General features: G+C 48.4%; 12 protein-coding genes across 38 annotated transcripts; 8 read left to right on the forward strand and 4 right to left on the reverse strand.

Annotated features, from left to right (window-relative positions):
* Window positions 1-254: 254 nt before the first annotated feature.
* On the forward strand, window positions 255-33,485 carry GFUS (GDP-L-fucose synthase). Of its 4 annotated transcripts, none has more exons than XM_053249405.1 (11): window positions 255-420; window positions 2,030-2,186; window positions 4,382-4,496; window positions 14,199-14,327; window positions 14,741-14,814; window positions 16,545-16,678; window positions 17,382-17,446; window positions 20,002-20,068; window positions 29,140-29,219; window positions 29,935-30,034; window positions 32,206-33,485. In XM_053249405.1, exons 2-11 carry the CDS (start codon window positions 2,041-2,043, stop codon window positions 32,259-32,261), a joined length of 966 nt encoding a protein of 321 aa, XP_053105380.1. In that variant the 5' UTR covers window positions 255-420; window positions 2,030-2,040; the 3' UTR covers window positions 32,262-33,485. The 4 variants fall into 4 exon arrangements, with proteins under 4 accessions (XP_053105380.1, XP_053105379.1, XP_053105382.1 ...); XM_053249404.1 differs by lacking the exon at window positions 255-420 and adding an exon at window positions 427-648; XM_053249407.1 differs by lacking the exon at window positions 255-420 and adding an exon at window positions 657-894.
* Window positions 33,486-34,155: 670 nt separating this feature from the next.
* Window positions 34,156-57,913, reverse strand: LOC128323072 (protein brambleberry-like). Of its 6 annotated transcripts, none has more exons than XM_053245662.1 (14): window positions 57,113-57,240; window positions 54,169-54,288; window positions 50,903-51,156; window positions 50,068-50,196; window positions 47,095-47,280; window positions 43,684-43,906; window positions 42,303-42,419; window positions 41,856-42,035; window positions 40,262-40,468; window positions 38,823-38,988; window positions 38,222-38,289; window positions 37,219-37,391; window positions 35,131-35,234; window positions 34,156-34,922 (listed from the first exon to the last, which is right to left on the reverse strand). In XM_053245662.1, the coding sequence occupies exons 3-14, from the start codon at window positions 51,140-51,142 to the stop codon at window positions 34,787-34,789; spliced, it is 1,929 nt and encodes a 642-aa protein (XP_053101637.1). In that variant the 5' UTR covers window positions 51,143-51,156; window positions 54,169-54,288; window positions 57,113-57,240; the 3' UTR covers window positions 34,156-34,786. The 6 variants fall into 6 exon arrangements, with proteins under 6 accessions (XP_053101637.1, XP_053101638.1, XP_053101639.1 ...); XM_053245663.1 differs by having other exon boundaries at window positions 54,169-54,309; window positions 57,113-57,225; XM_053245664.1 differs by lacking the exons at window positions 54,169-54,288; window positions 57,113-57,240 and adding an exon at window positions 57,757-57,913.
* PYCR3 (pyrroline-5-carboxylate reductase 3) lies at window positions 57,411-73,091 on the forward strand. Of its 7 annotated transcripts, none has more exons than XM_053245673.1 (7): window positions 57,411-57,588; window positions 58,390-58,497; window positions 62,197-62,261; window positions 66,390-66,569; window positions 67,648-67,860; window positions 70,005-70,097; window positions 72,479-73,091. In XM_053245673.1, exons 1-7 carry the CDS (start codon window positions 57,411-57,413, stop codon window positions 72,659-72,661), a joined length of 1,020 nt encoding a protein of 339 aa, XP_053101648.1. In that variant the 3' UTR covers window positions 72,662-73,091. The 7 variants fall into 7 exon arrangements, with proteins under 7 accessions (XP_053101648.1, XP_053101649.1, XP_053101651.1 ...); XM_053245674.1 differs by having other exon boundaries at window positions 58,390-58,485; XM_053245676.1 differs by lacking the exon at window positions 66,390-66,569.
* Window positions 73,092-74,693: 1,602 nt separating this feature from the next.
* TIGD5 (tigger transposable element derived 5) lies at window positions 74,694-78,779 on the reverse strand. The gene has a single exon (XM_053245668.1). It carries the CDS (start codon window positions 77,915-77,917, stop codon window positions 75,941-75,943), a length of 1,977 nt encoding a protein of 658 aa, XP_053101643.1. The 5' UTR covers window positions 77,918-78,779; the 3' UTR covers window positions 74,694-75,940.
* EEF1D (eukaryotic translation elongation factor 1 delta) lies at window positions 78,702-112,877 on the forward strand. Of its 7 annotated transcripts, XM_053245653.1 has the most exons (10): window positions 85,441-85,536; window positions 89,903-91,179; window positions 93,139-93,262; window positions 97,595-97,666; window positions 104,004-104,075; window positions 105,716-105,815; window positions 106,088-106,191; window positions 107,521-107,787; window positions 110,984-111,178; window positions 112,785-112,877. In XM_053245653.1, the coding sequence occupies exons 1-10, from the start codon at window positions 85,456-85,458 to the stop codon at window positions 112,821-112,823; spliced, it is 2,331 nt and encodes a 776-aa protein (XP_053101628.1). In that variant the 5' UTR covers window positions 85,441-85,455; the 3' UTR covers window positions 112,824-112,877. The 7 variants fall into 7 exon arrangements, with proteins under 7 accessions (XP_053101633.1, XP_053101634.1, XP_053101635.1 ...); XM_053245658.1 differs by lacking the exons at window positions 85,441-85,536; window positions 89,903-91,179 and adding an exon at window positions 78,702-78,858; XM_053245654.1 differs by lacking the exon at window positions 104,004-104,075.
* A 4,620-nt stretch (window positions 112,878-117,497) lies between these two features.
* Window positions 117,498-153,422, forward strand: NAPRT (nicotinate phosphoribosyltransferase). Of its 4 annotated transcripts, none has more exons than XM_053245669.1 (13): window positions 117,498-117,890; window positions 125,528-125,655; window positions 129,449-129,531; window positions 130,412-130,542; window positions 133,359-133,474; window positions 137,810-138,006; window positions 140,985-141,125; window positions 142,140-142,224; window positions 142,876-142,956; window positions 144,609-144,711; window positions 149,663-149,820; window positions 151,737-151,844; window positions 152,689-153,422. In XM_053245669.1, exons 1-13 carry the CDS (start codon window positions 117,647-117,649, stop codon window positions 152,746-152,748), a joined length of 1,635 nt encoding a protein of 544 aa, XP_053101644.1. In that variant the 5' UTR covers window positions 117,498-117,646; the 3' UTR covers window positions 152,749-153,422. The 4 variants fall into 4 exon arrangements, with proteins under 4 accessions (XP_053101644.1, XP_053101645.1, XP_053101646.1 ...); XM_053245670.1 differs by having other exon boundaries at window positions 140,985-141,098; XM_053245671.1 differs by lacking the exon at window positions 142,140-142,224 and having other exon boundaries at window positions 137,810-137,914.
* Window positions 153,423-159,078: 5,656 nt separating this feature from the next.
* LOC128323078 (heat shock protein 30C-like) lies at window positions 159,079-160,517 on the reverse strand. Its single transcript, XM_053245681.1, has one exon. The coding sequence runs from the start codon at window positions 160,199-160,201 to the stop codon at window positions 159,440-159,442; it is 762 nt and encodes a 253-aa protein (XP_053101656.1). The 5' UTR covers window positions 160,202-160,517; the 3' UTR covers window positions 159,079-159,439.
* An 8,169-nt stretch (window positions 160,518-168,686) lies between these two features.
* Window positions 168,687-203,664, forward strand: LOC128324961 (ubiquitin carboxyl-terminal hydrolase CYLD-like). Of its 2 annotated transcripts, none has more exons than XM_053250213.1 (16): window positions 168,687-168,840; window positions 169,228-169,345; window positions 173,536-174,024; window positions 175,233-175,514; window positions 186,738-186,813; window positions 192,796-193,004; window positions 193,868-194,021; window positions 194,482-194,617; window positions 195,028-195,138; window positions 195,469-195,560; window positions 196,316-196,382; window positions 197,077-197,209; window positions 198,044-198,152; window positions 198,984-199,102; window positions 200,480-200,699; window positions 201,586-203,664. In XM_053250213.1, the coding sequence occupies exons 3-16, from the start codon at window positions 173,551-173,553 to the stop codon at window positions 201,813-201,815; spliced, it is 2,412 nt and encodes an 803-aa protein (XP_053106188.1). In that variant the 5' UTR covers window positions 168,687-168,840; window positions 169,228-169,345; window positions 173,536-173,550; the 3' UTR covers window positions 201,816-203,664. The 2 variants fall into 2 exon arrangements, with proteins under 2 accessions (XP_053106188.1, XP_053106189.1); XM_053250214.1 differs by having other exon boundaries at window positions 201,631-203,664.
* A 1,434-nt stretch (window positions 203,665-205,098) lies between these two features.
* On the reverse strand, window positions 205,099-308,691 carry LOC128324958 (1-phosphatidylinositol 4,5-bisphosphate phosphodiesterase gamma-1-like). The gene is made up of 32 exons (XM_053250208.1): window positions 307,599-308,691; window positions 270,566-270,715; window positions 263,944-264,037; window positions 261,953-262,000; window positions 249,339-249,423; window positions 248,615-248,695; window positions 248,022-248,056; window positions 247,086-247,158; window positions 246,381-246,482; window positions 245,307-245,425; window positions 244,678-244,763; window positions 243,648-243,768; window positions 241,212-241,380; window positions 240,125-240,244; window positions 239,638-239,745; window positions 236,988-237,175; window positions 234,479-234,679; window positions 233,712-233,831; window positions 232,774-232,957; window positions 231,486-231,563; window positions 230,238-230,341; window positions 228,395-228,491; window positions 226,661-226,727; window positions 225,334-225,497; window positions 223,187-223,283; window positions 221,044-221,268; window positions 218,031-218,179; window positions 217,766-217,880; window positions 217,208-217,369; window positions 215,614-215,702; window positions 212,831-213,015; window positions 205,099-210,088 (listed from the first exon to the last, which is right to left on the reverse strand). The coding sequence occupies exons 1-32, from the start codon at window positions 307,876-307,878 to the stop codon at window positions 210,037-210,039; spliced, it is 3,948 nt and encodes a 1,315-aa protein (XP_053106183.1). The 5' UTR covers window positions 307,879-308,691; the 3' UTR covers window positions 205,099-210,036.
* Window positions 274,276-653,688, forward strand: ZC3H3 (zinc finger CCCH-type containing 3). 2 transcript variants are annotated; one of them, XM_053250211.1, is made up of 13 exons: window positions 274,276-274,279; window positions 371,426-371,485; window positions 374,592-375,918; window positions 379,089-379,288; window positions 476,127-476,283; window positions 546,886-547,079; window positions 572,211-572,295; window positions 573,271-573,429; window positions 574,953-575,022; window positions 581,972-582,103; window positions 606,866-607,050; window positions 620,036-620,229; window positions 653,407-653,688. In XM_053250211.1, the coding sequence occupies exons 2-13, from the start codon at window positions 371,440-371,442 to the stop codon at window positions 653,436-653,438; spliced, it is 2,781 nt and encodes a 926-aa protein (XP_053106186.1). In that variant the 5' UTR covers window positions 274,276-274,279; window positions 371,426-371,439; the 3' UTR covers window positions 653,439-653,688. The 2 variants fall into 2 exon arrangements, with proteins under 2 accessions (XP_053106186.1, XP_053106184.1); XM_053250209.1 differs by lacking the exon at window positions 274,276-274,279 and having other exon boundaries at window positions 371,338-371,485.
* MROH6 (maestro heat like repeat family member 6) lies at window positions 312,633-351,691 on the forward strand. Its single transcript, XM_053250212.1, has 15 exons — window positions 312,633-312,659; window positions 314,660-315,462; window positions 320,865-321,017; window positions 323,851-324,005; window positions 327,824-328,010; window positions 330,227-330,426; window positions 332,052-332,189; window positions 332,294-332,408; window positions 334,665-334,808; window positions 337,152-337,331; window positions 340,313-340,468; window positions 343,104-343,223; window positions 345,992-346,094; window positions 349,638-349,703; window positions 351,382-351,691. Exons 2-15 carry the CDS (start codon window positions 314,710-314,712, stop codon window positions 351,618-351,620), a joined length of 2,709 nt encoding a protein of 902 aa, XP_053106187.1. The 5' UTR covers window positions 312,633-312,659; window positions 314,660-314,709; the 3' UTR covers window positions 351,621-351,691.
* Window positions 653,689-693,720: 40,032 nt separating the features above from the next.
* MAFA (MAF bZIP transcription factor A) lies at window positions 693,721-719,128 on the forward strand. 2 transcript variants are annotated; one of them, XR_008307303.1, is made up of 2 exons: window positions 693,721-694,154; window positions 718,803-719,128. XR_008307303.1 is itself a non-coding variant. In XM_053250723.1 (2 exons), the coding sequence occupies exon 1, from the start codon at window positions 694,473-694,475 to the stop codon at window positions 695,451-695,453; it is 981 nt and encodes a 326-aa protein (XP_053106698.1). In that variant the 5' UTR covers window positions 693,721-694,472; the 3' UTR covers window positions 695,454-696,109; window positions 718,803-719,128. The 2 variants fall into 2 exon arrangements, 1 of the variants encoding a protein (XP_053106698.1); XM_053250723.1 differs by having other exon boundaries at window positions 693,721-696,109.
* The last annotated feature ends 383,101 nt before the right edge of the window (window positions 719,129-1,102,229 follow it).

Raw genomic sequence — 1,102,229 nt, forward strand, 5'->3', positions numbered from 1 at the left:
CCACTAGGTTCGAGGACAGGACTTATTCTCCCCGGGATCCGGATTGAGGCTGCGATGCCACCAAAGGCATATCGAGGAGATGGAGGAGTTGGCTAGATCCGGGGTTCTCAGCGTGGGGTCCCCAGATGTTCTTGGACTTCAACTCCCATAATCCCCAGCCCCAGTGGCCTTTGATTGGGGATTATGGGAACTGAAGTCCGATAACATCTGTGGACCTAACCTTGAGAATCCCTGGGCTGGATTGAACCCCGCTGGAGGGAGGAAGCGGGGCCCACTGGCGGCTCCTCCTCCTCCCGACTCCCGAGCAAAGCTAGCGAAGCCGCCGCCGCGCCCTAGTCCAGGCACGGCGCACCTCTGGGCAGGCGGAGCTCTTGGCAGGAACTGGAAGGAGAAGCCGCGAAGGGGAGAAGAGGCGGGCGGGTAGGCAGGCAGGCAGGCAGGCAGCACCAGCGGCGGCTCCTGCCCTCCTCCTCCTCCCCCAGGGAGGGAGCGCCGGCTAGCCCAGCCCACCCTAACGCCGCCGCCGCCGCGTCTGCAGCGAGGAGGAGGAGGAATTGAGAGAGAGACGCGGAAGAACAAGGCGCAGCGCGCGCGCGCCCTGCCGAGATAGCCGGCTGGTCCTGGGACTAGCTGCTGGGGCGCGGGCAGGTGGGCAGTGGGCAGCCGCCCCCTCCCTCCCTCCCTCCTCCAGGTGGAGCAAGGAAAGGGCTGCGGGGCAGGGACTCCCCTGCCTGGCCCTGAGCCTCGGGTCGCGTCACTCGGAGTACTCAGGGGAGGCCCCCAGCCCCAGCCCCCTTTGTCGGTTCCTCCTGGGTCCTCGCCCTCTGGGCAGCCTCCGGAGCGCTTGGCTGTGCCGGGCCCTCGCTCTGCGCCTCGAGAGCATCGCAGCTCCTGGTGGGCTCGCTGCTCTTTCTCTTGGGGATGGGGGGGGGAGGGGGCGGCAGCGTCCTGCGAAACGGACTCCTGCTCCTCCTTCTGCCTGCACAGGAAAGCCCTGCGCGGCGCCCCTTGTGTCCCCCCCCCATGCGTGTTTTTGGGGTGCAGCCACCGCCGGTGTGTGACTGGAATTTAATGCATATTATTCTTCCCCTGTTTCCCCTCCCTGTTTCCCTCCCTGTTTGCTGTCTCCCTTTTGCCTTTTGATTGTGAGCCCCTTGCGGGCAGGGAACCATTACTTTGTTTCTTTTGCAGTGTAAACCACTTTGAAAACGTTTTGGGTGGAAAGTGGTGTGAAAATATTCTTAATGCCCTACTGCAGAAGTTCCCAACCAGAGTTCCCTGTAACAGGGATTCCCAGATGTTGTGGACTACAACTCCCAGCATCCACAGCTGCAGTGGCGGTCGGTTGAGGATGATGAGAGTTGTAGTCCGCAACATCGTGGAGTCCTTGTTACAGGGACCACTGTTCCTAACCTTGGGTCCCAGATATTGAGCTACAACTCCCAGCATCCACAGTTGCGGTGGCCAGAGCTCATTGTGGCTGTGGATGATGGGAGTTGTAGTCCAACAACATCTGGGGACCCGAGGTTGGGAACCACTACTTTGACCATTTGCAATGTGCTCCATAAAGGCTGTGTGCTTCTGCACTGCAATCATGGCTTTGTAGTGTAATCGTGGCTTTTTCACCCTGCTAACAGAGCAGGGGTGTAGCTAAGGAAGAAGGGGCTTGTGTTCTTTCCCCCTTGGAGTGAGGGAGATAATGAAGAAAATAGGGAGGGGTGGAGCTGGGGGGCCGTGAACCTATACGCTGAATTATAGCTTCGCCCCTGTAACAGAGCAAAGAGGCACTTTTTGAAAGTGGTGATTCTTTTTATTTAGAAGGGGGAGAGCAGTTGGCCCCATCCGTCCCCAGCACAGCACCCCTCCAGTGGCTGTTGCTGGTGTCTATCTTGTGTTTCTTTTTTAGATTGTGAGCCCTTGGGGGACAGGGAGCTGTTTCATTTATTTATATCCATATCTATTTCTTTATATTAAAGCAGTACATAAATATTTGTGGTATTTGTAGCTTTTCTTCCCTCCTGCCCTACAGAGCTTGCAACCATGGCGGAGCTAGCCGGGCCGAAGCGCATCTTGGTGACTGGTGGCACGGGGCTCGTGGGAAGAGCCATCGAGAAGGTGGTGGCGGACGGAGGAGGGCGGCCAGGCGAGGCGTGGATCTTCGTCTCCTCCAAGGACGCCAACTTAACGTGAGCGGCTTCTCCTTGGGCTTTGCCGTCTGGCCTGGGTCGTAAAAAGCTCGGGATGTATTTCTGAGTGATAAAGGTCCCTGGCTGGGAAAGTCCGGCCACGTCCCTCCCCAGAATGATCGATCGTCAAAGCTGGAAGGACCTCAGCGGTCTTCTAGTCCAACCCCTGCGAAGTGCAGGGAGCCGTCCCAGCATCCCTGGCAGCCGCCCAGCGTCGACTGGGGAACCTCTAGCAAAAGAGAACCCTTCGCCGCACCAGGCAGACTGGCCTGCTGTCGAACAGCTCTTGCCGTCGAGAAAGGCCTCCTAGCCTCTAACCTAAACCGGCTTCCTTCTCATTCCAACCCGCCGGTTCTGTCCCCGGTGTTACTGAGTCTGGCCGGGATGACGTTCGACCAGAGGGCGAGCCAGGGCCAACACCCCAGGGGCCGTCGCCTGCTCCATGCCGTTGCTCTTCGCGGTGTCTGACAGCTCCCCAATTCCAGCCGCAGTTCCTTTTCGGAACTACGTGTGCGGCTGAGCGTGGTGTGCTCTCATTCCCCACAAATGGCAGCCTGTGAGGATGAGTAAACCTGTGATGCTGCTGCCTTTATTATTATTAATAATAATAATAATAATAATAATAATAATTTGTTTGATTTCTATACTGCCCTTCCAAAAATGGCACAGGGCAGTTTACACAGAGAAATAATAAATAGATTAATAAATAGATTAATAAATGGATCCCTACATGGCTTGGGGCCAGGGTACCTGTCAGACCGCATTTGCCCTTATGAACCTGCCAGGGCCCTCCGCTCGCCATCTCAGGCCCAGCTCATGGCCCTGCCACTAACAGAGATTTGGTTCGCGGTGACTAGAGACGGGGCCTTTTCAGTTGTGGCCCCTTGGCTTTGAAACACTCTCCCTGAAGAACTTCGCCATGCTCCCCCTCTCAGTGTTTATTAAAAACATCTTAAAACACACCTTTTTAAGGAGGCTTTTTAATATCATTATTATTTTGTTATATCTGGTAGGTCCTTTAGCTGTTTATAATTTCCAGTTTTAGTTTGAAACTAATAATTGTTTTTAATCTGACTTTTTAAAAAAAATCAATTTTATTACTTGTATCTGTGTCTATCTTATTGTTGTCAGCTGCCCCGAGCAGTCTTGCACTGGAGGGGCGGGGTATAAATATTTTAAATAAATAATTAAATAATCCCTGTCCTCAAAGGGCTCACAATCGAAAAAGAAACACAAGACAGACACGAGCAGCGGTCCCTGGAGGTGACTTCTCCCACAAGCTCGGTGTGGTCTGCTCCCGTCTGCTGCAGCTCTCCAGCATCTTGAGCAGAGAAGGGTCTTTCTCCGTTGCTGCTGCTGCCTCCCAAACCTTTTAAAATGAAGTGTAAACTTCTGTACAGGGGTGCCCACAGGACTGTGACCATTAAACAAGTAGCACCGTCCTGGTTTTCAGTTGCAACTCAGGCGAGCCACCTGAGGTTCTGCTGTATGGAAGAGCCAGCCTGGGGTGTGCACATGTCCTGGTCCAAATGCAGCCGTATTAGGAATGCCGGCAGAGTCCTGGCTGCCCCATTGCAACAAGGGTATTGTAGTGCTGGGAAAGGTGCAGAAAGCTGGTCTCGTGGTAGCAAGCAGGGCTTGTCCCCTTTGCTAAGCAGGCTCCACCCTGGTTTGCATTTGAATGGGAGACTACATGTGTGAGCACTGTCAGATATTCCCTTTAGGGGATGGGGCGATTTAGTGGTACAACATTTGCATGCTTGCATGCAGAGGTTTCCAAGTTCCCTCCCTGGCAGCATCTCCAAGAGAGGGCTGTGAGAGAGACTCCTGCCTGCAACCTTGGAGAAGCCGCTATCAGTCTGTTACAGGGTTGCTCAACTTTGGCCCTCCTGCAGATGTTGGCCTACAATTCCTATAAGCCCTGGCTATTGGCCACTGTGGCTGGGGATTATGGGAGCTGTAGTTCAAAAACAGCTCGGGGGGCCTAAGTTGAGCAGGCCTGCAGAATCCTGAGCTAGATGGATCAATGGTCTGACTTGGTATAAGGCCGTTTCCTGTGTTCCTATGATCACCAGAGGGTTCAGTCACCTTCTGTATGAGGAAAGGCTAAAGCATTAGGAGCCTTTTAGTTCAGAAAAAAAGACGACCAACAGCAGAATCTTGTTCTCTACTTTGCTCTTGCCTTTTCTGTGCAGGAATGCTGCGGAGACCAAAGCCCTCTTTGAGAAGCACAAGCCCACCCATGTCATCCACCTGGCCGCCATGGTGGGCGGGCTCTTCAAGAACCTCAAGTACAACCTGGATTTCTGGGTAAGGATTCCGCTGGCCAGTTGAGTCTCGAAATATCGTCATAGTGGCTCGGGGGTGTGGTGCCCTGGGGGAGCCTTAGTATGGTAGGTTGAAGAAATCTGGTTTTTTATACATGTGTGTGCGCACACACGCTGCATGCACACAAACCTGGATGAAGACCACCTGGATGAAGCTGATTATCTGGATCCATTTCGTAGCAGCTTCCAGCCCAACTTTGGGATGGAAGCCATGCTGGGAATGGGATGGGTGTGTATGTCCGTTCTGCTAGACTTTTGACTCCATCTATTGTATCCCTTCAGGAACACATTGCAAGGATGCCATTAGGAGGCCCTGCTTGTTCCTGCAGGGGAAGATGTTATTTATTTATTCATTCAACATGGTTTTTATACCACCCCAAACGCAAGTTCTCTGAGCGGTTTACAAGAGAATAAAAACAACCAATTTCAGCAATTAAAATTAAAAAGTTAAAACTATCAAAACATAATTAAAACAGTATCTAATTAAAAGCCAGGGTGAACAAATGTGTTTTGACTGCCTTTTTAAAAGCTGTAAGAGATGGGGAGGCTCCAGGGGCGTAGCAAGGTTGGAGTGGACCCAGAGACAGGATTTCAAAATGGGCCCCAGACCCTCAGAGTCCAGGGCCTCCGCACACCCCAGGCCCCCAAGGATTTAAGTCTGATAATTCAAAATAAGTATGCTGCCTGGAAATACATTTCACTGAATAGACACACGCACACGTCACAATATATAGTGATATACGTTGAGTACTATATATTTGTGCTACTTTTAATGCCTAGAACACACTAGAAAGACGAATGATTAAAATGGGCCCCTCGCTGCAGATTAGCAAAGGAGACTTTCAACCATGCAGGGTGAGCCTATGTATGTTTTCTCAGAATTTTGAACAAATTCAGTAAAGTTTGATTGCAGGAGGCTTTTCACAGGAGGCTTTTAAAGCCCTTTAACACACATCTCCTCTGGAATGGAGGTGCTGCATTCACATGTTGGCCAGATTTACCCTGAAGTCCCTGCAAGTTATTGGGGAGCAGTTCACACGCATGAAAAATAAAATAAAACAAAAGCACCACACAGGCTTCCCAGTTCTCACTCAGACCTTCTGGGTTGCAAAACAACTTGAGCATAAGTGCATTTATAAATGAATGAAAGAATAAATAAATATAATACTGTTTGTTCCAGAAGTTTTTATAATTTTCTGCCATGAAACAAGCCACTCATAGGACTTTTTAGGCAGTTTTTTTTAAGCCAGCAAATTTTCCAAGCTGTTTTAAATTAAATATTCAGAGGCTTCTCAGTCTCTCCCCCCTTCCACCATATCAAAGCCCTATGGCAAGCAGATCCCTATATATGGGCAGCGGGGTGGGGTGGTGACCACAAAAAGGAGTTCATATTCTGCCTGGCAGATGCTGGGCTGGGCAGAGGGTCTGACGCTGCAGAGAGCTGTGGGGGCCACTCTGCCTGCCTCCTTCCTTGCTTCGTTGCTTGCTTGGGGCCTCCCTGCCAGCCTACTCCAGTTCAGGCTTCACGGAGGCCTACACGGAGGCCTCCCTGGAAGCCCCGCCCAGCCGCCGATCAGCTGAGAGGCAGGGAGAAAAGGAGTTCTTGGCAGCTTGCCTGCTGCTTCGATTGCGGGCCAGCAGAACAAGCAGGAGAGACGGCGAAGAGGGCAAGTGGCTGAGAGGCTATGGGGCTGGGCAGGGGGCAATGGGGAGTCATGTGAGGTGTCTCGGGGGGGGGCCCAAGGCAGTGGGGCCCCCAGGCAACCGCCTCCCCTTGCCTAATAGTAGTTACGCCCCTGGGAGGCTCTTATTTCAGCAGGGAGCGTGTTCCAAAGCCTCAGGGGCAGCAACAGAGAAGGCCCGTCCCTGAGTAGCCACCAGACGAGCCGGTGGCAACTGCAGACGGACCTCTCCAGCTGATCTCAATGGGCGGTGGGGTTCATAGCAAAGAAGACGTTCTCTTCAAGACCCAGGGCCCAAGATTCCAGAAGGTGGACCTGGCAGACTCCTGCACAACGTCTTGGCCATTGGTCTGTGGTGTCCCTTAGGTGCACCATATGCTTCAAAGTCCAAATCGGGGGTTACCAACCTCAGGTCCCCAGACTATGTTGGACTACAACCCCCATCATCCACAGCCATGATGACCTTTGTAATGGTGGCCCAGCAACATTTGGGGACCCAAGATTGGGAAACCCTGATCAAAATGAAATAGTGGGAGGATGTCACCTGGGGGAGAGGCAGGTGTGTTGGGCCATCAATATGCTGATGGCACCCAGCTGTGTGTATCTCCACCGTTCCCAGCTGGAGAAGTAATGAGTGTCCTAAACTGGTGCTTGAAGTCCGTGAAGTTAGAGGATCTCCTGATTAGCAAACCTGCTGACTTGGGCGGAGGGGGTATACCAGTCTCTTCTGGACAGGGTAGCCCTCCTTTTAAAGGATCAGGTTCACTATTTGGGAGTTTTCCTGAATCCAACCAGATATCTGGATTCCCAGGTGTCAGCTGTGGACCAGCAGGGTTTCGTCCTGCTCCCTTTCCTTTCTCAATCAGATCTTACGGTGGCAATCCAGATCTTTGTTACATCACAGCTAGACTCCTAAAGTGCACTGTACCACATTTGAAGACTGTTCAGAAACTTCAGCTGGTCCAGGATGGGTCATATGTGGGGGATGGAGACCCTCAGTAAACCTGTTCTGATGCCACTGCACTGGTTACCAGTTTGTTTCCAGGCATGATTCAGGATGCTGATAATGACTTTTAAAGCCCTTAAATTACTTAGAACCAGAATACCTGAAGGGAAGGTATCTGGCCTGACCAATACGAGCCTTCAGAGAGGCCTGCCTGCATGTAACTAGCCTGTCAGATATTTATCTGGTGGCCATGTGGGATAGGGTCTCTTTGCTCGTGGCCCCATACCCTCTGGAATTTGCTCCCGTTGGATATTTGACTGGCCCCATCTTGTTCTATCAGCTCCTAAAAACCTGATTGTTTATGCAGACCTTTGCTAACCTGCTTTGAGTGTTTCTGTGCAGTCCCTTAGATAATTCACTCTCCTTTTCTGGCTCCTTATCTGTCTGTTTTTCATTGATATTGGGCTTCTTTTTGTTTAAATGTATGTTGTACACCACCTTGGATCTTTGAAATAAAAAAGCTATTGGTCCTCCTCGGTGACTCTGGCACCAGCTGCTGGGAGCTAGAAGCCAGCATGGTTCCCCCTAAATTGGCTGCAGTGATTCAGGAGAGACTTTGGGCAGACTGCTGAGGTGATGCTACTCTAGCACTTAGACCAGGGGTTCTCAAACTGGGGTCCCCAGGTGTTGTTGGACTACAACTCCCATCATTCCACAGTGGCCAAAGGCCCTTATGGCTGGGAATGATGGGAGTTGAAGTTCAACAACACCTGGGAACCAGTGTTCCCTCTAACAGGGATTCCCAGATATTGTTCACTACAACTCCCAGCATCCCAAGCAGCAATGGCCTTTGGCTGGGGATTATGGGAGTTGTAGTCAGCAACATCTGGTAATCTCTGTTACAGGGAGCACTGCTGGGGACCCCAGTTTGAGAACCCTCAACTTAGAATGTTGCATGCAGTTGTAGACAGTTCATTGTAAAAAGGATGCAGTAGAACTGGTGAAGGTACTACTCTCTAGGTATTGCTTTTCAACAAAAGATTCATAAAGTGGTTTAAGTAGAGAATATATAATATAATATTATAATAATATAATTATAATATAATATAATGCCCTGTCCTTAATGGGCTTCACAATTAAAAAAGGAACATACCAGCAACAGTCACTGAAGGGATACTGTGATGGGGTTGTATAGGGCCAGTTGCTCTCTGCAGCAAAATACAGGTGAAACTTGGAAAATTAGAATATTGTGCAAAAGTCCATTAATTTCAGTAATGCAAATTAAAAGGTGAAACTGATATATGAGACAGACGCATTACATGCAAAGCGAGATAAGTCAAGCCTTAATTTGTTATAATTGTGATGATCATGGCGTACAGCTCATGAAAACCCCAAATCCACAATCCCAGAAAATTAGAATATTACATGGAACCAAGAAGGCAAGGATTGTAGAATAGAACAATATCGGACCTCTGAAAAGTATACAGTGTACTGTGCTTGATTGGCCAGCAAACTCGCCTGACCTGACCCCATAGAGAATCTATGGGGCATTGCCAAGAGAAGGATGAGAGACATGAGACCAAACAATGCAGAATTGCTGAAGGCCGCTAATGAAGCATCCTGGTCTTCCATAATACCTCATCAGTGCCACAGGCTGATAGCATCCATGCCACGCCGCATTGAGGCAGTAATTGCTGCAAAAGGGGCCCAAACCAAGTACTGAATACATATGCATGCTTATACTTTTCAGAGGTCCGATATTGTTCTATTCTACAATCCTTGTCTTCTTGGTTCCATGTAATATTCTAATTTTCTGGGATTGTGGATTTGGGGTTTTCATGAGCTGTACGCCATGATCATCACAATGATAACAAATTAAGGCTTGACTTATCTCGCTTTGCATGTAATGCGTCTGTCTCATATATCAGTTTCACCTTTTAATTTGCATTACTGAAATTAATGGACTTTTGCACGATATTCTAATTTTCCAAGTTTCACCTGTATAAAGAGAACCGACTTGTTGGAAGGTGCCTGTTTGCCCAGTTAGTAGGGGCAGAAAAGGATAATTAAAATTATACTAGTGGCCACTGTGACATCATGAGACAATGAATTCTACATGTTGTTTAAGTATTCTTTGGAGAAGCTCTTTCTTTGGTGTTTCTTTAATAATAACAACAACAACAAATATTTATATACTGCTTTTCAACAAAAGTTTCCAATCGGTTTACATGGAGAAATAATAAATAAATAATATGGCTCCCTGTCCCTAAAGGGCTCACAATCTAAAAAGAAACACAAGATAGACACCAGCAACAGTCAATGGAGGTCCTGTGCTGGGGCTGGAGAGGGCCAGTTACTCTCCCCCTGCTCAATAAAGAGAATCACCATGTTCAAAAGATGCCTCTTTGCCCAGTTAGCAGGGGTTGGCATATTATTGTTCTCAGGAGATAACCATGAGTGTTTGTGTTTTGAGTGGGCCAGTATGAGGATTTAGCAGCTAATCTTGATGTGGAGCTCATGTCCCCCCACCTGACTGGAGTCTTGGGGAAATCCCCTCGCCCTCACTCCCATCACATTTCCTCTTCAAGCTCCGCTGCTGGCCGGACCTTTCAAACCTCCAAGAGATTCATTTCTTGATCTGGTGCGGGATGGTGCCACTCCCTACAGACGCCTCTTGTTTTTTCCTCTCCCGGATGTAAAAGCAGCTTGTAGCAAGGGAGACGTGCACACAAACAGAGCCTGTTAGAGTGAGCTGTCCTGGGTGAGGGTTCCTCCGCTGTGAGGTGGCCACGTCTCTGTTTAATCTGTAGCCACGTCACCCATAATCCAAAGGTCAGACGGGGAGAGACAGCAACAAGCTCCAATGTACCAAGTTCCAGCTGAGCTTGCTTTCCCAGGATTCCTTTGGGACCGTAGCAGGCTGAGGCTTGTCACGTTTGGTGGTTGCCTGCTGCTGTCCATCCCATTGTGTGTGTGTGTGTGTGTGTGTGTGTGTGTGTGTGTGTGTGTTGTGGTGAGAAGGTGACCGGTTCCTTAGACCAGCATGCCCCTGGTTTGCTGTGCAAGCATCTTCTCCTCCTCTGCACTAACCTTTTTAGGAGGATGTCTGGTTTTTGCTGCTGCTGATACTACTATGTATATTTATATACCACTTCTTAACCAACATTTTTCAAAGCGGTTTACATAGAAAAATAAATAGCAAATATATAAATAACGTTGCTTTTACCTTGCCTGCCAGTCTGGCCTTCATGCATAGCAGGATGTCAAACAGAACCCCAAAACCAATTCAGAGAGAGAGTTAACCAGAACTGAATCTGAACCTAGAATCTCTTGGTTGCCTGGAACTGGAACCAGGACCAAACCACTAGATGATGATGAAAGGTATTTATACCCCGCCCCTTCAGTGCACTACTGATCAGGGCAACTTACAACATTAATAAAATAGATACAGTATAGGATAATAAATTAATAAGGTTTAAAAGCACAATTAAAATAAGTTTTAAAAATTGAAAGTTATCAATAAAAAGTTAAACACTAAGAAACCTACCAGATAAACGTAAAAGTGATCAGGCACTGATCTTTCAATTGTATGACTGCAGGGGTTCTGAAACTTGGGTCCCCAGTTGTTGGACTTCAAGTTTCAGAACCCCTGTATTAGATGTTTTATTTTCCTGGGTTTTAAAAATCCTATTGTATGCACATTGTTTGTAAAAAATCTTTTTAAAGATTCAGAAATGAACAGTTTAAAAGTTACTTTTTCTCAAGCTAAATAGTTATAATAGTATTAATTTTACAAAGTTAGAATGCAAGCAAAATAATTTGGGGATATTCTGCATGAAATGTTTCTTAAACCGGCTCACACCAGGTTCAGGATGTCTGAACCAGTTTTCAAAATTAGTATCTGAACCAGAGAGCCAGAAAATACTGATGAACCAGAACCGAACCAGAACCAAACCCAAACTTGTAATAGTTCGATTCCTTGGTGAAAACTGAGATGGTCGTCTGCAGGTTTATTTTATCTTGGCCTGGCTGGACTCAGGAAAGAACCTGCTTGATGCCGCCTTGGTGTTCCGTGGAGACCAGTAGAAATGGCAACACCCGAAGGGGCAAATGAGGCGTGATGTTTGTTCTTGTCTTTGTCTCATACACATATAAAGCAGAGTGTTCAGGTGCATCATGTGCAGTGTTTTGGCAGTCCTTTAATATCAGGCTTGCACAACAGAAGGCCTGGGGTCCGGATCCGGGCTGCAAGGACTTTTTTCTGGCCTACATGTAGAAATATCCTGTAGCAACATCACCCTAGAATCTCTTTTAGTCCTCTTCTCCAGGGAAGGCCATCCACTGTCCTTCCCAGAAACTGCTTAACAGCTCCATCCTATGCATGTTGACTCAGAAATGCATCTCACAGTGTTCCCAGTGAGGCTTACTCCTAAGTATGAATGCCTAGGATTGTACCTGAAAGCAACAGTGATTGTGGGAGAGGAGGAACCTTGGGATTTGTTTGGGGCTGGCATGCATTCCAGGTGCCCCACTGGAACTCCAGGCCCACAGGGCCTGTTTTATGGCCACTATCCTGGGTTAAAATTGTGGGTCCTGTGACGAGGGGAAAAGATCCACAAGTAACTAATAATTGCTTCCATTAATACTTCTCTCCAAACCTTTTTTTATTGTGTAAGTTAACTTACACGATAAAAAATGGTCTGGAGAGAAGTATTGTAGCAGATCCATTATGCGTATTGTGGCACCATTATATCATCTGCTTCCATTAATATTTTTAATCATTTTAACGTAATTGCATGCTGAAAATGGACCTCAGCCGCTGAACACCATGTCGTGGTTGGTTTTGGCCCATCGAGGCATTTGAGTTCTGTGTACCCCCACATAATAGGACCTTTCATTGATCAATAGCACTCTTCTCCCCATGTTGTAGATGGAGGATCTGAGGCTGAAGTAATGGTGGCTTGCCTAGCAGCCTGCTGATCAGCTTCTGGCAGATTTTATTCCAAGTGGAAAACCTGGGTGTCCTTTGTGTTTTGATTTGAGTCAAACTGCACACTGCCCTTGCTCTCAGGTGTCTTAGAATCACTGCTGATGGGGAGGATTTTGCAAGGTCAGAAAGTCAAAACCATTTGCAGGCAGAAGGCTCTTGTTGGGGCTAATAAGGTGGAACATAAGAAGATGCCAAATACTGAGTCACATCATTGGTTCATCTAGCTCAGTATTGTCTACACAAACTGCCAGTGGCTTCTCCAAGGTTGCAGGCAGGAATCTCTCTCAGCCCTATCTTGGAGATGCTGCCAGGGAAGGAACCTGGAACCTTCTGCTCTTCCCAGAGCGGCTCCATCCCCTGAGGGGAATATCTCATAGTGCTCACACTTCTAGTCTGTAGGTGGTTACCTACAGAACAAATATTCAATCACAGATTGTGATTAAAGAGTGATTAGACTGTTCTAATGTATTCTTGATGTTTTAACAGACTGTACAGTAAACTTGGGTGCATTAAATATATATTTGACGCTGTAGCCCTATTCAGACATTATGCAATGTGTGCATGTGCATGGATGTCGGTATGTGTGTACGTGCATTTGTGTGAATGACTGTACATGCTTTGACTTTAAAAGCGGACTTGGGTAAAACCCTCTCAAGTACAGGTAGAGATAGGAAGTGGACTGCTGTACGTGCGTTCAACTTAGTGTGTGAATACTAAATGTACTAAATTTTAATTGTTGTAATGTTTTAATCTTTTTGTCTGTTGTTTTTATTGTTTTGTTGTAAACCACCCTGAGGCTTGCATTTTGGGTGGTATACAAATGTGGTGTTGTTGTTGATGATGATGATGATGATAATATATGTAAAGATTTGTATGTGCACTCAAGTGTCTGAGCACATGTATATGCTTGTGTGAATGGTTTTAGGCCTATTCACATGTTATGTTCCATGCTTGTACAATGAGTATACAGTGTTGAGTATATACTGGTACATGAGTATATACTGGTACAGATCTGTACACAGGTACGGTCATTCACATGTTATTTTGAACACAGGTACAGAAGTGCACTTTCTGTCTGTAGCATGCACTTGAAGGGCCTGGATCCAGGTTCACTTTTAACATGAACTCAGGTACAGTCATTCATCATTAACACAAACATATGTATGAGTGTACAGCCATCTGTACACTTGCCCAGCATAATGTCTGAATCAGGCTTATATGTGCATTCATTTCAGAAGTGAGCCTGAGTGCCAAGTGCATACTCTCAAATGCAAGATACAGATAGTGTGCTGCAGTGTGTGCGTTCAACATAGATTGTGAATAACTGTACATGTGTATAAATCTGTATGTGTGCTCACTGTATGCAGACAGTGAGCATCTTGAATATAATGTGTGAATACAGCTATGGTGAGGCAGTTTTATGCTGTGAAGTAGTCAAGACTGGCTGGCTCTGAGATGGGGAGTTGGACACACTCCCTAGATTAGGGGCGTGTGGCTGGAATGCACATCTTGGAGAGACAGAGACCAATCAGCTGCTTGGCAGGTGTCCTTTGATTACCCAGTGTAAGCCCAGGTCTCCCTGTCTGAGACTTTATGGTCAGTCAGAGCAGGCAATATTGGGCAAGGTGGACCCTGGTCTGACTCAGTAAAAGACAACTTGACCTGTGTAGTGAATAGGCCACTGTTTACTTCTAAAGAACTTCGCTAGAGGCTCATTGGTGTTCCTGGGATTTGTTTTTTTTCTATTTGTTCCACAGGCACAATCTGCAGAGTTCCCAAATAAGAGCATTGTTATAATAGCTATAGGACAATAAGTATAGGATCTTGGGGATAAGGCCATGCTAGAGCCCCTGCTCTGCACGCAGAGGGTCCCAGGTTCAATCCCTGGCAGCATCTCCAGGCAGGCAGGGCTGGGAAAGACTCGTGCCTGAAACCTTGGAGGGCTGCTGCCAGTCAGTGTTGGCAGTATTGCGCTAGACAAACCAGCAGTCTGACTTGGCGAAAAGCAGCTTGTTGATGTGTGCTGTGTTTTGTGTGCTGAACTCTCATCTCTCTTTTTCCACCCAGCGGAAGAACGTACATATCAATGACAATGTCCTGCATTCTGCCTATGAGTCTGGAGTTCAGAAAGTGGTCTCCTGCCTCTCCACTTGCATATTCCCAGACAAGACCACGTACCCTATTGACGAGACCATGGTAAGGACCACCACCTGCATCTTTCGCTGGCATCCGCTCGCTTCCAGCATTTAAACAAACAACTGTAGCCCTACTGTGTACCTTCCCAGCACAATTCCATTCCCACCCTATGCCCGTTGGTTCTTCCCAAACAGACATCCGTAGGGAGCCATTAAATTGAATTTGAGCAAGATTGTCTTTGTTGACTGTCACATTTCTTTCTGAGCCCCGGGGTTTCTTGGGTTGCTCTCTGCACCCTCCGTGGTGAGATTTATTCGCTGTCTTGCTGTCTGGGGGGCCTTTCTGCCCTGCCCACCTTGGGCATCAAGGACTACCTCAGATGGGGAGGGGGTGCTGAGTGGCATGGAGTCCTACCCTCCCTTTGATTCTATGATACCCCCAATTATCTGATCATGTCTAACGATATTTTCCAGATCCACAATGGCCCCCCTCACAACTCCAACTTTGGGTATTCTTATGCAAAGAGGATGATCGATGTTCAGAACAGGTACGTCGCCTTCTGCTCTTCCTATTGCAAATTTCAGGCCAGTTTTGGGAAACTTCTGTAGTCCAGGGGTAGAGCAAAAGCTCTACAGGTGCCGGTCCATGGAAGGGGTGTCATTTTCACTTTGGCACCCTGATGGTGTTGCTGAGAGCTCTGAGAAAGGCACTGCTAATGCCTGCCTGGGCCCCTGGGTAGGACTGGGCCCAGCCAACATCTGGTGGCCAATGATTGGTTGGCTCCCTCTCTTCTTACTGTGAGAATGGGCACCAAATGCTTTTGGCAAGTGAGCAGCAGCCTCACCAAGGGACATACTGGTGGCTGATGCTTGCCATCCCCCGCCCCCATGCCCTGCTGCTGTTGGTCCTCCGAGAATGAAAGAGATCTGCCTTTGTTGCCGTGGTAAGGGGAAAGGGGCATGGGTGTGCGGGGGGAGAGGGGGCACCCCTGCATTCAGCTCAATGGGGCATATTCCCTGGGGGGGCGTGTATAGGATTGCTGGCACCACACACCCCTCCCTGGGACCTCTGGGCAAAGTCCTGTGGATGCCCATGGAAAGGGTCCCACCCAGGTAGAAGGGGATGCACCAGAAGCCACTGTGCTGAGGGTCCCCTCATCCTGTTCAAAAGGATAAGGTAGCAGGTGATGGGAAAGAGGCCTCTCTGCCTGACTGTAGCAGGCCACTGGTAATCCAGCTAGGTCATACTGGGCATGATGGGCCAATGGTTTGGTGGGGTGTAAAACAACTGCAGACATGTATATGCCACTATATGCTGCTGAACTTGATTAGAGGCCCATTGGGTTTTACAGGATATGTACGACCATTCATTCCACAGGTACAATCCGTGGATTTCCCAAATAAAATATTATTATTATTATTATTATTATTATTATTATTATTATTATTATTATTAATTCGATTTCTATACCGCCCTTCCAAAAATGGCTCAGGGCGGTTTACACAGAGAAATAATACATAAATAAGATGGATCCCTGTCCCCAAAGGGCTCACAATCTAAAAGAAACATAAGACAGTCACTGGAGGTCCTGTGCTGGGGGTGGACAGGGCCAGTTACTCTCTCTCTGCTAAATAAAGAGAATCACCACGTTAAAAGGTGCCTCTTTGCCAAGTTAGCAGGGGTAATAGACTTCCATGCAGTGATCTGCTGGTTACTCTCGGTGGTAGGTCGCTATCAGATGCAACTCTCAGACCAGTATGCTGGTAACCCATTAAGCAGATGCACAACAAGGTTGAAGTGGGCCCTGGGACGAGAAGTGAAGGTGGCCTCTTGGCCCATGCCACCTGAAATAGAGGTGTTCTTGGAACACCCTTTCTCTCGCTCCTATGCAAATAATGTCTCACACACATCCCATGCACAAAGACACTTTCACACACATGCACACAAACATGCATGTGCGCACACGCAGTGCATTCCCTAGTTCAAAAACATTCTAATTAATTAATTAATATTGTTAAATGAATATACTGCCTTCCATTAAAAACAATCACATAGATACCTACTACAGTGACTGGTGGGCTGTTTCCCCACCTCCCTCGGGGGGAGCCCAGGGACATTGGTATCGCCTGGCCCGTTCAGTTATAGCTGTGCCCTTGCCATTAAGATAAGTGCCCTGATCTGTGGGCTCAGGTTGGAAACAGGTTGTGTGTGAGTGTGTGCATGTATGTGTATGTTGTGAAGCAACGTCTCCCTCAGCCGCGCTCTTTCTTTCCGCAGGGGGTACTTTGAACAGCACGGGTGCCGCTTCACTGCGGTCATCCCCACCAACGTCTTTGGGCCGCACGATAACTACAACATTGAGGATGGGCATGTTCTGCCAGGCCTCATCCACAAGGCGTTCTTGGCAAAGCGTGAGTGGGGCCGTGAGCCGTTGGCCGTCTCTAGTGGGTGCTTGTTGCCATTCCCGGGCCAGAGCGTGGCGTGGCGAGGCTTCCGTGCCTGGCCTGACGCGGACACCCAGTTGCAACTCTGGGGGTTGAGGTGGCCGCTGTTCCTCACTGCCAGGCCTGGAGGCCAGTGGCAGTCCCATTCGCTTGTTGATTAGGCCTGTGCAAAGCCGGAGCCCAAGCTGAGTATGCCATGCTGCCCGCCCACCCGGGGACCATGCAAAGGCGACTGTTCCAATTTGTGCAGCGCTGTGCTTTTCCTAGTGCACGGTAGGGGCTTTAAGCGGAACAGAGCTTTGTCGAGCCCCGGTGGCATCTGGGAAAATGCACACAGAGCCTTGGGAAATGTAGTCCTTCCAAAGGCTCCCCACCCTCACCCCCCGGACTCCAGGCCCTAGTAGGACTTGACAGGGCCCCATTTCTCCTAAGGCATGTGGATGCACATGTGTGAATGGCAGTTTTCTGGGGAAAGCGCTCTGGCTTGAAAAATAGTGGAGATCACGGAGGTAGGGGCTGCCTTTGGGTATGGGGAAGTGACCTGTTGGGGAGAGAGCTGCATTTGATTCCGACACATGAAAGAGGCTGGAGAGGAAAGAAGCTCTCTTGGAAGGCAGCGGGAGGGAAGAGGGGCTCTTCTCCAGCTGCCCATTTCTCCATTGTTTTACAGAAAACGGCACGGCCCTGACGGTTTGGGGGACAGGCAAGCCCAGGAGGCAGTTCATTTACTCTCTGGTAAGAGTGGTTGCCGCAGTGCAAAGGCGAGAGGAAAAACAAGGGAGCTGGGGACGGGAGGCTGGAGATCTATAGCCATGAGGACAATGGTAGTCCAGGATATGGCCGTGCCTTGCAGAGCTGCAGAACTTTGGCTACTGCAGCTTCTCCTATCACCATGATACTAGGGCATGAAGAAGGTGCCGGTCAAAATGTTACCTAACTTTCCCCCCCTGGCACGTTGTGACAGGGTGCAGTTCTCTGTTTGTTTCTATCCTTGCCTCAACCCTGAAGGTAGGCTAGGAGAGAGTGAGTGAGTTGCCCAGGCACATGGCCTCGAATGCACAAGCTACCGGGTTTCATTATCAACAGCTTGAGTAGGAGGGCTGGGAAAGGCTTCTGTGGGGCTGCTCGTGAGGAATGCCAGTTCTGGGCTGTATTAACCATTGGTCTACTTATTATTTATTTAATTTATATACCGCCCGAGTCCAAAGGCAAAAACAAAATAAAACAAACTATCTAGAGCAGGGACCTTGGGTCCCCCGATGATGTTGAACTACATCTCCTATCATCCCCATAATGCTCCCAGACTGGGGGTGATGAGAGTTGTAGTTCAACATCATCAGGGGACCCAAGGTTAGCAACTCTTAGTCTCTAGGGTATAGTGACACTAAAGGCTTAGTTAAAACTGTCCTTTTCTCTTGCCGCCTGGGAAGCTGACGTTTCAAGAGGAAGGCCAGGGGGGTTCCTCATGATGAACTAAACAAAACTGAGCAGCCTAATCAACAAACTGGCTCTCGAAAACCCTTGTTGACAAAAAGATAGGGCCATGTTGTGCCCTTGTTGACCAAGGATAGGGCCACTTGTGCCCTTTGCAGGGCGGGGGGGAAGGAACAGAGGAAGCTGCCATATACTGAGGCAGACCCTTGGTCCATCTAGCTCAGTATTGTCTACCCAGACTGGCAGCAGCTTCTCCAAGGTTGCAGGCAGGAGTCTTTCTCAGCCCCATCTGCTGCCAAGGAGGGAACTTTGAACCTTCTGCCTGCAAGCAGGCAGGTGCTCTTCCCAGAGCGGCCCCTTCCCCTCAGGGGAATCTCTTGTAGTGCTCACATGTTGTCTCCCATTTAAATGCAAACCAGGGTGGGCCCTTCTTAGCAAAGGGGACAATGCATGCTTACTAAGGGGGAGTCTGTTGGAGGCCAGCTGAGCCTCCAAGCAAGAGATTTAGCCCAGTGCTCCATCGACTGCACTGCGCAGGGCCCATATCCAAGGCGAAGGAGTCCAGCTTCCCCTTCACTAGGCAGGATGAGAAGAGGGGTGGGGAGAGGCAGGCGAACACAAACCCAAGAATTTCCCCGCCTTAAAGGTTAGCCTGGTGCCTGTACCGAAATCCTCTCGGAGGGCTCACTCGGCACTCACTGCTGGGCCTGTGCGCTTTTCTGGCTCTCTCTGAATGGTGACTGTGCGAGGGGCATCTCATTTGGACTGCAGGCCTGAGTTGGGATTTTCTTCCATGCTGCACTGGGAATATCTTTGCAAAGTCTGTGATGGCTAGAGAGAAAGGAAATGTTATGAGCAGCTTACAGGGCAGCTCAGGGACCTGCATGTATGAAGATGCCGTATACAGAGTCAGACCCTTGGTCCATCTACATCAGAACAGCCCTGCTGGATCAGGCCCAAGGAGGCCCATCTAGTCCAGCATCCTGTTTCCCACAGTGGCCCACCAGATGCTGCTGGAAGCCACAGGCCGGAGTTGAAAGGGGCAGGCCCTCCCTCCTCCTGCTGTGGCTCCCCTGCAACTGGGATTCAGAGGCATCCTCCCTTTGAGGCTGGAGGTGGCCGGTAGCCCTCTGACTAGTAGCCCGTGATAGACCTCTCCTCCATGAAGTGATCCAAGCCCCTCTTCAAACCATCCAGGTTGTGGGCTGACACCACATCTTGTGGCAGAGAGTTCCACAAGTGGATTATGTGTCATGTGAAAAAGTACTAGTAGTATGGCTACTAGTCAGAGGGCTGTGGGCCACCTCCAGCCTCAAAGGAAAGATGCCTCTGAGTACCAGTTGCGGGGGAGTAACAGCAGGAGAGAGGGCATGCCCTCAACTCCTGTCTGTGGCTTCCAGCGGCATCTGGTGGGCCACTGTGCGAAACAGGATGCTGGACTAGATGGGCCTCCTTGGGCTTGATCCAGCAGGGCTGCTCTTATGTTCTTATGTTCTTATGTGCCTGCTGTGACTCCCCTGCAACTGGCATTCAGAGGCCTCTTGCCTGTAGTGCATCCAGCCCAGTGTTGCCTGCGCTGACTGACAGCCGCGCTCTGAGTTTTCGGAGAGGGGCGTCACCAAGCCCTAGACGCTGCCAGGAATTCTGGGACCTTCTGCCTGCCAAGCGGGGGCTCTTCCACTGGTCTACAGCCCTTTAAAAAGATGACTAGGCCAGGGGAGCTGGGTGCCCTAGACAGCTTTAAGGTGGATGGGGGGCCTTGTGGGGGGGGGAATCCCCTCCCCGGGTTCGAACAGGACCGTCCTCCTCAGAGAGCCAGAAGGGACTTGCATGTCTGTTCTCTTGCACCCCCCCAGGACTTGGCGCGGCTCTTTCTCTGGGTCTTGAGAGAGTATGACGAAGTGGAACCCATTATCTTGTCTGGTAAGATCCCCTCCCTGCCCCCCATCCTGCCCCAGATCACGATAGCCCCATCCTGGTGCCAGGTGTAGACCCAGCAGCTTTTTGGAATGCCGTGGTTCAGCTTTGGGCGTGCCTTCCGAAGGGGCTGGGGCAGTCCCTAAATCTCAGGCCTCTGCAGCCCAAAGCCCATTCGGGGCCGTTGGCACCGCCTTCTGCCCCGTCTCTCCCCATCCCTTCCACTGTCCTTCTGGCCTCCATCCCTAGCTGTGGGTTTATTCCCCCTGCCCTCCCCTTTTTCCTTTAGCCTCTAACCCACTCCTTCCTCCCCACTGATTTTGGAAGCCTTGCCGATCATGAGCTGCTGATGCTGCCTGAATGGCTGCCTCTTCCGCCTCCTCTTCTCCGTTTGAGCTTAGGGACGCTTAGCCTGGGGGCCCCAGATGTTGGGGGACTGCAACTCCCATCATGCCCAGCCACAAGGGCTTTCTGCTGTTGCGTCTGGGGATGATGGGAGTTGTAGTCCAACAGCATCTGGGGACACAAGACTGGGAGCTCCCGGTTTAGCTCGAAGAAGCGTTGAGTGGGGTAGAGTGGAGAGCGGCCCCCGTCTGGCTCCCCCCAAACTCACCTGTGCCCTTCTCTTGCTCCTGTCCACATGGCCCTCTGCAGGAGCTTCAGAGATAACGGCGTTAGAGAGGGAGCAAGGGAAGGGGACAGATATGGAGGCAAGAGGAGGGAGGGATGGGGGGATTGGTTCCAGGTGTTTGGGCTTTTTTGCCCATTGCCGTCTCAGTAGGCTGAGGATCTTCTGTGGGTAGGTGGAGCAGTCTGCAGCTCCTATCCCAAGCAGGGCAAGCCGTGGGCGTAAGTACAGCCTTGCTGGATCAGGCCCAAGGCAGCCTGTCTAGTCCAGCATCCTGTTTCCCACAGTGGCCCACCAGAGGCCAAGCCCACAGGCAAGAGGCGAGGGCTTGCCTTTTTCCCCTTGCTATTGCTCCCCTGCAACTGGGATTCAGAGGTATCTTGCCTCTGAGGCTGGAGGTGGCCCATAGACACCAGACTAGTAGCCATTGATAGATTTGTCCTCCATGAATTTGACCAAGCCCCTCTTAAAGCCATACCAAGCTGGTGGCCATCATCATCATCATCATCCTGTGGCGGAGAATTCCATAGATTTGACTAATTTGTCAGTCCTCAATTTCCTGCCAATCAGTTTCTTGGGATGACCCCTGGTTTTAGTGTTGTGAGAGAGGGAGAAAAACTTCTCTCTGTTCACCAAACCCCTAAAACATCTCCCCTTCGTTCTCCCCTTAATTGCCTTTTTTCTAAACTAAGAAGCCCTAGATGTAGCCCTGCAGATCACCTTGGTTATCCCTTTCCACTAGGGCTTTTGGGGCTAAAAGTAACCAGCGCAACAGGCTTCTGCATTCAACAAGATGCTTCATCAGGTGAAGGTTGCAGACATTCCCAAATCAGACCTCAAATCCCAGACAAACTCCCTCTGCACAGTCCTGGAGGGAACTGTAAACATTCTTGCACAGAGAGAACCAGGATGCACAACTGCTGACTCAGTTTGCCGCCCTGCTTTTTCTCCTGGTGTCAAGCTTGTTGGAATCAACAATGGTGGCTGGATCGGGGCTTCAGGGGTCTGCTGCGCTCCAAAGCCAGTGGACATCCCAGGTGGCAATACCTTTCTCCATCAGCCCAACGACCTTACTGCGGCGGCGGCAGCTTTCATGGCCTAGAACCCACTTTATTTATTCCATTTATATACCGCCCTTCCAAAAATGGCTCAGGTCAGATATCAACAGAAGAAAACATTTGAGATTGCACAGAAAAGGTGAAGGGACATCGCAAATAATCCTTATACACCAATAGCATCCTTACAGCTTGAGTGCTGAGAATTATTCTCTCACTCTCCCTCTCCCTACCTTCTATCGCTACTGTCTTCTTGCCCTGTCTATTCCAGCCTTGGGTCATCTCTCTGACTCTTGTTTTCTCACACGCACAGGCTCTGTTTCACTCGGTCAAACCAGGCTCAGTATAGGAATATCCAACACCCAGGACCTTGGGTTCTGAAAATAACCCATTCAAGTCCCTTAGAAAGCCAAGGATGGGTGGAGAGAGGAAGTGACTTTTGGACCCTTTCGTCTGCAAAAGATTCCACTCTTTCAGCAAAAGTGACCCAGTCAAAATTTTCAGATATAATCTCTGCCTTTTTGCAGGTGGATGCCTGCCGTCTGAAAACAGAGGGAATAAAACAGAGGGCAGTTCTCCTCCATTGGATGAGGAGGGTTTGGTGCTTGTTGGCCCCTCTCTCTGAGGGTTAGGGGAGCAGGCTGGCTGTGGTTCCCCTCCTTTAAGATTGGGGGGGGGCTGGTTTTGATGTGCCAAAGAAACTCCATCTTAACCCAAAGTAACCTTAGCTTCAACTCAAGGACATAATCTGCATCACTGACTAGTAACAATTCTGTATCCACTGAATTCACTAACAAGCTGGTTCTCACTGAAGCCTAGGGAAGACAGGAACTAGCCAAATAAGGAGTGATCACTCCACTGGACTATGAATCATGCGGACTAAACACTTTACTGCCATTTTATTACCACGTAGGTGTTGGTCAGTTGATTGATCCTTTGTATAAAAGAGAAACACATCAGTTTCCTGTTCTATTCACATCCCTGAACTGTGGCTAAAAGAGAACATATTTGGCTAGTGTAGTGGTTAGGGTGTTCTACTGTGATTGTGGAGGTCTGAGTTCAAATCCCTATTCTGCCATGAAACTCACTGGGTGACTCTGAGCCAGTCACTTAGTTTTCAGCCTCCTGGAGGAATATTCTTTCTGTACACCAGAAATTAGGAAACCCCCCAACTGCAGGAAGGAAAAGGGTGGGTTGAGCAGGAATGGATCCAGTCCAGGGGAACATAAGAAGAGCCCTGCTGGATCAGGCCCAAGAAGGCCGATCTAGTCCAGCATCCTGTTTCCCACAGTGGCCCACCTTTGGAGAGCCCACAGGCAAGAGGTATGTGCATGTCCTCTCTCTGTTCTGCTGTTGCTCCCCTGCAACTGGTTTTCAGGGGCATCTTGCCTCTGAGGCTGGAGGTAGCCTATAGCCACCAGACTAGTAGCCATTGATAGACCTCTCCTCCATGAATTTATGTAAGCCCTTTTTAAAGCCATCCAAGCTAATGGCAGAGAAGTCCATAGATTAATTATGTGCCGTGTGAAAAAGTACTTGTTGGTCCTAAATTTCCTGGCCATCAGTTTCATGGGTTGACCTCTGGTTCTAGTGTTGTGAGAGAGCGAGAAAATTTTCTCTCTGTGACCAGAACTGCACACAGTACTCCAAATGTGGCCACACCATAGATTTGTATAAGGGCATTCTAATATTAGCATTATTATTTTCAAACCCTTTCATAATGATTCCAAGCATGGAATTGGCCTTTTTCACAGCTGCAGCACATTGAGTCGACAATTTATCTGTCTGAGGTCATCCTAAATAATGGGTTGTGCGCCAATCATCCCTCAGGAAGACAGGAGGTAGATTTTTCAAAGCAGGAGCTCATATCTGGTAGCTAGGGCTGGAGGCGCCACACCTCTAGTTCCATTCCTGTCTTGCCTCAGTGAATGGCTACTTGAGAGAGCTCTGATCAGCTTGGTTTCAGGCTAGTTCTTTCTCTGCCCCTCTCTCCCTCTCTTATTGTGCCAAGGTGGGAAGGGAGTCATTGCTTTTTCATTTCTTTTGCTTGCAAAATTTGCTAAAGATTTAAGTTCACTAATTTGATTCCTTGCTTTGTCTTTTCTTGTGTTTCCACCACCCTCACTCCCTATGGATCCATCCCATGCCAGGAACCTGTTGGGGGGTTTCCTCTCTGAAGGACCCCTATCGGACACAAAGATCCTCCCCCCAAAAGAGGGAAACACCATACCTTCACCATGCAGTGCCAAACGCTCCTGCTCTCCCTCTCCTGCTGACTCGGGTAGCGCCCCAATAGTGGCTACATTGCCTACTGTAGCACAGGAGTCCACAAAACCACCAGAGAAAGCCTCCAAAAAGACGGGGCATATTAAAGAGGAGAGCTCCAAACACCCCCAAAAGTCCAAGCAGCCGCACGAACACTCCAAAAGCACAAGAAGAAATCAAAACCGCCAGTAGCCAGGCTGAGCGAGCGGTTTCTCCTACAAGCCGTTTGTCGGCAGCATTTACCCCGACACATCCCACCCACCATATTACAAGTCCAGGAAGGCATGGACGCGGCTGCTAATTTGATGGGTGTTCTATTCACACCCACGCCAAAGTCATCTGGCAAACATCTGGGGGAGGGGGAACCCGGTTCGCCAGTTATTCCCCCCGCATCTCAACCAGCAACGCCGACGGCAGATCCCCCAGCAGTCCCCTGTTCGCCTATTCAACCGACTAATGAACATCCTTTACCTGATGGAGACGTAAACCGGCCTTTACCGAACTGGCCCCAAACCTGCCTGTTCTACCCCTTCAGCCTATCTTACCTCCTGTTCTCCCACCTCCTGTTGTTCCTCCAAAACCTGTCTCGGAACCCCGCCCTTCTGGTTCCTCTCAATCCTTCTCAGAGTCTGAGGAGGGAGAACTTTCCGATGAGGAAGCATCCACCCAAGCTAACAATTCAGTTAGAATTTTCTCAGCAGCAAAGTTTGAGGTACTGCTAGCCAAGGTGAGGAGAGCCATTAGCAATAGCAATAGCACTTACATTTATATACCGCTCTATAGCTGGAAGCTCTCTAAGCGGTTTACAATGATTTAGCATATTGCCCCCAACATTTCTGGGTACTCATTTTACCGACCTCGGAAGGATGGAAGGCTGAGTCAACCTTGAGCCCCTTGGTCAGGATCGATCTTGCAACCTTCTGGTTACAGAGCGGCAGTTTTACCACTGCGCCACCAGGGGCTCATTAAAGATGTCTCTCCTGAGGCGGAGTCACACCAGCAAACTGGCTTGGACCAAGTCGTGTTCCCTTCTTCCTCTTCACCTTCATATTGCAGTCCCTTTCCCACCTCTCTTTAGGGACACTATGCTAGCAGAATGGAAGGTGCCTTGTGGCCAAGCCCATGGTCCCACACCCTAAAATACTTTCCCTGATGATGTTATGGCTTTGTTGGTTTTTCCCAATGTAGATGCTTGTGTTGCACAATTAGTTTCCAGAACACTCATGAATAAGGATGGGGATGAGCAACTCGGTACCTGAGGATAAGAAATGTGATTTTCTTCTTTGCAAGGCTCGTGACTCTGCGGCCTTCATCATCAGAGTTGTGCCTCTGTGTTATGGGCTAAAGAGTTGGTTCAATTTGTGCCCCGCCCCCCGAACAAGAAGCTTAGACAGGGCATCAATAAATTGGCCAAGGTCACAGCCTTCATGGCCAGTTCTAGTTTGGATTGTATACAACAGGCTTCCAAATCTATTGCAGCAGGGGTGGCAGTTGGAACGTGTCTTTGGCTAAAGAACTGGCAGGTGGATCCAAAATCCAAACTCAACCACGCTTCAGCCCCCTTCTCAGGGGCCAAATTATTTGGGGACTCCCAAACCAAGCCAAACAGGACGTCCAGAGAGCCCTCCACCTCCTTCGGACCCACGGATTTGTGGCAAATCTCCAAAAGAGCTATCTCACTCTCTCTCAGGCCCTCTAACACCTGGGGGCCCTCTTTGACATCAAGCAAGGAATAGTTTCCCTACCACCACCCCCAATTGCTGGGACAAAATCTCATCTGTAGTGTTGCCCCTCCTGAATAGCTCATCAGCAGACCTAATGCTCCTGGCCTAACTTTTAGGCTTCATGATATCATGCCTGGAGTGCACAGCGTGGGCGTGCTGGCACTCTCGCCCCCTACAATGGCTCCTCCTTCCCTTCCAAGACCAAATCATGGCCAAAGTCCACAGGCCAGTCACAATTCCTCAGGAGGTCCACCTATGCCTTGAGTGGTGCGTATCTCTGAGCATGTTTCTAGGCCTACCCCTGGCCCCACCAGAGAAGGTAATTATAACCACAGATGCGGGCCTGTCAAGGATGTGGAGCACACTGTTGGAACCAGTTCTCCCAGGACACATGGTCAGAATGGGAAGCGACAAAGAGCATCAACTTGCTTGAACTACGGGCTATTCATTTGGTCCTGTCATACTTCCTTCCACTCATCCACCACCAACACATCCTTGTTCCACAGACAACATGACAGTAAAGTCACACATTGTGAATCAAGGGGGAACCAGGTCCCACTCCCTGATAAGGGAATCATCTCTTCTCTTCTCTTGCGCAGAGGCTCGTCTAGATGCCATATCAGCAGAATACCTCAGGGGAACGGCGAACCTGATGGCGGACTGGCTAATTAGAAAGACCATAGACCAGGCAGAATGGTCACTCCACCCTGAGGTGTTCGATCTCCTGACAGCCAAGCTCAGACTTCCAAGTGTGGGCTTCTTCACGTCTCCACTCGTCTACTCTTTGCTCCCAGTTTTTTCTTCTGCTTGGGCAAATCCCATTATTTAGAATGACCTCAAACAACTGCGGAAAAAGAAACATTGATCTTACCTGTGAAGGGATCTTTTTCGCAGTCTCTGAGGTCATCGGGCCCATCTGTGGATGTTTTCCCTGCTTTCTTCGAGGCTATTGGGGGCCAGTTGTGGGAGGCAGCCAGCTCCCGGGGTAATCAGTTTTCCCTTCATTGTCTTACATGTTACTATTCTTCCTTTTCCTTCATGCAGGCTGATGTGCAGTCAGTTTTTTCCGTCTAGTTTTCTCTCTCTCTCTCTCTCTCTCTCTCTCTCCTTATAGTTTAGACTGCTGGTTCTTAGCTTGACAGTTCTGGAACTGGGGGCGTGGTGCCTCCAGCCTAGCTACCGGATATGAGCTCCTGCTTTGAAAATCTACTTCCTGTCTTCCTGAGGCATGATTGGCACACAGCACATTATTTAGGATGACCTCAGACACTGCAAAAAAGACTTCACAGGTAAGACCAATGTTTTTCACAGCTGCCACACACTTAGTCAACACTTCAATGAGCTGTCCACCACGACCCCAAGATCTCTCTCGTGTCTGACAGCTTGGACTCCATCAGTGTATATGTGAAGCTGGGGTTATTTTGCCCCAATATGTATCACTTTACACTTGCTTACATTGAACCTCATTTGCCATGTTGTCACCCACTCCCCCAGTTTGGAGAGATCCTTTTGGAGCTCCTCACGATCTGTTTTGGATTTCACTGCCCTGAATGGTCTTGAAGAAAGGAAGTTCTGAAGGAAGTCTTCTCCCCTTTTATAGTTTCCCTGACACTACTCCTTAGCCATGCTGGCATCCTCCTGAACTTGGTGGTACCTTTCCTCCTTCTTGGTATACATTTCACCTGAACTTCTATTATTATGGATTTAAATAAGTTCCATGCTTTTTAGATTGATTTGACCCTCCAGACTTTCCCTTTCAGCTTCCTTTTTACTGGTCCCCTCATTTTTGAGAAGTTTCCTCTTCTGTGTTGGACTTTCTTGGCAATGCTCCACTCACATATAAGCTGAATTGGATCACACTATGGTCACTGTTCCCTAATGGTTCTACAATTCTGACATCTTGCACCAGGTCCAGGTCACCCCTCAAATTAAGTCCAAGGTCACCTTCTCTCTGGTTGGTTCTGTGACCAGCTGTTCTAAGGCGCAGTCATTTAGCATGTCTAGAAATCTGGCCTCTCTGTCAATATCCACATATGAATTTGCCCAGTCTATGTGAGGGTACTTGAAGTCACCCATTATTACAGCTCTGTCTGTCTTTGATGCTTCTCTGATCTACTTCTCCAGCTCCAGGTCACTCTCAGCATTTCGGAGAGCTGATCTTGTGGTAGCAAAGCATGACTTGTCCCCTTAGCTAAGCAGGGTCTGCCCTAGTTACATATGAATGGGAGACTAGAAGTGTGAGCACTGCAAGATATTCCCCCTCAGAGGATGAAGCCGCTCTGGGAAGAGCAGAAGGTTCCAAGTTCCCTCCCTGGCAGCATCCCCAAGATGGGGCTGAGAGAGATACCTGCCTGAGACCTCGGAGAAGCTGCTGCCAGTCTGTGTAGACAGTACTGAGCTAGATTATTTATTTATAATATTTATACCCCACCCCTCCAGTGCACTACTGCTTGGGGCGGCTCACAACAATAAGGTAAACACAGATACAGTAAAAGTAATAAAATTAACGGAAAAAATTTTTAGTCAGATTAAAAACCACAATTATTAGGTTCAAATTAAAACTGAAAATTATAAAAAGCTAAAGAAACTAAAGAACCTACTGGATATAACAAAACAATAATGGAGCATTAAAAAGCTTCCTTCAGGAGGTGTGTTTTGAGATGTTTTTTAAAAACACTGAGGGAGGGAGCACGGCGAAGCTCTTCCGGGAGGGCATTCCAAAGCAGAGGGGCCACAACCGAAAAGGCCCTGCCTCTAGCCCCTGCCAGCCAGATCTCTGTTTGTTCATCCATTCATTCGATTTCTATACCGCCCTTCCAGAGATGGCTCACGGCTGTTTACACAGAGAAATAACAAATAAATAAAATGGATCCCTGTCCCCAAAGGGCTCACAATCTAAAAGAAACACAAGACAGACACCAGCAGCAACAGTCACTGGAGGTCCTGTGCTGGGGGTGGAGAGGGCCAGTTACTCTCCCCCTGCTAAATAAGAGAATCACCACATTAAAAAGGTGCCTCTTTGCCAAGTTAGCAGGGGTTAGCTCTGTTAGTGGTGGGGTCATGAGCAGGGCCTGAGATGATGAGCGGAGGGCCCTGGCAGATTCATGTGAGTAAATGCAGTCCAACAGGTACCTTGGCCCCAAGCCGTGTAGAGCCGTGTAGCTTTAAAGGTCAAGACCAGCACCTTGAACTGGTATAGACGGACCAATGGTCTGGCTCAGTATATGGCAGCTTCCTATGTTCCTATGATCTGGAGGGTGATAGCACATCCCTAGTAACAGGTTTCCTTTCAGTCCTCATTTTGTCACCCATAATGTTTCTGTGGAGGACTCTGGTCCTCTGTACTCTCTAAGCTAACATTGCAAGACCTGGGTGACATGTTTTTATTTGAATCCCTTTGTTTAGTTGGAGAAGAGGATGAGGTCTCCATCCGGGAAGCAGCCGAATGCATCGTGGAAGCCATGGAGTTCAAGGGAAAGCTCCTTGTATCTTTGTGAATGATTTCCCTAAACCCATAATCATTTTAGGTAGCCATGCTTGTCCTTGGGGGAAGTAACATCAGGAGCACTCTCTCGCAGAACTTCAGGGAAGTTATTTATTTAGCATATTTTGTATACTACAGCCCCAAACCCGCATCTCTGGGAAGTTTACAATATGAGGTTTGATACCCAGAAATATAAGCCACCTAATGGTGCAGCGGGGAAATGACTTGACTAGTGAGCAAGAGGTTGCCGGTTCGAATCCCTGCTGGTATGTTTCCCAGACTATGGGAAACACCTATATCGGGCAACAGTGACATAGGAAGATGCTAGAAGGCATCACCTCATACTGCGTGGGAGATGGCAATGGTAAACCCCTCTTCTATCCTACCAAAGAAAAACCACAGGGCTCTGTGGTCACCAGGAGCCCACACCAACTCAATGGCACAACTTTACATTTACCCAGAAATATGGGTACCATTCTCTACAGGTGCTCCTGCTACAGCATCCTGACCCAGTGGCCATCCGGCCTCTGTTAGACAACCTCCAGAGAAGGAGAGCCTATTGCTACATGAGGCAGACAGTTCCACTGTCAAACATTCCTTCTAACTTCCTAATGCCTCAATCTGCTCCCTTGTGTTTTCAGCCCTCTGCTTCTAGTCCTGCCCTCTTCCTTTCAGCAAGACTAGGATTTTTCTCTTTAACCCCAGCCCGTTCGCAGTTTGACACAACAAAGTCTGATGGACAGTTCAAGAAAACAGCCAGCAACAGCAAGCTGAAGAAATACCTGCCGGATTTTGAGTTCACGCCATTCAGCCGAGGTGAGAAAAGCAAAGGCCTTGCTGGCTGCAGCCAATACAGGACGGGAGCTGCTATTCATGTACAGAGAGAGATTCAGAGTCCTTCCCGTGTCTTGCAGTTATCATTTATTTATTTATTTTATTTTATTTTATTTATTTATACCCCACCCAAACTTGTGTCTCTTTTAGCAGCAGTCACATGGCCTGATGTTAAAAGAGTTCTCGATTTGCAGGGAATATTTACAAAACATTTCAACAGAGCCATTTTAGGCAGTCTTTCAGTTGCTGTTCTTTCTAAATTATCTGACCCAGAGGAGCTCTCCAGAGTCTCAGACCGAGGCCGTTCTGAAGCTCTGCTGTAGGAGAGGCTTGATCTCAGAAGAGCAGAGAAGGGGGTCCACCAGCACCCTTCAGCCTACCCCTTCTTACTGATTATCTTGAGGCCTTGTTGGGTGTCTGGTGAAGTAGGCTGTTGCCTACAACATGGATGCACCATAACACTCACTGGCTGACATCCAGACAAAGAGCTTGTGCAACAGAATCGTACAGCTGTGCAAAAGTGTGAAGTGTGCTTGCACAGATGTTCCCTTCCCCATAAACAGACACATTTCCTAGCAGGGGTGCATCCTAGGCTGTGCACCTTGTTGCACAATGGTGTTCGTGCAAGCCCAACACTAGTCTGGAATTCAGGTTCCTGGCGTGGCGAAACTAGCTAGTGCAGCTTCCTTGCATTTGAGCAATTAGTGTGCAGACTTCAGGGGCATGCACGGAACTGGACAAGCTGGTTCAGATCTGAATCTGATTTGAACTGACCCGGTCCGGTCAAACCGGACCCTGTCTGGTCTGACTGCCAAACTGGTTCGGGGTTCTGCTTGTAAAGGGAAATCTGGTGATCCCCTTTACAGACAGACACCCGCCCCCGCCCCCGAACTGGCCCAGTTTGAACCATGGCTAGTCTGGCCCCCACCCTTTGTAGAGCCAGTTCCATTCAAACCAGGATCACTTGAACTGCCCTGGTTTGAGTTGAACTGGGTTTCCAACTGAAGCGGTCTGCACAGCCCTAGTAAACTTGAGTAGTCTGGATGTCAGCCACTAATTTCTAAGGTGCCAGGGATTCCTGTGCCCATAGAATGTACTTTTAAGTGCGATTCCACCTTCCTCTGCCAGGATCAGCATCCTGCCATCCAGTGGCGGATTACCACATAGGCAGCTGCCTATGGTGGCAAATCTTGGGGAGCAGAGGCCCGAAATCGCCCGCTCTGTGTCATTTGCGAGTAAGCTGGGCTTGAGTGAGGACCTCTTTCGCCGCCGTCCTCCAGTGCCCAACCTCACCTCCTGTGATGGTTTAGGAGGCGGGTGGATTCTCTGCCGCTACACAGTGGCATTTTAAAAAGTAAAAAACAGAATTAGGTCTCCCCTCCCCAAGACTCCTTATTCTTGTTCCTGGGGCAGCAAAAAGATTAATCTGCCCCTGCTGCCATCTATGAATGAAGACAGGTATAAGAAGCCCAGGCCTAATATGGAATTGGGGAAAATTTACTCTTCTGTCCCCAGAACAGGTTGTGGCCTAGAAACAAACTGCATTCCGGGTTGTGCCCTCCTGTGCGCTCTGTTCAACCTCTGAGGTCCTGCTCAGCTCCCTGGTCACCTGAGAGTGAACAGGTGACCTTTGGCAGCCAAATCTGAGACCTCGGCTCTGAACACTACAACACACGGAGGCTATTCTCACGTGCAGTGGAAACTGGGCTAAGGGAGGCCAGTTTCCACTGAGCATGAGAACTGCCCGGAGGCTGCTCGGCTCCTGGCAGCGGCAAGCCCTTTTGGGTAGCCCACTGCTTAAGCCGGGTTTCGGGCACAGGAGTGGGTTCCTGGACCGTGTGGCGCGGCTCTGCGCCACGACGACTCACAAGTAGCCTTCCAGCGTCAGGAGTGCCTCGCACAGTGCTTTATGGGACTCCCAGGGGCCAGGAGGCCCCCGCAACCAGCTCCATGATGGAGCTGGTAATCTGGCCAGCCAGGGAGGGCTGCCTGGTCGTCAAGCCCGCTCTCCCTGCAAACCCCATCCGGGCTCTTCACACGGATCGTGTGCAGAGCCTTACTGTCTGTTACCTTACCCCATTGCGGTTGGATAGAATAGGTGGTTTGGGATCCACCTTTGGCTCCAACGGTCTCTTTCTCTGTTCCTCCTGCAGCTGTGAAGGAAACCTGCGACTGGTTCTGCACGAACTATGGCACTGCCAGGAAATGAGGAGAGGGATGGGAGCAGTCCAGTAATCGAGGCCATTGCTGCTGCCCTCAGTGTTGTACCAAACTTGGGTCTTCCTTTTGGTCTGGAGCAAAGAATGAGAATAAAAGGGGAATTGGGGGCTCGGTGGTAGAGAATAAGCTGTAGTTTTTCTGACGCACGAGTGGGAGGTGGCTGGTCTTTTAAAAAAAAAAATTGGTGGTACCTGTGCATTTATAGAGGGCTATGCAGCAGCAGCAGCATTTGCAGGTTTTTGGGGTGGTGGTGCTAAAGCTTTCTTCTTAGAAGCAGACTGAGCTCTTTAAGGCCCCCAACAGTCTTTAAATCTTTGGAAATGGGGTGGTAGATGCTCAGTGCAACAGCCTTTCCTTAGCTCAGTTTAACTATCCGGCCCAGAACCATTCAGTTATCCTATTTCATGTCAGCGCCCCTCTTCTGGGAGCATTTTGTTACGTTCGTTATAAAGCAAACTGTGTTACTTTGCCAAGTCACCTTCCAAACTAGAGTTGCCCATGAGCAAAAGGTGGTGTGGTTTTTTAATGAACTGTTGGGGGGGGGTGTATTTTCAAAGACACAGCAAGGCTCACGTCCCACCATTCTGACAGGTCCTTCTAATCCAAACCTCTACTTGAAGAGACTCAGGGCTGTTACAGAAATCTTGAATGTATAGCACATGCTTTGAATGGAGAAGGTCTCGGCTTCACTCTCCAGTTAAAAGAATCTAATTTATGAAGCTGCTTTACAGGTTTGTAGTCTTGCAGATATTTTGTTTGCTGCATTTGCCTTCTGTGAATTTTGTAATTGATTGGTTAAAGAAGCCTGACCACTCATAACCGTAAAGGAAAAATCAAGGTTAGCCCAGACTGGTTCTCAGACTTGGGTCCCTAGATGCTGCTGGTGTGACTACAGCTCCCATCATCCAAAATGTCATTGTGGATGGGGATCATGGGAGCTATAGTCCAACAGTATCTGGGGATCCAATCTGTGTTCGAAGAAACCGATTCAGTTGTGCAGGGCTTTGTGGGTCGTTGGAAGCTGGCTTGACTGTGTTAGGAAACCAAGAGCATTAGTTCAAGGTAAGAGGCTAGTACAGGAACCATGGAGAAAGCCTCCTCTCTGTACCTGTATAAACGTTGTCTGCAGCTTGTCTCACTTTATTTCACAACTGTTGCTGAGCCAAGACATCACTAATCAAACTTTTCAATAAATCAAAGTAATTTTTCACTTGTTCCGCTTCCAAGAGCAAACCAGCCCATGTTTAGAAAGCTGCTTTGTGTTTGTTTGTTTTTTGCCAGAGTTCCATTTTCATGTATTTCACACAGCATTTTGCCTCCAGGAAGTGGGTGGAGAATAGAGAAAAAACATTCCCATGCACTTCCTAGCTTACACAATCCTACAGGAATTCTTGACCTGGGGTCCCTAGGTGGACTAATTTAGATCTTATTGGACTTCAGCTCCCATAATCCCCAGCCCCAGGGGCCTTTGGTTGGGGATTATGGGAGTTGAAGTCCAATAACATCTGGGGACCTAGTGTTGAAATTCCCTGGATCAGAACTCCCATCATTCCTAGCCACTGGGGATAATGTGGGTTGGAGTCCAACACCATCATAGGAACAGAGGAAGCCGCCTTCTAGTGAGTCAGACCACTGGTCCACCTAGCTCAGTATTGTGCACACAGACTGGCAGTGGCTTCTTTAAAGCTTACAGGCAGGAGTCTCTCCCACCCCTTGTTGGAGATGCCTGGGAGGAAACTTGGAACCTTCTGCAACACTGGGGAACTCAAGGTTGAGAACCCTCGTCTTGCATAACAAAAAACTTAAGTTCATATCTGTCAATGTATTAAGGAAAGTTGCTCACTTTGGCTTTACAGGTAATGGTATAGAAGAAAGAATGCCGGTTGTAACTCAAAAATATTTATTGAACAAATGTGCACATAGAAGTTACTCATTTTTTAAAAAATGTCCGTGCAAAATCTGTTAAGCAGCTGCTGCATCCTCACAATCCCTTCTGTGGCAGGATAAGGCCAGCCCCCAACCTCTGCAGAGGGGGGCATGAAATGGAGGCACTTGACATGATGGTTGTTGCTTGTGCAGCATAAGCAGAGGGATAAAACTTTGAAGTACCGGCCAGTGCAAGCGGCACACTGGGCATAGATAAGCCCTGTAAGGGAAGCTGCTGGGGGTTTCAGCTCAAACTCTTCTTTCGCAAACTCCGCAGCCGGTGGGTGGTTAAAAAAAAAAAAAAGGCAGCACAGAAGGGCCTCTTTTCCCAACCCAGCTGCCTTGTGCCGTCTTTTCTACAGTGAAGGAGAGGTAGGGGCCTAGAAACAGAGCTCCAGAGGTAGTCATTTCTTCATTCAGAAGGACATAAATATAAAATCAAGCGTAATTTTATTTTTTAAAAAGTCCTCTCCTTGGAAAAAGAGCAGGAGGAATAAAACCGGGGTGCACATGCAGTGTTCTCTTCCAGGGTCCAGGCAACTCAAAATCCATCTGCTGGAAAGAGAAGAATCTTAACGGATTCCACCTTTAGCTGGCATAGGAGGCCTGGCCAGAAGCATGGATGCGGCAGAACATGTGGCCGGGGACAGCTTTCTTCCTGCACTGCTGCCCTGTCCTGGTGACCCCTTGGCAGAGCTGCCGTGGGGATGCCGAGGAATCAGACCTGGAAGAACAGAAAGAGGCAACTAAAGGCACATTCAAGGGGCCTGTTGCAAAACCCACATATGGGTGGTGGGGTGGTTACAGAGCCAGTTTCACCCACTGGGATTGTGCTCCACATCTTGGTTCTTTACACCACCACAATGGTTCAGAAAGAGGTGGGGGGGGCGTGAATTGGCTCTTTGGGAGAAGAAGCCAAGCTCCATACTTACACATCGCTAATTCTGGACTCGTTTGGGCTACAGTCCCTTGAGCTGGGAAAGGGACTGAAGGCTGGGCCCAGGTGGTGGTGGGACCATCTCTCCAAGGTGGCCTGCTAGAAGGACAGAGAGACGCATGGTGAGAAAGAAGACAGGCACTTCTGGCCAAAGAAGAGAGTGGACTGAAATCTGGGCAGGGTGCAGGCACAGTCAGCATCTTGGCCTTCTTTGCAAGCAATGCCACACTCCTCCTCAAGTCACGCATCTCTCTGTGTGGTTAGTGCCAATGTGAGAAGATGCCTGATGGATCGGGCCAAGAGGTCCACTGAGTCCAGTATTGTGCTTCCAACAGTGAACAGCCAGAAGCCCACATGCAGGGAGTAAAGACAACAGTCCTCTGACATTTTGCTCCCCAACAAGTAGTATTCAGTTGGATATGGAAGCTCCACATAGGCATAATGACTAATAGACTGAACCTGTTGTCCTCCATGAATTTGTCTAATCCCTATAAGAGAGCAACCAAGATGATCGGGGGCCTGGAGCACCTTCCTTATGAGGCAAGGCTACAGCATCTGGGGCTCTTTACTCTGGAAAAGAGGTGACTAGAGGGAGACATGATCAAAGTGTATAAAATTATGCATGGAGTAAAGAGAAAATTTTCTTCCTCTCTCATGACACTAGAACCAGGAGTCATCCCATGAAATTGAAGGCTGGGAAATTTAGACCAACAAAAGGAGGTTATTTTTCACACCGTGCATAATTCTAATTAATCTATGGAGTTCTCTGCCATGGGATGTGGTGATGGCCACTAGCTTGAATGGCTTTAAAGGGGGCTTAAACAGATCATGGAGGGCAGGTCTATCAATGGCTAGTAGTCTGAGGGCTATAGGCCACCTCCAGCCGCAGAGGCAAAATGCCTCTAAATACCAGTTGCAGGGGAGCAACAGCAGGAGAGAGGGTATGCCCTCAGCTATTCCCATCTGTGGGGCCACTGGGGGAAACAGGATGCTGGACTAGATAGGTCTTGGGCCTGATCCAGCAGGGCATGTTCTTTTAAACATAGGAAGCTGCCTTATACAGAGTCAGACCATTGGTCCATTTAGGTCAATATTGTCTATATATAGACTGGCAGCAACTTCTCTTAAGGTTACAGGCAGGAGACTCTCTCAGCCCTATCTTGGAGATGCTGCCAGGGAGGGGACTTGGAACCTTCTGCTCTTCCCAGAGAAGCCCCATCCCCTAAGTGGGGTATCTTACAGTGATCACATGTAGTCTCCCATTCAAGCAAAGAAGCACCTTTTAATGTGGTGATTCTCTTTTATTTAGCAGGGGGAGAGTAACTGGCCCTATCCACCCCCAGCACAGTACCTCCAGTGACACTTGCTGGTGTCTATCTTACGTTTCTTTTCAGATTGTGAGCCCTTTGGGGACATGGATCTATCTTATTTATTTATTATTTCTCTGTATAAACCACCCTGAGCCATTTTTGAAGGGTGGTATAGAAATTGAATGAATAATAATAATAAATGCAAGCAGGCCCTGCTTAGCCAAGGGGACAAATTATACTTGCTTCCACAAGACCAGTTTTCCCATATGTTTTTCAAACCAACCAGAGCTTTTTAAAACCATCTAAGTCTCCTAACCAGATTTCAACCTTGGTTTCCCAGATGTTGGACTACAACTCCCATCATCCCGTCACAATGTCCAAAGGCCATTATGGGAGTTGTAGTCCAACAGCATCTAGGGACCTGAGGTGGAGGACCCCTGATCCACACACTTGCTTCTTTCTCTCAGCCTTTTGGGAAAGCAATACGTATTTCTGGACTCCCCCAGAAAGGTGGGACCATGTAGAACTGGAATGAAATGGAGCACAACTGCAAAAGTCAGAGAATTCTCCACACCAGATATATATCCTGAAAACGGACACTTGAGATGACTGTCAATACAAAGCCGCCTTCTATCGAGTCAGACCACTGAACTGTCTGCCTCAGTATGGTCTGTTCTGAGTGGCCAGACTTGGGCAGAGACCCTCTTTCACCACCCACCATCTTTTTAGACTGAACTTGGGGCCTTTCGCATTCTAAGAAAGAGCTCCCATACCTTGTGTCTGGTGGAGCAGGACAGACTGACACGACGGAGGCTCATGGAATGGAGGGGGCGGCTCTGTTGAGGCTTCCAAGAGAGGGACCCCCTGGAGGCTTCCAACACTGCACCCTGATCCGGAAGCACGTCTTCCGCCTTCACTGAGTATTCTTGCTCCAGCTGAGGTCCATCTGCAACACAACACAAGAGTGGCCAAGATAAAGGCGGGGCTTCTGCCACCGAGAATGGGGACACCCTAGAAGAATCGAGGATATGTGGAACTGAGACGTACTAGCTACTGCAGTGACGGAAAATACAGTTGCGATGTGTGTAGGAACAAAGGAAGCTGCCTTATACCGAGTCGGACCATGGGTCCATCTAGCTCAATTTTGTCTACACAGACTGGCAGCGGCGTCTCCAAGTTTGCAGGCAGGAGTCTCTCAGCTCTTTCTGGAGATGCTGCCAGGGAGGGAACTTGGAACCTTCTACATGCAAGCAGGCAGGTGCTCTTCCCAGAGCGGCCCCATGCCCTCAGGGGAATACCTTACTGTGCTCACATTCAGTCTCCCATTCAAATGCAAACCAGGGCAGACCCTGCTTAGCAAAGGGGGCCAGTCATGCTTGCTACCACAAGACCAGCTCTCCTCCTGTGTCAGCCCTCCAAAGTTAATGCTTCAAGAATTAAAGCTGAAAGTCTCTAGTCACTATGGGCTAGTTAAGTATTCAAGCCCATTTTGTAGGAAGAGCTGGCTTCTCAACCTTGGGTCCTCATAGGCTGCTGGACTACAACTCCCATTATCCCCAGCCAGAACAGCCCAAGGCCATTGCGACGGGGGATGATGGGAGTTGTAGCCCAACAAAATCTGGGGACCAACCGTTGAGAATCCCTGCTATAGAACGATGTTCCCTGTTCCAAAGGAGAACTAGCTTTCTACACAGTGCACAATAACTTATCTCACCGCCACAGCCTTTGTTCCCGATTTCCTGAATCGCAGAAAAACAGCCCTCCCGTTTGGCTCACCCGACACATAGCTCATCTCTTCCAGCTTCTCCAGTTCCTCTTTCAGGAGACCAACATCACCTTCCTCTCTGGAGAAGAGAAGAGAGGAAGGTCAATCATTTCTTACAGGCAAAGGCAGCTCTTCCCTCTCGCGGGTTTGCACGACTCAAGAGTTGCATCTCAGCACATGCTGAGACACTGCAAGGGACCCATGGCTGCCCCTGTCAGACTGCCCCTCTGTTCACGGAAGTAGGGCTGAGTCCACGTCAGGTTCACTGTAAGAGCAGGCATCAAGTCAACATAATAGGCCAGTGGGGATGGCTAGAGATGAGGCCCAGAGGCCATCGGGTTGTTGCAGCTTAGGATTATACACACTCCCCAGGGCTACCAGCCACACAAAGGAGGGAACAGAGCAGCTGGCCATGACCCCTCTGAGCTTTCACTAGAAATGGTGAGGCTACACGTGTACACAAGCTCCCCTTTCAGACCTTCCCCTGAGCACACAGAGGTCAAGAGAGGAGGCCAAGCCTGAGCCGGTTTTAAATGTGGATGCATGCAAGTGATAAAGAGTCTTTCTCCCACCACACACACACACCCCATGGGGATGTATGTTCCTTCCTACCTGTCGGGAGTGGAGGTAAGGCGGTGGCGGCAGGGGGCATTCTTCAGTTCTGCTGCAGGAATGTAGGTTTCTGGAACTTTCTGGGGAAGTGCCAAAAATGCAGAATTGGGCTCCTTGAGTCTCCATCTCAGGGCACAGCGGCAGATGTTTCCTAGTAGCCAATTTCCTACAGAAAGGAGCATACCAGGCACGTGGGAGTTACATATGGCTTTTAAGGTTTCTGGCCCACCCAATTCAGAAGGCTCCGCAGAGGCAAAATATAAGCAGCTAAAAACTGTATGTCAAATAAAATTAAAACCAGACCAAAACAGATTTACTGAAACTGCAGTCGGCAGCTCTGAGAGCACACCATATATTTTCTTCTGCTCACTGTAACACACTTCTTCATACTGTTTGCTTAATTCTTTTCTCACCACAGCCTTGAAAGTTTGGCTGCAATTCAGGAGAAGGCCATATGTTTACAGTGGCTGGGATCTGATGTAACAACCCATATTTTGTGGTGGCCCTAAGCCAACACAAGCCTTGGGCACCCCCCACCTTCTCCTTCAATTTTTTATTTTGTTACGATCACAAGCTTGCATGAGCCTGGAGCTCAGGCGTTCTCCCCTTTTCTAAGTACAAAGGAAAGAAACTGGAAGCTTCCACTCCTGCTTTAGAACAAGCTAGAGTTCCTCATTGCATCTGCAGATGGGATACTATGGGTTTATTCAAACCACAAGTTGTTAGCAAGTCAACTCTGATCTTGCCTTGATATCTGGTTTCTTAAACTGTGGTTTGGACAAGCCACACTTTGCCAAAGCAAGACACAAACTACAATTTGTTCCAAACCAAGAATGGGCATTTCCCATCTCTTCCCTTTACGCTTATGGAAGGATGGAGCACAGGGGTCCAGGACATTTGGCTGCCTGAAGTGAAATACAATATGATGCCCTCCCAATCAGCAGATGAGCACTCCGCATGCTCAGGCCATGCTGCCAAGGCAGTGGTGGTTGTGGTGGTATGCAAGCACTCCCAGACTATGCCACCAAGCCAGGCAGGTGCATTCCTAGCTTGCATCAGAGCGGGGAAGAGGGGGACAAAGAGGTGCACCCCAGCAGAGCAAGGAGGGGGACATAGGAACATGGGAAGCTCCTTGCTGCGTTTGAAGTCAGCTACTGTATTTAGCAAAACTGTTGGTTCTCCTGGCCATTAGGAACAGGTCTTCCACCAAATGTGATTTACAGGCTCCAGAACCATAAGAAGCAACTCAGAGGGATGGATTACTTGGGCCTTAGTCCTTCAGTGAACTAGGAAACCTAAAGACCTCTGGGAAGAGGGAATATTCCAAGATAAAAGCACAAGCCTTGGGCCAGAGCATGCCTAACACAACCTCCAGATGAGGGCAGGATGCACAGAAGCAAAGATATTGCAGGTGGAGGAAAGGCCAAGGGTCAACTTGCCTGCAACAGTCAACAGCAAGAGGCTGGTGAGAGAACTGAATCCCAAGGAAGTGGCATGGTGGAGCTCCAAGAGCGCATTGGCCACAACCAGGACTAGAAGCATGGCACGTGGGAGGCCAGGTATCTGCAGGAAAGTCATGATTAGGGCTGCTAGCAGGAAATAGCTGCCATGCAGGACACAGGTGTAGATGGAACTCAGGCTGAACCCTGCAAGACAGAGGGCACATGCAGAAGCCAAACTTTCTTGCTTGGTAATATTGGAGAGTTCACCTTGTGTGAGCTTTTAAATTCTTTTTTTTAAAAAAGGATCATCTCATAACCATGCTCGCCAAGAAGCCACATCATTGCATGCACAAATGAAAACCCATGTGCTGCCATGGGATTCTCATGACGTCTCCAGGGAGAGGCGCACGCACAGAGGGAAGAAGTCTGCCCTTTCACCAGAATGTCGGCATGGAGTCATCAGCACACAGGCCACTGGGCACGTGTACGGCTCTTCCCCTACAAGCAGGAACCCTTTTCCTTCCAGGGTTCCTGGCTTCGTGTAGAGTGCCCCACCCATGTACCCTTGTGCACAGGCAGTGCGTGCAGACATTCAACTGACGATGTATTGATCAAGGAGTGGGACCTGCCGCCAGGATCCCACTCCCTGCTCTGTGTGTTCATTCACTCTGGATAGGCTGTGAGAATAGGACGATCAATGCTTCTACCATGTTTCCCCGAAAATAAGACAGTGTCTTATATTAATTGTAGCCCCAAAAAATGCACTAGGGCAATTAGCGGTACATCAGAAATTACGGCTAGGTCTTACTTTCAGGGTAGGTCTTACTTTCGGGGAAACGGTATGAGAGAGAAAGTGTGTACACACACCATCTTGCCGTTTCCTAGATAAATAGATTCAACACGTGTTTGGGAAGTATGTGTGGCATTGGCCTGGATCCAACCGAGCCCTGCAAGTGTGGAAAGGCACTTCTGTGCATGCAAAGCATCCCCACCTGCCCGCCCTTGACTCCCACGGACCCTTCCCTCCTGCTGCAGCCCCCAGCCCTGAATTCCACCTCGTCCCAAAGAGCGCTCTGTCCCGCAGGAGCAGATTTTCAGGGGGCAAGGCAGCTGCCGTGGGGAGGATGGGGCAGGAGAATCCTGTTGAGCCAGGGCACCCTTCCTTCACACTTCTCTGGATCCAAGCTATCATTTCTGCACCCGACTGCCTCTGCTGCATTTCCCCTGAAATTAAGGCGCTCACTCAGCACAAGAGCCCTATTCAGACATTATCCTGCACAAGTGTACAGTTGTCTGTACGCCTGTACGTTTTTGTGTGTGAATGACTCTACGTGCATTCAAAAGTGAATCTAGGTACAAGTCCCTCAAAGGCATGGGACACATAAGAAGTGTACTACTGCACGTGCGCTGAACATATGAGTAATTGCCTCCGTGTACAGATCTGGACATGCATACACTGCTCACAGGTGCTGCGCGATTGAACTTAACGTGCAAATAGGACTAAGCACAGTTGTAGCCATGGTGAACGCCAAAGATGAAGCACATCTCTAAAGGGAACAGCCCTAACAGACTGCCCTGGACCCAGCTTTACCTGCCCAGCTGATGAATCTTTGGATGTGCTGGAGCCGCCCTTCAACACTGCGCTGCATGTGGTCCACGGCAAACAGCACCAGACCCAGACTCTCGTTCATCTTGTGTAGCTTCCCCATCAGCTCCTCGTAGTACAAGGCAGTTTGGTTCTGATAGGCCAGGAACAGGCCCAGGTTAGTCTCTGGGGAGGAAGAGAAACAAAGCAGTGAGGCAGAAGGCAGCTGAGATGCAGCTTTGCTCGGCTGGGGCAGGGAGGACACCACCTTAGGACAGGGGTCCTCAAGCTTGGGCCCCCAGCTGCTGTTGGACTTCAGCTCCCATAATCCTCAGCCACAGTGGCCAAAGGGGATGATGGGAGTTGAAGTCCAACAACTTCTGGGGACCCAGGTTTGAGAACCGCAACTTAGCACATGGCAGCCTGGGCTCCAGTACTGTTTCTGCCACAAACCTATTTTGGAGTAGACTTCTTGAGCTCGCTTTTGGACTTGGGTGAGGTCCCTCAGGATGGCTTTGTGTCCCTCCTGCAGATCCATATCCTGATTGTCTAGGTGAGTGCTTACATTTTCTGCAGAAAGAGGAAGACAGGCAACGGTCTAAAATGGCTCTTCCGAGACTCACAGTCCACATTCAAAAGATCTGCAGAGCTCTCCTGCAGGAACAGAACAATAAGAAGCTGCCTTCTTATACTGAGTCATCCCACTGGTCCATCTAGATCTGTCTACCCTGACTGGCAGCAGCACATCTAAGCCTTTTCCAACCCTACCTGGAGTTTCTGCCACTGGCCACTTCCTGCCAGGGATTGAAACTGGGACCTTCTGCACACAACGCAGGTGCTCTATAGGGATGGGCCCGGACTGGTCCGGAGGCCACTGAAAAAGCCTCCGGACTGGTCCGGACCTGGGCGGTCCGGTTCGGGTGGGGGGGGGTAGCTTTAAGAGCGGCAGGAGGGTTTACTTACCCCTCCCGCCACTTTCCCGCTCTAGCGCCGTAATGCTAAGAGTATCTGCCGCCCCTTCCCCGATGTTGCTGGAAAAAACTCCCAGCAGTCCTTTGCGCACGCGCACATCGTGCACGCGCTTCACATCTCTGTTGGCGGTTGGCGGTTCCGTGCACACCCCTAGTGCTCTAACACTGAGCTAATCCCCATCCAATGTTCCCTCTAACAGGGATTTATTTTATTTATTTATTTAACATATTTTTATACCGCCCAGTTTTGGTGGCCAAAACTTAAGTCTCTGGGCGGTTTACAACAGATAAAAACAACATTAAAACATTAGTTTAAAACAAAACAAGAAATTTAAAACACAACAATTTAAAAAATCAATGCTCTAAAACAACATTAAAAACAATCAAAACAGTATCAGTTAAAAGCCTGGGTGCAATAGCTTCTGCTTGGGGATCATGGGAGTTGTAGTCAACAACATCTGGGAATCCCTGTTAGAGGGAACACGGGCCCCATCCCCAAGCATGACTTGTCCCTTTAGCTAAGCAGGGTCCACCCTGGTTGCCTATGAATGGGAGACTAGAAGTGTGAGCAGCACTGTAAGAGATTCCCCTTCGGGGGATGGAGCCACTCTGGGAAGAGCAGAAGCTCCCTCCCTGGCATCATCTGAGGGCTGAGAGAGATTCCTGCCTGCAACCTTGGAGAAACCGCTGCCAGTCTGTGAAGACAATACTGAGCTAGATAGACCAATGGTCTGACTCAGTATGTGGCAGCTTCCTATGTTCCTATAAGTTATGAATATTAAAGGAAGTGAAACGCAAAGAGCCTTAAGAGCACGTCTTCTCCCACTGCCTGGGTACTTGCTCTCTTGGCTTCTCGCCCTCACCCATCCTCCTTGTGATGCCCTCGATCAGCTGGGCCACGTGCTGATGCCCACTCGCGATCAGGGCCTTCTCCTGAGTCAGCTGAGCCAGGTTGTCATGGAGCGACTCTTCCATTTGTTCCTGGCTCCCTTGCATCCTCTCTTGCTGGGCCAGCAGCTCCTGTTGGCTGCTGGCCACTTTTTGCAGGGATTCGGATGTCAGCTCCCTCAGTTCCTCCTGGCCGCTCTGTCGTGGGGCGGGGGGAGTCACAGAACAAAAGCGTCAGAGATGCGGGTGCAACTATACGAATACGAACATGACGAGTAGTTATATACTGCTTTTCAACCAAAGTCCCCAAAGCGGTTTAAAAACAGTAATTAATTAATTAATTAATTACATGGCTGCTTGTCCCCAAAGGGCTCACAGTCTAAAAAAGAAACATAAGACAGACACCAGCAACAGCCACTGGAGGGATGCTGTGCTGGGGCTGGATAGGGCCAGTTGCTCTCCCCCTGCTAAATAAAGAGAATCACCACTTTTAAAAGGTGCCTCTTTGCTCAGTTAGCAATAAATATATAACTATATTTATTTAGCATATTTATATACGGTGCCGCCCCAAACCTATGTCTCTGGGTGGTTTACAATAAAACAAAGATTAAAGAACATTAAAATAATTTTAAAACAATAATCCAACTAGAGCTGGAAATCTAATGCAAACCCAAGTGAGAGGAAAGAAGCAGATTTTATTTAATTTATTGATATTTGTACACCACCCCAAACGTATGTCTTGGGGCAGTTTACAACATAAAACAAATTAAAACAAAAATCAACACAATTTAAAACCAGAATCCTAGTTTAAAAGCTTGGGTGAATAAATGCATCTTTAGAGACTTTTCAAAAGGTGTGTGCACCTAGAAAATAGTAGCACAGAAACAAGGTGGGGGCGCGCGATAGAGCTGGGGGAGGCAACCTTGGTTCTCCAGCGGCTGCACCCCAACGCCCATCATCTCACATCACAATTATTGTGGTGGGGATTATGTGGTGGGCAAGACTACCACACCTGGGGCTTTTTAGTTTAGAAAAAAGAAGACTGCGGGGAGACATGATAGAGGTCTATAAAATCATGCATGGTGTGGAGAAAGTGGAGAGAGATAAATTCTTCTCCCTCTCACATCACAATAGAACCAGGGGTCATCCCATGAAATGGATTGCCAGGAAATCTAGGACCAACAAACGGAAGTACTTTTTCACACAACACATCATCAACTGGTGGAATTCTCTGCCACAAGATGTGGTGACAGCCAATAACCTGGATGGCTTTAAGAGGGGTTTGGATAACTTCATGGAGGAGAGGTCCATTGACAGCTACCAGTCGAAGGGCTGTAGGCCACCTCCAGCCTCAGAGGCGGGATGCCTCTGAGTACCAGTTGCGGGGGAGTAACAGCAGGAGAGAGGGCATGCCCTCAACTCCTGCCTGTGGCTTCCAGCGGCATCTGGTGGGCCACTGTGCGAAACAGGATGCTGAACTAGATGGGCCTCCTTAGGCCTGATCCAGCAGGGCTGTTCTTATGCAGTTCAGCAACAGCCGGAGAGCCCAGGTGGCCCACCCCTGCAACAGAGAATAGGGGGGAAGCAGCAAAACAGTTAGGAGTCCTGGGGGGAAACAAGTGGGCCATTGAGGAGGATCAGTGGGGCCAAGAGAAGAGCAACTTGTTTTGTTGGTGCTCTTCTTTTGAATATATATTTGACAAGTATTATTGTAGACCAACTTGGATGCCTTTTGCAAAAAGGCAAACCAATAAGGAAGCTGGGCGGTCAAGGGGAAGAAAAGGAAACTGGGCATCAGGGGAAATGGAAGGTCATGCGCCAAAGAGAAAGAGGGAAGTGCTGCAGTCTCAGAGGTACCTCCGGTAGCCTCAATGGCTGAACATATGTAGCTGCCAAGGGTTGCTAACCTTGGGTCCCTAGATGCTTCTGGACTACCTCTCCCATCATCCCCGGCCACAGTGGCCAAAGGCAAAGGTTTTGCCTTTGAATGTTTTAACTGTTAACTAGCTTAACTCGCGCAGAGCATCTGCCCGCTAGTCCTTGATTGCTCCCGTCACCCCCTGCCTCAGCCCCCTCACCTCAGAGATCTCTCCACCCTCACCTGAGCTGTGCTCCTGCTCCTCCTCAACCATCCCGCTGCTTCCATCCCCCTCACGGTCAAGGCTGCGGCACTGCCAGTGCAGATTGGCCAAGCCGCAGCCCCCTAACCCCAGAGACCTCCCCACCCTCACCCCTCTCCTGCTCCTCCCTGCAGGAGCAGCAGCAGCGGCTGACCAGGCCCTTCCTCACTGCCGCCGCCATGGCTGCTCATTCTTCTCAGGCCACTGACAAATCTGGGCCCATCCCTCACCCTTCCTTCTTTCTCTCTTCCTCTCCTTTCCTCTCTCTCTCCTCGCTCGCTCTTCCCCTGTCGCTCTTCCCCTTCCTTCCTTCTCTCTCTCCCCTGCCCCCCTTTCTGAGTTAACAGGTCTGGTTCATCTTGTTTCCTCATCTAATTCACACAATGGCAACCTCCTTCTCCTGAAGGGGCTCTTTCCTCCCTCACAACCCCTCTCTTCGCAGACCCCTGCCCACTAACAGTTGCACTCCAACTGACCTTCACCATCACAGGCTCCTCCTCCCTATCTGCATATACTGCCCTGAGCCATTTTGGAAGGGCGGTATACAAATAAAATAAAATAAATAAATAAATATGGAATCCTCACTGCCCAATCACCACAGTTCCACAGGCTCCTCCTCCCTATTTGCATATGGAATCCCCACTGCCCAATCACCATGGTGCTTCTGCTCTCACAGGCTCCTCCTCCCTGTCTGCATATGGAATCCCCACTGCCCAATCAGGTGCTTCTGCTCGCGAACTCTCACAAGAGCTACCACGCATGGGATTAGCCACGGGTATGCCTTGGCAAAATATATACAAAGAAGATTGTTTTATGGTGTTTTATAGTCTCTGTTTTTAACTGTTGATAGATTTTAATTGCTTTCTTTTAACATAAACCGCCCTGAGCCATTTTTGGAAGGGCGGTGTAGAAATTGAATAAATAAATAAAAGTCATGGGGATTGGGGATGATGGGGTATGTAGTCCAGCAACATCTGAGGACTCTGGGCTAGAGGAAGCAGCACGGGCAGCTTATGAATCACTTTTTAGGGCTTCCTGCAAAGCTCAGCCTCTCTCCCACTGATCCATTTCCCTCCCATGCAGAATTCTGAACTGGCTCAAGGCAGGGTTTATATGGCTATATCTGTTACTTCAGTGCCAAGGGCACAGCCAAGAGTGCCAGTTCCATGATTCACACTGCAAGCATACAGTGCTGCCACAAAACCTACACCTCCTCATCCATCCTATCACACCCTGGCCAAACCCTCCTGCCACTGCACTACAGACCTTCAGCATCTGCATCGCTTCCAGCTGGCTGACAGCAGTGGAGACCAGGGCGTTGACTGTGTGTTCTGTCCGACGCTTGAACTGCATCTGGCGGGTGGCGTAGCAGACCGCACGGGCTCGGTTGCTCACAATGTGGTAGGCATTCCAGGTGTCTGGGTCCATTTCTGCTGTGCATTCTGCCAGGGACTGATGCAAGGCAAGTGAATAAGAGACTGCACAATCTGTGCGGGTACCAAACTACTCTCGTAAGACTCCAAAATTTAGGCATTTTTGTCAGGCATACGGGTCTGCCCTAGAAATTACAAAATGCCACATGGGGGAGTCAAAGGTGTACTGGTTAAACCAGGGGTTCTCCACCTCACATTCCCAGATGTCATTGGACTACATCATGCCCTGCTGTAATAGCCAAAGGCCACTGTGGCTAGGGATAATGGGAGTTGTAATCCAACAACATTTGGGGACCCAAGTTGGAGAACCTCTTGTTTAACCAATGAAATTGTTACAAGACTGCTCATCACTGCAAATGGATAACACCAAAATGAAATAAAACTACATGGTAAAAACCACCACCACCACGCAAAAGAGGAGTATATAGGCAGCCACCCACATATTTAAAGGATTACTTATGAACAAAACAATAATTAAAGATGCAACTATATATTATGTCTTACCCTCATTCCCGTCCCCTGAAGAAATGAAAAATTAAAAATATGATAAATAAAATATAGTAACAGTAAAAATAACTGAAAATTAAAGGCAGAATACAAGTATAGCATAGTACATGCTTACATTGAAAATAATTCTAACACACCTTTTAATATGTTGTTAAATTTGGAAAGAAAGTTTTGTTTAAAGGGGGGGAAATTCATGAGCTGTACCCATTATTCTGTGTCTGGAGAGGCAGTACTTCTCCAGTTTAACACATTTAAACACCTCACAATGAGAGACATTTTCTAAAAGTTTCCATTTCTCAGTAGATAGCCATGATAAGGATTGTGATCAAAGGACTGCTAGATCAAAGGAAGGAACCATGTGATTTTGTTGCTAGATCAAAAGAGTAGGTTTCATGTAGAACAAATATGTCTTATCCCTTTAAAAACAATAGATACAGTTGACCCTCGCCAACCGCAGGTTTGCCCATCGCGGATTTGAGTATCCGTGACTGGCAAACTGTCACCCCCTCGCCAACCACAACTTGAGTATTCACATTTGGCACCAGTTTTTTTAAAAATTCAGCCATTTTTTCAGCCAATTTCTGGGGCCACAGGATCAATTTGAGGGACTGGGGTCATTTACAGGGGTTGGGTGATTTCAGGAGTGATTTTGGGGGGTCAGGGGACCTTTTTAACCTTTTTTGTGAGGATTCTAGGCACTTCGGCACTCACGATTCCCCTAACCCCGTTTACAACATAACCCTGTGCCTCTCCAACTGCAAGGGTTTCCAGGAACGGAAGAACCCTTGCAGTTGGCGAGAGACAACTGTATATAAATTTTGGCAGTTTGATAGTATCTGTTGCAATACATTCCTTAGTTAATTTCAGCAATTTTTTGCCATTTTAAATGTTACATATTTTTCTCAATTAGACAGAAGGTAAAACATACCAACTTTATATTTATCTTGCTGATGACATAGGTAAGATCCTTTACACATTAGAGAGATGCCAGTCCCTACTTTTTTCCAGGGGGGGAAGTAGGGTGGAGATTCCTTTCTTCTGGTTTCCCGCCAGGCCTCCATCTCTCTGTGCCTGCCTGCTTGTATTCTCAACCTTGGGTCCTCAGGTGTTACTGGAGTATAACTCCCATCATCCTCGTCCTCAATGGCCAAAGGATGCTCGGGATGATGTGAGTTTTAGCCCAACAACATCTGGGGACCCCACATGCTGAGAACACCTGCCCATCCCATGGCCATTATGTAGCTTTATCCTGGCCAGAGGCGCTCTTAGCCACGGACCTTGGGGAGTTGGTCCGTGGCCTCCTGCTGGCAGCGGGATGGGGCGTGGCTGCAGCGAGGGTGGGAAGCAAGGAGAAAGTCCCCCCTTTTATGTTAAAAAACCAAAACCGCCACTGCGTGGTGGTGGGGGCTGTACTTGTGGGGAGGGCGGGGTGTGAGGAGTGGAGGGCTCCCCTTTACCTAAAGATTTTCCTTGACCCAGGGAGGGTGGGATAGTGCATGGTGGCTGCAGGGAGGGTGGGGGCGAGGAGGCGAGAACTCCCCCTTTTACTGGGATGGGGGCGGCGAACTCCTTCCAAGAGAGTGCACGAGCCTCCCTGCTTCCTCCACGCAGAAAAAGGCCGGAAATGGGCTGCACAGCAGAAAGGCCCATGCAGTCACTTGGAAGGAGGGAGGGGAGGAGCTCAACGCCCCCCCCCCCCCCGCATCCTGGTAAAAGGGGGAGCTCTCACCTCCTCCCCCCCCCCCGCTGCAGCCACCACTGCCATGCACCCTCCCACCCTCCCTGGGTCAAGGAAAATCTCTAGGTAAAGGGGAACCCTCCCCTCCTCGCACCCCACCCTCCCCGCAAGTATTGCCGCTACCACGCAGCAGCGGGTTTTTTTAAACGTAAAAGGGGGGACTTTCTCCTTGCCCACTGCCCTCACTGCAGCTGTGCCCCATCCTGCTGCCGGCAGTGGCGGGGCTCTGGGGAGCCCCCCCTCCATCCACACTGGGAGGCCCTCCAGAGGCAGGAGCAGCGGTGGCAGGTTTAAAAAAAACTTAAGGGGGGTCCTCGCGGTGGGGGGGGGCTCACAGCAGGGAAGGGGGCCTCCGAAGCCTTTCAGGCCCGGGTTTATTTTGGACCTAGGTGAGCCACTGATTCTGGCTGCCAGCTCCACTGCATTAAATAAAGGAGGCACAGCGAGCACAGCCATGGAGAACAGAGCGGTGGCAGCCGCCCATGGCCCCGGCAAAACTGTTTTTCCCGTCCAGGGTAGCACCATCAAGAAGGTCGGGCATCTATCGGGCACGTCACTCACCATGTCCACGGTGCAGTGGTACGTTCTGCGGCCTTCAACGCTGGCCTGACAGTTGAAGAGGGAGACGCCCAGCTTGGCCAACTCTTCTTCCGTCAGGTCGCTGCAAGAAGCCTGAAGCTGCGCAACCACCTAGCCGTGAAGAGGAAAAGGACGGGAGGAACTGGCAGAGCCACCCTCCCAGGCCCTACAGGGCTTCCCAGAGGGACTCCACAATAGCCATTTGCAGTCAAAAGCAACCCAGTGTTTTTTACTCGGGGCGCTAGTCCCTCACACTTTTATTGAGAGTTTATTCAGACTCCTCTAGAACTATACTGATCAAGCGTACCCCTTTCTCCTCCCTCTGCCACAGACATTTCCTGCAGACTCCATTGCTACTCCTCCCCACAGAGCCTTCACCAAGAAATATCACACGCTCCTGCAATACTGCGGCCAGTTTCCCACTTCAGAGGACTGTCTCCCACGCTGTGCAGGCTTCTAAGTGTCATGGAACTAGGCACAGACTAGGCAAATGCACAGGTGCCTGTCGCAGGGGAGTGAATTCCACTCACAGACCATCGTGCAGTTCTGACGCAGAACTTCTGAGTTTTCCTTTTTAAAAGCCCTGATCCACACTGGGGATGTGCACGGAACCAGTTCGATCGGCTGGCGGTTCTGCCAGTTCGAAGGCGGGGAGTGGGGCATAGTTTTAAGGGTGGGGGAGGGTGCACTTATCCCTCCCTTTGCTTTCCCCCCACCGGCACTCCATTTGGAAAGTCCCCGTCGGGTCAGCAGTGTACCTGCCTGCCACCCCGTGCCCTCTCAAACTCCTCTCCTCTTTTATTGAGAACCGGCAAACCTTCTGGTGACAGGAGTCCAGGGGTGAAGAGTGCAGCAGCCGGGCCTCAGCCAAGAACCGCTCGTCGGCCGTGGTCATCTCAAAAGGCACATGCGGGAGATGTCCAGGGTTGGGAGCGGCTGTGGGAGGAGCAGGGGGGCTTTCTGGGGCTGTGCTTCGAGTTAGCCAGCCAAAGAACCCAGCCGAGGGGGCAATAAGCAGGAGAAATGTGAAGAGGCACCAGCAATGAAGAGGCAGCATCCTCAGAAGGTATCCTGCAAGAGAGAAGCAAAATGTAATGGCCAGGCCTTAGGGATGAAGGTCACCCCAACAAGGCATTGATGATTCCCAAATAAACCACACACGGCATGACACTGGCTCTCAGAATCATTCCTCTCTTCTTCATAAGAGGTGGCTCAAGGGTACCTGCCCCCCTTTAATATATTATACACCTTCCTGAGAATATCTCATATGAATCTGCCAGGGCTCTCCGTTCATCATCTCAGGCCCCGCCCATGGCCCCGCCACTAACAGAGATCCGGTTGGTGGGGACTAGAGACAGGGCCTTTTCAGTTGTGGCCCCTCGGCTTTGAAAAGCCCTCCCTGAAGAGCTTCGCCATGCTCCCTCTCCCTCAGGGTTTGTTTGTTTTTTTAACAACTTAGAACGCAACACACCTTTTTAAGGAGGCTTTTTAATGCTCCATCTTTGGTTATATCTGGTAGGTTCTTTAGTTTTTATAATTTTCAGTTTTTAGCTTGTAGAATAACTTTTAATTTGAACCTAATAATGGCTGAGGTTTTTAACCTGACTTTTAACTTGTTTGTTCAATTTGGTTAATTTTATTACTTTTATTGTATATTGTATCTATTTTATTGTTGTGAGCCACCCTGAGCAGTAGTGTACTGGAGGGGCAGGGTATAAATATTTTAAATAAAATAATAAATATATACCTCATGTCCATAACCGGAGAAATTTGGAAACTGAGCCGGGTTTTTAGTTCCAACTAGTTATCTGTTTTGACATTTTGGAAGGATGTTCTCCTTCGTACATCGTACAAATAAGAATTGTCCCTTTTATTCTATTTTTCTTTTTCTGATAGTCTTGTATCTATCTGACTGGCTGGTATGTGTATCTCTAGGCAGTGTACACAGTTTAACAAATATAAAACAGTAAAAACAAAACAATTTCACAGGATAAAAACAATTAAACAGTTTAAAATAAATTTCAGTGAAAAGCCTGATAAAACAGGTGTGTCTTTCTAAAAGTAGTCAGAGATGGAGATGCTCTTATTTTGACAGGGAGCATATTCCAAAGTCCTGGGGCAGCCACAAAGAAGGCCAGGTCTCGAGTTGCCAAACAAGCCGATGGCAACCGTAACCGGACCTCCCCAGATGAACTTAATAGGCAGCTGAGTTCATGACAAAGGTGGTACTTTCTTAAGTACTCTGGACGCAAGCCGTTAAGGGCTTCATAGGTAATAACCAGCACTTTGTATTTTGCTCAGAAACTTATCAGCAACCAGTGCAGTTCTTTCAAAATGGGTGTTATATGGTCCCTTTGAGTTGTCCCAGAGACCAACCTGGCTGCCGCATTCTGTACCAATAATAGTTTCCGGACATCGTACAAAGGCAGCCCCACAAAGAGTGCATTACAGTAATCAAGCCTGGAGGTTACCAGCATATACACCATGGTTTTAAGGTCATTTACCTCCAGAAATGGGCATAGCTGATGTATCAGCCAAAGCTGATGAAAATAACACTATATAGAATTATTATTATATTATTATTATATGATAACTACAGGGAATTACATATGTTAACATCTTGCAGCATTGCTACATTTTGTTTGTGAAACTGCTTCGTAAGTCCCCCATCCCTTTTCTTTAAAAAGATAAGTAAAATTGATTAATGAAAAATCAACTTTAAAAAGCTATCTATTCATCAAAAGCTGTGCATGCACACTGACCAAAACTTCAGTTGACCCCTCCAAACTGGAAGCTTGCTTAAAGTAAAGAGTGCTGTCAAGTCGATTTCGACTCCTGGTGCCCACAGAGCCCTGTGCTTTTCTTTTGGTAGAATACAGGAGGGGTTTACCATTGCTGCCTCCTGCGCAGTGTGAGAGGATGCCTTTCAGCATCGAACCGGCAACCTTCTGCTTGTTAGTCAAGTCCCCGCGGCACCATTAGGTGACTGGAAGCTTCCTTACAAATGCACATAATATTCAAATACTCAGGATTCAAATGTTTGGGATTTTTGCATATCCAAAAGCAAATTGAAACAAACGAATCTGAGTACGAAGTTCTGTATACCATCAGAATGTGTTAGAATTCAGAGTGTTCTAGGGGTTTTCAAATTTGAGTCTCTTTAGCGGGGGGGGGGCATCCCCCTGGCAGGGGATGATGGGAGTTCTAGTCCAAGAGCATCTGAGAACCCAAGATTCAGAACCTCTTTTCTAATACAGTTACCCTTACTGATGTCTCTGCCATTGTCCAAAGACAAACCCATACAATAACTTTTCAAAATAAAAACAAACAAGGACCTAGAGAGAAAAATGTGACCTTTGCATCATTAACGACTCTATAGAACCTTGGCACTTCAGGTAGTATTTAATGCAAAAAAATTAAAATATTAAAATATTTGTATCTCACCCCTCCAGCACACTGTTGTTGAGGGTGGCTTACAATTAAAAAAAAGGGGGGGAGGAAGCAAAAAATCTACAATAAAAAAAATAGATGACCACACACAGAGAAAGGTTAAAATTACTGGATCAGGATTTACTATTGACTGCCAGGAGAGCAGCCAGTGTTGCTCTCAGAAGAAGCCTCTGCTCTCCAACGGGAGCACACCACACACTAATTTTTAAGTGTTCTTGCACTGAAGCATTCCTCCCAGACAATAAGAAGTCTCATCTATTGTGAAGGCTGATAAGATTACAGAAGAGCCTTCAATCGGAAAACAAAGGGAGCTCTGTAAGGCTGTGCAATTTCCCTAAAGGCATGTTTTCGAAAGGACCAGAAATTCAAGAGTTCAGAATCCGTAACCACCACCATATGCCCAAGACAGACCTTGGGTTGAATCTGGGCTCTAATACTGGACAGAACGTCCTTCAAACATATTTCTCCCCCCTTTCCTCAATCACCATTTGGCAAGGAAAACTGAAACAACTGATCCACAAGGCACAGCTGTTGGTCATTAAAGGAGCCACTTCCATTCTGCTCCTCCCTCGGTTGCCTCCCCCACCATCACTGAAATTAAACTGTAAGCTCTTTGGAACAGAGACCACTTACTCAGTTAAGGATGATGCCCACCGCCTTCAGTATCTCCAACAGTGCTGCTATCTCTCTTCAGGAGAGGATGCAAGAGTACTTTGCACAACCACGCAGAGGAAGAGGAGAAGCCCAACCAACCTGTTGAATAAGGGAGGAGACCTACGGCTGGGTTGGAAAGACAACATCTGGGTTCCTAACTCTGGGTTCCCAGATGTGTGGGACTACAACTTCCATCATCCCGTCACAGCAATTAAATGCCATTTTGACGGGATGATGGGAGTTGTAGTCCAACATCTGGGGACCAAAAGTTGGAAACACCTGGACTACGCCAAGATGCTCATTTGTTCAAGACAGGAGCTACTGGAGTGAGGTTAGCCATTGTCTCAGGTCTACACAAAAATCCTTGCATATAGAAACCAAGAACTCCAGGGAAAAGGGTGGGCTAGAACCTCTCCTTGGCATCTAGCTTTCTATGTGGGGAGAATCGTTTGTATGGAGGAGCATTCAGCCAGGCTGAATGCTCAGTTTGTGAGACAAAGCATCCATTTCTCCAGTCAGGGTCATGAAGTTGAAGTTGGTTCTGAAGTACCAGTCTCCTGGTGGTATTGGCGTGTCATTTGGGGAGGCCCAAAGCTTACCTGGGAGTGTAAAAACCCAAGTTCCTTCTGCATGGTTTGCAGCCTTTAAAAGCATTGCACTAAATCAGTCCTTTGAATCAGAGAGAATACTGGTGTGTGTCTTGATGTTTCCCAGTCATGTTTGTGAGTGACAGGGGCAAAGATGTGGGGTGGACAATTTTCCAGAAAATTTTCCCATACTTAATTTTTTGTGTGGTAAAATTTCCATTTCTAAAATTTCTGCTTGGCTACTTAAACATGTTTGAAACACAGTGAAGGGAAATTAATATGGTGGAAGCTTTTGAAAAACAATTTGGTTCAAAAAACCCCAAAACCCAACTATGTCAAATAACCTGCCAAATCAGATCAAGTCAGTCCTGCCCAAATGAAGAAAACAGAAAGGAACAAACTCTGGAGAAGAGAGAAAGGGGGGGGGGAGGGCAAGGAGACAATAAAAGCCAGGCGTGCACAACTCAAATGCCTTTGTGGGCCAGAATCAACCATGACTTAGTTTTCAGGGGCCAAGGTCAATTTTCAGTACATTACATTGAACTTATGTTCAATGTAATAATGTAACCCCTGCTAACTAAGCAAAGAGGCATCTTTTTAAAGTGGTGGTTCTCTTTATTTAGCAGGGGGAGAGCAACTGGCCCTATCCAGCCCAAGCACAACATCCCTCCAGTGGCTGTTGCTGGGGTCATCCTTATGTTTCTTTTTAGATTGTGAACCCTTTGGGGACAGGGGACCATCTTATTTATGTATTATTTATTTTTCTATGTAAACTGCTTTGAGAACTTTGGTTGAAGAGTGGTATATAAATATTTGTTGTAGTAGTATTTTTTTTTGTAAAAAAACTATTAATCCAAGTGAGAGAAGGCACAGTGTCAGAGTCTGGGGTAAAAATGAGGGGTAGTGTTAGTAGTGAGCTCCGGCCCAGGGGTGGGGGACATTTGATCTCAAGTGGCTAATTGCATTGAGCCACTGCTGCTCCTTAGCAGGACAGAGAACTCTTCAATAGCTCTTGCTGTTGCTATAGGATATTCCTATCCGGGGTCATCAAAGAGATCCCATAGGGCTGGATCCGGCCCCTGGGCCTTATATTGCGCAGGCCTCCAATAAGGGATGCAAAAAGAGAGTTTGAGGAGCATATAGCTAGCAGGGTCAAGGGGAATAACAAACACAACTTTAAAGATATCAGAAGCAGAAAACCTACTAAGGTGGCAGTCAGACCCTTACTTAGATAATGTAGGCGTGAAACAAATTATTAAGGAGGATAAGGAGATTGCAGAGAAGCTGAATGAGGGTTTTTTGTGTCTGTCTTCACGGCAGAGGATACTGACCATATATCCACTCCAGAACCAAGCTTCTCAGGCTTGGAGGCTGAAGAACTGGGCCAATCGGAGGAAACAAGAGAGGATGCTCTAAATGGTCTTAAAAAACAAAAACAAAATGCCAGGGCTAGATGGCACCCACCCAAGAATTCTGAAAGAACGCAAATGTGAGATTGCTGATCTCCTAGCAAAAATATGCAACTAGAAAATGTGAATTTTTCCAACTAAAAATATACAGGGGAGCAGCATCAGGAGAGAGGGCCTGCCCTCACTTCTTTCCTGTGGGTTCCCCAGAGGCATCTGGTGGGCCACTGTGTGAAACAGAATGCTGGACTAGATGGGCCTTCTTGGGCCTGATCCAGCAGGGCTATGTTCCTAACACAATCTATTTGGGGCAGGAGGAAAATGTGTAGCAAAAGTAGCAAAATTAATAGAATTCTACACATGTGAGAAAAAATTTTCCAGTTCAAAATTTTCCAGAAAACCCATCTCTCTGGATATCAAGTATACTGGACTATGACCCTCCCCATCTCTGACAATATTTAAAAAGCACTTGAAAACCCACCTCTTCACCCAAGCTTTTCCAGTTTTTAAAGTTTGAATCCGTTTTGACTTTTAGGTCGTCTAAAATGGTTCTAAGGTTTTTGTGTATGTTTTGACTTGTTTGATGTTGTTAACCACCTAGAGACCATGAGTGTGGGGACACACAGTGTACAAGTTTGACAAGTCAATAACTACATAAATAATGATGGGCGCTGTAGCCCACCAGGGAAGACCCTTCCTTTCCTCGGTTGTCGCCCTTGTTGTGTCGATTTCTACACCGTGCACCCCTCGGAGCAGGGAGCCCGTTTCTTCTCTCATCCTTTGGCAAGCGACACGTGCCTGAGCGCTGCGGCTGGAGACCAGCGGGCAGCTAGTCAGCGCTGCGCTACTGCGAGTAACAAAAGCCCTTTAACTACTCCACGTGCGCCGTTTAGGGCCGCCGCCCCCCCGCCCCCAGTTCTCGCAGCGTACCTGCAAGCGGGGGTCCTCCCTGTTGGCTACAAGGTGGGGGAGCTCCGCGCTCGAAGCGCGGCTCCTCCTGTCCGCCTGGTGTGCTGCTTCTCTGCACCTGCGACAGCATAAGCCGGCGGCGGAGAAGCAGAACCAAAGCAAGCCGCCAGTCCTTAAGAAATCGCTCCGGGTGACGCCATAAGGAGCCCAGCCAATGCGCAGCGAAGGCGAATTGGGCCGGTCTCCACGTGGCGTGTGCGCGCTCCTCCCTGCCGGGAGCAGGATTAGTGCGCTCTCCCGTGCAGAGGGCGGGTCGTAAATGGAGCAGCAGCCACCGCCCCAGAACAGAGAAAACGTTGCAAGCGGGTCCAGAGCCGGAGCCGGTTTTGCTGGCGACCTGGAAGGGGCGATGATGGGAGAGCTCCGCGACCTCCGAGTGGGCTTCATTGGGGCCGGGCGCATGGCCGGCGCTGTGGCCCAGGGGCTGCTGCTTGCAGGTGGGTAGGGCGGGGTGTGCGGCGCGCGCGCAGCCAAGTGGGGAGGGTCATGGCTGAAGCTCTCCTCTTGCTGTTAGAGGAGGCGAGGGAGCCTGCGCGCCCGCCCGGGCTCAGCCCTCAACTCTAGGGAGTTCTCCAGGGCTTCGGCGCAGCCTTTCCCAGCCCTACCTGGCGATGCTGCCGCTCAAAGCCCGCTGCTTGGCATGCAGGAGGCCCCAGGTCCAGTCCCGGGCAGGCTGCCGATGTGCAAATGCATGCAAAGCAGGCGGGCTTTTGATCAGCGGCCCTTCGAACAAGGGTTCCCAGGTGGTGTTGACGACCACTGGCAGAATCCCCAGCTGCAATTGGAAATCCTGGGAGTTGTCGTCAACACCCTCTGGGGATCCCTATTGGAGGGAACGCTGCTTTTGACCCTGGAGGGTGGCCCCTTCTGTTATCGGTTCCCGGCTTGTCTTTCAAGGGGGCTTGGGCACATACAAGGCAGCCAGCTGTGGGGAGAAGCCTCCCGTCTCTTCCTGTGTTAGCTCTTCCTTGGATCGGCCGAAGATTGTCGGCCCCCTGGGGAAGAGGGCCGTGCACATGAACAGTGCTGTGGTCGTGTAAAGAACATCCGGAAGAGTGCAGCATGTTGGAACCTTAAGAATGTCGGCGGAAATATCAATACGGAAAGTGCCCGGCGAAAACTACCCACCGCTTTCATAACCTGCCAAAAGCCCGGCTCAGTTGAAAAATAAATAAATGCATCTTTGAGAAGCTTTTCTGGAAGGGAGAGGTTTTAGATTCTGGTTTGTCCTTTGATAGACCTTCAGAGGAGGAAGAAGTTCCGTAAGGCCACTGCAGACGCGGCAAAAGTGCAGGAGCACATGTGGAAATCTGCCCTGAGTGGCCAGAGCAAAAGTGCGTGTGCAAGTGAGTGTCGGGGGTGGGGTGGGGGGAATGTTGTGGACACAAGTCAGTCACCAAGAGGTTCATCTGCAGTTGCCACCTGCTGCTCTGGTGCTGGAGATGGACTTCCAGTGCATTGCATTGACCTTTTGCACCATCCATCCTAATGACCACGAGGAGCATTGGGCGTAGAGATGGTGAGTAAGGGTCTCCTTAGCTGTTCTGCCTGTCTCTACTCTATGAACCCTGATTGGAAAGCAGATGGAACCCTCCCCCCTCCAGTATGTAGTTCTATAGATTCGGGTTAGGTCCTTCCTATCCAAAGTGTACTTCACCAATAATAAATACTTAGTATTTAGTTCTACAAGAATCTCCATGTGTCTTCTCTAAATAGCTGTAACCACTAAACTCTGCATTCTACTCTGTAGCTGGAGCGGGTAGCTTCTTTAGAGCTCTGCTAAACTGGGGGATAAAAATTGCAAAGTGGGGGGGGCTCCATTGCTGCCACAAGGCTTTGGAAAACGCCCTCTGCTGAAATAAGAACCTCCCCGTCTCTTACAACTTTTAAAAAGGCAGTCAAGACAAATTTGTTCACCCAGGCTTTTAATTTTAATTAGATACTGTTTTAATAGTTTGATGGTTTTTAAAATAGTTTTATTGTTTTATGTTTGAAAGTGTTGTAATGTGTTAACCTTTTTACTTCTTGTTCTTATTGTTTTGTTGTAAACAGCCCAGAGACTTGTGTCTTGGGTGGTACACAAATACGTTAAATAAATATTTTATTTTAAAAACTTATATTTGTGACCTATATCACTCCATTCATATACAAAGTTGTTGGTTTTGTTTGTTTGTTCAGTTTCTATACCGCTCTTCCAAAAATGGCTCAGGGCAGTTTACACAGATAAATAATAAAGAAATAAGAAGGATCCCGGTCCCCAAAGGGCTCACAATCGAAAAGAAACATCAGATAGACACCAGCAACAGTCACTGGAGGTACTGTGCTGGGGGTGGACAGGGCCATTTACTCTCCCCCTGCTCAATAAAGAGAATTAGCACGTTAAAAGGTGCCTCTTTGCCAAGTTAGCAGGGGTCAATGTTGTTGTTCTCTAAGTATCAGTGATATAGCTGTAATGTGTTTCCACGTATTTAGGCATACAGGATTGTGTATGAAATTTGAAATTTGTTTTATCAAATAGTAACCTTAGGACAGTAACTTGTGTCTCTCTCTCTCAGATATCTAGTGCACTGGGCTTCTAAAGCTGCAGTTCTATAAGCAGATATATGTGGAAGTAAGTCCCATTGAAATCAACAGGACTCGCTTCCAAACTTGCCCGAAGTCATGTGCTAGACTGGAAAGTGGGTTTTGTTACGGAGTGTGTACCTGTGAGCTTTTTAGGGCTTCACACCGGTCATGGGAAATTACTCCAGCTCCTTTGCTCTTAGTGATAATGCATTTGTTTGTATCACACACAGTATTGTGTGCACACACGCACCCCCAATGAAACCCTGTCTTGTGGAAGTGCTAATTTAGTTCTTCGAGTTGTGTAAAGAAAATGACACACTGGTAGCAGTACGCTTGGACACCTTCAGAGTGTACTAGGAGCTGTAAATTTGCTCCGGTTGTATGTTTTTAGCATAACATTCTGAATGTGCAGTTTGGGACATGGCGGATATCTTGACATAAGCTAGGCTTTAGCACACAGGGAACTTCCCTGAAGTGAAGTCAGAGGCCTTGGGAGAGAAATGAGCACACGGGAGCCTCATCTGAAGTTTGTCCCAAATCCCCATAGTCTCAGATTTTGCTTTGCAACCATGAGGGCTAAGAGCATGGATGAAGAATACCTTCGTGGTGACACTGACTATTTCCCAATGGGGCTCAAGCCCCTTGAGATCAGCCAAGGAGAGTTTTGTTTATTGGAAGAAGTGAAATCGGCAGGGTCTTCTCCGTTGTGGCTCTCTCATGCTAGAGTTATATCTCATGGTCCTTTTTAAGGACTGCCGAACCAGTTTGGCCCAAAGGGGGGTTATCTTTAATGTTCGGGGAGGGTTCTCTCTCTCTCACACTCACACGCACACACACACACCGCATTTCCACTGCTGGCGCTGTTTGCAAAATCGGTTCCATGGGGTGGCAGTGTACCTCCTTGCCGCCACAGTGCATGTCGGACCGGAAGTGGCCGATGCACATGCGCACATCGCACAAGCTCGCCGGCCACTTCCAGTTCAGGCTGGCAAGGCAGTACGCTGCTGGTGGGGGAAACACGGTGAGGTAGTGGTGGTTTAAGAGCACTCTCCCCGAACCTTAAAGGTAACTGTCCCCCGCCCATTGGTTTGACAGCCGGCTGGTTTGTACACATCCCTACAAAATTTACCTTTGACCAGGAATTCTCAAGGTGGGTTCCCAGACATTATTGTACTGTAACTCCCATCATCCCCAGCCACAATAGCTGAAGGGGATAGGCAGAGATGATGGGAGTTGTAGTCTGACAGAGTCTGGACCTAACAGCCCCAGTAGGTCAATCTTATTCAATATTTAGAAAGGAATGTCAACCCTTGTTTAGCAAGTGGTTTGACTGAGCTGCAGATTATATTCTATTTTCAATATTACTTCGATGGATTGTGCATATTTTTGAATTTTATTTTTGTGACTCATTTGCTCCTGTAATCCACTTTGAAGTTTAGATGTCAAATGTTATACATGTGTTAAAATAATTGTACATAATCTGATGTGTGGTTGGAAGCCTACTCTGGAGAACAGACACAGCTTGAGGAGGTGAGCAAGCTTTTCTAAAACAGAATGACATCTAGCCTTTTCCCCTTAAAACTAACTAACAGGAGGAGGGGAGATTGTAAGCGGCTGGTTTCTCTTTAAAGGATAAGTCCTAGTCTGTGTGTGTGTTATTTGCCAGGGCTAGCATTCACCGGGGCTAGCAAACTCCAGTGGTTTTTTTTGTCCCTGCCTGGAGGGGGTGTAGTCAGCTAGGGCAATGGGAGGCCCCACATTCCTTTGACATTCCTTTGACCCACGTCCTGTGTCTCAGTTGGAAGCCTACTCTCTACATAAGAGGTGTAGGCCGGAGAGGATAGTGAACAGGGATAGCAAACAGGACATTGGAGTTTTGCAGGAGTTTAGCGGGAATGTGCGGGGGAGCCTGGAACAAACTCCTGTGATCACAAGGAGCCCAATTATGGATGGAGTGGAGAAAGTGGATAGAGAGATTTCTCCCATAACACTAGAACCAGGGGTCATCCCATGAAACTGATGGCCAGGAAATTTAAGACCAACAGACGGAAGTACTTTTTCATACAACATGTAATCAACTTGTGGAATTCTCTGCCACAAGATGTGGTGACATCCAACAACCTGGATGGCTTTAAGAAGGGTTTGGATAACTTCATGGAGGAGAGGTCTATCATTGGCTACTAGTTGGAGGGTTATAGGCCACCTCCAGCCTCAAAGGCAGGATGCCTCTGAGTACCAGTTGCAGGGGAGTAACAGCAGGAAAGAGGGCCTGCCCTCAACTCCTGTCTGTAGGCTTCCAGCAGCATCTGGTGGGCCACTGTGTGAAACAGGATGCTGGACTAGATGGGCTTCCTTGAGCCTGATCCAGCAGGGCTGTTCTTATGTTCTTATGAGGTGATGCTAACGTTACTTCTGGATGTGTGTGTGGGCAATGCATAATCCACCAGTTTAGTAAACCTTCTATTTTCTTTCCTATTCAGGAGAAGTCCAAGCGGAGAACATCTTTGCCAGTGCCCCGTCCAACAGGAATCTGGAAAAGTTCCAGGTAAATGAGGTCAAAATGGCAAGGGCTTCATAGAAAATCATAAGAGGTTGCCAATTTTGGGTCCCCGGATGTTGTTGGACTTCAGCTCCCATGATTCCTCATCACACTGGCCAGATACCATTTTCAAACTATCCTGAGTGCTTCATCCAGTCTATTTCTGAAATATTCTAATGGGAATTCCCTTTCTACCCTTCACGATCCCTTTACTTTCCCAAATATTAGTGTTAAGGTAATACTTTTCTAAGCACCCTTGTCAGCTGATCCTTCCTGATGGGTGTCAGCTGCCTTGAATCTAAATTCTTGCTCAGGTTCAGCTGCAAAATTTGAAAGAGATGCAGGTAGTAATTATACTGCAGAGGCTCAGAGGAGGCAGAGTAAAAAAACAAACACCTTGTGAATAATTATTGAAAAACTGAATGGTGAACAGACATTGGAATGGGTCCAGGATTCCTTTCCTATGATGGAAGGATTCCTCCTTCTAGAGGAGAGCTGGTCTTATGGTAGCAAGGATGATTTGTCTCCTTTACTAAGCAGAATCTGTCCTGGTTTGCATTTGAATGGGAGATTACAGGTGTGAGCATTGTAAGATATTCCCATTAGGTGGATGGAGTTGCACTGGGAAGGACCCCTGCTTGCTTGCATGGAGAAGGCTCCAAGTTCCCTCCCTGGCAGCATCTCCAAGATAGGGCAAAAAGAGATTCCTGCCTGCAACCTTGGAGAAGCTGCTACCAGTCTCTGTAGACATAAGAACAGCCCTGTTGGATCAGGCCCATGGTCTATCTAGTCCAGCATCATATTTCATACAGTGGCCCACCAGATGCCTCTAGGAAGCCCACAGACAAAAGCTGAGGGCATGCCCTCTCTCCTGCTGTTGCTCCCCTGCAACTAGTATTTAGAGGTATCTTGCCTCTGAGGCCAGAGATGGGCTGTAGCCACCAAACTAGTAGCCAATGAGAGACCTGTCCTTCATGAATTTATCTAAGCCCTTCTTAAAGCCATTCAGGCTGTTGTCTGTCACCACATCTCATGGCAGCAAATTCCATAGGTTAATTATGCATGTTGTGAAAAAGTACGTTTTTTTGTTCCTAAATTTCTTGGCAATCGATTTCATGAGATGACCTCTGGTTCTAGTGTTATGAGAGAGGGAGAAAAATTTCTCTCTCTTAACTTTCTCCACACCACGTATAATTTTATAGACCTCTATCATGTCTCCTCATAGTCGTGTTTTTTCTAAGACGACGAAAAACCCCACCTGACTTAACATCTGTCTTTAAAAGCCCCAGGTGTTGTAACCTTGCCTCATAAGGAAAGGAAAGTGCTCCAGGCCCCTGGTCATCTTGGATGCCCTCTTCTTCACCTTCCCCAGTTTTATAATGTCTTTTCTGAGGCATGGTGCCCAGAACTGAACACAGTACTCCAAATGTGGCCGCACCATAGATTTCTATAAGGGCTGTACTTACTTACTTAATTAATTAATTAATGTTGGTCAGTCACTGACAACTCATACCACATCATCATATATGTGAAATTGTGTTTTTTGTCCCAATGTGCATCACTTCACACTTGCTAACATTGAACCGCATTTGCCATTTTGTCACCCACTCCCGCAGCAGTTTGGAGAGAGCCTTTTGGAGTTCCTCACAATCTGTTGTGGTTTTCACTACCCTAAATAGTTTGGTGTTATCTGCAAATTTGGCCACCTCTACTACTACTATTACTGCTACTACAAAAATTTATATACTGCTTCTCAATAAAAGTTTACATAAAGAAATAAAAATAAATAAAGATGGATCCCTGTCCCCAAAGGGCTCTCACAACCTAAAACGAAATATAAGATAGACACCAACAACAGCTACTGGAGGGATGCTGTTCTGGGGTTGACACATTAGTCCCAGTGTAGAACCCTGGGGAAACCACTTCTTTCTTTCCTCCCTTTAGAGAACTGTCCATATATACCTACCCTCTGTTTCCTGTCCTTCAACCAGTTACCAATCCACACGTGAACCTGTCCCCTTATCCCATGACTGCTAAGTTTTCTCAAGAGTTTTTGATGAGGAACTTTATAGAAAGCTCTTCGAAAGTCCAAATATACTATGTCAGCTGGATCACCTTTATCCACACACCTGTTGACGCTCTCAAAGAACTTCAAAAGGTTGGTTACCTTTGCAAAAGCCATGTTGGTTCTCATTCAGCAGGGCCTGTACTTCTATATGCTTAACAATTTTATTCTTTAGAATATTTTCCATCAATTTCCCCCAGGATACACATGAAGTTAACCAGCCTGTAATTTTCCAGATCCCCGCTGGATTCCTTGTTGAAAATTGGTGTTGCACTGACTACTTTTCAGTCCTGGTATAGAGCCTGACTGTAGGGATAAGTTAAATATATTTGCAAGGAGGTCAAGACTTTCACATTTGATTTTTTAAGGACTCTTGGGTGGATGCTATCTGGCCCTGGCAATTGGCTAATATTTAATTTTTACAGACAGTTTAGAAGGTCATCTCTCATCACCTTTATCTGACTCAGTTCTTTAGCCTCTGTCCCTGAGAAGCTTGGTTCAGGGAAAGGTATACACTCAGTATCCTCCACTGTGAAGACAGATGCAAAGAACTCATTTCGCTTCTCTGCAATCTCCATATCCCTCCTTAATAATCGCTCCTCATCTAATGGTCCAACCATCTCCCTTGCAGGTTTCCTGCTTCTGATGTATTTAAAGACATTTTTGTTACTCCCCTTGATGCTTTTAGCTAAATGTTCCTCATACTCTCTATTTGACTCCCTTATTGTCTCCTTGCATTTCTTTTGCCAATTTGTGTTCCTTTCTGTTCTGTTCATTTGGGCAGGCCTTCCAATTTCTGAAGGAAGTCTTCTTCCCCTTTATAGCTTCCTTGATTTGTTAGCCATGCTGGCATCCTCCCAGACTTGGTGGTACCTTTCCTCCTTTTTGGTATACATTCTAACTGAGCATTCATTACTGTAGTTTTGAATAAACTCCATACAATCTGGAGCAAAATGACTCTCCTGATTTCCCCTTTCAGTTTTCACCAAACTCCTCATTTTAGAGGTTTCCTCTTCTGAAGTTCCAAGTGTCTGTGTTAGACTTCCTTGGCGATTCTCTCCTCACATGTATGCTGAATTTGATCACACTATGGTCACTGTGTTCCCTAAAGGTTTCATGACACTGACATCTCTCACCAGGTCCTGTGCAGCACTAAGGATTAAGTCCGAAGATCACCTTCTCTCTGGTTGGTTCCATGACCAACTGTTCTAGGGCACAGTCGTTCAGCGTATCTAGAAATCTGGCCTCTTTGCCATCACTTGAATGTGAATTTGCCCAGTCTATGTGTGGATAATTGAAGTCATCCACCCAGAAGGTTGTATTAGGTCAGAGATTCTCAACTTTGTGTCCCCTGATGTTGATGGACCACAACTCTCATCATCCCCAGCCACATTGACCTTTGGCCTTGGGGCAGGAGATGATGGGAATTGTGGTCCAACAGTAGGGCCATTCACGTGACCATAAACTATAGCATGCGAATCCTGCCCAGTTTTGAGGACAGGGTACGCTCCCAATATTTGATTGTGTGTTAAATAAATACAAAGTTGGAGTGGGGAGTTTGATCATCTGTCAAGTCTCAGATGTGTAGGAGAGTGTTTTTTTCTCCTACCTCTTTCCAAAGCTGGAGACAGAATCTGGGTAGGGCATACTTGTGCTAGCCAGCTGAGCGAGCTCCTTGCCTCTGAACTTGCTTTTATTGAATATGTGACCAGATATCTGGAGCACACACAGCTCCTGATTCAGGGTACAAGACTTCTCCTACCCTCGTAATAATCATGAGGACAGCCCTAACCACTGGAGTCCCAAGGTTGAGAACCCCTGCGTTGGGCAGTAGTTAACCTAGATGGTCTTGCATGTATGCCCTTTGCAAGAGTGTTTTCTCCATGTGCTTCTTGTCGAGGTGGCTCCGTCTCCCAAGAGCTCCAAAAGACGAGCTCAGTCATGGCTCGGAGAAGGGCTAGTGACTTCTCTGGATGAAAAACGAGTGTGAGCAAAGAGCCCATGTAGTGATGAGTTGCAGCGTGATCTTTCTCCTCTTGATCTTTCCTTGTGCTCTCTTTTGATGGAAGAACCACGGCTGCAAGACCACACACTGCAACCTTCAGGTGGTGAAGAACTGTACCTTCCTGTTTCTGGCTACCAAGCCGTATATCCTCCCTGCAGTCCTACAACAGATGGCTCCTGCTGTTACCCCAAAGCATGTCGTCATTTCCATGGCAGCTGGAGTCTCACTCCAGAGTCTGGAAGAGGTGAGTTCTTGCAGGAACTTTTCCTTTCTGACATGCCTCCACAGCATGTCTCCATAAGCCAGGGCTTCCCAACCTTGGGGGGGGGTCTCCAGATGTTGTTGGAGAGCAACCCCCATAATCCCCAGCCACGATGCCCAAGCTACACCCTGTTATCTTTTTTTAAAGTTCCAAAAGTTTTTAAAATATGTCTCTTTGCCTGAGACCGTGGAAACTTATGATTAGTAGGAGCAGAACAGTCCAGTATCCTCATTCAATATAAATCATAGGTTCGTATGACTGACCACCCAGCTTGGTTGTCAATCTTTGAATTGGTTCTTTTTCTGAACTCTGAAGTGACCCAAGTCCAGAATGCTCTGCTGTCTAAACTACGGGCCATTGCCACATCTTTTGGTGGTAGAAGTGGCTAGTCCTCATTGCTGTGGAGGAGAAACTAGGAATTGTGGGAGTCCTGTCTGGAAGAGCCATGTCTCACCATCGTTTCCTCGGTTCAGCCACTGGGCTTCGGTGCTACTACACCTGCTGGCCCTTGAGACTAGCTGCCCGTCTGCTCCTACACTCATTTCCATTGCCTTCATTTCCCTCCAGCCCTTCTTGGAATGCTCAAAAGTATTTGAAAAGCAGAATTTTTGAACTGGAATCCAGATTGATTGATTGATTTGGCATTCCTATCCCACTCTTCCTCCAAGGAGCCCAGAGCGGTGTACCTGGTTATGTTTATCCTCACAACAACCCTGTGAGGTAGGTCAGGCTGAGAGAGACATGACTGGCCCAGAGTCACCCCGTGAGCTTCATGGCTGAATGGGGGTTTGAACTCGGTCCTCCCCGGTCCTAGTCCAACCCCCTTAACCACCACACCATGCTGGCTCTCCAGTTGTGCCAACTTTGTAACCGCGTGCAATTCTTAACGATCTCCACCCTGACTAGTAGCGGGGCTGGATTCTTGGGCTGCAGAGGACACCCAGAATCCTGGTCCACGTCCTGAATGTGACAGAGCTCTGTGGAATATTCTGGCCTGAGGCATGCCCTTGCGGGTGAATGTTTAATATGCCCTCTTCTGCTTCTCTCTGTGGTTCCACAGCTGCTTCCTGCTGGCACCAAGGTGTTGCGGGTCATGCTCAACCTTCCCTGCGAGGTCCAGTCGGGCGCCATCCTTCTGGCCCAGGGCTCCTGCGCTGGGGAACAGGACGTAGCCCTGCTGAAGAGGCTGCTGTCTCCGTGTGGGCTGGTCGAAGAGGCTCCGGAGTCCTACCTCGACATCCACACCGGCCTAAGTGGCAGCGGCGTTGCCTACGTGAGTGCCGCTTTAGTGGGTCCCAATTGGCCTGTCGCACCCCTTAGAAATGGCAGGTATCCTATTTGCCAGATGGGGTTTGGCCTCTTGAGAATTCCACCCGTTCGTGGCTTTTAAAAAAGCCAGACTTCTTGTGCTTATGGCTATACACCAGGCCTGCTCAACTTCGGCCCTCCTGCAGATGTTGGCCTACAACTCCCATAATCCCTGGCTATTGGCTACAGTGGCTGGGAATTATGGGAGTTGTAGTCCAAAAACAGTTGGGGGGCCTAAGTTGAGCAGGCCTGCAACACACACACACAAACACACACACACACACACACACACACACACACAGAGGGATTGGGCGTAACTCAGTGGTAGAGCGTCTGCTTTGCAGGCAGAAGGTCCCAAGTTGAATCCCTGCAGCATTTCCAGGCCAGGCTTGGGAGAGACTCCTGCCTGAAACCTTGGAGACCTGCTGCCAGTCAGTACTGAGCTAGATGGACCAAGGGCCTGACTCAGTGTAAGCCAGCTTCCAATGTTCCTGTGTAGAGAAGAATGGAAGACGTCTTTGGGGAAGGACCGTAGGTCAGTGGAAGAGCATCTGCTTTTCCCAGGTTCAGTCCCTGGCAGCATCTCCAGACTGGGCTAGGAAACCTGCCTGCAACCTCGGAGAAGCCGCTGTCAGTCACAGCGGGCAATACTGAGCTAGTCAGACCAAGCTCAGTATTAGACCAATGGTCTGACTTGGTATAATATGGATTCATGTTCCCTTTCCTCTCTTTTTCTTTATACTAGTCAAGCAGCCCAAAGTACCAAATGTGTTTGGAAATCTGTATTGGAGAAGCAGCACCTGTTTTGTTTTACTTATTTTAATTCTATCTCATTTTTAGCTAAAGGCGACAAAGCGGCTAACAAATGCCAAAAGCAAAACGGTTAAAAATCATACTTCTAAGGCAGCAGCAAATAAAACTTCAGAATTGTCCTGTGGAACTCGAGGCCTCCTGGAACAAAAACACCTTGGCCTTCTGTCTAAACCAGGGTTCCCCAGCCTTCCGTTCCTAGTTATTGTTGGACAACAACTCACATCATTCTCAGCCACAAGGGCCAAAGAGATGGTGGGAGGAGTTGTCCTGGGAACAACTTTTTGGACTCCTGTCCAAAGAATGCCAGTAATGAAGCCAGGTGTGGATGCCCCTGGGGAAGGGATTCATAGGCTAGCATTGCATGTTAGTATCTTAAGTCAATACATTTCAGTGGCAGGCACTGAGGTTGGTTATAGTCGAGGATGGGGCTAAAGAATTGTAGCAGACATGAGGAAGGTCGTGTTTGAAGCAGGATTTGAAAGAAGGTGGCATTGCATTAAAAACTGGTATGAGAAAGTACTATTAAGGGATGTGCATGAACTGGTTTGAAGGTCTGGTGGTTCGGCCGGGGGTGGGGAGTTACCTTTAAGGAGCAGGGAGGGTGCTCTTCTCCCCCGACCCCTGCGTTTCCCCTGCCGGTGTTTGTTGAAAATCACTGGTGTGGGGTGGCAGTGTACCTCCTTGCCACCCAGGTCAGCATCAAACCGGAACTGCCTGACACATGTGCTGGCGGGGGAAATGGGTGGGAAGGGGAGACCACCCTCCCTGCTCCTGAAAGGTAACCCCACCACCCTGCTGCTGAACCGGCCATCTCCTGCTGTTTTAACTCCTCTCCCGGCTTCAGTTCCTCGTTTGCAAAGTGAAATTGCAGTGACTCCACCAGGTTTTATCTTGTTGCTGCTGCTGCTGCTGCATCAATGCAGAATATGAAGGAGAATGGAAAATAACAGGGTAGCTAGCTGTAGGGCAGTAAGAAAGATTCGGGGAAATAAAGAGGGGAGGAAAAGCAATCTAAAGTGGAAAAACAGGATGGGGAGGATAGAGAGGGAAGAAAGATTAAAGGGGGCAGGACAGACAAGAGGGAGTCATGCTAAGGAGAAATAGGGCCACCTAGGAAGGCAAGGGCCAGTGAGAGTGATGTAAACCAGTGTTAAAAGCTGTATTCTTGACCTCGACCTTCTAAGTTCCATCTTGCCCACCCTTGCCTGATGTAGGCTGATTCAGGACCTTTCTTTAGTGTGCCACTTTTATCTCAAGGATGCTGGCTGCTTTTCCTCTCCTCCTACCTTATTCCAGGTATACACATTTGCTGAAGCCCTGGCAGAAGGCGCCGTGAAGATGGGGATGCCAGGAGACATGGCCTATAAGATGGCCGCTCAGACACTCTTGGTAAGAGAAGGGCAGATGGTTTGCCTGTGATTCTGACCCACCCCCTCCTCCCAATCCTGTCTCATAGTTTCCACTCTTAGTTTTGCTGTCCTAAGCCATGTTTACACAAGGTTGCTTGTGTGTACTTCGTTTAAACCTTTCAGAAGGGCTGCAGTCCTCAATGTGCAGACTTAGAACTAAGCTCAATTGAAAAAAGTGGGACTTCAGTCTCGGGGAAACATGGTTTAGGGCTGGGCTGTTAGCTTCATGGTGATGTGGGCAAGGGCCATCTGCTGTGCAACAACATCCAGAAGACACCTTTTTGGGTAAATTAGATAGCTGAAAGTAAGCTTGTGGGGAATTGGGAAAGTAACTTTTGTGTGGAAGGACTGGGATGATTAGGACATCCCAGTGGAGGTAGATTCTGGGTTCAGTCCCTGGCAGCATCTGCAGGTAATGTTAGAGATGACCTTTCTCTGTCTAAAATCCTGGAGAGCTGCTGCCAATCAGAGCAGACAATACTGGCCTAAAAGACGAATGGCCTGACTCAGTTGAAGGCAGCTTTATATGTTCACTATAGAAGGGATTAGTACTTCCTCTCCAGCAGTCAACTCTGACTGTTGTGTCTCATTTTTAGATGGAGTATATAGGAAGCTAGCCACCTAATGGCACAGTGGGGAAATGACTTGATTAGCAAGCCAGAGGTTGTCAGTTCAAATCCCCCTGGGATGTTTCCCAGACTGTGGGAAACACCTATATTGGGCCGCAGCGATCTAGGAAGATGCTGAAAGGCATCCTCTCAGATTGCGCGGGAGGAGGCAATGGTCAGCCCCTCCTGTATTCTACCAAAGACAACCACAGGGCTCTGTGGGCGTCAGGAGTCAACACCAATTTGATGTCACACTGCCTTGTACTGAGTCAGACCATTGGTCCTTCTAGCTCAGTGTTGTCTGCACAGACAGGCAGCGGCTTCTCCAAGGTTGCAGGCAGGAGTATCTCTCTTGGCCCTGTCCTGGAGATGCTGCCAGGGAGAGAACTTGGAACCTTCTGCATGAAAGGATGCTGGTGCTTTTCCTATAGTGGCCCCATCCTCTAAGACAGGGGGTTCCCAACTTGTGGTACTCCAGATGTTGCTGCACTACAACTCCCATAATCCCCAGCCACAATAAATTGTAGCAGCGAAGAGTACAGTGAAATGGTGGGTGGGTGAGTGGGTGAAGGAAAACACAGCTGGGATACCTCACCCCACATTCCCTAACGTGACTTCCCTGAACTTGTGGAGAGTGATTGCTGTCTAGGAGAGCATGTAAAGTAGTGAGACACTTGCTACCAAATCCATCCCTGTCGAAGTATTTTGTACCTCTTTCTATTTGAATGCCACCTTTCCTCCCTGTGGCCTCCTGCTCTTACGGGTCAGATTGGTCCTGCAGAGGCTGCTGGGTTCTGGCCCGGTCTAAGCAGCTTTACACCGTGATCATGGCCCTGTGTCTTTTGGCTTACCAGGTCCATTTCTGTACTCATTCCATTACCTCTCTTCATACCTGCTCCAGTTCAAAGTAACCGTCCTGCATTGCCCTAGGAATAACTAGTGTCTTGCTTTTAAGATGCATAAAGAATAAATTATGGCCCAGAGCACACTCTCTGCAGATGTCCCAATGCCCTCCTGGCCCATCACTTTATCACAGGAAGATGCTCGCTCGTGTGTGTGTGTGTGTGTGTGTGTGTGTGTGTGTGTGTGTGTAAAAAGGCACCATTTGGATGAACAGCCCCCCACATGATAGAGGGACATGCTGAGGTGAGGGGGCATCCGGACATCCATGCTCTCAGCACATCCCCTTCCTAATTACATGGGCCAGTAAGGAGCATGCATAGGAGGGCCATTTGGATGAACAACCCCTCTGTGATAAAGGGACATGCTGGAAGAACATCCCAATGGGTGCACTCTTGGCATATTCCCTTCTTAATCCTCTGGGCCAGTAAGGTAGCATCTGAGCCAGCCGATTATTATTAAAAACTACCATTTCTGAAACACGTTGGCCACTGTGGCTGGGATGATGGGAGTTGTAGTCCAGTAACATCTGGGGACTGTAACATCTGTAGTCCAGTAACATCCCAAGCTTGAGAACCTCGGCTTTAGAGTTCTGCCTTCATGGTTGGTTGGTTTATATTTATGTACATCCTAAGACCCAGGGCGGTTAACAACAAGATAAAAAGCAATTCAATAAAAACAGAATAAATACAGCTAAAAGTTCAAAGTCTATCATTTACAACACCCCAGTGAGGTAGATTAGGCTGAACTAGTGAACATCTTGGCTGGGTGGGGATCTGAGTTTGGGCATCTGGCATTATGATCCAGCACCTCCCTCCCCCTGAAAACCATCTCTTGTCTTCTCTTCATCCAGGGAGGAGCCAAAATGATCCTAGAAACGGGTGAGCACCCGGCCGTCCTGAGGAGTGCCGTCTGTACCCCAGGGGGCACGACCATCCATGCCTTGCATGAGCTGGAGAAGGGGACTCTTCGGGCGACTGTTATGAATGCTGTGGAAGCAGCTACCACTCGGGCTCGTGAACTAGGCAAGAGATAGAGAGCAGGCACTGCTGGTTGGGTGGGTGCAGGGGAGGAGTCCCCATTCACCACCTTCTTCTTCTCCGTTCAGTTGTGTCCGACTCTCCATCACTCTATGGACCAATGCACCCCGTGCCATCCTATCTTGCACAGCTTCCTTTAATTCCACCGTGGTCATTCCGGTGTCATTTTTAATAATAGCCAGCCACCAAGCACAAGGCCGTCCCTGTCTCCTTCACCCCATTCACCACCGCGATGAGAGGGGGACCCTCCAGTATTATAAATGGAACCAAGACCAAGGACCATCAGTTTCCCTTGAAAGGAAACTGGGAAGAATCCAGGGGCAGATGATCTAGCTGCCGCACAGCTACTCCCACAGACTTGTACAGTCCATTCTAAGCGCCTTCCTTGGAGAGCTGGCCTATAATAAAGAGTTGCTGCTGCTTCCAGGATCGTGTCTGTCTTGTTTCATTTAGATGGGTCTGTTTGATGCTGCGGTGCCCGTCATCCCCCACGAAAGCCCATGCACCTCCTCTTCACTCTTTTGGCCACCCAGTGAATTGCTGTTCTGCCTCTTACTTCGATGTGGAAGCTGTTTGGTGGCACAAGTGCCAGCGGAAAAAAATGTCCCACTCTACTGTTCTGTTCTTAATTTGATGAAGCGGTGTGTTACAAGACTCCGCAGCCTGAACTCTTTGGACATGTAGAATGCACACAGACCTGCTTATCCTTTAAAGCAGGGGTTCTCAACCTTGGGGCCCCAGATGTTGTTGGATTTCCACTCCTTTGGCTGTCGTGGCTGGGGATGATGGGAGTTATAGTTCAACATCCCCTGGGAACCCTAGGTGAGAACCCCTACTTTAAAGGATGTAATAGATAAACATATTTTAACTGTCTTGTTTGTAGGGATGGATGAGATCTGCCCCTACATCTTTTGCTGTTTCTGCCTGCCTTGGCACCATTTTAGTAAGCAAAAGCTGATATGCAATCTTTTTCAGAGAGGATCAGCACTATTGTGTATATCCATCACTGGGCATCAGGTTTCTTCTTCAAATGCAGAAGTCAGCAGCACTGATCTGAATCACTGTACATGTGTGATTCCTTAATTGTGTATACATGTTGTCTGACTGGGCAACAGTCTGTGCAGTTTCCCAGCCACTCTTGTGGGTTTTATAATTCTTAGAACCTTAGTGCCTGTTTGGGGGCACTTTGCTTAAGCATTCCACTTGGGGAAGGGAAAAATCTCAATCTCCATCTCCATTCTTTTCAGTTTTTCAGAACCTGTGTGTTAAATATTCCTGCAGATGTTTTCTGCAGCTGCTTCCCTAAGAGTAAGCTTATAGGCCCCATACAAAGAACTGTACTGATCAAGTAGCAAAGTAACAGAACTGGCAAAATTATAAAGGGGTCAAATCCCTAATGTGTAATAGCCTAATCCCATGCTGAGAGTACCCTGACAACTATTAATTTTAATGGGTGTAGGTGAGGATAACTCTTAGGAGTGAACTTTATATATATTATTCATATATATATGTGTATGTGTGATTGATATATACACACACACACACACATATATATATATATATACACATACATATATACACACACACACAGGATGATGAAGCTATATTTTGCTTACCCAAGCGGCATGAAAGTACACCATGGGAGTTTGCATTCCAAGATTCTGATTGCTTCCAGCCTTCCTCACCAACTATGGTTTGTTAAAAACCTTTTTGGTTTTTTTGGTTTTTGTTTTTTGGGTTAATACAAAGTTCTACCTCTTTACTTCTCTCCCCCCAGAGCTAGCTGTTAACCATGATTCCAAACCGGAACCAAATATTTTTATTGGTTTCATATTACGGGAGCTGTGATGTTTTAATGTCCTAAAATGCAAAAATAAAAATTTCCTCAAATGGGCACAACATGCCTAGGGAGAGCTTTGGGTTTTTCTTTTCATACAAAGTAGATTACCACTGCCATCTCTACCCACCAGACACACACCACACAACCTGTATGGGAGAACTCTGCTCCTCTAAAGAAAAACAAGAAGCCTTTGTCAAATTAGTTTAATCTATATTTCTGTAGCATAAAATGTTCACTTAATTTTTTTGGGCGGGGGGGACGGACAGAGTGCTTTTATTTCAAAAGCATCCATATTGCAGGAGCTTCATGAGGCCCTGGCTTATACAGGGAAAAGGGTTACACTAGCTCCTCTGGTCATGAGGTCACCCATAGATTATTAAGCATCTCACAAGTGTCCCAATCTAGTGCATGTCCAAAAAATGCTGTTCAAAATCAGACAAGGAGCTTTAACAAGGAGCCAATCAGCACATATGGAGTGAGATAATAACCAGCTCTTTCCTCAAATGTGAGATTCTGCCAAAAAAAGTTTCCAAACATGCAGGGCTAACACTAAAGTTGTTAGACACTGTGGGCAGAATTGGGTAGAGGCAGCACAACTGTCTGCTTTTCCACAGTACATCTCTGGGACTTGCTCCTTCCTGACACGATTTTGCTTTCAGGCAGTGTTGGAATTGCTCTTCTCTGTTGCAACAGTGTACGGTTCACTGGCCACAAATAATGTATTTCAGACCATCGCAACTCTCCTCTTAGGCCAGGATCCTTTGTTTACATGGGATGTGGCTGAAGGCACCATGGAGAGATTTTATCCCTATCCCATTGTTTCACAAGGTGAAAAATTCTTCTGAATTTCTCTGAATGTGTGGTAAGATTTGATGTAGGTATCCTGCCAGACAAATGTTCAGAAGAAACATCCACTATGTGCAACTGGTAGGTAAAAATATCAGTGAGACTCCACCCTTTAGAAGAAGCAAGAATCAGGTCCCAGGCAAAGGACCTAATCTTTTGTTCTAGGAGCAGTCTTCCTCTCCCTACAGTCTGTACCATCCACTCCCTCTGCCCCATTGTCCTCAATAGCTGCTTTCTTTTCAGCCCCAGAATTGTGGAGTAGCTTCTTTGAGTTTCTTTTGAAACCCCAACTCATTGATTAGATCCTCTTTCCTGCCACACTGGGAGATTAGCACCTGGCCCACACAAGAAAGGAAGCCCTCAATGACAAACAGCCCTAGAATAATGGTGCTTTTTGGAGTCACGCCACTTTAGCAAGCTCATCACCCTCTAAGGGGAAAGACTTGCCCTGTTCTGTGCTTCTTACAAGGCTTTCGCATATGAGCACCTCCCAATCATTATGGGTTCAGGGCATTACCCCCTATTGCTGCATGAAAATTAGATACTTTGCATCAGTGCAAGAAGAGGATTAGCTGATCTGAACTGCTCCTTACAAAGCTCTGTCAGAAGGCTCTGTCTGATGCAGCTGCTGGGCCATGCTGATCAAAGAGCGAAGCTGCACTAGCTTCAGTGGCCCAACTTGCCGGGGATCCTGGCTCTCTAGCCAGTGCAAGGCCTTCTGCAGGCCCTTTATCGCTTCCTGGGCAGTGGGTAGCGGAGGGTCTCCCCCCTCAGTCCCAACACCTCCCTCTCCTAATGATGTCACCACCTCCTCCTCCTCCTCCTCTCCTCCACAGCCAGAAGACCCCTCTTCCCCCTCCTCTGTGTCCGCAATCGCATCATCCAAGCGGAGCCAGTCGGCCACCTCCTCCGGAGCCATGCGCCTGCACGCAAGGGCAGCCAGGTGGGTCAGGTCACTGAAGACTGAGTTGTCCACACCAGCAGCAGTGGCCTCCCCTGGCTCTTTGTCCTCCCTAGAGTGGGGCTCAAAGACAGCACGTAAGCCAAGCAGCCAGCATCTCTCGATGGAGCCGGCTGGGATGAGGTCCCAGGAGAGGCCTGCCAGGTGCAACATATCCTTGAGAAGAAAGCAGTGAACAAAATCCAGAGGGCTGCCCCCACCTGCAGGCTGCCCTGACGCCCCTGAGCTGCCCGCTCCTGCCATGCACGACACAGCCAACCGCAGCAGCTCCCGCTTGTACAACTGCTTAAAGGCGGACACCACGCCCTGCTCCAGGGGTGCAGAAATACGGCTTCCCCCTCCCAAGGAGCCACCTGCTGCCTTGGGAAGGAAGAGGGCCCGGATGGAACCATCGGGAGTCTGGAGCTGAGGAGGGTTCTCAGGGCCGCTCCCAGTGGACAGAGGAGGGCAGCTAAGTAGCAACACCGCTTTCTGCTGGAGGCAGTTATGGCGCAGGAAGCGCTTCACGCTGGGCACAAAATCGTCAAAGAACCAAAGGCGGAGAAGGGCAGGGCCCAGCTGGGCTTTGGGACTGTAGCGGTAGCAAGCTAGAAGCTTGTCCTGGTGATGGCGGCGGAGGCAGGGAGGGTCCCGCAGGCCCCCAACCACCAGCAGGTTCAACTTATGCGTGCCGGTTAGGTTAGCAGCTAGCAACACGGTGACCCGGTCTCTCCCCCCTGGCCAGTGACGCGAGGAAGGCTGTGGGAGGCAGCAGGGCTGCGGCAGCCTGCCTCGGCCTGGCAGCAGCTTCCAGTACAACCCGGTGATGTTGGCGTTATAGATCTGGTCATCGCTGAAGCCTCCCCCATCTGACGGGGCAGAGGCTGGTGGCAATGGAGCCAGATCTGGCAAGGCTGAACAAGGAGTCCTGGCCTCCACTTCAGCTTTGAGAGCCGGCACGTCGCCCACCATGCCAACAGCGGCCCCCTCGCCGTAAATGCGTTGACTGGAGATGCCGTGCCGCTTCTGCCATCGCCAGAACCATCCGTGGCTGGCTTTGAAGGTGCACTCTGGCCCGTAGATTTGCCTGGCAAAGACTTCTGCTTGGGCCTGGATGATGGGCCCAGAGAGCGGCACGCCGTGCTGGCGCAGGGTGAGGAACCACGTGTAGACGGCGCGGTCAATCTCCTCCTCATTCGCTAGGCGCATCTTCTTGCGGTGCGTGCCCACCTCGCCGCCCAGCTGGTCCAGGAACCAGCGCAGCTTGTTCTCGTCTTTAAGCCAGCCACGAAGGGTGCCTCCAGGCACCCCAAAATCCCGGCACACGGAGGCCTGCCGCTCGCCTTTCTTCACGCGCTCGATGGCCTGCAGTTTGTCCTTGATGGAGTAGGCCCGCCGGAAAGCCATCCTTGATGCCGACAACGGTGAGGGAGCCGAGGCACAGAGCCCACTTCTGACACCACCATCAGCAGAAGCAGCAGCACCACCACCATCCTGGCCCCGGTGACTTGGCAACTCCAGCGGGGGCTCCCCTGGCGCTGCCTGAGCCAACAGGCCACCCTCGGGGCTGCCTGCCCCTTCAGCTCCTTCTTCTGGAGGGGGCAGGGTGTCCTGGCCCTCTGCCATAAGAGGCTCCCTCCGAAATTCCTTGAGAAGTCCTATAATTCTTAGGTATGGGCCAGAAGCCGGAAAGGAGGCTCTTTGCCGGCCCAAGCGCCATAAAACCAAGTCCTGGGAAACGAGGGCGCGTTATAAGCGGGGGGAGCTGAAAACTGGGGGAGGGGGAGGTGGGAGCCACCACCTTTTGTCTCCTCTCTCTCTCTCTCCTTTACCAGCCTTCAGATAGGGCGCGCCGGCGAGCGACGAGCATGCGCCGTCGGATCGCCTGTCTGCCCTTACCCCACTGTCTCTGTAGAATGTTCCACTCCTCTCTTCTTCCCTCTCCCCCCCCCAGTTCTTCGCATTGTAGTGGACTCTTCCAAGCTCTACTTTGGACTGTTCCAATGCGGGAAAGAGAAAGAGGTTTTTATTTTCCTCTCCCGTCTCCTAAGCTCGCTCGTCCCATTAAAGACGCCGCTTTTATTCCATTATGTACGGTGCAGAGAGAGCAATCCGTGCGCAGGCGTGTTGGTTGTTCTATTCCAAATTTTCCCCCACCCCCGCCGTCAGCATGCTTTGCCTGTTCCGTTTCGCACTTAACCTGATGGAGTATTCCATTCCTTCAGCCTCTGAGGGGTGTAGTGTGTGTTAAAGAATGATAAAGCGGGTGGGGGGAGCTATAAATCTTATCCTCACAAGCAATCCCATATAACTTTTAAAAATAAAATCACCATCCCCGACACCACCTCCTTCCTGCCTACCTTTCCTCCCCTTTCGCCCACTCCGCGCACCCCGTTTTGTAGGGGAGTTGGTGTGGCCCGAGAGACCATGCTCCCCACAATCCTCCGCGCGGCGCGTGCTCTCTTTCTCTTTTCTGGCTGAGGCCGGGCAGCGCGGTGGTCTCCCTGCAGTCCTCTTACTCGGGTTCCTTCTCCATTATTTCCCCCTTCTGCTCTTGCCTTCACCGTGTGAGTAGAGCCCATCTCCTCTTTGGGCTAAGGCCAGGGGAGGCCCTGGAGCCGAACGAAAGGTTGCCAGGCAACAGGGGGTGGGGCGGAGGAGGAGGCGGCGATCCCAAGGGGGGCGCGTGGCCTGAGGCCCCACGTCCCATAATGCTCTGCGGGGGCGCCTCTTGCCCTGTTCTTGCCTTGCTAATCCCTACTGCTATCTATTTGTGTGTGCTTCTATAGATATATGTCTCTGTGTGTGTGTGTGTGTGTATATATATATATATATATATGTATGTATATATATGATATATAAATATCAAATATGTGTGTGTATACACATATAACTGTATATCTGTTTCCATGTATCCTGTGTGGTTGCTAAGAGTTCACACCGACTTGACGGCACTTAATCAATCATGTATGTATATTGTTGATTAACAAACATAAAGCTAATGTGCCAGATGTCAAGCTTCCGCCGTCTTCAGTTGCTCTGATGTTCTACGACAGGCGCAGCAGCTGCAGTAACAGTTAGAGGAGAGCTGGTTTTGTGGTATCCAACATGACTTGTCCCCTTAGCTAAGCAGGGTCTGCCCTGGTTGCATATGAATGGGAGACTAGAAGTGTGAGCACTGGAAGAGGTTCCCCTCAAGGGATGATGAAGCTCCTCTGGGGAGAGCAGAAGGTTCCAAGTTTCCTCCCTGGCAGCCTCTCCAAGATAGGGCTGAGAGAGATTCCTGCCTGCAACCTTGGAGAAGCCACTGCCAGTCTGTGAAGACAATACTGAGCTAGATGGACCAATGGTCAGACCCAGTATATGGCAGCTTCCTATGTTGTTCCTGTGTTCCTATGTGTCTGTGATGGTGTGTCCAGCAGTCTAGGAGTGGCTGCTGCGGACATGTCATGTGCTGTCTTCGAGGCTGAGGCTTCCTGGGGCAAGAGTTCCAAGCACATGGATCCAAAAGTTCTTTCTTGCTTCCAGTTTTGCTACATCTGATGGCATCTCCATTGCAGTGATTGGCAAGCCAGTGTTAAAATGTTTACTGGTTGGTCTGATTTTTTTTAGATTTTATTATAATTGCAAGCTTGTGATTACATAAGTGTGTATGTAGATCGTTTGTCTGACCCACGTACTGAATATTGGTCAGGCAAATATTGGTATCCTGGTTGTTTGCGCTCAGTCAGGAAGATCACATTACAGACTCTGCAGCTGATTCTCTGTTTGACTTCATGCATTCTTCCAGTCCCAGTGCTCTTGAAAGTAGATGTGTCACAGAGATGGATACAGGTAATACATCATTTTGAATCACAATGGTGAGATCCTGGATTCCTGATTGATGGCTTAATTACAGCTCTCTCTAGCAATCTTTGCCGATTTTGTGGCTGATGAAATGCTACAATAGGTAGTTTGCTGATTGCTTTAGAAAGCTGTTTAGAGTTGGCTAAAATGTCTTGCACATTATTTATTGATTACATGTATAGACCGCCCCAACCACCTAATGGTGCAGCGAGGAAATAACCTGACTAGGAAGCCAGAGGTTGCCAGTTTGAATCCCCGCTGGTACGTTTCCCAGACTATTGGAAATATATTGTGCATCAGCAACATAGGAAGATGCTGAAAGGCATTATCTCATACTGTGTGGGAGATGGCAATGGTCAACCCCTCCTGTATTCTACCAAAGACAACCACAGGGCTCTGTGGTCGCCAGGAGTCAACACCGACTCGATGGCACACTTTACTATAGACCGCCCCATTGAAAGGCTCTGGATGGTGCACAACAAATATTAAAAGACATAAAACAAACACCATCTAAAACACACTGCTTAAAACAGTTTTAAAACAATTCAAAATTTAAAACCAATTAAAATACCTCAAAACAATTTAAAAACCTTGGAAGTCCAAGCCAAACAAGTAATTTTTCAGGGCTTTTTAAAAGGCCAACAACAATCCTAAACTGCAGATATAATATTTGTTAATCAACAATAAATCTATACATTTCCTTTAACAGCATCCTTCTGGGATCCAGAAAATACTTGTATGGAGTTCTGTTTGAAACTTTAAAATCTTATCTGTCTTTGTGCTTCTCCCCCACACACTCTCTGTATATATGTATATGAAAACACACGCAAATTATATTTGCATAGTTGTATAATCATATAATATATATGACTTATGTTATATAATACATATTGATTATATGCCCCTTTTTCTCTCCTACTATGGTAAGAAAGGGGGGGTGTATCTCATTTTTCTAATGTTCTCCATTTTCACAAGTGGGGCAGTGGCGGGATCTGATATGTGTTTGGCTCTGCCTTACTCTGTCTCTTAACGCGTCTGGGTATTTTTATGTATATGTCTTATTTCAGGGCTGTACAACTTTGGCTCTCCTGGATGTTGGACTACAAAACTCATCATTCCTATCTGTTGACCACTGCCAGTGGAAATTATGGAAGTTGTAGTCCAAAAGCAGCTGAAGTTGTTCACTGCTGCCTTGCTTCATTTGTATTCTGCTTTTTTCCCCATGATGGCATTCAGGGTGGTGTCCATTGGGCTCCCATCCAGACATTGACCTGACATAACCTGCTTCACTGCAGTGAAGGTGCTGCATCATGTGCCTTCAGACCCCACCTTTGGAGGATGATATTGTATGCCAGGGCTGCACAACTTTGGCCTTTATGCAGATGTTGGCCTGCAACTCGCATAATCTCTTAACTATTGGCTACTGTGGCTGAGGATGATGGGGAGTCCAAAAACACCTGGAGGGCTGAAGTTGAGCAGTCCTGATGCATACTGTCTGGTGAAGCTTCAGAAGGCTTTTTTTCTTGTGGGAGGAGCTCTTTTTTATATAATGCAGAAGAAGGAATTGAACCCTAGAATGGGGCTACTGGGAAGAGATGGTAGATCTTATGCACATGGAACTCAAGTTGGTGTTAATAGGGTTCTCAGATGGTTTCCCCTTTGAGTACTGAGCAGATCATGTGCATTTAGGCCATGCTGTGGGACCTTATGTGGTCATGTGGGGAAACCCAGGTTCAGAATGTGTGGTGTTTGGTTTGATCGTTTAATTGTTTGATATATAAAGCATTCTTAACAGGCAACCTTTACTTCATACAGTGCTCTGTAAATCTCTTATCCTTGCAGTACTATAGCTGTGTGTTGCGGTATAACCTTTCTATCCACCTCCTTCATCCTGGCTTCTGTAAACAGCTGAGGAAAGCCAAGCTACACCTGCCTCTTAATGGTGAATGTGAGGGTTCACATTAAGTCTTATTTCTACCCTGTCTCTGAAATCTGAGTGGCTGTAACATCTGCTATGGTTATAAAAGAACTGCAGCATTCCTGAATGTTGCAGGATCAGTGCTCAAGACTGCTGTGACTCTGCATTCTGCTGGTATTTAGACCCTGGTCTAATCACTTCTATTTTTAATTCTGTGCTCTAGAGTATTGTACCTTAACTAAACTTAACATTACATCATTTCCTGTTACTCAGTAAATGTTTACAGGTGGATCTCTTTCTCTTCATTTTATACCTGCTTTTCTTCTGTACTCCCTCACCCACAGATAGACTTTAGGAAACAATTTAAGACCTTTACTGTTGGCTTTTTGAAGGATTGAGATTAAGAAAAAAAATTTTTTTGCAGGTGTTTCTAAACTCATTTCTGAGTGCTTTTTAATCAGAATGCGTGGGGTGGGGATCCAAAGTGCTTTGTTCACTTTGAAATTTTAAATGTTTCCTTTCCAGTATATATTAGCCACTGATATATTAGCTCATCTCATATCTTTACCTGAAGACTTCTCTAGAGGCTCCTGGAGTGAGTAAGGATGAAACTGTTATTTCCAGATAAATTTGGAATTGAATGAGTTAATGCTATCCTCTTATTTCACTATCTGCATGGGAAAACACTTTTCATCTGAGGAACAGGTTGGCAGATTTGCTATCTATTAAAAACATTTTAGCCAGAGTTATATGTTAGGGTAGTGTTGTGATTTGTGATGGTTAGGCAGTTCTTGCACTCGGAGGAAGAACCCTGCTGCCTAAGGTGCTGTAGTGCAAAACCTGACTAAGCTCCAGTCTCTCAAGTAGAAGTGCAGTCTATTCTGTTGTAGTCTTTTAAATCAAAGGGAATACATTAGCTTGAGATTTCTCACTGTAAGAAAAAGAAAATGTGTATATGTTTGCAGGTATTAAATCATGTACCCTACCTCTGTTCTTTCAGTTACATACAGTAACAACTAATATTAAGTCTGCAGGGCTAACAAATACGTAATGGCTTTGCAGTTCTCATTTTCGAGTATTTGTGATCTGGAGAGAACTTAATATGACACTTATTTTCAGTAGTAGTTGCAATCTGTGAGTTATGACCACTGTATTCTAACAGGCTGCCACTCTTTCTAGTTATAAAAACCTTACAGTAACACTAAGATCTGGTTTGGCACAACTCCACTTTCCATATCCAGGAGCAATAACCAATCTTCCTCTGGATTGTGCTTATGTGGACAAATATAACACGTGAACTGGCAATCATGGACGTAGCCAGCAATGATTCCTGGAATCATGACTTTAAACATAATGTTGATGTGGTAACAGAGATTGCCGCCAGCCATATTTGTGATTGACTGGCTGGTTCAGGCATTATTTTGTCCATGTGAACGAAAGTCAGGAGATGGTTGAAACTGCATGCATGAGTAACAGAAAAGTGTGTGAATTGGCTTAGGCAGCCTGAATCTCTCTCTGCTTACTTGCAAGTAAGTCTCATTTGGTTTCATGGGGTTTACTGCCGAGAAAGTGTGCAAAGGTACCTTAGTGTGTGGTTTTTTTTAGTGTGTTTTTCCATGTGTCTGGGAACCTGTCATTATCCTTATTGGTTAGGATGAAGAGCATTCACTGAAATGAGTCTTTGGCTACATTCAGAATGGCTCCATGTGTAGCTCTTTGATATGGTTCTAGGAGGACAAATCGGTGATATCACAGACAAATATATAGTCCTGCTAGTGGCAGGAATGCTACACGGATGCAGCTTGAAGAAAGTCGCCTGTGATTTCTTTTTACACAGAAATATGGAAAAGAATAGCTGGTGTATATTTCAGGTTATTAACTTAGATAAATTGTACAGCAGTTTATAAATCACCCTTAAGGCCTGTACTTCAGTGCCTGTACTTCTGTGTACTATCTGAAAAGTGAATAAAATGAACTACAAGTAGAAATGTTCCCTTCAGAAAGAAGTACATTCCTTGACTCCACTGTATCCACTTGTACAAGATCGTGTGATTACTGGTTTAGGTACTTTTCCTATTTAATGTGTGTTGCTTTGGGTCATGCAAAGGCAACCGAGTGAAAGAAGCTGTCAAAAAGCTAACTAAAATCTTCTTTGTTATATATTAATTTTTTTTTAAAGGCTACTTCCAAGTATTGTTTTGCCGAAGCCTTTTAATGTGTTTCTACGCTCTTGGCTTTTGCCTCATCTATCTATCTATATATTTAATTCTCCTGGGTGAGCCTTGGGATGTGTGTCCTGGCGCCCAGATGATTGGCTGGGTGACGGAGGCGCCTGATTGGCTGAGGCACTCCCAGGAGGATTGGTTCCTGTGGCGGCCCGGCAGCAGAGGCGGGACCAGCCATGGAAGCGAGGTGGCTGCCCGGCCACAGAGGCACGACTCGGTCCGGCCACCTGGGCCGGAGGGAAGAAGTAGCCAGCCCCAACGAGTGCGCAGATGCTCTGTGCGGAGTTGTCTAGTGTAATTTTAAATGCAGTAGTCAAGCCTTGGGGAGAACACTTTGTTCCCTACAGTATATAAGTCAAGTCCTGAGAGGGTCAGCGGCAGGATCCAGTATTACAGAGATCTGCTTGTAGGGTTAGGGATGTTTTTCAAAGCTTAAACCATTTTGTAGTGCTATGATGAGACATAACGTGCACTTGCAACACACTGTAATAAGCAGCTTCTATTTGTCCTTTTAGATAAAACTGAACTGCTTCTTGGCTGCTGTTCTGATCGCTTGGTGAAGGTTTTACTCTTTGGTTGAACAAAACATTCTTACTTGCTCTAACTTTCTTCTTTCTTAATGCTGTCCTAGGAACTTAGAAAGTAAGTACTTGCTGGCAATAACTTTGGGCTTTTGTTTGTGTGGGGCTTTTTCCTTGCTTGACTTGTTTGTATTAAGAATGATTCCCACTGAGACTAAGGCAGGCCTATGAGGTTTTATTTTTAAAATGCGTCATAGCATCTGTAATTTCTATATATGTGTCTTTTTGTTTTGATGCTGGGGTTTTAGGAGGAAGAGTGAGTTAGAATCTAAACTCAGCAAAGACTATCAGTACTTTTTTTGCAATGCTTAAAACTTTCTGATGAAAATATATGCCACCCCCCAGATTAACAAAATTATTGCTGGTACTTTGAAGTGCATTGCCTTTTAGGGGTGTTGCTTTCCATTTCAGTCTTGCTCCTTCTTCAGGAATTGGAGCTAGTAACAACAGTTGAAGAAGAAAAACACACCGAGAATACTAAATTTAAAATCTACTGAAATTACAGAACACCTGCATAACCCTGGAATGCCAGCCCAAACAAGAAACCCTTATGATAATTCCAGGAGGCATTAAAGCTCACAGATCTCTAGTGACATGGAGTCCCATAATTATGTAATGCTGTGCAGAACCTTTTCTCTGTGCCGTTGCATCTTGAAGGAGAGCATAATTCACAAGGTACTCTAAGCGTTTCTCTTGCAGCCATTGCAGTCAGATGGCCTCTGACATATGTAGTGTCAAAGACATTAAAAGCTTTAATAGCCATTAATCTTAGCATTTGGTTGAAAAAAGTATAGTGTTCTGATATTCTACACAATATTTTCACTTAGAGTGGAATACTACCCCCCTTTTTGATAGTCACGCTAGCTGGCTTGTGTTCCTTAAAGCAATTGGATCTAATTCTAACACTCCCAAAAGGGTTTATGAAAAATGCTATACAAATACTTGTTTTATTGAATCACAACTCAGCTGTACAAAACTGCAGAAGTGTGTAGAGAAAATCTGTAGCATTTCCTTTTTAGTGACTTGGGCAAACCAAACAAATTTTCTAGATGGCAGTTGATATAGCGAAAGCAGGGTGGATTTGATTTAAATCAAACTGATTTAAATCACAATTTAAATCACAATTTAAATCACTAGCAGGGTGGATAAAAATAAAAACATCTGATTTAAATCAAAAAAATCCGATTTAAATCAAAACAATTGGATTTTTTTGATTTAAATCGGATTTTTTTGATTTTTATCCACCCTGCTAGTGATTTAAATCATGATTTAAATCGTGATTTAAATCAGTTTGATTTAAATCAAATCCACCCTGTAGCGAAGCCAAGGCCATGTCTTGAGATGTGCATCTTCTTTTCATCTTTTTGAGAGAAACCCTGTGTTGATTAAATAAGTGGATGGTGTTTTGCAAAAAAGAGAGAGAGATTCCCTAGTAATTAACTCTTTTTGGTTAATAACATTCCTTGGTAACATGACTATAGTTTCTTTTGAGGATAGAATGTCCACTGTATTTTATACACTTGACACTTCCTGCCAACAGGTGATCAATACAATCAAATTCAGGATTTTTCTCCTCCCACCACTCAGTGCTCCTTCACAAATCATGGTTGGCTTTTTTTAGTTCATGTGAGTGGCTGTAAAAGGATCCTGTCCATCATTCCTTCTAATGGAATTCCAGATGTTGTTGACTACAACTCCCAGCATCCCCAGCTGCAATGGCCTTTGGCTGGGGGTTATGGTGATAACTGCAACGGGTTATTTTACCTGGTACGAGATGCCAATTAATCACACCAAGAGGAGATCAAAATTATAAGCTTTTATTTACCTCTGCAAAGTTAAAGAAAGCACTGCTCTTGGAAAACACGTTCCAGTCAAAATGGAGCAGCCCCCCCCCCCAAATGGAGGCTGACAAAGCATTTATACAAAAAGGTTACAAGTTTCACACCATCAACGAATCAAAGGCAAAGAAGCAGTCTGGTGATACATCACACTAACCAGCATCCATGAGAAAACAGATGACATTGTTACTGTCCTTAACATTCCAGAGACAGTATATTGCTAATCAAATGAAAGAGAAACAGCCCTGGTTCCCACCAAAAGGGGAGAACAGGATGGGTTCGTTTCATGATTGTTACAGAGCAGAAGATACAAGAATAACAAAGGGGTGTGAAGAGCTCATGAAAGAGCCTGTTCTCATGAGAAAGTGATGACAGTAGCATTTATTCAGAGAACTAGGTCAGGCATAGGACTCAGGCTCTATTTGTAGAATCTAAGATGGCGTGACTCATGCCAACTCTTATCTAGAACAATTATAAGGGTATTCTACAGGTAACAATGGGAGTTGTAGTCAACAACATCTGAAATTTCCTGTTGGAGGGAGCACTGCTCCTATCCCCTAATTGTGTACCAGCCTTTTGCTAAAATCCTTATTTCTTTCCTCCTTCAGTCCCCCCACCCCCGTACCAGAGCTGTGGCTCGCTTCATACTCTGAGTGCTGCTTCTCTTCTGGAAACTTGATCATCCAAATTCTGCAATGCCATCTCATCCCCTGATCTTAGTTAATGTCTCCTATGTGGCTTTTGTCCTATATATGATGGCTGCTCATCCTTTCAAAATACTTTCAGTGTTGCGCTCTTTTTAAATCTGAGGGTAGAGCAGGCATGGGACTACCTGCTTTATGTAGTGTGCTAGAAACACATAGGGCACCTGTTGCTACATTCATAACATGCTGTAGGGGACAAGGTTAAAGCAGTATGCTTTAGGAGAGCCAATAGGTTACTCACCTAAATCATTGTTTTTCCTCCGCTTAGTTGCCATTGTGATGTCATTGCCTGTTTTCTAGTCACAATTCCCTAGAGGTTTCACACAAAGGTTCCTCCCATGAATTGTCCCATACATATCTTGGTTTTTTTTAACTTCTTAGTTTGAACTAGGGACGTGTAGGATTTCTCCTGGAACCAGAGTTGGATTTCAGCAAGTAAACTTTTTCCAAATTTTAAAACGAGCATTTCATTTCAAGTCACCGATAGTAAGTAGAGAAGGTTTTATTAAAATACACGAATAAGATGATGTAGTGGCAATGATATGCACACACTCCCCTACTCCAGACAAAATTTAAGATCTCTTTTAATGCATAGAGAATACAAATAAAAACAAAGATCTCAAACAGCTGGAGACTCCTAAAATTAAACACAGCAACTGAAGCTAAATCACCAGTCCAAGAACAGGAGGGAGGAGGAGATGACTACAGAAAAAGTACTACAGAAAAAACAGCCTATGCTGTTCAATACACATGGCCTCTTTTACCTTAAGTTCCGGTTAATTTATATCCATAAGGATTACACATTCACATTAAGTAGCTTTTCTTAAAGTCTCCTTTTAGTAATACACCAAGGATTTAATATTGTATACCGAGAATATGCATTTTAAAAACATGCAAGTAGCAGAAGTTCAAACTTCACTAATAGCATATACATGTACAGACCACTGGTCACACCCCCGAGCCAACTCTCAATGGAACTTGCATGGGATTTAGATTGGCTGATAAGTTATCAGCACCTTACAACAAATCTGAAATCAGTTTTCTCTGCTTAATATTGTTGGGAGTTACTGTGCAAATGGAAGACTAATATATCCTTGTTTGGATTTGTATTGGATTCTCCTTTGTCAAAGGAATATAGTGCTGACATGTTTGATTGGAAAACTATTTTCCAGCTTCTTATATTAAACAGTCGATGCAGATTGGCTGATAACATTGGCTTGGATGCTGAGTGTTATTGCACCCCTTGGATAAAACTCTGCCATCTAATGTTTATGATTGCAGTGTGCAAAAGAGCATAAAGAAGGATCAGTGTTTTAGATTTTTGCTTGGCCAACATGGCTTGATGTTAATAGACAACCTTTGAGGCTCAAGGAGCTGCTCCTTAGCTCTGTTATTGTCTAAGCCAGGGATTCTCAGTGTGTGGGTCCCCAGATGTAATTAGACTTCAACTCCCATAATTCCTAACCAAAGGCCACTGGGGCTAGGGATTATGGGAGTTGAAGTCCAATAACATCTGGGGACCCACACGTTGAGAAACCCTAGTCTAAGCCAACATGAACTGATCCAAAATAAGACAGTTGCCTGATCTGCCTCATTTCTGCCATTATGCCAAATAGCTTCCTGTATATTTCCATGAGTGGGTTTTTGTTTTAAGATAGCTGGTTCAGACATCTCATTCCCAGCCCAACATCTGAATCAGAGGATGACCTCAAGCTTCCCCACTTCCCTCATCTGCCTGACTTCAGAGAAGCCCCAGTCTGTTATATCAGCTTGCCATAACATTAGAACCTGGACACTGTATTTTGAATGCTTCCTATAGACCAGGATTGCAAACAAGCCTCAAACTGTGGCTTGCAGTCCTAGTCTCTAGGGCTGCTCAGCTTGGGTCCTGCTTTGGTTTTTGGACTACCATAATCCCCAGCCACAGTGGCCAATAGTCATGGTAGTTGTAGGCCAACATCTGCAGGAGGGCTGAAGTTGAGCAGGCCTGCTCTAGAGAGTGCTCAAGCCACTGTGTCATCTTTCAGACATCACAGCAAATGGTGATTTAATAGGCCAGGAATTCTTCTGTGGAGTAGTACATGTGGGGCATGGGGAAAAGCTTGTTGCTTGTTCCAGAAATGTGGCGCCCGAACCAGACCAATGAGTGCAGTTCTGCGTCTCTCATCCTGCAGTTACTCTTATTGGTTGTGGTCTGCAATCGTGAATTGATGCAAAACGAAAACAGTGTTAGCATATTAGGTAGCAATAAGTGCAGTTCTGTGGGTAGCCGTCTAAAATGGCTTGTTTAAAGCAGAGAGTGCACAGTGCAAGCTGTACACAGAATGCAAACACGTATGCATGCCAAGCTCCATTAATTGTAGGTATTAAGGCTGCATGTGTTGGTAAAATTGGGAGGGGGTTGTCTTGAATGGCTAGAACCTGCCATAAATATGTCTTATTTCTGCAACTATATGATTGTGCTTGTCTCTTAATGCTGCTGCTGCCGCCACCTGGAAGATGAGGACAAGAAAGCTGCTTTATCCAGCAGAAAAGGTCTGGGTGGACAAGCACAAGTACGACGAGGCAGAAAGGCTCCACTACGAAAGGGAAGCTACCCTTGCAGCCTCTGCTGCTGGGGCTTGCCAAGAGATGGTGGCCGTGAACGGCTTCTACCATGATGAGCCTATCGAGGAAGAGCTAAAAGAAGACCTGCAAAAGGCAGGAAATGGGAAGAAACAAAAGAAGAGGAAGTGCACACCCAGAGCCAGGCCCTTGGATCCAAAAGTGGATTTTGTCTTGGCTGGGTTATTAGCTGACTCTGTGTGGTTTGACAAGCCTCTTTTCGATCGGGCAGAAGCTGCCTACAGAAAGAAGCTTGCTGAAGTGTTGTCGCAGACGGCTCCTGAGATGCCCCTGGGTGCTAAGCAGTCTGCACTTGTGCCTTGGTCAGAAGTAGAGTTCCAAGGTGGTGTTAAGCCAGAGAGGAACGTGGCCATCTTGCACTGTGCCCATGGCAGCCTGATTGCTTGTCACCATGTGATTCAGGATGTTTGGGTCAACAAGTTCAACTTTGACGATGCTGAGAAGGTGTTTGTTGAAAGATCCCAGTTGGCTGTTTTGCCGCACTTTTTGGATCTCCCATCTGTGCTCTTGCACACTAACAAGACCAGCCCTGGACAGACGACGCCCGATGAAGGCTATGTGACTGCCCTGCCCACCCCCTCAACCCCAGCCACTCCAGCCCTGTCCACAGATGTGGCTCATACTGATGCTTCATTTGCTTCCCCCAGTCTGCTTGGTGCTTCAAACCAGACAGTAAATGGCAAACCTCAGATGTCTGGCTTACGGGCCCTGATCTCAGAGGTGTGGCTGGAGAAGCCTATTTATGACGAGGCAGAGAGGTGTTTCTATACAAACATGTTTGATGGGCACCCTCCAGGAAAGGTGAGGTTGCAGGAACGTGGGCGGCCGGAATCCTCAAAAAAGGGCCGGAAAGACAAAAAGAATCGTAGCGCAGGGAAGCTGATGGCCGGCAGAAGGGGGAATCATTCTGCTGCTTCTGCTACCAGAAGCATACCTCAAGATGCATCCTCTCCACCTACCTGGTATTTCATGCACAAAGACAGTGAGTCCTCGTGGCTTAGCAAGCCCACATATGATAGTGCTGAAGCACAGTATTATGCATCCGAGGCTTTGAAACTGGCAAACAAACAGGAGAGTGCAAGAACCTTCGAAGCAACAGTAGCAAAGCCATCACAGCCTCCTGCCTGGGCTTCGAGTGCACCAGAGTCTAAGTAGGAAACGCTTGTTCTGGGGTAAAAAACCTAATGGGCCCAGGTAGAGGTGGAAGTCCTTATGTGTGTCATAGGCAAAAACATTCTCAGTGTGCTCTTGTCTATGTGTGTGACAGTTGTAGAAAAAGACCAGGAGATTAGAATAGAAATTCAGTTTGAGTTGGGCTTCCCAGTGCTAGAGTGGCGGGAAAGCCATAATAGTTACTCTTCTAGATTATTACTAGTAGCTCTCAATACTGCTTAGGCTTATTCATGGTTTCCATTATTTTTTCCAAAGGTTATTACATTGTATAGCCATTAGGGAAATGATTTGGAAGTAAGGGTTAATGTAGCTCAAGTGTAACACTTCTGTAACTCTAATTCTGTACCTCTCAGTTTGCATGAATCTCTTGCTTGGTTACATATGGAGTATTCAGAGTCTTTATGCTCTTCTCTGTATAGCATGTTGGGTAGCTATCCCTCCTATACCTTATTTGAGTGTGAGAGATTGAAGTTTTTGCTTGATCTGGGAGCTTGCAAATACAAGGAACAGGTTTTAGAATCCACAGATGCTGTATCGTTTCTCTTCTGGCTGTTCCAAGCAGCAGTTGTGCTGGGTGGTTTCTTAACGTATAGTCCAAAGTGCTCCTTAGCAGTGGGATTCCATGGTCTGGAGGTGTTTTGAGGAGTTTGATGTTGGACTTTGTGAGTGGAATAAAACAAAATTACAGATATATCTGGAAGGTGCTTCTTTGCATTGGCCTTATGCTGCTTTTTTGCTCCTCGAGAGATTTGCAACATCACATTGCAAATTTTGATGTTTCCTGTAATCTTTCACTGTGTCATCCTGCATAACCTGCCCCAGAGTAACAATGCAGTCTCCTGCTATGTGCTGTACAACTCCTCCCACCTTGCCCAGCTAATATGCTTGTGAAGGGGAAGCACTTAATGACCTGTTGGTCATAGATTCCATTGCCACATCCTAAATCCTCACATATTTAGTAATTTGTTACTAGATGGGAAATACAAACATTCTAGTGTTGGAAGCATCTCATGATTCTCATTTGTCCAGTACTATGAAACGATGTGCCTGAATGAAGGCCTCTAGAAAACTACTGTGCGTGCGTGATGTTTGCCATGTGGTTTTTGGCCAAATTAATCCTGCGCTTTTGGTTTTGGTTTTGTCTTGTACTTAGGAAGCATTTATTTATTTATTTATTTATTTATTTGCTGGAAGCTGGTTAAAAATGATTCCACTCCATCCCTTTTTGCCCATAAGAGTTGAAGCTCTCAAAGTTACACAGAACCATTGAAGAGGTGTACTTGGGTACTATATGCTGCTGATGGGCTGTGCCCTTCTAGGAAGGACTAGGTACTGTCAAGAAAGTGTTGTTTCTGAGCATGCTCCAGTATTGAGGCAAGCTTCTGCAAGCAGGTATTTTAACAGATGTGTTTTTCAGATATCTGTTTGTCTGAGGGCTGGACTACATATTGTGTTAAATGCATAGCTTGACCCAGCATGCTTGGTGTGTTAAAGTTTAAATAGCAATGGTGGAGGGTCCAGGCAGGACTAGGGCAAGGCAATAGGGACTGGAGGCTTTTAACTGTTCCCACCTCCAATCTTATTCTCCTTTTCCCCTACAGCTGCTATTAAGTTAGAAAACAGCATGCAGGGCTAAACTCTGCATTTAAGGTATCATGTAGTTTGGGTCTGAGTGCAGTTAAAATGGGTCTAGAAAGCTAATTGAAAGGAGAGCCCTTACTTACTCTGTGGGGTAGAAAGAGGACCAGAGCAGGCAGTTCTTGACTGGGCTCATTTATGTTAGCCTTTCCATTTGAGGAGGTGAGGGGGGGGTGTCAGTGAGTTGTTGCAGGCTGCAGTCTGAAGGGGAAAGAAGAAAGATGTGGTTAGATTAACCTGGCCCTAGCTAGTGAACTTAGTTTTTCCAAGGCATTTATTCCATTTTCTCCCCCTTGCAGAAAAATGGCAGGCAGCTTCCTCATGCATGAGAAGATCTGGTTTGATAAGTTCAAGTACGACGATGCTGAGAAGAGATACTACGAACAGATGAACGGTCCAGTTCCCGGCTCTTCGCACCAGAAGGTGAGAAACCCGTATCCTCTGAGGAATGGGGCCATTGAGATGTCCCAGGGCTCCTCCTGGAGCAAGTGGTGGGGTAGTGGAGAACCGCTTCCTATCTGTACACTTGACTTGTGTCCAGGCACACTCTCGACTCAATGCCTACTGAGTATAAGAGGAGCCTTGCTGGATCAGATCAACAGCACATCTATTCCAGCTTCCGCTCCTTATGGTGGTCAATCAGATGCTTCCAGGAAGCCCACAGGCAGGAAGGGAGCAGCCTCCCCTGCTGTTTGGCCCCCAGCAGAATCAGTATATGGGAAAACAACCTGCCTCTGAACTGATTGGTAGTTGTAGGTCTGCAAAAGTAATGCCCTAGGTAGAGAGCACATCCAGCATTATTCATAAGAGTATCTGAGGTTTCCATGCCATATCCTTCTTGCTTGTCATCCCCTTGTCATACAGTGGGGGTGAGGTTTGGCCTCGAGTTGGAGGGGATTTGTTGAGGTGTCCTCATTCCCCTGTGCTTTGAGTCTCTGTCTGGCACACCAGGGCATTTCATTGAGAAATTCCTTCCCTCCCTGATGCATTCCCTGCTACTGTAGAGGTGATGTAGTGAGAGGTATCTCTTCTGCTTCCCTCCCCAGTTCTTCTGCTAGTCAAGCCATTCATACAGCTTCCACAGCTTGAGCAGGCCAGCTTCCACTTGTAACTTGCTGGCTGCTTAGGTTTGGAAGTTGGCTGTAATGTCCTATATTGATGTGGTCCCCAATTTGTGAGAGATTTTTCATAGATGTTCACACCTCAGTCCCATTCATTAACGTCTGTTCTTCGAACTTGGTGTTCTTTGAGCTTCTGAACAAATTATCCTGGAAGAGTGCTTATGCTCTGTAGACCAGGCTAGAATAATGGGCGTTCAAAGTACCCTGTGTGCTGTTAAAAAAAAACAGCTTAAGGCACAATGCATGACGTTTGCTGTTTCAGTTATGGATGCACAGCAGAGAGGGTAGGAGCAGCAGGGTGTAATTCACAATTTTTTACTTTCTTTGCTGTTGAAGGAAGAGAGAGTAGCCTGGATTCAATGGTGGTGGTGTTAAGTGTTTGTTTTGTGTGTTTGAGGCTACCTGGATATAGGAGAGCTATAGAGTGGTGATCAAAGCTTTTGTTCTCCTTGAGCATCCCTGAGCCTCAGCTGCAGATTCCAGAGAGGCTTTTGTTGACCTTGTTACAGAAAGTGGCCTGGGAGGGAGAGAAGGAGGAGGTGAATAAACTTACTAAACTCCATTGCTGGTCATGAACAGTTGGGTTGAAGAAGTAGCATTTTGAAGGTATCTGCATTCTTTTCCTCTCAACTATTGTTCCCTGGAAGCTCATCTCAAGGCTGTTGTATATGTATAGTGTGTCAAGACCTCTCCCTGTGAGCCATGATAGGAGAGTCTTCAGATTAGCCCCGGATGAAATGTAAAGACCTGACTTAAGCCTGGAGGTCCTAAGCAGCAGCATGGGGATTTGCAGCAACTGGCTTGGTTCTCGCATGAAGAATGTTCCTTTGCCAATGGAATTTCTGCTTTCTTCCCCGCACCTCAGCTTAGGAAAGTTGTCAGTAGTTTGCAGGGTCTCAGTTGCTAGCTTTGTAAGAACAGAATGGGCTGATAATTGCAAATATGGTTGGAATCTGCAGGAGCCGGGGCAGGATTTCCTGCTTCCGTAGCCTGGCTCACAGTTTCTGTCTTGTTCTGCTATGTTTTTGCTGGCTGCTTTAATTGTGGGCGCTGTATGAACAAGAAATGCCTTCTCTTGGCCAGCTGCTTGTCTGACATTTGTAAAGACTTAACCCATAGAGAGGGGTAGGCTGTAAGTGAAGCAGAATAGGCTTTGTTGAGGCAGGGAGGGTCACTGAGTGAAACTCACACACCTAGAATAAAGCAGATGCAAGGTGTATTTAAAGTTCCTCAGTACTGTCTCTTAGGAAGAAATTTGGAACAAACAAAATGGTGTTTTCATTGGGGCCAGCAAGTTATTGGTGTGGACTTGCTGCATCCCAGAAAAGTGCGGAGACCTTTCTATGGGCTTTTCGTAATGAGAACTGCACAGGTGCTTTCCAGGGTGTTGTAAGGCTGTTCTTCCCACACTGTATGCCATAAGGAGGACTGAACCTGCCTTGCCAGATTGAGCCACCATGTTGGAAGCACCCGCCATTCAGTGCCCAAATGAGTGTGAAAGTGCTGTGCAGCATTGGTCTTCTCTTTCCCCCACACCACCAATATTTATTTTGTAGGGCGTCTATATACTGTCTTTGGCTCTCAAGGTGGCTTACAAAATCAAATCCAACATTATACAATAAAAATTCAAAATTGCAGCTCTTAAAAACCATTTAAACTAAAAGGAGGAAAAAAACCCCACACAACCTAAAAAGAAAAAACACAACCTTAAAAGACTGACACACGGGAATATATGGCTGTGTATGCATGAATGCAGAGGGAGTCACTATCAGAATTCCTTGATGCGGCTTTCACTACTACTGATTGGTACCAAGGAATCCTCGAATAGTTACCATTTGTCAGAAAACAGTCTCAGCCCTGAGTGACTGAGCAAATTGGAGACTGGGGGTCACCCTCAGTTACAAGACAGATGAAAAGGAAATATTTTTTTCACACAATGCATAATTAACCTATGGAATTCTTTGCCACAAGATGTGGTGACAGCCACCAGCCCGGATGGCTTTAAGAAGGGCTTGGATAAATTCATGGAGGACAGATCTATTAATAACTACTAGTCTGAGGACTATGGACCACCTCTAGCTTAAGAAGCAAGATACTTCTAAATACCAGTTCCAAGGGAGCAACAGCAGGAGAGAGAGCATGCCCTCAGCTCTTGCCTGTGGGCTCCCCAGAGGCATCTGGTGGGCCACTATGTGAAACAGAATGCTGGACTAGAGAGGCCTTGGGCCTGATTGAGCTGGTCTGTTATCATGTTCTAAAGATGCACATTTATTCTGAGAGCTGATTGAAGAACATACTAACATGTGTCTTTGGACATAAGTGTGAAGAAGGGTGCCTCTAATCCACTGAAAACAATACCCTGTTGCCCAGGAATCAAAAGACTGGGAAACACTAGTAGGGTCTGAGCATTTTCATCTCAGCCCAGTTTGCAGGCATGTGTGAGACTCCGTGTGGCTGCCTTAGCTGCTGCCTTCTCTTCTAATTGCCACCATTGGTGGCAGAGGTGTGTGTGTGTGTGTGTGGATAGTGAGACTGGGTACATAGCTTAGTTTCTTAATCTAGTAGCACTCATGCAGAGAGATGCACTCCATGGCATGGTCAAATTCAGAGCAGGAGAACCTGAAGATTATGAAGTGTGGAATGTGGTCTCCTGCACATTTGGTCCTTAAAAGTGATGGAGAGGTACTAGGCAATATATGGCCAGTAGCTGGTGAAGGCTCAAGCAAGAGGGGGTGTGGCATTGGTGCTTGTCACAACTCTGTCCCTCTCTCATGGCTTCCATATTCTGAGATTCAACCATCTAGTCCCAGTTGGCTTGCTTTGCTCACCCTGCTTTTCATTCTACCACCCTAATCCTCAACAGGAGCAGATGTCAAAGTTTTTGAAACCTCAGATCTGAGAAACGTCGGCTTATTCAAAACAAGCAAATAGACTCCACTTGCAGAATTTTGGGTGCAGAATTTGGGTTGGGGCAGAAGATGTGAAGCACTGATATTGCTGCCTCTGCCAGAACTTTGGCAAACTTGATTTCTGTTTTTATTTTTCAGCTTTATCACCCCCTGTTTGTGTAGGCTCTGGGCAGGTAGCAACAGAATGGAAGCAGTGTTGCCAGTACTAAGTTTGCATTGGCCCCTTCTGTGGAAAACTGTTTCATTAGCCAAAGCATGACTGTAGAACTGGCGATAGTTGTGTCATTAATAATAAAAGCACCCGCCTATCTGTTGCAAACATTGGTGGGCAGTTACGGTGTCCTGGTGCTTGATGCCTGGATCTTATCCTGAAGGTTTTCTGGAGTGTAGCCTTGATGTAGCTGCTGACAGCACAGTTGTGGTATGCAGCAGATAGAATTGATGCTTGGGTTTTTTTTTTGTGTGACTAACCGCTATAGTCTAGAGGTCCTCAATCTTGGGTTCCCAGATGATGTTGGATTATAGCATCCATCATGGCCTTTGGGCTGGGGATGATGGGAGTTGTAGTCCAACATTATCTGGGGACCCATGGTTGGGAACTGCTTTTGTGAAAAGTTAAGCACTCTTTCCTTTTTTCACGTAATCCATCCTCAGTAATTTCTCCTGTATCTATATGTACCTTTTTTTAAAAAACAACCACTTGGTTCTTTCTGCACTGTTTGCAGGAGAACGGAGCCAGCACGATCCTACGCGACATTGCCAGAGCCAGGGAGAATATCCAGAAGTCGCTGGCCGGAGTGAGTACCTGGGCGCTCTCTCACCAGCTGGCTAACTGCATTCATTTTTCCTAGCTATGGCATATCTCACAGATACAGCACCCCACCCCCACCCTCCCTGTGATTGATTTCCCCATAAACTGTATGCGTGTGTGTGTTTTCCCCCATACGTTAGAGTGGGGTAGAGAAGATGGGATGAGCTCTGTCTTGCCAACAAAGAGGCATCTGCTTTGTCCTGCTTGTTTTAGCCAAATTGCATTTGCAGACTAATCTTAAGTGCCCTTGCTGTGCATGTTTGCACTTGTGCCTTTTCGTCTAGAGCAAGATAAGATGTCGCATGGTTCAACTCCTCTTGCTGGGCTCTTCCATTTCAGACAGCAGGTAGGGTTGTCTGAATGGTCCCCTAAGTTTGAAAACCTCCATGGGTGTATAATGCTAGTATGACAGGAAGAAGAATTTTTGTTAATGTGGAGATATTCAAGGATACAGTTCGCCATCTGCCACCTGAAATGCATCCAGCCCAGCAAAAATGGTGACCTCTCTGTTTCTCTTGTCATTTGCTCTGCATTTGGTTAATTTCTTCAGAATAATGAAATACCATGGGGAAAACGATTGACCTGTCAGGAGGGGGCATGCTTTTGAGTTGAGCTATGCCGGACAATCATCTTCTCTATCCGGTTTGCTTCCCTTTGTTATACATGCAAAGAGACAGTCTGATTTGGTTGTGAATTTTAACTCTGAATGTTGCTGCAGGAATGTAGGCTGGGTTCATGTGAACAGAGCTAACTACATATTAATCAATTGCACTGGCTAATTAATAATTTAATTTATGGAACTTAATGCCGCAAGATGTGGTGGTGGTCATTGGCTTAGATGCCTTTAAAAGGAAATTAGGTAAATTCATGGAGGAGGAGAGGTCTTATCAGTGGCTGTTATGGTAACTAAATGGAGCCTCTCTATTCAGAGGCAATCTGTCTGTGAATACCAGATGCCTGCAATGAGGGGGAGGTCTGTTGCCTTCATGCCCTGGCTGTGGGCTTCCTGGAGGCAAATGGTTGGTTCTTCTGGAAAGCAGGATGTTGGACTAGATGGACTTTTGGTCTGACCCAGCAGAGCCCTTCTTACATGGTCTTCTATATTCTCTCAGTGCAGTTTGTATCTGGTTCTTAGGCAATTGCCTGTCCAGGTAGCTTACAAGGCCAAGTCTGCTTAGCTATAACCATAGAAGATGGTCATGTGCCTTTAGTGAATTATTTGCCTCTGTCTTCACTATAGAAGAGATGACTGATATTTGTGCCTGAACTAACATTCTGAGGGAGTCAGAAAAACAGATAGAGGTGACGAGGTGATATTCTGGAGTATATTAAAATTAAACAGATGGCATCCAACTGAGTTCTTTAAGAACTCTCATTTTTGGCAGGGAGGGTGAGAGAGAGAAGGGATCTAGGGAGATCCAGGAAATCACAGGCTAGTTAGCTTAACATCTGTTCCAGATAAATTGGTTGAAAGCATAATCATGATTGAATCATTAAGCATATAGAAGAATAAGCCTAGCTCAAGGAGAATTGGAATGGCTTCTGTAAAGGTAAGTCTACCTCACTAATGTCTTAGATTTCTTTGAGAATGTCAACAGCCATGAAGAGAAGTGATCCAGTAGATTTTGTATACTTGGGTTTTCAACAAGCTTTTGACAAAGTCCTTTACCAAAGGCTTTAGAGTAAACTTGATAGTTGTGAGATATGAGGGCAAGTCTTTTTATGGACTGGTAACTCCTTAAAGAATAGGAAGCAGAGGGTAGGCGTAAGTGGACAGTTCTTACAAAGGAGGAGGTAAGAAGTGCTGTTCCCCGAGGAACTGTATTAGGGCTAGTGCTTTGGAGCGGTTTCATAAATTATCTGGAGTTGGGCATAAAGCAGTGAGGTGACCAGGTTTGCAAATGGCACCAAACTATTGGTCGTGAAAACCAAAACTAATTGCAAAGAGCTCCGAAAGGATGTCTACAAATTTGATGAATAGACAACAGATTGGCAAATGTAATTCAGTATAAATTAGTGTAATGCACGTTGGAGCACATATAAAACCTTATTTGGCAGATTATGTATAGTTCTGGTCTCCACATTTCAAAAAGAAAATTGTGGAACTGGAAGCAGTGCAAAGGGGACAAAATAATTGGGAGATGATCAAGCACCTTCCTTATGAGGAAAGGCTACAGAATTTGGAGCATTTTAGTTTAGAAAAAAGCCAACTTGGGGATATGATTGGGGTTTATAAAATTGTACATGATGTTTAGAAAGAGGGTAGAGAATTTTCGCCTTTCTTGCAACACTAGAACCCAGTAGTCATCTGGTGAAACTTATTGGCAGGAGATTCATGATAGACAAAGGGAAGTAGTCCTTCCGACAGCACATAATTAATCTATGAAATTTGCTGCGATCGTTAGCTTAAAAGGGGAATAAGACACATTCATGGAGGAGAAGTCCATGAATGGCTATAAGTCATGATGGAGATCTGCTACTTCCAGGTTCAGAGGCAGTATTCCTCTGAAGAGCAGTGGCAGGATAGAGAGATGACTTCATCTTCTGCTTGTAAACTTGCCGGAGGCATCTAGGTGGCTACTGTAGAATGCTGGGTTAGATAGGCCTATGCACTCATGTTTTTATTTTGTTCTGGGTGCATTGCTGCAGAGGTTATTTATGAAAACAGACTGAACGTTGCTATTAACACACTTCTTCTCTGCAGGAGCTGTGCTTTTTCTAGAGGAAAGCATTCCTTCTCTAACATTCACATAGACAAACACTTCAGCTCAAAGAGGACACTGCGCTAGTGCTCCCTCCTCTCTCTCATTCCTCGCTGATGAGAACTGGAGCTAAAGCACACAGAGGCTGTCAGGTTGGAATAAGTGTTGATGTGACTGTGGCCTTAGTTGTGGCACAGTTAGAGAACATAGTAGTATTTACTTCTGCTGCTATGCAGTCACCACTTGGATACAGGAGACTCTTGAATATCGTGGGGGTAATGTTCCAAGAAATTACTATGGGAACTGTAATTCCAGCACTCTATTGATAGCATTGGTAGTAACTACAGTTCCCAGGAGCCCTCATGTGCCTTCCTGACATGCCTGCACGTTCCCACTTCTGTAGAAGAACCCCGCCCCCACTCTAATTGTAAGGGGCTGCGTGGAGTTTACTGCGATGGGTGCAGTCACCTCCTCGCAACATTGAGGGGATGCTCCAGATTCGTTGGCATTGGAGGCTCCAATGCACAACCCTACCATCTCCCATGCCCTGCTTAATGCAGTTGACAGATGTAACATGCTCATTCTCACACAATGTTAATGATATTGATGGTAGTCTGTTTTGGGAAGAAGGCAGCGTGTTTCTTGTGTGTTCTGCATTTGGTTCCTTGGTTGCACTTTGGGTTTTCAGTAGCTTGAGGTAAGAAGCTGATGCCATTCTGCTTGTTAGAGGGGAGCTGGTGGTGGCCAACCAGCTCCAGGCGGTTTTGGAGGAAACTGATTATCTAGACCCATTTCAAACTGGCTTTAGAGCTGGCTATGGGGTTGAGACAGCCTTGGTTGGCCTGATGGATGACCTCTACCGGGGAATCAACAGAGGGAGTGTGACTCTGCTGGTTCTTCTGGATCTCGCAGTGACATTCGATACCATCAACCATGGTATCCTTGTGGTTTGCCTTGGGGAGTTGGGGATAGAGGGCACTGCTTTGCAGTGGTTCCACTCCTATCTCTTGGGTACATTCCAGATGGCAGAGCTTGGTGACAGTTGCTCCTCAAAACAGAAACTATTATATGGAGTCCCTCAAAGCTCCATTCTGTCACCAGTGCTTTTTAATATCTACATGAAACTGCTGGGTGAGGTCATCAGGAGACTTGGTGCAGGGTGTTATTAGTATGCTGATGACACCCAAATCTACTTCTCCTTTTAATCTTTATCATTAGGAAATGGCATACATTCCCTAAATGCCTGCCTACAGGCAGTAATGGGCTGGATGAGGGATAACAAATTGAAACTGCAAGACGGAGGTTCTCATTGTAGGGGCTCAGAATTTGAGGGATGAGTTAGAGCTTCCTGTGCTGGATGGGGTTGCACTCCCCTGGAAGGAGCAGGTACACAATTTGGGAGTACTCCTGGACCCAGGCCTCACCTTGATATCTCAGGTGGAGGCTATGGCCAGGAGTGCTTTCTATCAGCTTCGGCTGATTTGAAAGCTGCGTCCATTCCTTGAAGAGGATGACCTCAAAACAGTGGTGCAGCAGCTGTTAACCTCCCGGCTTGACTATTGCAATGCTCTCTATGTGGGGCTGCCTTTGTACATAGTCCAGAAACTTCAGTTAGTTCAGAATGCAGTAGCCAGATTGGTCTCTGGGGCAATCCAGAAAGACCATATTATGCCTGTTTTGAAACAGTTGCACTGGCTTCCAATATGTTTCCGGGCAAAATACAAAGTGCTGGTGATTACCTATCAAGCCCTGAATGGCTTAGGTCCAGGTTACCTTAGAGAGCACCTTCTTCTGCACGATCCCCACTGCAGGTTAAGCTCATCTGAGGAGGTCCCTCTTCTGTTACTACCGGTGCATCTGGCGACTCAGAGGCGGGCCTTCTCTTAGCAGTTCCTGGGCTGTGGAATGTACTCGCGGCAGAAATCCATAATCTGAGTTCATTATTGGCCTTCAGGATAGCCCTTAAAACCTATCTGTTTGGCCTGGTTTTCCAAGGTTTTAAAAACTGTTTTAAATGTGTTAATTGTTCATGATTTTATGTTTTTACAGTTTCCGATTTTAACGGTTAATTTATTTTAGTTGTTTTTGTTTTAATATAAACTGCCCTGAGCCACTTTTGGAAGGGTGGTGTAGAAATCAAACCCCTGCTAACTGGGCAAAGAGGCACCTTTCTAACGTGGTGATTCTCTTTATTTAGCAGGGGGAGAGTAACTGGCCCTATCCACCCCCAGCATAGTACCTCCAGTGACTGTTGCTGGTGTCTATCTTCTGTTTCTTTTTAGACTGTGAGCCCTTTGGGGACAGGGATCCATCTTATTTATTTATTATTTCTCTTTGTAAATTGCCCTGAGCCATTTTTTGGAAGGGCGGTATAGAAATCGAATGAATGAATGAATGAAATAATAGAATGAGTGCTTTCCAATCCTGAGGTGCCTTCAGATCACTTGATCTTACACTTGGTTTCCAAAATTCACTTTTAAAACTTATTGTGCTGTCCCAAATGTTGACACCTCAGCATGCCAAGATTCCTAAAGGGATGACAACCATTCAGTACAAAAAGCACTGCAGCTTTGACCCGGTGACAACTGTATGAGCTTCTCCTAATTTGGAGTAGGTCTGATTAATCATTAGGAGCACCCCATTAATGACAAACTGAATTAGTGATCAAAAGATTTAAATCAAGCAGTGGTAGTTACAAAACACAGAACTAAGGAAGCACCAAAGTTGGGGTGCAGGTGGCAGGAGATGGAAAAGGAGGTGAAATGTCCAGTGCTACAGTGAGCAGCATCTGGTAAGGGAGGGATTTGCCATACAGAGACTGTGTAAATGTGTGGTAAGATCCAAACCCCCCCCCCAAAAGCCCTAAATTGCAAGAATCCTTCTTGGAGTTTATTTGTGTATAAGAATGGTTGTCACTTGCAAATTTGATCACTTCATATTGCCAGGCCTTATAGAGACCTTTGGGTGATCCCTCCTTGTGAAAACTACCCATTTACTAATGCTTTCTACTTCCTGTGCTTTAACAAATTAGTAATCCATAAGAGGAGCCATCCTCTTATCCCATGATTGCCTCATTTACTTAGAAGCATATGGTCTTGCATGAAGCTTCTTTCAAAGTCCAAATATGTGTTCACTGGAATACCCCATCTAAAATCCTTGACTTTGTCAAAGAATTATGTCTGTTCTGAAAGAAAAACTCCATTACACAATCCTTGCTGTGAAGCCTAGTGAGATTCTCCTTTGTTAGGCTGGCTCAGCCATTCCCACTAAGTGACCAGATGCATTGGGACAAGCTGACCAGGTGTGGAGATTGCTCTGGTTCAGTAGGGAAGGATTTACTGTCTCTGCTCAGACAAACTTGCCCAACTCTTGGCTTCTTCAAGTCGAAAAGAATGGCATTTTGGAGCTTAAACTGCCCTTCCTATTTTGTCCCAGATCTCTACCTTGACCTCAGAATATTCTTTGTTGTGTACTTTTTGTTTTACTTAGTTTTTCTTTGCTTAGGCATGCTTTTCCGCATTTGGTTTTGACAGTTGTGCTTGCCTGCACCACAGCTGTATGAATGAATTTGAGTAAATAACCTATTTTGACGCCCGCAAAATATGCTGTTGCCCTTTCCAGCTCAAGACAGTTTTGCAAAACCCTCATGAAGCCCCTCCTGCTCGTCGCAAGAAGCAGTCAGGTCGTGCGACTGTAAGTCGCGGGGTGTGAGCACAACTAACCTATTTGTCTCTGGGGACATGTGTTGCTTCTACCTAAGACCCTTCCTCTCCCCCCCCCCCGCCCAATTCACACTGCTTGCAAAGCCTGTTCCTTGAAATGGTCCATTTCTTCCCAGTTGTATTTCTGTCAAATAGTTGCCCAGTTATGTTCAGCTACCCTTCAGGAATTGCTTCTTGAATGAAGAACGAATCTCGGCTATAGAAAGAGATCCTAATTTCTCACTTAATTTGGGTTTTTAGAAGCATTTAGACTACTTAAGCTGTGGAAGTATCTGGGAAGAAAACACTTTGATGGTTAATTGTAAGCTGGCATGCCTGTGATTAGATCCCTGCCCTAAGATCCCACAGTGCCAGTTAGTGCATAGGCTTATATCAGGGGCTTGTGCTGGCCCAATAGAATTGTAGACACTTTGTTTAAATAACCTATGTCATGGGTTCTCAAACTTGTATCCCCAGATGCTGTTGGACTACAACTCCCCATCTTCCCTAGCCACAGTGGCCAAAAGCCATTGTGGCTGGGAATGATGGAGTTGTAATCCAACAGCATCTGGGGATACAAGTTTATTAGGAATCCAGGAAGCTGCCATATACCGAGTCAGACCATTGGTCTATCTAGCTCAGTATTGTCTTCACAGACTGGCAGTGGTTTCTCCAAGGTTGCAGGCAGGAATCTCTCTCAGCCCTGTCTTGGAGATGCTGCCAGGGAGGGAACTTGCAACCTTCAGCTCTTCCCAGAGGGGAAGATCTTCCAGGGCTCACACTTCTAGTCTCCCATTCATATGCAACCAGGGTGGACCCTGCTTAGCTAAGGGGACAAGTCATGCTTGCCGCCACAAGACTAGCTCTCCCCTGTGTCATATCGGGCTGCTTTTGAGATTCCCCTCTGCTTGAAAAGCTGTTTGCCATGTGGCATAAGAGGGATGGAGACTACAAGAAAAGCAAGCCTAAGACTCCTTTAGGCTCATGGGACTAGTGGCCCATTTCCTTGTGTCCTGGCCAAGTTCTCTAGAGAAGAACTTGAGCAGTCTGTTCCAGGCTTGTGAAGAAGTGATAACCCACCCCTGAATGTAACACTTGTGAGCCTGTCGTGCACAATGTGGTCTCATAGCAGAGTTTGGATTGTGCTTGGAGAAAGGTTTTTCCAAAGGGTAAGAGGCACACATACTCCTCCTCTGAGACAGATATATACATTAATAACAAATACTGTCTTGTATAAGGGAGTTAAAAAAGCAGGAAGGTGCCACATAGTGTGGACAATTTAGCCATTATATTTTAGTTTCTAGAGTGTATTATGACTCCATAGAAATGTCTTTTAAGAAGTTGAGGAACCAGATGTTCACACCAGTTCCATCCTTGGGCTCATGGAGAATCAGTCTGTTGGTCCTTGTGCTTTGTTTTGTGCCTTCTTCTTGAGGCCGTTAAGTCCTGGATGTTCTGACAGTTCCCTCTGTTTCCCTCCTGTTGTTGCAGCTCTGTGAAAATTGTGTTTGTGTCTGATAAGATGTTGGCAGTTGATTTGCTGGTCTCCTCCTTCATGCTGTCATCTCTCTCTCTCTCTCTCTCTCTCTCTCTCTCTCTCTCTCTCTCTCTCTCTCTCTCTCTCTCTCATAGAGTGTGAGCAGCACATCTTCAACAGGACCTGGTGGAGACCAAATTGAGCTGGTCACTAGGATTGCAAGCCTGGAGGTGGAGAATCAGAACCTTCATACTGGTGAGGGACAAAACTGGGTCATGTGCTTGTTGCATTTATTGCAGGTGCTGTGCCAGTGCGTCCTTTCTGCTCTCTTGTTCAAAAGGAGGAAAAGGTGGGGATGGGGGTTTGGCTGCTTTATAAGGAGCTAGATAATCCTGATGCTCATACAGTCTAACTGGAAGAAAGAAAAGGGAATGTTGCATGCTTTTTTTCTTTGCTGATCCTATAAGTAGATATGTGTGTTTCCCCCCGTCCCTTTCTTTCTCTCTCTCTCTCCTGGATATCTCCAGTGGTTGCAGACCTCCAGCTCGCTATCTCCAGACTGGAAACTCGCCTGAGTTTGCTGGAAAAAGTATCTACCTCTCATCATCCTTCCCCAGCACCACCAACGCAGGTAAAATAATCCTGGAAGGAACCTTCCACATGTTGTACCGGCCACTCTGTTTGTAGGTATGAATATTCAGACTTTTAAAATCCTATCCCACACAAGGCTTTCCAAGTGGAGTCTCACTGTGTTATCTCAAGCAGGCCAAATGTGCAGGGTGTGTTTACTGAAGTCCTGCCGAAATGTGCGTGGTCTCAATCGCACACTAATGTGGTCGAAATGAATTTCTTATCATCCGTGGAGCCAGGCCTCATGATTCTTTCTTGAGAACTGATTTCATCAGTATAAATGGGAACATGCTGAAAGCCATGCAGGCAGATGTCATACCTGAATCCAGCTGTTTCAGACCTTCTCCTTTCAGGGAACATTTCCCACATTGATTTATCAGCCCCAGAACCCTTCTACATTGCTAAGGATTTGGGTGTGTTCTTGCCGAGTTCTTGCTTGGGATCTTACTGTGTTTCATGTGAGCCAAGAGTTTACTTACGATGTTTGAACACCCCTGAGTTAACTCATTAAGGAGAGAAGTGGGAGGATCTTGATGCTCCTTGTTGGATAAGTTCTCCTCTCCCTGCTGCCCATCACTCTGATGGCCTCTGAAATAGTTCCGAGTGAATATTTGAGAGGAAATGGGCTTAGCATAGTACACACTACAGTTCCTTTCTCTCAGCTGAACATGTGTATTTCCTTATCCTTAATAGTTTCATAAGACTTGCTTAAAACCTGGTACTGCCTGAGGTGGAAAATCAAAATGGCAGCTCTGCCCCACTAATTACCATGGGGCACAATCCATCCTGGGAAGCTCTCCTGCACGAGCTATACAAGAACACTTGTATGTTGCTATGCAGCCCCCGTTCACGTCAGTGGGGCTTTCACAGGAGGACCTCCCATGGTGAAATCCACTTCATAGGTCAGATGTCAGCCAGCGTGGTGTGGTGGTTAGAGTGCTGGACTAGGACCGGGGAGAGCTGAGTTCAAATCCCCATTCAGCCATGAAACTAGCTGGGTGACTCTGGGCCAGTCACTTCTCTCTCAGCCTATCCTACTTCACAGGGTTGTTGTGAGGAGAAACTCAAGTATGTAGTACACCTCTCTGGGCTCCTTGGAGGAAGAGCGGGATATAAATGTGAAATAATAATAATAATAATAATAATAATGATGATGATGATGATGATGATGTGTGTCTACTGCTCACTGACATCCAAAACCATGGGGCTCTAGCAGCCCCTTCTTCTGGCCTCGTGGCTTCTCTGTTCCTTCAGCAGTCCTGAAGCTGCTTCTGCTTTTCATTCATCATGGGGACTTAAATGTTTTGCGCTTTTTTTTGCCTCCTTGAAGCATGTCACCCCCATGAAGAAGATGGAGCCTCTGGCTGCCTCCTCAAGGAAAGTTGAGCTGCCGGCTGCTTCACCTGCAAAGAAAGAAACCCCTGCTGCTGAGGAGGAGGAGGAGGATGACGACATCGACCTCTTTGGCAGCGACGATGAGGAGGAAGACCAGGAGGCTGCCCGAATTCGGGAAGAGCGACTACAGCAGTATGCAGCAAAGAAGTCCAAAAAGCCTGGCCTGATTGCCAAGTCCTCCATCCTCTTGGACGTAAAGCCTGTAAGTCCGCTCACCCACCCCATCTTACCTATCTGGGGGAACGGACTAGGACAAATGATACTGCAGAGGTTTCTTTCACTTGTAGACTTCTATTATCCCACCTTGCCTCTCAGTGGTGTATATGCAGCTGCTCCCTGCACACTTTTATTCTAACTGTCCTGTGGGGTAGGTTAGGCGGAGAGATGGTGACTGGCCCAAAGTCAGTCTTAAGGAAGTACATCTTTTGAGGAGAAATGGATGTTAAGAGGGATTTTTGTTTTATTCTCCCCACCCACCCCATTGGCTGAAGTTTTGTGTGCCTCTTTTTCATCTAGGGCAGTTGTTTTCTGCTGATTGGCAGCTATTTACATAGGGCTGTGTGGCTTCCATGTTCGTGAAACTTGAAACAATTCAGTATTCTGAGGATGTGATCCACTGTTGTTATTGCTGTAAACAGCTGTGTAGCTTTCAAGGCTGTGACCATAGGCTTGAAGTATTGGGCAGAGCTTGTTGACACGCCAGAAGGAAGTGCTGGGTAGGGATGTGCAAATCAATTCAGGTACAAATTGATTTGTTCCCAAATCTAGCTGATTTGGGCTATTTGGAGACAGAACAAATCGCCCCTATGTTCCATTTGCTAGATTTGAGTCCAAATTGAATCATGCCAGATTTTATTCGAGAGTCAGATTCCTCCTATTAACTTCCCCAGATTCTCAGCTTTCTTTATAAAAAAAAAAAAAGCTAAGCTCTAGCCCTTGTAGAAGTGGAGTTATGGAGCAAAATGTGTGGTCACTATTTTTCAAGTGTTTGGATTCTTTGGTGTATAATTTTTCCTCAATAAATCCCTATGAGGATTCATATATACCTTCATTCTTCTATTCATTTTGACTGTCTTTGGACAGTGCCATCAACTGCCATGTGCCAATTACACCCCCCCTCCCATCCGCAAGGCAGTGGGGTACTACTCAGTTTATGTTCTAGGAATTAAACTGAGTACCCAGTGGCTTGTGGGTTGGGGGGTAGTTGACACAAGGTATGACACTAATTCCCCACCCCCACCCGTAAAGCAGTGGAGTCAAAATGAACAGAAGAAATGAAGGTATGTAATGAAGACACTTCAATATTCCTAAAAAATAAACTGAGTATCCCAGTGTGCGGAGGTGGGGTATAGTTGGCACATGGCAGTTGACAGCTGGCACTATCCAATGACAGTCAAAACAGTGACCACACATTTTGCTCCATAACTCCATTTCTACAAGGGCTAGAACTTAGCTTTTTTTTAAAAAAAAAATTATAACTGGGGATCCATGTTAGGGTTAGGATAGGGCGACTTTGAATCCCCATTATTTCCTATGGCGGAAATATACAAAATCAGTAAAAACTAAAATAAAATGATTAAAAATCAACAAAGTGCCCCATTGCCTTGAAGTTTGGGTAGTAGGTGGCACCCATGGGGACCTACCCACCACCCAAATATGGTGCCTCTAGGACCTTTATAAGTGGTTTGAATAGATCCAGATCAAATCCAAATCGAATCTGGGGTGATTTAGGGAGACAGATTTGGACACAAAACAAATTGGGTAATTCGATTCAGGCACAAATTTATTCATACACGTCCCTAGTGCTGGGGTGGCAAGCAGGATTTTCAGCAGTGGAGCATTGGTGCCTGGCATGGCTTCCTGCCGGGTTCCCAAACTCAAGTTCCCGGATGATGTTGGGCTACAATTCCCATCACCCCCAGTCACCCCACATCATTGCATCCTGCCTTTATTTTTCCTTAGCCCTGCTGTGCCTTGTGCTGATGTGTCCGTCTATACACATAACGGTATTATTCATATGCCACTTCTCTACAGAAAACGTTCTCATTGCTCCCTGTCCCCAAAGGGCTTACAGTCTAGAAACATAAGAGAAGGTGGTGGCAGCAGCAGCAATTGGAGGGATGCTGTGCTTGGTTGAATAGGGAGAGTTGCTCTCCCCCTGCTAAACTAAGAGCCAGTGCAGTTTCTTCTTCATAGCAGACACTTGATGGGGACCTGTTCAAGAAGCCTAGGTTGCATTAACAGAGGCAGAGTGCCCAAATCACACGAAGTGATTGTTCCACTCTATTCTGCTTGGGTCAGACCTCACATGGAATACTGGCCTACATGCTGTTCAGCGCAGCACTAGTGTTGCCTATCAGTCTGACACTGCTGCATATGTGTCGGGTGTCCCTGGCAGTGTTGCACAAATGGGCAGTTGTACAGATACTTAGAACTGTGTGCCTGCAGCTGCACAGTACTATTTCCATTGGAAAAAATGGAAGCGGCAAGCACACGGTTCTAAGCAGTTGTGCAACTGCCCACTTGTGCCACTCTGCCGGGCTGTATGCCATGTGTGCAGCAGCACCCACATTATGCATCATATGTGCCAATGTGACCAATTCGGGGTCCCACTTTATAAGGAAGACATTAATAAACTGGAACAGGTTCAGAGGAAGGCAACAGAGATGGTGAGGCATCTGGAAACGAAGTCCTGTGGGGAATCGTTGAAGGAGCTGAGTATGCTTAGCCTGCAGAAGAGAAGCCTGAGGCAGGCTGATTGCCATCTTCAAATATCTGAAGGGTTGGCGCAGAGGAGGAGGAGGAGCAGACTTATTCCCTGTTGTTCCTGAAGGCAGGATTAGAACCAGTGCATTGAAATTACAAGGAAGCCGATTCAGGCTAGCCATTAGGAAGAATTTCTTAACTGTGAGAGCTGTTTAAAAGAGTGGCACAGTCTGCCTCCTGCAATCCAGCCTTCTCTGGGTATGTTCAGACAGAGGCTGGATGGTCACCTTTCAGGGAAACACTAACAGTTTCCTTCCTTGAGCAGGGGGTCAGACTGGGACCACCAAGGTCCCTTCCAGCTGTAAAATTACATGGTTCTATAAAAGCTTTGGTGGGGGATTGTTTCTCACATAAAGGAGCTGTATAGATGGCCGGAGGGGGGACGGACACTTCATGAATGATTTAGAAAGAAAGTAGATTGGTTAGGTAATGTGAGTTAGAGAGAGGGGCCTATTTGGTTTCTCCATTATTATGGTTTTTATTTTGTTGTTACTCTCCCGGAAGTTCTTTATTCCCAAGAGCAAACTTGTTCTACTAAGTCACTTTGGCTAGCTCTTGCCTGGTCTCTGCATTTTACTTACTGTCAATGTTGCTGATCCATTTTTCTCCTTAAAATTCTTGCCCCTCTTCAGTGGGATGATGAAACGGACATGGCCAAGATGGAGGAGTGTGTGCGATCCGTTCAAATGGATGGTCTGGTTTGGGGAGCCTCCAAACTGGTCCCTGTAGGTTATGGCATCAAGAAACTCCAAATTCAGTGTGTGGTGGAGGATGACAAGGTTGGGACGGATATACTAGAGGAGGAGATCACCAAGTTTGAAGACTACGTAAGTGGAGAGAGATGTTTCTGTTGATAAAGATAAAGTTGTGCTATCGAGTCGGTGTCGACTCCTGGCGACCACAGAGCCATGGAGTTTCTGTTGGTAGTCTTGGCATAATTCTGTTTTGCAAGGTAGGTTGCACAAGCCTATTGGGGCTAAGCCAAAATGAGGGGAAGGAGTGAACTAACAGGGGTCTTCAAACTTGGGTCCCCAGATGTTGTTGGACTTCAACTCCCAGCCATGGATGGCCAATGTCCCATTGGCCATTGAAGTCCAACAACATTTGGGGACCCAATTTTGAGAACCCCATGCAAGAAACACTTTCTCCTTCCTTCCCATTGCTCATTTTCTGAGGGGCGGGGGTCCTTTCTTGGTGTGTTTGTGAAGGAGGGTACAAGAAGCCCAACCCCCAACACATTCAGGTACTTCCCTTTCCCAGGTGACAACCTTCAGCAGTGTCCTCTGGGACATTGCTGTTGTTGGGAAGGGCTATTCCAAATCAGGGTTGAAATCAGCAGTAAAGAAGTGCACACAAGGTAGTTCTCAAACTTGGGTCCCCAGATGTGGTTGGAGTTGAGCTCCCATCGTTCCTGACGGCTATTGTGGCTGGGGATGATGGGAGTTGTAGTCCATCGTCATCCGAGGACCCAAGTTTGAGAGCCCTTGTTTTAAGGGATCTTTGGGGAACATTTTGGGTTTCCCAGAAGTTCATTTTTTGTGCTGCAAAGGCTGCGGAAGAATATTTGGTTCTGCATGAGACAGTTGGCTTCCAAAAGATGTATTCACACTTTTGACTATATATTGGGTTTTGGCCCTCGTGTTTCATTCCTTCTGCACTGGCCATCTTTGCTGCTTCTTACTTAGTCTTGAATGGCTTAAGAACGCCACATCCATCTCTGTGCTTTCTAAGAGAGACCCATCTTCTGCTGTGCTCTTAGGGGTTGCATGCTACAGAGGCCTTCCTAGATTTCTGGACCTTAAACCACTGCTAGTACTAAACACTTGATTCAGGGATAGTAATCTATTATGAATTCTGCATCTGTGCAAAACCTGGCACAGAAATCAGTATCTCCATTCATGAGCATTCTTTTTCTCTTTCTTTTTAAATTCAGACTGTCTTGGCAAGGACCAGGGCAGGTGGGTAGGGTAAGGGTGGCTGGAGAACCGGTGGAGGCAGGATATGCCCTGCAGGGAGGGACAGCAGGCTGTGTCGGTCACCCAGGCTGTGTCTGCATCATCCTGGAAGTTCAGTCCAGCTTTGCACATCCCTCTAGACCAGGGATTCCCAACACTGGATCCCCAGATGTTGGACTACAACTCCCATCATTCCCAACCATGACAGCCTGCAGTCATTTGGCTGAGGATGATGCAGTCCAACATTATCTGGGGACCCAAGGTTGAGAAACCCCTGCTCTAAACTTTTTGAGGGTTAGAATCTTTCATTTCATAACAATGCATGGATAAGATTGCAAAGTCTCTGCTCCGCTGAATTCTTCTGGGATACCCAGAGCCTCTGCTTAGTAAGCCTTGGGCGCTCTTACAGAGGGCTGCTACCTGCTGATGCAAAAGCTCTTCTCATGTTGGCTTCCTCCCCCCCCCTTATCTTTTTCAGGTGCAGAGTGTTGACATAGCTGCTTTCAACAAGATCTAACAGCAAACCTTTACACTTTCTAAAGCTAATAAAAGGTCAGGAGTTGGACAGCAATGCCATATGAGGGCCTCTTTCCTTAACCCAGTGCGCTGCCTTCGCTGTGAAAAGAGTTGGTGCTTCTCAGAGTGGCTGGCCTCGTTTGGCTCTGCCCAGGCTTGAGCTGGCCACTCCAGCAAGGTGCCTCTTTGTTCTGCTCTTGGCGGGTCTTGAGTGTTCACTGACTGGCAGGGATTGAACTGGTCTTGTGCCACTTCTGCCAGCCCAATACATTTCAAAGAAGGTTGTGCTGAAGATGTTCCTTCTTGGATTGTCTGAGGCTGAATCGCTCCCCTCTTCCCCACCACTGAGCACATGCGGTATTAATTTTGGGGTGGCTTTGCCTTTCCCTTTAACACACACTAACTTGCTTTAGGCACCTGAGTCCGTCTTTCTAAGCTCTTCTTCACCACCATGTAGTGCCCTGTGGTCTGTCTGGTTCTTTCTCTGCAACATGCTTATCATTTGGGCTTGGAGAACTCTAAACTTCTTAACTAGCAAATTCCTTGTGCCCGATTCATACCATTTGGTCTAATGACCAGAAGGCTTGGCATGATCATCCTCTGTCTCTTTTCTCCACATCAGCATCTGCCAGGAAAACCCTCGCTGAGCTCCGTGTCGTCTGTAGCAAGCAGAGAGCCAGCAAGAGCACCAGTGGCAGAGGGAGGCCCCTGTTTGGCCACCACCGCAGCCCCCTCGCCCCCTCCCGTGTCTGGTGTCAGATGTGGGGGGCAGGGCGTAGTTTGGCTCCCGAACAGGGCTATGAGACCCCGTTTAGGAGTTAAATCAGACAGCACTGCCTTTGAAGCGTGGCCGGAGAGACTCTCCCTGCCTTAGGCAGGGAGAGCCACTCCTGGCCACGGCCCCATTCAGGAGCTAAACCACACACCCCACGTCTGACGATAGACGTGGGAGGCACAGCCCCTGAGGGGTGGCAGCCCGGGTTCTTTGAACCCGTTTGCCCAGTGGTGGCTCCGCCCCTGAAGAGCACTCTTTCTTCTGAATAGAGAGCTTCAGATTACTCGAGCAACTGAGTCAAGCCATATGCTGTAAGAGAAGGCCGAGACCTCGAGAATCACCTGTAAATCCCAACTTGTGAAAGGGGATTCCTTACCACTTCTAAATCAGTGGACTTGTTTGCGCCCAAGGTCCATCTGGACACAGAAATGGCAATCCCTAACGTCAAATAGAACAGAACTCAACCTTTTAGTGGCTGGAAGCTCCAGGGAAATTCAACTTATTATGAGACTCTTTGCAGAAACAAATATTAGGACTCGAATCATTGTGAGTGAAGAGTGGGGAGGAGGTGGAAGATTTGTGGAGTCTCTCTAGCAGTTAACAATGCACAAAATACTTCTTGAGGGGGAAATCAGGGAAGGTTTTCCCTTCATTCGACATAAATGAAGCTGGTGTGCTTTCCCACCCATTGGCAAAACCTGAACTTGGGCTAAATTCAGTCATAGTCCTCATGCAAGAATTTATGCCTGTTCTAGGAAACCATCGGAGGTGGCGTATTGATGGAACCTAAGGAAGTAAGTTTGCTGTGGCAATAATAGGGCATGTGCACTGTTCTGTTGGAGGTTATTTTGGTTAAAGCTAGTAGCATTGACCAGATTTTTTTTTTTTTTTTTAATATTCAGTGGAATTATGGCTTCCCATGCTGATATTTTTAGAGGGGTTGGGTAGGTTCCTGTGAAGTCTGCAGTATTTAGGAAAATACCTTTAGAGTGGCAGTACACGAAAACCCCGTTATCCACAGAAGTAACGCTGTGCAGGTGGCAGGATAGCAAAACTATAGCAATGGGAATTGGGGGTTTAAGTTCCTGGGGCAGAAAAAAGTTTTCAGTTTTCTTCTGAAACTGCTTACGATCTACATACGATCTACTTCTCAAACTGCTATTACATGTTTAATACAATGGGCTCCAGATGAAGAGGCCAGGTGTGCTCATAGGGTGGCTCAAAGAAGAGAGGGTTGGTTTTCTTAAGTCTGGGAGTTGCCCTAATAATACAGCCACCAAGTAAGCTGTGATAGTGAGACCGAACAGAAGAGAGCATGGAATTCCATCTGTTCCTCTAAACCTGAGAGAGTAACAATTAAGGTATGGACATTCCTTTGATACAAATGGGCATGGTTTATCCCTATAATTAAACAAATACACCTTCACAGAAGAGAGGCAGAGGTGGTCCTACTAGTTCAGCCATCAACTCTTCAGCTCTCTGTTATACTGGGTCTATGTATACTTGCTGAAGGTTTCATCCTTGGTTATTTTACCACATCTAAACATATAAAACATTCTTAAACACTGTCACACTCATGACAAAAGAGGGCTGGGCAAAGAAGAGCCCTCTGTTTGATATCCATTTGATACAAATGTACCTTCACAGAAGAGAGGCAGAGGTGTTCAGCCATCAACTCTGCAGCTTTCTGTTCTACTGGATTGGAGCAACTCCCTCTTTTGTACCTGCTTGGTGTGCTAGAGTCAGTGATGGGGTGTACACTGATGTATTTCTGTAGTTGGGACTCTGAGGTGCAAAGCTGGCCTAAGCAAACTGATACCTTGTGTTCCCAAAGGGGAGTAGGTTTCTCTCTCACCCCCAATGGTGCTCTCAATTTCCCCCTTTTTGTTTTTAGCTTATACCAATGTCATATGGAGGATGGTCAGCTGCTGTAGCTAGGAGAGACACTTGTAGTCAGAATGGCTCTCTTCTTGAGAATGGGTTTGCTCTCCCCGGTCCAAGTGTGCTATTCCCCACCCCTCTGTTTTGCCCCTTTTTCAGGAGGATGTACATTTTGCTAGTATTTGATACCACCTCCTGAGTTCTGAGAGGGAAAGAGGCTTGCTAGAGAATTCAGTTTTGATTCAGATACTTTAAGACATTGTTTACTCTAGTCTAAAATATGTTCACAGTGAACAATTCCTTTTTATGGTTACAGTACCACACAGTCATTACTTGTTACCTGCCTTTTCCCCTTCTGGGAAGGAACTATTACCTGCATCTAACAGAATCTGTGCTAACGTAAGAACACTAGAAAAACCCTGCTGGATCAGGCCCAAAGGCCTATATCGTCCAGTGTCCTATTCCACATAGTGGCCCACCAGATGCCTCTGAGAAGCCCACAGGCAAGAGCTGAGGGCATGCCCTCTCTCCTGGTGTGCCCCTGCAACTGGTATTGAGAGGCATTGTACTTCTGAGGCTGGAGGTGGCCCACAGCCATCAGACTAGTAGCCATTGATAGACCTGTTCTCCATGAATTAATCTTTAATTGTAATTCATGGGATGACCCTGGTTCAAGTCTGAGATGGAGAAAACCTACACATGTATCATTTTATACACCTCTATCATGTCTCCCTATAGTTGCTTCTTTTCCAAACTAAAAAGCTCCAGATGTTGTAGCCTTGCCTCATAAGGAAGGTTGCCGCCTTCTGCACCTTCTCCAGGGCTAGAATGTCCTTAAGATATGGTGACCAGAGCGGTATGCAGTGCTCCAAATATAGCCGCCACATAGATTTGTATAAAGGCATAATACTAATATTTTCAATCCCCTTCCTAATGATCCTTAGCATGGAATTGGCCTTTTTCACTCCTGCGGTATACTGACACTTTCAGCGAGCTGTCCCCCATGACCAACTCTCCTAATCAGTCACTGCCAGCTGTGATCCCATCAGTGTATATGTGAAACTGGGGTTTGTTGATCCCAATAGGCATCACTTTACACTTGCTTACATTGAACCACATCTGCTGCTTTATCACCCACTCACCTAGTTTGGAGATGCTGGATTTTACTGCCCTAAAGTTTCCACTTTGCTGCTCACCGCATCTTCTACATCCTTTATGAACAAGTTGAAGAGCACTGATCCCAACCCCGGGCCGTGTTCACCTCTCTCCCCAGCGGCCTCTTGAAGCTGAGAGAGCGAATGAAGAAAACAGGGAGGGGTGGAGCTGGGGGGCCTGGGTTGTCTAAACCCACCCGCTCAATTGTCGTTGCACTCCTGGTCCCGGTACAGGTCCCTTGGGAAGTCGGGGACCACACAGGATCGTGATGGGTTCAGACAACCCTAGTTTGCACGCTTCCGTTGGCTGTCAGACGGGGGTCTCGGCAGAACTGAGAATCCTGGGAACGCGGGTTTCCAAAAGCGTGTGCGTGTCTCCTCCAGTGTGGCCGTTACTGGGTCGACTGGTACCACTCGCGCAAAAGCATGGCGGAGGCGCAGGCAGCATGTGCGGCTCCGAGAGGGAAAGCCCCCACCCCTGCCCCGCGGCTAGAGTGCGTGTGGGGCCTTTGTCCGACTCGGGGCCTTGCGCTCCCTTCGGGGGTTGCCGGAGGAGAAGGACACTCTGCGTGGGGAGCCGCGGCGCGCGTCTGCCGGCCCGGGAGCGCCTTCGCCTTCCCTGCGCGCTTCGTCGTGGGAAGCGGCCCGGAGGAGGAGGAGGAGGCGGCTGCTGCTGGGCGGCCCGCCGCCGCGCCTCTTAGGCTCGCCCCCAGCCCCGCGGGCGGAGCGAGAGCCGCGCAGCAGCCACGCGCGCTTGGAGAGGGGCCGCCTTGCGGCTCGCTCCGGCGGGGCTCTGAGGAGCGCGGCCCCGACGACGCGCCTCCCTCCCTGGGGGCAGCCCCAGCAGCAGCAGCAGCAGCAGCAGGGCGGCGCCTGGCAGAGGCTGCCCCCAGGTGGGGCGGCCGCTCCTGGAGTCTGCCTGGCCCCCCGACGTGCGCCGCGGCCAGCGCCCGCTAGAGGCGTCTTCCTGCCCGCGCGCGCTGCTGTGCGCCCTGTGGACACAGCCAAGCCAACATGGGGGAGCCGGAGGAGGGGGGCGGCGGCGGCGGCGGGGGGCTGCGGCGGGGCTCGCTGGCGCTGCTCACCGACCTGTACCAGTTCACCATGGCTTACGGCTACTGGCGCGGCGGGCGGCACCGCGAGCCGGCCCACTTCGAGCTCTTCTTCCGCCGCTGCCCCTTCCAGGGCGCCTTCGCCCACTGCGCCGGCCTCGGCGAGTGCCTGGCCTTCCTGCGCGCCTTCCGCTTCTCCCCGGCAGGTAAGCAGAGGCGGGCCGCCGAGCCGCAAGCCAGACGGCCGGCCTCTTTTCCCGCCCTCACTCTCTGCCCCCAACCTGCCTTCCTCCTCGGTTAGGGAGGCGCGGGGTTCGGGAGCCACTCTGCACATGCACAGAGGCCCTCCAGCCCTGCGCCTGGCGAGTCGAGCCGAATTGATGTGACGCGGAGGGCAAAGAAAGCTGCTCGTCATCGCTTCTTTCAGAGTAACCAGGTTTGCCCTCTTGGTTTGTAAAAGGCGTTCTGTTGCTGTTCTGAGCCTCGTGCTAACTTAAGAACAACTTGATGATATACATTATAGCCAGGGAAGAACAGCAGTGTGTAAGCCGTGGCTATCTAGATGGGAGCAAATAAGAAAGAATACTGGGCGTTTAGATGTCTAAAGCACTCCCTTCTTTTGCTGCCCTTGCTATGACAGTCCTGGAAGGTAGCTCAGTCTGTTACTCCTATATTGCAGCAGGTGGGAGAGAGGCAGTGAGGCAAAGGCCAGATCCAAATTGGGGACTTGCAGATTTGTAGCTTGGGCTCATAGCGCCTACCCTGCACCATGGTCCCACTTTGGCTCCCTCCAAATGGCCAGACGGAGACCCTGAGTTTTCAGCATGCCAGTTTCCAGTCAGTGTTGCTCTTTAGAGTGTTCTCTCAGTAGACTGCAATGCTATTCACTCCCATTCAGTCTCCTCCAATGGTTGGGTGGAGGGAGAAAAATTTAAACTTCATTCCAAAGGTTGGAAATATTGCCAGTCTGTATGGAAATTCTCCCTTCCCAATTCCTGCTTTGTGAGGACCAGTTGCGGTTGCTCAATGTACCTGCCCTGCCCAGAGGTACATTTTCCTCCTGTTTACATCTTCTAGAGCGGAGTATTGGCACCGCTCCTGAGCTGGATCCATGAGGTCCATACCTGTTCAGAGCTCTTTCCTGCAAAATCAGTTATTTGCAACCATCCCGACTGTTCGATTCAAAAGGGGCGGTTGAAATGCTTTAAGAAACGACTTATTTGTGTGCAGTCCTCCTATGTAAGTGCTCCTGGAGTAGGAGTCTGCAGGCTTCTGTGTTACACTGTATTGTTCTGTCAGGCCAGCATAAGTCCTTGGCCCCACTGTATGTGGGGAGCGACTGTAGTTGAGTGGCAGAGCATGTGCTTTGCATGCAGGAAGTCCGAGGTCCAAGTCAGGCTGGGAAATACCTCTGCCTGAAACCCTGGAGAGCTGTTGCTGATCAGGGCAGATTGTGCTGAGTGAAACTATCCTGCTTTGGACACATGATGCGAAGATCCAGCTCCCTTGAGAAGTCCATAATGCTGGGGAAAGTTGAAGGAAAGAGGAGAAGAAGATGGCCAGCAACCAGGTGGATAGACTCGATGACAACAGCAATGAATGCACCACTGAGAGACCTGAAAGGCCAAGTTGAAGATGGATCATCCTGGAGAGAATCTATGTGGTCACTAAGAGCTGACACAGACTTGACAGCACTTAATCAATCAATCAGTCAATCAAGTGAACTAAAGGTCTAACTCAGTAGAAGGCTGCTTCCTTTACTATGTCCACGCTTATGATCAGTTTCTGCTCTCTGTACTAGCCAGTTTGCTCCCTTTTCTTTTTGGACTTAAGAGCTCAGTGCAGCTCAAAAGATTCCATCTGTATTCTCTCGCCTCATACAATAGTTGCTCTAGTCAAAGAGATCACTGCACCTGGTTTCTTAGGGATCATTCAGTGGGACCATCGTGAAAGTCCATGCGGGGTTTTATGAACTAAAGTGTGGGTGAGAGCAGTATCTTTCAACTATAAGCGTAACTCAACATCAGCAAATGGGTACTAACCCATTTGTTGATGTTCAGTTACGTTTATTTGTTTTAAGCCAAAGGACATAGCAAAACAACATCACAAGATGTCTTGCCAATTTCAAGAGCTGTTCAGATTTCAGTAAAGACAAGAAAGGAACAAGACAAGAACAGAACACTCACTTCCAGAGTTGTCTGATTAAAATAAGGTATATTCTTAAGTTAGCCAGCCAGTAGACCACAGAACCATGTGGTTTTCTTTTGGTAGAATACAGCAGGGATTTACCATTGTCTCCTCCCACGCAGTATGAGAGGGTGCCTTTCAGCATCTTCCTGCATCGCTGCTGCCCGATAGAGGTGTTTCCCATAGTCTGGGGTACATACCAGCGGGGATTTGAACTGGCAACCTCTGGCTTGCTAGTCAGGTCATTTGCTCCTGCGCCATTAGGTGGCTGGTATGGCACCTAGATCCAAGGAAGAGAGCTTGTCACAGGCTCTGTTTCTGATCACATGTTTTCTGGTCTCAAGTTCTCCTCTGATCCTGTGCGTCTACAGGATCTCCAGTGAGTTTGTTCTAATGTCCTCACACAACTTAATACTATGTGCTAGAACTTCCTGGACTGTTTACAGAGTAAAAAGAAAGCAAGCCAAACTGCACGTGAAAGGAGATGGTGAAAAGAAAGTCTCTATGGCTCCGTGTATCTCAAACTCAGGCTCCCAGCAAGCCCAGCTCTACACTTTCCCTCCTGCATCACCAGCCTTGCATTTTTGTGACTAGCCTTGTAGACCAGGGGTCCCCAATCCTGGGTCCCCAGATGTTGTTGGACTCCCACTCCCATCATCCCCTGCCACTTTGGCCATTGTGGCTGGGGATGATGGGAGTGGTTGTCCAACAACATCTGGAACATAGGAAGCTGCTTTATACCAAGTCAGACTGTTGGTCCATCTAGCTCAATCTTGTCTACACAGACTGGCAGCGGCTACTCCAAGGTTACAGGCAGGAGTCTCTCTTAACCCTGTCTGGAAATGCTGCCAAGGAGGGAACTTGGGACCTTCTACATGCAAGCATGCTCTTCCCAGAGTGGGCCCCATCCCCTAAGAGGAATATCTTACAGTGCTCACCCATGTACTCTCCCATTTAAATACAAACCAAGGCAGTCCCTGCTTAGCAAAGAGGACAATTCATGCTTCCTACCACAAGACCAGCTCTCTTCCCATCTAGAGACCCAAATTGGGAACGCCTGTTGTAGACCGAGCTTTAAGCATCCGTGCCACCTTGTTTCAGTATCCACTTTGAGAACTTTGGTTGATGAGTGGTATATAAATATTGTAGTTGTAGTAGTAGTAGTGATGCACATGTGATAAGTAAGTAGGCAAACACTGTGACCCATTCAGGGATAGCAGCGGAATGGGCCAAGTAAGGGATGCTTATCTGAATCACTGGAACGTTGCTGATGAATTTGCCCTGGTGAAAGGGAGTGGCCGTTGTTTGAGACATGCAACCTGGGGGTCAGCTGGGAAAGAGAGCTGGCCTCCTCTGGTCTGTTCAGCCTTGGGGCTGGGTGAGGAGCGCTCATTGTGCCTTTGCAAGGACTAGGTGAGGTTCCTGCCTTCTGCTGGTGTCGTCGCTCAGATTGTGCTTTGCCTCCCCACTCCCTTGTGGAGTGCTTTCTTCTTGTCAGCTGCAGCAGCAGCGAGATCTCCTCTTAGGCATCTTCTAAGTTGTGGTTGAGCTGGGATCTGTCCTCTTGCAGGTTTCATCATCTGCCTAAGGCTGAGCCACTTCCCCTTGCAATTTGGGCCCTTGTTGACTTCTAGCCAACATGAGGGAAGGGCCCAGTTGAATAAGAATGATAGACTGGCCTTTGGTTTTGTAAGAACCTGAAAGATTGAGACATGGAAGTTGGACACCCTGATGTGGGCCTTGAAATACTGGGAGTAAGGGGCGTTGTGCCTCTATTTACATGTTTAGGCAGCCTGATCTCTCTCCCCTCTCCCTCCCTCCCTCCTCTCCTCTCCTCTCCTCTCCTCTCCTCTCTCTTTCTCTCTCCTTCTGGATAAAGGGATTGTTCTGCATGCAGACACAGTGAGCACAAAAAGCAGACCCCCAAGAAGAGGGTTGGAGTGGGGTCCTGCATACTGCGGGAGGCTGAGGTATGCAGGGAATCTGGCTGTTGAATGCCCACTGACCGGTCTCCCCGCTAGAGCAGCTGGGGTGGAGGGCTGCCCTCACATTGCCTCAGGATGCTGGAAGCCGTGCCCAGGTCTCGGGCACCAGCGTTGGGAGTTAGGCCCACTGTTTGGTTTCCTTCCTTCGGCACGGGCCCTCAAAGGGCGTGGGGAATTGGTTGGGCTCAGAGTGACCATGCCTCCTCTTCGCCCAGTTTGCTATGCACATCCTCTAAACTATGAGGCAGAGTGCCTTGTTGCCATTGGACAAGGAGCAGGAATTGGGCATGAAGGAATCAGTGTGAAAGGATGGAAATCTTTTATTTGCTGCTGAAGCCAATCACGTGGGTCCCTCGGAATTCTCTTTAGACATGATGACGCTGCCTTGCTGAGTCGACCCCTTGGTCCATCTGGCTTGGTCTTGTCTGCACTGATTGACAGCATAGGAACATAGGAAGTTGCTATGTACTGAGTCAGACCATTGGTCTATCTAGCTCAGTATTGTCTGCACAGACTGGCAGCGGCTTCACCAAGGCTGCAGGCAGGAATCTCTCCCAGCCCTATCTTGGAGATGCTGCCAGGGAGGGAACTGGGAACCTTCTGCTCTTCCCAGAGCAGCCCCATCATCTCCTAAGGGGAATATCTTACAGTGCTCACACCTCTAGTCTCCCATTCATATGCAACCAGGGCAGAACCTGCTTAGCTAAGGGGACAAGTCATGCTTGCGACCACAAAGCCAGCTCTCCTCTCCTCTCCAGCTCTCCAGGGTTTCAGACCAGGCTCTTTCCCAGCCCTCTTACCTGGAGATGCTGCCAGGGATTGAATCCCAAACCTTCTGTGTGCAAAGCAGAGGCTCTGCCCGGACCCAGAGTCTTCCCCCTGTCTTCTTTACATAGCCATGATATCGTTTTGGGATTCTTCCCCCTTGAGTGTTTGTCATAATGCGTGGAATGTACTATGTCAATCATGGCATACTTTTCTTGTAATATCTGTAATTTATTTATTTTTTTAATAAAAGAAAATTAGAACACCGAAAAACCCCCAACAACAACCAACTATAAGTCTGAAATTTATCTTGGCCTACAAACCCATGTTTTCCTGCCTTCTAAGTTCAGCTGCTGAGAACCTTCAAAATTTTCAAAAAGAAAAAGTATGTTATTTTAAAAGCACAACTTCAGGCTTCTTAGAAATCCATGGGAACTGGCGAGTCCCTAGGAGAATGACATCCGCTGGTAGGGAACAGTTGCCAAGTGCATGGCTCCTCATTGCATAAACACGGGACTTGCCCCAACCCAAGCTAAGCACTTGGGAGACCCTTTATTTCAATGAGAGAGAACTAAGTATGTGAGTAACCCTCTTTGTTGTTGTTACCAATGGCGTCTAAAATTGCTAGGCACTGTACAGTGATTAAAAATTAAAGTGACCTGCTCTTTACTGAAAGGTAAACAAGACACATTAGGGAGGAAAGGGAATTAAAAGGGAAGGAAGATCAATTAGAAGAGCCAGGGTGGATAACTGTGTCAAGTTGCTGCTTGGAGGTCCTGAGGGAGGAAGAAAGTCACGTATTAAGTGTAAGGACAGAGGTCAAGAGTTGCAAGGAAAGTGGGACCCAGGTGAGCAGGAAGTGGGAAAAGGGGGCTTATTATTATTATTATTATTTCATTTATAGCCCGCTCTTCCTCCAAGGAGTCCAGAGTTATGTTTCTCCTCACAACAATACACAGTTATGTTTCTCCTCACAACAACCCTGTGAAGTAGGTTAGGCTGAGAGAGAAGTGACTGGCCCAGAGTCACCCAGCTAGTATCATGGCTGAATGGGGATTTGAACTCGGGTCTCCCCGGTCCTGGTCCAGCACTAACCACTACACCACGCTGGCTCTTTCTACACCATACTCTCCACAGGAAAAGGGAAAAGAATCTATCCCTGCAAAAATAATGTTGATTCACATGAATAATATGATATAACAAAGTCAAGCTCAAAGTATTTATTGTTTTGACCATAGGTCATATCAAAGCCAAATGTACAGAAAAGCAGGTCAACTAGATGAGTAAAATAAAAACACCAGAAACTGAAGATGAAAATTAAAGTAGTTACATATCCTTAGAGCAATCTACAACATGGACAGCCAGTCTAAGAGTATCACACCCATCCTGCAGCAGCTTCATTGGTTACTGGTCTGCTTCTGGGCTAGATTCAAGGTGTCTTGAATCAAAACCAGCGTCTTGACCTTTAAAGCTCTACACGGCTTGGGGCCGAGGTACCTGTTGGACCACATTCGCCCACATGAACCTGCCAGGGCCCTCCGCTCGTCATCTCAGGCCCTGCTCATGACCCCGCCACTAACAGAGATCCGGTTGGTGGGGACTAGAGGCAGGGCCTTTTCGGTTGTGGCCCCTCGGCTTTGGAATGCCCTCCCTGAAGAGCTTTGCCATGCTCACTCCCTCAGTGTTTTTAAAAGAACCAACTAAAACCACACCTTTTTAAGGAGGCTTTTTAATGCTACATTTCTGGTTATATCTGGTAGGTTCTTTAGTTTTTATAACTCTCAGTTGTTAGCTTTTAAAATATATTTTTTTAATTTAAACTTTGTACTAATTGTGGTTTTTAACCTGACATTTAACTTGTTTACTCAATTTGGTTAATTTTATTACTTTTATTGTATATTGTATCTATTTTATTGTTTTGAGCCACCCTGAGCAGCAGTGTACTGGAAGGGTGGGGTATAAATATTTTCAATAAATAATAATTAAAAAATAAGGGTCACCAGCTATTATTGGACTACAACTCCCATCACCCACCACTGTAATACTATGACTGAGAATGATGGGAATTGTGGTCCAGCAGCAGCAGTTGGAGAGTCTCAGGTTGGCCATCCCTGATCTACAACATGAATATCCCAAGTATCATTGACCTGCTGCTTGTGCTGTTGGTACAGAGCATGGTCTAAGGCAGGGGTAGGCTACCTGGTCCTCCAGCTGTTGTTGAACTACAACTCCCATCATCCCCAGCCACAATCAATTGTAGTTCAACAACAGCTGGAGAGCCAGGGTTGCCTAAACCTGGTCTAAGGGCACACGATACAGCCACCTTGCTGCAGCGAAGTGCATCTTGGTGTGGTCAGTACCTGGATGAGTGTCCCATGTGTGCCACCTTTTGGGATGGGGACACAGCTCAGTGGCAGAGCATCTGCTTTGCATCCAGAAGCTCCCAGGTTCCCTCCCTGGCAGCATCTTTAGGTAAGGCTGGGACTGACTCCTGCCTGAAACCTTGGAGAGCCACTCCCAGACAGTAAAGACAATACGGAGCTCAGTGGACCAGTGATCTGACATTCCTACAGAAAAGGCAAGTTTTTTCTGTGATTGGTTTGTATTTGTTTACCAGTAAAATCAAGTTCAGTGCTACTGTCTCAGCCATTGATCACAACAATACAAAGATATTTTTCCAAACAGTGAAATAAAACAATGAAGCAAAAAATAACTATATAACTTTTTATAGCACAATTGGTTAACTGATGCTTGATAGAACAACTTCGTGTCATTATATACTGTAAGTAGCAACTGGTAGAACTGAATGGATTTTTATCAGTGGTGGTGGTGGTCTGTGCTTCTCTCTTTCCTCAAATTGTTGGAAAAGTTTCCTGAGTTTCATAGTTTGTTCCTTTGTTTTTCAGACATTGAATATCTTGAGTCAGTTCTTCCTGTTACTACAGATAAAGCATTCTTTGATTACTTGCTCACTGTGGATGCATCCGAAGTTTCTGTCTCGTCTGTGCCTGAGGGCTCCGTTGTCTTCTCCAAGGTGGGTATTCTGTGGAGTAGTTTCTAGCAACAGGCTGTCAGCCTGATGTGGTTCTATTCAGAGAGCACAATGTCAACTCCTTCATCATGTCTCCTGCTAAGTGAAAAGAAGGTATATGATTTGGGGCCCTCTTTTCTTTCACCCGCAAGCAGGTGCCTTGGGTGGTTTAACTAATACCAGGGACTTCTACACACATGGCTTTCAGCTCCCATCTCTGGAATTTATTTATTTGTTGTTAAATTTATATACCGCCTTTCATTAAAATAATCCCAAGGCAGTTCACAGGGTGCGAGTTCACATATCAGCCAGATTTGTCCCAAAGTTGCAGTGGGCTATCAGGGACCAGTTCACACACAATTCTGGCTTTCCCCGAATTAGGGCTGCGCATTCTAGCTTAGCCCGAATTATGTCTGTGGTAAAAACAATCCTCAATTTGCAGCAGCTTTTTCTGGAAAAAACGAGGTTTCTGGTATGCTCCAACGCTTCTCCACAATGTGTGGAGGGGCCATTGCCAATAAATCGGATTTTTTTCCAAAGCTCACACTTTCGTCTTTTGTTTTGTTAATATTTGCTGGGTGGGTTTGCAGAACGCCAAGCATCAGCGGAGGGGGCTGCTTGGCAACTTCCCTCGCCAAGGAGAGACTCGGAAGGGGAGTTTGACCGCTGTGCTCCTTATTGTCTGCTTTCCCGACTGTGGCTAACTTTGCTTGGGGAGAATCCCCACTGTTATTGAAATGGGCTAAACGGAGAGCTGGTGCCCTTTCGGAATCTGTAATAAGAGAAATATAGCAAAGGGCTTTGGACACTGGAAGTACTGCTTGCTGCTGTGCACTTCTTCAAGTCTGACTCCCTTCCCCCACCCCCGCCCGCCCCGCCAGAGGCGTATCTAGGGAAAATAGCACCTAGGGCAAGCCCTGAAATTGCACCCCTGTCCAAACATCTTTAACTTTAACTTTACTTTAACTTTGCCATAATATCAGCTCAAAAATACAAGTCAAGCTCGTTAATCTTTTAATTAACAAATTAATAATCTAATATAACCTTAATGCATATTCAGAGATAAATGTGGGTTTCTTTTTAGAAAATAGGTACACACTTCTCATAATGCTGTTTCATTCGGGCAACTGGGCCTTGCATTTCTTTGTTGCACTGTTTGCATTTCACGGACATGCCTGTCTTACCCACAAAAACGTCATTAAAAGGTTCCCAAATGGGGTCTCTTTCACAGCCTGCTGCCATGTTAGGTGTTTCCCTTGTACAGTGGAGGATACACTCCAAAATCATTTCCTCAGGATTGCATGACTAATTTGTTCACTTTTGTTTTCCCTTTCTACTCCCCACCCTCATCTCTTGCATTTATAATAATTTACCTGTATAACTTCTCCTCACTCAGGTCTACTCCATCATCCCGAATCCTCAATTAATTTGTTGACCATCTTTGTCACTGCACTTTGGGGGCAGCAGGGAAGGGCTTGACTGTGTATGTGTGCTGCATGTACACCACCTGCAGAATAGGATTGATCAGGACTATTATCTCTTATCCTCATATACTGCTCTTAACATGTTCATATAATATAATAAGGTTATGGTTATTATGCATGATGATATCTTTGACCTAGGTTCGTTTTTTAATGAATTAAAAAATGAAATCAAATTTAAATCAAAAAATCAATTCAATTTTTAAAAAATCAGATTTAAATTTTAAATAATCAGATTTTTGATTTTTAAAAAATCCATTTTTCTCAACCCTGATTAAAACACAATGATAATGACAGTTTCCAATGCAAAAGGACTTGGCACTCTGTGATATTTGAGCATTTAAGTTTGGCAGCTGAAAGGGTTCCTCTGTTGGAAATTGTGGTTTGCAGCATTTGTGTGCGGAATATCTTTTGCATACAAAGCTAAGTCCCATCTCCCTAGACCCTGAAGGAACTAATGGAATTATCATTTGCCTGTTGCATAGCAGTAATCAACGATCTCTTGTTTATTATTATAAACAGCCTTCTGGCCCTCTTATCATGGAGTCTGATGAATGCTATAAGTTGCAAATGCATGCTGTAAGCACTTGCCATTTATTTCAGCCAGCCTTTGCTGCCTAAAAGCATCTATTCATCTTTCTCACTCTCCAGAGGGAGAGAAAGGGAGAATAGATGCTTTTAGGCAGGAAGCCCTGCCTGAAATGACACTGAAGAGCTTACTCCGGCTCTTCGGAGCTCAAGGCATGTGATGTCAAGGGGGCGTGGCCTCAAGCGCCAAAGAGTTGGAGCAAGCTCTTCAGCGTCATTTCAGGCAGGGCTTCCTGCCTAAAAGAATCTGTTCTTCCTTTCTCTCCCTCTCTGTCTGGAGGGAGAGAAAGGGGAATAGACACTTTTAGGCAGCAAACGTTGCCTGAAATAAAGGCAAGTGTTTGCTGGGAGGGGGCCAGCGGTCGCCTCTCCGACTGCAGTTGGGGTGGGGGGGCGGGGCATGGCAGGCACTTTGCGCCCCCTTGCAGTGGCGCCCAGGGCACATGCCCTGCCTGCCCTACCCTTGTTATGCCCCTGCCCCCCATAGCCTGCCTTTTCCCAGCAAGGCGACTGGAAACCGAAGGCTGGAGAGGAGAGAAACTACCTGTGATCAATCATGCAGCTTTGCCAGTGTTTATCTAAGACAGAACGGGGGCAAAATAAAGCCAGCCACACATGCTTTCGCTGGTGATAGGGAGGCAGTGTTGTGGTGCAGGGAGCACAACTTTTGCGGGTAGGCTTTGGGCAGGGAGAGATCGTGTTTGCTTCTGGCTGTGTAAAAAAAGTTTGGTGAACCTAGAAAATCCGTTCGAGGCTGGGCTCAGTAAACAGTGTTGGCAAGTGGTGGTGGTGGGGACCCTTATAAAGAAAGGATTGGTGCAAGGTTCATTTGTGGGGGAGGCAAATGGAGGGGGCAGCTTTTCAACTTGTGTTGGAAACTCAGAGCTTAAAAAATGGGACTCAGTTGTTTGTGACCACAATGGCACTCTGCACATGCTCAAAGGGGCTGTTTTTCTTGCATCACATAGTTTGGAATGGTTCTAGGTGGGCCCTAGTACTCATTAAGCCGTGTTGAAATGTGAATTGTCAGCCCAGGCTAGCATCTCTCCAACTTCTCATTCATTTTTGCAACTCGAGAAAGGAAACTTTGGAATCATTTCTGTGTGTGGTGGGAGAGGAATCACTGAAAAATAGAGCCCATTGATTTTGTTCATACGAATAAATTATTCTAGAGAATCCCTCAGTTGTTATGGATAAAAATGACACCACCCCCAAATGTGGAGTGGTTTCTACGAATATCCATGCAACGCAAATACATTCACTGAGCTAACGCTTTGGGTTTGTTGTTTTGACTAGTCAGTCTTGCAGAATGCTGACTGTCAAACTAACAACGAAAAAAAGGTCTCTCACTGCCTCCTCCGAGATGTGATTAGTTGGAGAAAAAACCCAAAGCAAGCTGTGGGAACGCACAGAGGAAAAAGATCTGCATGGATTGTGGAGAGGAGCCGACCCCATGTGAACGATCCAGTGAATCCCCTGAATTAAACAGCCGTGAATCTACTGTGAAGCAGATTCACTCTTCGATAACCCCGCAGCAGGAAGCCAAGTCTGGATAACTTCCAGGTGGATTTTTCCAGTTCTGTTTTAAGAAGCACTTTGGTTTAAGGCACAACCTTTTGGCGACTAATGGAGGTTCCTGAAATGGCAAAGAAAGTTTTGTGTGTTGGCCAATTGCACAGGAGTTGTTGTTCTGGGGTACAAACTTGTTTCTGACCTTCTTTCCCCAGGTACCGTTATTCCAAGTGAAGGGTCCTTTGCTAGTGGTACAACTTCTAGAGACTACCCTGCTGTGTTTGGTGAACTATGCCAGGTGAGGATGTGAAGGCTCGCTGAGCAATCGGGGTTTCTTAAGTTGTGTGTATATACTGGTTAACATTTGATTAAATGGTCTTTTGACCAGGGATTTAATCCATACATCTCAGACCCTGTAAATATAGGTGAGGGCTTAGGAATCCCCTGAAGGCCACTTGACGGATTACCAGTTTCCTACATGGAAATCATTTGCTTTTATTTTATTATTTTATTTTATATTGTATTTTATTTTATTGCATCGCATCGCATCACTGCATCTCCTAACACCTGACTCTCAAGGCAGTGCATACAACTTAAAACAATAAATAGAACTCAATAAAAACAATTGATCAATTTTAAAATAATAATTTTAAAAATAGTTTTAACAAAAACATTGTAAAAAAAATAGTAGATTGTAAAACTATTTTTTACTATTACCTACTATTTTTTGAAAATACGTAGGCTGTAATGTGTAACGATGCTGCACAAAGATATTACGCGTCTGATTATTACGCGTCCCCAGTTACTGAGGAACAGAAGTGGCAGGGCTGTTGACCACTGAGGGATGCTGGGTGTGATGGACCTTTGGGTCGAATTTGGCACAGCTTATGTTCAACTAGAGATTGTTCCTAGTTTAAAATCCCTATCCAGGTGCTCTGTAGGTTCTTTCAGTGACAAGGTGCCCCAACTGTACAACCCCAACTTCTAGTAAAAATAACTTTTCAAAAAAATCTCAGTGATGCATTATGGTGCATCAAAATGCATTTGTTTCTTTCCCCCTTTGAAAAACATCCGGCCAGTCCTAACGGTGTCCTCGTTTGCCTCCCTGCAGTGGCTTGAGTGGGTTGCAAGAAAACAACATGAGTGGTTAATGTTTAGCCTGGCTTTTTCTCCTGCAGCCTTGTAGCTACCAATGCGGCCAGGTTCCGGCTTGCTGCAGGCCCACACAAGAAACTCATGGAGATGGGGCTGCGCCGGGCCCAGGGCCCGGATGGGGGCCTCTCTGCATCCAGGTATTCGTATATGGGAGGTAGGTCTGGCCCTACGGCTTGAGACGTGACGCAACTCTTGCTCTTTTTTCATGTTGGGTCTCCAGAGCCTTGGACTCTCGGTGGGAGGAGCTTTGGGGATACGAGGTGGAGCCCGGCAGATTGGGGAGGAGCCTAGTGGCCCACAGCATAGCAGGGGGCAAAGTTTGAGGTCTGAAGGGGAGCCTGATAGTGGACAGGGAGGGTTGGTTCAAACATCACGCGGAACCTGGGCTCCGTGCAACATCCCCCAGACTCGGGAACATGCGCTTCCTCTTCCCATGAACATGCGAGCATCTTGTTCCGGTTTAGGTAAAAATAAACCCGGGGTGCCCAACTCAAATGCCCCCGTGGGTCAGAACCAAGGTGTGCAGGGGCCAAGGTCAGTCTTCAGTGCATTAATTGTTACACTGAAATTATAAAAAAGATGAATGAAAGTGAGGTGGCAGGGAGTTGGGGGGGGGGAGTCCAGGGGAAAGACAGATGGTATCAGTAGGCTCTGGCCCAGGGACGGGGGACATTTGGTCTCAAGTGGCCAACTGCACTGAGCCGCTGCTGCTCATCAGTGGGAGAGGCCAAGAGTTCTTTGGGGCTCCTGATGTTGCTACAGGATATTCCTTCCTGGGGGGCCAACAAAAACACCCTCATGGGCCGGATCAGCCCCCAGGCCTTATGTTGTGCTGGCCTGAAATAAGCCAAGATCAGATGTGATGTCTGAATCAACGTCTTGGCTTACTTTAACCTACTTGCTTGAAATAAACCGCGATCTGTAACTCGCTTCAAACCTTGGGTTCAGATGGTAATGCATTTCAAGCAATTAGGTTGGAACAACCAAGATGGGTTGGTTTGGCTGCCACGACCAATCCTGGTTAACCTAAATTGGAAGCCAATGTGCACATGCTCCTGGGACTCGGTAATGTCTTGTGAAACCAGGCTTCAACTGAGGCTCCACGTGACACCGAACCAGCCCACATCTGTTCTGCTAAGTTTCAGGCTCCAGAACATCTGGCGGCATCTGAGTCAGACCTCTGGTCTCCATGCAGGGTGCACAGAAGAACTGATGCTAGACCCCGGAAACAGGGAGCAGCACCTGAAGAGCATTGCTCAGTGCACCTGTGTACAATCGATCTACATGCCTGTCCTCCTGTTATTTTTAGCTTCAAACATGAACTAGGCAGCCAGAAATGGGAAGAGTTTGCACAAAGAGAGCCAGGGAAGCTAAAGGGCACGCTTAAGTCCTCTGGTTTTCAAATGGACGAGGACTTTCATGGTTTGGGTGGAGAGAAGGAGAGCTGTGTTGTGCTGGCCACACCCCTGCACATGATGTCATATGCAGGGGTGTGGCCATCATCAGGAAGTGGGGCCACGGTGCCCTTCTGTCACTCTGAGTTGGCGCTTCATTCAGACACTGTCTGGGTGCTTTCTTTCTGACTTTCACTGCTGGGAGCAAGCCGGGTCATCTGCAGGACTTCCCTCACTGGGGGCAGGGTAAAGCCAGCAATCCAATACCCCCTGCCCCAAAAATATGCCCCATTGAATTCAGAGGCAACTGCCCCTTAATGCCCATGGGAGCAAGTCAAAGCAAAAAGCACCCAGCCAGCACTTGAACGAAGCATCAGCTGGGAGCAGCAGAGAGGCCACATGGCCGCTTTTCTCGATAGTGGGCAGGGGAAAGCAGGGAATGAGCATCTGGCAACTCCTGGAAGTATTTGGGGCATCGATGGCCCAAGGATGACTGTCCCCATACCCATGCTTTGTCATAGCCATACACCTGTTCATTTGTACCCTATCTTCATTCTGAAGTGGCAAAGTTCTGGATGGGCTGTAGCATAAGAGCATCTCTGTATGTGGATCAACCACATTTGAGCCATTTTTGGAAGGGCGGTATATAAATCAAATAAATAAACTCTCTAAACTAATGTCCAGGTAAAGGTAAAGTGTACTGTTGAGTCAGTGTCGACTCCTGGCGACCCCCAAGCCCTATGGTTATCTTTGGTAGAATACAGGAGAGGTTTACCATTGCCTCCTCCCGCGCAGTGTGAGATGATGTCTTTCAGCACCTTCCTATATCACTGCTGCCCAATATAGGTGTTTCCCATAGTCTGGGAAACATACCAGCGGGGATTCGAACCAACAACCTCTGGCTTGGTAGTCAAGCCATTTCCCTGCTGTGCCACTAGGTGTCCAGGTGCACAGCTATAATTGAACAAATGTCCTTGGGCCCCTGAGAGAGGGCCCTCCCTTTGCCTGGGTTTCAGCTTGTTCTTTTTTCTCTCCTCCAACCCCCTGCTTGTATCAGAAGGCAGCGGCGGTGGGACTGGGGTGCATCTTTACATTTTGTCCCAAGGTTCCTGCCCGTTGCCCCATCTTGAGCACTGAGTTTTGTAGATGGATAATACATTGCATGCAGAAATATGTTCTGGCTTGTTCTGAACGTTTTGGTGCTAAACTTCATTTGACTACCCTGAGTTCTGGTACTTTGAGAGGGAGAGAATAAGGAATTAAGTTAATTCTGAAATGCATCAGTGTAATGTGTGCTGCTCAGAGTGAGGAATTGCCAGGCTTCTATGCACAGTAAAGTAAATTGTGCTGTCGAGTCAGTGTCGACTCCTGGCGACCACAGAGCCCTATGGTTTTTCTTTGGTAGAATACAGGAGGGGTTCACCAGTAGTCAGCACTAAAGTGGTCCCAAAGAAAACATGGAATAGCAGCAGTAGCCGGGACGTCAGGCTTTGCTGTGGTTCCTTCCCTCTTCCTGCCCTCAGCACCACCACCATGCATGCCACACTGCGTGCCACTATTCTTCTCTCTGTTCCAGGTTTTGATTTTACCAGCAATGTCCTAGCTGGGAAACTCTACGGGATTCCATTGCGGGGAACTGTGGCTCATTCCTATGTGTCTTCCTTCACCTCGCTGGCTGAGGTGAACCCACGGGTTAGTACAGAGTGGGGCAGGAGGGGAAGAAGTGGTGGCAGGAAACTGCTTGTGAAGGTCCCTCGCTTCCCAGAATGCTTGCCATGGCAGGGGTGGGATCTAGTCTCTCAAATAGGAGGAGGAGGATGAAGACAACTACAGGGCTGTAGCGGATATAACCCAGCCTTTGTCTCAAAGCAAGCCCACGTGGAGGGAAGAAAAATGCTGAATTGTTCCTTCCATGTTTGCTCAACAAAGGCTGTTCCATTAAACTTAAACTGCTTTTTCCGTAGTGCTGCCACCACGCCCACTTTTTAACAGAGTTTATCCCCACCTGGTGTCGGCGAAATTCCAGGGAAACTCTCCTCCTCTTTACCTATGGAAAAATACAAAAATCCCTCCACGTGCAGCTTCCATGTGGTGATAAAACTTAGTAGCAAGTTGCTGAACAATCAAACTTGAGACATATTTGCATCAGAGTAAACCCCCTTTTCCTGAGTTAAAAATCCACTCAGAGGCAGGTGCAATACAAAGAACAAATAGAGAAAAGCTTTATTCAAAATACTACAGACTACTTCCATCTGAGGCTTTCTCAGCTTTTAGTTACAGGTAAAATAAATGTTCAGTCGTTGCAAGAATACTTCAAAAAGCACCCCAGTTTCAAGGAACAGGGATATATGAGGAACCTTTAAAAGCTCCTTTAGGTTACAGAGACTTTTGCAGCGCACTTGGGCACAGGTTTAGCTTTTTTTACATTACAGATAAACAAACTTAGAACAATTGTAAGAATTTGCAAAGCACAAAAAGGAAAATATGTTTCTGACACTTACTAGCAAACTGTTCCCTAGACTAAATCCCTTTTTCTGTGGAGACTCAACCCTCACATGATGAGCTGCAAGTATCCTGCAATCCTGTCTCCCAAGGATCTGCAGTCCTTTTCAGTAGCCAACTCCGTGGCTGCCCATCCTGTTGAAAGCACCTCCAGCCTCCAACTGAGACAAAGAAACCCCTCTCTTCCTCTCTCATGGCCCTCAGGGTCCCACCCACCGTGTGCTGAGTGGCTGATTCCTAGCCTGTCAGTCAGGACAGTACACTTCCAGTTCACTCTTTAGAGGAAAGGAAAGGCTGTGATTGGTTGATGATTACAACGGCCCTCAAGATGGGAATATGGGTGTCTCTCTTCTAATGTCTGGGTTAGTAAATGAGAGCAGAGCTCCCCGCCCCCATTCCAGCTGTAGCTAGAACTTGCCTTGAGTGACAGAAGTAGTTTGGCTACTTTGAGCCTCTGGGCATTTCAAGATTTATTTCAAGGTGATTTAAAATCCATATATTTTGATCACTCTGCCCTTGCTGATCTCTGAGTCACCGTTACTGTAATTGTTATGAATGATCATAGGAAGTGGCCTTCAACTGAGTCAGGCCATTGGTCCATCTAGCTTAGTACTGTCTACACTGACTGGCAGCAGCTTTTCCAAGGTTTCATGAAGGTGTCTCTCGCCATCCTATTTTGGAGATGCCAGGGAGGGAAGTTGCTGTTCCTAAAGCAGTCCCATCTCCTAAGGGGAGCAGCTTAAAAAAAAAATTCTTGAAACCAGGAAGGTGGCCTAGAAGTTTACAAATAAATGAAGTTGCAGAGGCCCTATTCAGATGTTATTCAAAAGACATTAAAGGAGGAGACGTGGTCTTGTGCTGGTAGCAAGCATTAATTTTTGGTGTTACTAAGCAGGGTCCACCCTGGTTTGCATTTGTATGGGAGACTATATGTGTGAGCACTGTAAGATATTTCCCTTAGGGGATGGGATCGCTCTGGGAAGATCACTTGCACGCTTGCATGCAGAAGGTACCAAGTTCCCTCCCTGGCAGCATCTCCTGAGTGTCCTGGGAGAGACTCCTGTGTGTCACCTTGGAGAAGCCGCTGCCAGTCTGTGTAGACAAGACTGAGCTAGATGGACGAAGGGTCTGACTCAGTAGAAGGCAGCTTCCTATGACAGTGTTCTTGAGTACACCATCGCAAGCGGAAAAGGATGTCTGCCCATGACACTGCAACCGTCATTCCTGCACACACACCCCGCCCATGACACTCATGTTTGCACAGCCATGACAGTGGGCGTTTCCGTGAGTGCGAGGCTCAGGCGCCAGGGTCTCCTGCTCAAGGAAGCAGCCACTATCATGCTGACAACTTTAGCTGCTCCAGACAAAGGCTGTGTATGCATGAGTGTCGTGGGAGAGGGCTGAGGGAGAGATGGCCACTGGGCAGGACTTCCATTCCCGCTTGGGACAGTATTCTTGAGTGCACCATTGTTTTGAGTAATGTCTGGATGAGGCTAACGAGTCTTGTGGCAGTTTATTGTGGCACAAATCTGTTCGTCTTGAGAGATGCAAGGAGGTTCTTTGTTTTTGCTGCCACAAAAGATTGACGCGAAGGCTACCCTCTGGAATAAACAAATTCCTTTTGCCTCTGGAGCTGTAGGCCTAAGACATCCCATATATGGTAGGAGTTCGCAAACTTGGGTGCCCCCAATGGCTTGGCCATTGCAGCTTGGGATTATGGGAGTTGAAGTCCAACAAGATCTGAGGACCCAAGTTTGAGAATCCCTGCCATATATGCTATGGCATGGGTGCACAGTTTTGGACCTCCAGCTCTTGTTGGACTAATAAAGTGTGCCTTCAAGTTGATTTCGAGTCCTGGCGCCCACAGAGCCCTGTGGTTGTCTTTGGTAGAATACAGGAAGGGTTTACCATTGCCATCTCCCACGCAGCATGAGATGATGCCTTTCAGCATCTTCCTATATCACTGCTGCCCGATATAGTACCAGCAGGGATTCGAACCGGCAACCTTCTGCTTATTAGTCAAGCATTTCCCTGCTGCGCCACTTAAGGTGGTTGTGGTTAGACTACTACTCCCTGAGTATTGGCCACTGTGGCTGGGGATGATGGTGTTGGGAATTCTCTCTGGTAAGAGAAACGCTTTTTCATTATAGCAGAGTGCACAGAGGCACAACACAGCGAAATTTAGTTCGACATGCATGTATGCTGAGAGTAAAGTAACTTGGAGCCAGTTCATAGTTTCAAATCAATATAAGTGGTATTTATTAGAGAACTCCATTCTAGATAGGAAAGTGAAGAGATAGGATCTCTAATCTAGCTAGCTAGTTGGATGCAGATGGATTCTGCATCTCTGCACACATGGTGCAGGGAGAAAGGAGCTTGCATGTTGCAAGGGAGAAGAAAGGGAAGAGAAGAAAGAGGAAGGAAGTGGCTGGAAGGAAGGAAGTCCCTAAGAGTAGCAATCTACATATCAAAGGGATAGTGTCAGAGCAGTAGAGAAGGGATGACCAGTGTCTTGACCCTCTAGCCCTCTGACTCACTAGTCTGTCCTCCTGTGTCACTGAGACAAGAGACCGTGCATAGTCCTTCACTTCCAACAGATGGGAGTTGTAGTCCAACAGCAGCTGGAGGGCTGAAGATGTGCTACAGTGACCCTGCCTTTCTGTCCCATTAATTCCCCCGCCCAAGGCTTCTAACAAATAAAATTTAAAGCAGAACAATAAAATATCAACGAAATCCATTCCAAGGTGACAGTTCAACAGATAAGAACAGCCTGCATTTTTGGAAAGGAGAGCAGAAATTCCATTCTTGTCCATTCTGAAAGTAGACAAAGCAATGCAGTTACTTTCTGTCTGGCATCTAAATACAGTCAGGGAGTGAGCCAGATGGGTCTCTCAGGGTTAAGAATTTCACCGTGTGGATGCCATGACCAAGAAGGCCCTGCCCCAGAGTGGTACACACAGCCAGACCTCCCTTGAAGACTTGAGCAAGTAGTTACAGGGAGGAGAAGTTCCTTCTTCTCTGGCTTCTTCTCCTGGCTCTCAACCCCAAAGATTATAGCACAAGCCTGGCAGTGAGAATCTGGGAATAGCTCACTTCAGACCACAGGATGGTAGATCCTAGATCCCTAGATGGCAGCCAAGGCACAAAGGCTGTGAGCAATGGAAATGGAGCCATAGCTCAGTGGAAGAGCATCTTCCTAGCTTGCAGAAGGCCCCAGGTTCAAGCCCCGGCAGCATCTCCAGGTAGGGCTGGCAAGCGCTCCTGCCTGGAACCTCGGAAAGCCACTGCCAATCAGTATAGACCAGGGATTCTCAATCTTGGGTCCCTGGATGTTATTGGACTCCAACTCCCATAATCCCCAGCTAAAAGCTTGGGAATTATGAGAGTTGAAGTCCAATAACATCTAGAGACCTAACACTGAGAATCCCTGGTGTAGACCATACTGAGCGAGATGGACCAAGGCTCTGACTTAATATAAAGCAACTTCCTGCGTTCCTGTGTAACGTCTATATTTTTCTCCGACAGAGCCTGCTACCCCTGGGTAGCAAGGAGGAGCCCGTGGATTTTCTGTCTCTCGTGGAGACCTGGCTGAGCCAGGTGTGCCAGTTACTCCATGTCCCACTGGATCAGGTGAACTATGGAGAACTTGCAGCCTTTGTCTCCTACGCCATCACTTTCCCACACAACTTCCAGGGGTTGGTGGACACCTACTGCGTCATGAAGTAAGAGGAGTTTGAAGAAGTCCAACTCCAGCCCCAGTCTGGAGGGCAACATTGGGACGGTCTTGGTGTGCTTGAGCAGTTTCTGCTCATTTTTATCAGGGTTGTGCAGAGGAACCGCCTGATGGGATCTTCCTTGTCCATGACTGGAGGAGGGTGTCCCGATGCAGAGAACAGGACACCCTCCTCCAGTCATGGGCAAGGAAAATCCCTTGTGCCTTGGGCGGGTCCTGAGACAGAGTTTGCACATTTGTTTATTCAATTTATATACCACCTTTCACTTATCCCAAGGCAGTTTACAAAAGTTAAAATACAATAAAACTCCATAAAATCACATTAAAATATTAAAATCAATTAAGACCGTCAAAACACCAAAAAGCAACGGTGATGGAAACAAAACAGAGCAGCCAGAAAGGAGAGACTAGCAATCCCTAAGGGGTAAAAGCCTGAACAAGTAAAAGCGTTTTCAGTTGCTTTTTAAAAGCACCCACAGATGCCAGAGAATGGACACCCACCGGGAGAGTGGGCCTTGAAGCATCCTTGGAGGTCCACTCTTGTTCATTCACTGAAAAGGGGGCACATTTAATGGAGCAGAGCTGGGGAGGCTCCAGTCTTGTGGGCTCCACTTTATTTTTGACTCGAGTAAAAAAGTCCATTAATGAGACCCATGTGCAAAACCGTAGCCTTTGTGTGGAGACAGTTGTCTACAGGGGTCCTCAGCCTTGGGTGGCCAGATGATGTTGGACTACAACCCCCATCATCCCCAGCCGCATTGGTCATTGTGGCTGGGGATGATGGGAGTTGTAGTCCAACATCATCTGGCCACCCAAGTTTGGAAACTCCTTGCCATGAACCATACACTGGGATCATCTATGTTGTTGCGAGCCACCCAGAAAATAATTTGTTACGAGCTAACAAAGTTTATTATTATTTTGTTGTTATCTGCATGGAGAGAGGCAAGACTTCAGCTCTGATTGCAGCACCTGACAGTCTGGTTTCCAAAAAATGGAATTTCTTTTTTATTGTTCCTTTTGTGAAACCATTGGCATCTGGCAGTAGCAGAGCGGCAGCCCATGTTCTACCCTGCCAGCACCCACTCCCTCCACGTGATGTCACATGCAGGGCCCCCGCCCCCTTGTGTGTGTGTGTGTGATGTCAAAGGGGGTGGGGCCTGGAGCCCAAGCCAGCCCTCCTGATCTCATTTCCAAGCAGCACTTGCTACTGGATGCTGCATTTCCCTTCCTTGCCCTCCCGCGAGGGAGAGGAAGGGAAATAAACGTGATCCAGCAGCAAGTGCTGCCTGGAAATGAGATCGGGGGTGGGGGAGCTGGGGTGGACCCTCTGGCGATCGGGCCATGCCCCCCTTTTGAGTGACCTCACATGCAGCAGGGGCTCCGGTGGCCCAGGTTCTTTGAACCCGTTTGCCCAGTGGTGGCTCCGCCAGTCTGGAACCCTTGCCATTCTATTGCAAATTATCCAGCAGATCCTGAGCTCCCGTCTGCCCACCGCCCAGGAACTCTGCCTTGCTGGTTTATCTGGGTGATTTTTTTAAAATCAGCACAGCAGTTCTGTCATTCAAGGCAGCCTTTCTCTTCCGCTTTTCAAGGTGTGAATGGGAGGTGCAGATGCAGCTGTGCAAAATTCCCACAACGGTGCTCGAATTATAGTATTGAATTTGGAAGGGATCCCAGGGGTCATCTAGTACACCCCCAAAGTATGAGAAATTAGGTGGTTTGGAGACATTTCTTTCCATTCTCTGGGCAACAGGTTTCTGGTCTGTTGGATACAGCCCTCTTGTCCTTTGTGCAAAGCCTGCCCTGACCTCTGTTTTTGGAGGACGAGAACACAGTTTGCAAACAGGGTAAGAATCTGGTTGGCAAACAGTGTTTTGAACTAACCGTGGTTAGCAAAAAAGCGGATGCGGATGTGCAGCAAGCGATAGTTCTCTCTGAGAATGGGAAGGACCTGCTTGTGTGAGAGGGAAGCAGGGAGGGGAAAGACGCCCGAAAGCCTGAGAGGGACTCCCCATTCTCTAAACTGAATTAAGAAACAGGCAGCATTGCATCTGTGCCGGCCCTCAGTGTTCAGAGCGAGGGGAACCATCTGTACTGTATTCTCAAATTGTCAAAGCAGAATGACTCTGACTTTCTTAGGTTTGGGAGGCCAGCTTACAGCAATGGAGCACTGGTGGAGCTTTTCCAGACCTGTGTCAGTCTGGGCTGCAGAGAGGAGACTGCATGTCTAAATGCTCTCCCTCAGATGAGGCTGTCTGGCAAACCACAGAAAAGAAATGGGATATATCCTGGCAAGTCCAGCTACTTTGCCTGACTCCCTTTCATTGCCGTCCTTTCAGCGTGACTGAATTTCTAATCTCTTCCGTGGAAACTGCTTTCACTTGAACTTTGCAGGCCCTGAAGGAAGCTGTTCTGAAAGACTCCCTCTGAGGAAAGGCGAAAGCACTTGTGGCTTAGAAGAAAATCCAGTAAGCCAGGCAGATATGATAGAAGTTTATAAAACTATGCATGCTATGGAGAGAGAGAAGCTTTTTCTCTCCCATAACACTAGAACTTGGAGTTGCCACATGAAACAGCAATAGATTCGGGACAGATTTTAAAAAGTGCTGCTTGGGAAAACATATAATTAACGTTTGTAACTCGCTGCCACAAGACATGGTGATGGCCACTGACTTAGACTTGTTTTTTAAAGGGTTAGACAAATGCATAGTGAAAGGTTAGTCTATAAATGGCCTTCATCTGTGATAGCTAAATGGAACCTCCATGTTCAGAGGCAGTGTATCTCTGAATATGTGATGCTGGTTCGAATTAAGAATGGCTGCCTCCTTCATGACCTGGTTGTGAACTTCTGGAGGGGGCCTGCTTGGCCAGTCTTGGAAACGGGATACTGAGCTAGATGCACCTTCAGTCTGACATTCAGCAGGGTGAGCGGCTTACGGTCCCATTGTGCTCCTTCCCCATCTGCAGGAGTGGCATCCCAAACTTCTGTGCCGTAGCCCTTGCCCTGAACGAGCTGGGATACCGAGCCATCGGAGTCCGTCTGGACAGTGGGGACCTGGCCAAGCAGTCGGTGGAGATCAGGTGCTTGTTCCGGACCTGCAGCAGGCAGTGAGTGCTGAGCCACCTGGGCTCACATCATTCCGGATTTGCATTTTGGAGAGGAGGGAAGGGGTCGGGGGAGATCTTCACAGAGCTGAGGAGGGCTCTTGCCATCACCCCTTAATGCTCATTCCTGAAAGGGAGAGACGGTAGCTCAGGGAAAGTGCTACCTTGCTCTGCAGGCAGAAGGTCCCAGCTTCTTCAACTAGGGCTGGAAGACTCATTTGGAATCCTGAATAGCTGCTGCCAGTCAGAGCAGACAATACTGAACTAGGCAGGCCAAGGGTCTGACTCAGTATGAGGCGGCTTCCTGTGCAATCTTTGAATTTAACCAAGCTTCAGTACATGCAGCTTCATTGCTTCCTGTTCGTTCCTTGTTCTCCTGGCCTCCCTCTTTCCCCTCAGTGTCAATGTTTAGACTGTAAACAGTTCATCTATGTGTTCCTAAGTGGGCCCAGTTTTTGCCCGGTAAAGGTTAAAAAATGGCTTCTCTGCCCTCCGCGCCACCCCCTGATTTGTGTCCCCTGAGGACGAGGTGCTGGCACAGACCCTCAGATATCCAGATGACAGACCGCTTCCTTCCTTTCAGTTTCAAGCCTGGGGTGGATGGGGAGGGGACCCACAAACCCAACGTCCCTCCAGCCCAGATCCTTTAAACTCTGCCGACTTCACAGCTCAAAGCATCCTTTGGGGTTACTTAGGATCAGAGGGAAAGTACTTCCTCAGATCCTAATCTTCAGGGCCTCTTCAAAGGAGGCAGAGCCCTTAAAACAAGGGTTCCCAACCTTGGGTCCTCAGATGTTGTTGGACTACAGCTCCCATCATTCCCAGCCGCAATGGCCAATGCATGCAGAAGGTCCTCAGGCTCAACATCTCTCATTTAAAAGACTCTGAGGTAGCAGAACTAGAAATGGCCTCCCTGCCTGAGGCTTTGGAGGACCATTACCAGTCAGAGCAGACAAGACTGGGCTAGGTGGTGGACCAGAGGGGCTCTGTCAAAGGAATCTCTGTTTTCCTCTTCAGCTTCCAGGTCCCCTGGTTTGAAACAGTTCCCATTGCTGTCAGCAATGATGTGAGCGAGTTGAGCCTCAAGGAACTGACTCAGGAGGTAAAGGGTCCTTGCTTGGGGGGCGGGCAGGGCAGGTACAGGACTAGGGGGTGTTTGGTGGTATTTCGGCCAGCACCCTTGCTCTTTCTCTCTTTCACTTATATACTGCCCATCCTAGAATGGCTAAGGGTGGTTAACATTTTTTTTAATTTAAAAAAAAAATTAAAATAACATTTTAAATTTTTTAACATAAACATAAAATAAAACAGTAAAAATGGACATGAAATCATTTTTTACAACCATTTAAAGATTTTTCTTTGAAAGAAAACATATTTTCATTAACTGGCATTTCTGTAGTCGACTTCAAGTATCTGAACTATTTCACATGATTATCTTAGTAATCTTTACAGCAGCCCTGCAAGGTAGGTCTGCTTTATCCCTTTATTTCAGGTAAGAAGCTGAGAGCAAATGGATTGCCCACGTCCAGAGCTGAGCTGTATAGTGGGGGGTCTCCTGCTCATCGCACAAGCTCTTAACCCGGGTGCTCCACCAGCATTTTTTGGAAAGCATAAATTGACCCCCTTTTGAATTCACGAAACATGGATATATTATTTTTGTAGGTGACGGGATCAGACTTAATGAAGAATCTGAAATCCCCGTCTCAGAAGGGAGACTAACTTTTTTGCATTCTGTTCTGCCGTGTTGTACTAGGGAAATGAAATTGACATGATTGGCGTTGGAACTCACCTGGTGACCTGCCCCCTTCAGCCATCTCTGGGCTGTGTCTACAAGGTAATGACTTCCCCCATTTCCCCATGATGCACTTGAACGGGCAGTCAGGTTGTTTCCTGGCTCTCTTTGGTTCTGCAATTTTCGTCACACCCATCTGGGTTCGCTTGCCAATGTTAAAAAACTATATTTGAAAAGAGAGAGTTTGCATACTATTTTGTGTCCATTTTATGCTGCCTATCACTGAATCTTGACTCCGGGGGGAAATATGGCTTCCTGAAGAAGCCAGCTATCCTTTTGGGGGCAGAAATCTTCTAGTTGTTTTGATTCTGAAGAACATTTTGCACAGTTTAGGCTCTACGTGGCAAATGTTTGGGCATGAAGGACGGACTTGGGCCAGATTTCTATGGATCAGTCACTGTGGGTCACATGCAAATGCCCTGCAAGAATCATAATTGTTGGAGCAACAAATTTGATCCCCTAAGTCACACTTGTATCTATATACAGTCGTCCCTTGCCTGTTGCTGGTCTCCCAATCGTGGATTTGAGTATCCGTGACTGGGAAATTGTGGCCGCCCACGCCAACCACACCCCAGGTATCCAAGGTTTGGCAAGTTTAACAAAACAACAGTTTTTGGGGAGAATTGGGGGGGTGTCGGGTCATTTCTGGGGGCTCGGGAGGTCATTTCAGGGGTCATTTCTGGGGGTTAGGGGGGAGATTCTTTCTATTTATTACCTTGTTTTTGGTCGCTTTGTGACTGCAGTTCCCCTAACCCCCCTTCTCCATTGACTGTACTGCTTTGCCAACTGCGAATTTGCCTACCACAAGGTTTTTACAGAAAGGAGCCCTTGCGGTTGGTGAGGGACCACTGAATTCTGTGGCAAGACATGGTAAGAGAAAGCAATGCACTTCTCCTATGTCTTGACTTGGGAAGCTAGAAATCTTCCCCAGGGCTCTTAAGACTTTAGCAGTAGCTGCTTTTTAATCTTGAGGACAAGAAACGTGCTTCTGAAAAAAGGCAAAACCATTACAGGAGGCTGGAACTTGCAACTAGGTTTTTTTTTCATTCTACCCTTAGCATACTTTAAGCCTTGTGTATAAACAAGACCTTTATAGCCATCATCTGACATCATAGTGCTTAGATAAAGACCAGTCTGCAAAGCAATGTTGCCTAGATCGGGGTGGCCAGCCTGATGCTCTCCAGCTGTTGTTGGGCTACAAATCTCATCATCCTGTGTGTTTGGGGATGATGGGAGTTGTAATTCCAAAACAGGTGGAGAGCTTCAGGTTGACCACTCCTGCCTAGGTGCTGCTTTAGCCTTGCGGTGGGGACCTTACCTACATGCCATCATCTCTATCAATTCCACAATCACTTTAAATATGTTGCAGGCTGCTATAGCATCCCATAGTCACACACATGTTGATTTAATTGTTTGAACCAATTCAGTCCAGTCACTGTCTTTAATACTATAATCCAGGGGTTCTCAAACTTGGGTCCCCAGTTGTTGCTAGACTACACCTCCCATCATCCCTAGCCACAATGGCCTTCAGGGATGATGGGAGCTGTAGTCGAACATCATCTGGGGACCCAAGTTGGAGAGCCCCGCCTGGCTGCCCCTGTTCCCCATGCTGCGTTGTTCCCTCCATTAGTACACTGATTGCCCCATGCATACAAGTGCCAGGTTGCTTTTAATGGTCCATTTCTCCCACTCAGCTGGTTGAAGTGAATGGCTGCCCAAGACTGAAGGTGACTGAAGACAAGGAGAAGGCAACCATACCAGGAAGCAAGGTGGTCTACAGGCTCTGGGATGCTGCTGGTGAGGAACATAGGCACATAGGAAGCTGCCATATAAGGATGTGCACGGAACCACAGCGGGGCGGTTCGAAGGCAGCGGAGGGTTTCCCTTTAAGAGCGGGAGGAGGGTGCACTTTCCCCTCCCACCGCTTTCCCCACGCAGTCGTCAATTTTTTAAAAAGCCCATCAGGGCAGCAGTATACCTCCCTGCCACCCTGTTGCCCTCGTATGACCTGAAGTTGCCCTGAATATGACCTGAAGTTACCAACGTGCCTGCATGCACAACGTGTGTGTTCCTGTGCTGGTGCACCGGTCATATCCGGAAGATGAGGGCAATGGGGCGGCAGGGAGGTACGCTGCTGCCAGGATGGGCTTTTTAAAAAACTGACGCCAGCGGGGGGAAAGTGACGGGAGGGGTAAGTGCACCCACCTCCAGCTCTTAAAGGGAGGCCCCCGCCACCTTTGAACCAGCGGTTCTTTGAACCGGTTCGGAGGCCCATAAAGGGCCTCCAAGGTTGCAGGCAGAAGTCTCTCTCAGCCCTATCTTGGAGATGCTGCCAGGGAGGGAACTTGGAACTGAGATGCTCTTCCCAGAGCGGCTCCATCCCGAGGGGAAGATCTTCCAGTGCTCACACTTCTAGTCTCCCTTTCATATGCAACCAGGGCAGACCCTGCTTAGCTAAGGGGACAAGTCATTCTTGCTACCACAAGACCAGCTCTCTTCTCTAAAGGAGAGAATTGGAGGCCACTCTTTTCTTGGAGCTAGGACCCTGGCAGCATCAGCTCTCAGCTGCAATGTCTCATAGTGACCACTGCGGGGGGAGGTTTAAGGTCACGGATAAAAGTGCTGGACTCCTCCCCTCTTTGTTCTTCCAGTGTAACTCTCCATTTTGTCTCTCCAGAGATTGCTGTTTGTTTAGTCTCACTCTCTTTTCATCCTTAAGCTCAGCTTTCCTATCCTTTTGTAATGTCTAAATAAATCCTTCAAACTTAAAGAACAGACTCCAGACCTCTAGTTTGGCTGAATTCTCCCCAAACTGGCTCTGCTCTGCTAATGGGAGTTGAACTGCCATTCTTCCCTTACACCTTTAACCCGTAGGAACACAGGAAGCTGCCTTATACCAGATCAGACCCTTGAGCCATCTTGCTCATTATTATCTACATTGACTGGTAGCAGCTTCTCCAAGGTTTCAGGCAGCGGTCTTTCCCTGCCCTACCTGGAGATGCTGCCAGGGAATGAACCTGGGACCTTCCGCATGCTGGGCAGGTGCTCTTCCAAATATGCTTTCCTGCAGATGAATGTTGTTTCTGTTGGAAGTGAAGGACTCTGCGCTGCCTCATGCCTCAATGACAGAGGGGGACAGATTAGTGAGTCAGAGGGCTAGAGGGGTCAAGACATTGGTCATTCCTCCTCTCTACTGCTCTGACACTATCCCTTTGATATGTAGATTGCTACTCTCAGGGACTTCCTGCCTGCCTGCCTCTCTTCCTCTCTTCTTCCTGTCACACATGCTCGCCTCTCTCTCTGCAGCATGTGTGCACAGAGATGCAGACAGCATCTCTCTGCATCCAGCTTGCTAGATAGATTAGAGAAACTATCTCTCCACTTTCCTATCTAGAATGGAGTTCTCCAATAAAGACTCCTTATATTGATTTGAAACGATGAACTGGCTCCAAGTTTCCTTTGCTCTCAGCAAACACGCATGCTTAGGCAGACTCTGCTGTGTTTTGCCTCTGTGCACTCTGCTGTAATAGAAGGGTATCTCTTACTAGAGAGAATTCCCAATAGTTTCCTTATGGGGACTTGAATCCTAGCTCTGGGGAGGCCTGAGTATTTACACTTGTCTGCCCCCTCCCAAAGGAACTATCTACCTTCCTGGCTTTGACCTTTGAGCCCTAAATTGCTTTGGATCGGATGCACAAGAGTTTCTTGGGGAACTTCCATCAGAGCCCACCCTGTGAGCTCTACCAGTGAGGCCCTGCTCTGGGTATCCCTTTTTGCAGATAAGTTGCATTCACTAGGAACAGGGTCTTTTCAACAGCTGCCTTAGTATTCTGGGATATGCTCTCTGCAAGGAAGGGTTGCACAGCTTTGTTGCGTTGCTAGCCTCTTATTTACTTATTTATTTACTTATTTATTTATTTAACACATTTTTATACCGCCCAAAACTTACATCTCTGGGTGGTTTACAACAACAACAAAAAACAGAAAGTAAAACATTAGTTAAAACAAAAACAAAAAGTTTAAAACATTACAACCATTTAAAAATCTTTAAAACAATATTTTAAAACAGCATTCAAACCATTAAAACAGTACTAGTTAAAAGCCTGGGTGAACAGATGTGTCTTTAAAGACTTTTTAAAAGCTGTCAGAGATGGGGAGGCTCTTCTTTCACTAGGGAGCGCATTCCAAAGCCTCGGGGCAGCAGCGGAGAAGGCCCATCCCTGAGTGGCCACCAGACGAGCCGGTGGCAAATGCAGACGGACTTCTCCAGATGATCTTAGTGGGCGGTGGGGTTCATGATGAAGACGACGTTCTCTTAAATCCCCAGGGCCCAAGCTGTTTAGGGCTTTATAGGTTATAACCAACACCTTGTATTTTGCCTAGAAACATATCAGCAGCCAGTGTAGCTCCTTCAATACAGGAGTTATATGGTCTCTCTGAGATGACGCAGAGACCAGCCTGGCTGCCGCATTCTGGACCAACTGTAGTTTCCGGACCACATAAAAGGGCAGCCCCACATAGAGCGCATTGCAGTAATCCAATCTGGAGGTTACCAGCAGATGTACCACTGTTTGAGGTCATTCACCTCAAGAAACGGACGCAGCTGGCGTATCAGCCAAAGCTGATAGAAGGCACTTCTGGCCACCGCCTCAACCTGGGAGACCAGGGAGAAGCTTGGATCTAGAAGCACCCCCAGACTGTGTACGTGTTCCTTCTGGGGAAGTGTGACCCCATCCAGAACAGGCAGATCCCCAGATTATGCTGAATTACAACTCCCTTCATCCCTAGTCACAGTGATCAAACACTGCTAGGGATGGTGGGAGTTGAAGTCCAACAACATCTGGGGGCCCAAGGTTGAGAACGCTTGTTCTGTTGTGTTTTGATTTGTGTTATGTTGCAAACCACTTTGAAATTGGTTGTTGAGAGGCCGTATATAAATATGGTGAAGAAATACAATGAAATGCACAGACGTCAGGCTTCTTTTCCACCAAAGTTCCTTGCAGCTTCTCTGTCTACACAAAAAAGTTTTGCACACCCGATTTGGGACTCCTGCCAAGGAGATTTCGCCTCGTTCATGCATACTGACTTATTAACTTTCCCCCCTGCTGTTGGGTAAAGTCCACTAGGCCATTCCATCAGCATGAGGAAGGGAAACATCTGGTCTCCTCCTCTCTGGGTGAGAATTTCAGGTTCTTTCTGAAAAGAACCTTGCTTTGCCTCTAAAACAGACTAGGTGTGTTGTTAAAGAAGCATGACTGAGGACCAAAGAAGGGTTTATTTATTTAATTTATTTGCATGTAGGTGTTTTGCTGGATCTGTCTAATCTAACATTCTGCTTTGGGTCTTTCCTACCCCTTCCTGGAGATGCTGCCAAGGACTGAGCACCTGGGGCCTTTGCATGTAAGGCTGGAGCTCTATCACTGAGCTACATCACCCTCAGCAAGGTTCACACAACCCTGATGTACATTTGGTGCATTCTTTCTTTTAAGGTTGGGATTTTCTGGTGATAGAATTTGGTGATATACCAAATCAGAATCTGGTGATATACCGGCGGTGTGTAGGATTTTTAAGGCTAAAACCCTGGAACATATGTTGTATGGAGTTCTGATATTTTCCACAGGCAATTTACAACCCCTTGAAGTTGTTCAGGTGGGCTTTTTGCAAGCCATTTTTTAGCTGTCTAGATCTGTCTCGAATGCGGCTTTACGCCTGGAATCTGGAATGATTAGGCTTGTGACCCAGGCGTGGTTGTGTATGGTCACCTATTGGCTCAAACTTCATACTTACTCCTTGGGCCTTGTCCCATCAGTTCTGAGAGATGACTTTGTCACCCTGGATAAAGAATGTCCAAACCATCCTTGGTAAATGTGGCTTTTCAGAACAATTTATGCGTACTTTAAGCAACGCTGTAGCTAAAAAGATCTTCAAACAGAGAGTGCTAGATAGAGAGAAGCAAAGAGACCTTAGTTTGTTTGCTCCTAGGAATATTTGCGGCAGTTTTTTAAATCACCCAGCGCCTGCTGTGAATTTAATCCAATTGACTACTTTAGGGCTGAGAAGAGTTTTTCCCCAGGCACGATTTAATGTTCTCCCCTCAGCTGTATTAGAGGGAAGATATAAAAGAGTCCCTTTAAGGAATCACCTCTGCCCTTGTGGTGTAGGCGCGGTTGAGTCAATAGCTCATGTTTTGCTTCACTGTTCCTTTTATAAATCCATTCGCTTCATTTGGATTGAGCCTTATTTGAAAAAAATGTTTGGGGCTTTCTGATTATTTATTTATTCATTCATTCATTCATTCGATTTCTATACTGCCCTTCCAAAAATGGCTCAGGGCGGTTTACACAGGGAAATAATAAATAAATCAGATGGATCCCTGTCCCCAAAGGGCTCACAATCTAAGAAGAAACACAAGATAGACACCAGCAATAGTCACTGGAGGGATGCTGTGCTGGGGGTGGAGAGGGCCAGTTACTCTCCCCCGGCTCAATAAAGAGAATCACCATGCCTGGAATCTGGAATGGTTACCATGTTGCTTTCCTTCTAACGGACCACCGGTGCCAAGAGGAGATTACTTACAGAACTGCATGTTTTTGTGCCGTGGCAATGCAAAATAAGATGCTTGCAAACTGGGTTTTAATTTATTTTATTTGGTTTTAGCTTTGTAATTGTGCATTTACTGTTCTGGAGCTGCTTTGTTTGGTCATTGGCCATAAATAAACTCACTAAACCGTCGTCTTGCTGTTTGCAGGATTCCCATGTATGGACCTCCTGGCTTTGGAGGAAGAGTCTCCCCCAAGGGCTGGCCAGGAGGTGGAGTTCTGGCCACTAGGAGGAGCCGAGGGAGCCGGAAAAGTGACTCCTGCAGCAGTGGAAATCCTGCACCGTGTGTATCTGAAAAATGGACAGGTGGGTAGGCTGGTTGGTTTTGGCCTGCCCTGAGCCTTCTGGATAGGGTGGGGTATAAGCCTAAGGGAGGATTAAAGGCAATGTGAGGTCTCATCAAAGATCCTAGATAAGGGACGTGTGTGTAAAGGACAGACCCATCAGCCAGCTCACGTGAGAGGAATTATCACGGTCACACCCCTCCCTGTCACCTGGCGAGCTGTTTGGGTTTAAAATTACTTTAAAAGAAAAAGAAGAATCTCTGGTAGATTGCCTCGCTGCCACCAAGTGCTCCTTGGTTAACAAAGTTACCTCTGATGAGAACAGGAACGCTAAAACTTCCTGTCCCCTCTTTACTTTTCTAGCAAGCAAATATAAAAATGTGGTACCCCTTATATATGCTTAAGTGGAAAAGTAGCAGGCTTTGCTATCTTATTGAGGGCGTGTGAACCCCTCCCCCAAATATAGACATAGGAGAAAATGTTTTAGCAAGTCTTGCATTAGAATTTATTTTCTTTTGCATGTGTTGCTTTGTATACCCAAGTATCTGCTTCTTGTAGCTAACTATCTTCAACCCTAACCTAAGGACTGATTACTTTGTGTCACCTGAGAACATCTGGGCATTTTGAATACTCTTGTAACCACTAAGCTAATATTATTTGCAACAGCTACAGTATGTGTTAAATCCTAGACTGGCTGCTGCTTCTTCTTTTTTAATAATAAAACAATCTTTGTTTTTACAAGCCCTCTCAGAGTGTCTGACTGACTCTGGGAGGGAGGGAGGGGAAACCACATGCTCTCAACAGGAGAGCAAAGCCTGCTAATTCTCCACTTAAGCATATATAAGTGGTACCACAATTTGCCTGCTAGAAAAGTAAAGACGGGACGGGAAGTTTTAGCATTCCTATTCCACCCTAACCCTAACTCATCAGAGGTAACTCGGTTAACCAAGGAGTGCTTGGTGGCAGCGAGGCAATCTACCAGAGTTTCTTCTTTACTTTTTAATTCTAAACCCAGGCAGCTCACCAGGCAGCAGGGAAGGGTGACTCCACGATAATTCCGCCTGTTCACTGTCACTGAGCGGGTGCTCAAAAGTTGCTCAGTCTCTTGCACAACAAGGATAGTGGGTAGCTGTGCATCATTCCCTGCAAGAAATATGGGTTGAGGAGCGGGGTTCACAGCAGAAGGCACACCTGAGGTTGCCCAAATGCATCCTGTTGCACCAGTGCAGCTCTAGTCTAGAACGCCAATGCTGGAATTAGCAGAATAAGCTAATGCAGCATCAGTCTGGAGGTCGCTCACTGTGAACGACAGAAAGGTATGGTCGGTGGTGAGAGGGAACAAGAGGTGAAGCGGGAGAGGTTAGAGTGTGCCTTGTGGACCATGTTTGGGAACAAAGCTAGAGATTAGGGATGTGCACGGAACCAGGTGGGGGTGGTTCGACGGCGGTGGGGGTGCATCTTTAAGGGTGGGGGAGGGTCATTTTCCCCGCCGGCCGCAAACACACACCCCCGCCGGCCGCAACCACCCCCCCCTCTCTCTTCTGGGAGATGCGATGGCAGGGAGGTACACTGCTGCTCCGAGGGGCTTTAACAAAACAGAATGCCGGCAAGGGAAATGTAGCTGGAGGTGTGAGTGCACCCTCCCCCGCCCTTAAAGATGCACCCCCCCTCCACCGTTGCCAGGAGTCGACACCGACTCGATGGCACAACCTTACCTTTACCTTTAAGAATTACACCTCCCATCAGCCCAATGCCTTTTCCACCCCCCCTGCTGCTCATGGGCTTCCCAGAAGCAGCACCTGGCTGGCCATTGTGGGCAACATGGTTGATGGGCCTTCAGCCTGATCTTTGCAGGGCTCTCCGTCTTCCGGTGCTGCTCTTGCTTTTGGAATTGCCTTTTGCTTCCAAGTCTCTCCTTCTGCTTTTTCCGCTGAAAAGGTTTGCCAGCCACTCCCCAGCCTCCTGGAGATCAGGAACCACGCCTTGGCCTCCTTGAGCAAGCTGAACCCTGCCCATAAGAGGCTGCAGGAACCAGAGGCCTATCAGGTATGGATTTGGATGTGGGGCTGTGGAGAGTCAGCATTCCTTAATGTGCATCTGTTACACCAAGAGTTCTCCATCTAGGGCCCCCAGATGTGGTTGGACTACAGCTCCCATCATCCCCAGCCACGGTGGCCAACGGATATTGAGAGCTGTAATCCCAACAACATCTGGGGACCCAAGGCTGAGAGAACCCCCGAGTCTCTCTCCTGCTCAAAATAAGGGAGTCAAAAGGCGAAGGGTTTTTTCACCATTCATTCATTCATTTATTCAATTTCTATACCGCCCTTCCAAAAATGGCTCTGGGTGGTTTACACAGAGAAATAATTAATAAATAGCGTCGCATTCCTTGGGTGTGATTGGCAGAGGAGGGGCAGGGCACAGACAGTAGCAGAAGCAGGATTCTTGGAGGATTCTGTCCTACCCTGCATTTGTACCTGTTGCCGCTGTGTTTCTTGTTAGATTGTGAGCCCTTTGGGGACAGGAGACCCAAATATTTATTTATTTATTCTATGTAAACCATTTTGAGAACTTTGGTTGAAGAGCGGTATATAAATATCCTTAGTAGCAGTGATATGGAGAAATGTGCAGGGTAGCAAATTAGAAGCCACAAGGCAACATATATGATGCTGCCTTACAGAGTCAGACCAGTGGCTTGTTAGCATAGAATTGTCTACTCTGACTGGCAACATCTCTCTGAGGGCTCAGGAAGAATTTTTCCCCAAGATCTTTTTTTACCAGAGTTACTGGAGTTCAGTCCTGCGCCTTTCTGCATGTCAAGCTCTGTCACTGCCTTTCCTGTTCACTCTCCCGCCATCCTTCACTACTTGTTGGTTTCTCCCAATCACAGGTTGCCATGACAGAAAAGCTCCACATACTCCTTACTGCCCTCCAAAGAGACAGCCAGTGAACCACCCAGACACCTTCCCTGCTAGGAGTCGACAAGCAGGCTGTGCACATCATCCTTCCTGCAGCTACAACCTGTACAAATGCAGCACCGTGATGTGCCTTCTCCTATTTCTTCAAGAACTTGTGTCTCTCTCTCTTTTTTTAATGTGTGTGTGGGGATGCCCCACACGTAGGGTCCTGCTAGCACTTCACGTGGCCTGGCAAACACTGGGCTTGTGTAGCTGCACAGAAGAGAGCGTCTGGTGAATGAGGATTTGCCTCTGCCAGTTTCTAGAGATTTTGCATTGTAGGCCCTGCAGACCAGGCCAGGTCAGTGGTGGCCTTTGCTAAAACTGTGGCCGGCACAGACAGTGGAATGTATAACCACCTTCTCCTCAGCTGTCTGTGGCTTCTGGGAGAAGATGTGGGTAGTCAGAAATCAGAGGGCAACATGAGATTGTGATCAGGAGCAGTAAAACTTGACGACCATAACACGAACAAGCCAGAGGTTGGGTGCCTTTGCTGCCTATGTCAATGGACTGGATTGTATTTATGCTCCCTTGGTTGGCGGGGTTTTTTAACCAAGTTGCACATGCTGTTAGGTAGCGAAGAATGTTGCGGAGACCAACAGCTTTTAAATACACTGAGGTGATTCTAATACTATGCAAACAAACAAATATATTGTGCTGCTGCTTATTCTGGGTTTTGGCATGCTCTTGCGTCTGTGTCTGTTGTTTCATTGTATTGATTAGGAAGAACATCAGATCAGCCCTGCTGGATCAGGCCCAAGAAGGCCCATCTAGTCCAGCATCCTGTTTTGCACAGTGGCCCACCAGATGCCGCTGGAAGCCACAGGCAAGAGTTGATGGTAGCTAGTATGACTAGCCGGGCTGTGGCCGATGCTGTGAACGGAGTACCTCTTCTCATAACGGAAGGCTGGCAGCAGATAAACAGCCGGACTTTTCATTCACCACTCTTGGAAGAAGGGTGGGTGGAGAAGATATAATGGACCCCCTCACAATTCAGGCAGTCAGTTCTAGAGGAAGGGTCTGCTGCTGCCTCTAGCCATGATAGTTAGATTGAGCCTCCATGTTCAGATACCGTATACCTGTGAGTACAAAATGCTGGGGATGCCTGCTTACAAGTTTCCAGAGGCTGTGGAATCCTGTCCTAGGGGCAAGCGAAGCAAGTAGTGTGATCTGCAAGTAAGAACACTTGCATATCCAGGGTTTGTCTCTTTCACACTTCATTTCCAGTTAAGGCATCACCTTCTCCCAAAGCAAGCTGGTTACTTAAGGGTTAAGGATTGGGAACGAAAGAACCCTACTGTTAGTTCGGAGAGGACTTTAGACTCATTTATCAAACAGTGACATCCCCCCCCCACGTTGAAACTAAGGCCTCTTTCAAAGCCATTTGGCTATTTGAGGGGATATTTGGCATCGAGCGAAAAGAAGTCCCGCTGAGCAGATCCAAGACCCTGCATGCCCTGGGAGCTGTTCTTGGGATCCCACCCAAAGTTCACAAAGAAGCCTTGCAGAACTGAACGGCTTGCTCTGGCCGGGGTTTCTGAGGCGCTGCCAAGAACCTGCCCGGATGCTGGTCCTCCTACGGCCTCAGCTTTGTTTCTTGCGAGGTGGGGATGCAACCAAGCTCTTCACACCAGCTCCTTCCAAGGAGCACATGGAGAGGAGGGTTGGGGGAGAGCCTGTGTTGCGGGGGGAAACCCTCTAGACTCTAGCCTTCCTGTTTGATTCAGCCACTGGCTTTCATCCTTCTATCGCCTGGATAGAGAATGGGGCGTCTTGCCAGAACCAAAGAGGATTAGGCTCAATTCTCGACGATATACTTGCAGTCCAACTGAATGGAGTCAAACAAAAAGGGTGCGTTGCTCAAAAAAAGCTTTTATTTCATGTCATGAAAGGCACGAGTATCATCAGAGAGCATCTGGATGATACTGTGTGCCGAGCTATACAATTGGGTAGTTTTTATAGGTCTCAAACATACAAGCATATCAATAAAGCCAGTGTGGTGTAGTGGTTAGAGTGCTGGACTAGGACCAGGGAGACCCGAGTTCAAATCCCCGTTCAGCCATGATACTAGCTGGGTGACTCTGGGCCAGTCACTTCTCTCTCAGCCTATCCTACTTCACAGGGTTGTTGTGAGGAGAAACTCAAGTATGTAGTACACCGCTCTGGGCTCCTTGGAGGAAGAGCGGGATATAAATGTAAAAAAAATAATAATAATAAAGCGATTAATACATGTTATTCGTGATCAAACTTACATATTTCAGAGGTTTCATCTAGAGCCTGAGAAGATGAGTTACTACTTGGCTTTTATGACAACTTTAAGCCCTATGGTATCTCTTCGTACCAGCAAGACCCTCTTTCTGCTGACTGAGGAATTTAGCTAGTGCCGTGTGTTTGACCAATCCTGGTACCTGTTATCTCTGGTGGGCCTCTCAACCCACATTCTTGGGAGGGGGCCTCCTGCTCTTGACTTTGGCCTCTGTTACTGAGAGGCTTCTCAACTCTGAATAACCTGCCAGCTTTATATTCCATTATATTCCATTAAACTTTTGAGTTATACTTTGATACACACTTTTACATACTTATTTGTAGGCCTGGATTAAACAATTCGTTATCACTTGCACCTTCCGGAGCGGCTCCTCCTGGGCGGCTCTCCAGAAGCATCGCAGCACGGATGGCTCTTGCTGGACACAAGGAGGGCAAGGCGGTTGGGAAGGGAAGGGAGGGACCCGAGCAGGCCTCTTCAAGCGCTTGCATTGAGTGCACACCTCCCGCTGGTGCTGCGTGCTGGTTCGCAGCACAACCCAAATGCATGGCGACGTGGAAGTCAGTGCCACTGTGCGCAGCAGGGCGGCTTACTCTCTGGTAAATACGCTTAGGATCCTCACCTGCTCCAAATTAGGAAATATCCTCTGTGCCAGGGACCTGCTAAGATATTTGCATATATTTCCAATGGTCTCAAACTTGGGCCCCCAGATGTTGTTGGACTACAACTCCCATCATCCTTCAGCCATTGTCGCTGGGGATGATGGGAGCTGTAGTCCAACATCTGAGGACCCAAGTTTGCGACCTTTGCCCTTTGTAAATATATGCAAGTTAGGACTACAGCATAGCGGGAAGAAGCATTTAACCCTGGGACTTTGAAGGGGATTAGGCCCAGGGGGGAAAAACCTAGGAAATTTTGGTGAGGAAAAGTTTTCCTGTGCCTCCCCCCACCCCACCAAAGACTCTCTCAGTCCTGGGAGACAAGCCTCCAAGGAGCAGGCTGGCCCCTCCCCATCTCCATCTAGTCTGGCCTCGGTTGCCAGATCTTTAGAACTGGTTTGGAAACTCCAAGAAGCAGCATCCCTCTCCAGGGGGCTTTTGGAAGCAGACCTGGAGATTTTAATGGTGTGAGAGAATTATTAGGGGGAAACATCCCAAGGAATAGCTTCTGTGAGTGCTCAGAGAACGTTAGAGCACTTTGAGATCTTCTGCTCCACCCCCCTGCGCCATGCAAGAAACTGCTACATCATCCCTGCCAGATAGGCCATCCAGTCTGTTTACAAACCTCTAAAAAAAATAAGAGCTCACCACTGCAGCAGGCAGACAGTTCCTCTGTGAAACAGCACTTTTACAGGAAGGGCTAAAAGTCTTGGGGCTTTTTAGTTTTGGGGGGAAAGACTGCTCAGGCAGGGGGCATGTTAAAGGTCTATACAAGAAGGCAGGGGTCCTCTCCCTGGGGGCCCCAGATGTTGTTGGGCTGCAGCTCCCAACTTCCTCAGCCATCTGGACACCTATGGCTGGGAACCGCTGCTCTGGGAAACCACCAGCCAGCTGTATCCCTGTATGTCTGCCAGGGGCAAAGACGCAGGCTGAGCATTCAAGACTCTAACCTGCGCTCTGCAAACCAAGCTAGGTGGGAGGGAGGGCGGAATCGGGCAAGCCATCAGCGGGGACTTGTGAGAAGCATATAGAGGTGGGAGGAGGTCAAGGCGTCCAAGCATTGTCTAGCAGAGTTCCTTTTAACAGTCACAGGAACATAGGAAGCTGCCTTACGCTGTGTCAGACCTTCAGTCCATCTCGCTCAGTATTGTCTACACAGACTGGCAGTGGTTCTGCCAAGCTTTCAGGCAGGAGTCTCTCCCAGCCCTACCTGGAGATGCTATCAGGGATTGAACCTGGAGCCGCCTCCTGTATGCAAACAGATGCTCTGCCACTGAAGGACAGCCCCGTTCCCTCAGTGGGATATCTTATAGACTCACGTGCTGTCTCCCATCCAAATGCAAACCAAGGCAGACCCTGCTTAGCAAAGGGGACAATTCATGCTTCCTTCCACAAGACCTCTAACCTCCCTATATTTTAATAAGCTTAAGCAACAGTAACAAGCTACATACCTACAGACTTCTACCTAATCAATGTATTTCCTTCTCTTGGTTCTGTTCAACATTGTCTCTGCCCATCTTCCACACATTTATACCCATTTACCCAACTTACTGGTGTCTTCTTTTTCTTTAGAGAGTGATGGTTCTTTCAGTGGGGAGAATTGGTGTACAGCAAGAATAATTGTGGGATGTGCCCTTCCTGGTGTGTTGGGAAAAACGTCCTCCACCACCACCTCAGCCCTCTCAACAGTTTTTCAGCCAGGTAGAGAGGAGAGCTGGTCTGGTGGTAGCAAGCATGACTTGTCCCCTTAGCTAAGCAGGGTCCACCCTGGTTGCATATGAATGGGAGACTAGAAGTGTGAGCACGGTAAGATATTCCCCTCAGGGGATGGAGCCACCGCTCTGGGAAAAGCAGAAAGTTCCCAGTTTCCTCCCTGGCAGCATCTCCAAGATATGGCTGAGAGAGATTCCTGCCTGCAACCTTGGAGAAGCCGCTGCCAGTCGCAGTAGACAGTGCTGAGCTAGATGGACCAAGGGTCTGACTCTGTATATGGCAGCTTACGATGTCCCTATGTCCCTATGTCTGATCAGCTCTGGACCTGCTTAGCCTCAACAGTGCCACAGCCGGGGCGGGGGGGCATTGGCTTGTCCTTGTTTGTCCAGAAGGTTGCAGGAGTGACCACGTCTACAAGAGAGTAAATAACAGCTGTTCCTCCAAAACACGGATGAGTTTTGTCGTTTGCTGCCGTTTAGATGGATTGGAAGATACAAAGCCAAGGCTACAGAGCAGCATATAGACACGCCTGCTGAAAAAGAGATGAAATACACCCCTCTCCAGTAATGTAAAGACTAATTTCACTGCAAACTGCCCAAAGAGGTGAGTTTGGGGTGCTATATAAATATGTTAAATATGTCAAAGAAAGAAAGAAAAATAAAAGTGGGTGAAGTTGCCTGAAAATTGCTATTTTTTGACCCAGCTGTCAGAAATTCCTCCTCCCAAGGAAACACACTCCAGCTGCTAGTCCCAGATAAGAGAGAGAAATATTTCACACCAGTGCTTGAGTCTGCTGATGAAGGCAAAGCCAAAAAATGAACCCTGGTCAGGGCAATTCTATGCGACACACAGACAGAGCTGAACCCAAGAGGGAGTTCAGCAGGTTCCATTTATATGTTTGACTCTTTCTGTCCTGCCCAGGGGTGTATATAATGGAGCAGATGGGTTCAAAGAACGCAGCCCCCCAGCTCCTGAGGGCCCCCAGCTCCACTCCTTCCTGTTTTTCTTCATTATCTCCCTCACTCTAAGGGGCCATGGGGGGGGAGGGACGACACAGGGGCTCCTCTCCCCTCGCTACACCCCTGGCCCTGCCTTTGGATCAAGTGGACCTTAGAGTAGCTTCCAAAGCGAAGAAGACGGGAGGCTCCCCTGTTGAAGGCAGTGCAGTTTCTTTTGGCACTCCTGCTCCATTGCCCGGGAGTGCCCCATTGGAAGACTGAAGACCAACCAATGATCTCTCCCCACAGCCCTGGGGGGCATTTGAAATTAATGTTGAAAATAAGTGTAAGATATTCCCTTTGGGGGATGGAGCAGAAGGTTCCCTCTCTGGCAGCATCTCCAAGATAGGGCTGAGAGAGAGACTCCTGCCTGCAGCCTTGGAGAAGCGGCTGCCAGCCTGTGTAGACAATACTGAGCTAGTCAGACCAAGGATCTGACTCTGTATATGGCAGCTTCCTCCCCGTTCAGACAAACGCTTTTAATTTCTTCAGTGTGGGCCCCCAGATGTTGTTGGACTACAACTTCCATCACCCCCGGACATGGCCTTTGTGCCTGAGGATGATGGGAGTTGTAGTCCAACAACATCTGGGGGCCCAAGGTTAAGAAACCCTGCCTTAGAGAAATCTTTGGTTTTTTGTTTTTAAACACACACACACACACACACACACACACCCCTGAGAACACATGCGGGGGGGGGGGGAAAGCAAGTTTATTGAAAGGGGGAAAGGCCCCGGGCTCGCCTCGCTCCCTCGGATCCACCACACAGCGAAGGTGTCTGCCTGTCTCCTCCTCGCTTCAGCGCCCGGCTTGCTTAGCGGCCAGCGACGACTCCAGACGGCGCGGCGCAGCGAGATCCGCGGGGCTTCGGGGCGTGCGGGCGCCCTCGACGGGCACGGCGAAGGAGACCAGCACGGCGGAGGCAAAGAAGGGCGGCGGACAGCGCGAGAGGGAAGGAAGGAGCCCCAAGAGAGGCGCTGGCAAAGCGGGCGTCGAGGAGCCGCCTGGCCGGAGGCAGCCGCAGCAGCTGCGCCTGCGGGGCCGCCTTCCTTCCTACTGGGCCGCCGGCGGCGGAGTCGCTTCGGGGTTGGCAGGCGGCGGCTGCGGCGGCGGCGCCTCCTTGGCCTCGGGGAGGCTGCCTGCTGCGATGGCTGGCGCGAGAGGGGGCGCCGCCGCCGCCGGCGGGTCGGGGCCTTGGCGGATGGTGATGGGGATGGCCCTCTCCTCGGCCGGCGGCGAGGTCAGGCGCGGCGCCTCGATGCGCAGGCAGCCGCCCTCGGGGGCGAGGGTGCAGGCCACGGCGTCGAGGTTGGCGTCGTCGGGCAGGCGGACCTCCTTGCGCACCTCGCGGTACTCGTGCGAGACGCAGCCCTCCTCCTCCGTCTTCTTGGTGTGTTTGCCGCTCACCGTCACCTTCCTGCCGTCCAGCTTCACCGACAGCTCCTCCGGGGAGAAGCCGGCCACGCTGACGGCGAAGCGGTAGTTGCTGCTGCTGCTGCTGCTGCTGCCGCCGGCGTCGTCTTCGTCCTCGGCGGCCAGGGAGCCGCCGCCGTACCTGCTGGACCGGTTCCTGGCCCCGCCGCCGCTGCCCACCCAGGAGGAGGCCAGGCACGGGTAGGCGTCCACCAGCACGGCTCGCATCCGCTCCATCTCCTCCAGGTGCACCTGCATGTCGCACACCAGCTTGTCCAGCAGGCTCTTGGGGGGCAGCCCCACCGGGACGTATTCGACGGCGGGCTCCCGGTAGAGCCACGTGGATTTGCGGCTGGTGCGGTGGTGCAGGTGCGGCCGCTCGTCTCGGGAGTAGCCCGCCATGGCTGGCGCTGCTGCCTTGCTCGTCGAGGCTACGAGGGCGCCGCGGCGGCGGCGGCGGCGGGCGAGCAGGAGCTCCCTTGCAGCCCGTCCCCCCGGGCCGGCCAGCTGCCGCTTCCTGGGCGGTGCGAACGAGGGCGAAGAGCGCGCTCTCTAACGGCACCTGCTGCTGGGATTCGGTTCTGGAACCCCAGAATTGGGGCGGGCGCCTGCGGCAAGAGCGCGCGGAGCGGAGGCAGCCGAAGCCTGTCGGCGAGAGGGCTGATGGTGGCTTTCGCTGCTTCTCCCCCTCAGAGGAGGAATGGGGCTTGGAAGAACTACTCCACTTCTCTGACTGGCTCGTACTGTGCAGCAGCGACCCCCAGGTAGAAGGGGAGGGTGCTGCAGCAGGCATGGCACCCCGCAGCCGCTGTTTAATCATACAACTTTTTATTTGTTAGCTGCCCCATAACAAATGGTCCCCTGGGCCGCTCACAACTCAGCATTCCAACCTCAAGTACAAACAGGTAACACATGAAAGTACAACACACCAAACAATACAACATGCAATACAATTTACAAACTTGTTAAAAGTCACTTTTTAAAAACAAACCTATTAAATACATTTAATGTGTGTATATGAGACTGTGAGCGGTCCCCTAGGGAAGCCTTAAGAAAATCTTAAAGGAAATAACTAGGGTTGCCAACTAACCAGGAAACCCACCAGACTTGCTCTTGCAACTTTTAACAGCAGTTTGATCTGCAACAATTTGCAAGTGACTATCTCCAGATATCATTAAAAGCTTCTCCTGCTGGTCAAACAGTTTAGGCATAAAAAGAAAAGCTGGCAACCTTCAAAACTGCTAGATATGCATTTGTTTTTTCTGGCTTTCTTATTTTCCATTCTGCCAACTAGATAGGAGGATGACATTCTGGCTGCTGGGTTCAGCATCCTTGTTGATCAATGTTGGGTTGGTTTGCTTTTTAAAATATTGATTACTGAGCTCTGTCTTGACTTATTTTTGTGAGTCTGGTGCCCTTTTTCCTTGGGCTTCCCCACCTTTAGCTGCTGCTGTGAATGTGTCTACATTGCAATTTTTCATAGCTGGATTTCTCCAGGTTTGCTTTACCTTTTATATAGGGCTGTTATTTTATATGGCTGAGCTTACTGATTATATTTGTACACTGCCCCAAACTTCAGTGTCTGTGTGGTTTACAACATAAAACAAATTAAAACAGACATAAATACCTTTAAACAAATTAAAACCACAAGTCTCGTTAAAAAGCTTGGGTGAAAAATGTGCCTTTAAAGACCTTTTAACAATTGTCAGAGATGGGGAGGCTCTTATTTCAGCAGGGAGCACGTTGGGGCAGCAAGAGAGAAGGCCTGTCCCTGTGTCGCCCTATCAGACGAGCAAGTGGCAACTGCAGACAAACCTTTCCGGATGATCTCAATGGGCAGTGGGGCTGCCCATGGTGAAGAAGACGTCCTCTTAAATACTCAGGACCTAAACTGTTCAGGGCTTCATAGGTAATAACCAGCACCTTGTATTTTGCCCGGAAACTTATTGGCAGCCAGTGTATTCTTTCAACACAGGAGTAATATGGTCTGAGATGATCCAGAGACCAACCTTACTGTTGCACTCTGTACCATCTGCAGTTTCCGGACTATGTACAAAGGCAGCCCCACATAAAGCACATTGCAGTAATCCAGCCTAGAGGTTACCAGCAGATGTACCACCGTTTTGAGGTCATTTATCTCAAGAAATGGCACATCAGCTGGCACATCAGCCGAAGCTGATAGAAAGCAACTCTGGCCACCACCTCAACCTGAGTCACCAGGGAGAGGTTTGGATCCAGAAGCACTCCCAGACTACGTACTTGGGATGTACTCCAAATCCTGTGTTTGCTCATAACTGGTGTGTGATCTTGTACCCAAACAAGTGGCCTGTCTGCGTTTTCTTCCATGTTGAGTTGTCTAGTTGCCATTGTCGTACATCAGATACATTGATCTAGATCTAAATTGTTGTAGATCAAACTTGGGTCCTCAGATGTGGCTGGACTACAATTCCTATCATCTTCCCCAGCCACAATGACCAAAGCCATTGAATGGCCAGAATGAACCAGAATGGCCAGGCTATTGTGACTAGGGATGATGGGAATTGTAGTCCAACAACATCTAGGGATTCATAGTTATTAATTCTGCTTTAAGAACTGAGCATTGCATTAGGTCCATGTGAACTGCACACTCTGGTTTCCGGAGCTTTTGAAGGCAGACAGTGACAAGAAATGGTAGAATCACACAGTCAATGAAATGTTAGGAGGAGGATGCATCCAATTTCTCCAGTCTCCCTTCACTTTCTGTCATTTAGGACCTCTTAATGAAATTGAAAGCAAATCTAGGCATTCACAACTCTTCATCAACAGGTGGGCACACACACACACAACACAACCTGCTTTTCAGAAATAGTGGAAACTGCCAACATGAGCAAGAAGGAGCCATTGTACTGAAAAAACAGAGTCGGCTGATTTCCTGATGGGTCCTCAACAGAGACAACACTCAAGAAAGAAATGGCAATGACAGTGTAAAGACAAAAAGGTCCCTCCTGGCAAGTAGAAAGCCTGTATCAATGAAAAGAGAGCCAACAATTGCATGGGAATAACGTCCAAACTTCTGCAAAAAGAGTGACAATAGAGTGTGAGGGCAAAAGAAAAGTCCCACAGGACAAAGGGAGAGGGGCCTGAAGCATCTTGGACAGAGGATGGAGTCCGAGAGCTGAGTTAGGACAGCTGCCGACTGGAAGAGGAGGAGCAGTCCGGAGCCAATGAGGCTGGGGATGATGGGAATGGTGGTTCAACAACATCTGGAACATAGGAAGCTGCCTTATACTGAGCCAGACCTTTGGGCCATCTTGCTCAGTTTTGTCTACACAGTTCGGCAGCGACTACTCCAATGTTACAGGCAGGAGTCTCTCTCAGCCCTATCTTGGAGATGCTGCCAGGGAGGGAACTTGGAACCTTTTGTGTGCAGATGCTCTTCCCAGAGCGGCCCCATCCCCTAAGGGGAATATCTTACAATGCTCTTCCATTCAGATGCACACCAGGGTGGACCCTGCTTTGCTAAGGGGACTATTCATGCTTGCTACTGCAAGACCAGTTCTCCCCTAGCAAACCAGCTCTCCTCTAGTGAAAGCTCACTTTGTATATTTGTGTATATGGTGAGCCGGTGTGGTGTAGTGGTTAGAGTGCTGGACTAGAACTGGGGAGACCCGAGTTCAAATCCCCATTCAGCCATGAGACTAGCTGGGTGACTCTGGGCCAGTCACTTCTCTCAGCCTAACCTACCTCACAAGGTCATTGTGAGGATAAAAATAACCATGCACACACTTTGGGCTCCCTGGAGGAAGAGCGGGATATAAATGTAAGTAAATAACTAAGTAAATGCACACATCCCTATTTTTAAAAAATTGACAGGTGGTTTTAGCTTTATGCTTGCTGATGTAATCCTCTGCTCCAGTCCCTATGCAAATGTTGCTCAGAGGAAGAATAATATCTTTTCCCTAGGACAATGCACTTTTTCACGTCAGCAGCTGCTGCTGCCCTTGCTTTCAGAGGGAGGAGAGCTGAGCTTATAGTAGCAAGCATGCATTGTCCCCTTTGCTAAGTAGGGTCTGTCCTGTCCACCAATCCACACCCTAACCTTGCATTGGCAGAGGGGTGCAAGGGTGCATCTCAGGAAGATGAATTCTGTCCTCCTTTATGGATTTTGTTGCCGCTGAATTACCATGTTTTGGAGGTCTAAGCTTCTGTGCTGGAATAGAAGGTTTGCTGCTGCACATCTCATTTGTCAAACATGTATTTCAGTATCTCATGCAAATGGAGCCACCTTGTGGCCACATACTCCATATCTGTGGAAGCTTTAGTCTCCACACGTTATTTTGATCTATGCTCAGAGCAGTGGGAAGTTCCACCAGTGCTACTAAGATTCTGGATCCCTTTGGAGGGAAGATCACTGGAGGCTTACGGCGTGTCTTTGTAATATTTGGCTTATTTACAATTATACATGTTGAGCATCAGTTGGAGGTGAAACAGCACCTAACCCCACAGGCAGCAAAAAGTTGCATTAGCTCTCCAGAGAGGAAAGCCTTGCACACCACACTCTAAGCTGCTCCTGCTCTTTCCTGCTGCTTTGTTCCAGCCTCTCCAAAATTCAGTCTTTCTCTCTCTCTCTCTCTCTCTGCCCCAAGCTGCTCCCCACAGCTCTTTTTGGGGGAAAGGGGAGTCACTTTACACTCTTGCGTCAGGTGGAGATATATGCCGTCTTACAATACTTTCATGGCATCCCCCGTTCAGAATGCTTCAGAGCCATTTCATTGGCCTCCTGGACTATCAGCCAGCATACTGCCCAACAAAGATTGCCAAGTGGCCATTATCTAATCTAATAATATAGAGATGCCTTCTTCCGAGCCAGACCCTTCCCTGACTGTCAGCAGCACTCCAGGGTTTCAGATGGAGAAGAGTCTTTCCCATCTCTACCTGGAGATGCTGCCACGGATTAAACCCGGGAGCTTGTGCATTATAATTATTATAATTATCATCATCATCATCTTTATTATTTTGCATTATTATTATTTATTTATTTATTTATTTATTTATTACATTTATATCCTGCTCTTCCTCCAAGGAGCCCAGAACGGTGTACTACATACTTGAGTTTTTCTTTCACAACAACCCTGTGAAGTAGGTTAGGCTGAGAGAGAAGTGACTGGCCCAGAGTCACCCAGCAAGTATCATGGCTAAATGGGGATTTGAACTCGGGTCTCCCCGGTCCTAGTCCAGCACTCTAGCCACTACACCACGCTGGCTCATGAGCAGATGAAAAGCATGTGTTCTATCCCTGATCTACAGATGGTCTTCAAGAACATGGGAAACTTATCCCGAGTTGGTTCATTGAGCCATCTAGCATCGTCATGTCTTTCCAAACTCTCGTGGCAGGTGCTGGGGATTAAACTTCAGACCTCCTGCATGAGAAGCAGAGACTCTGGCACTGAGTTCTGGATGCCGGTGAAGCACTTTTTGACTGAGTCAGATCCATCTGGGCTCAAACTGCTGCTGGGCCTGGTATAGTCAAACAAGAGCTGCAGAGCCTCAGGTTGGCCATCCCTGGTCCACACTGACTGGCAGCAGCTGGGCAGAGGTTCAGGCAGAGAAGGCTCTTTCACAGCCCTACCTGGCTCACAGAGGAACTTACTCAGGAGTGTAATGGATAAGGACAAGTAAATGTTGCAGGCGCCTGCAGTCACTGGCTCACATACATAGTAAGTTACTCATGAGCACTCTAACAGAAATTAATGGGACAACTTAACTTTGTTTAACTTACTCTTTATTCTGAGCCATCTCTCATTCTCAGAACAAAGACAATAGGAGTCAATTAAGAGTCAATAAGAAAAATCCAAAAACAACCCTGCACCAATTCCATTGGGACGCTTGAGCTTGGTGGGCCTTGGAGCAATCTCAGAAAGACAAACTCTCATCAACTGTGATCCTTCACTTCCCATTTTGCTCCATTGTTTCTTTTAATAGCATTCAGGGCCGAAACTCCAAACTCCCATTAAAATGTTGTTGCAGCAGGACTTTAATGGTTTTCCCAATAAAAGCTCTGGATATATTTTTTTAAATTGAAGTTTTAGAAAATAATTGTTACAACAATAAAAACATTTTACAGTATTGTGTGATCCCCCCACCCCACCCCTTGTCTGTATATATCACTAGGAGGGCAGGTGATGTACAGAGCCAGAACTGGTGAGAAGTGGAGCCCACATGCCTCTCTCTCTCTCTCTCTCTCTCTCTCTCTCTCTCTCTCTCGTTCCGAACTGGAAGCCAAAATTCCATACCAGAGGCCCAGAAATTCCCTATTTACCTTTGAAATTCTCTGCAGGAATTAAAAGTTATAGATGCAATAAACAGGAAATTGATCAGTTATTTCGAAGTGTTTAATATAAACAAATGATTTTTACTCACCAAAAGGCCACACATTTCCCATCATCCCATAGCAAAACACACGAGCAGAATTATATATACTCGATTTCAAAATAATAAGATGTGTTTATTTAAGAAGTAGTGTATGTGTCCACTTTAGGAATACACAATAATACTGCACATTCCCAGTCATAATTGTGGCAAAGTTAAAAAACAACAACATAAAATTACATTGGTATTTAAATCTGATCTTACCAAGAAATTTCATCTTACTGTACTTTTGTATTCTCTGGTTCGTGCAAGTCTAAGTGTTCTTTTTCCAGTAGTAGTGAAGCCACAACAGGAAAATAAATGTTATCTTAAGATTCCCTGCATCACCTGGATTTTTCCCTGCATTGCACCACTTTTTAGGTGGGATTCCCCTTGCCCTGATTTTTGAAGCTAGAATTCCTTGCATTGGGGGGAAATCCCTGCTGCAGGGAACCTCTCTCCCTCTCACACCCACCCACCAAGCCCCTCTTTTCTCTACACCAACCCTTGCCATGCCCCCCCGCCCAAAGCCCCCCCCCCCGCCACCGCAGACCTCTTCCCTTCCAAGTCTTGCCATCCCCTCCCCTCTTCTTTTCTCTCTCTCAGCCCTTCCCTGGCGGCCCCCAAACAAAAGCTAAAGTTTGTAGTCTGGGTTTGTGTCCAAGCCAGAACTAACTGCCTGCCCCTAGAAAGCAGCGGAGAAATCTAGCTGTGACTGGGACGTCCAGAGACAAGGCAGGGAGTAACAGGAGTGCTTGCTCTACCTAACTCAAGTCTCATCCATCCATTCATCCATTCAAAGTATCTATACCTCGCCCCTCCACGACATGACTGCCAGCAGTCCCGCGCTGGAGCCTTGTTTTCAGTCATAGTGTTGGGGTCCCTTTTTTCCAGCTAATCTGGGTAAGGAGGACTCCTGCCGCCCCCCCCCCCCCGATACTTGCCAATTAACAGGAGACAAGAGGGAGATCCTTTTCAGTTCCTTTATTCAGCTGAGCAAAGCACTCTATGCACGCAGGCAGGGAGTGGTGCACTGACAAAGGGGTCATGTACACTCTTATACCCCTGAGTAAACAAGCTCACACAATTTCCCCCACCCCCAAATAAGGCTATTTCCCCCCAGCAAAGTGACTTTATTGGCTGTTTCAAGCCTGCTCTGTTTTCCTATACATTGTCATGCACATTTCATAGATTCGCCCCTTTGCAAGGGCCCCAACCTTTCTTTTCCTGTCCTTGCGGTTTTCAGGCTGAAGCAATAGCATCTTCCAGCAGCTAGCTGTTTGCCTGTGGTTTGCACAGACAACCCCCATGGCCTGCTTTAGCTGCAGCAACCTATTTTAAAGTTTCATGCAAGCATGGTTACAGAAGCAAATGGCGTAGGTTAGGCTAACCAAATGTGCAGAACCCTTCAATACAGGGGCGTAACTATAATAGGGCAAGGGGAGACAGTTGTCTGGGGGCCCACTGCCTTGGGGGGCACCCCAGAAGCAAGTCACATGACTGACTCCCCCAGCTGTACACCCGCCCGGGCTTCCTTCAGTTGTATTCATTCTCCCAAACTGATGTGAGTGTTAAGACCTGGAGCTACCAGAACAGCATGTCTTTCTCTAGTACCATTAAATGACTTGCATCGTCCACAATTTACAAAACCTTCAAAAAATTTTTTACGATGATGTTCAATTGTGGCGCATGGGCACACACACACACAAATTTTACTATGCTTTTTGTTACCACTATTCAGCCTCATTTAAGATTTCTTTACTTCATGAGCTGAGTTTCAGTGGGGTGGGGGCATTTTAAAATCTTGTCTCTGGGCCCACTCCAACCTTGCTACGCCCCTGCTTCAATAGGCACATAGGAAGCTGCCATATACTGAGTCAGACCCTTGGTCCATCTAGCTCAGTTTTGTCTTCACAGACTGGCAGTGGCTTCTCCAAGGTTGCAGGCAGGAGTCTCTCTCAGCCTTTTTTTTTTGAGATGCTGCCAGGGAGGGAACTCGGAACCTTCTGCATGCAAGCATGCAAATATTCTTCCCAGAGCGGCCCTATCGCCTCCTAAGGGGAATCTCTTCCAGTGCTCACATATCAAGTCCCCCATTCATATGCAAACAGGGCGGACCCTGCTTAGCTAAAGAGACAAGTCAATCTGGCTGCCACAAGACCAGCTCTCCTCTCTCCGTTTGCGGGGTAAATGAGACGTCTTCGAGTGAAGCGATACTTTCTTATAATGATGGGGGCATTCAATTTTTCCCGGAAGTTGAGACCGTGTGTGAGTCTAGCCTGCTTCTATCCGCACAGCTCTTGGCAACGGCTCTCTCCTTTTGCTTTGCTTCCCTCGCCCCGCCCGCCGGCCAGAGGAGGCTGCAATTGACAACGCTCAGGTGACGTCATGCTGAGGGGCGGGGAAAGTGGCCACCTTTACCTTCATCCCCCGCCCCTCCCCTCACTCTCTCTCTTGATTGGCTAGGCCAATGCCCGCCTTTCTCTTCATCCCGATTGGCCATGGGTCCTGCCTGTCCGCGCATCTGAGAGCCCCGGTAGGCGCCGGCGTTCTGCAGACGCTCTGCTCCTTCTCTATGATCTTTCCTCAGTCAGGAGCGAAGGAGGAGACCCGGCCGCCTCGCGGCGGAGCCCGGAGCTTGAGCGGGGGAGAAGGTGAGGTGGCCGGAGGGGCTCCAGTCGCCCTCCCCGCGGCCCCACACAGCAGCTCCAGCCCCCAGGGGGCGGGGAGGCAGAGGAGGGAAGAGCTAGCGCGTCCGCCCGCCGGGGGGGGGCCCTAAAAAAAAGGAGTTCCCGTAATTAATAATATGAACTAATCTCAGCAGTTAAGTATCGACAGAACGCATTCTTGTCTTATAATTAACTAATAATTAGTGACATAAAGTAGTAATATTCTAAGCAACATTATATAGACAGTAAGTTCATAAAGGGGTAGTAAACGGAATGGACAAAAACAAATCTAAGGAGTGCTAACAAATGAAGCAATATTTTTTAATACAGTGTTGAGTATTATCTATCTATCTGTCTGTCTCACACGCACAGGTTTGGAATGCAAGATGGTGATAATAACCAAGTCACAAGGAGGACCAAGAGGATAACAATCGTCCATCCCCTGCACTGACTCAGTCCAGAAAACACGGAAGCCAGGCAAACAGGAAAGGTGCGTGTGGTGCTGGTGCTGATAACACCACGGCAGACTTCGTCAGTCTACCGCAGCGATAATCCAAACCGGTGTTCTTAGTAAAAATCTTATCAAGGAGTTCATTCTTGGAAGAGTATGAAAAGTCTCTCTAAAAGAACGATGACAAATATGTATATACTGCTTTTCAACAAAAGTTTCCAAACCAGCTTACATGGAAAAATAATAAATAAGATGGCTCCTTGTCCCCACAGGGCTTATAGTCTAAAACGAAACATAAGACAGACACCAACAACAGTCATAAGAAGAGCCCTGCTGGATCAGGCCCAAAGAGGCCCATCTAGTCCAGCATCCTGTCTTGCACACTGGCCCACCAGATGCTGCTGGAAGCCTACAGGCAGGAGCTGAGGGTGCATCCTCTCTCCTGCTGCTGTTGTGGCTGTCACCACATCTTGTGGCAGAGAATTCCACAAGTTGATTGTGCATCGTGTGGAAAAGTACTTCCGTTTGTTGGTCCTAAATTTCCTGGCAATCAATGTCATGGGATGACCCCTGGTTCTAGTGTTATGCGAGAGGAAGAAAAATTTCTCTCTACCAACTTTAAGATGTCTTCAGCCAGTTCTGAATTATTATCAGCTAATAATAATCTTAATCCCACTTTTCCTCCAAGGAGTCTATAACAACATAAGAACAGCCCTGCTGGATCAGGCCCAAGGAAGCCCTTCTAGTCCAGCATCCTGTTTCACATAGTGACCCACCAGATGCTGCTGGAAGCCTACAGGCAGGAGTTGAGGGCATGCTCTCCTTCCTGCTGTTACTCCCCTGCAATTGGTACTCAGAGGCATCCTGCCTTTGAGGCTGGAGGTGGCCTATAGCCCTCTGACTAGTAGCCTTGATAGGCCTCTCCACCATCAAGTTATCCAAAACCCTCTTAAAGGAACATCCAGGTTGTTGGCTGTCACTGGAAGTACTGTGCTGGGGGTGGTTAGGGATAGGTGGATATATACCGACACTTCATTAATACCTGCTAACCCCTGCTAACTTGGCAAAGAGGCATCTTTTACCGTGGTGATTCTCTTTATTTAGCAGGGGGAGAGTAACTGGCCCTATTCACCCCCAGCACAGTACCTCCAGTGACTGTTGCTGGTATCTATCTTATGTTTCTTTTTATATTGTAAGCCCTTGGGGACAGGGATCCGTCTTATTTATTTATAATTTCTCTGTGTAAACCGCCCTGAGCCATTTTTGGAAGGGTGGTATAGAAATTGAATTATTATTATTATTATTATTATTATTATTAATAATAATAATAAGGCAAATGATAGTACAGTAATGAAAAGGTTATACAGTAACAAAATTATATATGGACACATCATGAATATATGTAAATATGTGCATAGCACACACAAAGTGAATCTAAATATACTGACAAGGCATATATGTCAAATGAATGGAGCAACTTTGTGATCTGTCCAGGTGGGAGCAAGCGAGAGAGGTTTGGAACCTTGAAAGAGGAGCTTTGATTGTTCCCTGTGTCTTGACTGATATGCTCATTTGACTCAAGGAGTTGACCTGCATTTCATTTTTTTGCCTGTTAAGCCCTACCATTGATCGTCTTTCTCCACTATGTGTGTGCTGATTTGATTTTAGCTTATTGTTTTCATAGATTTTCATTTTTTTTAAGGTACCACAAAGGAGCAATCTGTCATGAGAGTGGCAAATATAACTCTCTTCAGTATTTTATTTATTTATTTATTTATTTATTTAACACATTTCTATACTGCCCTAACCCAAGGTCTCAGGGCGGTTCACAACAACAAATAGTAAAAACAATTTAAAACAAATAATAAACAATCAAAAGTTTAAAAATTTAAAAGTTAAAAAGCTAAAAAGTTAAAAAGCTTGGGTAAAAAGACAAGTCTTTAAATCCCTTTTAAAAGCCACTAGAGAGATATATGATGATACCTGCAATATAGAGCCACTATATTGCAGGTAACATCATAAATACATGTTTATTTAATAAGCTATCTTGCTGATCAGTTTTAAAACATTTTCAGTGATCCTCCAAGAAGCTCAGGGCAGAATATCTCCTCCCCGCAAACACCACCACCACCACCACCACCTCCACTTTTATCCTTGCAACTGTGAGGAAGATCAGGCTGATTCTGGCCCAAGGTTAACTAGGGAGCTTTGGCCACTCACACACTTAGCCTAATCTATGCTGGTTTTTGGCCCAACAGAGTAGGTTTAACTGAATGTCTGAAATTCAAAAGAGAGAAATGAGAATGATGCGTGTTTGTAGTCTAACAAAAAATAATCCTTCATGCATCTGACAAAACAGGCTGTTGTCCATGAAAGCTTCTGCCAGATTTGTTCACCTTGAAGGTGCCATAATACTTTTTGTTGTTTTAACTGCAACAGGTTAACACAAAGGCTCATCCTCTGGAAGCTGTACTTGTTCTTATTTTTAAACACACACCCCACCCCCAACTCAAGGCGAGTAATAGCACATTTGCTTTGAAGAGATAGATAAAACAAAACCCAAACCACCAATTTGATTATAATATCAAAATAAAAATCTTGTGGTGTCTTAAAGTCTAATAGAAACTATCTCTGTGTGTAATGTACACACGAGTTTTATGTCAACTTAAAAGCTCACAGGCTTATTGTGGCAGAAATTTGCATAGACTAGAATCGTCATCATAGATTTATCCTCATCTGGCCAAGAGAGATATTTATTTAAAATAAACCTATTGCTTTGCCCTAAAGATTATATTCAAAGTGGCTTGTAAAATGTAAAATATATTCTGAAACAATATCAGTAATAGTAAACCATAAAACAGCAGGTAAACACACTATCAGCTGTTCTCAAGGGTGTGTATAATGTAAAGAAGAAAACAATTATAAATGGGCCCAAAGGCCATTTAAGAGGTGCAGTGGATCACTAACACTGACGTGGGGCCAAAATGCATCTCATCCATTGCTGCTTTTTACATTTTATGGCCGTTTAACCCCACTTTCCACAATGTTTTTCTTTCTATAGAGGTGAGTGTGTGATGCGAGTGCTACTAATTCAGGGTGTAACACTTATTGCATCTGGCAAAATAGCCTTTGCAGTATTGCAAGACTATTTTTTGTGTAACAAACTTATCATGGCTATTGCTCTGGAATGCGGATGGTGCGGTCACACCTGGAGTACTGCATACAATTCTGGTCACCATATCTAAAAAAGGACATTGTAGAACTGGAAAAGGTGCAGAAGAGGGCAACCAAGATTATCAGGGGCCTAGAGCACCTTTTTAATGAGGCAAGGCTACAACACCTGGGGCTATTAAGTTTAGAAAAAAGACGACAGCAAGGATACATGATAGAGGTCTGTAAAATCATGCATGGTGTGGAGAAATTGGATAGAGAGAAATTCTTCTCCCTCTCACATAATACTAGAACCAAGGGTCATTCCATGAAATTGATTGCCAGGAAATTTAGGACCAGCAAACGGAGGTACTTTTGCACACAATGCATAATCAACTTGTGGAATTCTCTGCCACAAAATGTGGTGACAGCCAACAACCTGGATGGCTTGAAGAGGGATTTGGATAACTTCATGGAGGAAAGGTCTGTCATCAACTACTAGTTGGAGGGCTATAGGCCACCTCCAGCCTCAAAAGGCAGGATTCCTCAGAGTACCAGTTGCAGAGGAGCAACAGCAGGAGATGAGGCATGTCCTCAACTCCTGCCTGTAGGCCTCCAGTGGCATCTGGTGGGCCCTTTGTGAAACAGGATGCTGGACCAAATGGCCCTTGGGCCTGATCCAGCAGGGCTGTTCTTATGTTCTTAAGTTTGGCCAGGAGTTGATCTGCTAGTAGCATAGCATCCAAGCAGTGTTCTCTCTAATTTTTTCCATTTGTGTGCAGAATTAATTTTGTTCTGGCAGCAATATCAAGGCAGTGTGTGTACACATGTATTCAGAATGGGGCCTTCCTGAATCAACCTGAGCGGGATCTAAAATTAACTGAGCGGACATTAAAAAATGTGTGAGCGCGTACACATGCGCACGCCTTAGAGGGAACACTGCATCCAAGACTACTGTTAGATTTTTTTGAACTGTGTATGAAACTTAAATGAACCTTGTATAAACAATATGTTTGAAGTAGATTTGGGAAGTTGTATTGCTGTGATTGTGTGAGATTTTTTTTTTTTTTAATTCTTAGGGCGGAAAGAACACCATGATGACTACCATAGTTAAGCTGTTCTCCCACCAAGTCTCACAGGAGCATGAGAACATGTATTACATCCTGACTGAAGACCACCCCTATGGTAGCAAGATATTTCCTGCAGGAAGTATGTGTTATCTGAATGAGCAAACTTACCTGCAGCACATTGACAGTGACAGATTACCCACTCGCTTCTGGAGGTTTGTTATGGTGGAAGATGATTCTGTGGCCACAATGGATGTGGAAACTCTGCAGCCTCTGAACAAAAGTGTGGCACATTTTCTCTCAGCCATCAGCAACCCCCGTGAACGGCTGAACTGTTTTCTGGACAGTCTTGTTCTAGATGCTGCCATGAATGCCAGGCTAGGCCAACCAGTCTTCGTTGATTTGGACCAGCAGACTTTCCGTGGTACCATCTGCTACATTGGGAAGCTTAACAGGAGCCCATCTGGGCTCTCTCCAGTTTTCTTTGGAGTGGAGTTGCAGGTAAGGTAGTTAAAGAAGCAACAGTTGTAGGCCGTATTGATGGTCGTACTTCGCGTTTATACTGCATATGTGAGGTGTTCAAAGCACTTAGTAATTTGTGAGAGAAAAGTTGGTTGCCTGGCCACTTCTTAGAATTGAGTCTCTCTTTGGGAGAGAGCAAGTTATTTTGCCCGCTCCTAAGGATCTCCCAAGTTCTAGTGAGAGTAGATGAGACACTTGTTTTGTCTGGGTTAACTAGTATCCAGAGTACAGTGCAATATCCAAGCCTTTGCATTCCATGGGACTCTTCCTCAAACTGGGTTGTTGAGGGAGAGAAAAGAAATTGATGTTTCTGTGCCAAGGCATGATGATGTGCTAACCTTGACACATCAGCGGGTTCAAAGAGGGCAGCTGACTGAAGACCCAGTCCTTTGAACAACGGTTGAAGGAGCTGCTATGTTCGCCTGGAGACGAGAAGACTAAAGCGGTGAGAAGTGAGAACAGTCTTCAGATGTCTGAAGCCCTGTCATGTAGGAGATGGAGGAGCGGACTTGTTCTGTGTTACTCCAGAGGGCAATAGGAAAGCAAATAGGTAGCAGTTAGGAGGAAGGAGATTTAGACTAGACATTAGGAAGAATTTCCTTACTGTAAGAGCTGTTAGACAGCACTCTGCCTTGTGCAGTGGTGACCTCCACTTTGCTGGATGACCATCTGTCAGGGATGCTGTGGCAGTTTTCTGCACTTGAGCAGGAGTTGGACCAGAAGACCTCCAAGGTTTCTCTCCGCTCTAAAATTCAATGGTTTTAGTCCACTCTCTGCAGATCTTTCACTCATACAGTGGAAAGAGGAAGTTGGAGTAGACGCTTAAAACAGAGGCCATATGATGAGTTTCTAAGCTAAATGGTGCAAGAAAAATACACTCCTTTTGAGCACTGGAAATAGAAAGCCAGAAGAAAATTTTAGTTGGCTTTGTTGGGTCTTGAGTTACATTTTGTTGCACACTTTGGTTGCACACTTTACATTTTGTTGCACACATGTTGGCCCTCATGGTGCTTCTTTGATTCACCTTCCCCAGTGGATGTAAATCCACTCCTTTGTAGGAATACTTTGGTTCCTGTTCATACCTGCTTCTCTCTGGAGCAGAAAATAGGTTCAGGCTATTCTACCAAGTCCTCTTCTGCTTTGTCTGTGGCCTAGGATGTAATTTAACTTATCTGCTATTTCCCCAGGGTGAAGGTGAAGGCAAAGGCTACTGTGATGGCTCCTATAATGGGATGGAATACTTCAGGTGTAAACAGAACTGTGGCCTTTTCCTGCCATGTAACAAACTGAAATTTGTACCGGCATCGGAGAATGATGAGGCAAAGCAGGAGGCGAAACCAGACACAGTTGAGGCTATTCCTGTGAAGGTGGGGGATACTGTTGGCTTTTATCTGGATGATGCTGTCACGCGAGGAGTAGCAATGGCTGTCTACAAGGAAGGGAACACCTGGATGGTGGAAGTGTGTCCGGTAAGGAAGCCTTAGTCTTATCAGTCTTATCTGAGTTAATAGATAGAGTGATGTCCAAAGTGGATATGTAGTTCAGTGGCTACTTACATACTTTGCATTTAGAACTTTCAGGTTCATCTCTTTTAAAATCTCCATTCTCGGTTGCTGCAATCAAGGCATCTCATTGGGTTATCCCCGTCATGTGCTCCTGGGCAGGACTATGTAAAATACTAATAGAAAGCCTTTTAGAGCCCGACGGGGATGACCCCGCCCCAGTTCTTATAGTCCTGCATTGCTCCTGGCAGGTTTTCCTTTCTCGTCTCTTCAGGTCTTGTTCAATCTTTATTTTTGTGTTTTTCGCTATTCATCTGTTGCCTCCACTTTACCTCAAATCTTCTTCCTTGTCTTTTTGTCTAACCCCCCCCCAACAATATTATTTACGTCTGACTGTTCCCTGTTGTTCCTGCCCCCCCCCTTCCCCACGCTGTCCTCCTGTGTATGGAGCAGGCAGGAAGGGCAGGAAGGATTTTAAATGTCCTTGTGCCCGCGGGGTGGGCTAATTTACGGTTCCCGAGGAACACGAGGACACCCGGTTCTCCTCCCTCGCTCATCAACCAAATGCTCTCTAACAACTCGCCCCATCCTCCCTGTATCTTTCTTGGCAGCCAGCTGACAGAGTGAGAGGCCCCCTGTTCGTTCCCGCCTTGGAGCGGCGAGAACAGGGCAGCTACAGAGGGGGAGTGCAAACTCAGTCCGCTGAAGCGCCTGACGTGGAGCATGGCGGTGGGGCACATTTCGGCAGAAAAGCGGCGGCTAGAAGAGCAAGCTGCATTCGATCTGCTGTCCGCCAAACTGAAAGCAGGGTTAGTCAGACCGCTTGCTAAACCTCCCTCCACACAAGCCGAGATAAGGGCGATTGCCAAGGGAGCAGTAATGGCGGCGCAAACGGGCGCTCCAGAGGCAAGAGAAGATGGCGGCCGCAAAAAGAAGTCCATAGAAAAGCCCACCAAAAGTCAGGACGTTGCTGCACAGCCTGATCTGAGTATGGTGAGCTCTGACCATGGGGAAGGGGGCTCTGGGTTGACTAAGTTAGTTCATTCCCAGTCTGTTCCTAGGACAGTTCCACCAGAGTAGCAGGCTTGGCTAAAAAATGCCATTATAGACACTATTTTTCAGTTAAAGCCTATAAAAAAATCTAAAAAACGTAAGCGCCCCTCCTCCTCCTCTTCTGGGACGTCTTCGGACTCCAGTTGCCCAGTACCTACGCCGAAGGCTAAATACAAGAAAAAGCACCTAAAAGGGGAAAAGAAGAACCCCAAGAAACCTGTGTCAGTACACTCCTCGGATCTTTCGGGGGGAGAGTCTGGGGATCCTACCTCCAAGGAGGTTAGAACCTGGTACCCATACGGGATGAGGATATCACCGAGGGTCCGGTGGACCCGGGTGGAGGTGGACAGGATCCGAATCAGGATCCGTGCCCTGATAAGGAGGAAAGGGAGTAGTCAGGGGTGGAGGATTTTGAACATGCTCAGGTCTCACAGTGCCTTTTCACCCCAGAGGACTTTAACCCACTTATGACTAAGATTCTCACTACCATTGGGCTACAGTCAAAACTGATCACTGAGCCAGCTCACACTCATAAAGGGGATTTAGTATTTCCTAAAGCTAAGCCACGTGATATGTTGCTGCCTATGCCAGATTGCTTTACAGAAGCTATCAAGGGAGAGTGGCGATGCCGGCATTGAACAAAAAACCTATGCCAGCTACTATGCACTTTTACTATTTCCAACAAGAAACTTTCGACCTGCTCAAAATTCCCAGCACTGATGCACCAATCGCCCAGCTGGTCACTGGGACTGGGTCCTTGATTCCTCAAGATGGTGAAGCTTCTTTAAAGGACCTGTCAGAGAAGGCAGAGTTTGCCTTTAGACGTGTACATGACAACTCATCTCTGGCAACAAGGTCCTCTGCTGCAGCATCTATGGCGGCAAGAGCCAGTCTATTGTGGCTTAATGATTTGCTTGATGAGACCCGACTGATCCAGTTCACCTCAGGCAACAATTGGTGAAGCTCCAGTGGGCCCAAGCGTTTGTGGTAGATACCACTTTGGATTCCATTCGATTCTCCTCCAGGGCTTGAGCTGCCCTCAGTGGTGAGCAGACACCACCTGTGGCTTAAGGGGTGGCAAGCAGATGTCACTTCAAAAGTGAACTTGTCAGCGGTGCCTTAAGATGGCTCCAAGCTGTTTGGTGACTCAGCCCTCAAGGATGTGCTGGTGGAATCAAAGGATAAAAGAAAAGCAATATCAACAGCCTCTAAGAAGGGGGATAAAGCTAAATGGAAAAGGTCCTTTTGCCCTTCATTCAGAGGGCGTGACAGGGATTTCAGAGCACAAAGAGGAGCATGGTCTCGCCAGCGTTTCCCTCCCAAGAATTTTGGAAACCGACAGTCGTTCAACCAGGGCAAGCAGCAAGGCAAACAGCAGTTCTTATGCAGAAACTCCTACGCTCGGGGGATGCCTTTCAAAAATTTTCCACATCTGGGAACAGACTGTAAGGGACAAATGGGTTCTGGATCTGATCAAATCCGGCTACAGAATAGAAATTAACTCCCTTCCTCACTCACAGTTCCTTCCTACCACCCGCTCTCATTGTTTTTCCAAACATGCAGACCTAAAACGAGCTATTCAACATCTTATGGAAATTGGGGCGGTGGAAAAGGCTCCCTCCACTCAAGCGGGGAGGGGCGTTTATTCTATTCTGTTCACCGTCCCCAAAAGAGACGGGTCAAAAAGAGCATTACTGGACTTGAAACAGCTGAACAAGACCGTACGTGCACAAAAATTCCAGATGGAATCTCTGCGGTCCATCACGGAGGCCCTTCAACACAGAGACCTGCTCTCTTCTATCGACTTAAAAGAAGCTTATCTCCATATTCCATTTCATCCAAAAAGCAGGTGGTTTCTACGCTTCAAATATGCCGGGGTCGACTATCAATACAAGGCCCTTCCATTCAGCCTGTCCTCGGCTCCCAGGGTCTTTACCAAGGTCCTGGCACCAGTGATGGCACACCTGCGACTACAGGGCATTCACGTCTTTGCTTATTTGGATGATTTGCTCGTAAAGTCAGGGTCTCCAGAGGCAGCGACATCTGACCTGGGGTGAAATTGTCTACCCTGGAACAACATGGTTTCTTAATAAACAAAAAGAAAAGCCACCTGATGCCTTCTCACAAGATCTTACATCTCGGGGTCATTATAGACACCATACGGGATCGACTCTTTCTGCCAGCAGACAGAATTCAGACTCTCGGAAGCACAGATGGCTTTCCATGCGTGGGAGACACCTGTGCTATTTTTATTTATTGTTGAATTTCTATACCGCCTTTCATTAAAAACAACCCCAAGGCGGTTTACAAAAGTTAAAAACATACAAGAAAAATGACAATTAAAATATTAAACTAAAAATATAAAACAAATCTAATTTAAAAACGATAAAATACAAACATAAAAACTATAAATGAGTAAAAACACATCGAAGCAGCAGTAGAAACAGTCATATAAAAGCCTGGGTAAAAAGCCAAGATTTAAGAAGCTTTCTAAAAACTGTGATGGAGTCTTGAGAAGCGAATGGCCACTGGGAGAGCATTCCAAAGTCTGGGGGCAGCAACAGAGAAGGCCCTGTCCTGAGTGCCCGACAGACAAGCCTCCTTCATTGTAGGCACCTGGAGCAGAGCCCCCTCAGATGAACTTGTCAAGCAGGGAGCAACCCTTGAGAGTAGGCGGTCCTCAGATACCCCAGGCCCAAACTGTTAAGGACTTTAAAGGCCAAAACCAGCACCTTGAATTGGACCCGGAAATGAACTGGCAGCCAGTGCAGCTCTTTCAGGATGGGCGTGATGTGCTCCCACTGGGCAGCTCCGGACAAAAACCCTAGCTGCCGTGTTTTGCACTAGCTGCAGTTTCCGGATATTCTTCAAGGGCAGCCCCACGTAGAGCGCGTTATAGTAATCCAGCCGTGATGTGACTAAGGCATGGGTAACCGTGGCCAGATCTGCCTTCTCGAGAAGCCCTAGCAAGGCTTCTGTCCCTAGCAAGGCTTCTGGGCCTAATGGTATCCACCTTGGAGGCAGTTCCTTGGGCAAGGTTCCACCTCAGGGAACTGCAATGGTTCCTTCTGCCGTTTCAATCAGTAATTTCAAGGAAGTGGAACATAATGGTGCACATGCCTTCCAGTGTTCGGATGTCTCTTCGCTGGTGGAGCTCCACCAACTATCTATCTCTGGAGTTCCCAAGGATTATTGTGACAACGGATGCCAGCAACAGAGGTTGGGGAGCCCACTGTCAGCAGTGCACTGTTCAAGGGAAGTGGACCCCAGAAGAACAAATGCACTCAGTAAACTGGCTGGAGCTAAGGGCCATCAGACTGTGCTTGCTCAACCTCCTTCCTTACGTGATGGGCCGGGATGACTTAATAAAGACGGACAATACCATGGCCAAAGCACATGTACAGGCAAGGGGGCACGAGGTCAAGATCCTTGTATCAGGAGTCAGTGCTGCTGATGTCTTGGGCAGAGTGTCATCTGAAATCAATTGCAGCCCACCATGTGAAGGGAGACCTGAACTCGATTGCTGACTGGCTCAGCAGAGAGGACCTCCTTCCAGGAGAATGGGCACTAAATCTACATGTATTTGAGCAACTGGCACACAGGTGGGAACGACCACTCATGGATTTATTTGTGACACCCCTCAATGCGAAGCTACCGCGTTACATCACCAGGTTCCCTTGTCAGATGGCGGTGGGGACAGATGCACTGTCTGGCCAGTGGCCAAGAGGCGTGTTGTACGCTTTCCTTCCGATTCCATTGATGACTCGCGTTTTAAGGCGCGTAAGGGAACAAGAAGCAGAAGTCATTCTGGTAGCCCCTTATTGGCCAAGAAGACCGTGGTTCGCAGAGCTGATTTCCCTCAGCGTAGACAAGCCGTGGCATCTTCCAGTCACACCGGACCTGTTACTACAAGGACTAGTCCAACACCCGAATCCAGCCTGGTTTCAGCAAGCCGCATGGAGACTGAACAGGCAGGGTGTGACAGAAAAGGTGGCATCTACCATCCTTGCCTCTCGTTGCCCATTAACAAATCAAGTGTATCAATGCACATGGAGAGCGTTTCTCCAATGGTCTTGTCATCACTGTATTGCTAAGGGTCAGACCAACCTTAATTAGGGGTGTGCACCGGACCGCGGACCTGCGGCTCGGCACTGGGGTGGGGGGGTCCATTAAGGGTGGGGGGGGGCTTTACTCACCCCTCCCGCGCTTTGCTGCTTCGGCACCATAATTAGTTTAAAAAATGCGCCGCAGAATCCCTCGCCGCTCCGGGGCTCCTTCTTGACTTCAAAATCGGGCGGCAGGATACTTCCCTGCCGCCCCCAAAGCCCCCTCAAGCCATTTGAGCTCTTTAAATCTCGCCCCGGACCGAGTGCTAAAGCGCTCGGGCGGGCGGCGGGGAGATGTCCGTCCGTCCGCCCGCCCCCTTCCCTGCCTTCTGCGAAGTGCAGGGAGCCTTCTGCGAAGTGCAGGGAGCCTTCTGCGTGCGCAGAAGCAGGGAGCCTTCTGCGCGCGCGTGCGCAGAAGGCTCCCTGCACTTCGCAGAAGGCAGGGAAGGGGGCGGGCGGACGGAAGGACATCTCCCCGCCGCCCGCCCGAGCGCTTTAGCACTCGGTCCGGGGCGAGATTTAAAGAGCTCAAATGGCTTGAGGGGGCTTTGGGGGCGGCAGGGAAGTATCCTGCCGCCCGATTTTGAAGTCAAGAAGGAGCCCCGGAGCGGCGAGGGATTCTGCGGCGCATTTTTTAAACTAATTATGGCGCCGAAGCAGCAAAGCGCGGGAGGGGTGAGTAAAGCCCCCCCGCCCTTAATGGACCCCCCCACCCTAACCCTCCCGAACCAAAACCACCCCTTGTCCGGACCGGTTCGGAGGCCAGTAGAATGGTCTCCGAACCGATCCGTGCACACTACTAACCTTAATCACCTCTTGCAGTTCTTACAAGAAGGCCTGGATAAATAAAGGGCTGAGACCGAACACACTGAGGAGACAGGCGGCCTCCCTTGTATCTCTCATATCAGGGGGATATTCAAAGGCCTCTATAAGTCATCCCTTACTGAAGCGTTTCCAAGAGGGGCAACTCTTTTATCTCCGCGAGTTGCACACCGATTCCCTACTTGGAATTTAAACACGGTTCTAAAGGCACTACAACATCAGCCATTTGAACCCAGTAGGTCAATACCATTGAGACTACTGTGCCTTAAATTAGCCTTCCTGGTGGCCGTGACTTCGGCAAGGCGAGTATCAGAATTGAGGGCGCTGTCAATTCATAAATCTTATTGTATAATATCAGAGGATTCCGTACGCCTGATACCGGACCCATTCAGCCGCCCAAAGGTGTTATCTGACATCTATGTGTCACAAGATGTATACTTGCCATCATTTTGCCCACATCTGACACATCCTCAAGAGAAGTGGTGGCATAAGCTGGATGTCCGTTGCTGCCTAAAGAAATATATTTCACCGTCCGCCAGTTTTCTAAAGATAGACGCACTGTTTGTGTCATACCTGCCGGCCTCTATGGGAGAGGCGGTGTCTTCAAGGACAATTGCAAGATGGATCAGAGCCTGCATTTCTCTTGCATATGAGGTTCAGCATGTTCATCCACCTCAGAACATAGTAGCTCATTCTACCAGGTCTACTGCGACGTCAGTGGCCTTCGCAACTACCACCCCTGTTCAGGAGATCTGTAAGGCGGCAGTTTGGAAGAATCCATCCACATTTATCAAACATTACAAATTGGACCTATATGCTTCCGCTCAGGTGGCCTTTGGGAGGCGGGTTCTCCAGGGAGTGCTTCCTCAGGAGTAGAGCAAGATGCGGGTTCCCTCCCGGAGATGTACTGCTTTGATATGTCCCAATGAGATGCCTTGATTGCAGCACCTGAGAACGGAGCATTGGTCACTTACCGTGAAGGCTTCTTCTGGTTGCTGCAGTCAAGGCATCTCGGCCCACCTGGATAAGTGTGTGTGTGTGTGTGTGTGTGTGTGTGTGTGTATATATATATATATATATATATATATATATATATATATATATTTGCTCTACTCCAAGTGAATTACTTGTTAGGATGGGTATGGGAAAGGTTGTTACTGTGTTTCCCCGAAAATAAGACAGTGTCTTATATTAATTTTAGCCCCAAAAAATGCACTAGGGCAATTAGCGGTACATCAGAAATTACTGCTAGGTCTTACTTTTGGCGTAGGTCTTACTTTCGGGGAAACAGGGTAGATCCCAACTCATGTCTTATTCTATGTTATGTTACAGATGGGTTACACTGCCTTCATGTTGGCTACCTGTTTTCTATCTAGTTGTTTCAGTATGGTCTATCATATCTGATTTAGATGTACCTTCTCTTATGCTAACTCGGTCTATAAGAACTGGGGCGGGGTCGTCTCCGTCGGGCTCTAAAAGGCTTTCTATTAGTATTTTACATAGTCCTGCCCAGGAGCACGTGATGGAGATAACCCAATGAGATGCCTTGACTGCAGCAACCAGAAGGAGCCTTCACGGTAAGTGACCAATGCTCCGTTTGCGAAATCTTGAGTGGGCAGATCCTGCCTGAGATTTTGAATAACTGCTAGTTAGATAGAATTATTCTAGGCTGGACTTGGCCCAACTTGGTATATGGTCACTACTGATGATGATGAAGAAGAAGAATAATTTATTTTATTCCTAGCTTAGCCACAGATTTCCTATTCATTATTTTCTGTTGGTCACTTCGCTGAAGCTATAACTTACGGTTGTCGCTTACCTGTCCCGGCAATAGTGGAAAACATCTGATGGAAAAAAAGGCTTTTCCAAACTGCTGATAAGCTGCGGAGGAATCCCCCACTACTCTTTCCTGAATGGACAGTCAGGGAGGAGGCAAGAGGAGGACAAAGGGCACTTAAGGCCACAGGGAAGTGGTATTCCCATGCAGAGGGCAAGCCGGGGGAGGACCAGTAGCTCAGCGGTAGAGCGTGTGCTTTGCATTCAGTCCCTGGCATCTCCAGGTAGCGCTTGGAAAGATCTCTGTCTGATACCTCGGAAAACTGCTGCCAGTCAGTGTAGATAGTTCTGGGCTAGGTGGACCAGTGGTTTCTGTATAAGGGAACGTCATACGTACAAGCTAATAGCCGCCAGTGCTGTCCTGCTCAACCTCTGTGTTCCTCAAGGGATTATTAATATTGGGCAAAATAGCTATTTTCTGCATTGTTAAAGTCAGTTGCTAGTTGACCAAAGTGTATTCTGGGGAACTCTGGGTCTCCTTGGGTTACTCAACAAGAAGTTCAGTGACTCAGTGGTGTGACAAAGTCTGTAATGGAAAAGTAGCTTGCCCACAGTTGCCCATCTCTTCCTACTGTGTGCTTTCTCAGTTTATCAGCCCTGACAGGGCTGGCCAGCATCTCACATAAACTGTGTACCACCTGAAACATTCCCCTAGAATTCTCTGCAGTGTGTAAGAGTGGTAGATGTGTCTTGTACAAATGTGTATGCCAAGAAAGTGTTCCCCAGAGGGAACAAATTATTCTAGTACAGTGTTGTTCTTAATTTTTAAACACTGTACTAGAATAATTCTTGCAAGATGAACAAGATTTCTGTAGAGTCGAGGAGCGTCAGATCACTCCAGAAAGCATGGAACTTATTTAAAACTACCATACTAGAAGCATAGCTGGAATGTATACCAAGAAGAAGGAAAGGTACCACCAAGTTCAGGAGGATGCCAGCGTGACTAAAAAGTAGAGTAAGGGAAGCTATAAAAGGGAAAAAGATTTCCTTCAGAAAATGGAAGTCCTGTCCAAATGAAGAGAACAAGAAGGAACATAATCTCTGGCAAAAGAAATGCAAGGGCACAATGAGGGATGCAAAGAGAGAGAGTTTGAGGAGCATATACCTAGAAGTGTCAAGGGAAATAACAAAAACTTCTTTAAATATATCAGAAGTAGAAAACCTGCCAGGGAGGTGGTTGGACCCTTAGATGATGAGGGTGTGAAAGGGATTATTAAGGAAGATAATGAGATTGCAGAGAAGCTGAATGAGTTCTTTGCATCTGTCTTCACAGCGGAGGGTACTGATCATATACCCTCTCCAGAATTGAGTTTTTCAGGTTTAGGGGCTGAGGAACTGGGTGAATATGAGGTGACAAGGGAAGATGTTCTAAACTGTCTTGAAAAGCTAAAAGTTAACAAATGGCCAGGGCCAGATGGCATCCACCCAAGAGTTCTGAAGGAACTCAAATGTGAAATTGCCGATCCCCTAGCAAAAATATATAATAATTATTATAATTATAATTATAATTTTTTTTTTTACATTTATATCCCGCTCTTCCTCCGAGGAGCCCAGAACGGTGTACTACATACTTAAGTTTCTCTTTCACAACAACCCTATGAAGTAGATTAGGCTGAGAGAGAAGTGACTGGCCCAGAGTCACCCAGCTAGTTTCATGGCTGAATGGGGATTTGAACTCAGGTCTCCCCGGTCCTAGTCCAGCACTCTAACCACTACACCATGCTGGCTCTCTTATATAACTTGCCCGTATAATCAGGCTCTGTACCAGAGGACTGGAAAGTAGCCAATGTGACTCCAATTTTCAAGAAGGGATCCAGGGGGATCTGGGAAATTACAGGCTGGTCAGCTTAACTTTGGTGCCAGGTAAATTGATGGAAAGCGTACTTAAGGACAAAAGCATAAAGAACAGGCCTTGTTGAGGGAGAACCAGCATGGCTTCTACAAGAGAAAGTCTTGCCTCAGAAACCTTTTGGAGTTCTTTGAGAGTGTCAACAGGCATGTGGATAAAGGTGATCTGGTTGACATTGTATACTTGGACTTCCAAAAAGCTTTTGACAAAGTTCCCTACCAAAGTTTACTCAAACTCTTGAGTAAACTTAGCAGTCATGGAATAAGGAGACAGGTTCATGTGTGGATTGGTAACTGATTGAAGGACAGGAAACAGAGAGTAGGAATAAATGGACAGTTTTCACAATGGAGGTAGGTAGGAAGTGGGGTCCCCAAGGGATTGGTACTGGGACCAGTGTTCTTTAACTTGTTCATAAACTATCTAGAAGTTGGGGTAGTGTGCAAAGTGGCCAGATTTGCAGATGTCACTAAACTATTTAGGGTAATGAAATCCGCAATGGATTGTGAGGAACTCCAAAAAGATCTCTCCAAACTGGGGGACTGGGCGACAAAATGACAAATGCAGTTCAATGTAAGCAAGTGTAAAGTGATGCACATTGGGGCAAAAAACACCTTCACATATACGCTGATGGGATCTGAGCTGTTGGTGACTGACTAGGAGAGAGATCTTGGGGTCGTAGTGGACAGCTCATTGAAAGTGTTGTCTCGGTGCACGGCAGCTGTGAAAATAGCTAATTCCATGCTAGGAATCATTAGGAGGGGGATTGAAAATAAAAATGCTAGTATTACAATGCCCTTCTACATATCTATGGTGCGGCCACATCTGGAGCACTGTGTACAGTTTTGGTCACCGTATCTTAATAAGGATATTGTAGAACTGGAAAAGGTGCAGAAGAGGGCAACGAAGATGATCAGGGGCCTGGAGCACCTTCCTTATGAGGCTAGGCTACAGCATCTGTGGCTCTTTACCTTGGAAAAGAGGCAACTAAGAGGAGACATGATCGAAGTGTATAAAATTATGCATGGCGTGGAGAGGGTAGACAGAGAGAAATTTTCCTCCCTCTCTCACAACACTAGAACCAGGGGTCACCCCATGAAACTGAAGGTTGGGAAATTTAGGACCGACAAGCGGAAGTACTTTTTCACACAGCACATAATTTATCTATGGAATTCCTTGCTATGGGATGTGGTGATGGCCACTAGCTTGGATGGCTTTAAAAGGGGTTTAGACAGATTCATGGAGGACAGGTCTATCCATGGCTACTGGTCTGGTGGCTGTGGGCCATCTCCAGCCATGGAGTCAAGATGACTCTCAATACCAGTTGCAGGGGAGCAACAGCAGGAAAGAGGGCATGCACATACTTCTTGCTTGTGGGCTCCCCAGAAGCATCTGGTGGGCCACTGTGTGAAACAGGATGCTGGACTAGACGGGCCTTGGGCCTGATCCAGCAGGGCTGTTCTTATGTTCAATGTAGTTGTCATTTCTGTCACCCTTAAATTCTCCTTTTTCCTTTTTGTCTTTTAGGAAGAGGAAGCGTCAACAGATGTTTTCAGGGTTATACCCATGGAGTCTGTGGTGAAGGAAGAGCTGCTCTCCTCAGGTAAGGTGGCGTTCTGGTCTGTCCCTGGAGTTCCTGTTCTCTGTTTTGGAGGGAAACAAAGGGCAACAAAACATCCCAGTTGCATTGCAGTCCTGAGGAGTTTAAATGGCTCTTTCCGAAGGCACATTCCCCTGCCTCCCTACTTTTGTGGCAAGTGTCTGGTAATATCTTTGGTAATATCTCTGTTGCATTTCATTTTCAAAACACTCTGAAAACATGGGTGCGTAGAGCACCCTTGTGTGTCAGACATGAGCTCCTCTTGCTTAAGAATACAGGTAGGGAAAAGTTAAATGAATCTCATGGGCGACTCTGGGCCAGTCACTTCTCTCTCTCAGCCTAACCTACCTCACAGGGTGGCTGTGAGGATAAACATAACCATGTACATTGCTCTGGGCTCCGAGGAAAAACAGGACACAAATGTAAACATGTGTGCCTGTGCTGGTGTGTGCAGGCGCTTCGGAGACTTCCGGCCACATCTGGAAGACGAGGGCAACGGGGTGGCAGGGAGGTATGTTGCTGCCCCGATCGGCTTTGTAAAAAATGGACGCCGGCAGGGAAAAGCGGCGGGAGGGGTAAGTGCACCCTCTCCTGCTCTTAAAGAGAGACCCCCACCACCTTTGAACTGGTGGAACCACTGGTTCTTTGAACCGGTTCGGAGGCCCATAGAGGGCCTCTGAACCAGTTCCGTGCACATCCCTAATAGGAGAAAGAGCCCTCTAACACCGGGAATCCTGTCAGACCACCTCATAGACCAAGGCCAGTTGTTATGGTTGTTCAGGTGGACACAGACATTGAGACTGTCCCCAATACTAACAACACACCAACAAAACACCACTGGAGGGGCCCTAGATTTGGAGGAGGATGAATGGTCGGGAGTGGAGGAACCAGACAGTCTGGAGGGCCCCCCGCCGAGACCTTTTCAACAGGTTGATTTTGTCCCCCTCATGACCAAGGCTATTTCAACTCTGGGGCTACAGTCTTCACCCACTCCTGACACAGCCACCCCAGTAACTAAGAGAACGCTGGTGTTTCCGAAGCCAAGGTCTGATTGCTTGGCACTACCCCTTACTCTACCGTTTTGTTGAGGCCATAAAGGAAGAATGGCCTCTTCCAATCGGAAATCCTTAGTTCTTGCAAGTAAATATTATTCTTTTCAGCAGGAGCCGTCTGACATGTTTAAAACTCCCTCCACCAATGCTCTGGTGATGGCATTGTTGTCAGGGTCGCTGCTACCCCGTGATGGGGAATTTGCATTAAAGGATACAACAGGTAATTGTTTGGAGGCAGCCATGTGTAAATCACATGATGCAGCTTCTTTATCTCTCCGGGCCTCAGCACTGTTTCTTCACTGCCTTCTTCACTGCTCTCCAGAGCCTCGCTTATTTGGCTGGATGACCTCATCCAAGACCCACCTACTGACACCCCCCCCCCCAAAAATTGCATAGACAGTTGGTGAAGATTCAGAAAGCTCAGGTGTTTATCTCTGATGCTATGTTAGTCACTGTACATTTCACATTGCATTCAGCAGTATCTTCTGTTGTGGGTCTCAGGAACCTCTGGTTGAAATACTGGAAGTGGACCCTTCATCTAAGACAAACCTCACAGCAGTACCTTTTGATGGCAGTAAGCTCTTTGGAGAGGCGGTGCTTAAAGACATCCTGATTGAGTCAGAGGACAAAAGGAAAGTCTTGCTGTCTACTTTTCATAAATAGGAATGTACACAGTCCAGAATGTCTTCTCAAAACTTTCAGCCCTTTCACCAGACTCGGCTGCCTTTTTGTGGGCATGACTAGGATTTTAGATCCCAGTGCCAGCAGTGGAATAGGTCAAGGGCCAAGCGACAGTTTGATAGTGGCTGACCCACTACCATAGCCCAGCCCAGAGTGGGGAAACAGCAGGCTTGACTCACCCCAGAAGATGTTGGACGGTTGCCTCTCATCTTTTCTGCATACCTGGGAGCTTTCAACAACAGATGTCTGGGTGCTGGACTCTGTGGCCACTGGATACAGAATAGAATTGGATGCCAACCCTCCAAACAGATTTCTTCCCACTCCAACCTCGCGTTCGCCTACCAAGGATGTGGGCCTTCAGGAGGCATTCAGGCACCTACTGGACATCAGAGGCTGTCGAATTGCAACCCCCAGATCAACAGGGCAAGGACGTCGATACTATTCTGTTTATGGCACCCAAGAAGGATGGCTCCCTTTGGGCCATCTTGGATCTAAAATACCTGAATCATTGGGTGAGAAGACGAAGTCAGGGTGGAGTCCCTAAGGTCAATTGTGGAGGTCCTTCAGCAGACCTTCTGGCCTCAGTTGACCTCAGGGAAGCTTACTTATATATTCCGATCCATCCCATCAGCTTCCACCTATTCCGATTCCTGTGTGCGGTGGTCCACTATCAGTACCAAGCCCTGCCCTTTAGGTTGTCGTTGGCACCATGTATGTTCACAAACATACTAGTGCCAATAATGGCTTATTTATTTATTATTTATTATTTTATTCGATTTTTATACTGCCCTTCCAAAATGGCTCAGGGCAGTTTATAATTAAAACCATTAAAATCGGATAACGATTAAAACAAATTATAAAACAGTATAAAACAACAATTAACCATTAAAACATCATAAAACAGCAATTAAAAAATCACAACAATTAAAAAAACCCTAAAAAGCAGATTACAACATTAAAACCAATTTAAAAACCCTGGAAGGCCAGGCCAAACAGATCGGTTTTAAGGGCTCTCCTTATAATGGCTTACGCACGCCTCCAAGGGGTCAGGGCATTAGCGTTCTTAAACGACTTGCTTATCAAGTCCCCATCTCTAAGCGCCACCCTGCAGGATGTCGAAACAACACTAAGAGTGCTGGAGGACCACAGGTTCCTAATAAAGCACGAGAAAAGTCACCAGGATCCAACACACCAACTTGTACATCTGGGGGTATTGATCGGCACGCAGAAAGACAGATTATTTTAAATGCCAGAATGACTTCAGACCCTACAACAGGCAGTGTCACAAGTACTCACCAACAGAACTGTTCCTCTGACAGCATTGTCATGCTTGCTGAGCCTGATGCTGGCAGCCTTGGATTCAGTGCTGGTGGATGTCAGCCCAGGGCATTTGGTCTCCAGCCAAATGCGCTCACATCATCAATTGGATGGAGCTGTGGGCAATCAGGTTAGCCCTATTAGCCTTCAAGCCTATGGTGCACCATCGGTATGTACTTGTAAAGACAGACATCATTACTGCAAAAGCCCATGTAAACAGGCAGGGAGGTACGCATTCAAGGTCCCTAGGAACATAGGAAGCTGCCATATACTGAGTCAGACCATTGGTCTATCTAGCTCAGTATTGTCTTCACAGACTGAGAGCGGCTTCTCCAAGGTTGCAGGCAGGAGTCTCAGTCTCAGCCCTATCTTGGAGATGCTGCCAGGGAGGGATCTTGGAACTTAGATGCTCTTCCCAGAGCGATTCCATCATGCCCTAAGGGGGATATCTTCTAGTGCTCACACTTCTAGTCTCCCATTCATATGCAACCAGGGCAGACACTGCTTAGCTAAGGGGACAAGCCATGCTTGCTACCACAAGATGGAGGCGATCTTCTTGATGCACTGGGCAGAGACGCATCTCCTTTCTGTAATGGTGCACCATGTTCAGGGCAACCTGAATTCAGTGACAGATTGGCTGAGCTGCAAAGACCTTCTACCAGGGGAGTGGGAACTCAGACAGTTGGTCTTGCATCTGATTACATCCCACTTCGATCTGCCACAGATAGATCTTTTCGTGCCACCACACAATGTGAAACTATGCTGCTTCTACACGAGGTTCTATTGCAGACGAGCAGAAACAGCAGATGCATTGCCAGTACTGTGGCCAACAGTCCTCTTATATGCATTCCCATCAACTCCTCTTCTCAGCCGTCTACTTTGGAAGATCCGAGTCCTCAGAGCGGTGGTCATAGTGGTGGCTCCATTTTGGCCTTGAAGGACATGGTTTGCAGAACTTTAGAACCTGTCAACAGTGGCACACCTTCCACTTCCTGTAACAGAAGATCCGTTATAATAAGGTCCAATGCGTTGTCAAGATCCAGTTTGGTTAAAGCTTGCTGCCTGGAGACTGAGCGGCACATGTTGAAGACACATGGCTATTCCATGTATGAAGGATTATGAAGAGATCTGGTCTTGTGGTAGCAAGCATGACTTGTCCCCTATGTTCCAACTCAGTGCTGAATACACTTTTGGTGTCCAGGCGTGAGTCTACCAACAGTGCACATGGAGGGCTTTCCTATGTTGGTTGGCTAGGAACTCTGTTCTGAAGGGTGAAGCTACAATGAAACATCTGCTCCAGTTTTTTACAGGAGGACCTAGAAAAAGGCTTGAGGGCAAATACATTAAAGCGACAGGCGTCCTCATTAGTAGGTCTAATCTCTGGAGTTTTTAGAGGTTCTGTGCAAGCTTCTCCACATCTGAAGTGTTTTCTCAGGGGTGCGACCTTGCTGACTCATCCTGTAGTCCATCAGTTTCTGTCGTGGAACTTGCGTACTGTACTGAGAACGCTCCAATCCTCATCTTTTGAGCCTCTAAGAACCATTCTGCTAAGACATTTGTCTTTCAAAACAGCCTTTCTAATAGCGGTTACATCGGCATGAAGAGTCTTGGAGCTAAGGGCTCTGTCTGCACACAAGAACTTGTGCATATTTTCCAAGGACTCAGTCCATCTAATTCCTAATCGTGCATCCAAAGGTATCCTCAGCCTCTCACCAATCACAGGATATCGTGTTACCCTCTTTCTGTCCAACATAGGTACATCAGATAGAAAAAGCATGACATAAATTGGATGCATGTAGCTGCCTGAAGATTAATCTGCGACGTACTGAGCACTTTAGAGTAACGGAATCCTTATTTGTCTCTCTTCATCCAAGTTTGATGGGCCAACCAGTCTCATAATCGACCATAGCCCGGTGGATCAAGGTGTGTATATCTTTGGCCTATGAGGCACAACATCTCAGAGCGCCTAACATGATCTTGGCGCATTCCACAAGGGCAGCGGCTACTTTGGCGTCATTTTCTACAAATGTTCCCATCCAAGAGATCTGTCAAGCTGTCATCTGGAAGGCACTCTCAACATTTACTAAGCATTATAAGATGGACTCTTATGCCTCAGATCAGGCAGCCTTTGGCAGACGGGTCCTCCAGCAAGTCCTTTCCCCTGAGTAGGTGCAAGGGTTCCCTCCCAATCAGTGGTTCTAAGGGCTGTGCTATGGTATATTCCCACTCAGATGCCATTGAACTCAGCCCCACAGAACAGTATTGGTCACTTACTGTGAAGGCTCCTTCTTGTGGCTGTATTCAAGGACATCTGGACTTGCCCATGAAATGTTCACACCTACTCAAGGGAAAAAAATGGGAGGCAGAGTTTGGGGGGGTGGTTTTTTCTCTACTTAGAGATCTGTTACCTCACCTGTTTGTGCCTTTTGGCGATGTTATTGTCACTGTTTGTCCAAAATGACTACCATCTCGCTAATACTTGGCCTAAAAGAACTGAGTGGGCTTATCCCCTGGGGCTCTTAAGGGCTTTGTCTAATTTGCATAGTCCTGCCTTGAGCCACGTGAAAAGGATAACACACTCAGATGTCCTCGAATACAGCCACAAGAAGGAGCCTTCACGGTAAATGACCAATGCTCCGTTCTCTGTGGCTGCCCCAGGGCTCTGGAATATGCTCCCTTTTGAAATAAGAGCATCTCCTTCTCTGTTTGCTTTTAGGAAGACCCTCAAGATGCACCAGTTTTCTCAGGCTTTTAACTGAATTTAATTTTAAACTGTTTAATTTGTTTTTATTTTATGAGATTGTTTTTTATTGTGTTATGTGAACTTTTAACTGTTTTTCTCTGTTATATTGTGATAAATTTGTAGACTGCCTAGGGATGTACATATTAGGCGGTATAAAAATATGAACTATAAAGCATTTGTGTTGCTTTTCAGCCTTTGAAGTGGAGACTGACTCGGGACCCCAGGAGCAAGTAAAACGTAAAAGAATCGAGAGTACGAAGGACCTGGCAAGCAAACTGCCCTCCCTTGGTGTAAACTCTGTGGTGCAGATCAGCTTGGACAAGGAGAATTCAGTCACGGGGACTATCCGCTGGATTGGCTGCCTATCGAATACTCAGCAGACAATGGCTGGAGTTGAGCTGGTATGTGCTAAGAGTCATGTGTGCATATACATATATGGTTCCTGGATTCTGTGTCTTGGTTGCACTGTAGCCTTACAAAAACCAGAACATAGGATGGACCTATGCAAGACAGGAGCCACTCCCATCCTCAGTGAGTTCAGTGACTGACATACCATGCAAACCTACGTTCATGTAATGTTGTGTTTGTGCAGTTGCGCAGGAGTGCAATTTGTGTAACAGGACAGCCATTATTTCCAATGAACGTAAAGTTACACGGTATGTCACTTGCAGGAACCAAGTAAAATGGGTGGAAACTGCCAGGGGCAGGGCAAACCTTTGTCCCGAGTCCTTCCTAGAAACCATGTCACTAGGATCCTTGAAATTGATAGGGGTAGCTACTTCCAGTTGGCCTTAATTAGACCTTTCTGCAGCCATTGGTACTAGCACTCCTAAAAAGTGCTAGTAACTCCCCGACATTATGTCCTTAACTCAGTAGTGGGACCTGGCAGGCAGCCTATTTCAGAATAGGAAGGTCACAGATGGAGGTGGTGATGGGAAAGTGACTGTCCTTCCTCTGAGACCTTCCTTCAGGATTCCACCTTGTCCCGTCTTTTCAGTGTGTCCATAGGACTGCCATGTGAGATTGTGCAGCAGTTTGGACTTCAGTGCCATCAGTATGAGGCTGCTGAATGCCAGGCTCTCTTCCTCCACCTGCTGACCCAGCTCCTGCTTTGACATCCAGCCAAAGGAAGAGTTCTGTGTGACTTGGAACATGCATAATGCCTTGTGAACAGTAGTGATACATTTTGCACCCAAGCTCTTCTAACCAGCAGTCCTGAGCCCTGTGTGTTTGCCTGCCTGAGCGATCTCATCCTCCTTCACAGGATGAAGATAAAGGTGTTTCGGATGGCGAGTGGCAGGGTGTGCGCTACTTCACCTGTGCCCCAAAGCGCGGCCTCTTTGTGAAGCTGGAGACATGCCAGCCAGACATGCGTTTTCTGTCCAACAGCAACACCTTCATGGAGCCCACTGCCTTCAGTAAGTTCCCTTCTGCCACTTGAGGCACTCCAGATATATCTTGTGTCAAACAAGCTGGTGAGGATAAAATGACCTTCCACCAGCAGCTCACAATGGCTCTTGAGAGCTGGCTTTTCTTAAACATACAAAGCGGCCTTATATGGAGTCAGACCTTGGTCCACCTAGCTCAGTATTGTCTACACACTGGCCAGGGCCTCTCCAGGTTTCAGATGAGGATCCTTGCCAGCCTTCTGTGGAGATGTTGGGGATGAAACCTGGAACCTTCTGCACGTAAGGCATTTGCTCTGGCACTGAACTGCTCCTCCTTTTGCCATCACCCTCCATTGGCAGTTCTCTCTGTCTTGCTGTCATATCTCCTAATAGCCCCTTAAAAAGGAGAAAGAACCAGTTTTTCAGAAACAGAAAGTTATCTCAGGATCTTTTTTTGTCTTTTTTTAAAGGAAGCATTTTTCTGTTTCAGGTGGCCTGGATACTCCTGCCATCCAGAGCAACTCTCCCCCTCTCAGGAATGATGTGGCCGTGAATGTGCTTCAGGGGCGAATGAAAGGAATCCAGGGCCACTGCAACTCCTGTTACATGGATGCTGCACTTTTCAGGTAGGTGGCTCTGCTTGCCTCCTTTTCAAACACACACCAAGTAGTTCCCTTTTGGAAACCGAACTAGATCCGTTTGTTCTATGGAAATTGCCCGGCATAGGAGCCTTGAGGGCTGCTTGGATCTCAAATAAAGAAGGGCAGAACCTTCTCTTGTTTCCTGGCCTGAGATCTTAGCCTGCTGTGATGTTTGATCTTGCCAGGATAAATACGTTTCTCTGAATATTGAGTTGGAACATTGGACACTCTCTCTGATGGAAACCTCTCTTATCCTCTGTTGCTCATGTTGTTGCTTCAATCTCTCTCTGTTTCTATCAGTTTTTTTAATCTGCCACTGCTCTGTTACCATCCTCCGCTCTGAGATGTTGCTGCCAACCCACTAGAGTTACCAAGTGCATCCTCTTTCACCACAGCCTCTTTTCCTGCACCTCTGTCTTGGATTCCATGCTCTTCAAGCCCTCCCTCCCACCCGACGAGCACATTCAGAAGATCCTCCGGGACAAGATAGTCAACCCTCTTAGACAGTGAGTAGTCCACTCAGGGTGCTTCAAGCTCCCTCTGCTCTGTGTGTGTTTATTTTGCAATTATGCAGTTGCACCACGCAAGTGCCATAGTTAGCATTTTGTGTTGAATTCTGTCTTCTCAGGGCTGAGCATCTAAACTTCTGTTAAAAAAAATATCAAGTTTCTAGTTCTTTTGTCTGTGACTGTGAACTTGAGAACCTGTGGGTGATGCTTGGTGTATATCCAAGAAGTTGAACCATGGCTGACCTGGATTTCAGTGGCTGGGGTTGAGGCTTAAGTCATTTGCCTGTATCTCAGAGAAAGATTTTAGCATTTCCTTTTGTTTTTCAGGAATGGCTTTGTTGCTGCAGGCAATGTAATGGATCTTCGTCACCAGCTGACTGAGAAAGGGCAGTGTTCCAGCTTTGCCACTTCTGAGAAAGGTGAAATGTTCTTGTCCTTTAGTGCACTTCTGTATTGCTGAGGTGTCCCCAGTTCAGCATTTTGTCTATCGAGCCACATTTAAAAACAAAATCCCTGGTGTGCTCCTTCCTTTCAATATTACACTTTTTGATGTGGTTAAATCGCCATCTGGTGCTTCTACCTTCTCAGTTTGTCATGGCCAGTATTTTGTTGGAATGAGTGCTTATCCTAGTAAGATCTGGTATATATTATACTAAGGTGAACCCTGGCTTTCAGTGGCTTTGCTCTGGCTCAGGGAAATAGAATCCTGTATCCTGCAGTGACATCGCATAATACTGAAATGGTAGAATCTCCTTGTGATATGAGGGCTTTGTTATTTTAAATGTGCTTTTAGCTTGGTCTTTTAACTTCTTTAATTCTATTAATTTTTTAACTTCATGTTGTATCTTTTTAAAGTTGTGATCCGCCCCAAGCAGTAGTGTACTGTAGGGACAGGGTATAAATATTTTAAATAAATAAAATTAGTATAGGATATGCCCCCTTAGTATAGCTGTGGTCGCTCAGTAGGGTAGACTAACCCCTCTGCCCTTTGCTTTCCATGTATTCTTGTTCAGTTCTTCTGACTGATGAAGAGGGGCTAGCAGTCTGTACATCTCCCAAAAATGATCACTTGAACAAAAGTTCCATCACTGTCTAGCAGTGCTTTTCTCGAGAAGATGAGATGGGGGTATCGTCATGTGTTGGGTCTGACTTTGTGTTTCCTTTGCCCTTTCAGACCCTGAGGAGTTTCTTAATCTCATTATGCATCGCATTCTTGGGATAGAGCCGCTTTTGAAACTGCAGTAAGTTTTGCATTTCTCCCAGGATATAGATAGTACTAGGAAGGAACTGCAGCACTAGAGGGGCCTTTGTCCTGTAAATGGGGATGGGGGTGTTTTAACAGGGGAGGGGAGCTTTCCAAGTATCCCTTTATATGTGAGGGAGAGGAATGAGGAGGGGCATCACTCTAGGCCAGGATACTGTGCTGTGAGTCTCCCCCCCGCCCCCCGCTGCTTATACACGACTCCCCAGATGTGCCCCTTTCAAGATAGAGGGCAGGTGTTATCCTGGCACAAGGAGCTTCATTGTCAACCGAGTGCTTTGCTGGGCTGCAAAGCCGAGCAGAGAACACCAGTTCTTCCAGTGTTGCTTCATCTGCTGACTTGGAACCTAGTGAGCCTTGTGTGTCTGTATGGCGGGGTGTGTGTGTGTGGTGGGGGGCTAATCCAAGAACCCCCCAAATCCCTGTTGACTCTGTAGAACAATGGTGTGTTGTGCATGGAAGGCAGAGGCTTAGCTCTGGATGAGGGGAGTCTGGCCTGCATCCAGCGGTGTCTCTGAGGAGCTGCTTAGAGAGGAGATGGAACATGGCCTCAGGAAGCCCTTGTGACTGTTCCCTTCACGCTGCTGAAACTGTCCAAAGGATTCCATTTCTGAGGGGGTGGAAGGTGGGCTAGATTGATAAGCACGGATTTGCTACCAGCCTCTTGCTTTCAGGTCTGGAAGGCTGAAGGAGCAGGAGTGCTACTGCTACCAGATCTTCATGGACAAGCAGGAGGACTTGGTGGTGCCCAATGTCCAGCAGCTGGTGGAGCATTCCTTCCTCTCCTCTGATCTCAAGCTGGTGGAGGTGAGTCCTTGAGACTTTTGCTGCAGATGACTGGGTCACTGTTGCTTTATCTTTTAACATTATGATCCTGCGGAGTGTAACCTGCATTGGCTTTGAAGGCTGTACAGAGTGTGATATAAGCAAGGCTGTTCACAGCCTGCTGTTATAAAATGTGTCTAGAAGCTGTGCTCAGAATAAGCAAACTGTTGCCAAGTATGCCTTGAGGAAGGCCCCGTTATTCTGGAGGAGCACATGCTTTGCATGCCGAAGATCAGAGGTTCAGTCTCGGGTGGTAGTGCAGGGACACGGACTTCTCTGTGCCTGAGACTTGGGAAATCCATGGCCGATCAGAGGAGGCAGTACTGACCTGGGTGGACCAGTGAGTTTGCTCTGTGTAGGGCAGTTTCTTATGACCTGAGCGTAATTGTGCATGTCTTATTCTCCAGAATCCAAAGGCCATCTTATCTGGCCTTGTGCTGTGGGTCAGAACCATCAGCACCCTGCTGACCAGCCTATAGAATCCAGGCCCCAGAGACCAAGTGCAGTGCCATCAAATGGTTGAGGGTATTTTGTGGGAGAGGGGTAAGGCAGATTTTAACATTGGAAAGGTATTGGTAGAAAGGAGGACCGTGGACTTCTTCTGTACCTTGCAGTTGCCAAAATTCCTTCTTCTACACTACTTCTAAAAGGTTCAAGAGCGGGCTGTCCTCCTTTTGTCCTGTGTATGTATTTGCTATGTGAGTTTTGACCCAGAGGACATGCCCCTCCCCCTATAAATTCTGTGCATGATTGAATGACATCCAGGGTTCGGAAGAAAGTCCTGGTGACTTGGCTGGCTTTTCTCCTGCTGTCTAGATTCCATCCTGCTTTATCCTTCAAATGCCCCGTTTTGGGAAGGAATACAAAATGTTCAGCAAAATCATCCCCTCCTTGGAGCTGGACATCACTGACCTGCTGCTAGATAGTAAGTGATGCGGGATAAGCTGTTGAGGGAGGGCACCGCATGCACATGCTGCTGCTCACACTGGGGGTCCCCCTGCCCTAGGATGCCATTCATTTTTGCAGTGCTATGTTGTGATGCTGTGTGATGATAGCTCAGGAAAGAAATCCATGGCTGCAGCCTCTGTAACTGACCCAAAATGTGTCATGGAGCCCTGGGTCTGGACAGAGGAAGGTTCTAATCTTTGCTTGCTTATTACATATGTTGATTTATGCTTTAATTGTATGCTGTACCCCAAGGTAGCATTACAACATAGAAAGGGGAAAAATACTCAAAACAATCAAATTGCAACAATAATAAAGGAGTAGCAAAAGAAAACATCACAATATTAACAGAAGCTGATTAAAAAACAAACCTATGCTTCAAAAGGCCTGGGGATACGAAAAGCTTTTGTCTGCAGCTGAAAGGACCTAAGAGGAGTTATCAGGCAAACTGCCATGGGGGGGGGAGCATTCTGTCAGTGGGGAGCCCATGCCACTTGGCAGGCGGCTCAGCTTGCCTGGGTCTGTGGAGGAGGGTGGCGGGAAACGGAGCAGGATCTTTCTCACTGAGGCTTTTTCATATGTGGTCTGGATACTGCCCAGAGTCCCTTGTGGGAAGTTAGCCAGGCTACTCATATGAGCTAAACAACCAGCTTTACTGCTTTGTGGCTTGGGACCCAACGACAACGGGTGGTGGGGGAAGTGGCTTTGCAGTCAGGAATGAATTGGACCCAAGAAGGGCCTTCTGGGCAGAAGCAACTCCCTGCACTCGGAGTAGACTCTGAAGGGTCTGATCTTTGGGCTCCCACTGCAGGTCCCAGGGAGTGTTTTGTATGCGGAGATGTCGCCACTCAAGAATGCTCAGCATGCTTTAAAGACAAGATGTTTGCAGATACCGGACTGAAGCAGTACTGTGACCCTTGCTGCAGGCAGGTAGGCTGTCTGTCTGTGTAGGCTAGGTGGGGAGGGTTCGTGGCCAGGGCCCCAGAGTCACACCCATCCCTCTTGAGGAGCTGTGCGGGCTGTATGGATGACTCTGTAGACACACAGCCCGGTGCGTAGCTCATGAGCTGAACGTCTGCCATGCCAGACAGAAGCAGATTAGTGTAAACATGTTGGGGTGCTGAGTATGCAAGCCCCACCTTGGGGCCACTTTGCGGTGTTCCTCTCCATTGGCTTGTGAGCCTTTGACAGACTCTTCCCACATACTTTACATGTGTCTATCCCAGAAATGGCTTCCCAGAAATCAGCCTTGTTTGGTTACCAACTTACGGGATTTGGTGGCAGGCATCTCTTCCATTACTGGCACAATTCATATTCATAAACCACACAGCCTTGATAGTTTTGGTTCTCAGTGGCCCAAGAGCGAAAGGGGGTGAGCTCTGTCTCCTGCCTGATTAGACTTCCTTTCTTTTCACTGGAATCTCCATTCAGAAATGTGGAACTTTCGAAGGAGTGGTCTGTCAGATTTTGTTCTTAAACAGAATGTCACTTGAGATGTTCTGGAAGCTGCCAGGCTCTGCATAATGGGCCATATTTTCATAATATCGTTCTGTGACTTCAGGTGCTGCTTCCAGTCCCTAACTGTGTATGTTCTATGTTGTCTTTTTCTTTTTTCAAAGCCAGATTCTGTGAGTGGGTTGGATTATGCAGATTTTGAGGACACTTGCAGAACTCTTCCACGGTGTCTCCCCCCCCGCCCCCCCCCCCGATGTTTTCTGCAAACAAGAGCAGAAGTGTGGGAAGGGTTTGGAGAGTTTTTAAAGCTTTGGCAAGGACTAGAAACTTTCTTAAACAAGAATGTTGCACCACAACAGCAGCTTCCGAGCTTTTATGATAGACATGTAGACATCCAGAATACACACATACCTGAGCCCTATTTACATGTTATGTTCAGAGAATAAACAATCTGTGTACAGTGTGTATACATGCTCACTTGTTTGCTCGCTCACTCAATCTTATATTCAATGGATATACACTTCCCATCTGTACCCTGCAAGTGAGGAAGTCTGTCGCCAGGTTCACTTACAAAATGAAAGCACATGGAATCATTCACATAAAGTAAGTGTGTGTGTGCGCACACACACTGCTCTATGACTGAATAGTGCTCTGCTTTATGATGGTTTTATGAGGGTTCATGATCCAGAAAACAAAAAATAACCGGTCTCAATGTCCTTGTCAGTCTCCCTTGAACTGGTTCTGTGGAGTTCCTTTCTAGAAAGGATCAGCTGTTTGAGGACAGCAAGTTCTCAGGTACACAATCTTAAGCCTCACCAGCCTTTTTGGTCTGTTCCTTGTGTCCATTTGCAGGCTCACTCTCATTATCAGCGGAAAACCCATCGGCTAACCAAGCTGCACATCCCTGAGGAGTTCCGCAGGGGTCACCACTTTGGCGGTCTCCGGGTGCTCCGAGAGAAACTGGAGCTCTTTGCCGTTCTTTGCATTGAGACCAGTCACTATGTCTCCTTTGTGAAATATGGACCAGAGAAAGAGAACTGGATGTTTTTTGACAGCATGGCAGACAGGCATGGTAAGTGTGTGTGGGCCGGGGGCTTCTTTTCAAGTGCTGGATCAGTTAGGAAGCCGCCTGATACTGAGTCGGTCCGTTAGTCCATCTAGCTCGCCATTGTCTACATGGACTGGCAGCAGCTCTCCAAGGCTTCAAGCAGGAGTCTCTCCCAGCCCTATCTGGAGATGTTGTCGGGGATTGAACCTGGGACCTGCTGCATGCAAAGCGGCTGCTCTGCCACTGAGCTACGGGCCCATCCCCCAGTTGTTTCAAGCATCACCAAAACATATAGGAATAAGCTTTTGGGTGCTGGGGAGGGAAAGGATTCTCCTCCGGTAGTGGAGCCAGTTTCATGCGAGTGGTTGCAATTGAAAGTGATAGGAAGGCCGTGCCATGTCTACAGTGCTCCATAGGAGGGGCCGAGTCCCACAGCACTCCGCCATCAATGTGAGGACGCTAAGTCAGTTGAGTGCTGGCCTTGTGCTTTTCCCGCAGGGCTATATGGGATGTCAAAGGAAGGGGAGGCTACAGGAAGGAGCACATGCCCCCCTGTTCCTCAGTAGCTGGAGCCACCTGAGGCCAGTCGAGCTGCTCCCACCAGCCTGCTGAGCCTCCCTTTCTTCCGTTTTGTGCACTGTGATTGTCCCTGCCCCCACAACAAATCTTTCTGCTGCTTGTGGTGCAAGAAGCAGGAAACCCAAGGCAGGCTGATGGCTCCAAGACAGTGGGTGGGAGTGTGGGGCTGGCATGTAGGTGATGCTATCATTATGGGGCACAAAAGCCCCACCCCCAGAATATGCAGGGTTTCAGACACCAGAATCTTTGCTGTTGTAGAAGGTGACTGTTCCTGCCTGTGGTAGGCAAAGGGTCAGTCCAGATATAAGACCCAAGGCCTCTTGTGTCCCAGGATGGTCTGGGCCTCCAAAGCCACCTTCCCCTCTCATTGGCCCAGGTGATGAGAACGGCTTCAACATTCCCACTGTGACGCTGTGCCCAGAGGTCGCCAAATATCTGGAGATGCCGGTGGCCGCCTTGGCCATGGAGCAGCCCCGGGACATGGAAGGAGTTGCCAAACGCCTCTTCTGCGACGCCTACATGTACATGTACCAAAGCAAGAAAATGGCACTTTATAAATGACTTTATAAATGATGCCACCAACAGCCCTAATGAAGCAGGACAGAAGTGAAGAAGCTTGCTGTCCTCTTCCGAAACTTCTCCTGTGCTGTTTGCAAAATCGCTTGTTGGGAGAAGGAATTGGCGAAATAGCTTTGCGTTGGGCAGGTGGTGATGTGTACCTTCTGCAAGCTCAGGCCTGTCAGCAGTGTGGGAATAATCTTGATGCAAGAATTTCCACACCTTGTCCTAATGGTTCCCACGCCCTCTCCGGCGAACCATCTCCCAGATGTTCTTGGCCACTGGCACATCCTTTGGACTATAGCTCAGGAAAACAGAAGCTCAGCCTCAGGTTTGGACTGTGACTCTCAGGCTGTAGCTCTGAACCAGGCAAGGTCTCCAGCCCCCTTGCTTTTTACCTGCACTGAATTCCATGAATCCAAAACTCAGTGAAAATTCTTCCTCCTTAGTAATGGGGGAGGAAGGAAATGTCTTGAGAGCAAGAAACCCTTTCATTAAGGAGTTCTGGGTTTGACCTGCAATCTCAAGGGACCAGCAACTGCTACTCTCCTGCACGCTCCCATTTCTTTCTTGATCCCCTTGCATCCGTGACGGCTCTGTATTCATGCCTGTCGTGTCTCATGTTGAAAGCCCCCAGTCTTAGGTGGTGGTGGTTGAGGCTTCAGATGTTTCTTGGTGGCGTTGTGTATCTGGCTAGAAATGCACTTTAAGCATTTCTTAAAGCCATTTCTTGGCCATTACGGTGATCTAGGGAGAAGATAAAGGGGACTCTGACCATTTCTGCCTTTGCCCTTCCATTCTTCCCTCTAATTTTTCCTTTGCAACCCATACATAGCAGAGGCCCGCTCCGCCAAGGGTTGAAAATGTAATTTTCCTGAGCAGGCTGGGTGCACCATATTCTAGGACTCTGTTCCTCAGTCAGTGTCCCAGAGTCCCCTCTGAGCCTCTGCCTCTTCCACTGTCGTTCCTGGAGCCTCTGCACCTTTTAGTCCGACTTGTATTGGCTGCTGGAACCCTGATTCTGACCCCTCGTAAGGAGATGTGGGAGAGAGGCCTGGGGTACTAACACCCACCCTGAAGGGTGGATGCAGAGGAGGCAGAGAATGGCTCCTGGGTGGCCCGTCCTGTCCCGTCCATAATTTAAAGGGTGTTCTGAACAGCCCGGCCTGGTTATTCTCTCAGTCCTCCTGCATGAATCCCTCTCCTCTCCTTGATGCAAACTCAACTTCACTCAGATTTCTCGTGCTTTCTTGTAGAAACCAGCTGCCCCCCCCCCCTTCACCTCCCCTCCAAGCACTGTGAAAATTTCTTGGCCATTTGTCTCCCTTGGGTTGGACTGATCTTCTTTATCGGTTATCTCTTCTTAGTTTTGGTTCTTCTTCATGAAACTTGCAAGGGGTTCTGTCTATTTAATAGCTCCCCGTCTTTGGGCTTTCTATCTAGTAAATACTGTGTGCAATGAAACGTTTTATGGGGAGACCGTGAAGTGCCTTAAACACGTACCCATTTGTCAGATGTAGCCATTAAGTGGGTTTTACTGCTTTTTCTTCTTCTACACCAGCTTGGGTGTTTATACCTGTTTCTACTGAGATTTCCTGCTCTGTATCCTGTGAACAAACTGAGGATTTTCAGCACTTTTCAAAGGATGCTGTTGCTCCCCTGGGGTGGGTGTGAAGCAGGCTTGACAGTGATGCAGAAGCCCTCTAAGGCAGGGGTTCTCAAACCTGGGTCCCCAGGTGTTGGACTTGCTACAATGGCCTTTGGCTGAAGGCCATTAGGGATGGACCCGGACCGGTCCGGAGGCCATTGAAAAGGCCTCCGGACTGGTCCGGACCTGGGTGGTTCAGTTCGGGGGTGGGGGGTAGCTTTAAGTGTGGCAGGAGGGTTTACTTACCCCTCCCGCCGCTTTCCCGCTCTGGCGCCGTAATGTAATGAGTAATTGGGGCGCAGGGCGGCATGTGCGCGCGCAAAGGACTACTGGGAGTTTTTTTAGAGCAAGATTGGGGAAGGGGCGGCAGGGAGGTATCCTGCCGCCCCAATTACTTGTTACATTACGGCGCCAGAGCGGGAAAGCGGCGGGAGGGGTAGGTAAACCCTCCCGCCGCTCTTAAAGCTACCCCCCACCCCAGAGCCGGACTGCAGTGTGGCGGTTCCGTGCAGACCCCTAAAGGCCATTGTGGCTGGGGATTATGGGAGTTGAAGTCCAACATCGGGGACCCAAGTTTGAGAACCCCATGACTTAGCAGGTTTCTCTGCCTTCATCTTGGTGCATCTGTATGGGCTCTTAGAAGCTATAAATAATATAATGGTGGCAATTAATGAAGGTTGTTGCTGTTTATATGGAATCTATAGAATTTATTTTGTTACTTTCCCATTTCACTTCATTGTGGGCTAGCCTAAGAATTCTAGTGACTGGGACTTTTTGTTGAATAATCTCACTAGTCTGTTCTGGGGCTGATCTGGTGGGCAGTTATTCCATTTCTGGTCAAGCTGCTGGTTTGATCAGTTGCTATCTCCTCTCAGTTCCTGGGTATGGATGAGTGTGTAGCCCCGCTCCCGCCAGCTATAACTTTTCTGTAACTTTTGCCTTAAACAATCTCAGGAGAAGGGAAGAAATATTTTGTATGTGGCAGTGTCAATCTCCAGATTGAAAACATGTCTTCCAATAGAGCCTTCTATATGACTTTATTTGTGTGTTGGTCTTTATTTTTCAAGGAATGTCTCCCTATGCAGGGCTGAAGAGGAAAAGGTGTTCATGTACGTACCCATCCATCCCAGTTGGTTGTGCATTTCCACATTCCTCTTGGTTGTTTTTACATTTGGATGAAGCTAAAAGATTGCATGTGAGGGAACACGGAAGTCCTGGGGATAGAAGTGGCGGTATTTCTACCCCCCCCTTCTCGTTATGGCCACAGGTGTGTAGAATTGGACAAGATACAGAAGCAATGTGATTTCTGCCCAGAGGGCTTGCTGCTTAGCAATAAGCCAGAGAGAAGCAGGTTTCAAGCTTGCAGGGCCTACTCATTTCTCCCAGTCGACTGCAGCCAGGCAACTGGAGGAGAGCCTGAGAAGGGAGTTTGGGATGGGGCACCTCTGTCAACAAGATGGAAGTGCCCCCCCATTTTATTTATTTATTCTGTGTAAACTGCATTGAGAACTTCTGCAAGCACTATATAAATATTTGTTGTAGTAGCAGATGAAGCTGTTTTGTGCAGTGAATGCAGAAGTACACCATTGGAAGGAAAAGAGCCAGCCATAAATTTAGACACAGAGCTTTGTTTATAAATACTGGCTAAATAGATTTATTTTCATACAAAGAATACATGAGTCTCTCCCCAGAGTGACACTGGAAGGGACATGGTCTCCCAGCAACAGTGCTGGTCCATTTTGTCAACTCCCTTGTGCTTCTTGAATTCTCTCTGCTCTGAATGGTGAGGGTTTCCCAGGTTTGCACGCTTTGCAGAGGTGGGTCTTCCTCTTCAGCCATCTGCAGCAGGCCAGTATAGATGCTGAACCTGACGGTCGTGCTGTACTGTAGGGACTTCTCTGCAGGTCTGTGTTTCCTGTTGGCAGGCCAGCTGCTTTCTCAGGTTTTCCTCTTTCCATCCCATGCAAGCCCATTGCCTACTTGACTCTACCCTCCCTGTATTGTAACTGTGGAAATGAAGAGCTAGAAGATTCCCACCTCAAAGACATGATTGACAAGCAAATTGGAGTGCATGGCTCTTGTGGCAGTTGCCTCAGAGGGGAATATACTTGCTCCACCCCTCAAACCTATTGTAAATTTAAAAATTGGGGGGGGGGGAGAAACCTCCGAAAAATACTGATGGTAAGGTTTGGAATGGTTGAAGAACCTGCTCTCCCCCCCCACCCCCCATGGAAGAAAGGCCACCTCCAGTTCTAGTGGTTAGAAGCGACAGGGTTTCACAGAGCTCTACCTCTGTGAGTGTTCTTTGTTAAACTAGCAGCTGGCTCCAACATTTCCCTTTCAACCCCTCGCTCCTGCTGATGAGAAAGGAAGGAGAGTGAAAGCAACATGATTTCTGAAGAAAGGAGCGTCTTATCTCCCATCCACTGCATGCCACCTGAGGAGTCAGCCAGAGCTGGCTGCAAAAGAGAGTGGCTGAGATCCCAGACCAGTTCTGGCATGGAACATCCTCCTTTCAGCTGGCACCTGGGTAAACTCAGAAATCCTGACTGTTCCTTAGTTGAGCTGCGACTCTTCCTGGAGTGTCACTGCTCAGCTAGTGGTGCTGCTGCTGCTGTACACTGAATATAGAAACACTGTTCCGTGGCACCTCAAATGCTGGGCTCTGCCTAAAGAGATGAGCACTGAAGCTGCATCCTCTTGTTGGTTACCTGCCCTGCCCTGCCCTGCCCAGCCTCTTGCTGGCTTCTGAGTTTCCCCTTGCTTCTCAAAGCTTATCTTTACATCTAAAAATGGTACAGGTTAATACTACTACTAATAATGAAAATATTGAAAGATAAGATTTTTCAACTTGTTTGTCTACAAGTCTGTAGTCATGGTTGTGCAGAATATATCTCAGCTGGGTAACTGCTCAGTTTATGTTTCTGCTACCAGCTTCAGAACGGCCAAGAAAGAAGATTCTGCTTCTCCCTTTAGACCTCTTTCCCCATCCCATCTGTGTATTACCAAATCCTTATATTTTTTGCATAGTCAGTTGTTGTACACTTAGGCACTAATGATATCCTTGGGAACACAGAAAGCGCTTTTAAAACAGATGCTGATCCAACAGCCCCCATTTAATAGTCTGACACACTTTTCCCAGCGACTGAATCAAGCAAGTGAACTCGAAGATCAGTACTAAAGAAAGACTTTAGGGAAATGAAAGGGCCCCAAATGCTATCTGGTCAAGGGAAGAGGCTTATGCACTTCTGAGGAGCTGGACTCTTGTCACTCCGCTCGCTTGCACTTCTTGCTAGTTTTCTTCTGTATTGAGCCCAGAGTCTCTGTTCTCAGAGGGGCACACCAGGCTTGAAACAGGTCTGGAACAACCATGTGTACAACTGCTACTATAGGGAAGTCCCTATGACTTTGATGGAGATTATTTCAGTAGCTCAAGCGGTTCCATAAAGTTCCTCTTCAGACCTGGCAGCTCATTTTGCTGCCTGTACATGAACACCTTGCTTATATTTATGCAGGATCTGTTGGCTTCTGGGAGTTAGACCCACTTTGCCTATGCATCCCTGGTACCCAAGAACCTCGTGTTAAATGACCGAGTGTACCTTGCACAGGTCTCACAGTAGTAGTGGAAGTTTAGCATAACAATACCCTCATTGTCTGGAAGCTAGTGCCTCTCTCTTATAGTGTGTGTGTGTTTGTTTGTGTGTGTGGTGGTATCTTCAAACGAGTTATACCTCCTCCTTGCTCTAGGGAGCCAGGGCCATCTTTATTGCAAACTGTCCTACCATTCTGTGGGATGTAGTTACTCTCGGTTCCGGTCCCCTCCGGCTATAGGACTTTGCTGCAGCTCCTTTGGTTTCCTGCCCAAATTCAGCTTTCAGCCAGTTTGTCCTTTTTACTTCCTCCTCCTTCTCCATCTAAGATGGCCGGCTCTCCTCCCCCACTAGCCAATTAAAAAGCAAGAGCCTTTGTATCTGGCAGTGGAGGAGCAGGTGCCCCCAGGTTGTCCTTCCCAAAGAGCTCTCCGTGCCAGACCGCCAGAAGTGTGCCTACATCCTGGATTGTAGAGGCCAGGTGCTGACCTGCCACAAGCTCCTCCCACAGCAGCGGCTGCAATTGGCACGGCCTGTCCTTGTGGAGCGATGGGGAAGTGTAACCTGGTCCAGGATACCTTCCATGCATTGTGAAGGACAAACACATCAGGGTAAGTCTGGTGCTCTTCTCTGCAGCTGTCAGTTGGGGCTGTTGCCTCCAGCTAAGCCCCTGCTGGAGTCGCCGCCACTCTTCTTTTGATTCAGCATACTGATAAGAGACTCTTGCCTTTCCCGGCATCAGTCCAAATTCTGCCATCTGACTAAAGGGCACAGCTGTGCACAGACTGATTGGGGTTGCATTCATGGTTCTGCTGCTGCAGAGGGTGGGAAAGGGAAGCACAAGCAGCAGCTAAGCAGAACGCCCAAATCTTGCTTGGGGCCCCACAACCCAGTCGGAGACTTGAAGTCGGCGCAGGCAGGCGAGCTTTTGAAGCTCATCTCTGCCACTGCGCTTCTCAAAAGGCTGAATGCTCTACTAGAGACCAACAACTGCCGCCTCCCCTCTGCACCTGGTCCCCTTTTGTCATGTCCCGCTGCTCTGGACTAGCCTCTGCAGAAGAGACACAGGCTACAGGTGTTCTTCCCTCCCAGCTGTTCCTCCTCTAGAATTCCCCAGCCTGCCTCTCAGCAAAGGTGTGAGCCTGTTTGTATGACAGCCCTTTTGGAAGAGGGCAAATGCAGCTTACAGGAGAGAGGGGGAGAGACAGCAGCAGTAGGAACTGGGCCAGTCTGCTGGCAATTCTTCAGGGTACAGAAGCAGTCCAGTAATGGGATGTGGGGTCTTCCTTAGAGACTGGGCAGGCACTCATCAGGGATAGGAAGCAGGTCTAGGTGACCCCTCATCTCCTTCCTGGAATGGCGATTCTTGGTTCTGGCAGATGCAATGGACCTCCTCCTCTGCTGAAGACTCTGCTCTCTCTCAGAGGCTACGAGGTATGGTAATTGCAGCGGATCTCTCCTTTGAAGCTGTCTCCAAGGTGAAAATGCAAGCACGTGTGGAACATGTGAGGAATTTTGAAGCAAGCCAAAAGAAAGGTTATAGCAGTGTGAAGAAATGCCTCTGGCTGGGTCTGCAACAGAGGTCACTGGATACAACCTAAATGGGCATTTGAAGTGAAGCATCTGTTCCAAGTAATGGCGAAAGTGTTCCCGCGAGATTGGTGACATTTTGGGGTGGGGCTGAATAGCCCTCTCACTTCCTTTAAGACTGTGATAAGTAAGTGAGACTCTCTAACTCTGGGAAGGATATATAAAAGCAGAAGGCTCTGCCTGGCCAGTAAGAGCAGACAAGCTGTCCATTGGCCTTGTGCCTGGCAGTTGCTGGCAAGAGCCTGGGACCGATGCTGCCCGCTGTTCTAGAAGGCCTTCCCCAGCGGTTTGTGGTTGGATGACCACTCCCACCACCAGCCCCAGCCAGAAAAGCCAAACGCTGGAGAGGATGGGAGTGGCCATCTGGCAGCAGCTGAGGACCCCAACGCCCGTTGAGCTTGAAGGGGGCAGCATCTGCTCTCTGCAGTAGGAGGTTCAGGAAATGCTTTCCAATTAAGGCTCCGAAAGGCAAGGGGGAGAGAGACATTTGCCCTCTTTCCCTACAATAAATAAATAAATAGAGTGAGGCTGCACATTGACTAGGGAATGACCCCTGTTGAAATGGGGAGAGGGTCAAGCTGTGCTTGGCAGCAAGGTTGTGTTGGTCGCATTGGGGCTTGTGCTTAAGGATGGGGTTAAAAATGGGGAGATTTATCTGTGCTATAGCAGCCTGAAACCCTGTGATCCTGAAGCAAAGGGTGACTCTCAATCCTGGCCTCCTTCCCCCGCCTCCAATCAACCTATTCAACCTTTTCTGTGGCGCCACCCCTCTCCTTCTCCTTCCTCAACTCTTGTCGTCCTAGTCCTTGATCCAGCCATGACTTCCATCAACCCCTTCCATGCCCTCCTTCCTACAGTTCCGGTCCTTTGGCCTCTTCTCAGCCAGCTGCTGCAGGTTTGCAATGTGCAAGAAAAAAGTAGCTTGGGAGGTAAAAGACATCTGCCACCGACACTCTTTCAAGTTGCAACCAAAATAAAAATAAAAATAAAAATGCAAGGCCTCTCTCCGCATGTGCCCCGTGGGAGGAAAATACTATGGACTGCAAGGGAGCCCAGCCCAACGTTTCGCGGAGGAGATCCACCTGGAATGTCTGTAAGAGGAGCTGGGGAACGGCCGGTCCTCAGTCCTAGCTGGCATTTGTGCCCACTGAGCCAGGGAGGTGGGCGGGCAAGGTGGGCTGCCTGCTTGCCAACACGGCTGGGGAGTCCTCCTGCTCTGTGGACAGCAGCCACGTGGGCCTCTGCCCCAGCCAGCCAGCCGGGACTTTGGTGGCAGAGCAGGGTCCAGGCAACGGCTGGTGTCAAAGGCCACCTTGGGGTCTGGTGAGGGAGTGGGGAGGCTGCTCCAGGCCCCTCACAGGGAGGGGCAAGCCAGGAATGTGGGCTTGGGACTGCTTCAGTTACGCCTGTTGGCCAGCTGCCTGTCTCGCTTCTTTTTCTCCATCAACCTGCATTGGAAAAAGGACACGATTCAGGCTGCATGGCCCAAGAACTGCCCTCCAAGACAAGTCCAGCCCTTCCTAATTAAACCAGTTCAGCTAAAGGTGCACTGGGAACCCTCTGCTTTTAGCGGAGGAGAACACAACAGATGCTTACTTGCACTTTGCGGGGGCAACTCTGCCTCATTTATTTATTGTATGTATATATCACCCCATATAAAATCTCTGGATGGTTTACAAATTAAAACACAACAGTTAAAACCTTAAATCATATACAACCAATTAAAATAGCCAATAAAGCTTTAACACATGGGTGCGCTTTCAGGAGTCGCTTAAAAACAGCCAGAGATGGGGAGGTTCTGATTTCATGTGGGAGTGTGTTCCAGAGCCCCGGGGCAACCCTAGCGAAGATCTGGTTTGAGCCGGTGGTAACAACCCCCAGACCTCCTCCATGATCTGAATAGGTGGCAGGGTTCATGAAGAAGAAGGCGGTGCTCTCTTAAGTACCCTGGGTCCAAGCCATTCAGGGCTCGTGTTTTGGCCACTTCTATCTTTGACGGAGAGCTCAGTTAGACGTCACCCAGAACCACAGGTAAGGCCTGGTTCCGGGCAATGTCCCTGCGCCTCGGGGCACATGTTCTCCTTCCCCCAACTCATGCAAGCATCTGCTTCTGATTTAGGTTAGAATAAAGGACATCTGTAACTCTGAGCTGACTATTATGAATATTTATATACTGCTTTTCAACCATGGTTCTTAAAGCTGGTTACACAGAAAAACAAACAATAACTGAGTAAGAGGGCTCCTGCCCAAAAGGCTCACAATCTAACACAAAAACAAAACACGTAAGCAACAGCCACCGGAGGGATGCTTGGTTGGAGCTGGACGGGGACAGTTGCTCTTCTCTTGTTAAATCCTGAAGACCACCACTGAGAACCTGAGTTACAGACAGCAGTTTATTTCAAGTCAGTGGGTTAGAATCAACCCAGACTGGTTGCTTTGGGCTGCCTGAGCAATCTTGTTTTTTCCTAATCTAAACCAGAAGCAGATGCTTGTGTGGGAAGGGGAAGGGGGAGAGCGCATGCTCCTGGGGCTCGGGTCCATCATGCAGCACCGGGATTTAGCGGTGGTTCTGCATGGTGTCTGAAGTGACTTTGCGTGTGGCAGCCCCACTGCTTTGGAGTGCCTTCCACAGAGTTTAGAGAGCAGAGCGGCTCTCCGCCCACAGGAAGCCAAAGCACCCCAGCCTGGTGAAACAGGCCTGAGACTGCAGCAGCAGCAGTGGAAGAACACTGTACAGTGAGGGAAATAAGTGTGTGATCCCCTGCTGATTTTGTCCGTTTGCCCTCTGACACAGAAATGACCAGGCTATAATTGGAATGGTAGGTTTATTGTAGCTGTGAGAGACAGAATAACAACAAACCAACCCTCAAAAGCCCAGTGCCCAAAAGTCAGCGATGGATTTGCATTGTAGTGAGGGAAATAAGTATTTGATCCCCTATCAACCAGCAAGATTTCAGGCTCCCAGGTGTCTTTTCACTATATGCAGGTAACGAGCTGAGATGAGGAACACCCTCTGTAAGGGAGTGCTCCTAATCCCAGCTTGTTACAGTACCTGTATAAAAGACACCTGTCCATAGAAGCAAGCAATCACTCAGCTTCCAAACTCACCACCATGCCCAAGACCAAAGAGCTGTCAAAGTATGTCAGGGACAAGGTTGTAGACCTGCACAAGGCTGGACTGGGCTACAAGACTATCGCCGAGCAGCTTGGTGAGAAGGTGACTACAGTTGGCACGATAACTCGCAAATGGAAGAAACACAAAACAACTGTCAATCTCCCTCGGTCTGGGGCTCCATGCAAGATCTCACCTCGTGGAGTTGCAATGATCATGAGAACGGTGACAAAGCAGCCCAGAACTACACGGGGGGAACTTGTCAATGATCTCAGGGCAGCTGGAACCATAGTCACCAAGAAAACAATTGGTAACACACTACGCCGTGAAGGACTGAAATCTTGCAGTGCCCGCAAGGTCCCCCTGCTCAAGGCAGCACATGTACAGGCCCGTCTGCAGTTTGCCAATGCACATCTGAATGATCCAGAGGAGAACTGGGCGGAAGTGTTGTGGTCAGATGAGACCAAAATCGAGCTCTTTGGCATCAACTCAACTCGCCGCGTGTGGAGGAGGAGGAATGCTGCCTATGAGCCCAAGAACACCATCCCCACCGTCAAACATGGAGGTGGACACATTATGCTTTGGGGGTGTTTTTCTGCTCAGGGCATTGAGAATGGGTCGTGGATGGGTATTCCAGCATGACAATGACCCAAAACACACAGCCAAGGCAAGAAAGGAGTGGCTCAAGAAGAAGCACATGAAGGTCCTGGAGTGGCCCAGCCAGTCTCCAGACCTTAATCCCATAGAAAATCCCTTTTGTGAAGGGATCGAATACTTATTTCCCTCACTACAATGCAAATCCATCGCTGACTTTTGGGCACTGGGCTTTTGAGGGTTTGTTTGTTGTTATTCTGTCTCTCACAGCTACAATAAACCTACCATTCCAATTATAGCCTGGTCATTTCTGTGTCAGAGGGCAAACGGACAAAATCAGCAGGGGATCAAATACTTATTTCCCTCACTGTACACTAACAGGGAAGAAGGGGAACCCAGCAGTGGGCTGTGGAAGAGGACCTGGCAAGCCAGGGAGGAGCTGTTCTCGCCCAGTGGGACAGGGTGCCTCGTGGCCTGAACTCACTTCCTGTTGCGCACTTCCGTCAGCTCCATGAGCCGCTCCTGGGCTGCCCGCAGCTCGTCCAGCCTCTGCTGGTAACGCGAGTCACAGCTGTTGCTGTGCTCAAAGCTGGACACCTGGTTGGAGAGCTCGTTGGCCCGGTCACGCAGCTGCTGGATGGAGGAGTAGAGGTTCTCATCATCTTCCTCCTGGGAAGCAGACAAATCGGCAGAGACTCAGGCTCTCAGCCCTCACAGCTGGCACAGGCCTGGAGGAGAGCAGTTGCCTGGCCATTTCGGAAAGCTGCATTCGGCAGGGACATGTAAAATCACTAAGCAGCTTACAAAGAAAACTGGTATAAAAATAGGAAAAGAAAAATTGTGCTTGTATGTATTTCCTCTGTGTGATGGAAGATGGCCCAGCGTACAAAAATGTGTCTGTCCAAGGATTCCAATTATGTGAAATGGAAATGGCAGCTCGGAACATCAAATATGGCCATCAAATATAACTAGAAGTAAAAACCATTGTAGTTATTTACTTAGCATATTTGCATACTACCCGAAACTCATGTTACTTGTTTCAAGTAAACAAGCTCTCACTGTTCGATTTAATCAGGGATTCTCAATGTTGGGTTGCCAGATGTTATTAGACTTCAACTCCCATAATCCCCAACCAAAGGCCACTGGAGCTGGGGGGATTATGGGAGTTGAAGTCCAATAACATCTGGCAACCCAACGTTGAGAATCCCTGTTCTCAACAGGCAATAAAAACAGCTATGAATATAGAATGCCAGCAGGGAAGGGGGTAGGTAGTTCTCAGTGTACTGCACAGTTTTGCAGGTATGACTGTCTGCTTGAGGAGCAGAAGTCCTGGGTGTGCACTCAGTGAAAAGAGCTCCTGGCTCTCAGGAAACAGGTTTGTTCCCTCGGAGCCAAGGTGGCTGACCTGGAGAAGCTCAGGGAGGCAGCAAGGTATGTAGATGAGACCCTTTTTAAGTTTGGAAAAGAGGCAACTATGGGGAGACATGATAGAGGTCTATAAACTCATGCATGGTGTGGAGAAAGTGGAGAGAGAGAGAGGAATGTTTATCCCTCTCGCTCAACACTAGAGCCAGGGCCATCCCATGAAACTGAAGGCCAGGAAATTGACGACCAACAAAAGGAAGTACTTTTTCATGCAGTACATAATTAATTTGTGGACTTCTCTTGCTATGGGATGTGGTGACAGCCACGAGCCTGGATGGCTTTAAAAGGGGCTTAGATAAATCCACGGAAGACAGGTCTATCAATGGCTACTACTCTGAGGGCCACCAGAGGCATTCAAGATGTCTCTGAATACCAGTTGCTGGGGGGTGGGGTGGAAGCAACAGCCGGAGAGAGGGCCTAAGCTCTTGCCTGTGGGCTTCCCAGAGGCATCTGGTGGGCCACTATGGGAAACAGGATGCTGGACTGGATGGGCTTCCTTGGGCCGGATCCAGCAGGACTGTCATTATGTGCCACTGCGAGGTGGCAGCCTCCAGTGATGGAGGTGGTGCTGTGCACTGCCCTCCTCGCCTCACCAGACCTCCTTTGGCCCTGACTGCTGCTTTGTCGAAGAAGTCCATCTCTATGCTCTCCTTGCCTTTTGAAAAGGCAACCGGCAGTGAATGAAGCAGCAGCAAGGGTGAGTCCTCTTCCCAAAAGGCAGGAGGAATGGAAGACTGGCAACTGGGAGGAGACGCCACGGTGGCCACCACCAACACCAGGGAGAGAAGGCAAGGAAACGGGGTGGGAAGGGGTGTGGAGGAGAAACAGCGAAGCAGAGAGGGCGAGAGGGAAATTCTTCTGGGGTGCACTCATGAGGCCAAGTCTTGGAAGGGCTGTCAAGGAAGAGGAGGAGGAGGAGGAGGGTCTGTGCAGAGGGAAATTCCTCTGCGGTGTGTTCCATGCGTCACAAGAATGTGGCTGCCTCAGGCGCTGGTGGGGCCTGGACTAGGCCTGAGCTGAAAGACTTTACAGAGAACACCAAGAGATTATTCCATCCCGGGCATGAAAAGGACTGAGGAGGTAATGGGTAAGTTGACAAGGGGAGACCTGAAGCGAACTGCAACGCTGAGCTGGCCCTGTTTACTAGAGTGCTGGGCATCATGACCAAAACATGTACTACTGGAGGAAAATGCATGCTTTTGTAGAAAAGGGGTCACCCAAATCCTGTGTAAAAGCCTCAGACGGGCAATCATGGCTCTTGCCTCTGAACTTCCTTTAACACAGTGGCTGACCTACTGCGCAATGGTGCGTCCGCCTAGCCCTTGCAGGCACGCAAGCTGTGCAAGTTACACAAATGCAGAATTTACTGAAATGTTGTTACGTGAGAGGAAGCCCACTGGAAACAGTCGAAATTTCCAACAGGCTGCCTCTCATGTAACATCATTTCAGCAAATTCTGCATGTGTGTAACTCACACAACTTGTGTGCGTGCAAAGTTACGAGGCGGATATGCTGTGGCACAGTGGGTCAGCTACTGACTCTAAGCTGGGTTTATGGAGATGGAAGAGGTCTTTACAGGGCAGATTACTGACCTGTAACCTGCAGGGAAAGGTCTCCGTTTTGTCAGAACCCCCAGTTCTCTCAATCTGGAGGAGCTCAGCTAAACAAGCTGGGTTTATGGAGATGGAAGCGCTCTGCCATTAATTTCTGCAGGCCCCTTTTCCCTTCTGAGCAGTCATTCAGACTTGTGTGGTGTGGCAGCTGCAACGATCTTCACATGCAAGGAGTCCAGGCTGCCGGTGCTGGCAACGGGCCTGTCGGACGGTGCGAGCAAGTTGCTTACCTTGGCATTGACTATTTCTATGTGGAGCAGCAGGGCAGCAAGTTCAAGGTCCTCGCTGTAGCTGTTCTTCAGGGGCACCGACCTGTAACCTGCAGGCAGGGGTCTCCGTTTAGTCAGGACCCCCAGTTCTCTACATCAGAACGCGGAAGAGCTCAGCCAAACCAGTCACCCCAACATCTTATGGCCTGTCCTAATCAATCAGACTGGATTTACCTCCGTCTAGAGTTCTTCTCTTCTGCAGTTGGAAGCTGCCGATTCGCCATGGACATCCAAGGGTGGTGATCCAGTAGGCACTGGGCACATTATTGAGGCTTCCAAAAATCTTTTGATCGTCCCCCAACAAAAGTCATCAAGTGATCTTAGTGCCAGCTGGTTGCCGTTTGCGGCATGTGGCAACGAGATGCCCTCCCCTCAGCCAGCCCAGCGCCAGCAACCTGGCCGGCCCACTTCCCTGCGCAGGCGCCGCTCTGCTCCCCGTTCTGGGCCGCACAGCACTGCTTGCACATCCGCGAGGCAGGATGGAGTGTGCACCCAGCAGGGGCGGGTCCTTCGCTGGCTGACCTGTCGCCACCCCTGCACTGCTGGGCAGGCACCCCAGGGCTCACTGACCCTCTCTCTCTCCCCCCGTCTCCCCCCCTCCAGCATCTCACCCTTGATGACTGCAGGCTTCGTTCAGGCAAGGAGAGGGAGGAGAGCTGGTCTTGTGGTGGTGAGCACGAATGGGCCCCTTTGCTAAGCAGGGTCCGGCTCGGTGTGCATTTGAGTGTGGGAGACTACATGTGGGCACGGTCAGATATGCCCCTCAGTGGAAGAGCATCTGCATGTGCGGAGGGCCCACAGTTCCCTCTCTGGCAGCATCTCCAGGTAGGGCTGGGGGAGACTCCTGCCTGAATCCTTGGACTGAGCGAGAGGGACCTTTGGGGTCTGACTGGGTACATGGCAGCTTCCTGTGTTCCTAACCTCAGCAGGTGGGCCCATCTGCGAAGAAATGTTTCAGCCGCGGACACGCAAAGGAAATGGGGGAAACTGGAGGATAGAAGGAAGAGGCGCCACTGCTGGCGTCCGCCTGCACCTGCTGGGAGGGTGGCAAGAAGAGCCGCAGCCCTGGCCAGATCCTGCAGCGGCTGCTCTGCCTTGGAGGCCCCACAACGATGCAGGCAGCACGGGTCAGCGGAGGGGCTTCTGCCATCATGGCCTTCACTGAGCAGCCCCCGTCTGCCCACAGAGATGGGGCTGCAGGTGTGGGGTGCTGCTGGGCCAGGGCAGCGGTGGCCCCGGCCTCTCGTCTGACTTGCGGCTGAAACCACCAAAAGGCCAGTCCTGAGGGCGCAGGCGTGTGGCGTGGGCACCCGGGCTGGTGTCCAGACTGGCCCACCCGGCAAAAAGGACTGACTGACAAGGAAGACCAGCTGGGCCATGCAGCTTCTCTGCCTTCTTCACGGCAGATTTGGCCACCGGGACTGGATGGTGGTGGGATAGGCCATGTTGGCCTGAACCCCGGCGGAGAATACCCGCCAAGGGAAGTGGGTTTCTTGCCCCGAGTCAGAGAGGGAGTGGGGTGGCAGAGAGGGAAGGTGGGGGATTCAGCCCGTACCTGTTTTGAGGCCCTTGATGGGGAAGGTGGCCTGCGCCAGGAAGTTGGGGTCGCTGAACATGTCCTCCTCGTAGACCACAAAGCGCAGGAAGGCAAATTCGGGGTTGTTGACGTCGAAGACAAACTGCTTGACCAGCCAGATAGGATTGAGGCCGTTGTCAGCTGCGAGGGAAGGAGTCAAAAGCAGCCCGTTGAGTGAAACACAGAACCGTGTGATGCCAGAGCTGGGAGGGGCCTCGGAGGTCTTCGAGTCGGGTCCCCTGCTCAGGGCAAGAACCCGGGGCTCTGCTCTGGCGGCAGGATGGTGAACCGGAGTGGTTCTGGGGCCTCACAGTCAGCGCCACAGGGCTCACTGATCATGATGACCCTTTTATCCAGGATCCTTGTGACTGTGTGAACCCAGCCAGCCTGGGGCAAGAGATGCAGAGGACGTGTGGGGAGGGGAAGCCCCTGCTTTTGTGAGAGGAACGACCCTGAGAGAGGAACTCAACCAGTTCTGCTCTGTGGGTCTCCGTCTCTGATGCAGCAGGCTCTCGCTCCGGAGACCAGCCCCCTCACCTACGACATCCGTCTTGTTTTTGCTGTTGTCAAACTCCGAACCGCAGACCTCCACCTCCACAAAGGGGCAGACGATGCTGCGGCCATTCTTGGGGAGGTGCCGGGCCCCGAGGATCTGTGGGGAGGAAGGTTGGATGGAGTCAGATGCAAATGGTGAGGCTTGTGCAGGAAACGGCACATTTCCCCAAGCGCTGGACGGGCCATGGCGAGGGGCCAGCCTGGTCTCTGTGTGCACCCCTCCCCTCAAGACACCCCATTCGCTTGCCTGCAGCTGAATCGTGATGGGTTCCACCAGCTTCAGGCTGCTCTTGTCGAAAGGGTCAAAAAGGTCATCCCGCATGATGTCTGGCTGCAACACGTACCCGCTGTGCCCCCCCAGCATGAAGAGGGACTGATTCAGCTGCATTGGCTTGTCTGGAAGCATAAACAAATCAAAGCTCTGAGAAGAACATGCGATGTTGCAGAAGGTTCCACGGGACCACAGTGGCCAGTATACAGAGCAGGGGTGGCAGGGGAGGAAACAAAGTTCATAGGGAATTTGAGGGTGGCTCGTGGGGCATCCACTAAAGCAAACTGCCAGAAATTGTAAATAGGTTGCAGAGCTCAGACATGGCTCCTCGGTGTTTTCCACGCTGGAACATACTCACAACGTTTCTGTGGAGAGCCTGCCCAGATTGTAAGAAGGGTGCCATCCACGTCCCCCACGCCTGGATTCGAAACAGAAGATGATGCGATTTTGCCCTACAATGCTGTTAATGCATCTCAGGCAACTAGCTGTATTTTTCCGTGTTAGGGATGCTACATGTGTACTTAACGCGCTTACGACGTGTGGCAGTCTGGACAGATTTTTATATTTGTTCTGAAAGACATCTTCTGCTTCCTCCTGCCTCTTTAAATGTTCAGCACTTATGATGGGGCGGGGCAGGGGCAGTGGCAGGCACTGCATATGGAGGGAAGGGGAACAGCCCCCATCCCCCCCCCCCCGCTGCAGGCTGCTTACAATGGTGCAGGGGAATCGTCTCCTTTCTCCAACCTCCTGATTATTTTTTCTTGCGGCTCCTCTACAACCCCTTCCCTTCCCTTTAATTTAATTTTTTTTAAAAAAAAATGGTGTTGGTGCAAAGGTGCAAGCCCATTCAGTGGTGCTTCCCCCTCCTGGCCAATCTGTGCAAATGCACCGAGAAATTGTTAAAAAATAAATAAATTCTGTCACATCAGCGACCCCCTCTCTCCCTCTGAAAACCCCATTGGCCTGAGATAGAAGAGGAAGAGGGGCCCCCAGTGGATGCATCCCAGAGGTGGAGTATGGAAGTTCCCTGCCTGGAAAAAACGCTGCAGATTACGGCGTGAGAACTGCTGTGCTCCCGGTTTCAAAACCACTGCCTCACTCCGTTACACTTTGCAACCCTTCAAGTGCTGCAAATCTCCTAGGATGGAAATGGCCCTTGTTCCCTTAGATCTGTGCCCACCGCTGACTGAGAGGGGCCGGGAACAGCATGGAGCCTCGCCCTGTGACTGGTGGAGGCAGCATTCACAGGGGCATAAGAAGAGCCCTGACGGAGCGGACTCAGCTGGGTCAGGGAGGAGAGCTGGTCTGGTGGGAGCAAGCCGGACTTGTCCCCTTAGCTAAGCAGGGTCCACCCTGGTGGCATATGAATGGGAGACTCCATGTGTGAGCACTGGAAGATATTCCCCTCAGCAGGGGATGGGGCTGCTCTGGGAAGAGCAGAAGGTTCCAAGTTCCCTCCCTGGCAGCATCTCCAAGATACGGTTGAGAGAGATTCCTGCCTGCAACCTTGGAGAAGCTGCTGCCAGTCTGGGTAGACAATACTGAGCTAGAGGGACCCAGGGTCTGACTCAGTATATGGCAGCTTCCTCTGTTCCTATTTCTATCTAGCCTAGCCCCCTACTGCTTCCCACGGCGGCCAGACAGACGCTTCCAGGAAGTCCAGAAGGAGGGCATCAAGGCAACAGCCAACTACTACTCATATTTATATACCGCTTTCCAACAAAAGTTTTCAAAGCAGTTTACACACAAAATAAAGATAAATAAAATCGCCCCTGTCCCCAAAGGGCTCACAATCTTCAGAACAAAAACATAAGCTAGACACCAGCAACAGCCACTGGAGGGATGCTGTACTCGGGCTAGCAAGGGCCAGTTGTTCTCCCCTTGCAAAATATAAGAGAACCGCCACTTGGGAAAGGTGCCTCTTTGCTCAGCTGACAGGGCACTTGCTCCTACTCCAGGTGGCCCTCGTTATTCACGGGGAATCCGTTACCGCGGATAATGAAACCATGAATAAAGAGACCATAACCCTATGGGGATTGCGGGGTTAGGTCCTTTCAGCTTAAAATAATGCTAAAAAAACAACAACACAGGGAGGGGCAGAAATAAGGGTAGAAAAGAACAGCACCTTGTTCTCCAGGAATGCTTGCCAAATCCCCCAACTTTTCATTTCAATTTTTAAAAAACAAACAAGAGCCACAAAGTAGCTCTTCACTTGAGAATGGCAGCTGGAAATGACATCAGAAGTCGTTTCCGGACACTCGGGAACCACATACAGGCAAAGATTGCCTATATGTCATGCTGCGGATAAAGAAACTGGGTCTCTAAGACCCATCAACGGATACATAAAACCACAGATAACAGCCACCAGTACTACTACAACTACTATACCACTTTTCAATGCAGAAGTCTGCAAAGTGGTTTATATAAAATAAATAACAATAACAAGAATAATCCCCTGTCCCCCAAGGACTCACAGTCTAGGAAGAAACAAGGGACACACCAGCAAGAGCTGCAGGAGGGATGCTGTGTTGGGTGAAACAGGGCATTGTTGTGACATTGCTAAATGAAATGCTAGAAACGAAACCCCACTGTGGAAGGTCTAGTTAGCAGGGGAAGAGCCCTCCGGTCGCTGGAGACTCAGCTGGTATCGTGGACCAGCAGCAGGAGATCCAGCCAGAGAAGAACAGAGACCCTTGGGTGGAAAAAGCCCAGAGCGGCTGGTCTCCACTTGCCAGACCTGACCAGTCAGCCCTCAGCCTGGTCTTTCTTTAGATGGGTTTCCTTCTGCACCCAATACCATGCCTGGGCAGGTGGTAACGTTTCCGTTCGTAATCCCTCACTCCTTGCTTCCGGTAGCCGCCTCCTCCAAAGAAGAGCTGAAGTCCTGGCAAGCACACAGCACATGCCTCGGGCGGGTGAGCAGGGAAAGGCCTCCAATGGCCGGCAGAGGGGTGGGGTGGGGTGGGGTGGCGTAGGGTGGCTGGCTTACCAGGTGTCTGGAAGTTGAGGGCCACCAGCTGGCTGCCACAGATCCACATGGGCAGCGGGTCGTAGTTGGAGGAGTCCAGGCGCTGCCCCTTGGGGTAGACGCGGCTCAGCTGCCGGCGGTTGTACTGCAGGAACTTCTTGCCCTTGCTGCGGTTGGCATACTTCTCCGCCTTGGTTTCGGGGAAGGAGGACATGTCCCGGTAACAGGCTTTCTCCGTGCCAATCTCTGGAAGGGGAAAATACGCCAAAAGGGGTTTGAGGTTTTGCACACAGGTGGTTGTGGGGCTAAATAATGGAGGTGCATCCACCCATCTTAATGATATGGAGAGGGTGGCCCAGTTCAGGCAGAAATGCATCTGAGGCTCAAGCCCTCCCCACATGATCTCCTCCTTTGTGTGGGGAGGAGACTGAAAGCTTCTATGGCTGGTGAATAAAGTGAAGTTTCCCATCACAACAGAACTCAGAAACAGGCTTATTAATTGTGACTAGTCAGGGAATTCAGCTGGCCAGAATTATGTAGCAGGTCTTTGAGTCACTTCCAAAAGGGGTCAGCCAAAAAAAAGTGACGCTGATTTCCTAGGAGACTAAGAAAAGCAAGTCCCACGAGAGGCAAAGCTTATACCAGATAGCAGTGAGCCCTCCTAGCTGGTCTGATCTAAGCAGAGTTAGAATTAACCACAGTTTGTAGTTCAGATGTAACAAGAAACTGCAATTTATTCACAAGCAAAAGGGAAGCGTTCAGTCTTGAGAGAAGAATAGCTCTGCTGAATCAGGCCCAAGGCCCATCCCGTCAAGCATTCTGGGTCACAGACGGCCCATCACATGCCTCTGGGGAGTTCCAGGCCAGAGATGAAGGCCAGGCCCTTTCTCTCCATGTCTTCGACGTGTCTTCTCCCTTCAAGGGAGAGGGGAGGAAGGAGGAGAGGGGAGGAAGGGTGACACGCTCAATGCCCGACACAGCTTATTCTTGGAAATATTATTCACTCACTTTCAACATTCACAAATGTCTGGTCATCCACTGAAAGTGGCAGAGAAACAAAAGAAAAGGCTTCCTCCTCAATGTAACTTATGGCCACAACAACATGCTGTGCTGGCCCCTGGCACAGAGGCTGGAAACAGGCTGCCCCATTACCATCAAAACAGAGCCCCCCTATTCAGAGAGACTGTACCAGGCTTGATGGCAGAGCATCTGCCTGGCATGCAGAAGGTCCTGGGTTCAATCCTTGGCATTTCCAGTCAGGAAGGGGTCTCAGGTAGCCTCTCTGAGACCCTGGAGAACTATTACCAATCAGAATACACCAGGGGTCTTCACACTTGGGTCCCCAGATGTTGGACTACAATTCCCATCATGCCCTGCCACAATGGCCTTGGCCTTTGAGGCCTTTGGCCATTGTGGCTGGGCATGATGGGATTTGTAGCCCAACATCCAGGGACCTATGTTTGAGAACCCCTGGAATATACAATATAGGGGATGGATGACCAAATAGCTCTATGTTCCCTGCTGAATAGGAAACATAGAAACATAGGAAACTGCCATCTACTGAGTCAGACCATTGGTCTATCTAGCTTAGTATTGTCTTCACAGACTGACAGCAGCTTCTCCAAGGTTGCAGGCAAGACTCTCTCAGCCCTATCTTGGAGAAGCCAAGGAGGGAACTCGAAACCTTCTGCTCTTCCCAGAGCGGCTCCATCCCCTGAGGGGAATATCTTGCAGTGCTCACACATCAAGTCTCCCATTCATATGCAACCAGGGCAGACCCTGCTTAGCTATGGGGACAAGTCATGCTTGCTACCACAAGACCAGCTCTCCTCTCCACACGTTGCAGAACAAGAAGTGGATGCAGTATCTTCATCATGGCCTGTCTGGAACTTTCTTGGGGCACCTGTTGGCATAGTTTGGGCAACCGCAAATCGGACCACCAGGCATGTGTGCCAATGGGGGGGGGTGCATGCCACATTTGTCTTGGGTCCTCCAGCCTGCCTCTCATAATAGCTGCCCCCAATGTTGGAGTGCTCCAACTGGATGCAACGGAGCAAGGCAGGGTGGGAGTGAGAGGAGGCACTCGGAGATCGGAATCCCAAGTGTTCAGAGAATATTTGCTTGAGTGGACCTGCCCCTATTTGCTCTGCCACGTGGGACTCACTCTCCTCATCAAAGGGCACCGGGCGGCAGTAGACGACCAGTTCTGAGAGTTCCAGGGCTATTTTCTTCCTTCGCTCCATGATCTTCCCCTCCTGCATCTGTACCGGATAAAAAAGGTCCGTGGTCAGAAGGAGCCCCTGGATGCATTCTCTCACTTCCGCATCCCGTCCTCCCTCAGCCATGGAATTCCTGCCTATTGTGCATAATTCTCACTCGGGGTATTGCTCAGAGTTAAGCCACCTAATGGCGCAGTGGGGGGGAAACCTGCCTAGAGAACAGGAGGCTGTTGGTTCGAATCCCCGGTAGTGTGTTTCCCAGAATATGGGAAACCCTTATATCGGGCAGGCATCAGTATGAATCCACACAGTATGAGATGATAAGAACATAAGAACAGCCCTGCTGGATCAGGCCCAAGGAGGCCCATCTAGACCAGCATCCTGTTTCGCACAGTGGCCCACCAGATGCTGCTGGAAGCCACAGGCAGGAGTTGAGGGCATGCCCCCTCTCCTGCTGTTGCGCAACTGGTACCCAGAGGCACCCCGCCCCCAAGGTGGCCTACGGCCCTTCGACTAGTAGCCGTCAATAGACCTCTCCTCCATGAAGTTATCCAAACCCCTCTTAAAGCCATCCAGGTTGTTGGCTGTCACCACATCTTGTGGCAGAGAATTCCACAAGTTGATTATGCGTTGTGTGAAAAAGCACTTCAGTTTGCTTGTCCTAGATTTCCTGGCAATCCATTTCATGGGATGACCCCTGGTTCTAGTGTTATGGGAGAGGGAGAAGAATTTCTCTCTATCCACTTTCTCCACACCATGCATGATTTTATAGACCTCTATCATGTCTCCCCGCAGTCGGCTTTTTTCTAAACTAAAAAGCCCCAGGTGTTGTAGTCTTGCCTCATAAGAAAGGTGCTCTAGGCCCCTGATCATCTTGGTTGCCCTCTTCTGCACCTTTTCCAGTTCTACAATGTCCTTTTTAAAGATGTGGTGACCAGAACTGTATACAGTACTCCAAGTGTGGTCGCACCATAGTTTTGTATAAGGGCATTATAATATTAGCAGTTTTATTTTCAATCCCCTTCCTAATGATCCCTAGCATGGAATTGGCCTTTTTCACAGCTGCTGCACATTGAGTCGACACTTTCAATGAGCTGTCCACCATGACCCCAAGATCTCTCTCCTGGTCAGTCACCGACAGCTCAGATCCCATCAGCATATACTTGAAGTTGGAGTTGCCAACACTGAACCGCTTTTGCCACTTTGTCGCCCACTCACCCAGTTTGAAGAGATCCTTTTGGAGCTCTTCACAATCAGTTATGGATTTCACTACCCCAAAGAGTTTGGAATCATCTGCAAATTTGGCCACCTTGCTGCTTACTCTTGCTTCTAGATCATTTATGAATAAATTAAGAAGCACCGGTCCCAGTATAGGTCCCTGGGGCACCCCACTTCTTACTTCCCTCCATGCTGAAAGGCGTCGTCTCATACTGCATGGGAGGAGGCAATGGTCAACCCCTCCTGTATTCTACCAAAGACAATCACAGGGCTCTGTCACAACCTAATGACCTAATTGCTCGGAGTTACTCAGGAGAACTGCTGTTTAAGAAAAGACAGCACTGACGGGTCCCCCAGCATTTTCATCTGCCTCTTCACTGAAGCGGAAGGAATAGAGCAAGTTTGGATTGGAAACTGCAGCCAAATAATTCTCAGTGTGGAAATGTGGAGCTGGTCAGCCCCTGAGGCCAAGCAAAGTCACATCCAGACCTTCCCAAGAGTCATGATGGCAAATCAGATACAGGGAAGTTACAGGGGGTTGTGGAAGCTGAAGATCTGTAATATTTTTTAAAAATGAGCTACAATTATCAATCCCTGCACAGTGGCCATTTTTCTTCTTTTCTGACACGGACTCTAAAAGAACAGCAGGCCTGTAGTGGGAGGCGTGTGGGACGATGTTGGAGGCCTTCTGGATCCTCCTTGCTTCTCTTTTTATTACGTTGCCGTCTCTCTTCCTTTTCCCTTCTTTGGCCTTGCTACCCTTCCTCTCATTTTCTCCTCCTCTTCTTCTCACCTAGCAACTGCTGGCATCTCCTGAAGGAGGGCTCAGCATAAGACTTGGGCCATTGCAGCTACAACTCCTCGAGGGACTCACCCTGGCATCTGCATTGTGTGTGGCCTCCCGGATCTTGGCCACCCAGTCGTTGAGCTCCTCCTGAGTGTCCGTGGCGACGTCCAGTGACTGGGACGGGTGGGACATCTGCTGGGAATGGATGGTGAAGACAAATGGTTTGGAGCTCCTCCCGTCTTTGGAGATAACTACAAGGACACCAGAGGGGGCGGCTTTACTGGAAGTGGCTCCCAATACAGGACTGATCAGCGGAGGAAGCAGCAGAACCGAGTCTGTTCCTGCTCTCCTGACTGCGGGTTGCAGGGAGGAGGGGACTGGCAACAGGGGCTTTGCCCAAGACGAAGCTCTTCCGTTAAAGCAGGGGGGTCTCAACCGTGGCCCCCAGATGTTGCTGGGGGCTGTGACTGGGGAGGATGGGAGTTGTAGCCAGCAACATCGGGGGACCCAAGATTGAGAACCTCTGCCTTAAGGAGAGGAAGGCAGGTCTCTGATGCTGCTTTTGCTCTTTGGGCTAACTTCCGGGAAAGAGATTCTTTCTGTGGGGACTTCAACAAGGGATGCAAATGATTCCTTTCATGCCGTGCATGGCGTGTGTTCTAATTTGAAAATAAGACTGGAATGGTTTCTAATATAGGAAACTGCCATTTAAAATAAATTATAACCAGATCATCTTATATCCTAGAAACATGGCTACTTGATTCAGGGGATCGCTTGGATGTTTGTTTCTACACAACAACTCCACTGAGTAGCAGCTTTGGAGGGTGCAAGTCACTCTGCACGTATTATCTTGATGTGATACTTACAAGTACTCTGTAAGGTAGGGGGGTTCTCAAACTTGGGCCCCCAGAGGTTGTTGGGCTACAATGCCCATAATTCTTTGCGATCCCAGCCCTGGGTGCTTCACCAGAAACTGGTCAATGGTCCACCAGCAGACTGTGGTCTACCTCCATGGCGGAAGCAGTCTTTCCGGGCGTGGTATCTCTTCCCATGTCCTTTCTGGACTTGCTGTTTTCCCCCTATCCCGTAAGCAGCCCTTTTCACCCCTGGTGCACCAGTCCCTGTGCAGTTTGATGGCGCTCCTGATTTCCAAATGAATACAGCCATTTGGATTGCATGCAATGATGGGACAATACGGGTTGACCATAGAGCCATGAGAGCAGAGCGACTTTCCCACTCTAAACCTTGGCCCTGCCATCCAAATGGCAGCTTCCAAATGGTAACCGGAAGTGAGGGTTGTGTACTCTTCTTCTCAGCGGTGTCCTTTGTACAGATGCAGGTCTGGCCCTTCCCTCCCAGAGGGTGCACCTGGGAGCCCCTTGCTCCTCCAGTGGCTGGACTTGCAGACACTCACCTACGTGGCAGGAAGGGACATCAATGAAACCTTTCAGGAAGTTTCCCAGGGGGCTGTTCTCCACGGACTGAAAGAGAGAGACAAAGAAACGGGCAGGGCAGAGAAATCAAAAGGGAGATTTAGCCAGTAACAGAAAGAGGACACCAAGGCAGAGAGATGCTAGTCTATCCCTCCAGGTCGCTGCCATTCTCTGGCTCTGCCCAGTCCCAAAACAAATGCAAGTGCTACACATTTATTTAAAATTAAGGGCTCGACAACCATCAATTGGCATCAGATACTTTAAACAAACACAAGCTACAGACTTTAACTGATTAATCTGTTTAATTGATTAAAGCTCTAATTGCAGATCCTAGAAGTAAACTGGTTAATGAAAGAATTCATCAGCCTTGTGGGAAAGGATTTTAAATCGTGATTTTATGCCCCTACCATTGTGCTAGTTATATAAAACTGAACATGTGGCCTCCCCTTCATACCTTCTCCCTCCCTTCAGGGTGAAGCTGGATACAGCTACCATGGGGGGCACGAGCGGCGTGGAGAGCCTGGGAGGGTTCAGAAGAGAGAGCAGGCTTAGCCCGCTCTCCCTGCAGACGGTCAGTTGTGAAGCCCTGGGCGGCCGGATCAGCCACCCACATGACTACTGACGGGTAATGTGGGAATCGGCGGGCCGCCCAGCCCCCAGAAGCCCCGGGATGCACCGCACAAGTGCGCAGGGCATTCTGGTGGGACCCCCGAGACTGGGAGGCTTGTTGTTGCCTCTCAGGCGGGGGTCTAGTCGTGTGTCGCCATGTGCCGCAATGGCACACACACACACACACACACACACACACACACACACCCTTTAAGGGGAGGGGGGATTAGGCGGGCTAGCCACCTTGTAACCACCAGGTCCGCCCGCGAGCCCAGTGGTTCCGACGATCCCTAGAAAGCGGGCTAGGCTCCCTTAGCCCACTTCCTAGTGATCGTGGGAAGAGGCTCAGTGTGTGGTTTGTTCTATGGTTGTGTTTGTATTTTGGTTAATACTGGTACAAAATCCGAAGACTAAAACAATGTGTACATTTTTGTGGTCACACAACTTCTTTTGAGCCCTCTGGGCATGCGGCTGGTTCTGCTTGTGTTCCTTACAGGACCTAACACATTGTCAAGTTTATACAGGCAGTAACCTCACTCCCCAAATATGAAACTTTTCAAAACTGAGTGCATGCTAGTAAGGTCACAATAGACCATACTGGGTGAATCACACAGGTCCAGTCAGCAGACAAGTTGCAGCATTAGAAATGAAGTGGATACATCCCAGTCAAATCTGTCGGCACACATCCTTTTCCCATGGATAAACTTCTGTTTAAATTATATTTAGCATTCAGCAGCAGATGCTTATTTAAGTCAACTGTGCTGTAGTTAACTCCTACAATATCCAGTTTTAACTATGTCCCTGCTACCAATTTGACTATCACAGTTTCTTCCCTGGCTGTTACAGTCCAATAAAGGTGACTTGGGACCTAGCAGATGATTCTCCGTAGCCTTATAATAAAAATGGCCAGAGTTTAAGTTTAGAGATTAGACATGCCGTGGGAAGCATAAGGTTGCAAGATGTGAAATTCAATGGAGGCCATAAAACGTTTCTATCTGAACATGTCTGTTCGCCCCAAGAAAACAAGAGGCTTCTCTCCCGGCCCGCCCTGGCACCCTGCTCTCGAGGGTTTAATGAAGAAGTGGCAGGGAGGGATTTGAACTCACAGCTTCATCCTGCTCTGGCCCGGAGGTGTTCATGATCTCCTCCACATAGTTGGCTGGGAACCAGAGCTGCTTCTTGCCCCCGTAGTCTCCGCGCCACCTGGAAGGGGTAACAGGAAGAAGGCAAGCAGACTGACTTGGGGAGCATTGTGGGTGTCAACACTGCACGCAATGGCAGGGGAACGGTCGGGATGGGAAAACAGAGAAGGAGCAGTTAAAAAACAACCAGCCTTATCGACAACACACCCAGGCCCTACAAAAAGGGAGGAGGGAAGATGGGCAGGGGGCCGTCTCCTCCCTGACACATGGGAGGATGCAGTGGGAGATTCTAAGGGATGCCATGCCATGCCACAGTCCGGGGAACATGGAGCCAGCAGGCTGCTTCTGTCCTGGAATACTGGCGTCTGGGTTGCAGGCTGCATTCACACTGTAGACCTAATCCAATTTTCAAATGGCTTAGCACCTGCCTGGTTCAGACATTATGCTTTCTAACTGCCCACCAGATGGACGCACACTGGAATGTGCATTCCTTCCCCTCTCTTTCCTGATTCAGTCTCTTCCTTCCTTCCTTTATCGCCTGCTATGTGTATCCATAGGCGGTGTACATAATTTAAAATACAACAAATATATAAAAACAGAATTAAAACCAAAACTAGTTCACAGAATAAAGACAGCTGATTAGTGATAACTATAGCTTATCATGTGCAACTCTAGTTACTGCTAACCACAGTCTGCTCTCAAATCAGAGGTAACTGCTAACCAAGAAAGGGAGGGGGAAATTCATGCTGGCAGGAGGAAGAGGAGGAAAAGCCCATGAGCCCATGGGCTGCTTCCAATGGGAAGCAGAGAGCATGATCTCTGAACTAGGCCTGGTGCTGGTTGATGAGGAACCTCTGCTTTTTCTCAAGGGTCACTTCCAGACTAGGGTCCTTTAATGCTGCTGAGGCATTGTTTTCCCACAATCAGCTGGGGGAAGAGTTAAAGCAGTGGTTCAACATGGCACTTCTTATACTGCCAGGTTATCCAGCAAGGCCCCTTCTCATGGCCATGATCCTTCATCAGTGTTTAACTCAGAAGCCAGTCCCATTCAGCAAAGGTACAGAGGAACATAGGAAACTGCCATATACTGAGTCAGACCTTTGGTCTATCTTGCTCAGTATTGTCTACCCAGACTGGCAGCGCTTCTCCGAGGTTGCAGGCAGGAGTCTCTCTCAGCCCTATCTTGGAGATGCTGCCAGGGAGGAAACTTGGAACCTAGATGCTCTTCCCAGAGCGGCCCCATTATCCCCTGAGGGGAATATCTGTCATTGCTCACACTTCTAGTCTCCCATTCATATACAACCAGGGTGGACCCTGCTTAGCTTAAGGGAACAAGTCATGCTTGCTACCACAAGACCAGCTCTACTCTCTCTAGCTACCACAAGACCAGCTCAGGTAGTTCTTTCCTTGCAACTTCTCCTCTTATTACTTCTGGTTGAGCACTGTAGCAGCCTTACTGAGGAACAGCCTCTGAATTGCCCCATGCAGGGTCTTTTAATTGCCCTCAGTGTCAGCTTCTGTCCTCCAGTGACCAGCTGTGGCAGGGGGACTTTGGCAATTAAGAGAGAACTCAGTTGCCAGCTCAACAAGCGGTTCTGGGAAGGTCTGTCAACTGACCCAGTTCTAGAACACACAGGGCCATTTCACATATTGTGTTTTTGTTGTTGCATGGACCTGTCTATGCACGTGACCAGGCATGTAAACAGCTACAGCCAACTGGCCGGGGCTCCCCTCTGCTCTGGCTCCTGCCTAGGAACAGCCTCCTCAGGGCTGCCTGCTGCTTCCCGCTGCCTTCTCTAGGACTCACCATCCTCCATCCTGCTTGTCGACATTGTGGATGATGGCTTGTTTGCAGAACGAGAGTTCATCTTCTCGCTGGGCTTTGTAGTCATACAAAGCCTTCACCGTGCACTGTGAAGAAAAAGAGATGCTACTATCAAGTTCGTGCTAAAAATAAAGTCTCCAAATACCATGCCAGGGCAGCCCCAATTCAGCAAGCTGAAAACATTACGCTGAATCTTCTGCACAATTTATGCTGCTCCCAAGACCCAAGAATTTAGGACATTTATTGACCTAAGGATCGGGAGAACAGGAAGAAGGGAGATCAGCAGTAGGGAGATGGGCCAAGGAACAGTGCCTGACACCATGAGGAAAATTACTCAAAGTAGTCCCATTGCTTATGGAGGCATTGCCAACTTGTCCTTTTAATTTCAATGGGACTACTTTGAGAAATGTTCCTCATGTCAGTCACTAATCACAAGGGAAAGGCAAGGAACTATTGATTGATTGATTAAGTGCTATCAAGTCAGTGCCGACTCTTAGCAACCACATAGATAGATTCTCTCCGGGATGATCTGTCTTCAACTTCGCCTTTAAGGTCTCTCAGTGGTACATTCATTGTTGTCATTATCGAGTCCATCCACCTTGCTGCTGGTTGCCCTCTTCTTCTTTTTCCTTCAACTTTTCCCAGCACAATGGACTTCTCAAGGGAGCTGGGTCTTCCCGTAATGTGTCCAGAGTATGATAGTTTGAGCCTGGTCATTTGTGCCTCAAGTGGAAATTCTGGATTGATTTGTTCTTTGATCCATTGGTGTGTTTTCCTGGCTGTCCATGGAATGCTCAAAGGTCTTCTCCAGTGTTGTGAATAGGCCTGGATTTGGAGCCTAGTCGTGAACTCTGCACATATCATGGTCTTGTAAAAACAAACCACACAGCCTGTTCTGTGTCTAAAGTCTTGAACCATGTTATAATCAGTTTATGACAGCAGTTTTAATGGATCTGGCCTTGGCTGGATGTTGAGGAAAAGTACAGTTAGTCATTACTAAGCACCACTGAAATCAACGAGGTAAGTTAGTCATGACTAACTTAATTCCAATTAATTTCAATGGGACTTAGTCATAACTAACTTAGTCTGAATGTTGCCCATTATGTCTGTCTAGAGATGTTCAAAAAGAAAGACATGGCCAGGCTGGAAGCAGTTCAACTGAGAGTTCCCCATTCTTGATTCTGGAAACACAATAACTGTTGAGCATATCCCATGTGCCCGCTGACCTACCTTAGTCATGGGCATCTTGTTGGCTTCCACATAGAAGTGAGGGGTTCGCACCTCATAGAGTGCCCCATAATCCAGTTCCTGCAAGGAAAAACAGGGCCATTAAAGCAGTCAGAAAACCCATTCTTTCCTCTTCCAATTTTCTCTTAGCGGAGTCTTTGCAACTGAGGAAGACCTGTGTGGCCATCAGCTGCGTAGTCTTAGCTCTTTTGACACTACCAAGACAAATGAGAAAAAATTAGGCCAGGATGGAAATCATTCTCCCACATGCCACACTTTCCTTTTACTTATTTAATGAAAAGATGTATATCTCAACTTTCAACCTAAAAGATTCCCAAGGCAGCGTACATAACACTCCTGCTTGTGTTTAAAGTAGTGCGTTTTGGACATTTGCCGTTCAGTGTTATGATCATGCTAGTTTTTACGCTTCATGCTAGTTTGCCCTTTTAATCACAGAGGGCAGCACTAATTGGTTCTTTAATTTTAAACAAATCAAGACTCAGTGATCAGAATTCGTTGGCGCTTGCAGGCATTTCTGAGTTTATACGCAGATGAGGCAGGTTGGGAGGTTCAAGGTCAATGAATGAGAAGCTCTTGCGGAAAACACCACCAACAAACCCAGCACTTTACAAAACAATAACGTAAGCAAAAGAAACAGGTCCCTGCCCTGAAGAGCTGACCAATGGGGGAGAGGAGAGGAAGGTGGCAGCATCACTACGGCAGAATGCGAGAAGTTCCTGGCCAAGATGCTGGATAGACTGACGTGCCCCCCCCCAAACAGAACATCACTGGACTTCCATAATCCTGTAAAGCAGGGGTTCTCAATCCCAGATGCTGTTGGACGACAGCCCCTATCCTCCCCAGCCATGGCAACTCTGGAACGCTCTCCCGGTGGCCATTCGCTCCTCGGACTCCATCACGGCTTTTAGAAAGCTTGTTAAAACTTGGCTTTTTACCCAGGCTTTTACATCATCGTTTTTACTGCGGCTTCTGTGTGTTTTTACCTGTTGTGTTGTTTTTATGCCTGTATTTTATAGATTTTATATTTGGTTTGTTTCTATATTGCTTAGCTTAATATTTTTATTGTCTTTTTATTGTATGTTTTAACTTCTGCAAACCGCCTTGGGGTTGTCTTTTAACGAAAGGCGGTATATAAAGGCAACAATCAATCAATCAATCAATCAATCAAAATAAACTCCACGGGAGCTGCCGTCCAACATGATCTGGGAACCCAAGATTCTGCAGCCCTGCTGTGAAGCAACACCACCACCACCACTGGAGCCCCTCTCACCGCTGTGCCCATCTTTTCCAGCGTCTCCTCGTTGATGGGGTAGCGCAGTTTCATCTTGCGGTAGAGAGGGTGCTTCTCGTAGTAGCTAACCAAGTCAAGGAGGCTCTCAAATTCTGCCGAGCTGCCCAGCATGAAGAGGCGGCCCTCCTGCTGAATCCGGCAGTGCTTGATCTTGCCTTCTGCCCTGCAGCCGACGGAGAGAATGAGCATCAGGGTGGAGCCCTCCTCGGCAGTGCCACTTTATCTGGCCTATACACTTTCAATCCCATCTGCACAGCCACGAGACAGGGGTTCTCAGACCTGGGTTCCCATGTGTTGTTGGACTACAACTCCCATCATTCCCAGCCATTTGGTCATTCTGGCTGGGGATGATGGGAGTTGTAGTCCAACCACATCTGGGAATCCTCTAACAGGGAACACTGCTGGGAACCCAAGCATGAGGCCTCCTGCCACTAGAAAATTTATTCCTAATAAATGGTCATACTTATTTATTTTAATTGAGAGCACAGATTATCAGGAAGCTTAATTTTGCTCATAATGCCACATTTTGTGGTTACAATTGTGGATTTTATTCAGGCTTTTGGCCAATCAGCTCTCCCTTGCTTCTTAAAATTTTTAGCAGGATTTCGCTCTGTGTTTATTGAATTGTTTTTATCTTGCTGTTAACTGCCCTGGGGTTTTAGGACGGTATATAAATAAAAATAAAAATAACTTCGTATCATGCACCACTGTACAGTATGTAGCAAAATCCCAGTGGCCATTTCTGTTAGGACCAAGTAGCTTCAGGTGGGGCAATGTAGGGCAGAGAAGTGGCGGGAGGGGAGGGGGTGCTTATCCTCCACCCCCGAGTCACCCTGGCCCCAGCAGTTTCCCCTCCCCACGATGGGTTTCCCGAGGCACAGTTGTCCTCTCCAAAGACTAGGGATGCTGTGACTTACCGAAAGGAGATGGCGTAGGAGTTGGGCTCGCTGCGCTTCCGCACGAGAAAGGCTCCATCTCGGGGCACCCTCATCAGCATGTGCTCGGCCTGCAGGCGGGTCAGGCTGGCATGGTACCACCTGGTGGTCAGAGAGCCCACGGCTGGATTAGCACCCCCTTCCAGCCTGTGCCTGGTCAGGTGATCTGGGAGACCAATGAGTGAAGGGGATCCCCAGCCCTCCTGCAGAGAGGATGCCAAATGGCTGTGGGGCTGAGAGGGCTCGCCCCTGCCTTTCTGGAGCACACCCAGCAGGACTGAATGCCCCAAAGGGGAGATCCCAGAGCCCAAGCTTCTCTGCATGCAACCATTTCGCAAGAAAGAGCTTCCAGGTCCCCACATTCGAGGAGCATGAGGCCCAGCTGTTATGCCCCACATGCTCAAAGGCTCTCATGTGTTTCAGGGCTGAAAACAGATCCTGAAAATAGGTTCCGAGGCGAGACCTTGGCTCAAACCAAGCAGCCGCCGCCGCCGCCTCTGAAAATGCAAGCAGCTCAAGGGTCTTTAGTGAGACCCACACCTATCATCTCCTCCTAGACACAAAGAAGCCCTTGACCCAGCAGTCCCTTGCTGGGGTGGTTTGCACCCAGGTCCATAAGTGCAGCCCCACACAGCCCTGCTGCCAGCTCCAAGATGCCAGTGGCAAATAACCAAGTTAGGACGTGTCCACCTATCGGTGGGGAAACAAAGAGGAGCAGAGCAGAGGGGAGAGGTGCCCAGGCGTCTCACTCTTTGCTCTCGTGGGCGTTGGGCTGCGGAACTGGGTCCGTCAGGCGCATCTCGAACTCGTTGCAGCGCAGAGGCACCTCCCGGTAGTGGCAGATGAGGCTGTAGAGGCTGTCGAAGACCAGGTTGTCCGTCAGGTAGAACTTGGTGGCCCCAGCCTCCTGTCGGGAATGGATGCGGCAGTGCTGGACGCGGCCGGAACGCCTGAGAAAGGAGGGCGTAGGCACCACATATTGGGCTTTGTGCTGGTTTGGAGCTGTGGTGTGTCATAAGAACAGCCCGGCTAGATTAGGCCCAAGGAGGCCCATCCAGTCCAGCATCCTGTTTCTCACAGTGCCCCACCAGATGCCTCTGAGATGCCCACAGGCAAGATCTGAGGGCATGCCCTCTCTCCTGCTGCCGTTGCTTCCCTGTAACTGGTTTTCAGAGGCATCTTGACTCTGAGGCTGGAGATGGCCCACAGCCACCAGACTAGTAGCCACTGATAGACCTATCCTCCATGAATTTGTTTAAGCCCCTTTTAACGCCATCTAAGCTAGTGGCCGTCACCACGTCCTATGGCAAAGAAATCCATAGATTAATTATGCTTTGTGTGAAAAAGAACTTCCTCTTGTTGGTCCTAAATTTCCCGACCTTCAGTTTCATGGAATGGCCCCTGGTTCTAGTGTTGTGAGAGAGGGAGAAAAAATTCTCTCTCTCCACGCTCTCTACTCCATGCATAATTGTATACATCTCTATCATGTCTCCCTGTAGTAGTCTCTTTTCCAAGCTAAAGAGCCCCAGGTGTTGTAGTCCTGCATCATAAGAAAGGTGCTCCAGGCCACTGATCATCTTGGTTGCCCTCTTCTGCAACATTTCTAGTTCTACAATCTCCTTTTTCAGGTACGGTGACCAGAACTGCATGCAATACTCCAAATGTGGCCGCACCATAGATTTGTATAAGGGCATTATGATATTAGCAATTTTATTTTCAGTCCCCTTCCTAACAATCCCTAGCATGGAACTGGCCTTTTTCACAGCTGCCGCACACTGATTAGACACTTTCAACGAGCAGTCCACCACAACCCCAAGGTCTCTCTCCTGGTCAGTCACCGACAGCTCAGACTCCATCAATATATATGTAAAGTTAGGGCTTTTTGCCCCAATATGCATCACTTTACACTTGCTTACTTGTCAAAGGGACATAGGAAGCTTCCTTTTAACAAGTCAGACCCTTTGTCCATCTAGCTTGTCTACACCTGGGGTGTCAAACTCCTGGCTCGCAGGTTGGATCAGGCCTGTAGAGCTCCACTGAGCAGCCCGCGTGAAACCGGGACAAGCCACTGCTCCCCCCACTCCCCCCACACAAGCCACTGCTCCCCCCACACCCCACACGGCAGGCTTCCTCCTCCCCGCCCCGTGGCGGCGGCATTTCTCTCCCCCACTCCACCCTCGTGCAGGACCAGCCAGCGGAGACCCACACTGACAGAGAGCAGCCTGCAGGGGCGGGCAAGCTGGGACCAGCCAGCGGAGACATTCCCTTCCCTTCCCTGCTGCTGCCGCCGCCATGCTGATCCCCTCCCCTTGTGGTGGGTTTAAAGTGTGGAGCGCTAGTCCAGAAGAGGAAGAGGGGAGATAAAGAGGGCAGAGGAGGAGGAAGGGGAGGACACAGAAGAGAGCACGGGGCGCTTTTTCTCTGGGCAAGGGAGGGAGGGAGGAGGAGGAGAAAGCAAGGAAGAGAGGAAGAAAGTGGGAGAGAGAAAGAGAAAGAGGAGGAGGAGGAAGATGAAAGAAGGGTGAGTGGAGGGCAAGGGAGGGAGAAGGAGGAGCTCTGCTTATTTTGGGGCATGATGTTGCTTTGATTATTGCTCTGATCATTGAGTGTTAAATATCTGTTGAGAACAATAACAGCTAACATATGATGGTTACAGTCAGAACTTCTTTTAAAAATACAAAAAATAATAATTAAATTTTCCCTGAGCACCTTCTGGTGTAAAAACGAGTGCATTTGGCTAATTTCAGTGACAGGATTGTGTATGTAAAATATGGTATCTGTAGGTCATCGGGGAGTATGATATTCAAAATTCCTCCCCACAAAAAGTGGCAGGGCAAGGGATGCAGGAAGAAAGGAAGAGAGTGAGAGAAAGAGGGAGGAGGAGGAGGAGGCAGAAGGCAGCACAAGGTGGGCACAGCCCCCTGGAGATGCCTCAGGATCAAACCTGGCCCACCCCCTGATGGAGTTTGACACCCCTGCTCTATACTGACTGGCAGTGGCTCTCCAAGGTTACAAGTAGGAGTTTCTGCCAGCCCTACCTGGAGATGCTGCCAGGGAGCGAACCTGGGGCCTTCTGCATGCAAACCTGCAATGCTCTGCCACTGAGCTGTGGCCCCATCCCCTAAGGGGAACATCTTATAGCATTCATGTGCAGTCTCCCGTTGAAATGCAAACCAGGATGAACCTGCTTAGCAAAGGAGACAATGCATGCTCACTGCCACAAGACCAGCTCTCCTCGCCCCTCCGCCCATGGCCTACCAGAAGGAAAGGGTGTAGTCGCCCACAAAGGTCTCGCTCTCCCGCACCAGGAAAGTGCCGTCCTTGCCGCCCGTCTCCGTGCAGTACTCATGCAGCAGCTTCTCGGCAATCTGGCGCCCATCGCGGCCCCCGCCTAGTTTGCCGTGGAACCATTTCTCACTGAAGTGCAACTCGTTGTTGTTGAACTCCTAAAATCCCCACCAGGAGAGGGGCGAACACACACCAAGGGGAAAGGAAGGGGGTGGAAGGAGAGGAGAGGGAAGGAGCACATTCAGAATTAGAGGGGGAAAGTACAACACACACAGATGTACAATTTCCATCTCATGTCCCTGATGCCTTTTCACCCTTTCAAGGAAGCATCTTCAGCAGAGGTCAGGAAGTGTGTTATGCCACCAGTGCGGAATGGGAGTAGAACCTGAGTGTGAGCAGCCCTGCACGGAGTCAGACTCTCTTGACATGGACAAAGGCTGGGGTACTCGAACTTGGGTCCCCAGATGTCACTGGACTACAACTCCCATCATCCCCAGCCCCAATGGCCAAAGGCTATTGATGATGGGAGCTGTAGTCCAGCAACATCTGGGGAACCAAGTCTGAGAACCCCTGGACATTCACGAAGGACAAGGCCCAGACTACGGCCTGGTCCCCTTGTTACTGTTTTGTCAGCTGCTTACTTTTGTTCTTAAATGTTTGATTAATTGCTATATTAGCAGTTTTCAGTTAAAGTGGAAAGGCAGGAAGTAAACCTTTGAAGAAACATCTAACGTGACAACTCCAAGTCTTAGCTGTGAACCAGATGACCCTGGTTCTCGGCCACAAACTCAGGAGTTGGTCTTCGGTGAGCCAGGACCTCACAGACAGACCCAGTTTCCTCACCTGCAATATCTGTGGATAACAAGCGTGCTGCTGCTGCTGCTTGGTGGATGCAAAGATGGGTCCAAACACTTTAAACAAAGAAGTGGCATATGCCAAGAGCTCTGGATGCTCAAAAAGTCCTATATAGGCAGGGTATGGGCTCAGGGTCTTGTGAACTCAAGGAAAGGAATGTTTGACCTAGGTGTCGCTTCCTCAGACATGCTGAAAGGCAAGCCCGGCACCCAGCAGGGGAGACAGGTGAGGGTCCAGCACACACAGGTTTTCCCAAGCACTTTGCCGTTGGTCACACAATGAACCCATGCATGTGCAAAATGGCCTTAAGGCCCTTGGTAGTCTGAGGGTGCACAGAACAGACTTTAGGCTTGCGGGATCTCCTTGGCTTTTAGTAGAACCCTGAAATCCACCCACACTCTCAATGAAAGGGTGGTTCAGGAGGTGGGGCCCATTGCATATTGCCCCCCATAAGCCCTACCTTGGGATAACCAGTACATACAAGTACACAGCAAACACCGGAAGCTGCCTTGGGTCCACCCCCAGCATACAAATCTACACTGGGGTAATACAGGAGGTCAGGGACTTAAATACTAAATGCTAAAACTGGCAGGCACAAAGACTTGATCCAAGGCAACCAATTCATCCTCATATTTTACAGACGAGGAACACTGTGATGAAAGGTTAAGGCAACGATTCTCAGACTTGGGTGCCCAGTTGTGATTGCACTACAACTCCCATCACTTCAGGCTTGGGCACTGCGGTGGGGTTGATGGGAGTTGTAGTCCAGCAACATCGGGGAATGCAAGCTTGAAAACTCCTGAGTTAAGGGATTTGCACCAGGCCAACCACAGCAGACAATAGGGGTGTTTTTGCAATTTTTAAGCAACAGCAACTTGTGTCAGCACTCTAAAAGCGAAAGTCCCATTTTACAACTGGGGAACACTGCGGCTCAGAGACACACAGCTTGGCCATGGATCAAACAAGTAAGTTCACAGAAACCTCAGCCTACCATTAGACAGCTGCAAGCCCAAATGCCCTGCTGACCTACTGAAATGGCCAGTAGCCATCTACTTTTGGCTCCGGCCTCCTATGGAATATGTTTTAGTATCAACACTGTACCTCCCTGTGCTATGAAAGTGTGTGTGGAGCCACATTCTTGGTCCTCCAGCAGCAGAGTTCCCATCTCTCTCTCAGCTCCTGCAAAATCTCAGCCCTCCTTCCCAACTCAATCACAGTTTTTAGAAAGCGTGTGGAGTCTTGGCTTTTTTATATGACTGTTCCTATTGTTGCTGCTTTGTAACCTGTATGGTTATATTGTGCTTGTGGTTTAAAAAAAAAATCTTTTAATCAGATCTGTATTTTTATATTTCTAGCTGATATTTTAATTGTGTAATTTTTGTAGTTTTGTTTTAACTTTTGTGTGAAACACCTCGAGATTGTTTTAATGAAAGGTGGTAATGAAAGATGTCCCGTGTCAACTGAGCAAACAGGCACCTTTTAAAAGTGGTGATACTCTTCTATTTATCAGGGGGAGAGCAACTGGCCCTCTCCAAACCCAGCACAGCATCCCTTCAGTGGCTGTTGCTGGTGGCTGTCTTATGTTTCTTTGTAGACTGTGAGCCCTTTGGGGACAGGGATCCATCTTATTACTTTATTATTGCTTTCTCTGTGTGAACCACTTTGGGAACTTTTGTTGAAAAGCGGTATATAAATATTCGTTGTTTGTTGTTTGTTTGTACAGAAATCTAACAATAAATAAATCTCTTCCCCACCAGAAACACACCTCTTTCTGTTCAGTCTCTTCCTCATCCTCATTGGACTGGTAGTGAGAGGTCTCCTCGGAGTAATAGATCTTGTTGCTTGTCAGAACAAAGTAGTGGGGACTCCAGGTCTGTCAACAGGAGAAACGTGTCAAAGCCATCAAGGGTGATCAAGAGAGAAGGGCTGAATCATGGGAACATGCAAATCACCCGAGAAAGGAGTGCAGTGTCTAAGCATTCTACTACAAAGCAACTTCTCATGTTTCTGGGCTCTGGGTACAAATTGTATTGTACCCAATTGCAACAAAGCAGGAGGCAAGAACCCCTGTTTCGTGAGGGGCTCCTTTCCTTCCTCTCACTTCCCATCAGCCTCCGTTTACTCCGTTGATCAGCAAATTGGGCCTGAAGAGACAGTTCAGGGGGGCGGTTGAAAGGGAACACGGACCACCCTCTGAAAGAAAATGTGCCCTCCCAGACCTTCCATCTCAAAGGAATGAGCAAGACCCTCACGTGGTCAATAGGGTCCTCAAGGTAAAGGATGCCGTTCTTGATGGAATTACTGATGTCGTTCTCCGAGTAGCTGGCCATGGAGACCTCTTCGTAAAGGTTCCCTTCCACCAGTTTCTTGTGCTGCAGTGCAAGAGGAGGAGGCATGAAGGGAGGGAAGCTGCCATGTGTTACAGCCAGGAGGACAATTCTTGCCTCGTGATTCATGAGGTAATCTGGAGGCAACCTTTTGCAGACGCAAATGGGTTCATAGCAGTCCTGTTCTCACACCAAGGGCCACTGCCTTGGCACCCTACACCTGGCCTCCATTATTCTACTAAATGTCCTGTATTCTTTATTCTGCCCTGTATTGTTTTGAAAACCCAACTGCCACAAGAACATAAGAACAGTCCTGCTGGATCAGGCCTATCTAGTCCAGCATCCTGTTTCAGTCAGTGGCCCGCCAGATGCCCACAGGCAAGAGCTGAGGGCGTGCCCTCTCTCCTGCTGTTGCTCCCCTGCAACTGGTATTTAGCGGCATCCTGCCTCTGAGGCTGGAAATGGCCCACAACCACCAGACTAGTAGCCATTGATAGACCTGTCCTCTGTGAATTTATCTAAACCCCTCTTAAAGTCATCCAGGTTACTGGCTGTCACCACATCTGGTGGCAGAGAATTCCATAAGTCGATGACGTGTTGTATGAAAATGTACTTCCTTTGTTTTTGGCAATCAGTTTTATAGGATGACCTCTGGTTCTAGTGTTGTGAGAGAGGGAGAAAAATGTCTATCAATCAACTTTCTCTACACCATGCATGATTTTATAGACCACTACAGTCTTTCAGTCTATTATAGGGGTTCTCAACCTTGGGTCCCCCAGTGGTTTCAGCCATTGTGGCTAAGGATGATGGGAGTTGTAGTCCAACAACACCTGTGGACCTAAGATTGGGAACCCCTCTCATAGGTTAATTATTCATAGTATGAAGACGTCTTTCTTTTTGTCTGTCCTAAATTTAAACCTGAGGAACACTTTATTTAGGACACACTGATGGGAAGGAGGGAGACAAAAGGGCACAAGGCAGTTCTAAGCGGGGAGGCAGGGAGTTCTGCTACCTTAATGAGAATTTTCTTCTTGAGCTGGGCAGGTGAGGGCAGCTGGTCAGCATTGATGTCCACTGGCTTGGTAAGCAGCATGTCTCCAAAGACCTTCTTGAAGTGGGAAGCCATATTCCGTTGCTGGACGATGCTGCAGTGGTCTTCAATGGAGAGGATGATGGGGTACCTGGAGGGAAAGCAGGTAGCATCACTTGCAACATAGGAAGGTGCTGTATATGGAGTCAGACCATTGGTCCATATCTAGCTCAGTATTGTCTTCAGAGACTGGCAGTGGCGTCTCCAAGGTTGCAGGCAGGAGTCTCTCTCAGCCCTATCTTGGAGATGCTGCCAGGGAGGGAACTTGGAACCTAGATGCTCTTCCCAGAGTGGCAGCTCCATCCCCTGAAGGGAATCTCTTACAGTGCTGCTCACACTTCTAGTCTCCCATTCATATGCAACCAGGGCGGACCCTGCTTAGCTAAGGGGACAAGTCATGCTGGATACCACCAGACCGGCTCTCCTCTCCTTGGGCCTAGCTGGGACTCGGGGTGGATAGGACAGCAGTCTTCAAAGCTCTGTTGCTCTAGAGTAGAACTAATGGGCTGAACTTCCAAGGGAGCAGATTTAGGCTAGGCGTGAGGAAGAGTTTCCCTGTAAGAGCCACTCAGCAGTGGGGCAGCCTGCCTCATGCAGTGGTGAGCTCTCCTTTGCAGGAGGTCTCCAGACAGAAGCTGATTGGCCCCCTGCCAGGGATCCTGGAGCAGTCTCCTGCTCTGAGCCGGGGGGCTGGCCTAGAAGACCTCCAAGGCCCCCTTCCGACTCTAAGAGTCTTTGGTCGGATTATTCTGCTCCAGGCCTTGGAATGGCACCTCTGCTGGTGTGTCTGGGCAGGAGTTTGGAAAGAGCACAGGTGTGCATGCATCTATTGCAAGGGTATTCTCCTCAGTCACCATCCCACACCCCCACACTGGGGTCCCGTGCAAGGACCGACCTCCCACCACCCACTTGCTAGGCCCGGAATGAGGCACAGCCGAGACTCCTTTGACTGCTCTCGCCCCATTGGACCCCACTTATCATCATCACCACCAACAACAACAACAACTTATATTAACAATATGTATATACTGCTTTTTACAAAACACCTCAAAGTGGTTTATGTCTCTTCCCAGAAGTCCCGCAAAAGGAAGCAGGAAGAGACTGCTGACCAGCTGGCCATCTCAGAGCTCATCTGAGGAGCTCTGGCTGTCAGGATCTGCCAGGTTGCCTTCAAAGCTCTGCTGCTCCTTACTCTGCCTCCCCTTGTAAGGGTCTCCCTGAGCCCGCTCCTCCATTCAGATTTTCCTGTTCCTCTTCTCGCCACCTTGGTGACCCCCAGATCCCCTCCAGCTTTGCCTCTGCCCTGGACTAATGGACCCCTATTACAGACTGATCGGACCCTTCTACCTGTGGGGTCCGACCAATGCTGATCTCCCCACACCAAGCACCTTCTGACATCCTGCCCAGCCATGTTGGATACATGACAGTGAGATCAGGACTAAGAAATGGGCTTTGGCCATTCTGGCAGGGGATGCTGGGAGCTGCAGTCCAGCAACATCTGGGGAGCCAGGCTTGAGTACCCCTGATCTAGGCCAACAGGTAGTTGGGGCAGTAGCCATGGCCCGACGCAGTGTAAGGCAGGTACACATGCATTCAACTTGTGGAATTCTCTGCCACGAGATGTGGTGACAGCCAACAACCTGGATGGCTTGAAGAGGGGTTTGAATCACTTCATGGAGGAGAGGTCTATCAAGGGCTACTAGTCGGAGGGCTATAGGCCACCTCCAGCCTCAAAGGCAGGATGCCTCTGAGTACCAGTTGCAGGGGAGTAACAGCAGGAGAGAGGGCATGCCCCTTTCAGCTCCTGCCTGTGGGCTTCCAGCGTCATCTGGTGGGCCACTGTGTGAAACAGGATGCTGGACTAGACGGGCTTCCGTGGGCCTGATCCAGCAGGGCTGTTCTGATGTTCTGATGTTAATACACAGCAGGTGTTAACACTGGCACAGCACAAATCAAAATATCCTTGTTTTGGAACCCCCTGCTTGGCTGTCTGGCTGGCTGGCAGCCCACCAACTTGGGATTGTTTTTAGTGAAAGGTGGTGTATCAATCCAACAAATAATACATATTTTGGGGACACAAGTAACAGAGCACGGGCAGCTTCTGGCTGGACACGCCCTCAGATCTCTGGGAATCCGCCTCTCTTGGGTTCCATCTCCTCTTCCATGCCCTAGAGTGCTCTCTCCGCGGAAATAATTTTGCACAAGTGTGGTGTTCCTGCAGTCACTAGAAAGAGACGCCAAGCATCGCCCCCCACCCCCCGCCCCCCAGCTGGAGAAGAGGTGGAGAAACGAAGGGCCTTGGGATTCTGGAGAAGGGGAGGAGCGGCTCACAAGGCTAGCCGGGACAGCCTAACTTACTCTGAGGTGGCGAAGGCATGCTCTTTGATGGTGTGCAGCACGTCCAAGAACTTGATTTTGGAGGTGAGCGTGTGGCCGTGGTAGATGATTGGCAGGTCATCAGGACCATCCCAACAGTCCACTGAGGGCAGAGAGGATTTGACATGCAATGCATTCATAAAACTAGGCGGGCAGTTCACCCATTTGCCACACAGACACAGACACACACACAGACACACACGTTCTCATGGCCAGGGTTCCCTGTAACAGGGATTCCCAGAGGTTGTTGACTACAACTCCCAGCATCCTCAGCAGCAATGGCCCTTGGCGGGGGATGATGGGAGTTGTAGTCAACCACCTCTGGAGATCCCCATTACAGGGAGCACAGCTTATGGCCTGGGTTTTATTTTTCCTGCAAAAATCAGAGCAGAAGACAGCATCTCAGACCTGCTCGAGTCTCTGTTCTTCCGTCCCAGATATGAGGCAGCTAGTTGTAGTTAATCAGTGCAAACAGAAAAGAACTCTGCACATGTTCAGATGGACTCCCGTTTATTAGCCTTATTCCCTGAGTCCTGGCATTGGATGCAGGTTCCACACTTGCCTCAAATTAACCTCCCCCCTCCGATTCATTTGGTCTTGAACAACATGATTAGGGAGCAGAGAATGCCCAAACAGTGGCCAACATGCTCCGCAATGGAATATCGGCACATCTAACCCACTGGGGCTGCTGCTGTGCATCTGAAAGAAGGCCTCAGGGGTGTTGTGGAGGCAGGCAGTTCTGCAATGGCTTGAAACAGTGTACAGGCACTTGTCTTCTTCCAGTGGGGATGCAGTTTCAAGCCACTGTGGAACTGCCCCCCTCCGCAGTACCACTGGGTTGCATTTCATGTGCACAACAACCCTGGTGGATCGCTGGACACACCAATGGCCCACTGAGCAGCATGTCGGCCATCATGCTTTGCAGAGACTTTCTTATCCACAGATCAGAGAGGAAGTTGTGGTGCGGCAAGCCAGGATTCAAAACCCTGACAAGGCAGTCAAGGATACTCACATTCTATGCAACGGCAACCCATCCGGAGGCAGCGGGCGTAGGCTTCTAGAGAAGACTCGCTGGAGAACTGGTCTCCGGTGAGATATCTAAAAGAGGAAGAGCAGGAACAACCAGTGTGACGCTTCAGGTGTGAGTGAGCGAGAGAGATATTCCCTTCCTAAAATACTCACAACTTATTAAGGAGATTGCCAGGAGTAACTTGACTACACCCTCAACAGGGGGGCCAAACCCACAGCTGGAATCGATGGAAATATGCAGACTGACAACATCCACCCCCTCCCTCTCTGAAGATTCTATTTGTTAGACCCCACATACCCTGTTTTCCCGAAAGTAAGACCTAGCAGTAATTTCTGATGTACCGCTAATTGCCCTAGTGCATTTTTTGGGACTAAAATTTAATATAAGACACTGTCTTACTTTCGGGGAAACATGGTAAATCAATCGCTCCCCTGGGTGTGAGAAAACAGCAGGGCTCTTAGGCCCAGGGAGGCATCCCACCTGGGCTGTGTTTCCACACTGGGAGAGGAAGAAAGCTCTTTCTGGCCTGACGCAGTGAACAGGCCTGCTTCCACAGCCCACGGGGGATGCACTGGAGAGCAAGTGATCCCACAGCCCAGGGAATCTCTTACGTATTATGAGAGGATGAGATCCAGTACTGCGATAAGGGATAGTTCATGTCGTCTGGCACCACCCGCTCGTACTTGGAGTCCATAACCATGTTTTCTTTGGAGAACAGAAACATCAGGAACTGGTGGAAGTGAGGGAGAGAAAACCCAGTTAGAGAGCTGGAGGACTGCAAGGAAGAAATGCTTTCCTTGGTCTTGAATTCACTGTATTTACCTGAATCCAACATTAGGTTCCCCACACCTCCAATCTATGGGGTGTTAGAAATTGGGGATCGTCTTAAATTCAGAGTGCTGTTCTTTTTGGGTAGGTACAGGTTATAGCTGTATTGAATCTCTGTTTTTTAAGGCGCTTGCCTTAAATTCAGGGGCATCTTCCATACAGGTGAATACAGTACTGCTGATCAGTTTCACGGGATGACCCTAGTACTATCTCACTCACCGACTGGATAGAAATTGAAAGATTTTCTCTGGTTAAAAGAAACCTTGCTTTAGCCCTCTGCATTAAGATTCCTGAGCAATAACCACTAAGACCCACCTTAACCATCATTTATATCCCTTCCAGAGCAATTAACACTTCAGTGAAAGAGTTCAGCAATTGTATTCAAAATGCATTGGAGTTAACTGAAAGACACTCAAGTTCACTGAAGTGCACTTCAGAGGTTATTTCTCTAATTTTCAGTGCAGCTACAGATTTCGTCCACAGCAGGGAATATTCTGCTGAAAGGAACAGCAGCTGACATTCATAACAGCATACCGTGGAAACGCTTTGCTGAAAGTAAAGCAACACATTTCTGCTGTAACAGAGCACTTTGGAGTGCAGGAAAGCGCCAGAGAATATCGACACTCTTGCACAAAAGCACACATGCTTTGGCAAGAGCGTGCAGCAGCCCAGGGGCTAGCGCTGTGTGTCGATGGGTGTTAGGAGTGCCAAGGGTATGCTGTTCTGAATGTTGGCTAGCAACTCTAGTGAAGAACTCCAAATCAGCAGGGAAAGACAGTGGGGCACAAGTCTGTTTTATGGACAATCTGGTTCTGTGGGGAGAGTTGCGAAGGGTGCTGGGGCACTGTGACACCCACCTCATCCAGCTGGAAGAATGGTTCTGTCATGTCGTTGAAGGGATCCTGCAGGTAGTTGCACATATACTCCCGAACTTTGGCAATGTCACTAGCCCAGGGCTCCTGGACAGAAGGTGCAGAGTGCAGTGTTACAAGGAAGGTGCAAATTCCATCCTCAAACAATAGGGGAGGGTGAAGGAGAGAAGGATGAGCACCTCCATGCTGCAATTAAAGAACTCTGCACATATTCAGATGAACTGTCATTTATTATTTTGTCTCTATGTAGCATGATGGCATGGAAGACCAAATGAGCCATGGTGTGGGAGACACGTCAAGAACATGCTTTATTCATGCATGGACCCAAAAAGGTCTCATTTGTCATACTGCTGGGTTTCAGTTACTAATGACAGAATTCCCCCATGTGCTCTTTTGATTAAACAGGTTAGTCCAGGGCCTCTCCAACTTGGGTCCCCAGATGTTGTTGGACGACAACTCCCATCTTCCACAGTGGGTAGAGTGCTAGACTGAGGCTGAGGAGACCCGACACTCAGCCACAGCCCAAGGCCACTGTGGCCGGAAAAGAGGGGAGTTGTACTCCAACCACATCTGGGGACCCAAGCTGGAGACGCCAGAGTTAGCCTCTCTCCCTGCTGGGCCAGGAGGAGTTTTCCCACACCCACCTTTCTGCCCATCTCAGCAAAAAAGCACTGCCCTCTCTGAAAATACCTTCTGGTCATATTGCAGGAACTTTTGGAAGTCATACAATGTGATCTGGCAGAGCTCTGGTCGGTCCACATTTCTGGGAAGACAGTCAAGAGAGGGATATTGTGAGAGGGATCACAATATCTGCGGCCACATCTAAACACACACACCCCTGCATGAGACATTTTTGTTATGATTGTTATGCAGGCTCTTTGGATGAATGAATCAGAAGAGAGAGACTCCAGCAATCTCTGTCCAAGATACTTCCAAACACACTCAGTTCCTTTGGCCTGTCTTCAAGATATGAGGAATTTAACCAGGATGGCTTTAAAATGAGATGAAACACATTAATGAGGGAGGAGAGGCCTACGACTGCTGCATGGAGCCTCCACATTGAGAGGCAGTCTAGCTTTGAATACCAGTTGCTGGGGAGCCACAGCACGGGGAGGTCTTCATGCCCTGTTGGCTGACTTCCTGGGAAATCCGACACCATCATGGGAAACGGAAGGCTGGACTCGATGGACTTTAGTCTGCTCCAGCAGGGCTCTCCAGATATTCCTAAACATTTATCTTTGTAGTTGCCCTCTGAGTCTTTCCAGACTCACCAGCATATTTCCTGGCCTGTGGTGCCTTTTACATTTAGATGCGCACACACAGGCCTGCAATGTTTCTAACTCTTGGCCCAGAAAATGGAGCAGTTCTGGCCTAGGAAAGGCTGAGGAGGCCAGTGTAGTGCAGTGGTTAGAGCGTTGGATTGAGACGGAGGAGACCTGTGCTCTTCACTCAGCCACAACCCTTCCCTGATGTCCTTGTGCCAGTCACTGTCTCTCACCACCTCAAAGGGTGGGAAAAAAGAAAAGTGGGCACCGGGTCTACTGCCTGCCGCTTCTGGGATACCAGTCATCCTGATTTTCTTCTCCTATTCACCGAAATGGAAAAGGAAGAGTCCTCCGTACTTACCTCAAGGGGAATGAGAATTCCAGCTGCTCAATTATCTGGAATGCAAAGGGGTGACATGGCTGTCAGCAAGGCAGTCAGGAGGCTGGCAGGGCAGCAGACTGTCATTCAGGGGTCCTCAGCCTTGGGTCCCCAGAAGTTGTTGGACTACAACTCCCATCATCCCCAGCCACAATGGCCAAAACCAAGGAATTGCCCAAGACTCCCAAGACTGCGTCTAGGCCCTGCAGCCACCTCTGCAAGGCTGAAGGTGCATTGGACTCAGCCTGCTTGAGGACCTGATGGGAAGAAATCTTTCCAGAGGTCACTCATCTAAACCTGCCAGCCCTCCTGAATAAGGGAAATCCGTCCCCCTTGCTGGACATTACAGCAGCAAGATGGTCCCTCTGCTTTCGGCACTCTGCATCTGAGCCTGATTCCCATTCAACTGTCCCCTCCATTTCAGATGGTCTGTCTGGCTACAGAACTATCCCTGATCCAGGGGCCAGGGAAAGAGCGCGGGAAGTCCAACTTTGAGCGGCTTTCCAAACTGCATCCTTGCTGCATTCCCGTGATCGGTCGGTGATCCTGACTATCAGGTCCCCTGAGGTTCTCACCGATTTCTGGGCATCGAACATCAGGTTTTTGTAGAAGTGTGCAAAGTGGCTGAAGGTCATTTCGGTCCTGACTTCCACCTCCTGTGTGGGAAAAGAGAAAGAGGAGACATTTACGAGACCTGTCTGGACTCTGCCAGGTGTCACCTGTATGGATTTGCTCGCTCTGGATTGTAAATAATGTAATCTTAGTGCTTTGTCAAAACCCATGTTTGCTGCTGATGCTGGAAGCCGAATGAAGGAATCTTTATTTTGATCACAGGCCAGAGAAAGGAAGAAAGACTAAAGAACACTTAGGTACTACTAATCAAACAGTTTTAAGTAAAACTATGACACAAATTATAATGGAAGCCAACAGATGTTTTTAAATGTTTAACTTCTGATGAAGCGACCTGCTGATCTTATTGCTTTTTCTGCTAAATCTTTTATTTAATCTGCTCTGTTGTACTGTTTTAGATTTGGATTGTATAACTTTTTAATTATTATTTTTCCAGAATCGTGAGCTTCCTCGGAAATTTTTTGAAACTGCAAAGTGGGATAAAAATGTTTTAACAAAACAAATCAATTAGATGAGATTAGATAGAGAGAACAATTCCCTCCTGAGATGCAGTGGGTTCCACCATGCTTCCCTGGGTGGAGTAGAACAGATTAAGTGAGGAGGAGGAGGAGGAGGAGGAGGAGGAGGAGGAGGAGCAGGAGGGAGAGGAGGAGCAGGAGGTTGTCTTACCAGGAGTTTGTCCCGAAGGAACCTCATATTAGGCACACGGTAGTTGACCTGTGGCAACATGGCCTTCAGATCTTTGGGGGTGATGCTACAACACAGAGGAAGAGAGATTAATGCAGAGATGTGTGCATCACAAGAAATGTGGATTTTTCACAAAAATCCGAATTGGGTTTTTAAAAGAAGATTCTCATTTGCATAGAAGTTCCCTCAGAAAATTTTACTATGCACATTTTCCTGATGTCTTAAATAGATTGAGATCTGCTCTGGCATGTTATTTGACCTATGCATTTAGTTAAAAACCAGACAATTGCCATATTATCCTCCTGTTTACAAATCTATAAAACATATATAGTCTACTCTTTCACACAGATTATTCCTAGGGACAATCACCTGACAACATGAATTACAACTCTGAAACGGCCAAGCTTCCCTAGTATTGCATTGGCATCCATTCATTGCTACTGATGTATTTCATGAAATACGGAATATCTCTGAAACTGAAATTTTCCCAATGAAAAATAAAATGTGGGAATTTTTCCCCCGCCGGGCATCTTCAATCCCACGTCTCTGAGGTGCTCAGATCATTCCCCATTATTTTCTCTGGACCACATACTCAGGATCAGCTCACGCTTGTGCCACATGCCCAGAATCATACCCCTTGTGTTCCCAAATTTTTTCAGACCCAAACTTATACATTTACTGGTCCCAGACCCAAACCATGAACACAGATTAGAATTCCAACTGACCCACAGCCATGCATAGGGAGTTTGCCCAGGACTCCACGGGAATGTCTGCATGCCTAGACCTCAGAGTCTTCCCCTCGAGTATTCAAGGGCTGCTTTGATATTCTCAAATAGTTCTCAAACTTGGGTCCCCAGATGATGTTAGACTACAACTCCCATCGTCTCCGAAGGCCACTGTGGTTGGGGGTGGCAGCATCTGTCATCCAGCCACATCTGGGGACCTGAGGTTGAGAACCCCTGCATCAGAAGGAGGGCCAGGCTAGAACCCATCTGCACGACTTGTGACCCACAAAGCCAAATGCCGCCTCCTGGCCATGGATGGGAGCTTGAAAAATGAATTTGTTGCCTCCTTAGATTGGCCAACATGGCAGGGAGTGAATGTGCGTCCACTGTTATTAAAGATATCTGTACACTACTTTTCAACAACAGGTTCTCAAAACGGTTTATATAGCAAGGAAGACAGTTCCCTTTTCCAAAAGTGCTCACAATTTAACACAAACACACACAAAACAAAGAAACCAAACCAAACCCACAAAGGAGAGGTCAGCACCAGCCATGGGAGAGATGCTATGCTGAACTGGAGAGGGTCAGTTAAACATAAGAGAGCCACTATTTCTCCTTGCCCAGGTAGCAGGGATAAATTATTATTATTACTTTTTTGCCCCCCTTTTCCTCCAAGGAAGAGACCAGCAATCCATGCTGGAACTACATGGCATGGTATAGGGTGGCCCATTTTATCCTCATAGGAACATAGGAAGCTGCCTTATACCAAGTCAGATACTTGGTCCATCCAACTCAGTATTGTCTACACAGACTGGCAGCGGCTTTTCCAAGGTTGCAGGTAGGAGGCTCTCCCAGCCCTGTCTTGGAGATGCTGCCAGGGACGGATCTTGGAACCTTCTGCATGCAAGCACTCAGGTGCTCTTCCCAGAGTGGCCCCATCCCCTAAGGGGAATATCTGGAGAGTGCTCACACACACAGTCTCCCATTCAAGTGTAAATCAGGGTGGACCCTGCTTAGCAAAAGGGACAAGACAGCTCTCCTCCCTGGACTCCTCACAACAACCCTGCAAGGTAGTTTAGGCAAAGAAAGGGAGTGAGTAAGACTGGCCCAGGGTCACCTGAGGAACTTGGCTGAGTGGGAATTAGAACTCAGGTCCCCCTGCCCCAAGCCTGACACTCTAACCACTACACCACTTTGGCTCTCACATTTGGCAGGCCACAAGATATGGCTAGTGGGCTACCTTCAGCTCATGGGCTGTCAGTTGTGCAGGCCTGGGTAGAAGCAACAAGGAGCTACAGCGAAGGAAACCAGAGCCTGCACTGGGAAAGTTCCCCACCCTGATTCCCTCCCCTTCTTCTCTGTTGAATCTGCGATGCCACTATAAACCTCTCGAGGAAGGGCACATTTTACAATCTAAATCAACCAACCAAACTGCCGTTGAGTCTTGAAGCAGCTAGGGCAGGGCCAGGCTTATCAGAATACACACTACAGAAGCTGAAAATATCCCAGGGTCACGTAGCATTTAAGCCACCCATGATTCTTGAGGACCACCACACTGCAGGAAGATCATTTTGCACTTTGTCGCTAAAGTTTCACGGGATGCACGTCACTCTTCAGGTGAATCAAAGGCCCCCGAACAGTTCCACACCATCCTCCCACACCTGCCTCCATCCTGTCTAACGGAGTCAGGACACCACAAGGCCAAAACACTTCTGGATGTTTTAGCTTCTGACTGAGGAGAACTGCAGGGGACGATGCAGGGCCTTGGCAAGAGATAGGTCCACCCACCCCCTTGTTGAGAAGGGACTCCCCCCCCCCAACACACCCCCACACTTTATTTAATGTAGTTTTAGTGAAGAACATAAAATAGAAAACCGCACCCGTGTCACAAGATTAATTCAAAATAAAAGATAATATGATGTCCAACACTATAAAGCAATAATTTAAGGATGAAAAACTCTCACCCTCTCAAGTTATCCTTTGCCAAATAGACAATGCCAACAGTGATCATTAATTTTCATACAGAGGGAAAGTGAAAGAGGCACTCAGTCTAATGACATTATTATAAATTTGATCAATAAACATAAACAAGATTTGGATGGATTCACAGAGTGTGGATGTGGCTTATCTACATGAGTAACAGACTGGAACCAAAATGTAATCAGTAATAAATAATAACATTCAGAGCTACCTGGAAACTTCTGCCTAACCGATTACCTCCCTGCCACCCATGCAAATATCAAGAGAATTTCAGGATGAAGACGCTACGGAAATGACTTGACTAGCAAGCCAGAGGTTGCCGGTTCAAACCCCCGCTGGTGTGTTTCCCAGACTATGGGGAACTCCTATATCGGGCAGCATCGATATAGGAAGGTGCTGAAAGGCATCATCTCATACTGTGAGGGAGAGGGCAATGGGAAACCCCTCCTGTATTCTACCAAAGACAACCGGAGGGCTCTGCCGTTGCCGGGAGTCGACACCGACTCAACGGCACACTTTACCTCTAGGTCTTGTGAAACAAAGTGGAGGCCTGAGGATCACATGGAACCCTTAAAAAGCAAGAAAGTGGAAGACCGTGCAGACTAGTAGCCAGCCTACTGTTGGCAAGGGATATCATGGGGTCAGTGCACAAGCAGATTTGGACGAGGTTGTCCTCCCACTGAAGACGGAGGGGTGCCGCCTGGGGTGTGCTCTTGGACTCAGCGCTGTTCCTGGATGTTCAGGTGGTGGCAGCCGTGGCAGAGAAGGCTCCTGACCAGCATCAGTGGGCATAAAACCGGCACCCCGTCCTAGATAAAAACGACTCAGCCAATGTTACGTTCCATCCAAACTAGATTACTATAATGTAGGGATTATCAACCTTGAGTGCCCAGACGTGATAGGATGACAACTCCCATCATCCCTAGCCACAATGGCCCCCGATATAACCCAACAACATCTGGGGAGCCAAGGTTGCATTACAGGGTCTGCTGCTTCAACCCTAACCCTAGGACCCCCAACTGGAATGTACAAGCCAGCACTCCAACCCTGTCACATCTGGGCTTGAGATAAACGGCAATTCCTCCTTCCAGACAGCAGGTGGCAGCTCCCCAGCATCCCCCCCCCAGCCCCACCCTCCCTGCTTTTGCTAACTTAACCCAGCTGCTCTGAGGATCATCGCAGGCGCCGTTTCCTAGGAGGGAGGGACTTTGAAAGCAACTCCGGCTTCACTTGCCTGTATCGGTGTTGCAGAGAACAGGCCAACCTGCAGAAGCCGCCAGAACTGTAAGCCCAAGACCTAACTTTCCTCCCCTCCTGCTGCCAGGTGTGGCAGGAGGAGACCCCAAAGAAAACTGCTGCATGTGCCCCTCTCAGGTGGAGACTTTCATTGCTCCGCTCCGTGCAAGAAGCAAAGGACACTTTCCAGTACAGGACCGAAGTCAGCCCCGCTGGTGCCACTGCTGTGCATTCACCGGCACAGAGAGGGGTGTGTGGGGGCGGAACGCCCCCGGCAAGGAAGGCCGCCTAGGATTTTGCAGCTACAGCCTGACACAGACAATGCAGACCAAGAAAGCTGGGCCTGCTGCTGTGCTGCTGCTGGCCTGGGACTAGGCTTGCCTACTCCGACGGAAGCATTCCTGAAGATTAGCTTTACCCATATTTCCTACCATAGCAAACCATTAAAATCTCCAGGATGGCTCACAGTAGATTCACGCGGGTTCCTAGAGATTCCAGGCCAGGAGCAGCAACCCGGGAGAACCAGCTGCCTCTGCAGAGTTTGCACTGGTTTCTGTCTTGTTCCTTTCACCACCGCTTGATATGCAGACATGAGCAAGTGATGACGCTTACCGTGGAAGGCACAGGAGCAAGCCAGGCTGCGTGTTTGGGGGCCACTTGGCAATCCCTGGTAGGCTGTGGCTGCGGAAACGGGTTGTCCGAATTAAGTAGCAAAACGGGAGACAAACAAATCTGACCTATGGGGCCATAATCCACTGGGATGGTCTCCTGCACAAACTTCATTGGAATGAATGGGAGTTCCCATGCATTTCAATGAAAATTGTGCGTGCAAGAAACCTTCCCAGTGGATTGTCATTCATTCATTCATTCAGTCATTCAATTTCTATACCGCCCTTCCAAAAATGGCTCAGGGCGGTTTACACAAAGAAATAACAAATAAATAAGATGGAACCCTGTCCGTGAAGGGCTCACAATCTAAAAAGAAACATGTTAGACACCAGCAACAGCCCCTGGAGGTACTGTGCTGGGGGTGGAGAGGGCCAGTTACTCTCCCCCTGCTAAATAAAGAGAATCACCACATTAAAAGGTGCCTCTTTGCCAAGTTAGACACGGGAAACTTGGATTGGATTGGAAACTTGGATTGTGGCCCTCTTCAATTTGTGGGAGAGGCACCAGTGACATCTGCACTGGACACTTGATGTAAAATGGGTGCAGAATGGGATGCGCCACTCCAGAATTCAGGATGAGGTCCCCTTCAAGCACTTTAAGTGGATTTACCAAAAGGTGGTTGTTGTCACTTCTAAGAATTTTTTTCTCCCTGTTGAACCTCCCAAAATCTTGCTTCAGACAAGATTCGGGGGTGCATAGCATCAGGTCTCAGCTCTGGCATACCTGAAATAATCATGAAGTGTGCCTTTGAACATGCACAGAGTGTGATTATATGATGATGAGAACAAGCTGCGGTGATCCTCAGGATCATGCATTCCCCCTCTCCCTTTTTGGGGGCACTTGAGGAGAGGAGTTTGGAGCAAACCATAGTTTCCCATCACAGCCAAATGCAGGAAATTTACAAGAAACTGCGGTTATTGCAAACTGCAAGTGGAAGCTGCCAATCTCCTCCTTTCACAAAAAGGGGAGTGAAGGGGTGTGTGTGTGTGCGTGCATGTGTGCAACATGAAGAAGACTCACCCCAAGTTGATCTCATCATGACATGGCTTATTGTGGTGTCCGAAGCAGGCCAAAGTGTCTTCGTTACGTTTAATAAATAAAGTAATTCCAGACTGTGTAACATGTATACTTGATATGTATTTAATCTCTGCATGGATTAAAAACGACAGCTTAATATAAAATAAATCTTGTGAGATTAAAAATGGCTGTTGCAGGATATTTTCAGAGTTTGCTGAAAAGTCCTCTTTCATTAAAAAAAAAAGTCAGTATTTAAAATGCATAACATAATGCTAATAAGGTTAGGCATATTTTGAAATCCAAACTGGATTAAGGCGTTTGGTTTAACAAGATGAATCCCAGCAGAGTTAAGTCTTTTTATAAAATAATCCCACTGGGATTAAATTAAGCATCGGATTAATGTGATACCAGGGGAGACGCCACAGATACTTTGACAGAATAATCCAAGTGTAATTATGATCGCTGTGTCTTGAATGAACTCCACCAAGATTAAAATGAGCCACTGATTAAAATTAATCCAGTGGGAAATAAAAAGAATGCTGATAGCTCCATTCCTCATGGAATAATCTCTCTGGATTATAGCACATGATCAGCATGGCAAACAGCAATTTGATGACCAGGGGTCATCCCATGAAATAGATTGCCGGGAAATCTAGGACCAACAAACGGCAATACTTTTTCACACAATGCATAATCAGCTTGTGGAATGGTGATAGCCAACAACCTGGATGGCTTGAAGAGGGGTTTGGATCACTTCATGGAGTAGAGGTCTATCACTGGCTGCTAGTCGGAGGGCTGTGGGCCACCTCCAGCCTCAAAGACAGGATGCCTCTGAGTACCAGTTGCAGGGGAGTAACAGCAGGAGGGAGGGCATGCCCTCAATCTCCTGTCTGTGGCTTCCAGCGGCATCTGGTGGGCCAGTATGTGAAACAGGATGCTGGACCAGATGGGCCTCCTTGGGCCTGATCCTGCAGAGCTGTTCTTATGTTCTTATGAATGTAGAACTCCATGTGGTATGTACATTTGGGGGGAAATCCCCTCGGCTCTCCACTCTCTCCTTGTTTCGCCCTGCATACCTTCCTGTCTCCACGCCCTTCTCTTCCTGCACAGACCGCCATCCTTTCCTTCTCAGCATCCTGTTTACAGATTGCTGGCATACGGGAAGGGATGAAAGGTCACAGCTCCTGCCTCCTACCACAACATGCTTCAAAAGTTGTGTTTCATTTGTTGTTTCTCCCTTGAGTGCCTTCTTTACAGTGTCTTTGTTTTAGAAAGAGACACACTCCCATGGCCGTGCTCCTCCTTCTCTCCAATTAAGCCAAGAACCCATTCTCAGATGAAGCAGATCCTTCGAGATGCCATTGCTCCACGAGCACATGTTTTGCACCACCAGAACCCAGGTCCAGTCCCTGGGATCTATATTTAAAAGCATCTCAAGTATCAGGGCTGGGGCAGTCTTCCTTCTGCCTCAGACCTTGGAGAGCTGCTGCCAGTCAGGCAATGCAGGGGCAGACTGACCAATGGTCTGACTCAGTAGGGGGCAGCTTTATACGTTCATGTACATATATTCAGATACAGTGTAAAGGCTTCCAGAGTGTCTTGTAGAAACAACTTGGAATCCTTTCTTCCATGAAGCATGAGAAAACCTGCCAATGTTTTCTGCTTATGCAACATCATCACAATTGCCCTGTTGAACAAGACCAATGTGTCTAGAACAGTGTTTCCAACAGCAGTCAACCAAACATTTCTGGAAAGGCTCAAACAGGATATGAAGGCAATAGGGCTTCCTCTGCTTTTTGTCTTGAGCATCTAGTACTCTGATATACCGTATTTTATGGACTATAATAGCAATAGCAATAGCAATAGCAATAGCACTTACATTTATATACCGCTTTATAGCCGGAGCTCTCTAAGTGGTTTACAATGATTTAGCATATTGCCCCCAACATTCTGGGTACTCATTTTATCGACCTCGGAAGGATGGAAGGCTGAGTCAACCTTGAGCCCCTGGTCAGGATCGAACTTGTAACCTTCTGGTTACAGGGCGGCAGTTTTACCACTGCGCCACCAGGGGCTCACTTTTTTCCTCACTTTAAGACTCACTTTTTTCCTCGAAAAATATCCGCCAAAATTCAGGTGCGTCTTATATGTTTTAACAGTTTAATATGTTAAAACTCTGAAAAACTGGATTCAAATTAAGGTGCGTCTTATAGTCCGTAGTGTCTTATAGTCCGTAAAATACGGTAATACTTTCTCTCTTTCCATTAATGGCCACCAATATCTTTCTCCTTCTCCATGAGCCTGTCTAATCTTGTTCTAAAAGCCTTCTAAACTGGTGACGACTGTGAGTTCTATAAGACAACTACATGTCTGAAGAACCACATCTTTTCTATTGCCAAAATCAGCCTCATTGGATGACGCTGAGTTCCAGTAGAGAGGAAAGAACATTTCCCCACCACTCTGCTCCATTCATCATCGTATAATGAATGGATAACCATATTCAATATCACAGGGGTTGGTGGCCCGGAAGACCTTTGTTGGAAGTGTAGAACAATAATGTCTGGGGACCCAAGTTTGGGAACCCCCCACCCCAAGTATACCATGCCAGAGAGGCGGGTTCTTGTTTCCAGATGGGGTGGTGATTTCCTGCCCCCAGGGAATATCAGAACGGGATAGGACTGAAGCTGTATTCATACACTGTGTGGGGCATACATTCAGGTACCTGCACACATGCACATGTTTTTGTGTGAATAACTGTGCCTGGGTTTATTTGAAAAGTGAACCTGGTTACAGGTCCCTCAAATGGACTGTTGTACCTACTTTCTACACAACATTTGAATAACTGTACCTGTGTACAGCTCTGTACTTGTGTGCATTGTATGTGGTTGAACACTGCAAGAGGCTATTTAATCCAACAGCCTCTCCCAAAGCCTCTCCTGACCCTAACCATACCCTACAACCAGGCAATTTGGTGATTATAACCTGAAGCCAACCTGAGTTATTTTGGTGCAAATGATTTGCCTCTTAGGATCCTCATTTCCTATCCTGGAAAGCCTAGCTGAAATAAGAGCCTCCCCATCTCTTACAACTTTTAAAAGGGCAATCAAGACGCATTTGTTCACCCAGGCTTTTAATTAGATATTGTTTTAATTGTGTTTTAATAGTTTTAATTGTTCAAATGTGTCAATCTTTTTATTGGTTGTTTTTATTGTTTTGTAAACCGCCCAGAGAACATGTGTTTTGGGCGGTATTAAAATATGTTAGTTAGTTAGTTAGTTAATTAATTAATTAGCTCAGTGGGTTAAAGAGGGTGCTTTTGTTTGGAACAGACTCCTGGAGTCATGGGTTCAAACACCATGCTCTGCCATGCTGCATGTGAGCTTTGCATGAAGAGGACCCCGAAATCAATCCCTGCTCTCGCCTGTTAAAGTGCTCCAAGGCTGGAGGAGGGACATACTTCTGCCTGAGGCCCTGGAGAGCTTCTCCCAGCTGGGGTAAAGATCACTGGGCTGGGGTGGGGGTATGACTGGGAGAAAAGGCAGCTCTTTCGTGACTTGTCACACCCTGATAGCACCCCCATCTTTCTCTTTTCCGCCCTCCTCAAACTCCGTTGTTTCTTCCTCAGTCTGGTCCCACTGCCTCTCCACGATGCTCCTCCACACACCCACTCCGAGTCCCAACTCTTTCACATTCAGGATTATGGCCAGCACATGGAAGAGGCTGACGCAGACATCAGATGGAGGCCAAGTCAGGGCGTGGTGTTGGGAGATGGACCTGATTGTCCTCATCCTCGAGACTGCAGCTGGGAAGCGAAGCGAGAGGCCGTGGCAAGGAGGGGAGCCTACGGAAGGCACGCAAGCCTCCTTCAGGCCAAGGCTGCAGGCTGCGGCTTGCCTAGGGACTCGTGCTCCCTGAGGTGGCAAACCTGTGTCTGGGCTGCACCACTGCAAATGGGGGCTCACACGATGGAATACTCCTCCATGGCAAAACGGCGACCATACAGCAAAACAAGAGTGGAATCCAAAACAGACTCTGAGGAGCTCCAAAAGCAGCCCTCCAAACTGGGGGAGTGGGCGACCCAATGGCAAATGCGGTTCAATGATCGCAAGTGTACAGTGATGCATATTGGGGCAAGCTAAGGAGGTTAATTATAAATTTGAGTTAAAGTGAAAATCGATCAAAGGAGAAGCAGTAAACAAATGTATACATGATCATTACTTGTCTACTAAGCGAGCATTGAAATGCTGACATGTTTCTTCAAGTTATGCTTATGCTTTTGTACAGTCATGAGAAATGTTAGGATAAAAAAGGGGAGATCCAAATCCAGAGTCAGGTTGCTTTTGGGCTTCCTCACTTGACTCTTTTCTCACTTCACAGTTTGTAAGTACAATAGTTCTTGAACTAATGCTCCTTGAAACTATTTTTCATGAAACATTGTGTAATCAATGCTATGTTTTGATGTTTTAAGCTTTGTCTATTTATGTGCCTATATATGCTGTATTAGAAGCTATAAACTCATATTTCCCTGAATCATAGACAACTCTGAATTTAACAACAACAAAAAATATTTATATACTGCTTTTCAACAAAAGGTTCCAAAGCGGTTTACATAGAGAAAAAATAAATAAACAAGATGGCTCCCTGTCCCCAAATGGCTCACAAGCTAAAAAGAAAGGTCAGATAGACACCAGCAACAGCCACTGGAGGGATGCTGTGCTGGGGGTGGAGAGGGCCAGTTACTCTCCACCTGCTAAATAAAGAGAATCACCATGTTAAAAAGCTGCCTCTTTGCCCAGTTAGCAGGGGTTAATTTAAAACGACCCCTTAAAGAGTAGAATACAGGTTATACCTGCATTTACTCGAAAGGAACAGGATTCTGAATTTAAGACGACCCCCTGATTTGTAATATAAAAAAACTTCAAAAAAACCCCTAGTCTTGGATTCTGGTAAATGCAGTTTTTATCTCGAGTTTTCTATCTTCAAATATTGTCGTTACAATATCCTTGTGAGGAACGTGAACCCACAAGCAGTATGATTCCTGGATCGGAGCCTTGCACACAACAGTTTCCTGATAGAGCTTACAGCTTACCTAAATACTGGGGTGTATAAAAGGCCACCCACCAGAGGCAGCCACAACAGATTAGCCTAGACTCCCATCATTCCTGGCTACTTGCCATTTTAACAAGGGATGATGGAAGCTATAACTCAACAGCAGATGGAGGGGCGCACCTTGAGACCCCTGCATTATAGCCACCACCAGCAGGCTGAAGCAGTTTGACACAAGTTACACAGGAACATAGGAAGCTGCCTTATGCTGAGTCCGGCCCTTGGCCCATCTAGCTCAGGATTATCTACACTGACTGGCAGTGTCTCCCCAAGGTTTCAGGCAGGAGTCTTTTCCTAGGTCCACCAGGAGATGTTGCCAAGGATTGAACCTGGGACCTTCTGCATGCAAGCAGATGCTCTACAGATGGGCTATGGCCCCATCCCCTCAAGGGAACATCTTACACGAGGACAGGGCTCACACGTAGTCACCCATTCAAATGTAAACCAAGGTAAATGCTGCTTAGCCAAGGGGACAATTCATGCTTGCTACTACAAGATCAATGTGCCACCCCAAGTTTTCTACCTCAGTGAGAACTAGAGTCTGCATTCTTAATTCCACAGGGATCAGAAACTAGCACCCGCATCTTCTGCCGCTAAGCACAAGAATCCTTCGTTCTCTACCCTGGCTGCAGCTCCTTAGGAGGTAGTGGCCCTTTAGATGACAAGGGGAGATGGTCTGTAAGATGGGTGGGAAATCACATTTTTTTTTTAAAAAAAGGGAAAACTCTCTAAAGAAAGGTACAAATATCTGAGCCGTTGTTCAAGGGAAAGTAGATGGGTGGGAAACTATGAACTTGCCAGAGAAGGCACAGTGCAAAGTGGGAGGACTTAAAAAGAAGCTAATTATGTTGTATCAAGAAAGGCACTTGGATATAATTTCATGGCACAAAGTCTGCCTGTGCTGATTTTACTAAAGAGCATCAAACTCTATGCTCACTTATGTGTAAATTACTTGATGCCCTTGTTTGTTTGTTCTGTACTAGTGTTTGTAATTTGTTCTAAGAAAATGAGCATTAAAACATGCAAGGACTGGTCTTTCTTTTCCCTCCTCCCCACTATTTGCATTGGGTGGAACTGAATCGAATACTCGATGGTTGGAAAGGCAACATCCTGACTAAGGAAGCCCCAGCGCACAGATGCTGTGGATGAGTTGTTGGCCTCTGTGTATAGAGAGGCATCTAGTATGGGCATATGAGAGGGACACTGACTGTGAAAAGGTGGTTATGGAGAAGGCCATGGATGATCTTGTCTTCCCCTCCCAAAATAAATCCAACCTCTTTACCCGAGGTAACTGAAGTTCTGTGCCAAGGCACTCCAAATGCGGCACTTGAATGAAACTTCTTTGCCTGTGCTTGCTTATTTTGCGTAATTCATTCTGCTACCAAACTTCAGTCTTTCACAGGATTTGAAACATTATGGTGGTGGGTAGGACATGCAGAGAGTGATCAGTACTGCAACTTGGGGGGTGGCGTGGGGGTGCAGGGTAATAGTATCCATGAAGAGAGAGATAAGAAGTTGTGAGGAAGCCCCTTGGAAATCTTGTTCAAACCCTCTTTGAGATTTCATCAAATTTTGCCCATACACTTTCCAGTCTCTCTCTCGAAGTCTAAGGATCCAATATTTCTCTTTTGCTTCTCCTTTCATCCCATCAGTAAGGAGAATGCACACAGTCCTGGACAGGGATTGCTGTGCAGGGACTGTCATATTCTTGTGGGGGCTGGCAGTGTGCATATGGATGGGACTAGAGACAGCAGGCAGATGCGGACTCAGGATGGTTGCAAACTTTTAAGAAGGGACTCCCAACTGGCCTGCTTCTGCCATGCTTTGGAACCATCCCTGACGGCCTTCAAATAGAGAACTCACCTGCCTTCTCTAGATCTGTCCATCGAATCAAACTGTTTTCTTAGCCACCTAGGGAAAGAGCAGAGAGGGAGAGCTTCAGCTTTAAGCCAGGGATAAATATACAGCAAAATTATCATGTGGCATAGAAAAGCTGATCCTATCTATCTATCTATCTATCTATCTATCTATCTATCTATCTATCTAACATATTTGTATCTTGCCCAAAATGCAAGTCTCTGGGCGGTTTACAACAAAACAATAACAACAACAAATACAAAATGTAAAACATTACAACAATTCAAAATTTAAAATGTTAAAACTATTAAAAATCATCAAACTATTAAAACAGTATCTAATTAAAAGCCTGGGTGAACAAATGTGTTTTGAATGCCTTTTCAGAAGTAAGAGATGGAGAGGCTCTTATTTCAGCAGGAAGCACGTTCCAAAGCCTCAGGGCAGCAATGGAGAAGGACCGTAGCCACCAGACAAGCCGGTGGCAACTGCTGATGAACCTCTCCGGATGATCTCAATGGGCGGTGGGGTTCATAGCGAAGAAGGCGTTCTCTTAATTTTTTTGATATCTCCAGGGAAATTTACTACTGGGTGGCTAGAATGACAGCTACTTTTGCAATTGCTAGTCACAGGCAAGGTAGGATATACTGCAACTCCGCTGTGGATCAAATGTTCCATTTTCCTCCTTCTGAATTGCCTTGCTGGATCAAACCTATTTATTAAAATATTTATGCCTCATCCCTCCAGTGCAATACTGCTCAGGGCAGATCACAACGTTAATAAAGCCAATAAAACAATAAATGTGAAATTAATAAAATGAACAAGAAGTAACTAAAAACAGGACCTAGTTAAAACCAGATTTGAAAGTTAAAAAGTTAAAAACCCACCAGATGGAAGCTGCAGACAAAACATTAAAAAGCATCTGTACAAAGATGGGACTTCCAGTGTTTTTAAAGGGTCTGGGAAGCCCAGTGGCTGGGACTCAGGAAGTTCACAGGCAGGCAGCGGTATGCTGGGGATAATGGCTGTTGGTAGTTTGTCCCTAGCACATGGCAGTTAGAAGCACCCTTCTTCTGAGCATGAAAGAAATACGGAATTATTTCCCTTCAGCAGGGGTTCTCACCCTTGGGTCCCCAGATGTTGTTGGACTACAACTCCTATCATCCCAATCGGTGGTTGGGGATGAGCAGAGTTCTAGTCCAACAACATCTGGAGACCCAAGCCTGGGAACTCCCTGCTGTAGGGGAATATGTGTGCAATCTGTTATGTTGAAATTGAACATGCAATGTCCAGTAAAACCGGAAATCTTGTTTGATTCTGAAAAGGTTAGCCAGGCAGGGCCCTTCCCTGGCTCCTCTGTCTCAGTGGCAGCTCCAGAAAATGGTAAAATTGTAAAGCTCCCAAATATTTGTATATGGGGCAGTATGAAAATGCACTAAATAAAATAAAAGTGTATTTTGAGGGCAGGGGGTGCTCTCTCCTGCACATTAGGACACAAAATGCAACCACCATGCATTTGCACTAACGCTTCCATCCTAAACCTTGGTTTAAATGGAGTTAATTTTCAAGGAAGCATTCCTAAGATCGCAACCTTATTTTAATTTCAGGTTTCAGCAATGGGGGAGGGAGGCTGGACTATCCTCTCGGTGGTGGTGGTGAACCACCTCCTTTCTCAGTCGAGAGAGTCACCATATTGTCACCTCCATTCTTCGATCCCATCTGCCAAGTTAAGCCCTGTCATAGAGGGGCCCGTGGAGAATAGTTTGCCAAGGGGCTTGAAACCTGGAGCTGTCCCTGTGGGTGGGGAATGACAGTGCAGAGAACAGGGCTCAGGGGCTGAAGTGGTTATGGTGGAAACTCAAAGCCAGCAGGTGGGTTTCATTCCTTGGAAGCTGCATTTGCCAGCAAGCAGCATTCTGCAAGGGAAAGCGAGCAGCCAGTCCCATAATGTTCACACACTGTTCATGTGCTAGAGTGCATTTTCTCTAGCTCTTCCACACCTTTCAATCTGGAGCGGTGTCTGGGATCGCTGTGTGTCCGTCACCAGCCAGTTCAGGCCTGTTATCCAGAGATTAACGTCTTCTTCACAGAAAGCTGAGAAAGAAAAGATAACACAAGAAGGTGATGGCAAAAGACAAGCGACTCTATCGAAAGAACAAGGCTTGGGAAACGCACTCGTCTGCTCATCAGCGACGAGTGCAAAATGAAATCCGCCTTGGGGTTGTTTTTTAACGAAAGGCGGTATATAAATACAACAATTAAAAAATAAAAATAAAAATCGGACAAGTGTAAATGCAGCCTCTCACCTCGCAGCCTCAATCCTCATGCTCTCATGGGGGGTGGGGAGAGCCCAGTCATTGAGGGAGGCAGGCCGCCCTCCTCGGCTTTCTTCCACAGCTTGGATACAAACCGCAACGCAAGAATCCAAGCTGCGAGAGAGGAAAGCAGAGGGCAAGTGAGCTGCCTCCGTGACTGGACTCTGCCTAAGGGGAGACCCAGTCGCCAAGGCAAGCACCTCCAAAGAGCTTTTCTCCCTCGCCCCCATGACTGGGCGCTGCCCATGGAGAGAGCTCAATCACCACGGCAAGTGCCTGCCTCGGACTGCCTTTCCTCCGTGGTGGCTAGACGCGAGAGGTGAGCACAGAACCAGTGCCTGCTGGTTCAAAGGTGGTGGTGGGGATATCTTGAAGGATGTGGGAGGATGGTCTTACCCCTCCCGCCACATTACCTCTGCCGGCACTGCCTTTTAAAACAGTCCGTCGGGGCGAAGGCATACCTCCATGCCGTCCTGGTGCCTCCTCGGACCGGAAGTGGTCGGATGCATGCGCATGTTGTGCCCAGTGTGTGTGTGCATGCCGTGTGCACATGCACCGGGCACTTCCGGTCCGAGGAGGCACCGGGACAGCAAGGAGGTATGCTGTCGCTCCACCGGACCGTTTTAAAAGGCAGTGCCAGTGGGGGAAATGCAGCGGGAGGGGTAAGAGCATCCTCCCCCATCCTTAAAGATATGCCCCCCACCTTTGAACCAGTCAAACCACTGGACATTTGAACTGGTTTGGAGGCCCATAAAAGGGCCTCTGAATCGGTTCGTGCACATCCCTACTAGACGCTACGGAAACAGCAGTTGGTGGGGCGACCACTTTCCTTGACGACCGGGCTCTCCCCGTAGGTGGGGCTCAGTCGTGCAGGCAGCCCCCTCTCTCCCTCTGCCTTCCTCCATGGTTGCATGCATCCCCACTAAAAAAAAAGAAAAAAAGCCCCTCCCACCAACCATCATCATCATCATCATCATCATCATCATCATCACTGACTGGAGGATTGTAACATGATTGTGTGTGTGTCTTGTTTACAGCAGAATCACTGAAAGAACAGTACTTCAATTGCAGGGCAATCTTATGCATATCTACTCTAAAGTAAGTAAGTCCCATTTAATTCAATGGGGCTTACTCCCAGGTAAACAGATACGATTGTGTTTATACAACATGGCAGGATAGCGTAGTTTCCTCCCGATAGCACACATGTACCAACATAGCTTGAGGAACCCTTTGACTAGTAAGACTTTTGTCCAACTGGTGAACTGAGTCAACGTTTCTTGACCCCTGTGAAAGATCTAACTGCAGCAGATACCCCCATCTGGATCTGAGCAAGGACATCTGGGACCCAGGCCCAGAGCCTCCTGCACAACATTTAACCCATCTATCCTGAATCCAATCTTCAAAGTGTCTGATTCATCCCTAGACATTCTAGGGACCCTAATTAATTAGGGGAGGGGGAAAGGAACTACTGTTGACGTGGAGCTTTTCAAAGGAAGGTGGGAAGAGGAAAATTCCTTGTGGCCCAACTACACCTGACTTCCTTTGTGTGGAGAGAAAGGGTGCTGTAGGTGATATGCATCTGATATCTGAATAGAGTCCTGAGCCAGTCTTTCTTTTTTACTTCCATTGTGTGTGTTGGGGGGGGGGGGGGTTGCACACCTTGGGGAGGCTTTCTCTAATGAAACCTCTAGATAACCTTGCAGATTTTTCCCCAGCACTCTTTCTCAGGTCATGATGGTGTGCAAGAGGGATGTATGAGCATATTTTTATTCAGCACAGAGTGTTTCTGCCTTTTCAGCATTCTTCTGGATTGTTTGTATTTTAGACACTTTTCCCACAATTTTTTTTGAATGAATACTCATTACAGATAGAGCTTGCCTATATTCTCTCAGAAGAAACAAAATCCCAAAGCAGAAATACCAAATTTCACATGAAATGATCGGTCACAGATCAGGTATCTGCCACTCTGGCATTGTGTTATATCAATAGAATATTGTTTATTTTCAGTCTACACCTGTATTTCTCAACTGCTGGTCTGTACGGCAAGTACGGCAAGGCATTGGGTACCGGTCCGTGAGTGTAGCAGATTAAAGTCTTTGTCTCAGAGCTAGCTCATGTGAGGGAAAGAAAATGCCAAGTTATCCCTGCTGAGCTGCCTGAGTGGGCTTCTCAGAAAACTATTCTGTATTACTGTTAGATTCAAAATGGTTCCAACACCACCCCTCTTATTGACAGAGTTTGAACCTCCCTGGGCTCGGGGTGGAATCCCAGGGAAAACTCTCTTTATTTTGCTATTGGATAAATACAAATACCTTCCACATATAGGCTTACACGTGATGAGAAAACCAATAGCTGCTGAGCGCTTGAGAACACTTTTGCACCAGAGAAATCCCCCTTCTGCCCCCCCGGCTTCAACTCTCCCCAAAAGACCACCATTCTTTTCCCCAGAATTCCCAGCAACCCCTCTCTAGGTCCCACCCACCTGGTCTACTGATTGGCTGCCCTGGAGTTCACCAGCGTGTCAGTCAAGACAAGGGTTCACTCCCTGTTAACTCTTTAGAGGGAGGGGAGGCTGATCACTACAGTGAGGCATCACTAATAAAAATCCCCCTCCCCCCAAAAAACCCAATTCCGGGCTGGAGGAAGCCACCACAGAGAGCTCTCCGAAGCTGATTTCCAGGCAGCCCTCACTGCCCGCCCCCTTTGCGCATGACATCATGTGCAGAAGGGTGGGGCCCAGGATCTATGGAGCCTGGGCGAGCTCTCCGGAGCTCATTTCTAGGCAAGCAGCCCTTAACGTTCATTCGCTTCCTCGAAATGAATGTTACAGGGAGGGCTGCCTGGAAATGAGCTCTGGAGAGCTCCCAGCGTGGCAGCCCCCACCAGTGTTCCCTCTAAGGCGTGTGCATGTGCACATGCTCACACATTTTTTAATGTCCACTCAGTTAATTTTAGATCACGCTCAGGTTGAATCCGGAAGGTCCCATCCTGAATGCACATGTGCACACACTGCCTTGATACTGCTGCCCAGAACAAAATTCATTCCACACACAGATGAAAATAATTAGAGAGAACACTGGCCCCCACCGGCCCAAAATTTTGGGGATGGGGGTACCTGGGGGTGGGGGCGAGGGGGGTGACCCCTTTACTGACTGTTGGTCTGGGAAACTGCGCACCAAGAATGTACTGGTCCATGATTCCAAAAATGTCGAGAAACACTGACCTACACTGCTGTTGACCTCACATGATTCCAAGGCCAGAGACAAAAAAACTGCTCTTGGCTTAGGGAGATTTGAGCATAACTGTGTACAAAGGGAAACAGGGACATTTGCTAGTGGAAAACAGTGCAGGGAAGCTGGCGTCCTGCTTTTACTGTCTTGGCTGGAAGACAGAACTGAGGGCAGGTGCACCACACCCCTTGATGTTCTGTTAGTCATAGGAAGTGTATTTGTGTTGGCCAGTGGCCATAGCGAGAAGAAAAGGACTGACAATATCACCCTTTATGTTCCAGAAACAGAACTACAGAACTGGGAGGCCAAATATTCAAGTTTGAGATTAAAAAGAAACACTTTACTAGTTAGTCTATTTGAAAACAAACCCAAGAAAACACACTTCCTAAAATACTAGAAGAGATGATGCCGCAGAATTACAGTTCACCTTAGGGCTTTAACTTGCCAATTAGCCAGGAAAAATTCACAGCCTTTTTGGCTAGCTCGGCATCGTTGCGTTCCAAGGGAAGAGTATAATGTTGCCCCTCTCTACAGAAGAGGGCATGTTTCTCAGGACTGGGGTTACCCATGAGGATCTAAGGCCCATATTCAAAAAGGCAGCCCAGCAGACAAGGGAAAACCCTTAACTGCACCAGTTCTGCAACTCATAAGCAATGCTCTAGTTGCATACATAAATAAATGTATAAACCAAGGGTTCCCCACCTTGAGTGCCCAGATGTTGGACACTGGGCACTCATCATCCTGAGCCACAATGGCCTTTGGCCCTCGTGGGTGGAGATGATGGGAATTGTAGGCCAGCAACATCTGGAGACCCAAGGTGGGGAACCCCTGATAGAGAAATAAATGAAAGAAATTAAAATGTGGCCAACATCTTAGCTAATGCTGCACTTGGGCAACAGAAGGATCCTGCGTGGGCCTCAGGGACATATTTCCAGAGTGCTTTTGGGGGGAAGAGGGGAATGGCAAAAATTGGCCTCGCCTCCATGTGTGCTGCTGAACCACACCAGTTGTTGTTGCACGTACGGATCCTTTTGCTGCCTCTGTGCAGCTTTAGGATGTCAGCCAGTATGTATCAACAAAATATAATAAAAATAATCAATTTAGCAAATCTATCCTCTTCTAATAATGGCCTCCTCCATCAATTCTGGGCAGTATTGTTTCAAGTTTTAATGCTGTCATGGACAGTTCTGAGAGATAATTCTCCAAGTAGTAAGACTCTTTTAAATACTTATGCTAAGGTGAGCTTCTGTTTGCTTGCAGAGTTGCCACCTCCAGCTGGTTGGTGGCATGATCTTATTCTGGTTTTAACTGGGGTTTTGGCTGTTGAGATCTTTTGACAGCAATTTCCTCCTGGTAAAAACTGCAGTATCCAAGAGGAGGACCAGCTATCAACATGTTTTCAATTATTCAGAGAAGCTTTAAATAGGCAGAGTAACTTTGGGCAAAACCAAATGAATGGAAGTTCCCAAATAGTGACTTGCTGAGCAACATGGACTTCACCTGACCAGTCATATTTGGGGGTTTGTGATTTCAAATAAGAATGTTGGCTTTCACAAAGATTATTGCCAAGTATTCTCTTTTGCAGAATGCATGGAAATGGACAAATGAGTCACTTCAGGCTACAGACAACAGCACCGTGTACAAAAGGATTCCAAGAGGCCATGATAAAACCTTGGGAAAATCCAGGGACCACTGAGTTCATCTTCCACAGGCTGAACATGAAGGTTATAAAGAGAGGAGAAGACATCTCTGCCTTTTCCCTTTGCTGACATCAGCTGCATCCTGCAGCCAACAACAAATCTAAATGTTTGACTGGGAATATAATATAAACCTATTATTTAGCAGAGGTAATCTGTAATCTACATTGCTTTGAGTTAGATGGAAATCACAGGCAGTCTTGATTTATTGCAATGAAAGCAGAGGATAGTTCTACAAAGGCCACAAAACAGGCTGTTTCCAAATCACAGCATTCCAGCTATTTTGGTCTTTCTCCAGTGTGTGACTGAACATCCAAGTTAAAAAATGGCAACCTTATTCACATATGCAGACAGTAGAATGGGAGAGAAGCCTCATTTACAAGACGGCACCCTTCTACTCCAACTCAATTTGCCTAGGATAACTATCACTCCTTGAGTCCATCTTCAAAATCTCTGAACTAGATTTGAATCTTCACTTCAGTAGGACACGTACATTGAACAGGTAGCAAAAATCCACCATCCAGCCTCTTTAACTGAGAGCAAATTGAGGGTTTCAGACTTTTATTATTGTTTTTATGTATTCGTTTCTATTCCATTTCCCCCCTGGGATATTCAAGGCAGTTTACAACAAAATACAATGTATTAAAACCAAAAAATAAAACAGGCTACAACAACAAATTAAATAGCAGATCATGAATAACAGCAGGAAGGGTCTCATTAAAAGCAAAATTCTGCAACTGTCTGCCTTAATAAAATTGCTCTCACTGCCCACTCCCAAAAATTTACAATGAAGAGGTCAGGTATGCCTCCCTTGGGAGGCTTTTCCAGATCCCAAGCACCACAGCCAAAAAGGCCCTCTCCTGGATATTCACCTGACCTACATCCAATGGTAGGACCCCCCAAAGCAGGGGTCTCTAAGTGGAACAGAGTTCTTGGGCAGATGCTTCTTATGTTTCTGGTCCCAGGCCATGGAGGGTTATAAAGGTAAGAACCAGCATCTTGAAAAGAGTTTGGAAGCAAGTTGGAAATCAGTGAAACTGCTGGAGGATCAGTGTGATGTGATCCAGTCAAGGTTATTTCAAATCTTGGAAACACCAGCATCTGTGTTCTGGGCCAATGGAAGCTTCCAAACCATCTTCAAGGTAAAGCGCATTATAGCAGGGATTCTCTGCCTTGGGTCCCCAGATTCTCTGCCTTGGGTGGGTCCCCAGATGGCTTCAGCCATCGTGGCAGGGGATGATGGGAGCTGTAGTCCAACAACATCTGGGGACCCAAGCTCAAGAACCCATGCACACAATAATCTATTCTAGGTGTGACATGAGCATGAATGACCGAGGCCGGGTGTAATGTGGCCCATCCCTCCCATCACCCTCCACTGACCTGAGACACTTAGTGTCTTCAGCCGGAAGTCCATTCCATATAAGATGATGAAACATAAGGCAGAGTCCAATTTCCGAGCATCTTCTGGGTACCGTTCAAAATCTCGGGAATTCTTCCCAGGTCGGATTTCCTTAATTTCCCGAATGTCCACTACAGAACAGAGAAGAGAGAAAATTGTCAATGTTTGCTCAAAGACCTGAAAGGGCTACAACAGCTAGTTAACCCCCCCCACCCCCCGTATTTCTGGGGTTACTCAATGAATCACCCCTTTTTCGAGACTCTGAATGGTGACTGTTATGGAGTGATTTTGCCAGCATCACAGACAAAAGTGAGAGCCTTGTAGGCTGCTTAATTAACTTGGAGTGATTACCACCATCACCTGGCTCCATATTCTGAGCCAAATTCATATGATTCCCGGAGCAGTTTTTATACTGAATTTAATTAATTACTCTTTTAACATTTTCTAAAAATTATGCATAGTGTGGAGGCAGTGGTCACAGGGACGCTTTTCCTCCCTCTCTCCCAATATTAGAACCTGAAGCATTGTCCCATGAAACTGACTGGCAGGCGATTCAGGACAGTCAAAAGAAAGTCCTTCTTCACACAATGCATAATGCAAGGAATGCACTGCCACAAGATGTGCTGATGACCAATAGTTTAGATGACTTTTAAAGGGGAGGAGAGATCCACCAGTGGCTTTTAATGGCTAAATGGAACCTCCTTTTATTTTACATTTATATCTTGCTCTTCCTCTAGGGAGCCGAGCAGGGTATATGGTTATGTTTATCCTTACAACAGCCCTGTGAGGTAGGTTAGGCTGAGAGATATAAGTGGCTGAAATACTGAGAGATAAGTGGCTGGCACAGGCACAGTGAGTTTCATGGTTGAATGGGGATTTGAACTCGGGTCTTCCTGGTCCTAGTGCAAAACTCTAACACTACACCACGCTGGCTCCTTGTTCAGAGGCAATATGCCCCTCAACACCAGTTGCAAGGAAGCAACAGTGGTGGGAGAGAGAGCGATTTGCTTACATATCCTGCTTCTGGGCTTTCCACGGGCTTCTGGCTGACTGTAGTGGGAAAGGTGGGGTTGGAGTAGATCAGTCCTTAGATTAGCCGCCTTGAGATTTTCTTAATGAAAAGTGGGGGATACATTTAACAATAAATAAAATAAATAAAAAATTAGTCCGATCCAGCAGAGTTCTTCAATTCTTCAGGGGCGTGGCTATAATTTATTGGGGAGGGGAGATAAACATCCCTGGGGCCCGGGGGGGGGGGCGGGGGCGGGGTCATCAGCTGGGTACATAAGGATATGCAAATCTGCCTTCTACCGAGTCAGACCTTTGGTCCATCTAGCTCAGTATCGTCTACACAGACTGGCAGTGGCTTCTCCAAGGATGCAGGCAGGAGCCTCTCTCAGCCCTTTCTTGGAGATGCTGCCATGCAGGGAACTTGGAACCTTCTGCATGCAAGCAAGCAGGTGCTCTTCTACTGAGCTATGCCCCTATCCCCTCAAGGGAATATCTTACCGTGCTCACATATGGAATCTCCCATTCAAGTGCAAACCAGGGGGGACCCTGCTTAGCAAAAGGGGCAAGTCATGCTTGCTACTACAAGGCCAGCTTTCTTCTTCGCTGTTGATGCTGTATGTGATGTGATTGTAGTATATGTGTTAAAAAATTATTTCTGAGCCAGGGGAATGCAATGCACACAAATAAGTGTGAGTGTGTGAGAGAGAGAGTGTGTTTGCGTGTCTGTGGAATGTGTGATATTATTTGCATAGGAACGAGAGAAAGGGCGTGGCGAGAATGTTGTTTTTCACCCTCTGCTTACAGTTCTTCTGCAGCAAAGCCAAGCAGTGCAGGAAGGAGAAGGAGCTACAGGCCTCCCTTGGCTTCTTGTCCCAAGGCGCCCTCCACCTTGCTACACCCCTGGGGCTCTTCTTTGGTTCTTAATATGATTTTTAAAAAAATCCCAGTAAGGTCTAATTTCCCCACCACTTCCACAGTAACTCTAATGTTATTTGTAGCATGGGTGATTGATGGCAGGGCTTCCTGTCAGAGGCTTTGGGTATCTGCATGGCAGGCAGAAATTAAACAGATGCAGCTCTCCCCAGCTGTACCTGTTGTGTTTCTGCATGCCATGGCGTGGTGAAAAACACAGAGCCTTTAGATCTGAATGGGGAGGCTGCTTTATTAATACCCCGTGAATATTCAGAACGCACGAAGAGCAGGGAATGCAGGCAATCGTCCTCCTTCACTGTTGCTCCCCAGCCACAGTCGGGGAAGGGCCGTAGTGCAGTGGAAGAGCATCTGCTTTGCATGCAGGCGGTCCCAGGTTTAATCCCTGGCAGCATCTCCAGGTAGGGCTGGGGAAGAGCCTTGCCTGGAACCTTGCAGAGACCACACTGAGCGAGCTGGACCAAGGCTCTGACTCAGTAGAAGGCAGTTTCCTAGGCAACCTATGTAGCAACTGGTATTCAAGTGGCATGCTGCTTCGGAACATGGAGGCTCCACATGAGAGTGGGAGAAAACACCTCTCTCTGCACACATGCGGGTTCATCACTCAGTCTGGCTGGACCATCAGCCAAATGTGTGAACTGGTTTTCTCCACTCCTCGCAGTGAAAGCAAGCCGAGTGAGCCCTCCCCAGCACTGACGTCTCAAGCAGCCTTTGTCCCCAGTTCCCACCACCAGGCCCCAGTATGCATCTCTCCCTTTAGTAAACAGCGTCCACAGGCCGGGCCTCGTGCGCTGGCCGAGTCTGGCCGGTTGCCCCAGTAACGCCAGGATGCGGTCAGGGAACTCAGCAACAACAACACCGTCACCCCCTTGACGCATTCAGTCGGCTGAGGGGGTTTCTGCCATGAACGGCCTGTGGCGGGGGGGGGATGGAGGGGGGCAAGGAGGATGGCAGGCTTGGCATGGGAACTCCAGGGCTGGTTAAGGGGGCTGTGGGATGCCAAGGGGTTTGGGGGAGTTGCAAGCCTGTGGGCAAGGTTTTGGTCATTTGGGAATTTTAGGCTTTATTCTGCCCAGTGCCTTTTTTTTAGGTGCAAGACATAATAATAGTAATTAATTATTAGTTATTAATTAATATTAATATTATGCTATTTACACACAGTCTACCAGATGTTATTGACTGGATTGGGTACTTTAATTATCGGGTCCTTTTCAAGAGTCTAAGATGACTAAAGAAAAATGAAAGATAGCGTCAGAGTATGCATCCTATCCCGAGAAGTGTGGCCTTCTGTAGTTGATGTGTTGTAATTTAATCAATGCCCAAGGTGTCCAGATGGTGTTCAAGTTCTTTTGGTGCTGCACCAAGGGCACCCACAACTATTGGCACCACTATTGTTTTCTTTTTCCAGAGCCGCTCAGTTTCAATCTGAAGGTCCTTGGATTTAGTTATTTTCTCCAATTGTTTTTCGTCGACTCGCCTATCCCCTGGGATTGCAATAGCAGTGATCAGAACCCGATTCTTCTTGATAACTGTCAGATCAGGCGTATTGTGCGCTAAATGCATATTGTGCGCTAAATGATACAAACTATCAGTTTGTATTCAAAAATCCCAAAGGATTTTCCCCTCTTCGTTTTCTATGACCTTCTCAATTCCACCAATTCTTGTTTGCTGGCAATTTGTAATTCTTGCAAAAGTTCCAGTGGCTCATTGCAGAAACTTTGTTGTTGTTATTTAGCAAATGGGAGGCTGACTGACTTTACCAGAGGAATTTGGGTCTATGTGCAAGTGCTTCTAAAAGGCAGTCAAGCATTTGTTAATAGGCCCAAATTTATCTGGTCAAGCTAGCCACAACCCTATTTGCTAATATAATGATACTGTAATAATTAGTAACAACAATAAGAACATAGGAAGCTGCCATATATTGAGTCAGACCATTGGTTCATCCAGCTCAGTCTTGTCTACATCAGGGATTCTCAACGTTGGGTCCCCAGATGTTATTGGACTTCAGTTCCCATAATCCCCAACCAAAGGCCACTGGGGCTGGGGATTATAGGAGTTGAAGTCCAATAATATCTGGGTTAAAAGGGTTGGCCCAACCAAAATACCACTGGGGCTGGGGCTTATGGGAGTTGAAGTCCAATAACATCTGGGGACTCAACATAGAGAATCCATGGTCTACATAGACTGGCACCAACTTCTCCAAGGTTGCAGGCAGGAGTCTCTCCCAGACCTCTCTTGGAGATACTGCCAGGGAGAGAACTTAAGAACATAGGAACATAAGAACAGCCCTACTGGTTCAGGCCCAAGGCCCATCTAGTCCAGCATCCTGTTTCACACAGTAGCCTACCAGATGCCACTGGAAGCCTATAGGCAGTAGTTGAGGGCATGCCCTCTCTCCTGCTGTTACTCTCCTGCAACTGGCACTCAAAGGCAGCTTGCCTTTGAGGCTGGAGGTGGCCTATAGCCCTCTGACTAGTAGCCGTTGACAGACCTCTCCTCCATGAAGTTATCCATGGCTTTAAATCCCTCTTAAAGCCATCCAGGTTGTTGGCTGTCACCACATCTTGTGGCAGAGAATTCCACAAGTTGATTATGCATTGTGTGAAAAGGTACCTCCATTTGCTGGTCCTACATTTCCTGGCCATCAATTTCATGGGATGACCCCTAGTTCTAGTGTTATGTGAGAGGGAGAAGAATTTCTCTCTATCCACTTTCTCCACACCATGCATGATTTTATAGACCTCTATCCTGTCTCCCCGTAGTCGTCTTTCTTTCTTAACTAAATAGCCCCAGGTGTTGTAGCCTTGCCTCATAAGAACTTGGAACAATCTGCATGCAGGTCCTCTTCCTAGAGTGGCCCCATTCCCTAAGGGGTATTTCTTATAGTGCTCCTCAAGTGCAAACCAGGGTGGGCCTTGCTTAGCACAGAGGACAATTCATGCTTGCTTCCACAAGACCCACTCTCTTACCTTACAAGCTCTGGGGGGTATAAAGCGTAAGATCACCCCTAACCAAAACGTTGCTCAGAGCCACCCCATCTAAATGTGCCTCCAAATCCACGCACACCAAATCCTTTGGCACCCACAGCACCTTTCCTACACCTCCCATCTCCATTCTACCGCAGTTGCCAATGTTTGGAGAAAATGTTTCATTCCAAACCCCCCGCCCTGCCCCCAAGTGACATATTTGACTAGAAACAAATGGCTATAGAAGCCAACAGGATGCCAAAAGATCCATGGCTGAATTGGGTCTTCAAGGATTTAGTTTCTCAATTATGACAGGCACTTGCTATTTTCATCACAATCCTCTCCGCTTTCTGCCACAAGTAATATTTCCTTGCACTAGATTATTTTCCCAAGTAGCTAAATATGGGACAGGTTCCCCCCACCCCCCGAGTTTCCCGAGACAACCCTCCTGTTCCCCCTAAGCCATCTCTCTTGCTGGCCACAGTTCTGAGGTTTCCCATTCCCTGCAACCCTCTGGATAATTTTAAATCCCCACCATCCTTTATCTACAGGGTTCAGTTTTCAAAGTGATAAACAATGAATCCTGATGTACCTCAAAGAGATTTCAGTTCAGATTTCCCTAAGAATTTGAAGGCAATCCTGTAGTTCTGTAGTTCCTTCTCCTTGCTTGCCTCTTTAAGGTGTGTGGTTGCGTAGAGAAAAGGGGGCAGAAAATGGCCTGCAGCCATTTTTTCAGGATCAAAACATTGACACAAATTTGGCTCGCAGTGCTGGCAAAGGCTCTCGAAACCAGGCCTGGTCTAGACCAAACAGTGCCCTGAGTGAGGAGTGACTCCTGTGCCCCACTCCATCTTCTGAATACCTCATTTTGTTATTGCACCTGAAGCCCCTTTCACAACTCTGATGCACGATATGCATGCAAGATGTATTCCTGTCATATAAGACCTTCAGTTTGCATGCCTGGATCTGCAGATGTGTATTTATGCATGCCATATATAAGCAAATAAAAACAAACTTGTTTCCTCTAATTATAGAAGTCACAGATTAAAATACTCAGTGCCCTGGGGGTTGTCTGGGAGGGTCACTTTCTCTCGACTCTGGCCTTGCTCAAAACTGGTCGGCCGGTTCCTTGTGTCAGATATTTATTTAATTGTTCAGGTGTGACAAAGCTCAACATTTGACCAGCTTTTCTGTTTTCTTTCCCCCTGCATCTAGCCAGCAATGGGGGGGGGATCAGAAAAGCACCCCAAGGTCCCTAAATGTTGTTCCCGCTCTCCCGTTGGTCTGGGCTGCCCTTGCTCCCTAGTCCCACCCCATCTGTTTCCTCCTTTCTGCCTTATCTGTTCCTCTCGGTGTCTCTTTTCCTTTCCCTCTGCGCACATCCATGCCTGTTTCCGTCCGTTTCCCCTAATGGTATGTGATAAAGTCCAAATGATCACTCAGGGGATCTCTTTTATTGGGCCAAATACCTCTGGCAAAAACATATCGTGTTTACCACTTCTGTATCTCCAGCTCTTTGAGAACAATGCTATCTATACTAGCCACTCTCAAACTCTGTCACAATTGTTTGTTATTTATGCAGCCAGCATGATGTAGTGGTCAGAGCTGTCACACTAGAACCCGGGTTCAAATCCTTGTCCATCCATGAAGCTAATGGGTGACTTTGGCCAGGTCCCCTTATCTCTCAGCCTAACCTACCAGAATCAACCAGGTCATCCAGAATAAAAAACTGAACTTTTCAGACACAAACGTTTTGTTTGGCGAAAACCAAACAGTGACTTCCAAAGAAAGAAGCTCATCCCAACTGTCAAACTCAAGGAGGTGCCACCAGTTAGTGAATGCAGGGTTCACATACTTTTTCACACGCAATGTTTGTTGTTGACTCAGTTGAGTGGATATTCAAAATATGTCCTTTTTGCCTGAGTTACTTATTCATCGAGGCCACCTTTCTCTCTTACCAGGGTTTAGCTTAGGATCTAATCACGTTTTGTAGAAGAATTGCCCTAACATACAGACATCCTAGGGGATTCACAAACATTTCCTCAGCACTGTGGTCTTGATGGCTATAGGCTACCTCCAGGCCATAGTCAGGATGCCTCCCAATACCACTTGCAGGGGGGCAACAGCAGGAGAGAGGGTGCATATTTTACCTGTGGGCTTCCCAGAGGCATGTGGTTGTCTACCAGGGAAACAAGATGCTGGGCTAGTTGGGATCAGGGATGGGCCTTCTCTGTGTCCACCCCGATACTCTGGACTGCTGAAATAAGAGCCTCCCCATCTCTGACAGCTTTTTAGAAAGTCTCTAAAGATGCTTTTTTAACTAGAATTGTGGTTTTGAATTGTTTTGACTTTTGTTTCAGTTTGTTTATGTTGTTGTAAGCCATCCAGATGTGTACGTTTGGGGGTGATGTACATAGATAGATAGGCAGGCCTTGGGCCTGATCCAGCAAAGCTCTTATGTTACTCTCTCAAGTTACTGGCAGAGGGAGCCAGCCGACGGCCCATGTTCCCCCCGCCGGTGCCCCCCACCACACCCTGTGTCTGATGTCAGATGCAGGGGACGTGGCTTCCGTTTTGGAGCATATTCCGGCCAGTGCCGCATTCACAGCATGGCTCCTGACTGGTGGTGGCCTAGGTTCTTTGAACCCATCCACTCAATGGTGGCTCCACCCCTGAGTGCCATGAACAGTGACAGTGCTGTATTGAAAATAGATAATACTTTAAAAATCACATTGTCAGTAAGAAGAAGAGAGACCAATATCAACTATGAGGGAATGAAGTGAGACGAAGGAAAGCAGTGCAATCCTCTGCATCTTTACTCAGAAGCTTTAAGAGGGATTTGGATGACTTCATGGAGGAGAGGTCTGTCATCAGCTACTAGTTGGTGGGCTAGAGGCCACCTCCAGCCTCAAAGGCAGGATGCCTCTGAGTACCAGTTGCAGGGGAGTGACAGCAGGAGGGAGGGCATGCACACACCTCTTGCCTGTGGGCTCCCCAGAGGCATCTAGTGGGCCACTGTGCGAAACAGGATGCTGGACTAGATGGGCCTCCTTGGGCCTGATCCAGCAGGGCTGTTCTTATGTTCTTAAGTTAGTCCTATTTCTTTCAATGAGACTTACTCCTTAAGAACATCCAAGCCCTGCTGGATCAGATCAGAAGCCCATCTAGTCTAGCATCCTGTTTCCCCCAATGGCCAGCCAAATGCCAGACGATAGATAGATAGATAGATAGATAGATAGATAGATAGATAGATAGCTCAAGACTGTGAGTCTCTGGCCTTGGCAAGGATTATTTTTAAAAATCCATTATGAACTTAAATCAATCTTTAGAAATTGAGGCCACCTTCACCCATCAAAATATAATACACATCCAGCCCCAAAGCATGTCCTTAGCATCTAGTTCAAGAGTGGCCAATCTCAAGCTTCCCAGCTGTTTCTGGACCACAACACCCATCATCCACAGCCACAATGCTTTGAGACTGGGGGTGATGGGAGCTGTAGTCCAACAGCCGCTGGGAAGCCTCAGGCTGGCCACCCACGGGTCTAGTTTCTGCAATCCACCTTGAAATGCACCTGGGAGACCGTCCTCCCTTTCTCTTTTTGGGTAACCAAGTGCCCCGAGGAGTCTAACCCTTTCCTTTTGGCAGGGCTGGGCTGACCAGGCCTGCCTCCTCACCCTTTGCCTTTCCGCTCCAGTCACCAGCCAAGGAGGCACCTAGACAGGCTGTTTCCCAGACTTTATTCTGGGAGGGTTCAGGAAATTCAGCTGCGCACACGCACACACACACACACAAGCAGGGGAGGGGAAGTTGGACGGATTCACTGCCCAGCCAGCCTTCAAGAGAAGGGCAGATCCTGTTTGCTCTTGACTCAATTGGAACAGCACGGACGAGAACTCAGCATTTCCCTGCCCATCAAAACTTACAGAATCAGATCGAAATGGACCATGGTTAAAAAACAAAACCAAACAAAACCACCTCCCTCCAAGGGCTTTAAAATAAAACCTCGGCCGTGCACAACGCCCCTAGACTGCCCGCTCCATCACCTTTGCCGCCGTCACCGCAATCCCACACACGCCCCCAGCAAGGCTGCTTGCTTCGTTTTCTTCAGCGTTATAAATAGGCCAGAATGTACTTTTTTAAAGTTTCCGGAGTGGGAGGCTAGTTTCCAGGGCAGGGCTCATCACAGCAGAGCCCTGGGCAAAATTAAGCATCAGTCATTTCCAGTTTTACACCTAGGGAAACTGCTGGCTCACGGCCGTTCCAGACATTCTGTCCACAGGGGTCTTTGTTCTCACAGCCGTTGAAGGAGGCAGTTCACTGTGATTCCTGCTTTAGGGGAATCTGGGGCAGAGAGAACAACTGGCTCAAGGCCAGAGACCAAGGCCACCGTTTAGCTTGAACTCAGTTCTTCTGCCCCCAAGTCCAGCTAGTCCCCACCTAATCCAAAAGCATTTCTCTGATGAAGACAGGACATGCTTTGAGAATATGCAAGGATCCTTGACTGAACCCCCCTCCCCATCATTATTACAATGCTGAAGCTCTCCAGCTGTTGCTGAACCACAACTTCCATCATGACCAACTATACATTTATTACAGCTGGGGATCATGGGAGTTGTAGTCTAACAGCTGGAGAGTCTCAGCTTGGCTTCTCCTGAGACAGACCACTGGTTTGCTCCAGCAATGTTCTTTTTACATTCACTGCTCTCCTCTTGTGGTGCACAGGTTGAGGAGAGCTGGTCTGGTGGTAACGAGCCTGACTTGTCCCCTTAGCTAAGCAGGGTCCTCCCTGGTTGCATATGAATGGGGAGACTTGATGTGTGAGCACTGTAAGATATTCCCCTTAAGGGATGCAGCCGCTCTGGGAAGAACATCTAGGCTCCAAGTTCCCTCCCTGGTGGCATCTCCAAAATAGGGCTGAGAGAGATTCCTGCCTGCAACCTTGGAGAAGCCGCTGCCAGTCTGGGTAGGCAATACTGAGCTAGATAGACCAATGGCCTGACTCAGTATATGGCCGTTTCCTATATTCCTAGTATTGTCTGGATTGATCTGGGAAGGATTGATCTAGAAGTAAGCAGCTAGTCGTGTGGGTGAATGGCCGTGCCTTGCAGGCGGATGGGTGGAAATGGCCATCATCATCATCCCTTTCCAGCTCTGTGCTTCATTCCCATGCTGAGTGGGCCAAGAGGTACCAGTTTGAAATTATATTTAGCAAGGAGAGAGCAACTGTTCCTATCCAGCCTCTTTCTAGCGGCTGTTGCTGGTGTCTCGCTTGTTCTTCTTTTTAGACCATGAGCCCTTTGGGGACAGAAAAGGGAACCATCTTATTCCTTTTTCTGCGTAAGCTGCTTTGAGGACTTTTTTTGTTGAGTCGCGGTACATATAAACATTATTATGAATCAATCACATCAAGCAAGCGGGATGGTGATACTGTCTTAAGATTTGCATCGACAGAAAGTAACACTGGAGTTTTGTTTATCTATTTAATTCCTTTCTTGTTTACAGTTATATACAGATACACACACACCTATTGATCTCCAAAGTGCATTACAAATACAGCATGAAAAGCATATAAAAACATAAAACTTAGCCTGTTAAAACAAAATAGTAGCACACAGTTCAAACATGTGTATTAATGTTTACTCTGCTTCAGATGTTTAATTCATAAGGCCACAAAACCATTCAACATTAAAACCACTGGTATAAGAGAGCTTCAGATGCCTGCCTAAATGAGAGAACAGAGAAACCCTGATGGGTCCTCCCAGCAAGGCCATTCCTCTGTTTTGATGCCGCCACCATCACCGAAAAGTCCCCGTCCCTTGTTCCCACCCACTGCGCCTCTAAAGACAACGGGATGCAGGATACGTACTCTGAAGCCCGTCTTTGATCGTGGGAAGGTTCATGGGGAGAAAACCATTTTAAATATATCTTGGTCTTAGGCCATGAAGGGAGCCATAGACCTGCTGGATCCTCAAGTATTACCCATGGGTCCCCACCGATTTATATAAATTATATAAATATATCTCCATGGGACTCCAGGAAAAATTAGACAAAAAATATGTACTTAGGATAGTTTTTTTCAAGAACTTTATTCTGGCTTACCAGGAAGCAAATTAAATTCAGTGCAGCAGAGATTTTTCCATAGACCCGCCTAGACCAACCCCATGGACTTCCAAAGGGTCAGTGGACCCCAGGTTAAGAACCCTTTCTTTAAAGGATAAAACCAGCACTGTGGACTGAGCCAGGAAACAAAGAGGCCGTCTATGAAGACGGCCAAAGATCGAAGTCATGTGGTCCAACTGGCTGGCTCTGGGCAAAAGGATGGCAGTCACCTTTTGGACTATTTGCAGTTTCTGAACCACCTTCAAAGCCAGTCTTACACTGGATTACGGTAAACCACCTGGACCAAGGCTAAGTTCAGCTTCCTGGCATTTTTACAAGCCATGCAAATGACACCCAGACCCTTGCAAGGTTCCAGACCGTCACCCTCAACCATGTGGCATGCAAACAGCCAGGAAGCAGAACTGCACGGGCAGAATCTTCACAGGCACCCTGGATGGCATGGACGCAACTGAGGAGACAGCAGCAGCTATGATCGGGGCACATGAAGGGGACCCTGTTTCTGCAAAAAGATCTGAGAGTCTGTAACAAAGAATTCTAAACAACTGCAAAAGCCTAATTCTTCCGTTTCTTGGGCAGGAGCCATGACAAACTAGTTTCTCACCAGCTGTAGTGCACCATGCCCTAAAAGTGGTAACCTTCAGACTGGTCATATGCTGGTAACCTCCAGACTTGACTACTACAATGTGCTCTCAGTGGGGCTGCCTTTGTACGTAGTCCGGAAACTGCAGTTGGTCCAAAATGCAGCAGCCAGGTTGGTCTCTGGGTCATCTCGGAGAGACCATGTTACTCCTATAGTAAAAGAGCTACACTGTTGTTGTAAACTGTTTAGAGTGGGGGAGAGAGAGAGAGGGAGGGAGGGAGGGAGGGAGGACTTCACCTGGGAGTTCTCCACACAGCAGGCTTTACCGGGAGTTTTCTGCAAGGCTTTACTGCGAACTCAACGCTATCCAAAAATCCCAATGCAAAATTGGCTTTTTAAAAACCTTGTATATAAATCGGGTTGCACTCTAATGAGCAGTGAAAAACTCGAATCGTGTGCGAAGTGCTCCCTGACATCTCACAGGGACTTCGGGGTAAATCTGCCCAATATGTGAACACACCCACTCCATTCTGGAGGAGATGTGAGCTAAAAGCTAGGTGTGGAAAACTTCCAGGAAGGCAAAGGGACGTCTGCAGCCAAACCCTGAAATAAAACTTGCCCTGCAAAACCTCACGCCTGAATTACCAGCCTGCCCAGCTCACTCTCCCATTAGTCTGTCTCCGGCTGCTTGCCTTCCCTCCTCCCTGGGGCAGTTTGAGCTCATGGGCTGTTGAAACTACAGCTGTCTGCCTAAGGGGAGCCATTTAAAACCCTCCCCACCTATCTGAATGCCCTCTCATTACTCCCTATACAGAGCCACAGTCAGCAGGGTCAAGGGGGGGTGGCTTCCAGCTCTGCAGTCTAGACCAAGAGACTGTTTAGGGGGAGGATTATTCTCTAGCCTCAGGTCAGGGGGGGAACACCCTCTGGGAGACGCCTGGCTCTCTTAGATGCCCTCTCAAAAGGTTATCAGTGTGGTTTGCTAGAACTGCCCTTCTTCAGGTTCCAGCCTCCTATCCCAGGCCTATTCAAGGGAAATCTCTTGAAAAGTGGGGCTGTTGCATCATGTTTCTAACGTGCATACCCATAAATCCACATGCATGCACATTAAGGCACCATGCAGCGTGCTGCCTGCCATTCTGCACACTGGTAAGGTTCTCTTCCAGCAGCTGATAAGAGACCAGGGGTTCCCAATCTTGGGCCTCCAGTTGCCTTAGACTACCACCACCCCCTGCCACAATGGATGAAGCCCACTTGGGAACCCTTACATAGGAACATAGGAAGCTGCCATATACTGAGTCAGACCATTGGTATTGTCTTCACAGACTGGCAGCGGCTTCTCCAAGGTTGCAGGCAGGAATCTCTCTCAGCCCTCTCTTGGAGATATTGCCAGGGAGGGAACTTGGAACCTTGATGCTCTTCCCAGAGTGGCTCAATCCCCTGAGGGGGAATCTCTTCCAGTGCTCACACATCAAGTCTCCCATGCAAATGCAACCAGGGCAGACCCTGCTTAGCTAAGGGGGCAAGTCATGCTTGCTACCACAAGACCAGCTCTCCTCTAGACTCTTGGCATAGTCTGTGCCTTGGAGACCCTATGTCAGATTTTGACCTTTCCTCTTGCCCCTAACAAAATAAATCATCCAAAATTTTAAAAAAGCTTTCTAGACCCGGACCACGTCACTTCTATGTTCCGCACAGCACCCGAGACACAGCTGGCGATGAATAAACACTGAAGGAGCAGCAGTAAAATTAACAATTCCTAGGTAGGTCACAGTTGAAGGTGTGGCACACAGATTTCCCATGGAGCATCAGTAGGGAAAATACACCAGCAAACGGACCACTTACTAGGACTCTGGCAGAGCTGAGGCTGTGCGGAAGAGAAGGTTGCTAAAGGCCCCCATAGGAGTTCATGGCTGAGGCAAGATCTGGATCAGGGCTTGCCACACACTCTTAATCACCATACAGCAAATGAGCTCTCCAAATCCAAGCTCTGATAACTCCAAAGAGGCCTTTTCTGTCCAGCAAGAACAATCAGTGCTACGTGGAGAAAGCCAGCTGTCTTGAGGTTATTGTCCTGCAGAGAGGGGCAGGAAACCAGCCAATTCCTGGGGTTTCCAGTGACAATTCCATCTCCAGCCAAGAGTGATCGACCACAGCAGGTAGAGGACAGGAAAGAGAGTCGGGGGGGTATGCCGGCCAGGGAAGGGGAGCTGTGAAACTGCACATGCCGACTATGTCTACGTGCCACAATCAGGGGAGCAGCAGCCACACATACAAATCCCTCGGGTCCATTTGTGCAACCTTGTGCACGTGCGTCTGGGGCATGGCGTGATCTCCTTTGCCAATATGCATGCCTTTTCATGTGCAAATTCATGTGCAAATACACACGCACATCAGGGGCACAATCCGAGGAAGAAGTGGTCCTGCACTGCTCTGATATTTTCAGGCTATTTGGCGGAACGCTAAAACTCGTCGTCTTCATATTCTTCATCAAGACCAGAAAGGCTTTTCCATGAAGGCTTTGGCACAGCCCTTCCGTACCCTGCTGAATAACAGCATGTTAGGAGTTGGAAGGGACCTGGGGGGGTTTCAAGTCCAACCCCCTGCTCAGGGCAGGAAACTGCTACAGCAGCCCTCAGAGATGGTCCTGCAGCCTCCATTGGAAAACTGCCAGCAAAGGCAAGCTTCTCACTGCACAAGGCAGACTGTCCCACTGTCAAACAGCTCTTACAGTTAGGAAACTGCTCCCCGTGTGTAGCCTGAATCTGCTCCCTTGTAATTTCAACTCATTGGTTCCATTCCTGCCTTCAAGAGCAGCAGAGAAGCGTCCTCTGTCCTCTTATACGCTGTGGAGTGCCCCTCACACTTGTGCCTCTATATACAGGCCTGGACTAAAGGTGCAATATATGCACCTTTCCTGTACTGCGAGGCATGAGGGAATTTCATCGTGGGCACGATCCACTGATCTGGGACAGTCAGAACATCACATTCACACTTCCATGGCAGCCCAGCACAAGACATGTTTCTGGGGGCTAGCAGCCGTTTTCCCAAGTACAACCTGACAGGGCCAGCCCAAAGACTGGGAGCACCCCAGGAGAAGCCCCCTCTTTGGTGCCCCCTCTTCACCTGCAGGGGCAGGTGGCTCCCGTCAGGGGGTGGGGTGGGCAATCCCCCACCATCCACCCTGGCTGGCTGCAACAGTGTGTGCACCCGCCCGGGGTCACCTGTCACCTGGCTGGGGTGATGGGGCAATTCCTGCCACCCGGCTAGCTGGGATACGTGAGCCAAGCCATTGGCACTGCTCCCCTCTTGGTGACCTAAGTGGCTGCCCAGATCGCCGAGTGGGAGGGCCGGCCCTGCAGCCGGAAGCCCTGCAAACCCAGTCCGAACACAAGCCATGTGGGGTCTGGCACCTAGAGCTGACTCAAAGCTCCATCAGGACTTGGGCCTGCGGTGGGTCTTGGGTGATTTGGGGGACAAGAGAATGGACTGCAAAGGGACCAGCCGAGAAAGCCTCCTTGTACCAAGAGACCAGAGTGGGGCAGTGGGTATCCCTGGTCCTCATAAAAAGAGGTTGCTTCCTAGGCTAGGGGGCGGTCCCCAGATGCTGTTGGACTACAACTCCCATCATGCCCAGCCACAATGGCCTCTGTCCAAAAACATCTGGGGACTTCCGACTAGGAACCCCTGTGCTAGGCTGAGCCACCAGGTGACCTGCTGCTCCTAAGCGACAGATTTACGAAGTCAGGCTCCGGGAACCTGAGTTCTGGGATTGTCTGGCTTTTGGCTCAAGCATGCCAAAAAGTCAGGCAGGAGGCAAAGTCCAGACCAGAAGTCAAAGGTCAGAGGCAGGTACATTTTCAAAATCCAGGGCAGCAATCAGGAAAAAGGGGAGCAGCTGTTCAGGCACTGTCGTGAATGACTCAGACTGCAGAATGGGCTCTGGGGCTAAGCTTTTATAGGGCCTGGTGGGCCAGGATTGGCTCTTGCAGTCAGGTGACGGACTGCTCAGAGAGGCAGGTACTGCAGCCTAGATGGCGCCCTCGAACCACAGAACTCAGACCGCTGGGCGTACCATGGAACCAGAGCACCCAAGAGGCAAGGTAGAGTCTTGACTGCTGGCTGGAAACCCTGGATAGAGACCACCCCAGCATCTCACAACAGCTTGACTTCAGAGGAGCCAGTTTTGAACACTGCGGGCTGCAGCAGCTCTGCAAAATCCCTGATGCGTGCCTGCAAAGCGATCACCTGTCCACATCCCTGGTCACAGCAGAGGAGATGAAAGGCACATGGGTGGCGTCACCTGGGAGGCCCCGCCATCAGGAGCAGTGCGGCTGGCTTGCTCTGGGATGAGCTACAGTGGGGATGTGTGCCAGGACCCTGCCCCTTAAATCTCTCTAATGCCACTTGTACAGAAATCCAGTGATGCCCAGGAAGGAGTTGCCAGCCACAGGGCTAATCTCTGAATAGCCCCACGTGTCCTCCACGACACCCACGTTCACAGCTTGCTGCTGCCGAAACTCAACCGCTTATTTATCCAGCCACATACACAGTTCTTCTTTGTGTGCCCCGCGCAAGCCGCCATGGCGTTTTGGCAGGGCTGAGCTAGTGAGCTGGGAGGAAAGTCAGGCTGGGGAGGGAAGGGGAGGGGAGGAATAATGAAACCGCTGGTTCTTTGCCTTTGGGGATCGATTAGACTGTGATAATCACAACAGAAGTGTGTGTAAGTGCCTTTCTGTCCATCCAGTGCTTGTTAGGTCTGCACATGACATTCTGGGAAGGTCAAAGGGATATTATTCTTGAAAAACACTGATCATTTTGTTCAACGAGTGGAGCTCAGAAAATTGAATGAAAAAGCAACATCAAAAATCCATTCATTGGTTTTAAAATATTGCACACCCAGTGCGAAGATCCAGCTGAACTGAACGCTGCTATCTAAAACCCTTCCAAGGACACAATTTGGGGAAAATTTTAGAGGCAGAAGCGGTTGCTGCTTAGAATCAAACTAGATCTGATGTTCAACACATCACTGATTTGCAATGAGGCTTCTTTGTTGCCCCCAAACAGCTGGTGATCCCCAATTCGAATTGGCACAAGGGAAGCAGGGTTAAACTCTTCCTCTAGCCCCATTTTCCTGCTGAAAACTGCCACTCCAGAGCACCTATTTGCCACCCAAGGTGCTCTTTGCAGCCTGACACCATAAGCACCAGTGGGGTGCACTTCTCCCCCTTGATTCACCCAGGAGTTTTTCAAAGTTGCTAACTAAAGGGACTTTTCTGCAGAGGAAACCCTGGCTGGAGCTCAGAAAACTGAATGAAAAAACAAGCATCAAAAACCCATTCATTGGATTTGGATAGGATCAACACCCAGACTGGCTGAAACACTCCGTGCATTGTCGAGGGTCCTGGGGAAGCAATCTAGGGTCTATGGGCTACACGTTTTTGCAAAAGGAGGCAGGTTGGAGGGAAAGGGAAAGAGAGAGGCTCAAGCAGCCTGTTCAGATGCTATATGTCCTCCGCTAGCTGAGCAAAGAGGCACCTTTTTAAAGTGGTGATCCTCTTTACTTTGCAGGGGGAGAGCAACTGGCCCTCTCCATCCCCAGCACAGCATCCCTCCAGTGGCTGCAGCTGGTGTCTAACTTATGTTTCTTTTTAAGATTGTGAGCCTTTGGGGGACAGGGAGCCATTTCATTTATTTTTTTAGATCTATATAAACTGCACAGGGAACTTTTGTTGAAAAGCAGAATATAAATATCCGTTGTATCCATATGTAAAACTCTGCACTCGCATACGGCTATCGAAAGTGAGGAGGAAGTCCTGCCCCTGATGTTGTGTCAATGAGGCTCCCTCACTCCACCTCCCGCAGTGCTAACGATTCCTGCGGTCTTTCGAAGAGGTGGCTGCCAGAAGCGTGACGGCAGGCTTGAAGCAACACTGGGCCCAAGGGGGCTGGATTCTGCACCCACAGGGATGGGGCCGCAGCTCAGAGAACCTGCTTTCCATGCAGAAGGTCCCTGGCAGCATCTCCAGGAAAGGCTGGGGGAGACTCTTGCCTGGAACTTTGAAGAGCTGCTGCTCTCCGAGCCGATAAGGCAGTTCACATGATCGTTAATTGGGTAGGACAAGCCTCCTACCCAACTTTGGGAGTTGTAAGTGCTCCCAATTTCCGATCATTTGTGAGCAAACAACTAATGAGGAGGAGGGGAGAGTGTCCGTGTCTGAGAGAGGAGCTGGGGAGGGCTGCTTTTCTTCCCACTCTGTTAAAGGGACGGTGTCATCCTACCCAGCTCCCGTCACACGTGTGATCACTCCCCTGGCTCTCACCTAGGTTTTGGCTCAGACATGATCAAAAAGCGGGAGCCAATAGTCTGGGATAGGGATGTGCACGGAACCAGCGGGCACTGGTTCGACAGTGACGTGGTGGTGGTTTTAAGGGCGGGGGAGAATGCACTCCCCCCACACACACACACTGCATTTCCCCCACCAGCGCACGCCTCGCTAAAACCTCCCTGCCGCCCTGCTCCGACGTTATCCAGAAGTAACTGGAAGCAGCAGCTGCAACTGCCCGCGTTGCTCACACACATCACGTGCACACACCCAACATGTGCACACGAGTGACGCATGCAGCCGCAGCTGCTACTTCCGGTTACTTCTGGATAACGTCGGGGTGGCAGGGAGGTACGCTGCTGCCCCAACGGGCTTTTAGTGAGATGAGGGGAATGCATTCTCCCCTACCCTTAAAGCCACCACCACCCCCGTTGAACCCTCAAACCAGGCCATGTTCAAATTGGTTTGGAGGCCCATAAAAGGGCCTCCAAACCTGTTCATGCACATGCCTAGTCTGGGATGCTGGGAAGCAGCCCAACAACAACTCAGAGTTGCACAACCCTGGAGGAGACAACACTGAGCTAGAAGGAATTATGGTCTCACTCAGCACAAGACAGCTTCCTGTGTCCGTATGCTAACTGAGCAAAGAGACACCTTTCGAAGTGGTGATTCCCTTGTATTTAGCAGGGGGAGAGCAACTGGCCTTATCCAGCCCCAGCACAGCATCCCTCCAGTGGCCGTTGCTGGTATCTGCCTTATGTTTTTAATTGTTGGTTGATTTGATGTTTTAAATGATTTTAATTGTAAACCACCCAGAGATGCAAGTTTTGGATGGTATAGAAATACTATACTTTACATACATACATACATGTTTCTTTTAGATTGTGAGCCCTCAGGGGACAGGGGACTGTTTTATTTATGTATTTATCTTTGTAAACCGCTTCGTGAACCTGGGTTGAAGAGCAGCATATAAATATTTGCAGGATTCGTCACCTGCCCCCCAAGTGAACAGAGGAGAGCTACACAGTGCTGAAGAAGGATGGGAGTTGCAACCTGGGTTTGGGAATATTTCTCTCCATGGGAACAGGGCTTGACAAGATCACTTTCACAATTCACACAAGATCACACGCGGGCACCAGATTTCTAATGGCATCATTATTTAACAGGATCAAACTCCCCCCGCCCCCACCCCGGTATGCAGACACGTTGCATATCGACACACAGGGTTCCAGGCTGGGACAGGGCGGGGGATGTTCTCAGCTCCGTCAGCATTCAGGAATCCAGCTCCAGGTGCAAAGCAAGATCCCTCTTGTCCCTCTTATAACCCAGAGCCAGCCTGGCCAAGAGAAGCCCGGAGGCCAAAGACACACACAGCCACTTCCCTTGCAGATGTGGCGTTCGCCCAGGCACTGCAGAAGGGCACAGGGCTGGGGCTTCGGGGAGCATTAAAAACAGCAGGAGCCCCTCCACCCCCCCCCATTAGAAGGGAAGCCACAGCATGCACGAAGGGGCCTGCCCCGGTGGCTCTTCCTGGAACCCGGACCCTGGGGCATCCCTCCACGGCAATCGCAGTGCTTCCCCGTGCCCCACTGGCAAGGCTTCTGAATGAGGAACAGACCACACCCAGCCTGGATGGAGGGGAGGGAATGCAAGCCTTTGCCGGAAACGTGGCAAGATCACCCCGAGCAAGCCAGGCCAAAGCCAGAGAGCAGCTGGCAACGGGTTTTCTAAAGCAAAGGCTTCCAGATGGCACGCACAGGAGAACCAGCGGCCACTCTGCAGTAGCTTTGACCAGTGGTCCCTCATAGGAACATAGGAAACTGCCATTTACTGAGTCAGAGCATTGGTCTATCTAGCTCAGTATTGTCTACACAGACTGGCAGTGGTTTCTCCAAGGTTGCAGGCAGGAGTCTCTCTCAGCCCTATCTTGGAGTTGCTGCCAGGGAGGGAACTTGGAACCTTCTGCTCTTCCCAGAGCGGCTCCATCCCCTGCTGAGGGGAATATCTTGGCAGTGCTCACACTTCTAGTCTCCCCTTCAGATGCAACCAGGGCTGACGCTGTTTAGCTATGGGGACAAGGCATGCTTGCTACCACAAGACCAGCTCTCCTCTACCCTAGAATTTGTTTTCATCTCTGTGCAGAATGAGTTTTGTTCTAGGAGGCAGGATCAAGGCAGTGTGTGTGCACCATGTGCATTCAGAGTGGGGCCTTCTGGATTCAACCTGAGCGGGATCTAAAATGAACTGAGCGGACATCCAGAAACTTGTGAGTGCGTGCACATGTGCAGGCCTGAGAGGGAACAGAGGCTTCGATCCCAGCACTCCTGTGCTCACTGGGGAACGGCAAGCCTTCTCCACACACTCAGAGGCACTCTCTAGGCAGTCTCCAAGTCTCCTCTCTAGCTAGTCTTCCACCCAAGATGTTGGAGACATCAGGCATTCTCCAAATGCAGCTGCTTTATGTGTACCCTGTGTACTAGAACAGCAGCACTGGATCAATCCATTGGTTTGATTAATCCAGGGATTCTCAACTGTGGGTTCCCAGATGTCGCTGGACTACAACTCCCATCATCCCCAGCCACAACGGCCTTGGGGATGATGGGAGTTGTAGTCCAACAACATCTGGAGACCCATGGCTGAGAACCCCTGGATTAATCAATTCAAAAAACCAAAACCCTAATTAAACTAGGCAGCTATTCCCCACCACCACCAAGTTGAATTATTTCTACTCTAAGTTACTACAAAAATGATGGAGCTGAAAAATCATGCCCACTCTCACACACGTATGGACATTCTTTCAAAAGTATACTCTTCTACTGCAGAATTACTGTTCTCTTCAAAGGAGTGGGTTGTCCTGTGATCAGCCAGGGCAGTAATTGCTTGTTCAGCACATGTTTGGAGTCTGAGATCTATATTTCTTCTAGCACTGGGTTGGTTTTTTGTTTGGGTTGAGGGGTAAGCCAGTTGCTACAATAGCACTTTATTTTCTCCATTTGCTGTGCTCCATTTGCCGGCTCTGCCCCTTCTTGGATGGAGAGCATCTCGAAATGCTAACCCATGCTGCTGTTACCTCTGGGCCTGACTACTGCAAGGCACTTGTGGTGGGGCTGCCCTTGAGGACAACACGGAAGCTTCTGCTAGTGCAAAATGCTGTTGTGCAACCAGGGATGCAAAATGGCACCAACATATTCAGTCAATCTGCTTCCAGGATCAGTTCAAAGTGCTGGTCTCTACCCTTAAGGTCTTTCAGAACCTGGGCCCCATATACCTCAGAGAGTTCCTCTCCTTATATTGTCCCCACACCAGCTTCAATCCTCCCCTCAGGCCCTGCTCCAGATTCAAATTCCTCATGAAACAAGCATTATTGCCGTAAGGAGAAGTTGTCCTGAAGCTTTGGAACTGCAGCAACTTGTCCTAATGAGGGGGGGGGGGGGCGGTAAACGAGGCACAGCTGCCTCGGCGTCCTGGCAGTGACCGGTTATACCCACTCAAAGCAGCTTCCGCTCGTTTGGCACCCCCCACCCCACCCCGGCTCATTCGGACAAGTCGCTGCTGCTTTGAAACGACCTCCCCCCCCCACTCTGCAATTCCCCTTGCTGTTGCTTCACCAGAGAGGGTGCAAAATGCATCTCTGCCGTTGGGTTCAGCTCGCTAATTTCTGCTCGACTCCTCCTTTTGACTTCTTCTCGTTTTACTGAATTGCTGTTATTCCTGAATGCTTTATATTTGGTTCTTTATTATGGTTTATGTTTGTTGCCTTGAGTGCTGGAAAGGCTAACAGATGGTATTCATACATAAAATTCACACACAGATTTACGTAGATGTAACTGACTAGCAGACTAAACGCCATATGATTAATCAAGTGAGATTTCTTTAACTGAGTGACAGCTCCACTATGTATATTGAAGTGACTTGGAGTCTGACTTTGGACTGAATATGGAATGAAGCGTACCCTTTTGGCTGGAGCCCAGTTCAGACGATCCAACAAACCACAGGTCAGGAGCAGGTTACGTGCACATGTTCCCTTCTAACCCGTGCCCTCCCCTCCACTTGTTCTCATGATCAAAATCCAAGCGGGGGCACCTGGCCAGGCTAGGTCCGGCCTCCTGACCAGCGGCCGTATATTTGCAAAGATCAAGGGAGGAGGAGGAGAGACTGATCGTGTGGGAACTGGGAGCTGGATAGGATGGGCGTGGCCAACCCACATTATGTCCCAAGCATTCTTCCAAGGGTGAATGAAAATCTGCTCTAGCCATCTCCTGCCTCCCATGCAATCAGCCTCTCCTTCCCCTCCCTTGATCTTTGTAAACACACGGCCTCTGATCAGGAGTGCGGATGGCTCTCTGAACCTGTCTGGGCATTCCTCCGATCTTGTTTAGGGTTGTGAGAACATGCTAAGGTTTGTTGGATCATCTGAACTGGTTTTCTGTGTCCCAACCAGCACCTCAACTAGCATTACACAGTGAATTTTGAAGTGCTGAATAAAGTATTTTAAGGGATTAATCCTAGAACTGGGGACCTTGGAGATCTTCTAATCCAACACCCTGATCAGTGCAGGAAACTACGACAGCCTCTCTTGATAGATGGCCATCCAGCCTTTGCTTGAACAAGATACTGTGCAATGATTTAAAAATTACACATTTGTGACCCTTAAATAAGGACATGAGCTTCTCAGGCTGCATGGAAATGTACATGCTATAAGCTCAGAAGCTGCACCTGCTATTACTTTTATTATATTCAGTTTATACCCTTTCAGCTGGCCTTTCATAATGCCCCCATGATATCTAATAGTGCATACAAGAATACAGGTAGACCTTGCGATGTGTGGTACTGCTATTTGCAGCTCTGCATATCAGTGGTCCTAAAATAGGCACATGACCTCAGCATACATGGAACACCAAGGGGTAAGTTCTGGGTATTTGCGGTGTTGGGGTGGCTGGAAATTACCTTCGAGGTCATTTTTGGCCGCCATTTTGTGGCTCATTTTAAAAACAAAACAAATTTGTTTCCATTCTTTTTCACAGACAAACGACCAATTTGGGACTTGGGGAATGGGAGGGGTGGCATTCCTGGAAGGCTGGAGCCCGTGGAGGGCACTTTATTTTGCAAACCCCCCTCCCATTTCTTGCCCATTTTTGCAGCATTCAGGAACTTACTCCCCTCCTTCCCATTGCCACAATGCAACTATCCACGGTTGCAATATCTGAGGTTTCAGTGGAGAACGGAACCTATGCGGATAATGGGGTTCACCTGTACATACGTGGGCTGGGTTCACCCAATCATAAGGATTGAGGTAAAATGTTATTCAGGATTGGGAAGCCCAGAGGAGCTGGTTGTGATTCAATCCTGGTTATCTGTCCTGGTTAAGTACTAGTTAATCAGAGCGGTTTGACCAGGATTGCCTTGAAATTCTAGGTTCATATAATCAGCTCCACTGAGCTCACTAATCCTCACGTTTTAACCAGGATCCTTGTGATTATGTGAATCCAGCCAAGGAAAAGGACTGCCTCTTCCCATCTGAGCCTGTCTCTTCTTGGTCATCTTCAAAGTTGGCCCTGCTCCAAGTTAAGCGGATAGTTCCCAGAGACAAGGGCTTTTTTGTCATTGTACCACCACAGTGGAATGTTCTCCCCAATATATCCACCTCATGTCCACTTGAAGACCTTGTAGGTGCCAGGTGAAAACCGGTTGCATTTAGAAAGTTCCCCACAGTTTCAACTCCGGCATCTTCTGGATTTTTATTTGTTCTTTCATCTGATCTAAGGCTGCTGTTTATTTGCTTTTGTATGTGCATTTTGTTTAGTTTGCTTCTTATTTTGGATAGCCTTTAAATGTTTTTCTAGCTAACTGAGCCCCTGGGCAAAGAGACTTTTAAAGTGGTGATTCTCTTGTATTTAGCAAGGGGAGAGCAACTGGCCCTATCCAACCCAGCACAGCATCCCTCCAGTGGCTGTTGCTGGGGTCTACCTTGTGTTTCTTTTTACACTGTGAGCCCTTTGGGGAACGGGACACGGTCCTTTTTTGGGGGTATTATTTATTGTTCTGTGTAAATCACTTCGAGAACTTTGGTTGATAGTAGTCATATTTGTAGTAGTAGCCCCCTTGAACATCGGGTTCCATGGAAAGGTGGGGTACAAATTGTTAAAGAAAATAAATAAATACAAAACTGCATGCAGGCACGCCAACAATCACACAAAATTACGATGTCAGTAAAGCCACAGACCAACGGAAAACAGCAGCATCCTACTAAAACCCAACATGCAGCCCTGAAAGCCTCTGAAGCATTCAGGGTTTTTGCCTTTTTCCTTACAGTCTGGCAAGAGAGTACCACTGGCAAGGTGCTACTTAAAAGAACACCTAGCAGATTAAGAAATGGGTCACAAGCTGACCTAATGAGGGTCTGCTGGCTGCATCAAAACCATCTTTTAAGCAGAGGAGAAAAGGAAGACATTTTAGAGAGCGCCTTCTGCTGCAGGATCCCCACCACAAGCTTCGTCTGGTGGCAGCTCAGGGCCGGCCCTTTTCTATAGCCACTCTGAGGCTCTGGAATGAACTCCCTGCTGTTGTAGAGCTTCCCCATCTCTCAAGGTAAAGGTAAAGTTGTGCCCTCCAGTCGGTGTCGGCTCAGCGGTTGCCAGGAGTCGACACCAACTCAACAGCACTCTTGACCTTTAGCAGGTTTTGAAAGACGCATTTGTTCCATCAAGCCTTTGACCAGCTGTAAGTTGATTTTTATTGACACTCTGCAGTGGGTTTTCATTGTTCTAAATTTCTAATTGTATGAATGTTTGGTTTTAACGCTGGTTTTATCATTTATTTTGTAAACCGCCACGAGAGACAGTGGCGTGAGGTGGCACAGAAATGTAAATAATAAACAAACGTCAACCCACATTTTGCTCTCAATCAGGGCTTCCCAAACTTGGGTTTGCAGATGTTGTGGACTACAACTCCCATCATATCCAGCCACAATGTCCAAAGGGATGATGGGAGCTGTAGTCCAACAGCATCTAGGGACACAATGTTGGGAAGCCGTGGTATAGCTGGGCTTCATGTAGGCATGCTCTGCTTGGTTTTAATCCAGTCAGTTACTTCCACTTTCACGGGAGTCACCGTTTCCCATGAGATCTGAACCAAACACCAGTCCTTCAAAACCAGGAGTGCACAACTCAAACGCCCTGATGGGTCAGAACCAACCAAGACATGGTGTTCAGGGGCCAAGGTCAGTTTTCAGCACATTATTGCATTAAAATTAATTATTAAAAACATTAATGAAAGCAATTATTAGTTAGTTGTGGATCTTTTCCTGCTGGCAAAGGACCCACAATGTTAACTAAGGATAAAAGTAAAGTGTTCCGTCAAGTCGGTGTCAAGTCGGTGTTGACTCCGGGCAACCACAGAGCCCTGTGGTTGTCTTTGGTAGAATACAGGAGGGGTTGACCACTGCTATTTCCCGCACAGTATGAGTTGATGTCTTTCAGCATCTTCCTACATCGCAGCTGCCCAATATAGGAGTTTCCCATAGTCTGGGAAACACACCAGCGGGGATTTGAACCGGCAACCTCTGGCTTGATAGTCAAGTCATTTCCCCACTGTGCCATTAGGTGGTAACTAAGGATAGTGGCCAGAAAAAAGATCCTGTCCCTGCTCAGTCACGGGGGCACCTAGTGGCCTCTCTGTTAAATGCCAGCCCCAAACAAATGCAAAGTCCTCTCCTCTCCCTAAATTGCTGTGGCTTTCATGTTGCAATCCCAGTCATGCTTACTTTGGAGTAGGCCTCACTGGGAGCCATGTGAGGGTTCCATGACAGCGCCACCCCTTTCCACAGCAATTTCCCACACAATAGGGCCAACCACCACATACGGCTTGCTTCCATAAAGGACATGGCAAATGCTTTCGTTTGAAGTCTTGTATGGTACTCCGTAAAGCTGGACGGGGGGGGGGGGGCACTTTGTGAAACAGGACGCTGGACTGGAGGGGCCTTGGGCCTGATCCAGCAGGGCTGATCTTATGTAGCATGCCCGTATTGACATTGCCACCGTAATAATAACAGGCAAATACCTTTGCATTTGTAGCAAGAAGGCTTGGAGGCCCAGTTAAAGGTAGGGATGTGCATAGAACCGGTGGGGGCCGGTTCGAAGGTGGGGGGGGCACCTTTAAGGATGGGGGAGGGTGCTCTTACCCCTCCCGCTGCATTTCCCCCACCAATGCTGCACTTTCAAAGGTTTTGGCGGGGATTGTACCTCCCCACTGCCCCGTCCCCTCATCAGACCGGAAGAGACAGAAAGTACCCCGCCTGCCTGTGCACGTCGGTGCAAGCACCCTCCGTCCTCCTTAAAGGGGTTTCCCCCCGGCCTTCAAGCCAGCCAAAACTCCAGTCGTTTGAACCTGTTCGGAGGCCCGTAAAAGGGCCTCCGAATAGGTTGGTGTGCATCCCTAGTTAAAGGTACTAAACTCTAGAAACAGCTTGGTTAGAGGCAACAGTTGTGTTTTCACTTATATATGGCACAAATACATGCAGATTTGCCGATCTTCAGACCTTTGGGTGCTTTTATTGACCTAAGAGACTGGGATAAACGGTACTAGAGACTGGGATTTAATGGTACTAGAGAAAGACATGCTGTTCTGGTAGCTCCAGGTCTTAACACTCACATCAATTTTGGAGGATGAATACAACTGAAGGAAGCCTGGGCGGGTGTGCGGCTGGGGTATCAGTCATGTGACTTGCCTCGGGGGGGGCAAGGCAGTGGGCCCCCAGACAACTGTCTCCCTTGCCCTATTGTAGTTACGCCCCTGGATAAACCCTGCACGTCCAAGTTGTGAAAGGGGCTACACATGTGTTCAAGAAGAAGGTATTAAAACAGTGAACAAATTGAGGGGGCGCCCAAGACACTCCTTGCCCGGGACACCATTCGGCCTGAAGTTGGCCCTGCTTCTAGGGTCAGAAAACCTCTAAATACGAGTCGCTGGGGAGCAACAAATGGAGAAGCTTAGCTGCCTTCATGCCCTGCAGAGGGCCTTCCTGAAGGCATCTGGTTGGTCACTTGTGGGGAGCAGGACGCTGGGCTAGAGGGATCTTGGCTCTGATCCAAGGCCGCACAACCTCAGCCCTCCAGTTGCTGTTGGGCTACAACTCCCATCATCTCTGACTATTGGCCACTGTGGCTGGGAATGATGGGAGCTGTAGTCCAACAGCAGCTGGGGGGTCGAAGTTATGCAGCCCTGCTATGATCCAACAGAAACTTTCGTGTTCCCTTGGCCCTTCATCTCCTCTGAGGCCAGCAGGACAGGCTCTGCTCTGGTTCCCTTCACTTTTGGAGGGGACATTGGTGAGGAGCAGGGCCTTCTTGGTAGTTGCACCAACCCTTAAAATTCCTTGCTTAGAGAAACTGGCTTGCTTTTTTTTTTTTTAACATTTAATTACAACTCGACTGTTTGAGAAGAGCTTTTCTCTGGGGTTGCTGTCCAGCTGCTTTTATTTCCCTGTTGCTGATGAGTTACAACAAATTTTCATTTTGCATTTAGACCATTTGTTTTGCTCTTTTTGCTATGCGGCTTCTTTTGATTGTACACTGCTTTGTGTATTTGGGACACAAAAGCGTTTCATAGACAGATGTTAATATATATATGGTGCATAATGCTTAAACAGGATGGCCTGCTCTGTTCCCTCTAAGGAGTGTGCATGTGCACACGCTCACACATTTCCTGAGGTCCGCTCAGTTAATTTTAGATCCCTCTCAGGTTGAATCAGGAAGACCCCACTCTGAATGCACATGGTGCACACACACTGCCTTGATCCTGCCTCCCAGAACAAAACGCATTCTGCACACAGATGAAAAAAATCAGAGAGGACACTGGTGTCCTTTTCTGACAGAAGGTCTTGTGGTCTCACAAGCTGAAATTCAAAAGGTGTAGCTTCCCCCATCATGGAGCTGCACTGATTGGAAAAGAAACTGCACCTGTTTAATTTCTCCCTGATTTACAGGCAGAGGAGTTTTCATTTGGAAAGTAGCTGGTAGCCCAAAGCAGTGCAAACATGAATTAGCCACTCACATAACATTTCCCCTTCAACAGCTGGTTTCTCGGTTAAAGGGAGGACGCTTCCCTGCCTGCCTATCCAGATAATAAATACGTCAAGAGACGGACTGCAACATTGACCTTTATTTCAAGTCCACCACCTTGTTGAAAGGATTAAAAGCCACCCGTAGAAAATGGGGTGGGGAGAGGGGCGGAAAACAGGAAGGGCAGCAGGCAGAATGGAGGCTACAAGTGAAGCCATCCTAGCAGAGAAGTCAGATCAGTTTGACAACCGGCAAATGGGACGCCCCAAGGAATCAATATGATCCCCTCTGGAACTGGAGCAAAATGAGCAAGGGAAGGAAAGGGTGGGCTGCAATGCGGGGGGCGGGGGGATTCCAAGGCCTAATCCTGTTCGTATCAGAGGCCACACTTTGCTCCTGGGCCTCCACTCAAGGAAGGGACTGAGCGGCAAATGGAAAGAGGGTCTTGAGAGCAAAGGGCTCTTTTCCTGCAACCGGGTTCCTTCTCCACCCCACTGTTCAAAAAGCCGGACTCACAAGACAGAGGTGGGCTGGTTGGAGAAAGTACATAGGAACATAGGAAGCTGCCATATTCTGAGTCAGACCCTTGGTCTATCTAGCCCAGTATTGTCTACACAGACTGGCAGCGGTTTCTCCAAGGTTGCAGGCAGGAATCTCAGTCTCAGCCCTATCTTGGAGATGCTGCCAGGGAGGGAAGTTGGAACCTTCTGCTCTTCCCAGAGTGGCTCCATCCCCTGAGGGGAATCTCTTCCAGTGCTCACACATGGAGTCTCCCTTTCATATGCAACCAGGGTGGACCCTACTTAGCTAAGGGGACAAGTCATGCTTGCTCCCACCAGGCCAGCTCTCCTCTGTTCTGCCTGCTTGGAAAATGGAGATCAAAGCAGATGAATGGGTGGAAGGAAGGAAAGAGCACGGTGTCGGAAGGAATTTTGAAAAGGACTGTTTTCCATTCAGCACAGAGCTGGTCTGTGCGCTGCAGGTTAGAAACACAGGAAGCTGCCTCCTCCCGCGTCAGACCCTTGGTCCACCTAGTAGGGATGTGTGAACTGGCTCAGTCGAATGGGCGTAGTTTGGTGCGGTGGCCATCTTGGACACTGCCATGCATGCGCAAATGGCCTCTGAGAGGCCCAGAGTCATGCCAAGCCTCGCAGAGGCCCCTTGCGCATGCGTGGCAGTGTCCAAAATGGCCACCACGCCAAAATACAGAGGACCGAATGGACCGTAGGGGGTGAGAACGGAGGCTGGCAGTGGGAGGGGGGACCTCCACTGACACCCCCACCCCCACCGCCTCAAGGACCTTCCCCTTTGGGGGGAAAGTGGGTAAAGTTTCTTCTTCTTCTTTTAAATCACGAACCCCCCGGACCAGATTGAACCGGGGGAGAGTTCGAGGGGGTGCTAGACTGAACTGGGCCAGCCAGTTCTGTGCACATCCCTACCACCTAGCTCAATATTGTCTACGCTGACTGGCAGAGGTTCTCCAAGGTTACAGGCAGAAGCCTCTCCCATTCCTACCTGGAGATGCTGCCAGGGAGTGAACCTGGGACCTTCTGCTCTTCCACTGAGCTAGGTCCCCATCCCCTAAGGGGATATCTTACAGCGCTCACAGGTAGTCTCCCATCCAAATGCAAACCCAGGCAGACCCTGCTTAACAAAGGGGACAACTCGCGTTTGCTTCCACCAGACCAGCTCTCCGTTGCAACCCAGAAATTCATACTGTGCCTTTGAAATCACTGCTGGAGTAGGACAGGTCCGCCATCAGATCCCCAGACGTTGCTGGATTACAACTCCCATCATCCCCAGCCACAGCGGAGATAATGGGAGCTGTAGTCCACCACATCTGGTGGAGAAGAAGCCCTGATATCCTGTTACGGCAGCAGCATCTGCATGGCAGGGTGGAAGCAACTGGCTGCAGCTTCCTCCAGACGCTGATCCATGAGGCTCTCAAAAGCTTACACAGCCGGGCCGATAAGATCTGCGGGAGCACCGCTCCCTCTACTCTGCTCAGAGCTCCGGAAGCATTCCGTCTCGGGAGGACTGCTCACCCACATGTGAACTTGAGACACCTCTGGGATGGGAGGGGGGCGGCCGGGCGGAGGGAGGGAGGGAGGGAGCAGTGGTGGGGAGAGGGGCAACCTAGGAGTTTCGGAATGGAAGCCAAGGCTGAAGCTCTGCTGGGATTTATTTGGGAGTGGCCCATCAAGGCACGATTCATAAGGCTCCCTTGCAAGAGGGACTCTCTTTCTCGGAAGAGTCCAGTGCTGGACTCCCAGTAGCCGAGGGAGAGAGCGGCAAAGAGCAAGGGCTCGGAGGCAAAGAGAGGGGAGAATGGCTTGGAATCTTAACCAGGGCAGGAGAACACAAGAACGTCAGAAGAGCCCAGCTGGGTCAGGCCCAAGGAGGCCCATCCAGTCCAGCATCCTGTTTCCCACAGTGGCCCACCAGATGCCTCTGGGGAGCCCACAGGAAAGAGGAATGTGCAGGTCCTCTCTCTTGCTGTTGCTTCTCTGCAACTGGCGTTGAGAGGCGCCTTGCCTCCGAGGCCGGAGTGACCTATTGTCATCAGACTAGTAGCTGATAGGCCTGTCCTCCATGAATTTCTCTAAGCCCCTTTTAAAGCCATCCAGGCTGGCGGCTGTTGCCACATCTTGTGGCAGAGAATTCCATAGATTAACTAACTATGCGATTCACTAGGATGGAAGGAGAATCTGGCTGGGTCAGCCCAGAAGCCCACCTAGTCCAGCATCCTGTGTCCCCCTGGCGTGCTGGGTGCCTCTGGGAAGCCCCCAAGCAAGAAAATATGTAGCCCCCTCCCCCCGCCGCTGCTTCCAAACCACCTTCCCCTCCCATCACAGTACTCCATAGGCTGGTTCTCACGAGCGTTAACTGGGTGGGCTGTGTGTTCTACCCAAATCCGAGAGCTGAGCACGCTCCCATTTGGTGACGGCGTGCTCGTAAGAAACAAGGGAGGAGGCAGGGAAAGTGATCGCCTGCAAGGCTTGCGCGGGGTAGGAGGGCTCCGTCCTACCCAGCAGCTGTACCCAGGTGGGGAGGAAAAGCCCGATGCATGGCCAGCCTGCAAGCAGCACAGCTGCTGTTAACGCAGGGCAGGATGGGACAAACAGGCACTACCAGGTGGCCAGGAGGCAGAGGCAGCTGCACCTCGTTTGGAACTCCCCAGGCTCCTTCGGAAGAGCTGCTGCTGGGATGGGGCTACGTCCATGCGGGATGAAGCCATCAAGGGCTATGAGCCAGGGTGGCTATACGGAGCCTCCATGTTCAGAAGCAGTCTATCCCCAAGCACCACTTGCTGAGGGGCAACAGCATAGGAAAGTTATGACCTTCCTGCCCTGCCTGCAGGTTTCCCGGACTAGCCACTGCTGGAAAAAGGATGCTGGGCTCGATGGGGAGGAGGAGAGCTGGTCTTGTGGCAGCGAGCAGTGTTCCAGCTCTCAGGGATTCCCAGATGTTGTTCACTACAACTCCCAGCACCCCCAGCTGCAATGGCCTTTGGCTGGGGATTCTGGGAGTTGTAGTCAACAACATCTGGGAATCCCTGTGAGAGGGGACATTGGCAGGGAGCATGAATTGTTCCGTTTGCTAAGCAGGGTGCAACTTGGTTAGCACCTGAACAGCAGACGACATGCAGACGCTGCGAGATATTCCCCTTAGTGGGTAGGGCCCTGGCTCAGTGGGAGAGCGTCTGCCTGCTTGCATGCTGAAGGTCCCAGGTTCAATCCCTGGCAGCATCACCAGGTAGGGCTGGGAAAGGCTCCTGCTTGGAACCTTGGAGAAGCCGCTGCCAGTCAGTGTAGACAATATGGAGATGGATGGGCTGCAGCTCCCTATGTCCCTATGGGCTTTTGACTCCTCTTAGGTAAAGTGTGCGGTCGAGTCGGTGTCAGCTCCTGGCACCTACAGAGGCCTGTGGTTGTCTTTGGTAGAATACAGGAAAGGTTTCCCATTGCCTCTTCCCGCACAGTATGATGCCTTTCAGCATCTTCCTAGATCGCTGCTGCCCAATCTAGGTGTTTCCCATAGTCTGGGAAACATACCAGCGGGGATTCAAACCGGCAACCTCAGGCTTGATAATCAAGTCATTTCCCAGCTGCGCCATTAGGTGGCTCTTACATTGCCTCAAAAATGTGAACAAAAACGTACCCAGTCTCCATAGAGGCATCTGGGATTGGCGCTCTTTTACAGATGAGGGCTGATAAACTTGGCTAACTCCCAAATTCAGATAATTTGCAGTGACTATTTCTGTCTGCCGAAGAAACTGCTGTGCTCCACAGCTAAAGCGGCAGCTTCATTGGAGCTTTCGTGAAACAAAGCCTTGTGCGTGCACCACTACGCGGAGCTTGTGGAGGCCTTTGGAGGAAAAGCCACCCTTCCAGGAAACGGCTGCAGTTGCAGGGGCCACCAATCACTCCAAAGCACTTGGCGGGGGCTAGCTAACCAAGGGCTCCCCTTGCCAGGTGGGTACACAACCTGCTCCCCCCCACCCCAAACTCTGTCCACATCGTGGGTAGCAAGGAATCTACCTCGGGGGCAACAAGCCAACCAAGATGTTCCCCATGGAGCAATCAGACAGTTAACCTGCTTTTGACACAGCAAAACTGCTCCACGGAACCGTGGAATAACCAGTGGAAAAATCCACTGACTCATTTGCAAGGAATTTCACCACCGTCTTGCAGATCCAGAAGATCTGGGGAAGCTCACATCTTCCCACCAACAGACACTGGCCCAATACTGCAGAGCACGCAGGCAGAGATGGGCAAACCATTTCACGCACAACCATCACTGTAGGCCCGTTCACATGTTATATTCCACACAAGTGTACTGTGTACCCAGGTACAGATCTGTACACAGGTACAGCCATTCACATGTTGTGCTGGACGCAGGTACAGAAGTACTCTTCTTAGCTGTACCATGCATTTGAAGGGCCTGGATCCAGGTTCACTTTTTAAATGAACACAGGTTCAGTCATTCACACAAATACATGTACAAGTGGTACAGGCATCTGTACTCTCGTACAGCATAATGTCTGAATCGGGCTTGTATTTTTAGCCCTTTTTAGACATTATGTTGCGCATGTGTTCAGAAATCTACATACATGTGGATGTTTATTCATTCATTCGATTTATATACCACCCTTCCAAAATGGCTCAGGGAGGTTAGGGTATTTGTGTCAATGGCTGTATGTGGCCTCATTTTGAAAGTGAACCTGGGTCCAGGCCCCCTTAAATGCAGGATACAGGGAGGAAGATCCCTGCTGTGCATGTGTTTATTTATTTATTACATTTATAGACTGCCCTATCCAAATGGCTTTGGGTGGTGCACAACAACAAAAACAAAACCCACAAATCAATCCCCTTAAAAACAATCATTTCAAAACAATATAAAAACAGCATAAAATCTGTTTTAAAACAATCATTACAGAACAATTTAAACACAGTATAAAACCATTAACAACTAAAACAGTCAAAACATTTTTAAAAAACCTGGAAGTCCAGACCAAACAGATAGGTCTTAAGGGCTCTCCTGAAAGCCAACAATGATCTCGAATTATGGATTTCTGCTGGGAGTGCATTCCATAGCCCAGGAGCAGCGACAGAGAAGGCCCATCTCTGAGTTGCCACCAGACAAACCGGTGGTAACTGGAGATGGACCTCCTCAGATGACCTTAACGTGTGGTGGGGATCATGCAGAAGAAGATCATGAACTCAACATATGAATAACGGCATGTGTGTACACGGACTGCACACACACCGAACATGACAGGGCCATTCACCTGCTATGTTCAACACTCATACAATGTGATAGATTGAATATAGAAGTATGATATAAAATCTATACCAACTGTAAATATTGCACATGTTTTTGTATCTTGCTGTACCATCCTGCTGTAACATTAATGTATATTTCTAATAATCAATAAATTTATAAAAGTTTAAAAAACACACACACTCATACAACAAACTGACAGTTTACACAGGTACAGATCCGTGCACAGGTACGGATGTCCATCAGTTGAAAGTGTGACCCCCTCCCTCAGGGAATGTTTAGCCTGTGCTCTCATGCTGTTGCCAGTGCAGACAGGAAGAGAGACAGGGGCAGACTGCAAGTTGCCAAGGCGGGATGAGGGCTGCAACCTGGATGTGACCCTGTCCTGCTTCGGAACAGCCGAGGAGACACAACTTAGTACAACAGGCCGAGAATCCGCGTGGCACAGGGCAAGGATTCTTAGCCCGGGGTCCCCCAACCTTTGTAGCATTGCAACCCACACCACTCGCAGCCTCCATATCCTGCAGGCTGGTCCTTCGTTGTAGCCCAACATCATCTGGGGACCCAAAGCTGGGGACCCCGGGGCTAGGGCGCTGGTCCTGGGCCAGAGAGTTCAGGGTTCTGATTCCTGCTCTGCCATGAAGTTCAGTGCATAGCCTTGAGACTCGAGCAAGTCTCTACACTGGTAGCCAGGCAGTCTGTCTTATAGGCACCACCGGTCCAAGGGCTTCTGCCACCAGAAGCAGAGCCAAAAGGTTGCCGGACCTGCCCCCTGAACGCCAACACTAGCCCCGCCTCCCAACACTAGCCCCGCCTCCCTCGCTGATGTGGCCACTGCCCATCATCCAGCCGGGCACACAGGTGTTTTAATCTGCAGGTGAGTTGTGGAAGCAGCAGGCCCGTCCTTCTAGCACGGACCGCTTTCCTCGCTGCTCTCTTCCACCCACAGACTTCTGCGTTGCACTTTGCTTCTGAAATGGAGCAGACAAAGTGCACAAATCTGGAGGTGGAAGGTGCGGGAAGGGCAAGAGTGCGGGAAGGGCAAGAAAAGCCTTGCTGGATCAGGCCCAAGAAGGCCCATCCAGTCCAGCATCCTGTTTCACGCAGTGGCCCACCAGATGCCTCTGGGGAGCCCACCGGCAAGAAGAGCCGAGGGTGTGTCCCCTCTCCTGCAGTTGCTCCCTTGAAACTGGTATTGAGAGGCATCGTGCCTCTGAGGCTGGAGGTGGCCTTCAGTCCTCCGACTAGTAACCGATAATAGACCTCTCCTCCATGAAGTGATCCAAACCTCTCTTCAAGCCATCCAGGTTGTTAGCTGTCACCACATCTTGTGGCAGAGAATTCCACAAGTTGATCGTGCATTGTATGAAAAAGTACTTCCATTTGTTGGCCCTAGATTTCCTGGTAATCAGTTTCATGGGATGATCCCTGGTTCTAGTGTTATGCGACAGGGAGAAGAATTTCTTTCTATCCACTTTCTCCACACCATGCATGATTTTATAGACCTCTATCATGTCTCCCCACAGTCATCTTTTTTCTAAACTAAAAAGCCCCAGGTGATGTAGTCTTGCCTCATAAGAAAGGTGCTCTAGGCCCCTGATCATCTTGGTTGCCTTCTTCTGCACCTTCTCCAGTTCTACAATGTCCTTCTTAAGATATGGCGACCAAAACTGTACACAGTACTCCAAGTGTGGCCACACCACATATTTGTATGAGGGCATGATAATATTAGCAGTTTTATTTTCAACCCCCTTCCTAATGATCCCTAGCATGGAATTGGCCTTTTTCGTCGACACTTTCAAGGAGCTGCCCCCTCCCCCAACTCCAAGATTCCATCCCAAAACACAACTTTGCAGCCTCAGACAGGCAGTAAAAAAGAGGGAGGTTTACTACACCCCTAAGTGACTGGTACCCCAAGGGGGCTGCCAATGGAATATGCCACCCTGAGTTCATTGAGGGGACCACAGGCTTCCACCACGGGGCCACTCGTGTAAAGGATGTCACCCAGGAGACAGAAACAGCACAGAGCACATTTCCCCAGCCTTGGGTCCCCAAACGTTGTTGGACTACAACTCCCATAATCATCTGGCCAATGTGGCAGGGGACGATGGGAGTTGTAGTCCAACAGCATCTGGGGACTCAAGATTAGGAACCACTGCTGTCAGCCCCGGTGGCTGGTGATGATGGAAACTGTAGCCAGCAACATCTGGGACCCAATTTGGGGAACTGTGTTGGGGTGGGGGGAGATAGTCTGTGCTCTGCAGGGTGGGGGGCTTACAAAAGGATGTAGACAAGGCAAAAAGATGATGGCAGAGCTCGAACAGCAAAACTGGAGGAAGTCACTTCATGATCCCACCCCCTAACACAAGCCTGGACTGCAGACCGTCACCCCTGCTCAATGGGCAGCGGGACACCTTTCCAAGCTCTGAGATTTAGCAGGAGGAGAGCAACCGGCCCTATTCGGCCTCCCCACTGCCTCCCTCCAGATGCTGCTGCTGGGGTCTCCCTTGCATTTCTTTGGAGACTGCGAGTTCCTTTAGGACAGGGAACCATCTTGCTCCTTTCTCTATATGAACCACTTTTAGACCGGTTTTGTTGAAGAGCAACACGTAAATATATTGGTAACCACCGCCACCATTCACATCAGCCCAACGCTTCGCATCTCAGCCAGCTTTCCTCTCACAGGCCAGGAAGAAGTGAGACTCTCCCTCGGGCAAACCAGCGCCCTCTCAAGCTTGGGTCCCAGATGTTGGGTTTCAACACACATCAAAGGCCATTGTGGCTGGGGATGATGGGTGTTGGAGTCCAACAACATCTGGAGACCCAAGCCTGAGAGAGCAGCCTGCGAGGGGCCTCAGACCCACCCCGGCGCTTCTCCGACCCCTCTCCCACCCATTGCCAAGGGACCCCACCATGTCCGGGCGCCTGCGGAGGCTGCGGGCGGCTCAGTCCCGGCTACCATCTCTCCTTAGGGTCCAACACATGCCCGCACAGCTCTACCTGACGAACGGCTAGCCTGCGGGCAGCGCCCTGCTGCTCTTGAACACAGACAGGGCAGGAGGGAAGGGCATGCGGGGGCCAGAGAGGCAGCTGTCGCTGGTTCCGAGGGGCCGCTGCTGCCTGCCGCACTCCCGGCTCGGCCCCCCCACCCAGGCTTCCGAGGGGGAGCCCCTCAGGGACCCGGCGGCCAGCCCAGCCCCCTTGGGGGTCCTCCAGCCCCGCTCCCGAGTCGACTCACCGTCGCCTTCCAGCTTCTCGGGCGCGCGGCTCCAGACCACCTGCCGGCTCTTGAGGCGCACCTGGAAGCTGCGGCGCTCGGGCCTCTGCGACTTCTTCTGGTAGAAGAGGGTCAGCACCGTGCCCAGCTCCAGGCTCCGCAGCACCCGGCTCAGCTCCCCGCCGCCGCCGCCGCCCGCGGCTCCTCCGGCCTCCTCCAGCCCGCCCGCGGCGGCGGCGTCCTCCGGGAAGCCATTGGTGGTGGTGGCGGTGGCGCCGCTGTGCAGCCTGGACAGAGACATCTCCTCCTCCTTCTCCTCCTTCAGCGCATGGCTCGGCCGGCGGCGGGGCCCCAGCCCACCCGGGCCCGGCGGGGGAGACGCCTCTCGAGCCGGCGGGGCGCTGCAGCCAGGGCGAGCGAGCGGGGCTCCCCGGGGCTTGCGCCTCGCTCCTCCGTGCGCACTCCGGCTGCGGCTGCTGCTGGCCGCGGCGAGGAGCCTGGAAGCAGAAGGCGCAGCCCAGCCGGCCGGCCGCGCTCCTCCCGAGCCCCTGGAGGAGACAGCTGCTGCTGCTGCTGCTGCGGCAAAGGAAGGCGGGCGCGCCAGGCGGGGCGGAGGGGGGGGCTGCCTTCGCTCTCCGCCTAATCTACCCCCTGGAGGCTGCTGGACTCAGCAGCAGGGCCGGCCGCGGGGACCCCCTGCCACTGCTTGGGGAAGGAGGGAGATGGCGAGGGGTTGGCCAAGGGCCGAGTGGGGCGGGGAGTGCTGGGGGGAGAAGCGAGAGGCAGACTCCGGGAAGCCCCTCCACCGCCAGGGGGGCTTTGCTGCTGCTGCCGCCTGGCAGGCACGGAGGAGCGCGCGGCAGCGGAGGCATCCAAGGGGCGCCGCGGTAGGGTCCCCTCCCGGCAGGGAGGCACAGACGCGGCTGCTCCCAGCAGGCCAACGAGAGCGGCTCGGCCGTCCCGCAGGAGAGCTGCAGCGGAGCCCAGGCGAGCAGGGGAGAAGCCGGGGCGATGCGGCGCTCCTCTTCCCCCCAGCAAGGGCGGCAGCGGGGGGGGGGGGGCTGCTTTCTGCCTGGCGACGTGCTTCCTCTCTCCTCCTCCGCTGATTAATGTCAGGCTGCTGCTGCTGCTGCTGAAATGGACGCCCAGAGGAAACGGCAGTCACACATGGCCGGAAAGAGATCAGAAAGGAATTTGGAGACGGGGGGGGGGGGGGGAGAAAAGCCTGGATCTTGGAGCAAGGAAAATACGAGGAGGAGAGAATGTGGGGGGAGGCGGCCGTGGGAAGGGGCGGAGGGCGACACCTAGAGGCGGAAAGGAGACATGGCGGCGGGGAGAGGCAGGCCCCGGGCAGGGAGGGCTTCTGCCAGAAGAGCGGGGTTGGCAGGCGTCTGCTCTGCAGGGGTGGCACAGCCTGCACCTGCCGGAGGGCCCAGGACAGATAGGAAGTCCTTCACACTGAGTACAGTCAGTAGCCGATGGAACTCCTTGCCTCAAGATGTGTGGTGGTAGCTAGTGGTGTAGAATTAGAGTTCCCAGCCTTGGGTCCCTAGATGTTGCTGGACTACAGCTCCCATCATCCCCAGCCACTGTGGCCAGGGATGGTGGGGGCTGTAGTCCAGCACCATCTGGGGAGACATGTTTGGGGACCTCTGGTGTAGAAGATGAGGCACATGCTTAAGAGGACAGGCCTATCAAAGGCTATTAGCCACACTAGCTAAGTGGAACCTCTAGCATCAGGGGTAGTCTGCCCCAGATATTGATAGCTTGGGGCAAACCCCAGAGAGGAGGGCTGCCTCTGACTCAAGTGGCAGAGGACATGCTTTGCACCCAGAAGGTCTCCATTTCCGTCCCTGGTGGCCTCTCCGGATAAAGGGTCTCATGTGGCAGTGCTGGGGATGGCCGCTCTCTGGCCAAGACCCTGCAGAGCTGCACCCATTGAGTCAGAATCCACAATACTACTGAGCTAGACGTCATGTCACCTGAAGTGGCGCAGCGGGGAAATGCTTGGCTAACAAGCAAGAGGTTGCCAGTTGGGATCCCCGCTGGTATATTTCCCAGACTGTGGGAGACACCTCTATCAGGCAGCAGTGATATAGGGAGATGCGGAAAGGCATCATCATCTCATCCTGCGCGGGAGGAGGCAATGGCCAACCCTCCTGTATTCCACCAGAGACAACCACAGGAAGTCTCTGTGGGCGCCAGGAGTCGGAATCAACTTGACAGCTCACTTGACCTTTCCCTAGATGGACCAAGGGTCTGACTCAGCCAAAGGCCGCCTCCTGTACATGCACGTGCCTTTGCCAAAGACATCTGGCTGACTTCTTTCGAAAGCAGCAGGATACTCCGCTAGAAGGACCTTGGGCCTGATCCAGCAGGGCTTTTCCGGGACTCTTCTCCTAAAATTCCATTTGCTGCTAAGGCGGGTGGGGACCCGGTATTCCAGGAACCCCCGTCCAAGGGCAGCTCCAGGGGGCCACGGGGAAGGGCCCCCTCAGACAACTAGTTTGGCCCCCACCTGCCCCCCATTTCTGTTTCAGAAATCTAATATGTGGGGCACAGCTCGCCTACCTATACACGCACTTTGCCCCTTGGGTGCCCCAGTTTCTTTTCTGGTGCCGCCACTGTCTCGGGGGGGGGCACCCCGGATCAGAGCTGCTGAGCAGGCTTTTCTTTCACTGCAGAGTCCGATCCAGATGCCCTTCCTTTCCCCCTTGACCAGAGGTCTGAATAGCAGCCGCTCTCTCATCGATGGGGGGAAGGCAAGAGATGTGCGCCTGGAGGTGTCTGTTGGGTCCAGCTGCCAGTGAGACAGTGTGGCCTGCTGCACGGGGGTCTGTGGTCTTCTGGCCCCGTTGTGAAGCACAGTGCAGCAGCCTCTCGACGCCCTCCTCCCGAACTTCCTTGGGCTCAGGAAAAGCCTGCCACAGGCCTGCATTAGGAGCCCTGCCAGAGAGCTGGGCAGTACCCGGTCAGCACCTCTGCCATGATGCTGCCAATACCTGGGCAGAGAGCCCGGAGCCTGTAGCCAGGGGGTTCAACAGGCAGCCCAAGCGGCCACTCATGAGTCTCTTGCAACGTTGCAGAGGATGCTGGTCCACGATGCTTCTTTGTGTGCACTTGGAAAGCGGCAGCCTGGGCAACAGTTCCAGAGGTCCTGGGAGGATTTGTTTGTTCTTCACATTTTGATGCCGCCCTTCTTCCGAAGACCCCAGGGAGCTTAATGACAAGATCAAAACAAACGGCCAGAACAAAAGCACAGCTATAGTAAAGGGAGCTGGGGCCACTCATGGGCCTCATACCTATTTTAAAGAGGCCGTCTTCAGATTCCTCCGAAAAGCTGGGAGAGAGGGAGCCATGCAGATGGCAGTCGCGAACGGATGAGTTTCACAGGCTGGGGGCAAACACGGTTTCCAGGGAAGGCCCTGTCCCGTGTGCTCGACAGACAAGCCTCAGTAGGCACCAACAGCACCCTGAGCAGAGCCCTCCAAACTGATCTAGTCAGGAGGGTCGATTCAGCTGGGAATGGGCAGTCGCTAAGGTACAGGGGCCACTGTTCCCTGTAACAGGGATTCCCAGATGTTGACTACAACTCCCATCATCCCCATCTGCAATGGCCTTTGACTGGGGATGATGGGAGTTGTCGTCAAGAGCAACTGGGATTCCCTGTTAGAGGGAAGACAGCTTGGGGCCCAAGCCATTTAGGGCTTTAAAGGCACGAACCAGCTCCTCGAATTGCACCTGGAGGAAAGTGGTAGGCAGCCAGTGCTGTGCCTGCAGAACTGGTGCAACAGGTGCACTGTGTGTGGTCCCAGAAATCAGTCCAGGTTGCATCATTTGGAGCAGGCTGGGCTGCTGCTTGATTGGGGCCAGCCCTGCAGGGCCCACCCTGGTTGCTGTACAGCGGTGGCCCATTCTGCTGGCAGGGAAAGTGTGACTCACTCCCCTTCCCGTTGTGCTTAACCTTGTGTGTGATGGGTAATCCACAAAGAACTTTTTTATTGATTTCATTTCATTTTTATTTATTTGTTTTATTTAGTGTATTTGTACACCGCCCCAAACTCATGTCTCTGGGCACTTTACAACAAACATGAAACAAATTAAAACAGAAATGAAAAGAGTTTAAAACCACAATTCTAGTTTGAAAGCCTGGGTGAATAAATATGTCTTATATGTTTTGAGAATGAGAGAGGAATCCTAAGTCCATTGGTTAGGAACATAGGAAGCTGCCATATACTGAGTCAGACCACTGGTCCATCAAGCACAGTATAGCCTACACGGACTGGCAGCGGCTTCTCCAAGGCTGCAGGCGGGAATCTCTCTCAGAGATTCCCTGGAGATGCTGCCAGGGAGGGTAGCAAGTCATGCTTGCTACCACAAGACCAGCTCTCCTCTTGTTCTTGTTGCTTTTCTGATAAAACAGCCCGCAGTGCATTTGATTCATCAAATTTTTGACAGAAGACAATTAGGAGAGCTGATCCTGTGGTAGCAAGCATGACCTGTCCCCTTAGCTAAGCAGGGTCCACCCTGGTTGCATATATATGAAGGGGAGATTAGAAGTGTGAGCAGCACTGTAAGATATTCCCCTCAGGGGATGGAGCTGCTCTGAAAAGAGCAGAAGGTTCCAAGTTCCTTCCCTGGCAGCATCTCCAACACAGGGCTGAGAGAGATTCCTGCCTGCAACCTTGGAGAAGCCGCTGCCACTCTGTGTAGACAAGACTGAGCTAGATGGACCAAGGGTCTGACTCAGTATATGGCAGCTTCCTATGTTCCCTAAAAACAAACACTTCTATTAATTGGGAAGGCCACTTGCTTTATGGGAGAGCCTTTTTTCTGTCCCCCTACCCGAGTCCATTTTGTCTTGAGTGCAGAGGGATGGAGCTTGGACAAAGAAAACTAGCTGCAGTTTGAGTAAAGCCTTTCCCTTTTAGCCAAATTCTGAGATGCGAATTGTTCTTAATACTCGAGAATGTGTGTGTGTGTGTTGCCATGGCTATCAATGCACTTGCTGGTGGTTCTAGAACGTGGGGGATCTTTCTGCTCTCATCCCCCCATTCTCAGCAGATGCCACCAAGCTAGGAGGTGAGCAGTGACCCTGACAGTTTCCAGGCTCGCAGGTGCTTCTCAGGAGGAGAAAGAGTGAAGCCCAGTGAAGGGCAGGTCTGTCTAGCGGCTTCCTGGCGGCTGCAGCCCTGACATCATCCACGAGCCCTTTGCAAACCTAAAATCCACGTTCAATGAACACATGGCGGGTGCGGGGAGAAAGTGAATCCCCTCGGCCCCAACCCTGACCTCCAGGCAACCCCTCTGGGCCTCTGAACATGCCTAGAGGCATGGCTGATCGTGGAGAGATCAGGAGCAGGGGCCAGCAGGCAGACACCCGTTCTGCTCTCCATGTATCCATTGAGCATGGATTGATCCTCTGCAGGGCGGCGCCTTTACACGTAGGCACACACGGGGTAAGACTGTGGCTTCACACACTCCCCCAGTCTGAAGGGCATTATAGGAAGGGTTGTGGGGAAGGGGGCAGTGGGGCTGACCAGTGCAGAGATTCCCAGGGGTGGGACGCTGAAAGAGGACTGGGGTGTGCAAAAGGCTTCCGTTCTTTGCTTGCACTAGTGCTGGTCAAAGCACTGTTGAGCCTCTCCTTCACTATTCTCACGCCTGGGCGCTTTCCAGATTGCACGCTTACTCACAGTGTAACTTCAGTGTGTTTCTGCACTGCCTGCTCTGTCCCTGCGCTGTCAGCAAGATGCCGTTTGCATTTCCAAAGCCTTCTTTCAGATTTTGTTGCTGCGTGGTAGCCCTATAACGTCGCATATGCGTCGCAGGAAAATAGCTGTATTTCCCCATTGTAGCATACAACGGATTTCAACTGCGGTTTGAATTCAGCACACAAAATATTGCCATTTACACCACTTTTTGCGTTGTAAGATGCGCTATCTGGAAACCACCCTGGTATGCATGTGCAATGTTGCTAGTGCAGGGTGCTTTTCAGCAGCAAAATGCCTCCGTTCAGGCAAGTCGTATTTGAAACAGTCTCACAGAAACGAACAACCTGAAAAAACAGCAACTTTCCCACGCCGGATATACAACGTCCCAGCTCTCTATCGCAGCGATTAAATTCAAAAGAAGGCATTGGGATTGTGAATGGCACTCTGCTGTCAGTGGAAGCACACTTCCGAGATACGACGTGACTCCGTTGCAGGGTCTAATCTGGAAAGCGCCCAGGAGTGAAAGCAGAAGAGAGGGACACGTCTTCAAGAACCACAAAGAGCCTTGTAGCACGGTCAAGTCTAAGACATTTGTCAATGTCAGTTGCTGAAATAAATGGTTAGACTTTCAGACACAACAAGATTCTTGGTTCCTTTTGCTGCAACAGACTCACCCGCCTTCCCCTTTGGCAGTGGCGGTTATTGTGGTCACTAAGGCCTAACAGGCTTGATGAGCACAGGAGTAGGATCATGGAGGCAGGGGCACGCCCAAGCCGGCCCCACCATCTGGCTGAGCGGGGCTCTTCAGCACACCAGACCCAAACCTTTCTCTGCACCATACGGGCCATTTCATACATTACACCAGGGGTTTCCAACCTCGCCTCCCCAGATGTGGTTGACTACAACTCCCACCATCCAGAGCTGTAGATGATGGGAGTTGTAGTCCAACGACATCTGGGGATCCAAGACTGAGAAATTCTGCACTGCACAGAGGCAAACCTGAGTGCACACTGAAGCCCCCTGAGGAGTGGGTCTGCATGATGGACATCTTTACAAACGTGTTTGTCACATTTGCACACAAAGCCTCGATTTCAACATGAGACTTGCTGGGTGACTCTGGGCCAGTCACCTCTCTCTCAGCCTAACCTACTTCACAAGGTTGTTGTGAGGAGACACTTAAGTATGTAGTACACCTCTCTAGGCTCCTTGGAGGAAGAGCGGGATATAAAATGTAAAATAAAAAAATAAAATAAAAAATGCAAAGTGTGACGTGGCCATCAGGTGCTGGCTGCCTCTGACATCTACCGCTTCTTAAATCTGGGCAGAGTCAAGGGGAAAGCCTCATGCTGTGTGTGCTGCCATTCTTAGGTGCAGCCCGCTGGACACAGGCAGAGGATGGTTTTCTCTTGAGGTGCATCATGATCTCGGTGCCAGATGGACAGACCTCTGAAACCCCGGAGCCTTCAGTCACTGGTGAGGCCCCTGTGCTCTGTCACCGTCAGGAGACATCTCCCAGTCCCAGAGCCATGGCTGCCAATCAGGAGGTCCAGTCAGGCCCCGAAGAGCGAGAGAGAGACTTCTGGCTGGCCCTGGAGAGCTCTGAGGTGGGCGTCAGGCGGCTGTGCCCTTCTCCCTCCTCCTCCCCTGAGATCAGCCCTCCTGCCCTCTCCCTCCGCGAACCCACCCTCTCATCCTTGCTTGAGGAGATCATGGCCACCAAGAGGGCGCTGCAGGCCCTTTCAGAGTCCTTGACGGACATCAGGGTGGAGCTTTCTAAACTGGAGGATGAAATTGCCAAGGTCAAGATGCGGATGGAGAAGGAGGAGCCGAGACCGGACCAAGTGGGAGACCATGGGAGGAGCGGAGCTGCTAAAGGAGAGCCTGCCTCTCCGGCTGCCCAGAAGCCGCTTGGCTGGGAGGATGAGCTGGCCTCTTCTCCGAAACCCCGGCTGGGGAAGGTCCTCCTCTGGCAGACCTCCAGAGCGGCCCCTGCTGTCGGAGAACAGATGGAAGAGGTGCATATTGTGAGGCCAAAGGAACCAGTCCCTGGGCAGGGGAGGAGGAAACCCAAGGCCCCCAAAGCGGCCCTCCGGCCCACCAGGAAAGAGGTGAACCTACACATCCTACAGGACACTGGCCTGTCGAAGCAGAAAGAAAAGGAAAACCAGCAGGTATCATACTCTTTTTAGGAACATAGGAAACTGCCATATACTGAGTCAGACCACTGGTCTATCTAGCTCAGCATTGTCTTCACACAGACTGGCAGCGGCTTCTCCAAGGTTGCAGGCAGGAATCTCTCTCAGCCCTCTCTTGGAGATGCTGCCAGGGAGGGAATTGGGAACCGTCTGCTCTTCCCAGAGTGGCTCCATCCCCTGATGGGAATATCTTACAGTGCTCACGTGTGGTCTCCCCTTCAAATGCAATCAGGGTAGACCCTGCTTAGCTAAGGGGACAAGACGTGCTTGCTACCACAAGACCAGCTCTCTTCTCTTTTCCTCTTGGGGCGTGCCTGTATCAGTTGCTGCTTGCCTGATTGGTCCTCCTGTGAGTAGCTTGGGCAGTCCACACCCTATTCTGCTGCCCTCGTCTAATTCGTGCTCCATTTTCAGATCTCGTGACATGGAACTTCGTACCTAACAAAACAGGCACTCGCCTTGCCATGGTATATTTGGGCACATGTTCTGCTGTGACCTGACTCACCCTGCTTATTCTCTCAGGGCTCCTACACTAGCAAACTGTTAGCCACCTCTGGAAACTAATGCAAGGGGCCAGCGGATGGAGTATATGCGATTCCTGCATCTATTCACAATAATTTTAATTAGAAATATAGATGTAATAATAGATTGGATGCTCAGGATCCCATATGGACCCTCAGTCTGAACCTTCACACAATAGGCAATCAATAGCATATTCTCATAAAAATCTCAGATGGAGACTATATACGTCCTATAGAACATGTACTCAATCCCGAACAAAACATATACAAGTCACACATTTGATCAAGTCACACACTTGACCTGGTCTTTTTTTACTCTGATTGGGGTGGTGTTCTGGGGGTGGGGGCTCCTGTGATTGCCTCCTGGTCATGGAAGGACCACCTTCTGCTAAAGGTTGGACTCACAATTGGGTCCCACTTCTGCAGGGCTAAGGAGCCTATTAGGATGGTCCACCTGAGAAGATTATTGGATCCAATAGGATTCCAAGAAGCCTTGGAAGGATTTAGTGTTGGCTCTGCCGGTGATCCTGTTGATGACTGGTGGAGAACTGGAACAGCAAACTCACCTGGGCAGTAGACATGATCACTCAAACGTGTGACTTGTATATGTTTTGTTCGGAATTGACTACATTTTCTATAGGATCTTTATGAGTTGTTTTTATGATCATGTGCTATTTATTGCCTATACAGTGAAGATTTAAACTGAGATCCATATTGTCCAATCTATTATTACATCTATATTTCTGTTTGTTTGTGGGGAGGGGGCTCTTTCTTGTTCGCTAGCATCATTTTGAAACCCTAGAAGGTTTTGTGCAGTCACAGTGCCAGGGCTGTAGCACACACATTCCCTGGGTGTGGTTACGGACACCCACACCCCTGGCTTGACCTTGGCACCAGGATGGAGATCGGAGGCACTATCCTATGGTGGTCCCGGTCCTTCTTGGAGGGAAGATTCCAGAAGGTGCCGTTGGAAACTTCTGCTCATCACAGTGGAATTTGGCATATGGTGTCCCGCAACGTTTGATCCCCTCTGCTAGTCAAAATCTGCATGAAACCACCTGGAGAGATCCTCCAGAGACCTGGAGCTTGATGTCATCAGTACAATGACAATACTTAGTGTTTTCTCTCTCTCTCTCTCTCCTTTCCATCAGAGTCCAGGGATGCAATTGATGTAAATGCAGAGCCCAGAGATGCTGAGCTGGTCCCTGGAGGTGGTGAATGTCTGGATGTGGGACAGGAAACTGACACTTAATCCTGACAAGACAGAGGTGTTCCTGGCCTGCCCAAAGAAGCCTAGCTTTGGTGCCCCCTCCCCACACTGGGAATCAGAAGGCATAGAGATGCCTGCCCCATCACCTGCCCACTCACTCACTCTCCTGCCCTGTGCATCTGCTGTCTCCTCCTGTTCCACCGCCTCCTCCTCATAAGACCAATACTCTAACTTGTTCATAAACGATCTAGAAGTTGGGGTGACCAGCGAAGTGGCCAAATTTACAGATGACACTAAACTATTTAGTGTAGTGAAATCCACAGTGTATTGTGAGGAACTCCAAACTGGGGGAGTGCATGACAAAATGGCAAATGTGATTCAATGTACACAAGTGTAAAGTGATGCACATGGGGGCAAAAAGCACCAACTTCACATATACGCTGATGGGATCTAACCACCCTCAGCCACTTTTGGAAGGGCGGTATAGAAATCCAGTAAATACATGAATAATAATAAATCTGAGCTGTTGGTGACTGACCAGGAGAGAGATGTCGGGGTCATGGTGGACAGCTCATCGAAAGTTCCATCTCAGTGTGTGGCAGCTGTGAAAAAAGCTAATTCCATGCTAGGAATCATTAGGAAGGGGACTGAAAATAAAACGGCTAATATTATAATGCCCTTATACAAAACTATGGTGCGGCCACACCTGGAGTACTGCGTACAATTCTGGTCACCACATCTAAAAAAGGACATTGTTGAACTGGAAAAGGTGCAGAAGAGGGCAACCAAGATGATCCGGGGCCTAGAGCACCTTTCTTATGAGGCAAGACTACAACACCTGGGGCTATTTAGTTTGGAAAAGAGGCGACTAAGAGGAGACATGATCGAGGTGTATAAAATTACGGATAGAGTAGAGAGAGTGGACAGGGAGAAAATTTTCTCCCTCCCTCACAACACTAGAACCAGGGGTTATCCCATGAAACTGAAGGCCAGGAAATTTAGGACAGACAAAAGGAAGTACTTTTTCACACAGCACATAATTAATCCTTTTGTCGGTCCTAAATGTCATGGCTGTTTCATGGGATGACTCCTGGTTCGAGTGTTGTGAGAGAGGGAGAAAAAGTTTCTCTCTGTCCACCCTCCCTATTCCATACACTTGTATACAAGTGTATACAAGTGTATACATTTCTATCATGTCTCCCCATAATCACCTCTTTTCCAAGGTAAAGAGTCCCAGGTGTTGTAGCCTTACCTCATACAGAAGGTGCTCCAGGCCTCTGATCATCTTGGTTGTCCTCTTCTGCACCTTTTCCAGTTCTACAATGTCCTTTTAAAGATACGGTGAGCAGAACTGTATGCAGTACTCCAAATGTGGCCGCACCATCAATTTGTAGAAAGGCATTATGATATTAGCTTTTTTGTTGTGAATACCAGCACGTGAATTTGCCCAGTCTACATGAGGGTAATTGAAGTCACCCATGATTACACCTCTGTCTCTCTTTGACGCCTCCCTGATTTCCTTCCGCAACTCCAGGTCACTCTCAGTGTTTTGATCCAGAGGGTGATAAAACTGTCTGCTCTACTTCTGGTTCTATTCTGCCCCTTTCTGGTTTGTCTGAAATGTTTGCACCCTGGCACTTCAGGAATGAGCAAACCCCCCCCCCAACAAAAGAAAAGAAAAAAGGTGTGTGACTCACCTGCAGCTGATCCCCACCCACTGACTCTCTAGGCGCTTTCCAGACTTGCTGCTCATTAGCAGCAAAATGCCTCTGTTTGGGCAAGTCGCATTCGGGCAGTAAACAGCAGGGGGAGCAGTCTCACAAAAACTAACAACCCCCCAAACCAGCAACTTTTTCGTGCCGAATACACGACATCCTTGCTCTATATTGCAGTGATTAAATTCACAACAAGGCATTGGAAATGTGAACGGCACCCTGCTGTCCATGTCAGGACTGTGGTGACAACACAGGAAGTGTGGAAGCACACTTCAGAGATTCGTCCTGACCCTCTTGTAGGGTCTAGTCTGGAAAGCGCCTAGGCACAACTGAATCAAACTGAAACCTTCCTGTTAAAAACAAACCCCTCACCAGCCAGGGATCAAACCGTAGGAAAAACTAGCCCTAACAAACGTAGGTTGTCCTTTCCCCCTTGTTTTCTTATTGGTTTGTTTGTCAGTTTGTTTATTTGCTTGTTTGCTTGCTTCTTCAGGAAAGAAAACAAACATTTGTTACCTCCCCTGGTCTGAGCCTTGTCTTCTCAAGAGCTGCTTCCAAACCCTTCCTCCATCATCATCATCACCTCCTTCCTGACCGCTTACTCACTCACCTTCCTGCTGCATCTGTTCTGTCCAGTGCTGCTGGCCTGGGCCTTTGGTCGGCTTCAAAGTGCCACGATACATTATAATGACATCATCTTAGGGTTGCCAACATTTCGTTGCCAGAATGAGGGACACAAGTTTGTGGGAGCTGGCTGGGGGAGGTGTATGCAGTGGTAATCAAGACAGAGCCTGTGCATCATTGACGTATATGGAATTGAATTATATGCTATTGAATAAATGAGGGACAAATGCTGTCCCTCTAGGGACCAGCATTTCATCCCTGTAATGAGGGACAGTTGGCAACCCTAATCATCATGCTGCACAGTGATGTCATTACAATGTGTTGTGACACTGTGAAGCCTAGTAAAGACCCAGGTTGGCGGTGTTGGATGCAGAGGATGACCAAGTAGCAGGCAGGCAGGAGGAAGAGGAGGCAGCAGTGTCTGGCTACTGTGACTGCAGAGGAGTTGCAGGGGAGCAACAGCAGGAGAGGGGGCCTGCCCTCAGCTCTTGCCTGTGGGCTCCCCTGAGGGTGAAACAGGATGCTGGACTAGATAGGCCTTGGGCGTGGTCCAGCAGGGCTGTTCTTGTGTTCTTCGCAGGTGGAGATGGCAGTGGACAGGTGAGCGACTGGGCAGCAGGGCCGGAGGTGAAGGAGGGCACCCAGAGAGTGTGATGGCACCCCCCCCACACACACACACCAGTTGGCGCCCTAGGCATTGTTTCAGTGGAATGCCCTGTCTGGGAAGATCCGCTTGACATGGAAACATACAAAACAGCTCTGAAGACTCATTACTTCAAGAAGTTTTTGGATGAGCTTATTTTAAGTCTCCTGCTGTTTTATCTTTGGTTCTTATTGCTGTTGGTTTTAGAAATTTACAAGTTTAGGTAAATTTTCATCACAGCATCCATTATCTATCTATCTGTCTATATATTTCTCTAAGGTGTACCTGTTGCTAGTCCCATGTGTGGCAGCTCTCACGAGAGTTCACGAGTGAGCTGCCGTCAGGGGGATTGGGAAGTGCCGGTACTGGCGGACAGGCTTGTGGGCAAGGCTGGAAACAAAATGTGGGGGTGGGGGATGGGAGAAGGTGATGTGTAGGCGGGGGAAGAAAACGACGGCAGTGGGTGGACAGGGAAAGAAAATGGCAGTGGTAAGCGGGCAGGCAGGAAAATAACAGGCAGATGCTCTCCGCCCGGCGCAGCTAGTTGTATTTTATTTTGCATTCTGTGGCATTTCATGACCATTTGACTTTATTGTAAGCTGTCTTGGGAAGTCTTGCATATAAAAGGTGGGGTAACACATTCTTCAATGAATAAATTGTTCCAGGGTCCCGAAGGGAGCTCCAGCATCGTCTCTGTTTCTGGTATTGTGCTGGCAACTGAAAACGGTCTGAAGAAGTCTGACAAGGCCATCACAGAGGCTGCTTTGGGTGAGCTGACCACAGCTCTGCAAGAAGGCAAAGCAGACATGAAGGACAAGGTGAGAGTTGGCCGTGTGGAAGAGGCTCAATTGGTGTGACTCAGTTAGAAGGTCTAATGCTGCCCCTGTCCTGCAGCCCCATAGTTGCCATCGCTTTTGGTTCTCTTCCTCCTGGGCGCTTTCCAGATTACATCCTGAAACGGGGGTCACGTCAGATCTCGGAAGTGTCCTTCCACACTTCCTGCATCGTGACACCACAGTCCCTAGGCGGACAGAAGGGTGATGTTCACATTGCCAATGCCTTGTTGCGAATGTAATTGCTGTGATATAGAGCAGGGACATTGTATACCCGGTGTAAGAAAGTTGCTGTTTTTTCAGGTTGTTCATTTCCATGAGACTGCTCCCCCTGCTGTTTACGTTTTGAATGTGACTTGCCTAAATGGAGGCGTTTTGCTGCTGTTGAGCAGCTGGTCTGGACAGTGCCCTGATGATTGATGACAGTGCCCAAATGACTGGATGCATTTGGGCCTTCCAGGTGCTCTCATTATAGTGGGGGTCAAAGTGGAAGATGGTCTTGCTGCTCCACAGCTCTGCCCCCAATTCCCATCCGAACCCTACAAACAGTTTAAGAACATAAGAACAGCCCTACTGGATTAGGCTCTGGGCCTATCTAGTCCAGCATCCTGTTTCCCACAGTGGCCCACCAGATGCCTCTGAGAAGCCCACAGGCAAGAGATGAGGGCACATCCTCTCTCCAGCTGCTGTTCCCCTACAATTGGTATTTAAAGGCATCGTGCCTCTGAGGCTGTAGATGGCCTACAGGCACCAGACTAGTAACCATTGATAGACCTGTCCTCCATGGATTTATCTAAACCCCTCTCAAAGCCATCCAGGCTAGTGGCCATCACCACATCTTGTGGCAGAGAATTCCACAAGTTGACTACACATTGTGTGGAAAAGTACTTTCTTTTTGTCAGTCCTAAATTTCTTGGCAACCAGTTTCATGGGATAACCCCTAGTGTTGTGTGAGAGGGAGAAAAAAAAAATCTATCAACTTTCTCCACACCATGCATGATGTTATAGACCTCTATCATGTCTCCCCACAGTCATCTTTCTTCTAAACTAAAGAGCCCCAGCTGTTGTAGCCTTGCCTCGTAAGGAAGGTGCTCTAGGCCCCTGATCATCTTGGTTGCCCTCTTCTGCACCTTTTGCAGTCCCAGCTTTGTGTCACAATGCCTCTCTTTTTTCCATATTACTGAGTGTGTGTGCTCAGTCTCGGCTACTTGTCTCTATTCATTCTTGGTGATCTGTCTGTCTTTGCATTTCTTATATGTGCCCTTAAAAAGTTGTTTCCAGCTCAACAACTTTTTAAAAAGTTGTTGAGGGAGGGCAGGATGCCTCCTTGTCTTAAGGAGGCAATTATTAGACCACTTCTGAAGAAGCCTGCCTTGGATTCCTTAGAGTTGAGCAACTACAGGTCTGTCTCCAACCTTCCGTGGCTGGGCAAGGTAATTGAGAGGGTGGTGGCCTCCCAGCTCCAGCTAGTCTTGGAAGAAACTGATCATCTACCTGTAGACCCATTTCAGAGGTTCGATCTGCTCATTCCTCTTGGTGATCCCCTTGCTGAACTTGCTGTCCCTTGCCAATTTAAAATGCCTTTGAGTGATTTGGGGTGGGGGGGCGGTTAAAAAAATGTCCCGAGGTTCTATCTGCTCATTCTTGGTGACTCTTGGCAATATTATAGGATTTTTGGTTATTTGTAGTAATCTTTTTGTAGTTTTTCTTTTATTTTTAGGCCTTTTTTGTGGCCATGGTTCCCCTAACCCCCTGTTTCCCATAGACTTTAATGCCTCGCCAGCCATGAATTTGCCAACAGTGAGGTTTTGCCAGAACAGAACCCTAGCGGTTGGTGAGAGATAACTGTACTTCAAAGAGAAGTGTAGATAAGCTCACCGCCCCACCCCCATATCCCCCCTCTGCAAACCAGGAAACCTGCTATGTATTTTGCTCTTTATTACAGTAGCGGGACCTTCCCACTGTACTGCTGCTAGAGCACTAGAACAAAAGGGAATGTGTGTGTGTGTGTGTGTGTTATGTGTATGTGTATGTAAAAGGGGCATGGGGTGTCCCTTTAGTTAAGGTGAGTAACAAAAAGACCCCAAAAGGTCTTGCCATTATAAACCTCAAAATTCTATTGCTTATAAATCTGACAACTGCCGAGGTAATAATTTGAAACTTGGTGTGCAAGATCTACTTGATGAAATCTACAAATGTGCCTAATTTCAAGGAAATCTGATTTTAAAAGTGCCACAGCTACAACAGGTTAAAAAGTGCTGTAAATTGACCCTTTGACCCTTTTTGGTTCAAATTGTATCCAGGCATATCCTGTCTTTGGCCATTGTGGCTGGGGATGATGGAAGTTGTAGTCCAACAACATCTGGGGACCCACTTCTGGGAACCTGTGCTTTACAGCAAGAATGGAGAGGAACTCCCCCTAATCTCCAAGTTTCTTCATCCTTCCCAGGAACAGTCAGGGGTGACATGTTCATGACTGTGCCTGGCATTGTCATCCATTCCCACATGTTTGAGCAAGAAAGGATTGTTATCAGTGGCCTTGACAAGCCTTCAGAACCTGCCTCCTGTCACACCCTGGCTTCGCACCCTGGGGTGGGGAGGAAGCACACATTATGAACTAACCGGTCTGGCCAGCCCACCGTTGACTTGATACCGCTCAGTAGGGACTCACCAAGCACTACTACCACTTGTCTCCTCTCCCTGCAGGTCCTTGAAGGTTGGGAATCTTCCTTCTGCCCTCACACAGCCAGTCTGGGAGTGTCCACTGTAGCTGAGCTGTGGCCCATGACCCACACCTCTGGCTTTCCCCCACTCCTAGGTATCAGAAATAGTGGACGGTGTCTATTTCCAGCTCAGCTGCATCCCCGCCGGCAATGCCAGGAGGGCAGCGTTGAATGTTGTGATCTCACTGGCTGGCGAGTACTCGGGGGACGTGGTCTCCAGCCTCTTGAAGTTCTCCCTCCCTTGTGACAGGTAACTACATCAACCCATATACCCCAGAGCTTAATTTGAGAAGGGGCTGCTGAGCGGTGGATCCCCAAACGTGGACATCATGGACCCTTTCCCTACCATACTAGCTGGCGATAAGCATCCCTGGCCATGTCCAGAAGTGCCCTCCCTTCATCATGGTGCCACAAGAGGCAGCACCCACACTCTTAGAGATGCAAGGCAGGATTTCCAGTTAGTGGTCCAATTTCCATGCAGTTCCCTGAACTGACCAGAATGATAATAGAAATCGCCATCTCTAGGCAAAGGACAGTTCCCTAACCACACTGGGTTTCCTGCAGGGCTGTGCGAGTCCCTCGAGGGATCCTTCAGTGTTCCCTCATCATGCCCTTCTCCTTCTTCCATAGACAATAGCAGCAACAATAGAGGGGAGCTGGTCTTGTGGTAGCAACTAGCATGACTTGCCCCCTTAGCTAAGCAGGATCCACCCTGGTTGCAAATGAATGGGAGACTAGACGTGTGAGCACTGTAAGAGATTCCCCTTAGGGGATGGAGCCACTCTGGGAAGAGCAGGAGTTTCCCAGTTCCCTCCCTGGCAGCATCTCCAAGATAGGACTGAGAGAGATTCCTGCCTGCATCCTGGGAGAAGCCGCTGCCAGTCTGTGTAGACACTACTGAGCTAGATAGACCAATGGTCTGACTCGGTGTATGGCAGCTTCCTATGTTCCTATGATTCCTGCCTGCAGCCTTGGAGAAACCGCTGCCAGTCTGTGTAGACTATACTGAGCAAAAAACAAACTCAGTACATGGCAGCTTCCTATGTTCTCCCTAACAATGTCTGAGGAATGGGCAAGGTTTTTTCTTCCCGCCTCTCCTCCCACAGTCCTTTCTGTGACTCCCACCATTGTCCTTCACCACAGCCCTTATGCTCAGATTTCTCCTACATAAACCAACAGCAGACATCACTGGGCTGCAAGTTGCAAGGACGTTGGGGAGGAGGAGCAAAACGTGGCCCCGTGACATTAGGGCAGGCCTGCTCAACTATGCCCCCCCGCAGCTATTTTTGGACTACAACTCCCATAATTCCCAGCCACAGTGTCCAATAGCCAGGGATTATGGTAGTTGTAGGCCAACATCTGCCAGAGGGCCGAAGTTGAGCAGACCTGCATTAGGGCAATCAAGACTGAGAGATGGCAATGAGTCCACGGCAACCCAAGAGGTCGATGACAGACTAGGCTGGAGTCTGTCTCATACCCGGGTCCAGCTCTGCCTATTGGGCCACCCTGGTGACCTGTTCTCACCGATATACTGTATTATGGGGTTGTTGGCTTGGATTCTGAAGGCTTGTTCATAGGTCCCTAAACAGGGTTGGAGGAGCGCCTGGCTAGGGTAGGACAGCTGGGCACGCTCCCAATCTGCAGTCAGGTGGATTCAAAAATCAAGGTGAGCGGACAGGAAAGTGATCATGTGGGAGACGGGAGACAGGTAGGATGGGTGAGCCCTACCCACATTCTGTCCCTAGAATTCTACCGAGGGCAGACAAAAAGCCACCCTACCCAGCTTCAGCCCTCCACACAATCACTCTCCCCTCCTCTTACCTTGGTTTTTGGATTCACATGGCCATGGATCGGGAGTGTGCATGACCCTCCTCCCCAGGTTGAGTCCTCCCCTGGCACATGAACCATCCTCGTGTCTGTTGTCAAGGCAGGGGAGCTGTCCAGCAGGGCAAAGACCAGGTTGCAGGGCAATGCTGCTGAGCCAGCAGGGAAGCTGCCGCCAGAGCCAAGGAGTTGGCCAAAGGAGGTGTTGCACCAGCAATGTCCAGGTAACATGTCTCCGGTTGTATAGCTGGCCCTGTTGTCCCACCTCTTCCTGGCTTTGGCTCAGACTCATTGCCATCTTTGTCCCTGGGATCCGCAGGGTGATGAGGCTGGAGCTGGTAGGTATGACCTGTTGGAGGGCCCCCGGCCCCTGGCCCCCGCCCCACCAGTTCTGCAAACTCCCTGGTTCAGGTGGGTGTTTGCTAGTGCTGATGTCCCAGAGACTCCACCAGGAACCTTTGACTCCTTGCAACTATTGGGGCCTGTTGTCAAGCTCAGGCTGAGATGATGATGATGATGAAGATGATGAAGATGAAGATGAAGAATTCAATTTCTATACCGTCCTTCCAAAAATGGCTCAGGGTGGTTTACACAGAAAAATAAAATGGCTCCCAGGCCCCAAAGGGCTCACAATCTAAAAAGAATTGTAGATAGACACCAGCAATGGCCACTGGAGGGATGCTGTACTGGGGGCGGATAGGGCCTGTTGCTCTCCCTCTGCTCAATAAAGAGAATCAGCACGTTAAAAGGTGCCTCTTTGCCCAGTTAGCAGAGCTGCAAGGGGCCCTGGAGATGATTCAGCTCCCTCCCCTGAGGATGTCCTTCTGGGCATCCAAGGAGACACTGGCTGAAGCCCAGCAAAGCTGGGAGGGGGAGCCTGACTCTTTCTCGCCTCCGGACATTCCCATGCGGCAAACTGCAGAGGATTCTGCAGGGAATGGGAGGGCAGTGCAGATGGTGCTGGGTTGTCCCAGGGACCCTGCCCCCACCCCCACCACTGGCACATGGGCCTGAAGGTTTCCCACTGATGTATGTGTGCCACCCCCCCCCCCGCCCTTTCTTCTGTGCAAATTACACACATCTGAATCACATATAGAGATAAGACAATATAGAGTCACTCGATGGTGCTATATTTTCTTAGCTCTATGTATGCAACCTGTGTGGCAACCCCTCCAGGGCAAAGGGGCCAGGCAGATCCCAGGTGGGCTTGGCCCAACTTGAAGACAGCCCTGGGGCAGAAGACCAAATGCCTTACAGGGGCTGGAACTCGGGCAAAGCAGGTGTGTCCTCCCTAGAGGAAATAAGTGCATTCAGATGGAAGTTGGGGGCATATAGTGATATAGTGACATCAAGCACTCCTCTCTGCAGGGATGTCCTGGCGGACTGGATTTTGCTCATGCCCACTAATGGCTGTATTTGCAGTTGGGTTGATCAAAACAAAGGGTGCATCTCTTTGTCCTTTTGCCTGCTAAAGGAGGCCTCTGATAGGCTCATGCCTGCAGCATTTCCAGACAGCTGGCTTTACCTTGGCTTTTCTGTGAGGCTTTACTGAGAGTTCAATCCCACCCCCCACCAAAAAATAAATAAAAATGATGCAAAAAGTGGACTTTTTTACCCTGGACATAAATCGGGCTATGCTCTGACATGCAGGAAAACCCCAAATCGTGAATTGAGTGTTCCCTGATAGCTCTCAGTGACTTTGGGGTAAATCTGGCCAATATGTGAATGCACACCCTCCATGCCAGAGGAGAAGCGAGCTAAAAGCTTTGTGTGGAAATGCTCCTGGACACCCACCTCCCCCACAGAAAAGAAGGCCTTTGTCATGAACCCAACCGCTTTCTGAGATCAGCAGGAGAGGTCCCCTCGCAGTTGTGTCTGGGTTTTTTGGGGGGTGGTAACTCAGAACTGGGCTTTCTCTGTGGCTGCCCTGGGGCTTTGGAATGTCCTCCCTATCCGAATAAGAGCTTCCCCATCTCAGGCTGCCATTAAGAAAGCTCTCAAGACACACCTGTTCCTTCAGGTTTTGAAGGAAAAGAATGGTTTTAGTGGCTTTAACCGTTTTAATTGCTTTTAATTGTTGGCTGTTTTAAAATTTCCCAGTGGTATGTAAACTGTCTGGAGATGTTCCATATCAGGCAGTTTTATGAATCTAACCAACAAACCCATGCCTGGCAAGTCATGCTTGTAGACGTGGCCCTTTGTGAAGAGGCTGTCCTGACGGGATCTGTGTCCCTAAATGTGCAGCCATGTTTCGGAGATGTGGAAGAGCCTCTGCACCATCCCTGAAACCAGCACGAAAGTCATGTGGCATTTGCTCAGGGAGCTGAAGCAGAGACCCAGGTTCCAAGACAGCGGTGGCGGCGGCGGCGGCAGCAGCAGCAATGGAGGCAGTGGCAGCTCCAGGGATGGAGACTGGCTGGTTCCTCTGGCTGTAAGTTGCCCCAAATGCTTAGACAGGAGTGACCAACCACTGCAGCAGAAGGGAAGATGCCAACTCTTCTCCATGGGGGGTCTGAGCTGAGCCAAATGCAGCCAACTTGCCCGGCATGCTGGTCTGTCCAAGTCACGAGTCACGTCTCCCCTCTTCTGGCACGTCCCTGGCACAGCTAAGTGCACATCTTTTATGTCAAGGGTTCCCAGCCCTGGGTCCATAGGTGCTGTTGGACTACAACTCCCATCATCCACAGGCCAAAAGGGGATGTTGGGAGTTGTAGTCCAACAATACCTGGGGACCCAAAGTTCGGGACCCCTTGTGGGAGACCTGGAGTGGAAGACTTTTGTTGTCCTAGCCTCTACACTCCGTGATTCTTCCCAAAACAAGGGACAATTACTGTATCTTCCCTTTGTCTGAAGACTGCTGTCATGATTACAGAATCCTCCCCCATGCCCAGAGTCCTTTATACCTCCGTAATCCTATCAGCTCAGGATCTCCCCATCTATCTATGTTTCTGGGGATGACAGGCAGATGGAGACTGATTTCTGTCCGACGTTTCCCCTTTAAGTAAAGGGGGGAATTGACTAACTTAACTGGGGTTGTTCATCAGGAGGCTGAAACCAAGAGAGTGCTCCTGAGAGAGGGCAGAGTTCCTTTGCTGGGGCATGGGATAAACAGTGCAGGATTTTGGCAGGCTACAGCTTAGGGCCTCACATTATGAGTGGCCTCTGAATGCCAAACAAACAAACAAACAAACAAACAAACAAACAGATTACATTTCAGGTTTTAAATAACTGGGATATTGTTTCCTAAGTCTGGCCTAAATCTTCTTTGTAATTCCAGCCCATTGGCTGTAGTCGTGGCCTCTGGCACAACAGAGAACAAGTACTCGTACTGGCCTTCCGATGGTTAGACAGCCTGTCAGTTTGCTCATAGTCCGTTAACTCTGGGAGCTGGGCACACGGCTGGTTTTCAGTCATTTGCAAGCAAACGGCAAGGGAGGAGGCGGGGAGCGTGATTGCCTGCTAAATGTCAGCTGGGTAGGACGGATTTTCCTCCTCCCTCATTCAAAAGCTGGGGGTGGAATCTGTGTAGGATGAAACACTCACCCTACCAGCTGATATTTAGTTTGCCGTACACATTTAATGGTTGTGTGAACAAGTCTCCTATATCCCCGCTTTAGTCTTTGTTTCTCCAGGCTAAGCACAGTCCCTTCAACTGTTCCTCACAGGGCAGTTCCCCCAGATCTCTTCTTCTCTTGGTTGCCCTCCTCTGAACCTGTTCCAGTTTATCAATGCCCTTCTTAAATAGCAGGGCCCAGAACTGGGAACAGTATTTCAGTTGAGGTCTGGCTAGGACACTTTAGGTTTTCTCCTGCCCAAGGCCACGGCCAGATTCACACGTAACGAGGGACTGTGGGTCCAATGGACCCGCGGTTCTGCTCCCTACTCCCACTCACCCCGTCTGAACTTGGATATATCAGAGAGCAGGAAACCTGCGGTCAGTGAGACGGTCAGTGAGACTGGAGGGGGATCTGGCTGTGCGGGCTTCCTTATTTCATGAAGGACAGCCTGCACAGCCAATCACAGCTGGAGAGAGGGAGGAGCTTCCTCCATCAACTCCAGTTTCAGAGAACACAGCCTGCAGTTCTGCATTCAGACATAATGCAGTCTGCGTTCAGCTTTGGGTTGGGGTGGCAAAACTCACTACAACCCAAGGGTTCAAACTGGAGTTTGGAGAGCAGAACCTTGGGTCGCTCTCCATGCGAAACCGGAGAATGGAAGGGGTGCCCTGCATTCAGACATACAGGTTGGGCAACCTCTGGCCCCTTCAACTCTGGTTTTGCGATACGTGCGAATGCAGCCCATGTGTGAAGCTGAGAAGGGATTTCTTCCCTTGTAGAAGGGAAGGGGTTTCTCCCTTGTAAAAAAAAAAATACCCGGAGCCTCTTTGCCTTTCTGTGTGGCTTGGCTCACTGGTTTGAGTCATCTAGGGCTGTTGCCTCTGCAGGCATCTGATCTCTGTGCTTATGGTTCTCTCTCATTGTGATCTGGATGGCAGAGGCAGATCTATGGGGGATGGCAGTGGGTGTTACTGCTATCAGGGGGCTGGGCTAGATGTCCTGCATGTGGGTCTCCCTGCTGCAGAGCTGAAGGGGATTGTCAGGAGTCATGCAACAGATTTGCTACAGCTATCCTCATTCTCTTCTGCAGGCAATGAGAGCTCTGGGAGAAATGTTTAAGATCTTCACCTGCGTTGCTGCCATGCGGGGTTTCTACCCCCTGGTAGTCCTGGTTCTTTTAACACACATTCACTTCCTGGTGAGCCTTCCAGGATGCAACCATCACAACACACCCACTGGCAGGAAGCAGACCAGCCAACACAACACACCTTTGATTACTGGACAAGTGAGGTAACTATGTGGGGGGGGGGACCACACCTGATAAGATGCCCTTGTGCATGAAGGGACTGCCCTCCTCTCTGCTGTAAGGGCAGCATTTTTTCATATTGTATTTGTATTCACTTGTTATATTCACAGTTTTTAAGATAATTCAATTAAAGGGTAGGGGGGAGTACAACCCTGGGGTTGTTTTTATTATTATTATTATTATTATTATTATTATTACATTTATATCCCACTCTTCCTCCAAGGAGCCCAGAGCGGTGTACTACATACTTGAGTTTCTTTTTCACAACAACCCTGTGAAGTAGGTTAGGCTGAGAGAGAAATGACTGGCCCAGAGTCACCCAGTTAGTTTCATGGCTGAATGGGGATTTGAACTCGGGTCTCCCCGCTCCTAGTCCAGCACTCTAACCACTACACCACACTGGCTCTTACAGCTGGGGTTCCCAACCTATGGTCATCCAGATGTTGCTGAACTACAACTCCTATCATCCCCAGCCAACTGTGGCTGGGGTTGATGGGAGTTGTAGTTCAGCAACATCTGGAGTATCTTGTAGTTGTAGTTGTAGTTCAGTTGTAGTTGTAGTTCAGCAACATCTGCCATGAAGGCGTGAGATCTGATGTCCTGTCTGAGATATTGTACTGGCCTATAAAATCATAACCATGGAAAGGAACACAATTTGGCTACGTCCTTTATGCTGCAGTCCACTGCCTGCGTAGGCTGGTGGCAACAGCTAAAGCTGGGGATTAGTGTGACAGCAATGTTTAAGAAGAATTTGATAAGATCATTTGCTTTTTCAAACAGAGGGTGCCATATGTGCCCTGCTCAGTATAAGCGTGGAACTTCTATCAGAACGTATAGTCCGAACAAGGAATGGAAAAAAGACCGTTTTAGCATTGCCTGGCTTAATAAAGAGGGAGCCATCGGTCCTGGGATGTAAAACTTTATTTAACAAAATGGGGAATATAGCAGGCATGGTACAAACACTTTCATTTTTATAGTTGAAGCATCATTTGCTTAGTTTATTTAATTAATTTATTTATTCAATACATTTATATACCACCCCAAACCAAAGTCTCGGGGCAGTTTACAACTATAAAACAACAATACAAATAAATAAAACATTAAAATCAATTGAAACAATTGAAACTAAAAGTTCTGGCTGTCAAGCAGCTGAAGTGCAGGCAGAATATCAACGGGTGCAGCTTGCACCCTCATACACTAGGCAAAGTTGTATCTGTTGAATCAGGGTTGCCAGCCTTGGATTCCCAGCTGTGGTTGGACTACAACTTCCATCATCCTTAGCCACAATGGCCTTCAGCCATGGCAGGTGTGAATCATTTTCACTTTCTAGAGCAGAAGGGGCAACCCCATAGAGAGCCCAGACCACGGCCACTCTCTGCATTTAGACACACTCAAAGTCTAAAGGACTGTGTGCTCAAGAGAACTAGATACTTTTCTTTTTTTTACAGTCAAGCTTCTCCAAACCAAATCTGTGCTAGATATCAGTTTCTGTTTAGAATGCTCCATCTGCAGAACCACAGATATTAGCTAACCTGTAGCCTCTTCAGTGTGGGCTGGAGGGAGCCAACTAGAATCTCAAACCACGACCTTGCTTGCCCTTTCAATGTAGATTTGCAGTGGAAGCATTAAAGACCCTGCTCGTCCAAGACAGAAATGAAATGGCCTTGCTCTGGATGGAGAGAATGGGCTGCTGGGACCTCCTCTCAAGCGCAGAAGGATACTTGGAAGGGATTCTTCTAATGGCAAGGTACGCTGCCGTTGGCACTGCATCCCCAAGATGATGCCTTCGCTCAGGTGAGAAATAAGCCCGCCCCGCTCAAAGGAATGTGTGTGTGGTTTCTGTGATCCCAGAGTCCTCGTCACGCACACGAGACACCATGTGACAGGGCTGTTGGCTGAGGTCATCCCGAAACTCCGTGCTGAAGACGAGGAGAGGACTTTGACGGCCAGGGCTCTCTTCGCAGGGGTAAGTAGCATTAGTCAAGATGCACAAGCCGACTGGCTGTGTTCATAGAAGGCTCTGTCTGATGCACCCCAGGCTTTCTGCTGCTTCCCTACACACCTCAAGGGCATCTTCCCAGGAGCCAACCCAAGGACACAGCCCTGCCTTCATCATCTGATGCAGAGGAGCCTGGCCAGCACCTGGAAGGGCCAGTGGGGCCCTCTAGACTTCATTTCCCAGCCGGCTTCCTTGTTGGCTGGGTGACTTTTTCATTCTCTTGGAAAGAATGGAGAAAATACCCAGCTAACAACAAAGCCTTCGGACACATTGCGCGAAGATCTAGCTCCCTTGAGAAGTCCATAATGCTGGGGAAAGTTTGTTTGTTTGTTTGTTTGTTTGTTTGTTTATCTGTCAAATTTGTACACCGCCCCAAACTTTCGTCTCTGGGTGGTTAACAATAGCATAAAACAAGTTTAAAACATATACAAAAAACTTAAAACAATTTTACAATTTAAAAATAAACCAGAGATTAAAACCTAAAAAAAATTAGGAAGTTGAAGGAAAAAGAAGAAGAGGACGACCAGCAGCAAGGTGGATGGACTCGATGATGACAGCAATGAATGTACCACTGAGAGATCTTAAAGACCAAGTTGAAGACAGATCATCCTGGAGATAATCTATCTATGTGGTCGCTAAGTGTCGACACCAACTTGATGGCACTTAATCAATCAATCAACAACAAAGCCAGCTGGGAAATGACGCCAGTCAGAGCTTGGAGGCAGAGGTGAGGGGTGAGCCAGGTGGCCCTTGTGAGCTGGGCGGCTCGGTTTCTTTGAACCCATCTGCCCAGTTATAGCTCCGCCCCTGAGTCTGCTCCAAGCAGCTACTGGAGCAACATTTCTTTTGTGTTGCTGGACCCAGCCCTTGTAATTTCCTGCTTGGTGGTAGCTGAGGCTCTGAGTCCATTCCCCTCTGAGGTCTGGGGTCCTTCTGGATCCCTGCAAAGACCCCCATCTTATTTGTTTGTTTGTTACATTTCTATACTGCCCTATCCATTCGAAGGCTCTGGGTGGTGTACAAGCTTGAACTACAACAGGATATCTGGGTGCTTCTAGGCACCGGATGAGGTCGTGGCACTGGATAGGTTAGAGCTAAACTACCCAGCACCACCACCTGATCTGCAACATACCGCCCTTGATTCCCAGACTCTACCCCCTGAATTTCAGGATCTGAGGAGATGTAGCAGCCCTCAACCAAGATCCTGAGCTTGTCCGCCTGGAATAGTGGCATCACCCAGGTGGCAACTGTCCACCTTCAGTCTTGTGTGTAATTGGGATTGGTAAGGACTCACTTAGTACCCAGAGCCCACCCTCAGGGGGAAGGCCAGCCAATAATATGAAGGGTGGAGTGTCTGGCCATGTAGCATCGTTAAGCCTTTACTTTTCTTCCTTGGAAGCTTCCTTGGAAGCAGAAGGTCTCAAGTTCCCTCCCTGGCAGCATCTCCAAGATAGGGCTGAGAGAGATTCCTGCCTGCAACCTTGGAGAAGCCGCTGCCAGTCTGTGAAGACAATCCTGAGCGAGATGGACTATGGTGTGACTCAGTATATGGCAGCTTCCTATGTCTCAAAATCTCTGTTTAGTCTATTTAGTTTATTTCGTGGTAGCAAGCATGACTTGTCCCCTTAGCTAAGCAGGGTCCACCCTGGTTGCATATGAATGGGAGACTAGAAGTGTGAGCACTGGAAGAGATTCCCCCTCGGGATGGAGCCGCTCTGGGAAGAGCAGAAGGTTCCAAGTTCCCTCCCTGGCAGCATCTCCAAGATATGGCTGAGAGAGACTCCTGCCTGCAACCTTGAAGAAGCTGCTGCCAGCCTGGGTAGACAATACTGAGCAAGATGGACCAAGGGTCTGACTCTGTATGTGGCAGCTTCCTATGTTCCTCTTAATGAGCCCCATTGCCTGGCTGTTTGGGATGACTGGGGTGACCTGTTCTAATTGTTCCCAAGGGCTCTTCTCCAAGGAGCCCCAAGGAAGCCAGAGTGACTGTGGGGCGGGTTCTGACCAGTGTTCCCTATGACAGTTATCCCCAGGTGTTGTTGCCTACAACTCCCATCATCCCCATTTGCAATTGGCTGGGGACGATGGGAGTTGTAGTCAACAACACCTGGGGGTGGGGTCCATGCTCCAGGGCATGCTGCTTCTGACCCTGGGACACGCGGGCTGCAGAGAGTCTTCCCGTTGGGGGGGCCCTGCTGCAGCTGGTGGCGCTTGGCTCTTTAGTTCCTCTACAGCAAGTCTGCGACCCAGCTGCTCCACCAGGAAAGCATCCTCGCCAAGCTGCAAGAGTGGCAGACGGACTCACGGCCCACCGTTCGCTGGCTCAGCCTGCATGGATTTGGGAACATGGCTCTGCACAGACAGAAGGTAAAGCACAAATGGGGGACTCCGCCAGCCTGGTTTGAAATGGATCAAGCCAGTGATGTGGGGCTGGTTCTGGGGCTGGCCCGGAACCCATCCTCAAGGACCGCAAGGCCAAGGGGGAGGGGGGTCTGCACCACCTAGCCTCAGTTGACATCCTGCTGGAAACAACCATGCCGGGGCACCGGAGTCGGCCACTTCCACCGAGAAGTCCTAGAGCTCTAGGGACTTGGCCCCCCCCAAGTGAGGGTCTGGCCTGGCCCTTTGAGCCTCCTCTGGCACCCCAGGGCCCTGGAAACAGGGGCAGTCTCGGTCCAGACTGAGCACCGTCTCCAAAGATGCCATGCATGCTTGGTGGCCTGGGGCCTCCCTCTTGGTAGGTCTCCTTCGGAGGAGGAGCGGGGAACCAGCCTAGGTGTCTCTCCAGAAGGAGGGCTACCCTAGGAGTCCAGGAAGGGCCGAGCTGGACTGAGGGTTTTGCAGCCGTGAGCAAAATAGGGCTTCAGTGCCCCCGCCCCTGTTCTGTTAAGCTTCTATTCTGCACCGTACAGAATGGACCTTGAACGGGATGGGGGGCGGGTGTCAGAGTTATTGAGCAGCTGGGGCAGTGGTGAGGAAGCCGATTCTACCATGGGGCAGCTCCATGCACAGGGACACATGGCACATTTCTGTAGGGATAACCTGCTTCCTCACTGCCGCCCCCTGCCCCAGTGGCCACTGGGAGCTGTTGTGGCTATTCACTGTGGGGGTGTGTGTGTGGCAGCGCTCCCATGTCCCGTCCCCCCCCCCGATCTGGCGCCCTAGGCAGCTGCCTCTGTCTGCCCAGAGCACACCCGGGCCCTGCCCTTAGTTTGTCTGCTCTCCCCGGCTGGCTGCCCTTGCTGGGTCCCCTTCTTGGACTGCATCTGGTCATCTGGGTGAGGTGTCGCTTCAATGCAGCTGGGCCGACACAACTGTGCAGTCTCAAAACACCCTCGGCATTTAATCCATTCCTTAACAACTTAGGTTCGTTCTGGTTTGCAGCCTGGGTTGGAGAGAATGGCTTCCTGCCCTCGGGCTGCTTCTTCATCATGAGTTTCACGGCTGAGCAGGGAGCTGAATGTTACTCTCCAGTTCCCGAGTCTAAGACGCTACTCATGGCCCCCCAGAAACCCGCTGAAGCAAAAACGATCTGCCCGGGGGCCCCCGTGGACAGTCTGAGGCTGCAACCCAAACACACTTGCTAAAGAGTATGTTCCTCTGGCCACAGTGGGATGTGCTTCTGAGCAAACATCCATGTAGGTTTGTACTGCAAAGGACCTGATCAGTAATCTGGATGGGAGATCCCTGGGTGCCTCATGGAAGAGCAGGAGAGCCATGCAATCAGTTGAGCAATGCCTCTTGGGATCTGTTCTGATCCAGCACGTACAGCAAATATTTATGCATTTTAAACATTCCAATTGTCTTCTCCTGGTTGCCCACAGGGCAAGGTCAGGCTAGTCTGCAGGACCACGGAGAGCTCTGAGCCCACAAGCTGATCCAGCAACGTCCCAGCTCCAACTGAGCCTTTCTAGATTATGCCTCTTGGCCCAGATTGCCTCCTTCAGGCTCTGTGCTCTTAAGTGGGTTCAGCTCTGGGAAGACGATCTCTGGGGGTCTGGGTCTGAGTCCTTGTGGGTCATCATTGCCCAGTTCATCCTCACCACTGGGACCTGGTTCCTGTACCTTGGCAACTGGAGTTGGTGGTGGGAATCTGCCTAGCTCTTACCCCTCAGGGTCTGAGTCTTGTGGCCTGGGCCATGACAGTTGCCTCCCTTGTGTCATTTGCTAGATTGTAAACCCCTTGGGGCAGGGACTTGTCTTCTCATTCTTTGTAAAGCGCCATCTATTTCCATAGGTGGTCCTATAGAAATAATAAAAGATTTATTGTGGGATAGACTGTCATGGAGAAGAGCCCATTTCCTTAGAGGGATGATGTGCTCTCTGCTAACATGGCTCCTCTGAAATAAAAGTGAAACTATCCAGTCAAGTAAAGCAAGGAATACTGTGGAAACAACTGCAAGCATCATGCTTCTGCCTCCCCCCCCGAATAAACAAACATGGGCCAAAAGGAGAGTGTGTCTGCTCCAGCAAAGATCTCAGGGGGCTGAATGACAAAACCTGGGCACCGCTACTGAGGAGGTGCTGTCTCTGGTAGGTAACCACTCAATCTCTGAATGGACAAAAAACATAAAACTTCCAAAGTAGCCAGTGAAAGGCAATTTGGGCACTTGCCTTGCCAAGAGGACTGTGCTGTGAACTGCCCTGCCCTCGGGCTCAGAGGGGACAGGCTGAGCTGACTCTGGTCCCACCTGTGTTTTCTCTCCACAGGTGAAGCAGCTGAAGGCGATGGTCTCCATGATCCTGGAAGGTCTGAAAGAGCCCCAGGAGAGACCAGTGAGGGAGGTCCTCAAAGTCCTTGGAAATATCCTTAGCCACCACCAGGGCAGGATGGATGTCAGCTGGATGTGCATTCTCATTGCAGAGAAGCTCCAGCCTCTCTTGGCAGATGTAAGGAGACCCAGGGGCAAAGGAGATGTGACAAATACCTCATCCCGCTTCTGCCTTTCTAGGCAGTCGAGGGACCTTCTGGTCAGACTAGGACTTCAGTGTCTCTGGGTTAACTCAGAGGTTCTCAGACTTGGGTCCCCAAATGTGGTTGGACTTCAGTTCCCATAATCCCCAGCCACAATGGCCAAAGGGATTATGGGAGCTGAAGTCTAACAACATCTGGGGACCCAAGTTTGAGAACCTCTGAGTTAAGGTTCCTACCATGCCATTTTCCTGATGAAACTCCACCCTACCACCCGGCTGAGTGCCTTGGCAGAGAAGCAGCTGTTTGAGGCCATAGGACAGGGGTGGGAGAACAGAGGATGGGTATGTTTCTTTTCTGTTAGCAGACTGCAGTGAACGTATAACACTGAATGTGGCTAAATTTTGTGCAGCAGCAAGTAAGATTAGGTCAAAATTGTTTGAGTAAATGGTATGAGAATGATTGATTAATTAATATTTTCTTGTATTTTGTGAAATGAGTTGTATTGCATTGTTTCTGTTATGGGTCATTGACCATAATAAAGATTCATTCATTCGACCTGCCCCTCTAGATGTTGTTGAACTACAGGTCCCATCATCCCCAGCTACACAATTGTGACTGGGGATGATGGGAGTTGTAGTCCAAAAACAGCTGGAGGGCCAAGTTTGCCCACTCCTACCATAGCAGCTGCTCTCCTCAAGGCAAATAGTGGCTTCAGATGAAGGGGAAGACTGTCACACAGGAGGAATTGTTAAACCTCCTCCTCGCACACTGTTTTCATAATCTGGATTGGGGCCCTTCACAACTGCTATTTTAAAAAAGAAGACATAAAAGAGACAATAAGGGATGCAAAAAGAATGTTTGAGGAGCATTTAGCAAAAAGCATCAAGGGGAATAATAAAAACTTATTTAAATACATCAGAAGCAGGAAATCTGCCAGGAAGGCAGTTGGACCGCTAGATGACAAGAGAGTGAAAGGGATTATTAGGAGGATATGGAGATCACAGAGTAGCTGAATGAGTTCTTTGCATTTGTCTTCATGGCAGAGGATACTGAGCCTATAGCTGTGCCTAAAATGAGCTTCTCAGGGACGGAGGCTGAAGAACGGAGTCAGATAGAGTTGACGAGAGATGACATTCTAAACTGTCTTGAAAAATTAAAAATTAACAAATCACCAGGGCCAGATGGCACCCACCATCTTAAATAATTAGTTCTGAAATATTTCAAATGTTAAATTGATGATCTCCTAGCAAAAATATGTAACTTGTCCCTGCAATCAGGCTCTGTACCAAAGGACTGGAGAGTAGCCAATGTAAAATACCAATTTTCAAAAAGAGATTCAGGAGGGATCTGGGAAATCGGTTAGCTTATCATACGTTCTGGGTAAATTGATGAAAAGCATACTTAAGGATAAAACTGTTAAACATATAGATGAACAGGACTTGATGAAGGAGAACCAGCATGGCTTCTGCAAAGGTAAATTTTGTTTTACCAGCCTTTTGGAGTACTTTGAGAGTGTCAGCTGGTGTGTGGATTAAAATGATCAAGTTGACTACCTGGACTTCCAAAAAGCTTTTGACCGTTCCTCATCAAGCATCAAAGATGCTTGAGAAAACTTAGCAGTCATGGGATAATAAGGGGACAGATTCATGTGTGGATTTATAACTAGTTGAAGGACAGGAAACAAAGGGTAGGGATAAATGGACAGTTCTCTAAATGGTGGCAAGTAAGAAGAGGGGTCCCCCAGGGATCTGTACTAGGACAGAAACAGTGCTTTTTCACTTATTCAAAATGATATAGAAGTTGAGGTAAACAGAGAAGTGTCCAAATTTGCAGACGACACCAAACTATTTAGGGTAATGAAATCCAAAATGGAGTCATAGGAGCTCCAAAATGAGTGAGCAGGTGAAAAATTATTATTATAAAAATAAATGGCAAATTACAAAATGGCAAATGCGGTTCAATGTAAGCAGGTGTAAAGAGATGCATATTGGGGCACCTCCACCCCCACCTGTCCACAACATCACATATGCTCTGATGGGGTCTGAGCTGTGACTGACTGACCAGGAGAGAGATCTTGGGGTCATGGTGGTCAGCTCGTTGAAAGTTTCGACTCAGTACAAATTCCATGCTAGGGATCATTATGAAGGGGATCGAAAATAAAAATGCTAATAGCATAATGCTCTTATACAAATCTCTGATGCGGCCACACTTGGTGTACTGTGTATAGTTCTGGTCACCACATCTAAAGAAGGACATTGTAGAACTGGAGAAGGTGCAGAAGAAGAGGGCAACCAAGATGATCAGGGGCCTGGAGCAACTTCCTTATGAGGCAAGGCTACTGCATCTGGGGCTCTTTTGTTTGGAAAAGAGGTGACTATGGTCAGAAATGACAGAGATCTATAAAATTATGCATGGTGTGGAGAGAGTGGATGGAGATAATAATTTTTTCTCCCTCTCACAACACTAGAACCAGAGGTCACCCCATGAAACTGATGGCCAGGAAATTTAGGGCTGACAAAAGCAAGTATTTCTTCACATGGCGCATAATTAATCTATGGAATTCTCTGCCATGGGATGTGGTGATGGCCACAAGTTTGGATGGCCTTAAGCATAGCTTAGAGAAATTCATGGAGGAGAGGGCTATCAATGGTTGCTTGTCTTGATGGCTACAGGCAGGCTCAGAGGCATGATGCCTCTGAATCCCAGTTGCCCGAGAGGAACAGCAGGAGAAAAGGCATGCCTTCACCACCTGGTTGTGTGGCTTCCCAGAGGCATCTGGTGGGCCACCGTTTGAAACAGGATTCTGGTCTAGATGGCCTTGGGCCTGATTCAGCAGGACTCTTCCTATGTTCTTATTGGAGCCTGGACCTAAAGGCATTTGGAAGTATTCACGCAGATGGAGATGCTAAACTACCCTTTAGCAAAATGCTTTAAAACAAGGTCTTCTCACATGCAGGAGCGGGACCAGGTGAGGTCTTCTGCCATTGGTCTGTTCGGAAAGCTCCTCCGTGGTCTAAGTCTGAGGCATAAATCTAGGATGCAGGAGCAGGTCCTGAAAAATATGGTCCCTTTGCTTCTTCACCTTCATGACAACAGCCAGGAGGTTGTTGAGGTAAGAGCCACCTGTGCTGTTTTTCCCCCTAGGAGGTATAATTTCATAATGTTTGCAGAATCTGCAATCTGATGGAATCAGTGCTGTCTCTTCACTTCAGAATCTGCTCTCCCTACACGTTTCGATCATGGACCACTCTCCAAGCCCAACTTGACCATGGAGATGCAGAAGTTGTCTGTTGCCTTTTTACTGCAGCATATGTTAGACAGATATGTAGGGACATTGCTAGGTACTTAAAAATCTGGGGTCCAGACCTATGGGGTCTGACTCATACCCAGTGATGTGGGGTTGAAAAATTTATATGGAAAATTTCCCTGTACTTAATTTTTCTGTGGGAGATATTTCATTTCTAAAAATGCATTGTTTTTTAAAGTTCATTTGGGGATGGGGCCACAGATCAGTGTAGGCCATCTGCTTTGCATGCAGAAGGTCCTAGGCTCAATCCCTGGCAGCATCTCAAGATAGGACTAGGAAATGACCCTTACCTGAAACCTTGGAGGGTTGGTGCTGAAGTCTAGCAGCTAGACAATACTGAGCTAGATGGACCAATGGTCAGACTCTGTGTAAGGCAAGTTCCTATGTTCCTGTGACTGGATGAATGTCAATGCAATATTAGGCAAACTTTCGAATTTCAGAATTGTAATTCATGTTTTCCAGGTTTCCCTAGAAAGGATGTGAGAGAGTACATATATATTTCATTGAGTATCCCAATAAGAAAACATTCTTTGCACGTATAGCTTTGAACTTGTTTCAGTATAACATTGAAACCACATTAAATATTTCTATTAATTTCTCACCTAAACAAATATTTTATTTCAACAGTTTGGCTGCTTAAGAACATAAGAACAGCCCTGCTGTATCAGGCCCAAGGCCCATCTAGTCCAACATCCTGTTTCATACAGTGATTTGAAATACTTTGAGATGCAGCATGGGAAATTAATATGGTGCCTCCGCCACTATATATATACATCAAATAAAATGACAAATCAAATCACATTTATTTAGAATATCAGGAAAACGTGCATGGCAAAAATTTTCTAAGAAATTTAATGCAAATTGTATTCAAATAAGAAATTTGCATGGGAAATTTTCCAATTCAAAATTCTGTACAAGTGTGCACATTTCTGACATACATTGTTCTGTCTCCCTTTCTATTGTATGAGTTCTTTTTGAATGAGTTATTCTTTTTGAACAGCAATGTAGCAACAGCTGATAGTCCATGCTGTCTCTGCCTGATGCTACTAATATTCTAGCAATTATTATCCCACAGATCATGGAGATAGCGAAGACTGAATTCCTAGTATGTACACTGATTTGGGATGCGTCCACACTGAAGCCAATAAGACTTGCTGCCACGTGTTTTGTATAGAGTCCTGGATTCCAGAAGAAACAAAGACTGTGTGTGTGTGTGTGTGTGTGTGTTGACGATTACTTAGGTAGGAGTGCCTCCTACCCTAGTTGAGAGCTGTGCATGCCCCTGATATTTGATCATCTGTGAGGCAACCAAGATTATCAGGGGCCTGGAGCACCTTCCTTATGAGGCTAGGATACAGCATCTGGGGCTCTTTACTTTGGAAAAGAGGTGACTAAGGGGAGACATGATCGAGGTGTATAAAATTATGCATGGAGTGGAGAGAGTGGACTGAGAGAATGTTTCTCCCTCTCTCACAACACTAGAACCAGGGGTCACCCCATGAAACTGAAGGTTGGGAAATTTAGGACCGACAAGCGGAAGTACTTTTTCACACAGCGCATAATTTATCTATGGAATTATCTGCCACGGGCTGATGGTGATGAAGTCTGCTAGCTCAGATGGCTTTAAAAGGGGCTCAGACAGATTCATGGAGGTCAGGTCTATCAATGGCTACTAGTCTACTGGCTATAGGCTACCTCTAGCCTCAGAGGAACGCTGCCTCTCAATTCCAGTTGCAGGGGAGCAGCAGCAAGAGAGAGGGCGTGCACATACTTCTTGCCTGTGGATTCCCCAGAGGCATCTGGTGGGCCACTGTGGGAAACAGGATGCTGGACTGGATGGGCCTCCTTGGGCCTGATCCAGCAGGGCTGTTCTTATGTTCTTATGAGAAAGGAAGGTTGGAGGCTCCTTCCATGATCATGTGCTAAGCAGAAGCAAGTTGAGAGGGGAGGCCCCTTTCTACTCTGTCTGCTGCGGGACCCAGCTGATGAACAAGGTAGGAGAAAAATCTTTCAGACTCAGCTGCTGTTTAGCACATGATCATGGAAGGATCCTCCAACCTTCTCTTCTCCTCGCAGTTGATCCAATATCAGGAGCATTCACTACTCCCTAACTAGAGTAGGAGATGAGTTCTGTGCTGGTAATAATTGTTGGGATAATTGTTTTTACATTTTTTGGTAGTCAAACAAACATGCTGCTACTTTAATGTTGCTCTATACACACTACCTAGAAACTGAAAGGAACCAGAAAAGAAAAGTCAAATGGTAGTCCAGAGCAGAATGTTCAAATGATGTTGCAATAACACTTTAACAGTCCAATTACTACTGAGTGAGTAGCTGGCACAGAATCAGGCTGTGTATGTGGCAAGAGTGCTGGCCCAAACACACCTTCTTTAGCCGCCCTGCCTTCCAAGCTCTCTCTCTCTCCATTTTGTCTCACCAGCACTGTGAGTGGACCTTGGCCCGTTGCAATGACTTCCTAGGATGGAAACTCCTGGAGGAAATAATCATCCTTGCCCATTATGACAGTCAGCAAGCCCTGGACAAAATCTGCAAACGCCTTGTAAGTGAGGAGGTTATGGATTGCTCCAATCATTGTTGGAAATTCAGTTTCACTACAAATTCAGACAATCACTTTCCAATGCCTGTGGGCTTCCCAGAGGCATCTGGTGGGCTGTTCTTATGTTCTTATCACATGGAGGCTTTACACACATTTACTTTGAATCTCCTCCGGAATGGAGTGGGCCAGTCCACATATGAGCTGCATTCAGAGGGAATCCCAGATGTTGTTGACTACAGCTCCCAGAATCCCTAGCTGGATTCAGTGGGCTTTGGCTGAGGATGCTGGGAGTTGTAGTCAAGAACATCTGGAATTTTCTGTTAGAGGGAACACTGGCTGCATTTACCCCGGTGTAGCTATGGGCTATCAGGGACCAGTAAAGACAGGACTCTGTTTCCTCCTGAATCGAGGCTGCGCATTCTGGCTTAGCCCGAATTATGTCCGGCTTTAAAAAATCCTCTATTTCCAACAGCTTTTGGGGGGGAAACCTGAGACTTCTGTTATGCCCCAAAGTTTCTTTGTGATGGGTGGAGGGGCTTCTTTCCCAATTCGCACTTGAAATCCACCCAGGTGTCAGCAAATGAGATTTGCAATTGCAAGCAATGGGGGCAGGAGGAGGGGTTGTGGCAGATGGATGCTATTCTGTGGAGGGGGTCCTTTCAGCTCATGTTTCTGTCAAGTTACATTAGAGACAGGCAGCCTACATAATACACACACACAGAAGTTGCCTCGGGTGGAGGCTATTTCTCACAAAATACTCTCAGCAGAGAAAGCCCTCTCCAGCCCCTGCCATGGTGCTGTGTTGAGATCACAAACCAGGAGCAAGTGAGACATTGGCCATGGTACCCCCAGGAGAGGGATCTTTGTTCTTTGATCCCTGGCTGGTTGGTACTGCGGTCTTCCATAACTAACTGTCAAACTAACTAACTAACAACAACAACAACAAAAAGCTCTCTCGCCTCCTCCTGATAGGATTGGTTGGATAAAAAAACCCTGAGCAAGTGGTGGGAACGAGCACAGGAAAAAGATCTGCAGAGATTGTGGAGAGGAGCCGACTCTGTGTGACCTGTCCATTTAATCCTCCTAATTACTCATCTGCGAGTCTGCTGCGGAACAGATTTGCTCTTCAGATACCCTTTGGCATGAAGTAATGTGTGAATAACTCCCAGGCTATGGTTCCCCTGCTCCCAGTCAGTGGGTTTTGGCATGGGGACTGGGTCTTGTCAAAGCCTTAACCAAGTTTGTGAGGAAAAGTGCAGAATGTGGCAGTAACTGGGTGCAGAATTCAGAGCTGCAGATCAATGGGAGAACACATGGTTTGCATTCAGAAAGTCCCAGGTTTGATTCTGGGCATGTCCAGTGAAAAGGAGGGCTGGGAAAGATCTCTCCCTGCCCAAAGCCCAGGAAATGTTTCACTTGGGGCTTTTAAAGCCCTTTAACTCACATCTCCTTCTGAATGGAGGGGGCGCGTTCACATATCCGGAAGATTTGCCCCAAAGTCCCTGTGAGTTATCGGGGAGCAGTTCACACACAATTCAGGTTTTTCACTGCACGTTAAAGTGCAGCCCAATTTATATCCAGGGTAAAAAAATCCACAATTTGTGTTGGTTTTTGGGGACAACTTCGAATTTTCAGTAAAGCCTTGCAGTAAAACCTGCTGTGTGTAAAAGTCCCTGGGAGTTTTTCACACATGGCTTCATGCTGTGGGGTAAATGTTGAGCGAAGCCACTTCGAATTACACTCGCGGCATTGAGAGAAGCAGCCCCTCCCCTCTGTTCTTGGGTTTTATTTTGGTGCAGGTTCACATCGCATGCCTCCTTGTTTCCCCTCTAGCCAATGGGGGGGGCAGAGACAGAGATTTCAAAAGCCTATATCTGAATTCTTAAAAGAGTGTATCCCTTTTATCATGTCAATGATTCTGCGTCAGTGCCTCTCCCTATTTGCACCAGCATTTTCGGAAAAACTCCTTAAAACCAGCATTAAAAAAAACCCTCGGAATTACACCGAGATAAGCTAGAATTCAAGCAACAAAGCCCGATTTGTGTGTGGCGTGGGTCCAAGGATCTCGAAGGGACTTCAGGGTATGTTTGGCTGGTGTGTGAACGCACACATTCTCTTCCGGAGGAGATTCGGGGTAACAAACCTGTCTGTAAAGCCTCCTGGAGAGCTATCATCAATTGGAGTATAAAATACTATGTGAGTTTAGTTGCTGTTTGTGCCCCCTAGAACCCACATGTTAAAAAATACTGCATGTGTCACTGTGTGTGGGGGGGGCCTCCAAAGGCCTTTAGGTCCAGGGTGCTTTCCAGACTAGCTGCTCATCAGCAACAAAATGCCTCGGTTCGGGCAAGTCGCATTTAGATTGTAAACAGCAGGGGGAACAGTCTCGTGGAAAACAACCCCCCCCCAACCAGCAACTTTTCCATGCCTGATATACGACGTCCTTGCTCTGTATCGCAGCGATTAAATTCGCAACGAGGCATTGGCAATGTGAACGGTGCCCAGCTGTCTGCGTAGGGACTGCGGTGTCACGATGCAGGAAGTGTGGAAGCACACTTTCGAGATATGTCCTGACCCCATTGTAGCATCTCGTCTGGAAAGCGCCCAGGCTCCAAAATTACCTAAGTGCACCTGTGACTGGGATCCGGCCCTTTCCCCTCCTTTGATGCTATCCTCAAGTGCTGGCCAACCTCTTGAGGTGTCCTTCCTAAGTTCAGTTCCACGGAAAGCGAGAGCTGGTATTCAGAGAGGCCCTCCTTTCCCATCCCCAGGTGCAGCGGTATCCAGGCAGAACCCCAGCCTTCCTGTCTGACAGCATGAACTATCTGAAGAGCCCGAAGGCCCCTCTGAGGAGAGCAGCCAGCATGATCATAGGTAATTGGAAAGGGGTGTTCCTTCAGCTGGGTTCCTCTGGTGCTCTTCCTGGAGCCTCCCTTTTAGGTTCCAGGGCTCCCCGGCAGGCAGCGATCAGGAACGAGGCCACGACTCTGCTGACAACGGCCCACACCACCTTCATGAAGCTTGACCTACACTCTTAGCACGGTGGGCTTCGAGCAGGGGCAGAGTCACCATTGCGCGGGCCCCCCTCCCCCCCGCAAAAAAAGAACCTGGGCTACTGTGTTCAGTGGCCACGCCTGGCGCCCCAGCCACACCCCTGCAGCAGACGTCAGAAGGGGTGTGGTCGTTTTTCTTGCGCTGGGCTCTGTTTTTGAAAAGCTTCAGCCAGCGCTGGGTTCCCAGCCTGGCCAGGAACGCATCTTGCTGCCTTTACAAGCTGCCACTGCAAACACGGTTCTGGCTGTAATTTACTTGCAAATGGGGCGCGTGCCCCATTTGCAAAGGCGACCACGCCCCTGTGTGTCTGACATCCGGCGCAGGGGGCATGGCTGGGGTGGTGGGGGCTGCCGGCATCCCCCCCACCCCACTGGGGCTTCCAGTTCAATTCAGCAGGAACCAACATGGAAGGAGGCGCGTGCGAAATAGTGGCAGCCCGTTTGCCACTCAACACAGTCAGGTTTGGAGGATGTCGCTTCCAGCAGCAGCTCCTCCTAACGAGCCGGGGGGCGAGGGGGGGGCTCCAAACGAGGTGCAGCTGCCTCTGGTTCCTGGCGGCCCAATTGCGCCTGTTTCTCCCATCCGGCACCGCCCTGTGTTGTTAAGGAGAGCTGCGTGGCCTGCAGGCTGGGCATTCATCAGCTGGGCGGGCCTGCACACCCCTACCTGATGAATGGCCGGCCTGCATTCGCCCTGATGCTTAATTAGGGCATGCCCAGGCCTCTGATTTAGTATCCAGTTAGCACGGGACTGGGAAGTCCAACCGCCCGCCTCCCTCTATGCTCAAACCAGGAGGGAGGTGATGGAACTCCTGTGGCGCTACACACGCTACCTTTGAACCCTGAAGCTACTCGGGAATTTCCCTCTGCAGAAGCACTCCTTCCATGTCATGTCACTGAGCAGGGAGGACGAGGGCGAGAAGCGGCAGCTGACGGGGAGTGTGCGGTTGGGGCCAGGCCAGCCACCGGGCCTCGGAGATCACAGGCCTGGAGGAGATCACCCTGGTCGCCCTGCCTAAAGGAAGGGCCGGGCAAGATGCCACCCGCCTCATGACACTGTCATCAGAGCGGCTCCTCGGGAAGTGTTGCAAGGTAGGGGTGTGCACGGACCGGTCCGGGGCCATGCAAAAGGCCTCCGGACCGGTCCAGAATTCGGCCGGTCCGTCAGTCCGGTGGGGTGTGTGTGTGTCTTTAAGGATGGGGGGGTAGTACTTACCCCCCCGTCGCTCTTCCTGCGCCCCCCGCCGCTGGACTTTTCTAAAGCGTTCTTGGATGCATGCGTGGCGCCAGCTTTTTCGGCTTGTTGGAAGGAAGACAATGACAGGGGCAGGGGCGGCAGGGTGGAACTCTGCTGCCCCAAGAACACTTTAGAAACGTCCAGCGGTGGGGGGTGGGGGAAGAGCGGTGGGGGGGGGTAAGTATTACCCCCCCACCCTTAAAGACACACTTCCCCCCCAGTGCTGGACCACACCTCCGTGGTTCCGTGCACATCCCTACTGCAAGGAGTGCCTCTCTCCGCACCCGCCTTGCAAAGCTGGCCAGAAGCCCCAGGAGACAAGAGGAGGCTGCTGGCCACCTTCTTTGCCCCTGGTGCCACTGTCAAAACTGGCAAGGCTCCTTTTTGAAAGGGGGCTGGCCCCTCCGGGGGGGGGAGCTCATGGGGCAAGGCAGCATTGGGCATTTCCCCTCTGGCTCCGCAATCCTTTGGGCACCCCGGACTTAGGCAGACTCCCCAGCAGTTCGGGAGGCCAGCCCTGGTCCAGCGCAATAATTGCTTGTGGGGTCTTGGAGGCTTTGGGGGAAGGCCTGAATTTGGGGTTGGAGCCCAAGTAGGGGCATCAGTTCCCCCCAAGACAGAGCTTAGGCTGACCCTGCAGGGCTGGCTCTGGCTGTTTCTCCAGGATGGAGGAGGTCACTGCAAGATGGAGGTCAATGCCAGAGGTTCCTGCAGGGACCTCTCTCTTTTCTCATCAGTGGCCCTTGCTTCCAAATCAACATAATTGTCATCATCGTCGTCATCATCATCATCATCATCATCATCATCATCATTTATTACATTTTTATACTGCCCCATCCAAAGACACTGGGCGATGCACAGCAAGAAAAAAACCCAAAACCAAACACCATTTAAAACAAATGGCTTAAAACAACATAAAAACAAATTTAAAACAGTTCAGAACCATTTAAAACCAATTAAAAATATTTAAGGACAATTTAAAAACCTTAAAAGCCAGGCCGAACAAATAAGTTCTATTTAGGCACAGGATCCAGCTGTGTAGCTTACAGACAATACAGAACAGAATATAGAAAGAAAGGGTACTGATTAATCATTAGCATTGCATTTTTAATGTGCAGAAGGCTGCATAAACTTTATCTGTCCAGCCCTGGCACTAACCCTGCGAGGTGGGCCTTTCTCAATCCAATTTTTCAGACTGGAAAAGAGAAAATAGAGAGGAGAGCTGGTCTTGTGGTAGTAAGCATGACTTGTCCCCATAGCTAAGCAGGGTCTGCCCTGGTTGCATCTGAATGGGAGACTAGAAGTGTGAGGACTGGAAGAGATTCCCCTCACGGGATGAAGCTGCTCTGGGAAGAGCAGAAGGTTCCAAGTTCCCTCCCTGGCTTCTCCAAGATAGGACAAGATTTATTTATTTTTTAATAGGACAAGATTTTTTTAATTGAACCAACAAACTACCAAAGCATACAGTACATTGCCTGAGAGAGATTCTTGCCTGCAACCTTGGAGAAGCCGCTGCCAGTCTGTGAAGACAATACTGAGCTAGATAGACCAATGGTCTGACTCAGTATATGGCAGTTTCCTATGTTCCTAATTTACCTCAGGCTTTTAGCTGGGTTAAAGGGTGCAAGTGCACCCTTTTACTCAAATTCCCAGTTTTATGTATGCCCAGACTGCACGCTGTCCAAGTGTACACAGAGCCAGGCTCTTAGAGCGCCTGACTATGGGGGAATCCCCCAATGTACCACACTCATTGTGCAGTGCATTGTGGGATATCTGGACGCCAGCGTGCATTTTTTCTGGCCTCCCGAATGTTGCATGGTTGCAGGCAGCAGTGGTTGCATGAGCGCATGAGCTACGATCGCCACTGGATTGACTGAGGGGAAGGTAGCTATCTCCTGCCTTCCCTACCACCTGCCCTCCCTGGCCCAGAAGAAGGTTGTGTAAATGACCTTAGTAACTTTCCCAAGGCTTTCCAGTGAGTCCATGACTGTGTGGCTATTTGAATTCAGGTCTCCCAAGTTCTGCCATTGTTCATAACGAGTAAGCATGACCTCTGTAAGTGTTAGAACATCTGCTAAAAGTGATGGGGTAGAACTGCAGGCTAATTATTTTTCACTGCCCTGGTAGGATTCCTTGTCTTTCACATGGATACCAGAAATGTGAGTGCGGAAGATCTGACTTCTCTGCTTAGTGGTAAGCAAAGATGCTAGTATATTCACCGCATAATACATTTTTCTAAATGTGATATGGTGCATTCATCATACAACATCCTCATGGTTGGCAATCAGGAGGCATTTTGGTCCAACAAATGTCCTGGATTAATCTTTGTTCTGAAGGTTTTTTAAAAAACATTCTGGGCAGTTCACATAATCATAAATAAATGATTGACAGGAACATGTGAGTGTGCTGTTCTGACACGCCCCCTAGGTGTGGTATGCCCCCTACATGTACACAGTCATTCCCCTGTTTTCATCAACGGAATGTTGGAGGGTATTGATAGCAAAATCTGTCACTGGGCCAGATGGATCCTCCTTTGGTCTAGAACATAAGAACAGTCCTGCTGGATCAGGCCCAAGGACTATTTAGCCCAATATCTGGTCTTGTGGTAGCAAGCATGAATTGTCCCCTTTGCTAAGCAGGGTCCATCCTGGTTGCATTTGAATGGGAGACCACATGCATGAGTACTGTAAGATATTCCTCTTAGGGGATGGTGCCAGTCTGGGAAGAGCACCTGCATGCTTGAATGCAGAGCTTCCAAGTTCCTTCCCTGGCATCTCCAAGGCAGGGCTGAGAGAGACTCCTGCCTGCAACCTGGGAGAAGCTGCTGCCAGTCTGGGTAGACAATACTGAGCTAGATGGATCAATGGTCTGACTTGGTATATGGCAGCTTCCTATTTTCCTATCCTGCTTCACGCTGTGGCCCACCAGATGCTTCTGAGGAGCCCACAGGTAAGAGGTGAGGGCATGCCCTCTCTCTTGCTGCTGCAACCCTTCAATTGGCATTTAGAGGCATCTTGCCTCTGAAGCTGGAGGTGGTCTGACCGAGGAGGACTCTTCTTGTGTTCTAATGCTGACAAACACAGTTATGTTCCCAAGTGCCACTAATTGCACTACATAAATTATTTCAAAAAACATGGTGAATGAGCAGGGGTGGATCTATAGTTGAACAAATATATGCAATGAGCACAAGCCGCTGCTATAGGGAACCATGCCTGAATTTGCTACTTGAATCATAGTTTCCCCATGGGGATCAACAGGACACTCAAAAAGATTAATAACTCCTGAATGGCTGGGCAGAAAACTCTGAAATTTCATGCAATATTCCTGTATGCTGATAGCATTAAATGTGTGGATGATCAGTCCACCCATTGATTTTTAATGAATTTAAAAATTTAAAAAAACTTTAAATTTAAAAAAAAAAAAAGTCAGCGAGTGGACTGATCTCCTTGAACGCCTGAACATTTAATACTAACATCATCTGCTATCACCATATGAATTTTGAGAACTATCTGCCTAGCTATTCTGTAGTTATAACATGAGGCACAAAACTGGGGCTATTACTCCATTTACATGAAGGCAAGGGGCAGTCTCCTCCAAATGAGAATTGAATGATGGACAGAGTGGCGGATTCAGTTCCAGAACTTGTTGTAACTTTCTGCCACAAATCATGCAGTTAAATCATGCATTTAACCTTGTTAAGTTTCAGGGCTTTCTGCCCAAGCATTTGGGAGTAATTAATAGTTTTGAGTATCTCATTGATCCCTATGGGGAAATTATCTGATGAGGCCCATGTTCAATTCTTGCACATAGGCCCCTTCAGAGCTTGTGGTGCCACTGTTAACCAGTCAGTTTTAATGCCTTTGGGTTGCAGGTCTTGGCCATTTGGTGCATGATCCTGAGGCCACCATCTCCAACGCAGCCTCCGTCTCCATCCTGCAAGTGAGACAGGCAGAGAGGAACCCTCCCATTCCTCCACTCCTGCGGGCGCTCAGGAGGGTGCTGTGCTGCCTTCCCAGCTGGGAGAGAGAGAAACCACAGTTTGAGGATAGTCCCTTCAAGCGGAAGCAATGCCTAGAAGTCTCTGAGGAGCTGGCAGGATTTTCTTGCTGAAAAGATATTTGTTCATCATCCTTTGAATGTTTTAAACTGGAAGCATTTTATTTGCATTAAAATGCCTTATATGATAACAGGTTCCATGTGATTTGGGCTCTTTCACTCCTTTTCCTGAGAGGTTCCAGGGTAGTTTTTAATAGGGAAATTATTATTTCTGCAGGCACCCCGAGATCCATCTCGGTCAGTGTTATCTACTCCAGGGATTCCCAGCGTTGAGTCCCCAGATGTTGTTGGACCACAGTTCCCATAATCCTCATCCACAATGGACATCATGAGGCCCACAGCCCCTCATGTTGACAATTAAATGTTTTCAACCTAAAGGAATTCCAACATTCTCTTCCAGTTTTTGAAGCCAGACATTTCCAGGGAAAACAAATGGAAGATACGGGCCTGGCTCACACAATGGTTTGCATCTAGGGTGTTTTTTTTTTTAACCCTTTTTTATTTGAAATATTAAAAAAAAACCAAAACACCCCAACCCATCCAATTCACAAATCATAACTTTGAAAAGAGTTCATATAAGTGTACAAAATCTTGCACATTCTCCTTCCAAACCTGGACAAACAACGAGGTCGTACACATGACTGTCAGCTGCCACTTCCAAGGGCTGCGGGAAAGGCTGGAGCTTGCCTGCCTTCCCCAGCAGATGAGCAGCAGCCGTGCTTCCCTCTGCTGCGCTGCGCGCCCACATGAGCAACAGGGCAGTGAAGGCAAGAGCTGGGCGCGGGAGGACTTCTCCCTTCCGCTCCACATCCCAGAGTGCCCAGCACTCAGCGCGGCCGCTCACCTTGCCGCCCCAGCTCGCTGCCAGAAATGGCGGCAGGCTGGGCAGGGGGAAGCCTTTTCACTGGGCGGAGAGTGTGCTCACGATCATCTGCCAGGGTTACAAAGTCGGGCTAGCAGGGGCAGAAGCGCCAGGATCAGGAGCAAACCCAGCGCTCCACACAACTGGAGATGTTGCTTTCCCCCATGTTTTTGCAATACATAGAGACATAGGAAGCTGCCATATACTGAGTCAGACCATTGGTCTGTCTAGCTCAGTATTGTCTTCACAGACTGGCAGTGGCTTCTCCAAGGTTGCAGGCAGGAGTCTCTCTCAGCTTTATCTTGGAGATGCTGCCAGGGAACTTGAAACCTAGATGCTCTTCCCTGGGTGGCTCCATCCACCTAAGGGGAAGATCTTACAGTGCTCACACATCAATTCTCCCATTCATATGCAACCAGGGTGGACCCTGCTTAGCTAAGGGGACAAGTCATGCTTGTTTTGGGTCCAAATCTGGCCAGCTAGCACAGGGGTGATTTGTTTTGTCCACAAGTAGCCCAAAACAGGTAGATTTGGGTACAAATTGTTTTGTACCCAAATCATTTCACACATCCCTAATTTCTTCACTTTGAGTAGTAGGCCATATTTTAAAAAAACACTCACCCACATGATGCACACAAAGCATTATGGCTCCATAACCCTGTGCCCTAGAGCTGCTGTGGCATCTGAATACAGCCCCAGTGCCAGTATGAACGGGCAGAAATGTGAGCAGTACTTGTGCAGTTTCCCTTGCTCACCACAAGGGGGAAAGCTGTGGAAGCAGGGCTCACACTTCCACTCTGCCTAATCAGCAATGGGGCTGCATTCGTTTTCTGCCTGCGCAGCAGCCCCACAGTGCAGCATTATGGAGCTGTCCTGCTCCACATCATGTGGGCCACCACATTTACAATAATGGCACATCTTTCATTTTCAGAAGAGTCTCCTAACAGGAGACAGACAAGCCCCTGAAGTCTCCACCTCCTCCACCACCTCCATGCCACACATACCTGGTAATAGTAATAATAATAACTAGCTGACCCCGCACAGACCATCTGTGCATTATTTGGGGCCGGCGTTTCCCGCCCGGGCTGGTCCTTCCCCCCTCTCCCCCTGCAGTTTCTGGCTGGCTTTAAAGCTGTCCCGTCCCCTCCCAGGCTGTCTCCTCTTCCTGGCGACCCAGACACATCCTCACCCCGCCACCGCCGCCTTGCCACCACAGCTGGGCCCACCGCTGCCTCACCACTGAGGCTGGGGACACCGCCTCCCCATCACGTCTGGGCCCGCTGCTTCCCTCATGCAGCTCCTTCCCAATCAGGCCCCAATTTCTCTGTCCTTGCTCCCGTCTTTGCTGGGAACTCTCACAGCATGTCACGAGAGTTCCACGCAAGAGTTCCGCCCTGAAGACATGCATCCCCTCGGTGGAAGGCTAAGAGAAATAATTATACAGATGAATAAACTTTATTTTTCAGCTGCTTCATAACAAATGGATCTGCATCATGGAACGTTGCATTAATAAGGAATGGGTTCTGCGCTTGCACAGGGACCTTGCGGGTAGATTGACTTGCTCCTTGTGACGCCCACTCTGCCCTGCATGTGCTCTGTGCTCCCGTTGAAATCGTCAGTTTGTCCCAGTTTTTACTTGACTGCCAAAGTGTCAAAATCTCATTGCCGGCTCCTCAGTTCATCTAGATTCAATAGAGAGAAACTTAAGATATTCATTTTTATTCGTATTGAACTTGGACTGTTTCCTCACAATTCTAACATTTAACAGACTGGCTACATGGATTTGGATGTCTTGTGTATTGGAGCCGCGGGGCTGTAGCCTCGGGGCGCACCTTTAACGGTGATGGAGACGAAGAAAACATTTAAGCGTTGTGTGGACTGTCAAGCTAAGTTACTGAGCATGTGCAGGGCAGAGTGGGCATCACGAGGAGCCAGTCAATCTACCCACAACGTCCCTGCGTAGGTGCAGAACCCATTCCTTATGAATGCAACGGATCACTACCTGATCATCAGAGGCGTATCTAGGGAAAATAGCGCCTAGGGCAAACACTGAAATTGCGCCCACTGTCCAAGCATCTGACACCCATCTTTCAGTTAACTTTACTATAATATCAGCTGAAAAATATAAGTCAAGCTCATTAATCTTTTAAAATTTCAAAAACTATTTAGCAGTAGATGTAGACAGACCAAAAAATGCTGAAAAACTACAAATTTCAGTATGCTGGGGCTCATGAAATACCCAAATACTATGTGGAGGTGTACTTGGAAAACTAAACAGAAGTGCCTGTCTAATTCTCTACTATGCATCTACTAGCATCACTATTACATAAGTTTTAAAAATAAATGGAGAATTTGACTTTTCCCAGATACTCTGTAAATAATTAAAGGATATGCAGAGTAAACTGTGTCACTGCTTGGAATATATTCTAGTCTTTCAGAAAGACAGTTAAAATGAGAGAAAGAGAGCAAGAAACTCCCAGTGGGCCTTAATATTAAGGATTTCACACTGATTCAAAGACAAACTCACCATTAATAGCCATATTAGCAAGACATTACATTTAACTCACTTATCACAAGAAGCAAAGTAAGAGCAAATGAATACAATCCTAGCTCATAAGCATCAGCTCAGTATTCACAAGCCCTGATTCTCTGTTCATAGTGCCAATCTGAATATGTGTACAGTGACATATTATATATTATTATTTTTTTACCTGTAGCCCCTTCGGGGGGCTTCCTAAAGGCTGGGGGGTTTGCAAAGGTTCCTCCTCCCCCCACTGGCCTCTAGGGCCTCGCAGGGACCATTTGAGCATGTGCAGTGGCCGTTTTAAAAAATCTTTTTTTAAAAATGGCCACTGAAAACAAAATAGCCACCGCGCATGCTCAAATGGCCTCTGCAAGGCCTGGCATGACCTAGGGCCTCACAGAGGCCATTTGAGCATGCACGGTGGCCATTTTGTTTTTGGCAGCCATTTTTTTTAAAAAAATTAATTTACAAAATGCCACCCCCCTTCAAGTGGCGCCCAGGGCACGTGCCCTGCCTGCCCTACCCCTAGATACGCCCCTGCTGATCATTAGTTACAGGTGAGCAACCTGTTTTTCTCTGGGTGCCTCACAACAACGTAACAGTAAATAACATCCAGTAAAAATACACAAAACAAGACAAACAGATTGCAATATAAAATATGATACAAAACATTTTAAAAATATTTTTAAGAAACAATTTTAAAGTTTACTTTGAATTGGACCCGGAAATGGACTGGGAGCCAGGGAAGAAGTGGCATGATATGATCAGTTGCTGCACTGGTTACCCAATCGCTTCCAAGTTCAATTTAAGTTCCTGGTTCTGACCTTCAAAGCCTTGCGGGGCTTGACGCCTGTCTACCTACAGACCTGCCTCTCCCACCCAGTTACATCCTGTCTGGTTAGATCATCTCAGATGGCCCTTTTTTCCATCTCTGATTTCCGAGAGGTTTGGGGCTCTAGGACCCGCAAAAGGGCTTTCTCGGTTGCTGCCCCACTTCTTTGGAACTCTCTTCCCCTTCAGATTCGTCTAGCCCCTTCCTTACTGATCTTCAAATCTCTATTGAAGACTTTTCTTTTTCACCAGGCTTTTGCCCTGGAGTTTACTTTATTTGTTTTTTGTTAGTTACTTTAGTTTTTAATTTAGAATGTAATTTTTAATGTTGCCTTGTTTGCATGTTTTTGTGCACCGCCCAGAGTCTCCGGAGTGGGTGGTATATTAAATGTTTCTAATAAATAATAAATAAATAAAATGTGCATCCCCAGTGAATAATCTTGTGGCCCTATTTTGATCCAATTGCAGTTCCCGGCCATTTTCAAAGGCAGCCTCACTTAGAATGCATTGCAGTAATTGAAGTGAGAGGTGAACAAAGCATGAGTAACTGTGGCCAAGCGATCTCTGTTGATGTATCAGCTGAAGCTGATAAAAGTCACTCTGAGCCACAGAGGCCACTTGAACCTCTAGTGACAATGCTGGATCAATGAGCACCACCAAGCTGCGAACATGGTCCTTCAGGGGGGGTGCAGCCCCCTCTAAAACAGGCTGAACATCATTCACCCAGACAGATGAATCATCGACCAGCAGTATTTCTGTCTTGTCTTGATTGGGACTAAACACAAGATTGGGTAAAGTCAGCTGCATGGCCCGGAAAGGCAACTCTATAATCAACGTTTGGTGATTGTTTCGTTTAAGCAAAACCAGATGTTTTGCTCCTGTGTTTCCAGGATAAGAATGGAATTTCTGGACGAGACAGAATCTTTCTTATTTTAGTCACCAACATAAATTAAATTATTGGAGAGAGGAAAATACAAGCACGATTATGTGATCCAGAGAGGCACTTGAGCTGATCACCCAGAAGATCTCTCTCGCAATAGTACAGCTCAGCCAATGGGATTCATCCAGTCTTGTCTTCATTGAGAGTTATTTTCCTGCATTCATCTGTGAAAGGTATGTGTATTATCTCCAATAAATTTTAATTTCCCTAGAAGTATCTAGAATGAAAGCTTGTGATTTACATTCTACATTGTAGAAAGCAAATCACAAGCTTTTATCCTAGATATATCTAAGAGATTAACATTAATTTGAAAGAAGGCGTACCTTACTCAGATGAAGGTTCCATAGAAACCGGTTTTTAATGATTCCTTGATGTGAGTTCTTGTTTGCTTGCCTTAGCCATCTGTTGCTTTTGTACTCTCTTGAAAGGAAAGATACATAACAACCTTACCCTCACACATCTGTTACAGAAGATGCTACAGTTTGTGCTATCAAATCTAAATATTATATTCAGGTTTTAATTTCTTTTGAGGTATGGGGCAGTATTTTTCCACAGAACACCGAATTTTTAAAAAAAGGTGAAACAGGGAATCAATGCATTTATTTTTACAGAGCTGTTTGTCAAATGATGTACACACCCAAACACATTACTTATGGCTTGTTACACTTCTTAGGAAAGCCGTGAAGATGCTAGTCAAAGAGGACAGCCCAAAGTATCTAAGGATTGGAAGATCATGCTTCTAGGCACAGTTCCACCTGTAAAAGCCAAGGAAGAAGAAGGAGACAGAATAACTGCAGGATTATCGGTGTGTGTTAGGAGTCTGGGCATGCAGACATATACCAATGCATGTAGTCAAGGGAACCAGATCCCATGGCAGCTGTGCTGAGCCTGCTGATGATGACTCTGCTGTTTCAATCCTCTTCCTTGAAAACTCTGCTTGAAGCATTTATCCCGCCAGAAAAACATGATGCCCATTTGACAAATGAAAGTTGCTTTTGCATTAGGATTATGTGCAGCTTCTCTTCCCAAAAGAGGCATGTTTTTGTAACTCAAGAGATACTTCCTTCCCTTGGGCACACGCTCTGGAGTTGTTGCTGGTATCAGCAAAATATCCAATTTCAAATGTCATTTGCCTTTGGGAATACTTTTCATCCCCTTTCCCAAAGAGTTAAAACAGCAAATGGTATCAGAGCTGTTGAAACTTTCCTCCAGCAGTAAATAACTGCCTGGCTTTCCAGGACTTCTTTATCCATTCTGGAGAAGAGAGTTTTCTCAGCATGAAAGTTTCTTAAATATTGCACTAGTAGTCTGTCAAGATGCACCTATGACAGTCAGGCCTATGGTATAATAGTCCCCAGAGACGTCTACACACATGGCTTTTCTTATTGATTGATTGATTGATTGCACTTATATCCCACTCGTCCTCCGAGGAGCTCAGAGCAGTGCACATGGTTCCTTTTAGTTTGCATCTCCTCCAGAATGGAGGGTGTGAGTCCATATATCAGCAGGATTTACTCCGAAGTTGCAGCGGGCTATCAGGGACCAGTTCACACACCATTCTGCTTTTCCCTGAATTACTGCTGCACATTCTAGCTGAGCCCAAAGTATGTCCAGGGTAAAAAAAAAAAAACCCTCTATTTGGGGTGGCTTTTTAAAAAATGCCCCGACACTTCTCCTGCAATGTGTGGAGGAGCCATTGCCAATAATTCGGCTTTTTTCCAAACTTGTACTTTCATGGATTTTTTTTTTTTTAATTCAAGCAGCGCTGATCAGCTTCAGAAAGAGCCAACAGCTTGGAAAGGGCTTTCTCTGGTCTTGTGGTGGCAAGCATGACTTGTCCCCTTAGCTAAGCAGGGTCTGCCTGGCTGCATATGAATGGGAGACTAGAAGTGTAAGCACTGTCAGAGATTCCCCTCAGGGGATGGAACCGCCACTCTGGGAAGAGCAGAAGGTTCCAAGTTCCCTCCCTGGCAGCATCTCCAAGAGAGGACAGAGAGAGACTCCTGCCTGCAACCTTGGAGAAGCCGCTGCCAGACTGTGAAGACGATTTTGGGCTGGACAGACCGATGGCCTGACTCAGTATATGGCAGCTTCCTATGTTCCTATGTTTGCTGGGGATCAGAAGAGGAGGCGTTAAGCCTATGTTGCCCAGACTATGGGAAACACTCATATATCAGGCAGCAGTGATATAGGAAGATGCTGAAAGGCATCATCTCATACTGTGTGGGAGGAGGAAATGGTCAACCCTTCTTGTATTCTACCAAAGACAACCCAGGGCTCTGTGTTTGCCAGGAGTCGGCACCGACTCAAGGGCACACTTTACTTTACTTTGCCTTCCCCCAAACCCACCCTCCCTCCATTTTCAGTCCATAAACAAACTTCAGCTGCACAAATCATGTCAGAAGTATTCAAATTCAGGTTACAAAACTGTCCTTGGTGACTGTTTGGTTATCAGTAAACCTTTATTGTGTTGGAGGGGGAGAGATTCTGCTCTCTGTGTCACTTGTATCAGTAGAGAATTCCATGGGCATAGATTCAGGGGAAAGCTTTTCTACTGGCCTTTGTATCTGCGCCTTTAAAAATCAGTGTTTTATGCAAATGCTGTTTGGTTTATCTCTGTGCTGAGAAAAGCCTCCTGTGCTGATTTCTGCACATCAAGCTGTTATTAAAGGCACAAGAGCAGGCTAAGGTTTCTCCATGGTCAATTGGCAACCTTACTGGGGAATATGTCTCCCTTTTTTAACTTTGCTACAGAGATGTGAAGGCCTGAGAGGAAACTAGGGGGAAACACACACCAATTTCCCCAGAAGAAAATGGGGTGGGGGGGGAGATCCCGTTCCCAGTATCTTATCATTATTAATCTTGCAGCAGTCAACAAACTGGATATAAGATTTCTTAATTTCTGAGGAATATTTTAAAAATATTGCAGCAAAGCCCACTGGGGAGCCCTGTTAATTTTGATTGTTATTTTTTAGCCTCAACACCATAGTTTGTGATGATGTCATCCATCCCAATTGAAGATGGCAGCTGAGTGAATGTTCGAGGCACAAGTGGGAACCAATTTGGACGAAATTCAGTACAGTTGTAGTGACACATAGGGACACCTTAATGGCATAGTATTTGATGATGTCATCCAGCCCAATTTAAGATGGCAGATGTGTGAACATTTGAGCTGGAAATGGGCTAACTTGTGAACCGTCTACCTGATTTGGAACAATTTGATACAGTCGTAGGGTCACATAGGAACAACTCAATAGCGTAATTTGTGATGATGTTATCCACCTCAATTAAAGATGGGGGATGTGTGCACATTTGAGGGAGAAGTGGACTAACTTGTGAACATGGTAATTATCTCTTACAATTATATGGCAAGGAAAATAGCTACATTTGTTTTTATTATAACTTCTTGTTCTTTTTTGTCTATGACCACGTTCCAAAACGTCTGCAACACTGCACAGCTCCAAAGCATATGAAGAGTATCAACATTCATCCCCACACTTCAAGCACCCCATAGAGTTCCCATTATATGTCTTATTAGGCTGTTCGGTGTCATATAACACTGATATGATAGCTTCAAAATGTTTTCTTTCATATTCGTGCACATAGCACTGAAAGCTTGATGACTAAAATGTGATTCCACTCTCGTTCAGTAATTGCCTCATTAAGTACATTCACCCATCTGATTTTAAATGACTCACAAGGCTATATATCTTTATAAAATAATATATGCTACAATTTACTCAGCATTCTTTTACTAGGTGTTGAAAAAAGGGGGGGAAAGCTTTCATATGTGGTATTAAAAGTTCTTAATTGTCTGTTTTAAATTTTATTCTATATATAACATTGCAGTCTCACCATTCATTCTATGGGACAAATAAAAAGAGGAGGACGCCAAACATCTCCCAGCATAGGACCACTTCAGGACTGCAGCAAAACAACATGCTTTTTCATCATAGGAATTGTTGGACAGCAGTTCAGAACCATCCTTCATTCTCTTTAAAGAGGGGGAGAAGAGCAGTGACGGGAGAGGACGGCCGTGGCTATTCAGGGGAGGAGGCGGCCACAGATCTCCTCTCGGCACAGGACCACATGGACGAGCACACAATACTTTGGGACGGTGGTAAGACACCATCCTGTTTCCCTATAGAAATCAGTGGATTGCAATGAAGACCAGGAGAAAAGGAGAGGACAGGAGAGGACTGGTATGGCTAGTTAGGGGGAAAGGAGCCCACACATCTTCTCCCGGCACAGGACCACATGGGAAAGTGTGGAAGCCTTCGGGATGGCAGTAAGAAACCTTCCTGTAGTGGACTGAGGTGCAGAACTGTCCTTCATATTCTTTATAGATGAGGAGAAGAGGTGTGATAGGAGAGGATCGGGGTGGCTACTTAGGGGAGGAGGTTTTGTCCTCCCAGCACAAGACCACCTGGGAGAGTGTGCAAGCCCTTGGGACGGCAAGAAGACATCATCCTCTTCCCTTACAGAAATCAGTGGACTGCAGTGCAGAACCATCCTTCATGCTCTTTACAGACAAGGAGGAGTGACAGTAAAGGACTGGCATGGCTAGTTGGGGGAGGGAGGATGCCCAATCTCCTCCATAGGATTATGTGGGAGAATGTGGAAGCCTTCAGGACAGCGGTAACTAAGACACCATCCTCTTTCCTTCCAGAAGTCAGTGGACTGCAGTGCAGAACCGTCCTTCATTCTCATTACAGAAATGGAGAGAAGGAGTGATGGGAGAGGACTGGCATGGCTAGTGAGTGGAGGAGGCGGCCACACATCTCCTCCCAGCACAGGATGATGTAGGAGAGTAATGGCAGAAGAGAGGGCGTGCCCTCAACTCCTGCCTGTGGCTTCCAGCGGCATCTGGTGGGCCACTGTGCAAAACGGGATGCTGGACTAGATGGGCTTCCTTGGGCCTGATCCAGCAGGGCTGTTCTTATGGTCTTATGAGAGTGCGCAATACTTTGCAATGGAAACACCATCCTGTTCCCTTATAGAAACTAGGGATGTGCACGAAAAATCTTCAGCACAGCGGGGGTAGTACTTTAAGGGTGGGGGAGAGTGTACTCACCCCCCCGCCGCATTTCCCCTGCTGGCACTCTGTAAACTTTAAGCCCCTCGGGGCGGCAGCGTTCTTCCCTGCCGCCCCATTCCCCCCGTCGGCCGGAAGTGGCCGGAAGTTGCGAGCGTGTGTGCGCGCATGGCAAACATGCACGTATGATGGGCGCACGCACACTCGCAACTTCCGGCCACTTCCGGCCGACGGGGGGGGGGGGGGAACGGGGCGGCAGGGAGGAACGCTGCCGCCCCGAGGGGCTTAAAGTTTACAGAGCGCCAGCGGGGGAAATGCGGTGTGTGTGGGGGGTGAGTACACTCTCCCCCGCCCTTAAAGTACTACCCCCGCTGTGCTGAAACGCTGAATACTGCCCCAGCGCCGAAACGTTTTGGAGACCTTTACAATGGCCTCCGAAACGTTTCGGGCACATGCCTAATAGAAACCAGTGGACTGCCATGCAGAACTGTCCTTCATTCTCTTTACAGACCAGGGGAAGAGGAGTGAAAGGAGAGGACTAGTGTGGCTAGTTAGGGGAGGAGGAGGGCACACATCTCCTCCCTGTAGAGGGCCACGTGGAAGAGCATGCAAGCTTTCAGGACAGTGGTAAGACACCATCCATTTTCCTTCCAGAAGTCCGTGGGCTGCAGTGCAGAACCTTCCTTCATTCTCTCTTCAGACCAGGAGAAGAGGGCGACAGGAGAGGACTGGGTGGTTTCCAGATAGCGAGCCTTAACAATGCAAAAAGTGGTGTATGGAACGTTTTTGTGTGCTGAATTCAAACCACAGTTGCAATCCATTATGAGCTACAACGGGGAAATACAGCTATTTTTCTGTCATGCATATGCGACGTTATAGGGCTACAACGCAACAAAATCCGGAAAAAGGCATCGGAAATGTGAACGGCATCTTGCTTACAGCATGGGGACAGTGCAGGCAGCGCGGAAGCACACAGAGGAGAGGGAGAGTCCATCTGCTTCCCACCCAGTGCTGCCTGGGGTGAAGGACCAGGTGGGTGCTGGGGGGGTCCTTCTGCTGTTGCCTGTCTGCTCCCGTTTCCCCTGTGGGGCTGCTGCCTTGGGGTAACATCTGTGGGGAGTGTGGGTAGGATTGGGACCAGCTCCTGAGGATTCACACAATCTAAAAAAGAAACATAAGATAGACACCAGCAAGAGCCACTGGAGTAGGGTTGCTCTGTCCCCCAGAATTTAGGGTAGCCCCCAGATTTTGGCTCCTCCACCCAGCTGCTAAATTTCACTCGGATTTACACGGATTTCAAACACACTGCCCAGATTTTACGCTGGATCCGATCACATGGTAGGGCAGAGAAGGAGGGGAAAGTATACCAATCTGTCATATAAATAAAATGCAGATTAGTTGCCACATAATTTGCATAATATACAAATTAGGCCACCCGGATTTGGGAAGCTTGAATATGGCAACCCTATGCTGGAGGGATGCTGTGCTAGGGATTGGTCGGGCCAAATGATGTAAAGTTCAGTTGGCAGGAGTACAGAGCTCAAAATGCAAACAACCTTGCTAGCCATCTCTCCCAAGGTGTCATGGCCCAGACCTCTGAGTCAGAAGAGGAGTGGGAGGATTTGTTTGGGAGAGCAGGCTCAGAAGCACAGCAGGAGGATTTGGCTATGAGAACAGACTTGGAAGCTGAGGAGGAATGGCAGCAGATAGGGGAATCTGAAGAGCTGGCAGAGATGAGGGCTGAGGAAACTGATCAGGAGGAAGCTGGAATTTCACCTGTGTTAAGAAGACATCTCAAGAAAAAGGCTCAGTGGGAGACATACAGGCACAAGATCTCGTGGGAGAGGGAACAGAAATGCTGAGTCAGGACAGCCTGATTGGCTGCCGGTTATCTCAAGCCCTATATCAAGCAAACGCTGTTCCTGAGACGGTACTGTCAGCAACGTTGCCTACCGCAGACAGTGTTCCTCGTGCTTATAATTGTTCAAACTTTCTTGTTTCAACCTGTCCTTATTCTGTTCCTTCCTTGCTCCTTTATTTCAGTTTTGCTCAGATATGGTAGAGGGGGGTAACTAGTTTAGTTTCAAGGGGACTTTGTTTTCTTTCTACTACTTTATTTTTGAAAGTTATCCTCCGCTTTTGTCCATGCAGTTAAGCTGCTACTTTCTTATCTACAGAATTTCTATCTTGACTCATAGAAGTGGATCTGGAGGAACCATAAATCCTTTCGGGTCAGCCATGCCAACTTATTTACAACACAAGGCCTAGCAGGTTGCAGTAGAACTGTAACCTGGATATAAATGACCAATAGAAACTCAGATAGCGAAGGAAGCAGATTTATTTCTCAGCGCTGAGAACGGCCCTGGCGCCTCACGGCTAAAAATCCAGGAACCCCCAATCCTTTTTAATAATCCGTTTTATAACATAGCATTTTGGATACAACATATAACTCCACCTTTATGCACCAAACCTTGGCCTATCAGCACCGCTCAATGTAACATTTACAACTCCATACCTTATTTGGTTATTTTTTGGTACATGCTGCATAGCCTAACATAAAATGGCTGTGCTTACAACATAAAGTGGCTGCATAAGCTTACAGAACCAGCTCCCTCACTCCTACCTTCCCTAGCAGTTTCAGCCTGACCTTACCTTGCTGGTGTTCTAGCCTTCCAGCTCACACAACACTCAACAGCATACTCTTCTCTCCCACAGACCTCTTCCTCTTGGCTGCTCAACCCTCCCTTTTATACAGCTCCAAAGGGATACATTAACCAATCAGGGAGTTTCTTCCCTCAGGTAGCCAGAACCTTCTGTCTCCACCTGGAGACAACCAATCACAACGTTTGGTAACTTTCCCTCCAAAACTCTGTAGCAGACAACTTTTACCTCAGACCTGGCTGTTAGAGGTTGCTACCTTTTTGCCCCGCAGAGCCTGGAGGGAACAAAGAACAAACTAAACAAACCATACAACATAATGGGAAGAAGGCATTCCTTCTTCACACAGAGAAATGTTATATTATGGTCCATGGACATTGTTAGAAGGGTAGATTACTCTCTGTATCCCGCTTGTCTCTTGGTTAGGTATTTCATTGGTCACCAGTATCAAATTTCAAACAAAGTTTTATTTCAGTGCTAGCAAAAGCTTTGGGTGTGGCCGCCTGCCTGGTCTGGCAGCCCACCCCCTTTTTATACCTTTGAGTAAACAACTTTCGCACCCGCGCATCATATACAAGCCAAAGTGTTACTTTAACCCCAAAGGTTCCGATTTACTTCCTAGTGTTATATTTCCCATTTACACTCTTAAGACATCTGGCTTGTGGCCTTGGTTTCTGCTCCCCATTGAGACATCCCTTTAAGAAGTGCCATCATAAAATATCCTCAAGGCGTGGGGGTTATCTACCAACAGCTGCAAGCTTCAATGATAAGGCGTCTATCATACTTAGCTAAGTGCTGTGTAAACCAGCTGTGCTTTTTGGCTGTTGATTGCTATTGTGGATAATATTCCAACATTAATTCCTTTAATCTCTGTGTTTCTGCTTATTGCTTCAGCAAGAGGTTCTGTTCCTAACGCAAAAAGCAAGGCTGACAGTGAACACCCTTGACGAGTTCAGGAACACAAGTTAATAGATAAAAACTTGGATTTTAGCTTTAGGTTTAGTATATATTTTTATTATCTTATTAAAGTGAGCACATCTATTAAAAGTGCCCATTGCATCATACAGAGTCTCCCTGTTCAACAAATCAAAGGACTTCTCAGCATCTAGGGGGGGAAAGCTGCAGGTATCCCCCCGTTGCAAAATCAGTCAAGTTCTGTGCACTTCTAGCTGCCGCCGACATGTTTGTCCACATAGAGACCATGATTGGTCTATATGAATTGTTGTAGAAAGTACAGAATTCAGCCTTTTTGCTAAAATTGAAGCAAATTGTAGGCTTTGGAATATGCTCCCTGCTGAAATAAGAGCATCTCCTTCTCTGTTTTCAGGAAGACCCTCAAGACTCATCTGTTCTCACAGGCTTTTAATTAGAATTAATTTTAATAATTTGTTTTAATAATTGTTTTATGCTACTGTTTTGTTTCATGTATTTTAATCTGGGCTAAATTTTAAATATTGTTTTAAGATTTGTCCACTTCCTAGAGATGTATATATCAGGCGGTATAAAAATACGATAGACAAGTAAATAAATAAATAAAATTGAGCGATTTCATTTCCTTACAGAAATCGGTGGGCTGCATTGCTGAATGGTCCTGAATTCTCCTTACAGACCAGAAGAGGAGTGACTAGGGAGGGCTGGCGTGGCTAGTTGGGGGGGGGGAGGAGGAGGCCACACATCTCCTCCCGGCACAGGACCATGTGGAGAGCAGGCAAGTCTTCGGGATGGCGGTTAGACACAACTCTGTTTTCCGTGCAGAAATCGCTGTCCTGCAGATATTGCTCATGGACCTGCCTAGTCCTAGCACCGCCCCTTAGTCTTGGCTCTGCCGATCATTAAGCTGCCTTGTCTATGAAGGCGCCCCCAAGCTCCACAAGCCCCCTGCTGCCACTGTCCTTTTGATTTGCCTCTTAAAGAGAGAAATCCTGATGCTGTTTGCAGCTGGCAGCCCCATACCAACAATTCTCCTCCCTCCCTTATTTCCGGGTCTCCATAGTCTGCTGACTCAGCGCTTCATGAAGTTGTATCTTTTTGCTCTTCTCAGCAAATTTCTCATAAGCCACCGAGAGACTCCTCCAGCCTGAACCCAAGCTGATGAGACTCAGATTTCGAATGTGTGAGCGAGTTAATTGGGTCTTAGTGCATGCTTGTTGCAAGATTCATGGTTCTGCGTGAGGCTGAACTCATTAGAAGGAATAGGACTGTGCTTATTCCAAACTGAATTAAACAATTTAATTTTCCTCGAGTACGCCACCTTCCCTAGGGTATGTTCTCACATGCAGCTTCCCTGCCAACGCAGTGTCAAAAGCCTCTACTTGTTCTTTCAAATTGTTCCACCCTGCCTGCCTCTGCCTCCTATTGAATTCGGCTCGCAAAATAAGGGTCCTCACAACTGCTATGCAGTGTTAGTGGCAGGCAGTGTGTCAGTGAATTCTTAGAAGGTTTAAAATGTGTGTTTGTGTGCTTTTTATTTTAACAAGCACCTACAGTTGGTGCTGAATGCTTCGGATGCCTCCTAGCATTAAGTGGCAGAAGAAAAACAATTAAAATTAGTATTTAATGTTAATTAAAGCATGTCGATAAAAATAGAAATGCACTCAAAAGAAAACATTAAAATATATAAGGAGCCATAAGAGATAACACAAAGCATTCTTATGCATGCTTACTCAGAAGGAAGTAACACTTAGTTCAGTGGGAATTGCTGCCAGGTTAGTATATGCAGGATTGTAACGGAGGCAAGTCAATTCTATGGTCCAATTCCAAACAGCTGCCAGTGCTCTCTCTAAAGTGTGCGCCTGTGTGTGTGCTCAAGTTTTTTGATGTCCACTTAGTTAATTTTAGATCCCACTTAGGTTGAATCAGAGAGGCCCCACTCTGAATATACATGTGCACACATGCCTTGATACTGCCGCCCAGTGAACAAAACTCATTCCATCCACAGATGAAATAACATCTGCACACACAGCTGGGGAGGGACCCTGGCTGCCACTAATGAATTTATACTCCCCTAGGGCAGAGGTTCTCAATCTTGGGTCTGCAGATGCTGTCGGATTACAAGTCTCCTCGGCTACTGTGGCTGGGGATGATGGAAGTTGTAGTCCAACAACATCTGGACACCCAGGGTTGGGAATCTCTGCCATAGGGGTTTATTTGCACTTGCAGTCCTGTTCTTCTCCAGCAGACGTCTTTGGGACTGGTTTGCTTTCTTAAGATTTGGGGGGGCCTTCGGTTTGTTCTTTTCCTTTTCTGGACTAATAGCTTTTCAGGATGAAGGGAAGCTTCCCTTGCTTTTTCCTTTTTAAGCAAAATTTTATTTTAACATTTTAATAATATGTATTAACATTTTAGCGACTATGTGGTCGCTAAGAGTCGACACTGATTTGATGGAACTTAATCAATCAATCAGCATTTTGCTTAAAGGCGAAATTATGTTTCCTGTAAAATCTTTGGACTATGTATTTTTGCCAGATCAATTTGGTTTAAACTTCTGGAGACCTCTAGGGACTCCTCAGCTTGAAGACTGGTAGATATCAAATTGTATTTCCTTGTATTTTAATTGTGATTTTTGAAAACGTTTAAAAATGTTGCTGAGAACAAATAGAGCTTCCAAGTTATCTAAGCAGGAGGAGGGGGAAGTGTTCGATTAACTACGTAGTATATAAAAGCTTATGTTGTATTGAAAACAATGCATGCACCTAAGTTTCTTTATTCATTTCCCCTTATTTTCTATGTAAAATGCTTGATGCCAGAATAAACCACTTTAACTGGTTTCACTCAAACCAGTGAGTCAGTGCTCTGTGAGCTGGTGCTTTCTTTGCCCCAGCAACACATTCCCCCGTCGGTTTAGCCCACCAGGCAAATAAAGGAGCTGATTTTCAGTCATGGCTAATATCTGTTGTTGGACTTCTCTTCCGTGAATTTGTCTAATTTATTAAAAACCATTGGCCATCACCAGTGTTTCCTCTAAAAGGGATTTCCAGATGTTGTTGACTACAACTCCCATAATCCCCAAGCAAAAGCCATTGAAGCTAGGGATTTCTTGGTGTTGTAGTCAACATCATCTTGGAAACCCTGTTAGAGGGAACACGAGTCATCACATCATGTGATGGTGTATCCTATAAGCCAGGTGATCTCAACCCTGGGTCCCCAGATGTTGTTGTGCATCTCCCATCATCATCCCCAGCTAAAATGGTCTCTGGGGAAAAGAAAAGTTGGGAACTCTGGAACTAGAGGCCACTCCATAAGATTCATGACCCCTGGCCTGCTAACTGGACAAAGAACCACATTTCCAATGCTTCCCAAGTGCTAAATGTTGGAGATGCAGTTCCTGATGATATTGGCGCTTAGCACCTGCAACCCTACTGATCACTAGGGACAATAGGAGTAGACACAGCCCATAAGGGCATTCCCTCACTGACGTTTTCTCTACTCTACTGACCCTTTGTTAGAATGAAAGTCTCAGGTTTCATTCTTTCATCTGGAGAGACTTCCGTCTTCTCCTCCTTCTTATATGTAGCATGTAGGCCTTATCTATCTCCCTGATGGATTTCCTAAACAAACTATGTTCTTTAGAACTTTAACTCCATGTCTCCAGACAATATTAATTAGCAATGCTTTCCCTCCCAGAGGTACAGTTATTCACATATTATATTGAACACAGGAGCCTGATTCAGATATTATGCTGTACGAGTGTACCAATGTCTGTACACTTATGCATGTGTTTGTGTGAATGACTGTACCTGTGTTCATTTTAAAAGTGAACCTGGATACAGGCCCTTCAAATGCATGGTACAGATAGGAAGTGTACCTCTGTACCCACGTTCAATATAACATGTGAATGACTGTGCCTGAGTATGGATCTCTACCTGTGTACACTGTACACTCACTGTATGCATGTTGAACATAACACGTGAATGGGCACAGGTACAGCAGTACATCTCCTGTTTTGCACTGTGCATTTGAGAGGCCTGTACCCAGGTTCACTTTTAACACGAACTCAGGTACAGTCATTCACACAAAAACATGTACAAGTGTACAGGCATCTATACACCTGTGCAGAACAACAACAAACATTTATATACCACTTTTCAACAAAAGTTTCCAAAGCAGTTTACACATAGAGAAATAATGAATGAACAGATAAATAAGATGGCTTCCTGTCCCCAAAGGGCTCACAGTCTAAAAAGAAACCATAAGATAGACACCAAAAACAGTCACTGGAGGCACTGTGCTGGGGGTGGATACGGCCAGTTACACTCCCCCTGCTAAATCAAAGAGAATCACTGTGTTAGAAAGGTGCCTCTTCTTTGCTCAGTTAGCATAATGTCTGAATAGGGCTTCAGTGCATAAATGATACTGGAGAGCAGAAAGTTTCTGTCTTTGTCTTTCCTCATAGTTCAGTCTCTGCTCTTCCTCTTCTTTCCCCAAATGCTTCTCCTTCTCAATCTCTCTAGAAATGACACCTCCAAGGGGAGGGCCAGGTGGATGCAGCCTATCTCTCGTGTGCATGCCTGCCTGCCTGCCAATGGGTGCACAACACAAAGAGGCAGCTTCTAGATGGGACTGCAGCCCTGGTCCTCCAGGCTGTTGTTGGCTGCTGCAGTTTATTGTGGCTGAGCATGACGGGCATTGTAGTTCAGGAGCAGCTGAGATGGTGGACTCCAGTGCCTTCAGCAATGTGTGAGAGTGGGGTGGGGGTTGAGCAGTGGGAATCCTTGCTATGGGCGTTGGTTGTTAACAGGGCACCCATGTTTCCATCTGTAGCATATAGGGTCACTGTGAGAATAAAGGGGAGGGGGACATAACCATGTTAGTAAGTTGCTGTCCTAATCGAGTCCATCCATCTTGCTGCTGGTCGTCCTCTTCTTCTCTTTCCTTCAACTTTCCCCAGCATTATGGACTTCTCAAGGGAGCTGAATCTTCGCATAAGTGTCCAAAGTATGATAGTTTGAGCCTGGTCATTTGTGCCTCAAGTGAAAATTCTGGATTGGATTGTTCTATGATCCATTTGTTTGTTTTCCTGGCTGTCCATGGTATCCTCAAAAGTCTTCTCCAGCACCACCAAAGTTCAAAAGAATCAATGCTTTTTCTGTTTTGCTTCTTCAAAGTCCAGCTTTCGCATCCATCGAGTGTCTTGGGAAAAACCATCGTCCGAACGATTCTAATCTTTTTAGGTATAGACACGTCACAGCATCTAAATATATCCTTTCCACACATGACACAGCCCCAGCACAGGACCTCCAGTGACTGTTGCTGGTGTCTATCTAATGTTTCTTTTTAGACTGTGAGCCTTTTGGGGACAGGGATCTATCTTATTTATTTATTATTTCTCTGTATAAACCACCCTGAGCCATTTTTGGAAGGGCGGTATAGAAATTGAATGAATGAATGAATGACCATGCACGCTGCCCTAAACTTGGAAGGATGACGATTAATTTTCATTGTGTTTTTGATAGTTTTAACTTTAATTGTCGAAATGTTTTAATCTTTTTACTGGTTGTTTTTATTTTCTTGTAAACCGCCCAGAGAACTTGCCTTTTGGGCGGTATAAAAACCATGTTAAATAAATAAAACAATACATAAATAACTAAACAAGGCCTTCCAAGCTTTGCAATGCAGCGGGACCGGGAGGAAACCAGCCAGGCGCTCCCTGCAAGACTCGGACCTGTGCAATAGACACATTTATGGCTGCCCCATAGCATGAAGCGGGCCTGGGGGGGCAGCAGCCACCCGACCCAAGACCAAGGGCACCCTAGAGATCAGGGGTGTGTGCCTGCAGAAGAGGCGCTCCCTTCGACATCGGGCGCCGCGCCGCTCACAGCGCAGCAGCAGGGCCAAGGCAAGGCGTCCCTCTTTGGGGAAGCCGGAAGCGACATGGCTCTAGCGCCCTTCCTCCGCTGCCTTACCTCTACGGCCCAAGCGCAGGCTGATGGCGTACGCGGAAGAGAGCGGCCGGGCTCGGGCGCGCGGCGACGACGTCAGAGGCAGAGGGGCGATGGCTGGCTGAAGGAGGAGGAGGAGGAGGGGATGGAGGAGAAAGAGCAGCTGAGGCGCCAGATCCGCCTGCTCCAAGGTGAGGCGACCCCGGTGGCCGGGTGGGCTCCGTCCCCCGCTGGAGGAGACCCAGGAGTCCGGGAGCATCTCCCCTCCCCCACACCGCTGCTTGGAGGACCCAGGTGTCCGGCGAGGGAGGCCCGGGAGCCCCCGGTCCGTGGCAGGTCCAACCCCCGCCCCCCCCGCCGTGGGCTGGCCTGGGAGCCCCCTTCCCCGCGCCCCCTCCGCTGCTGGTGCTGGCATCCTTCCTGGACAGTGCTGTTGACTACAACTCCCATCACCCCCCGCCGAAGGCCATTGCAGCTGCGCATGCCGGGAGTTGTAGTTAACAACATCCGGGGATCCCTGTTGGAGGGAACACTGTTCCTGGACCCCCTTCCCAGGGATTAAGTCCTGTGCGGGGTGGGGATGGGGTCTAGGGCTGCCCGGTTGGCCCCTTCTGTGTGGAACCCCCCACCTTCCCACCCACTCCCTGTGCGTCGGAAGGGCCTCTCGGTGCATTCCGGCCAGCTTGGAGGGTCCCCACCAGGGTTCCCTCTAACTGGGGTTTCCCAGGTGATGTTGACTACAACTCCCATCACCCCCCGGCTGCAGTGGCCTTTGGCTGGGGATGATGGGAGTTGTAGTCAACAACATCTGGGAATCCCTGTTAGAGGGAACGCTGGCCTCACCACAAGGCTCTTCCTTTAGCAGAGGCTCCCAGAGAGCGGTGCATTTCTGCCTCTGGGGCTGGTGCATTGGCTCACAGTCGCTGTGGAAACTCCCGACACAGGAGGCTGCTCCCAAAGCCTTCTGGGGACACTGAAGCAAGCACACAGGTCTGGTGTATCTTTTGGGAGCCCCCTTCTTGCATCCCTTGTGGCCTCCAATAGCTGCTTCATAAGCTCCCCCCCAATACCAATGATTAAATTCATGATGTGGGGACAATTTAGAGGGCTGTGCAAGTTTGGCCCTCCTGCAGATGTTGAACTACAGCTCCCATTATACCTGACTCCTGGCTGGGGATGATGGGAGTTGTAGTCCAAAAACAGCTGGAAGACCCAGGTTATGCACTTCTGGGACAAAGCTATGTGCACCATCACAGGTGACATATGTTGATGTGTCAGTTTCATTGCATGTACCCAGAGTGGGAAGTTGCAACGAGTCATGGCTTCTCATTGCATGCACATGGTAATGAAACATATAAGGGCCCTTGTCATACATGATGACGTTCTGTGCCATGTGTTTGTTTTTCCTAAACAGAGGTTGTTCCCTTAAGAATCGTACCTGTGTGTCATAGCTGCACAAACTTCATTTTATTTATTAGACAATTTATATACTGCTCTTCCTAAAGTGGTTCAGGGTGGCTTATATTAAAATAAAAAACAAACAAACAAACAAAAATATCAAACCAGTTTAAAATTCAAAATTCAAACAAGATATCATTAAAAGCTAGGCGAAAAGGGTGGGTCTTCAAGGCTTTCCTGAAGGCCTCCAACGAAGATAATCTTCTTATATGCATGGGGAGTGCATTTCTCAGGGGTGACAACTGAGGATGCCCAATCCCAGGTCACCACCAAATGAACTGGTGACACCCGAAGACAGATCCTGCCTGATGATCTCAGTGAGCCGTGGGGATCTTGTAGGGAAAGGCGCTCTATCAGGCAACCCAAACCAAAGCCATTCAGGGCTTTAAAGGTAATAACCAGCACTTTGTACTTTGCCTAGAAACATATCAGCAGCCAGTGCAACTTTTAAGAATAGGCATAATGTGGTCTCTCCAGGATACCCCAGAGACCAATCTGGCTGCCGCATTTTGGACTAGCTGAAGTTTCCGATCTACGTATAAAGGCAGCCCTACCTAGAGCACATTGCAGTAGTCCAACCTGGAGGTTACCAGCTGGTGTACCACTGTTTCCAGGTCATTCTCCTCAAGGAACAGGCGGAGTCGTTGAATCAATTGCAGCTGGTAAAAAGTGCCCCTGGCTGCAGCCCCAACCTGAGAAACCAGGGTGAGACCCGGGTCCAAGAGCACTCCCAAGCTACAGATCTGTTCTTTTTTCGGGGGTGTAACTTTGTCCAGAAGAGGAAGTTATATCCCATTTTGCAGATTATGACCCCTGAACACCTCCGTCTTCCTTGGATTCAGCTTCAGTGTATTATCCCTCATCCAGCCCATTATTGCCTGTAGACAGGCATTTAAGGGGGTATTGCCAGCTATACAGGATAACACCCAGCACCAAATCCCCTCATGACCTTACCCACTAGTTTCATGTAGATGTTAAAAAGCATTGGTGACAGAATGCAGCCCTGGGGACCTCCATATAATAGGTCCCTTTTGAAGAGCAACTGTCACCAAGCCCCACCATCTGAAATCTGCCCGAGACATAGAAGCGAAACCACTGTAAAACAGTGCCTGCTATCCCCAAATCTCTCAGGTGATCCAGAAGGGTACCTTGGTTGATGGTAGCTGCTGAGAGATCCAAAAGAACCAACATAATCACACTCCCTCTGTCAATTCCCTGGCAAAGGTCATCTATCAGGCCGACCAAGTCCATTTCAACCCCACAGCCCACCCTAAAGCCAGTGAAATGGGTCTAAATAATCAGTTTGATCCAAGACCTCTTGGAGCTGGTCAGCCACCACCCTTTCAGTCATCTTACCCAACCATGGGAGGTTAGAGACTGGCCTATAATTATCTATCATCAAGGAATCCAGAGTCGGCTTCTTAAGAAGGGATCTAACCACTGCCTCGTGGTATCCTGCCCTCCCTCAGTGAGAGATTTGCCAAAATTGAACCTCTCGAGCATGTATTTTAAGATCCAACTGTTTGGGCTGACTTTGCGGGGCTGGGGTTAGACCACCACAAGGTTGGGGTGGGAAGAGGTTAATAGTAGTAGAGTCTTTTTGGATTTTATTCTCTTGGAATAGGATTTTTAATGGGATTTTTGGGGATGGGCAAGTAACAACTTTAAACAAACAGGGTCACATCTCACAGACATGTGCATAGACGTGCACAGGCATGGATAGATATAGATAGAGATATAGGGGATGTTGTGATTTGAAGGAAATCATGTTGTTAAACTTTCACTCTACTGCTAGGTGGATGCTGCATGCATAACTAACAGAATCCCTTTCCACTTTAGGTCTCATCGATGATCATAAAAACACGCATGGGAATGCACCTGTCCAGGAACCCAGGTGGAGGAATCCCAGGCCGCCTGCCTTCAGCAACCCAAGTGTGTTTTCTGCTAGATATTCCCAGCAAACCCAGAGGGATTTTCAGCCTCACCAGAGCAACGCCTGGAGAAAGAAATATTCTCTTGTCAACGTACCTCCTCGACCAGTGCTTTCTTCTGGAGGTGGCGTTTCTGATACCGCTGCTCGGACTGTCCTGGTCTCCTCAAGCACGGAGGCAAGTGAGCCACAGCTAGTGCTCCCGGAAAGAAGTGTAGGCTTCCGTGAAGGTGATAATCTTGTTGTTGGGGTGCGGAACGACTTGCCTGTGGGCCATGCTACTGTTCTGGGGTCCCAGCAGGGCCCTTTGGGAGCAGCCAGTAGCCTAGCTGCTTCTAGAGGATGTGTAAGCGCTCCTGGGCCTCCAGATGTTGCACGAGGCAGAGGTAACACATCCGCAGGGAGCCTGAGAAGGCCTGTGACTGCAAGAGCAGTCCGGGGTGCACCTGAAGCTGCCTCCGACTTGTGCAGGACTATCAGCGAGAGTGCGGTTGCGATGAAGTCTGAGACTGTGGGGCCTCAGACCTTTCCTGATTGTGAATCGGTTTGCCTGTCAGCAAGGAAGAAACCAGCTCCACAGGTTCCAGCTCTGCATAGCTCACCACAAGCCCCTGCAGTGACAGTGAAACCAGACCCAGGGAGGGTTGCTGGTACATCTGCTGGATGTGCTCATTCAACTCGAGAAGCCTCCTCGGCTGTTGGGATGAGCCTGTCGAAGCACAAACATTCAGTACCTTCTCTCCAAAGAACTCCTACCTTGCCAGCCTCTGCCAAATCCCAAAAGTTCAAGAAAACAAACTACACGTGGGTGGCAAATCCGAATAAATGTGTCCGGACGGTGAAAAGGTGTTCTGCTTCCAGAGCATCTGAAAATGCACGGACGTTTGCAGTGGGTGCAGAGAGGGTGCACAAGTTGCTACCAAGGGGGGACCTGGGAGCCAAGCAAAAGAAATCCAACCCGCATTCAAAGTTGGGGGTGTCTTCCAGCAAGTATAAATGGAAAGCATTCAGTCTCCAGCCTTCTCCTTCCACGTCTGCCTCGGCATTCACATGGCAGCGTAAGGAATGCGACAGGGCCGGAGTGAGCCATTGCACAGAGGCCAGCACTTCCCTTCAGGCTGCGCGCTGTGCACCTCTTGGTCACAGCAACGCGAGGCCGTCCTTTGGGAACACGGGCTTTTTTACTTACAAGCTCAAGAGTCGGACTAAAATAATCAAGAGGAAGGGGAGTGCCTGGTAAGTTATTGGCTGTGTCAGGAGTAAGTTTTTCTGAGACTTTTCCTCTGGTGACGTTTACCACATCAGTTCTGCAGCTGGCATCAACTTTGCACCCAGTGAGGCAGGGCAGGCTCTGTTGATTTGACTTGTAAAGTTTACGTTAGTAAGACGCTTGCACCCTCTGGAATGTGTTCTTTCAGCGGCTGGAGAAAGGGTTCTGATCAAGTGGAGAATGTATATTTGGGACTCTAGATATGTCAGTGGAGGTGCAGGTGACAGGCAGTGAAATGTCATAGTCCTCTGTAAAGGCATAACATTTGTAGGAACATAGGAAGCTGCCATTTACTGAGTCAGACCCTTGGTCCATCTAGCTCAGTATTGTCTTCACAGACTGGCAACGGCTTCTCCAAGGTTGCAGGCAGGAATCTCTCTCAGCCCTCTCTTGGAGATGCGGCCAGGGAGGGAACTGGGAACCTTCTGCTCTTTTCAGAGCAGCTCCATCCCCTGAGGGAAATATCTTACAGTGCTTACACTTCTAGTCTCCCTTTCATATGCAACCAGGGTGGACCCTGTTTAGATAAGAGGACAAGTCATGCTTGCTACCACCAGACCAGCTCTCCTCTTTGTGGTGGTTCAAAGGCACTCAAACACTTCCAGCATCTTTATGAGCTAGGTCCAGATTTCTGTGAGCTTGGATGGTGCCCAAGACACAGAGCCTGGTGGTAGCTTTCTGCAGCAAGACCTGCACTGCTTCAGAATGCAGGCATGAGAGTGAATGAATGAATGCTCTCCCACCTGTAAAAAGCTAGCATGCTGAGGCGAAGCTTTCTAGCCTAGACTGCTTCCTGATATACTAGCTTTCAGCGTGCAGGGAGTGTTTGGTTTTTCTTTCTGTTTTTGCTGGGAACATTCAAACAAACGATTTTTCTGTCTGCATTCTGAAACAAAGCACTGGAAGGTCGTTTTCAAGCACTTGCTCTTGGCACAACTCTTCTGTCTTTCCTGTGCTCTTGAGTCTTTGAACTTCTGCCTCAGTGAACTTACTCCCCTTACCTCATACACTTTGATTCCAGTTTGTAGCACTAAAAAACCAGATCTCCAGTAGTCAAACTAAACAGAGCTAATAGATACAAATACGCTGGATATTTACATACTGCTTTTCCCAAAGTGGTTTCTAGCATCAAATCATCTTCAGTCAGTGTAGATTCATATTGGTATAGTTATTGCAACTGTGGAATATGAGGTTTTTTCTTTAAGGCAGAATTGCAGAGCCTTGCTCTCTTTTTCTGTTTGCTGCTATGCTGTTTATCACATATGTAGCACCAGGAGGGTGATTGTTATTAGATCACTTCTGTGGTGTTGGCTGATTTGGATTGCTGTTTGTTAGACAAAGAAGAGAGCATAGAGGTCAGGTGGTGAAGCCTGGATAGTAAAGAGAGGTTGATTATGGATAGTAAAGAGAGGTTGATTATGGCTCCGTGGCAAACACCTGTTTGGCACGCAGAAGATCTTGGATTCAGTCCCTGGTGGCATCTCTCACTTACAAATTATGGAAAGTAGTACTGGGAAAGGCCTCTCTCTGCCTAAGATCCCAGAGAGTCACTGAGTGTCAGATAAGGTAATACTGGGCTCAGTGGACCACTGGTCTGACTTGGTATACAGCAGCTTCACCTGTAGGGAGGAGAGCTGGTCTTGTGGGAACAAGCATGACTTGTCTCCTTTGCTAAGCAGGGTCTACCCTGGTTGCGCTTGCATGGGAGACTAGAAGTGTGAGCAGCACTGTCAGATATTCCCCTTAGAGCATGCGGCTGCTCTGGGAAGAGCATCTGCATGCAGAAGGTTCCAAGTTCCCTCCCTGGCGGCATCTCCAAGATAGGGCTGGGAGAGACTCCTGTCTGTAACCTTGGAGTAGCCGCTGCCAGTCTGTGAAGACAATACTGAGCTAGATGCAGGGTGGATTTGATTTAAATCAAACTGATTTAAATCACGATTTAAATCACGATTTAAATCACTAGCAGGGTGGATAAAAATAAAAAAATCCTATTTAAATCAAAAAAATCCGATTTAAATAAAAAAAATCAGATTTTTTTGATTTAAATCGGATTTTTTGATTTAAATTGGATTTTTTTTATTTTTATCCACCCTGCTAGTGATTTAAATCATGATTTAAATCATGATTTAAATCAGTTTGATTTAAATCAAATCCACCCTGGCGCCTAGATGGACCAAGGGTCTGACTATGGCAGTTTTCCTATGTTCATAGAAGAGGCCGCCAGGTTTTGTGTGAGGCCTCCGACTAAGAATGCTGTTTCAGTAACTGGTTTTCCTGAGTAGTGGAGAATGGGACTCAGTCCATATGTGCTAGCAGTGCCGAGGGTCCAGCTCAAAAGGGCTGCCATGTGGTGAGGACTCCAAGCAATGTTTGGATCTACTTCCTACATGATCTGGCTGGGCTGAACCATTCCTGCAGTTGTGTGGAGCTGTGGTCAGGGAGTGCTGGCTCACACGGTGCACACAGTCTGACAGAACCCGAAGCCTCCGTGCAGGCCTCCATGAAGCTGCAAGGCTTTAAAAACCCAACGCTTTAAAAACCAGGCGGCTGCAAAAGCTGCCTTCCTGATTGGTCCTCATGGTTGTGAATGGGGACAGATGTGGCAAGGCTGCTTCCGCAGCCACTGGGTGGTTTGGAAGGTGCTCGGCCTTGTCTTGCGGCTTTGCTGCAGTCCTGCTCGGAGCCTCACAGTCCTGTTAGTCTGACCATCATAGCAGCCAGTGGCCTTTCTTTGGGCAGTGACCTTGTGGATTAACCCAGTCCAGGACCAGCTGTGGTGTGAACATACGAAAAGCTCCACTGGATCAGGCCCAAGGAGGCCCATCTAGTCCAGCATCCTGTTTTGCACAGTGGCCCACCAGATGCCACTGCTGGAAGCCACAGGCAGGAGCTGAAAGGGGGGGTATGCCCTCTCTCCTGCTGTTACTCCCCTGAATCTGGTACTCAGAGGCGTCTTGCCTATAGCCCTCCGACTAGTGGCCGTTGATAGGCCTCTCCTCCATGAAGTGATCCAAACCCCTCTTCAAGCCATCCAGGTTGTTGGCTGTCACCACATCTCGTGGCAGAGAATTCCACCAGTGGATGATGTGTTGTGTGCTTCTTGCCATGCCTCTGAGTGCCTCGCTTGTCTTTCCAGTGCTTTAGCTGATAAGAAGAGTGCCTCCTCCTTCCCCACCGTGCTTCTGAAAAGCCGCTACTCTCTCAGGAAGAGGCACAGCCCGCGTGGGAAGGCCTCTCCCGCTGCCAGGAGGGCTGGGAGCAAGGGACTGGTCCTGATTGGCAAGCACAGGCTGCGCCGGCTCCTGGCATCGCGGGGCTACGTTTCAGCCAAAGAAGGTAAGAGCAAACGTGGAAACGGCTTCCTTGGCTGGCTTGTTTGGTGTCCCAGCTGCTGCCCTGGAACTTGCAAGGGAAGTGCTGATATGCTGGTCTGAAAAAGGAGCCACATAATTTAGGCGGTGGAAGTCTGACTTTTTGATTCAGCCAACTCTAGTTGCTGAAGCACTTTAGACCTCTGATTCTCACAAGGTTCTTTCTCTTTAGAGCTGGAATGTGGCTGCATGTCACAGTCTGGTGGTTTGGCCCACAGCCATGTTCACACGGGAGTGTTCCTGGGAGGCTTCAGCATGAGCCTAGCAGGGCTGTACCCATCCAGCTTGGGTGAGCTTCTGTGGCTTTTGCATCCTCAGTCTTGTGCCATTGCAGGCATCCCACCAAACTGGGCTCCATGAGGGCACGCTTCCATGCCACCCTCAATCGCAAAGGAAGACCTTTGTGTATCTGTTCTGTACATCCCAAAGCAGGACTGGGACTGATAGCTGCAGCTTGCTAAGAAGTCTGTGTGGTGGGCTGTGCTGGGAGTTGTACAAAAGTGTGCTCTGGATGCATGCACATAGCACAGCAGCGAAATCTTGAACATCTTCCTATTGGTAGCCTTTGCAAAACTAGAGACCGACAAAACCTGCTTTTGAAACTTAGGGAATTCAGAGTGTAGTTTCAGACATTGGTTGGGAGGTTGTTTCTACGAGGGAAGCCTTAAAAACAGCCTGGTGTGCCTTTGTCTGGATTATGCCCAGTTTATAAAGCTTGGGTGCTGCTAAGCAGAGTTGTGAAAAGCTCATCTTTCATTTGGGTTGCTGCCATCTTCTTAAAGTGAGTTTATCAACTTCCCAGTGAATCCATCTTGGAAAGCTGACATCGCTCAACAAAACAGTCAAATCAGGTGCTGTGTTCAGTTTGGAGTTTTAATTTAAAAAGAATCAAAAGGATGCTGAATGGTATCTATGCAAATGGCTTATATATATTGCCTTTGTTAGTATGAACAACTTTGTTGTACACGTATGCTTTTGTTTTTGTATATGTCTGTTGCTATGGCCTTCTGTATCTTAAGACGCTGACAGTGATGATGGATTTCCCAGAAGGTGTGGTGTTTGGCACACAGGAGTCTGTTTTGTCCCAGGCTTTGGCATAGGCTCCTGATATAAGCCTGAGACAATTGTCTACTAACTTTTCAGTGTCTGTATCGCAGGGAGATGGTCATTTGCCTGGCTGACAAGAGTTACCAAATTTAACTTCTTTGGGAGCCTGTAGGATATTGTAGGAAGCCTCTCTTATTACCTCCCTGCTCCCTGCCATCAGTAATTTTAGCCCCTTCTTTGGGTTCCACCACCTTTTGAGTCATGACTAGTTAATACAGGCCAAGAGCTTTTTCTGTGGTGATCCTTTGGATATGGAATTTCCCACCAAAGGAAGCATGCAAGATTCCCGCTACTGGCCAATTTAGAAGAGTGAGTTAAAATGTTCTTATTTTGCCAAGCCTTTGTGCTTCAGGGTAGAAGAAAGACAATCCATCTATTTTTTGTGCCCGGGTGAGCCATTTCCAGTGATCACCTACTGCCTGCTGGTTGGTGGGAATGAATCTTTGCAAAGAATGCCGGATTGGGTCATAAATACATAAGTAACCCACGATCACTTAGGCTGTTAAGATTAAAAAGTTCAAAGATCCTGAGTGTGATGCACTCTTGCTTTGTAACTTTAAAATACCTTGGTTGGCTGTGGGCGGGGGGAGATTTTCCCCTCCTACAGTCCAAAAATAGACCACTGAAGGCTCACATTAGCCTACCACTGAACATATAAATACGAAGCTGCCCTCTGCTGACTGAGGCCAGTGGTCCATTGACCCAGTATTGTCTACCCTGACCAGGTCTTGGGCAGAGAGGGTCCTCTCCCAGCTTGGCAACATGATCCTTCCTAAACTGGCCATACCTGGCCCCTTCAACGTGCAGTGCAGGCACTCTGCACTGAATGAGGCCCTCACCCCTGCCTTCAGCTGCTGTGACAATGTTTGGTGTCATTGTCTGTTGTCCTCCTCCTCCTCCTCCTCCTCCTCCTCCTCCTCGCTTTGCTGGTCTTACTGATTTTTATGTAATTAACTTTTTGTAAGTTGCTTTGAGGACTGCTTATCAAAAGGCAGAGTATTGATCAAAAATAAATTCAAATAAGTGGGTATTAAAACTTGGAAAGTAAATCTGCTATGTTTGCATACACCTGTTGAACTAGGTTATGTACTTCATTTTCTGGGTTGGCAGTGTCTACTGAGCAGGTCAGCTAACAGCCTAATGTGCTGGTCCAATCCTCTCCCTCCCACCCCCCAAGCCTCCGAACTGCAGGGGGAGGGCATCTGGCAGACTCTTGTGGCATTTCAAGGGCCCCCTTAAAAACCTTTGAGCAGCACCCCTCGGTTCTAGCAGGGCTGGGAAGGAAGGAAGCTGGGTTGCATCTTACAGATTTGTAAACCTCCCTGAGCTTAGTGGGGGATAAAGAAAGATAGATAAACCAATATATTTATGAAAGCCTAGTGAGGGACAGGCTGAATCTTGGGTAATGTTACAGTTTTTTGCTTTTAAAAAAAGAACTGAGCTGTCTTAGTGTGTCTTGTGACTGCTTTTGTGCCCGTTATCATCACATTATTGCTGTACCATCAGTGCGCATGTTAATTAATAGTAAGGTGCAGTGCATTTACTAAGGAATGAATATTTATTGTGTGTTGGGTTGTACCGATGCAGTCCTTCGTTATTCGCGGGACTGCACGAATTGGTTCTATTCCCACCAATTTCTACGGACAACGAAGCTGCAAATAATGAGACTTTGAGTTGATAGGGATTTTTTAAAAACAAAAAAGAGCCACAAAATGGCTCTGCGTTTCAAAATGGCGACCAAAAATGACAACAGAAGTAATTTCCAGCCACTCAGGAAATATAGGTAAAAATCGCACAGATTTCATGCCGCAGATAAAGAAACTGGGTCTCTAAGGCCCATCTGTGGATACATGAAACCGCGATCTGCAGATAATGAGGGTCTCCTGGACCATCTTTGAATTTTTCAGCAATTGAGTAGTTTTTGTTTATAAATAACGTGCTTAAGAATTGGCTAGATGCTTACTACTTGTAATCAGCTTTTTCTCTCTCTCCAGTGGCTTATGTTCTTAAAAGACACTACTACACCAATAACTGTACTGAGTGACTCTCCTCTCGGGAATAAGTGTACATGTGGCTTTTCACGTGCTCACTTTCCCTATTGGCGCATGTGATATCTGCATCTCTTGGCAGTAAGGTTGGAAGCGGTCCTGAGTGCTTCTTAGCTGGATGAGAGGCCTGTGTTTTGTCTTAGTGAGTTAAAGCTTTTTCACTGCAGGCGAGAGAGGTAAATCTAGTGGTGATGAAAGAAATAGTAACTTAAAAAGAAAGGCTATTCTAGCCTAGTGAGTAGCTTGAAAGGTTTGAGAAATCTCAAAAATGAGAAAACGGTTTGAGTCATTCTGCAAATGTGGGAGGTCATTTTTTGCATTCAAGGGCAGAGTGTGAAGTGGAAACATGTGGGTGTTTTGCTTCCAGGTGGATTCCTTGGGAGAGTGATGGTGTTGCATGCCATACGTTTTATTATCTTCATGAATGCAGATGGTGAACTGAAGACTTTCAGCCACCCATCTTCAAAAACCTGTTGCAGGGTAATGTGCAAACGAATCCACAGAATCGTCACCTAGATTCATTTAGAGACTGGGCAGGACTTTTTTCATTTTTTTTTTGGACAGTGGATGGCAAGAAAGGAGTAATTGGCATGATTTGACTTCTTCAGCAGACATGCTGGATCTTGGTAACTCTGTGACTCCCATGCTGTCTCTTCTGCCTCTTAGGACAGGCTGTAGTGGCCATTGGCCAAGTGGCAGATGTCCATCTTGGCATGGATAAGCAACGGCAAGATCTTTCTCTGTGGAGAGTAGTTGAAGCCTTCCTCTCTCTCCCTCCCACCCCAGAGCTGCAAAACTGTCAGGGTGGACTCTTAACAGCAATTCATTCTAATGCTGTTGACAGCTTGCATTCTGATTGGCTTAGATAAGGGTTGTTTATTTCTTCAAGCAAATGAGGGATCTGCCTACTTTCATGCACGCACGGCGCTTGGATGACAAACTGCAACCTTTTGCAATCACTTTAAAAAATCTATGAGCAAGATCTGGATGAATATTCTTACATGTTGCTTTTATGTGTTGGAGATGTGAAGTGTACAGGCTGCTAGAGGGAATCGGGAGTAAACATAAACGAAACAGATCCCCACCCTTCTTTACAAAGACGATTTAATGAAGAATATATAACAGGCACTAATGATGTCAAAGAATAGTAACAAAAAGCACTTTTTATGAATATACAGAATTAGGCCGAGTTAGAAATACATGCAGCACAAGATGGTACAACATTTCAGCTCACTTGTTGGAGAACACACTTGTAGAAAATGAACTAAATGTATTCCGATGGAAGAATGATTCAATCTGTTGTGCAGAAATCCACTCGGTCTGTTTCATGCAAGTCCACTATGGTGACCTGGGGTGACATTTAGACCCGCCAGACCTAATGGGCCAGGGGCATGCCAAACGAGGCGCAGTTGCCTCTGCTTCCCAGCTGCTCCGTTTGCTCCTCTCTCATCCTCACCCCAGCACTAGCGTGCTGTGCTGCCTGCAGGCTGGCCATTGCGTGGGCTTCTGTAATTGTGGGGTGGGTTGGGATGAGAGAGAGTGGAGCCAATGGAGGAGCTTCCAGGAAGCAGAGGCAGCCACCCCTCATTTGGCACCCCACTGGCTGGTTGGGATGCATGGCTACTGGCCTAGACGAGCCCTTTGCCAGAGTGCCCGGGTTTTCCATTGCATGAGAGGAGAGGGGTGGCTTTCACTGGCCTCCCCTTGCCTCTGCAGCTGCTGTGCCTCCTGCAACTCTCTCCCGAAGGGTCCCCAGAGGAGATTGCGAAGAGCCGCCTTCCCCCAGTTGTGCCACAGAAAACCCTGGCGCGGTGGTGGAGGGCTAGTCTGCATGCTGACCAAGGGCCTCTTGTGCTTGAGGGCTGGCGTAGGGAGAGCCCCATCCTTCTTGGTGCTGGGGAAGTCGTGGCTGGCAGCTCAGGGTTCCAGCCTTTCGGGGAGTTAATGAAAAGGGTGGGGAGGGGGAAGCGGGCAGCAGCTGGGAGTGGTGAACCTTTCCTCACCCCTGTAAAATCAATGCCATTCCATTCCCTCCGCCTCTCCGCGCGACCGTGATCCCTATGCCGGAGTCGACTCTGCGGATGTCTGCTGCCGCCTGGGCGTTCAGCCCAGGAGCTGTGTGTGATTCTCTGGGGTTCCCTTGCAATAGCAGGAAACAAAGCAACCGCTTCCAAGTCACTCTTCTGCGGAGGTGCCGGACTAGCAGAGCTCCCCTGCGTTTGTGTCCCTACCAGCTGCTGATGGCCGGGTTCCCAGCCCGTGCCACGTGGGGGGGGGTGGCGTGACCCACGCATGAGCCGAGGCCTGCCGCCAGCCAGGCAGAGCTGCCCTTCTTCCCGCAGAGGCTCACGTGAGGCCTCCTCCCCTTTGACCTGTAGAGGGCAGTCTTGCCCTTTGGATTCTTCCCCGTCCACCTTTTTCTGGTAATTGATTGCCTAATTTCCTCTTTATGTGAAAGAAAGCAGATATCAAGTAATTTGCAGCAATAACCTGCTAATGCTGGGCCAGTATCAAAACTCCCATGTTCATTTCAAGTGGCAGATAAAACACTAATATATAATTATCCTTGCAAATTGGATTGTTTTAAATAACCAAAAGACTATGGCCAGGAGAAAACTATCCCATTTCCCTTGAGTTAGTATTGCGGCATAATTGCTGCGTTCAATCAATTTCCTTGGCATTAGAAATTCCATCACAATCAACATTAAGCTATATTCATTGTGATGGCTAAGAGCCGGGCCATTTCTCCTCTTTTCCTTAACTGGCAAAATTAATCAGGGAAAAGATTTTAAACATTTACCCGTGCGAAAGAGGTCAGCTCTGCCACTATATTGCTCAGCAGATAAGGGGGCTAATAAAAAGAAAATTGAATTACTAATGATCGCCAGGAACCGAGTATATAAAACCTGGCAATCGCCCGCTTCAGGAGAAAAGGAGAATCAATTTTCTTCGGACAAGGTGCGCTCATTTTTTATTTTGGCGCATATTATCAGCAATTTAATTTGAAAGCGCATAAACAGGAGGAAACAGTTAGGAAATAATGAGCCTGAAGGTGTAAAGTGCTACAGGATATATGCTGTACACAATTTATTTGGCACAACAGATAATCACTTTAATTGAATTCAAAACTGCATTGTTCAGCAGTGTGGCCTGCTTCTCTTTCGCCTGTGGGGATTACAGAATATTACAAAGGTGCAGAAAGAGCTCTCTGTGTGTGTGTGTGTGTGTGTCCCTTCTTGGTAATGTTCCCCGCGAGGCATGGCTAACGTTGCTTCGTTCATGCGTGGATGCAGGCTGTTGATGGGGTAATATTTAAAAGGCAATACTGGGAGCTCCTTCTGCTGCTGGGACCCTGCCTCTCTGCTCAGAGAGCAGTCGGTGTTCGGGGTGTGTTTGTCATGGAGCAGTAAGGTAGCCAGCATTCGCCTGGGTAACTTTTCAGCTCCGGAGAGGTGCCTTGTTGTGTGGTGATACTGATCTCTGCTCCCTCTTCCCCATCCTGCACGTCTTGGGTGGCTGCAAGAGAAACACTGAGACAGCTGGGCTGTGTGTAGCGACTGGCAGCGCCCTGCCTGCATTGCCTTGTCAGACCTAGCACCCAGGGACATTTCCAGGAGTTCAGGTGCTCCTGGGATATTTTCCCTTCCTCCTCAATGGACCACTTAGTTGGACCCCAGTCTGCAGAAACTGTGGTTGCTGCTGTTTGGGAGGGATGAGCCAGGAGGACCTTTCAGGTTGGCTCTGCGTGCCTCCTGCCTCCCAATCGGCCCAAAATGCCGAGTATAGCTTCCTGGCTTCTCTCTGTGGTCCACCACAATCCTAGGCAAATAGCGCTTCAATTTTAGCTGAAGCAGCAGTGATTTAAATGTCCCCACCCCCTCCCACCCTTGGACTGCTTGGATAAACTAGACTGCTCTGTGTATATGCTGAGGCTGGAAATACAAAGATTGCAGGGATAATAGCTTGAATTGGTGAGACTCTAAGCTTGTTGAAGTGTGTCTGGACGTGAAATTATGGGTTGCTAGTTAAACTAGGTGTCTTAAAGTTTAGACGTCAGAAAGCAAGTCTGCATTCTAAATTCAGTATTTTTAAAAAGCCTTTAATTTTTTTCTCTTAAAGCTGTTACGGGATTTGTATTCTGACTCCTGTGACGTGCCCCAACCCCTGCAAATATTTAGCTTGACCTTCATTGGTGACTGCAACATCTTGATGGTGAAAGGCAGGGGTGTCTAACCTGAGGCTCTTCAGGTGTTGTTGGACTATAGCTCCCATCATCCCCAGCCAGAATAAACTGCAGATGGGGGTGATGGGTTTTGTAGTCCAACAACAGCTGGAGAGCCTCAGGTTAGCCACCCTTGATGGGAAGTATTGTTTGGTTTCTGCTGGGATTCCTGTTGCCCCAATCCAAGTGGAGAAATCTGCATTTGCTGAGCCCCGCTCGTCCACTTTCTGGATCAAGGCTGTGTGGGTGGCTGCGCATGAGGCCGCTGGAGTGCTGTGTTACTTTCAGAGGGCTGTCCCTTGGCGTTCTGGAGCAGCCCTTTCTACCCAAGTAGTGACCCTATGTGTGGCCAGACATCAGATGGTACATGTATCTCTTCTCCAGCTGTGACATACAACATTTTTTCCAAGGGTGTGTGAGTGTCAGCTTTTATTTTTGGCCATTTCATTAAAACTGCATGAGTCTCTGAAACAGTATCAGATGAGCACACCCATTGACTGCTTTGTCAGTGCTTCTGTTTCATCATAGTGACTGCCGGTGTATATTGCAGTGGGAATTTTAATCCATTAAGGTTATATTCTGTGCTGCTGTTCCTCAGATGTGAAGCCACCCCTACTTCCAGTGACCTGTCCTTTTCTCTTCCTCCTCGTCCACCTGGGCCTCCTTTTCCTTCTAGTTCAGGCCGTTCCTGCTCCTGCACTTCCCATGCTCCCTTTTCCTGCTGCTTCATCTCTGGTTCCAGGCTGCCATGCTCACAGCAGTCCATGACTCGCAAATCTGCTCCTCCCTTTTGGCGATTCCAGGGTAGTGACAGTTCTAGCTTTCCTAGTTCCTTGGCCTGTTATCAGTAAGATAATATTGATTATTGAATAGTTCCTTGGTCTATTGTGAACGAGAGATGCCACATGGTTTAGACACTTCTGCTTCTGTCCTGCTGCTCTGTCCAGTTTAGGAAATGCTGTTCTCTGCCTTCACACAAGACTGTTGTGCCAAGTGTAAAACTGCAGTGTTCCTGATCTTCCTCTGTCTTTATCCTTCCTAGCTGCCCTGGAGAGTGTTCCTTTCTCCCCACCCGTGTGAACATCATGAGCTGAATGTGGTTATTGGCTGTGGCTTTCAGAAGCTCTGCAGCTTTATGAGCCTTGCTCATAAATCATGATGTTCTCTCTTCTCCCTTCCCTTGGTTATAGGGTGACGGGGAGAGTTGCTGAAGCCCAGCCGGTAAAGTAGCCGTCCAGACCCCTTGCTGTAATTTTGCAAAAGTTCACATACTTGGCTGTCCTCCTCAGCCACTGCCAGTGACGTCCGCCTCCAAGAGTCAGTGTTGGGTATCACTGGCAGTTGACAGGCGTATCCAGGTGACCAGCTCAGGGCAGAGAGATGATCGAAACCTACTGGGATGTTTTCCTGAGAACTCCCTGAAGGAAAAGCATTTCTCCTCTTCCCTCCTCCTCCCCCGTACCCCCTGCTTTATTCTTGGATTGGTGGTAATTCCCAAGTACTTGGGCATGTTTAAACTGAATTTAAAACAGTTCAGTTATTTGCTTTTAAGTGTTTTTTAAAAGCTTCTCTATAAATCTCAGAAGAACAAGGAATAGCAATATGATTTTTTTAAAAAACATATCGGACTACAACCAATTAATCCTCTCCTTGTTTAATCCCCCCCCCCGCCAATATCTTGCAGTGCTTTGGCTCAAGTGATGTTCTCAGGGAAGAGAGATGAATGTAGAAGACCAATTAGTGTGGGTTCACTGCCACGCTTGGTTCTTAGACCTGTGTGGGTGCAGGATTGGGTGGTGTTGGTTTTTTGGGGTGGGCAGTGGGGCGGCTTTTAAGAAAAGTGCTGATGCCATCTGTTGCCTCATCCTGGAGTGGAGTCCTTGAAGCTCTCTGCCTGTCTGGTGTGCTTTGACGGTTGGAACTGTAGTCAGTAGAGATTCAATTGATTGTAGAGTCCACCTCAGTTAAACTGCGGGCTGTGCCAGGCCTCTGCTGACCTGCTCTTCTGGGTGCTCACTGGCATTTCAATCTGATTCTTCATGTTGCATGACAAAAGACAATGCCTGTGTCCAGTCCACTGTTCTGGGTATTCTCTCCTTGAGCATCGTCAACAAGTGCCTTTCCAGAGCCTCTCTCCTTTGAAAAATCTGCAGTGGCCTCCATGTGGAATGGTGAGTGTGTGGAATGGGGCCAGCTGCCCTTCGCCACCTTCTACTCTGTCTCTTTCTGAGTAGCAGTTCTACGCCCTGCCCCGGTCCCCCATTGTAGTCATTCTTCTAATTTCCTTTGTGTGAGTTGCTGGATTGGACTGTCATTTGCTTTTGAACCCGTCCTTGCTCACCCGTACAAGGCTCCAATTTGGTTCATTGCTGCACAAATAAGTAGAAGGGATCTATAGATGGAGCAAGGATTTCTAGTTCTTCTTGTCACAGAGAGATACCTTTTCATTGTAAACCACCCAGAGATGCAAGTTTTGGGCGGTATAGAAATATTTTAAAGAATACAATATCTGAAAATATGTAGGAAGGTTCTGCTAAAAGTTTCAAAGGTAGCAGGGATTTAAAGGTGCCTCCCAGTGGCTAGATGGCGTGACTTCTCCATTCTGAGGTGGCTTATCCTTCCGTGGCCTCCTGCTCCTCTCACTAACCCTGCACACCTATTTTCCCTCTTCCTGACACGACTCCCATCTTTCCTCTTCCTCTCTGTCAGCTGGTGATAGAAAAATAATTCTGCAAGATTCCCAAAATTGTGTGGTGCTGAAATGTGTAATATGAACTTCCCAAGTTTATTCCTGTTGCAGAACTTGAATAACTGGCTTTTTTTTCTTTTAAAGTGTGGGTTTCAGCTCTTGGATGTAGGCATGGGACAGAGCGGGCAGCAGAACTCTGCAAGACAGAAGTTAGTGCAAGTTTGTCACTTGGCTTCTGAATTACAGTTTAGTGATGGTTATCTCCCGGGGGTTATCAGTGCAGTGAAATGCACATGAGAAAATTCAATGGAAATAGTTTGTGATCTCCATGTTTTGAGTTTCTGAAATGTTTACTGGGCTAAAAGTGAGTTCTCAATCAAAGAACCTGGCTGGTATCATGGGCAGTAATACATACTGTTCTTCAGCCTGGCCCCAAACATAATTTGCTCTTGGCTGGATTTCACCATTGATTGGTGATCTTAATTTAGTGACGGACTCTAGAATGGCTTCCGTGTAATGCAGCTGTTTAGGAAGATATTAAGGCGAAAGAAATACCCCTGTGTTTTATGTGAAACGAGCTCTCTTATCAGCAAAAGAAATCAAGCATGCAGGATGTGGTTGGGCTGGTGAGCTATTGGGGACATCACTGAGAGTCCAGGATTTACACTTCCGTCTAAACATTAACTGGGGTGTTTTACCATTTCTCTCCCACCCTGCTTGGTGTGCAAGGGTGGTGGTGGTCTTGTGATCCATCATTCCCTCCCTAGCACTGTAGTGTCTGTTACATTTTACTACCCCAAACACCGTAAAAGGGCATTAGAGCAGTTAAATCTCAGAGTCCTGCTTTCCTAAGGAAAAAAGAAAACGCTGAATTAGGCAATGAAAAAGGCAACCACAGCGATACTTTAATCTTGCATAAATTATCAGAAGAGTCAGGGGCTAGCTGTTTTATGTATTGTTAGAGCCGTGCTAATTAATTAATTCCCGAATAATCAATGATTTTTGACTTTTTTTTTAGTGGTAATGGACCATGGTATATTTACTTCCAAAATGGCAGCTGCACGCACACACACAATTTTATTTTGGACATGACTGTGTTTTAATCTTGCCCCATGTAACTGTAGGGCTAATGAGCTAGTTATGTAGCTTGTAAAACTGGTGAGCAGGAAAGAGCAAAATAGTCCACAAATTAGATGGAGTTTGTCTAAATTCATCCAAATGTTATGGACTGGGTGAAGTGCATATGTAGAGTTGGATGGAGAGGCAAGGGTTTGGGGGGACTCTTTGTTGTCTGGGGGTATACCTGGAGGTTACCTGAAAGGGTGAAAAACTGTAAGGTGCAGCCAACCTACAACTGTCTGAAGTTGATCTAGAGGCACAGTCTCATAGACAACTCTTTTTTTTGTTTTTGTTTGGGCCAGTTTTTTTGTAATAGCTACATCTTGTTTTTGCATCCTGAAACTACAGTCACCGTGGCCTGGGATATCTACTTCATGTATGTATCTGTATGGTGAGAGCAGGGGAAAATTGCGCTTCTCTTATTTGATTTCAATGAACTTATTGTCTTATTTGGATTTTTATTCCAGTTTGTTTCTGGGCCCAGTTTCAGGTGCTGATTCTTCCATTAAAAGTATTAAAATGGTCTGGGATCTGGATAGTTGAAGGACAGTCTTCTTCCTCAGCGAGATGGGGATTTTCTGGGAAATTCTGAATTGGAAAAATGAAATTATCCCCCCCGGGAAATTTCCAGTACACCCCCCCTTGCTTGCATACATTTTACTGGGCAAATTTCCCTCGTTCCCTAAATAGATTGTGATCTGATGTAACATGTAACTACTTGACCTATACATTTATTTTTTTTAAACTCCATCATATTAATTTTTCGCACTGTATCTCACAGTTTTTCAAGGAGCCAAGTAGTCGAATTGAAATACTTAATTAGGAGGAAAAATCAATAAATATGCTTAATGTGGTTTACAGTTATACTGAAACAAAATCAAAGCTTTATGTAGAAAATTATTTTTCCATGGGGGAAAAAAAATCTGTTTCTAAATTAAGTGTGGGGAAATTTTCTGGAATATTTTCCTTCCTGGAAAAAATTTCCCCATATGAAATTTACCACACGCTGCAGCCATGGGGGAAGGCCTAGCAGAGTGTCCTTCTGCCATGTGACACACAAGAGGTGGGAAGGCAGGATCGAACTTCCTTGCCAGTGGCTGGCATCCACACTGTAGAATTTCTTGCCCTGTGAGATCCAGCTAGCTGCTAGATTGGGTGCATTCGGCGGTTGGGGGCAAAGGATAATTTAGAGGTATGTTCTAGAGTGGACTGATCTGGCTGCTATGTACTATAACACTGCAGTTGGAAGGCTGCTAATTTTTTAAAGTGTTTTATGAACAAAAAAAATATGGTTATTAGCTCCCTTTAGAGTCCCTTTTGATATGGAAAGGGCAGAATAATAACCCATCAGTTGACTGGCTCAGGGCAATAACCTGCTAATTAACTCCCCTGCGCTGCCCACCACAACAAAAGGAGATTGCTACTCAAAAGGGTTTGGGTACAGGCCTCCTAGCCTTTTATGTCTGAGAGTAAGTTTTTAGATATTATTCCCAATTTATTTATTTAACAAGTTTCTAGACCGCTCAAAATTTACTTTTCTGGGCGGTACACAAACAAAATTTAAACATTAAAAACAATTTAAAACTTAAAACATTAAAAATATTAAAACTGTGAATCTAATTAAAAGCCTGGGTGAACAAATGTGTCTTAATTGACTTTTTAAAAGTTGTCAGAGATGGGGAAGCTCTTGTTTCAACAGGGAGCGCATTCCAAAGCCTTGGGGCAGCAATGGAGAAAGCCTGTCCCTGAGTATCCACCAGACGAGCCGGTGGCAACTGCAGCTGAACCTCTCCTGATTATCTTAATGGGCGATGGGAATCATAGTGAAGAAGACGTTCGCTTAAATACCCAGGGCCTAAGCTTTAGGCTCTGGGTATTTACCCTAAATACCCAGGGTAATACCAGGGTATTTACCCTGGGTATTTACCCTAAATACCCAGGATAATTGGACGTTCTTTCTCTTCCCACGTTTGTAAGAATATTGAAACTTTTCAGTTCTCCCTCCTTCAACAGACATGAAAGCTAGACACTTGGCTCCAGGCCTGTGGGGCTTGCCTTGCAGGGCCTTCTGTTCTGGGGCCCCAAGGCTCTCACCTGGATGGTGCCGTTCCAAGCTCTCTCTGTATGTAGCCTGCAAGTTTAATTTGGGTCTGTGTCTTGGGATCAGCACCCTGGGCTCAGTGGACAGCTCTCTGCTCTCCCCCGTTTGGCTCTCCCAGCTTCATCTCTCTCTCTCCCCCTCTCTCTCTCTCTCTCTCTCTCTCTCTCTCATTTATTTATCCCTCACTTCCCTTTTCTTTTCTTAGAGAAAACTCAGAATGACCAACAATAAAGATAAAACTATGGCATCAAAGCAAATTGGATAGATAGAAATAACAATCTGGAAAAAAATAGCTTTTCTGTAACTTATGAAAATTAATTTTTCTTTTGTTACTGTTATTATGTATAACTGGAACAAAAATCCAATAAAAATCCAAATAAAATAATAAGTTCATTGAATTTATATCATGCATAATATATATCAACCGCCACCCCCAACAATAAACTTCTAAATAAACAGTAGGGGCCAGCAACATTAAACTCTGAAGATTGCCCCTCCCCACCCAGGGCAGTTGTTTCTAATATCCCCGAGGAAAGGCCAAAGAGATCAGTGAGTATTTTGGAGCAAGCCCACTCTCTCACCTTGAGCCCACCCTTCATCTGGCGCAAAAGGTGTGGGGTGGACCTTGCCCTCCTCTCATCCTGGAGAGGGATGGCCCTCCAGTGGTGATCAAAACTTCACAGCCCAGCCTGGAGTGTACTCAAAGGCTCTGGTGATACACCTCTTGTTGGCTGGGTGGTGGGCACAATGGTCTTGGCCTCTTGCTGGGCTTGGCGCCCTTTCCTCAGATGGAAAGAACACCAGAGCAGAGGGGCTGTGCAGATGGCGTACCTCACTCTCTTGCTGTTGCCAGAATGCCCACCCCTCTCTGCATCTACCAAGTTCAGTGGAGGGTCTCTCTGGCCCACTCTACTTGGGTGAAGCACAATCCTGCCCCTTCCTTCCCTCTGCTGAAGAGGAAAGCCTGTCCATCTCCCACTGGGTCTGAAGACTGATGCTATTATGTTCTGGAGAGGCATTTTCCTTCCCTAGTGAGATTGCTGCTCTTGTTACTCTCTTCTGCTGCCTCCCTCCTGCGCAGGGGCAGGTCAGCTTGGGCATGAGGAAGGAGGGGGTCCTCAGGGAATCTCTGGCAGTGGTTGGATTCACCAGTAGAGCTCCTACTTTGCGCTCCTGTGGCATGGTTGGGGCATGTGCATTTCTAAACACTCCAACTCTAATGTAGATGATAAAGGGTGTGTGTGTGTGTGTGCGCGTGCGTGCGTATGCACACACGCACACACCTGCACATAGAGATTGCTGAACATTCTGTTAACCTTTGTAAATAGTCTCCCAGCCTAGACCAATCCCATGCCTAGAAGTGCAATAAAGGGCAAACTAGACACCTGTAGATTATTGCTGTATACCATTCATGCAAAAAATGGGAAAGGGTGCTCCATTGTCATGCAAATATCTGCTGCGCGGCCAAAGATATTTCTATTAACTTTGCTCATTGTGGAGAGTAAGTAGGATGTTGGAAGACAGAGATGCTTCTCTCTCACTTTGTAGACTGTGTGAGCAATCTTTTCTCTTCGCTTGTGCCTTTAAAAACCAACCCACCCAGATTCAGGTGGTATGTGTTTGGCTTGAGGCTGACCACTTTGTGCTCTCTCCCCCCTCCCTCCTTTTTGCATTAATGTCTAAGACACTGAAGACTGTTCTTGTAAATTACAACATGAAATCAGATGTTGGGGCAGATCATGTGGTCCATCTTGACTGGTGTTTAGTTTCCTGCCTGTGGCCACCCAGGTGCCCTGAGAAGGTCATGAGTGGTGTCAGCAGCTTCCTGTTAGTACCAGCATCTGGTAGTTTGAAGCATTCATGGCAGTCTAATTGCATCATATGTTCACCTAATTGCTTCTTTAAAAGTCTTATCTATTGGTGGCTATCTCCACTTCTTATTTTGATTTATGTTAACCTAGGGGGTTCTCAAACTTGAGTCCCTAGATTATGATGGACTACAACTCCCATCATCTTCAGCCACAATGACTAAAGGCCTTTGGCTATTATGTTTGGGGTTGATTGGAGTTGTAGTGCAACATCTGTAGACTCAGCTTTGAGAACCACTAGATTAACCTAATCAAAATAGGAAGTTGTGATGACCACCAAATCATTAAGAATGATTTGTTATGTGAAGATGTACTTAACCAGCTCCTTGCATTTTGAGAGAAATTAGTTTGCCCTGTCTAGTAGCCACCTAATGGTGCAGTCAGTGGGAAAATGACTTGACTAGAAAGCCAGAGGTTGCCGGTTTGAATCCCTGCTGGTATGTTTCCCAGGCTATGGGAGACACCTGTATCAGGCAGCAGCGATATAGGAAGATACTGAAAGGCATCATCTCATACTGTGCAGGAGATGGCAATGGTAAAAAGGTAAAGTGTACCATCGAGTCGGTGTCGACTTCTGGCGCCCACAGAGCCCTGTGGTTGTCTTGTCTTTGGTGGAATACAGGAGGGGTTGACCATTGTTTGAGATGAGGTTTGAGAGGGGTTGACCCACATAGTTTGAGATGATGCCTTTCAGCATCTTCCTATATCGCTGCTGCCTGATAGAGGTGTTTCCCATAGTCTTGAATCCCCCTGTATTTTACCAAAGACAACCACAGGGCTCTGTGGTTGCCAGGAGTCAACACCGACTCGATGGCATGCTTTACTCTCTGTACCATGTTCAGTAAATTCTTTATGTCTGGCCCCTTCCATGATGGTCTCTCCTCATATGAAGTTGCCTTGCACTGCAGCTGGCTGGGGGTTTCCTCACAGAGCTCAATAAGGTCTACTTACAGCAGCTCTCCAGAGTCTCAAGCCTTGCCTGAAAGCCAGAGATTAAACCTGAGGCCTCCTGTATGCAACAGACCCAGGTAGGTCTTATTCTCTATATATGACGCCCTACCAAAAATGGCTCAGGGTGGTTTACTACTACTACAATATTTATATGCTGCTCATCAACCAAAGTTCTCAAAGTGGTTTACATAGAAAAATAAATACATCAAGAAGATGGTTCCCTGTCCCCAAAGGTATATGATATTAACTAGGCCACCTCCAACAATCTCTCTGCTAGACAGAAGTAGCCAAGTCAGACAAGGATCCAGGGAACAAATGGTAGGTCACACCTCCACAAGCAGCTTGTCCATTTCATCAGGCTTCACAGATTGAAACTGATCCAATCGAATACTGAAAGAGGGATTGCTGGACACCCCCTTCATTGACCCTGCAGAAATAGTGGAGTCCAAGTTGGCCCGAATACAGGAGATTTTGTCTGCAAAGAACCCACCAAAAGCATCACAGCAGAACATTTCCGGGGACTGATTTAAAGCAGAAGGAGCAGAAATCAAACTCCTCACAACCCGGGATAGCTCTGCCGAATATGAACCTGCAGATGCAATACACGCAGACCAATATATATATTTTGCTGCACGCACCGCTACTGCATAAGCCTTCAAATGGGTCCTATGCTGTGTCCTGTTGGATTTGAGCCGAGTTCTCCTCCACTTGGTCGCAGTTGCCTACCCAGCTGCTTCAGCCTCTGCAACTCCTCAGTATACCAAAGGACCATTTTTAAAGCAGGTTGGAAGGGACCCTTAGGAGCAATCATGTCTACTGCTCTGTTGTTCCCTATTGCAGGTTCCCACCAGGGCATCGACAGAATCACTGGCTGCACCAACATCAAAACCCTCCAAGGCTTTTTGGAATCCTACTGGGTCCAACAGCCTTCTTGGGTTGACCATCCTAATAGGTCCACCATCCCTGCAGGGCTGGGTTGTGTCTGTGTGAAACTAACCTTAACCAGGTAGTGGTCCATCCATGACAAAGGGGAAACCACTGGATCTCCTACCCATGGAACACCCCCCTGATCCGAACAAAAGACCAAATCGAGTGCATGACGAGCAACATGAGTTGGTTCAGAAACTAATTGGGATAGGCCCATAGTTGTCATGGCCGCTATGAACTCCTGAGCCACACCAGACAAACCAGCCCCAAAGTGAAGTCCCCCAGCACCACAGGTCTGGGAGAGTCCAACACCAACTCTGCGACCAGCTTCGTCAGCTCAGTTAGGGAGTCAGTTGGGCAGCGGGGTGGATGGTACACCAACAGAATCCCCAATCTGGTTCCCAGCCTCAGAAATATGCCCTCAGTATAAGTCAACTGTCTCACAGGGGCCCTGGTAAGGGAGATGGTATCCTTATGGACCACAGCCACTACACACACACACACACACACACACACACACACACACTTCCCCTAGCCTGCTCCTCAGCAGAGTAGCCTGGGGGAAGAAGCCCACACTGGACCACTCGCTTCCCCCAACCGGCTCTTAGTTATACATGCCAGGTCAGCTCTCTCATCCACAATCAAGTCATGGACAATTTCAGTCTTATTCTGAACCGACCTGGAATTGCAGGGGAGCAAGGCCAGACTCTGTGGGTAATCGGAGCTGCTCCCCAAGGCCTGAGAGTTGACAAGGCAGTTGGAAGTGGAAACAGTTGCTAAATGACTGATTTCCCTCCCCCTGTAACAGCCAGCTGCTCTGCCAGCACCAAATCTTCTATTCCTCACCACTACGGCAGTCGCCACCCCAGAACTGCCAGATGCATCCCTGCACCATCCCATTCAAGAGATCCAAACACATATCTGCAAAAAGGCCTGGCACAACCCGACCCCCCAGCCCTCCGTCCCACCCCCAAAGGCCATCCCCCTTTGGCGGCTGCCTACAGCAGGCCCGACGGCCATGCCAACAACGGCTATGCCTTTGGCGAGCCTCCTTGTTTTTAAGCCTGCTCCTCCCACAAGCAGCTCCCAGACCAAGCGACAGATGTTACCAGTTCAACCATCTGGGAGGCAGCCAGCCAGCTGGAACTTGATGGCAGACAAGCAGGCCTGCCCCTTGTCTGGGCTGGAGAACCGGGCTGGAGTTTCCAAAAGGGGCAGAGGGGGCTAGTTGGTAACGTCCCGGCAAGGCAGATAGAATGACCTTGCACCTGCCATTGCCCCTTTTAAAGCTGAAACGCCCTCTTCTACAAGCAAGGTAACTTTATTTTGCTTACCCTGCTTAATGAGGACAGAATTGTACCAAACCTCAAAGGAATATATGAAAACCTAACGTGTCCTTGGATTGCTGTGGACGGTTCGTTCAGCTCTCTATGCATGCATGGTCAAAAGCTTGGCAACACGTGAACATATGAAAACCTGAGTCAGACTCCGTTTAGCCTTGTGCTGCCCCCTCTCACTGGTGGTGACTCTCCAGGTTCTGGGGCAGAATGAGGTCGATTCCAGCCCTGCTTGTTTCCTGGGAGATTGGGACTGGGACCTTCTGCCTGGACTCGATGTACCAAATATGGCCAATCCAAGGCTCTCCAGCTGCTGTTGGACTACAACTGCCATCACCTCCACTGTAATAAAATTGGGGCTGGCCTGGGAATGATGGGAGTTGTAGTCCAACAACAGCTGGAGAGCCTCAGGTTGGCCACTTGCACGCTCTACAGTTGTTGTTGGTTCCAGAGAATTGGCCGTGCTCCCCTGATGCTGCAAGGGAGACCCATATCTGGCTTTTGGCATAATTATCTTAGAAGTGTGCGTCTCCATCAAATTTGTGTTCAGGTGAGTTGAGAACATCTTTTTCCTTTCCTTGAGCATTAGCATCTGGATAAGCCCTTTTGTACGTTGTTTCTCGCCCTCAACTTGGCCGTAAATGCCACTTGTCCTCCTGTCAGTCTTAATTATGCCGACACCACCGTGCAGCTGAGAAAGCACTTCGTTTTATGTACTTTCCGATTGTAGCCTCTGGTTACTTGGCGATTGTTTTAAAGCATTGCTGGTGCCTTGTGTGATATTGAATCCCTCCCCACTTGTCATTCTCTCCTCTCTTCCTTTTCGTTGCAGCCGCCGTTGTAGGGGGCTATTTGTATAACAAGTGCTGCCTTGGTGTGATTATGGATAGAAGTGTAGCCCAGAAATGGTGTCGTCTTAGAGGATTGGTTTTGTGCTAAGTTCAGGGCTGTGCTGGGATTTGGATGGGAGGCGGGTTACTGTGTTAGCAACAGGAATCTGAACACCAAATGGAGCTACATTCTGTTGTGGTGCTAATATTCAAAGGTTTACCAAATTTAGTCCTACTCTGTGCATGGAAAAGAAATGTCATCACTGCTTCTAGTAGTAACATTAAACCTAATGTTTTATGTAGTGCATTTCAAGTCTTCAAAGCACTTTGCAGACATGTGAGTATGTTAATAATTGTACAATAAACCATTCAGGTAGGTACATATCACTATTCAGGAAAGCAGCAGCAACTGTGTAGGAAGAGACAGCACTACTTAATGGATTTTGAGTAAAATCCTCCCCCCAGTCCCCACAAGGGGTGTGGCTCACAATTAAGGTGTGGTTTTGTTGTTGTTGTGGGAGAGTGATTCCTGCCCCCCATCCCAAACCTGGTCTCAGGTTAGGGCGAAAACCATTGCTCCTTTCTTTATACCTAGAACAGCCATGCTCTGTGCAGGGCATTGCGACAGGCTCTTGCTTGTGTGTTTTGCTGGTGAAGAAAGTTTATTGGGAAACGGCTTAAACTGGATATCCTTGTTTATCACTTTATGTATGATCTCATGCCTGGCTGCTCTCAAGTAAAACAGGGCCCACTTGATGTCTTTTCCAGCATTTGCTTCATCCTGTTCTGGTTCTGAACACACAACTGGGCATAACAGGGCAAAAAGCTTGAGCCCTCGTCCCAACAGAAAAGGCATATATCTTCCAGAGCAAATCCCTGTGTTCCATGTGTCAGATAGCAATAGCAATAGCACTTACATTTATATACCGCTCTATAGCCGGAGCTCTCTAAGCGGTTTACAGTGATTTAGCATATTGCCCCCCAACATTCTGGGTACTCATTTTACCAACCTCGGAAGGATGGAAGGCTGTCAACCTTGAGCCCCTGGTCAGGATCGAACTTGTAACCTTCTGGTTACAGGGCGGCAGTTTTACCACTGTGCCACCAGGGGCTCATGCCCTTTGAATTTTCCAACATGGCAGAGACTCATAGCATCCATTGGGTCTTCGAGAAAGACTTGATACAGTCAGTAGAGGCAGAGGTGCCTGCTTGTGGTCATTTTTATATGGATGGGAAACAGCCCTTGTGCAATGGGTGGAAGTGATGCTCTGGGACTCTTACTTTGCACGCAGTAGTGCACTGGCATCCCAAAAGATGAAGCAGGAAGGCCAAGGAGGACTCTTGAAGGAATCCTTTAACAGTCCCCAAGGTTCAGTCCTTGGAGTGGATTCACAACTTCATTTTATGAACATCCAGATACAGACTACTGCTTTGTGTGAAAGGAAAGGTTGTGCCATCGAGTTGGTGTCGACGCCTGGCGACCACAGAGCCCTGTGGTTTTTCTTTGGTAGAGTACAGGAGAGTTTACCATTGCCTCCTCCCGTGCAGTATGAGATGATGCCTTTCAGCACCTTCCTATATTGCGGCCGCCCGATAGAGGAGTTTCCAACTTCAAACACACCAGCGGGGATACAAACGAACAGCCTCTAGGTAGGTTGCTTCCCCGCTGCGCCATTAGCTGGCGATTGGTCTGTGTAGCCTAGTAGTATCTACTCTGACTGGCAGCAGCTTTCCAAGGTCACAAGCAAAGCTCTTTCACATCATAAGTTGCTCTTTTAGCTGGCGATGCCAAGTCGGCCCTGTTGCATGTGCTCCTCCACTCTGCGCCCCCCACCCTTTTCAAGCAGAGACAGTTGCTGATGTGTTGAGGCTGCAAAGAGGGAGAGTTTCTTTCTTGTGGTAGAGGAGGTGTGCATCTGAAGATGGTGGCACGTGCCTGGCCTTTGCTTGGGGGGGGCTACACTGGGCAACCTTTTGACTTGTCTCTCTTCTTTACTGCTCCTTGGGGTGTCTGTATGTGTTTTAAGATTTTGAAGATTTGCTTTCCAGGTGTGTTTAGAGGATCTGCTTTTAGTGTATCTTCTGCCTTCCAGTCCAGCATTGTGTTTCCTATTTTATTTTGGAAGGATATGTGTGTTTAATTCATATGTGTGCATCTGTAGTGAGGCTCCTGCAGTCATCAGAAGTCCAGAGAAACAGGACTGGCTGTGGTGCCTTCCTTCCTTCCTTCCTTCCTTCCTTCCTTCCTTCCTTCCTTGTTTCAGGGATAGTTTTAAATGAAGCCATGTTAATCCATGTCTGAATGCTGCAGTGGCCACATAAACAAGAGAGGCCTGGCTATAAAAAGTAATGAGGAATATCAGCGTGAAATCAAGATGTTAAATTTCCAGTAGTGACAAGCTGTAAATTCCCAGCTCACTGCATGCAGGTCTTTAAAATTGTGTGTGTGTGTATTAAACTGGGCTGCGTGCTTTATGTCTGTTGCTTCCCTGTCCTCTTTTTGAAACTGCTTGAGAAACTGGGCACTGTTATTGAGGATGGAAGCAACAGGATCTTCAGGCACAATCCTTAGGGGACGTTCTCCTGCACAAGCCCCATTGGAATGATGAGCACTTGCTTCACTCTCATTCATTGCAGTGGGGCTTATGCAGGAGAACTGCCCCTGGAGGGTTGTGTCCAGAGCTGGAAAGTTCCTTTTTCAGCTCTCAGAAATCCAGCTCTGTCCTGAGGCAGGATAGCCCGTAGCAAAAAAATCCCCAGATCTATTATTGGATGTTGTTCATGCCGCTCTGAGGAAGACAGTACAGAGACCTGAGGAAAACAAGCCAGAAGACCAAGGGGTTTTAAGAACCCCTGCCCTAGCCGGACTCTGTGCCTTTGCGTGAGGTTGATGCAGGTGGGATGTGCTGCAGTGGTGGGTGTATCAGAGCCTGGGAAAAGCCTTGTGTCGGTCGTCCGAGCGGCTGGGTCAGACTGAGGGCCAGCCTGCCCCTCTCCCAACCGCCCACCAGCAATGGCTAGCCAGATGCTGGAGGAAAGTTTGCTCTTAACGCCTGCCCCCAGCAATGTTTTGCTTCCTTTAAGAACAAAAACACCACCAACTATGTATATACTGCTTTTCAACAAAAGTTTCCAAAGCTGTTTACCCAGAGAAATAACAAATAAATAAGATGGATTCCTGGCCCCAAAGGGCTCACAATCTAAAAGAAACATAAGATAGACACCGGCAAAAGTCACTGGAGGGATGCTGTGCTGGGGGTGGAGAGGGCCAGTTGCTCTCCTCCTGCTAAATAAAGAGAATCGCCTCTTGTTAACGGCGCCTCTTGGCCCTGTTAACAGCCTCGAATGCTAGGGTGGTGCCCCTACATGTGAAGGCAACAGAGCTCTCCTAAATTCTGCTGGTTGCTTACAAAGCCGTGGGTGGGGTGGCAGGAGGAGGGAGCCCCTCCCCACCCTGCTTTTCCACCCCAACTAAGCTGCTGTTTTGGGGTTTGTTTTTTTAAACTGTTCTCCCGGTGAGGGTTGCTTCCAGTCACTGATATCACTGGTAACAAAGGTGGTTTTGAAGTGGGAGTAGGCATGGGGGGCAAGGGGCTCCGATCCCCCCTCAACCTCCCCTTGCACCTCCCCATGCTACACTTTAAATCCCGCCCCCGTCACTTTATAGGGATTTGATGGTAGCCTCAGTTCTGCATGTTGGGCCTGGGCCTGGGTTTCAGGAGCCCTGTCATTCTGGTGCTGATGGTACATCAGTGGGGCAGTTTCCTGCCCTGTGGGTAAAACATACATTTTCAGGAGTTTGGGTGGCTTCTGCTTTTGAAGCAAAGTATTTGAATGTCTGGTGCTACCACCATAGACGCAGCACTATGCAGGAGAGAGAATTTGCATAAGAGAATTTGCAAAGTTTTTTGGCCGGGCTTCAAGTCTCCATCCTTCCTGGATGCTATTCATGCCAGTCATTGTAAGAATCCTCACTTGACCTTGCTTTTAAACAAAACAAAACAAAACTCTGCTTTAAAAAAGAAGCAAAGGAAAGGAAAGGTTGTGCCATTGAGTCTGTGTCGACTCCTGGTGACCACAGAGCCCTGTGGTTTTCTTGGTAGAATACAGGAGGGGTTGACCATTGCCATCTCCCACGCAGAATGAGACGATGCTTTTCAGCACCTTCCTATTTTGCTGCTGCCCCATATAGGGGTTCCCCGTATTCTGGGAAACACACCAGCAGGGATTTGAACCAACTGCCTCCTGCTCTCTAGGCAGGTTACTTCAACCCCCTTCACATGTTTGCACATGGGGGTGGGGGAATGAAAACAAAACCCTCCCACCAGCATTTTGAAGCACTCAGCTGCCACCTCCGATTAGCCTCTCCTGCCCTGTTTCTCTTCAGCTGTTTAAACAGCAAGAGACTCGGGCTTCTGACCCTCTCCTGTCCCGTGATCCAAATGCAAGAGGAGTTGATTGTTTAGCAAAGCTCTGAGAAGTAAACAAGACATGGCATATGCTGCCGTGGGAAACGGCGGGCCTCGATGCTTATTTAGTGTGTGGTTTCTCCTGCCACTGTGCATGGCACTTTTTTCTTTTTCTCCCCCCCCCACCCCCACCATTGCAGACTGAAGCCCTCTGGAGATGGCATTGCTGTCCCCACTTTGGGGTCTCTGAGGTCAAGAGGTATGGCTGGGCGGCTAACTCAAGCCAGCGCTGCCCTTTTATAGAATTCTGATTGCTCTCTGAAATCTTGGCTCATCTGTTGATGGGTAACTAATTAATAGATACAAATTAGAGGGAGGTGGGTGGGTCGCCTTTGTGATAGGTCCGTTGCAATGAAAAACACAGCAAGTCTTGTGGTACCACAAAGATGAGCGATTTACTGTGGCAGAAGCTGTCGTGAACTAGAGCCCCCTTTGAACTGTTAACCTCAGATGGCAGATGCATACGCATGAGTCCAGAGAGAAAATTCTAAGTCTGGAGAAAAGATTGTAAACAGTGGGGCCAAAAGGCCAGGACGTGCAAGAGCCACAGCCTGTGACATTTCTGTGCAAAGCTGAAGTGTATGCAAGATGAGAATGGTAACTGGCAGTTGTCAACCCTAAACTAGTTAACCCTAAATCAGGAGTTCCTAACCCTGGGTCCCAGATGTTGTGGACTAAAACTCCCACAATTCCCAACCATAATGTCTGAAGGCCATTGTGGTTGTGGAGGATGGGAGTTGTAGTCCAACAACAGCTGGGGACCCAAGTCTGAGAACACCTGGCTTAATGTGAATAGAGAGAGAGAGAGAGAGGGAGAGAGAGAGTGTGTACTTTCCAACCCCACAGTATCTCAGCAATTAAAATGCGACACAAATAACAATTCCAGGGTAATAGGCAGTGCTGCTGGAAGGAGCCAGGTCCAGGCCAGCAGAGTGATCCAAGAAGGGGTGGGTGGGTGGAGTACACGCAAGACCTTCTCCTGGTAATGCAGTCTGGGCTGGGAGGACCCGCTTAATTCCTTGTGAGCCCGCATCTGTGTGTTTCAGACAGATCTAGCATATATTTACATTTGTGAAGAAACAGGCTGTTTGTTGATTGAGGCTATCTGTGACAAAGTTTGTGGTCCCCTGTACTTGGGGAAAGTGTGTGTGTGTGTGTGTGTTTAAAAATGATTGACAGGTCCTCCTTTGTACTTGGAAGACTCCTCTGCTCCATTAAGTACCTCGGCCACTCTTCTGCTATGAATATTTCAGGCAAAAAGCAAAAGTACAGAAACATTAATCATCCATTCAGGCCAGAGCAGGCGTTGATCCTTCTGAGCAGAAGATGGTCATTTTATCATAGCTGGAATACTCCGAGCCTGCTGGTTTATCAGTCATTATGGCCAGGAGAGTATCTTGGCTTATTTATTGAAGTCCCTCAAATATTGTGACTAGAGATGTTTGCCTCTGGCATAAACCAGGCCATTTTGCATTAACCTGACTCCATTTGCAAGATTTGGGCTGCATCTGTTGGCTTTTAGGAGGCATCATAGTTTTGTGGTAGGATAGATATCTTTGCATGTGAATGGTACAGGTTTCAGGCCCTGGCATCTTTGGTGGAAAGGCTCATGGGCAGGAAACTGGGAAAGATCCCGGATACTCTGCATCTGTATGAAGCAAGCTCACATGGAATATAGAAAGAAACAAGGGAGAGGATATGTGAATACCTTTTGGAGGAACAGAGAGTGTATATTTACCGAGGTCCGCGAATGGTTTCTGTGCCTCTAATTTGAGGTGCCGAAATGATTTGAGTTCCCCCGGCTGAAACATTTCAGCCAGGGGCAAGCAGGTGCTTTAAACTGAGGGAGGCAGGTCTTACCTTCTCCTCCGGCACAGTTTTGCTTTCACCAAACTCCTCACTTTTGAGAGGTTTCCTCTTCTGAAGTTCAAAGTGTCTGTGTTAGACTTCCTTAGCAATTCTCTCCTTGCATGCTGAATTTGATCACACTAGGTCACTGTTCTTTAAAGGTTCTATGAGATTGACATCTCACACCAGGTCCTGGGCACCACTCAGGATTAAATCCAGTGTCACCTTTTCTCTCTTGTTGGTTCAGGTTGGTGAGGGCGATAGCACGCCTCTAGTACCACACTTCCTTTCAGGCCTTGTATTTTCATTCACAGAGTTTCTGTGGAGAACTCCAGTCTTCCTAGCTGATGAGATTCTATCCCTTCTTTAATATACAGTTCAGCTCCACCCTCAATTTGCCCACCTCTGTCCTTTCTATAGAGTTTATGTTCAGGAATAACTGTGTCCCACTGGTCCACCATGTTTCCATTGTGCTCAATATATCTGTATTTTCATTAGCAACCAAGCACTCCAGCTCACCCATCTTGGCTAGAATGCAGACAGGTAAACCTTTGATGCACAAGTGGGCTAACTTGTGAACCGCCTAACTGACTTGAACCAAATTTGCTACAGTTCTAGGGACACACAGGGATGCCCTAATGGTGTGGTGTGTGATGATGTCATCCACTCCAATTCAAAATGGCAGCCACATGAACATCTAAGGCACAAGCGGGCTAATCTGTAGACTGCCTAACCCATTTGAACCAAATTGGGTACAGTTGCAGTGAGTGACACACAGGGACACCTCAATAGCATAGTTTCTGATGATGTCATCCAACCCAATTCAAGATGGCAGACACGTAAACATTTGATGTGCAAGTGCACTAACTTGTGGACAGTCTAACCGATTTGAACCAAATTTGCTACAGCTATATGGACACATAGGGATGCCCCAATGGTATAGTTTGTGATGATGTCATCCACCCTGATCCAAGATGGTGGACATGTGAACTTTTGAGCCGCAAGTCAACTAACTTGAGGACTGTCTAACTGATTTGAACCAAATTTGGTACAGTTATAGTGAGTGACACACAGGAACACCTCAATGGTATAGTTTGTAATGATGTCATCCATCCCGATCCAAGATGGCGGATGCATGAACATTTGAGGTGCAAGAGGTCTGACTTGTGGACTTCGATTTAAACCAAATTTAGTCCAGTTGTAGAGACAGTGAAAGGAAAGCAGGATGATTAGTTCTTACTAGAACAACTTGTTTATTTTAAGCGCCAGCAGTCTGGTTCCATCTTGGTTCAAGTAGAGCCCATCCCTTTTGTACAGGCTTTGCTTGCCCCAAAATGTGTCCAAGTGCCTAACAAATCTAAACCCCTCTTCCTGGTACCACCATCTCATTCACGCATTGAGACCCCATAGCTCCTGTCGCGATGGTCCTGTGCATGGAACAGGTAGCATTTTTGAGACTGATATCTTGGGGGTCCTGGACTTCAACATTCTACCCATCAGCTCATATTTGGCTTCCAGGGCCTCCCAACTGCATCATTGATGCCGCTGTGCACCACTGCATGAGTGGTGTGTGCGTTTGGGGTGTAATAGGGGGATGTGAGGGCAGAAGGAGGAGTCATGGACCCAGAAGTCAGGAAACAATGCAGGGCTGTGACTTGAAGCCCCACTTGCTCTGTGCTTGTCCATGCTGGCTTTCAGTAGGTGTCGTGGACCACAGACTGCTTCTTTCCCCTTCCCTTCCCTTCCCACCCCTCCTCTAGCCATACGTCTGCCTGTCCACTCTGCCAGTGTGCTGAAGCCTCTGGATTTTGTTCTGGGTTGGATGATTTCAAAGTGGCTTTCTCAGCCACCCTTTTAAAAGCTCTCTGCTTTCGTTCCTCTCTCTGAGTTTAGGGAAACTTGCTTACCCGGCACAATGGAGCAGTTGTTGTTCAGATGCTCCTCGGAAGGGTAATTGGTTTTGGTCTGAAATATTTACTGGTTGAGAACATCTCAGTGTCTCTCCCAGAGGCTGTTGCCCTCCAGAACATGTTCAGGGCACAGAGACTGATGTGGAACACGCGCACACACTTCTAAGCAGCCAAGAATCCTTTCCCGCACACTCACGGTTGGGGTTTAGAAATGCTGAGGTGAAAGGTAATGGCAGCAGTGAAGGTGAGGTGTAATTGGACTTGCTTCTCTCACTCTCTGCAGTTGGTAGAAAAGCTGTTCTACCACTTGGCGAAACTCACACTATGAAGTTGAAGGGTAAACTTTAGTTGATTATGTATGTCTCTCTGAAAAATCAGCCTAGAGCAAATGAGATGATTCCATGAATGCTTCCAGGCTCTGGAGCTGCACAGAGATGTTTTTCAGATGTAGCTGTTTAGCAAAAATGAAAGATGCTGTCACAAGTACAGGCTGATGTTAGCCCATCCCAAAATGGATGTTTGCAGGGATTGCATGAAGTGTGTTTTGCAAATGTGGACTTATTGGAGGAATTGGAATATGCAAACTCCCTCAGAGAAGAGGCATAACATTGGTCAGTTAAACAATATATGGAAATGTGGCTGCAAAGGGAGCTTTCTGCCCCCAATACCATTAGGAGCAACGGTGTAATCTGTTAGATCAAGGGTTCTCAAACTTGGGTCCCCAGCAGCGTTTCCTCTAATTTTGTTCTGGGGACAGTATTAATGCACATGCATTTGGAATGGGGCCTTCCTGATTCAACTGGAGCAGGATTTACAATTAACTCAGTGGGCATCAAAAAACATGTGAGCGCACACACGTGCACACTGGTCCCCAGATGTTGCTGGTCTTCTTCAACTCCCGTTATGCCTAGCCACAGTGGCCTTCAGACATTTTGCTTGGAGATTATGGGAGTTGAAAGCATCGGGAGACCCAACTTTGAGAACCCCTGTGTTAGATCATATGCAATAGGGAATTATATAGAGCTACATAGATACCAACTGTATCAGATCTTTTCATCAAATAAGTTCTGGCGTTCCTGCATTCCCCAAGCAAAAACCCTGGAAAGCTTTGTCTAAAGCTCTCAGTTAGGTTCTTTAGTTTTTATAGGTTTTTTTTAGCTTTTCAAATAACTTTTAATTTGAAACTTTTTAAAAAATGTAATTTTAATTTTCGCCCTCTGATTTGAGCCTGGAAGCCTGTATCCTCACGACCCAATCAGTCCACACCTGGTGGGAAGGAAGGAGTCAGGTGGTGGGGCTGGAGCTTGGGCTCCCTCAGCCGGCCCTGTTTAGCTTGCCAGGCTGCCCCTGGCGCTCTGCTTGACCGTGCCCAGTGCCTAAGCCCGTGCAACTGCAAAGGCTTCCGGGCCATGGCTGGGGCGTGTGCCTTCCCCGTTGCCTGCCTGCCTGCCTGCCTGCCGTGCAATGCCTGAGGTTCTGTGGCCCTTCATCTAGTTAGAAAGAGTGTCATGTTTCCTGGGAATTTGGCCGCTCCATTCCTTGGGAATACAATTTGAGCGATGATCTAATCCCCTGTACCAAGTGAAGAATCATTAGCAGGTTCTTTCTTACTGCAGTTGGTGGGCGGGGGAAATGCGTGTCTTGGGATTCTGCTCATTCCTGGGTATTTTCTCATGCTCCAAAATGCCAACAGGTGGCACCCTTGTTTGTCGCGGGCTGGGTCATGGGGCGAGGGTGTCTGAAATCATTCAGCACTACAGCCTTGCTTCTTCCCTTTCCCTCCTGCGTCCTGCATGCATCTGGTCTGTAAAACCCACTGACTCCAGAACGGAGCATGATGCAAAATAAAATTGGGGATGGATGAACTGTGTTTCAGGAGGTGATCTGGCCGCCTTGCTTTGAATTTAGTCTACTAGTCTGAGAAGTTAACCAGGGGCTCACTTGGTTGACTTGACTGCCCTAGGATTCACCCTTGCTAACCAAGCAAAGGGGCACCTTTTTAAAGTGGTGGATCTCTTATATTAAGCAGGAAGGGAGCAACTGGCCCTATCCAGCCCCAGGACAGCATCCCTCTAGCAGCTATCATTGGCATCTGCCTTGTGTGTCTTTTTAGGTTGTAAGCCCTTTTGGGACAAGGCTTACACTATTTATTTATTACCATTTTCTGCATAAACTGCTTTAAGAACTTTTGTTGAAAAGCTGTATATAAATATTTGTAGCCCATCATGGGACTCTCTTTCATCTCATACTGCGTGGGAGATGGCAATGGTAAACCCTTCCTGTATTCTACCAAAGACAACCACAGGGCTCTGTGGGCGCCAGGAGTCAACACTGACTTGACGACACACTTTACCTTTACCTTCTATTGATAATGGAGAAACTGAGTTGACAATTGCTTTATGACACCAACTAAAGTGAATTCTCACATGGGAACGGCTTTAGGTTAGCAAGCAGATGCGTCCATTGCTGACTCTTCCCTCTTCTTTTCCTCCACCCTCTCCACCTTTCCATATGGAGCATGCAGAGTTTCCATCACTCCCCCAATTTCAGGTGGTTATACAACAGAGCAGACTTGCGTTTGTGTGGGTGTGTGTAACTTCATTTAGAGAAGTATTCTTGGAGAAACTATTTTGGAGACACTGATTGAAGTAGTGGGGCACTGTCAGCATTACGTATCCTTAAGCGTCCAAGAAAAGGGTCTATGGAAGAGTAGGGAGGGATTCTGGCAGGGCTTAATTTGTAAAATGAGAGGTGCTAGTAGTCCCAAGCCTGCTTGGAGGCTGCATTCTCTGACCTTAGATGCTGCTGGATTTAATGCCACGTATGTGTGCATGTAAAGGATTTATACCCTCCCTTTTTGGGCAACAGTCTTACAAAGTGACTTACAATCAGGATACCAATAATAAAACAAAATCATAGGGCAAAAGCCAATTATAAAACAGTAACAAAGTTAAACTGAATTGATGAAAGGCTTTGCAGAATGGCAAATGCTTTGATGGCTCATTTAAGAGCAGCCAATGTGGGGCTTTGACGAACTTCTCTTGAGGACCGAATACTGCAGTTGCCCCTATAAAAAGTCCAATCCCTGGTACCTACACACTGCTTTTGCCTACCGTCTCTGGGCTACAGACGTTTATAGCTTTCAAACTAAGCAAATTAAATGGCATAGGCATTTAAACTAAGCAAATTAAATGGCACCCACACCTTGATTTTGGGCAGGAGGTAGCCTGATGCAGACTTGCTCAGTTTATGACCCATCCCGCCAAATGCAGCCCAGCGGCCAAGACTCCCTTATGGCTAGGCATGCCCCCTGGGTTCCCTGCCTGTATTGTCCCTCGGCTGCTGTTCTCCTTCTTGACCCTGCTCCCAAGTCTGTCCGGACTTGCACCTTCTGCTTGGCTCTCTGACACCAACCTTAGCTTGCATCTCTTTGGACTGCCTGCACTGGTTGTCTCCTTTCCTAACCCTCCTCACCCTCAAACCGCCACCCTCCCCCACCTGGTCCTAGTGATGATAAATATAAAACAGCAAATCCTCTCGGAGAGAGTGATGAAAATTACCAATTAGCTGTCTGTGAGAAAGTGAAGAGAGAGGCAGCTGTGAGCAAGCGACTGCTTGCCTCTGTGGTCTCCCAGAGTAACCCTATCCCTGTCCAATTTGCCCTCCAAACTTTCCATTTCAGTGTAACAAGACAAAAATGCAAAGCAGGTGTGTGTGTAGGCAGGTGTGGGGTGGGGAGGGAGGGCGGGCTGAGAAGGAAACCTTAGCTGCAGGTTTATTCTGGTGCTCAAGAGCTATCTTTACGTCTCTGCTCCGTGGCGGAGAGCACTTGCGTTCCCAGATCACCAGCAGAAGCATCCAACTTGGATTCTGAGCCATGCCAGGCACGTCTCTCGCTCTCCCTCTCTTCTCAGCCAGCTTGGGGCAGCCTTGGGAGTCTCTTGTTTGGCGTACAGATGCCATTCCAGTTTTAAGGTTTGCTTCAAATCGGAATGGTTAGAATTCACAAATTAGATCTCTAGCCACATGCCATCACCGTAAATTATCAAGGCTCTGGGGGTGGCATGCAAGATGGTGACAGTGTTTGGGCAGTTGGTGACTTGTTTGGCCTGGTGGGTCTCTGCTGCATTTGGTTAGATGGGTCATTTTTGGAGCCATTTGTGGAAATGGTTTGTTTATTAAAAATATTTATGCCCCGCCCCTCCAGGGACTACCCCCCCCCAGTGCTTGGGGCAGCGTACATAATTAATAAAATGGATACAATATAGAGCAGTTAATTTTTTAAAAAGATTAAAAAATCAGGCTAAAACCCACAATTATAATGACTTTTTAAAAAAATATTGAAATTAAAGGTTATCAGTAAAAGCTAAACACTAAGAAACCTACCAGATTATGCTGGCACAGTCGTGCCAGTATAGTTAAGATGAGTGTTTTCAGCATTCCACCGTTCTATTGCCTATAAAGTGAAAGTTATCCACCTCTTCCCTCTGAAATTGTGCACACATCAACTAGGGGACTAGAGACACCACTCCTCTGAATTTGGTGCAAATCAGTTGCAAAGTGGTTGAGATACAGCAGTTCAGGTTTTTAACTCCTAAAAAGCGGTTTCAAAGTTTTGCTGACCTTTTTTCACCACAGATAATGTATATTTTCAAAAGTTTGATGTCTTTTTAGCTTTCCCCCACAAAAATCAGGTCCATAAGGGACTGGTGCCTTTTGCTGGTTTGAAAAACATCAATCTACTGATTTTTGAGTAATTACTGTTCGAAATCCCACCAAAGTGGGGAAGCAGAGGCCCTCAGCAAAGCTTGGAATAAATTACTTGAAAGTAAGTCCATTTATCCCTCTGGAACTTACTTCTGAGTAAACATGCAGAGGAATTGGGACCAGCAGTCATCCTAGGCAAAAATGTGGGTTCTTTTCCCCTCTTCCTCCCAGCCCTCAGCAAAGCATAGATGGGGTGGAGGTGGGGGGCGTTTATTTCTTTGGGGCTTGCTTCTGAGTAAAAATGTGTAGGATTGGGACCAAGGATCCCATGCTAGGAAGTTCCAAAGGAGGAACCTCAAGGAAATCCTAAAAACCATTCCCACCCAGCACCAAGAAACCATCGTTCTGCTCATGAAGCCAGTTCCCCACACTGTCTTTAATCTTCAGATTTTTCCAGAGACTGTTTTAGAATTCATAGATGCCCTGCGTTAAATAGAGCACCCGCTCCCCCCGATGTGCAATATCAAGCGGGGAGTAGGCTGTAGTGGGGAGAAAAGTAAAGCCTCCTTTACTTAGAAAAGGCTCTTAAGTTGGTAAGCTGATTATTTTTTGTTCAAAGTGTGTGTGCTTCACAGCTTCACAGAGCTCTTCTTTAAAAGGGGATAGGAGCTGAAAGTGAACGGGTCTTTCTTCTATCTGTGGGCTTTTTTCACCTCTGTGTCTGTGTTCAAATGTGGGCTTCTTTCTTGGGGCCAACTTAGTGATGTGATGCTGCTTGGGCTAGCAGGGAAGATGGCTTCCATTCACATGGCTGCTGTCCCGGTACCTGCAGCCTTGTGTGTGCAGCAAGATGCTGGAGTGTAATTCTGAGTCACAGCCCTCAGGCTTCTGGTTGAGCTCTGCAGCAGAAACGGCTTTAAATGAGTTGCGAAGGTCTGGAGACTTCTTGGACTTTTCATAAACCTCTTCCTGCTCAGCAAAGGTGCTGTCATCTTGCTCTGAAGTGAAGGAAACACAAGTCTGTAGTTGATGTGTCAAGTTGGTACTGTGAGGCAATTAGGTCTGGCCTGTGGCCGTTTTCCTGCCTTGCAAGGGGAAAGAGACAGCGAGAGAACTTTTTGTATGGCTCCGGGAACGGACACGTTTTGTCCTGAAGCTCATGAAATGCCCGGCTGCTAGCACGTCCTACCCAGCTGTGAAACTTCTCTGAGTCGAATGTGGTGGATTCTGATGGGCTGCAGCTTGTGGGGGAGTGAACCAGTGTTTTCCTTTCTGCCCCAGGGGAGTTCCAAGGACAAAGGGAGCTGCGGAAGCGCAGGGATCCGGTTAGCTAAGGTTGCTTAAGAAACTCATATGCCCGTACGGTTGTGCTTAACCATGGCTAGCCTTGTCTTCAGGACGGGAGGGCTTGGCCTCCCCGAGCCAAGAGCCTCCGGTTTCAATCCAGCCGTCTGAACATCTGAACGTCCCTGGTGTGTCTAGGAGACAGACAGACCACTCGTCTGAAATGTTGCTGTTCTCATTAAATGCAGAGGTGGGCAGACTTCACACTGGATCCCAAGGTTTGCTAACAGGAGCCAGGTGCAGAGTAGTATCGGGCGCTGAGTCAGATGCACAGGGAAGGCTTGGGGGTCGTTGGTGGGGCTGATCTACCTCCTGCACTACGTGAGCCTCCCCTCGGGATGCTCTGCACATGCCGGTCCAAGCCTACATCGGAGTTGTTGCAGCCATCAGGGATTCCGTAAGACTGTAACAGAACGCTGAAACAAGCCGGCAGAGCTGGACAAAGCCAACCAGTTAATACTCCTGTTTTTACAAGTGAGGAACACCGAGGCTGAGAGAGAAGGGGTTATTAACCCAAGGCCAGCCAGGGCAGAAAACTTGATTTACTTGCTGCTCTTAAACTATTAGAAACCCTGGCTGTTCCACTATAAATCATCCAGAAATTTACCAGTAGATCCCAGTCTGCCTTCTGTCTGCCCCGATTTTCATGTGCCATTTGGTTCCATCTGAAGTTGTGTTCTTAACTTGTCATTACACAAATATGAATACCAATACAAAGACACCCTCCTTGGATTTACTTCGTTCTGGTTTTTTTAATCTGTCAAATTAGGAGGCCCAGAATGCCAAATGAATTCAGAGTGCCCTGAATTCAGTAGTCAGAAAGTGGCTCTGTCAGTGAAGAGGTGGATTATATAACCAGAATTATATTAATTTTGTGCACAAGCAATCCTGCTGTGTGGCACTTTGAATTTTTGAATGGGCAGCTGTGAAAAAAGCAAATTCCATGCTAGGGATTATTATGAAGGGGATTGGAAATAAAAATGTGAATATGGGTATTAAAATGCCCTCTGGTGTGGTCACATTTGGAGTACTGTGTACAGTTCTGGTCACCATATTTTAAGAAATACATTGCAGAACTGGAGAAGGTGTAGAAGAGGGCAACCAAGATGTTCAGGAGCCTGGAGCACCTTCCTTAGGAGGGAAGGTTACAGCATCTGCGGCTTTTAAGTTTGGAAAAGAAGTGGCTATGAGGAAACATGATAAAGGTGTCTAAAATGATGCATGGAGTAGAGAGAGTAGACAGAGAGAAATTTTTCTGCCTCTCTCACAACACTAGAACCCATGAAACTGATGGCCAAGCAATTTAGGACCAACAAAAAGAAGTACTTTTTCACACAGTGCATAAATTAACCTATGGAATTCTCTTGCTATGGGATGTGGTGATGGCCACTAGCTTGGATGGCTTTAAAAGGGGCTTGGACAAAGTCATGGATGACAGGATGCTGGACTATATCGGCCTCAGGCTTGATCCAGCAGGGTTGTTCTTATGTGTGGAGGGAACTGTTTGGAACCAGGTCATGAGTAGGACTGATTTTTTGGAATGTGAACAGAGCAGAGTGGTGAGATGATCTAGGCAGTGTTGATGGCTTGTTCCAGAGCTGAAAAATTTCTCAGGAGGCAAATAAAGCTACAATGAGGGGAGGTAAGCCAGGCTTGAATCCAGTAGAACAGTCGCAGGGCTGCTTAGCTTCAGCCCTCCTGCAGATGTTGACCTACAACTCTCACCATCCCTGGCTATTGACCACTGTGGCTGAGGATTATGGGAGTTGTAGTCCAAAAACAGCTGGGGGGCCAAAGTTGAGCAGGCCTGGTCTAGAGCAATATCAAGCCCTAATATGTTGATCTGGAAAAGCTGGTAGAGGAGATGTAGAGGGATATTGGTGATGGAAGATACAGGAGGCTAGGATGCAAGAGAGGATATGATCTATGAATCGGAAGAGGAGAGGCACATTGGGTTAACTAACCCTGTGGAAGTAATATTGGAGAGCAACCAATCAATGGTTCTGTTGTTATGGACTGGAAACGAGGCTATTGCAGAAGGGGCAAGTATTTTGGACTAGGACTGTTCAAGCTGGGAACAACCAATCCCAGATCCTGTGCATGCTGTAGTACAGAGGCCATGGTGACCTGTCCGCTTGTTCCATCCAGGTGGGATGGCTGCCGTGTGCTTTACGTGGGGCTGCCTTTGAAGAGCCTTCAGAAGCTTCAGCTGGTCCAGCATGCAGTTGTGAGGGCTTCAGCTGGACAAGGCCTTCGGAACAATTCTTTTTCGGTGTCATAGACCAATGGTTTGTTTCTGACCAAGATGCTAGTTCTAACCTTTAAAGCCCTAAACACTTTGGGACCAGAGTACTTGAAGGACTTGCTTCCTTTCGCATCTGTCCATCCTGTAAAAATGTTCAGGGAGGCTGTCTTGTGTGTTTCTGCCAGCAGAGGCTCTCTTGAAGATCACACAAGAGAGGGTCTCCTTGGGGTGTATCTCCACTCTGTGGAACGCCCTTCCCTCGGGGAGAAGGATCTTGCCCAGCCCTACCTGCAGGTGCTGTCAGGGAACGAATCTGGGACCTTTGCCTTGTAAAGCATGGGCCCTACCACTTGGCTCCAGTCCTCTCCACTGAGCTATGGCTGCTTCCCAGTGGTAAAAATGCAGAATGTAAATGTTTTAAATGTAGAAATAGGCATACACAGCCTCTCATGGAAATTCTGTCACCTCAGCATCTAAAACAATCTATGGATTCACTTTCCTTCTCTATTCCGGCAAGATTCAGAATTGGCACGAGAAATATTTCACAAATCTGCAGTGCAAAGCCCCTTACTTCTTGCTCTCTGCAGTAGAGAATGGAAATCAATTGACGCTTCAGAATTCAATGGTCTGAGGCTTGTCAGTTTTTGTGTTGCGTCTTCCCAGTGCGTCAGAGTCTGTTCTTCCAGTATTGGACCTTGCAGGAAAGCAGAGAGCAGAGGGAAATCCAAAGGCTGCTGCAGCAGTGCTGAGCTGATGGACTTTCCGTGAGAGCTTGCTTAGGGCCTGTTGGTTGTGCTGTCGAGTCAGTGTCGACTCCTGGCGACCGTAGAGCCATGTGGCTTTCTTTGGTAGAATACAGGAGGGGTTGACCATTACAATGGTAATAGGCGCAATAGGAGATGATGCCTTTCAGCACCTTCCTATATTGCTGCTGCCCAATATAGGAGTTCCCCTTTTTCTGGGGGGAATACCTGCGGGGATTCGAACCAGCAGCCTCCGACTTTCTAGGCAGGTTATTTCCCCGCTGCGCCATTAGGTGGCTTTAAGGCCTGTAGGTTGATTTAAAATGATTTACATTCTGCCTGTCCATAAATAAGCTTTCTGTCTGGACCACTCATCGCAAACTAGGAATAGCAGAAGAAATGTTAGAAGAAGAATTTTTGTTTTGGGACTGCTGAGTCCTCTCTCCTTTAAGTACAGCTGGTCAAAAACAATTCCATTAAGGGTATCTTTTATTGCAAATAAGAAGTGGTTACTTGAGTGGCCTTTGGCTCAGGTCCCCACTTCTAACTGCTAAGCAAATGGTGCATTTAAGAAATACACCTGCAAAGTGCACACTGACTGTAGTTACTTCCCAAAACAAAATTGTACATTTTTTTTTTAAAAAAGACAGTCATAATGGGTTGAAGCCTGCATTCTGCACAAGGTATTGAAATGCTGTTGGTTTCTTTTTCTCCTCAAACTTGGGAAGCCAGGGCAGAAGAGACAAATAGCAAAATCTGATACTCTTGAAATAGTTGAGTTGACTTTATTGGGACTACCTGAGAGTAAGCAATTCTGTGTGTGCAGCATGAGCAATTCTATATACGTTCAAGCCAAGCAAGGAAAATAAACTCAAATGACTGTGACTGTTTGATCGTTAGTATTTACGGCTGTGGACCTTCCTCTGTGTGTTGACACTGCTCCGTCTTCTGTTCTCCTAAGGTGAGTGCTGAATGCTTTAGAGGAGCATCCTTGAAAATGGCCTGCAGGGGGCATACTGGGCCTGTATTTCTGTGCACACATTCTTCTGGAAGTCTTCAAGGCTTGCATGTTTGTAACTAAGGATACCGTAGTTCATAAGAAAGTGTTAGCAATCTGGTTTAAGGCTGAAAAATAATACCAAAAGCAAAATGTGGTCAGCCAAGAATGCTGGCTTCTAGAGAGCCAGGAACCATGTGATTCAGTTGATGCTTAACAGGTTCAATTTGCACGTCTGCATTAAGTGAAAGAGGGAAAGTGCAGGTTAGATTGTTGGTTGCTGTTGCTGGTGTCTATCTTATGCTTCTTTTTAGATTGTGAGCCCTTCGGGGACAGGGTTCCATCTTATTTGTTTGTTATAACTTTGTGTAAACCGCCCTGAGCCATTTTTGGAAGGGCGGTATAGAAATGGAATGGAATGAATAAATGAATGTGGGCAGATGAGCATTTAAGCCAAGTACAGGGGTGGCTGCCTGGGTGGAAGCTGTGGGGGGCCAGTGGGCATCCTCCTCGCATCTGACGCTGTTTCTTTGGAGTCAGGCCATTGGTTCATTCAGGCCAGTATGGTCTACTCTGACTCCAGGGTAGTGGTGCTCCAGGGTTTATAGCAAGGGGCTTTTCCCATTATCTGCTAGCTGATCTTTTCACAGGATGTGCTGGGGATTGAGCCTGGGACCCTCTCCATGCACACCTGTACTCTGCCACTAAGCTATGGCCATTTCCTTCACAATGCCATCTTCTACTGAGTTAAACCCTTGGTCCCTCTAGCTCAGTCTTGTTTGACTGGCAGGGTTTCAGGTGGAGAAAGGTCTTTCCCAGCCCTGCCTAGAGATGCTGCCAGGGATGGAACCTGGGACCTTCTCTGTGCAAACATAAGAACAGCCCTGCTGGATCAGGCCCAAGAAGGCCCATCTGGTCCAGCCTCCTGTTTCACATAGTGGCCCACCAGATGACGCTGGAAGCCCACAGGCAGGAGCTGAAAGGGGCATGCCATCTCTCCTGCTGTTACTCCCCCGCAACTGGTACTCGGAGGCATCCTGCCTTGAGGCTGGAGTGGCCTATAGCCCTCCAACTAGTAGTCATTGATAGACCTCTCCTCCATTAAGCAGGGACACTACCACTGAGCCCCTCTGCTGTTTCTTTTTAACTTTCACTAGATAAGTGCACATACCTCTTCAAGCTTCTGTGCACTGACAGCTTGATCCCATGGGTGCTGATGGAAGGCTTTTGTTGTGCTCGCACTTTCAGTGCTGTGAGCTAGACAGCCTCCTGTGGGAAAGAAGCAGGGCGAGAGACGCCTGGGACAGCCTGCCTGGTGTTCACTTTGTGGGCCCTGTTGTGGAGTGTGGGATGGTGGCTGTGTGGCCAAGCACTGCTGCTCACATCCCTGCCCATGTCTGGAGGCAGCTGTGGAGTCTGTAGGCCTGGGTGCTTAGCATTGTATGGATTTCACGTATTTATATCCCACCTCCCCAGAGAACTTATTATATTATCTATAATATAAGAACAACCTTTTTTAAAAAAAGACAACCCCAATAGCATAAGAAAACAGCAAATATACTAGCATGGTATAATAATAATAATAATAATAATAATAATAATAATAATAATAATAATAATAATAATAAATAATTAATAATAATAAATAATTAATAATAATTAATAATAATAAACAAAATTAAAAAAACCTAGAGCTAAATCAAGAACTCTGTTTATCTAGAACAAGCTTTCAAAAAACAGGATAAAAAAACTCTTTAATAATAATTGTATAATAATGGAAATTTTTATAATAATGAATGACTTCATTATTATATAAATTTCCGTTATTATATAAATAATGGAAATAAACAACTACAAATGCATATATCAAAGGACACTGAAGTGGACTCGCAGTGCTCATGTTGTGTATAAATCAATTTTTTTAAAAAAAATCTGCACTATAACACTGACGTAATTACAAATTCTTAGGCATCCAAATTCACTAAAATGTACTTTCCACGTTCTGATATGCACCAGGTTCTCATTGAAACCACTGGATGCATTTCAACTGCATGTTTTCATCAGCTGTTCTCTTAAGTCTTGAACGAATGCCATTAATACAGAGACATGATTTTCCAAGTCCAACAAGTCACCCCTCCCCTGGCCCCCCGCAGTGGAGTCTCCCACTCAGTCAGTGGTTGAAATTCTTCTTTATAAATCTTTCTACTCTTCTTATTTCAGCAAACTAAATAAATGATTGGTTTAGGGGAAAGCATTGGAACGGATCTTCCCAGCTGCCCTTGCACACCTTCCCAGCCATCTCTGTGGGCTCCTGCAACGTGGGAAATGGCAGGTATCCACAGGCATCTGCATAGGGATGGGGCTGTAGCTCAGTGGAAGAGCATCTGTTCTGCATGCAGAAGGTCCCAGTTTCAATCTCCGGTATCTCCATGTAGGGCTGGGAAAGACGGCTCTCTGAAACCTTGGAGAACCCCTTCTAGTCAGTGCAGACAACACTGACTTAGATGGACCAATAATGGTCTGACTTGGTATAAAATGGCTTCCTATGTTCCTGTGAGGCGGTACTATTTGTTGGAACTGGCATTTCAACACACAAGCCTAGTCTCTTATGCTTGGAGTTCAGAATTCCCTGGAGAAAGATGGTGACTTTCGAATAACCCAGGAGAGAGTGGCAAAAAGGTGCAGAGTTTTTCAGTTGTGTATACAATGGATGTAGAGTGAAAATAACCCTAAGATTTCTCCATCAAGAACTGGGCGCTGTAAAAGGCTGTGAGTTGGATCTGTCATCCTGGTTTTGTGCAGGATAGTTGCCGGTTGCTCTGCAGAGCCCTGTGTGTATTGGAGACCTTGTGTGGGCCTTTGCCACTGTGCGGTATGACCCTCCGTGGGGAGAATGTAGTCTCCACTGTGGCAGCCCCCTGGTTGTGCACAGCCCGGCTGTCGGTGCAGTAAATAATGCAGTGCATGTGTGTAGTAAAGCTGGTAACTAAGACACTCACCGGTTCACTACATTGTGAAGTAATGAAGTGGAAATGAACTGCCTGCCTCAGGAGGAGAGCAGGGAGGGGATTATCCTCTCTGACAGTAGTTCTCTGCTGCCGAGATTGATGGGATGTGCTGACGTCGGGCGCCAAACATGACCGTCTCACTTTGGAGAGCAATTAATCTGAGGATTCAGTAATCTGTCATCCTCTTGAGCTCCCTAATAGGTGCGGGGAGTCTTACCAGAAGCTGGAAATTGGTGGGGTGGTTTTGGGAAGAAGTGCCATGCACGCCCTCCCTGCTTCTCGCACGCTCTCCCTTTCTAGGCTGAAGGATGTTGGCATTTTAATATATTAAGTCTTCCTCTGTTCTTGTGTGCCTTGTCGCACGCAAGGCTGGCTGGTTACGATAATACTGAAAAGCACTTTCTGCACCCAAAAGACTATAATAGAAATTTATAACCTCAATAATACATAGCCATGATTCAGAGAGAAAGAGCCTAAGTATTGCTGAAATTGGCGGGATAAGTTCTTACCTTTAGCCCTATTCATATGTTACAGCAAAAGTCCAGTAAAACAGAGCCGGAATTCCTGCCCCCGTACAATCAGCCATTCGCAGCGGCGTGCCATTCACAGTAAGAGCGGCGTTTGTCTGAAGAGGTGGGCCCGCACTCATCATCACAGCGATGGCATTTGCCTCTTCAGATGAACGGCCCTGTGCGCTGCCACAAATGACTGCCAGGGTGGGACTTCTGGCCCCGTCTCCCATGCTCTACTCACATACAGTGTCTTCGCTCTAACATATGACTCGGACTTTTGTGGTGAAGAGCCACATCGATTGCCTCTTTCTCTGTGTGGTTTTCTTGGGTGAGGAACTGGATGAGGCGATTGTATTTTAGAGTAGGGTTGTGTAACTCTGCGTTAATGGCTGTAATTGTTACCAAACATGTGTGGAGAAGAATGTGTGCTGGATCTGCTTCCTTGGCAGGCAGAGGGAAAGGGATGTTGGTCATCTCATTTCAACAGTTGTAGTATCAACTGGATCCAAGCTTGATTTATTACCTACATAATACAATGCACAATTCATTTCTTGCTGCCACAAATAATGCCGTGGTGTGACCACTGGTGCTGGTAACTTTAAAAGGACTTTAAACGGGATAAATTAGATGGAGTGGCAGTTCCTCCGAGACCCTGAGGAGTTGCTTGTATCTGTCTGGTCGCACCTTAAGGAGCCCTTTGTATTTGAGCAGTCTCATGCTCTCTGAGCAAAGAGGCACCTTTTAAAGTGGTGGTTCTCTTAATTAGCAAAAGGAGAACAATTCCCCCTATCCAGCCCCACCACAGCAGGGGTGGGCAAACTTGGCCCTAGAACTGTGTTTGGACTAAACTCTCATCATCCATCCCCAGCCACAATTTAGTTAGCTGCTAACTGGGGAAAGAGGCACCTTTTAAACGTGGTGATTCTCTTTATTGAGCTGGGGGAGAGTAACTGGCCCTCTCCACCCCCAGCACAGCATCCCTCCAGTGGCTGTTGCTGGTGTCTACCTTATATATCTTTTTAGATTGTGAGCCCTTTGGGGATAGGGATCCATCTTATTTATATATTACTTATTTTTCTATGTAAACCGCTTTGGAAACTTTTGTTGAAAAGCAGTGTATAAACATTGGTGGTTGTTGTTGAGTTGTTTCCCTGTCCCTACTCTAGCGGCTGTCACTGGTGTCTACCTCCATGTTCCTTTTTAGACCTTCCTTTTGGGAAAGGAAACTGTCTTTGGTTTTTCTTCTGTTGGCTGCTTTGAGAACTTTTGCTGAGAGTGGTACATAAATATTCATAGCAGCAGTAGTTGTAGTAGCAGTGTATTTTAGTGTGTGTTAATTGGGTTTTAATCTTCCCTCTGCACAAGCTCCTGTGGTCAAAAGGGGTTGTTAATGTTGCAGTGTGTAAGAGCTGCAAGATTTTAAAGCATTTCCTAGAAAACAGGCCTGTTTGATCCAGAGTTTAAGGAGCGATGCCTTCATAATTAATTGTGTATAAAATGCTGACTTGGGTTGCAGAGGTGCTCAGCAGGGAGAGCTCTGTCTTGCAGGAGGGGCCATCCATCCATGGGCTGCATCCTTCCTCAGCCCCAACTTCCTGCATGCAGGATATATGCAATTCAGGGAGAGCAAGTGGCAGGGCACGCTAATGTTCCAGCGTCTCACCCCTCCTGGCAGGAACGGATGCCTGAGATTATTATTAGTTCTACAGCTTGAGAGTTTACAGGCTGCATGGAAACCCAACGCCAGCTGCTCTCCCACATGTGGCCCTGCAGATGGACAGAATTATTTTCCTAAGCCACCGGAAACATGGCCTGGGCTCGAAGCTGGGAAGCTACACTGGAGACTCAAAAGCTTCATCTTTAACTCCTGCCCCGCCTTGAGGTCTGGTCTCGAACCTTGAGCTGGAGGAGACCATAAGAGTGAGCGCTGCTCTCGGAGGAAAAGCAGTTCTGTGCAGGGGCCGTGCTGCATCATGATGGAGGAGGAGGCCCATGGCAGAGTCAGGGTTTTGGTCTGGAACTGGCCATCCTTCTCTCCTGAAAAATGTGTGTGTCCCCAGCTGGAGCAGGACGACTGGTGTAGTGGCTAAGACGGAGTGCTTTCAAAACCCTGCGTCTGCCACAAACTCCTTAGGTGGCCTTACTTTGCCAAGCCATTTACATCTTTAATAATGCTGATTTACTAGGCTTACGGGGTTTTCTTAAGGATTAGGGAGATGTTGCATGTGCAGTGTCTTAAATGTTCTAATATTATGAAATCATGGCTATCTTTTATTACATAGGAAGCTGCGTTCTACCAAATCAGACCCTTGGTCCGTCTAGCTCAGGATTGTCTACACAGAAGGGCAGCAGCTTCTCCCAGGTTGCAGGCAGGAGGTGCTGCCAGGGATTGAGAGGGCCAGAGGAAGGGCTCTCTGCGGTTAATGGCCAAGGCAGGAGGCGCTGCCAGGGATTGAACCTGGGACCTCCTGTGTGCAAAGCAGGTGCTCTACTGCTGAGCGCTGTCCCGTTGCTTCTGTTAGGAAGGATACCCTTTTGCATTCAAACTGTGTTTGACTTCCATCCGGAGGTTGCCTTACAGCTAATGTGCACTCAAAGAGCAGGCGTGCACACCAGTAGTTTGCCGGTGTACTTCTTGGTCCTACTAGGTACTTGTCTGTCTAGCTGGGACCAGCTGCTGACCTGAGCACTGGAAAAGGCTAAGTGCTGTGTGTCAGTTCTAACCTAGAGGAAGAACTGCCCTCTGGTTTTATCTTCACAACTATGGACCATTTGGGATTTCAAGATCACATGATGTAGGTTAGGTAACTTTTCAGAAGATAGGAAATTAGGAAACGTCTAATGGAGAAATTCGTAGCACCTATTTTGTAAGACATACTACAAGCAGAAAGCAAGAGACAAGGAGAACGTGCTTCCAGGGCAATGTGGACTGTGATGCCCTCTGTGGAATCCAGAGAATCTGAGCGACAGTAAAAGTTCCTAGTCCTTAAGGTTGAAGCAGAAAAGGTGGGCCATTTCTGTGGAATGTGTAGGTACTACATGATGTGTGCAGAGTGGATTCATGAGGTTTCACTCAGCATGTGACCAGCCCTTCTTGTGGCTACTAGTTCCTGTTTCTGCATGCCCTTTGCTCTTTGCAAGCCAGGTACAGTATGTCTGAGATGCCTGGAGGACAAGGCTGTTGTGCTCCTTCAACTATTTTTTTTTAATTGATCGCAACAAACATATTGGAATGGTGCTAAAGCTTTCGTCAATGGTACGCGTGTCTATTGTTTAACACTGAATGCAGTGCAGATTATCCGACAGTACATTAGAAATTGCTCCCTGGATTGTTATAAATTTCCATGTAGCTAAATATTGATATTCTGCTTGGGTTTTATTGATATGCATTCTCCTGGGCTGCCATATTGTTCCACTTTTTATGAATATGAAAAATCAAAGGCGCTTTATTATTTTAAATAGACCCCAGTTCAATTGTATTGTTTTATGTCCAGAATCAGTTGTGTTAATCAGCAGGGAAGGGCTTGGTGAAATTTACACTGTCCTCCAGCAGCTCTCAGATTTGGTTGAACGAGGCGAGTGGAACACAGGGAAGAACAAGTGGAAGGGCTGTGGCGTACCTCACTCGTGGCAGGCTTGAACACACAGGGAGAGAAGAGCCCTGGACATGCTCCTGGCCTTGGTCGTGCTGCAAGGAGCAAGTTCCATGGTATCTCGAGCTCCTGTTCATATCTCCCCCTTTCCAGGCAGGCTTTAGGCCAAGCTTCCCAACCTTGGATCCCCAGATGTTGCTGGACTGCAACTTCCGTGATCCCTTGCTGCAGTGACCAAAGGCCATTGTGGCAGGGGGTGGTGGTGGGAACTGTAGTCTAACAATATCTGGGGACTCAAAGTTGGGAGCTTCTGCTTTAGGTCCTGCAGCGACAGAGGAGCAATAGATAATGCATGTGCAATTTCTGCCAAATGTTTAGAATGGGGAGGGGAGAGTTGGTATGTATCTGTGGTCCCCCTCAGGACTGATGTCATTCCTTCCCTATGAGCCTTTGTTTTTCCTCACAGCTGCTGCCCATCTGGAGTATTTTATGCATCCCAACCTAATCTGTGCAAACTCGCTTCCCAGTGAAATCAAGACCCCAGTTCTTCCCTTCCTCCCCAAACAGGAGTAAAGTATGCAGGCAGAAAAGTCCGTAGAGGAATAGATTGTCCTGCTCCTCTCTGTTTGCAGCAACTGGAATGCCACTTGAGAGCTGATGAACCTCTTGCCGCTCCTGCTCCTGTTCCCTTACTATACCTAGCATAGAGTGTTGCATGGGAAGGATGGTTTTGATGGGGAAGCGACTATAATTGTGGGTGTGAAACTGAAGAATCTTTCTGCGTTGGCCCAGTTTTGGCCCAGTTGGCTCGAATGTGCTAGTAACCTAGCTTTCGTATTCATTGATGGTGCCCCCGCCACCATGTGGTGAAAATCTGTCGAAAAACAAAAATGTTCTGAAATGTCCATAGAATTGAAAAGTCCTGGGGTTTCAGATTTTTTCCATTGGCAGCCTCTGAGTGTGACAAGTCTTCCCGAGAGAGACTTCTGCTTGTCTCAGGGATCAGAACTGAAAGTGATGGAAGAAGGAAGGAAGTTCTAACAAGGACACTAACTTCATTCCCAGCGGAGGGCCACTTTGATGACGACTCAGTGCCCGAGAGCTGTGCTTCTCTGAGTCCCCTTCTGTTTTGGTGCCGCCTTTTGGGGGATTGCTGGTCCCAGGAGGCCAGGGCTCTGTTGCACGCTCAGCGTTCTCCTTCTCCAGCATTTCTTTCTGATGTCCTCTGGCAGCGCAGTCTTGCCTCCTCTTGCTAGCGCTGCAGGGCAGCTGCTGTTTGTGGATCTTCCTACGTGAATGGAGTGTGGCTTGGGGCAGGAGGACTAGCAAAGGAAAGTGTCTCTTGATGAGTCAAAACACCCCGACTCTCTTCCCCCAGCGATGCTTCTGTCAGTTCTCTCCAGCAGCCACATTCCTCCCTTCTCCCCCGAGGGAAGAAATGCATTTAGGGGACTCTTCCTGCGACTTTTGGGAGTTAGGAGCATGCATATGAAGGAGAAGAGGCCCCCTTTCCCTCTCTTTCACAAACTTGCAAGGTTTCTTTTCTGCTGAGTTTGTAAGAACAATTTAGGGCTTGAGTCTCCCCGCCCCCAATATGTCTTGCCTGAGGTTGGCATTTTCTCGAAATGTGTCTGAGGTGGCAAACTGTAATTCCAAGAGCCTGGGATTTTTCTCTCTTGCCCTAACCATATTTTCCTGGACTCAAAAAGCCAAATGAGAGCAACCTCTAAATCCTGTAGCTCCCCAGTGACATGCAAATTAGATTCATTTATGCAGATTTGGTTGCAGAATTTGGTTTTCTAGCCACAGAATTTTTTTTTAAATGATGCCTTGCAATGCAATGCCATCCATCTCTGTGTCCCTTTCCAAGGCATTACTAAGCCCTGGGATGATTCTCTTCCTCCTTCCAGCCTCTAGCACTCGGCTGAGCTAATTTCCACAAGTAGCTAATAAGTACAGCTGGTTAACTGCTTTTTAACTGAACTTCTGGAGTCACTGACATTGATAAAAGGTGGTGATCTCCCAGCCAGACGACCATTAAGTGTTGCAATGGAGAGGGGCACTCCAGGGGAAGGGAATCTGAACCGAAATAGCTAGGCATTGAGGCTGAAATCGCAAGTGCCCATTGCCCGTGGAGACCAATTAAGGAGTGCAGCAGCTGTTTTTGGAGGCCGTTTTTGAGGCTCACATGCTGAGCAAATGCTGAAGGCGCTCCCTGAGCATGAAGTGCTTGGAAATCTGTTCCGCTTTGCCTTGTGCGCAGCCACGGTACCCCCGGCAACCGTGTTGTGAGAAGGAGCATGTGCATGTCAGCTGGGTGGAGAAGGGGGCTAAAAGTGTGTTTTGTTAGAGTTGCCATGCGCCCCCCCCCCTGGAATTTTGGGTTTCACCCGGAATTTAAGCATCTCACCCAGATTGCTTAGCCCACCCAGATTCACCCAGATTCCAGCTTTCTTTCTTTCTTTCTTTTTTAAAAAAGCTAAGCTGTAGCTCTTGTAGAAGCGGCGTTATGGAGTAAAACGTGCAGCCACCATTCTCAAAGATTATTTTCAAGCCAATTTACATAATATGCAAATTAGGCACCTAGATTTGGAAAGCCAGAATATGGCAACCCTAGTTTTGCATTCTTTATTGCTGCAGCTCTCCTCTCAGCCTCAAAAAATAGCTTGTAATGGGACCGTGTCTGGCCCTATTAATCGATGGCTCTGCTGGTACATTTGTTGGGAGAATAAGATCGTTCACCCCAGGAGGGGATGCCTGGCCGCCTCTGCTGCAGTGGTTGGCTTGAAGAGGCTCTCCAAGGGCTCAGCTCCTGCCTTGTGCTGCTTGTTGTGGCTGCTGCCTTTCCTTCTCACATTGTGCATGCACACACATGCACTGTGCATATAAAGGCCAGTACATAACCAATATAGTTAGGTTGGCTTGTGTTTCATGCTTCTGTGTGTGGCTTCTGTGTGCATGGTGAGAGAGCATAGCGGGCTGGGAGTTCTTCAGTTTACATTCAGAATAAATGAAAACTGAAACGTCTCTGAAATGCTTGGAAAGTGCAGTATTTGGGACCATGCGTTGAAAAGGACTCTAGGGCCCCAAGCCATGGTCCCTGAAAGAGGAATTCCCAGATGATGTTCCCCACAATTCCCATAATCCCTAGCCAAGGCCATTGCAGCTAGGGATTATGGGAGCTGTAAACAACATCTGGGAATCCCTCTTACAGGGAACACTGGCCCCAAGAGCTCCTAATCTGGTATGGAGGACTGCTGGTCACTTAATGAAAAGGGCCTGTAAGAACACAGGAGTTACAGAGCTATGGGCAAAGATGTATCTGGTTGGCTAAGATCAGCCTGTGGCACTTGAAGTCCCTGCTCCCTGGATCACCTACAGGGAACATTTTGTTGAAAAGTGGCATCAAAGTATATATGACCAAGCCCAGTAATACACCCACTATGGCCCACTGGCTCTCAGTGAAGAGAGCTGGTCTTGTGGTGACAAGCATGAATTGTCCCCTTTGCTAAGCAGGGTCCACCCTGGTTTGCATTTGAACGGGAGACCACATGTGTGAGCACTGCAAGATAGTCCCTTTAGGGCCGGGGTGGGCAACCTTTGGCCCTCCAGCTATTGTTGAACTGCAGCTCACATCACCCCCAGCCACAATTTATGGAGGGTCAGGTTTACCAACCCCTCCCTTAGGGGATCGGGCTGCTCTGGGAAGAGCACCTGCCTGTTTGCTTGCAAAAGGTTCCAGGTTCCCTCCCTGGCAGCATCTCCAAGATAGGGCTGAGAGAGACTCCTGCCTGCAACCCTGGAGAAGCCGCCACCAGTCTGGGTAGATCAAAATAGGTGGAACTCTATTGTTAGGTTTATATACCTCCTTTCCTAAAATATCTCAAGGCAGTTTCCAATAGAAACTTGACAAATATTTCTTTGAACAAATCTCCATTAATAGGATTTATAAACTGTCCCACTTCAAGAGCATGGATCAGGTAACAATGTAAATCTCCCCTTCCGCATCTCTAGTTACTAAAAGCCAGTTGGAATAAAACCATCCTGCCCCATTTCTGGAAGTTGCACAGGCTCTGGAAAAGGGAAAAACGACCATGAGGGGAGGCCAATAAGAATGTAAAGTAGGCTAACGGTGGGATCTGTTCCACCATGACTCAACATTGACTTCACGGACACAAGGTTAATGGGGAAAGCAGTGAGTGGGAGAGTGGCATGGAGTGGTTGAGTTATGAAAGGCACAGTTCTAGAGGCTGCTTTTAACTTAGCCCTCAGTGGCTTGGATCCAACATACCAAAGAGCCTGCTGCTGTCTCCTTGATTTCTTCATGATTTCCAGGAATCAACCAGGAGTGCTCTCCATCACTCCACTTGTGTGCCAGGTAGGAATTGTGTCTTCCTCTCAACAAATAAGAGTTAGTCAAGGAGAAAGAAAGCGTCGTGGAATTTTCGCGGCAGCTACAGTAGGAGTGCCCAAACCCTCATCTGGGTTCTCTTTGGTCCGCACCATTCTGTAAAAGAAATATTGAATGGGGTAGGGGGTTACTCTGCCAAAAACACATGTTAAATGTTTGGAGTATTTGGCCCCTTAGGAATGCATAATGAAAGGATATTGCTGCAATGGCAGATGTGCAGCGCCTATGCTGGTTATGTGTTGAAGATTGCTTGTCTGCATAAGGTAAAGGAGAATATGGTGTGAAAGCTCCATTCCAAGCCAAAACACTCACCACTATCTCTTTTTATTTTAAGAAAAGCAAATACTGGCTAGAAGCCAGAAGAGTCAAGGATGCAAAGAACTGCAAAGTTATAATTTTGTGTAAAGTGGAATTACGGCAAGATTTGTCTGAGTGGTAGAGTGGCTAAAGCTGAAAGAGGGAGCTGAAGTGCCTGTAATTAGGAATTATAGGATAACACGATGCCATAGGCAAAGTTCCTTCTATGGAGGTCTGTTAACTGTGGAGTAATCTGTCTAAGCAAATGGTGAAAAAGCTCCTGTGCTCAGGTAAGACACCTGAAAACCAGTGCAAAGATGCCTTATTTTAGAAGTGGAAATAGAGAGTGAGAGAGAGAGAGAATTTTTGGTGGGTGGCCAGGTTGGTTGGTTTCTTTACTATTAGGGAATAAAAAAAGCATATTTGGTTTCATAACAAGCTTAAGCGTGAACCTCTTCCCAGAGACTACAGAAATACCCGTGTAGCTCTGTCAATAAAAAGATTACCTGACAGCCTAGAAGGGAAAATGAGAATTTATCAAATATTGCCAGGCGCTGTCAAGAATTGCTTGTCAAACTAGGCATCTGGATAAGGGAGCTCTCTTCTGCTGCCAGCCCCCCCAACGTCATTTTGGTAATTCTGAGGAAAAGGTACAAGGGAAACCGTTATGCTCACCTGTCATTCATGGTTTAGAAAATTAGGTGTTTATTAGCAGCAGAATCGCGGAGCCGCTGTCTTAGTCGGTTTCAGTCGAGAAATAAGAGATGCTCTCTTTGGTAGATCATGTATGGGGGAAATATGGGAGGAGGTGGGGGAGAATGACGCAGAAGCGAGTGGATGGGGCTTTGAAGATTTAAGAATAGAAAGCAAAGCATTTGCGACTGTGGTGGAAAGATTGGATTATTGACTTGTCGGATAAAACAATGTTACCTGTCAGCTGGAAACTTTTTCTCTCTCTGGTTTGTTTGGAGGTCGCCCGACAAACTGAGGCAGGTTGGTAGTGACACGGGGTAATTGTTCCTGGAAGACGTTTCCTTGTACGACGTGGCTTTTCCTCCTGCATTGGGGTTCTCAGACTTGGGTCCCTAGATCATGTTGAACTACAACTCCCATCATCCCCAGGCACAAGGAGAGCTGGTCTTGTGGTAGCAAGCATGAATTGTCCCCTTTGCTAAGCAAGGTATGCCTTGGCTTGCATTTGGATGGGAAACTGCATGTGAGCGCTCTAAGAGATTCCCCTGAGTGGATGGGGCCGTAGCTCAGTGGAAGAGCATCTGCTTGCTTGCTTTCATGCAGAAGGCTCCAAGTTCCCTCCCTGGCAGCATCTCCAAGAGAAGGCTGAGAGGAACTCCTGCCTGTAACTTTAGAGAAGCCATTGCCAGAGTAGACAATACTGAGCTTGATGGACCAATGGTCTGACTCGGTATAAGGCAGCTTCCTATGTTCCATTTCGGAGGGTTCGTAGCTCAGCAGTGGAGCATCTGCTGTGCTCCACCAGGTTCAGTTCCTGGCGCCAGTGCCTGGCATCAGGTTCAATTCCTGGGAAAGACCTCTGTCTGAATCTTTGGAGAGCTGCTGCTAGTCAGAGTAGACCGTGATGAGCTAGATGAACCATAAACACGATTCCACAGGAAGGCAACTTTGTCTGTTCTGTATGGGCAGCCAGGGCAACAGAGCCAAGGAGGCCAGGAGGTGCAGGCCAGGGTCTGTGGTTAGCACAGCAAGGTAGCGGGTGCTAGGAAGGACTGGGGCAAAACTTCTTCAAGAGAGGCTCCTTATACCCTGAGCAGAACATGCAGAGACCTTAAAGGAGTGGTGCTCTTGCTTGCAGCTGCCCCCGCGGACTTCCTTGAATGATCTGAGCACCCTTCCCTTCACTTTGGGGAGGTCTTTCTGCTGTCTCTCTTGGGTGGGTTTTGAGCACTGCAGGGTGTTCAGGGACATGTGAGTCTGGGTTGTCTCATTCCTTTTTGATGCTTCCTGCAGCTCTACCATCTGCTGCTGTTGTTGCTATTTCTTCTTCTGGTGGGCTGACCATGTTTGCAAGCAGTAAATGATTAGAAGTCATACATTTTATATAATTGCATTGTTATACTTAAACACCTTTTTCAACAATTCCCTGACACTTTTCAGTTCCTCAGATGATATTTCCCCCACAGTTAGGTATAAGCAGTGGGCACTTAATGTTTCCAGATATGGGAGTGATTTGTGGAAACTTTTTTCCTCTTGGGAGATGGAAAGCAGCCTCTGGGTGACTCTGGTTTCGTGGGTATCGGCTTGTGTGCACAAAGCTTGGAGTGTGTGTGTGTGTGTGTGAGAGAGAGAGAGAGAGAGAGAGAGAAAATACTGGCCCTCTCACTCACACCTTTCCCACTCCCTTTTTGGTTTACTCCTTGTAGCAACCCAGGGAGGAGGGGGGACCCCCACCTCCCATAATCTATAGCAACTGTCACCCAGCAAACTACTCCCATTTCATACAGATAGGTTAGGTGTCAGCCCGCGATCGATGGCTCTCGAACAATAATTATAAAAACTAGCAGGTTGTGTTGCTTGAGTGAGTTTAAGAAGAGTAGGGTCTCAATCTTCTCTCTAATAGGGCGTTGACAGTCCACAGACGCAGAGGGCTCTGTCTTCGTCTGACAGCGCTGTCATTAAACACCAGGTAGCGTGGAACAAGGGAGAACAAGGATTCTGTGTGCGAGGGAACATGCGGTGTTGACAGGAGTTATTTGTCATCGCTGAGCTGCCCAAACTCTTCAGACTGTGGTTCGGGCGGCTGCTTAAAGTGACTTATTGCCCCTGTCTGTGGCTGCGGTTGTGATTTGATAATCGGTAAATGTTTGTCAAAGATGAATTCCCTCCCTGATTCAGTGCAGTGCTGGAGAAGCAAATGAAAAGTGGTTGTGCGTGAAAAACGCATTGGATGGATTTAAGGAGCCAACGCCGTGGCACCTAGAGCCAGCCGGAACTTCCCACCTGATGGGAAACGGCCAGAGCGGAAGGAGCAGGTGGCTACCCTGTTTTCAAGAGAGAGTGTTCCAAGCCTGCTTTATCTTCTGCCTTCGTGTCAGGTGTCTTGTGAGATGCGATCTCTGGAATCACATTGGAGCACCCGAGAATGTTAGCTCCCCTTTATCCGGTGTGCCTCTTGCTTCTCCCTCCTCTCCCACTCCTTTGTCATCACTTGTGCTGTCGACATTTTAGACAGGTTTAAATTCTGATACTTCTTTAGTAATATGTACCAAACAGGTTCTCAAGGCTCAGAAAATGAGAAGGAAATATCACTGATCTAAAAATCATGCTTCTTGGGCTTAGACTAAAATCAAACGCAGACAGTCATATAATAATAGATCTATAAAGTCCTGTTACCTTGCACCATCCATTCTGTTGTTTTTCTAAAGTTCATGAAGTACTTCCACTTGTCTACAAAGGTTTGCCAAGTATTTTTCTCTACCTGCCTGTTTACATTCAAGTGTTGCAACTTTACCCATTATTACTAAATGCCAGATTTTTTTTTAAAGTCAGTGCTCTGCATCAAGATTTAAATTGTGAGCTCCTCGATGCAGGAATCTCTCCCTGTTGCTCATGCTGCTCTGTAAAGTGCTATGCACCTTGATGGAGTTATAGAATTAATAATGAATATATGTGTGTGAGGTCTCACTCTGATAGTTTTGGAGAAATAAAATATGAAAATGTGCTGACAGTCTAGGAAAAACCTTGTAAGTCCAGGTATTACGCATTCTGTGCCCTTTCAGTTCTTTCCATGGGGTCTTGTGGTGCTTTGCCCCTTGTTTACGCTGATCATTCTTCCCCATTGCTGCGCTGTCCTCTGTCCTGTAATGCTCACAGCCTTAAATCTCAAATATTGAGTTCAGAATAACACACAGAGATAGGAAAAAGGTTTATGCAAAACAGAAGCATAGCCATGAATTGTATTGATTTGTGTGATTTATTTGAGACTTCTTGGCATGGGACTCCGGACTTCTTTGGCACAGAATATGAGCAGACCTTGGACAGAAAATGCACTTGGAGGATTAACTTGGTCTCCTTTCATTAGGGGTTACTGACAAAGCTTCTTGAGGGCAGATTATTTATTTCTTGTCTGTTAATTTAAGGGAGTTTCTCTAAACTTTCTGTGAAGTGAGCAGCACTCTGGCTCATGCAGCAGGTGCACACTTGGTGGTCTCTTCCTGATTTTAAATGGGTGGTGTGGATTGCTTTTTCTCTGGTCTTAAAACAGCCTTGGATTTGGACTCTTGGGGCAAGTAACAATTCCCTTTGGGCAAGCAGCTTTTCAGATTCACCATGAAGTTATCCTGCAGGAGAGGCAGACGAATGAACTAGGAAAATTGTAATTGGAGATGGCAATATATTTTGTGCATTTTTTGATCTGCAGTACTCCCTTTGGTATGTCACCTGCAATGGTTGAGAAACATCAGGTCCTGGGAATCCTATTAATACATTTGCTTCTATGACTTCCACACGTGTGGATTTTTTTATCCATGTTTTCATCTATGCGCCTCAGTATTTTGGTGCTTTATGCTGACTGTTTGCGAGTACTTTCTTTTAATAAAGTCTGGAAGGTGTGGCAGTAGTCGCTTAGTCCGATTGCGTTTCACCAGTGTAAGCAGAATCATTTCAGTGAATTTGTAGGTCGGGTCAGATTGTTCGGATGCTTCCTGTTCGTAGGATATTTGCCACTGTATCAGCATCTTAGGGTTTCAAACTTTATTAATGTGTTCACAATTAATGTGTCTCTCAGGATGGCTTCATCGTGAATCTGGAAAGCTGCTTTCCCAAAGGGAATTGATGAACTGCTAGCATGTTTGGGGTGCAGCTGTGTTGTTGTTCGTGGGTGTTTTTTAAAAAAATTTTTAGGTAACCCCCTTTCATCCCCAGCCCTGCTGATCAGGGTTATCTTGATATATTCTGAGATGGATGTGACCTCTAATCAGTTCTCCTAAATATATCTACAATTAATCCTCTGACCATATGCACATCTTCTCCCAAGCAAGCTTACAACAGACAAAGACTAAGGGGAAATGTGGCAGCTGCCTTTGAATATCTGAAGGGTTGTTGCCCAGAAGAAGGGGCAGATTTGCTCCCTGTTGGTCCAAAGGGCAGGGATAGAACCAGTGGGCTGAAGTTACAAGGAAGCAGGTTTAGGCTAGACCTTGGGAGGAATTTCCTAAGTGTAAGAGCTGTGTGATATCTTACAGCTGGATTTGACGTTTGAAATGCAGGTTTGGGTATACTAATGGTTTTTTCTTTTTTCTTTAAGCTTTAAATTTGTGGTTTTTTAAAAAAATTAATATTATAATAAGGTAAACTTTATAGTTTTTATTTCACGAAAAGAGGTGCGCGGGAAGTCCAATTGTGTTTATTATGGATGTTATGATTATTGTTAAAAATTAATAAAAATTAAATTTCAGGGGGAAAAAAGTGTAAGAGCTGTGTGACAGTGGAATGGTCTGCCTCCCACAGTGGTGAGCTCTCTCCTTCACTAGAGCTTTTCAAATGGAGGCTGGACAGACGTCTGTTAGGGAGGCTGTATCAGTTTCCTATGCTGAGCAGGGGGTTGACTCTAAGACCCCCAAGGCCCTTTCCAACACTTCTAACTATAGCAATGTGGTGCAAAGTAGTCATTGCATCTTGTGGTGGTGGTGGGGCCAAGTGGTATGCCTGTAGGAGATGGTGTTAAAGCTTCTCTCCAGCTCTCTGATGCTCCTTTATGGGGCTTGTGGTGAACCCATGTGAAAGGTGCTGCAAAAGAGCACCCAGTGTAACTGCCGCTAGGGGGTTCACAGAGACTGGGATCCACCTTCTTTAGAAATTATTAGTATCTTGCCAAATTCAGTCAGGCTCTAATCTTGCAAATTGTAGATGATGGAAGTAAAAGAAAAGTCACTGTTGATTTGTAAACAAGGTCGGGAAACTGCCAGGCAGGAGGTGGCCCATCATGTGCCTGTTGCTGAGCGTGTGCCTGTTGTGGAGATTCCCCCCCCCCAGTGTCCTGTTATAGTCATGGGGAGGGATGGTGTGGGGTACTGCAAAGGGCTTTCAAACATTCTGACTTGTGATGCTAATGGGATGAGCCTCTGGAAAGTTTTAACCTGGCCAAATAGATTTTATAGAGGCTGTGTGTTTGGGTATGTGCACGTTTGTGCTGAAGTCTGGGGGTCTGTTGATAGAGCTTCCCGAAAGAAAGTTTGCTTTTACAGGTCGAAGGGAAGAGGAGCATGTTGAAGAGGTGTCAATAAGGATTATCGGAAAAGTTCAGCTTTCTCATCATTAATGGCAGGAGAGTGCTGGCTCTCCTCCTCCTCACCATGCCCCAGATGGAAATCCAGATCCATGCTGAGTATAGCGAGGCGTGGGCCACTTCTAGCAGCTCTTCCCCGGTGGCTGGCCGGCCCTTTGCTTGGGAGCCACAAGGCCATTTGATTACAGCCCAGGATTTCCTTCCCCCTCTGGTGTTTGAAGTGCTGAAAACGATGAAGAGCAGGAAAAGTGGAGTGATTTATTAGACTCATAAAAATTCATACTTTGTTATTCCAGTCATCTTACATCTGAAGCTTGTTAGAATGAAAACCCCTGGCGGCTCCCGCCAAGTGAGTGGGGTGGGAGGGGGCGCATTTATCACATTTCATTCTTGCTTGGGCTGCCATGGCGGTTCTCATTTAGAGAAATGGACTGGGCTCCTGGAAATGCATTAATAATCATCCACTGAAGGTGCGAGGCGGGGGGAGAGAAAGCCCCTTCGTTATCATAAGGGTTGTGTTTGAACAAGGCCCAATACGCCGGGGACCCATTTGCTCTCTTTAACTGGGGCTTGAGCAAGGAAATGTGTTCTCCGTGTGCAGACTACATCCACCTCTCTAGCAACACCAGCGCAGGGTGGAAAAGCCGGCACCTCATCCTTCTGTGCTCCACCAACTCACCCAGTTGCTTCCTGTCCCTTCAGATCAGAGGCTCTCAAGGTCTAGCTGCTTGAAGCGATGCGGCCTACCACCTGTTCTCTTGACCCTTGCCCAACATGGCTTATACTATCTGGCAGGGAGGTTGTCGTAGAGGGCCTAGTAGAGATCATAAGTGCTTCTCTGAGGGAGGGCAGGATGCTTTAATGTTTTAAATGATTTAATTGTAAACTGCCCAGAGATGCCAGTTTTGGGCGGTATAGAGATATTTAAAATAAATTTTTAAAAAAACCTAGATGTGTTTCAGACTGGCTTTCAGGCGGGCTATGGGGTGGAGACTGCCTTGGTTGGCCTGATGGATGATCTCCAATTGGGAATTGACAGAGGAAGTGCGACTCTGTTGGTCCTTTTGGACCTCTTGGCGGCTGGGAGGCACCGCTTTGCAGTGGTTCCACTCCTGCCTCACGGGCAAATTCCAGATGGTGTCCCTCACTCAGGGACTGATGACATGCTGATGACACCCAAATCTTTTTCAACATCATCAGGAGAAGGCATAACATCTCTAAATGCCTGTCTGGAGGCGGTGATGGGCTGGATGAGAGATGATAAACTGAGACTTAATCCAAATAAAACGGAGGGGTGTGAGGGGTCGGAACTCAGGAGATGATTTTGATCTGCTTGTTCTGGATGGGGTCACACTTCCCCAGGAGGAATAGATGCACAGTCTGGGGTGCTTCTAGACACAAACCTCTCCCTGGTATCCCAGGTTGAGGCAATGGCCAGAGGTTCCTTTTATCAACTTTGGCTGATACACCAGCTGCATCAGTTGCTTGAGATAAATGACCTCAGAACAGTAGTACATCTGCTGGTCACCTCCAGACTTGACTACTGCAATGCACCCTATGTGGGTCTGCCTTTGTATATAATCCAGAAACTGCAGTTGGTCCAGAATGCGGCAGCCAGGTTGGTCTCTGGGTCGTCTTGGAGAGACCATATCACTCCCATCCTAAAAGATCTGCACTGGTAGCCAATAAGTTTCCGGGCAAAATACAAGGTCTTGGTTATAACCTACAAAGCCCTAAACAGCTTGGGCCCTGGGTATTGAAGAGAACATCTTCTTTGTTATGAACCACACTGCCCATTGAGATCATCTGGAGAGGTTCGTCTGCAGTTCCCACTGGCTTGTCTGGTGGCTACTCGGGGACGGGCCTTCTCCATTGCTGCCCCGAGGCTTTGGAACACGCTCCCTGCTGAAATAAGAGGCTCCCCACCTCTTACAGCTTTTAAAAAGGCAGTCAAGACCCATTTGTTCACCCTGGCTTTTAATTAGATACTGTTTTAATAGTTTGATGGTTTTAAATACTTTTAAGATTGTTTTAAATTGTTGTAATGTTATAACCGTTTTATTTGTTTTTATTGTATTGTGGTAAACCGTACAGAGACTTATATTTTGGGCGGTATATAAATCAGTAAATAAAAATATAATCATGAGGCTCTATAAACCTAGAAAAAAGTACTATAGAGAAGGAGCAGCTCTGGTTTGCTAGTTAGTGTGTGAGGACTGAAACCAGTTTGATTTCAAAACTGGTTGTGAGCTAAATCTGTGACTCATATGGCCCTTAAGAACGTAAGAACAGCCCTGCTGGATCAGGCCCAAGACCCATCTAGTCCAGCATCCTGTTTCGCACAGTGGCCCACCAGATGCTGCTGGAAGCCACAGACAGGAGTTGAGGGCGTGCCCTCTCTCCTGCTGTTACTCCCCTGCAACTGGTACTCAGAGGCACCCTGCCTTTGAGGCTGGAGGTGGCCCACAGCCCTCTGACTAGTAGCCATTGATAGACCTCTCCTCCATGAAGTCATCCAAACCCCTCTTAATCCAGGTTGTTGGCTGTCACCACATCCTGTGGCAGAGAGTTCCACAAGTGGATCACGCGTTGTGTGAAAAAGTACTTCCGTTTGTTGGTCCTAGACCTCCTGGCAATCAATTTCATGGAGTGACCCCTGGTTGTAGTGTTGTGTGAGAGGGAAAAGAATCTCTCTCTCTCCACTTTCTCCACGCCATGCATGATTTTATAGACCTCTATCATGTCTCCCCGCAGTCGTCTTTTTTCTAAACTAAAAAGCCCCAGGTGTTGTAGTCTTGCCTCATAAGAAAGGTGGTCTAGGCCCCTGATCATCTTGGTTGCCCTCTTCTGTACGTTCTCCAGTTCAACAATGTCCTTTTTAAGATGTGGTGACCAGAATTGTACGCAGTACTCCAAGTGTGGTCGCACCATAGTTTTGTATAAGGGCATTATAATGTTAGCCATTTTATTTTCAATCCCCTTTCTAATGATCCCTAGCATGGAATTGGCCTTTTTCACAGTTGCCGCACATTGAGTCGACACTTTCAACGAGCTGTCCACCACGACCCCAAGATCCCTCTCCTGGTCCGTCACCGACAGCTCAGATCCCATCAGCATATACTTGAAGTTGGGGTTTTTCGTCCCAATGTGCATCACTTTACACTTGCTAACATTGAACCGCATTTGCCATTTTGTCGCCCACTCCCCCAGTTTGGAGAGGTCCTTTTGGAGCTGCTCACAATCCATTTTGGATTTCACTACCCGGAAGAGTTTGGTATCATCTGCAAATTTGGCCACATCGCTGCTTACCCCTGCTTCTAGATCATTTATGAATAAATTAAAAACCACCGGTCCCAGTACAGATCCCTGGGGGACCCCACTTCTTACTTCCCTCCATTGTGAAAACTCTCCATTTGTACCTACCCTCTGTTTCCTGTCTTTCAACCAGTTAGCAATCCACACATGTACTTGTCCCTTTATCCCATGACAGCTAAGTTTCCTCAGGAGTCTTTGATGAGGAACTTTGTCAAAAGCTTTTTAGAAGTCCAGGTAGACTATGTCAACTGGATCACCTTTATCCACATACTTGTTGACACTCTCAAAGAAGTCCAAAAGGTTGGTGAGGCAAGATTTACTTTTGCGGAAGCCATGCTGACTCACTCCCAGCAGGGCCTGTTCTTCTAGGTGCTTTACAATTTTATCCTTGAGGATGAACAGGCCTGTGCAACATAAGTCCTGGGGCCCAGATCTGACCTGTGAGGTCTCTTCTGCTGGCCCCCAGATAGGCATGGCCTGCAGCAGCATCCGGAGTCATGAAGCACTCTTGGCCTCTGTCCTGCTGATGAGAAGCAGCGGCGTAGTGCACTTGACCACTTGAGACCAGATGTCCCCTGCCTGGGGCCAGATCCCACAGACACAATCTCTCTTTCCCCTGACTCCAATCTTCTGCACTTCCATTCATTTTTAAAAATAATTAATTATAATGTAATAATTAATGTGCTGAAAATTGACCTCTGCCCTGCACACCAAGTCATGGTTGTTTCCAGCCCACCAGGGCTTTTGAGTTGTGCACCCCTGCCCTAGCAGAATCACTGAATCAAACCTCCTAAACTGCAAAATGGGGATAATGGAGAAGTGGCATGGAGAGGCTGCTAGGATCCCGATTCTGAGTCGAGCTAGCATGCATGAAATACTCTAAACATGCAGGAAAAGCACAGGAAAAGCTAGGCAGATGTTTAGATGTATTTATTTATTTATTAGGAACCTTTAATATACCACCCACTCCAAAGACTCCGGGCAGTGTACAAAACATTTAAATAAGGCAACATTAAAGATTGCATTCTAAATTAAAAACTAAAGTATCTAATGGAAAACAAATAAAGTAAACTACAGGGCAAAAGCCTGGCGAAAAAGAAAAGTCTTCAATAGAGATTTGAAGATCAGTAAGGAAGGGGCTAGACGAATCTGAAGGGGAAGAGAGTTCCAAAGATGTGGGGCAGGAACCGAAAAGGCTCTTTTGTGGGTCCTAGAACTCTGAACCTCTCGAAAATCAGGGACTGATAATAGGGCCATCTGAAAGCCAGCATGGTATAGTGGTTAGAGTGCTGGACTAGGACTGGGGAGACCCGAGTTCAAATCCCCATTCAGGCATTAAACTAGCTGGGTGATTCTGGGCCAGTCACTTCTCTCTTAGCCTATCCTACTTCACAGGGTTGTTGTGAGGAGAAACATGAGTATGTAGTACACTGCTCTGGGCTCCTTGGAGGAAGAGTGGGATATAAATGTAAATAATAATAATAATAATAAAATAATCTGGAATGATCTAACTGGACGGGATGTAACTAGGTGGGAGAGGCAGGTCTGTAGGTAGACAGGCGCCAAGCCCTGCAAGGCTTTGAAGGTAAGAACCAGGACTTCGGAAGCGAATGGGTAGCCAGTGCAGTGCAGATGATGATGATGGTGATGGACAATTGGCTTTTAAAGCCAGCTGTATTGTATTCTTCCCTGAGTGCTTGAGATGGAGTAGGATAGAAAGCTACTCTGTTTCCTGTCCTTCAACCAGTTAGCAATCCACACATGTACTTGTATCCTTATCCCATGACTGCTAAATTTCCTCAGGAGTCTTTGATGAGGAACTTTGTTGAAAGCTTTTTGGAAGTCCAGGTATACTATGTCAACTGGATCACCTCGATCCCCACACTTGTTGACACTCTCAAAGAACTCCAAAAGGTTTGTGAGGCAAGATTTACCTTTGCGGAAGCCATGCTGGCTCACTCCCAGCAGGGCCTATTCTTCTAGGTGCTTTACAGTTTTGTCCTTGAGGATGCTTTCCATCAAACTGGATGGAACGGATGCCTGGAATGGACATTAAGTTAACTGGCCTGCAATTTCCTGGATTGCCCCTGGATCCCTTTTTGAAAATTGGTGTTACGTTTGCTACTCCCCAGTCCTCCGGTACAGAGCCTGATTGCAGGGATAGGTTATATATTTTAGCAAGGAGGTCGGCAATTTCACATTTGAGTTCTTTGAGGACTCTTGGATGGATGTCATCCGTCCCTGGTGATTTGCTAGTTTTTAGTTTTTCCAGACAGTTTAGAACATAATCTCTTGTCACTTCTAACTGGCTCAGTTCTTTAGCCTCCATTCCCAAAAATCCTGGTTCAGGAACAGGTATATGCTCAGTATCCTCTGCCGTGAAGACAGATGCAAAGAACTCATTTAGCTCCTCTGCAACCTCCATGTCCTCCATCATTGTCTAATGGTCCAACCGCCTCCCTGGCAGGTTTCCTGCATCTGATGTATTTAAAGAAGTTTTTGTTATCCCCCTTGATGCTTTTAGTTAAATCTTCCTCAAACTCTCTTTTTGCCTCCCTTATTGTCACCTTGCCAGAGGCGGATCTAGGCAAAATAGTGCCTAGGGCAAGCACTGAAATTGCGCCCCTTGTCCAAAACTTTCAGATAACTTTACCATCATATCAGCTGAAAAATACAAGTCAAGCTCGTTAATCTTTTAATATTTCAAAAACTATTTAGCAGTGGACATAGCCAGACCAAAAAATGCTGGAAAACTACAAATTTCAGTATGCTGGGGCTCATGAAATACCCAAATACTATGTGGAGGTGTACTTTGAAAACTAAACAGAATTGCCTGTCTAATTCTCTACTATGCATTGCAGCATCACTACTACTTAAGTTTTAAAAATAAATGGAGAATTTGACTTTTCCCAGATACTCTGAAAGCCAGCATGGTGTAGTGGTTAGAGTGTTGGACTAGGTCCGGGAAGACCCGAGTTCAAATCCCCATTCAGCCATGAGACTAGCTGGGTGACTCTGGGCCAGTCACTCTCTCTCAGCCTAGCCTACTTCACAGGGCTGTTGTGAAAGAGAAACTTAAGTATGTAGTACACCGCTCTGGGCTCTTTGGAGGAAGAGAGGGATATAAATATAATAATAATAATAATAATAATAATAATAATAAAAATAAAAGGATATGCAGAGTAAACTGTGTCACTGCTTGGAATATATTCTAGTATTTCAGAAAGACAGTTAAAATGAGAGAAAGAGAACAAGAAACTCCCAGTGGGCCTTAATACTCAGGATTTCACACTGATTCAAAGACAAACTCACCATTCAGCACAAGCCCTGATTCTCTGTACATAGTGCCAAACTGAATATGTGTACAGTGACATATTATATTAATTTTTTTTTTAAAAAAAATGCCTGTAGCCCCTTCGGGGGCTTCCTAAAGGCCATGGGGGTGGGTCTGCAAAGGTTCCCCCCTCCCACTGTTGGCCTCTTAATTCATCACCACAGCCCATCCCGGGCTGATTTTCGGTCCTGTTCGGGCCTGCAAAGATTGTCGTGGTGGCCATTTTGGAGGCCACCATGCGTGCTCAAATGGCCTCTGCGAGGCCTGGCATGGCCTAGGGCCTCACAGAGGCCATTTTGAGCATGCATGGTGGCCATTTTGTTTTGGGCAGCCATTAAAAAAAAAATTTTTAGAAAGTGGAGCCCCCTTCAAGTGGTGCCCAAGGCACGTGCCCTGCCTGCCCTATCCTAGATACACCCCGCGCCTTGCATTTCTTTTGCTAGAGTTTGTGTTCCTTTCTGTTCTCTTCATTGGACAGGCCTTCCAATTTTGGAAGGAAGTCTTCTTCCCTTTTATGGCTTCCTTGACATTACCTGTTAGTCATGCTGGCATCCTCCTGGACTTAGTGGTATCTTTCCTCCTTTTGGGTATACAGTCTAACTGGGCTTCTACTATTGTGGTTCTGGGTAAACTCCATGCCTTCTGGAGCCTCGGAATGAAACCTCAGCTTCCCTCAGAAATATGCTGAAGACCCACATCTAAATGTGTTCCTATCCATTCAGATAGGGGCAGAAGTCACCACAACTAATGGAATGTTAATGTAGAGTAAAACATGTATTTTGTTTCACGAAGGCTGGTTGTGACAGAGATTTGATGCAGATAAATGTTCCTGATAAAGATTTCCTAACCATGGTTAGATCAAGAGTGGGTTATGAGCTTGTGTGCTTCCTTTTATGTAACTTCATATCTTTCTCTTTTTGGTTATTATTCAACATTAGCCCTGCACTGATGATGTTAACCATGGTTCACTTCAACCCCAGATTTGGTTTGAAGTTAACCCGGACTGGCTTAGGTCCAGATTACCTTAGAGTGTGCTGCCTTCTAAATGATCCCCACCACACGTTAAAATCAACTGAGGAGGTCCGTCTCCAGGTACCACCAGTATATCTGGTGGCAACTCAAAGGCAGGCCTTTTCTGTAGCTGCTCCTGGGCTGTGGAATGCACTCCTAACACCAATCTGTACCTTGAGTTCATAGTTGACCTTCAGGAAAGCCCTTACAACTTTATCTGTTTGGCCTGGCCTTCCAGGCCAATGTTTTAATTGTTAATGGTTTTATACTGTTTTAAAATTATTTTGTAGTGCAATTGTTTTTAAAGGACTGATTTGCGGGTTTTATTTTTGCTGATGTGAACTGCCCAGAGCGGTTTAGATGGGGCGGTGTATACATGTAATAAATAAATAACCATGTTTAGCACTAACATCAGTATAGAGTTAAGTTTGCATCATGGTTAACTCTGAAAAGGAATGTGGGGAGAGAGAATTAATGCTTGGGAGAGGAGGGTAGTGAACCTGTGAGCTCATAGCATGCTCCTGATTGCCTAACCCTGGTTCTTTGGGTCAGGAATGTTACATCTGTACCGGGCAATAATTTGCGAGCTGTTGCTTTGGACCAGTGGTTTCCAACCAGGGTTCCCCCAGATGTTGCTGAACTACAACTCCCATCCTCCTCCAACAACATCTGGAGTAACCCTGGTTGGGAACCATTGCTTTACCCTGAGGAGCTTTAATGTGGGCTGCAGTGCCGTTGCCTCATAGCTGCTTTGGCTACTTTGTGCTCCAGCAGAGTCCTGGGCAGCACCAGCAAAGTTTGAAGGAACAACTTGCCTGCTACTGACACTGGAAATCACAAGCTGTGTGGGAAGCGCTTAAAAGCCACGGTGCAAGCTAGGTTGACCGCAGAAGCAGGAGTGCAGCCTGGGCTGTGTAATGTGCTGACGATGGGATCGTAATGGGCCACCAATCATCACTAAAGATCTCGGGGTATTAAATCAGCATTAGCCTTCCGAGGCCTCAGAGCCATACATCGTGAATCTTCAGTAGCTGGGGCAAGATTTACATGCGTAATTTAATACTGGTTAAAAAAAAAATCCCCAACAGGAAAAGAGTGTGGCCTGAGGCTTTATTTATGGGTATGTTTAGGTGAGCTGCTTCCTAGGAGCCACCTCCTCTGCCCAAGGGACTCCGTCTGGGTTCAGGTGTCTTTAGTGCAGTGGCAGTTGCCTTTAAAATGCCTTGGGAGCAACCGGGGTGGGGTGGTTGTTCCAAGAATTAAAGGACTCTCTCCGTCTTGCATGTGTGGAGTTCAGCACACAACGTCTGGATTAGCAAGATCTTCGCTTTCTGTTTCCTGCTATGTTTCCCAACTTTCAAGAATCAAGTTGCTAGCCCTCTGGTGAATGTGCATGCTTACTGAGAGGGCAGGACCTCTGTGCCCTGTGTGAGGAGCTGTTCTTTCTTCATGGCTTCTCACAATCACTCTCTTCCTTGCAGTTTTTTTTGCCTCTCCTTGCACCACAGCATGTTCTCTTCTGCAAAATCTGAAGGATCATTTTGGAAGAAAGTATGCAGAACCTGGAACGTGCCAGTGAAGAGCAGACAACTTTGTCAAAGTTTCATTGCAGAGTTTGATTTTGAGGCCAGAGGTGGGGCACAACATCAGCAGTCCTGAGGAAAAGTAGGAGATGCAAGAATGCTTGTATTGCTTGCCTGTGCCCCTCTCTTTCATGGTCTGCTATGGCAATTGGCTCAAGCCCATCTCTCCTTCAGCCTGCCCCTCTGCTTTGCCCGCTTCTCCTCCAAGGGAGAGGCAGCTGTGATGGGGCCAGGAGACCTCCTGAACATCTGCCACTGAGCTATCTTGCTGCCTCTTCTAAGACTCAAAACTCACCTGCAAGGACCTGCTGTGGCCATGATCGTGGTGGGATGCCTTGGTGGTGGTGAAAGAGCATTGGAGTGACCAGTAGGGTGCTCCGCTCCTCTGCTAGAACGGATGAAGCCGCCCTATGCTGACTGGAGATGCTGCCAGGGATTGAACCAGGGACCTTCTGCATGGAAAGCATGTGCTCCCTGGCTTCTCCGAGAGAGGACTGAGAGAAATTCTGGCCTGCGACCTTGGAGAAGCGGCTGCCAGTCTGAAGACAATACTGAGCTAGATAGACCAATGGTCTGACTCAGTATATGGCAGCTTCCTCTGTTCCTATGTACCACTGAGCTGTTGCCCCAGGAGCTCTGGATATATGGCTAACTGTGCATCTTCTGCACTCTCTGTGTGCTTGTTTACAGTTGGCCTGTCTAGACTCTTCTTCACTGTTGAAAGAAGATAAATTGCTATTCTGTTTTCAGAATAGGTTTAACAGGTCCAGTATACTGGCCCAATTAAGTCTAAAGGTGGGATTAGGTTTTCCCCCCAGGTCTGATTTGGAGACCATTTTTAAAAAAAGCTAAAATCTTTGACTTATCCAGTTTTGGTCGATTGACTATTAATGATGAGCAACAGGGAGTCGTGGTAAGAGAGCTGGAGCCCTCCATCTTCCTTGCGTCCGCATGAACGTGTGTCCTGTTGCACATCATTAACTTGCCATAATGCCAGAGCTGTGTGTTGTGTTAGAGTTCCAGTGGCAGACAAATTTGAAATGACAGATTCCATAGACAGATGCCTGGATTGTGCTATACATGAAGACAGGGCCCAGACAGATGGGTGAAGGAAAGTGCAGAGGGAGGTTGAATAGATTAAACAGATGGGCGGATTGATCAGAAAGACAGATCGGTGGGTCTGAGAGACTGACGGATGAATCTTGGCTCTTCTCTTACCCTGAGATTAAGTCTCACCTCTGGTGCTTATGGTTGGGGATGTAGGGTGTTCTTTTCTCTTGTTTTTTTGGGGGGAAGCCCATGGAATCTCTCGTAAGGGGTAAGATTTGACATTTTGCAGAATTGTTGCTTTTGTTCCTGTTTTATACAGCAAGTTTCTTCATTGTGGAGAAAAACTTGGATTCCCCAAACAGATGGGGCAGGGTTTTCCGTTGATACCAAGGTGAAGGGCTAGTCTCCTGGCTTTTCCCTGTGGCTGTTGGCCTGCCTCCATCATAATTTGGGTTAAAAAGATGGACCGCGTTCCTTGCCTCTTTTCCTGTCTCTTTGCTGTCCCTTGAGTGTTCTTTCCCTCCCCCTCCTCCTTGTATCTGCTAGCCCCAGAAAAGTCACACACCCCCCGCCAATGGTGCCCTGAACAGCGGCAGTGATGGGGCCGTGGCTGTGGGGTGGGGAGTTGTCATGCCGCATTGCCCAGAGCTCTGTCACTGTCTAACGATCTGGCTCTGCCTTTAATAGTCCGAATGCTAAAGCACCGTAATAATGTTCTTTTGCATTCTGCTCCTGAGCGTTATTCCATTAGCTTGGATTACAGCTGTGATTTCTTATATTGATGACTGGAAATGTGTTGGCTCTGTTGTATAGCTTCGTTTTGCATTATGGATCTCCCAGGCTTGCCGGCTGCAGGGCTGATGACGGATTTTTGAAGCTAAACTGGAAATGATGTATGCAACCAAGACCTGATATGCACAGGGTTTTCTACGGCATGCTTCCCTCCCCTTCTGCGCTGACATGGGCCATATCCGCCCTTATTTGATGAAGCTGACTAGTTTGCCCATGTCTGAGCCTTAGTAGCAGCTGAGGTATGACCTCCTGGTAGAGCCCTCCCTTTCGTGCGGACAGAGAGAGGCATTCTTAGTGGCTGCTCTGGCTGCTTCCGTGCTCTGGAAACGGTCTCCCTCTAGGATGGCTGCCTCAGCACACCTGTGTGCTTATTTCTGGGCTCTGAATTGGGAAGGACTTGGTGGTCTGGGGAGGTCTGTCCACTGCCCAGCTGCTGGTGGTCTCAGCTGAAGGTAGTCTCTCCTCCCCTTTCTTCACTATTGGGTTATTGAAGGACCACCTTGGCCTGAGGAGAGGGAAGGCCAGACAGCCAAATGACCCAGTTTGAAGACAGGGGCATAAAAAGGCTGTGCCTCAAAGCCACTACTTATTCTATGACAAGACCGTCACGGCAGTCAGAGTTTCTGAAACCCTGGAATTACGTGTTTCTTATTTGTATGTTCTCTTGGTCATGTTCATAGTGGAGTGGACAGCACAAATACCTTTCATATAATTTTAACTAAGTATCTAATTCTTTTGTAAACTGCTTTGAGCTTAGGAAAAGCTATATACAAAAGTTTTAAATACTTTAGATTTTGGATGCATTTTGAATGCTCTATGTGTGATATAATTTTGTATCAGTAATGTAGGATAGAAACTGGCATTGATTTAGCATTATGGAGCCTTGGAATGGAGATTGTGTGTGTACATGTGCGACAGACCGACCGACCCGAAAACGAGAGATTAATGCCATGTAGCCTCATCTGCTACACTCTACGCTGATGTTAGTGCTAAGCTTTTGCCATCCCTCCTCCTCCTCCTCACAAAATTCCTGCCTGACATCCAATGCACACTTTGCCAATAGATTGTTTCCCTTTTAAAATTTTGAGTTTTGAAAGTTCATAAATTCAGCAGTACACACTGAATTTTTATCAAACCACTGAAAGACCATGCCTTGTGCTATCCTTGCATTTTTGACATAAACTAAGCTGGCAAATGGAGAAACTGTTGATCTGTTTTGGTTGGGCAGAGAAGTGCCAACAATGAGACCTCCTGCAGTTTGCAAAAATGAATGCGACAAATATTTATATACTGCTTTTCAAAAAAACTTTTAAAATAAACTTTTTTCCAAATAAACTTTTCAAATACGCTTTAAAATAAACTTCAAAAGTGTTTATATCTTGCCCATTTTCCATTGGATTATTCTGAAATGTAACCAGATTTTTCTCCATGCCATGTTTCATAGTGATAGGAGAAATCTTCTTGATTGTTACAGTGAACAGAATTTTTCCATCTTTATGACAGAGTGCTTACGTTGCAAGACACCTTAAACTCTGGAGACTTCAGTGTCTCCATAATGTCAAGAATTCTCTTCCAAAATGTTGGGGGTTTTCTTGATACTGATAAAAGGTATAGCCTGTATTGGACAACACAGCTCTGGTTTTTTAAATTATAAAAAACATGGTGACCTTTGTAAATGTAGCCGAACACATGAGTGCCTGAAACTGAGCTAGCCCACCTAACTTGGCTCTGACTGGCAGCTGTAGCTCTCCAGGGATTCTAGCGGGGTCTTTCCCTGGGAAATCTACATGCAAACAAAGTGCTCTACCTCTCAGCTGTGGCTCCCTTCCCTAAAGCTAAACATTTTTAGCACAGAAAGGTTTGGGGGCCAAGACAAGACGTAGAGGAGATGTTTCTTTTTCTTTATCGGCTAGTTTGTTAATAAAGAGCATATCTGTTTTGAAGAGAGAAGGATCTTCTATCAGCAGTGAAGGAAGCAGGGGAGATAATCTGTGTTTGCAAATTAAATGAGGAGGAGACAGCACAGAGAGGCGCTAAGCCAGGGGAAAGGGGGAATTTTGAGCTTGGAAAGGGAGGACGCACTCCCACCCTCGAGCGCTTGAGGGCCCTTACAGTTTCTGCACCTGCAAACTTTAATCACTGCCACTACTATGAGTGTTCTTGGGTGTAATCGGTGAATTACGGCTTTCATAAAACTCTGCACACTGCCCTCAAGGTCTTTTCCAACCAGCCACCCTTACACTAACAACACAGGTTCATGGAACAAAACTAGTTCCATGATCACAATAAATATCTCTGTTACATTCTGTACCTTAATGGGAATATTTATTAAGGAAAGCACACAATAGCTGGAAATATTTCAGAACATAAAATTAAATTATCCTTGCTTCACCGAGACGGTATAAATACTAGTCCTGGATGGTCCATAGGCCAGGACTCAAATGTTTTGCATGCCGTTGACTATTCTCAGTCATGGAGCAAGTCCACAGGCTGAGACACTTTAACTTCTAGGATGGATCTGCACAAGTTGTGCTCCACCAAGTGGAACACAGTCCTTCACCCAGTCCTGTTGGCCTAATAGGCACTTGATAAACCACCTAGTTTTGCTGTCTGCCTGGAGCTGGTAGACTGAATCAGTCTTGGTAGATCAGACTGATCAGACTGTACACACCTGATCTAGAGTTCAGCACCTATCTGTCAGAAGTTCAGCTCCACCATCCCCAAAGGCTCAGAGTGGGTAACAAAAGGGATAACCATCAAAACGGAACATGTCACGACAATCAGTGACACTTCCCCACTCGTTCTTAACTTAAATCCGAGCTTCAAAAGGCCAATCTGAACACGTAAGCCTTGCAGTACTTTTGAAAGATGTTCAGATTTGGACTTGGGTGAGTCCACAGTGGGAGGAGGTTCCATAGCAAAGGAGGAGGAATCCACCAGGAATGCCTCTTTTTGCTCCTAGATGTTCAAATAAGTTCTACTTCTTGATCCTGAAATGTTTAGGAAAGTAAAATTCAAATTGCCACAGCATTTCAAAACTGATCATCCTCTGCAGTGATATTCTCTGCAGCTAGGTTCTTCCTACACACTCAGTTATTCCATTTCAAATCCACGCCTCTATCCAGTTTGTTGTATAAAAGAAAGCTGCTAATTGAAGTATCTTTGAAGATGTGCTATTCCTTAGCATGTGCCCTCCAGCTAGGAAAATATGATTATTTTGCTTAAACTTGGCAATAAGTACTTTTAAAACATGATGCTTTTATTTCAGGAACATGGACTTTATTACTGATATAGAACAAGGCAAGAGTTCCACCATGTTATTTTTTAAAAATGTTTTTTTTAAACATTGGCATTAAAATTAAAAAGAGAGAGAATTCTAAAATATGTTAACAAACTCAATATATATATAATTTAATTATTTAATTTATATACATCTTATTCCAAAGGCTCTAGGTGGTTTACAAAAAACAAAATACAAATGAAACAAAACCAATTATCAAACAATTAAAATTTAAAACATTCAAAGATTACCACAATTAAAACATTTAAACAGCAATTAAAAATTTAAAATATTCAGAGACTATAATCTATTATATTAATTCTCCTGGGTGTGCTTTGGAATGTGCGTCCCAGAGCCGAGCTGATTGATTGGGCGGCAGATGCGCCTGATTGGCCGAGGTGCACTCAGGAGGATTGGTTGCCATGGTGGCGGTCTGGCCATGGAGGCCAGAGGTGGCAGGAGGCAAGGCCCAGGAGGGGGAAAAGAAAGTTGGGGGGACAGAAGTGGCAGTGGGGAGGAGAGGTGGCTGGGTCCGGAAGCTGAGTCTGGGGCAGAAGGTCGGGGGGGAGAGGTAACCGCCGGCCCCAAAGAGCGCACAGATGCTCTGTGAGGGGTCAGCTAGTATATATATATAATTCTCTAAGGCGTACCCGTGGCTAATCCTGTGCATGGCAGATCTCGCGAGAGTTCATGAGCAGAAGCACCATGGTAATTGGGCAGTGCAGATTCCATATGCAGATATGGAGGAGGAGCCTGTGATGGTTAAGATCAGTTTGAATGCAACTGTTATGGGTTGGAAGATGTTCTCGATTGTAGAGGAGAGGAAAATATATATATATGTGTGTGTGTGTGTGTGTGTGTGTGTGTGTGTGTGTGTGTGTGTGTGTATATATATATATATATATATAATGATAGTAGGTAGGGGTCTGTGAAGAGAGGGGTCATGTGCAATGGTCCCTCTAACTTTTTTCATCTCTGTGTGGAATGGGTTTTGTTGCCGCTGTTTGGGGCTACTGAGGCCATTGGAGGAGGGAGGCAAGGGATGGGCCCGGGCCTTTCAGTGGTCTAAGGGGAGCCAGTGACTATGATGGGGGTGGCAGCGAGGAAGGGCCTGGTCAACTGCTGCTGCTCCTGTGGGGGGGGGAGCAGGTGTGGGGCTTGGGTGAGGGTGGGGAGGTCTCTGGGGATATGGGGCTGCAGCTTGACCAATAAGCGCCAGCAACACTGCAGCCGTGACCAAGAGGGATTAGGAGGATGGAGTAAAGGGATGGAGGAGTGACCAGGAGGGGTGTGGGGATGGAAGCAATGTGATGGAAGAGGAGGAGCAGGAGTGTGGCTCAGGTGAGGGTGGAGAGATCTCTGAGGAGAGGGGGCTGTGGCAGGAGGTGAGGGGAGCAATCAAGTACTAGTGCACAGATGCTGTGTGCGTGTTAAACTAGTTATTATTATCAGTATAAATGATCCAAAGCTCATTCTGGAACTTTTAGTGAATAATCAGAGGGGGGGATGGGGAGATATATATATATATATATATATATATATATATATATATATATATATATCATTGATTGCATTTATAAACTGCCCCATCCGAAGGGCTCTGGGTAGTCTATAATATAGTCTAACACAGCATAGTCGTTTGGGTACCTTAAAGACCATTTGCTTTCTCAGGCCAGTCCACTTTCAGATTCAAGAACTGGGCATCCAAGGGCGCATTGGGGGTGGAGTAGTACTGGAATCCAACAAGCTAGAAACAGGGCGGTAATAATGGGTGGCTTTAATTACCCTCACATAGACTGGGTAAATGCTCATACCTAAAGACCAGGGCTGCACAACTCAAATGCCCTGGTGGGCCGGAACCATCCACAGCTTGGCGTGCAGGTGCTGAGACATTTTTAGCATATTATTATATTAAAATTAAAAATATTATTAGTTATGTGTGGATCTATTCCCTCTGTCAATGGACCCATGGTTTCAACCAAGGATAGTGGACAGAGAATAGGTCCTGTCCCTGCTCAACCAGTGGGGGCCCTAGAGTGCATGCCAGCCCCAAACAAATGCCATGTCCTCTCCCTAAATCACTGTTGTTTTCAGGCTGCAATCCTAGGCATGCTTACATGGGAGTAAGCCTCACTGGGCACACCATGGAACATATTTCTGAGAAAGCATGCACATCATGGTGCTATAAGGCAGTTTCCAGCTCCTTTGTTGCTGCAGGATACCTGGGGGCCAGTAAAATAGTCACTGTGGGCCGAATCTGAATTATTAACCGAATTATTAAGAAGGATAAGGAGATTGCAGAGAAGCTGAATGAGTTATTTGCATCTATCTTCATGGCAGAGGATATGGAGCACATATCCTGAACTGAGATTCTTGGGATTGGTGGCTGAAGAACTGGGCCAATTTGAGGAGATGAGAGAGGATGGTCTAAACCAGGCCTGCTCAACTTTGGCCCTCCTGCAGATGTTGGCCTACAACTCCCATAATTCCCGGCTATTGGCTGCTATGGCTAGGGATTATGGGAGTTGTAGTCCAAAAACAGCTGGGGGGCCAAAGTTGAGCAGGCCTGGTCTAAACTATCTTGAAAAACTAAAAACTGACAAATCACCAGCGCCGGATGGAATCCACCCAAGAGTTCTGAAGGAACTCAAATGTGAAATTGCTGATCTCCTAGCAAAAATATGTAACTTATCCCTACAGTCAGACTCTATACCAGAGGACTGGAAAGTAGCTAATGTAACTCCAATTTTCAAAAAGGGATCCAGGGGGGATCCAGAAAACTATAGGCCAGTTAGCTTAGGTAAGATGATGGAAAACAGATTTAAGGACAAAATTATTAAACATATAGAAGAACAGGCCTTACTGAAGGAGAACCAGCATGGCTTCTGCAAGGGCAAGTCTTGCCTCACTAAACTTTTGGAGTTCTTTGAGAGTGTCAACAGGCATGTGGATAAAGGTGATCCAGTTGACATTGTTTACTTGGACTTCCAAAAAGCTTTTGACAAAGTTCCCCACCAAAGGCTCTTGAGTAAACTTAGCAGTCATGGAATAAGGGAACAGGTTCATGTGTGGATTGGTAACTGGTTAAAGGACAGGAAACAGAGAGTAGGTATAAATGGACAGTTCTCTGTATTAAGACCAGTGCTCCTTATCTTGTTGATAAATGATCTAGAAATTGGGGTAAACAGCGATGTGGCCAAATTTGCAGATGACACTAAACTATTTAGGGTAGTGATATCCACAACTGATTGTTGATTGGGGTCATGGCAGACAGCTTTTTGAAAGTGTTGACTTAGTAAAATGTGAAAAAGACAAATTTTATGCTAGGAATCATTAGGAAGGGGATTGAAAATAAAAATGCTACTATTATCATGCCCTTATACAAATCTATGGTGTGGCCACATTTGGAGTACTTCTGGTCACCATATCTTAAGAAGTACATTGTAGAAATGGAGAAGCTGCAGAAGAGGGCAACCAAGATGATCAGGGGCCTGGTGTACCTTCCTTAGGAGAGAACGCTACAGCATCTGGGGCTTTTTAAGTTCGGGAAAGAAGTGACTATGGGGAAACATAATAAAGGTGTATACAATTATGCATGGAGTAGAGATAATGGACAGAGAGAAATTTTTCTTCCTCTCTCACACCACTAGAACCAGGGGTCACCCCATGAAACGGAAGGTTGGGAAATTTAGGACCAAGAGGAAGTACTTTTCACACAGTGCATAATTAATCTATGGAATTTTCTGCCTCTGGATGTGGCCACTAGCTTGGATGGCTTTAAAAGGGGGTTAGACAAATTCATGGAGGACAGGCCTATCGATGGCTACTAGTTTGGTGGCCATAGGCCACCTCCAGCCTCAGGGGCAAGATGCCTTTTAAAAACCAGTTGCAGGGGACTAACAGGAGGAGAGAGAGCATGCCCTCAGCTCTTGCCTGTGAGCTTCTAAGAGTCATCTGTTCGGCCTTGGTGTGAAACAAGATTCTGGACTGGATGGGCTTCCTTGGGCCTGATCCAGCTAGGCTGTTCTTATGTTCTTAGGACAAGTTAAGGGCTCCACCGCTGTGGCAGGAAAACTGCCTTAGTTATGGCTTACTGTGTGCAGGTGTAGTAACTGGACCTTAGTTAACCCAAACTGTGGTATGGATATTTGTTTCCAATCATGGCTTCGTATCCTTATTTGCTGGCCAATCCTTAACCATGGTTTTCAGATGCAAAGCTTAAAAGTGGTTAAGGTAGCAAACCATGGTGGTAATGCTTGTTTAAGGCCTTTCCTCTCCTTTTTATCTAATTTTCTGTGTCTACTTCTCATTATGTTTTGATGCTGCAAAGAGGATGGGGATTCCCTCCCCCATCCCACCCACCCATTTTATCTATGTTAAGAGAGAGTAGAGTAAAACCTCTTCTGACCCAAAAGTCCTTGACTCAAGGTGTGGATTAAAACCCGCCATGTAAAACTCCTCGTAAATGTATCCAGCTCTGTTTAAAAACTGAACAGGATCCTTTGTGTCCACAAATGCTTCTGTGTGCTCCTTAACTTGTTTTAATAGAATCTGAGGATTTAATGTATTTTCTAGGAAAATTCTCTTGGATCTTGCTGGCAACAGAGCCCATCTCTCTGCTGCATTATGATCCTTGATAAGCCTTACTAGCTTCCATTTGGAAACCCATTCAGTGCACAGAATTAGCAGAGCTGATTTGGCACTAATTCCCCCTGAACGTCTCTAGCTGAAACGGATTTCCTCAAGAGGCAAATGTTCAAATGCACTTGAAGCCCAATAAAGACATTTTAAAAGTTTCAACTCTCATTGTTCTCTTGTCCTCCAGTGGAGCAGCCGACTGGCTTGTGGGTCGCAGGTGAAGTATGTGTGATCATAAGCATTTATGGCCTATTACACAGCAGCTTGTGATCATAAAGTGTTGTTTAAATTCTGGCATAAGTAGATCTCTCTCTTCCTCTGCAGAGCCCCAAACTGAAAAAGAGTGAAAATTAAATTCTCCTCTTAAACCAAAGGCAAGGCCTTCTTAGAAGCCAATTCCGGTAGCAATATAATTAACCTCTCGCTGTGCCATTCTGTGGGAACATATTGAGCAGCCTCTGTACTAATCATCCCATAATACTTGGGTCTGCTTTCCCACTGAAATTGGTTACAGTATTAGAGTAATCCTGACTCCTCTGTTTGTGCTAGGGACCTGGGCCAGCTGGGGAAACCAGAAAAGAGCTGTGGAACCGAGAAGTGTCGTAGAGGCACCTGGCAGGAGTTACTGGTTTCATCTGAAGTGTTGAGAGCAGATGGGCTTGTCAGGGGCAGGGTGTTGGTGTTGGTTGCTCTGATCAGCTTCCAACAAACTAAGGTCTGGATCAGTCTAGAAAAGCTCTGTGTTTGGATGTTCAGGTGGAGGCAGTGGCCAGGGGTGCCTTTGCACAGGTTTGGCTAGTGCGCCTGAGTTCCTTTCAAGAGAAGGCAGATCTGGCCACGGTTACCCATGCCTTCGTCACATTGTGGCTGGATTCCTACAATGTGTTCTATGTAGGGCTTGAAGAATATCCGGAAACTGCAGTTGGTGCAGAAGGCAGCAGCCAGGGTTCTCTCTGGAACTGCTCATTTGGAGCATGTTACCCCTATATTGAAAGAGCGGCACTGGCTGCCCTTTCGTTTCTGGGTCCATTTCAAGGTGCTGGTTATTACCTTTAAAGCCCTTAACAGATTGGGCCCTGGATACCTGAAGTAGGGATGTACATGGAACCGGTGCCTGCCAGTTCGAAGGTGTGTGTGTGTAACTTTAAGGACTGGGGAGGGTGCACTTCCCCCCACCCCCCAGCGTCCCTGCACCGGTGCTGTTCTCAAAAATAGTCCTACTGGGGTGACAGCATACCTCCTTGCCGCCCTAGTACGTCGCAGATCAGAAGTAGCTGCTGTGCGGGACTGTTTGAGAGCAGCACTGGTGAGGGGAATGCAGTGTGTTTGTGTGTGTGTGTGTGTGGGGTAAGAGCATCCTCCCCAGCCCTTAAAGTTTTCCCCTGCCTCCGAACCGCTGGTCTTTCGAACCAGTTTGGAGGCCCATAAAGGGCCTCTGAAACGGTTCCGTGCACATACCTAACCTGAAGGACCACCTGCTCTTCAGCCTCAGTCCTGTTCTCCCCCTCCCAGTCTGCTTTTTCTCACCACCCACTGGCCGGCCTGGCCACCTCTTTCTGTCTCCACCGGCCAGCAACATCAAGAACCTGGAAGAGAAAGAACATTACAAATACTTGGGCATTCTCCAGGCTGATTACATTGCACACACTGAAGTTAAAAGAAAAATTGGAAGTGAATACATCAGGAGAGTTAGAAAAATCCTCAAGTCCAAACTCAATGGTGGGAACACCATACAAGCCATAAACACCTGGGCTATACTTGTTATCAGATACACTGCAGGAATAATAGACTGGACCCAGGCAGAGCTAGAGATGCTAGATCGTGAGACCAGGAAAATAATGACCATCAATCATGCTCTGCACCCCCGCAGTGATGTAGATAGGCTCTACTCCCTCGCAGCTCAGGTGGAAGAGGAATGCTGCAAGTCCATCGAACAGCAGAGGAGGAGAAAAGAGGCCTTGAAGAATATAACAAGGACAGTGAAGAAGATACACTTCAAATGGTCAATAACAAGAAACTATTCAACACCAATGAAAGAAAGCAGGCCTACAAGAAAGAACAAGTCAAGAACCGAGCAGAAGCCACTGCATGGGCAATACTTGCACAATATAAGTGGAAAATCAGACATCACCAAGACCTGGCAATGGTTTAAGAATGGCAACTTGAAGAAAGAAACAGAGGGTTTAATACTGGCTGCACAAGAACTGGCACTAAGAACAAATGCAATAAGAGCAAAAGTCGAAAAATCAACCACAAACAGCAAGTGCCGCCTTTGTAAAGAAGCAGATGAAACCGTGGACCACCTAATCAGCTGTTGCAAAAAGATCACACAGACTGACTACAAACAAAGGCATGACAAGATAGCAGGGATGATACACTGGAACATCTGCAAAAAATACAAGCTACCTGTAGCCAAAAATTGGTGGGACCATAAAATGGAAAAAGTTGAAGAAAATGAAGATGTAAAAATATTATGGGACTTCCGACTACAAACAAACATCTGCCACACAATACACCAGATATCACTGCAGTCGAGAAGAAAGAAAAACAAGTCAAAATAATCGACATAGCAATACCAGGGGATGGCAGAATAGAAGGAAAAGAAATAGAAAAAATCACCAAATACAAAGATCTACAAATTGAAATTGAAAGGCTGTGGCAGAAAAAGACCAAAATAATCCCAGTGGTCATTGGCGCCCTAGGTGCAATTCCAAAACAACTCGAAGATCACCTCAACACCATCGGGGCCACAGAAATCACCATCAGCCAATTACAAAAAGCAATTTTACTGGGAACAGCCTATATTCTGCAACGATATCTATAATAACCAACAGTATTGATGATAAAATTCAGCCATCCCAGATCCTTGGGAAGGACTCGATGTCTGGATAAAACAAACCAGTCAATAACACCTGCCTGACTGTGTAAATAAATAAATATATGGTATAAATATTATATATAATATAAATATAAATATAATAATAATAATAATAATAATAATAATAATTGGTGGCTGCTGCTGCTATTTGTTATTTGTTATTAATAAATACATTTGTATACCACTCCATACAAAAAGTCTCTGAGCAGTTCACAATATAAAACCATTAAAACATTAACATAATTAAAACAATTTAAATACAACAAAACTCTAAAAACTGAAGCTTTAAAACTATAAAATAAAAGGCTGACTAAACAGGTATGTTTTTAGGTGATGATGCCTCTTATCCAATGATGTCTCTTAACCAGGCCAGCTGAAGTTTAGTGTGGGGAACAAGCTTTTGAATAACACAGGACTCTTCCTCTGCCTTCTGTGCTTAGAGTGGTGGAACAGAATGGGTGACGTTTGCCTAGCCATCTCTGCCGATTCCTAGGACAAAGAACAAGATACTAGCTGATGCAGGTGTCTAATTAGATTACAGGTAGGTTGCACTGATGCTAGGAGAAAGGGCACTTGAGTAATTAAAACAGCCAGGGCAATTCATGCCTTCCCCTTTCTTTCTGCAGTCTTTGGGCAACTGACAGCTGGAGCAAGGAGTGGAGACGCAGACTTCCTACAGCTGCTCCTTCCTGGACTGAGGGGTGGGGCCAGGCTGGTCACCCCTTTGCTACAATATTCTTAATGGAGGGCAGGGGTTGCAACCTTCCAGTGGTCCTTTGCCCCTTGGACAATGGCAGCAGCCAGAAAGTGCTTCCCTTTCCTTCATCAGTCATAGGAACATTGGAAGCTGCCATATACTGAGTCTTCATAGACTGGCAGCGGCTTCTCCAAGCCCTCTCTTGGAGATGCTGCCAGGGAGGAAACTTGGAACCTTCTTCTGTTCCAAGAGCAGCTCCATCCCCTAAGGGGAATATCTTACAGTGCACACACACATCAGGTCTCCCACTCAAATGCAACCAGGGCAGACCCTGCTTAGCTAAGGGGACAAGTCCTGCTTGCTACCACCAGATGAGCTCTCCTCTCCTGGGCAATTTAGCTTCTACCTAGAAGTATCCCCGGTGGTCAGCCTCTGATTCTCACTGGTGGTGTGCAGATGTCTGTGTACCAAACTGAGTGATGACATCCGTTTTAATCCTTGCCTGCAAAGGCAGGTACTGAATGTGATGGGGCTTTCTCTGTGTGCTTTAGAGTCCTGGCTGATCCTGCATCACACAGAGGGAGCCTCTCCATGTGTCTAGTGTCTGCCTTTGTAAACTGGTGCTGAACCCACAGATGCCCGGGGTTGTGGCTAGCTGGCGTATCCATATAGAATAATGGCTGGCTGGTGCACTCCCATTTTGCCCCCCTCTACTGTTCTGGCATTGTATCTGAACTGGACTTCAGAGGAATCTGGTATAAACCATGGGCTCTCTAAAAAACAACAACAACAACAACAAAAAAAAAACTTTGAAAATTCATGATCTCTTAGCCTCAAACCTTCTCCCACCAAGTGGTAATATAATGTTCATCTCCCTTACAAGGCTGCCTGAGGAACATAGGAAACTGCCAAATACTGAGTCAGACCATTGGTCTATCTAGCTCAGTATTGTCTTCACAGACTGGCAGCGGCTTCTCCAAGGTTGCAGGCAGGCATCTCTCTCAGCCCTCTCTTGGAGATGCTGCCAGGGAGGGAACTTGGAACCATCTGCTTATGTGAGATATGTGAAGTGCTTTGAGCATTTAGGGGAAATGCTGTGTAAATCCTAAGCACAACTCTTCCTTTTTCATGGATGTGTTTGAGTTGGGAGGAGAGCAAGGAGAAAATCTATTTTTTGTTTGTTTTTAGAAGGCAATGAAAAGATGAATTAACTTCTGAACATAGTTGCATACTCTCTGTTTGGAAGTGATTCTGCAGATAACTCCTGTCAGTGTCTGTTTTTGAAACAAATAAATTGGGAATTGGTGTTTCCTCAAACTTTGAAAATACTAAATCAGTGGGAAAGAATTACTCTCTGTGTGCTGCTATAGGGTGTGAAATGGCAGACACTGTGCTTGCCAGATGCCTTATTGCTAATGTGCAGCATTTAAAAGCATGTGCACTAGAGTCAAAATGCATCTGCTGGAGACTTGACTTCGAGAGATTTTTTGGGAGGGAGCTGAATCCTGAAGGAGGATGCCAGAAACTTAACATTAATAACATTTTAGCAGGGCATCTCCCAAAGGTTAAAACAGGAACCAAACACAGACAGGGATGTTTCAGGGACAGGGACCAGGGAATAGGGACTGTCCCTGGCAAATCACAGTGCTATGGGGGGAGCACAAAACTGCTGAAATGAAGGGGTCTGGGCTTGGACAGTACCTGTTTGGATAGCATTCCAGGGGTCCTACTCGGAACTCCTGGAATAAAAGTGAAGAAATGCCATGTTTAGGCCGCCACATTAGTCTGTCTGTCTGTCTGTCTGTCTGTCTGTCTGTCTGTCTGTCTGTCTCTCTCTCTCTCTCTCTCTCTGTGCTCCTTTGTCCCATCTTCAGATGTTGCTGTTTGGATTCGCCAACAGATGAGAGAATATGAAGGGGAACCAGAACTTTGACCTATGCAGAATCTTTGTTATGCAGAAGAGGAAGGGAGTGGATTTGTTGTTGCCTTTGGTGGACCTGTCGCTTCTCCACTCTTTTTAGCATTTTCCTCCAGGATTACAGTCAGTGTTGCAAGTCAGAGGATTGGCATTGCCCTCAGTCTCCCTCTTCGGAGTGCCTCATTTTATGCAAAAATTGGTATAAATGACAATTTTCCGCCACGTTATCCACTGTGCAGTGTAGTCTCTTATTCAATTTGTTGCGCATATTGGGAAATTGGTTGAGAACCCTTATGAGTCGAAAGGTGTTTTGTTTTGTCACAAGACTGCAAATTCGGAAGGCCTCTCAGCCTGCCAGACGTGTGCTGTTAAGTGGGAGGAAGTGACTCTCCAGATGGTGGGCTACCAGTGGCCTGTTTAATATTTGGCAGGTCCCTGGCTTGCAGTGTACCCTTCACTTTCTCTCTCTGTCCTTGTAACCATTTAGCTGGGCAATCTAACACTGCCCTTTAAAACAAGAGCTAGAGGAATTGGGAAGGTGGTCAAAGCATAAACAGATTCTCTTGGCCCTCCTCCTGTTTAAAAATACTGCTGTGTGGTGGGGTCATGTACTGTGGTTGATGCTGTGAAGCTTTATTTCAAGAACCCTTCGCAAGGGCTGCATAGTGCACCATAAGAGTGAGGAAAGAGAATGGCTAGGAACAAGATTTCAGATTCCTAGGTCACTAAATTTGTAAAAGCCAACATCAAGTATTCGACAGATGTTTTGGTCCTTGAAGAATGGTGAAAAGGCTTTACATATAAGATTCCTATCAAGGATTTTAGAAGAAATTCTTAAACTTATTATCTTGCCTTAGGGATCATGATCAGTGTTCCCTCTAACAGTGATTCCCAGATGTTGTTGACTGCAACTCCCATAATCCTCAGCCAAAGGCCATTGCAGTTGGGGATTCTGGGAGTTGTAGTCAACAACATTAGAGGGAATACTGATCATTATGAAGGATATGCTCTGCATCAGTCTATGTTAGTGGAGTAAGAATTTCATTTATTTCTCAAATTTGTAGACTGCCCAGAACTTCTGTCTCTGGGCGGTTTACAACAACTAAACATAAAACAAATTAAAAATGAGAAACCTTAAAACAAGTTAAAATCCACAGTCAAGTTAAGAAGCTTGGGTGAAAAAATGAGTCTTTAGGGACTTTTAAAAAATGGTCAGAGGTGTGGAGGCTCTTATTTCAACAGTATGTCTGTAGACTTTTTACTCTTTTTACTCCAAAGTATGACAACCTTTTACTCTTTTCAGTTTTCTCTGAGAAAGAACTTTTGTGTTTGAAATATTTTGGCAAATGTGAGAACAGGCTCTTTCATCTTTCTTGTACCCCTTTGTTTTGTGTGTTTGTCACTGTCCATATGGGTGTCTGGATACGCTAATCCTTATGTCTGCGGAAAAGGGATAAATGTTTTGTATTGTTTTAAATTGTGTTTGTTTTTATATTTTACTTGTTGTGCACTGCCCAGAGCTGTTGGGTGGGGCAGTATAAAAATGTAATAAATAAATTAAAAATAAACATCCCAATTATACTTCTTCCCCTTCCCCTTCAATCTTTTGGTTCTTTTGTCAACTTTTTGTCTTCCTTCCCTCTCTTGAAATCTGCCCATGGCTGGTTCTGAAAGCATCTGAAAGCCCATCTTTTCAGAGAGATTTTTTAGTGTTTTATCTGCAACTAGACCTGATGGGTGTTTAATTTTTTAAACTTTCTTCTAACTTTCAGCTTTTAAATCTGATTTTAACTGAGTCCTGTTTTTTGTTGTCTTTCTTATTTCATTAATGTTTTTTTTACTGTTTTACCATTCTTGTGAGCTGTCCCGAGCAGTGTTGGAGGGGTGAGAGATCCAATAAATAGTTTAAAATAAAATAAATAACTTAGAGTCATGTTTTCTAGGCTTGTGTAGTAGTTGCCAGCAATCCATATTTTTAAAATATGGATTTTTAAAAAAGATGTTTCAAAAGAAGTTCCAGTTGGTTCTCATTATCTCCAGCCTCTTCCATGTTCATGTTGACCCTGCCTTGTAAATATGCTTCCACTACCTCCAAGGATGTAGGGTCTGCCTTAGGAGCTTAGGTGACTGTGGTCACTTGATCAGCATCTCCTGCAAGATGATGTGGCTTGAACTTTGGGGCTCTGCTTAGGCACCACTGCTACTGCTGCTGTCCCTCCAGAGAAGCAACTCTGCCACCGGAGTGAGATCACATGGAGAGGGAATGAGCTCAGAGGAAGGAGCTGCCATTCTGCCATACCTGCTGCGTGCCAGCATGGCCCCTCTGTGGCTGTGGGGATAATGGAGTGTGGCAGCATGGGGGAAATGAAGCCGGAGAGAACGTCAGCTGGAAGGCATCCTAATGAGGCGGTCTGGTGGGCCGTGCAATGCCTTCCTGAAGGCAGGAGGAGGAGGAGGAGCTGAGTCGCAAGGGAGCCCCAGAAATTTGTGCCAGTGAAAGGGCATAGAGCATGTAGGAAATGTGACAAGGAAGCCCTGTGGAGAGCCTTGAACTCTTCTGGGATGAAGAGCTGCAGATGGACATTCAGCAGTGGGTGAAATCTTGATCATATGCATGTGACACCCTTGGTAGATGGATGAGAGAGAGAAAGAGAGAGAGAGAGAGCCATGGTTTCTTTGCACCAGTATGGGGGACTTCTGCCTGGAGGTTCCTGCAGTGCAACATGAAAATCTTCTCTAGAAGGGATAATGGGGTAATATTGGCTAAAGGAATGGTTAACGGATTCTTCCCCTTGTCTTGACCACCCTTTGGGCTATCATGCTGGACCTGCCTTTGTTGCAAACAGGTGGCTGGTTCAGATCAAACCATTGGATTTATTAGTCCTCTGATTACTGCTGGAATGCCTCACTCTAAAGCCAGAAATCCCAGGAGAAGCAGCTCCAGATGGGGAACAGAGATGGCTCAGAGGCTTCCTTGAATAGCTGAGAACAGCAGCAGCGGAGTAGGGCACCTTCTTAAAATGTGGCAACCAAGACAAGCTCAGGGCTTAGCACCATGATGTATGAAGTGGGAGGGGCTGTAATTGAATGGTGGAGCATGGAGTTTGCATGCCAGCTTCAATCCCTGGCACCTCTTGTTCGTTAAGAGTCTCAGGGCCGGGAAAGTAATATCTCAGGCCTTAGAGGCCAGTCAGGACTGGCAGTACCAGTCCAGATGGACCAGTGGCCAGACCCTGGAATAAAACAGGTTTGTGTGTTCCATAACTGAAATTTCTTTGAGCATGTACAGAGTGCTCCCCCACTACTAGCCCCTGAAATTAATGATTGTGAGTCATACTTGAGCCCTGGTACCCGTCTGCCCCTCTCTTTTAAATACATGCTTGTACTGACTGACTGCAAGGGATATGGGGACAACCCACGCAGCATCTACAAATCCGCTTTCCAGTGGTGAGTGCTGCACCCCTCTGGTGATCAGGATACCCCCACCGCTCCTCATTGGAGGTCTCATTAACCCCTGCTAACTGAGTAAAGAGGTATCTTTTGAACGTGCTGATTCTCTTTATTGAGCCTGGGGGAGAGCAGCTGGGCCTGTCCACCCCCAGCACAGTACTGTCTTGTGTTTCTTTTTAGATTGTGAGCCCTATGGGGACAGGGGACCATATTTATTTATTTGTTTATTTCTCTCTGTATACCGCTTTGGAAACTTTTGTTGAAAAGCGGTATATACATATTTGTTCTTCTTGTTTCCACTGCCATTTTTGGGAAGGTGAGAAGCAGCCGGTGTTTCTTCTAAGAAGTTGGAGAGGGCTCCCTCTGTTTCTGACCCTCCCAGTGCCAGAAGACCTGCTTCTCTCCTAAGCCCTCTGCCTGTGTGCCAGAAGGGAGGGGAGAGCAGGGACTGGCAGTGATCACAAGTAATGGCTGGCTAGTGAGCGAAGTCTGAACTTGTGGATCCCTGTTCCATGCCATTTTTTCTCAAACGGAAGGTGCGTTCTGAGGACAAACCACGAGAAATGAGAGCAACTGAACAGCAGTGCAGCAGAACCAGTTGATACAGGGATTGATTGGATCCCTCCCCCCTCCCCTGCCATAGCAAGCACTTCAAGGGTTGGCCATGGGCTGAGCGCCTCTTGGGGGTCTTCACTCACACTGTGTTGAGAGCCAGAGGAAGAGAGTGCCCTGCTTTTCCCGCCCCCACCTTCCTCCTGCTGGCCCTCTCAATCTTGTGCACGCACACTCCTCTAAGGGCCACCCGGGGGCCCTTTCGAAGGTCAGCGTGAAGGTCTCCGCGTCTTCCTTGCCAGCCTCTTTGCCTTCCCCTCCTCGCCTTGGGTGTGGTTGGTGGGAATTGCTCGCGGGGGAGGCATGTCTGGGAGTGAAAGCACCCTCTCAGCAATGCGCCACGCACTCTGGTGCGCACAAGCCATGAGCCTTGGGCTGATAAATGGTGCTCATATCCCATTCAAATATGATGCAAGCAGTTTCTTTGTAGTTTGTCTTCCATTGCGGTAGTAAAGTTTTTAATTAGGAAAGCTAATGAGATCGATTAGTCATTAGAACTGACCTCTGGATCTCTGCAAGGAGTGTGCATGTGTGTGCTGGGCTGATAACGGGGGACGCTGGGGCATTGTTTGTAATAAAAGCGTAAAGTGTTTGATTTGAGTGAAATGTGCCACGGGGAATACATCATGCGGAGAAAAAAAATTACAACCCTGGGAGCCTGTAATGAAGGGAATTAAACCAACATCCTATCTAAATAACATGATTATCTACACAAAACCCCTCAGCTAGCAAGTAATAATAGAAAACCGAGCTGCTTCGGAGAGTCCCTTTCAGAACACAGTTAATGCCGAGGGCTCATGCATGGGCTCTATCAGAGAAGAGGCTCCAGTCTATGAATGCAACATCCAATTACCACGGGCGAATAGAGTTTTTGCCTGGCACTCGCTTGTCTCCTTTCGGTGGGGAGACTGAAAGACCTCAATCATATGGGATCTCGGCTTGTGTCTGTCTGGGTTGGTTTCTGTGTCTGTGGTGGGGGCGGTGGGTGGCGTGCAGTGAGGGGCAGTTTGATTGGGCTTCTGATGGATTAGCAGCAACTAGCGCTGGTAAAAAGGCCAAAACTGGAAGGGTGGTTGGGGGTGGTGGGCCTAGTTGCCTAGTTGGATGAGCGACACCTTGCTAAATTAATAATTTCCGAAGGTCAGGACACAGGGAGGCAGAGTTGGGAGGAAGCCTCTTGCTGCTATTCAGTGACAAAATAGCCTGCTTGCAGAGATGCTTGCCCATGTGGAGAGGCACAGATGTGTGGCTGCTGCAAATGGGGAGTAGTCTGGAGGGCAGGGAGGGAGGGAGCGGCATTGCTTCTGGGCTCTAGGCAAGAGTCGGCCCCACTAGGTCAGAGCTCACTGCCCCGCTCGGAAAGAAGCACAACAGATCACGGTTTGAGGAACGCAACTCCTTCTGGCATGGTTCACAGTCCTGTTGGGGGCTTGGGTTTTCACCCCACCTTACTCCAGAAACTCGGGGTGGGGAAAGAATAGACTGACCTATAATGCATTAATCATGAATAGCAAAAAAACCCTATAAGGCCTCTGTGCCTATTGAAAAGGTCTTGTGAGTCCTGCTGAAACATGTTCTGGCCAGGGCTCTGCAGAACTTCAGAGGGGAGGATATTTATCTTAGGACAAAAAAGATGATGCAGAAGGCCTTCTGGAAAGACATGCTGTGTGTCAGGGACTGTAAAGGTTTAGAGTCCCTAACGTTTCCCTGTACTGTATAGGGATGTGCGAATCGATTTGGGCACAAATTGATTTGTACCCGAATTCTAGTTGATCTGGGTGATTTGGAGACAGAACAAATCGCCCCTGTGGTCGATTGGCTAGATTCGGGTCTGATTCAAATTGCCTTATTTGATTTGAATTTATTCAAGATTAGGATTCCTCCTATTAATTCCCCAGATTCTCAGCTTTCATTTAAAAAGGAGAAGCTAAGCTCTAGCCCTTGTAGAAGTGGAGTTATGGTGTGGTCACTATTTTTCAATTGGATTCTTTGGTGTATAATAACTTTTCCTCAATGAATCCCTATGAGGATTCATTACACACCATTTCTTTTATTCATTTTGATTGGACAATGCCAACTGTCAACTGTCATGAGCCAACTACAACCCACTCCCACCTGCAAGGCAGTGGGGTACTACTCAGTTTATGTTCTAGGAATTTTTTCAAGTGTTTAGACTCTTTGGTGTCTAATAACCTTTCCTCATAGTGAATTTCTATGAGGATTTATTACACACCAAAGAGTGTGTAATGAAAATTCCTAAAATATGAACTGAGTACCCAGTGGTTTGCAGGTTGTGGGGGTAGTTGGCACGTGGGATGCAACTAATTCCCCACCCCCACATGCAAAACAGTGGGGTCAAAACAGAAGAAATGAAAGTGTGTAATGAAGACACCAAATAATCTAAACACTTCAAAAACCCCACTGCCTTTCAGGTGGGGTGTATGTGTATAGTTGGCACATGGCAGTTGACAGTTGGCAAGAACAGAATAAATGAAGGTGTGTGCAGAGAATACTTCATTGTGAGGATTATTATACACAAAAGAATCCAAACACTTGAAAATTAGTGACCACATGTTTTGCTCCATAATTCCAGTTCTACAAGGGCTAGAGCTTAGCCTTGAAAAAGAAAAGAAAAGAAAGAAAGCTGGGAATCCATGTTAGGGTTAGGGTATGGTGATTTTGAATCCCCATTATTTCCTATGGCGGAAATATTCAAAATCATTAAAAACAAAAATAAACAATTAAAAATCAGCCAAGCGCCCCATTGCCTTGAAATTTGGGTTGTAGGTGGCACCCATTGCGACCTACCCACCACCCAGATTGCGACCTACCCACCACCCAAAAAGGCCCCTGGGGCCTTTATAAGTGGTCCAAATTGATCCGAATCTGAATCAAATCAAATCCAAATATAATAGGGGTGATTCGGGTGGGACAGATTTGGACACAAAACAAATCAGGGGCGATTAGATTCGGGCACAAATTGAATCAAAAAATTGATTCGTGCACATCCCTAGTACTGTACCGGCTCTATTTACAGGCTTTTGTTTAACTTTTTTATTTCTTTTTACTAGTTTGTACTGGTGTGTCTGAAGTGAGCTGTATCTTGCTTTGTTGGAGGTTCTTAAACTTGGGTCCAATGTTCTCAAATTGCAACTTCTCTGAAAGGAGATTCCATAGTCTCTCTAGAACTAGCTACTTAGGGAGGCTGTTGAATAGATTCCTCCGAAGGTTTTCCAAAGAAGGTTGTCTAGGGATGCTTTTATTTATAGCCGAGGCTGTGTTGCAATGGGGCCCTGGAATGGACAATGCACCAGGGGTCTCCCAACTCTGACCTGGTGCAAAAGAATATGCTAGCTCTCTCCTTCATGGAGTTGAAAAGCCCACTTTTGATGTGTCCGAGAGCCTGCATGTACGTGGTGGGGTTTTGACTTGGAGGCCAGACTCCCCCACAATTTCACGAGCGCCTTCTGAAACTCCTCTCGGTTGCAAAAGTGGCTTCCTAGGTGTCATGAGGGGATGTGCCAGACTGATGAACCGAAAGCTTTGCCCTCCAGATTCTTTAGATATTTGCTTGTGTGCTTATTGCAATGACTCCACTCTCTTCAGAAGCGGGGAAGGTTAAAAAACATGAATTCCACAGATACTGTTGCAGTGCAAGCCAGTTCGAAGTCCTTGGTGTGCTTTACAGAGCGAAAGCCGTGCTGCATCAGAGCAAGCTGCTGGCTACTCTTTGAAACAAGGTGGTGGACTAGTTTGTTTGTTTGTTGGTTTGCTTGTTTGTTTATTAATTAAAATGTTCTTATATGCCGCCTCCTCCAAGGACTCTAGGTGGTAAACAACAATACCAATAACAATTAATAATAATAATAATAATAATAATAATAATAATAATAAACAAACAGACAAACATCTGCCACACAATACACCAGATATAACTGTAGTCGAGAAGAAAGAAAAACAAGTCAAAATAATCTACATAGCAATACGAGGGGATAGCAGAATAGAAGGAAAAGAAATAGAAAAAATCACCAAATACAAAGATCTACAAATTGAAATTGAAAGGCTGTGGCAGAAAAAGACCCAAATAATCCCAGTGGTAATTGGCGCCCTGGGTGCAGTCCCAAAAGACCTCGAAGAGCACCTCAACACCATCGGGGCCACAGAAATCACCATCAGCCAATTACAAAAAGCAGCTTTACTGGGAACAGCCTATATTCTGCGACGATATCTATAGCAACAGCAACAACATTGACAATAAAATTCAGCCATCCCAGGTCCTTGGGAAGGACTCGATGTCTGGATAAAACATACCAGTCAATGACACCTGTCTGACAGTGTAAACAACAACAATAATAATTAATTATTAAATATTATTCTTATTAAAGGGCAAACTCCTGGCGAAACATGTGGGTCTTGCAGCCAGCAAGGGGGCTAAATGAATCTGGCGGGGGTGGGGGGAAGGGAAGAGTGTTCCAAAGATGAGGGGCAGCCACAGAGAAGGCTCTCCTATGGGCCCAGGCACCACACACTACACCAGAGTCTGGGACTCTTGCCTTGGCTCGGGAGAGTTGTTCTAAGCTGCAGGAGTCTAGAGGCTGCTTATCCCTTGCTTGCTGGAATGAATGCTGAACACTCTTCCTTTGAATTGGGGCCCGGCATGGACTTGGGGCTGGAAAGTCATTTCAACTCCTGGGCACCAGCCGCAGGTTTTTACTCAATAACCCTACAAAGAGCTGTATAAAGTTCTCACATTTTTAACTGCAAGCTCCAGATTTCTAGGCACATAGACAATCTGGCTTCTGGGCCTTTTTCTAGTCATTTGTGACTATCAGTTTTTGTGGCATGTACATGGTTGTCTATCATAAAATATATTTGGCAAAACATTGGCACTGATAACTTATTTCAGCACCAAGGGCCACTTTGGAAATCTTAAATGAGCTGGTGGCTCTGTGGCTAAGCTGCATATTTTAGCTGCATGTAATTGTGATGATTTGCATATCCTATTCAAATGCATGGCAAATGCGACAGATTATCAGGGCCCATGTTGCAGTCTTCTTTCAATGAAATTCTTACTTCAGTGTGTCAAAAAGGACTCCCAGTGGAGTATTAACTGCGGCTGGGCTGAGGAGCACTGCTACATCAAGTCCTGGAAGCTCCAAAGTAAATAGTGTAAATGTTTGTCCTCGACTGAGGAGGCACATTTCTTTTCTTTGGTTTAACCCCGAAACTGCTGTGCACAAACCACTCACCCATCTGATTTTAGTGGCAGCATTTGAGTGGAAGGACTGCAGCCTGAAGGCGGCTATGAGCCAAGAGAGGGCAAGGGCCTGTGTTGTTTGCATCCTTGGGGGTGAAGGCTGCTGTCCTGTCTTCCACTTGGCTGCTGTAGTAGGGACTCTTGTTTCTGCACAAAAGCAGCGGATTGGGGTGGAGGGCAACATGTGCACAACTCTCTGGACCATTGGGGGCGGCTGAGGTCAATGCAAGGTTATCTCACCCTCCTACTCCTGAACATACAGAGGTGCCTGGTGCTGAGTCGGATTATTGATCCAGCTAGCTCAGTACGATCTGCTTGGACTGGTGGCAACTCTTCAAGGTTTCTGGCAGAGGATTGCCAGCTCTGGCATCTGAGATCCTTTTGACTAGCACTACCTCCTAAAAGGAAAAAGAGGGTGCTATGGGGCTATAATCTGATCTGCTACAGCTGGCGTGGGTCCATCTTGTCCTGCCCTTTCAGCTTCGCCATATTTGCATCTGGTGAGGAGTTTGGGCTCTCAGATATGTGCCTATGAATCTGCCTCAGGCAGACTCAGACCATTGGTCCATCCTGCTCAGTGTTGTCTTCCTTGACTGGCAGTTGCTCTCCAGGGTTTCCGATGGGACTTCCCCCCTCCCACCTGGAAACGCCTGGGTTTGAACCTCTGACCTTTTGCATAAAAAGGCCTGAGCTCCACCACTGAGCCATGCCCCCCCCCCCCCCCGCACCTGCACTGAACTACAGCCCCAGTAGCCACGTGGCTGTCGCCTTGCCTGCTCTCACAGCAGTGCTCCTTATGTGCCAGTGCCTGGCACTTTTGCTGTAAAATGCACTCCTTTTAAAAGTTGCAGTTATTGGGATGTGATCTGTTACCGTGGGGCTGGGGCTTCATCTCTTCATTGGAGGAGAGAGGAGTTCTGAACCTGCCTGGAAGGCGGCACAAAGCAGTGTTGGATCCTGAAGAGGGGGGCCTTGCTGGGCATGCCTCCATTTCTGGGACAGATGTGAGGGCAGGAAGCTTGCGAGTTTGCGGTTCATAGTGGCGAAGAGCATGAGCTGTGAGCAGGAGGTTCCCCGTCCAAATCTTAGCTGAGCTACAGTTGCCCTCAATGGTATTTTGGCCAGCCACTGTTCTCTTGGCCTCAGGCCTCCTTGTCCAGTGCAGAGGAGGAGGGGGAGGTGGTGGTGGTGGTGGTGATACTGAGTTGTGGTAAGGATTCCTGGGATCACAAATGTGCTTCCCCAGGAAAAGCAGAAGGAGGGGCCTGGTGTTGCTAAATTCCAGCTTCTCGCAAGAGACCTGACAAAATACTATCGGAAGGCCCTGACCCTCCCATCAGTGCTGGAGCATAACTCTCATTAGGGGCTTGTGGGGCTTCTACGAAAGAGTGAGCCTGTAGAAGGGACGGCCCAGTGGCTCCTGGGAGGCTTGTGACTTGCATATCTTGTGGAGTGAATTAGAGCCGATGAATAAGGAGGGCGACTGATGGATGAGAAGCAGTTGGTGGTCCAAAAGGTGCACAGCATGGAAGGTCTTCCTGGCAGCGCTCTAGGCTCTCTTGGTCTGATGGCAGTTTCTTTCTTTTCTCTTTCTCTTTCTCTCTCCCCTCCCCTTCTTTTAAATCTAACTTGCCTAGCCTTGAAGGGTCAAGGCAACGAACTGGGCTTCAAAGATGACTGTTGAGAAGTGTTTGCTGTAGCTTAGCTTTGCTAAACGATGCAAGCCAGTTGTGGGGTAGCAGTTCAGTGAGCCTGTAGCCGTGTGACAGTAGAGCCATTTTTTGAATCCCAAGTTGATGCCTTAAACTGCAGCCATAAAAAGCTACTGCATCCATCTTATTTATTTATTATTTCTCTGTGTAAACTACCTGGAACCATTTTTGGAAGGGCGGCATAGAAATCAAATTGATGATGATGATTTTACATTTTCTATTCCACTTTTCCTCCAAGGAGCTCAGAGCGGTGTGCTACATACTTAGGTTTCTCCTCACAACAATCCTGTGAAGTAGGTTAGGCTGGGAGAGAAGTGACTGGCCCAGAGTCACCCAGCTAGTTTCATGGCTGAATGGGGAGTTGAACTCGGGTCTCCCCGGTCCTAGTCCAGCACTCTAGCCACTACGCCACGCTCGCTCTCATTATGTAACCAGCTTGGCCCTCTGTGTAGCCCCAATAAGTGGATCTCAAAATGCATCCAAATGATGCCCTTGCTCAGACCTGAGAAGAGCACAGGGGGTGGAGTGGGGGAGCTCTCTGCAGGTGCCTTTCTTTGCTCCCTGAGCCTGATGTACAGATTGTCTTCTGTTATCACAGAAATTGCAGTGGTACTTCTGGGCAGAGGCAGGTGCCTCTGCTGTTTAGGACACGCGTGGCCAACCTGAAGCTCTCCTGCTGTTCTTGGACCACAACTCCCATTATCTCCAGCCGCAACAAATTGTGGGTTAGGACTTTTCAAGGTCTGTGCCTGCATTTGGAAGAATTGGGCCTTGGAGTTGTGGGGATGCTGGAGTGATGTGTCAGCAGGCAAACTCCTGTTTGCTGTGACAAGCTGTGCTAGTTGAAGCTTCTAAACAAATGTCCAAGACAGCCTTCATTGAGCATACTGCATAGTCCAGTCTTGTGGTGATGAAGGCAGGAGTGATGGTCCTGGAGGATGTCTCTCCCACCCACCCCCACCGTCAGTCTGGGAGAAAAGATCACATCCCTCTCCCCTGGTGTTTGGAGGTGCCCAGGGCACTGCTTCAGCTTGGTCTTTCAGGTACAGTTGTGGGTCCAGGGGCCCTCCAAGGCTGCTCACCTGAGGGGCTGAACCGTACTTATGGCATTAACCCGCCTTCCCTTTTGGTTGTATGACTTACCCATTGCCACCTATTCAGCTTTATTTTTTGTCTCTTATATGTGGTGCTATTAGGTTGTCAGCTACCCTGAGCCCTAGACATGGAGCAGCAGAGAAATGCAATGAAATAAATAGCAGCTCCCATAATTCCCAGCCCCAGTGGCCTTTGGTTGGGAATTATGGGAGTTGAAGTCCAAGAACACCCAGCGTTGAGAACCCCTGGTTTAGATCAGGGTTTCTTAACCTTGGGCCCCCAGATGTTGTACCACAACTCCCAGAATCCTCAGCTGCAATGGCTTTTGCTTGGGGATTATGGGAGTTGTCGTCCAGCAACATCTGGGGGCCCAAGGTTAAGAAACCCTGGACTAGATCAGAACCGTTTGCTCACAGTCCTTATTAATGGGGGTAGGAAGAGAGAAGTGCTGCAGAGGGTTGATTAATATAACTTTTTTCCCCTAGCGAGGATGTGTTTTATTGCAAGGCCGCAGAAGGTCTTTAAGCCCAGACTTACAGCTTTAACTTCCCGCCTTTCATGGGAATTATGAGACTTAACATTACCTTAATGTACCCTTTTTTGTCTTTTAATATACTTTATAGCAGTTCTGCTTTTATCAGTTCTTACTGGCAATGACTTGGCAAAATTATGGCTGTAGGTCGTTCTGCTGCAGAACGCTGGGAAGCCGGCATGCTGGCTTGGAGCTTTGTCGGTGGACACTGATGTGAAATTGCCCAGGGCTCACAGCCTGGTATGTGCTCCTGCATCTTTTCTGCCCAGAGTCGGGTTGTCTGTGTGACATGCTTTCAAGGCCAATGTTCAGTTTCAAGCACGGTCCTAGCCCTCATGGTTCTAAAGAAGTAGAAACATTACCTTTTCTTAGTCGGCTGCTCTTTGGGCACTTGCCTACTCAATTGGGAGTGAACTTGCCTGGTATCCTACAGAGAGAGAACCAAATGGAAACTTGTCCTCAGCATCTAGTAATGAGAGGTGCATTTTCCAAATATGGGACTATTCAGAAAAACCAACACTTACATTCTGGCACGAAAAGGACTCCCAGTATTAGAGAAGGCCAGAGAGAGAAGAGGAGAGGGCGAGGAAGGGGGTGGTGGTGGTGGAGGAATCCTGCTGGGCTGATAGGTGCAGTAGTTCCTCACAGCCTGCCGCTTGTATGCCCTCCCTTGTTTTTGTCCCCAGCATCTAATTGTGAGGTGTACTGTGTCTAAACATTGAGGCTCTATCATGGTGTTCTCTTTGTCTTATTTGCTCTCCAAGAGATGTGGCGCTCACGATGTAGCCCACATCATGGAAGATCTGGATTGCAGCCCACTGGTTGGCGATGGAGGGCGTGCACAGGGCCCCGTGCTGAGTTCTCGGAGAGCACCTCGGTGTCCACAGTGCCAGCATTACAGATGCTACTGCAAGGAGAATACTCCTCTTCAGTTTGGAGCAAGCGACTTTTTCTAGGTTTAGGATAAAATGTATATGGCTAGGCTTAAGGTGTTTGCTACTTAACCCTGGACCAAATTTTGGCCCCTGCCCTGGTGAAAGTAACTGCTTCAGATTCTTGCTTGTGGGTTTTTCTTTGCTGTTGCTCCTGATAGATTGCCCTTAGAAGTTGTCTAACTTAGCTTGCAGGGAATATTAAGGTTGCCTTCCCCAAGGCAGAGAGAAGAATTGGGAGAGGGGGTGGGGGTGGGGATATGGGCCTCCATTTCTCTCCTTTCTCCCCCACCTTGCAATAATTTTAATTAGAGGATTCCCATGGGGGGCTGGGAGTCATCTCTTCAAATCAGTTATAAAACCAGCAGACTTAGTCTCAGCATGTAGTGTCAGCTTTAATTATCTGGGCAGTTATAGCTGTATGTTATAAAAGTCAGGCAATTAGATGCATTCCTTAAAGCTGGAGGAAAAAAATTGCTGGCTATCAAGAAGGGGAAGAAACAGAATCAAACATATAGCTGTTAATTGCATGGAACATTCAGCAGAAAAAATGGTGTGTATATCACACTGCAAAATATTGTGAAAGTAGAAATGATTAAATACATAAATCTGTTTGGGAGTGTAGATGCCATAGATAAAAGGTATTCTTTCTAAATGAGTACAGAAAGTGTCCGAAGATACCCGCGCCACGACAGGAGTGATCTGTAATATTCAGAGAGAGGGAAGCAAGGGGGCCCTCTCCCTGCACCCTCTCCGGCGTACCTGGTGGAGCAGATGAGGGAGATCCACAGGGCACAGTCTCCATTTCCACCACTACAAGGCAGGGGGCTTGTAGTCCAGCCCAAGCAGAGAACTAGGGGGACTGGCTGTGCCACAGGTACGTCACACCCCAGCCTCTCCAGGCAGGACTGAGAAACATGTCTGCTTGAAATGCCTAGCCGAGATGGACCAAGGGCTGGCGTCTTGTGTTCCACATGAAATCCATGCAGAAGAGAAGTCCATCAGTGGCTACTAGTCTGGTGGCTATATAGGCCACCTCCAGCCTCCACCACCAAGTCCCTTCTTCAGAGGCACGGTGGCTCTGAAGACCAGCAGCAGGAGAGAGGGCGTGCCCTCAGCTCTTGCCTCTGGGCTTCCCAGGGGCATCTGGTGGGCCATTGCATGAAACACGACACTGGACCAGATAGGCTTCCTTAGGCCTGATCCAGCAGGGCTCCTTTAATGTTATGTAGAGCAAACTGCTCCAGATGACTTGGACAAATGAGCCAAGCTGCACGGTGCAGGAGCAGACTAGTCCTCTGAGTGGGAGGAACAAAAAGGAAGTGCAGTGGTGAGGCCAGACTCGATTACATCTGCCTGAGAAGAAGTGGGGTGGCCTCCCATCCTACTTCTAGCACTGGGGGAAACGAAAACCTGCGTTTTTGGACGAAGTCTGGGGGTGCATGGATAAGGTGTGGGAGTTTAGAACAAGAAGTGTGGCTCGTGAGTGTTGCAACATCTGATGCCAGGGGCAAACAGGGCTTCTGGCATGAGCAGTGGCGCTGTGTGGTGTAATTTTACTGCAGATACAGTGAAATGGAGCTTGACTACTGGTCCTGTGATATATACATGCATGGATTGTGTTGGATTCAGGGGAAGGCAGCAAACGCTTGCAAGATGCAATCCGGGTCTGGGCGGAGAGCCTTTGAGAACAGTCTGGCAGGATGGCCAAAAGGAAGAGTCTCAATCATGACAAGTTCACACAACAAGGGGCTTAGGAGAGGGCGGCCCACAGGGGTTTCTGCAGGGTAGCTCAGCTGATGAGGACCAGTTAGTGTGGAGAAGTCAGACAGCCTTCAGTGGGTGGCATCATCTGATTCCATTGAGCATGTAGAAGGGACTTGGTGGATCATCTTGTCCAGCCCCACTTAAAGATTCCCTCTCATGGATGCTACTTCAGCATTTTCTTGAAGATTGTCAAGGAAGGAAATAGAACAGCCTCTCTTGGTAGCTTGTTTCCCTGCTGAATTGCTCTGATTGGTGGGAGTCTAGAACCAGGGGTCACCCCATGAAACTGAAGGTTGGGGAATTTAGGACTGACAAGAGGAAGTACTTTTTCACACAGTGCATAATTAACCTATGGAATTCTTTGCCATGGGATGTGGTGATGGCCACTAGCTTGGATAGCGTTAAAAGGGGCTTAGACAAATTCATGGTGGACAGGGCTATCAGTGGCTACTAGTCTGGTGGCTGTGGGCCCTCTCCATCCTCAGAGGCACGATGCCTCTCAATGCCAGTTGCAGGGGAGCAACAGTAGGAGAGAGGGCATGCCCTCGACTCTTGCCTGTGGGCTTCTCAGGGGCATCTCGTGGGCCACTGTGTGAAACAGGATGTGGGACTAAATAGACTTTGGGCCTGATCCAGCAGGGCTGTTCTAATGTTCTTATGTTATGTAGTCTCTTCCTAACACTCTAAATTGGGCTACCTCAAATCTTTGGTGGGTTTGATGAGCACTCATTCTCCTATTTGAGAACTAATACATCTCTCCACTAAATGCACCTAAGTATCCTTATGAGGTTGACACTCTAGACTTTTGCTCAGGCTTGTAGCTCTCTTCTTTTAAAAGATCAGAACAGTAATGTATGTGAAGTAATGCACTTATGTTGGATTCACAACCTCACATTGTGGTACTGGCAAGCACTTCTGCAGATGGCCTAGATGCAAGGTGGGAGGAGCTGGAGCTGGTTTCCCACTTGTTCTTCCAGGCACTGTTTGTTCAAAGCTCTCTCGAGTTTTGTTACTCTGTTTAAAAATTCCAGATTAATTATCTTGGAATATTCTCATTTCACTAGTTAGTCTATAGTTTCTGTTCTGTCTCATAATGCTTGAAGAAAAATAGAAGAGCTCTGCTTTCACAGCTCTGAGCATCCTGACTGTGCATTCGGGGAGAATGGATTTGGAATAGCCAGTTTAGGGCTACTGTGACTGGAGGCCCTGGCTTGATGTGTGAAGCAGAACACTCCGTTTCCTGTGGTTTGGACAAGGTCTGGCTGGAACATCGAGGGGCCACAAAGCAATCTGTGGATTTCAATTAATGGTCCTTCTTTTTTTGTTCTTGACACCAGTAGTTGCCACCCTTGTGTGTTTCAGCCAATGCTAATCTCTCTCTCCTTTTTTGTTTTGAAAATGGCAGGTTCCAGCTTCCTCCGTGTCACAAATCCCACAGCAAATAAAGTGGTGAATACTCGCTATAGGATTGTGAAGAAGGCTGTGGCTTCTCCTTTGGGCTCTACAGCATCTTTCGGCAGCCCTGCTCATGGCTGGAAGGCCAGACGACTCTCAGCATCCAGGTAGAATCTCCAATGCCTTTCTTAGACCCATTCACGTATTGGTGGTATGCTATTGTGAACTTCCTTTTACCAGGGTAGGAACTGGTTACTGGCTGCAAAATTCTTCTCCCTTATCGTCATATGAACAGCTTGGTTGAACCAGACCAAAGATCTGCTTTGGCCTGTATCCTCGCTTCCCCACAGAAGAGATTCCTCAAGCACGGGGCACTAATGTCCCTGTCAATTCTTTACAGCTTCTGTTATTTGCTTCAGGACTTCTTTGGCTGGATGGGGTGTGACTTGACTCGTATCATTATGGATAAGACACAGATGTGCACCTAATGATACTGGTCAAGTATCATCGATGGCTACTTTGAGTTTGGTGATGGCTTGTAATTACTAAAGCAAGGAGCACTGCCCATCTACTCTCCTACAATCTTGGCTCTTGCCACCCTCCTTCATGGCCCCCTCCACCTTTCTTTTCCTTCCCCATGTTCTTTCTATTCACTTCCAGGTTGGCCTGCCCATTAAAGATGGCTAAGTACCTGCTTAGGGCACAAAGCTGGCAAGGGTGGTGACAGTCTGGGTCACGTGAGACCCAGGCTACCACTGCCCTCCGCCCCCTCCACTTTTGCGGTGAGTGGAGGTGGCAGCAGCGAGAAGGGCAGGAGAGCGGGTGGGTGTTCCATGGCCTGCCCGCCCTCCTGCAAAGTGGCAAGTGGTGGTGAGGACGCCATGTGCACGCTTCCTGTCACCCGCCCACCCTCCTGCCTGTTGTGGCCAGGAGGGTAACTGGGCAGGCAGTGAGGGTGTTGGTGGGCGCCCGCATGGGCTTCACCTGGGTTGCCCTGAGCCTTGGTCTGGCACTGCTCACATCATTGTGAGCTTCCCAGGAGCTGAATGTGGCTTCCATTCCAATGTGACCACATTAGACTCAGTCATTTAATTAAACATCCCTCGTCTATACTGTTGACCCTCGGGTATCCTGCGGTAATGAGTTCCACAGATCAGTTGTGAACTGTGTGAAAACACACGTTTCTCTCCTGCAACCCCAGCTTCATTGCATGGTACTAGAAGTTATCTAGACTAATTTGCAGAAATGACAACAGTCAATTTCCTTGATGTTTTAAGCAACGTCTGTTCGGTCAACCGAGAGTGGAAAAAGTGGGAAATTATTTTTAATGGTCTTGTTAGCTCTGCTTTGTAAACAAGCCCACAAAAGTTCCATCTGTACCTCTGAAAAAGCATATGAATTGTTCCTTCTCAAAACTTTGTATAGTCTGGAGTGCATCCTTCACTAACCCCAGCCCCCAAATTCTAAATTGTCAGACAAACTCTGCACCAAGCAAAGATAAATTCTATGTCCACCCTCCGATTCTGGCATCTTCAGATGTTTACAGAAAACTTCTGTAAATACAGTTCCCCGCAAGCCCCCTCCCCCTGCCGGCCTCCCTCCGGTCTTTGTGCACCCAGACATGGGCAAGCAAACAGCCCGTGCACGGCAGCCTTCAAAACGGCTGCCATGAACGGGTTGGCTCTGAGCCGGCCCAGTGGGTTCAGCTCGAGGTCTTGCTGAACCAAGCCTGGTTCAATGGCAAACTGGCTCAGCCTCCTACCCCACAGCTGCTTCTCAGTTTGGGTTTCAGATCAGGGTGTCAGTAGCGGAGTAGCCCAAATCGCTGTGCTGTTTTGGAGACTGTCCTACGCTGGTTGGTCTAAAAGAATGGATTTTTAAGGACACCCCCCACCCACCGGGCTTGTCTGGCCTGTCAGCTGATCGGTGGGTGAGGCCGGATTCTCTTGTTTCTACTTGAACTTTCAACATTCTCCATTGTGACTTGCTTCTGCTCTGCATCTAAGCAACGGACTCTGAAAACCTCCCCTATCCTGACCCCGCGAGGTACAAGGCTATGCACGTTGCCTAAGAAGTAAGCTGCTCGGAGTTCCATGGGGCTCACACCCAGGTTAGGTGTGCATAGGATTGCAGCCTTCATCTTCTGGCATTCAGGTTCATTCCTGGCCCAATGGCTGGGAGACCAGAAGGGGAGGGAGGGGCCGGACAATTCAGGGTGTGCAGCTGGCTTGAAGGAGGACAGCAGCAGTGCAGGCGGGTGAAGCGGGGCAGGCAGTTACCCCCCACGTAACTGCTGTTGTAGAAGGATTTAAATAGCAGCATCCATGTACAAGGTGCTTTACAGAGGAGGAAAGGACGGTGCCTGGCCTGGCCTTGCCTTGCCCTTCCCTGCGGGACTTGAAATCTAGAAGCAGACAAGAGAAACAACTGAGGAAGGAGAGGAAGAGGAAGGCTGGGGAAATGGGGAAGAAGATGCTCATTTTTCAGTTACACGTGTTGAGACTGCATTACGATTGGGTTTTGGGACAGCTAGGAAAAAACCCAGTAAAAAAGGAGGTTTGATTGTTGGTTTCAGAAATAGTATATGAATGAGCTTTGCCTGGGCACAGATAAACTGTTCCTAGAATGGGCAAAGAAATAAGGATTTGTGAAATCGAGTGCAATATGAATTCAGGATCAGTTCAGCTCTACTACAGTGGGTATAGGAAAGAATCACCCCCTTTGATAGACCTTAAATTCTGGTTCCCTTACATCCTGAAATGAAAACACAAAGAAAATTCCCTTCACCAGCTGTACTTATCCAATGCAACCTGTAACATCCAACTGAAAAACATCACAATTACAGTCCAGAAAAAGTGTCAGAAATAAAAAACAAGAATTACTGAGATTGAAAAAGGATCACCCCCCCCAATGTCAATATTTTGTTGAACCACCTTTTGCTTTAATAACAGCCTTGAGTCTGTTGGGATACTTCTCTATCAACCTTGCACATCTAGACGGAGCAGTATTTGCCCACTCCTCCATACAGAACTGTTCAAGTTCGGTCACATTGGATGGTAGGTGTTGGTGGACTGCTATCCTCCCTGGATCCGGTCGGCCCTCCAAACTGGATGGAAGAGCAAGGAGGAAACTGGTAAGAGAGGTTACCAAGAGGCCAATGGCCACTCTGAAGGAGTTAAAGGACTTCATGGCAAAGAGTGGTTGTTCTGTGCATGTGACAACAATTTCACGAGCGCTCCACAGATGTGGCTTGTTCGGGAGGGTCGCAAGGAGAAAGCCACTTCTCAAGAAAGGCCACATTAAAGCTCGTTTGAGCTTTGCCAGAAGGCACCTTGAAGGTTCTGATGCCAAATGGAAAAAGATCTTATGGTCAGATGAGACCAAGATTGAACTATTTGGCCTCAACACCAAACAGTACACCTGGCGTAAATCCAACGCAGCTCACCATCCACAACACACCATACCTACAGTGAAGCATGGAGGTGGCAGCATCCTGTTGTGGGGGTGTTTCTCTGCCTCAGGGACTGGGGCTCTCGCTAGGGTAGAAGGAAAAATGGATGGGGCAAAATACCGTCAGATTGTGGAAGAAAACCTGCTACCCTCTGCCAGACAGTTGAGGATGGGCAGAAGATTCACCTTTCAACATGACAACGATCCGAAGCACACAGCAAAATTGACCACACAGTGGCTGAAGGAGAAAAAAGTGAACGTCCTCATGTGGCCCAGTCAGAGCCCAGACCTAAATCCCATAGAAAATCTGTGGAGAGATTTGAAGATAGCAGTCCACCAACACCTACCATCCAATATTGCTCCGTCTAGATGTGCAAGGTTGATAGAGAAGTATCCCAACAGACTCAAGGCTGTTATTAAAGCAAAAGGTGGTTCAACAAAATATTGACATTGGGGGGTGATCCTTTTTCAATCTCAGTAATTCTTGTTTTTTATTTCTGACACTTTTTCTGGACTGTAATTGTGATGTTTTTCAGTTGGATGTTATAGGTTGCATTGGATAAGTACAGCTGGTGAAGGGAATTTTCTTTGTGTTTTCATTTCAGGATGTAAGGGAACCAGAATTTAAGGTCTATCAAAGGGGGTGATTCTTTCCTATACCCACTGTAAAAGTAGTACCATTTTCTTCTTCTTTGGTCTCTTTAAATCTTCCCATTTCCTGCCTGAACATTCCTTATTCTCCCCGTGGCGCCCCCCCCCCGCACAGGTTGTGGTCATCCTTTCCCAAACCTCTCTGTTACAAGGGCTCTTCAGTGGATAACCATTTGCAATTAGTGTAAAGGTCTTGAAGTATAAATTTCTACAAATGTGGCTGGCAGCTGGCTTGAAAAGGAGAGAAAAAGAATTTTAAAATCAAATCGAATGAACTTCCTCAATTACTTGGTGAAATGAAAGAAATTGCTGATATTCCTTTTTTAAAAAGCTGATTATTCAGTATTTGTTTCAGTTTGAAAACAGTTTAAAAATTAAGAACCAGATGCTTTATCTGGAAACTACTGTCACCAGCAATTTAATAACAGTTGATGGTGTCAAAACAATTGCTATTGCAGGAATCTAAAATTGGAGTATGGCATTTACTACCTTCTTAAAACAAAGGATTAATCCCCCTGCCTTAAAAAACGTCCTTTTATCAAAGTGAAGTCAGCATAAGTTTATGTAGGATGCAGGCTCTGTCTGTGAAGGTGGGGGTGCATGAGCGTGATCCGTGGATTGGAAGAGGAGAGCCAGTCTGGCTGTTAGCTGCTGGAGGGTAGTTCACTTGTGCAGATTGCTCACAGCTCGGCATACCTCCTGCAGGAGTCAATGTCTGAACAGCTGGAAGCACAGCTGTGGAGTTCTAATGCATCCTTAGGACATAGTCTAACGTGGGTGAGAGATTCATGTGTCAGTAGCATTCACGGCAGTGATGTCGGACTGAAGGGCTCCCCTGAAGATGCCAAGCGCCCACCCCACAATTGCTCACCACATCTTTTCATACACTCCTTTTGCCATCCAGCCAAATTCTTCCATTGTGCCCTACCCTCTGACAGCTGTCCTGCCAACCCTTCTTCACCAGCACTGTTGCTGCCCCCCACCACTAAGCCCAAGAATGGTCACCCCCCCCCCAGTGCCCCACAGTCTGACCCCGTTGTTGCTCTTGCTTGCCATCCAGAACCTTCTCATCCCAACCTGCCAGCCCAAGTATCATGTCACCCAAGTTCACTTTCTCTGTTGGTCCCAGCCATCTCCAGCTGCAAAGGTTGACAGATTCCCCAGCCTGTTCCATCCTGATCCAAGGTATGAGGGAGGATTATTTTGTTTTGTTTTGTTTTGTTTTAATTAATTTATTTATTTGATTTATATACTGCCCTTCCAGAGTGACTCAGGGTGGTCTACAACAGAATAAAAACAGTTAAAACCAGTTAACAGTTAAAATCAAAACTGTAAAAACAGAATAAAACCAATTTAACATTCAAACAGCTAAAAACCCTGGAAAACCAGGGCAAACATTTAAGACAGTTTACAGCAGTTTAAAAACCCTGGGAGGCCAGGCCAAACAGACAGTAATGAACTCAATTACTGATTTCTGCCGGGAGTGCAGTGCATGCCATAGGCCAGGAGCAGCGACAGAGAAGGCCCGCCTCTGAGTCGCCACCACACAAACTGGTGGTAACTGGAGGTGGACCTCCCCAGATCTCCTTAATGTGCGGTGGGGATCATGCAGAAGAAGGCGCTCTCTAAGATAACTCGGTACTAAGCCATTCAGGGCTTTAAAGGTAATCACCAGCACTTTGTATTTTGCCCGGAAACATATCGGCAGCCAGAGTCACTGTTTCAGGACAGGCATGATACGGTCTCTCCGGGTTGCCCCAGAGACCAATCTGGCTGCTGCATTTTTAACTAACTGTGGTTTCCAGACTACGTACAAAGGCAGCCCCACATAGAGCGCATTGCAATAGTCAAGCCGGGAGGTTACCAGCTGCTGCACCACTGTTTTGAGGTCATCCTCTTCAAGGAATGGGCGCAGCTGTTGAATCAGCCGGAGCTGATAGAAAGCACTCCTGGCCATAGCCTCCACCTGAGATACCAGGGTGAGGCCTGGGTCCAGGAGTACTCCCAAGTTGCGCACCTGCTCCTTCTGGGGTCATGTAGCCTTCCAGAAAGAGGGAAAGTAGCCTCTTTCCTGGGTGGAGAAGGGTGGAATCTCCGTCCCCTCTTTGTCCCAGAGCTTTGCGTATTTAACCTTGTACAATTTTTTAAAAAGAGGCTGACAGGAGTGGCAGATGAACTTTGAACTGGGGGAAATAGGTTAGGTCAGGGCAGGGGATGCTGGCCTTGGGTCCCCAGATGATGTTGGACTACATTTCCCATTATCCAGTCCCAATGGCCTTTGGCCATCTAGAGGTTGTGAGCCCCGAGATTAAGGGGAAGATGCATGTTTTCTGCTCTCATTAATTAGCATGTATTGTTGTAAAACCCAGGGTCCTCTTTTCTGGATCCTCACCCCGTGAACTTGAGCAAACCCATGTAAACCCTCCTCCTCCTCCCCCCTTTAGCTCACTCTTCCAAGTAGCAGGCTGGCTAGCATGATGAAGTCAAGGGCTACAGACAACGCACAGATGAGAAGAGGGAGGCTGAGGGGCAAGAGGACGGCGGAATTGATGATGTTCCTTCGGGCAATGAGTCTGGGAGAGAGAAAGACATGCACACCCACAGCTGCACTGACTCACAGGGCACTCTCTGTCTTGCCTGTTGACTTTTGGGACTTGTTGACTTTCGGCCTTGTAGGAGGAAGCCCCTCTCCAGGGCCACTGAAATGTGGCCATGATGCCAAGCAGCATGTGAGGCACTGGGCATGTCAGATAGACCCTGCAAGTCTTAAAGCAGCTGCTGCACTGTGGCCCGAGCTCTGTTCAGGATGCTGGCTGATGTGATGATGCACAGCAGTACATCAGTTTAAGAAGCACTGCAGGTGCGCAAGGAGCCTCTAGCGTTCCTGTGACGATGACCCATTGTGCAGTGGGGGAGTGGGTGGGGGCGAGGACACGTGGTTTTTTGGGTGTTCTCTCCTTCCTCCCAAAGCCCTTTCTGTTTGACCAGATATGCTCCTTGCAGCACGTGTGGACCACTCTACCTGGAGTGTTTGGAGTTAGCTACAAAATGGGTAATCCTGCTTGACTTTAGTTAAGGCCTGCACTGATTCAGGTTTCAAATCTAGATATGAATTGTGAGACTGTTCACAATTGAACAGAAGTGGGAATTTGAATCTCTCTCTTTCCAGCACCTGTCCTCTTTGCTGCTGCTGCCCCCATCAGTTTTGAACTCGAACTGCACAGCGTGCAGGTGGATCTGGTAGCCTCAACTGGTGCAAACTTTGCGGACGTCACACAGTGTCTAGATATACAGTTAGGTAGTGCTGGGGTGGAGTCAGCTGCTGTGGTGCATGTCGGTACCAACGATGTAGGGAAATGCAGGCGGGAGGTCCTGAAAGTCAAATTTAGGCTGCTAGGTAGCAGATTGAAGTCCAGGATCCCCAGGGTAGCATTCTCTGGAGAGATACCTGTTCCACACGCAAAACCACAATAACAGAAGCTCAGTTGGAATGTATACCAAGAAGGAGGAAAGGTACCACCACGTTCAGGAGGATGCCAGCGTGGCTAACAAGTAGAGTCAGGAAGTTATAAAAGGGAAGGCGAGTTCTTTCAGAAAATGGAAGTCTTGCCCAAATGAAGAGACCAAGAAGCAACATAAGGAGATGCAAGGAGACAATAAGAGATGCAGAAAGAGAGTTTGAGGCGCATATAGCTAGAAGTGTTGAAGAGGATTAAAAAAAACTTCTTTAAATATATCAGAAGTAGAAAACTTGCCAGGGATGCAGCTGGACCCTTAGATGACTTAAAAAAAAAAATTATATCCCACTCTTCCTCCAAGGAGCCCAGAGCAGTGTACTACATACTTGTGTTTCTCCTCACAACAACCCTGTGAATTGGGTTAGGCTGAGAGAGAAGTGATTGGCCCAGAGTCACCCAGCAAGTATCGTGACTGAATGCGGATTTGAACTCAGGTCTCCCTGGTCCTAGTCCAGCACTATACCGCACTGGCTCTCTCAGGGTGAAAGGGCGTGAAAGGGATTATTAAGGATGATAAGGAGATTGCAGAGAAGATAAATGAGTTCTTTACGCCTGTCTTTACACTGAAGGATACTGACCATATACCCTCTCCAGTATTGAGTTTTTCAGGTTTAGCAGTTGAGGAACTGGACCATTTTGTGGTGACAAGGGAAGATGTTCTAAACTGTCCTGAAACACTAAAAATTAGCAAATTGCCAGGGCCAGATGGCATCTACCCAAGAGTTCTGAAGGAACTCAAATGTGAAATTGATGATCTCCTAGCAAAAATATGTAGAACTGTTGTTGCGCCTGGGCTGTGGAATGTGCCCCCTATAGATATTCGAGGCTTAACATCTTTTTTAAAAGAGCCCTTAAGACACATTTTCTTCATCCTGGCTTTTAGTAACCTTTGAATGTTTAAAATAGTTTTAATTTATTGTTGTTTTAATTGTTTGTTTTATTGTGGTGTTATGGTATTTACTGTTATCAACTACCTAGAGCCTTGGAGTCAGGCGGTATATAAACTAAATAATAAATAAACTTGTCTCTGCAATCAGGCTCTGTACCAGAGGACTGGAAAGTAGCTAATATAACTCTCATTTTCCAAAAGGGATCCTGGGGGGATCCGGGAAATTACAGGGCAGTTAGCTTAACTTCTGTGCTGAGTAAATTGATGGAAAGCATACTTAAGGACAAAATTGTTAAAAATAGAAGAGAAAGAGAAGTCCCCCTTGCTGAAGGAGAACCAAGATAGCTTCTGCAAGGGCAAGTCTTGCCTCACTAACCTTTTGGAATTCTTTGAGAGTGTCGACAGGCATTTGGATAAAGGTGAGCCGGTTGACATTGTATACTTGGACTTCCAAAAAGCTTTTGACAAAGTTCCCCACCAAAGGCTTTTGAGTAAACCTAGCAGTCATGGGATAAGGGGGAAAGTACATGTGTGGATCGGTAACTGGTTGAAGGACAGGAAACAGAGGGTAGGTATAAATGGAGAGTTTTCACAGTGGAGGGAAGTAAGAAGTGGGGTCCCCTAGAGATCTGTACTGGGACCAATGCTTTTTTACTTGTTCATAAATGATCTAGAAATTGGGGTAAGCAGTGAAGTGGCTGAATTGGCAGATGGCACCAAACTATTTAGGGTAGGGAAATCCACAACAGATTGAGAACTCTAAAAGGATCTCTCCAAACTGGGTGAGTGGATGACAAAATGGCAAATGTGGTTCTATGTAAGTAAGTGTAAAGTGATGCATATTGGGGCAGAAAACCCCAATTTCACATCAGGTGGGAACTGGAGAGGTTGGCTTGCCTAGTAGGTAGCAAAGAGTGTAGTTTTGCTTTATTCTCTTTCTGTAGGGGTGTGCATGGAACTGGTTTGGCCGGTTTGGTTCTGGCTAAACTGGTTGACAGACCCGTTCAGGGGATATACTTGTAAAGGGGAATCCAGTGAAACCAAATTGTGTGGCCATGCAAATGACATCTGTGTATGCACAGAGGCCAGAAACGTGGGGCGAATGTGCTTGGGGTGGCCAGCACTGGCTGCTGCGCCTGCAGGGTAAGCCACTCTTTACATCTTGCCGCCCCCGCCTGGCCACCCATTACTGTGCAGAACCGTTTCGCCTGAACTGGGCCTGGTTCTGTTCAAGACTGAACCTTCGAACTGACTCCAGTTTGAGGCAAACTGGTTCTGCATGAACCGTTAGTGCACACCCCTATAAGGGACCCCCTCCCCACATTCTGGCAGCAGGTGATTTGAGGCATTGTGTCCAGGTGGGGAAGGTGTCTCGTGGCTGGGAATCCATTGCAGCCCCCGTTTCCCAGGGCTTGCTAATCCCTTGGTGATTAGTTGCTTCCTTCTCTTATTGCTGGGTTGCATTAAACTTCGCCCTGCCACTGACTTTTCTTGAGGCGATAGATGGGAGTATATTTTAAATTAATTTTACTGCACTTTTGTAATATTTTTGTTTTAAATAGATTTATAAGCGACTCGGGGGCTATTTCTACAAATTTATGAAGATAATTTTCACTCTCTTGATAAGGTTAAATTTACACCTGCTATTTCCATATTAATTCACATTGCTAAGTGGATCTAATTTTCTTCCGTTCTTCTATCTAGTGTGTGCGGCCTTTCCTAATGCAATTTCCCCCTTCACTAAATCACTGTGATCGGGAGTCATGATCGAGTTAAATTAACTTAAATTAATTTACTTAATAAGAGCTCCAATGAGGTTAAGATTTATTGATTGTGCCTCTTTCTCACTCCTCCCCCTTTATCTCTTCGGGGAGGTTTTTTGCTCTCTTGCCTTTTACGTTCCGTTGTGGGGTTGCGAGGAGTCGGGGCTGCCCGGACTGTGCCAGTGATGCATACAACGTGTGGGTTTCTCTAGAATGCCCGTGTCGCCCTGCCCGAAGGGATCCAGGGTGGGAGAATTCCTTGGGGATAACTTCAGTTTGCACCTCTGCCTCTTTGGAGTGAGATCTGTAACCGGTCTGCTGGTTCCCACTTTAGGGCGCAACCAGAGCACAAGCGGAGTGCTCCAAAAACTTGACGGGATCTTCCAGGTTTTCTGAACAAGAGTCATAACTGAATTGAATAAAAGTGGCCTAGTCATGCCTGTCAGAGTTGAGCTGTGGGTGATACTGGCTGCAGTGAAACTGATCTTGGCTTTATTTGTGGCGATTCTCCATAAGCTAATTAGGACAAATACAATATGCTGGGCATGAATCCAGCGGCAAGCTGATTATACGTGGAACACAATGCAGTAACTGGCTAATTTTACAAGCCGCCCCCCGCCCGCCCCCCCCCCACACCTTCTTGGAACAAAAAAGTGTTGGCAATTCAGCTCCTCATACGGGTGTCAAAGAGCAGTTTGACTACTGGATCTCTCAGGCTCTTTACCCTGAGAGAAGTTTGTGAGTAGCAATCTGCTAAGCTGTGGAAGGCTGCTGATGGAACCCATGGCTGAGTCAGCATTTGCACCCATCAGTCCCTTGGCTGTGCTTCTTGAGTGTTATTTATCTGCTCTATGGAATCTGCTTGCAATAGACAGAGGGCTGTAGAAACGCTTCAGATTGAGCAGCCCCATTGCTAGGAGGAGCTACCCTTTGAGGAGTTTTAGGTGTCCAAGTTAGCTCAGGGGTGGGTGATCTCTGTCTGATTGCCCTTCCCTTCACATGCAGTAGTTCTTCTCACTTATGACATTTGTCCTGTCGGGTACAGAGTATGCTAAAGTGGGTGAAAGCTTTGTTGCTCTGCCCTTTTGGCTGCCTTTTTCCTGTAAACCAGCGTCTTCCTACAGTGCACTCTTCCAAAGGTTAAGCCCCAAGACCCTGTTGAAGTTAGCTCAGTCTTCCCGTGGCCCTCTGGAAGCTGGCCCTCCTTTCCCTTGTGGCTGGATGCTAAGATGAACTACGCTGCTGGATGAGGCCAAAAGTTCACCTACTCCAGCATCCTGTTTCCAACAGCAGCCAACCAGAGGTCTTTAAAAGGCCTCATGAGGTAACAGCTTTCCTTTGTTGTTTGTCACCAACATTTGGTACAGTTGTAGTGACATATTGGGACACTCCAACAGGGTTCAGGAAAGCCACTAGTCTGCTAGTCCTCATGAAAACTGATAAGTGAAAAAAATTCTGATGAATCAAATCACATCTATATTGTTATGGTCATTCAACCGGCAAAGATGAATAATGTACCAACATAGCTTGAGGAACCATTTGACAAGTAAAATATTTTGCCTGGCTGGTGAATTGAGTCAACATTTCTTGATCCCTGAGCATAGTTTATGATGATGTCATCCACCCCAATTCAAGATGACAGACACATGAACATTTGAGGCAGAAGTGGGCTAGGTTGTGAAGTTAATTGTCAATTAAGATTATAGTGAAAGGAAAGTAGACAGATTAATTCTTACCAGAACAACTTGTTTGTTATTAAGTACTACTTGTGCTGATGGAAAAGGCATGTTGGAATCATGCATAGGAAGCTGCCATATACCGAGTCAGACCATTGGTCTATCTAGCTCAGTATTGTTTTCACAGACTGGCAGCGGCTTCTTCAAGGTTGCAGGCAGGAGTCTCTCTCTCAGCCCTATCTTGGAGATGCTGCCAGGGAGGGAACTTGGGACCTTCTGTTCTTCCCAGAGCGGCTTCATCCCCTGTGGGGAATATCTTGCATTGCTCACACTCCTAGTCTAGGAGTGCAACCAGGGCGGACCCTGCTTAGCTAAGGGGACAAGTCATGCTTGCTACCACAAGACCAGCTCTCCTCTCCTTGGTACAAATGGCCGGCAAGGATGCCTGTGTTGCTTCCCCATCCCCCTGCCCTCAACTCTACCATGCGTTTCCGGAGGAGAGCATTGTGAAGGCTGATTGTTTGTCCATTGTTGGGCTTGTGCTTACCTGAGTCTAATCTTGGCAGAGTAGGTTTCATTAGTTCTTCTTTGCCATTTGATCTCTCTTTTGGGACACTTCTCCAGTCTCGTTTTGAAACACCTCTGGAAGAGGGAGGGAGTATGACGTGTGCTTTTCTGAAATTTTGATCCTGCATTGTTTAAAAGACCAGTTCGTCTTTTGTTGCAATGGAGGTACTTGGTTGTCTTTAGGAACATAGGAAGCTGCCATATACTGAGTCAGACCATTGGTCTATCTAGCTCAGTATTGTCTTCACAGACTGGCAGTGGCTTCTCCAAGGTTGCAGGCAGGAATCTCTCTCAGCCCTCTCTTGGAGATTCTGCCAGGGAGGGAACTTGAAACCTGTAGATGCTCTTTCCGGCGTGGCTCCATCCCCTGAGGGGAATATCTTGCAGTGCTCACACATCAAGTCTCCCATTCATATGCAACCAGGGCAGACCCTGCTTAGCTATGGGGACAAGTCATGCTTGCTACCACAAGACCAGCTCTCCTCTCCAGTGGAAGGCCAAAACTGTAATGTCAAGACACCGACAATTAAAGATTCTAAATCAGGACTGTGAGATTCTCCTCCTTCATCTCCAATTTCAATTTGTGCTTTTATCAAGGCAGCTGAAGCGATAATGTGTACATTTAGGTTGAGATTCATAGTTAGTCCTTCATTAGAGTTAAATATTTTTGTTACTGCAAAACCTATTATGAAATTGCATAGTAAAGTAAAATAATTTTCATTATTATTCTAATAGTGTTTCCCCCCTCCCCCCACTTAAGTAATATTTGACAAGGGAAGGTGGGAGATGTTGTAGGCACAATTCAGCACTTTAGCACGTGTTCAGCATGTGTGGGGCCTCTGGGTGACCCCACCATGGTCTCTTAAAGACTTTTAATGCCTAAGCTTGGGAAGATTCTTGCTTTAGATCCAGGAATCCTTGAGGTAGATTGGCCATTTTACTGACTCAGGGAAGAATATATCCTTTTGCCATGTTAAGGAATGAGATTATGGGATAGACATGCCTATTGTTAGATCTGTTGCAAGATTGGTAGCCAGGACTGGGGCACCCATAGCCACTGTGAGCAGCAGCCGATGATCTTATTGTGATCAGAGAATTGGCTGGCTGGCATGCCCTACAACTATATTGGAAGAAACCGTGTGGTGCTGCAGTAGAAAGAGGTTGTGGTGATGGGAGAACAGACAGGACAATCAGTGGAATGACTCAGTAAGCTGGGTGTGGCTCTTGGGCAACCTGTTGAGAGTATTGGCCACTTGGGCTGCCTAGTGGCGGGCATGGGCCTTGCTTTGTTTCTTAGCATGCTGGGGGCATCAGCCCTTGGTTGAGAAGGGAACCTGCTGGAGAGGTTATCCCAGGATAAGTGGCTGCAACAGGAAGAGATGGGGAGAGAGAAATTGTGCTGAAGGCTGGAATAAGCATCTTGATATGGAGCTCTGCCAAAATATGCCACATTCGATGGGGATGGGGATGGGGTGTTCAGCCCTCAGGACAGTCAGACCAGATTGTCAAAATGCCAGCCGCGGATGTGCTGCGAGCAGTGGTCACAATCTTTCTTCTAGCTGAGAGAGGGACGTCTGCCTGGGCTGTTGCACTGGTTCTGCAGAGACCTGGCTGTTTCCATGAAGACATACCTGAGGGCGCTAACCTCTGTCAGGTTTGGCAGATCCTTCTCATTTGTCCCTGGCCTAAGTGTCTAAAATTGAATTTATATACGTTTTCACTTGGTGGGATCCGACATTCTTTGTGGGTTGGTCTTGATTAAAGATCTTCTAACTGATAAAATATCTGGCTTTTAAATCAGTGAATAAACCAATTACAGTTGTGTTGTGTGACACTTGAATGAAGAGGCTTTTTCAAGGATGGTGAACAAAGGTGATGGTTTCTCTCAAGTACTGTATGGGATGCTCAAAATAAAAATGTTTTAAAAAAGAAAAGCCGTCTTGGTTATCTTCATCCAACATACTCTGACTCTCCCAGCTTGGGAGTTTTTACAGGCGATTTCTCCAACGGCTAAAACTGCGAAAGCTGCCAGTGCTGCTCTTTCAGTCTGCCAGCATCTTTCAGCTGTGAATTCTAAATATGCCAGCTTGTTAGTTTTGGAACAGCCAAGAGCTGTGCAGACAGTGAGCCAGCAACCACTCTTTTATAAGGCTCTGGGATGCGTGGAGTTTTCCCGGCGTCAGCTCAGTGGTGCAGGGAAAGGTACTTCTGGAGCAGGAGACGGGTGGTTTACCGTTTCTTTGGAAATGCACTCCAAAATCTGATTAAGGCACCAGCTATCCAGTGGAGCTGCTGAGGGGCCCCTTCCTCTCATGACGGTAGCCTTGTGCACCACTTGCCAAGCCAATTTGAAGCTTGGAAGCTTTTCAAAAGTGGTTTCTGAAGCAACATATTGGGAGAAAGTGAGCAACGCACCAGCAAGCCCTTTCATGTGCCTTGAGGGCTTCTCTGGAGCGTTGCCAGAGCTCGCTCTCTCTCTCTCTCTCTCTCTCTCTCTCTCTCTCTCTCTCTCTCTCTCTCTCTCTCTCTCTCTCTCTGTGTGTGTGTGTGTGTGTGTGTGTGTGTGTGTCTTGCTTTCTGTAAGGTACTGGATCAAACAAGTCCCTCTCTTCTGCACAGTGTCCTTTTGGTTACTGTTAACCACTTGATGACACACAGTGGTTGGGAACTGAAGGTTTTGCGTTCAGATTTGGCCAACGCCAAGGGTAGACTGTCAGCTGTTGTTGCTTATGCGAAGAACTTCGGAAGGAGGAAGGAATACTTTTTCTTTCTCCTTGCACAGCTAAAACAGCTTGAGAAGTACTTAGTGCAAGGACCGCTCACAGGCAAATCAGCTGCTCCACGATCCTCGTGTGCATTGTTGACTGGAGAAGTGCTGTTGAAGATGTCTCTTTTGGAGGCCTTAGGATCAATTAGAGACATACTCTCTCCCCCCCCCTTTGTTTTCAGTGGTTGGGTAGTCCATGCCAAACCAAAGTGGAGGACTTCTCTTGCAGCATCACAGGATGGCAGATGGGGGATGTCCACAAGGCTTTTCTTCTCTTCCTCCTCCTGAAGTCTGGGGAAGGAGTCACTGGCACCGTTCTGTATTCCAGCGACTTTGCTTCTGCAAGGAGAAGCTTGCATCCTGATGCAGAGGCCCAGCCTGAGGAGGAGTTAGGCCTGTTATGTCTCACTGGGATTTAGGAGCAGGAGAACTGGATTTCTTGGGGTCCTGGCTAGCTAGCAAGCAAATGCTGAGTGTGGGATTCCAGCATGTCATGCATCACAGAGACATTTTTTTGGGTGGCAGCACCTAGTGCTTCCACTTGAAGAGCATTGGGAACGCATAACCAAGCACCTGCCGAGGAAGAAGGAGGTTGCTGGGTATCCTGCTTGAGGGGCTCTGTGGACGTGGCACCATGGTACGGACCCAGAGCGGTGGTGGCTTGTCCTAACGAGCCAGGGGGCTACCAAAGGAGGCACAACTGCCTCTGCGTCCCAATAGCTTGGGTTACTCTTCTCTCCCTTCCCGTCTCACCCAAGAGCCTGCTGGCTGCCCATTTATCAGGTAGAGCTGTGTGGTTAACCTGATGAATGGCCAGCCTGTAGGCAGTGCAACTCTTGGGCGGGGAGAGAGGATCAACCTGAGCTGCCGGGAAGCAGAGACAGCTGCACCTTCTTTGGCACCTGCCTTGCTTGTTAGGATGACTGGCCCAGAGAGAACTTGGCCTAACATGAGTGCCAGTCTCTTTCTCCTCCGGCCCCATGACTTCAAGACCTAGAGTTGTCCCCTGCCAATGTACTGCTGGGCTCTCGAGGGCTTCACGGCCATGGAAATGAAAACTGGAGGCTTCTGTGGGTGGTGTGTCGGGGAATTCCTTTCTTTGCCTCGTTCTCTGCTCTTCCCACCCCGCTTTCAGCGCATTAATCTGAAAGGACATTGAAATGTGACTAATGTCCTTAAAGTTCCTGTCAGTTCTTTTTCTTCCTAAATTCATTTGATAAGAAAGTGAGAAGTAAACAGCATCTTTGTGTTTAAGCAGATAACTTGGAAAGCCCTTTCCATCACATTTTAAAAAATGGCCACGTCATGAATTCTGCAAAAAGGCTGGTTTTCTGGCAGCTCTGTTCCTTCTCTCTCTCTCTGGTATTTTTTTATACATATATAGAGTAAAGTGTAGTAAATTTTGTTTTAATAATCTTGACATGTTTTTATAAAGGTTTAGGAATAGGGTGGGTTTTTCCCCCTTCCCTTTTTAAAAAGGATGTTAAAACCATTCTCTAAAAATGACATCTCATTAAAGTGAAATTCATCTGCTGGGAATGAAAATGTTACAGACAAGAAGAAAACACTTGCTGTAGTTTTTTAAATTATAGGGTTTTTTCCTCCCTATAGGAAATACTGCTTAATCTTTTTAATGAGGATGGTGTGAGAGACGCAACCCCGTATTGTTTCTGAGAAGTCCTGACATCCAGCCTAACATAATCCATTTTTTGTTAGCTAGTAGTTAGAGGCTTCTTGATGATGACGATAATAATAATAAAATGTAGCAGCTTTTTTGGGGGGGGGCAAAGCTGTGGATTAATCTCTCAAATGCTCAGTGTCTGCCCCCTGAAGGAATGAAAGACACTTTATAATGCTCAATCTCCTTTTTACCAACTGGAGCGGATATCTGCGTACTTGTCCTGACTTATCCCAATATTCTGCTCAGGCTAGAGCTTGTGTGTGATGTGGAAATAATAATAATAATAATAATAATAATAATAATAATTCAATTTCTATGGGATTGTGGGATCACGTTTACTCATCAGTAAGACTCTGGAACTGACTCCCAAGAAAGTGTGCAGTGGATTGAAGCTCAAATCTCTTTCAGTTGGTCAAACACTCCACTAAACCTGGGGCTAAACCTCTCAGTTCCCTAATGGAAACACCAGTCCTAGAGCCCTCTAAAGAGGGACTGGGGGTGGGTGGGATTTCTGCTAGGGATGTGCTCAAAAGGTGATTCGGCATCCCGATTGCAGCACCATCCCTTTAAATCGGAGGGCTTCCACAGGAGGAGAGCAGGTCCACCCCTTCTGCTCTTCCACTCGTCGCCATTGTGTGCTTGCGGTGCGCCTTCCAGCTATCAGCACGTGCCAGCAGCACTCTCTCCCAGCTACCCCTGCGCGGTGCCAGCATGCACATGGCCTCTGTGCATGTGCCCCTGGTACGCGTGCTGATAGCTGTGGGGAGCACCGTGATTATGGAAAGTGGTGGCGAGCAGAGGAGGAGCAGAGATGGACCTGCCGAATCAACTTTTGAGCACACCCCTGATTTCTACCCAGGTTTCCTGGCCCTTCAGGGAGTAGCTGCAGTAATTGAGCTCTACTTTGGAGGAACTAATGAAAACAAAATAAAACCGGGACTCAGAGGTTAACGACCAGCTTTAAATGCACATGAAAATACTTAAGAATAATGGGATTTTCTTTTTTTAATTTTGGTTAATGGAGTAGTAGATTTTTGAATTGATCCTATTAAAAATAAAACTGTCACTTTCAAACCTGGGGAAGCAATTATGGGTTATTTAGTTGACAGGGTATTTTGTGTTAATCTTGGGCTGCTCCTTCTTCTGTGCTTGGGCTGCCTCCTTCTTCTGTGGCACAGATTGCATGCCGAAGCAGGGGGAGCGTACAGAAGGCTTTCCCCATTGGTACCTTCAGATGTGGAATGCTCCCCGCCCCTTACAAAAAGCGTGCTCTCCTTGGAAATGTCTTGGATCTAGTTCTAGTGTGTATGCTTTTGCACACAGTGGGGGAAACTACTTCCTGGTGTGGGAATAATGTTAACACAGGAAGCTGCCCTATGCCGAGTCAGACCATTGGTCCATCTTTTTCTGTATGATCTCTTTTAGGATTTCCACCTGCACAGAGCCTCATTTTGGCACTAGCCACACCTTTCTGGATTGAGATGGTGTGCCCAAATGGGCATGGCCTACATTTCTTCACAGCTCCTTTTTGACCACTGTAGTGGTCACTCCCTTTCCTTTCTGCCTGTCTGTTAAGCCTTGGCTAGACCCTGAGCCAGACTACAGCTAGTGGGGTTGGATTGCGGAGCAAGCAGGTGAGCATCAGAGTAGTCACTGGTCAAAGGCAGCAAACAAGGCCAGGACAGGCTGAAGTTGAGTGCTGGATTGGGTAAATGAGGATCAGACTGAGGGTCAGGGCCGGAAGCAAGAGTCAGGGCCAGGCTGGGTACGGAGTAAGACAAAGAGAGATTGGATGGGTTAAGGCAAGTCTGTGCTGTTGCTCTAGCATGGGGTGGGCAAACGAGGCTGTCCAGCTGTTGCTGAACTACAACTCCCATCATCCCCAGACACAATTGTGACTGGGAATGACGGGAGTTGTAGTTCAACCGCAGCTGGAGGGACATGTTTGCCTGCCCCTGCTCTAGAAGTTGCCGCGCTGCAGCTGAAGAACCAAGCCTGGAGCAGCTGGATCAGCCAGACTCCTCTCGGTTCCATCCTCGCGCCATCCGGGCTGAAGAGCTGTAGTACCAGCTCTGGCCATGATTTGGGTGGCACTGAGCAGGCTGATAAAGAGTTGCTGTGGTGGTGCAGGGAGGGAGGCGCCTGAATCCACAGATCATTGAATTCAGGGCTTTAAAGATGGCTTTTGTTCACCGGATTCCAGGCATCAGTCTGTGAATGAGGTGGAAAGAGCTCTCCTTAGCTGTGGCCCACCAGGCTGGCGTTCTTTTTGTCGGGGAGATCAGCAAGTGTACAGTTCCTCAGACCTTGAAAAAGGCCCCTTTGGGGTTTGCGATACTGGGGGTGGTGCAGCTGCATTCCTATACTGCTTTTGCTTCCAACCCCACACACCATCACTGTTGAGTATAAATTAAAGATCTCTAAGAAGCACTTCCTCTCCATGCAGCTTGGCTCGAGCTCCTTCCCAATGGGATGTGTCTCTCCAACTCCCCTCAGAGTTTTTCTGCCTCTGTGCAAACTCCCTGTCTGCACCCCCACCCCCAGTTTACTTCCTTTGGTAGGCACTGACCTTATTTCATGAGCTAGACTGCAAGAGTCCCATAGCTAAATAACAAAAAATGAACCATTCAGAACAGGCTTCCTCTGACTTGGTGCTCTATTTTTGACTTCTTACTAGTTCCAGAGCTACTTGCTTAACTGTGTGTACAAAAGATCTGGGTTCTTGGGCTTTCGGCAGAACCAGTGCCCTCTCTTCAGTAAAACAACTACTGAGCATCGCAGAAGGAGACATTGAGTGAGATCTCTTTGTTCTTGGTCCTCTGGCTGGTCAGGAAGGAAGCTAAGGCCTTCGTTCACTTGCTCAATAGACAGAGGATCAGAGCTCAGCACTGCACCTTTCTCTCCAGCAGCATGGCCAGAGTGGGGAGTTGCCTTCCAAGATAACAGCCCCAGAAAATGGCTGGAGTTGTGGGGGCAATGGAAGTTGTTCTGAACTCCTGGACAGGGAGGGAACAGCAGTAGAGTCATGTCAGGAAATGAATGATACCCTCCAAATGGTGGAGGCTGTTGGCAGGAATTGGGAGGGGTGTTTTGGACAACTGTGGTAGCCTGGTTTTGGAAGAAGACATAAACATTTGGAGAAAGACATAAACATTCACACAACTCATAACTAATCTATGGAATTCCTTGCCATGGGATGTGATGATGGCCACCAGCTTGGATGGCTTTAAAAGGGGCTTAGACAGATTCATGATGGACAGGTCTATCAATGGCTACTAGTCTGGTGGCTGTGGGCCACCTCCAGCCTCAGAGGCACGCTGCCTCTCAACCCCAATTGCAGGGGAGCCACAGCAGGAGAGAGGGCAGGCCCTCGCCTCTTGCCTGTGGGCTCCCCAGAGGCATCTGGTGGGCCACTGTGTGAAACAGGATGCTGGACTCAGTGGGCCTTCTGGGCCTGACCCAGCAGGGCTGTTCTTATGTTCTTATAAAATAACTAGAGGAGGAGGTGTGAGGAATCCAGGAATTCCTAAGGATCCTCCCAGCTCCAGCCCATCCAGACTTCTATGATGGGGCCATAGGCACTGGTAGCCAGGGATGTGCAAGGTGCTGCACCCAAAGGAGCAAGGGGAATGTAGATCAAACCATAAGAAGTCCCACAGAAGCGAAAAGAGATGCAAGTGCCACTTTCATTCTTGGTACAAGCACAGGAAGGGGAGGCAGAGGTGATTGTCTAGCAACCTTTCCTCGCTTGGCTCTCAGATAGGCCCATTGGAGGAGTGACAGAGGAAGGTTACGAAGCTGGCTGTAATCGTTTGAAGACTGAAATGAATGGATCTCGTGCTTCTGATGAGCACAGCTCCTGCGTATCGTGGTCTTATGCTAGGCTCTAGTGGCATCGGCCTGTTTCTGGGCCCGAGTGTGAGTTATTTGATGAACGAGAAGATGGGTCTGATTCATGAATGAGACGAGAGCACTTCTTGCTTTATGGTTTGGGATGAATAAAGCAAAAACTAGAAAGAGAGAACTTCCAGAAATTTTGAAGCCATAACAGAGAAGCTTTGTTTCCCCCTTTTCTCAGTGGAAATGTTGGGAAACATTGAAGCATTGGCATTGGTTTATTTGATCTAAACTTACTTCACTGCTTTAAGAACAAAAAATGCACTAGGTATAACTTCACACATATAATTGTACTGTTTAATGAAATTTAAAAGTATAGGAAACGTATAAATGAATTATTGTTCAAATAGGATGTGCAGATACACTCTGTATTGTAGATGGAACTGCAAGCTGGTGCAGTTGTTGAGATCTAAAGAGCTTGGGTTTTGGTGGTTGAGAAAACAGGTGAGGTGAGGAGCTGAAAACAGAAACTGTCAACACTGTGGTAAACAAAAGTAAGTTTTCCTTACCTAGATTTAAACAGTCTTCATACCGGATAATGTCCACATTATCCAGAAACAGAATGCAAAAACCTGCAACATCTGTTTGCCAGAGACGACGATGGGATGAGTGTAGGTGCCACAAGCAACAAACTGCTCCCAATGCTCTGTATCGAAAAGAAAGAAAACGAGAGTCCTTTCCAGCCTAACAGACCACAGTGTTAAGAACCATTAGTAAATCTTGATATCGAGTTAATCTTTATAACAGCATCGAACTTAGCCATGTGAAACCCACATCATTTAAACAATAAAATAATAGAGCCTTGAAAAATACTACCAGCTCAAGTTGCTTTCTCTAATCAGAATCAGTTTCTGGAAGATCAATAGCTTCTGGTTCTGAGCTTTCATTTTTTCCATTGGATCTGTGCAAACCTTCGGTCCTCTGAAGTCCACAGACAAGTTGATCTCCTCCTTTTCTTTCACTCATTGGCTTGTTTCTTGAATTGGGGTGTCTGTGTTTGTTTGTGTGTGTGTGTGTGTTTCCAAAGATAGGCCAGTTTCTTTCACATGCTCTAGAAAATGAAGGAATCTAGCAGGCAAGAGGATGCCCACAGTAAACAGGAATTGTAATGGCCCAATACTGTAAGTGGTTTTTCACAGTTGTTAGAAAGTATTTTGAAGGAGTAGTGGGTAGCTAAAACAACACTTTATAACCTTGCTTTAAAAAACATTTAGCTCCTAAATTCTGAGAGAGAAGCTGTTCTGTAAGCTGTTTTCAGTGTTTTTCAAATTTTCTGTTTTTCCTCTCTAGAAAAATGGGGGTGGAGGTGAATGGTGGAAGCCTTTGAGGAAACCCCTGTAATATCCCCGCTGCCTCCCCCCCCCCCGGACCTTCATATCCCAAGCAGTTACTGTACTCAAAAGCTCCATATGCCAGCTGGCTTATATTGCTGAAATGCCTTTCTGTGGAACGTGCCATTGTGTGTGTGTGTAGGATGTTACCCCAGCCCAGCGCCACATTTCAGCCTGCCAGCCAGTCTCTTTCCTTGGAGTGAAGCCGATATTGTCTTGCTGTTGTGGCTGCCTCTCCGGGCCGTATGAAATGTCAGGATGGCACATTTTCTGTGGCTTTCATTGGCAGTAGGGAGCCTTGAGTGTCGGGTGCCCACTTCTGAATGCTGGCAAAGGCAGTACCTGGGGCTGAATGGCAGGAGCTGGCTGTGGGGAGGCTGCTCTGGAAAGGGACAGGGTCCGAGGGTCCTCCGCAGCCCTTGGTGCAATACAGCAGGCAATCCGGAAGGATTGGCTTGCTGGGGTTGCCTGGAGGTTTGTCACCTGGCTTGAATGGCTTGAGGTGGCCCAGAGGGTTGGGCGCTGTGCTTCCCTTGCAGGGCTGGTGCCATGGTTGCCCCTGGCGTCTGTGCGCCAGCCCTTATGCCTTAATGGCAACCTTCTTCCCCTTTTCGCCCTGGGGCTGCATGGCCGGGCACAGCCCCACTGGCTTGAGCTGCAGCTGCCCCTCCTTGCAAGTGGCCCTGGGGAGCAGCACGGGGCCCTCGGCATTCTGGGAACTTTCCCAAGATTTGTGTGTTGTACACTTTGCCGTCATGGTGGGGCCGTACGTAAAAGTCTCTGTGTCTGGTTCCTTTCATTTGTTTGTGACACCATCGTGTCGCTCACAGAAAAATAAGGTGATTTGATAATGCTGGTATTCCTTGTATTTTATGCTCGCCACCAGCTTGTCTCCTCTCTCCATACGCCGTTGCCTCATTTTTACCGTGTTGACTCATGGTCCGTGTCCCAGATAGATAGGGAAATAGCGCTTAATTTGAATAAATGTTCGTCCTTCTTGCAGCTGTCTGTAAAGCGTCAGCTCAACTTTGTCTTGGGCTTTTTACATTTACAAATGGCCATTCCCCCGGACTTCATCCTTCTCCCAGCTCTTCTTTTGGATTCTTAATGAAACGCTTCTTCTGATACCTCTGGAACTTGCTATAGTGCCCCCCCACCCCGGGCCACAAATGGCAGTAGAATCTCTGCCAGATACTGCAGGAGGCAGCCCTTGTTGGAAGAGGTTATTTCAGTGGCTTTATTTACTTCCAAGCATGTGTTTGCTTCCTCCTTTCTGATACACGTTAATTTTTCTCCCTTAGAAAACAAAAACAAAAACAAAACTTGGCAACTTTGCGGGGGGCGGGGGGAGATGGGCTCTTAAATGCCTGCAATAGGCAAAACAGACTCAACTCAAGACCATGATATAGGATGCAAACTGACTTTATGTGCTGGGGACTGTGTGATTACTAACCCTCCTCCACTTCTCCTGCCCCTGACAGTCTGCTCTGGAGGATCCTGCAACCTTTGAGCTGTTTTTTAATTAATATGTTATTGGTATTCCAGTAATGAACAATAACAATAATATACATTCATTTATTTTACATATTTATCTCGCTCTTCCTCCAAGGAGCCCAGAGCAGGGTACATGATTATGTTTATCCTTACAGCAACCTGGTGAGGTTTGTTAGTCTGGAAGAAAATTGACTAGCCCAGGGCCACCCATTGAGTTTCATGGGTGAAACTCTGATCTCCCTCCTTCCTAGTCTAATGCTCTGTCTACATCAGTCTTAACTGTATGGTCTGTGGCTTCTGGTATGAGTAGCTACAAAGGAAAGTTTGGAAGGGGACAGAGGAGCTGGATTTTGTGGGGCTGCAAACTGTGTGTATGTGGGGGAATTGGCGACATATAAATAAGACACACATGGAAGGATCTCTGGATAAAATCCAACATATCTAGGTGCATTTCAGGATTAACTTCTTGATTATCCCCCCCCGCCCCCGCCCCAAGAGTCCCAATTCTTTACCAGGCCGTGGGGGGGCGGAGATGAAGGGATTTTGCAGAGAGGTCTTGAAAAGGGCTTGCTACCAGTTTTGTGTGGGTTCTGGAGAGGTTTTGCACAAGCTGTCAGCATCCGAGGTGGAGCGCGAGCGAAATCCCCGTGTGCTGAGTGGCAGGGTGACGCTCTCCAGCAGTGACCCCAATCACAGCTTCTTTGCCGCTGCCTCCAGCTTGACCGGGACGCTGCTCTCCAGAACCCCGCCAGGCTCTGCTGTGCTGAGCCCCCGCCAACTGTTGCTGGCATCTGGGCTGTGTCTCGCTGCTTTGCCAGCGCGTTGCGGATGACTGACAGGACGAGCCTCGAGGCTCCGTAGAAGAATGAGCCCGCAGCCAGGGGCAGGAAGGTCGCTCTGCTTGGCAAATGTTTGGGCTTAGTTTTAAATTGATTAATTCTTCCTTTCCTGGCTAAAACAAACAGACAGTTCTTTTTCCAGTCCGAAGGATGGCTGCACCTGTTCCTGCCTTGCGTGAGAACTATGCACGTGGGCGAGGCTTCCGAAGGCCAGGAAATGAAGTCCAGCAGTGGGCCTTGGGGTGGCAGCTCTGGGCCCTGCGCTGCCGGCCGGGGGAGGGGGGCACGGAGAAGTGGGGGGGGGGCACGGAGGGAGGGGGGCACAGGAGAAGTGGGAGGGGAGCACGGAGAAGTGGGAGGGGGGCACGGAGAAGTGGCTCTCGCTTGCAAGCATTCGGGGGTCCGGGATTCATGGCTGGAAAAAGAGCAGGTGGGAGCTACAAAGGCTGCCCTGGGCCTCTTTCTTTCTGTTGTTTGAGAGTGGCGGGCCAGGGGCGGGGGGGTGGGGGCAACCTTTTAGGAAAGCTGAAGCTGTGTTTTTAAGCAAATGAAATGTGATCCACAGGTGCATGTGTGCCCATCAATCTGCTGCCGGTTTTATTACGGAGAGAACATTCTCCTTGACACACGTCTCCCATCCAAGAAGCCCGTCAGATTCACACCAGCTTTTTCTTATTCTGTCCGTGTATATGCTTCATAGCATATCACAAGCACTAAGCGTAGTTCTCTGCCCCAAAGAGTCTGCTGTTTCCACTTTGCCACTGCAGGTGGCAGCAAAGGTTGGGGATGGTGAGCAGTGGTTCTTTGACCTGGTCTCTGTCTTCTACACAGATGGCCTTTGTGCACGTGCGGAGACCACGCCGGGAACCTTCCAAGCTCCTGTTTTGGCGGGAGCCCTGTCCCCAGCCGCTGTGGGCAGCTGCGTCTCTCTTCATCCAGCGGTGGCTGTGAACAGGCTCCCTTGTTGAGCTTCTTGTTGCCACCCCACCTGACTGCCGCAGGGAGAGGTGAAGCGGCACAGCCCACGCCATCAGCTGGGCTCAGTCCAGCTGCCCTCTTGCGAGTTCTGCTCTCGGAAGAGACTTCCTCTCCTCTCCTCTCCTCTCCTCTCCCCATCTCCTTCTGCTCTTCTATCATTCCTGCAGGGCCTGTATCGTGTTTTGACTTGGGTCGTATGGCCCTAGAAAAATCAAGCTGCTTTCTTGGGTATCCTCAAACATCACTGCATGTGCTTAGGCTTAGCTGCAGTTGCGGATGAGGACCCGAGAGCCAAGGTGCGCGTTTCACGTGTTTTCGGGAGGGATTTGATGGTGCGGGGAGGGTGACACCATGCAGGGGGAGAACAGGCCGGCTCATTTGAGGAGCAGGATCAAACGTCCTCCGTCCACTCACCCCAAAGGCGTCTTGGTCAAGGCATCGGTCTGCTCCACCCCAAACCTTGTGCACCATGGGGACATTGCTCTGGCCTGGCAAGGGGGCTGCTGCTGGCCCTGTCCCGTCTCCTTAGGTGCAAAATGCTTTGGCAAGGCAGAAGTCCTGCTGGGAGGTGGGGGAGGCTCCTTGATGTGAACAGCCATCCTCTTTGCTGAGGCTGCACTTGCCGGATGGTGGCCTGTTTCCCTGATCAGCAGTTTTTGAGCTCCATTGACAGTCAAGCCAAACCTGGCAAGCTGTTTCCATTTTAATTTGGCTAGTAGCCGAACTGGAGTCAGCTGGTACAGGGCCCCCTTGAAGTTGGTTGCCATGGGATTGCCATGCGTTGCACGAACATCTGTGGCATGCCTCTCCTCTCCTGCCTTTGGGCTCCGGGTGGCTGCCTGGCTGGGCCTGGGCCGCTGAGCTGACCACAGGAGCATCTGTCCCGTGCAGTGTCCACGCGGCTTCTCCGGAAGGGGGAGACTGAGGTGGAGGCAGGCGGGTCTGAAAGGTCACAGCTGCTAACTGTGGAGAAGTGGCAAAGGGCATGCACGTGGGGGCATCTGGTGCCAGAACGGTGGCAGCTGGTCCGGAGAAGCACCAAAGGCTTCCAGCTACTTAGCCTGGGGGGAGTGCAGAGTTTACAAGATTTTTTTGTGTTCGTGGCAAAGCAGTTTGCAGGCTGCGCTAGTTAACTTCCTCAGTAAAAGGATGCTGGCAGAGGAAGGCTTTGTGTCTTTGTATCCGGTTGTTACTGGACAGCTGCCGTTGGGTGACAATCAAGCCGGCGTGGTGTAGTGGCTAGAGTGCTGGACTAGGACCGGGGAGAGCTGAGTTCAAATCCCCATTCAGCCATGATACAAGCTGGGTGACTCTGGGCCAGTCACTTCTCTCTCAGCCTAGCCTACTTCACAGGGTTGTTGTGAAAGAGAAACTCAAGTATGTAGTACACCGCTCTGGGCTCCTTGGAGGAAGAGCGGGATATAAATGTTAAATGAATGAATGAATGAATGAATGAATGAATGGCTTGAAGACCCCCCTGCACAGAGCAAGCTAAACTGATTGGACGGACAACCCCCCATCCAGGGGCTGGTGACTCTCCGGAGGGAGGGTTTCGTGGTTTGTGGTATATCTAGTGAGAAGAAGCCACCTAATGGTTCATCAGGGAAATGACTTGACTAGCAAGCCGGAGGTTGCCGGTTTGAATCCCCACTGGTATGCTTCCCAGACTCTGGGAAACTCCTATATCGGGCAGCAGCGATATAGGAAGATGCTGAAAGACATCATCTCATACTGTGTGGGAGGAGGAGGCAATGTTAAACCCCTCCAAAGAAAACCACATGTCTCTGTGGTCGCCAGGAGTCAACACTGACCCAACGGCACACTTTACCTTTACCTAGTGAGAAGACACTTTCTGTGACAATTGTGCCTTCATTTGGGGCAAGCAGTGGGCCACAGCTTGGCAAAGGAGACCCGGAGAGGCCCCTTCCAAAACCGCATCAGTTGCGCTCTTCCCCCCCCCGCCCACTGAAGACAGACAGGACAGATGTTTTCAACATTGCACTTGCTCAGTGCCTTTCAGACCTCTCTGCCAGCTGTCCCTGGACCTGGAATATTTGGAATAAAGCTTCATGTTTATATGGCAGCATTAACTATAATGCTGCTGTAGAAGGCCTACTTGGATTCCATATTATTAACTGTGGGCATAATCCAGGCCCCCCCCCGCCCCCAAATACCTGCTGAGGATAGGATAAGAAGTAGCTGTTTGGAGCTGCTATTAGTTAGATTTAGGTTTGAAACATTAACTAGAATCTCTGACTCCAAGCGTAATTCATCAATAGCACAGACTAGTTTCGAAGGTTTATTAAGAAAAGGGCTGGAAATAAAACTGCCAGCATCATAAAGCCTTTATACAAATCTATAGTTGGCCAGACGTAGTTGGCTGGATTTAATGCAGCGCCCTGTTTCCCACAGTGGCCCACCAGATGCCCCAGGGAAGCCCACACCTTTTATTTATTTTTCAAATGTGAAGACTGCCCCAAGCTTCTGTCTCTGGGCAGTTAGGCATGAAGGCCTGCCCCCTCTGCTGCTGTTGCTCCCCTGCAACCTGTGTTCTGGGGTCTCCTGCCACTGAACCTGGAGGTAGCCTATAGCCATCAGGACTAGTAGCCATCGATGGACTTTCCTCTGTGAACTTAAATCCTCTTTTAAAGCTTCTACGCCAGTGACTATCTTGTGGCAGTGAATTCCACAGGTTTGCTGGCAGTAATCACTTTGTTAATGACGATGATTCCTGGAGATTAAGATTGCAGGCAAATCCCAGAGGGCTGGCCACCCGATCACCACCTCACACTTAATTTTATAAAAGGGTTCCCAGCCTTGGGTCCCCAGATGTGGTTGGACCCAACTCTCATCATCCCCTGCCACAGTGGCCGTCGAGTAGGGGTTGGGGTAGGGTCCTTAGCAATCGGTTCTCTGTACCCTTTGGTCCAGGGATCAGGGTGACGGGCTTGAACCAAGGGGCTGCAAGGCTGTAGCATCACCCAGGGCTGCTGAATGTGTGAAGCTACTTCACACGGAGCCAACCTGTTGGCTCACGGAACCCAGTATTCTGTCTTTCAACTGGCAGCAACTCTCCAAGGACCCAGGAAGAGAGGCTTTTCCCGGCCCTACAACCCAAGAGTGGTTAGCTGGAGACTTGTACCTGGGACCTGTTATATTGAAAGCAGGTACCGGACTACTGAGCTAGCCCCTCCCTCTCCCAGCATGACTGTATGGGGCGGCGGCGGGGTGGGGTGGGGGTTTGACTGTTCTCATGTGCCCTTGCTCAGGACACTAACTTCTGTTAGCTGTTTTCAGAGAAAAGTGAGGTGTCATCCTGTTCTGCTCTTCTGTGAACTAGCGCATTAGTACTTCCAAGGGGCGCACAGATGCTTTAATAATGAGGCTGTCGGGAAGATGATGGATTTCATATAGTTGGAAGTGTTGGCAGGTGTCTGCCCTGTTCAGAGTGTCTGGGGTGCATGCTAGGGGACAAGGCTGGGGACCTAACAGTACCAATGAAATGTAGTGTGCCCAGAGCTGGATAAAGCAAACCTGCCATCATCCCATCTACAAAAGCCAGCAGTCCTCCCTGTGCATATCTCTGTGTATCCTTTTATGGTCTGGGCCCCAGTTACACTTGTCTACGCTGCAGACAAGATCTGTTGGGAAGGCCCTGCTTCACATGCTGATACTGGCAGAGACTTGGTGGTCATGCTTGCAGGATAGGGCCTTCTCCACAACTATCCCCAGATTGTGGAACTCCGTCCTAGAGAAGATTTGCTTTGTGGTTTTCCTCCTGGAAATTATTGGAAACTGCCCTTTTCAGCTGGATATTTGACTAAGGAATTTGGGGAGTTCATTTTTGCATTGCTTTAGCTGCCCCCCCCTTTCTCCTTAATGGCTGCTGGTTGTTTTAAGTTTTGGGGTGTTTTAAAACTGGTTGAGTTTTATAGCACTTTAGATTGCATTCCTGTATATTGAATATGTTGTGTACTTCCCTGGGGTTTTGAAGGAAGGTAGTCTGTAAATGTAAGTAAATGGATAAATATCAGCATAGATATTCCATGCTACCTCGTGCTGCAAGCTGAGAACGGGAGGAAGAGAAGGCAAGCTTCCCTGAGATGCCGGCAGAGGGAGATGGCTCCTGATTGATTCAAAGCAAGCAAGAAAAGGAAGAAGACAAAGAGGAAAGGGGGTGCCAACCCGTCTCTTCTTGGCCTGTGCACACTTGATGGCGGTCTAGGGGAATTGTGGAGGTCAGACCCGGAGGCTTCCCCAGAGCGACCTTTCTAGGGCACGTGTCCATGCCACCAGCCTCCTGCTTGTGGTCAAGGCAGTTGCTGATGCCGCAGGGAGGCCAGAGCCCAGTTTTTTAAACCTTTTGGTGTTCAAAGAGCCTCCCTCCTCCCCTCCCCCAGCAGGCCCCCGCAGACACGCACAGAGGCTGGTGCTGCTGAAGCTCGGCTTGCTGCTCGGGCAGGTTTTTTGAAATTTTATTTTATGAGAAGAGTCGGTTATGACTCCCCAAGTGCTGTAAAAGTTAATGTGATAGTCTCTTTGCGCCTGTGCTCATTTTTATAATTTTTTATTTTATGAAACAGGACAGGGAGCTTAGTGACTTATTACTATTCATTTCGTTTCAATGCAGTAAATATTGATTCAGTTGGGGGTTTTCAATTTAAACCACTCGGCGATTATATAAAATATTACTAGCCTCTGAAATTATGCTTACCGATCCCTTCGGCTGCTCATTAAGAAAGGAGTGCAATTTTTAGACCCCTCTGCTTTCATCATCCTAATAAATGGGCCCAGCCACGGTTTTTGCACGCAAGGTGCTGTGGAGACGCAGCTAGCGGGAGCTTGACAGCTCAGCTACGGCTCTTAATTTGGCACCACTTTCAAAGGGTATTTTTATTATTATTATTATTATTATTATTTATTTTGAGACGTGTAGGTTTCTTGTTCGGATTCTTTTCCCGTGGCAGAGGAGTCATGATAGGCACCTGGGATAAATCGAGATGGCTTGCCAAGGCATAGTTGAAAGCAGCAGAAAGCAGGCGTCTCCTCTTGCCATCAAGGCCTGAGCTGAAGGGTCCCGGTTACAGATGCTGGAGGGAGGGAGGGAGGGTCGGTCCCACAAGGAAGCAGCCTCCAGACACGAAACAAGAGGGGGAGAATCTGACGGGCATAATTAGCAAGTGTATAATGACATCTTTAGCAATGTTGTTACTGCTAGCAGCAGGCTGCATGCCGCTGATCAAGATTTTTGTGACAAATCGCTACGTGAAACCAGTTCAGTCAACTCCTGGGTGCTCTTCAGTGTCGTCCTGAAGCTGCTGTTGTGCACAGAGATGAGGGCGACAGGACACGCAGGTTCAGCAAGCCTGCACAGCACAGCGTGGGTGGTGCAAGGGGCTTCTTGTGGGGTCTGGTTGTGGCTGGTAGTTTGCAAAGGGAGGGCGCTGATGTGGGTGGCTTGATGAGAAGGTGTGGGATGCCTGCCACCTTCTCCATGAGCTCTCTTGTGCTGGATCCTTCTGGCCCTGTAAGTAGGGTGGCTAATAGAGTCTGGACCAGTAGCAGCTCCTCCTAATGAGCCGGTGGGGCAGAGGGTGTGTGTGTGTGTGTGCGCGCGCGCACTAAAGGTGGCCACTTAGGTTGCTTCTTTCTCTCCTGCCGTGCCAGAGAGCTGTGCTGCCTGCAGGCTGGCCATTTGTCAGGTAGAGCTGTGTGGTTGTGCAGCTCTACCTGATGAATGGCCAGCCTGCAGGCAGTGCAGGGGAGAGGGCAACAATGTGAGCTGCTGCTGGGAAGCAGAGGCAGCTGTGCCTCCTTTGGCTCCCCCTGGCTCACTAGAACAAGCTGTAACTGGTTGGGACATGAGAGAGAGAGAGAGAGAGCGAGAGAGAGAGAGAGAGAGAGAGAGAGAGAGAGATCCTCACACCATGCACAATTTGTTTGTGGAGTTTGCTGCCATGGGATATGGGGGTGGCTTTAAAAGGAGATTAGACAAAAGCTTGGAGGAGGAGAGGTTTCTCCTCTTCCTCCTCCTTGCATTTTGTATAGTGCTTTTGAGTGCTTAAAGCAACGAACAACAACACTGTAAGATAAATATTGTGATCCCTACAGTATATTGTAGCCGGGAAGCTGAACTTGCAAAGGAATGGCTTGTTTAAGGCCACCTAATGAATGCGTGGCCGAGGTGAGAGTCGAACCAGGGACTTCCTTATGCACGTATACAGCATATACGTTTATTATGGAGCGGGGTTTAGGTTTTCTGCCTCTTCTGGTCTCTGTAGGGATGCAGGCCCCACAAAGATGATCTGCCCCGTAGGCTTAAGGATCTGCTTGATTTCTGGGTAGTCCATGGGGATTTTCCCTTGGCCAACACTAGCAATTTCACTGCAGCCCTGGTGTGCAGTAGCACACTGCAGAAGATTTGGCTGCCCTCAGCTGTTGAGGTTATGTGGGCTTGCAGTCCTACAGAATAAATATGCTTTAGTATTTTGTGGGCTTTCTTCACTAGCTAGTTAAGACTGTGTTGTTTAAATGTGACTCTCCTTAACTGGCATGAGGCAACTGGGTATTTTAGACAAATTCCTTGAGCTTCCTTGGTGATCTGCTGAATTGTCTCAAAACCAATTGAAATGGCCTTTGGTATTGTACGATTACCATGATAAGGTATGTCAAAATCTGTGGCTAGCCAGTTTGCTGGTTATCCATTGGCTCTTGCCAACTATTTGGAGAAATAACGAGGGGGAAGAAATCAAGTGTGCCTGAAAAATCTGTTTAGTTGTTTAAATACTTGATAGCAGTGGATATCTATCTCTTTATGCAAAAGATACTTCCAGAGGTTCTGAAGCCTTCTTTTATGCTGGCTGGTTGACAGCCTCAAAGGAAGGTGGGATCCTGGAGGGAATCCTGAGGAGGCAAACTGGTGCAGGAGGGAGGGGCAACTCAGAGCAAAATACCGTCCCCACTGGATTGACTGAGGGGCAACAACAAAGGCATCAGCTGGACACAAGAGCTGCAGAACTCTGGACAGCTCCCAGATAGGCAACTTGTTTGCGTCACCCTACATAGTGTCCTTGGCCAACTATTTGATGACTGAATGAGCTTCTTGCTAGACTGTGTTGCTGGAGCCTGGTGGGGAGAACCATTTGTCACAATTCCAGTGATTCCCTTTCTTGGGCCAACGGGTTGTGGGGCTCAAACTGGGGGCTCAAACTGGCGGAGAAGCTGTACACTCCTGACTTCAAAGCCCAGCAAAGTGTGTTAAATGTGCATTTGGTGTTGCCTTTGCAGTATCCCCATGAGATGGGTCGCTGCTGTTCTTTGCATGGGAAGTCAAGGCTGCATGCTGTGCCCAGTCCCGCCCAGAGAGCCCTTGACACTGCTAGGACTTGACCTCTGGCCTCCCAGGTCCGAGACTCCCTCGTGCTCTTTAAGTGAAATTATTTTGAAAGTTAGACCTGTAGCTCTGTTGCTAATTTTCCCTTGATGGCTTACATAGCAAAACACTGTTTTAAATAGCACTTTGGCTCTTGTTTTAAGGACAGTAGTAAACTTTCTTTAAGGTGATCAATAGAGGATGAGACTCCTGGCATATTTCAAAGGGCTGCCCCTAATCTCTGGTGATTCAGTCTGTATTGGCCACGCTTATCAGTTTATTGGAATGCAGTGTTGACCATTGCATGGAGTGCCCCCTTCGCCCCACAAATCTGGTCCTCCCATCGTGCTGGTGCCTGCAGGGATCAGCAGAAATGTGGGACTTGTGAGTTGAATTGCTTGCAAGATTCTTATTCTCTAACTTGGTAATGCAGTGTTATTCTATGCAGTTGTTTAATACCGTAGCTGTATTTCATCATTAAATATTAGTACTAACAATAAACTATAGACAAACTAGGAGTTCTGCATGAATGTGATGGTAAGGTATTTTATTAGGCACAGAATTGACAAGTGTGTTTTGGAAAGATACTCTGAAATTTTATAGAAAAATCCGGGCCATGGTGACAAACTGCCCTGCCCTGCCCTGCCCTACACCATTCCTTGTTTTAACTGTTTTGAAGGCTCTTGGGCAAGCTGTAGCTTGGTGTTAGTGAAGGAGGCACACACTGAGTTGGCTTGCTCAGTGGGTGGGGGGCAAGGCCAACCACGCCCTCCTAAGGGAGTTGTAGAAATCTGTGGAGGTGTGCGGGCATGCTGAAGTGGCTGCAGTCCAAGAGCAAACCTGGGGCTCAAGGCTTCTCGCCTGGCCTGGCCTGTTGGTGCCAAGTTTCCTTGGCTTGCAGAGCTGCTATTTCCTGCTTTGGACAGAGCTGGCTGTGGCCTGTAGGCCTGTTCCTTACCAGGGATCCCTCAGGTCACCAGTTCAAGACTGCCATCTCCTGAGCAAAAAATGCCCTCCTCTCACAAGGGCTTCCACAAATACTTTGTGATTCTGGGAGGACATTCAAAGCATACTGATCCGAATAATATTGCTCCATGACCACGGATCGAAGTGGGCATCTGCTTCCGTTGTGCCATTTGCAACATGGAACTCGGGATTAGTCAGTGGAGTGTGAGAGCTTCAGCCCCGTGATCACATCTTCTCTTGAAACCCAGCCTTCCCTTTGGCTGCATCAGGGTAGGCTGTGTATTCAGACACGATGCCAAAGAGCATGCAGGGCAAATGCAGTATAAGGACACAAGACAGACCTGGACATGCTTGGCACTTGGCACGTGTCACGACTTGGCTGTGCCTTTCTTGGAGCCCAATTTTAGAGCAGGTCTGGCTCTGTAAGTATGGAATAATCAGTGATCCGGCTGGGGACATCTTGACCCGCTCTTGGAAAGCACCTCCATGTGTCAGGCCGGCCCAGCTTCTCCACATAAGGGCTGTGGGCATCTGAGATTCCACTCCCATTCCGTCAGCACCAGCTCGGAGTCCTGGACCTCATATGCCTCTTCACTAATTGGTCTAACAGAGCCGTAGACTTCCGAGCTGTCTTCCTTTCCTATATAGAGCAACACAGGGTGCTGAGACATTCAAAGGATATTTTGCATTTTGGTTTAAAAATAACATCCCAGGGCAGGCAGCCTGTATTTCTCAGCTCAAGGAATTTCATAATGGCTTTTCCATATGCAAGCTGTGGAGGTGCCCTCCGAATCTGTGCAAAGGGTTGCACTGGCCAAAAGGAATCCTCCCCCTGCCCACAGCCAAGCCTCGAGCTTTATCTGGGAGCGCCTCTGCTTTCCCCAGACACGGGTTGCAGGCCACCGGCTTGCACCCTGCCCACCTATCACCTGCCCGGAAGGGCCTCCTGAGAAGGCCCTGGGGCAGTTGAGGCTGGATAAGCAAAGCTTTCTGGACAGACCGTGCTGCGTCACCTTCTGCCAAAGAGATGAGTTTGACTGATTTGCTGACAGGCGCTTGGAAGGGAAGGGAGCAATGTCAAAAGCAGCAGCCTGTGTTGGCCAAGAGATGGCGTCACTGTTGCACCCAGATGGGACGTGCACAGGAGGCAGCCTGCCTCAGCCTCTGGGTGACAGCCGGGTGTGCAGCTGCTGGAGCCTCTGGGTGGAGGAAAGAGGGCTTGCTGTGGCGACAGGAGAGGCCCGGAGCCTCGGCCACTTGGGCTTCTGTGGAAGCACCAGCTCCTTTCTGTGCCGTCCCCCCATCCTCCAAGTTCTTTCCCTCTTTGTGTTGTGTTGTGCTTTCTTCTCCCAAGTCAGCAAGGTTCATCGTCTTGGCCTCACGATACCACAAAGTGCAAGAACCTCCCCCCACCCCGGTTTAATTTGCGGTTAGATATCTGTTAAGATTGCATCCACTTCCCCCAGTCAGCACTTAATTGGCAAGTCACTTGATTTAACAGCGTGGGAGCCGGCACCGGAAAAATGGCTTGAATAAATCACCGCCTGACGCCAGAAAATAGATATAATCTCAACATTAACTACATTAATAGTAGCAGGAGCCGAATTAAGAAAGCCATAAAGTATAGGCAGGAGAATATAAATTATCGCCATCTCTCTGTCTCCATGCTCCCTCCTCCTGCCCACCCATTTGTGCTCAGGGGTGGCTGAAACTGGCTTGTTGGATCTTGAAGGACCCAGGTATGCCACGGAGAGGAGGAGAGCCGTTCTCTGGATCGCTGGCTCAGTGGGCAGGGGAGCGGGAGTGAGGGTGCAGACTGTTCAATTTCTAATAGCTTGGTATTGATTTCAGTAACATCCAGAATGGATGGCACTTGTCATGATACCCCCTTTTCGGGCGGGGGGGGCACACTGCCGTGTGGTTCACTGGGTAAATGTGTGGGAGCATTGGAGTCATTGCTGGATGAGGTTGGTGCATGATGAAAAGGAACTCCCCACTGGAAGATCCTGTGTAATTAAGCACCATGGACACGATATTTGGTGGCCCTCGTTATTCGCAGGGGTTCTGTTCTCACCTATAGGCACAAATACAGAAACCATGAATACTGATACCTTACTCCTATGGGAATCTAGGGGTTAGGTTCCTAACACAAAAAGCCCCCCCCCCCAAGGCAAGGGAGAAATAAATAAGAGGAGAAAAGCACGGTACCTTATTCTTCAGGTCTCCATCAATGTCTCCCCAAACCATGAAAACAGTTGAATATCTCTTTCCCCACCCCCACCCCCATACTGGAAATACATCAGAAGTCATTCCTGGGTCATTTCCATCCACTCAAAACAGGGGAAAGGTGAATTTTGCCTATTTTTCTACCTGTGGATAAGGAAACTGTGTTTAAGACCCAACCACAGTTATGTGAAACCATGATCTGTGAGTCTGTGGATAATGAGGGTCACCTGTATACACATTTTTAAAATTAATAAAAATAATTCTTGCAAATAAGTTCACAGATAAGAAGTTTCTAGCCCATAGTAACTCCCTGGAGGCATCTGTTTGTCCTCTGTGGAAAACTGGGAGCTGGACTAGATGGACCTTTGGGCTAATAGCGCCTAATATTTTCAACATTAACATAACAGACTCTGGAATGCTCTCCCAGTGGCTATTTGCTCCTCAGTCTCTATCACAGTTTTTAGAAAGCATGTTAAATCTTGTCTTTTTACCCAGGTTTTTATATGATCGTCTCTACTGCTGCTTCTTTGTATTTTGTTGTTTTTATGCTTGTATTTTAAATCTTTTTAGTCAGATTTTTTGTGTGTGTTTTAGCTTAATATTTTAATTGTGTCACTTTGTATAGTCTTGTTTTTAATTTTTGTGTAAACCGCCTTGGGATTGTTTTAATGAAAGGCGGTATACAAATTTAACAATCAATCAATCAATCAATAATATTCACCTTAACCATGTTGTGTATGGGACTGCCCATCCATCTCCCCCTGTGTAAGGGGTGAAGACCAGGGGTTCTTAACCTGTGATCCATGGGGTAGTCCAGGTGGTCCGTGGAAAATCACTGCTGGACTGCATTTAATTTGCTTTCTGGTGAGCTAGAATAATGTTTCTGAAAATGACCCTGCAGGACTCCATACAGTAGCTCTCATATCAAAGAGCAACAGTCTCCAAGTGACACCAACTGGAATCTACTTGATACGTAGGAGCAGAACCACTGCAAAGCAGTACCGTCTACTCCCAGCTCCCTCAGGCTATCCAGAAGGATGCCCTGTCTGATGGTATGGAAAGTTGTGGACAGGTCTAAAAAGACCAACAGAGTCACACGTCCCCCCCACCCCAGCCCCATCAACTCCCAATTGGAGATCATCCAACAGACCAGCCAAGGCCGTCTCCACCCCATAGCCCATTCAGAAACTGTTTTGAAATGGGACAAACCTTTTCCCCCCTTTAATTTTTACTGGAGCCTTATGAAAATACATTTTATAAATGTAGTGGAGGACCATGGGTAATGCTTGAGGATTTGGGAGAGTGGGGTCCATAGCTGCAAAAATGTTAAGATCTCTGAGCTTGATCTCACCCCGCACCCCCATTTGTGTCCTTCCTCTTGATTAGAGCCCCTGAGCTTCTCAAACAGGCCTCCAGAATTGTGTGTGGCCTGCTGGGTGGAGTTTAGGCAGACGAAAACGACCCACGTTAATGCTAGTAGATTTACTTGGAGACAAACCCCACCCATGTGTGAGGATTGTGGCAGGAATCACCTGGTGCTTGTGGAATTCAAGGGACAAGTTTTTGAACCCAGCACATTCCGAATTGCAGTCTTTTGGCGGTAGAGCTGACCAAGGACCAGTCCAGCTGAGTGTTGGGCTGTGCAAGCTGACCACCTGAACAATGCAGAGGTGTTGGAAGGATCCCTCAGATCCTGCTAATGCACAGGGCAGATGAGGAATCGCATGGACTGCCTCAAGGTGTGATGCTGCAAAAGGTCCTGCTCTCTCTTCCCAGGGAATGGGAGTACTTCCTGTTCTCCAGTACTGGGACCAACTTCAACATATTTATTTATTGTTTGATTTCTATATCTCTTTTCTTTAAAATAATCTCAAAGTAGTTTACAATGTAATTAAAACAATGCACAATTAAAACACAAAAAGTACAGATATTAAATAGAAATATAAAAATAATATATATCTCTAATTAAAAGTTTTAAAACCTATATAAAACATTAACACACAAAGCAGCAACAGTACAAACTATACTCTCATGTAGAAGCCCAGGTGAAGAGCTGTGTTTTTACTATTTTTCTAAAAACGGTGATGGAGGCTGCAGAGCAGCTGCCAGCTGGGACAGCATTCCAAAGTCTGAGGGCAATGACTGCGAAGGCCCTGCCCCACATGCTCAACATCCAAGCCCCTCTCACCGTCGGCATGCGGAGCAGAGCCCCCTCCAACGATCTTGTCAAGCGGGCAGAAACCCTTGGGAGCAGGCGGTCCTGCACATATGCAGGGCCCAAACCGTTAAGGGCTTTAACGGTCAAAAACAGCACCTTGAATTGGACCCAGAAACACATTGGTAGCCAGTGTAGTTCTTTCAAAATGTGTGTGATATAATCCCAGAAGGCAGCTCCGGATAAAATCCTAGCTGCCACATTTTGCACTAGATGCGGTTTCCAAATATTCTTCAAAGGCAGCCCAATATAGAGCATGTTACAGTAATCTAATGTGTGACATGACTAAGGTGTAGGTAACAGTGTCCAGATCTGCCTTTTTGAGAAAGGGACGCAGCTGCTAGCCAAAGTTGTGCAGAGGCACCCCTGGCCACCGCCTCCACCTGAGCTTCCAAAATCAGAGCTGGGTCCAGCAGTACACCCAAACTGTGCACTTGCTCTTTCAAGGGGAGTGCAACCCCATCCAGAACCGGTCAAATGCCTTCATCCCTAGGATTGCTCCTACTGACCAACATCACCTCTGTCTTGTCTGATTTCAGTCTCAGTTTACTAGCCCATATCTAGCCTATCACGGCCTCCACCCCGGATTCAAGGCATCTGCTGCTGCCTCAGGATCAGGTGATAAGGAGAGATAGAGCTGAGTGTCATCTGCATATTGCTGACAGCTCAGTCCAAGTCCTCGGATGACCTCTTCCAGCGGTTTCATGTAGGTGTTGAACAGCACTGGGGACAAAATGGAATCCGGTGGGACTCTCACAGGCCAACAGCCAAGGAGTTGAGCAGTAGTCCCCCAGCACCAACTTCTGGACCCTTTCCCCAAGAAAGGACCGGAGCCACTCCAAAGCAGTGCCTCCAATTCCATACCCGAGAGGCAGTCCAGAAGGATACCATGGTATCAGACATCACTGAGAAGTCCAGTGGAACCAACCAGGATGCACTCCCCCTGTCGAGCTCACAGCATAGGTTATCTGCTAGGGCGACCAAGACAGTTTCAGTCCCAGATCCAGGACATAGGAAGCTGCCTTATACCAAGTCAGACCATTGGTCCATCTTGCTCAGTGTTGTCTACACAAACTGGCAGCAGCATCTCCAAGGCTGCAGGCAGGAATCTCTCTCAGCCCTATCTTGGAGATGCTGCCAAGGGGACCTTCTGCATGCAAGCATTAGATGTCTCCCCAGAACGGCCCCATCCCCGAAGGGGAATATCGTGCTCACATGTAGTCTCCCATTCATATGCAAAGCAGGGTGGACCATTCATGCTTGCTGGCACAAGACCAGCTTGCCAGATTGAAAGGGATCTAGATTATCTGTATGGCATGGTCACTGAACATGGCTCAGCCTTGCTGACGTTGACAGCTAGTTTTATGAGTGCATTTTCACATGTGGAGAGAGAGTTCTAGCCTTCTGGCCCCTGTGTCACTCAGGGCGGGGGGAACCCTCTCTCCAAGGGCCAGCCATTTCTCTTTCCTTCATACGTTTGCCTGTCTGTTTAGACAAGTGTTAACAATGCTGTCCGCCCTTGTTGATGGCAGACTAAACAAAGATGAACTCAGAAGTGGGGGTAGGGGGTGGACAGGCAGGGAGGCTGCTGGCAAAGGCCTTATGCTAATTCGATTTAGTGTGATGTGCGTGATGCCATGCAGCCCAGAACCCACAAATGATGCAGATCTTGCAAGTCCTCTCCAAGGGATCTCTCTCTGGAGGCAGCCGTGATGAATTCACAGCCCCTTTCGGCTGACTGTTCATCCTTCCAGGCGGAGCGCGTTTCTGGGCCGCGCTCCCTTGGGTGCCTCCCTCACCGTCCCAATTTCAATGGCCCCATGCGCTGCGGATTGCCAGCTCAGTGACTAATGCTGTCACAGACGCGGCTTCTGCCCAATTTTATGGTGCCGTTAATTCAAAATTTCCAGGGACTCGTTGGGCACATTAGCACAGACCCTGCTGAAATGAGCAAGAGCAAGGAGGGAGAAGTTGGCAGCTAATTCATGTTGGCTTTGAATGAACACTTGATGCCCTTTGGGAGGGGTTGCCAACCTCAGATTTCCACCTTCCCCAAACTGTACTCTTTTGTGTGTGTTGTGTGAAATGAGCGCTCGGTGGTGGGCTGACCAAGTGATGAAATACAACTCCTGTTGTTTGGTATCTCCATGATGGGAAAAGGCATTGACTTGCCATCTGAATGTACTGTGTCCTTCACGCAAACCCCTTAATTTGGCATAATAACCCTGTAGAAGGAGCACTTCCATGCATCAAGCAGAGCTGAAATTCTGCTCTCTGGACACCTGTGCATGTGTTGGCTTATTTTTGCATTCTGTCATGCAGAGAACTGAACTCCCTCCCCCTGCCTCAGCTGCTGGAAATCCTGGGCTAGCATGCTTCCCACTGACGTCTCATTTGACTCTGGCAACTTCATTTGGCAACTTCATATGGAGATGAGATGGAAACTTCCGTTGATGCCAAGTGCTGCAGCTTGCTAACTGGTTGGTGCTGGCGGAACACCTCCTGGTGGCATTGAGCTTTGGACCAATGGCACAGGGACAGTGTTTTTGAAGGAAGAAAGGCTTTCAGGAGGGGAGGGGGAACCTCTGCGGACCCGCCCCCTGCCGCCTCATTTCCCATGTTGTCACCCACTTTTGGAAACATCCATTTGGAGCTCCTCACAGTCTGTTTTGGATTTCACTACCCGAAATAGTTGTGTCATTTGCAAATTTGTTCATTTATGAACAAGTTAAAAGAGTACAGATCCCTGGGGGACCCCGCTTCTTACTTCCTTCCATTGTGAAAACTGTCCATTTATTCCTACCCTCCTTTTTCTGTCCTTTAACCAGTTACTGATCCACACATGAAGCTGTCACCTTATCACATGACTCCTAAATGTATGCAAGAGCCTTTCGTGGGGAACTTTGCCGAAAACCTTTTGGAAGTCCAAGTATACTGTGTCAACTATTGACATTGTCAACCGCATTTGCCATTTTGTAGCTCACTCCTCCAATTTGGGGGATTATGCATAGTTGTGTGGAGAGACGATTATGCATGGTGTGCTCTCTCCCTCTCCCCCCTGCCCCCCACCCAGAACCAGGGGTCATCTCATGAAACTGGTTGCCAGGAAATTTTATTTATTTTATTTTTTATTGTTGAATTTATATACCGCCTTTCATTAAAAACAACCCCAAGGCGGTTAGAACCAACAAAAGGCAGTATTTTTTTCATATGGCATATAATTAATGATGGAATTCTCTGCCACAAGATGTGGCAACGGCCACCAGTTTGGATGGCTTCAAAGCGGAGCTTAGACAAATTCATGGAAGATGGGTCTATCAGTGGCTACTAGTCTTGATGGCTATATGCTACCTCCAGCCTCAGAGGCAGGATGCCTCTGAATCCCAGTTGCAGGGAAGCAACCGCAGGAGAGGGAGCATGCCTTCATCTCCTGGTTGTGAGGCTTCCCAGCGGCATTTGGTGGGCCACTATGTGAAACAGAATGCTGGACTAGATGTGCTTTGGGCATGATTCAGCAAGGCTGTTCTTATGAGGGATAAGTCTCCTGGAATAGATTCTTCCTAACTCATTTCAGGAAGTTGTATGTATTGAAGAAGGTGCTTCCAAAGGAATGTGGCAGACCAGGGCAGCAGGTGCGTGGGACAGATGGTGGCCCTTGCTGGCTCACCTGACCATTTAACAAACCCTGATTTCACACTGTTCCTTTTTTGCCCCTGTTGGTGTTCATGTGGGAGGGCAGAGCAAAGATTTCATCCCTGCTTCCCCAATTCTCTGTACCAGGCACTAGGGATGTGCAGAACGTTCATTCGGCGGAATGTTCTGACTCGAAATGGGGCGTTTTGAGTGTTCTGAGCTCTTAACAGAACATCCTTTATATGAAGGGCCTGTTCCGAGCTTGGAACGGAATGACCCCTGTTCAGAGTCAGAACATTCCAAGCACCATTTTGGACTCCGAAATGATGCTCTTCTGGCCTCTGTGCATGCGTGGCAGCCATTTGCGTGGTCAGCCCCGCCATGCAAGTGGCTGCTGCAGAGGCCAGATAAGTGCCATTTTGGAGTCCAAAATGGTGCTCGGAATGTTCCGACTCTGAACGAGGATCGTTCTGTCAGAACACCCGGCTCGACTGGTTGTTCCGACAGAACTTTCTGGATATTTGCATTCTGTTGTGAGCTCAGAACAGAACACAAATACTGTTACACGCACACCCCTACCAGGCACAGCTCTTGCTCCTTTTCCCCAGGGAGGTTGTTTTGAGTGGTTTCTCTATGGTCTTCAAATGTAAAGAGCTGTGTCTCCTTTTAGGTCTGAGATTTTAAATGTTGCCATGCATGTTTTTAGGTTGCTTGCTGGCAGTCAGTGGTGAGGAGCTCTGCCGCTGACTGGGATGGCAGCTGTGCTCTCCCCTTTCTTCAGCAGCGGGAAGAAGCCCCCTCCCCACCCGTGAAGCCTTCCTTTCAGGGCTGGGAGAGGAACAGGCACCTGAGCTCAGCTTCCACTGCAGGACAGAGGGAGTCTCAGATCCTGCTCCTCCAAGCCTTGAGTACTTGGGCTGGCTGTGTGTGTTTTGTGTGTGTGGCATCTGAAAGTGAGGAGGTGGGAGGGGATGGCCTACCTGCCCCCTCCCCAGTGCCCCCTCTAATTGGGCTAATCAGGCTGGTGGTTAGAAGAAGCAGAAGACGAAGAAGAAGAAGAAGCAGAAATTGAAGTTTGAGGATGGCTGCAATAAGGAGCATCTGATGGAACCTTTGGAAGCTCTGCAGAGTTATGGTCTGAACTTTTAAACTTTAGGAGGAGAGCCATCTCTCTCTTTCTCCCCCCACCCCCGCCTCTCTTTTTGTTGGTTTTTCAGCCTGCTTTGCAAAGTCCCAATAGCTGCTGCTGAAATGGATTTTTAAAAGTGTCATTTTATGGAGAATTTTACTTTCCATCTTGTTGTTTATTAGGGCTCTTAAAGGGAAAGCTTGTAACGCGTTCATTGATCGAAATACCAATTGAAGAGATGTGAGCACATAAAATAGCCCCAGCCCTTTAATAACAGTGTGATCTCCTTTTGTAATGCCAGCAGTGCCATTAGGAGGGCCAGGCCAATCCCCTGGCCCTTGATGGGCGCCTCTGGATCATTTTTATACATGGCGCTGTAGGCCGGAGTGGAGCAGCCTCAACCCGGCTTTAGGTAGGTAGCCAGGACGAAGCACAGCTAATGAAGTCCTGAGGGTGTCTGGTCTTTAAACCTTTCTTTCTCTTTTATTCCCCCATCCTGCAGTCTCAGAGTACCATGGGGGTTCAATAGTCCCGGCAATCCTCAAGCCCCTTCCTTTATCAGGCACCAGTTCCCTGGGGTAGTGGGGAGGATTCGAGAATCAAGTGGGGCTTGGCAGGCCAGGGTCCCAGCGCCAAACTCCTCGCAGTTGCTGCAAGACAAGTCCTGTTGCCACAGGTGTCACTTTGTACTTGCCAGGTGCTCGGATTTGGCCCAAGGATTGCCAGTCAGTGACCCCTGCCTAACCCCTTAAAACAGAGGCAAGCTCAAATACCCTTTGAGGCCCAGCCTTGGTCATCTGAGCCTGGGCATGGACCCTGCACTTCTTTTCAGTTAGTCCTGGCTTACGTGACACACAAGAGGAGACAAGAGTGTTCCTGACCCTGGACAGAGCATTTGTGTCCCGCCTGCTGAGTAGTCACTGCAGCCCATTCAGCCTTATCTTGGACCGGGGGTGGCATCTGGAGATCATGCCACCCATTGGACATGCCTTCTGGTCAGAAGGTCTTGGATGGCAAAGATAAGGATGTAAGCATTGCTCTGAAGAGTCAATCCAAGGGAGCATCCTGTTTCTAGCAGCAGCCAGGCAGGTGTCTGTGGATGCTCAGAAACTGGGGCATGGCCATCCCTGGCTCCTATTCCTGATCAGCATCCTGTTCAGATACACGTGCCGTAGTGAAGTGCAGGTGGCTTGTGCCTCCTCTTGGACTGGGCTGTTGCAGACCCTTTGAACTGTGTCATGTGGACAAGGCTTCCTCCTGTGCTGAAGCTGAAGATCTCTCTCCCCAGGCACTGGCCATCCTGTGGAAATGGCACCACCCCTGCTTGAGGCCGCGGTGTGCTTTCTTCCCATTAGTCCTGTGCTGCCGTTGTGCCGTCCGTCCCGTTGCTTTGAATGCAGGGTTTGCCCCCATTGTGATTTGAGCTGCTTTGCAAAGTATTGGGTGGGGCATGCATACTTATAAATAACCTGAGCAAGGGAGGAACAGGGAGTGATTGCCAAATGAACGGGGGGGGGGTAGGGGAGAGTTGAGTAGCAGTGGAGGTGGGGTAGACATAGCAAAGCCGTGGTGGTGGCTGAAGCAGAGAGCAGTGGCCTGGTGAGTAGAGAAGGGCGCTTCCAGGCACAGGGAGTTGGGGCCACACTGGCAAGGGAGATGTGGAGGGCTGGTCATGGAGGGGGAGAGGAAGGACATCCACGTGCAGGAGGGAGAGTTGGGGAGTCTTAACGGGGAGAGGACCCGGTCTGGGGCAGAGGGATCTGGAGAGGGAGGACTCAGCCCTTGGATTCAGGGGTGTAGCAAGGTTGGAGTGGGCCCTGGGACAACATGAAGGTCCCCCCGCCCCCGCTGCCACCTTCTTCAGAGAGGTGTGAGGGGGAGAGCAGAGAGCAAGCTGCCACCCACCCAGCACCCTCCAGCTCCAAGGGACATTTGTAGCTCTGCCCCGCCTGGATTCTGCAATGGATGGTGATGGGAGAGCTGGGGCAAGGGCTGAGGCTCTCCCCCTGGTGTTGGACGGCACCTCCCTCCGTCCCCGGCCTCTCCCCGCCCAGGCTAAAGGACAGAGGTGACGAGAGGATGGGTCCTTTTGCCTGCAGGGCATCTCTGCGAGTCAGGCATTCTCTGTTCGGTCTCACATACTGTAGGGGAGCCAAGATGAGCAGCCTGCTTGGCAGATCAACCCACACCAGGTTCAGAGAGATCTCTTGCAGGAGGAGGAGGAGGAGAGCTCTTGGCCTGGGGGATCCAGCTCCCCTCCTTCCGGACTGGCAGAGCGGCTGCGGCTGCAGAGGTTGCTTGGAGAACGCCCAGGAGCCCTGAAGTACCGTGGGGGAATGGCTGTCTGCTGAGAGGCAGCTGAGCTGATGCGGGTGGCTCAGAGCGGGGGGTGGTGCCGTGGCACCCCAGGCTGAATGGCCCGAGCATTGCTGGCTCTGCAGACCGGAGGGCTCGGGATTGAAGCCAAGGAAGAAAACAGGGAGGGTTGCAAACCGTGCTGTTTAGGGATAGAGGGAGGCTTTGCCCGCAAGCAGCTGGCAGGTGCTGCTGCTGGTTGAAATGGAGCCTGGATGCTGCCCGGCCAGGCGGGGGAGCCTGAGTTCTCCATGCTCTCATGATCTGCACCTTTCCTTTTTGTGGCTCCGCACTGGGGAAAGCACATCCGGTCCTTTCAGTGGGGTTAGGAGGTGGGCTCCTGCCACTGCTTGTTGCTTTTTAGCACGTGTAGCAGCTTTTGGTGTACATAGTGCTTTACATACTAGGGCAGTGGATCTGCCCCCCCCCCCCGCATTCATTGGAGCAGTGTTCCCTCTAGCAGGGGTTCCCAGAGGTTGTTGACTACGACGCCCCAAGCAAAAGCTATTGCAGCTGGGGATTCTGGGAGTTGTAGTCAACAACCTCTGGGAATCTCTGTTAGAGGCAACACTGCCCTGGAGGGGCCATCTTGACTCTTTTCAACTCCAGTGGACAAACAAGCAATGGCATTGCACAAAAATTTACCTGGTGCAGCAGTCTTGGGTGGAAGGAAGGGGAGAGAAGCACAGGGTGGCCTTCTGGGTCTTAAACAGCTCCTCCTAGAACGCCCCAAGAACGCCATTGTAAGCCTGTTGTCCTGGTCTTTAAATAACCTGCAATTCCTCTTGTTGTGGTTCTTTGGGTTGGGGAGAAGTTTTCTGAAATGTTGCCCATCCTGGTGATGGACTCCTTGTACTGGAGAGGGCTGTAGCTCAGTGATCGTGTGCATGCTTGCTCTTGGGCTCAACCCAATCACATATCCAGGTAAGGCTAGGAAAGGCGCCTTACTAAAACCCCAAGCAGCTGCTGCCAGTCAGGGTAGGCAGTACTGCACTGGGTGAATCAAGGGTCTGACTCCTCACTCAGAAGGCAGCTTCCTATGTTCATACCTCTGTACAGTGGTACCAATGCACTTATTTCAACATCTGCCGACATTAAGGGAAGACCCAGGTTCTAAGTTTGTGTCCCTTCTTTCAGCCTTAAGAGGTGCCTGTTAGGATTTTATATTTGAGAACGCTGCAGCTCCACAGCATGTCTCGGAACCTAAAGAAGAATCCTTCAGTTGGTCTCTTATCTTTTGATGCGTTAATCAAGATGCCTTTTAAGAACGTAACTGAGGATGGGGTGGGGGTTTCAGGTGGGGGGGAGGCTGTGTGCCAGTCTTGCTGACTTGGTGGGAACTTCCCAAATAGCTTCCTGTTGGGAATTAGGATTAGAGATGTGCCTGAACTGAGGTTCGTGCACTGGTTCCAATACAAACCAGTTTGTTGTCCAGCGAACTGGTTCATTCCAGTTCGACCACGAACCAGTTTGTGCAGCGCCCAACGGGGGTGGGGTAGGGAGTGGCACCTTTTAAAAGAGAGTCCAGCAGGCCCTTCCCTGTGTGGTGCCAGCGCAGCCCCAGCATGCACATGGCTTCCGCTGTAGCAGGGTCTTTTCAGTGGTCAACCCCAAATGTCCGTCCGTCCATCCGTTCTGCTGAAGAGAGGGTTAGATGGGAGCTGTCTGGCTCTCTCTCATATGTGTATACTATCCAACAGCTATATCTCCAAGTGATTTGCATAACAAATGTAAATGCCGCAGAGTTAGAAAAATGAAGAATAAATACAATTGAAAGAATTGGAATTGACTGGTCATTGACCGCAATAAATTATTACTTACTAAAACAATGGGAGATTCAACGAAGAGCCTGCTGAAACAGGCCTTGTGGGTGTGTGTAAGGCAGCCAGAGATGGGAAAGCTCTGATTCGAACAGAGAGCACATTCTGGAGTCCCGGGGCGGCTATAGAGAAGGCTGTAGCAGCCCAAAGAGGGATGGAGCAGGGGAGAGTTGAGCAGCATGGCGGCTGAATCCGGATCCAAATGGCCAGCCTAATTTTGGACCCCCAAATATTAGCCCCCTGAGTCCTGCCAAGCCTGCAAGATGTTTCCATGGGGGTTGACTCTTTAAGGTCGAAGAGACCCGGGAGGGGATTCCCGGATTGTGCCAGTAGCCACTGATGAGACATTGCTGGCTTCCATTGTAGTCTGGAGTGGTTGCTGGAGGGGGCTCTCTGCCCACCGCAGAGACGCCTGGCATTTCTTTCCTCTCCCGCTCAACAATTGGCTCAATTAGGAAATTGTTTCTCTTGTCACTGCGGTTTAGTTAACCAGCCTAGGCTGTATTGGAAGAGGCGATTGCAATTAAACAACTTGACATTAACAACACTTTCAAATTAGTAGAGAAACCCATTTTGTTCATCCCCAAATAATGAAGCTCTTGGTCAATCTAAAAGGTAAAGTGTGCTGTCAAGTAGATGTCGACTCCTGGCGACCACAGAGCCCTGTGGTTTTCTTTGGTAGAATACAGGAGGGGTTGACCATTGCCTCCTCCTGCGCAGTGTGAGATGATGCCTTTCAGCATCTTCCTAGATCACTGCTGCCTGATACAGTACCAGCAGGGATTCAAACCGGCAACTTTCTGCTTGTGAGTCAAGCATTTCCCCACTGTGCCACTTAGGTGACTCCTTGGTCAATATACCCTTCTGAAATAACATGCTCAGATGCAGTTCTTGGCCCAGGCTTGTTCCTCTTAGAGTAGCAGTTGGCAACCAGTGGCCTGAGGCTTGCCACCAGCTGGCACAGTTGTGAAGGGCAGCAAGAGCTTCTCCCCTTCTCTGCCTGCCTCCACTTACCCCTTTGGGATCCAGCCAGCCACCGGCTCCTTGACCTGTTCCCTGGCTTTCTAAACCATGTAAAGGTGTGGTGGTTGCCACTAATTTAGATGGAAAGGGCTGGGCATATTTGTAGAGGAGGAGGCATCTGCCAAGAGTCATTGGCTGTGACATCTAAATGTAAATTCCATATTCTGAGGCAATGGACCTCCGAATACCGTACACTGGGGGACCAGTAACAGAGGGCTTCTGGCCTTTAAGCCCCACTTGTGAGTTCTTACTTACTTGAGTTCGTAACCTGCTTTTCAGTTCAAATGAGTTCTCAAAGTGAGAGCTGGTGACAAGGAGAGCTGGTCTTGTGGTAGCAAGCATTACTTGTCCCCTTTGCTAAGCAGAGTCTACCCTGATTGCCTTTGAATGGGAGACCAGAAGTGTGAGCACTGCAAGGTATTCCCCTCAGCAGGGGATGGAGCCGCTCTGGGAAGAGGAGAAGGTTTCAAGTTCCCTGTCTGGCAGCATCTCCAAAATAGGGCTGAGAGGGATTCCTGCCTGCAACCTTGGAGAAGCCGCTGCCAGTCTGTGAAGACAATACTGGGCTAGAATCAGGCCTGCACAACATAAGGCCCGGGGGCCGGATTTGGCCCCCAGGGACTATTTTACTGGCCCCCAGATATCCTGCAGCAACACAGGAGCTGGAAACTGCTCACAGTGCCATCCTGTGCATGCTTTCTCAGAAATATGCTCCATGGTGTGCCCAGTGAGGCTTACTCCCATGTAAGCATGCCTAGCTTGCAGCCTGAAAGCAACAACAATTTAGGGAGATGAGAGGACTTGGCATTTGTTTGGGGCTGGCATGCACTCTAGGGGCCCCACTGACTGAGCAGGAACAGGACCTGTTCTCTGGCCACTATCCTTGGTTAAAAATATGGTCCACTGACAGTGGGAATAGAGCCACAAGTAATTAACAATATTTTTAATTTTAATGTAATAATGTGCTAAAAATTTGACCTCGGCCCCTGCACACCAAGTTGTGGATGGTTCTGGCCCACCAGGGCATTTGAGTTGTGCAGCTCTGAGCTAGATGGACCAAGGGTCTGGCTCTATAGAAAGCAGCTTCCTATGTTTCTATGGAAACCTCTGAGACTGGAGCCTGTCTTGGATTGGTTCCACTGAGTAGGGACAAGCACTTAGATGACCCAGCTCGGTTACTACAGAAGAACTGAACAAAGGAGCTCAACAGATAACATGAAATGTCAGGTGGATTTGGTTTGTCAGTTACTAGAATAAAAAATTGGAGGATAAAATGCAACCTTTATCACAGAGGAGTTCAGTGAGTGCCTGTGTGGAGTTTGTTGTGTGGCATTTTGCATTCCATAAAAGTGAGAACAAAGGTGTCCGTATATGTATACTTTTGTGCTATCTGTCCAATTGTGATGATAATGGGATAATAAAGCCACTGTCATCTTAACCACATCTTTCCTGCTTCTACTGATCCATTGAGGCACTTTCTTAAACTTTAAGGACACATTGCTATCTCCATTCCCCAACTTGCCCCATAAGTCATGACAGCTCACCCCACCCCCCCTTGCTGGAAGCCCTGAGTTGGTGGGTCATGGGATGGACTGTGGCCCTCCATATTCCATCTTTCCTTTTTAACAAAGCTCGTGTTGAATGCAGCTGTTTGTTTTCAAGCTGCCGCCGCCACTGCTGCCTCTCTTGTGCGGGTATCAGGGCCTCTTATTGCAAATTCCCCAAATGCCGGGGTTCACTCTGCATGCGATGCCGCCTTGGGCAGTAATAAAAGGGAGATTGCAAGGCTTGTAGAAAGGCCTGCTTGACACCTGGCCCCTCTTGTGCAGGCCTCTGGAAATGAAGAGGCTGGCAAAAGTAATGGAGTAGTTAGAGGCTGGAACATGTCATGGGACATTAAAGGTTATTTGCTCCTTCGCGTTTGTTTTTGCTGCCCAGGCCATTAAACTCCCTCCTGTACTTGGGCTATTATTGACCGATAAGTGATAGCGTAAGCAGCCTCGCAGCCTCGGGTGAAGTTCTTTCCCTGCCCGTCTTATTTAGTGGGCAGAGGAGACCAAGCGCAGCAGGAGCGTGGCCGGCCCACCTGCTGGAGAGGCGAGCCCGGTGTCCCAGGGCACACAGGCTGTGCATGCAGAGGGCACTGGGTCTAGCCCCCAGCATCAGGTAGCAGAGCTAGGAAAGCCTCTCTCTGCCAGAGGCTCTGAGGGGCCCGCGGTCTGGCCCCCCTAGAAGGCAGCACTTTTCTTCTTTTTTCCATGTGCAAACTGCTTTGAAAGATTTGTTGTTGGTTGAAAAATGGTATATAGATGATAGCGATAGCTCTGGGTATGTTCATCTGCCCACTTTGGCAAGTCTGGGGGCGGGATTTGGATACTGGAAACCTTTGATGCTCCTATTGACAGAAGGAACTTGGTCTGGATTTTCTTTTGTGATTTTATTGAAAATCAAAAAAACAAGTTATGATGATGTGAACCTTATGATGATGACCTTAGTTGTGGGATGCGGCCATGGGCACCCGCAGGACCCCCCCTTTTTTTTTTTGCCAGGGGGGAAGGGGGGAGACTGCAACCTTATATCATACTTGAGGACAAGCCTGTCAAACACATAGAAGAAAAGGCCTTGTAAGGGCAAGTCTTGCCTCACTAACCTTTTGGAGTTCTTTGAGAGTGTCAACAGGCATGTGGATAAAGGTGATCCAGTTGACATAGTATACTTGGACTTCCAAAAAGCTTTTGACAAGGTTCCCCACCAAAGGCTCTTGAGTAAACCTAGCAGTCATGGGATAAGGGGACAGGTTCGTGTGTGGATGGGTAACTGGTTGAAGGACAGGAAACAGAGGGTAGGGATAAATGGAGAGTTTTCACAATGGAGGTAGGTAGGAAGTTAGGTCCCCCAGGGATTGGTATTGGGACCAGTGCTCTTTAACTTGTTCATAAATGATCTAGAAGTTGGGGTGACCAGCAAAGTGGCCAAATTTGCAGATGATAATAAACTATTTAGGGTAATGAAATCTACAACAGATTGCGAGGAGCTGCAAAAAGATCTCTCCAAACTTGCGGGGGTGGGTGACCAAATGGCAAATGTGGTTCAATGTAAGCAAGTGTAAAGTGATGCATATTGGGGCAAAGAACCCCAACTTCACATATACGCTGATGGGATCTGAGTTGTCAGTGACTGACCAGGGGAGAGTGTTCTTGGGTGTCATGGTGGACAGCTCATTGAAAGTGATGACTCAGTACGTGGCAGCTGTGAAAACGACTAATTCCAAGTTAGGAGTCATTAGGAAGGGGGTTGAAAATAAAAATGCTAATATTATAATGCCCTTATACAAATCTATGGTGTGGCCACATCTGGAGTACTGCGTACAGCCTTGGTCACCGTATCTTAAGAAAGATATTGTAGAACTAGAAAAGGTGCAGAAGAGGACAACCAAGATGATCAGGGGCCTGGAGCACCTTCCGTTTGAGGCAAGGCTACAACACCTGGGGCTCTTTAGTTTGGAAAAGAGGCGACTAAGAGGAGACATGATCAAGGTGTATAAAATTATGCATGGAGTTGAGAGGGTGGGCAGAGAGAAATTTTTCTCCCTCTCTCACAACACTAAAACCAGGGGTCACCCCTTGAAACTAAAGGTTGGGAAATTTAGGACTGACAAGTGGAAGTACTTTTTCGCACAGCGCATAATTAATATATGGAATTCTTTGCTTTGGGATGTGGTGATGGCCACCAACTTGGATGGCTTTAAAAGGGGCTTAGACAGATGCATGGTGCATAGGTCTAACAATGGCTACTAGTCTGATGGCTGTGGGCCACCTCCAGCCTCAGAGGTACGATGCCTCTCAATCCCAGTTGCAGGGGAGCCACAGCAGGAGAGAGGGCATGCACATACCTCTTGCCTGTGGGCTTCTCAGAGACATCTGACTGGCCAACAGGATGCTGGACTAGATGGGCCTCCTTGGGCCTGATCCAGCAGGGCTGTTCTTATGTTCTTACCTGGAAGTAAGTCCCACTTAATTCAGTAGGACTGGCTCAATCCAGGCGGCCACCCCAGATGCCCATGAACAGAAGCCTCTTTGCTCCCTTCCCAGCTGAGGTCCCCTCTTTTATGGTCATGGTGGTGGTTGTTTTCTATTCTTTTGTTAAATCCATTTGATTTCAAAGGGTCAAATTTATTCACCAGTTCAGAGTAAGACTGTGAAAGTTTGCTCTCGTTCAGAATTGGCTTGATGATGTCATGTCGTCAAATCTAGCTATGTGGCATCATTGTGATCACACACTGACCGTGTCCACCCCAGTTGGCTGCAATCATGTAGACAGCATGAGGATGCCTCCTGTTTAGTTTTAAATGGCATTGAAAAGCTGCTGATCATCTCTTTAAGGGCGAGCAGCTCTTAAACAGGAGTGAAAGTGGGGTGTGGAGGTAGGGATGGGAGGGGGAGATTTAATCCTGTTGCTTTGGCACCAATAAATGTTTTAATGGAAACAGTGGAGCTGTCCTTTTACTTTTTAACATTAGGCTTCAACGCTGCTGCCCCCCCCCCCCCCAGAGCCAAATCTTCCATACTCTGCCACTGACTAGAATTCTAACCTTCATTTAGTCCTTTAATGTTTTGGAGGAGTTTGTGTGGGTGGTTTTTGTTTTGTTTTTAAATAGGATGGGTTGTTGTTTTGGCATATACAGTTAATTTTTTCCTTTTTGATGTATGCCTTGGGACAAATGAAGGCCATACATGCATCCAAAGGAGGATCCCTGCTCTGACATGTCTTCCTCCTCCTCCAGGCCTTCACGGCAGTTTAGGGGGCACTGAGGTGCCCTCTGACCAGAGTTGCAGCCCTTTCCCAGCAGTCCAGTGTCAGTGGGAGCATGATTGGCCTCCAGGAGAGGGAAGGACGGAACCTGGCATGTGAGACTGAAGGGAAAGCCCAATGGCCGCTCTCTCCCTCCCTTCACTCGCCCTGCAGATATAATCAGATGCTTCTTATTTAGCACGGGGCCCCATCCACCCAGACCTGCTCCTGAACACACCAGCCCTTGTGGAAATGAATGCAGCTTGTGCAAGAGCAGAGCCAGAGATGTTCTCTGAGGCAGCCTCCATGCAGAAGATATTTCAGCAGATGGTGTCCCTGTTACAGACATACAATTTCCAGAAATCCTGAAGGCTTGCGAAGGGGGGAGCTGTGTTTCCCCCCTCATATTAGCATATTTAAACTTTTAAAGACTTAGAATGAACCATGTGCAGCTTAGCAAAAAAGATTTCCCTTAAAAAAACAAAAAGTAAAACTGGAGGCATTTATAGTTCTGCATTTATGCCAAACAATAATTACCACTATAACCAGTGCTAGGGGTTGACCTGTCGGCTGCTACAACCTGGGGTGTCTGAACAGGTTTCCCCCGAGACTCCAGCATCTGCCCCCTCTGGCTTACTTTCTCATTCCACACAAGGAGCCTGGGCAGCGGAAGGGCAGCTTGTTTTCCCTGCAAAGGTAAAGTGTGCCACCGCGTCAATGTCGACTCCTGGCGGCCACAGAGCCCCGTGGTTGTCTTTGATAGAATACAGGAGGGGTTTCCCATTGCCTCCTCCTGCCCAGTATGAGATGATGCCTTTCAGCATATTCCTATATTGCTGCTGCCCGATGTAGGAGTTTCCCATAGTCTGGGAAACATACCAGTGGGGAATCAAACCAGCAACCTCTGGCTTGCTAGTCAAGTCATTTCCTGCTGCACCATTAGGTGGTCTGTTTTCCCTGTAGGAGGGTGAAATATGAACAGGGGCCAAACCAGGAGGATAGAATTTCTACCTCTCTCCAGATCAAAGAGGAAGATGGGCAACAATTTGCAAGCAAAGAAGGGCCTAGGAATGTGTGCTCCTTGCTAAATATCGGAGAGCTGTGGCCATCAGTTGAAAAGGTGCCTCTTGGCTCAGTTAGCAGAGGTCTAACAGGAGAACCTGTTCCCCTAAGTTTTTCAAAATGACAACCTTTTACTATTAAAATAATAAAAAAAGAGCACATTGCTGGTAGGAGACAGTAGGTGGATCCAGACGAAGTTAGTCATGACTAACTTGCCTCATTTATTTCAGTGGTGCTTAGTCACAACAGATTTAGTCTGAATCCTTCCCAGTGAGTTTACATGCAGCATCTGCAACTATAGAATCATGGAGTAATTTAAAACTGTGCTTTTCCTTTTCGCCCTGTGCTTGTTTCCTTGAACACTCCTTTCGCATGTTTGATTTGCACCATGCGAGACACTTGTTGCGCAGATGATGACTATTATCTTTTGCGCCATGGTAAAAATCCAGGAGGAGAGACTACCTTGTTGTTGGCAAATGTTTTGATCTCCAGTAACCAGAACCTGTAGTGAGGCTGGGGGTGGCCTCGAGAGCTGTGTAGAATTGGGGGGAACCTCATGATTGCTTCCCCTTAGGGAGAGGCTTCCAGGCGAAAATGCACTCTGGAAGCAGCCGTGGATCTCTGTTCAGTGGCCTGGGAATGAGAAGCGTCTGTTTCAGAGACTGCAGGGGGGGGGGGGAAGTCATTAGTCCAATGGCTACCAGGGGACAAGTTTGTGCTGAAGTGCCGGATTGTTCCAGAGGTGAGTGCTGAATAGACTCAACCTGTTATGAAGTGGTCCAGGGGAATTGTAGAGATGGGGATGCTTCTGCTGAGGAGTAGCTGCGCTCCAGTCTCTTAACAGAGCTCCATTCCACATTCCCCTGGAAGGGGATGTGCAGTTAATTCTGGGCCTTTGGAGGCTGCAGTCGGCAAGTTCCCTCAAGCTCCTGACTGAGCATCTGTTCTGAAAAGCGAGCCACATGCTGGCAGGAGGAGGGGTGAGGCTGGCAGCTGACTTCTGGAGTTCATGGCAAGCAGTAGGTGGCGCCTGCCAGCGGCTGAGTGTGCCAAGACTGTGCCTGGGGGCCCGCCCTGACCCGAACTCATACAGGCGTTGCCTTCCCCTCATCAGATCCCTGGAACGCCAGGCAAAATTCTGCAGCCATCAAACCCACTTTCTGCATTTCAAGTTCTGCAAACAAAAACTGTTCTAGTTTAATTTGCTTTGTCTCTTGGGGCAGGTTGTGAAGGTTTGTTCCCCCAGAATTTGGCAGCTTGTGAGTGGCTTGGAAAGGAGGAGCAGGTACAAAGGGGGCTGGAGGTCTGAGCTTATGGAGCCACAAGGAATGGTCGGAGCCAGGGAGTGGGAGAGGAGCTGGTGGCATTTCTGCCAAAAGAACCGCTCTTCTGTCGCTGACAACTGGAATCCCCTTTGCAAACACCGTCTGTTTGCTGTGTTTTTATCAAAAGTGTTGATCTGTTCTCAGGAAATTTTTTTAATGGGCTAGAAACTTGGAGGTTTTATTTTTTAAAAATAGAAGCAGAGATTTAGTGGAAACCTTGTACAGCAGGGGTTCCTCGAATTTAGATCCCCAGATGTTGTTGGACTACAATGCCCATCATTCCCAGCCACAGTGATCAAAGGCTATTGTGGCAGGATGATGGGTGGTGTAGTCTGACAACATCTGGGGACCCAGGTTTGAGAACCCCTGCTGTACTTGTTATGCCCAATTTTTAAAATCCTGAATTTTCATGGTGGCTGCAGCAAAAGGAAACCTTCCTTCAATCAGTCAATCAATCAGTCTCTCTCTTTCTCTTTACCTGGCAGTAAGATTCACCTTTGGTCTCCCATTTCCTTTTGTTTGTGAATTTTCTCTTTGGTTCTGCTGTCCCATGCTCTTGTAGCAGGAGATGAGTTAAAAGGGAACGCAGTTGTGCCCCAGCACTGAGAAACAGAGAAGACAGCTCAGCCCTTCCACTTGCGTGGGAATGAGATGGGATGGCAGAAAGTTTCATAGTGCTATCGAAGCACTCTTAGTTCCACGGTCAGTGAATTTAAGAGAGAAGGTACAACTGGAGTTATCATTACCACCACCATGATCATCATCTCTTTTCCCCAGGCATCAATTTCCCCCCTGGAGAACGAAAGCTTTGGATTCACACCGATGGCTTGTATGGATGGTAGAATTCCAAGTTCTTCCTCACTCCACCCTAAAAACCTTTGCTTTCTGGCAGCTGACACTTGACAGTGGCTTAGCTTTTTCCTCCCCCCAGAGACACTCTTATAGTGTCCCTTTCTTCCCTCAGCCCTTTTCCTCCCCCCCCCCTTAAAAAATCATTTAAAATTTGCTTTCCGTCCCCACTTTGGGGGTGAGGGAAAGCCAACCCTCAACCTTGTGTAGTCAAGGTTATGGCGATAAATTCTGTTGCATTGTCACTTCTATTCGGAGTAAATTGGCTGGCCGCTTTCGGGCTGAAGGGAAGATAATTTGCTGTAGTATTTCAAATGGATTAGAAATGGATTTGAAGGGAAAGTTCATGCCTCCCATTACAAAGGCTAGAAAGAAGACTATCTTAAGGCACTGTTCACTTGCTGGCCTTCATTATCCACGCTTAATACCTTTCCTATTTTCCAGCATTAATGAAATTTCCTGTCGGAGCAGGGCTGGCTGGACGGATGGGAGAAGTCTTTAGATCGGAGGGCTTGTGTTGTAGAAAAGGAATTACAAGCCCCTCGTGTTGAGGGCAGACGTATTCTTCAGGTCCTTGGCCTGGCTATTATCTCATTAATTTTATCCTCTCTTCTCAATGCAGTTCATTTCCAAAGGCCGTCCTTTCCATTAGGGTAACAATTTGGTGGAGTGCTGTGACACCACCGCGGATGAAAAGCTACAAGCTGTTTTCCGCGGCACCCCTGCCCTCCTTCCTTTTTAGAGGTGTCCTTCCCTCGCCCCTCGCTCGGACAGGCCTTTGCTCAGAGCTGAATGGGGCTCTCTGTTGCAGCCGCGGCGGCCCGAGGCGAGTGGGACTGTTGCTGCTAGATAACCATTCTGCTGCAGCCCGGTGAATTGGGCTCTGGTCTTTGGCGGCTTCTAAAGGCCTCATTATCCTTTTCGGGAGGATGTGCCGGGGACAATGGAGTCCCCAGCAAACCCCTTCTCCCTTTGGGGGGGGGGCGCGATGGGCTTTGTGCTCAGCCATACCCAGGGTTGAGCCCCCGCCTGCCTTTGGCGTCCGACTCGTCCCTCTGGAGTGAGGAGGCGCCTTGGGTTTCATTCATCCCGTTTGGCTCCTTGCTTCAGCTGCTTTGTTTTGTCTCCTCTCCGTGTTTTAGCTGCTCCTCGTGTGCACCGTTCCTCCCAGTTTGCATTTTCGGTTGGGAATAGCAGTCCAATACCACCTTGCAGAGAGTCCATGGTTGCTGTGGTGACAGAGGCGTGACTCACACAAGCACTGACCTGCAGGGGTGTCGCCTTCTGTTTATCTATCAGATTTGTACCCTGCGCCTAACAACAAATAAATAAATTCAAAGTGTAAGCGAAACCAAAATCAGCTGGTCGCCATTGCACCATTTAAAATACAAGAACATCAAAATAAAACCACAGTAAGATGAAAGAAAAGGCAAGCAAGCAGTTAAAGTAACACAACAGGAGAGGAAACTTCAGCAGCAGTGAAAGTTCCAGCCTTTAAATGCCTGGGGGGCCAACACAGAGAAGGCTCTTTCCTGAGCAGCCCCTTGCCTGACCTCTAATGAGGGGGCACTTGGAGGGGGCTCCAATGTGGTGATTGCATTTGGTGGGCAGGTTCATGTGGGGATGGGAGAGGGGTGTGTGTAAGTCAGTCAGTAAGTGAAAGTACCTGGGGCTGTCAGGACTTGACTCCTTACCTTCTGCTGCACCAATACTCTGCCTCCACTGCAAACCCAACGACTCCAGTGTGGCAGTGTAAGGGCACCACCTTTGCTGCAGGAACAGTCAGCTGACCCCCCACAAGCCAATCCTGACTTCCTTGGCTTCAGAACTGGCCAGTTAGTTGGGGCAACTCACCTCGAGGAGGAGGAGGAGGAGGAGCAGACTCAGCCCATGACGAAGCCCTGTTGATGTGCCTGCCCCTGGATCCTTGGGCCCTGCGCTGTTTGTCCCGCCCTCACCCTTGTCTCGGCACCCGCTAGCCAAGAGCAGACCCCTGCTGAAGCCTTCAGATATAGCCTGCCCCTCTGCTGCGCTGTGCAGTGTGGCCAGGTTCAGCCAGCCGGTTGTAACTTGCAATTTTGAGGTTGAAACCGACCATAATGTAGAAGCAGCCGCTTCTGCGTGGCTGCATTAGGAAGGGCCACGTGATTCTCTGCTTGTGTGAACGATGCACGAGTCTAAGTTAGCACCACAGAAGGGGGAAGGGGATCTCCCCGGAAGCTGCTCATCAAGAGTGCCAGTCGGACTTTCTGCTGCTTCCTGTTCATCAGTCCTGTGAAGTCCGCCCGGCTGAGAGACAGACCCCAGTGCGGGCATTCATCCAGCGTGGGCTGCTTCATCGTCTTCCACAGGAGGGCACCATTTTAACTTCGGTGGGTGGGCGGGCAGGGGAAGATTTCCATGGGATGGTTCTCAGAAGGCTTGGGCGCTCGTAAATAGATTCAGGACCTCTACAAGGAAGGCCTTGCCATGCCTCTGTGTGCTTTTGTCAAGGAAGGCCAAAGTGGAGGAGGCAGGCTGGCGGCAACATGGCAGGCTGGCCCAGCTCTCCCCCAGTAGCCTGGTCTGGCGCCTCTGCCCATGCTCCAGTCACAGGCTCCGCTCTGCCCTGTGAGATCTTGCTGTGCCCATGGTGGCATCGTGAACCAGGTCTGAGCTCATCCTGGCGTGTAGACCCACCTAGTTTGGTGATGAAATGGCACCCACCCCCCTCCCCATGGTGGCTTTGCTTCCACATGGGTTGCTTGGAAAGCAAAGCAAAATCATGCGCTTGCAAAATGCTCCACAACGGTTTGAGAGCGTGGACTAATTCTCTCTGCCTCTCAGGCTTTTCTCAGGGTTGTGAAAGGGAAAAGCGGGAGGGGGGGGGTCATTTTGCAAAGCAGCACAGCACCGTTTTTCAACCCAGCATTGGCTGGCTGGGGCTACCATATACCTACCTGTTTTTTGAAGCCACTTTTCATTTCTGGCATGAGGTGGAGCAGCTGCTGCCGCCGCCAGCTGGGCTTCCCTCGCCTTCCCTTCAGCTGCAGGCGTGAGGATTCCACCAGCTGGGGGGGCGGGTTGCAGCCCCCTGCTCTGTGATCTGTTGTGCTTTGCACCCGCCTGGCTGGTGGTGTTTTGCAAGCAGGGGGGAGAGAGAGAGAGAGAGAGAGAGAGAATGAAAACTGCTGAAGCAGGGCTGCACCTTCCTGGCGCCTCTCCCCTCCGTCTTTCTGTCTCCAGCAGGGGAAGCGGCTCTAAAGGTTATTGGAGCAGATTACAGGTCTGTTGGGGAGTTTGTCCCCCTCGCTGACTTTGACTCTTCCAGAAAGGCACATTTCTCAGCCCATAAAGCCTAGCTGGGGTGGCGCTTCCTGGGGCATCTGAGCATCGGAGGTGAATGCAGCCGGCCTGGGAGGAGACGTCCAAAGACCTTGAGAACCCTCCCCCCCCGCCCCCGTTTCTTGGAAAAAGTTTCTTTTGGCCAGTCACTTCTCATTTTAGTGGCCGGGGGGAGTAGCGTTTGGACTGCTGAGATCTGCACAGTTGTCAGGCTCAGACCTGGACTTCAGAATGCTGGTGGCCATCCGTTCTGTCTCAGGATTTCTTCTTGCAGCCGTGTGGAATCTCTTGGGGTGGCCTTGAGCGTCCTTGGCTTAAACGTGTAATGGCAGAAACAGCCGTTAGAGGTTTCCTGCAAGAGCCGTTTGCAAGACTACAAAGGGCCATGAGGGTCTAGGGTCCTGCTCGGACCGCCTCCCTGCCTTTCCAGCACATGAAGCTGCTTTCTTAGGATCCAGTGGTTGGTCTTCCTTGCTCAGCATCATCTACCCCAGGGCTGCCCAGCTTGGGCCCTCCAGTTGCCGTTGGACTGTATCTCCCATCATCCCCAGCCACAGTGATGAGTCAGAGATGATGGGAGTTATAGTCCAACAACCGCTGGAGGGCTGAAGTTGTGCAGCCCTGGTCTGCACTGACTGGCAGCAGCTCTGCAGCCCTCCCTGCAGGTGCCTTGTGCTGATGCTCCTGGTGGCTGCTAACGGCCCAGTTGGGTGGCAGGTTCCTTAGAATGCTGAGCCGGAGTGCAGTTGCATTTCCTAGCTCCCCAAAGTACATTTCAAGCAGGCATACCATTCGGCATGCACACTCTTTGCTTGTAGGGATGTGCATGAAATTCACACGGATTTGATTCAAATAGAATTAGAATCTATTTGGAACCATTGAACAGAGTAGAGACTTGCTCGCATCGATTCGAATTGGTCTGAATTTGAATCAGATTTGGGCAAATTTGCTCAAATTCTATTCAGTACAGTTCGAATTTGGGCAATTTCGAATTGATTCAAATAGATCTCCCCTCTGTTCAATGGGTTCAAATTGAATTGATTCATATTCAATTTGAATTTGAATAGAATTTGGGTGAACTTCATGCACATCCCTACTTACTTATGATGTGACATTTGCCTAAGATATCAGCTGAATTCAGTTGTTTGTGGGATTTCTGTTAGAATCTGAGTTCCAGGGCTTTACCCTGCATTCCCTCATGGTTTGGGTAATGAGGCAACAGCCATTAACACACACACTTTGCAGGCCAGAACTGCATGGATACAGTCTGGCCTAGTAGCTGGAATGTAGGCTATGGGCTAGGGAGACCTGGGTTCAAATCCCTGTTCAGTTGTGAAACTCACCAGGGAAGTTTGGCTATATCACTGCCTCTTAACAACTGTGTAAGGCAGGTTAGGCAGAATAAACAGGTGAGTGTTCCCACGTGTGCTGCTTTCTTTTGAGCTTCTTGGAGGAAATGCAAGTTGTAGATGGAGCTGACCAAACGTGAACAAAGGCCTGCGAATGGGATACTGCACCAGATGCCCCCACGGTCTGCTGCAATGCACCGTCCTCTGCTAGGCATTGGAGTGCTCCTCATAGTGTAGGATAGGCCTCCTTCCTAGGAGAGATATGCCAGGGGGTCCCAAGCTTGAATTCCCACATGAAGTTGGACTACAACCTCCATTATCGCCAAAGGCCATTGTAGTTGGGGATGATGGGAGCTGTAGTCCGACAACCTCTGGGGACCCAACCTTGGGAACCCCTGTTTTAGACAACTGGATGAAACCTATCTCCTTTGTCAGGGAAGAGGCTGTACTAAGTGGCCGAGCATCCACTTTTCACGCAGAAGGTCCTACCCTGCTATCTCCTGGTAGGGCTGGGAAAGACTCCTGCCTGCAACCTGGGAGGAGCTGCTGCCAGTCAGTGTAGGCAATACTGTGCTAGATGGACCAAGGGTCTGACTCGGTATAGGGCAGCTTCCTGTGTCAGTCTTCTACACACTGAACTCATTGACTTTATTCTAGCAAATCATCTGTGGGCAGGAAAGGAACCTTCGGGCCCCAGATGACGCTGGAGGGTGCCCCGTGGGCCCTGGGGACTCCAGGCTGGATGGCCTCTGACAGATCCCTGCCCAAAGGAGCCTGCCTTCTATGCTTAGACTGGGGGTGAGGTGGGGGAGAGATTCAAGAGATTATTGGGAGGGAACAAGGCTTGGTAGAGAATGAGGAATAAGGGCTGGTTTATTTTAAGGACTGATATCTTGCCTTTGTGGCAGCTCGACACCAAATAAAAATAAGATAAAGCGAATGACACACAGCAAGCTAAATGCAGCCATAGAAAAGGGACGCGGCCAAATGCTTCATGGAAGAGAAGGAAGAGAGCCAGTGGAGGGTCATGGCTAGAGTCTTAGATTGGGATCAGAGAGATCCAGGTTCAAATGTCCAGGTGGCCTTGAAGTTCACTAAGGGTCCCCGGGGCAGCCACCTACTCTCTGCTGAGCCTACCTCACAGGCTTGTTGTGAGGATAAAATGGCAGGCCAGGGGAAGAATTATTATGGTTGCCTTAAGCTCCTTGGAGAAAGGGCAGGATTGAAAAAGTATGTAATGTAATAAAGGAGAGAGAGGTAGCAGAAGGAGGGTTTCCAGAGCTAAGGGGCAGCAAGGAAGGCAGTTTTTTTTTAAATTGTTCAATAATAGCCTATTGCTTTTTCTTTATGGGGATGAACTCCTCATAAAGAGGGGTCAACATACAAATATAAGGAATGTCTCTTGAATAAACAGGCTGTGAAGATGTCCTGAGCATCAGCTAGCCAAAAATATACTGCCATTGAACACAGAGGTTCCACTTAATTATTCTGCAAATAACCATTCACACTGCACTCCGTTCATGGGTGTAATTGCCTCAAAGGAACTGTTTCCTACCAATCAGCCCTCTCCTCCTGCCATTACAAAACCCAACACTTGCAGATAGTTAAAAAAATCCAACTTCCTCAAAGACTGAGATAGCAAGTTCAAAATAAAGAATGCAAGTGGAAGTTGGGGTGTGTGTGTGTGTGTGTGTGTGTGTGTGTGTGTGTGTGTGTGTGAGTGAGAGAGAGAGAGAGAGAGAGAGAGAGAGAGAGCGAGAGAGAGAGAGAGAGATTTCCTGAGGAAAGCCTGAGTTGTGTATCATTCTGTTTTTCAATGGCCTTGGTACGTTTCACTTTCATTTGATAACCCCCATGATGTAGTAAGTAGTGTGAACTTTCATAGTATGCTCACTGTTGGCAAACAATTGCATGCTCAGCCTCCCTGCCCTCGCCTACAGGAATGCTTCATCCTCCCTGCTGCTGCTGCTGCTGCTCATGAAAAAGCAGGGCCCTGATAGGCTTCAAAAGCAAAGCAAGCTTGCAACAACAATACTGATTACGCGACTTAACGCTGTGGCAAGGGGATTTGGGGCAGGAGCCCTCCGTTCAATTATCCATGGGGACCATTGTGGCTGAGGACAGCAGCAGCTCATGCTAAGGAGCCAGGGAGGCGCCAAAGGAGATGCATCCACCTCTGGCTCCCAGCAGCCTGATTGTGCCTGTTTCCTCCCATCCCGCCCACCTTAGGAGAGCTGTGCGGCCTGCAGGCTGCCCATTCATCAGGTAGAGCTGAGCAGCCTCCTAAGGTGGAGCGGGATGGGAGAAAACAGGCACCATCAGGCTGCCAGGAACCAGAAGCAACTGGGTCTCCTCTGGGACCCCACTGGCTCAGTAGGATGAGCCACTTCTGACTGGGGCTGATGGGACAGCATCCCCAGATGTTGTTGGACTACAGCATCTGGGGATCCCAGGTTGCGAACCCCTGGGGCAAGTTACTGTTGCTTCCTTTTTACTCTGTCTTTGTTGCTTCCTTTCTTCTCCATCTGGGAAGTGGATGGTTTTGCCCAGTGGCCTTTGCACTGTTACCAGGAGTTGAGGTCCCATCTGCCCAGCACCTGCTTTCAGTTTGCCACTTTCCCATGGGTACCTGCTTCTCAGACATTAAATATTTATCTTTAAGTCCTGTGATTTCCATGCAGTCGTGCATCAGCACTTATTTCCTGCTCCTTAGTACAGGAAGAGACGATGGCGTCGAAAGGGATCGGTTTCTGCAGATCACTTACACCTCTTGGGCGTACGTTTAGTTTAGATTCGCTTTTTCCCCTTGAATGAGGCCAGTGGAACTTGTTAGGACTTCTTGCATTACAGGAAGAAATTGTTATATAGAATAGCCAAGGAGAAAGCCAAGATCCTGATCTTCGCCATTTGGCTGAAACCAGAAGGCGGTGATGAGTTCCTTTATGGTAAGAAATGGAAGAGCTCCTGTGAGTGGCAGACACATCAACCACAGGACACTTCCTTCAGTTCCTCACGTTGTGCTTAGACAATCAAAGCCAACCAGCATGGCGACGCCAGCCCCTTCCTTCCTCCACAGTTGTGCCGATGCTGCTAAGAATGAGTACTCCAGATCCTGCTGGAAGGAAGGCCAGGTTTCATGCTCTCCAAGCCCTTGAGTGCAGCACTCAGAATAATCACACATCATAACAGGTTTCCAAACTGGTTTCTGAAGTTTTAATATGACCTGGCTCTGAATGCAGTGTTTGGATTTTTACGTTTGTTTTTGGCAGATTTAGGAACTTGGGGAGTAGGTGAATGAGTGACCTCTCTTCTTTTCCTGTCAAAGCTGCTTTAAGGACACCTGAAAAGTGGCGTAGAGATATCCATTGTCGTTGTAAGTGTTGATATGGCTTGGCGAGGGACTGGGAGAGGGGGACCCGAGTAGAATGCATCCATAGGACCTGCCCCAGGGCTGCTTGGGCCAGCTCTAGCAGAGGGTGAGGCAAAGCAGCGAGACCCCTTCAATGCCATGAGGCGGATCGGCTGCCATCTCCCCCCCCCCGAGAACTTGATTTTACAAGATGCTGAGCCCTTTGGGAAGAGGACAGTTTTGGGGAGAGAGGAAATGCTGTAAGCCGCTCTGGCCCTGTGGGGCAGAGCAGGATGTAAATGAAACAAACCAGGAAGGAGGAGCAGTTGGGAACGGAAGCACTCCGCACAAGCACTCTTTCTTAATTAAGCCCGCCTGCCTGTGTCCAGGCCTTTCTCTGCCTCCATGTGGACTAGAAGCTGTTGGGTTAAGACGGGTTTGCAAAGCCGAGGCCATAGACGGTTTGGGACTACATTTCCCATCACCCCTGCACTTCAGCCATTTGGCTGGGTGTGATGGGTGTTATAGTCCAAAAACCACCTGGGGACCCGACTTTGAGAACCCCTGGCTTAATAACCCAAAAAGGGAGGGTCCACAGCAATCCTTCCTGTCATTCCTTGGGTGTGAGTTTCAGAGGATGGGTGTGCTTCGTTCTGGCTCACCTGTGCACTCCGCAACCCAAGCTGGATTCCACCCCACCCGCACCCCGGCCACACTGCAAAGCCTCCCCCCACCACCTGCGCTTCCTCTCTTGCACATGTAACGTGCCCTGAGCTGTTTGGAATGCCTTCCAGTGATCGCCGCTCTGCTAAATTACTTGCGAGAGAAGTCGAGCCAGGGGCGGCCAGTGATGCCCATTGAGATGAATGTGCTTTAAGCATCCCATTCCAGCTCCAACGAGGAGGCAGAGGAGTGAGTGAGTGTGTGTGTGTGTGTGTGTGTGTGTGTGTGTGTGTCTTTGTGCCCGGGAATCCGGCTAGAAATTACCTAGAGCCTCGGCAAGGACTGCGTTCCCTTCAGCAATGGGCAATTTGCTGCTAATGTGGGGTGGGCGGAGTGGGGATAAGTGCTGTTTGCGAGGGGTTTCTCTTAGCGTGATGTTTGCAGCATGATAGATGCCGGATATTAGCACCAGAGAGACTGCAGGCCTTGGCTGCTGCACTGACTGGACTGCGTTCTGTGTGCGAGAGCTGGCAGACGGAGGCAGACATTCAGACACGCACTCTTTCCTCGGAAGTGAAAATCAAAGGCCTTGGGCAAGAAGAGTGTGTGCATCTGGGAGTCTTTTGAAAGATTTTTTTTTTTTTAATGAGGGAGGGGTCTGTTTTTTAAAAACCAAATAGCAGGAAATATTTTATTTATTTATATTTTATTTAATTTATTCAATTTCTATATCACCCTTCCAAAAATGGCTCAGGGTGGTTTACACAGAGAAATAATAAATAAGAACATAAGAACAGTCCTGCTGGATCAGGCCCAAGGAAGCCCATCTAGTCCAGCACCCTGTTTCACACAGTGGCCCACCAGATGCCGCTAGAAGCCACAGGCAGGAGTTGAGGGCATGCCCTCTCTCCTGCTGTTACTCTCCTGCAACTGGTACTCAGAGGCATCCTGCCTTTGAGGCTGGAGGTGGCTCACAGCCTTCCAAATAGTAGCCGATGGCAGACCTCTCCTCCATGAAGTTATCCACACCCTTCTTCAAGCCATCCAAGTTGTTGGCTGTCACCACATCTTGTGGCAGAGAATTCCACAAGTTGATTATGGATAAATAAGATGGATCCTTGTCCCCAAAGGGCTCACAATCTAAAATTAAACATAAGATAGACAATTAAAATTAAACATAAGATAGATAAGTCACTGGAGGTACTGTGCTGGGGGTGGATAGGGCCACTTACTCTCCCCCTGCTAAATAAAGAGAATCACCACATTAAAAAGGTGCCTCTTTGCCCATTTAGCAGGGGTTAGGGTTGCCTGGTACAAATTGCCTGGTACAAAGAGCTAGGAGCTGTTGTGCTTCGAGCCATTTGGCCCCAGGCAGTCCTTCCTGCACTGGCAAGGTTCAGGTTAGACTACCATGACATGCTTTTGAAAAGTGCTTAGAAACTTCAGGTGATCCCAACTGCCAACACCAGACTTCTGACTGAGCGCGTGGCAATGATTTGCATTGGGCTACCAATTTGTTTCTGGGCCCACCTTGGAGGGCTGGTTTTGACATCTAAAGCCCTATGCTAGGAGTGGGCAGAATTTGGGAGGGTAGATTCTTGGGTAATTTGCAGTACACCGCCAACAGCTTAAAAATGACAACACAAAAAGGTTCTCTTCTCTTCTCCCCCCCCCCCACTTGGTTATTATGTAATAGCTCCAAGGTAGATTTGCTGGGCTTCAGGGTTATTTCACTCTTAAAGTAGAGCTGTAAGCCTGGAGTCTGCCCAGCCCTGCTTGGGATAATCTGAGGCCAGGGGACCGCGGGATGACGGGCACTTGTCATCCAAGACTGGGAGCTCCTGCTGCCGCTTGGCATGATCGCTGGTTGGCATGTCTGCCTGTGTTACCGGCAGGAATAATAGCACGTGCAGAGTTCACGCCTGGAGGACCCAGTTCTGGTTAAAGATTATACGCTTGGTAGGAACAGTAAAACAAGCCTGTGGGTAACTGACATGCCCAGGCCGTGGGTGAACTAAATCCAAATTTGTACTGAAATGCACCATCCACGAGCATCCTTCCCAGCGGATAACCCTGGGCTGGCCTTCAGTGCTCAGTGTCTCAGCAGGGTAGAACGAATGGCGGCAGAGGGTGGGTGCCTCCAGCCTTTGCTTGGGGGCTTCCCGGAGGCCATGCTTGAGCGATGGGAGCCAGGCTGCCCTCTTGACCTTCTTATCCGGTCCTCTGTGCTCAGGGCTGGACAGTGCCCCGGGGCTGGCTTACCAAACCTAAGCGTGGTGCCTGAGCCAGGTGATGGATAGACCCATCCGAGGGGAGTGAGCAGGCACAGCTGGGGCAGGTTGCCCCCCCCCGCCCCCGGGTCATGGCAATCTGTCGCCTGCCTGAGTGACTGGGAAGAGGAGGGAGCAGCCCGCCTCCTGCTTGCTGGCACGTTTGCTTGCTCACGCCTTCTCCTGGTTGCATAGTCCATTGCTTGCCTGATGGACCCGGGGCCAGGAGGAAGGGTGTGCACGCAAGGCAGGGGCTCTGCCACCCTCCCTCCACCCCCACGGCGTGGAGGGTGTTGCTTGGGGTGAATGGTGTCACTGCCCCCACCCCATGGAGCAGAGGGCAGTCTGGCTTCTGGATTTTTGAGCTGGCTCCCAGAGCCACTGAACACTTGCTGAGACCTGCCGTCGCGATTGCCTCCAGAAGGCTGTGTGTGTGTTGCGGGGAGAGGTGGCCTAATTGGGGGGAGCCAGGGGAGGGGCTGCGGCTTTCAGCAAGGCGCGCCCCACCCCTCTGCCACAATTGGAGGCCTCTGATGGACCCACCTGGGTCTGATCCAGCAGGACCTGTTGGTCCGCCGGAGTCCTTGGGCATTGCTGCCATGAGGCTGCAGGAGCCTTGACTGTGTGCCAGGCCTGTGGCTGCTCGTGTGGTCCGAGAAGGGCCTTTCTTCTGGGGGCCAGAGGCCATGGAGCAAGCGAGGCCGTCCCTGGGCAGCAGCTTGATGTCTGCCTGCGTCTGGTCTCTTTTGCCTGCGGTTTGGCCCTAAACCCTGCAGCAGCCGCCGCCGCCACCAAACCCTGCCGGAAGCCTCCTTTCTGCTTGGCTCCGTGTTAATCGCAGTGGCGGGGTCTTCCAGCCCTCCCAGGCGGGAGCGTTCAGTGGAACAGGCAACACTTCCTCTTGAGCTTGTCTCGAGCGGCTGCAGCAACCACCTCGGGGTGGCCGGCTTTTAATGAGGAAATGTTTAGAAAACCGCTGAGCGCAGGGGTCTGGCTTAAAGGCCGAACTAGGAAAACTCAGCAGTCTGGAATGCAAACAGAAGCCAAGTGAGGCCAGAGCAGCACAGCCTCCGCGCTGGGAAAGGCCGAGTGGGTGTGGGGGGGGGCGGGGGGAGGCACAGGCAGGCCTCGGACAGCAAGGTGGCCTCCTCTTCCATTTGGGAGTCCTTCTGTCTAAACCCTCGGAGCCATCCCCCGTCCTCATGGGGTTGTGGGCCCTCGCTCGGTGGCTGAGCACCTGCTTTGCAAACCAGACAGGAGGTCCCCGGCTCACTCCTGGGCATCCCGAGCTGAAAAGAGCAGGCAGGAGGTGGCGTGGAAGACCTCGGTCCCTCTGGAGCCTTGGGAGAGCTGCTGCCAGTCAGAGCAGACAACGCTGGGCCAGTTGGACCCGCCTCCTTCGTTCCTGTGAGCTGTAGAAATATCTTGGGAAGAGATTGCTGCCAATGGTTTGTGTATTAGAAAAGGTGATACCTCTCCTCTCTGCCCTCGAGGCTGTGTAGAATCCCAGTTTACCAGCCCAAGGCAGTAAGACAGAAGCAGATCCCCGCGACATCGATGGCAGTGCTTCAGTTTTAAGGCCGGAGGACAGAGGCAGCTCTTCACCCCATGCCTGTGCTCCAGACTGGGATGGGCCGGCAGGCCCCCGGTGGGAAGCTCAGGAGGCAGAGAGCGGAGAGGTCTGGCTCTTGTTCTCCCTCTCCCCGAACTCTCTGCGTTGGCCTCCTGTCCCCCCCCCCCCGCGGGAGCCCCCGTCCCCGGCTCCGGTGAGCATCTTGTTCTCAGAGCCTTTTGGCCGCAGAGCCGCCTCCCCTGCACAGGCTTCTCGCTCCCCTTCTGGATTCCTGCAGGGGGACCAGCTGTGTGTCCTGAGCTTTCTCTCCCCACACCTCTGGGGACTCTCAGGCGTAGTAGGACGTGGGGCTGCTGATCTGATCGGCCGGCCGGCCAGCCCCTCCTCGGCCCCCGTTCTTCCGTCAGTGCTCTCAGCTAATAGCATTATGCGCATGGTGTTGTGCTAATTCAGAACTAGACCTCTCATTTGCATAGACAAATTACTGTTTGGATTAGCGCTAAATAGTTGTCAGCGGATGCTGGAACAGATTTGATTGGGCTGGAATGGCTCTTGGCATCATGGCTGAGGCGCAGAACAGGGAGGCGAGGCGGATGGTTTCCGATGCCGAGTCAGCCTGTGGAGCCAGCACATATGCAGGCAACGAGGTGTGTGTGTGTGTGTATCTGGAATTATGTGACATGTAGAAGAAGAGACAAGTCCCTAGTCCTCATGGTTGTGGGGAGGAATGTGAGAGCGTGTGCAAGTGGCTTCGGGGGCCGTCTCTGAAGCAAGAGGGGGTGTCAGGTGACTCTGTGGGGCTCTGTTGCCCTCTGCGTGTCTTTGTCCAGGCCCGGCTCCGTTCCCAGGCGCCCCTGTGATGCCACGGCAATGCACGGCTGCCCCCATACCAGGGGAGGGGGAGCTCTTGGCTCCTCCTTGCTGGTGGCGGGAGAGCGCCTTCCCTTCTCCTCCTGGAGCTGCTGCTGCCACCGCCTCCTCCTGTCCTGCCTTCTCGTCTTCCTCCCACTCCCTGGCATTTGGAAGGGCAGAGTGCAGGGAGTGGGGAGCAGAAGGACCTGTGGGGCAGTAGCGTGGTGGCCTGGATGGTGTGGGCTTGGGGAGGGGAGGGGGCAGCAGCAGCTGGGGACGCTCTCCTACGCTTCTGCCGGCTGCCGCTGAGCTGGCTCCCCCCCCCCCACCTGCAGGGCCTCATCGGGGGCCAGTCCTGTCGGAGAGCGCAGGCTGTGTAGACGGAAGGACCCGGTTTTGCTTCCTGGTCTTTCCGGTCAGGGGATCCTGGGAAGCAGGGCTGAGAGTGCGGGGGGTGGGCAGAGGCGCAGGGAGCCGCTGCCCGTCTGAGGAGCGGTTCTTGGCCTAGCTGGGCCAGTGGGACAACTCTATAGGAGGCAGCTGCATATGCAAGACTCGGAGCATTTGTGCTCGCCTCTACCCAGCGCACTTATTTCCATTCTCCATATTGAGGCAGCCCACCTGAGGCTCTTCGGCTGTTGGGTCCCCACTCCCATCATCCCCAGCCCCAGTTCACTGCAGCTGGGCATGAGGCGGGTTATAGTCTGACGAAGGCTGGCGAGCAAGACTGGCCTCCCCTGCTTGTCCCAAAGCTCTTAATTGTCTGAAAACATGCAAGAAAAAAGCTGTGAGCCTTCCCTCCCTCCCCCCCCCCCGCTCGGGCATGGATTCTCATTGCAGACATTTGGGTTGCTTGGGGAGAAGAACCTGGAGATGTTTCTGGCTCAAAGAACTTGCTTCTAGCGGGGGGTTGCAGGCCAGCTGAAATGCTGCCCAGGTGGGCATCTGGCCCGGAGCATGCCAGGGCCAGTGGGAGTGCAAGCTGGTGGGTTTTCTAACTGCCACGTGGAAAGAAGAACCCTGGTGAGGAGCCTGTTGGGCCGGGCTCCGAGAAGGGGTCTGGCTGGGAGCCGGAGTCCTGCTTCCTCCCCTCAGGCGTGTTGCTTTTGTCTCCCTCTGCAGGTCCTTGGCGCTCAACAGCCCCCGCCCCCCCTCCCCAGGGAGCAAGCCCCAGGCCCTGCAGCACCGCTGGAGGAGCAAAGGCCTGCGCTGCATTGGCGGAGTCATGTACAGGGTCTCGGCCAACAAGCTGGCCAAGACCTCCAGCTCGCCAGCCAGGGGCAGTGAGCCGGCCAGCAGGAGCTACGCCCGGGCAGGTAGGCTGGGCGGCAGTGTCGGGGTGCTGAGTGTTTGCCCGTGTGAATGCAGAGCTGGCAGCCTCCTCCGCTGGAGTGGCAGGCATCTGGAGCGGCCAGTGGCCTTGCCCCGGCTTTGGAGGTGGATCTGCCAGCTACGTCTTTCCTGGGGCCAGCCACCCCCCAGGTTGTGCTATGCCCTGCCCTGCCCTGCCCTGCCCACTGCTGCCTTAGCTGGATTGTCCAGAATGGTTTTGTTCACCATTGGGGCAGAGTGGCCCAGAACTGAGCTTTCTAGCTCAGTGCAAAGTCTTTGGCAAGATAGCTCAGCTCTTCCACAAGGTATTTAGGATCCGCCTTGCAGGGCCTGAGCTGCTAGAGCAAATCAGACCTCATTACAGAGCCTCCGCTGTGTTGCAAGTTAGTTAAGATCCACCTGACAAATCCTTAGTGCTGCTGAGGTAGCGTCAGTATCGGTGCTTGCAGGCAACCCGAGTTCATCTTCCCGAACCTAAGCAAGAAATGCCTGGATTAGCAGAGTGATCAACTGAGTGAAACAGCGAAAGCCTGCACCAACTTTGACCACTTCTTAGCAGAATTCCTGTGCAGTTGCTACCCATTGGGGGCCCATAGCCCAGAGTGCTGCTGTATGAGAGTCCAGATCTGGGCTTGCACTTCTGGTCTGGGTTGTGGGAAGTATGCTTGTCGTGGGGATGCCTCATGGTGATCGTGTGGAGGCACTCTGGAAATATTATTGAAGGTGGGGCCATATTCTGCAGCCACCACTTTTCGTGCAGCTTTCCTCAGTGAGGAGCAATCAAGGTCCTCTCAAGCTGGACTAAAATGTTTTTGTCTAAAGCAGACCAACTCCCGTTTCCTCCTCTGATTCCCACCCAGGTTTCTTTTTAATGCTCCTGGGAAACCGTTTACCTGGAAAAGATGTTTCATCAACTTCATCCCCCGCCGCACCCCCATCTCCACCATTATCTGCACACTTTTTAAATTTCCATCTTCAGCGCCCAGTGAGTTAATCCACGGTTTAAGCTAAATCTGCACCCTCTACACCTGCTGAGATGAGGTGCCGTAAGCATTTCTCCCCGCTCCTCTCCCTTCTCCGGCTTGCCCCGAATTTCCCACTCAATTTCCTCTCTCATGCCTTTTACTGGCGATGGGGGGAGCAGAGCAGGGCAGCTGAGGAGAAAGCCAGGAACTGTTTGTTGTTTGAGAGGCTGGTTTTTGCTCTTGATTTCTGGCCAGGGTTGCTCAGATGCCCAGAGCCCCCGCTCAGTTCTTCTGCTGACTGGGTGTTTGCGCCCGTCCGGAGCTCTCGCTAATCCCTTCTTTATGGTCTTGTTTAGCAGCTGCTTTGCCTGCTCCTGTCCCTTTTAAATATTTCATTCACTTTGGTGTTTTTTTGTTTGTGGGGGGGGGCGGGGAAGTATTTATTTTCTGTTCTCATTTGAGTTGCTTTCAGAGATGGAGGAAATGAGGGAATTAGATGCAGATTGATTTTTTCATAGTTAATTTGGACAAGAATCGATCCCAAAGATTTCTCTTCATCTTGGTCTGCCCCACTGTGAAATTGGGGTGCTTATTCGGGAGCTCGACAGAAGCATTTCAAATCTGATTAGGCCATAATCAGCAGGCCCCAGGTGTGCACCAGCTTCTATCTTGTTTGTCCTACCTGGCTGGCTTCCTCCGAACAGGCAGGCAAGGGGGGTGGCCCATCTCCAATTACGGCAGGGTCACTTCGCAGTCTGGAAAATGCATCTCCCTTTCCAAGGGTTGGAACTGCCCAGGGCCCCCCTCTCTTAGATTTTCGAGTCTCTCCAGGGGGACTTCTGTCCCTATTTCCTCCGTGTCTTTTCAAACCTCACTGCTTCTGTATAAATCTGTGTAGTTTTTTCAGACCCTGTTTTGAGACCCATGGTAGGGATGTGCCCAGAACTGGTGGCTGCCGGTTCGAAGGGGGGGGATACCTTTAAGGACTGGGGAGGGTGCTCTTACCCCCCACCCCCGCCACGTTTCTCCCACCGGCACTGTGATTTAAAACAGTCCCACAGGGCAGCAGCATACCTCCTTGGCACCCTGGTGTGTCACGGACCGGAAGTGCTTGGTGCATGTGCGTGATCTGGGCATGCGCTTCCAGCCACTTCTGGTCCGCAACACATCAGGGCAGCAAGGAGGTACGCTCCCGTCCTGTGGGGCCATTTTAAATCACAGGTCAGGCGGGGGAAACGTGGCAGGGGCCGGGGCAGGGATAAGAGCACCCTCCCTGGTCCTTAAAAGTATCCCCCCCCCACCTTCAGACCGGTGGAAATGCTGGACATTCAAACCAGTTTGGAGGTGTGTAAAAAGGCCTCCAAACTGGTTCTGTGCACCTCCCTAATGCATGGCCCTGGGGACGTAGAGAGCTGTTGCCTTATGCTTTGTTGGGTCCCTTTAGTTCACTGAGCCCTACATGATCTCCTCTGGCTTCAAGGAGCTCTCCAAGGGGCTTGGGCTGAGAAAGAGAGAGGGGTCTGTCTGTGCTGCTGGAGACCCTGTTGAGCTGGAGATGCTACCACTGGTCTCACCTGGGACCTCCGGCATGCAAGGTCTGCGCTCTGCTGCTAAGATGTGGGGCCTGCTCTAAGTAAGTGGATGGTGGCTGCTCATGCCTAAGGGGCAAATAAATCAGTCCAGCTGGCAAACCTGTTGGGGGTGAGGGCAACGCCTGCTCCTCTCATTCCAATGCTGGGTGGCCTGGCCCCCACCCCCAGGGATCTCACAGGGGATCCACTTGTCTCTGGGCAGTGCAGAGATTCTCACAATCCACAATTCCTCTGCATGTGCGCACACACACACTAGAGATAAGCAAATTAAATTGAATCTGGGTGGTTCGAGTGATTCAAATTTGAATTGAATCACCCCTCAAAAGGGCAATTAGATTCAAATTCAAATTGAATTTTTGAAATTCAATCCAAATTTGATTCAAGGGCCGTTTGGCACCTTTAAAAACCATTCAGGCCCCCTGATTGCTTAAAAAAGGTGCTATAGCAGGCTCAAATTGATTCAAATTTGATTTGAATTTGAAACAGATTTTTGAAATTTGATTCAAATTTGAATCAAATCAAAAATTTTGATTCATGTACATCTCTAACACACACATCCCATCATCACCACGACAGACATTTTGCTAGAGAGAAAGAGTGTTGAACTCGACTTGAAGCCACGTTTCTGTTTGTAGCCCCATTGTTTGTCCTTGGGCAGTTTGCAGTGTTTGAGCCTCAATTCCCTGTACTTTATTGATTGGTTGGTGATTAAATGTGTATACCACCTTTCATTAAGACAACCTCAAAGTATAAGACAAGCTCAAAGTTAATTACAGTATAAGAGAAAACAATGCAAATCAATTGGACCACTAAAACAATAGTAATATTAAATCTGAATATTAAAAAGTACAAATCAATTTAAAAGTTAAACATGTACACCATAAAAACAAATAAGATGCAGCATACAGAGCAGAAGCAACAATAGAATAGCGCAATTGATCAAAAAGCCTGGGTAAAAGGCCAAGTTTTTACTGGCCTTCTAACAACTATAAGGAAGACTGAGGAGCGGATGCTTACTGAGAGAGGGAGTGTAACATGGGAAGAATAGTACTGGACCAGATGGGGTGGGTGGGTGGATGAATTGCATTGACCCCGACATCCCCAACTTTGGTTTAAACCAGGGGTGGGCATAATTGGTCCTCCAGCTGTTGTTGAACTACAACTCCCAGCACCCCCAGCTGCAATTTATTGTGGCTGGGGATGATGGGAGTTGTGGTTCCAAAAAAGGGTTGAGGGCCAAGTTTGCCCACCCCCGGTTTAAACCATTGTTGGCTTTAGCAAGGTGATGGGTTTCAGCTCCCAGGAACAATAACAATCATAATGCTTAGCACTTCCACAGTGCTTTAGAGTACCTTTTAAATGCAGCATTGCTAGAATATTTAAAGAATCCCTGTCGGGGAGTTCAGTAATAATACTATCCTCATGTCTCAGCTAGGTGGACTGAGGCTGCAAGGGAGAAGTCTTGTCTGTGGCCACTTGGTGAGTTCTCACAGAGGCCAGATCCCAGGTGCGTCGGCAGGATGCGTCTGCTAAGAGCATCTCCTCTCCCCGTGCTGGCATGAGCGGCAGGGTCACAGCCACTTTCCAAGTTTCTTTTGGAAGCGAGAGCTTCCCAGCTCTCCTGTGTATTGGGGGCTAGCAGGGAGATGGGGGATGCTCCTGACAGCTTAATTGCTTGGCATTTAACTGAGGTTGGTTATAATTTTGTCTTGCAATGGTGCTCTGCACCTGGATTTGTTGAGTCAATATTTTGTCTCCATCTATCATGACTCCAATTTAGAGTCAGGGTGGAACTTTTGAGCTCTTCTGCTGCAGTGGTTCGTCCAGACAAGCCGGGGGTGGGGTGGGATGGGATGGGGGGGCGCCAAAAGTTCCCAGAGAGGTTTACAGAGATTTTGTAAAGTAAAATCTTATAAAATAAAATGGCTCCCTGTCCCCAAAGGGCTCACAACCTAAAAAAGAAACATAAGAAACCAGCAACTGCCACTGGAGTGGAGGGATGATGGATAGGGCCAGTTGCTCTCCTCGTGCTAAATACAAGAGAATCACCACTTGGGAGAAACAGGTGTGATTGGGCTGCTGGGAACCAGAGGCAGCTTCACCTCATTCAGTGCCCCCCCTGGCTCATTTGGACAAGCCGCTGCTGCTCTCCTCTTGCCTGCCAAGCGGCTGGGCTGCTTTGATACACTTCTAAGCGGTACCATTCGTAATCCAAGGGCCCGAGCATACAGAGCGCCCCTTTGGTCCATCATCCCTTGTGCTGGCCGCTCTCCGTGTCCCAGTTCGGGGCGCCTTGTTTCCGGTGGCTGGAGGGACTGGATCTTCACCAGCTGTCTGACCCGGCCGAGAAAGACGAGAGAGCTGTTACGGCAGATGGGGCAGACAGAGACTTGATTCCGCTAGTGAGAGCCCCGCGGCAGGTCTGCTGTGGGCTGTGGCAGGGCACAGATCAAAAGCGCTCCAGATGCCAGTGCTAGAATTCTGTCTCTGGAGTGTAAGCAGGACTCAGGTGCTGCCTGTCAGCTGCTTCTGGAGGACGGAACCAGCAGCTGTCTGAACTTGAGCCAGACTTCTCTCCGTCCAGGGGGTTTCTAGATGGTATTCCTTTAATTCCATGAACTCGCCGGCCTTGGATGCTTCCCAGAAATGACCAGGGGGGCAGCTAATTATTTAACTGCCTGTGCTGGGCTGGTCTGCCTCCGTATTTCCCCCCAGGCCCAACCTGATTCCCTTTCCCTCCCCCAGCCCCAGCCCCTGCTTATGAGCCCCTGGCGCAAGTGAAGAGGGCTGGTCTCGGGGCCGCGTCTAGCTCGGAACCCTTTGCAAGATCAGTGGCCAATCACGAGGCTGCCAGCCCTGATCAAGCCAGTCATCCATCTCTGCAAGCGAGAGGGAGGCTGGCCGCTTTCCGGCAGCGCGTCCGGCAGCCGCCTCGTTATCGCAGACACGGAGAGCAGTGGAGAGTTGCGCCAGGCGCCTTTCAGCTGGCGGAGCGGAGCGGTTGTGTGGCGGTCTTCACCCTGTGCCTCAAACAGGACGCGTTTCGGCAGAGGGGAGAGCTGGCCTTGCTCCAGCTCCGAGGGTTGATGTGCAAAAGAGAGTTTGGACCTCATTGGGCAGTGCCAGTGGGAAATGCACCAAAGCAGAGGGATCTGGCCAGGATCTGTTGTCTCGGGCCTGGTCCTCTAGACCCCTGTGTCTCCGGACTGTTAGTGGTGGCTCGTGTGACATCCCTCCATACCCTACAAATTCACTACACACAGGAAGCAAACATCGCCTGCCCTTCTCCCTGACGTGCTAGTTTTCTAGTGCAGGGGATTATGGGAATTGCAGTCCAACAACATCTGGGGTCCAAAGTGGGAGAACCTCTATTCTAGTGCAAAGAAGAGATTTTTGTATGAGGCCTTCGGTTGTGTGAGGTTCTCTCCCCCCCACCCCCCGCCAACTCAAGTGGTGCAGTCCAGCTCAGGTTTCCTTCAGCCTCCCCTCTTTGTGAGAACCTGGCTGGAAATGCAGAGTGTTGGGCCCACAGCATGCCTGGAAGCCCTTATCCAGGATACAGATGGGAGCAGCCGGTGCTTCCTCAAAGGTGAGGGGAGAGAACTCTGCATATGCTCAAAGGCACTTTCTTCTTGATGGATACTTCATGAGGGTATTCTCACGATCACTGGAAAGCGGGCTAAGGGAGCTTAGCCCATTTTCCAGTCATCGTGAGAACCAGTGGACTCACAGGCAGGCCCAGTGGTTCCCTGGTGGCTAACCCGCCAAAGTAGCCCTCTCCTGAGCCCAGGTTACCGGAGCGAGTGCTCCGCTAACCCGGGCTTCCTGAACCTGTATTGCTGCAGTGTGGCTCCATGCCACGGCAACACATGAGAAGACCCTGCAAGCAGCCTCCTGGGCTCGGGGGTCTCTCCAGCATGTCCCTCACGCTCACGCAGGATATCCTGGAGCTTCCGGGGGCTACATGGCCCCTGATCCCCACAGCCCCCGCCGGCTCCGTGATGGAGCCGGTAGTCATGTGGGCAGTTGATCCGGCCACCCAGGGCTGCAGTAGTGATTGTCTGCCGGGAGAGCAGGCTAAGCCCGCTCTCCCCACAGAACTCCCTCCGGCGGCTCTCACTGATCATGAGACTCGCCTCCATGTGTTTTAGCAAGGACAGAGTCCTGGGATAGAAAGCAAGTTCTGGGCCTTACCAGGATAAAGCTCTAGGTTAAATATGTCTCCATGGTATTAAGATGCAATCCTTTGTATGCCCTCTTCGTAGATGGTCCTCACAGAGCAGCAAAGTCAGGAAATGGGAATTGATTTGTTTACTGCACTTGCATTGTGAAGTTGTTAGCTGCTTTGGAATAGTAGGATAAAAATGTTTGGAATAAATAGATACACATCCCACCCTTCTGCCAAGGACCTCGGGGCAGCCTGTATGAGGCTGTTACACGTTATCCTCTGAAGTCCTTCAAGCTGAGAAATGATGACTGATGCAAGGCCTCCCTGTGGGCTTTGTGAGGATTTGAAACCAGAACTTCCTGGCCAATGTTTCGCTCTTTAGCCCCTGCCCTAGACTAGCTCCTAAATACTTTCCCCACATTCTGGAGCGGGGCAGGGGTGGGGCTGAGACAGAGATGACCCAGGAAGTTTGTTGGAGAAGGTAGGAAGTGAGCCAGCGGCGTATGGGATGATCTCAAAGCTCATTCTCTCCGCCACTGTGCAAGGAACACAGGAAGTTGTCTTCTGCCGAGTCAGACCATTGGTCCATCTAGCTATACACAGACTGGCAGCAGCTTCTCCAAGGCTGCAGGCAGGAGTCTCTCTCAGCCCTATCTTGGAGATGCTGCCAGGGAGGGAACTTGGAACCTTCTGCATGCAAACATGGAGGTTTGCATGGGGCTATTTAGTTTAGAAAAAAGATGACTGCGGGGAGACATGATAGAAGTCTATAAAATCATGCATGGTGTGGAGAAAGTGGATAGAGAGAAATTCTTCTCCCTCTCACATCACATTAGAACCAGGGGTCATCCCATGAAATTGATTGCCAGGCCACCTCCAGCCTCAAAGACACGATGCCTCTGAGTACCAGTTGCAGGGGAGTAACAGCAGGAGAGTGGGCATGCCCTCAGCTCCTGCCTGTAGGCTTCCAGCAGCATCTGGTGGGCCACTGTGTGAAACAGGATGGTGGACTAGATGGTGCAGCCGGGCTGTTCTGATGTTCTTATGAGCTGCTCTTCCCAGAGCGGCCCCATCCCCTGGGGAAATATCTGACCGTGCTCACAGCCATAGTCTCCCATTCAGATGCAAACCAGGACAGACCCTGCTTAGCAAAGGGGACCAGTCATGCTTGCTGCCACAAGACCAGCTCTCCTCCCGTCTCCTACAGCTCTTCTCCCTGAGCTCTAGCATTACACTCGGGTCTGTTTTGAACTTGCTCCTTCCTGCTCGTGCCTCCGTCCTGCGCCCCGCCCCGCATAGGCCAAAGGCTCATTTTGCTTGGGCTCTCTGCAGTGATGCTTGTTTAACAGAACCAGGGCAGCTGTGATGCATTTCCTGAGCTCTGGAACAGACCAGCTTTACCAAAGGGGCTGGCTTGTGCTGCCCGCCCTCCCTCGAATGGAGGTTGGGCCACACCTTCGCCTGCCAGCTGGGTGATGGATTTGACCAATTGAGGTAATAAAGAGTGTTGCCTGCCTGCAGAGAGCTTTTGACCCTGTTCCCTTTTCCTCCTCTGGCAAGCCGGGCTCACGAGGCACAGGCAGTGGAGGAAATAGGTGAGTCAGTTCCTGGGGGTGGGGCGTGGTAGTGCAAAGCACCCTTTTCCCAAAGTAATTTCTACTGAGAAGTTGTGGGGAGGGGGTGGGGGTGGGTCGGAAGGCAGCCTCCGGTACAAGATTGAAAGCAGCAGGAACAAAATTAAGGTTTGACATTGTCCGGAAAGCAAGCCTGACCTCAATCTGTTGAAGGGCCGCTTAACACACTCTTGGCACTCTGATGGAATTGAAGAGGCCCACCAGCGGCATTGGCAGGCGCCCTCAGGGTTCCCTGGGAAGCGGAGTTGGGGCTTGATGAGCTTTCCTCTCCGCCTGGATTGTGTGTTCGAAGCTCTCCGCACATGCCGCTGGTCATAAAAAGCGGGAAGTGTAACGCCAAGTGGGGCAGAAGAGCTGGAAGTCTGTGTTGCAGCAGAGCAGGGGGTGCTGCAGGCTGCCCACGGGTGCTGGCTGTGGCTGCGGGAGACCTGGGTTCAAATCCCTGTTGGACTGGGACACTAGGGCTGTCTTCAGGGAACCTTGGCGGGATGCAGGGCCTGGGGCAAACCAGCCAGTGTGGGCCCCCCCTTTTAGTTAATTTTAACTAAAAAGCTTCTCCGAGGGAGGGCAGGATGCCTCCTTGTCTTAAGGAGGCTGTTGTTAGGCCACTCTTGAAGAAAGATGCGCTGGATTAATCGGAGTTAAGCTAATTACAGACCTGTTTCTAATCTTCCATGGTTGGGCAAGGTGGTTGAGCGGGTGGTAGCCTCTCAGCTCCAGGCAATTTTGGATGATACAGTTTATCTAGACCTGTTTCAAACTGGCTTTTGTGTGGGCTATGAGGTCGAAACTGCCTTGGTCGGCCTGATGGATTATCTCCAACTGGCTATCGACAGAGGGAGTGTGACTCTGCTAGCCCTTTTGATCCCTTTGTGGCTTTCGATACCATCAACCATGGTATCCTTCTGGACCTCCTGGGGGAGCTGGGATTGGGCGGCACTGTCTTACAGTGGTTCCACTCCTACCTCTCTGGCAGATGGTGTCACTTGGAGACTGTTGTTCCGCTAAGCGAGAACTGAATTGTGGAATCCCACAAGGCTCCATACTGTCTCCAATGCTTTTTAACATCTACATGAAACCGCTGGGAGAGATCATCAGGAGGTTTGGTGCTGGGTGTTACCAATATGCTGATGGCACCCAGATTTACTTTTCCATGCTGACCTCATCAGGAAATGGCATAACTTCCCTAAATGCCTGCCTGGAGGCAGTAATGGGCTGGATGAGGGATAACAAAGTGAAGTTGAATCCAAATAAGACGGAGGTACTGACTGTGGGAGGACAGGAGCCGAGAGATGGTATAGATCTGCCTGTTCTGGAGGGTGTTACACTCCCCTTGAAAGATCAGGTACGTAGCTTGGGAGTGCTCCTGGACCCAAAGCTCTCCCTAGTTTCTCAGGTGAAGGCAGTGGCCAGGAGCACTTTTTATCAGCTTCGGTCGATGCGTCAGCTATGTCCATTTCTAGAGGTGAATGACCTTAAAACAGTGGTACATCTGCTGGTAACCTCTAGGTTTGACTACTGTAATGCGGTCTATGTGGGGCTGCCTTTGTATGTAGTCCGGAAACTGCAATTGGTATAGAATGCGGCAGCCAGATTGGTCTCTGGTACAACACGAAGGGACTATATAACCCTGGTTCTAAAAGAACTGCACTGGCTGCCAATATGTTTCAGGGTGAAATACAAAGTGCTGGTTCTTACCTATAAAGCCCTTAATTGCTTGGGTCCAGGCTATTTGAGAGAGCGTTTTGTCATAATCCCTGCCACCTGTTAACGATCTTCTGGGATGGTCCGGTTATGGTTGCCACCGGCTCGTTTGGTGGCGACCCAGGACTGGGCTTTCTCAGTGGCTGCCCCAGGGCTTTGGAATAAGCTTCCTGCTGAAATGAGAGCTTCTCCTTCTCTATTTGTTTTCAGGAAGAAACTCAAGACTCTCCTGTTCTCTCAGGCTTTTAATTAGAATTAATTTTAATAATTTAAAAGAAACTTGTTTTAATAATGTTATTCGATTGTTTTTATTGTCATGTATTTTAATTTTGACTTTTAAATATTTTAAATTTTGTACACCACCTAGAGATAGCCATATCAGGTGGTATAAAAATATGATAAATAAATGAATGATGAGCGTGGAAAGAGCAGGGACTGGGGCGGTTGCTCTGCTTGCCCTACCCGAAGGACAGCCCTGTGCGACAGTCCTTTCCCCTCGTTCGTAGTTTATTATGCGCTCCCATTGCAGCGATTGCGTCCAGCATAATGGGACTCTGACAGCTTGAGATCATGGTTGGACTTCTTCAGGCTAGAGCCAAGCACATGTTGAAAACAGAGAGTTCATTTGAGGAATCTAATAGTAGTGAGAGAGCTCCAAGGCTGTTACTGGGATTCGTGTTGGGTGCCACCCTGCAGAGGTTTGCCTATGAGCTTGCGGCATTTCCGCCCCAGAAGAATTTTGGTCCAGTTAAGGGAGTCGTGCAGAGCAGGTTTACTGCTTGCTGACCTGTGCCGACTGCTGAGTCACGGTTGGCACTGTGCCAGCGCATGGCTGGCAGGACTGAGCAAGCCAAGGCATTCCTTCCTGGCCGTCGGACGACTTCCAATTCTGGGCTAGCAGAGAGCTGGCCAATTTGTTGTTCTGCTGGCCTTTCATGATACGTCACCGAAGCATGTGAAGAACCTGTAATGCAGGCAGGCAAATGGATAAAAACGGGTTCCTAGCAGGACCTTGTCATCCCTCCCATCAGCAATCTTTGCGGATGCAAAACTGGCACAGTCCCTTCCAGTGGCTGGCTTCAGCCTGTGTGAGAAGGTGCAAGTCTGTGAGTGATGCAGATCCCTTCATCAGGCGAAAGGGTAGCTGCTTCTCAGAGAGAGAAAAAGGGAAGTGTTCCTAATTGCACGGCTGTGGGCAGAGACTGCTTGACCTGTATTTTCTTTGCAGTATCTGAAACTGCGGGCATGAAGTAATTTATTTTTTTCATGTAAAATAGAATCTTATTTTTTATTATTATTTTCTTTGTAAACTGCTTTGAGAACATTGCTGGAAAATGCTGTATAGGTAGTAGTAGCAAATGCACGCCACCTTAAGTGGCACAGTGAGGAAATGCTTGACTAACAAGCAGAAGGTTGCCGGTTCGAATCCCCGCTGGTATGTTTGCCAGACTATGGGAAACACCTCTATCGGGCAGCAGCAATATAGGAAAGTGCTGAAAGGTATCATCTCACATTGCACGGGAGATGGCAATGGGCAACCCCTCCTGTATTCTACCAAAGACAACCACAGGGCTCTGTGGGCACCAGGAGTCGACACTGACTTGACACACTTTACCTTTCGTAAACGTACAGTAGCAGCAATCCAACTTTGAGGGCTGATGCTTTACCTGGAGATGAATCCACACGTCGCCAAAAGAATATGCCCTGCACCATAGGAAGTATGTCTCTCCCACCCCCATGCAAGTTCAAGGATCAGCTTGCTGCTGATTTGTGCGGTGGCTGCCCGTCCATGTATTTATGGCCGAAGAAGCCCGCTTGTGTGACGCGTTAGCCTCACCGATACAAACCTCCCAGCTCCATGGGGATTAATCTCTGTACAGTCAGCTCTGATGTATGAAGTGGCCCTCACTTCAAGAAGAATCCTCTCATGTGTCACACACAGGGAATAAGAGAATGCATTCGCCAGGAGACTTGGGGTAGCCTGCCGCAGAACTCCAGATTCCCGCCCTAACCTCGCTCCTTTCGTAGTCAACAAGGTTATGGCCACAATCTACAAAAATGGAGCGATTAATTTTGCCTGCCCAGCAAGGCTGCGGACTTTCTGATTTCAAAGCATAGTCCCCGTGCCAAAGGCCAGGTGATTGGTGGAGCAGCCGTGGTGGGCTGCTGGGCTGCAGAAAAGGAGCTGTATCTTCTGCAGGGGCCTGGAGCTCTTCCTGAAGGGGCCCTCTGGGCTGTGGGGCAGCCCAGAGCAGGAGGCTGTCGGGGAGAAGGGGGCGCTGAATGACAGCCCTGCATTCCAAGTTGCCGGCCTTGCCTTTGACTGCAGGCCTCCAGCGTCCATGCAGCACCCAGCAGAATGGAGTCGTGCACCTCCCCCTTTAAAAGTGGGGCTTGGCAAACTCCGAGGGAGCCCTCAGGACTGTCTGCAGAGGCTCCCTCCAGGCTGGCCGCCGGATGACTGAAATAAATGAGCCCCCAGCACAGCAGCAGCTAATGCTGATCGCCTGGAAACCGCCGGGCCCACTTAAATGAAGAATAATTAAAGAAATAAATTTCCTGGGTGCCAGCTCCAAAACGTTTTGTTCAGCACTAAAACTGTGGGCCTCTGAAACGGAAAGTGGGTCTGGGAGGGAAGAGCAGCCGTACGATGCTAATGCAGCCTATTAAAGGCATCACCATGGTTAGAAGAATACCTTCTCTGGGTGCTGAGGTCACGCGTTAAACAGGTTTAGCGGAACAAATTGCGCTGAGCGGCCCAGAAGGCCGGCGTGCAAAGCAGAGGGAGACGGCGCCTTTGGGCCCTGCTGCTTTGATCAAATTGATAGGAAGGAGGAGCAGGCCTGCCGAGCAGAAGGCGGGCGGCTTCGCCCTCCAAAATGGAGTCCCCGGCCAGAGCAGCATTGCCAGGGCCTCGTGGCTTTGCCCTGCTGCTCCTGCACGTGAAGAGCAGGACTCTGAGCCAGACCAAGCGGTACGGTCTGCACGGGCACCATCTTGCAGGCCGTCAGCGCAGCCTGAAGAGCAGCGGGGCACTTTTCCTGGGGGGTGGCAGTCTGGCTGCAGAGGTGGCGTCTCCCTTTCCCTCTTCAGGCCTCTGCAGCGGAGTGTCCTGTGATGCTCTCCTTCAAACAAGCCTCACCAGGAGTTGACTGCAGGACTTGCTTGCAGTGCCAGGGCTCAGCTCGGGAGTGGCAGAGTGGTGACTGTAATGCAGAAAATTCCTTGGAGCACATGCTGGTCACGAGCTAGGAAGACCTCGAGGGCCTGGGCCCAGCATGTCTTTGGGGTCCCCTTTGCTCCTCGGAGGCCTGCCACCTCTTGAGATCTGCACGTCTCCTTTGCAGTGGGGTGGAGGCAGAGCTGGGCTTGAGGTGACGTGCAATAAGATGAATTAAATGGAGTACAAAAACAGGCAGCAGAACAGCCATGTTACAGTAATGTGCAGGGCAGCAAGCCAGTTCCCAGTGTAGGAAGAGAGGTCTTTGACCTGCCTCCTGAAAACCTGTAAGGAGGACCTTCACGGGTCCTTCCAAGGAAGCAGTCTCCGCAAGGGGGATGGCCAGCAAACCAAGCTTTTCAAATGGCAGGGTCTTCTGGGCCCAAGCCGCCGGTTATAACCTACACCTCAAATGGTGCAAATGTTTAAGAACAGGCCGTGCTACGTGGCCTCACCTCCCAACTGCTAGTTGACGTCGTTTGCACTATCTGCAGTTTCTGGGCAGTCCCTGGAGAACAGTGGTGCTCTAAGAGTGCCTTGTGGCCATCAAATCACTTTTGAGCGTGGCCAAGTAAGTCCCTGTGATTGAAAGTGAGTCCCAGCCACCACGGAGAATTCAGCTGCAAGGTGTGGGCCCAGGAACGTCTGCTTGTCTGCTGCCTTGATCCATTGACTTGTGATGTGGGGGGAAGTCTAGAATTGCACACCATGCCTTACAAAAAGCACACACTTTGTTCTGCATGGTGACTGACCTCTGTGTGGGCGGCTTTGATGCAGGAAGAGTTACTGGGCAAGCAAAGCTGCAGAAATCCAAAACCCTAACCCAAATGCCAAGAACCACTTGGTCTGGTGGCCAAAGAGGTTCTTCGATGTAAGCAAGGACCCTGGAGCTGGGCCACACTGTGTCTGCCTTTGGGCCTGTGGGCATTTTCGGATTATATTCTGCCCTGTATACATCTCGCAGGAGGGCAATGGACGATCAGTAAAAAACAGATGCGTTTATAAATTACGATCTCTGTACATGGGATGTGTGATTCTGAAACATGTAAAGCTGAAGGTGAACACTGTTTTGCGGCTATAAATCATCCCCTTGTCACTCCTGAGCTGCCTGTGGCCCTCCCCCCTCCCTTGAGAAAGAGCTGCTTAGCAGGTCCCAAGGGATGGAAAGCAGGGGCGAGCCCGAAAGCCACCCCCCAGGGGAAGTGGCCCTGCTGCGTGATTGAAGCGGACCCTGCTGCTCTCCAAACGGCAGGACGGGATTGTTTGGTTGTTCCTGATGCAGAGCCCCAGCACCATTCCCTGCCCCTCTCCCTGATGCCCCTCTGCCTTGAGTCACGATTCCTGGCCGGCCACCTTCCACTCAGGAGGCCCACCCAGATCAGTGTGCAATGCAGCAATGCAGGCAGTGGGGCTCTTCTGACTCTGAAAGACTCTGAAAGTAGACTTTTTCACGTGCCAGAGTCCGTTGTGGCTCCAGTTTCAAGAAAGCAGAAAGTGTGGCTTGGCTGTCAGAAGTTTGGGACACTCCATCAACCCTTCTTAACTCCTCAGTCTTCACTGCTTGTTTGTTTTACATTTTTAGCCGACATTTTGGAATAATGGCCCCTAAGCAGCTTGTGGAATTAAAACAGTATCAAACAGCAGCACACCATAAAGCAGCCAATTAAAAATACAATACAGAAAATCCGATCAACAGTACAGAATAAAGCCAAGATGAAAGACCATCCAGTTGGGTCAGGCCAGTTGGAAAGTCACATTTTATCTGGCTATTAACCTGCTAGGAGGGAAGGAACAGATTGCACCTCTTGTAGAATGGAGTTCCATAGGGTGGGCACTGAAACTTCTAAATGACCAGTTCATAGTGGCCATACAGAAGCAAATGTGACATCAAGTAACGTGTTAATATGAATGTGTTTGGTTGGGAGCTGCCTTGACTCAAGGGTTAATGTAAAGCTGAAATTTCCCAGCAGTGTTTTCAGAGAGTGTTGATTCCAACTGAATATTCAAGAAGAAAATCTGACAGAGCGAAGAAGATGCCTAATCTTTGTCTTCCAGCTCCAGAGGTGAGTGCTATCATCACAGGAAGCACATGGAACGTGGATGGGTTCATTTGGTAAACAGTGGTAATGACTCAAATTGACACTTTCCTGTCCCTTCTCATTGCTTGCGCTAAAGGATCCTGCACTCTGAGCATAAGCATGTTCACAGGCTTTGCCCTCACCTATGCAGACTTCTTCAAAGCTGTCGCCAAGAGACTGAAGCTCCCTTGGTGGGAAAGAGAGAAACTTGCGCTGAGTGATGATCCATGGGAAAGGAGGACACCAGAATCTCAAGGTGCCGAGACTCTGGAATTAGACCCTTGACTTTCCTGGCTCCCAGGGGGCACCTCTTCGAGATGCTGGCAGGACTTGGGGTGGGACCATCGCTCCGTGGCAGAGCACTCACTTTAGAGGCAAGGTCCCAGGTCCCGTCCCTAGCAGCATCTCCAGCTGAGGCTAGGAAAGCCCCATCTCTGAAGAAGACCACTGCCCGAACCGTTGAAGAGCCAGAGAAGTTCCCTGCTTGAAACCCCGAAGAGCAGCTCTGTCACTGCAGACAGTACTGAGCTAGATGGACCAATGGCAGCTTTGTATGTTCAGCCGGGTCCACAGCTCTTGCTTGTGAGCGCCTTTGCTGATACACCTCTTGTGCCTGCACTGTTTTGCTGTCACCTGCTCCTGGCTCCATTCACGAGCCTGCCCCTTGCCTTGGGGCTGTCCTTCCTCCCCGAGTCGTCATCCTGCCTCGATCCCTGGATTCAGCTGTGCTGCCCTTGTCCTGATTTGTTCCCTGGCACTTAGCATGGAGTGGGGGCACCAGAGGTCATGCAATCCAACCCTTTCCCAAAGAGAGATGCTAGGACGGATCTTATTAAAAATTGTTCTTGAAAGGCTCCCAAGTAAGTGCTAAGAGCCACCCTATGCAGCATGCTCCATTTGCTCCTTAAGGTTCAGTTTGTACCCAGAGACCTCCATGTTAACTAGGAAGAGAGCTTCCCGTAAGAGGGGAATGCTTCAGTGCCAATGTGTTGTGAAAGTCATTCGTTGAAGCGTTAGGAAAACTTGCCTAGTGCCACGACTTGCATTCTTGCAGGGTGGTGGTTACTGTTCCGAATAGTAGTTATTTGCTGCTTTTCAATTTTAAACAAAGTTCAAAGAATAGTTTACAGTTAGTCCCCAACTTACAAACGGGTCGTGTTCCAATAGTTTGTTTGCAAGTAAGGTGTTTGGAACTCGGAACGCATTTTCCCATAGGAAAAAATGTTCGAAATGGAGGTTAGGTTCCCAGGCTAGCCCACAGAAGCAGACTTAAACCATAATGTAGCTGAAGTACTATATATCTGCAATTAAAAATGGTAGAAAACAATACTGTTGCAATATTAACAATGAAAGAAAATGGGGGAAATTATACAATTGAATAAGAAATTCATTTTTAAAAAAAACTTACTGTGAATGCTGGTGTTGGAGGAAAGGCAGGTCAATTTGAGGGGAAAGAGTACGGAAGGTAGATGGAGATTCTGAAGAGGAAATGATGAAAGTGTAGAAAGAAACTTTATTGACGACCAGTGATCAAATACACAAAAGCCAAAACCTGGGGAGCTGGGCAGTTGTGGGGAGCCCCAAGTCCAACTCTTTCTGAGCACCACTTCCCTCCAGCAAGGGGGGCTGCTTTCCAGTCGTTGCTTCCACCGCCTCGGCTTCGTGCGCTGAGAGCACTTCCTTCTCACATGCTGCTGCCAAAGTACCCATGCGTGCGCGCAGCTGTGAGAATAGGGAAAGGGCACCCAGAGCGCAGGAGGCGCCAGCAACCCACGGTCAGCCCACTGCTCTGGAGAGAGGTGGTTTTCCGACTGAGTGTGGCCCGCTGAAGTACCTGCAGAGCACTTTCCATGCTCTGGAGTGCACGTGGCTGCAAGAGAAGGGAAAGAGTGTGCAAAGGGGAGGGCAGCCCAGATGTCGCCCACTGCTCTGGAGAGAGGGCTTGGGTCTCCCTGCAACCTCTGGGGTCTGGGCGGCAATGAGGTGGGGCATGGCTGACTAGCAGCTTGCACGAGTGTGCACCACCTGGCTGTTGTCTTTAGAGAGCCAGTGGCTGGCTGCTAGGGAAGGGACATATTGGATGGAGCAGCCACTTTGGCAAGTGCCTTGTCTTTGAAAGGAGGCCGGGAAAGGGGCGTTTGGGACTGTAACACGGGAGGCGGTCCCTCTGAGAAAGGACCGCCAAGGCGGTGCCATTCATATGTGTGGGTTGGTGCTCGTATGCCAGGATTTCTGTACTAGGGAGCTTGGCTCATAAATGTGGGCGTTGGTGAATCAAGTGCTCGTACGTCGGGGAGACCCTGTATATAAAAAAGAAATCACAACAAACAACAACAAACAAATATTTATATACTGCTTTCCGACAAAAGTTTCCAAAGTGGTTTACACAGAGAAAACAATAATAAAGTAAGAAGATGGATCCCTGTCCCCAGAGGGCTCACAGTCTAAAAACCATCGAACGGATGTTGCTATTGAGCTCCAGGCAGGACTAGGACAGATCAGGCTCCTTGTAGGTGGATTTGGAGATCGGGTCAGAGAAGTGCTCAGCTCTTACTCCGTCCGCTGCAGTTATCCACACCTGATCCGAGCGCTCCGAGCCTTGGTGCTGCATCGGCTCCTGATGGAAGGAGGTGAGGCTGGCCTGCTGCTGGAGAAATGTTGGCCTGCCTTGCCTTCCCCTGATCTCTAGGCCTGCTGAGCCTCAATAGCTGGTGGCAGGACTCCTCGGCAGCGGTGTTTCCTGCCTTTGCTGCCCCCTGCCCCAGAGGCCCTGGGCCTGATCCTTCCCTGAAGTGTGGTCTTGCCAAGCCTTCCCCCCTCTGGCCCTGATTCTGCCAATGCCATTTGCACCCTGGCAGCACCCAGCACCGGGGCGCATTACTGATGGGCGCAGTGCGTGGAGGCATTTAAAAACCCATTTGCACAGCCATGCATCATCGTCGTAAGGACCCCTGGAGCCCACCGAAAGGGCAGTCTGCCTCCTGATGCATCATCTGCGTCCCACTCTGGCAGCTCTTGGCGTCCTCCGGCGAGCCCGTCGCAAAGCAGTTGCTGCGAGAACCTTCCCGTCCCTCCGGAGGGAGCAGAGCCTGTCGTGTTCATTAAATGCATGATTATAGCGATGATTAATCGCAGATCCTCTTCAAGCCTAACTGCGTTCCCTTTCGGCCCTTGGAATGAATTCACAGAGTCTCGGGGAGCCGTCACGGCAGAGCAGCCTTTGCCTGCCGCGTCTGCTCAAGGAGTCTGGGCTCCCAGCCCCTCGAACGTTCAAGGCGTCTTGGGCACGTGCGGCTTTTATGTGCAAGGGGGAAAGGACCGGTTTTTAAAGAGATCCGTCAAACAGAAATTGCCTTTGCAGCCACTGGGGGTCAGAGACGTTGTAGTTTTCCAACTTCGACATGCTCCCATTGACCCTTGCCCCCTCCAGGCCGCTGTGCTTCATTGCAAGGCGAGTCGTGCTCAGTGGAGGACATGATCCGCCACCTGCTTCTCAGATCTCCCGGTCTCAACAGGAAGGAGCCACAGGCAGGCGCATTTGAGGGAGGAGTGACGAAAGCATCAGTCAGCCTTGTGTGCAAGTTCCACATCATGGAAGGAGTAGTGGCGAGAGGGGAGGGGAGCCAGGGGGCAGCTGACATCCTGGGTGGAAGAGAAGCCCTTTGAGGCTGGATTAGAGAGAGTTTAGAAGTACCGTATTCATCGGAACACAAGAGGACTCTGAATTTAAGACGAGCCCCTTTCAGAATTAAAGCTTAAATCTAGGTTAGACCCTCATTTGCCTCAAAGGGAGAGGACTCTAAAGTTAAGATGGCCCCTGATTTCGAACATGGAAACAACCTAGTCTTGGATTCATGTAAATACAGTATTGGGTAAAGACACCATCACTGTTAACCGAATGAGGAGTTCAGTTATTGGGTGAAGTGCTCTGTGTACAACAGCGATTAAATCGTAGAGGTTATAGATTGGGCATGCTTGCTTTTAATGCTGTTGATTTTCTACCCTTTCCCTCCTCCTCCTGCTTAGATGGTGACGCTGGGGGTTACCCTCAGTTGTTGGGGTCTGTTCTGGTGTCATAGGGCAGGGTGTGAAGTAAGCAGGGCTGCTCTGTGTTTTCAAGAACACAGCATCTCTGCTTCTGCTTCTTTTCTTTTTTTAAAGCACAAGTTCCTAGTTCTTTGAGAGACAGAGAGAGACTTTAAACTAGGGGTGATGCCCAGGGAAATCTCTGGAGCCAGAGCAGAGCTCTCTGCCAGTCAGGAGTTCATTGCTGCTTCTCCACGAGTGGCAGAGGAGATAGAAATTATGCAAACGGAGGAAATGCATGTGAGCTGGCATACTTGATACGTTGCAGAGTTGCACTTTTTTGCAAAGAGCATGGGTTAATTTTGCACTTAGCCTGGGTGCGAGAGAGACTCCTGCACAAGGAAGCATTGCTGAGGTTACAGTGAGGGTGCTTGGGATGGGGTCTGCCACTAAGGCTGCTCCTGGGAGACTGGAGTGGCACCTCAGTCGTATGTTCACACAGGTGGTCTTGTTCCAATCCAGTGGACCCTGTCCAGATCCCCTCCCTCTCACCGTCCCGTCCCCCCCATTTGGTAGGGAAGGAGAAGCGGAGGGACCCCACCAGTGGAAGAGGGTCCTTGCCCTGCTGCTGCCACATGCACTGTCCCCAGGGCTGCGGGTGTAGAACCACCCTAACCGGATCGGGGTGACTCCAGCTCAGCTTTGGCTTCTGTGTGGTAAGGGAAATGGAAGAAGTTTCATAGACCTAGAGCCCCCTTTAAATCTTTCAGGCTGGGGATGATGGGAGTTGTGGTCCAGCTATATCTGCGGACCCAAGGCTGAGACCTCCTGCCTTGAACCACTTGACTGCTGGTTTGCAAGCGCTTCCAACGCAGGTAAATAATTAGACCATTTTTATAAAATGAAAGCCGAGCTATGAAGCTGTTTGGCTTCCAGCTATTGATCTATTGGTTTCTATTTCATTAGTTAAAAATTCTAGCGGTTCATTTTTCTAATCCAGACAGTAGCAAGGAATGGCTTTAATACTCTCTCTTTCTCAAGATGCAGTAGCTGAAGAGGAAGGCTTGGATGTCTTCCAGAGCAGAGCTTTAATCCTCAGACTCACAGTGAGGCGAGTCTCACAATCAGTTTCAGCCTCCCGGCAGGGGTCTCCTCATGTATTGCCGTGGCACGGAGCCGCGGTGCAGCAATACACAAGCAAATAGATGGGGTTAGCGGAGCGCTCGCTCCGCTAACCTTGTCTAAGGGGAGGGCTCCGTATGCGGGTTACCCGCTTTGAGGACACCCGGTAGTTCTCATGCTCGCCAGAAGGTGAAAAACTGTCTAGATTAAGAGACATGATGACTTTGGTACCTTAGCCCGCTTGTTGGCAGTCGTGAGAATCTCCTCAATGGGTTTTATTTACTCTATACAACAATGTAGTTCAGGTCAAGGGACAGGGATTGGAAGGCTGCTATGAATTGTGGAGCGTGGCCTCAGGCTCCACTTCTACCTAAGAGCCAAAAGCAAGTTTCTAGCCCTCATGGCCTAACCACTTGGCAGAGTGAGTTTGGAAAACCTTTGAAAAGCAGATGCTGTCGTGAGACTGGTTCCCTGATCAGAATCCCTCCTAACTCCACTCAGGGCTTGGGACCAAACCAGAACTTTCATGATTAGGACCTCCTGTGTGTTTTGTTCTGCTAATTAGCAGTTCTGTGGGGCAGGACCATTGTGAAGACCAGGGAGGAGGGGTGCCAATCCTTTCCTCCCCTGCCCACAATCCCTACCATGTTACTATTTGCCCCAGTGTGTGTGGGGGGGGCATGCTGGGACACCTATAGTGCCTTTAGGTTTCCTCCTGCAAGACAGATGACTTTGGAGAAGGGGAGAGAACTAGAGAGAGGCCGTGGAGGGTTTGAAAACAACAAAAACACTTGCCCAGTGTCACAGTTCCTATTGGATCTCGCCCCCACCATGGCTGCTGCTGAACTTTTTCAGAACAGCAGGAGTTGTATTTACAGATCTCCCAAGATCCCCTCCAAACTGCAGGCAAATAAGAACCGTGTTGCTCGTTCCAGTGCTCCCAGATGTTGCAGACTACAACCCCCATCATCCCCAGCTGCAATGGACTTTGTCTGGGGATGATGGGAGTTTTAGTCAACAACCCTGTCCCTAGATGTTGGATCTGGGTCTGATGTGGGATCAAACACTGGCTGGATCTAGCTCAGTATTCCATCTCCAGCCTCGGGCAACCGGCCACCTTTGGGAACTCACGAGCAGGTCATGATGCAAAACTCCAGTGTGCTCCCAGATTCCGGCCACAGGAGAGGTGCTGCTGCCTCTAGTCACGGTGGCTCCTTTTGGCTCTCCGGTGAATTGTTTCGGGTTCTCGTTTTCGAAAGAGGCATCTCTCGCCAAGTAACAAGAACCGCCTCTGTGGCGCAGCCCTCTCTCTCGTCTGCGCTGAAACCGAAGCGGAGTCCAAGCATCATGTTCATGACTCAGTGACTGCAAGATCCAGCAGTGACTGATCTGCAGCGACTGTTCCACACTGGCTCCAGGTGTTGGCATCTCCTCTGGCCTTTTGCAGGGCAGGCTGTTTGTGAGGCAGCTTCTTTTTCAGTCTTCTCCTTTCTCTTAATTTCCCCAAATTAAGCAACGGATATCTGCAACTTTTTAGCACCTTTTGGGTTTCAGTGCTTCTTTCCAAGCGAGTGCGTTTATGTGCATTTTTTAACACTGGGAAGCCCTTGCCAAAGGTGCCTGGCTGTTCTTGTCGAGACCCTCTCTGGGGTGGGAGGAAGCACGGAGTGAGCGGCATTCCAGGGGGAAAGCACACGCTCCAGCAGGAGCAGCGGATGCCCCGCCTTGACGCATCAGGCTCCCCATCCGGTCCGCAGCAAAGAGGGTGAGCCGCCCAGATGTGCTCCAGGGACTGGCTGCCTTTGCTTTTGCCCCACGGCTGGCGCCCCTGCTCGACACCCGTCCCTCGGGCGGCGGCTGCGCCAGCGTTTTGTCTGTGCACGGAACAGATGGGGCTGTGCCGTCAGAAGCGGGCTGCGTGACAGCCGGGTGGAGGGAGTGCTCGTTGGCAGGCTATCAAATTCCACTCACTCACTCGGGAACATCCTTGGGTTGGCAGGTGAGCGACTGGCTGAGGCGCTTCCCACCTGGAAGGCTCAGGCACGCGTCTCGGCTGGTTTGCGAGGGGCTGCACTGCAGTCGGAACTCCCATCACGCCAGCTGGGAAGCCGCAGGCACATCCCCTGTCAAGGCTGCCGGCCCGCTCTGCTGGCAACTGCTCCAGCCGGGGCCTTTGAAGGCCACTCTTGGCCGCCTTGGGCACATGTTCTCCGGCACCTGGCTCTAGAAGCAGACCCGTGCCGGGGGCAACTTGTGTCTGCAGTCCGGCAGTTGGGGGGAGGAGGCGCACGATGCCTTTTCTCCCGGTCCCTGAAACAGTTTTGGGGTGTCGTAGCTCAGTGGCAGAATCCGTGCTTGGCAGAGAGCTGGTTCTGGGTTCAGGCCCTGCCAGCATCTCCCGCAGAGGGCAGATGCCTCTAGCGGAGATGGGGAGAACTTCTGCCCATCAAGACCAGGCTAGATGTACCAGCGGTGAGATGCTTGGGAAGGCTGTTCCATACGTTTGGGCTCAGGACTTTGGCCTGCCTTACCAGCAGGCCCCCTCTGAGCAACTGACGGTTCCCTCCCAGTGACCAGGGAGCAGCCATATCACTGTTGCGGGACATCCCCCATGAGAGGAGGGGGGCCTGGAGAATGGCCCCCCTCCCTGTTCAGCTGCCAGTATGTGCCCTACTGATGGGAAAGAGAGCAGAGACAGTGGATATAGCTCTGCATGCAGAACTCTTGGGCAAGGACAAGCTCTTTTCTGCCTTGAGTGTGTGTGTGTGTGTGTGTGTGTGTGTGTGTGTGTGCGTGTACATGCATGCGCTCCTGTGCCCCAGTGGCAGAGAAGGAAGAAGGGGGTCCGCATTCCTCCCTCCCCATTCTCATTGTTGAGGGTATGAGAAGCAGGGGCTGGATCTGTCCATCACATAACTTCCCTTGCTTATTAGCAAGGGCAGAAGGCCTGAGTCATGGGGGCAGATTTGAGGGTGACTTGGCTATTGCTCACCTCACCGTGGGGAAGCCCTCCATCATAGCCATGCTGTAGCTGCATTGCCTAGTAACTGGCAGTCCCTTGTCAGGGGCACAAGCCCGCACCTATGCAGCCCCTGCCCAGCAGCACTAGGCTTGGTGGGAGCTGTGGCCTTCGCTGGGCCGAAACTGCTGTGGATCATGGCGCCAGGAGAAAGAGGCGAAGTCACGCCCAGAGGGTCAGGATAAGACTGGGCCGCCGTGCCCAGGGTAGGAACCGGGGGTCCCGCCTGGGGCAGATACATAGGTTCAGTGGTGGTGGGGGGCGTGATGATGCAGAGCAGGCGGGATTTGGAGGGCAGAGGAGCAGGAGGGCAGGCAGCTGCCCCCAAGGAGAGATGCTGTGGGATGTGGCCAGGCCCAGCCTCGGTCCACACTCTAGCCTCAGCCTCTTCCTCCTGCTTGTGCCCGCAAGGCCTTGGCGGGAGCCGGGTCTGCCTGCCCCAGTCGGGTCTCTGGGTGGCTGCAGCACCTGCTTGCCTCATGGCGGCTGCTGCCAGATCCTTTGCAGGGGAGCGGCAGCCACGTGGGGAGCTGGTAGCCCCTGAGGTTCAGCCACTTGCGCAGGCAGATCAGGCCACGTTTCTGACCGGCTGTGGAGATGAAGCAGCTTTCCAGACAAGAGTTGCCTCTGCGGATCACTGGAAGAGCAAGAGCAAGTTGTCTGTTCTGGTCGCCTCTTGAAGCTAGGTGGTCGCCCCAGGGTTGGGCGAATCCCTCTGTATGGGGTGGGGGTCGGGGGCTGCCCAAGGACCTGTTAGGACTCGGTCCTGCGTGTGGGTCTTTCAGTGGTGCCCACCAGTATGTCAGGCTGGGAATCGGGCTGTGTGTCACCAGCCAGCTCCGAGGGAAGGTGGAGGGAAGCCTCCAGTGCAGAAGCCGTCGGAGAGGTGGCCTCTTAGCCTGTAGCAGGAAGGTCTTCTTTATGGGTTCCAAGAGCGACTCTGCTTGCGGGGCAGTGTGTTCTTCGTCGCAGGATGAGGAGGAAATGGGAGCGTGTCTCTTTCTGGCCCACCCTTGACTTCACAAGAACTGGGCCTGAAAGAAGCCCTTCTGGACTCTTGGGGAGTGGGCTGCAAACCCAACTAGCACATTTCTGGAAGCTGCCCCCTCCCCTGCCGCCCTTATCCGTGGTTGCCTTTGCAATGTTGTGGTGCTTCGCCCTTGAGGTTTTTTGGCAAAAAGTGGGATACAGATTTTTTTTTTTTAAAGAAAAGAAAAAGAAGGAAACCCTCTTGATGCCTCAACAGCTGGCAGACAGGTAGGGCTTTGCCAAACGCAGGGCCGCGGGAGCACCGGGTTGCTTGAAGTCTGTGTGTTTCTGTAAGGCTGCCTGGAGGAGCTGGTCTAATTTACTCCCAGCCAGGCGTGGGACGGTCTCTTCTCTGTCTTGGTCAGTGCTTGCTTCTTTTGAGGCACAGGCAACGCCTTGGCCTGCTGGAGAAGAGTCTCTTTGCCCTGGGTGAGCTTTGCACAATGCCTCCCTGTGTGTTCATCAGTGGGGGTCCGAGCTCCTTGCAGATTTTCGGTGGGAATGAGCTCTAATGAGTATGGGTTCTCTCCCTCTCTCTCTCCCTCTGTTCCAAAACAGCGAGGCTGGATTCTGCACACAGCAGCCCTGGTTATTCTCCACCCAGTTGTCCAAGCAGGTTGGCCACCAGTCGGTACATTGCAAGGTCAGTATTCCCTCCAGAGCGGAGTGCCATTTCTCCTGTCCAAGGGTGTGAATTGACCACCTGCCTGATGCGACCCCTCCCCTTCCCCCAAATCCCAGCTCAATTCCACCTTTGTTTGTTACTACCTCTGCAGAGCGAGGGGAAGCTTGAGGAGCAAATCCTCACTTAAATTGTTTTGTGCAGGGGAGGAAATAACTCTTTGGGGGAAGATACGGTTTATTAGGCCTGACACGACCGAGTTCGGTACCATGAGGGGAGAACCCCTTAAATGCTTGGGGGATCTTCACCCCCTGTTTGGGGGGAACGTCACCCTGCACATATTTGGGTATATTCTTTGTTGTTATACAAGTCTTTTCAGAGTATTGCCAAGCCCTGGGGCCAACTCATGCCTCAGCTTAAGCCCTGCAGTTAAATCCTTGAGAACTGGTCTCTAGTGCCCTTCATGGCAAGGGTGGCTTAAACTGTGGAGGAGCGGATTCCCATCATTTCCACTCGATTATTGTTCTGGCATCCTGATATTTCCTGACATTTTAATTTTGTTAGTAAAAAAATAATAATTTAAAAGGGGATGGGGAATGATTGATTTTTAAAATCCTGATTTTTAAAAGCATATTTTTTTAAAAAAGTGTAGTTGTAGAATTGTGCAATTCCAAATAGTTGTGTGTGTTTTTTTAAATGAAAATGAATAATTTTAAATTTGAACTTTTCAAAGTCCAGAAACATACCTCTGGAAGAACCACAAATTCTGAGGTTTTGAGTTCTGCTAAAAAAAAAAATGTACAAAAAATAATTATTTGTTAAATAAGGTTGTACTTTGCTTTGGGAACCCTTTGGGTTGAAAAGCAGCCTAGACATCTGAATATAAACAACTAACCGAGGAATGAATAAAGGCAGCATGTTGCCCTGTTGGAAGGCATCTTTGCCAGAAGTGCTCTGTCAGCCTGGTGACCTGTTTGTGTACCTTCCTCCGCATAGCCGAGCTGTCCAGCGTAGCTTAGCCATCATTCGCCAGGCCAAGCAGAAGAAAGAGAAGAAGAAGGAATACTGCATGTATTACAACCGCTTTGGCAAGTGCAATCGTGGCGAGAGCTGTCCCTACATCCACGATCCGGATAAAGTGGCCGTTTGCACCAGGTACGCTCTGCTGTCTCTGCTTCTGTGGGTGTTTGCTGGGCACCAGTGCTGACTTCCTCTCGCCTTGTCGGAAGGGCGTCTCCTCTCAGGCACAAGCTTTTTAGGTGGGGGTGGGAGGGTGGGTGGGTGTCCTTTGCTGATGCCTCATAGTCGGCAAAGAGGGATCCCATGTTGCAGAAAGAGGAGCGGAATCCTTCAAACTCTGGGGCTGCCATTTCCTGCGAAGGCACGAGAGAGAAACTGTACAAAGCAGCACGTCAACTGAAAAGCCTCCTTACCTTGAGGATCTTCGTCACCTTTTCAGGCAGAAGTTGATGACGCTTTAGTGGAAGAGGAGGGAGATAAAGACAGGTAGCAGGGCCACACAAGCAGGCTGTGCCTTCAGGCTCCAGTGGTGACTATTTATTTGATAACCCAGGAAACAGAATTGAAATGGTTAGAACATGGAAGCCAGATCCCAGAGTGGCAGCGGCCTGGAAAAACCACCCCCCAAGTCTTGTCTCGTTGGAAATGCTCCCGCACTTGTGTCCCGAAAGCAAGGCTGTGATTGCTGGCCGGCAGAAATGCAGCCTGCAGCAGGGTCTTGCTGATGGGGTCTCAAGAAGTGGGGAGGGGCGGGAGTCCTCCAGTGGGGAGTAACGATCCTTACAGTGAGCTGAGCTCAGGCTGGTGAGCCCGTTCGAGGTCCGCAGTGGAACCTGAGGGAGAGAGAAGGGGTGGGGGTATGGGAAGCTGCCTTCTGCTGAGTCCGGCCGTTGGTCCACCTGGGCTCTGTCACCGGCAAACTGACTGGCAGCAGCACCCCAGCGTTCCGGACAGAGAAGAATCTTCCCGCTCCTACATGGAGATGCTGCCGGGGATTAACCCTGGGACCTTCTGCTTCCAGAGCAGGGGCTTTTCTCCTCCCAATGGAAGAGAGGAAAGGGAACAATGTCAACTGCCAACAGTTTCAGTAATTATTAGGATTAGGGACTCTCCAAAACGTACTTGAATTGTGAAAGCTTTATTTCATTGCTTTTGTTTTAAACACATTATCCTCTTTTGGGCAGGGCTCTGTTTGTCTCTTTTTCTATCTTTTGTATTGTATGATTCCTTGGTTTTTAAGTGCTAAAGAAATACTAAATACTTACATGTCTGTTTCTAAATGTCAAACTCTGCCAGAAGTTTCACGAGGCAAAGTATACAGTTCTCAAAAGCTACCACATCCGCACACCTGCAGTCCCAAGTTAAACGCATCACGAGGTCAGGTTTAACTGTGTGAGAGAAGTGAAAGAGAACGGCGACGGCCAATTAATGCATGATCAAGTTAAGGCTGACCTCAGGTGACCGGGGCAACTTCACAGGAATCAATGGTGGACTGCAGAGTTCTTGTCGGGGGGGAAGTCCTTTCTGAAGCAATCTCCGTGGCAGTTGTGTGTCTTCTCTGGAACGCTTAAAACCCTTCTCAGCAAATGTTTTCAGGTTTTGTGAGCTCTTCCGTTTGACTCCTAATGATGCCACCCTCTCTTTGGCCCCCTTGACAGGTTCCTCCGTGGCACATGCAAGAAGACTGACGGGACGTGTCCGTTTTCGCACAAAGTTTCAAAAGACAAGGTCAGTGTGGCTTCCTCGTGAGCAGGCTCCAGGGAGGCAATGGTGGCTGCCTGCTGGCTGCAGTCCCCAGGGTTCCAATCAGCTTAATTTGGAGTTTGCTTGGCAAGCAAGTCAGGCTCATAATGGGCTCCCAACTGCAAGATATTCCCCTCAGTGGATGGAGCCGCTCTGGGAAGAGCAGAAAGTCCCAAGTTCCCTCCCTGGCTCCTCCAAGATAGGGCTGAGAGAGATTCTTGCCTGCAATATTTGAGAAGCTGCTGCCAGTCTGTGAAGACAATACTGAGCTAGATAGACCAATGGTCTGACTCAGTATGTGGCAGCTTCCTATGTTCCTATCTCTCTCAGCCCTATCTTGGAGATGCCAGGGAAGGAACTTGGAACCTTCGGCTCTTCCCAGAGCGGCTCCATCTCCTCAGGGGGCGAAATATCTTCCAGTGCTCACACTTCTAGTCTCCCATTCATATGCAACCAGAGTGGACCCTGCTTAGCTAAGGGGACAAGTCATGCTTGCTAAAAGGACACTAGCAGGTCTCTAGCCCACATGTCATTAAAGAGACTCTGGATATGGTGTGGGCCTTGCCTGCTCAGGTGATTGAGAAGTGGTTGTATGTGATTGCCAGTGCCTGGGAGTTGAGCTGGGGCTGGAGTCCCCTGCTGATGACCTTGCGTGACTAGCAAACACAAATCAGATGCAAAAGTGGTTTTTTTAAAAGCAGAAAAAGTAGAATGAATGCAACAAAACGGAGGTACCATGCACATAATTTTTGTGCATTGCAGAATCCTGCCTTTCCTGGTGTCAAATGTCGATTGCCCAGGGTTAGCAGTCCTAAGGTTTCCCCCCCTGTTCTTTTCTACTATGGAATAACACAGCTCAGAGCTATGTTGGGAGAATTTTGTTTCCATTCGGGTATACGTTTACCAGATGTCTTTTGGGTTTCTGAAAGATGACACTCAGCCCTTATGAAACGGTGGCTTTCCCCCACGCACAGACCCAACAGCAGCATCAGCCTTGCCCCATACAATATTCAAAGCATTCCAAACCAGGACACAAATCAAATACTAAATGGTGGCTTTTCCCTAAACGCCACCTTGCAAGTGAACTTTGTGTGTGTTCTGCACCCCTCCGGAGTTTGGGGTTGGTAGCTGCATCTCCACCTGTCTGGCCAAGAGGCCTGCGGCTGCCTCTGCTGAGCTGAGAGCCCCTGCTTTGCTGTGATTTATAGCTGAGGGGAGCCTTGAGCAAGCCTCGAGCAAGTGGCTACTTCGGCTCTCGCTCCTGTAGTTTCCTGTTAACCTGCTGCTTATTTAGCCTCATTTATCAAAGCGCAGCCCAAAGAGAGAGCAAGACCGGTGAGCTGATTCCTCCTGCCAAACCGGCTTCTGCGGCCAACCCTTGGACTTCACAGGCAGGGTGAATTCTGCCCTCCTGGAATGAGCCCTGTCTTTTAAAGGTGGCTTTCCTGTGGGATGCGTATGAGCACAGCATCAACAACAATCTTGCCAAGACACATTATTCCTCTGCTCCCTGGCGGTGGCCAAGGTAGGTCTTGCTTGCCTCCAGCTGGGATGCTGTGCGATCATGACCTCTGTGGCTTCCTCTGTCTTTCCCAACCGTCAGGGTGTCATCAAAGCATCGTTGTCTTCTCTGGCCTGGCCATGCGCAAGTGCTCTCTACCAGGAGCCCCAGTGATTCAAAGAACTTTTTCAAATAAAAGCCCCTCCACCTCTTTTTGCTGCTGCTGCTGCTGCTGCAAAGAGCCCCCAGGGCCTCAACGGGATGCTGGCCGAACCAAGATGCTCCTCCCTCTGGAAGTTGTCTCAGGCAGGTGGGAATAGATTTTCACCTGGCCGCTGCCCCATCCTTGCTCATAAAACCTTTTAGGCAAATTATTTTGATTATCTCACTGTTCTATTGTTCCCTCTCTCCCAGCCTTTTGGAGGAAAGTGAAGACTGCCCTTTTTATTCAGGCTGGTGGCCAATGAGTTTCCTTCCTTCTCTCTCTTTAAATTTTTCTATATTTATATAAAGATAGATAAATAGATCAAATAGATTAAGTGCTGTCAAGTTGGTGTTGACTCTAATCTATATCTATATCTATTCATTCATTTCTCGATATTTCTATATTGCATTTATTGTAATTTTTTATTGGTTTTATCTTGCTCTTAACTGCCCTGGGGTCTTAGGATGAAGGGCGGCATATAAATAAAGGAACGGAACACCAAATTCGAGGGAACGCCTGCCAAGAAAGCGGTGTTAAAATGCATTGCTTGGCAGTGGTCTGACTGCAGAGAGCCTCTTTCAGCCCAGTTGCAGCCACTAGCCATGGGCTTCCTCCTGCAAGCCTTCACCCCTCTCTTCCCTGCTCGGTGTGGGTCTTAAGTGGGCAAGAAAGTGGCACTCCAAACAGTTCCTGCCACCCTCTTAATCAGTGCAGTTAGACAGGGCCTTCTGGCCTCCTGCCTGGGTGTCTGTACAGACGTTGCTAAATTCCTTGCCATCTAACTCAGGGGCTCCCAGCCTTGGGTGTCCGGACACTGTTGGCCTACAACTCCCACCATCCCCAGCCCCAGTGGCCACTGGCCTCCATTGTGATAGAGCCCCTGATCTAACTGGCCACTGGTTGCAAGGGAGGTTTATTCTAAGCTGATTTCACTGGGGACAGTACGAGAGGCTTGCACTTTAGTATGAGGGTCTCTGCCAAGGAATTCGCAAGTGGGGGAAACTGGTGTAGAGGCAGGGAAGTGTGGGAACAGTAAGGAAAGGCAGCGAGGAGAAAAGAGCAGGCGAGATTGACTGAGCCTCTAGCAGCTGGGCTCCTTGAAGGTCCAGGGTTCAGATCCACCCCCACCCCCCACCCCGTTCCAGCTGCTGGCCCTGATCCCCAAGATTCTCTACCAGCCTGTTATTCCCTGTGGTCTGTGCATTAGGGATCTTACGGTCTTGGCAGAGCCACAGATGTCTGTGTGAAAGAAGCTCCAACCAAGTCAACTTTGCCAGACTTGAACTGTTCTTGATTGAGGAGTTGTGTGTTTAGTGTAGAGTTGGAGGTAGATTCCCTCAGTTTGTCTCTAGAGAACTGTCTACTTCACCCACCAGGATGGACTCTGCTGTTCTTCACCTGATCACCTCTTTGGAGATGGGAAAAGAGGAGAGTCAGGAGCTCTGATGGGTCCGTAGCTCAGTGGTCGAGCATCTGCTTTGTGTGCAGAATGTCCTGGGTTCCATCCCTGGCAGCATCTTTAGGTAGGGCTGGCAAAGAACCCTGCTTGAAGCCTTGGAGAGCCACTGCCAGTCAGCGTAGACCAGGCCTGCTCAACTTCAGCCCTCCTGCAGATGTTGGCCTACAACTCCCATAATCCCTGACTATTGGCCACTGTGTTTGGGGAATATGGGAGTTGTAGGCCAACATCTGCAGGAGGGCCAAAGCTGAGCAGCCTTGGTGTAGTTGGCTCAATGATCTGATTTGATATAAGGCAACTTCCTATGTTCCTTTGTACCTTTCCAAAAATGGAGCACTTGCTTCATCCACAGATCGTGTGAACAGATCAGAGGTCAGAACTGATCTTGGAAACAGACTGTATAAACAGGCCCTTAGCTAGTTAGGTTTGCTGTACCATAGTCCTAAACTAAAACAAACGACTACTTTTGAATTTCTTTTCAAATTTGTATCCTGTTTTTGGACTCCCTAGGGACTCTCAGGGTGGCTTATATTATAAAGCGCTTAAGTCTAGAAACACTTGAGATCACAATCAACAGACCCATTTCTTTAAAAGACAAAAGACAAAAAAACAGACGAGTCAGACTGTTTTGCTGGTTCCTGGCTCTCTCGGAAGCCGGGCAAAAGAGAGAAAAGGGTTGTAGGTTTCCAAAGGATCTCATACATGAAGTGCTGATGAGCTGAACTTACTTCCTTGTTTGGAAGGTAGTGGCGATTAGGGCCCCCGAACAGAGACGCTGGCCTCCGAGTGACTGTCCGGTTCCAGCCGTCCGGGACGCGGCACGTGGCGAGCAGGTGCTGAGCCCCGTGTGTGTGTGTGAATGGCTGGGTGTGTGGATGAAGGTTAGCAAGAGGCTAGGACTCAGGCCGAGGCAGGCTGCTGTTCCAACAGCTTTTCCCCTTGAGGGACTTGACAAGAATCAGCATTTTTCTCCCTAATAGAGCTTCAAAACTCTGTTGTGAGCAATTTGGAAATTCACGTTGAGTTTCGGGTTCATTAGCTGCCAGCTCGGAAAGGCAGTGCACATAGTCGAAGCTGCCTCATATGGCCACCGTGCGACTGCCTGGCATTAACGTTATTGTTATTTGCGTGGACATAGCGGGGTGCAAACAAGGTTAATTGAAATGAGAACGGCGCTTCCTCTTGGTAATGGCTCAGCCTTGACAGCTGGGAGGAGTTGAGTTTGGCATAAGAGCTGGCTTTATTATCCCTTTTTATTAGAGCTAATGTGATCTCTATATCAAAACCTACATTAAGGGAATCGTTTACGGTCACGCCACCACCGACAAAGAAGACAGCCCCAGAGCCCTGTCCTTTATTTTAATGTTTGCAGTTAAAAGACAATTAAAAACAAACTCTTTGCTTTAAAGACTCCCCCCCCTTTGTTTTTGTTTCTACATGACTTTTTGCCTCCCATCTCCCTGTCCCCCCACTTCCCACTCTAGTGAACTAATTCAGTCAAAGCCTTAGCCTGTCCTTTGAGTGGGGGGGGGGAGTCCTCCCTCCCCCCCTCCCTCCCCCTCACATCACACTGTCTGTGCTTTTTGTGCATCTGTAAATATTGCTACGAGGATACCTGAGCCCACGGGAACTCCATGATGGCCCTTGGCACAAGGGTTCCTCTTCTGGTGGACGAGAAGCCAGTGTGGAGTCGTGGGGAGCAGAAGGAAGGAACGGAAGGGCTGGGAATGGGACTTGGCAGGTTCGGGGAGCCCAGCGAGCAGAACCTCCATTTAGCAAACCATCTGGTTGCTCTGGGCAATGCCATGCAGCTGAGAAGTTGAGATGCACTCTTGTTCTTTCGCTCTCCCCCGGGAGGGTGTGGAAGGGCCCACCACTTGATAGCTGGAGGGTGGATTTCGGTCACGAGCTTGCACTGAGACCAGCAGTCCATCTCAGGCGGCTCCGTCAACTCGGGCTGGCAGCAGCAGACCAGGCTTCCGAGCGGAGATGCTTCCCGGACCTGCTGCCTTCCGACTGGCCATGCTAGAGCTTGGTCCTGTGAGCCGACCCGTGCCAGAGCGGGTGCTCTGCCACTGGGCTATGGCCCCTCCGCACCTCCAGTAGCCATTAAGGTGAGGAAGTGGAATTGTCACAGCAGGCCAGTAATTTGTTTTTAATTATAGCAGCTGGCTGAAGGTAAATTTTTGTGGCTTGCGGCACAGGCGCTGGGCGGAGGGGAGGGGGGTCCCCATCTGTCTCCACACACTGTTGGGCTTGCCTTGCTTGCTCATCGCACTAACACCTGGAAAGGGAGGTTTGTGCTCTGGAAGGAGATTCGAGGAAGCCGCTGCTGCTGACATCTGCCTTGAAACCCGGGGCAGAAGATCCAGAAGGAGTCCCCAGCTCCTCTCCTTAACATGGAGCAGGATACCCCCAGACATCCTCCTGGGCAAACAGTATTGACATGTCCAGGTGGGAGTGTGCCAGCAAGGTGGGCCGAGCCCCTGTTTAGCCGCCCTCACGTGGTTGCGATTCAGCCCTCACAAATGCAGGTCTGAGCATGGGTTTGTTCTTGGTCCTTGCCTGTGATGCTGGTGAGATGGTCGGATAACAAGATGACCCTCCGATGGCTGCTGCAGTTGCGAATGGGCACTGTTCTCCTCTTGAATACTCCAAAGCTTTCCAGAACAACCTGTCACAGGTTGGACCTCTTGTTTTCCATGCCCATTTAGCCCCACTGTTTACAGTTTGTTGTTCTCTGTGTCTGTCCACACCCCTGCCACTGAGGAGAAGGCTTCATGCAGCTGGGGAAGTGAAGAGGGTTCTACTCCGTGAAAGTTAGGGCAGAGTCAATCTTTCAGGTGCCCCATGACTCTTCTTGTTGTCAGTACACACACATCACAGCCATGTGATAACCGCTAGGGATGTGCACAGAACCACAGATGGCTGGTTTGGCGGCAGCAGGTGTGTGTGTGGGGGTTGCCTGTAAGGATCAGAGAGGGTGCTTTTACACACACACACACATTCACACACACACTGTTTTCCCTGCCAGCGCTGTGCTTAAAAACTGTCCTGCGTGGGGCAGCAGCATACTTCCTTGCCTCTCCAGTGCGCGGCGACCGGAAGTACCCGGTGTGCTGTGCGTGTTGCGCATACGCACTCGCACGTCACGTGCACCCGGTGGCAAGGAGGTGTGCTGCCCTCTGTGCGGGACTGTTTTTAAGCACAGCATCAGTGGGGGAAATGGGGCCGGGTGGTAAGAGCACCCTCCCCGATCCTTAAAGGAGTCCCCGCATTCAAACTGACTTGAACACCAGTTCTCAAACTAGTTCGCCGTTCTAGGAATAGAACAACAAACTGGTTCGTGCACCTCCCTAATAACAGCACCATAGATCTCTCTCTCTCTGTGTCGCACGCAACCATGTGGGGCAGCACTACAGAAGAAGAGCTTTGGGGTGCTTGTGAAGGGGTCTGAGTCCAGCTGTCCTGCCACTCATGAGACTCCCTGGATGGCCTGGAGCAAGTTGCCAGCTCACAGCCTGGGTTGCCATTCTCCAAAATGGGAATAATGGTGGCCTACTTAAAGGTTGAAAAAATATGCTAGAACATTGGAACTGTTTTTTTTTTTTTTAAATCAACCTTTCCTCCTCGGGGTGGTGTGGAATCTCTGCATTACAAGCGAGGCAGTCCCCCCGCCCCCGAGTTGGGTGTTGGAATGGACACCAAATCCATTGCCAGGGTTGAGGGCAAACTACATCCCCCGCTCTCTTTGCTTTGCCTTTTTCAGATGCCCGTGTGCTCCTATTTCCTGAAAGGGATCTGCAACAACAGCGACTGTCCCTACAGCCATGTCTATGTGTCCAGGAAAGCAGAAGTCTGCCCAGATTTCCTCAAGGGCTACTGTCCGCTGGGAGAGAAGGTAAGCGTGAGGCGTGCTTCTCCACTGCGCCAAGAACATTGCCGCGCCCCACTAGGGTTAGGGGCTCTGAAACCTGCGCTGTTGTCAGACTGCCACTCCCGTCATCCCCAGCCACCCCCATGGGAGTCGAACAACAACTCGGGATCCAAGTTGTACTCCAAACTGCAGAGGGGTTCCATGTCTCTCCGGCTGGTGGTGGTGGTCTTTGTCAGACTGCACAGTTGCAGGGGCTTGCAGACGACCCTTCACTGTCCACAGCTGAGGAAGACGCTCTGCTTAGTGTTTCCGTTGACATCGTCCAGCCGTTTCCAGCTCCCTTTTGCTTCCCCCTCTTGGATCTCAGCACTGTTGAGGAGCAGCAGTCCTGCCAATTGGCCGCTTCCCTTTTGCCGCACAAGTCACAGGGGAGAGATGCCACCCTCTTCAAGTGGAAGGAACGCTCCCTCCCAGCTATGAGAGCCCAAAGTGTGATTCGGGTCCTTGAGCTTTAATAGAATACCTTTTTATTTGTTCGCTGCTTTGAAAGCTTTAAAAGTGGGCGACACATCTTGGAGATAAAATCAGCCATGTATAAATAATCTGATCCTGGATCAAGAGGCAGTCCGTGGTCCACCTTTCAGTTCTGTTTCGATTGCCCTGCAGTTCTTGCTAGGTGGTTAGACTTCTTGGCCTGCTTGCTTGCTTTTTTTTAGACTTGGGTTGTTTTAATTGTGAATAGCTCCAGTTTGTGTTTATCATAAACCTGGAGAGCTATTGGCTGAAAGCTGATCTGTCTATAAATGTAGTAAATAAATGATAACTCGTACAAAGAAAATGAGGAAAGTAACCACTTCCTAGTGAGGGGCTGCTGGGGACGCAGGATCGTCCTTGTGTTGAGTGTGAAATGAAGAGCTTTGAGTGCAAGGCGGAGTCCTCTCTGGATGGGCCAGGAACCGGCACGAGTTGGCGTCTCTCTTCTGGGACCTTCATGGGGCTGGGGAATGTTCTTGGGCATTTGAGACGATACCTTTCCCCTCCTTCTACCACTTTTATTTCTATGAATATTTATATATCACTTTTCAACAAACGTTCTCAGAACAGTTTGCATAGAAAACAAATAATAAAGATTCCCTGTCCCCAAAGGGCTCACAACCCAAAAAGAAACGTAAGGTAGACACCAGCAGCGGCCACAGGAGGGAGACTGTGCTGGGGATGGAGAGGGCCGGTTGCTCTCCCTGCTGCTACATAGAAGAGAATCACCACTTTGAACAGTGCCTCTTTGCTCAGCTAGCAGGGGTCAACTTTGGCCATTATGGCTGGGTGTGATGGAAGTTGCAGTCTAGCAACATCTGGGATCCTAAGGCTGGGAACCCTTGGCCTAGGCAAAAGGCATCTTCTGAAATGAGGGGTGTTCCTTGTAACTGTGCACCTCCCAGATAGGAGAAATGCAGCCCCAGGGAACTGCAGATGTTCCAGTTAGAGCTACAATACATTTCTTTAGGCCTGCCTACACGTCATGATGATACACCTGTGTTAACATGAGAAGTGGATGTCTATGCCATCAGGACTGGTTCCAGCTCTCTACTGAGTGCCTGCCCAGAAGCAAAGCTGGATTTGACTCTGTGTCGTGTGTGGAATGTCCTTTGGGCCACACTAGATGTCCCTTGGAGATGTTCCATGTTATGCAGCCACATGCTAGTTTTTCTTTGTTAAATAGCACGTGGAGAGGTGGCTCTGGATTGGGACGCTGGCAGAGTGGCTTTGCTCCATTTGCAATCTAGATACTCCACCTGCCTGCCTGCTACTCTGGCCAGGGAGAAAAGCTTTCTTGGCCCAGAGTAACGAACTGAAATCTGATCTCCACAGTCAAAGCCCAGCGCTCTAACCATTACATCAGATTGCCTTACTTCAGTGATGCTTACAACAATCTTGCAAGGTGGGCCAGTCACTCTTATTGCAGGCAGAAGGGCTGCCTGAGCATCTTCCCTATGGCTGCTTAATGAGTTTGTAGCTGAGATGAGATTTGAACCCGGGACTTGGCAGCTTCCACTCTTAGCCGCTGCACTACACTAGCCCTCAGTGTGCGTTCAGCGCCTGCCTCCAGAAAAGCAGCTCAAGAAAAGTTGCCTGTTCCTAGCCTCCCATTCTTGGGTACCAGATGCAAGCCTGAGCAGAGCTGTCTTAGCCGGGCACCCAGACAAGCAGCCAGCTATTAATGATGCTATAATTTTGTGTACACAGTTGCTGGCAGGTTCTCAGGGCACTGTCCCAAATAAATCCCACTGGGGGCGGGAGGATGAAATTATTGTATTGTCTGTAAGAGAAGCCGGCAATGTTGCAGTGCTTCATCCAAGTACAATCTTGCCGGTCTGCAGGCCTTGGGGGGTTTTCCTTCCACTCTGCAGTGACGTCCAGCAAGAACCTGGGGCTGTAGCCTTTCCATGTGCCCCTCCCTGCCCGCCCTCCATCTTCTGGGCCCAGCGGGGTTCCTTGTCTGCTGCTTCCTCTGCCCTGAATGGCATCAACACGGAGTTACCGTGCCCAGAGTCCTGGCCAGCAGCAGCAGCAGAGAGATCAAGGGGGCACTGGGGGAAGTTAATGCCCCCGGCCGCCAAAAGTCTGGACTGGCAGAGGGCTGACTTGGCCTGATGGGAAGGACCAGTCCCCAGAACAGTTCTGCATTGAGCCACGTTCTGTAAGAGGCACCTGCAAGTATGCAAGAAGAGCCCTGCTGAATCAAGCCAAAGGGCCATCTCGTCTATGGTTCTTTCCCCCTGAGTAGCCATCCAGATGCTTCCGGAAAGCCCAGGAGCAGCGCGCATGAAGGCAACTAGCCCTCTCCCGCTGTGGCTCCCCAGCACCTGGTATTCAGAGGTACAGTGCCTCTGAAGAGGGAGGTTCCACCTAGTCCTCGTAACTAACAGCCAGGGATGGGTAAATTCATTCTCTTAAATGCATTTGTCTGACCCTCTTTCATGATCCTCTGTGCCACTGCCCACCACCACATCTTGCAGCAGCAAATTCTGTAAATTAATTACATGTTACGTGAATAAGTCCTTTCTCTTAAGTGGCCTGAATGCACTGGCCATCGATTCCATTCGATACCCCTGAATTCCAGTATTATGAGAAAGGGGGGAAACTTCTCTCTATCTGCTTTCTCCACACCACATGCAATTTTATGAGCCATGGAGCATAGGAACAGAAGGACAGCCCTGCTGGAGCAGGCCCAAGGAGGCCCATCCAGTCCAGCATCGTGTTTCACACAGTGGCCCACCAGATGCCTCTGAGAAGTCCACAGGCAAGAGGGGAGGGCACACTCTCTCTCCTGCTGTTGCTCCCCTGCAACTGGGATTTAGAGGCATCTTGCCTCTGAGGCCAGAAGTGGCCTATAGCCCTCCGACTAGTAGCCATGGATAGACCTGTCCTCTGTGAATTTGTCCAAGCCCCTTTTAAAGCCATCCAAGCTAGTGGCTGTCACCACATCCTGTGGCAGAGAATTCCATTGATTAATAATGTGCTGGGTGAAAAAGTACTTCCTTTTGTTGGTCCTAAAATTCCCACCCTTCAGTTTTCATAGGATGACTCCTGGCCATCACATAGGAAGCCACCTTCTACCGAGTAAGACCCCATCTAGCTCAGTATTGTCTAACTCTGAGCAGACTGGCAGCAGCTCCTCCAAGGCTGCAGGCAGGAGTCTCTCTCTCAGCCCTATCTTGGAGATGCTGCCAGGGAGGGGACTTGGGACCTTCCACGTGCAAGTGTCTACTGCATGCAAGTGCACATCCCATTCAAATGCAAACCAAAGTGGGCCCTGCTTAGCCAAGGGGACAGCTCATGCTTGCTACCCCAAGACCAGCATTCCTCTCATCCTCTCATGGTGCCTTAATGCCCTTAGTTCCCATTTTTCATTGAAAAATGCTGCTGCCCCAGTGCCCTTTGATCACTGAGGTTCCCGCTCCCTAACCTTTCCACTCCATAACCTCCTTTTCCAGATGTAACTTTGACATCTGGCTTGATGTGTAGGCATGCGCCTGATTACCCCCGCCTGTGGCATTCCTGCCAGGTGATGTTGGAGCAAGGGCTTGGGTTAAAGAGGCGGGAAATGACCCTCCAGAATACTGCTCTGCGTGTCCATCCTGTAGGACCTCTGTGTGGGAACGGTGCTGTGAAGAGATCCGCTTGTCTCAGCCAACCATAGAGAGTCTTGATTGGACATCAGGGGCTGCAAAGGGCTAGTCTCTTAAGGCAGGGGTTCTCAAACTTGGATCTCCAGATGTTGCTGGACTACTACTACTACTACTACTACTACAGATACTTATATACTGCTCTTCAACAAAATTCTCAAAGCGGTTTACATAGAAAAATAAGTCATGCATCAATAAGATGTTTCCCTGTCCCCAAAGGGCTCGCTCACAATCTAAAAAGAAACATAAGGCAGACACCAGCAACAGCCACGGGAGGGATGCTGTGCTGGGGCTGGATAGGGCCAGTTGCTCTCCCCTGGCTAAATCTTAGAGAATCGCCACTTTTTAGCAGGGTAGAGCAACTGGCCCTAACAGCCCCAATGGCCTTCAGAGATGGGTGCTGTCGTCCAACAGCCTCAGTTGAGAACCTTCGTCTTAAGGCCAGACTTGCTGAAATCAGAGTTGAGAGGGACAGCTTGTCCCAGAGTTGTCATATTTCTGGAGATTTTGGTTGCTGCCAGGCATTGCCAGGGAAAGCAGGGGGTGCTAGGTATGGGAGCGGGAAGAAGCCAAGGTCCATGACCCTTCCTGCGATGCCCATTGAGGGATCTGCGTATGTGCGTGCACAGTACTGCGGATGAATCTGGCTTCTGTGGCTTGGTGATGGCAGCCAATGGAAGCAGCTGAGATGGGTGTGAAGGAAGAGGCTGAAGATGCCCATAGGAGGCCGCTCTGAATCGGGGAGCTGTATCGCCGAACAGGAGAGGGGGCTGGCATATCTGACTTGGAAAAGAGGACCCAGCAGGAGACCTTGCAAGGGGTGTTGGCAACAAGAGAAGTCCTCTGCTAACTGGGGAAAGAGGCACCTTTTACTGTGATGGTTCTCTTTATTGAGCGGGGGGGGGGAGTAACTGGCCCTCTCCACCCCCAGCACAGCATCCCTCCAGTGACTGTTGCTGGTGTTTCTTTTGAGATTGTGAGCCCCTCGGGGACAGGGATCCATCTTATTTATTTGTTATTTCTCTGTGTAAACCGCCCTGAGCCATTTTTGGAAGGGCGGTATAGAAATCGAATGAATAAATAAATGAAGAGCGCCCTGCCGAATCACCCTTTGCTAAGCATGTTTTGCAGCAGGGCCGGAAAGCCGCCTGTCTGTCCGCTTGTGCGGCGAGAGACGTTTCCTCCAAAGCAAGTCACCCAGCCAGCATGTGTACAGTTATTTTAAAATATTCCAATTTAAATGAAAATATAAAAGAGATATTTAGAATATTTATTCTATTAGTGAAGGTGCTTACCACATCACTTTTGGAGTGTCAGAAAAGCATTCTCCTACAGATGATGGATAGCAGCCCGTAATTATATAGGGGGGGATTTGCTGAGTGTGCCATATTTAACTGGGGAGAGGAAATACCCGGCCTGGGCCATCGAGGGTTAATTTTATTCTCTAAATAATATAAAAAGTGCTGAGTCTGTTCCTTTTGCACAAAGTAGAAAGTCCTCAAATGGACCCCGGAGAGTTTATAATATTCTACTGAATCAAGTAAAAATGTTAACCTTGCTTCATAAAACGATGGCTTGTTAAAGATGCGTAGTCCCTTTTCTTGTGAATAATTTAGAAAGGGAGTAAATCTCTTCTCATTCTGCTTCTGCTTCCTTTTTTCCTCGTGTCCGAGATGCGGCACAGCCCAGCTGTCTGCAGTTTTCACTTTTCAAAGGACAAGCGGAGGCAGGCAGGAGCCCAGCGTGCACTTTAGGAACGCAGGCGGCCCAGTCCTCCGAGGGCATTTCCTGGGTGTCGTAATGATGCACGTGGCCGAGGCCTTCCCCTGGGATCCCCCAGAGTGGGGTCTCCAGCACCGCCCACCCTTTGTCACATGGGAAGAGACAAGGGCTCTCTTCTCTGATGGGCAGTTCCCCCCACCCCACCCCACCCCAGTCTTGGGAAAGGTTTCCCCAATCATTCTCAAGAAGAACCTCTCCAGCAACCTGCTCCTGGTCACCTGCCCACTACCTGTCTTTTGGGGAGCTTGCCCCACAGCTGTGCCCCTGCTACACCCCCCCCCGCCAAGCCCCCCCCCCAATCTGCTCCAGTGGCCGCCTCCCTCCTCATGATCCATGAGTTTTTTTAGCCATCCAGTCCCCCAGTGCTTCCTCCCCCCCCTTATTGTGGGGGTGCTGTACCACCACCCCCTTCAGTAGGGGACGGCCCATGCTGTGTAGCTGCACCCTGCGGGATGTGCCCGTCCCACGCCATCCATTTCAGGAAGACTGTGCCGGGATGTCCAGGCGAGGCCTGTGGTGTCGATTGCCCAGCTGGCTGCCATCAGAGGAGAGCGGCGGGCACACCGCAAGAAGTGGCTTGGCTCCCAGGAGGCCACGGTGCCTTCCCCCAGAGGAGGCGCTTTGCGGCATGATCTGCCTGATGCTGTGTTCTGCCCGGAATGCAGCACACCGAGATCAGTGACTCAGGCAGGAGATGCAAGGAGTGAGGCTCCTCTGAGGGCAGCGCAGCCTCACCCATTTTCAGCCTTCCTCGGCTGGGCTGGAGGGCATCACTGGGCCTCTGGGTTGAACTCAGCACCCACGGTGCTTCCGCCCCCTCCAGCCTGGCAAATGCAGTCCAGCCGTAACCAGAGGGAGCTGGGCTGGGGTGGGTGGGTGGCCCAGGGCGTGCTTTGGGAAGGTGGCCCTTGGCGGCAGGCTGTCCTCCCTGGAGCCGCGAGGACAAGTTCTGCTTCACTGCAACAGCTACAGTTCTAGCCGCTTCTTTTTTACAAGGCTCCCATTAAAAAAAAAAACATCCATTATTGTTTCGAATTTATTGCATGCTCTCTCCTGTGTCTGTAAGTACTTTTGAGAACATTTGTGCCGGGCCCCTCCAGATTGGTAAGACCAGCCTTTGCTTCTCTCATGAGCTGTCATTTTGTTCAGTGCCAGGCTTTATGGAAAATGACGCCCGTTCGGCCAGGGCTGCTTCTTTGTCTAGAAAGGGTCCGTTCTGCGTTAAAAGGGCCCGTTCTCCTCTGCTCTGCTATCTCCTTCTCAGCCTCCGGCTCTCTCTTCCACGTTTGCCTCACAGGCGGTGGGGAGCATCCGGGCTACCTCCTGAAGCAGGTTTAACTGCGGTGGTTTCCCCTACGAATTCGGTTGGCAACCCCAGATCCCTCCCAGAACTTGGTCTTTGGCGGAGAAAAGATGTAGGGAGCTTTTGGCATTGGAACTGTGATGTGCAGGTTTAGAATTCAGCATTCCAGGAAGGTTTTCTCTTTTTAAAGCAAATGTTTGCCCCTTGCAACGAAAGTAAGCTTGAAAGCATGCTGGTCAGCAGAATCTCAGAAGCCAGAGTGTGGCTGGGCAGGAGTTTCAGTGGCCAAGGGTGGGGATTCAGCCTGAAGGCAGAGAGAGAGGGAGGCGTGCCAAAGGCCCCCTTCTGAGTGCATGGCAGAGACCAGGTTCAAGCCGAGGACCCCACAGCTCTGTCTCTTACCACGGTGCTTCATTCGCTCTCCATGGCGGGCGTCGCACGCTGATTTGTCTTGGCATGGATTGGCTTTGGGCACCAAAGGGCGTGTGCTGGCAGTTGGGGGCCAGAAGCCACTGAGCGCTGAGTTCCGTGCTTCCTCTTGGCTCTGCCCTTGGCAATGCAGGGGAGAATCAACTCTGCCTGACCCCCAGCTGCTGGGTAGATCCCAAGTGTGTGGAGCTTGCCTTGTTTCAAAGCCGCAGGGTTTTCTTGGGGTGTGGGTTGCAAGCCGGACCCCCGTTTGTTGCCTTCATTTATTCCTTCTCTCTGGATCAAATGATCCTCCTGGTGGCTTACAGCAGATGGACAGAATGCACCCAAAGCGCAAAACCTGCCAAGTGCACGCCAGCCCAGCCTCCCTTACTTCTCTGGCCAGCAGCGGAGGCCAAGCTGGTAGTTGTCGTTTGTTGGTTTATTATTTATTTGATTTATACACCACCCTTCCAAAACTGGCTCAGGGCAGTTTAGGTGGGGGCAGGAACCGGGGAGAAGAAGCCCTCTGCAAGTGCTCCCTGAGTGGCAGGGGGTGCAACCTCCCTGTGACCCTGAAGCCAGAGTGTGTTCTCCCAAGTAGGATGCCTTGACTGTGTTAAGGATGGCTTTAAGTGGGGCTCAGACAGATGCATGGGGGACCGGTCTATCCAGGACCAGTGGTCTGGACGGCTAGAGGCCACCTCTTCTATGCCTCTGAATCTCAGTTGCCGGGAACAGCAGCAGGATAGGGGGCATGCCTCTCTCTCCCCTGAGCTCTCTCTGTCTCAGATTCCCAGCGGCATCTGGTGGCCCACGGTGGAAACAGGATGCTGGACCAGATAGACCTTGGGCCTGATCCAGCTCTTTATGTTGGTCCACGCAATAACCGCCTGTAGACTGCCAGCAAGGGAGTTCAGGCATGTCCATTTAATGATGCAGATTGATGTAATGGGGATGCTGGTCAGGGAGTCATGACTCAGGAGGAGAGGGGAAAGGAAGTGGTGATGTTCTGTTTACCCCACTGATCTGATTTGCTCTGGTTCTTTGAATGTGAAATCCCAGAAGATAGTTGTGGCCATAAGGGACCCACTGATACAAATTCCCTAAACAAAAGGCTTTCACTCAGCCCCAATTCCCTTGCGTTGTACATCTGCTTCTCATTAGGAGGACAGAAAAAGCTATTTTTTGGCCTCATTGTCTGGACCTGAGGAGCAAGTGGACTACCATACAAACACTGACTCCCAAGGCCCACACTCCCCACAGAAGGTGATTCGGTAGAGTAAGTGTTGAGCAGAATATGGGCTGTGGGGTCTCTTTGGTTCCCAAGGCAGTTGCTGCAGTCTCTAAGGCAGATAAGATCCCCAATTACCTTGGTGAATGGGCCAGTTGTGTGGGCAGGATAGCAAGCTTTCCGGCTACACAGTTTGTTTCCTGAAGCAGTAGTACCCTTTCAGGCAGGATATGGTTTATTGCTCCAGCTGCATCGAAAGTCGTATTTCCTCCTGAGCTGCACAGAAGATGCATTGAATATCATGCCTAAAGCAGGGTTCTGTGTAGGCAGAAAACTGTCACTCTTGTCTGGCAAAAGGCATATCCCAAGCCTTTTCAGACCCCGTCTCTTTGGAGCTTCACTATAAGCAACCTCTCTTCTGTCGAGGAGAAGCAGGCAGGAGAAGGATGGAGCCATCGCTCCGGGTTTGAGCCTCTGATTTTCACGCTGAAGGTTCAGATTCAATCCCTAGCAGCATCTCCAGGTAGGGCCGGGCAAGACCTTTCTCTCTCTGAGACACTGGAGAGCCACTCAGTGTCGACAGGACTGAGCTGGATAGACCAGTGGTCTGGCTCAGGAGAGGGCAGCTTCCTGTGGGGGCGACTCTGGTCTCCGCTGCCGTAGTCTTGGCTTGGATCTCTTTGTGCTGCTCCTTTCCTGATTAATCTTCCCTGGTTAATCCAGAACTACAGCAGAGCAACCAATGTAATTGTGATGAAAACTGGTCTTCGGAATGGAAGTGTTTAATTTAAAAGGCTTCGCAAACTCTCTCTCCCCGCGTCCTCCCAAGTCTAATCAGATTTCTCTCGCGACCATGGCTGTCTCTTTGACTTTAACCTCCCAAGATTTCTGCCGCGATACTTCTTATTTACCCTCCGCCATAATGGCATAATGAGGGCTCCCACTGCTTCCTTAATATAACTGCTGCGTCTTCTGTGACTTTCAGACACTTATGCTGTAAATGTTGCTTATCAGTACAAATGGGAACCATTTAATAGCTTGGGCAAGTTTTGATAAAAACAACAACACCACCAAATAAGAAAAACAAAAACCCTTCTCTCTGATAATAATCTGTAATTATCTTCTTGGTGGCGGTCCCCTTGTAGACACAACCGCTTTCTGGCAGTAGTTCTCACTGGCAGTGTTCAGCCTGTATTGTTAACTCCTGTTGGGAACGTCCACACAATCAAGCGAAGGAGGGAGGTTGCTAGCAGCAGTGAACGAGTGCAAAGGGGAGAGCTGGTCTGGAGGTCGTCAGCATGAATTGTCCCCTTTGCATTTGAGTGGGTGACTCCAGGTGAGCACTCTGAGATATCCCCCTGAGGGGATGGGGCCTTTCCGGGAAGAGCACCGGCATGCTTGCAGGCAGAAGGTCCCAAGTTCCCTACCAGGCAGCATCTCCAAGAGAGGGCTGGGAGGGACTCCTGCCTGCAGCCTTGGAGTAGCTGCTGCCAGTCTGGGTAGACAATACTGAGCTAGATGGACCAAGGGTCTGACTCAGTAGAAGGCAGCTTCCTAAGTTCCTATGGCTGCTCTCAACTCAATAGGGCATCTGCAAAAGCATTAGTGGAGGGAGCCTCTGGTGTTCTGTCCCTCCTGCAGACAGTACGGTTACAAAGCCAGGGACTTTTCTGGCTCGAGGCAAACTCTTTGTTTGTTTGTTTACATTTCTATCCCACTCTTCCTCCAAGGAGCCCAGAGTGGTGTACAGGCTTGCATTTGTCCTCACAACAACCCTGTGAGGTAGGTTAGGCTGAGAGTGAAGTGGCTGGCCCAGAGTCACCCAGCAAGTATCGTGAGTGAATGGGAATTTGAACTCCGGTCTCCTGAGTTATTGGGGTCTCCCTTCTTCCCCAACCAATGTATTATGACTGGGGAAGATGGGAGTTGTAATTCAACAACAACTGGAGGGCCAAGTTTGCCCATGCCTGCTCTAACCACTACCCAGCGCTGGCTTTTCATGTCTTTTGGTTGGGCTTAAACTGTGCTAGCTCAAGACGCTCCTGGGGCCATTAAAAAAGACACACAAAAAACCCAACACTCTTGCTCATGTGACTTTTGGGGGTGCAAGAAAAAGTGGTGATATCTCTGGTGGAAGAGCAGCCTCAGCTGCACGAGGGCCATACTGAATGTTCCTCTCAAATGGAGGAGAACCTCAGAAGACATAAGAACATCAGGACAGTCCTGCTGGGTCAGGCCCAAGGGGGCCCATCTCGTCCAGCGTCCTGTTTCGCACAGTGGCCCACCAGATGCCGCTGGAAGCCCACAGGCAGGAGCTGAAAGGGGCAGGCCCTCTCTCCTGCTCTTGCTCCCTGAGGAGTAACACTCTGTGTTACCCCTCAGACACTCTGCGCATGTTTGTGGAGTGGGTCGAGAGAGAACATACCTTTAAGGATGCTTGGTATTTGCAGCTGTCAGCTAGCCTGTGCCTACACACACACACACCCAAGGACTGTGGGCTCTTCAGGGGAGGCTCTGTGTGAGGCTCTGCGTGAGGCATGCTGGGGGATGACCAGGACCTGCTTCTTCCCTTGAGCAACATCCCCTCCCTGGGAAACAGCAGTGGCCAAGGCCTTGTTTTGCATGCAGCGCATCCCAGGTCCGACCCCTGGCATCATCTCCCGGTAGGACTGGGAAGGAGGCTTCACGGAGTGCTGTCCTGGGTGGTTGCTGCCCGCCACTGCTCCCACACCATCGCTGCTGCGTGCCGCAGCGTGGAGCTCCGGCTATCCCACAATGCACCTCATGACATGCACAATGCATTGGGTCATTGCCCCAGGAGACGGGCGCTCTGGGTGCCTGACTCTGTCTCCGCTGGGGCTAAACATAGCCCCAGCGAACACACGATCCCAGAGGCCGGGCTAAGAGCTCACCCGAGCCCTCAACCCTGGCTAAGAGCCGGCCTTAAAAAGTGGGGCTAGGCAGCACTGCCCCGCTGGGGTCAGGCCGGATCCCGGCGCTTCCCACGCACAGCCTCACCCAGGCTGGGCTTCCCCAGCCCGGTTTAGGGTGTGCTTGCGAATAGTCTCTGTGTGTGACTCCTTAGTCAAGAGTCTGCCTGTTTGGAGAGCGTGTCAGCAGCCCTGTGAAGGGCGCCAGTCAGCGGGCCCGGAAGATGCTTGCTTTGTTAAATCGATTTCTGAATCTGGGAGAGGGGGCTGTCCTTGAACCTGATGATGTGGCTTTGTGATGACCTTTGAGGGCTAGTGCTGCTGGGCTGCGGTGGGGTTGGGGTTTCAGGGCGAAAGGCACACCTTTTGCTTCCCTCCCCTGCCTTTCCTCCCCAACACCCTGCAAATGTCACCTGCACTTGACACCGATTCTGTTGCTGGACTCCATTGAGTCTCACAATCCTTGTGCCGCTGCAGCTTCCAGCACGTGATGAATAATTTACATGCCGGTGCCCCTCGCTTTGGGGGCTCCCTCCTTGTTTGGGCTTCGCCGTCAGGGGCTGAGAGTGGGCTGGCAGCAGGAATCGTTTTCTCCCAGAGTCTCACCATTGGAATTTGCAAAGCAAAATGCTCCAGGAAAAGCCACCGCAGATCAATAGCTGTAAGCTGATGCTTGGGCAGCTGGCCCTCAGGTCTCTTTCTCAGCAACAGAAGAGAACAAGGAGGACACCGTGCCCTATAAATATCTGGGCGACTCAGCAGAACCGCAAGATGCAGGCTGTGTGTATCCCGGGAGTGAGTGGCGGGAAGGACCCTGGGGGGCAAATGGCAAGAGACATTTTAAAGCCTGTGGAACGAGGTGTGTGCGTTGTGAGCCCCGTTTTAAAGAAAGACAGATTAACAATCCACTGCTCAGTTAGAACAGTTGAAGGCTCATCCAAAGAAAATGGCCATGCATCACTTCTGAAATGGGGCTGAGAGAGGGGTGGAGGAAGAAGGATTTCACTGCTGGAGAACAGCCACCAAGGACCTCTCTGGGTGCTCTGGCCATTCACGCTTGCCGGGGAGAGATCACTGCTGAGAGACCATCTGTGGCTCTCCAGTACAGATTGACCCTAACCCCTGCTTACTGGGCAAAGAGGCCCCTTTTCAAGAGGTGGGTCTCTTAGATTTAGCAGAGGGAAAACAACTGGCCTTCAGACTAGTAGCTATTGGTAGACCTGTCCTTTGTGAATTTATCAAAACCCTTCTTAAAGCCATCCAGGCTGTTGGCTGTCGCCACATCTTGTGGCAGAGAATTCCATAGGTTGATTATGCATTCGGTGGGAAAGTACTTCCTTTTGTCGGCGCTCAGTTTCATGGGATGACCCCGAATTCTAGTGTTATGCGAGAGGGAGAAAAAATTATTTCTATCAACTTCCTCCACATTATGCATAATTTTATAGACCTCTATCTTGTCTCCCTGCAGTCGTCTTTTTTCTAAACTAAGAATTCCCAGGTGTTGTAGCCTTGTCTCATAAGAAAGGTTCTCTAGGCCCCTGATCATCTTGGTTGCCCTCTTCTGCACCTTTCCCAGTTCTACAATGTCCTTTTTAGATGTGGTGACCAGAAACCCCCTGCTAACTTGGCAAAGAGGCACCTTTTAACGTGGTGATTCTCTTTATTTAGCAGGGGGAGAGTAACTGGCCCTATTCACCCCCAGCACAGTACCTCCAGTGACTGTTGTTGGTGTCTGTCTTATGTTTCTTTTAGATTGTGAGCCCTTTGGGGACAGGGAGCCATCTTATTTATTTATTTCTCTGTGTAAACTGCCCTGAGTCATTTTTGGACGGGCGGTATAGAAATTGAATGAATGAATGAATGAATGAGTGAATGAATGAATTGTACGCAGTACTCCAGGTGTGGCCGCACCATAGCTTTGTATAAGGGCATGATAATATTAGCCGTTTTATTTTCAAACCCCTTCCTAATGATACCAACCATTTTGTTGCCCACTCACCCAGTTTGGAGAGATCCTTTTGGAGCTCTTCACAATCAGTTATGGATTTCACTACCCCAAATAGTTTGGTGTTATCTGCAAATCTGGCCACCTCACTACTTATGCCAACATCTAGATCATTTATGAACAAGTTAAAGAGCACTGGTGGGGACCCCACTTCCGACTTCCCTCCATTGTCAAAACTCTCCATTTATTCCCACCCTCTGGTTCCTGTCTTTCAACCAGTTACCAACCCACACATGTTAGCCATGCTGGCATCCTCCTGGACTTAGTGACACCTTTCCTACTTGTTGGTAGACATTCTAACTGGGCTCCTAGTATTGTGGTTTTAGGTAAACTCCATGCATTCTGGAGCAAAGTCACTCTCCGGCGTTTCCCTTTCAGCTTCCTTTTCACCAAACTCCTCGTTTTAGGGACGTCTCCTCTTCGGCCTTCAACTGGGACTCCCAGCAGCCCGTCTCTGGTGCTCTTCCTCCTGCACCTCCCCTGCCGCAGCCTCTTCCACCGCTTGGCCAAGGCCTGGCAGGAAGCTGGACCAGGTTTCGAGTCGACCTGCAGGTTTTCTATAGAAGTTGAGGGCAAAGCCGCTCACCACGAAGCCCCCCTCATGCTGGTCATGGTGCTGGGCAGCTGTGGCTGTGCCTGCCTGCAGACTGCCCCTCCCTTTCCATGAATGCCACTGACAGGAATGCATTGGGCATTATCCTGTTCCCAAGGACAGCGCCAGCGGGACGCCCCGCTCTCCGCTCTGCTGCTTGGTTTTGCGAGAGGAGCACACGCACACACCCCTGGGCGTGTTTGGAGTGGGGAGGGCTGCTCCTTGACCTGGCACTGCCCTCCAAGGCTGAAACATAAAAGGAGATGTGGGGGGTGTGGGTCTTATTCTTCCCCCTCTGCACCATCGGTAACAAAAGTGAAAACGCACACATGTGATTGTTCCCCGTGTCAGAGAAACGGGCCCATCAGCATCCACAGACGGTAAAATGCTTGAGCTGTTGTGTTGCAGACTTCAAGGCAGGAAGCTGGAGTTCTGAGAGCCGCTTCCATCTGCAGCTGGTGGGGGTTTTTTTTTTTTAAGAAGCCATCAAAAAGGCTTTTGCTAGCTGTCAGCTCCAGCCGGCTTCAGCCAATCTGCCTCTCTGCCTTCCCAACAGCCGTCTAGTGCAAGGAATTTCCGGGGAAAGAGCTTCATTAAACGGCCCGACATCAATCCAGCCACTTAATCCTGCAGCTCAGAGACTCCTCTACCTGAAGACTTTCGGCAGAAACCCCTCTGACCTTTTTGGAGGCTGTCTTTCAAGGCACTTTTGCATCAGAGGCTGGGCTTTGGGCTTGAAGTAGTCGGGAAGCTGAGAGCGCCACCAAAGTTGTGAACAGATTTGGAAGCTAGTGCTCTTCAAAATCAGGAGTGGGCTGATTTGGAGACATGCTGCCTGTGATATAAGTGTACACAGACGTCTGTACACTTCTACATGGGTTTGTGTGAATGATTGTACCGGTGTTCATTTCAAAAGTGAACCTGGGTACGAGCCCCTTCAAATGCATGATAAAAGTAGGAAGTGTACAGCTTTACCAGCATTCAATGTAACTTTTGTATAACTGTGCCTGTGTACACTTGTATCAGTGTTCCACATAACGTGTGAATAGGGCTTTAGTCTTGCAGCAAGCAGTTCTCCAAAACACACTGACAGGTGGGCAATCCACATGGAATATTCTGGAAATATCCCATATGCAAAGTTTTTTGTGGGTCCATCCAGGTTTCAGTTGCTTTGGTGAAGGCAAATTCTACACTGAAGAATCCCCTCAAAGTGGCTAAACTCCATCTGGAGATGATGACGCTGGGCTTTGAGAGATCTCGAACTCTATGGTCAGTTGAGTTGAGGTCCATCCTTGGCTGTTAGTCATGGTGGTGAAGTGGAGCCTCCATATTCAGAGGCAGTATACCTTTGAATACCAGTTGCTGGTGAGCAGTCGTCAGGGGAAGGCTGTTGCCTCCTTCATCTTCTCCTTGTGGGCTTCCTAGGAGCATCTGGCGGGCCACTGTGAGAAACAGCTTGCTGGAGTAAATGAACCTTCAGTCTGACCCAGTCATGCTCTTCTTTAGATCCATCTCCAAACTTCAGCTTGACCTGTGTTTTCTTTCTTCGCCAGTCAGGCCTTGTTTTTCTGACGCTTGGTTTAGCACTCCACATTTCCCTCTGCGTCTTCACCCCACTCCCTCCGGTTCTGCATGTCCTGATAGCTGCACTTGTCGTCTTCTGGAATCTCCACGCGTCCCTTTTGGGAGTGAGCAGGTGGCGGCTTCTTCTTCTTCTTCTTCTTCTTCTTCTTCTTCTTCTTCTTCTTCTTCTTCTTCTTCTTCTTCTTCATGGTACAACCTGCTGGCCGGCCGTGTGTCCTGCCAGGGGTTGGTAAAATTAGCAGCCCTGACAGGTGGGCTGGATCGCATGTCCCCAGGAATGAGGTCCACTCCCTTGCTGCTCCTCTTCACCTCAGCTGACATGTGCGGCGCTTACAGTAACCGAATCCTCGTGTTTTGTTGTTGGGTGTTAATGCAGCAGGCCAGGAGAGAGGAGCACGGCCCTTGCCCTCCTGCCGCCAGATGGATCGTTGGCCGGGGCGGGGCGATGATGGGCCCCCCAGCCCCCAGCCGCAAAGCCCCAGCAGCGCTCTTCTGGCTCGCAGGGGGCTCAGCCACAGCACAGTCAGTCCCGTTTGCCTTTCTCGTGACTTGGGTCTGGGCTGACTGACGTCCCTGCTGAGGAGGGAGGCCGACGCGCTGGGGCAGGATGGCCAAGAGATGCTGTCACCAGCCGAGGCCACGCCAAGCTCGGGGCAGTGTGGAAAAGTCATTAGAAACTTGAGAGGGTGGGACACAGCCCAGGAATTAATTACACACACAGTTTGTTTTCTTTATGGAAGTATAGACTTGAAAAGAAGCTGGTAAACAGATCCTAATGCAATTATTGGCCTGAGAGTGTGGGTTTTTTTTTTTTTTTAATGGCCATGCCAGAATTTGGGCGGGCGGTGGGGGGGGGGGGGGGCGCGTTGCAGTGACAGGGCAACAGGGGAAAGCCTGAGGAGGCCCTCGAGGAGGGAAGGCGTCTCGGGAAGCACAAAGGTGAGTTCTGTGACTTAAAGGAAGGGGCCCGGGACAGACGATGAGCAGCACCTTGTCCATGCCTGGCACAATATGGTGGCAGCGGCTGCGGCTCCTTCTCTTGGGAGGCCTGTCTTTTTACTCCTCTCTGGCCCATGCTAGCTGTCCGGAGTAGGAGTGCAGGCTTTTGCAAGAAAAGACTTGGTTGCGTGCTGAGCCTGTCCCCCGCTCCCCATTAAAAGACCTTGAGGCAGTAGAGTGTAGGCTTCTTTGTCAATATATCATCATTTTAAAAGATAAAATCTTTAGAAGACTTGCTTAGATTTCTGAAGTGCGTTTAATGTGTAGAGTCCTGTTGGGTCCTGTGCTTAAAACAAAAAATGAAAGTAATGCTTGCAGCACTTGCCATTTAGATAGAGTACTCGCAAGTCTTCAAAGCAAGATACATGCATTTTCTCCGTAATCCTTACATCAGTCTTGTAATGTAGAGCATTATCTATATAATTTATTCCTGTAGAGGGGATGCGTGGGGATGTGGCAAGCTCCGCCCCCACTGCAGCCGCGACCAGTGGTGGGCCCAGAGGGGGCGACACATGCAAGGTTGGGAGGGAGGAGCACGCCAGGAGGCGGTTGGGGCGGTGGGCAAAGCCCTGCCACCCTGAGGAGGAGTGCGAGAGGACGACGGGCAGTGGGAGGAGAACGGGCAGCGGGCAAAGCCCCGCCTCCCCGAGGAGGAGGAGGGCAGCGAGGCAGTAGTGGCCTAGCCTTGGCCTCATCTGTTACGTGGGCTGTGTCTGATGGAGAGAGGTTCTCTCTGCAGCCTCCCCTGCTTTCGGGAGCCCTTGGAGCCAACGCCTGCCCTCCGTCTTGTTGCTGTGCCCCTCCTCCTGTTTCACAGTCTCTTCATGCCCCTCCCCGCTGCGTTTTGGACCTGGGCTTGCTGCAGGAGGTGTCTCCCGAGCTGCGGAATGAGAGCGCCCCTCCCTGCCCGCTTTTGCAGAGTCTCTTCCCCCATGCCGCTTTCAAGCAGGTCGGCTCAATGGAACCATCCAGCAAAGCTCGGGCCTCGGGCTGGGCTGACTGGAAAAGGCAGTGGCTTCCTGGCCTCTGCTCTCAGACAGCTCTCGGTGCCAGAAAGACCACCGTTCTCTGGCCTGGCCTGGGCCCTGTAGCCTTGGACTGACTGGCCCCCCGGATGTGGATTGCACTCACTAGCGCGGATGGCGGGCTTCCGTTTATCCATAAACATGCCATGAAAGGGTTAGGCTGGGGAACCCGGGCACAGCACCCACACCAGCTGCCAGTCCGACAAGAAGGAAGGGCGAATGATCGTTCAGGGGTAGCGAATCCACATTGGATGGGAAGGCTGCTTTGGGTTTCCTGGCTACAAGGTTCTCCTGGCTACTGCGTAAGGCTTTTTGCCCTGAGGATCCTGGCACTCTCTCTCGTCTGGCTGTGGGGGCTTTTCAGGGTGTGGGTGTTCTGTATAGCCCTTGGCCATGGTTAGCAGGAGCAAAGCATAAGCCAGAATGTGCAGCTCTCCCCAGATGAGACACTGTAGCGCAAGGGTTCTCCAACATGGGAACCCAGATGTTGCTGGACTACAACTCCCGTCATCCCCAGCCACAATGGCTGGGGGTGATGGATGTTGTAGTCCATTACATCTGGGGACCCACGCTGGAGAACGGCTGCTATAAGGGGTTGCCAAATTCCGTTTTCTTTGGCAGAGTTCTGTTCAGGCCAAAGTCGGCACACAGCATGAACTGCAGGGGTGGGATTTTCACACGGGGTGGAGCTGTTGCTCCCTAAACATCTTGCAGCTGGGGGAGGGGGCCCCTCCCTACTCCTCGGTCATCTCCTGCCCCATTTTTACACTCTTAGCTCAGGAGAGGGTCACTTCCCTTTGGGTCACTCAGGGCGGAGGGCCATCTCTTGCTCTTGCTCACCTCCTCCCTCCTAGAGTTGTCAGAATCCTCCTCTCCCTCCCCCCATTTATTATGCATTAATTAAGCATTAGACACCTAAGCAGTGCAACATATCCTATGGGAATGGAAAGGAGCAGCAAGGCCCCGCCCCCACAGACTTCGCTGAATTCGTTCCCAGTGCCATTATCCAAAGCTGTGGTGCAGCTCCATTTGGAGTACTGTCTTCGGTTCTGGCCACTGCATCTCAAAAAAGAGATTGCGGGGCTGGAACAGATGCAGAAGGGGGCAACCCCAGCGATCAGGGGGCTGGAGTGCCTTCCTTCCAAGGAAAGGCTTCTTGGTCTAGGAAAAAGGTGTCTGACAGGGAGACATGATTGAGGCGTATCCATTTACCCATGGGGTGAAGGAAGTGGATAGGAGCTTTCTCACATCGTGAGAACCAGGGGCCATCCCATCAAGCTGATTGACACAGCACACAATTAATCTATGGAATTCACTGCCACAAGATGTGATGGTAGCCACTAGGTGAATGGCTTGGAAAGGGGCTTAGATGGATTCGTGGAGGACAGGTCTATCCATGGCCTCTAATCTTCTTGATGACTATATGCTGCTTCCAGGCTCAGAGGCCAGGATGCCTCTGAATGCTGGTTGCAGGGGAGCAGCACTGGGAGAGGGGGCCTACCTTCATCTCTTGCCTGCAGGCTTCCCAGAGGCATCTGGTGGGCCACTGTGGAAAACAGGATGCCTGGGGCCTGATCCAGCAGGACTCTTCTTGTGTAAGTGGGGGGGGGGAAGCAGGTTAGGTCACAGTAGGAGTCTACACAGTGTGCTTTGCTGATTCAGATCCCAGAATTCTGCTTTTCTTGACAAAATGGTATAATGTTCAATCTGGGAAGAGCACCTGCCTGCTTGCATGCAGAAGGTTCCAAGTTCCCTCCCTGGCAGCATCTCCAAGATGGGGCTGAGAGAGACTCCTGCCTGCAACCCTGGAGAAGCGGCTGCCAGTCTGTGAAGACAAAACTGAGCTAGATGGACCGATGGCCTGACTCAGTATATGGCAGCTTCCAGTGTTCCCATGTCCAAATGTTAGCGTGTAAGGTCTTCAGGCAGGGACTTGTCTTCTTGCTGCTTGTTCTGTAAAACTAAAGCACAATGCACATCAACCGCACTATATGATGCAAGGTTGTCTTGTCCCCATCCCCTCAACAAAACTACCACTGCAAACGCAACAGCCCCTACCACAAAGAATTCACAACTTGTATACAGGTGAAACTCGAAAAATTAGAATATCGTGCAAAAGTTCATTAATTTCAGTAATGCAAATTAAAAGGTGAAACTGATATATGAGATAGACGCATTACATGCAAAGCGAGATAAGTCAAGCCTTAATTTGTTATAATTGTGATGATCATGGCGTACAGCTCATGAGAACCCCAAATCCACAATCCCAGAAAATTAGAATATTGTGAAAAGGTTCAACAGTCTAGGCTCCAGGTGTCCCACTCCAATCAGCTAATCAATCCATAACACCTGCAAAGGGTTCCTGAGCCTTTAAATGGTCTCTCAGTCTGGTTCATTAGAAATCACAATCATGGGAAAGACTGCTGACTTGACAGTTGTGCAGAAAACCATCATTGACACCCTCCATAAGGAGGGAAAGCCTCAAAAGGTAATTGCAGAAGAAGTTGGATGTTCCCAAAATGCTGTATCAAAGCACATTAATAGAAAGTTATGTGGAAGGGGAAAGTGTGGAAGAAAAAGGTGCACAAGCAGCAGGGATGACCGCAGCCTGGAGATGATTGTCAGGGAAAGGCCATTCAAAAGTGTTGGGGACTTTCACAAGGAGTGGACTGAGGCTGGAGTTAGTGCATCAAGAGCCACCACACACAAACGGATCCTGGACATGGGCTTCAAATGTCGTATTCCTCTTGTCAAGCCGCTCCTGAACAACAAACAACGTCAGAAGCGTCTTACCTGGGCTCAAGAAAAAAAGAACTGGTCTGTTGCTCAGTGGTCCAAAGTCCTCTTTTCTGATGAGAGCAACTTTTGCATCTCATTTGGAAACCAAGGACCCAGAGTCTGGAGGAAGAATGGAGAGGCACACAATGCAAGATGCTTGAAGTCCAGTGTGAAGTTTCCACAGTCTGTGTTGATTTGGGGAGCCATGTCATCTGCTGGTGTTGGTCCACTGTGCTTCATTAAGTCCAGGGTCAACGCAGCCGTCTATCAGGAGATTTTGGAGCACTTCATGCTTCCTTCCACAGACGAGCTGTATGGGGATGCTGACTTCATTTTCCAGCAGGACTTGGCACCTGCCCACACTGCCAAAAGTACCAAAACCTGATTCAATGACCATGGGATTACTGTGCTTGATTGGCCAGCAAACTCGCCTGACCTGAACCCCATAGAGAATCTATGGGGCATTGCCAAGAGAAGGTTGAGAGACATGAGACCAAACAATGCAGAAGAGCTGAAGGCCGCTATTGAAGCATCCTGGTCTTCCATAACACCTCATCAGTGCCACAGGCTGATAGCATCCATGCCACGCTGCATTGAGGCAATAATTGCTGCAAAAGGGGCCCAAACCAAGTACTGAATACATATGCATGCTTATACTCTTCAGAGGTCCGATATTGTTCTATTTACAATCCTTGTTTTATTGGTTTCATGTAATATTCTAATTTTCTGAGATTGTGGATTTGGGGTTCTCATGAGCTGTACGCCATGATCATCACAATTATAACAAATTAAGGCTTGACTTATCTCGCTTTGCATGTAATGCATCTATCTCATGTATCAGTTTCACCTTTTAATTTGCATTACTGAAATTAATGAACTTTTGCACGATATTCTAATTTTCCGAGTTTCACCTGTATATTGTGCATCCTTCACCATGCCTGTGAAACGTTGCCACTCCACAATCAGTGTGTCCATTCAACATTGCAGGCCCTGTTGATGGTGTCCGTCCCTCCCATTCAAGGCTTCAGGGAACATACAAAACTGCTGGATATTCAGTCAGATCATTGGTCTATCTAGTTCAGTACAGGGGTGTGCACAAAACCACCTGGCCTGGGTCGGTTCAAGTTCAAACCGAACCCAAACTGCGCTGAGCCAGTTTGGTTTTGGCCCCCTTTGAAGCCCGCCCCTCTGTTTGGTGGGGGGGAGGTGGTTCATCGGACATTTTATTTTTTAAAAAAACCTTTTTAAACTTATTCCCTCCAGGGGGCTTCTCCAAGGTGGCAGGTGGGTCCATGGAGGTTCCCCCCCACGCACCGGCCTTTTTCCAAAATGGCCACTGCGCCAGGGAATAGGCCTGGAAAGGGCCAAAGATGCCCAAACTTGACCATTTTGGGGGAAAGGGAGGTTGGTGGGGGGAGGGGGCAAGTTTAAATTTAAAAAACAACAACGCAGGGTCGAGGCCAAATCTTCACACCGAACCAGTTTGATATCAAAGCTGTTTGCACACCCCTAACACAAACTGGCAGCAGGTTCTCTAAGGTTGCAGGCAGGAGTCTCTCTCAGCCCTGTATTGGAGATGCTGCCAGGGAGGGAACCTGGGAGCTATGCTCTTCCCATTGTGTCCCCATTCCCTGCGGGGAATACCTTACATTGCTCACACATGCTGTCTCCCATTCAAATGCAAACCTGGGCAGACCCTGCTTGGCAAAGGGGACCATTGAGGGTTGGCACCTGCTTGGCTGCAGTGCCTGGGGTGTGGAATGCCTACCCCGGAGAGACTTGCTCGTCCACTCAGCCTTGGCCCAAGACTTGCCCTTGTTCAGACTTGCTTAATGTAGGCTGTGAAATGATCGTTGGCTGCTGTGACTGTGTGTTTGGAGTGTGTTTTGATTTTATTCTTACTGGACCGGGGTGCTGAATTTTGCCTTTGTAAGCCGCTTTGAGTGTTTTCCTACATGTCTCTATACGATGAGGGTGGATAATTGAATGAATCAATAGCCCCAGAACTCTTTGGGGGTTTTGTGACAACAGACAAACGCAGCCAAGTCTGCTAGACTCTGCCGCCTGCAGTCCTGACCGCACCCACTTTCAGCCTTCAGAGACTTGGGCAGACACAGATGAATCTGGGGGGCGGCAGTGGGACTGGACGAAATGTCAAGGCGGGTTTGTGATTGCAGGCCATTGACACCCTCTTGACAGGCTTCTTGCAGCATCTCAGTGAAGGGAAGCTGTTAAGAGAGGATTTCGCTGCAGCTATTTTGGGTGGGAGCACTTCAGTCACTTCAGGTCAGGGACTGAAATACAAGCCTAGAAAAAGAGAAGAGGGTGGGGGAGAATGCCATCCTAGATTGCATAGGCCGTTCATGCATATGCTCAACTGGCTCGCCACCCTGTTAATGAGACTTTATGAGCAGAGGTGGCACAGAGGTTGCAATTCCTGAGTGGTCCGTCTGCTTTTTATCTTCTGTTCTGCACAAGTGGCCAGTTATTTTAAATCAGTATTTGAAACTGCACGTGTGCACACATCCCTCCTTCACAGTCTGTGGATGGGTGTGTGTGCACACAGATGTACATGTGTAGAATTTCCACTGCTGATTTGAAATAACCAGCCTTGTATCTAGAGCCGAAGATCAGGAAGCATTTTTGTCAGTGCCTGTCCACCAGTTCCCATCTTGATGGCATTGATCCTGTTTATTCCTGGATCCTGTCCAAAGTTTTTTCCTTGCCCTGTCCTCTGTCTTGTCCCCTCCTTCCTTCCACACACCTCTCCTTTCTCTCAGGTCTCCCCCTCAGTCAGCTGTATTCCTTCACCCTTCTGTCCTGTTCCTTAGCAGCTGCAGCACACTTGGACCTACTTCTCAGCCAGTTTTACCCATGTCCATGGTTCTATTGGAGTGCTAATTTCTGGGGAAGAAACTGAGCATTCCCCCTTCCTTTTCAGAGGCTGCATGGTTTAACATTCTATCTCTGACACCTTCCACTTCAGCGGTTAGAATGTTTGTGAACATGCCATGCTATGACCTCACAGCAAATCAACCAATGGGTGCCTGTGGTGGTGGACTCACAGGTGAGAGGCAGGCAGCCACTGGCAGTTAAGTCTGCCTATATAAAAAGTCACCATTCATCTCTTGGATTGGCTTGTTCACTTACTCAGTTACTGGATGCGTCTTTTGTGGCTCTTCCTTCCGAGGAATTTCCCTCCACTAACCTGCTTCACAGGGCTACTTGACCCGACTAGCCTGTCATGTTGCATATGTGGATTGTGTAGATCTGGGTTGAGTTTGGAACATGCCAAAGCTGTCAAGATTGCATCCTGACACACTGTACAGGTACACAGCCTTCCTTTCCTTTCCTGCCATGTATTTGCGGAAAGTGCCAAAAGATTTTCCTCTTTAATTTGGTCCTTGTGGAAAGCAGTGTTGTTAATGGCCTTTCTGTTTCCAGCCCATCCTATCCTGAGGATTTGGGATGACTGGTGAGACTCTCGCAGGCACCAGTTCTAAAACTGGGCCTAACAAAATTAAAGCCCCCCCTTCTCTGGATGTTTTTAAGAAAAAATTGAAGACATACCTGTTTAATCAGGCTTTTAATCTGTAGTTTTAAAGTTTGAGTTTTAATCTATATTTTAAATTGGTTTAATTATGTTATTGTTTTAATTATTGTGTTCTAAATTGTAAACTGCCTGGATATTTTTATCTAGGGCGGTACAGAAATGTGCATAATAATAAATTAAATACTTGAAATTTTAACAGCCTGTTTTCAAACCAGGCCAGTTTATACCTAGCTTTTGGAAGCCAACTCAGATGGGTTGAGCATTTCTGAAAAATGCTCAGGCTCCTCCTTTGGAGACACCCCCCCCCCCCCGAAGATGGCATCCTGGAGCCATGCACTCCCTTGCTCATTGGTTAGCCTGCATCTAATATGCCAATTCACTGCTCACGCTCTGGCTTTCCTTTCAGTGCAAGAAGAAACACACGCTGGTGTGCCCGGACTTCTCGAAAAATGGAGTCTGCCCCAAAGGAGCCCAGTGCAAACTGCTGCACCCCCAGCGGAAGCATCAGGCCCGGCAGCTCAGCACCACAGACTCCTTCCCACAGCAGTGCTCAGTGCCAAAGAGGGAACGCCTTGCAGATCAAACAATGAGGTGAGGAAGCAAAACAGCCTAAGGAGCCGCCATCTTGGTGGTGTCATGGTCAAAGTGTCAGACTAAGAGCAGGAAGTAAAAGTGTTGTGTGCCGTCAAGTCGAATTCGACTCCTGGTGCCTCCACAGAGCCCTGTGGTTGTCTTTGGTAGAATACAGGAGGGGTTTCCCATTGCCTCCTCCCGCGCAGTATGAGATGATGCCTTTCAGCACCTTTCTATTTCGCTGCTGCCCAATATAGGTGTTTCCCATAGTCTCGAAATCATACCAGCAGGGATTTGAACTGGCAAACTTCTGCTGGTTAGTCAAGAATTTCCCTGCTGCGCCAGACCTGGGTTGAAATCCCCCCTTCAGCCATTTAGCTCATTGGGTAACTGTGGGTGGGTCACTGTCCCCCAGTCTGATTTCACAGGGTGGTTGTGATAAAATTGAGGGGTGGGTGAGAATGACCCTTGATGCCACCCTGGGTTCCTTGCAGAAAGGGCAGTATAGCGCATACAGTCATTTGCCACAACATTTCCCTCTAATTTTAAGCCTGTTATGGAACATCTTCCATCCTTGAAGCAGCCGCTGAGTGTAGGTTTGGTCCCCATGAACGCCTCTTTACCCCCGCCTGACCTGCACTGCTGTTCCTGTCTGATATCATGCAAGTAAGGAGCTTCTGCTGGAAGATGCTTCTCAGATGTGACAGAGAGGCATGCCAAGGAGAATTATGCATCTGTGTCTGCGATACAACTAAAGGCCAGGGAGACTGTTGGGGAGGTCCCCAGAAGCCCTGGCAAGGGATCTCCTTCGTGGCTGCTACTCAGAGAAGCATTTTCCTCCTGGATCACTGCCATGGCACTGCGACACATTCCTGTTAGTTCGGGCACCTGTATGTTGCAGCCAGCAGTCATAAGAACAGCCCTGCTGGATCAGGACCAAGGAGGCCCATCTAGTCCAGCATCCTGTTTCACACAGTGGCCCACCAGATGCCACTGGGAAACCCACAGGCAGGAGTTCAGGACATGCCCTCTCTCCTGCTGTTACTCCCCTGCAACTGGTACTCAGAGGCATCCTGCCTCTGAGGCTGGAGGTGGCCTATAGCCCTCCGACTGGTGGCCGTTGATAGACCTCTCCTCCATGAAGTTATCCAAACCCCTCTTAAAACCATCCAGGTTGTTGGCTGTCACCACATCTTGTGGCAGAGAATTCCACAAGTTGATTATGCGTTGTGTGAAAAAATACTTTTTCTCCACACTGTCCATGATTTTAGAGACGTCTGTCATGTCTCCCCTCAGTATTTTTCCTAAACGGGAGAGCCCCAGGTGCTGTAGCCTTGCCTCGCAAAGAAGATGCTCCACGCCCCGGATCATCTTGGTTGCCCTCTTCTGCACCTTTTCCTGTTCTACAATGTCCTTTTTTAGATGTGGTGACCAGAATTGTACGCAGTGCTCCAAGTGTGGCCGCACCATAGTTTTTTTATAAGGGCATTATAATGTTAGCAGTTTTATTTTCAATCCCCTTCCTAATGATCCCTAGCATGGAATTGGCCTTTTTCACAGCTGCCGCATATTGAGTCGACACTTTCAACAAGCTGTCCACCACGACCCCAACATCCCTCTCCTGGTCAGTCAGATCCCTTCAGCGTATACTTGAAGTTGGGGGGGGGGTTGCCCCAATATGCATCACATGCAACATATGTGCATATGTTGTCATGGGGAAGTCGTAGTTGACCACCGTCACATGGGTTCCAGAGACCCCCGTGAGAGCCTGTCCTAGGGCATATTCCACCATGCTGAAGCTTTAGAGCTGTTTTGGTTGGGCATTCCAGGCAATGCACTCTGCACATGCTCATAATCCATCCCAAGGTTTCCCCCCATGTACACAGAGTGCAGAAAGTGCCATTCTGGGACCAGTAGAGGCTACATAATCTATGCCTCAGAAGTCACATGAAGAGCTGAGGAAAAGGTGCAGCTTTGGTTCTTTTTAAAACTCCCCTGCTTCTCCTTTCCCCTGACTCGCTTGTTTCTGTGGCTTTCCCCCTTGATTTAGTGGGGAGTGTCCCATTATGTTCCAAGCGTTCTCAAACTTAGGTCTGCAGATGTAGTTGGACTTCAAGTCCATCATCCCTAGCCCCAGTGGCCAAAGTCTGGATGATGGGAGTTGTAGTCCGACAGCATCTGGGGACCCAATGTTGGGAGCCCCTGCGTGATGTGAATCCCTCCCTGCTGCGTTCTGAAGTGATACTGCCCAGACACAGACACAGACCCAGCCCTTCACTCAGAATGAGACCTCCATCTCTTCCCAAACTGAGCACAGTTCCCAAGGGCCAGCCAGTCCTTGCTGGCCTGTCTGGAAGGCTCTGCACACCTCCTCATCCCCGTGAACTGGGCAGCCTGTTACCAAGATGGGAAGGAACTGTGGCCATATTTTCCAGGAGTCTTGAAGGGGCTTGCTTGACATTGGGAGCCTTGCTCTAGGAGAGTCGGAGCAGCCAACGAGCAACAGTGCACCAAAGTGTTGGGGTGGGCTGAAATCCCTCTTGTGCCATGACGCTTGCCAGCCATTCTGAGTCCTGCGTGCTGGTGGACTCCTCTCTCCTCCCTCTACGTGGCTGCTGGCCCCAGTGCTTCAGCACAGCAGTGCCAGTACCTCTCACAATGTGAGGCCCCACCAGAGGCAAGTCACATGACTGACCCCCCCTGCCATGCACCCGCCCGGGGCTTCCTTCAGTTGCATTCATCCTCCGAAATGGATGGGAGTGTGAAGACCTGGAGCTACCAGAACAGCATGTCTTTCTCTAGGACCATTCAATGACTTGCATCGTCCACAATTGTCAAAACCTTTAAAAAAAAAATTTAGGATGATGTTCTATTGTGGCACATAAGTTTTATCTCTATCTCTATCTCTATATCTTTATATCTAAATTTCACTATGCTTTTTGTTACCACTATTCAGCCTCATTCAAGATTTCTCTACATCATGAGTTGAGCTTGGGGTGGGGGGTGGCATTTTAAAACCTTGTCTCTGGGCCCACTCCGACTTTGCTACGCCCCTGCATGAGACTGCAGAGGATTCCGAGTGCCGTAAACCAATCTGGACAAGCGTCAAGGTTGCCGTTTTGGCCAATTTCCCATTACCCTTGTCCCATTTCTGCTCTTCCTCTTTGGCTTTAGGCGGGGAGGGTGTTACACTGTGTTCCACCCGCTACAAGCTGCTAAGCTGTTACTGCCTTGGGGGCCTGCATTTCGTCAGGAGTTTGGGGCACTTTAGAGCCCCTGTGTTAGAAGCTGCTACTCTATAAATCTTCTTGTCCAGAAGTGCAAGGACAACTCTTGCCAAACAAGCCAAGAAGGCCCTCTTCGGCACGTTCTGCCCCCGGCTCCTTTCTCAGGCTCCTGGAGCTCTGCCATGAGAGCACAGAGCCCTCACTACTGTGATGCTGGGAGATCTGAGGAGATCTGCCGGCCACTTGGACGACAGAGGGCCCTGCAGCCCCTGACCGACTCACAAAGGTCTTGCAGGCAGCTTGGACTTTTTCAGGCTAGAGTCTGCTTTGCCAGGAGATTTGATAAATGAAGACTGTGTGAGCAAGGCCACGCTAAAGGGGGAAAGCGCACCATTTTCTGTCAAAGGAAAAAACAATTCCATGACTTGAATAAACGACGTAAATCAAGCAGTATGCCTCTGCTCACCATGGGGATGGCCAAGGTTTGGGGGCAGTGAAGCCTCACATCCTGGCACTTCAAAATCTTTCCCAGCAAGCTCTCTGGCTTCTGAGAATTTGCCAGGCATGGCTCTCAGAGTTTCAAGCATTTCTTGGGAGCCAAAAGGTTTAGAAACTTGGTGGTGGCTTTTAATTCTGAGATTCTTGAGAAAGGTGAATTCTGTGCCCACTACCATATTCTGTGCATGCATGGAATTGTACATCCAAAATGCATGGGAAAGGGGTTGAGCTTTCCAGTAGGGATGTGCACAAATCATTTTTTTTTATTTGATTTGTACCCACATCAAATCACTCCTGGTTTGTTCTGTGTCCAAATCTGTCCCCCCGAATCACCCCAGATTTGAATTGAATTGGATTGGATTGGATTTGGATTCAGATTGATTTGGCCCACTTATAAAGGCCCTAGGGGCACCAAATTTGGTTAGTGGGTAGGTCCCCATGGTTGCCACCTACCACCCAAATTTCAAAGCAATGGGGTACTTGATTGGTTTTTAATGATTTTATTTTTCGGTTTTACTGATTTTGTAAGTGTTTAGATTATTTGGTGTCTTCATTGCACACCTTCATTTCTTCTGTTTATTTTGACCCCACTGCTTTGCGGGTGGGGGTTGGAAATTAGTGGCATCTCATGAGCGAACTACCCCTCAACCTGCAAGCACTCAGTTTATATTTTAGAAATGTTTGAGGTGTTTAGACTCTTTGTTGTGTAATGTATCCTCATGGGGATTCATTATGAGGAAAGGTTATAAGACACCAAAGAGTCTAAACACTTGAAAAAATTCCTAGAACATAAACTGAGTAGTACCCCATTGCCTTGCGGGTAGAAGGGGAGTGTAGTTGGCACTTTTCAAAGAGAGTCAAAATGAATAGAAGAAATGAAGGTGTGTAATGAATCCTCATAGGGATTCATTGAGAAAAAGGTATTATACACCAAAGAATCCAAACACTTGAAAAATAGTGGCCACACATTTTGCTCCACAACTCCACTTCCACAAGGGCTAGAGCTTAGCTTTTTTTCTTTTTTCTTTTTTTAATGAAAGCTGGGAATCTGGGGAAATTAATAGGAGGAATCCAAATCTCGATTCGATTTGAAACTGGCATGATTCAATTTGTATCCGAATCTAGCCAATGGACCACAGGGCTGATTTGTTCAGTCTCCAAATCACCCGAATCAGCTAGATTTGGGTATAAATCGATTTGTACCCAGATCGATTCTCACATCTCTACTTTCCAGCCCTTAGTAGGTCATAAGTTGAGGCATCAGAATAGAAACTGCAAAATATTATGATTGATTTTTTGAATATATTTATATTCCACTGCTAACAACGTACCCAAGCTGCTAGCAAAATATGGCCCAATAAGCATTTAAAGTGCATTGCATCACAAAATATAATTCTAAATAGCAGCAATTAAAGCAGCAGAAAGGACCAAACAATTGCAAGCAGCAATGACACAGATTCAAAACCCCATGCTTTGTTTATTTTTATTTTTTTACTTCCTCAAAATGATTTTGAATCCGGTAAGGTTATTTGCTGCCACAGTTATTGCCCCATGCCATCCAGCTGTGATCTTTACTCCTGCGTGTTAGAAGGTTAGGGGGCTGCTTTGTAGAATCGAAACCACAAGGCAAGGAGATCAGGGCAACACTGCTGGATGCAGGAGGAGCCAGCAGCTTGGCAGGAACACCGTTGAGGTTGTGCTTCAGACTTGAACAGGTCAGCAGGTATCCGCATAAGCTGACAGAGCCTTGCCGAGGTCATTGTCCTAGGTGCCCTTGGGGCCGATTGGTCATCTCATTGTCCTCATGCTGCAGACTGACTCCCTCTTCCCAGGGGTCACCACCCACACATCTGCACACCTTGAATACTGCCCAAAAAAATCCTGAAGGAAGAGGTGCTTTTAACTCCACCTTAGCCAGGACTTCTCTGATTAGTGGTACATCTTGGCGCTCTATGACTTGCCTTATCCTGGAATTTTACAGCTGCCCTGAATATTTTTGCTTGAGCTGTGAGCAGGGAATGGCTTGAGCTTCAGTTGAGATGCCGTATGAAATCAGTGAGAAGTTTTGTCTTTCAGGGAGTCATTGAGAAAATAACCTGTGAAGTCATTTAGTAGGGCTGTAAAAAACAACAACATGCCACTTCCTGGGCTGGACCATTCAGTAGTTGAGAGCAAGGACCGAAACACTCATGCCCAAGCCCTGCACCTATTTCTGCTCAGATTTGTGGGCACCAAGTAGTGTTCAGGCCCCAGTCCACCAGAGGCCTGGGTTTCCCCCATCGCTCAACTGGCCTCCCTGTGAACTGGCTTCTGCAGCCTGCACCGGGATGCAGAATCAACTTTCGGAGGCCACGGGAAGCTTCAGCCAGAGACTCCATGGCAGGGAACAGCAGCAAGCAGCCACTTGATGACTTAGAGGCTTGGCTTTTTTCTCCCTTAATGCTAGAACCCTTGAGTGGTTATGAAAGAAGAAAGCAAATTTAAGCTAGACATCAGGAGGGTTTTCCTAACTGCAAGAGCTGTCCGACAATGGAACAATCTGCTTTCTGCTGTGTTAGGCTCTCCTAACACAGATTTTCAGACAGAAGTGGGACAGGCATTTGTCAGGGATGATTCCTGAACCAAGCGTGGGGGTGGGACTAGAAGACCTCAGAGGTCCCTTCCAGCTCTAACTTTCTTTCATTTTAATTGGTAGATTAATTGGTTTTAACTGACAGATTAATCAAGTAAAACTTTAGTTGATGATACAGTCTGGCCAATTGTAATCAACGGGCCACAGGCGAAGGACATGGCATCTGCATTTTGATTGTCTCTTGGTTTTGGTGTGTTGCTAGATCAAGAGATGAATAAGATGATCTTAACAAACACCTTCCCTTCAAACAAGGATTGATAGCTTTTGCATATGAAAGTGACAGCTACTGTACACTTCTTCTTTCTGTATCTCTTAAAAGGCACCTCTATCAAGGTTTTTGTAATTTAGAAATGTATTTAAGTTGAATTGTTTGATTTAGTTGAAGACGAGTGATTGTTCAACCCAAAATTATCTCATCCATTCCCCAACCAAATAAAAAAAACCCTTTTAATGGACACACTAAATTATCAAAAGGGGGCAAGGGCTGTCAGAGTCCCAAATATTTTTCAATTCTATCTATCTAGCTATCTATCTCTCTACATTTTATATCCCGCTCTTCCTCCAAGGAGCCCAGAGTGGTGCTAATTTGCAAATTAGGCTGATCACATGGATGCAAATTAGCTGTGTCCCCCCCCCCGCCCGTCTCAGGACAGCTCTGTCATGTCCCCTGCTGCCCCTCGCAGTGCGGAGAAGGTGACCCGCCCCTACTTGGACAGAATAAAGCAGATATCTCTCTGTGTCGGCCCAGAATAGAAGAGGACATGCTCGCTCTGTCTGAGGCTCTTCTGGCAGGAGGGGGCCTCTCTGTCTTGGCTGACTGACTTCCCGCCACTCAAATCCGTCCGCACCAGACACGTCCCCGTCGTCTCTGTACCCCCACACTTTCCCCCATGCAGGGGTTCCTCCTTTGGGCTGCAGCCCTGTCTCTGAGGTCTGGACTTGAGAGGTGAGGCCGGAGAACTCTCAAGGCCGAGGAAGCCTGGCTGGAAAGCCCCCCAAGCCCTTGGGTGGGGCAGCTGTCGTTCCAAAGCCGTGCATCAGCCAAAAGGTGCCCTCGCTTTGGAGGGCTGCAGAGGCTGCTGAGAGGCTCTCGGCTCCGGTCCCAGGCGAGGCGAGGCGAGGCGGAGGAGAGGAAGGGCTTAAGCCGCAGCTGGCTTCCCCCCACCACCCAGCCCTGCCACTCAGCCCCCAGCTGAGCTCCAGAAAAATCCACCCTGGCCTGGCTGCCTCTGGCCCCCTCCTGCACTGCCTCAGCGGACACCCACTTCCGGCTTCGACCGCCACGCCTCCCAAGACTGGGCCCTGGGCCCTTTTCACCTGGCAGCAGCCTCAGGGCTCCTCTGATGTCCCCTCCGGTGACCGTCCCCTGATGGGGCCATTGGCTCCTCAGCTTCAGCTCCGTTTCCCCTGCCCCCCACCCCCCACCGCGACCTCTGAGGCCTTGTGCAGCCACATGAGGTGGGGGAGAAGTGGATGGAGTGGGGCTATCCATCCAGCACAGGACCCCACACACTTCAGAAGGCCTGTGGTAACCTCTAGGCTAGCCCGGGGGCGGTTGGACTACAACTCCCATCATCCCCAGCCACCAGGGCCTTGGGCTGTTGTGGCAGGGACTATTGGGAGTGGTCGTCCTGACAGCGTCTGGGGACCCAAGGTAGAGAACCCGTATGCTAGCCGGTGCTGGAGCATCGAAGCCCCCCACCCCACCCCACCCCACCCCTTGAGAGCAACACATTTGTTGCCCATCAGCATTCCGGGGGGCTCTGGGGTTCTGTCTGAAACCAAGACATCCACTGGCAGGATGGATGCATCCCTGGCGAGTTGCAGCCCACTCCAAACTTCCTCCGTTTTGCTGCCTGTCTTCACTCTGGCCCATCTGCGAAATGAGAGCAAGGATGCCCAGCCGCCTAGTGGGGGTGTGGAGATGGATGAGGCCAGGAACTGCGCCGCTCGGATGCTCTGTCTGGATTGGGACCTTGTGTCCCTCCGCTCTTGGGTCTGGCTTTGTCCCGCTGCAGGGGGCATTTCTTTTCACAAGGGAGCAAAGAGCGGATCATGGGTCCCTTGGCTTGCTGACCCTCTGCCAGACCTCCTTGGCCAGCTCCTTGTCTGGAGAGGGTCCCCCTTCCGCCCCCAAGCTCCCGGAAGAGGGACAGTTGGGAGACCCCTGGCAGCCACCTTGACTCCTGCTCTGTTTTGTTTTGTTCACTTCCCCAGCCTGGAGCCTTGGAGGGGAAGTGGATTTCAGTCCAAATACAGGGCTTCTCCGTGCCGACTGCAGTCGATAATCAGACTGCTACGTCTTTTCCTCACAACGGCCCTGTTGGGTAGCTGAGGCCACCAGAGGGTGACTCATTTGCCCCAGGGCCACCGACTGAGCTCTGTGGCTGAGGAAGGGCTTTCAGGGTGGGTCTTGGGTGGCCAAACTCATCACTCCAGCCTTAGCGCTACCAGGGCACCCACGGGTTAACCCCCGATTCCAGCTCTTCCTCAGCCGTGGGGTCACTGGGAGGACTTGGACAAAGATCAGCGTTGCCACCTCACTTTCCTGTCTGTCAAATGGGACTGGGAGTGGCCTACTGCACAGGGGGGTTGTGCAGCGAAGCAGCTAAAGAGATGTGGTTGTCTCCCCTGCGCTGTACGGAGAGTGCCAGGCACTGTGAGCCAGTGTGGTGTAGTGGTTAGAGTGCTGGACTAGGACCGGGGAGACCCGAGTTCAAATCCCCATTCAGCCATAAAAGTAGCTGGGTGACTCTGGGCCAGTCGCTTCTCTCTCAGCCTAACCTACTTCACAGGGTTGTTGTGAGGAGAAACTCAAGTATGTAGTACACCGCTCTGGGCTCCATGGAGGAAGAGCGGGATATAAATGTAATAGTAATAATAATAAATGGGAGTGAATCCCCACTGATTCCAGTGAGACTTCCAGTGGTTAACATGCATAGCTCTGGGATGCCTGTGGTGATGGTTCTTAAGAGTTTAGGGCAGGGGTTCTCCAGCTTGGGTCCCCCGATGTTGGACTACAACTCCCAACATCCCCAGCCACATTGGCCGGGCATGACGGACGTTGCAGTCCTCTCTGGGGACCCAGGCTTGAGAACCCTGCTTTGGGGGGTGCCCGGGCAGCACCAGCTCAACTTGGAGAGGGCTGGGGGAGGCCTTCTGGCTGCATAAGTCCTGCGGCGGGGGGGGGAGGCAGGAACGCCCCGCGGCGGCAGCAGCTCCTCTCTATATTGGGCCCTTGGGAGTCCTCTGGGGCGCCCCCAGCCCTGCCTTGTATGGCAGCACTTTGGGGCGGCTGCAGCTACCAGCGGCCTCTCCAGAGTTAGGCAGGGTGACAGAATGAACTTGGAATGCCCCCCCCCCCAGCTCCCACCCCCTCTGTGCCAAGGAGGTGCAAAATACTTCCTGGCTCCTTTTAGGTAGGAATGTGAGAGGTGGGAGGAGGAGGAGGAGGAGGAGGAGGAGGAGGAGGAGGAGGCCGCAGAGAGGAGCTCTGTGTGGTCCCACAAGGGCCGCCCAATCCCCCTTCCGGGGAAGGAGACAGGAGCGGCTCGCAGTCTCTCTGTCTTGATTAGTGCTGCCGACAGAGATGTCAAACATGATGAAACATCACATTAGCCGGATTTGCTCAGAGGTGTGAGCCTTGGGGGTGGGCAAGGACTCGAGCCACTGTGGGGGGAGAGGGGGGGTGTTCCCTGCTTGATTGGAGCCCCAGCCGAGTCCTGAAGCTCAGGCCAGGAGCTTGTGAAGCTGCACTGTGGGGGGGGGCCCTCTGGGAATGTGCAGAGTGTTTTCTCAAGGCCATTAAATGGCTGTCACAAATCTTCGTACATGAGATTAAGGAGATACATGGGTATGGTGTGCAGGATATCATGAGATCTAGCACCTTCTGTTTTATGAGCTGAGCACAGAAGTTGCTCCTGGTAACTTGAGGTTTAGGTTACTCACTTGCCCTCGGGCTGGAGAGGGAAGAGGAAGGAAAGGTGTACAATTAGGGCATAAAGTCATGAATGAATGAATGAATGAATCTTGCTCTTCTCCCAGTAAGCTACATGTTTCTCCCCCCCCCCACCCACACACACACTCTCTCTCTTGTCCTCACAACAACCCTGTGAGGCTGGGAAGCGTGACTGGCCCAAGGTCACACCATAAGAATCATGGTTGAACCTGGGTCTCCCGAGTCCTTGTCTGGCAGTCTGACCACTGCATCACGATCACACTCCCTTTCTGGATAGTATGCCAATAACCTCTCCTGAAAATGTGCCCGGTCAGTTTTTAAAACGGCGCTTTGCTAATGGGCATCCAAGTGGCTTTTGCTTCTGCCTGGCTGATCAGCCCTGGCCCCAACAAGGGCAAAGGCTGTAAGGAGGCTCCGTGGAGAGCACCAGGTCTCCTCGAGAGGAAGAGCCACCCAGGACAGGAATGGCCAGCCCCAGCCCTGCCGCTCTTTGGGGGGCTGCAGTGCAGCTCCCATCATCCACATCAAAGTACAGCTGAGGGTGATGGGACTTGTAGTCCCTCGGGTGGGCCACTGCCCCAGAGGGTCCCACTTCTTGCATGGGTGGCAGCTTGCTCAGGGCGGTGCTCTCCGCTCATCTTTGAAGTGCTGGTCTGGAGACTGGGAGGAGGAGGGCTGAAGGGCGAGTGTTCTCCAGGTCTGGCTTTTGTTGCAGGGCGGGGGACGCCACCGGGAGGCAGTGTCCCCTCTCACAGGGATTCCCAGATCTTGTGGACTACCACTCCCAGGATCCCCAAGCAAAAGCCATTGCAGCTGGGGATTCTGGGAGTTGTAGTCAGCAACATCTGGGAATCCCTGTGAGAGGGGACACTGCCCATGGGCTGCCCTGAAACGGTCCTTTTTGATCGTCCGACAGTATGACGAATTGTGTGACAGATCGCGAAACAAATTGTCTGATCATGCCGCAAAAAATAATAATCTCAAGTTTGCACGCACACCTCGCCAAATTTGTATTTTCTTAAAACCCCCAACCCACCTGCTGAAAGGCCGATCACTTATCTCCTGGTATCGTGTGCAGTGCTGTGCAGAAGCCTGCCTATGGTCTCTTAGATGTTGCTAAGTCAGTCACCACACTGGACACAGCTGCAGGTTGTAAGAAAAGTACTCTTTTTCAGCAAACCGCCCCCGCAAATACTGGAATACTAGCACCAGACTACATTGGAGGATTATAGCAGCTCCAGCTCCCCCCCCCCCCACTATGTGGGGCCAATAGCAGTGGACTGTGTGTGTGCATCTGCCTTGGGCAGGGCTCATTTTAAAAATGTTTAACCATTCAAATAATGTGCTTGCTTCACATTAAATAGGATCTGAGTCAAAAGCATGAATGCCTGTCCTTTGGATTATTATTATTTATTTTAATTTTTGGTGGCTTATTCACACCTATCCCAAAACCTTGGAATTCTTTGTTCTGATGAGCTGTGTCATTTTGCCCCATGGGGGGGGGGCTTGTATCAAAAGTAGCTAGGCAGTCTCCTCTCTAGGCAATGCAGTTGTCAGTCTAGGTTGCCTCCCCCACCCCACCCCCCGCACTGTTTCCCCCCACACCCCACTTTGGGCGTTTTCTCCGTTTCTTTCCTCCCTGAGTGATCCCAGTCGATTGGGATGTAAATTGCCCAGAGACCCAAGTTGAGGTGGTGTATAAATGCATACAATCAGTCAATAGAATTGAGCTATGTGCTGTTGTCGCAAATAAAGCCCATGGGAGCGAGGTCATTGAACCGATCAGATGTGTGGTCCTAGCCAACAAGGCCCCACTTGGACAGTTCCTGAGCTCTTTTACTCATCCCCCCCCCTCTATTCTGACTGCATCTAATGGCATCCAGGGGATGCCCCTGTGTCTGCGTCCTCTTCTTGAGTAGGCCTACAGGGAGGGAGACCCCGGATGACTAGGTGGACACTTCTCTGCCACTTCTGGACTTTGGCCCCGATTCATTGTCACCATTGTTCCTGGGGGTGATGGGGGTCTGGAACTGGGGCAGTCAACCAGAAGGGGGATGCCAGACCCCTCAGAACCCCATCCCCTCAGGAGGATCATCCACAGGGGCTATGGTCACTGTGGGGTCCCAATCCATGCCAGAGGCCCCCACAGGGGCCGCTACTTCCTCCTCCATGGAGGGCGCCTCTGTAGGGTCTCGTGTCTGGTTGGGTTCTGACCCTTCTGGCTCTACTTTCGCCCACGGAGGGCTTAACTCTGCCAAGTCCTACCCCTGCTGCAGACTCGCCGTGTCTCTTGGACAAGTCCGTGTGTGTCAGCCTCAATTTTGCATTTTCAGGGCAACAGTGGCCAACCTCACAAGGTTGTTGAGAAGGGGAAAATAGACTGTGAAATGTTTTCCAAATTAAAAGTGCTCTCACCTGTTGGTGGCGCCCCCCACCCACCACCCACCCTTGTGCCCTCAGTGGTGCTGGTGGGTGTTTCTGAGCTCCATCCAGGTAGGCTGTGGTCCCTCGTCCCCTCAGGGAATGGATCCATCTCTCCCAGCTTCCCCCCTTTGTGTAATATTTACCTGCTAATGATGGGATTAACCCTGCTAATCCAAATGCGCTTTGCAGAATCCGGCTGTATCTCCCACTAGCATAAACAGTTCTTCATGAGCTGAGTTTTTAATTTCTCTCTTTCTCTCTTAGGCTCAAGGAAGAGGAGGAGGAGACCCCAGGCCCTTCAGGCACAGAGCATGGAGCCCCCCTTTGGAGCCAGAAGGCCCCCTTGCAAACCAGCAAGCTGACCAAGCTGCCCTCCTTCATCTCTCTCCAGTCGCCTCCCACCTCTCCGGTGGAGGAAGAGCCCCAGCCTGCCAGAGACAGGAGCATGGAGGAAGCAGGTACCCAGGCGACTGACTTGGTGCGCTCACCTCTGTCTGTTTCTGGGCTTCCCTCTTCTCTGGGAGGCCAAGGTATCTTCCCACAGGATTCCCGCCCGGAGAGTTCATTTGCCAGACTTTGCTGGATCACACAACCCTGACATAAGGTGCAATGAAAGTCCTTTCAGGGAAGTGATTAGTTGGGAGTTGAAGTGGAAAGGAGGGGCAGGAGGGATCATTTGCACAAGATGGTTTTCCTATCCCAGGAAAGAAGCTAGGATGTCCGCGTGGTGTGTGTGTGTGTGTCTGCATGTATGTTGGAGTGGGGGGAGCTCCTCCTCCATGATATAACCAAGGGGGCGCTTGCTTTGTCCTAGAGATTGAGGCTTGATTGAACAACACTGTCTCAGCCCAAGAGTCTTTTGTTGGTGTATATACATTTAAGGAGGCCCACTCAGTTTCTTAATACCTTCATTTTCTTATTTCATTGTACCACAGAGAATTAACTCTTCCGAAAAATTTAAGACTCAGAAATACAAACCTTCAACTGATTCAGGAAAAATGTGGGCTAGAAAACAAATGGAGGGGAGGGATTCTGGCATCATCTCATTTCTACAGGAATGGAAGCGGAATCCCACCAGAGATCAGTGCTTCCTGGGCTCTGCCCCATTCAGTCCAAGCCTGGCCTTCCTGCTCCCACCCTCTCTAGGGGCAGGTTTCCCTTCCTAATTCCTTCGGCTCTTGGGTGGTTCCACTTCCACAAGGTCTCCTCTGTCCATCAGCCCTTCCTTACAAAATACAGTCCTTACCACCTGGAGCCCTTGGGGTATGGCAGACTGTCATTCAAAATGGAGAGTGTGGAGCCTGCTCTGAGGCAGAGAAGTTCTGAAGCTCCTCAGCATTGCCCACTCCTGCTACTGGCCTCTGTGTTTTTCCGGCCTGTTCCTTTCCGTTAGGCTCCCTCCTTCAAGTGCATTTAGCAGACCCATAGGTGAGGTGCTCTGTAGGAATGCTTATGGTCCCTCCCCATTGGACACGCAAGACAAGGCAGAAAGAGGAATTGGGGACTGACCAGCTGGCAATATAGTCCAGGGGCTTCCAGATGTTGTTGGACCTGGGGCCAAAGGATGGGAACCTTTTGGCCCTTGTGGCTGGGGATGATGGGAGTTGTAGTCTCAACAGTGTCTGGGGATCCATGATTGGGAACCCCTGTTCTACAGGAGCAAGATTTCCCTCTGGAATTGGGGATGGAGCAACTCTGGTGTAAATGGGAGAACAGAACCGATGTGGCACCATGCCAACTGATGGCCTTTCAGAGAGGACCAGGGCCTCCTCATTAAAGCCTCTTTCTCCTCCACGGTGGAGCCACACACCTGCCTTTCCCTCGGCCCGTTCTTCCCTTGCCGCCACGCCAGTTCCTTTGGACCTCCACAGCAAGGCAGGGGAAGAGGCTCTTGGACCCCTTGCTCTCCTAGCTGGTTTTCTCCTGCAACCAAAATGGAGCAAACAATCCACAATTTGTGAAAGCTGGTGGGGAAAGTGCCACCGAGAGTATAACAGCCATCGGCTTGCCTTAATTCTTGTCGTTTGTGTGTCAGTGGAAGGTGAAGCTGTGCCAGTGGGAGAGGGCGTGAGAGAGACTGCACAGAGAGCGGCTCGTTCAGCCGGAAGCTTGACTTCTGCTTTAAAGCAAACAAGCAAGAGAGCAGGTTTCTAGCCCTTAAGGCCATTTGTGGGGGACTGGCTTGTGCAGACAATGCCTGATAAAAATTTCAGCAGCCTGTGGATTCTGAGTGGAAGTGTGATCAAATAAGGGCACACTTGTTAATTTGCACAATGTATTTCGGGTTACAACATTTCACTTCCATTGGTCTGAATTGGGATCATCTGGTCTCCATCATACTTTTTGTTAATGTGCAGAGTAGTCATATGAAAAGAAAAGGCGGACGGGGCGGCAGGGGGGAGACCAAATCCTGCTGGATCTGGTCAAAGGTCCCTCTAGTCCAGCATCCTCTTTCCCCCAGTGGCTTGCTCAGCAGTCCCAGGGAGCTCTCCAGCAGAGCCTGGAAACAGCAGCAGCCCTTTTTCCTCGGAGATCTCTCGTTCCGAGGTACACTGCTTCTGTTTATGGAGGCCCCATTCGGTTCCCCTGGCTATTTGCCTTTGTGTACCTAGTGCTGGGCCTGCTTGCTTTGCTCAGTGACCAGCACTGTGAGCCTCAGAGCGGCCTGCTCCGTTCCCTTCCTGCCCGCCTGCAGTGCCTCAGCCCCAGGCAGTTCTGTTGGCCCCTGGGAGTTGTCGCCTTGCACAGCAGGAGCTCGTGCGAGAGCCACCGTTGGCTCTCTGTCTGTCTCCTCTCCCGAAGGCTTCAAACCCTTCACCTTCTTCTGATCCAGGCTGGCTGCAGTGAGGGCCGGAGCAAAGCCTCCTGCTGCCTCCCTAATCGGCCGCAGGTCAGGCACCGTTCCCGATTTCACCTTCCAGCTAAATCGCTTGCGCCAGAGCGCATGGTCCTCCCCATGCTAATTGCAACTGAGTGCACCAACGCGGGCCCTTCCAATCGAGTGCTAATTTAATTAGAAAGCACCCATTTTAGTTAATTTGTTCGAGAAGATCACTGTAGGCTCCTGGAGAGAACAGATGTTCCCCTCTCCCCCGATGAACATTCTGGGGTTTGTAAATGACTCCACTCAGCCTTGTTTAGGAGAGAAAAGAGGATTTTATGGTGGCAAACGACCCTTTCTGTAAACATTTTACAGCTCTCTGCACGTTTGAGTGAGGATAAACCCCGGGCAACTCGGCGGGCTGCAAATTTGCGACCATACGGCTATCATTTTATTGTCATATTTCACGGTCGTAACGTTAATGGAAGATGCTCGCTCCAGTCTTTTTTAACAGCTCCACTGAGCACGCTCAAAACACTTTCGCTTTGGAAAATTCATTGGAATACAGCGCTTCTGGTTTTGTTTACCGCTCCCATTTCTGCAGGATGAGCTTTCCAAGCCCACCTTCCCCTCCCCAAAACACACACCTGTGTAACGCCCACAAGCCCTACCTGGAGCTGTCACATGGTGGTTAAGAACAGAAGAATAGCCCTGCTGGATCAGGCCCAAGGAGGCCCATCTAGTCCACCATCCTGTTTCACACAGTGCCCACCAGATGCTTCCGAGATGCCCACAGGCAGGAGTTGAAAGGGGCATGCCCCCTCCCTCCTGCAGTCACTCCCCTGCAACTGGTACTCAGAGGCATCCTACCTCTGAGGCTGGAGGTGGCCTATAGCCCTCCGACTAGCAGCCAGTGATAGACCTCTCTTCCATGAAATTGTCCAAACCCCTCTTAAAGCCATCCAGGTTGTTGGCTGTCACCACATCTTGTGGCAGAGAATTCCATAGATTAATTCTTGTAGTAGGGAATTCTATAGACTAATTATCCATTTTGTTGGTGGGGGGAGACTTTCTTTTGCCATTTCTTGGCAATCAGTTTTAGGGGTGTGCATGAATGGTTCCTGCAGAACTGGTTCGCAGGTTCAGTCGTGGACCAAACTGGTTCTGCATGATGAGCGGCCAGGCAGGGGTGGCGAGAGATGCATAGAACTGCTTACCCTGCTGGCATGGCTGCCAGCACCGCCACTGGCCACCCCCAGCACGCTCCTCTCTCCTTTTTATCAAGCCACCAGAGGCCAGTGGCTTCGGGCGTTCAGTGGCAGCTGCAACTGTGCAGGCAGTGTAAGCCCCTCTTTACATCTCTTGCTGCCCCTTAACTCCTGAAGGGTCCCCCCTCCTTATAAAGGAAAATCCTTACTGGATTCTGCTTTTCAGGTATATCCCCTGAACTGGCTCAGCCCAGTTCTGTGGCCAAACCGGGTCGGGTCGGTTTGGATCCGGTTCAGATTCGGACCAAACTGGCCAAACCGGGTCCATGGACATAATCAGTTTCATGGGATGACCCCTGCTTCTGGTTTTATACAAGAGGGAGGAAACATTCTCTCTATCCACTCTCTCCTCACCCTGCAGCATTTTATAGACCTGTTATCATATCTCTGTGGTGGTGGTGGTGGTGGTGGTGTTGTTGGTGTGCATCATCTAACACATGGTGTTGTTGACTGCACATGCGCGGATGCCATTTATTTATTTATTATTTATTTATTTATCATATTTTTACACCGCTCAAACCTTACATCTCTGGGCAGTTTACAACAAGATTAAAAGTAAGCCATTAATTAAAAACAAAAACAAAAAATTTAAAAGCAATAAATTTAAGACATAATTTAAAATTTTAAAACAATATTCTAAAAACAACATTAAAACAATCAAAACAATATCAGTTACAAGTCTGGGTGAAGAAATGCGTCTTTAGAGACTTTTTAAAAGCTGTCAGAGATGGGGAGGCTCTTATTTCAACAGGGAGCGCATTCCAAAGCCTCGGGGCAGCAACAGAGAAGGCCCGCCCCTGAGTGGCCTCCAGACGAGCCGGTGGCAACTGCAGACAGACCACTCCTGATGATCTCAACGGGCGGTGGGGTTAATGACGAAGAAGACGTTCTCTTCAATACCCAGGGCCCAAGCTGTTTAGGGCTTTATAAGTGTGTGCCATTTGTGTGCTGACAGCTAGCGGGGCTTTCTGAGACCCATGCCGCCCCAGCAGGAAGCTGGAAGGGGTGGCGGAGAGCAGGTGAGCACCTGCTCTTCTATTTCTTAAAATTCCCTATCTAACTTCCTTGAAAATGTTTAAACAATGTTTTCAACCATGGTTCAAGCACATCCCTAGCCTTAATTTGCATCACTTTACACTTGCTAACATTGAACCACATTTGCCATTTTGTTGCCCACTCCCACAGTTGGAAGAGATCCTTTTGGAGCTCCTCGTAACCTGTTTTGTATTTCACTACCCTAAATAGTTTGGTGTCATCTGCAAATTTGGCCACTTCACTGCTTACTCCAACTTCTAGATCATTTATGAATAAATTAAAAAGCACTGGTCCCAGTACAGATCCCTGGGGGACCCCACTTCTTACCTGCCTCCATTTATTATTTTATTTATTTATTTATTCAATTTCCATACTGCCCTTCCAAAAATGGCTCAGGGCGGTTCACACAGAGAAATAACAAATAAATAAGATAAACAAAATGGCTCCCTGACCCAAAGGGCTCACAATCTAAAAAGAAACATGAGATAGACACCAGCAGGAGTCACTGGAGCGATACTGTGCTGGGGATGGATAGGGCCAGTTACTCTCCCCCTGCTAAATAAAGAGAATCACCACATTAAAAAGTGCCTCTATGCCAAGTTAGCAGGCGTTAGAGAACTGTCCATTTATACTACCCTCTTTTTACTGTCCTTCAATCAGTTACCAATCCACACATGAACTTGTCCCCTTATCTCATGACTGCTAAGTTTTCTCAAGAGTCTTTGAGAGGAACTTTGTCAAAAGCTTTTTGCAAGTTGAAGTATACTCTGTCAACTGGATCTCCTTTCAGCTGGATCCCCTTTATAAACATTTGTGTTGATGCTCTCAAAGAGTACAGTACCGATCCCTGGTGGACCCCACTTCCTACCTACTGTCCATTTATTCCTACTCTCTGTTTCCTGTCCTTCAACAAGTTACCAATCCATACATGAACCTGTTCCCTTATTCCATGACTGCTAAGTTTACTCAAGAGCCTTTGGTGGGGAACTTTGTCAAAAGCTTTTTGGAAGTCCAAGTATACGATGTCAACCAGATCACGTTTATCCACATGCCTGTTGACACTCTCAAAGAACTCCAAAAGGTTAGTGAGGCAAGACTTTCCCTTGCAGAAGCCATGTTGCTTCTCCTTCAACAAGGCCTGTTCTTCTATATGCTTAACAATTTTGTCCTTAAGTATGCTTTCCATCAATTTATCCGGCACCGAAGTTAAGCTGACTGGCCTGTAATTTTCTGGATCCCCCCTGGATCCCTTCTTGAAAATTAGAATCACATTGGCTACTTTCCAGTCCTCTGGTACAGAACCCTGATTTGATCGTCCTGACTTTCCCTTTTAACTTCTTTCTTACCAGTCCCCTCATTTTTAAGAAGTTTCCTCTTCTGAAATCCAGTGTACCTGTGATGGACTTCCTTGACAATTCCCCACTCGCATATGAGCTGAATTGGATCACACTATGGTCACTGCTACCCAATAGTTCTGCAACTCTGACATCTCGCACCAGGTCCTGGGCACCACAAAAGATTAAATCCAAAGTCACCATCTCTCTGGTTGGTTCCATGACTAACTGTTCTAAGGCACAGTCTTTTAGCACATCTAGAAATTGGTTCTAGATGTGTTCTAGATGCGAGGTGTGTGTTCTAGATGCCCAGTTCTCATACCACGGATCACTTGGTGAGTCGCACACTGTTGAAGGCTCTTGGCCAGCTGCCGAGTTAATTTTGCCGTAGCTTGTCCTCCACTGATTTAAACAGCTCTTTTGGTTAAAGACCTGCTAGAGAAGCGTAACTGTCCTGCAACATCTTAGCAGCTGCACTGTGTGATGTGGTAGGTTGTGCACTGCAAAGTGCTTTAATGCTCATACGCCTTTCTGTAGATATGCGTTAGAGACGAGATGCAGCCATTTCCCATCAAGTGATTTAACTTGGGGAAGGTGCTGAGCCCTCAAGAATTTTTTGAGTGTGAGCAGCTCACACTCGCAAAATGTTAACAAGGCAAAACAAAGGATGGGGATTTACTCAGAAGAGGCACCAGAAGCTAGGGATGTCCCCCGGTCAACGAGGGAAGTTGAAGTGGATCTCATCCTCTTTCTCTGCTCCTTCTAGTGGCTTCCCTGTTTGTCTGTTCCACTGATCGTGAACGCATGCACAAATTTTTATATGCAGTATCACACGGTAGAATTTTTAGAAACTTTTTACCACTTGTAGTCGGAAGGTTTGGGGGAGTCTCAGGGGTAGGAGTCCGCTCCCCAACGGCCTCAGATGTTTTCTTTCCTTTGTGTTTCCCTTGATTGCGCATGGTGCTCATTCCCTTCAGTGAGGCTTGCACAGGAAAAGGCCCCAGTGGATTGTACACTCTGTCTCCAGCTTAACCCCACCCCCCTCACACACACAAACAGAGCCTCCCTTGATATCCCAATTTCACACCATGGTTCAGCCTCCTTGCTGAGGATCTCATCTGGCATATGTGGGCAAATCTATGTTCCATCAGGCATACAGAACAAGTTAATTAAAAAGCATCACAAACTACTTTCATAATTGAGTTAACAAACCTCTAATATAATTGCTTTCCCAGTGCTGAGTCTTAACAAGTAGCGGGTATCCTGGGCACCTTCCTCAAGCAGACAGTATCCCTGGGTCAGAAGTTCTGCTCCAAGCCAAGCTTCGATTCTGTGTTTGCATGCACATGGTGCGATACAGCTTGCATGGCTTTCCTCAGTCTGCATGTTGCTTGAGCTTTTGCCAAATTTGCAATCTTTTAGAAAGGAGACTGTGATAGGAAGGAGGAATGATCATGGTCTGTAGGGGGAGAAAGTCAGGAAAATACCCTCTGAACAATTTTACTTTTAAAAACATGGCTTGCAAATATTTTTTTAGTTAACTCCAGAACTATGAGGGCTTGAAATTTGTTTTGAAAAGAAGAAAAATCTGAGTCTGAAGAGTCTAAATTTTGTGATGGAGGAGAGGCAAGCCAAGAATAGGGTTGAATTCCAAATAAAGTTCATTGAGAAACACATGAGCACACAAGGAGTTTGAGGAACATTTAGCTAAAAGCATCAAGGGGAATAACAAAAACTTCTTTAAATACATCAGAAGAAGGAAACCTGCCAGAAAGGCGGTTGGACCATTAGACAATGAGGAAGTGAAAGGGATTATTAAGGAGGATATGGAGGTTGCAGAGAAGCTAAATGAGTTCTTTGAATCCGTCTTCACGGCAGGGGCTAATGAGCATATACCTGTGCCTGAACCAGGCTTTTCGGGGATGGAGGCTAATGAACTGAGTCAGATAGAAGTGACAAGAGATGGTGTTCTAAACAGGAAAAACTGAAAACTAACAAATCGCCAGGGTCAGATGGCATCCTTCCAAGAGTCCTCAAAGAACCCAAATGTTAAATTGCCGACCTCCTTGCTAAAATATATAACTTATCCCTGCAATCAGGTTCTGTACCAGAGGACTGGAAAGTAGCCAATGTAACACCAATTTTCAAAAAGGGATCCAGGGGCGATCCAGGAAATTACAGGCCGGTTAGCTTAACGTCCGTTCCAGGCAAATTGATGAAAAGCACCCTCAAGGATAAAATTGTAAAGCACATAGAAGAACAGGCCCTGCTGGGAGAGAATCAGCATGGCTTCTGCAAAGGGAAATCTTGCCTGACCAACCTTTTGGAGTTCTTTGAGAGTGTCAACAAGTGTGTGGATCAAGGTGATCCAGTTGACATAAGAACATAAGAACAGCCCTGCTGGATCAGGCCCAAGGCCCATCTAGTCCAGCATCCTGTTTCGCACAGTGGCCCACCAGATGCTGCTGGAAGCCACAGACAGGAGTTGAGGGCGTGCCCTCTCTCCTGCCATTACTCCCCTGCAGCTGGTACTCAGAGGCACCCTGCCCTTGATGCTGGAGGTGGCCCACAGCCCTCCGACTAGTAGCCATTGATAGACCTCTCCTCCATGAAATCACCCAAACCCCTCTTAAAGCCATCTAGGTTGTTGGCTGTCACCACGTCCTGTGGCAGACTTCCAAAAAGCATTTGACACAGTTCCTCATCAAAGACTCCTGAGGAAATTTAGCAGTCATGGGATAAGGGGACAAGTACATGTGTGGATTGCTAACTGGTTGAAGGACAGGAAACAGAGGGTAGGTATAAACTGAGAGTTTTCACAATGGAAGGAAGTAAGAAGTGGCGTCCACCAGGGATCTGTACTGGGACCGGTGCTTTTTAATTTATTCATAAATTATCTAGAAGCTGGGGTAAGCAGTGAGGTAGCCAAATTTGCAGATGATACCAAACTGTTTCGGGTAGTGAAATCCAAAATGGATTGTGAAGAGCTCCAAAAAGAGCTCTCCAAACTGGGTGAGTGGGCGACAAAATGGCAAATGTGGTTCAGTGTTGGCAAGTGTAAAGTGATGCACATTGGGACGAAAAACCCCAACTTCAAGTATATGTTAATGGGATCTGAGCTGTCAGTGACTGACCAGGAGAGGGATCTTGGGTTCGTGGTGGACAGCTCATTGAAAGTGTCAACTCAGTGTGTGGCAGCTGTGAAAAAGGCCAATTCTATACTACAGGTGAAACTCGGAAAATTAGAATATCGTGCAAAAGTCCATTAATTTCAGTAATGCAAATTAAAAGGTGAAACTGATATATGAGACAGACGCATTACATGCAAAGCAAGATAAATCAAGCCTTAATTTGTTATAATTGTGATGATCATGGCATACAGCTCATGAAAACCCCAAATCCACAATCCCAGAAAATTAGAATATTACATGGAACCAAGAAGACAAGGATTGAAGAATAGAACAATATCGGACCTCTGAAAAGTAGAAGCATGCATATGTATTCAGTACTTGGTTTGGGCCCCTTTTGCAGCAATTACTGCCTCAATGCAGCGTGGCATGGATGCTATCAGCCTGTGGCACTGATGAGGTGTTATGGAAGACCAGGATGCTTCATTAGCGGCCTTCAGCTCTTCTGCATTGTTTGGTCTCATGTCTCTCATCCTTCTCTTGGCAATGCCCCATAGATTCTCTATGGGGTCAGGTCAGGCGAGTTTGCTGGCCAATCAAGCACAGTACACTGTATACTTTTCAGAGGTCCGATATTGTTCTATTCTACAATCCTTGTCTTCTTGGTTCCATGTAATATTCTAATTTTCTGGGATTGTGGATTTGGGGTTTTCATGAGCTATACGCCATGATCATCACAATTATAACAAATTAAGGCTTGACTTATCTCGCTTTGCATGTAATGCGTCTGTCTCATATGTCAGTTTCACCTTTTAATTTGCATTACTGAAATTAATGGACTTTTGCACGATATTCTAATTCTCCGTGTTTCACCTGTAGGGATCATTAGGAAGGGGATTGAAAATAAAACGGCTAATATTATCATGCTCTTATACAAAACTATGGTGTGGCCACACCTGAAGTACTGCGTACAATTCTGGTCACCACATCTAAAAAAGGACATTGTAGAACTGGAGAAGGTGCGGAAGAGGGCAACCAAGATGATCAGGGGCCTAGAGCACCTTCCTTATGAGGCAAGGCTACAACACCTGGGGCTATTTAGTTTAGAAAAAAGATGACTTCTGAGAGACATGACAGAGGTCTATGAAATCATGCATGGTGTGGAGAAAGGGATAGAAAGAAATTCTTCTCCCTCTCCCATAACACTAGAACCAGGGGTCATCCCATGAAATTGATTGCAGGGAAATCTATTTTATTTATTTATTTTATTTTTTACATTTTATATCCCTCTCTTCCTCCAAGGAGCCCAGAGCAGTGTACTACATACTTACGTTCCTCCTCACAACAATCCTGTGAAAGTAGGTTAGGCTGAGAGAGAAGTGACTGGCCCAGAGTCATCCAGCAAGTATCATGGCTGAATGGGGATTTGAACTTGGGTCTCCCCAGTCCTAGTCCAGCACTCTAACCACTACACCAACAAATAGAGGTACTTTCCCCACAACGCATAATCAACTTGTTCCCCACAACGCATAATCAACAATTCTCTGCCACAAGATGTGGTAATAGCCAACAACCTGGATGGCTTTAAGAGGAGTTTGGATAACTTCATGGAGGAGAGGTCTATCTACAGCTACAGTCGGAGGGCTATAGGCCACCTCCAGCCTCAGAGGTAGGATGCCTTTGAGTACCAGTTGCAGGAGAGAGGGCATGCCCTCAACTCCTGACTGTGGCTTCCAGCGGCATTTTGTGGGCCACTGTGTGAAACAGGATGCTCTACTAGATGGGCCTTGGGCCTGAACCAGCAGGGGTTTCCTTATGTTCTTATGTAAGGAGGTGGTACCCCTTGGTTGCTGAACCAGGAACGATACAGTGGGTGCTTCCAGGTGAGGGCCCTTTTTCTGCATACTTCCCTGGCTTGCTGCGAGTGAACGAGAAATGGAGCTTTTTCATGCAGCAGTTCACAGATTTCCCTTTTTCTGTTGCTATTTTCTCCCTGCAATAGGGGACGAACACTGCCAGTTTGTCCCCACCTTCTCATTGTATTTCTCATGAGCATGAGCAGAAAGAGGGATGTTTGGCTTTTTAAAAATTCTGCTGTTCTTTACTTTCAGTTTCTCAAACTCTCGCAGCATTCGCCGCCTTCTGCTGTGTTTTCTCTGACTCCCATAGAGTTTGGAATGGGGCAGGGGTGTTGTTTAAGAACTGCTGTGCTAGTTCGTTTATTTATTTATTTAGCACATTTTTATACCGCCCTAACCCAAGGTCTCAGGGTTAGAGGTGCCTCCATTTCCAAAAGAAAGAACTGTGTTTGATGTGGGTTTAAGTGTCTCCTGCTTCTCTGGTAATTGTTGCTGCCTGTTAGTTAAATCACTTCCTGAAATTGTTTCCTCCCTCTGGAACCTTTCTGTTTAATGTTTTGACTGCAGTCCTGTGCACACTTTCCTGGGAGTAAGCCCCACTGAACACAGTGGCACTTACCTAAAAAGTAAACATGCATACATTGTGTGCTGAGAACATTATTTCCTCTTTTAAAGAAAGGAGGAAAGGAGGAAAATTCTCTTTTAAATACGTTTCATTGCCACTCTGGCGATTACTGTGGGAGGTGAAATAAGTGAAACAATGTAAAAATGATTTTCTAGACTATAATAAGAAATCACTAAAACACCTATAACATTTTTATTACTGGGTAAAATGGGATGAAAATTGCAGGATTGGGAGCTCATTCTGAGGATACGAAGCCTGCCAAGTTGTAGACAAATTGACCTAGGGATTTATGTGCATGGACTCTTGAAATCTGGAGATTTTTCCAGCACCTTGTTTAAGTTTGCAGGCAGACAAAACTCCTCCAAATCACCCCAGTGGAGCAGGTCAATTTGGAGGTCAAAGAATAGCACAGCCTTTGTAGGGCTCTTTCAAAAATTGAACAATGTAGTATAGAAATGAAAGGGGAAGTGAATCAATGCTAAAACTGGTCTTGAGGTCTAAAAAAACCTTGCAAAAGGTAATGACCAAAAGCCAAGTGACAAAGAGGTTCTTGCAGAAGTGGGGGGGGGGAGGGGCGGTACCCTTGGAGGCAGTTCCCCCATGTGCAGAGAATCTCTCCTCTTCCGTCTTGCCAGTTGCTCTGCAGAGTTTTCAGGTTGGAGTATCTGAGCAACCAAATGGAGCAGGTTGTGCTACGGAGATAGCACAAGCCACACCAGGATGCAGAGGACATCGTGTCGATGCTCCAGCTGTGGCCATCTGACCAGGAAGTGACAAAAAAGACCAAGAGGCCCCCCATGGCAGGAGGCTGAGGGCGTCCTGTTCAGGGGGAAGTGTTTGGCGATGCACCGTGCCCTCTGCTCTCATTCCGAATTCAACCCAGGAGTTGCCCCCAAAGATCTCCTCAAAAGTCTGGATTTGGCCATGTGTCCGCAAAGATGGCGGCGGCAGGTTTCCCTGGGGCAGGCCGTTGCATGGCTGGGGGGCAGAAACTGTGAAGCCACCTGCCACAACTCAGACAGGAGAGGGTCGTGGGGCCGGGTGCTGACAGCCCCCCAGAGGAGCCGTGCTGGTCGTGCAGCCTGGGTGTTCCTAAGGCAAGAGTGGCCAGGTCTGTCCCACCCAGGAAAAGGCGCCGCTGGCAGAAGGCGTTTCCTCACAGTGTGTGTTCATTATTGTGGTGGCAACTTCCGCTTCATTGTGACAGGGCCAGCCTGACTCCCAAGCCACGAGGAGGCCCAGCCGGTTTCCGTTTCTGGGATCCGATGTGCTCTTCCTGTGCTTCTGAACCCCTCCCCACGGTCCCAGTACACCGGGCCTTTCAGGCCTTTCAGATCTGCAGCTGCCCCCCTCATCCAACAGGGATAGGCAGGGGCGCGTGAGGTGCAGGGCTGGCTTCACCTGCTCGGCAGGCGGGGTGGGGGGCGTCTGCCTTTCCCTGGACACTTCCTGGCCCTCTCTCTGCCCTCTGGCACGGAGACTCTGCTGAGGAAGCCGCATGGAAGCTACCAGAGCTTGAGACAGCAAGAAGAGCCCTGCTGGGTCTGTCGGTCACACCCAACACTCCCAGCAGTGGCCAAGTCAAACGCTGTGGGAGGTTCGCCGGTAAGCATGATGGAGCCGTGCCTTGCTCACCCCTCAGCAGTCGGAAGAGCGCTGCATCTAATCCGGGAGGCGCCATTAGATCTGCCATGGCTTCTATCCACCCTTCCACGAAAGTGCCTCACCCTCCTTTCGTGCCATCGCTGTGTCTTCTGGCAGCGGCATCAATCACTGGCTGCGTGAAGGACTTCCTTCCGTCTGCCCTCAACCGGGTGCCATCATTTTTCTTGGTCTGATGCCAAATCCTAATCTCACAGGAGGGTGGAGGGCTGTCCTCGCCATTCGAGTCAGGGTTGGAGCGGCCTCCTCCCAGGTTGGGTCCTTGTTTTCTGCTGGTGCTGGGGGCTTGAGACGAGGTCAGAGGCACCAGCAGGGATGGTCTGCTAAGCAGCCGCTGGGCGGGCGGGCGGGCGGGCGAGCTGGCTCTCCCTTCTTCCTCGTCAAAGAGCTGGGTGTGGCTGCTGGCTAGGACGGAGCCCTCCGTCCCAGCTGCTGCTTCGCAGGTGATCACTTCCTCCCTCTCCCACCCTGCTTCTTACTCACAACTGATCGGAAAACGGGAGCACGCACAACTCCCAAACTTGGGTAGGGGGCATGTGAACCAGCCTAGCGAGAACAAATTTCTCACTGTCCACGCACCGTAATGTGATAAGCCTCCATTGTGCCCTGCTGCCGTTCTTTCTCCCTCCACCCACCCGCCCCCACCTTGTGCATACACACACACACACACAGAGAGAGCCTGGAGTGTGAGTGTGCTTTAACTTGCTGGCTTGGCTCTTGGCAGTGCCTCCTCCGCTTCTTGGTACAGCAGCCAAGGGGTGAAGCGTCGAATGTGTGGCTGGGTCCCCAGTGGGCTCTCGCTCAGAATCCAGCCCATAGCTGCCTGTCCCTCAGGAAGGCCTTTGAAAATGTGCTTTCTGATCTCTTCATTTGTGCACCTCTAATTGTGTCTGCAGTTTCCCCAGTCTCTGCTCTCTCCTTATTGATTTGCAGGCAACTTTCAGATCTGCCAAGCCTCCTTCATTTGGCAGCCTGTGATCCTCACTTTTTGCGGATTAATCATTGCTCGGGCTTTGAAAGCTCCTTCCTCTTGTAATGCGGGGAGAGGGGGGGTGGATGTAATACTTGTGTGCGCACACATAGAGACACCTCCCACTGAGAGGGCATTAAAATCTCACTTGAGATATTTGGGAATCTTTCTCATCCCAGAGGCTGCATATGATGACCCATGCCTTATCTGCCCATACCGGGGGGCGGGGGGGGGGTTGCATCACAGTTGTTGGAACTGAAAAAGATGTTTCAGACCATAATCTGCTCCTCCCATAAGAAGCCGCCTCATAAGAAGCCGCCTCATCCACAGCCAGGGGGTCGAATGCGACACAGCCGGATGGCCTTAGCTTGGCTAGAGGGTGGTGCCCTTGTGAGTTGGTCACCCTGGTCCCGACATTTAGACCATAAAGGTACTTGGTGGGTGTCCCACAAGTCCCGGGAGGTCCTTCCGACAGAAGCAATCTGGAGCATTGCCTAGAAAATGCAATAAGATCGTAAATGGCCATGTCCAGCCAGAGACCATCCTGTGCCCACAGCATGATGCAGGGCAGTCAAGAGTCTGACTGCAAGACCCGCACCAGACTTCAAAATGTGATTGTGCCAGTTACACAGACAAACCCCTTCTGCATGGGGGGGTAACTGTCCCACTGTGGTTGAGGCAGGCCCTTCCTCCACTTCCTACTACATCTGCTGTTCACCACTAACATATGGAACTGACTCTCCGTGTCTGAGCTATTTTGACCTCTCTAACGGCTGACTCTCCATGCCGGAGGCACCTTTGAAGTGGTGGCTCTCCTAAGAAGGCACCAGCTCACCCGATGCCTCCCAGCAAGTGGCCGTTGCTGGTGCCTTTGTTTCTCTTAAACACCCTGTGAACCCCTTTGGGAAAGGGAGCCACGTGTTTTTTCTCCCTCATTCCTTTTCCTAGGCAAACTGTCAACTTTTTGTTGAAGAGCAATATTTAAATATATGAGCTGGCCCGGGCGCAGAAGGTCTGCGCCTCTAATTCTCCCTCGTTCTCAGCCCTGCCACCTCCTCTTCCCTCTTCCCCCCTCCAATGTTTTTTCTCTGGCCAACTGCTTTTTCCGGCCAGCCACCGCTTTCTCCCCACCCACCCTGCCACCACCACCACTTTCTCTCCTCACCCACCTGCCTGCCTGCAGGCTTGCCCATTCACTGGCCTGCCCATTGGCCTTGTGTTCCTCGCTGCCGTCGCTTTCCTCTCCCCCTCCCCTTGCTTGCGAACTCTCGTGAGAGCTGCCACGCATGGGATTAGCGACGGGTGTGTCTAAGAGAATGATATATAGAGAGTCTAAATAAGACTATAGCCTTTCTTGTATAAGGAGTTCTTTGTGTTTGCCCTCCGGGCAGACCTGTGCAGCAACCCAGCCTTTCCCCCATTTTACAGATGGAAGGCTTAGACCGAGCAGCTTGCTCAAGTGGCCCTCTGCTCGTCCCAAAGGCAGAGGCCCGGGACTCACTGTGGCCAGTTGGGGCCAGTGCTAAAACTGTGCATTGTGGTAGGTGGGGAGCTGCCATCCAATTGTACCCCTCGCTCTGAGGCCAAGAATGGGATTGAGGAAGCCCGTTCTGCTGGTGATGCCTAAGGTGTCCCAAGTCAGGTAGCCAAGCAGGGTCCAGTTGTCCCAAAAGGTGGGGCACTGGTGATGGGGGGCAGGCAATGGTACCACCAGGAGAGCGATGCAAGAGGGAGACCAAAGCTGGGTTGGAAGGGGAATGTCTGGGTGATGGGCCTCATCCAGTAAGGTTTGCCTGCTAGCTGGCGAGAAAACCATGCAAGTGCAGCATATGCCTGCGAGCGAGAAACTTGCCTCTTGGTTCTCAACAAACACTGGGATGCCTGTGTGGTCTGTTTACACTGCTACAGACCTACAGAATGCAGACAGCTCTGGGTGGGAGCCCTTAAAATCAGAGGAGAGGGGCTGACTGTGACCTGTGGCCTGCACGTTCCACAGCAAGACGAGGACCCGCTTCCCGTCGCCTCGCCTGCCGCATGGCTCTCTACTGCTCCCTTCCTTCGGTGATCTCTTGGGCCAGCCAGGCCCAGAGCTGCAAGCCTCTTGGAGAAGCAGGCGGAGCATCCCCCCCCCCGCCGCCGCCGCCGCTTTTTCATTCTGGGGCCGTGCAATTGCACTGCTGGCGAGTGGCCACCTCTTGCCCGCCGCCGAGGGCTGCTCCCGGCCGTCACGGGTCACTCCTGCCTGTGTGTCAGTTCCCAGGGAGCTCATCTGCCGGGTTTTATGGTCAGTGAGTCGCGAAACAGAGCCATTGTGTTTGTGAATGACTTGACAAGTGGAATGGCGAGGCCGTGAAGCATGCTGCCCTTGTCACCGGAGATTTGTGCTTGCCACCTTCCCCGTCAGCGGCCAGCAACATGTTTGGAGGATGCCATCATTCCGCCTGCCAGATTATCCGCCCCGGTCCACGCCGCCGACACAGAGGCGAGGGCTGTGCTCCAAACAATGGCTCCTGCCCCCATCTTAGGCTGGGACATCCGGGGACTCGGGTCAGGGTGAGGGTTTTTTTGGGGGGGGGCTGTGTCTTTGGGCACCGACGTCACCTCGCTTGTACCCGGTCAGCAGTCGCAGCATTTCCCACGAGTGAGTGAATGTCCCAGCCAGTTCACCGACCCGGGGGTTGGCCCTGTGTTGGGGGAGAGGGTGGGGAGGTTCTCCTCCAAAGGCCCCGCCCTCTGGCAGCCCCCACTCACTTTGGGGGAGCTGCATCCCCCTCAGAGCCTTGGCGGTACCACTGCACCCCCTTGCCAGACTCCCCCCTCCCCCCCCGGGTTGCAGGCTGCCGGCTGGGATGACGAGGCCTGAGGGCACAGTGTGCCAGAACCGTGGAAGTTGAGGCCCCAGTCCAGGCTGGCAGTGTGGCTTCTCCTGCCCCGGCGGTCGGTTCCTGGAGCAGGAGCTGGGGAGTTGAGCCTGGGGCCCCTGGTAGTGGGGGTGGAGGAGGTCTTGCCCTTCCTCCCAGGAGCTCCTTTCACTCTCACAACAACCCTGTGAGGTGTTAGGCTGAGAGGGTGGATGTGGTTGGCCCAAGATCAGCCAGCGAGTGGGGATTCGAACCCAGGCCTCCCCAGCTTCTGCCCCATCTGTTCAGGGGCTCTGGAGTGGCGGGAGCAGAAGGACCTGCGTTGTGGGCCAGGCAAAGGCAGGAAGGCAAGCCGCTAGCCGGCCAGCCAGAAGGCTTGGTCTTGCCTGCCAGGCACAGGGGCCAGTGCTGTGCACAGCCTTGGTCCTTGCTGGGCCTGGAGCAGGCTCTGAGCACCCTCTTCTCATGGTCGCTCGCTAGGCTGGGCCCCAGCCTCAGACCACGAGGTCCCAAACGGAAGCCCTGGGGAGTCCCTGACCCAGATGGCAGCCGCTGTGGGATAAGTCTCCCCTGGCCCCTGCTTCATGAATGGCTGCCTCCGCCCTGGGAGAAGTGGGGCCAAGAATGAGGGAGACGCCCAGCAGTGCTCAGCCCTCTCCTCTGCCAAAGGTGGCCAGCCAGATATCCCAGAGAGACTGGCAAGCCGCTGGGCGCTCTGGGGAATTCCCTCCCTCTTGCCAAGTCTCAGCACCTGCCCCTTTTGAGTAATACGGACTCTGAACTTGGAAGCTAGGCTTCCTTGTGGCCGGTAGCTACAGAAGGTGTGGCTCTGTATCATCTTTGTTAGGGTTCTTATGTTAATGGCCCTCATAAAGCCTTGTGGCAGGGAGTTCCGCAAGCCAACGCTGTGTCCTTGTTGGAGGAAGGGGAGAAAGTGTCCTTTTGCCTGTCTTAAGTTTGGCACCTGCCACTTAGTTTGGAATTTAATTTTTCCACACTGTCTTTAAAGAAACAAAAATATGGGGGCAGGGGACCCGAAGTGGTTTATGGCATGGGTTCTCAAACTTGGTTGGGTCCCCGGACCCTGTTGGCCTACAACTCCCATCCTTCCCCGCCCCAATGGGAGTTGTAGGCCAATAACGTCTGGGGACCCAGGTTTGAGAACGCCTGTTTTATGGCACTTTGAAGTCTAACAACTATATTGCATTATGTGTATTGTCTACTAGGAGGAGAGGCTGTAATCCCCGCCTAGGGCGTGCAAAGCGTGACAGTGGGGGGGACAACGTGAGTTTCACTCGGCTGGTCTCTGTTCCAAGAACGTGCAGGTCCTAAAGGCCACTGTGCACCTCGTCACAAAACATGCATCATATCACACCTTTACCCAGGACACCAAAACCTGCAGGCTCCCAGCCAATCCTGTTGCCCAGCTATCTTGTTATGGCGAGGATGAGATGAGACTGGAGGGGTGGAGAGCCCTTTGGCCGGTGTGTGGCTGGCCCAGCTGGAGAGAAGGCCAGTTGCAGGCCATAGAGAGGCACCATCGTTCTTTGGGTGGGGGCATGGAAACCCGTGCTAGTCTAAAGCCCTAGGAACAATGGGTCCTCCTCCCCACATGCCCCCTTGCAGCCTTTGAGATCAGCCTAGGGGGGCCTCTGAAGTGTGCCCTCCATGCAGCAAATCTGAACTGTGAGGAGGCGTTCTTAGTGGTCACTCTCTGTCCCTCCACTGGAACCCCCTTCCTCCTGAGCCCCATTCACACATTCTGTTGAACACTTGTACGACGAGTGTGCAGTGTACACAGGTACACGGTCTACTTCCTAGACAGAAATGCAGTCTACTTCCTGTTTGCACCATGCCTTGGAGGGGCCTGTACACCAGTTCACTTTTGGCAAGAACCCAGGTACACATTCACAGAAAAACATGTATGAGTGCATAGATCCTACGGCACAATGTCTGAATCGGGCTCTGGGGTCCACCAGTGCCTAAATCTGGGCAGTTTCCAGAGGTAGCGCTAGATGCTTCGGCAAAACGTTCCTCAAGCCGAGATAAGTAATGGTGGTTTTAGTATCATGTTTGAGAAGTGCATTTATCAGCGGGCAATTTTAAACCATAAACTTGTTTTTATAATGTTGCCGTCTGCCCTGAGTCCGTATGAAAAGGGGTGGGTGGTTATAAATCGAATTAAATAAATAAAATGCGGAATTTGCCCTCCACTGGACTTGTATATAAACTACCAGCGCAAGGAAAAGAGTTATGCAAGTACTGGGGGGAGGAGGGGGGAAGCCGTGTAATTGATTATGGCTCTTCTCTGTAAGCAATTTAGAAGTATAGAAGGAGGACTTTGAAATATTTTTTTGTTTGGCAGTGTGTGTGTGTGTGTGTGTGTGTGTGTGTGTGTGTGTTATCTGGCTAATCTAGCTTTTAAAAATCTGACTGGTTTGCACACTTTGCCATGAGAATAGAAGGGGCAGGTTAGGACTTGACTGTGCTCCCCACTATTCAGAGAGGAGAGCTGGTCTGGTGGTAGCAAGCAGGACTTGTCCCCTTAGCTAAGCAGGGTCCACCCTGGTTGCATATGAATGGGAGACTTGATGTGTGAGCCCTGGAAGAGATTCCCCTCAGCAGGGGATGGGGCCGCTCTGGGAAGAGCAGAAGGTTCCAAGTTCCCTCCCTGGCAGCATCTCCAAGAGAGATTCCGGCCTGCAGCCTTGGAGAAGCCACTGCCAGTCTGTGTAGACAGTCCTGAGTGAGATGGACCAAGGGTCTGACTCAGTATATGGCAGCTTCCTGTGTTCTTGTGTTCCACTTTGGGGCTGTGTGCTTGGCTGCTTCAGCTGAGGGCCACCATTTTCCGAGGTCCCTCAAAGCGAACTGGTTGCTCCTTCTATTCGAGGAGAGTTTTGTTTAGCGTACAATAGGCAACCTTGGCTCTCCAGCTATTTCTGGACTACAACTCCCCTTGCCCCACTGCAGTTGTGGCTGGCGATGATGGGGACTGTGGTTCAGGAACAGCTGGAGAGCCAGGGTTGCCTCCTGCTGTTCTACGTGATGTGTGGAAAGAGAGCTGCTCACTGGGGAAGAAGAACCAGCCATCCCGGCAGGCCATCGTGCCCCAGCGCCTGCCTCTTGACCACGCTTTGTCTCCTGCCTCTCCGGTGCAGGAAAAAGGTGTGTTGGTTTTCATCACAAGTCAGAGAGAGCCTTGGAAGCCCTCGTTCTCTCGCAAGCGTGACAAGCCGAGCAGAAGCCGCTCAGATTTCCGCCATGCCTGCTCGGCGGCCTCTCCAGCAACGCTCTGCTTTCTGGAAGCTGTTCAATCATCATAATGAAAAAGGGGCTTCTTAGCAGAGCTTTCGCTAACTAGAAATTATATACCTGGTTCCCGGAAGATAGATTGTGTTGCTCCCGAACTACGGAGAGTGGTGGAAGAAAGTGAGCAACTGCTTTGCGTGCCACAAGATGGATCACACAATTTGAACGATCTACCAGGGACTTTTTAAAAAGCTTGCGGGGGGGGGGGAGATATTCCTGTTTGCTGCTTCAGTGGGGCCTCCGTCTTTCATGGGGTAGGGCAAAGGAGGCTGGCCGGAGGTGACCCGGTTTCCTCTTGTTCAGCTCCAAGCAGAGCATTTAGCGGGCCCCCAGAAATGAGTCCCCAGTCTGCAAAGCTCTTTGATAAATGACAGCCAACCCTGAGGCTGGCTCACTCAACCGGCACTCTGCGTCTCCTCTCTGGATATTCCTTCATTTGCCATCTTCATATGTAATATATTGTGTTGCATTTCAAAATGATTACTCATTCTGATTTTTGTGTGTGCATATCCTTTATTGATTCAGAGATCATTAATACATGTTGAGTTTCTTCACTGGAGACGGGATATTTTCCTTCCGCTCCTTTAGTTATCCAGAGAAGAGCACAGAGGTCTTGTGGAGACCCCTGTTTAAGCCTCATCCCTGCTATGGGCACGTGGGGTGGCCGTGAGCAAGACACTCTTTTCCGTTCCCCCTCTGTAGACTAGAGAATGGTGCCGACCCGCATCACAGGAGCGTTGCAAAGAGAAGATTTTAAAACATACAAAGCGCCTCAGAGATTCGAAATGCTTCAGACTAGTATCAAAACCACCCCAAATCCAGCAACAGGCTCATATCTTTAGTCATTATGAGCATTAAACATTTGGATAATGTAAAAGAGTTGGGGAATTTGTACATCCTCTAAAGATTGGAGGTGGGGATTGGTGTGCAGCTCCTCACTGACAACTGGAATTCATTTCACCATTCTTTGGATCTGGCTATAGACTGTGACTTCACCACGACAGGAGGAGGAACTTTTAAAGAATGATTCTGCCTCCTCTTTGGTGAAGTCACAAACTGTAGCCAGTGCCAAAGAGTGGTGGAACTAATTCCATGCATCTCAGTTGTCAGCTAGGAGCTGTGCACCAACTCCCCACTCTCCCCCCACATCCTCCCCATGGTGTGCAAAGCATGCTACATGCTGAGTCCTCCAATCCCCTCTCTGACTGTGCCCCTCTCCTCTTACCTCATCCAGGGGCTGCTATCCCCCCTACGCCCGCTCTCTCTCTCCTTTTGGCTTTTCAAAAACCAGAAGGGGAGTGGTGACTGGGGCACGTGTTGCCACCATCCCCACCGAGTGAGGTTTGAGGCGCTCGGTGGGTTGGCTGCCATCCCCCCCAGTCTGCCACCTGAGGCAGCCACCTTACCCAGCCTCATTCGTGATCCGCCATGTCCATTTGTGGGGATGGAAAAGAGTTTCCTTGAGTGTGACAAACTGTGCAAGCTAGGGGTGTGTTTTCCTCCCACATATTTATGTCCATACAGGGAAGCTTTTTCTGGGTCTGGAGCAACCCTGGGTCACAATTGAAACTGCTCCCCTGCATCGGAGCAAGTGGCATCGTGCAGTTGTGACTTGTCAGCACTGCCAGCTAAGGCCAGGGCTCACATTGCCTCTTAATTTCCAAGAACTCTGAGCGCCTACATCCGGAATAGCAAATGCTGGGGAACTGAAAGAGATCGTGGCCCCTTTTGCTTCCAGGTGCCCACGGCCAGTTTTCTTCACTTTGGAACCAGCATCCCCCGTGAATCTTAAATGTGGCATCCGAAGATTAAGAAGCCGCCTTCCACCGAGCCCGAGGGTGGGTTCCTTTAGCTCAGTCTTGTCTGCTGACCGGCAGAGGCTCTCCAGAGGGTTTCCCTGGAGAGGCTGCCACGGACTGGGCCTGGGGCCTGCCATATGCAGAGCATGTGCGCTGCCTCTGTGCCTTATGCTGAGTCCGATGCCGGATTCATCCAGCTCCGGATTGTCTGTGCTGACCGGCGGCAGCTCTCTGGAGGTTCGTGGAGGGGCCTTTCTTTCCATGGCTTCCCTGGAGATGCCGGAAACTAGACCTGGGACATGCCAAGCATGCGCACCACTAAGCAAGCTCCCCTCCCCACTCCGTCTAGTTAGGTTTATGGGCCCAGCTAGCAAGCCTGCTGCTCCTTGTAGGCCCTCCATGGAAGCCCGGAATGCAGGCTGCTGGAGCTGACCCCTGAAGGCGGCAACGGCTTGGTTTTGCATCTCCTTCCACCTGAAGGGCCTCAAAAGGTGGTTTTCTCTGTCCCTGGCATGAGTGTGGGGTGGAGGAAGAGATGTAATGCTTTGAGGGGTGGGCCAAAGAGCAGAGCAGGGACCTTATGAGTAATACCTGATTAAAATTCCCAGTGTCCCATCCTCAAGCACGTCTCCTGGCTGTTGTTTTTCTTTCGGTTTTAAAAATGATTTTATCGCTTTTTGTTTGGTTTGCAATTCATAATTAAGATCAGCCAGCACATCGCTGAGAGTTTTTCGCTGTTAAATGTCCCATCGGAGCCTCTTGGGGTGGGCGGGGGGAGTGACAGACATTTTTACAGTGTGCCTGTCAGGATTTCATGGCACCTCGTAAATAAATAAATAAAATAACACACATCCCCCCCTCACCCACTCCCGGGTTTACGAGGGGGGAAGGAAGCCCACAGTGTGATTAAAGGGCCCTCTGCTCGCTGCTGGAGAGGGGGCTGACAGGAATGCCAAGTGACTCCTCCTCCGTCGCCCGGACCCCCTCTGCTTTTGTCAGGTGACAAAGACCCCGGCCCCCTCCACTTGTCTTGTTTCATTCCACACGGGCTTCCAGCCTAAACTAAAAGCTGCCAATAATAGAGCTCAGAAAATATTGCCTGTCTTGTATTGCGGCTGTAAATCTTCTCTTTTATTTATTTATTTTATTTTATTTTATTTTATTTTATTTAAAGGCCCCTCCCCATGCATGTTGTTTACCGTGTTTTTTACAGAGTTTTGATCAGTAATTCTAGCCTGTTGTATGATCTTGGGGTGGTTTTTTTTTTACTTGTGGCCGGCCTCCCTGGGCCTGAAGAGTAAGTAGGGTGACTTAGACAATGCCAAGGCAACTGAGGGTGCCCCTTGCTTGCTGCCCCCAGGAATGGGAGGGTGGCGGTTCTTGGCACAGGCCAGGGCGCCCGGTCTGCTGAGCTGTCCCCTTTCCCACCAGGGCTTGCCTGCTTTCCACTTTCTCTGCGCACACAAACTGCCCCTTTCCCCCAGCAAGCTCAGCTGAGGTGAGTTTCACAGATGTGGCTCTTCTCCACCAGTGCTGTTTCTGTTCTTTCCTACTCAGGCCCGGCAAACTTTGCAAGCTCTGGTCTCGTCTCTCTTTTGTGTGCTTCCTTCTTGGCCACACTTACAGCCTACTAGTTGGTTGGGGGACACAAACCACTTGCTTTGCAAAGGGCAAGTAGGGTCACAGGGGAGCAGGCGGTTGTCCCCCTGGTTGAGTTCCCATCCACCCAGCTGTTCTCTCTCCCTTCTAAGTGCACTTTCAGAAAACAGTTTTCAGTGGCTTTTTAAAAGTGCTCACCCCCCCCCCCATGTCTCCGGGAAGGCGATTCGCTGAGCTGGATTATGTCTTCTGGTATATTTAATGTCATTGGTGCTCTTAGAAATACCACTGCCCCACTTCAGGAGAAGCCCTACACACGATGCTGACATTCCTTTGCAGCAAAGGTAGCAGTTGGTGACCAGCAACATCTGCCTGCAAGGTGCCGTTTGTGCACCAGGAGCAAGCAAAAATGCATGCGTCATCTTGTGTGGATGAAATAGCCCCATTTGGGGGGGTTACTGTTCAGATTTAAGAGATGGCAGTTTCCAAAGTTGTGGGTCACATTCTTGTAGTCACACACAAAAGGCACCCAAACACCTATCTATCTTTAGAAATCTTTCTGTAGAAATATCGCCTAGTGGTTTTTCTATACCGCTTGGTGGTTTAATCTGCCTGGTGTTTTGTTTCCCCCCTCCTGTGAACTCTTGTGTGCAAACATACTCCTCTTTCCAAGTCCTGCATGCGTAGCACACCGCCAAGGTGCACATTAGGCCTTCTGCCTGCGTGAGAAATGTGTGCATTTCCTCCTCCAAAGAGACAGCCAGTTGTCAGCACGGACAGCTGGACGTTGTGGGTGACAGGTTGAGCCTGAGCCATCATCACAGTGCTGCTGCTGCTGCTGCTGTTGCTGGGACAGGCCAGGGGTGGGCGGTGGCGTCCACAGAAGACGCGCAACCCCCCAGGCTGGCCCTGTGTGCCTCTTCAGCCAGCCCTGGAGAAGCTGTGGACCTCCGCTCTGCTGGGCACCACAGTTCAAGAAAGACATTGCCATCCAAATCTGCCCAGAGGATATTCCAGGAAATCTGAAATGAGGAAAGGCTGAACAAGCGGAAGTTGGAGTCAGGAAACCTAGTTCAAAGGAAGGCATGGGGCGCATGTGCTCTGACCACTTTCAGTTTGCTTAAAAGCATCTGGACAAAGAACGGTTCATGTCAGTGGAGGGTGGTACTGGGTGGGCAGTAGATGTAGCTTAAAACTGTTCCAGTGCTGGAACAAGGCAGAGGAAGGAGATGGAATCTTCTCCCTTGGGTGGTTTTTGAGAGGAGGCGTCTGTCAGAGGTGCTTTAGTTACAGGCAAGCGCGTGTGTTTTGAGTCGCACAACACAGAATGTGACTTTTCAGTTCCCTGATAATCTCAAAACTACCCAAGTTACTAGCCCTCACTGTTGCAAAAATATGCTTGAAAGTGTATGGGCTGGAAACTTGGGAGCCAGAGGCGTCACGGAATAAGGCTTCTGTTTTTGTTGGGGTGTTTTTCTCTGGGTCCAGTTACCCAGAGAAGCAAGGATGTCTTTTTCTCTCCTCTGCTTCTTTTGTGTATTATTATCTGTACGCCTTGGGTGAATAGATATGCCTGTACTCTGCTCCAAACCCCCAGCCTTCGGGCTCCACTCCTGGGCCTGCTCTCAGCCTGCGCGTGTCTGATTTCCAGAGTTGGATTCAAGTCATGAGGAGTGGATGAGGTGGTTGCTTCCAGACCAGCGACGAATCTTGAACTCCTGGCAGTCAGGTGGAGGATGCCGGGTGTGTCCACTCTCCCTTCCAGATCTTTATGAGGGACCAAGGCGCCCTGCCCAGGGACAGCAGCACCCACGGAGCTGTTTCCTGGCTGCTGTCTCTTTAAGCCATATTAGCCAGCGCCACAGGTGACTAATTGCCAAGTCGTCAGTGACGGCTCTGCCTCCCTCTGATGTATGGGTGTTATATTAAGGGTGGAAAGGTGCTAAATGAGCCCTCTTTATTTTACATAAATTAGCTCAAAAGTCATGAATCAATGCCACTGCTGTACACACTTCCGCCGAAGTTTGTTTAAGCAAGTTTAGAAGGGAGGAGGGGGAGACGCCATCTCCACACACACCCCACCACCACCACCACGTCCCCCCTCCCCTCCGGGCTGCTGCAGACATGCCCCATAACCGCCACCAGGGAGCCCAGCAGGGGCTGAGCAGAGCATCTGGAGCACGTCAGGCCTTTCCCAATATAAAACGTGGCTGCTTCTTGGAACCCTCCCAGCCTCTCCAAAGGCAACATTCCGGCAGGGGCCATGCCATGCGGGTTAAGTTCAGTGCTGGGGGTGGGAGCTGTCTCTTGCTCTTCTCCCGGGCAGTTGGGAAACCTGAAGCTTGGCGCTCCAGCGTGCAGCGTAACCCAAAACCCAACCCGGCTTCCCAAGCCTCAAAGACATCAGGCCCTCCGCTGAGGAATCCGCAGCCTCTTCATCGGGGCAAGCCAGGCTGTGTGCCTGCCCCTTCCTCACCAGCTAACCCCTCGCTCATCTCTGGTTCTTGCTGGGCACGCCCTCCTGGCTGTCGCGGATTTCTGGCATCTATCCAAGGCCAAACTCTGCCTCCACTCTGCCCTTCAGGGGTTGTGTTGAGGGTGTCTTATAAATGTACACCTAGACACACGCGAAACATTTGGGTTTCTCAGTCCCCTGCCTTGCCCAGAGGAGGTCCAGCTGCAGTCTTCTGCATGCTTGTTACCAAACAAAAGACTCTGAGTTCAGGAACATGCTTCAGATCATGCAAGGAGAGTTTGACTTGACTGCATGGACACATCCACCCGCTTTTTACCCCAAGGGGCTCTCATCTCTGGGTCCCCTGATGTGGTTGGACTGCGACTCCCAACATCCCCAGCCACAATGGACACGGGGATGGTGGGAGTCGTCGTCCAACAACATCTGGGGGCTCAAAGTTGAGAGCCTCTGCTTTAGCCACTTCTCCAGCTAAGAAAAGCACATTCTCCCGCTGTGCTTGAATGGCAGCTGATTCTTGCCCAGTGGGACTTCACAGTTCTGCCCAATATGCTGGTGGCTCGGGTTTCCTCCGGCCATTCTGCAGGCAACGAGGATTCTCAAGTGATTGTTGAGCTAGAGTGTGAAGTGCGCACACACCCTGTTAAAGGATCCATCTGAAGTGCAACGCCTGTAACATGAGCAATAATATCCAAAATCTGGACAGACTCCTTCTCCTTCTCCTCCTCCTCCTCCTCCTCGTTCGTATTCTCTCCTGGCAAAGTGGGGAAGCTCAGTAGCCCAGGGTTCCCACATGTGCAGATAATCCAGCCAGCCAGCTTGGATGGGCAGGTGCATGTGCTGGAGAAAAGTTGGGCCCTGGGCAAAAAGGTAGCCCAAGGGGAGGGCTGTTGGGGCTTTTGGCAGAGCAAACTAGACTGGAGAGGTAGGATTCCCCACGCGGGGCCTTGGCCGTCCTCCTCTCATGCGTGAAGACTTGGAATGGACTTGGGGAAACCACTGAGTGGGGAAACCATCAGGAATAGCTTTTGCCAGGACTCAGTGCTTGCCTGAGCCTCCAGGAAGGAATAAAATATTGGGTGAGGAGACTGAAGGGATGGGCTGTTTTCTGAATGGCTCACTGTTTTGTTTATTCATTCCATTTATATACCTCCCTTCCTAAATTGGCTCAGGGCAGTTTACATTAAAATAAAAAATACATAATAAAACAAATTTTATATTTTAAAAAAGACAGATTAAAATTCAAAGTAGATGTCATTAAAAGCCAGGCTAAAAAGATGGGTCTTTAAGGCTCTCCTGAAGGCCTCCAATGAAGATAATCCTCTTATATCCACAGGAAACACGTTCCACAATCCAGGGGTGACAACTGAGAAGGCCGGATCCCAGGTTGCCACCAGATAAACTAGTGCCCCCCAAAGACAGACCCCTCCTGATGATCTTAATGAGCAGTGGGGATCTTGTAGGGAAAGGCAACTCCGATCTAAGCCATGCAGGGCTTTAAAAGTCATAACCAGCACTTTGTACTTTGCCCTCCAGTGGCTGTTGCTGGTGTCAGTCTTATGTTTCTTTTTAGATTGTGAGCCCTTTGGGGACAGGGAACCATCTTATTACTTTATTATTGTTTTCTCTGTGTAAACCGCTTTGGAAACTTTTGTTGAAAAGCTGTATATAAATATTTGTTTGTTTGCCCGGAAACATATCAGCAGCCAGTGCAACTGTTCTTAAACAGGCATAATGTGGTCTCTCCCAGAGACCAATCGGGCTGTCACATTTTGGACTAGGTTAAGTTTCCAAACTATGCACAAAGGCAGCCCTACATAGAGCACATTGCAGTAGTCCAACCTGGAGGTTACCAGCTCGTGTACTGCTGTTTTCAGGTCATTCTCCTCAAGGAACGGGCAGAGTTGTTCAATCAATCACAGCACTCCCGGCCACAGCCTCAACCTGAGGCACCAGGGTGAGACCGGTTCCAAGAGCACTCCCAAACTACAAACGTGTTCTTTCTGGGGGGAGTGTAGCCTCATCCAGAACAGGAAGTTCTATCCCATCTTGCAGATTACAACCCCCAACAATAAGCACCTCCATCTTGCTTGGATTCAGGTTCAGTTTATCCTACCTCATCCAGCCCATAACTGCCTGTAGGCAGGCATTTAAGGGGCTAATGCCATTTCCTGATATTGATGACAAGAATAAATCGATTTGGGTGTTATCGGCATATTGATAACACCCAGCACCCAATCCCCTCATGACCTCACCCATGAGTTTCAAGTAGATGTTAAAAAGCATTGGTGACAGAATGGAGGCCTGGGGGACTCCATATAATAGATCCCATTTTGAAGAGCAACTGTCACGAAGGCCCACCATCTAAAATCTACCTCAGAGATAGGAGCAGAACTACTGCAAAGCAGTGCCTCCTCTCCCCAAATCCCTCAGGCAATCCAGAAGGATGGCATGGTGGATGGTATTGAAAACTGCTGAGATCCAAAAGAACAAGCAGAGTCACACTCTGTCAATTTCCTGGTGAAGGTCATCTATCAGGCCAACCAAGGCCATCCTAACCCCACAGCCCATCCTAAAGCCAGTTTGAAATGGGTCTAGATAATCAGTTTCCTTAAGACCTCTTGGAGCTGGTCAGCCACAATCCACTCAGTCATCTTACCCAACCAAACATGGGACGTTGGAGACTGGCCTATAATTATTTATCAACAGAGGTTCCAGAGTGGGCTTCTTAAGAAGGGGTCTAATCACTGCCTCCTTCAAACAAGGTAGCATCCTGCCCTCCCTCCGTCAGGCCTTATTAATAGAGACTTGTGTTTTGGGCAGCATACAAATGTGTTAAATACATAAATACCAACTAGGCCAGCTCCAACAACCTCCCTGCAAGATGAAATCAGTCAAAGAACAGGTGGTACTGCTCCAAGCAGCTTGTCCACATCCTCAGGAGTCACAGACTGTAACTGATCCAATCTAATCTTGCAAGAGGGATTGCTGGACACCTCCCTAACTGGCCCTGCAGAAATATTGGAGTCCAGATGAGCCCAAATGAGAGAGATTTTATCTGCAGAGAACTCATTGGATACGTTGTCATGAGGCATTGTTTTCAGAAACAGGTTTGAAACAGAAGGGGCTTGAATTAAACCCCTAACAATCTGGAACAGCTCTGATTGGCAATATGTGCAGAATAAAATCGCTTCGTTGCTGCACACATTGTCACAGTGTAGGCCTTCAAATGGGCCCTATGCTATGTTTTATCAAATTCAAGATGAGTTCTCCTCCATTTGTGCTCCAGTCTACCTTGCCACGCCAGCTCCTGTAGCTCTTCTGTATACCACGGAGTGAATTTTGAAGCAGGTTGGAGAGGACGCTTAGGGGCAATCATGTCTTCTGCCCTGGTAAGTTCCTGTTCCAGGTATCTACCAGGGCATTGACAGAATTACTGGCAGAACCAACTGCAAAACCTTCCAAGGCCCTTTGGAATCCTACTGGATCCAACAGCCTTCTTGGGCAGACCATCCTAATAGGTCCACCACCCCTACAGGGGTCAGACATGACTGTGAGACCAACCTTAACCAGGAAGTGGTCCGTCCCATGACAGTGGGGAAGCTACAGGAGACCCCACCCACAGAACACCTCCCTGATCTGAGCAAAAGACTAAATCCAGCGTGTGACCAGCAACATGCGTAGAATTGCTCTTCCCGTTGAGAAGTTTCTCCTAATGTTCAGCTGAAATGTACCCTCTTGTAATTTAAGCTCGTATGATCCATCCCTGCCTTCTAGGGCAGCAGAGAACAAGACTTTGCCCTCTTCTGTGCAACAGCTCTTTATTTTATTTTATTTTATTTTATTTATTTATTTATTTTGATTTTTATACCGTCCTTCCAAAATGGCTCAGGGCGGTTTTGAAAAGGGCCATCCTGTCCGTCTTCTCCAGGGGAAAGGTGCCCAGTTCCTTTCCTCATGGGACTTGTTTTGCAGACCCCTGAGCATCTTGGTTGCCTGACTTGCCATTGGCTTCATCTGACCAATGAAGAGCCCTCCTCCGGGGCGCACCAGGTTTAGCCTGGCTCTGTGCTTCTCCGCCCACCAGAGCCCAGCCTCGGCCACAGCTGGGCATGAGGCCCCACCCTGGTCCACAGATGGGTGTTGCCATGTGCTCCACCCAGTGGCAAAGCAGTCCTCTCTTGGTTCAGCCACCCTGCCCCTATCCAGGGGGCAGCAAACACTTCAAGTTCCACATCCGAATAAATTATGCAAATGTCTCGAATGTGCATGCAGAATAGCTTCTGTCCTCTGACTCTTGGAAGCCCGCTCAGCCCTCCCTGGCTTCGGCGCTTCCTATTTTCAGTGCGGCAAGAGAGGCTAAAAACTTGTTTGTGTTTTGAAAATGAAATTGTGCATCTGATGAAGTTCCATTTGAGATGTTGCTTTATAGTCCAGGAGTCCCTCATCGTGTTTTGATACTATTTTTTTTTTTTTTTAAACATGAAGTCTGCTGGGCTTGCTGAATTCTGCAGCAGATCCCGCATTGCGTACTCTCAGGCTGCGGGTTCCCATGGCACAGAAGGGTTGCTTTTGGTTGCGTCTTGCTACACCTCACAGCGCCACTCTATGGTGAGGTTGGGAATGACATTCTGCATCTCTGACCAGAATGGGGGAGGACAGGGGGGTGTACAGATTAAAAAGGTAACGTCTCGCTTTTTGGAATGCAAAATATTCAGTGCAGCAGGGTTTAGTCTTTAAAGTCTACTTTTCTGGCTTCTGCACTCTATATGTTTCCAAACTGGAAAATGCTTGGTTATTGAACATTGGTGTTCTTTAATCTTAATGGTTCTCCCCTCTCCCCCTTTGTCCCCAGGACAACAAAATGTGTTGTGAATTTGTACATTCTTCATGTGGAAATTGTAACTCTGAGTTAGATGTTTTCAGAGGACTTTTTCATGTGGTATACGTGTTGTTTGAATTGAATTTGATTACAGTCAATGACCAGCTGTTAATACACTAAATCAGATAGAATACAAGAAAAATACATAGTATAAATTCAGTACAAACAATCATTTAAATACTTAAACAGCACTAGCACCCTGGATTAATTACTTTTGGTTAACTGTCGCCAGATACTACAGACTGCGGCACAAGAGTAATCCTATCCATGTTATACAAGATAGTCAGGTTCTGATCTGAAAGGAGGAGAGAAGCACCAAATTCCACAGACCTGCCTGGCAAATTCACTGGAAAGGGCAAAATAAAACTGTAACAAATGTCTCTGTAAAAAGAAAATACAAAAGAACATGACCCACCATTTTGACTTTACTTGCTTTACAAGGGCATCCAACATCCATCTCTTGTTGCATCTCTCTTCTGCCATTTCTTAAGGAGCTTGAGGCGGGGCACATTTCTTGCCCCAGATTTACCATGACTGACTCTGTGCAAGACACCACTTCTCTCTCCACCTCAGTGTTCCTCTCTGCAAAAAGGGAGGGTTAGTTTTAACTCGGACTTTTTAACTCGGACTTTGGGCAGCTCTGCTGGTCAAACTCAGGAGTTTTGTGTTTAGATCTATAGTAACTGAGTTCTATGTGCAAGTTGTCTTAGGGCAGGGTGGCCTTTGTGGCTGGGGATGATGGGAGTTGTAGTCCAGCAGCATCTAGGGACACATGGTGAGGAACCCTGCCCTAGTGCATGGCTCAGTGGGTCACTGACTTGCCCCCAGGACCCCCAGTTTGCATCTGGCACTCTTTGGGGAACTTTGGGGTTCTGGAAGAAAGCCAGAGTCCGTTCTGCAAGCCTGAAGCCATCCTGCATGGCAACTCCCTGGCTCTTTTCTCCAGGTATCTTTCCAGTACCCCTTGGTGAAATAGCTGCTCCCGCCCACGTATCCGGGCACATGTGGATGAGGAATCTCCTCTGCCGCCGTCTTGCTCTGGTCATGGCATCGGTCTGGGGAGATCCTTCTGGAGCTTTGCCATTTGTCATCCTGCACAGTTTGGCCTTGTCAACGCATGTGACCGTCTCACGATGCGTCCGACTGTTTGTGCTGTTTAGCAGTGCCGTGTGGAGCCAGGAAGGGGGCCGGGGGCCGCCTGGCATGTGGAAGCGGCCCGTGTCTGCTGGGCAGGGCTCCCACCGCTGGCACGAGGCCCCAGGAGGTCTGCACTGCATTTGGGGGCTCCCCATTCCCTTCAGTGGAGGAGGCGGCCCTGGGGGTGCAAAGGGGAAAGGAGCTAGAGCCCCTCCCCACTTTCACTTGGGCTTCTGCTTTGCAGATCCATCCGGGCACCCACAGAGCCCTGGGGTGGGCTTACAAGGGGCAAGAAGGGCCTTGGCGAACGCGTCCTGGGGGTGGGAAGCAGGCGAGGCAGGGCTGCCGTGTCTGCAGGACGGCGGCATTTGAAGGTGCTGGAAATGGGTTTGGGGGAGGAGGTCCTCCTACGGTTTATCTTACAACTGCTGCTCCCAAAAGAGGTCTTGGGGTAGCCTCACCCTGCACAGAAACGCAGGGAACGGCCTTCTGCGCCCTCAGGAGCGAAGGGCTGGGCAGCCACTCTTGCCTCTGCTGGCCGGCAGCAGGTTGCCAAGGCTCAGGCGGAGGTCCAGCCGCTCTTCTGCCTGGGGCAGTGGGATCGGGGCCCTGCACAGGCCGAGTGGCTCCTCTGCCCGCTGGACTGTGCTTCTTCCCCATCCGTACACGCCTCAAGCCCTCTCCCTCCAGATGGGATCTTGGGCCCATCTCTTCTGACTGGCGGCAGCTCTCCGAGGCCCCCCACGGAGGGCAGGCGCTTCCCCAGCCCAGGGCTGGACCTGGGCAAAGCAGGGACTCCGGTGCAGAGCGAGGGGCTTCTTCCCCTTCTGGAAAACTGACCTTGTGCCTCTTCTCTTTTCTCCTTCCCAGGGAAACCGCTGCAGATCAAGCCCAGGCTGTGACTTCCTCTCTCGGAGCGGAGGCGTTCCCCGCCGTCAGCATACCTCAGGGATTTGCGGCCGCCGGCCTCACCCGGCAGCTACCTCAGGGCGCCATGCTGAGGCCAGCAGGCACAAGGCCTCGCTCGGTCTGTCTGCCGCTGCTTGTCTGTTTTTCTGGCATGAGGAGTGGAGGCCCGAGGGCCGTCCCGGCTTTCGGGCTCAAATAAACCACTCCTTTTATCTTTCAAATAAAGGAGCTTTTTGTCTAGCACTTTTGAAACATGTTCCTGAGCTGCCAGCTCACCTCAGGAGATGAGGCGGTGTGGGGCAGCTTGCAGCCCCTCAGCCTCCGTCCCCTGCCTGGAGCAGTCAAACAGGCCTCTGCTGGGACCAGCAGTGGGGCCCGGCTCTGGATTGTGCACTGGGGTTGAGTGTAGCCACGGCAGACTCCCTTGGGGGACGGTTCCGTGCAGACCTCTGCCAGCCCTTTTCTCTGTTTCTGAGGTGCTGGGCCCAATCCAAGCACTGCCCCTCGTGGTCCTCTGTGGGGTTGCACGGGATCCTCAGCCCTGCCTCTCAGAGCTTGGAAATAGCGTCACCCAGACTTGGGTGGCTTGCCCTTTCCATGGTACCCCTAGCAAATACTGGGGGTGGGGGTCAGCTGTGCCCTTGTTAGAGGGGGCTTGTTGCTGTTCATGGGAGGCTGTTGCCCTCGAGGGCTGCTGTGCTTGCGGGATCAGACCCTGAGAGGTAAAGTTTCTGGTAGCTTTGGAGGGGGCCGGGGGCGGGCAGCTTTCTCCCTTTTCTCTGAAAGAAAATGCAAAGTTTGGAGTAAAGAAACGTGAAATCTTTGCAAGGTTTCTTTGAGAGTTAAGGCCAAACGCTGGGCTCAGGATGATATGTGAAACAGACCTGCCTATTTATGCAATTGCAAAATGCCCTTATGCAGATAACAAAAGAAACGTCTGTTTGTAGAGACTTGTTGTGCAGTGGTCTTCCTGGTGGAAGTGTTTTGTTTCCTCCAATTAGCCCAATTCTCCTTCACCAGCTGCCGAGTAAACCCTTTGCCTGCTCTCTGTGGCTTCCCCTCACTCCCATAGTTCACCCAGCGTGGGCAGAAATTCTGGTGTGGATGTCATGCCGGGCAGGCCGTCTCTGAGAGAGCTGAAGATGCTCTTGGACTCCCTTGGAGAGAGAAGTGGCGTCTCAGGCCTGCAAGTGGTCAGCCCGAAGGGCCAAAGGTGAATAATATGTCATCTGAGACAGTCCAGAGGAGTGAAGAAAGGGCTTTGGACCAGGGGCCAGCATGGAGGTGAGGCCAGGTGATCGGATCTGTATGGCTACTCTTAGCAGCAAGATCTCAGCTTGAGTGGCCGCCATTATGTAGGGCCAACCAAGCCCTCATTGGCTCCCCAGATCACCTGGTCTGGTTGTACTGAGGGACTGTAATACCCTCTCTGGCCACTGTCTGGGTGGCGCTGCAGCACAGCAGAGACCCAGCCAAGAGCTCCCTTCACCAGAGGGTTGCCCTGGTGGAGCCAAGTACTCAGATTGCATCTCCTCTGGATAGGAATGAACCCAGATACTTCCCTTTCTCATTTGTTTGTTTGATTCGGTTTCTAGACCGCCCTTCCAAAAATGGCTCAGGGCGGTTTACACAGAGAAAATAATAGATAAATAAGATGGATCCCTGTCCCCAAGGGCTCACATTCTAAAAAGAAACACAAGATAGACACCAGCGACAGTCACTGGAGGTACTGTGCTGGGGGTGGAGAGGGTGGATTTTAGCTTTCTATCCCTAAACTCAGGACAAGTCTTTGGACATTTTTCTCTCAAGTCCCTGGGGAGGCAGTTAGCAAAGAGCATTTCTAGGCAAGAGCATCCTCACTCCCAGCTGGGTGCTGTAGCACGTGGGAGGCATGCATCCCAGGAACAGGTTGTCTCCCCCCCACCCCCATGAGCGCAGGACCCTGGCCACGTGGCCCAGACACCAAGCACACGTGGTCCTCCCAGAGTCTCCCTCGTCCATGTGGACTGCCACAGGCTGAGCCTCCACCTGAGACAGGTGGTCGCCCTCTGTCCAGCAGGTATCAGGAGTGTGAAATAACAAGAAATGGACCCAAGACCTCTGGTCTGAAAATAAGCCAGGACTCAGAAGAGTATATCAAAACAGTTTGGGTTGGACGATGTTTTATGGAAAGCTGCATCTTTAGTAGCTTTAGTTAGTGGGTGAATCTTGGTAGATAGGCGGTTACCCCACCGTGCTGGTGGTTTGTTTGCCTTTTTCAAGGTCTGTTCAGATCTGCTTTGGTTAGCGTAGTTGCCTTTTGTCGTCTTTGCTCGAACTGCTCTCTGCAAAACATGTCCTGCCTTCTAGAGTGAATCTGAGTGCTTTTATCTCAGTGGCTTGCTCTTACACAAGCGTGAAGGAACAGAGTCGGGTGTGTATCTACTGTATACAAGGACAGATTTGCTGCTGTCTTCTCCACAAGGGGGCGGTATGATGGAGGAAGCGCCCTTCTGGCCTTCCAGTGGAATGAGCTCCACCCTCCCCTCTACTGCCTCTCTTAGGAGGCTCCGTTCATGCCTCCCTCCCATGGTGCGGTTTGGGCTCCTGGGCTCCAGTCTGCAGCAGTAAGACGCAGGCAGACTCCAGATGGGGCTGCTGCTGCTGCGGTGTGGGGCCTGGCCTGCATGGGAGCAGCACCCACCTTGCAACAGCACCTGTGCATCAGCCGTCTGAGTGGGTGAGCGTCTTGCCTGGGCGGCCCACTTCCTTGGGGCTTGTTGGTCGAGGGCGGGGCTGCTCAGCTGCGGCCCTCCAGCTGTTTTGGACAACAGATCCCAGCATCCCTGGCCACAGTGGCCAGTAGAGAGAGGTAATGGGAGTTGTAGGCCATCATCTGCAGGAGGGCCGGAACTGAGTAGCCCTGGTCTAGGGCCACCATGCCGACTCAGGGTGCAAGAGGTTCCGGGTTTGAATCCTGGGAAAGGCCTGCTTGCCACGCTCAGGGGAACGGGGAGAGGTCTTCTGTACCTTAGAGACCATCAGGGGTGGGGGCGCCCAGGGTTGCGGAGGGCGGTTCTCGCTCTGCCTGGGACCCTGGAGAGCCGCGGCCAGTCAGGGTAGGTGCTTCTGGGCTTGAAGGACCAGTGGTCTGTCTCGGAGCAAAGCAGCTCCCTGTGCCCTTGCACGTTTGCAGCCGCTCTGTGGCTTCCGTCCTGCCAGCCACTGACCCGAGGGCCGCCTCCTTCCCGCTCACACTGGCCCACCCCGCCCTTCTGCTGGGCTCTTGGCAGTAAGCAAGAAAACTCCCCCCCCCCCCCCGCGCCAGCCGGGCTCATCCCCACAGAGCAAGAAGCTAATCAAAGATTGATGGGGAGGAGGGCTGCATTCTGCCACGCTCGGCACTTCCCAGCCCAACTCCGCTCTCTTCCAGGGGGAGGGAGGCAGCAGCAAGGGGGCCGTTAGCAAACGCCCCTTTGATTGGACTGCTTTTATTTCCCCCTCTCCGTTTCTTTATCTCTGTGATTTAACGCCCTGTCTGCAAGCATTCCCGCTAGAGCCCGGGAGTGCTGGCCAGGCAGCTCTGCCAGGGAGGCAGGCACAAACTTTCTGCACTCTCTGAAACTTCCTTTTTATGGAGTGCGAGCGGAAGGAAGAGCCAGACGAGGGAGAGGCCAGGCGGCAGTGCTCTGACAGAGCACCCCCTCCTCTTGCAGGAGAGGGCTGGGCGTGATCCTTGCCTTTTGTCTCCAGGTGAAGATATTCAGGCAGCAGGCAGGGAAAATCCTCACCATGGGACCCCGGAAAGAGTGGCTGCCAGTCCTGGGTGACAGTGAAAACCCTGCGAGATTGGGCCAAGTTGGGTCCGTCTAGTCCAGCATTGTGTTTCCAGCAGTGGAGGCCTCTAGGAAGCCCTTAAGCAGAGCAGGAAGGCAACAGCTCATCCCCAGTGTTTGATATTCTGGTATACGCCCTCTGAATAGGGAAGTTCCATTTATTGACTCTGTCTCATACTTTTATAAAGCCACCTAAGCCAGCAGCCATCATGACATCCAGTGGCAAAGAATTCCATCATGGTTTTGGTCACACAATCCTGGTTTTGGGCGAAGAAGTATTTTCTTTTGTCTTTCTGGATCTACCGTTCTGGTGTTATATGAGAGACGGAAATATTTCTCTTTTCCTGCTCTCCAGAAATTGAGCAGGATCCTGATAAATGGATGTAATTTTGTTAAATTTTTATATCATAAATGTTGTGAGTCACCCCGTGCAGTAGTGTACCAGAGGGGCGGGGTATAACTATAATAAATAAATAAATTTCAGGTGGCTTACAATAAATAAATTTGCAATCACAATATAAAACAAATATAAAATACAAAATACACATGCCAGATCAGAGACCACTAATGAAGGGCAAATTAAAAAACACACATGCCAATTGGAGAAGATGCCATGCCTCCTGAAGGGGGAAACGAAGAAAGGCAAGGTCATCCATGGATTGAGCCAGCCAGATTTCCCAGGGCAGGGCGTTCCACAGCGCCTCTCTTGGCATGGCCACCATCTAGGCCTCCAATGGAGGCAGCATGTGCCTAAAGGGAGTGGGGCAAGCAGATTCATTGGGGAGGGCAGGGGGGGCCCTTCGCATACCCTGGCCCCGGACTATTGGCGTTTTCCACCGTTCCTGTTGTCACTTCTCCATCCCAAGTCCAGCCACAGCAGACTCTCTGCCAGGCAGTTTGCAGGTTCTAGTCAGAGGATCTCTCACTCCCTGGTGGAGCATAAGCGTTGCAGTGCCTAGGCCCCATGTCGCAGTGTAGTTCAGGGCTGAGGATGTTTTACTACAACTCCCGTCATCCCTGACTGGGGATGATGATGGGGACCTTTGGCCCTTCCGCTGTTTTTGGACTAGGCTGTGTTTCCTTGATGTAGTTGAACAGCACCCCAACTGCTTTTCTATTTAACGGGGGGGGGGAGTTGACTCGATTCGGGGATCTCAAGCTGGAAAGAATTCAGAGCTTTCAGAGGCAGCACTTGAGATGCCCTGGGTCATTTTTTTCACAGTAGCAGTGCCGAGAATCCACTCCCGATTGTTTCGGCTGAATACCAAGGCCAGTTCCCTGTGGGACACAGCGGGCACTTGTGTTTTCCACGGGGCATCTGCGCTGGAGAACAGACTTGGCTTTTGACCTGGAAGCATCCCCCCCCCCCCCGTTTCCAGAATTACGCCCACCCGCCACATTAGGTGCTTTCCAAAGCGTAGGGAAACGTCTTGCTGGGCTCAGCCCCAGGAGAGTCTTTTCCAATTTGGTGTCCTTTTCCACTCTGGCGCCAGGAGCAACACCTGGCTGGATGTCAGAGAATCCTCCGTCCGTTGGGCTGCTGACAGATGCCCTGCTCTTTCCTCAGCCCTGCAGCCTCCACCAGCACACACAGCCCAGGAGGTTTTCGGATTATTTCTGCATGGCACCTGCCCAAAGCCCGGTATTTCCAGCCCTCAAAAACCATCCGCTCCGGCCACGTGGTGGTTGCCTGGGACCCATTCAGCTTCGGCGGCTGCTTACAGAGCTCCTTTGCATTGAGAAGGGCCCGGGCATCTCCTGCGTGTGCATGTTGCCTGGTGGCATTTGCCGGCCTTGTGGCCAAAAGGCCATGGGATCAGTATTCTCTCTAACCGGGATTCCCAGATGTTGTTGACTACAACTCCCATAACCCCCAAGCAAAGGCCATTGCAGCTGGGGATTATGGGAGTTGTAGTCAACATCTGAGGCTCCCTGTTAAGAGGGAACACTGCACTGGATTGGTCTGGAAATGAGCCATCTTCGTTTGCCTCCTCCATGTTAGCATCCATGGAAGAGCCAAGCTAGATAGGAAACTGCCGTCTACCGAGGCAGACCCTTGGTCCATCCTGCTGCAGATTGTCTACACTGACTGCCAGCAGTTCTCGGGGGTTTCTGGCAGGAGTCTGTCCCAGCCCCAACTGGAGGTGCTGCCAGCCAAGGGGGGAACCTGGGGTCTCCAGCAGGCAAGCAGATGTTCTAGCACTGAGCGAAAACCCCACCCCGTAAGGGCAGGATCTTCCCAGGCTCACATGCAGTCTCCCATCCAATGCAAACCAAGGCAGATGCTCGCTACCACAAATCTGGCTGCACTCCCCTAAATTTTGCCTCATTCTGCTACATGGATAACAGGGAGCACATGGTGCAGCTCTTCCTGGATGGAAAAATTTCAGCATGTGGTTGGGAGAATCACGTGCTTGAATCTTTCCCCCAGCATATCAAAAACTTTACTTCTGTTTGGGAGGCGGCTGCAGCTGATGAAGATTCCAGTGTGGTCTGGATGGTGTCATAGAGATGTACAATTCTGCGTTGTCTAGAAATTGCAGCGATCGACTCCATTTGGCAGCCCGTGAAATATTCCACCCTATTTCCTTAACAAAACTCTCACCCCTGGGAGGGTGGCAGTCCCTTCGGTTCTCTTGGTATCTCAGGTCCTCAGATGTGCCTGACCCTACAACTCCCATCATCCCCAGCCAAAAGGGACTTGAGCCCTTGGGAAGGGATTCTGAGAGTGGAGGTTAAAATGAAGAGGTACCAGGTGCCCAAAGGCACTTTGCCTGCCTTTCTGGGACTTTGCGCTCATCCAGCCAAACATTGGAAGCTGCTCACAGGCTTCCTTTTCGGCTGAGCAGTTGAGCCGGATGCTCTCTGCATCGTTCCCCCTGTATTGCTTTAGACCTGCTTGCTGGGTGGTTGTGTGTGTTTCTCCCCCAGGAGAGTGGCTGGGTACTGAGGTTGCAAAGAGATGCTGTGCCAGGGCAGACCATCACCCCCGCTCCCCTGTGGCTACAGCCCAGGTCCCCTTCCGCTCACTCCCGCACCCCCGATTCTGGGAGCACCACTGCCTAAAGGCTCTACTAGCTGCCTCCGGGCCTTTTGCTTTCCCAAATGCCACCCGCACAGTGGTGGCTCAGGACGACTTCAGGACTCCTGCACATGTCGTCCTCCTCCTCTTCGTTCCCCTTTTTCCTGAAGCAGCCACACACACACCTGCGGCCTGCTTCAGGAAGGAGCATCTTGCCAGCACCCTAAGAATCTGCCGTCTGAGGTGACTGCCTCTCTTTGCCTCACAGAGCAGCCGCCTCCTGCATCCACATCCCCGGCACCCAACGGCCTGGGTGTTGTAGTCCAGCGACATCCAGAGACCCACAGCTAGGAAAGCCTGGAACAGAGCATCATTTCTTCAAAGCTCCCTGCCCATCTGCCCCCCACCCCGCCAGCCCTACAATTCCAAGAACCTTATAGAGAGGAGAGCTGGTCTGGTGGTCGCAAGCATGACCGGTCCCCTTGGCTAAGCAGGGTCTGCCCTGCTTGCATATGAATGGGAGACTAGAAGTCTGAGCACAGCAAGATATTCCCCTCAGCAGGGGATGGAGCTGCTCAGGGAAGAGCATCTAGGCTCCAAGCTCCCTCCCTGGCAGCATCTCCAAGACAGGGCTGGGAGAGACTCCTGCCTGCAGCCTTGGAGAAGCTGCTGCCAGTCTGGGTAGACGATACTGAGCGAGATAGACCAAGGGTCTGACTCAGCGTATGACAGCTTCCTGTGTCCCTATGAGTGCCACTGAGGCTCTCTGGTTATGAAGCTGCTCATCAGCTGATCTGGACCCACTTCTCAAAGCCAGTGCCGCAAGTGGTTCCTTTCCACAACTAATGAAAAGACCAGGCTCCCAGCGGCAGAGCGAGAAGCGCCAATGTGCAGCACCCACCTCCTGAAGGCATTGCTGGCTTAGGGCCCCATTCTCCAAGGGGGTGGGTTACGCCGCTGGTCCTCTTCCAAAAGGGATCCAGGAGATCGTGTTTCCCGCCACTGCCCGTAGTGTCATCTCTTGGGTTGTGTTCGAAGCCTGAGAGTCAATGCGACCAGAGTTGCTATGTAACTAATGTGGCCGTCCCAAAGCTGTGGCACGTAGTGCAGCTGCCTTCCCAGGGCTCAGCGGAGGAGGCCTGCCTGTGCCGGGCAACGCTCAGGTCAAGGAAGCAGACCCAGCCGTCGCTTTTTCTGTGGAGAGAAATCTGGGGGGAGGACGCATTTCTCCCTCGTAACTCTGTGGGAGCTGTCAAGTGGGGGAATGAGGCTATAGCTTTACTGAGGGATGACAGAAAGGCACTCCATACATGATCAGAGGCACTGTCGTTCACATGTCCCAAGGCTTAGCTGTGACTTCATCCATCCATCCATCTATCCATTCGATTTATATACTGACCTTCCTAAAGTGGCTCAGGGCAGTTTACATAAAAATCAAAAAACGCATAATAAATAAATAAATAAATCAGAAAAGCATTTAAACCAGATTAAAATGAAAATTCCTCTGAGATATTAAAAGCCAGGCTAGGAAGATGGGTCTTTAAGGCTCCACGGAAGGTGGCTGTGGGCCCCTCCAGCCTTGGAGGCAGGATGCCTCTCAAAAGTAGCTGCAAAGGAGCCCCAGCAGCAGGAGAGAGGAGGGCAGGCACAGACCTCTTGCCTGTGGGGTCCTCAGAGGCATCTGGTGGGCCACTGTGTGGAACGAGATGCTGGACTGGATGGACCTTCTTGGGCCTGACCCAGCAGGGCTTTTTTGTGTTGTTAAGATATAAACCTTTATAAAACCAGGCATGGTGTGGGGAAAGGGAGAGGTTTTTCTCCCCTCCTCCTGCTGCTAGACCACGCAGGGGCGTCTAGTGACATTAATTGGCAGAAGGTTCTCATTGCCAATGAGAGCAAGTGCTTTTCCACACAATGCATGCCAGAGTCACTGCCACGCGGTAAGGCAGGAGTCACAAACTTAGATGACTTCAAAGAAGAATTAGACAAATTAGTGAATGAAGAGAGGTCGACCACTGGCTATTAGGCATGATGGCTTTGTGGAACCTCCATGTTCAGAGGCAGTAATATACCTCTGCACACTAGTTGATTGCAAGGAAAGCAGCAGGGGAGGACTGTCGCCTTCCTGCCCTGCGTGTGGGTTTCCCAGAGATTGGGTTGCTGTGGGAAGCAGGATGCTGGACCCGTCAGGCTTTTAGACTGATCTAGCTGGGCTCTTCTTGTGCTCTTAAGACCCCTGACAGGTTATCTCTCTCCGTTGTGACTTCCCAGCTGCCTCCATTTATTCAACTGTGGCTCTTTGTGAGGTGAGGAGCAGCTCTTGGCCCAAAGCTGGCCGGTGTGGGGTGGGAGGTGTCATTATCCTGGGAAGGTGGATTCCGGCATCTTCACATGTGGAAAGATGGTGCTGTTGTGAAAGCTGCCAGTTGGCCTCAGCGGGGAGAGGGCCAGTCCACACCTCTGCTCACTGGAGGACGGCTGTGCCAGGGCAGAATGGGCAACATCCTGACTAACGCTGTGCTTGCACAACAAATGTGGCGCTGCCAGTGCAAGACGGTTGTGCCGCTGCGTCGAAGTCGCAGGGTGCTCAGAACTGCACGCTTGTGCAAGAGTTCCCTGCGAAGCACACGCGGCGTGACACAGGTGTGGTGGTTACGGAAGCACAATATTTGTGCTAGCTCAGCTCTCGTTTGGAATGCAGGCTTCAGATGCAGTGTGGCTAGATCGCGCGACAATTTTGGATTCACATGAGCGCCACATCAGGATGTTGGCCAGTGTGTTTGTGTGGATGAGCCGTATCAAACCGAACACCAGAGACAGAATTCGGAGACCTTCTTGTCTAGCCTGAGACACAGTGTGCTCTCCAGTGAGGTTGGTTCACGTGTTCCACTTAGAACTGGGGCGTGTTGACAGACTGAGCAATGTCTCAGCCTGAAGCCTGACACCGCAGGGCAGTGTGTCAACCAGCTGCTGTGACTGCCACATTCATTGGGATTCCCGAGTTTGCTCATAACTGCCATTGTAACATTTGGGGTGGGGTGGGGGATGAAGCCGACCAGTGTGCGAAAACTCAGATGCTGAGCCTGCTGTCTTAGACCAGGAGCTCCTAACACTGGGTCCCCAGACACTTCTGGACTACATCACCCATCACCCCCTGCCATGGTGGCCAAATGGGACGATGGATGTTGTGGACAAGCAAATCTGGGAACCCAGGGTTGGGAGCACTGTTCCCTCTAAGGCATGTGCATGTTTCTGGATGTCCGCTCAGTTCATTTTAGATCCTGCTCAGGTTGAATCAGGAAGGCCCCACTCTGAATGCACATGGTGTGCGCACACTGCCTTGATCTGCACAGAGATGGGAAAAAATAGCGAGAACACTGCCAGGCAGCCCTGCTGCCTGGACGTTCAACTGTGGTGCCTAGCCTAGGACATTCAGAGGCTATTTAATAAATTCTCTCTTTTCCTGGGCAGTCCTGAAACAAATGGCATATTTATTAAACAAATTACAGATCACTTTTCAAAACAAACACAGTTCTCAAAGTAGTTTATGTAGCAAAAGGAATGAGAAGATGGTTGCCTGTCCAAAGAGGCTCATGACGCTGTTGTTTTTAAAGGCACACACAGACACAGCCGCCGCTGCCACTGGGAGGGATACTAAGTTGGGCTGAAAGAGCAGAGCATGAAGCGCGCCAGAGACTTGCAGTAAGGTGTGCACTCATGCGCTCACAAATTTCTTGATGCCCGCTCAGTTCATTTTAGATCCCGCTCAGCTTGAATCAGGAAGGCCCCACTCTCAATGCAGCTGTGCACACACTGCCTTGATCCTGCCGCCCAGAACAAAACTCATTCCGCACACAGATGAAAAAAATTAGAGGAACCACTGATTGGGAGCTCCTCTCTTAGGCCATAGAAAAGCCATAGTGGTGGGTGGATTCAAAACCCTTCTTTGCCTTTTGTGGCTTTTGATTTCCTAGCAAACGTGTACAGGATGCAAGTGTGTGTGTACATTTGTAGGGCACGACCCACCAAGGTCCTACTCCTGCGCAGGTCCTGCTGATTTCAACAGGGCTTGTGCTGGAGAACATCTTGGTGGGCTATACCCAGAATTCTATGTCAAATAGCACTATTTTAAATACAGATGATGATAGCCATTCTTGATAGTCAAAGCTGAAATCTTTTGTTAATTGATGCTTTTCAGTATTGAAGGCCAATAAAGTAAGTTTGTGCTCAACTAAAACTGCTCTTCTGTGAGTTTTATGGTGTGTGTTTTTGAAACCTGGTATATTTTCACCACAGACGTTTCCCATTCTGTATTCTGAAAAATTACAGTTTTACATTACATTAAAATTACATTTAAAACATTTTTAAAATACTAGATATGAGAGAGGTAACTGTGTAGATCAGGGGGAGAAATCTGTTTTGCATTATTAGAAAAGAAACGCTAATCACAATCAGAAACTGGATTTTTTAAAAGTAGCTTTTGTTGAGGGGTGTGAGGAGAAACATTAAAATCCTCACACAGCAGAGTATGCTCTGGTGGTAAAGCAGTTTAGCCCAAGAGATTATCTAGAGACAGTAGGTTGAGTTCAAAAAACAAAGATTTATGAAGAAACTGAATATCACATATTGAGAGAGATCCGTAGAACAACATACCTACACAGACACTAGCCTACAACAACGGAGCTATTCTAACAGACTCTAACTGACCAAGAGAGACTGATTAACACAGCTCCTCATGCCTCTAGTGGCCAGAAGAAGTTACTGCGGTGCTAAGAGCAATGCTTTAGAATTTTCACTTCTTTTAGGTTTGCTGACTCTTAAACCTTAAAAATCAAATGCTACAGAAATCATGAGGTCGACTCAGTTCGTACATTATGATATTCTTTTTCAAATGAAATATGCTTGCAATTCTTTAATTTGAAATTAGGGCTCCCCCACTTTGAATTTCAAACCTGTTAGGCACAACCCTGGGAAGAATCCTTATTTGGGGCAAATACTGACCTCAGAACTTCAGCATACAGGTTGCTTATCTTGGCTGTCCTCCTCTGACCCACCAATATCCCAACAGCTGATCTCCTTCAAGGAGCCAGAAGGAAGGACCCCCTCTCTACCCCCCCCCCCGAGGGACCCCTCTGGCGGGTACACCCAGAAGTACCTGGCGTTAACCTGGGCTTTTCAGCAGGCAGCAGGGCGGATGAGGCTGGTTCCTTTGCGTGCTATTGTCGAAGCATCCAGAAGCTAATTCAAGTGGCTCTCTGACTTTCTCCCCCTAGCCTTGCTTCACAGTTTTTTTATTTATTTTACGTATTTATAACGCTCTTTCCCAAGGTTCCAAGTGGTGCACGAATCACAGAAACATAAACCCACTATAAACACAGTACAATAAATAAACAAGTTGCTCTGAGAAGAGCACCTGCATGCTTGCGTGCAGAAGGTTCCAAGTTCCCTCCCTGGCAGCATCTCCAAGATAGGGCTGAGACTGAGACTGCTGCCTGCAACCTTGGAGAAGCTGCTGCCAGTCTGTGTAGACAACACTGAGCTAGATGGACCAAGCGCCTGACTCGGCAGAAGGCAGCTTCCTATGTTCCTAAGCCACCTAATACAAGAGAACTACTACAGGACAAAAACAACCCAATGTCTGCTGCAAAAAAGGAAGTTTTATGTCGTAAATCCCAGCAAAGATGTAGATTTTCATACCAGCAGAAGATCCAGAGTTTAGGGGTCGGTGCCCTAAAGGTCCTGCTTCTAGCTCTGGGGGTTCTCTGCCCTACGTCCCCAGATATTGTTGGATTACAACTCCCATCATCTCCAGCCAAAGGCCATTGTGTTTGGGGATGATGGGAGTTATAGTCCAATAGCATCTGGGAACCCAGGGCAGAGAACCCCCTGTTCGAGCTGCTGTTGTCACAAGAATGAAGAAGCAAGTGGTGGCGAAGTGGCCAGACCTCAACGAGTCCTGGAAGCATTTCCCGGGAAACACTGCAATGTCTCTCCCGCCCTCCGCCCTCAAGTGCAATTCTTTGCACTTAGTCCAAGGATGTCCCCAAAGTTCCCTGGGGCTTGTCCAGGCTGGCTTCAGCACCAGGGGAACCCCCCACCCCTATCCCTGCCCAGCCCTTTCAAATCTGGTCAGGGTATGGCTTTCTGGAAACGACCTCCTACCTAGCTGAGCGTCACAGGTGCCCCTCCGCCATTCCCTGCTGGTGCTTTGTCTCCGTTTCTGGTTTGCTTTTTCTCTTAGCCATCTGACCAGATACCTGCCACGCGCCTGCTCTCCTGTTCCTTCCCTCTCTGACACCCTAACTTGGTGTCATCTCACACCCCTCGCTACTTTCCCCCATTTCCTGGCCAGATCTGACTGTTCTGGCTTAAGACCCGTTTCTTCAGTCCTAACCAGAAGCAGGCCCTGTCCGTCTCAGCTTGGGGTCTCAGGCTCCTGGCTCTGCCCCATGCACAGTATCCCAAAGGGAATGTGACTGCAGCCAGGATGGAGGGGCCGGGGCAGTGACACACCTGCAGCTTTGCAAGTACCCCCCCCCCACATATGCCCCTATTAAGTCCCAATTTCCCAGCAGGATCAGCCCAGAACAAGATGAGATCTCCTTGCATGAGGATGCCGGCCTAAGGACTCAGGGCATAGGCTCTTCTCCTTGGGTCCCCCGCTGTGGTTGGACTAGCATCATCCAAAAGCCATTGTGGCTGGGGACGATGGGAGTTGTAGTCTAACAACTTCTGGGTACCACCAAGCTGAGATTCAGGGGATCCAAATCCAGCTCGAGATCCTCCAAAATTGCCCTGGGAGAAGAGACAGCATTGAGTTGAAGCAGAAGCCCAGACCCCAATGCATAGCACCCATCTGCCAGTACGAGGCCTGCCATCCTAGGAACTTCCTCTAGAAGGGAAAGCCAGAAACAACACAGACGCCAGGCCACGGCTTGGTAAGCTGTTCAGGGGATGCCCGGCAGCTGCTGATGCAGGAACCACCCCCACCGCTTCCCTCCCGGTGGCTTCTTAGCTGCACAGCTCCCCTGCTCTTTGGAAGCTTCAAGCCATGGCCCTTGACCTGCTGGACAGTTGGCCACTAAGACAAGACTCCGAGTCTTGCAGTTGTGATGCCAGAGACAGGACAGGCCCGTGGGGATGGGAGACGAGACCAGAGACTGAGGACCGATTTAAAAGCAAATCGGAGCAGGTAAGAGAACTTCGCGTTTTCATGGCCTGGAATCTCCCAGTGAAAACGTGCACGCTGGGCTGGCATCCCTGGGATCTGGGATCCGGGCAGACACTGTCATGGCAAGTTAATAGAGGCACATTAGAGCCTGGTTTACACATGAAGCCAGCCTTGTGGAGAACCGCACCGGTAGGTCTTATTCCATGGAGGCCCAGGGCCATGTCGAACTGAGTCATGTCAAACCGGGCCTGTGGAGTGATGGGACTAATCCACCCAGGCTGACTTAAAACAAACAAACAAAAAACATTTATATCCGGCTCTTCCTCCAAGGAGCTCAGAGTGGTGTACATGGTTAATTTTATCCTCACAACAACCCTGGGAGGGAAGTTAGGCTGAGAGATACATGACTGGCCCAGAGTGAGTTTCATGGTTGAATGGGTATTCAAAGTTGGGTCTTCCCAGTCCTCGTCCAACACACTAACCACTAGTGCTACTACTATGAATATTTATATACCACTCTTCCAACAAAAATGCTCAAAGTGGTTTACATAGAAAAATAAATATGCCAGGGAGCCCCTTGTGTCACCCAACAATATGTCCCTGAGGGCTGCTCAACCCTCAGGGTCATGTTTTTGGGTGGCACCGCGTGTTTCCTGGGGAGGGGGAGGTCGTCAAAATTGCCCCCACTGCTGAGGCAGCAGTGGAGTTGCATGAACTGAACATGTCAGAAGCTGCTTCTCCCTTTGCACTGGTGCTTTGTTAGTCAGGAAAGGTGTCAGCTGCTGCCAGCTGAGGAAACGAAAGGTCTGCAGAGGTCCTGCCCACCCGTTGGGCCTGGAAGATGGAGCACAGGGCTGCATTTCATTCCTCCGCAGAAACTCTCGCTGCGAGAAATGTTTTGGGATCCATATATGTCCGTCCCGCTTACAAGTGCCTTTTGGGAACCGAATAATAGGGATTAAGAACCGTGCTGAAGTAATTAAGCGAGGAAATTATTCAACTCATTTAGTGCTACTGCTCCGCCACCCTCCCATGAGCCGGTTCCTTTCTCTAGGAATATTGTAATTTATTGCCAGTTGTCGGGATGAAGGTCCTTTGTGCTGATTAATTGTGTTGAGGAGGGAGCAAAAGAGGGAGGGCTCCTCCTGGGAAGACGGATTCCACAACTCCAGAGAGCGGGTGGTTCTGGGGCTGTGCTTCTCCGATCCCTCCGATCCCACCTTCTGGATTTGTGCTGTCCAGCATCAAGGCATAGTGGAGAGCAGCTTGAAGCCATGTTGCTCATAAGGGACTCTCTTTGGCCTCCATCTGCAGGGCTCTCCCACTGTGGCTCCAGCCACCCAACCACTCTCTACCTCCCCGCTGTGAGCAGACAGCCTTTCATAGGAACATCGGAAGCTGCCATATACTGAGTCAGACCCTTGGTCCATCTAGCTCATTATCGTCTACACAGACTGGCAGCGGCTTCTCCAAGGTTGCAGGCAGGAATCTTTCTCAGCCCAATCTTGGAGATGCTGCCAGGGAGGGAACTTGGAACCTTCTGCTCTTCCCAGAGCGGCTCCATCCCCTGAGGGGGACTATCTTACAGGGCTCACACTTCTAGTCTCCCATTCAGATGCAACCAGGGCAGATCCTGCTTAGCTAAGGGGACAAGTCATGCTTGCTACCACAAGACCAGCTTTCCCCAGAAGCATAGCTGGAGGGGTGGGGGGTTCTAGGGCAGACCTGCCCCCATTAAATTGTTCTCTACTCCCCCAAGGTTTTTACAAACAAATGCTTTTTGAACTGCTATATTGTAATGTAATGGAGCACGACTAAGGTGGCAAAACCTCCCCACACACACACTTTCTTGGTGCCCCCCCCCCCAAACCTTTAGGCTGGCGATGGACCTATGAGTATGCCCATTTGCTACTTTCGAAAGCCAAAATACAAAGTAAATTCTTGGGGGGAAATGTTTAGAGTGAGAAGCCAAAATGTTATTTAGAAAAGAGCAATCCCAAAAGCCGTGTCTTGGGAATGCCCCCAATCACCAAGCCCTGAAACTGCCCGTGTGTTTCATCTGGAGTTTTGTGTGTGCTCCTGGCAAGGGCTTGTGATTGCAGAAAGCCGGACTTCCAAGCGGACCCTGAAGCCTCTTGGAGGAGGAGACCTCGGCCAGCCCCTCTCCCCTGCTCAGGGGGAGCTCAGCAGCAGGGCGCTCCAGAGGGGCCGGCGGGGGCCTCAGATAGATTCGCTCTCCTGCCTGCAGAAGTTCACCAAAGGGCGCCTTCCTTCCCTCTGGTGGGAGCCCTCTGGGCCCTATTTGTGTGCATTTGTGGAGGTGCTTAGGGCAGGGGTCCTCCAGCTGAGGTCCCCAGATGTCAGGCTTCAGCTCCCTCAATCCCCAGCCACAATGGCCTCCACCCAGGACATCTGGGGACCCACCTGAGCTTTGAGAACCCCTGGCTGAGTGCACCAGGACTAGCACAAGATGGCCAGTTTCCCAGTCACCCCAAGCAGTTTCCGGAGCAAGGCCAGTTTCCTTGAGAGGAGAAAGCAGTGGACTCTTGTGCGGAGGGCGGGGGGGGGGGGGAGAAAGAGAGAGATTGGTAATGTCTCTATTTACAAATACAGGGAGGGGGAAGAGAGCAGCAACAGGCTGCAAACAGACAGTCCAGAATGCTTAAAAGCCCCTGGCAGCCCCTGGCACAGCTGCCTGCCAGCTCAAGCACAGCCTTCTGTTGTCATAGGAACATAGGAAGCTGCCATATACGGAGTCAGAGCCTTGGTCCATCTATCTCAGTTTTGTCTACACAGACTGGCAGCGGCTTCTCCAAGGTTGCAGGCAGGAATCTTCTCTCAGCCCTATCTTGGAGATGCTGCCAGGGAGGGAACTTGGGACCTTCTGCATGCAAGCAGGCAAATGCTGTACCACTAAATTGGCCCCATCCCCTCAGGGGAATATCTGACAGTGCTGCTCACATGTAGTCTCCTGTTCCAATGCAAACCAGGGCCAACCTGCTTAGCCAAGGGGACAAGTCATGCTGGCCACCAGAAGACCAGCTGTCTTCCCATGAGGAGACCCTTGCTCATTGCACCCGCTGCCCAGCTGTTCCTTCTTACCCCGCCCTGCCAGCATGTGAAATGCTTCCAATATCTAAAGTAGCCACCAGCCATCAATGCTAACTAACTAAGCGACTGGCAAATGGTAATTATCTTATATTGGCGGTGGGGGGGGAACAGTCCCTCCCAGCACAGCATCCCTCCAGTAGTTGCTGCTGATGTCTAATCTCTTTATTTATTTATTTAGATTTAGATGTCGCCCTACTCCCTTAGGACTCAGGGTGGCTTACAAGCAAAAACATACAAAGCAACACAGTTCTATAAAACACAACATACATAACATCATAACCACAACCCCATACAGTACTCATTACAAGACATAATAACTATGGATTACCAGATCACTCTACGACCAGCTATCTCAGCGACCGAACGCCCAACGGAACATTTCCGTCTTGCATGCCTTACGGAAAGCCAACAAATCATGGAGAGCTCTGATATTACCTGGGAGACTGTTCCATAGAGCCGGGGCCACCACTGAGAAGGCCCTGGCTCTCGTTGATTGCAGTTTAACATCCCTGGGGCCAGGGATCACCAAGGTATTGCTTGTGGCTGATCTTAGGACCCGGCGAGGGACATATCGAACAAGGCGGTCCTGGAGGTATGGAGGGCCCATATCGTGTAGAGCTTTAAATGTTAAAGTTAATATCTTAAACCTAACCCGGGACTCAACAGGCAACCAGTGCAGTTGAACGAGCAAAGTTGTCACATGTGCTCGCCAAGACACCTTAGTAAGGACCTTGGCCGCTGCATTCGGCACCAATTGCAATCTCCGAGTTAGGCGCAATGGCAGCCCCACATAAAGTGAGTTGCAATAATCTAACCTAGAAGTGACCATCGCATGGATCACAGAGGCCAAATCCGGAGGGGACAGATAAGGAGCTAGCTGCCGTATTTGGCGTAACTGAAAAAAGGCCTTTCGAGCGACCTCTATGAGCGACCTTTATGTTTCCTTTTAGATTGGAAGTCCTTTGGAGGCAGGGAACCATCTTAATTTTTATCTTAATGTAAGCCGATCTGTGAGCTTTTCTGTTGATCAATATATTAATAGTAGTTGTTGTTTTAGAAAACTCTTGAGATGGTCCTCCTTGCTTTGCTCTGCTCACCCTCACAACAACCACCTTCAGCCCGAGAGAGAAGCGACTGGCCCAGAGGCATCCAGTGAGGTTCATGGCTGAGTGGGGATTTGAACGCGGGCCTCCCCACTCCTGGTCCAACACTCTAACCACTGCACCACACTAGCTCTCTATGTTAGGGTGCATTCTAGTCCATGGAGGTTTTGCTGTTCCGGTTACAGACACAGGACATGCCAAGAAGCAGCAACTTTAAAACCACCTCTGCCTTCAATGTGCATACTTAATATATTGCCCGTTTGTGCAGCCTAGACTCCGGCTGTTCTTTGCATATTCTGTGAAGCAAAGGCTTGCCACAAGAATCTGTCTCTCTGGCCCTCCAGCCTGCCCTGCCCTACCCTGCCCCCTGCCCCTCTTCTCTTTTTTAACGCATACTGTATGTGCTCTGCCGTGGGCATGCTCCAGCCTCTTGCTTCATCTGTTTGCTCTGGTGGATCACCGAGAAGCCATCAATCCCCGGAGCTGTCGGTCAGGCATCTATGGGGCAGACCGACGTTTGCTCTCTGCCCATCTCTCTGCCGTATGCGGGGCCAGCAGGGCAGGGGGAATTCTCTGCAGAGCTTGAGGGAAACTCCTGCCCGAATCCTCCCAGCTCAGAGAAGTCATCTTAGGGGACATCCCACCTGCCGCTCTCCGAAACGTGATCCGGCCTCCAGGCCTGGCGGCTTCACGGTACTCTCAGGGCCCGCATTCCCAGGTGCTGCTTTTTCCCATTCCCCAGGCTCCTGGGGCTGGGATTAAGGGTGGTTTCCTTTTCAGTGAGGGTGTTGAATGTCCAACACAAGCGGCTATGACATTTGGGAAGCTTCCTGGGGCCTCGCAGCCATCCCCAGCAACCACGCGGGCAATGCCGACAGGCCATGAATCCCACCTTCCTTGAGGCTTCTTGGTATGAAACCCAACCCCACAGCTTGGGGTCGAGCTTCACATCGGAGGCGTATAAACAAGTTTGGGCAGCCCAAGTGGGGTCACCGCGTGCAGCTGTCTGGCGTTCTCCATCCACCCTCCCTCCAGGGCTGTTTCTTCGGGAGGGATTCACACTCCTTCCAGACTGAAGGACGTCCAGTGTCTTGGGAGCAGATCTCAAGGCCTTCCTTGCCCTAGAAGACCGGGGCGGGGGGGTGGGAGAGCAAAGGGAGCCTGTTTGGATCGGGGTGGGTGGGTGCTTGGCGGGAGGGCTGCTCCCCAGCTTTGCTTTTGCTTTTCATGCTGGGTTGCCAGAGGACTTGAGCTTGGGGAAAACAGTGATATTAAAAAATTGCTTTAAATAAGGACATAATTAGCACAGCAATAGTCAATAAAGCATTAGATGAATCCATTAAAAAAATCTTGATTGACTACAAGATGCCCCCCTTGTTAATCTGAGTTTATTTTTTTTTAAAAAATGTTAATTATATTATTACAAGAGCATGGAAAAATGGGCATGGTGACTGGCACCACCTTAGAGGAAGTTTCCCCCTTCTCTTTCGCACAATATAGCATGCAGCTTGTATTACCTAAAAACAACAAAAGGGTCCTGTTTTTTCCTTCAGTAATACTATTAGGTTCATATGCAGATTTATTTAGATTCAATCAATTAGTTGACTAAAATGCATCTGACTAAGGCAGCGAGCTTCACTAATTTCACATAGTTTGCCCTTTGGAGACAGGTTACCACCTTATGTATTATTTATTTTTCTATGTAAATTGCTTTGACAACTTTTGTGAAAAGCGGTATATAAATATTCACAGGAGTGATAATAGTATTATAGCCACGGCAAAGTGGGGAAGTAACTTGCCTAGGGAGCAAGAGGTTGCCAGTTTGAATCCCCGCTGGTATGTTTCCCAGACTATCCGGCAGCAGCGATACAGGAAGATGCTGAAAGGCATCATCGGGGGTCCTTGATCCCCAGCACCATCTTGGAAGGCGCAAATGGAATGCTGGGAAGTGTAGTCCTTCTTGGTGCTCTGTGTGTGCCTTCCAGGATGGCGTTGGGGCTTGATAGGGTTCCATTTCCCTTAAAGGAACCCCACCAGCACTGGGCACAGTGCAGCATTGAGCAGTAGGAATGGTTGCCTCTGGGCAACGTCAGAGGGACTGTGTGGAGTATTTGGCTCTGGCCAAAATTTCACATAGGCCTAATAAACACTTTTTCAGGGAGCTGCACTTCAGGCTGATGAGCACCCCTAAAGGCTTCCGGGTCCTGCAGCAAAGAACACTGGACGAAGGTTTCTTGAGTTGGGTGACAGTCATAAAAATAATGTCTTGGAAGGACCCTTGGACTGGCCTTCTGGCTCAGTCCACCGGTCCACTGGGTGCTGCATTTGGACTTTGGACAGAAGACGCCTTCTGGAAGTCTGCTGGCACAAAGCCTGTGGAGGTGGGGATGGTCCTTCCTCCTGGCACCGGGTATTGGGAGCTCTGCTTGCTGAACTGAACTGGGTGTGCTCAGTGGCTGGAACAGATGATAAATAACCCAATGCTTTGCCAAGTAAACCCAGCTCTGCAACCCGATTTAAATACAAATTGAACGAATGTGCAGACACTGGCTCATCCTGCACAATTGAACTTTCTTCTCTTCGATGTGGGGAGGGACAAGGAGACATGCCATGTGGGGTACTGGCAGGTCCACTCTGTGGAAATCCTGCTCAGATAATTCCCAACCTTGCGTTCCTGAGTGAGAAGGTGGGGAGTTGCAGCTGAGAGTCCAGCAGCAGAAGGTCCCAAGTTCAATCCCAGGTAGGGATGAAAAGGCCCTTTTCGGTCTGACATCCTGGAGGGCCGCAACCAGTCAGTGAGGAGGACAGTACTGAGCTCGATGGACCAAGGGTCTGACTCGGGATACGGCAGCTCCCTTACGGCCATCGTTACCTCCAGGCATTTGATTTGACAGCTTCAATATTACCTCTGCAGCCCTAAGGACTAGCCTCTTCACTCTTTTTAGGAACAAGAGAGACACACGGAGGCTGCTGAATTCTGCACCAGAGCTCTCACCGCATGGGGTGTCTGCCTGGAATGGCTCACAAGAGCCCCGGCAAACACGACTGGTGGTGCCCCCCCGCAGTCCCTCTGGCGATGCGATGATGATTCTCTCACCCTGAGTGCAACAGAGGAGCCACCAGCCTGGGGGAAGTGGCCCCTCCACGGCCCCCTCCCACCCCAGGTTGTCTTGGCCGGCGGCAGCAGCAGCAGCAGCAGCAGCAGCAGCAGCCTCAAGGAACCCAATCTCTCTTTCGCACCCGTTCTAAAAATGAGGGGGTGACGCAAAGCCCCAGCCCTCCTGGGGCCTCCAACTGGTTATGTCACTCCGCCTGCTGCAGAGCCGGCTTGGATGGCCAGCCTTTGGCTCCAGGGCCTCTGCTGGAGGAGGAGGCCAGTCCGGGCGGGGGGGGCGAGGAGTGTCAGCAGCAGCTCCCAGGCAGTTGGTTCCCAGGCTGCCCCCCCCCCCCGCCCTCCTCTGCACCACGGGCATGCTGTCTAAAAATACCCCCCACCCCGCCCACCCTCCCTCCCTCTTGCTGCCAGGCCCAGCCAGAGGAGCAGAGGAGAGTCCTGGAGCAGTGCCCACCCGTAATCCTTTAATGTCCCATTTCCATGCATGGAGGCAGCTGCTAATACGGACAGGGGGGGAGGGGAGGGGAGGGGGTGACGTGTGTCCCTGTCCCTGTCCAAGGAGCTGCTAATCTTCTGGCATGGCGGTGGCACCAAGAAAAGACATGCCAGGCGGAGGCGGGGAGGGAGGTCTCCCTTCTCGGGAGTCTCAGTGCCCCTCTTGCCATCGGGAGGGGGCCGCCGGGCTTCCCACCCAGCCAGGGTGGCCCCACTAGTGGGAAACGTCACCTAAATAATCCCTGGACATGGACGGTTTGAAATCCTCCGGAGGAGCTTCTCCAAGGAGACGTGTTCCTAGAGCTCATGAAGACAGGAGGGGAGCCTGTGACGGAGTCACAGCTGGTAGGAGGTGGGCCTGCTGGGGCCTCCTGAGTTGAGAGAGTGGCATCATCCTGCCCATGGGGAACACTCTTGCGCCCCTTGGGCAGTCAATGGCGGAAGTGGCTTATCCTAAGGCGGGGCAGCCGGGGGGGGGGGGTGGGGCGGCTGAGCTTCCTGGAGCTCTGTTTGCTCCTCTCTCTCCCATCCTGCCCTGCCCCAGCATAACAGTGGTGTTGCCTGCAGGCTGGCCATTCACCAGGTAGAGCTTCATGGTTAACCGCGCAGCTCTCCCTGAATAAAGGTCAGCCTGCAGGCAGCACCACTCTCTTTAACACTGGGGTGGGGTGGGAGGGAGAGGAGCAAACGGACTTCCAGGAAGGAGAGGCAGCTTTGCCTCCTTTGGCGCCCCCAAACCGACCCACCCGCCCAGCTCATTGTGGTCTGAGCTTCACTGAGTGTGTCTCCTGAAATCCAGGCATCGGGCCTGACTAGTAGCCACCGAACGGCTCAGCAGGGAAACGACTTGACTAGCAAGCCAGAGGTTGCGGGTTTGAATCCCTGCTGGTCTGTTTCCCAGACTATGGGAAACTCCTCTATCAGGCAGCAGCAATATCGGAAAGTGCTGAAAGGCATCATCATCTCATCCTGCGCGGGAGGAGGCAATGGTCAACCCCTCCTGTATTCTACCAAAGAAAAACCACAGGGCTCTGCGGTTGCCAGGAGTCGACACCGACTCGACAATGGCACACTTTACCTTTAGGCAGATACAATACCAGTCCCGAAGGCAAAATGCACACTAACAATTGAGTTACAAATGACCCCTTTTGTATGTTTTCTGAGCAATGTCGTGTGGGTCCCTCCACCTTATTCAACCATTTGCCTCTTCAAATAATGTGTCACATTTATTGCAGTATATCTTTGAGTTGCTCTTGGCTTTATGGCAGGGTTTCTGAGCCTCGGGTCCCCAGATGTCATTGGACTACAACTCCCATCATCCCTAGCCAAAATGGCTGAAGACATAGAATGATGGGAGTTGTAGTCCATCATTGACCTCTTGCGACCCAAGGTTGGGAACCTCTGATATAGCAGATCCTGTCATTCTGAGTTAATAAAGCTTGCATTACTTATCTTATCATAACCATTACAGTGACATCATTTAGCCGTATGCCTTTCCCCCCCACAAGCTGTATATTCCCCCACACCCGGTTCCCATGTCTCTCTTGTTCTGCAAACTGGACATTTCAGCAGCTTCATATAGTCAGTGCAAATCATGATATCAGTTTGCAAGTGAAAGTAAACACCGGTGAACGGGAAAGGAGATTCTGGTGGCGACCTAAGATGAGAGGAATATCTTCCTTGGAGGCCTGCAGGAGAGCCTTCAAGACCCATCTTTTTAGCCTGGCTTTGAATGATAGCTATTTGTAATTATAATTTAAATCTGCTTTAAACGTTTTCTGATTTGATTTTATTATGTGTTTTTTTATTTTAATGTAAACCACCCTGAGCCACTTTAGGAAGGGTGGTATATAAAATAGATGGATGGATGGGACAAAGTGCCTTGATTAGCCGGCAGCAATGTTGTTTCTCCGAGGTGACTCCTTTTCAAAAACATTGAGCTGCAAAGCCCCCACAAAACGGAACTTGTGGATGGTAAGGGCTCAGATTATCGTCTTGTTATCAAACTGACCTCTGGAAGCAGAGCGGGCATCTTGCTGGTGGCGTGTCCAGGTCCAAGGGAGGCTGTTCTGAGCTCACCCTTTCAGTTTCCGAGTGTGTCCCACAAGCTTGAAACTGGTTTCCAAAAACTGGATGCTGCGGGTGGCTACTTGCCTCTTGCATGGGCAGTTCTCTGTAGACCCTGCGTAATAATGTGTCACGCAGAAGGTATTCTCGGTGGCTCCTGCAGGCAGGACTAGTCAGTGGGTGGGAATGGCAAGGAAGCAGGTTTGTTTGTTTTATGTAACATATATTTCTATACCACCCAAAACTTGTGTCTCTTAGGCTCGACCTCGGGAGGAATTTCCTAACTGTAGGAGCTGTTTGACAGTGGAACAGCCTGCCTCATGCAGCAGTGGTGTCCCCTTCACTGGAGGTTTTCAGACAGAGGCTGGACATACACCGGTCCAGAATGTTGTAATTGTTTCTTGCACTGAGCAAGAAATGGTTGGACTAGAAGACCTCTTAAGACCCCTTCCAACTCTAAAACTATTGGGGAACTCTGGGCCCTTGACAGTTTCCCAATGAGGACAATGCCAGTACCAGCATTGCTCTTGCCGGTCTGTGGTGGGTGGGGAATAGGGGTATTGAGCAGAAAATTCTGAATGGGTCACCAGACTACAGTTCCCAGAATCCTTTGGAGGGAGTAATGAGAATTGAAGTGGCAGGAAAGCGATCTATGGGGGCATCCATACGTACAGTATGTTAAAACAGCAGTTGCTGCATTATGGAAAGGCTCTTGCTGGGCTGTGGCCAGGTGTGGCTTGTTTCCCTCCAGGGCTGGATCTGGGGAGCGGGGCAGGATTCTCTCCTTTTGCAGCAGAAACTGACTCTGCCCAGTACTGGCAACTCTCCACCACTAGAAGTTTTACAAGCTCATAAAAATGAATTATGCTTTCTTCTTCAAAAATAAGAAGTCTACTGAATGCTAAATTAAATAAAAGTAGACATGGAACCTTTTGGGAGGGGTGGGGGGGGAGGTGGACAGCCTGCTAGAAGCATGGAGGAGGAAGCGGCTTTGGCACTGGGCTTGCTGGCGAGTACATCTGGCTTTTCCAAAGCAAAGGTGAGAAGAAGCTGGGCGGAGGGGAAAAAAATCCTCCAGGGCCTGCCATCTCGATGTGGTGGGGATTGTAACTAAATTTCACTTTAAGCACACATAGAGTAAGGAAAACCTGCTAGATGGGGAAATATGCTGGATGAGAACTGAGGTGCCTACACATGGGAGGGAGGGAGGGAGGGAGGAAGTCTCAGGGCTGGGGTGGAATTATTGATTAGCGCATCCCTGCTGCTTGTGCAGTCCCTCCCCCCCCCCAGCTTTGCTACCTACAAAAACAGCAGCTGGCTCTTCCTTTGGTTTCTGGTTGGTTGACTGGGTGTCGACTCTTAGTGACCACATAGATAGATCCTCTCCAGGATGGTTTCTAGGTGAGAATAATCTCCTGCTCTTGCTAGTCCCGTGTGTGTGTGTGTGTGTGTGTGTGTGTGTGTGAGAGAGAGAGAGAGAGAGAGAGAGAGATTTTTCGTGGGAAAGTAAACAGTCCCTCTGCCCTTCTCCCCTCCCTGCCACCCCCAAGCCAGTCCTGGGCCCCGGTGGGGGCTCAAGAGCCCACAACCTCCTCAGCTGCTTTTGGTGAAGAAGTGCGGGGGGGGCGGGGGGGAGTCTCAGGGGTGGTGGGTTAGCTCATTCCAAAAACCCTCATATCCTGCCTCTGACCAAGTAACTCCAAGCGGCTTCTAATAGAAAACAAACTGAAATGCATGCATGCATTTAATAAATGTATATGCCACTCAGAATTCACAACTCTGGGCAGTTTGCATTAAAACAACAGAAATTAAAAAATTAAGAACGGTAAAGGTAAAGTGTGCCGTCAAGTCGATTTCAACTCCTGGCGCCCACAGAGCCCTGTGGTTTTGTTTGGTAGAATGCAGGAGGGTTTGACCATTGCCTCCTCCTGCATGAGATGATGCCTTCCAGCATCTTCCTAGATTGCTGCTGCCTGATATAATAGCAGCGGGGATTTGAACCGGCAACCTTCTGCTTGTTAGTCAAGCATTTCCCTGCCGTGCCACTTAAGAATGTTAGATTCTATCAATCTGATTACAAGTCTGGATGAATAAATGTGTCTTAATAGCCCTTTTGGAAGCTGTCAGAGATGGGAGGCGGCTCTTATTTCAGCAAGTTCTCTCTCTTCATGTGCCTTCTCCGATTGGGGGGTTGGTGGCCAGCAAAAGCCACAGAGTGTGGTCCATAGAATCATGGATGATCTCTTCTGCGTCCATTTCTAGCCATTCTTTCAGGCTATCCACCCACCCCATCCTCCTCCTTCCTCTTGATCTTTTTCCTGCTAGCTTTCCTTCTAGCATTAGTTGTGGTATTTGATAATTTACTCCTCCTGAGGATATGTCCACAAGTATGATTTGTCCCCTTAGCTAAGCAGGGTCCACCCTGGTTGCATATGAATGGGAACCTAGAAGTGTGAGCACTGCAAGATACTCCCCTCAGCAGGGGATGGAGCCGCTCTGGGAAGAGCATCGAGGTTCCAAGTCCCCTCCCTGGCAGCATCTCCCAGACAGGGCTGAGAGAGACTCCTGCCTGCAACCTGTGAGAAGCCGCTGCCAGTCTGTGAAGACAATACTGAGCTAGATGGACCAAGGGTCTGACTCAGTATATGGCAGCTTCCTATGTTACTGTGTAAGTGTAACTGCAACACATGCTCTTAAAATGCATTCCTCCCCACCCTGTTTTTGGTTATTTGATTTTGAATACGTTCAGGACAAGTTATCACTCTGAGAATCTCACTCTCCTCCTCTTAATGTGAAATGGCCCACTCCCCAAAACTCTGGAATTGCCCCCTGTTGCTGCTATGTATTTATTGGCAGCCCACGTTTCTTCCATCCTAGAACTCAAGGTGACTTGTGTGGGGTTCCCAGGTGGTTGCCCCTCCAGGCACTGATCAGACCAAGACCTGCTTAGCTTCAGCCAGGCAGCTGCACCAGATGTCCTCAGTCCATGCCCTGGAACACTGTTTACAGCCGTGTTGACACAGTGACTAGAAGATACTGGCTTGGCTCCTTCCTCAGCCCTGAGGCTCACTGGGAAACCTCGACCAACTCTCCTGGACAACTGTACATACCATGTGAGGGTACTTGGAGGAATGCCCCCCTCCCATGTGAGCCTCCTCATTCCCTCAGACCAGCAGATGAGGGTCAATTCAAGGTCCCATCTAGCCGTGAAGCATGTCTGTGCAGAGCGGGGCCTTTTCACTGTTGGCGCCTTCCATCTTGTGAAAGGAGGCCTCTTGCCACCTGCTTAACACCCTGTTACGTAGCGAGGTTTCTAAAACTAACTTGCAAATGGCTCTTAGTCCTTGACGAACTAGTGCATAGATTTCTGTTAGAAGTCTCATTGCAGCTTTTGCACTGTTCATGTTTTCTATATGTTTCATTTCAGAAAATCACGGTAGAAATGTTGCCCTTAATAAAGTAGCAAGGCAAGCAGGGACGCCTGCAAAACACGGTGAGATGTTTTGTTTTAATGTCAAATGCACAGAATGATACACTCAAGATGTCCATTGTTTTAAGGGGATGATGATGGAGCCGTGTGATCTGAGAGTCCCCTCAATATTGCCAAGAATGGAGGAGGGCTACTCTGGGGTTGAGGGCCTAAGAGTAAAGTAAAGTGTGCCGTTGAGTCGGTGTTGACTCCTGGCGACCGCAGAGCCCTGTGGTTGTCTTTGGTAGAATACAGAAGGGGTTGACCATGGCCATCTCCCTCTCATTATGAGAGGACGATGCTTTTCAGCATCTTCCTATATTGCTGCTGCCCCATATAGGTGTATCCAATAATCTGGGAAACATACCAGCGGGAATTCGAACCGGCAACCTCTGGCTTGGCAGTCAAGTTATGTAGCACCCCTGTAATGCCACAAGAGATTACAGAGACAGCGACCTTACAATGGGTCAGACCCTTGGTGCATGCACCTAGCTCAGGATTGCCAACACTGACAGCTCTCCAGGTTTCCCAGCTCAACCTGCAGATGCTGCCAGGGACTGAACTGGGAACACACTCTTGGGTGTTGCAGCACAGCCCTGTGCATGAGCGGGGTGTGTGCAGAATCTCGCCCCCTGCACCAGCCCTGCCTCTCTGTGCCTCTGATGGGGGAGATGGCCAGACCGAGGAGTGCCGGATAAAGCAGCAGAATTTATGAGGTCAGAATTGTAGATGAGGCAATGAAACAGAAACGCAGTGAGAGAAGGACTCTAAAGCAGCCTGAACTCTTTTTAAAGTATGCTGGAAAGTGCTGGGGAAGTCGTGACCAGTAGCTGAATGGCATAGAGGCGGAAGAGGATAGTGGGGCCGTCCAGCCCTGGAGACCCGTCTAACACCTAGGGGTCCCACTTCGGGAGCCCCCGTTCTGCACCACTGCAAAGGTTCGTGGACCCGGTTCAAATGCTCACCTGGCTCTTCATGCAACTAGGGCAGAGGTGTGCGGTTGGGGGGTCCTCTAATCACATGAGGGGGTGATCACCCAAATGGCTTTTCTACAATCTCCATCCCCATCTATCCATCCAGGATGACTAGTACACTCTCTTGCTTCCGTCTTCACAGGTGCCAACCCTACCTGGATTCCCTTCTGTCCCAGAGGCAGACACTAAGCCCGTTCACACAATCATTAATGGGGTAGGACGGGCATCCTCCCCGGCTTCGGGAGCTGTGTGTGCACCCTATTTGGGGTTGTATGCTCGTGAAAACCTTGCTAAGAGGAGTGAGGGAGTGATCACCTGTGAAATGGGAGCTGGGGAGGAGGGCACCAGATCCCACCCAGCCCTCTAACGAGGTAGGGGGAGAAGCTGCCCTCCCCAGCTCCCGTCTCACCCACAGTCACTCCCCTCTCCACTCCTCCTGCCTAGATTTCCAGTAGTGCATGACTGAAAACCAGGAGCGCACACAGCGACCAAGGCTGGGTAGGATCCTGGTCCTCCCCATTAACGGCTTGTGAATGGGCTGGCTGAGAAGTTGGGGTGAAGGATCCCTTAGCCACCCTGGCTGTGGTGATGGCAGTAAAAGGGGAAACAGTAACGAATCCCTACTAAAGGGTCTTGTGCCTGCACCTGACATGTTTTGCTGAAAAGCAAACTGATTTTTTTTTTAAAAAAATCTAAATATGTTGACCCAAAGTATGAGCCCAATGAAATTTCTGTTCCGTTCATGGAAGGTTTTGGGGGTGTCTGAACTTTGCCCCTGTATGTGTGTAAACCAGGGAACTCCTGTGTGTGTGTGTGTGTGTGTGTGTGTGTGTGTGTGTGTGTGTGTGTGTGAGAGAGAGAGAGAGAGAGAGAGATTCCCTCCAACAGTTTGAGGCTGTTCCATATTTTTAAATAAATCACCCATTTAGGAACTTCAAATCCCTTTACCTTGGATCTGTCGTGAGAATAGGACTCGCCATGAAAAAAACCGACCCTTCCCCAGTCTCTCTCCTCTTCACACTTCCTCTGTTCAGCATAATTTCATCTGTTTAGAAGAGGCAGACTTTATTTAAGAGATCTACATTTTGCTGTTTCTGAAACTGGGGAACTGAGTCTTAGAAACTCCTTTCCTGCCCTGTGTGCTGAGTGCTGGGGAGGGATTTGAACCCAGATCCCACCCCCTCCCCCAGTTCCTGCGTTCTCCCAGTCCAGCCTCTTTGCGGTTTTGCCCCCTCAGTCCAGCACAGAGGCCTCCCTCCCCTCCCCTCCCTCCCGGTAAGTGCCCCATTTCCCCCTCTCCCCCTTTCAGAGCCTCCTTCAAAGACGGGGTCCTTCTGCCTCCCTCCTCCTGCGCCCCCCTGAGCCCCCCTTTCTCTTGCCTTGAGAAACCCACTGACTGGCAGGGAGAGCTTGCCTGAAAGGATGTGTTGGCCCAAGCAGAACATGCATTAAGAGGCAGGCAGACCGATCGCGCGTTCAGTTACATGCCACACATTGATTGATTTATTGGGTACACTTCTATACCGCCCCATACCAAAAAGCCCCTGGGCAGTTCACAATATAAAACCAATGAAAACATTAACAGAATTAAAACAATTTAAAATACAATAAAACCTCTAAAACCAAAGCTGTAATACTACTACTATGGATATGTATATACCGCCCTTCAACCAAAGTTCTCAAAGTGGTTTACACAGAAAAATAAACAATACATAAAATAAGATGGTCCCCTGTCCCCAAAGGGCTCCCGATCTAAAATGAAACAGAAGGTTGACCCCAGTATCAGCCACTGGAGGGATGCTGGGCTGGGCTGGATAGGGCCAGTTGCTCTCCCCCTGCTAAACAGAATCACGTCCACCACTTTAAAAAAGATGCCTCTTTGTTCAGTTAGAAGGGACTACTATGATCAGAGGCCACTCGGCAGGGGATGATGGGAACGGGAGTCCAACATCTGGGGGTCCAAGGTTGGGGTGGGTCCCTGGACTGAAATGATGTCGTAATGCTTGCAAGCGTAGTGCAAGTCAGGATTATTGTTTCTGGGTTCCACGTGGCGGGGGGCGTGGCGGACCCGTGGCCGCTCAGCGAGCCCCTGGCACCGGCAGGCCAGATCTGAAACGGCGGCGCCCCCGCTTTGTAGCTCGCTCGCCCAGCCTGCACGCCCTTGCCGGGATCTCGCTCCGCGTTCCCTGCAGACAATAAGCGAGTTTATAGCCCCACCTGGCTTTGGAAACATTAAGCGTGGGCAAGCGCGCGGGCCTGCGGAAGCCCCACGAGCCGAGGATGGGGCGCCCGGCCAGTGGTGGCGGCCCCCAAGGGAGGAGCGCTCTGCGGGCTCCTCGCCCCTCTTCCCCGAGCCAGCCCCGCCGCGTCTGCAGACTCCGCAGGTTGCGCAGCGCGCAGCAGCCTGGAGCTTTGGCAGCCACGCGGAGAGCACGTGCACCTCTGGGACCCTGGCCTCCCGAGGGGGCGGGCGGGCGGGCGGGCGCGGGGTGTGATGCGACGGACTGGGGGCCGCCGCCGCCGCCGCCCTCCCCACCCGCCTTCTTCGCCCTCCTCTCCGCTCTGCCGCCGGCTCCGTTCGGGCTTCGCGGAGGAAGGAAGCCAACTCCGCACGTCTCTCTTTGCTGAGTCAGCAAGAGCCCTGCAAGGCGGCAGCGGCAGCCCGTCCCTGCGCGGGGCGCCCGTCGACTTGGCAGACCTCTCCTCCTCCTCCTCCTCCCTCGGCGCCGCCTTCTGCACAGGCTCCTCCCGCGTGCCAGCACAGCGGGCGGCCGACTCCTTCCACGCCCCCCCGCCCCCCCCCCCCCGCGTGACAGCAGAGAGGTAAGAGCAGAAGGCCCGCAATATTCGGGGGCAGGTTCTTCTTCCCCGCGGATTGTCAGCGCGGTGGTCTTACCCGATCCCGGCAGCGGCAGCCCCGCCTGTAGCTGGCTCCCTGGCTGCGAATTGCCGCCTGGCTGGAGCTTTGCCCAGCCCTGACCCCAACCCCGACCCATTCCCACCATGCAGGGCTGGCTTTGCCCGGAGGCGGCGAGCTTCCTCGAAGGGAAACGGAGCCCTCTTGAGCCCCGGCTGCTGCACTCTCCTGGAAGGTGGGACGCTGCGAAGTGCAGCCTTTCGCAGCAGGGTTCCCAAAATGCAGCCTTCCGTAACAGGGAGTCCCAAAGGTTCCTGGCTGGCTGCGACTCCCATCATCCCCCCCCCCGCATTCAATGGCCTTTGGCTGGGGATGATGGGCGTTGTAGTCCACAGCCTCTGGGAATCCCTGTTACAGGGAACCCTGCATTCCCAGAGCTTTCCCCATAGAGCTGTTAAGAGAGGGCTCCCTCTCTCTTAAAGGGCTCTCCCAGCACTGAGAAAAGTGCAGTACTGGGCAGAGGTCAGCACAGTGGGGAATGGATCTCCTATTGGAGGCTGTTTGCCCAAGTGGCCCCTACTTGAAAAATAGTGGCCCCTGCCCTTACTGGCCGGCCACCGAAGTTCACGGAGCTAAGGGCTGCCATGCTGGGTCAGACCAGGAGCACAGCACCCGCACCCCCTGTGGTGCCCAGAGAAAGTTGCCTTCTATGCAGGGGGTGAGAGTGATCATCCGTTGTCTCTCTTGAAATGGGAGGGAACAGAGGAAGCTGCCATCTACTGAGTCAGACAGTTGGTCCATCTAGCTCAGGATTGTCTACACAGACTGGCAGTGGCTTCTCCAGGGTTGCAGGCAGGAGTCTCTCTCAGCCTATTAAGAAAAGAAAAGAAAAGAAAAGAATCTTGTCCTATCTTGTAGATGCTGCCAGGGAGGGAACTTGGAACCTTCTGCATGCAAGCAAGCAGGGGCCCTTCCCAGAGCAGCCCCATCCCCTAAAGGGAATATCTTAGAGTGCTTACATGTAGTCTCCCATTCAAATGCAAATCAGGGTGGCCTCTGCTTAGCAAAGGGGGCAGTTCATGCTTGCTGTCACAAGACCAGGGCTGCCTCTGAATTTGGAAGGTGCGTTTCTATTTATCTCACAACTAGTAACTATTAGAGACTTTCCTCTTCATGAATTTTATTTTTTAAAAGCCATGTCTGCTAATGCTGATGACGGGGCATCCTGTGGCAGTGGATTCCATAGGCCCATTTCGCATTGCATAAAGGAGTGCTTCTGCCGGTCTCCCTCAGCCAGTTTCATCAACGGGTCTCAAGTTCATGTTTGTGTGCCCGGAGTGCCCCTCTCTCCAGTTTCAAACAGCTTTTAATTGGGCTAATTACTACATGTCTGCACAGGATGTTCTCTGCTGCAAATTCTGTATCTCAGTGCTGAACTAGATGTGAGGGCACCGATGCCCTCAAAGGACAATTTTGCAAGCGCAGAGGAGAATGTCCATGTTGAGTGTCCGCTTCAGTGTCAGGGGCGCTAGCCGGACCCTTCCTCCCTATCCACCTATTCCCGATGCTTCAGACACCATGTGGTTATTCCTTGATCTATCCACTGAGGACCAAAGTGCATGTTACAAAGTGTATGTGCTGATGGGCTTAACTGCACTCTTAAAAATAGCTGGATCGTCACCACGGTGGCCTTTCCCAGGGGTAGGCAACCTTTGGCACCTAGCTGTTGTTGGACTACAACTCCCATCATCCCCAGCCACAATTGTGGGAGTTGCAGTTCAACAGCCTCTGGGGTGCCAAAGGTTGCCTCCCTCTGTTCATGGCCCTGATCCAGATCAGTGTTCCCTCTCACAGGGATTCCCAGGTGTTGACTACAACTCCCAGAATCCCCAAGCAAAAGCCATTGCAGCTGGGAATTCTGGGAGATGTAGTCAACAACATCTGGGCATCCCTGTGAGAGGGAACACTGATCTGGATCTCTTTCCCCTGCCCTGTGGCTACTGGCCAAAGTTTTAAAAAAGCCCCCACTGGCAACAATGGGAACTTTTCCCCCTTGACAAGGAGCAGCAGCAGGGTGTGTGTGTGTGTGGGGGGGTCAATGCCGAATAGAGGGTGGCAGGGCACCCCTGCCCCCACGACAGCCCCGATCTATGGGGGCTCCAATCCAGCTGTTCTTTTTCCATGCAAAGCTAAGCCTCTCCGTGCTAAGGATGGGCTTCACACTACCTCCATGTTTCTCATGGTGTTACTTGAGTGAACTGAGTGTTTCAATTCAAACATGTTCGCATGCTGTGGGCGAGAAGCCTAGAGAAATCTAGGCACAAAGGAAGCTGGCCTGTACTGGCCAGAGCTTTGATCCCTTGAGTTGACTGCCGTCTCTACACTAACTGGCAGTCGTTTCTCAGGACATGAGACAGAATTGTTTTCCTTCCTGGAGATGCTGGGACCTCTTGCATGCAAAGCAGAGGAGAGGAGAGCTGGTCTGGTGGTAGCAAGCAGGACTGGTCCCCTTAGCTAAGCAGGGTCCGCTCTGGTTGCAGATGAATGGGAGACTTGATGTGTGAGCACTGCCAAGAGATTCCCCTCAGCAGGGGATGGAGAAGAGCAGAAGGTTCCAAGTTCCCTCCCTGGCAGCATCTCCAAGATAGGACAAGATTTTTTATTTTTTTTAAATAGGACAAGATTTTTTAGTTGAACCAACAAACTACCAAAGCATACAGTATGTTGCCAAAGCACAATTATATACAAAGTGGTTGTTTGTACATCATATATCTACAAAGATTTACACACAAGGATTTGGAAACCCACAAGGTTATGAAGTATATGCAGGTAGTACTGTAACTCAGGGGTGGGGGATTACAAGGCACATCAGGTAATCGGGGGGTTACGTCCAACGTCCATTTCCATTATTTGTCCCATTGCTGTTTAGAAGAGATACTCTTGTCTTTTTGCACATAACCATACAAACTTTTCCAGAAGAGATTTACTGTCTCATCCACGTGAACCTCTTGGTCGCGTCTTCCCTCCCTGTTCCTATGCAGGAGCATTGCATAAATGACATACAGGTTTACTAACCTGATTATGAGAAGGGGAACATTCCAATTCCCTAGTAATACGGCACCCGTTCCGTCCCGTTTCCTTGAAGGTTTCTTTCTGGTACCTCGAAAAGAGATTCTATTGCTCAAACCCGAGGTTAGTTCTTCCCAAGTCTGTTTTTCTAAATCGGGCCACTCGAACAGCTTGCTTACTCCCTGCCACACTCTTTTGGCTACCACACACTCTTTTCAGAAATGTGAATGGGTTTCCCTGAATGTCTTGCCTAGCTCACTAGCTTTCTGTTTGCAGGTGATTTTAGGACGCTCTTGCTGATCCTCTGGGAGCCATGGCTTAGCCACATTAAGCGGTTGTACTTGGTGGTATAAACGCCACCTCATTTCCCATAAATGGAAAGGGACCTTTTTCTCCTTAAAGAGAGCGATAGAGTGATCGGGTTGCAACAAGTACTGTGAAGTGCGGTGTTTGTAGCGTTTACGTTCTAAATCAGGTTTTAAGAAACCCACTTCTAGAATCTCTCCATACATTGTTTTCCTTAGCTGCTTAACTGAGGAGGATCCTTTCAATAGATCCGGTTCAACCTTCCATTTTTTAAGTGTGAATAACAAATCTCTCAAGTAGTCCGGGTGTTCTCTTTTTAATACTTGTGTGATATTACCATTGAAAGATCCTTTCCTCCACCATGCTATGCCCCATGCTGACTTGTGCCAACGCAGAGCGAAAAGCGAGACCCAGTTTTTTTGCAGGAGGTTGGACATATTCTGGACATTCACGAAAATCCAGTTTCCAAAATTGTAGGACATGAATTCGGTTACAAAATAGGGTTGCAGGGCAGGTAGGGCTAGGCCTCCCCGCTCAACCTCCTCAAATGCTACCGCACGGGCCAAAGGGAAGGACGCTGTGTGCCATACTAGACGGAAGATCTGGCTTTCAGCTCTCCGAAGGAGATCGAACGGGGGAGGATAGACTACCGCCAGGTTATGCACCGGGGGGATCAGGTAAGTCCGGATGTAAACCGCTTTCTGGTACATGGCAAGGCTCCATTTTTTCCACATGGTGATTTTAAGCATTACTTTTTCTTCCCAATCTGTCCAATCCCCCCCCCCCCGATTTTTTCCTTAATCCCATATTCAATCCCCAAAATGTTTACTGTATCTACCCACTTCAGTTTGGACTCTGGGGCCCCTTCACTTTTACATTCAGAGATGGGTAGGCACGAGAGTTGCTGGCGTCCGGGGTCCATTTTAACAAATACACTTTTGTCAGCATTTAATTCTGAGCCCGAGATCTTGCCATATTCCCAGAAGAGGTCTAGTATTCCAGAGATTTCGTTTTCATTCAATAACAGTAATGTAACATCATCAGCATGAGCTACAAATTTTACCCTAAAATTAGAATGCGGTTCTGAGTGGACAGGTGGTTCGGCTATCCTGCCTGCAACCTTGCAGAAGCTGTTGCCAGTCTGTGAAAACAATACTGAGCTAGACAGACCATTGGTCTTACTCGGCATACAGCCACTTCCTATGCTCTGTCACTGAACTATGGCCTCATCCCACAAAGATTAGGAATATAGGAAGCTGCCTTATACCGAGTCAGACCATTGGTCTGTCTCGCTCAGTCTTGTCCACACTGACTGGCAGCAGATTTCCAAAGTTTCAGACTCAGAGGTCTTTTGCAGCCCAACCTGGAGATGTTAGGAGTTGAACACGAATGACCAGACAACCTGCATGCAAAGCGGATGCTTACCACACTGAACTACAGCCCTATCTTGTGCTTGCTTATGTGGGACATGTTTCCGAGGGTCAAATGAAACAAGGTCTAATGCCTCTGGGCACGAGGAGAGCTGGTCTTGTGGTAGCAAGCACAAATTGTCCTCTTTGCTAAGCAGGGTCTGCCCTGGTTGCATCTGAATGGGAGGCTACATGTGTGAGCACTGTAAAATATTCCCCTTAGGCGGGGATGGGGCCTCTCCGGGAAGAGCACCTGCGTGTTCCAAATTCCCTCCCTGGCAGCATCTCCAAGAGGGAGGCTTTTGCTGGTGGCTGAGTGATTGCTGATTATCTCACCGTATCTTAAGACGGACATTGTAGAACTGGAAAAGGTGCAGAAGAGGGCAACCAAGATGATCAGGGGCCTGGAGCACTTTCCTTATGAGGCAAGGCTACAACACCTGGGACTCTTTACCTTGGAAAAGAGGCAACTAAGGGGAGACATGATAGAGGTCATCCCATGAAACTGAATGCCTGGAAATTTAGGACCGACAAAAAGAAGCACCTTTTCACACAACACATAATTAACCTATGGAGTCTTTTTGCCACTGAGTGAGGCCACTAGCTTGGATGGCTTTAAAAGGGGCTTATACAAATTCATGGAGAGCAGGCCTATCAATGGCTACTAGTTTGGTGGCTATAGGCCACCTCCATCCGCAGAGGCAAAATGCCTCTAAATACCAGGTGCAGGGTAGCAACAGCAGGAGAGAGGGCATGCACAGACCTCTTGCCTGTGGGCTCCTCAGAGGCATCTGGTGAGCCACTGAATAAAAGAGGATTCTGGACTGGATGGGCCTCCTTGGGCCTGATCCAGCAGGGCTGTTCTGATGTTCTTATCTGGATCACTATACATTCAGCTTCTGATATGCATGTTTTCCTGATCGTGACTTCTGTTTGATAGGTGTTGTATTGATGTTGTAGGTTTATTTTTAATTTTCTTCTTGTCAGTAGCCTTTGCTTGTAAAAAAGAAAAGGGGAGGCAGGATGTGGTTTTTAAAAACGTGATTAATAGCATCCACTTCTCTTTCTGTGTGAGCTTCCCTATGCACTGGCTGGTATGTCAGGGGCCCATCTAGTCCCCTCTTGGGTCCTCTGACTGGTAGGCGCTCCCCAAGGTCAAGCAGCGAGGAGGCTGGCCTAGCATCTTCTGGGGACTGAACTGGGGCCTCCCGCAGGCCAGGCAAACCCTCTCCCCACTGGGGCGGGAAGGAAGATCCCTTTCCCTTCTGCCCTGGGTGTGACTATTGCTAGTCCTTCTTGAGAAACTGTGTGCGATCCAGAGTCGGGCCTCGCCTGGCATGGCGTGACCGATTCACTTCAGACAGCCGATTCCAGAGGGGGTGGCCATTTTCCTACCTTCACTCCTGTCTGTCTGGGCTTTTTTTGCGTGTGTGTGTGTGTGTGTGTGTGTGTGTGTGTGTGTGTGTGTGTGTGTTTGAACAAGCAGGAGAACGTTTTTGTTTTGACTTGTGGCTTCAGGAGTGCAGATGTCTATGGCTGGCTCTGGAGAGCTGGTTTGGCACTGTGGAAATGTGACGCGAGTCCCACCTCCAGTGTGGACTTCTAGGCAAGCTGAGCTCACACCTGCAAAATTGGGGTCAGGGGCTGCTTTCTACCCAGTGAGGCCCCCTCGGTCCATTTACCTCTGTGCTGGTCTTGTGGTAGCAAGCCTGACTTGTCTACTCCGGAAGAGATGTGAGTGAAAGGGCTTCAAAAGCCCCGTGTGAAGAACTTCCTGGCTCACAGGAATGTCTGCAAAGGGAGAAAGCAAAATCAAGGCTGCAAATAGAATTTGCCAGTTAAAAGAGAAGGCCCTGAGCCCAGAGATGGCCTCCCGCCTCTGATGGGGAGCAGCAGGCATGCTTCCAGACTAGAGGTGCACCTAGGTAATTTTGGAGCTTGGATCTAAAGGCCTTTGGAGCCCGCCCACAACAAATTAAGCATCATCATGCTTGGCCGGGCAATCACACCACCCAGGACATACTAAAAGAGGATTGGGGGGGGGCAGGGGCTGTGGAGGCCCTGGACTTTGACCCCGAAGTCCAGTGGTAAGAGCTAGGGATGTGCACGAACCGGTCCGGAGGCCATTGTGGAGCCTCCAATCCGGTTCAAATGCGGCGCAGTTCAAAGGTTCGGTGCTGGGGGGGGGTGTTCTTTAAGGGCGAGAGGTGCACTTACCCCTCCCGCCACTTTCCTTCCACTGGTGCTCCTTTAAAAAAAATCCTTGGGGTGGCAGTGTACCCCGTGCCCCCGTTTTTGGCCGGAAGTACCATGCGCGCATGTGACGTGCACACGTGTGGTACTTCTGGCCACTTCCGGCCAAAAATGGGGGCAGGGAGGTATACTGCCGCCCCAAGAAGTTAAAACAAAAAACAAAAAGGAGCGCCGGCTGTGGGGGGGAGCAGCGGGAGGGGTAAGTGGACCCCCTGCCCTTAAAGAACCACACACCCCTGGCGCCAGACCGAGGAGGCGCAGTTCCATGCACACCACTAGTAAGAGCACCTCTGTTCCCGACAGACTGTGCCCCAGAGGTGGCCGTGCATGGAGGAATCAGGAAGGGAAGGGCCACCTTGTTTCTAAGCACCCCTCCGATTATAACCTGGGAATGTGGCAAGTGTGTGCTTCGTTAGACATGTTTGAGGAGAACGTGCCCTGCGGTGACAGACCTGGCTTGCCTTTGTGTAAGGTGTGAAATGACCTCGTGTGTGTTGAGGGAGAGGTACTGTTAGTAGGGCTGTAGGATTTTGATTGGTTAGGCTAGGGGGTCCCCAAACTTGGGTGCCCAGATCTTGTTGGACTACAGCTCCCATCATGCCCTGCCACAATGAGTGTGTGAGAGAGAATTGTTCTGCCCGTATAATCAGGAACACCTTTTTAGTCCGTTTAAAGGGTTTAAAAGGTTGTTGGACTACAACTCCCATCATCCCCTGCCACAATGGCCTTTATAGATAATAGAATCATTTTGCCTGATTAACCAGGAGCACTTTTCAAAGTAAGTTTAAATGGTTTTTAAATAGAAAGATTGGCCCCAACCACAAGGGAAGTTGTCGACCGACAAAATCTGGGCACCAAGGATTCAGCGGCTGCAGTAGCAGCATGTAAACGGAGATTGGCTGCCGAATGAGTCAGTGCTGGTTTGGTGGCTCCTGCCTCTGGAACTCCCTGCCCCAGGAGGTTTGCCTGGGGGGCCTCTCGGTCAGTGAGGTGGCCGGCTAAGTCTGGCCTGTTTGTTGCTGGCACCCGCTTGGATCTGCTGCTGAGTTTTGCTACAGTTTAGTTTGAGATGTTTCCCCCGGTCTGTGTTTCTCTGCCAGTGGATGGGCTTGGGAGCGGCTTCCTCTTGGACTTCTCCTCGTGGAAGGCAGAAAGTGCTGAACAGACAGCCCTGTCGGGAGGCCGGTGGCGGCGGCGGCTCCGGCAGCAGCACCCGTCGTGCCCAGCTTGTGGGCTTCCTCGGGGGCATCTCTGTGGCCACGGCCAGCTTGCCTGAATGGGGACTGATCCCGCACGAGCGAGGCTGACCCACCTTCTGTGGCGTGGTGGCCGGCCAAGAGAGAGGCCGGGGTCCCAGCCGCCGTCGCTATGCACCGGCCTCCTCCCGCTCGCCTCTCCGGCTCTGGTCTGTGTGGCAGGTTTTCGCGACGCAGCGAGATGATGGCAAGCTCCTCGGGGCAGGGCTTGCTTTCGCCTTCTGCTCTGCAAAGCTCGGTATAGGCTGGCGCTGGCGGGGGTGATGCAGCTCGAGAGGCCGCCGAGGGGCAAATTGCTGGATGGTTGCGGCGCGTAGGCGCTGTTTCTCTGCGAAGTGCTTGGCGGGAGTCCCCACTCCTGGTGAGGCGCTTTAGGCAAGACTGCGGGATAGCGGGGAACACCCCCGACACGCGCCGCCATCCGAGGCTCGCTTGCTGCCAGGAGAGGCGCGTCCCACCCCCACCCCATCTCGCCCGAGGCGCTCCTCTGAACTCCAGCGAACCGGCGGGGGTCGCCTGGCTGGCTGCGTTCCCTGCGCGCGGCCACTAGAGGGCACTTCCCGTTCTTTCCCCCCGCCCGCCCCTTCGCTTGGCTTCCAGCTGTTCCCGCAAGAGACTGACAGCTGGACCCCGGGGTTGCTATAGGGATAGGCAAATTGCCCCGGCAGCCCTGGCTTGTTATAGGCAGGGAGGCGGCTGCCCCCGCCTTGGCAGGCGGGGCCTGACTCTGCTCCTTATAAAAGGCAGAATGCTCCATTCAGCACTTCAGTTACTCGCCAAGGGGGGAGGCGCGGAAGTGGCTGCGGCGGTTGGGACGGGGAGGGGGACGCGCCTGGGACCCTCGTGCGGCCGCTGCTGCCTGCAAAGCCGGGGGGGAGGAGGGGGCGCCCCGGCCCTTCCAAGACCGCCCCCCCCCCCATTGCTTGGAGCAAGTGCGCGGCTGCTTGCGGTGGGGGCCCCCCTGGCGGGCGCGCTGCTTGCTCTCTCTGCCCTGCTGGGACTCCGAAGGGGCCACGGACTGACCAGCAGCCGAGGAGAGCAGCAAGGAAGGCAGGAGCCGGACTCTCCGCCTGTCTCTGCGGCTGCCTGCGAAGGCCGAGCTGGAGGAGGAGGAAGAGGCGAGGGGGTGCGGGCTGGCCGGCCGGCCGGCGGAGCAAGCTGCAGCGGCCCCCTCCCTTCGCTGAGCCGCGCCCCCTCCCGCCGCCGGAGCCTCTCGAGTGAGTGCAACTTTCCCTAAAGATTCCTGGCCCAGCTCCTCCCCCCCTCCCTCCCCCCCTCTGTCTTTTTCTGTCCCTGCCTGCAACTCGCCACTTCTGCCAACTTTCCTGCTGAACTCTTTCCCGTCGGAAGGTCCCTTTTGGAGAGCCAGGAGGGGAAGGCGGGGCGAGCCCCCAGCCGCCCCGCTGCCGCTGCGATCGCCAGGGACGGGGCGCCTCCAGGCAGCAGCGGGCAGCAGGGACATCGAGGCGGCAGCGTCGCTGCGAGCGCTTGCGGGGGCCCGGGGCGCGCCCGAGACGGGCCCTCTATGCTCTGAGATGGCCTCGGAGCTGGCCATGAGCGCGGCGGACTTGCCCACCAGCCCGCTGGCCATCGAGTACGTCAACGACTTCGACCTGATGAAGTTCGAGGTGAAGAAGGAGCCGGCCGAGGCCGAGAGGTTCTGCCACCGCCTGCCGCCGCCGGGCTCCCTCTCGTCGACGCCCATCAGCACGCCCTGCTCCTCGGTGCCTTCTTCGCCCAGCTTCTGCGCGCCCAGCCCCGGCGGGCAGCCCGCGCCCAACCTGGCCCACCCCGCCGGCGGCAACCCTGCGGGCGCGGCCGGCAAGGCCCAGCTGGAGGACCTCTACTGGATGTCCAACTACCAGCACCACCTCAACCCGGAGGCGCTCAACCTGACGCCGGAGGACGCGGTGGAGGCGCTCATCGGCACCCCGCACCACCATCACCACCACCACCACCACCACCAGCCGGGTGGCGGCGGCGGCGGCGGCTACGAGGGGGGCTTCCGCGCGCAGCCCTTCCCCGGCGAGGAGCTGGCGCCGTCGGGGCACCACCACCACCACGCGGCGCACCACCACGCGGCCGGGCACCACCATCACCACCACCACCACCTGCGCCTGGAGGACCGCTTCTCCGACGACCAGCTGGTCTCCATGTCGGTGCGCGAGCTGAACCGGCAGCTGCGCGGCTTCAGCAAGGAGGAGGTCATCCGCCTCAAGCAGAAGCGGCGCACCCTCAAGAACCGCGGCTACGCCCAGTCCTGCCGCTACAAGCGCGTCCAGCAGCGGCACATCCTGGAGAACGAGAAGTGCCAGCTGCAGAGCCAGGTGGAGCAGCTCAAGCTGGAGGTCTCCCGCCTGGCCAAGGAGCGCGACCTCTACAAGGACAAGTACGAGAAGCTGGCCGGCCGCGCCTTCGCCGCCGTCCCCGCCGCCAGCGCCGCGCCCGCCCCCAGGGACCCCTCGCCGCCCCAGGCCCCCAACGCGGGCAAGCCTTCGGCAGACTTCTTCATGTGAGCCGCCTGGCCTGCTGCTGGGGAGCAGCCCCTCGCTCCGTGGCGGGGCGCGCAGCTCGTGTAAATACCAGGCGCGGAGGGGCAGCAGCGGGCGGCGTCCCGAAGAGACTCGTGTGTGTTTGTTTTTCCGGGCGGAGGCTGCCGCCCGCCCCCGCCGCCGCGGCCAGGGCAAAACACAAGAACTGAAGGCAAAAAGTGAAGCTCCGGGGAGGAGAGGGGACCCCCGCCCCCCAGAGCCCGTCTTTCGTGTACAGAAGCAGGCTGCGGCTGCCTCCGCCGTCCCTCCCAAAAGCCAAGCCCGGGGCGGCGGCAGCAGCAGCAGCAGCAAAGCCAGCCTCTCCTCGCCGCAGCCAGGCCGCCCGTCAGAAGCCGCGAGGCGCGCTGCCAGGACTGCAGCCGGCGGGCGAAGTCTGAACTTCTGGGACGGACAGACACGCGAGCGCAAGGCGTCGGGCGCAGTAAGGGAAGGCACACGGCGGAGGAGGCGCCGGGGCGGGCCGGTGGGCGAGCCCGCCTGGCCCGACGTGAAGCCAGCGCAGCGGCCAGAGCGCCTGGGACGAGCCCGGGCAGAAGCCTCGCTGGGTCTTGCGCCTCTGGAGAGGGACTGGGGCGAGCCGTGCCGGGGCCCCCTCCTCAGCATTCCTGCATGCCGGACATGTATGGGATTTCCATAATCTCTCTCTCCCTCCCTCTCTCTCTCCTCTTTTTCCTACTAGAACCGACGATGAGGGGGAAGCATGAACCAGGTTTTTCTCCCCACTTTGTATTTCTCTCTTTTTATGTCTTCCCCGCCCCCCGCCAAGTCAGGTTTGAGTTCACTCTTTTCCCTTTTCGTTGGTGCATTTTTTTAAAAAAAGCAAGACACAAATTACGAATAGTCTTAAAAATCGGTTTGCAAAGTGATGTGCGCCCCACCCCGTAACAATGCATCCGAGCGCCACAAGACGAACTCTGGACCCCCTCGTTGGGGGGCTGGGGGGGCTTCCGCCTCCAGAGAATTGGTTTTGTTTACCTGCCTTTTTATGTCCCTGTTTTCTTAATTAATTTGTGTGTGCGTGGGTGTGTGTTTTGTTTGTTTTAAACAAATGGGGAACCTGAGCCAGACTAACTTATTTAAGGTGTCCACTTGTACATAAGTAGCCTTTAGTTCCTTTCTCTCCCCCTTGGCCCCCGTTCTTTTCTTGAGCCTTCATTTGCTTGGTGACTTTAAAAGAAAACAGAAAACTAAAAAAAAAGTCTTAATGAAAGTTTGTATGTAATAGCATGCAAATAATATAAGAATTAATTTAATGATGTTGACAAAGCCGAATGCACTATATACAGTAATCAATTGGATTAAATAATGCTGTCTGTTTTATAGAGATTTAAAAGAATATCTATGCTGTTTAAAACAATATTGGGGGAAAAGTTAACACTCGTAAGACAATTTGAAAGGCAATAGAGTAATATATGAACTGCAATCCGTTGGCTGCTATATAATGATATTACTAGTACTATGCACCAGAATTATTTATTAAATTCCAAGGAAACAAAATACAGTTTGAACCTTGATTTATAAAATGCACACTTTATTTATTGAAAACTTGCAATTAAGCTTTGGGTAAAGGCTTAAATGATCTAGAGCTGGGTTTTGTTTTTGTTTTTAAAAGAAATGGGTTGTTTAGGAGGAGAATTTTTAAGGAATGAAGATGCTAAAGCTGATGAGTATTTCTTCAAAGCCTAGCACAATTTGTGAAATTTTGGAAACTGGTGCATTTTCAGGTGCAAGGCATTTTAAATGACCTTTCAATTTTCTGTGGTTTTTAACACTGTTGCATCCAGATTAAAAAGAAAAAAGAACTGATTTCATCTACAGCTTCAATACAGTTCTTAATTATTTTACTTTATATTTTCACATCCTGCTCTTGAGCCATGCAGGCTGTTGTAACCTCAAACCAACTTAATATTTATATATATATATTTTTGTTTGTTTGTCATGACTTGTTTCTCTCTGTGTTCAGACATCAAAAGCCTCCTTTTAGCTTTCATTTGCTACAAAACAAAAATAAACCTCTTTAGACATATGTATATTATTTTGTCTTGCCTTTCTGATTTTATCCAAGCACTTTTTGCACATTCAAGATATTTTGCTTGACTAAGTTTCAGGTTATATATGGAGAACAATTCCTTTTCCTAATTTCTTCACTGCCTTTTTTTTTTGCAAGATAATCAAATCTGTATCTTAAAGTGGGAAATGTGCACTTCTAGCTTAAAAAACATATAGGAATTTAGAATACCATTTAACCTTTGCTTTATTTTGTATTGGATGAAGTGCAAAGACTCTCAGTTTAAAACTCATTTTATTTAGAATAATGCCAAAATAAGTAATTTATTTATAATTTTAAATTACTTGATTTCCTTTTCTTTTTGCTTAGCTTTCTAGTTTAAATTATAATACTTGCTCTTCTCTAGAATAACTTCTTTAAAATATGTATCATTTTTGCATTTTTTCTGCTTGGGGAAAAATTCTATTTGCATAGAGACTGCAGTCTTGTCTTTGAAATGCTTTCAACTTACAGTTAAAACACCCACACGCATTGGAAATGCTTCTGACAATGTATTAACCTGAAATTTTAAAATAGTGGAATATTTATAGACTTGTGTGTGCATATTTTTTTAAAAAGACTATGTATTGTGGATTGACTATATTTTGTAGGTTTTACAATATATGAATTGATCAGCTCAAGCTTTTCTTTGGCGAGTAATTTCGTCATACTTGATTTTAAAAATCGTATTTCTTGTGATCTGCTGACCCTCCTTAAGATTTAAAGTGAGAGATTCTAAATTGGAGAGAGGTCAGCTGTGCCATCTTGTGTGTGCTGTTCCTAGCATACTACAAAAGAATTTTATCTTAAAAATAAGAACAGATTTCCACTCCAAATGTCCTGCTCTTAACAGCTTTCCCGCTGCCTTATGATATAACCATATCCATAGTGCAGCCCATTGGCTTTTATTTATTATGGTAATGAATTGGTTTATTTCTCACTTCTGCTTCTGAGAAGAATTTATATTCTCAAAGTTCCCCACATGTTAAAAAACATCAAGTGTGTAAAGAGAGCTGAGGAAGATCCTGTTCAAATTTCAGAATGCAATTTCCCCCCTAAATTTATTAGAAAGTTAGTAAGGGAGGTGAGCATTTTAATCTGCAAAAGTACAGGCTTATTGAAAAATAGGAATAGCATGGCTCAACCTGAACTTAATTTCTTTGCAATTGTTTCCAGTGAAATTGTTTAAAACAAGTACCTGTATTCATATTGGAAATTTTAAACAAAATAATCCTGCCAAATTTCTAAATATTCTTGCCTGCCACTGCCTCTATTTGGGAGGGTTTTGTTATGTTTGTGTTCTGCTGGTTTGGCCGCAGTCCACCAGCAATGAATACTGCCTGACTATTGACATGAGTGAAGTCTGTGTGGGAGCCTTAATGTGGGTTTCTTTCCCCCCTTCTTTTAAGTGTTCAAATCGGGGTTCCCTGTGTTCCATTGGTGTGTACAGAAGGATGGCCTTTGTGTTTGTATGGTTTGCCTACTGTAGGTGCCCAACAGGTACTGTTCTTGGGCTTTGTGCAAACTCATTTCAGTGAAAGAGGCAGGAGATTTGGAGTCTGTAGAATTTCTCACTTTCTGCTTCCTGAATAGTTTGAACAGGCCCCTTTGCTTTGGGGCAGAATTTGTCCTTAAGAACTAGCTTTGTACTGTATCAAGGAAAGGGAAAAACCTTTAAATATCCCGTTATTACGTGAGACCAAGCACAAAGAGGGAGTCTTGGCCTCTGTTTCCATACTTATTGGGCATGGAAAAGATGGTGGACTGTCTTCCTTCGGCCAGACTTTGAGCATGTTTTCAAATAGCTTGTCTGGTCTAGTTTTAAATTTATTGTATGCATTTTGGACTTTGCTACTCTTGGTAAGGACGCAGTGGATTTCCCAGTTGGGAATGATCTCTTTCACCTGATATTTGCCCTCTTCATTACTTTTGTTAATTTTCTATCTGCTTTCCAAGTTCCAGCATCTCCTCTCCTTTGTCCTCCGTACTACTTTCTCACTTGTCCAGCTTTTCTAAGCTAATTTTCATTCTTGATGCAGCCTGCTGCTGTCCTAAATCTCCCTCATCCCCGTTTTGTGTGTGTATGTATTTGATGGAGTGTGTGTATTGGCTTAAAAACTGTTGTCCTGTGTTGCTGAAATGTTGTGTTGGAAGTGTGAGGTCAGAAGCTTCAAGGTGTTGTATGGTGGTCTGATGTACTTAGGAAACCAACAGAAAATTGCCCTTGGCTTTTGTGGAACTGTGATTTGATGGATCTTTCTCATATGAAAAGAGCCCTTTTCCTGATTGTTACAGAACCATGTTCTGTGTTTTGTCTGCTTTGAGGTTGCCACTCTGAGTGCTGTGTATGAAAGCTTGTTTTTCGCAGTGCGCAACTCTGCGCAATGCCAGATCCTTTGGCGTTCCTTTTACTTCAGGTATTGATGTGAACAAATGTTTCGTAATGAATTCTTGAGGGGTCTTTTTTCTTTGGTTGTTGCTATAAGGAGAAGGAGAGAGTGAGACTGACTGACTGGCTGCTGCTTTGATTATTAGTAGGGTGGTTTGCAGTGCTTGGCTTGGGTTATGTATGTGTTTCTGGAGCCAGAAACTGCGTGCAAGGCCACCATCAGAGAATCCCCCTGAAGTGGGACAATGTTAATTGGACTGGATGGTGGTAGCAGGGAGACAGCCACTCTACGTGCTGATGGCTTGGTCCCTCTTCTGGAGGACCTAATGCCGTTCCCTCTTCTTTCTCTTCTTTTCTCTTCTCTTCTCACCTTGTCTTTCTGGATTCTAAACTTGTGTTAGCTCTGCTTCTGGCTCCTCTTTGCATGCAAGTAGATGAGTTTTGGGTCTTTTCAGAGAGCTTTTCCTTCCTGCTGTCTGCAGATCCTGGTCTAATCCAAAGCAGAGAGAGACTTGTGTGATTGAAGCCACTCTCCATCTCTGTCCTTTTTTCAGAAAGTAGCGTCCGGTCAGTGCCTATGGGATGATGCCTAAATAAGGGCAGAGAAAGGGCGCTAGCCGCAATTTCCACTCCCTGCCTGGCTACCCGAGTCATAGGCAATAATTTCAAAGACTTGGGCATCAGACAAATATGAGCAAAAGCAAGAAGCTTTTCATTTTCAAATATACTCTTCTAAAATTGTGGCGGTTGAGTAGGTCCCACTCCCCCCCCCCCAAGGTAGGGTATCCTTGCCTTATGTTCGTGGACTCTATTGTTGGCTCTTAGCCAGATTCCTAACTTGGAGAGAGTGGGGTGGAACCGGTCTGTTGGATCTCTCATTTTCAGGGTGTGTCCTCGATTATGTTCTGTAGGTTACACATGTTCTGCAATAAGAAAGACTTTAGTTATGGAAGGTATCCTGTTTCCAAAAGCAGGCTGGTTCAATTGTCTTACGATGGTTCATGTAGCTCAGTGTTTGGGCTACAACCAGTGCAGTGACTAGTCAGATAGTTGGGCATGATGGGGACACCTAGTCCTTCTGAATTTCTGGCACCTAGAAGCCAGGCATGCTATCTCTCTCCAGTACATCAAATTCTTTTTCTTGCCTCATGGCCACTGGCAGACCATTCCACGTATATTCAGTGAAGCTTTCTTCTGAAAATTGCTCTCTGCTGGTGGCCATCACAATGTCAGGTGGCAATGAGTTCCATAACTGTTTACTTCCTTTTGATTGCAAACACATCTGGTTCCTTATTTGTGTTAAAAACAAACAAGAAACCCTTAACTGGGAATCCCACCACAGGTTCTGTCCTGTGTGCTGTAGCATCTTTATACGTCCCTGTCCTGTGGAGGATTCTCCTTGATGCATGACCCCTCTTGCTTTTACATTAGGGCTTGTTGGAAGTGCTGATGCATTTTGATAATTCTGTAAATTCTAACAGGCATCATCTGAGTTTGTATTGCATAATGTCTATCCCACCTTTCAGAAGCTCAGAGAACAGCCAGTGTAAACAATCCAATAAGAATTTTAAAATAGGCCTCTAAAAGCAACTATCTCTGAAATATAAAAACTGGGTACCATCCAGTAAGACAGTAATCTGCTTCTTTTGTAGATAACCATTTGTAAAATTTACCTCTGTTGTGTGTGTTCCATTGAACAGCTTATAGTAGTTTTCCAGATGATATGCTTCTTTCAGTGCTAAAACATTGTTTATTGGGTGACAGAACCAATGGAGAGTTTACTCTTATATTCTTTATGCCGATGGGTTTATGCAGAAGTATCATGCTATTTAACTTTGATCCCACCCTTCTGCTACAGAGCTAAAGTTAGTGTATGGAGGCCCGCTTCTGTCTCCACCACAATCCTGTGAGGTAGGCTAGGCCAGGAGAGGACAATGGGTCCAAGGTCATCCAGAGAGTCTTGTGGCTGTGAGAGGATTTGAACTTGGGTCTGCTCAGTCTTACATTGTAGCCACTAGTAACCTCACTGGCTCTCTAATGGCATAATCCAGGGCGGTTAACATAAAACAAAACACATATAAAAATTAAAACAAATCAACAGTTTATAATCAACCATAAAATTAAAACAGACATTTTTTAAAAGCTGAGAAAGCTTGGTTGAAAAGATGGGTTTTCAAGTGTTTTTTGAAAATTGCCAGAGATGGGGAGGATCGTATCTCAGCAGGGAGCGCATTCCACAATCTTGGAGCAGTGACCAAGAAGGCCTGTCTCTGTGTAGCCACCAAACGAGTTGGTGGTAACTGGAGATGGACCTCCTCAGATGACCTCAATGGGCGGTGGGGTTTGTAGCAAAGAAGATGCTCTCTTAAATACCCAGGACCTAAGCCGTTTAGGGCTTTGTAAGTTATAACTAGCACTTTGTATTTTGTCCGGAAACCTATTGGCAGCCAGTGTAGCTCCATCTACAGAGGAGTAAAGTGGTCTCTCCGAGATGACCCAGAGACCAACCTGGCTGCCGTATTCTGAACCAACTGAAGTTTCCGGACTCCGTACAAAGGCAGCCCCACGTTGAGCGCATTACAGAAGTCAAGTCTGGAGGTTATCAACAGATGTACCACTGTTTTGAGGTCATTGATCTAGGAGACTACAACTCCTATCTTCTTCAGCCAAATTGGCCTTTGTGGCTGGGGATGATATGAATTATAATAGTTTTAGTCTGGAGACCCAAGGTTGAGAATCCCACCTGCTTGTGGGGTGGTATGAGGTGGTGGCAGATGGAGTGGCTATTGCCTTGGACTTCGCGAAGTTATGCTCCCGGGTTTGGAGGAAAGGTGGCACTCTTTGTACAGTTAGTTTGCATTGAGATGTGCCAAAGAACCTGTAACGTCTTTTTCAGATGCCTCATTGGAGGCTTGAATCCTTTTGACCTGTGCAAGCCTATGCCAAAAGGTCTTGCACACATGTTCACTCCTATTCTAGGGTTTTAACTATCCTCTGGTGCCCCTTGGTGTCTAGGTCACCAACTCTTTTCATGAAATGGAACAGGATATGCCAGTCGTCCAGTTCTGGCCTCCAAATACAGATATTACACTTCTTTTGGTGAAAATAAAAGAAAGCCAAAATTAGTCACAACTAAGTATTATTGAAAGGGCTCGCTGCTTTAGGGCTTGCTGCTTGATTCTTAATCACACTGACTTGAAAGTAGGCTCCAGTGATTTCAGTGCAATTTACTTCCAGGTAACTCTACTCAGGATTGTAGCAGCAGGGAATGTTAACTTTGTATGTTTTGGGGTTTTTTAAATTTCTAAAGGAACTTGCTTGCAACCCATGCAGGCAACACTAATCTGTGACCAGTTTGTGTTTTTGTGCTGGAGTAGACAAAGGTTGTTGGGGAAATGCAGTTAATCCAACAGCGTACTTAATCAGTTCACGAACTAGTGTGACATGAGCTTATTTGGAAAGAAAGCAAAGTCTTGGGATGTTGAGGCTCTTAATCTGAGCTACCTAAAACGACAGACTGTCTGTTGCTAGCATCTGAGAGTCATTTAACTGGATAACGGATTTGAACAAGTTTGTCTTTTGATGGCAAGTACCAGGGATGGTGCAATTTGAACCTTCTCTGGGAGCTTAATTATGGATCCTGCTTGGAAAGACTAAAATGAAAGAATAATAGTCACTTTGTTTATTGGCTACCCCATAGCAATTGTTCTCTGGGAAGCTCTCACACACAAAAAGGAATAAAGCATGCAATTAAGCACATTAAAACCAAAAAGCTACAAGAACATTTCACCAAAGAAACAAAATAACAGAAGAGGTGCAGTGCCTCCTTCCCTCTTGTAGGTGCAGGGAAGAATGAATTTTGGTCATGTGTGGATGGTGATTTATCTGTCGTGTCCATGAATCGTGCTGCAGGAGTCTTTATATAAGTGTGCCTCCTTTTTTTGTTTGCTTTAGTTTAAATGCATTATTGCAAAATGCACAAGGCAGTTCATTGGCGAGAATCCAGATCGAGGCCCACTGAAAACAATGTTATGTAATATTATTACATAACTTAAATATGTAATTTATGTAAATAAAATATGAGGGCTTGTTAGTTGTGACTAACTATTTTGTTGAAACTTAGTCGAGACTAACCTAGTCTGGATTCTGCCCAGTGTGTATATGTATGTATACCATAAATGATACGTATATAGTATGCAGCAGTTCTTTAGGCACACCACATCCAAAGACAACAGCTTCTATCTTGAGGACATTTGTGTGCAAAATAACAATCAGAACTTGTTCCAGCACCTTAATTTTCAGTGCTGCTGGATACTTAACTGTGGAACGTGCCTACGTTTCTAAGACCTGGGCAGTTACTCCCAGTTTTTTGCCCCGGAAGCCCCAATGGAGACCTGTGTGTTTGCTGCCTCTGTCTCTTTTCCATGGGTAGTAGGGAATTAGTAGGTCTTCCTCTCCTTCCTCTTTCCCCAGGTTTGGATGAGAAGGTCTAAAAATCCCCTTGAATTCCTTCTCTGCTTTCTTATATTGTGATTGGCTGGAGTGGAACTACAGGGCATGAAGTCAGATGGCCAGGATGGGGGTGTGTGTGCGTGTGCCTGGTGAGACAAGCACTGGAAAGGACCGTGGCGTCCTTTAGAATGCAATGTGTGTGCATTAGCATGAATGCTGTGCAGAGATGAGTAATTCTTGTCAACTCCTCCTGGTTACATTTCCGTCCCTCCCCACTAATTCTAGGGCTTGCTGCAATAGATAAGTGGCTAGGATGGACCATACTAACAGTGGCGCAGGGCTACCAAATGTGACATTGACAATCGCCAGTGCAGTGGAACACTGGTAGCAGAGTTAAGATGGATACTCATTTTTTGGGGGGGGGGGTTGAGTCTCAGCGCAATGTTTTATATTTCTCATACAGGCGCTGTTTTTTTTGGTAAAGTAACTAGAAGACTCTGTAATGCGTGCAGAATCCTATGAGAACAGGAATTTTGCTCCTTAAGGCAGCAGCGAGGGCTGGGGAAACCCACTTCCGAAATGCTTCTCGGGCTTCTTGGACTGGGTCTGTTGTTGCTTGGTGATGTGTATCTTTCCTTCTATGCTGGTGTTTCCTGGGAGAGCATGTAAAATCTGTGAACAGGGCAATAAAATGCATATTGCTCCCGCCCGTCTAGACAGCCTTGTATAAATACCTTTCGGCCTACTTTCCCCATATGGTTTTTTAAAAAAATACAGTTAGAAACCGGACATGAACATCTAAATACAGGAGGCTCTCTTTATTTGCGGGGGCTCCATTCCGGCCTATTCCTGCAGATAACAAAATCACAAATAAAGATATCTTAATTCTTTGGGGACTGTGGATCTAGGTTCCTAATCTCACTAAAGTGTGCTGAAGATCTCACGTAAAAGTGGGAGGGGGCAGAAATAAGCACAGTACCTTGCTCTCCAGCAATGCCCCCAAACCTTCCAAATCCTCTGATTTTTGTACTTTTTTAAGGGTTATCCCCCCCCCCCCCCACACACACACACAAAAGGGCCACAAAATGGCTCGGCACTACAAAATGGCGACAGGAGATGATATCAGAAGTTCTTTCCGGCCACTTGGAAACCACGGATAGGTGAAAATAACAATATTTCTCCTTGTGGATAAAGAAACTGGGTCCCTATGACCCAACCACGGATACGTGAAACCGAGGCTGCTGTTTTCTGAACTGAATCCAGTGGCTTAATTCTCTTCCATTAATTCATAATTGGTTTCTGCCTTTCTGGTAATCATGCTTTCCTATCCTTCCCTTCCCAGATGCATTTAAAAGCTGCCGTTTTGCTTCGTTCCTCCCCTCTTCTCTTTTTAAGGCTGCACTAGTCTTCATTTTTTCTGTGACCTCTAAGGGGCATGTTGGGGAGGTGTTCTGGTAAGGACTTACTGGAGAAGGGGAGTTAACCCCTTTCCTTTGCACCATGATGTACCCCTGTTTGGAAGAAAACATGCATGCATAGTTCTGTGTTTCCTAGCTGGGCAAATTTAAGCTTCAGGGGACGGGTGCAAGAATCCTGTGGATAATTAACAAGGAGATTTGAGGACTCATTGTCAGGTTCAGCCTTCTAATCTCCTAAATTCTAGTGGGCGGGGGAATATAGTCAGCATTTTTGTATATACAGACTAACCTCCCTTATGTGGTCACTGAGAGGCTAAATAGCCTGAGTTCTTTGGAAGAGGGGCAAGATGCAGACAGAGAAGCTGCCCAATTTTGCAGCAGTTTGTTTATTGGTATATATTGAACTGAAAGGGACATCCTCTGGTTGTGTAGGATTCACTAAGCACACTGGAGCTGCCTGGATTGCAGCTTGGGACCTTGAAGGAACACTTCTATTACAGGCCTTGTCGGTTTCTCAACACCTCTTTCCTTGTGTCTTGCATGGTTCTGGAACTTTACAAGTCTTACCGTTTGGACCATCTGTGTCTGTCCTAAAAATCCAAATATAAATTATACACCTGAAACTGAAATAGGCAGGAATGGAGTCCCTGCAAACTAAGAGAGCCTCCTGTATTTAGACTAAAAGACTAAAACGAAAAGACACCTCAGAGCGTGCGCTCTCTGTTTTGCCGCATGTGAATGGTAATGCAGGACTGTACACCGAAGCAAGATTTCTGCATTTTGCAGTTGAGGTTTTTTTAACTTGCATCCTAGAATGATTGGAGGAGAATCTGATTCAGATCTAGAGTGCAAAATGCACTTGCAGCAGCATCTCATAACCATGCTGGGAAGTTGATCCTTTAGATTTCAGAGGAATTTACATGTATGTTTGTACATTTAGGTTTAAGCTTGAACACTTTAGATTTGCAGTCTTAGATCTGCAAGAATTAAAATCCGTCACCCCCCCCTTTCTTCTCATCAAAGGTGTGGATAAATATATTATCTGATAATACCTACTTCCCTCCTTCAAGAGCTCAGAGCAACTTCTCTCAGGTTCCTTGAGGATCTCCTATCTGATGGCCAAACCTTCTCCATCAATAGAGTGGAGTCATGTGCCTTCAGACAATTTCCCTGACCAATGTACACATAGTTGTACATGTGTTTGTATATTTATATTTGTGCATGGAACTAGGGAAGCAGACGTGAGTCCAGCCAACATGTCTGGCTGCATATTAGTTGGGAACATGGATGAGTGAAGGGAAGATGGACTGTGTAGGAAGGCGAGAACTCTTCGTTCCGGACATATCAGTGTTACGAGCAGACTCCATTCCTGGGATGTTTGCCGCTGTGGCACTTAACGGTTTTGTGTTTCTGTTCTTCTCACTCGCAGCAGATGCAACTGATTTTGCCAGTGTAGTGTAGCTGATAGAGTGTCGGCCTAGGACTCGGAGACCCGAGTTCAAATCCTTGCTTGGCCCTAAAGCTCTCAAGGTGACCTTGGGCTGGCTAGCCCATTATTTTTGAGGGAAGGTGAACATACCATTTTGAAAACACTTTAATTTTGTCTCTTTTTGTGGTTATTTGCAGGTTGGCAGAATGTGTTTAGATGATTTTATTAGAAACTTTATGTTCAGAAAGTCCGTGTTTAATTTCTCAAATGCTTGAGTTTGCCGGTTTGGAATTGCATCTTCACTCCCGGGCACTCTTCCCCCCACATGGTGCCAGCTCCTTGGAGGCGTGTGAAGGATATATACAAGTCAGCATGTGCTTCTAAGATGCCATCCAGTAGTGGTTCATCCTAAGGAGCTGAGGGGTGGGGCCCAAAGGAGGACGCTCGGGTTGCTCCGCTCTCCCACCTTACCTGAGAGCCGCGCTGCCTGCAGGCTGGCCATTCATCAGGTAGAGCTGCACTACTGGATCGCGTCTGGAAGTGGGAGCCCATCTCTCCCCTTTAGCAGCTTCCATTTGCAATTCCCCCACCCCCAAAGAAGCGCTGCAAGGCCAGCCTAAAGCATGGTTGGACCACACTGCCTGACTGGAGAGATGTGCCCCAGAATCCTTGCAAGGGATCCGGTGGGAGGGTACTTTTTGGATAATACTGTTGCCTACAGTTTCAGCAGTATCCCTAATAATTCTTGCATCCTAAGTGATGGAGGAGTGTGGGTGGTGGATGGGAGAGGTCGTCCAGCTGTCCTCGAACTAGTTCTCAAGTGACTGAGTGACACACTCCCAGCAAAAGATCACTTTCTTGGCTCTCCTCGTATTGTTTCTTACACGTTGAGCGTTGAGTGTGATGACACAGTGATTGAGTAGTGATAAGAATGCCTATTGATTTAGCATGCAGGGAACTATGCAGAATATAGTCAAGATCAAGGATGTTCATGACTGTATGTGTGTGTGTACTAGTCTCGCGTTGCAGAGTAACAAAAGCAAAAAGAGCGAAGAGTCCATGCCCTGAGGATCTTGTGAACTTAAACATTGCTAGGGCAAGATGGCAAAGGGTGAGAATAGAGATAGCTAGGCTCAGATGCAGCTACATTACATAGATTAACTTTGTTTCAGCTGGGAATGAGGAATAAGGAGCTGAGGCATGATGAGAAGATTCGCTTTTAGAGAAGGAAGTGATGGTGCTGAGGCTACCACTTTGGTATTCTAGTCTCTGTTCAATGCAAAATTATTTCTAAAGTTTCTGTCTTGTCTGTTTCAATAGGCTTGAGACAGCTTCCAACCATTAAAGCATATATTCAAATAATGTAGCCTCTTATTAAAACATCACGAGATGGCTGGTTCTAGGATGCAATGCAAAGGACTTGTGTTTAATTTTTTTTTTACAAAGTAGCCCAGAGGTTCCTCTTCTGTGCAAACTGGTTGGGCTGTATTTACCTGAATCCAAGATGAGATTTTCTCCCCAAGTTTTTTGATATTAGAAATCAGGAGGTCGTCTTATGTTCAGAGTCCTGTTTCTTTCAAGGGATAACTTGTATTTAACCTCTGCTTTTTAAGGGGGTCATCTTAAATTCAGGGTCATCCTCCTTGATTCGGGTGAATCCAGTATGTGTACCTTTTCTTGCTTGCATGAACAGTCTTCATCTACCTGCTGATCCCAAACTGGCCAGGCTGAGAGAGAAAAGCAAATGGACTCTTCAGACACTTCCTTGAAACAAGTTGTGTCAAATGATCACTTCTTGCTAGGCAAACCTAGGTCACTGCAGAAGAGTGTAGCCTCCCACATTTCACAGCATGTTGGCTTAAGCCTTGTATGGGGAGTCTGGCGGAGCTGGGAAGAGACGCCGGATGGTCTGTCCCCGAGCTCCAGCGAAGAAATGAAACTTCTGAATTCCTGGGCTCGATCAACTCTGTCGTCCCAGGAGCCAGCTGCCTCCACACTTGAGTGTGTGCGTGTGCGTGCGTGCGTATGATTCTGAATTGCCTGCCCACTCTACCAATTATGGGGAGATCTCTTTTATGTCATCCAGACCCCCCTTTTTCACCCCTGATCCCACTCATAATCTGCAGGCAGTCCTGGTCAAGAGAGGCTGGAAGGTTTGGTGCATCTGAGACTCCTTCGTCTGGCATGCCAAGTGGGTTCAAAGGGCTCAGTGGAGGAGGCCAAACAGCTCTTCCCTCTCGGAGCAGCTGTGCCTCTTTCTTCCTTGGGCTATTTTCTTCCTGTGCGTGTCTCTGAAAACATGTGTCCCGAAAGGAGGGTGTGAAACATGACATGTGTTGAGTGCAATACGCACTTCTTTGCCGTCTCAGGGGAGGGTGGGGGCTGAGGCTGGGGGTGGGGGGAGGAAATATTTCAGCCTAAAGTGGTCAGAGTCTTGGCAATGGATACACTTTTAGGGTCTTGCAGAAAGTGCTTGCTCCACATCTTTCTATGTGGCTTTTAAAATAATGTCATCTTAACGGCAGAAAGTGGTCTTTTCCAAGACTAGGCCTCCTAGGCTCTTACGTCGGTCACTGGATGGCTGTGTTAAGAGAACCGCTTTTTAAAAAAATCTTTGTCCACTGCAGACCTTGGAACTCCGTCTTGGCCAAACCTGCCTATTTTTAAGAGGGAATGAGAAATCTGTTGGATTTCCAGTGGTGGGTGGGTGGATTAGCATTTTTGTTGGAATGCCAGAAGTTTCTAAAAAGAGTTGGAGCTGCAACAAATTTCTGCAAATATTTTAAACTCTCAGCTTTTGTTATTTGAATGCAAGATTTAGCTCACAATTTAGAATTTGAATGCTTTTTGCTTGGCATACCTCAACGACTTTGATTTTGGCAGGAAACCATTATTGTGTTATGAATTACCATACTAAAAATTGTAGGTCAGTTATTGGGTGCTCTTAAAGGCTGTTGCATGCCCCTATCAACGATCAAATAATGTGCAATATTTGAATCCAGAATAAAAGTTAGAAATTGAAATTGCAGTTGGGTTTTACAAATCGCCTGAATGGTCAACATCATAATTCACAAAGGATAGTTTTGGGGAGAATGCTTGGAGTGTTTCTCCTGTATATTTGTGCAGTACCATTTCCCCCCTTACCCTCAAATGTGGCTTACCTATAATTTACAAGTCAAATATTTCGATGTATCCTTCTACTACGTTTCTCTTTAACCACTGTTCTTCCCATGTTGTAGATGAGACACTGGAGCAGTGTGTGCAGTACCCAAAGCCGTAGACGGGACCAGATCAGATGCTCTGCCAGCCCATGGCGTGCAGAGTGCAAGGGCAGGCATGCAGCTCTTCCTCACCCAGCCACCTGAGTTAGAGGGTCACCTGACCTAGCCCAGAACCTTCATGGACCCAAGCAGCCAGATCCAAGACCCATTCACTGTCTGTTGGCTTCAGCGCACTACTGCTCGGGGCAGCTCACAACAATAAGATAGACACAGATACAATAAAAGTAATACAGTTAACTAAATTTTTTAAAAGTCAGATTAAAAACCACAATTATTAGGTTCAAATTAAAACTGAGAATTATAAAAAGCTAAAGAACCTACCAGATATAACAAAGTAATAATGGAGCATTAAAAAGCCTCCTTAAAAAGGTGCATTTTAAGATGTTTTTTAAAAACACCGAGGGAGGGAGCATGGTGAAGCTCTTCAGAGAGAGCGTTCCAAAGCCAAGGGGCCACAACCGAAAAGGCCCTCTCTCTAGTCCCCGCCAATTGGATCTCTGTTGATGGTGGAGTCATGAGCAGGGCCTGAGATGATTTATTTATTTATCATATTTTTACACCGCCCAAAACTTGCGTCTCTGGGTGGTTTACAACAAGATTAAAAAGTAAAACATTAATTAAAAACAAAAACAAAAAAATTTAAAAGCAAGAAATTTAAAACACAATTCAAAATTTTAAAACAATATTCTAAAAACAACAATCAAAACAATATCAGTTAAAAGCCTGGGTAAAGAAATTCATCTTTAAGGACTTCTTAAAGGATGTCAGAGATGGGGAAGCTCTTGTTTCAACAGGGAGTGCATTCCAAAGCCTCGGGGCAGCAACAGAGAAGGCCCGTCCCTGAGTGGCCACCAGACAAGCCAGTGGCAAATGCAGACGGACCTCTCCTGATGATCTCAATGGGCGGCGAGGTTCATTACAAAGAAGCCATTCTCTTAAAAACCCAGGGTCCAAGCTGTTTAGGGCTTTATAGGTATGACCAACACCTTGTATTTTGCCCGGAAACATATTGGCAGCCAGTGTAACTCCTTCAATACGATATGATGAGTGGAGGGCCCTGGCAGATTCATATGGGTGAATGCGGTCCGACAGGTACCTCGCCCCCAAGCCATGTAGGGCTTTAAAGGTTGATACCAGCACTTTGAATCTAGCCTGGAAGCAGACTGGTAGCCAATGAAGCTGATGCAGGATGGGTGTAATACTCGTGAAGCAACTTGCACCCACGAGCATCCTTGCGGCAGCATTCGGAACCAGCTGACGCTTCCAAACAGTCTTCAAGGGCAGCCCCACGTAGAGTGCAGGACACCCTTGGGTCCCCAGTTGATGTTGGACTACAACTCCCATTGTCCCCATCCACAATGGCTGGTGACAATGGGAGTTGTAGTCCAACATCATCTGGGGACCCAAGGTTGGGAATGAATCCCTGGGACAGGGTCTTGCAAAACTGTCTTCTCTCGATCTTTCAGAATGCGACTTCTAAAAACTGCCTGCTTCAAAAGGTGTAGGGTCTATTAGCCTTAAAATTAAAAAGAATGAACACACTTCTAAGCTAGCCAGAACCCGTTATATACATTGATATAATGAACCCAAATAGTTTCTGGAAAAACCTGGTTCATGAAATGGGGGATAAATGTAATACATGCATTTAGGAAATATCTTGATACTGACCAAGGTGATTTACAGGAAAAAAAATTCAGTAATAAAATTGGCATTACTTGCTCAAATCTGCTGATGATTCAGTTTTTGATGAAGAATCCCAGTTGTAAATTTTCACTGTGGAATCAGAGGCATGGGAAGTACATGTATTTTGGAGCACAGGGTAGACAAGGTGTGTTATGGCCAGCCACTCAATGACTCAGTTTGCTCTTCATAAATATCAGGGAAATGTGATATTCTATTGGGTATTGTTTTTCTTGGCTAAACTGATGAGAGATCTTTCCTTGCAGCTTTTATTTCCATTTTGATTTTTGTCTGAACAACTTTTTTTAATGGCAATACATACTAAAGCCTGACTAGGATTCTGGCATTCCATCCACGGATGTTTCCAGATAATTGAATGTTCACTCCCCCAAATCAAATGGCTTGGCTTCAAAACACTGCCACAGACTGAGTTTTATTTTTTATTTCTGTCCCTCCAATCGTTTTAGGGAACACCCTGCAACTGAACATTCAAGCTTATTTCAGTAGAGAGCTGAGTGCCAGAAATAGATTTCCTTTAAAAACAAAAAATTAGTAGTCAGTGATATTTGCTGTTTTATTGTGAGTCTTGCAATTCTGGGCTTGAAGGCACTGTCAAATCATGTGACTCTGGATAACATCGTAACACTTGAAAACTTTGCATTTCCTTGCCGAAGCATTTGTTAGCAAAACGGGGGTTTTGTTCAGTGTGTGCATTTGCGGAGGACACTTTCATGCCGTGCCTTTTCTCAAGGTGAGGGAGATGCCCGCTTCACCCAAAGGCCGGTGTGGTGTTGCTAACATACCAAGATGTGGTGCCATGCATGAGACATACTGGAGTGTTTTTTGTATGAATTATTTTTTTCCTTCCTTTTTTTTTCCTACTTCGGCGAACCAAGACAGGGCAAATTTCTCTCTTGTTCAGCAAATTCGTCATTAGCTTTGTGACCTCTTTATGATGCTTGGGGCTATTTCTGTGTCCCGCACCAAACATGTTCACAAGATTGCAGTTACATTTTTAGCATATGGATCAAGATGGCTAGAGACTGTCAGGAAAGGTGTTGCATAATGTGCTTAATCTGGTCCTCTGTCCTGCTTCAGCCTTTTATGGCAGGTTGGATGCTTGATCGCATGCATCTCAAAGCCTCTTCTGATTCAAAGTTTTCTTCCCAGAAGGGCTTGGAAATTTACCCTCTATGAGCCAATCCACATAGAAAATGTAAATGGCAGTGCTAGGGAGAAACCGAGGAAGACCATTAAACAGGAATCATCTTCTTTACACTTAGGAACATAGGAAGCTGCCCTATACTGAGTCAGACCCTTGGTCCATCTAGCTCATTATCGTCTACACAGACTGGCAGCGGCTTCTCCAAGGTTGCAGGCAGGAATCTCTCTCAGCCTTATCTTGGAGATGTTGCCAGGGAGGGAACTTGGAACCTTCTGCTCTTCCCAGAGCGGCCCCATTATCCCCTAAGGGGAAGATCTTACAGTGCTCACACTTCTAGTCTCCCTTTCATATGCAACCAGGGCAGACCCTGCTTAGCTAAGGGGACAAGCCATGCTTGCTACCACAAGACCAGCTCTCCTCTCCTCTCTGAGGACACTTGAGAGAAACCGTCTACTGCACTTCATGGCTTCCAGTCAGAGCCATGAAGACTAATTCTTACAGCCTTATCCAGGAGTCGGCCAACTCAATGGCACAAGTTTACTTTATTCAGGTGTCCAGGATGCTCTGGATGATTCTAGAATGTCTCTAAAGCTCCCTTTAGAGGTGTAGGCGTGTGTGTGTGTCTTGGAGCTCCATTTTAAACATGGATGCATTTGGGGTGTGGATTCTGCTGCAGATGGCACAAAGGGATGCCTCATCTGGCAGCAACATCCCCGATGCAAGCCCCATTCAAAGGGCTGGGAGCTGCACATCAATGGCTGCCCTTGCTCCCCGCTGTTGCCATTCATTGTAATGGAGCTTTCGCAGGAAATCTCCCTGGAGACTTGTTTGCAAAGCCATCCCACTGGATCAGGTGCTAATGCTGACACATTAAAATTTCAGCAATCTCATAATACCATTATAGGCAGTGAGTGCATTTCGCGCTCCTTTTCCCTAACCGAAATGTGTAGGGACTGGATTTCTGGAAGCATCAAATGGTGCTTTCAAAGGGCCACCAAGGGAGGAGAAATACGGCGGCTGTTGTGGACGCTCGTGCTTGGCGTTCTGAAGTGGAACCATTCTGCTTTCTAATATTTTTGATTGACTTGGCTCCATCAGCATCGTTGGCAAACGGTGGAGAAAGCTATTGATTTCTCCTCTATGTAAAATTACATGTTGCATAATTTCAGCATAATGTTGGTCTGTAGCGTAGCTTACCAGATCTTTACTGCACCTCCTGTGCTGCTGCTTTAAAATGCCAAATGCCCTTCAGAAGTGCTGTGTGGAGGCTAATTATGATGAGGAGCAGTATTTTGTAACTATTCTGAAGCCGTGATTTTCTGTTCTCTCTGACAAGGCTGGATACTTTCCAATGGGATGGATATATAGATACACAGAGAGAGCCAGCGTGGTGTAGTGGTTAGAGTTCTCGACTAGGACCGGGGAGACCCGAGTTCAAATCCCCATTCAGCCATGAATACTAGCTGGGTGACTCTGGGCCAGTCACTCCTCTCTCAGCCTAACCTACTTCACAGGGTTGTTGTGAGGAGAAACCTAATATGTAGTACACCCCTCTGGGCTCCTTGGAGGAAGAGCGGGGTGTAAAATGTAAATAATAATAATATAGAGCCTGCTCTCTACTTTTGTTTAGGTGTGCAGGCTGCTGATTAACTGGTGAGGTTTTTCTCTTCCTGCCCCTCGCATCTCTCCCTCTCTCCCCTCCCTTTTGCAAAGGGCATCATGTATTTGAGTATGCATGTGTGTGGCTTTGAAGAAAGCAACTGGCTGGTATAAGGTTCCTTACATAACAGGCTAAGTGGTCAGGAGGGGAGACAGAGTGGTTTTGTGAATAAGGACACTGAAACAGCCTGTGGTCATTTGGCTTTAATGAAGTGTATGGCCTGATACGGGGAGCTCTTCGAGGATCTGTGCAACCCACCTTCTCTGCATGCCAGTTGGTTCACGCAAAAGTGATGACGATTAGGTTTTTAAAAAGATGCTCTGTTGAAAAATCGCCCCGACAATAAAGTCGGCCTGTGCTGCCTTACCTTGGAATAGAGGAGCGATATAGTTTTCAGCTCTCTTGGCAATGGGCTTGTTTTGATTTTAAATTGGCCTAAGGTGGGGCAGGCTGCCGTGAGATGCCTGGAGCACCCCGGTCCTGTCAGGCTCTGGCACAACAGCTCTCCGTCTTGGTCAGCTTTAGGAATTTGGATGGGAGGGAAGATTCTTCTAGCATTGACAGTCCCTCGATTGTTTCTTGTCGACCTCCATATTTATCTTGCACTTTTCATGCCGCAGAGAGGGGTAATTCTTCACTCGCTTCTGTTATTTGTTTCACTTCTATCTTGCTTTGCTTCCACCACGTGGCCCCAGGTTCCCAGGTGGTCTCCGCTCCAACCACTGACCAGACTGAGACCTGCTTAGCTTTCAGCAAAGTGGCTGCATCCTGTGCCTTCAGACCACACCCTGGGAGAATGTTTTGCCCGGTTCCTTGGATGTCAGTGCATTTAAATTTGGGGAGTTGCAGATGGAACCTGGTCCTAGAGGCTGGAGGGTGGGGTGCGCGGGTGGGTGGGGGTGGGCAGAATGTTCATTTGAGGCTCCCACTTTCTTCTCTCTAGCTGACATATTGCACAATGCTGCGCACATGATGGAACGTAATGCTTGCACCATTGCACAAGAGCACTGTTGTGCAAGCACAAAAAGTGTGCAAAGGGAGTTGTGTGACTGTGCAGCCAATCTATATAACAGCTTCACTGTTGCGCAGCTCAGTTTGTGCTTGTGCAATAGCCCAAGCATTCCATTCCATTGCGTGCATGACATTGCACAGCTGCATCCTGTGTCTGTGTAATAACCCCAGTACTGAAATAATTCTCGATCCTGCAGTTATATTTTAGCTGATTACTGCCTTGAATGAAAAGGATTGATCTGATCATTTCAAGTACTGAGCTGTACTTTGGATGGCGCCCCTCTGTGTGTGGGACACCCCCCTCCCCCCGGCTCTGGATGTAATACAACCCTGGTTGTTGGAGCAAATAAAGCAATTCATTACAATCCACAGCACATGGAAGAGATGAGAGGCCAGTGGAGAGGGGGCTGAGGAAAGACTGATGGGCCAGTAGAACAACTGGACTGCCTTCCTGGTGGTGCCAAGTTTGAGTCCCCAAAGAGGCTTCCTTTGCCCCTTCTTTCTTTAGTTTCTGGGGGCAGTGTAGAAATCCTTTGCTTTATTTTCAAAAAAACACTTGGGTTTCAGTGCTTTGCTTGCTGGAGATTGTTTTGCGTGTGTGAGTGAGAGAGAGAGAATGAATGAATGAATGAATGAATGAATTGTAAGCTGCTTTATGGACCCATTTGGGGTAAAAAGAGGTAGAAATGGTTTAAATAAATGGAGAATATGCTTCATTGTACTGTAAAACCTGCTGCTTGAGGTGAAGTGTGTGTGAGGCAGAGACAGAGGTGTCCCCTACCTTTTACTTTTCTGAGAGCATATATCTGCATGATAGTGCCCACAAAATCCAAGCAGAGAGAGCCACAAACTCTCTCTCCATTTTAAAGCTTGATGCCTTGTTAAAAATAATTTGCATATTCAGTGAACAGGTATTGACCTCATAGGTAAAGAAGATGTGAAGGCCCAGAGAAAAAACCCTTCTTTTCCTGAGTCCTGAAATGGAAAAACTGGGGAAATAGCCCTTGTGTGACATTGCTTTGGAATGATGTTTAAAATATTTCTAAAGCAGTGTGTCAATGTTACAGCCAGTTCATGTTTCTGCAGACCTTAGAAACAAGATGCAAAGAAGATGATGATAGTCATGACTGTGTTGCTACTGCATTGACTGGGTTTACTAAACAATAGGGTTGCCAGCTCCAGATGGCGAAAATAGTCGATATCTGCCACCCCAAAAGTGGAAACAGTTGGTGCTGTTCACCTAAAAAGTCTCCATCTTGCATTTAAAAAATTGCATAAAATTTACATATGCTAATTGGTATAATGCTAAAAACAGGATAATTTGACAGTAAATAGAACTCGCACCCATTTTCCCACACGGTTCAAACACCAGCCTTCCTCTGACTGGATCGCAGAACCTTATGGGGCAAATGGTGCATTTTCTTTTCATTTTCAGTGGGGAGGGAAACCACTGCAGAACCCTTTCCACACAGTTCAAACACCAGTAACCTCTGGATCACAGAATCCCATGGGGCAAATGGGGCATTTTTATTTCATTGTGTGTGGGGGGGGGAGACACAACATACCCCTTCTCCACAGTTCAACACGAGTCTCCCCTCCGCAGTGGTGCATAGAGGAGAAGCATAGGTTTCCTGAATGCTGGGTGCACACCGCAGCAGTCGAGCAGCAGAGACACACGACACAGTCAGAAGAAGAAGTCCCTCATTCCTTGGGCCACCGGGCCAGTGACAGTGAGTCGGTCACGGGAGTCAACGAGGAGGCAGGCTGCTGCAAAAAACACTTGGCTTAGGAAATGGGATGGGGATTGCCAGCACAGCAGCATACAAATGAGCTCCTCCCACCACCACCACACAGCAAATGTCACACTTGAATAAGGCCAGTGTTCCCAATGGACCTACTCATGGGTAACGGCCACTGAATGATTTGGATCGCTGGGACTCCAGACACCCCCTCTAGCACAGAAATCGCTTCAGGGGTTTTTAAATAGTTGCAAATCCCAGGTAAAAGTCCATACCTGGGAACCCAATTAAACAAGCAAAAAGGGTTGATGTTGGGAAGGGGAGAGCAGATAGCGGGACCTCTTCATGGGTTTGGTCCAGGAGTGCCCTCTGGGGGTCGTCTGAGCTTGTTGCACCTGCAGGCTGGTGGGAATGGTGATGAAGCTTGACCCAGCTCCGCCTTGTCTCCTCTTACTTCTCGTCTGCCTCAGATTCCTCCGTTTCTACATCAAATGGAATGGGTGGATGCATGTTTGAAAATCTGCGCCCGCACACAAACCAAACAATGTGAAAGAGTTGAGAAACGTGTCTCAAGGAGTGCATACTTCCTATTTTTCTGAAATCCATGAAGCTTGAAGTGGAAGTCTGGAATCTCAAGCAATGGAATGTTTAGATTCTAATTAGCGGAATAGACAAGTTATGCTAGTATTTTCAAGCATATATTATTTACTGGGATATAGATTTGTTTTAGTTACTTTGCAGCCCAATCCTGTGCATGTTTACTTTGTGGCAAGCCCCATTAACTTCAGTGGGGTCTGCTCACAGGTAAGCGCACAGAATTTCCACCCTACTGGATATGATGATACATGGGTATCATGGGTGTTAAAGTTTAATGGAGTATCCGATTGTGTTTTGTGAGCCCTTAATTACATTATAGGGATGTTTTATTTTCTGACTTTTTTCTAAAAAATGTAAATAAAAATACGAACTACTTTCTGCACAACAATACAGAGATCCACATTCTAAGTTCAGATAATAAAATTGTCCATTTTTTCATTACCAGGTTGATAATTTCTTTAACTGGCTTCCATTTAAGTAATTGCCAGCTGGGATAACAGAAAGAAAATTGGATATCCTTAGAACAGTGGCTTGTGAGTAAGCTGGATTGAATTCAGTGTGGAGAAATCATTTTACTCTGAGTAAACCAGAACACGTACTGACGTACATACTGAGTCAATGTTCATCAGAATGGGATATCTGCCGTCCACAGCTTCATCTTTAGCCTTGGTCTGCTTGTAATTGTCGACTGGATAAAATGAAGACCCTGATAGTTAATGGAGTTTCAGGAAGATTGAGATACCAAACAATAAAATATTATGCATAGCATAATACATTTCATGTTTTTAATGTAGTAAAATAAGTTTATGCCTGATAAGAAAGGAGAAGTACTGTATCTATTTGAATTCCCCCCCCCCAAAATGCTTGGTTCCCCCCTCCCCAAGTCAAAAATAAAGAATAGAATACCCAGGGTGGTCCTCCCGCCAACACAACAGGAAATGCATCTCTGTGCAGAGGGAGATAAAGCAGCCTCCTTTTGAGGAATGATGTATTTATCACGGTGCCCATACACTAGAATGACCCTGCTTTTGTTTTCCGTGGACTGACGACATTTAATGGGTTTTGTGTTTTTGAGACATGCAGTGCCCACTCCAGCCCAAAGGGAAGTGTTTTTTAGGTCCTGTTGATTTCAGTGCAGGGATTCAGCAGCTCCCCAATTCTCTCCTACTAAACTGGGTGCAGCTGTAAAAGAGCAGAGTATTTCACTGGGCCATGCCCACTGTGGCTTTCAGGCCACCCAGTCATGAAATCAGAATTGACTAGCGAACGGAATATCAAGCTTCACTTTTGGACTCTCTGCCCCCAGCAGATCTCAGATCCTTTCGCTCTATGGGTTTTCAGACTTGGGTGCCCAGCTGTTGTTCGACGACAGCTCTCATCATTCCCAGCCACAGTGGCTGGGGATGATGGGGGTTGTAGTCAGGCAGCTAGGGATCCAAGTCTGAGAACCCCTGTTTTACTTTGCATTACTCAGTAATTAACTTTACATCAGCTTACATCATTAAAAAAAAATGCCATTGGAAAATTCTGTTCAAATTGCTACATTTTCATAAGGATGCAGTCAGAACTGAGTATTTGTTCCAGTAAAGGAGCTTTGAATTTCTCACTAAGATATACTAGACCAATAATTGGAGTTGCTTGCTTTTCTTTGTGTGTTAAATCAAGGTTTCTTGACCTTGGGCCTCTAGATGATGTTGGAATACAACTCCCATCATCCCCAGATATGGCTGGGGATGATGGGAGTTGTAGTCCAACAACATCTGGGGGCCCAAGGTTAAAAAATCTTGCGTTAAGTCATTCTTGATGGGTTTTTTTGGGGGTATGCTGACTTCTTAAATACATCTTTTGATTTCTGATGAATTTTTTCTCATTGGGGCATTTTTCCAAAAGAGCTACAGTGCAAAGGAGAGTAAGCCTGAAAAAAACCCAGCCCCTCCCTTAAAAGAAAAGATCAGGATTTTGCAATAGTGCCGGTCTGAGATCTGTTCTGAGTACAATCTGAAAGTTCAGTGTCTCATGATACACTGGAATATCCACACTCTAGCCCAGCTCTCCTTCATTTCAATGAAGAGAACTTCTTGGTGGGTTTTTCCCTTCTGTGCACATGCCTGTCCAAGTCTAACTGCACAAACTCAGGAGGGAAATATTTAAATTAAAAAGCACCCTGAGGCCTTTCTGACTCACTTGAGTCACTGGCTGACACACGTCAGTTTAGTAATCCATGTATGCAGTCTGCACGAACACAAAGATTGTGCAAACTGGAAATAATGGGTTTATTTTTGTGCAATGCCATTTGTGCAATTTCTGCATTTGTGCAATTTGTACAACTTGTGTGCATGCCACGTTGCTGGGTTGTCTTGCTCTTGTGGGATATGCCAGCCAATGGGTGCTTTTATGTGAAATGGTATGTTCTTCTCCTCATTTGACAAAGCACAAACTATTCTTTGGATCCTGCTGCAAATATGTTTTTCTGGGGCCTTGATGTTTTTGTAACTTGAGACTCCAGCACTAACCTTGCTGTGGTTCCCTAGGGCTGCTTCCCCCCCCCTTTTTATAACTGAAAATAAGTGTTTTCATGACTCCCTGCCCCCCACCCCCATCAGGTTATTTCACCTGTAATTGCTAGTAATAAAAGTAATCTACTGGTCCACTGTACTGGATGACGATTGCCAAAGTTGCTGCTTTTCAAGACACGCAGGAAGAGAGGCTGAAGCAGATGCTGCCTTAATGTGGCCGCATGGAGAGAAAAAAAGGCTGCACCAGTCAGACCAAACTGAGAGGAGGAACTGAAGCCAAAGGTGCTGTTGAAAACCACTCTGGTTCCGAAACTGGACCCCTGGGCCTGCCTGGCCATGGAAGCACTGTGCGAGCAGAGGAGGTTTCCCTCGGATGTTGCTAGGCCCTGCCTTTCCCAGGATGTCGCAGGGATGCTACTGTGCAGCTTCATGGGGGGTGGGGGGTGTCTGTCTGTCTGTCTAGGGCAGCCTCCAAGCACCAGTGGGGCTGCCAGGTCTCTTGAGGCTCAACTTTGGGGAGAGGAGAGATGGTGCATGGCGGGGCGGGAGTCTGACAGCAAAAAATTCTCAAGCGATGCAATAAATGGCTGCCGTGGGTGCTGGCTTTTCATCCTGGGAAGAAGCTGAAACCTGAAACTGAGTTGGCACCAGGGAAAAAAAATGACGGGGGCACAGAAGGCTGAAGTGCATTTCTAGGTGTGTGAGCTCTGTCTCACATGTTGGATTTCTGAAACAGAAATAAAGGGGCAACTGCACTTCTGGGGATGCTGCCCCCACCCGGAGCCATCCTTGCCCCAAAGGGCCATCATGGTGTGATTTGGTTAGAAAATTGGTCTAGGACTTAAGAACAGCCCAGCTGGATCAGGCCCAAGGAGGCCCATCTAGTCCAGCAGCCTGTTTCCCACAGTGGCCCACAAGATGCCTCTGAGAAGCCCACAGGCAGGAGGTTATGCCCATGCCCTCTCTCTTGCTGTTGCTACCCTACAACTGGTATTAAGAGGCATTGAGGTCATTCACACAATCGAAAACTGTGTTCTACCCAGGTTTGGGAGCTGTGTGTACTCCCAATTTTTGATTGTGTGGAAGCAAGGTTAGAGGAAAACCTGGGTAGAAGTGTTTGTGTGGAAGTAAGGTAGGAGAAAAAGCTACCCAGGTTTTCCTCTAACCTTGCTTCCACACAATCAAAAATTGGGAGTACACACAGCTCCCAAACCTGGGTAGAACACAGTTTTCGATTGTGTGAATGACCTCATTGTGTCTCTGGGGTTGGAGGTGGCCCACAACCATCAGACTAGTAGCCAACAATTTCCAGACCAGTTTAATCACTTTTCGGCAAGGGCCCCCAGAGAGGATCTTTCCCAGAGCTTTCCTTTCAGTACTTTCAGGCACTGGTTTAGGTTCCGTTCTAATGGAAGCAGGGCAGGAAGGAAAGAACAGTCAGTTTGGTTTTCAGTTCAAGTTTGTTTTGCCTCTCTCGGCGCCACATTTCTCTGGCCTGCTTCTGGGTACATTTTGTAAATAGCTGAAATGTTGGGGGGGTAGATGCCCAATCTCAGTGGGGGCTTAATGCTGACTTTCAAAACATGCTGTCAGGCCCATATCCGAATTCACAAGGAATACCTTTCCTCAGAAGAAGAGTCAGCGTGGGTCTTGGCTTGTCTCTCTCCCTTTCCTAGCATTAAGCTGTCCTCCCGCAGGGATAGATCCTGTGGGCACCCTTCCCAACTTGGGATACTCTCCCTCCCCTGGCACCTCTCAGATTCTGAAGCATCTGAGAATGTAGCTTTTCATCCCTCCAGCAGTGGGCAATGTTGAGAACACCGTTTCTCATCCTTTATCTAGTGCTTGTAAACTGTGGGATCATGAGAGCCAGGGAAGGCGCATACATACATTCCTTTACTTTTATTTGATTTATTTATCCGATTTATATACTGCCTTTTATAAAAATTATCCCAAGGTGGTTTAATGTATATTAGCACATTTACCCCCTACAGAACCTGAAAAACTACAAGGGGGGAAATATGATTCCCTACATTTTCAGACAGGATTAACTGTTGTCTAGATGGCATGATATAATGCTATCTATAACACAGTCTAAAATCTAAATGTTCTTCCTCTTTCTGCTCTGAGCACCATGCATTTGACCCTCCCAAATTCTGCTCTGGCTCTTGGTGTGTTTTAAGATCTGTTTCATGATCAGGATTTTGGCTACCAGCTCTGACTGCAGCTATTTCTGGATATCCCTCCCCTGCCACCGCCATTTCTGGCACCAGAATATTTTTCACAATATCAAGACATTCAAATCTCTAAGCTTGCTTTTAAGAGTTTCCCAAAGCTGGGTGTCCATTTCTGGAGATTCTAGTCCAGTCATGCTTAAGTGACCAAAAAAGTCCCCTCTTTGACTCCTGGCACACTGAGCATGGCAGAGGATGTGAAGGGGCAACTTAGCTGTTTGTGTTTACCTTATTAAAAGGTTGTTATGAACTCTTTCCCCCCTCCCCGCAAAAAGCCTTAATAAGAACAAAAGAAGAGTCCTGCTGGATCAGGCCCGAGAAGGCCCATCCAGTCCAGCCTCCTGTTTCACACAGTGGCCCACCAGATGCCTCTGGGGAGCCCACAGATAAGAGAAGGAGGCATGCCCCCTCCTGCTGTTGCTTCCCTGCAACTGGTATTTAAAGCAGAGGCATCTTGCCTCTGAGGCTGGAGGTGGCCTCTAGCTGCCAGACTTGTAGCCACTCTCCCGTCTCCATTCTCAGACTTCTCCGTGAATTTATCTAAGCCCCTTTTAAAGCCACCCAAGCTGGTTGCCATCACTGCACCCTGTGGCAGAATACATGGGTATAAGTCCTGGTTCTTCCCTTCAAAGCCTTGCGGGGCTTGGTGCCTGTTTACCTACAGAACCGCCTCTCCCATCCAGTTACATCTTGTCCGGTTAGATCATTTCAGATGGCCCTTTTGTTGGTCCCTGATTTTCGAGAGGTTTGGAGTTCTAGGACGCGCAATAGGGCTTTTTTGGTTGCTGCCCCACATTTTGGAATTCTCTTCCCCTTCAGATTCATCTAGCCCCCTCTTCACCCATCTTTAAATCCTTACTGAAGACCTTTCTTTTCCGCCAGGCATTTGCCCTCTAGTTTGCTTTATTTCCTTTCCATTATCTATTTTAGTTTGCAATGTTTAATGTAATTTTTGATTGTAATTTTTAACGTTACCTTATTTACATGTCATTGTACACCGCCCGGAGTCTTTGGAGTGGGTGGGTATTAAATGCTTCTAATAAATAAATAAATAAGCAAGCAAGCAAGCAAGCCACCAGCCTAAATCCACTCGCATTAAAACAGGGCATAGACCCCTGACACACACCACACTCAAGCGGGCAGAGTTCCTCACCACAAATGTCTCCCCTGAGGCCCCTAGCTTGCCATCTACTACTACTACTTTGAATATTTGCATACGGCTTTTCAACCAAAGTTCTCAAAGCAGTTTACATAGAAAAATAATTATGACATAAATGAGTTGCTCCCCGTCCTCAAATTGGCTCACAGTCCAAAGGGAAACACAAGGTCAGCAACAGCCACTGGAGGGATGTTGTGCTGGGGATGGATCAGGCTGGTTGCTCTCCCCCCACTTTAAAAGGTGTCTCTTTGCCCAGTTAGCACGGGTCACTTCTTTAAGAGGTCACCGCCATCAAAATCTGGGCTGATTAATTAATTAATCACGGTGAAAATTCTGACATATATTTTGTATTGCAGTAACTAATTCTTGTTTCCAAAGTCTGTATTTTGGCAAACCAGGCTTGGGTGCCATGATATTGTTGGACTACAACTCCCATCATCCCTAGCTACCATGGCATGGCTAGGGGTGGTGGGCCCGCAAATGACATCTGGGGACCCAATGTTGGGAACCCCTGCCCCACACTCTCCCTTTGGGAAGTCAACTGTGATGCAGCCCACAGATTTAAAGTGAAGGGGCAGGTTTGCCTCTCTCTCTCTCTCTCTCTCTCTCTCTCTCTCTCGGCTGAAGGCAGACAGGACTTCTGTCCTATGAATCCTTGTGTGAAAGAAGCAAGAATTTTAGCAGGTGCAGCTTCTCCTATAGAAGAAGGAGAAGCTGCACATGCTATAATTCTCTTAACCCTTTTTGTGCCTCGTTCTTCCCTCCACCTCCTCCTCCTCCTCCTGTTTCCCCCTCTCTCAAAAAGTAAATGATGACACTGCAACGGATGCGACCCATTCTAGGCCAGACTGTGGCCTGCTTCTGGGTCCAGAGACTCATCAGTTGAAGACCAGTTGCTCCCTTTGGAAAGCAAGTCCCGACCTTGAATAGCAAGATCTCAAAGTGGGCAGCAGCCCCCTGGGTCCTATTAATGGTCGGTCTCTACTCTTAAATGTATACTCTGCCTTTTGCGCAAAGTGATGTGAGGAGGAGGAGAGGGTTGCTGGTCTGGTGGTAGCAAGCATGAATGGTCTCCTTTGCTTAGCAGGGCCCACCCTTGTTTGCATTTGAATGGGAGACTACATGCGAGCACTATAAGATATTCCCCTTGGGGATGGGGCCGCTCTGGGAAGAGCACCTGCTAGCTTGCTTGCAGAAGGTTCCAAGTTCCCTCCCTGGCAGCATCTCCAAGCTAGGGCTGAGAGAGACTCCTGCCTGCAACCTTGGAGAAGCCGCTGCCAGTCTGTGAAGACAATACTGAGCTAGATGGACCAAGGGTCTGACTCAGTATATGGCAGCTTCCTATGTTCCTATGCCCAAACAGTAGGAAATAATGCAAAACTAATCCAGCAGCTCTTCATCTTGGGGCTGGTGGCAGCCCGGGCTTCCCTTCAGTGCTACAGTCCCTGGCAGGTGGGCGGTGGAGGCGTGGAGAAGGGAAAACGGACTCCCTGCAGGTGCCCCTCCTTTGGCGAATGGCTGGACCTAGACTGAGCTTCCCCTTGCCAGGCTGCTCCCCCCCCCCCCGCTGGGAGGCAGAGGGTGCACCCTCCCAGTAGCCCTTGGCCATCTGGCTTGTGGCAAAGGCCAGAGTGGGCTTCCCTTCAGCTTTGGAGCCCATGGGGCAGCTGCCGATTGCTTGCAGGCTTGGGGTGTTTGGGGACACTTTAAACATGGTGCTGACTCAGGTTTGTGGAGGGGCCACTTGGTTTCTCTGCACTCACTTGTAGGAGTGATTGTTAGTCTAATGTTTCACGGAGAGATGTTTGCATTTGAAGAGCGGAGAGAGGCGTCTTCTGTCTGTGGTGCCAATTCATGCAATCCCCCAGGGAGTGTTGCAGCCATCAAGTGATAAACAGGATGTTGGGCCTTGGGCCTGATCCAGTGGGACTCTTCTTATGTTCTCTCTCTTCTAGCCCTCTGATTTTATAAGTTGGTTCACAAATGTCTGTTCTCACAGTGACCCACCAGATCCCTCTGGGGAGCCACACAACCAGGAGATGAAGGCAGGCCCTCACTCCTGCTGCTGCTCCCCTGCAACTGGTATTTAGCGGCATCTTGTCTCTGAGGCTGGAGGTGGACTATCATCAGGACTAGTAACCACTGGTAGCCTTGTCCTCCATGAATTGGTCTAAGCCCCCCATAAAGGCATCCAAGCTGGTGGCCCTCACCACATCCCGTGGCAGAGAATTCCGTCAATTCATTATGTACTGTGTGAAGAAGTACTTCCCTTTGTCTGTCCTAAACTTCCTGGCAGTCAGTTTCATGGGATGACCTTTGGTTCTAGTGTTATCGGGCGGGGGGGGGGGAGATCTCCCCACACCATGCATAAAAGTCTGTAGACCTCTAACATGTCTCCCCTTAGTTCTCTTTTTTCTAAACTCAAAAGTCCCAGATGCTGTAGCCTGGCCTCATAAAGAAGGTGCTCCAGCCCCCTGATGATCTTGGTTGCCCTCTTCTGCACCTTCTCCAGTTCTACAATGTCTTTCTTAAGATACAGTGACCAGAACTGTACACAATACTCCAAATGTGGCCACACCATAGGGCATTTTAATACCTATATTCGCATTTTTATTTCCAATCCCCTTCATAATGATCCTGGGCCTGGACTCTTCTCCCTATGTGTAAAGGGGTGCAGGTAGTAGGGCCCCTTCCCACCAGATACCTCTCCAACTTCTGGGACTCTCAAGATGTCCACATTTGGGTGTAATGCTCAAGTACATAGAAAGCTGCCATCTACTGAGTCAGACCATTGGTCCATCTAGCTCAGTATTTACCAAGACTGGCAGCGGCTTCTTCTCCAAGGTTGCAGGCCGGAGTCTCTCTCAGCCTTATCTGGAGATGCTGCCTGGAAGGGAACTTGGAACCTTCTGCACGCAAGCATGCAGATACTCTTCCCAGAGCAGCCCCATCCCCTATGGGGATAATCTTACAGTGCTCACACATGTAGTCTCCCATTCAAGTGCAAACCAGGGTGGACCTTGCTTAGCAAAGGAGACAATTCATCTTTGCTACCACAAGACCAGCTTTCCTCCTAAGTAGACCTACTGTTGCAAGATAAATTATGAGTATGCTCAGATCATGCTGCGGTGTGTGTTTTTTTAGGATGTTGATGGTGGTGTTTAAGCTTATGGGCATTTGAGTTTTGTGCCCATGTGCCCTATCCCAACATCGAGTGGGACATGGACTCACAGTGAGAGGGCACAACCTCACTTTCCCACTGCGCATGAGAAGATTGCAAAGACGATGGTCTGAATGGGCCCAGTGAGTGGAAGTGGAGTTTCTCAGCCATTGTCCTACCTTGTGCAGAAGCAAGCAACACTCCTGCAAGTTTCCTTGGTCAACAGGTGCTCAACATGGATGGAAGTCACCTTAAAGGACCACCCAGCTAATACTGACATCAGTGACTGAATTCTGCTCTTGGCTGTTCATCAACGTGTAAATAAAGGCATTACATTTTTTTAAAAAAAGCATCAATGATGAAACTCGCATCCTTCTACCAATGTTAAATAAGCACATTGCAAGCTGGGGCTTAGCAGGTACTTATGTGGGTGGTGAGGTGGGGAAGAACAGACAAGGGGAATTCTTCCTCTCCTTTGCAGAGTTCATTATTATTACCACCACACCACTGGGGTGTGTGTGTGTAGGGTGGGTGAGTGGGTCTTAAAGAGTTAAGGCAGGGGTTCCCAATGCTGGGTTTCCAGATGTTGGACTACAACTCCCATCCTCCTAGGAAGCTGCCTTCTACTGCGTCAGGCCATTGGTCCATCTAGCTCAGTATGGCTTGACTGTGAGGCTGACTGGTCGTGAGCAAAGCTACCCCAGACCCATCCCATGGGCAGGCTCCTTGCTTCCCTTTGGTTACCCATGCTGTTTTGTTTCTTTCTTTCCCCAGAGGTTTTCCTTGGTAGCAGAGAGGGCAGCCCACATGCCCAAACCTTGCCCTGCAAAGTCTTGGAGTGAGGCAGGTTTGCAAGCCAGGCACAGGTGACTCCTATCCCAGCTATTTTTCTGCAAAGATGGGGCAGGAACTACCTTCAGTCAAGGCTCTCACTGGTCCCTCCTCACCTCCTGGTTTCCTGCCTTCTACACTTTTGTATGCTCAGACCAAAAAAGGTCAGGAGAACATTAACATTTTGCAAGCCCTCATATCCCTGAATGAATTCAATGAAATTTGTCTGTCACTGCACTGAGATCTCTAGCGATGACTTTGCCCTTCTACCACTAGCCAACTTGATGAGGGTCCACCACTTCTGGAGGGAGAGAGTGTTCAAAAAACTGATCTCAAACTTTTTCTGCAGCAGTTTGAGCCCTCCCTGCTTCCCTCATCCACAACTGATTTTGAGCCTCTGGAAGGACCCGAAGCCTGTTACCCTGCTGCCTCAGTCATATCTTTTCCAACATGGACAAAATGATCTCCTCATCTCTCCTTCTGGTTTCCAGTCATTTAATGAACAGCTACTAGGGCTGTGCATCGAATTGGACCAATGATAAGATCCAATCTGATGCAGTCCCTGTTGGCAGTGTTTTTGCATTGTATCATTTTTAAAATGCGAAATCTCTAATTTCGGCACTGCCTGATGCTAGGATATTTTCCATGTCATATTGGATGGTATCAAACTCCATCCAATGATTGGGTGACTGCTTATATACTTTTCTCTGTTGGTGGTGATGATGTCACAAAACTTGCTTGTCATCAAATCTGGTAATGTACCATATATGGAAAATACTGAGGGTGGTGATGGGATTGACATCTCAGTTTCAATGCCTCAGGCTTGCAGCTGTCCAATTAGTTCATCTCCCTTCCAATCACAATGCTTGAGGGATATAGAAAATTATAGTTATCTATCTATCTATCTATCTATCTATCTATCTATCTATCTATCTATCTATCTATCTATCTATCACCTGATTTGTGTGTCTCCAGGTGGTATACACAATTTAAAACAACAAATATAAAATGGGGTAAAAACAAAGCAATTTCACAGAATAAAAAAGTTAAAACAACTTCATAGGAAGAAAACCTTTAAGCAGTTTAAAATTAGTTTCAGTTAAAAGCCCGAGAAAACAGATGTCTTTTGAGGGTCTTCCTAAAAGCAGTCGGAGATCTTATTTTGAAAGGGAGCATATTCCAAAGCCCTGGCGTAGCCACAGAGAAGGCCCAGTCTCAAGTCGCCACCAAATGAGCCAGTGGCAACCCTAACCAGACCTCCCCATTTTTACGAGGTGTCTGAACCAACACCCTTCTGTGAATGAAGGGAAAGTGCTAATTGCCAATGGAGGTTTCAGCTGAATATTGTTGCCTTCATCTGAATGTACCTCTTCAAAAGGCAGGAACGGTTTGCCTGTTTCTCTGAAACCCTGGCACTTCTGCATGAAATGGGGGTGGAATCAAACCCTAATAACGATCCACCATCAACTCTAAGAGAAGACTACCATGTCTGAAAATGTTATTCTGGCTTACAATAATGACATATTCCATGATTTCTCTTCCTTTTCTGCATTGACTGGATAACAGTGCAGCAAAGAATTCTATCCCAGCCAGTACAACTATCGGATGCACAATGTGATAATGACGTGCATCGGATCAGATCTGATAATTCCATCTGTGCTCAGCCCTCAAGATAGGGAGCGAATGTGAGTATTGTATGAGTAACCTGTGCAAATGTTTAGCCACGCTCAAGGATAGGATAGTGACCTGCTAGTGCTAAAATATAGCAGCCACACTTGAAAATAATGACCCTCCAATGACAGACCACCTCTGGAGTGCAGCAAGTAGGATGTGCACGGAGCCTTTTACGGGCCTCCGAACAGGTTCGAACACTGGGGGGGGGTGTTCAAAGTTCGAGGTGGGGGGTGCCACTTTAAGGGCAGGGGAGGGTGCACTTACCCCTCTCCCCGCTCCCCCCCCCGCTGGTGTTCGTTGCCTGTAAAAGCCTTGGGGGCAGCAGTGTACCTCCCTGCCACCTCTTCGGCCAGAAGTGGCCAGAAGTACCAGGTGCGTGTGCTCACGTCAGATGGGCACGCACACCCAGTACTTCTGGCCACTTTCAGCCAAAGAGGGGAAAGAGGCAGCAGGGAGGTATACTGCCACCACAAAGGCTTTTCCGGGCAATGAGCACCGGTGGGGAAAGCGAGGGGAGGGGTAAGTGCACCCTCCCCCGGCCTTAAAGTGGCACCCCAACCCCTGCGCAGTTCCACGCAAATCCCTAGCAGCAAGGCAGCTGGTTCTTGCTGGAATTGCCTGCCCCAGCATCTATCCCCCTTCCCGGTAGCAAATGCGGATCCTTCTTTAGATCTTCAGGCACAATGATGAGGAACGGCAGCCTCCAGAAAGCAGGCCCAGATATTTTAACTGGCATCGGGGAAGGCATGAAGCAGAAGGTTGCTAATTACCCAGTTTATTAGGCGTCTGCATTATTAGCATAACCCTGACGTAATTAACTCCCTACAAACCATCCTGCAAATATTAATTGCCTAAAACTTCCTTAGAACTTGAATGTATTAATAAATACAGTAATTATGTATGGATTGTGTTGCTGAGAGTTAATGAGATGGGAATTTGATCTCTCCCTCCGAAACGTGATAAACTCAAGGAAGTGTTTGCCGAACAATCAATTGATATTTAATTAAGAAACACAACCTTTCAGAGGGAACCTAAATTAAAAGCCCACTACATCTAATCTAAAGTGTGAGGATAACTCCTCTGGATCCTGTCGGAAGGCACAGATCTCCCCACCCATTTGATGGGGGCCTGCAAAGGTCAGAGAGCAAAGGCTCTGTGGGCAGGCGCTGGTTGCTCTTCATGGCTAATTAGCTAATTTAACAAAACGGTTTTGGCAACCCACAACTCAGCACTCTAACTGCAATATAGATTGGCAGGTGGGAGTATTTTCCTAAAGCACACTGCATGGATTGTGGGTGAATTATATGGAAAACTTAAAAAGTGAACAGTAGATCATCTCAGGCTTAATTTTTGCATCATTTAATTACATTTTCTCTCTCTCACCTGTTTTCTAAGATGCTTGGGGTGGGGTGTACATGTTTCTTCTCCACCCCATGTTATCATCACAACAGGTTCAGGTGACAGCAGCTGGCCCAAGGTCATCCTGTGAGCTTCATGGCTGAGTGGGGATTTGAACCTGGGTCTTCCCAGTCCTGGCCTGACCCTCAGAAGCACACTGCCTCTAGATAACCTGATTACTTGTACATAGTACTAACCTTACTTCGTATTTGCATAGTGCTTTAGAGGGTTCAGCAAGCTTCACATGCATTACTTGGTTGTAATCTCAGTTTTCAGTGGGTATTCCCTAGCACTGGGGCCCCCAACTATGGGTCCCCACATGTTCCTGGACTACAACTCCCATCATCCTCAGGTATGGGCATTCTCAGCTTTGGGCCTAGATGTTGTTAACTTCAACTCCCATCATCCCCAGCGACAAGGGTTTCCAACTTTGGGTCCCCAGATGCCTTCTGGCCAACATGGCTGAAGATGATGGGACACAGCTAACGGGTAAGTCCAGGAGGATGCCAGCATGGCTAACGGGTACCGTCAAAGAAGCCATAAAAGGGAAGAAGACTTCCTTCTGAAATTGGAAGGCCTGTCGAAATGAAGAGAACAGAAAGGAACACAAACTCTGGCAAAAGAAATGCAAGGTGACACTAAGGGAGGCAAAAAGAGAGTTTGAGGAACATTTAGCCAAAAGTATCAAGGGGAATAACAAAAACTTCTTTAAGTACATCAGAAGCAGGAAACCTGCCAGGGAGGCAGTTGGACTGTTAGACAATGAGGGAGTGAAAGGGATTATTAAGGAGGATATGGAGGTTGCAGAGAAAATGAATGAGTTCTTTGCATCTGTCTTCACAGCAGAGGATACTGAGCATATACCTGTTCCAGAACCAGGCTTTTAGGGATGGAGGCTAGAGAGCTGAGTCAGATAGTAGTGACAAGAGATGATGTACTAAACTGTCTGGAAAAACTGAAAGCTAACAAATCACCAGGGCTGGATGGCATCCATCCAAGAGTCCTCAAAGAACTCAAATGTGAAATTGTTGACCTCCTTGCTAAAATATATAACTTATCCCTGCAATCAGGTTCTGTGCCAGAGGACTGCAGAGTAGTAAATGTAACACTGATTTTCAAGAAGGGATCCAGGGGAGATCTGGGAAATTACAGGCCGGTTAGCTTAACATCCGTTCCAGGCAAATTGATGGAAAGCATCCTCAAGGATAAAATTGTAAAACACCTAGAAGAACAGGCCCTGCTGGGAGTGAACCAGCATGGCTTCCGCAAAGGTAAATCTTGCCTCACCAACCTTCGTTGAGAGTGTCAACAAGTGTGTGGATCAAGGTGATCCAGTTAACATAGTCTACCTGGACTTCCAAAAAGGTTTTGACAAAGTTCCTCATCAAAGACTCCTGAGGAAACTTAGCGGGCATGGGATAAGGGGACAAGTACATGTGTGGATTGCTAACTGTTTGAAAGACAGGAAACAGAGGGTAGGTATAAATGGAGAGTTTTCGCAATGGAGGGAAGTAAGAAGTGGGGTCCCCCAGGGATCTGTACTGGGACTGGTGCTTTTCAATTTATTCATAAATGATCTAGAAGCAAGGGTAAGCAGAGAGGTGGCCAAATTTGCAGAAGATACCAAACTCTTTTGGGTAGTGAAATCCATAACTGATTGTGAAGAGCTCCAAAAGGATCTCTCCAAACTGGGTGAGTGGGCGACAAAGTGGCAAATGTGGTTCAGTGTTGGAAATTGTAAAGTAATGCACTTTGGGACGAACAACCCCAACTTCAAGTATGTGCTGATGGGATCTGAGCTGTCAGGGACTGACCAGGAGAGAGATCTTGGTGTCGTGGTGGACAGCTTGTTGAAAGTGTCGACTCAATGTGCGGCAGCTGTAAAAAAGGCCAGTTCCATGCTAGGGATCATTAGGAAAGGGACTGAAAATAAAACAGCTAATATTATAATGCCCTTATACAAAACTATAGTGCGGCCACACCTGGAGTACTGAGTACAATTCTGGTCACCACATCTCAAAAAGGACATTGTAGAACTGGAAAAGGTGTAGAAGAGGGCAACCAAGATGATCAAGGGCCTAGAGCACCTTGAGGCTAGGTTACAACACCTGGGGTTCTTTAGTTTGGAAAAAAGATGACTGCAGGGAGACATGGTAGAAGTGTATAAAACCATACATGGTGTGGAGAAAGTGGATAGAGAGAAATTCTTCTCCCTCTCCCATAACACTAGAACCAGGGGTCATCCCATGAAATTGATTGCCAGGAAATCTAGGACAAACAAACTGAAGTGCTTTTTCACACAACGCATAATCAACTTGTGGAATTCTCTGCCACGAGATGCTGGGCTAGATGGGCCTCCTTGGGCCTGATCCAGCAGGGCTGTTCTTATGTTCTTATGTACAGCAACTCAGCTCTGAGGTTGGGAATCATTGGCCTAAGAGTATCCATGTCCATAGCTATGGGGTGATCCTGGGGAAGACCCCTTCCCTGACGGTATTTCCTGAGTATTGTTTTTAATTAATTAATAAACACAGGCTGTGTTTTGGGTGGTATTTTGCTGGGAGCTGCTGCAAGCTTTGGAGAGGTGAGCTAAACTTCATATATATATATATATATATATATATATATATATATATATATATTCTCCCTAGAACATAGATTCTCAACGTTGGGTCTCCAGATATTATTGGACTTCAACTCCCATAATCCCCAACCAAAGGCCCCTGGGGCTGGGGATTATGGAAGTTGAAGTCCAGTACCATCTGGGGACCCAACGTTGAGAATCCCTGCCCTTGAACACTGTATGCAAAGTGTGAGCTGGTGTCGCATTGAGGCTAAGAGAGGGAGCTGCAAGTCAGTGGGAAGCCCCTCGACAGGGCCAAGGGGATCCGGCAGCTTCGGACTATTAGGTCAGGTCCGGCCTCAGAGTTTCAGTCCAGGGCCGTGGCTGCTCCTGCCATGTGCTACCTCACAGCACGGTCAGGGACTTTTTCTAGCCCTGGGCCTGGCTCCTTGGGCTCTCTCCTCAAGGGCAGCCCTCACTCAGCTGGCTCTCATCATGGGCTGGCCGGCCTTTATAGAGCGGGGAAGTCTCACGTGAGTTCCCGGTCTTGCCAGAACCCTCACAAGATTTCCCAACAGGATCTCACGAGATGGAAGTCCCAACTTCATCATTTTCATCGTTGGACAGCAAAAGGCTGCCCGGCCAAGCGGGGCTGACCAATTCCACGTGTTCGGCTGCACTGGCAGCGTGGTTGGCCAAAAAAGGAGGCAGGGTTCTGTGGAGGTGGGGGGAGAGCCAGGCATTCCATGGCGGAATCCCGCGTGTCTCTGACACCAGGACTTTGCCAAGTCAGGACTTCCCTAGTTTGACTCTTGCCTCTGCCCTGAACTCACTCAGTGGCCTCAGGAAAGCCACTTTTCTTCCAGCCACAGTCACAATACTCACTTAACAGTGTTGTCTGCAAGGCTTTCAATATGATAATCCATGTGCAGTGTTTTGCACCCTCCAAGAGCACCATGCAAATGCTAGCTAGTGTTATTAAAGCCTCAGCCTGACACCTAATGCAAGATCGCAGGTGTCTCCATGTCCTGGGGCCCAGAGTACCTGGTACCCAGCCTCTACCTGGAAAGGGCAGGAATTGAGCCTGAGACATTTGCATGCAAAACAGGTGTTCTACCACTGAGGAACATAGGAAGCTGCCATAGACTGAGTCAGACCATTTGTCCATCTAACTCAATATTGTCCACCCAGACTGGCAGCAGCTTCTCCGAGGTTGCAGGCAGGAGTCTCTCTCAGTCCTATCTTGGAGATGCTGCCAGGGAGGGAATCTGGGACCTTCTGCAGACAAGCATACTGGTGCTCTTCCCAGAGAGGCCCCATCCCTTCAGTCTCCCATTCAAATGCAAACCAGCATGGACCCTATTTAGCAAAGGGGACAGTTAATGCTTGCTACCATAAGACCAGCTCTGAGCGACAGCCCCCTGCCCCACCACCGTTCTTATGAATGGGAATGTGCAGAGATGTCTCTGACCGACCCAGAAGCAGGATTAGAGCCCACCTGTGGCCCCTCTTGTGAGAGCCACAGGTGGGTCACAGGGACCAGATTTCTCCTCTGCCAACCCAGCCCAGCCCAGTGCATGGCTTCTCTGCTTGGGTGGGTGAGACTAGCAGTGCTCTGTGTGTATGTGACTGCCTGCCTTCCTCTCTGTGCCTTGCTCTGTGTCCTCCGATGGGTTGTAAGTAAGAGGTGCTCCCTGTCCACCTGGCCTGTTTGTCTTTGTGAAATATTCATCAGCAGCTGATTAAGTTTTAAGTAAGAGCTCGGCCATCCAGGTGGGCCTCTGATGCTCCAACTGCCAGGGGAGGCGGAGGGGTACAAGAGCCGGCTGCTTCTTGACTCTTTTCATCTGCACTGCCTTCTCTCTCTAAGAATGCAAAGCAGAGGGTAAGTGGCAGGATCAGGCTACTGAAGACAGTCCTGGTTCCAGAGCTGAGCTTTCGCCTCAATGCTTCACACTGGTCAAAAGAGGGAAGACCAGTGCTGGAGAGCAGTGAAGAAGATTTCCTTTGTGCCCCAAGGTGATGGTCATCAAGAGGCCAGGATTTGACCCTAGCACTGCAAGCCAACTGCAGAGGCATTTCTGAACATAGGCATTGTCTGTGTGCTTTCAGCCCAGCCATGCAAGATCCATCTGTGTTTGGGTATTCTTTGATCATCTGCTTGGAAAATTCTAATCTCCAGCATCTCTTCCCCCATTGTTTGTGCTGGTCATTGGTGTGAATCCAAGAGCACGATCCATGTGGATGTTTTCCTGCACACCGCTTCCATTCATTTCAGTGAGGCCATGCCCAGGAAAACGTCCATGTGGACCGTGCCTCTGATTTCTACCTAAGACTGGAGCATTCCATGAACTGGGTGTTAGAATACAATATAGTTTTCCTTTGGGACTGGAGCAAAGGTTTAGTTTATTCAGATCACTGAGATTCTGAAAAGTAGAACTGTAGGGCACTACATTTTTAAAAAGTTGAGAAAATCACAGCTCTGTGGTAAATAAATGTAAAAATAGAGGTTTTCTAAGTGTTATTAAAAATGCATATGAGAGGCCATCATGGAAAGAATCAATATGTGCTCAGAGAGAACAATACTTAACGCAGCCAAAGATTTCTCAATCTTTCTGCTTCAGCAGTTCAGGCTGAAGAGGTCAGCTGCTTTAAGAGTGGCTTGTTTCTTCCACCGTGGGAAGGAAGTGCTGTAGTGAAAACATCACTCATTGCCCCAGTAGCTCAGGTACGTCTCCCCCTACATGTTTGTGTTGGAACTTGACAGAGGGATTTTTAAAATGCATGGCTTGGGATGTCCTGACAAGTTAATGGATAACAATGTCAGTGTTCATAATTATCATTGAGATTTAAAGCATTATATATTTTTAGCTGCCCCATAACGTCCAATTTCAAAATCTAAATCGGAATATTTCAAAATTCCAGATTCAAATTGCAAATGCTTATCTACTATGACTACTACTATTCATATACTGCTTTTCAACAAAAACTTCACAGATTGGTTCACACAGAAAAACGTATAACAATAAGATGATCCCAGTAATCAAAGGGCTCATGGTCCAAAAATAAACACAAGGTAGACACCAGCAACAGCCACTGGAGGGGTGCTGTGCTGGGCTGAACACAAATAGCTGATCTCTCCCCCTGCTAAGTATAAAGAAATCCACCACTTTGAAAGGTGCCTCTTTGCTTGGCTAGCAGGGACCTACTTCTGAATTTGTGCAAAATTTCCTGTCCTCAATACTCTCCAACCCTCAAACCTTTTGAATTATTCCTATTAAAAAGTCCAGAGGATGCAATGCAAGGTCAAGTTAAACATTACCTTAAGCTTGTGATCAGGACCAGCATGCTTGGTTTTTAGTTAAGTAGTGGCTGGATTGGGTCCTCACAGATTCAGACACGGCATGGGGTTGGGCTCTCTTCCACCATCCTGATCTGGATCGCCCTCCTGCTGGTTCCCCCTGGAAGTGAGGTCCCATAGGAGGCAAGTGGGGCTTCTCCCCAAGGCAGGTAGCTGTGGGGAGGATCTCTTCCAGGTAGGGACTGTGGTGGGGGCAGAGGGTCTAACCCCCCCTTCACCCATGCCATGGCACCAATGTAGAGGGTCCCAATTTGGTTGATAGTTATTGCAGGGATTCTTAAGCCCAGGTGTTGTTGGACTACAACTCCCATCATCCACAGCCACTCCAGCCATTGTGGCTGAGGTTGGGAGTCATACTCCAACAATATCTGGGGACCCAAGGTTGAGAACCTTTGAGTTACTTGATTAAAAAAAAAACAAAATCCAAGCCTCCAAGTCTCGGTCTTGTACTCAACACGACATCTCGTTTGACCCATATTCTCTTCTCCCCAAAGCCTCCTGCAAGGCTCACTTGAAGGGAGCCAAAGAGTCAAGTTGAGGGAAGCTAATCACTTCAGCATATGCCAGAAACCAAGTGGGTGTGCAGCCTTCAGATGTTCAGGTCCCCATGCGAGCCCCCAACACAGCCTAACACGCATCGCCATCTGCTGCTGTGTAGGGCCATCCGTAGACCAGGTCCAAATGTGCCAGGCGTCCCTCGTGGTCATTTCCACGCGGCGGCGTCCCACATGGAACCCTGCTGTGCTGAGCAGTGAGGCTCCTGCAGGAGGGGGCGGCCTTCGTTTTGCCGGTGGGGCAGCACACACACCCCACACACACACACACTCCCTCCCTCCCCCACAAAGCAATGTGCCTACCTTCGTCCTGCTGTTGGGAAGGGAAAGGAAACGCGTTCTCCAAGTCCCAAAGCTCAAAGGACTTTAATGCCAAAAAAGGATAGGAAGCATAGAAAGAAACGAAGACCAAACAGAGAAGTGTAGCCATTGGGAGCAACCCCAGGCCAGCGACATCCACAACCAGTGACCGAGGGAGGGCACAGGCAGCCCGTACCCCCCACACACACACACAGTTGCTCCAGCAGCAGCCCCCCACACCCCCTTCTCTTCCTGCAGTGTGCACACAGTGTCAGCGGCCCTGACGGAGCAGCCTGGGGTAGTAGGCTGCCCTGTGCCCAGTGCCCAGCTGGCCATCATGCATGGTGGTGGTGATGGTGGTGGTGGTGGAACAGGGCAGCCAACTACCCCAGACTGCTCCGTCAGGGCCACTGCCACCATGCAGGCAGGGTGGGGAGAAAGGGGGTGCTCTGCATGTGCAGCAGGAAGAGAAGAGGGGGGCTCTTTGCACCCCCACACACAATAACAGCTCTCCCCCATCCATGACACAAGTTTCCTGGGGCTCAGAGAACACCTGGGTGAAGCCAGGAGAGGCTTCTGGGGGGGGGCGGGGTTGCAGTGGTGCTGTTAAGGCTGGACTTTGGGGTGCAAACCCAAAGTCCTCCGCCCCACCCCCCTTGTGTGTGGGAGCCCCTGGAAAAGTCCTCGGCCCGAGCCACACAGCTGGCGTCTTTCATCTCCCCCCTTCCCTCTTTGCTGGAGAATCTGCCCAGGCTGGAAGGCAGCAGCCAGCAGGTCGCAGAGTGAGAAGCTGGGCCAGGTTTCCCCTCTGCAGCTGGTCTGAACGGCCACTCCGAGGCTCCCCTTTGGGGCTTCGAAGGCCTGCGCCCCTGAAAGGCTGCTGCAGAACTTCCTTCCATCTGTGACTGCAACCTGCAAGATGCCGGTGAGGGCGGACGTCCAGAACGGCAGGGTCTCTGCGGTGGAAGGTTCCTGCTAAGCCAGGCCCTTGAGTTGAGCTGGCCAGACAACCCCCTCGTCACTCTCATCTTCTTGATCTGTCAGTTAATCTTACTCGTCGACTCTTTCTTTTTCTATATGAACTGCTTTGAGAACTTTTATTTGGGGGGGGGGCTCCATAACAAGGGAGCCTTCAGTACAGCTTAGCGGAAACATGAGGCCTTTCCAGAGGATCACTGGCCCTACAAGTACTCTGCTGTTCTTACTCCAGTTGCTGTGATGGGACCTCCACACTCTTCTTTTCCAAGACACCCCTTCTGTTGTGGGAAGGCTGCCTTTCCACAGCCCTCAAACTGCAGGTTTTTTGCCAAGATAATTCATATGATTCTTCTGGGCCAGGTGGAAATGTTTAAGCTACTGAGCTGTATCCAAGTATAGCAAAGCAGCGGCAACTGATAATTGATAAAATATAAAGTTAAAGCTGCATCTGATAACTGATAAAGCTGCATCTGAGAAAAGCCGCTTGGGGATTCCCCCCCCCCCCCGCAGTGGAAGCGTTAGGCCACATTGACCTATGCTGAGGCTTCCCCAGATGTTGTTCAATTACAACTCCCATCATCCACATCCACAACTGGGGCTGGGGATGATGGGAGTTGTAGTCCAGCAACATCTGGATGACCACTGGTTGGGAACCCCTGACCCCTGCACTGAGGCAGAGTTCCCCACCTTGAGTCCCCAGATGTTGTTAGACTACAACTCCCATCATCCTCAGCCCCAGTGGCCACTGACAGGCAATGTGACGGGTTTTAAGTGCGCTTTAAATGTTTTTATTTCCCTTCCTTTTTAACTGATCAACTGATGGCGCTGGTTTTAAAAGGATTCTGTGCTTGCTGCTCTGATATGATAGGTGTGTCTTGGCTTTTGCCAGTTTGCATTTCTTGCTTTACAGGTTTTATCTTTGCTCACCCCAACAGCACCTGAGGACTCAAGATCGGGGGCCCCTGTGCTATAGCAACCCTGACCGCTGGCCTTGCATCAGGCTCCACCGGGAGTTACCAGAGGCCTAGCCATAGCCTTCCTCGACCTGGTGCCACTGGACTCTGCCCCCTACCTTGCCAGGGTCCCCCCCAACACACACACACACACACCCTTAGCTCCTGGGCCACATCAGCTGCATCTCAAGGACTGAGCTGGGGAAGAATCAGCAGCCCGAGGTGCTGGGGAAGGCCCCTTGACAGCATTAGACATCCGGAGCGGTCCTTCCTTTCTCCCTTTGGGGAGACCTCCTTGCCTGCATATCCCCCATTTCCTGAGGCCGGCTGGGCAGTCTCTGTTTCAGGAATCACCAGTGAGGAAGGCAGGCAGGGTCGACTACAGGTGCTCAGTCGAGAGCCTTCTCTGCAGCAGTGGCTTATCCTCACGAGCCAGCGGTGGGGGGGGGGGCAAATGAGGCACAGCTGCCTCTGGTTTTCAGCAGCCCGTGCAGCTCTACAGGGGGGCGTAGCGAGGGTCCCAGTGGCCGGGGGACAAAGTTCAGCCAGGGGGGCTTTATCACCCCAAGCCACACACCCTGCATCTGACCTCAGATGCATGGGGGCAGGAGGACAACCTAACCCACCCAAGCCTCCCCCTCCCCGTTTCTTGATCTTACTGTTCGGTGAGCGGAGCGGGAGGGTGGCCACCACCATGGCCAACAGCAGCCGCGGTGGATTGGGGCCAGGCAGCCCCTCTGGCAACTCCTGCATGGTGGCCAGGGGGTGGAGCCGCAGTGAGAGGTGGTCCTCTGGGAGGAGGAAGCATGGGGGAGGAGAAAGGAAGCCCCAGCGCGATTCTTCCCATTGCATGGGTACAACGTGCCTCACGCCCAGCTGCATGGCTCCAGTGTCCTGAGCAGAAAGGACAGCGGTGGCAGGGTACACTCCAAGCCTTGTGGGCCCCCTGACCCTCCGGGCTTGAGGACATTGGTCCCCCCTTCTCCAATGGATGCTACGCCCATGCAGCTCTACCTGATGAATGACTACCTTGCAGGCAGTGCAGTTCTTCTTAACACACGGGGGGGGGGAGCGGGATGGGAGAAACAGGCACCATAGGGCTCTGGTGGCCATTGGAGGCAGCTGCACCGAGTTTGGCTCCTGGCTCGTGAGGATGGGCCGCTGCTGCTTCTCTGCCCCACAATGAATGGGCAACTTTCCCAGTTCCCAGGAAGGCAAATGAGGTGACATCCGTGCACAGTTTTCATCACTGGGATCAGACATCTTCACTTTGAAAGTTCCCAAACCATGTTGAACTACAATATCGTCTATGGTAGTTCAGCACAGTCACTTTTCTACGGTGTCCAGATGGTTCAGCTGTTTTTGTTTCTACACATTTTAACATACCATTAGTTTTATTTAAAACAATGAGAAAAACTTTTTCAAAGTACAAATACAACAAAATCTAAATACATAATTCACATCAAATTAGACTGAAAAACTCAGATTAGAAGCATATGCTTTCTGTCTACATCTTTGCAAATATCCAGTACCATATATTTGTGCTTACTTTGCCACTGTATGCTGCTTTGAGCTTTTGAAGGAAAATGGCAATACATTTTATAAATAACTAAATTTAATTTTATGAATAACTAAGTTTACATGTCGTGCCCAATACACTTGCAGCACCTGTCAAATCACATCTATTAATTGTGTTGCTAACACGATGTCTCCATCTCATCAGGAAAAGGGCCACAATAATTGTACAAGTGGACTTGTGGTGGTAACAGGAAGCCATCAAGCACCTGGTCCAGTGATGATGCTGAAGTTCCAGCCTTGGAGATATGAATCTTGGCAGCTTGTAATGCTCACCTCAAATATGTGTTGAGCATTACAGCACCAGAAAGGATTCTAGCTTGGATATTAATCCAACCTGGAGAAATCATGTTGGCTCTTCCTCCCTCCCTCCCTCCCTCCCTTCCTGCTTTCTTCTTTCCTGGTTGCTCTGGCACCTGGCGTGCTGCTATGGCTGCGAGCCAGACTTGGGGAGCACTGGGAAATGGAGTTTTCCCAGGGCAACTGACATCTGCTTGTAAGCTCACAAGGGGATGGGTGAGTGGAGAGCTCAGATCCCCATCAGTGGGGACACAAGGGACTCTAACTGGGCTCAGAATAAACCTACCTATTTCCCAAGTTTTGAGGAAAGTAGTTTGGTTTCCCAAGCCCGTCTGGGGGAGTTCGCCCCACCGCCAATCTGGCTCAAAGCCTTTCTGCACCTGCTTGGGCCACAGCACTGATGGGTAGCAAAAGGGCATCTCTCTCTCTCTCTCTCTTTCTCTTTCCCGCCATCCACACTCACTTCAATCCTCCTAGAGGCTCGACAGGAAGACGGAGATGAAGTGACAGATGGGGAAAGGAGGCTACAGAAATAGGATCATGCATCTTTAACTACATCCCACAGCATATCAGGCGTCGCTGCATTTTTGATGCCTGGCCTCGCCGAGGGTGGGGGATGAGGAAGGCCTGTGCTCGCCCAGGTTCACATGTTTCTTTACCTGAGAGCGGCAGCAGGGCGAGGATGAATATTTCATGGCTGCCCTTGCGGTTTTTGGCAGCCGCTGGCTTGTTTCTTGTCGCAACTTTAAATGTTTTCCCTCTGCTGCTTGTCCAGCCTGAGCTAATGCCCCGTCCCCAGGAGACCGACCACACCAGCTCCTGAAAGATTGATAGGGCAGGAGGCCAAGCCTGGCGTGGGTCCTGGGGTGGATGCACAGAAACTGGGCGTCTGGCTCTGCAGGCATGTTGGGGACTTGTCCCGGATCCCACCTGCACACACATGTGGGGCAGCCCTGCTTGGGGCGGAGACGGGCCCCAGCCAGGGGTGAGAAAGGCAGCTCAGGACCAAAGGAGATGTCATGTGGGCACCTTGTGGTTTTTGTCTTTGTCGAGAAAAGAGAGCCAGCTGCTGGCAGTTGGGGGAGGGTGATGTGGAATGTGGTCACAGCATGGGCGAGGGGAGTCTAAATCTCTCCCCCCACACTGAAGTCCTGATCCAACCACCCCACAAGCCACTATTAGCTGTCAAAGAGAAACCAATTCTGAGTGTAAAAGTTCCCCTCCACAGATGAAAACCACAGATGAAAACAGCTTCCGTGGCACCATGCGCAGAGGTGCAACCAGGTGATTTTGGAGCCTGGACCTAGAGGCCTTTGGAGGCCCCCTTCTCCTGCAAATTAAGCATCACCAGGCTCAGCCAGGTGACCACACCATCCAGGACATACTCAAGAGGATTTGGGGGCCCTTGGGGCTGCGGAGGCCCTGGACTTCGGCCCCAAAGTCCAGGGGTAAGAGTGCCTCTGACCATGCGGGAGAAGCAACGTAAGTTGGGAATCAGCAAGAGGGCCAATTCAAGTTCCACCCTCCCCTGCAGCTGCTTTTTGAAAAAGAAAAAGGGGTTGGGGGTTTCAGTCACGGAATGTTTCCCCATCACATCTAGTGTGACCCTGAGTCGCCTTTTTCACCTCAGGCCACAAAAGAACCACAAATGCTCACTTGCCCAAGAAAGTGCATCAGGCTGCAGCCTCTACCTCTGAGTTATGAATGTTCAGTGAATGTGTGTCTACAGTGAAGATATCTCCTGGGACTCTTCTGAACGGTGATATATTCCAACTTCAGTAAAAATTATGATAGCAAGTAAAACGAAAAATCCACACTACATTCAAGAACAAAAATTCTTAGTGCTATCTGCTGGCAAACTGGAGCAATCCATGAATAAACTGGGTTTTTCAAATTCTAACTTGAAAAAGGCACAGTTTAATTCACGGATTGCTCCAGTTTGCCAGCAGATGGCCCTAAGAATATTACGCAACGTTCTTTTACATAGTGTGGATTTATTGTTTTATTCATCCTGTGCTGAAGTTGGAATATATTGCCATTTGGGAGAACCCCTGTTTTTCACCCTGCTCTGATCCCTAGTCTAAGATGCAAGTGCTGCAGAAGCAAGAGCTAGCAAGGTCTTTCACACGCCTGTTTGGGAGTGGGTTGGAGGGTGAGAAACCCCCTACCCCAGAAGCAGCAGAGAAAAAACAGAACTCCTCTTTGGGTCAGCAAACCCAGGAAACTCACGATGATGCCAGACCCGGCATCCACTGCTGAAACTGGGAGCTGGGAGGGTGCAAAGTCCTCCAAAGGCCTAGAAGGCCTTTCCCAGCAAGCTTTGCATCGCTAGTAGACTGGCACCTGAGGCCATCAGTGATGTTGGCTTATGGAAGAGTTGGCACTGCAGATGGCTCAGACCTAACCCACATGACTGTTCCTACAAGAATATCAGTATCATGGCAGTAAAAGCCCCTGTGTGTGCCATGAGTATATGTGATGGGAGAGAGGCCATAACTCAGCTGCATCTGCAGTTTAGCATGGGAAGGACCCATAACCCTGCCGGAAGCCGTTTAGAGCCTCTGCCAGTCAGTGTAGACAATGCCGAGCTAGATGGGCCAAGGGTCAGACTGGAGCAGTGCTACATACTTAAAAGATCTAGGCACTGTACCCACAGGGTTTGGGTCAAGCCCACAGCAACCCCCCCTACTTCTGATAATTAAACTGTCCAGTGGGGAAATGACTTGATTAGCAAAACAGAGGTTGCCAGTTTGAATCCCCGCTGGTGTGTTTCCCAGACGATGGGAAGCACCTATATCAGGCAGCAGCGATATAGGAAGATGCTGAAAGGCATCATTTCATGCTGCGCAGGAGGAGGCAAGGGCAAACCCCTCCTGTATTCTACCAAAGACAACCACAGAGCTCTGTGGTTGCCAGGAGTCGACACTGACTCAATGGCACGCTTTGCCTTTGCCTGCTCTCTAAAGGAATCCAACATTTTCTTCCAGTTTTGGAAGCCACATCACCGATGCCTCCACCAACATGACACAGCGTGGAGGTCGGGGGCACTAAAGAATGGATCCGGAGCACGTGTGCCGGTAACCCGATGCTGCTAATGCTGCGGGTCAGACTCTGTATAAAGTGGCTCTTGGGGAGAACCCATACCTCAGTGGTAGAGCATGTACTGTGCATGCAGAAGGACCAGGTTTAATCGCTGCCATCTCCAGTTAGAAAGCATCTCAGGTAGCAGGAGTGGGACAGGCTGTGGAAAATGGAAGTTGTAGTCCAACAACATCTGGGACCCAAGTCTGAGACCCCCTGATGCAAGCAGTGAAGATGTCATGCTGCTCAACATATGGTGCTCTCGCACAACCTAGGCTCCATATGCCTCTGCTTTCCCTTGGTCCTCAGCAGCATCGGATAGGTCTCCTACCCTTCCTAAGTGTACAGTGGCTTACATGGTACTTTCACCTCACTTTAGCCTCACAACCACTTAATGAAGTTGGCTAAGAGAAATTGACTGGCCCAGATGCACCTGAACCCAGCAGGTCTCCTCAGTTTTAGCCCAGGCCAATAACCACTACACTACACGGTCTCTTCTTGTTTGGGTTGCTTAAATGAAGAGGAGAGCTGGTCTTGTGGTAGCAAGCATGACTTGTCCCCTTAGCTAAGCAGGGTCCACCCTGGTTGCATATGAATGGGAGGCTCCATGTGTGAGCACTGGAAAATATTCCCCTCAGGGGATGGAGCCGCTTTGGGAAGAGCATCTAAGCTCCAAGTTCCTTCCCTGGCAGCATCTCTGAGATGGGGCTGAGAGAGATTCCTGCCTGCAACCTTGGAGAAGCCGCTGCCAGTCTGGGTAGACAATACTGAGTTAGATAGACCAAGGGTCTGACTCAGTATATGGCAGCTTCCTACGTTCCTGTGTAAATGGTTGCAGTGTTTAAATGGCCACAGCCCGGCCATTTCCCACAGCTCTGTTATCTCCAATCAGGGATACTGGTGAGGTTTGCGCATCAAGGGCACATATTACCTCTTCAGGTAGATACTTTCATTTGCGCTTCAGGACCTCTGTGGAAACTTGTGCCTGCTGGTTGCTTGTCTCTGCAACAAGTGTGGGATACCTAATCCAAGGTCCCATGCAAGTGCTTTGCTCTCGCCCTGTGAATGAGCTAGCTGTCATTCCCAGACTAGCAGGGAGATCAACACATTGTGGGATCTCTTGATTTCCATTTTCGGATTCCCCCACGGCAGGGCTGATACGGGACGAGGGATGTTGCTGCTCCATATTGACCCTGGTTGCAGCAATAGACAGGAACTGTGGAGCATCCCTTAGCTTTCAGTGAAAACGTTCCAAATGTGATTATGTTCCAATGGCCAGATGGAAGTTGCAAGAGTTTAAGATGATGGTCACTAATTATACTGGCCCATAGACCAATCCAGAGCTGGGCCATGACAACCCACAGAGCCTCCGTGGGCAAAGGCAGTATTCTCCGGATACCAGATTCGGGAGTCATGGGAACATGGAAAGCTGCCATAATTTACTGAGTCAGACCTTTGGTCTGTCTAGCTCAGTATTGCCTACACAGACTGGCAGCAGCTTCTCTGAGGTTGCAGGCAGGAATCTCTCTCAGCCCTACCTGGAGATGCTGCCAGGGAGGGAACCTGGGACCTTCTGCATCCAAAGCAGCAGATGCTTCACCACGGCACGCAGTCGGCAGGCAACCATTCCAATCCCTGCTGATGAGCAAGCCACAACTGGAAACTGACTCCTGGGGCGGCTGGGCAATTCCGTGTCCAAACATTAAGGCTTCTTCTTCTTTCAGTCAGCGTGCCAAAATGGAGTGGGGTTTGGGGGCCATGGTTCTGCAGTATCAGCAGTTCTGCTAGCCACCAGAAGCAGGCAGGCAGGCAGGCAGGCAGGCAGGCCGGCCCACTCCCCGTCCGCCCACCCACAGGTGTAGCTCTAAACCTGCGTCACAGTGTTGGCTGCAGGTCCCTTGGCTGCCGGGAGAAGACGACGTCGGCAGCTGCTGAGTCAGCAGCAGGCGGCACATCTGCAGTGGAGGATCCGAGGGATGCGGAGATTAATCCATGCTTTCCTATCCGGCTTGGGCAGCTGCCCTGGGCATGCCGCTGTGGCCGCATCTTGGGAGGTGCAGAGCTGCCTTGGAGGGCACTCAGGAGGCCCCCCCCCTGCCCCAGCCCGGCCCTGGTCCAAGAGATCTGGCTGTGGCAGACACAACCTTTCAGGCAATGCCCGGCTCCCACTCACTCACTCTCCTGGTTTGGCCCACATAGTTGACCTTTAGGGGTGCCTTCTTAAAAGGTGGCTAGTAAAGGGGTGGCTAGTAAAGGTGGCTAGTAAATGTCTCCCTCTCGCTTGTTGCTGGGCTCAGGGCAAGGATGGTTTGAAGAGGAGGCTCCCCCAGGATGAAGCCATGTCATTCCTGCCTTGCCAGAGACAGAAGAGTCTCTGTTGCTGTGCTGTAGTGCAGGGCCCTATTTGTTTTATCTTTTAATAGAATATTTTGACATTTATATCCCGCTCTTCCTCCAAGGAGCCCAGAGCAGTGTACTACATACTTAGGTTTCTCCTCACAACAACCCTGTGAAGTAGGTTAGGCTGAGAGAGAAGTGACTGGCCCAGAGTCACCCAGCAAGTCTCATGGCTGAAGGGGGATTTGAACTCGGGTCTCCCCAGTCCTAGTCCGGCACTCTAACCACTACACCAGGCGGGGCTCTGGGTGACTGCCCACCCCCAGCCCCAGCCTCCGCTTCAGGGAGGCCTCTGCCATTTGGCCCTGGCCTGAATGGAGCTCCACGGATGTGGCCTCGCCTGCTTTGCTGAGCTCCAAGTGAGGCTGCTGGGGGTTTGTGACCGGGCCCTGCAGAGCTGCAGTGGCAGCCAGGGCTTGCCTGGTCAATGGGATTCGTGGGAGGTGAGCTGGGGCCCCTTGGGAAACTGGATCGTGGTGGGTCCCCTCTGGCCTGGACAGTGGTTCTGCCACCACCACCACACAAAGGCTATAGGTGCAGAGGCGGTCTTGAGCATCAGCAGAGGGTGCTTCTGAGGGGCCCTGGGCCACTGCCCAGCAATGCAGACCCCTGATGCTGGTGCATTTCGGTCAGGCCTCATCCCATTTCGAAAAGGGAAAGGGAAAACCACCACCCCCCTGCCTCCCCTCTGGCTTCCCCTCCTTGGCTTTCTCTCTGTGTTCTCTGCCCCTTTGTTATCTCCCCACCACTGCAATTTAGACTGTAATCACCTCAGGGCAGGGACTGCTGTCCTCTTGTGGTGGGGTTGCTTTGGCTACCCTTTAAAGCCCTGTGTGCATAGAGAGCACTGAATTAAATGACAAACAGTGACAAAGAAAACATAGTCCTCGGACTCCAGCCTGCTAGTGTGGCAGCCCAGCCTCTTGCTTGGGCAAGCTTCTGCTCCCAGTTCCGATCCATATTATCAAGCCTGGTTGTGGTTATGGAGGTGTGGTGATAGGGAAACACGCTCTGCCCATGCTCAGATGCACAGCCACTTATGAGCCCTCCGCATGTTCAAGGGGGCTGAAAATAAGTCAGGGCACTGAGTGAGCCTTGAGAGTCACTCCGCCTCTGCAAACAGAGCCTGGAGGAGGAGGAGGTGGTGTTGGTGGGATGAAGTTGTATGCCTTGTCAAACTCTGTTCCTCTGGACACTGACTTGCTCTCTTGCACTGGCATGAGTGAGGTTGCCTTCATCTCCCTTTTGTGCCGTGGAGTAATCAACGCTCACATATTCTCTTTGATGGCTTCCCTCCTTTTGTTATTGCTGGTTTTTTCATGTTTCCTCCGTGTCTGCATATTTCTCTCTCTTCCTATTTTACAAAAATAATCTCAAAAGCGGATTCGACCTTGAGGTCCCGTCCAGGCCTGTGATGGTGTGTCTGTTGTCAGCATCCCTGCCCCACCACCCCTCCTCGGGGAGCTCTGGCAGAAGCAACCTCACCCCAGAACTGAGCCACGCAAGCCTAGCAAGGTCCTCTTTGTTCTGGTGGCCTTGGTCATTGCCTCGTGGGGGTGGTTTAGGGCATTGTGGTGTATTGATTAAAATAATTCTGCATATATTTTTAGCACCTTCTCTAGCTTGGTTACAAAACTCTACAATCAGCTAAAAGCGATAGGAACTATTTCCCCCTCCCCCCTTCTTTTTTTTTGGCAGTTCAATGAGAGCTAATGTAGCATAGTTGTGAAGAGACTCATAGTTGTGAAGTCCTTGGTTGAATCTCATCTCCGGCATAAATGTACTTGGGAGGAACTACAGTCCCCAGGCATCTGAGGCATTCTCCTAGTCCCCTAGGAAAGGAGAGCTGGTCTTGTGGTAGCAAGCCTGACTTGTCCCCTTAGCTAAGCAGGGTTCACCCTGGTTGCATATGAATGGGAGACCAGAAGTGTGAGCACTGCAAGATTCCTCCTTGGGATGGAGTTGCTCTTGGAAGAGCAGAAGGTGCCAAGTTCCCTCCCTGGCAGCATCTCCAAGATAGGGCTGAGAGAAACTCCTGCCTGCAACCTTGGAGAAGCCGCTGCCAGTCTGTGAAGTGAAGAACAGAGCCAGGGGGCTTGGTCCTCCATCAGGCACAGGGTGAAGTAGTCAGCTGGTATCTTCTGGGATGAAAGACCTATCTGTGGAAGCCCAGCCTGCTAGACTGGGAACAGCTATATTCAAACAGGTTTGCAAGCCCGCTTGAAGACCAAACAGGTGGAACAGTGGGATATACATGTATCAAATAAATAAAATATTGCCTGACGTGATGCTTAATTTGTCTTTAATCCCCCCCCCCACTCATAACCTTGTAAGGACTGGAGAAGGCTGTGTCAATTTTCTTTCATTTTTAGCCTACAGAGAGGAATGATTGAAGTTGTAGTAACACATTTGCCCATCTGTTTTAGTACAGAAGGAATGTTCTGTTTCTTTGAATTTGGACTGTGATGGTCTTTGACCAGAAGGGATAACATGTGTATTGGAATAAAGATACAGAGAGACCTGATAAAGAGACAGCGAGATCTGAGCCATGTTGTGGGGGTGGGGTGGGGTGTGGGGTGATGGTGGAATAAATCTTCTGGGAAGATCTCCTGTGCTTTCAATGCAGCCCCCATAATTTCAATAAGGTTTGTGCAGGAGACTTTCCCAAAAGCTTGTGCCCTCTGCAAATCCATGCCAAGTGGCCATTTTTAAAAGGGTGAGCGCACAAGTGGCTGACGCACCCTGCCCAAAGATGCTTCCTCTTCCTTCCTGTTTGGTTTGACAATTGTCAGCCAGTACCTGGATCTTGCAGGAGAGAGGAAAACAGAGAAGGACCCCCAAAGACTTCAAGCAACAATGCAGACAGGCTTCTCTCCCTCTCCATAGGAGACGCTGTCTCTCTTGCTAGCTTGGAGAAACATGTTGGATTAAGAGGCGCTTCCGTTACAAATAAGCAGGCCTCCCGATGGATTTTCTGAGAGCTTGCTGACTCGGGCACTTTCATTTCTAAACGCCTCACTTTTAACAGCTGTTGAGGGCTCTGACAAGCGCTTCCTTTAAGCAGGCAAAGCCAGGAGGGGCGGGGGAGAAGCAGCCAGGAGGAAGACGTGCCAAGAACCATCTTAATTATTTGATGGAGGAAGAAGAGGAGGAAAGCCGGGCGGGGAGCGGGCCCCTTACCCTGGCTGGGTTCAAGATGAAGCTGAATAACTGTATGAAGGCAGTCTGGGGAGCTGACCTCCGAGGCCACAAGGCAGAGCCACGGCTCCCGAAGGAAAGGTGGGGTTTGCCTCGTAGAGCCATTGTGGGGGGGGGAGGGGGATTTGCAGGGGCACAACTGGCAGGAGGCAGGTGTATCTCAGTGGCTAGCGTCCATGGCAACTGTGATGAACTTCCATGTCCAGAGGCAGCCTGCTGTTGAATGCAAGTTGTTGGGGAGCGATAGCAAGCACAGGCTCTTGACTTCATGCCCTGCTCATGGGGCTTCCCAGTCACATCCAATTAGTTATTTTGGGAAGCAGGATGCTGATCCGGCAGGACTCCTCTTATGCTAGCTATTTAGAACCTCCCCGTTCAGAGGCAGTCTACCCTGAATACCGGTTGCTAGGGGTTGTGACAGTGGGAGAGGGGTCTGCTCTGCTTGTGCCACAACCAGATGGTGACAGTGAGAAGCAGATTGCTGGACGAGATGGACCTTTGATTTTTATCCCACAGGCTCTTCCTGACTTTTCCTCTGCACAGTAATTCTCCCCTGCAATCCCACCCTGCCTAGTGACTCCCCGCCACCCTTTCCCCCCTTGCAGTCAGCTCCAAAACTAGAGATAGGCCTACTGGAGTGAAGGCGGGTGGAGGCCAGTGGTAGGACTTGCTCTTGAGAATAGTTGGCTGGAGTCAATGCAGGGGTTCTCCTATTGGGTCCTCAGATGTTTTTGGACTACAGCTCCCAAGGGCCCTTGGACACTGTGGCTGGGGGAGATGGGAGTTGTAGTCCAACAGCATCTGGGGACCCAATGTTGGGAACCCTGGGGTTAATGGAGAAACAGATATTTAGGAAAAGTCTTTTGCCGAGGTAACCAATTTCTAACTTCAGTCATGGCTATGCCGTAACTTAACATTAAAATCCCAGCCAAAACACTCACAGATTCCCCCTGCAAAATGAATACAGTCTTGCTCAGAATGCTATTGCACCCCATCTCCCTCCCTCTCATACACACACACACACACACACACACACACACACCATTAAAATAGCAGATGCCTCTGTGGGTCAAACTTTTGCAGATGCTCAAAACAACACACACATACACACATAATCCTTTGCCTTCTCCCATGGTACATAGGAACATAGGATGCTGCCTTCTACTGAGTCAGACTTTTGGTCCATCCAGCTCGGTATTGTCTACACCAGGGGTTCTCAAACTTGGGTTCCCAGGTATAGTTGAACTACAATTCCCATCAACCCACTACAAATGCCATTGTAGTTGGGAATGATGGGAGTTGTAGTCCAACAAGATTCAGGGACCCAAGTTTGAGAATCCCTGGTCTACACAGACTGGCAGCAGCTTCTCCAAGGTTGCAGGCAGGAGTCTCTCTCAGCCTTATCTTGGAGATGCTGCCAGGGAGGGAACTTGGAACTTTCTTCATGCGAGCAGGCAGATGCTCTTCCCAGAGTGGCCCCATCTCCTGAGGGTAATATCTTTCAGTGCTCATTTATGTAGTCTCCCATTCAAATACAAACCAGGGTGGACCTTGCATAGCAAAGGGGACAATTCATGCTCACTACCAGAAGACCAGCTCTCCTCCGGCTCAGAGTGCTCAGAGTACTCAGGGTGGAATTATTATGCCCTTCTTCCCCATTCCATTTCGAAGGAAGGAAGGAAGGGGCTGGTCTTGAAGCCTTTGCATAGTTTTTGCTTTTTAGACTATTTCTAAGCCTGTATGGAAGCCTAACCCTCTGTCTTGCCAAGCCAGGCTCACCAACTAAACTCAGTCTTTGTGTGGTTCTCCCGAGGTGAGGAAAACTCACTCTGTCTGCACACGCAGAGGGTGCCATCAGCTGCGTGTCCTGGGTGGGGACTGGCCTTGCTGACCCTTGGAACAGTTTATAGGGGGCTCCTAACCAAGCAGAGGGTGGGCCTGAGAGCCAATCGGGACATAAACATGTAGGAAGCTGCCTTCTACTGAGTCAGACCCTTAGTCCTTCTAGTTCAGTAATGTCGACTCTGACCAGCAGTGGTTCTCCAAAGTTTCAGGCAGCAATTTTTCTCAGTCCTCTTTGGATGTGCAGGAGCCGGGAGGGCAAACCCCAATGGGGGAAAGTAAGACCATCCTAACCTTTCACAGCTGACCTGGGCGCTGTCCAGATTGCACACGACAACAGTGTCACTATGTGTACATTAGGTGTGTTTCTGTACCACCTGTGTTTCGACACAGCACTCCCTGCTCTGTCAGCAAGGTGCTGTTCACATTTCCAATGCCTTCTTTGGGATTTCATCCTTGCGTTTTAATTCTACTATGCTGCATGTGCATCGCAAAAAACCCCAACCACCTGTATTTTCCCATTGTAGGAGGGTTACGGAAGCCATTTACATTTTCAAAATGATCCTGCCCAGCCAAAGCATTTTACTGCTGAACAGCGTGTCATCTGGAAAGCGCCCAGACTGTTCACGTTGTGCTCTGTGTGCTTGTCCGAATAGACCCTGTTCCTTTCTTTTGCAAGGAGGCCTCAACCTGTAAAACCGCAATAAGTAATCAAGATTGCACATCAAGTGCAAGAAGAAGTGGACCAGCCGTAATGCAAAGTGTGTGGCGGGGGGGGGGGGGGAGGGAAAGCAGGGTGGGTGGGGAGGGGGGCAGAAGAACAGCACGACCCATTTGCTGCCAAATTGATGGAGCGATGCCTCTGGAAGCCCCTTTCCGATGGTTTCCTCCCAAGTGCCTTGGAAGCACCTGGCCGTGCTGCTAACTGTCTCTCCGTCCTGATTATTTCATAAGGGTTAGGGCTTTCGGAAATGCTTCAGTACAGCAGCTAAGGGTCTGTGAAGCATTAACATGGCCGAGAGCTTTGTCTTGATTAATTCTTTATTATTTTGTTACATGCTGGCGCTAGCCTTGTAGACATCGGAGATTGAGAGAGTGAGAAAGAGGGAGGGAGGGAGGGCGATGGAGCAAATAGTGCGCAAGCAAAAGGTGCCAAGTTGACAATTCCCTGGAGTTTGGCATCTTCTCTGCATTTGCAAGAGAGATGCGGCTCAGGCAAAGTACAGGGAATGTCCCGCCACATTATTTTCTTTGGCGGGGAGAAGCCAAGATTGTGCACTTATCTGTGCTGGGGTTGTGGGAGGAAGAGCATCTGCTCCATAAGCAGGAGATCCCAGGTTCAATCCTTGCCTGGCAGCATCTCCAGGGACGGTTGGGAAAGACTCTTGCCTGCAACCTTGGAGAAGCTGCTGCCAGTCTGTGTAGACAATACTGAGCTAGAGGGACCAAGGGCCTGACTCAGGATAAGGCAGCTTCCCATGCTTCTGTTTTCCTAAACCTGTTAGCAGAATCCTTGGGAGGTATATGGATCTATGCCATCTTCTCTGGCTCCACCTGTCAGTTCGGCACCTTCCAAATAAAATGTAATGAAAAGCAGGGCATGCATTCTGCTGGAAATAAAAATGGATTAGAAGGCTTCATCACTAGGCAGAAGCAACTCCAGCTCTCCACCCCGCCCCCAAGAGCTGGACAGGGTGGCTTTTGTCTCTCCCAGAGAGTGGAAGGCTGCCGCTGTGTGGACTGGAAGGGCTGGGAAAGACGGGAATGTGAAGGTGAGAAATGATGGACACAACTGAGAGTTATGTGGTGCTTTAAAGATGTGGAATCCTACTAACAGAGCCTGACAGCCGATGCAATGCAGACCTCAGAATACTTCAAGGAGGGGTGCCTTAAAGGAAGGGTCCCCAGAAGGTGTGGACAACAACCATGGACATACGAAGTGCGGGGACAAGGAGAAAGTTCTTGCAGTGCAATGGCTGCAATGGCTTTTGCATGGGGATTATGGGATTTGTAGTCAACAACATCTGGGAATCCCTGCTAGAGGGGACACTGGAGCCAACCCACAGGTGGCAAGAGGAAACAGGTACCCCTCTTCCCAAATAATTAAACATCCCTAACACTTTGATACACCTCTAGCAACGAAATGTGTATTTTGCTTGTGAAAGGGGACAGGCAACTCCCTCTCCTAACCTTCACCTGGTTCACTCCAAGCTTTCTTTTGCTTATTTCCAAGCTAAAGCTCTGGGAAGAATGGTTCTCTCTGCTGTAAGTTTAAAGCAGTTCCTCCCATGTTTAAAATGCTCAGCCCAAAAGCTATGATGCATTTTAAAGGGCTGGTCCAGTTCTTAAGGCTGCCGGAGAAAAATGGCCTCCAGTGTGGCTAGACAGTGGCATATAACTGAATATGCCACAGTAGTTCAAGCCATAAGAACAGCCCTGCGGGATCAGGCCCAGGGAGGCCCATCTAGCCCAGCATCCTGTTTCACACAGTGGCCCACCTGATGCCGCTGGAAGCCTACAGGCAGGAGTTGAGGGTGTGCCCTCTCTCCTGCTGTGACTCCCCTGCAACTGGGGAGTAACACCAGTGGTTCGCAACCTGCAAGGCCCTCTTACACGCGTGAGCACTGTGCATCACAGCCAGAGTGGAAGTCTGTAGAAACATGGGCTGGAGACCAGGATATGGATTTGGGGCCACCATTTTCCACCCCTGGTCTAGAAACTCCACAATCCAAAGCCCTTTTATATTGAAGACTTCTGGGGGAAAGCTGTTGCTCTGCAAGTTTGGATTATTTCCCAGCGACACCCTTTTCCCCAAACAAGGGGGCCATTGGTTCTGTCAACCAGCTTTCTTTCCACCATGTCCCATGCTCTTCCTGTTGTGGACCATTGTCAAAGGCCCTCCCTGGTTCCCTCCTGCTCTGGCTTCTGGCCTCTTGTCTAGCCTAATGAGCATGTAATGATGAGCGGTGACCTTTGCAGGCCCCTTGGGAGGTGCCTGCACACCCTCCAGTTCTCCCTGCATTGCCGTCATTTGCATCCCAATGCTGGGCTCCCAAGGCTTCAGCGCCTGCACCTTGAATTCCAGAGGAGTCGCCGCAGTGCTGGTCCTTAGCAGCCCAACAAAACAGAAATGCTTGGGCTTCAGGTCCCAGAGGGCGCAGGCAGGAGGGAGCTGCCGTTCAGCCTGGGAACAGGCTGCAGGGCTCAGCAGGAAGTGCAGGAGAAGGGCCAAGCCGGCTGGTGCACGGTGGGAGCCGGAGACGAGAGCAGACCCACCGACAGCTCGGTTCTCCGGTCAAGGGGCTGCTGCCCTCCTTTGCTGAGGCATGTGCTGCTGAGATGGGGCTGCATTGCTTCTGGCTGCCTCTGGAGCTGGGCTGGGCTGGCATCCCCAGAGCTGAGAGTGCTTCTGGGCAGAAGTCCTTGTCCCTGTCTGGGGATGTGAACAAAGACACTCGGAGCAGGGGGCGGGGGACCACAGTCCCAGGGGCGGGGGGGCTTCTTCCTTCTCCCTAGCTGCAGGAATCCCCTGGAGCTTTTCCAAACGGCGATTGAACGCAGCTCTGCTTAGGCTGGCAGGGAGGAGGGAGTTCATGCCTGGGAGCCATTTATAGCGATGTCAGGACAGCAAGAGAAGGTGCCGTTCATACAGCCAATGGCACTTTCCAGCTTTGCTTCTGACGATTCGCAGTTACTGCTGCGCATTATAAGCTTCCTAAAAAAGTAGCACTTGGGTGAGGTGTTCCACAGGACTTCTTGTTAGGCACTTCCTGCTGCAGTAAAGCCGCCCACCTGGGAAAGCTCCAGCAGAGGGATTGCTTGGGTGGCTGAGAGGACAAGGAGACCTCCTAGGTCCCTCCCAGTCCTTGAGGGATTCTATGACCCTCAAAGTTCCAGAGCTCCTCTACTGATGTAGAAACGTTTGGCTACAGTCACTGGGCCAGAATACTGCCAGGGCCTCCATCTGTTGCCACAGTGGGTTGGGAGATGCTCTTTTTTCTCCCCTTGTGGTAACCTGGGAGCCATTTGTGTGGTCCTCCTTCCCACTCAGGTGAGAGGCACCTTTGCAACTAGCTCTGCTCACCTGAGCCAATTCGCTTCACGTGCACCGGTTAGCAAACTGGGGCCCGTGCTGTCATCCTGCACAGCTACAGTGTGCATGTGAATGCTGGAACCAGCAGACACACAGCTCTTTCCCATCTAATCACTGTCCTAGGAACATAGGAAGCTGCCGTACACTGAGTCAGACCCTTGGTCCATCTAGCTCAGAATTGTCTACACAGACTGGCAGTGGTTTCTCCAAGGTTGCAGGCAGGGATCTCTCTCAGCCATATCTTGGAGATGCTGCCAGGGAGGGAACTTGAAACCCTCTGCTTTTCCCAGAGCGGTGGCTCCATCCCCTAAGGGGAAAATCTTACTGTGCTCACACATCTAGTCTCCCATTCATATGCAACTAGGGCAGACCCTGCTTAGCCTAAATAAATACAATAAAATAAATAAGAGGACAAGTCATGCTTGCTACCACAAGACCAGCTCTCCTCTCCCTAGCCCTCGGTGGGCATGGTTTGGAAGGAATTCCCATGTCTTGCCATTGAGAGGAGAGCTAGAGAGGAGTCTCATAAACAATGTAAGGCAAACTCTGCTGGATCCAAGAAAATTCCCATCAAGTCCAGGATCCTGTTTCCAAGACAGGAAATCTGTGTCAGCCAGATACTTCTGGGAAGTCCACAAGCAGAACATGAAGGATAAAAGCACCCCCCACCCCATTTGCACCCCACAGGCTGGTAGTCAGAGGTACACTGCCCCTGAACATGGAAGTTCCATTTAGCTGTCATGCTGATAAGTGTTGGCAGCCCCAGCCCCTCCAGGCTTAGAAATGGAAGCTGGACCTCGCTTTACTAAGCAGTCACCAAAAGATTGTTTCTGTTTGTCTACAGAACCGTATGAAGATCTTGATGTATCATCTTGAAAAGGATCGTACCCCTGCGTTCCCAGCTAGGCTAATGGACTGTACTAGTTCAGGGCATCTCCTTCCTAACTGCATGGTGAGGGATGATGTCATATATACCGGACTGCTGTACATGCGGTGAACATAATGTGTGACGAGGACTTTTGTCTCAGCCTAACCAACCTTGAGAGGATGGACTAACCCTGTAGGACACCCTAAATTCTTCTGAGGGATGGCTGTCTGTCAAGGCTCCCTGCACCACCATGCCTTTCTGCTTCCCCTTGCGATCAATGGCATGCACAAGTATCCATCGTCTCTGTGTGAAGGCTTTTTGGCTCCCACTTTCCTCTGCTTCATTCCGCCTCCTTTCCTCTCTCCCTCAGGTTCCTGCTTCTCAGCTTCTCGCCTTTTCTGTCCTAACATGTATGGGTCTTTTCCCTCACCCTGTTTCTCTAGCCCTCTCTTGGCACCTCCTTTCTGCTCTGCAAGAGGTGGTCTCTTAGAAAAAGTGAACCTTTCATTCCCTCGCAGCAGCCTCACCGATTTCTTGCATTCCAGAACTGACCCTTCATCCTCAGCACTTAGCATTTTGGTGAGCATTCTGTGACATCACAGCATTTCAGCCAATGGCGGGTGAGTTGGGCTATAGGCAACAGGCTGTTTTCAGTCTCCTACACATGCACACACAAATATACATAAGACACCACACCGGTCTTGCTGCCTGCACTTTGAGCCCCTCTTTGCACAAGCGGTGGTTGGCTCCTGCCTGCGTTGTTAACCTGATGACATGCCCCTCCTTCTCGCTTTCTCCCGCTTTCTCTGCTCATCTTTAGCGGAAGCCAGAAATTCTCTTTCAGGCTGGCTCAGAGCTTTAATTGAAAGCAACTGATGCTGTGCAGAAAAACTGCACACAAACACACAGAGACCTGGGAAGCACTTTGATGCCAGAGTACGGCTGGGTTACCTGCCGGCGCGTCGAGGGGCCGATGGATAATTAAAGTGACAGCCGATCATGCGGTAAGTGGAGGGGGGAATGGGAAACGGTGATGAAGATGGCGAGGCAAATAAGAACGTAACAAAGCCAAACCCATCACAAAGGAAAGCAGAAAGCCGCCGTGCCTGATGGACAAACCGCGTGACGGAGTTGCGTGTCGAAGGGCGCCTTCCTCTCCTCTGGTCCAGGCTCACCTTGGATCTGGGAGGCCCTGGAATCCTTCAGAAATTATTTATGTTGCTACAAAAGGCGGAGGCTGATAGACAAAGTGTCGTGCAGTTTAAAAAGAAGGGGAGCAGAAGGGGAGGGAGTCAGAAGAGACAGCTGGACGAAAAATTTCCAAATGCTCATGAAAGATTCAGGGACATCTCTTGTTAAATTTAATTGGGAGAAACTCCGCTCAGTTGTGACTGCGCTGTTTGCGGGCTTCATGCTTAAGAAGTCGACTGACAAACCTGTCTCGTGTGTTTACTCCTTTCTCCTCCTCCTCCTCCTCCTCCTCTTCCTCCTTATAACCCCTACAAGAGGCAACATTATGAATAATCCGTTCACCGTCACCTGTGAGCACACCCTTTTTGTACTGCTCTCATCCCCATTCATCTGCCGCTTACCATTGTGTTGGAGGGGAGGCTGCCAAGGGCGCCCGCTGATGCCAAGGCCATCATTTACAGAGAGGGGCCATTTCCAAATTCAGATGACCCCACCACACACACCGAAGGAGGCCACAGTATCGAGGGGCACAAAACCCAGCCAGGACCCCTGGTCTCTCGCCACCCCAAGGCCTTGGAAGCCGTGGCTCACACAGAAGCCCAGAACTGGCGATGCAGCATTTGTTGGGAGCCTCAAGGCCTCCCCTTCATCAGCCCTGCTTGGGAGGAGAGAGCAAGCGCCACCCTTGCTTCAGATCAGGGCCCAGCTGATGTTCAGGGAGAGGTGGAGCGGCCAGCTCCAGTTTGAAACACTGCCGTCACTTCCTGTAGGCTGCACCTGGCCCCCTTGCCTACTTCCTGCTCCTGCTGTTCACATGCCCCTGTGCCGTGTGTGTGTGTGTGTGTGTGTGTGTGTGTGTGTAATTAGACAATATGGGAGCCTGTGAGGGGCTCAATGAGCCTCTGCTGCTTTCCTACCTGCCTGGGATTATGAGAACAGGTCAGTTCTCAAACGCCTGGCAGGCCACAACCCCTGGCTGGATTATGAGCTACTCCTGGGAAGGCAGATCACTGGCTGCGTGGGCATGGGCAAAAGAGGTGACTTCTGCTAGAACAGCAAGGCGGCTCCTTGTCCTGTTCTGGTTGCCCGCAAGGCCTGTCTGCAGGACCTTGGAGAGCTCCGAGGGAGCAAGTGGATCCAATGGTGTCCCAACACCAGCTGAACCCTTTAATCTCTCTCTCTCTCTCTCTCTCTCTCTCTCTCTCTCTCTCTCACACACACACACACACACACACACACACCCGTGCAGAGTGTGGATCCTTAAAGGGGCAGTTCCTGGGTCTGCAGCTGATGAGGCACCTCCCAGGCACCTCTCGCCTGACCCATTCCCTGCATTGATTAGGCACTGAAAGGCAAGCAATCCCTGAGACAGCTAGGGCCACTCCTGCAGAGGGGTCTGGCTCAAGGGGGACCATCTCTGGGGGCCCAGGATTCATCCCCACCAGGCGGGCCTGGGCTGTCCACCTTATCAGCCAGTGTTGGTGCTGGGATTTGCCTGGCCCTTTCCCCTCTGGATCTGAGCCCTGGTGGCCGTTTGCAGTCTGAACTAGGGCACCCCTGCCTGCTTACCAGATAATGGGCACAATTACAGGCAGAGTCCAAGGAGGGCTCTATATCTGGCAGCATGTGATTGTCCCTCAGGAGCATTCACATCTCCGTTGGTCAGTCGTCATTAGACCTGTCTTCTGTACGGCTGAGGGCAGGCAAAGGGCAGGCTGTGCGGGAGATGAGGCCAGTGCAGCCTCTATATTTATGTTTAAGAGAACGCCATCTTCGCCATGAGCCCCACTGCCTGCTAAGGTCATCTGGAGAGGTCTGTCTGTGGTTGCCGCCAACTCGTCTGGTGGCTACTTGGGAATGGTCCTTCTCCATTGCCCCTTGTTGAAATAAGAGCCTCCCCATCTCCGGCAACAACTTTTAAAAAGGCACTGAAGACAGATTTGTTCACCCAGGCTTTTAATTACATTTATATTTTAATATTTTTAATATTGGGTTTTCAATGTTTTCAATGTTAATGTTTTTAATGTTTAAATGATTTTAATTGTTTAATTGATTTAGTTTTTATTTTATCTGTTAATTGATTCTAATTGTTTTTATTTGTTGTAAACCGCCCTGAGCCATTTTTGGAGGGGTGGTATATAAATCAAATCAAATCAATTCAAATCAAATCAAATCAAATCAAATCAATAAATAAATGGCAAGGGAGGGTCTCCGGTTGCTCAACGTAGGTAGGCGGAAGCATCACTTGACCAGCTCTGGTTTATTGGCACAAAGATTCCTTGCCTGATTCCTTGCTCTGATTCCTTGCCTGGAATCAGAGGTGGCCCAAATTACTGCCATGTCTGAAGCAAGGCACCAAATGCTTCCTTACCTCAGGACCCAGGAATGGGTGGGGGGGCAGCCCCTTTTCAGATCTACAGTAAGCCTTGCAAGCTCTACAGGTGGTTCAGGGGTGAAGAGGAAGGAAAGTTGCCAACAGCCGCCTCTTCGCTCCTTGTGCAACTTGCAAGCTTTGTGAGGAGAGGTCCGCTTTGGAAAGGTTGCCAGGGACAGCTCAGCCCCAAAGAGGGGTCCCGTTGACAGTGGCAGGCAGGGGCACCGTGCCACCCTGCTGGTATGCTGGTGACCTCCCACCTGAGGATCACTGCTCCACCTTGCTTCATGAATGGACCGCCTCTGCCTGAAGTGACTGATGTTCCCAGGGCTGGATGATAGTGCTGAATGCCGGCGCCACCTTGGGTTCGGGAGCCATGGTGGATCAGGATCACTGTTCAGGGTCTCGCCTCATCATTCTGCCAGACAGCCACAAGGTGTTGTGCAGAGATTCTCAACTGTGGGTCCCCAGAAGATACTGGACTTCAACTCCCATCATCCATCCCCACACACAGTGGCCGAAGGCTGAAAGACATTATGGCTGAGGCTAGGACCATAGGACCATAAGAAGTTGCCATGTATTGAGTCAGACCCTTGGTCCATCTAGCTCAGCATTGTCTTCACAGACTGGCAGTGGCTTCTCCAAGGTTGCAGGCAGGAATTTCTCTCAGCCCTATCTTGGAGATGCTGCCAGGGAGGGAACTTGAAACCTTCTGCTCTTGTTGGGAGTTGCAGTCGAGCAACCTCTGAGAACCCCTGGTGTACAGGTTAGCCTGTCCGATGAGTCCTGGAAAGGACCAAATCCCCCCTCAGCCGCCTTGGAGCTCACTGGGTGACCTTGGGCAAGGCACAATCTCTTAGCCTAACTTACCACACAAGATTGTTATGGGGAGAAAATGGGAGCAGGAGGACTAAAGGAACAGAGGAAGCTGCCCTATGCCCAGGTAAACCATTGGTTCATCTAGCTCAGTATCGTCTCCACAGACTGGCAGTGACTCAGTATTGTCTACACAGATTGGTATTGACTTCTCCAAGGTTGCAGGCAGGAATCTTTCTCAGCCCTATATTGGAGATGCTACCAGGGAGGGAACTTGGAACCTTCTGCCTGCAAGCAAGCAGGTGCTCTTCTACTGAGCCTGTCCTCTTCCCCCATCCCCTCAGGAAAATAACTGATAGTGTTCACACTTGCAGTCTCCCATTCAAATGTAAACCAGGGTGGACTCTGCTCAGCAAAGGGGGCAGTTCATGCTTGCTACTACAAGACCAGCTCCTCTCCTCTTCTCCTATGTATCCCACCATTCTTGTCACTACATCTAAAAAAGGACATTGTAGAAAGGGAAAAGGTGCAGAAGAGGGCAACCAAGATGATCAGGGGCCTAGAGCACCTTTCTTATGAGGCAAGGCTACAACACCTGGGGCTTTTTAGTTTAGAAAAAAAGACGACTGTGGGGAGACATGATAGAGGTCTATAAAATCATGCATGGAGTAGAGAAAGAGGATAGGGAGAAATGCTTCTCCCTCTCATATAACACTAGAACCAGGGGTCATCCCATGAAATGGATTGCCAGGAAATCTAGGACCAACAAAGGGAAGTACTTTTTCACACAACACATAATCAACGTGGAATTCTCTGCCACAAGATGTGGTGACAGCCAACAACCTGGATGGCTTTAAGAGGAGTTTGGAGAACTTCATGGAGGAGAGGTCTATCATCGTCTACTAGTCGGAGGGCTAAAGGCCACCTGCAGCCTCAAAGGCAGGATGGCTCTGAGAACCAGTTTCAGGGGAGTAACAGCAGGAGAGAGGGCACGCCCTCAACTCCTGCCTGTGGGCTTCTCGGAGGCATCTGGTGGGCCACTGTGTGAAACAGGATGCTGGACTAGATGGGCCTTGGGCCTGATCCAGCAGGGCTGTTCTTATGTTGTTATAGACTCCTTGGAGGAAGAGTGGGATTAAGATTATCATTAGCTGATAATAATCCAGAAGTGGCTGAAGACATCTTCTCCCCACCAACCTGGTGGCACATCCCGGGATCTTTTGCTGGGATATAACTTGTGGGTGGTGCACAGCTTTGTGGGTTGGTTCCCTTGGCAATACTCCTGTCTGCAGTGACTGCTTGCCCTGAGTTGATGGGCTGTCTCTGCTCTCACCCCTTCAAAGGTGGGCTGTGTTGTGCAGGTTGGACAGACAAGAACAGGAGGAATTGGGAGAGAGCTGCAGGTTTTTGACTCGAAGTCAGGAATGCAAGGAATCCTTGTCTCCCTTTGATGATAACTTTGTTTAATACCAACGCCAGTTTCAATTAGCTCAATTAATTTGACTTGTCCATTTCAAATCAAGCTAATGAAAGTTAGAGTTTGTCTCTGATTAAAATGTGAATGCAGAAAATTGAATGAAGGCAAGGCGAAGCTGGTATTGACTTTGGAGGGTCTCCGGGTTTTATCTTGATAGTATACACCTCAGAAAGCCCACTATAATTTCCAGTGGCTGACATCCTAACAAAGCACACATTCAGCAAAAGAAGCTACATTCCACACTACAGCACTTGCACAGGGAGGCAATCTTCCCTTTCCTCTGAAGCTCTCTGTGCCATCCAAAAATATGTCCCAGAGGGCTGTGAAACTCTCAGGGACATATTTTCAGGTGGCACAGAGTGCTTTAAAAGGAAGGAAGGAAGGAAGGAAGGAAGGAAGGAAGGAAGGAAGGAAGGAAGGAAGGAAGGAAGGATGTATGCAGATACCTCCCCCCGCAACACACACAGCAGCACCTATTCTAGTCTGGACTGCAGCAGGCCCCCTGCATGCTTCCTTTGCTGCATGCACACATTGTTAGTCAGCAGGTCAGCCACTTTGTCCTACTACTATAGATGTCTTTAGGATAGAGAGTTGAAACTCAGAGTTCACTGAGAACGGGGCCCTTGTTCCAGTGGATTGTCTGAGGTACCCGGCAGCAAATGGGTTTTTCCGGGGGAGAACCCCAACTTCAAGTATAAGCTGATAGGATCTGAGCTGTCAGTGACTGACCAGGAAAGGAATCTTGGGGTCGCAGTGGACAGCTCGTTGAAAGTGTCGACTCAATGTGCGGCAGCTGTGAAAAAGGCCAATTCCATGCTAGGGATCATTAGGAAGGGGATTGAAAATAAAACGGCTAATATTATCATGCCCTTATACAAAACTATGGAGCAGCCACACTTGGAGTACCACATACAGTTCTGTTCACCACTTCTTAAAAAGGACATTGTAGAACTGGAAAAGGTGCAGAAGAGGGCAACCAAGATGATCAGGGGGCTGGAGCACCTTTCTTATGAGGCAAGGCTGCAACACCTGGGGCTTTTTAGTTTAGAAAAAAGACGACTGCAGGGAGACATGATAGAGGTCTATAAAATCATGCATGATGTGGAGAAAGTGGACAGAGAGAAATTCTTCTCCCTCTCACATAACACTAGAACCAGGGGGTCATCCCATGAAATTGATTGCCGGGAAATCTAGGACCACCAAAGGGAAGTACTTTTTCATACAACACATAATCCACTTGTGGAATTCTCTGCCATATGATGTGGTGACAGCCAACAACCTGGATGGCTTTAAGAGGGGTTTGGGTAACTTCATGGAGGAGAGGTCTATCAACGGCTACTAGGCAGAGGGTTATAGGCCACCTCCAGCCTCCAAGGCAGGATGCCTCTGAGTACCAGTTGCAGGGGAGCAACAGCAGGAGAGAGGGCATGCCCTCAACTCCTGCCTGTAGGCTTCCAATGGCATCTGGTGGGCCACTGTGTGAAACAGGATGCTGGACTAGATGAGCCTTCTTGGGCCTGATCCAGCAGGGCTGTTCTTATGTTCAATCAAACCCCAAACCTATTCAGATCTGGGGGATTCAATTAGCATTGGCTTGAGTGAATTCTTTGATGTGTCATGTATGGCCGGAATGCTGTTTACTGAAACACTGAGTTAATAAATTTTAAATAAAGAATATAATTTTGAATTGCCTTCACAATGCCTCCTACACACCACACACACTTTTTATGGGTAGACACATCAGGGGCTGTCTTCATGAGACCCTCATCCCAGGGTTTTTCAAACTCAGTCCCCAGATGTTGGGTCCCCATTGTGGCCAGGGATTATGGGAGCTGTAATCCAAGAACGTCTGGGGACCCAAATTTGAGAACCACGGTCTTAAATTAATTAATTTAAATTAAATTAATTAAATTAATCCCAGTGAACATTTGCTTTTGTTTGCTTGAGCTGGGATAGAGCTGGGAAGGTTACATAATAACAGCCCTGCCGGATCAGACCCAAGGAAGCCCATTTAGTCTAGCATCCTGTTTCACACAGTGGCCCACCAGATGCCTCTGAGAAGCACACAGGCAAGAGGTATGTGCATGCCCTCTCTCCTGCTGCTGCTCCCCTGCTACTGCTCACCTCTGAGGATGGATGTGACCTATAGCTCCCAGACTAGTAGCCATTGATTCACTTGTCCTCCATGAATCTGTCTAAGCCCCTTTTAAAACCATCCAAGCTGGTGGCCATTACTACATCCCACAGCAAAGAATTCCATACATTAATAATGTGTTGTGTGAAAAGGTACTTCCTTTTGTTGGACCTAAATTTCTCAACCTTTAGTTTCATGGGATGACCCCTGGTTCTAGGGTTGTGAGAAAGGGAGAAAAAGTTCTCTCTGTCTACTTTCTCCATTCCATGCACGATTTTATATACCTCTACTTTGTCTCCCCATAATCGTCACTTTTCCAAAAAAGCACCAGGTGTTGTAGCCTTGCCTCATAAGGAAGATGCTCCAGGCCCCCAATCATCTTGGCTGCTCTCTTCTACACCTTTTCCAATTCTACAACGTCTTTCCTAAGATACGGTGACCAAAATTGTACGCAGTACTCCAGATGCAATTTCCTCTCCGGTCAAACGAGAGTGAGACATTGCAGCCAAGTGGAGCCTGCATCTCCAGTGCAGGTGCTTTTATCTGCACTCACCAACAATTCTTACAATACAAAAGTGTCGTAAGAAGAATGTCTAAAAATAGAGGCATCTGCTAATACAAACCACAGCAATCACTTGAAATGAAACTACCAGAAGTCCCCCCCCCCAAAAAAGAAGAAAAGATGGGAGGGAGAGATCTGTAATGTTGGGCTCCAGTGGTCCTACTTGGAAGAAGGGTCTCATGACATTGGGACTGTCGCCCCGAAGGAGGCCCTGTGTGGCAACCTAAATAATGTCAAGGGGTATACAGGCAGAGCCTGAAGATTACTCAGAGGTCTTTGCAGCAAGGAGGGCTCTGTCAAGGTCCATGTCTTCCACTCTGAACAGCTACTCAAGTGTAGACCAGGCCCCACACTCCTGTCTCTCTGCCTCCCATAGAGAAGAGGGTCAGGTCTGCAGTACTTGTGACTCCCCTTCCCTTGACATCCACTGCTCCGTAAGTTGTGGCAAGGTTGTCTGGAAGCTTTTGCTGTTCTCTCTACCCTCTCTCCCAGTTTCCAAATTGACTTTCTCACCTTCTTCTCAGTCTCAGTGTGGTGTTTTTGGTTAACCCATTCCTTGATCCAGGCCAACTTTGAATGGGCTTTAGTTACTTGTATTCCAGTCCTGGAGAAGAGGCAGGGCTAACAGCCAGCAGGAAGAGCAGCACTGAAAAGCAGTCTGCACTTGCCTTTCCGTACATAATCTCTATTTCATTAAACTATTAATATTAACATTCCTGATTCCACTCCACTGCCTTGCCCTTGCAGACCACAACTCTTCCCCTTAGATTCTACACTTAGCACTCCCTACCAACCCACCCCCAGACACACGTAAGACCTAGGATCTTCCCCCTCCATGGCCAGAATGTCCCTTGATCCTCTCCGTCTGTAACTCCAGAGCAGTGAGCTTCTCCACCTTGGAGTTATCCTTGGGTTCCTTGGCCCCCCAACCCTCTTGGCCAGCAGCACTTTCTAGGGCTTTTGGGGAGTTCTAGTCCAACAACATCAAGGCTGAGCACCCGCATCCAGGCAGGACCATGAAGGCTATTACAGAGGCTCCTGTTTCTCTAGAAAGGCCAAGGAACTCCTGATGCTGCCTTCCTTGGCTCCATTTCTGCTTCCTGGCTCCCCATTTTCTTTCCATAGTTGGATTCATTGCCCCATGACCTGAAACCAGGTGTGACATGGAGCTCCCGTACATAGAAGTAGTGACATAGAAGAGGTATGTGATTACCCACCTATCACGAAGTGGACAACGGCACAGAACTCTCTCCAGTCTGGCCTCCCACCACCAAAATCCAGAGCTCATTGCTGGTCTCCTGAAAGTACAGCCAAGGACTTCCGGCTTGCTTTTTTCAAACGTGTGCCCTTTCCCAAAGTGGTTAAATTTCATAAAGATGCTTCGCTGACCTCTAAAGTAGGCTCAGCCACAGCTGCATCACTGTAAGCATCTTAGAACGCCGTGTCCCGCTAACTTTCAGATGAGCGTGTAACCCTCTTCAAATTAAGAAGTGCTGCCATCAGCGACTTTTGCTATCAGGATGGGATAAGCGCACAGATGGATCTTTTGTAAGAAATAAGGAAGTCTGCAAGATATTTTGCAAGATGAATACAGCAGGTAAGGAGGATGCTGCCGACACCCAAAGTAATCATAAATTTTGCAAGCACAGGGGGTCTGCTCAAGCCTCCACCTGGGGAAGGAGAGAATGAGAAAAAGCAGGTGACAAGGAAATGGATTTGCTAAAAATATCGACACAAACTTCAGTGGGGATTGAAAGGGTTCTATCTAAATGTGTTGGTCTATGATATTTCTGGGGAACCAGGAAGTTGGTTTTTTGGGGGGGTCTTCTTGAGTGCACTGGGAACAAGGGCTTTCCAAGCCCCCTTGTAATGAGAGGGGTTATCTGCCCAAGCGCTAAGTGGGACCTCATTGCATCACTCATGCAACTCTCTTGTTTCAGGCAGCCCAGTGCGGGAGGCATTGCTGGTGTGGGCTGGAGCCAATCATTCCAAAAGGTTGGTCAACACCAGCGGTCAGCATGTGCTTCGATGTGACTGACAGCCATTGCATGCATTGCTCAGAGGCACTTCTGCATGTGTGTTCAACAAGAAGCTGCAGCCATTCAGGGAGCCATGAAGAGAGTAACTTGTGTGTTACACCCATTGAGAACACAAGAACAGCCCTGCTGGATCTATCTATCTATCTTGGAATGTATTAATTGTCTTTCACACAGATCCAAGGCCAGGTACTTTGTAAAAGTTACAATCAAAACATAAACATGGAATCTACAATGTGCAATAAAGGCCTGTCTAGTCTAGCATCCTACTGTTTCCAACAGTTGTGGTCTAACAACATTGGGGGCCCAAGGCTGTGAACCCCTGCTTCAGATAGATGGCTTCTCACTTCCTCCTTCAGTACTCTCAGACTGACCTCTGAATGGGTTCGCCACTTTTTCAACATAGGGAGGTGGTTCACACAAGCATTAACTGGGCATCCTAACCCAGCTATGGGAGCAAAAACCTAGGTAGGAAGAGGGGGGAGTGATCATCTGTGAGACAGGAGCTGGGGAGGACAACTCCTCCTCCTGCCTTGTTAATGTGCTGGGTCGGATGGCACCATCTACCTAGGTTAGCTCCTGTCAGGTGACTGCCTCCTCCTACAGAGGGTTTCTCTAGCTCACAACCAAAGAGTGGGAGCACACACAACACCCGAAGGCGGTGCGATAGGAACAGGTTTATTATTTATTTATTTATTTTGATTTCTATACCGCCCTTCCAAAAGTGGCTCAGGGTGGTTTACACAGAGAAATAATAAGTAAGATAAATAAAATGGATCCCTGTCCCCAAAGAGCTCACAATCTAACAAGAAACTTGAGAGACACCAACAACAGTCACTGGAAGTACTGTGCTGGAGGTGGATGGGGCAGTTACTCTCCCCCTGCTAAATAAAGATAGTCACCATGTTAAAAGGTGCCTCTTTGCCAAGTTAGACATAGGGACATAGGAAGCTGACATATACTGGGTCCATCTAACTCAGTATTGTCTACACAGACTGGCAGTGGCTTCTCCAAGGCTGCAGGCAGGAATCTCTCTTAGCTTGTCTTACCCTACTATCAGTTGTGTGAACTGCCTCCGTCTATGACCAGCAAGTTCATAACATGATGAACTCAACTTAGGATGACTTCATTATATTAAACAAGCCACTCACTCACTTTTGCACTAGGTCAGACTGAGCCAAAACATGTTGCATTCCCAGAAACTGAGCCATGCAATTTGAGAGAAGCCTCCCAGAATTCCTTCTGGGGCAAACTCTCCAGCCTTATTTAAATACAACATTGTATAGTGAATTAGAATATTGTTTATATTCTACCTTAAATTATTTAACTCAACTTAAGCACCAGAGGTGCTTTCTATCGGCTTCGGCGGATAATGTTTGAATGATTTTAATTGTAAACCGCCGAGTGTCATAGGGGTGTGCAATTCGGATTTTCTGTGTTTCGATTTGTAACCGAATCGAAACAACCCTGATTCGATTTGGATCCGAATCTGAACCATCCGAATCACCCCAAATTCTATTCGGATCCGAATCGCGGCTGATCTGAATAGAATCGATTCGGGTTTTGGATCTGTCCTGTTAATTTCCCCAGATTCCCAGCTTTCATTTAAAAAAGAAAGCTAAGCTCTAGCCCTTATAGAAGTGGAGTTATGGAGCAAAATGTGTGGTCACTATTTTTCAAGTGTTCGGATTCTTTGGTGTATAATAACTTTCACTCAATGAATCCTTATGAGGATTCATTACACACCTTCATTTCTTCTGTTCATTTTGACTGTCTTTTAGACAGTGCCAATTGTCAACTGCCATGTGCCAACTACACCCCACTCCCACCCACAAGGCAGTGAGGTACTACTCAGTTTAAGTTAAGTGCCTAATGGGTAGAGGCTACCACCCAAATTGCAGAGGGACTAGACAAAGGGCTGGTTTTTGGTGAATAGTTGAAGTTTACTCATCTTTAAGGTTTTTCCCTATAAGGTATAAGGGAGGTTTCAGCAGCCCCATAAGTGCACTTGGAGGGCGCTGGGGTGGCCCAGAGTGAGTGGTGGTGTAGTGCACATAGGGTGCCAGCCACTCCCATGGGGTTGCTTACCCATGGGGTACAGGGTTCTGTTGTTTCTGAGGTGGTCTGAGTGTAGATTCTATGGTAACAAATGAGAGTGGATTCATGGTTTGTATTGAAAATCTCATTTGCTACCAGAGACTCTACTCTCAGAACACCTCAGAAACAACAGAACCCTGAACCCCATGGGCTAGAAACCCATGGGGGTGGCTGGCACCCTCTGTTCACTACACCACCACTCACTCTGGGCCGCCCCAGCACCCCGCCCCCCAAGTGCACTTATGGGGCTGCTGAAACCTACATGATTTCCTATGGAAAACTTCAACAATTCACCAAAAACCAGCCCTTTGCCCAATTCCTCTGCAATTTGGGTGGTAGCCTCCACCCATTAGGCACTTAACTTAAACTGAGTAGTACCTCACTGACTTGTGGGTGGGAGTGGGGTGTAGTTGGCACATGGCAGTTGACAATTGGCACTGTCTAAAAGACAGTCAAAATGAACAGAAGAAATGAAGGTGTGTAATGAATCCTCATAAGGATTCATTGAGTGAAAGTTATTATACACCAAAGAATCCGAACACTTGAAAAATAGTGACCACACATTTTGCTCCATAACTCCACTTCTATAAGGGCTAGAGCTTAGCTTTCTTTTTTAAATGAAAGCTGGGAATCTGGGGAAATTAATAGGACAGATCCAAAACCCAAATTGATTTGAATCGAATCAGCTGTGATTCGATTTGTACCCGAATCTAGCCAATGGACCACAGGGGTGATTCGTTTTGTCTCCGAATCACCCGAATCAGCTAGATTCGAGTACAAATCGATTTGTATCTGAATCGATTCGCACATCCCCGCATGTTTTGGGCAGTATAGAAATGTGCTAAACAATAAATAAATACAGCAGCTGTGTCTGTTTCTTGAGATAAACGGCCTGAGAATGATGGTACATCTGTTCATAACCTCCAGACATGACTACAGCAATGTGCTCTATGTGGGACTGCCTTTGTATGTAGTCCGGAAACTGAAGTTGGTCCAGAATGCGGCAGCCAGGTTGGTCTCTGGGTCATCTCAGAGAGACCAGATCACTGCAGTACGGAGAGAGCTACACTGGCTGCTGATAAATTTCTGGACAAAGTACAAGGTGCTGGTCATAACCTATAAAGCCCTAACCAGCTTGAGCCCTGGGTATTGAAGAGAACGTCTTCTTTGCTATGAACCTCGCCGCCCATTGAGATCACCGGCTCATCTGGTGGCTACTCAGGGATGGGCCTTCTGTGTTGCTGCCCCGAGGCTTTGGAACACGCTCCCTGCTGAAATAAGAGCCTCCCCATCTCTGACAACTTTAAAAAACTCAGTCAAGACACATTTGTTCACCCAGACTGTTAATTAGATACTGTTTGGATAGTTTTAAACATTATTTAAATTTTAAATTATTGTGATTTTATCCTTTTTATTTTGTTGTAATTTGTATTTTATTGTGAGCTGCCCAGATATGTAATCTTTGGGTGGGATAAAAAAATGTCCGAATGAATGAATGAATGAATGAATGAATGAATGAAATGTGTATACCTACCTTTCCATGGGAAATTTTAAACACCCATTAATAGATACCAAAATAAACCAATAACAAGCCAAAATAATATGTCACTCCTATTCCCTGACTCTTCCCTGAGTCTCCCACTGTCATTTTCCTGTTTCTTAAAAGGTGAGTGTTGTGCCTTTCCGCTGACTGGGATGCCTGGGACATCACGCGGAACCTAAGTTAGAGCTGAGCTCCACACAATGTCCCTGAGCCTCAGGAATGCACATAACCCCTCCCATCCCCGTGGGAATGCCCACTTCCACCCTACATTAGAGTAAACGGAGATCAGTCCTAACGTCCTAACCGACCATTCATTCCACCCTACTTGTTTCAAATAACCCAAGATAACTCCACCCTCCTAGAGGGACCCTTCACTGGCTTCCATCACCGTTGGAGATGTGGTGGGGGAACGTGAGGGCCCGGGCCTTTTGCATCGTGACCCCCCAGATGCTGGCGCTGCCTCCATCCCTCTCCCACCCAGGTGCAGGCTGCTGGAGAGGCTGCGTGGCTGCTAAAAATTGCGCCTGTGCTGAAGTGACTCTCCCAGTACTCCTAGTGGGAGAAGCCTCACTTAGCACCAGTGGAGGCAGCACGGGCACCCCACTCTTAAATCACTGGACCCCTGCACAGTACGTTTTATTTATCGTTCAATGTATATTGTATGTACATTGAATGTGTGTTTGGGGACCAGGGATAGATTGGGACTTCTGTTGGTGTACCGATCGCCCCGCTGCCCAGCGGAATCCCTGACTGAGCTCACGGACTTGGTCGCGGAACTTGCGTTGGAGTCTCCCAGACTTTTGGTGCTGGGGGACTTCAATGTTCATTTTGGGACCAATTTGTCTGGGGCAGCTCAGGAGTTCATAGCAGCCATGACGACTATGGGCCTATCCCAAGCGGTCTCTGGATCGACACGTATTGCAGGTCACACGCTTGATTTGGTCTTTTATTCTGATCAAGGTGGTATTCCATGGGTGGGGACTCCTACGATTTCCCCGTTGTCATGGACGGACCACCATCTGGTTAAGGTTGGACTTACAACCACTTCCCCACCTCCGCAGGGGCGAGGGGCCTATTAGAATGGTCCGCCCGAAGAGGTTACTGGATCCGGTAGGATTCCAAGACACCTTGGAGGGATTTAATGTTGGCTCTGCTGGTGATCCTGTTGATGCCCTGGTTGAGAACTGGAACAACTTGCTCACCAGGGCAGTAGACACGATTGATCCTAAGCGTCCCCTCCGACCTGCTTCAAAATTGGCCCCTTGGTATACGGAAGATCTACGGGGGCTGAAACGGCAAGGTAGGCGACTGGAGCGCAAGTGGAGAAAAACCCGACTCGAGTCCGACAGATTACGACATGGAGCACATTTAAAGATCTATGCTCAGGCGATACGTGCGGCAAAGAAGCGGTTCTTTTCTGCCCATATTGCCTCTGCAAGTTCACATCCGGTGGAGTTGTTCAGGGTTGTAAGGGGACTAGTATCTGCTCCCTCTCCCTTGAACCAGAATTTGGAGGCACCCGCTGTGGTCAGTGGCGTAGCGGGGGGAAACGGCGCCCAGGGCAAGCTCTGGCCCTGAAATTGCCTGCGCAGTTGGGAAGCGACGCCGGGCTAGGAGGCAGGCCTCGGCGTCGCTCTGCTGCACTCAGCGGTGATCCGCCACCGCCCGCCAGCCACCACCGCCGCGCTCACTCCCGAGTCCAGCCGCCACCCACCAGCCAACGCCGCGCTCACTCCCGAGTCCCACTGCCGCCCGCCAGCCACCGTGCCATCCGGGGGGGGGGGGTTGGGGGCATGCCACTTTTTGGCGCCCCCCTGTGGCCCACCAGAGTGGCGCCCAGGGCACGTGCCCTGCCTGCCCCCCCCCCATCATTACCCCCCTGGCTGTGGTGTGTTTAATGAATTTTTCGCAGAAAAAATCTCTCGGATTCGGGCCAACTTAGATGGAGACTCCACAATTAATTTGATGTCTGAACTGGAGGTGTCCGACAACTCCTCTTTTACGATTCGACTGGATCAATTTCAGTTTGTGACTCCTGATGATGTGGACAAGCTGCTTGGAGCAGTGAGGCCTACCACTTGTCCTCTTGATCCTTGTCCAACATGGCTTGTTCTATCTAGCAGGGAGGCTGTTGTAAGCGGCCTGGTAGAAATCATAAATGCTTCTCTGAGGGAGGGCAGGATGCCTCCTTGTCTTAAGGAGGCAATTATTAGACCTCTTCTAAAGAAGCCTGCGTTAGATCCCTCAGAGTTGAGCAATTATAGGCCAGTTTCCAACCTCCCATGGCTGGGCAAGGTAATTGAGAGGGTGGTGGCCTCTCAGCTCCAGGTGGTCTTGGAGGAAACTGATTATCTATACCCCTTTCAAACTGGTTTTTGGGCGGGCTATGGGGTGGAGACTGCCTTGGTCGGCCTGATGGATGATTTCCAATTGGCAATGGACAGAGGAAGTGTGACTCTGTTGGTCCTCTTGGATCTCTTGGCGGCTTTTGATACTATTGACCATAGTATCCTTCTGGAACGTCTGAGGGGGTTGGGGGTGGGAGGCACTGTTTTACAGTGGTTCCGCTCCTACCTCTCGGACAGATTCCAGATGGTGTCGATTGGAGATTGTTGCTCTTCAAAATCTGAGCTTAAGTATGGTGTCCCTCAAGGCTCCATACTCTCTCCAATGCTTTTTAACATCTACATGAAACCGCTGGGAGAGATCATCAGGGGATTTGGAGCTGGGTGTTACCAGTATGCTGATGACACCCAGATCTACTTCTCCATGTCAACTTCTTCAGGAGCTGGCATATCCTCCCTAAATGCCTGCCTGGAAGCAGTAATGGGCTGGATGAGGGAGAATAAACTGAAGCTGAATCCAGATAAGACGGAAGTACTTATTGTGCGGGGTCGGAACTCTAGAGACGATGTTGATCTGACTGTTCTAGACGGGGTCACACTTCCCCAAAAGGAACAGGTTCTCAGTCTGGGAGTACTTCTGGATCAACATCTCTCCTTGGTTTCTCAGGTTGAGGCGGTGGCCAGGAGTGCCTTCTATCAGCTTCGGCTGATACGCCAGCTGCATCCGTTTCTTGAGATCAATGACCTCAAAACAGTGGTACATTTGTTGGTAACCTCCAGACTGGACTTTTGTAATGCGCTCTACGTGGGGCTGCCTTTGTACGGAGTCCGGAAAATTCAGTTGGTTCAGAATGTGGCAGCCAGGTTGGTCTCTGGGTCATCTCGGAGAGACCACATTACTCCTCTGTAGATGGAGCTACACTGGCTGCCAATAGGTTTCCGGGCAAAAAACAAAGTGCTAGTTACAACTTATAAAGCCCTAAACGGCTTAGGCCCTGGGTATTTAAGAGAGCGTCTTCTTCGCTATGAGCCCCACCGGCCGCTGAGGTCACTTGAGGAGGTCTGTCTCCAGTTGCCACCAACTCGTTTGGTGGCTACACAGAGATGGGCCTTCTCGGCTGCTGCCCCGAGATTGTGGAATGCGCTCCCTGCTGAGATACGACCCTCCCCATCTCTCGCAATTTTCAGAAAACACCTGAAAACACACCTCTTCAACCAGGCTTTTTCAGCTTTTTAAAACTGGTTTTTAAATAGTTCTGAATATTTAAATGTTGTTTTATGATGTTTTTAATTGTTAATTATTGTTTTATGTTTTATAATTTTTGTTTTAATGATTAATTGATTTTAATGGTGTTTTAATGTAAACGGCCCCGAGCCTTTTGGAAGGGCGGTATAAAAGTTTTAATAATAAATAAATAATAAATATACCGCTCTTCATTAAAATCCTCTCAAAGCGGTTACAATATAGCTTAAACAATGCACAATTAAAATACAGAAAGTACAGCTATTAATATAAATATAAAAATAATCTCTATTAAAAAAAATTAAAAACCTGTATAAAACAATAATACACAAAACGCAGAGCAGCAGAAGTAAAAACTAATCTCATTTAAAAGCCTGACTGGAGAGCCATGTCTTTACTTGTTTGCTCAGAACTGTGGTGGAAGCTGAGGAGAGGATGCCAGCTGGGAGAGCATTCCAAAGCCTGGGGGGCCATGACTGAGAAGGCCCTGTCCTGCGTCCTCAACAGCCAAGCCTCTTCCACCATCGGCACACAGCACAGAGCCCCCTCTGAGGATCTTGTCAAACAGGCAGAAATTCTTGGGAGCAGATGGCCCTTCAAATGCCTCAAGAGGAGAGCTAGTCTTGTGGTAGTAAGCATGACTTGTCCCCTTAGCTAAGCAGGGTCTGCCCTGGTTGCATATGAATGGGGGACTAGGAGTGTGAGCACTGTAAGATATTCCCCTCAGGGGATGGAGCCGCTCTGGGAAGAATATTTAGGTTCCAAGTTCCCTCCCTGGCAGCATCTCCAGGAGAGGGCTGAGAGAGACTCCTGCCTGCAATCTTTGAGAAGCCGCTGCCAGTCTGTGAAGACAATACTGAGCAAGATGGACCAATGGTCTGACTCAGTATATGGCAGCTTCCTATGTTCCTAAATATCCAGGGGCCAAACCAAAGTCATTGCCTCTCTTCTCTGACATGTGTGGTAAGTCTGCCCAAATCTATATTTTGATGCTGTTTTATCATAATGGTTATGCACTTCATTGTTCACCACCTTGAATGTATTTTTATTTAGAAGGTGGGATAAAAATGAATTCGTTAACTACCCTCAGCCCCCTCCCTCCACAAGATTGCTGACTACAGGTCTATCCAGGCAGTTAGTAATTAGGCACCAAGACTGAAAAGGAGGGACAGTGTACCACTCACTTAATGATTTAGCACAAGGACTTGGTGTGCATTGGTCCAGTGCCAGAGAAGCTTATGCAGTGGCCATGAGTTCCACAGGGGCAGTGTGGAATGGCCCTTTTCTTCCTGCTGCTCTGGTGTCAATTTCTGTTCCTCTCTGGGCCTGGCTCTTTCCTCTGAAATCAGTGATGGCGGCAGAGGCAGCAGCCGTGCCATTAAGATGTGAAGTGCCTGAATTTCCTTCCCCTTTCCCCCTCCAAGTCATTTTTTTTCTCACTTCCGCACAGCGTGTGGAGTGAATTTTAGCACCCGTAAACAGTTTGCGCTCCTAGCTTCCGGCTAATTGACTCTGACAGTTAGTACAGTCAGCAGCTGAGCGGTGTCACTGGAAATTAGACAGCCGTGATAGACTGCCAGAAGCAAATTACTTTGTCACTCCTCAGCTGACTCGGAAATGTGGAACTCTCTCTTTTTCATATAAACCCTTCTTTTTTTACTTTTGATTTTTTTTTTTTAGTTTTGTATTCAAGGTTTCCTCCCCCTCTCACCTTCTAGGCATATTTGAAGTCTGGATAAACTGCCCTTGATTTGTTTAAGGATCCATCCCCTCCTCCCTCTTCTGTAGAAGGAAGGCTTCCGCGGCAAGTTTTGCAAAGAATCTCTTCTCTCCAGTGATATTTGTGAAGCAGCTTGTGGAAACGCGCTTTTCAAGAGGACCCTGGGGTACTGCCTACCTGCGTCGAGTGCAGGAGGGAAGAAACACCGTACCAGGATCTTACGGCCTGACACAAATTTCTGTCTGTGTGCAATACCCCTCTGCCTGCAGAACTCCATCAGTCTCCTGCCTCCAGGATGTAGCTGCCACTCACCCATCCATCTGCAGCATGTACCTTCTCTTTGCCTGTGCATGTAACTGACACACATTTCTTTTTAGCTACAATGTCTGTCACAGCCGTTCGCTCCCTGTACATGCTAGGCTGTCAGTCATCTGACTGCCATCTCTCTCCGTCCTGTGTGCCTTCCCGGATTGCTTTCTCGCTTCCCTTCTCAACGCTTGTGTTGGTTGTATATTCCCCCCTCCCCAATATTGTTCCTGTCGAGGCAACAGGCTAGCTGCCCCCCTGTCCGACTGTTAATCTAGCAGTCTATTTAGAGATCTGCTGGAGACAGCCGTCGGTGGGAGGCCTTTTCTACAGGCATTTGGATACGGCCATTTGATTTACAATTCAGACAGAGTGGCTTTCAGAGCATCAAGATTTTTTTGAGGAAGAGAACCACCCCATAACAGAATACCACCAGGGGCCTTGAGGGGAGGCATTGGGAAGACTGCGACAGTTAGTTGAATAACTGATTAGGTTAATTGCTTTAAAACATTTTGATAGGGTATACCCCAATTAATCAGTCAGCAGATTACAAAAATAAATTATTGTTAATAAAAGTACTTATTAAAAATAAGGCTGACCCCCCCCACCCCACCCTCAATTTCACTAGCCCATTTGCAGGTGGCAAAGTTTGGGGAGGCGTTTGGGGGATTTTTACTGCTCTCGGCTCTTTGGAGGAAGAGCAGGATATAAAAGTAACAATCAATCAATCAATCAATATGTTGGGAGGAGCATAAAGCCAGGCAAGGAACCAGCACCAGCAACATCCTCCGGTCCTTTGGGTAAAAATATCTTTTTACCCAGAAGTCCCCTCACCATGATGGTACATTATCCTGTAGAGTCACAGTTTGTTAAAATAATAAAGGTGTCCAGAAGATAAGTTATTGCAGCAAAGAAGGTGAGCTAAGAGGAAAAACTTCAGGGGGGAAATTTCATCTCACCTTGTTCTTTTGTGCTCAGCCTATGAAAAGCCCTGCAGATAGCAAAAGCATCTCCTTAAAAGAGGAATTCTCTCTTTAGTGGAGAAAGAACAAGGGATGCCTTTTCAGAGATGTGCATGTAATCTAAACATGCTTGCATGGTCTAAATTTTAAAACATACTTTCCCTCCAGAACAATTGTTTCCTCATATGCATATATTTGCAAATTTAATCAATTGATTGAATACAAATTCTTCTTGTTGTTGTTGTTATTACATTTTATATCCCGTTTTTCCTCCAAGGAATCCAGAGCGGTGTACTACATACTTCAGTTTCTCCTCACAACAACCCTGTGAAGTAGGTTAGGCGGAGAGAGAAGTGACTGGCCCAGGGTCACCCAGCTACTATCATGGCTGAATGGGGATTTGAACTCGGGTCTTCCCGGTCCTAGTCCAGCACTCTAACCACTACACCACGCTGGCTCCTTCAGTGTGGATTATATTCCTTTAATTTGGTGTTCACCATATCTTTTTAAAAGATCTCATGTGGTATGAGTTATTTTCCTTCTCTCTGCCTGCATTAGGTCTCAGTAGCATCAGGATTCAATCACTTCCACGGCATAAGAACATAAGAACAGCTCTGCTGGATCAGGCTCAATGCCCATCTAGTCCAGCATCCTGTTTCACTCAGTGGACCACCAGATGCAGCTGGACGCCATAGGAAGGAGTTGAGGACATGCCCTCTCTCCTGCTGTTACTCCCCTGCAACTGGTACTCAGAGGCATCCTGCCTTGGAGGCTGGAGGCGGCCTTTAGCCCTCTGACTAGTAGCCACTGATGGACCTCTCCTCCATGAAGTTATCCAAACCCCTCTTAAAACCATCCAGGTTGTTGGCTGTCACCACATCTCGTGGCAGAGAATCCCACAAGTGGATTATGCATTGTGTGAAAAAGCACTTCCCTTTGTTGGTCCTAGATTTCCTGTCAATCAGTTTCATGGGATGACCCCTGGTTCTAGTGTTATGTGAGAGGGAGAAGAATTTCTCCTTATCTACTTTCTCCACACCATTCATGATTTTATAGACCTCTATCTTGTCTCCCTGCAGTCGTCTTTTTTCTAAACTAAAAATTCCCAGGTGTTGTAGCCTTGCCTCATATGAAAGGTGCTCTAGGCCCCTGATCATCTTGGTTGCCCTCTTCTGCACCTTTTCCAGTTCTACAATGTCCTTTTTTAGATGTGGTGACCAGAATTGTACGCAGTAGTCCAGGTGTGGCCGCACCATAGTTTTGTATAAGGGCATTAGAATATGAGCCGTTTTATTTTCAATCCCCTTTCCTAATGATCCCTAGCATTGAATTTGCCTTTTTCACAGCTGCCACACATTGAGTTGACACTTTCAACGAGCTGTCCACCACGACCCCAAGATCCCTCTCCTGGAAATACAATATAGTGACCCTCTCTCAGAGGAGGCACACTGATCACAGTGACTTGTGCAGAAGAAAGGCTAGTGATTCTTAGCAGCAATGATGCTGAAGTTTGCACTTACCTGACTTGGTATACACTTCCCCCCAGCTTTTATTGCTGAGCTACATTACAAATCAAGCACCATGACCTTGAGAAGGAAATAAAGTGAGTTTCTAGGCATGCACAGGTCACCAGAAGGGGTATGTAGGTTTCAGAGCACCTGTGTACTGGACATCAGGTGACCTGGAAATTATATTTCTTTCTGCCTGCGGGACCCAGTTTGGATGCAAGCAGCCCTGAGACATGTAGTTTTCCAGGGTAGGATTGTGCACAAACCCTACCCTGGAGGACACTTGTCCGATGTCCTTAATAATCATTTGAACAAACCTCCTTTATAAACTAGCAGCTACCACCACATCTTGTAGCAGTGCCGGGGTGCAGCAATGGTTCGGCACTGTAAGGAGAGGGGAGGGGAGTGGGAGCTTTAAGAAAGAGGAGAGCACCTGTTCTCCGCCGCCCCATGCAGCTTTCTGTGTTGGAAGTTAAAGGACTTTGCGCTGTCTCTTGTCTCAGACAGTGGAGGACAGACTAGTAAGTCAGAGGGCTAGAGGGTCAAGACATTGGTCATCCCTTCTCCACTGCTCTGATGCTATCCCTTTGGATATGTAGATTGCTACTCTCAGGGATTCAACTTCCTTCCTCTCTCTCTTCCCTACCTGCTTTCTACCTTGCAACATGGCAAGCCTCTCTCCCTGCACTATATATGCAGAGAAGATGCAGAATCCATCTGCATCCAGCTAGCAAGATAGATTAGAGATCCTAACTCCTCACTTTCCTATCTAGAATGGAGTTCCTTAATAAATGCCTTCCTTATATATTGATTGGAAACTATGAATTGGCTCCAAGTTACTTTACTCTCAGCATACACGCATGCCTAACTAAATCCGCTGTGTTGTGCCTCTGTGCACTCTGCTACAATGAGAAAGGGATTCTTTCACCACAGAGAATTTCCAACATTCTGCTTGGGCAGCACTTGGCCCAAGTACCCTGGGTGGCACCAGCATGTATATGGCATCTGGGCATGCGTGGGCACCAGGTGCGTGGTCAGCATGGTGTTGCGAACCATGCAAATGGCACCTGTGCATGCGCAGACGCCATGTGCGTGTTGGCGACATGTGGGGGGACTTGGGCCAAGCGCCACCCCAGCAGCAAGCTGGTAAGGATTTGCTCTCCTCTTTCTTAAAGCTCCCAGATCCTGCTCCCCTCTCCCCTCCCTATGGTGCCGAACTAGTACTTGAACCGTGGTTCATGCACCCCTCTATCACAGGGTGCCCAACCACCCTTCTAAGTACTTAGGTGTCCTGAAAATGGTATGTCCCAGTCTCCCTGACATTTGGTACACTGTTTTGCAAAGAGGACTCTGGTCACAGTTGCTACGGCCATCACTGCAGCAAATACGCTTTGGGTGAAGGGTAAAGTACCATGCATCAGGGCTCAGGGGCTTGTGGGGAGTTGCGGGAGGTTGCAGCAGGGGCAAGTATTGAGATCGGTTACATTCCCAATAGAGTTGCTGGTAGCATGACAGGGGTTTCAGATTTAGGAACTGGGTTTGGGGGAAATGAGCTTAGTGTCTGATATATACATTTTTTAAAAAATATGCTAGTTTACCAAGTTCTGAACTGAGTGGACGGAAGCTTGTCCATCACTAGTAATTCTTACGTTTGCATACTCCAGGCAATTCTCTTTTGGTGCAAGAGTGATGCATGCATCCAGTTTTAGGGATCCAGAACAGACGTGTGCCTGGGACAAACTCTAGAGGAGACCAAACTGGGCTCGATGGACCAAGGGCCTGACTTGTCATGAGGCTGTTTTTGTAGGTTCATTAACAGGCTCTGTGACACACTTCATTTTGAACCAGCTGGCCAGCAGGCGGCTGTAGGGTCAAATCAAAGAGGCAAAGAGGCGCCTTTGACAACCTTGTCTCAGACTTTTATTTTGGATCTCTGTTTATTTGCTGCCTAGGGCCAATGTTGTCCCAGAGGTCTCCAGACTTATTTTGTTCCTTTAACACAGCTGTGGTGATGGCTGTGATTTGATCAGAGCAGTGGCAGGGGAAGAAGATGCTAGACTTTTTCTCCTGGGCCATTTTTACTGACCAACATTGGCCCCAGTTGCTTTTTCATTCATAAATGAAAAGATCCTGGGAAGTGCCAGATTTAGGCACAAGCTACAGGTTAGGGACTCACATTATGAGTGGCCTCTGAATTTTTTTTTTTTTTTTGGAATGACTAAATTTCAACTTTTACATAATGCATTCTCATTTAAAGGCATTTCCAATGCAAATAGGCTTAGTGTAAGAGAACTGTTTTTGTTAGATTATTAATTCTTCATTTTATCTATCTATCTATCTATTTATTTATTTGACACATTTGTACACCACCCAAAACACAAGTCTCTGCGCGCTTTACAACAAAACAATAAAAACAACAGATAAAAAGATTAAAACATTACCCCAATTAAAATTTAAAATGGTAAAACTAATTAAAAACACAATTAAAACAATTAAAGATTCATTGCATCTTTGCCAAGTACAAATGAAGCTTTTTATTTCTGTTTTCATTGTCCGTTGGGTTATATATGATGCTATGGGGCCTTTTCAACTTGATTTAGTTTAGGGCCTCCACATGTCCTAATCCAGCCCTGATCCTGGGTCCACGTTCATTTATTATATGTGGCAGCATATGCAGTCTTTCAGCAGACAGGAGGTCTGCAGAGCACAGACTGAGCACCTTCCTTGTGCTCCAATCCATTCCTGCGCCCCTGCGCCCCCGCCCCCAGAAAGTAAAAAAAGGTGTGGAGAGAGGCATCCTGTACCTTTTAAATCACATCTAGTTTGGCCCCTTTGGAACCTTCTGCTAGGTATGCCGAGCTGTCCTGGAATCGGATCACCTTATGCTCTCTACCAGTGATTTGCACTAGACACAACAGTAATTTAAGGCACATGTTACCTTAGAGAGCACCTTCTTCTGTATGATCCTCATCACATGTTGAGGTCATCTGGAGAGGTCCGTCTCCAGTTACCGTCGGCACGTCTCAGAACCGGGCCTCCTCTGTTGCTGCTCCTGGCCTATGGAATGCATTCCCAGCAAAGATCCATAGTTTGGGCTCATGGTTGGCCTTCAAGAGAGCCCTAAAGACTTACTGGTTTGGCCTGGCCTTCCAAGGTTTTTTAATTGTTTTTAAGTATTCTTAATTGGTTTTAAATCGCTCTGAACTGTTTTACATTTGTTTGTAAACAAATGTAAACAAAGAGCCACACAATGGCTCTCTGCTGGAAAATAATGGCCAAAAATGACATTGAGGCCCAGTTTCATTGTCCATGGGTAGAAAAATAGGTGGTCTTGAGTGGCCGGAAGTGACTGGGAAATGACTTCGAATGTCATTTTTGGCCATCATTTTCAAGCGAAGAGTCATTGTGTGGCTCTTTTAAAAAAGATTTTTGAGGAATATTTGACCATTTTCAGGGTTTGGGCTGGAAATAATAAGATTCTGTTCTTCTCTTATTTCTGCCCCCCCCTTGCCTTTTTGACACTTTTATTGGTTAGGAACCTACCCCCCCTCCCATTGAATTCCCATTGACTCAAGTCTAAAGGGAAGAATGGAACCCCTGTGAATAACTAGGGCCGCCTGTATAGATTAATATGACCAGAAGGCCCAAAGAATGATGCAGAACATCTTACACATTGTAGCTGCATGAGACCAAGAGGTGTGGCTTGTCTTCTGTGGGGAGCATCCTATATATTTTTAATTTTAAAAACAGCCAAATTTTAGCCTTCAGGCCCTGCAGAAAAGTCCTAAAAAAAAAAAAAAAGATTCAAAACTTGCTGTTTCTCTGGTCCCAGAAATAAGATACTTAGAAGAACAGCAAGTTTCTAGCCTTTGTGGCTGTTTCCTACAAAACATATGTTTCTCCACTAAGATACCAAAAATTTGTATATTGTTTTGTTCATACAAACCCAGCTCACAAAGACTGGATTTTTCTTAGCTTGAAATGCAAGATGTATTGGTAGAGTTGCAAGAAAGGCAGAATTTATTTACATGTATGTATTTATTAGATTTATAAACTGCCTGATATGAAATATCTTCATAGTCCCTGCTAATATAGCAAAGGGGCACCTTTTAAAGTGATGGGTCTCTTATACTAAGCAGAGGGTGGGATCCACTCTCCCTCTTCAAATGCAGCACAGCATCCTCCCAGTGGCTGTGGTGGTGCCTATCTTGTGCTTCTTTTCGGACTGTGAGTCCTGTTGGGACAGGGGACCATCTTATTAGCAATTCTCTAGCAGTACTCTAATTAGCATTAGAGTAGCAGTTCGCATATAATTCAGAAAATGTAAAACAACCAACAATTAAAGCAATTAAAAGCCATTAAAACAGTTAGAAACAAAAGAATATTTAATAACAACAACAATAATAATAGCAGCTTAAAAGCTTTCTGGAAGGTAGCCGGAGATGGGGAAACTCTTATTCTGACAGGGAGCACATTCCAAAGTCCCGGGGCAGGCATAGAGAAAGCCCAGTTCTGAGTCACCACCAACCAAACAGTGGCAACTGCCACTGGACCCCTCCTGATCATCTCAGCAGACACCTGGGTTCATGACGAAGGAGGCACCTTCTTAAAATATGACCCAGAATGCCTGTTTGGAGAGTACACTCTAGTGTTTGGGCATATAGTGGGTATAGTGCAGGAGTTTGTGCCTACAGGAGAGAGCAGCTATGATGTACTTTATCTTGCAGGGAGAATGGAGACTAGGCAAGGGTGCAAATAGTGACCACCAGGGGTACCAGGCTTCTTTGGGAAGTACAGACAGCATTTGGGAGGAACCCAGACATTCCTCTCCGAATGTCAGTTTCTCCTTGGGCGAACTCTGACATTTCACCCTAGAGAAATTTCAGTTCCAAAATGAAATAGAGGATCAATGTCAGCTGAGACAGTCACAACAACAGAACAAAATGCAGCTGCAGGACAGAAGATGTATCCCAACGGGCTTCGCACAATATTGTTTCCAAGGACTATTTAGACTGAACTGCCTGCAAGAGGCACTTCCTTGCAAGGACCAGTGCCAAACCGACCCTGGCATCTCACCCGGCTGGCTGTGTCCTCAGAGGCTGGTGGCACCTGCCACCAGTGTTCCTTGTAACTGGGATGCTCAGATGTTCTTATCCCATGACCCCCAGGGGCAGTGGTAGGCTCCCTACCATTGCCTACCACTGCTCTGCAGCTCTGGGGAGAGAGGGGAGCAAAGAGCATGCTGGGGGCCCAGGCAGCAGAGATTAGCCCTGGAGGAGCTCCAAACCACTTCTGAGAGGCAAGGAACAGGAGGGAGCTTCTCACCACTGCCGCCCCTCCCCCTGGCTGAGCGGCAAGGCTGAGCCAATGACTATGGGCCTATCCACGCATAGGCACCGAAATGGGGAAGGAGGCATTTCAGGGATTCCCAGGGCAAATGTTGGGCGAACTTACTGGTTGTGGTTCTTCTCCTGGCAGCTGCTATGGTTTTTTTTTAACCCAGAAGTCCCTTCACCACAACATTAGTGCAGGGGCTTTGGAATGCTCTCCCTGCTGAAATAAGAGCCTCCCCATCTCTGGCAGCATTTAGAAGGCCTGTTAAGATGCATTTGTTTGTCCAGACTTCTAATCAGGCTTATGTCATTTGTCATTGTTTTTAAATTGTTTTAATGTTTTAATTTTTGTTTCCATCTGTGTTGTTTTATTGTAAACTGTCCAGGGATGTGAGTTTTGGGCAGTATATAAATATGTTAAATTTAATCAATCAATCAATCAATCAATTATAAGTGTCAAGAGGAGGCAGAGGCATATCTAGCAAAAATAGTGCCTAAGGCAAACACTGAAATTGTGCCCCCTGCCCAAACTTCTGACACCGATCTTTCAGATAACTTTACCATAATATCAGATGAAAAATACAAGTCAAGCTTGTTAATCTTTTAATATTTCAAAAACTATTTTAGCAGTGGACTTAGCCAGACCAAAAAGGGCTGAAAAACTACAAATTTCAGTATGCTGGGGCTCATGAAATACCCAAATACTATGTGGAGGTGTACTTGGAAAACTAAACAGAAGTGCCTGTCTAATTCTCTACTATGCATTGTAGCATCACTATTATATAAGTTTTAAAAATAAATGGCAAATTTGACTTTTCCAAGATACTCTGGAAAATAATTAAAGGATATGCAGAGTAAACTGTGTCACTGCTTGGAATATATTCTAGTCTTTCAGACAGACAGTTAAAATGAGAGAAAGAGAGCAAGAAACTCCCAATGGGCTTTAATACTAAGGATTTCACACTGATTCAAAGACAAACTCACCATTAATAGCCATATTATGAAGACATCACATTTAACTCACTTATCACAAGAAGCAAAGTAAGAGCAAATGAATACAATCCTAGCTCATAAGCTTCAGCTCAGTATTCACTAGCCCTGATTCTCTGTACATAGTGCCAATCTGAATATGTGTCCCTTCAGGGGGCTTCCTAAAGGCTGGGGGGGGGGATCTGCAAAGGTTCCCCCTCCCCCCTCTGGCCTCTAGGGCCTCACAGGGAACATTTGAGCATGTGCGGTGGCCATTTTTAAAAATAATCTTTTTTTAAAAAAAATGGCTGCTGGAAACAAAATGTCACCATGCATGCTCAAATGGCCTCTCACAGAGGCCATTTGACCATGCACAGTGGCCATTTTGTTTTTGGCAGCCTTTAAAATTTTTTTTTTTTTAATTTTACAAAATGGCACCCCCTTCAAGTGGTGCCCAGGGCACGTGCCCTGCCTGCCCTACACTATATATGCCTCTGAGAGGAGGGGATTTGTGGGTAAAACAGGTAGTGCTAAGTAGAATTAATGGAACCCACTTTCTGCTTCTTTTAACCATGATGATTCTTACCATCCCATGTGCTGTGAATTTGGTTTGTAACTGACTTTGCTTCCCATGTTATGCAGTTGGGATCCAAAAGGTGGTTGTCTAGATTCTGAATGATCCCCACCTTGAAACAAGATTGTGTGTAGGCAAAAAATTAAAAATACACTTGTTGGGGTCCCATGAGATCCCTGAATTTGGTTTGCATTGGACTGTAAATGAAAAAAGTTATTAGAAGGGGACAGACAGGCATGGTGATCCCATCAGCCGCCTTCCCTTTAGAAAGTAGGCTAAAAATGGCAGTGATGAGCAGCTATTGTGGGCAGTGCCACCATGAAAGAGGCAGCAGCAAAAGCAAGTGATCTGGGCAGCTCCAAACCACGAATAAATAGACCAATGAACTAGTCTTGATGGCTAAATGATCCCTCCAGGTGCAGAGGCGAGATGCTTCTGGATATCAGCAGCAGGGGAGTAGCAATGGTGGGAGAGGTCTATCAGCGGCTACTAGCCCTGATGGCTCTACGCTACCACCAGGCTCAGAGGCAGGAGGCCTCTGGATATCAGTTATAAGGGAGCAACAGTAGGAGAGAAGGCATGCCCTCAGCTCTTGCCAGTGGGCTGCCCAGAGGCATCTGGTGGGCCATTGTGTGATACAGGATGCTGGACTAGACAGGCCTCCTTGGGCCTGATCCAGCAGAGCTCTTCTTAGGTTCTCATGCCGTGAAGTGGTTGCTTGAGATGGTGGATTTGTGCAGCAGTGGATTTCAGGGCACTTCCACCACCCACCCCTTGGTCTCTCTATATCTGAAGCTGCTCGGTTCTAGTTTTAGGAGGAACTCCGAGATGGCCTGAACTAATCCTCTTCTAATAAGAACATAAGAACACAAGAACAGCCCTGCTGGATCAGGCCCATCTAGCCCAGCATCCTGTTTCACACAGTGGCCCACCAGATGCTGCTGGAAGCCTACAGGCAGGAGTTGAGGGCATGCCCTCTCTCCTGCTGTTACTCCCCTGCAACTGGTACTCAGAGGCATCCTGCCTTGGAGGCTGGAGGTGGCCTATAGCCTTCTGACTAGTAGCCGATGATAGATCTCTCCTCCATGAAGTTCTCCAAACTCCTCTTAAAGCCATCCAGGTTTTTGGCTGTCACCACATCTTGTGGCAGAGAATTCCACACGTTGATTATGCGTTGTGTGAAAAAGTACTTCCGTTTGGTGGTCCTAGATTTCCCAGCCATCAATTTCATGGAGTGACCCCTGGTTCTAGTGTTATATGAGAGGGAGAAGAATTTCTCTCTCTCCACTTTCTCCACACCATGCATGATTTTATAGACCTCTATCTTGTCTCCCTGCAGTCGTCTTTTTTCTAAACTAAAAATTCCCAGGTATTGTAGCCTTGCCTCATAAGAAAGGTGGTCTAGGCCCCTGATCATCTTGGTTGCCCTCTTTTGAACCTTCTCCAGTTCTGCAATGTTCTTTTAAAGATGTGGTGACCAGAATTGTACGCAGTACTCCAAGTGTTGTCACACCATAGTTTTGTATAAGGGCATTATAGTAGTAGTAAGTTTATTGCGGTCACAGACCAGATTAACAAAAAATCACAATTAATAGCATTGATAAGAAAAATCAAAAATTGGGGGGCAAATGGGGAGTGCCTCTTCTTTCCCTCATTCCTGGCTTGGTGGCTTAGCCTGCGAATGCTCCCATCCACCACAGCTGCCTGAGCAGGACGGCCTGGGAATGGGGAGCTGCCGCCTGCAGATGTGGGTGACTGTGTGCCTCCTCGTGTCCTCTGCCTGCTGCAGGGGACTGTGCACATGCTAAGCTGACCAAGGGCCTGAGTGCTGTGCATTTGAGAGGGACTGGCAAAAAGCATTCAGACTGCTTCCAAAAGCAGAAGCCTCCACACTGCTCTTAGACAGGCCTCTATGCCTCCCTCATGAGGGAGGGAGTTCCACAGCTCTGGGCCACCACCAAAAAAGCCTGATGAGCAGAAGATGTGAAAGCAGGCAGCATGCAGACCGGGGGGCATTCTATAAATTTCAAGAGCACGTAGGGGGAAAATTAATATCGGAGCAGAAGCTCCTTTCACTAAGCAGGCGGATGGGGCTGCCATTCAGCATGCAGAGGCCCAGGTTCAATCCCCGGCAACATCTCCAGGGAGAGCTGGGGAAAACTCCTGTCTGAAACCTGGGAGAGCTCTGCCAGTCAGGGTAGACAAAACTGAGCTCGATGGAACTTTGATCTTGTTGGAAATTCTCTTTGGTGAGAGAATCCTTTTCTCATTATAGCAGAGTGCACAGAGGCACAACACAGCGGTAGTTTAGTTAGGCATGCGTGTATCCTGAGAGTAAAGTAACTTGGAGCCAATTCATAGTTTCAAATCAATATAAAAGGCATTTATTGAGGAACTCCATTCTAGATAGGAAAGTGAGGAGTTAAGATCTCTAATCTATCTATCTAGCTGGATGCAGATGGATTCTGCATCCTCTCTGCACATATGGTGCAGGGAGAGAGGCTTGCCATGTTGCAAGGTAGAAAGCAGGTAGGGAAGAGAGAGAGGAAGGAAGTTGAATCCCTAAGAGTAGCAATCTACATTTCAAAGGGATAGCATCAGAGCAGTGGAGAAGGGATGACCAATGTCTTGACTCTCTAGCCCTCTGACTTACTAGTCTGTCCTCCACTGTCTGAGGCAAAGAGACAGCGCAAAGTCCTTTAACTTCCAACAGATCTGACTGGGGATGAGGCAGCTTCCGATGTTTCTAAGCATGGGGCTAGGTATTAGGAACATAGGAAGCTGCCATATCCTGAAGTCAGACCATTGGTCTATCTAGCTCAGTATTGTCTTCACAGACTGGCAGCAGCTTCTCCAAGGTTGCAGGCAGGAATCTCTCTCAGCCCTATCTTGAAGATACTGCCAGGGAGGGAACTTGGAACCGAGATGCTCTTCCCAGAGCAGCTCCATCAACAGCAATGGGACAAATTGTGGAAATGGACTTTGGACGTCCCGCCCCCCCTCCGCGATTACCTGATGTGCCTTCAAATCCACCCCCCCCCCACCGAGTTACAGTACTATCTGTATATATTTTATAACCCTGTAGGTTACCAAATCCTTGTGTGTAAATCTTTGTAGATATATGACAAATTTTATTTATATTATCTTTTAACTAATGTGGACACTGATATTATCTCTGTTATGGCCAGGTTTTGTTATATTATTTGTAAAATACATACTGGTTTATTGTAAATGTTTGCTGGTCAGTGACTGAATAAACTTGTATCTCTGATGTACAAACAACCACTTTGTATATAATTGTGCTTTGGTAACGTACTGTATGCTTTGGTAGTTTGTTGGCTCAATAAAAAAATCTTGTCCTTTAAAAATAAATAAATCTTGTCCTATCTTGGAGATGCTGCCAGGGAGGGAACTTGGAACCTCCTACTCTTCCCCAGAGTGGCTCCATCCCCCTAAGGGGAATCTCTTGCAGTGCTCACACTTCTAGTCTCCCATTCATTTGCAATCAGGGCAGACCCTGCTTAGCTAAGGGGACAAGTCAATCTGGCTGCCACAAGACCAGCTCTCCTCTCCTCTTCTTGCCCATTCCGTCAGATACCTTCTGAGATGGATTGACTTTCTGCAGCCTGTTTCTCCTTGAGCAGTTCCTCTTGGCTAGAAGAGGCCTGACGGTATTTCGGGGAAAAGGAAGTCACCTGTGGGTCACGTTCTTTCCCTCCCTCGTGGGCTGCTCGGGGGAGTTGGATCGAGATGGCACCTGCAGATAAGGCTGCTGTGCTGAGAGCCAGGAATCCCATCCCTGTTTAGAAAGGTCCCTCCCTCCAATAGGCCTGAGTGCATTTAATCCTCAAAGTGGCTGATGGATTCTCCTGCCAACCTCTGGCGTGGACACAGGCTGCCTGTCAGCCCCCACAAGCACAGCTCTTCCTTTCAGCTCCCCAAATAAATAGATTGCGTTGCAGGAATTGGCAGGAGGGACGGCGTGGGAAGGGCTGGGTCTTGCAGGGATGCCCCTGAGCTTCGGTTCCCATGGCACAGTGGAATGGTTCCTGGCCGGTGGGATACTCAGCAGGCCTTAAAGCCAGGTGGCCAAGGGATCGGCACTGGATTAAGCACTCGCAGTGATCTCTGTCGACCAGGAAGAAGCTGCATTATACTGAGTCAGACCCTTGGTCCGTCCAGCTCAGTATTGTCTGCACGAACTGGCAGCAGCTTCTCCAAGGTTGCAGGCAGGAGTCTCTCTCAGAGGGACTACCTGGAGATGCTGCCAGAAAGGGACCTTGGAACCTTCTGCATGCAAGTATGCAGGTGCCTTCCCCAGAGCAGCCCCATCGCTTAGGGGAATCTTTTACAGTGCTCACACATGTAGTCTCCCATTCAAGTGCAAACCAGGGTGGACCTGCTTAGCAAAGGGGGCAATTCATGCTTGCTGCCACAAGACCAGCAATCTTCACACAGAGATAAACCGCTTTCTGTATTTTGTGTTCTTAGCACCCCTTTTCAAAAAGTTGCCATGTGTGAGCTTTCAGCCCCCTTTCCCCAGGAAGTTAAATGTCTGAGGAGTCTGGTGCCTATAAATGCATGCACAGTAGCACAAAAGCACCAGCTAATGCGCACCTGCCTTTCATCTGGAACCGCTGAATGGCATGTCCTTCCCTGGCTGTGGAGCCCACAAGGGGCAAGGAAGCCCCCCACCCCACCCAGGGATGCAGACCCAGTTGCCATTGATCAGCAGGTGGGAGGAGAGCTGGCCTTGTGGGAGAGAATTGTCCCCTTTGCTAAGCAGGGTCCAGCTTGGTTTCCATATGGAGGGGTGGCCACATCTTTGTTTATTTTTAATTCTCTATGTAAACTGCTTTGGGAACTTGTGTTAAAAAGTGGTATATACATATCTACCGCCATTGTTGTCACTGCCGTTACATGTGAGTACTGTAAGAACATAAGAACAACTCTGCTGGATCAGGCCCAAGAAGGCCTGTCTAGTCCAGCATCCTGTTTCACACAGTGGCCCTGCATAGGGGAAGCCATGGGCAAGAGGTGAGGGCGGCATGCCCTCTCTCCTGCTGTTGCTCCCCTGCCTTTGAGGCTGGAGGTGGTCTGTAGCCACCAGACTAGTAGCCATTGATAGACTTGACCTCCATGCATTTGTCTAAGCCCCTTTTAAAGACATCCAAACAAGTGGCCATCACCATATCCATGGCAAAGAATTCCACAGATTAATTATGCTCTGTGTGAAAAAGATATTCCCCTTAGAGGATGGGGCCATGGCTCAGCTGAGGATGATGGGAGTTGTAGTCCAACAATATCTGGGGACTGATGTTGGAGAAGCTGTGACTTATGCCGATGCTTACTGCAGTATTTACTGAGTTTGCAGCTGCCACTGCTCTCATATATTAAGCACAACCTGACACATTCTGTGTTTAATCTTTTTAAGTTAGGGGGCACTGCAGAGCCTTACATATTCCAAAGCTGAGCCCTGCTGCCAAAGTTGCCAGCTGATCAGAAGCCCAACCTGGCCTGTGCCTGTGCATTTAACAGTAGCCCGATGTGTTGAAATGAGCAGGTGAAGCTTTCTAAAGCATCAGTCAACATCAGTCAGCATGAGGGCTACACACCAAGCTGCAGAGGAGAGCTGGTCATGTGGCAGCAAGCCGGACTTGTCCCCTTAGCTAAGCAGGGTCCGCCCTGGTTGCATATGAATGGGAGACTTGATGTGTGAGCAGTGCTAGAGATTCCCCTCAGGGGATGGAGCCGCTCTGGGAAGAGAAGAAGGTTCCAAGTTCCCTCCCTGACAGCATCTCCATGATCGGGCCGAGACTGAGATTTCTGCCTGCAACCTTGGAGAGGCCGCTGCCAGTCTGTGTAGACAATACTGAGTGAGGTGGAACTATGGTCTGACTCAGTATAGGGCAGCTTCCGATGTTCCTATGCAGGTTAAGACACAGCTACAGTGACTGGTTGAAATGAAAAGCTGGCAACCCTGGCTGTCACGGAACCCGGGTTTTAGAGGAAAATGCCAGCTGAAAGATGTCACACAGATTAAGGGAAGGTGTGAATGGGGGGGAGGTACATACCCACCAGTGCTGGTGACAATCCTGCCGATGCTTTCCCAGCAGGCCGCAGTGATAATTATGAAGCCCTGTCAGGAGACTGGCAGTGACGGCCCTCGTTAGGTGGGGAGACTGCACACCACTGCTGTGGCGGCTGTGAAGCAAAAGGCACACAGCCACACAACTCATTAGGGGAAGCCTCTCTCTTGGCGACACGCGGGGAACGCCTGAACCTCAGCCCAGCCCAGCCCGCAGCAGCCCCTCGGCACATCTGCCTGCCGTGTCTCTCTGCGGCTGGATTTCCTCCTCTTGTGCCATTAGCAGTCCGTTAACTGTGATTTGTATTTGTGTCGTTAATTTTGTTTAATTTTGATTTAAACCCCACTTGACCCACAAGGCCAGGAAATCATTGTTCTAAAAATACTATTTTAAAACCATTGCTAGATGACTTGGAGGACAGCTGGTCTCGTGGTAGCAAGCATGAGCTGTCCCCTTTGCTAAGCAGGGTCTGCCCTGGTTTGCATTTGGATAGGAGACTACATGTGTGAGCACTGTAAGATATCCCCCTTAGGGGGTGGGGCCGCTATGGGAAGAGCACCTGGTGCTTGCATGTGGAAAGTTCCAAGTTCCCTCCCTGGCATCTCCAGATAGGATAGAGAGAGACTTCTGCCTGTAACCTTGGAGAAGAGAGGAGAGCTGGTCTTGCGGTAGCAAGCATGACTTGTCCCCTTAGCTAAGCAGGGTCCGCTCTGGTTGCAGATGAATGGGAGACTTGCTGTGTGAGCACTGGAAGAGATTCCCCTCAGGGGATTGAGCCGCTCTGGGAAGAGCATTTATAGGTGAAACTCGGAAAATTAGAATATCGTGCAAAAGTTCATTAATTTCAGTAATGCAAATTAAAAGGTGAAACTGATATATGAGACAGACACATTACATGCAAAGCGAGATAAGTCAAGCCTTAATTTGTTATAATTGTGATGATCATGGCGTACAGCTCATGAAAACCCCAAATCCACAATCCCAGAAAATTAGAATATTACATGGAACCAAGAAGACAAGGATTGAAGAATAGAACAATATCGGACCTCTGAAAAGTATAAGCATGCATATGTATTCAGTACTTGGTTTGGGCCCCTTTTGCAGCAATTACTGCCTCAATGCGGCGTGGCATGGATGCTCTCAGCCTGTGGCACTGATGAGGTGTTATGGAAGACCAGGATGCTTCATTAGCGGCCTTCAGCTCTTCTGCATTGTTTGGTCTCATGTCTCTCAACCTTCTCTTGGCAATGCCCCATAGATTCTCTATGGGGTTCAGGTCAGGTGGGTTTGCTGGCCAATCAAGCACAGTACACTGTATACTTTTCAGAGGTCCGATATTGTTCTATTCTTCAATCCTTGTCTTCTTGCTTCCATGTAATATTCTAATTTTCTGAGATTGTGGATTTGGGGTTTTCATGAGCTGTACGCCATGAGCATCACAGTTATAACAAATTAAGGCTTGACTTATCTCGCTTTGCATGTAATGCGTCTGTCTCATATATCAGTTTCACCTTTTAATTTGCATTACTGAAATTAATGGACTTTTGCACAATATTCTAATTTTCCGAGTTTCACCTGTAGGTTCCAAGTTCCCTCCCTGGCACCATCTCCAAGATAGGGCTGAGAGAGACTCCTGCCTGTAGCCTTGGAGAGCCGCTGCCAGTCTGTGAAGACAATACTGAGCTTGATAGACCAATGGTCTGACTCAGTATATGGCAGCTTCCTCTGTTCCTATGCAAGCCGCTGCCAGTCTGTGCGGACAACCCTGAGCTAGATGGACCAATGGTCAGACTTGACAGAAAGCAGCTTCCTATGCTCCTAAAAATAACCCAGGTGGTCCCCTTCCTGGGTTGCGGCCATTTAAAAGAGCCTGCAGATTCATGGGGAGACAGAAAGTCAGGAGGTTTGCTGGGTGGCGGCTGCAGCAGCAGCAGCACAAGGCTTAGCAAAAGGGGTCCTTGGGAGGTGGTTGAGGGGATGGAGAGTGGGGTGTGGGGCAAGCCCCTGGACTCACCTCCTGTGTGCCCTTCCCTGTCCATACAGAGCTGCTGGGTCTGGAGTCGGAGGTCTGCAAGAGAGACAGAGCGGGGCTGTGCAAATCAAATGGGAGCTGGGGCCAGGAAACAGCGGATGAGGCAACAGGGAAGGACTTTCCAGCAGACAGCTCAAGGATGGAGCAAGGAGCTAGGCAAGGTGGGTGTTGCACCAGCAAGAGAGGATTCTTGTAGCAGACTTTGCATCCCCACACTCCCAGGTACATCCGTGGGGCGCCTAATCTTGTTGTAGGTATTTAAGTCAGGGTCTCAGCCTCCAGATCCTAACTTACACAGAAGCCTCACGCCACCTTTGTTCTTAGGATCCATGGAGGAGGTGATTAGAGTTAGGGTCCTGTGGCATGGGAGGAGTCCAGGCATGTGGGGGATATAGCCAAGTCCTTGATTTACCCCGTACAGGGTGGAGTGTCCTTTATAGCGGCTTTCCCAGAGTCTCCACTAGGGGGAGCCAACTCCTCCTGGTTCCCACACACACTGCACTGTGAGGGACTCCCTGTTCATCTCCAGGGATGTCCCATCTGACTCGGACTTTGGGAGCTGGTAGATCCTGTCATGGCACAAGCTCTTGTTTAGGAGTGCATGCCCCATTCACCTCAATGAGGGCTGTGCAGGAATATCAGACTGTAAGCAGAGCCCTGCTGGGTCAGACCAAAGGCCCAGCAAGTGTAGCCTTCTCTTCCGCGTAAGTGGCCAACCAGATGCTTCTGTTAAGTGGGGCTCCACTGTTTCCCTTGTTCCGCTCAGCTTCTGGTGTTCTGGGGCATAGGGTTCCATCTGGCCATCATGATTAACAGCCAGGGATAGTGAAAGTCATCTAAGCTAATGGCCAGCAGGAAATGTTCCAGGAGTGACTTGTCTGAACAAGCCAAGGGGGCCAAAGGAGTCACAGCTGCCTTTGCTTCCTGGAGCTCCGTTCGCTCCTCTCCTGCCCCGTATGCTGTCTGCAGGCTGGCCACGCCACTCTACCTGATGAATGGCCAGCCTGCAGGCAGCACCCGGGGCAGGAGAGAGAGGAGCAAATAGACCACTGGGAAGCAGAGGCAGCTGTGCCTCCTCTGGCCCCCACCCCTAGCTTGTTAGGGCGAGCTGCTCCTGAAACCTTCTGCTGGCCAGCTATGCACCAGGCTCTCCTGGCTACGGACTGATGCTGCATGATCCTGCTGATACTGTCTGCAGATCTGTGGAGGCATAAAAAGGCAGCTGTGAGCTGTTGGGGCCAGCAATGCTAATAGAGTCTCGGGAATCCATTACACACGGCACGCCTTTTTGCTTGCTTCTCTCAAGGAAGTCTATTGATTTAATTTCCTGGATGAGCCGAAAAGGCCAATAAAGGAAATTGGTCAATAATGAAAAATAGACTATTGGGCTCCATTAAGTGGCAGAGAGGACTGCCCACTGGAATATATTACCGACGCTTGGCTCAAGTGGCCAGAGGGAGGCAGGGATGCCCCAGGAGAGGGTAAGTGGCCTGCTCCAGGCCGGGGAGTAAAGGAAAGACTCAGTGGCAATCGCGTGCCAACAAAGTGGCCACAACTCCATGCACCCTCCAATTAAATGAATGTAAGAGTTAAGCAATAAGGAACGTTCAGTCTTGAGAATCTGCCTGTCATGCAAAAACAGGCCATGTGCCATGGGTGTGAAAGAGTGCTGCAGGATTAAACCCAACAGTATAAAAATTCCCAATGGGTGGAGATATCCTTTGGGGAACTGTCTTGCTGCTGATGCTCTGAACTTTGGAAATGTAGACTTTGGAGAGTGAGATGATAATAACAAACAAATGGGGCTGCAATCAAATGTTGCAGTGGATTCCCACGGGGTGTGTGTGTGTTTGTGTGTGTGAAGGGGTGCCCTTTTTCGGGACTCCAGTCAGCTGGGAACAGGAGCCTTGTCGTGCTGCTCAGGCCTTATATGTGGGTTTCGGGAGTGGCGGAGGGAAAAGCACATGCTCTTTTCTTTCCACCCGCCCCTGTTGTGTCGTATAGTACTAGAAGATCAGGTTTGGGAAACTAAGTATTTATTGCTTGGTGGGTGGGGGAGTCTTGAAAGTGGGGAAAAGAAGAGAGGTCCTTTTCCTTTTCCTTTCCCCTGAAGTATTTCTGTCTTGCGCAAGGGGGAGTTTTTTTTTAACCTCATGGCATGCATCCCAGGATACTTACTATACACTGTTTGAGCAGGTCATTTCCACCCCATCATCTTCTTGCTTGCATTCCCCCTGTCTTCTTTTCTCTTTTTAAACCAACTGACACCCTAGTTCAACACCTTCAATGGTCCATAAGTCCTGGAAGCTCTCAGGGCTGTTTGGAAGTGTAGCAATAGGCCCTTCCTTTACCCTAAAGAGTGAACCAGAAGTAAACCCTGTCCTGTTTGTCAGGCAGTGACCTCTGGGGATCAGCCACTCAGCACACGGTGACCAGGACCTAGAGGGCTTGGAGGCAGGAAGTGGTCTTTGTTCTCAGAAGGAGCCAGGAAGGCAATGAGAGAAGATGTGGAGCAGGTTTCGTGAGCACCAGCAATAAAGTCTTGCTGCCTCATGGCCAACAGCCAGCCTGGGGACTTCTCTCATGGAAGGACATCTGCAGATGAGAGACAGGATTGCAGGAAACTTGAATTATCTCCTGGAGTTTGGGGTGAGTTCAAGGGAAAAGTAAGCCAAGGGTCTTGGCTTCGGGGAAAGGGTTAGCCAGGGAACTGTGTGTTAGGTAGCCTGCCATAGACTTCTTTTGATTGTGTGCTTTTGCAAATCCTTACAATTGGTCTCTAGTGTTTTTATCTGTAATGTAACTAAGAGGAACTGAGCCCTTCAACCAGGGCTCTGTAGAAGTCTCTGTACCTTGTAAAGGTGCTTCTAAAGGTTCCTTGCAACCGGGGGTGCTTTTTGAATTATCTTTGCAACTGGGTAACCACGATTTTAAAAGTGTGCCACTCCAAAAACCAGCTGGAGTGATCTTTGGTAGTAATCTTTTAAAGTACTGACTATTTTCTTTTTACCTGTAACTTAAAGCTGAGAGAGCCTCAGACTGAAGCAGTCTGTAGTATTTTGAATAAAGTTTTTTTTCTCTTTTTGTTCTTTGGATTTCACCTGTCGCTGAGTGGATTTTTAACTCAGGAAAAGGGGTTTTACTCTGGTGCAAACATGTCTCAATGTTGATTGCTCAGCAACTCACACTACCAAGCTTGCTCTTCACGTGTAGACTGCATGTGGAAGGTTTTCTGTATTTTTCCATTGATAAAAGTAGGAGACTTTCCCTGGAATATCATCCACACCATGGAGGGATTCAACTCTATTAAAAAGTGGGTGTGGTGGCAGTGATTACCAAGAAACAGTAAAGTTTTAAAGGAACAGCCTTTGTTGAGCAAACATGGAGGAAATGAATCAGCATTTTTCTTTCTCCAACGTGGGCTTGCCTTGATACAAAGTCTGGGCTTAAATCCACTATATGCTACAGGAGGTGTCTTAAATTTTATTTTATTTTTAAATTTACAAATGCAAATACTTCTGCATACCTAGGGTATCCCCCAAGTATATTAAAAGTCCTCACCATTTTGGGATGACCCAGAGGCCATGATCATGCAGAAAATGATGACGACTGGGAAGATGTATGATATAAATCAGCATTTATATAGTTCTACCCACATAGCCATCTTTAGAATAGCTTTAAAAAACAGGACACATGAAATTATGCACGATGTGGAGAAAGTGGTGGTGTTGGTGTTTGTCCCTTTCCCATAATGCTACAACCCAGGATCATCCTATGATCAAGCGTCAGTGATGATAAGAGTTGTAGTCCGACATCTGGGGTCACACATTTGAGAACTCCTGTCCTGTGAAATTGATTGGCAGGGGATTCAGGACAGAGACAAAGAAGCCCTCTTATACACATAGCATAATTAAAGTATAGAACTCACTGCCACAAGACATAGCAATGGCTGCTCACCTAGATGGCCTTTGTGAGGGTTTGGCCTCAGCTGGCCCTCAGTCTAAACATCCACTGCAACCACTATAAGATTTTTTAGCATTTTTTAATTGATTCCACTCCTAGGCATTGAACCCTCTGTCTCACAAAAAATATCAAAAAGGCAGCAGTGTGGTAAATAAAGTGGGCAAATGGGCATGAGGTGGGAACAAAACTACAGACAGAAGCTGTCATGGCTCAGACCTCTGAGTCAGAAGAGTCAGAGGAGGAATGGAAGGACTCATTTGGGAGTACAGGCTCAGAGGCACAGCAGCAGGATTTGTCTGGGAGAACAGACTCTGGAGCTGAGCTGGAAAGGCAGCATACAGAGGAATCTCAACAGCTGGCAGACATGAGGGCTGAGGGGACTGATCAGGAGGAAGCTGGAATTTCACCTATGTTAAGAAGACATCTCAAGAGAAAGGCTCAGTGGGAGACATGCAGGCGCAAGATCTCACAGGAGAGGAAATAGAAGTGCTGAGTCAGGAAAGCCTGATTGGCTGCCGGTTATCTTGAGCCCTATATTAAGCAAACTGTTCTTGGCACAGATTGCTGTCAGCAACTTTCCCTTTCTTCACAGACAGTTCCTTGTGATTGTACTTTCTCAGTCTTCCCTGTTTCAGCCTGTCCTTGTTCTGTTCTTCCTGCTCTGTTATTTCAGTTATTACTCAGTTATTGTAGTGGGGGGGTACCTAGTTTAGTTTCAAGGGACTTTCTTTTGTTTATAATACTTTATCTTGATAGTCATTCTTTGCTTTCGTTCGTGCAGCTAAGCTGCTTCTCTTAGCTACAGAACTTTATTTTGATTCACACAAGTAGAGCTGAAGGGATCATAAATTCTGTCGGGTCAGCCGTGCCAACAGATTTACAACAGAAACACCAGTACAATAGTGAAAAAACAAGACCGGGTTTACTATAATAAAGTCTTCAAAAATCCCCAAAACAGTACAGGGACAAACAGGGGAAAGTGAGAAGGAGTAACCAATGTCTTGATCCTCTAGCCCTCTGACTCACTAGTTTGTCCTCCACTGTCTGAGACAAGAGACAGTGCAAAGTCCTTTAACTTCCAACACCCCTTCTCGATGTCTTGTGACTCAGTTCACAAGATTCATTTTCTCTCTCAGCTTTTCAAAGCGGGGTCTTGGTAGTGGTTTAGTGAGTATGTCTGCAAGCATTTCATTTGTTGGGCAGTAGATCAGCTTGATTAGTCCATCCTTCTGCAGACTTCTCACTACATGGTACTTCACATCAATATGTTTGGTACGCCTCTTTACATCTTCTTGTTTGGAGAGTTGAATGCAGCTTTGGTTGTCTTCATACACTGGTATGGGGTGTGGTACCTCTGTTCCTAGGTCCTTCAGTAGTTGACACAGCCATTGTATCTCATGACTGCCCTGTGCAGCTGATACATATTCCGCTTCAGTGGTTGATGATGCTACTATGTCATGCTTGGTGCTTGACCAGCTTATGGCTCCATCTCCATAGAAAATTATGTGACCGCTGGTGGATTTCCTTTCTGTTAGGTCTCCACCCCAGTCTGCATCTACATATGCTTCTAGTTTTGGTTCAGTGTTAGCTGGTAGCTTGAGCTTAAAGTGTGCAGTACCCTTTAGGTACCTAACAAGTCTCTTAATTGCATTCCAGTCCTTGACTGTTGGTGATGCAGTCTTTCTATAAGGTAAGCCAACTGCTGTACTAATATCTGGCCTAGTGAGTGTACTAATGTATAAAAGCTTACCCAATGCTTCACGATATCTATGGTTGTCAGATAGTGGTTCAGTTTGATCTTCTTGCTTTATGTAGTTCACTTCCATTGGAGTTGGTGTAGGATTTGCATTTTCCAGTCTGAGCAGGTTTATCAAGTCTTTAATTTTCTGTTCTTGGTTGATGAGGAAACTTCCATCTTTCTCTCTTTGTACTTGAATGCCTAAGTAGTGTGCAATGTTGCCAAGTTGCTTGACTTTCACTTCTCTGTTCAGATGATGCATTATTTCCTTGCTGTCATCTGGATTTTCATAGGCAAGAATCAAATCATCAACATACGCCAAAATGTAGGTCCATTTGCCATCTATGCATCTCGTGTATAGACAGGGATCCGCGTTGCTTCTTTTGAAGTTTGCTTGAAGCAGCATATCATTCAGTTTTATGTTCCATGCTCTGGCAGCCTGTTTTAAACCATAAATGCTCTTTTGCAGTTTGTATACATAGTCCTCTTTGCCTTTCTCTAAGAAACCTGGTGGTTGTTGCATGTAAATGTCCTCTTCCAGTTCGCCATGCAAGAATGCAGTTTTCACATCTAGGTGTTCAACATGCATTCCTTTGCTAGCAGGAATACTTAACAGAGTCCTTACTGTGGTATGTTTAACCACTGGTGCAAAGGTTTCATCATAATCTTCTCCATATTTTTGTGAATATCCTTTTGCTACTAATCTGGCTTTGTAGCGCTGAATCTCACCATCAGCATCATGTTTGAGTTTGAAAACCCATTTGCAGCCTATAACTTTCCTTCCTTGAGGTAACTTAGTAAGAGTCCAGGTTTTGTTTTTCTGTAGAGCCTCAAGCTCTTCAATTGCAGCTTGTTTCCACTTCTGGGCTTCTGGTTGTGGTAGCTGGGATATTTCCTCCCATGATGAAGGTTCTGGTTGTTCCACCGTTCTTGCGAGTTAGGACAGTCTCGGGGCTGGAATACCTCTGTTTGAGCGCATTGATCGCCTCACCTCACCCTCTGTGGTCTCTTCCATTACCTCAGGTGCGTCTGGTGGATAGCTGGGGGTCTCTGTGTCAAGTGTGGTTGGATCTGGATCTGCTGTCTCCTCCTCCTCAATTCCTCTGAGATCAGGAAGCATAATCCAGTCATCAGGGTGTTTGGTCTGGTTGCTTGCTTCGGTGTAGGCCCCCTCTGAAGGTGTAGCTCTTTCATTCTCATCAAAATACACTGTTCTGCTTATGGTTATCTTGTTGGTGTCAGGATCCAGAATTCTGTAGCCTTTGGATTGTGCTGAGTAGCCTACAAAAATCCCTTTTGTGGCTCTAGCCCCTAACTTAGTCATTTTTTCCTTTGGGATGTATGAGTAAGCCGTGCTTCCAAAGACACGCAGATGCATCATGGACGGCTTATGACCATGCCAAAGTTCATATGGTGTTGTTCCAATAGGCTTTGTGTGCATTCTGTTTTGTATGTATGCAGCAGTCATGATGCCTTCTCCCCAGAATTTCTGTGGGAGGTGTGTGTCAGCAAGCATGCATCTTACCATATCCAGTAGACTTTTGTTCTTTCTTTCTGAGACTCCATTTTGAGACGGGCTGTAAGCTACCGTGGTTTGATGCACAATTCCATGTTCTCTCAGGTACTGCTGTGTGGCACTGGACATATGTTCTCCTCCATTGTCTGTGTGCAGGATCTTTGGCTTCCAGCCAAATTTGTTGCTTGCCATGGCCACATAGTCCTGGAGTTTCTCCAGCATCTGTGATTTCTCCTTTAGTAGAAACACAACTGAATATTTTGTGTAATCATCAGTGATTGTTTTGATTACCTATGGTTGCTGGTAGTGGTTCAGATATATCACTCTGGATCAGCTCTAGGGGTCTTCTGGTCTTCCTTTCACTCTGCTTAGAAAATGGCTTGTTAACTGCTTTGGACTCAAGACAGCAAACACAGTTAGTTACAATGTCACACGGTACAAAATCAATGCCATTAGCTAATCCCTTTTCCTTCGTGTTCTGGATTGACTCATAGCTCCTGTGTCCTAGGCGTCTATGCCACAGTTGCAAGCAGTTTTCATGCAGGCATGACTTAGCAAGGTTCACTTCATTAGGCTGGTATGCCTCAGGTTTAGACCGGACTGGTCTTTCTCTGTCTGTCTTTGAAACAGATTGCTCCTCCACACTGTAAAGACCTTTGCATTTAGAGCCTACAAGGCAAACTTCTCCATTCTGGGTAACAACACATTGTCCATTTTTAATATACAGTTCACAGCCTTGTTTCTCTAGCTTGGATATTGAAATCAAGGAGCATGAGAAGTCAGGGATATACAAAACATCTTTAAGAAAAAATGGTTTAACAGATCCATCCAGTAACTTGCAATACAAAATTCCTTCGCCTTTCTTCTTGGCTTTAATTGTAGTATTATTGCCCAAATAAACAGTCTCTTCAGAAATATCAAACAGTTCAGTATAGAAATCCAAATTATTTGATATATGAACAGAAGAGCCAGTATCAAAAATGAACTTTTCATCGCTTTGCATCAGGTAAACATTAAAACTTTTGTTCGAATACCTTTCTGTATGCTTAAACGCCTCATCTGCATTCCTCTTAGTAAAATCAATCCTTCTTGTCTGATTCTTGGGACAGTTCGCCACCTTGTGGCCAAATTGGTTACACAGAAAACATCTAAAGGCATTAGTCCCAACTGGCATCATTTCAGGAGCAGTCTCCCTGCTGGCGGTCATGTGACCTCTCTCTCTGGAATGAATTTCCTTGGCAACGAAGCCAGACCTCTTTGTATGTAAATGTGGGGGCCTCATGCAGTTTCCTCTTGCAGCCTTCCCTCCCCACCTTGGGTTTCCTCCAGAATGATCAATTGTTGCTTTAAGAGCAAAGTTACTTGCCAATTCACTTTCATAGCGAGAATTCAAAACTTTTCTCCTGTTTGCTTCAGAAGATAATGTTTGTACTGCTTCCTCAAAGCTTAGATTGGTGTGGGTTTCCAATTGGCTGGTTATACTGCTATAGCTTGGGGGCATGGTTAGGAACAGAACTTCCAGCTTCTGACTCTCTGTAATTTGCTCCCCTGCCTCTTTAAATTGAAAAAAGAAATCTTCCAGAAATCCCATATATGTAGCAAAACAGTCCCCATCTTTATACTGGAGATCCTGCATTTTCTTTCTCAAGTTAAAGGTGTATGCTCACCCCTTTTTCATATGCAAGTAATCTAGCTTGCTTAGCATTTCCCTTGAGGTTCTAAGATCACATATCGTGTAAAGGTAATTTTTACTCACAGATGCTGCGATCAAGACTTGAGATTTCGCATCCTTGATCAGCCAATTTTGTCTGGCAGTCTTCTCAGAAGCTGTGGTTCCATCTGCGGGTGTGTGTGTGTGTGTGTGTGTCTTCCTCAGTAACTTTTTTGTGTTCTTCAGCGCGCAATGCAAGCCTCAGTCTGGTTTTCCATTCCAAATAATTGTCTGCATTCAGGATAGTCAGCCTGAGTTTTCCCTCTAGGTAGGTAGCCATCCTCACTGGCTCCAAAAGGCAGTTGCTGCAGGTTAGCAATTCAAAGTGTCCGTGCTAGATCTCACTGGATTTCCTGGAACAAACCTAACTCTCTAGTTGCAGTACACGCAGCTCAAAATACTGGGCCCATAACCTGTTGGAAGTTCTCTGTGGTGAGAGAATCCCTTTCTCATTATAGCAGAGTGCACAGAGGCACAACACAGCGGAATTTAGTTAGGCATGCGTGTATGCTGAGAGTAAAGTAACTTGGAGCCAATTCATAGTTTCAAATCAATATATAAGGCATTTATTAAGGAACTCCATTCTAGATAGGAAAGTGAGGAGTTAGGATCTCTAATCTATCTATCTAGCTGGATGCAGATGGATTCTGCATCTTCTCTGCACACATGGTGCAGGGAGAGGAGCTTGCCATGTTGCAAGGTAGAAGGACAGGTAGGGAAGAGAGAGAGGAAGGAAGTTAATCCCTAAGAGTACCAATCTACATTTCAAAGGGATAGTGTCAGAGCAGTGGAGAAAGGGTGACCGATGTCTTGACCCTCTAGCCCTCTGACTCACTAGTCTGTCCTCCACTGTCTGAGACAAGAGACAGCGCAAAGTCCTTTAACTTCCTACAATCACAACACCTAGTTACATTCCCTCCAAAACTCTACAGCACACCACATGCTGCATCAGACTTGGTTGTCAACCAGAGGTTGCAACCTATTAATCTCTGCAGAGCTTAGATCAGGCCTGCACAACGTGAAGCCAGCAGGCTGGATCCAGCCATTTCCCTCCCCTTAGAGAGGGAAAATTAGGTGGACAAAATTCCTTTTGGGTTGTTTCTGTTCCGTTGGCCAGCTTGTCCAACTCCACCACTTCTTAGTGGAGTCCATCTACTCTGGGAACGAACCTCCCCTATTGGGGTCAAGGGTATCCCGATACATCATGTGGAGGCAAGGCCCACGGGTAGCTAGGCAAGGAAGCTGGTGGTCTCCCATCCAGCATCCCACCTGCTGTCTTGGCCAGTTCAGCCGGCTCTGCACAGCCAGTGAAGGTGGGGTGGGCGGCAGCAAGGTAGAGTGGCAGGTCCCTTGCCCACCCACCCACATCCTCTCCACATGCTTCCATGGCTGGTTCGGCCGCATGGCTCATCCGCTCACTCATCTTGGCTGGCTTGTCTGTTGGCCAGCTCATCTGGCTCCACCACTTCTGAGAGGCCAGTGGAGGCAAGGCAAGCCAGCGGGCAGGCGGGTGGGCAAGGAAGCTGCCGCACTCCCTCGCTGCAGCTCCCCTCACCTTCACTGGCATGCACACTCTCATTCTCAGCCTGTTCCCAGAACAACAGAGGCAGAGGGGCTTGAGATCCCGGGCCAGCAGCTGGGAAAGCGAGCAGCACTCCTGCCAACTGCCTGCCCAGGCTCCAGAGCCCTTGGGCCTCCATTGGGGCTAGGAGCAGGCTGAAAACGAGGCTGCACATGCACCCTGTGTCTCCACCAAGGGACATGCATGGCCTCCTTCTCAGGAAGTTCCTGGCTCCGGCAGAGGAAGTGGGCTTGGGACCTGGGAGGAAGTGAGTGGCAGGAGAGGCAAGCAGAGCCCCCACTATGGTGGCAGCAGCAGCAGCAGCAGCAGCAGCAGCACAGAAGCCTCCCAACGGCCCAAGAGCCCCCAAGCAGCATGGGAGGCAGGACGAGAGGCAGCAGGGGGTGAGTGGCATTGCACCTGCAGCAGCGCGTCTCTTCATCATGGTTCCTGCTACCAACCCACCCACGCACAGTGGGCAGAAAGCTCAGGGAGGGGGCGGAAAGCTGAGTGGGAGCTGAGGGCCGGTGGCATCAACTGTTAATGTACTTTAAATTAAATTCATTTAAAGTAATTTCAGTTTAATTTGATTTTATTCCATTTTTAATTAATTAATATTACTAATGATAAACTAATGATAATGATATAACTAATGATAACAAACTGAGGCTGAATCCAGATAAGACGGAGGTACTTATTGTGAGGAGTTGGAACTCGGGAGACGATTTTGATCTGCCGGTTCTGGATGGGGTCACGCTCCCCCTGAAGGAACAGGTTTGATGTCTGGGGATACTTCTGGATCTGAACCTTTCCCTGGTGTCCCAGGTTGAGGCGGTGGTCAGAGGTGCTTTTTATCCGCTCTGGCTGATACGCCAGCTGCTTCCATGTCTTGAGGTGAACGACCTCAAAACAGTGTTACATCTGCTGGTAACCTCCAGACTGGATTACTGCAAGGCGCTCTATGTGGGGCTGCCTTTGTACGTAGTCCAGAAACTGCAGTAGGTCCAGAATGTGGCAGCCAGGCTGGTCTCTGGGTCATCTCAGAGAGACCATATCATTCCTATTTTAAAAGATCTACACTGGCTGCCGATAAGTTTCTGGGCAAAGTACAAGCTGCTGGTTATTACCTATAAAGCCCTAAACAGCTTGAGCCCAGGGGATTTAAGAGAACATCTTCTTCGCCATGAGCCCCACCGCGTTTTAAGATCATCTGGAGAGGTTCGTCTGCGGTTGCCACCAACTCAAATGGCAGCTACTCAGGAACGGGCTTTCTCCATTGCAGCCCCTGGACTTTGGAATGCGCTCCCTGCTGAAATAAGAGCCTCTCCATCTCTGGCAACAACTTTTAAAAAGGCACCGAAGACACATTTATTCACCCAGGCTTTTAATTAGCTTTATGGTTTAAATTTTGTTATGTTGGTTTTAAATGATTTTAATGTTAATAATGTTTAAATAATTTTAATTGATTTAGTTTGATTTTAATTGTTAAGTGCTTTTAAATGGTTTTATTTTGATGTAAACCACCCTGAGCCACTTTTGGAAGGGCGGTATATCAATCAATCAATCAATCAATCAATCAATCAAATAAATAAATAATATTAATTTAATAATCAATGCCCTAAATTTTGGCCTTAAAAATTGACTTCACCCCCTGCAAACCATGTCACGGTAGGTTTCAGCCCACAACGGGGCATTTGAGTTGTGGACCCCTGGCTTAGAGGGATCACAGAACAAACCAAAGAAAACAATCCGCAAAACATAAAGGGAAGGAGTCATTCCTCAACAGTCTCAAAGGAGGATCAGGCAGAATTAGGGGGCGGGGTGCAATTCCTTGTCATGGTGTTTCTGTAGAGCTGCCCAGTTTTGGAGGTGAGTTGTCAGACTGAATGACATACCTCTGGGACATGGTAAGAGAGGGCTGTTTGGCCACTTGCCCTACCTGGTGGCATCCAGGTGGCTACTGTGAGAAATGGTGGTGGACAAGATAGAGTTTTGGCCTGACCCTCCCCGCCTCCCTCTTCCTTCCACACCCACACTCTATGCAGTTTACAGAATCTAAAACAACATTGAGTTTAAACAATTAAAGCATTTAAAAACAGTAAAATGTACCTAAAGGCTGGGCTGAACAGGGGTGCCCTGGTCATCTCTTTAAAAGCCGAAGGCCCTTGTAGCTGGGAATTATGGGAGTCCTATTCCAGCCACATCTAGGGACCCAAGTTTGAGAACCCCTGGTTTAAGGTGTAACTAAAAGCTTTGCTGATCAGGCATGGCCTGATAATTTTTTTAAAGGCTATCAGGGTGGTGAAGCTCTTATTCAGACAGGGAGTGCTTTCTGGAGCCTTGGGAAGGCTATAGAGCCTTTGGATGGATAGGGCGGTATAAAAATGAAATGAAACGAAACGAAACGAAATAAGTAAGTAAACAGATAACTGGGGAGGGTTGCCTGAAGGACAGGTGTACGTCCTTTCATTTTGTAAGGCAGGTCACTCAGAGCAGCTTCGCCTTACAGAAGTGAGTTTTGTAGGTACCAGGAAGAGATGTGAGGGGAGGGTTGACCCAAACCCTCCCCCCGCAAATTGCAGCTCTGATCTAGTTTGGGACCAATGTTCCCTGTAGCAGGGATTCCCAGATGTTGCGGACTACAAATCCCATAATCTCCAGCTGGGGATTATGGGAGTTGTAGTCTGCAACATCTGGGAATCCCTGTTACAGGGAACACTGATTGAACCCTTCCCACCCTCCATGGTTGCTGTTTAAAAACAACAGAAAAATGAGATCATGTTTAATTTATCTAATTTTAAGCAAAGGTGAAACTAAGGCAACGCTGAGGAACTGGGTCCCTGGTTCATTCTGATGCTCCTCATTTCAGCTGGGGGAGTTCTGGGTGGCCTGCGTGCCGTGCCTGGCAAGGTCAGCCCAAGAGCGAGAACCAAGGAGCAGGGAAAGGGTTACTGTGCAGAGCGAAATGTGCCTTGCCTAGCACGGTCTCCAGCGTGCTTCTCACTTCCCCCTCGCCAGCCCGCTGCTGCCCCTTCCAGCCCTACCAGCTGCTCCTTGTGCTTTTGCTGGCCTGGCCAGGCCTGGGGCAGAAGCAGAAGGGGAGACGCTGCCGCCGCCGCCGCCTTGATTGATGATGGCGCTGGAACTTGCTGACTTGGACGCTTTGGCTCCGAAGGAGCTGTCTGCTGAATGAGCAGAGAGAGGGGGACTGTGGACCAGGCCTCCTTTCCCCTCCATGCTCAGACTGTTCTCTTCCAGAGCATACACGCTGCCAGAGGTGACAGGGAGAGGCTCCATGCCAGGAGGGGCAGCAGGGAGAAAGGAAGAGTCCATCTACTCTGGGAGCACAAGTCTCTTGGGAGCCAGTGTCACTCTCATGGCTTCTCCCAAGGAATCCTAGGAACTGGGCCCAGCCTGACCACCCCAGCAGCCCAACTGGATGCTTCAGTGGGCAGCAGGGCTAGGGACACCAATGGAGCAGTGCAGTGCAGGGAGAGGAGAGCTGGTCTGGTGGCGGCAAGCATGACTTGTCCCCTTAGCTAAGCAGGGTTTGCCCTGGTTGCAGATGAATGGGAGACTTGATGTGTGAGCACTGCAAGATATTCCCCTCAGGGGATGAAGCTGCTCTGGGAAGAGCAGAAGGTTTCAAGTTCCCTCCCTGGCTTCTCCAAGATAGGGCTGAGAGAGACTCCTGCCTGCAACCTTGGAGAAGCCGCTGCCAGTCTGTGAAGACAATACTGAGCTAGATAGACCAAGGGCCTGACTCGGTATATGGCAGCTTCCTATGTTCCTATGTTGATTCAAGAGGTGTGGTGTGCCCCAGAGTCCAGGACTCACATGAGCCAGCACCCTTGCCAACTCATCAGGGGTCTGCCTCTCAGCTCCCAAGCTGGGGTCACTTGTAGGCTTGTGCATTTCGATTCGGGTACAAAATGTTTTGTGCCCGAAAATAGCAATTTTAGAGGTTTTGTAACCAAAACAAAACCAAGAATTAAAAAACAGAGATTTTTGTTTCCAAATCAAAATGACTGTGTTTTGGACAGAATGCTTTGTTCTTTGGAAAAGCATTGCAATTCAAATTGACTTCTCTGACTCTCTCCGCTCCAGCTGAGGCACTGAGTGATTAGCAGAAGATAAGATATGCAAAAAGCTGTTAAATGGTTTAGTTAAGTATGTGTTGTATTCAGTGTGATTGAAATGAAAACTGACCTTGCAAAGGGATTTGGAAGACAGAATTTTGAGACAGAAATACCCAAATATCATTGGTAGCTCAATGCAATTCAAAGCTCTTGCTAAAAGCCATGGTATAAATTGTGTGGAGAAGCTTTTTGAGAAGCTGGTTAGGAAAGTTCTGAAATTACACAGGTTTTTCTTCCCAAAGGTTTAGAACGAATCTCTTGACTTGTTCAGGAGTCTTTTGAAGAGCTATTTTGTTTTTCTTCTGATTTTTATGAGTTATAGTGGTGTCTAAGTTTTGTTGCCCAAGTTGAGCAGTCTAATGTAATTTAGGCCACAATGTAATTTGGTGGGACATGATGTCTAAGCCAGTGGTTCACAACTTTTGCCATTGCAGGGACAGGTCGTCCACATGGGACTAAAGGAGGTGGGTGGGGAGTACCCCTGTCAATCTATTGACATCCTCAGGAATCTTAGTTGCTTCTCTCTTTCTTGTAACCGTGATCCATGGTTTTGCAGTTTCTTAAATGCAGTGATGATAAATCTCAACAATTCTGAACAGTAGGCTGATTTGTTTGGGCTACGGCTCACTCCACTTCAGATAAAATCCTCTGCTCTGGAGGATTCCCTGGCTGCTGGTAAGTCTGAGCTTGTTTGTTTGGTGGGAGGAGGGATGCAATCCTTGCTTTCTCCCTTCTGTTCCCTTTTCTGCCCTTTGCCCTTCTTTTCTTCTTTTTGCCTTTCTCCCTGCTTTTTGCCCTGGCTTCTTCTTTTTCTTTTTGCTTTCTGCCTTCTCCCCCCCCCAAAAAAACCCCTTTGTGTTTTCCACTTTTGCCCCTGCTTTTCTGCCCTGCCCCCTGCCACCATTTCCTCAGTGCTGGCAGGCTTGGGTAAGTACCCAAGCCCATGGTTGTGGAGGAAAGGGACAGCAGTGTGGGGGGAAGCGTCTTCCTCAGTGACCCAGTTCTCCCCTGCACCCCCTGCTCCAGTGCCCACTAGCCCCTATTGCCTATGTCTGTTTTAATCCTGGGTTCTAAACCGCCCTAGGAGGGAGTTGTAAAACAGAAGAAATGTTTTGAATACCAACCAACCACCAGCCAAGTAAGTACACTCATCTCACCCTGTTCCTGACCACCCAAATGACTCAAGGATGAGTGCCTTTGCCTGCTGCCAGGTTCCTTGTAAGCAAGTTCCCAGAGGGCGGGGGGTGGCTAGGACTCCGCCTTATGGATGCATCGGGTGGAGCTTTTCCGTGCAAGCAGAACCTCCTCGCCAGCAACTGCAGTCCTCTCATCTAGCCAGTTCCACTCAGGGTGTTTAAATCCTTTCAACTCATTTCTCTTTGTAAGGGCAGAGGTGATGCACAAGACACATTCAACCAGTTGCTTCCCCCCACTGCCCCCACCCATCTCCAACAGTGACCATTTCTAATTTTTCAGAAGCAGGGGATTTCCGAAGAGTTTTGTGGGCTAAAATAATGGATTTTAGAACGGGAAGGGACCCAGGAGGTCTTTGAGTTCAGCCCCTGGCTGCATGGTGCAGGAAATTGCTACAACCTCTCTGAGAGACGGCCATCCCGCTTTTGACTGAAGAGTCCCGAAGGGGGAGAGCCCACCAGTGCATGAGGCAGACTGTTCCACTGTCAAACAGCTCTTAATAATTTATTATTATTATTTTATTTATGTATTTTAAATAAAACAATGTATTGTTATTTTATTTATTGTTTACATTATATCCTGCTTTTTCTCCAAGGAGTCCAGAGTGGTGTACATGGTTATGTTTGTCCTCACAATGACGCTATGAGGTAGGTTAGGCCGGGAGAAAAGTGTCCAGATTGACCCAGTGAGTTTCATGGCTGAACAGGGATTTAATCTCAGATCTCCCCTGTTCTAGCTCAACATTCTAACCACTAATTTCTAGCCTAAACCTGCTGCCTTGTAATTTCTAAGCTGCTGGCCATCACCACATCCCGTAGCAGAGAAGTGAATTGATTAATTATGTGCTGTGTGGAAAAGTATTTCCTTTTGTCAGCCCTAAATTCCCTGGTAATCCGTTGTGTGGTATGACCCCTGGTTCGAGTGCTGTGAGAGAAGGAGAACAACTCCCCCAGGAGAATGTCAGAAGAGACTGTGAACAAGAAACACATTACTATTCTCTGATATTCCTTCCCTTGCCGGAGGGAAACAGAAATGCAGAAGAATGGTCCTCCAAGCAACCATGAGATCTCTCACTTCGTCACCAACATCTCTGGTCAATGGGATCAAAGACATAGGAACATAGGAAGCTACCATATGGTCAGACCATTGATCTATCTAGCTCAGTATTGTCTTCACAGACTGGCAGTGGCTTCTCCCAGGTTGCAGGCAGGAGTCTCTCTCAGCCCTATCTTGGAGATGTTGCCAGGGAGGGAACTTGGAACCTTCTGCTCTTCCCAGAGCAGCTTCATCCCCTGAGGGAAATATCTTACAATGCTCACATATCAGGTCTCCCATTCATATGCAACCAGGGCAGACTTGGCTTAGCTAAGGGGACAGGTCATGCTTGCTACCACAAGAACAGGGTCGATGCCCTCCCACTTGATGGTTTTTCATGTGTAGAGAGGATGGATGACATGATGAGGAAAATTAAGAACATATGAACAGCCCTGCTGGATCAGGCCCAAGGAAGCCCATCCAGTCCAGCATCCTGTTTCACACAGCGGCCCACCAGATGCCTCTGGGGAGCCCACAGGCAAGAGCTGAGGGCATGCCCTCTCTCCTGCAGTTGCTCCCCTGCAACTGGAATTCAGAGGCATCTTGCCTCTGAGGCTGGAGGTGGCCTCTAGCCACCAGACTAGTAGCCATTGATAGACCTCAAAGCAGTCCCACTGAAATTCATTCATTCATTCATTCATTCATTTTTACATTTATATCCCGCTCTTCCTCCAAGGAGTCCAGAGTGGTATACTACATACTTAGGAAATCAAAAGGACAAGTTGGGCAATGCCCAGTTAGGACAAGTTAATTCCAATGGGACTACTTTGAGTAATTTTACTTATGTCAGCCAGTGTTCTGTGAAGATAGACTGGGAAATAAGCATTGTTAGCTTGGAGCAACCATTTCTGCTCAGAACTGGGCAGGCAGAGGGCAGAAATTACTAGAAGAGTCCCAGCACTGACCCAAGCCCCAGGTGAGGCTGACCTGAAGAAGGGTGGAGAGAAGGGGAAGGGCAAACCATGGGAGGGTCTAGGGGGTGATTTATCCAAGGGAGAGTAAAGCCCCCAACTACAGGCCCCTCCCCTCCCCTCCCCACCCCCAGCCCAGACCCTCCCAGGGTGGCTGGCTCACCTTGCTCATCCGCTTCCTATCTCTTGCATTGTGCAAAGAATTCAAGACGGGGTGAAGTGTCATCATTTTCATAGAGCCGGGGGATCAATAGCTGTTTGAGATGAACACAGCATGTCGCTGTTCCCTTCGGATCCCGGAAAGCTGGCGAAAACATGACATAAAACAGCACTTACAGGATTACAGCTGAGCCGGCAGGTGGAGGGAAGTGAGCCGGGTGCAGGCAGAGGGCTTATCCGCCCACTGGGCAACGGGGACTTCTTTAATCCTGGGAGGAAAGGGGAAGGTGTCTGTTATCAAAGGTTAGCCCCAGAGGGTAAGGTGAGAGCGGGTGGCTCAGGCTTGAGTAGGGTGGCCAGGGGGAAACCAAGAGGGCCAGGCTTCGGTGCCTTCAATAGATATGCAGAAAGAGGAATTTCAGTAGGTGCAGCTTGACGTGTGGGGAAAAGGAAAGCGGCACCTGACAAAAGTCCCTCTTCTCTGCACCCAGCAAAGGTACAGGAGTCTCTTCCTCTTTCCCATCTGGCCATCCTAGGTTCTGTTCTGGCTTCTTCCATTTTCTTCTTCAAAGTCCTTCTCAAATGCTCCTTGACACTAGTGTGGATTTATGTAGCACTTTTAACATAGGAACATAGGAAGCTGCCCTATACAGAGTCAGACCATTGGTCTATCTAGCTCACTATTGTCTTCACAGACTGGCAGCGGCTTCTCCAAGGTTGCAGGCAGGAGTCTCTCTCAGCCCTATCTTGAAGAAGCCAGGGAGGGAACTTGAAACCTTCTGCTCTTCCCAGAGCGGCTTCACCCCCTGAGGTGAATATCTCACAGTGCTCACACATCAAGTCTCCCATTCAGATGCAACCAGGGCAGACCCTGCTTAGCTATGGGGACTAGTCATGCTTGCTACCACAAGACCAGCTCTCCTCCACAAGAGCTTGTGGAAAGCTTTTGGAAATGGTTTCTTCCATGGCCTCACAACATGAACAACAACCCAGCAGGGTGTCACCGGTGAGGCAGGGCTGGCACAATGCAGCCAGCAGGCACACGTGCCACGCTAAAGCTGATATATCTGCAGTGCTCCCCCTGCCTGCAATGGAGGGTATTGGCACAAGAGGCCAGAAGTGGGCCCATGCAGTTGTGCAACAGGCGGCCATGATTTCCAATGGCCCTCAATCATGCAACTGCATTTGCGCAATGATGGCATCTTGTGCCAGAGTGCAATTATGGCACCACTGCACAAACACTCAGCTGCCAGGCAGACAGAATGTTGGGGGATATGTCCGTGGCTGTCCTTTAAAGGGCCACAGGAGGACTATGGACGCACAGAATAGAGTCCGTTAGGGACATAGGAAGCTGCTGTATACTGAGTCAGACCCTTTTCCCATCTAGCCCAGTATTGTCTTCACAGACTGGCAGTGGCTTCTCCAAGGTTGCAGGCAGGAATCTCTCTCAGCCCTCTCTTGGAGATGCTGCCAGGGAGGGAACTGGGAACCTAGATGCTCTTCCCAGAGCGGCTCCATCCCCTGAGGGGAATATCTTACAGTGCTGCTCACACATCAAGTCTCCCATTCATATGCAACCAGGGTGGACCCTGCTTAGTTAAGGGGACAAGTCCTGCTTGCTGCCACCAGACCAGCTCTCCTCCTTGTCATTCCCAATGCTGGGTCTACAGATCTTGTTGGACTCTAACCCTCATCCTCCCCAGGCTGGGGAGGATGGGAGTTGTAGTGCAGCAGTACAGAGGAGGAGAGCTGGTCTGGTGGTAGCCAGCATGAATTGTCCCCTTTGCTAAGCAGGGTCTGCCCTGGTTTGCATTTGCATGGGACAAAGTGTGAGCACTGTCGGATCTTCCCCTGAGAGGACGGGGCTGCTCTGGGAAGAGCACCTGCCTGCTTGCATGCAGAAGGCCCCAGATTCCCTCCCTGGCATCTTCAGTTAGGGCTGAGAGAGACTCCTACCTACAACTATGGTGAAGCTGCTGCCAGTCTGTGCAGACAGTACTCAGCTAGATGGACCAAGGGCCTGACTCAGGAGAAGGCAGCTCCCTGTGTTCATCCTGGCTGAGGGCAGAGGTGGCCCACCTGAGGCTCTCCAGCTGGGTTTGGACTACAGCTCCCATCCCCTCCAGCCAGAACAGGCCTTTGTGGCTGGGGATGATGTGAGTTGTAGTCCAAAAAGAGCTGGCACCCCGGGGTTGAGAGACTCCCTGCCTTCCGGGCTCAGGAAGACTCCTCTATGCCCAGCTTAGCATGGTGTGCCCTTGGGAGAAGTCAGGGTGCTGGCTCACACAAGGTCAGCAAACCTTAATGCAGAAGCCTTGGGGAGGGGGCAGGAGCAGGGGCCGCTTGTGGGCGGAAGGCGAGGCCGGGCACCCTCCTCTGCCCCTCCTCCCGCCTGCCTTGCACGCTTTGCACCCCTCCTCCATCTTCCCCTCTGCATTTCTGCCTTGACAATTGCCAAAGCGATCCAATTAAGCCCCGAAATATTGCACTCCGAATAAACCATGCAAATGAGGCAGTATTATGCAAATACACTTAATTTGCAGTTTTTACTGTGATCACAGAAAGTGGGTGTTTGTCCAAGTGGGGATGGATTTAGCACACCAAGGCAGACCCCTCCCCCCAATACAAATCCCACTCGGATGTGACGTTTCTGCTGAAGCTGCACCATGAATGCCGGGATCTTCCTTGTTCCCTTGGATGATTTGTGTCTCCAGAGAGCCAGGCGCCTGATTCCAGATTTCTGTCCAGTGCAGCAGCCAATTAACTGCCTACTCTGCGTTGTCCATTTCTTTGACCTAGCATCTCTCCCGATGCTTCCCAAGCCATAACAGGCTTAACCAGATTCTGCCTGTATAACCATCTCAGGGTCCTGGTAAAAATCAGAGGCATGGAGTATCATTGCCTTTCGAGCCCAGTCTACTGTCTCTGGCAGGGGTCAGTGCATTGCCATCCAGAGGAGATGTCAAAGGACAATTTTGGATCGAATCATTCTCACAAGACAGTATTATAGCGTGTGCTCTGGACCCTTGCCCTTTATGGCTGGTAAGATCTGCCAGGGAAGGAACAGGTAGGTGGCTGGAGCCAATTGTTAATGCTCCATTAAGGGAGGGTAAGGTGCCATCAAGCTTCAAGCAGGCGGTGGTAAGACCACTATTTAAAAAGCCCTCCCTTGATTCCACCAACCTTGATAATTTCATTTTATTTTTTATTTTTAAATTTACATTTATATCCTCCAAGGAGCCCAGAGCGGGGTTATGTTTGTCTTCACAACAACCCTGTGAGGTAGATTAGGCTGAGAGATATGCAACTGGCCCAGAATCACCCAATGAGCTTCATGGCTGAATGAGGATTTAACTATCTGCCTGTTTCAGCTCTTCCCCTTTTCAAGCAAGGTGACAGAGCCTGTGGTATCCATGCATCTGCAAAGGGTCTTGGATGATACAGATCATCTAGACCCTTTTCAGTCTGGCTTTTGCCCTGGGTTTGGAACTGAAACTGCCTTGGTCACCCCAGTGCATCTCTGGTGGTTCTGCTGGACTTCTCAGCAGCATTCAGCATTCAACCATGGTATCCTTCTGGATCACCTCTCAGGTATATGTTAGAGGTTGTTGATTTTTACCCACAACAGGTAAAACAGCAGAGCACTAAGGAATGAGCACACACTCCAGTTACAGAGCAGGTAGCAGAGGATGGTTTGGATATTGCAGCTATTTAGAGAAAACACATGGAGATCCTTGTATGACTAAACACTAAATATTTATTGGTTAAATGCACTTAGATAGGAAAGACCTATCTCTAATCTAAAGGACTACATAGTGGATAGGTAAGGAGAGAGAAAGAGATGTTTCCATCTGCTCTCTAGGAGGAAAGGAAGGATTGTGACTCAGCACAGGAAGTGCTGCAGAGTCAGTTCAGGGGTCATACAGGAGGGACAGATAGGGAGACCCTTACTCAATGTCTCTACTCCCAATGCCCCTAGTGGTCATTTGGACAGTTGGTGCAAAAGGTCAATGCACTGGAAGTTCATCTCCAACAGGATAGAGATTGGGGGTGGTGCACTGGAGTGGTTCAGGTCCTTTCTTGGAGGTTCCAGAAGGCGGCGCTGGGGGACGTGTGCTCGATTCCTTGGCTTCTAGCCTATGGGGTGCTACAAGGCTCAGGATTGTCCCCCATGCTGTTTAACATCAACATGAAACCGCTGGGAGAAGTCATCAGGAGGTTTGGACTGAAGTGTCAACAATATGCAGATGGCACTCGGCTCTACCTTTTTCTGACATCAGATTCTAGGGAAGCAGTGGATGTACTGAACCAGGGGCTGGAGGCGGTGATGGGCTGGATGTGGGCTAGCAAACTGAGGGCAAATCCAGACAAGATGGACGTGCTGCTGGTCAGTAGGAAAGCCAATCGAGATAGGGTGATTCAGCCAGCTCTGGATGGGGTTGTACTCCCCTTGAAAGGGTGAGTGCACAGCTTGGGGGTGTTGCTGGACCCAGCTCTGCTTTTGGATGCTCAGGTGGAGGTCTTTGCCAGGAGTGCTTTTGCACAGCTTCAGTTACGGCACCAGCTGCACCCCCTTCCCTTTCTCGAGAAGGCAGATCTGGTCACGGTTGCCCATGCCTTAGTCGCACTGCAGCTGGATTACTGTAACATGCTCTGCATGGGGCTGCCCTTGAAGGCTATTCGGAAACTTCAGTTGGTGCAGAATACAGCTGCCGGAGGCTCACTGGAACTGCTCACTCAGAGAAGATTACACCGATTTTGAAAGAGCTGCACTGGCTGCCCATTTGTTTCAATTTCAAGGTGCTGGTTATCTATATATTTAATTCTCTTGGGACATGAGTGCCCAGGATTTGGCGGTGGATCTCTCGCGACACGCTGTGAGAGTTCCGAAGTGAGGAGAATTGAGGAGTAGAGAGGGAAAAGAAAGTGCTGGTGTTGGCCGGCCGGCAGGTGGAGGAGGGGGGAGAGAAAAGCAGCGGCTGGCAGTGGGCGGGGGGGAGGGAGAAAAGCTGCGGTGGCAGCAGGTGGATGGGAGGGAGAAAAAACGGCAGCGGCGGGGCCCTTCTTGGCTGCCCGCCATGGCTCTGTGTGGGGGGAGGAATGGAAGGGGAGGATGGCTGGAGAGCATGGGGCTGGAGGGAAGAGGAACAGAGGAGAAACTGGGCCAGGAGGAAGAGGGAGGGGGAAACAGCCGGCCCCAAAGCGCCGCACAGATGCTCTGTGTGGGGTCGGCTAGTTATGTTTAAAGCCCTTAACATTTTGGACCCTGGATACCTGAAGGACCAGCGGCTCCCAAGGGTTTCTGCCCACCCAACAAGATTGTCAGAGGGGCCTTTGCTCTGTGTGCCGATGATGAGAGAGGCTAAGCAGTCATGCACGCAGGACAGGGCCTTCTCTGTTCTTGCCCCAGGCTCTGGGTGCTCTCCCAGTGGGTGCTCTTTGACATCCGTGGCTGCTTTTAAAAAACAACTAAATTCCTTTTTATTTCTTCAGGCTTTTTTGCCTTAGGGGCTGCTGTGCTGCTGCAGGAAAACTTCCTGCTTCTGTTTGTCTCTTTTTATTGTGGTGGTGGTGGTGGTGTGTGTGTGGGTGTGGGTGTTTTATTGTTTTTACTGTTTAACTGATCTTAAGGTTTTAAATGGGATGTGTTTGGAGTCTTATTGTATTTTAACAGTTGTAAACTGCCTTGGGATGCCTTATGAAAGGTGGTATAAAAATTGAACCAACCATCTAACCAACAATATCGGGTTGGTCCTTCCATTGGCCCTTTGGGGATCAAGCAAATCCAGGTCACAGTGAACCCTAATCAGAGAGATTCGCAGAAAGATGCCGGTGGAGCAAAGAGCACCAGGGCGCTTTCCAGATGACACGCTGTTCAGCAGTAAAATGCTTCAGCTTGGCAGCATTGTTTGGAAAACGCATTTTCAAATTCATTTTGCACAACTCTCCTACAACGGGAAAATATAGCTATTTATTTGCGACGCACATGCAATGTTGTAGGACTAAAACACAAGGATAAAATCTGAAAGAAGGCATCAGAAATGTGAATGGCACCTTGCTGATAGCACAGGGACTGCGATGTCGAAGCATAGGCAGGACGGAAGCACACTTAGCAGACATGTAGTGACACTGTGGTAGCGTGTAATTTGGCAAGCGCCCAGATGAGTCATGCAAGAAAACCCAGCTGGGGGGAGATACAACTCCTCATAGTCTCTAACCAATGTGACCTGAGGAAGGAAGGAATCCAGCCCTCAGATATGCCAGTTGATCATACCCAGGTATCAGTGAGGAATAGCTGGCCCCAAAGAAACCTCCTCTTCTTTCCTCCACTTGCTAGATGAATATGAATATGGCAAATATTTATATCCCACTTTTCAACAAAAGTTCCCAAAACAATGTAGATGGGCTGTAACTGAGGACATTCCACAGCACAGACTGACTGAGGCTGCACATAGAGATAGGGCATGACTTAGCCTTGAAAAAGAACAGTCTCCTGCATTATTTAGAAGAGGAGAGAATATTTCACAGACTCATTCTACCCATTCTGTTCAATGCATTGGAGAAAGTTCTTTTACAAGTCTAGAAGGCTATGCAAAGGGCATGCCCCACCATTCTCTACAGCAGCAGTTCTCAACTTCCATAACTGGGGATTGTGGGAGCTGACGTCTGACACCATCTGGGGACCCAAGTCTGCGAATCCCAGCTCTACAGCACGGCAAAGGATTCTGGGGCAGATTTCTCAGCAGATTTCTTGCACTGGCCCTGAGGAGCCATGGATCAGTGGGGCATTGATCAGTGGGACAATACTGAGCTAGATGGACCAGTGGTCTGACCCAGTATATGGCAGCTTCCTATGTTCCTGTGTTCCTAAGGGGCTCTGGTTACACACCAGGAGGCTAGAGAGTTAACTGCTGCTGCAGATTTTTCTCTGCTAACGTTTCAGAAGTGCAGGGACTGTGGTCCCATTTCCACCCGTCCAATATCCTGTCTCCAGGAATGGCCAGGACTAGCTGCTGCAAAGGAAGGTGTATAAAAGGAGTGCTTGTAATGGACACTTATCCAATATCACCTGCCAATGGAGAGGAAGTCCGATCTCAGCCCCGGCTGGCTCATGTCCTAAAGCATAAGGAGAGGTAATCACTCTGCTTGCTTCTAATGCATTGATGCGTAGAAGAGCTGATGGGTCATTAACCGGATCAGGTCAAAGCTCTGCAGGCTGCTATCCCGAGGGCCGCTGTGGGCTGCATTGCTTTGGATCCTGGGCCAGAAAGCTGGGCTTGTTCTGAATTGCACTTACTATCCCTCCATAGGCAGAGCGACTCCGGACATTGCAGCGAAAAGGTAATTGAGGCATTCAGCGTGTGGCTTGCGCAGAAAAAAGATGGGGCGAAGGGATTGTGTGTGCGCTACTGTCGATGTGGCAGAAACACTGGGCAAGCTACTGCAAGTGGCAGAGGAGAAGAAAGCAGATGGAAGCGGAGTGGCTCTTTCTAGCTATTAGCCACCGGCTCCTCGCAGGTGGGGGAAGGAGGCGAGCTGGTGGGCCCACTGTGTCTGCTGCAGGTGCAGGGCTGGCTGGGGCGTGCTCCTGAGGGTGCTGCGGTCTGTGCCCCCGGCACCCTGGCAGCGCTGAAGGGGATGGAGGGGTGCATCTCCCAGAGCTCTTGCGGCTTCCGTGGCACCCTGAAAAAGACGTCCCGCTTCCCAGCAACCACTTGCATTGTTTGTGTGTGATGGGCTGGCGCTGGAAAAGCAGGGCAGGGCAAGAGAGTGCGGGAGGTACAGCTCCAGGAGTCTTGACTCTTACACCTTCTGTCCTATTGACCACGAGGGGCATTGGGAATAGAGACCGTAAGCCAGGCTCTTCCTCTTGGGTTCTGCCTCTCGCTCTGCTCTGGCTTCCTCTGGCTGGAGATCCTCAGGGCTCCCTCTCCTCTTCCTACCTGCTTGCTGCATTTTACCCCCTTTCCTCCCTGCTTGTTGTGCTCTTGCACTCTGAACACACAAAGCCCAGGGACCCAGGCTGTCTGTCCAAGTATGTAACTCCCTGGATAGACATTTACAAGACGTGGGGCCTTAAATGTCTGTCTGAAGATACTCTTAATGGGCTTGGTCCTTCCCACACAGGCTTGCTCTGCTATAATTGGGGGACCATTGCAATCCCTTCCCTTAAAAAGAGGGGGGGTCTCCGCTGCCCCCTCCCACTCAGGTCCTTCTGCAAGCTGCCTCTATGGTAGGACTGCCAGCTCCCATGAAGTTCAGACCCTCAGCTTTTCCCAGGGTCAGAGTCTGGGAGTGAAGTGGGGGCGGGGGAGGTGTCCACCCAGCAGTGTTCCCTATGACTGGGATTCCCAGATGTTTTTGAGTACAACTCCCAAAATCCCCAGCTGAAATGTCTTTTGCTTGGGGATTCTGGGAGTTGTAGTCAACAGCGTCTGGGAATCCTTGTTAGAGGGAACACTAGTATCCATGGGTGGGAGGCAAGCAGCCCTCAGATAAGTCACTTGAAGGAAAGACGCTTTTCAGACATTTATGATGCTTTTCGTATTATCATAAGTCTGTATAAAAGCATCAATAGGTACAGAGAGCAGTTCTGCATGGGTGCACTTCTGCTCATGTCTAGGATGGGAGAATTAATCTGAGCACACCGTGGATTTTTGCTCTCAGGAATCTAACCTGTTGGACAAAGTTGGCTCCCCGAAATGCAGACTTTGCCACTTCTGTGCTCCCTTCAAAATCCCCCCTTCCTCAAAGGGCAGGGGGCAGAGCTTGGTGGGGGGTGGAGCCCTGTGGTGCAGCAGCTGGCCCCTGGTAGATGCGGGAGGGAAGAGTCTGGCTTCTCCTCATGGCTCAAGGAGGAGGCAGATGAACAGGGAGGCAGGACTCATCACAGCAGCTCCCAAGCCAGGCAGGAAAGAGTGGGGCCCCTTTTCATGCTTCCCCTCCGCCTGCAATTTTACTCCTTCCCCTGGGGACGATGGGGAGGAAAAGGCTGACCCTCAGAAAGCTCAGATCTTGGCATCTGGCAATCCAGCTCCATGGACCTCCCACTCACTGCCATTCTGGCTTCCTTGGGGGAGCTCCTAGGCCAGCTGGAGACTCTCAAGGATAGCTGTGAGTTGCTCCCCCCCACAGGAGATGGGAAGAAGGACCTGGAGGCAGAAGAGGGGCACGCAAAGGATCCCCCTCCCTTGGGCCCCCTCACTGTCAGGGGTTCTCCACCTTGGATCCCTGGATGGTGTTGGGCTTCAACTCCCATGATCCCCCGGAAGGGCAGTTGCTAGAGATGATGGGACTTGTAGTCCAGCAGTATCTGAGGACCCGAGGTCGAGAACTGGTGCACTTCTGGCACTCTCCCTGCGTTCTTGCAGCCTGCCGGGTGTGCCCTGCTCTCTGCTCGCTCATAAGAGAGCGATTGTTCCTCTACTGGAATACTTCCCAAAGCATCCCAAAGCAACATGTCGTAGTAACAGATAATTAGGGCCAAATGAGAAATTAAGTTAAATGTTGAGTTTGGCCCTGCAAGTTTTATTTTTGTCATAAATTGCAGCTGGGGGAAGCCAGCAGAACTGGGATGATGGCATGTAGTAAGGAGGGGGTGTTTAACTCTTGCCCCTAATGCCACAATCTGTCAAAAATCTCCACCCCCAATCTCCCATTCCTGCTGGAGGAAGGTTCGAGATGTTTCCCTCTTTGGGCTAATAGACTGTGAGGGACAAGGGTTCAGGAACTTGAGCGGGTGTTCCGTGGCTGCAGAGCCTGCAGAGAGTAGGAGGAATCGGCTGTGCGGTCTTCCTTCTTGCTTGAAGGACAACCCACACACCCAATCACACACAGAGAGGGGGAGGAGCTTCCTCCCTCTACTCCGGTCTTACTGAACGCAGCCTCCAGGGCTTCATTCGGAAGCGACAGAGAAATGGAACCCTGGTTATGACCAAAAAAACTTACGACAAACCGAGGGTTCAAATTGGAGTCTGCCAAGAGAAACTTTGGGTTGCTGGGTGAGCGGGACCAAAGTTGCACACATTTGGATGTAACAGTAAGTAAACCTCTGCCTCATGCAACTCCGGTTCCGTGTTGTGTGCGAATGCAGCCACTGTGTTCAACTAAACATGTCATGTAGCCTTTGGAATGCTTCCAAACCAGACTAGCAGAGGGTGGCAGGAAAACAGAAGGTTAATCCTATTTTTTTCAGGTGCCCCACTGGTGTGAATATGAAGTCCTCTTCCCCTGGGACAAGTCACCTTTTTGCAAGCCGCCTCCTCCTGGTCCCTGAAGCCCTCCAGCCATGAACAGTCCTCTCTGTAAACTATTCAATCTCCTCCGTCTAATAATGGCAAGGAATGGAACCCAATTCTTTCCAGATGATGTGGAGGCTTGATGCTTTCCTGTGCCCTGCTGGATCAGGCCCAAGGCCTCCCCAGTCCAGCACCCTGTTCCACCCAGTGACCCAACAGATGCCTCTGGGAAGCCCACGGGCAAGAGCTGAGGGCATGCCCTCTCTCCTGCTGTTGCTCCCCTGCAACTGGTATTTAGAGCTGTATCTTGCGTCTGAGGCTGGAGGTGGCCTATAGCCAACGGACTAGTAGCCATGGATAGACCTGTTCTCCGTGAATTTGTCTCAGCCCCTTTTAAAGCCATCCAAGCAGAATCCTCCTCAGATTCTGATGCAAGTTATCTCTCCTAATGCTGTAGTTTGGGAGGACTCCAGACAAACTGACTCATGGAGATGTGCCCTCCCTAGTGCTTGACCTACATTGCGATTCTAAGAGTGGCAACAGACAGATTTGTGTAGGAATTACAGGGTGGAGTGTCCAGTGGGACACTGCAGTGCTGTCTGGACTTGGAGCTTCTTGGAATGTCAACTGTGGGCCAGTTCAAAGAATACCTTGCTGGCCACACCATCGGAAAAGCGAAGAGCCAGGAGTGCCAACATTCCAGCGTCCTCCCCACATGACCCTTTATTGCATGGGGTGGGTAAGCAGATCATCCGAATGGCCATTTTTGCGGCCATTCGGATGATCAGGCCATCCCCACGCAATAAAGGGACATGTGGAGAGGACGCTGGAATGTCTGCACTCCTGGTGCTTCTCCTTTCTAACTGTGTGTCCAGCAAAGTATTTATTTATTTATTTATACATTTATATCCCACTTTTCCTCTGAGGAGCTCAGAGCGGTGTACATATTCTCCCAACAACCCTGTAAGGTAGGTTAGGCTGAGAGATACATGACCGGCCCAGAGTGAGTTTCATGGTTGAATGTGGATTCGAACTCTGGTCTTCCCAGTCCTACTACAACACTAACTACTACGCTATGCTGCCTCTCATCCAAACTGATATCATCCAAACTTGACCTGTATGCAGCTTGCTACATCTTTGTCTCACATCACCTCATTTCTGTTTTATAATATTTCGCCATTCTCTCACGGACCAGCCCACTTTAAATGTAATTAAACTGTAGAAGTGTTTAGTGGTGTAATTCAATGAGATTTGTTGGAGAGAAATTGAGAAATGTATCATGCGTTGGCTTTTTTTAAATTTTAATTGCACATTCTGTATTTGGTAGCATTTGAGTGCAACCTAGTCTTCAGAATATGAAGACCCCAGGACCATCTCTGCCAGCACAGGCAGGCAGCAGGTTTAAGACACAATTAATCAATACTTTTACCCCCCAATGTCACCTTGGCATATGAACTCATCATCCTTGTGGGATGCTGTGATGGCCACTGGCAGAGGTGATTGGGAATACCGTAAATGTAATTAATACATAGAGGAGTGATGGTGCTATCAGTGGCTACTAGTAGCCAACTATAATAGTCAAAAGGGCAATGACCATGCTTCGAGAGTTTTATTTATTCATGCATGCCTGCAATTATAGTGGGGGGTTTAAGTAGCCTTTTGGCGGCCATATTTAAGTGGGGCTCTTTCCCTATTCCACCCCCACCCCAGCCACAAAACACACTAGGTGACTCTGGGTCAGTTGTTTATCTCGCAGCCTAACCTACCTTGCAGGGTTGTTGTGAGGGTAAGCATAACTATTTACACCTCTCTCGGCTGCTTGGAGGAAGAGCAGGATGTAAGTGTAAATATAAATAAACAAACCAGTTCCTTCCACAGTTGGTTTTAGAGAAACACTTGCCTGATGGACAAGTCAGTGGTTACTATGGCACCACCTTCTGATCACCATCTTAGAAGGCAGGCTTATCTCTCTGCATGGCACAAAAAAGGAACAGCATGTGGTCCATAACCCTAACCGAATATTTCGCAAAGGGCTTTCCTGCCTCCTCCCCTTTCTGTCCAGCAGGGGGAGCATGTTGACACAGGCCAGCCAAGCCAAGGGGAGGCAAGTGGCTTGCTAGCATCCGGAGCCCAGAGTAACCTTCCATGGCCTCCCAGGGATAGCTGGAGGGTTGGGCTTGTTGGCATGGCAAGGCAAGGCTGGACCTCAGCCTGTGATCTAATCTGGAAGCCAGTCCCTCAGGGATGGTGGTGGGGCACAGAGATGCCTGCCTTGGCTTGTGGAGAGCTTTTGCTATTAGCCACACCCACATTTCCCCCAGGCGCTGCCCAGGACCCACCAGGAGCTCCTCCCTGACCTACCAGGCCCCACCCCCTGGCACCCAAGCCCCACCTCCTAGGTCTGAGCCACAGGTTACCTGGCAACCCTTGGGGCAGGGAGGAGGGGGGAGGCGTTTCTACGACAGAGAAGAGGATGTGTTTTGGGGTGGAAGCCCCATCTTCTTTGGGGGGGAGTGAAAGTGGGAAGCAGGTGTCCAGGCCCTTCGTGGATCCCGTCAAGCTCAACTCCCTTCTGTGGCAAACAATCAGCTGCTGCTCTCACAGCTTCTACCGGGTGGGGTCAGCCCACCCCTATGATTGAGTAGTTAGCCCTGGGATCCAGAGGCAGAATGGCACCAGCCGAAGGAACATGCAGTCCATGCCCTCAGCAATGTCCGGATGAAAAGTGAGACATGCCTGTAACACCCGTATTCTCGTACCAAGGGTCACGGCCCCATCCCCGAGGCCCCATCCCGCTTATTACAACATGTGCACTAGAGATATCATGTATCCACCTCCCACTCAGAGATTTGACCCCTGCTAACTAAGCAAAGAGGCATCTTCCAAAGTGGTGATTCTCTTATATTTAGCAGGGGGAGAGCAACTGGCCCTCTCCAACCCCAGCACAGCATCCCTCCAGTGGCTGTTGCTGGTATATGCTTTATGTTTCTCCTTAGCTTGTGAGCCCTTTGGGGACAGAGGACTATCTTCTTTATGTATTTATTTTTCTACGTAAACCGCCAGGGGCGTAGCAAGGTTGGAGTGGGCCCAGAGACAAGATTTTAAAATGCCCCCCCCCCCAAAGTCCAGGGCCTCCGCACACCCCAGGCCCCCAAGGATTTAAGTCTGATATTCCAAAATAAGTATGCTGCCTGCAAATACATTTCACTGAATACACACACGCACACGTCACAATATATAGTGATATACATTGAGTACTATACATTTGTTTTACTTTTAATGCCTAGAACACACTAGAAAGATGAATGATTAAAATGGACCCCTTGCTGCAGATTAGCAAAGGAGACTTTCAACCATGCAGGGTGAGCCTATGTTTGTTTTCCCAGAATTCTGAACAAATTCAGTCAAGTTTGATTGCAGGAGGTTTTTCACAGGAGGCTTTTAAAGCCCTTTAAGACACATCTCCTCCTCTGGAATGGAGGTGCTGCATTCACATGTTGGCCAGATTGACCCTGAAGTCCCTGCAAGTTATTGGGGAGCAGTTCACACACAAGAAAAATAAAATAAAATAAAAGCACCACACAGGCTTCACAGTTCTCACTCAGACCTTCTGGGTTGCAAAACAACTTGAACATAAGTGCATTTATGAATGAATGAATGAATGAATGAATAAAATAAATATAATACTGTTTCTTCCAGAAGTTTTTGTAATTTTCTGCCATGAAACAAGCCACTTATAGGACCTTTTAGATAGTTTTTTTTAAGCCAGCAAATTTTCCAAGCTGTTTAAAAATAAATATTTCTCAGTCCCTCCCCCCCATATCAAAGCCCTATGGCAAGCAGATGCTTATATATCCGGGACAGGGAACGTAACCACAAAAAGGAGTTCACACTCTACCTGGCAGCAAGGGGTCTTCTGCTGCAGAGACCAGTGGTGGCCACTCTGGCTGCCTCCTCCTTCCTGGCTGGCTCGGGCCCTACTGGAGTTCAGGCTTCACTGCGGCCTACACGGAGGCCTCCCTAGAAGCCCCGCCCACCCGCCGATCAGCTGAGAGGCGGGAGAAAAGGAGCTCTTGGCAGCTGGGCTGCTCCCTCGATTGCCGGCCAGGAGAACAAGCTGGAGAGACGGCGAAGAGGGCAAGTGGCTGAGAGGCCTTGGGGCTGGGCAGGGGGCAATGGGGAGTCACGTGAGGTGCCTCTGGGGGGCCCCTCCAGGCAGTGGGGCCCCCAGACAACTGTCTCCCCTTGCCCGATCGTTGTTACGCTTGAGAACTTTGGTTGACGAGCAGTATATTGTAGTAGTAGTAGTAATAGTAGGGGTGAGACCCCAAATCTTGAGAGCCCTTTACTTTCTGTGGCGTTCCATGAAACAAAGCAAATGAGCCAAGCCTCAGAGAGTGGCCCACAGATCCCTGCTGTTTGCAGCTACTTCGGAGTAGGGATGTGCACAGACTGGTTTAGTGTTCCTTTTACGGAGCGCCAAACTGTTTTGGCAGTCCGGCATTCGAGCTGGTTCAGAGGCGGGGGGCCTTTAAGGGGCAGGGAGGGTGCCCTTACTTTCCCTGCTGCTCCCCACCCCCGCCGGTGCTGTGCCCAAAACCGCTGGTGTGGGGCTGCAGCATACCTGCCTGCAGCCCCGGTCAGCATCATACTGGAAGTGGCTGACATGCTTGCGCACAGCACACATGTGCAGGCACATCAGCCACTCCTGGTATGATGCTGACTGGAGCTGCAGGGAGGTATGCTGCAGCCCCACACCAGCAGTTTTGGGCACAGCGCCGGTGGGGGGGGGAAGTGGCAGGAAAGGTGAGGACACCCCCTGTCCCTTAAAGCCCCCACCCCGCCTCCTGGGAGTGCATGAACCTGTTTGTGCACATCCCTACTTCTGAGTAATCTGGCTTCCCACAAGCAGTGGTCACCTCATAGGCCTGGTTAGCCTGTGAGATTATTCTGGCACAGCCAACCCAGCCTTCCAAGTGAACCAACCTCTGCCAAACTGCAGTTTGCATCCTGTTCTGGAGGTCCTGGGGAAAGTCAGGTATGCCTCCCAAAAAGCACAGTAGATTGATGCAGGAAAAACATGTGTTTATTCAAGAATGCCAAGGCATAAGGCAAGATGCTAAGGCAAGAGGTGTCCTTAGGAACACATTTCTTAATTCTCCCAGAAGAAGAGCACATAACTTGAAACATGCCGGGATTCTCTAATAAACACATTTTTCCCCTGCACCAATCAGCTGCTATTATTATTTCTTGTTTACACAGTCAGACAGGTGTTATTGACTGGTTTGTTTTATCCAGACATCGAGTCCTTCCCAAGGACCTGGGATGCCAGAATTTTATTGTCAATGTTGTTGCTGTTGTTATAGATATCGTCGCAGAATATAGGCTGTTCCCAGTAAAGCTGCTTTTTGTAATTGGCTGATGGTGATTTCTGTGGCCACTATGGTGTTGAGGTGCTCTTCAAGGTCTTTGGGAACTGCACCCAGGGCGCCAATTACCACTGGGATTATTTTGGTCTTTTTCTGCCACAGCCTTTCCATTTCCATTTGTTGATCTTTGTATTTGGAGCTTTTTTCTCTTTCTTTTTCTTCTATTCTGCTATCCCCTGGTATTGCTATGTCGATTATTTTCACTTGTTTTTCTTTCTTCTTGACTACAGTTATATCTGGTGTATTGTGTGGCAGATGTTGTTTATTTATTATTATTATTATTATTACTGAGTTTTTGGTGCTGCCCTCCTGTTTCCCCCAAAAAGTGAGTTGTGCCAGAATGGGGCAAGCACCAGGCGTGTGGGCAGCATCCGCACGAATGCCTCGCCAGTATCTTCTGAGTGACAACTCATGAGAACGGAGGTTGTGTGAATGTGCCCAGGAAGTGAGGTTAACCAGACTCCAGCCAGCTGGGAAGGAAGGTGGGGGGTGCAGGGGAGGAGGGAGCAGGTGAAAATGCTTGTTTCTTTCCACTGGGTGTGAATGATACAGCGATTAAGCCAGGAGTGGCTGCCGGCCGTAGCTCTGTGCTGAATTAGCAGTGTGTTTGAAAGAGATAAAAAGGGGCAGCTTACCCCATCACACTGGCTGTGCTAATCCCACTACAGCTGTGAAATGAATCGCAGCCGACCTCCTTTGCTCTCCTAAACTGCCTTTCCCCAACATCTCCAGACGAAGGAGGCTGGAGGCCAGGAGAGTTCTCCAAGTTTGGCAGCAGCAGCAGCAGATGCTTCAAAGCTGTGCTTACCTTGGCAAAGAAGACGCCTCATCCAAGTTCTCCTGTTGCTGCCCCAGTCCCAGGAACTGACGGGGAAAATTCTCCAGTGTTTCTGCTTAGGAGGCACCTTGAAATTAATTTTATTCATTATTTCTTTATTTAAAATATGTCTATACCACCCAAAACTTGTGTCTCTGGGCGGTTTACAATTAAAATCATTTAAATCATTAAATCAATTAATGATCAAAATCATTTAAAAGATGAAAAACATTTAAAACCCAGTATATTAAAATTATTTAAAACTATAAATCTAATGAGAAGCCGGGGTGAATAAATGTGTCTTCGGTGCCTTTTAAAAAGTTGTTGCCAGAGATGGGGAGGCTCTTATTTCAACAGGGAGCAAGTTCCAAAGTCCAGGGGCAGCAACGGAGGAGGCCCGTTCCCAAGTAGCTGCCAGACGAGTTGGTGGCAACTGCAGACGAACCTCTCCAGATGATCTTAGCAGGCGCTGAATTCTTTTTCAGATTCCATTTTGGAGAAATTTCAGTTCCAACTCGAGGCACCTTTCCACCCCAAACAGCTGCACCCACATGGCCCAAGAGGTGCATCCTGAGCATCTCAGGCAGTACCCCAGGGGATCCTGGCGCACAACTCCCGGAGGATCTCTGAAAGGGCTGCTGGGGCTCACCTTTCCCTATCTTGGCAATGCCAACTGTGAATGTCTTTGCACTTCAAGAGACTATCCAAGTTGCGCAAATCAGTTCAGTCAATCAATCAATCAATCAACCAACCCCCTTCATATAAACATATGGTAAAACAGGACCAAAACCCATAATATTTCTCAACATACTGATGTGTTGGAAGTGAAGGACTTTGCGCTGTCTCTTGTCTCAGTGACATAGGAGGACAGACTAGTGACTCAAAGGGCTAGAGCAGGGATGTCAAACTGTGGCCCTTCTGCAGATGTTGGCCTACAACTCCCATTATCCCTGGCTATTTGCCACTGTGGCTGGGGATTATGGGAGTTGTAGTCCAAAAACAGCTGGAGGGCCACAGTTTGACATCCCTGGGCTAGAGGGTCAAGACATTGGTCATCCCTTCTCTACTGCTTTGACACTATCCCTTTGGAATGTAGATTGCTAAGCTCAGGGACACTTCCTCCTTCCTCTTCTTTCCTCTCTTCCCCAAAGGGTTCACAGTCTTTTCTAAGACAGACACCAGCAACAACCACTGGAGGGATGCTGTGCTGGCGTTGGATAGGGCCAATTGCTCGCCCCCTGCTCAGTAAAGAGAATCACCACTTTTAAAAGGTGCCTCTTTGCTCAGTTAGTAGGGATTAAACCTCTGAGTGGGAGGTGGATACATGATATCTCTAGTGCACATGTTGTAATAAGGGGTGGGGTGGGGCAGCAGGGATGGGGCCGTGACCCTTGGTACGAGAATACGGGTGTTACAGGCATGTCTTGCTTTTCATCCAGACATTGCTGAGGGCATGGACTGCATGTTCCTTCGGCTGGTGCCATTCTGCCTCTGGATCCCAGGGCTCTTCCAGATGGTATCAAACCACACTTTGAAAAGAGCCTGTGTGTGTAAGCTGAAGGTGAGAGCATCTACCTTCAGGCTGGGATGTTGCCCAATTCCTTTACAGTGTTTAAAGGGAAGGCCCATAGTCTGCCAACTGTTCCAGGTTCAAGGCCAGGTGTCTCTCGTGCAGAGGCAACCTGTCATTAATCCAGGTCTCAGTTCAAGCAATTAAAGGAGGCCACCCTAGAGTGAATAGTACACAGCAACTTCTCCAGACCACTTGGCTTTTAGCCTTTGAACAGGCTGGGCCTTGTAGAGGTGCTAATGCAGTCATGTGCAAACTGAAAGGAGCACCCAACAATCCCTTGGAATGTGGCATTTTGGGGTGAAGGTGCAACTCTCAAGCGTACACAGTGACTTGTGCCTGATCCAGGAGTTGCATCGCAGCATTCTTGGCAATGCTGGGTTCTTGGATTGCGCCTCTGGGATGGTGCCTTGAAGCTTCTTGGGACAGCCAGTCTGGGGGGTGCTTCTGGATCCAGACCTCTCGCTGGTGTCCCAAGTTGCGGCGGTAGCCAGAGGTGTTTTCTATCAGCTTTGGCTGATACGCCAGCTGCGTCCGTTTCTTGAGATGAACAACCTCAAATTTGTTGGAAGTGAAGGACTATATGCTGTCTCTTGTCTCAATGACGTAGGAGGACAGACTAGTGAGAGAGGGCTAGAGGGTCAAGACATTGGTCATCCCTTCTCTACTGCTCTGACACTATCCCTTGATATGTAGATTGCTGTTCTTAGGGAATTCCTTCCTTCCAGACACTTCCTACTTCCTTCCCTTCTCTTCCCTTCCTTCTCCCTTGTAACATGCAAGCTCCTCTCTCCCTGCACCATGTGTGCAGAGATGCAGAATCCATCTGCATCCAGCTAGCTAGCTAGATGAGAGATCCCGTCTCCTCAATTTCCTATCTAGAATGGAGTTCTCTAATAAATACCACTTGTATTGATTTGAAACTATGAACTGGCTCCAAGTTACTTTACTTTCTGCATACACGCATGCCTAACTAAATTCCGGTGTGTTGTGCCTCTGTGCACTCTGCTATAATGAAAAAGGGTTTCTCTTACTAGAGAGAATTCCCAACAAAAATGTTGGTACATCTGCTGGTAACCTCTAGGCTGGATTACTGTGATGTGCTCTATGTGGGGCTGCCTTTGTATGTAGTTAGGAAACTACAATTGGTTCTGAATGCAGCTGCCAGGTTGGTCTCTGGGTCATCTAGGAGAGACCATATTACTCCTGTTTTGAAAGAACTACACTGGCTGCCAATATGTTTCCGGGGAAAATACAAGGTGCTGGTTATTACCTACAGGTGAAACTCAGAAAATTAGAATATCGTGCAAAAGTCCATTAATTTCAGTAATGCAAATTAAAAGGTGAAACTGATATATGAGATAGACGCATTACATGCAAAGCGAGATAAGTCAAGCCTTAATTTGTTATAATTGTGATGATCATGGTGTACAGCTCATGAAAACCCCAAATCCACAATTTCAGAAAATTAGAATATTACATGGAACCAAGAAGACAAGGATTGAAGAATAGAACTATATCGGACCTCTGAAAAGTATACAGTGTACTGTGCTTGATTGGCCAGCAAACCCGCCTGACCTGAACCCCATAGAGAATCTATGGGGCATTGCCAAGAGAAGGTTGAGAGACATGAGACCAAACAATGCAGAAGAGCTGAAGGCCGCTAATGAAGCATCCTGGTCTTCCATAACACCTCATCAGTGCCACAGGCTGATAGCATCCATGCCACGCCGCATTGAGGCAGTAATTGCTGCAAAAGGGGCCCAAACCAAGTACTGAATACATATGCATGCTTATACTTTTCAGAGGTCCGATATTGTTCTATTCTACAATCCTTGTCTTCTTGGTTCCATGTAATATTCTAATTTTCTGGGATTGTGGATTTGGGGTTTTCATGAGCTGTACGCCATGATCATCACAATTATAACAAATTAAGGCTTGACTTATCTCGCTTTGCATGTAATGCGCCTATCTCATATATCAGTTTCACCTTTTAATTTGCCTTACTGAAATTAATGGACTTTTGCACGATATTCTAATTTTCTGAGTTTCACCTGTATAAAGCCCTAAACTGCTTAGGCCCTGGGGATTTAAGAGAACGTTTCTTCGCCATGAGCCCCACTACCTGTTAAGATCATGTGGAGAGGTTCATCTGCGGTTGCTGCCAGCTCCTTTTGTGGCTACTCAGGAACGGGCCTTCTCCATTGCAGCCCCTAAACTTTGGAATGCACTCCCTGCTGAAATAAGATCCTCTCCATCTCTGGCAACAACTTTTAAAAAGGCACTGAAGACACATTTATTCACCCAGGCTTTTAATTAGCTTTATGGATTTAAATTTTTAATGTTGGATTTAAATGATTTTAATGTTTAGATGATTTTAATTGTTTAATTTGGTTTTGATTTTGTTAATTGATTTTAATTGTTTTTGTTTTGATGTAAACCCATCTCTGCCCAGTCCCTCTGCAATTTGGGTGGTAGCCTCCACCCATTAGACACTACCACCCCACCCCACTCTTTTGTCCCCAGGACCCGGTTTTTAATCCAAATCCGATTCGGATTTGGATTAATTCGGATCCGAATCGAAACGGGGGTGATTCGGACAGGTCAGATTCGGATCCGAAATGAATCAGGGTTTTTTCGATTCGGAGCCGAATCGAAACACCAAAAATCCGAATTGCACACCCTTAGGTGGTATATAAATTAGAATGAATGAATGAATGAATGAATGAATGAATGAATGAAAGGACTAGACCTGACATGCTTTTGAAGCTTGTCTTCAGGGCCCTCATGATCTGTCTCCCTGATGTCTAAATTTTGACATGCACATTATCTCACAACTGCAATGTATGCCTTTTCAAATCTGAATTCAACTTTAATCTTAGGCTTAAACTATTCAGCAGGGCTGAACAACTTTGGACCTCCGACTCTTTATGGACTACACCTCCCATCGTCCTCAGCCCCAGTGGCCAATAGTCAGGAATTATGGGATTTGTATGCTGCATCTGCAGGAGAGTGGATGCTTTGCAGCCCATAGAGTATGCTGTGTTCTGTGATTCTTTTCCTCTGTATTTTAAAGATTGCGTACAGAAAGCTTGTGCAGAAAAGACCTCTTAACCCTCTGATCTCCATTCCCTTTTCAGACTGAAATCACCTCCCCCAGATGCTTCTGTATCTTCTGGAGAAAAGATTTGGTGTTCCCTCCTCATTGGGTGAAAAAGTGCTGGGGTGGTGGTGGTTTTGAGCCAAAAACAATCAGAGGTTAAGCAGCCTCTCACCACCCGCGTTTATTTCTTGGGAAATGTCTAGTCCAGCTTGCCAGTTCCAAAAGAGAAGCATTTGAGGCAGTGTACACAGCACAACCCTGTTACCAATTAAACCCTAGAAGACACAACCAACCAACAAAAAACAAACAGCGAATACAGCAGGAGGAAGTAGTACACTGAAAAGAACCAAGAATAAACACAAGGTTGCAAAGCAGCAGATAAATTAGAAGCTTGTTGGGCAAGAGTCTTCTGATGACAGCGGGGTACTGGCAGGGCAGAAGACCAGCCGGCCACTGGGGTCTGGGAGCTTCTCATTCCAGATCGTCCATCCCGACACAGCCTGCCCAGCCAGCTTTGGATCTGGAAAAGCCTTGAGGCCAGAATCGCAGATCTCTGCATAATTTGTGGTTTTTTCGAGCCTTCTACAGACTCATTCCATTCCTCATGGGACTTTTAGAGAAAAGCAAGATGGGTCCCCACGCAAAAGGGGGTCCCAGGGTGCCCATGGAGTTTGCCCACTCTTTGGCTTCCACATGAGCTCCTCTGAGCAACGGGTTTCTCCCCTCTCCCCACTTTCGAGATGCTCCAAGCGCCTCCCTGCTCCTTCTTTGCCCTAGGTGTCAGCAGAGCCTCAGCAGACAGTGCCTATCGCATCCTCCCCATTATCAGTTTCAGAGATGTCTCTATTAACAGGACAATGGGAGAATAAGCACTTTCCTTTATTCATTTACCCACTGTCTGATAATATCATATTGATGATAATTTTCCTTTAATGGACCATTTGCAGTAATTATGATGCAGCGAGTGAGTAATTGTATCTGACGCCTGATGCCTGAGATGTAACTCGGCAAACTTAATTCCCTTGATTCTCAGAGAGGAGGAGGAGGAGGAGAGAGAGATTCATTCATCAAACCACATTCATAGCTCTGTCCCACAACCTCTCTTTTTCTCCCATTCTCTCCTTTTCTCTCCTTTTGTATTTCCTCCTGTTTCTTTCCTTGTACTTTTCTCTCTCTCTCTTTCCACATGTCTGGTGTTCTTTTGAGGCTGCTCCAGAAAAAGAGACAGTAATATAATCTTGTCTCTTAATCATATATTTAAAATATTCGATGCAACCATTTTGCTGAATTTCTAGACCACTCTGTCAGGAATGCTTATGAGTGACAGTTACAGCCACAATTGGTGGACCCAAGTGATTAAAAGCCAGCCCAAATAAAGAAGTCTCTAGAAACACATGGCCGTTTATAGCAGTGTGGGAGCCATCTTGAATATAAAGACCTGAACTGCACTAGGTCAAAAGGTTAGATTTCATTGTCTTGGAAGGAGTTAGCAGCGAAATGATACATATGAAGCTGCCTTATACCAAGCTGGACCACTTTTCTACCTAGCCTGTGAACTGGGGAGATATATGCAGAATAATGTAATACTAGCTAACCCTGCACAGAGCATCTGTGCGCTCTTTGGGGCTGGCGGTTACCTCTCCCCTCCGCACCTTCTGCCCCAGTCTCCACTGACAGGTCCAGCTGCCTCTCCTCCCCACATCTGGCCACATCTGCCCCCACCCACTTTCTGCCTCCCCTTCTGGGCTTTGCCTCTGCGGCTGGGCCTGCCGCTGCCTCGGGCCTCTGCGGCTGGGCCTGCCGCTGCCTCGGGCCTCTGCGGCCAGGCCTGCCGCTGCCACGGCAACCAATCCTCCTGGGTGCACCTCAGCCAATCAGGCCCGTCCACCACCCAGCCAATCAGCTGGGTGCTGGGACACACATTCCAAGGCTCACCCAGGAGAATTATATAGATAGATAGATGTGCTTTACTACCATGAGCTGCGGCCCCTTGCTGTAACCGGAAGTAGGGGTAAACAGCAAGGCTCTTTCAGGTAGTGAAATCCAAAACAGATTGTGAGGAACTCCAAAAGAATCTCTCCAAACTGAGTGAGTGGGCGACAAAATGGCAAATGAGGTTCAATGTTGCCAAGTGTAAAGTGATGCACATTGGGACGAAAAACCCCAACTTCAAGTACACATTGACTGACCAGGAGAGGGATCTTGGGGTTGTGGTGCAGCCACACCTGGAGTACTGCATACAATTCTGGTCACCACATCTAAAAAAGGACATTGTAGAACTGGAAAAGGTGCAGAAGAGGGCAACCAAGATGATCAGGGGCCTAGAGCACCTTTCTTATGAGGCAAGGCTACAACACTTGGGGCTATTTACTTTAGAAAAAAGACGACTGCGGGGAGACATGATAGAGGTCTATAAAGTCATGCATGGTGTGGAGAAAGTGGATAGAGAGAAATTCTTCTCCCTCTCCCATAACACTAGAACCAGTGGTCATCCCATGAAGTGGATTGCTGGGAAATCTAGGACCAACAAACGGAAATACTTTTTCACACAATGCATAATCAACTTGTGGAATTCTCTGCCACGAGATGTGGTGACAGCCAACAATCTGGATGGCTTTAAGAAGGCTTTGGATAACTTCATGGAGGAGAGGTCTTTCAACGGCTACTAGTCGGAGGGCTGCGGGCCACCTCCAGCCTCCAAGGCAGGATGCCTCTGAGTACCAGTTGCAGGGGAGTAACAGCAGGAGAGAGAGTGTGCCCTCCCCTCTTGCCTGTGGACTTCTCGGAGGCATCTGGTGGGCCACTGTGTGAAACAGGATGCTGGACTAGATGGGCCTAATCCTGCGGGGCTGTTCTTGTGTTCTTGTGTTCTTAACCTTGCTTCTAGGCAACTCTGCAAATATTTCTGTATACTTGACTAATTGCCTGATGCAGGTGGCAACCAGGAGGCTTCTTCTTCCTTCCTGCTTGCCATCTTAGTCATCTTTTCTTTGATATTTGTTCTTATTTCTTTTTCTATGTGAACCTCTTTGTAAATATACATTCATTCATTCATTCATTCAATTTCTATACCGCCCTTCCAAAATGGCTCAGGGCGGTTTACATTAAAACAAAACTTTTTTTCTTTTTGCTTTAAATTTTTATTGATTTTAACAATATCTTGAAAATCTCATTACATCCAATTAAACAAAAATTGACTTCCCGCTCACCAATCAGCACGAATCACTAACTATACAATTAACCCTTGCTATAATAATTCAAAACATATATCCTATATCTTACCAAGCTTGATTTTAGTCTACTCAACCTGCTAATATTACTAAATTTCAAACCCTGTTGAAAAATCAATATTAGGAAAATAGTTCTTTAGGTACAGTAAGAATGATTTCCAATCTTCTTTAAAACTTTCCAAATTTTGATCTCTTATCAGTACTATATGTTTTGCCATCTCCGCATATTCCAAAATTTTTATCAGCCAATCTTCTTTTGAGGGCAGTTCATTGTCCTTCCATTTCTGTGCATATACTATTCTGGCCGCTGTGGTTGCGTACATGAAGAATGTTAAATTACTTGTGGAAAACACTCCTTGCGTTATTCCCAGCAGGAAGGATACTGGGCTCTTAGGAAATGTCATTTTATTTTATTTTTTAACTCATTATATATCATGTCCCAAAAGACCTTTGCCTTCCTACAAGACCACCACATATGAAAAAAAGTTCCTTCACAATGTCCACATTTCCAACATTTGTTTGAAACATTTTATACATTATTGCCAGTTTTTTAGGCGTCAAATACCACCTGTACATCATCTTCTAATAATTTTCTTTTAAAGTGTAACATGCAGTGAACTTTAAATCAGTTTTCCATAATTTTTCCCAAGCTGCCGTATCTATATTATGACCCACATCTCGAGCCCATTTTATCATAGTCGTTTTAACCACTTCATCTCTTGTCTCTTCCAAAAGCAACAGCCTATACATCTTAGACACTAATTTTTCATCATTTTCACATAGCTCCTTCTCAAATCTCGACATTTGATCCTCAAATCCAAGTTTGAAATCCTTCTTAAAAACTTCATTTAACTGATGGTACTGAAACCAATTACTAACTAGGTTTTGTACTTCAATTAGATTTTTTAACTTACAGTCCTTTTCTTGAAAACACAACAGATCCCTATAAGTACCCCATCGCGGTTGCATATTTATCTCTTTATGTACTAAAGCTTCAATCGGGGATAACCATAATGGAGTTTTAGGTTCCAGCCATTTTTTATATTTTACCCACACTCTCATTAGACTCCTTCTTACATAATGATTCAGAAAATCTTTATGTATTTTACTTTTGTCATACCACAAATATGAATGCCATCCGAACCTTCTATCAAATCCTTCCAAATCAAGTATTCTAGGATTTCTTAACGTTATCCATTCACATTAAAACAAAACTATCAAAATCAATTGGCAGTTAAAAACAGAGATTATAAAACCCCATAAAACAATAACAATTAAAACACTTGAAACAATTTAAAAACCAGCTTACAATATTAAAACCATTTACAGCATTTTAAAAACCCTAGTAGACCAGGCCAAACAGATAGGTTTTGAGGGCTCTCCTGAAGGCCAATAAAGAATTCAAATTGCAGATTTCTGCAGGGAGTGCATTCCATGGCCCAGGAACACGTACAGAGAAGGCCCGCCTCTGAGTCGCCACCAGACACACTGGTGGTAGCTGGAGGCAGACCTCCTCAGATGACCTTAACATGCCGTGAGGATCGTTTTTTTTTTGTTGTTGTTGAAAAGCAATATATAAACATTTGTAATGATAACGAATGAAATGATTACTTCCCAGTGGATGATCTGCATATTATTTACTCAACTATTAACTGGCAAACCTCAAACAATTGGTAGCAATTGTCTTCTTTGTGAAATGTGACACTAACATTAAAGGTAAAGGTAAAGTGTGCCTTCGAGTCGGTGTCAACTCCTGGCAACCCCAGAGCTCTGTGGTTTTTCTTTGGTAGAATGCAGGAGGGGTTGACCATTGCCATCTCCCAAGCAGTACGAGAGGATGCCTTTCAGCATCTTTCCTATATCACTGCTGCCCAATATAGATGTTTCCCATAGCCTGGGAAACATACCAGTGGAGATTTGAACCAGCAACCTTTGGCTTGATAATCAAGTCATTTCTCCGCTAAGCCATTTGATGGCTGACTTTTCTCTCCAGAAAGGCCTTTGGATGGATGTGCTCTGGAGATGTGGGGAAACTGCCCCTGTTGCAGGTTCGGGACATTTAGCAGGAACATAAGAATATGAGTGCCTTCTTTGTCATGAACTCTGCCGCCTATTAAGATCATCTGGGGAGATCCAGTTATGGTTGCCACCGGCTCGTTTGGTGGCGACCCAGGACCAGGCCTTCTCTGTGGCTGCCCCAGGGCTTTGGAATATGCTCCCTGTCAACATAAGAGCATCTCCATCTCTGATTGCTCTTAGAAGGACCCTCAAGACACACCCGTTTTTCTCAGGCTTTAAACTGAAATTAATTTAAAACTGTATAATTGACTTTATCCTATGAAACTGCTTTAACGTTTTTATTCTGTGAAATTGTTTTAATTGTTTTTACTCTGTTTTATATTTGTTGTTTTAAATTGTGTACACTGCCCAGAGATATACATACCAGGTGACATACGAGGGGGTATCCAAAAGTTTTAATTATCACCATGAAATAAAAAACATGCAATAGTCACTTGCAGTCGTCAAAGTTAGTTCTTCTCCACGTAGTCTCCCTGCAGAGTCACACATTTTTGCCAGCGTTTCTTCACCTGTTTCAAGCCCTCTTTGTAGAAGTCCTCCGCTTTGCTCGAAAACCACTGTTCCACTTCGAAAATGACATCCTCTCTGTTGTCAAATCGCCGACCACGAAGTGGTTTCTTCATCTCGAGAAAGAGGAAAAAGTCGCTTGGCGCAAGATCAGGTGAATAAGGTGGATGCTGCAAAAGTTCATAGCCTAACCGGTGGGTGGCGACAACGGATGCTTGGGCTGTATGGACGGGTGCATTGTCGGCCAGGAGACGGACGCCTTTGCTGATCATGCCATGTGTTACTTACTGGTAACTAATGGAAGTAAAGGTAGCATGGTGGCTTATATGAAGCCTGTCATTATTGTGCTGTTAGATCTATAGATGCATCAGTATAGCCTCCACATAAATAATCTGGACTTTGTTTCATTATTATTCTGGTACTCTCCAATTCCCATTAAGAAAAGCATTTTAAGAGTGAGTTGGTAGCAGCGAAGTAATCTACTGGAAATACAGAATAATTTTTATGAGGTGCCCACCCAGGCAGCTCAGCAGGGGTGACTCAGCTATCATTTCCCTCTTTCTCGAGATGAAGAAACCACTTCGTGGTCGGCGATTTGACGACAGAGAGGATGTCATTTTCGAAGTGGAACAGTGGTTTTCGAGCAAAGCGGAGGACTTCTACAAAGAGGGCTTGAAACAGGTGAAGAAACGCTGGCAAAAATGTGTGACTCTGCAGGGAGACTACGTGGAGAAGAACTAACTTTGACGACTGCAAGTGACTATTGTATGTTTTTTATTTCATGGTGATAATTAAAACTTTTGGATACCCCCTCGTATAAATGTGATAAATAAATACATACATACATACAGCCCAGCTGGATCAGGCCCAAGGCCTATGTAGTCCAGCATCCTGTTTCCACAATGGCCCAGCAGCAGATGCCTCTGAGATGCTCACAGGCAGGAGGGGAAGGCATGCCCTCTCTCCTGCTGTTGCTCCCCTGCAAGTGATATTCAGAGCTGTCCTCCATGAACTTGTCTAAACCTGTCTTAAAGCCATCACTACATCCCGTGGCAGAGAAGTTAGAGGACACAAGCAGATGTGCACTTTTTGCAATGCAATGAATTGTTTGTTCATGTTTGTTTATTTTTCATATTTGTTGCACATATTATTCTTGATAGCAAATATTCAGTTTTTACTACATCATCATCATCATTAGTATTATTAGTATTATTAATAAACATATTTTTATACCGCCCCAAACCCACATCTCTTGGCGGTTTACAATAAAGGAAACAAACAGATTAAAGTTAAAACATTAGTTAAAATAAATGACAACGAAAAGTAAAACATTCGTTAAAACAAAACAAATGATACAGTAGAAGTTAAAACAGTACAACAATTTAAATTTTAAAATAATGTTTTAAAACAATGTTAAAACTATTAAAACAATATTTAATTAAAAGCCTGGGTAAATAGATGGGTCTTTAAAGACTTTTTAAAAGTTGTCAGAGATGGAGAGGCTCTTATTTCAGCAGGAAGCGTGTTCCAAAGCTTTGGGGCAGCAGTGGAGAAGATCCGTCCCTGAGTAGCCACCAGACAAGCCAGTGGCAACTGCAGATGGACCTCTCCTGATGATCTCAATGGGCAGTGGGGTTCATGACGAAGAAGACATTGGGGCTATTCTTACGATCACAAAAATCGGGCTAGGAAAATCCTAGCAGCCGAGCCCGGTGGTTCTGGAGAAGCTAACCCGCTCCTGTAGCCCGCCCCTTAGCCCGGGTTTGCAGAGCGAGCACTCCACAAACCCGGGCTATCTGCTCGTGAGTAGCCGCGGTGCAGCTCTGCGCTATGGCTACTCGTGAGTAGACCCCCAGCTGGGAGGCTTAAAAGCAGGCTCCCGGCTCGGGGGTCTCCCCAGTATGCCCTGCGTGATCACACAGGGCATACTGGGGCTTCTGGGGGCTCCCCAGCCCCCGCCGGCTCTGTCTCGGGGCCGGCCATTGTGTGGGCGGCTGATCCGGCCGCCCAGGGTTCCCTGCCCGCTTGTGAACGGGGAAAGCGGGCTTAGCCTGCTCTTCCTGCTCAGCGCCCTAAACCGGGTCTCACTGATCGTGAGACCCGGTCCATTTTCTTAAATACCCAGGGCCCAAGCCATTTAGGGCTTTATAGGTTATAACCAGCACCATGTATTTTGCCCAGAAAGTTATTGGCAGCCAGTGTAGTTCTTTCAACACAGGAGTAATATGGTCTCTCCTAGATGGCTCAGAGACCAACATGGCTGCCGCATTCTGGACCAAATGTAGTTTCCAGACTACACACAAGGGCAGCCCCACATAGAGCGCATTGCGGTAATCCAGTCTAGAGGTTACCAGCAGATGTACCACCATTTTGAAGTAGTTTATCTCAGGAAACGGACACAGCTGCCATATCAGCCGAAATGGATAGAAGGCACTTCTGGCTACCGCTTCAGCCTTGGACACCAGGGATCCAGAAGCACCCCAGACTGTCTACTTGTTCCTTCCGGGGAAGTGTGACCCCATCTAGAACAGGCAGATCAAACTCCTCTCCTGAGTTTCGACCCCGCACAATGAGTACCTCTGTCTTATCTGGATTCAGTCTCAGTTTGTTATCTCTCATCCAGCCCATCACCATCTCCAGACAGGCATTTAGGGAGGTTATGCCCTCTCCCGATGATGTTGACATGGAGAAAAAGATTTGGGTGTCATCAGCAATACTGATAGCATCCTGCACCATATCTCCTGATGATCTCTCCCAGAGGTTTCATGTAGATGTTAAACACCGGAGACAATACGGAGCCCTGAGGGACGCCATACAGAAGTTCAGATTTTGAAGACCAGCCTCAAAGGGACACCATCTGGACCTGCCCGAGAGGTAGGAGCAGAACCACTGCAAAGCAGTTCCTCCCACTCCCAACCCCCTCCAACACTCCAGAAAGATACTATCGTCAATAGTATCGAAAGCTGCCAAGAGGTCCAAAAGTACCAACAGAGTCACATTCCCTCTGTCAATTCCCCATTGGAGATCATCCATCAGGCCAACCAAGGCAGTCTCCACCCCATAGCCCGCCTGAAAGCTAGTTTGAAATGGGTCTAGATGATCAGTTTCCTCCAAGACTGGGAGCTGGGAGGCCACCACCCTCTCAATTACCTTGCCCAGCCACAGAAAGTTGGAGACAGGCCTGTAGTTGCTCAACTCTGAGGAACCTAATGCAGGCTTCTTCAGAGGTGGTCTAATTGCCTCCTTAAGTCAAGAAGGCATCCTGTCTTCCCTCAGAGAAGCATTTATAATCTCTACCAGGCCTTCTACAACAACTGCCCTGCCAGATAGTATAAGCCATGTCGGGCAAGAGCCAAGAGAACAGGTGGTAGGCCACACCATTCCAATCAGCTCATCCACATCCTTAGGAGTCACAAACTGGAACTGATCCAACTTAACCACACAAGAGGAGTCACTGGACACCTCCACATCAGACACTGAAGTAATTGTGGAGACGGAGTCTAAGTTGGCCCAAATATGAGAGATTTCCCCGACAAATAATTCATTAAACACATCACAGCAGGTATTCCATGGTTCCAGATTCTGATTCAAAGGACGAGGGGCACATACTAGCCCTCTCACAACCCTGAACAACTCAGCTGGACGTGAACTTGCGGATAAAATATGGGCAGAAAAGAACCGCTTCTTTGCTGCACGTATCGCCTGAGCATAGATCTTCAAATGCGCTCTATGTTGCAATCAGTCGGATTTGATTCGAATCTTTCTCCACTTGCACTCCAGTCATCTGCCTCACCGCTTCAGCCCCCGTAGTTCTTCCGTATACTAAGGGGCCAGTTCTGAAGCGGGTCGGAGAGGGTCAGGTCATGTTATATTGTACATAACATGAACAATTATGTGTGGACATTCAAGCTATTCCCAGTGTGTTGAATTAGTTGTCTGTTGACTCATCATATCTATAAACACACAGGGAATGCATGGATGAATCTTTGCCCAAACTCTGGTTGAACAGAACTTTCAACTAAACATTTTGCACCAGCTTATGTCGTTCAATATCACAGACTAAATGAGTGGGCTGGTGAAAATGATACTTTATGTTTTAAATTATAAAGGCCTGGATTTATCTGCTTTGTTCTCTAAATAAATTTTCCCTTTGTTTAACAGTCTTGAGAACTTTGACACTCACAATCTACAGTCACTTGAAATTGTAAATGTATGATATACTACAGAGGAGGGATGAGCAAAGGGGTTGGGATATGCACCTCTAGGCTGACATTTAGGTTTGCCAACTCTTGTTAGTGATGTTTGAATAGGTTAGTGAATCTGCATTCACTTCAAGATATTGGTCCAGCCTTTCTTTGCGCATAGAAGACGAGTCTTGCCCAGCACGATCAAAGGCTTCTCTTTATCCAGTGTAGCCTGCCATGTCACAAATCTGCCAGCTGCGTACTGTCCTGTACCACACAAGCTTCTGTATCCCATCCCCATCGCCACTTGTAAGATCTTGTATAATATTTACACAAAATAACTCCAGGCAGACTCAGAGCTCTTAGCGAAACATTTGTATTATTGAGCAACAAACACACAAGTAGATACAACAGCTTGGCAGCTTCAACACACTGCAGTACTGGGTGAAACCTAAATGCAGATGCACTAAACAATTCAAACATATCTAACAACCTTGACTGAATCTATTCCTAGACATTGTATTGAATGGTACCTTGCCTTGACACTTTTGCTCATCTCTCCACAAGTATAAGGGCTTATGCCAGAGGGACCCACAGAGCTCTTCCTAACCTCCTGCCTTGCAGCCCATCAATTCATCTGACCCCAGAGGGCCAAAAACCCTATAGAAACCCCAACATGCTGCCAGTGCCTAGGTATTTCTGCCAGCTAGCACATCTTATTAAAACCTGTTGATCATCTGGGGTATTTTTTGGTTTGTTTCATAGTTTTGCTAGCCACCCTTCAACAAACATACGCTACCAGGGCAGCAGACAATCAAAAGATAAAAACAATATTGTACAGCCCCAGCCCCCAGCCCTGCATTCAATGAAGCAAAGCTGAAACACGCCAAAGTAGCAGCTATCCTCCGCTGATTGAACCAGCATAATAATAAAATAATCATTAAACTAAGCTATGCAAGAAGCTGAAAGTCCCCAGCAAATGGAATCTCCAGGCACCAAAAACACCACCAGGATGGTGCCCAGCAGACCTCCAGCTTGGGATCGTTCCCAGCTCTCATGTGTTATATCTGGGTGAGCAAGAGGAAATGCTCAGGCAGCCTTCCCAACAAACGCCACTCCTTGGCAGTGGCGCACCTAGCTGATTTTGGCTTCCAGACCACCGCTGCTGCTGCTGCCACCTCCATGAGGCCTCTCTTCTGCCACCACTGCGAGCCCAGCCGCACTGAACTGTGGCTTTTCTGTCATTTTAGCCACTATGTGCGGGGGTGGGGGAGAGCTGAGCAGGCCCCCCACCACTGTGGCGGCGGCGGCAGGCAGAGTAGCTGCTGGGCCTGTCTGTCCATCCAGCCCAACGGCCCTCGAAAACTGTGAGGTGTGCCTGCACAGTTTGAATAGATCATTGCAAGCCTGTCATGGGCGTGCGATGATCTATTCGAACTGTGCATGTGTGACTCACAGTTTTTGCGGGCCGCTGGGCTGGACGGAAAGGCCCAGTGGCTGCTCCACCCGCTGCCGCCATTGGTGGGGGAGGCCTGCTCGGCTCACCTCCCACCACTACACATGGCTGCTAAAATGACAGAAAAGCCACAGCGGTGCACAGCGGTGCAGCGGGGGGGCAGCAGAGGCCGAATGGGAGCGGGGTGGCAGCAGGAGCCCCCTCCGACCATGGAGACCATGGACTGGGGCCCCAAGGTCCGGGGTTAAGAACGCCTCTGCCCATTGGAGACAGCTATGTGAATCTCTGTCCCCTCGCCCCCGGTCCTTTTCCTAGTTCCAAATGGGAAGAAAGGGCTCATGAGCCCATGGTGCAAAGGACTGAACAAGCAGCCAAAGCGAGAAGAGTCAACAAATGAAGATCTGACGCTCTCCCGCTGGTCTGCTCTGGTAGTGGCTCTTGGAATGCTTGAAATAGTACATGAACCATCAGAGACAGGAGCCTTTTGACACTATGAAATGATCTGAAGGTTTTCAAAGGGGTATAGAGTTCTTTGAATAATAGGAAACACTTTGATTTCAAGTTCTTATTATTTTTTAAATTTTACTTTTACATTTATATCTCACTATTCCTCTGAGGAGCCCAGAGAGGTGTTCATGATTATGTTTATCCTCACAAGCTTTTGATGTAGGCAGGCGCGGAGCCAGGCGAATGCCAGCCTGCGTCCAGCCGCTCTCCCTCTCTGGAGGGAGAGAAAGGGGAAAACGTCCTATCAGGCAGTCGAACGCTGCCTGAAATGATGAGCTGAGAGCTTGTTCGGGCTCTTGGCAGCCCAGGCCACGCCCCCTTCACGTGTGATGTCACATGTGAAGGGGCGTGGCCTGGGCTGCCAAAAGCCCGAACGAGCTCTCAGCTCATCATTTCAGGCAGCGTCGACTGCCTGATAGGACGTTTTCCCCTTTCTCTCCCTCCAGAGAGGAGGGGAAGGGAAAAACATTTTATTGGGCAGTCAGCACTGCCTGAAATAACTGGTGAAGAGTTTGCTTGGGCTCTTGGCAGCCTGGGCGTGGGAGGAGGGAGTTGCTCTGGGCTCCTCTGGAGCCCAAGCCACGAGGCTTCGGCGGCCCTTTCCATTGGTGGCCCAGGTTCTTTGAACCCGTTTGCCCAATGGTGGCTCTGTCCCTGGATGTACGTTAGGCAGAGAGATATGGTCCAGAGTCACCCAGTGGGTTTCATAGCTGAGTGAGGATATGCCCTCTTTCCTGCTGCTGCTCCCCTGCAACTATATTTAACAGCATCCTGTCTCTGAGGCTGGAGGTGGCCTATAGCCCTCAGACTAGTAGCCATTGATAGACTTGAAGGTAAAGGTAAAGTGTGCCCCCAAGTCAGTGTCAACTCCTGGAGACCACAGAGCCCTGTGGTTTTCTTTGGTAGAATACAGGAGGGGTTTACCATTGCCTCCTCCCGTGCAGTATGAGATGATGCCTTTCAGCATCTTCCTATATCGCTGCTGCCCGATATAGGTACTTCCCATAGTTTGGGAAATATACCAGCGGAGATTCAAACCGGCAACCTCATGCTTGCTAGGCAAGTCATTTCCCACTGAGCCATTAGGTGGCTATTGATAGACTGTCCTCCATGAATTTGTCCATGCCCCTCCAGGCAGGTGGCTGTCACCACATCTTGTGGCAGAGAATTCAATAGGTTGGCTATGTGTTGTGTGAAAAAGTACTTCCTTTTGTTGGCCCTAAATTTATTGGCAATCAGTTTCATGGGATGGCCCCTGGTTCTAGTATTATAAGGGGAGGGGGGGAATTATCTCTATCCACTTTCTCCACACCATGCATAATTTTATAGAGCTCTTTCATGTCTCCTCTCAGTCATCTTTTTTCTAAACTAAAAAGCCCCAGGTCTAAAAAGCCTCGTAAGGAAGGTACTCTAGGCCAGGGATCCTCAATGCTGGGCCCCCAGATGTTCTTGGACTTCAACTCCCATAATCCCCAGGCCCAGTGGCCTTTGGCTAGGGATTATGGGAGTTGAAGTCCAAGAACATCTGAGGGCCCAACATTGAGGATCCCTGCTCTAGGCCCCTGATCATCTCGGTTGCCCTCTTCTGCACCTTTTCCAGTTCTACAATGTCCTTTTTTAAGATGTGGTGACCAGAATTGTACTCAGTACTCCAGGTGTGGCTGCACCATAGTTTTGTATAACGGCATTATAATAGTAGCCATTTTATTTTCAATCCCCTTCCTAATGATCCCTAGCATGGAATTGGCCTTTTTCACAGCTGCTGCACATTGAGTCGACACTTTCAACGAGCTGTCCACCACGACCCCAAGATCCCTCTCCTGGTCAGTCACCGACAGCTCAGATCCCATCAACGTATATATGAAATTGGGTTTTTTCGTCCCAATGTGTATCACTTGACACTTGCCAACATTGAACCACATTTGCCACTTTGTCGCCCACTCCCCCAGTTCGTAGAGATCCTTTTGGAGTTCCTCACAATCCATTTTGGATTTCACTACCCGAAATAGTTTGGTATCATCTGCAAATCGGGCCACTTTGCTGCTTACCCCAACTTCTAGATCAGGGATTCTCAATGCTGGGTCCCCAGATGTTAGTGGACTTCAACTCCCATAATCCCCAGGTCCAGTGGCCTTTGGCTGGGGATCATGGGAGTTGAAGTCCAATAACATCTGAGGACCAAACGTTGAGAATCCCTGTTCTAGATCATTTATGAATAAATTGAAAAGCACTGGTGCTAGCACAGTACTATTTATAGTAGCTAAATTTGGTATTGTGTTGAATTTGTCTTCCGGTCACTTCTGAGGATGAGCTATTCTGCCTGAAATGAGCGAGGTGAGATAATGAGACCCAGGAACTATTTTTCATCCCTTTGGGGGGTCCACCTCCTGTTTTTCTGCATTTCCTCAAGCCCCACAGATTGCTGAAACAGCCCCACCCCACCCCAGCGACCCATGCCATGTGGCAGCAGTCATAACTCCTTCTTCAGGAAGGGAGGTTTTTTTATACCCAGCAATGGCCCATTTATCGACCCTATTTTTTAATCCAGTGATTGAGGTAATAATAATAAATGGTTAATAATATAATTTTATTGAGCAAAACGCAATTATAGCGTATGGCACTTACATTATACAATGAAATCTCAAATCAATTAAAACAGATTTTTAAAAGGAGAGATGAACAGAGAAAGCTCAGCCTCGGACGGCTGGTGCATTTCACTCAGCATTGCCGCCTCTGACTGTTAGCAGCTCTCCAGGGTCTCAGGCAGAGAGAAACGTTTCTCAGGACTGCTCTCCAAGCCAAATCAGAGATGATACCAGGGCTTTTTGACGGGCACTCCCAATGTTTCCCCCCAAAAAGCAGCCATGGGAAAGGCAATTTGATTAAGACCTTGGCACAGTGGGAGGAGGGCTCTTTCCCTTTGCCCGCACACTACAATCCAGATCAAAATCCTCCCCGGAGAGGTTCTCAAGCATGGGTTTCCAGATACAACTCCCATAATCCCCCACCATAGTGGCCAAAGGATGCCTAAAGGTTGATGGGAGTTGTAGCCCAACAAAGTTGTAGTCCAACAACGGCTTGGGTCCGGGTTACCTTAGAGAGCGCCTTCTTCGGTATGATCCCCATCGCTCGTTGAGGTCATCTGGAGAGGTCCGTCTTCAGTTACCACCGGTACGTCTGGTGGCGACTTGGAACCGGGCCTTTTCTGTAGCTGCTTCTGGTCTGTGGAATGCACTCCCGGCAGATATCCGCAGTTTAGGCTCTCTGTCGGCCTTTAAGAGAGCCCTAAAAACCTATTTATTTGGCCTGGCCTTCCAAGGCTTATAAAGTGTTGTTGTTTTTAAAAGTATTTTAATTGTTTTTAAATAGTTTTAATCATTTTTGAATTGTTTTTATATTGTTTTAGCATTGTTTTAATTGTGGGTTTTATGTTTTTTTAAAAGTTATTGTACACCGCCCAGAGCCTCTGGATGGGGCGGTTCATAAATGTAATAAATAAATAAATAAATAAATAAATAAAGACTCCTGTGGCTGGGGATGATGGGAGTTGTAATCCAGCATCTGGGGACCCAAGTTTGAGACCCCCTGGATTAGCTGTTTATGGCACAGACACTTTCTTCTGCAAGGCTAACAAACTTAATTTCCGTGAGCAATTCTAGACTGAGATTATTGTTGCTCCTTATTTAATCTCATCTCTGTATGCAGCCAGCTTAGTCTGGGTTATTATGATTGTTGTTTTTATGCATTAGTACTATATATTGTGTTTATGATTTACCATGTTCTGAGCAACCTTGAATATACTATAGAAGGGCGGGATATAAATACACACGTGGACAAATGTGTTGGTACCCGTTCACCAAAAAAAGAAGAACCCACAATTGTCTCTGAAATAACTTGAAACTGACAAATGTAATTGGCACTCATCATTGTATATTCCGCATTTAACAAAAATCAGACTTTGCTTGAGAGTTTGGATGCAACAGAATATTTCAAATAATAACACAAATGAAAATGGCATGGACAAAAATGATGGGACCCTTAACCTAATATTTTGTGGCACAGCCTTTAGAGGCAATCACTGCAAACAAGTGATTCCTGTAGCTCTCAATGAGACTTCTGCACCTGTCAACAGGTAGTTTGGCCCACTCTTCCTGAGCAAACTGCTCCAGCTGTGTCAGCTTTGAAGGGTGCCTTTTCCAGACTGCATGTTTCAGTTCTTTCCATAGATGTTCGATAGGATTCAAATCAGGGCTCATAAAAGGTCACTTCAGAATAGTCCAAAGTTTTGTCCTTAGCCATTCTTGGGTGCTATTAGCTGTGTGTTTTGGGTCATTATCCTGTTTGAGGATCCATGACCTGCAACTGAGACAGAACTTTCTGACACTGGGTAGTACATTTTGCTCCAGAATGTCTTGGTAGTCTTGAGATTTCATTGTTCCCTGCACAGACTCAAGGCACCCTGTGCCAGACACAGCAAAGCAGCCCCCATACATAACCGAACTTCCTCCATGTTTCTCAGCAGGTATGGTGTTCTTTTCTTTGAAAGCTTCATTTTTTCATCTGTGGACATAGAGCTGATGTGACTTGCCAAAAAGCTCCAGTTTTGTCTCATCTGTCCAAAGGACATTCTCCCAGAAGCATTGAGGCTTGTCAATATGCATCTTAGCAAATTCCAGTTTGGCTTTTTAATGACAAAACTGGAGCTTGAAACCCATCCCCTTCTAGACTCCCTCTGCAGAGTTACATCAATCTGACACAGCCCGTCCCTCCCACCCCCAGTGCTTGCAATTACAAATCACTCAAAGAGCACACCAGATCGAGCTGTCAAACTCTCCTTTGCTAACACTTGATGTTCTGGAAATCCACCCAGCAAACATTTAAGAAGAAAGAAAGAAAGAAAGAAAGAAAGAAAGAAAGAAAGAAAGAAAGAAAGAAAGAAAGCAATGGCCCCTCCACACAACACAGAGAAGCTTCGGGGCATAACAGAAGCCTTCGTGTTTTGTTTTGTTTTAAAGCCATTGAACACAGAGGATTTTTAAAAGCCAGACATAATTCGGGCTAAGCCAGAATGCACAGCCATGATTCGAGGGGATGATTCTGGGAGAATGTCCTTTGGACAGATGAGACAAAACTGGAGCTTGTTGGCAAGTCACATCAGCTCTATGTGCACAGATGAAAAAGTCCTTGTCTGTACTGGTCCCTGATATCCTGCAGCAACTTCAGAGTAAATGCAGCTAATATGTCGACTGGCACACTCCATTCAGGAGGCGATCTGAATGAAAGGCCACGTGTGTAAAGCTCTCTGGGCATTTTCCAGATTAATCCTTACCACAGTGTCAGTGCGGGTCTCCTAAGTGTGCTTCTGTACTTCCTGTGTTGTGACACCGCAATCCCTGCGCTGACAGCAAGGGGCCGTTCACATTTCCGATGCCTTCCTTCAGATTTTATCTTTGCATTATATGTGCTACCAACGTTGCAAGTCCGTTGCAGAAAAATAGCTGTATTTTCCCATTGCAGGAGTTTGAGATTCTGGGGATCGTTTTCAGTACGGTTGTGCCAAGCCAAAGCATTTTGCTGCTGTTCTAGGGTGTAATCTGGAAAGTGCCCTGCCCCAGTTCGGGAGCTGTGTGTGCTCCTAATATCTGGACATCTGTGAGGGGGAAACAAGGCCGGAGGTGCCAGCAGGAACCATCTGCTCAGCAGCAGCAGCTGGGTGGCGCCCCTGGCCTTGATTTCCCCTCACAGAGATCAGCTCCTGAACTGGGGTAGGAGGAGTCTCCTACTCTAGTCATTATCATGAGACCCATCCTAATATTTATATTTTCAAAAAGTGTGTGTGCACACAAATCATGAGGCGTCTCCAAGTTTTAGACTTCTCTCCTGGGTGTCAAGGAGTTAACTCTCTTGAGGCTAACCCCTGGAGGAGGCAGGGCAGATGCACCTCCACTCTAAGGGACGTGCCTGTCAATGCAGGGATATGGACACAAGACACCAGGCCTCTGCTTCCCTTCCATCCCCGCCTCCCCGAATTGCCTGCCCAGATATTAAATGTTGCTGAACACATTTGCAGTGCAGCTATTCCAGAAGTACAATCGGATGCTTTGCAAGATTAAGCATTCCATTCAGCATCCTGCAAGTGGTTTTTCTTTTTTTTTCTTTTTTAAGCGGACGATTACGGTCAGTTTAATGCACATCCACCAGGGAAGAGCCTTTAGCAATGCACTGGGCAGGGTGTGCAGTGGTCTTTGCTGTGCGGATATGGATTGACAACAGCCAGATGCAGCTATTTTCATCTGTGAAATGTTGGAGCAGGAGATGTAGGGCTGCTGGGATCCAGCTCAACAGATCAGGCGACACTGAGAGGAACTGTCTCAGAGCAAAAACATCCTGATAAAGAACTCAATGACTTTATGTTTGAATCTACGTCTTTGTGGAATCAAGTAAAGTGTTGGCTCAGAACTGACTTTCTTCCTTAGAAGGTATCACACCAGCCCAAATAAGATGTCACACAGAATAATGGTTTATCAGGAGTTCTCAAACGCGAGTCCCTAGGAGCTTTCCCAACTAGCAGGCCTTACCAGCTGTGAGGCTTTACTGTGAGTTCAAAGTTGCAGCAAAAAACCAACGCAAAGAGTGGATATTTTTACCCCAATATAAATTGGGCTACACTCTTAATAGGCAATGGAAAACTTGAATTGTGTGTGAAGTGCTCCCCGATAGCAAACAGGGACTTTGGGGTAAATTTGGCCGATATGTGAATGCACACCCTCCATTCTGGAGGAGATGTGAGCTAAAAGCCGGGTGTGAAAAACTTCCAGATGTTTCTGGACTACAACTCCCATCATCCCCAGCCACACTGGCCAAAGGTGATGGGAGTTGTAGTGCAGCAACATCTGGGGACTCAAGTTTGAGAACCCCTAGGCTGATTCTTCATTCTGTGTCTCAGGCTCACACTTGCATGCAAAAGGTTTCTCCTTCATGAGTGGGTAGAACAAGCTAGGATTCCCTATGACATCTGAGCTCTAACAAGCCCTAGCTTATTCTAACTGTAGTTTACAAACAAGCCAGGCTATGAAAGCGAGATTTCCAAAAGGAATGTGTGGGTGTACTGTTTGTTTCAGATCAGCTCTGTTTTGTTGTTGTTTTTACTATGTTGTTTTTATTGTTTTGAGTTTTTGGAACCTTGAATTCTCAAAGGGTGTTGGCCTATTTATTTATTTAACATATTTTTATACCGCTCAAAACTTACCTCTCTGGCCAGTTTACAACAAGATAAAAACAAAAGCAAAACATTAGTTAAAAACAAAAACAAGAAATTTCAAACAAAACAATTTAAAATTTTTAAAACAATATTCTAAAACAACATTAAAAACAATCAAAACAATATCAGTTAAAAGTCTGGGTGAACAGATGCATCTTTAAAGACTTTTTAAAAATTGTCAGAGATGGGGTGGGTCTTATTTTACTAGGGAGCGCATTCCAAAGCCTCAGGGCAGCAGCGGAGAAGGCCTGTCCTAAGTGGCCACCGGACGAGCCGGTGGCAAATGCAGATGGACCTCTCCTGATGATCTCAGTGGGCGGTGGGGTTCATAATGAAGAAGACGTTCTCTTAAATATTCAGAGCCCAAGCTGTTTAGGGCTTTATAGGTTATAACTAACACCTTGTATTTTGCCCGGAAACATATCGGCAGCCAATGTAACTCCTTCAATACAGGAGTATTGAAGTTTTCTAGCTCAAGAACTCAAGTTCTTTGAGTTATCTAGCACCGGAAAAGTGGGGCACAAATGTCTGAACACAAGAAGCAGCTACCCAGCTGAGTTTTGAGACAACACAAAAGCCACCCTGGCTGTTCCAGAAATTGCTGCCAGTTTTTGGTCTTCAAACTCCTGGCCCTGGGTGTAGCCAGGGGATGGAGCCTGGAAGACTTTGTGAGGAGGAGCAGAGGTGGTCACAAGAGCGGTCCTTTTCGCCGGTGGCCTGGAACTCTGCTGGGGCTCTAGGAGGGAGTGAAGAAGCTGCCCTTGGTGCACGTGGACATAAGCAGCACCTCCACTGCTTGTGTGAATGCCCAAGTGCCCTGTTACATTAGAACGCAAAGGAGCATGGCTTCGGGATCAGACCAAAAGCCTCTCTGGTCCAGCACCCTGATCCCCACAGGGGCCCACTAGATGCCTCTGCGAGCCCGCGAGCCGGAGATGAGAGCAAATCTCTTCTTCTACCATTGCTCCCCTGCGGATTGTATTCAGGGGCGTCCTGCCTCTGAGCCTGGAGGTACTGTAGCATGTAGCCATTCTGATAGGCCTGTCCCCCATAAAGCCATCTCAGCAAGTGGTCATTGCCACATCTTATTTATTTATTTATTTATTTATTTTTACATTTCTATACCGCCTTTCGTTAAAAGAAAACCCCAAGGCAGTTTACAAAAATTAAAACATACAATAAAAAGCAGTAAAAACATCAAGCTAAAAACAAGCACAAAAACAAGACAACAGATAAAAACACACAAGAACAGCAGTAAAAAACGATTATGTAAAAGCCTGGGTAAAAAGCCAAGTCTTTAAAAGCTTTCTAAAAGCTGTGATGGAGTCCAAGGAACGAATGGCCACTGGGAGAGCATTCCAGAGTCTAGGGGCAGCAACAGAGAAGGCCCTGTCCCGAGTGCACGACAGCCGGGCCTCCCTCATTGTCAGCACCCGGAGCAGGGCCCCCTCAGATGTCAACACATGACAACACATTTCATAGATTAATAACGATCTGTACAAAGAAAGACTCCCCCATATCTCCTACCTGGTTTTCACCCCTCCCCTCATTCTGCCTGCCTGCCTTGGTGCAATGAAACCAGGGACGGGGCAATAATGGAGAAAGCACAGACATACCCCCAGCAGCTTCCCAAAGAGTGCCCGGGGTCTGGGCTTAATCATCCAGCTCCTTCGTGGGCACGCGGGGGAAACTATGCTCCAGCATGTGCCCTGAGTAATGATGCTGCAGCTGCTTATTCCCAAAATGCCAACTTATTTCAGAAAAACCTGGCAGCAGCTGGCTCAAAATTCTAGCCTATATGCAAAAAATCCTGGCAAGTCTCTGGCACAGAGCTGCTTTTTGAATATTTGGTAGGGATGTGCGAAACGTTTCGGATACAAAACGTTTTGTACCCAAAACAGCCTGTTTCGGGTGTTTTGTAGACAAAACAAAACACCCATTTTCCAGATCCAAAAGTTTTGTATACAAAACAAAACGTCCCTGTTTCGGCTACAAAACGTCTTGTGGTTTCGGACCTCCATTTTGTGGTGATCTCTGAGTCAGTCTCCATTTTGTGTTTGACATCTCTTTGAATTTCCCACCCTTCCAGCCTTCTGATCAGTGACCTGAATCATGGGCTGACCTGCTGACAATTCCCTCCTTGTTCCCCATTGGCTCTTTTGCTTCTTCCCACTCTTTACTGACCCCACATTGGCCAGGGGAAGGGTTGCTAACCTATGGGGTGCTTGGTTCTGCTGTTTCTGTGGTGTTCTGAGTGTAGATTCTCTGGTAGCATATGAGAGTGGATTCTTGTTTTTCACTGAAAATCTCATATGCTACCAGAGAATCTACAATGAACACCTCAGAAACAACAAAACCCAGTACCCCACAGACTTGTGGGTGTGGGTGTGGTTGGCACCCTATGTGCACTACACAACCCCTCGCTCTGGGCAACCCCAGTGCCCCCCAAGTGGAATGATGGGGCTGCTGAAACCTCCATTATTCCCCATGAGAGAAATCTCAAAGAAACATAAACTTCAACAAATCACAAAAGATCAGCCCTTTGCCCAATTCCTTTGAAATAATTCTGGAAGTTTCCTTGCCCCCATTGGGCACTACCACCCACCACACTCTGCTCTGGGTCATCCCTTTCCCATTGATTTGAAGCGATACATTTGCTGGAATCCCCATTATTCCCTATGGGAAAATTCTTAAAGATGTGTAAACTTTAAAAAAAATTCACAAAAAAAATCAGCCCTTTGCCTAATTCCTTTGAAATTTCGGTGGTAGCTTCCACCCATTGGACACTACCACCACCTCCCACTCTTTTTGCCCTGGGACCCTTTTTAAAAATCCAAATCAATTCGGATTCAGAAAATTTGGCTACAAAACAAAACAGGGCTGATTCGGATTCAGAAAATTTGGGTACAAAACAAAACAGGGATGTTTCAATTCGGATACAAATCAAAACAAGAAAATTCCAAAATGCACACCCCTAATATTTGGGAGCAACCTTAAAGTAAAGTGTGCCCTCAAGTCAATTTCGACTCCTGGCACCCACAGAGCCCTGTGGTTGTCTTTGGTAGAATACAGGAGGGGTTTACCATTGCCATCTCCCGCACAGTATGAGATGATGCCTTCCAGCATCTTCCTATATTGCTGCTGCCTGATATAGTAACAGCAGGGATTCGAACCAGCAACCTTCTGCTTGTTAGTCAAGCATTTCCCTACTGTGCCACTTAAGGTGACGGGGAGCAACCCTAGTTCCCCCTTATATAAAATTCATGGAATTTGCTACCACAAAATGTGATGACCATCATGACACTTTAGATAGCTTTAAAAGGAGATTAGGTAAAGGTAAAGCATGCCGTCGAGTCGGTGTCGACTTCTGGCGACCACAGAGCCCTTTGGTTGTCTCTGGTAGAATACAGGAGGGGTTGACCATTGCCTCCTCCCATGCAGTAGGAGATGATGCCTTTCAGCATCTTCCTATATCGCTGCTGCCTGATAAAGGAGTTTCCCATAGTCTGGGAAACATACCAGCGGGGATTTGAACCGACAACCTCTGGCTTGCTAGTCAAGTCATTTCCCTGCTACGCCATTAGGTAGCTCTTATAAGGAGGTTACAGTACACAAAATCATGGCGGAAGAGAGGTTTATCAACTGTCATGGTGACTCAATGGAACTTCCATGTTCAGAGGCAGTATACCATGGAATGCCAGCTACTGAGGAGCTACAGTGGGAGAGGGCTGTTAGCTTCATGCCCTGCATGTGTGTTACCAGAGGGCATGTGGTTGGCCACATGGAGAAGCAGGATGCTGGACTGTGGTCTGATCCAACAGAGCTCTTCTGATGGTCTTAGCCCAGGGGTTCTCAACCTTGAGTCCCTGGACATTGTTGGACTGCAACTGTCTATATCCTCAGGAGTCAACTGTCTATATCCTCAGGAGTTGTAATCCAGAAACATCTGGAGGAAACCAAGGTTTGGGAACCTCTGTTTTCGGCCAGGAGTGAGAGTAAAGGTCTGGGGGCCCCCTCTGCTTTACCCAGTCTCCTCTTGAGCTGCCTTCAAAGCCCCCCTCCTCCGTCCGCGGCCCCTGCCCCCCTTCTCCACCGATCCCTCTCCGTTTATGCAGTGCCTCTTAATGAGAATGAAGCGGCTAATTTGATCAGCCTCCCTCTCTTTATAACCCCAGCCCTTGGCTACGACAAGCCGATAGCACTGTGCTAGTTCTACTGATTATTTTAATCTCATCATATGTCTTTTCTGGTCAATAAACTCCCTCTCAAATCAAATTGTTACCGAACATAACCCAACGCTAATGTCCGTTGGACTCAGGGCTATATCAGATAATGTAGTTTGTCATAATTAAGTGTACTGCCTAATTAATTGAGTGGTCAGGATGCTAATTAGCCAGGTTTATTGAGACTGGAGGAGGATGAAGGGCAATACAGTGGCTCATGAAAAGCACTGGGGCAGGCACGAACCTACGTCTTCCTTCCCGGTTGCCTGACAGGCGAATGGATCTGTGGCCCCCTTCGCTTGATGGCCTACCCAGCAGACTTGCTGCTGGCTTTGTGCAAAAAAAAAAAAAGATTCCAGCAAAGGTGTTGCTTCCTTTCTTCTGGGTCTCCTCTGTCCTCACCTATTAGATTTATCCTCGCAAGCCAAGCTGGGCAGCCCAGCCAAGGCAAGTTGTTGGGCGATGCTAAAACGAGACAGAGGTTGAAGAGAAGGGTGGTCCTGGGACAGTTTTCAAGGGGGGACTCTTCTGAGATCACAGGCCCTGAATTGCTTCTCTCGATGATTCCGTCCCAGCAGGCCTGCACACTTTGTGACCCACCGACTCAAACACAGGCCCAGCGATCTTGTGTGCTGCCCTGCAGGGGCTTCATCGATTTCTTGCACCTGCTGCTTGCCTGGGGGTTGTCAAGCACTTCCGAAAACACAGGAGCTCTCAAGCAGCTGGCAAGCCATGAAACATGGCTGGCGGGCTGAGGTGAAGTGATGAGGTGGCCCCCAACTCCTGTTAGATTTGGAAGACTGAACTGTACCCCCCCCCACTCAGAAAATAGGCTTGTTTTGAGCTTAATTATACTCTTATGAGCCAATTATGATAATTGATTTCTTCAGTCTGAATTAAGATCAAAGCTGGAGAAGGACTTGCAGGACTTTATGGCTCACTTTGGTTCGAAGGCGAGTATTAGGAGCTGCCATGATTTGTATTTCTGAACCAAGAATGATGAAACTTGATGATGTCACTACTGAATTTGCCGTGGTGGGTCACAAGTTATTCAGGTCTTGTTTAGACATTCGAGGATGAATCAAAGTGACCTGGAAGAAGCCCTTGACAAGATCAGGGCCATTCCAGGGCAAGCAATCATGTAAACACCAGCCGTGTTTATTGTGTCAGATGCGGAATTCAAACCCAGTAGCCTCTGCATGACCTAAAATAGCAAGGAAGTGGCAGGGAATCACTAGCAAGGAAGTCTGAAATGTTGCACAGCCCATATTGCTGCAAGAAAGAGACTATAGAGATCAGCAGAGCTATCCCAGGTTGTGAGGAGTTTAATTTCTGCTCCTTCTGTTTTAAATCAGTCCCCAGAAACTTTGTTCTGTTGTGACGCTTTTAATGGGTTCTTTGCAGATAAAATGTCCTCTGTTCGGGCCGACTTGGACTCCCCTATTTCTGCAAAGTCTATGACGGGGATGTCCAGCAGCAGTAGGGTTCCCTCTAACAGGGATTCCCAGAGGTTGTTGACTACAACTTCCACAATCCCCAAGCAAAAGCCATTGCAGCTGGGGATTCTGGGAGTTGTGGTCTCTTGCAGTAGTAGATTGGATCAGTTTCAGTCTGTGACTCCTGAGGATATAGACAAGCTGCTTGGGGCAGTGCGACCTACCACTTGTTCTCTGGATCCTTGCCTGATTTGGTTGCTTCTATCTAGCAGGGAGATTGTTGGAGGTGGCCTAGTTAATATCATAAATGTGTTGCTGAGGGACAGTAGGGTGCCTCCTTGTTTGAAGGAGGCAATGGTTAGACTGCTTCTTGAGGAGCCTTCCCTGGATCCCTTAGGATGGGACAGTATATAAATGTAATAAATAAATAAATAAATAAATAAATAATTTCTTGTTTACACAGTCAGACAGGTGTTATTGACTGGGTTGTTTTATCCAGACATTGAGGACCTGGGATGGCTGAATTTTATTATCAATATTGTTGTTATTATTATAGATGCTGTTGCAAAATATAGGCTGTTCCCAGTAAAGTTGCTTTTTGTAATTGGTCGATGGTGATTTCTGTGGCCCCTATGGTGTTGAGGTGCTCTTCAAGGTGTTTTGGAATTGCACCTAGGGCGCCAATTACTCCTGGGATTATTTTGGTCTTCTTCTGCCACAGCCTTTCAATTTCAACTTGTATTATTATTATTAATAATATAGTGGTATTTTGTTATTCATTCAAAGGAAACAATAAGAGACCTAATAACATCTCTTTAAGTGAAGGCTTCCAGCTTGATCTTTTCAGAGTGTGAGGATGTCAAGTTGGATGTATCCCAGAAACAGTGTCATACAGTTATGATCTTGTTTTTCTATATGATTCTGTATCCAAAATATTGGAGATATGTAATGAAGCAGAGTTATTTAAACAGGGTTAACGTACGTGTGTGTGTGTGTGTGTGTGTGTGTGTACACAGCACATCATTTGTATGCATGGTGCTTTACGAAAAATTAAAAGGCCAGATCTCTGCCCAATGAAGTCACAGCCTTAATTTGACACAAGGGAGGCAAGAGAGGAAGAGGAAGCCTGGACACAAAATGAAATAATGGCATCGTTCTTCCCAGGTTATTCCTGCCTCCATTTCCCTCGTCTCCCTCTCTTCTTTCCATTGTGTTGCTTTTAGACTGTGAGGCCCTTGGGCAGAGACCTCTGGCTTCTAATGCTTGGTAAAGAGCGAGGCACAAAGATGTTATCCCTGTCGAAATAACATCCCTCTTAACCCGGATCACCATCTATCCCAGTGTTTTGGATATAGAAATGTAGAACATTGGACTGGACAAAACAAAGATATAATGAACAGAATCCTCACACACTCCTTTCAGATTACAGAGGTTTGCTCAATTAGTGTCTGTCAGATTTTTAATAAGCTGAAATAAAGCATGCTTACTTTTGGCAAAGCTCCCATCAGCTCTGGGTTTGTTCAGAAGAGTCAGTGCCCCTCCGTATTGCCAGTGTTTTGACATCGCACTCGCTGCACTGTCAGCAGGGTGCCATTCATATTTCACATGTCCTGTTTCGGATTTTATTGCTGCGTTGCACCCCTACAACATTGTAAAGGCGTTGCAGAAATGTAGCTGTATTTTTCCATTTTTAGGAGGCTTGCCCTGATGTTTATGTGTTGCAATGCTGTGTGGTGTGGATGGTTCAAATCACAGTGCGGCAATTTTTACAGCCCTGTTCCGCCCGTTCCTGAAATAATGTTGCCGCTCATGTAAAATGGATTTAACACCCCCCCCCCAAAAAAAACCTCTCTTCCTGCACTTGGGGCAGGCAGAGGCTGAAAGAGCCAGTGGCGTGCTGGGCTGGGCTAGGCAGGGTGGCAGACCTCCCCCCCCCACCCTTAGCCAACCCAACCCAAAGCAGAGCAAGCACTCCATTCCCAGCTGGGGATTCGGGCTCTCGGAGTGGCAGGAAGCTCCTCCACGGCCGGGTTGCTGAACCAGCTCCAGAGTCCACCCAGCAGCAAGAGGAGCAAGGAGAGCAGCTGAGAGCAGCCAGAGCGACTGATCCCGCCCTCCACCCCTCCCTCCCACCTGCTCCCCATCGCCTGCTGTTCTGCCGCCATCACTGGACAGAGATGGAGCGCCACCCAGCCTGGCCAGCAGCCACCTTGTCACCTCGCCCTCACTGGAGGAGCGCTCCCCTCCCCTCCACCTCCTCCCTCCCTATTATTATGGTCTCTGCCATTGGATTGTTTTAAAAATTAAAAAAAAAAATTCCCTGGGATCGCTTGTGCAGGGTTGTAGTGATGAAAAACATTGTTTTGGAACGGTGCTTCCCCCTGCTGGTGGATTTTCACAAAGCAGTCATGAAATCTTTTTTTTTTTTAAAGAAAGGTCAGCATGTCACACATACCCCTGACTCCATTGGCCCAAATGCAGGAGGAGGGGGGGCAGATAAATCCGTTTCAAGGAGAATATGGACACCTCCTGCCTGGAAAACACATTGCAGGGGACGGAAAATATGAATGGCCACCAGCCTACAACGAAGAATTGAACAGGATTGTTCATAAAAAGTTTGGTATCTGTAGGCTGTGACTTTACTTCACACCCACCCACCAATCAAGTCTTCAAAATATATAATTAGATACAACATGCAAGAGGTTTATTGAGTCTCCTGCTTTGTACCTCAGGTATCCCTTTAATGAATTCTGTTAAGATCTAGAGTGCAAGAGTTCTTTCATGGTGCTGTGCTCATTTGCATTATAGTAATATAGGGCACCACCAGAACAGTCTGTTTAGCTGTTTAGCGGATGATCTTGCAGAATTATTTGGGATTTCACTTCTCTGTGGTTGCGCCAAAGTACTGATGGTTATCCCATGTCTGCCTGAGCAGTGCGGCAATGGCTCCGTTTTGGGAAAGGGCAGAGAGGCTACAGAAGAGCCTAGAGAACTTTCCCCTAAACAACAAGCTGTGCAGCATGGGATATCTTAAAGAGAAAGAGGGGATAAACACTTAGAACCTCTTCCACAACCATGATGTATCTTTGGTCTCCGGATGGAAATTCCAGGCCCCTTCCCAAAATTTCAGCATTCACTTTTTTTAGGTCTAATATATTACCTTTAGTTTACAACAGCAATGAATGCCCCACTGAGAGACCTTAAAGGCCAAGTTGAAGACAGATCATCCTGGAGAGAATCTACCTATATGGCCGCTAAGAGTTAACACCGACTTGAAGGCACAATCAATCAATCAGTCTTGCCTTTAACCTGTTACAATGTTCCACTTGCATACGCTGTAGCTGTATCATGCCTTGCCCTAAGCCAAACCAAGGGACCCTCATTCTCCAGGGGTTCTCAAACTTGGGTCTGAGATCTGACTTCAATTACAATAACCACTGGAATTGCCTCTGTTGTGAAATTTGGTATTCTCCAAGCAAAACATTTGGGGCAATTCAAGAATGCCAAAAGAACTAGCCCTGAACTTCACCCAGGGACACACTCCCAATTCTCCAGTTTAACTGGTAAGTAGACTGCAATTAGTATTAAATTAGCATCTTCTCTCAAATGCCCAGGAAACCTAGATTTGGACAGCTCAGTTCTCATGTTTGTAACTTCCCTCAGCTATTAGTTTGTGGTCAACCCAAATGCAATTATTATACAAAAGCAGAGTCAAGGCTCATCCATTAGCCTGCAGAAACCCTGGGAAGCTCTTCACCACCCAGCCACAAAGCCACCGCAAGCCTCAGCCCTGGCTGTTGGGACTCCCCACCAATGGTTTCGGAATGTGAACGAGGCACTTATTTACCAACCACATCATTCCCAAAGCTCAAACCCATCAATGAATAGCTCAGAGCATTTTTTTAATCCATAAAACTACCCACAGAATAAACATCTTCCTGTGGAGGAGTCGTCACCTTAGCTCAGCAGTGGAGACTGGGGTTTTCTGCACAGGGAGTCCAGCATTCAGACAAGGGCTTCTCCAGTAAGGGTGTGCAATTTGATTTGGCATCGAATCAATTCAGGTCGAATTGGGGATGATTCACAAATGCAACCTCAAATCAAATCACTCTCAAAATAGAGGGCCTGATTCAAGGTGGAGGAGAATCACCCCCGATTTGACCCAAATAGGTTTGGGCAATTTGAACAGCATTTTGAGGCCCAATTTGCTGGGGAAACGGGCCTCAAAATGGCACTTTTCCCCCAGCGGAAATTGGTCTACCAATTAGGATCGGTAGGTAGACCGGCCTTTCACTCCAGACTTGGTGTGTCAACCCTCCTTGGAGGCCAGGTCTAACTTTGACAGGTCTAACTTTGGTAGACCAGCTCTCCCTGGGAGAAAGCACCATTTAAAGGTCCATTTTCCAAGCAAAATGGGCCTCAAAATGGTGCACGAATCACCCAAATCAATTCAGGTGATTTGTGGCTGATTTATGGAGCTGGCTGCTTTTGATGAATCAATTCAGGGGGGCTGTGATTCAAATCGAATTAACAGATTTTGATTCATGAACACCCCTATTCTCCAGTTTAAGATCTCAGACAGCTGAGCTGCCAAAGACCCAAACCAGAGATACTAAAGTTCTTCTGGCAGTCAAAGGACAGCTTGTTGGTAGGCCAGGTGTTCTGAAACTTGGGTCTCCAGACGATGTTGGACTAGAACTCCCAAGAGCATTGTGATGGGAGTTGTAGTCCAGCAACATCTGAACACCCATGTTTGAGAATGTTTGGCCTATGTTGCTGTCCTTCAAGTGGCAAGCAAAAGCCTTTTTATTCTCCCAGGCTTTTGAAACAGCAGCTGACATTCTGTACAGCATAATGCTGATGAGAAATCTTTCATCCTGCACAGCTTTAAAAGACCCACTAGTGCTGCTAGAGTAGGCAGTATGTTAAAGTCCTTTGGAGCATTGCATGATCACAGAGCATGATGTTTCTGTCACTGCTCCCAATGGTAGAACTGTCACTCCACATGATCATGCACAAGGCTTATCCAGTCCAGCATCCTGTTTCACACAGTGGTACACCAGATTCCTCTGAGAAGCCCACAGCCAAGAGCTGAGAGCATGCCTTCTCTCCTGCTGTTGCTACCCTGCACCTGGTATTTAGAGGCATCTTTCTTCTAAGGCTGGAAGTGGCCTACAGCCACCAGACTAGACCTGCCCTCCATGAATTTGTCCAAACCCCTTTTATAGTCATCCAAGCTAGTGGACATCACCATATCCCACGGCAGATCATTCCATAGATTAATTATGCACTATGTGAAAAAGTACTTCCTTTTCTTGGTCCTCAATTTCCTGGCCATCAGTTTCATGGGATGTTGTATGCGAGAGAGAAAATTTTCTCTCTGCCCACTCTCTCTACTCTATGCATAATTGTATACACTTCTATCATGTCTCCCCTTAGTCACCTCTTTTCCAAGGTAAAGAGCCCCAGATGCTGTAGCCTTGCCTCATAAGGGAGGTTTTCCAGGCCCCTGATCATCTTGGTTGCCCTCTTCTGCACCTTCTCCAGTTCTACAATATCCTTCTTAAGATACAGTGACCAGAACTGTATGCAGTACTCCAAATGTGGCCCCACCATAGATTTGTATAAGGGCATTATAATATTAGCATTCTTAATTTCAACCCCCCTCCTAAGGATCACTAGCATGGAATTTGCCTTTTCACAGCTGCCGTGCAATGAGTTGACGTTTTCAGAGAGCTGTCCACCACAGGACAGTGGAACATCCGGTCTATGCAAGCAGCATGGGCATGTGTCTTAAAGCCAGGCAGCAATAAGGATGTGAGTTTTCCATGTCAATGTTGTGCTGTGCAAAATGCCAGCCGTGCTTCCAGTGCTTCTGCTTTTATCTGCTGCTTTTATTGTTGTGGTTTTATGGTTGTGGGTGCCTTTTTGTAGACCATCCTGGAAACATTGTTGAGGAGTGGTATGTAGATCCATAGAATCATTCATTATATATATATATATATATATATATATATATATATATATATATATAATTGTCTCTTGCTCTGAGAAAGGGCTAATGAGCTGCTCCTCTTTCTTTCTTACAGCTGCAGCTTCCAAAATGGCTAAAAAAATAATAAAAACCATATAAACCCGTTAGTATCAAAAATGATAATAAAATGGGAACGGAGTGCAGCTCTAAATGCAATACAAGGACAGTAGTAAAACAGCAAAGGCAGCAATAAAGCCAGAAACCACAGCATTTAAAATTATCAGCTAAAAGCTCAGAAGAAAGAGAATGCCACTTGGCACCAAAAAGACCATGGAGTTGATGGGCAGGTTCAAATGAAAGAAGGCAGTCCTTGACTTCATTTCCTTTTGAGTATGTGTTAATTTTAAATATGCAAAAACACGACTATTTTTAAAGCTACTGTAAATTGCCTTGAATTCGTGGAGAGGCCGGATGGACGTCTTCTAAATGATGAATGAATTAAATAAAGTTCTCACCCAGTCCAAACTAGAGTGGCAGGGTCTGCTATGTTTGTTTTTCATGTGTTTGCTCTGGAGTGGGTATGCTATTTATTATTGTAATTGTTATTGTTATTAATTACATGTATTAACCTGCTGAATTTCTGCTTTTTAAATTCTTTCTGCTTTTTTCTGTGTTCCTTGATATATAAATAAAAACTTCAGCTCACTTTATCAGTAGGCTAACAAATTTGGCTATTTATTGCTGGATTAACACTAGCAGAAATGAAAAGGAAGAAACTGTAAAGAAAAGCCAACCGGTGGAGTCTTGCTGCAGGAGTCTTGCTCCATCATAACAGGAGGTTTCAAACTGAATCCCATCAAGGTCCATTTCGTACACCTGCCCCCTGGTTTATGGAAACTGTTTTCAGCCTCTTTCTGGTCAAGCTTCCAAGTCTGTCTTTGCATTGGGGTTGGGGGACCGTTTATCATTTTCAAAATGAAACTAGTGTTATTTCCAGATGGTTAATTCTGCATTTCTGTGATTACATGTTGCATGATTGCAGAATATACACAGCTCTGGGTGCCACATCCTGCACTTAATTTTGTAACAGAAGCTGTTTGGAACCAAGAAAACAAAATCAGATAAGCTGGAAAGGAGGAAATGGGCCTTAATACTGAGTTTCTCATTTAAAATTAAGAACCTTAAACATCAGGTTTGAACATATGGATTAATCCAAAATATTGTCAGTTTTGTTCCATTAATTTTTAGCTACTTTAAATTGCTTTATAATAAATGGTTATAAATAGACATAAATTAAAATACATCTTTTAAAAAAATCACATCCTTCTCAAGATGGAGGAGTTGATTGAGCTACATTTTTCAGAACCTCCCAGAAAGAACCTGCCGAAGAGACAGTTGAGCTGACAGGACCACTTTCTACTCCACAAGGGGGAGTGTTCCCTTGGCTCTCTGGGGAGAGAGTTAAAAATAGCATCCGGGTTTAGCGGAAGAACAGAAAGTAAGAAGTGGATGCCAGCAGTGATTTCCAGCCAACTCCTTCACTTCCTTCCTCAGAAAGGGTTAACTCCAAGGCTCCTTTCCAATGTCATTGATCCAAGTGGGTTTATTCCAAGCAGAGTTCAGCAGGTTTCTTGCATCAGAGATGGGAGAAGACAAGAGGGAAGCAACTGGCAGCAAGAGCAGTCCACGCCAGATCCTTTCTTTGCAGTGTGCATGCTTCTCCATCTGCTGCTGGCCTGTCTTTGGTGGCCAGTCGTGCAGGAGTCGGCTCATGGGCTGTCGGGCCCATCTAGGCCACGTGAAGACAGAGCGACGTTTTCTCAAGCAGTAAGCATTTTCTCCCCGGCAGCTATTCTATCCCAAGTCAAAGCGCATTAAATAGCTGTGTGGGATCTGTCATCTCCCTCAAATCCATCTTCCTTTAAATCGCTGTATTACAACCAAATGGGATTTGTTCCACTGCAATTTGTCAGGACTGGACAAGGCTCCTCCAAGCTGGCCAAAACCCAGGTCTGCAGGGACTAGAGCCAGCCAGGCAACTACCTTTGTGGGCCGAGAGCACCAGCAGCTTGGCTCCTGCCCTTGCCATACAATGCAGGAGCAGTGGGGGATGAGCGGAGAGGCAGAGCAGGCATTTGCCTATGGCGGCAAAATTTGAGGAGCAGCAAATTTTGCCCCTCCTCAAATTTCGCCACCCCCTCTGTGGGCAGTGGCGGCTGCAGCAAGGGTGGGGTGGGCGAGGAAAAAGTCCCCCCCCCCATTTTAAAGCTTATTTTTAAAAAGGCAAACCTTTTTGGTTTAAGCCAAAAGGGTGGCAAAAGCCTATTTGCCTGTGGGCGGCAAAAAGCGTAATCTGCCCCTGTGCGGGAGAATTGGCTGACAGGCTGCACTTTAAAATCAAACACCGTCTTTCTGCAAATGCCAGCAGTGCAGGCTGCAACTAGCGCAAACTGGCTTGTCTTGGCTAGTTGTTCCCGATTTCTGGCCAGTGGCACGCAGCTCTGGCCAGAGCTGGCCCAGCGCCCTCACTCATGAAGATACCAAAGGCAAGCGGGCCGCTCACAGGCGGCCAAAAGCTCTATAGGAACCCGGTGCCTGAGAGGACCATGTTTTGTGCTTGGGAAGCCACGGTGCTGCCTCTTGATTCCACGGTGCAGTTAAAGGGGTATGTTGGTGTCTTTCTTTTGTGCAGGTGTGCTCCATTTGCAGACTCTCTTCTGACATGGATTGGTTTTTGTTCAGGGTTTGAAATCGAGGCCCTTTCCGCTCCCTTGCAAACTACCGTTTGTCCTCAGCCCCCCCTCCGGCTAGGAATGTCTGTCCCTGCTCCCCTGATTCCTGTCGGAGGTTCTCGGATTGCTCTCCGGTGCTGCCTCTCCCCTCCTCTGCTGCTGGCTCGTTCCACCTCTTCCCATTCTGCCTTTCCATCTCCCTGCAGGTGGCCGGGACCCCCAGGTGAAGGAGGCCAGAGGCTGGCCTGCCAATTTGCCCTGCCGCTTCCCAGCTTCCTATCTGCCTTGGCCACTCCAGATCTACTGGCTCTCCTTAAATGACCATAAGGCTCCTGTCACTCGAGCTGCCAAAATCAAACCCCTTCCCTCATCAAATCCCTAATCAGCTGGAACGGCACCGTAAGCCGCGCTAAATTGACTCCTCTCGGCTCCTCGAGCTGACCGCTGCCCTTCAATGCACCAGCCCCTCGCTCTGGCTCTGAGGGCGAGAGCCTTTCTAATTATATAGGTCTGGGGGTGGGTTTCCCCCCCTTCTTGCCTGCCTTTCAAATCCTCTCAGGCGCCTGGACAGGACACAGGTATTGGGAAGGAGGATTAGAGGAAGCCATGATTGAGTTGCAGTGCAGCATGGGAGATGAAATGAGCTGAAAACGTGTACGAGGAGGACACATCAGAGAAGGCCTGTCCTGTAGCTCAGTGGAAAAGCGTCTGCTTTGCAGGCAGAAGGTCCCAGGTTTCAATCCCAGCAGCATCTCCCAGTAGGTTGGGAAATATCCACCTGAAACCCGAGAGAGCCACTGCCAGTCAGTGCTGACAATCCAGAGCCAGCTAGACCAATAGTCTGGCTCAGCATAAGGCAGTTTCCTATGGTACCTATGTCACCATGAACCTCCTATATGAATACCCTGTGAATAGCAAGTGTGGCTATCCTGACAGATATCCTGAGAAGGAAACCCCTGTATGTAGAGCCTGTTGTTATGTTAGCCTGCTGAAATCAGGATTAGGGTCCTTCCTGATAAAAGGTATGATTAGCATATGGAACTCGCTGCCACAAGCTGTTATCTTGGCCACTGGCTTAGGTGGCTTTAAAAGGGTACCATTCATGGAGAAAAACAGATCTCTCAGGGGCTATTGGCTGTGGCATCTGATTAGAATCTCCATGTTCAGAGGCAGTATTTCTCTAAACACCAGTTGCCGAGGAACCAACAGCAAGGTTTGCTTTCATAAGAACCCCGGAGTCTGCTGAGTCCTGTGGACTGCGTGTGCTCGGGTCTGGTCACCCTCTTCAGGCACAGAAAGGAATAGAGGTGTGCAATGTTGGCCTTTGTGACTGACAGGTAGTAGGACGTCTCTGGATTGGCCAAGCCTGATATAGGGGCTAAGAGCCTGACGTCGCCTGGTCTCCAGGAGAGAACCTTCTGTCCTCTGGCTTCAGCATCTCCAGCTAAAGCCAGCTAGTGGCCTCAGGGACCTTCCAGTTTCGATTGAGGTGTCACTGCCCACAGTCTTGGCCTTGTCTGAGCAGCTGAGTCCAGGCCCTGCGACACAACCATGAATTTTTTACCATTCCTTTCTTTGGGGCCAGATTATGCAAGCAAAGGAATCATGCAGGGAGGCCTTTTCTGGACTGCATGTCACCAAAGGAGGTGAAGTTAAACCAGACATTGTTTTTATCACTGCCATTCAAGACTGTGTAATTGCTACCAATAAATAGTAAAAATAAATCAGAAATAATAGGGCACATAAAGACTGGTTTCTATGTTTAAATTGTTTTAAAGGGTTTTTAATGTATCGGGTTTTTATAAGGTTTTGAATTGTTTTACTTTTTAGCTGCTTTATTGTATTTTAAAATTTTCATTCCCGATTATTGATTGATTTTAACTGTTTTATGATATCTGTGAACCGCCCTGAGCTATTTTGTAAGGGCAGTCTAGAAATCGAACAAATAAATAATAAATAAAATATGTCCCCACCCCCATATAGAATACCTTGCCAGACTCCACCAGGTTGCAAAGAATTATTGATGTCAAAAATTTCAAAAATCAAAATTTGCCACCAAGTGGGCATGCAGTTTTTAACAGTTCCTTACTGCACAAATATAGTTCTGCAACTTAGGATCAAAATTACACATTGTCTTGGAATATACCTAAAGAAACAGATAAACACCCTACAGAGCTAGGGAACAAAGTCCTCAAAGGATCAGCTTCTCTTCCATCAACCTGCCTGGGCACGAAGGCTGCCTTTGGGGGCTCTTTTCCAAGTGTCCCTGCCATCTGAGATGAGGCAGGTGGGGACCAGAGAGAGGCCTTCTCAGTGATGGCACCTCTCTTGTGGAATTCCTTCCTTAGGGAGGCTTGCCTGGCACCTACATTGCTATCTTTTTGATGCCAGGTGAGGACTTTTTTCTTTCTTTCAGATCTTCCAATATTTATTCCTTTTAGCCACTGTTTAAATTTTTGTAAAATTGTGTTCATTTTGTTTTCATTGGCCCCATTCGCATGTAACGGAAAACTGGCACTGAAGGGGCCTGAGGTTGAATTTTTAGTACGTCCAAACATTGGGAACCACAATTCAGACACAAAAGCGGCCCGAGGTTTCCTTCCCAAATGCCAATTTGTACTTTCAGTTTGTAGTGGGTTTGGCTGATCCTGAAGGTTCAGGATGCCAGTGTAACTTTCATCTAAATGCTGAACTGCAGCCCCACTGAGCTCTAACTGGAGTTGAGGGAGGAAGTTCCTCCCTCTCTCTGGCTGTGGTTGGCTGCTGGGGCTGTCCTTCATTCCAGAAGGAAGCCCATGCAGCCAGTTCCCCCTCCTCTCTGCAGTCTCCTTGACTGCAGAGAGGGTCCTGTCAGGTCTGTCCGAATGCAGACATGTAACCATGGGTGGGGGGAGACCAGTGGACCTGTGGTTCCACATGACGTGCTAATGTGGCCAGTATCTCTATCTCTTGTATTCCATCTTGGGAACTCAGCTGAAGGATGGCACATAAATAAATTAACAAAATGCATTTTTTAAAAAAAAATGTTTTCATTCTCCAGACTTGTCGTAGAAGCAGTACACTCCAAAACAAAGATTACTGCTCCTTACAGAAGGAGGCTTGGGATATTGGATCCCTATCCAAGTAATTACAGGGACTATTAAGAAGGGGAAAAGCAGAATACAATTTAAAAAAAAACTATGACTAAAACGCAAAGACTATGAATTTTAGGATGCGGAAATTCAGTACTGGGTGGTTAATTCCCTACAGAGTCTGAATGCTTGCATCCACAATTCGGACATAAAATAAACCCGCGGTTTCCCTTCCCAGACTCCGATTTGTACCTTCAGTTTGTACTGATTTTCATCACCTGTACCTCCTGTTCTGCAGTGCCAGTTACATCTGTACGTGGCACTGCAGGCTCACTCTTTGTCAACTGGAGTTGAGGGAGGAAGCTCCTCCCTTGCTCCGACTGTTATTGGCTGCCAGGGCAGTCCGTCAGTCAAGAAGGAAGCCCACACAGCCAGCTCCCGCTCCTCTCTGCAGTCTCTCTGACTGTAAAGAGTGTGGAATCCAAGGGGAAGAGTTGTGGTATGCAAGGACAAGACAGTGGAGTGGAATCAGGAATAGTAATAGTTTAATGAAATAGGGATTCTGTACAGAGAGGCAAGTGCGGGCTGCTCTTCAGTGCCCTTGCTGCTGGCTGTTTGTTAGCCACGCCTCTACTCCAGGACTGGAATACAAGTAACTAAAGCCCCATTCAAAAACTGGCCTGGATCAAGGAATGGGTTAACCAAAAACATCACAGAGAAGGAGCTCTCCATTATGTTTGAATTTGGATGGGAGTGCGGGGGGAGGGGAGGAGTGGAAGCGCGGGTCATTGGACCCACGGTTCCACGTTACGTGAGAATGCAGCCGCTTTCTGTTTTGCTCTTCCACCCTCAAAGTCCCAACCAGCCTCCTTTATCTGAATCTCTGGATTTTTAAGTGCTGGCCCATTACTGCAGCGTCCTAATCGTTCTGTGTAACCCTCAAGGTTACCAGAAAATGCTGAAAAATGAAAGAAAGACACAAAAGCTTCCATTTTATGAGTTGTTCCACTAGTGGTGTGAAACCCCGATCAAAATTTATGCACACACCAAGAAACCCTCTGTTTTATTTTCCTTTTTAGAACAATAGTAGTAAGTTCCAACCCATATAATTTTATGAAGAATACTAAAATAAAAAGCATTGTCCTCTCTCTCTCTGAGTTGTTTAAGATATCATTATGGGAACGGTTGGCCTCATTTCTCGTACATCTCACTAAAGAGACCTCGTTTGTTCAGTAAAAGAACTGAAGGCCCACTGAGAGTCAAGGGGATGAATTGACTGAGAACAAAAGCAAGAAATGATCCAGTTAAACAGATAAATAACTGTTGAGCCTGAGAGCAATATCAGGGGCTTCCTGACTAATAATGAATAATAACAATCATTTTCTGAGTGGCTTGGCGGTGAGAACTAGTGCCGTGTAATGGCTAAGGAGCTGAATTTGAACGAAGAAACCCCTCATCCAAACCTCTTCATTTCCATAAATTAAGGAAGTAGCCACAGGCAAGCCACACCTTCCCATACAAGGCCTTCCCTGGGCAAATCAAGATCTTGTGCCCTCTCTTACTGTGTGCTGACCAGTAGGGCAGTGCAAAGCTTCAGGGCCCTCTTTGGGTTTGGCCCATTCGACCTCTTCGACCCCCTTTGGCCCAAAGTGAAGTGCCATCTGAGGGAGGCTGAATTGGGGTTGAAGCAAAGCAAACTGGGCTAAACCCTTCAGCCCCTCACAATGCAACCACTATTGTGGCCTTAGAAAAGACTACAAATCCCAGGAGCTCCCACACCATTCTGGGGACTGCACAAGAATCCAGCTGCTTACTCCCTTGTGGCAAGGAGCAAAGAGAAAGGATAGAGGCCTTTCTCCTGTGCCTAACCCTGGCCCTGCTGGTCCTGGTAAGTAGTTTTAGGGATGAGGAGTGAGGAGCCCCAAAGTGAACCAGGCTTTAAAAAAAGCAGGGCCCCCCCTCGAAGTGAGGCCGAAGGGGACTGAGTGAGACCCTTTGGAAGCTCTGAAATGGTCCCTGAAGCAAAGTGGGGCTGCTTCCCACATACCTACTCACCAGTGATTGAGAATTGAGTCCCCCTTGCATGTCCCACAACCTTCTAAAGTACGGACAGTAAGGGGGCCTTCTCAATGGTGGCACCTTCCTGCCCCCTGAAGGTCCATCCGGCCCCTTCTCTATCAGTCTTGTCACAGTTTGTCACTGCTGACTAAAGACTCTTTCCCCCAAAAGTGTTGGGTTTGTTTGCGGCCTGAAGGCGACAGTTTATCAGCCCTGGCTCCTTGGCTGTGCTATTTTGCTGCTTTGAAGTTGGTTTTTCTTTTATTTGTCACTTATCATGTTTTTACCATTTACTTATTTTAATGAATGCCTTGGGCACCTTTGTCTGGAAGGGGAAAGGCAGGAAAAAAATTCTCCAGTCACTAAATACTATAAATATGTAAGAGTTGTCCAGGAGACACACTTTCCTCATATTCATGTCTGTAATTTCTGGACTTCACTTTGCAGCTCTGCCCTGGGGAACCAGCAGGGACCAAGAGGCTCTCAGGTATACCCCAAATGCAGGGACCTGCACTCAGCCAATGTGCTGCTCAGCTGACTCTGTGTCTTCCTCCAGAAGGATAGGCTCCAAAATACTGGCATCACTCAGCCAAGTGGTATTCTGGAGGTCTGGGCAAGCCCCCCACCAAAAAAACCAAAAACAAACAAACACGCATGTCCCATGGCCCTCTGGTGAGTGTGGCAAGCACCAGCCTTCCACCCAGCCTTGGAGCAAGAAAGAGGTGGGAATCCTCTCCACAACTGTGTTGGGGTCCCAGCTCCTCTGAATGCCTCCCAAGCCTAGAGCAACAATCCCATGCCCCCTCCCCAGCTTGGCACTGGAAAGGAGAGTTGGGACTTTCTTTTGCTCTGTGCTTCCAGGGCACTTGGAGGCATTCCAGGAGTGACCGCACCCCTTCCCCATCCCCATCCCCAAGCTCTGAACTCAGACATCATAGGAACATAGGAAGCTGCCATTTACTGAGTCAGACCATTGATCTATCTAGCTCAGTATTGTCTTCACAGACTGGCAGTGGCTTCTCCAAGGCTGCAGGCAGGAATCTCTCTCAGCCCTATCTTGGAGATGCTGCCAGAGAGGGAACTTGAAACCTTCTGTTCTGCCCAGAGCGGCTCCATCCCCTGAGGGGAATATCTTACATTGCTCACACTTCTAGTCCCCCATTCATATGCAACCAGGGCGGACCCTGCTTAGCTAAGGAAACAAGTCATGCTTGCTACCACAAGACCAGCTCTCCATTCCCAGAAGAGACTTGTCCCATCTCCTTGGACTACGGGTATAAAAAGCTGGCATGTTTTACCTCCCCCACCCCGCCAGGTCCACCAGAGGCTTTTTCTGAAACTGTTCTTCGATTTATTAAGACAACTGATTTGGCCGACTTTGTCCATAATGGATGGCTGTACAGAAGATTATCCAGACAACCAAGAACAATGCAAAAGAAGTCATGAATCCTTCCTTTGTTAGTTCCCATGTTCCACCATACTCCTCTTCAACTATTTGCTGGAAGCTACTGAAATAAAGAGACAGCATTCCAGCATCAGCAGGGGATTGTCCTTGACATCGTGAAGAGTTTCAGAGGTGCAGTGCAAGGTCTAGGACAAGACCTACCCTTGGGCAACCACAAGTTTTTGGCAGGCCACCAAGATCAGCCAAAGTTTGTGAGCCCTTATCGCAGGCCATTTCCTGGCTTGCCTCCATGCTTGGACTGGTCCTGCAGGGTCAGCATTGCTATCAGCTTGATGAGCTGTTACAGCGTTTACTGAAATAAATACTGAAATACGTGCTGCATTCACATGTAACGTGGAACCACGGGTCCAATGAACTACGGTTCCACTCCCCCTCTCCCCCCGCTCTGCCATCCAAATTCGGACATAACAGAGAACATCCTCTCTGCAGTCAACAAGACTGCAGAAAAGAGGGGAAACTGGCTGTGTGGGCTTCCTTCTTGACTGAAGAACAGGCCGCACAACCAATCACAGCTAGTGTTGAGGGAGGAGCTTCCTCCCTCAACTCCGGTTGAAGAGGATGCAGCCTGTGGTTCTGCATTCAGATGTACTACAGGCTGCATTCAACCTCGGGGTGCTTCGACGAAACTCACTACAACCCGATGGTTCAGATTTGAGTTCCAAATCTGAAACATTGGGTTTTTTGCCGCGCCAAACTCCAATTGCTCTCAACGCACGTAACATTCGCAGAACCTCTGATTCCTTCAGTTGTGTTTCCACATTACATGCGAATGAGGCCAGTGTTTCTGACATGCTTGGAACACTCTTACTATCTACACGATAAAGGGTGTTGTTACTTTATCAAAATAGACTTCAAAAGCAATTCAGGGGCTAGTGAGTCCTGGTGTTTAGTTGTCACAGATCAAAAAACAAGAAGAGATTTTTGACAGAGGCAGCAACAGGACATATTTAAAATAGATGAAATCAAACCACCCTGAGCTATTTTTGGGAGGGTATAATATAAATCAAATAAATAAATAATATTAAGATATAAATCAAATAAATAAATAATAATAAATAAGATCAGGAGAAATCAAGCTCATAGGACAGGTCCATCTTCAGGTGCTATCAGTTCATCAGGTGGCAACTTGCGATCAGGCCTTCTCAGTAGTCACCCTTAGGTTGTAGAACATGCTCCTCATGGGTATAAGAGGTTTATCAACCCTGGAGGCCTTCAAGAGAACCATCAAGACCCACCTCTTCAGCTTGGCTTTTAATCATATTTAAATGTTTCTCATGGTTTTTAAATGAGTTTTATGTTAATATTTTTAATGGTTTTATTTTATGTTTTAATTTTTAAATGGCATTTTTGTGAGTCACCCAAAGACATTTTTGGATGGGTGGTGAAAGGAAGGAAGGAAGGAAGGAAGGACAAAGAGGAGTAGCTTGGTATTCTCATGTGAAGGTCCTCTAGGGCTTGTTCTTATATTATCTAGGTATCGTTGTAGCCCCTGGAATGGGAGAATAACCCCACTACTGCGTGGTAGAGCTCTATGTCACCACAGTCATGCCAGTCACATGGCTGCTTGCCGTGCCAGCACAGTCACTGTGGGAAAGAGCCTCTCTGGCTGACCGGTTTGACTGCCTCTTGCACATGTTACAGCTGCAGGCTGACTGCCCAGAAGTGGTTTATGACGATTCATAAACGATGGAGGGGTCCGGCAATTCTGTTCTCTCGCAGATGAAGGGTGAGCCAAGGGTGCAGAAGGAGGCCACTCCAGAATCTTGTTGAACCAACACAGAAAGCCCTGTGCAGCCTGTTCCCTTCCCAACTGCGCTCAAAAGTCCTCTGGATGGAACTAATGTGAGCATTTGGCAGAATTTGTGTGGCTAATGGGCTGTGGCCAGCATGGGTAGTTAACTGTTCGAAAACTGCCTGGTGGTACCGATTGCATTATTATTATATCAAGAGAGAGATTAAGGCTCCAATTAAAGAGAGACAGGGGAATTCGTGCAGTGGCTGCCCATAGACTGACCGTATTTCAAGGCAGCCATTTAGAGGGCTCATTGATGGAGAAACGGGCTGGGTGGGAGGGAGGTCGCATCCAGGCCCACAATAAAAGCCACTCCTGGGCTCAGTACGTGTCTCAGTTATCTGGAAAAGTACACACTTCTAATGGAGGCTGAGGAAAACAATGTCTAAACTGCAGGCTAACCAGCCTACACATTTCAAGCAAATCACGTTTCTACAGAGATAAGGAATTTTTGGTCACTGGATGTTTCTCGAGGCATTAAGGCATTGTCTACACCAGGAATTCTAAACCTTGGGTGTCTCAGGAGTTGTTGGACTACAACTCCCATCATTCCCAGCCACAATGGTTTGGCCATTAAAATGATGGGAATGATGGGAGTGAAATGATGGGAGTTGTAGTCCAACCACTTCCGGGATCCAAAGCGGAGAACTCCAGTTTACATGACCAAAGTTATAGCACTTTTATCCTAGTTTAGTCATCATGGCTTCTCAGATGACATTGGGAACAGTAGCTTGGCATGGGTGATGAGTATTCGAGACCTTTAGCCAAAGTGTTAGGACAGTTTCACTCTGCAGTGCAGATGAAACCTGAAAGTGTGTTTGAACCACCCCCTTATTTCAGGGAAGAAGGGATAAGTAAGCCCTATTTTTTAAACTTGATGCCTCTTTCTTGGCTCATTTTATATAACACGAAAATACACAACAAGAAACCAAGAGAGAGAGAGGACATCATTCAGTGAAAGAGCATCTGCTTTGCATGCAGAAGCTCCCAGGTTCAATCCCTGGCAGCATCTTCTGGGCGGGCTGGAAAAAACCCGGAGCCTGAAGCCACGGATTGCTGCCAGTCAGGGTAGATAATACACAGTGGAGATGGACAACAGTCCAGTTCCATACACGGTGCCTTCCTATGCTTAAACTGTAAGCATTCGGCAAGGATTTGCCTTTTTGAATTTTCTCTTGAAGTGCTCAGTTAAGTGCTACAGAAATTAATAATAAATATTGTTTTTAGTGCTCTCCATCCGCATTTTCCCAGATGCATATCTCATATCTTGCAGCGGCTTATCACCTGCCCCATCCCCCATGATTCCCCTTTAAGGGAGAGAGAAAGTGGGAGAGATGTGTGAACGTCTCTCTTTCTTGCTATCCTGTTTGCCATCATTACAACCGTAAATGGATCCTGAGGGAGTGGCCTTAAAAAGTGTTGTTATTCTGTACCACCTGACAAGGATTGAGCTTCAATGTTGCTGTAGCAGAACAACTTCTCTCCAATTCCATCTCCTATCTAAGATAGTGAGCTTTGTCTCATGACCCAATAGCGGGAGGTGGAGGGAAGGCTGGATCCTACCTGCCTCCTCCCAGATGATCAGAGCCTGCTCTGGGCTCTGCTGCTCTCACGCCCACATGACTGGAGATCTCTGGTACTGAAATTGGGAGCTGGGCCCTCCAACTATACCACAATGCACTGCAGAAGCAGCAGAGAAGCAGCCCTCAGTATTGCCGCATTGCCTGGCCCCTCTTTCCATCCAACTCTATGATAAAGATGACTGGAGCAGTTTCAATTGTGCTGGTCCTACAGACCATCAAAATAAAAGGTAGGATGGGCTATCCTCATGGCCTACCTCATGTTTAGCCTGGATAGTGAGTCTGAGCTACCCAGGGTCAGAGCTGCTGGGTCAGGAGGGCTCCCACTGCTGCAGACAACCAGACATTCCTGGTCAGCCCAGGACCAATAAGATAACAGGACCAATGATTGAACACCCAACATCCTACCTTTTATTTTGATGGTCTGTAGGACCAGCACAATTGAAACTGCTCCAGTCATCTTTATCATAGAGTCATATAATGCTAAATAGATCAGTAATATACTCTCTTGTTGCCAGGGCAGGCCCACCAGTGAGGTGTGATGAGACAGTGGCCTCAGGTGGTGGGTTTTATGAAGCTGGGGCAGAGCCCCCTGCTGCCACCCCCTGCCTGGCTGCCACTGCCTCCCCACACCTACCCTGGCCCCAGGGGCATAACAAGGTTGGAGTGGACCCAGAGACAAAATTTTAAAATCTCCCCCCCCCCCGGTCACTGCCTTTCTCTAAATTTTTTTAAAAAATATTCAAGGAAGCACAGGCGTTGGGTGGGGGAGGCATGTCTCTGGGGGGCCCCCAAGGCAGGGGAGCCCTGAGACAAAGGTCTCCCCTTGCCCTATTATAGTTACGCCCCTGCCTGGCCCAGCTGCCCTGCCACTGCTAATCTCCCCACTCTCTCCGCTTTTGGAAAAGGCAAGGGAAGGGTGATGGCGTGTAGGAAGGGTGAGTGCACACTTCCTATTACTCAAGGAGTCCCCTGGCCCCTTCCTTTTCAAAAGTCAGGGAGAGTGGGGAAGTCAGCAACAATGAGAAAGAGTGGCAGCAGTGCTTGCCATGGCATCACCACCACCAGGCAGAAGGAGAAGACGTGTGGGTGCAGGGAGGAAAATTCTTCCATGGCACACTGTGCATGTCATGGGTACAGGGATGTTTTTATGGAATTGCTTTTATCTTGTTAACTACCGTAGGGTCTTAGGTCAAAGGGTGGTATATAAAAATGATAGATAGATAGATAGATAGATAGATAGATAGATAGATAGATAGATAGATAGATAGATAGATAGATAGATAGATCTGCCCCGAGTAGTAGTGTACTGCAGGGGTGGGGTATAAATATTTTATTTCAAAACACACAGACCTCGATATTTGTGAGGGTTCCCTTCTCAGCTAGAACCACAGATTAGGCTTATGCATTTCGATTCGGGTACAAAACGTTTTGTGCCCGAAAATAGCAATTTCTGAGGTTTTGTAACCAAAACAAATCAAGAATTAAAAAACAGAGATTTTTATTTCCAAATCAAAATGACTGTGTTTTGGACAGAATGCTTTGTTCTTTGGAAAAGCATTGCAATTCAAATTGGCTTCTCTGACTCTCTCCACTCCATCTGAGGCACTGAGCGATTAGCAGAAGATAAGATATGCAAAAAGCTGTTGAGATTGAATGGTTTAGTTAGGTATGTGTTGTATTCCGTGTGATTGAAATGAAAACTGACCTTGCAAAGGGATCTGGAAGACAGCATTTTGAGACAAAAATACTCAAATATCTTTGGGAGCTCAATGCAATTTCAAAGCTCTTGCTAAAAGCCATGGTATAAATTGTGTGGAAAAGCTTTTCGAGAAGCTGGTTAGGAAAGTTCTGAAATTACACAGGTTTTTCTTTCCAAAGGTTTAGAAAGAATCTCTTGACTTGTTCAGGAGTCTTTTGAAGAGCTATTTTGTTTTTCTTCTGATTTTTATGAGTTATAGTGGTGTCTAAGTTTTATTGACCAAGTTGAGCAGTCTAATGTAATTTAGGCCACAATGTAATTTGGTGGGACATGATGTCTAAGCCAGGGGTTCACAACTTTTGCCATTGCAAGGACAGGTCATCCACATGGGACTACAGGAGACAAAAGGAGTGGGGTGGGGAATATCCCTGTCAATTTATTGACATCCCCAGGAATCTTAGTTGCTTCTCTCTTTCTTGTAACCATGACCCATGGTTTTGCACTTTCTTAAATGCAGTGATGATAAATCTCAACAATTCTGAACAGTAGGCTGATTTGTTTGGGCTACGGCTCACTCCACTTCAGTTAAATGAACATTTGAAGCTGTTACATAGTACCAAGGCAGTTTTATTTTATTTTATTTTATTTTATTACATTTTATATCCTGCTCGTCCTCAAAGGAGCCCAGAGGGGTGTACTACATACTTAGGTTTCTCCTCACAACAACCCTGTGAAGTAGGTTAGGATGAGAGAAGTGACTGGCCCAGAGTCACCCAACTAGTATTATGGCTGAATGGGGATTTGAACTCGGGTCTCCCTGGTCCTAGTCCAGCACTCTAACCACTACACCAAGCTGGCTCATTGGTCTATCTTGCTTTCTCAAATGACCTGTGATCACTATTCCATGGGGAGTGTTTTTATTGAAAGATTGCTTGAATCTACAAATGGGTTGTGCTGCTGTGTTAGTGCCACAGGGACAGGCTCACGTCCGCTGCAAAAGTCTCAAGTAACTGTGCCAAAAAATTAAGTGTCGTTGTTGTTCATCATTCTCTTCACTCTTTCAACTTGTTTATGTGGGGCTTCAGAGGCAAAACAGTGGGTTGGGTGGCAGTGCCCCAAGGGTGGTGCACCCAGATTCCAAACAAGGCAAAGGGCTGATTTCTTAGGAATTTTTGAGGTTTACACGTCTTTAAGATTTTCCCCATAGGGAATAATGCAGGCTTCCGCAGCCTCATAACTCCACCTAGGGGGCACTAGGATGGCCCAAAGCGAGTGGTGGTGTAGTGCACAGAGGGTGCCAACCACCCCCCTGGATTGCTAACCCATTGGGGTACTGGGCTTTATTGTTTCTGAGGTGTTGAGTTTAGATTCTCTGGTAGCAAATGAGATTTTTAATGAAAAACCATGAATCCACTCTCATATGCTACTAGAGAATCTACTCTTAGAACACCTCTAGAACAACAAAACCCTGTACTTCATGGGCTGGCAACCCATGTGGGTGGTTGGCACCCTATGTGCACTATACCGCCACTTGCTCTGGGCCACCCCAGTGCCCCTCAAGTGGAGTTATGGAGCCAAAGCACAGAAACTGTAAGCACCATGAATCAGCAGTTACATTATAACACTATAGGAGACTAAAAGATTTTACAAATCAAAGGAGATTAGAATTGTATGGGTTAAAACTGTTAAAATTGTGGGATAGCTGAAATCTATAAGTAAAAGTCTATAGGGTTAAAAAAGCTATTGTAGAATTAAAACTGAAAACTATAAAATTGTAAACAGTCTGTAGATTATACAGGTGAAACTCGGAAAATTAGAATATCGTGCAAAAGTCCATTAATTTCAGTAATGCAAATTAAAAGGTGAAACTGATATATGAGACAGACGCATTACATGCAAAGTGAGATAAGTCAAGCCTTAATTTGTTATAATTGTTATGATCATGGCATACAGCTCATGAAAACCCCAAATCCACAATCTCAGAAAATTAGAATATTACATGGACCCAAGAAGACAAGGATTGAAGAATAGAACAATATCGGACCTCTGAAAAGTATACAGTGTACTGTGCTTGATTGGCCAGCAAACTCGCCTGACCTGACCCCATAGAGAATCTATGGGGCATTGCCAAGAGAAGGATGAGAGACATGAGACCAAACAATGCAGAATTGCTGAAGGCCGCTAATGAAGCATCCTGGTCTTCCATAATACCTCATCAGTGCCACAGGCTGATAGCATCCATGCCACGCCGCATTGAGGCAATAATTGCTGCAAAAGGGGCCCAAACCAAGTACTGAATACATATGCATGCTTATACTTTTCAGAGGTCCGATATTGTTCTATTCTTCAATCCTTGTCTTATTGGTTCCATGTAATATTCTAATTTTCTGGGATTGTGGATTTGGGGTTTTCATGAGCTGTACGCCATGATCATCACAATTATAACAAATTAAGGCTTGACTTATCTCGCTTTGCATGTAATGCGTCTGTCTCATATATCAGTTTCACCTTTTAATTTGCATTACTGAAATTAATGGACTTTTGCACGATATTCTAATTTTCCGAGTTTCACCTGTAGGTGGGACTCTGTGCTGCATCAGGTCTCATTAGCATTTACTGGCATCAGAGTCCAGCGAATTTTGCATGCAGTTGTGCAGAACTTAGCAATCTTTTGTGTTGTAGAGGGACTGCAGTCAGAGAGTAATAAGGAGGTGTAGAATTGATCAGGGCAGCCGGGTAACCTAGGCAGCTGTGGGAGAATAAGGGTATTGAGGGAGTGTCTGTAGAATGGGCAGTAAAGAAGGACATGCGCTGTGGTTTTGATTTGCCTGGTATTGCATGGGCACAGACCAAGAAAGGGATCTTCCTGTATCTTCCATCTACTATAGCCGAGGGGAGGGCACTAAAGCAGACCAAGGTGAAGAAGGCCCTTCTGTGATTGGGGACCTCAAGCTGCATAAGGTAAACCACAGGTGTGGCTATACAATTTTCTGGGATAAGGAAGTTCAGGACCCTGCCTATGTCAACTTGGCACTCTGTGTCCATTATGTACTGTTTGAGGATTGTTCTGGCCTGCTCATGGCCCATGGAGAGGACAGAGGATAGTGATGCTGTTTTCGCCACCAGAGTGATGCTGTTTTCGCCACCAGAGTTGGTTAGCATGTGGATGGGTAATCATCCTGTAGCATTAGGGGAGCTAGGCCCACTGGGAGGAAGGATCGTCTTAGTCAGTAATTGAGTATGGGCAGCCATACTCTGGCCTCCACTTTCACCAGGCCCACTTCCAGTCATAGAGCAGCATTAGGAACACAACAGGGTACTTGAAATGTTGCTCAGGGGAACTTGGACTGGAAAGTTCCAGAAGGGCAAAGTTGGCGAAAGGGCCCACTGTGCACCATAGAGGAGTTGGCCCAGCGACTTGGATTTGAATAATTTAAGGGCTGTGGGTAGGTATTATCCTCCTCTTGTGCAGAATAATTTTAAGATGGTGGCAGCACTCCTCTGGGCGTTTAATGCGATGCGGTTGTCATGGTGCCAGAGGCATGGAGGACCAACCCCAGGTATTTGAAGCATGGGGCTTGCTCGATCATATGCCCATTTATGTGCCACGAGTGTGTCTTTGGTCTCTTGGAGAAGACCATGATTTTGGATATATACATATAAATAAATAAGGGGGTGTGGTGAGAAAGGCAGAGTGGAGGGTACAAAATGACTGGGCAGAGAGGAGGGGCAGGAGAGAAATCCTTCTGTGATGCACTCTGCACACCACAAGGAAGGGACTGTGTTGTGGGAGGTGAGGAGAGAGGTCCAGGCCATGGGGTTTTGGGGGGGCTTCTGTGTGGGTGCAGGGAGGGAAATTCCCCCATGGCACACTGTACATGCCATGAGTACAGGGATGGAGGGGTGGCTCACCAGGTTGCCTCACTCAGCCGCTGGCCAGTCTTAGCCCAGGACTGACTGTTGTCATCCTTACCATAACCCCACACAATTGATTGATTGATTGATTGATTAAGTGCCATCAAGTTGGTGTCGACTGTTAGTGACCACATTGATAGATTCTCTCCAGGATGATCTGTCTTCAACTAGGCCTTGAAGGTCTCTCAGTGGCACATTCATTGCTGTTGTAATTGAGTTGATCCACCTTGCTGCTGGTCATCCTCTTCTTCTCTTTCTTTCAACTTTCCCCAGCATTATGTACTTCTCAAGGGAGCTGGATCTTTGCATAATGTGTTCAAAGTATGATAGTTTGAGCATGGTCATTTGTGCCTCGAGTGGACATTCTGGATGGATTTGTTCTAGGATCCATTGGTTTGTTTTCCTGGCTGTCCATGGTCTCCTTAAAAGTCTTCTCCAGCACCAAAGTTGCTGGAGTCTATCCACACAATAGATCTGTATTATTACCCACTATTGCACATGGAGGCAAGGGATGGAGGCTGACAGAGGCCACTAAGTGCTGGAGATGGAGAAGACTTTTGAGGATACCATGGACAGCCAGGAAAACAAACCAATGGATCATAGAACAAATCAGAATTTCCACGTGAGGCACAAATGACCAGGCTCAAACTATCATACTTAGGACACATTATGCAAAGACCCAGCTCCCTTGAGAAGTCTATGATGCTTTTAAAAAAAAAATTGTGAGCCCTTTGGGGACAGGGATCCATCTTATATATCTATTTCTCTGTGTAAACCACCCTGAGCCATTGTTGGAAAGGCAGTATAGAAATCAATCAATCAATCAATCAATCAAATAAATAAATAAATAAATAATATTATTATTAAGTGGGAAAGTGAGACTTGAACTGGCCACTTCTACACTCGTGCCTCTGTTTCTTAGCTAGTGCACCACTCCAGCTCTTTTATACTAAGGATTACATCTAACATATAATTGTATATAATTTCCTGAGTCTGGAAATGGAATGTTAATCAGGCACTTCACCAGGGATGCAGTGTGAACTGCTCCAGCTTTTCTCAGGGCATAACTTAATAATAATAATACTGTAGCAGAATATCAAATGGGTTATTTCTCACTGTGTGCACAAGGGAGGCGTTTCTCCATTTTGTCAGTTCTCCCCCCCCCCTCGCAAAAATACACACTTGACCAATATATTGCATTATGGTTCCCAACCTTGGGTCCCCAGATGTTGTCGGACTACAACTCCCATGATCCTCAGCCACAATGTCAAGCCGTTGGTTTGGAACCCCTGTACTGTTTGACTTTGGGCATCCTAAAGTCTTCTTTCAGAGATTTCTACATATACTTATAGTTTACTCCGTTTGCAGTGAATTGCAGATTGCCTAACTCCGTGACTTCTTTGAACATGGAATTTTGGGGTGCAGTTAGCAGGGTACCTGGACATCCAGTTGGTTGCAGTTATTGCTAGTTCCCAGATTTCCATAGAAACCCAAGGCAGCCTTATCCTTCAAGCCTTCCGAGTCAAGACCTTGCTTCAGGGACCCTGTCCAAAACGTAACAAAGCTGTCATCCACATCAGGGGAGGAATTTGCTGACTGGCTGAATCCGCAGCAGATTTACGAAATGGATGCGTGAGGCTCTCTTGTTGTAAATCAGGGTCTTGACGGGCGGATGGGGCCGCCGTATTGAGAGGGCCAGATGAATCACTCCTGCTGATAGACAGGCATGCAGAGGGTTGCAGTTTTTGTTTATCGATAGATATGATTTTCCTGAGAAATGATCCAGATCTCTGTCAGAGTCCTCTGGGTCCCGGGTGTTCTCGAGGACAGTATGACTGATGGTGGAAAGTGGGGCTTAGGGTGCTTGCTGTGCAGCAAAAGGAGGGCAGGAAGCTCACTCCTCTCCTGTGCCAGAAGCTTCTGCGGAGCCACCTGGCAGATGGAATGTGGTGGATCACCTCCTGGAGCAAGTAGGTAGTCAATAGCACATGGCACCAGTGCTCCGGCATTTCCACTAGTCCCCAGCTGTCTTCCACCTTCAACTTAGTTATGAACCATAAAGTTCTAAGTATCCTGAATCTGGTGTACTGTTAAGAAACCTTCTATGTTCTTGTGTTCCATCACAACCTCTCCCAGCAATACACTTCCCTAGAGCATACCCTCCCGCACACATGGGGCTGGGTTGGAAGTCCTCAACTCAGGCGTCCTCAACCGTGGGTGGGAATTGCAGTTCAACAACACTTCTGGTGAGAATTCTGGAGAGTGGAGAGAATTCTGGAAGGAAGCTGGCTGGTGGGAAAGTCTGTTTCTGGAGGCCCTGCTTCCTTTCACTCATGAAGCCAAAGGGAGATTCAAGAGAGAGTGGAGCTCTTGGACCCGAGCCCATGACCTGCTGCTGTCTTGCCAGAGTGCCCATGGCAGCATCCCTACCTGGTGCCCTCTTTCTCCAGACTCAACCATTTCTTTGACTGACTGATTCTGTGATTTATATCCTGCCCTCTTGCAAATGCTTCATCATAGCCATCAGAAACAATAATATTCAACAACTCCAAGAGCAGATAAAAACTATGACAGAAAATAAACAGATGAATAAAAAGCCAAAACAATCAGTCAATTAAAGGAAGAACTAGATCAGGGGTGCACAACTCAAATGTCCCAGTGGGCCAGGAACAACCATAATGATGTGGGGGGAGGCTGAAGTCAATTGTCAGTGCATTGATTATTGCTGTATAATTAATTATAAAGATAAATATTAAAGTAATTACTAGTTAGTTTTGGGTCCTTTCCTGCCCCCATGGGCCCACAATTCTAACCAGAGATAGTGGCCAGAAAATAAGCCCTGTCCTTGCTCAGTCAATGGGCACTTGACTGTTCTAGGCCCACACAAATGAAAATGTCCCCGTGGGCCACATCTGGCCCCTGGGCCTTATGTGGTGCAGGGCTCAACTAGATGATGTAAAAAGCAATCACCAGCCATTAAAAGCTAGAGGCAAGAGGAGAGACCTCGCCTGCCACCTCAAAGGTAGCAACCACGATGGTGCTTGGCGACTGTGTCTTGGGAGGAAGTGCCACAGTTTGGGTGCCACTATGAAAAGACCTTCCCTCCAAAAGGCTCAGACGGTGGGGGTCGGTGGGATTCCAATGAAGATCTTACGTGAAGGGCAGGCTCATGTGGGCAAGCATTAGCCTCTTCAGGCCAAAGAAGCATCTTCACTGTGCAACTGCACCAACAGTTTCTTCCAGTCCATCCAGCCAGGGGGTTCAGAGAGGAAATTGTTTGGGGGACCTTGCACGACCATGGTGTGGTGGACACTTCAGAAATCAAGCGACCATATCTGAGCCACACATTTTCACACATCTATTTTCCCACACAAATGCAGACCACCATCCTCAAGCACAGGCAGTCCAGTCAAACAGACCTTCACTCATCCTCTTCTTCCCCATCTTCAAACACAAACACTGGCTGCCATCCTGGCTAACAAAGCACTTGTGTTCGACAGGCTGTGGGGCTGCAACGAGAGCCAGCGTTCATCTCCCCCATCTCCCCATGTGAGCATAGTTATGTGAGAGCTTTTAGGCCCCGGAGTGCTCCCCACACTCTGGAAAGCCTCTGGAAGAGCAGAAACTTGACGCTGACCCTCAGCAATACGTTCCCACTCTTGCAGAGCCCTTCCAGAGCACTGCGCGAGCATTCCAGGGTCTAAAGTCTCTTGCACAACTGTGCTTGCACAGGGGGAGAGGAGAGAGGGCTCCTGCCCCACCTTTCCAGACCTTAATAGTGCAAATGCTTCATTAGTCAGGATGTCAGCCACTGAATCTAAATTTTTTAGATATTCTTTATTTAAGGGACTTATATCCTGCCTTTTAGGGACAAAGTGCTGGCAAAGCAGCTTAAAAAATGTGGAGATTCCACAATAAAACACAAAGACTTAGTGCAGATAGGCTTGTTTCCATTATCCTCCAGGCCGACAGGGGCACTTTGCTCTCTAGGCTCACCCTCTACTGGAGTCTGGTGGAAATGGCTTCAAAAGGACACTGAAGAAAACAATATCATTAAAAGATATTGGAATCTGGTGGATACGTTTGCCCTCATTATGAAAGTCTACCCTGGATCCTTCTGGGGAGTTCTAGAGAAAGTTCCTTAATAAACTTATTATCGTTAAGCCACAGGAGTGTGTTTGAAGTTGTCTGGTTTTTCTCATAGTACAATATGCCTCATCACCCAGAAATATATTTGAAGCAAAATAGTGAAGAAGAAGACCAATAGGGAAAAAACAGACCAATGTGTGCTAGGTATAGCGTCCAAACTAGGGCTGGGACCAAAATTCTCTTCAAAGAAATTTGAAGAGTATTTCTGGGCTCCTCCCCAAGAGAAACTGAAATGTAAAGGGAATGTCAGGGCTTCTCCCAAGGAGACATTTCAGAGAATTTCCTCAGATGGTTGCTCCATATCCTGATACCAAATGATCATCAAGACACCCGGCCTCACAAAGACATCTGGATACTATTCAAAACTGAAGGGAATTGGTCAGATCCGGCACAGCTGCTCTTGTGTTCTTAAAAATAATCCAACATGAAGAACATTACAACAGCAGCTCAATATGACCAACAAGCTATTGGCAATGATTATCAAAAGAAAGTGTTGCATTGCAGTCTTCCCATATAATGAAGGATTTCAGAACACTGTTCTCACTTGAAAATGGACTGGGGTGTACCTATCTGTCCAATAAATGGTTCAACCATTCTCCAGAAGGCAGGGATGGGAGGGCCTGTATAAAACAACGTCTAAAGCTGGAAGGTCTGTGACTTCTAGACATATTCTTGGCGTATTCTTGTTGAATGAGGTAAGTTGAAATGATGGGAAGAGGGGATGGACTGAGTAGTGCACAAGAAAGAGGTGGTATGAAATTATTCTTTGTTGGGTCAGATGTTTCATCCATTTTCCAGCAATGATCAACAGGCATGTGGATAAAGGTGATCCAGTTGACATACTATACTTGGTCTTCCAAAAAGCTTTTGACGAAGTTCCCCACCAAAGGCTCTTGAGTAAACTTAGCAGTCATGGGATAAGGAGACAGGTTAATGTGTGGATTGGTCACTGATTGAAGGACAGGAAACAGAAAGTATGAAAAAATGGACAGTTTTTACAATGGAGGGAAGTAAGTTGTGAGATTCCCAAGGGATCTGTACTGGGACCAGTGCTCTTTAACCTGTTCATAAATTATCTAGAAGTTGGGGTAAGCTGCAAAGTGGAAAATATTCAGGGTAGTACAATCCAAAAGAGGTTGTGAGGAGCTCCAAAAGGATCTCTCCAAACTGGATGAATGGGTGACAAAAAGGCAAATAAAGTTCCATGTAAAGCAAGTGTAAAGTGATGTACATTGGGGCAAAAATTTAATTGCTGTTTCCAGGGGCGTAGCAAGGTTGGTGTGGGCCCAGAGACAATATTGTAAACCCCCCCCCACTGAAGCTCAGCTCATGAAGTAAAGAAATCTTAAATGAGGCTGAACAGTGGTAACAAAAAGCATAGTAAAAATTTTATATATAACCTATCTGCCACAATAGAACATCACCCTAAATTATTAGTTTTTAAGGTTTTGTAAATTGTGGATGATGAAAGTCATTGAATGGTACTAGAGAAAGACCTGCTGTTCTGGCAGCTCCAGGTCTTAACACTCACATCAGTTTCGGAGGATGAATACAACTGAAGGAAGCCCAGGCGGGTGCGTGGCTGGTAGAGTCAGTCACGTGACTTGCCTCTGGGGGGGGGCCAAGGCAGTGGGCCCCCAGACAACTGTCTCCCCCCCTTGCCCTATTATAGTTACGCCCCTGGCTGTTTCCCCTTCTGGCTGTCCTGCCAGCTCTTTGACCTTGGAAAGCAATGCCAACCACCCACAGAGCCTTGTCTTGCTCCATTGTAATGCCAGGTTGGTCCAGAATAAACCTGAAATATTCCATGATCTGATTCTGGATCTAGGGGCCGACCTGGTATGTATTATGGAGACTTGGTTGGGGGAGGCTGGTCGCTCAGTCTGATCTTGGCTTCTCCCTCCAGGTTACTCTGTTGAGCAGGTGAGAGGATGTGGGCGGGGAGGTGGAGTGGCTGTGGGTTATAAGAACAATTTCTCCCTGAACAGGATCCCTGTCAAAGTGTCTGACCATATTGAATGTGTGTACCTAAGTTTGTTAATGACTTAGATCACCACTTAGATCAGCACTAAAGTTAGATCAGCACTCTGCTCATTACCAAGTTGGAAGGCTATATGAATTGATGGAATAGCTACAGAAATATGGCAGGGAACAGAAGAAGACTCAGTCAAGGCTTTAGCCAAACTATGCCAGCAAATTTGGAGAACGACACAGTAGCCAACAGATTGGAAGAGGTCAGTCTACCTACCCATTCCAAAGAAAGGAGACTTAACAGATTGCGCAAACCATCACACAATATCCTTAATTTTACATGCCAGAAAAATAATGCTTAGGGTCATGCCAGAAAAATAATGCTTAGGGTCAGCAGATTAGAGCCCTACTTGGAAAGAGAAATGCCAGATGTTAAAGCTGGTTTCAGAAAAGGCAGAGGAACAAGAGACATCATTGCTGATGCACACTGGATAATTGAGAAAGCCAAAGAATACCAAAAAGAAGTCAATATGTGCTTTATTGACTACAGAAAAGCCTTCAATTGTGTTGACCATGTCAAGCTGTGAAATATCCTTAGGAAAATGGGCGTTCCAAAACATCTCATTGTTCTGAGAGACACCAGCAACAGTCACTGGAGGTACTGTGTTGGGGGGTGGAGAGGGCCAATTACGCTCCCCCTGCTAAATAAAGAGAATCACCACGTCAAAAGGTGCCTCTTTGCCAAGTTAGCAGGGAGAGAAGCTAGACTGGAAGAAGATGAGCGTGGTTTTAAAGTTGGAGGAAGAAACATCAATAACCTGTGCTACACTGATGACACCACTCTGATAGCTGAGAATGCAGGTGATCTGCAAGCTCTAGTAGTGAAAGTCAAGGAGCACAGTGAAAAAATGGGACTACAACTAAACGTAAAGAAGACTAAACTAATGACAATGGGTACAGCAACCAGCCTCAGAACTGACAATGAAGACATTGAAGTGGTGGATAGCTTATGCCTTTTAGGATCAACCATCAACAGTAAAGGATCCAGCAGTCAAGAAATATGCCGCAAATTAGCACTTGGAAGGGTTGCAATGAAGGCCTTGGAAAGGATGTTTAGATGGCTTGACGTGTCTATACCTACAAAGATTAGAATAGTTTGGACAATGGTTTTCCCCGTGACACTCTATGGATGTGAAAGCTGGACTTTGAAGAAGCAAGATAGAAAAAGCATTGACCCTTTTGAACTTTGGTGCTGGAGAAGACTTTTGAGGATACCATGGACAGCCAGGAAAACAAACCAATGGATCATAGAACAAATCAATCCAGAATTTCCACTTGAGGCACAAATGACCAGGCTCAAACTATCATACTTCAGACACATTATGCAAAGATCCAGCTCCCTTGAGAAGTACATAATGCTGGGGAAAGTTGAAAGAAAGAGAAGAGGATGACCAGCAGCAAGGTGGATCAACTCGATTACAACAGCAATGAATCTGCCACTGAGAGACCTTAAAGGCCAAGTGGAAGACTGACCATCCTGGAGAGAATCTATCTATGTGGTCACTAAGTGTCGACACCAATTTGACAGCACTTAATCAATTAATCACCTAAGTTTGGGACCTGGGATAGACTGGGACTTCTGTTGGTGTTTCGATCGCCCCACTGCCTGACTGAGTCCCTAAATGAGCTGACGGGCTTGGTCTTGGGCTTGGCATTGGAGTCTCCCAGGCTTGTGGTGCTTGTGGTGCTGGGGGACTTCAATGTTCACTTTGGGACCAATTCGTCCAGGATGGCTCAGGAGTTGATAGCAGCCATGACAACTATGGGCCTATCCCAGGTGGTCTCGGGACCAACGCATTTTGCTGGTCACACACTTGATCTGGTCTTTCACTCTGAACAGGGTGGTGCTTTGTGGGTGGGTGTCTCCTGTGATTTCCCCTTTGTCATGGATGGATTACCATCTGGTTAAGGTTGGACGCACGACCACATCCCACCTCTGCAGGGGTGGAGGGCCCATTAGGATGATGCGCTGGAGAAGGTTACTGGATCCAACAGGATTCCAAGAAGCCTTGGAGGGATTTAGTGTTGGCTCTGCTGGTGACCCTGTTGACACTCTTGTGGAGAATTGGAATAATCAACTCACCAGGGCAGTGAACACGATTGCTCCTAAGTGTCCTCTCCGACCCGCTTTGAAACTAGCCCCTTGGTATACAGAAGAACTACGAGGGCTGAAGCGGAAAGGTAGACGACTAGAACACAAGTGGGAAAAGACTCGACTTGAATCAGACAGTTTATTACATAGAGCACATTTGAAGATCTATGCTCAGGTGATACGTGTGGCAAAGAAGTGATTATTTTCCTACCGTATCACATCCACAAGTGCACGTCCAGCAGAGTTGTTCAGGGTCATGAAGGAGCTTATGTGCACCCCTTCCCCCTTGAATTGGTACTTGGAACCAACAGTTACTTGCTGTGACATTTTAAATGAGGTTTTTGTGGACTAAATCTCTCGTATTTGGGCCGACTTAGATTCAAACTCTACAATTGTTACAGAATCTGATGCTGAGGTTTCAAGCAGCTCCTCTTATGTGATGATCCTGGATCAGTTTCAGTTTGTGACCCCTGAGGATGTGGACAAGTTGCTTGGAATGGTGCGGCCTACCACCTGTCCTCTTGATCCTTGCCCGACATGGCTTATGCGATATAGCAGGGAGGCTGTTGCAGAGGGCCTGGTAGAGATTATAAATGCTTCTCTGAGAGAGGGCAGGATGCTTCCTTGTCTTAAGGAGGCAACCATTAGACCACTTCTGAAGAAGCTTGCCTTGGATCCCTCAGAGTTAAGCAATTACAGGCCTATCTCCAAACCTTCCATGACTGGGCATGGTGATTGAGAAGGTGGTGGCCTCCCAGCTCCAGGTGATCTTGGAGAAAACTGATTATCTAGACCCATTTCAAACTGGCTTTCGGGTGGACTATGGTGTGGAGACTGCCTTGGTTGGCCTGTGACTCTCTTGGTCCTTTTGGACCCCTCGGCAGCTTTCAGTACTATTGACCATAGTATCCTTCTGGAGCATCTGAGGGGATTGGGGGTGGGAGGCACTGCTTTGCAGTGGTTCTGCTCCTACCTCACAGGCAGATTCCAAATGGTGTCCCTGGGAGACTGTTCTTCCAAATCTGAACTTTCCTATGGTGTCCCTCAGGGCTCCATATAGTCTCCGGTGTTGTTTAACATCTACATGAAACCACTGGGAGAGATCATCAGGAGATTTGGTGCAGGGTTTTATCGATAAGCGGATGACACCCAAATCTTTTTCTCCATGTCAACATCATCAGCAGAAGGCATACCCACTCTAAATGTCTGCCTGGAGGCAGTAATGGGCTGGATGAGGGATAACAGACTGAGGCTGAATCCAGATAAGATGGAGGTACTTATTGTGTGGGGTCGAAACTCAAGAAACAATATTGATCTGCCAGTTCTGGATGGGGTCACGCTCCCCACGAAGGAACAGGTACGCAGTCTGGTGGTGCTTCTGGATCTGAACCTCTCCCTGGTGTACTCAGGTTGAGGCGGAGGCCAGATATGCTCTTTATCGGCTCCGACTGATACGCCAGCTGCATCTGTTTCTTGAGATGAAGAACCGCAAAATGGTGGTACATATACTGGTAACCTCTAGGCCGAATTACTGCAAAGCACTCTATGTGGGGCTACCTTTGTATGTAGTCTGGAAACTGCAGTTGGTTCAGAATGCGGCAGCCAGCTTGGTCTCTGGGTCATCTAGGAGAGACCATATTACTCCTGTGTTGAAGGAACTACACTGGCTGCCGATACATTTCCGGGCAAAATGCAAGGTGCTGGTTATTACTTATAAAGCCCTAAACAGCTTAGGCCCTGGGGATTTAAGAGAATGTCTTCTTCGCCATGAGCCCCACCACCTGTTAAGAACATCTGGAGAGGTTCGTCTGGGATGCCGCTAACTTGTTTGGCAGCTACTCAGGAATGGGCCTTCTCCATTGCTGCCCCTGGACTTTGGAATGCACTCCCTGTTGAAACAAGAGACTCCCCATCTCTGGCAACTTTTAAAATGGCACTGAAGACACGTTTATTCACCCAGGTTTTTAGTTAGATTTATAGTTTTAATATTTTTAATATTGGGTTTTAAATGTTTTCAATGTTTTAAATGATTTTATTTGCTAAATGATTTGATGTTTTAAATTATTTTAATTATAAACCACCCAGAGATGCAAGTTTTGAGCGGTATAGAAATATTTAAATTAAATTAAATTAAATTAAATTAAATTAAATTAAATTAAATTAAATTAAATTAAATTAAATTAAAAACCCCAACTTCACATATACACTGATGGGTTGCTGAACTGTCAGCAACTGACCAGGAGTGGGAATTTGGGGTCGTGGTGGACATCTCATTGAGTGTCGAGTGTGTGGCATCTGTGAAAAAGGCCAATTGCATGCTAGGGATCATTAGGAAGGGGATTGAAGATAAAAATGCTAATATTATAATGCCCTTATACAAATCTATGATGCAGCCACATTTGGAGTACTGCATACAGCTTGGGTCACCATATCTTAAGAAGGATATTGCAGAACTGGAAAAGGTGCAGAAGAGGGGAACCAACATTATCAGGGGCCTGGGGCACCTTTCTTATGGGGTAAGGCATCTAGGGCTCTTTAGTTTAGAAAAGAGGCTACTATGAGGAGACAAGATAGAGGATAGAGGAGACAAGATAGGAGAGGAGAGCTGGTCTTGTGGTAGCAAGCATGACTTGTCCACTTAGCTAAGCAGGGTCCACCCTGGTTGCATATGAATGGGAGACCACATGTGAGCACTGTAAGATATTCCCCTCAGGGGATGCAGCCGCTCTGGAAAGAACAGAAGGTTTCAAGTTCCCTCCCTGGCTTCTCCAAAATAGGGCTGAGAGAGATTCTTCCCTGCAACTTTGGAGAAGTCACTGCCAGTCTGTAAAGACAATGCTGAGCTTCTTAGACCAATGGTCTGACTCAGTATACAGCAGCTTCCTATGTTGCTATGTGTATAAAATTATGCATGTAGTGGAGAGGGTAGAAAGAGAGAAATTTTTCTCCCTCTCTCACAACACTAGAACTAGGGGCCATGCCATGAAACTGAAGGCCAGGAAACTTGGAGCCGACAAAAGGAAATAATTCTTCACACAGTACGTAATTAATCTATGGAATTATCTGCCATGGGATGCGGTGATGGCCACTAGCTTGGATGGCTTCAAAAGGGGATTGGACAAATTCATGGAGGACAGGTCTATCAATGGCTACTACTCTGGTGGCTATAGGCCACCTCTGGCCTCAGAGGCAAGACGCCTCTCAAATTAATACCAGTTGCAGGGGAGCAACAGCAGGAGAGAGGGCCTGCCCTCACTTCTTGTCTGTTGGCTCCTGAGAGGCATCTGGTGGGCCACTGTATGAAATGGGATGCTGGACTAGATGGGCCTTGGGCCTGATCCAGCAGGGCTGTTCTTATGTTCTTATGGCCTCTTTATCTCTCAGCATAGATTCATTCATTTGCTTTCATCTTCTTCCCAGAACTGCACTCAGTTGTTCCTGCCATGTTTGAAGAGACTTCCTGGACAAAGAGATGTGAGGAAATTGGCTAGAGACAAAGTAAAGTATTGAGAAGAACTTGGGACAATAGTACCAATTTTTACCTCAATGGGCAGTTCCTTAATCCATCCATCGGCAAAGGTCTACCCATTTCTCAATATATGCTCTATATCTGTTTCTTTCACAAGTTTCACTCACTGTTTCCTGTTGTATTTCTAGGGCATAATGCCATTTTCTGCATGTTACCCCATGCTGGCATTGGTCAGGCATAAAGCATAGCTTTCAAAATGCTGAAAGGAGGAAAGATATTGGTGAGGGTGGAATGCTTATGGTCTCATGCCAAACGACATTCTCCACTACTTGACTTGTGTGAGGAAGATAGACCCTTCTACTGAGGAGTCTCTAGTAGGTGGTGTGGAGACACAAGATCCTCCAGATACAGCATAGCAAGGAGGATTCATGCCTAATCCTTTTTCAAGACATTACCTCAGGTAGAATAATGGCTGTTGAATCAACTCTTCCTTGCCTGTGCAGTTTGCTTGATGGGTTCCCTTGAGAAAGCAAAGCCTTGTCCTCTGGAACACTAGCTATACAAAACAAGGAGCACAGCAAGGTCCTTGAGTCCAGGCGGCAGTTCCCCATCTAATTGTGGACTTGAAGGCCAACCTCGGTCTCCAACTAGCCATTTTATATGCCTGTCTCTCGTAGCTGCATATGCAATGACCACAACTGGGGGCCTGGGCATTCCAGGCAAAGTAGGCCCTTGGCTGAATGAATGACTTATGCAAAGATGGCCTCTTCTGAATCAAGAGTAGCCCTCTCAAGAGCTCCTCATCCTGCAGGCCAGCCCCCATCCCTTCTCCTCTGCCCCCCACCCCCACCCAATCCTTCTCGTTGTTCTGCTCTAAACAAAAAAGTAGAGACGTGAACAGATGTTGGAACGTGTTTTTTTCCACCTAGCTCTCCTCCTGCTGGAGCGACCTCACCTCCCCATGTGGGAAAAGCCCGAAGCAACCTTCTTAGCAACTCTGCCGACTCTGTGTCACTTCACCTGTCACACAAGCTGGTGACAAGCGAGCAACAGCACAACCAGCCAACCGCCACCGTGGGCTAAAGGGGAATTGGGGTGGGGGGGGAGGAGGGGGGAGTTGGAGGCAAGCAGATGTACCGTGAGTCACCCCTGAGAGCGTTTTCGCATCAGGGAGGTGCGAAACCAAGCATGTGACTTCCACTTTGAGTCGAGGCACCGTAGCAGCTGATAGTGGCTACAAGCCTACCACTTCAGCATGGCTTGCTATTTCTGGGAGATGTCAAACATGCAGTGCTAAGCAGTCATCTCTGTTACCATCTGCCGAAGAAGCAAATGTGGCTGGTGGATTGTTAGAGCAGATATCCTGACAGAGACTTGCCTTCCCTTCCCCCACACCCTGGTTTACTTCAAAAATTTAAAGGGCGAGGAGAACAAAGCCAAGAAGCAGATGCAGTTGTGCGACTTGGAATAGGAAAAACTTTTCTGGTGGTTGTGGAAGCAAGGAAAGGAAGGAAGCATCATCCCTGTGGCCCTAAAGATGTAGACCAACAGAACATGGCACAACTTCACTTAAAAAAAAAAAAAACCCACCCAAGAACATAAAACACTCAAGGGAAAGCTGGCCTTTGGGTCAAACTTGTGTCTCTGCTCCTTTAGGTTCCACAGAACCTTCCACTGAGCAAAAGTTACATTTCTTCAGAAATGAAACACCCTTTAAAAAAACAACATAAGGGAGTTGCTTAGATAAGTCCAGGGATATACAAGTAGGGTGAGGAGTGGACTGGCACACCTTTTACTTTGGCAAAGTTGTAGAAGAACTTGGAGACGAAGAAGTAGACTTTCTCACCTCAGATAAAAAGTACTCTTTCCTTGCACAATGTATCGTCCAGTTAGACAAATCTAGCAAGACTCATGAGTGCATCTTTCTCTGAAAAAAAAGAAGTCTATTGGTCTGTAGAGCCTCTGGAACATGTTTGCTGCCATATTTTCCTGACATTGGGTGGTGGGAGCTGGAGCTGATAGTTCCCCATTGTTACTGTGTGTTTGAATGGTATGGAAGTGATTGAGGCAGCTTTTCCCATTCAGAGAGGTCACAGAACTGCAGTGACCTCTCTTAATGAGGAACATATCCATGTGTCTAGAACAAGAGATACGCCGGAACTGTGCTATCAACTCAACCAAGGTCAGTGGAAATGAGATACTCTGCTCAAAGGAAAGCTCTTTTATGCTCTGCAAGTCTGGAGTGATCTAAAATAAGGAAATCTTCTTTTAAATACCGGATGTTTGGCTGTCATAGATTTTTGGCTTTCTTAGCTATGCTGAGAAACCTTTGAGTAGAGATTGTTCAGGTTTCTGATCAAAGGAGAAAATAGTGAATGTCTGGGTAACAGTAGCTAAGAAGCAACAGCAAGTGAGGGCTATTTGCCTACATGTCCCACCGATGGGCCTCCCAGAATCACCTGCTTGGGCAAGGTGAAAACAGAATGATGGACTAGACAGACCTTTGGTCTCATCCATCAGCCCCCCTCATTTGAGAAGGGGCCAACATATATGTTCTACATATAAAAGGTCCCAGGTTCACTATCTAGCTAGCAAGGCTGTGATGGACCTTGGTCTAAGCCCCTAGAAAGCTGCAGTTGGTCAGAGTAGACCAAGGTTCCCAACCCTGGGTCTCCAGATGTTGTTGGACTACAACTTCCAGCATTCTCGGCAACAATGGCCATCTGGGGACCCAGGTTTGGAAACCCCTGGAGTAGGCAATACTGGCACATTTTCACATTTTGGGTATGAGTTAGGAAGATGTCTGTATTGGTGTGAACCTAGGAACATAGGAAGCTGCTATATACTGAGTCAGACCATTAAATTACCTCTTCTCTCAGTTCCTCATTCTATCATCCATATGCCCATCAGCAACATCTGGTCAGAGTGATGTAGTATGAGTGGGCCCGCTTAGCCCTTCTCCCCCTCAATAAATCTCTGCAATATTGTTGCCAGGGCAGCTATGCTTGTCTGGATTGGTCAAGGGACAAACATCAGAGAATGGAGCTACTAACAGACACACACCAGCCCTCAGTGTGTTGCATGGAAAAAGAAGACCCATTGATTTCAGTGGAACTTATTTCTGCATGACATATGCAACTGGGTGATAAGAGCAATCTGCTTATCAACAAATGATGTGCACATCTTGACTTGACTTCATTGTACCTGAGTTAACCAGCAGTTGCTTAGATGAACAGAGGGTTTCTATCAATATTCCTAAGCATGAGCTTTATTGAGTGTCTGCCGGGAAACAGGAATTCCATAAATGTCAGGTAGCCAGTAAGAACATCCCTGTAAAATAATAATATTTATTTTTTATTAGTGATGAATTCTCAGATGGAGGCGCTTGAAATGCAAAATCCCCCAAAGAGAAACAACTACAGAGCCCCAGCTTCCAGCCAGGAAGTGATGTGATCCAACATGTTCAGGAACATCCTTTCAAGAAGAGACTGCAAAAGTCTCTCTTTTCTCTAGCAAGCTCATCCCATCACCAGATATCCACTTCCTCTTTTCTGCTTTACCCCCTTGAGAAGGGGATGAGGGAACTGGCAGGAGTGTCTGGGGTACCTTACCCATTGGGTTATGTCAACCTGTCCTTAAGAATACCAACTTGAAGAATATTCTCTTGAAGAGCTTAAAAAATGTACTCTTAAGGAATGCTCAGTGGGGGAAACCACCACTCTTTTTCAATGTGAGCTGAGGCTCCATCCCTTTCTGGCACTCAAGGCACTTCAGCACATGCGTGGTCGTACACTTACGATGGCAAACCACCATTGTTATTATCACCGTCCTCCCAGAATCCTGCAGATTTTATTTATTTATTTATTTATTTATCTCTGGGTGGTTAACATAAAACAATTAAAAAACATAAAAAGTTAAAACAATTCAACAATTAAAAATCAACCACAAAATTAAAACCGACACATTTTAAAAAGCTGAGAAAGCTTGTTGAAAAGATGGGTTTTCAAATGTTTTTTAAAAATGGCCAGAGATGGAGAAGATCGTATCTTAGTAGGGAGTGCATTCCACAATCTCGGGGCAGCAACTGAGAAGGCCTGTCTCTGTGTAGCCACCAGAGGAGTCGGCAGTCACTGGAGATGGACCTCCTCAGATGACCTTAATGGGTGGTGTGGCTCATAGTGGAGAAGATGCTCTCTTAAATACCCAGGGCCTAAGCCATTTAGGGCTTTATAACTAGCACTTGGTATTTTGCTCAGGAACCTATTGTTAGCCAGTGTAGCTCCATCAGCAAAGGAATAATGTGGTCTCTCTGAGATGACCCAGAGACCAACCTGGCTGCCACATTCTGAACCAACTGAAGTTTCCGGACTATGTACAAAGGCAGCCCCATGTAGAGCTCATTACAGAAGTCAAGTCTGGAGGTTACCAACAAATGTACCACTGTTTTGAGGTCATTGATCTCGAGAAATGGGAGCAGCTGGCGTATCAGCCAGAGCTGATAGAAAGCACCCTTGGCCACCACCTCAACCTGAGAAACCAGGTAGAGGTGTGAATCCAGAAGTACTCCCAGACTGCGAACCTGTTCCTTTTGGGGAAGTGTGACTCCATCTAGAACAGGTAGATCAAAATTGTCTCTGGAGTAATATCTGGATTCAACTTCAGTTTATTCTCCCTCATCCAGCCCATTACTGCTTCCAGGCAGGCACTTAGGGAGGATATGCCAGCTCCTGAAGAAGTTGACATGGAGAAGTAGATCTGGGTGCCATCAACATATTAGTAACCTCCAGGCTTGACTATTGCAATACACTCTACGTGGGGCTGCCTTTGTACGTAGTTCGGAAACTTCAGTTAGTTCAAAATGCAGCAGCCAGATTGGTCTCTGGGGTAACCCGGAAAGACCATATTATGCCTATCTTGAAACAGTTACACTAGCTGCAAATATGTTTCCGAACAAAATACAAAGTGCTGGATATTACCTATAAAGCCCTGAACGGCTTAGGTCCGAGTTATCTTAAAGAGTGCCTTCTTCTGCGTGATCCCCACCACACATTAAGGTCATCTGGGGAGGTCCGTCTCCAGTTACCACCAGTTTGTCTGGTGGCAACTCACAGGCGGGCCTTCTCTGTAGCTGCCCCGGGGCTGTGGAATGCACTCTCAGCAGAATTCCATAATTTGAGTTCATTACTTACTTTCAGGAGAGCCCATAAAACCTACCTGTTTTGTCTGGATTTCCAGGGTTTTTAAACTGCTGTAAACTGTTTTAAATTGTTTTAAATGTTTGCCCTGGTTTTCCAAGGTTTTAACTGTTTGAATGTTTAATTGATTTTATTCTGTTTTTATAGTCTTGATTTTAACTGTTCACTGGTTTTAATTGTTTTTATTCTGTTGTAAACCGCCCTGAGCCATTTTGGAAGGGTGATATACAAATCAAATCAAATCAAATCAAATCAAATCAAATCAATCAATCAATCAAATTAGAAAGCGCATCAGGATGTCTTGTGTGGAAGATATCCCAATGTCTTCCCAACATGGCCATTTATTGCTTGTTGGTGGGCTGTTCATCTGAATAGGCTGCTGAGTCATTCAATATAGTATCATTCAAACCACCCTTGGGAAAGGCATTCTAAATCTGGGGTGTCATGACCATTAAGGTCCTATCTCTGGTCACCACACACCTAACCTCTGAAGCCAAATGCACCTATATCTTTCTTCATCTTCTCCTTCTGTTCATGCAGTGCCTTGACAGGCAATAGCAGAAGCAGCACTGGAGACACAAGGCCAGGGCTACACAACGTTGGCCCTCCAGCTGTTGTTGGATGACAATTCCGGTCACTCCCAGCCACAGTGGCCAATGGTCACTCTTTTTTTGGATGCAAAAAGTGGACTTTTTTTACCCCAGATATAAGTCAGGCTACAGTCTAATGCATGATGAATTCTGTGTGCTCTCTGATCGCTTGTAGGGATCTGGGGGTAAATTTGGCTGATCTGTGAATGCACACCTCCATTCCAGAGGAGATGTGAACAAAAAGCCAGGTGTGGAAAACTTCCTGGTGGCTGGCTCCATCCAGCCACCATACAGTATTTCCCCTGGAAGTCCTCTTGGAATGATGCTGCATGCCATAGCATAATTCCAGGGGCATTCGGGAAACAAAAATGGCAGCTGAGTGGAGCTGACTGCCAGGAAAAGGCCCAGTGCTTCCAGTGCTGTTTCTGCTGCTGCCTTCAAAAGTGCAACATAAACTGCAAAAATGAAAAGAAAGAAAAATAACACCCATTGTTGCCACCATTAGAAAGCAGAAAGCTGGCTTCCTGAAGCTTTACTCGAATTTCATGCCCATTCCTGAAATTTCACTTGTTATTGGATTTTATCAAAATGGCATCTGGGATAATGTCCAGACCAGCTCTAAAACAAGCCAATGAGAGAAATAAGTGCGACCAGGGGCGTAGCTAAGGGAGAGGGGCGGGCCTGTGTTCACTCCTCTCTCTGGCAGCCCTTCAGAGTGAGGGAGATAATGAAGAAAAGAGGGAGGAGTGGGGCTGGGGGCCCCTCAGGAGCTGGGGGGGACCCGGGTTCTTTGAACCCTTTTGCTGAGTTATAGCTGCACCCCTGAGTGTGACCCTCCCTGCTTGAATTGTTGACCAAATGAAGCCTTTTTCAAGCGTGCTGTCAAACTAGGCCATTGTGGCGGCAGCCTTTTACCGGAAAAGAAAAGAAAAGCCTGTGCGAAGCTGGGCCTCGTGCTTGGCCTTGTCTCCCTGGTGCGTTGGCTGAGTTCCCTTCAAGGCCGAGTGTGTTGTCATCCCAGGAGCGGAAGTCCTGCTTCAAGAGCACGCCACTCTCCCTGCTTCCCCCACTGTCAGCCTCCTCTGCCTTCAGAAAGCATTTGCCTTTTGCAGCCATGTCAATCCCGGAGAAATCAAGGCGACTGGAGTGTCCCTGGCAGGGATCCCAAAGTGCTGAGTCTCAGGAGATCGCATGGAGAGGCCTGTCTGCACCTCAGCATCTTCAGCCTGCTGTCTGCATGCATCTGCGTCCAAGCCCCAGGGGTCCTGCCATCTCGGTTGCGTGGGGTGCTTGGTGAATGGCTTGTGCGGAGAAGCTCCAAGTGCTGTCAGACAGGCAACAAGCCGTGCGGTCTACTGGCTAGGAGACGAGGCTGGGAACCCGGGAGGCACACAGCCTGAACCTTGCCTCGGTCTTGGACTCACTGGTCAGCCTCAGCCTCACTCCAGCTGCAATAGAAAGATAACCATGGCAGCTTACAGACTGTGCGGGGAGACGCACACCCAAGAGGGGTACAGACTCACTGCCTGCATTGCCCTTACCAGCCCATCACTGTTCCTAGCGCAGGCAGAGGAAGCCAGGGGCATCGCTATCGTTGAGCGAATGGGTTCAAAGAACCCGGGCCTGGCAACTCTGGAGGGGCCCCCAGCCCCACCCCTCCCTATTTTCTTCATGATCACCCCTAGGAGTGAGGGGCTGCCGGAGAGAGGGGTGAACATGGGCCCCCTCTCCCCTAGCTACGCCCCTGGAGGAAGCTCCCTGCCAATGACCCCGTGCACCAGCACAACTGCACCCAAGCCCCAGCACTCCAAATGGGAGCCGGCCGGGCGCAGCTGCTCTGACGGCCAGTGCCATTTGGCATGGAGCCTCCCTCGCCTGGGCTAGAAGCAGTGACAGGCTGGTAAGTGCCCCACAAGCAGCATGTCCACATCCCTCTTGGGGGCACAGCTTGCTGCACAGCATGTAAGCCACTGACTTGCCCTATAGCACTGCTTTGTCATGTGGGGGGTCTGCCAGATGTTGCTGAACTACAACTCCCAGCACCCCCAGCACCCACAATTTATTGTGGCTGGGATGCTGGGAGTTGTAGTTCATCAACATCTAGCAGACCCCCCCACATGGCAAACCACTGCCTCATAGGGTGGTTATAGAGACTGCGAAGATCATTATTGCAAATGGCTTTACGGGGCGATATACATGCTAAGTGTGATATACAGGCCAAGGATGGTTATTAGATGCAGCTGCATATCCCACTTGCTGAGTTACTTAGCATTCGAGTAACTGTTCACCTGCGGACATTTGGTGGGAAAAGGTGTGTTTTTCAGGGGACTGAAATGTTCCCTGAACCCTCACCCCTCTTTCACCTGATTTCATTGCTCTCCCAATCTGCTGCTGATTTCACAGTTTTTTCAACTTGGTTAGGGCTTCTTTCTCATGGGAACATAGGAGGCTGCCCTATACTGAATCAGACATTGGTCCATCTAGCTCAGTATTGTCTAGATTCTGGATTGTCTGGATTCCCCTTAGGGAATGGAGCTACCCTTGGAAGAGCATTTAGCATCTTATGGAGCTCACACCTCGTCTCCCATTCATATGCAACCAGGGTGGATCCTGCTTAGCTAAAGGGACACATCGTGCTTGCTGCCACAAGACCAGCTCTCCTCTCCTCTCCTTCATTATACAATCTCACATTCTCAACCAATTTCATAATGAACCTGGTGAAGTCAAGATACTACATAATCAGTCAGATCTGGCTATGTTGCGACATCAATGGGGTGGGGGGAACCAAACAAATTGCACTGCCCGTATTCTCAGTGGTGGGAAGGGAATAGATCTCTGCTATTGAGACATCTTAGTTAATGCTTCCTGTCTGGCTATGCTATGTCAGTTTGTGTAAATCATGCACATCAAGCTCGTTCGTATATCTACTAACTGTTAAGTGTGGACACTAGCTCCTTTCTGCCACTTACTTAGACTCCGAAGCAGACCCAACTGTTAAGGCTATAGGTTTTGGAAGTTAAAGAACCAGTGCAAAAAATCTCCACGTTTCTTTCCGACCAATTTCAGCGGAGCTTGTGCAGGAGACCTTCCCAGGGGATCATGCCATATATGTAAGAACAGTCCGTTTATTCTGCTGCCTTTAATGGCACCTGCCCATTCATTAACCTGGGGAACAATCCAGCAGGACGTTCTCCTGCACACCTCCACTGAAACTAACAGCAACTATGCAAGAGCACAGGAGAACTTCCTGCTGGATTTGCTCCGTGGTCAGTGTGTTGTTGAACTTGTCTCTTCCTGTCACACAATAAAGCCGGCTTAGCCTATAACAGCTGGCTTCCTCTGAGCTCTCGTGACAGTCCGATCTGTCTCCCCTGGGCTCCCCTTAATGGCTCCAAAGGCCTGCCAACTCAGGGACCACCAAGTTGTCTCAAAGCAGGAGCCCCGGGACTAAGGAGGATGCCAAAGACCCCCGAGTCACCTGTTATGGAGTCAAAGGACGGCCTAGATTCATTTGATAGCAAAAGCATCTCTGTCCCGGCTAAGGAAGGAGGGAAACACAGAAGAGCTCCTGTGACTGCAAACTCAGCGCTTTTAAGTATCTCTGATGGGGGTGGGGAAATCAAGGCCTTTCTCTGGTGAATTTTTTTGTTCCTGTTTTGTGTTTGCTAATTTATTGTCTTGTCCTGAGCTCATGTTTCCTGAAATCCCTTGTCACTGGTGCTCATTAATATCCGTTTTCCTCCCCCACCCCCACTCTGCACACCTTGGGCTGCTTTTATTTATTTTATTTTATGTTGTGCTCTTCCCCCTCATCTTCTCCCTCCTCTTCCCATTACTTAGCCCCGGAGGTCAAAAAGGCCCTGTGTTTCCCCCCCAACTGCACCCCCTGTTCCGTTATTATCAAGACTCCTTAGCAATTTGTGAGGCACTCCAAAGCGAATCAATTATGCATCAAATAACTTTTTGATTCCTTACCTTGAGAGAAACAGAGAAGGAGGGGAGATCTTTCTTTCTTTCTTTCTTTTTTAAAAAAGCATTCTTTTTGCGATTATTTTGTTATTATTTTTATTATCATTCCCCTTCCTCCCCATGCACTTTTAAAGGTCTGCCTCCTGGTGCTGGGATTATGAACCCATCAAATGCCTCCTCCTTAATTGGCAGGAGCTCAGGAAAAGAAGGGAACAAAAATAAAATAAAATAAAAGCAGCTTAAAATTGTGGGAGTCATAGCTTTTGTGTGCAACTCTGAACTGCTTGGGGGGAACGGAGGGGGAGAGATCATCAGCACAGCCTCCTTGGAAGGGAGGGGGCGATCCCTTTCACCTCTTATTAAGATACTGACATTGGTGCAATTCCCCCCCTAAAAAGTGTCCTCCCCCTTCTTGTGCACTAATTTGTGCTTGAATTTCCCTGCATCAAGAGATTTTTTCCCCCTGTCTGGCACTCAAGTGACATCAAGCTTGATGATGATGCAGGTTCCACCATATCAACGGAAGACTTATTGCTTCATTCAGCACCTCAAACCAGTGAATACATCACCTGTGATTCATGGGGAACGGACTGTTGTCCATTAGTATTTTGGTTCCAATGAGGAACTACAAAGGCTTCTGTGATAAATCCCGTACTTATTATGAACAAAGCTTCTGAAATATGGACAATCCATTAAAATGGTGGCATCTCTTTCTGAATCCGTAAATAAAGCCCTGAAAAGGACTGAAAATTCACCTAACCCAACATTTTGCCATAGAGGCATGACTATCAGCCTGGGGGGGGGGGCAAGATGAACTGCCAAATGTTGCCTTGCCCCACAACCCTGGAGGGGGCCAGCCCTCTCTCCACACCAACCTCGCAAGCTTTGAAAGAGGCACAGGAAGGCAGGAGAGTGGTCAGCAGCTTCTTCTCTTCTCCTCATTTCTTGTAAGCTTTGCAAGCCGATGTGTGAGCAGGAGGAACTCTAGAACAACTAGTTTGGGGGAGCAAAAGATGAGCAAGGACTTTCTACACATTAAATACTTGCAGAGGTAAGGCAATGAATGTAATTAGTTTACAGTGGTCCCTCTACTTACGAAATTAATCCGTTCCGAATGCACATTTGTAAGTCGAAAAATTCGTAAGTCGAAAAGCGGTTTCCCATAGGAATGCATTGGGAACGGATTAATGCGTTCCGGAGCCTAGAAAAAAGACCCAGACCCCCAGTAAGGCTTGCAAACTGCACAGGAGCATTTCTTTTCAAGAATAAACAGGCAGTAAACAGGCAGGCAAGTCAAGGAAACCGCATGTAAAATTCGTAAGTTGAGGAAACCCCATCTAAAAATTTGTAAGTCGAGGAAACCCCATCTAAAAATTTGTAAGTCGAAAAAACCGCATCTAAAACCGGATCTAAAACTGCCGTTTGTAACTCGAAAAATACTTATGTCGAGTAGTTTGTAAGTCGAGGGACCACTGTATTTGCACTCTATGTAGGGCTGCCTTGTATGTAGTTCAGAAACTTCAGCTAATCCGAAATGCAGCAGCCAGATTGTAGGGATGTGCCCGAACCAGTTCGGAGGCCATGCTGGAGGCCTCCGAACCGGTCCGGTTCCGAGCCAGTCCGGCGGTTCGGCACGGAGGCGGGCTGTAGCTTTAAGGGTGGGGGGTAGTACTTACCCCCCCCCCGCCACTCTTCCTCCTCCGGCGCTGTGTTATTTCCCAAAGTTTCTGGGGCGGCAGCGTTCCTCCCTGCCGCCCCTGCCCCCGTCGTTAGCCCACAAGAGCCGATGTAAAGAGCACGCATGCGCCCATTCCGGCGCGCGTGCGCACTTGCTGCTGCTGCGCATGCGCTCCACATACATCACACATCGACGTGTGACATATGCGAAGTGCGCGTGCGGCGGCGGGTGCGGCGTGCCGGAACGGGCGCATGCGTGCTCTTTACAGCGGCTCTTGCGGGCTAACGACGGGGGCAGGGGCGGCAGGGAGGAACGCTGCCGCCCCAGAAACTTTGGGAAATAACACAGCGCCGGAGGAGGAAGAGTGGCGGGGGGGATAAGTACTACCCCCCCCGCCCTTAAAGCTACAGCCCCCCCCGTGCCAGACCGGACCAGTTCGGGGGGTTGCACATCCCACCAGATTGGTCTCTGGGGTATCCTGCGCTCTTTCCAGCTAGCTGCTCAACAGCAGCAAAATGCCTCCATTCAGGCAAGTCACATTCAAAACATCAACAGCAGGGGGAGCAGTTTTGCAGAAATGAACAACCCAAAAAACCAGCAACTTTTTTACACTGGATAGACAACATCCTAGCTCTATATTGCAGCGATTGTATTCGCAACAAGGCATTGGAAACGTGAACGGCACCCTGCTGTACGCATAGGGACTGCCGTGTCACAAGACAGGAAGTGTGGAAGCACACGTCCGAGACATGTCCTGACCCCGTTTTAGGGTCTAATCCGGAAAGTGTCCTGGAGAGACAACATTATGAAGCTCCTCCCATGATCAAGTGGGAGGGGCTACACTGTTTTGCAGGGAGGAAGCCTGAAAGTGCTTACCTCCCTGCAGATGATTGGCGCCTTCTCCCTGGGCGGATGGATTGCCCACCCAAACAACTGGCAGCTTCACTCCAGCCCACTGACATCCGGCCGTGGCTCTTTCAGGTGCTCCGGGGGTTGGGCGAAGGGGAGCGTCACCCCCCCCTGAGCCCCAGTAATGCACTCCATGAGTGTGCGGTGCATTCCTGGGGTCCCCCCTCCCTCCCCCTGAGTGTTTCCACCGCAGCTGCAAGCAGCCACAGCAAACACACGGCCAAAACAAATGAGGCTAACAGAGCGCTTGCTCCATTAACCTTGTTTAAAAGGGTGGCTCTGTAAGCAGGCTTGCCACTGAGCCCGGTTCCTGCTGGTGGTGAGAATCGCTTCCATGCCTGTTCCTAAACAATGGCACTGGCGGCTGCTGTGTTTCCAGGCAAGTCCCAAAGTGCTGGTTATTACCTTTAAAGCCCTGGAGAGCTTCGGTCCAGGTGACCTGAGAGAGCGCCTTTCTCGACAAGATCCCCACTGCTCATTAAGATCATGGGGGGGGGGGGCGTCCGTCTTCAGGTGCCACCAGTTCCTCTGGTGGCAACCTAGGATCAGGCCTTCTCACTTGTCACCCCTGGGTTGTGGAACATGTTCCCTCTGGATAGAAGAGGATTATCTTCCTTGGAGGCTGTCCCCCTTTTTTTTTTTTAGCCTGGCTTTATAGGCATATGTAATTTTAATTTTAATTTTAATCTGGTTGAACGGGGCAGAGGTTGGACTTCGTGGTTGTCTGAATGCATGCAACCATGTTTTTCTCTCAAAAGCAACCTAAGGTTTCCCTCCACAAACTCCAATAAGAACTTTGTTTGTAGTCAGTTCCGCTGCTGCCACCTGAGGTTAGAAGGTGGCAGCATGTTGTCCGGAGGCTGAACAGAAGGTTGCGCTCGCTGTAACAAGAGCTAAGGGAAGGACCTCCTTCTCTCCTTCTCTGATTAGCTGCCGGGGCTGTCCTTCATGCCTGAAGGAAGCCCACGCAGCCAGTTTCCCCTCCCTCTCCAGTCTCTCAGGCCAGTGTTCCCTCTTAGGTGTCCATGTGTGCATGCACTTGACATGCTTTTTGATGTCCGCGCTGTCAATTTTAGATCCCACTCAGGTTGAATCAGGAAGGCCCCATTCTGAATGCAGGTGCACACACATTGCCTTGATACTGCCACCCAGAACAAAACTCAATCTCCACACAGATGAAAAAAATGAGAGAGAACACTGGCCCAGACTGAGATTTCGATCATCTGGGAGGTGTGCATAGAGGGTGGGGGTGGGTTGGAAACATTTTGCATTATGTGCAAAGGCAGCCTCTGTCTTTGCATTAGGCCAAAACTTCCAGTCTGCCATCCAAGTTAGTTTTCTCTTCCTCTCCAAGAACCGGTAGCAGGAAAGACTGGAGGTGGGAGAGAGGTCAGTACCACGCCCGCTGAAATCTGCCCCCCCCACACCGGCCATTGCACACATGGTCTCACTCAGCCCAGTTCCTGGCCATGAAGGAACCATAAGGGTCAGCCGGGCTCCTGGGAGGCTGGAGGACTTGGCAACCTCCCTGGCTGCACTGGCTTCTGCTGCTTGTTCTGGGGTGGAGGAGAGAGTGAATGAGGCTTCTTTAAACTATGGGTGCCTTTTAAAATAATTAATTTGAGCTACAGAGTCATGATATGTTGTGACTGTATCAAGGCGGAGCCACCATTGGGCGAAGGGGTTCAAAGAACCTGGTCCGCTGTCCCCAGGGGCTGCGCCTTGCAGCCCCAGACACACGCCCCACATCTGACATCAGACGTGGGGGTTGCATTATTTTGCTCCCAAATGGGGCCATGGGACCCCATTTGGGAGCAAGATCGGCCCGCGCTGTATTGGGAAGTGCGGGCTGGAGCGACTAACCATTTGGGAAGGAGACCAGGCCCCCGCATCTGACATCAGACGCCAGGGCATGGTTCGCCAGCCCCCTGCATCTGACTTCAGATGTGGGAGTGGGGCCAAGGGGCCACAGCAGCAGCCGAACACAGGCCACCACCAGCCTCCCTCCGCGCCTGGACTGTATTGTCTGACACTTTGCTTTACAGTTCGAGTCTTGTGGATTGGGGAGTGAAAGGGGGAGCAGGAAGTATTGAGGTGGGGAGTCAGGTCCCACCATCCCTTGGAGTTGTTCCTGCGTTTGAGGAGAAGCTTGCAAGGGCCAAAGTCAATCCCAAAGACCTTCTCCAATGGTGGCCGCAGCAGGGGCCTCCTGCCGTCCTACTGACACCACAACAGCCTCATTTTGCCTCGTGAAAGGATTGCCCCTAGGTTCTATTGACCCACTGAGGCAGTTTGGAAAAGTTTGGATCAGACCACTAATTGGCAGCCCATGAAATGGAGGAGTACCTGCTTTCAAAGTAGAAACGCACCTTACAAGTACAGTCCCCAGGACAATCCATTTCACAAACTCAGGAAGCTACACTGAGTTTGGTATGGAGAAAGTGGCTAGAGAGAAATTCTTCTCCCTCTCCCATAACACTAGAACCAGGGGTCATCCCATGAAATTGACTGCCGGGAAATCTAGGACCACCAAAGGGAAGTACTTTTTCAAACAACGCATTATGAACTTGTGGAATTCTCTGCCACGAGATGTGGTGACAGCCAACAACCTGGATGGCTTTAAGAAGGGTTTGGATCACTTCATGGAGGAGAGGTCTATCATCGGCTACTAGTCGGAGGGCTACAGGCCACCTCTGGCCTCAAAGGCAGGATGCCTCTGAGTACCAGTTGCAGGGGAGTAACATCAGGAGAGAGGGCATGCCCTTAACTCTTGCCTGTGGCTTCCAGCAGCATCTGGAGGACCACTGTGCGAAACAGGATGCTGGACTAGATGGGCCTTGGGCCTGATCCAGCAGGGCTGTTCTTGTGTTTTTATGTACACTGGAAAAGTCCCTGAAAACCAGACACCAAAAGTATCAGCCGTTTGCTGTCTTTCATTCCATCTTCATTCCTTGCTATGCTTCTGCAACTGGGGGAAACCATATGGAAACTGTCATTTTACTTTCACCTATTCGGCCATTAGGAAAATAATCTTTGCACTAGACAGCATCATCCTATTAACTGAGTACTCACTTTCCTAGAGAAAAGTATATTGTATCTGTGCTGCTTCTCCAAAAAGAAAAGCGTAACAAAACTGTCGCCTTTCTTTGCAATAGGGATGTGCACGAAACAGATTTTGTGTTGTTGTTGAGCTCAAAACAGAACACAGCCAGCCAAAACATTTGGTCGAAACAGCAGCTGAAACAGCTGTTTTGACAGAATAAAACCCAAAATGTTTCAAGTGTTTTGGCCATAGGGAACAATGGGGAACTTGAAACAACCCATTGTTCCCCATGGGTAGCTCTTAGGGAAACCAAAGTGGGATGTGAGGTAGGGCATGAGGAGAATTACCTACCACCCAACCAACAAAAGAAATGGGCAAGCGGGCTATTTTAAACAAATTTTCAACCTTTCCCCAACCCTCCATAGGATCCTAAGTCCCCTGCTTACTCATTTCTTTTGTGGGTTGGGTGGTAGGTAGCACCCACCATGCCTTACCACACAATCCACTTTGGTCTCCATAGGAGCTGCCCATGGGGAACAATGGGGTGTTTGGGTTTCCTCATTGTTCCCTATAGAAAAAGCTGTACTCACAGTGTGCACACAAGTTTTGCATTGCAATTTGCAATGTATTTGCAACCTTGCCTTGAAAAACACTGCAGATTAAAAGCACACCGTAAAAGGCAATCTGTCCCTTCTACCACAGAACAAACATTTCAAAGTCCAAAAATGGCCAAAAAAAAAAAAAAAGAATAATTGACTCAGAATCTATTGCCAGCCATAGTGCCCATGCGATAGTAACATCATTGGAACAAGTTGCTTTCTCACATACAATTGTGACTCCTTACGTTACTCCCTAGCATTACAACAGCTGCCACAGCAGCACCCTTAGCAGCAAGTATAGCCATAAGCTCAACTAGAACAACTTCCTCCTTTGGCCTCCCCCAGCCAATGGGGACACAGTTGCCCATGACATCACTTGATTTGTAGGATAACAAGCCAACCAAGAAGCAAGGAGATCACACGCCAATCAGAAGGCAGTGCCAGAAAACTTGGTTTATTTAAAGAATTATTTCCCTACTATGGATCTTACAGCAGGATTTGAAATCTGAAATGCAGGTTGGGCTGATTAATGGTGGTGGAAGGTTTAAATTTGTATTTGTGTTTAATTAATATTACTATAAGGGTAAAATTTATAGTTAGTATCACGAAAAGAGGTGCGCGGGAAGTCAATTTGTGTTCATTATGATTGTGATGATTGTTATGGTTATTATTATTGTTAAAACTCAATAAAATTTGAATTGGGGGGGGGGAAAGAAGGCAGTGCCAGAAAACCAAACAGCAAGGGGAAAATAGACCTCCAAAATGGCACACAAAACAGTAAAATGTTTAGACTCAAAACAGGATCATTTTGTTCCAAGCTGGAAGTAAGTAAAGTAAAGTGTGCCGTCAAGTCGATTTCGACTCCTGGCACCCATGGAACCCTGTGGTTTTGATTGGTAGAATACAGAAGGGGTTGACCATTGCCTCCTCCTGCACAGTATGAGATGATGCCTTTCAGCACCTTCATATATCGCTGCTGCCCGATATAGTACCAGCAGGGATTTGAACCGGCAACCTTTTGCTTGTTAATCAAGCATTTCATCACTGCTCCACTTAAGGTGACCCAAGCTGGAAACAGCCCCTTTATTTAAGGGCATTTTGTTTCGAGCTCTAAATGCTCAATTTCGAGTTGAAATGTTTTGACATCAAAACATTTTGCACATCCCTACTTTGAAACATAGAAGGATGTTATCTTATGTTAGAACTCGTCTCTGGGGAATTTGCAATGGTGATAGATGGTGAGTCCCCGTGGATATAATCTCTTGCAATCGTTGCATGATTATATTTTCCTCCTCAATATTTAAAAGACTTTGGATAAAAGCAGAAGGGAAATGATCTGTGTTTATATTATAATCTAAATAGATAATCTGTTGCAGTTTGGCTAAAATACAAATATATTTTTTAGTTTGTTGACAATCATTTATGTTACAACTAGTTCTTATTAGGTTATTACAAAGTAAAAATCTTGGGTTTCATATTTCATAGTCTCTTGTCTAACATGAATATAAAAGAAGGAAGGAGCGCTCTGAAAACACTTTAGGTTGGGGGGTTTGTGCCACATTCCCCCCATTTTGAACCCAACCCACTTGCTTTGTCATTGACATGTGCAAACTGGGATCACACATGAATTTGGCTACTATTCCTACATGGACTTTAGCTCTTGTGGAAAAACCAGAAAGTTGTCAGTCTACCTGACTGAATAAACTAGCTGGGAAACAGGCATCAAATGTATATACAACTCTCCTTCTTCTCCTTCCAGCTGCAGATAGACTGGAGCAAAAAGATCAATATGTATTCTAGCATTGATGTGGGGGCATGACATCAAACACTCATCCCTCCTCACTGTGATATGGTGTTTACTTAGCAGGGTCGTGTTTTCATACTTCATTAGCGGGATGCCAAGAGGTGAGGCTAACAGTCGGAGAAATGCAGGACTTTCATGCTTTCCAAGTTTAGAGCACCCTTCCACATTTAAAAAAAGAAAGGGTTCCCTAACTGAATGTGTATCCAGTACACATTCCCTTAATTCTGTATTTCTGTGGCTTCACCATGAACATTGCAAATAATGTGTATAATGTATGCAGGGTCAGAACAAGATATTTTCATGCTGAGATGGAAAATCCAATTCACACAGAGAATTATTATTATTATTATTATTTCTTGTTTACACAGTCAGACCGGTGTTATTGACTGGTTTGTTTTATCCAGACATCGAGTCCTTCCCAAGGATCTGGGATGGCTGAATTTTATTCAGTGTTGTTGCTGTTATTATAGATATTATCACAGAATATAGGCTGTTCCCAGTAAAGTTGCTTTTTGTAATTGGCCACTGGTGATTTCTGTGGCCCCTATGGTGTTGAGGTGCTCTTCAAGGTCTTTTGGAATTGCACCTAGGGTGCCAATTACCACTGGGATTATTTTGGTCTTTTTCTGCTACAGCCTTTCAATTTCAATTTGTAGATCTTTGTATTTTGTGATTTTTTCTATTTCTTTGTCTTCTATTCTGCTATCCCCTGGTATTGCTATGTTGATTATTTTAACTTGTTTTTCTTTCTTCTCGACTACAGTTATATCTGGTGTATTGTGTGGCAGATGATTGTCTGTCTGTAGTCAGAAGTCCCATAATATTTTTGCATCTTCATTTTCGACAACTTTTTCAATTTTATGGTCCCACCAATTTTTGGCTACAGGCAGCTTGTATTTTTTGCAGGTGTTCCAGTGTATCATCCCTGCTACCTTGTCATGCCTTTGTATGTAGTCAGTCTGTGCGATCTTTTTACAACAGCTGATTAGGTGGTCCACGGTTTCATCTGCTTCTTTACAAAGGCGGCACTTGCTGTTTGTGGTGGATTTTTTGACTTTTGCTCTTATTGCATTTGTTCTTAGTGCCTGTTCTTGCGCAGCCAGTATTAAACCCTCTGTTTCTTTCTTCAAGTTGCCATTCTTAAGCCATTGCCAGGTCTTGGTGATGTCTGATTTTCCACTTATATTGTGCAAATATTGACCATGCAGGGGCTTCTTTTTCCATTTTTCTGCTCGGTTCTTGACTTTTTCTTTCTTGTAGGCCTGCTTTGTTTCATTGGTGTTGAATAGTTTCTCATTATTGACCATTTGAAGTGCATCTTCTTCACTGTCCTTGATATATTCTTCAAGGCCTCTTTTCTCCTCCTCTACTGTTTGATGGACTTGCAGCATTCCTCTTCCACCTGAGCTGCGAGGGAGGTATAGCCTATCTACATCACTGCGGGGGTGCAGAGCATGATTGGTGGTCATGATTTTCCTGGTCTTACGATCTAGCATCTCTAGCTCTGCTTAGGTCCAGTCTATTATTCCTGCACTGTATCTGATAACAGGTATAGCCCAGGTGTTTATGGCGTGTATGGTGTTCCCGCCATTGAGTTTGGACTAGAGGATTTTTCTAACTCTCCTGATGTATTCACTTCCAATTTTTCTTTTAACTTCAGCGTGTGCAGTGTTATCAGCCTGGAGAATGCCCAAGTATTTGTAATGTTCTTTCTCTTCCAGGTTCTTGATGTTGCTTCCATTGGGCAGTTCTATTCCTTCTGTTTTTGTTATTTTTCCTCTGTTCATTATTAATGCAGCATACTTGTCTAGTCCAAACTCCATTGCTATATTTTATTTTTTATTTTATTTTTATTTTTACATTTATATACCGCCTTTCATTAAAAGAAAACCCCAAGGCGCTATCGCTACTGAATATACGGACAGTGTTTAGCAGTGATTCGATTTCTGACTGGGACTTTCTATACAACTTCAGATCGTCCATGTACAGCAGATGGTTTATTTTACTTGATGTTTTAGATGTTTGGTATCCGAGGCCTGTTTTGTTTAGTATTTGTGAAAGTGGAATCATGGTGATTACAAACAACAGAGGGGATAGTGAGTCCCTTTGGAAAATACCTCTTCTAATGCTAACCTGTCCAAGTGTCTACCGTTGATTGTTAACTGTGTACTCCACATGCTCATTGCTTTTTTTAATAAATATCTGAATGTTTTTGCTGACACCAGTTGTTTCTAAACATTTTAGTATCCATGTGTGAGGCAATGAATTGAAGGCTTTCTTGTAGTCAATCCATGCACAACTTAGATTTGTTTTTCTTCTCTTGCAGCTTTCTAAAATCATTTTGTCAATCAGCAGCTGGTCTTTTGTGCCTCTGGTGTTCGGACAATTTCCTTTCTGTTCAACTGGAAGCTGTTTGTTAGTTAATAAGTGTTGCATTACTTCATCTGCTATTATTCCAGTTAATAATTTGAACATGGTTGGCAGGCAGGTTATTGGTCTAGAATTACTTGGAACCGCACCTTTTGCTGAGTCTTTCATTATGAGATGAGTTTTCCCAGTTGTTAGCCATTGTTCAATATCACCTCCTTGCAAAATGTGATTGAACTGCTTTGATAGTTGTTTATGAAGGCTTGTTAGGTGTTTAAGCCAAAAGCCATGCAGTTCATCGTTGCCTGGTGCAGTCCAATTTTTAATGTTCTTTGCTCTTTCACTTATTAATTCTGGTGTTATTATTAGGTCTTGCATTTGTTGGTTACATTTTTCGACTTCTTTCACCCAGCCTGCTTTTTTATTATAATCTATTGGATTGTCCCATAATTTCCCCCAGAATTGCACTGTTTCTTCTTTATTTGGTGTTCCTATGTTTCTTGTAGTTTCTCTCTTTCTATGCTTTGGTAGAAAAGTCTCTGATTCAACTGGAATTGGAGATTCTGCCTGTGTTGTGTAATCCTGGCTTTGTATCTGCTAATCTTCTTTGACACTGCTGTTATTTGCTGCTTTATTATTTCCAGGACTTCTCTAATAATAATTATTATAATTATTATTATGATGGGTCACATCCTGACTAATGCTGTGTGCATGCTCCTGACAAAAGTATGCATGCAACACTACCCTCCCCACTTCTGCAGCGAAAGTGCTCTTGTGCAAGAGTGAGACTGTCTTCACTGCTCTGCCCTTGCTCTGGAACCCCACACTGTCCCATGGCACCACATCCCTGAGGGCTGCACAGAGCAAATGAAGGGCAGTGAAAATAGTCCCATTCTTCCACAAGCATACCCTCACATTGGAAACAGGAAGCATGTGCACATGTGCTTTGTTAGCAGCACACGTACAGCATTGGTCAGGATATTGCCCATCATTATTATCACAGCAAAATATAAAGGATGCAAACAAACAAAATGTTACATCAAAAATGTTGCACATAACACAGAAACTAAATACCCCATGTAACATGTAACCCCATTTAACATGTTAAATGACACATTATGCCTTCTCAAATGCATGACACAATACACTACCCTAAATTTAAGAAAGATAAAACTATGCCCAGAGACATAAGCTTGGGATAGTATACAAATATGTTAAATAAATAAATAATAAACATTCATTATAACATTGCCAAGGCTTGTGTCCACCCACATATTCATGTGTGAGTATTCTACATTCTAAGTTGCATGTTAAGATTAAAAGCAGAGGGCCCGGTTCTTGCAGGAAGTTTCTCTGCATAACCCCCGTGAGATTAATGGTGGCAGTGCAAAGAGTCCTCCGATGCTCTTGGGCTATTCCTGTCCTTTTAGTGCAGCTTGTGCAGAAGAACCTCCTAGGAGATTGTACACCACAGTTCAGATCTGTCTCCGACTCTGCTGTACTGGATGATGCTCAGAATATACCACCTTGCCATGTGGATGCTCCTTTGCATGGCAAGACCAGACCATAACAAGAACCAAGGGGACCATGGAGGAAGAGGAGGATCAGGAGCAGGAGGAGGAGGAGGCCACCAGCAGCCTAATTCCCCATTATTATTATTCCCGGGTGGGGGAGCTTAAAGATGCACAAACTTCAGAAATTCTTTAATAAACCACCCCGTTCACCAATATCTTTGAAATCTGGTGGTAGCAGGTGGTACCACCCACCACAACCCACTCTGGGTCCCCCACCAGGGAGTTGTAACTTAGGCTGTTGAAATCCCCATTATTCCCAATGGGGAAAAGCATAAAGACGCAACAAATTCAAAAATTCTTTAAAAATCACCCCTTTGTCTAATTTCTTTAAAATGTGGTGGTAGCTTCCGCTCATTGGGCACTACCACCCAACCCACTTTGGCCACAAAATGGAGGTCCGAATCTCCAGATTTTTGGGTCCGAATCTGGGATGATTTGTTTTGTATCCGGATCTGGGCAACTGAGGACAGAGGTGATTTGTTTTGTCTACAAATCACCTGAATCAGCCAGATTCAGGTACAAATCCTTTTGTACCCAGATTGTTTCGCACATTCCTAATCTGGAAGCTGGAGGTTTTCTGGGCCCTACTTGAGAGGAGGAAGGCAAAAACCCCAGCATAATCTCTGGATCAAGGCCCCACTGATGCTCCAGGAAGAGGCAGAGTAGCAGAGCCAGCTATAAAAACCCCAACATGCTGCCTGGCTGTTAACTGCTGCAGCTCCACTCTCGGCAGGACGCCTAGTGCTCTAGTGCCTGACTCTTTAGCTGGGCCAGCTGCTTCTGCAAACCTTGCTCCTGCCGTGCTAGACAGCTCCCCAGCCTGGCTGGTAGGAAGGGGGCCAAAGCTACCCCATTCAGCACTGGTAGGAAAAAGACAGCAGAACAGAAGCAATCTTGGCTACGTGATGGAGTCTGTGGGGCCATTTCTGCCCGTACACTACTAATCATGTGAGGGGCATGGCCATTCATGTTCTCCTAAAAGAGCTTGTCCACTTTGGGCTGCTCACGAGGACCAATGGATTCGTGCTGTAGCCTGACACTCCAAGCGTGGGCACTTGATTCGTACATGTGATCTCCCCACTACCAGCCCAGAGATGGAGTGCTGATCAAATGGCTCCACTCAGGATCTAGTGTGAACAGTGTCAGTTCTTCCAGAGATAGATCCCAGGGAGCAAACTGGGGTGAATGCACCCTAAAACCCTGCGTGATCTCGTGAACTGAGTACAATGCACTGGCAACTTCTGGGTTCAAAGCCCTACTCCGCTTGCAGACTCAGTGGAGACTTTGGAGCCAAGTCACTCTCTATGCTCAGGACCACTTTGAGGGTAATAGAAACCTTCTGTCACAGAAACCTGAGAATGCCCCTTACAGGAAAATCAAACATGACATTTGACATCCAGTTTTTAGACATGCATGCTTTAGACTTGTTGGCAAGTCTCCTGATTGGTGGAGGCTTTCCCCCAGGTGCAACATATCAAATGCTCTGGGCTGTCAGCCATCAAATACTATTATCAGCACTCCAACAAGAGTAATCGAACTCTGCATATGCCATGCCAGGTCCATTGTCAAGCACGACTTCCAGAGGCATCGCTGTGTTAGTCTTCTGTAGCAAAACTGACAAAGAGTCCTGTGGCATCCCAGACTATCATTCCAAATACACTTAGTAGAGATAAGCAGGTTGAGTGGACTCACCACTGAACATGTTTAGGACTACAGTCTTAAAAACTGCTCAGTTTATTGTGCAAAAGCTTCTGTGAACTGTCCGGAGCCAACTTCATCAGATGCCTATTACATGCTTTTCAAATAATGCCACTGCAAGCAAAGAAGTTTACTTATTAGTAGTAGTAGTAGTAGTAGTAAACAGGTGTTATTGACTGGTTTGTTTTATCCAGAGTCCTTCCCAAGGACCTGGGATGCCAGAATTTTGTTATCAATATTGTTATTGTTACAGGTATCGCCGCAAAATGTAGGCTGTTCCCAGTAAAGTTGTTTTTTTGTAGTTGACTGATGGTGATTTCTGTAGCCCCTATGGTATTTTTCTTTCTTCTCAACTACAGTCATATCTGGTGTATTGTGTGGCAGATGTTTGTCTGTTTGTAGTCGAAAGTCTCATAATATTTTTACATCTTCATTTTCTACAACTTTCTCAATTTTGTAGTCCCACCAATTTTTGGCTGCAGGTAGCTTGTATTATTATTTTATTTTATTTTATTTTATTTTATTTCTATACTGCCCTTCCAAAAATGGCTTAGGGCGGTTTACACAGAGAAATAACAAACAAATAAGATAGATCCCTGTCCCCAAAGGGCTCACAATCTAAAAAGGAACATAAGATAGATACCAGCAACAGTCACTGGAGGTACTGTGCTGGGGTGGATAGGGCCAGTTACTCTCCCCCTGCTAAATAGAGAGAATCACCACATTAAAAGGTGCCTCTTTACCCAGTTAGCAGGGGTATTAAATATTATAGCAAGTCAACTATAAAATACTGTCAGGCCCCAAATGCAATTATGGGGAAGAACCATAGCTCAGAGGGAGAGCATTGGCTGGGTATCCAGAAAGTCCCAGATTCCATCCCTGGCATCTTCAGCTAGAAAGAATTTGGGTAGGCAGCAAAAGACCTCTGGCCTGAGACCTTGGAGAGGTGCAGCCAGTCAAAGGAGGCAACACCAAAGGTCAGGCTCCATATGGCAGCTTTATAGGTTCTCCTCTCCATATCAGGGGTTAAATATCCAGTGCTGAAGTCAGATATCATTGGATGACAAATACTAATTACCAGATGTTCACCAAGAAGAAGTCAGAAAGTATTTGGCATCACTATTTGCAGAGAACAATTTTGAGCTTTAAAATGCGGAGGCAGGGAGAGATTCGGATCAGCTCTAGCTACAGAGTAATAACCCTCAGGATGCATCACTTGGAAAGCCTTCCTTCTAATGTGCATTTGTGTAATTAGTATCACACTCTTCCAAAATACAGATAAAGTCAATGGCATAAAAATCCATTAGGTGAAGAGTTAAGGCATAAAGACAGGGAAATGTAAATGCCAATGAGCCAAGCATTTCAATTCCTGCCCTTAGCGGGCAGCAAAACAGCCTTAATTCTGTCCTGGGAGTGTCATTAGATAGTAAAAGGAAGTGAGACCTCTAAAAACTTCAGACAGTCCACTTACCCACATGAAATGCACCCTGGAAAGCACGTATTCAAGCAGCACCATCCTTTGCAGGCCAGAAATCAGGCCCACTTATTTCAGTGGGACTTACTCTGCAGTAAGTGTTCACCGGATCACAGTCTTAACTGATTAATAGAGTGAAATATCCATGCCACGGAGATTGTGCAGGGTGACACTTTAAAACACGTTGGTTCCTTTTATGTGTTCCTTTTGTTTCATCATTTGTGATTGTTAATCGTGCTGTCCAGTTGACGGACGTTGTAGGGCGACTTGCAGAGTCCTCCGTTGCTGGCCTTGAGGGTGCTCCAAGGGCGGCTATTCCACCCCTTCTTCCACACCACCTGGTCACCTGCCCGTGCCTGGGTCAGCATCTCCTGCTCTGTCTTGACCAGAGTCTCCTTCCCAGCACCTGACACAGCAGGTGACCTTGTGGGCATCCCATTCCCCCGAGGAAGGACAAGGACTGCTTGCGGTCTCGGTCCCACTGGCATCTCGCAGCCGCCATGTGAGTTCCCTGGACAGCTCATGCATCCCAGGTGCATCTCCTTCACTTAAAGGGCACAGAGACTGCTTGCCAGATCTCACTAGCCCCACCCAGGAGACATGCCAATGATCTGACAGCCTTGTTTGCACAGAAGAGCTTTCCCAGCACTATCCTTTTCCTCCTGGCTCTTCTGCAGGCCCGGCCGTGCTGTTTCGCACTCCCTCTTCCCAGGAGCAGACTTCCCAGGGACATCTTACGTTAAGGGGGAGGACTGGGGGTGCCTAATACTCTCTTTAATTACAAACTAGCTGAGGACTCTGCAGCATGGTAGGTCAGATCTCTTGCACACATTCTGTTCTCAATATTTGCCCTAATTACCTTGCTCCTCACTCTTGAGCGGCTGTATTTTCATACAGCTAGCTAGTTTCAGGCAATGGGGGAACCCTTGATTCTGTACTAACTGCTCCATGGACAAAAATCTGAGCTGAAGAGAGGCTTTTCTCCCAAAGCACACATTTGGGGGGCAGAAATTGGTTGAGTGGTCCAGGAGACTTTTGGTGGAGAGGGACAGACTCCCTAGTGGCTGCTAAAACATCCGAATGGACAGCACATAATTAATCTATGGAATTCTCTGTGGTGATGGCCACTAGCTTAGATGGCTTTAAACTGGGCTTTGACAAATTCATGGAGGACAGGTCTATCAATGGCTACTAGTCCGGTGGCTATAGGCCACCTCCAATACTAGTTGCAGGGGAGCAACAGCAGGAGAGAGGGCATGCCCTCCTCACCTCTTGCCTGTGGGCTTCTCAGAGGCATCTGGTGGGCCACTGTGGGAAACAGGGTGCTGGACTGGATGGGCTTTGGGCCTGATCCAGCAGGACTGTTCTTATTACAACTGAGGCTCTCAAACCTGAGACCCCAGATGTTGCTGGACAACAACTCCTTACATCCTCAGTCACAATAGCCATTGCTTGCCTAAAAGAGAGGCTGTCTGTCTCAAAGCACCAACTTCATTTCAAGTGAAGACTACATTCCCCAAATGGAGGGGCCACAACTTAGCAACCAAGATGCATTAGGCAGAAATTCATCAGGAGCAAGATGGTCACATCAGGAGCATCTCTGGCAAGTGATTGACAAAGTTGCATCTGTTGAATTTCTTCCTGGATGCACTCTTTTCTTGTTCAATATTGAGCTGAAAGACCAAGGCAAATATTTGGCTGTATGCAACCTAATTTGTAAAGCCAGCATAATGTATGAGACTGTACAAAGTCTTGATGGCTTACATGGCACAGAACTTTAGTGACCACCTTAATTTGCAATTTCGGTGATTTTTAGAGCGCACGTAAAAAGTGTAAGCACCTTAGTTCTCATTTCAACCCAAAGATTTTTATAATATTTTAAATTTTTCTTTGGGCGTTTTTTTTAAAGGCATGTTATTATGCGAGTGCTGTGGTGTGTATGAAGATCTTCACTTTATTATTTTATAGGACTTTGGGATACTTAAGCAACTCCTCCTATATTATCTTGGTAAACATGAACAGGATTGTATTCTGCAGGCTCATACAAGTTTAGCAGGAAGTAGTTTGTCAGAATTAAATGATGACTGATTAAAACGGGCAACTGCAACCTGACCTCCCCAGATGATCTTAATAGGTGGCAGGGTTGATGAAGAAGAAGGCATTTTCCTAAATGCCTCGGACCCAAGCCATTCAGGGCTTTATATGTAATATATTGTATTTCACCTGGAAACTTATTGGCAGCCCGTGTAGTTCTTTTAAAACAGGGGTAATGTGATCTCTTTGGGCAACCCCGAAGACTAACATGGCTGCTGCATTCTGGACTAACTGCAGTTTTCGAACTACGTACAAAGGCAACCCAATGTAGAGCGCATTGCAGTAGTCAAGTCTGGATATTATACTAGCATATGCACCACAGATATAAGGTCATTTATCTCCATAAATGGACATAGCTGGCATATCAGCCAAAGCTGATAAAAGGCACTTCTGGACACAGCCGCAACCTGAGAAATCAGGGAGAGGTTCGGGTCAAAATGTACTCCCAGACTATGTACCTGCTTTTTCCAGGTGAGTGCAACCTCATCCAGAACAGGCAGATCAAAACCACTTCCTAAGTCTCACCCTCTCACAATGAGTACCTCCGTCTTGCTTATTTATGAATAAATAAATAAATTTAGCCTCAGTTTGTTCTCTCTCATCCAGCCCATGACCACCTCCAGGCAAGCATTTAGGGAAGTTAAGCCATTTCCTGATGAAGTTGACATGGAGAAATAGATTTGGTTGTCATCAGCATTTTATTTTTTATTCTTTATTTATAATACCCTGCACCAAATCCCCTGATGATCTTTCCCAGCAGTTTCATGTAGATGTAGAAAAGCACTGGAGACAGTATGAAGCCTTGTGGGACTCTGTACCAGAGCTCTTGTTCTGAAGAGCAACAGTCTCCAAGCAACACTATCTGGAACCTACCCGAGAGATAGGAGTGGAACCACTGCAAAGCAGTGCCTCCTACTCCCAACCACTCCAGGTGCCCAGGAAGGATCCCAAGGTTGATAGTATCGAAAGCTGCCAAGAGATCCAAAAGGATCAACAGAGTCACACTCCTCCTGTAGATTCCTAAATTCAAATCATTCAACAGGCTGACTAAGGCTGTTTCAATCCATAGCCTGCCCAAAAGCCAGTTTGAAATGGGTCCAGATAATCTGCTTCCTCCAAGACTGCTTGGAGCTGAGATGCCACCACCTGCTCAATCTTCCACAATGGTCTTAGGGTGCTACGTTTATGTTCTTTTAATAAAGTTGTGCCATGTTTAATCATATTTATTAATATCTGTCTCTTTCCAAAGTAGTATGTTTTAAAAGTTGCCAACAGAAGGCATAGCTTCTAAGCATACTCAGAGTGCATTTCTCCCCTTTAAACCAGAGAATCACAATATTCACTATCTCTTTCTTGCTGTACTGTGTAGGAGAGTGGTTAACCCTAACCCTACTCTGTGTAGGAGAGTGGTTCTTCACTTTTAAGAGAGAGAGAGAGAGAGAGAGCGCTCCTATCTCCCATTGGATGCTGTGGGTAGTGTTCGGATTACATGAGCACAATGTGTGGGCAAGGTGGTGGGGAGATGGGCTTATCCCCACCCCCACACTTTAACAAGGACTGCTCCATTAGTTCTCCCCCACTCCAACATTTTTCAAAAGGATTTTTTCTCCATTTAGAATAGGGATATTTCCTTATCCCCCCAATATATTTTAAAAGGTTCTTTTCATTATTCTCCCCACTGCCGTATTTTTAAAAAGAGCTTTCCATTCTCCGTGCTTAGTTTTTATGGTGTCTTTCCCTATCATCACCCCCCAGTTTTTAAAGGGTTTGTTCCAATATCCTGCCCTTCAGTTTTTAAATAAAGATTTTCCTATTACTGTCCCATTTTTACAAGGATCTTTCTATTGCTACCACCACCATTAACAGTAGGACTTACCTGATGTAACATACAAAGGACTGTCCTGTTAGGCAGCTGCTGCAAATAGAAAAGGGCCTGATGGAAACTATAGCTGCTGGGAAGCATCTGACATGTGCTGTGGTGTGTGCCCAGACTTGATAACCTGTTATCAAGGAGTTTTGATAACTGGAGACTTTGAGAAATACTCAACAGATCAGTTTTGATACAAAAAGAGCAAATACTCCTATATGGACCTGAATTTTTGGATACATGGAACAAAGAAAAGAAAAGAAAAGACAGGTAGTTTGCATTTTAAAAACTGCCTCTTAAGCGGTCTATTTTCAAAGCGCTGATCTTGGTGATTTCTCAACAGATCTGCACCAGTTTTAGAAATATGGTGGTGTTTTTCACCTCGTTGCTCCATGTCAAATTTCAGGCAGGTTGGACAGATGGTTTAGCTGTGACCAACAGAATAGTCAGGGCTTAAAATGGTGGGCTACTGTTATTACACCGCGTCTTAACTATACAGGCACTCTTGTGCCTGGATAATCCTCAGGAAATCAATCTCCTGGAGACTGCAGTGGAGCCTGTATGACTCCTTCTGAACTGGCAGAGCTTGATAAGGGGCAAGCAAGCACAGAAGCATTCGAGAAATAAGGGGGGAAAGGGACAGGAGCGAGAGAGACTCCACAGTGAAGAATGGCATGCAACCATAGAAGCAAAGAGCTAGAGGGGATCTCTTGGGTCCACCATGTCCAAGCCATTGCCAGACGCACAAAAGCTGCCCCGCTCCACCCTGCTCCTTTCAAAAGCCTCGTCTTTAATTTCATCTGGAGTGATGGAAGCCCTGGGCTATGCAGTTGGAAGTGACCTCCAGAAGCCCTCCAGGCAATCTGTCTGCCTCAGGAGGAGTTAAAATCCTTGTCTCCTCTGCTTCTAAAGCCCTCCAGTGATGGGGATTCCCAACACTCCCTAGTCACCTTGTTCCAGCATCCAACACTCTTCAATTTGCAAAGTCCCCCCACCCACCCAAGGGCCAGCCTACAGGCATTTTTACACATGTGGATTTGAGCAGCTATTGCTCCAGATCCCTTTGCTGTGTGTGTTTGTGTGTAGCCTACATAGGCCAGAATGCCCATTAGCATTACAAGAACTCATCTCTTCCATTTTCTAGACTACATGATTCATTTTCATTCATGCTGACAGAGACGTTGCTCTTCCTCCCTGAAAGCTCAGAGCAGCCTCCAGCGGGCCTCCAACTGGCCTCCCATCTAGCCAACCTGTCGAGGGCCAGACCAGCCTTTGCTTCAGCAACAGAACAGAGTCATATGCCACAGAGCCATAGAACCATAGAATGTGAGCATCTGAAGGGGTCTTGGAGGTCATCTAGTCCAACCCCCCTGCTCAGTGTAGGAATCTGTGACAGCATCCATGGCAAGTGGCCCTCCCACCTCTTCTGGAAAACCTCCAGCGAAAGACAGCCCAGCAGTGTGTGAAGCAGACTGTTCCACTGCAGAACAGCTCTTACGGTTGCAACATTCTTCCTAAGGATGAGCCTCAACTTGCTTCCCTGGTGCTTTCAAGATTACATGCTCCAGCAGTGGTAGTTTTACTTCTGCTTGGCAGGATAGTCTTGAAACCGTAAATAAAGGCTGTTGCGCAAAGTCACCAGCAGGGAGAGCGATCTTTTCTTGCTTGCGCAAAGCTCCTACAACCGGAAAACACAGTTTTGTTTTGTTCTTTGCAATGTTGTAGCATTGTAACACAAAGATAGAAACCGAAAGAAGGCATCGGAAATGTGAACAGCACTTTGTAAACGGCTCAGGGCCTGTGATGTCGAAGCACAGGCAGTACAGAAGCACACTTAGTAGAGACAGTGACACTGTTGTTGTGTGTAAGCTGGAAAGCACCCCTGTGATTTCTACTCATTGGTTACAGTTCTGCCCTCAGGGGGCAACACAGAACAAAGCTGCTCCTTCTTTTGTGACCACCCTGAGGATATCTTCAGGCCCTTGTCCATACTCAGGTATTTGTGTTAACTCTTCCATGTGACTATATGGGCATCCTTTTTACTATTTATTTTGTTATTGAGATTGTGCCATCACTAAACACTTTTTAAAAATCTGCAAAGATTTCAAAAATTATTTGATTTTTGAATTATTCAGATTTATATAGTATTTTAGAATGTCTCCTGGGCAGTACCTTTATTTATTATATTATTCATTGGTTTCCATGATTTATATTTATTCTGTATTAAAATATATTCAAGGTAGCTAACAATCAAATAAAAAAATAGCAAAACAATCTATCAAATCATTTAAGGCAAAATAAAACAGTTAATAAAAATGTATTTATTATTCACTTATTTATTTATTCGATTTATATACCACTCTTCCAAAATGGCTCAGGGAGGTTTGCAACAGAATAAAAACAATTAAAACCAGTGAACAATTAAAATAAAAACTATAAAAATAGAATAAAACCAATTAAACAGTCAAACAGTTAAAAACCCTGGAAAACCAGGACAAACTTTTAAAACAATTTGAAACAGTTTACAACAGTTTAAAAACCCTAGAAGGCCAGGCCAAACAGGTAGGTTTTAAGGGCTCTCCTGAAAGTCAGTAATGAACTCAAATGACGGATTCTGGCCAGGACTGCATTCCACAGCCCAGGGGCAGCTATAGAGAAGGCCCAGCTCTGAGTCACCATCAGATGAACCAGTGGTGACTGGAGACGGACCTCCTCAGATGACCTTAATGTGCGGTGGGAACCATGCAGAAGAAGGTGCTCTCTAAGATAACTCGAACCTGAGCTGTTCAGGGCTTTACATAGCAGTAGATTAAAGATACCTTATAGCAGGGGGTTCTCAAACTTGGATCCCCAGATGTTGGACTACAATTCCCATCATCTCCAGCCACAAGGGCCCAAGGCCCAAGCCTGAGAACCCCTGCCTTACAGCAATCCTTATAAAAGCCTTGCAAGATCAGTATTATGGCCTCCTTATTGGGGATGGGAGGCGTGAGAACCACAACAACAAATATTTGTATATCAATTTTCAACAAAAGTTTCCAAAGTGGTTTACATAGAGAAATAATAAATAAATAAGATGGTTCCCTGTCCCCGAAAGGCTCACAATCTAAAAAGAAACGTAAGACAGACACCAGCAACAGTCACTGGAGGGGTGCTGTGCTGGGGGTGGATACGGCCAGTTGCTCTCTCCCTCTGCCAAATAAAGAGAATCGCCACTTTAAAAGGTGCCTCTTTGCCAAGTTAGCAGGAGCTTGATGAAGGCTACAGCCATCTAGTGGGAAGACGTAAGATTTGAACCAGGGACTCGCGGATTTGTAGCATCGCACTTCAGCTGGCATGCTAGAATGAGCCAAGCTTTTGCCACTTTTGGGAAAGGGGCCGGGCCCCAAATGACTCCAAATGAGCAAACAAACCTGGTGAAATTCAGACCAGTTAACTTGGGTGGGTCACATTATTACAGCCCACCTTATATTTCTTTTCTTTCTTTTTCTTTTTTGCTCCTTTCCATGGACTGTTTAACCGGTGAACGAGCCATAGATCTCAACTGCATGCAGTTTTCAAAGTCCTGAAATGTACCTTCCTGATCAAGGCTGGTGTCATGGGAAACACCAAGAAACCTCCATGCAGGGCTGTCCCTGGGGAGCCCTGGAGGGGTTCAGGGCCTGGGGCAAATCAACCAGTGTGGGAACCCCTCCCAGTTAATTCTAATGGGGGTTAAAAGAGTGGGGCCTGGGGCGGTCATCCTGCTTGCCCTGCCCTAGGGATGTCCTTCCCTGGTGCCATGGCTGTGACAGCAGCTCTAGTCTAGCTCCACTCACCAGCAGCAAGAGGCAAGCTAGAACCCATCTTCTCACTGGTGCCAAAAAGCACCCCCAAGCCATTTCAGTGAGGCTGTTGGAGCACTAAATGACAAACAGGAGCCAAATCAATTATGCGAACTGAGGAAATAGATGCTAATGTGCATCCTTCCACACTGTTCTGTTTTTCTTGGCGCAGAATGTGGGCTGCCTTGACATGCCCTTGATGACAATATCCCCAAAAGCTCTGAAACCAGTCTATGATCACCTGGACCTTTTGCCCAGCTGATCTTCCTAGGTATTTCTCTTTGGGGGGGGAGGAAGGGCGCTCCTTTCTCACATCAGTCCATTCATAATTCATTGGGCTTCTTTCTCCCCAGCTATACTCACAGAGCGCCACTCCCTTCTCCATCCCGGCTGGATTCCTAACCGCCGCAAAAGATCTTGTTAATATTCCGACAGCTCCGATCGTATTCTAAACGAAGGATGTTCTTGAAAGGGGGCCTGATAATTGGACCCCAGTTCCGCTGCACGCGACCTTGTCAGAGGCGTGCGAGCGGGGAGGGGAAATGAAAGCCAAGCCAAGCCAAAGAGAAGAGCGATCCCGTTTGAAAGGGAAGCAAAGCGGGCAGGGGGAGGCCTGTCAACAGAGGATCAAGCCATCAGTGGCCCTGAAAAGCACCACGGAGAGGCACCAGGGGACAGTCAGGAGGGATTGTGGGTAAGCGGAGGACCGATGCCGTGCAGATGAAGGCGAGATGACAGTCCCTCCGGCTGGCGAGGTCTGAAAGGGGAACACAGGCAAGCCGAAACCTGCAGCGAAAACTCTTGCAACTTTCTTCCTTTATTCTCTTTGACAAGGCCAGGCGGACTCCTTTTTAAAAGCACTCGCTGAAACTCTTTCCTTCACAGGGGCAGGAATTTGTTCAGTGATGGCAAAACAAGCCTGAATTCTAGGCAAGAGGCCTCGAGGTGCACCAGCGTCCCTTTTTACCTGGCTGGGTTTAAGCTCAGCTGCAATGCAAGCCAATCAGCTAATAATAATCTTTAATAAGGTGGGGGAGGAGAGGGACGGAATGGAGAGCAATAATTGGCAGTGCTGCTGAGCCAAAATGGGAGGCCCTTTTCTTTTGTGCAAACGTGTCAAATTCTTCCCCTGAAGAGGGGCCCCTTGGTCCAGCACACAAACCAGGGGGAACCAGGGCACCTCCACTAAAGGGGCAACTCCTCGGATTTCAAAGCAGGCCAGCCATAGCACAGTCCTTCCCACTCTCGGCACTGGTTTGCTCTGCAAAGCCACTTTGAGCATCTTGATGTAAAAGCAGCTTAGGAAGCGGCGCTGTCAGAGGCAGTCCTGTCATGAGGCAAGGTGAGGCTCTTGACTCAGGTGGCAGATTACGGGAGCGCCAACAGGGTGGCCAGTCTCTCTCTCTCTCTCTCTCTCTCTCTCTCTCTCTCTCTCTCTCTCTCTCTCACACACACACACACACACACACACACACACACACACACCATTGCCATCGGAGCAGCTCTTTCTGGCCCTTGCAAATTCTGTAAGGGGGCACTGCTCTTCTTTGAAAGGCTTGCAAAAAGCCTGAGCCGTGAAGATTGTAGAATCGAAGGGAAAGCGTTGTGTTGTGCAAGGACAAGGCAGTGGAGTGGAATCAGGAATGAATATTAACAGTTTAATGCAACAGATGTTGTGTACAGAGAGGCAAGTGCAGACTGCTTTTTGGTGCTCTTGCTGCTGGCTGGTTTTGTTTGTTTGTTTGTTTTGTTTTGTTTCAGTCCTGCCTCTACTCCAGGACTGGAATACAAGTAACTAAAGCCCTATTCAAAAGCTGGCCTGGATCAAGGAATGGATTCACCAAAAACACCACAAAGAGGAGGCTGCTAGGAACTTTCTCACCTCCCTACCCCCATGCACCTTCCAAGCTTGCAAGGGAAAGCTTTGAAAGGGGGCTGCCCCCCACCAGGGGCATGGGACGAGATGACATTTGGCTCCTTGGCCCAGGCACCATGGTCCCTTGGGCCACCCGAAGTGCTGTGGATCACCCCCTTCAAGTGGCAACAGCATCTTCAAGGTGCACATCTGCCAAGTGCACCGTGACTCTCACCTTTGAGAGAGGGGGGGGCTTGCCATCATGCTGCCAATGGTACTTCCGGAAAAGTGCCCTTTGCTGAGAAAAAGGGGCAGATAGCACAGCAAAAGGCTGGCGGGGGTGGGGGCAACCCACTCGGTCGCTGGAGTCCTCACCAGCCCAGAATCCCCAGGTGTGGAAGCCCAGGGAATTGTCCAGCCTCGGACTATGCGATGCATACACTGTGGCTGAGGACGACCAGATGGCTGCCCGGGGTCAGCTCTGGGCGAAGTCCTGTTCTCCCAGCAGGTCTGGGATCTCTTAAAGAGCAATGAGGGGGGAAGGTTTGGGCTCCCTGGGCCAGATGAGCTGCCTGTGGAGGATTTGCCAATCCCTCCACGGCCTGCGGAAGATGGCTCTGACTTTCCCCCCTCCGCCGCTCTCGGCTTCCTGGCCACTGACTCTTGACAGAAGCCAAACTTGGCAGCAGCTCCTGAGCTTGCAGAATAGGGAGGACCCAGCATCCCCCCCGCAAGGGCCCAGCGACTTCTCCCGGGGGGGAGGTACAGATGTGATTAACTAACTTAACCAGCCGCGGCTGGGCCCTGGCAGAGGCTGGGTCTCGCTCGGCACTTGCTCTCCAGCACTGCTCTCTGCTGAAACAGCAGCTTTTCCCGCCGCTCCGTAAACTGTGGGGGGAATATTGCAAGCCGCCGGTCAGGAATTCAAGCCATTCAGCTGTAATTGGGGAGTGAAAGGGGGAGGGGAGAGAGCGGTGGGGTGGGGGAGGGAACAAGGCTTCCCAAGCACATCGTCGGCCATGTGCAGGAGGCACAAGGCAGTGGCTCAGACACACCAAGCAGCCAAGCAGCCTGCGTCCCTCGCCTGCCCACAGGTGTCCACACAAACAGGCGGCCAATTCTCACAGCCAGTGCTTGTTGTTGACATCTTTCGCCTGAAATTCAGCATCTGGAATTGGGAGTTTCCAAAGTCATCAGTTCTTGAATCCAGCAAATATTGCCTTTGGGGCCACAGCCTTAAATGCCGCATCAGACATAGCGCTGGAGTGCTGCTGCTGAAACTCCCAACGTCCTCCCCCGCTGCAAAAAAGAAAATAAAATAAAGCAGCTGCAGAGGGTGGAAGTCTCCCCCAGGGCCGCGGCCCTGATCCAAATCCCTCCCCCAGTGCTGCTCTTAGCCATGCAGAAGAAAACGTACAGTCACAAGAACTGGGGACAGGGGAGCCATTTTATTTCATTTATTTATATCTATATAAACCGCTTTGAGGACTTTTTGTTGAAAAGCGGAATATTGATCTGCAGCGAATAGCAGCTGTGGTTGGGGGGCAGATTTAAGCCAGGCAAACAGCATGGGGGGAGGGGTTAGACCTGCCCTCCTGCAAGGTCACAGCCCCCTGAGCCAGATAATGTCTCCTGGCCACTGCTTGAAAAAAGCCACAAGAGGTCCCAATCCCAGAATGCCCACGGCACACTGTGTGGGCTGCAAGTCCTTCCGAAATGCGTCCACTCCGTGCTACCTCATCGTGGCTGAGCATGCCAGGACCTGAAGGGCAAGTCCCACCAGAACCACACTGGAGCTGGATGGCGCACTGGGGCAGCTCAACAGGAGAGTCAGTCCGGAGGCAGAGGCCAAGTTAGAGCGAGGATGCAGCCACAGAAGGTGCAGGGAGGAGGAGGAGGAGACCAGGCAGGCAGAGACACCTGGAGACACACAAGGAAGGCTAGAGTTTGGCTGTTGCCTGGACAAAGACCCAGACCTGACCAGTGTTCCCTCGAACAGGGATTCCCACCCAGATGCTGTTCAGGACAACTCCCAGCATCCTCAGCTGCAATGGCCTTTGGCTGGGCATTATGGGAATTGTAGTCAACAACATCTGGGAATTCCTGTTAGAGGGGTCCCTGGACCTGACCTGGAAGCATTTATGGCTAAGCCAGGTCAGGAGGAGCCAGTGGAATGCCTGAGGTGGTAAAGCCATGCTGAGTGGGAGGGAGATCCTGCCCATTCTGCCACCATTCCACAGCATTTGAGGGTGTCACAGGCTGCTCCGTGTGCTACCACTTGCCACAGCCCGACCTCAAGCAGCCCAGTGACTTCTGAGTTTAGCCGCTGCCACCAAGTAGACTTTTAGGCTTTTTACTGGCTGAGCCTATTACAACAGACTTCTATAAACCTCTAATTGGATATTTTTGAGAACAACAACAACAATAACAACAACTTTAGTAAAGTGGAAAAGGCTTTAGGTGTGGGGTGAAGAAAACAGACAGAAGGTAAAGATTATAAATATGAACATGAAAGCTTACTTTGAAAATAGCTCGGTTTAAACCAATAGTTCCTTTGAAAGGTTCAGTACAAAAAACCAGCAACCTAATGAGTATAAGAGGTTCAGTACAAAAAACCAGCAACCTAATGAGTATAAGGAAGAAATGAAAAGTGACCAAAATGCAAACAAACTGGCCTGTCTAGCACAGGGCCCTAACTCAGAGTCCTCTGCAGTCACTCCAGCTTTTCCAGCAAAACCAGCTTGTCTCTTGTTTAGCCTCAGTTCCTGCTCTTACTTAACAGGTCTGGGGTTTCAGCCCCAGACTGTTTCTTCTTGCTTGTGAGTGAGTTCACTCTCCAGAGAGTTTACACTCTCTGTCAGTGATTGCTCAGCTCTTTCCAGCTCTGATTCTCTCTCTGCCTGTGCCAGCAATGCCTTCACTGGGACTCTTCCTGTACTGCACTCTCTTCTTCCCGCTTGGACAGCATTCTCTTGGACCCTTCTTCCAACACCAAACTTGTACTCTCACTAAAACTCTGCTGAAAGCAGCCTCCTTATATACACAAACTCCCTCCCTTTTTCCAAACCATCCAATCAACCCTCCATTTTCCAAAACATAAACAATAAAATCAAACCTCCACTCCCCTCCAGAATCAAACCAGTACATTTCATCACCCTCAAAAATGAAACTGCTGGACAGGAGCCATGAACTTCCGACCCCTGCACAGCTTTCTTAACACAGTGAACAGCAAGGCAATTGCAACATAAAATACTATATACAAAAAAGAAGAGGTTTAGGCCTCGTTCCTTCACAGAGGACTTACCCCAAAGGACATTGGTGCCCAGACCAGGAGGCTACTTTCTAGGCTGTAGGGAATTTCTCCAAGGTGGAAAAATCTTTCCAGATTTCAGAGTTTTCAGGATTACCCCAAGGATAAATTATCTATAAATTTCAAGAGTTGGAAAGCCTCGAACTGCCAAACAATCACTGAACAAGCACTCAAGGAGGGGTGTCAATGTCCATTGACTACACTTGATTCCCATGGGTCCTAGGCAGATTTGTTTACTAACAAAAACATACTACAGAAAAGAAATTGGATTCAAAATATCATGAAAATGATTACAAAAATAAAATACATACAAAAATGTAATACAAATTGAGATACAGGTAAGTACAGGGAGGAAATCACTTGCAGCATTATAATAAAGTAAAGTTGTGCCATCAAGTCAGTGTCAAATCCTGGCGACCACAAAGCCATGTGGTTTTAACAATAGCCCTGAACTAATGCAGAGACAGACCTGTCTACTTCAAAATACCTTTGAGTACCTCTGACTCAAAGGTGCTGAGTATGAGTCCTAGGACTGAGAGTGTGGTCCTTCTCTGAGAAGGAGGGGCCATGGAAATATTTAGGAATAGGGCCAGGGGGTGGATGCCATGGAGATCTTTAAAGGGAAGGCCAGGGGTTTGTGTGGGATGATGGAAGCAGGGGTGGAAAGCAGATACTGGTCATATCCAGCCCCAGAAGAGCGTTGCTCCAGTGGTTATTGCTGGTGTCTGCCTTGTGTTTCTTTTTAGACTGTAAGCCCTTTACAGACAGAGAACCGTATTTGCCTTATTATTGTTTTTCTATGTTAACTTTTTTTGTTTAAAAGTGGTATATAAATAGTAGTAGTAGTAGTAGTAGTAGTAGTAGTAGCAGCAGCAGCAGTAGCTCGGGGTTCCAAACTTTGGGCTCCCAGGATGTTGTTGGGCTGCAGCTCCCATCATCTCCAGCCACAATGGCTGAAGGCCACTGCAGCTGGGCATGGTGGGAGTTGTAGTCCCACAACATCTGGGGACCAAAGTCTGGAAACCTCTGAGATAAATCATGACTATCTGGGACAGATCATTGTTATATATTGTTATCTGGAGTCTGCTGTATCAAGCAACCAGGACGTGAATATAATATATGGAAAGGGAGAAGGAGTGGAGCTATTTACGAAATCAGGAGGGCTCAGAGCAGCTGAGATGTTTCCCTTCTCCTTCTCCTTCTCCTCTCTCGCTCCCTTTCTGTTTCCCCTGCATGCTCACCTTCCTTTCTTCACTTGTCCTGCTTTGTCTTCTTCCTTCCGCTGTCACTCCTTACACACACACACACACCCCATCTGGCAATGTACTGCGTGGTCCCTTTTCCGATGGCTGCGCATTCAGTGTGATGAGTGGCAGCTCTTTCTGGGGACCTGGTAGAGAACGTGGTGTGTGTTCTGTTCCCCCCGATGCGTCTCGTGCAAATACCTGGCCTGCGGCATTACTGCCGCCAACCGGAAAGGCACCTGCCACGGACCTTTCCACAGCACGTTTGAGGTTCCCTGCTGTGTTTTCTTTCCAATAAGAAGAAAGAACTGTCAGCATTAAGCAAATCAGACCCGCGCCTGGCCTCCCCCGAGTCGTATGTCACACATGAATATCTGAGAGTTTATATAGATTCCCCCCGCCGCCTCTCTGCTCCCACTTATGCCCTCTCGGTATTTCTTAACAAAAGAAAAGTTTAATGCGCTCGCAAAAGAAGGAGAGAAATATCCATAAACCTCCAATTTAAACTCCTTTAGCTCGCTCCTCCGCTTTGCCTTTAAACTTCCTCCGTTCCTTTTCTTTCCCCTAATAGGAAGAGGGTTTGATTTTGTCCTTTTTCTGTGGGCTGCCCAAGAGAAAGAGAAATGTAAGAAAGAGGGAGGGAAGTGAGGAGAATGCAAGTCAATGGCTGTGTGCTGGAGAGGAGGCCTTTGGGGAGACGGAGGCACAAGGCAGGCGGGCCTCATTTCAGGGCGTAAGAAGGGCTGTGCACGCAGGATCAGGCCAAGGCAAGGCCATTGAGTCCAGCAACCTGTCTCCAACTGTGACTGAGATCTGGTGTACTAGCATAGACTGAGTGGGACAGATCAGGACTTCCCCAATCTTATGTCTGCCATGAACCCACTAGGTAGTCTTAGGAAAACTGCTCCTTTTCAGGTCCAGCTCCCCATCTGCAAATTGGGAATTATCCCTGCTAAATGGGCAAAGAGGCACCAAAGTGGTGGTTCTCTTATATTTCGCTGAGAGAGAGAGAGAGAGAGAGAGAGAGAGAGAGAGAGAGCAACTGTCCCTATCCAGTGCCAGCACAGCATTCCTTCAGTGGCGGTTGTTGCTGATGTTTACCTTATATTTACCTTTAGACCGTGAGCCCTTTGAGGACAGGGAACCATTTTCTTACAACTCTGCTATGTAAACTGCTTTAAGAACCTCTTTTGTTGAAAAGCAATATATAAATATTCTTAATATAATTGGGAGGAAGACATGTAGCTTAGTGGAGGAGCATCTGCTTTGCAAGCAGAAGGTCCTAGGTGCAATCCCTGTTTCCAGCTGTGGCCATGCAGGCAGCTATTAGATGCTGAAACATCCAAATATGAATTTCCCCACCTGCCGTCCAAAGTGGCACAGTCACAAGAGGACTATAGCATGTGCATTTCGTAAAGAGGCTCTGAACTCCTTGTCAAGGCCTATTTCTTCTGTAAAGCTTTTCCTGAAGTTTCCTTAGCCTCGTTGCCTTCACCGTCCCCCTTATTCATTAATCAGCCTCCTCACTCCCTGCGTTGTCTGTTTAACATGGATTAAAAACTCTGGGGGCAAAGTTGTGTCCATCATTGGTACAATAGTTTGCATTCCAACCATGTTAACCAGCAGTAGCAATGTTTTATCCACTCATAAGTGCAAGAAAACAGGACAGGGCTGAAGCGAGCACAATTTTTGTAAATGTTTTCTTCACCATCATTACATTTATGTCCCACTTTTCCTCCAAAGGAGTTCAGGGCAATGAGGCTAACCTCACAACAACCCTGTGAGATAGGCTAGGCAGAGTGATAAGTGACTGGCCCCAAGTTAGCCGGTGCACGTCATGACTGAAGGGCGATTTGAGCCTGGGTCTCCCTGGGTCTAGTCTGACACTATGTTGGCTCTCATCAAAAGACATTCTACCCCTTGAATGGTTTTTCATGGACCACTGCAAAAGGAAAGGAAGCATTGTCCCGAATAGGTGTGGATCTCTGATTGGCTGGAACCACACTATGAGGCCATTCACATGATGGTAGAAAGTCAGGCTAGCCTCCGCTAGCCTGGTTTTCTAAAATCGTGAGAACCACCAGGCTCGGCTGCGAGCCCAGTGGTTCTTGAGCGGGTAACCCACTCAAGTAGCCCGCCCCAAAAACCGGGTTTGTGGAGGGAGCACTCCGCAAACCCATTTGTTTTATCTTGAGTAGCTGTGGCGTGGCTCCGTGTGGTGGCTACTCACGAGGAGACCCCCAGAGGGGAGGCAAAAAGCCACCTCCTGGCTCCGGGGGACTCAGCAGCATGCCCTGCATGCTTGCACAGAGCTTGCTGGAGCTTCCGGGGGCCAATCGGCCCCCGCTCCCCCAAGCCCCCGCCGGCTCCGTCATGGAACCAGCAATCATGTGGGTGGCTGATCCGGCTGCCCAGGGCTCCCACCCTGATCGTCTGCAGGGAGAGGGGGCTTAGCTCGCTCTCCCCGCTTAGCTGCACAAACCAGGTCTCACTGATCATGAGACCCGGCTCTGTGTATAAGAAAGAAGTCCTAAGCAAAGGGGGTAAATGTAGACATGCCATCTTTCTGCTGGATTTCAGATGCTCAGCGTGGCAAACAATAAAATCTAATATTACAATATAAACACAGTTTAAAACATGGTAGAATTACAATACCAATTACGATCAAACTGACAATAAACGGTCTAATAAAAAGAAATAAATGAAGCAGCATACAAATAATAGCAGCATATAGACCATACCCAGTCAGCAGTAAAAATAATAAAATAAAATAAAATAAATTAGAAGTACCAGCAGTTAGAGACATAATGGGGCTATTCACACGATTAGGAAAAATGGGGCTAGGAGAGCCTAGCCCAATTTTTGCTAATCATAAGAACCGCCGGGATCAGCTGCTAACCTGCTAAAGTAGCCCGCCCCTTAGCCCAGGTTTGCAGAGCGAGCGCTCCGCAAACCAGGGCTATTGGATCGTGAGTAGCTGCGGTGCGGCTCCGCGCTGCGGCTACTCACGAGGAGACCCCCGGAGGGTAAGCAAAAAGCCACCTCCTGGCTGCGGGGGTCTCACCAGCATGCTGCCCATGCAGCCCCCACTCCCCCCACCCCCCGCTGGCTCTGTCACGGAGCCGGCCATCGTGTGGGCGACCGATCCAGCCTCCCAAGGCTCCCTGCTCAACCATCTGCGGGGAGAGCAGGCTTAGCCCGCTCTCCCCACGATTTTGGAAAAAGCAGGTCTCACGGATCATGAGACCCGCCTCAATGACTGTGAACAGGTGTGAGAAAAAGTGCACAGTTTTAGCACCAGGGGATTTTTCAAGGAATATTGAAGAATGCTTGCAGTTCTTCTGCACCACCACTCCCTGCAATTAAACATGGTCTGTCTGTCTATCTATCTATCTATCTATCTATCTATCTATCTATCTATCTATCTATCTAATGGAAATGGAAACAGAAATAGAAATAGAAATAGACAATATAGATATTGATAGAAATGAAATTCTCAGAATCCAAACTCCAGATCCAAGATTGTGCCATGATCCTTTCAAAAGTGTGCAGCTGTGTACAAAAAGCAACAACTTCTAGAGTTGTTTAAAACCATTTAGGTTACTCAAATGTTCCTGTCAAAAAGCATTTGACAGAAACTGTTTAAAAAACAACAACCCACCACCAAATAGCATGCATCTCAACTTCTAATTTCCTCCTTCCGCAGTAATCTTCTCTACCTTTTTGAGGGGGGACGGGGTAATAATTAGCAAACACAGAGGCTGCCTAATGTGGTCTGTCCTTAGCTGCCAGTGATGCTACTGAGTGTGGTTTCCTGCTGGGGGTCATGGGAATTAGAGTTTTCTCAGCGTCCTGAACTGTCTTGGAAGGCAGAAAGAACTACAAGTCCCATGCTTTACAGCTGCTATTGTCTGCCTTTACAGGGTCCTCAGTCACATGGAAGAATCCTAAATACATGCACTTGTATGTACACAGACCTGCTTCAGACCACCATATAAGCAACTCATGTAGGTAAGGAGTGGAGCCTGTGGCTGCAACCCTACTCCAGTTCCATGCACACACTGGCTACATCTGCACATAATGTGGAACCACAGTTGAATAGTCCAGAGGTTCCATGAGCATTACATCTGAATGCAGGGAAATATGGGTTGGCGCGGTGACAAAACCGAGGGTTCAGATCTGGAACTCCAATCTGAACCCTTGGCTTGTAATGAGCTTCATCACTGTAACCCAAGGTTGGACGCAGCCTGCATATCATCCGAATTCGAAACTGCAGGGTGTGTCCCCTGGAACCAGAGCTGAGGGAGGAAGCTCCTGCCCCTACTCCGGCGTGATTGGCTGTGCAGACAGTCCTTCATGGAAGAAGGAAGCCCGCACAGCCAGTTCCTTCCTCCTCTCTGCAGTCTCACTGACTGCAGAGAGGATAGTCTCCCTGTCGTCTGAACATGGACACGAGAGCAGGGGAGGAGCGAAGAAGTACCGTGGGTCAGTTGGACCCATGGTTCTGCATAGCGTGCGAATGCGGCCGTCATCTACCCAATCTGAATGTCTGACCAGCTGCACTGTGAAACATGTCTGACCATTTCTTGTTCATCTACCCTGTTTCCCCGAAAATAAGACATACCCCGAAAGTAAGAACTAGCAGTAATTTCTGATCTACCACTAATTGCCCTAGTGCATTTTTTGGGGCTAAAATTAATATAAGACACTGTCTTATTTTCGGGGAAACAAGGTATTTACACAACTTCTGTTCATTTATATGAAATAGTCATAGAATCATTAACATTAAAAAGTAGCAAGGGAACCATTGTGTAACAAGTTATAGACTGTCAGCCTAGAAAACCAGAAGTGAATATTTGTCCGCACGGGATAGATCTATGTCACAGCAGCTCATCCTAATGAGTGGAGGCGGGGGTTGCCAAATGTGTTGCAATGCATCTGCTCCTCCCATCCCACCCCACATTAATGAAAGCTGTGGTGCCTGCAGGCTGGTCATTCATCAGGTAGAGCTGTGTGGATTTAGCCTGCATGGCTGTACCTGATGAATGGCCAGCCTGCAGCCAGCACCACTCACATAAACGTGACGGGGCTGGGTGAAAGGGATAGACACAACCAGGCTGCCAGAAACCGGAGGCCGCTGAGCCTCATTGGGTGCCCCTCTGGCTTGTTAGGCTGAGCCACCTTTTGTCTTTGAAGATACAGGCCAAGCACAGAGAGATGTGGACCAGTGTACGGCTAAATTCCGCTTGTGACCTGTTGCCCGAGAACAGGACATGGTGGGGCTCAGCTCTGGGCAAGGGAAAAGGAGACAGAGGCAGGAGTAAGAGGCCAGCATTGCTACCTGGCACACTCCCGAGAGCGTCTTCTGAGGCGTTTGCTTTCATGCTTAAAAACGCCTTTGATGGGCAGCAGCATGGGAAGGGGAGGGGGGCAAAGCTTCCTGAAACGGCCCTAATGTGTCTCCAAGAGGGAAGAGTTCACGTCCGATTCTTGTCAGGATGTCATTTCCTGGGGGAAGGAAGGGGCCCCAGCAGCGAGCCAGCCAAGGGCAGCCGCTCAAAGAGGCTTTTATTGCTGCCGCTGCCGTGAGCCGCGCTGTCATTAGAGTGACACTAAAAGTGTCCGAAGATTCGCTGCGAACGGGGATGACTGACTGACCCGTCTCTGTCAAATGAAGCAATCGGGGGGGGGAGGAAGCCGGACGGGCTCCCCCCATGTGGAATTCCTTGGGGGCGAAGATGACAGATGTATAAGTGAGGGGGTGGGGGGTGTATAGTGTTCACTCAGGAGCAATGCTCACTGCTTCCTTGTTTGAAAGCCTCTGTTCAACCACCAGAATTCATCCACCACCAGAATCTAGAAAGATCATGGGAAACAGAAGGGGCTTGGGAGTTTTCACAATATGGCAGAGAGACTAAGGATCGTAGGTGGACCCACCCAAGGCAATTCCACAAAAGACTCCACCCCACAGGATTTGGGGCAGATTGTATCTTAGAATCTGCGAGGGCTGCTAGACCGAAGTGGAAACATGGTACGCAACAGAAGCCATCTTGTTTCCTAGCTGCTCCTAGGCCTACCCATAGGTTTCTGCATCATGGGTGCTGTGATCCCGGACTCAGAGACTTCTGCAGCCTGTGTAGCCACTGCACACTTGTCCATGGGTACAGAGGACAATTCTTCCAACAGGGCTGAAAAACCAGGATGCCTGCACACATGTCCATCCATCCAAGGCCGCATGGCGTCATGCGCATTGTCATGGGTGGAGCTGGGGGGAAAGGCTGGCCCTTTTGCATCCACGGACTCCCCTAGCAGAACCAGTTTCATGTCTCTTAAATGAGCATGCGTGTGGCTGCTTCCACCTGAGAGCCCTTTCACGCTTCCAGGGCATTCCTTTCCCACAAGCAGCAGGAGACAGAATTCAAATGGAGGCTCCATGCAGCCCTTAATCACTGCCAACTCTGGCCTGGAATCTCCAGGAATCCACATCAGTTTCCAGGAGGTGACGACTGAGAACACTTCTGGAGATTGTAATGGCCCAGTGTTGTGGAAAATATTTGCGGGGGAAATACTGGGGGGGGGGAGAAACTTAAAGAATGACTTTAGTCAGAGTTGGCAGTTCTACTCCCAAGTAAATTTAATCCAGCAAAGATCCTTTCTGACACAGACCAAAAACCTCCCGTTTGTATCCCAGGTGGGATACTTCTGGTTTGGGGAGCCTCGCAGTAGGGAACCATCCGTCCAAGCAGCCAAGGAAGGGGAGCTGAACTGTGCTGAAAAGGGCTTTGAGGCACCTCGTACTGTAGCAATTAAGAGAAGGAGCTGGGAAGCACCACCTTGCCTCAGCCATCATTTCACTAGAAGGCCTTCGACAGGTCACTCAGCCTCAGAGAGAGAGAAGGAGAGAATACTACTGTGATTCATTCTAAGATAACTTATGCGGAGGGCTTTCAGCACTGAGAAAGCGCAAGATATACATTCTAAATATTGCCACTAGCAGCATCATTTTGCTGCTTTGATCGCATACATGCAGCTCTCGGACAGCTCTGTTGCCCAGAACCTGGGTCAGGAAAAGCCCAGGGAAGGTGAGCCTTACCACCCAAGTCCAGAGCAGAGAGGAGAGTGGGAGATCCGAGTGCCCAGGTCGGCCGGGGCGAGGGCCAAGCCTGGGCTGGGGTGCGGCGGCCCCACCGACGGACGGCTGCAGCAGATGCCTCCTTTGCCTTGAGCGGCCTCTGCCGCTTGACAGTTCCAGTTTATTTATGGCCCTGATGCCTGTCGACGCACGAGCTGATTGATGAACTCCGCTCCTCGCCTGCTACTCAGGGGCTTGCAGATAAATGGTAGCGCTCGAGGTGAGGGCTAAAACTCAACTAACATTAGGATGAAGGATTTGCTGCTCCTCCCTCCCACCGCGCGTCTTCTCGGAGGAGGAGGAGGCAGACAAGGAGAAAGGAGGCACTTTGCTGGGGCTGCCTGTCCACCCGTAAATCAAGGACCCGCCTGGGGTGGGGGAGAGGAAGAGCCGCCACTGGCAGGTGCTGAGTCAGCAGTCAGCAAGGCTCCAGGCCGGCTTCCTCGTGGGAAGGGGAAGCCAAGGCCAGGACTCCCCTTGGACTTGTCGGGGGAAGAACACACAGCAGAACACTGCCAAGGGATCGGTGGGATGCATTCCGAGGGCTCCCTACTTTAACACCGCCAGAACCCAGCCCTGGCTGGAGCATGAAGCATGCGGACAATGGAGAAGGGGCTCACTGCGCATGCACAGCACACTTGCCCACACTCGTGACTCCATTGTACCCTTTCCTAATAGGAGAACTTGGGCTCAGCCCATGAATGGCAGAAGGAAGCCCTTATTGACATAACATATCCTTATGGGCACCTGATGGAGAGAGGAGAGGGGCCATCGCCCAGGGCAGAGCACACCCCTTGTATATTCGGCCCCTGGCATCTCCAGTTCAGGTAGGTAGCAGGTGATGGTGGACAAGACCCACCACCACCCATTCCTGAGAACTTGGAGAGCTGCTGCCGGAGAGGACAGGAATTATTGGCTTAGATGAATTAATGGGCTGACTCAGTATAAAGCGGACTCATCAGCCTGATTCAGGCATTATGCTGTTCAAGCTGGTCTTGTGGTAGCAAGCATGACTTGTCCCCTTAGCTAAGCAGAGTCTGCCCTGGTTGCATCTGAATGGGAGACTTGATGTGTGAGCACTGTAAGCTATTCCCCTCAGGGGATGGAGCCACTCTGGGAAGAGCATCTAGGTTCCAAGTCCCCTCCCTGGCAACATCTCCAAGATAGGGCTGAGAGAGATTCCTGCCTGCAACCTTGGAGAAGCTGCTGCCAGTCTGTGAAGACAATACTGAACTAGATAGACCAATGGTCTGACTCAGTATATGGCAGCTTCCTATGTTCCTATGAGTGTACAGATGTCTGTATACTTGTACATGTTTTTGTGTGAATGTCTGTGCCTGCGTTCACTTTAGAGGTGAACCTGTGAACAGGTCCCCCAAATGCATGGGACACATAGGAAGTATATGGCTGTACCAGGGTTCAGCATAACATGTGAATGACTGTGCCTTTGTACAAATCTGTACACTTCTCATTGTACAAGTGTTCAACCTGCATTGGGGTATGGAAGAGACAACCTGTCCCCTATGAATCTTTCTCACCTTTTCTGTGCCCAAATATATTCCTATCGCCTGCTTCCAGAAAGCAGGAATTATATCCCTGCATTATATTTTGTATCAAACATATTCAAAAGTTCCAAATAAAATAAATTTCACTTGTGTTCACCTTGTGTACCACAGTGTTTTGTTTTGTTTTAATTAGGTCTTATTGCCTGTTTGCAGGCAGGGAAGTGGGATAAAAATACATTAAATAAATTAATACAAACTAACAAGCTCCTGGTTCATCCTGGAGAGAATCTATCTCTGTGGTCACTAAGAGTCGACACTAACTTGACGGCACTGAATCAATCAATCAATCAACAAGCACCACTTGCTCTCTGGCCCCAGGAGTCATGTTCTGTTGCCTGGATGAACTAGAGGCAGAAGAAAATCTGAAATGCATCATGTTTCACTTATGCAGTTTTAGCATCTTGAGATTTAAAGCTTTTATGCAAGGATGGGACATTCAAGGGGGCTGCATTTTCTCAGGTTCATAGTAAGGAGTAGGAGCACACGGAAGACACCTCTCTAGTACCTGCTCTGATGGGCAAGAGGGCCCCGATCCACGGCTGCTCCCACTTCCTTCCCAGCCTGTGAAATGCATCCCACACGAGTGGCTGCAGGCATTGCTAGATGGATAGTCTGATAACCGCAGGCAGATGATGGGTCAATAAGGCAGATGCGGAGATAGCTGCACAAAGAGAATAAACTCAACTTTGTACATCAACAGAGCTCTCTCTCAATCTCTCCCGCTCATCCAGAAACATCATTTATCTCCAGACACTGTGCTCGTTTGGGGCCTTTAACAATACAGAGACATCCAGGGCAGGATGTGAATCAGCGGAGAGGGCTCTCCTCTCTAAGCACCGCTGACCGAGGTCCATGCCTGACCCTGCTTCACAATGCAGGTTAAAAACAGCTCATTGGGCTGAGCACAGGCAGCCAACTGGAAAATGGCTGCCTCTCTCGCTTCCTTGCCTGCGGAAATTAACCCCTCTTGACTTCACCTTCTTACCAGCCTGCTCGGCTACAATCAGGAGGGAGAATTCCATAACAGGCACATTGGACAGAACTGGGAGGTGGCAACAGCCCTCTCTGGAGAGCTCTGACATCCGTCCAGCTGGCTGAGCCCTAGAACTGCTGCGGGGAAATGCAGGTTCTCTCTACACCGCACATGTGTATCAGTGTGCTTTTGCTTCCACTGTCATGGTTCTCACCAGCGAATTATGGGAACCGTAGTTTGGTGAGGTGCTGAGGCTTCTCCATAAAGGTTCCATAGTCTAAGGGTGCAGATCCCCCCCGTAAGCATTTCAGGAGTTCTCTCTCTCCTCTACTGGACTCCTCTCCACCACCAAACCTAATTAACCATATCTCCCCTCTCTGCCCCCCCCCCAAAAGTGTCTTTCCTCCCTGCAAAAAGAAAAAAGAAAGACAATTAAGTGAGGAGTTGCTCCTCAACCTTTCCCACTACTTACACCCCTGCCCCCCTAGTCTCCATCACAGAACTACAATACCCAGAGTTCCGTGGTGGGGGAAAGAGGTGATTGCTCTGACTATTGCACCTTATACCAGAAGAGGGTTGTGTGAACTTGGAAACTTGCAGGTTGCCTTCTTTTGTATTCTATCTATTAATCTTTTACGTTTTGTCTTTTAGATGTTTGTCCCAGTGGGGATCCAGTAGAGAATGGGTGTTGAGTGGAGGCAGAAAGAAAAAGGAGGAGAAAATGAAGTTGTTTCTGAATAAACCCTAAGTTAAACCAGTTGTACAGCATTTGGCAATGAGATTTTGAACCATCTATGCATGTGAGCCTGCAAAGCTTGTGAAAATTCCTGCATCTTCATTTCATTGCATTATAGGGCCTACATTCCACTATTGCTGCTGCTGCTGGTTGTTTCTCTAGCTTCTTGACCTACACAACCCATGAAGGTACTTTTTCCTTCTCAGTCCTGGACTCTATGAGGAGTTTCTCACGATCAGCAAAAAGCGGGCAAAGGGAGCCTAGCCTGCTTTTGCTGTTCGTGTGCAGCCGCAGAAGCCGTGCGGCCCCTGGCAGCAAACCCTCTGAATGCCCCCACCCCTTAGACGAGGTCAGCAGAGCGAGTGCTCCACTAACCCCATCTGTTTGATCGTGTGTTGCCACAGCCCGGCTCCACAGAGCGGCAACACATGAGGAGACCCCCGCCAGGAGGCTGAAACAAGCCTCCCGGCCCTGGGAAGTCTGTCCAGGATGCCCTGCGCACATCCTGGAACTTCCGGGGGCTGAGCGGCCCCCGATCCCCACAGCCCCCCCCCCAACCCTCTAGAGGCGAGTCTCACTGATCGTGAGACTCGCCTCTGTTGTTCATTGGATGCTCACTGCAGCATGGCTCAGAGAGCCCACCACCACCTTTTTCCCTTGTCCAGCCCAGCAGATCCTGCTCTTCCTGGAAACAAACTCCAGCAAGGCAGAAGGCTATATTGCTTCACTGCCTGGTCCCCGAAGGCCAAAGAATGAGGTCATTCGCACAATCAAAAACTGTGTTCTACCCAGGTTTGGGAGCTGTGTGTTCTCCCAATTATTGGTTGTGTGGAAGCAAGGTAAGAGGGCAAGCTACCCAAGTTCTCCTCCTACCTTGCTTCCACACAACGGAAAATTGGGAGCACATACCCACTTCTTCCTGATAGCAAGTATACCACCATAGTTCGAAGAGTCATCTGACCAGTAAAATTTTTGTCCGGCTGGTTAAATGAGCCAACATTTCTTCACCCCTGCCGAAAACCAGCTTCCTGATATCCAGGCCATGAAATCATATGGCACTGCCCCAGAAAATGGTGTACATCCCACAATAGACTAGGTGGAAGCTATTTTGGGAAGCACCCTAGCCACACAAGGATGCACTTCACTCATTTTTAGGACTCTGTGAGTCTTACTCTGAATTTGTCAGACAATTTGCCTCAAAAGTAGCTCCACTGCATCTTCTTTGTAAAATGCATGCCACGTTTAACTGGATGCATCCTGCAAGGCTAGTTTTCAGACTATGAAATCAGCTGAAAAATAGTTTTCAGACTATCAAATTGTCAAAAGCCCTGCTCTCACTTCTTTTGATACCAAGAGGCACACTGTAACCACCAACACTTCTGAATATGGTTTGAGTGCTGTCTTGACCCAGCAAAAAGGGGACAGGGAAGTTACAGTTGTCTTTGCTTCCATAGTGCTTCAGAGAAGCAGTACTGAAGCAGAGAAGATCTATTGAAAAAGAAGCTCTAACATGTTTCTGGATGGTAAGGCACTTTGGGATTTACTTTGGGGGCAGAAAATTCACTTTCTGCTGAGACCATACTCCCCTATCTGATTTATTTACTGCCTTTCTGGTGGTGGTAATGGGCTGGATGAGGGATAACAAACTGAAGTTGAATCCAAATAAGATGGAGGTACTGGCAGGGGTCGGGGGTGGGGGGGAGAGGCTTGGGACCCAACAGATGGTTTAGATCTGCCTGTTCTGGACGGGGTTACACTCCCTGCTGAAATATCAGGTACATAGCTTGGAAGTCCTCCTGGATCCCAAACTCTCTCTTGTTTCCCAGGTTGAAAAAGTGGCCAGTAATGCTATTTATCAGCTTCAGCTGATATGTCAGCTATATTCCTCTCTGGAGGTAAATGGCCTTTAAAGAGTGGTGCTTATGCTGGTAACCTCCAGCTTGACTACTGTAATGCACTCTATATGGAGCTGCCTTTGTATGTAGTCCAGAAACTACAATTGGTACAGAATGCAGCTGCCAGACTGTTCTCTGCAACAACCCAAAGGGATCATGTAACACCAATTTTAAAAGAACTGCACTGGCTGCTGCTGTGTCTGAGCAAAATACAAAGTACTGGTTGTTACCTATACAGCCCTCAACAGCTTGGGTCCAGGCTCAGTGTTGTCTCTAACAGGGATTCCCAGATGTTGTTGACTACAACTCTCAGGATCCCCAGCTATCATGGCTTTTGCTTGGGGATTCTGGGAGTTGTAGTCAACAACATCTGGGGATCCCTGTTAGAGGTAACACCATCCAGGGTACTTAAGAGAGTGTCTTCTCTATCATGAACACTGTTGCCTATTAAAATCATCTGAAGAGGTGCAGTTATGGTTGCCACTGGCTCGTCTGGTGGTGACTCGGGACTGGGCCTTCTCTGCGACTGCTCCAGGGCACTGGAATATGCTCCCTCTCAAAATAAGAGCACCTCCTTCTCTGTTTGCTTTTAGGAAGAACCTCAAGACACACCTGTTTTAACAGGCTTTTAGCTGAAATTAATTTGAAATTGTTTAATTGTTTTTATCCTACAAGATTGTTTTAACCATTTATTCCATGAACTTGTTTTAATTTTAATCTGTTTTATATTTGCTGTGCTCTAAATTGTGTACACTAGGCAGTACCTACTATACTACCTTGTTTACACATCAGGCAGTATATATTTGTTATTGTTTATTTACGATCTTAGATCAAACATCAATATACACAGAATATACACAGTAAAAAGAGAAAACAATAATGGAAACAAAGTCTAAAATGTCATCAAATATATAAAATCAGGAATCTTTGACAGTAACCAATTGCTGTGCTCTAGCTTCTCTTAGTTTGGTCAATCTATAACAAAATTTAGCAACCGCCAGGGATATTGTTGGGTCCCTGTCTTCTAATAAGCATATAAGAATTGTCTCCACTGAGTGGCTTTGGAGATCTTTCAGATACTGAGATAAAAATAAATCTCTTTCATCAGTATAAAGTGGACAATGTAAATATGATAGATAGACAGAGAGAGAGAGAGAATTTACTACTCGGCGTCAAGCAACCCCAAGAATAGTCAAATGGATCACCAGACTTATGGACTTTGGTTGACTTTGATTTCCAGGTGGAATATCCTCTAGGTCTTTGGAATGCAACTGCAGATTGTTTATCTCCACCTTTCGTATTTCTGCTACTACTGACGGGGTGTTGCACAACATGACTGTCAGGCTCCAGCTACACGTCAGTGCAAGAGGAAGGGAGATGTCAAGAGAGCCTCCCAGTCGGCCACTTTCCTCCCCCCACCAGTGACAGCGGTGCCTGCTCTTTCACCTTGGGTGAGTCATCGACTCCAAGCCGGCCACCGAGGTCAGCAGGGTCCACCGATGCTCCAGAGGCAGATCTCCATGGCTAACGTGTTAATCCGGTCCCTTTTCAGCCAGCAGGAAAGGCCCGCTCCAGAGGGTCCCTGCTCGGCTGTGGCATGCAGAGCCTTGGCAGCTCCAAAGTCAACACTCTCACGTCTTCATTCTTTCCACCCTATTGGCCATTGATTTCAGATAAATATCAGGCTGGGCTTGACAGGGCTCAATTCTCCTTATTATAACCCTATTGGCGTGTGATCTTTAGCTGCTGGGAGTGTCAGGAGGCATCTGTCAGATGGACAGGGCCCTTTAGCGCCAGAGGAAATGAGATGGAGGGGGAGGCAGGCAGGGGAAGGGAGAAAGGAAGGAGTAGAAGGGACAAAATAATGCCAGGCAAGACACTGATGGAGGATGGGTCAGTTTCGTGGGACATTGCTCTTTTTTTATTGTGTTAAATCACCTTTCTGTCAAAATGTGCAGAACACAGCAGCAGCTGGAAGTTGCTCTGATAAGCCCATCCAAACACCATCTTTAAAATGCTTGAGAAAACAAAAAAAGATACTGCCATGGGGAATGGTCACACTTCAGTCGAAAAGTTCATATTTTGCAAGCAAAAGGACCCAGGTTTAGCTCCCTGCATCCCCAGTTTAAAACGGTTTTCAGAGAGCAGGGATGGGAAATATCTCTGCCTGACCCATCATCTGACTGAGGGTCACCATGTGCCTGCATTGGTGGGGCCTCCCAGTTTGACTCTTCTCCCAGACTCCCATCGCCCACTCAGGGAGCTCCAGGGTCTGAAGTGATGATGACAGGTTAGGATTCTGCAGCAAAAGCCCTGTACCAGGGGCTCTCAAGCTTGGGTGCCTGGATGCTGATGGACTACACTTCCCATCACACCCAGTCACAAGGGCTGAAGGATGTTGGGAGTTGTAGGCCAATAACATCTGGGGACCCAACCTTAAGAACCCAGGACCCATCCAGAGACGGAGGAGAGCTGGTCTTGTGTTAGCAAGCATGACTTGTCCCTTTTGCTAAGCAGGATCCACCCTGGTTGCATTTGAATGGAAGACTACATGCACTGTAAGATATTCCCCTTAGGGGATGGAGCCACTCTGGGAAGAGCATCTGCATGCTTGCATGCAGTAAGTAGCCAAGTTCCCTCCCTGGCAGCATCTCCAAGACAGGGCTGAGAGAGACTCCTGCCTGCAATCTTGGACAAGCTGCAGCCAGTCTTGTGTAGACAATACTGAGCTAGATGGACCAAGGGTCTGACTCAGTATATGGCAGCTTCCTATACCCCTAACCCCTACCCTATGTAAATGAATCTGGATTTTTGGTGGGAGTACAGAGCATGCCCACGCATCAGTCTTAGGTATGGCTTTCATTGTATTCCATGATGTATTGTTCTAGCCCCTCTCTGAGGGATGGCAGCAGCTTGAAGAATCACAGCCATGACCTATTTCCACCCTACTTTGCTCCACTCAGAAGAATCAGGGAGTTCAGTTCAAAGTCTCTGGGATGCCTCCCCCACCCCTTCATCCTCTCTTGAACCCATCAGGACCTGACAGCTTCTTTCTCCAGTGGGGAGTCTATTGTGGTGTAATTGAACAGCAATTGATTGCAACACAAGTGTCCTTTTGTGCCTGGAATTAATGGGAAGAGGGGAGATAAATTTAGCTGCCACTAATTAACCCCAATTACAGAAGCAATAGATTAGAACGATACCTAGCTGAGCTGGCTGTCTACCACCTGCGGGTGACCCCAGCAAATCTAGTCAAGACTCCTTTGGCTGCCAGCCCCACAAAATGGCCCCTTCCTCTGCCAAGGTTCAAAGTCTTCCAGAACAAAGCATGCAACCAATGATTCAATGGTTCAGACAAAGCAAGTGTTGGGTAATCCCCACCCCCACCCCTTGGAGGAGAGTCTTCGGTCTTGGTACTGACTTTACCTGAATCCCAGACTAGGTTTTTCCCCCAAGTTCTCTGATGTTAGAAATTGGGGGGCTGTCTTAAATTCAGAGCCTTCTTCCTTTTGGATAAATACAGGTATAACCTATATTTAACCTCTATTTTTCAAGAAGCTTGTCTTCAGTTCAGTTATTCAGAGTCACCTCCAGTGACTGTTGCTGGTGTCTATCTTATGTTTCTTTTTAGACTGTGAGCCCTTTGGGGACAGGGGTCCATCTTCACAGAAGCAGCTGTGAAGAAAGCCAGTTCCAGGCTCGGGATCATTAGGAAGGGAACGGAAAATAAAATGGCTAATATGATAATGCCCTTATACAAAACGATGGTGTGACCACACCTGGAGTACTGCATACATTTCTGGTCACCACATCTAAAAAAGGACATTGTTGAACTGGAATAGGTGCAGAAGATGGCAACCAAGATGATCAGGCGCCTAGAGCACCTTTCTTATGAGGCAAGGCTACAACACCTGGGGCTATTTAGTTTAGAAAAAAAGACAACTGCGGGGAGACATGATAGAGGTCTATAAAATCATGCATGGCGTGGAGAGAGAGAAATTCTTCTCCTTCTCCCATAACACTAGAACCAGGGGTCATCCCATGAAATTGATGGCCAGGAAATCTAGGACCAATGAACGGAACTACTTTTTCACACAACGCATAATCAGCTTGTGGAATTCTCTGCCAACAACCTGGATGGCTTTAAGAGGGGTTTGGATAACTTCATGGAGGAGAAGTCTATCAAAGGCTACTAGTCAGATGGCTATAGGCCACCTCCAGCCTCAAAGGCAGGATGCCTCTAAGTACCAGTTGCAGGGGAGTAACAGCAGGAGAGAAGGCATGCCCTCAACTCCTGCCTGTGGGCTCCTCAGAGACATCTGGTGGGCCACTGTGTGTGAAACAGGATGCTGGACTAGATGGGCCTCCTTGGGCCTGATCCAACAGGGCTGTTCTTTGGTTCTTATGTTCATCTTATTTTTTGTTATTTCTCTGTGTAAACCTACTTGAGCCATTTTTGGAAGGGCGGTATAGAAACTGAATGAATGAATCTTGTATTTGGGTAAGTATGGTATTTACTTGCATTAAAACAAGTCAATTGAAGTTCTCCATATCAGAATATTGTGCCCCATTCCCTCTTAAATAGCAATAGCAATAGCAATAGCACTTACATTTATATACCGCTCTATAGCCGGAGCTCTCTAAGCGGTTTACAATGATTTAGCATATTGCCCCCCAACATTCTGGGTACTCATTTTACCGACCTCGGAAGGATGGAAGGCTGAGTCAACCTTAAAGATCCCCCTGGTGTTGTTTTGAAGCTTTAGAAATAATGGTATTAAATATGGAAATGGGCAAAATCACATTTTTACAAATAAAGGTCAGTTTGTAAACCTGCCTGAGCATGGGACCCTTAGTCAAGACAATGTATTCTCAGTACCTGTTTAAACTAAGCCATCTTTGAACCTGGAAGACGCAAGCCCATAACAAACCAAGAGGCGGTTCCCACGATCAGATCAGTGGGAGCCGCCTGGAGAGGGTTAGCTCTCCAAGGCTTAGCCCGCTCTCCCCGCAGACGACCCAGCAGTCTGCTCCGGGCAGCCAAATCAGCCGCTCACATGACTGCCGGCTCCGTTATGGAGCCAGCAAAGGCTGGGGGGGATCAGGGGCCGCGCGACCCCCGGAAGCTCCAGCATGCGCTGCGCAAGCGCGCAGGGCATGCTGGAGAGACCCCCAAGGCAGGAGGCTGCTTTTAAGCCTGCCGGTTGGGGGTCTACTAGTGAGTTGCCACGGTGCAGAGCCGCGCTGTGGCAACTCACGATTGTACAGCCTGGGTTAGCAGAGCGCTCGCTCCGCTAACCTGGGCTTAGGGGAGGGTTATTTAAGCGGGTGACCCGCTTAAGAACCACTGGGCTCGCAGCTGAGCCCAGTGGTTCTCACAATGGGAGAAAATCGGGCTAGCCTCTGCTAGCCCCATTTTCTCCCATGGTGGGAATAGCCTCCAAAACTTCTTCCCTGTTAGTTCAGGCTCTGGCTTTCTAGGGCTCCATTTGAAGTAGTGGGTCCGTTGCTGGTCTTGGGGCCGAAGCACATTCCTGATCTCACCACCCACCATTGGAAGCGCAGGTCTCCAGAGGTTGACCAGCCAGGTGGCAGAGCTCTGCACCCTTCTCTTGCAGCCTGTGACATTCCGCTGCCTGCCAAACACCAGTGGCAAAAATTCGTTAAGGGGAAGTGATACCCCCATCCAGAATCGACTGAACTCTTTGGTCAAATAAACCACCTACTATACCGACTAACTGAGTCAAAATGTCTCCATTTATTATTATTATTATTATTATTATTATTATTATTATTATTATTATTATTATTTCTTGTTTACACAGTCAGACAGGTGTTATTGACTGGTTTGTTTTATCCAGACATCGAGTCCTTCCCAAGGACCTGGGATGGCTGAATTTTATCATCAATACAGTTGGTTATTATAGATATCGTCACAAAATATAGGCTGTTCCCAGTAAAGCTGCTTTTTGTAATTGGCTGATGGTGATTTCTGTGGCCCCTATGGTGTTGAGGTGCTCTTCAAGATCTTTTGGAACTGCACCCAGGGTGCCTATTATTATTATTATTATTATTATTATTATTATTATTATTATTAAATACTGCTCTTTAAAAGTCTCACAAGGTAGTGAACAAAGGCAGAACAAAGAAAGTTCCCAGCTGAGAACTTTTGACTAGTATTTTCTTGGGGTCGGGTGGGAATGTGGAGTGAAAACGACCCCTGACTCACCTCTTTTCACCATCACTGCTGGTTTTGATGTGGTTGTGACACTCCTCTGGGTGGATGGCGGCTGCCATTTTTATTTCCCAAAAAACCTCTGGAAATGATGCTACGACATCACATAGCATTGTTCCATGGAGACTTCTGGGAAATAAAAATGGCATCTAGAGGCTAGTGGGAAGAGCGCCACTGCAGATAAGACCCCCCCTCACCCCATCTCCCAAACCTGCCAAAATGCCAGCTAAAAATAGGGTTTTGAAATGGAGGGGGCATTTCAGGTCAGCCCTATCTGTCTGACTTCAGTCAAGTCCCTCTGGATTGACCGTCTGTTTATTAAGCCCATTCCAGTCCAGGCCATTACTGACCTTGGACACCTGTGATGGGAGCCCTCCTTGGCACAGTGGACCATCTCAGCTTAGGCAGCAAAGGCAGTCAAGAAGGGCAAAGCCATTTCCCTGCAGCCACCCTTGAGACTTGCCACACAGCTTGAATCAGGGCTGCGGCCAGCAAGTCTGAATGTTCAGACGCTTGTGCACAAGAGCACAGAAAAAGGTCCCATGCCTGATACGGCGCCCTTGATTCTCATATGATATGCACCGGACTTCCTCTATATCTTCATGGAAACACATGGCCTCCAAGGCCTGGGGGGCCTCCAAATGTCCGGGGGGGGGGCCTCTGGGGAGGCCTCAGGCTGCCCACCAAGCTGCTGCCCCGCCACGCCGCACCGCCAAAAATTCCCTTCATTTTAGCCGCCAATGTGTGCGGCCCGGGGGATGGAGGGGGTGAGCCAAGCAGGCCTCCCCCCACCCCAAAGCAGAGGTGGGCAGAGTGGCCACGGGGCCTGCCCATCTGGCCCAGTGGTCCTTGAAGACTGCGAGGTGCTCCAGATCACCTGTGCACCCCTGCACCACCACCCCCAGCCACACACACTGGTGGCTAAAATTAAGGTAAATTTTGGTGGTTCGCCACAGTGGGGCAGCAGCAGGGTGGGAGAGGGGTGGCGGCAGGAGGGCCCCCCAAAATGCAGGGGGGCCTCATGGCAGGGGGGCCTCATGGTCTGGGCACCAAAATTACCTAGGTGTGCCACTGACCCTCGGATGGCTCACCCTAAAGGGCCCCAGTGCCTGGACCTGTGGAAGGAAGATGCCCGAACCTGGAGGGAGGAGCGTTCCATGCACTGAGGAGGGATGGGTCTCTGGGTCCTTGGCTCTGCAGCCCTGCGTTCTCTCCAGCACCCCCAGCCCCAGTGACCCAGATGAATTGATGCTCAGATCATGCAGTGGGTTTTGCGTAACCGCCCCGCTCCCTGTGCTGGGGGAGCCATCCATCTGTGGGATTATTGAGCCAGGTCTCCGAGTTAGCAGGCTTGTTGGAAACGCAGGCTGCCTTTCTCTTTATCACTCTCAGATCGGCCCATCGGATACTAATCCATCAGGGCCAGCCGTGGGGGAGGCGTTTCTGAGAGACGGCTGCTGGTAGCCGGATCAATCTCTCCCCAGCGGAGCAAGGAAATGGAGTCGGGGGACGGGTGTTACTTGATTCTATAGTCATGGGGATGCCCCCCCCCGCACCACCCTTTCCAAAGGGCTGCAGCAGACTCGCCCATTTCCTCCCAGCACCCTTACGAGGCTGGTCTGCCACGGATTTATCACTAATCCTAACCTTGTCAGGTTTGCTTCTGATCAGCGGCAATCTGGTGTGAAGTTGCAGCTGGAAGTTCAAGCAGCGCTTTATTGCCGTGGGCTGTTTGCTTTCTGTGAGGCAGCAGGGGCTGTTCCGAAGGAGAAAGTAACTTAATTCTGTCTTCATAACTGACTTCTGTCCTTACAGCTGTAACTCACTAGAAAGGAAGTATGAATACATGAGCCGTGGATGCAACAAAGGGCTTGGAAACATGAAAACTCAGCAAATTCTCTTTCCCTCCCCCAAAGCTCTTCATCCAGTTATTGGTGCTAATGCTTAGAATTTATATCAGGGCATCCAAAGCATAAGCGAAGCAAAAAGCGCCTTGCTGGGTGAGATGAAGAATCCACCTGGCCCAGCATCCTGCTTCCAACAGTGGACGGCCAAATCCGCAGCGGCAGTATTTCATGGCATGGAAATAATTATCATGACCTGGTAATCCAAGCTACTGTTGAAGGCACAGCTATAGGAGCTGGTTGAAGAGTGGGCAACCCTGATTCTGTGGTCGGTGGAGGGACCCTGACCCTTCGAGGCCTCATGCCCTGATGGCAGAGATCAGCAGGTACCGAAGAGCCCTGGACCACCCCTCGGCCTTTGGCCTTGCTTCCAAGTCCCTTTTCCTTCTCATAGAGATGCTTCCTTTCCCTCTCTAGATCAGAAAGCAATACTGCTTTATTCCCAGGTGAAGAAAAAGAAATGATAGTAAATAAATGAACGTTTGCCAGAAAGGTAATAACAGGCTGAGCTCTTGGAAAGAGCATGAAATGCTGAGCAGGCAAATACACAAAAAAGAGACAGAGAAACTCTCCCAACACTTTCCTTCCAGTAATTCCCACCAAGGGGCGTCAGCCGCGGTTTGCGATTGCCACGCGCAGCAGAAAAGTGGGAGGGGGTGACTGGCAACGCTAATGAAGTTACCGCCATCGGGCGATTAGGTTAGCAGATCCTCAGGGACTGGCCGGCGAGGTGATGGACTGAAAGCAGAACGGGAACTAAATTGCATTTCATTTCAATTTGGCCATAAATGTGATGATTTCGTCAGATAAGCACGAGGAGGGAGGGAAGGAGGGAGGGAGCCATGGGGAAGGAAAGGAGAAGTTCCTGTCCTAGATATTTGGGTGCCCAGGACAGAAGATCCACATGGCCCCCACCCATATGCTGACTAATATGGGGCACATTCCACCGGGAAATTCTCCCCTTTGAAATGCACGGGAAATGCGCAAGAGCACTACTGTGACCCTGCGCTTCACCTGTTCACTTCGAAGGGACTTGGACAGGAGAATTTCCCAGTGGATCATGCCTGTGGGTCAGCTGTGTTTGTTGCCCACTCTGCTGCTATTCATGGCACCCCAAATCTCCCCTGTCTCAGGCAAAGTGAAATCCGGGGGCTTGCTGGAGATAGAACACTCTTGACGGGAAGCAGTGGGGGTCACAAAGGCAGAGTCTCATGCTTGAAATGGCATCCTGCTCATTTGTGCCCATGCAGATTATCCATCAAAAATGGCGAAGGCTTTATGGGTGGGTTGTGTGTCTCCGGCGCGCTATAGGCTGCTCATTGAAGTAATACGGGCTGGAAATATGGGCTATTGACTCATCTCGAGATTTATGAGGTGGATGTGGGTGGTCAAGGAAGAAGCGGTGTGGAGGGACTTGCCTCTTCTGTGCTTGAAACCAAATATTTTCCTAGAATCCTCCCATGAAAGCCACATGCATAGAGTTTCCCCTGGATTTCTCCTAATGCATCATTGCAAAGTACATGTGGAAGATGTGTCTGCTGAGGTGAAACATCCTCAGAATTTTGAAAGGACAAAGAATGTCTGTGGGATTCCTATTTATTTCAGGGCAGAGCTGACTCCAGGTTTCAGGGGGGCCCAGGATGTGCTCTGTGTGGCTTGCTCTGTGTCTCAAGTGTCTCCATCCCCTCCACTGCCACCACCATAGATGGATCATCCAGCTCTAACCTCTCATCTGCCTAAGTAGAGAAGAACTGCCCTCCTGGACTGAACTTAAGTCCACCTCACGCAACACTCTTGTTTCCAGCACCGGTCGCCTGGATGCATCCATCAGAGTTTTCTGGGATCAGCATCCCAAGCAGCAGCAGGACCAGTTAGGAAGGAGCATGCTGGGGGCCAGGTGGGACCAGGAAGGCAAAGACCATTTCCAAAACAGGCAGACAAGTATTCAGGTGGAGGGACATAAGAGCCTGGTTGCTGGATCATCCCAAAGACCTATCTAATCCAGCATCCTGTTTCCTATGTTGGCCAGCGAGATGACTCTGGGAAGCCCACAAGCAAGAGTTTAGGGTTTGCCCTCTCTCCTGCTGTTGCTCCCCTAAAATTGGGATTCAGAAGCACCTGCTTCTGACTCTGGAAATAGCTTGTAGCCATCATGACTAGTGGCCATTGATTGACATCCTCCAGGAATTTCTCTCATAGCCTTTTCAAGCCTTTTGAGCAAGAGGTCATGATCACATCTTGTGGATGAATTCCAGAGATTAATTATGTTTTGTGTGAACACATAAAACACATCCTTTATTTATTTATTTATTTATTTATTTATTTATTTATTTATTTATTTATTACATTTTATATCCCACTCTTCCTCCAAGGAGCCCAGAGCGGTGTACTACATACTTGAGTTTCTCCTCACAACAACCCTGTGAGGTTAGGCTGAGAGAGAAATGACTGGCCCAGAGTCACCCAGCAAGTATCATGGCTGAATGGGGATTTGAACTTGGGTCTCCCCGGTCCTAGTCTGTAACCATTACACCATGCTGGCTTTCCAAGGATATGTTCCAGTTCCATGAAATGTGCCTTGTGGATGAGCATGCTAACCAGGTATGTGTGACTGAGACCTGGTTGGGAGAGTTTGGTGGAATAGGTCACTCTCAGCTCTGCCCTCCAGGTTTCATGATCCTACAGCAGCCATAAGAACATAATAGCGGCCCTGCTGGATCAGACCCAAGGAGACCCATCTAGTCCAGCACCCTGTTTCGCATAGTGGCCCACCAGATGCCGCTGGAAGCCACAGGCAGGAGTTGAGGGCATGCCCTCTCTCCTGCTGTTACTCCCCTGCAACTGGTACTCAGAGGCATCCTGCCTTTGAGGCTGGAGGTGGCCTATAGCCCTCCGACTAGTAGCCGATGATAGACCTCTCCTCCATGAAGTTATCCAAACCCCTCTTAAAGCCATCCAGGTTGTTGGCTGTCACCACATCTCATGGCAGAGAATTCCACAAATTGATTATGCGTTGTGTGAAAAAGTACTTCCGTTTGCTAGTCCTAGATTTCCTGGCAATCAGTTACATGGGATGACCCCTGGTTCTAGTGTTATGGGAGAGGGAGAAGAATTTCTCTCTATCCACTTTCTCCACACCATGCACGATTTTATAGACCTCTATCATGTCTCCCTGCAGTCTTTTTTCTAAACTAAATAGCCTCAGGTATTGTAGCCTAGCCTCATAAGAAAGGTGCTCTAGGCCCTTGATCATCTTGGTTGCCCTCTTCTGCACCTTTCCCAGTTCTACAATGTCCTTTTTTAGATGTGGTGACCAGAATTGTACGCAGTACTCCAGGTGTGGCCGCACCATAGTTTTGTATAAGGGCATTATAATATTAGCAGTTTTATTTTCAATCCCCTTCCTAATGCTCCCTAGCATGGAATTGGCCTTTTTCACAGCTGCCACACATTGAGTCAACACTTTCAACGAGCTGTCCACCACGAACCCAAGATCCCTCTCCTGGTCATTCACTGACAGCTCAGATACCATCAGCATATACTTGAAGTTGGGGTTCTTCGTCCCAATGTGCATCACTTTACACTTGCCAACACTGAACCGCATTTGCCACTTTGTCACCCACTCACCCAGTTTGGAGAGATCCTTTTGGAGCTCTTCACAATCAGTTATGGATTTCACTACCCCAAAGTGTTTGGTATCATCTGCAAATTTGGCCACAACGCTGCTTACCCCTGCTTCTAGATCATGTATGAATAAATTAAAAAGCACCGGTCCCTGTACAGATCCCTGGGGGCCCCCACTTCTTACTTCCCTCCATTGTGAAAACTCTCCATTTATACCTACCCTCTGTTTCCTGTCTTTCAACCAGTTAGCAATCCACACATGGACTTGTCCCCTTCCTGTGATTCCATTATCTTTTGTGATATTTCCCCCCCTCTCCACAGTGCAACTTCTGCAAGAACAAGAAGAAAAACACCAAAGTTCATTTCATTCCATGCCTATTTTTAAATGAGTTTTTTTCTTCTTTTGACTGTGCTAGTTCTGGAAGGATGGCGAGTCAGCAACAGGTGGTTATTTTTTTTTAATGCCAAGCAGCGCCTTCTGCTGACAGTTGACGTTCCGGAAGTTCACCCAGAAAAAGTTAAAACAAACAAACAAACAACACACAAGTGCAAACTTTGAAAAAAGCCGAGTTACTGGTAATGGCCCCTCCACACATTGCAGGGGAAGAGTCAAGACCTATCTGAAACCTTGGCTTATACCAAAAAAAGCCACCACAAATAGAGGACTTTTTAACCCCGGACATAATTCGAGCAAAGCTAAAATGCACAGCCTGAATTCGGGGGAAACCGGGATTGCATGTGAAGTGCTCCCCAATAACTCACATGGACTTTGGCACGAATCCAGCCAATGTGCGAATGCACACTCTCCATTCCAGAGGAGATGTGAGCTAAAAGTCCTATGTAAAAAACCTCCTGTTCCCAAGGGTTTCTGCCCGCCCAACATGGTTGTCAGAGGGGCCTTTGCTCCATGTGCCAATGGTGAGAGAGGCTAAACTGTCGGGCACGCAGGACAGGGCTCATGTGGAGCACCAAGATGCGTGTGGATTCCAGTGCTTCCGCCCAGCCTAACCCCGCTTTTAAGCCTGCCTCTTAGCTGAGGTTAAGGGAGCTAAGACAAGTGCTCCCTTAACCTGGCTGCCAGCTGCATGTGTCCCCTGGGGTCCCAAAGAGACACACGAGCCTGGCATCTGGGTTAAAGGAGCGCTTGCTCCCTTAACCTCAGCTAAGAGCTGGGCTTAGGAACAGGGTTAGGCTGGGTAGGATCACTGGAATCTACACGTATCTTGGCACTCCACATGAACAGGTGTCATGGCCCAGACCTCTGAGTCAGAAGTGTCAGAGGAGGAGTGGGAGGACTTGGGTGGGAGTACAAGCTCAGAGACACAGCAGGAGGACTTGGCTGTGAGAACAGACTCGGAAGCTGAGGTGGAACGGCAGCAGACAGGGGAATCTGAACAGCTGGCAGAGATGAGGGCTGAGAAAACTGATCAGGAGGAAGCTAGAATTTCACCTGTGTTAAGAAGACATCTCAAGAGAAAGGCTCAGTGGGAGACATGCAGGCGCAAGATCTCACAGGAGAGGCAATAGAAATGCTGAGTCAGGAAAGCCTGATTGGCTGCCAGTTATCTCGAGCGCTATATCAAGCTGGCGCGGTTTCTAAGTCAGCACTGTCAGCAACATTGTCTATCGCAGATAGTGTCCATACTTAAGAATTATTCGACCTTTCGTGTTTCAGCTTGTTCTGTTCATTCCTTGTTCCGTTATTTTCAGTTATTACTCAGTTATCGTAGAGGTGGGTACAGGCTTTATTTTGTTTATGCTACTTTTCTTTGTGAGTCATTTTTCACTTTTGTTCATGCAGCTAAGCAGCTATTCTTATCTCCAGACATTGAGGCTATTCTCACGATTAGCAAAAATTGGGCTAGGAGAGCCTAGCCCAATTTTTGCTAATCGTAAGAACCACTGGGCTCGGCTGCGGGCCTGGTGGTTCTTGAGCAGCTAACCCGCTCAAGTAGCCCACCCCTTAGCCAGGGTTTGCGGAGAGAATGCTCCGCAAACCCAGGCTATCAGATCGTGAGTAGCTGCGGTGTGGCTCCACGGTGCAGCTACTCATGAGAAGACCCCTGGAGGGGAGGCAAAAAGCTGGCTTCTGGCTCCGGGGGTCTCGCCAGCATGCCCTGCATGCTCGCTCAGGGCATGCTGGAGCTTGCGGGGGCTGATTGGCCCCCGCTTCCCCCAGCCCCTGCCAGCTCTGTCACAGAGCTGGCAATCGTGTGGGCGGCCGATCCGGCCACCCAGGGCTCCCTTCCCGCTCGTGTGCAGGGAGAGTGGGCTTAGCCCGCTCTCCCCACGCACCGAAATAAACCAGGTCTCACTGACTGTGAGACCCGGTCCTTTCTGTTTAACTCACAGAAGTAGAGCTGATGTGATTGCAAATCCTGTCGGGTCAGCCAAGCCAACAGATTTACGACAACAGCCCAGCCTAGCCCTAGCCTGGACTAGGCTGCTCATGAGAACAGCTTCAATATCTAGTTTGACACTAAGAGGGGATCTGATAGAATCTTATAGCACCCATATAGTGGGGTGTAACAGTTTGGTGCCAATGGATGCATCTCCACCTCCACCCCCGGTTAATAAACCTCATGAATGTGGGCAATTTGGTTGGGGCTGAATTGGGGGGGGGAGTGTTACCCCTGCTGTAGTTCTGAGCTGGTTCTTGCACCCACCTTATTTATTTATTTATTTATTTATTTATTTATTTATTTATTTATTTATTATATATTTATAAACCACCTCATCTGAATTAAACCTCAACAAGTTTTAAAAGACATAAAAATACTCACCACTTAAAACACAGTGCTCAAAACAATATAAAAACAATTTAAAAACAATTCATAACCATTTAAAACCAATTAAAATACTTTTAAAAACAATTTAAAAACCTTGGAAGGCCAGGTCAAACAAGTGAGTTTTTAGGACTCTCTTAAAGCCCAACAGCAAACTGGATATCTGCTGGGAGTAGATTCCATAGGCCAGGAGAAGCTACAGAAAAGGCCCAGTTCTAAATCACCACCAGATGTCCTGGTGGTAACTGGAAACAGAACTCTCTAGATGACCTCAACGTGGGATGGGGAACATACAGAAGTATTTTCCTCCCCCCCTCCCCCTTGCCAAGGAAAACTACAGAACCTGGGTAGAAGTGATTGTGTGGAAGCAAGGTAGGAGGAAAATCTGGGTAGCTTTTCCTCCTACCTTGCTTCCACACAACCACTTCTACCCAGATTTCCCTCTTACCTTGCTTCCACACAACCAAAAATTAGGAGCATACACACAGCTCCCAAACCCAGGTAGAACACAGTTTTGGATTGTATGAATGACCTCCTTTTCTGTACGTTTTCCAGCTCTACTCTGGGCAATACAATTCAGAATGCAGTTCTTTGAACAGATATATTGCCCCAGTGGCACAGAGGTTAATGCACTAGAGCCTGGATGTTGGTTTGGAATCACTGCTGCCTTGCAGCACCAACAACCTTGGCTTCATTTCATCTTCCCAGCTTCTCCTGCACCTTCCTGGTCTTATTCCAGGTCTGAAACTTGGCCCATGACTTATTTGGACCCCGCCACCCAGCGATGTAAACTTGGGCAAGGTATACATTTGATAAATAAATAAATAAATTGCCCACTGAATGTTCTCCTGCAGGAACTCCACTGAAAATACCTGTAAGATGCATTCCCAGTTGGATTGTGTCCGGTCTAGCCAACTGGAAGCCCTCTGGTCTTTGGAAATGCTCAGCATTCACCAATCGAAGTGGAACCAAAGAGACCTGCAGTATTTTTATTTACTATTTATTTATTTTATTTATATACCTTCCCAAAGTGGCCCAGGGCGGTTTACACTAAAACCAGAAATACATAACTATTAAAATCAGGAATTTTAATTGATGTGACAATTAAAATTAAATATCATTAAATGCCAGACTAAAAAGATGGGTCCTTAAGGCTCTCCTGAAGGCCTCCAGGGAAGACAATCCTCTTATATCCATGGGGAGCACTATATGGAAATCAGGGTATTAATTTATTTTTAAACCCTTAGAGAGGGAAATGATATTTTGTAGCATAATTTCAACATGTTGGAAATGAGAGATTAAAAGTGTTCAGGAAATAATGATAGGGTGGGTACATGGAAATATATATATATATATATATATATATATATATATATATATATATATATATATGGATCTCTCCTGGACAATAATTTATTTTTACATATGCAGTAAAGTTTTTATAAGTGTCATAATTTACTTTTAACATATGCAATGGCATATTTTAACTTGTAGTAATTTACTTTTATATTGCAGAACTGACCGCTAAAAATACGGGATCCTAAAACACACCTTCAGCTGCTCTGGATTTCCATTACTCAAAGAACCATGTCATGGGGATTCTATGACTGAAGCTCCTGACATATTTTTATTTCCCCAAAAGCAACTTTGTGTAGGGTGGAAGTGGAGTGATTTGGATCATAGCCACACCATGGAGAGAGAGTTTGAACCATTTCTCCCACACCACAGGGGCCCCCAGTCCAAATCACACACATACCCTAACTGCTATTAGTTGTGGCGGAGGAAATGTATGAGCAAAAATTATGAACTCCCCCTTCCCCCTGATAATTAATAGCAGCCTAGAGGGGGAATGATTTAAGTCAGAGAATAAGCATGGGGTAAAATTAAGATTCCCTATCGCATATTTGCCCATTTAATGGAAGATAGCAATTGCCACTCAGTTTGCAAACCAATGAGATGGCCAGGGATAATGGATCTCCTGAGGAAAAATCCCATGGAACTTGATATCTGCAGAGAGCAGAATGGTTCTTCCTCAAATAGCACCCAGGGCTTCACACACAAAATTTCTGAATGTCAGGGCCTCAACAAGATGTTATTAGCATCTCCCGTGTGTGTCTTTTTGTTATGTGATTTCCAAGCAGCAGTAGGGAGCGGCTGATTTGATCAGGAAAGTGGCACTGAAGAGGAGGCATCCAACCTGTTCTTCCATGCCAATTTCTTGATATAAATACCCCACCCATAGATCCATGGCAGCAGGGAATATAGGCATGACCAGTACAGATGTTATATCTCTCATGTCCTATGGAGCTGATAGTAACTTTGGGGGAATTCAGACAGGAGAAATGGAGTGGGGGGGAGTTAACTCCCCCTTTCCACAGCTTATCTGGTTTGGCTGGCAAACTGCTGTTTCTGGCACAGGGGCAGGGACAAATTCTTTACAGTGTACAGCCTTTGAGGTTTTTAAAAAGCACTTCTATACATTTTCAATAAATAAATAAATAAATAAATGAAAGGCCTGGTTCTGTGTTGCTAAGTAGTATTGCAGGATTAGGCAGCAGTACCCACCAAGTGATCTTTTTGTTTGATTTACATCCCTTTCTATTTAATTTATAACCCACTCTATTCCATGGGCTCAGAGCAGATCACAAATGCCCCCCCCTCAAAAAAATGTTAATCCATGCCTTGCATGGAATGGGATCCTGTTCTAGCTGTGGGGAGAACCCATGCAACACTGGCTGATAAGAGGCCGGTGTTTCAGGACCTGGGAGAGCTCCCAAGGATGATATGAGTTATATCATTCAGATAGATAGATAGATAGATAGATAGATAGATAGATAGATAGATAGATAGATATAACTCATATCATCCTTGGGAGCTCTCCCAGGTCCTGAAACACCGGCCTCTTATCAGCCAGTGTTGCATGGGTTCTCCCCACAGCTAGAATATATATATATATGAGAGCCAGCATGGTGTAGTGGTTAGAGTGCTGGACTAGGACCGGGGAGACCCGAGTTCAAATCCCCATTCAGCCATGAGATTTGCTGGGTGACTCTGGGCCATTCACGTCTCTCTCAGCCTAATCTACTTCACAGGGTTGTTGTGAGGAGAAACTCAATATGTAGTACACCGCTCTGGGCTCCTTGGAGGAAGAGCGGGATATAAATGTAAAAATAAAATAAATAAATAAATGAGTTGCTCCAAGAAAGCCCAAGGAACATCTTAAATCCCCAGCAAAGGTCTGATGATGGCTGAAGCCCACCCCTCACACAAAGTAGGGATGTGCAAACAGGTTTGACGCCAAACCAGTTCAGTTTGACTGTTTGGGGTTGAACCAATCCACCCCCTGTTCAGTCCAACCCTGGAATGAAACACACACCCCTAGGGGGGTTGTGAGTTTTTTTAAAAAAGTTACACTTACCCCCTCTGGAGGAGTTCTCCAAGGCAGCAGCGGGTTCCCCCTCCCTCCTTTGCCATCCTCTTCGGCTGGTTTTGCGGTCTCCCCCCACCTTGACGCAGCAGCCATTTTGGAGGCTACTGCACCTGCGCAATAAGTCTCTGTGTGACCTGGCCTCTGCATGACCTATTGCACAGGCGTGACAGCCTCCAAAATGGCTGCTGCGCTGACAGGGGGAGGCCAAAAACCTCTGCAGACACACATACACCCCACCGCCACCTTGGACAACTCCCCGGAAGGGGTGAGTGTAAAAAAATTGCAAAAAAAACCCCGGACAGCTGGTTCTGTGCACACTCCTAATGCAAAGTTGCAAGGAATGTAAAGGGGAAGTACTTTGTTTGGAGCTATGCATTGCATTACTGAATGACTTCTGGATGTACCTTTTTGCCTCCTCCAGCAAGAACCTAGAAGGCAAAAGCAGCTTTTGTTGTGGGGCTTATTTGTTACCTGAAAGATCTGAGCTGATTACTCTGATAAAAACTGCTCCAACTCCTCCTTCCCAGAGAGGCTAATGAGGAACCCCATCCCATGCAGACTTAGAGATGGTTGTTGTGTGCAGCGGAATGAAGTTGTAGAATGCCGAGATGGTTGAATGCAGAGGAGGTCACACTCTCTAAGGCGGCCCTGCACTAAAAACTGCCTGCAGACAGAAATCCAGCACTGCAGTGAGAGGATTGCACTAGAACTTTTACCACTTAGGTGCCAATTTTCTATTGGAAGGGAGATTTTTAAAATGGAAGAGCTCTCAAACTGGCACCCTCCACTTAGTCTAAAGTGCTCCCTCTTCATGCTGCTTCTTGTCTACTCCATCATTGTTTAAGGATTACCATGATAGTGGTAACTGCAGGAGGGGGCCTGAACATAATACTGTTCCAGTATTTGGCAACTTCTTCACATAATGCATCATTAATCTATGGAATTTGCTACCATGAGATGTGGTAATGGCCACTAGTTTAGATAGCTGGAGGAGGAGGAAGAGGAGGAGGAGAGATCTAGTCATGTAGGGCTGGAAAGCAGAAGTGGGCCAGGATGGAGCCACCTTGGGCTGACCAGCAGGATGCTTCTTCTGCTCCAATGGTTCCAGGTCAGCAATTGCATGCATACATTATCAGTACAAGTAATAAGTTCTTCGGTCTGAGGAATTCACTTAAACGTTTTTAATTTGTCTTGTTTGGATAGGGGGCATAATTTTGGTTGTGTTTTATGGGGGCCTGGTTCATTTTACTTCCTGTAAATTGTCTCGTTAGTTATTAGGGTTTCTGGGAAGTTGTAAATTCACCCTCCTATCTTCATCATGCAGTTTATGTTGTTTTACAGTTTCATTAATAGGTTCTCTCCTGGCCGGGTTGATGAAAGTTATTGACCTAATCATAACCTATTAATTCTGACAGTAAATCCCCACACTGCGAGAAGTTTTACTGAGCAAATGTTACATGGGGAAACAGCAAGATTTAGACTGGAGTTCCAAGAATGTTAAGTCTAGACTAACCTGCTTTAGCTGCATGGCTGGAAAGTGGACCTCCCTGATGACTAATATGAGAACATGCTCCAAAAACTATCATGCACTTGTGTTGGCTGCATGTAGCCAATGCACTTCAGAAAAAGAAAATAGATGAAACACCTTCAGGGATGTAGCAAGGTTAGAATGGGCCCAGGGACAAGATGGGACCCCGCCTTCTCCTCCTCCTGCCCATGTGCCTTTGATGCAGAAGAACTGTAAGGACATGGTGAAAAACAAGACAGTAAATCTTGCCCCCATCCAAAACAAAAGTCAGTCTTGTACTCATCTTGCAGCTGGGACGGAGAGGGAGGGGCTGCTCAGAGACCACTTAGTGAGTTCATAGCAGAGATGGGATTTGAATTGAGGATTCCCTGGATTGCAGCCCCGTCTTTTTGTCCCTATGCTGCACCCAGGCTTCCCCATGGTTTGTGAGCCCACGTAACAAGCCTGTGTTTGTCAGTGATGGGGTGGGGAGTAAGATTATCTGCCTCTGACCCCAAATGTCCCAAGCCAACCATGATCGAATGGAGAGGGAGTGGAAGTTTCACAACCAGGTGAGAACTTTGGGGGACTTTCAGCTGTTGACAGACTCTTTTAAGGAAAAAGCCCACAGCAAGGCATGCTGCTGAAACCCGCATTTCCATTGTCCCTGTTCTGGTTTTGGCTGTGTTACTAGTTTTAGTGTTCCTTTGGGGGCACGGATGGCCCTGGGCCACATGGGCACGTGCTCCGGAACAACTCTTTTGTGCTCCCTGACTCCTCCCTGCTGCCTGACATTGGTAGATGCTTTGTAGCTGAAAGGCCTCAAATAGGGGTGTTGCTGGGTACTTAAAAGATTCAGGGCCTGTGCTCACAGCCCCCGATTCATTAATTAATTCATTCATTCATTCTGTACACTGCCACAAACCTTCATCTCTGGGTAGTTTACAGCAACATAAAACAAATTAAAACAGAAATAAAAACATTAAGACAATTTAAAGCCACGATTCTAGTTAAAAAGCTTGGGTGAACTAATGTGTCTTTAAAGATTTTTAAAAGTTGTCAGAGATGGGGAGGCTCTTATTTCAGCAGGGAACACATTCCAGAGTCTCGGGGCAGCAACAGACAAGCTGGTGGCAACTGCAGATGAACCTCTCCAGATGATCTCAATGGGCGGTGGGGCTCATAATGAAGAAAATGTCCTCTTAAATGCCCTGGGCCTAAGCTGTTTAAATCTTTATAGCTTATAAGTCACATAAAGCTAGTTAACTAATTAAACTTGACTGTAGCCCCCCATGTATAGTTACTTATGTTTTTAAAGCCTTTATTATAATAGAGCACCTATGAAGGTGGAAGCAGAGCCGGATTAACCTAGTAGCAAAAGTAGCATTTGCTACAGGCACCGCATTTTCGAGGGCCCCCGCACTAAATGCTTGCAAGCTGTTCTCCTATTCCTATAACCTCCTCTCCTGTTTGGAAATCTCTCCTCCTCTCTGCTTCTGCAATCCACCCTAGGCAGAAAAAGAGCCGTTGCGGTCTTAGTGCTCACTGGTCACCCAGCCCTCGCAGCTTCATTCATTCCTGTTGAAGGGGAAGTTCGTTTTGCTGCCCAGGCAGTGCTCCAAACTGCAAAAAGCTTGCAGCAGCCCAAAGGAAATAGCCTGTCCATTGTCTCTTGGAAATTTCTTGTCAAGCTCGCTTTCCTTACGATGCTGGATGAGATGGTGATGCCCATGTCCCATCGCCCCACCCCTGGTACCTGAAAGGTGCTAATAGCCTTATCCACTGTTTGCAGATTAAAACAGTAGTTTTTTTAAAAGCCAATCCAAGGAAAAACCATCTGCTGTTAATATCAGAGCAAGATTTACTCTGGGGATGAACATGAATAAGAATATTTGTTTTCATTTGTTTTATTCATTCATTCATTCATTCATGACTCAGTGAATTACTTTACAATTTGATTTGATTTGATTTGATTTGATTTGATTTGATTGATTGATTGATTTCTATACCACCCGTCAAAAAATGGCTCAGGGCAGTTTACACAGAGAAAGAATAAATAAATAAGATGGATTCCTGTCCCCAAAGGGCTCACAATCTAAAAAGAAACATAAGATAGACACCAGCAACAGTCACTGGAGATACTGTGCTGGGGTGAATAATTTATGTTTTAATATTTATGTGCACTTTTTAAATTTAGGGTCCCTTTATAACATATGCTACAGGCCCGGCACTAGCTTAATCCAGCCCTGGGTGGAAGCAGCAGAAAGTCAGGGGTTCTCTCCCACGCTCTCTGCAGGAGCCTCCCTGGCTGCATTTTCTTTCTGGATGAGGTCATGGAGGGAGGGGGCTCTGAGCAATTCACTGGGGGTCTGTGCCCCATGGGCAACCCCTAATGATGCCCCTGGCTTAAAAAACTGGAAGACTGTGTTGGATGCCTTCAGAAAGCATGCAGAGGCTTAATAGTCAAAAGGGGAATTTGGACCTAAGTTATGTCCTGTGGGCCCAGGGCCCAGATCTTTTAAATACCTCACAATGCCCCTGCATCCCTTTCTTAGCCAGCACAATGAAGTCTGAAGTGCCTGTACCAAAGTCTCTCTCTCACACAAGTGCAGGGAATTGTGCTAAGGACAGAAGCCAGCAGAGAGACAGGGAGGCACAGAGAATCACACAAGGTCTGCATACAGCCTTGTGCTGTGGGAGAATCATCTCTCCCTCTGCTGCTTCACATCCCCTGGGTTCGAGAAGCCTGTCAGCTGAAGCGTGCTAACTTCATAACGTACATCATGAGCACAGACTGCAACAGTCCAGGTGGGACTTGCAAAATGTTTTCAGACTATGGTAAACAGCCAGGCAACCCCATTAAAAATGCCCCACCAGGGACTACTCTTCACGTACGTGTCACCCCGGAACAGCTGCAACCCACATCTGGAAACATCTGGGGGGAGTCAATTTCATTCTCCAGCAACTCTCTGTAACCCTCTCAGACAGGGAGCATGGTTTTCTACAGCTGTGCAGCCCTGGCTACCTTCCACACTGCCACCCCAAACCACTCTGCTTGTCGTCACTGAACTACAAATTCTTGGAGAAGTTTGAAAGGACAAACTCTTCCTGCACAGACCAACCTGTTCTACAGAGGTAACATTGTACTAGACTCTGGATTTTGTTCTCTTAACAGCCTGCAACTAGAGAGCTGACAACATTTCCAGGGACTGTGAAGGAATTAGGCAAAGGGATTCTTCCCAGCCACCACCAGAGGTTTTAAAAAACCCTTAAGGCAATTCACAGGAGAATCATCCGGCTAGGAGATGCCTCCTACCCAGAGATGTAGTGGCCAGTTCAGAAGTGCAGAAGGCCCTCTCCATGAGAGCCCCCATGGCCATGCCCACCCCAACATCCAGAGATGCCAAGAAGTACCGGTGCTTGGTCCCTGCATGTCCCCACTCCACTACACCTCTGCTCCTACCCTAATGTGGGAGCTACACATGCTCCTGATTTTTGATCGTGTGTTAGATTAAGACAAGGCACTTCACACGACACGTGCAAAATGCCAGGAGGCTTAGCCCACTCCCCACCCCCACCCCACACATGAGCAGCCTCCAAGCCCTGGGCGGCCGGATCGGCAACCCACAAAACTGCCAGCTCCATCACTGAGCCAGTGGGGGCTGTGGGGATCGGGGGCCACCTGACCCCTGGGAGTTCCAAGATGCCCCGTGCGAGGGCATGGGGCATTCTGGAGAGACCCCTGAAGCCAGGAGGCTGGCTGCAACCTCCCGGTCAGGGGGTCTACTTGTGTGTTGCCATGCACCACAGCAGCATATGAGCAAAAAGGTGAGGTTAATGGAGCACTTGCTCCGTTAACCTCATTTAAGGGGAGGGGGGATTAGGTGGGCGAGCCTCCTTGGAACCACCGGGGTGGGCTCACCCGCGAGCCCAGTAGTTGCCACGGTCAGTAGAAAGTGGACTAGGCTCCCTTAGACCGCTTTCTCCTGATTGTGGGAATAGCTTCAAGGTCAGAGGCAGGGAGCTTGATGGTTGGCAAGCCCCAGCTGGGTAGGACCAGCACGCCCAGTCCAGGTTCTGAGCAAGGGAGGCAGGGGATCATTCTCCTACCCTAATGATGATCCTGCGAACCGCCCTTTTATTCATTTCATATTTTATATGCCACTTCTCAGCATACATTCCCCGAATGAGATAAACTGTTTGTCAATAAAAATAATATGCAAACACACCACCATTAAAAAGGGCAGCATAAGATTACATCAATGTTAGCAGCAGCAGTAAAGTCGGCCAGCCAGCCAAACTTTGACTTGAAGTGAGCAAACCAGCCATGTGACCTTGTATAAAAAGCATGACTGTGGCTTCCAGGGGCTCTGGGGGAGAGGGCTGGCCAGCAATAGTCCAGGCCCCTTTCCTCAATTTGTAGCTCTCGTTTGAAGAGAACTTTAAGAATCCTTTTCCCCTAGAGAGAGCTAAGAATGGGTGTGCAGGAAGTTTATTTATTTTTTATTTTATTTTATTTTATTTTATTTTATTTTATTTTACTTTATTTTATTTTATTGGTCTACCCGGCTGCTCAGGAAGTTAAAAACCCATTCCCATTTCCCAGTTCATCCCATTCTATGAGTGCCAAAGAACAGGCATGACTGAGAAATTTTGTTATTAGCCACTTTGGAAATGTGGCGAACGGCATTTAGATTCGAGAGCCCGTATTACTTTTTTAAAATGCGAATAAATTAGTCTAAAACTGCATTAAAATCAAATCATATTTTATTACAGTTATTCCATTAAATAACTGTCAACATATTACGCTACGTGGATTTCAGTTTTAGCTGTCAGCAGGGATGAATGATAACACCCCTCCCAATGAGTACCCTTAGTTCTCCCCCGTCACTGCTACAAATGTTCTGGCTGTGGACCTGGGCATAAGACCAGTGTTTATATCTTGGTCACAAAAGACAAGACATTGTTCAAAAAGAGCTTTAAATCATCTTCTGTGAACACTCTTGTAGGATACTTCCTTTCTGTTTTTTCCTCCTTTTTTTTTTTTTTTTAACTAGGCTTTCAGGAATAGGGAAGGGAAACCACCACATTCCCAGAACTTTCCATTGAGGTCCTCTCTTCTCTTCACTTTGTTACTTCAGTGAATCATCTCAGGGTCACGGATGCTGCCTCCCCACCATTTCTTGGTTCTTCATCCATGCCTGTTCCTTCACCACATCCATGTATGAGCTTAATTTCCCACAGTTTCCTAGCCTAAGATAAAGATGTTAACATTTTAAAGCACACTGGATGATTTCTGTGCTTCCCTCTTGTGATCTCTCTCTCTCTCTCTCTGATTTATCCCTCTTCTAACCTTGAATTTATTTCACGGTCAGGAATATAACCGCTAAATGTTACGTTACCAGTTTAAGCATCTGATTTATCTGCCCTCTCCTCATGCATTACTTCATGGTACGGGCTTTAAATGTTAATTTTAATAATAAAATTTATATGTCTCTGGTGCTTTCTGGGTCCGCGTGTTTGTGTGTGCAGACACGCGTGACTGCTGGGGCCATTATTTCACAGGATGAGAGTTCTAAAATTAAGTGCTATGATGCCAGCTTAATTGTCTGATTTATGTATCAGGATGTCCTGTGACTTAACCCGTGCATGGAAGAAGAGAGGTTTGAATGCCCAGGTGGGCTCTGGGGTACCTGCTAGGATATTTGGAGAGAAGTTCGGATATTTGGAAAGAGGTTGTAGAGGATCCTGCTTCCTGCTCTGCACTGGGGTTAGGAAGGCATTTCCCTTATTTTCTGAAGTGGGGATTTTCTGCATTGGGGTTGGAAAGGAACGTTCCCCCCACAGGCTCACCTGTCCAGTGAAACCCACACTGAGAATTTCTCCCACCACTTGCTTTTTTCTACTACCAAAATGCCTTGGACTGATGTAACCACATGGGACACATGGAACCCATGTCTGTCTGTTCATGGGAGGAGAGCTGGTCTTGTGGTAGCAAGCATGAATTGCCCCTTTTGCTGAGCAGGGTCCATCCTGGTTTGCATTTGAATGGGAGATGACATGTGAGCACTGTCAGAGATTCCCCTTAGCGGGTGGGGCCACTCTGGGAAGAGCACTTGCCTGCTTGCTTGCAGAAGGTTCCAAGCTCCCTCCTTGGCACCTCCAGATAAGGCTGAGAGAGGCTCCTGCCTGTAACCTTGGAGAAGCTGCTGCCAATCTGTGCAGACAATACTAAGCTAGATGGACCAAGGGTCTGACTCAGTGCAAGGCAGCTTCCAATCTTCCTATGACTCCTTGGTAGTCTGTGGACATATAAAGCTGCCTTCTACCAAGACAGACCATGAGGCTCTTCACACAATTAGTGTGAAGAGCCATAAGGGGGTTTGCGGGGAGAGTGGGTTTGGCCTTCTCTCCCCGCAGCCAATCACCAGCCCGTTGCTAGGCGGGCGGATCGCTTGCCCAGACGAGTGGCGGCTTCGCTTGGGTGCTCCTGCGCCCAGCCGTGCCTTGTCCGGGGGTGCCCCGCTGCCCCCCAGAGCCCCAGTAATGCACTGTGCAAGTGTGTGGTGCATTCCTGGGGGGCCCCTCCCCAAGTGTGCCCACCGTGGCTGTGTGTCTGCCACTAACCCCGTGGGGGGGGCATTTAGGTGGCCTTGCATCCGGTAGCCGCACAGCTCCCGTTCCTGCACACAAGCAGCATAAACCGGGCTGGGCTCCCTTAGCCCGGTTTCTGCTGCTCATGTGAATCACCTTCACAAGTCCGTCTAGCCCAGTATAGCCAGCTCTGACTGGCAGCAACTCTCCAGGGCCTTAGGCAGAGGTCTTGCCCAGTCCTGCACCCCTGAGGTTCTTTTAGCCCAGAAATCCCCGGGGTTGGATCTGAGACTTCTGGCATGCTCGATATCTGCTCTGCTACTGAATTATCGCCCTTCTCATGTGGGCGAATCATCTTAGGGCGATAGACCCAACAGGGATGAACCAGGTACAACATGACACCTTGAGGTCATTCACACAATCAAAAATGGTGTTCTACCTGGGTTTGGGAGCTATGCATGCTCCCAATTTCTGGTTGCGTGGAAGCACAGTAGGAGGAAAACCTGGGTAGCTTTTCCTCTTGCCTTGTTTCCACACAACCAAAAACTGGGAGCACACACTGCTCCCAAACCTGGGCAGAACACAGTTGTTGATGGTATGAACGGCCTCCTTGTTAATTATGTGTATGCCCCCCCCCCTTTCTTCTAGGGCGCTGATGTCAGCATGCACAGGGGTGGCCAGTAGCTCTGTGTCCTGTGATCCAGTACTGACCAGGCCCTGGCCTCGTGGAGCTTCAGCAAGGTTGCTGCCCTGTGTGCCTTCGGGTCATGCTCTAGGCTTGCTTCTCCCCAGCACCAGCACATACGCCACCACCCCGTGCCAGGACTGCATTCTTTCTTTCCTGGGAATTAATTGGCCATCTGGGGAGGAGAGGCTCTGTCCCTATCACAGAACAAGAGACCAATGGCCCCCAAGTCCCCAGTGCTATGGGAAGTTACCACACTGCTAGCCTGGACTTCAGCACAAGCAGCAGAACAGAAATGCCCCACAAGGGATTTCAGGGGCAGCTGCTGCATAGAGTGGGGGAGAGGGGGCCTATGCCCTGGCTTCACTCTGCACCACCTTTGTGCATTAACTCCACAGGCTGCTGTACACCTTATGGGTTATGTTGCTCTGAGCCTCAGAACTGGGTTCCGCTCAAGATCCTTCAAAATGGGGCTGCTGAAACCTAGGTATGGGCTAGTACCCAAATAATGGTGGCGAAAGGGTTAAGACAACTGGATTTTCTGGCTCAGAAATAAGGTCAGTAACAGGAAAAGTGTAAGAAGGTGGGGGGGCTTGCAATGCTAAGAGATCGAAGTCCAGCTGGACCTCGGCGACCCCCTCCTTGTTCTCTTTTTATGGGCTCTGAAATGTTGCCCGTTTGGCCCTAGAGAAACCTGCTCTTTTAATTGAAATGGACGGAGGCTATTGACTAGCTATCAAAATTCATATCTATGCATCAATTCATTTCCAGCACCTCAGCAGCATCCTCCCCCCCCCCAACCTACCTCCCCATTATTCCCCCCACATTTTTTCAGCAGGAAGAGAAGGATCACTCCGGTAAGCGGTCCCACGAAGTCATGGAGAGAGCAACAGTTAGCGAGGGTGGAGGGGATTTCAGAGAGCAAATCGTGTATTGGGGGTGGGGGGCGGGGGCGAAAGAACATCCTTGTTAAGGAAAGTCCCCTCCCTTCTCCTTAAATAACTGGAATGTTTTAAAATTAATTGATTGACTATTAAAGACTAATATAATTTTGATGATGTAGCTTATCTTTCCCACCATTGATTTTTCAAGGCAGAGTTTCATCTTTCTGTCTTCATGCTGGTGATCATTGGAGAGCTCATCTTAAGTTCCTGGCCAGGAGACAGTCTCTCCCCCCCCCCTGCCCCCGAAAAATCACTGAAATTCATCTAGTCTCTCGTGGGTTCTTAGCAGGAGCAGCAGTGAGAATGGATGTCTGCTCTTTCTGCTTGGATGCCGCACCACCATCTCAAACTCAATACACCCAAGACTGAACTGCTCAACTTCCCTCCAAAGCCATCTTCTGCTTGATTGTTTGCTGTGTCAATTAATAGCCAGCATCACCTTCCACGCAGCTGACCAGACAGGGACCCTGGGCTCTATCTGTGACTGCTCCCTCCCCTTTCTTCTCCATCACATTCAGTGACTACACCAAATCACGTCACTTCTCTCCATGCCATTGTGAAAATCTGTCCTTTTCTCTCCATCCCCTCAGGTTTGGTAACTGAAGCCCTTGTGGGTAGGGATGGTGGGAGGTTTGGTCCAACAACATCTGGTGACCCAAGGTTAAGACCCTGAGGCACTACACATGATCAGTGCATAGAGCCTGCAGGGCTAAGCCCGCTCTCCCCACAGACGAGCAGGGAGCCGTCCCTGGGCGGTCAGATCGGCTGCCCACATGATTACAGGCTCCATCATGGAGCTGGTGGGGCAGCGGGGATCAGGGGTTGCCCGGCCTCCGGAAGTCCCAGAATGCCCTGCATGAGTGCGCAGGGGTCTCCTCATGAGTCGCCATGGCGTGGAGCCACACCGTGGTGACTCGCGATTGCCAAAACGGGGTTAGCAGAGCACCTGCTCCGCTAACCTTGTTTAAAGGGGGGGTACTTACTGAGGTTTGCTGCAGGGAGCTACGTGACTCCTGTGGCAGCACATGAACACAGGGAAGCGGACATGAGAATTGCCTCCTTCTGTTCTGTGCTGTACTCTGGTTGTCTTCATCCTTGATCTGGAAACTCCTTCTCTCTAGTGTCCACGGTCACACCTCAATCCTCTCATCTCTGTCCAGTACTCTGACACCAAAATCACCAACCTTTCATCAGCGCAGTCCCAGGGGACAGGGGCACAGGGCAAATCAGAGGGTGTGGGGATTTAACCATTCTCCAGAAACAGCGTTTGTGGCAATCACTCTTGTTTGTCTTTCCCGAAGAATGGGTTGGCTTCTCATCACTAATGCTTCCCATCCCTTTCCACACCTGGCACAAACTCCTAGTCTTTCCCTTCAGCGTAGAGATGGGTGAAATTGTCCAGCTCTCCTTGGATTGACTCAGAAATGAGCCACGTTCTTTCCCAAGGAAGAGGAAATTATTCTATATATTGGGGCTATTCTCACGAGCAGCAAAAATCAGGCTAGGAGAGCCTAGCCCGATTATTGCTGCTCGTGTAAACCACCAGGCTTGCAGGTGGGCCCAGTGGCTTACAAGTGGCTAGCCTGCTTTTGTAGCCCTCCCCTAAGCCCAGGTTTGCGGAGCGGGCACTCAGCAAACCCGGGCTTCCCGATCGTGAGTAGCCGCAGTACGGCTCCGCACTGTGGCTGCTCATGAGCAAAGGCGTAGCCATGGGGGGGCAGGCAGGGCACGTGCCCTAGGTGCCCCTTGGAGGGGGCACAATTCCATGCCCCCCACGACCCCCCAATTTTTTTTAAAAAAAATCCCCTTGGGCACCGCCGGGCAGCCCACTGCTCACCGCTGCCGCCCATGGCTGGCATGGCATCTTCTCTCCGGCTCCAGCGGCACCCCCTCCACTTGCGCAGGCGCAGTAGCAGCGCACACGCGAGAACTCCGAGTCTGGGCGGGGTGGAGGGCCGGCGAGCATGCCCACAACCTGACCACGTGGGTTGAGGCAGGGGACGGAGAGAGAGTGAGCGACTAGCAGCAACTGCTGGGGCGCGTGGGCTTCATGTGCTGTGCTGCTGTTTTCATTGTTGTTCCCGACTGTTTCTGTTTTTGCCCTCGAGCCAGAAGGGCAATAATTTTACTGCCAGCCCAGCATTCTCTTGAGTCTTCCTTCCCCCAAGTCCCAACAAAAAGTAAGTAAACTGCTCTCCAGTCAATTAGAATGGATTAGAAAACCAGTGAATGACGAGGAAAGGAAAGGAGAGCCAGTGTGGTGTAGTGGTGAGAGTGCTGGACTAGGACCGGGGAGACCCGAGTTCAAATCCCCATTCAGCCATGATCCTTGCTGGGTGACTCTAGGCCGGTCACTTCTCTCTCTCAGCCTAGCCTACTTCACAGGGTTGTTGTGAAAGAGAAACTCAAGTATGTAGTACACTGCTCTGGGCTCCTTGAAGGAAGAGCGGGATATAAATGTAAAAATACAAATACAAAGAGGCAGCATCTACTCTGAAGCGGATTTTCTTTTGAAGTCAGTGGGGGGAGGTGCTCTCTTATAGCTCAGTCTTATGCAAGTTTACTTAGATGTAAAGTCCCTGTGTTCACGGGGCTTACTCTATGCAGACTCAGAAGTCCCTTAATGTGGATTCCTTAAAGGTAATGCGGGCTGGGCTAAGCTTGTAGTAATCAAAGAACAAAAAAGCAAGTGGGTGGCAGAGAAGCTGAAGAGTCTTTGCCTTCCCTATCCTTGGGGCTTGGACCGGCGCTTGGATCTGCGGCCGCACCCTGCTGATGAGCCCAACACTGCCTTGCGGCTCTCCCTCTCGCTGTGCCTATTTGTAAACCCACCATTAAAAAACACACACACACACCACCTTGAGTGGGCAAGGCAAGGCAGTCACAGAGAGTGAGAGAGACACCGAGAATCGGGCACTCACAAGGAGCCTTCCCCTTCTGCCGAGCGGAGCGCAGCAGGCCCCAGCAGGCAGCGCACGCACAGAGTTGCTGCTGATCCCGGCAGCAAGTTCATTAGCAAAGGGAGGGAAGGGAAAAGTTTCTTTTAAAACTCTCCCCTCGCAGTTTCTCCTCTCCCCCCCCATGTGTGTTGAACTGCCTGATTTCACTGGTCTTTGGTCTCTCTCAGGCTGTATCCTGAGGGAATAAAATAAAAAGGAGAACGCCAAAGAGGGGTGGGGGGTGGAGCGGAGAGGGGGATTCTCCCCCCCTCCAGGCAGCGTTGCTCCAACCCAGGGTTTCTCAACGTGTGGGTCCCCAGATGTTATTGGTGTTTTATATGGATTCCATCTATATTATATGTAACAAACTTGGGTCCTCAGATGATGTTGGACTACAACTCCCATCATCCCCAGAAAAGGTCAAATGCCACTGGTTGGGGATGATGGGAGTTGTAGTCCAACATAATCAGGTGATCTTGTCTATCGATGTTTAGTATTGCACCTAAAAATATACTTACTGATTCCTGACTACATTATAGTTAGGAACATCGGAAGCTGCCATATACTGAGCCAGACCCTTGGTCTATAAGCCTCAAGTCGTCACAGAGTTAGAGGTTTGGATAAGGAGCGGGTTGTTGGGCCAGGAAGAGCAGGTTACACACATGAAGGGAAGTTGTTGATGCCCTACTGTATAAATGCATATTCAGCAGGCCAGTGAGTCTAACTATTCATTCATTTATTTATTTATTTAACATTTCTATCCCGCTCTTCCTCCCAGGAGCCCAGAGCGGTGTACTACATACTTGAGTTTCTCTTTCACAACAACCCTGTGAAGTAGGTTAGGCCGAGAGAGAAGTGACTGGCCCAGAGTCACCCAGCAAGTCTCATGACTGAATGGGCATTTGAACTCGGCTCTCCCCGGTCCTAGTCCAGCACTCTAACCACTACACCATGCTGGCTCTAACTAGCTCAGCATGAACTTTAAAACGAGACACAGCAAGGCACAATGAACTTCTTTTCTCTATATTTATTTATTATTTATTTGTTCGATTTGATTTGTTTGTTTTATATGATTTTCTTCCCTGCTGGGAAACATTACAGCTTGTAGTACAAGTGATTTCTTTCATTACCAGAATTGTTGCACTTCATCTGTGCTTCTTGAGGTCCCCAAGTAACTACACATTATGTTAAGTGCATCCTTGATTCTGATGCCCTTAGCTTTTGTTTACTAAATAGCAGCTTTGTATTTTTGTATTTTGCATTTTTGAGCTAATATTATGGTAAAAAGGCAAGTTTTCTAAAAGATGCGTGTCAGATGTCTGGACAGGGAGAGCGGGGGGTGGGCGCAATTTCAGTGCTTGCCCTAGGCGGCATTTTCCCTAGTTATGCCTTGCTCATGAGTAAACCCCCGGAGGGAAGGTGGAAAGCCACCTCCCGGCTCCAGGAGTCTCCCCAGTATGCCCTGCGTGCTTGCGCAGGGAATACTGGAGCTTCCAGGGGCCGCGCGGCCCCCGAGCTCCCCAGCCCCTGCCGGCTCCGTCACGGAGCCGGTGATCTTGTGGCTGGCTGATCCGGCCGCCTGGGGCTCCCGCTCTGATCGTGAGCAGAGACAGCAGGCTTAGCCCGCTTTCCCCGCTAGGCTGCAAACACCGGGTCTCACTGGTCGTGAGACCCAGCTCATTGTCTGAATCAACTCAAGACCCAGGCCAGAAGCCCACCTTCTCTCCCTGTGCAGAGTTCTGAAGAGGCTGGAGTGACGAAATCTGGAGGAGAGGGGAAGCCCTTCGGCAAAGGGGCTCCTTGTGGCTCCTTGGGCCTTCTCTTCCACCATCCGATGTTGCCCACTCTCCCCACAGACAAGCAGCCGCTCGTAGCTGGGCAGCCGGGTTGGCCACCCACACGACTGCCAGCTCCATCACGGAGCCGACAGGGGCGGTGGGGATCGGGGGCCACGTGGGCCCTGGAAGTTCCAGGATGCCCCACATGAGCGCGCAGGGCATCCTGGTTGCAGCCTCCCGGTGGGGGTCTCCTCGTGTGTCGCCATGGCGTGGAGCCATGCCATGGCAGCACACAATCCAAAAACTGGGGTTAGCAGAGCACTCACTCTGCTAACCTGGGCTAAAGAGAGGGCTACTTTGGCAGGCTAGTTGCCAGAGAACCATTGGGCTTGCCCGCTGGTTCTCACGATGGGGAAAAACTGGGCTGGGCTTCTTTAGCCCGGTTTTTCCCCATCGTGAGAATAGCCTCCTTGTCATGCATCTGTTTGTCAGCCGGCAGGTCCTGTTGAAGACTCCTCCTGGTTGTCAGATCCACTCACTAGAGCGTTGTCTTGCCGATGTCATTCCCAGTCTCAGTGAACCATGTTCTGCCAGTGCCTCTTTCTTGGAAACCATCAATCAATCTAGAGGGTCTCTGCAGCGACAGGTGTGCAGCACTAAGAATATTTATGCACTTCCTTAGTGCTGGCGCAAAGATCTCCAGAAAGTAGAGGTCCATCTCTAGATACTGCTTATCCCACGCTATCCCCGGGATTCAGGCTGGAAACAACATCAGATCAGAACACTTTTTTAAGATACAAGGAGAGAATTAATGCAGTTTTGTATTGAGTGTAAGCAACTTTGTGGGCAGGTGTGGGGAGGCCATAAGATTCTAGTGGTTTAGCCCTCACAAATATCTCAGAAACCGTTGACAAAATGTAGCTGCAAGGATGACCGAGTAGAAGGTAATGGCCACCATCTTGAAATCACACATAGTAACAATGATGTGACATACTAGTTATCCCAGTGGGTCTCAGCCTTGGTTCCCCAGATGTTGAGAACCCCTGGATGATTCCACCCAGCTGCAACAGAGGGAGAGGTGAGACAGAGGCCTTCTCTATTGGTTTCTGCTCTTCCAGAAGTGCCTCCACCAGTAGCCATTCCACCTGGTGGATCTGGGACTCTGCTACGTAGCAAGATGAAAGAGCCCGTTTCTGAGCTTTCTTATTCTCTTCTTCCCTTCCCATTCCTTCTCCCCTTCTGCATTGTGTATTGTGAGCCATTCTTTTACACTGTGAATTGTCTCAAGAGTTTTGGCATAGGGGTTCCCAAGCTGTTGCTGAACTACAACTCCCATCATCCCCAGCCATAATAAATTGCAGCTGGGGATGATATGAGTTGTAGTTCAGCAACATCTGGAGTATAACAGGTTGGAACCCCCTGTTTTGACAAAAAAGTAATATATACATGTGATAGATAGATAGACAGATAATGCCCAAGAGTCCAGCAACATTAAGAGAGCTACTTGGTTGGGAAACATTTTGTTGGGTTACTTAAGATGGACTTGAACCTTGAGACAAGAAGAGCAAGTTAGGTGACCTCTCAAGGTAATTCCTTCCTATGTCCAAGGGTCTTCATACATGAAAATAGCAATGAACAAGATTTTCTCCCCATTCACAAGAAATATGTGTAAGTAGGATTTCTGGTGTGGGCAGAGGGTTGTTCTTCAAAACCCATGAGATCGCTTCCAAGCATATTTTTCAGGGTTTCTATTTCTGGCAGTGTTGTGAAGGCCTGCTCAGTCCCCAAAACAGGTTCTGGCTAAGAAGCAGGACAACAGATTTCTTGTCCTCACATTTCTGATAAGGACCTCACCCAGTTTGTTTTTTCTGTCTTTGGGGATGTGGTATATTTGAGAGAGGCTGTAGAAAGGATATTGGAAAGAACAAAGAAAGTAGCAGAGAGTTGTGACTAAGATGTAATGTGGATGGAAAAGCTGGTATGACCAGGAATCTTGAATGATCGATTGATCACATTTTTATGTCGCCAAAAACAAGTGTGGTTTACCCCCTAAAAAAACAAAAAACAGTAAAACCACAGTTAAAACCAAGCAATTAAACAGTTAAGAAAATAATTTAAAAACAGCAATAAAAATAAAACTAACTTCCAGCGGACAAAGAGGCTTGATGAAATAAATATGTCTTGAGTGCTCTTTTAAACCCTACTAGAGATGGGGAAGCTCTTGCCACAACAGGGAGTTGGTTCCAGAGTTTTGGGTCAGCTATAGAAAAGACCCAGTCCTAAGTTGCCACCAGATGAGCTGGGGGAAGCTGCAGGCAGATCTCCTTTCTCCAGAAGATCTTGATAAGCTGTGGGGATCCTGAAGTAGAAGGTGCAGTCTTAAGTACCCTGGGCCCATGCGAATAAACATGGACGTGGGGGACATGCCAGTTATGTCCATTCCACTCCACTCCATCCCAGGCAGAGGCTTTGAAAGGAACTTGGCAAAACTGCTGGAGGATTGCCCAAAACCCAGCGTGCGGCAAACTCCAGTCTTCTAGGAATGTCCTGGAGCCTCCAGGAATCCATTCATCACTTGTGATTCTCCAGTTAGTGAACAACAAATGACATACTTCTTCTTGCTAGTCTTGAGGAACAAAAAATGCTGTGGTGTAGAATCAGACTCTTGAGTTGTGCTCCCTTCCCTTCTTTGGGGGGATAGGACCAGAGCACAGTGGTAGAGCACAAAGTTTGCACAAACTTTTGGATCTCTCAGCAGCTTTCAATACTATCGACCATAGTATCTTCCTGGAACGTCTGAGAGTGCTGGGGATGGGAGGTGCTGCTTTGCAGTGGTTCCACTCCTACCTTTCGGGCAGATTCCAGATGGTGTCGCTTGGAAATTGTTGCCCTTCGAAAAGTGAGCTTTTATATGGCGTCTCTCGGGGCTCCATATTGTCTCCAATGCTTTTTAACATCTACATGAAACCGCTGGGAGAGATCATCAGGAGATTTGGTGCAGGGTGTTATCAGTATGCTGATGACATCCAATCTATTTCTCCATGTCAATATTATCAGGAGAAGGCATAACCTCCCTAAATGCCTGTCTGGAGGCAGTAATGGGCTGGATGAGGGATAACAAACTGAGGCTGAATCCAGATAAGACGGAGGTACTTATTGTTTGGGGTTGGAACTCCGGGGACTATTTTGATCTGATGGGTCTGGATGGGGGTCACACTTCCCCAGAAGGAACAGGTACGCAGTCTGGGGGTGCTTCTGGACCCACACCTCTCCCTGATAACTCAGGTTGAGGTGCTTTCTGTCAGCTTCGGCTGATATGCCAGCTGTGTCCATTTCTTGAGATAAACGACCTCAGAACAGTGATACATATGGTGGTAACCTCCAGACTTGACTACTGCAATGCACCTATGTGGGGCTGCCTTTGTACGTAGTCCAGAAACTGCAGATGGAACAGAATGCAGCAGCCAAGTTGGTCACTGGGTCATCTTGGAGAGACCATAACACTCCTATACTAAAAGAGCTACCTTGGCTGCCGATAAGTTTCCGGGCAAAATACAAGGTGCTGGTTATAAACTATAAAGCCCTAAATAGCTTAGGCCTAGGGCATTTAAGAGAATGTCTTCTTCACTGCAAGCCCCACCACCCGTTGTCTGCTGTTGCCACCGGCTCATCTTGTGGTCACGCAGGGACGGGCCTTCTTTGCTGGTGCCCCGAGACTCTAGAATGCACTCCCTGTCAAGATAAGAGCCTCCCGATCTCGGACAACTTTTAAAAAGTTATTAAGGACTTATCTCTTTACTCAAACTTTTTAATTTGTCTGTGGTTTTTAATTTATATTTAATGTGTTTTAACGTGCTTTATGGTGTTGTAAACCACCCAGAGATGAAAATTTGGGGCAGTATACAAATCAGAGAGAGAGTGTGTGTCCCAGTTTCCACTCTTGGCCTCTCCAGTTCAAAGCATTGCAGTTAGGAGATGCTGGGGGAAAGTTCTACCTGTGAACTTAGAGAGTTACTGTCAGTCAGAGTAGACAGCAGTGGGCTTGAGTGGTCAGTGGTAAGACTCAGTAGGAAGCAGCTTCAGATGCACTCTGAAGTTTCCTCTGAACATCCCAAGTTTCTGAACACTCTGAACATCCCAAGTTTCCTCCACAGTGATATATAGTGGGTACCAGGTGGGGCAGAAGCCCATAGGGAGAGGACAGGTCTATGTACTGGGGCAGGAATGCAAACAGGCAAGACAAAAGAAAGCACAGATTGGGATAAGCCAGGCTGATGCCTCAGTGAACACCAACAATGTGACCAGGGGTCCAAGTTAAGAAGAGACGGTCGAGTGGTTAAAGTGATGGACTGCTAGTCCAGTATGATTTGCATACTTGGGTTAGAATCCCACCACCATCGGCTTTCAGTTTGGGAAGGGGGTGGCAGCTCAGTGATAGAGCATCTGCTCTGCATGCAGAAGGTCCCAGATTTTTGAAAGGGCTTAGCCAAATCTATGGAGGGCAAGTCTACCAATGGCTACTAGTCTTGATGGCTCTGGATGGCCTCCAGCCTCAGATGCAGGATGCCTCTGAATCCCAGTTGCAGGGGAGCAACTGCAGGAGAGAGGGCAGGCACATACCTCCTGCCTGTGGGCTCCCCAGAGGCATCTGGTGGGCCACTGTGTGAAACAGGGTGCTGGACTAGATGGGCTTCCTTGAGCCCGATCCAGCAGGGCTCTTAAGTTTTTTTGTTCACCAGCTTAGCGGAGGGAGGGAGCGGGGGAGTGTGTGTGTGTGTGTGTGTGTGTGTGTGTGTGTGTGTGTGTGTGTAAAACAGCAGTCAACTTCAGCTTCAGCCAACTGACCGTCCTTTTCTCTGTCTCCTCCATATTTCAGACAGAGAAAAGAACGGTGAGTTGGCTGAAGCTGAAGGCACCTTGGAGGCGCCAGTCCCCTCTCGGGGTCTGATGTCGGGTACAGGTCTGCTAGTGTCCAAAGGTGGGTCAGGCCAGGCAGCCTGGAGGTATGAGCTCTGAGGGGAGCCTGGAGGCAGAAGCTGGCGATGAAGAAAGGGCCTTTATGGCTTTATGCGGGGGGCCCCACCCCTCCCTGGGGTGAGGCGCCCTGGCCAGTTCCACCCACCCACCCCCCTTCCCATGGAGATCTCCAAGCGGCCAGGGGTCTGCTCGGCCTTCAGAAGCGGAGCTCTGTGGCTCTGTTCCTGCAGACCCAGAGGCGATGGAGGGGGCCACCCCAAAGTCCAACACTAGCACAGGCACAGCACTATAGGGCTGTACTCACAATCCTCAGTAAGGCAGGAGAAGCATCCTACCCGAGTTCAAGGGCTGTGCGCACCCCCGTTTTGTGGTTGCCCGTGAGTAAAAAGCAAGGGGAGGAGGGGAAGAAACGGCTGTCTGCTAAGCAGCCACTGTAACAGGAGGCTCCGTCCTACCCCCCAGCAGCTGCACCCAGCTCTTTAATGATCAGAGTCGTGAGTATGGGGTGGGATAGAAGTGTGCTGATCAAGGCATGAAGTAATATAATTTAAAGGGGTAGGACGAAAAGCCCCCCAGCCCAGCACAAGCCTCTCACGCGATCCTTCCCTCCCCCTTCTACCTTATTTTTAGTTCACAGACCATCACAAAGCAGAGATGAGCCCGCACAGCTCCCAAACTTGAGTTATGATCATGTGAACCAGCCTAATGCCGGCCCTGATGTCTGCACATGTGCACATGTTTTTGTGTGAATGACTGTACATGTGTGCATTTGAACCCTGGGTCTGGGTACAGGCTTCCTCAGAGGCAGGATGCAGATAGGAAGCACACTACTGTGTGTGCACTGAAAGTAAGGGTGAAGAACGATGCATGCGTACACTGTACACATACTGTGCATGCACTGAACATGACATGGGGACAGGACACAGGTGGCACTGGCATCACAGCTGCTAGCCTAGCCGGGCCATATGCTTGCCCTGACCGAAACCTTAAGGCAAGAGGAAAGCCAAAGGCCAAGTCAGGAGATCAGATTCCAAATCATGCAGAACAGAAAGGGAGAGATCCACTTGAGGACAGGAAGTCTCGTGCTCAGGCATGGCGGAACTGAGATCCTTCTGAAAATGTCTTTCTGCCACCTGGCGTCCCCTGATTTTTGCATCTGCTTCCCTTCCCTTCCCAGGCCCACCTGGGTGGTCCCCCGCATTCCACAGCATCTTCTACTTGAAGCAGCTGCGTCCGAGGGAGGAGGAGAAGCCGATGAATCTGCGCTGCTCCCTCTGCTCCAGACGTCTGCTGGAGGCTAAGTGAGGTTAATAAAGGAACACGCCACCGAGGTATTGTGGGGGAACAGGCTCCGGCCCTGGAACACTAATGATAAACGATTGACGAGGAGCTATCGGATTTATCCTCTCTCTGGTGGTCTCTAGCATAACAGCTTCCAGGCTGGCATTTTTAGCTATTCACTAAAGCGGAAAGGGAGCAGATGATAGGCTGGAATCGGCGGGAATTTAATAAAGACCTCATCTGGGGACAGTCAGCAGGTAATGACAGAGGGCTTTGCCCCTTCTAGGATTTTCCAGTCTTTCCCCTGAATACTCAGCTTGCCTTTTAAAAAAAAATTAAGCCCTTTCACTTAGGGAAAAATGCTAACAGTATTCTCAGGAAGGAGTCAGACCGTTCTCGCCTTGCAGACTTGGGCCCAATGAGTTCTGGAGGCACTGCAGGGGTGTCGCTATAATGGAGTGGAAGGGTTCAAAGAACCTGGGGGGGCAGCTCCTGAGGGGCCCCCAGCTCCACCCCTCCCTATTTTCTTATCTCCCTCACTTCGAGAGGCCGCCAGGTAGAGGGGTGAACACAGGCCCTCCTCTCCCCTAGGTACACCCCTGAGGCACTGGGATAACTGACTGGCACAGGGGCAGTTAAAAAAAAAGGTTTACTGCATTTAATGTATTTAATTCATTTAAAAACTTGAATTTAAAAGCATTAACACACCCTCAGCATTCCTCAGCTGAAAACAGACATCATATAGTGGGAATCATTATGTTTTGTGGAAGATTCTTCCGCACATGCTGTGTATGTGTTGCATTCATTTACTCTGTGTGTCGAAACCAGGCACAGGGCATTGATGGTTTTGCAGTAGCAAGCATAAATTGTCCCTTTGCTGAGGAGGGTTCACCTTGGTTTGCAACTGAATGGGTGAGTACACATGAGCACTGTAAACCATTCCCCTTCGGGGATGGGCCCGCAGCTCAGTGGCAGAGCATCTGCTTGGCATGCAGAAGGTCCCAGGTTCAGTCCCTGGCGGCATCTCCTGATAGAGCTGGGATGAGACTCCTGCCTGAAACCTTGGAGAGACACTGCCAGTCAGTATGGACAATACTGAGCTAGATAGACCAACGGTCTGAGGCAACTTCCCATGTTCCTAATTCAGGCAGCATAGCAGCGAATCCATGAACCACAACTCGCCCAGTTTAAGTCTCAGCCTTGCCCTGATGCAGCCACGTAATGGCTTTGGGCAGGTTCCCATTCTCAGTCTTGTCACCTCACATCTGCAGTACACACATAGCAGTATTGACCCACTTTACAGAATGTAGACCAGTTCATGGATGAAGGGCAGGTTTACCAATGGCTACTAATCTCGATGGCTGCAAGTTACCTTCAGGTTCAGAGGCAGGAAGCCTCTCAATACCAGGTTATTATTCATTCATTCATTCATTGAATTTGTCTACCACCCACTACCAAAGTCTTTAGGCGGTTTACAGCATAAACCAAACCAAGAATAAAGCAAACCAATAATTTAACTGTTAAAACATAAAACCAGATTAAAATATCCCTAAAATGCAGGGGAACAAGAGGAGGAGAGGGGGCGTGCCTTGATCTCCTGGTGGTTGGTCTTCCCAGAGGTATCTGCTGAGCCACTGTAGGAAACTAGATAATTAATAATAATAATAATAATAATAATAATTTGATTTCTATACCACCCTTCCAAAAATGGCTCAGGGCAGTTTACAAAGAGAAATAACAAATAAGATGGCTCCCTGTCCCAAAGGGCTCACATTCTAAAAAGAAACATAAGACACACACCAGCAACAGTCACTGGAAGTACTGTGCTGGGGGTGGATAGGGCCAGTTACTCTCCCCCTGCTAAATAAAGAGAATTACCATGGTAAAAGGTGCCTCTTTGCCCAGTTAGCAGGGGAGATGGTCTAGAGAGGCCTTGGGCCAGATCCGGCAAGGGTCTTCTTATGTCCTTGTGTAGGATGGTTGTAAGGACTGCTATGATAATGTGCATGAAGCACTCTGAAGATCCTGGGAGTGGGTTACGCTTCATGTTACTTAATGGAGAGGGGCATTTGAATTTTTGGCCTCAGGTACCACAATGTCTGGGGCTATTTCTTCACACATCCAATCAAAACTCATCACTGCGACAGAATATCGGGTCGATCTAACCCAGCATGCTGAAGCAATTAACAGCTACAAAACTCTGGGAACCCCACAAGGTCTCCCCTTCCTGATTGTTTCCCCTAACCCTGTAAGTGGTTTTCAGAGGTAAACTGCCTCTGATTATTTATTATTATTTACTGGATTTTTATACCACCCTGCCCAATTCGGCTCAGAGCAGATCTTGGAAGTTCCATTTTGTCATCATGCAAATTGACTAGAGACTTCTCCTCCTTGCCTGTGAGCTTCTCAGAAGCATCCGGTGGGCCACTGTGTGAAATAGGATGCTGGACTGGATGGGCCATGGGCCTGATCCAGCAGGGCTCTTCTTATGGTCTTATGTTCTCCTCCATAAATGTGTCCGATCCTCTTGGAAAGGCATCTAAGTTGGGACACGTCGCCTCCTCTCTCTGCAGCCTCCATTTTCATCTCATGCATGCTGTCCCAACCTCTACTGCTTCAGATGTGCCTCCTTCCCACCTAGACTGGAGGATCCTGGTAGAAGACCAAGACGGGCAAGGGCAGGTTGTAAATCATGGCTTCTATGATGTCTGCCCTTTTCATTGTACTGCGAGACTTTATGTGCAGCTTCATTCTGTGCATGCACACATTTCTACAGCCAGGCTCCCATTCAAGAGATTCCACATTACTCACAAGGTTGTGTGTGTGTGTGTGTGTGTGTGTGTGTGTGAGAGAGAGAGAGAGAGAGAGAGCGCGCAGTGGATGCCTGTCCACCATCCCAGCCCCTCCACCCAGCCCCACCGGCCGCATCCCTGTTGATGCTCTGATCAATTACTCATCAAATCTTAATGGATGCTCTAACTCAAGTGTGGCATCTTAATCAGAGCGATGACTGCGGAGTGTCAGGACCATCGACTGGGAAAAGCTCGGACAAATGATCCCATTGACTTCTTGGCAACTGAAGGAAGCTCCTTCCAGCCAGGCCTGGTGTCGGAATGCCTCCTAGTGGCCGCTGGGAAGAGGGCAGGCCAGCTCTGCAAAGGGTGGTGATCGGGGTTGGGGGGTGCACCTTTATCGCATCCGTTTCCATGGGGGAGCAATTCAGGGGCCAATTCTTCTCCTTGGCACCCTTTCTTAAGCCCCTGCTCTTTCTGACTGTGCCAGTTTTTTCACCTTGTACCAAACAAATTTGTACCAAATGTAGTTTTCTCCCCCCCCCCCGTCAGCTAAAAGGGGCCCTATGAGCAACGGGTTTCCTTGCCTGTTGCCTCTATCTGGACCATAAAACCCAACCTGTGTTTGCTGGTGGCAACTGGATCTTTTAACTTGGCTAGCATTTACGGAATTGTATGAATGAGTTTCTTTTTATTCTGGAGTGAAATGGTGCATAAAATATATTCATTCAATGCCACAAAGTATGCCACATATTTGGTGGTGGTGGTGGTGGTGGTGGTGGTGATGATGATGCCATCAGTATGAGATCTCTATGAGTGGAGAGATCTCTGCCCTGAAGAGCTTACAATCTGAAATTCAAGAGAGAGGAAACAATGTATTTCAAACATTTTGGGAGGCTTATGAGAACACACACACACACATCAAATATGTTCTAAAATAAGCACCATATAAACATCACAGTAGCAGGCAAAACTTCAAGTTATAAAAAAAAACAATTTAAATTAAGTCTCAGAGCACAGACCCACAATACAAAGTTAAAATACCTGAGTCAAAAATAAATTTAAATGCTCGGATAAATATCTGGCACCAAAAGGTCAGCAACATAGGCAAAGGGTGCATGAAATCAGGGAGGGAGAATTCCCTGGTCACTACCCACCCAACTTCATCTCTGCTTAACACAAATACCAGCTTTCAGTATTATTAAAAACTGTGCCTATTTTGTTTCCTCACTCATGCTGGGAGTTATGAGCCACATGCTGAGAAGGGTCCAGAAATGCAGACCTTTCTAACTTGAGAATTGTCTATTTAAGTCTTAGACCTAGTACCTAATAACCACACTAATAAAAAGTAATATTATTTTAATATAGTTCCCTCCCCTAGCTGGTGCTTTACATAATTCAATAAAATGCAATTCTCACCCAAGGCACAGTGGATTCTGCAGTAATATCCTATAAAAATCCAGTTAAAAATAGATTTTTAAAGGAGGGGATGAAGAAGAGGAAATGGGAAATGCACCGAGGGAGCACCAATGATGGATTGCCTGGAAGCCCCTCAGAGGGACCGAAAGGGTTTCAGGCACTTCTGAAGGTGACATGGGAGTAGCAGAAGTGATTCCTTGCAGGGAGCAAGTTCCAAGCACAGAGGCCCAGTGCTGCACAGAGCAGATTGATTATTTATTTATTTATTTATTTATTTATTTATTTATTTATTTGAAACATTTGATATACCGCCCACTCCGAAGACTCTGGGCGGTGTACAAAAACATGCAAAACAAGAGAGCATTAAAATCATATTCTAAATAAAACTAAAGTAACTAACGGCGGGGGGCGGGATAGATAAACTACAGGGTAAAAGCCTGGCGAAAAAGAAAAGTCTTCAATAAAGATTTAAAAATCGACAAGGAAGGAGCTAAACGAATCTGCAGGGGAAGGGAATTCCAGAGAAGTGGGGCGGCAACCGAGAAGGCCCTTTCACAGGTTCTAGCTCCCCGAACCTCTCGGAAATCGGGGACCGACAAAAGGGCCGTCTGAGCAGATCTGACCAGACGGGATGTACAGTGAGGGAAATAAGTATTTGATCCCCTGCTGATTTTGTCCGTTTGCCCTCTGACACAGAAATGACCAGGCTATAATTGGAATGGTAGGTTTATTGTAGCTGTGAGAGACAGAATAACAACAAACAAACCCTCAAAAGCCCAGTGCCCAAAAGTCAGCGATGGATTTGCATTGTAGTGAGGGAAATAAGTACTCGATCCCTTCACAAAAGATGTCTTAGTACTTGCTGGCAAAACCCTTGTTGGCAATCACAGAGGTCAGACGTTTCTTGTAGTTGGCCACCAGGTTTGCACACAACCCAGGAGGGAAGTTGTCCCACTCCTCTTTGCAGATCCTCTCCAAGTCAGAAAGGTTTCGAGGCTGATGTTTGGCAACCCGAACCTTCAGCTCCCTCCACAGATTTTCTATGGGATTAAGGTCTGGAGACTGGCTGGGCCACTCCAGGACCTTCATGTGCTTCTTCTTGAGCCACTCCTTTGTTGCCTTGGCTGTGTGTTTTGGGTCATTGTCATGCTGGAATACCCATCCACGACCCATTCTCAATGCCCTGGCTGAGGGAAGGAGGTGCTCACCCAAGATCTGATATGGTCCCATCCATTGTCCCTTCGATGCGGTGAAGGTGTCCTGTCCCCTTAGCAGAAAAACACCCCCAAAGCATAATGTGTCCAGCTCCATGTGTGATGGTGGGGATGGTGTTCTTGGGCTCATAGGCAGCATTCCTCCTCCTCCACACACGGCGAGTTGAGTTGATGCCAAAGAGCTCGATTTTGGTCTCATCTGACCACAACACTTTCGCCCAGTTCTCCTCTGGATCATTCAGATGTGCATTGGCAAACTGCAGACGGGCCTGTACATGTGCTGCCTTGAGCAGGGGGACCTTGCGGGCACTGCAAGATTTCAGTCCTTCATGGTGTAGTGTGTTACCAATTGTTTTCTTGGTGACTATGGTTCCAGCTGGCCTGAGATCATTGACAAGTTCCCCCCGTGTAGTTCTGAACTGCTTTGTCACCGTTCTCATGATCATTGCAACTCCACGAGGTGAGATCTTGCATGGAGCCCCAGACCGAGGGAGATTGACAGTTGTTTTGTGTTTCTTCCATTTGCGAGTTATCGTGCCAACTGTAGTCACCTTCTCACCAAGCTGCTTGGCGATAGTCTTGTAGCCCAGTCCAGCCTTGTGCAGGTCTACAACCTTGTCCCTGACATCCTTCGACAGCTCTTTGGTCTTGGGCATGGTGGTGAGTTTGGAAGCTGAGTGATTGCTTGCTTCTATGGACAAGTGTCTTTTATACAGGTACTGTAACAAGCTGGGATTAGGAGCACTCCCTTACAGAGGGTGTTCCTCATCTCAGCTCGTTACCTGCATATAGTGAAAAGACACCTGGGAGCCTGAAATCTTGCTGGTTGATAGGGGATCGAATACTTATTTCCCTCACTACAATGCAAATCCATTGCTGACTTTTGGGCACTGGGCTTTTGAGGGTTGGTTTGTTGTTATTCTGTCTCTCACAGCTACAATAAACCTACCATTCCAATTATAACCTGGTCATTTCTGTGTCAGAGGGCAAATGGACAAAATCAGCAGGGAATCAAATACTTATTTCCCTCAGTGTAACTGGATGGGAGAGGCGGGTCTGTAGGTGCCAAACCCCACAAGACTTTGAAGGTCAAAACCAGGACCTTAAATTGAACTCGGTAGCGAATAGGCAACCAGTGCAATGACTGCAGGAGGGGTGTTACCCTGTCATATTTTCTGGCACCCATAAGTAAACGAGCTGCTGCATTCTGGACCCATTGTAGCTTTCTGATCATCCTCAAAGGTAACCCTAGATAGAGGGAATTACAATAATCTAGGCGGGAGATAACAAGGGCATGGGTCACTGTCATTAATGCTTGCCGATCAAGATAAGGGCGTAATTGATGAATCAGATGGAGCTGGGCAAAGGCACTTCTGGCTGCAGCCTCCACCTGCTGTTCAAGCAGGAGGTGTGAAGCCAAAAGGACCCCCAAGTCACTTACAAGCTCCTCCGGGGGCAGTGCCACGCCATCTAAAACAAGGTTCACATCCAGCTGTTGGCTGGTACGAGGGCTGAGTAACAGTAGTTCAGTCTTGGTGGGATTCAGTCTGAGCTTATTTTGATTCATCCAGACCTTAACAGCTTCCAGGCATCGAGTAAGCACAGAAACAGCATCTCCAGAATGGTCTGGGATGGCAATATACAGCTGAGTATTATCAGCGTATTGATGAACTCTCACCCCAAACTGGGAAATGACCTGACCCAGTGGCTCCATATAGCTGTTAAAGAGGACAGGGGCAAGAACTGAACCCTGGGGAACTCCATAAAGGAGTGGCCATGGGTCAGAGCATCTGTCCTCAATGCATACCGACTGGACACGCCCGCTAAGGTAAGAACGGAACCACTGTAAGACAGTGCCCCCGATACCCAACCCACGCAGGCGGTCAAGGAGGATAGCATGATCGATAGTGTCAAAAGCCGCCAAGAGATCTAGAAGGACCAGGAGAGGGACACTACCCTCATCAAGGTCCCGAAGAAGGTCATCTACCAGAGCAAGCAATGCTGTCTCTGTGCTATGCCAAGGCCTGAAACCTGACTGATAAGAATTAAGATAACCAGTTTCCTCTAAGACCCTCTCAAGCTGGGCACATACAATCCTCTCTAACACCTTCGCTACAAAAGGGAGGTTGGAGATCAGCCTATAGTTGTCAAGGACTTCAGGGTCCAGAGAGGGTTTCTTCAAGTGAGGGCGAACTATTGCCTCTTTAAGGGCTGCTGGTACAAAACCCTCATGTAGCAAAGAGTTAACCAACTCCCGTAACCAAGAATTAATATTCTCACCAGCTGTTCTAACCAGCCAGGAGGGACAAGGGTCCAAGCAACATGTTGCCGCACTCATACCCGAGAGAATCGTGTCCATATCTTCGACCACCTCAAAGGTTTCCCATATAACATCACAGGGCGGAATCTCCTCTATCTGATCAGATCCTACAGAAGTAGAGTCCAACTCTAGCTGAAGGTGGGTGACTTTATCAGCAAAGAATTGAGCAACTTGATCACAGCGGCCAGATTGAACATCTACCGGCTCCTCTCTCCTAAGAAGGGAGCGGATAATCCGAAATAAGATTGTCTGAAGTTACAGCAGCTGGACTCCCAGGGCAGAGGTTAGTGAGTCACCAACTGCAGACTGAAGCTGGGGTGAGATTCTAGGAACAGATCCACATACTGAGCTAGATAGACCAATGGTCTGACTCAGTATATGGCAGCTTCCTATGTTCCTATATAGCCAGGAGCTCTCAGCAGGCTTTAAAAATACCCCCCTCCATAGCAGCCCTGTATTATAGTCAGTTCCTCACCCCAGAAGCAGCAGCCCGAAATACTGGCCCAGGATGTCTCCAGAAAGCATTCTGGGAAGCATCATTTGAGGGGTGGCCCTCAGGTGGTCTCTGTTCACATAAAGGCTGGCTGATGTACCCATGTGGTTTTTGTCTGCCTCTGCTGAGTGTTGAATAAAGTTTTTGCACACTCAAAAGACACTCTACAAATGCTATTATTAGAGTCCAATAACATTTGCCACAGGGCGACTGGTAGAAGTTTGTGTGGAGGCCGTAAGCTCTTAACTCTAGAAGCCATGTGATGTGGTGGTTAGAGCATTAGACTAGGACTGGGGAGAGCCGAGTTCATATCCCCATCCACCCATGAACCTCACTGGACAACTCTGGGCCAGTCACTTTTCACTGAGACTGAGCTCCCTCACAGGGTTGTTGTGAGGGTAGACATAACCATGTGCTCCATGTACTCTGGACTCCTTGGAGAAAGAGAAGGAGAAGAATGTAAAAATGAATAAACAAACCCAGGATCATCTACAGAAACTGATGGGCAATAGATTGAAGACAGACAAAAGAAAGTCCCTCTTCATACAATTCCTTTATACAGAATTCACTGCCACAAGATGGAGTGAATGGCTGTTGGTTTAGTTCAGAGGAAGGATATTGCTGAAGACCAGTTGCTGGAAGAGCAAAAAGCAGGGGAAGGTTCTTGCCCTCAAGACCTGCTTGAGGCCCTTCTGGAAATCTAATTAGCCAATGGGTGTGTTCAAGACATTGGTGCGTGCGTGTGTGTGTGTGTGTGTGTTGACTGGGGTTAAGTTTAATTTCCATCACTGGTGCTCAACACGGTGTTTTGTGTGTTTACCTGAACCGAGGCAAACATAAGAGCCATCTCTTCCCAAATGTACCTGCCCAGAATTCTAAGCCAGCCTAGTTTTGTTTCTCTTTGCCGACACAACAAGTGTGTTGCAGACAGGAACAAGAAGCAGGGCCTTCTTTGTTGTGGCACCAGTCAGGAGCTCACTGGATTCCAGGAATCCAGAGTCAGCCAAGGAAGGGGACCAGATCTGGACAGGAAACTGTCAGGACAGGATCAGGACGTGAAGGATTCTGTGGGTTGCCTTGCCTCCAGGGCATTCACCAGGGGAGCGGAAGATGTTGCTTCAGCACAGATCTCTGCTCTCTGTAAAATCCAAGGGGAAGAGTTGTGGTATGCAAGGACAAGGCAGTGGAGTGGAATCAGGAATAGTAATAGTTTAATGAAATAGGGATTCTGTACAGAGAGGCAAGTGTGGGCTGCTTTTCAGTGCCCTTGCTGCTGGCTGTGAATACAAGTAACTAAAGCCCCATTCAAAAACTGGCCTGGATTAAGGAATGGATTAACCAAAAACAGCGCACACTCCAACTCCTCTAGCTCCGCCCTCTTCCGGCAGGAGCTGCCGGAGCTTAAAGGGGCAATGCTCTCTTGTGTCAGCACTGGCTCCAAAGAGACTGGGGAGCCTCCACCCAGACCCAGGCAGGCTGGTCCTCAAATGGGTCCTCCAAGTCTGAGGGGAAGGTCAGGGTGCCTCCTCTGGTTGGGACAGAGGGGGGGGATGTGATGTGACTAGAACTTCCAGCTCCCCAACTCATCCCCCAAGTTGTCTGTGTCCTCCCCCAACTGAGGGGTTTCCAGACCACAAGGTTATGGGTCACCCTCCCAAGAGATGCCAACTAGCTCCGTCACTGCAGCATATCTTCATGATAACAACTGCAGTTCCTAACTGTGGTTTTAAATAAATATGGTAGGTTGTTTTTGGTAGAATTGCTTGATAGCTGCTGTTTTAATGTTTCAGTGTTTCCTTTTAACACTTTTAATGCTGTTTTGTTATCTTATGTGTTTTTAAGACCGTTGTTGCCTGCTTTCTAAAATTCAGCTGTATTATCTAAAAAATAAACTTCCTTAATGACCAAGGTGTTACAATAAAGAGGGTTGCGTAAAGAGGGTTACAATAGTACATAATTACCTAAATACATTTATATTTATTCTATTTTTTAAATTTTATATATAAATGAATACTGTTATATATTTTGTTGGTAATGCTATGCGCATATTGACTTCCAAACAGTTCTTTCCACCAAGACCTCTTTATTTCCACAACAATTAAAAATAACCAGATGTTACAAGTTACAATTTTGTTGTTTTGAAACTGCAAAGGACATTGACTAAATAATAAATGTTATTGGTTGATTGATTGATTGATTGATTGATCATACCATTTCAAACAGAAAAGTGAGATATTCGTTTGTTGAAATGAATAAAATAAATATATAGATAAACAGATAAACAAACTAAAGTTTTAAATGATTAATTTGTGGAGACCAGTTTTTATCAGTAAAGACAGATTTTAATTCATGGGTCTCAAAGCTGAGTGCACTTATTTTGCACACATATACTAAGAGCACAAGTTATTTTGGCTCCGTAGTTTATTGTGCATAGGGATTGAGATGGAAACTATGACTGATGGCCATATGCTTACAATGAGCAGTACTGTTTGGTTATTATGAAATTATTCTTAATAATATTACTAATTAAATTGCAGGTTCCTTTACTTCAGTATCTCAAAAACTGCCTATATGGAAGTTTTGATGATATGAGAGTTACCCTGATTTGATCAATGAATTTGTTAAGAGGCAGTTGAATAATCAACTAAAAATCCTTAATTGGTTGACAGCTTTTGTTTTTACTCACGCTCAGGATCTGATAGATTGTACAACTTGGCTCATTTGTTTGAGTCACCAGTACTGATACCTGCAGGCACTTTTCTGTGGTTCACAGACACTCTGTGTCAGGACCCAGAAGGGTCAGGATGGGCTGCAGGCCACTTGCACAGCAGGCTGATAAGGACCAAGGGGTCAGAAAGGGAAGACACAATTAAAAAATGGGCTGCTGGTCAAAAACTGGATTAGGGAGAGGAGAATCAGAGGAACAGAAGTAAAGGCTGGCTGGTGGACAGATACCAGACTAAGCAGGTGATGCAAGGTGAATCCATGTTGCTACCTGGTTAGAAGAATTGCTCTGACTGAGGTATCAAGTCTGGGGCAACTGTTATATGGGGCAGCCAGGACCCTATTGGTTCCTCAGGTCCCCTGGGCTGAAAGTAGCTGCAGTACCAGCTCTGGCCATTATACAGGTGGCACTGCAGAGCAGCATTGATCAGGCCTATACTCTTCCTGGCAGCTGCAGGGGTGGCACGGGGAAGAGGGCACCTGAGACCTGATGCCAGAGTCCTCTGTTCGAGATACCTGGTCCTTTACCCTCTACTCTGCTTGTGGCCTGGATTGTGTAGCTGGTCACTCTGTGACGCTGGTTTGGGTGACCTATTGCTGGAGGTGGAGCTATAGTGCACCTTAAGTAATGCAACGATTATGCCACAGTGAGCTTAACAACATAGGGAGCTGCCTTATAAGGAGTTAGTCCATTAGTCCATCTAGCTCAGTATTGTCTACACAGACTGGCGGCAGCTTCTCCCGGGTTGCAGGCAGGAGTCTCTCCCAGCCCGATCTTGGAGATGCTGCCAGAGAGGGAACTTGGAACCTTCTGCATGTAAGCAGGCAGATGCTCTTCCCAGAGCAGCCCCACCCGCTGAAGGGAAGATCTTACAGTGCTCACACATGTCTCCCATTCAAATGCAAACCAGGGCAGACCCTGCTCAGCAAAGGGGACAATTCATGCCTGCTTCCACAAGACCAGTTCTCCTCCTTTCTGCATCCCTGTATTCACAAAAAGAAAACCTGCGGAGGCTACTGCAAGATAAAAGACAGATATTCCTGCCTTCCCTGCACCTGGTGGTAGGCAGAGGGTGCCTGCCAAATCGCAGCACAATGAGAGCTCAGCCCTGGAGACAGCCTCTCTCCATCACTTCCTGATGAATGGCTTCCCACCCCTGCCAAGAAGCTAATCTCCTCTTGCTATAGATCTGTCCAGGCAGCCACACTTGCAATGCAACCCAACTTGAGTGCACTTTGCTCCAGGGCATGGCTGCATCCCTCTCACCAGCCAGTGTCTGGGGAAGGTGTGAAACACAGCTGGGAAACGAGGCCGGGCAGCAGGACCCCAGCAGAGAGCCACAGAAAAGGATGTGCGCATCACGGGTTGCTCCATCCAGGGGCCTTTGGGAGGAAAGGACCAGTCTTTTTTGAAGGCTAACCTGGGTTGATCTTTGCAGCAGAAGCTAGAGCATCATATGGTGAAATTCCCGCAGTGTTGTTAGTGTCAGGCTCCAATCCTGGTTATTAATCCCAGCTAAATGCCAGCGAATTTCAGCGATTTACCTGGAATTCCCTGAAAATTCTGGGCTTTCATTAACCACTCCGTGGGAGTGTAGGAGGCTCGCCGATCATGGTTAACTATTTAACCACAATTGGTCAGGCCATAAGCATGCAGCCTACATTTTTAAACTACTGTCAGACACCCTAGGAGCCCCTTTTTGCTTTGAAGAGCAGATTTCACGTGGACAGGCAGACAGAGAAGCCGAGATTCCAGGGAAAATCGGAAGGTTTGCAAACATTATTTCTCCTGTCTCCATCCTCCTCACCCCACATTTTCACAAGGGTGCCCAAAGGGCCAAAACTGAATAGAAAAAGGGAAGGAAACGTTCCCAGCAGGAGCTGTTGAGGACACGGCGAGCCGGCCCCAGCACTGGAGAGGCATGGTAGAAATATTTTAAATAAATAATAGTTAACTAGCTGGGCTGGGAGCAGAGCATCTGTCCCTCTAGTTCGCTGCTGCTGCTTCCCCCTGCCGCCCCCCCTCGCCACTGCCACTGCCATTTTCCCTGCCCGCCCACTGCCACTTGCCTGCCCGCCCCTGCCATTTTCTTTGCCCACCCGCTGGCCAGTTGGCCGACCGCCCGCCACCATTCAACACCGTCTTTTATTTTTGTACCAGACCCCCAGCCCGGCTGCCACCATCACCACTTTCTTCCCTCCCGCCCATCCCCGTTGTTATCCAGTAGCTGCTCGTGAACTCTCACAAGAGTTGCCACACACAAGATTAGCCACGGGTATGCCTGAGAGAATTATATATAGATAGATAGATTAATTAATATTGGAATTCTACCTTCCTTGACTTTTGCCCACTGAGTGAATCACTGCCTAAAAGAGGACTATCACTTCATCTGTTGGTGCTGTGGCACAGGATGGACAACGGAGTCATCCAATCCCCATGTGAAAATGGAAGTGCTGATGATTTACTGTTTCCTTAGCATTGTACTGCAATTCTAAATTTAATCCCCATGAAGAAAATTACATAGGTTTATATCACCATTTCCCCCCATTTAATTAAAAGAATCCAATTTTGTAAGAATGTGTTATATTCCATGGTCTTCCTTCTTATACTGACAAAACCAGTGAGTTTGGCCATGTGTGAAGTATTCTTTTCTATAATACCAATGCAGTGTGAAGAGAGAGCCCTTCCAAGATTATTTCTTCTAGGGCTGAGCCAGGGTTTGTGTTTGTTTGCAGCAAATATGAAAAAAGCAGACCTGGCACCACCTTTTGCTTTGGAGGAGGAGAACCCCGCATGCCGTCAGGTCACATCAAATGGCTCCCTTATTGGCTGCTTAATATAACATTGCAGTATTATCGGCATCCCTTTAGGCTCCCCTTGCCCTTATGTGCAAACTGGGGTTTAAAATCCTCTTCAGAACTTGAGGTTCCTGTCTCACTTCAGTTAGAATAAACCAAGTCTGGTCAGTTCAGACATCACGACCTCACCCAAACCGGTTCGGCGCCAAACCTGTGCACAAACCTCGGTTCGTGCACTCACCTATCAGGGAGGCAAGATGGCCCCCATGCCGTTGCCATCAGAGCAGCTGTGTGGAACCAATCTGACCCTTGCAAACTTTGTGCCTGTCCTCACACTCCTTGCCAAGATTTGCGAGAAGCACAAGAAGAGGAGAGGAGACTGCAGGCAACCTTCCCACCTCCCTGATCCCGCAAGCAGTTTCAAAGCTGGCAAAGGTGGGATTTGAAAGACAGTTGGTCCTTGCATGGGGTGATGGAGGGGAAGTCAGCATTTGGCACCTCACGTGAGGCACCACCGTACCTTGGGCTGCCCCTGGGTGCTGTTAGGCTGTTGCTCCACTCGCGGCCAAAGGCTTACGAAGTAAACATAACATAAGATCAGCCCTGCAGGATCAGGCCCAAGGCTTATCTAGTCCAGCGTCCTGTTTCATACAGTGGCCCACCAGATGCCTCTGCGGCATAAGGGTCCATCTCAGCTCCCATGCTGTTCAGCATCTACAGGAAGCCACTGGGTGAGGTCATCCAGAGATTTGGCTTAAGGTGCCACAGCATCTGCATGTCAGATATTCATTCATTTTATTCAGAACCCTTCAGTGGTGAGTTGCTGTTCGCCCCCACAAGTGTTTTTGGACACGCGGGATCTTTGTGTCCCGTTGATTCCAACGAAACAACATTGCTCCAGTGAAATCAAAGCACGATAGAAAGATTCTGCAGTCTGAACTCACCCTGTCTGTAGGAAAGAGACAGCTCAGACAGAAGTAAATTCCCTGCCCCTAAACCATTGCTCATTTTTGAACTATTTCAACATGTATTTTAAACAGCTCAGTAATTTAAACAATCCAATAACTTAAATTGCTGGCCATAGTTAAGAGCCCCTTGAATTATTAAAACCCTTAATGTTTTATATCTATATAATATCAAATTGCAAATTGTCAGACCAGCCTAACTTACTTCAGAAGGTTGTTGAGATACTAAAATGGTTGACAGAAGGAGGGCAGAGTTGGCACCTGGCCTGAAAGAGGGGAGCTGAGAGGTGCACAACGCACACAGAGAGGAAGAGTGTAGGCACTGCAGAAGCAAAGGTTGGGGCGGGAAAGGGGATCACCTCGGGTCTAGGTCAGGAGAGGTCATGTGTCTACTGGCAATGGGGCAGGGAGACAAAGGGGCAGCAATGCCAAGGAGGTGGAGAAAGAGGTAGAGCTTGACACCTTGGTTTGATCAGTTCTCCTTAGCTTCAGGTTTCCAAGTCTGTGCCTGCTGATCTCCTGCTTCTTATCCAAACAGTACCATGATATGCTTCTAACCTTCGCGCTGTCTAGGAATATGCAGATCCTGTTGACTTCTGCTGAGGTCAGTGTCTAAATTTATTGAGCCAAGACAGGAATATTGACATGAGATGAAGCCGAGGTCAATGAGTGTCCCTCGGGGGACCATAAATTGTGATATTGACTTGTGCAACAGAAGTCAATAAATGAATGGTTAATATAAACATTGTCTTACAAAAATTAATTCCCAGCGACATGGGTTTTGCGTGCAATTTTTATGGTGAAATATGGAGCTGCTTGTCAGTCATGCCTGAGGAATGAAGGAGAGTATCTGATTATGGTGAGTAACGAAATTGTCGGGGTTGAGAACAGAGATGGAATCTGGTTATAATTTCATTTAATCCATTTCCCATGATGGAGGGGTTCACAGCTGCTATGACAACTTGGCCTCAACTGGCAAAAATGTTTTTGGTTCAAGATTGCTTGTGGTCACTGCTATTATTTTTTAGCAGTTATTTATTGCCAACAATTTCACGGCTGTTACGGTGACCATAAAATTGAGGAGCGTTCATTGATTAAAATGATCCCAGCCTGCATGAGAAGGACTAGGAAAACAGCCATGTAATTTGCCATTTGCCCCTCCACTTTAAGCACAATTGCTTCCAGGTGGGCAGGTGCATGGAAAAGGCACTACAGCTGCCATAGTGCTGGGTCACATATTTTGCCTGTTAGGAAACACACAAAAGTACCATGTCTGCGTTGCATGGGTGGCCTTTCTTTCTTTCTTTCTTTCTTTCTTTCTTTCTTCCTTCCTTTCTTTTCCTTCTTCCGAAGAGAAAGTGTGCAAATGCACAACAGTCAAAGTGTTCTGCTGCCGTTGTACAAAAGCCATGGGTATTTGAGAGAAAGTCTTCTCAGTTGTTGTGCCCAAGTTCTGGAATGGCCTCCAAAGCGTGGTGCACCATCCCTACCTGCTTTTGACTGGTTGATTGATTAAGTGCTGTCAAGTCAGTGTCAACTCTTAGTGACTACACAGATAGATTCTTTCCAGGATGGCTTGTCTTCCACTTGGCCTTTAAGGTCTCTCAGTGGTGCATTCATTGCTGTCGTAATTGAGTCCATCCACCTTGCTGCTGGTCATCCTCCTCTTCCCTTCAACTTTTCCCAACATTATGGACTTCTCTAGGGAGCTGGATCTTCACATAATGTGTCTGAAGTATGAGAGTTTGAGCCTGGTAATCATTAATGTGCTGAACATTTACCTCGGTCCCACACTCCAAGTCATGGTTGGTTCCGACCCACTGGGGCATTTGAGTCCCCCCGACCGCCCCCGCCCGGCCCCAGCCTGATGTTTTGACCTGCTATTGTCTTGTTTCTGTTTTAAGATCTGGTTTTTGTACTAACATGACTGTTAAACAATTAAACATTAGAACTTCCTGTTACAGGCTGAAGTTATTTGTAAGCAGTGGCGCTCTTACCCCTGGACTTTGAAGCCGAAGTCCAGGGCCTCCACACCCCCTGGGGGGTCCCCAGTGGTGTGGTTGCTGTTTAGATTGTCCCGGGTGGTGTGGTCGCTGCTGGCCTGCACTGTGCCGAGCGGCCGAGTGTGATTTTGACCTGTGCCAGGTGCTTTAAAGACAGAAGGGGGAGTGGGGAAAGAAAAATACGGGATGGGAATATGTTAAGTTGCGTGTTAAAATGTTTCTGCTACTGCATATTTGCATAAATATACCCCACGTGTTAAAAATACTGTTTGTTATGGGTGTGTGTGTGTGTGTGTGTGTGTGTGTAGAGGGATGGTGCTTAACTTGCAGTGGGAAGGGGGCTTCCAGCGGGGGGTGGAGGTGGCCTCCAAAGGCCTTTAGGTGCACCTCTGGTTGTAAGTCCACCCTTGGACTTTTCTTTCGGGACCATTTCAGTATCTAAGTAATGTGTTCTGTTCAGCAATAAAGAAGCATGTTTGTACGACTACAATAAAAATGAGTAAGAGTTTGTTTCTTCTAAATCAGGCACCCTATACCAAAGTTGTTTTTTATTTCATTTCATTTATCTGCTGCTGCTATTGTGATGCATTTACTTTTAGCTTAACTATTGCAAGTTTCCTTGAATACTCCCAAGGTAGATATTTATACAAATTAATTACTAATAATCTGGTTTCCAGAAGATCTTACTTCCAGCCAAACTTCCTTAATTTCAGAAGAAAGAATGAGGTCATGAGTCTTCAGCTTGTCCTCAGGGAAGTTACACTTCTGCTAAGGAAGAGCCTTGGGAAGGCTCAAGTGGATGGGTCTAATTTGCACAGTTAGGGCCCACTTGGCAACCTGTCCTTTGGTCGTGCATTCAAATACTGGCCACTAAGGGATTGTTCTGTAAGAAAGAGACAAGCTCAGGTGGAAGTATATTCCCTGGCTCTAAACCATGGCTCATTTTGGAAATTATTTCAACATATATTTTAAACAGCTCAGTAATTTAAACAATCCAATAACTTAAATTGCTGGGCATAGTTAAGAGCACCTTGAATTATTAAAGCCCTTAATGTTGTTGGTTATGTAGATTTCCTTTTTTCAAATCCACTTTTTGGAATTGTCAGACCAGCAATCTCAAATGAAAGATTGACGTCTCTGAGTCTTGAAATTGCACTGCTTTGCCAATGCAAGTTGGGAAATGTCCACCTCTTAGAGACCAGTCTCAAATGTTGGCCCAGAATGATGCTCTATCCCTAGTTTTCCCTTTTTTGTTGCATTCTAACAGGGCTGGCTAAACCAATATGCTAGATACTCTTAAGAGGAAAGTGTGGCCCCTGATGACAGTCCACTTACTTGAGAGATGCCCAATATAAAAAGTTGGTCACATCTCAACCCAGGGAGTCAAACGAACACTGTTCAAATTTAAGGACAATGCCAACACAAGTGATCCAGATACAAAGCCTATGGATATCCAAATTATGGTTATGCAAATTTGTTTGTGCTATAGCAGTATGTTTCACATCCAACAGGTATATCTTTTTGTATGCCTGGAGTTATTGTTGAAAGGTGTGACTTTGTGCTTATAACTCAGCTTTCTAACATGGCATCACAGATGGTAACCAGTAGAATGAAAGGACAGTTGACTCGGAAAGGGTGTAGTGAGGGAAGGAGGGGAACAGAATCTAGTGGGCAGAAATGAGAGTGTAGCTTAGTCATTCTTCAGAGGCAGTCCCACACTCTACATGGGGCTGCCCTTGAAGAATATTCAGAAACTGCAGCTAGGGCAAAATGTGGCAGCTAGGGTTTTATCCAGAGCTGCCCGCTGGGATCATATTACACCCATTTTAAAAGAGTTACATTGACTCTCTGTTTGTTTCCAGGTCCAATTCAAGGTGCTGTTTTTGATCTTTAAAGCCCTTAGCAGTTTGAAACCTAATATGTACAGGTGAAACTCGGAAAATTAGAATATCGTGCAAAAGTCCATTAATTTCAATAATGCAAATTAAAAGGTGAAACTGATATATGAGACGGACGCATTACATGCAAAGCGAGATAAGTCAAGCCTTAATTTGTTATAATTGTGATGATCATGGCATACAGCTCATGAAAACCCCAAATCCACAATCTCAGAAAATTAGAATATTACATGGAACCAAGAAGACAAGAATAGAACAATATCGGACCTCTGAAAAGTATACAGTGTACTGTGCTTGATTGGCCAGCAAACTCGCCTGACCTGACCCCATAGAGAATCTATGGGGCATTGCCAAGAGAAGGATGAGAGACATGAGACCAAACAATGCAGAATTGCTGAAGGCCGCTAATGAAGCATCCTGGTCTTCCATAACACCTCATCAGTGCCACAGGCTGATAGCATCCATGCCACGCCGCATTGAGGCAGTAATTGCTGCAAAAGGGGCCTAAACCAAGTACTGAATACATATGCATGCTTATACTTTTCAGAGGTCCGATATTGTTCTATTCTACAATCCTTGTCTTCTTGGTTCCATGTAATATTCTAATTTTCTGGGATTGTGGATTTGGGGTTTTCATGAGCTGTATGCCATGATCATCACAATTATAACAAATTAAGGCTTGACTTATCTCGCTTTGCATGTAATGCGTCTGTCTCATATATCAGTTTCACCTTTTAATTTGCATTACTGAAATTAATGGACTTTTGCACGATATTCTAATTTTCCGAGTTTCACCTGTAAGTTGCAGAGAGGGGGACCTCAGGCAGTTATCCTTGGTATGAGAACAGGGGCGTATGCACGAGAGAGAGAGAGAGAGAGAGAGAGAGAGAGAGAGAGAGAGAGAGAGAGACCCTATTTTCAGCTGAGAAATGCTTTCAAACTTTGGACCCTGGGTACCTGAGGGACTGCCTCCTCCCAAGGTTTTCTGCTCATTTGACGAGATCATCAGAGGGGGCTCTGCTCTGGGTGCCAACACTGAGAGAGGCTTGGCTGTCGTGCACGCAGGGCAGGGTCTTCTCAGGTATTGCCCCCAGACTTTGGAATGTTCTCCCAGCTGGTATCCACTCCTTAGTCTCCATCACAGTTTTTAGAAAGCAAGTGAAATCTTGGCTTTTTACCCAGGCCTTTATAGGAGTGATGCTTTTGTTGCTCCTGCTCTATATTTTATGGTCCTCTTGTGTATGCTTTTAAAACGTTTAATTAGATTTGTATTTTTATATTCCAATTTAATATTTTATTCTGTAACGGTTTAAGAGTCTGTTTTATATAGTTTTAAATGTTTTGCAAACTACCTTGAGATTGTTTTAGTGAAAGGTGGTATCAAAATTTAATGATAGCTAGATTAGACCCTGGAGTCTCCAGGATGTGCCACAATAGACATGGATTCTCTCCATTCCCCCTATATGTGGGACATGCGGTCTCTCATCTGGTTCTATGTACAAAGATGGAATAGTCCCAAGGCATATTTTATGTAGCAATTCCAGCAAAGAGCCTTCACATATCGCCCAGCATTTCACAGCTGAAAATAGGGTCTCGTGTCTGTGTGTGTGTGTGTACGCCCCTATTCTCATACCAAGGATAACTGCCTGAGGTCCCCCTCTCTGCAACTTACATATTAGAGAAGGGTCCTTCTATGCCTGCTCCATACAGAATTTTCACTGTAGTAGCCTATCCTGTCATGGCTTCTCTTGAGTGAGTGTGATTATTAATAAACTCACCACAACACTTGCCTTCTTTTGAAGTTTAAGAATATTTGATCTCATAATGCATTGGGTACGTAGCCCTTATTATGGCATAGATGAAACTCAAACTGGTTCAGGAACATTTGCTATCTTGATAGGCAGTTATTGGTGGGGTTAGAAGTGAAGTGGGAGCACTTCAGAGGAACTGAGCACATATGAAAAACACTTTCAGGAGAAATCTCCAAAAATCTCGCATCTCCAAAATCTCCCCAAGAAGCAAAATAGGGCCAAAATAGAGACTATGATTTAGAAAGGTTGAGTAGCAGAATGTAGGGCCTGCCCCATGTAAACAATATTGGGGGCATTTGGAGTGTCACCCCTCATGGCCTGTCCTGCACAGCTCACAAAACCAAGTCCTCCGGAGGACTGTCTCCATCAATAAGAAGAAAAAATCCCTTGACAAAGGTAATGAATGTCATGATGATGCATTTCATGATGATGTGGAGAGCAAGGGTTCTCTTGTGGTTTTCTTACTGGATGCATTCAGACACAACATGGAACTTCGGTTGAATGTGAGCATTCCTGGTTGGTTGGTTTTTCATCCAGATGTGCCTCTCAAATTCAGATGAGGTTCAGTTTGGCCCAAAAAACTGCCCTTTGTAACCAAAGTTTGACATTGGCTTTTTTGTTTTAGCCACGCTTCAATTCGCCCACGCATTGCATCTGAACCCATCCTGATGGTTTATTCTCGGCTTGTAGCAAGAGCTCTGCCTCTACCCACAGAGATGCTGGCACGGAGCAGCCAAGTAACCTGACTCCTCTAAGCGGCCAATGCCTCTCTGTGGTTTCTTTTCCAAATGCACTCGGACACGCTTGGGCAAGACATGCCTGGCGACTACTGACATCACCACTACCATACCCCTTCCGCAACAGCCACTCTCGTATAGTCTTGCATGCTGGACAGACATTGCCTAGGAGATAGATAGATAGATAGATAGATAGATAGATAGATAGATAGATAGATAGATAGATAATCCTTGCCACTTTGACCACCCACTCCCAATGCAAAGCCCAGAGAGAGTGCATATTCTTTTCACAAGTCTCAGAGACTCTCAACCCCTTGAATCTCTGATTTAAAGAGCTAGCATCATGAAATCACTAGTTGCACCCACTATTTTGGTTATTTCACCACTTTGCAGCTTGAATCTAGTCTCTCCGTGAACCATCTGTGCTGGAATGAAGAAGACTACGCAGGTGGAAACGTAGGGTCACCTGCTTGTTGATTACTCCCTTCTTATCTCTATTCTTTAACCACAGAAGTGAGGCCCTAGCACCCCTTCTTCTGATTTTGGAGTGATGTGAGCAGAACTGAAGCACTTCTATGATCAGGAGTCTACTCCTTAACATAGCAGAGATTCATATTTGCGAATAGGTATCTCCAGCCACAATAGGGGGTTAGGAAAAGATTGGCTAACTCTTCCAAAACTCCTCCCTCCTGCCTCCCTTCACTAACCCTCTCCCTCAAAGCGACCATGAGAATTGTGCTCTCATGTTTGTCTCCTCTTTAGCCCCACATCGCTCTTCACCATTTTGCCCTGACCTTCAGTCACTGCCAGTTACCGCAGCAGTAGGTAGAGTACCATATTTAGCCTATTCCCTCCTTCTCTTTCTAACTTGCCCCTTGATTAGTTGTTTTTCCTGTCTATTAACCCAATTCCCTGCAATTGGCTGTCTAGGAACGACAGAAAAGAGTGCCCATCCCTCCTTTGGCCTTGAAACCATTGGACTCTTGAAATCATTGGATGTAGCAAAGATGAGTAAGCTAAAAGTGAGAATTATGACAGAGATATTGTTTAGTCAACAAACCTCTCTGAAAAGCAGACACCTTTCATTTTATACCAGAAAACAAATTGTAGTCATATTAGGTTGAAAGAAATTGGGGGTTTTTTGTAAAACTTCATTTAGCTTTTATCATGTGTCTGTCTTACAATTTAAGTACTTACAATTTAAAATGCAGTTTTTAAAAACCTTTTCCAAGCAGTGAGGAAAGTCCTTCAGCCCTTATCTGGGAGACTCTCTGCACAGCACCATAAACTTTGGAGGCTCAGAATCATTTCCACTCTTCCAGGAATCAAAAATGAGGGAGAAACCAGAAGGCCATCTATTTGGTCATAACTCTGAGCCTCTGGAACTCTCTCCCTCAGGAGGCCTGCCTGGCCTCTTCCCTCATTTCACCCAGCTGAGGCAGGCTGCCAACACAGACTGATTGTCTCTGTCTCCCCACAATGGATCTTATCTTGCTCTTGTCCATGGTGTTTTGAGCTGCTCTTAACAAGAGGTTTTAATGCAGCTTTTCAGGATATCATTGTTTTAGATCTGCATTAGTCTTGCAGGCTATTGTGGGGCCCTTTTGCCCAAAAAATGATGAATACATTTCAAAATAAAGAAAAAAATCAAATACTCTGGCTCACGTAGTCCAGTACTATCAACTCCAACTATGAGCGATTCGTCAAGGCCGCCTGCAGGATGTGTGGTCTTTCCTAGACCAGCTCCCTGCTAAGTGCAGGAAATGTTGATTCCTGGGATGTGCCAGGAGCTGATGTTTCCTGCCCTGAGCAGGCAGTGGGACCGGAAGGTCTCTGGTGTCCCTTCCAGCGCGAACTTTCTGCAAATCTGGGGTCCGGTGCCCAACCACTGAGCCATGATCCCTCTCTCCTTGTTTGGTGTGAATACAGAAGGGGATGTTGCTGGTCCTTGCAGTGGTTGGGCCATAAACTGCCAGTGGTGGCACTGTTTGCCTGGCCAAGGTGGGCTCCCAAGAGGGGCAGCCCTCAAGACCTTGAAGGTCACAAGCCACAAGGCACAACAGCTTCACAGGAGGCGCCGTCCCTCAGCATCTGCTTCCACGGCTCACGGTACTTTGATGTAACAGGAGAGGGACAGGCTGTCTACTGGCTACGAAAGGAGAACCACTTGATAGGGATCAGTCTATTTATGGAGGTCTAATAGCTTGCATAAAAGTCACCACGATGAGCTGATAAATATGTTCTATGGTGTTGAGGATCCAAGGAAGCTTTTTTTTTTTTCAGGCACCAACTGGAAAAGCTTTTTTTTAAATGGTGTTTCCATTTGGGATTATTAAAAAGGCATTAGTTAGAGTCAGTCTGTCGGTATCCAGAGACCTGCACATTAGGTAGCCCACCAAATCTCTCCCATTCGCTCACCAGCATCCACTCCATCTTTTCTTCCTCCCATCCCATCCTCTCCCTTATCCCTGGGATTTTCCTCTGCCGCTTCCTATGTCCTGATGCCAACTGCACCATGATGCTGTTGCGCTAATTCTGGGGCTTGCGTTCCAGACTAGTGCTGTACCAGCATGAACTTCTCCGTGCTTGCATAACAAGGTGACCAACCTGTGGCCAGCCTCACATTCTTTGCAGGGAACTTTCGCAGCATAGCGCCGTTTCGAAAATGCTGGTGATTGGCCCAGCGGCCTTTGTTGCACCAGTGCTTCATGAGCCTGGATGCCAGTCAATATTTAGGGGGGCCCTGCTTTTTGAAAAACTTCCAAGCAAAACTTCTGAGCCACTGGCTTCCCCAGCTGGCGCCTGCATCCACCAGGGACGGTGGACACTGCAATGCAGGTCTCTCCCCCTCTGAAGGCTTCATTTGTTTACATTTGCTTGGTGCCACGACACAATGAAGTAAAAAGTTTTAATATTCTTCAGCATGAATTTTTAATGCCCAGCTCCTGCTCTCGTGTCATTACTTGCCCGCACTTCAGCATTTCCGAGGGCGCGCGCTCCTTTTAGATAATGTGTGCTTAAAGGCGAGGGAGCAAAAAGCCCTTACCTCTGCTTCCCCCACAGTGACCATTAAATGATATACCGGCGGTGCTTCTCCTGTGCATAGCATCATGCTTGCGATGCAACTTCCCCAGTGAGTGGGAACTGCTCTCCAATCGCCCCCCGTTCGGCAACGCACGACTAATGGCCGGCAGATTATTGAGGTCAGCGATGCTGTTGCCTCTCAGGAACTTGGTTGTTTGTCTAAATTAGGTCTCTCCCCACTGCCGCCACCGCCGCCACCAACAACAACACTGTCCCACCACTGCCGCCTGGCCATGGAAAAAGCAAAGGTCCAGAGCTGAAGGGAGAGCCGGTACAGAGGGCTGCTGTCAGCAGGAGGCACGGAGAGGGCTTCTGAGCAAGCAAGGCCCTCCAGTGCATGGCATCGCAGAACTGGGAGGGTGTAGAATATGCTTCCCTAAGATGGGCAATAGTCTGTCAGGGGATTCAAATGGTCTGTGAGGGAGCCATCTTTTCTTTCCCGTGGTTTGCCCACTCTCTTTTGCCCTGCAGTTGTCCAGTCCAAGAGGTTTGGTAGCATAGGTTTGGCAGAGTAGAGGAGGCCTTCCATCCTGTGATGGACACTTTGGAAAGGGGAGGGACATCTTTCTCCTTTCCTCTTCCAGCTGCTGGACTGCCATGGCCCAAGCTGGGAAAGTGTCCTTTGAAGAGCAAAAGGGAGGTTGAGGGCTGAGGGAAGGCAATTCTTCTCTAGCTCTGATTTAGGGGAGGGGCTGCAGCTCAGGAGCAGAGCATCTGCTTGCATGCAGAAGGGCCCAGGCTCAATACTGGCAGCTTCTCCAGGTAGGGCTGGGAAAGACTCTTGCCTGGAACCCTGCAGAGCCACTGCCAGTCAGTGTCGGCAATACTGAGCTAGATGGACCAATGGTCTAAGCAACTCCATATTTTAATCCAAACTGGAGAAGAATTCGGAGCCTGCACTGCTTTCTTCTTTGAGGCAAACATTAGGTGCCCTTGATGCTTGCTTTACAGAGCTTTGCCAGAGTCTCTGTTAGTTATAGCATTGCCTATATTCTGGACCTGCTATATTTACCCCTTAGCTACTTAAAAAATGACCCTTCAGACGTGCCTGTCTGCTGGTTTATGTTCAATCACTTACTTTGAAACAGTTATCAATTAGAAGATTATTATTTTTGTAAGTATAGTAATCCCTTGTAGTTTTCCAATAACACACCTGGAGGGGCAGTTGGTCTTTTTAAAAATATATATTATTCTGAACATCTTTGGCTTATTAGTATCAACTAGCTGACCTGGCACAGAGCATATGCACCCCTAGTCCTCTCGGTCTCTCCTCCCTCCCTTCATCCCCAGTCCGTTCTCCTCTCCCCCCCACACACACTTCAGCCCCAATCCGTTCTCCCCCTCCCAGTCTGCTTTTTCATCCTTCCCCACCTGCTGGCCTGGCCACTTTCCCTCGCCGCCCACGGTGGTGTGCCCGTGGCTATCTGGAAGCTGCTTGCGCTCGCGTGGGCGGCCACGCATGGGATTAGCCACGGGTATGCCTTAGATAATTAATTATATAGATAACTGTATATGAATGCTAACTTCAGGCACCTTTATGTAAACAGAGGGCAGGGAATGGGCGGGTGTGATGACAATGGTCAAGTTCAGTCAAAATATGACAATTTGGGTCAGCTGAAATCTCCCGGGACTTCTCCTGTGCTCTCCTGGTCCCCACCGACAATCCAGAATCAAGTCTGAGCTGCAGGTGGCTATCAAGATGAAACACACCAGAGCCCAGAAGCTCCCCAGGCAAAGTCGCAGCCCAAATGTGAAGCCCTTTCTGGCCCTTCGTGCTGAGCATGGCCAACAGGGAGAGCCGACACAGGACAAGTGACCTGTGCACTGCCCACATGGCTGGCCTCGATCACCCACCACACACAGCTGCAGGACACAGACAGAACTGTGGGTTGTAGCTGAATGCCAGGCCCTAACTTGGGCCTCGAGATGGGTTCCTTCCTAGTCCACAAGTAATCCAGGCACTCTGGGATATTTCAGGACGTCCAGAAGACATCTGGGGGAATGAGCTGGTAAGCCCAGATGGTTTTCAGATGGGAATCCAGGATATTTGCCCATCTGTACTAACTGTCTGTTCCTTGACAGGTGTACAGGCTGAACAAGTATTATAGGTGCCCTAGAGCCACCATCTCCACTGTAACATTATCAATCTAGTCTTCAGAAATATAAAGCTACCTGTCCCCAGACAAATCCCAAAACAATTGCTTTGCTTGTAAAGGTAAAGTGCGCTGTCAAGTTGATTTCGACTCCTGGCTCCCACAGAGCCCTGTGGTTTTCTTTGGTAGAATACAGGAGGGGTTGACCATTGACATCTCCCACACAGTATGAGATGATGCCTTCCAGCATCTTCCTATGTCGCTGCTGCCTGATATAGTACCAGTGGGGGTTCAAATTGGCAACCTTCTGCTTGTGAGTCAAGCATTTCCCCGCTGCGCCACTTAAGGTGACTTGCACATGCTCTAGAACAGGGAGTCTCAACATTGGGTCCCCAGATGTTATTGGACCAACTCCCATAATCCCCATCCCCAGTGGCCTTTGATTGGGGATTATGGGAGTTGAAGTCCAATAATATCTGGGGACCCAATGTTGAGAATCCCTGCTCTAGAATGTCAGATGGGGCAAGCTAGCTTCCATCACCTACAGGTGAGTGTGATGTACATTCCCAAGGGCTTGGAACAGGCAACTTCCCAGGAATACCCATTGCCCTCCGTTGATTACCAGGCCACACAAAAGCCTAATGAAGTAGTTCTTGTTCTACTAACCCATTAGTAATTAAGATATCAGAGGACTCTTTATCTTAAGAATGTATGTATGAAGGTGCCTCCTATACAACCAGACCCTTGGTCTAGCTAGCTCAGGTTTGTGTACACTGGCTGGCAGCAGCAGTCTAGGATTTCAGACAGGGGTCTTTCCAAGGCTGACCTTGAAGTGCTTCCAGAGGCTGAAGCTGAGACTTCCTTCGGGAAGTGAAACACAGAGCTATGGACCCTCCACAAAGTTTTGGGGAAACATCAGACAAAAATGCTGGTCGACAGGATGAGGAAAATGACTTATCATAGTCCCATTGAAATTAAAATTGCAACCTATGCAATGTACAACTTGCCCTTTAATTTCAGTGGGGCTACTCTGAGTAATCTTCTTCATCATCTCAGCTGTCATCTTCAAAATACACTTAAGTAACAACATGTGATCCCTCCTAGTGGCTGTCGCTGGAGATTGAACAGAGACAAGTTGGGAGGGGGCTTAGCTCCAAAATGTGTTTGGAATAGCAGGTCTTAGTGCTAGAATCTGGGAAGTCGCAGTGAAAGAGCGCCTCTGAGCAGGCACAGAGTGCCCCACATCAGTAAGGAAGTGCAGGCAGTCCTCACACATTCGGAAATGGCTTCCCCTACAGAAGATGAGTTCTGCCAACTGTGTACCCTCTTGGAGCCTCCCTTGTTAGAAATCAAACTCTGGGAGGGTATTTGTGGGCATTTGTGCGGAGGAGGGGCCACCAGCTTCACAGCGGAGTCAGGGATGTTCTCTCCCTCTCACTTTCTCTCAGTCTCTCTGTAAAGAAAAAATAATAGATAAATCAAGTGTCAAGGAGGGTGGACCGTGGCGGATTCTTTCACACAAGTTTATTTATCACTGTTTCTCTCTGGGCTGCTGACAGGCCTGCGGGGTGCGGGTTGGGAAGGGCAATTACAACCCCTTGCGTGATGGATGAGGCTTGCGGAGGGGAGCGCTTCTCCCTGCAGCTTTGGAAAAATAGTCCCAAAGGGAGCAGCCGGATGCTCCAAGCGGAAGGGTCCCCAATAAGCCTCAGGCAGACGTACAGGATGAGAGACGTGGAACTGACCGAAACCAGGAGGCAGGAGCATCCATCGGGGCAGCCCACCAGATGAGGAAGGCAGACGATCCACACTGTAGGGTGCTGGAAGGAGTAGCACAAAGGTGAGCAGCAGAAAGCTACCTGCAGGGGGAAACAGTCCCAGATAACTCCAGCCAGTGAGTTAAGCTTAGAGTTCCCATCCACCACCACCACCCCCAAAAATAAATTCCCTGATTTTTTGTCCACTCTGTCCTGGGGAAAGGAGTTCCTTCTTGGCCCCAGTTAGAACAGAGGAAGCTGCCCTATACTGAGTCAGACCTTTGGTCCATCTAGCTCAGTATTGTCTACACAGACTGGCAGCGGCTTCTCCAAGGTTGCAGGCAGGAATCTCAGTCTCAGCCCTATCTTGGAGATGCTGCCAGGGAGGAGGGAACTTGGAACCTTCTGCTCTTCCCAGAGCAGCTCCATCCCCTGAGGGGAATCTCTTCCAGTGCTCACACTTCTAGTCTCCCATTCATATGCAACCAGGGCGGACCCTGCTTAGCTAAGGGGACAAGTCCTGCTTGCTAAGACCAGGTCTCCTCTCCTCAGGGAGAGCAGTTGTGGCACCCAGACCCTGAGCATGAGCAAAATCCCTCCTTTGAGTCCTCTCAAGGGAAATGGATCAGGGCACAGTCCACACTTGGGGTCTCTGCACATCAGAGGCTTCTCCCACTGGACAGACCACGACGCTCCTTCCACTGAAAATATGAAGCTGCTTCCTGCCAAGTCTGACCGTTTGCCTGTCTCGGTCTCCTCTCGCTGGCAACTCTGCAAGGACAGAGATGGGTGCCTAAAGTCTTGCTCCCCTGAGGACATCCCCCAGTGCACTATGGGAAACTCAGAGGCCAGGATAATGAGTACCAGCCTCTGTTGCTCCTGGCTACCAAGAGCTTTGGTCATGTGGGCGTGCAGCTTGCATGCAGCAGGGATGAACAGCAATCATGTGGAGGAAGGTAAGTTGAACCCTGCCTTCCCCACCCACTCGCCCACCTGCACGGTCGTGTGAATAGCCCCAGTATGTCACTTACGGACTGGAGCAAGACTCCATCCTTAGGTGTCCCCCCACCCCACCCAGTTCCTTTCCATTTGAGCCCAGTTCTAGTCTAGCCACAAATTGCCTGTTTTGTCAGCCTGCGAATAAAATGAGTAGGAGCTTTTTGCTTTCAAAAATAAATGTCTCCGGTCCGCAGTGACACAGTCCCTCGGCTTGTACAGAGACACCAGATAAAAATGAAGCCTTGGGGATTGCAAGAGGCACCTGTGTAATTAAAGCAAGGCCTTCCAGCACAGCTTCATAGCACGGCTGGTGCCACTGTTCCGTGCACGTCTTGGCCTTCTGATCAAGTAGCAAACGGAATTACAATCAACCCTGTTTGGGAGGTGATTTTTAAGAGAAGCCGTGTGGGGTTTAATCACAACTTTAGAAAAAGAGGCCAGCCAGTGGCATCATGTGTGTGTTTCTGGGAAGGGAAGAGGGTTTTGATCACAAGCCTTTCCGATTCTGCCTCAGATACGGTGCGCAGCCAGCCTCCAAAGCGCTGGGCCGCGTCGTGTGGCTGCCCTTTATCTGAAACGCCAAGGGAAGCAGTTTAACATCAAAACCGCATTGATATTCAAATAGATTATCATGCTGGCAAATGGAGGGAGCGCTGCCAGCAGCAGAGTGTGAAGGAGCAACTAATGCATTAGTATTTATGGTACAGTATAATCCTCATTTTCGGAGGCCGCATCTCGAACGGACATCTTGCCAAACACTCCTGGCCCCCCCACCTCGCTCCTGCCTCTCCCTCCCCTCCCCACTTTGCTTTGTCTTCCCCAGCAGGGCACAGGGACACCCCGGAAGGGGCTGCTGAGCTCGACAAAACGGATGATGAGACTTTAGGGTCCATTAGAAGAACAAATTCCTAAACAATGGACTCTGAAAATCAATCACTTTTACCTTCCGTAAGGTTTATCATTGGCCTCTCCCTCCTTCCCTCCCTCCCTCTCTTAAGGTTCTTGTCTCTCAAGAATATAGTTTTGTTCCCTCGATTAGGAAGTTGGAGGGACAGCCCTTCTGTCGGAGTGCTGGGAACTGATGGAATTGTTCAGAAGAAAATCTGTTCCTGGCACACTGTACGGACAGAGAAGGAACAGGACAGAAATCAGAAATCCATTGGCCCAAATGCAGGATCCATGCAGATGCTGGAGTAAAATGAGCTGATGCAGAACACTGACAAAAAGGGCGAAAAACTGGAGTGTGTGTGTGTGTGTGTGTGTGTGTGTGTGTGTGTGTTTTCATCCCATTTACTGCCTCAAAAATCTGGGAGAACTGAAGACATGTCTCAAAATACCAGCAGTGGGAAAGACCACACAACCCTAAACTGAAAACAAGTTTGAAATGGAAGGTGTGGAAGAGCGAAGTGGGTAGGGTTCCGTTTGCATTATGCCTTACCAAAGCTAACCCCTGGAACCTGCTCTGAATTCAACCCTCCCCATGAGGCATAGTAATAAGGAAGATGGGACCTCTGAACATGTACAGAGTTCATTTTCTTCACTGCCAACTATCCACAGCCAATCCTCACCCCAGACATAGAGGCGATTCTCATGATGAAGAGAAACTGGGCTAAGGGAGCCCAGCCTGGTCCCCCCCGCATGAGAACCACTGGACTCGTGGGCGAGGCCGGTGGCTTAACGGCAGCTAGCCCGTCTAGGAACCCCTCCCCTAAAATGAGGTTAGCGGAGTGTGCACGCCACTAACCGCATTTTACTGATCGTGTTCCATGTGACACACGAGTAGACCCCCAACCAGGAGGCTATAGGCAGCCTCCCGGCCTTGGGGGTCTCTCCAGGATGCCCTGCTTGCTCATGTGGGGCATCCTGGGACCTCTAGAGGCCAGAGGGCCCCCGATCCCCACCACCCCTACCTGCTCCGTGATGGAGCCGGTATTCGTGTGGGTGGCCGATCCAGCCCAACCAGAGTTGGTGCTTGCTGCTTACCCTTACTTCTAGAGGAGGAGAGCTGGTCTTGCGGTAGCAAGCATGACTTGTCCCCATAGCTAAGCAGGGCCTGCCCTGGTTGCATCTGAATGGGAGACTAGAAGTATAAGCACTGTAAGATCTTCCCCTCAGGGGATGGAGCCACTCTGGGAAGAGCAGAAGGTTCCAAGTTTCCTCCCTGGCAGCATCTCCAAGACAGGGCTGAGAGAGACTCCTGCCTGCAACCTTGGAGAAGCCGCTGCCAGTCTGTGAAGACAATACTGAGCTAGATAGACCAAGGGTCTGACTCAGTATATGGCAGTTTCCTATGTTTCCTATGTTCCTATGGACAGCTCCCTGCTGGTGTGTGGGCTAAGCCTGCTGTCTCCTTCGAGGCACTTTGCTTTGCTCGTGTGAAGCGCCTCATAGTCTGACAAACTGCTATGTGACACTGAAGTGTCTAAACAACTCTGCCTTCCCCCCACATCTCACACACATAGACTTCCAAAGTGACTGTACCTCAGGATAACCCCATGATTGGTTGATGAGCCTCTGAAGATGCTGGCACTGTACATCTCACTGCTGTGCACAGGAAGAGGACACTGCCCAGAGACCCAGCGCTTGCCACTGCCCTGCCCTGGGGGATGGGGGTGTCCAGATCAATGTTTCAGAACCCACGGATTGAACGGAGGCCAGCTCGGCACTGCTGCGAAGGAGGCAAAGATGTGGACTGTGGCAGGTTGGGGGGTGGGGGGGCTCCATTTGGAATGCTTCTCCGTGTAACAAACTCTCAGCAAGAAAAGCATTTGCACATCACAGAGAAAGGTTTCAGCCCAGTCAGTTCCCTGTAGGGCTGGAACTGAAATTTCTCCATAGTGAAATTCGGAAGCGACATTTCGGGCTTCTTCCCAGGGAGAAACAGCAGAGAATTTTCCCAGACGGTTTTTCCACCTCCCAAGCTCCTTGCTGTTTTTCCACTTGTGGTGACTGCCAACTCCAACATGAATACCCCCGCCCCTTGCTTTTAAAATCAGGGGAGGACAAATCCCCCACGGCTCATCCCTCTGGTCAGCAGCACACTTGTAAAGTTTGGATCAGCAGCATCTCGTCCTCATGAGCCAGGAGGCCCCAAACATGGCACTGCTGCCTCTCTTTCCCAGCAGCCTGACTGCACGAGTTTTCCCCTTTCTGCCTTGTGTTAAGGAGACCCAAACTGCCTGCAGGCTGGCCACTCATCAGGTAGAGCTGTGCGAACTAAGCCTCTTCCTTACAGAAGCTTCTCTGCAAACTGATTAAATAAGAAAAGGTTTTCTCGGGGAAATGGTGTCTCTGTTAAGAACTGAACTTCACGTGAGAGCAGAAGAAAAGACATTTAAAAGATGGCAAGAGCCTCTGTTTCTAAAACACATGTGGTGGTGCGATGAGAGTGCAAACGTGGAACTCTTCAACCCGGGTCCATTGTCTTTGGCTCCGGTGTGTGGGTGCCACTCGCCTCTGGGCTCAGCGGTGTGTGTGGAAATTTCTGGGTCAGAGCCGCCATGCCAGGCTCGCTCGGTGCATCTCTCCCTTGCTGCACTTGCTTGTCAGCACATATTCTCCCTCTCCAGAATCATGGAGTCAGCTAAAAAGGGCTGAATAAAACTGATAACAAGATGTTACATCCCAAGAGGGACTGCCGAGTTGGGCATTTCTGACATTATTCCCAAAGTCGCCACGAGGAAAGGTTTCTTTTCCATCCCATTTAGCTGCTAAAACTTAGTACGCCAGCACTATAAAGGGGCCCTGCTTGGATTATTATTTCATCCATCACACACACACACACACACACACACACACACACACACACACACACACGGCCTGAGCTCTAATGACACATCTAAGCTACTAATTTTAAACTAATTTGGAAGCAGTCTAACTATTCCTCCCCATCTGGGAGGAATAGTTACACCTGGGAACTGCAGTTTCTGTGAACTGCTTTCCATTCTTTGGAAGAGGTCTTTCCACAAAACTAGGAACACAGAGAGCTGCCTTATATTGAGTCAAACCATTTGGCCCATCTAGCTCAGTATTATCTACACAGACTGGCAGCAGCTTCTCCAGGGTAACAGGCAGGAGTCTGTCTCAGCTTTGTCTTGGAGATGCTGCCAGGGAGGGAACCTGGGACCTTCTGTGCGCTTCCCAGAGCGACCCCATCCCTGAAAGGGAATGTTCACATGTAGTCTCCCATTCAAATGCAAACCAGGGCAGACCCTGCTTAGCAAAGAGGACATTCATGCTTGCTACCACAAGGCCAGTTCTTCTACTAAAATTCCCAAGATTCCTTGTTTGGGAGCCATGGCTTACATCAACTTGAAACAATGGTTTGCGTTTCTAGAAACTTGCATGTGGCTCCTTGGTTTGATGGAGTGGTCCCAATGGGAAGGGGACAGCCTGGCACCTCCCTGCCACTTTTCTGTCATGGCAGGCTAGACTTGAAAACTGGCTGCAGCCATTCATGTCAGGCATAGCAAGATGTGGCTCCCCCCACTTTCAGCACAGGCAGATGGGAGTGTTCACAGGACCAGAGTCAGGACCCAGCGTTTGACCTCAAGGCCTCATTGTGACATCAAGGACCCGCTTGTAGACTTCCAACAGGCCTCTTCTCCCCAGCAAGAACCATGACCTGTGCGTTCACCGCCTAGTGCCACTTACACACTAGCCCGATTCAGACATGACACCGTCTGTGCATTCAGGAGTCTGTGCACACGGGCCTGTGTTTGTGTGGCGGTACCTGCGTTCACTTTAAAAGTGAACCTGGGTACAGGTCCCTCAAATGCAGGCAGCAGATCAGACGTGTACTGCTCTAAGTGCATTCAGCAGCACAACGTGTGCCTAACTCTGTGTGTGTGTGTGTGTGTGTGTGTGTGTGTGTGTGTGTGTCTACTGTACACAGGTTGTTTGTACATTGAACATAACATGTGAACAGGTTTGCACTTGTTGCTCTGCAGTCGTGGAGCACAGCATCAGAAGAGCCCTGTGGGTTCGAACCAGGGTGGGTCCCAGCGGTGGTTCACCAGTCCGCCTTCCAGGAAGCCCCAACCAGGGGATGAGGGCAAGAAGCTTCCCCTAATGTCCCTCTCCGCCCCAGCAACTGGCTAAAAACCATTGGCAGGCCGCCTCCTCCTCCTCCTCCCTCCTCCTCCTCCCTCCTCCATGAACTTGTCTACTGGCTGCCACCACATCCTGTGGCAGCAAATTCTCTACATTACTTTGGCACTGCATGAAGCAGGCCTTTCTTTTGGCTGTCCTGGATATACCACCAATCAATTTTGTTGGGTGACCCCAGCTTCTGCTCAGAGAGGGAGAAAAATGACTCTCTACGTACTTCCTGTTCACTATTCATAATTGTAGTAACCTCTCTACCGTGTCCTCCCACCCCATTTTTTTTTAAGCCACCGCTGGAATGGTGGCTTGTCCCAGATCACCTGCATCTGAAGCAGGGTATGTCAGTTAACTAATCGTAACAGGGTTGTTGTTGTTTTGTTTGTTTGTTTGTTTTAAGAAAAAGGTTTAAGTATATTTTATAGAAGAAAATCCTTCATTATGCAATGCATAATTAACCTATGGAATTCACTGCTACAAGATGCAGTGATGGCCTCCAGCTTTTGGTAGCCTGAGAAAGAGATCAGACAAATCCATGGAGGAGCAGAGGTCCATCAGCAGCTTTATCTCTGAACATTAAAAGGAGCCTCTGTGCTCAGAGTCTGCCTATTTTGGAATATCAGGAGCTGAGAGACAAAACATGATGGAGGGGGTGTTGCCTTTAAGCCTGGCATGTGAGTTTTCCAGAGGCACCTGCTGGCTGTTCTTAGAAACAGGATCTGGACTAGAAGGATCTGGACTTGCGCTTATCCAGCAGGTTCTTGTTACATCCTTCTCACCCACTTCAGGACTCACTCAAGGTATGGCTGCCCTCAGGCTGATCTAGACAGGAGATGCAGTTCCACCACAAGCATCACTTAGGAGGAAGCCCTCCCTTCAGAAGCAGAGGACATACTTCCACGGAGCCCTTGGTCATTCAGCCCAAGAGATGATGTGCCTCCATAGCAGCTCAGCCACCATCCCTCAGCAATCCGTCATGTTGGCAAATTGTTAAGAGGCTGATAATTAATGGCCCCGAGTCACTAAAAAGCTGATCATTCTTTGCAGAAAATTACCATCGTGTTCTGCAAGAAATGTTAACACACACAGCCATAAAATGAATGGGGGAAGTACAGAGTGGGATGCTATGAGCAGCCATGAGTTATAACCCCATGATGGGCCTGCAGGAGGACATAACTTTTTAAAATGTTCTCAAGGAAGGGAAATGCACATTGATTGGAGATTATTTTAACTTCATGGATTTTTCTCTGCCCATAAGTCATAGGCACAACTGGTGACTCTTGCAAGTCATGGAGGCAAGGTTATCTCGCCTGTGTCACTGTGCAAATCCGTTGCTTAGTCCTTGGTCCTCCACTGCTGAGGAGCTTCAACAACGACCTGGGTGAAGGAGAGGGCATGGCATGTCTTAATTGGCCAATGACACAAAACTAGGCATTTTTACAAATACTTCAGAGCAGGGGTTCCCAACCTTGGGTCCACAGTTGTTACTTGACGACACTCCCATCATCCCCAGCCACAATGGCCGAAGCCACTGGAGGAACTTAGAAGGGGTCATTTGAGTTTGGAGGTATCATTCCATCGCTAGCCCTCATTGGAACAAGTGTCTCACTCTGAGCTGTCCAGGGTGCTGCAATGCAACCCTAACCTGCCCTGCCCAGCCTGGCCATGTCTTGATTTTGGGATAGGAAACTCTACCACCCTTTGCCACTGAAAGGACTCCTGCTCCCTTAAATGACTCCAACGTTTCTTCCTGGCTGCCTCCCCTCTCTTCAGGCCCCCCTTGAACAAACCCACCTTTCTCTATAGCCTTTAACAGCATAATCCTCACTCCCAACCATAATCAAACTTGAAGGAGGTGTAACAGCATTTGCCCATATTTTTCTCTCCCTCCTTCTGATGTTTCCCCACTAAAGGAGCCAAGCACACCAATGGTGTGACAAAATCATCACCATCAATCTGTTTCTGATAAATCACTTCCTCTGTTTTTTCAGCCACGGCGGTTTCAGCCTGGAAAAGAAACTTTGCTCTTCATCGCTCTCGTTAATCACCTCCCATCGAACCCGGCCTCCTTCCAGTTCAGATCCGCACATCCCAATAAGTGATTTTGCTAATCAGTTTGTATTTATCCCAGATACAATTGGGCCACATTAATTCTAAATTGCACCACCAGCTATTAACAGCCGGGATTGTCTGTTTAGTAAATAAGTTGATTATAAAAGTGTTTATTGAGGTTTCAGCCATTCCTCTGTGACCGGAGCACGTATCGATTATTTACTTGTTAACCCTCATTAAATATGGTTTTAATAAGCAAATTGGTGGGTAATCAACATGTGATTGCAGACTTATTAAAGAGGCATTAAAAAGCTAGTTAGGAGCAGTCATTTGAAGAAGGATTCCTTCCAACTGCAGTTAGGCAAAGAATCAGAGGTGACCTTGCTTTTGGTGGGTCCTTTCTCTAACAGCCCCACACTTCATGCCATCTGAGAATTCCCTCTGCCCAGCAATCGCTTGTGTGAACATAGCCCTATTCACAGATTGTGTCCAATACATGTACAGTCTGTGTACAGCAGGGGTCCCCAGGCTTGAGTTGGACTACACCCCCCATCATCCCCAGCCACAATGGCCAAGGAGTTGTAGCCCAACAACATCTGGCAACTCGAGCTTGAGAACCCCTGGTGTACAGTGAATGCCTGCATGAATCTTTATGCAGGTACAATTGTTCACACATTTTGCTCAATGCGCATGGAGCAGCATGCTTCCCATTGGTAGCCTGCATTTGAAGGGGTCTGTACCCTGGTTTACTTTTTAAATGAATGCATGTGCGCACACAAAAACATGTTACATACAGACATCTGTATGTGCGTACAATGCAGTGTCTGAACAGAGCATATATTAAGGCAAAATCGGGACTCCTTTTAACCTGTTCTTGACACTTTCAATAGCATCTTGATCTGCACAGATCAACAGGCGAAGCTCTTCAGGGCCTGGAGATATGCATGATCAACACCTGCAACATCTTGCTAGAGCAGGGGTTGGGGTTCCCAACCCAGACATTGTTGGAGAACAACTGTCATCACCCCTAGTCACAAAAGCCAAAGGCGATTTCAGGCAGGCGTCTTCCCCAGCCCTACCTGGAGAAGCTGCCAGGGAATGAAACTGGGACCTTCTGCATGCAAAGCAGATGCTCTACCACTGAGCTACAGTCCTTCCCCTACATAATGTTTTATGTTGCTGGATGCTATTTTTATGTCATGACTGTGGATTTTAGTCTTTTGCATTTCTGGCTGCTCTGGAAAGTTTCTACTTGAGGAGGAGGATATATATCCCTTAGATAAATTAGATAGATAGATAGATAGATAGATAGATAGATAGATAGATAGATAGATAGATAGATAGATGAGGGGAGGGAGGGAGGGAGGTTGGTTAGTTGGTCTCAGACATAATGTGAAACTGGAGTTAAACACAGTCCGAAGGCTGACCTAGGGCTCACACCCTGTGGTCCTCCCCAGTAGAGTGGCCCTCTCCTGAGAAGGCAAGCCCACCAGCACCAAGCTACCAGTGGAGCTGGAGTTCGGGTTGGTCTGCATGGGCTGCTTTGCCAGAATGATCCTTTGCAAGAGCATCCTAAGCCACGGCAGGACAGACCCCCTCCCCTCCAGCATCCTTTGCCCTCCCTCATCTACATATCCCCTCCTGGGAAGTCATGGTGCTTTGTGCCCTCTTCTGAGTCCCCCCGCCTCTTAAATTGTGCTTATGCTGGGTGTGGGGTGCAGGCCTCTTTGTGGGGCAGCGGCGCCATTGCTGTCTGAAGTCGTGCTGGCATTGCATGGCATAGCATTTAAAGTCCCTTTCCATGCTAAGGGTGGTCAGAAAAGGCACAATCATGCTCGGCATGCCCCCTTCCAGATCGTGGCCAAGTGTGGCTGCTCCGCTGGTGTGCTGATGCCACAATCTGGCCATGGAGCTTGCTGAGATCGGCTTTGGAGGCTGAGCAGCAGGGAGGGGCTCCCCTTTCTTGCAACTGGAGGTTGCCGGACCATGGTTGGATGAATGCCTGTGATGCAATTTACAGTTTGAAATTGAAACTGCAGGTTCACCAACTTCTGGTTTCGTATTACGTCTGAACCTGGCCCTAGACAGACAAGCCTCACCCTGGAGTTAACCAAGTCTTCGACAAAGAATGGCCCTGCTGGATCCATCGTGGGCAGCATCGTGTTCTCCCCAAGGTCCAAGCAAATGCCTCTGGGAAGCCCACAAGCAGGAACGGAAAGCACCAGGAAGCACTAGGAAGCAGGAATGGAAAACTGTTGCCCCCTGGAGACTGGCATTCAGGCATACTGCCTTTAAATGTGGAGGTTCCATATAGCACTCACCAATAGCCTTGTCTTTCACAAATGTGTGTAGTCTAAGCTAATGGCTCTCTCCATGTCATGTAACTACAGATTCGAAACATTAATTATGTGCTATGTGAAAGAGGTGCTTTCTGGGGATTATGGGAGTTGAAGTCCCCAACAACATTCGGGGACTCAAATTTGAGAAGCCCTGTCTTAAAATTCAATGAGTCAGACAGAAGTGGCTACCATTGCCCCACCACGTGGGGGTCATTGTTAAAACAGCGGCTGCTTTTATTCTATTTTTCTTTCAAAGGCCAGTGAGTGCATCATTCAGTTACTCAACTGTGGATGACTCAGAGCTGAGCATGTAAACTGACTCCACCAGGGGCCCAAGTAGAGATGCCAGTGGGAGAACAATGATGCAATCTCCTTCCCACTTTAAAAAAGAAAACAGCCATAGGGGGGAGGGGGGTCTTAGCCTGGGATTGCAGCACTGGGGGAAAGGGGCTATAAATCTCTCCCCACATCTCCCAATGAAAATTCCGCCTCCAAAGCTGCCTTTTGCCCTGCAGGGAAGACTCACCTGAACGGTGCCTGCACACTTTCTCCCCACAGAGCAAATAGCTCCAGAAGACAATTTTCACTGGGGAAATGGCAGAGGAAAGGGTTAAACAGCTCTCTCTCTTTCTCTCTCCCGCCTCAACACCCACCCTCAACACCCCTATAACTACACACATTCTTGCCTGTTAGACCACAGAAATAAATCCACAGGTCGGTGTGCCCTGAAGTCCTTAGGCACACATTTTGGGTACTGAAGGGCAGCAGTGGCTCAAAGCCTCAGTGGGCCTGAAGCAGGATGCCCCCCATGCTCCCACACCTTGAGCACACACTCCTCCCTCCCTTTTCATTCTTAGTCTTGTTGGCATCCCAATAATCTTGTTGTTTAGCTGCCTTGTTGGCACCCCAGTAATCTGCTGCCTGAGGCCACCGCCTTGCCTTGCCTCCTAGAAGGGCCGCCCCCGGTGAAGATCCCTTTGGAAGCCACCTGAGATGGCTGTCAGAGCCGCATCGCGTTGAGTTGAGGCTGTCTGCTCCGACTCTTCACTTCCAAGCTCCCTTCCTTAACTCGCCAGTTAATAATTCAAGCCCTGCCTTTTCAAGTGTGATGGATGGGGCAGAGTGACTGGCAGGCCTCCTGCACTCCAGAGAGGTTTCTTCTCCCCCTCCCCTCCCCGCCACAACCCCACTTTTCTGCCCCCACCTTGTTCCACCCCACCTCCATGCCCTGTCTGAGATTTACGGACCAGACTTGCATTATGAGGCCAGTGACTTATCGAGCTGTCAGGGGGAGCGTTTTAAGGCAGAATTATATAGGAGAGGGAAAAGATTTTTACCAAATTAATGAAAAATCAATCTGGCCTCAAAAATCCATTAATGGTCATAATGCACTGGTTACAGATAGATAGAAACCACAGAATCCAATAGTGCCGGTTAAATACTTCTCCTGGAATGGAGCGTCTGGGATATAACTCATTCATTAGTCTGGGTCTGTTTACTTTGGAAAGTGACATCGGCCTTCTCTGCTGTCCCTTTGCTTGATGGCTTAACACAGCCTGCCAGGGAGGAGCTGCTCCCAAACCTTCCCGGGGTCTCTGCCTCCTCTTCTAAAGAGATCTCTGCTTCCTTTGCTCTTCCTTTCCTTCTATAGCAGGGAGGAGGAAGGGAAGAAAGGCACCCATCTCTACAGAATAGCTTATGCATTGATCCCAGAAGCTCCAGTATACTATGGAGTGATCCATTGAAGGATAGGGATAGCCATCAAATCAGGCTAGGTTTGGGGGAAGGGCCTCTCCCTTCACAAATCGGTGGCTTTTGTGCCATAAATATGCATCCGTTTATATGTATCTGTTTGCATGCACAGCTTCTCTTGCTCAGCCCAGTCATAGGAACCTAGGAAGCTGCCATATACTGAGTCAGACCATTGGTCTATCGAGCTCAGCATTGTCTCAGCGGCTTTTCCAAGGTTGCAGGCAGGAATCTCTCTCAGCCCAATCTTGGAGATGCTGCCAGGAAAGGAACTTGGAGCCTAGATGCTCTTCCCAGAGCGGCTCCATCCCCTGAGATGAATCTCTTCCAGTGCTCACACTTCTAGTCTCCCATTCAAATGCAACCAGGGCAGACCCTGCTTAGCTAAGGGGACATCATGCTTGCTACCACAAGACCAGCTCTCCTCTGCTAAGTCTTATGTACAGTTTTATGTACCTTTACTTGGGAGCAGTGTCCGCTCTAACAGGGATTCCCAGGTGTGGTTGACTACAACTCCCATAATCCCCAGCCAAAGGCCATTGCAGCTAGGGATACTGGGAATTGTAGTGAAGAACGTCTGGGGATCTCTGTTAGAGGGAACAGTGCTTGAGAGTAAGTTTCATTCATTCTCAGTAGTGCTTAAAACGGCAATGGGCTTGCACCTGAAGTTGCATTTCATTGCACAGAGACCAGAGTTTCCCACTCTCGAGACTGCAGTTCTCTGAAAGATGATACTTCTTCCCAAGTGCCACATCCTCAGCTATTACAATTCTTAAGGAATATGGGTGTGTGAATCACATGGCCACCCACTGAAATTCCCTGGGATGTCATCAATGATCCCCAACCCTGCTCCAGCCCGCCTTGCCCCCAGCCCTAATGCCTGCAGGTGATGCGCATGTTTGTCATTTTAAACACATTTTTAAGAAACCGAACAACCCCCAGCATAGGAGCACCCATCCAGTAAAAGTCCAGTTTTGCATACTGCACCGACTACTACAGTACTGCAGCTACTGTGCTGCCGTGATAGGTAATAGTTTTAAATCTAGCTGGCATTTTGCAGACCGGGATAGCATTTGTGCCTGCTGTTGGAGATCAACAAAGCAAAGGTGGGAAGGAATCAAATTCAAGAATGAAAGGAAAGCAGAGCAAAAGGGCACTTTTTAGAGGAAGGGCTGTCACTCATGCAGAAGGCCCCAAGTTCCATTCCTGGACTCTCCAGGCAAGGAAAGACCTTTGCTTGAAACCTTGGAGTGCTGCTGCCAGTCAGTGCAGACAATACTGAACTCGAGGAACGAAGGTTCTGACTCAGAATAAGGCAGCTTTTTGTTGTTGTTCACGCAAAAGACTGTTTATTACCCAACTCATTTCAAGTCTTGGTTGGTTGGGGTTTCTCTCACTCAGCCCTCAGAAAGAGTCACAAGTCTCAAATGCATTGAGCAATACATTATCTTCTGAGCTCCTTTGAAGTTCCCTGTTCTTTTGTCCCCTGCCTAACTGGGCAAAGAGGCACCTTTTAACGTGGTGCTTCTCTTTATTGAGCCGGGGGAGAGTAACTGGCCCTCTCCAGCCCCAGCACAGCATCCCTCCAGTGGCTGTTGCTGGTGACTATCTTATGAGGAGATTCTCACGATCAGCCAAAAGCAGGCTAAGGGAGCCTAGCCCGCTTTGGGGTGAGCGTGAGAACCACCAGGCTCACAGGCGAGCCCAGTTTCCTCAAAGCGGGTAACTCGCTTAGGTAGCCCTCCCCCCCTTAGACAAGGTTCAGAGAGCAAGCGCTCCGCTAACCCCGTCCATTTGATTGTGTATTGCCATGGTGCAGCTCTGCGCCATAGCGACATATGAGGAGACCCCCGCCGGGAGGCTGAAACAAGCCTCCCGGCCCTGGGGGTCTCTCCCGGATGCCCTGCACACTCGCGCAGGGCATCCTCGAACTTCCGGGGGCCACATGGCCCCCGATCCCCACAGCCCCCGCCGGCTCCATGACGGAGCCGACAGTCATGTGGGCGGCTGACCCGGCCGCCCAGGGCTGCCGACGTGCTCGTCTGCGGGGAGAGCGGGCTAAGCCCGATCTCCCCGCTAACCCCATTCAGGTGAGTCTCACTAATTGTGAGACTCACCTCTATGTTTCTTTTTAGATTGTGAGCCCTTTGGGAACAGGGAGCCATCTTATAGGAACATAGGAACATAGGAAACTGCCATATACTGAGTCAGACCCTTGGTCTATCTAGCTCAGTATTGTCTTCACAGACTGGCAGCAGCTTCTCCAAGACTGCAGGCAGGAATCTCTCTCAGCCCTATCTTGGAGAAGCCAGGGAGGGAACTTGGAACCCTCTGTTCTTCCCAGCGCGTCCCCATCCCCTGAGGGGAATATCTTGCAGTGCTCACATATCAAGTCTCCCATTCAGATGCAACCAGGGCAGACCCTGCTTTGCTATGAGGACAAGTCATGCTTGCTACCACAAGACCATATTATTTCTCTATGTAAACTACTTTGGAAACTTTTGTAGAAAAGCAGTATATAAATATTTTGTTGTTGTTGTTGTTGTTGTTGTTCCTGCCATTGAAAATTGCACCCCACCACACACACAGACACACTCACACACCACATACACACGCCTTCAAGACTCATTCAAGTGCAGGTGGACCAAGGGACACCCACCACGACCACCACAGCCTCACACACGGCATGATTTTGCTTGTTGAAGCTCTTGTCCTGGGTTGTGACTGCTAGCCATAAAATATATCCCCAGTTTCAGACATTCCTACTGAAGAGGGGGGATTCTGGAGGATTCTAGAGGGAAGGGGAGAACTTGATGTGTTCAGAATGTCAGCTTTCTGTGCGGGATGGGAAAATTGTAACCATTTGGGGTTTACTGAGACGTCTGTTTTGAGGGAGAAATAGAAAAATGTCCCATTTTCAGAATCTTCTGATAATCCATGGCTGACATCCTGACTAAATTATTCAGCAGAAATCCTACTGAAGATCCTGAGTAGTACTCAAGTGTAGTAATTCTTAAGTAATACTACTGAGCACCTTAGTCTGGGCGTCAGCAAGTGTGTCTTTGACTGGTGAAAGGTAAAGGTGTGCCGTCAAGTCGGTGGTGACTCCTGGTGCCCACAGAGCCATGTGGTTTTCTTGGTAGAATACCGGAGGGGTTTGCCATTGCCTCCTCCTGCACATTATGAGATGATGCCTTTCAGCACCTTCCTAGATCGCTGCTGCCCAATATAGATATTTCCCATAGTCTGGGAAATAGAGCAGCAGTGATTTGAACTGGCAGCCTCATGCTTGATAATTTCCCCGCTGCAAACTCTACCAGATTCCAGCTTTTAAGGTTGAATGGAAGTAACCTAATATAGTTGGGAACCACCCTGCTTCTCAGGGGTAAATTGATAAACACATTGGCTGACATGCTAAGAAAAATTACTCATAGTAGACCTATTGAAATTGAATTGTCCTTTTAATTTCAGTGGGACTACTTTGAGTAATTTCCCTCAGCCAATGACTCCAGCTACTACAGAATAATAATGGCACAAACTGAGGGGGGCTACCCAGAAAACGGAGGCACGGGGTGAACCAAGCACCCCAGCAAACTTGTGCAGGAGTAGACCCAAGCGTGGCTGCGAGAGTCCTTCAGCTGGATGCACAGCCAATCGACTCTGCTAAATGCCAGGATGCACTCAGGCTTTGCTTTCCTTTAAATCTCTTTTAAAAGCAATAAAAAGAGCCGGGAGAGCTAAAAGTGCCAAGCGTCGGACAAAGTGACGGCCCATCAAAGCCACATCGCTGAGAAAAGCTTGGGGCCCAGCAGATTTTAAGCAGGAAAATTTATTCCTGAGTTGCTCGTTGCTCCCAATGAAAAATGGCCCCGGCCCTCCCCACAACTCCTTCTCCTTCCTTTAAAAAAAAAACAAAACGTGGACTTCTAAAGCACCATCATGCTCAAGCAAGCAGATCGGGCTGGAAACAGAGCCATCCATCATCCAGAACAGGCAGCCACAACAGCAACAGGTGAGAAGAAAACAGTTGTGGGGTTTTGCTCAGGCGTCAGTGAGTTGCTCAGGAAATGTGCGTGGCCGAGAGGACCATTCCGTGGCCAGCTATCATGACAAATTAACAGCCTCAGTGGAAAGCAGTTCCTGTGGGGATTAACGAGGTTTTGCCCAGGAATCCAACAGTTCCTGGGGAATGGAAAGAACTGCAGAATGGGAGGCCAAGGTGTGTTTCTACAGGAAGAGTTGCTCTGGGTGGCTATTTCTGGCAGGGCCACTTGGCCCCTCACAGCTGATGACACAGAAAGAGCCCCAGTGGAGCATTCCCCATCATGGTATCTCTATCCAGTGGTACAGTCCAGAAACAGAGCAGGTTGTACCATCTCACCTGCCTCTCAGGAGGTGCACCTCTATTCATTACTTCAGTCCATAACAGAATAACTGGTTAGAACATCAGAACAGCCCTGCTGGATCAGGCCCAAGGAGGCCCATCTAGTCCAGCATCCTGTTTCACACAGTGGCCCACCAGATGCCGCTGGAAGCCTACAGGCAGGAGTTAAGGGCATGCCCTCTTTCCTGCTGTTACTCCCCTGCAACTGGTATTCAGAGGCATCCTTCTTTGAGGCTGGAGGTGGCCCACAGCCCTCCGCCTAGTAGCCATTGATAGACCTCTCCTCCATGAAGTCATCCAAACCCCTCTTAAAGCCATCCAGGTTGTTGGCTGTCACCGCATCTCGTGGCAGAGAATTCCACCAGTTAATTATGTGTTGTATGAAAAAATACTTCCGTTTGCTGGTTTTCTGTGGCTTTACTGAATAATCAATGAATTGTTCATATTACACTATCTTTTAAAGTCTACTTTCTTTAATTTAGTTAATTTATTTAACATATTTATACCCTGCCCCTCCAGTGCACTACTTCTCGGGGCGGCTCACAACAATAAGGAAAGTAAGCTTATGAGATCACCTAGGGGTGTGTGTGTGTGTGTGTGTGTGTGTGTGTGTGTGTGTGTGTGTGTGTCCCTATCAAGTTCACAATATCTGGACCGATTTGAGATTTGTTACAATTGTAGGGTTGGTGCTTTTGAACTTTGGTGCTGGAGAAGACTTTTGAGGATACCATGGACAGCCAGGAAAACAAACCAATGGATCGTAGAACAAATCCAACCAGACACTCAAGGCACAAATGACCAGGCTCAAACTGTCCTACTTTGGACACATTATGCAAAGACCCCAGTTCCCTTGAGAGGTCCATAATGCTGGGAAAAGTTGAAGCAAAGAGAAGAGGACAACCAGCAGCAAGCTGGTTGGACTTGATTACACCAGCAATGAATGCACCACTGAGAGACCTTAAAGGCCAAGTTGAAGACAGATCATCCTGGAGAGAATCTATCTGTGGTTGTTAAGAGTCGACACCGACTTGACGGCAATCAATCAATCACATTTGTAGGGAAACCTCAATGGCATAATTTGTGATGATGTCATCAGCCCCAATTCAAGATGGTGGATGTGTGAATGTTTGAGGCCCAATTGGGCTAACCTGTGAAGATGGAAATCATCAATTAAGATTATAGTTAAAGGAAAGTAGGCAGACGAGTTCTTACCAAAACTCTTGTTTTTCTTTTAAAACAGCTCTACAGCAGGCATTCTCAAAGTCAGCCATGGATTACCAGAAGAATATGGAAATTTTAATATCTCTTCCTCAAATCATAGGTCTCAGTATACCCCAAATGGTTAAAATTCTTCCATCCTTCCCACACAGAAAACTGATATTCTGAAGGTTTCCCTTTCCCTCCAAAAAAAACCCCCTCATTAGTAGAAATGTCTGAAACCAGGAGAATTTTTATGGGTAACAGTCAAAACTCAGGACAAGCTCTTAGAGAAAACTTGGGTCCCCAGATGTCATTGGATTACAATCCTATCATCCCCAGACACACTGGTCAAAGACCTTCAGCCATTATGGCAGGGGGTGAATGCTGTCCAGCAACATCTGAGGACCCACTTTTGAGAACTCTATAGATATTCTAGCCCTGCTCTTGTATGAATGACGTGTGTCTGAAAATGTTGTAAGACACTCTCTCATCTGCCAGTTCCAGTTGCAGGATTCCTTCAAGCAAACATGAAACTTAAGGACAAACCTTCCCTAGATGTCCCCATGCTTGTGAGGACAAACACCTCCTAGTCCCCTCAACTTATCCAGTATCAGAAGTTCTTTGAAAAATGCAGTTGCTTGTGTACATGTCCACCCTCATATCAGCCATCATTCAGTCATTATTCAACAGGTGCTAACTTGAGCCAGGAATGATTCAATTTTATCAATGAAGCTAAGCAAGCAAGATTAGCCTTGCAGGGCGAATGGATGGGAGCATGTCATGGGGGACCAGAGATAAGCTCTTCAAAGCTCTTCCAGAATGGGCTGGAAGACAATAGAAAAACCACAAAGGCTACCCTGCCTCTTCCCTGTGTCAGTGCAGTCAACCTGCAGTATCACCCACTCTTAGCACTGTCCCAGTCCTGGTAGCACTGGAGTACCTTTTAAAAAGCTACCTGAAGTGACTCCGTGGGGAAATGCTTGACTAACAAGCAGAAGGCCACCGGTTCGAATCCCCACTGGTACTATATCGGGCAGCAGTAATCTAGGAAGATGCTGAAAGGCATCATCTCATATTGCGCAGGAGGAGGCAATGGTCAACCCCTCCTGTATCCTACCAAAGACAGCCACAGGGCTCTGTGGGCGCCAGGAGTTGAAATCAACTTGACGGCACACTTTACTTACCTTTAAAAAGTGGGGGGCGGGGGGTTGTGTGCATTTCTACCTATTCAGCAATCATTAAACAGGTATTCGTCTTCTGGTGATGTTGTTTATTATCCATCTCATAATGTGCTTCATTCTGGGTGGAGTCCCGCTGTATTCCTTCACGTATCAGTGCTTAAAATAAAAAAAAAGATTAAGTTGTACATATGTTAATTAAGCTGTGCCTGTGTCTACCCATTCAGCAACTCTTGACAGGCCCCTCACTTCTCCCTCTTTATTTGGTGGAGCGGGGCCCTTTTGACTTGGCACAAGCCTGGCTGCTGGCCACAGTTCCTGAGACCAGGAGTTCTCAGATGTTGTCGGACTTCAGCACTAACAATGCCTTCGGCCAGAGTGGCTGGGAATTGATGGGTGTCATAGTCCAGCAACATCTGGGGGCCCGGGTTTGAGAACCCTTTTGCCTTAGAAAGTTCTCAGATTCCAGCCTGTCCCACTTTTCGTGTGGACACACCGAGAACCCACTTGCACAGCTAACTCCCGGGGTGCAGAGAACCTTTCCAAGTATCCCTATCTTGAAGCAAAGCTCCTACACACACAAGTGGCCAGGATGGACCGGAATGTGGGAAGCACAGAAGTAAATAACCCAGGATAAAGAAGCTCACAGAGAAGCCAAACGGAGCCACTGCCAGCCTGGCCTGTCTGCTGACTATCTTTTTGTGTGAAATCTACATTTTTGAGCTACTTCAGCCCCAATCCGCTCTCTCAACTTTTTTTTTTTTTTAAGAAAGCTGAGCGTCTTCAGATATTACTAAGGCAATTGGGCATCAAAGCCGTTCCAAGTGTTTTGGAAGAGAGGCAAATTCTCCCATTACGCAGGCTGTGTGTCAAACAACCTTTTTCTGCCTTTTGAGATGAAATAATTCCCCACGCCTAATTTTACAGCATTTGCCGTTCCACGTGGGAGATGTTTCAACAAAAAAAAAAAATTAAGTGGCTCCTCATGAAAGTCAAATCAGTCCTTATCAAATTGAAAGAACATCTTTCCCCCTTTGGGTTTAGCATATTTCCATTTTCCACAATCTTTAAGAGGTGAATTTTTGAACAAAGTCAACGGGTACAAACTTACACACCTCCTGGCGGCTTTTATGGTGGAGCTTCCATATGAAGGGCAAATGCAGAGAGAACAGACGGAGCTCTTAAGAGGAGTCACTTTCATTTGCAAATATTAAGACTTGACCCCAGCATGCTTTCTTTCGGTATCTCTTGCTCCATTTTACAGATGCAGAAATTGAGCCCCTGAAAAGATAAAGAACGTCTAATTTATTATCAAACTCATAATAGGCCAGTTAGGCTAGAATGGAGCCATGCTTTCCTGGAGAGGGTGTGTGTATGGGGGGGGGGGGGCAGGTGTCAGACCTAAAGTCAGGCAGAAAGTATACCATGATCTGTGGGTAGATAAGTGGATTATTTGCAGGAGAAGGGCAAGAGCAATACCATATAAAATTTGTGAGTTACAAAAATATCTACCATGGTTGTCCTTGTGTTAAAAGCCATGCTTCCTGCAGCCTCACTGCTGCTCACCTGCAAAATATGGGCATCCATGGGTTGCCTTTGATTAGGTCCATTAGGATCAGAGGTGGCAAGCCCCTGAACACCAGGTGCTAGGGGACACCAACAGGAAAGGAAGGTTGCCCTCTTTTCCACGCTTGCGGAATCCCCAGATGCAGCTGGTTGCCCACTGCACAAAGCAGGATGCTGCACTAGAGAGATGGACCTTTGGCCTGATCCAGCAGGGCTTTTTCTTACGCTCTGATGTGATGTCTCTGATCTCCCGCAGCCCGGTTGCGCCTGTTTCTCCCGTCCCACCACTCCCCGCATTAAGGAGAGGGGCCTGCACAGCTCTACCTGATGAATGGGCAGCCTGCAGGCAGCGCACCTCTCCTGAACATGGGTCAGGTTGGGGGAAACAGGCACAGTTGGGCTGCCGTGAACCAGAAGCAGCCAAGCCTCATTTGGCGCCCGCTGGCTTGTTAGGACAAGTCACCGCTGACCAAGGCTGAAGAGTTCCTAGAAGCTGCTGTTGATCACTTGCGGGCTGGTGCCAGTCCACCACCCAGCTAGACTGCAACAGGAGGTCCCCGTGGCCCCCAAAGTAATTTCCAAGCTACTGCTGCGATCGATGCACCACTTAATACTTTTCCGCTCGGCTGAGAGACTTGAAGATGGTGGTGGGTGAGAAGAGCCCTTTCAACAATCAAGAGCTTTATTAATTTCTCTTAGCATGGTCAGTAGAGCAGGGATTATGAAACCTGGGATATGCAGGCGGGGCGGGGGGGGGGTCACTCGCCACTGTACAAATCATCAATCTTGCCAGACGTAACCAGCATGGCAGGAACAGCAGTATTTTCTACAGGGCCTTATGGACGGGGCGGGGGGAGATCATTCGCATTATTGGAATGGTTTCAGCTGGGTCAGCAGGCACCTCCTTGGAGCAAGGCGAGATGACACAGCACAGAACACCTGAGCCCAGGCTTACCTGCCAAACTTGGAGCGCGCTCTCTGTGGTCACCGCAAGAGCCGAGGGGGAGGGGGAGGGGGAGGGGAGGTACATCAAAAGGCACTCAATGAGGAGTTTCTTTATTTCAAGGGAGTACAAAAAGTTGTTTATTCAGTGCCACTGAATTCAAGTTTCCAAAAAGAATTCACACTATCGCTGAGTACCCTTCCTCTCCCATTTCTCCTCCTCTCAGTCATGTTGTTTCTTGTTTCTTGTAACCTTGGTTCTTCCTTCTCTCCCCAACATCAGTTATGTACCCAAAATTAAGTCTGCAAGCTCCTAGGGGTGGAGACCTGTGATGCTGCTCTACGAAGCACCATGAACACTGAGGGCATAATATTATTAAAATTATTTTATTTTTATTTATTTTTACATGTATATCCCGCTCTTCCTCCAAGGAGCCCAGAGTGGTGTACATGGTTATGTCTATCCTCACAACAACCCTGTGAGGTAGGTTACCCTCCTATCGCCATTAGGACTGTGCATCATGTCAGCCATTAGCACTATTCTTCAAAAACCTTAAATAACCAAATTGTATGTCAACCCCTAGTAGCTCATCCTAACAAGCCGGGGGGGTGGGGGCAAAGGTTGCTCCTCTCTCTCCTGCCCTGCCAAAAACCATACTGCCCGCCGGCTGGCCATTCATCGGGTAGAGCACCGCTGATGTGCTCTACCTGATGAATGGGCCAACCTGCAGTCAATATGGCTTTCGAGCAGGGCGGAAGAGAGAGGAACAACCTGAGCTGCTGCCGGGAAGCAGAGGCAGCTGCGCCTCTTTGGCGCCCCCCTCTGGCTCCTTCAGACAAACCAGTACTGATGAGTTCAACTTTGGAACATGGACAGACAATCTTTATTAGGGTCAGTTGCCAGTTCATGCAGTGGCCAGCCAGGAGCATCTGGAAAGCCCACAAGCTGGGGAAAGAGGGCAACCGTCCCCTCCTGGCTGTGTTCCCCAGCACCTGGTGTCCAGGGACATTCTACCTCTGTACTGTGTAGAGATAGACTCTGGCATGCCTCTGTACATAATACAAAATCTGTGTCATATTTGCAGGGCATCTGCATACGTGAAAGCAGATCAACCCACAGAATTCAGGTGTGACAGTGCAAGTGCCTCAAACAACTGTATACGTTGTAAACAATGGACTAACTTGTTGTAAACAATGGACTAATGGTACATGTGTTTCCCAGAATATGGGAAACTCCTATCTCGGGCAGCGGTGATATCAGAAGGTGCTGAAAGGCATCATCTCATACCGTGCAGGAGATGGCAATGGTAAACCCCTCTTGCATTCTACCAAGAAAACCATATGGCTTGGTGGTCTCCAGGGGTCGACACCAACTCAACTTGATGGCACAACCAACCAACCAATGGTATATGCTCAGACTAATTACAATTCCTGGGGGGCTTTATTAGGAAGATGGATATCCCATCTCTCAACCTTTGTTTCTGAGGTGGCTTACTACATAATTAAGAGCTGTGCAAAAAAAAGACAAAACTCTTAAAACCCAAGCATCAGAGAGAGAAAAGCCAGCAACTACTTAAAGTGCACTTAAAGCCAGGAACATAAAAGATCCAACTCTCCATCAAAAGTCTGCAAGAATCCCAGGGCTTTGAACCAATCAGCTTTTAGGAGCCATTTGAAAGGCCGCTGAGTGGATGGCCAAGGAAAGGGCATTCTGCAACTGAGGTGGTGCCACAGACGAAAAGGCCCTGCTGCTGTTTCTCATAACTACCCACCCATCTCACAGAAGATGTTGGCATGCTGAGCAGGACTGAAAGATCATAACTAGGCTATTTCATAAGCTGAGCGTATATTTTCAGACACACAAACTTTATGGGGAAAGGTGCCGTCATCTTATGAAGGGAAGATGCATTCTGTCTTTTTTGTGCCATGTGACGGCATTCTGTATAGTATCTAGCACACATTGCATTTCCATTCTTTGAGAATCACAGCAGCACAACTCTTAGTTGCAGAACAGCCGCCAGCCCAGCAGGTTTGGGGGCAGCTGGCAACCTTCTGCTGCCCCTCAGCCTAGCACACCCACCAATGTCCCGACTGTGGGACACAGAAGGCAGCTTCTGCAACAAGGGAGAGCATTCACTGCTAAATAATAATCACAACAAAGGAGAAGAATAGGGTCTTCCAGTTTTATCAGAGACAGAACACGAATCCAGTCACCCATTCAGCTACTTCCTCCCAGTTTGCGTCTGACTCGGCACTTTTGCCTCAGCACGCTAACGACTGGGCTGATTAATTTCACTGGGACAGGCTGGGCTCTTATTAAGGAGTGCACCAGCATGTCCCGCGGCCGGCCTCAGTTCCCCCTGCTCTTCTCACACTCCCTCCTATCCTGCCTTGCCCTCTTTCTCCTGCTAAATTAATCTCCCTTGCACTGAAGGGCTTTCTCCAGTACACACCGCTGACCCAAGCGGAAATCGATTTTTTTTTCCCTTACCCCTCTGTGCAGATTTTTTTTAACTGCCAGCAAAGCAGACATATTTTTCCCCAGGACTAAACTTTAACCTTCTGAAGTCTGGAAAAAGAGAGTCTGCTTGCAGATGAAAAATGTTTAGTGACTGGAAACGAGATACCCTCCAATGAAATCGTATTCCACTGGCTTGAGTATCTGAGGTGCGGCTGGGCAAAGACCCCAAGGAGGCTTTCTTAGGAAGAAAACCATTGCTTCCGTCTCATGTGTGGACTGCAGTCTGGCCAGAGCGAGTCACATTGAAATCGTGAACACAGATGGAGCCATCCTGTGCGCTCAAACGGTCTTATACGGTCTGTTCTGACTGGCAGCTGCTCTTCAATGCCTCTGGCAGGAATACGAAAATATGAAAGAGGGAGTAATACGTACCTTCTTTTCCAGTTGGGCTCCATGTGATCAAGAGGGGTTACTATCAAGCTCTCCCACACACTTCCCCGCTAAACTCCATGCATAACTTCTATGATATCTGTTTGCTAATATTTGTTCACTAAGTTCTGGTTACTAAGTCCCTGGCCGCCTCTTATGTAGAGAGTAAGCTTCAAACTGAGGCAACCAGGCCCAAAAGGAATGTGGCCCCTCCCAGCAGATGTGGCTTACCTCAGCCCTAGCAGGCTCTTCTCACTGTCTCTCTCCAGGCAAAAGTGAAACTAAAACTGAACATCCCACTGCCATCAAAACAAGCCCTGGCCAACCCCACCCACCCACCCACCCCAAAAAACCAGACACACAGAGACTGGGAATTCTCCCCTAAAGAGAAGCCAGCCCCTCAAAATCTCCCCCTTCTCCTGTTTGTTTGAAGGGAAAAAACAACTTTTTAGAAAAGTTTGCTACCTTCTTCAGTCTGCTTCTCCTCTTCCCAGAGTAGGCTTCAAGCTACTCAAACTTATCAAACCTACTTCAAACCTATCACAGGGTGCTATGATTTGGTCAGATTCATGATGGGAATGGTGGAGGGGATGCAGCAATATCCCTCTTACAAATGTTAGGCCTGAACTGTGTAAGGCTTTATAGTTAAAAATTCACTTTCAGCTGTATACCCCTGCTAACTGAGCAAAGAGACATCTTTTAAAGTGGCGATTCTCTTATATTTAGCAGGGGGAGAGCAACTGGCCCTCTCCAACCCCAGCACAGCATCTCTCCAGTAGCTATTGCTGATGTCCACCTTATGTTTCTTTTTCAATTGTGAGCCCTTTGGGGACAGGGAACCATCTTATTTATGTAGTATTTATTTTTCTATGTAAACCACTTTGAGAATTTTGTTGAAGAGCAGTATATAAATATATGTTCTTCTTGTGGTGGTGGTGGTGGTGGTGGTGGTGGTGGTGGTTGTATGAACTGACTGTCTGCTAGGGGTGTGCACGGACCGTTTGGTGCCGTTCAGTCCAAATTCGAACTGAATTCGGACCAAACCACAAGTATGCAAACCAGTTTAGTTGAAATGATCAGCTGGGCCAATCACTTCAACAGACCAGCTTGAACTGGTTCAAAGCAGTCCACGATCGAACTGCTCAAACTGGCCCCATCCGCAGAGCTCCAGTTCACAATCAAACTGGTTCTGCACTTCCCTGCTGTCTGTTGCAAGAAGCTGCTAGAGCAGGGTAGGCAACCTTGACTCTCCAACTTTTGCTGAACTACAACTCCCGTCATCCTTAGCCACAATAAATTGTGGTGGTTCACCAACAGCTGGAGAGTCAAGGTTGCTGACCCCTGTTGTAGAGCAACATTCCTTCCCTGTTGCAGTGCCTTGCTCTGGTTTCTCGGCTCAGCCCTGGCCAAGGTCCTGACTATTGCCCAGGGAGCTGTCCAAGTCCTGATGTACTACTGATTCACTAGTACATCGCTGCCTTGGCAGAGGCTCGTATCAGCCTGGAACAGGATATAAACCTCACCTCCTCTGCCTCCTCCACCTCTTCCTCCTCCTTGAACTTGTCTAATTCCCTTTGAAAGGCATAAGAACAGCCCTGCTGGATCAGGCCCAAGGCCCATCTAGTCCGGTATCCTGTTTCACACAGTGGCCCACCAGATGCATCAAACTTGTGACCATCACCACATTGTGTGGCAGTAAATTCCATAAACTAATTATGAACATATAATAATTGCTGGAGGTATCGAATTTTTAATGGTGATTATATGGACATAAATCAGTCATGAGGAAAGGCAAGACAAAGACACCTGCAGGTGAACATTTTAGTCTCCCAGATCACTGAGTTTCGGACCTTCAGACCGGTCCAGATAGAATGCAGCTGAGAAAGTCTTCAGTGGGTCAGGACTTATTCACCATATTACACCAGTCTTTTATGAGCTGCACTGGTTACCAGTTCAATTCCAAGCACAATTCAGGGGGACAAAGATTATCTTTAAAGCCCTTTGCAGTTCGGGGCCCGGGTAGCTGAAGGACCACCTTCTCCTATCGGAGTCCACCAGACCTAGAAGATCTTGTGGGGAGGATCACCATTATCTGAGTTTCTAGCGGCCTTCTCTGAGGCCACTCCCTCCTTTTGGAATCCCTTTCTCCACAAGAGTCAGTTGGACCTCTCTCTTCCTTTTTTCTGGCATCTTTCAGATACAGTTGTTTAGAATGGCTTTCCCCATGACTAGCAAAAGTAATTTTAAGATTGTTTTTCGCTTTCTAATTTTACCCAAGATTTTGCAATATTTTTGTAGTTTTTGATTGTATTGCTGAGCTGTTGAGTCTGTTTTTACCCTTGAATTTGTAAGCTTCCTTGGTACCTTGTTGTAAAAGATGGGGGTACACATTTTTAAATAAACAAGCACACTCAGGCCAAGCAAAGAATGTGCAAGGGCTGGATTGACCATCAGGAGGCTGCTGAAATTTGTCTCCAAGGTCAATTGGGGTTGAGCCTGGCTCAGTCACTACAAACAGGGATGGTCTTACATGGGGCAACATGCAACTGAGCCTGCACACCTGGACCCGTCTATACCTGGGAACTTATTGGACCCTTGTGATCAGACCTCATTTAGTTCCATTCATTGACTCATGTATGGTGTATCCTTCTTTTCAGTATGTGCTGATCTGTTTCCTTTTAAATTCACTAAGCGAAACAAATCACTTTCCCCACATCCTGAGAGAGACATTTGTGTTCAAGCTTCATTGAAATTGATGGGACAACTCATTTGGGTGACTAATTTAATCCCCATCCATTTCAATGGAACTAACTTTCTCGTATTGGAACCAGCATCCTCCTAGTCTATTCTGTGCATCAGATGCTCTTGCCTACACAAGCTCATGCCACAATGAACTTTTAAGTCTTCAAGGCTGAAATCCTAGGCATACTTACCTGAGAATAAGCGTCACTGGATTAAATAGGACTTGAGCCCCCTTGCAATGTTAGGAGGGCAAGTGGCACTCACGGATGGAGCACTGCAAGTGGGTAGGAACTCCCACTCTGGTGCTGTCACTCACCGCCTCTCTCCAGCCACATGAATGGGCTCTCTACCCACTCTCGGCACTATAACCATGAGCATCACTTTCCCTCTGAACATCTGAAGAGGGCTTGAGTTGCAAGTCAACTTGCATAGGGTTATACTCTGACTTTTTGCTGCTTTTCCACCTGTCATGAAGTTATTTAAAAATCAGAATCTTTTGGGCTGAAGTTGCCAACATTATTCTTGATGTCTCCTCATGTATGTGATACCTAAGCACCCTGATCTCCTTCCTTTGAATGCAAGAAGATGCCATGGAAAAGTCAATGCCAGGAGTTTTTCACCAATCTAATTATTACAGCTAGAATTGAACTGGCCAGGAAACAGGAATGTATAAAAAGCCCCTGAAGGAAAACTGGTTAAGAAATATTTGGAACACCTTCATCAGGTTTGCACACAATAAAGACTTTAGTGAGGGGTGAGCAGAAATGTGTAAGCTGAAATACTGCAGGGCAAATAGAAAACTAGTTCTTCTTTGGGACAGATGGTTTGAGCAGACTATTCCAGATGGGGTTTTTTTATCATATTGAAAATTTTCTTGGTGTGTTGTGCATACTTCTTAAAATGCTCAGAATAAAAGAACCCACTCACCCTGCATCTTGATTAGCAAATACATAGGTTACATGGGAAGAAAGCTACCTTGATTGAGTAATTGAGTGAATGATTGATTGATTGCCGTCAAGTTGGTGTCAACTCTTAGCAACCACATAGATAGATTCTCTCCAGGATGATCTGTCTTCAACTTGGTCTTTCAGGTCTCTCAGTGGTGCATTGTTCATTGCTGTTTTAATCGAGTCAATCCACCTTGCTGCTGGTCATCCTCTTCTTCTCTTTCCTTCAACTTTCCCCGGCATTATGGACTTCTCAAGGGAGCTGGGTCTTTGCATAACATACCCAAAGTATGATAGTTTGAGCCTGGTCATTTGTACCTCGAGTGAAAATTCTGGATTGATTTGTTCTATGATCCACCATTTGTTTGTTTTCCTGGCTGTCCATGATATCCTCAAAAGTCTTCTCCAGCACCAAAGTTCAAAAGCATCAATGCTTTTTCTATATTGCTTCTTCAAGGTCCATCTTTCGCATCCATAGAGTGCCATGGGAAAAACCATGGTCCAAACTATTCTAATCTTTGTAGGTGTAGACATGTCATGGCATCTAAATATCCTTTCCAAGGCCTTCATTGCAACCTTACAAAGTGCTAGTCTGTGGCGTATTTCTTGACTGTTGGATCCTTTACTGTTGATGTTTGATCCTAAAAGGCAGAAGCTATCTACCACTTCAGTGTCTCATTATCAATTCTGAGGCTAGTTGCTGTACCCGTTGTCATCAGTTTAGTCTTCTTTACATTTAGTCGTAGTCTCAATTTTCCACAGTGCTCCTTGACTTTCAGTACTACAGCTTGCAGATCAACCGCATTCTCAGCTATCAGAGTCAAACCCTTGGTCCATCTAAGCTCAGTATTGTCTACACCAGGGCTGGGAAAACGTGGCCCTCCAGCTGTTGTTGAACTACAACTCCCATAATCCCTAGTCACATTGTGGCTGAGGAAGATGGGCATTATAATTCAGCAGCAGCTGGAGGGCCAGGTTTGCCCACCCCGGTCTACACTGACTGGCAATGTCTCTCCAGGGTTTCTGATGAATCTCTCCCAGCCCTACCTGAAGATGCCATGGGTCGAACCTGGGACCTTCTGCATGCAAAGCAAATGCTCTTCCACTGAGCTATAGTCCTTCCCCATTTGTTGAACAGGAGAAGGGAAAGATGGTGTCTGCTGTTGTGCTTATACAGAATATACTTGCAGAGATTCCGCCCTCCCCTAGATCTTACCTTGAACAGAAAGACTGACTCTTTCTTCTCTACTATCGGTGCACCCCTTTTAGGACTTGTACAGCAGACATCTTCCTGCTCTCATTGTGCACCCAGACTGTAAGCTGCTTGTGGCAGGGACCTGTCGTCCTACTCTGAAATATCTGTGCTATGCACACAGATATTGCTAATAATAAGCAACAAATAATAATAATAATAATAATAATAATAATAATAATAATAATAATAATAATAATAAAAATCTGGCTATAAACAAAACATGAGCTCCTTGGGATACAGAAAGGTTCCATCTCATCCTTACTTCTGGTGCACATTTTAAAGCCAGCTCCTGGGTCCTCTCTGGAAGGCCTTCCCTTGCCCATAAGAACACAAACTTTACTGCCATGCTAAGCATCATTTTCGGAGACTGCTGGAGCTTCTGGCCAGACTTAACATGGTCGCCAGTACAGTAGGATATCATTAAGCTGGGTTTTAATGACATTGCAGGGAAGCCCCTCGCCAAGGGTTCTTGGAGAAATTTGACTGAGAAGCTGAGAGTCAGAAGAAGGCGGAGGGAAAAGCTGAATCGGGGAAAATCCCAGCAATCTGTTGTTTTGCAAACAAGACCCAAGGCTGCTCACAAAAAGCATATTTATTAATTATCTGGAGGAGAGAGGTGGAAGAATCTGCTGAAGATGCACAATCGCCAACATTAGTGGAGACAAAGAAGGCGCTGTGTGGACGCTTCAAGGGCCAGGAATAACCAGGTAATTGGGTGACAGGATGATGGGTGGAGGAGGAGGAGGAGGGTGGAGACAAGAGTTCAATGATCCTTCTTGAGAAGAACGATTTTCATCTCCCAAGCAACAGGGTCTGGATTAATTGTGAGGAAGCGGGATATAGACCTCACTAGAAACTGTGTGATGAAGACATCCTCCCTAGGAACGCTCGGAGCTAGAAAGGACATCAGGCTGAACTAACAGGGAGGAGAACTTAACAATTGCTGAGCTGCATCTACAGCTGGCAGGAAAGCAGCTGATTCAAATTACTTCCTTTCTATGTTGCAGCAACTGCTTGAATGGAAGGGAATTGGGGGTTTTACAAGCTGCACAGTTTAATCTTATCGTTGTTGCTCTCTGAGCAAGGCCCCAAAGGGGCCAAATAACAGCAGGCCTCTGTGAGCAGCAGGGACTTCTTGGAGGGTCCAGGTGGCAGGAAGTCAAATTAGGCTCTGCAGGACCTTGGAGAGCTGCCAGAGAAAGCTGATGTTGCTCCAGCAGTGGTCAGAGCTCTTACAAAGCAGGTCAGCTCTACTGAATGTCCAAATCTTGCCCCTCAGTTGTGACCTAGCAGGAATTAAAAGAGGTGAAGCCCTGATTTGAACCCATGCACTTGAGCAGAGCTGGGGGACCTCCAGGGGCTTTCCTTCAATTTTCAGTCAGGTGCTTTGCAGGGGAGTGTAGCAACCTAAGTAGTTATTTTGTGGGGGACGCAGGTTTTTCTCTTGAAGGCTCTGAAGAACCCCTGACTTCCAGAACAGAGTAAGACTTCATCCTCTTTCTCAGGGTTTCCCACAGATTGCTCTACCTCAGCAGGCTTCACAAATGTGAGGTCTCCGGGCAGATTTCTGCTGACCAATGCCTGCACAGGTTCCTCTTGCCTCACGGTCTGGTGTGTTCAAAGGTTCAATCAGAACATTCAACCATTCCTCAGTTGAACAACATAGGCACCTATTTCTAGGTTTTTGTGTAGTCTAGTGTGAGGGTTTGGCAGCTGCTCCAAGCCTCTGGACTTTGTGTCACACTCCTCATGCCCAGGTGATGAAGGAAACCGTTTGTACCATTTGAATGTAGGCAAAGGGGGGCGGAATAGCCCTGAGAATTTGTTGGCAGGAAACACTCTTAGGAAGCTGAAAAGGTATACTGTTGCTAGGGCAGGATTGAGACTGATGCTGCTCTAAGCCCTGGAGGGTCGGTTGATGGACAGCTATTTGCCATGACACTAAATGAAAGCTCTGTGTATAGAAGCAGTCTACCTCAGAGTAGCATAGGATAGACAACAGGTTTACCATCAGGCTTGGGTTGTGATTGCCCAGAGGCCTCGGGCTGGCCACAGAATGCTGGACTAGTTGTACCTTGGGCCCGATCCAGCATATCCGTTCTTATGCAGCTCAGATGCAAGGGCTTTGCCCCATGCAGCAGAATGAGTGGTGGTGATGGTGTACTTTGGTGAGCAAAGCACCCAAGAAGTAGCAGGGATCACCAGCGGCTTGTCCTAATGAACCCGGGGGTGGGGCGGGGGGCACCAGATGAGATGCAGCTGCCCCTGGTTCTCGGCAGCCCAATGGCCCCAGTTTCTCCTACCTCCCCACCCCACGTGAAGGAGAGCTGCACTGCCTGCAGGCTGACCATTCACCAGCACAGCTCTACCTAATGCATGGCCAGCCTGCAGGCAGCACAGCTCTCCTTAACATGGGGTAGAGCTAGACAGGGTGGGAGCAACAAGCACATGTGCAAGTGAACAGGCAGGCGTGTCAGTCAACCAGGGCAGCTACTTTGGCACTGCTGGTTTGACCCACAAAGCGGCAGCTGATCCAGGGGGCACCCGTGCCGTGCCCCTCCCCTGCTGCCCACACACCCCATCCCTCCAAGAAGGCCTGGGGCCTCTCTGGCACACGCTCACCAGCGGTTTGCCTCTTGTAATGCAATATAAAGTAATGTATCGCTGGACTTCTTCCTGCATGTAAGTAACGCGGGCACTCCTTCCATTTATTGAATATTGCATAAACCCATATTCCGCCCCCCACCGGCCCCCGCTTAAATGGTCAGAGTGCAAAGTGCAGCCACCCTGGGGAGCCTTAGCACAGCCTCCTCTCTGCTTCTCATCCTCCTCCATTACGTCAGGCCACTTGCCGGTGATAAAGTTCCCTCCGGCATCAGGACATTGCCCCCCCGCCCCCCGCCCAGCACCGCTGTAATTATAAGAGCCTCAATTATAGCTCTGTGTGCGGTCAGGTCTCTCTGGGGCCTGTGGGTTAGTTACAGTTGGGTTGGGCTTTGTGGCGGGGGAGACATCTTTGTTGGGGGGGTTAAACATTCCAAGACTGGGTCTTCAACGCCTCCACTTCCTTCCAGGCCGCATTGGCGGCCCAAGTCAGACAAGCTTTTTATCCCATGGACGCTTCAGTTTGCAGTCGGCCCCCCAAACGGATTTTTAATCACAGCGAGGCAAAGCAAGGTGCAGATGGGAGTTCTAGGGGCTGTTAATGGAGGCAGAGAGATCTAAGCCATGGGGCAGAACAAGTCATCATGGCATCCTCTTACCCAAGCCCCATCACGCTGTGCAGCTCGGGTGCCAAACCGTGGGTCCCGAGAGGCTGTTGGACTACAACTCCCATCATCCCCTTTGGCCTTTGTGGCTGGGGACGATGGGAGTTGTAGTCAAACAACTTCTACGGGAACCCTTGCCTGGAGGAACCCACTGACAGGTGTGATCATGGCATTATCCTGCAGCACTGTCCAAATTCTTTAACAACAGCAAAAAGAAACGTTGTGTTCCTTGTGGAGAAAAGCAAGCAAAATGCTCAAGGGACTGAGCACTTTCCCAGCGAGGAAAGGAGAAGACATGATTTGAAGCTATTTTATTTTTTAAAAAATGACTGGCGGGGGAGGGCGCGGAGACACACCTGTGGCAGAGGTTTCTAAAATTATGCCTGATGTGGAGAAAGTCCCGAGGCGTTTCTCTTCCTCTCCCATAACTCAGAGTCCCGTCCAGTAAAACAGATTGGCAGGAGCCTCCGGACAGACAAAAGAGCATACTCTTCCACACAGCACAGAATCAGTTTGTGGAATTTGCTGCCACGAAATCCGGGGATTCTTGGGCACAGACGGCCGAAGAAGAGGCACCGGCCTGCCTCCGGGCCGGGGCTGCCAGGCTCATTTCTGGAGCCGCCCGGCTCCCCCGGCCTCCCTTGCCAGCCCGCCACTCCTGGTGCTGCTGGGTGCCGCTGTGTCCTTGCCGCCTCCGCCACACGCCTCGCCAGCGCTGCCCCGTGCTCCTGCAGCCCCCTTCCCAGTTCTGACCCCAAGGCCATATTGGGAACAAGGGCATATAGGTGCGTGCATCCTTCCAGTTTTAGTATTTGTGCTGCCGAAGCGCCTTGGCAGAAACCAGCGAGAAATACTGGAATAATCTGACACACCCAAGACACGGAGGAGCCCTGACTTTGGCTCGGCTGGACATGCTGCCCTTTGTGGGGCTGGAGGGCAGGTTCAAGGGAGTCCCCTGTCTGGAGAGGCTGTGCCGCTGGGGGGATGGAGAGACTGAGACCGAGGGCCATGTGTTCCCGTAGGGTCCTTTTCACCGCAACTTACATTTTAGATACATTTCTCCTCCCGTTTCTAGATACCTAAATAATTCCGAGTTTTATAGAAATTTACTTCTCTTTGATAAACACACTGATGCCTCGTATCATTGACGTTCCGTGTCATCAGATTTTGTACGGCTGAGATTAAGATCCGCACATGGTGCGTTAGAAAGTGGGGAGGGCTGGTCTTGTGGTCACAAGCATGAATTGTCCTCTTTGCTAAGCAGGGTCTGCCCTGGCTTGCATTGGAATGGGAGACATGTGTGAGCACTGTCAGAGATTCCCCACCTTAGGGGATGGGGCTGCTCTGGGGAGAGAACCTGAGGTCCCACGTTCCCTCCCTGGCAGCATTTCCAGATAGGGCCGAGAGAAACTCCTGCCTGCAACCTTGGAGGAGCCACAACCCGTCTGCCTAGACAATACTGAGCTAGATGGACCAAGGGTCTGACTCGGTAGAAGACATTACTTCCTAGCTTTTTTAGTTTGTTTCACTCTATTCTATTCTATTCTATTCTATTCTATTCTATTCTATTCTGCTCTGTTCTATTTTATTTTAATTTTAAACATAAAATAGAATAGAATAAAATGAAACAAACTCAAAACCCTAAATTAACCATCAGGAACCTAGGAAGCTGCCTTCTGCCAAATCCATCTAGCGCAGTATATATATTTCTGCACCAATATCTACCCTTAAGTTTTCTCTTTATTTGGTGTCGATTGAAAGGTGTACATTTGACCAAAGACTGCAGTAAAGTGAACTGAACGGAACAAGGAAGCGCCTTGTGTCATCAGGGCGCAGAGCTGACTGGCGCAATGGGGCACAGGCAGGATGTGGGGGCCGCTTCAGCTTCCGCGAGAAGGAGCCCATCACCGCTGCCAGGGTAGGACCAGGGAGCGCACCAGCACCACAGGGTTGCTGCCCATGAGAACACGAGGGAGCTGCTGATGCTCTCACACAACCACTACATGAAATGGGCAGCAGGTTTAGATGGCTTTCTAAGGCCATTAGACAAATTCATGGAAGAGCGCTTGAGCAACACCTAATGGCTAAATGGAACCTCCAGCTTCAGGGGCAGTGTATTCCATTCCAGTTCCAGAAGGATAAACACCAGAGAAGGGCTGTGGTGGGCATTTATTTATTTATTTGACATATTTTTATACCACCCAAAAGATAAATTCTCTGGGCGGTTTACAACAAAGCGATAAAAGCCACCAATAAAAATATTTAAATATTTCAACAATTAAAATTTAAAACATTAAAACTATTAACACACTATTAAAACAGTATCTGATTAAAAGCCTGGGTGAAAAAATGCGTCTTGACTGCCTTTTTAAAAGTTGCAAGAGATGAGAAGGTTCTTATTTCAGCAGGAAGCACCTTCCAAAGCCTCGGGGCAGCAATGGAGAAGTAGCCACCAGATGAGCTATGCTACTATGGCAATTGTAGACGGACCCCTCCAGATGATCTCCATGGGCGGTGTGGCTCATAGTGAAGAAGAAGAAGACGTTCTCTTAAATACCCAGGGCCCAAGCTGTTTAGGGCTTTATAGGTTATAACCAAAGCCTTGTACTCTGCCTGGAAACTTACCGGCTGCCAGTGTAGATGTTTTAAGATAGGAGTGATATGGTCTCTCTGAGATGACCCAGAGACCAATCTGGCCGCTGCATTCTGGACTAATTGCAGTTTCCGGACTACGTACAAGGGCAGCCCCACATAGAGCGCATTGCAGTAATCCAGAATAGAGGTGACCAGCAGATGTACTACTGTTCTGAGGTCATTTATCTCAAGAAATGGATGCAGCTGGCGTATCAGCCGAAGCTGATAAAAGGCACCTCTGGCCACTACCTCAACCTGGGACACCAGGGAGAGGTTTGTGTCCAGAAGCACCCCCAGACTGCATACTTATTCCTTCTGGGGAAGTGTGACCCCATCCAGAACAGGCAGTTCAAAATCATCTCCCGAGTTCCAACCCCGCACAATAAGTAGCTCTGCCTTGTCTGGATTCAGCCTCAGCCTGTTACCTCTCATCCAGCCCATCACTGCCTCCAGGCAGGCATTTAGGGAGGTTATGTCTGCTCCAGATGATGTTGCCATGGAGAAATAGTTTTGGCTGTCATCAGTATACTGATAACACCCGGCACCAAATCTCCTGATGATCTTTCCCAGCGATTTCATGTAGATGTTAAACATTGGAAACAATGTGGAGCCCTGAGGGACACCATACAGAAGTTCAGTTTTTGAAGAACAGCAGTCCCCGAGAGACACCATCTGGAATCTGTCCGAGAGGTAAGAGTGGAACCACCACAAAGCAGTGCCTCCAACCCCTAACCCCCCTCAGGTACTCCAGAAGGATACTATGGTCAATAGTACTGAAAGCCACTGAGGGGTCCAAAAGAACCAACAGAGCCACACTTCCTCTATCAATTCCCAACTGGAGATCATCCATCAGGCTGACCAAGGCAGTCTACACCCCATAGCCCGCCCGAAAGCCAGTCTGAAACGGGTCTAGATAATCAGTTTCATCCAAGATTGCCTGGAGTTGGGAGGCCACCACCCTCTCAGTTACCTTGCCCAACCATGGAAGGTTGGAGACAGGCCTGTAGTTGCTCAACTCTGAGGAATCCAAGACAGGCTTCTTCAGAAGTGGTCTAATAATTGCCTCCTTAAGGCAAGAAGGCAGGGGCATAACTATAATAGGGCAAGGGGAGACAGTTGTCCGGGGGCCCACTGCCTTGGCCTCCCCCCAGAGGCAAGTCACATGACTGACTCCCCCAGCCGTGCACCCGCCTGGGCTTCCTTCAGTTGTATTCATCCTCTGAATTTGATGTGAGTGTTAAGATCTGGAGCTACCAGAACAGCATGTCTTTCTCTAGTACCATTAAATGACTTGCATCATCCACAATTTACAAAACCTTTTAAAAAAATAATTTAGGATGATGTTGTGGCACATAGGTTTTATATAAAATTTTGCTATGCTTGTTGTTACCACTATTCAGCCTCATTTAAGATTTCTTTACTTCATGAGCTGAGCTTCAGTGAGCGGGGGTTGCATTTTAAAATCTTGTCTCTGGGCCCACTCCGACCTTGCTACCCCCATGCAAGGAGGCATCCTGCCCTCCCTCAGAGAAGCATTTATGATCTCTACCAGGCCTTCTACAACAACCTCCCTGCCAGATAGTATTAGCCACGTCAGGCAAGAGTCAAGAGAACAGGTGGTAGGCCGCATCGCTCCAAGCAGCTTGTCCACATCCTCACAAGTCACAAACTAAAATTGATCCAGCCTAACCACATAAGAGGAGTCACTGGACACCTCCAATTCAGATACTGCAGTAATTGTGGGGTCTAAATCCAAGTTGACCCGAAAACAAGAGATTTTATCCCCAAAAAAATCATTAAACACGTCAAAGCGGGTAATAGATGGTTCCAAATTCTGATTCGAGGGAGGAGGGGCACTCACTAGCCCTCTCACAGCCCTGAACAACTCCGCCGGACGTGAACGTGTGGACGCAATACAAGCTGAAAAGAATCGCTTCTTTGCCACACGTATGGCCTGAGCATAAGTCTTCAAATGTGCTCTATAGTGTAATCTGTCAGATTCGTCGAGTCTTCCTCCACTTGCGCTCCAGTCGTCTACTTTGCTGCTTCAGCCCCTGTAGTTCTTCCGTATACCAAGGGGCCAATTTTGAAGCGGGTCGGAGAGGATGCTTAGGTGCGATCATGTCTACTGCCCTGGTGAGCTTGCTGTGCCAGTTCTCCACCAGTGCATCAACAGGATCACCAGATGTGTGCCCTGCTTGTGAGCTTCCAGAAGGCTGAGCCTCTCTTGGAAACAGGGTGCTGGGATAGACAGCCCTTTGGCCTGATCTGGCTGGGCTCTTCCGCCCCTTCAGAGAGGTCCCTCAGCAGCTGTTGGCCATGATAGCTTAAATGGAACCTCTCTTGATAGAGGCAGTGTATCTCTCTGTAATACCACCTTAAATGGTGCAGCCCTTTAAATAAAGGGGCTGTTTCCAGCTTGGGTCACCTTAAGTGGCACAGTGGGGTAATGCTTGATTAACAAGCAGAAGGTTGCCGGTTCGAATCCCTGCTGGTACTATATCGGGCAGCAGCGATATAGGAAGATGCTGAAAGGTATAATCTCATACTGTGCAGGAGGAGGCAATGGTAAACCTCTCCTGTGTTCTACCAAAGAAAAACCACAGGGCTCTGTGGGCGCCAGGAGTCGAAATCGACTTGATGGCACACTTTACCGTACCTATCTCTATAATACAGGCTTGGTCATTGTGATGGGGAGTGATGGGAATTGTAGTCCAACAATATATGGGGACCCAAGTTTGAGAATCCCTGCTCTGTACCAAATTCTGGAGTCAAACAGCAGAGAAGGACTCTGCAGTACATGCCCAGCGTGGGGTCTTCCCTGCAGCATACGGCCAGCTACTGTTGAAAAGAAATCACCTTAATAATAAATGGAATCCTAGGAGCTTTTTTGCAGGCCCCAGATCACGGTCCGTAAGCACCCTTGAGCTTCTGCATCTCTCCTTTTGGTAACGAACCCCTAATAGCCTAGTGGGATATTTGCCTTCCAGATCACTGTTGATCCTCAGTTTTGGATAACAGAAGAATGGGAAACCTCGGCCAGGGGCAGGAGCAGCCGGAGGGCAGGTGAGAGCTGAGAAAACCCAGTGCTGCAAAAGTCTGCAAGGGGGAGAAGTGATCCAGCAACCTCTCTGCACCCCCCCCCCCGCGGCATGGGGGGAAAGGACATGGTTCCCTCTTGAGGGGTCCCCTGGGTTTCAGGTTGCAGCCAGGTGGGACGCCAGCGCTTGACGGCCTCTCCCTCCTCAGGGGAAGTGCCTCATCAGCAAGCGCTGCTCCTCAGGAACTGGTGGGTCAGCAGGTTGCAGGCGATGCTCAAGGACGGAGAGGAGGCCATCTGGATGACAAGCCTCTGACAAAGCGGCTGGGCCAGCACACACTGAGGTGCAGAGGAGGAGGGAAGGAGAAAGGGCAGCTCTGTGCTAGAAACAGCTCGACTGAGCCCCGGCTGGTGCGTTCCTTTAGGCTTCAAAAACACAACCCAAAGGACGGCCGTGGGCTGCGGCTCGCCTGGGCTCAGTGAGTTCCTGCAGACCACATTTGGTCCCACAGGCAACCCTGTGAAGCCACAGCTCAGGATCAGAGCCGGCTCCTTGCATACAGATGGCCCCCAGCTTGATCCCTGCCAGCTTCTGCCCTGGAAATGGTTAGGCAGGGGGAGATGGAAAGACTCATCTTCTGAAGCTGCAGAAAGGCAGGGGAGACAATGCTAGGCTGAAGGGGACTAGGGCTCAGGATCAGGGCTCCCTGGCACAAGGAGTCCCAGATGTTGTTGACTACAACTCCCATCATCCCCAAGCAAAAGCAAAGGCAGTTGGGGGTCCTGGGAGTTGTAGTCAACAACATCTGGGAATCCCTGTTAGAGGGAACGCTGCTCACGATCAGGCGGCTTCCTGGGCTCAGACATGACTCTTTTATGCACCCACCCAGGAAACTGGAAGTCCAGTTGAAAGCAGAAGGGCAATCGCTGGTGGAATCTCTGGAGATACTGAAGAAAATTTCCAGGCATCACAGCAAGAGTTTCAGCACTATTTTTGCCCATTTCTGTGACAAGCAGAGGCCAAAAAAACTCTACTCTGCGGGGAGAGGAATGTGCAAACGTCCTTGATTTTATACCTGCATTGTGTTGTTTTATTTGTTTTTAATTTTGTATTTTAATATTTCTCTTAACCAGATTGTTGCTATACATTTTGGTGGCATGACACTCGAGCGGTGTTATGGAAAGAGGAAGGCTGAATATGATAAATGCAGTAATAATAATCTGCATAAATTATAGCTCACAGAATGCAGCTCTTCCGGTCACCCAGTCTGAGTTAGCTTGGGGAAGAATGTTCAAGTCCATCGCGTTATCCCAGCTGCCTGAGCTGAACTAGAGCAGGCCTGCACAACATACGGCCCACGGGCCGGATCCAGCTTGCAGGCACTTTCTTCTGGGCTCGCAGGGCTGTTTCCCTCGAGCGGGCAGGTGGGCGAGTGAGCAAGCAGGTGCCCCCATGCTGCTGCCCACCCGGCGACCACTTCCCCTCCTGGCCACCTTTGCCAGCAGTGATGCCGCTTCCGGTCACCCCTGCTCCCTGCTCCCGCTCAGGACAGCCCCTGGGCTCCGGGCACCCCTTTCTGTGCTCCTCTTGTGCTCGCTTTGCAGGGCCAGCTCTCCCTTTCCCTGCCCCCTCCACCTGCCTCCCACCACATCCTCCCCAGCAGCCCCACCCCACATGCCCCACCCCATAATCATTTAATATTTTCATTAATTTTTAAGCAATTATTAAATGTATTAGTGTTTATCTTTCTTAAAGTATATTATACATATTTTACTATTGTTGTAATAACCGTGTGATGTTTTTATGAATTTTAAATTTCCATTTAATAACCCATGCACTCAAAATCGGCCTCGGCCCCTGCCAGCACATCACGTCATGGTTTGTTGGGTCCCTCTCAACTCTTGGCTCTCAGCACCCAAGGGCTGATACCCACAGGCACCCCATTTTCAATACAGCTGGATGTGGGCTGGATCCAGTGTAAGGTACAGCTTTCACCTCGCAGGTCCAACATACCCTGCAGCACAGCTGAACTGCAAAAATCCTCCTGGCATTACACCCATCTCTGCATATGTTTCAGAAGACCTATTTGCCAGCAGTCAGGGCCCAGATCCAGCATTCTAGCCATTGCTTGATTAAGCACTTGAACATAGATTCAGGCAAATTTTCAGGCAAGAACCAAAAGGATGGGAAACCACCCCCAACCAACACACAAACTCTTTTCAGGGTTTGCGAGAGACACAGAATGACATTAGCAGTTGCTTTGGAATCCACATATCCATCACAACAAACTCTCTTTGGTTCCTTAGCATGGAGTCCTCTTTATCTAGGGCCATTTACCCGATCAATGGGACCCTTTCAGACACCCCACTCTCCAAAAAGAACATTTACCCAAATGAAACATTTATATATGCATTTGATCTTGAAAATGTAATTACCGGGGCCCTGGCCATTGATCGTGTCAGGGTTTTATTGACAGGTGTCTGTGATTGATAGGTTACTGGAGGGAGAGTCCTTATCTGACTTTCCTAAGCAGGAGCTCATGACAGACAGGTAACGGACAGATGAAATGCCTGCCTGTTTCCATCTCGTTCCGGGAAGAGGCCCCCTCCGGTCCGTCAGTCTGGAGACAGCATTCTGTGGAACCCCTTTTGATGACAAAGGTATTTCCTCCATATAATTTTGCTTGTTGGGGGAGGGGGGAAACGGCTCTAATATTAAAATGGTCCCCAAATTCCTAGAAAGTCACATATTCTAACTTTGGGGCCCTGCCATGAAATAGGAAGAAATTCATTTCTGGCGAGGTTGCACAGGACCAATAGGCCTGGGATTTGGGGGATGGGGGTGCTGGGAGGAACTGAATGATTTTTTAGGGCAGGGGTTGTCATCCTTGGCTTCCCAGATGTTGCTGGACTACAATTCCCATCATCCCCAGACACAGTGGCCCTTTCTAGGCACAAAGTTGAGAACCCCTGCTTTAGGTGAACGAAGGTGGTCATTTGTCAGGTGGTAATGTACAGAGTATATTACATATATACAGTACAACTTGCTAAACTGCTCAGGCAAGCAAGAATTATCAAGGGAAGCAAGCATCTTCCCTGCACAGAAAGACAAAAGCATTTGGAGCTTTTTAGTTTAGGGAATGATAGAAGTTTGTAAGATTATTCATAGCATGGAGAACGTGCCTGCTTCTTCTAGAAACAACAAAATGCAAGATTACTCAATGAAATGTATTGAGAGCGGACCGAGGGTGCACAAAATAAAGTCCATCTTCACACAATACCTAATTAATCTATGGAACTTCCTGCCACGATATATGGCAATGACCACTATCCTAGGTGATTTTAAAGAGGGATAAGACAACTTTGTGGCAATTAGGTCCATCACTGGGTTTTATCCGCCATGATGACTAAATGGTAACCTCTAGGCTTGACTACTGCAATGCGCTCTATGTGGCGCTGCCTTTGTATGTAGTATGGAAACATCAGTTGGTCCAAATGCAGCGGCTAGATTAATCTCCAGGGTGTCTCGGAGAGACCATATTATGCCTGTTTTAAAACAATAGCATTGGCTGCCAAAAGGCTTCCAGGCAAAATAAAAAGTGCTGGTGATTACCTTGACAGCCCTAAATGGCTTAGGGCCAGGTTACCTGGGAGAGTGCCTTCTTCTGCATAATCCCCAAAGCACACTAAGGACTTCGAGAAAGTTCCGTCTCTGTATGCCACCAGCTTGTCTGGTGGTGATTTGGGAGCAGAGGCACCACAGGGCAACAAGGCATATTCCCAGTGCGCCCCACCCACAGGGCGCCCCTGCGCCCCGCCTCACCCGGCAGCAGTGAATACTCCCACCCTTAGGTACCCATTCTGCTCAAAACCCGACGCCCTCCCCACATACATCCCACCACCCTCTCAGTGCCCCCAGTCCGGCCCTGTTTAGGAGCGGGCCTTCTCTGTGTCACTCCTGGGCTGTGGAATGTCCTCCCTATAGACGTTGGTGGTTTAACATCTTTACCAGCCTTCAAGAGCCATTGAGACACACAGATCTACTTCTCCATGCTGACCTCATCAGGAAATGGCATATCTTCTCTAAATGCCTGCCTGGAGACAGCAATGGGCTGGATGAGGGATAACAAACTGAAATTGACTCCAAACAAGACAGAGGTACTGACTGTGTGGGGCCAGAAGCTGAGAGATGGTTTAGATCTGCCTGTTCTGGATGAGGTTACACTCCCCCTGAAAGATCAGGTAGGTAGCTTGGGAGTGCTCCTAGACCCAAAGCTCTCCCTGGTTTCTCAGGTTGAGGTGGTGGCCAGGAGCACTTTTTATCAGCTACAGTTGATACGTCAGCTAAGTCCATTTCTAGAGGCGAATGTCCTTAAAACAGTGGTACATCTGCTGGAAACCTCCAGGCTTGACTACTTTAATGCGCTCTGTGTGGGGCTGCCTTTGTGCATAGTCTGGAAACTACAATTGGTAACAGAATACAGCAGCCAGATTGGTCTCTGGGACAACACAAAGGGACCACATAACCCCGGTTCTAAAAGAACTGCACTGGCTGCCAATATGTTTCAGGGTGAAATACAAAGTGCTGGTTCTTACCTATAAAGCCCTTAACAGCTTAGGTCCAGGCTATTTGAGAGAGCGCCTCCTTTGTCATGAACCCTCCCACCTGTTACGATCTTCTGGAGAGGTCTGGTTACGGATGCCACTGGCTCGTTTGGTAGTGACCCGTGACCGGCCTTTCTCTGTGGCTGCCCCGGGGCTTTGGAATATGCTCCCTGCTAAAATAAGAGCATCTCCTTCTCTGTTGTTGTTTTTTCAGGAAGACCCTCAAGACTCTCCTGTTTTCTCAGGCTTTTAATTAGAATTAATTTTAATAATTTTAAAACCTTGTTTTAATATTTTATTCTATTGTTTTTATTGTCATGTATTTTAATTTGTAACTTTTAAATATTTTAAATTTTGTACACCGCCTAGAGATGTACATATCAGGCAGTATAGAAATATGGTTGATAAATAAATAAATAAAGGCACTTTTTTTTTAGCCTGACTTTTAGTAATCTTTGGATGTTTTCAATTGTTTTAGACTGCTGTTTTAACAGTTTGTTTTATTTTGTCTTTATTAAGAAGAAGAAGAAGAAGAAGAAGAAGAAGAAGAAGAAGAAGAAGAAGAAGAAGAAGAAGAAGAAGAAGAAGAAGAAGAAGAAATGGACCCTCCATGTTCAGAAGCAGTGTGCAACTGAATACCAGACTCTGGAGATAAGCAACAAGGGAGGACAGGCTTTCCAGAAGTCCCTGGCAGGCCCTGCTGCTGGCAACAAGAGGCTGGACATGGGTGTGATTCAGCAGCCCGGTGCTTCTTCTTCGGTCCTCAGCTGTCTGCAGCCCAGCAAGAGGCACGAGGCGCAGGCTGAAAGACTCCGTTTACCAACGTGGCAACTGATCACAGTGCAGATGCAGCCACCTGGGAGACCATGTGCAGAAACGGCAGTAAAAGCAGCTTCTCAAGCGCAGCGGGGCACAGCTGTCCCCACACAGAAGCACCCCACGGTGGCATCCCCTCATCATGGATGAATCCGCTTCACTGAAATGCATGGGAACTGCAGAAGAGCACTGTCATTTCAAAGTGGGGCTTGCAACAGGAGAATTATACCGGGTGGGCTGGGTCCACCATGGATCGGTTTTCCCCGTCTCCCACTCAGCTACCCTTTCCACCACCACCACCCCCCAGGGGCTCTCGCTCATGCCACTGAGAGAGCCCTGTGAAAGGAGTCGGTTCCCCCAAAGCACACTCCCGATGCCATCTGCCACACTCAGCCACTCGGCCAAGAAGCCCGGGGGGGAGGGGGACTCTCCTCCCAATAACAAGGTTAGACTGGCCTTTTGTGGCACCTTCCTTCTTTAAAGCGGGGGGGAGAACAATAATCAGAATCTTTGCCTCTAATATTTCTGAAGGAAATCTGCCCAGCTCAGATACCGTTAAGCTGTCCAAAGCACGAGAGTAATGACCACCTTGTGTCCAATAATGGCCGTCAAGCTTACAATAATAACACACCAAATGTATCCCTCAGGTGGGGTGAAAATACCGCTATAATATCAGAAGTGCATCCAAATTGGAAACGGATGAGCGGAGCAGCTGCATAAATACTTCGCAGGTTCTCAGCAAGAGAACAAGGAAGATGCCGGACCTGGAGACGCCTCTGCCCTCTGAGTGCTGCTGCCCAGAGGATTCGATGCAAACCACCCCCTCTTCATTTGCACCACCAGGGAATCAAGGCCTGATATGGTGGTTGCACCGATGAGCAAAGGGGGAAGTGTGGGTGGGAAGCATCCGGAGTGTGCTGCTGGAACAGCAAGCCACCGCATTTGGGGATTGGAGCCTTGAGGTTTGCTGACTCCCACAGCAATCGCAGACAAAAGCCTAAGAAGCATTGGGTTGCAATGACTGGGTTGCAGGATGCCCACCTGTGGAATCAGGAAGGCGTTTTCCTCCCAGTCAAGCTGGCCAGTGTCTCTGGTGGCTTTTTGCCTGCTCTTTCGGGCTGCATCTTTACTCAGAGATGTGTTAACTCGCCTTGTCCCATTTGCTGCTGGAGCACTTCCCCACACTTCCCGACACAAAGGCCAGGATTTGGCCAGGTGTTTTTTAAGCTGTCGGGCCAGGGCTGTGTGTCTGTTTCTGTGGTGCAGCAGGACATTGGGCCAAACAGCATTTTTTCCTCCCTCTGAGCAGTGGCTCTCTGACCCCTGGACTTCGGGGCTGAAGTCCAGGGCCTCCTCCACACCCCCTGGGGGCCCCCCAATCCTCTTAAGTCTGTCTAAGGGTGGTGTCGTTGTTGCTGGGCTGGGCAGCCGAGTGCAATTGTGACCTGTGCTGGGTGCTTGGGTGCGGGGGAGTGGGTTTGTGGGGTGGGAATACGTTGCATGTTGAAATGTTCCTGCTAATGCATATTTGCATAAATATACATGTTTTATATTCTTACATTCTTCTGAGTTCAGTTGCTGTTTGTGCCCTCAAGAATCCTCGTGTTAAAAATAATGTGTGTGTCACAGGGGTGTGTGTGTAGGGGAGTGATGTTTAACCTACAGTGGTGGGTGCAGGCCGGGGGGGTGGGGCTCCAAAGGCCTTTAGGTCCCAAAAGGTGCAACTCTGCCTCTGAGTTCTAAGACAAGAATCGACTCAGTCCCAAACTCTCCTGGCCCTACCATGAGATTAGCATTAGATTGTGAACCGCCCAAAGATTTCCCCAGAGTTTCAAAACAGCACATTTCAGCGCCCTGAAGCTGTGCATTTGTGGACCACCTGAAGCACCAGCAAGAGGCACGCCTGGTACCACAGCAAGCAAGGGCTCCCAAACAAAGCCCTTCCCTTTCATCAGGGCCAGGAGCGCTTTTTATCAGCTTTGGCTGATGTGTCAGCTACGCCCATTTCTGGAGGTAAATGACCTTAAAATGGTAGTACATATGCTGCTAACCTCCAGACTTGACTACTGTAATGCACTCTACATGGGGCTGCCTTTGTACATAATTCAAAAACTACAACTGGTACAGATTGCAGTAGCCAAGTTGGTCTTGGGGACATCACAAAGGGAATATATAAGACCAATTCTGAAAGAATTGCACTGGCTGCTGCTATGTTTTCAAGCAAAATACAAAGTGTTCATCATTACCTATAAAGTCTGCAACATCTTCAGTCCAGGGTATTTAAGGGACCACCTTCTTTGTCATGAACCCTGCCACCTATGAAGATCATCTGCTAACCCATTAACCCCTGCTCACTGGGCAAAGAGGCACCTTTTAATGTGGTGATTCTCTTTATTGAGCAGGGGGAGAGTAACTGACCCTATCTACCCCCAGCACAGTATCCCTCCAGTGACTGTGGCTGGTGAGTGGAGCAGGGAGTGGAGAAGGGAACGTTTCTCCCTTCCTGGGGGGAGAAAGTAACATTTCTCCTTTTGGGAGGATTTTTCTTAGTTTGCTAATGAAGAACCGGAAATTGGAATGAAAATGGTAGGGTTGAAATTGAAATTTCACATCAGGTCCAAATAGTGGTGGTCAGCTGAGGGGAAAGGGGTTTTGTGGGCCACTGAGTCCTCCTCAGGGAGGTTATGCTTCATCCAAAGAAGCCCCAGAAAAGGAACCCAGAGGAAAGGATTCAGCCTGGGAGATCACAGCAGTTTTCTGAAAGGGGGAGATGGAGACATGCTGAGTTAAACAGGGTGCTGTGCTGTGGCATACAACTGCCATCTGGGCCACTTCAAATACATCTGGATGCTGCTACTTTAGGGCTATCCCCACCCACGCCACAACATTGACTTTACAACTTCATTCCAGAACAAAGCAATGATTTTTTGTTTCAAGGGGGGGAAATGCATGCATTTAAGCATCTTTTTCCCTGCTGGAAGAAATGGGGTGGCTTGAGAATGCTCCCCAAGGGTCCCCTTCTTTGAGAAGAAACGCCCACCCATCCTGCCCTGCAGAGGGATCCAGGATGTGGCCTGAGGCCTCACCCCCGCGAGCACACACACACACACACACGCACAAACTGCCACACACCCCATGGGGACGGCTGGCCCACACACCCTCCCTTTGTATCAGCTTTGTCTGAGCCCTGCTTTGTTTACCTGCTCAATATCAGAGAGAGCAATTCCCACAGCAGCCCGAACATTACACGCTGCAGCCAAAGTGCCAGCTCAGCAAAAGGTGGTGCTTCTTGGCTCTTAAAGGGGCACACGCAGGTTGCAGCCATCCCAGCCTCCGCGTGCAGACATGGAAGCCAAAGACTGGCAGCACAGACCCCAAAGGGGGGACCAAGACATGTGCTCCCCCCTTGCAGATTTGTACATACCCCTCTGCTGCAAACGGCAGCAGAAACTCAGAGGCTGCAAAGACTTGATTGGGGGTGCAGATCGAAAACCAAAGTGGAGGGTCGATTGAAAGGAATCACCCTTCCGTGAAGCGGTGGGGAGTGAGACCACTTGTCGGGCTGGCTGGCTTACGCCTTTGTGCTTATTCAACAAGGAGGGCCCACAACACAATGTGGCAGGATATCCTTGGTGTGTACGTATGATGTTGGAAGGTGTCATCCCTCCACACCTGGGAGCCCGAGGCTGAGAACCCCGCAATAATCCCTGAGCGGCCATCATGGGACAGATCAGTCAAAAACAGCCTGAATTTAAAGTGGGGAAGGGTCATTAACAGACTGCCCAGCAGGGCTGTAAGTCAGAGTCGGAGTCCCAGGACTAGAGCTGCAGAGTTATATTGATGGAGAGTGCAAAAACAGGCAGAACCTCAGAAAGAGGTCAGAGCGCTATTTGGGAAGGGTGGGAGGCAATGAGGCAAACGGGGGACATGCTGGTGGAGGAGGAGGAGGAGGAGGAAAAGAAGGAGGAGGAGGAGGAGGAGGAGGAGAAGAAAAAGAAGAAGATTATTTTACTTTTGCATTTGTAGTCTGCTCTTCCTCAAGTTGCTCAGGGAAGTGCATATGATTATTTTCATCCTCACAACAACCCTTTGAGGCAGGTTAGGTTAAGAGCTAAGTGACTGGCTGAAGTGAGCTTCATGGAGGGGGGGAGGGAGACTTGAACTCAGGTCTCCCTGGCCCTAATCCAGCACTCTAACCACTGCACCCACTCCGACTTTCCTACCATACCATACTGCGCACACACAAAACTGTCCTGGGCGCTTTCCACATTATACGCTGCAATGTGTCCACTAAGTGTGCCTCTGTACTGCCCGTGATCCATCATCACTTGCAGTGAGGTGCCATATTTCTGATGCTTTATTTTGGGTTTTATTGCTGTGCTGCAGCACTGCAACGTTGCATCTGCGATGCAGGAAAGTAGCAGTATTTTTCTGTTGTAAAAGGGTTGCAACAATGTTGCCCTGGTGTAACTGGCATGGTGTGGGCAGTTCATTGGGGGGGACATCAACCTGTCCATGTTGCCCCTTCTCACTTCGATTATATTTGTCCCTTTTTATTTTGTGGTAGCAAGCATGACTTTTCCCCTTAGCTAAGCGGGGTCCACCCTGGATGCATATGAAAGGGAGACTAGAAGTGTGAGCGCTGTAAGATATTGCCCTCAGGGAGGATGCAGCCGCTCTGGGAAGAGCAGAAGGTTCCAAGTTCCCTCCTTGGCAGCATCTCCAAGATAGGGCTGAGAGAGTTTCCTGCCTGCAACCTTGGAGAAGCTGCTGCCAGTCTGTGAAGACAACACTGAGCTAGATAAACCAATGGTCTGACTCCGTATATGGCAGCTTCCTATGTTCCTATGTTCCTATTTCATCTTTTCATCTTTCTTTATTTTTTCTTATTTTTACACTGTGCAAAAGGGGAGCATTAGTCAGGCAAGTGAGTGGGCAGAGTCTTAAGAGCCGAGGGGTTCTGCCCAGGTTTGCTTTGCTCACTTGGGGGGGGCAAAGTAAGGGGGACAGCTGACTTGACTCCCCTGCTGTGACCCTCTTGTTCAAAATCCACCCAATCCCCAACTCCCCTGATGTTTATCTCAGGGCCCTCTCCGCCATTTTTGGTTGTGTTTTGTTTTGCTGGGTTGCTTCTGCAAGGGTGCAATGCTGCAATTAATTTTTTTTGTTTTTGAATGGCACTTTCCCAGATGGCTTTGCGCAAGGGAGACGAGAATTTTTTAAAGACATCACATCACCACCACCCCCGCCTCCTCTGTGACCCTATTGGCCCAAAATCGGGCAGAAGGAGCGGGCAGATAATGCAGTTCAAGGAGAATATGGACACTCCCCACCTGGAAACCACGTTGCAGTGGACAGCAATATGAACGGTCATCAGCCTACCACGGAGCATCGAACAACCCATGGCTTGAAACTGTCACACCTTCCCATCTCACCTTGCAACACTTCTACCAGCGCAAAGCTCATAATCTGGAAAACGCCCTGGTAATTTACTCCCCCCACCTTCTCAAAGCAACCTCTATTGCAAGCCATAAAGTAAAGCAACAGCACCACCTGTTGGCCAGTGAAGAAAAGCATCCCCAGTGAATTTCAGTAAACTACAGCATTGTTTCATTAGCTCTAATGCATTTTCTCAAGGCAAAGTGCTGAGTATTAGGAGTAGTGAAGAGCTGCCAGCCCTTGGCTCTGTTCAGAATTGGCTTAGTAATTATGAGCTTTCTCAGTATGAGTTTGTTGGGGGAAATCATCTGTTTCCCCAGAATGCTCTGCTGGCTAGAAATATGGTCACGTATGCTATATACCGGTGCCTTGTTGATGTGTGACTTCTAGGAATTGTTCCCAGCATCAGCCTTGATGGAAACAAGAACCACTTGGAAATCCATCCCCCACCCTCAGTCAATGCAAACACACTCAGGCCATCCTGGAAACTTACTCTCCCCACCTTATCAAAGCAGCATCTCTTGTTGTATGACTTCTAAGAATTGTTGCAATTGTACCTGTTTCTCCCATCCCACCCCGCATTAAGGAAAGCCATGCTGCCTGCAGGCTGCCTGTGCTTGGCCCACACAGCTCTACCTGATGATTGGCCAGCCTGCAGACAGCACGGCTCCATGTGGAGTGGGAGAAACAGATGAAATTGGGCTGCTGGGAACCAGAGACAGCTGAGCCTCATTTGGCAACCCCACATGAAATGCTTGCAGGAAACAAATCAGGAAAAGGGGCCCGACTAGAGAAGATACTCAGCAAGTGAAAGGCTGCTTAGTTGGTGGTGTGATAAAGCTCACAGTCAAGGAGTGTTTCATTGAGAGTAAAGTTGCTTTGTGCATGCACCTATGAAGCAGCTGCCCTTGTGCGCCCAGACTGCTGAATGTTGATTGTACAAGCACAGAATCCCATGTTTTATCCCGAGCCAGAGAAGAACTTTGGGGACCTAAGCTGAGCATCCTGAGCCTAATTGATAGACCTAGCCGGGTAAATAGGAACAAACTAGTAATGAAAGGCTCCAGGATAAGCGTGCTCCTTCCTGAGGCAAAGGGGGTCTTTACAGCTGCGTTAATGGGTGTGGAGAGGTGGACCCAAAACAATTATTTAACTGAATGGAATATTCAATTACTTGCATTCAGTACGAACCACAAATTGGAGGGAATCACTGTACTTGTTGAGGCTGCCCAGAATATTAGTGCTCTGGGACTCTGTTAACCCAAACTTGTCTTTTGGTAGTTAAGCAAAACAAATGTGCAAGATCCAATAGGAGATGCAGGAGAATTTAAATCAAAGGTTTTACTCCCCTACCTGAAAGATGCTGATCATTTACAACCTGAATGTGAGTCTGGACAATGTTCCCAGTGTCCCTGCTGGCTGAGCAAAGACTTTTAAATGGTGGCTCTCTTATATTTAGCAGAGGGAGAGCAACTGGCCCTATCCAGCCCCAGCACAGTAGCTTTCTGATGGCTGTTGCAGGTATCCTCTTTGTTTTTCTTTTTAGATGACAAAAAGTTCTTTTTAGATGGCCAAAAAAAAAGGTTTTTTGCGGGGGGAGAAAAAAATCCTTTTTTTCCCTATGGAAAAAACCACAAAGAACAATGTTTTTGTTGAAAAGCAATATCTAAATATATTTTCAATAATAATAATAATAATTAATAATTAATAAAATGATCTAAACACAATTCCACTTCTGCCAATATCTTACCTCTCTCTGGGGCTTCCTCTGATGCCTCAGAGGCAGTGTTTTGTAGCTGCTTCCCTCATAAAAACAAAGTAATCTTATGTAGATTTAACTACATAAATTCAGTTATGTAGATTCAGTTAAATCTTATGTAGATTTAACTGAAAATAAAACTGCTAATATTATAATGCCCTTATACAAAAGTATGGTGTGGCCGCATTTGGAGTATCTTAAGCAGGATATTATATAGAACTGAGAAAGGTGCAGAAGAGGGCAAGCAAGACGATCAGGCACCTAGAGCACCTTCCTTATGAGGCAAGGCTGCAACACCTGGGGCTTTTTAGTTTAGAAAAAAGATGAATGCAGGGAGACATGATAGAGGTCTATAAAATCATGCATTGTGTGGAGAACGTGGATAGAGAGAATTTTTTCTCCCTCTCTCACAACACTAGAACCAGGGGTCACCCCATGAAAATGAAGGTTGGGAAATTTAAGACCGACAAAAGGAAGTACTTTTTCACACAGCGCATAATTAATCTATGGAATTCTTTGCCATGGGATGTGGTGATGGCCACCAGCTTGGATGGCTTTAAAATTGGCTTAGGCAGATTCATGGGGGACAGGTCTATCAATGGCTACTAGTCTGGTGGCTGTGGGCCACCTCCAGCCTCAGAGGCATGATGCCTCTCAGTACCAGTTGCAGGGGAGCCACAGCAGGAGTGAGGGCAGGCACAGACCTCTTGCCTGTGGGCTTCCCGGAGGCATCTGGTGGGCCACTGTGTGGAAAGGATGCTGAACTAGATGGGCCTCCTTGGGCATGATCCAGCAGGGCTGTTCTTATGTTCTTATGTTATAACAACCAAGTTCAATAAGCAAATAGTTTCATGGATTGCCTCTTTCCAGGGTTGTTGTTGCATAGTAGCCAGTTGTAAATGTTCTTTCACTAATCTGTTCATTCTTCCCACTAAGCTGTTCCCTTGAGGATGGTACAAGGAAAGTGCCTTGTGTTTTATCCCCTGGTTATGCAAGTATTGCTCCATTTCAGATGAGGTAAGCTGTGTCCCATTGTCAGTCACTAGATCTTTCAGAAGGCCTTATCTCGCAAAAACTACAGCCGTGAACTGGATCGCCCTGTTTGTAGCTGCCAAGCCCATGCCCTTTTAGTCAACTCATGCCCAAACAACTGCATGCAAACCAAACATAGCAAGTCCGGCTGTCTGGATGGGGATAGACAAAACGGCAAGACTCATGGGAAATCCTTTGGCCAACACTTCCACCTGCCTTGGAATGCTGCAAGGAACTTAACAAAATGTGCCTGCAAAGCTAGCAGCAAAGGAAAGTGTACATGTTTCAAAGGTGCACCAAACTGTGTAGCTGCACATGCTTGGATTAGAGAACGTTTCAATGTCTTTCCTTGATTTCATGAAATGATTAAGGTTTTTTTCACTCTTTCTGTACTTTGTCATATGTTGTAGTTACACTTATATACAGGAACATATAGGAAGCTGCCATATATTGAGTCAGACCATTGGCCCATCTAGCTCAGTATTGACAACCCAGACTGGGAGTGGCTTCTCCAAGGTTGCAGGACAGGCAGAAGTCTCTCTCAGCTCAGTCCTGGAGATGTTGCCAGAGAGGAAACTTGGAACCTTCTGCATGCAGGTGCTCTTCCCAGAGCGGTCCCATCCCCTGTGGGGAATATCTTACAGTGCTCACATATGTAGTCTCTCATTCAAATGCAAACCAGGGTAGACACTGCTTAGCAAATGGGACAATTCATGCTTGCTTCCACAAGACCAGCTCATAAGAACCAGTTAAGAAGTTGAACTGTATAGTAATATAATCACTATAATTTATAATTTTACAATAGTCATTATGATCCAGATACTGTATATTCAACATAGGAACATAGGAAGCTACCATATACAGAGTCAGACCATTAGTCCATCTAGCTCAGTATTGTCTCTACACAGACTGGCAGCGGCTTCTCCAAGGTTGCAGGCAGGAATCTCTCTCAGCCCTATCTTGGAGATGCTGCTGCCAGGGAGGGAACTCGGAACCTGCTCTTCCCAGAGTGGCTCCATCCCCAGAGACCATGCTTAGCTAAGGTGATATGTCATGCTTGCTACCACCAGACCAGCTCTCCACTCTCCATTTCACAAAAAATGTGTTCTTTTGCAAATAATGATGCTTAATTCCATAAAATAAAGTCCATACAACTTGAATGCAATGTTTGTCTGTGAGCAATATTACAATTATAATGCAATTTTGTATAAGCAATCACCTATAAATAGGTGCCACTCTTTATTTTTACATGGCCCCCCCTTTTTTATTAATATTTATTTCATCAGCATTCATGCCAATATTCATGCTTGTGGGGAAAAGTAAATGATACGGTCCACTATCCCCTCCACTAGTGCTGGCCGCAGCAGAAAGGCGGAAGGAAGGAAGCAGAGCAGGGTTTGCGTGGGAGGAAACGAGCAGCCTCGTGCCAGCCCCGCTCAATATGCTTCCCAAGTTGGCCTTGGGTTTTGAGAGGTCAGCAATTCTGAAGGCCGAATCGGACGCGGCACCTGCGCTGTGGAGATCACACGTCTGCAAAGGACGCCACGGCATCGTCCTCCAAGTCAAAGGGGAACAGCACTCCTTGGGGAAAGTGTGTAGGGGGGAGGGGGGGTCCGGTTCCCCTGAGAGCCCAAGCGAGCCCTGGTAGCGCCATGCAGGAAGATCCAGGGAGTGAGGAGCTGGTAGGGAGCAGAGCAGCGAGCCGGGAGGAGGCCTGTGTCTCAGGGGCAGAGCATACTGAGTATGGGCAGCACACCGAAGTCCCCAGCTTAAGTTCCTGGAAAGCCCACTTGAAAGGCTCTCGGGTCGCTACGCTGGAGATGCCCTCTGGTTGGCAGAGGCAGTTCTGAGACAGCTGAACCAAGAGTCTCATTCAGTGTGAGGCCGCTGCCTGTGTTCAGCACTCAGGCAAGAGGCCACTGCTCAGTGGCTGAGCACAGGGAGGCAGCCCCAGACGCCGCCTGCGGAATCTCCAGCCCAAAGGAGCAGCTGGCATCGCAAAAGCCTCTGCCCAAGACCATGAGGAGTTGCTACAAGTTGGAGGAGACAGGGCCAGGTTAGATGACCCAAAGGGCCTGATTCGGTATAAGGCAGCTTTTTCCCCCCTATGTGAACTGGGCAGAGAGGCGCCTTTCAAAGGGGCAGCCAACTGCTGTTTAGCAGAGGGAAAGCATCTGTTGTCTCTATCCAGCAGTCAGAAGTCGCTGCAACTGTCTGGCTCGATTCAGTAGTTCCTCCCAGGGGCTGCTGGTTCTGTCTCTCTTCTTTATGTTTCTTTTTAGATTGTAAGCCCATTAGGGCGGAGACCCTTTCTTTTTCTTCAAAACTGCTTTGGAAACTGTTTCATTGAAAAGTGGTGGTGGTGGTGGTGGTGGTGGTGGTGGTGATGATGATGATGATGATGATGATGATGATGATGATGATGATGATAGAAAACTCTGTCACTATCTGGAAGGAAAGAATGGAAAGATCAAGACTCATGAAAGGGCTGGGTCGGTCCACACCAGACTCCTATCCAGAGAGAGAAGGAATATGGGACTGGATGATCAAGCCCACATGGGAGGGAGCTGATGCGGGTTTGTGTTTACCAGGGAGGACCTGGAGGCTTGACACACAGGGCTTCTGCCCCGAATCTCCTTCAGAAGAGATTCTGAAGGAGATCACACACCAGCCAAACTTACCTCAAAGTCCCTTCGAGATTTTTGGACCCACTGCACACACAAACTGGGCTTTGTGTGATGTGAATTCTAGCTTATCTCGGTGTATGTCCAGGTTTTTTAAACGCTGGTTTTAAGCTACTATTTCTGAATAGTAGACTCATTAGCATGATAAGAGGCATGCTCTCTTCAGCAATGCAGATCTATCTCTGCAGGGAGCTCTCCCCACCCCCGCCCCCCACCCATTGGCTAGAAGGAAAACACAGAGCATGCCATGTGGACTTGTTTCAAAAGAAAACTGAGAGCAGAGGGGAGGGGCTGCTTCCTTCAATGCCGTGAGCGTACTTCGAAGTGGCTTTGCTGAACATTCACCCTGAAGCCAAGTGAGAATAACTCCCAGGCAGTAGCAAGGTCGTGGGCACATGGTCTGCAGCTAAACTGCGTGCCATTTTCCTAAACATAAGAGATGCCAGCTACCATGGGTGGGAAGTATTCTGCTGCTGAAATGGCTGCCTCCTCACTTCTGTGGCCAGTTCTGTGCTCTTTGCTGGGTCTCAGCTCTCCCATTATGACACACACACGGGCACCTCTACACAGCAAACTTCAATGACAGTTGACCCCTTCACCCAAGAGAACTGCATTTCTGTGAAAGAAAGAGGGTAGGGAACCCTAATAGAATACGTCCCCCAAACTACCAGTCCCCAAATCATTGGAGCAATCCATGGCAATTAACCTGGTTAATTGGACCATTGATCCATGACAAAACTGATATCAGTTTGGGGTACAGAGATACTGTTAGAAGTGCTGTCCTTTTTTTAGTGTTTGCATTTTCATACCTTTTCTTAAAAGCACACAGTTTCATTTCGTTTTTTAAGCTGTTTGGATTTCTTGAAATGAGAGGTGGTATTGTGTTTCTTTGCTTTTTTAATTCTACAGTATAATATTAGAAAATTATGCTCTGGCTGCTCCGATTAAGCATGCATTAAGGACTGTTTCTGGTGCAGGAAAGTCTGGTGCCTCTCCCATTCTGGCAGATGGGATCACACCCACGAATGATCACGTTTACACAGTTCTGGCCGAGCAGTCAGTGGCGCCCCTGCAAGATCTTCCACTGCCACTCCCATCTCCCCCAGACTGCTTCACACTCCGTACGGCGTCCCCTCTTCACCCAAAGGACTCTGTAATCATGAAGGCTGAGGTGGAGGGGATGAGTGACGGTGTGTGGGTGGGACTTTCAGCTGCTGTAACTGTGGCTGGCATGCCTAATGTCTGAGCAGGGCCAGGAACATAGGAACATAGGAAGCTGCCATATACTGAGTCAGACCATTGGTCTATCTAGCTCAGTATTGTCTTCACGGACTGGCAGCAGCTTCTCCAAGGTTGCAGGCAGGAGTCTCAGTCTCAGCTCTCTCTTGGAGATACTTCCAGGGAGGGAACTTGGAACCTCGATCCTCTTAGGAACATAGGAAACTGCCATATACTGAGTCAGACCAATGGTCTATCTAGGTTAGTATTGTCTTCACAGACTGGCAGCAGCTTCTCCAAGGTTGCAGGCAGGAATCTCTCTCAGCCCTATCTTGGAGAAGCCAGGGAGGGAACTTGAAACCTTCTGCTCTTCCCAGAGCGGCTCCATCCCCTAAGGGGAATATCTTAAAGTGCTCACACATCAAGTCTCCCATTCAGATGCAACCAGGGCAGACCCTGCTTAGCTAAGGGGACCAGTCATGCATGCTACCACCAGACCAGCTCTCCAGTCTCTAAAGGCCAGGGGCAGGCAGTGACCTTTAGAAGCAAGGAACAACACCTTTTCTAAAAACAAAACTCCACTCCTTGCCAGCCACAAAATGCTTGCCCCAACGTTAAGGGCAGAAGGCCTCAGCTTCTGTCTCCGGTTCAAGAAAACTCAACTGGTCATGCTGGGGAAAACCTCTCTCTGCCGAAGAGCTGCTGCCTATCAAAGCAGGTTATACTAAGCTAGAGGGACCAGTGATCTGACTCAGTAGAAAACCTCTTCCAGTTTGGGGAGTTTTATACATGGTGGGAGAAGATAACTCAGAACCTGGGGAGTAGCCACCAAGAACATCTGTCCATGTCTTCAAATTGTATGTGTTTCTTGAATACATTTATAAACCACCTAACATATAAATCTTGAGGCAGTGCACAATGGTTTAAAATACAGCATAAATAAAACAGAATAAAAATAATTAAAAACCGTTTTAAGACGGTTTTAACTCAATGTTAAAACATCTGAGAAAACAGGTGCTTCTTAAGGGATTGTTTGAAGGCAGCCAGAGATGAAGAAGTTCTTATATTGACAGGGAGCACTTCCAAAACCCTGGGGCAGCCACAGAGAGGGCCCGGCCCCACATCGCCACCAAATGAGCCAAATGTAACTGGACCTCACCATATGATCTCAGTAGGTGGAGTTCATGACAGAGAAGGTATTCTCTTAAATGCCCTGGACCGAAGTCATTAAGGACTTTATAGGTAATCAGATCTTTGTATTTGGCATATACCAAATACAACAACATACTGGCCACATTCGCACATAGAGCAGAACCGCAGGTCCAGTGGATCCGTGGTTCTGCTCCCCACCCACCACCCACCTTGTTCCCCTGTCCAAATTCAGATGAAACAGAGAGAAGGGAGCCTGCAGTCAGTGAGACTGCAGAGTGGAGGGGAGAAAGGCTGTGTAGGTTTCCTTCTTTCATGAAGGACGGCCCGCATAGCCAACGAGAGCCAGAGAGGGAAGAGCTTCCTCCCTCAACTCCGGTTTGAGGGAGCATAGCCTGAGCTTCCACATCCAGACATAATGCAGGCTGTGTTAAACCTCAGGTTAGGGTGGCAAATCTCCCTACAACCCGAGGGTACAAATTGGAGTTTGGAAAGCGGAACCTCGAGTCGGTCTCCATGTGGAACCAGAGTTCCAAGGGGCTTTCCTGCATTCGGATGTAGGTCCAGAAACCTCTGGCCCCTTCAACTCTGGTTCTGCATTACGTGTGAATACGGCCACTGTATTTAGTGTAACACTGTAAGAAATACAATACAATGGGACATAGGGAAGGACATCATAGCTCCAGACTGTAAGGCCCAAGTGCTCACCCTTGTTTTTCCATCTTCATGCACCCCAAGGAAACCTCAGCCTGCTTAATTTCTGACAGGCTGCAGCCTGTTAAAGCACCAGGCAACACTACAGGTTGCACACCAGCAGGTGCAGGTGCTGGTGCGAAAGACACCTACCATTGTCACCTCAAGAAGGCACGAGGCTGCCTAAGTTGCTGTGCATACTTTAGGGCAGGGATTCTCCATCCTGGGTCCCCAGTGTTATTGGACAACCATTCTGGTGATAAAGGAATAAAGTGGTTCCCTGTCCCAAAAAGGCTCACAACAATCTCTAAAAAGAAAACAGCAATTTGCAGGGTGTCTTTTTGCCCGGTATTGTTGCCTACTTGACATATCAATGTAATTGTATATCACATTCTGTACAGTTATCATGGATGTTTCTATCGATGTATCAGACATGTTTATACATATGAATTTGCAGATTTCAACTGTACTTTTTATTATATAAATGTACAATTTTCTGTTTGCATGAATATTGCATCCCCTTCTGCTCCATGGATGATGGAATTCCAGCGTGTGGAGTTCACCACTCCACCCTCCCTGCATCCCTCCCACCCACCCCACCGCACTGCTGCTGCTGCTACTGATTAATTGATTTATGGAGAACTTCTCTGTCCCACCTTTCAACACAAGCTTCCAAACAATTTAAAACCGCACAATTAAAAAAAATCAGCAAGAAACTCTTATAAAACTGCCGAAGCAATAAACTCACAGAGCAGAAATAAACCATTACCCATTAAAAGTGAAGGCAGGATCACAATACATCATCCACTAAAAGCACACCAGGAGGAGAAAATTGTCTTCACCTTGTGCCTAAAAGCCCACAGAATAAATGCCAGTCAAGTGTCCCTGCGGGGAGGGCTCAAGGGACTACCACCAAAAAGGCCCTGACACTAATCTCCAGTTGCCTAACTTCCAAGGCTGCCGGAGGAGGTCTTAGAGCAGAGGTTCTCAATCTTGGGTAGACAGATGTAGTTGGACTACATCTCCCATCATCCCCAGCCACAATGGCTGAAGGCGATCGATGGGCGTTGTAATCCAGCAACATCTGAGGACCCAGGGTTGAGAATTCTTGTCTTAAAGGTTTATATGGATTCTGTTCGTGTTGATCTCTCCAGATCCAAGCTCTTGAACAAAACAGAGAACACATTTGACAAGGTGTAATAACCTGAAAAGAGGAGCTGTTCTCAGCTCCTGATAACATCCATGTCCATGACATGATGATCCATGTCCAAGCCCAGCCAGCAGACAACAAGCTACTGAGAGCTCACCCAGACACACTTCAAGAAAAAACTGCCCTCCATCTTTGGTTTCCACCTGTTTGCAGCTCTCATGCCTGACAGAGACATCAGCATGGACAGAACCAGCCTGAATGAACCTCTTGCCGTCAGGGTCCCAGGTCTTCTTCAGGATAAGGCTGGCTGAGGAGCTTTGCTTACATTTGGAGGGGACGTCTGCCTCCCATTTAGTGTTTGTTCCATTAATAATTTTTCCGACAGGATGAACAATTTTATCAAACATTAAAATATAGAAACGTAACTGATTAAAAATTGCATCTTTCAGCATAGTACAATATTTATTTCTCTCGACTTTATGTAATATATAAACACCCATTCCTTTTCTCAACCCCCACCCCCCATTTTAGGTAAGCAAACAAAATGAAACAAAAAATAAGCAAAAAGAACAAGCTAAAAGCAAAGAAAATTGCTCTAACAACAGAATCACCTTGACCACTAATTTCTACAAAAGTATCTTTCACAAGGCATACAGTTCCAAGAATGGATTCCAGATTTCCTGGAATTTGTCAGGAGCCTCTTTCTTTTAAAAAGTCATTTTTCGCATGCCGTTTGTGAAAAAAGAAGGACGTCAGTGATGGAATCTGTGTGCAGCTGGAAAGGAGTGTGTCATTAATATCCCAGATCTGATGAGATATTTCACCATAAAGCAGGGCTGATCAGTTTCGGCCCTCCTGCAGATGATGGCCTACAACTCCCATAATCCCTGGTTATTGGACACTGTGGCTGCTGGGGCTTATGGGAGTTGTAGTCCAAAAGCATCTGGGAGGGGGCAAAGTTGAGCAGGCCTGCCATAAAGATACAATTATGCAAATCTACTCATGAGTATTCCCAGTGACTTAAAGGAGTCTTGCTTGTTCTCTCTGGCAGGGGTGTAGCTATAATTGAGCAGATGGGTTCAAAGAACCCGGGGGCCCCAGCTCCTGCCCCCGCCCTATACCTCCCTATTTTCTTCATTATCTGCCTCCCTCCAAGAAGCCACGGGGAGAGGGGCGGACACGGGCACCCTCTCCCCTAGCTACACCCCTGCTTTCTGGGCTGCATGAGAAAATGTCTCCTAAGTTTAGCAGTCATGGGATAAGGGGACAAGTCCATGTGTGGATTGCTAACTGGTTGAAAGACAAGAAACAGAGGGAAGGTATAAATGGAGAGTTTTCACAATAGAGGGAAGAAGTGGGGTCCCCCAGGGATCTTTACTGGGACTGGTGGTTTTTAATTTATTCATAAATGATATACAAGTAGGGGTAAGCAGTGAGGTGGCCAAATTTGCAGATGATACCAAATTCTTCCGGGTAGCGAAATCCAAAACAGATTGTGAGGAGCTCCAAAAGGATCTCTCCAAACTGGGGGAGTGGGCGACAAAGTGGCAAATGCGGTTCAGTGTTGGAAAGTGTAAAGTGCTGCATACTGGGATGAAAAACCCCAACTTCAAGTATACGCTGATGGGATCTGAGCTGTCGGTGACTGACCAGGAAAGGGATCTTGGGGTCGTGATGGACAGCTCGTTGAAAGTGTCGACTCAATGTGCGGCAGCTGTGAAAAAGGCCAATTCCATGCTAGGGATCATTAGGAAGGGGATTGAAAATAAAACGGCTCATATTCTAATGCCCTTATACAAAACTATGGTGCGGCCACACTTGGACTACTGCGTACAATTCTGGTCACCACATCTTTAAAAGGACATTGTTGAACTGGAGAAGGTACAGAAGAGGGCAACCAAGATGATCAGGGGCCTAGAGCACCTTTCTTAGGGGCAAGACTACAACACCTGGGGCTATTTAGTTTAGAAAAAAGACGACGGCGGGAGACAAGATAGTGGTCTATAAAATTATGCATGGTCTGGAGAAAGTGGATAGAGAGAAATTCTTCTCTCTGACACATAACACTAGACCCAGGGGTCATCCCATGAAATTGATTGGCAGGAAATCTAGGACCAACAAACGGAAGTACTTTTCACACCATGCAAAATCAACTTGTGGAATTTTCTGCCACAAGATGTGGTGACAGCCAACAACTTGCTTGGCTTTAAGAAGAGTTTGGATAACTTCATGGAGGAGAGGTCTGTCATCAGTTACTAGTCGGAGGGCTATAGGTCTGCCCTGGTTTGCATTCGAATGGGAGACTACATGTGTGAGCACTGTCAGATATTCTCCTTAGGGGATGGAGTTGCTCTGGGAAGAGCACCTGCAGGCATGTCTGCAGAAGGCTTGCCTGCCATCAAAGGAGAGCTGTCCTTGTGGTAGCCAGCATGACTTGTCTCCTTAGCTAAGCAGGGTCCACCCTGGTTGCATGTGAATGGGTGGCTAGAAGTGTGAGCACTGTAAGATCTTCCCCTCAGGGGATGATGGAGCCGCTCTGGGAAGAGCAGAAGGTTCCCAGTTCCCTCCCTGGCAGCATCTGCAAGATAAGGCTGAGAGAGAGAGACTCCTGCCTGCAACCCTGGAGAAGCCGCTGCCAGTCTGCGAAGACATTACTGAGCTAGATGGACCAAGGGTCTGACTCAGTATATGGCAGCTTCCTATGTTCCTAAGGCTCCATGTTGCTGCTCTGGCACCTCCAGATAGGGCTGAGAGAGAGCCTTAGAGAGAGCCTTCTCTACGGCCTGCCTATAGCCTTAGAGAAGCCACTGCCAACCTGGGTTCCAGCCTGCACCATGCCGCTCACATCAGTTCCACACTTTGGTGAGGGGGCCTGGGACTGAGCATGTGCAGAGAGCCTTCCACACTCCAGTGGCCCCTGCACAGCTGTGAGTGTGCTCAGAGCATGACCCTCCCACCCCCACCCATATTAGAAATAAAACATTAATTTGTCAGGGTGGAGGCACAGGGCATTTCGAACCAAAAATGGCTGGCCCTGAAGGCAAAATTGGGGGGGATTACTATACTGAGTCACGTTATCTGCACTCTGTTTCAGTTTGCAGAGGAAAAAATAAGACCTGTTCCTCCCTGGAGCTCTGTAAATTCCCCTCACTGCCTATATTACAGGGTACATTTAATTGCATAAACAGTAATTAAGAATGCTGCATGCATACAGGGTGGCCAGGGTTAATGTTGCCACAGGGACTTTAACTTATTAATTTCCCAATTTGTGTGAGTGTGTGTGTAAGAGAGAGATGTTCTCTTCACACTCACCAATGGAGGGTTGCACTTAAAGGGATACAAGCATATTTATTGCACACTCCTGGAGCAGACCCAAGTCAAGAAGTGCACCCTTTGTAGGGCTGGCCCTAGAGCAGGATACTCAACCTTATGTCCCCAGACATGACTGGACTACAACTCCCATCATCCTTAGCCACAATGGTCAAAACGTGGGTCCCCAAATTTTGTTCAGCAACAACTCCTATCATCCCCAGCTGGCTGGGGATAATGATACTCGTAGTCCAGGGCTACTCAGCTTCGGCCCTCCTGCAGATGTTGGCCTACAACTCAAATAATCCCTGGCTATTGGCCACTGTGGCTGGGGATTATGGGAGTTGTAGTCCAAAAACAGCGCACAGGGGGGCAAGTTGAGCAGGCCCGTTGTAGTCCAACAACATTTGCAGACCCAAGATTGGAAACCCCTGGTCTAAATAAACTGTTTTGGAGGGGGAAATGTTGCGGAAATAGCATCTACATAATAATTACCATAATAGCGGTAATAATGGGCAACAGTACACCAGACCTCTAATACTGCATTTGCACAGTTTGCATACATTGCAGAAATGCCGAATGTACACAAATTGTGTTGCACAAGAGTAAACCCATTGTGGAATGCAGTTCGTGCAAATTGTGCAAACACAACATGACTAGGCTAACGTTGCTCAGGATGTCAGACAGTCGTCGTCGTCATCCTCAGCATCATGTAGCTCCTTTCTTAAAACTCTGATCCATGTTGCCTCTCTCCGCTAGCCCTCACACAGTGTGTCCAGGTTGCCATTCATGCCAAGTTCCTCCTCCTTCCTCACCATTCTCTTTTGGGGCTTCCCATATTTTGCAGGCTGCACTCTGACAGCTCTGCTCATGGAAGCCATCAGCTCTCTTTAATCACAGAGAGTCACAGCATTAGTGTCCAACAGAAGAAATGATACAGGATCTAAAGGGAGAGACAACGCATAATCAACTTGTGGAATTCTCTGCCACAAGATGTGGTGACAGCCAACAACCTGGATGGCTTTAAGAGGGGTTTGGATAACTTCATGGAGGAGAGGTCTGTCAACGGCTACTATTCGGAGGGCTGTGGGCAAGATGCCTCTGAGTACCAGTTTCAGGGGAGTAACAGCAGGAGGAAGGGCATGCCCTCAACTCCTGCCTGTGGCTTCCAATGGAATCTGGTGGGCCACTGTGTGAAACAGATTGCTGGACTAGATGGCCCTTCTTGGCCTGATCCAGCAGGACTGTTCTTATGTTCTTATGTAATTCCCTACCTCCTCTCAAGTCATACTCATATTTTTTGCCAATATTCCTTAGCCAACAGGCAACGCCACCAAATTTCACCATTTCCTCAAATCTTCAGACATGCCCAACACACAAACACACATTGAGCTGTATCTGTTATCGGTTTTATTTGTGACTGCCGGTATCATGTGAACCACCCCCTTGTCATCACCTTAAAGCCATTTTCTCTGATGTCTGTATTCCAGGAAAATTTATGGCCCAAGTTTCCAGACCTGCACGTGTAACTTCTACGAAGCAATTCAAGTGACAGAGGCCCTAGCCTCTCCTCCTGTTCAAAGAACTGTGGGGCTGAGACATTTCCTAACATAAGCTAGGCTGGTCCAGTCTGTATTCCAGAGCTGCACAACTTTGGCCCTCTGGCTGTGGTTGGACTACAACTCCCATCATCCCCAGACACAGTGGCCAATAGTCAGGGATGGTTGGTATTGTAGTCCAGCCACAGCTGGAGGGCCGGAGTTGTGTAGCCTGGCCCTAACCCTACACAGCAGTCTCCACACTTGTGAGATTGTTGTGTGTTACAAGCCAGATGCACAACATACACAAATCTCTCCACATTCGTAGTTTCTGTGTTAGAATCATTCGTTTGTTGTGAACCGCCCTGAGACCTTGGGTTAGGGCGGTATAAAAATGTGCTAAATAAATAAATAAAATAAATAAATCACTTGCAGGTGTGGCAGACTCTATGGATTGGTTTGGAAAAGAGGCAACTATGGGGAGACATGGCGGAGATTTGTAAAATCATGCCTGGAGTGGAGAGAGTGGATAGAGGGGGATTTTTCTTACAGCACTAGAACCGGGGGTCATCCCATGAAAGTGATGGCTGGGAAATTTAGGACCAACAAAAGGAAGTAGTTTTTCACACAGAGCATAATTAATCTATGGAATTCCTTGCCATGGGATGTGGTGATGGCCACCAGCTTGGATGGCTGTAAAAGAGGCTAAGACAGATTCACAGAGGACAGGTCTATCAATGGCTACTAGTTGGTGGCTGTGGACCACCTCCAGCCTCAGAGGCAAGATGCCTCCAAATACCAGTTGCAGGGGAGCAACAGCAAGACAGCCTCACGTCTTGCTTGTGGGCTCCCAGATGCATCTGGTGGGCCACTGTGTGGGTGCTGGACTAGATAGGCCTTCTTGGGTCTGATCCAGCAGGGCTGTTCTTATTATTTGAAGAGTTTTAGAAAGAGAGAGAGAGAGAGAGAGAGAGAGAGAGAGAGAGAGAGAGAGAGAGAGATGGCTCCACCATCCAAGGCTATATTAGTGTAGGACAGCGAGAAGCACTTCTGAGCGAGCCATCCCCTGGAAGTAGCCCTTGGGAGACTTGGCGAGTCCATTACTCCTCCCCTGAGCACCCCAGACTCTCAAGGGAGACTCCTTCCCTTCTACCGGTTATGAATTATCTAGAGGGCAGGCGTCCAGGAAAGCCATTCCAGGGAAAGAGAGCACTGCTGCGGTTTCCTCGAAGGAAACATATAAGACCCAGAAGCAGCAGACCTTTTGCTGAGTTCAGCAGGGCAGGAGCCAGAGGGAGTGGACGAACCCCTCTTGAGTCGTGGGTACAAACAGGTTTTACTAGCAGCGGTTCGTCTAACGAGGTGTAGCTGCCTCTGGTTCTTGGCAGCTCTAGTTGCTCCTCTCTCTCCCAGCCCACTTTGGCATTAAAGAGAGCCGCACTGCCTGCAGGCTGGCCATTCATCAGGTAGAGTTGTGTGCACAACTCTACCTGATGAATGGCCAGCCTGCAGGCAGCACAGCTGTCAGCAACAGGGTGGGGCGGGGTGGGTGAAACAAGTGCAATTGAGCTGTGCATCTTCACTACCGCCCCCAACTCCCCTAGAGAATGGGAACAGAGATGCACTGCATTGTACGTAAGCGAGTGCTGGAGAGAACGCAAAACCTCAAAAATGCAGTTCTAAAGCAGCTTTCTTTTAAATCTAAGCAAATAAAATGGAGCGTGTTCATATTTTGTGCACAAGGTAAAGGTGAAGTTGCGCCGTTGAGTCGGTGTCAGTTCCTGGAGACCACAGAGCCCTGTGGTTGTCTTTGGTAGAATACAGGAGGGGCTGACCATTGCCTCCTCCCGCGCAGGATGAGATGAACCCAGAATGTTGGGGGGCAATATGCTAAATCATTGTAAACCGCTTAGAGAGCTTCCAGCTATAGAGCGGTATATAAATGTAAATGTAAGTGCTATTGCTATTGCTATTGCTATTGCTATTTCAGCATCTTCCTATGTTGCTACTGCCCAATATAGGTGTTTCCCATAGTCTGGGGAAACTATGATGGGGAAACTATAGTCTGGGAAACAGACCAGCAGGGATTCGAACCGCCAACCGCTGGCTTGCTAATCAAGTCATTTCCCTGCTGCGCCATTAGGTGGGTTTCTGCACAAGAAAGGGGGGGAAAGTGAGGGAAAGACTTTATAACTCATTTATCATTGCAGTCTTGCTGAGATCATCTGATAATGTGCCATCCCTTTTTTCTGTAGTTGTCATATGATGTGATGTTCCAATGAAATGGAACTGGATAGATTTTTTCCCCCTTCCCCTCTTCTTACCCCAGTCTTGGCACTCCCCATCTTAATGCTCTTTCGATGCTATTTCAGAAGCACTGAAAACTGCTTTGGGACTAGTGGATCTCGGAATGGGTAACTGAGAAGGATCCCTCTGGCTCCAAGCTGCCATTCAATCCCAGAGGGGTTCCCAGCCTTGGTTTCCTTCCCATACGTCACTGGAGTACAACTTCCATCATCACCAACCACATCACTGGAGACGGTAGGCGTTGTAGGCCGACAGCTTCTGGCAACCCAAAGTGGGGAGGAACCCCTTGGCTGAAGAAGCCTGCTAGTTTACATACTCCCCTCCTCCGTGCCAGAGAGCAAAGGAGAATCCCAGTTTCCCTACAGCAACGTGGTGTAGTGGTTAGAGAGAGTGTGGGACAAGCCCTGGAAGTCCCCGGTTCAAATCCCTGCTCAGCCATGAAACTCACTTAGGCCGTTCACTCTCTCAGCCTGGCCTACTACCATCATACATTGCAGACTGACCCTGGAAGCCCCGTTCATATGCAACAGCCTCCTCACAGGCCACAAACACAGCCACGTATGGGGCTGCAGAGGTTGCTCTTTGGGGGAATCAGCCGTCTGAGGACTTGTCTTGTTAGTGGGAAACGTGCATTTCATTCATTCATTCATTCATTCGATTTTTATACCGCCCTTCCAAAATGGCTCAGGGCGGTTTACAATTAAAACAAAACCATTAAAATCATTTAACAATTAAAACAAAAATTATAAAACAGTATAAAACAACAACTAACAATTAAAACATCATAAAACAGCAATTAAAGAATCACAACAATTAAAAAACCCTGAAAACCAGGTTACAACATTGAAACCAATTGCAACTGTTTAAAAACCCTGGAAGGCCAGGCCAAACAGAGAGGTTTTAAGGGCTCTCCCGCAGGCCAGTAATTTCTGCCGGGAATGCCTTCCACAGCCCAGGAGCAGCTACAGAGAAGGCCCACCTCTGAGTCACCAACAGACAAACCGGTGGCAACTGGAGACGGACCTCCTCAGATGACCTCAACGTGCGGTGGGGATCATGCAGAAGAAGGCGCTCTCTAATTATCTCTAAAATAATTTAAGCTGCATGCCAAAGTAAGGCGGTGCTTCTTGGGATGACAGGCTGTGTTCTGCTGATGCCAGGAGAGAGAATGCAAGCTGGCAGCATCCACAGCTTCAAAGGAGATAGAAAGAGAAATGGCCAGGGCCAGGCCATTCGGGAAGGGTGCTGCTGCTGCTCATTGGGCCAGGAAAACACAGGCCCAGCAGAATGTCCTCCACGCAGCAAGGGGAGCAGGGAAACCTGGGAAAGAAGGGCGCCCTGCCCTCCCACTTCCAGCTAGCTCCAGCCGCTGGAAACTCTCCGCTCTCTCTCCCTGCCTCTGTCTCTTCCATTCAAGCCCCAGCCTGCTCTCTTGCTCTGCAAAGCCCGTTTCCACCTCAGCAGGTGAATTGCCCCTCCAAGAGACCCTCCACAGTCATTCAGAAACATTAAGTTCCCTTGGTCAGATTCCAGACTCCAGCCAGATGTCTGATTAGGAAACCCAGAGCAGCAGATACGTTTCATGGGAATCTGGCAACACACTCACAACGCTTCCGTCCATTCATAAAACAGACACCCGACAATATTCTGTTTGAGCATCAGGAATGTGAAGGTTCTTAGAATGCAATGAAAGACTCTAAGGGACCTGAAAGGAGAATACGGGGGGCTTCTCCCCCGCCCACCCCCACCCCATTCTTGTAAAAGGCCAGTGTTCAATTTCCATCACAAAACAATCCGCCCTGAATGTCAAACACAGCACTGAAATTCATGGGAGCTGTGCAAGGCACCCTTGGGACTCATCCTGCACTTCTCACTGGCTGAAAGGAAGCACAGGGGCCAGTATCTTAGGATGTATTTGGAGTGGGGGAGAGACCATTGCTCAGTTCAGAAGGTTCAAGGTTGAACTGTTTTATTAATGTATGCGTGCTTATTGTCTTAAGTAACATAACATAAATAATCTAATTGGATTTTTCACCTACAGGCATCAGACAGATACTTCTTTTTACATAACCTCCTATATGTGTGTCCACACAGTTCTGAATGTTTATATATTATTAACAATCCCCATTCCTTTTATACAATATTGAACACTTCTTGTCTTACATGTTCCTGCGGATTGTCTATTCCCATCACAAACAAAAAACGACACCAAAATTGCTTTCTTAACATTCCTCCCCTCCCAGAACTTCTTATTGGGTGCATTAACATTCTGCACTGAACTTTTCTCTTCCACTGCTGTCACCTGACTTCAAATATATCCCGGCATGATATACTTCCTTCTGACAATAATGTCTTCAACTCCACTTGAATCTCTAATTGAGATTCACTCAGAAGGTAGAGATTCTCTGATATTATTAGCCATATTGTGTATATAATGGTTTTGAAAACAGTATGCTTGTCCACAGCCAGAAGAGGGGAGATTTGAATACAGACCCAAGGCTAATTCATCACTGGGTCACACAGACTCCCAGTTCCTTTTACCACCTCCTCTTGGAGCACAGAGTTCTAGTGGAACTCCTGAAATGACCTTCGCTTAGGGCAGGGGTAGGTCCCCAAATATTGTTGGACTATGTGTTTGTTTGTTTGTTTATCATATTTCTATACCGCCTGATATGTATATCTCTAGGCAGTGTACAAAATTTAAAATATTTAAAATCACAAATTAAAATACATGACAATAAAAACAATAGAATAAAATATGAAAACAAGTTTTTTTAATAATTAAAATTAATTCTAATTAAAAGCCTGCTAGAACAGGTGAGTCTTGAGAGTCTTCCTGAAAACAAACAGAGAAGGAGATGCTCTTATTTCAGAAGGAAGCTTATTCCAAACCCTGGGGCAGCCACTGAGAAAGCCCAGTCCTGGGTCGCCACCAAACAAGCCAGTGGCAACCGTAACTGGACCTCTCCAGAAGATCGTAACAGGTGGCAGGGATTATGACAAAAGAGGCACTCTCTCAAATAGCCTGGACCCAAGCAATTAAGGGCTTTATAGGTAAGAACCAGCACTTTGTATTTCACCCTGAAACATATTGGCAGCCAGTGCAGTTCTTTTAGAACTGGTGTTATATGGCCCCTTTGGGTTGTCCCAGAGACCAACCTGGCTGCTACATTCTGTACCAATTGCAGTTTCCGGACTATGTACAAAGGCAGCCCCACATAGAGCACATTACAGTAGTCAAGCCTGGAGGTTACCAGCATATGTACCACTGTTTTAAGGTCATTCACCAATGGACGTAGCTGACATATCAACTGAAGCTGATGGAAAGCGCTCCTGGCCACAGCCTAAACCTGAGAAACCAGGGAGAACTTTGGGTCCAGGAGCACTCCCAAGATACGTACCTTAGCTTTCAGGAAGAGTATTACCCCATCCAAAACAGGCAGATCTAAACCATCTCCTGGCCCCTCACAGTCAGTACCGCTATCTTATTTGGATTCACCTTCAATTTGTTATCCCTCATCCAGCCCATTACCGCCTCCAAGCAGGCATTTAGAGAAGATATGCCATTTCCTGATGCGGTTGACATGGAGAAATAGATCTGGGTGTCATCAGTATATTGGTATCGCCCAGCACCAAACCTCCTGATGATCTCTCCTAGCGGTTTCATATAGATATTTAAAAGCATTGGAGACAGTATAGAGCCTTGTGGGACTCCACACCATGGCCTTTGGCCACTGTGGCAGGGTATGATGTAAACTGTAGTTCAATGAAATCTGGGGACCCATGGTTGAGAGAACCCCTGCTATAAGATTTTTAAACTCAGCTACTCCTGGTGCCCTTACTCCACACTGAACAGAGGTCTCTGCCCCTGTGCACATACAGAAATCTCCTCAAAGGAACGGTAGCCAGGGAGCCCTCCCAAGCACCATCCGTAAGCATCAGAGCACACCTTTGCCTCTTCCATGAGGCTTCTCCGGAAAAGTGAAACTGCTCCAGCTTGGCTGGCATGATGCAAGAGGTCCCAGCAGAGGAGAGTTAATTTCTCTGATTTTTAATTAATGCAATTGGAAGCTGAGTGCATTGGGAAAGGAGAGAGGAGGGGATGGGAAATTGTCCCTCAGAGGGACACACTCTGACAACCTTGTCATCGCCGATTAGCGTGTAATGACCTCCGTGACGTACGTTGTTATTAATCAAATTAATAAAACCAGAGTGGCGTGATCCTAGCAGCCGATCGGCTGACTCAGAGCAAAGGATGCCCCCCGGGGAGGGACGGGTGCAAAGGGGGAAACCAGAGGGGAGGCTCAGAGGTTTCCATTCCCCCTCCCCACCCCCCTCCATTCCCTTTTTGCTGCTAATTAAAACCAATGTTTACAAACAGCGGCAACAAGTCCTTGTGACAGATCCTACAGCAGAGGGGAGGCTGAGGTTTGGGCACTGACAGGTGGCAACCCGAAATATTCACTTTCAGTGGGGGGAAATATGCACAGCCAGCAAATCCGCATACATTCTCCTGTTTTCCAGGTAGTTGCAGAATCTGGGGTTTTGCATAAGAAGAAGAAGAAGAAGAAGAAGAAGAAGAAGAAGAAGAAGAAGAAGAAGAAGAAGAAGAAGAAGAAAGAACATCAAAAGAGCCCTGCTGGATCCGATCAAGAGTCCATCTCCTCTTCCTTCCCACAGTGGCCCACCAGATGCCTCCAGGAAGCCCAGAAGCAGAGCAGAGAGCTGGCCACCTGTCCCTGCTTTGCCCCTAGACCCGCAACTGGCATTGAAAGATAGACTGCATCTGAATCTGGAGGCTCCACATGGCCATTATGATTAGTAGCCACTGGACTGGGCTCCAGATCTTCTGAAAAAGGTGCAGAGGGCAGAAGTGTAGTTACAGGGACTGTGAGGAGGGTCGGGGAAATATGTACTGCCACCAGCCAGTACGATCTGTCGGTGGGGGCGGGGGGAGTATTCCTGAACCCCAAAGATGGTAATCAGTTACAGGCATGTGATTCGTGTTATGACTGCTCCTTTGAAGATGTTAGTCTCATTCTGGTTGCTCCAGCGTGTGCACGACAGTGAAGCTCCACACACGCGAAGGCTTCCCTGTTTGCTTGAATGGCTGGGGAAGCTCTACATGTGCAAAGGCAACTCAGAACAGTCTCCTGAAGCCCGTGAGGAAGCTCCTGCTTCTTACACAAATTGAAGACCTGTTTTATTATTACATTTCTATCCTGCTCTTCCTCCAAGGAGCCCAGAGCGGTGTACTACATACTTAAGTTTCTCCTCACAACAACCCTGTGAAGTAGGTGAGGCTGAGAGAGAAGTGACTGGCCCAGAGTCACCCAGCTAGTTTCATGGCTGAATGGGGATTTGAACTCGGGTCTCCCCAGTCCTAGTCCAGCACTCTAACCACAACACCACGCTGGCTTCCCTCACAAACACAAAGTGATCTTATATAGATTTAACTAAGAGTTTGTTCGGAGACAACTCCATTTCTCCTTCTCCTTTCCCTCCCTTTTCCATTCTGACTCCACCCCACGCCTGCCCCACTCTCTACAGGATCCCCGCTGGAATAAAAAATTCTAAACAACAAAATGTGAAAGGTCCTGGATAGAATACAAGCCCCCAGCCCCGCCCCGCCCCGCCAAGTGAAGGTTCTTGGCAAAAGTAGTCATCCTGGAAACGAAGGTTGTGGGGCAGGGGCGGAGCCACTGTTGGGCAATGGGTTCAAAAAACCTGGGCAGTGCCCAATCAGGGGCCATGCCTTGTGCCCCACCCACACACACACACACGCATCTGACATCAGACGCAGTGGTGCTGGTTTAGCTCCCGAGCGAGACACATTAAACACATATTAAAGCATCTTGATACTAATAATATTTCATTGGGGGAATAGTGTTTCATAGGAATCACATAGTAATTGTAATTACATTGCTTGAATCGTGTGTGTGTGTGTGTGTGTGTGTGTGTGTGTGTGTGTGTGTGTAAATTTGCAATAAATGCATTATTATCAGTACTGTTTATCAGCTTTGGCCGATACGCCAGATACATCCATTTCTGGAGGTAAATGACCTTACAACAGTGGTACATATGATGGTAACCTCCAGGCTTGACTACTGCAATGCACTCTACGTGGGGCTGCCTTTGTACGTAGTCCAGAAACTACAGTTGGTACAGAATGCAGTAGCCAAGTTGGTCTCGGAGACAACATGAAGGGACCATTTAACACCAATTCTGAAAGAACTGCACTGGCTGTCAATATGCTTACGAGCGACATACAAAGTGCTGGTTATTACCTATCTTCAGGGCTTAGGTGCAGGGTACTTCAGAGAGGATGGTCTGTGCTCTCACTCTCTTCTTCTCCTCCCTGGCCTTCTCTCCTCACCCTTCTGTCCTCTCCCCTGATCTAAAGCCCCAGACCAAAACCATGCACCTCTCCCATCACACAGACCAGGTGGGAGATCCCTCCTCAGATGATCCCTGGCTGACTTCCCTTCCCCTCCTCCTCCTGACCACAAGCTCTCCACAGTCGGGTCCCACTGGTCCCTCTATTTATTTATTTTCATCTGTGCACTGACTAAATTTTGTTCTGGGCAGCATTATCAAGGCAGTGTGTGCACACAGGTGCATTCAGAGTTGGGCCTTCCTGATTCAGCCTGAGCAGGACCTAAGATTAAGTGGGCAGACATCAAAAAGCTTGTGTGCACATGCACATGCGAACGCCTTAGAGGAAACACTGGCTGTGCTTCCCTTGCTTCCCATTATATCCTTACCCCATGAACTGCCCTCCTCCAAATCTCCCAGCCTCAGCTCCCTTGTCTCAGCTCTGCTTTTTCTCGAATTTTTCCCAATTCTAGAATTCCCTCTCCACTTTTGCGACACCAGGCATAGCTTTCTGAGCCTCTGTCATATTGCTCCTCGGTGATCTTTTTTCCTAAACGAAAGAGCCCCACACACTTTCGCCTTTCCTCTCAGGGAAGGTGCTCCAACCTGTGGATGATTTTGCTTGTCTTCTGTGGTCTAGTTGTAAACTCAGAAGTTCGGGTGCTCTACATGGCCACGCCCACCCCAGTGGCCACACCCCCACTTGGGCAGAGGCAATAAAACTGGTGGCTACAAGAAGTCAAGGATAGTTTCCTAATCCTGCAGAGGCAGCTTGAACCTCGTGGGAAGCGCCGCCTGTATTGTCAACCACAAAGGGTGGAGGATACTCCTCGGGACAGAAGACAGGAAGGATGTCATCATCCATAAATCAGTTGCGTAACAAACTGTTGTATAACAAACTGTTGGAATGGCAGGACCAGTATATGATTTCCATTTAGGAAGCCAAGGCTAAGACCCTGGCGGGAAAACAGTATCAGGACAGGGTCCCTGCAGCATCACACCACCGGTCATCCTTTTCTGCCCCCAAGCAGAGGTGATCCAAGGAGTTGCAGGAGGAGGAGGAGGAGGAGGAGGAGGAGGAGGAGGAGGAGGAGGAGGAAGAAGAAGAAGAAGAAGAAGAAGAAGAAGAAGAAGAAGAAGAAGAAGAAGAAGAAGAAGAAGAAGAAGAAGAAGAAGAAGAAGAAGAAGAAGAAGAAGAAGAAGTTGTTCTCTCTTGCTCCTGAGGGCAGAACTGGAACCAGTGGACAGCACTGGCAAGGAAGCAGGTTATATTAGGTATTAGAAGGAATTCCCCAACTGTAAGAGCTGTGGGGAAAGTCTGCCTCCTGCAGTGGTGGCTCTCCTGAGCAGGAGGTCTCCCAAGAGGGGCTGGGCAGGCATCTGAGCAGGGGTCGCGGTGGACAAGAAGACCTCCAGCGTTCCTCCCCACACTGATGTTCTACGATTCTCTTATTCTAATCTGGAGACGATGCTGCAGTGTCTTTCACATTTGGGGCAGAAATTTCTGGAGACGCATCCCTGCCATGATACCCTCTCTCACCAAATGTTTCTTTCTTTCTCTCCCTCCCTCCCTTCCTCTGCAGCCTGCAACGAACAACCCCTGCTCGTCTTTTGCTTCCAGCTGTGCCAAACACCACAATTGCGACACCTTTTTTCCTCTTCCCCTCCCTGGTCCCAGATTAACAGCTGTGACCTGCTCATGGAGACAGCAGGCGGATTTGCAGACCCTGTGGCTAAATGTGCAGAGAAGGGGGGGGGCGTCTCTCTACCTCGCTGACTTACCTGGCCGTTTACCTGCCATGGAAGCAGCTCTTGGGGAGTGATCTGACCCTGGCAAGCTTCGTAAGGATCCCGTCCTGGGGGGCACTGCTGTACAGTGGCTCTGGTCTTACCTGGAGGACTGTACTCAGAAGGCGGTGCTGGAGGACACCTATTCCACCCACACACACACACCGGCCATTGGCCTGTGGGGTGCCATAGGAGTCTCTTCCCCCCACCCCCATTGACTTGTTGTAAATTCATCTTTTTAAAAAACCTTTTCCCAAGAAGCTTTTTAAACAGGCTGCAGTTGGGACTCCAGTGTATCAATTTGTGATCCTCCTGACTGCTGTGATGCCTTCTGTGTGGCTTATATTATCTGCTTCTGTTTTCTGTTGTGTGTTATGATGACTTCTCCTGTTTCACTTTCTTTTATTCTGTTACTATGAATTGCATGTCTTTAATTCTATCGTCAGCCGCCCTGAGCGGCTTACAGGATGCTGGAGGGGCAGGTTAGAAATCTTTTAAATAAACAATAGATCCATCTTTTTGCACACCTTGCAGAGTTTGAAGGTGAAAGGAGACCCTGACCCTAACCGGCTGCTGGCAACCCTCCTCTCTCCCCTGTCCTCCTTCCACTTCAAAGCCTGCAAGGGCCAACTCTGAAAGGGGACTGATCCCCACCAGAACCGTGGGGCAAGGCAGCATTGGGCCTCTTGCCCCTGGCCCCACAGCATTTCAGCCACCCATGCTGCCGTCATCTTCCGTGTATCATGGGTGGGGAGAATCATGCACGCAATTGACTTCTCCTGAATACGAAGCTGATGAGTATTTTTATACCACTTTTCAAGCAAAGTTCCCAAAGCGGTTTACATACAGAAATAAATAAATTAATTAAATGGCTCCCTGTCCCCCAAAGGGCTCAGAGTCTAAAAAAGAAACATAAGAGAGACATGAGCAACAGCCCCTGGAGGGATGCTGTGCTGGGGTTGGAGAAGGCCAGCTGCTCTCCCCTAAGAACATCAGAACAGCCCTGCCGGATCAGGCCCAAGGAGGCCCATCTAGTCCAGCATCCTGTTCCGCACAGTGGCCCACCTGATGCCTTTGGGGAGCCCACAGGCAGGAGTCCCCCTGCTCAAGAAAGAGAACCGCCACTTTTAAAAGGTGCCTCTTGGTTCAGTTAGCAGCAGCCCCCTGGTCCATCTTGCCAGTGTTGTCTACGCTGACCGGCGGCTGACTGAGCTGGGGACCTTCTGCATGCCAAGCAGGCATTCCTCAGCAATGGTCTTCTCACTTCCAGGCTGGGCTGTGGGATCAGCTCCAGTATTCAAGGTGAACCCGCTCTGTTTTGCCACCCCACACAGCTGCCCCACACAGGAGCACCACGGCAGAGCATGTCTCCAAAGGGTGCCATGCCCAAAGGGTTTGCTGAGCTGGGTCTCCCTCTCCAGGCTTCCAGGCTTTTGCCGTTTCTTTACCAGCTCACCCCAATCCTCTGTTGAGCATTGGAAGCGGCTTCGTTCCCAGTCGGAGCACTGGCCCTTGGAGCTCCGTCTGGTCCACAGCAGGGGAGCTAGCCGGAGATTCTCCAGCTGTTGCAGGCCAGCATCTGCAGGAGGGCCAAAGTTCTGCAGCCCTGGCTTGGTGGCTGCAAAGGGGGCAGAGGGGAGGGGCTGTAGCTATGGGGCAGAACATCTGCCTTGCATGCAGAAGGTCGCCGGTTCACCCCCTGGTAGCATCTCCAGGTAGGGAGAAGCCGCTGCCAGTCAGAGGCGGCAATACTGAGCAAGATAGACCAATGGTCTGACTCGGTAGAAAGCAGCTTCTTGTTTCGGGAATGGAGAGCTGGTCTGATGGTAGCAAGCAGGACTTGTCCCCTTAGCTAAGCAGGGTCCACCCTGGTTGCCTATGAATGGGAGACTAGAAGTGTGAGCACTGCAAGATATTCCCCTCAAGGGATGGAGCTGCCATTCTGGGAAGAGCATCTAGATTCCAAGTTCCCTCCCTGGCAGCATCTCCAAGAGAGGGCTGAGAGAGATTCCTGCCGGCAACCTTGGAGAAGCCACTGCCAGTCTGGGTAGACAATACTGAGCTAGATAGACCAATGGTCTGACTCAGCATATGGCAGCTTCCTGTGTTCCTAACTGTGGCCAGATACGATGGGAGTCGCAGTCCAATGACACCTGAAGAGTCTCAGGTGGGCTGCCCCTGTCCTACACTGCCTGGCAGCAGTTCTCCGGGGTTTCAGGCAGAGAAGGGTCTTTCCTAGCCCTATACCTGGAGATGCTGCCAGCAGGGAATGCGCCTGGGACCTCCTCTGTGCCCAGCAGGGGATGCTGGGCCTCACCTTGCCCGCCCACCCCCTTCCCAACGGAAATGAGTCCCTCCCCCCCCATAAAGTCAACTCCCCCATCCCTCCCCACAGCCATGCGGGTGCCTTCCTCACTGGAGCCCAAGTCCTTAATGGAAGGGACAGAGCCAGGCCGGGATAGGAAATGGCTCCTGAATCTTTAATAAAGAAAACATTGGCGGGGCCATAAACATGGGATGACAGCAGCAGCCGAAGCTCTCAGTCTTATTACCTCCTCCTCCTCCTCGCCGGCCCCCGCCCCAGTTCTTTACTTAACTCTGCCATAATGGGTTTAATAGCCCGAGAGGGAGCTGAGGTGAAAGTCGTATTAAAAAATGTATTTCCGAATTTAATTGAGGTTCCATCTGTGGGGAGAGATGGAGGAGAGGAGAGGTCACCCCACAGGAGAGCCATGAAGAGCCAGGCTGAGCTCTTCCTCCTCCGGCTGCCGCCCGCCCCCCCCCCCACAAAGAAGCACAAAAGAGAAGGCCGAGGGAGTCCACCACGCCGGGCCGGCGGGCACTCCCAAGACTCTCCCTGCAGCCTGGCTCCCCTGCCTTCAGGGCCCAGGGGCCGCCCCGGGCAAAGCCTCACGCTGGTGTCTTGCCGCAACTTCAGCCTGGGAGAAGCCCATCCTGGGCATTTGCCACCGGTGTCAGGGAGGAGAGCTGGCACTGTGGAAGCAAGCATGGAGGGTCCCCTTTGCTCAGCAGGGTCTGCCCTGGTTTGCACTTGAATGGGAGACTACATGTGAGCACCGTGAGATAGTGGGGTGGGGCCACATCTCAGTGGCAGAGCCCCTGCCTGCTTGCATGCAGAAGGACCCAGGTTCCCTCCTTGGCAGCATCTCCAGGTAGGGCTGAGAGAGATTCCTGCCTGCAACCTTGGAGAAGCTGCTGCCAGTCTGTGTAGACAACACTGAACTAGACAGACCAATGGTCCAACTTAGTGTAAGAGGGCTTCCTATGTTCCTCTGTCAATGATATGGGGTTTTGTTTTGTTTTTTTAATTTGCAGCCCTATGAACCTTTGAATTCTGAGATGTTGTTGCTGTGCCTTCCTCTTTACCATATATTTACAGCAGCCTGGGTTCAAGTGGCCATCACCACATCTTGTGGCAGTGAGTTCCATAGTTTCATTATGTGTTTTGTGAAGAAGGGCTTCCTTTTATATGTCCTGACTCTAAATTGTTATCTGAGCTGAAGCAATGGGAGAAGTTTATAAAATGATGCATGGCATGAAGAAAGCAGATAGAGAGTAGTTCTTCTCCCTCTCTCATAAGATGAGAACATGGGGCATCACCCAGTGAAGATTCAGGGCAGACAAAAGGAAGTCCTCCTTCCTGTATGTATAATGGACTTGTGGAACTCACTGCCACAAGATGTGGTGGTGCCCTTAGGTGGCTTAAAAAAAGAATTAGATAAATTAATGGAGGAGGACAGGACAAGCAGGTATGATGGCTCTATAGAACCCCCATGTTCAGAGGCAGTATACCTTTTAGCAGTGGTTCTGGGGAGCAACAACAGGATAGGGCTGTGGACTGTGGATTTCCCAGAGCCATCAGATTGACCCTATTGGAAACAATGGGATGAATTTTTTAATCTGCTCCTCTGATGCATCCAGACAAGCATTGTTGCAGCTTTGCTTTCATACTGTGCCTGATCAGAGTTTGAGATTTGACCGCAGAATGTTGATATTCCTCAAGGGCCAGTGAACGAGCTCCTTGTTCTGCATGCAGCAGGCCTCAGTACAGCATCTCCCAGGCACTGGCAGGGCTGGGGAAGAGCTGGATGAAATCCTGGCCAGCTGCTGCCAACCTGTGTAGGCAACACTGAGCCAGAAGGACCAAAAGTCTGACTCAGCCGAAGGCGGCTTTGTGTCTACCTGTATTTCTTTATGGGTATTGGTTGGCTATTTTAGGATGGAATGTAGGAAAGGCAGACGCGAGCACAGAGCCAAGCCAGCGCATGGCAAGGAGGACATGAGAACGTGAAGAACCAAAAGTCATTGAGAAGAAAGGAAAGGCGGTAAAGAGCAGAAAAGATGGGCTCCAAGAGCCAGCAAGAACGGAAACAGAACGGGGGGGGGCAGGGGAGCCCAAAAGGAAGGCAGGCAAAGAGACCAAGAGGAGCCCCTCCCTGGGGAGTTCCCACACTGGGGTCCCCAGATGCTGTCGGATTACAACTCCCATCGTCCCCACTGGGGCTGAGGATGATCGGAGTTGTAGTCCAGCCACATTTGGGTCCCATGGGCTCAGATACACACCTAAACAAGGGAATAACGATGAACAATGAGACAAACCCGTCACAGAGGTTAGCTACGGTCACCAGAGAGCCCGGGCTGGCAGCAGCTGCTGCTTCTTCTTGCTGTGGGCCAGCCTGAGTTGAAACCGCGTCCTGAGCCATTGCGAGGCTGCTCTCAGGAGGCCTCCCCACAAGACGGGGGGGGGGGGTGTTTCCGGCTCCTTGATCCAGGCCAGCTCTTGGTCGCTGCTTCAGTTACTTGTTTAGTCCAGTCCTAGAGAGGACACGGAGCAGACCAGCACACAGAAAGCCGTCTGCACTGGCCTTCCTGTGAATAAGACTCACTCCATTGAACTATTGATATTTTTCTGAATTCGACTCCACCGCCTGGCCTGCTGGGCCCCCACCCTTTCCTCCGGGTTCTACAAAGACCACGCACAATGCTAAACCCGTTCTTGATTATTATTATTAAATTTTAAATAGGTATCTCCAGGCGCACCCCTCCCGGGTTAAGAGCTTCTTGGCTTGCGGTTTCCATCCAGACCACCGTGTGGAAGGAAGGAAGGAAGGAAGGAAGGGGTTAATTCCCCCCTCCCCAGATGCTGTAGGAGTCCCAGTCCTGACTGGGGGGGCCCTCCACATCACGGGTAACATCCAGACGAACGCTGCATTTGTGCCAAACTGTTGTGATACGGAAAGGATGCTGCACAAGCCAGTTCCACTCGTGTTGTGCCAGGAGCACCGAGCGCACTTCTGCCAGCTAAGGCGCACCTCCTGCAGGGAAACCCATGCACATTGGGGGGGGGGGTTGCAAAGCTCCCCACTATCTTTGCTGCCTGAACAGAGCAAGAGCACAAGAGAGTGAGCAGCTCAGCTCAGCTCCGTGGCCTTCTTGCGTGGCTGCATCTCTGTCCATTGCACTAAGGCAGCCTGAGGCTGGTCTTGTGGTAGCAAGCATGACTTGTCCCCATAGCTAAGCAGGGTCTGCCCTGGTTGCATATGAATGGGAGACCTGATGTGTGAGCGCTGTAAGATCTTCCCCTCAGGGGATGGAGCCGCTCTGGGAAGAGCAGAAGAAGGTTCCAAGTCCCCTCCCTGGCAGCATCTCCAAGATAGGGCTGAGATTCCTGCCTGCAACCTCGGAGAAGCCGCTGCCAGTCTGTGAAGACAATACTGGGCTAGATGGACCAAGGGTCTGACTCAGTATATGGCGGCTCCCTATGTTCCTATGAGGCTTGGCTTGGCTTTTTATTTTGTTTTATTTTAAACATCCCCAGAACTACACACAGACACACTTCTCGCAGGGTACACACCCATTTGCACACTTCCACCACACAGCACAAATTCAGACACCCTTCCTAAGCCGGCGGTCACCATCCTGCACACAGTGAGGGGGCTTCAAACTCCTGGAGTCCAATAGGACGTCAGCAATTTAGCCCTGTGCAGGATTGCAGCCCAGGCAAGCACAAACCCCGGGGTGTTCCCAAGCTGGGGTCCTCCTGACGTGGCTGAACGACAACTCCCAACACGTCCATTGCAGCTGGGGGGGTGGGAGTCATATCTGGGGGACCCCAGGTTGGGAACCCCCTGCACAAAACCATCAGAAAAACAGCCCTGCTGGGTCAGGCCCAAGAAGGTCCATCCAGTCCAGCATCCTGTTTCGCACAGTGGCCCACCAGATGCCTCTGGGGAATCCACAGGCAAGAAGTATGTACATGTCCTCTCTCCTGCTGTTGCTCCCCTGCAACTGGGATTGAGAGGCATCCTGCTTCCGAGAATGCAGATGGCCCACAGCCACCAGACTAGTAGCCATGGATAGACCTCTCCTCCATGAATCTGTCTAAGCCCCCTTTAAAGCTGTCCAAGTTGGTGGCCATCAACACATCCCATGGCAAAAAATTCCCTAAATTAATTATGCGCTGTGTGAAAAAGGACTTCCTTTTGTCGGTCCTAAATTTCCTGACCTTCATTTTCATGTGGTGACCCCTGGTTCTAGTGTTGTGGGAGAAGGAGCAAAAATTATCTCTATCCACTTTCTGCACACCATGCACAATTTTATACACCTTGATCCTGTCTCCCCTTAGTTGCCTCTTTTCCAAGGTAAATTGCCCCAGGTGGTGTAGCCTTGCCTCCTAAGGAAGGTGCATCTAGCAGGACTGCCAGATAAAGAGGCACAACTCCTGTCTGCTTAAGAGAGTATGAGTGAGAAGACCCACCATCGGGATGGGAGAAGCAGTGCAGACACAAATTCTCCCCTCTAATCCAGCCCACCTCCTAGCAGGCAACCCTGCTCTTGTAGGGAAAGAAGCTCAGGCCCCAATACACACATGTGCTTGCACACAATTTACACAGCTGCAACTGAAGAGAAGCCGGATTGCTTTTTCCCCAGGAGCTGTTCAAAAACTGATGACTGAGCACATGTTGAAAGCATAGAAAAAGGTTTAACCCTGACCGTGCAGTGGGCTTGGAAGGGCCTGTAGAACACAGAGCTGCGCTGCCCTCTTGTGGCTGATTCTGGAAGTGCTCCCTAATTAGATCTCACAGAGAGAGAGAGAGAGAGAGAGAGAGAGACACAACCTTTCACACTGAACTCAAAAACACTATTTGCTCACACACAGCACTAAAAGAGCCTTTGAGTCTCTTGTGGGTGCATGTGTGGATGCCAGCAATGCAGGAAAGAAACTGGGTAAAAGTCACTTCCATTTGAATGGAGATTCCAGATGTGTATTTACTTTTCTCTTTCAGATGCAGGGGGGAAATTTTAAAAATGCTTTTAGTGGCCTGTATGAAAATGACCCCACGCACATAAGGAGTTGTCAAAAGGGTGGATGAAATCTAGAATACTGGTTTCATTTATGGCTGATACGGTCATGCATTTTTTAAAATGTGTGGCTAATTAAAGCTGGGTGCTCTACTACAGATCAAAACTAGACGCTGCACAATGTTAAATCTGTCTTGTCTTTTCACCATTTTCATGCAATATGGCTGGTTCTACAAGCCACAAGTAACTGAGCAAGCTCTAGGCACACTTTCTCTTTTTACTCTACAATTTCTACAAGAGCAAGACCTTCTCTTACCTCCAATGGCTTTCTTTCCAGGGAGGCCAATGGAATAACATATAGCCAACTTGCTATATATTAGCAAGGAGGCTATATATGACATACAACCCCATGTATGCCATACTATTGCATACATGGGGTGATCTATTATGCAATATATTACATTATGTATGTAAGACATTACTAATATATTATATACAGCTCCATGTTTGCAGCATTTACATTTTTAGCTGCTAAGGTCTGTAAATAAATAACATTGAGTTATTTGGGCGTTTTGGTTGTTTTTATCCGCTTAATCTTTGTTAACTGTGTTTTGCACAATTAAGTTTTAATTGTCCAGCTCTTGGAGCCCCGTCGTGTTTTAGCATCCTTGTTATTTATGGAGTGGTTTCTGTTTTTAAGTTTGTATCCTGAAGGCCTGATGACTGTTCATAAACATGGCTGATTGACCGTTTGAGAGCAGTGTCAGGAATGGGATGTTCCTTTAGAGCAGGGGTAGAAAAGGGGGAGATTTGGGGTCTACTGAAAGATCACTGGATGATTTACAGTTGCTCTGATTTCCAATTGGCAAAAACAGAACAGCTTCTCCCTAACCAAGATTTGACTTGGTTAGGAGAAAACATGAAGAAAAACTGGTGGGCAGGGAGCAGAAGTGGATTTTTGCATGAAAGCACCGCGTATGGCCTCTCAATTCTGGTCCTGAAAACCAAGTCCTGGCTTGAGCAGATCCTCCAAGATCCTTAATGCTGTATATGTCTGGAACATAGGGGGCGGCCTCCTACTGAGTCAGACCCTTGGTCCATCTAGCTCAGTATTGTCTACCCAGACTGGCAGCGGCTTCTCCCAGGTCCCAGGCAGGGGTCTCTCCCTGCCCTACCTGGAGATGCTACCAGGGAGTGGACCGGGGACCTCCTTTGCAGCCACCCAGCCAGGGCTGCACAACTTAGCCCCTCCTGCAAATGCTGGCCTACAACTCCCATAATTCCTGGTTATTTGCCACGCTGTGGTTGGGGGTGATGGGAGTTGTAGTTCAAAGGGGGTGATGGGAGTTGTAGTTGCCTTCATCAAGCAAAGACTGGCGCGCACACCGGACCCACGCCGGGGAGGAGCATGACCTGGGCACGGGCAGGCTGCTCCCGAGAGGAGCCAGGCCAGCAGAGGCATCCACTCTGCCTCCTCCCTTGGGCCACCTTCCTCCCCTCCCTCAGCCCCCCAGTGAGCCTCCAGAGGGGCACCCCAGCACCCTCTCTGGGTCCTGGCCCGGCATCCTGGGACAGACACCCTGTTCCAGAGGGAGGCCTGAGAGGGCCACTCACCGTCTCCCCGCCGTGGCTGCCGGGGGGGGGCAGAGGGGGACCCGGCAGCCCCCCCCCGAGGACCCTCTCCTCCTGGCCCGGTGAAGATGGCTGGCCAGGGGGGGCCACTGAGGAATAGGATGGCGCTGTTGGGTTCGCGTGGCTTTCTCTCAACTTTCCTGCTTCTGTTCGGGGTTTTTTTTAATGGTGGTTGGCTTTTTGGTGTTCCGTGGTTTTGACTCTTTAACTGACTTTAAGCCATTTTTGGAAGGGCGGTATATAAATAAAACAAAATAAATAATGTGATGGTTTGTAGGGAGTGTTATTGTAGTTTACCTTTCCTAAACCGCCTTGGGGTGTTTTATGGAAGGGGGTATAAAAATGGAAGAATAAATCAAATAAACAGGTTGTTTTCCATGAGTCCACCCTCCTCCTTGGATTGACGGGGCGCCCCCCCCCACTTTCCTACTGTTTCTCATGCTTTTCGCGGGGGGGGGGTTGGATTCCTGCCTCCGGCCATCTTCCTCCTCTGGCTGGTGAGATCTCAGCTGCTGCCCCCCCCCCCCCCCTTGGCTACTTCATTGCTCCCCTTAATAATGCTCCACCATTTTTCTTGCCTCTGCAAAAACTCTGGTTCGGGTTCACTGTTCTCTTGGGGGGGGGTGGAGGGGAGGACGGTACAGCCCCCTTGGCACTGGACGGAGTACTGCCGCCCCCTCTTGGCCCTCTGTGAGAACTGCAGCTTCGTTCAGGACTTGGAAGGCTTCCCAAGACATCCAATCACTTCGTTCAGGGCTGCACACAGCTTCAGCCCTCCCGCTGCTGCTGGACTACAAGTCCCATCATCCCCAGCCACAATGGCCAATAGGCAGGCATGCCGAGAGTTGTGGTCCAATGACAGCCGGAGGCCCAAGTTGTGCAGCCCTGATTTAGGTGTCCTCGCGCCAGCATCCTGCCTGCCCCCAGAGTGGGGCAGTTCACTCTCCATCCCAGGAGGAGTCAGTGCTTAGCGCTCCACTTCCCGGAGTTTCTCAGTTAAAGGTTTATTTCCCCATAATAAAGTCTGCGCAGACATCAAAACAGAATGAGGCCTGTTGCTGCCCTGCTGAGATCAGACCAAAGGCCTGGTTAGTCCAGCATCCCAGAGTGGCCAGCCAGAGGACACAGCTGGGGAGCTTAAATGCAGGATGGAGGCCAGAACCACCACCCATGGCCCCCAGCAAATGGTACTGAGAGGTAGACTGTCCTGGAACATGGAGGTTTGATTTAGCTATCATGGCAAGTGTCCATTGCTAGAGCTCTCCTCCTCCCTTATTTGGTCTACCACTTTTTATTATTTATATTATCATTATTTATTTATTTATTTACACATTTATTTATTTACACAGGTGTTATTGACTGGTTTGTTTTATCCAGACATCGAGTCCTTCCCAAGGACCTGGGATGGCTGAATTTTATTGTCAATGTTGTTGCTGTTATTATAGATATCGTCGCAGAATATAGGCTGTTCCCAGTAAAGCTGCTTTTTGTAATTGGCTGGTGGTGATTTCTGTGGCCCCTATAGTGTTGAGGTGCTCTTCAAGGTCTTTTGGAACTGCACCCAGGGCGCCAATGACCACTGGGATTATTTTGGTCTTCTTCTGCCACAGCCTTTCAATTTCAATTTGTAGATCTTTGTATTTGGTGATTTTTTTTTCTATTTCTTTTTCTTCTATTCTGCTATCCCCTGGTATTGCTATCTCGATTATTTTAACTTATTTTTCTTTCTTCTCGACTACAGTGATATCTGGTGTATTGTGTTGCTGTTGTTGTTAAAAATAATTCTGTTCTCCCCTCCAGTATAATACTGCGCAGGGTGGCTTACAAGAGTAAAACAGTAAAAGTAATATAAATTTAACACAATAAAACAAATAAAATGCAATGTAGAATACAAACAACTAAAACAAACCCAATTATAATTAAAATTAAAAACCCACTGGGCTGTAATAAAACAAATTTAAAAGCTTCTCTGAACAAGTGGGTTTTAAGATCTTTTTTTAAAGCCCTAATCTAGTGACTATCTATTCATCTTGTGGCAGTAAGTTCCATAGATTTATTCTGTGTCCTTGTGTGAAGGAGTCCCTTTGGTCTGTCCTTAATCTCCGCCCCATCCATTTTACTGGGCAGCCCCAAAGTGAACGATTAAGTGGGGGGGGACCCTCTCTCTCTTTCTGCACACCATTCCTCATGCATGCCACAAACTCCTCTCCTTCAGTCCTCCCTCCCTGCCTGCAGGTCATCTATCTTTTCTCGTTTGTACTGCATCCTTCCTTAGGCCCTGCAGTTTTCAGGTTGACAACATTGTTTAGATCCGTCTGAGTTTCCACAGAGTCTGCAAAAACTTTGGTTCGGGTTCTCATTGAATCCCATATTGATTGCTGTGATATTTTATTTACAGGTCTTTCAGTTTTCATCTTGCTCTGCTTATTCTGGTCTTGAGTTTGTCTGCCAGTTTGATTTGTCCTGTGCAAGGTTGCAACCGTCTTGCCCCGTCTGCCTGCCTGCCTCCCCCACCTGCCTTCCTTTCTGTTTCAAGGAGGCAGATAATGGACTGCTGCCCTCAACCAACCCCAGTTCCCGGGGTGTGCTCATGCCCCTAATCACATGGTGAGCACACACAATTCTGCTTTTCCCCAAATTGCGCATTCTAGCTTAGCTCAAATTATGTCTGGGGTTAAAAAAAATCCTCTATTTATGGCAGCTTTAAAAAAAAAAACAAGCAAGGTTTCTGTATCCCCCCCCCCCGCCGCCCGCACCCCAGCTTCTCCCTCGATGTGTAGAGGGCCTATTGCCAATAATTCGGCTTTTTTCAAAACTCGCTTTCTTGGGGTTTTGTTTTTGTTTTTTAACTTCAAGCAGCGCTGATCAGCTTCAGAAAGAGCCTGCAGCTTGGGAGGGGCTTTCGCTGGGGATCCGAAGAGGAGACACGCAGCCTGGCCTGCTGTCTCTCTGCCCCCAAGCCCAGCCATTGCCCCCTCCCCACTTTTTTCCCCTCACCCCGACCAGCTGCCCCCGCCCCCTTGCTGAATAAATGAGCAGGTGACCCCTTGCCAGCTCGGTTCCCAAACGTATTTGAAGGCCAGAGGAGAGCCGTGCAGTTTGTCAGGAACTGGAGACTGGGGTGAACTAGCGGAAGGCCAAGTGGCAGCAGCAGAAGGCGCGGCTTGGCAAAGCTAAAGGAAGGGGAGTTGGACAGGTGTGTTTGGTATGCAGGGGCACTCTAAGGCCCGGACCTTGGGAACCCCGTCTGGTCCTCCAAGGTCTGGGGGGGGCTCCAAATGGCCAGGGCTGGGGGCCTCTGGAGACCCCCATGCCCGCCCCGCTCCGCTGTTGTTTTTAAAATATCATTACCTGCAAAGCAGGTGCAGCTTGCAGTGGGAAGAAGACGCTGGCCTGAACGGATGGGTCCAGGGTCGCGCCAGCCCCCACCGCCGCGGGGGGAGAGGGGGGAGGACTGTTCCGCTCCCCCACCCACCGGCAGCCACACTTTGGCCACGGTAATGATTTTTTTAAAAAACAGAAGTTTGGCAACAGGCCCCCCCCAAGGAAGTTTCAGGGGGCCTCGGACTGGGCGGGGGGCCCTCGCGGCTGGGCAGTCCGGGCACCCAAATTACCTAGGTGTGCCCGTGTTGGTCTGGTCTGCTCTTGGAGTAATTTGCCATTGTGAGCACTGGAGGCAGGGTTGTGACAGATGGGTGGAATCCTGTGGAGGGAGGGATTCCCGAGTTAAACACAAGCAGGAGCCAAAAGGTGGGTCTTCCGATGCTTTCAACATGTAGAAGATCCTTGCTGCTGCTCCTCCAGTCTTTGGGCTCCTTTTAATTCATATCGGAGTCTCTGGCGTCGCCTTCCTGACGCCCGGTCACCATAGGAACGTAGACGCTGCAAGTCAGGCAGAGAGGCAGGCTTCACACATGCAGATGTTGTTGGAGGAAGATGCCTGGAAGCTTAAGAAGGGAGACCACAGGAGCGACGGAGGCTGAGCCCTTTCTTTGGGTCTGAGCTGATTCCCTGAGGCTGCATTTTTCTTCCTCGCAGAGAGGAAGCAAGGAGTTCTACTTTAGACCTCCATGGCCTCTTCAACGGCCTGGGGTGGGGTGGGGGGGACACGAGGTGATGAAGGCAGCCACCAAGGCAAGCGCATTATAAACATCAGCAACGATTTGGGTGAGATTCGGCAAATTCGGTTTAAGCCTTCTGTTGTTTTGGCTAGTCAATCTGCCGCTGTCAAACTTTTTAAAAAGTAATAATGAGGGAGGCGTCTCTCCTGGGATGTGATTGGTTGGAGAAAAAACCCGGAGCAAGCTGTGGGAACGCACACAGGAAAAGGATCCGCAGGGATTGCGGACAAGAACCGACTCTATGTGAACGGCCCATCTAATCACCCAAATTAAACACCTGCAAATCTACTGCGAAGCAGATTCACTCTTTGGAGACCCCGGAGCATGAAGCCATGTCTGGATAACTTCCTGGATGGCTTTAAGAGGGGTTTGGATAAATCCATGGAGGAGAGGTCTATCAAGGGCTACTAGTCGGAGGGCTATAGGCCACCTCCAGCCTCAGAGGCAGGATGCTTCTCAATCCCACTTGCAGGGGAGTCACAGCAGGAGAGAGGGGCATGTCCTCACCTCCTGCCTGTGGGCTTCCCAGTGGCATCTGTTGGGGCACTGTGGGAAACAGGGAGCTGGACTAGGTGGGTCTTCCTGGGCCTGATCCAGCAGGGCTGTTCTTATGTTAACATTTAATTATTAATTACATTTAATTACTACAGCCTAAGATTGCATTAGCCTTCTCTGCAGCTGCCTCATGCCCCTGAATCATTTCGGCTTGTGCTCAATTGAAACCTTCAGATCCTTTTGATGCACAAGTACCCCGCTCCCCACTCTATAGTTAAGGCATTTGTTTTATTTTTAATTTTGGCCTAAGTGCAGCGCTCTGCATTTGTCTTGGTTGAATTTCATTTTGTTAAGATTCAGCCCAGAAGACATTTTGCTTTCCTCCCACTAGAGGGCACTGCTGTATAGCAAGAAGCAGTTCACAGAAACTCAATCAGAATAGGTTGCTGCATCCGCTGCGCTACAACTGAATCTGGAATTCCTACCCTTCCTTCACTTTATATCGAGACTCCAGACAACACAATGGCCAGTGTTTTCTGTGTTGCCCGTCCGTTGCTGTTGGCTGCTTGAGGGCTACTTTCCCAGATGCGATTTGCACTGGTGGGGTTAAAGTTATTATTTAACACACAACTTACAGCACTGGCCTCTCCAGCATAGGCTGACCAAGGGCTGCTAAGCAGCCTCGGGACACCACTGGCTTCCTCCCTCCTGCCAGAAAGCCTCTCTTGCGGCCGCCGCCCTGCTGCCTGGAGATGGAGGAAGCAACAGGACGGACAACTCTCTAGCCCAGGGATCCCCAGACTCCGGACTCCAGCGGTTCTTGGACTATACCTGGTGAGGGGAGTTGTTGTCCAACATCTGGGGGACATAGGAAGCTGCCTTGTGCCGAATCAGACCCTGAGTCCATCTAGCTCAGTCTTGTCTACACTGACTGGCAGCAGCTGTCCAAGGTTTCAGGCAGGAGTCTCTCCCAGGCCTAGCTGGAGATGCCGCCAAGGATTGAACCTGGGGCCTTCTGCATCCAAAGCAGATGCTCTTCCAATGAGCTATGGCCCCACCCGCGAATATCTCACAGCGCTCACATGTCATCTCCCATCCAAATGCAAACCAAGGAGGACCCTGCTTACAAAGAGGACAATTCATGCTGCAGTTGAAGGTTGGGGCCTCCTGGGCTAGCCCCGGGCAGCAGCCGGTGGGACAGGAGCTTCCAGGAAGTAGCACGACTTCTCTGTTGAGGGAACGGCAGGCATGAAGAAGGGGCCCGCTCCTCCCGTTTGCTCTAGAGCAGGCTGCTCAACTTCGGCCCTCCTGCAGGTGTTAGCCTACAATGCCCAGGATCCCTGGCTATTGGACACTGTGGCTGGGAATTATGGGATTTGTAGTCCAAAAACAGCTGGGGGAGCTAAGTTGAGCAGCCCTGCTCTAGAGTCAGGACTATGCCTCAGAAATCCACATTGAAGTCCTTTGGCGCCCGCCCCCATGTAGCCCGCCATGATCCCTCCCTCCCTCCCTCCTACTCACCTAGTAATGCCCCACATCCCCATTCCACCATCACAACA

Source organism: Hemicordylus capensis, chromosome 4, assembly GCF_027244095.1.
Source record: "Hemicordylus capensis ecotype Gifberg chromosome 4, rHemCap1.1.pri, whole genome shotgun sequence".
Classification (NCBI taxonomy): domain Eukaryota; kingdom Metazoa; phylum Chordata; class Lepidosauria; order Squamata; family Cordylidae; genus Hemicordylus; species Hemicordylus capensis.

Excerpts from the sequence above, each read along its gene's own strand:
- ZC3H3 (XM_053250211.1), top strand. The coding sequence starts at position 371,440 with ATGGAGGAGAAAGAGCAGCTGAGGCGCCAGATCCGCCTGCTCCAAG. Across the intron at positions 371,486-374,591 it reads CCAGATCCGCCTGCTCCAAG|GTCTCATCGATGATCATAAA; the intron begins GTGAGGCGACCC and ends TTTCCACTTTAG. Across the intron at positions 575,023-581,971 it reads ACAAAGTTTCAAAAGACAAG|ATGCCCGTGTGCTCCTATTT; the intron begins GTCAGTGTGGCT and ends TGCCTTTTTCAG.
- TIGD5 (XM_053245668.1), bottom strand. The coding sequence starts at position 77,917 with ATGGCAGAGGGCCAGGACACCCTGCCCCCTCCAGAAGAAGGAGCTGAA.
- MROH6 (XM_053250212.1), top strand. The coding sequence starts at position 314,710 with ATGATCTCGGTGCCAGATGGACAGACCTCTGAAACCCCGGAGCCTTCA. Across the intron at positions 324,006-327,823 it reads TTCTCCCTCCCTTGTGACAG|CCATGTTTCGGAGATGTGGA; the intron begins GTAACTACATCA and ends CTAAATGTGCAG. Across the intron at positions 332,409-334,664 it reads CCAGGGCTCTCTTCGCAGGG|TTCCTCTACAGCAAGTCTGC; the intron begins GTAAGTAGCATT and ends TTGGCTCTTTAG.
- MAFA (XM_053250723.1), top strand. The coding sequence starts at position 694,473 with ATGGCCTCGGAGCTGGCCATGAGCGCGGCGGACTTGCCCACCAGCCCG.
- LOC128324961 (XM_053250213.1), top strand. The coding sequence starts at position 173,551 with ATGATGACTACCATAGTTAAGCTGTTCTCCCACCAAGTCTCACAGGAG. Across the intron at positions 196,383-197,076 it reads GAGCCGCTTTTGAAACTGCA|GTCTGGAAGGCTGAAGGAGC; the intron begins GTAAGTTTTGCA and ends TCTTGCTTTCAG. Across the intron at positions 198,153-198,983 it reads CACTGACCTGCTGCTAGATA|GTCCCAGGGAGTGTTTTGTA; the intron begins GTAAGTGATGCG and ends CTCCCACTGCAG.
- EEF1D (XM_053245653.1), top strand. The coding sequence starts at position 85,456 with ATGGAGTCCCATAATTATGTAATGCTGTGCAGAACCTTTTCTCTGTGC. Across the intron at positions 85,537-89,902 it reads AGGAGAGCATAATTCACAAG|ATGAGGACAAGAAAGCTGCT; the intron begins GTACTCTAAGCG and ends GCCACCTGGAAG. Across the intron at positions 97,667-104,003 it reads TCCAGAAGTCGCTGGCCGGA|CTCAAGACAGTTTTGCAAAA; the intron begins GTGAGTACCTGG and ends TGCCCTTTCCAG.
- NAPRT (XM_053245669.1), top strand. The coding sequence starts at position 117,647 with ATGGGGGAGCCGGAGGAGGGGGGCGGCGGCGGCGGCGGGGGGCTGCGG. Across the intron at positions 142,957-144,608 it reads CTCTGGGCTGTGTCTACAAG|CTGGTTGAAGTGAATGGCTG; the intron begins GTAATGACTTCC and ends TCTCCCACTCAG. Across the intron at positions 151,845-152,688 it reads AGGAACCAGAGGCCTATCAG|GTTGCCATGACAGAAAAGCT; the intron begins GTATGGATTTGG and ends TCCCAATCACAG.
- LOC128323072 (XM_053245661.1), bottom strand. The coding sequence starts at position 57,221 with ATGCTGTCGCAGGTGCAGAGAAGCAGCACACCAGGCGGACAGGAGGAG. Across the intron at positions 47,281-50,067 it reads ACCACTGCACCGTGGACATG|TCCCTGGCAGAATGCACAGC; the intron begins GTGAGTGACGTG and ends GCCTTGCATCAG. Across the intron at positions 38,290-38,822 it reads CTTACCTCCACTCCCGACAG|AGAGGAAGGTGATGTTGGTC; the intron begins GTAGGAAGGAAC and ends TCTCTTCTCCAG.
- GFUS (XM_053249405.1), top strand. The coding sequence starts at position 2,041 with ATGGCGGAGCTAGCCGGGCCGAAGCGCATCTTGGTGACTGGTGGCACG. Across the intron at positions 16,679-17,381 it reads CAAGGCGTTCTTGGCAAAGC|AAAACGGCACGGCCCTGACG; the intron begins GTGAGTGGGGCC and ends ATTGTTTTACAG. Across the intron at positions 20,069-29,139 it reads GGAACCCATTATCTTGTCTG|TTGGAGAAGAGGATGAGGTC; the intron begins GTAAGATCCCCT and ends CCCTTTGTTTAG.
- PYCR3 (XM_053245673.1), top strand. The coding sequence starts at position 57,411 with ATGGAGCAGCAGCCACCGCCCCAGAACAGAGAAAACGTTGCAAGCGGG. Across the intron at positions 66,570-67,647 it reads CACTCCAGAGTCTGGAAGAG|CTGCTTCCTGCTGGCACCAA; the intron begins GTGAGTTCTTGC and ends GTGGTTCCACAG. Across the intron at positions 70,098-72,478 it reads TGGCCGCTCAGACACTCTTG|GGAGGAGCCAAAATGATCCT; the intron begins GTAAGAGAAGGG and ends CTCTTCATCCAG.
- LOC128323078 (XM_053245681.1), bottom strand. The coding sequence starts at position 160,201 with ATGGCGGGCTACTCCCGAGACGAGCGGCCGCACCTGCACCACCGCACC.
- LOC128324958 (XM_053250208.1), bottom strand. The coding sequence starts at position 307,878 with ATGTCTCTGTCCAGGCTGCACAGCGGCGCCACCGCCACCACCACCAAT. Across the intron at positions 264,038-270,565 it reads GAAGACACTAAGTGTCTCAG|CTTTCTGTGAAGAAGACGTT; the intron begins GTCAGTGGAGGG and ends TTTCTTTCTCAG. Across the intron at positions 249,424-261,952 it reads GACAGATCTAGAGAAGGCAG|CATCACCCCCAAAGATCTGA; the intron begins GTGAGTTCTCTA and ends TCTGTGTTGTAG.